The following is a 1,066,624-nucleotide window of genomic DNA, read 5'->3' on the forward strand; positions in this document are numbered from 1 at the left end:
TTGGGAACTTTGATTCTGGGAATGAGGCTGCCTAGGCCGCAGCATTGCTTTCGTTGACGGATTTGGGGAGAGTGCTGGACTCCGAAACTGTGTACATGAGAGCCTCCTGGAGCATCTGTGGCCCCAGAGGAGCCACACGCATCCGTGGAAGGGTAGAGAGGACACTGGGACCCCTCTGGCTGAGACAGCAGAACAAGAAATGGGGAGAACAGTCTCAGATTTGGTTTTTGGGTTGTTTTTTGAGATGGAGTCTTGCTCTGTTGCCCAGGCTGGAGTGCAGTGGTGCAATCTTGGCTCACTGCAACCTCCGCCTCCTAGGTTCAAGAAATTCTCTTGCCTCAGCCTCCAGAGTAGCTGGGACTACAGGCACCCGCCACCACGCCTGGCTAATTTTTGTATTTTTAGTGGAGATGGGGTTTCACCGTGTTGACCAGGCTGGTCTTGAACTCCTGACCTCAGGTGATCTGCCCACCTCGGCCTCCCAAAGTGCTGGGATAACAGGCATGGACACTGCGCCCGGCCCAAACTCAGATTTGAATTTAGTTTTATTTCTTTGGGCCTCAGCTTGCAAAAGCAGGGAGATTTAACTTGCAGACATTAATTTTCCCAAAAGTTCATTGAGCAAGAGTTCATATTAGGGTGTATGGTGTCTGCGTGTCGATGACACTGCGTCATCAGAGCATCTCAGTCTGAGTTGTCACGTCCTTGTAGTTAGAAAGGGTCCCACACACATGCCAAGTATCCTATATTTGCTCCTAAGAATGAAAATGGGTTACTTTTGTTCCTTGCTGTGTTCCTGGACACTTTACATCAACTCTGGATTCCAGAGGGCGGTTATTTGAGTTTTGTTTGTTAACATGTCTGGACGAAATCTGTGGTCTGCTTCCCGTCAGTGGGGGGCACACATGTCGGCACTCAATTTTTGCTGGGAGCGGAGTGGGGATTGTTTTAGTTCTGAGTTTTGGTGGGTTTTGCTCTTTTCCTGCATGATTGAGCTGGAGACTGGACTGAGGCTTGGTTGGAGCTGGTGCTCCCCACACAGCATGGCCTCCACTCTGCTGGGGCTCTGTGTGTGGGCTGGGAACACATACACCTCTTACTCCAGCTCTCTGAGTGTGCCCTCTGGGCATGTCCCAGCAGCACCTGGCCAGGGAGGCAGGCTTGGGCCCTCCAGTGCACCCGCCTGCGGCTTCCCCCAGCCCCTCCTCCCTGTCCCTGCCCTGCGGAGTCCTGCAGTGAGTCCCCACCTCTGGCCTCCAGGGCCCCCATGCTTCGCCAGCCCCGCTTTGGACACCGTGCAGGGAAGCACCCCCAGTGGAGAGCTGGGCTCCACCCTGTTTCCATCCCTCAGAGTCCTCGGCTGTGCTGTCTTCTCTTCAGTGCCTAGAAGCAAGAACCATGCTCCTTCCCCGGGGTGGCCCCAGCAAAGCCCCACAGACTGCGTGGCCTAAACTGCAGAAATGTGTCATCTCCTGGCCTGGAGCCCAGGGCCTAAGCTCAGGGTGTCAGCAGGGATGGCTCCCTCCGAGGCCGTGCAGGAGAATCCGCCCAGGCCTCCCCTCCAGCTCCTTGGTTTGCTGCCGTCTTTGGGGTTCCTTGGCCTGTAGACGCCTCAGCCCTCTGCACCCTGTGGGGCTGGCCCAACTCGCCCCCTTCATAAGGACACCAGTCACATTGGATTAGGGTTCCGCCATCTGACCTCACCTTAATGCAGCACATCTCCGAAACCCTCTTTCTAGACAAGGCCATGCTAAGGTACAGGGGTCAAAGCTCCTGGTACTCAGGGTGGGGGCCACAGGCTCTGGTCTGACCCCAGGCCCACCTCCAGTCTCCAGTGTACAGACCTGGCTTGCTCCTCAAGCCTTCGTGTTATTTTATTTGAGGTTGTTTTCTGATGGGAATACGGGACAGGTGTTGAAGGTCTGGACGTATCTTTGCTCTGTTTATTGTCCCAGTGAAGTTGTCAACACGGCGTGCTTGCTTCCTGCGGCTGTTTTCACACAGCAGCACCGACATGGCACCAATAGCAGAGCTCTCTTCTCTCTGGCTCTGTGGCCACAATCTGAAGTCAGGACGTGGGCAAGGCCCCCACTCCCCTGAGGGTTCTGGGGAGGGCCCTCCTGCCCCTCCCGCCCCAGGGCTGCTGGCAGTCCTCCGTGTTCCTGGGCTTGCGGGCACCTTGCTCCATCTTCACCTCTGTCGCTGCACAGCCGTCCGTCCCCTCCCCGGGCCTCTGCGCCTGCACGTGACACCTCCTGGTGTCTCTGTCTTCTCATCTTAATAGGACACCAGTCCTATTGGACAAGGCCACGCTCACAACCTCAGCTCGATTACATTGGCAAAGACCCTATTTCCAAATAAGCCCCCATCCTTAGGTCCTAGGGGTTAGGACTTCAACACCTCTTTTTTGAGGAAACACAGCTCAGCCTGTAGTGATGGAGTAACTGGACTCACACCCATCTAGGAGCCCCCCAGATCCCCTGCCCTCAGCCTGGGAGAGCGTCTCTGCCAGGAGTCAGGTCTGAGTGCTTTGCTCAAGTTGTTAGCCAAGTCCGTCACAGGGTTAATAGCTTCATAGTCAGGGGTCCTCAGAAGTAATGGGTCCCTGTGGCACTTGTCCTATTTCCAAAGAACCTCACGGCAGCTCCTACACGTTCCCATGGGAAGCCCGCACAGTCTACCCCTGCACACATCTTGCTCTTAGCTAACATTGTGTCTGTCAGTGTCATCACTGGTTATCACGAGGGAGCAGGACTCAGGACCCATACAGACAGCTGAGTCCATGCAGGCTGCTCCGTCCTGTGGCCCGCTGGATTTCACTCTTCCACGGCATGGCCTGTCCCTAGAAGCCCTTGGTGAACACCCCTCTCCCCATGAGTCTGGGGCAGTGCCTGCCGCCCCCAGCCAGTGGCTCCTGCAGCTTCCCGGTGCTGGCTCAATCCCGGCAATGACCACACTGCAGGCTCATCCATCTCCACTCCTTCCCCAGAAGCTCGTTGATGACGTGGTTCTCCAGCCGACTGCTGCCCAGGTTGGTGCCTGCTGTAGGTGACAGTTCCCAGGAGAGAGAAGCACCGTGCCTCTGCCTGGGAGCCCGCACGCAGTGCTGGTGGGAACGTGGAATGGTGCAGCCACTTTGTAAAATAGCCTGGCAGGTTCTCAGAGGGTGAAACAGAATTCCTGTATGTCATAGCCCATCTGGGCTGCTGTAACAAAAATGCCACAGCCTGGGTGGGTTATAAACAACAGACACTTTTCACTGACACTTCTGGGGGCTGGAAGTTCTAGATGGAGATGTGGGAGATTTGCTGTCCTCCAAAGGCCCTTCCTGGTTCATACTCGGTGCCTTCTCACTGGGTCCTCACACGGAAGAAGGGGCGAGGGAGCTCTCTGGGCCTCTTTCATGGGGGCACGATTCCCATTCATGAGGCTTCACCCTCACGACCTCGTCACCTTCCAAGGCCTCGCCTCCTCATCCCATCACCTTGAGGGTTGGGAGGACACAAATACTGGGTTCTTCCCACCGTGTGACCCAGCAATTCCACTCCTAGGGATATACCAAAGAGAAGTGAAAATACACGTCCACACAGAAACTTACATTGCGTGTTCCCAACAGCATTATTCATAAAAGCCAAAATGTTGGCCCAACCCAGTGCCCATCCACAGATGAACGGCTAAACGAAATGTGGCATGTCCCTGCAGTGGAATATTATTCAGCCGTGAGAAGGAATGAAGCTCTGACACGTACGACATGGCGGGTGAACCTTCTGCAACATGGAAAATTCAGACACACAAACCCACATCGCGTGTGACCTCATGGATGTAAAGTGGCGGAACGGGCAAATCTGCAGAGACAGAAGGTGGACTGGGGGCTGCCTAGGGTGAGAGCGTGCGGCTGGCCGAGGGCCAGGCTTCCTCTGGGAGGATGAAAGGTTCCAGTGTGGATCGTGAAGGCTCACATCGCGGACACACTGAACACCATGGAACTGCACGTTGGATGGGTGAGTTCGTGGTACATGACGTATATTTCAATAAAACCATCATGAACATCAAACAGAAAGGCAGCCTCGTGTCCTCTGCACGGGTGAAGCCTCGTGTTTGCTGCATGGTGGATGGTGGCAATGCTGCCCAGGGCATTCCTGGAAACCCACCATGGCCCTCAGGGTCACCTTGTCATGGGCACCACTGTGTGCTGGGCATCGGGCATGAGGGGGTGCTTGCCGGGGAGACTTTGTCCTCACCCTCCTTTAACCTGGGCAGGGCTGGTCCCAAGGGGGAGGTCACAGGGCTGGTGACGTGGGGGCCAGAGCCCTGCCTCTATCTCATTGTGCGCAGGAGGAGGGACCCGAGACCCCCCTCAGGCTGCACCCCAGAGCCTGTGATGCCTGGGCCACGGGCTCCATACCTCTGGGGCTGACCGCCTCCTGCGCCCCCGCCCCCGGCTGCAGCTGCCCTTCATTCTCAGGATCCTCTCTCCTTCCTGCACCCTTGGCCCTGCAGTCTGGCCCGTCCCCTGGGGCGCCCCTTCCTCTGGCCTGGAGGTGGGGCCCCCCCAACTCCAATTCCATCTCCACGCAGCCCAGTTCCTTGATCCCTGCTTCGGGCAACCTCAGCTGCCTGTTCCCAGGGCAGAGCCTTGACTTCCTCCTCATCCAGAATAGAGCATGCATTGCCCCCTCACCCTCAGGACCCCCACTCTGATCGTGGCTTTGTCTCCAGCTCGCTCTGTCCACCAGGGGCTTAGCGTCCCACGTCCTCTGCTCTCCCCGGGATGTCCTCATGCTCTTTCCCAACTTAGAGTCCATCAGCACCCCACTCAAATCCAGCCTCAGCCCACTTAAATCCAGCACCCCAGTCCTGCCTCGGTGGCCGCCGGGTGTGACAGGTGGCAGGTCACCCAGCAGCACCCTGGCACCTGGCCCCTTAGTCACACCTCTGCCCTTGCTCTAGTGGGTGCCAGCTCTGGCTGGACAGCCCCACTCCACTCACCCTCCTGACAGCACCGACCCCTCCTCCACTTCACTCCCTGAAGCTCCCCCGTTTTCGCGGGCTCACCTGGCCACCCCCACACGGCACCCACTGCCTCCACATAGCCCTCTAGCCTCTGCAGCACCACAGCTGCCGGGCCCCGGGCTGTCCCCTGCTCCTGTCACTGGCCCCGGGCTACTTCTCCAATTGCTGCTCCCCAGGGTGCTCCGGCACCTGCTGGTGGCTTTCACTACCAGCTGCTGGTGTCCTCGTCCACCAAGCCCTCACCCTGAGCCCCCTCCTGGGCGTGTCCCCTGGACGTCTCTGTCCACCTGACGCCCACAGCACCAGCCTCCAGTCCCCCAACAGCATCCTGGGCTCACCATTGACTGTTCCTTCTCTTGCTCTCCACATCCAAGCTGTCCGCCACTCTTATTAATTGATTGGTTGATTGACACAGTGTCTCCCTGTGTTCCCCAGGCTGGGCTGCAGTGGTGCAATCACAGCTCCCTGCAACCTTGATCTCCCAGTCTCAAGCAATCCTCCCGCCTTGCCCTACCAAGATTCTGGGATTACAGGTGCACACCACTATGCACAGCCCACTCCTTCAACTCAAACAACAAAAAGCAGCAGCCCCCTCCGGCAGCCGCCTGCCTTCCTCCTCACCAGTATCCCATCCTTCCTGCTCACTCACCTCCCGACAGCCGTTTCCAGCACGGCAGAGTGATGCTGTGAAAATGATTCCATTTCCCTGCACAAAATCTGCTAGTAACTCCCTGCTTTGCTCAGAATAAAGGCCACCATCTTCACTATGACCCACGTGGTTCCATGCCCTGCCCTCCTGCGGCATCCGGGTTCCTTGTGTCTCTCAAGTCGCCACACCAGCCTCCACCCAGGACCTCTTCGTGCTCCCTCGTCAACCCCAGACACACCTTCCTCCCTGGAGGCCGCCTGCCCACACCGTGGCAAGGGGCAACCCCTGCCCTGATGGACCTGGCCTATGGCCCGGGTCTGGTCTGAGGCAGCTACCTCACTCTGTCCCCTCCCTAGGAGGGAAGGGATTTGGTTTTGTTCTCTGCTGCACCCAGTGCTGGCTGGCAGAGAGGGGTGTCCCAGGAAGGACCAGGACACAAAGGAAGGGAGGGTCAGGACTCAAGCGCCTGTACCCACAAACTTGGTGGGCCAGGGGCGGGGGTGTCCCGCAGGGAAGGTGGGACTCAGCCCGTGGTGTCCCCAGCAGCGTCTTGCCCCTGGAACTCCCTCCCTACATCTGTTCATCCGAGAGGCCTTGGTCCTTGATGCAGCCAGTGTTCAGGTGGACACTGCATGGCTCCGAGGGCCTGTGTGACGCCCACGTGACCTCACGGGGCTGTGTGATGTCAGCGCGGGCGGGGTGGGGTGTGCCCAGCCTGGTCCCACAGCCCACAGTGAGCGGCAGTCGGTTGTTTAACCTAAAAGGTGTTTCCCACGTGGAGTGGGACTGAGAGGCCCGGGTGGCTGCGGGGACCCGCCTGGGACGCGGGGCGCAGGTGAGTCGACGAACGCCCCCTCCTGGCGCGAGCCGCCCGCGCCCCGGACGTCCCGGACCCCGCCCGCGCGGACCGCCCCGTGCGCCGGGTGTGCTCGGCCCCGTCTGACCGCCCCGTGCGCCGGGTGTGCTCGGCCCCGTCTGACCGCCCCGTGCGCCGGGTGTGCTCTGCCCGTCACCTGCCCGTGGCCGCGGCAATGAAATATGTGCCGGAAGTGAAGAAGCCGCCGCCGCACCTCCTGAAGCAATTCACAGGTGAGGAGGGAAGGCGCGCGGTGCGGGCGGCGCTGGGAGGAGCCGTTTCAGCCCCTGGCGCGCACGGGGGTCCTGGTCCCAGGCCTGGTTAGGAGGGAAAGGCAGAAAAATGCGTGTTCAGAAAATAACCTGGGGAAACGCCGTGAAGTCTTCATTTTTGAAAATTGTATTACAAAGTACACCCGAATCGGAGGTTTTCTAGCTGAAGAAGCGCATTGAACTATTTCCAGGGGGTTTACGGGCCAAAGGCATTCCGTCCATGAGGTGCTGAAGATCCACTTCAACTAACTTCGTAACTTTTATTGTAGGAGTGACTTTTTTGTTAAGGAAAAATATTTATCAGCAATGAAGAAGCTCCCCCTTCCCTTTCCCCACCCAGGCGACTGACCCAAAGGCAGACACTCACCACTGGGGCTGGAAGGAACCCCCAGTGTGGGATGTGACTTATCCCACATGTGCTGTTAGTGTGCATAGATTGGGGGGGAGGTGACAGTCACTTACAGTCAGGAAGAGGAAGATTCTGGAAGTTCGCGCCTCCCCAGGAGAGGTGGGAGATGCCACCTTCTGTGGCTCAGGTTTACCTGCTACTTGAACGTTTTTTTCTCAATTGAGCTTGTATTCATGAGATGCTTTTATTATAATAATAATTAAAAAAAAAGAAAAAAAAAGAAAATTGGTCGGGTGTGGTGGCCTGTAGTCCCAGCACTTTGGGAGGCCAAGGCGGGTGGATCACCTGAGGTCAGGAGTTCCAGACCAGCCTGGCCAACGTGGCGAAACCCTGTCTCTACTAAAAATACAAAAATTAGCCAGGCATGGTGGCAGGTTGCCTGTAATCCCAGCTACTCGGAAGGCTGAGGCAGGAGAATCACTTGAACCTGGGAGGCAGAGGTTGCAGTGAGCTGAGATTGTGCCACTGCACTCCAGCCTGGGCGACAAAGCGAGACTCCATCTCAAAAACAAACAAACAAACCGAGAAAATGGAAGAAAAAGAAAACAAAGTAGGTTATTTGTGGTTGTTACCTCTGTTGGGAAGGTAGGCTAGGGAGCGCCTCTCAGGCTGGCCAAGATGCTGGCAGCCGCTGAGCCCCTGCCCATAGCAGCACCCGGCCCTGCAGCTCTCAAAGGGAGAGGGCAGCCCAGGTGCCAGGAATGTGTGGCATCTGCCAGCCTGTGAGGCTTTCCAAGGCCACCCGGCCACCAGGCTTTGTCACACCCGGGGGGCAGCTGCCTCTTTGGACAGGAAGAGGGGTGTCCACAAGAGGGGTCTTTGCAGTTCCTGATCCAGATGCACCCAGGGCAGAGTGGGAGGCCTGCGCCTGGGGCCCCTGAGGGAGCGGATGTTCTTGTGGCCGGCTGGGGTGGCCCCTCCCATCTTCTGGCAAGATGGCCCCGTGGCCAGGGCAAGCACAGGGGGAGAAAGCGGTCCCTCTTTCAGGCCCTTGGGGGTCACCCTCCTGGTCTCTGCTTCAGGGCTGCAAGCATTGCAGCTGTTGTGGGTATAAGCGGCTGCTCCTGGGCCTGGCTACCCCGTCTCTGAGGGGCTGCCAGGGGCTGCTGGAGGCTGATGCCCCTTCTCAGGGAGCATGGGGCTGGTGGGGGTCATCTCAGGTGTGCCAGGTCACCCAAGGCACAGCCCAAGCTGACCCTGGGCTGGAGTCCTCTCACCTTGCCATGGCCATGCCCAGGCCCCAGCATCTGGCATCTGCATGTGACACTCCTGTGTGCTCCCCACACAGCCTGTCCTCGTGACTGAAGGACACATGCAGGGTTAATAAAAGGATGCATGCAGGTTAATGCAGGATAAGTGTTGTCCTTATCATCCTTTGCAGACTGTGGCGTGGCTGTTTTGTGACTGTTTCTGTTCCTTTAGGGGTGTAGGGAAGCTGTGAAATGACAAGGCCGGCGTTGTCCTGGCCTGAAGCTGGCTCAGATGTCTGCGCCACTGGTGGCCTCAGCGGGCAGGTGGGGAGCTGGAACCTTTAGCTACAGTGGCCGGCCATGGCCCTGCTGCTCAGGCCCTCTCTGCCGCCCACCCCTGGGTCTGAGCCCAAGAAGCAGCCTAGAGGAATTCCTCCTGTCCTTCTCTGCACAACTTTGCAGATGCGGAAGAGGCTCTGTGGTCGGGTGCAGTGCAGACTCTGGCCTCCAAGCCCACCCGTTCCACAGCCTCTCCCCGTGTGGCTGCAGAGCCCTTCGTGCCTCCCCTTCCCTGCAGCCCTGCTGGGCTTCCCCATGTCCACACTCGCTCATCCTGGACAGGAGGCAGCTGGGCCTCCAGACAGCCCCATAGCAGGTGAGGGCCTGAGGCTGGCTCCCAGGGCACCATGTTCACATGGCCCTGGACAGCGGGCGACCTGGGGGTGAAGGAGTGGAAATGAGGATGGGAGGATGACACGCGGCCCCTGGGGAAGAGGTGTGTGCGGGACCGCTCATCCCTGGCCAGAGGCTTTGCCTTACTGGGGTGATGCAGCCTCAGCTGCTGTCAACTGCTGCCTAAAGATTAATGTCAACTCCCTCCCTAAATAGTTTCCGCGAAAGCACTTTTAAACTGTGATACACTTTCCACACCAGTGTGTGTTCTCCTCTGAGTGACTTTTATGAAAGAGTGGGGACTCGAAGCCACTGGCTTCTCCTCAGGAGTCTGTGGACATATTTGGACTCTCTGTGTCCAAATCCCGGGGATCCGTGGCCCTGCACACCCCAGATCCCCATCCATGGTTCACACGCGCTCCAGGCAGGAACTGCTGGACACATGAGCCTCTGCACACACCACGCCCGAACCTGCTGTGATCCCTGCCCAGCTTCCTCCTCCTCCTCCTCCTCCTCACCTCTCCTTCCGTGTTCTGATGCTCAAACTCTGGGAGAACTGGCGTCTTCTGTCCTAAGATAACTTGATATGCAGCTTCAAGCTCGGTGTCAAGAAAATGGGTCTCCAGTTTCAGAGATTTTTACGTTGTTTATGACATCTGCTGTGAAGACACATGCAGCCAGACTCCCGGTGGTGTCACAGCTTGCAGACAGAAAGGGGTGTGCAGGCCAGGCCCACTGAAGGTCCTGGGTGCTGGTGGCAGTCGTGACTGCAGGCATGTCTCTGGAGCTCCCACGCCACATTTCCTGTCACCACTGTACTCAGAATCTTCTCTTTTCTTCCTGCCTGGACTGTCTTTGGAAACCTGTCTGTGGTCGGGTCTTGCTGTCCGTGGCCACGCTGCCAGGAACCCTGAGCTGGGACATTCTACTGGGTCACCGGGCAGTGTGGCTTGGAGGTGTTCCCTGGAGGCCAGCCTGATGCCTGCCTTTCTAGGGGAGCAGCTCCCAGCAGGGAGGCTGAGCCTCAGGAGTGCTGGAAGCCTCCATGGTGCCATGAGGTCACGGCTGCTGAGTCTGCCGGCTGCTTCTCCAGGAGGCAACCATGGTCTGTCCCCTGCTAACCAACTGTCTCTTTGGGAAACCAGGGGGCAGAGGGACTTTGATGGGGAGTTAGATCGAGGACCTGGGGCTGCCCTGAGAGTCTCTGGACTTGGCTCCTTCCCTAGGAAGAATTCCTGCAAGTGTACATTTCACAGAGAGAGGGGAAGGGAGGCGGATGGAGCACAGGAAGTAGAAACGCCACGGAATTGTCAGCCACATTTAAAATGGCGATGCCTGCCTCCCTGGATCATCAGCCACGTTACAAATGATGACGCCTTGCTGCCTGGGTTGGCAAGCCCTGGCCTCAGACCTGCACCTCTCTGGGCACCACACCCCTCCTGAACCTTCCTCTCCTGCTGCCGAAGTAGCAAAATGCGGAGTGAAAAGACTTTCCACGGCCTTAGAGAAACAACAGAACATTGACCGCTGTGCTGGCGTGGGCGCGTTAGAAGCCCCAGGTGGTGGCCGGTGGGAAGTGGGATGAGCGAGGGAGTGAATGGCAGCCCCACTGTCCCTGGGGAGCGGTGACTTTCCCGGGCTTGCTCTCCATGCAGATGGGGTGACGGGACAGACTCGTGGGACGAGCTTTGAAACCTCACTCCGTGGGCCCCCATCTCACCTGGCCCCCCTGAGCCAGGATGGCTTCTCCCAGGAAGCACTCTGCTCACTTTAGATTGATCGATTTAACCCCGGTCTCATTTCAGTAGATCAGGAGGAATGGGGTTGCCCTGCCAGCCTGAGGCAGTGCCTCCCGGTCCCACAGCCCGGCCCAGCCGATGGCTCCTTTCCTCCTTCCCAGCCGCGCTGTCATGACTCTGGGAGAGCACGGGGAGAGAGCCAGGCAGTGAGCCCCACGCTTAAGTTGCCCTGGCTATGGTGCGGGGGGCGTGGAGGGCCTGCTGGAGACACCACTGCTGGTGCCAGTGGCTGGGCGTCCAGTACCTGTGCAGTGGGCGAGCTGCCAGTGATGTTTCTAGAGGGAGCAGGGAGCTGCATCAGCCCTGGTGACCCCCCACCGCGTGGAGAGCTCACCTCGGCCCTTCGGCAACTGTGTCAGCCCTGCCGACCCCCCAACATGTAGAAAGCCCACCTTGGTCCCCTTGGTGGCTGCGACCTGGTCCCTGCCCCAAAAGCCTCACCTTACTCCAACCTCGAAGCCTGTTATGGGTTGTGGAGGAGGGTGGAGGGCCAGGCTAGGAACGGAAATGTGTGAGAGGCTTTTCAGGGGCTAGTGGATTTTAAAAATGCATGGTGACGTCGCGGAGGTGCATGTGGGAAAATAACGGTGGGTGTGGAGGGAAAATGGGATGTGGGGAGGAGGCAGGGAGGACTGACCGGACTTGACAGCTGGCGGTCAGATGCGATGGGGACCGAATTTTTAAAATGAGAATAATGTATGAACGTTTGTGGAGTGATATTGAGGAAAACAAATCACTTTATGAATAAAAATAATGCTTTGTTCAGTGGCATATTTCCTGCCCAGGCTGTTTGCTGAAATTAAACATCCGCCGTCACCGCAAGTCTTTAGAAACCTTTGTTCTCTTGGCTTTGTGAGCAGACGTCTCTGTACTGCTGGGGCTTCTCCTCCCACGTCTGGGGACGGTGGGGAGGGTGCTGGGCACCGTGGTGAGAGCAGGACCCTGAAGCCAGAGGTCACTGTGGATCCTGGCTCCGCTGCATCCAAGCTTGTGGGATCTTGGGTTTCATCTAGATCTTCCCAGATGGGGTGTAAGGGCCTTCGGGCATCACAAGCTGGGCACTGGCTGGTGTCTGATGGGGTGGAAGAGCCTGCAGTATCCTGAGCCTGGCGCTGGCGGGTGTTTGGTGGGGTGGAGGAGACAGTGGGCAGCGCGAGCCTGGCACTGGCGGGCATTTGGTGGGGTGGAGGAGACTGTGGGCGACGCGAGCCTGGCACTGGCAGGTGTTTGCTGTGCCATTGCTGTCATCATCCGCGTCAGAAAGCGGAGGCAGTGGTGGACTCTGAATTCTCCGGGAGCTGCCGGTGGGTGGTGTCTGTGAGGTTCTGGTACTGTGTCCATCCTGGAATTGCACCCCAGGAAAAAGGCCGTTGTACCTGGACGCCCTGGGAGCAAAGCCCTCCTAGTCACCCGCTGTAGACACATGGGCTGCTGCATAGAGCGTGGGGACCATCTGTCCAGCCACAGCCCGAGACCAGTCACCCATCGCAGGCCCCTCTGAGCCTGGCTCTGTAGGACCTCCCTGCTGCTGTGGGGCCTCTCCCGGCCTCCCCCGACTGCTCCCCACGTGGGAGGTCAGCACAAACCACACGCAGCCACCCCATGCAACTGAGGGAGGATAGGGTGGCAGCAGCCGGTGACTTTGGCCTGCCCTGTGCACTCTACCTTAGCAGGTGGGGCATCGCCTCAGCAGGGCTCCCGTGTCCAGGACGCTTCTGACAGAGGGCGAGGGCTGCAGCCGCGGCTTTTGCAAACCTGGAATGGGGGTGTCTTGGGAAGGAGAACCTGAAAGACTAAATCAACCCCAAGGACCACAAATGAGGTTCCTCAAGGGTCAGGAAGGCTGGGCAGCTCCCCTCTTGGCCCCTGTCCCGGAGGAACAATTTACAGAGGTGCCAGGGAAGGTCCCCAGTGGCTTGGGTGCAGCCTTGGCCTGGGGCACGGAGCCCGGCTTTGTGGGACTGCAGTCCACCTGGCAAAGGTCTCTGTGGGCACCCTGAGCCCTCACCTGCAGGAACCCCCTTCATCATCCAGCCCAGTCCCTCAGTGGCCCACGGCCGATGAAGGGAGCCGCATCCCTCGGGGCTGAACATGTGTGAGGCTGCTGAACTCCGCTGGAAAGGGTCGTCTGCCAGGAGTAGTCCCCGCCCTGCTTCCTTTGCCCCCCAGGGCGCGCCGCACACTCATTGTCTCCCCTTTGGGTCAAAACCGGCATTAAACTTTCTGTCCTTTTGATTCAAGTTTTAAAATTCTGAAATAATCCTCAGCCCATGCTGCTAATTCTAACTCCCATACGCTTAAGTGTGAAATAATTACACGTTGCTCCCGAACTCCCAAGTACCCATTGTGTGAGCCCGGCGCCTTCTGTGGGCTCTGTCGTGCGCCGTGCCTGGCGCTGCTGCTCGGAAACGTATTATCTCCTAATCGTTAGAGGGCCCTGTATTATTCTGTGTAATTAACTTGACATTATTTTGCTCAGAAATTTAATTCATTCTGGATCTTAGTTTCAAATAAAGATTTGCATGATGCATAATTTAGAAAATAACAAAACCACAACACAAACCCACAGCTGCTGCCCACACCGCTTCCCAGGTTCTTTAGCGGAGAGCGGGGTGGCTTTGTCTTCGGGGGTGACACATGTGTGTGTCTGTGCTTTTGCAGTGTGTGACATTCCTCTGCATGACATTTGTGACTACAACGTCTCCAGGGACCGATGCAAGGAGCTCGGGTGCTGCTTCTACAAAGGCGTCTGCTACGAGAAAGCAGTTCCCAGTGAGTAGCCATCCCGGCCACCCTGCGGCGGAAGCCGAGGGAGCTGGTGACCGTGCTGACCGCCGCCCTGCCTGTCTCCCTTCCCCGGGGTCTCTGTTTGCTGGAAACACCTTTGTATTGTTCTCTGGCCACACTCTTCTGCTCCGTCTTAGTGGGGGCAGTAGACTCTGAGTGGGGTCTGAGCTGGAGGGCCTGTGAGTGTGAAGTAAGCCACCAGAGGAGTTCCATTCCCAGATGGGCTGGGCAGGGCATGGACGGGGATGGATGGAGACCCCCTTGGTGGAGGAATTTGGCCGTTCTGGGTGGTTGCAGAGGCTGGATTTGAGGAAATAATGCTGCAGAAATATGTGGTGCTGGCAGGGCCCCGGGCCAGTGGCCAGCTGTGGGGTGAGCCCATCAGGGTGGAGTGGACCTTGTCCACCACGGGCTCTGTGAGGACAGCAGAGACGCTTGGCCCTGACTGGGGACTCTGTGGGCTGCTTCAACGTTGGACTAGAAGCCAGACCACACATGAAGATCTGCTGGTAGCCCCTCAAGCCCCTCAAGCAGCACGGGGGTGAAATGAGGACAACAGACACCCAGTGTGTGGGGCGTGGGGGCTGGAGGCGCTGCCACTCCCCATCCCCATGAAGGCTTCCGGAGGGAGGTGCGCCCTTCAGGGGACCGTGGCTAGTTGTAAAATGTGTTCGAAGGGAGGTGAGAGGAAGTTAAGAAACCAGGATGGCGTGCGCGTGAAGGGCGTTGGGCCCCACCTCCTCGGCATATTCTCACCTGTGGGCACGCTGGCCTTCTGCGCTGCTGAGGTCTTCTCATTTCCAAACTCCCATCAAGGCCCACGGGAAGCTTCCTGTGTTTCCTTGTCCTGTGGAGGCCCCTCTTGGAAATGAGGGTAAAGGGGCTCTTTGTGCTGCGTGGGGAGGGGCGGACAGCAGCATAGAGGGGATCGGCCTGCACAGCGCGCCCTTGGGAGGGAATAGTGCAGCCCTTGACGATGGAGATGCTGGATGTGGCCGATGATCTCTCGCGGCTTTAGGCTTCCTTGGAGATGAGTTCCAAACCCTCCCTGTCCTAGGCCACTCTCTTCTCCACCCCCAGCACCCCAAAGTGAGTAAAGGCCCCTGACTTTGTGCAGCTCAGGGCCATTTCTTCTTCCTTTTACTTCTTTCTCCCGCATTTCCCGCTAGACTGAGTCCTCAGAGACCAGGCACCAGGTCCTCTTCATTCCCTGTACCTAGTAGGGCTTAGAAAGTTAGGAAACGTTAGTGACTGATGGGAATGAGTGACTGATGGAGATTTCTGAGTAGTGCCCTGCTGATGGAACCAAGCATGAGCTCGGCTGCTCACCGCTTGCAAAACCCATAACAAATGAAGGGAGAGTGACTTTATTTCCAAAGCTAGCAGTGGGGAAGTGGCTGACTTGCGCTTGCAACTTTAGGCTGGGGAGAGGGGCTTAAAAAGAGGAACTCAGAATGGGAGGCACGTGGAGGGGTGCTACTCGAGGTCTGAGGGTCTCGTTCTGGTGGCTGTCTCAAGCCGTGGCCCACCTGGAGCGTGGGGTGGCGTCATCTTGATGGCTGGTTGTAGACTCACCACCTTCAGGGGATCTCTGGCATTTTGCAGCTGGGTCTCTATGCTTGGTCTATCTCAAGATGAGCCCCTAGAACGTGTAAGTAAGCCCATAATTAAATACCAGCACATAGTTAGATAAATGTGCATGGGGCTAGGGGGTGCGTGGTGAGAAAGGGAGACCGTGGTGTTGAAAGTACATTTCAAGGTTATATTTTAAGACTAAGGAGAACAAAAGTTTTCTGCAGTAAGCTTTCTGCATCATGAGACTAGGGGAACAAAAGAAAAAGGAAAAAAATTTTAAAATTCATTTTCAGGCTAGACCATTTGGTTACATGGGGACTGCCCAGTCCCACAGACATAAAGCTTTAAGCCAGCTCTTCTGAGATGAAAGGGATATTCTGGGCACAAAATCAGTCAAGAAAGAAAGTGCTGACGGGATTCTGGCTTGCTCCAGGGAGGATGTCTGTCCTGCTTCGTGGTGAAGATTTGGCACCTCATCAAAACAAGATGAATTTTGGCTCCTCAGAGGCAAACAAGAGGTCACAATGGATACCACTGATAGTTGGGAAGGTTTTCTGAGGACGACAGCTCTTGCAGACCCTGGCTTTAGAGACTCAGGACCAGACCCCTTGCTGTCCCAGCCTCCACTTCCAGGAGCCTCTGGGATTCCCGGGATCCCACACCTTCCTCTGACTCCAGATAAAATCAGTTGGAAATTGCTTCATTTATTATTTTTACTAAGATACTATACCATAAAATTCACCTTTTAAAGTATACAATTCAGTGGCTTTTAGTATACTCACAGTGGTGCGGTCATCGCCATTAACTCCAGAACACTTGCACCACGCCAGAAAGAGGCCTCATGCCCATCAGCAGTCACGTCCCATCCTTCCCTCTCTCTGGCCCCTGGCAGCTACTCATCTCTCTATGGACTTCCGTATTATGGACATTTCGTATAAATGGAACCACGTGACTTGTGGTTCTTTCACTTACATAGTTCTCAAGGTTCATTCATGTTTTAGCAGCTATCAGTACTTCATTTCTCTTTATCGTTGAGTAATTGTCCACTGTATAGAGGTGCCGCATTTTGTTGACCCATCTATCAGTTTATAGACATTTGGATTGTTTCCACTTTTTAGCTATTACAAATGATGCTTCTCTGAACATTTGTATATAGGTTTTTGTGCAGACATGGTTTTTATTCTCTTGGGTATATTCCTAGGAGTGGAATTGCTGGATCGTATACTAACTCTATGCTTAAATTTTTAAGGAACTTCCCAACTGTTTTGCAAGGTGGCTAGACCATTTTCCAGGCCAATCAGCAGCATATGAGAGTTCCAGTTTCTCCACATTCTCACCAACATTTGGTGTTGCCTTTTATTTATAGCCATTGTAATGGATGTGAAGTTGTATCTCATTGTGGTTTTGATTCGTATTATTCTAATGAATAATGATGTTCACCATCATTGCATTTTTTTGGGGGGGGGGCTATTTGGATATCTTCTCTGGAAGAAAAGTCTATTCAAGTCCTTTGTCCGGTTTTAAATTGGGTTGTCTTTTTATTATGGAGTTGTATGAGCTCTTTATGTGTTCTGGATATTAAACTCTTATTAGAAATATGACTTGCAAATACTTTCTATTATTCTCTTATGTATTTTATTTTTATTGAGTTTCTGTCCATTTTCACCATTTTTCCTTTTGTTGCTTGTGCTTTGGTGTCACATCTAAGAAACCACTGCCTAATCCAAGGCTGCAAAGATTTATACCTGTAATATCTTCTAGGAGTTTTATACTTATAAGTCTTACATTTCGGTCTTTCGATCCTTTTTGAGTTAACTTTTGTATCTGGTGCAAAGAAGGTTTCCAACTTCATTATTTTGCATATGGATATTCAGTTGTCCCAGCATCATCTGTTGAGAAGATTCTTTTTTCCCCATTAAATTGACACCGTTATTGAGAATCAGTTTCCCATAAAAGTGAGTTTACTTCCAGATTCTCAATTCTATTCTGTTCATCTATATGTCTGTCCTTAGCCAGTACCAGTTTTGATTACTGTAGCTTTGCAGTAAATTTTGAAATCAGAATTTGTGAGTGCTTCAACTTTGTTCTTCTTTTTCAAGATTATTTTGGCGATTATGGGTCCCTCGTATTTCCATACCAAATTTAGCTTGTCAGTTTCTACAGAAAAGAGGTCCTTTGGCAATTTGATTGAGGTTTTGTTGAATCTGTATATAATTTGGGAAGTATTACCATCTGAACACGATATTAAGTGTTCTGGTCCATGAACAGGAGTAGTCTATTTATTTCAGTCTTTAATTTTTTTCAATATTTTATAGTTTTCAGGGTACTGATCTTGAGCTTCTTTAATTAAATTTATTCCAAAGTATTTTATTCTTTTTAATGTTATAAATTGAATTGTTTTCTTCATTTTCAGGTTGTCTATTGCCAGCATATAGAAATGTAATTGATTTTTGTGTGCTGATTTTGTATATGGCAACCTTGTTGAACTTGCTTACTCTATTAGTTTTCTGGTTGATTCCTTAGGATTTTTTGCATACAAGATCATGGCATCTGAAAATATAGTTTTACTTCTTTTTTCCTAATCTGAATGCCTTTTAGTTCATTTTCTTGCCTAGTTTCTGACTAAAACTTCCAGTACAATGATGAATAGAATTAGGAAGGGCAGAAGCTTTGTCTTTTTCCTGATCTTAAGGAGAAACTTCCAGTGTTTCACCATTAAATACAGTGGTGACTGTGGGTTTTACTAGATGCCATGTATCTATTAATAGTAAATGGAAGAAACAACTTGGAAACACACAAGTTGAGAAAGCTCCCTCCACTTCCTGCTTTGTTGAGTATTTTTGTCATGAAAGGGTGTTGGATTTTTTTTTTCAAATTCTTTTTCTGCATCTATTGAGCACCTTAATGGTGACTTTTATTACTTCACGTGAATTTGACTTACTGTCTACTCTTCTTTCATTTCATCCTAAAGGACTCCCTTTGGTATTTCTTATAAAGAAATTTTGCCAGTGATGAATATCCTGACTTTGTTTATCTGGAATGTCTTAATTTACCCTTCATTTTTGAAGCATAGAGTTGCTGTATATAAAATTGCTGGTTGATAGGCTTCCTGACAGCCCTTTGAATGTTTTTTTCTCATTGCCTTCTGGCCTGCATGGTTTCTGATGAGAAACTGCTGTAAATCTTAAGCCTCCTTTGTATATAATGTGTCACTTCTCTCATGCTGTTTTCAAGATTCTTTGTCTTTTGCAGTTTGCCAGGGGTCTGGGTGTGGATCTCTCTGAGTTTATCCTACTCAGAGTTCACTGAGCTTCTTGGATGTGTAGATTAATGTTAACCAAACTTAAGAAGTTTTTACCATTATTTCTTCAAATATTCTTTCTGTTCTTTTATCTTTCTTCTCTCCCTCTGGACTTGTATTACGTGTATTTGGTAGACTTTATGGTATCCCACAGACCTCTAAGGCTGTATTGATTTTTCTTGGTTATATTTTCTTTCTGTTACTTAAACTGGATAATCTCATTGACCTATCTTCAAGTTTACCGATTCTTTTGCCTGCTCAAATCTGCTGTTGAGCATCTCCAGTGAATTTTCATTTCTATTATTGTACTCTCAACTCTATAATGTCTTTTGGTCTTTTCTTAATAATGTCTATATTTCTATTGATATTTTCTATTTGATGAATGCATTAGTCATTTTTACACTGCTATAAAGAACTACCTAAGACTGGGTAATTTATAAAGGAAAGAGGTTTAATTGACTCACAGTTCTGCATGGCTGGGGAGGCCTCAGGAAACTTACAATCATGCCAGAAGGCAAAGGGGAGGCCAGACATGTCTTACGTGGCAGCATGGTTGTGGGGAGGTAACTGCCAAACACTTTTCAACCATCAGATCTCGTGAGAACTCACTCACTATCATGAGACTATCATGGAGTAAACTGCCCCCATGAGCCAACCACCTCCAACCAGGTCCCTCCCTTGACATGTGAGGATTACAATTCGAGATGAGATTTGAGTGGGTCACGGAGCCAAATCATATCAATGAAATATTATTCTTATACTTTTATTTAGTTCTTTAGACATGATTTCTTCTAGTTCTTTGAATATGCTTAAAATATTTGATTTACAGTCTTTGTCAAGTAAGTCCAACGTCTGTGCTTCCTCAGTGATGATTTCTATTAATGGCATTTTAAATGTGTATGGCCATACTTTCTCATTTCTTTGTATGTTTAACATTTTTCTTTCTTGAAAATAGGACATTTTAGGTAAGATAATATAGCACCTTTGAGAATCGGGTTATTTCACCTCCCCAGGTTTTATTGTTGCTGCTGTTTGTTGTCATGGTTGTTTGATGACTTTCCTGAATTAAATCAGTAAAGTCTTCATTCTTTATGGTGTGTGACCACTAAAAACTCTTCTTGAGTAGCTACTAGTTAACTAATGACCAGACAAAAATTTTCTTAGATGCCTGGAAACACAAGCCTCTCAGACTTTGCAGAGGAGTTCTGTGTGCATGCTGAGGCGCACCTTCAACAAACTCAGAATATTTCTAGCTCTGCCTTAGCCTTCACTTCCTGCTTATGCAGATCCTTAAGTCAGCCAGAGGTGAGGTCCCGGGGCCACCATAGGTCTTTCCTTGCAAAGCCCACAGCACTGGACGTGTCCATGACCCTCTAGATTCCCAGGAATGTGTCAGAGCATTTCAAAGCTCTCTGTGCACATCTCATTTCCCAGATTTTCATGTTAAGCTTGTTGGTTAGCCTCTTGTTTTCCCCCAACTGCTACCTACCACTTTAGCCAGTAAAAATGATGTTCAATTGCTTCTGATTATTTATAACAAATGCCTGGGGAAAAAGCTGTTCTCACTGAATTAGCTCAGATCAAATAAAGATGATATTCCAAGGAAGCACCAGACAGATCAAATCATGACAACTCTCTGGCAATGGGGCTTTGAAGGAACTCCCACCCTATTCTGCCCCGGGAAGGAACTCCCACCCTGTTCTGCCCCCTGCAGTGGCTGCCAGGCTGCTGGATTTACCATGATTACAGGCTGCTGATTTTCAAGCTACCATGGAGCTGGAGGGTGGGCAGGAGAGATGGGAACAAGGCTAGATAAAATGCCCAAGCTTGCTCTTTTACTGAGATTCAGCTGTTTGCCTCAAATAAACAGATTTCCACAAGCTTTTGGTTAATTTCCAGACTTCTGAAAAACTTTTATCTGATGATTTGTACCAGTGTTCTCATTGTTTTTATGGGGGAAGAAATTGGCGGGGGGCAGGGGTCCTTGCTTTGCCATTTTTGCTGATATCACCTTGAAAGTTAACTATGGGCTTTACTGAAGCCCTAGTCCAGTTGTACGTAACCAGTTAATGAGAGTTACAACAACAGGTAGCGCTTTTTCCTGAAGGAGTCCGTTATCCTTCACCTGACTCACCTGTCTCATTGGAAAACCCATGCCCTTTAGCCAGAATCTTACTTGAGAGATCTTTTTGGGTTCCAGGCCTTCCAGTGTGGAACAGCCTCTCATACAGCTTCATTCCAGCAGCTCGTCCTCTGGGGCATGTGGCAGTGCTCCTGAAGCCAAGCTCATGGCAGTGGGTGCTGACTTGGCCGTGATTTGCTGCACTGGCACTTGTCATCGTTTTGTTTTTGTTTTGTGAAATTGGGGCTTGCTGCTCACATTGCATATGCAGAGAGCAGCAGATGCTCACAGTCGCACTCAGTTCATTTCCATCATAGAGTTGGACTTCTTACAGAACTCCAGATTCCAAGGCGCTTACACCACTTAGTTTTTCTGAGAAGTTTACCATTTAAGTCTCCTAAAAGTGGCAAACATTAGCATCCAAAAGGTATTTAAGTTTATTCTTTCAGTCTTCTCCATATAATAATTAATGATCCCAATTTCCTCACATCCCAATGAAGCAGAGATCCAACCGTGTAAAGTGGTGTAAATGCATCACTCCAGGAATATCACAGCTAGGAAGGGAACGCACGTCCAAGCTGCTACTGCTGCTGCTTTTGCCATCTCTCCCATCCTCTGAGCACCTTTTCATCAGTACCGTGCAGGTGCTGGCCTGCTTGTAAATGTTGGCATGTATGTCGCACATGGCTTAAGTTAGAACAATCGCCGCATGCCTGTCATCCATTTTTGAAGTGAGTCTTAATCCCTATAGCAGACTCATGACTGGTGTTACAAGGAACCCAGAAGAGAACACAGGCCCTCAAGAATGTTTTTGACTTGGAGAGGGCTCACTGTTTTGCAAGGGAGTATATCATTTTTGCATGGAAGCAGCCATTAAGTTCTTTCCATCATTCTAACTTTAATAGCTGTGTTGTGTGGCTGTGCTTTTTTTGACTCTTGACTTCTTTCGGGCCTGTAGGAAGAGCCTGGGCAGTGGGCCCTGCCTTGGGGCTCTCACTGTGCCCTCACATTACTTTTCATTTCTTTGACAGCTTTCTCATTCAAAATGACGAATGAACCTTTGTACTGTGCAAGTTGTAGTATTCAGTGACAGGGTATTATGAGCTCTTTGTGCACATAATTCCATGTTATGAAAACCTTTCACCAACTTCTTAAATTGGCTGGTTTGAAGTGCACATTGTGTTATGGCATAATCTGTATTATTAAGAATATGAATTGGGGAATTAGCATTAGATCTTTCAGAAAGAATTGGGAATTCAAAGAGAAAGACATGCCTTCATTCTTCAGTCTTGATTTAGGGTATGTTATTTAACATGTCATTTCTCCTAAGTATCTGACTTCAGTTTCTTCATGGGACTTGCTGAGATGATTTCAAAACTTTTGTTTAACTATATTTTGGGAACATTTACCAGGACGTTTCTTAAAGACAGTAATCCTTTCTTCAATTGCTGCTGTTTCTGAAAGATAAACCAGACTTTGTGGTTCATGATAAGCCAAAGACATGGTCTGTAATAAATAGTGTTGCTAGACAGACACTGTACAGAGCACATCATTGAGGCTGAGTTTCCATCTTTAGGAGCTTGGCATCAATGACGAAGAACGTGAGCACATATGAAGATATGGGAGATATACTGACAGTGGAATACTAAAACACTGACTACATATGTGTGTCTCTTCAACAAGACTTCACTCATATAATTTTGAATTTATTCCATGAGCTAAGACACAAAGTCATACTAAGGAATAAAACATTTCCTGGAGTTCAGGAATTTCAGGGTTACCTTCTTGCCTCATGAACGCTCTTAATTCACCCTTTCACTTTATTTGTGCATTTCGATTCAATCAGTTCTGTTTGTTGAACAGCATTTAAGTGCAGATTCTCTGGGCAATCTCTAGGCTACCTCTCAGATCCATCCTCTATTGCTGTGTGACAAATTACCCCAAAACGTTGTGGCTTAAAGCAACTTAGAGGTTTTGCTGGATGGTTGGGTTTGAGTGTCTCGTGAGATTGTGGTCAAGATGCCAAGTGAGGCTGCAGTCACCTGAAGTCTTGCTGTCTCAGATGACTCACTTTGCTAGAAGTTGGTACCAGATGTTACAGGAAGATGACTCACTTTGCTGGAAGTTGGTACCAGATGTTACAGGAAGATGACTCACTTTGCTGGAAGTTGGTACCAGATGTTGTAGGAGGCCTCTTCTCCTTGCCATGAGGGCTGCAGTCTTTCCCAGAGCAGTGGCCCAAGAGAGATCAGGGCAGAAGCGCAATGTCTTCTTCACCTGGCCTCGGGGGTTAGACTCTGGCATCTCCTTTGGCTCCAGGGATCAGCACTGTTCAGTGTGGGAACATCTATCTAGGGTATAAATACCAGGAGGTGAGAATCCGGAGGCCATCCTGGAAGCTGGTTATGGTAGCCCCGGATATTTGGAGGTGAGTCTGCCCCACCGTTTCCCCTCCTCAGGTAAGCAAGTTTCCACGGGACAGTCCTCATTTAAAGAAATAAGCCAGTTGATTGGGAGAACCTTCGACACACGGTTTCCCAGTGTGCTCCTCGGTACGTGCACATGCCTGTTATCTGACAGCTTGCAACCCCAAGCCTCACTCCTTTCCTCCAGCCTCTCCGTGAGAAATTCTCATTGAGCGCCCATTGTGTACTTCACCGTTCCTTACTGAGGTCACCTCGGTATGAGGAAAATTGAAGATCTGGGTTACCCTCACGAGCTGGCTTCAACCCCCTCTCAGTTTTCTGACTTCAGTCCCCATGGAAAGAATCCTGGGCACCTCACCCATTGCTGGTGGCCCTGCGTTGAGTCCAGAGAGTACGGATCCCATCGGAAGCTGGCTCGTGTGCCCAGGAGGCTGCTTTCTCTGCACCTGTGGCCTCGCTTCTGGGGCAGATTGAATTGGGTACACCCAATGCATATGTTGAAGTTCAGATCCCTGGTACCTGTGAATGTGACCTGATTTAGAAAAAGGGTCTTTGCAGGTGTAATTAGGTAAGATGAGATCACAATGGAGTCGAGTGAGCCCTCCATCCAAAATGACTGGTGTCCTTGTAAAGAGAAGAGACACAGAGACAGAGGAACACAGAGGAAAGACAGCCATGTGACAATAGGGGCAGAGACTGCTGTGATGCTAGAAAGAGGCCAGGGAGGACCCTTCCCAGGAGCCTTTGAAAAGAACACGGCCCAGCAGAAACTTTGTTCTTGGACTTCTGGCCTCCAGAACCGTGAGATGATCCATTTCTATTGTTTTAAGTCCCCCATTGCATGGTACTTTCTTACAGCATCCTTGGCAAACTCACACACCATCCAGGAAAATTACATCTGATGGTGGTGTTACTGCTTCACGACTCTTGGGAGCGGTTTAGCAGGAGGGGGAGGTGCAGGAATTGAGGGAAATCATGTCACCTGCACTAGGCATTTGCAAGTCAGCCAGTTTCTTTGAGAGAGTAAGAAAGCAATTAGAGAAAAGACTAATATTGATAATAATAACAACAATAAGAAGTACTGTGTATATGTGATTAGTCAAGCACTTACAAACTTTACTTGCATTCATTAAAAATTTCCTTACATCAACCCGATGGAAGGAACGTAGAAGAACAAACAGTAGATGAGGATATTATTTGACCAAGGACTCTGAGAGGAGTGATGCCCATGTACAAGTATTAGGACTTGAGGGGGCCAAGTCCTGAACCAATGAGCCAACGGAGATCCAGATATCAGCCTTCGGTGCTGGGTAGTGCTGTGCCCCGCAGGCCTCTTGCACAGACAGGGCCCTGCCTGCTAAGCAGTGGGCAGTCCCCCAGAAAGAGGCTCAGGAGGGGGCTGAGCAGTTCCTCCTCCCAGTTACCCCTGCCTTGCAGAGGCTGGGAGTACACTCACGCAGGGAAACCCAGGGTGGTGGGGCTGCCCCTCACGGCCACCTAGGGAGGCTCGACTTTTGCTGAGGGTGGGTTGGAGAAGGCACTGGAAACTTGGGGATTGCAGGAGACTCTTTTTTTTTTTTTTTTTGGGGGGGGGGATGGAGTCTCGCTCTGTCCCCCAGGCTGGAGTACAGTGCGCGATCTCGGCTCACTGCAAGCTCCGCCTCCCGGGTTCATGCCGTTCTCCTGCCTCAGCCTCCCGAGTAGCTGGGACCACAGGTGCCGCCACCACGCCTGGCTAATTTTTTGTATTTTTAGTAGAGATGGGGTTTCATGGTGTTAGCCAGGATGGTCTCGATCTCCTGACCTTGTGATCTGCCCGTCTCGGCCTCCCAAAGTGCTGGGATGACAGTGCTGGGATTACAATGAGCCACCGCGCCCGGCCAAACAGGAGCCTCTTTTAATACAAAGAAGCCCAGTCAAGACCACTGGGATTTGTCTATGATCCAATAAGTGTTTTCTTTGTATTCAGTGTAGGGGAGAAATTGACTTGGGCATTGAGGAGCCATTTCCAGGGAGCAGGAACAGAGGGGCCGGTGCCATCTGTCTCTCAATGCACCCCCAGGGGTCAGGAGCCAGCGCCATCTGTCCATGCACCCCCGGGGGTCAGGAGCCAGCGCCATCTGTCCACGCACCTCCGGGGGTCAGGAGCCAGCGCCATCTCTCAATGCACCCCCAGGGGTCAGGAGCCTGCGCCATCTCTCAATGCACCCCCAGGGGTCAGGAGCCAGTGCCATCTGTCCATGCCCCTCAGGGGGTCAGGAGCCAGCGCCATCTCTCAATGCACCCCCAGGGGTCAGGAGCCAGCACCATCTGTCCATGCCCCTCCGGGGGTCAGGAGCCAGCGCCATCTCTCAATGCACCCCCAGGGGTCAGGAGCCCGCGCCATCTCTCAATGTACCCCCAGGGGTCAGGAGCCAGCACCATCTGTCCATGCCCCTCCGGGGGTCAGGAGCCAGCACCATCTCTTCACACCCTCCCGGGGGTCAGGGCGGTCACAAGGTGTCTTCTGGGTGGCACTGACCACCACCTGGAGCTGCCTTTCACAGGGAGCCCTCATCTGCCTGCAGGGGCCTTTGGAGATGTCCACAGAGCTGTCTCCAGGAGATGCTGGGGAGGGTGGGCAAGGAGGGCTGACCATGGGCAGCAGTGCCGGGAGGGCCCGCACCCCACTCTGGGAGGGTTGCCTTTTCTTCTTCTTCTTCCTTTTCTATTTACCTGGATCGAAATGACTTCGAATCCCACCATTTTTCAGTTTACGTCCACGTGTTCTCCGCCTTGATTGTGATCGTCGCTGGGGCCTTCGTCATCACCATCATCTACAGGTTGGTCCCTTTGTTCTTCATCAGGAGGGTGGGGAGGAGGGGGCTCGCGTCTCCTGGCCACAGCCTCCCGCCCGACTGGGCTCCTTTGGGCTTGGTGCTGCTGGGGTAACTGAGAACAGCTCTCTGTGAGCCTGGGAACGGGAACTGGCCAGGCAGGGAGGGCCCCACTGATCTTCTCCAGAGTGCTTCTTGATGACAATCCTAACCCACATTTAGTGAGCACCTAAGACTCTAAGCGCTTTGCTCAGCCTATTCAGCCGTCGCAGCCCCTGACGATGTAAGTGCTCTTCCTGTCCCCAGATTGGGATGATTGACGCAGTATCGAGGGGGTCCCAAGGCTGATGGATGGGGCAGTGCGGCTCTAACTCAGACTCCCAGTTGTCTCAGAGCCCCTGAAGCCAAGGCTGCCTGCACTTCTTGGCCTGTGGCCTTCGTCCTTATTGCAGGGTGTCAGGGTTTGGAGACATCTCAGAGATGAGTCTACTCCCTCTCATTTTAATGGTGAGGAAATGCAGACCTTGGGGGCTAAGGCAGCAGGTGGCTGTCCCCAGGGCAGGGCTGGAATCCAGCATCTCACGCCCCGGCCAGTCACCTTTGCCATGAGCCCACTCTGTGATGTGCGTACAAGCCCCTGAGATTATTCCAGTCTCTTTGTCCGGGAATGAGTAAAGCCATTTTCCTACCATGAGTGGTGCTATATGCTGTCTTATGTGTGTTAATCATGAGGATGAACCGGCAGTAGCCTGCAGTGCCACACACACCTTCCCCCGCCCAGAGCTGTTTTTGGGAGTTTAGCTGCCTCATACAATCATCTGTTTGGAACCTGCACGAGAAACTAAAATGAGGCTGGATGTGGTGGCTCATGCTTGTAATCTCCCAGCACTCTGGGAGGCTGAGGTGGGAGGATCACTTGAGCCCAGGAGGTGGAGGCTGCAGTGAGTCGTGTTTGTGCCATTGCACTCCATCCTGGATGACAGAGCAAAACTGTCTCAAACAAACAAATAAATAAATAATAAAAATAAAAAAATAAAGAGAGAGAGAGAGAGAAACGAAAATGAGAGCTATTACATCAAAGCACTTACCTTACAAAATAAGTATACATGATCAGGAACCTGTGTTTTCAGAGGGATGTCCTGGCAGGCAGGAGGGGGGACCTGGAGAGTTTTCCATCTGTAACTTCCCTGACTGTGATAAAACCCTCTTCCCATTAGAGTCGTTCAGGAGAGCAGGAGACAAAGGGCCATCCCTACGGATGTCACGCTGCCACACAAGTCCAGCAAAAAGGCGAAGGTGGCCTCATCCAGCAGCAAATTAGAGCTGAAGCCTCCGAGTCCTGGGCCTCCGAGTGCTCGGCCCTCAATGAAGAGTGATGTGGACAAGGATGATGGTGAGAAGCTTCTGGAATGATCCTCAGCCTAAGGTTGAGGGTGTGGTTCTGTTCCCTCGGGAGACCTTCCCTGGAAAGGGCTCGGCATCTACACAGGCCCTTCAACCTCAGCGATCAGTGTTGCAGTTTGTTCAAAATTTGAATGTACCCAACACTGTAGGTTCAGGTTTGCAGATTTCCCTCTGTGAGTGTTGTCCTCCCCCTTCCCGTCCCCTGCTGCCTCTCTGTCATTTCACCCTCTGGCGGGGCCCTCAGTGTTAGTGCGGGAGGCTCCCAGGGAGGGGGCGAGAGTCCCAAAGAACCTGCGCATTTGATCAGGTGACTTCCTGCAGGGAGGCTGCCAGGTTGCTGTGGGTACTCTCTGTGCACCCTGGCCGCATGGTGGTCATGGTTGTGAGGGGAGGCTGCAGGGCTGCCGTGGGTACTCTCTGTGGCGCCCTGGCCGTGTGGTGGTCGGGGTTGTGAGGGGAGGCTGCAGGGCTGCCGTGGGTACTCTCTGTGGCGCCCTGGCCGTGTGGTGGTCGGGGTTGTGAGGGGAGGCTGCAGGGCTGCCGTGGGTACTCTGTGCACCCTGGCTGCGTGGTGGTCATGGTTGGAGAGGTGGATGATCACTCTATGCCTGCCTCGGTTTCCAGGAAGGAAAGTTGCTCGTGTGTTGGTTTGCCTGCTTTGAGGGCCCTGGGAGGTTGCTGGTTGCTTTTCCTAGATCAGCACCCTGCCAGGTTAGAGAAAGAAACATCTCAAATGGTAATCCTTATCTTCGGAGATGTTTGCACAGGAATACGAATGGCCTGGACTTATCCATTGTTACCAAGTAGACTTGGCTTTACAGGGACCATCAGGAAAAGCAGGAGGCAGGGTAAGAGGGCGACCCACACTTGATTTCAGGTCTGGAATGCCTGGCCCCTAACCGAGGCTGCGTCTGTGCGAATGAGGTTTTCCTGCAGGACAGGTATTTGCCTGGTTAAGGGAGCCTCGAGATGATGTGGGAGGAAGAGTGTTTTACTGTCTTTAAAAGATGCTTCTTCCCTGGAATGCACGGAGGAACACGGGGCAGCATAGGGCCATCCCCCAAACTGGCTTTTGAGTCAATCATTGCCAGTTGGACACCTTGTAGATGGGTTCAAAGACCCTGATGAAATCTTTTTGGGACTGCTGAATATTCCATTTGAAAAAACAATTCTTCTTTTCTAAAAATCTAGTAACAGTGACAATAGCAGAAACCGAAGAAACTGAGGACTGACTGAAACGCATGAAGAAGTGGAGATTGGCAGAATTATCCAAATGGAATGGTACAGCAGGTGCACTGTTAACAGTGTGGTGGAATGACCACCCAATGAGAAAAAAATAAAGGTATTTTGAAAATTGCTTCTCGTCCGATGTTGCTTATCCATTGCTATATTTTTATCTTAGGAGAGAGAAAGCCTGTGGGGTAGGAGAGTGGGAGCTTGAACTTTCAGTTTTTAATGGCACTGCTTGTCACTAATATTAACACCATGGGGGCTCACAGCACGGCTCAAGGTGGTGTCGTCGCGTGGTGGTCTTGGTTGTGCAGGGAGGCTGCAGGGCTGCCATGGGTGCTTTCCAGAAGGCAGCCTGCACTTTCACCAAGAGTGGGCTGCCACACGGATGCAGGCGGTTCAAGACTCTGGCATTTGGCTTTGCTAGGACTTGGTCATGCCGCGAGGGAGAGGCAGTGTTCGGATCTGGATCTGAGAGGCCCCAAAGCGTAGGCCGTAGCTTCCTGAGAGCCCCTCATGCAGGGCAGTGTGCTCAGTCCCAGAGTGGCCGACGGACGCTCACAGGCACCCCAGGCTGGCCCAGGGCAGCCCACGGATCTTGGAGGCTGCATTTTCTCACTTCGAAAATGTGCATTCTACACAGGAACTGTGGCCCTTATGTCCACGCATTGCAGCTTTGAAAAAGGATAATAAACAATCCAGATAGACCAGACACATCCTGCTCCAAGGAGTATATAGATGAGAAATCAGTTTGCATGAGCCTCTGGAAGCCCCTCGTCCGCTTTCTGCCTGGTCAACCTTGTCAGCTGCTGATAGGCTTGGCTCAGGGTCTGCACTGCTCTAGGGCTTCCTGCGGGGAGAAGTTATGGGCCTGCTGTTAACCCCTTTCTTCTCACAGGCACCTCACCGGCTTTAGGCCAATCGGGCTCTTGTATTGGTGTAGATCAGGTGTCTGCACACTTTTTGTAAAGGGCCAGAGAGCGGGTATTTCATAGAGTGCACCTGTGTACTCTCTGTGCACCCTGGCCGCATGGTGGTCATGATAGAGCTGTGCAGATGGGGCTCGGTGGCCCTACCTGGCAGATGTTTCCAGCATGGCCCAGACCATCCCTTGCAGAGATGAGGCAGAATGGATGCCCCCACAAAATAACACTTAAAGCCCCAGGTTTGTTGGAGGCATGCCTACTTCAGAGCTTTCGTCCTTAGGAGGAAGCGGCGCATGGAGCGGCCTCCCAGCGGCCACGCTTCCTGGCCTCCCAGCGGCCACGCTTCCTGGCCTCCCAGCAGCCACACTTCCTGGACAGTTGGGTCTTTGCTGCCTGTGGCTCCCCTGATGACTCCTCAGTCGCTGGAGAGCAAGTTACTGGGTGGAACACATCCACCTTTGTGGGCCCTTTAGCTGAAGCCCTCAACCCTGCCCCCTTCCCTGAAAACAATCATGGTCCAGCCTGAAAAAAGTGCCAGGTTACTGGTGGACTGGACGCTCATCAGAGACGTTAGGGGTCACCTGGGGTCTCTGGTTTGGGAAGCCGCTGTGACTCAGTAGGGTGTGGGTGTGAGGTTTGGGGACTGGCCCTGCTGAGGGCGGTGGGATAGGGAATGAAGGAAGGGAAGCAGTTCAGTGTGCAGATGGGAAGAGGATGGGGCCCTGGGGACTACTCCTGCCAGGGACCCCCAGGAGAAGGGCCAGAGCTCCTAAGTACAAGTGAGGCTGGTGGGCACGTGGCCCCATAAGGGACAGCCAGCTGTGGCCTGGATGTATGACAACCCTGCACAGGCCAGGGACCCTGCCCTTGCGCAGTTGGTGCCCTGCTGAGTGAGGCGAGGGCCAGACAGAGCTGCCAAGGAAGTACCTCGCAGGCAGTGGCTTCTCACAGAACTCCTGGCCGGCACCCATGGGCACAGCTAGTCATGGCCAAGCTCAGAGTCAGTTTCGGAGAGGACAACCCAAAGACACAAACTAACAGGCCTGGTTTGTTGGGGTCACCAGATAGGCTACCATAGTCGTACAATATGTCCCTTGGTTAGAGGTGACTTTGCTGGTGTTAGCAGAAGTACTGTGAGCAGGGAAGGCAAATACACACCCGGGATATTGTCTATGGCTGTGAAGATTCAGTGTTGTCCCCTTTGTGATGGAAGGGCCCGATGTACTCAACCTGCTAACAGGTGGTATCCGGCTACCCTGAAAAATGGTACCACATTAGTCTCTGTTGTTGGGAAAGGTAGGCGGCTGACTGATCAGCCCTGAGAAAGGTCGGGCCATTGAGCCTGTGCACAGCCTTTATCCCTGCTGCTGCAGCTGCTCTGTGTATGAGCCCTCCAAGCAAGCCTCAGGGTAGCCGAGGAAGGGCTAGTTGACATTCACAGGACATCAGATTGTCCACAAAGTTGTTAAACGCCTCCTTGCAGTGGACATCTTGTGGTGGACATAGGTTCTGAGTGGTTCACACACGTGTTTCTCACCTTGACCCCTGATAGAGTTTGGATACTCGTCCTCACCCACATCTCATGTTGAAGTGTGATACCCAGTGCTGGAGGTATGGGACCTGCTGGGTGGTGAGTGGGTCACGGGGGCAGATCCCTCATAAGCAGCTTGAGCCATCCTCTTGGTGACAAGTGAGCTCTCTCTCTGAGCTCATGTGAAATCTGGTCGTTTGAAAGTGTGAGACACCTCCCCCACACCCTCCCTCCTGCTTCTGCTTTCATCGTGTGATGCGCCTGCTCCCACATCTCCTTCTGCCATGATTGGAAGCTTCCTGAGGCCTCACCAGAAGCTGAGCAGATGCTGGTACCATCCCTTTGCAGCCTGCAGAACCGTGAGCAAACTGAACCTCTTTTCCTTATAAGTTACCAGTCTCAGGAATTCTTTGTGGCAGTGCAAGAACAGCCTGATACAACCCCCGTGACACTAATTTCCCAGTCTTATTCTCTTCAAGCCCATGGCCGGCTGGTCAACCCATGAGCCACTGCCCACAAGTTGATGTGAATCAGCACCCCAGGGCATGTCTTCTTCCATAGAATGTGGGTGGTGGATCGTGCCACACAGTTTGCTCACTGGGAGGGTCTCCTTTTATCAGTGGGTTTTGTGTGAGGCCACAGCACAGGATCTGCCTACTTGCGGCAGGGCTGGGGTACTGTACAGGTCCACCCATGAACCTACACTTTTAAGAACTGGTTTCTACCGGAGCCTAATAGCAAGCCAGGAGCTGCTTTTGGAAAGGAGATTTGCCAGCAGAAGAGGGGATAACCTCACTCAAATCTTCAGAGATTTGTGCAATGATTCTCCTATTAGAACTTGCCAGGTGGGTCCCTACAGTTTCTCAGTATGATTCAGACTGTTCTCGAGGTCTTAGGCCTGCAGGACAATGCAGAAGACTTGGCATTGTCCTGAATAAGGTGGTTGTATAATTTATAATCCAAACCTGGACTTTTGAAAGTGAAAGGAAGTGCTATTGATAATTCTGCCAGAACAACAGGTGTACCTGGGCCTTGGCAACGAAGCAACTCATCAAAGGCATATTGCTGTTGCTGCTACATGAAGGCAGTTTCTCATTTTTCTTTATGGATGCACTGGAATAAAATATTTTTCAAGTTGACAGCTGCAAACTGGTTGCGTACCAGCTGATTTATTCTAGTAAAGGTAAATGTACAATTGCACCTGCCATTGTCATCAACACCTCACTAAATCTGCGTAATTTACTGTTACTCTCCAAGACCCATGTGGCTGTTGTACTTGCTAAACAGGTGAGTTAAACGAAAAGTGTGACAGGAATCATCACTACGTTAGTCCATTTTCACACTGCTATAAAGAACTACCTGAGACTGGGTAATTTATGAAGAAAAGGGTTTAATTGACTCACAGTTCCATAGGCTTAATGGGATGCATGGCTGAGAGGCCTCAGGAAACTTACAATCATGGAGGAAGGTGAAGGAGAAGCAGCAAAGACCTTCTTTGTTGGCAGAAGAGAGAGAGAGCGAGAGAGAGAAGTGCCACACACTTTTAAACCATCATCAGATCTCGTGAGAACTCACTATCGCAAGAACAGCAAGGGGGAGGGGGATATCTGCCCCCATAATCCAGTCACGTCCTACCAGGGCCCTCCTCCAATATGACATGAGATTTGGGTGGGGACACAAATACAAACCATATCAATCACCCAGGCACCAGGTCTTTGGTGGAGGCACTCATATTTGAAATCTCCTTGGAATATGATGCCACTTTTTCTTCTTAACAGCTTTATTGAGGTATTATTGGCATATAACAAAATGCACATATCTAAAGTATACAATGTTGTAAGTTTGGCATATGAATACACCCATGAAATCATCACTACCATCAAATTGATGAACACATCCATCACTCAAAAGTTGAGTCAGGCTCCTTTGTGATTTCTCACACCTGCCCTTCTTCACCCTTCCTATCGTGCCCAGTAACCGTGGATCTGCTCGTTGACACCAGAGATTGGTTTTCATTGTCTATAATTGAATTGTAAAGTATGTGTTCTTTTTTATCTGGTTCCTTTCACTTAGCAGAGGCATTCTGACATTCAGCCATGTTGATGTGTTCATCAATGGTGCATTGCTTTTTATTGTCGAGTAGTATTCCTTCGTGCATATACCACATTTGGTTTTTCAGTCACTTGTTGATTGACATTTAGGTAATTTCCAGTTTTTGCTTATTACAGATAAGTCTTCCATGAATATTCACATACAAGTTTTGTGTGGACATATGCTTTCATTGGTTTTGGGTAAAGACCTAGGAGTGAAATGGCTGGGCCACATGGTAGATGTATATTTATTTTATTTTATTTCATTTCATTTTATTTTATTTTATTTTATTTTAAGACAGAGTCTTGCTGTGTTACCAGGCTGGAGTGCAGTGGTGTGATCTCAGCTCACTGCAACCTCCGCCTCCTGGGTTCAAGTGATTCTCCTGCCTTAACCTCCCGAGTAGCTGGGACTACAGATGACTGCCACCATGCCCAGCTAATTTTTGTATTTTTAGTAGAGATGGGGTTTCACCATGTTGGCCAGGATGGTCTTGATCTTCTGACCTCGTGATCCACCTGCCTCAGCCTCCCAAAGTGCTGGGATTACAGGCATGAGCCACCATGCCCAGTTGTATATTTAACTTTTTAAGAAACTGACAACCTGTTTTCCATTTTCAATTCCTAGCAGCAGCTGAGAGTTCCAGTTGCTCCACATCCTTGCTGAGATTTGGTCTGGTCAGTCTTTTTAATATTAACTATTCTAACAGGTGTACACTATCATCACATTATGATTTTAATTCGAAGTTCTCTAATTACTGATGATATTGAACTTATTATGTGGATATAGTTTGTTTGCTTTTATTAGCAAAGTGTCTATTAAAATCTTTCGCCTAATTTTTACTGAGCTGTTTTCTTATTATTGAGTTTTGAGACTTCTGTATATATTTAGGTACAAGTCTTTTTTTTTTTTCAGACAAATGACTTGCAAGTATTTTTTTTTCTCAGTATGTACCTTGTGTTTTCATTCTCTTAACAGTGTTTTTCAAAGAGATGTTCATAATTTGGATGAAATCCAATATACTCATTTTTCATTTTATAGATCATGGTTTTCTCTCTCTCTCACTCTCTTGTAGTCTAAGAGGTCTTTTCTGAATCCAAGGTCATAAAGATATTGTTCGTTTTTTAATTCTAGATATTTTATAGTTTTGCATTTTACATTTAGGTCTATGATTCATCTTGAGTTAATTTGTCCATCAGCTACAAGGTGTGAATTGAAATATAAATTTTGCATGTGGATATCCAGTTGTTCTGACACTATTGAGAAGTCCTTTCTTTCTTCACTGAATTCCCTCTGCACCTGTGTTGAAAATCAGTTGACCATATCTATCTGGGGTTATTTCTGGACTCTGTTACGTTTCACTATTTTGTCTCTATCTTGATGGTGCCATCCCACATTCTCCTTATTACTGTAGCTCCATGATAAATCTCGAAGTCAGGTAGTGTAATCTTTGTGAATGTTTTTCAGAGGGCTTTCGGCTACTCAAGATTTTTCCATTTTCATATGAAATTTAGAATCAGTTTATCTGTCTTGACAAAAAGCCTGCTGAGATTTTGATTAGGTTTGCTTTGAATTGATTGCATTGTACATTGATTTGGGGAGAAATGGCATCTCAACAATACCAAGTCTTCCAATCTATGAATACACCGTAGCCCATTTATTTAGGTTGTGTTTAACTTGCCTCAGCAATGTTTTATAGCTTTCAGTGTATGTACCTTGAACATTTATTTGTACATATATTTTCTGTTTTGATGCTATTATGAATTGTAGTTTTTAAATTTTTCTGATTTTTTATTGCTAATGTATAAAAATTGATTTTTGCACAGTGATTTTGAGCTCACAACTTTGCTAAGCTCACTTATTAGTTGTAGTAGATTTTTCTTGTAGATTTTACTGAATTTTCTACAGAGACAATCATGTCATCTGAATAAATACGGATTCATGTTATCTAAATAAAGACACCAATATGAGTGTCTCTTATTTCTTGTTCATGCCTTAATGTACTGGCTGGACCTTCCAGTAAAGTATTGAATAAAATGGTGAGAGTGGGCATTTTGCCTTATGATTTTGGTGGAAAATCATTCAGTCTTTAATCATTAAGTAAACTATTAGCTGCTCTTTATCAGGGTAAGAATGTTTCTGTTCCTAGTTTACTGAGTGTTTATGTCAGAAATAGATGTTGGCAATCTGAAAGAGCATAACAAGGAAAAAACTCAATGGTAAAAGTGAGTATGCAGGCAAATTCGGAATACTCTAATACTGTCATTGTAGTGTGTAAATCACTTATATCTTTAGTATAAAGATTAAAAGACAAAACTATGAAAGACAATCATAACTGCAATAATGGGTAGATAGGCAATATAAAAAGATATAAATGGAGACATTACAAAGTTAAAATGTGGGAGGGGAATGGTGTTAAATTGTAGAGTTTGTTTTTGTTTCTTTTCTTGGCAATCAAAATTATCAGTTTAAAATAACTTGTAACTATAAGATGGTTTTTGTAAGCCTCATAGTAACCATAAAGCAAAGACCTATAATAGATACACTAAAAATAAATAGCACAGAATCAGAAACTATTACTACAGAAAATAACCACAAAAGAAGATGGTAAGAGGAAAAAAAAAAGGAGAAAGGCTTTAAAAAGCAATCAGAAAACAAATAACAAAATGGAAGAAATAAATCCTTATCTACCAATAATAACCTAGAACGTAAACAGATTAAATTCTCTGATTAAAAGACATAGAGTGACTGAATAAAAGAAAGAAACCCAACTATATGCTGCGTACAGGAAACTCAGGTCAACTATAAAGACAGGCATAGACTGAAAGTAAAGGGACAGAAGAAATTCAAACGGAAATCAGAAAGGGTAGGAGTGGCTCTACTTATGTCAGATAAAATAGATTTTAAATCAACAACAGTAAAAAAAAGACAAGGCTATTATATAGTGATGTAGGGGTCAACACCGCAAGAGGACATATCAATTGTAAATATATATTCAACCAACACTAAAGCACCCAAATATACAAGCAACTATTAATAGACTTAAAGGGAGAGATCAGCTGCAATATAATAATAGTAGGGGACTTCAGCACCCCACTTTCCACAATGGACAGGTTATTCAGACAGAAAATCAATGAAGAAACATCCAGGTTAAACCACACTCTAGACAAATGGACATAACAGACATCTATGGAGTATTCCATTCAACAGCTACAGAATACATCCTCTTTTCAGCAGCACATAGAATATTTTCCAGGATAGACCATATGTTAGGTCACAAAACAAGTCTTAACAAATTAAAAAATCAAAATGATATCAAGTATTTTTTTCTGACCACAATGGAATAACACTAGAAATCAATACCGGAAAGAATATTGGAAACTCTACAAATACATGGGAATTAAAGGACACACTACTGAATAACAAATGGGTCAGTGAAGAAATTTAGAAGAAAATTTAAAAATTCTTTGAAACAAATGAAAATGGAAATACAGCATACCCAAACCTATGAGATACAACATTCTAAGCAGGAAGTTAATAGCCGTGAACATCGACTTCAAAAAAGTGGAAAGATCTCAAGTAAAGTTAAGATGTAACCTAATGTTACATCTTAACAAATTAGAAAGCAAGAACAAACTAAATCCAAAATTAGTAGAAGAAAAGAAATAATAAAGATCAGATCAGAAATAAAATGGAGAATTTTTAAAAATATGAAAGATCAACAAAATGATGAGTTGTTTTATTTTAAAAGATAAAATTAATAAACCTTGGCTAGACTAAGATGAAAGAGAGAAGGTTAAAATAAATCAGAGGTGAAAAATGAGATATTAAAACAGATACCACAGAAATACAAAGGATCATGAGACTGTTATGGACAACTATAAGCCAACAAATTGAAATATTTACAAGAAATAAATTCTGAACATACAGAATCTAATAAGATGGAATCATAAAGAAACAGAAAGCCTGGATATACTAATAATGAGTAATGAGATTGATACAGTAATAAAAAGTCTCCCATCAGAGAAAACCCCAGGCTTCACTGCTCATTTCTCTTTTTTTTTTTTAATAAACAGGGTCTTACTCTGTCACCCAGCCTGGAGTGCAGTGGTGCAACCACAGCTCACTGCAGCCTCAGCCTCCTGGGCTCAGCTGAACCTCAAACCTTAGCCTCCTGGGTAGCTGGGACTACAGACAAACGGCACCATGCCTGGCTAATTTTTTGTATTTTTAGTACAGATGGGGTTTCGTCATGTTGCTCAGGCTGGTCTCAAACTCCTGGCCTCAAGTGATCTGCCCACCTTGGCCTCCCAAAGTGCTGGGATTACAGGCTTGAGCCATCATGCCTAGTCTGTATTCTACTAAACATTTAAAAAAGAACTAATGTCAATTTTTTTCAAACTCTTCCAAAAAATTGAGAAGGAAGGAACACTTTAAACTCATTATACTAGGTCAGCATTTCCCTGATACCAAAGCCACACAAAAACACAACAAAAGAAGAAAACTACAGGCCAGGATCCCTGTTGAACAAAGATGCAAAAATTCACAACACAATACTAGCAAACCAAATTCAATGACACATTAAAAAGAGCATTCACCATGATCAAGTGGGCTTCATCCCAAAGATGCAGGGACAATTCAACATGTGCAGCCTGGGTGCAGTAGCTCATGCCTGTAATCCCAGCACTTTGGGAGGCCAAGTTGGGCAGATCACTTGAGCCCAGGCATTTGAGACCAACCTGGGCAACACAGTGAAACCTCATCTTTAAAAAAAAAAAGAAAAATTATCCAGTCATGGTGACATGTGCCTGTGGTCCTAGCTACTCCAGAGGCTGAGGTGGGAGGATCACCTAGACCACCTGAGCCTGGCGAGGTGAAGGTTGCAGTGAGCCGTGATTGCACCACTGCACTCTAGCCTGAGTGACAAAGTGAGACCCTGTCTCAAAAAAAAAAAAAAAAAAAGTAACTGTGTTATAATGTGGTTGAAGAAAACCATTAGCACCACATTGTATTATAAATAGGGGGAGAGTAAGGATACAAAAAGGAGGTGAGAGTTCTACACTTCCCTCACACAGGTACAGCTGCTCTGGAAAAACAGCTTGGCAATTTCTTAAAATTTTAAACATACAGTTATTATATAATTAACAATTGTACCCCCAACATGTATTGCATGGAAATGAAAACTTACGTTTGCACAAAAACATGCACATAAATGCTTGTGTCAACTTTCTTCGTGTTAGTAATAGCCAAAACTTGGAAACACAGCCCTATAATAGCGAATAGTGAAATAATGTGTGGTACATCCATGCCAAGAAACACCACTGGGCAACAAAAAGGAAAAATCAATGCATGTGATAGTTTGGACAGACCTCAAAAGTCATCAAACAGACTGAGAAAACCAATTTCAAGTCACATACATAAGGTAAGATTCTCGAAGTGACAAAATGGTAGAGGGGGAAAAGTCAGTGGTTGCAGGGTGAGGAGTACTGGGGGTGAAATGGGTGGGGCGTCTCTGAAGGGTGGCACAGTGGGTGCCCATGGTGACGGAGGGTCTGTGTCTTGATCTTGGAGAGGTCGTGGAATCTGCATGGACGATGAACAGTACAGAACTCGGGGCACATGACGAGCAGTCTCTTTTTTTTTTTTTTTTTTTTGAGATGGAGTATGGCTCTGTCTTCCAGGCTGGAGTGCAGTGGCCAGATCTCAGCTCACTGCAAGCTCCGCCTCCCGGGTTTACGCCATTCTCCTGCCTCAGCCTCCCGATTAGCTGGGACTACAGGCGCCCGCCACCTCGCCTGGCTAGTTTTTTGTATTTTTTAGTAGAGACGGGGTTTCACCATGTTAGCCAGGATGGTCTCGATCCCCTGACCGACGAGCAGTCTCTTGGCTTCAGTATGGGCTGTAGTCACGGGAGCTGTCACTGTTGGGAAGACCCTGCTGTACCACATGTGAAACTTCCTGTGAACTATGGTTGCTGCAAAATAAAAAGCTAAAAACTGTTTTAAAAAAAAAAAGTCTTTCTGATGTAAAACAGAGCCAGTGAAATGCCCATCCTACTTCAGCGGGCACAAGCCTGGTGTGCAGATATTGCAACTGCGAGCGTGATGTTCCTCTTGAGGGTAAAGGAAAGTTCTAGTTACTGTGCAGTTTGAGAGATGCTGGTTTGAGGAGAATAATTGTACTATGATAAAATATAGACCAGCACCATAATTCCAACACATTACATAAGCGCACGTGGTAGCTACTGTATGTCTCTGTGCTTTCTGGAGTGGAGCTCTGATTTTCACCCTGCCCACGCAACCCTCGAATTTCTTTTAATCAACAATGAAGATCTTTTAACAAGACACTGGGCTTTCTTCAATAGTTTAAGGTTTCTTAGTTATCCTGCATCTTTTCTTTTGTATTTTCTTTTCAGTATGATCCAATTTTGCAAAAAAGAAAAAAGAAAAGCCTTTCCACGTTTATAACTATGATTATTGTGCTATCTTTTCATATTGATGAGGCTGATAAAGATAGAAGAATTTTAAAAGACTCATATCAAAGACTGCGGACCTCCTGTGTAAAAGTTCCTTTGTCCTATAGCGTTTTCTCTTCCATATGCTCATCAACACAGATGATATCTTCATGCCCAAGGACAGAAAAATCTTGCATATTCCTTTTTTCAAGTCCTCTTTGGTTTCTTCCATATCACCTAAGTAACAATGGACGTGTATATCCTTACCTTGTCTCTGCTTTCACTAAATTCATGATGAAAATACCAACCTCTGCAGGGTGCGTTGAAGTTTGGCTGCTCTTTTTTTTTTCTTTCTTGGATTGTGAACTGTGGGTTTATGACACGAAGTTCCCCCACACTTGTTGATCCACCCTTCCCCTACGGCTTGATTCAGATTCATTCTAAGCCCAACTCAGGTGGTTTGTCTTTCCCAGCTTCCAAAATTATTTCCAAATATTTCAGAATAAGTGAACTTTTCTTATAATTTTTTTCTGAAAAATTTTGCTTTAGATATTTTGCTAATGAAGCATTAACTTTGCAAACTAAGATCTGCAAAATGATGGCAAAACCATAGTTGCTTATTCAAAAAAAGTAGTCTTTAAAACGACATTACATATGAAAAAAGTATCAATAAAGATGGAGACAAGAGATTTTGCAAAGCCATTTTATTTGGGTGGACACACTTCAATATAGAAGTTTGCAACATGGAAATTTATGTAATAAGGATAAAAGGATCACTAACAAGGAAACATGCAGACTTCCTTGTGGGCAATTGGAAAGGTGGTGGGTAGACAGGACAGCAGCCACTTCAACTTGTCATCCCTGAAGACCTGGCGGAGTGGAGACAAAGAGCTAGAATCTCACTGTGCTCAAAGAGATATCCGATGGTGGGAGAAGGAAACTATAGCCACAAAATACCATATATGACTGAATTTCTGAGTGTTTGGGGAGTGAGGAGATGAAGAGTTTTGTAAATCTTTAGAGTGAGGAGCAAAAGTTGGCTGGATAATGTTTTCTGGGCAGCAATGTGGCTCTGAAGGTTGACTTCCTAGGTGTCCAGGTCCACTGGTCATGCTGGCATTTGATTCTGGATGGTGGAACGTCAGCAGTAGCCCTGAGGGTCATGTTAGATCACCTGTAGGATTAGGAGGGACAGCAATTCCTCCCAAAGGTTGGAAATGTCTTGCAGTGTTTCATTTCCCACCTTGCTTTGATTGGTGCACACTCAAAGCCTACAGAGAGTTCAGTTATTTGAAGAATGGAGTGGCTAATAAACCACGTTATTCATTCAACAGAAGAGGGGGAAGCTTGTGCAAAAGAGTCGCCTAGTCCCCTCAGCTTTCTCTGATGCAAGCAACGAAAACAAGGTTGATTTGATCCTAGAGTGTGGTATGAGCTCTTACAGCTCACCTCCAGGACCTTGATATGCCCTTTTCATAACACAAAACCAGAAGCTCTGGAGGTGTCAAGACCGAATTGCATCGTTGGCCTTGTAAACCCCAAATCCGTAAAGCAATATCGCACATCACACCAGCTAGAAAGAATGATTACAAAATAATGTGCAGCCGGAATAAGCTCAGTAGGAAAGATGTTTCTTGATATAGGAAGACAGTAATGTCTGATTTGAAATATTTTCCATGATTTTAAAAACATTTAATTTTCTAATTAACTTTAAATTATACTACGGCTATGTAAATTTGAACAAGTTTATATTCATATTGGCAATAGGAAGTGGAATGGAGTGAATTGATAATGCACTGTAGACTGGATAAAATTAAGACAAAGTTCTTACCCTTTTTGAACTCATAACCTAGGGAAGCAGGCAAGAAAGTAAACAAGAGATTAATTATTAAAACCTGATAAATACTCTAATAAAGGTGTGGATGAGATACGGTTTGGAGAAGATAAAGCAATAATTCCAATGGTCATCTACTGGCAATATGTGAAGCTTGATCTTCTTCTCCTTCTCCTTCTCCTTCTTCTCCTTCTTCTTCTTCTTGTTTTTGGAGACAGGGCTTTGCTCTGTCATTCCAGGCACCACAGCCTTCCACTCCTGGGCTCAAGGAATCATCTTGGACTTTTATACAGAGGGAGATTCCCCATTGAAGCTTAAGCACCAGGGTTCTTTGATAGATTTGAGAGTGGCCCTAGACATTCCGTACTCATACTTTTGTATTCTGTTTCTCAGAGAGGGCTCCCATATTGTAAAGTGTTTGGTCCCACAAACCTGGTCCTCTCCCTGCCACCGAGCGACTCCCACAGTCCTCTCTAGAGGGGCCAGAGCCTGGCATTCAGCTGGCTTTCCTCAGTTTTGCTTCTTAGTGAATTGGAATATCTATTATGCTTGTGGGTGCGGGAAAGCCCCGGTGGATGGGTGTGTGTGGTGTGTGTTGCACGTGTGCTCTATGTGTTGCATTGTGTTGTGTGTTGTGTGTTGTGTCTGTGTGTTCTGTGCTTGTTGTAAGTGTTGCGTGTTCTGTGTATGTTGTATGTTGTGTGTTGCATGTGTGATATGCATATGTGATTTTTGTGTTGTGCATGTTGTGGGTACTTTATGCATGTTGTGTGTGCTTGTGGTGTGTATTGTGTGGGTGTGTTGGGTTGTGTGCGTGGTGTGTGTGGTGTGTGCTTGTGTGTCATGCATGCATGTATCCTGTGTGTGTGTGTTTGTATGTTGTGTGCTGTGTGTGTTGTTTGTGTGTGTATGGTGGGGAATATGGGGGTCTTTGTGAGGACCCACTTCCCCTATTTCCTGGCTTGACACAGGGATGGCTCCTCTGGGCACTGCTCACCAGGTGGGCAGCTGCGCAGGCCCCAGGCACTGCAGGTTGTGATGTGGGTCGTGAGGCCCCCCCAGTTCCTGTGCCATGTGTTCCCTGGCCAGAACTGACTGGGACGCTGCTTAGGACCCTGGTGCCTGAGGTGCAAAGTTCATGTGCTTGCTAGCATGGGGCTGTGTGAGAGAAATCACGGAGCCCACACGCTATCCTACGCGGTCTCATCGCCACGGAGAAAAAGCAAAGCAGACGAAACTGAGTTTAGTGACACATCCTGTTTAGCCCAGTATATCCAAAACATTATCACCTCAACATACAGTCAATGCCAAAAACTGACTCATGAGATATTTTATGTTCTCCTCTTTGACTCTCAACATGCATTCTAGAGTCACAGAACATATGGGGTCAGACTGGCCACATTTCCAGGGCTTGTCAGCAGCGTGTGGCCAGTGGCTGTGGAGCTGGGCAGTGCCAGGCATAGAGGAGGGGGCGGGAACTGCAAATCCAGGCAGGAACTGCAAACCCATCTCCACCTGCTCCCAGCCCTGGGGACGGCCAGCCCTGTGTTCTGTGTGTCATGCATGCATGTATCCTGTGTGTGTGAATGCATACTGTGTGCTGTGTTGTGTGTGTGTGTGTGTGTGTGTGGTGGAAATATGGGGTCTTTGTGAGGACCCAGCAGTGTGTGCGGCAGGTGACCGTGGACCTCACTGGACAGTCACTGGGCTGACTCAGACCCCTTTTTCAAGGAGCACATCTCTGTCCTAACTGTCCCTCCTTTTGTAGAAAAGACAACGTAAACTCTGGCTTTGTTGGGAAGGTGTATCAGCCAATCAAACCGAGCCACAGATGTCAGTTTATGAGACTGTGCAGCTCCTTAAGTGTTTATCTCCTTCTAAAACATCCTCTGTGAAAATATGAAAAATTCAGAAAAGAACAGAAAAATAAATTGTGCATGCTCCCATGATCCCAGATGACCACTGTTGTTAATATTTGGTTGGAGTTGGTATTTTCTTTCCATCCTCTCCTAACTGCACAGCATTTGAAGTCCAGCCTGTCCTGTGGGACGACAGACACTTCTGCTTTGGCCCATGTGTAAGAAGAAATTTGGTCTCAGCCCAAAGAGAGGTCTGGCCTTTGTCCCCAGTTCCTGGGAGATAACCTCTAAGGCCTTGGAACTTCCCGGGTGACAGGACTGTCTTTGTCACTCGTGGTGGGTCCTGATGGTTTCTACCGATGGGGTGACTCATGGTGGGCCCCCAGTGCTATGCTGATGACTCAGGATGGGAACAAGCCAGGCCAGAAAGACCGTTAGAGGGCTGGGGGTTTGAATCACACATCAGTCCAAACTCCTGACCTTCTGAGGAGGGCACAGGGCTGGAGCTGGAGTTCAACCACATGGGCAGTGCTCCCCCAGGCATGCGTCTGCCATGCAGCCTCACCACGAACTCTGGACACGGAGGCTCGGGGTGCTTTCCTGGTTGGCAGTACACACTGCTGTGTTGTGGGGTGACGTGCCCCGCGGGGTGACACACTCTGAGGACACAGAAGCTTCACATTTGGGACCTTCCCAGACCTCGCCCTGTGTGTCTTCATGGGCAAGTTCCAGCCTTCGTGCTTTTGTTAGAGTGAAAGTGTGACCGTAAATGTGGCACCTCTCTGAGTTCCGTAAGTCACTCTAACGACTTACAGTCTAGTCCGGGACCCTCCAAATTCGTGGCCTCTCTCTGAAGCGAGGGCAGTCTCCTAGGCACTGTTCCCACAGGCACGGTTTGCAGCCCCCTCCCCTGGAGGGGATTTTGCTGCCTGGCCCCACCTGCTAGCTGGGGTGGGAGAGAGAGTTACAGGCTCTTGTGAAGACCAGCTCTGGTGTCCACAATGGGGAGAATCGAATCCACTTTCTCCGTGGCCCTCACCATGCTGTGAGAGGATAGGCCCAGGTGTCATCACCTCTGCTTTGTAAATTCACAGAAGAAGTAAGTGGCTTGGCCAAGGTCACACCAAGGTGGGGGAGGATGAGGTTCTTGTGTCAGGGGAGCCAGGCTGCTCCGCTCCTAAAAGGAAGCCTGTGCTCCGGCCAAGAGTATCCCATCCGAAACGCACACTGGCAGCAAATGTTTTCTCTTTTACAGATTGTGTTTCTGACTTGTTTTTGTTCTTCCTTGCTGAAGCCTGTTGTGCTTTTACAATGGCAGAAACTACTCGATACCCTTCATTGCAGGGGAACAATACCCTTTCACAATGGGGCTATACAGTACCTGACAGATTATGTAATAATTTTCATTGTCCTCACTTGTCTAAGAATAAAAACATTTTCTTCTGAAAGTGAGGCGGCGTACACTATAATCTGATCTTTTGATGAAGCAAAGAAAAGCTGATTTATTTTTAGATAATGAACTTGCTGATAAGCCTTAATTTGGACCCAGCATGTTTGATTCCGCCCTGAGGCAGCGCAGCCCCTTCCCCCTTCCAAGGGTCCATAGGGACTGATGTTGCCTGTGGGCGCCGCACCCTCCTGAGCCCACCCACGAGGTTGCTTTGAGTCTCACGAGGAACAGTAAAGTCAGAACATTTACTGGGGCTCAGAACTCTCCCTTCCCTCCCATGATGATTTCAAGAGCGTTTTTTTTTTTTTTTTCTTGTTTCTAGGTTTCAAGCAAATAGAGTTTTAGAAATGATTCTTGATCTTTTGCTTTCATAGAGTGATTTGAGATATTAAATATGGGTGCTTAGAATAAAGGCCACCAGGAGCCGGGGGTCCCTCTGCTGTGGAGGGTCTGTCTTCCCCATTACACGGGGATGGTTTTCCTCCAGATAGCGGGTGGGAAGTGGACAAAGCGCCATTTATATCTTTGGGTTGACAGATACATCTAAATAGAAAGAACGACCTGGACAAGTGGACCAAATACGGGACCAGGGTGGGAGGGGAATGGTGGCTCCAAGCGCTGCTTGGCAAAGATTCTCCTGGCTATGGGACGTTGGTGGCATTGTAGAAGGGAGCGGGCAAGGCCATACGGCCACAGCTGGGAGGTGGGGGCGCAGCCTGTTATCTGGCCCGTGGAAAGCAGCCTGCTTCCTGCTGTGTGCAAGCAGCACTTAGTCCACTCTTTTGCATGAAAAAGCAAACCAGTGTCCATGCAGTGCTGGCTACGTGCCCGGGACTTGGTGAGATGTGCGTGATGCACGGGGCACACCCAGGTGTGCAGGTGAGGGCAAGATTGCCAAAATCCTGCAAGCGAGCCAAGGTCATCCACTGGGAGAGAGGATGGGAAAGAGGCTGTTGCGACAGAATAATGGCCCCCAAAAACATCTGCATCCGAATCCCCAGGGCTGGTGAACGTGTCAGTCACCTGGCAACTGTGACTGAGGGGCAGGGCCTTAATGGGAGATTATCCTGGATCCTCCAGGTGGCACCAACCTAATCACGTGGGTCCTTAAAAGTGGAGAGCCCCTTCTGGCGGCGCTCCGAGGGATGTGACTGTGGAAGAAATGCAGAGAGATGCAGCAATGGTGGCTTCGGAGACAGGGAAGGGGCCGAAAGCAGCGAATGAAGCTGTAGATGCTGAAAATGGCACAGAATGAATTATGCCCTAGAGTGCCCAGAAGGAAATATAGCCCCGCAGGCACCTTGATTTTAGCACGGTGGGCCCTGGGTTGGACTCAGGACTGCGGAACTGTAAGGTACACCTCTGTGCTGTGGTTGTGCCGTTAAGTTTGTGATTTGCTGTTACCCCAGCAGGAAGCTGAGGCAGTGGCGTGGAAGGTTTGAGGAGAGAGGAGCCCACGTGGGACCTCCCTCCAGAGTGCCAGGTGTGACCTTGGGAGCTCGTGAGAGATTCAGTGACCCGTGCCTCCCCTGATGGTCTCAGTCAATGCTGCATGCTAACAGTGTGCTCAGGTGCTTGCCCTGTCAGGTCTAGGAGAGTAGAGCCTGAGGACCACTGGCGGTCAAGGTGCCCATGAGGACATGGCTGTGAATTTAAAATGCAACTGACCTCAGCAGCTGCATGTTCCGTTTCCCAGCGCTGCTGCGTGGGTGCGGGCACGGCCGGATGAGGAGCTTGGCTGAACCTGGGCTGTAGGTTAGCCAGTCAAGTGTGGTGCTGGGAGGTGGGGTGGGGGTGACGGGTGCATGTCAGGACATTCTAATAAAAGGAACATGAAAATAACCTGGGTGCAGAGGAGAGGAGGCCACAGCGTGGGCGAGGAACCTGGAGGAGGTAGGTCCTACAGAGAGGAGCTGTGGGCGGCCAGGGCGGCAGGGCAGAGGGCATGTACAATAGAAATTATGGGGAAGTTGAGGTTATTGGTTATGACAAGGTCAAGAGCCAGAACCAGCTCCCTGTTTGAGTTTAAGGTGAAGACAGGCTCCCTTTATTGCAGAAACTTCCTGAGGGCACGATTAAGTCTGACCCCAATGCTGAGATCAAGGATGTCACCACTTAAACGTGTGGGCAACTGTGTCTGATTGTGTAGCCTCTAACTGGACCCTTGTGGTTTAATTTAATTCTATCCACGAAATAATACCTTGAAGTATGATCATACCCATTTTTACAAACAAGGAAACACAAGTTCAGAGGGGCTAAGTAACGTCACCAGAGTCACACAGCTGGGATGCGGCTGAAGTGAGGTGGCACCTGCCACCCTCATCCCCTGGGATCCATGAGTAAGACGAAAACGCTCTGGCAAAGTGGACAAGAAATAGAACAATGTAAAGAATGCCTGAAGAGAAGGGAGTTGGGGGGAGACAAGAAGAACGAGGAGAAAACTCTGTGTCAGCATTCCTAAAAACTACCCTCCAGCCACAGGACATAATCTGAGTAATTCTGGTTGTCGGCAGCCATGTGCCCAAGTTAGCTGAATTCCTCTCTCCCACGGGACAAGGTGCCTTCCCTACATCTTCTATTCAGGACTACACAGCGTGAAGGCTCTGGGCGATTCCGTGTCAAGTGGTGGACTGAGTTGTGTCACTGTCCCCAGAGGTTAAGAGTGAAGGTTCCGGGAGGGGAACTCATATTGTTCCTGAGGTCAGCACGGTGATTGGTTCCCTTGAGCCTCCGTCCCGTGTCAGGACTTCGCTGCACCTGCCCTTCGTCTCATGCCTTTCCCCCTCTGAGGAGGAGGACAGGTTTCCTTCCCAGCTTCTCTGGTCAAGCCCACAAGCAGCACTGAGGATGCAGGCAGCTGGGGCCGCACCTCCACACTGCGTAGATGGTGCTTGCCAAGTTTGGCCCACCGCCTACTTTTGTACACGACGTTTTATGGGGACACAGCCACCCCTCTCTGTGTACTTCCACGGCTTCTTTCACAGGTCGGCTGCAGAGCTAAGTAGCTGCGACAGGGACCACTTGGCCAAGAAAACCTCCAATGTTTACTTGACTGCCCTGTGCTTTGGACTCAAAAGAGCTCCTCTCTGGCCCTGTCTGGCCACAATCCTCTCCATGAGACACGGAAGCTACGATGCTTGGCAGACAGGCTTGCGAGCCCACACCCTGCCTCCAGCCCAGGCTCCAGGTACCTGCCCCAGAGTTCCCTGCACAAGTGGCCCCGAGCTTGTGCTGGTCTGTGGGAGTTTCTTCCCTGGGCTGTTCTCCCAGGCCTGTGCAGTCCTCAGGCTGATGGGCAGTCATGGGGAGGCTGGTCCTGCAGGCTGGGTATCCACTGTGGGGGTGTCTTCCCTGGGCTGTTCTCCCGGGCCTGTGCAGTCCTCAGGCTGATGGGCAGTCATGGGGAGGCTGGTCCTGCAGGCTGGGTATCCACACACCTGAACACGTGGCTCTTCCTAGTGCAGCGTGGAGTCAGGATGGGCCGGGAAGGGCGGCCCGGCTGTCTTGAAAAAAAAAAAAAAAGTTTATTTTCCTTAGAAATTATCCAGTTTTGAGCATTATTTTATAAGCAACAGAAAAACAGAAAGCAGACTAAGATTGACCCCATTCAGGTTCAAGACAGACGCCGTGTTTCCAGTTCAATCAAGGATGCCCATGTGCCCACAGGGCCTGGGTGAGAAGTGCCCTCCAAGGCGGCTCCAGGACCCTCAGAAAGGACCCGGGTGAGAAGTTCACCCTAAGGTGGCTCCAGGACCCTCAGAAAGGGCCTGGTGACAAGTGCATGCTGACAGGACTCCCAGACCACCAGGCTTCCTCACTGGGAACTTTCCTCACACCTCCCTTCATGGGAAGGTCACTCTGAGGATTGCAGGCCAGTGACTTGGTGCAATGTCCCCTGTGTGGGTTTGTCTGGTGTTTCCTCGGGATAGACTGAGGCTCCGCTCCTCTGGGATGAGGAACTGGAGAGAGGGTGGCATCTCCTGGCTGCCTGTCCGTCTGAGCAGCCCTGTGGCTGGTGACAGTCACTTTCGTGTTTGATTAAGGTGGCATCTGCCAGGCTTATCTGTGGCACAATTCCTGCTTTCTCCTCGGTTAGGGTTTTGTGTGTTGGGCTTTGAGACGATGCACATCCCCTCCGTGGCCTTCCCGTGTGTATGTTCCTGCATTCTTCACGTGGGCAGGGACCCCCGCGCTCCTGCTTGCTGCCGCGCATACACTACGTTACCATCATTCTTCATTTTGATGCTTAAAGTCTGTCACGTTTGGCCAGGTGAAGCCCTGCAGGTTGGTTCCCGAGTCTCTCGGGCACGTCGCCATCGTTCTCCAAGGACGTTCCGGCTTTGAGACACCGTGCAACATCCCGCATCCAGCCCAGCCCTGGGGTTGTCTGTCCCTGCAGGGAGCCCTGGTTCCTGTCAGTGGTGCCCCCTTTATCCCCAAATTTGAGATGCTGGCTTCGGCCAAGCAAGGGGGTCAGGGTCCAGGAGGGGATTTTCCTTGTTTTTTTGGGGAGGAGGCGGCTGCAAGGCCACCTCCATCTGGGCCACCTTTGTTTCCACACTTCTGGGGAAGCCGAGGCCCAGCATGTAAACAAGCCCTTCCCTGGGGCCCTGTCTTCCCCGCCTCCCTCCTCGGAGCGGGAGCTCTGTGCCAGTTGCCAGGGCCCTGCTCGTGCGGCTCCATGGAGTTCTCTTCTTTTCTTTTCTTCTTTTTTTTTTTTTTGGTTGATTTTTTAAAAAAACCGCTTATCTATTCTGCTTCAAATTAATCCCCAAATGTTGCTTTATCAAACCATTTGTAGTTGCAGCGGCTGTTGATTACAGATGTACATCATTTCTCCCCCAGCCTTTTTAAAGGGCCAATCACTATGGTAACCACATTACAGAAAATTGCTGCATCTCCTTAAAATACCCTTCAGAAAAAGGTCATTCGGTATTAACATGCTCCAGCTAAACCAGCAGCGTGAGCAGTGCCGGAGGAGTCACCACGCTCTGTGCTTCCGAGTGCCTGGCTTTAGTTGCGTAATTTCAGGAAACTCTCAAAACAGGACGAAAAATTGAGAGTGGAATGAGCTCTAATGCTGCACCGTGTGTGTGTGTCTGTGCACATCTAAAAGCCACACTGAGTTTAGTTCTTGTGCTTACAGGGCAAGGCTTACTGGCTCTGGCTTCCATTTTGCTGCTGCCCGGTTCTGAGTGCAGGTTGAGATTGAGAGCGCCTTCCCTGCTCAGACCCCAGGCTGACCCTCAGGGCCGGGTGGATGGGACAGCTGCCCCCGGCATTGGAAGTACTGTGCCCAGGCAGGCTCAGGCCAGGGACTTTTTTGTTGTTTCTCATGAAACCTCAAGGTTTTGATTCCATTGCTGTTGGGGTTTTATTTCTCAGAAATAAACAGCAACTCTTCCCACCTCTTTCATCTTCCAGGGGAGGAGACAGAAGCACAGAGGCCCCTGAATCTCACCACTAACTTTTGTCCAGATGGTACCAGACGTTCCACCTTCTAATCCTGCGCTGCTGCTTTCTTAAAAATTACTCACTTGAGTTCACCCCCGAGCAGAGTGTAATGAGCAAATAATCCACGTGGTTCACAATGAAAAGCAGCAGCCCTCCCCCCGCTCCTGCTCCCCAAAGTGGCCACCGCCATGTGTTTGGGTATTTTCCTCCTAACTTCTAAACAATCTCCTTAATGGCCCCTGAGAACTACTGAAAAGCTATTTCAGCACGCACTCTGCCAGGCTCTCCTGCGGGGGCTTTACATGTTTCAACTCTTCTCCCCACCCAGTGAGGTAGGTATTATTGTTCACCCCACGAGGAAGCGGAGGTCCTGAGAAGAGAAGTAGGCAGCTCCAAAACAGGGAGTGAGAGACAGAGGTGGGGTTGGAACCCAGCGCTGTGCCTGCGGCATTCTTGGTTTATCAGCTTTGTATGTTATGTAGGGAGTTACTTCCGTGGAAGATGAAGATGGACGCCCCATATCCTCCAATTCTCATAATTCCTTTCTTATCTTCCCATCTGCATCACTAACCACAGCATCGGCATGTGCCATCTCGCTCTGTTTCTCTGACTCTATGCCTCTATCTCTGTCTCTTTCTGTTCTGTTTCTGTTTTACACACACACACACTTCTTGAATCATTTTCAAGGACCCCCACCTGCGTCTCCAGGAAAAAGAGAGCCTCCTGCTTAACTATGGTTCTATTGTCTCCTCAATAAATCATACACAACCCATGATACGGTTTGGGTCTGTGTCCCCACCCAAATCTCATGTCAAACTGTGATCTCCAGTGTTAGAGGTGGGGCTCAGTGGGCGGTGATTGGATCGTGGCGGTGGGTTTCCTCTTGGCCCTGTTCTCGTGATAGTGGTGAGTGCTCGTGAGAGTTTAAAAGTGCGCGGCACCTCCCGCTTCAGACGCTTCCTCCTCCTCCAGCCACGTAGGACGCACCTGCTTCCCCTTTCACCTCCCAGGATTGAAAGTTTTCTGAGGCCTCCCGGCAATGCTTCCTGTACAGCCTGCAGAACTGTGAGTCAATTAAACCTCTTTTCTTTATAAATTACCCAGCCTCCAGTGGTGCTTTATAGCAGTGCAAGAATGGACTAGTACATCCCATGTCCCCATGGTGTCTTTATGTATTTTTAAAATCTAGGGATGTAACCCAGGGTCTTTGGGTTTTTGGGTACCTGCTTGTAACTCTTACACCTTGAATTCCTAATGTTTCCGAAAGTTCCAGGAAGAAGCTCAGGCCCCGGAGGGAGGTGAACTTGGGTGAACCCTCCTCATTACCATCCTAAAATCCCCACCCAAGGAGGAGCTCATTCACTGTTTCTTATGCATGTGGCGTAGAAGGAAGATTAGAACTTGTGCTGTGCTGCCTTGACTCCCAGCCACGTGCCATGATGCGGCACACTAGCCCAATAAAAGCCCCAATTTCACTTTTTTGAGGGGAGGAACTGCTTTTGGAACTACCCGAGTGCTCTCCTTAGTTGTTGCAAGTAGTAAAATCCCTTTGGGTTGTGGTCATCAGACCGTTGCCCACCCAGTGGTCAAACCCACCTGTTGTTGGGGAACAGGAACAGTTAAAACAGTTAAGGCTCACGGGTTACATTTGTTTCCAATGTCTCCCTAACTGCCTTTAATCCGGCGTGTGCCTACTCCCTGTACTTTCCTTTTAAGACCCTAGTCAACGGCCTGGAGTGCAGGTGCACTCTCCCGTAGCACGCCCTCAGTATGGTTTGTCTGGTTATTTCCTTGTGATTAGCTCAGCTCACACGTTTTAGCAAGACCTCTCCATTGGTGATGTGATACACTTCCTGTTTGACTGCATTAGGAGCATGTGACCCTTGTTAAATTTGATCATTTGGTTAAGGTGGCTGCCAACGTGATGTGATTGTGTCAATACCCTGTTCTCCAGTAACTTTTTACCTGGTGTTTTCGCTTATCTTAATTATCAAAGCAGAATGGTGTTCTAATTCTATCCTTCCTCCCGCATTTATTAACTGGCCTTTTTCTGTAATGAATAACTGTCCCTCTCCCCCCTCCCCTGTTTTTTTAAGCAATTCACTATAGACTCACAGATTCTTTTAATTCGGTGTATTATAATCCACGGCCCTCGTCGTTCTTTTTGATGATGGAGTTGTTTCACGTGTGGCCAGCGGGAGCCTCTGCACTCAGGCTCTGGCCTCTGATGTGCCCTGTTAGTCCTCGAGTGCTTCCCTGCTTCCCAACACAAAACCTGGTCCAGGCTCACTTTGGCCTTTCCCTGCCTAAGACCTGGAAGAGCTGATTTTCTAAGGAGTCTTGGTTACTTTCAGTGGAGAGTGGTATTTGTGAACTAAACCCTGGGTACCATTTCATTACTTCTGGGATGTCATTGCTTCTGGTCCTAGGAATGAACAGAGCAGAGGTTTTATATTCTTACTAACTTCTCCAATCCGAGCCAAACACCATTGCTCCTCCTCGTTCCACATTGATATTTCACTTCTTTTATGGTGAGAATATTGGTTTCCCCAGATGTAATATATTTACCTGTTGGCTTTCTGCCATGACATGTACAGAATTATCTCAATTACTATGCTGACCCCTCCACCAACAACAATGTTAAGAAAAATTCAAGATTTCTTTGTCATAATGTTTGTCTTTAGAGTATATCACCCAGGTGTGTACAGCCAGAGAACTAGCTTCAAAATTTACTTGCATTGATTCTCCTTTCTGTGTGGTTGTGGTATCAATTTGATATGGCATTAAGTTCATGTGTTTGTTTTCAATTTTAGGGTATGCCTTTTATCTATATATTTGACATTTTTGAATATGTTAAGTTTCTACAGGCTCAAAAGACAAAACTATATGAAAGAAAGCATAGTCAGATAATTCTTACTCCCATCCACAACACTTTCATTTCTCTCTCACAAGCCCCTAGGATAATAACACTTTTTTGTCTCTGGTGCATCTTCCTGTATGAGTGTGTATGTATATATGTATTAGGCACGCTTATACATAAGTAATGGTTTTTAGCATAATGTATATGTATATTTCTCATTTAACCTCCTTGTGTATGCAAAAGGTAGACTACTACATATAATCTTTTGTATTTTGCTTTTTAATTTAAAATATATCCTGGAAATCATTGTATATCAATATATAGATGTATTCGTTTTCATAGCTGTATAATACTCCCTGCAGCTGTACTATCATTTATTTAACTAGTTGCTTATCAAAGAGCACTTGGGCAGTTCTATGTTGCTATTACCAATAATGCTACAATGAATAACCTTGGACATATCTTTGTGAAAGTGTCTTTTTCAGGGCTAATTCCTAGAGGTGGGATTTCTGGGTCGAAGGGGAAATGCATGTTTTTCTTGGCTGTTGCCAGATTCCACAGATGTTGAATCATTTCACATTCCCACCAGTGAGTTATGAAAGTGTCCGCTTTCCCTAGAAGGTTTGCCAACAGGGTGTGTGGTCAAGCTTTTGAATTTCTGCCAGCATGATGTGTGTGATCTGGAGTCCTAGAGTAGTTTTAATCTGTATTTATGTGTGAAGTCGAGCACCTTTTCATACCATAGGGCTTTCTGTATATTGTTTTCTGTGAACCATTTGTGTGATCTGTCCATTTTTCTGTAGATTTTTGATCTTTTTTTCCTCTCTATTTTTAACAGCATTTTGTGTATTAGGGAGATTGGTCCTTTAACTGTGAGAGATATTGTATGTATTTTCTATCATTTTATCTCTTGTTATTTGAGTTTGTTTATGGTGTTTTTCAGAAGCAAAAAAAAAAAATGTATAGTCAATCCAGTTGTTGCTTTTATTGCGTATGAATTATTAGTTTAAAAGACTTTTTCAACATCTTTCATCTCCAGATTATCTAAAAAAAATCACCTGTGTTTTCTTCTAGAACTTTTTCCATTTAGAACATTGATCCATTTGGTGTTTATTCTGGTATATGGTGGGAGGTATGGATCCATTGCTACATTTTTTCAAGTGGTTATCCAGCTAACATATTTTATTAAGTCTATCTGTTTTCCAGAGTTTGAAATGTCACCTTTATCATAGACTGTATTTCTATAAATACTTGTGTCTGTTCCTGGACCCTTAACTCCATACCATTGGCCAGTCTGCTCATCTGTCAACAGCACAGTTTTAACGAGTAAGGCTTTTAGAATACTTTAAAATTTCAGAGGGTAATCCTCCTGCCATTGTTCTTCTTGTAGAGTTTTTCTAGCTTTTCTAGTATGTCTAATTTTTCATTTAAACCTTAGATTCAATTTGACTCAGTCCAGGATAAAAACTTGTTGGGAATTTTATTTCAATTTTGATAAGTTTATGTATTATCGGTAGGAGGACCCATGTTTTTATGACTGAATTATCCAAGAACAAGGGATTTTTTTTTTGTCATTTGTTCACATCTTTTTTGTGTTTCTTAGAAGTGGTTTAAAATTGTTTTCATATTGGTTTTGCATATTTCTTGTTAAATTACTTTTAAGTACTTTATCTTTTTCATTGCATTTATAATAGTTTCTCTTCCATTGTATATTTTTATTATTTGTGTGCACACATGGTTTTTTTTTGGTAAATGATATTGATTTTCATTGTATAATACATTCTGCTCATTTTGAATTCTTTTATTTTCATTATTGAACCTTTTGGGTTTCTAAGTATATTATTAATCATCTATAAATGTTTAATTATTTTCCAAATGTTTATTCTTTCAATGGTTTTTTCTTCTCTAATTGTATACATTATATTTCCAACACAGTGTTGAATAATAGTGCAGATAGTGAGTGTCCTTGTTTTATTTCTGACGTTAGTAGGAAATGCTTTGTTTCCCTATAAAGAAAGATGATGACTTAAAGGTTGATTTTATACATCTACACATACATACATATATATGTATGTACATATACACGTGGGTGTATATAAAGACATGTGGATACATACCTGTGTATAGACACACTCATATCTATAGACTTATTTATATACATACATGTTTATTCATATATCTAAATATTGATGTGTGTGTATCTTTTTAGTATAATGAAGAAAATTATGCATTTTTTCCTTATGTCTACTATTAATAGGGCAAATTATATTGATTGCCTAATATTGATCTACCCTCACATTCCTAGAATAAGTTTTACTTGGACATGATGTACTGTTTTTAAGCATGTTTTTCTATTCTTTTTGCTCTCATTTTATTTAGAATTTTTTGGCATTGGTATTGATACGAAATATGAAGCTATAATTGTCTTTTTGGGGCTATCTTTATTGGTTTAGATATTAATGTTATACTTGTTTCTAAAAATTTTGGAAGTTTTCTTCTTTCTATATTCTGGGACAAATTATGTGACATTGAGATTATCTTGTATTTTTTTTTTTTTTAGTAGATCCTCTGTGAAACCATCCAGGTCTTGTCCTTTTTTATGGGACGGTTCTTCAATAATTTTCTGTATTCTGTCTGTGGAAGTAGGACTGTTTAAGCCTTCTATATTTATTTGGATCAATTTTAGCAAATTATATTTTCTTAAGAAGTCATTTATTTTATCTAAATTTTTAATTTGCATAGATTTGTACAACATGTTCTTATGAGTTTTTAATGTTTTTTCATGGTTATTTTCCCCTGGTTATTTCTTTTTTATTTTTTTCAAGACAGAGTCTCATTTTGTTGCCCAGGCTAGAGTGCAATGATCTTGTCTAGTGAGCATGATCTTGACTCACTGCAACCTCTGCCTCCAAGGTTCAAGTGATTCTCGTGCCTCAGCCTCCCAAGTAGCTGAGATTAGAGGAGTGTGCCACCACATCTGGCTAATTGTTGTATTTTTAGTAGAGATGGGGTTTCGCCATATGGCCCAGGCTGGTCTTGAACCCCTGAACTCTGGTGATCTGCCTGCCTCGGCCTCCCAAAGTGCTGGGATTACAGGCATGAACCATCACATCCAGTCAACCCCCCTGGTTATTATTATTTTTTTCTTAATTTTCTTAATTAGGCCTATTATAGGAGAGTCATTTGTTCATTTCTTTGGAAAGAAACAGCATTTTCAATTATGTAATGGTTCTACTTTTTAAAAACATTTTCTGTCACTTGATTTTCTGTTTTCATCCTTATTTATTTTCTCCTGGTTTCTTTTGGTTTATTGTTATTTTTCTTGTTTTTTTTTTTTTTTAAGTTGAGAACTTAATTCCTTTATTTTTGTTTTAAAATATATTTGTATAATTATTTAAAGCTGTAAAATTTCCCCTGATTGGTAGTTTAGTTCTATCCCATAGATTCTGAATTGTCTTGGATTATCATTTTATTGAAATCTAGTTATAAAAGTTATTTTTCATTGTTATACTGTTTTTTGAATTCCAATTATATGCATGTTAGATCCTCTTTATCTTATTTATGTATTGTTATATTTGATTCTTTAAAAATCTTTTTTATTTTAGTTCTCTTTATTTTGTGTCCTCAATATTCCTTTTATATATTCAGTTGCATACATTTTTCTCCTGGACATTCAAGAGTTTAATTTTATTTCTTTTTATTCAGTTTTCCTTAAATTTAGCAAATTCTCATTTTATATATTTCAGTGCTTTTTAAAAAGCCATGTTTTGTTTTTAGCTGTTGAATTTTTGATGTAAAGTTTTTTTTTTAAATCTACAGTTGTTTGGTTAATAATATTTAATTAGGTTTGGAGTGTTTGTTACAATTCTCCACTGCTCCATATTTTCTTTTGGGTGGAGAATTTTCACCAGCTGAAGTGCCTTCTACTTTCTGCTCATTTTGAAATGTCTTCTATTTTTCTAGACTAGCAACAATGAGTGATGCTATGTGGGCAGTAGTGAGGGGTTTGGTTCAGTTCCAGAACACACTCTTATAGATGGTGCCTTTGCAGGGTGTGAGTCCTTTTTCTTTCCTGTAGGATTTGTTTTTTTGAGACAGAGTCTTACTCTGTTGCCCAGGCTGGAGTGCACTGGTACAATCTCAGCTCACTGCAACCTCTGCCTCCTGGGCTCAAGCGATTCTCCTGCCTCAGCCTCCTAAGTAGCTGGGATCACAGGCGCACACCGCCATGCCTGGCTAATGTTCATATTTTTAGTAGAGATGGGGTCTCATGATGTTGGCCAGGCTGGTCTCAAACTCCCGACCTCAGGTGATCCATCCACCTTGGCCTCCTGGAGTGATGTAGTTACAGGCGTGAGTCACCATGCCCGGTCTTTCATGTAGGATTTTTAATTTGCACCACTTACTTCCTCCTTTTCCTTCACTGAAAGTCTACAAGTGATGCCTCGCCCTCCTCAAATACAATGCCTGCTAAGACTGCTACCTCCAGTTCCACACATTTTCATGCCACTTTCTTTTTAGGACTTTTGATTTTAAAATTAGTTTAGATCTTTAGAAGAGGTAAAAAGACAGTACAAAGTGTTCTCATATGTACTTTCACTTAGTTTTCTCTAATGATGACACCTTAAACATGGAACATTTATCAAAACTAAGAAGTTAACTTTGCTACAAGACTGCCTACTAAACTATAGACGTTGTTAGGCTTACCCCAGTTTTTCCACTAATATCACTTTTCTGTTCTAGGATCCAGTCCAGGATACTACAAGTATTTGTTAGGTCTCTTTAGCCTCCCCAGTCTATGGCAGTTTCTTGGTTTCCCTTTGCCTTTCATGACCTTGGCACTTTTGAAGAATCATGGTCTGATATTTTGTAGAACATCCTCAATTTGGCTTTGCTTAATGTTTCTCATGATGAGGCCAAGGTTGTGGTAAGAATACTGCAGAGATGATGTATCCTTCTCATAAAATCATATTGGAGGGACATGATTATCAATATGACCTATTACTGCTAATATTTATTTTAATCACTCAGTTAAGGTGGTGTTTGCCAGATTCCTTCATTGTTAAATTAACTGTTTTTTCTTTTCCACTCTTTGTTCATTATCTTATTCATACTTCTTCATAGTGAGTAAGTAGGCCCAGCCCACACTCAGGTGGAGGGAAAGTAAGCCCCACGTCCTGGAAGTGGGTATCTGAGGATTTGTGGGACTCACATTAAAAACATGACGGTAATGATCACATTTTAGGGGAGATATTTTGAAGTCATGTAAATATTCTGCTTTAAGTTATGCACATTAATTTTCGCATTTATCAATGAATCTTTATTGTAGCAATTACTCCTCTGGTGTATTAGTGGTGATTTTCTATTTCACTTGTTCTTTTTACATGCATTAATTAGAATTTTTCTCAAAGGAAGATTTGTCTCTTCCACATTTATTTATAAACTCAGTCATTTATGTCAGTATGGACTCATGCATGTTTGTTTTATTTTAGGGGTTATATTTCAGTGCTATCATTGTTTATTCTGTTGTTCCTCGCATTGCTTCAGTTTTAGCCCTCATGACTACCCTCAGGTTCCTTCTGGCCTTCGGACACACCTTCATCTTGTTTGAGCACTTCCTTACTTTCTGGCTCTGAAAGATACCATATATGTACATCCTGTAATTTCCCTGCCTTTCCTGGAATCAGCCATTTCTCTAAGGAGCTTCCTGACTAGAGGATGGTGTTAGAAACCAACATCTGGGTGTGGGATGTGCACACCACTTCTGGGGTGTCACAGCCTCCAGTCCCTCTCAGCACTCCCCTTTCTCTGCTAGCCGAATTTCTAGGCATGCACTGGGACCTTCTGTTCAGGACAGTCTGCATCCTGGCACGGCTGTCCTCAGCTGTCTCCCACTGTCGCCTTTCCCTGAAGGCTCCTTGTGAAGCTGCCCTGGCTCAGGTTCCTTGCCTGGCTCTTTATTTTCTGCTTGTTCTCTGTCTCCAAGTTGGACAGAAATGTAGACGTGTTTTTCCCGGCTTCACAGTGGAGGAACTTGGTGTCAGTATTTTTTTTTCTTTTTTCTTTTTTTTGCATTGATCAGGGTAACCAATTTGTTAAGGCTATAAAGTCATATCCTTTGATTCTAGGAAATTTTTTGTTTTTTTGCTTTTTAAAATAATTTATTACTTTCCTTTAATCCACTTAGATATGAATTTAATAAATAACCCTTACTGGAAGATTCAAATAACTTTTCAAAAAAGGAACTTTAATACAACATACATAAGTGAATTTAGCTACCATGGAAGTGGATTGTAGATTCTTTTGATCGTATTTTATTCATCTTATTTTTTCCCCTCCAGCATCTCATGGCAAAAGAAATTAGTGGAGAGATTTTAATGGTCTTTTGGGTCATTGGTTGTTCTTCCAAACTGGAAGGTTATGTTGGACCCACTGACGTGGTGGGTGAGCAGTCCCACGGGTGTCCACTCAATGTCTGAAAGCACTGGGGTCCTTAGGAAGAAAGTCTGTGAGGGTCTTCTACTGTCTACAGACACTTCCTCCACTTTCTCCTTGTCTGTTGTGCTGTGTCTCCTTACTGGAGTATGACTATGGATGTAAAATCCCTGTAAAGTAACCAGCAGAGCAGGACTGGTGCAGATGAAGGTGTGTGTGTGGAGGCAACTGGTCCCAGGAGTCTGGCTGTGCTCTGCACCTCTGAATACAGTAGGTGTCAACTCAATGCACCTTTATTGGTTGAAGGAATAAGGGAGGGCACTGGTGAGTGAGGGGGCTCCTAGGGCCTCCTGCCCCTTTCAGATGGTGAGATAGTCATTCCAAAGTCAAGGATGTGTGTTCTGATGCAGATGCAAACTCTACAGACCTGGGCTGGGGGTGGAAGCTGGGGCAGGGCGAGCTCTGCAGAGGTGGTGGAGGGAGTGGCTGTTCCAGGGCTGTGGTGGTGGAGGTGGGGGTGGGGTTGTGAAGATGGTGGGGGCCTGTTCCAGGGCTGTGGTGACTGGGGGTGGGGTGGGGTTGTGAAGATGGTGGGGGCCTGTTCCAGGGCTGTGGTGGTGGGGGTGGGGTGGGGTTGTGAAGATGGTGGGGGCCTGTTCCAGGGCTGTGGTGGTGGGGGTGGGGTGGGGTTGTGAAGATGGTGGGGGCCTGTTCCAGGGCTGTGGTGGTGGGGGTGGGGTGGGGTTATGAAGATGGTGGGGGCCTGTTCCAGGGCTGTGGTGGTGGAGGTGGGGTGGGTTTGTGAAGATGGTGGGGGCCTGTTCCAGGGCTGTGGTGACTTGGAGCTGGGCTCTGTAGAGATGGTAGGGAGCTGTTCCATGGTGGCTGGGGGGTGGGGACTATAGAGATGACGGGGAGGGGGGCTGTTTCAGGGCTGTGGTGGGGGGGTGGGCTCTAGAGAGATGGTGGAGAGAGTGGCTGTTCCAGGGCTGTGGTGACTGGGGGTGGGGTCTGTAGAGATGGTAGGGGGTTGTTCCAGGGCTGTGCTGATGGAGTTGGGGGGTTCTGTGGAGATGGTGGGGCCTGTTCCAGGGCTGTGATAGAGAACGGTGGGATCTGTGGAGATGGTGGGGGCCTGTTTCAGGGCTGTGGTGATGCAGTTGGGGGGTGGAGTTGTGGAGATGGCGAGGGGCTGTTTCAGGGCTGTGGTGATGGAGGCAGGGTGGGGTCTGTGGAGATGGTGGGAGCCTGTTCCAGCGTTATGGTGATGGAGGTGGAGTGGGGTTTTGGAGATGGTGGGGGCTATTCCTGGGCTGTGGTGGTTGGCGGGGGTGGGGTCTGTGGAGATGGTGGGAGCCTGTTCCAGGGTGGTGATGGAGGCAGGGTGGGGTTTGTGGAGATGGTGGGATCTGTTCTAGGGCTGTGGTGATGGAGTGGGGGTTGGGGTCTGCGGAGATGGTAGGGTCTGTTCCAGGGCTGTGGTGATGGAGTGGGGGTTGGGGTTTGTGGAGATGGTGGGGGCTGTTTCAGGGCTGTGGTGATGGAGTGGGGGTTGGGGTCTGTGGAGATGGTGGGGTCTGTTCCAGGGCTGTGGTGATGGAGTGGGGGTTGGGGTCTGTGGAGATGGTGGGGTCTGTTCCAGGGCTGTGGTGATGGAGTGGGGGTTGGGGTTTGTGGAGATGGTGGGGGCTGTTTCAGGGCTGTGGTGTTGGTGGGGGTGGGGTCTGTGGAGATGGTGGGGCCTGTTCCGGGGCTGTGGTGGTTGTGGGAGTCCTGCAGAGATGATGGAGGATGTTCCAGGGCTGTGATAGGAGAAAGAGTTTGGACTCAGGGCCAGGCACCCCTGGGGATGAACCCAGCTCTTTCGTTGACAACTGGGTTATGGGGGCAGGTCCTTTTGTGTCTGGTCACAAAGAGAAATTCCCCTTCTCAGAGAAAACTCCTGTGTGTCCTCCCACTGCCTCCACAGGACAGTCTCTTGTGTGGAAGATGCTGCTCATCCACCAGGTCCCTTGGGTCAGAGACGGGGAGGCCGTAGGCAGGAGGGGACTTGGGCCACCACACTGGGACGAGGCCACCTCACCAGCTGGTTCTCAGCTCTTTTGTTTTACGTGACATTTCTATTGAAAATAGATAATAAAATTCCTAGACTAATCCTTAAATTGTTTCTGTCTTTCTACCTCTGCCTTCTTTTCTTTGTTTTGTTTTCTATTATCTGGGTGGTTTTCTCCATCTCTATTCTTCCAATTAAATTAAAAAGTATTTTTCTCAAGTTGTCTTTTTTGTTTCCTGAATGATATTTCTTTTATGGAATCCTCTCCTCATTTCATAATCAACCTCTCATCTCTTTGGTATTGTTAGTTACCGCTTTCAGAAAAGTTTTCCCGGTTACCTTGATGATACCTACTTGCTCTGAGTTCATTCTCGATTTTCAGCCTTTCCTTCTCGGTTTATGGGAGGAACTTTTACCAAATGCCTGGGATTTCTGATATTGAGTCCATACGTCTGATGCTTGGTTTCCGTGGGTGAGGTTTGCTGGCTGGTAGGTGATTGTGTGGGGACTTCACTATTTTGTCAGGAGACCCCTGATTTCTATTGTCTTTCCTTGTGGGCATCGGACGGCCCTCCTACTCACTGATGGTGGCACAGGCCAGGCAGCAGGTGCTCTGAGCACTCAGGGGGAAGGACGCTGGGCTCCCAGGGATACGGGCCTCAGTCTATGTGCAGGTGGCACCACATCTTCACCTATGGCTGTTCTGCTTTGCTTCATGCCAAGATCGTGGATGCCTCCCACTCAGAGACTTTCCTGCCTGCTTCTGCTGGAGCAGAGGGGCTCCATTTCCTGGCTATGGGGCTGGAAGAAGGGACTTGGGGCTCTAAATAGCGTCTCATTGGAATTTGACGACTCTGTGTCCTCCACACCCCTCATGTCCCTGCCTCAAGAGACACAGGTGCCCTTGGTTCTTAAGCTGCCCCATGGCCCTGGGTATCACTGCTGGCTTCTCAGGGCTCCTCTCACCTGGAGGCACCCATTTCCCTGTGCTCTGTCTGCGTCAGTGGCTGGTACCTGTCTGTCCTCATCGTCCAGGGGTGCGTCCACACCTCCCGCCAGCTGTCAGCTCCCTCTCCTTTCCATTGTCCTTGCAGTTAGTGTCTTTCCTCTCCAGTGTGATTAACGTGGGGGGAGTAGAGATGCAGGATGCTTCCCCTGCTCTAAGCAAGAGGCGGTTTCTGCTGCTGTGCAGTCACACCTCTCCTCACTTCCCAGCACACCTTCTTCCTTTCAACTGTCTGCCTGAGATGTTGACACCTAAGAGTTTCTCATTTGTTGTTACGAAAATGATTCCTGCCTGGAAAATTTGAACGTTTCTAAAAGAAAACAAAATCAATAGTATTATCTCTCAAGGTGTGAGTTTATTTGTGCACGTGTGTGTGTCTGCATGTGTGTGTATCTGTGCATATGTGAGCATGTGTGTGCATGTGTGCATATGTATCTGCATGTGTGAGCATATGTATAAGTGTGCATATGTGTGTGCCTGTGTGTATCTGCATGTGTGTGTGTGTATATGCATGTGTGCACGTGGATCTGTGTCTGCATGTGTGCATGTGGATCTGTGGCTCTGCATGTGTCTGCATGTGTGTGCATCTGTGCATGTGTGTATATCTGCATATATCCATGTGTGAGCATGTGTGTATCTGTGCATGTGTGTGCATATGTGTGTGTATCTGATGTGTGCGTGTGTGTATGTACATACCCGTGAAGCGGGGTGAGGGAAGGTGGTGTGGCAGGGTGTTGGGGGAAGGGTACCAGCAGAGGAAGACCTGATGAACAAGTTTAAAAGATGCCAGAGGCACAGCCGAGGCTGGGGTTTCTAATTCCCTCCGAGGTGTGTGTGCCACTGATAGCAAGTTATGCGTGTGACATTCTGACACTCTCAAGAAAGAGGAAGAGTGGCGTGAAAGACTTGGAGGATGTTGGTTTAATTGGAAAGCGGCTGAGGGCTGAGCAGAGCGGGCTGAAGAGCCACAGTGTCTCTGCACAATGGCGATGGTTGAAGGTTGTATATAAGGTGGCCTTATTAAAGTGACAAGGCAATTTAATTCCTTTGTGCACAATGATTCTACTTCATTGATTTACAATGGGAAGGATATAATTTTGCTAGTGTTGGCAAAAAGCTCAAATGTCAGCCTTTTCAAATCGCCATACTTGCCTTGTTCAGGATGAATAATGAATAAGTCACCTTTTGTCTACAGTTAAATATTCTTGAATAAATACAAAGAACATAAAAGACATAAATGATTGCCTGATTTATATTTAAAATAAAGATCAACATTGTGATAAATGGTTGAAAATGCTGTGTGTGCAGCAATATGACTCTCCTGATAATTACATGATCAATTAGGGAGCAGCCCAGGTGTAGACTGTGGTTGCGTGCACACACCCACTAACCCACAGCCCCTGTGGAAGCAGGTCCCAGGTGCTCCATGAAGGGGAGCTGGGGCCCTGGTCTCCTCAGACTCCTCCACATGTTGCAAACCCCAGCCAGGGAAGGCCAAGGGCTGGGACTCTTCTAGCTCCTCAACAGAGGGAGGAGGGCAACTTCAGTAGAAGCAGATTCACACCGGGCCTGGGGGCCTCCAAGGCCCCTGGACCGTTTTCTGTTTGTTACCTTTGAAAGAAAGTTTGTAAGAAATATAGGAGAATAAGAAAACATGTTCATCTGACAATTCAGCAAATCCTTGGTTAAAAGAACCCTATAACCCTAGTATATCCACACCGTGGAATTCCATGTGGCTGCTGGAAATGAAGGAGTGGGGAGAAGAATGTTTTATGATGAGCAAATTACTGTCTCCATAATCTCAAGTGAATAAAGCATGCTTCAGGAAGATTCTATTTTTATTACAAATGTGTGTGTATGTATATGTGTATATGTGTGTATACATAATATACATATGTATATATGAATATACATATGTATATGTAATGTATGTATATATACATATTTATGTATATATAATGTATGTATATATACATATTTATAGATTATGTATATATACATATGTATGTGTATATACACATACATATGTTACATATATGTGTGTGTGTATATATTAGGGTTCTCCAGAGAAACAGAACCAATAGGGAGTGTGTGTGTGTGTGTGTGTGTAGAGAGAGATAGTTATTGATTGATTTTAAGGAATTTGCTTACATGATTGTGGAGGGTGGCAGGTCTGAAGTTTGCAGGGCGGGCCGGCAGGTTGGAAACCCAGGGAGAAATGAATGCGATCATCCTGAGCCTGAAGATGGTCAGGAGGCAAATTCCTACTTCCTCGGGGAGGTCGACATCTTTCTTCTTAGGCCTTCAACTGACTGGATGAGGCCCGCCTGCCTTAGGAAGAGGCACCTGTTTCACTTGAAGCCCAGTGATCAAAGATTAATTTCACCTAAAAATACCTTCAGAGCAACATCTAGACTGATGTTTGACCAAACGTGTTGGCATCAGGGCCCAGCCAAATTGTCACATAAAATTCCACCATCGCAATGTGTGCGTGTATGTGTCTCATTAAAAGAAAACATCTCAAAGTGCTGACAATGCTTGCCTCTGGACAATTGTTCTTTTCTGTTATATTTGCATTTTCTCATTGTTTCTGCAAAAAATGTTTTATTTTTGCAACAAGAAACAATACAATAAGATATATTTTAAAAATATCTTGAGACTCTAATCTGTTGTGTGCAATCCACCTGAATCTTGGCATTTCCGGGACCGTGGTCAAGGGTGACACATTCAAGCACTTGATACCTTTCTCCTGTGATGAAGGAGCCCCTCCCTCCCAGGGTGTCCACAGCGATGTTGGCACGGCTGGTCCTGGGAGGGGAGGTAGATCTGGGTTCTGGTCTCAGAGCGGCCACTGAGCAGCTGTGTACCTCTGAGAAAGTACCTTGCTTCTTGGGGCATCTCTGTCCTCGCATGTTGATGACATGCCTGCTAGGGCCACGTGAGTAGCTCTGACAGGAAGGGGCATTTCCAGGTGTCCTGTGATTGGGAGTAGGTGGAGATACACTTAGCACGGGGTTAGAGATGCCAGACCTCTCTCTGTTCTTACACGGGGCAGTGCCAGAGCACAGAGCTGGTCAGCATCCCACTTGCCCTCCAGTATCCTGCTGGGCATCCATGCAGGTGAGAAACTGCTGGGCATTGGCTGGGCTGAGCCCTCACCCAGTTTTCCAACCACAGATGCACACCTGCATACGTGCGCATCATGAGTGCCCTACTTCAATACACACTCTTGTTTTCTAAGATGCAGCTGCAGTGGAAACTGAGGAGATGCTGCACTTTGTGCTGTTTGGAAGTTGTTGGGGCTGTGTGTCGTGGCAGAACCTCAGTGGTTGTGGCTCAGCATGGTAGCTGCATGTGCAGGCTCCAGACTCAGGTGACTCACACAGTTCCACCACGACATCAGCATGTCCTTAGAATGCCTGTGCATTTGCATATTGAGGATATTACCTTAATAGAAATGACTTTTGCTTATTATAGTTGCAATATTAAATATTGCTTGAAAGAACAGATGTAGGAAGACCATGGAATCTGTAACTATTTTCGAATGGTAGGAAGAGGTTGTTACAAAGCACTCGTCGTGAACAGTGCACTTTGGTCATTGGATGGGGCAGCACTGCGAGGTGGCACTCGGCACCCACAGCATCCTGACCCTGCGTCACAGCAGCTGAGATCCTCCTCTGTGCTCTCCCACGTGTGTATCTGACTCCCCTTGGTCCAGATTTGCAATGGGGAAGGAGGGAGATGACCCCTAGACAACTCTGAACCCACCTGTTTCTCCACCTCTGTTCTGGGCACCTGCCCCAGCGGCTCCATCACTCACCGGATTATTGAAATAACGTCCTGGCTGACTCCAGTCTCCAGAGGGTGAGTGATTGGAGGCATCTCTCTGCAATGCGGAGCCGCTCATGGAGGCATCTCTTTGCAGTGCCGAACCGCTCACGGAGGCCTTTCTCCGCAGTGTAGAACCGCTCATGGAAGCATCTCTCCGCAGTGTGGAACTGCTCACGGAAGCATCTCTCCGCAGTATGGAACCGCTCATGAAGGCCTCTCTCCACAGTGCAGAGCCGCTCGTGGAGGCATCTCTCTGCTCACCCCCTTGGCCTGCAGCCTCAACAACGTTGCATTGATCGTAGGATAAAGATCTGCTCGCTTAGTCATGGGGCACAATGTTGATGCCCAGGTTAGGTGGCTGCCTTCAGTTTTCCTTCCTAGCCAGATAAAATGCTGCGGGCACATCACTACTTGTGACCACCTGATTGGTTCTGCCATGTCCATCTGCTGGGCCTCAGTCCAGCCCTGTGTCCAGCCTTGGGCCTGCCTCGCTGTTTATGCAGAAATGGAAGCGACGCTGACTCTGAAGTACCACTCCTCACTCCTCTTTCAGCTGCGATACCACTCGCTTAGGGGCTGGCTCCTGCTTAAACAGACATCACAGGACGGCTGCCCCTCCTGGCTTCCCTTCTCTCTCTCCTCATTGTCCTGATGGCCCAGACTAAGAGGCACCATGTCCTCTCTCTCCTTGGGAAGACCAGCCTTTCCGTCATGAAACTTTTAGTTTTATTATTCAGTGTGTGAGAAAGGGGGTGTGTGTGCGAGTTGTATGTGGGTTTGTATTTGAGTGTGTAAATGTATGTGTGAGTGGGCATGTATGTGTCACTGCATGTGATAGTGTGCACGCATGTGTGCACATGAGTCCACACTGAATGTGTGTAAAAGTCCACGTGTCTGTGCCTGAGTGTGTGCACGTGTGAGTGGGCATGTGTAGCGGGAGCAGTGTGTGCAGCTGTGAAGGGCTGGCACTCACTCTGGGGGACCAGGCTCTGCCCCTTGCCTGGCCCTGGGAGCAGCAGGATGCCAGGGGAAGGACTTAGAGGGTGGCAGGCAGCCAGAGGGCAGGGAGCAGAGCATCCGTCAGGTGTCCACTGGTCCCCAGTGAGTCCTGCCCTTTCTTCTTGGCTCTGCCGTCAAGAGCAGTTTTTCTAAATGAGAGAACCAAGAAATGTGAAAGTAACCACAGGTGGGGCCTCATCCTCTGGTGGGGGTGTCTCCCACCCAGATCCCGTGCCCTGGGCTGGAGTTGTGGTCCGAGACCTGGAGTGGCACCATCCAGACCAGAAGGAGTTGGTGCAGGAGGCCCTTGTGCAGGGAGATCAGCCCCCAGTGCCTGTCTGCACAGGAGGCAGTGGGCGGGCACCAGCGAGGAGGAAATACAGGCAGCACTGAAGTCAGAGCTGCTGCTTGATTGGGCGACAGCCCCATGAGAGAGAATGGAGCTGGCTGTCCTGCTTGGCAGCAGGGAAGTGGAAGGAGAGAGGCAGGCAGCCATGTGTGAGCGCAGGTGTTTGGGGATATGATCACACATGCACACACATGTGTACACAAACACACACGTGTACACAAACACATGTACGTGCATATGAAGACAGTCCCATGCACATGTAAATGTGTGTACTCGCCCACACAATATGCACACATGCACACGATATACACATGCACGTGTGTACTCACATGCACACACACATGAACATGAACAGATGGCACACATTTCTCAATCTGGGCCCGTCAGGAAGCTGTGCCTGGCTCGCTGCAGACTGGAGACCATTTCTGGGTGGAGGCCAAGGCTGTGGCTGAGAGACTCTGGCTGGAGCTGGAAGCTGCTGGGTGCAAAGGCTCTGGGAGCCAGTGCTGAGGAAGTGCACGGAGCACAGAGGCCTGCGGGTCACACCGCAGGTAGCAGGGAGCAGATCTCCCTGCTGTAGGCGGGGAACAGGCGAATGTGTAGAAACTAAGAGAGAAAAGTTTATCTATGGGAGTGGCCGCTGGACGAGGCAGGAGGACTGCAGAGAGAAAGCTTTGGGGATACCTGCCCCACAGCCCTTCTGCTGCCCTGCCACTGCCACCCTCACCTTTCTCTGTCAGAACTGAAGAGATTGTGTTCTGTGCTTTGAGCGCTGTGGACACGAGGGTGCACACGGCCCGTGTTCCGTCACCTGCTTGTTAGTCATTCCAGTCAGGTGACGAACAGCCACAAACCCACTGTCCACCTGGGCCGAGGATGTCTTGATACCCCCTTCTGAGCCCTGCACCCCCAGAGACAATCACCTGTTGGTGCTATGTGAATCCCCACTTTGACTTTGGAGCAGTTTCTAGCTGGTCCCCACAGGACAGAGTTGCGTCTCCTCCATCTGATCTGGGCAGGACACCAGTGCGAGGGGCTGGGAGGCTTACCCCAGGAGTCTGTGCTGCAGACGGGGCTGGCATTGGGGCCATTCTCAACATCTAGCACGCCCCTCTTTTCAGGCTAGAAACAGCTCCCCGGACCCCTCAGGAGTGGGCCACGTGGAAAGTTCCGGCCACGTGGTGGGTAAGAAAGATGTGAGTGTAGTCAGTTCAAAATTCACTGTGCCAGGCAGTCAGGTGGTGAGGCCATGGCTTGGGAAAAGTGGGGCTGGGTGCGGCTCATATGTCACACGTAGTGTTGGCAGGGACCTAGCACAAGGGCAGGCTGCCTGACACAGGCTAAGTGGAGAAGAAAGGCACAGATATGACAGCAAATTGGCTCTTTGTCTGAGGAGGTGTGAGGGTTGGGTCATCTGAAACAGGGTGGGACAGGGAGGGCAGCCGCTGATCCCGGAGCTGTGTCTGCAATGCATGTGTTGCACGGGCCTGCTCTGTACTGAGAGGTGGGTGCATCTCTCGTGGTGCCCTGTCCTCCAGGACGCAGTGCTCCTGTGATGCTCAGATTGTATTCCAACATCTCGCTTGTTCACTCTGGAATGAACTTGTGTTTCAAAGCCATGTTGTGGTGAAACGTGGCAGTTTCTGGGCTGGGGCACCGGTTCCTGGGAGGTGGCCCTCAGAGGGAGTGGCTTCCTGCTTCCGTGACCAGCACCATCCAGGCTCCAGCTGCTCCATTCACCTGGGGCTGGTGTCAGCAGGATGGGTCGGTCGGCTGTGGGCAGAGAATACGAGAGAAAGAGCTTTATTTTAAGCCACCAAGATTTTTGTTTCTCACCTTGCCATCACCTAGTCTCCTTAAGTGACACATATGCACATGTGGTCGGTGTGACTGGCCAAAAGGTTATCTATTAATTCGATACAGTCATCCCCCTATCTTCAGGGGGTACATTCCAAGACCCCCAGAGGATGCCCAAAACCACAGATAGTACTGAGCCCCAAGTACACTGTTTTTCCTATCCATCCACACCTGCGATAAAGTTTAATTTATAAATTAGGCACAGTAAGAGACTGACAATAACTAGAAAATTGAACAATTATAACAATATAGTCTCAATTTTACAAAAAGAAGTTTCGTTCATACCGGAGATCTTAGCAAACTCAGCGTACTATTTCTTTCTTAAGCTGAGAACTTTCACCTTTCACTTAAAGAAGTATCTTAAGGTTTCTCTTAGGTGTATCCACATTGCCAGCTTCACTGTTCTTGTGTTTTGGGGCCATGATGAAGTCAAATGTGGGTTCCTTGAACACGAGCACCGCACCCCTATGACTTGATCTGATAACTGAGAGGGCTCCAGGTGACCAGCAGGGGGTTAAGGGGAGTCGGCAGCTGGACAAAGGGAGGGTCCACGTCTGGGGTAGGGTGGAGTGGACAGCTTGAGATTTTATCATACTGCTCAGAATGGCATAGAATTGAAAACTTATGAATTGTTTATTTCTGGAATTTTCCATTTAATATTTTCAGACTGTGGGAAACTGTGGAAAGCAAAACCATGGATAAAGGGACACTATCCTATTTCTCTTCTTCTAATAGCCGATGTACTGATATCCTTCCATGTGGCCTCAGCCCATTAATCCTTTGAGGACAAACACCGAAGCTCTATATCCCAGTCAACAAAAAGTGTTCGTCGAGGCTGGCCGCAGTGGCTCATGCCTGTAGTCCCAGCACTTTGGGAGGCCGAGGCAGGTGGATCACCTGAGGTCAGGAGTTCGAGACCAGCCTGGCCAACATGGTGAAACCCCTTCTCTACTAAAAATACAAAAATCAGTCAGGCATGGTGGCAGGCACCTATAATCCCAGCTACTCAGGAGGCTGAGGCACGAGAATTGCTTGAACCCGGGAGGCGGAGGTTTCAGTAAGCGAAGATCATGCCATTGCACTCCAGCGTGGGCAACAAGAGCAAAACTCTGTCTCGAAAAAAAAAAAAAAGGGGCTTGCTGAGAATTTATTGATTCTTCAGTCCTGCCCTGGGCACCAAGGAATTTAATGAAGTGAACAACATCTAGAAGTGGCCCTCAGATATACTATGAAACATGTAACTGGTGTACAAATGAGGCTCATTTTTAGGAAAGATTTTCCGTGTTGTTTTCACAAGTGTGAAACAGGATGATATTAGGTTGGTGCAAAAGTAATTGCGGTTTTTGTCATTAAAATTGACAGCAAAAGTTCTTGCCTGAGTTCACGCCTTCTTGGGGCCTGTCACAAATGCAGGGCCTTATCTTTCTGAAATGACCAACCTAATATATTGTGTGTAGATTTCTTGCGACATATGGAAGGTGTTTGCAACATGCAGTATTTGATGAATGTTTATCCTAGATCCCTTCCTGGTGGTCAGAGGGAGAGAGAGACGGAGGAGGGAAAGAGGGGTTCAGACATCCTGGCTCTGAGGAGAAGGGGTCAGGGTTTGGACACTTGAGGGGATGAGAGAGGGAAATAGGGTGAGTGAAGACGCGCCAGCTATGCCTGATCCCGGGACCAGGGCCTGAGATGACTGTGGCCTTCTCCTATGTGGAACTTTTCCGTTTATAACCCTACGTGTGTTTTTGGGAGAGCAAATTCGCTGTCCCATGCTGCAGATACAGACCATGTTGGGGAAACTTCAACAACACTTCAGGAAAAATGCAAGAGAATTGTGTTGGCCATTTTGAGCCGGGTCACAAGGCTTCTTCGGCTTTGTTTCTGTGGGATTAGCACTCGTCATTGTTTCTGTGGGATTAGCACTTGTCATCTCTCTGACTGCCTGTTGGTTCTTTCTTCTTCCCAGCTTTGGCATTTGTTTTTTCCCTCTCTCCTTGTGAACCACAGACTTGCCTTCTGGTGTCTGCTCTGCCCTGGGACAGCGAAGGTCCACCGGCCGTCAGCTTCCTTCACTGAGGATATCTCTGCACTGGCCATCTATGAAGGCTTCATAGCCTGCTTTGACGTGGGTGGAGTCACACAGGGTTATGGCTGCTGAAGGAGCAACATGCTCCCAGAGGCCATGGGTATCAGGGCATTACTTTCAGGGGTGGTGGACCCCCTCCTGGGAGTTCTGAGGCCATGCTTCTGCTGGGGTGAGCTGTCCTAGCTGCCAAGCGCCTTGCTGGCCTGAACTGTGGCCACTGGGCTGGGCTCTGTCCCTTGTATCTGACTCCTTCCCTCAGCATGCACCGAAGGAGGAGGGGCTCTTGGGACCGTGGGGTCAGGGCCGGGCAGGGTGCATTCAGATGCCTCTCTGCCTATTCAGCCCCGTCGTCATCTTTGGCATTGGCACCTGTGTGGGTTAAGAAGTATGTGGAAGTGCCGACCCCCAGTACTTTAGAACGTGACCTTATTTGAAAATCACATTGTTGCAGGTGTAATTAGCTAAGGTGAGGTCACAATGGGATGGGCCTTGATCCAGTCAAACTGGCGTCATAGGAAGAGACGCAGAGGAAGACCACGGGGAGGAGCCCTGGGGGGGCGGAGGTGGGGCGGGCGCTGCAGCTCAAAGCCCAGGACTGAGGTCCGGAGCAGGTGGGAACTGGAAGAGGCTGAGGGGTGCGGTTTCAGGGTCCTGACACTCTGACTGCAGGCTTCGAGTTGCTTTTGTTTTAAACTTCTGTCTTGTGGTGCTATTATGGCCACCCTAGGCGTCTCGCGCAGGACCCCGTCTTGCACGTGGGGACCACTGTCCTTCACTCAACACTGAGTTGTTTAACTGAGACTGACCCCAGCCCCACACCAGGGCTGTATGCCTGAGGTACCACCAACTGAGTGGATGAGTCCCTGGGCTGTGAGGCCTGGGAAGGATCCACCTGGCCAGTGAGAGGCACCTGGGAGTATCTGTGGGCCTGCTGGAAGAGGAGCCCCTTTCCACAGAGAGTTCTCTGTTGAAGCCACGGGTGACTGTGCTGTGCCTGAGGGAGGTGATGCCAAGATGGAGTCCATCAGAACTGGAGGTGAGAGGCCGCCTCTAGTATCAAGTGAACTCCTGGTCTGAAACCTCTATGTCCACCTTTTTTTGTTTTTTTTTTTTTTGTTTTTTTTTTTTTAATTTTTTCTTGAGATATTTGATAAGGTTTCAGTCACTTGGAAATGAAAAATATGGAGATGGCTTTATTAAGTGATCTCACGCCACAAACAAGGGCCGTGGGACCCAGAAAGACGGTGTAACTGGTGAGCGGCAGGCGGAGCCTCCGGACACAGATGGGAAGTAACTCAGCTCCACGGCACTGCTGGTGGTAGACGAGGGGTTTGCAAACTGTGCTCCTAGGAACCCTAAGGGTTCTTAGAGCCCCCAGAGACCGAGAGATGGAGGGGCCACCCTGCCTGCCCTGCCCTGGCAGAACAGTGCCCGCTGTTCACTTAATTTATCTACACTCATATTCCATGTGAAAAATAATGCCCTAGATACAAATTTTCACACTTCTAATCTTTTAGCTGGCTGGGGTCAAGAATTATGGTTTGTTCCCTTTTTCATCCCTAAGTGAAAAAGCCTAAATTTCAAATTTGCAGATAAGAAAACCAAGTCAGAGGTCACATCGGCTTCTGACTCAAAACATCCAAAATTCAGATACTTGGATACACCATGAACCCTGTTAGTAAATATATCACTATATTCCTGTGGTGAGATTTAGGGGTTAGAACAAAACATAGCCTGAGTTCTTAGTCCACTGACAGAGTTATTTCCCACCTTGACCCACACCTTGCATGTTCAGAACCAGAAGAATGAGGGGCGATGGGGCTCCATAAAGGAGCACGAAGGAGCTGCGTGCCGTGCGTCCTGCTGTGGGAGCACTCCCGATTTGCTGTTCTCACAGTCGGAACCCTTCTCACGTTTTTACCCGGGCCCTGCATTTAGGTACCCAGAAGGAAGGAACCTCAGAAGCTGTAACAGAGGGGCACATGCTTCCCATCCCCACCTCCCATTCCCCAGGCCCCTGCTTTTCCTTTCTCTCCCTCCCTTTCTCATATCGGTTATTTAATTTCCTCAAAAGGGTTCAGTGTTGCCTTTGTCAGGTGCTGTCACTGGCAGGCACTCATTTCAGCGGGGCCAGCTCTGTTCTGTAATTAGAGTCTGGGCACAGGGAGCATCCAGAGACCCCGGGCAGGATTTAGTGGGAGGGTGAGCCTCACCTCACCTCCAATGAGGGGCTGCTCAGGCCCAGACCGAGAACAACGGGCCGGGAACAAACCCTTCCATTGTTCTCTGCAAGCACCACCCCGGCTCCTTTCAAACTGATTTCTAGAATCACTGAAATCACAGAGCTCCTGCTCACTCCTGCCCCTTCAAGCCAGAGGGCCTCCCCCTCAGAAGCAGAGGTCCTGTGGTCTAGACACGCCCAGTGGATAAGAGTAGCATTGCCTGCTTTTTTTCTTTTTCTTTCTTTTTCTTTTTCTTTTTTGAGAAAGAGTCTCTGTTACCCAGGCTGGAGTGCAATGGCGTATCTCGGCTCACTGCAACCTCCACCTTCCCGGTTCAAGGATTCTTGTACCTCAGCCTCCCAAGTGGCACATACAGGCATGTGCCACCATGCCCAGCTAGTTTTTGTATTTTTAGTAGAGACAGGTTTCACCACATTGGCCAGGCTGGTCTTGAACTCCTGGCCTCAAGTGAACCACCCACCTTGGTTTCCCAAAGTGCTAGGATTACAGGCATGAGCCACTGTGCCTGGCCTCTTGCCTGCTTTTTAAATGCACATCAGATTAATTCTTCAGTGTAACGACTGTCATTCACCAAGTGGCACCATTGCATTCTCCACCAAAGTCTGAGGCGACAAGCGGGGCTTTCCCCAACGTGGGCTGGATCTGCACCTCCAAGTAACAAAAATGCGTTCTTGTAACGTGCACCAGGGTGTCCTGTTTTTCCTGATTGGGTTCAGTCTGAAAACACAAGAGGCGGATGATGTCTGGGAGAGGATTTCAGGGAGAGGAGGTTAGGGCAGCAACTGGTCAAACAGGACAGCCAATAAGAAGAAAAAGATTGGTGGTGTTTAAACGGTTCTTCATCAACCTCAGAATAGTCAGGCGGTAGATGAGTGAATGAAATTCCAACTTCAGAGAAAGTGATGCCAGACGTTTAGGATGTGGCCCAGCCTGCCTTCCCAGCCCTGGAGTCCCAAATGTCCTGCCTCTTGGATGTGCAAACGGAAACGGCAATATGATTTGCACTGAATTTGTAACAGAAGAGATTGGTGGCTTTAGAATTTCAGAATGTTCAGGGCAGCCTCTTCTGTGGGAGAGATGTTGCAACACAGGGGTCTTGTCTCTACAGTGTGTGGATGTGTGTGCAGATGACAGGGCCAGTCACTGGAAGCAAGACGGGCACTTCCAACCGTCTCAGCCTCACAGGTATCTTCTCACGGCCAAGCCAGAACTGAACTTAGACCATGGAAGGTTCTGGAGGAGAGAGGCTAGATCAGGCCAGGTACTCCTATAGGACGGGATGAGTGTGAAAAGGCTGCCGTTTCATTGTTTCTGCAGGTGACATCCATCCTGTTATATATATATATAAAAAGAGCCCAAACCCATCGTACATGCAAACAACAATTGTGTAGTTCCTTTCCTTCCCCAATGTCAGGCTGTTCTGTGAACATGCTTCATCCCAGCCCCATCTCTGGGAGGACAGGTACTTGGCAGGAATGATGTTTCTTTTTCTCACAGATGGAAAATTTAGGACATAAAGAAATGAGGATTCATTCAGCTCATCTCTCTGGCAGAATCAAAAGTGGAAGTTGGGTGTCTGGAATCTGGGTGGGCAGAACTGTCAGCTACTGTCCCCGGGAGAGATGGGACAGGGCAGGATGGTCCCTAATGAATGCAGAGACAAGACCAGAGAGACGGGGAGAGAGAAGAGGAGTGGGGGGGATAGAGGGGGAGAGAGGAGAGGAGAGGGGCAGACAGGAGGACAGAGGGGAAGAGACGGGGACAGAGGAGGAGAGAAGAAGAGGAGGGGGATAGAGGGGGAGAGAGGAGAGGAGAGGGGCAGAGAAGGGCAGACAGGGGGACAGAGGGGAAGAGACGGGGACAGAGGAGGAGAGAAGGAGAGAAGGAGAGAGGGGGATAGAGGGGGAGAGGGGGCAGAGAGGGGCAGAGATGAGGAGAGAGGGGAAGTGGCAGAGTGGGGGAGAGAAGGGCAGAGAGGGTCAGACTGGGGGAGAGAGGGGGAGAGAGGGGCAGAGTGGGGGAGAGTGGGGGAGAGACGAGCAGAGTGGGGGAGAGTGGGGAGAGAGGGGGAAGAAGCCTGGAGCTGAGCACAGCAGGGCCCTGTGTCCCCTCGAGTGCGTATGTGCTCAGGAGGAGTGGGGCAGATGGGAAGTGGAGTGAGCCCTGCCAGCAGCCAGCGCCCGTCCCCTGCTTCCTCTGTGCAGGACAGTCCCCACCACAACCCTGAGACAGGTGCAACACTCACCCCGTTTTTTAGTGAGAACCTTAAGGAACCGGACGGTTCCAAAACTTCCCATGGTTGCACAGCTCAGGATTTGTCTCAGCCTTCTCCAAAATCCAGCCCTAAGCCACCCTGCTGTATGGCTCTGAATCTTACTGGCTGGGACTGCCAGGGGTGCTTGGCTGCATCTGAAATTCCCTCCCGGGCCAGTGGAGCAACCCAGGCTCAAACCTGACCTGAGAGTGGGCTGGTGTGGAGGACAGCCCAGACAGCTGACTCTGAGCCTCCGTCTGCTGAACTGGACCGGGGGTGAGCGCAGGGCTCCTGTGGGAGAGCTGTGCCCAGCCTGGTGTTCAGCTCTAAGCTGGAAGCACCCAGGCGAATTGCACGAACAAGGCTTGGGCTTCTGGCTGCTAAAGTGGGAACAGTTTGGAAGATGAAGCGCTGTCCTCAGGGCATCGTGGCTTAGCTCCCGTGGAACAAACGAGGCTTGACTCTGAACAGGCTGGGCCTGTGGCCTGTTTTTGCCTCCGCTGGTGGATAAGGTCACAAGATGGAGTGAATCAGTAGGTGAAATCTGTCATTTTTCAGTTGCGCTGGGATCCAGTTGCGATGACCACAGTCTTGCCCAAATGATCTGGGGGCAGCGTTTACTGGGACTCTGCGGTGCCTGCCCTGCCTGGCTCAGGGTGCTCTGCAGACGGCGTCTTCCCGCCCTCATGCTCCAGACACCCATGGTGAACGTCCATCCCAGGCCATCACTCGCCACAGCCGCTTTCCCAACCTTTCCCTCTCCTTTCCCTCCTCCCTCCTGTCTCCACTAGAGTGTTCCTCCCACTGACAGCACCTCTTTCTCCACGTTGTGAAGAAGGGACTTCGTGTTTCTTCCATTTAACTCGCACGGAAAGCGCTGCCTTGCATTTAGAAACCTCCAGAGTATTTGTAAGGAATTCCTTGCTTTGATTTGGACACAGAAGCAATTCTGGTTCTTTTTTCTAAGCCGTGTGTGTGATGAAGATGGGCACAGCTTCAACACATTGTTCCAACAATTTCTACATCAGGGAACCATTCGTTTGTGGTTCTTCTTACTGCAAGCCTAGCTTACAAGGGTGATTTTGACTTTCGGGGTAATATTCTGATATTTTGGGTAACATTTTCTCTCTGAAAGATACAAGGTGTTTTCGTGGTGGCAGCTGCATCGTGTGCTTGGAATGGGCATGTACTTCTCGTGTTAAGTGATCACGGCACGTGTTCACCGCCTCGCCTCTCACCACACCTACCCTTGGCTCTCACACTATCCCTGCTCTCCCTCTCTGCCCCATGCCAGGATTTCCTTCTGTCTGGATTTTATTTTCTTTCACCTCTCTCTGTTTCCAAATCCTCATCTCTTCTGTTTCACTGTTTCTTTTCATCATCTTCAGATATCTTATTTAGATTTTTTTCTATATTAACTTTTGTTTAGTAAAAAGAAAATGCCAGAGGTTTTTCTGATATATTCACTGATTATTTCTGAATTGATGTACATTCAGATATAAGGAGATTCTGAAGCTTCAGTGTGGCCTGTGAGACCAGATGCGTGTGACTGAGGTCGTGCCAGCACACCTGCAGTCCCGGAGACCTGAGAAGCTCCACCGACAATTGCAAACCCCACACCACCTCTGACTGCCTCCCCCACGGGGCAGGACCTGGCATGAGCAGAACCTGCACCCAAAGTGCTCTAGTTGAAATAGATGAGAAAAACAGAAAGCCATTAAATAACAGATCTGGAATCTATCTCACCTTTGCTGTGTGCAAAGCCCACAGTAGGTAATTTCACTGTTGAGGGTGCCTGGCCTCAGTGATGTCCTAAAGGCTGCATTAGCCACAGAGCCTAGCACCGATGCTTCTGCTCTTCTCCAGCTCGTGCTGGGAAGCACCGGCCAGACCAGGTTGGTTAAATGGTGGAAGCAGATTCTGTCCTAACGCACAAACTAGAGGTCGCTTATCCAAGGCACTTCTGTGTTACGCACTCCATGACGCTTGTGGACTTCTTTGGAACAGCTCAACCTGACCTTAGCTCGCCTCAGACCACTCCCTGGGTTCTCCCCGATGTCACAGCCTTGTTTCCACCTCCAGCAATGGCCCCTTTCCCTCCCGGATGTGGCCAGAGCTCCTCCCCCAACCTATGTGTCCACCCCAGCAGGCCCGCTGGCCACGTAGAGCAGTGCTCTCCCACCTGGAGGTGGCCCTCCCGACATGCTCTCTAGAACACCTTCCTTCAGGTGTCATTGGCTGCCTGAGCTATGTCCAGGCTGGATAGAGGCGTAGGCTGAGGGAGGCCCCAGATCCTGGGCAGACTCTGTCAGCACACGCCAGGGAATACGCTGGTCCCGGATCCTGGGGAGATTCTGTCCACATGTGCCAGGGAAGATGCTGGTTCCTGATCCTGGGGAGACTGTCGGCACACGCCAGGGAAGATGTTGGCCCCGGATCCTGGGGAGACTCTGTCAGCACAGGCCAGGGAAGATGCTGGTCCCGGATCCTGGGGAGATTCTGTCCACACGTGCCAGGGAAGAGGCCCTGGATCCTGGGCAGACTCTGTCCCCACACGCCAGGGAAGATGCTGGTTCCTGATCCTGGGGAGATTCTGTTGGCACACACCAGGGAAGATGCTGGCCCCAGATCCTGGGGAGATTCTGTCCACACGTGCCAGGGAAGATGCTGGTCCCGGATCCTGGGGAGATTCTGTCCACACGTGCCAGGGAAGATGCTGGTCCTGGATCCTGGGGAGATTCTGTCCACATGTGCCAGGGAAGATGCTGGTCCCGGATCCTGGGGAGATTCTGTCCACACGTGCCAGGGAAGATGCTGGTCCTGGATCCTGGGGAGATTCCACACGTGCCAGGGAAGATGCCCTGGATCCTGGGCAGACTCTGTCTGCACATGCCAGGGAAGACGCTGGCCTGGATCCTGGTGGGACTTTGTTGGTGTATGCCAGGGAAGATGGTGGCAAAAGTGTGAGAGGCCAAGAGCTCCTCTCTCAGTGCCCCTCAGCTCAGAAAAATATAGGGCTTCATCTGGGGCTCAGGTCTGCATGATTAAAGTGGGCATGAACGTATGATGGGCATGAACTCCGGGTCCAGAGGGGGCCCAGGGAGTGGCTCTGTGAGGTCTCCAGTTTCCCCTGTGGCGGCATCACTGTGCCCGTGCTGGCGTCCACCTCGGCCTGCACTGCTTCCCCTCACACTACCTTCTTGCTGTGTGCCCCCAGGAGCCAGAGCACACCTGCTCCAGCCCCCTTAGCAAGCCCAGGGCCACTTTCATGTTCCCAAACCAACAATCCTGGCCTCATTTGGGATGGGCCAACCCCTGTAGCCCAGAGCTGGCGTGGAGCTCGCTACCCCCGGGTGGGGCGCTGCATGTCACAGGAGTGGGGAACGGAACCAAAGTCGCGTGTTCTTAGGGACTGGGGCGTGGTTGCTTAGGAAGCAGCAACTTCCGGCACAATGCGCTGTCCGGCACAACGCACTTCCTGTTATCTCCTCTTCCGCTCGCTCTGCGGAGTCAGGCTCAGTCCGTGCCCCGGGGATTGTGGGCTGGGTGTCTCACCTGCTCTCATCAGAGACTCCAGGGACCTAACTCAGCATCCACATGGCTAAGTCAGCCGTGAGGAGTTCTCCGAGGCCCTGCACCCCTACGTGACTTACTCTCGTGGTGTGTTAGGCAGCCTAGGGATGTTGGAAATGGATTTTCATTGGCTGGCGAGTGTGTGGATGAGGAAGGAATGTGTTTTGGTGCTGCGGCCCCTGCATGATGGGTCTAAGGGGCCGGTGAGTCCAGCAGCCCTGGCACCCTGGAGTGGGCTCTGTGTTTCCGTCACCAGAGGCCTTGGGAGATGGGCAGCTTGCCCGGAACTCGGCAGTCATCTCGTTACCTTGGAGGGAGTTCCCTGCAAAGCACCTGGAGCATCTGGGAGATGCTGCCGATTAAAGCAGGTGTGTGCCGGAGCTCCGGTGACCAGGCTGGGGGAGACGGGGTCCTCCCCTCTGCGGTCACATGGGCCACAGGAGAACCAACATCAGGGAGCCGCTTCTCAGCCAGAGTCAGAAGTCGAGTGGGTTGTGGGGTTGGTGAGTTGTGAATCTCACACCTGCCACTTTTTAGCCACATGACGTAACCTCTCTACACCTAAGTCCTTTCTGTGAAGTGGGGGTGATAATGGCACTGGCCTCATGGAGTTGTTGGATTTGCTGAGTTAAGATGCCCTGAGTGCTGAGGATGCAGGTGATAGACAGGGCCTCCGGTGCTCGCCGGTCTCACTGTTCCTGATGGCCGCCAGCACCATTCGTCCTGAGCAGCCCATGGCAAGGGTGGTGATGAGATGAGCCAGTGTTGGCCGACACGTGTTTGGAGGGGCTTGACTGGGTCTCACGTCCCCATTCCCTGTCTTCAGGAACCGAGTGTGAGCCGAGGGGAGCGGTACAGGATGGATGCAGGTGACCAGCGCTGGGGGCAGGAAGAGCTGAGGACCCATGGCACAAAACGCCCCTTGGCATGTGGACTGACTCCTCCGCTTGACCTGTTTCCTTACATCCTCAGCCTTAGGAAAGACCCCAAGCCTAGACAGGCCTTGCTGAAATGCCAAGGGGGTCACACATCGACGGCTCACCTGGGGACACCACAGGGTTCCAATGCCGCCCAGGGTGTGTGTGATAAAAACACATATCTGGTCCTTGCTCCTGGCTCCTGGCAGAGAACTCCTGAAACCCTTGGAATTCCCTGAGTGGTAGAAGGCAGTGCCTTTCCTTATTCCTTTTTTATTTTTTCCAAGATGGAGTCTTGCCCTGTTGCCCAGGCTGGAGTGCAGTGGCATCATCTCACCTCACTGCGACCTCCGCCTCCTGGATTCAAATGATTCTCCCACCTCAGTCTCCCAAGTAGCTGGAACTGCAGGCATCTGCCACCACACCCAGCTAATTTTTTTTTTTTTTTAGAGAAACGTTGTGTTTAATGGTAAAGCTTAGTACACCCCAGCACCAGGAATGGCGTGGAGTCGCAGCGGCAACAGGCAGGTGACCCCCACGGAGCCTCACATGGCGAAGAGGATGAGGAAGGCGACCATCAAACAGAAGAGCCCCATGGCCTCAGACAGGGCAAAGCCCAGAATGGCATAGGAGAAGAGCTGCTGCTTGAGAGATGGGTTCCTGGCATAGCCAATGATCAAGCTGCCAAACACCGTTCCAATGCCAGCCCCTGAACCAGCCACACCAACTGTGGCTGCCCCAGCACCAATAAACTTGGCTGCTGTGTCAATGTCCCGGGAGACAACACTGGTCTGGAACTCCCGTCTGGCCACCTGGAGTGGGAAGCTGCTGTAGGAAGGCTGTTTAGATGAATTCACTGGGCTATTCAAGAAGGAGGCAGACACAGGCCTGATTAGACCCCTGGTACAGCGGATCAGAGCTGGAGAAATGAGTAATGCCCCAGTAGTCTGCATTTTTTCAGTCTCCCAGCTTTAGCCCTTGGTCTCCCAGCTAATTTTTTAAAATATATTTTTAATAGAAACGGGATTTTACTATGTTGCCTAGGCTAGTCTTGAACTCCTGACCTCAAGTGATCTGCCCACCTTGGCCTCTCAAAGTGCTGGGATTATGGGCATGAGCCACTGTGCCTGGCCCTTCCTTACTCCTGAGGAACCCCTTTGATGTTGGGTCTGTGCTAATGAGGTGATGTGTGTCCACCTGTCCCCACCAGCCACAGGGTGAGAACTTTCAGCCTCACCCTCTGACCTCCAGTGACCTCCTCTCCCCTAAAACCAGCCACAGGGTGATAACTTTTGACCTCCAGGGAGGGAAGAAGCCCCGTCAGTCATGCCTTCGTGATGCGACTCCGCGTGGAAACCTTGGAAGGACAGGACTGGAGAGCTTCTGTCTGATGAGAGCGTCAGTGATAGGAGGGTGGTGTCTGGAGAAGCGTGGAAGCTCCGTGCCATCCTCCACTCCTGCAGCCCCAAACCTTGCTGGCCCCTGCAGCTCTTATCTGGACATGTATTTGTATTCTTCAAAATAAACCTGTCACTTTCCGTGCCCGCCTCCCAAATGCTTCACGTGCTTTGCAGGGAAATCCCTCCAAGGCACCGAGGTGACTGCCGAGTTCTGGGTAAGCTGCCTATCTTGCAAGGCCTCAGGTGACAGGAACATAGTCCACTGCAGGGCAGGGCTGCTGGACTCCCCGGCCCTTAGACCACTCATGCGGTGTTTCTCGAGTTCCATAAGTCATTCTAGCAATGACAAAACCTGAAGGGAGAGCACAGGAACCCCGGAATTGGTAGCTGACAGAAGTATCGGTGGTCTGGGAGCCAGGAGCTTGTGGCTGGCATCTGAACGGGGGCAGCCCTGCAGGATGAGCCCCTACACCTGTGAGGTCTGTGCTGACCCCCAGGTAGCCAGTGTCAGGATTGAGTTGAACCATTCACTGGACACCCAAGTGGTGTCAGAGTGGAGACCAGGACACACTGGGTGAACATCTGATGCTCCATGCTCATTTATGCTGCTCTCCTAGCCCCACAGCTGCGTGTGATCTTCATAGTAAAATATGCTTCCCAGAAGCCTCCCAGAAGCAGCAGGTCGCCTCTGACTGGAAGCAGGAAGGCTGTAGGGTGTGAGCAGAGGTTGGGGGGTGAGCACACATTTACTTCTTCAGAATTAGGGAGTGTTTTCTAGATGTGTGGAAGTATTTCTGGGGGGAAGGTTGAGTGAGGACAGGTCCCGTGCATTTGGGGGCCCGGTTCTCCCTCTGGGTGCAGGTGGGTGCCGTTGGGCTTTGCACTCTATGACAAGGCATGGGACGGCCATGCCCTTCCCCGGGGACCGCCTGTGACTTTGGAGCCTAAGATGCCTATCACAGGAGCAACGTCGCTGGACTAAGTCCAGAACATTCTTGTTAATACGGAAGGATTTAAAATAGAAATTTCTTAAATGAGGTAATTTAAACTCTGGGTTGAACCTGGCTCACTTTCTTATTGTTATATATGCGAGAACAGAGGGTAAAGTAGCTCATACCAACCCCAATTCTAATTCTGAATGTGCATTCACCGTCACAAGCTACTACAAAGATAGGGCCAGATTCTCCATCTTTTGAGAACTGGAGAAGGGGGAACAAAGAGGGGAACTGAGAAGGGGTGAGCACACAATCCAAGCACTGATTTCACGTGTCTAGGTTGTAGTTTTGCAGCATGTAGTAGAATAGGATAAAAGCTAGAGAATGAATAAAAAAAACGGAGCGGGATTTAATCCTAGTGTAATTTTTAGATTTTCTTCTTGAGAAGTGAATGACAGTTTCACCTGCTTCTTGAAATGTCTAGTGAAACTTGAATGTCTCCTATGATACCATCAGACTTACAGAAAGTATCTTCCCAAGCTAGCGTAGAGGCGCTGAGGAAACAGTGATGTTTGTTATGGCATGTTCTAATCAAGGCACTCACGCATGTCGCTGCTTGTCAGCAAGGGCGGATGCAGCCACTTGGGATGAATCACGTGGGCTTTCTGGTTATTTCATTCCCCTGGCCTGTTGGTTATAATCTGTTGCAAAGCTCTGATTTTCAGAGGTCTCAACTCTCCCTACAGGACAAAGACTGGCAGAATATTCTGAAACTCTGGAAGATCAGATGTAACTTTCTGGAACTCAAATTATATAGTTCTGCTTACAGGATAAGGAAGCTGCTTATGGGAGAAGGTATTTTCTTGTTGCACAGTGAGTTTATTTCTTTGCTTTCAAATTCTGGAAGCCAGGGAAGTCTTCGGTTGAAAGGGATTTTATGTGCTTCTAGATGAGGAGGCAGGAAGAGAACCAACTCACTGTGGTGGAAAGAAGCTCTACGTTGTTTGGAAATGGGAGCGAGGGCTCACAATTCCAAAGATCTTTTCCTTTTTTCCTTTAAGTTAACAAACTCCTATAGTATTTGAATCCATGGTTTTCCTTAATTGCCTTCCTTCTTGGCATTTGGCTGCAGTCAGCGTATGATATAACACTCAGGATTTCCTCTTTCCGAGCTCTCCAGCCAATACGTCTAGTCTAAGCCATTTCACGGAGGTATTTTATTGAGCAGCTGCTGATGTGGCAAGTGTCCTGAACAAAGGTGCTCCTGAGGGGTTCACAGTTTGACAAAAAGGCTGGGTTGTCCCTCGAGCAAATTGCAGGTCTCTCTGACATGAACACCCAGTCTCCTTTTGAAATCCTTTTTGGCTTTCTGGACAGTGCCACAGCTGGGAGGATAAGTGCCTTTCCATGGTCAGTGTGCCCTTTGTATTTATTTTGAACATAAAATCATGGACTGGGAAGTGTGCATCTATTTTGTACATGATTTTGCCCCTCAGAGTTAGGGCTCTTAAGGGTTGAGAGCACCCATACTTTGTAGGGGTCGCTGGGTGGTGAATCAGAAAAGCAGGTTCCCAGGGCCCCAAAACAGGGATGCCAGGCTGACCACGCAGGACAGGGCCAGAAGCTTCTATTTCTCATCAACCACCAGGTGACTGTGCTGGTAGGGGCACGAGACCTACATTTGGAGAAAAGGTCCCACCACCAGGTGGTCATGCAGGCTGCGGCCTCATCTCCCAGCTCCCCCAGATGAGCTCAGGCTGGGCCCGGCCCTGTGGCCCTGCCAAGGAGCTGCCCTTCTTTCCCTCTGGCTGTTGCTCCATTCTGTAGCCTCATCTGTCACTGCCTCTCAAAACACAGGCCCAGCATCTTCCAGGGCACTCCTCAGGTCTCTCTTTGAATCCCGCCCACGCTCTGGGACTCTCCAGTCAGCTCCAATCCAGCTTATGCAGATACCAGTTGGTAAACAGGAGGTGCTCAACCAGTGTTGGCTGGTCATTGAGCGTGCCTCATGGATGTTCCACTTTTAGCTTTTATCTTCCTCAGCTTGGGTTGTCACAACACAATACTGCAGACTGGGTGGCTTAAACCACTGATATTTATGTCTCACCGTGGCAGAGGCTGAAAGTCCAAGATCAGGGTGCCAGCTGTTTGGTTCCTGGTGAGGGCCTCCTCCTGGCTCACAGATGTCCTCACCGTGTCCTCACGTGGTGGAGAGAGGGAGAAAGAGTTTCCTCTCTTCTCCTTGTCTTACAGGGTCACAGACCTTTTGGATCAGGACTCCACTCTCATGACCTTATCTAACCCCGGTTACCTCCCAAGACCCCATTTCCGAATCCAGTCACGCTGGGGTTAGGGTTTCAACACATGAGTCTGGGGAAGATGCAGTTCAGTCCACAGCAGCTTTGTTACTTGCTAGAATTTGTAACCCCCCAAAGTGAATAATCTTGGGGCTTTTGCGGTCATTGCAGACATGCTCAGAATGGTAAAACGTGTGTCACTAGGCCAGGTGCGGTGGCTCACGCCTGTCATCCCAGCACTTTGGGAGGCCGAGGCGGGCGGATCACTTGGGGTCAGGAGTTTGAGACCAGCCTGGCCAACATGACAAAACCCGTCTCTACCAAAAAATACAAAAATTAGCCAGGCATGGTGGTGCATGCCTGTAGTCCCAGCTACTAGGGAGTTTGAGGCAGGAGAATCGCTCAAACCTGGGAGGTGGAAGTTTCAGTGAGTCAAGATTGCACCACTACACTCCAGCCTGGGTGACAGAGTGAGACTCTGTCTCAAAAAAAAAAAAAAAAAAGTGTCACCAGATGTGCATATCCCCAGATGATATCGAGCAAGGAGATGCTGAGACTTCCTCTCATTCTGTGCACAGTATCCTTTTTGCAGTCTCTCGAGTGCCATGTTTTTCAAATTTCTGTGCAAATTTCTGTGCTTTTGCTGGTGATTTCACTGTGTAAGATGGCCCGTCAGCGCGGGGCCGAAGTGCTGTCTAGGATTCCTAAGTGCAAGAAGGTTGTGCCATGCCTCATGGAGATAACACGTGTGTTCGAGAAGCCACTCAGGTGGGCTGCCGGCTGTGAGTTCAATGTTAATGATTCCACAATACGTATTGAATAAGGTGTTACCAAATAGAAATAAACATTAAACAAGGTCATGTATGAATTGATTGACGAAACTGTTGTGACCAGATGTATTTCTCTGGGAGCAATGGCTCAGTACTTGCAAATTCAGTATTCATAGTAACTTTAGAACGTCACCACCATCGATGTTTCACTTTACAACTGACTATATATTGTTAATGAACAGACTGGGTGTGCAGAAACCAGAAGCCCTAAGAAAGGCAAAATATGCATGGGTTACTTGTCTTTTGTTGTCAGCCCAGCACTGAAATATCTGTAAGCACATGAATACTTGATGGAAGTTTGCTTTTATAAACGATCAGCCTTGACATTGTGGAAATACAGTGCTAGTGGTTACGAGATTGTAGCCACTCTGGGGCCAGGACAAGGGGAGCCGTGGAAAAGGATTTATTACAGCTGACATCTTCCTGTTTTCTACTAAACAGTCATGTTCAGGTGCCTTTAAATCATGCAGTTTAGAGCAATGATTCTGAAAACCTTCAAGGCACCTGTGGCAACCCCAAGACCCCAGAGGATCTCCTGTGAGAAGACCCGGATTTTAGGTGGAGCCCCAACAGGGCCAGTGGTTGGGGATGAGTTCAAGGCGGCAGGGTTGAGCTGGGCCAGCCTCTCCTGGTGTGTGTGATCACCTGGGAAGGACGCGAGGCTCCTCTGTCAACCCAGCTCCTCCCCGGAAGACAGCCAGCATAATCTCCGTGCTTGAGAACCTGTCTGAGAGAGAGATGACAGATAGCTTGACTCTGACAGAGAACTGAGAAAACATGGATGATGTTTGAATTCAACAAGTCCTTTGAAAATGCAATGGCCAATGGGGGGGGGAGTTTTACCTTTTCTCTGGTGTGTTTTTAAATACGAGTATTGCTTACTAAACAAAAAGCTGAAGATCACAAATTCTTCACTTATAAATCCTGACTGTGCTGGATGAGTAAGGCAGGAGAAGAGAGGGGTCCCTAGGCCGATGACAGGTTTTAAGGCGCCTTTCAATGCTGGTTGGTCAAAATCATCGGATCTCGCCTGAGGCTTCTATGTGAACAGGCCATTGGCTGGGGGCCTTGGGAACACCAAGTTATTACACTGCAGGCTCTATTTGCATAATCGCAAGTGCAGGTTTCTTTGGCAACCCCACTAGCTTAGCCATTATTGCTGAAATTTTAATGAAAGGAGAAGTGCCATGCATGTGGAGAAAGTCGTTTAAATAAGAACTACCTGTATCATTTAAACATTTGCCCCTAAACCATTCTTGTGAGCACTCCAGTCCTCGCAAACTTCTCACTTCTTTCGGGAGTGAGAACAAGCAGGCCGAGGGGCACACGCCCGCCAGGGTCCCCCCAGCACCGCGCAGTGCTGAGCAGGCACGTCCGCCTCCGGGCCCCTGGACCATTGTTTGCTGGTACAGACTTTTTTCCCACTTTAAAATGGTGAAGATGAAAACCTATTCTGGTGTGGGGTAAAGATTCTCGGCAGAGCCCGCGTCAAGCCCGACGACGGCCACCCTGACAGCTCCTGGCGCGCGGCGTGGGGTGTGCAGCGGCAGCTCCTGGGTGAACTTTGTCCCTGGGCGTGTGGTTTTGGAGCGTGCCGGGGTGACATTCAGCCTCTACATTCATTTTTATGATAATTCCGAGTAAATTGTGGTGCAATAAACTCTTCAAGCCTGTCTTTCTTGTGAAAGCCGTGAATCAATCAGCTGTGGGCTTTTTTTGGGGGCCTTTCAATGTATAGTGATCATTTAGATTTGACGTGCATTGTGAGACCTTAGCGTGCCTCCTCTCCCTGGTCTGTCATTAATTCCAGCCTCCGCTATTCTGGAGTACAGTGAAGGATGACTGAGAAATCATTGCCCCTCTTCAGCTCTGTTATTGCACAAAATAGCAGCGCAATAATTTTTTGTCAATGTTTTACTCTAAAAGCTTTCTACGTCAGTTTTGAAAAGGAAGCAATAAAGCCCATTCAATGGTATGAATAAAAATCCTTTGAGGGTTAGGAGCAGAGCTTCTTTTCTTCAGCTGGTAATCAAATTGGAGCTAAAATGAAATTGAGTTTTCTTATGAAAATAGCCTTTGTTGCTGGGAAGGCTGGTAATTCATAAACAATAACCTGCTCTTTTGTGTGGATAATAATATATTCATGTTCTTTCAATAGGGTAAAAGCCAGACCTAGTGCATTATGGTACAGTAAAAATAGCAGAAGGAGCTGGCTGGAATGATCTTGAAGAAGAAATGAAGCACTCGGTGGCTCTGCCCTTCTGCATCCCTCGGAAACCGCAGTCGGCTTTATTTGCGCGCCGGTTTTGTTGTTGATTTGTTGCTGCTATACAATATTCGGCTAATTGTGGACGGGCTCAAGCTGTGCTCATCACTGCGACGGCTGCCGCGGCTGCACGGTGTTCACAAGAGCAGGCTCGTTGCTCCGGGACCCGCCAGCTCCACAGCCTGGCACCAGCAGGCGACGGGACGTGGTGCTGGGAGGTGAGCAGGCCGGGCACCGGGAGGAGCGGGGCGGCGTCGTGGGCTCAACTGGGACCAGGTAAAGTGTTGGGGGGCAACTTGCTGTGGATTTTCTGCTAAGTCTAGGGGGGGCAGGGTGGAGAGGGAGAGAGCAGGACACGGTGCGTGCAGGGAAGCGGCGTCTGGACTGCAGGGCTGCAACCTGGCTCACAGGTGGATCTGACGGCCGCTGTGCCTCTCCCCGCGCGGGACCTTTCCAGGGAGCCTTGTGGTCATGTCTGCTGGTCCTAGGAGCTGTCCTGGCCCTCACGGCTGTGTGTGGGGTCCTTGGAGACCCAGGGGTACCTGCTGGTGCCGGGCATAGTGTGGCCTGGAGGGGGAACGATGGCTTCTTCTGGCGAAATCTGTGTTTGCTGAACTTAGCTTGGAAGTTGGCTGCGCAGTTGCAGCAGGCTGCTGGCATCCAGGTGGGGGCTGGAACTGCCGCCTGCAGACAGCTCACTGGACGCTGCTCCTTGGGCAACAGGGACTTTTGTTCTCTATGCAAGTTGGTGAAAAGTTGTGTTCTGGTGATTGTGAAAACGTGTGCCATCCCAATCTTTATGTCGGCATATGGAAAGAGCCTGGGTCTTCCCAGATCCAGAGCCCGGGCCGGGTCCGGGCCAGTCAGATAAAAGGGGACTTTTCCATGAGGTCATTTGTTGTTACCATGCAACACAGTGCTGTAGGAATGATTCAGCTTAGCGTGTCTGCTGAGATTGTAAACATGCGATGAGGCTCCTCATGGAATATACTCTAGTCACTCTTTTGGGAATCATTTTTGGTTGCTGTTTTAAGTTCCATTTGCTTGGCTCTAAACACAGTTCAGTGGACAAAAAAAGAAAAGAAAACACACCTTTGAAAGCAGAGAAGTGTCCAGAATGAGGTGGGCAATGACAGCAGTCACCAAGGAAAGCGTCAGTCTGGCTGGACTGCGATTGTCAGGGGGATGGCAATGTTTTCCATGTCACTGGTGGCTTCTCTCCGGGTAACCTTTTCTGTGAGGCTCCTACGGGATAATGGGTATCTTTCTGGCTTAGCCTAAGGACTCTGCAAACTCTGCCCTTGGTCCAGAACTGAGGAATGGAGACATTGAAAGGAGTACCACGATGTGCAATTCTAAACGACTAAACTTTGACAGTGTCCGGAGAAGCTGAATCAGTGCATGGTGAGCCTGCCCTCACGGAAATGAGAGCAAAATGGAACCGGACAGAAGCGCAGGAGTGTTTGTGTGCACACAGCTGTGGCAGGGATGTGTGCCAGGGTTAATGCCGGCTATCAGGTATTTGTGTGTTGTTTTGGTGTTTTAACAATGAAATTACATGCTTCACAAAAGGAACTTTTTACAGGCGCAGTGGAAGCTGACAGTTGTGGTTACATATGTCATTATCCAATTAGTTCACGCAAACGCATGTTTTTATGCTTTACTGAAATGCCTCCATGTGTTTCAGCTCTAGCAAATATTACTTCATTGAAGTCTTTCAAAATAAGGATTCTAATTGTATATATTTTACTCCACTGCAGTAAGTTGTCTGTGCTTTTCAATATCATGAGCACCTTAATACGTTCTGATTTTTAAATCTATTTCACGTTTATTTGCGGGGGGGAAAAAAACCCAGGATTCTTTTGGCTCCCATTGTACACTTTGTCAAAAAGCCCCTACAAGTGACAGGTTCTTTCTGACTTTCTCCTGCTGACAGAGCTGCAGCGCATGGGGGCTTTATTCTTATGCTGAAGTTGAATCGCTGAATCGATGTGAAAGAAAAGATTGCTAATTGTCAAAGAATTACCCTTCAACTCAAGGTAAAGGAAACTGTGGAGGAACGTTCCTGGAGCATTTTTACTGTGGAAGAAATGATAAATAGATTTCGTCTGGATGTAAATCGTGGATCATATGTCACCGCAAAGTTCAGCCTGAAAATGATAATTTTCTTCCTTTTAACTCTTTGGTTGTGTTGATACAAAGTTCTCCCCTTACCAGTACGTGTTTTAATGGGAGATAACTTGGCTCTTTTTTTGCTTGAGGATGTGCAGGCTGCTGATTCCGAGCTGTGCGAACCTTGCTGCAGAAGTGTGCAGAGGAGAGGAGAGAGGGGAGGGGTTCTGTCGGCTGGGTCTGGGCATCTGGCCGTGAACCGGGAAGCCCGCTCAGTGGCCAGGTGTCGGAAAGGACGGCTTTGGCCTGTTGGACTCTGGTCTTGAGTCTGATGTTCTCTCTGGTTGTTTGAAGAGATAAAAGCCACTTATACTGACTGTCCCCTATTTTCCATGGCCAAGCACATGTTCTCCCTGCATTGCTCGGGGTAGCCCTACTCTTGGCAGAGGAATGGTTCCATGGAGAGGGCTGGTTACAGATGGCAGCTCACACACACACTGGGTACTGCACAGCCCCAGAGCTGAGCCAGGTGGCATCGGGGTGTATGGTGGGCATACGGCCAGAGCAGGCCTTCAGAGGGGAGCCAGGACCGAGTGCCGACACATCGGGGGCAGGGGTCTCAGCAAACAGACGGCCGGGACATTGTTGTGCGTGGAGCTCTTCACCCAGGCCATCTTCCCAGCTCCACTGGATGCCAAGGTCCCCTCCCATCCTCTGCTCGTGCCCCAAGCCCGCTCTGCCCTTACTCCGGCTAAAGCCTGGGGCTGGCCCTGAGGAGAGACTTCTTCTGACTCGGGGCCCTGGCAGCCCATGCGCTACCACAAGTCCCTCTTGTTGGGGAAAGAGCTGCTTCTTTCTTTTTGAAAGGCTTGATCTCCCAGGGGACCAGTGGGGGCACATGTGTGGGAACGAGGGGGCTCAGGGATAGGAGTAGGGGTAGATGAGGCAGGGATTCAGGGGTCGGGGGGAACACTGGTGATCTGGAACTTTTCCAGGTGAGTGCCCCCCAGCCCACTCATCTGCCCTTGCCTGGTGTCTGGCCGAGGCTCACTGTGCCCGGACGGCAGGTCCTCCACATCCAGTCTGAAGGCCCACAAGGGTCAAACATTTACCACCTGCCTCCAGGCTCCCATCTTGTGCCCTGGGGCCACCTGCTCTGGTGACCATGGTGGGTGGTGGCAGTTTCTTTGGTTCTGTAAGGAGATCCCATGAGGAGGTGACCCATGGGAGTGTGACCACCTGCCCACTCTGACTGTTGCTGGCTGCTCACGTCTCCTTGGACACGCTGGGACAGCGCCAGTGCTGTTCTGGCCTGGAAAAAGACCCAGTTGGGTCAATGGCTGTTCCTGATGGGTATGAGGGCCACAGACTCACCTGGCTCTGATGATTTCTTTATTAAACTGTAAGACTAGCTGTCAAGCTGGAGGAGGGAGACAGAGAGGAAATGGGGAATAAGATCCACAGTGCAGCACCGATTTGTTCTCTGACTTTTCTGCTTTGGCGCACGTTGCCTAATACGGGGAAGCTGATCTTTTAAATTAGAGGCAAATACAATGAACTTACGTTAAGGTGAATGTAAATAGTCAAAGTCTTTTCATTATTACTGATCCTCTATTCTCCCATTGACTTCATTTAAGCCTTTTAATCCTTAATCACCAAATAATTTGTATTTACCTTGGCTGGACTAGATTATCTACAAGATAAGGAAGTCTACATATATGGAATAGAGATGTTTGAATACATATATTTTATTTGTAAGGGAATAAGCATGTAGATTAAAAGTGATGAGTTTTGGTCATTAGAAAAATACTGGATATGGACATCTGGGAACAAATCAGCAGTTGCATTTTCACGTTACAGCTAATGTCCACAATTTTCAAAGGACATTATGGCGATAATTATCTGTCAAAAATTGCACCACAGCACATCCATTTCTTTTTTCTGTTTTAATCCTGCTCTACTCGACCTTCTCCTTTCTGAAACTTTGGGGGCGTGGGTTAAGTGCTTTTTTACTGCTCTATGCAAATTGCGCCTCCAAAAGTTCAAAGATCTGGTACAAAGCCTGTCACTACTTGGAAGATTTCCTTTTTTCCCTTGTGCTGTTGAGAATCAGGAGCGTGTTTACAAATGAGTGCTGCTTGTATACTGCCGACACGGAAGGTTTGCCAGTCTCATTCTCCCTGTGTTCTCCTTAGCACATGATTCAGAAACCTACGGCTGAAGCTTCCTCTGAAAAATACAGTTGACAGACAGACAAACCTGAAAATATTCAATTACATATTTTACACCAGTTTTAGTTCTGCCTTATGTATATTATTAAGGATGCCACATACCAAGGATGTGTTATCTCGAAAGTGAAAAAAACGGCTCCCCGTCTTTTCTGCAAAGTATTAAATACATTCTTAAAGTATCACTTCTTTCCTTTTTGAAAAGTCAAGATAATGTTTTAGGAAACAATTGTTACATCAAAGTTCCTGGCCCCTTGGAGAAAGTGTTCAGTAGAGAATTTCTTAATCATTCTAGAAATATCTGGTATGTATTTTCAAAATGAAGAACATATTTATTTCCTATACCGTGACCAGGCAGAATTGATGTTTAAGGACTTATGATTGTACTTGTTTCTGGAGACAATGGTTGAAATTATGAGAGTTAATTTTTATTGCATGGATATCACCCTATACTGCAGCTATCTTTAATTTTAAAGAAAGGATATAATAGAGATACATTTCATAACACAAATCACCTATCTAACTGATTTTACTGTAATGGCTATAATTGAGTTTCAGTATAGACATTTTTGCCATCATTTTTAGGTTTGCAGCAAAGATTGTGAAATCATACACTTAAAGGGAAAGGAATTAACTAAGAAAAGCTGCACAGCATCACACTTAGCAACAAGAGCATTCAGCAAAAGTCTAGTGCGGTGTGTGGTGTCTGGCAGGGGACTGAATCTTACCCTGGTCATTTTAATTCTTTAGAAGTGGCTTCTTACCTTTTCATATAAACATAGGCATTTCCCTTCTTTTGGATTTTGTTAATTATATGAAACCACCCATCGTTTCCAGTTCTGACTCTAGGCCTTACATCTTTCAGCCGAAATCAAAGATGCCGACCTCCAGGCCTATCTAAATCCTCACATTCTGTCTTTTGTGGTACTGTCACCTACAGAAGCAGGCTTCCAGCCAGCAAACCACCAAACTCCAAAACACGAAGAGTGGGCTTCTCCTCCCTGATGTTTGTGTGGTCCAGAGCATGAGGCAAGAGTAGGCTGTCATGTTTCATGTCTAAGCATTTCAGTTATAAATCAGGCTGCTCACACAGCGTCTGTCTCCTATGTGGACGAATGTGCCTTCACATTCGTGAACCTAAAGGTCTAGTTTAACTGCAGAATCCTCACCTTCCAGGATGTCTGCACAGGAGCTGGGTGGATTCAGGCCAACCAGCTTTGGTACCATGGCGAGCTGTCCCCTTCCTGCCCCTCCTCTCAGCTCCATCCACACGGCCCCCAGACAGCCTTTTACATCTTCTTTGGGAAGACATGTCTGGGAGAAGTTCCCTGCAGGCCCAGGAAGGGGCCGTGTGTGTGTGTGTGTGGGGAATTCCGAGGTCCTGGCCACCCACGGTATGCCATGGGGAGGTCCAATCTGAGTGGGTGTTTCTCCTGGGTCATTGACCCTGAGGGATGGCGAGTCTGGGGGAGGGTGAGAGAGGGAAGCTCTGAGGTGTGTGGTGTTCCGGGCAGGTGTCTCTTTGCCCTGGTCTAAAGACAGAGTCATCTGTGGCTTCCCGGACTGCGCGCTTCTCCAGAAAATGGCTGAGGTTAATGGAATGTGTGGGCTGCATCTCTGTTGGGCGAGGTGGTCTTAATATTATGGTTTATTTTCTCATCTCATGGCAAGAACTTCTCTTATGAAAGGTTATTAGTATTACAAGTGATAGGTGTTTAAGTTCACAAATAATTGGACACTGTGGAGCCTGAACTGGATACTGAAATGTAAGCCTAATGCTGCCCAGAGAGAGTGGACACCTGGTCAGTTGGTGGTGGGAGAAAATGATTGGAGAAAAATGGGGAGCGTGAGACCCTGGAATCCAGCTGTCTGGACAGGCGCCTGGCTAGACCACCGTGAGCAAGTTCCCATATCTCTCTGAGCCTTCACCTTCTCAGGGGTGAAGCTGGGGAGGTGGTCAGGTCTAACTCATAGGGCTGAGGTGAGGCTGATGTGAGCTGGTACGGCTCAGGCTTGGAAGGACAGCTTGGGATAAGCTCTCAGTAAGTGTTAGCTCTTGTCACACTGTATCTCATCAATTCTAGCATGCGCTTTTCTTTATGTCAGTACCTTTAAATCAGGATGTTTCTTTCCATTTTCATAGCTTGGATTTGGTGGAAGATGGTAATCAATCTGGGTGACTCTTCAACAATAAAAGGATTCCTTAATTCGAGACTTTCTGAGAGGGAAAGAATATCTGAATTAATTATTGTGGGAAAATCTATCTCCCAGGATTCATTTCCTTGAGATGCGTAGGTAGAAGGGAACCATGGAGGTAATGTTTAGACTTATGATGGTCAACACTTTAAAACTGAGGCGTGAAACAAACAGAATCTCGAGGCAATCAGCCCCACAATCATCACACTGAACACCTGATGCCCAGAAAGACACAAATTGCTCGATTTTGAAAAGGACAAAACATTCTCTTTTATCCTGGGCACAAACAGACTTTACAAAAAGAAGGCAATTTAGTTGAGATCTTCATTTTCCCCTTGGAAAGAGATCAACTATATTCAGGCTCTAGCAATAAATGCAAAACAAAAGTTTGTCAGAATCACTATGCTTCCCATTGGTTTGTGAAAGCCTCTCATCTCAGCTTCCACACACACTCCAGGGTTCCGGGGAAGCCCATACATGGGCCTTGTTTTCGGGCGAGTGCCCTTCAGTGCTGCCGAGTTCACTCACCCTGGTGCCAAACCCTCCCAGGATGGGGGTCCCGGGATCTGCGTTCTTTCCATCTCCCACCAGCACTCAAGCTTCATCAAGCTTGTCTGGTCTCTGCAGATGCTGCTGCCTGCTCATGAGCCTGGGAACTTCCCTCCAAGGAGCTCTGGGCTCTGTTCCTGAGAAGCCCTGAAGATGCTCTAAACAACAGCTTCTGCAGAATAAAGCAAATGGGTGCTTTGTGACCGGTACCCAAGACGAGAACATGGTGCCCCTTGTTGATTCGGGGCAAGGCTCTACATGGTGGCTCGGGGACCTGGCTGGATCCTGGGGGTTCATCTTCACGGGGGAGACTCAGGTGTCTTGAACACTGAGGAGGGCAATGGGAGGGGATGGAGAAGGCCGAGTCTCCTGTTTGAACGTATCCTGCCATCCAGGTTGTCTATGTGGACTCTTCTGTAAATTTGTATAAATATTTAAAAACCTTTAAAAGTTCCCAGAATGGGAAGGATCCCATTCAGAAGAGTCCTTCCGTTGACCCTGAGCTGTGGAGAAAACATGCTCTTGGGTGGCGGTCTCGAAACCTTGTTGGTTAAGCCCCTGCATGCAGGAGAATTTGCAGACACTCCCAATCCGTGCATGTTCATTCTTTTACACAGTTCAGGAATCACTGTTCTAGACTCTTATGTGCATTCATTAGACCGGGTCCTGGCAGGAAACCCATGGCATGTTCAGAAGGGAGGGGTGAGAGGCTAAGGGAACAGAAGCATCTGCAGAGAGGTGGGCAGGGCTTGGGAGCTGACCAGGATGGGGAGGCCTGCGTGCCCGAGGTGGCACTCCTGAAACTGTGGGCTTAGTGGGGCACACAGACACTGCCAGCCCACAGCCTTGCTTGATAAATGTGTGACTGAGCTCTCTCTTTTCTGAAATCCTGTAATTTCATACAAGCTTCTGCCATTGGCCCAAATCAACCTGGAGTGGGGCTGGTGACAGACGACAGCATCCTGGCCTGGGGAGGGACAAGCCTAGACGGCCCAGCAGGGGGTTAGTAATAGCCATTCCCTTCAAAACCGGCGATTGCAAAGATGAGCTGAGATGAATTCCAACAGAACAGACTTTGAGCATCCTAGAACTTGTCTCTAATGTCAGTACAACAAGAGACAGGAGCCCCGCTGACTCGCTTCTGCTGCTGTGTGTGGGAACGGAGGAGATGCCAAGAGAGGCCCAGAGAGGGCCCTGCGTCGCCCTGAGTCGAGAGTCTGGGCACAGGCTTTGCCTACTCACTGTCGACTCCATTTAAATTTCTAGTCCTCAGGGGGATGTGAGCAGAGCTGCTCGCCCCTCTGTCCTCTGTGTACCATGCATTCGTGTTTTCATGTCACAGAGCGTGGAGCCAGCGTGGCTGGGGTGAGTGAGCGATGCCATGTCAGGTGCTTTACTTGTACCATAGTCAATGGGCTGTGAGTTTCTTGGGTACTTGGTCCCCAGGCCCTGAAGTCCCCTAGAAAGAAGGCAGGCTGCCTTCTTCCCGGGCCTGGGCCTCCCTCCCCTGAGCATGGCTGTTCCCCTTGTGTGGCCACCGTGCTGAAGGCTAAAGAACACCACTGCCACCACCAACCGTGGCCCGAATGCTTCCGTGAACCCGTGGTCCACTCATGAGATTTGCTGGGATGTGTATAAAATGTCCAAGTTATAGTCACAGCTCAGTTTGGAAGCTGGAACTCTGCAGTGTCTGAAGGGACTGAGGAAGCCCTGCCTAGTTCTCTTTTCTCAGGAGACCAGCTGTGTAGGGAGGGGTCATGGCGAGAGGGGTGCTGGGTGAGGGGCAGCAGTGGCCACACGGGGTGCTGGGGTGGCTGGTGGCTCCCTCCCCTGGGAACGCTGATGAAAACACCCCTCGATTCCCTGCACTTGTGCTGGGTGTTCCCCTGGCCCTGGTGTGTCCCTTTTTTTTTTTTTTTTTTTTTTGGAGGCAGAGTCTCGCTCTGTCGCCCAGGCTGGAGTGCAGTGGCCAGATCTCAGCTCACTGCAAGCTCCGCCTCCCGGGTTCACACCATTCTCCTGCCTCAGCCTCCCGAGTAGCTGGGACTACAGGCGCCGCCACCTCACCCGGCTAGTTTTTTGTATTTTTTTAGTAGAGACGGGGTTTCACCATGTTAACCAGGATGGTCTCGATCTCCTGACCTCGTGATCCGCCTGTCTTGGCCTCCCAAAGTGCTGGGATTACAGGCTTGAGCCACCGTGCCCCGCCGTGTGTCCTTTTTTATTTTTTTAGTTTTTATTATTTTTTTAAGATAATGGGAACTTTCCATCAAAGACACTGAAAGGACAGCTGGCCCCCTGGGCCGGGGGCTGAGGCTGCATCTGTAGAAGGAAGGGAAGAATCTGATCGGGTGGTTGGGACCCAGTTCTGGCCATTTCCTCTTTTATTTTGGGACATTCTGCTTGGCCTTGGCCTCCTTTAACGGGTCTACAATTCAGGGATGAACTATGATGGGAACCTCTTAGGGAAAGTGCTGTGAGAAGCTACGGCAAAGGATGCAGGGGACATGACGGGGGACCGGGAACCTGTCATCCTCGTGCTCAGGCCAGGGCTGCTCTGGCAGGGAGGGGATTGAGGTGCAGGCTTGGGAAAGCAGTGTGTGGCTTCTCAGGCCCTTCCAGGGTGCCATGCATGGGAGGGGCTTAACTTGGAGTAAGTGCATGGAAGGGTCAGGGCTGCCTGGCAGGAGCAAGGGTGAGGTGGGTGTGGTCTCCATGGATGGGACCTGCTTTGGAGGGCTGTGCATTTGGGCTCCTCTCTCTTGTATGTATCAAAGACCTGTTTTCAAGTGGATTAAATTTTGTCATATATCTTCTAGGCAAAGATACTTTCCTGATATTTCAAATATCAGCAGCTTCCAGGACTGGGGGCATAGGAGTGAGCTGGTGATAGAGCCGGCTATGTGGGAATCAGCACAGAGCACAGGCCGGGCGTCATGAGTGCCCTGCAGGTAGTGAAGGTCTTCCAAGAGCTTGCTTTAGCTAAGCCAACCCAAGTAAGACATGCTGCATCTCTCCCGTGCACCAGGAATGTGCCGTGCGTGATGGCCTAGCACTCGGGGCCAGCATGGGCCTCTGCTCCTCAGACCTAGACTCAGTGTCCTGGCCCATCCCCACTCAAGACCTCTGCTCATGGGCTCTTGGCCCTGCGGATGTCTGTCCTGTGACTCTGGGGGCCTCTCTTGCTTTGTCCCAGACCTGGAGCACATGGACCTGGCAGGAGAACCTTCCAATGCTCAGTAGCGCCAAAGTGCCTTGTATCCACAGGCCACAGTCTCCTGAACAGAGTGCCTTGTATCCACAGACCACACTCTCCTGAACAGCCTTGGGTAGCAGCTGGCGTCCTCTGTTGTACTTTCCTACTTCATGTAACCTTCACGCAGGCCCTAGGAAGCCAATTTGATTTCCTTATTATACAGACAAAGAAACCAAGGCCGGGAGGTGTGCGTTCACTCACCCAGAGTCACACCCCTGCAGAATGGAAAGGGCAGGAGGAGGTCGTCATGGCCTCGGCGCTTGCGTGAACCTTTCCAACTCATCAGGTTTGCAACAATGACCCTTCATTGAATGAAACTATCAGAAGTCGCTACTAGTGACAACTTCTGAAAATGCCACCGTGAGCAACAGGCTTGAGAGGGTAGCAGGAATTCCCTTCAAATGCAGAAGCTGGCACTCGGGCAGCAGTGAGGCATGTGGGAGGGACCACGTTGCCAGCTGCCCGCATTAGACCGGCACAGTGCCCGCCTCAGGAGGCGCTTGATAAATGCTTCCTTGTTTGCATTGTTGCCTGGGGCTGTCTAAGCGGAAGTGCGGTGAAGATCCAGGACACACGAGACCAGAGATTTTCAGTAGAGGAGGTGGATGTCAGAGAGAGAGAGGGGCTATGGCCATAACTGGGTGTTCACTCTAGAAATAACCATCTCATACCGTGGCTGAGTGCCAGATCTTTGAGCCTTAATCTACCCAAGGCTCTGCCATCACGAAGCTTTTCAAGAGATGCATATCCCTCTTCAGTACTGTGATGCATACTCTTTTCGGTTCATGTCGGCAAGAGAAATGTACAATTAAGGCATTGAGAAGAAATGTACAATTGAGGCATTGAGGAAAATTCTGGATTTTCCATGGACGGAGTGACCATGAAATTCTTGAGCAACGGAAACAAACTGAAAGTAATATGAGCAAAATGTCCCCACACAGAATTTTTTCCTACAACAATAAAATGTGGCTAAATAAATGCAGTATTAAAAGTCATGTTGCAGACTGACCACGGCGATGGAAATGACCTGAAAGCCTCCATGCTGGCCGTGAAGGGAGCCAGTGTCCCTGTCGCCAGGCCCCAGAGGGCAGAGGGGAGGGCAGGTGCCTTTGCCTCACTTTTTACTTTTCATCTTACTCCTTTCACGAGGAATACATACGTACACCGGGACCCTGTGGTCGTGAGAATGAAGGAATCCTAAAGCATGGTAGAGATTTTAGCTTCTGAACTGTCTCAGGGTAGTGGGGCTCCGTGTCTCATCCCATTGCTGCGATGACCACAGGACCACACTACCGCACGGCTTCCCCTCCCACACCTGTCCCTCCCGACGGCTGACGGATGTCAGGCGTTTCCAGACTTTCCATACAACATGGCTGAGTTCAGGAGAGCCCTCCCCCCCTTTGTGTCTGATGTTTTCCAGTGATGATTTTGGTGGTCAGATCGGAGGTCCCTGTGTCCTCCTGGAGCCTTTTCATGCAGAACTCTTCACCGTGAATTATAATTTCCTGCTCACTCGCTGACAGAGAGTCATGACTCGCTGACAGAGAGTCATGGAGCGAGGGGAGGGACGAGGTCTGTGTCTCAGGTGAGACTCTCACTGCTGGGCACGGGGGCTCGGAAGTCTTGTTGAACGCACAGATGAATCATCGTGGCCAGAGCGTGTTTTGAAAGGAAGAATCTGGGTAGGGTGAAGATAACATCTGAGTTGTTTCCTCAGCTCAGCCACTTTGTATCTGGGGAAAGATATGGATTTTGGTTTTTTCATTTAAAAAATTTGAATAACAACATCTGCTTTGCATATTTCATAGTGTGCTTGGAGGATCCAAGAAAAGTGCTTTGAAATGCAGGAGCCCTTTCTGGAGCAGAGCAGGTGTGGTGGGTGGAAATAGCGTGAGTGTGGATTCCAGGAGCCCAGGGCTTAGAGTTGGCTCCTTCCAGGCGCTGCGTTTTAGGAGGGGTGGATAGTAAATGGTCGATCCTCACTGCTGGTAGAATCTGTACTTGCAAATTTGCCTGCTCACTAAAATTTATTTATAATTCCAAAGTCAGTACTTGCAGAGCTTTTGAGGACGTGCACAGAGGGGAGAAAAAAATGGAGTCGTCAGACGTGTGTGTTTTTCCGAAACATGTTCCCACTGAGATTGAACAAGGCCACGCTGCCTTCTTGCTTCAGGGCTCAGGCTGTGTACAAGTATCCTTTTCATGGTCACATGTCTTGTGTTTAAAACAGGCCAAGCGCGGTGCTGATGTGCTGTCTGATGTCCTAAACACAAGGGGCGGGGAGCCCCTCCCGTGAGAACACGCATGTGAGATGAGCTTCGCTCAGGTATGAGTGACGATACCGCCGGCCCAGAGTCAGCGCCTCTTAAATCAGGTGCCTTTCAACCGGAACACGCACACAACGAGGCTACATCTTGGTCCATTGACAAAAACGTGACTGGAGGCTCGCAGGAACCTAGCCCCGTGTCTCCTGTGCGGCAGTGGTTCAGGATTCACTAATTCATTTGTGGCAGCTTTCTCAAATGTACCTGCTATGAGCAATGAGAAACCACGGTACATGGGAATGCCCAGCCAAAGACAGCCCCTCAAAAGATTCCCTTATGCCCTATTATTTTTCTGACCCTCCAGAAATAAACGTACACATACAAATCTAATTAAGGCCAGGCACCGTGGCTCACACCTGTAATCCCAGCACTCGGGGAGGCCGAGGCAGGGGGATCAAGAGGTCAGAATATCGAGACCATCCTGGCTAACACGGTGAAACCCTGTCTCTACTAAAAATACAAAAAATTAGCCAGGCGTGGCAGCGGGCACCTGTAGTCCCAGCTACCCAGGAGGCAGAGCTTGCAGTGAGCCAAGATCACATCATCGCATTCCAGCCTGGGTGGCAGAGCGAGACTCCATCGTAAAAAAACAACCAACCAAACAAAAAAAACATATTAAATCCTGAGGGGAGAATAGTTGGAGGACGAAGGAGAAGCATCTATTTTACTGCTGTCCCTCCTGACACTGCCCAAGTCACCTCCTTCCAGCCGTTGCCCTGTCCCTCTAGCTGGGCAGCATGTCACGTCTTGTTTCTGTAATTTTATGGAAGTGCCATTTGACGGAGGCTTCTGTGGTGGTGGAAATGTTCTTCTGTGGGCTGTCCACTACTATAGCCACTGACCACATGTGGCCACTGAGCACTTACCATGTGGCTTGTGTGTCTGATGAACTACATTTTAAATTTCACTTAATTTTGATGTGTTTAAATCTAATTTGCCATGGTTGGCTGGTGGCTGCTGTTTTGGACAGTGTGGATTTCTACGATTGGTCCCTGGTGAATGGTCTGTGATTGGGGTGAGCCGTGGACTCAGCCGGGTTGTCCCAGCTCTCCCAGGAGAGTATGTCTCATCTGAGGAGGTGCTGTGGGCTCAGGCTGGACACGGGAGCCACCAGTCTGGCACAGGGGAGGGAGGCAGGGCTGTTCACCGGGGGCGCTTCCCATCCTTTGTTTCCTTGCTTCTCCTGATCCCCGAAGCTCCTTCATCTGATTCCAAGGACCCTGAGGCATGGTGCCTGCAGTGCCCGGGGGTGGGGGTGGGGGTAGGGGGGAGGGCAGGTATTTTCGGCCAGGCTCCTCCTGCAAGTTCTGCAGTCCTGGTTGGGCCCTGCTCTCTGGGAACTGGCCCCTCCCTGGCACCTTCTGCTCCAAGACGACCACTGACCCACCCAGAAGTGCCTCCCTCTCTAAAGTGAGCCTCTCCCGTCTCTCACTCTCGGCCTCTCCTGCAGGGCTTCCGGCCTCTGCTTGCTGGTAGAGCATTGGATAAAAGGACTCTTTTATCCCAAATGAAAACTCACCTGAGAGGTTTTCAGACTTTTGACCAAGGAAAGTGGAGCATTGTGGGTGCTCGGGGGTGGACAGGCCTCTGGCAGCTGTGGGATGCTCTGTCTGCGGGGCCGTGGGATGCTCTGTCTGCAGGGCCGTGGGATGCTCCGTCCACGCGGCTGTGGGATGCTCTGTCTGCGTGGCTGTGGGATGCTCTGTCTGCGGGGCCGTGGGATGCTCTGTCTGCGGGGCCGTGGGATGCTCTGTCTGCGGGGCCGTGGGATGCTCTGTCCGCGCGGCTGTGGGATGTTCTGTCTGCGGGGCTGTGGGATGCTTTGCCCATGCACCTGTGGGAGGAAACTGAAGTCAGAGATAGGTGGTCAGGCTTGCTCAGTGGAAAAAAAAAAAAAAAGTAGCTGAGGTTGATGGTGTGTTTAATGCATCCCTGACATTTTGCCACACACTGTCTCATTTAACTAGCGCAGCTGACTGGGAAGGAGGCACCACAGCCACTTCCACTTCATGAACAAGTGGCTGAGGCAAATCCCTCAACCTGCCCACCATCCCCACATCAGAAAGTGAAGGTGTTGGGTCCACGTCCAGGTCTTGGGCCCAGAGGGCTTTCTCCCTGAAGGGAGGTGAGTTCCCTGAGCAGGCCTCACACTTCCCCAGGTACAATAAGAAGACGCTCGGGCGTCTGGCACACGCGTTTCCTGTGAAGTTCAGGGACATCAGGAGAGAATTGTTTGGATCTTCCAGCCAAGGCTCTGTAGCCTCGGATTTCCATCCAGTGTTGATACCGGGTTTTGACATTGCATTGTTCCTGCTACAGATCTCCGTCCGTGTTTCCTGAAAGGTCCATCTCAGCCGCCTCACTGCCTCTGTGATGTCAGTAGCGGAGAGAAGGTGGTGGAACCACCACAGGAAATGGGAACCAGGTCGTTTCTCCATATTTAATTAACAGAATTTCTCCTCTCATTTATTGCCAGCAAAAGAACAGGGCTGGTAATGAAAAGAGTTGCACAGTTATTTTTTGGAGGGGAATAAAGCGGAAACTGGTCTAGACTAAGAACCTGCATCTTCTGGTATCTGCTCCAACTGTGGAAAACGGCCAAGCTGTGCAGCTGCGCCCCTCAGCGGGGAGGACAGAGCCCTTCTCAGCCCTTCTCCCTGTCTGGCTCCAGAGTTTCTGGATCAGAAAAGGCAGCTATTATGATGTGTAATTCTGTAAATCATTACAAAAGTGCTGTGTTTTGCAAGCACTTTTATAATGTATTGAGCTGGTATTGAAGGTACTGAGTCCTTTTATAATGTATTGAGCTGGTATTGAAGGTACTGAGTCCTTCAGACTGGTCTGATGTCCCTCTTTTCCCCAGGTAATTGCAGAACCCAGGTATAGATGGACGCAACGGTGGTAACAGCAGGTTTTATCCTCTCCTGTGTGGTTCGGGAATGATCTCGCCTCAAAGGGAAGACTTTAGAAAACACTGTCTTTTCTATCCTGGGACCCTACCGGCCTCCGTTCAGGTCCAGCTGCCTCACGTCTGTGTCTGTGTTGTGCACTAGAAACTAACAAAGTCTTTGCTTTGCTCTTTGGACTTCTATATATGGAAAAAGTTTCCTTTGTTCTTTTCCTTGGGCATACATTTGGCAGCCTACATGCTGGGTGATGTTCTAAATATTTAACAACCAGCAGGCCCGGGACCAACCAACCCGGAAGGGTGACAGCAGTGAGCACCCATGGGTATGAAGCTCGCAGCAGCCTCCCTGCCCAGGGCTCCCTGACCCCATTGAAGACAGCAGGGAAAGCTTAAGTTTTATTCGGAGTTCACAGTATTTTCTGTAGTGCAGTGATGCTTATTTTTTCCCCAGTGGTTCAGAAGTTAAGGACCCATTCCCAGGAGAAAGGTACGCATACACTCCATTTTGCTTGCAAATGAAAGGGCTCGCAGACTCGCTGAAGCTCTCAGATCAAAGAGCACTTTCTCTGAAGTGGGAGATCCACAAAACCAAGTCCTAGCACCCCCTTGCAGGCGCTAGCATCCATAGGGGTGGAGTCCCAGAGAACAATGACCTTTCACCATTCGTAAGAACTGCAGGAAAGGCGTGATACTTTATTTCAATATTTTTGGTAACTTTTAATTTTGATAAAGTTTCAATCCTAAGGAAAAGCTAATAAACAGCCAGAACAGTCTAATACATTTCCATATGTCTTTAGCTAGGTTCAACTATTATTGACCTTTTACACCATCTGCCTATCACTCTGTGTACACACACACACACACACACACACACACACACTTTTCAAGCCACCCGAGATTAAGTCAAGCCCCTTTATCGAAGTGTGCATTTGGTAAGATCAAAATATTCTTTTACGTTTATGCAACTTAACGATCAAAATTGGGAATGTTAACATTTGGCTCAGTTATGTTCTCTAATCCAGTGGTTCTCAAAGTGAGGTCCCCAGATCTGTGGCAGCATCTCTTGGAAGCTTTTTGGCCATGGAGACGCCTTGTGAATGGAAGCCTTGGTGATGGGGCCCAACAGCCTTCCCTCTACTTGCCTCCAGGTGATTCTGACACAGCTAGGGTTGTGGAATTGCTAATGTTATCAAGCGACTCAATAACATCAGTCCTAGGTATTTTTTTTTTTTCCTATCCAAGATTAAATCCAGGAATCCACATAGCATTTAGTTGTCATGGCTCTTTAATTTTCTTCAACCTGGGACAGTTCTTCCACTTTTCTGGGTCTTTCTTGATCTTGAAGTGTTTGAAGAAGATAGGCCCATCCTTCGGCAGACTGCTCCTTAATTTGGATTTGTCTGGTGTTGTGCATGATGGGATTCGAGCCATGCACCTGGGGTGGGACTGTCACTGAAGCCACACTGCATTGCTTCTGGGCTACACTTCAGGGGCCACATGACGTTGTTTGCTCCAGCATTGGTGACATCAGCTTTGATCCTGTGATTAGTGTGGTGTCTATTATGTTTCTGTGTTTGAAAATTTTATTCTAATTAGTAATTTGTGGGGACATACACTGAGACTATGGAAATATCCTATTCTTCTTTTAGCATCTACTGGTGGTTCCCTAACTTCATCATTTCTTCTATATTATTTAGATATTATAGTAAGTATTATTGATATATAAGATATAACAAAATATAACATATAGAGATAGACATAGGCATTTTTTTTAATAAGGCAGACCTTTCTCTTCTCCCTCATTTATTTATTATTTATTTACATCTATATAGTCTTTTTTTTTTTTCTTTTTGAGATGGAGTTTCACTCTGTCGCCCAGGCTAGAGTGCAGTGGCACAATCTCAAGTCACTGCAACCCCAGCTGCCCGGGTTCAAGCAATTCTCCTGCCTCAGCCTCCTGAGTACTTGGGGTTACAGGTGCCCACCACCTTGCCCAGCTAATTTTTTGTATTTTTAGTAGAGACAGGGTTTCACCATGTTGGCCAGGGTGGTCTTGAACGTCTGACCCCAAATGATCCACCCACATTGGCCTCCCCAAGTGCTAGGATTAGAGGCGTGAGCCACTGTGCCCAGCCCAGTCTGTTTCATTCTCATTTTATTCGGTGGGTTATATATAATCCAGTAGAATTATCTTTCATTTTGATGCTTACGTTGTTCCAGATTTGGCTGCTGGGGAAGTGATGGGACATTATATCATAGGACATTATCATCTGATGAGCTTGTGGCCCCAGGTCATAGGCAGCCAGCAATCAGAGCTAAGCGTGTACAGTTCTGAAAAACCTGGACCTTGACCTTAGAAAAAGAGATTCTGGCTAATAAAGCTGGGAGCGCAGAGTGTCTTCAATGCCCTCAAATCTTCTATCTGATAGTGCCTGCCCAGTTCCCACACCCGTGCCCCTCTCCAGAGCATTCCCCCACCCTTTGGTGGTTCCGCCCACTCCAGGGCTGCCCCTGCTCTTCCCAGTGGCTCCATCCGTAGAGCTGCTCCACTCCAGAGGAGTGCCTTCTCCCCTTGAATGTCCAGAAGCGGCAACTTGAATTAGGTATTACTCCCTTCCCAGCCTGATGTTCCTCTTCCATGAACTAGCTCAGCTAATGGTGTACCCAGCTGCCCAAGCTAGAACCCTGGGCTCGTTCTAGACTCTTTCCTCGTGTTCAAACTCCATGTTATGAAGCACGTGATATTCAAAGTCCTGGAAGCGTTAATTCCACTCTGGCTAGAAATGGTAATTCTAGCCAGAATTACCTTGAAGTATCATTTATTACCTGCCGCAGGCGGCCTCTGTGGAATGGAAGTCTATGCTTGCTTTGCCCCTCTGTTGAGAGCTTTTGTCTTCCCAGATAGAACAAGGCAGGAAATTCTGAAGTCTGACGGAGGTCACTGCAACAGTGGAAAGCTGTTGTGCCCTGAGTGCAAATCTTGGAATAGTCCTTGTGTCTTGTTAGATTCTGGTGAGTGGTTATGTAGCAGCTGAATTGTTAGCTTGAATTGTTTTGACAATTCAAGTTAAAACTCTATGTATTGCATATCTTATAATCATGAAGTTGAGTGTCTAAATCTGTTTATGAAGAAAAGCAAAGCCCTTTTCTGTATTTATTGAAAGTCTTGTTTTACTATTTCCAAGATTTCTTGAAGGGTAACTTTGAGCAGTAAATGCTTGTGTTAGAAATCTATTTTTCGTAAAGTGTTTGTCGTAGAAAAAAGAGTTAATTTAAATGTAAACTTGTGTTTGTCATCAGAGGCAGGTTTTACTGATCAACTGTGTGACGATTAACTCAGCATCCTTGGCCCCAGGAGGTTAGTTTCTTCCTCCTCTGCTGTCTGGTTTCCTCCATGATTAGGCAGCCTCAGGACTCCTTATGGACATGTGTGTAATAAACCTTGTGACTTCTGCTGATTTGTTTCCTTAAAAAATACATGCAAATTCAAGGTTGGCTTCATCCTATCAATCCCTCCATCTTCGTAGTACCTTTCACAGCTTTTCTCTTCCCACAGCTGCTGTCTTATTTTTTTTCCCCCTCTGGCTGTGGCCATTCCACTGGTTTCCTAATCAGTCTCTCCGCACCTGGTGTGCCATGCTCATCCCGCCCCTGACGACCTCCCTCTGCCGCAGGTGGCCTCTGTGGAATGCAAGTCTCGCTCGCTTTGCACCTCTGTTGAGAGCTCTTCGTGTCTTCCCGGATGGAACAAGACAAGTTGCCTGGGTTGACAGCGACGCCCGCGCTGGGCTTCCTAGCCTCATTTTGTGTCTCTTTCCAGCACACCCGCTGCTCTGTCCACCCTGAACTGCTCACAGCTGTCCAGCACAGCGTGCCTTTTCCTCCTCCTTCCTCTCTGGTTCTGTTCAGGTCACCCTTCTCCTCCCCTTTTCGGCCTGGTGAATGCCTGTTGTCCGACTCGACCACCTCCAGGCCAAGCCAAGCTCTCAAGCAGCTACTGATGGTGTCCCTCTCTGCCCTCTCTTTTTTGACGCCCACCTCTGTTACGTCATGCGTCCGACCAGACTTTAATTACTTGTTTACGTTAACTATTTCCTAGTAGGCTGTTAGCAACTGGAGAGATTGTCTCTGTCTTTTAATCATCTTTTCCCACCTCGATTACTACCTGGCACACAGCAGATGTTCAACAAGGCTTTGCCGGATGATAACTTAATGATTCCCTAGCGTGACGGAAAGAGGTTACATAACAGAATGGAACACAGAAGAGTGTCAGCTAATGACAACTGCTAGGAAATCAGCTACTTTAAATAGACTCTAAAACATCCATTCCCTCCCTTCACGGAGGGCCTCACCTGAATAGACTGCCTCCGCTAGAGGAGAAGTTGTTCTGTGATTTATTTGTTTTTATGATTCAGCTACTTTTAAATAGTTTATAATTACCACCACCACTAAACTTGAGCCCGTTGTTGTCGTTTTGTTGGTTTTTCATGGACAATTTGCTACAATTTGAATCTGAAATGTGTTTGTAAGCCTTTAGGCAATCTCTTTCCAGAGTCATGTTTGGAAGTATGAGACTGGCCCCCCGTGAAAAGTCTACTGTAGTTAGAAATAATGTTTTCCATGAGTTCGCAATTTTTGGCCTCGTTAATGACTAAAATAAACCATTGAAAGTGCTCAATTTGAAGTGGGTCTTGAAGAAAGACGTGAAGTTAGGAGTGAAAATAAGATTGTCAGACATGACAGTAAAATGCATAAAAAGAAGCAAACAGAACCAGCAGGAAGAACATGAGAAGATCTTAAAAGGAAGGCAAGAAGGAAGACCAAAAGCCTTAGAGGACATCATCAGCACGGGGTAGACGCCCAGGGTCTTTCTTGGGTGGGTACAAATAGAGCCATAGGAAGTTTCAGCGAAGAGATCATTCACACACTGGCAAGCACCACACAATGCACTGCAACGCGGTCGGGCCATGCACGTGGGCTGTGCTTTGGAAGCGTCCAGACGTCCGTGCAGGTGTTCTCTTTACAGTGTGCCCTGAATGGCAGTAAGCAGACAAGGACATTTTATGTGGAACAGCATCTGGTATAGAACGAACTGCTTTGATGCTTTGATCTGTCCCATGCTCTCTTCTCTTTGGATGGTGACCTGCATCACAATCAGAAGCTTCTAAAGTTAGTAAAAATAATAATAATAATAATACATTAAAAACAATGGAGAAACATTTATTAAACTCCCATCATTTCATACGTGGTATGCTCCACAAATCCGTACCTTAACACCAGAGCTGTGTTGTTGAAGGTTTTTTGTGTAGGCATTTACTCTAGCACACTATTGGTTCTTAGGAAAAACAGTTTAGATGCATAGAATCACAGAAATAAGGTTTAGGTAGTTCACTTAAAAGTGATTCAACTTCCTTAGTTTACATTCAAGGATATCCTCCGTCAGACCTTAAATTTTCTTCCTGCCTTTCTTCCTCTGTCCCTCTTTTTTTTTTTTTTTTGAGACAGCATCTCACTCTGTCACCCAGGCTGGAGTGCAGTGGTGCGATCTCAGCTCACTGCAACCTCCACCTCCCAGGTTCAAGCAATTCTCTTGCCTCAGCCTCCTGAGTAGCTGGGACTACAGGCATGTGCCACCATGCCTGGCTAATTTTTTGTATTTTTAGTAGAGATAAGTTTTCGCTGTGTTAGCCAGGATGGTCTCGATCTCCTGACCTCGTGATCTCCCCTCCTTGGCCTCCCAAAGTGCTGGGATTACAGGCATGGGCCCCTGTGTCGGCCCCTCCCTTCCTCCCTCCCTCTTAACTGACATCTGTTTATGCTGCGTGTGTTTCCCGCACAAGCTCCACCTCCCATGTGGCTTTTGGATCATGTTCTTTTCCTCTTCCTGCTTTGCAAACTCTTCGTGGAGGATTTTCATCCATTTTTCAGGTATTGTCCGCACACTGTTAACCCCCAAGACTGTTTGTCAAACCTAGACATGTTTCCTGAGGGCCAGATCCCTGAAAACCTACTAGAAATCTCCACTTAAATGTTTCACTGGCACCTCAAACTCAACATGCTCCAAGATGGACTTGTCATCTCTCTTCCACCTTACCTTCATTGATGCCTCTGATAAGCTGTTCTATGTCTTCCCACCTGATGGCATCACCATTTTCCTAGATTCCTTCAACTTTCCCTTCACCCTGTGCTTCCAAGTCCTTTGTGTGATTTTTAGGTCTGACCTTGCACCAGACTTGTCCTATGCCTTCACCATGGTAACCCATACTAGGCCAGGGGTCTCCCCACAACCCTCCTCCCTCCAGTCTACTTTCTTCATGGTCCTACATTTCTCTACTGGCTACCAGTTGTGTATACAATAAATCTCAGACCCCCTTATTCTGCCTTATTCTGATGGACAATGTCCCTTTCAAGTGGACCCCATCCTACTCTTGGTTTACCTCCCTCTGCCCCATCCCATATATCCTTCACCCCAGCCATACAAACCTTTCAAGCCCCCATATCATCTTGTCCTTCTATGGTTCTGAAATTTTCACATATGTTCATTGGGCCAGTAATACCCCTTTATTCTTTCTTATTTTGGCAGACTTTTACCCATAAGATGTACTTCTTTTTGCACTGGAATTTGTCAGTGAGCAAATGTTGTTTAATCACTTACTAAGAAGGTAAGTTTGGATGTGAGTTCCTTAACTTTTCTGAGGCTCATTTTCCTCACCCTTAAGATGGCAATGATAACAATATGCACACGGATATTCATCACATTCATGATGAGTGCCTGTGTTCCAGGGAGGAATTGTGCCAGCCCTTGCTCTTGAAGGGCTCAGGTGAGTGGGAAGAAGTGGGAAGGCACAGACATTGAAAACAGAGCATCTACAGTGTGGCAGGTCAGGAACACAGGCTGTGGATGACCATCTGGAGGGTTGGGAAAGGCTTTGTTAAAGGGGTATTGGTTTCATGGAGGGGACTCAGGATGATCGTGATAGCTGGCAGGTTTTAAACATTTATGTGCTGGGTGTTATACTACGTGTTTTACATGCATAATTTCACTTAGTGCCCAGAAAACCCCTTTGAAGTAGATACTTGTTATTATCCCCTCAGATTTGGGGTGTGGGGGTGTTTTGGGAATCCTTCTGAAGGAAGTCATAACTAAGCTAAGACCTGAAGGCTGAAAGGGCTCGGTGGTTGAGTCTGTTCCATAAGATGGTATCTCGTAAGAGGTTGTGCTGAGACTTAGATAGAGTGAGGAACTCAAAGCATGACCTGCACAAGACTCATCCTTGCATGGAGATTGGAGGGAAAAGGGTGAAAGGAGAGCAGAACATGAGATAAGGACAGTAAGTAAGCAAGGTTCAGGCCATGAAGGACCTTGTGTATTGCGTGAAAAGTAAGCCATTGCAGGAAAACATACCTACTTTCCCACTAGATGGAGCACAGTGGCTACGGTGTGGCTACTAGATGGGTGGATGGATGGATGGGTGTGTGGGTGGGCAGATGGATGAATGTGTGGATGGATGGATAAATGGTGGATGTGTGGGTGATGGAGCACAGTGGCTATGGTGTAGCTACTAGATGGGTGGATGGATGGATGGGTGTGTGGGTGGGCAGGTGGATGAATGTGTGAATGGATGGATAAATGGTGGATGTGTGGGTGAATGGATGGGTGGATGAATAGGTGGATAGATGGGTGGTATGAGGATATGTGGATGGATGGATGGATGAATGGGTGAATGTGTAGATGGATGAATGGTGGGTGGGGGTATGGATGAATGAATGGATGGGTGGGTGGATGTGTGGATGAATGGGTAAGTGGGTGGGTGAAACAGATGGATGGAGATGTGGATAAATGGATGGATGGATGGATAGGTGGGTAGATAGTTGAATGGATGGATGAGTGAGTAGATGGATGGATGGATGGATGGATGAGTGGCAGATAGATGTGTGTATAGATGGATGGATTGATGAGTGGATAGATGGATGGGTGGATGAATGGATGAGTGAGTGGGTAGGTGGGTGGATGTGTGGATGTAGGAATGCATTGGTGGGTAGGTGGATGTGTGGATAGATGGATGAATAGGTGGGTGGATGTATGGATGAATGGATGGATGGGTAAGTGGGTGGGTGGGTGGGTGGCTGGCTGGATGGATGGATGGATGTGTGAATGGGTGCATGGATGGATGAGTGGATGAGTAGGTAGATAGATGAATGAATGGGTAGATGGGTGGATGTGTGGATGTATGGATGGGTGGGTGAGTTGGGTGGTTGTGTAGATGAATGGATGGGTGGTGGGTGGGTGAGTGGATGTGTGGATGGATGGGTGGGTTGGTGGGTGGATCGATGGATGATGGATAGGTGAATGGATGGATGGGTGGGTAGATGTGAGTGGGGAGGTTGGGAACAGAGCCAGGAGGCTGAAGGCAGAAGCTAGGTGAAAAGACTGCTGTAAGAACAGGTGGATAGATCAGTGGTCTTATATGGGGAAAACAATTGGGATGGAGGGAAGTGATCAGAATTTAGAAATACTTGGAAACCAAATTAACAGGATTTGGTGATTGGTTGAGTGTGAGGAGATTGAAGGAAGAGCCAGGAGTGACTCTGCAGCCAAAGAGGGCAGAAAGATTTAAAGAGGACAATGACCTGGAGGCCATGGTGGAAGAAAGGAACTGACTGAAGAGTTAAAGGAGTGAACTTTTCACATGGAAACACTGTGGGGATTGGGGAGACCTGCACAGAGACTGTGCATGAAGCAGCACGGAGGCTCCTGGCCACAATTTTTATGAAACGTCTTGTAGTATTAATGGCATGGAGTGAACAGGTCAGAGTTCTCCCTTTTCCTTAAAACTGAAGAGTCATTGCTGCTTCAGATTCCAAACTCAGGCTCTTTCCTGAGTCCACATGAGGTAACTGGCCGTCCAGCATGGAGATGCTGGCTTAGGTGATGGTTTCTGCTCAAGGGGGTGGAGCTGTGATGCCACTTCCGTCCTGCTTTGCTCTCTGGTCATTTGGAAGTCTTCATTTTGTCTTTTCTGGGATTCGAGAGGGGATATTATAATCACTAAATACCAAAGCCTTGTCATTTAATGTAGTCCCAATATTTTGAAAGTTCTGTTTTAAAGATAACAGTTTTCCTTGCTCCCATTAATAGTCTCTTGAAAATCTGAGATTTGATTAGGGAAAAGATCACTTTTGTGTTAACGCAACATAAGGATATACATTATTAACAAAAACGAATGCAAAGCCGAGGTTATTCAGGGACTCCTTGGTCTCTGGGGCTGGTTTACAGCAAAGTTGAAATGCTTCCTGCTCACGTCCAGCTGGACCCTCTGAATTTCTTGCTTCACCTCCCCACACCTTTCCCTGTAATCTGAGCCCTCACCCACTCTGGGTGTTTGGCACGGAGACCAGGGTTTACACCTCGATTCCTGCTACCTATTGGGTGTATTCTGCTGAATGTTCTAAAATTTAGGCAGTCTACACTAAGTGTGTCCAAACGGGCATTCATTTCCTTGGTGTGTTGGTTCAGTGGAGAACGTGGCTGGAGGCCCCTCTGCACTCCTGCCCATCCCACTTGGCACCCCTGCTCCTCACTGCTTCGCTGCCCCACCTCCAACCCAGGGCATCATCACCCATGAGCTGACGTCTCGGCGTGAACTCCGAGGATGTGGGGGTGAATCTGAGCCGCTTGCTACCTGTGAGATCTTGAGCAACTTCGTGATTCCCGAGTCCAGAGCCCTGACCTGTGTGTTGGGACAGAGCAGCCTCAGCCTCCTGTGCTGGGGAGGCTGCTCCACACTGAGAGGGACAGGGGCTGGCCTCATGCTCAGCGCACTAGTGAGGAAGGAAAGCTCTTCAGTAGCATCCTCTGCCTTCTGGATCCTTCCTCTTCCTCTTTTTACTGTGGTGGTGTCAATGTGGGTGCTCGCTGTCTCTGGTCTGGTGCATGGCTGTCCTCTCTTCCAGAGGCACTACTTGAAGCGGGAAGCTGAACACCTCCCTTCCCTACATACAAACATTTCCTTTCAGAAGACTGTCATTTCAGAGCCTGACCTCAACCTACCTAGTGTCTTCTCTCTCCCTCTCCCTGCCCTCCCATGACTGACCACACACGTACACTTTATGCAGGACCTGGAGCTGCCCAGACGCATCGGAGTGCAGGCCTCTTTACCTCCTCCGAAAGGCCTTCTCCTTCTGCCCTGTGCACGGGGTAGGAGGCCCAGCCCCTGCTCTCCAGGCCTGGCTATGGGATGTTTAACTAACCTGTGATTCTCCTAAAAGCCTGGAAGCTTCTGAGGATGACAAATGTGTTTTTAAATACTGAGCACCTACCTGCCCAGTCCTGTGGAATTCCCTCTAGGTCATCTCATTTTACCCATTTCACAGATGGGGAGACTCCATTGCCTAGAGACTGAGCAGCATTCTCAAGGCCAGTTAAGTAGCAAGTGCTGACGCCAAGATACTGTTCCTCAACTGGGGCCCCTTTATGTTCAGGCTGGAACTGAGCTCGCCATTCGCAGGACAGGGGAGCCATAGCCGCTGCGGGGGTGCCCCGAACACCTCCCAGCGCAGATGGAGCTCCCAGGGCACCAGGGACCCCACCTGCTGGGACCATGCAGCTGGAGGCTCTGGTCGCTACCCCAACCCCCAGGCTGCTGGGTTCACCTCAAGTCTCTGCTTGGAACCAATGCACAGGAGGCCTCGGCCTTCCCTCAACTTCCCACACCCCCGGGGAAGAGAGGTCCACAAGTTCCCAAAGTGTGGTCCCAGACCAACCTCTCCTGCCTCCCCTGGAGCTGTGTGGACATGAGAGGACAGGTCCCACATTGACCCAGGGACTGCCACCCCCTGCTTCTGCCCTGGGGAGACCCCCACGGTCTACCAGCACCAGTCTGTGGGACTCAAAAAATCCACACCACGAGGAGGCATCACCCCTGGGATCGGGAAAAGGCCCTGCTTCCAGCATAGGCTTTGTCTTGGCTCTTTATCTTCTGGAGTCTTCACTGTGGGGACAGTGGCTGGTACCTTGTGGGTGCCCTGGGAAGAGGCTCACATAAGGAACTGGGGAGACCCCATGACAGCTGAGCTGAGGGCATGGGAGCCGTCCTGGCCCCAGCTGAGTTTGACGCCCAAGACTCTGGCCATGCTCCATAGCAGCCTCATGGAACCTGCCCCCGACCCACTTGGCGAAGCTGCTCCTGAATTCAGACCCACAGATGCTCGGGGGCCGTGCTGGTTTCAGTTTCTAGGCTTTGGGGAAACCAGTGCGCTGCCATAGAGAGCCGACACCCCCACAAGCCGGAAACCTGGGAGGATCTTCACAGGCCTCTGGGGTTCTGACACGCACCCAGTTCAGAGAACTGTTTCCTTTGCACCATTCATTTATCCCTCCACTCTGGAGATTTCGGGGCTGAGGACTGTGCCTGTTGGGCTCCCGGCCTCCTCCGACTTTTCACGGGTTCCTTCCCTTTAAGGGCTGATGCTCCCTGGGGCTCCCCGGTGTCCAGCTTTTAGCAATCTCACTGCTATCACTGCTGCTGCCATCGCCCCTCTGGGACAGCTCTCGGGGACACCCGGCAGCCCACCACCTTCCTGCCCTGATAGGGGAGGGGCTTGGGGCCAGGCAGCTTTTTGGAGAGTAACTAGGTCAACAGGTTGGGAGGCGAGGTGGCTGGAGCGCTTGGCCTCGTGGGCAGGAGGAGGCTGAGCAGCCAGGAGCATGGCCCTGAGGTCACCCACCTGGGTTCCCCACCTTGGCTGGGCACTGACCCAGTTGGTGACTTAGGCCCACCTCACTCCCTCTTCTTTCAAATGGTGAAAACTGTGGAACTTTCTAGAGGGCTGTTGTAGGGATGACATCAGCTGGGTATGCGAGCAGTTAGCGGAGTCCCTGCCCAGGGCCAGCACCGGCCCGGGCTGTGGTTGTGGCAGTCCGTGTGAATGGCTGGCTTGGCCACCGGTAACAGTGTGCCTGGGAGACCCGCACGTCTTAGTCAGTTGAACCAATGATTTTGGTAAAGCTGGTTACACAAGAGGTGGTTTCTGGAGAAGGAGCACTCACTGGCAGACTTCAGTGTCGCTTGCGTTCAGGACCTGGGCGGGGGCGGAGACCTGTGGAGGGTCCTGTTTCTACCGGCTCTTCGACTCGCAGCCCCGCTGATCCCGGACTCACTGGGGCTCTGTGAGCTGCTGCCTGGCCAAGTCATAGCGTCCTCTGTGGTCCTCTGCTCTGGGCTGAGCTGCAGACTCAGGAGGTCTGGGACGGCTGGCTGGAGTCAGGAGTGGGGGCCCATCCTCCTCTCCCCCCATACACATCCCCCCACCTGAATGCGGCTTATGTAACGTGACTGGCGCAGTCCCTCTCTGCGGGAAAGGAGCCCGCAGCCTCCAATTAACCCAATTAGAAGTCATTACAGGCGATCCTGACCTCCCCCTAACTCTTGGATTAGCATAATGAGCCTGTATGGTCGCCAATTATAAACACATTCTCTGTGGATTCATATTTCTCTAAATTGTACTTCCCTGTTGATGACAAGTTGTCTTCAGAACAGTTCTCTCTACACAGAAATTTGTTTTCCTGTTTCTTCCAATATTCAATCAACTTCCCACCTGGAGAAAGGCACGTTGCTGGACGTCTGGTTCTTTTCCTGTGCTTAGAGATTCTGCAATTCTATGTTTTTGAAGTTTTGGCACTTAGCGATAGGTCACTGGGAGGGACGCGTGACTTAGCTAGGGCTTATGTTATGAAAATGACATTTTCTTGGGCACAGTTTCTGTGTGTGGCACGGTGGTTGGTTTGTGTGAGGACTGGGCTTTCTGAGCCTCTTGTTCCTTCTCCTGCTGTCTTCCTGGGCATGAGGAGCCTCGCTCTCCCTGCACGCTGTCGAGGCTCATCAGCCCAGTGCTGTGGGCACCCTGGAAGAAAGTGCCATGTGATACGTGCAGTTGGCTGGGTGCCCCATGCTGTTTCCCGCTTTCCCTCCAGCCTCTGTAGAGATGGGTGAGTTGGGCGTTCACAGCCCTTCCTGAGGCATAATGGAGCCACTGGTGGAGGCTTTTGTTGGGGGAGGGTGTTTCCCTTCCTTCCTCTTTTCTTTGGAACCCCATAGCAGGGGTGGGACACTTCCAAGGCTGGCAAGACCCTTTTGAAAGATGAGTGTGCCTCTCGGGTGCGGAGGGCAGGGAGGTGGCAGGGATTCAGGTGGCCCAAGGGGTGAGGAGGAAGGGAATGGCCTTCACAGCCCCAACCCGCTGACGCCTGCACACTGCCAGTTGCCCTTGGAGAACATGGATCTGCTGGGAAGCATCTCAAGGCATGGAAGCAGGGAGGCAGTTTCTGCAGCTGTGGAGCCCCCGGACCAGAAGCGTGGAGAAATTCCACAGCCCGCGTAGCGTAAGTGAAAGAAACCTTGACTGCTCAGCTCCGTTTGGATGTTCATGGACATCTCGGCTCCTCTTGTCCAAAGCAGAGCTCCTTGCTTTCCTCTCCAAGCCTGCCCCCTGCAGCTCTCCCTGCCTGTACCGAAGGCCACTGCATCTATTCAGTTGCTCAGACCAAACCTCTCAGCAGACCCTGCTTTATTCCATCCAAAGGTCTTGTTGGTTCTACCTTCAGGATCTATTCAGAACCCACCCCTCCACACTTCCCCATCCCCACCACCCTGCTCTAAGCCCCTAACCACACCCTCTCTTGCCTAAATGACCAGCATGCTAGCTGGTCTCCCTGTCTTCTTCCTTATCTCTTCCTGCTATCGCCTCTTAATAACACTGAAGCGAGGGAGATCCATTTAAAATGTCACTCAGGGCTCTGCTCTGCTCAAAACTCACCAATGCCTCCACCCTATTTCATTGAGAGAAGAGACCAAAGCCCTCACCATGGCCAGCAAGACTCCACGTGTTTTCACTCTCCCTAGGCCACCTCTTTGCCCTCATCTACTACTTTCTCCAGCTCTCTCATCTCTAGCCTCTGGTCTCTCTGCAGCTCCCCAGACCTTCCAGGAATGCCCCTACTCTGGGTCCTTTGCCCTGGCTGCCCACTTTGCTGGGACCATCCTTCTGCAAACATCCACATGTGTGCCCCTCACCACCTCCCTCACCTCCTCCCAGTACATCCACACACGTGCCCCTCACCTCCTCCTGCTACATCCACACGCATGCCCCTCACCTCCTCCTGGCACATCCACACATGTGCCCCCTCACCTCCTCTTGCTACATCCACACGCGTGCCCCTCACCTCCTCCTGCTACCTCCACACGCGTACCCCTCACCTCCTCCTGGTACATCCACACGCAGCTCCCTCACGTCCTCCAAGTCTTTGCTCAATCATTGCCTTCTCAAGGAGGCACCTCAACCACTCTCCTTAGAAGTAGGGTGGGCTTGGTGGCTCATGCCTGTAATCTCAGCACTTTGGAAGGCCAAGGTGGGCCGATCACTTGAGGTCAGGAGTTTGCGACCGGCCTGGCCAACATGGTGAAACCCTGTCTCTACTGAAAATACAAAAATTACCCAGGCGTGGTGGCACGTGCCTATAATCCCAGCTACTCAGGAGGCTGAGGTAGGAGAATCACTCGAACCTGGAAGGCAGAGGTTGCAGTGAGCTGAGATTGTGCCACTGCACTCCAGCCTGGGCAACAGAGCAAGACTTTGTCTTAAAGAAAAAAAAAGTGATGCCAGTGTTCCCCCTTCACTCTTAGTCCTTACCTTGCTGAATTTTTCCTGCAGCCTTTATTGCCTTCTAGCAGACTATGTAATTTATTTACTGATAGTGTTTATTACACATCTGTCCCTGACACTAGACTCTAATCTCTACAAGAGCAGGCCTTTCATCTCCCTTGCTTTCAGATGTGTCCATCTTAAGTAACTACACAGTGCCTGGCATGTGATAGTGTGTAGTAGGCATCTGTCAACTAAAGGAAGGAATATGAAAAATTGTTCCATAGGTGGGTCTTGCTTTTCAGCTCCCATGTTCTCAAGATCTCATCTTGAATGGGTTCAGGAAAATATACTTGATATCTTAAGCCAAGTCATGTGGCTCAGAGTGTGGTAGTGGCATCCTATAAGGTTTCAGGGATTGGGGGCAGCTATGGACACCGGTGGAGTTGTGCATAGGGTGGGTACTGGTGTCCTGGGGTAGCCACAACAAAGGCCTGCAAACAAGGTGGCTTAAACAATAGAAATTTATCATCTTAGCCTGGAGCTGAAAGTTCAGGACCAAGGTGTCAGCTGGGTTGGTTCCTCCTGGAGGCTCTGAGCAAGAGTCTGTTCCAGGCCTTGCCCCTGGCATCTGGTGGTAGCTGGCTGTCCTGGGCATCTCTTGGTTTGTAGACACATCGCTCTGTCTCTGCCTCTATCTTCACCTGGCCATCTTCCTGTGTGTCTGTCTTCACATGGGGCTCCTCTCTGTGTCTTACACATTATGGTGATGATATCATCACCAAAATCAATGCATTTAGCTTTAATTCAATTCCTTTTAAGTTTGTGTCAAAATTTTGTCTGTTGTTACAGTCATGTCCTCTGTAGGTGTTCTTTTCCTAGTCCAGAATCATCCCTAGATTTGGAATAATGCTTCACTTTTTTTTTTTTTTTCCTTTCTTGATATTTTTGAGGAGGTCAGGCCAGTTATTTTGCAGATTGCAGAACACCAAAGAAGTGATGTTGTGTTCTTCTCAGTGCACCCTATCAGGAGGCACAAAATATCTATTTGTTCCAATATTAGTGATGTTAGCTTGGTAAATTGATTAAGATGGTGTCTGCCAGTTTTCTCCACTGTAAAGTGACTCTTAATTTTTAGATGACGTGGCCCTGCATGTGACACTGAGTAGGTTATGGTGATGTTGGCAGTTTGAATGCCAGTGAGCCTCTCTCCTGTTATCCTTCACTCTCTTTATTTGGAATTATTGAAAGCTCTGGGCTGGGGGACAAGATGGAGGTAGATATGATTAAGGTGAGTAAAAGGCAAGGCTATTGCTGAAGTTTCCACTGAACTCTACATCCACAAAACACCATCTTAGGATGAAATCCCTAGTGCAGGTCAGCCTGCTTTTTGATCCCACTTGTGACACAGACAACTCAAAGTAGGACGTTGCTGGCCACGTGAACTTGTCAGGCTGTGCCTGTGTGTGTGTGTTTTCCTCCAACATCCCAGCTTGGCTATGATGGTTTCACATAGTCTGAGAGGTCAGTGCTGTTGGAGGCAGTAGGAGGCAGGCCTGGACACACAGTGGCTTGCCTCATTCACCTTCACCTCATCCTCCATCTTCATGTCTTTTGCCTCTAGTGCCTTTTCTTGCATCCCTGTAGCCCAACTCACTGCAGAGTGACCTCACTAGGCCTCACTCAGGTTAAGCTCTGCCCCTCCTGGCGTCTTCATTTGCCTGCATGACTCTGGTACCTAGTGATGCTGTCTGCATGGAATTTGTGTTTGGAGGCCACCAGAATAAATTAGTGCCCCCTTTTTAAATTTTAAGTTTTAAAATTGTGGTAAAATAGATATAAAAATTTGCCATTTTAAACATTTTTAAGTGTACAGTTCCATGGCATTAAGCACACTCACATTGCTGCTCAACCATCAGCAACACCCAATTTCAGAACTCTTCTTCTCCCAAATGGAAATTCTCTCCCCCAACCCCTGCGCCTACCACTCTACTTTCTGTCTCTAGAAATTTGACTACTCAAGGGAACTAATATAAAGGGAATCACATAATATTTATTCCTTTGTGTCTCCGTTCTTTCATTCAGCATAATGTCTTCAAGGTTTGTCCATGTTGTAGCACGTGTCAATTTCATTTCTTTTTAAGGCTGAATTATATTCCATTATATGTACATAGTGCATTTTGTCTATGTAGTCATCTGTTGATGAATGCCTGGGTTGCTTCTGCGTTTTGGCTATTGCAAAAAATGCTGCTGTGAACTTGAGCATACAGATACCTGTTCAAGCTTGTGCTTTCTCTTCATTTGAATACATACCCAGAAGCAGAATTGTTGGATCCTATGGTAACTCCCTTTTTTAATGTTTAGAGAAACCACTAAACTGTTTTCCATGGCAGCTGTACCACTTTACATTTCCACCAACAGTGCACAAGGGGTCCCATTCCTCCACATCCTCACCAACACTTGTTATTATTTTTTTCTTTTTTTACAATAGTTATCCCAATGGGTATGAGGTAGTATCTCATTGTGTTTTTTTTTTTTGAGATGGAGTCTTGCTCTGTCGCCCTGGCTGGAGTGCAGTGATGAGATCTTGGCTCACTGCAAGCTCTGCCTCCTGGATTCACACCATTCTCCTGCCTCAGCCTCCCCAGTAGCTGGGACTACAGGTGCCCACCACCACGCCCGGCTAATTTTTTGTAATTTTAGTAGTGACAGGGTTTCACTGTGTTAGCCAGGATGATCTCCATCTCCTGACCTCATTTCCATGATGATTAGTGATGTTGAGCATCTTTTCATGTGTACAATCCCTTTTTAAGAATATAAATTTATCTTTTTTTTTTTGGTGGGTGGGGATGGATATTGCTTTGTTAGTGTCAGTATTTTAAAAGCAGCCATGAAAATGCTCAGCTGTCTGTGGAGGCGACCTGCTGGAGGGAATTTGGAGACTTCTCTGTTCATCTTTTCCCTACTTATTGCTTTCCTTTATTAAATGTAGAGAAAAGTGAAGGCCCTGGTTGCCAAGCCCTGCCCATTGGACTTCCTGTCCTCATGCCTTCTCCCTGTGCCAGTGAGCTCTCCCCTCCACATTAACCCCTGCCACAGCACATAGAGGACAAGACCCTAGGCCCTGGCAGCCCTTGGCTGTCATTCGCACAGTTGGTGGTGACGGTGAACATTGAGCCGAATCTCCAAGCCCCATATGAGGACAGGGTACTGATGCTAAAAGGAGCAAAGGACTGAGCATCTCTCACTCGCTAAAGTGAGTATAAAAATTAGAACAAAAATAAGAACCCGAAAACAATACAAAATGTGAAAGAAACTAAATAAAAATGTGTGAAAAATAGAATGTCAGCTGGATGAGGACAAAAATAAAATGACTGGAAAAATATTCCAAGTAAATACTGCTGATTGTCGTCAGAAAGCCATTGAATTGGAGATCACTGAGGCAGCATGTGCATTTCGATCTTTTGAAACTGTAGCCCAGGTGCTGGAAAAGTCTATTCTGGGAGGGAAGACATCACCACGAATGGGACTGAGCTTCATAGATCTGTGTGCCAGATTTACAGGTCTTCTGTGGGGTGCTGGGGCTCAGTCTTTTTGTGTCGATGACATCATTTTTTTAAGATTGTGCCTTCTCACAAACACACCCCCTGCCAACAAAATTATTACTCTAAGGGTGAGAAGGCTGGACTGAAGCCCCCAGCTCTCACTAATACCAGCAGTTAAATGTCATCTACCTAGCAGAGGCTGTACAGTTATGGTGGTGGCGAGCACAGACCTGGTATCCAGGGAAGCATGGACTGAAGATCCAGGTTTTCCATTCACTATAAGCGCAATGTCGTGTGACACATTTAGCCTTGCTAAACATTAGTACTCTAATCTACATGCTGAAGAGAATACCTTATGGAGCGTTGTTATGTTTCTATGTGATAAATGATATAAATCACCTCACTCAGGTCCTGGAACATAGTACGGACTTGATAAGTGGTAGGTGGTGGTGTTATCATAATCGTAATCTCATACAGCAGATTAGGAGATTGAAAAGAGGTAAGCAAGGGAATACGAGGACAGTGGACAATCAAAAATATGAGGCAAAGCGGCCTTGGGATACTGCATGATTAATTGTGGTATGTTTGTTTTGAATCTGGGTACTTCATTTACTTCATTGATTCCTTATTAATTAAAATAGTTTGGTTGTGCTAGTTGGCAGTTATTGTTGATTTTGTTGACTGTTTCAAGCATACAATTATGTTACTATCTGCAAATAGTGATATAATTTTCACTTTCTAGAATGGACACTTATTTCAGTTTCAAATAGTGTTGCATTGGATGGAAGTGTTGCTTCAGGTAGCATGATGGTCACCTGGGGAGTTTGCTGAGAAGAGATCCTGTTTCAAAAATGGTTCAATTTGATACTGTAAAAACTATTCTAGGAATAGAAAAAGATGGAAATCTTTTTAATTTCTGTCTTGTTTTATGGATTCTTTTATGCTTTCTATTTTCTTTTAATCTTTTGATCATTTCATTTTCATTATTTTAGCATATATATTTCTGCAGCTATTTTTACCTCCAAGTTTTTCTAAACCTCCTCCTGTAAACTACATTTTTCTGGTTAAAATAATGAAAGGTTTTTGATTTCGTCTATATCAGATGCCCTTCTTCACTGGCTTATCCATCATATTTCTTAGCCTTTGATGATATAATCTGTGGTTTGAAACTGAGATTATTGTTGTTGTAGTCCTATTAAAACATGCAAGTGGTCTAGTCTCAAAAGCTTTAGGTCAAAAGAAGATATCCCACCAAAGAAGAGTAAATTTAAAAATAACAACATTTTTTATATATCCATCTCAAACACCGCATTGGGGCTGTGGAGATTACAACAAATATTCTAAAAAACCTTATTTTCTCTCTTATCTGCTTTCTTCTATCCATCAGCTTCTCCAATTCTTTCTTTAAATTCTTAAAAAAATTATATTCCCATTCCTAATCTTTGTATCTCTTGTCCTTCTCTGTTTTCCTTTGATTTGGTGTTACACGTATCATCCCCTACCTCCCCCCAAAAACCCAGCCTAACAATGCAAGAAGATTCTTGGAAGGGAGAGGGAGAAAGATTAAAACAAATGAGCATAACCAGAATTTGTGTCGCTGATTTACTCCTTTGTTTTTCTGGAATACATTCTTGTTTTTGTTCTATTAAAACAGTACACCCTAAGTCAAGTTTCTTTGTATTTGCATGTTTGAAAGTATATCTTTAAGCCTTTACTTAAAGCCTTTACAGCAACTGAGATAAGAAACTGGCACCAGCAGGAAATTGTAGAAATTCTGTTCATTTTTCCTGGAAGTTTTTAGGACTGTTTCTTTATCTTTGATATTCTGAGATTTCTCTCTCATTCTGCTCGTACTTGTTGGCAGAATATTCTGTGGTTATGAGATGTTTTCTGGTATTATATCTTGAATTATTTTCTCCACATTTTGTCTAGTCTTTCTTTCTGGGTCTATTTGGAGGATGCAGTTTGGAGGAATCCTTCCTGTTCTCCCACCACTCTTGGACCACCCAAGTGGCACTCTGGAGAAGAGATGATCAGAGTACTTGGCTTACTCCTGTTTTTTCATGTGTTGGGGGGATGTATTCTCTTCCTTGGTCTACTTTTCTGTTTCTTTTCCATTCTCATCACCAGAGTGGCAAAACCTTAAAAATCCAAAAATCTAGGTTTTCAATTAGGGGCAATTCTAGCAACTGCCCCTTGCCCAGGGGATGCCTAGCATTATCTAGAGACAGTTTTGATTGTCACACTGTGTGTATGTGTTGTGGGTAGGGGGGGCGTGCTATTGACATATAGCCAATGATGCCGCTAAGATACACAAAACCAACCAAGAACTCTCTGGTCCTGAATGTCGATAGTGCTGAGGTTGAGCAACCTGCTGTGGAGGACTGAGATATGGTAAAATCCTGGAGGATGCAGACTAAGAAGGCTGCTGCCTGGCTTTAGTCTCTAAACCACAGAAGTGAAAGAAAATGTGTGCCTCCCATGTAGCCAGCCTGATTTACTGGGGTCAGAGACCTGAAGAGGAACCACTTCCAGGGGTAGCTCTTGCATCTCCCTTTCCAGAAAACTGCCTGAGCTGGAGAAGTTGGGTGACAATATAGGCATCCTGAGTTCCAGAACTCTCTTTCAATCTTTAGTTTGGGACAGTTGATAAGTGCAATAAATGTTTATGTCTCACCTCTGTGCTTAACTTGTGGATACAGCAATCACTGGAAAGGATGTGGTTTTTGCCTGCAGAGTGTGGAGTTGAGTGGGGAAGAGAGGTAATAATACAGATAAGAATCACTGCATTGTGTGTGACAATGGGAGGTTATAGAGGCTCATGAGGGCCTGTGGCAAGGAGACTGAAAGTCATCCAGGGGCACAGGGAGGAGGATGGCTCGCTGAAGGAGTGGTGTTTAAGGAGGATCTGGAGAACAGCTCAGCAGAAGGACAGTGTCCAGGCAGAGGGAAGAGGATGTGCAGAGGCTCAAAGACAAGGGAGGGCATCAGCATGAAGAGGAATGGAGGAATTACAGCATGGCTGGAGCATTGACATGAGAAGAAGGGGTGGTTCAACGGCTGAGGCTGGAAGGATGATGTCCTAGACGGCGGAGGGCTGGTGAGGTCGGTGGGCATGGCAGATAATTCAGTGTCCGTTGGACTTGGTCACACCATCTAGATATCTGGTCACACACCAGCCTGGGTGTGGCTGAGATGGCATTTTTAAGATGAGATTAACATTTAAATTAGTTGACTTAGAGTAAAGGGGATTGCCCTCTATAAGGTGGGCCTCATCCAGTCAGGTGAAGGTAGGTCTCCCCAGGGGAAGTCAGGCTTCAGCTGCAGGTGGCTTTTGGATGCGAGCTGCAGCTCTTCCCTGACCTCCAGCCAGCCTGCCTGCCCTGCAGATTTTGAACTTGCCAACCTCTACAATCACATGAACCAATCCTGAAAATATCCATCTCTGTCTATGTACACGTACGTACACACACACACACACACACACACACACACACACACCCACACCCAGGAGAGCTCTCATGCATGCATTCGGCGACCCCAGTGAGAAGGAGGGTTGGTTCCTGAATGGCAGGAGTTGGGGAGTGGAGGGTGATGACCTGACCCAGTAATTTGGAGTGAGGCGAGCAGTCATCCCTCACCCAGTGCAGGGGCTATGAGGGAGTGGGTAGCAGGGGAGACAGACGTCTGCCAGAAAGCCAGCACGGAGAGCCCAGCAGGAAGAAGGGGAATGATGGGTGGAGCAGGGACACACCTGCTGGAGGTGCTCAGGAGACCAGAAGTGAGGACAGCAGACACTGCCACCAGCATCCTGGGATCACACATCTCTCTTGACTGCTCAGGGTTTTGTGTGATGTGGGCAGGAAACCTGCCTTTCAGGGAATGGGTGGGATGTGGTGTCTTGATGTCCAGGGGACTGAAGTGTGGGAGGCAAAGCACTAGGGGGCCTCGCATGGTCTCATCGGCTCAAAGCAGAACTGACAACCCCATGTTCCTGATGGGGAAACTGAGGCCTAGAGGAATGATGTGGTGTGTGGGGGGCCACAGGACAGCAGCTCCCATGGAGACCAGGAGCTCTGATGTCCCAGCTCACACTCTTGGCCTTCCCATGTGGGATTCTGCCACAACCAGAGGGGAGAGAAGGAGAAGCAGCTCAGTTTACATAGAGGACATGGCTGGGGGCCAAGTGGGTTCCAGCCCCACAGCCTGACCTTGTCTCTGTGTTTGGAGATGATGGGGAAATCTCTGATCATCGTTCATATCTGATCATATTCCAATTTCTATCTCTAAAACCAAACCTTGTATTGCCTCGTGAGAAATTCTAACTGTGGCATGATTGACACCAGCCTCTGAATTAATGATGGGAACAGAGCCATGATGAGGCATTCCAGGTGGGTGTGGTCACCTGGAATGCCTGGTGCTACCAACTCCTCTTGCACTTGGGGTGGTGCTCTGCTGGCTGGGGCTGGAGTGACCTGTGGCTGTTCCAATGGCTCGAAGAGGCCTCCTTCCCACTCCCTCCCTTCCCCTGTGCAGCCTCAGAAGGCACCTTGAGGTACACCTGCCAGGCGCTACTCGCTGCTCCAGGCCTTATGCACAGGAAGAGGAGGGCAGTGGAGACTCCCCGGCCCTCACAGCCCTGTGACGTGTTCTGGGGTTGCCGGCACAAAATACATCACAAGGGCTGCATTGTCTCTGGGTTGTGGCATGATGGTTGTCGGCACTGTACTCTCCCCAGCTGAATAATAAGTTCTCTGAGAACAATGAAGTATGCCCTTTATGCATTTTTAATTAAATCCTTCTAATGCTTAGCATGGTACCTTGGGTTTAATTGACACTTAAGAAACTTTGAGCACTGGTGATTCATGAGGCTGACCCACAGGTGGCAGGGACTGGTGTGAGGGGTGTCTTTTGCCCTCCACCCAAGTGGTTACTCTTTGATGATTATTGGGTGTGCTCCTGTCCATCAGGAAGAGTCCCTTGTTCTTGGAACGTCAGGTCCCTCCCTTGCTCATCAGACATGAGGGGCTCCCGTTGCCCCGGCATGGCTTCCTGCATTCCTGCCCTGGGCAAGTGCAGGTGTGCCTCCCTCGGCATGCTGAGGCCAGTCTCAGTGCCCTCAGCCGCCTCCTTCCTCCCAGCTCAGGGTGTTCCAGGTTCCTCCTACGTGTGTCCTTGGCCCCCTCCCCGCACTGACAGGAAGGCCCTCCCCTCTCTATTCCACAGCAGCTTTCACTCTTCTCCCATCTCCCAGCTTTAAATATCCCAACTTTCACTCTGTTCCCAGCAAAGCACACACATCCCATATCACAGTATGTGTCTCTCCTATTACTGAAATGATTATGCTTTCTTAACCTCCCAGCTAGTTAATTCCATGAGCCCGGGGATGTCCTTCTCATCTTGTCTGCCCCATATTCCTGCACATAGCAGATGTTCCTGACCAGTTGGGTTTGATGGGCTGTTTTGAGAGTAGATGTGGCTTCTCGGGACTCCACCCTGGCTACAGCTAGTGCGAATGCTGAACGTTGTCACAGGCCAGGGACACTGGAAGGCATTCTTGCTCGGTGGCTCAGTTTGAGGCTTGCGTTTGGTGTCTGGCCATTTAAGAAGGAAATAGTTGGGAATCTTTGATGGATCCTGGCCTGACAAAAACCTGGTTATTTATGGAATATTTACATCATTCTGGACAGTTTATTATAGACATATATCTATTCTATCATCTGTTAAATGAGAAAATGACATTAACATGTGAATTGGAGAGGCCTCAGAAGAGATGAATTTAATAGTGAATGAACTCAACCATACAGAAACATCTCAGTTCAGGGTGGCTCAAAAGGAAAATCTGTCTTTATGCCTCAAGCCTTCACTGTCTGTACAGAATTTCTCCATTCCTGAAACCTTTTATTCTTATAACTTTTCTACGAAGAAAAAAGTGTGTCTCAAAATCTCCAATTAAGTTCTTTCTCTCTCTCTCTCTCACACACACACACCACACACAGTAACTGATAGCAAATGCTCAAAAATGGCCCCTTTGTAATTTTTATGATTACTCGGAAGTGAGACACGGAGATGGCAGGAGAGACCCTGTTGTGTGGGTGCCCTGGGTGCCATGGCCAAGTGTTTGCTCAGAATCGGCTGGAGGTGGACAGTTGAGTGTGGGAGGCTCTTTGTTTGTGAAGGTGTGACTATCCTCAGTCTTTTTATTCTGTGAATTGGATTTGAAAGAGATAGGACGGCTCTCTATGGCCCAGAAGAACTAATTTAATTTCTCTGTGTGTCTACTTAACAGGCATGGGTAATATCCCGGTCATTTGTCTAGAAAGGACAGAAGCCAGCAAGCTCCTTTTGTACATTCCGCCTGCATCCCAGACGCTAACTAACCCGTATGCAAACAGAAAGAACCCTTCCTATTGTTGCATCAGAAACAACAAAGGTCTCCGCCAGCAGCCAGCCAGCAATAGACCCAGAAGTCACTTGGATTCTGTGTTTTCTGGCACAAAACCCAACGCCACACACTCAGGCTTTGTTCTCTGTGCTTCATTTCCAGAATGTTTTGTGTCTCAGCAACAATCAGGCATTCAACAGTCCATGAGCCATGTTGCCAATCTGTTACTCCATCTTTGATTTTTAAAATGTGCAGTAGTTTTCCAAAGATCAATATCTGACATTAGTTGCCTTGTGCAGTGGCCAAAAAATGATAGGACTCTGACCTCGAAGAATTTGGGACTGGTTTTTCCTGGGGACATGTCTTAGGACAACATTTGAGAGAAGTAATCTTTCTTCTCCAACCCTCCTCCAATGTGCTGTCCTCCAAATGCCACTGCCCAGGTTTCATTGATTCAGTGAGTGAATCTTTCCCGAGCAGCCATGTGCCGGGTGCTGTGCTGGGTGTGGGAACTTAAGGCTCTGGGAGGGAGCAACAGAATGAGGTGGTATTTAAAGCAAGTGCCATCCACGCGTGGCACCACAGCTGCCTCCTCCCTCCCGTTTTGTCCACTTCTCTTTTTGGGACACGGTTACCAGTTCCGTGATCTAGTAACTGCTGCTGCTGCCCTCTGTCTCAGCATGAAGACTGTGGTCAGATTTCCCAGGTCATGTCTCACTATTCCATACGTGACTGCTGGAGATACCTCATCAGTGTCCTATAAAGAGGACAGAATCCTCTTTGATAGGAGGTTGCATAAGCTGGCTTCTAAAGTCTAACGCTGATACGGTGTGATTATTTTTTCAAGCCACGTCAGGATAGAAAAATAGATATATCAGGTGCTTAGTATCATTCTTAGAGCATTCCCCACGCTCCCTAAAGCAGTATTGTTATAATCATCGCACACAAAATATTTCAGTGATTTCTCTCTTCCCTTTCATTGTCCTAGAGCCTATTCTCTGATTTCCAACCTCCTCCTTAGAAACTCCAAAAGAAAAGGGGTCTTCTCTTAGCTAGCATCTCCCACCGTGTATTAGACAAAATTGGCAGTCAAATATTAATTGAACATAGGCCTTGTACACCACACAGAACTAGCAGATAATATTAGGGAAGTGTGTTGTGCCATACTCTGTAGGAAGCTGGGAGGCCTGAGGAAGAAAGCGCTACACCTGGGAACACATGCAAGGTTGTGTTCCTGGATCCACTGCGCTGTGCTGGGCCCCTTCTAAGGCCTTTCATTAAAGCCATTTCTGTGCCAGGACAAGCAGGTAGGAGGAGGGTACAGGTGATACTTTCAGACTTGGTCCGACAGTGAACACTGCTGCCAAGGAGAGTGTGAGTGTGAGAGGCTCTCCCAGTGCATGGCTGTTTCCCCAGGGGTAAGATGGGGTGAAGCCCTCACCACAGCTGGCAGCCACCGACACATGGCTGCATCCCAGTACAGTTCCCTCCTGACATGGTTTGGCTTTGTGTCCCCACCTGATCTCATGTTGAATTGTAATTTCCAGTGTGGATGGAGGGACCTGGTAGGTGATTGGATCAGGGGGTGGATTTCCCCCTTGCTGTCCTTGTGATGAAGTTCTCATGAGATCTGCTTGTTCGAAAGTGTGCAGCACCTCTCCCTTCTCTCTGCGTCTCTCCTGCTCCACCTTGTGAAGATGTGCTCACTTCCCCTTCGCCTTCCACCATGATCGGAATTTTCCCCAGGCTTCCCTAGTCGTGCTTCCTGTCCAGTCTGTGGAACTGTGAGTCGATTGAATTTCTTTGTATCATAAATTACACAGTCTCAGATAGTTCTTTATAGCAATTCAAGATCAGACTAATACCCCTCCCCATTCTCCATCCTTCTAAACCTTATTCCAATGTCAATATTCACTCTAACATTTTTAAAGATTCCTACAATGAAGAAATTAATGTCCTTAACTTTATGTTAAAAAGGAAAAAACCCCCCTCAGAATATAGAGTTTCTCTGCTGTTTTCTGTCCAGGCATGGAATAGAAATTCACATGCATGAGTGTTTTCTCTGCATGTAAATGACAGGCTGGTGTTTCTATTAGAAAATACCATTTCAGACCAACTATCTATCTGGGAAGAACTCTCCGTGAACATGCTGCTACATCTGGTGAACCCATTTACAGTTGTGGAAAAGCCACAGTGAGATCTGTGGAATAGTAGTTACGTGATTTATAATAAGACTAGATCTGCAACTTACGAACTTTGAAATAAATTCTTTAGGGCCAATAATATCAGAAAAGTAAGATGTTCTAACTTGTCAAAAGTATTTTTTTTAAAGACAGCTTTTTTTGAGGCTTAATTGACACAATAAACTGTTCATCTTTAAAGTGTATAATTTGATAAGTTTTGATAAATGTATAGAAATGAGAAACCATCAACACAATGAAAAGAACAAATGAATTTCTCACTCTTAAAAGTTTTCTTATTTCATTTTGTAACCTCCTGTCTCACTCTTTTGTCCCATCAAATATGCTAGATTAGTTTATATTTTCTAGAGCTTTATAAAATGGAACAAAATGGTATATACACCTTTTAGCGTGGCTTCTTTCATTCAGAGTCCAATGGGATTCTCAAAAACAGCTACTGGAACTAATCAGTGAGTTTAACAGGGTTGCAGGATATAAGGTCAATACACAAAAATATATCAAATTTCTAGGTACCAGAAACTTACATACAAACAAAAAGTACTATTTGTGGTAGTAGCAAATAATATAAAGTATTTAGAAATACATTCAACAAAAATATGTAAGACATTCACTGCAAACTATAAAATGTTACTGAAAGAAATTAAAGAAACTCTCAACAAATGTAGAGATATACCATGTTCATGGATCAGAAAATGTGATAGTCTTAAGATGTGCTCTCCCCATGTTTATCTGAAGATTCAGCATGATACCAATTAAAATTCAAGCAGGCTTTTTTTGGTATAAATTGATGAGGTGATTATGAAAATTATATGGAACTGCCAAGGACCTAAAATAGCCAAAACGATTTTGAGAAAGAGAAACAAATTTGAAAGACTTACACTTTCTATTTTATGATTTATTATAAAGTTACAGAGATTAAAACAATGTGATTTTGGTATACAGAGAGAGACAGACAATTAAGGAGGAGAATAGAGAGCACATAAATAGAATCACACATGGATAATTGATTTTTGAAAAAGGTACAAAGGCAATGCAGTAGAGAAAGAATAGTCTTTTCAATAAATCATCCCAGAAAAATTGGATATCCATTTACAAAATGGAACTTTGATTCATACCTCACACCACAAGCAAAGGCGAGCTCAAAATAGATTTCACTTATAAATGTAAAGTCCAAAACTATAACACTTCAAGAAGTAAACATAAGATAAAATCTTTATGACCTTGGATTAGGTAAGATTTCTCAGGCACATTATAAAAAACACAATTATAAGAGAAAAAAATTGACGAATTAGGCTTCATAAAAATTAAGAACATCAGTTTTTCAAAAGATGTATTTTGCAGAATGAAAAATCGGCACAGACTGGGAGAAAACCATGCATCTAATAAAGAACGTGTATTTAGAATATAGAAGAGACCCTTACAGAAGATCTGCAGATGAGAAACTGGTAGTTTCCTAAGTGGTTAAACACACACCTACCATAAGGTTGCCATTCCCCCTATGGGTATTTACTCCAAACACAACAACAACAAAAAACCCTTGTATGTCCAAACAAAGACTTGTACATGGATGCTTAGCATTTCTTTCTTTCTTTTTTTTATGATGAAGTTTCGCTCTCATCACCCAGGCTGGAGTGCAGTGGTGTGATCTCTGCTCACTGCAACCTCCGCCTCCTGGGTTCAAGCAATTCTCCTGCCTCAGCCTCCTGAGTAGCTGAGATTACAGGCACCCGCCACTGTGCCTGGCTAAGTTTTGTATTTTTAGTAGAGGTGGGGGTTTCACCATGTTGACTGGGCTGGTCTTGAACTCCTGTCCTCAGGTGATCTACCTGCCTCAGCCTCCCAAAGTGCTGGGATTACAGATGTGGGCAACCACACCCAGCCAAATGCTCAGCATTTGTAATAGCCCAGAGTGAAACAATCCAAGCCCCCCTCAACAGGCAACTGGCTAAACAAATGGTGACATATTTGTACTGAAGTAGGTTGGATATTTGTCCCCTCCAAAGCTTATGTTGAAATGTAATCTTCAATGTTGGAGGTGGGTCCTACTGGGAAATGTTTGGGTCATTGTTGTGGGTCACTTGTGAGTGGCTTGGTGCCCTTCCCATGGTAATGAATGAGTTCTCACTCTATTCGTTCACAGGAGAACTGGTTGTTAAAAGGAGTCTGTAACCTCCTTTCCCGTCTCTCATGCTCCCTCTTTTGCCATATGACACACCTGCTCCCTCTTTGCCTTCCGCCATGATTGGAAGCTTCCTAAGACCTCCTCAAGAAGCCAAGGAGATGCTGGTGCCAAGCTTGTGCAGCCTGCAGTACTGTGAACCAATTATACCTGTTTTCTTTATAAATTACCCAGCCTCAGGTATTCCTTTACAGCAACACAAAACAGACTAATACGTGTACAATAGAATATTACTTGGGAATGTAAAGGAATAAATATTGATACTTATAACAACATGGGTGAATTTCAAAATAATCATGCTGTGCAAAAGAAGCCAGGCAAAAGGCAAAAGGATGCATCCTTTATTGTTTCCTTTATATAAAATTCTAGAAAATGTAAACTAATCTACAGTGACAGAAAGTAGGGCAGGGGGGTGTATAGGAAGCAGGGAGGGAAGGATGATAAAGGAGCATTAGGAAGCTTTGGGCTGATGGACGTGTTCAGTATCTTGATTGTGGTGATGGTTTCATAGGCATATGTTTATGTCAAACCTCAAGTCACACAATTTAAATAAATGCCATTTATTGTATGCCAATTCTATTTCAATAAAAATATATTCTTCTGTTTCCCCAAAGAAACTATGGAGAAGTGCCTCAGGCAGAACCTTAGTGAGACAATGTATTGAATGCATCTGGTGCAGGGCCTGGTGTATCAGGTGCACTCAATAGAGGGTACTTTTCTTTCCCTTTCCTTCACCCCATCAAAATTTTCAGATTACTGTGCATCCCGTACAGAAACTTGTAGTTTCTCCTGTACAGATTGTGGTCAGGCAGAAAGGCACTCATGTTTTGATCCTCAAAGGTCGTGCAATACTATTTGTTTGAGGCTGAAACTTTCCAATGCTTTCACAGTATTTGGAGCAAGGCATGATTATCAGAAGCACGTGTAGTTCAGTGCTGACTTTTCATTTTTTTGAAATGCATCTGGGTTTAAAAAATGTAGTTATATGATTGAGCTTCTGCATGGAGGCCATCTTGATCCAGGAAGCATTTATTGAGGGCACTCCGAGGTGTTTCTGATGCATAGAAAAGGCAGTTAAATGAGTTACAGAAACGACCCCGCATGGCCGACACCTCCTTGTTCAGCTGTTGGCAGTTCCATTCTTTGCCGCCTCCTTCCTGGTGGGCTCTGGATGAGCCGCTGCCATGTACACTCTTTTATGTTGGTGTCTTTCCCTTTATCGCTGTCACCGTGTGTGTGTCTCAGCAGTGTCGTGCCTAAGTGTGTTGCGATGTCTCCACTTCCGTCCATTTCCGTGGGGGCTTCCTTCATTTCTGGTGCCGAGAGGCACCACGTGCCTGCAGGTGAGCTGTGCCAAGGGAGGCTCTGGAATGTCAGGCACCAGCCTTTGAACCTACACGCAAGAAATAGTGAAATAATTTGATTTCCTCTCAAGAGGGGAATACAGGATGCAAAATGGAGACCTTTGTGTATGGGAGCCTTTGATGAGACTGGTGCCTGGAGGCCTTCTTTCAATGGTGACCACAACATGGGCAAAGCCTCCCATGCAGAACCTCCGTGAGTGTGGAAGAAGCCACCCAGGGAGCTTCTGCCATATGGTGAGGGGGACCCACAGGAGGGAGCCATGCCTCTTGAGAGCAGGCTTCATCCTGGATGCTGGCCTGGGGTGTCTGGCGCACGCTGCCATTCCCCCATCCCCACCAGCCTGGCACTGGGGTGCAGCAAATGATTTTCAGATTGCTGTACATGTGTAAGTGCATGCAACTTACAAATTCATTGTGGATTCCACCAAACAATAAACAAAGGGATATTGTCCCCTGGGCTCACAAATGAAAAGTCAATAGTTTAAGCCTCAGTTGATGTCCTGCTTGTCTACGCCCAGTGACCCTGGTTTCATGGGGCAGAAAGGGCTCTTGCCTCTGTCTCTGTGTAACTGCTGACTGTACCTTGAAGCGCACCCTTTATCAGAGATAGATGCTATCAATCAAAGTCGATATCAGGACAATTCTCCACTGATGCATGGAGTTAATCTACTGTTGTATGAGCTCCCAGGAAGCTCTTAACTCCAGGGAAAGCAGAGAGATGGAGAGCTTATTCCATAAAATTTTTGTTAGACTTCCTCTCATTCTTTTCTTTGAAGCATCTACACAACTTGCAGAGACCCTGAATTAGTGTTTTCGGGATTATGTATGTGTATTGAAGACAGCAATTTAACTCTGAGTGTGCCCTCCTAATATTCATGGAAACGGATTCTAATTACACTCCTATCTCTTGGGTTAACGACTTCTAACTAGTGCCTTCAAGTCACTGCCCTTTCCCGATTGGCGCCGTGAAGCCTCTTTGCAGCACCTGCGGGGAGGTAGGATGCTGTGCTCTTCTTTCGCAGGGAACTCCCTGGCTTGCTGTAGTGACCGCGGTTCCTCATCTAAATACTCACAGCGGGAGCTTTACAATTTCCTTCCATTACGTGTTTTTGGCAGTTCTCAAGACAAGATCCATGGAGCATTGGTGACCTTCAGGGCTCCTTTGGTGTTCATGGCTCAGAACGCAGGGGAGCAGCACCAGGGCTGCCTATCTCCTGATGGAGGCTGGGTGCTGGGGGTCGGAGACACGGGCACACAGGGTGCGCGGCCCTCGCTCCGCTGCGCCCCAAGCTCTGCTGCTCCCCAAGCTCTGCTGCTCCCCAGCTGTGTGGCCTGGGGTGCCGTAACCAGGTCTTTCCCTTTTCTCTATTTCTGAGTCTTTGACTTTGCTGAGCCTGGAAGAATGGCCCCTCCTGGGGTCGGCCAATTCCTCCATAGTGAGCACCTCACCTGTGCACGTGCCTGTCACATGCAAACCCACGGTCCAGAGCCCACACCCCAGCACCTCCTCCTCTGGGCACTCACATGGCTCACACTGCAGTAGCCACTGTCCCCCTGCCATGGTCACGCCAGGACAGGTACCAGACACTTAGGGGCAGCCCCAATTCCCCAGAGCCCGCTGAAATCACTCAGTGACTGGGACTGAAAGCAGCCAGTCCTGAGCTTGTCCCATCCCGCCCAACCTTCCCACGAGGAAGGCTCCTGCCCTAGGTTCCAGGCCTGGCCCCAGCACCTGCCTTTGCCCAGGCTGCTCTGGGGGGCCGGTGGTGCTGGTCACCTGGGACGCTTTCAGGACTACAGGTTGCCGGCATCTCTTTCTAAGTGTTTCTGTTTAGCATAGGGCCTGGGGTCTGTGTAAGATACAGTCAGCAGGGATGTTCTGGCTCCTGCATTGGACTCTGGTACCTGGGATCAAGGATCCTGAATGGCCTTTAAACGTGGAGGGTCTTTTTTTTTGTGCCTATCTTCCTAGCACCTAGCATCGAGTACCTATGAAATCTCAGAACCTTGGGGTTGGGGGTGGTTAGGCACACTTTAGTCTCCCACACTAGTTCTTGACTTCCCATTGCCACAGCCAGAGCTGCCTCTAGGCCCCTTGGAGTCCTGGTGCTCAGGGAACCCCGGCTGTACCAGGTGCACAGAGAATGGGAAGCCGGCTCCACGGAGGCCGCCTGTCTGCCTTGCTGGGGTCTGCACAGCCAAGACCCTCCCTGCGTTGACTGGGCCTCAGGGGGACAGTCTGGACAGAAAGTCTGCACAGGATGTGGGTGCGCCTCCCGGGCGGGGCAAGGCACCTGTCGGCCCCATCGGTTCACAGGCGGCACCGCGCTGGGCCAGCCTCCTTGTTCCGCTGTTGGCAGCTCTGTCCTTTGCCGCCTCCTTCCTGGGAACGTGGGTGTGTTTTGCTTCTGTGGATAAAGCGGTAGTGAACAGACTCGATTTAGGCTGCAGCCCCTTTCTCAGTCTCCCTTGTAAAGCCCCAGGATGGCCAGTGAATCCCGTGAGGGTCCTGGATGGGAGGAGTAGGGTTGGGGGGAACCAGTAGGAACTAGGAAGGACACAGGTGGAAATGCCAGGGCTGTTGCCAGCCTGAGGCTGCAGACGCAGGGAACCTTTGGAGGCGTGACCTCCTGGGATTCATGTTATTTACCTGACACTGAAACTTATCAACCAACTGTAAAAGTTATTTATATTTTATAGTCCAGATTTACACATCCTGTGCACATATGTGGCACAAAAAAAAAAAAAAAAGATTTTCAAATTTCATGGGTAAAAAAGCTTAGGTTCGTATAAGAAGTGACTGACAAAAAAGTTATAGGGAACAAGAAAAAGGGAAAACCATGTTTTCTGTTCACTTTGTATTCCTTGTGAAATAACTCATGAAGGCTTTAGAGGGAAAGGAGGAGTGGAGAAGGGGTGTGTGTGGGGTGGGTAGAGAGAAAGAGAAGGGGAGAAAGAGCGGGGAGAGAGCGAAGGAGACAGGGAGAGAGAAGGAGGGGGGAAGTGGGGAGAGACAGGGAAATGGGGAGAGGGGAAGAGAGAAGGGGAGAGAGGGAAAGAGCGGCAGGGAGAGGGGGAGAAGGGAAGAGAAGGAGGGACAGAAAAGAGGGAGAGAGAAGGGGAGGCAGGGGAAGGAGAAGAAGAGAGGAAGAGTGGGAGAGACGGGGGAGAGGGGAAGACAGAAGGGGAGAGAGGGAGAAGGAGAGGAAGAGAGGGAAAGAGAGAAGAGGGGAAGAAGGACAGGTGGGGAGAGGAGGAGACAGAAAGAAGGAAAGGGGGAGGGAGAGAGGGGAGGGAAAGGGAAAGAGGAGGAGGGAGAGAAAGACAGGGAGAAAGGGGAAGAAGGGGAGAGAGGGAGAAGGAAAGGAAGAGAGGGAGAAGGAGAGGAGGAGGGGGAAGAGAGGAAGAGAGAGTGGGGAAGAAGGGGAGAAAGGGGGGAAGAGAGAGTGAAGAGAGAAGGGGACGGGGGCGAGAAGGAGGAGGGGTATGAGCGATATGATAAAGCTGACGTATGAGACAGGGTTCGGTATTAGGGAGGAGACCTGGTTGCTGACCACACTGGACTGGTGCTGCTGTAAGGCCTTGTCTCAGGGCCTGGTTGCCTCCTGAGGCCCGTGCTGCTCAGGGTGGGATGGGTCCCGGCGAGGGCTCTGGGGGCTCCTGTCTGGAGCAGATTTACTTTTCTTCACTGCGAGTGAAGGTGGTTTGCAGCTGCGCCTTTCCCTCTGCTTGGCAGACAATGCAGGAGTGTGAACCGCAGCTCAGGGGAGGGCAGGGCGAGGCCCCTCGGGTCAGCATGCCCCGAGCTCAGGCTCCAGCTTCGGCGTCTCCTATGAGGACCAGTGCAGGGATGGTTTCAGCCACAAGGCAAGGCACTGCTCAGGTTTTTTTTTCCTAAAGAAACTGCTGGAAGCAATTGCTGGCCTTAGGACAAGTGCTGGCTCAATGGATTACGAACTTGTGAGGTCGTCGCCATCTAGTGAGGAGATGCTGGAACGTCCTGGGAGCTGCTGCAGACCTGGTGGGGCTGCTCTGGGCGACTTGCTGAGCCACGAAGCTGGTGCTGTGTTTATCTCATGCCCTTCACCACGGCAGGTATGAAGAGCTAGGACGAGCTATTCTCATGCCCTTCACCACGGCAGGTATGAAGAGCTAGGACGAGCTATTGTCACCCTTCTAAGAATGTGTGCTATGAGACTCGCCAGGCAGGCCTCTCCAGGTAGCTCCTTGCTTTTTTAGAAAGGGACATGCAGACACCTTTGAGCACAAGGAAGGCAATGCCAAGAAGGCACTGGTGATTGATGGGGCACGTGGCTGTGGAATCACTTCTGAAGAACACAGCACGGAGCGGCACTGCGGAGCCTGGCACGGGCCTGGCGAGCACTGTCAGGGTGGGTGAGCACTGTGCCTGGGCAGGTGAGCACTGTGCCTGGGTGAGTACTGTGCCTGGGCAGGTGAGCACTGTGCCTGGGTGAGCAACATGTCTAGGCAGGTGAGCACTGTACCTGTGTGAATACTGTGCCTGGGTGAGCACTGTGCCTGGGTGAGTACTGTGCCTGGGCAGGTGAACACTGTGCCTGGGTGAGTACTGTGCCTGGGCAGGTGAACACTGTGCCTGGGTGAGCAACATGTCTAGGCAGGTGAGCACTGTACCTGTGTGAATACTGTGCCTGGGTGAGCACTGTGCCTGGGTGAGTACTGTGCCTGGGCAGGTGAGCACAGTGCCTGGGTGAGCAACGTGCCTAGGTGTGTACTGTGCCTGGGTGAGCAACGTGCCTAGGTGTGTACTGTGCCTGGGTGAGCACTGTGCCTGGGTGAGTACTGTGCCTGGGTAAGCACTGTGTGGGTGAGTACTGTGCCTGGGTAAGCACTGTGTGGGTGAGCACTGTGCCTGGGTGAGTACTGTGCCTGGGTAAGTACTGTGCCTGGGTGAGTACTGTGCCTGGGTGGGTGAGCACTGTGCCTGGGTGGGTGAGTACTGTGCCTGGATGAGCACTGTGCCTGGGCGAGTACTGTGTCTGGGGTAGTGAGCTCTGTGCCTGGGTGAGCCAAGTGCCTGGGTGGGTGACCGCTGTTCCTGGGTGCTCAGGACCTGGACTTGGTCCTCCTGCACACTCGCCTGGGACTGGTAAACTGTGGACCTTGAGCAACAGTGGAGGAGAGGAAGCATCAAGCGTGCATCACGTCATTGTCAGAGAAGGTAGTGGCACCCAGAGGAGGAAAGCCGGGGGAAAATGTCACATCAAAGACAGACACAGGCTGTTTTCTCTGGGCTGAGCGTGGGCTCGTTAGAGGAAACCCCGCCCTGGAAAGGGCTTCCTCTCAGATAAAGGAGCCCCTCATGGCTGCAGGTGTGTCCTGAGCGGTGAAGCAGGTGCATTCCCAAGGAGCTGCAGAGCAGAGGTTCCGCACCGGTGCCCCAGTGAGTCAGGGCACAGAGACTGGGGCCTCGCTCCCCACCAGGCCGTGCACAACAGCCGGCAGAAGAGGGTTGGGGGCAGCAGGGGGAGGGCAGACCGGCCCCACCTCTTCGGGTCAGTGCTGGCGGACTGCTGCCCAGTGAGAAGGGTTAGCACAAGGGGACTGTGACCCTACACCTGGTGAAGGTGGTCGGTTGTATCTGTGGCTTTCACCACAATTTTAAAAAGGCCTACGTTGGAATGGGATTGGAATGGGGAGGCCCGCTTGCCTTGGACACTAAAATTGCCTTTGATATCAATTGCAGTTCACATACCTAGGCTCAGTTTTCTCACTGAGAAAGTGGGTGTCAAAGTTCTGTCTGAAGCACCTTGGAGCCAGTGACATGGACTGGACATGGACGTGAGGGACACATTCTCTGGAGCAGGATGCAAACTCCAGGTGTGGACGGAGGATGGCCGCTTTCTGAGTCTTGTCTGAGGAGTTTTCTCCTGGGCTTGTTCCTCGCCTTTCCACACCCCTGTCTTCTCTGCCAGCCTGGAGATGTCAGGTCGGCACAATGCAGCATCTTCGAGAATTTGGAGTCTGTGAAATCTAGTCTAGAAAAGTTCTGGCGGAGCCTCTGTTGCGTCTACCCTTTGAATCAACCTCCAGGTAGAAAGACAGCAGCACAGCTCAAACCGAGAGAAGCCACAGCGTCATGGGAGAAATGCAGCCATCGTCGGAACAAATGGCTTGCCCAGAGTGTCGCAGGGTGTTTTCGAGTGTTGCCGTGTGCTCCTGGGAGCCACTGAGTCTGGGGCCAAATAAATAGCTATTTGTTTATAAGGGGCTTCCTCACCTGGCGGGAGGACCCCTTCCGGGGTGGGGTCTCTTCAAAAGAGTGCCTGCTTGGCCCAAGGAAGCAGCCTGCATCTTTCTTTAATGTGACATTTTCTCCTGACTTTCCTAGACTGCTGCCACCTTTGGGAACTGTCTGGATTCAGTCCTTTGTGAGCCCATTACAGCCTTGAAGCTCTGAAAGAACTAAGGCCACTTATGCGACATGGCCCAGGCTCTGCAGTTCAGTCTATTTACTTGCTGTCATTTTGAAGAATGTAGAATAAAACTATTAAATTCTGCTTTCATCTTTGGTTTTAGAATGTGCAAACTAAGCCAAGTATTATAGGCCAGCCATGGTGGCTCATGCCTGTAATCCTGGCACTTTGGGAGGCCAAGGCGGGTGGATAGGTTAAGCGTTCAAGACCAGCCTGGCCAACATGCTGAAACCCTGCCTCTACTAAAATACAAAAAAAAAAAAAAAAAAAAAAAATTAGCCAGGCATGGTGGCAGGTGCCTGTAATCCCAGCTACTCGGGAGGCTGAGGCAGGAGAATCACTTGAACCCGGGCGGTGGAGGGTGCAGTGAGCCGAGATCCCACCACTGCACTCCAGCTTGGGCAACACAGTGAGACTCCATCTCAATTAAAAACAAACAAACAAGCAAACAAAAACCCAAAAGCTAATTGTTATAGAGTCCCGAATTTTTCCTTCTTCATTGCTTCCCAGTGTGTCAGTCAAGTGATGCTTTTAGCCTTTTGTTTACCAAAACTGAATTGGAGTGGATAGATATTTAAATGAGTGTGGCAAGGCTGAACCCTTGTAGTTAGGGATGGCTGGATGGACACGGCTGTGTGTCATTTTAGATAAAATCTTTTAGGAAGGAAAAACTTGAAAGTAATTCTGGCAGATTTACTGTTGTCTGAAATGTGGCCGCATTTTTCTCTGGTTGGTAAAATAGAATAATTTTGCTGCTGGTGTGTAGGCAAAATATTCACCTGTCCAGTAGACTTGTAAAAACTGTGGTTTTAATGATTTTTAGTGAATTTATTTGTTATCTTCTCTCTGCTGCCTCTAGATTTTCCTATTATTCAAGGCCCAGTAATGGTGAATGGTGTATGGGGTGTGTGTGTGTGTATTTTAATCAAGTTTTAATGTATGAATATATATGCTCAAATGAGAGAAGTTTTATCTACATTATCTTGTCTCTGTAAAAGCATGTTTTTATTTATTTACTTTTTTTTTTTTTTTTTTTTTTTGAGATGGAGTCTCGCTCTGTCGCCCAGACTGGAGTGCAGTGGCCGGATCTCAGTTCACTGCAAGCTCTGCCTCCCGGGTTTATGCCATTCTCCTGCCTCAGCCTCCCGAGTAGCTGGGACTGCAGGCACCCACCACCTCACTCGGCTAGTTTTTTGTATTTTTTAGTAGAGATGGGGTTTCACCGTGTTAGCCAGGATGGTCTCGATCTCCTGACCTTGTGATCCTCGTGTCTCGGCCTCCCAAAGTGCTGGGATTACAGGCTTGAGCCACCGCACACAGCCTATTTACTTATTTTTAATAACTTTAACTTTTGTTTTAGATTCAGGAGGCATCTGTGCAGGTTTGTTACCTGGGTACGTTGTGTGATAGGTTTAGGAGACGATCCTGTCACCTGTCACCTACGTACTAGGCAGAGCACACAGTAACTAGTGTTCCAGACCTTCCCTCCCCCCTTTAGTGGTCCCCAGTGTCTACTGTTGCCATCTTTATGACCACGAGTGCCCATCGTTCAGCTTCCTCTTACAAGTGAGAACATGTGGCCTTTGGTTTTCTGTTCCTGTTCTCCTCTTAGGATGATGGCCCCCAGCTGCATTCATATTGCTGCAAAGGACGTGATTTCATTCTTTTTTGTGGCTGCATAGTATTCCATGGTGTGTATGTGCCACATTTTCTTTATTCAGTCTACTGTTGACGGACACGGAAGTTGATTCCATGTCTTTGCTACTGTCAATAGGGCTGCAGTGAATACACGTGTGCACATGTCTTATTGGTAGAACAGTTTATTTTCTTTTAGATATATACCCAGTAATGGAACTGCTGGGATGAATGGTCGTTCTGTTTTAAGTACTTTGAGAAATCTCCAAACTGCTTTCCACAGTGACTGAACTAATTCACGTTCCCATCAACAGTGTATAAGCATTCCCTTTCTCCACAGCCTCTCTAGCGCTTGTTTTTTTTGCTTTTTAATAATAGCCATTCTGACTGGAGTGAGATGGTATCTCATTGTGATTTTGATTTGCATTTCTGTAATGATTAGTGATGTTGAGCATTTTTTCATATGTATGTTGGCTGCATGTATGTCTTTTTTTTTTTTTTTTTTTTTTTGAGATGTCTCGCTCTGTCATCCAGGCTGGAGTGCAATGGCATGATCTTGGCTCAGATCTACCTCTACCTCCCAGGCTCAAGTGATTCTCCTGCCTCAGTTTCTCAAGTAGCTGGGATTACAGGCACCCGCCACCATGCCCGGCTAATTTTCTTTAGTATTTTAGTAGAGACAGGGTTTCACCACGTTGGCCAGGCTTACCTCGAACTCCTGACCTCAAGTCATCAACCTACCTCTTATGTTGTCTTTTAGGAAGTGTCTGTTCATATCCTTTCCCAATTTTTTTAATGCAGTTATTTGTTTTTTGCTTGTTCAGTTGTTTAAGTTCCTTATAGATTCTGGATATCAGAGCTTTGTGGGATGCATAGTTTGTGAATATTTTCTCCCATTCTGTAGGTTGTCTGTTTACTCCGTTGGTAGTTTCTTTTGCTGTGTAGAAGCTTGCAGCTTTAATTAGGTCCCCCTTATCAATTTTTGTTTTTGTTGAAGTTGCTTTTGAGGACTTAGTCATAAATTCTTTCCCAAGGTTGAGATTCAGAATGGTGTTTTCTAGATTTCCTCTAGGATTCTTATGGTTTGAGGTCTTACATTTAAATATTTAATTCATCTTGAGTCAATTTTTGTATATGGTAAAACATAGAGATTCAGTTTCATTCTTCTACATATGGCTAGCCAGCTAGCCTAGCACTATTTATTGAATGGGGTTCCCTTTTCTGATTGCCTGTTTTTATTTGCTTTGTCAAAGATGATATGGCTGTGTGTGTGCAGCTTTATTTCAGGGTTCTCTGTTCTGTTCTATTGGTCAATATATCTGTTTTTGTACCAGTACCATGCTGTTTTGTTTACTGTAGACTTATAGCGTAATTTGTGGTCATGTGATGTTTCCAGCTTTGTTCTTTTTGCTTAGAATTGCTTTGGCTGTTCAGGCTTTTTTTGGTTCCATATAAATTTTAGGATAATTTTTCCTAATTCCTTGAAAAATGAGATTTGTAGCTTGATAGGAAGCATTGAATCTGCAGATTGCACTGGGCAGTGTGGCCACATTGATGACATTAATTATTTTGGTCCATGAGCATGGGAATTTTTTTCATTTGTTTGTGTCATCTATAATTTCTTTTAGCAGTGTTTTGCGGTTCTCCTTGTAGAGATCTTTCACCTCCTTGATTAGATGTATTCCTAGGCATTGTATTTTTGTGTGTGGCTATTGTAAATGGGATTGCATTCTTGATTTGGCTCTCAGCTTGAATGTTATTGGTGTACAGAAATGCTGCTGATTTTTATACATTGATTTTGTATCCTGGAACTTCACTGAAGTTGTTCATCAGTTCCAGGAGCCTTTGGCAGCATCTTTAGGGTTTACTAGGCATAGAATCTCATAGTCAGCAAAGAGAGTTTGACTTTTCTTTTCCTATTTGGATGCCTTTTATTTTTTTCTCTTGCCTGATTTCTCTGGCAAGGACTTCCAGTTAAACATCACACTTTTAAAACACAGAATAGTTGCAAGTAATGAAACATGAGAACTAAAAGTCTTTCCCCAACCTGATTCCTCATATACAGTCCTTCCCCAGGGCTAACTAATCCGTGTGACTTGTTCAAAATCCTTCCAACATGTCTGAATGAAGATTTGAGCATAGATGCAGATCTGGATGTGGATACAGATGGGCAATACACATGCATGCACATAAACACATGTGTGCTTCCCTTTTCTCACATGCGGAGTATCATGCTTTATGTCCTTTCTAGCTCAGAGTGGACCCGATGTGGTCAGGAACAGTATCAGTGCTCTCTCAAGAGGAAAGGGCCTTGCTTGAAGTATGATCCTCCCCTCCTTCCTCCTTTCATGCAGTAAACACTTACTGAGTGATAATACTGGCTTTCTCCTCCAGGGGTGTGGCTGGAGTGTATGTTGTAAGTGGGGTGAGCAGGCGCCTGACCTGGGGTGCTGAGCAGGGGCTAGAATATGAGATGTCCCAACAGGAGAACCGCTGCAGAGCCATTCAGGGCACATCGCTGGGGGAGGGAGGGTCCAGCCAGTGCCCGACAGGAGCTCCATGGTTTGCTCTGTGAGTGCTGGTGAGGGGCGGGCATGAGGCTGGGTGCGGGATGGGGACATCCTATGCTAAGGACAGCGGCCCCCACGAGGGCTGGGGCAGGTCAGACCTTTCCCAGCAGGTGTTCTAGATGGCTGCAGGAAAGGGAGAGGGCAGTGGCCTGGTGTGAGGCTGGAGAGACACAAAGACCAGGCTGTGGACCACGTTATGGGATCTAGATTGATCCTACGACCGAAGGGACACAGTTGATGAGTGGTGTGCGTGTGCGTGTGCGTGTGTGTGTGTGTGTGTGTGTGTGAGAGAGAGAGAGAGAGAGAGAGAGAGAGATGGGACATGGTCTATGTCGTAGGCATCGCTTTGCCTGCAGTGTGGATGATGAACAAGTGAGTGGTGGGTGCCATGGGGGTCGAGAGGATGCGTAGTAGGAAGTGATGGGCGGTGGCTGGGACCAACATCTGGACCGGGGTGGCGTGGGGAGGAAGGAAGCAGGTAAGACATCGGAAGAGTTGAGGTGGGAACGGAGTCAAGGGTGTGCAGGGGGCCTGTGTGGTGGGCGTGCAGCAGCAGACATGATGGGGAGGCACGCTTGGGAGCACAGGTGGGGTCTCTGACTCCTGGGACCCTGTGGCCTTTTCTCTGTGGCCTGTATGTGGCTGAGAGAGCTGCTCTGTGCCCATGTCCTCCTCGGCTCCCCCTGCGGTGCTGTGGGGGTCCCACCACAGCCACAGGAGCAGCCTCCGCATCACCTCTTGGCCTAAGTGCTCGGAGACCCAGAGCCTGGTGCTGCCGGCCAGGACGGGGGCTCGTGTTCCCAGGACCCTCACTGGTCAGCTGTGGGCCGGTCTGAGCCCTCAGGCATGTTGAGCCCCTTTCTGTTCTTGGAAGGTCCAGTTCGGAACCCACTGCTGTGCTCTGTTACGGTGTTCCTGTCTGTGATCTGCTTCAGGCTTACCATGTCAGCAGTGTGCACAGAGCCGGCGGCGTCCCCACTCCAGAGGTGCATTCGTGTGTAAAGCACTTAATCATTTAATGAAACGCCAAGGTGCTGGCCATCCCGTGGCTGGCGTGGGCTGCGAGGTGCAGGTGAGGGCGAGTGACCACAGTGCCTGCGAGATGCACCTGTGCTTTCTCACGAGCTGGCTGGGCTTTCCGCTGTTTTATGTGTGTGTCTATTTTCCATTTTGAGAGGCTTTACTTTTTTCTCTCTTTTTAAAATTAAATAGCATGTTTGTGCACTATTAAAGATGATGTCTCCTGGGGAGGGCTTTTGAGGAGGAGGAAGAGCAGTGAAGGCCCCAGTCGTTGCTCATTCATTTAGCCTGCCATCTGCCCTTGGGCGGAAAGTCCAGTTAGGGCTGCCATCCTCCCCTGGTGTCTGGCAGTGTGCTAAAGCTCCCAGCTTTCTGAGTTGATGTCCAGTTGTTAGAAACCTCATCTTCCCTGAGGACTTTGAAGCCAGGCTGCCTGGGTGCAAATCCGTCTTCCACTCACGGTGATGTGACCCCTCCACTGTATTGTCTGAAATGAGCATAGAATGATTTACGGTTTTTTTTGCTTGTTTTTGAGACGGAGTCTTGCTCTGTCGCCAGGCTGGAGTGCAGTGGTGCGATCCTGGCTCACTGCAACCTCCATCTCCCGGATTCAAGTGATTCTCCTGCCTCAGCCTCCCAAGTAGCTGGGATTATAGGCACACGCCACTATGCCCGGCTAATTTTTGTATTTTTTTTTTTTTTTTAGTAGAGACAGGGTTTTACCATATTGGTCAGGCTGGTCTTAAACTCCTGACCTCATGATCCGCCCGCCTCGGCCTCCCAAAGTGCTGGGATTACAGACGTGAGCCACTGCACCTAGCCAGTTTGTGGTTTCTTTACAGGTAAGAGATTAGCAGGGGATCCCAGAGCTTGGTCTTTTGGGGACCCAGCTGCCTCTGGGCCAGTGCTGGTGTTGTTAAGGAGGGCACTGATGCTCAGAGCAAGGGCAGCTTCCCACAGCTGCACGGCCAGTCAGATGTCCAGCGAGGTCCAAGGCCCAGCTCTGCAGACGCTCACCTCTTAAAGAGGCCAGAAACCAGGGTACCTCCTTCCAGGCTCGTCCTGACCACTAGCCCACACCTGGTTATGGCAGGCGTCCCCACCAGGAGACTAGAACTGGCTTCTTATTCTGATCCCAGTTCTGCCATTTGAGCCTCAGTTTCTTCCTCCTTTAAGTGGGGAAGACAGTGGCAGGGCCAGTCGTGAGCAGATTGGGGCTGGAACAGGTTGGCCGCCTTCATTCTATGCCACCTGAAAGGCAGGATTCCTGCTCCAGGGGGTTGGCGAAGCCACGTTGCACACTGAGGGGTGTCGCCTGCGACTTGGGCTCTGCTTTGGTGACGTTCGGGAATCCGTGGAGATGTTGCCTCTGCCCTTGCAGCCAGTGTGCCTCCTGCCTGTCACAGCGTGTGGCCAGTGGTGTAGTGCGGCCGGTGACGTAGTGCGGCCGGTGGCGTAGCATCCGTTTATGTAACACCCACTCGTGCTGGCCCCAGCGCAAAGCACAGGCCACCTGTCTGTCTCAGTACTTGAGACAAATAACAGTGGAGCAATGGGGGATAATCTCATTTTTACAACCATGGAAGCAGCGTTCAGAGAGAGGAAGCAACTTGCCCAAGGTCAGGACAGGGCCTGGTGGACTGACCACAACCCCGTGGCGTGAGCCTTGAACCATGGCTCCTGGCCAAGAGCCTGCGTCCACCTGTTTGACTCCAGCTGGAACACCCAGATTTGACTCTCCTGCTCTTTTCTTCAGTCCCCTTTTAACAGTTTAGGAGAAGTTTAATTTCACATCTTTGGTGAGAAAATATACACATCTCTTCACACATGTGTCTAATCCCCTGCCCTTCACTCACTCCAAAGCACATTTTCTTGTTCTTTCATCGAAGATCACATATAAAATAATAAATATACTGCTCTTAAGAGTATGTGAACTCTAAGTATGTCAGCTGAAGTATTTGAAAAATGAGTTTTGTATTTTTATGGTTTGAATGAAAAAAGTGGCTGAAACAAAAGCTCTACTAAATTTTACAGAACTGGAGGTTTGGATCTGCAAATTCATTCTCTCGATACCTATGGGGTCTGGGAAAATCCCCGTTCGTGGCACTTCCTTCAGGATGAAGTAAGTGGGATTTCTTCCTGGGTCACTCCTAGGCTTCCAGATGGCACCCAAAGAGCCGTTCCCAGCAGGGGCCCTCAGCTTCCACTCCATCCACACGGGTCCAGAGTCAGCCGCTCTCCTGAGCACCTGTTGTACTTGTAATGCACCATCCCTGGGGGGATTGAAAAGTGAGTCCCTGCAGTCATCTTCTGGGTTCTGTGGCTCAGATGAGGTGTCCTCTGAGAATGATGGCAGAAGCTTGTCATCACCTCCCTCACTGTCCCCAAACCGCGTCGCTTCCGGTCTACCCAGAGAAGCCTTGTGCAGACGCCAGTCAGTGTTGGATGTCATGGTTTGTCTGGAAGTCGGTGAAGCCCCCCAGTATCTGTGCTGACTGCGGCAGAGGACGCGTGTGCCTGCTGGGGTGCACTGGCCAATCGCTTCCCTCCCCCTCACACCAAATCACAGTGAGGAGTTCAGAGGGGAGTGTGGGGTGCACACGAATCAGTACCGTGTGTACACGGACCAGGTCCTGGCCTGTCTCTGCATCTGTAGATCCACGTACGTACCAGATCCGTGTCTACGTATTTATGTATCACTGCATGTTCCAGACCCTGTCTGTACATGGGTACGATATCCCTGTGGTGCTGGAAGCCTCTGGCAGCAGAGTCTACTCCTCAAATGCCACCTGGTGTGCCCAGTGCACCGGTCATTCTTGCTCTGCTCCCTGGAGACTCCATTCCTCCAATCACAGGCATTTGGCCCGGGGGGCAGGGCTGGCACAGCATGAGGTGAGGGAGGTGCCTGGTGTGCACAGGGACTGTGCAAGCACGGCGGCAGCCCTTGTGGGCCCCGAGCACAGGCATGCCCTTGCGCTTTGCTCTCCGGGTGCCTTCGTTTCCTCATCCCAGTCTACGTGATTCTCAGGTGAGTCTAGCTTACAGCAAAGAGATCACTGTTCATTGTTAAATGTTAAACTGTGGTCACTAAATGCTACTGCACAGGTGGTATCTAAAGACTGATATCTAAAAACATCTGATTTTCAAAAGCCAGAGTTTGAGAGAGAAAAGATTTGGAAAGAATTATATGGACATAGCTTCGCCTGCGGAAGGTCAGAGCCTGAGGGTTCAGGATGGAATCGCACCCTGACTACAGCTTAGGGAATCCTTGGGTGACTCTCTGGCTCCACCAGAGATCAAAGAGGGCCCGGAAGGAGAAAAGTGGCAGGAGGGGATTGGCCGGAGCCCAAGTGTAGTGGGCCCATGGAGACCCTGGGTAAGGGCTCAGGGCTGCAGAGAAGTTTCCAGTCTTGGCCTGAGCCTAGGCATAGTGAGCCCATGGAGACCCTGGGTAAGGGCTCAGGGCTGCAGAGAAGTTTCCAGTCTTGGCCTGAGCCTAGGCATAGTGAGCCCATGGAGGCCTGGGAGAGGGCTCAGGGATGCAGAGAAGGGTCTGTTCCCCTGGGGTGGGTGCAGCCTCACTGAGAAGCCCACAGTGGCCCAGCCCTGGAGGGGCAGTGAAGGATGGTGACCAAAGAAGGTCCCAGGGCAGCTGCTGACCTGCCTTGACACACAGGATTCTGGAGCCCCAGGGGATTGTGGAAGAGCTGCATGGGCCACAGGACCAAGTATTCCGAGATAGGCTAAAGGGCATAGGCACCGACCACCCGCCTCAGGCAGGGATGGGATGAGGGCTGTCAGCAAGGGTGAGGGGCATCCTGGGGCAAAGGAAGACCCAGACTAGCTCAGGACTGGCTGTAGACAACTGGAAGGGCAACATGGAATATTCTGAAGCCTGGATAGCCTCCTGGGAGAAGGAGATAAGTTCCAGCGACCACCTTGAAGTCTGGAGAGGACCAAGGGACCTTTGATGGGTGAGATGAAGTTTTGTGCTATTTGTGCAAATGTAGGTCAGTGGGATATGTGACTTTTCAGTTATGGAGAAAGAAAATCAGTGCATCCTACAGATTTCAGATACTGCAGCTCTGATACTTGTGTTGTACCTGCTACACTTGCAAGGAGGTTGGAGAATAATTTTCCATCTGCTCCTGTGTGACTCCCTGTTGGGAATTGGAAGGGAGCCATTCCTAGGGCTGTTGGCTTTGTGGGTTCCCACTGTCCCACTCCAACATTAGGTCTTGCAGGAGCTGGGATGCAGACCCTGGTCTAAGGCTCATCCAGGAGACCTGTGACGTTGCATTTATTTTCTAGCGATCCTCCCTGCAGAGAATGAGCTCCTGAAAGGTGGCCCATGGCATCCTGGGAAGAGACTGTTGGGTAGGGAAGGTCCCGGGTTGGAGATGAGGCTTGGGGTGTGCAGGAAGGAGGTCTGGCTGGTCCAGACCAGCATCTAGTCAGGAAGCAGGGCCAGAGACAGGCAGGTGCTTTTACCAAGAGCAATTTGCATGGAGATGCCTTTTCTGCCCCGAGAGTGCAGGTGCCGATGCCTGTGTTCATGCTGTGTATATGGGGGTGCAGACTTGGCACAGCCCCGCATAGTCGCTGGTAAGGGCAGCGGCGGACATGGAAGAGGCCAAACTGCCCTTTGTCTGCAGACTGGGCAGACCCAAGGGACATGGGGAGAATCAGGCAGGACTCACTGCTGCAGGGCTTCCAGTCACTTTGGGAACCCAGAGAAGCCTCCAGTGCTGAGCCCACTGCAGGCCACATGCGGGCAGGGCAGGGACTGAGAGCAGGTGCTTTCCACCAGGCCCTCTGCCTGCTGCAGTGAGGCAGGGCCAGGCAGGCATGGAGCGGAGGCCAGGGGGCTGTGCCAACCTGGAAAAAGTACCCATGTAGAAACTACGTGAAGAACATGATTACCCACAGCACCAGCCATGCACAGCTGTTCACAATGGGCCCATTTTCTGGGGGTGTCTATGTGGGTGTGAAGGGCTGTGTTCAGACTGCATACTTTTTGTATTGTCCCATTTGTCAATGAAAGTATGTCTTCCATTTTGGACTGGAAATCCAACTTTTTTTTTTTTTTTTTTTTTTTTTTTTGAGGCAGAGTCTTGCTCTGTTGCCCCGGCTGGAGTGCAGTGGCGCAGTCTCGGCTCACTGCAACCTCCACCTCCCAGGTTCAAGTAATTCATTGTCCTACCTCGGCCTCCAGAATAGCTGGGGTTACAGGCGCTCACCAACACGCCTGGCTAATTTTTTTGTACTTTTAGTAGAGACGGGGCTTCACAATGTTGGCCAAGCTGGTCTTAAACTCGTGACCTCAAGTGACCCATCTGCCTAGGCCTCCCAAAGTGCTGGGATTACAGGCGTGAGCCACTGCGCCAGGCCTAGAAGTCCAACTTCTTACCCTTTTGTCCAGCCAAGACCTAGTCTTTTTTAGGGGGAGATTCTAATTGGTGGGTGTAGATTTGCACTTAGTACTGAGGCCTGGTCATGTTTTTAAAGTGTTTCATTGATAAACTACAGGTACATGAAAATTCCTTATAATTACACCAGTGTTTGCATCTTAATGTTACCGTGGGGGAAACAAGGCTCTATCCATTCACGCTTGGACAACAAGGTCGCCTGTGCTTGTTCCTCGCAACTTTGATGTGGGGCTGGTGGGAGACCCCCTGCTGGGGCCAATTCAAGGAGTGTCGAGGCCCCTGTCCGCCAGAGGGAAGCTGCAGCCCCAGTGAGGGGATCAGGAAACCCCGAGTGCTCAGGAGCAAGACTCCAGGGAGTCACTGTCCCAGGCTGGGGAGTTTTCTAAAGGCGTTCGTTGTTGTGGATGGAAGCGGCATTGCTGCCAGACCGGGAGGCAGATGCCAGGGGGATACAAACGGGTTCTGGCTTCACCCACTTTCTTGGCCCCCCCCACTAGGGAAGCAGGAGCCGTGAGTGCCCTGGAGCCCAGCATTTCTTCTCTTGGCTTCCTTTTTATCCTAGAGCTCATGGTTTCTGATGGAGGCTGATTAAATCCCTGCATCTGATATTTCTAAAGAGTGAAGTTTCTCGTCTTGCCACCAGATGTCAGTAAAATCCCTCTTAAAATAAATGTGCTGCTGGGCAGGTGGATCCAGAGAAGGAGTCCTGTCTAGGATAAGGCTGTGGTCCTGTGTGCTGATATGGGGCTGCTCTGGCCCCTCAACTCCTTGGGGAGGCCTGACTCTGAAAGCTCCACCGCCTTGCCTGGCTTGCAATCCCAGCCCTGCTGGCACCCTCGCTTGTGCAGGAGCCCACTGCAGTGCAGGCGTGGGATGCAGAGCTGCTGCTGAGGGACTGGGGAGGGGCCCCATGCTGGTGCCTCAGCACTCAGCTTCCTCTGCTTCCGGGAACACCTCGGGCTCCATCTGTGCAGGATTTGTTGCAGGCACAGGGGAGGGTTTACAGGGCTTTGTTCAGCGTGGTTCTGTCTGAGGGCGATGACATTTTTATTTATTTATTTTGACACAGAGTCTCGCTCTGTCACACAGGCTAGGATGCGGTGGTGCGATCTCAGCTCACTGCAACCTCCGCCTCCTGGGTTCAAGTGATTCTCCTGCCTCAGCCTGCTGAGTAGCTGGGATTACAGACACGCACCACCATGCCCAGCTAATTTTTGTATTTTTAGTAGAGTCGGGGTTTCACCATGTTGGTCAGGCTGGTCTCGAACTCCTGACCTTGTGATCTGCCCTCAGCATCTCAAAGTGCTGGGACTACAGGTGTGAGCCACTGCGCCCGGCCAACATCTCCCTGAAATAAGAAAACTAGCTGCGTAATTCGAAGGCCAGATCAAACCCTAAAATAGTCCTGGAACAAGAGGGTTATTTTAGGGATCCTATAACCACACCAAAAAATTTCAAATGCTCCTTCCTCCTGCCTCTTGCTTTACTATTTCAAGTTTTCAGACTGCTTTTTTGTTATTCTGTTATTTTTGGGGAAAGAAAATCTTTGTACCTCTGCTATTTTTTCTAAAGTTACATTAAAACCCAGATGGATGCTTTCTTTTCCGGTGGAGATAGGAACTAGCAAGGGTGGCTACAGACCCACAGGCCGGGGCGCCGTGTCCCCATGTCCCCGTGCGTGTCCCTTACCCTGCACAGGCAGCAGCATGTGAGGCTCAGGGAGATGCTGGGGGTGCCCTGGGCGGGCAGGGTGACCCACAAGTGCCAAGCTTGGAGCTTCTGAGGTCGGGTGCTCCCATCAGGAGACCAGACCCCTGTCTGTGAAACAGCAGCAAAACCTCGTCACAGGGGCTGACATCCGAGAAGCCTCCTAGGAGGCCTCCTAACCCCCTTCGAAGGCCAGGAGCACCTCCGCTTCTCTCCTTCCAAACCAACAGGCTGGTGTGGGCCAAGCGTGCACCATGAGAAAAGGAGGGGACTGACTTGGGTTTGGGAAAGAAATTACTCAGACGCATCCCTTTTAGAGGATTTGCACAAAACGATGTAATAACACGTCAGCAGGGGCGGTCCGTGCTTGTCATCAGAAGAGAAGACAATGACGGTGGTGGCCATTCCGCGTGGTGTCCGTCCTGCTGCCCTGTCCGGCGGGGCAGCATCCTCCTCCCATCCTGTGGGCGCCTTTCTGGTATTTTGTGCCACCTTCCTCTGGCTCTCCATTCCTTCCTCGGCCTTTTGCAGCGGGTTTTTGAGACTCAACCAGGAGAAAGCATTCTCTGAAAGTACCTTTGGATCAGAATGGGACTGCCAGGGACAGAAGCCCAGACGGCAGGAAGTGGATGTAGGAAAGTCTTCTGGGGGGGCTCCCCCGGGATGAGGTTCACAGGGACTGTGTGAACTGCACCCTGGGGAGAAGGGAACTGGCTTCACCCACAGACAGCCCCCGTTGCCCAGCTGCCGGGGAAGACGCGCACGTGGTGAGGGTGGGTGCTGGCTAGCTAGGTGGGGATGAGTGATAGCGTCTGTAAACACAGTCACAGGAGAGGGCTGGCTTGGCTCATTGTAAGGCAGATCTGGAGGCCCTTCCCAGCTGAGCAAACACCCACTGGGGACATTGCTGGCACTGAAACCCCAGGAGGAACCAGAGTAAACATGATGGCCAGTTATTAAAATATGAAGTCACATCATCATCTAGGATTACGCTTCAGCATCCTCAAGTGGTGTCTGGAAATAGAGATGGTGACTGTTGGTAGCAACATTCTCAGGTTGCTTCTGAAGCTTTGTCTGCACGGAGTTTCAGGTGCAGGCTTGGAAACAAGTTAGAATCTGTCCTGGTGGGCGTGAGTAGCTGTGGGTTCTATTTTATGAACACTTTCCAGTGCAGTCCTTTTATACCAGCCCAAAGCAATTACAGCTAAGAGAGAAACTTTCCAAAGGACCTCTCCCAGGATGTCAGTTTCCTCGTGTCATAATTAAATCTTTCAAAGGACCTCTCCCAGGATGTCAGTTTCCTCGTGTCATAATTAAATCTTTGCACATTTCAAACCTCGACTTTCAGTGGCCAGATCAGCTCGATTTGAATGTTTCCATGAAGAACTATTTTACATTTTTTCTTTTGTTTAGATGTGTGGAAATTTGAGTTCTGTAAAATGCTTATTATAAACCAGGACTTCTTTTCTAAAAACTTGGAACACCCTTTCCAAAATCTCATGCAGTTAGTCTCTTTTTTTGTTTTTGTTTTTTGTTTTTTTTTTTCCTTTGAGTTGGAGTCCTGCTCTTGTCACCCAGGCTGAAGTGCAATGATGCCATCTCCACTCACTGCAACCTTTCGCCTACCGGGTTCAAGCAGTTCTCCTGCCTCAGCCTCCCAAGTAGCTGGGATTACAGGTGCCCGCCACCACGCCCAGCTAATTTTTATATTTTTAGTAGAGACGGGGTTTCGCCATGTTGGCCAGGCTGGTCTTGAACTCCTGACCTCAGGCGATCCACCTGCCTCAGTCTTTCAAAGTGCTGGGATTACGGGTGTGAGCCACTGCGCCCGGCCGCATTAGTTATTCTTTTTGTGTCAATCAAATGTTATAGAAAATTTACAGGATTTTAAACAATCAGAAATCTGTAGTGCTTTGTGTTTCCTGTGGCGCTGGGGCTGGGAGCACATCACTTGTTCTTAGGTTGCAACAGTGACTCCTACCTTGGCCAGCGAGGGGTGGTGACGCCAGTGCTGGAAGCCAGCTCTCAGCTTGGATTCCCCAGAACCGTGCCCATAAGAAGCCACATCCAAATGTCACGACTTGCCACAGACTCACCTTCCTGTTACCCATGGCAGGGCGTTGCAGGAGAATTAAATGAGATGCTCCGAGAGCTGTGCCTACTAAGATCCCCTTGAAATTGGGTAATAAATCTTAACAATTAATTAGTAATGGATTGGCATTAGGAAATCATAAGATTTAGGATCTAGACTCAGACCCTTGGGTTATCACTGCCCAATAGGTAATGGGAGTGAGGAGGTCATTTCAGATGGGGTAGCACCTGAACCCTTATGTCCTTGTTAGGGAAAAGACGGTAACCATTCAATGCATATTGAGGGCCAGAAGTGGAGCGTAGACTTCCTAAACAAAGGCCAGCATAGCCTTCATCCACCACACTGCTCACCAGCACGCTGGCCTTTCCCTGTGGAGACACCATCCTGGAGCCTGGGCCAGGCTGCACAAGTTTGCACCTGTCGCAGACCTTCTCTAAGCCTGTAAGAGGGACACATGCCCCCACCATCATGAGAGTTGGGTCGGGGCAGTGTGCGGGCCTTGCGGGGAGGAGCTGGCTGAGCAGGTGTGAGCCCGCAGTTCCTGCGGCCACGCTCAGCCACTATGCACCCCGCTCGGTGCAGGGGGTGTGTGACTCAGCAGGAGTGCACTGCTTTGGGACTTTATTTTCAGAAGAAGCTTCCAGGGAGGAAGCCCAGAGTAGTGAGTGAAGGAGCTGAAGAAAGGTGGGTTTGGTGAGTACTACGGAAAGGATAAAAGGGGGCTGGAGATGCCCGTAGGTCTGTTATTCAGGGAGCATTAGGAGGTGGATTGTTTCTGCAGAAGTGCGGGGAAGATGATGAGCACCTGAGGCCCCTGGAGCTGGGGAGAGGAAGGGACCAGAGTCTCCCTTGTACCCCAGAAGGAACCAGCCCACCTGGATGTTGGCCTTCTGCATCCAGAACTGGGAGGGAACACATGTCTGTTGCTGGGAGCCACCTGGCCTGTGGCCTTTGTGACGGCAGCCTCAGGAGACTAAGAGGAGGCCCTGCTCTGCTCTGGGCACAGCTGCCGGGGTCCTCCTTCCTCTCCAAGCCCTGACAGGAGTGGCCAGGGAAAGGCTTGGGGTGTGGTCTCCGGGAGAAGCTCCCGGGTGTGCATAGGACTTGCTCAGCTCTGGGCTTTCTGCGTCTCTTCAGGAAGCTTTCTTAGGTTGTATGCAATGTGCCCAGCACATAGTAGGTCTCCACATGAAGAATGTCACAGTACTGGGCCACCTGTAGGCCATAGGTCACTGATGAAGAAACTCCTGAGTTATTTTATGTTCTCTCTTCTCCATATAAGTGTATTGCACACGTGGCCTGGCCACACGCATGTGCTCCTGGCCATGTGCATGTGCTCCTGGCCATGCGGGTCAAGTGGTCACCACATTAGACAGTGCAGCCCTACCCAGTGCAAAGCCAAACCCAACTGCTAAGGGCTCAATGACTTCACAGGTGTTCGCAATCCATGGAGTCTCGGGACAATTAAATATTCAGCGTCTGACCCCACGGGCATGCTTCTCATGTGGACCGTTAGATACATTTCCCATGAACGCTTCTGTGGAAGGCACAGAGAAGCCATAAACCCACCTCCTGCTCTAGGAGCTTAGGATCAAGTGACAAAGGTCATGCGTCTATAGATGTTTGAAGCTACAAGGGTTGAAGGAAGGAAGGGAATACTTCTGTGGAGAAATCTGGGAGTGGGAAGTAGAAGAGGCTTGGGGTGCGGTGGAGGAGGACGGGTAGTCTTGTTGAAGCTGTCGGTGTGGGGAGGGCTGGCCAGCACCTGACCGCAGTGCTCCTTGTTCAGCTGCTGAGAGTAGAAGGCCTGTGGGGTCCGTGCCCGGCATAAGAGGCCTTGCGCACGATGGTTGCCCAGATTTGGGCGAGGGAATTGTTTGGGAGATACTCTGTGTTTCATCCAGACATGAGACCAGGAGCAGTGGTGATCAAAAGCTGCCCTCCAACTCCCGGTGCTCAGGAGCTGGTGCCTGGAGTGTGGAGCTCACCCAGGAGACGTCTGCCAAGTGCATGAGCTTCACGTGACACCTGCTGTGTGGAAATGGACGCAGAGGCACCAGCCAGGCTGCAGACACGTCTTCCTTGCCTCCAGCAGCTCAGCAGAAGCTCCTGCTCTTTCTGCTCATGGCCAACTTCCCACGCAAGCAGACCTGAGGATCTGCTCACCCGGCTCCCCAGGGCGTTGCTTTGGTCGGTGATCTTTCTGCCTCCCTCACCCACCACAGCATATCTCTGCTTCTATAGTTGTTGTTACTTTGAAACTGCTCTGCCTGGCCCTGGCTGGGGTCTGTCTGCTGGCCTGAGAAGGGCTTTGTCTCAGGGGAGGCATCCAGCTGTTCCCAAGCGGGCGGTACCCGGCTGGCTGGAGAGCTATTCATGGCCGCAGGGTGCACAGGGCTGCTCGCGACGAGCAGGGCTAATGGGGTGCTTTTCCCTGAACTATTATCCCATCAGATTGCCACCTGCCTTGTTACTAGGCTGTGGGCTATTTACATGGTCAGCTGATAAGTAATAGGTAAGCATGTTAATTGAAATCTTGGGTTAAAAAGCCTGATGTTTCAAAGATCCCAGTGTTGGGGGATGGAGCATGTGTATTGCCATTAGGCATTTGTTTTCTGTGTTGGGGTCCGATGGGGACAGAGATAGTGGCATGTTCATGGGGCTTCCACTTCAGAATACAAATCCCACTGACAAAGGAGAAGGCAGGGGCTGACCTCGTCGGGGAGCGTGTGCGGGAGCGGGCACGTGTGTTATGTTTGTGGGTAACAACATCCTGGCAAAGACACCATGCAACAAGATGCCCACAAGCCCGCTGTCCCAGCTCAGTGTCACTGAATTTGTTCTTTAAATGTTTTTGAAGACCTACAATGTGCTTGTGTAAACTTACCTGCTTAGTAATTGTGTTAAAGGTCATTTCTTTTTGTAAATCAAATTATAATTTAAGTTAGCATTGGGAATTTATTATTTGTAAGAGGAACCAGTAATAATTCTTTTTGTATGATAAATACTTATCTCCTAATTTATCTGATTTCAAAGTTTGGGTTTTTAGCAGGTTGAGTATTTCAATGTCAACTTCTCCTCAAGTGCCACGGACATTCTGCCAAAAGGCAATTGTTCTTTTCAGAATCCAAACGTACGTATGTACAATGCAAGAAGTTTAAGAATGAGTGAACACTAGAGTTGGGAAGCAGAGGCTTTCATGGAAACAGAACTCATCCTCATGGCTCGTGGCATTCCAATCACAAGTTAAACTATTTGAAATGATGGCTTAATAGGCACTACTCGAAGTGTGGGGGAGATAATGAGTATAAAGTGCTCAACTTCTGCATCGCCTGACTTGTTGGTGTTGAAGTTAGTAAATGCACTGTCACAGGAAAATGGATTTTTGAATTTAATTTTCATTCTTTCCACTATTCCTATGCCCAACAGGTAGGGAAGAGACAGCATTCTTGAGAGTCATGTTTTAAAGTCATCGGGGTGGGCTCCAAATTAACGTGTCCTGCTGCCTATGGTGAGTGGCAAGGGACGGGGAGCTAAACACAGCCTGGATGGAGACGGAGCAGAGCCTGCTGGCACTTGCAGGGGGAGTCAGGTGCGGGAAGGGAGGCTTATCACAGACCATGAGGAGCGTCTCAGAAGATACGCGATGGTCATGTGATCACCCGGCTTGAGTTAGCTGGGGGTCTATGCTGGGAGCAGACAGCATGAGGGGACACCCAGCCTGAGATGCTCCCTCTGCACCCCTTCAAGGTTGGGCTGGGGCACCAAGGACACCCCAGGTTTACACTGGGCCACCTGAGTTTACAGGATGAGTCCTGTTAGCGCAGAGAGTGGCCCTTGATCTTATTTGATCTACCAAGTTTTGCTAATTATAAAAGTATATGTTTGTGTGTTCCCGGGGTGTGACTTGCCTCATCCCAGTCCCGAGTGCCTTTTTCAGGAGCTGCTGAAGAGCTCTCCTCGTAGTGCCCCTGCTTCTGTCCAGCGTTTTCTGCGAGGTCACTGAGAACAGTGTCTCTGCTGTAGCTCTGCCCAGACCTGTGCCTGGCTTGCTTCGCCGGGGCCAAGTCAAACTTTGAGGTCTCCCAGGGAGACCCAGGTCAGTCTCGGCCTCCAGAAGCTACTGGCCACAGCTGGGCTGTGAGTCGTGAGCATCCGGCCTGGCTTCCTCCTGCCCCCAGCACCATCCCTCCTCCCAGTCCAGCTCCCAGCCCGCTTCTGCTAGGAAGCCCGGTTTCTTAACACACCACTCGCAATAGCTCATGCCCTCTCTCTGCCACATCCCCATGGGGCAAGTGCCCTCAGCCCTGCCACTTAACTTCCTAAAGCTCAGTTTCCTCATCAGTAAGAGAGAGCACTGCTGGCTGTCAGGGAATTCTTGCGGGAATGAAGTGAAAGTGAAACTTATTTTTGTAAATAAAAACTTCAGTTACCAGCTGGAGTTTACAGAGCGCCTTGTGCGCCCCAGGCATGACTCTTGGTGTTGGAGATCTGCTGTGAACTAACGAAGTGAACTCAGGAAGGTTACCCTGGAAACTGCACACACGCCCTCCCCAATGGGATTCACATCCCATTGCTGCATCCACCCCACTGGGCCTAAACTGGGGGACCGGGACGCCCCACAACTGCCTGGGTGAAACTCAGAGGCACCTTGCATTTTCAGAAGGCCACTTTACTAAAAGTGACATCTCCAGGAGCTGTTCTATGTGAACCCTGCCTTTTACTGCATCTCTTTTAACTAGAGGCACATCCTGCAAGAGCCTAGGATGGCATCCTTGTGGCGATGTTTGTGGCAGTCCATGTTTTGATCCTGCATGAGCATGTGCTCAGTGAGAGCAAAGCCCAGTCATCCCTGGGTCCACTTTTGGAATATAGTGTGGTGCTTAATAAGAAGGATCGTTGTACAAGAGCATGGGGGTGTTGCAGATACACAGAATAAGGATCATTGTACAAGAGCATGGCGGTGTTGCACATACACAGAATAAGGATTGTTGTACAAGAGCATGGTGGTGTTGCACATACACAGAATAAGGATCATTGTACAAGAGCATGGCGGTGTTGCAGATACACAGAATAAGGATCGTTGTACAAGAGCATGGTGGTGTTGCACATACACAGAATAAGGATTGTTGTACAAGAGCATGGCGGTGTTGCACATACACAGAATAAGAAGGATCGTTGTATGAGAGCATGGCGGTGTTGCAGATACACAGAATAAGATTGTTGTACAAGAGCATGGTGGTGTTGCACATACACAGAATAAGGATTGTTGTACAAGAGCATGGCGGTGTTGCACATACACAGAATAAGAAGGATCGTTGTACGAGAGCATGGCGGTGTTGCAGATACACAGAATAAGGATCGTTGTACAAGAGCATGGTGGTGTTGCACATACACAGAATAAGGATTGTTGTACAAGAGCATGGCGGTGTTGCACATACACAGAATAAGAAGGATCGTTGTATGAGAGCATGGCGGTGTTGCAGATACACAGAATAAGATTGTTGTACAAGAGCATGGTGGTGTTGCACATACACAGAATAAGGATTGTTGTACAAGAGCATGGCGGTGTTGCAGATACACAGAATAAGAAGGATCGTTGTACGAGAGCATGGCGGTGTTGCAGATACACAGAATAAGAAGGATCGTTGTACGAGAGCGTGGCGGTGTTGCAGATACACAGAATAAGAAGGATCGTTGTACGAGAGCGTGGCAGTGTTGCAGGTACACAGAATAAGAAGGATTGTTGTACAAGTGCATGGTGGTGTTGCAGATACACAGAATAGGAATTACAAGTATAAATTAGGAAGTTAGAGACAACTGATTCTGACTGCAATTTGCCTGTTTAAATTTTGTGGCATGTCTGGTTTTCAGTCTTCTTGTACAATAGAGCAATTTGCAAGCAGGGCTGTGTAGGGTTTGCTCACTGCTTTTTCCTTTTCCTTTCTTCCCTCCCTCTCTTTCCTACTAAGTTCTTGCTATAGGAGGAAACAGAACTTTTTAAAAACTTCTTGGATTGTGTGTGCCTAACTCTTCAACCTTTGCATTAATATACATTTTTCTTTATATTTAATTTTGGTGACAGCCAAATTACATGCCCTTAATTGAATTAACACAAATTAGAGCTGAAAGCAGTTGAGGAATGAAAATTTGGGATGTTTCTTGAAAGCTTTCTTATTGCTGAGGCATGTGAAAAAAATCTCTGTTCCTCAGGAAAGACACCAATTAAAGACACATTAGAGTTAATACTGGCAGTGTCTTCCCGAAACGGGAGTGATTCATCACTGCTTCTGAACCTATTATTTAAAAACTCAAATGTCATGCATTGAAAACCAGGACTGGCTTCAGGGATGCGCCTGGGTCTGGAGGGACTCCTCGCTCCTGGTGGCTGCTCTCACACCCGCTCAGGAACCTGGAGGCACTGGAGCTGACCCTTACTTGAGGATGGAGGGGCTTGATGTGCCAACATGCTTTAGAAAATGGTGCAGGAACAAAAGAGCAGAGACACATTTTAGAAACTCCAGGAACCTCAGGTTGAACTGAGCCTTAAAGGCCATCAGACTCAGACTCTCCTGCTGCCAGCCGCTTCCTGAGGTGGTGGTTCTTGTTAGCACCTCTGTGATGGTCCATTCCCTCCACCTCCTGAGAGCTCCCACCGTCTTTCAACTGCAAAATCTGTTAAGTGAGTCATTCCTTAGATGAAGCAGGGCTCCATCGCCCTGTAGTCCCCTGACTGCTGGTCTTGGCCCTAGCTCAGAAACAGAAACATTGGATCCTGACTTGATAATAGCATGTCTTCAGGCATTTGAAGGCAGCTACCCAGTCCATTTCAAGCCTTCTTCAGAGTAAAACCCCTCAGCTCCTCCAGCTTTCTCTCCTGGGCTGTGCATTGTTGTCCCTTCACATCTTCTTATGTAAGGAGACAGCCTCTTCTTGAAGGCACTGGTCTGCAAGTGGGGTCCCCAGGCGGCAGCAGCAGCAGCATGTGGGCTGGGCACAGCTGTCCATGTTCTAACACGCTTCCCAGGTGTTCGAATGCAAGCTGAAGCTCAGTGGCCATTGCTCTAGCTTTCTAACTGTTCCTGTGCAAAGATGTGACAAGGATGCAGAAATACAGCTTCCTCCCCAGGGCAGGGACTCGGGAAGGCTCCCGCCTGGCCTGCAGCAGCCCCTTTCCTCACTCGGCATGTGAAGTGGTTCTCGCTCGCTCTCTGCACAACCTGTGGGGGGGAACCCTCCCTGGATATGCTGAGGTCAACTCCACGGCTGGGTTTTGGTGGACTTCCAGAGCCCATGCGTTTCTGTTGACAGCTGGTTGCTACCAGGTGTGGACCAGGGCCCTGAGCTTGTTTTCCTATAGCATAGGGGGTGCCTGTTCTGTGCTTAGTCGTCCCCCAACCCCACTGGTCCTCAGCTTCCCCAGGGGTACCTGGGCCCTTCCCCAAGCAGCTGCCCTGGAAAGAGATTCACGGTGGGCCATGGGTGACTTGGTTTAAAGGACAAAGGGACTCTGGGTGCATTTCTCCTGCCACACAGGCCATGAGGCAAGAGGAGAAGCACACATGTCTGTCCCTTTACTAAGTGTCAGGAGAAAGGAGGAGACGACTGCCCACTGCTGCACTTGCTGTTCTTTCTGGTGTTTCTGAGTTACCGGGGCAGCCAAAACATCCCTTCTGCGAAACGTGTGTGGCTGGTATCAGCTGGCAGCCAGGACAAACTTTGTGCAGCACAAGGGTGGCATTGGAGACCTCTGTTTTTGCATCTGCCCTTGGTGAGCTGTGAAAGAGCAAGGAGGCCAGTGGGGAGGAGGAGGAGGGCTCAGTGCAGCCTCCTGGCAGCAAGGAGGCCAATGGGGAGGAGGAGGAGGGCTCAGTGCAGCCTCCTGGCAGCAAGGAGGCCAGCAGGGAGGAGGAGGAGGAGGAGGAGGAGGGCTCAGTGCAGCCTCCTGGCAGCAAGCACCTGCCCAAGGGGCTACCGAGGGTGAGCACAGGCCTCACCGTCAGCCCCCAGCTCAGGGGCCTCACCACAGAAGGTCCTGGAAGTGGGCCAGGTACAGCAGTTAGGGCTGAGCAACCAGGGGTGCTCAATGCATCTGTCAAAACAGGAACAAAGTGAAATACCAGGGCTGCTCCCCGCTGGGGAAAACCTGTGTGCCTCCTGTACAGAAGGGCCATTTTTATTGTTAATCTGAGAAAGAATGTTTCACGAGGCTTGCTTCCAGCTACAAAGGGCCACCTGTAGATAGGTATTGGCGATGTCTTCTTAGGTTGGAATTACTGCTCAGCTCCATTGGGAAACTCAATTTTCCTTTTTTTTTTTGGAGGGGGCAAAGATTGAATGGAATCAATGATGTGGTCTTAGCAGAATTGTTGCATTGTGTGGGCCAGTGAGAGCAAAGCTTAGGAAATTTGTAGTGTACACTTGAAATTTGCTAAAAGGATAGCTCTTAATCCCAGCACTTTGGAAGGCCGAGGTGAGAGGAAAACTTGAGATCAGGAGATCAAGACCAGCCTGGCCAACAAGATGAAACCCCATCTCTACTAAAAGTACAAAAATTGGCTGCGCGTGGTGGTGGGGGCCTATAATCCCAGCTACTTGAGAGGCTGAGGCAGGAGAATCGCTTGAACCCAGAAGGCAGAAGTTGCAGTGAGCAGAGATTGCTCCCCCGCACTCCAGCCTGAGCGACAGAGTGAGACTTCATCTCAAAAAAAAAAAAAAAAAAATCTTAAATTCAGTCTTCTCAGCATGGACACAAATAGGATATACATAGAGGTGACAGACATGCTAATTAACTGGAATGTAGTGTTGCTTCATATGGATACGTACATCAAAATAGGTTGTACATCTTAAATATATATGGTTTTTAGATGTCAATGCTGTCTCAATAAAAGTATTTTTTAGAAAGTAAAGTCTGAGCATTTGGGAGGATGGGAATAGAGAACTCTTTCATCCAGACAAGAGCAGGCCAAACACGGACGTGCAACGTGCAGCTTGTAACTGAGGGAACCAGCCAGTTGAACCTGAGGCAGATCAGAGATTTGCAATGTCCCAGCAGGTATGGCAAGGGCTGCCCTGAAGTTCTACTGGTGGAAGTTTGACAGGAAGTCCTCATAAAATTACATATAAATAAAGAATTCTCTAAGTCTATAACAAAAGAAAATAAAATTCCCTTTTTTCTCTTGTTCTCTCAAGGACACACTTGGTATGTCTCCTCCTTCTAGGAATCGAAAAGCACCTTGGCCAGCATGTGGGTTTTCAGCTCTTACCTGACATGCAGGTGCACCACGGCCTGCTGAGCAGTTCACTCACAAGCACGGCGAGAAAACAGGACAGTCCCGCCAAGTGTCATGATGGTGGCTGTCACTCTATTAAACAGGGGCTATGAACACACCTGACAGGTGTCATCCTAAAGACATGCTAGGCTGTGGACTAAGGCGTAAGGCTGGCTCCATTCCATGGATCTGGGTTCAGGCAGTGTTTATTAGAACTAGCTTTCTCTGGTCTGTGGTGTGACTGGCTGGCTTGCCCATGGCACGGTGCTGTGAGGCGACTTTTCTCTCTGGGCCCCCTTCTTGAGTATATCTCTGGTTTCTCCGGGAAAGCCTTCCTCACTGCCCTCTCCCTTCCCTTACACCAGGCTGCATTCATTTCTCCCTTCTCTGTCCCCTGGGAAGGAGCTGGAATGGGGATCACATCCTGCTGAGATACCTGCTCCATCCAGCTTGGGGCTGGGAGTGCCTCAGAAGCTGACAGCAGAAGGCCCCAGCTCAGCCTGGCACCAGGCACACAGCAGACGCCCCAGGCTCTGGGCATGAGAACTATGAGCAGGTGCACATTCCTCTACTCCAGCAAGAGAGTCAGGCCTTGTGAGTGGCTCTTTCAGTTACTCTTTTTGCTTCTCTCATGTTTTCAACTGAAGGATGCCTTTTGCCAAAATTTCCCTCCCTCCCTTCCTCTCTCTCTCTCAGTCTCTCTCCCTCAGTCTGTCTCCTTCCTCCCCTTCCTTTCCCTCCCCTCCCCTCCCCTTCCTTTCCCTCCCCTCCCCTTCCTTTCCCTCCCCTCCCCTCCCCTTCCTTTCCTTCCCCTCCCCTCCCCTTCCCTTCCCTTCCCTTCCTTTCCTTCCCCTCCCCTCCCCTTCCCTTCCCTTCCTCTCTCTCTCTCTCTCTCTCTCTCTCTTTTTTGTTTTGTGACAGAGTTTCACCCTTGCCCAGGCTGGAATGCAATGGTGCCATCTCAGTTCACTGCAACCTCTGCCTCCCAGGTTCAAACGATTCTCCTGCCTCGGCCTCCTGAATAGCTGAGATTACAGGCACCAACCACCATGCCTGGCTACTTTTCTTTTACATTTTTAGTAGAGATGGAGTTTCACTATGTTGGCCAGGCCGGTTTCCAAGTGACCTCAAGTGATTAGCCCACCTCGGCCTTCCAAAGTGCTAGGATTACAGGTGTGAGCCACCACGCCCGGCCCCTTTTGCCAAAGTTTTTATGTCATATAAAACCTAGAGGGTGGACGTGGTCATCGCTCCTGGAATCACAGGGCCGCCATAGCTCTGGGCTTCGGGAAAATAAGCTACTCACGTCTTGCTTGCAAAAGCACGCCTTCGAGTGTCGGAGTGGACTCACCAGAGATGAGCACAAACCTCACTGTGGCAGCTGTGTGGGGATGATTTTTCATTCGCTGGCGGGACTGTCAAAACTCACGGTCCTCAGAGAGTCTTTCCCACTGTCACGGGTGAGATAAACTTCCCCAAATGCTGCCACGGCCAAGCTGCCAACTCCACGTTTGCATCAGTAGTTTAGCTACAAATTAAACACGTTGCCAACACGCTTTATTTTGGTTTGGGAAGGTAAATTGTAGTAATTATATTGGGACACAGGAATGCATACTTAAATTTGAGGAGAAACGCATTGCCAAGGCTCGAATCTGTCACTCAGGGATGACTTGGCGTGCGTGCATCGCACCAAAGAAGCTGTATTTGCAAATGGGTGCTCCCTTTCTCAAGGTGAACATGCTGAAATTAACCAATACTTTTTTGCTAGCAAGTCTTTCCGGAACATCTGAAGGATGATGGGGAGCGTTAAAACCATCATGAAATGTTGGAAACGCCAGAAGTTTCTCCAGGTCTTGCTGGGGAAGCCATTGTGCGTCTCCGAGTCAGAGGCAAAGGAAATGTGTGAATTCAGGCAGTTGTTCCGAGGCTCTGCATTTGCCCCCATAGTCGATACCAGGACAAAGGGGCCCCTGGCTGGGCTTTGTCTAGTCAGAGTTCAATAAAAGTGCTGTAGAAGGAGAGGAAAGGGCAGCTCCTAGTTTCCAGGCCTTGATATATAGGGAGATTTAAAAATCCTCATCAGAACTCTGCGACGCTGTTTCTGTCTCCTTTAAGAGACCAGCAAGGTGATTGGAAAGGCCGGGCCGGGTCCCTTGTCCCGTGCAGCATAAATCTCTAGAGGGTGACGGGCGCACAATGGCCACACTCCCGCGGCATCAGGGTGGCCGTGTCTGAACTATTTATTAACTGAAACGTGAATGGGCAAATGAAGGACCCATTTATATGTTGTGCCGGGAGATGTATTACGGCTGCCTTAAGCATTGATTTCCTTCCTTCGTTGATTCTTGGTTGGGATATATATGCAGAAACTGCAGTCAGGAAGGGTGGTCTTATCAGATCCTAGATATTTCCCCAGACTGTCTGCAGCCATTAACCTTGCATATTATCTGACTTTAGTGATTAGTACAAGGCACATAAAACCATATTGATGGCCAGTCTTGGGTTAGAATGGTGAGCTGAGTTATTAGAGGCTGGATTTTGCTGACTTTGTGATACAAATGATAGTATTATGCTGTTGCCGCGAAATTGCTAATTTGTCATTTCTTTCATGGAGTCGTCAGTGATGTGGTACTAATGAATGAAGCACATAATTGTGGGATGCAGCTTTCCTGAGGCTGTATTGAGAGGCAAAGGGTGTCAAGATGCTCTTTGTCCAACAATTCGCTCCCTTTTCAATGCCGTGCTGGGGTCGTCACAAACAGTTTCTCATGAATGCCAATGCCGTTGCGTGTTGAGTTTCCAATGCCGTTCAACCTGCTTGATTTGTTATTTCCAATGGGCAAACTGGTGGGGTTACATCATTGTCTTCCACACTCAAATTCAGAATCTCTTTCTGCCCTTGGTGGTACGCAACCTGAGAGCTGCACATGCGGTTTTTCTTGGCCACCAGCAACTCCAGGTTCGCAGAGCCCCCTGAAAATGTGCTTTCCAAGCTTGTGCCTCAAAGGGAGCCCTGGATAATGGCACATGGCCAAAAAGACAAATAGTCCCATTGTGTATCCCAGCATGGGATGGAGGCTGAAGCTGCTTCGTTATGTTCAGGGCCCAATGCCCAACCTGTGTTATGGCATCAGTGGGGTCCGGGCAAACTTAGAATCGTGGAGCTTGAACATTGGGAAGGACCGTGGTGATCTTCTCAGCCTTTCCTTTCTCCCAGTGAATCTATGGGGCCAGAAAAACCTGAAGTCAAAAGATGTTAGTGGTCCAACCAAAACTCACATGAGGTTTCTAGTCCCCTAACCCAGAGGCATCTCCATATTGGGATTCGCCCCTGGAAGTGTGAGACAGCTCATGACAGCTTAACGGCCTTTTTTTCTTTGGTTGTTTTTTGAGAGGGAATCTCACTTTGTCACCCAGGCTGGAATGCAGTGGCATTTTCTCAGCTCACTGCAACCTCTACCTCCTGGGTTCAAGTGATTCTCCTGCCTAAGCCTCTAGAATAGCTGGGACTACAGGCATGTGCCACCACGGCCAGCTAATGTTTGTATTTTTAGTAGAGATGGGGTTTCATCATGTTGGCCAGGCTGGTCTCGAACTCCTGACCTCAGGTGATCCGCCCACCTTGGCCTCCCAAAGTGGTGGGATTACAGGCGTGAGCCACCACACCCAGCAAGGGCCTTGTTCAAAAACTGGATTTGCTTGGACATTGCTGGAATTGGTCATCTCCTGCCTGTTTCTGCACATCTAAATGTGACAGGTACCACCAGTGGACGGCAGTGCATGGAGTGACGGAGAATAGAGAGCTCAACTCCAAAGGATGTCAGAGAGGGGAAGCCTTTGTTTAAAAATGCTTTCTTCTAAGAAATTTCCAATAAAAATCTGCATTAGCTGAACTTTATAAGGCATAATTAAACTCTGAAGTGTAAACTATAGCAAGGTATAAATTGAATGTAATTGCCTAGGCCCAATATAATGCTTCTGAAGAAATAAACATGAATAATAGTTAAACATTTCAAACTTCGGCTGGAGTACCTACTTTGGGTCTGCTGTCTTCTTGAAGTCAGAAGCTTTTGGTGGAGTATGTGGTACCCCTGGGTTCACTCTACGTCATCAGTACAGAGCTCCTGGGCCTGGCTTCTTTTGCCCACACATTCACAGTGCTTGCTGAGCACCTGCTCTGGGCTAGGCTCTGGAGATAAAGTGCTGCACATGCCCGGCACAGCTCCTGCTATCAGGGAGCACCACGGTCCTGTGGGGCAGAGAGATGGTGAACAGGTCACTGTGGCAAGGGGCTATGGGCACGTAACAGAGGCGCTTACCTGCAGGGTGAGGAAGCGCATGGCAGGGAGAATCCCCAGGTCTTGTTTCCTCTCATGATGCTTTGCCTTGTGGTCTTCTGGCCTCTTCTTCTCGTTCTTTTCAGGCATGCCTTGCATAGCAGCAGCACAATGCCCAGTGGATCCTGAGTCGAGAGTCTTTTGATGTAGTTCTAACGTATATCTCTGCAATCTGCTCATGTACATCGCTGGTTTTTCTCTTGGGAGGTCCATGCCTCGATGGGTGATAGTAATCATTCTTGAATGTCTAACAGAAATCCATAAATGAGCAACTCCAGGCTTTCCATCTGTTAAATACTCATCATCCACGGCACATGTGGGTGTTGGCACCAAAACTGAGTGCCCCTCAGAGCAGATTTCCCATGACAGTTCTTATTTTTAAAGCCCTCATAAGTTTTTTGAAAAAGTTTTTCTTACAGAAAAATGTAAATGTATATAAAAGAGGGCCCGAGTGTAATGAACCTGTATATACCCATCACCCACTTGCAGTCATTAGTCATTTGTGGCCAATCTTGATTTATTCATAACCCTCCCAGCTCACCTCATCTTATATTTTTAAAACAAACCCAAGATGTTGTATCATTTAATCTGTAAATATTTCAGCGTGTATCTCTAAAAGACAAAGACAATTTTAGATATAATAACAATGACATTTTCACACCTAAAAACTATCATTTTCCCCTTAATATCATCAAATATCCAATGTCCAAATTTCCAACAGCTTCAGACGATCAACAGTTTTTCTTTGAATCAAGACCCACATAAGATCTGTAGACTGTAATAAATGGCTGTCTCTTACATGTCTTTTTATCTGTAGAATTCCTTCACCATCTTGGTTTCTTCCCTTTGCAATTCATATGTTGGATTGGAGAAATCAAGTTGTCTGTTGCTTGGAGAAATCAAGTTGTAGTTTCCCACAGTTTGGATTTTATTGACTGCATCTCTGTGTTGTGTCTAACTTGTTCTTCTATCCCCTGTATTTCCTCCAGATTGCTAGTTGGATGCCAAGATTCTCAATAGGGAAGGTGACTACTGTTCAGGGGATGCTTGGCAACGTCTGGAGATATTTTCAGTTGTCACAATGGGCTAGTCTGATAGGTAGAGGGCAGGGATGCTATTCCACACCGTAAATGTGCAGGACAGCCCCCATCACAAATAATTCTTAATCCAAAATGTCAGTGGTGCCGAGGTTGAGAAATCCTGAAAGCCTGATGAGTTAGGTCTTAACTTTTGGCAGGACAATTTTTTTGTTTTCATTTTTGTTTGTTTGTTTATTTATTTATTTATTTATTTATTTGAGATGGAGTCTCGCTCTCTCTCCCAGCCTGGAGTGCAGTGGCGCTATCTCGACTCACTGCAAGCTCCGCCTTCCAGGTTCACGCCATTCTCCTGCCTCAGCCTCCAGAGCAACTAGGACTACAGGCGCTGCCACCACACCCAGCTAATGTTTTGTATTTTTAGTAGAGACGGGGTCTTGATCTCCTGACCTCGTGATCCACCTGCCTCGGTCTCTCAAAGTGCTGGGATTACAGGCGTGAGCCACTGCACCCGGCCAGCAGGCCAGTTTTATAAGTGATGAGGTATTTTTCTGGCACTGGGCTCACACTATCTGGCTGTCTCTGTATTTGCATATTACATTCATTTCTTCCCAACGCCTAGATCCTTTAGGGATTACAAAATGGTGATGTTGTGAGTCTGTCCATCCTGTTTCCTTTTTGTGGCTGGAATACTTCCATAAAGAGACGCTCCTGCTGGCAAACCTTTGGAATGTTCCCTTAACCTATATTGTACATTCACGCTACACCTCCAAGGCTGGTTCCTGTATTCAGAAGTGGTGTGAGCATCCTCTGTTGGATCATCTGTTCCTGATTCAGTGTGGGTTAGAGCCAGGGTCACCATAATTATGGGAATACATGGCATTTTATCTTTCCTTGCCCTCCAGGTGATTTCTAACAAAGATAGGGAGATGAGGTCTACAATGTCAGTTATGTAGCAGTAACATGCTTAACAATGTAAGACACAATAGGGACGCCACGTGGTGAACTGCAAGGGGATGTACCATCATGGAAGCTGGAGTTTGCTGAAGAGATGGAGCTGGATGCTGTGGGAGGCCTGACTCAGGCAGGGTGGGGAGTGGTGGTCTTGGGACCTGCGTCTGGTTTGGAGAGGGGAGTTGTCCTGGGGTTAAGAGCATGGATTGTGGAAGCGACTCTGGCTGAAATCCCGTCTCTTCTGTGTCCTGGATGCACAGCCTCAGCTAAGTCTCCCTCCTTAACCTCTGAGAGCCTTGTTTCCTCTTTGACTGATTGGGGCCTTCACTAGCGCCCTCCCCTTGGGTGTCACAGGGGTCCTGCGTGCTGTCCTGTGTGGAGCTCTCTGCACAGCATGGAGCACAGGGTGTCCGCAGCACCTCCCTAAGGGGTTGTAAGATTGGAGCCGTGAGCGAGTGCGCCTGACTTCCCTTCTCGTTCCAGCACTCCATGACTCTGAGCAGAGAAAGCTCAGTGGAAGGGGTGGGAGCCGAGCTTGATGAGAGGGCGCAGGGAGGCAGGGAGGCTGAGGAAGGCCCTTGGATGGATGAAGGCTGGTGAGGCCAACGCGGGAGTCTTTGGAGATGGAGTGAGGCGGAACTGAGGTGAAAGGGCACTCAGAGGCGCTCCCAGCAGTTTCTGCATAAAGTAGGATGATGTGAGTGCCTGGGCCGCTTGGCTGGGGTCATCAGGAGCGACTCTTCTGCACGGCCTCCACGTCTGTCTACGCTGTGTCACTTGCGGAAGCGTGGGCTATGGCTTCTGGCCATAGATGACGGAAGAGAGCATGGTAGTCTTGCCTGGCTCTCCCTGGATAATCGGCGAGTGCCCAAGACATCCTCAGAACGCGTGGGCTGGCCCTACCTCAGAGGGGACTGGTTCTCATTACCAGGTACTTTTGTAAAGGCGAACAGGCACGGAGATTCATTAGGCTGGCAGACTCAACTCTGGGGAAACTGTTCCCTGATTTCCCAGTGTTGTTAGAGAGGGAGGGAACAGAAGTTCAAGGAGGACAGCAACTTCAACCTTGCTGAGGAGCTGTTTAGCAGCAGGGCTTGTTTCTGACTTCCAGCTCTGAGGTGGGTCTATCAAAGTCATTCCAAAACCCTCCATTCTTAGAACCTATCTCCTTTGCAGCCCCTCCCTGTGGCCAGCAGAAAAACGCTGTGGCTTTGCTGGAGAAGGCTTGTCTCTTTCCCAAGCTTGCAGCGTCTGTTTGCCCTCCACCACTGCCTGGGAGGGTGTGCTTAGCAACACTGCACCTATTTCCGTCTGAGTAGGCACGGATGCAGATCAGTCATTTTTAAGCTCCGTTAGTCACTTCTCTTCCTGCGCCCACTCAGCTCCACACTCCCACGGGCACAAACTCCTTTATAGTGAGATGTTCTTTCTTTAAATTTTACTTCAATTAATCCCCAAGAGTTCAAGATGTTTAGAAGTGCAGGAGGTGTATAGTTTTTCCAGAAAATGCTAAAATTCAAAAATTATCACCATTCACTAATTTGCTTTTTAATAGTAGGTGTGCTTGCACCAAAATACTCAATGTAGCTTAGAATGCAGGTAGACCAAAGGGCTGGCACACCCTCCTGCCAGAACGTGTACTCCACGGGTTCTGGTAGGAGAAGTAAGAGAACCTTGAGGCGTGGCGTTTCTTACTTCCTCTACCAGTTGACAAATCTGCTGAGGCCCTGGCTTGGCAAAAGCACCTGGAATATGAGAAATGTGAGAATAAGATGCAGCCTCATGCCAATGCCTGCCCGAGTTGTTCTTCTGTGTTAGGAGCCCAGCAATGGTGCTGGTGCATCTGTGGATTCCACCTCCTGGAACTGCCTTGAGTTTTGGCTTTGAAAGTCCAGAGAACTTAAGTTCCTTGCTCTGAAAGACCCTAAATGGAAGGGTTGGGCCACACTACCTCCTTCATTCCCAATCTTGATTATGAATGGAAATGCCAAAAAAGATTTCCTTTATGCTAGAATTTAAAAGGATAGGCCAGGTGTGGTGGCTCATGCCTGTAATCCCAGCACTTTGGGAGGCCAAGGCAGGCAGATCACAAGGTCAGGAGTTCAAGGCCAGCCTGGCCAACATGGTGAAACCTCGTCTCTACTAAAAACACAAAAATTAGCGGACATGGTGGTGGGCGCCTGTAATGCCAGCTACTAGGGAGGCTGAGACAGGAGAACCGCTTGAACCTGGGAGATGGAGGTTGCAGTGAGTCGAGATGGCGCCACTGCACTCCATCCAGCAAGACTCTGTCTCAAAACAAAAAAAAATTAGAAAAAAAGTAATTTAAGAGGATAAACACCTCTTGGGCATTTGAAACAGTCACAAGTTATTGATAATATTAGGCATACATGTTAAGTTGCTCTAAGTGATCTCCAACAATCCCAAGGGAGAAGCACCACCAATAACTCTGCTTTTCAGATACGGAAAACAAAGCTCATAGAAGCCACGGGCTCATCCACGGTCCTGCCGATGGAAGAGCACAGGGAGGTGCTGGACCCCGAGTTGTCCAGCTCTGAATCTGGGCCGCCCCTTACTCGCATCCACAGACACCACACTATTTTCTTTGAGAAGCATTTATTCTTGAGGGTTCCTACATCTGGGAGATGTCAGAAGTGGGACTCTTTTTGTCTTTGGGGGTGGCTCTCCTGGCACCTTGCAAAGTTCACGCGGACGCCCATGAAGTCTTCTGTGTTTGTTTGGTCAGTGGTGGAGAGGCTGTCCCGTTTCTTCTTTGCCTTTGCGGAGAAGAGGGTAATTGAGAATGCGGAGGACATGCAAGTTGATGGCGTGGCCACCCCGCACAGCACGCCCCTAGGGAGCTTCTCGTCAGTGCATCTTCCTGTCTTCTTCCCCCTCCCAGTAGACCGTCGGGATTAAAACATCAGATCATTGCCTCTCGTAGGTTTTTATTTTTAATGAATGCCAACAGAAACTATTGAAGACTATGATGAACTAGAATCCATCATTGGCCTATAGGCTCTCAGATTACTTTGAAGAATATTACAGAGGTCTGGACACTGGGCTCACACCTGTAATCCCAGAACTTTGGGGGGCCAAGGCAAGCAGGTCACTTGAGGCCAGGAGTTCGAGACCAGCCTGGCCAACGAGACAAAACCCTGTCTTTACTAAAAATCCAAAAATTAGTCGGGTATGGTGGCATGCTCCTGTAATCTCAGATACTTGGCAGGCTGAGGCAGGAGAATCACTTGAACCTAGGAGGCAGAGGTTCCAGTGAGTGGCAATCGTGCCACTGCATTCCAGCCTGGGTGACAGAGCGAGACACATGCACACACACACACACACTCACTCTCTCTCTTTCTCTCTCCCTACACACACACATTACAGAGGTCAATCAAAACAAAATACACAGTCAGAAATAAACCATGCCTCTGTAGTCTCTGACTCAGGGTGTGGAGCTGTGGCCCTGGAAGGCGGCTCCCTTCTGCCTTTGCATCTGGAGAGCTGGAGGCCTCAGGGAGTCTGCTGCCTGGGGGTAGAGGTGGCCGCTGGTGCTGCCTTCCCGAGTGCATGCAGCTGTGACCTGCACTGAACCCTCGTCCTCATCTGTCTCTGGGGCACCCATGCTGTCGGGGGAGGATGCAGTGCCCGGCACAGAGGCAGCTCTTGATGAGTGTCGTATTTGTATTTGGAGTCCCGGTGACCCCATTGCCCTCCTCATGGACCCCACTGCCCAGTTCAGGAGGTCCCCATCTCTGACAGCACCTGCGAGGCTGGGCTGCTGCAGCGAGTCCTCCGCCAGGAGTCAGAGCTGCTCCGTGAAAACGTAAATGTTGCCTCCCGTTCCACCTGCCTTTGGCAAGTAACACTCATTTCAAACACAAGGAGCTCTGTGACCTTCTCAACTCGGTCCCCGCCACTCCAGATTGTCTGCGGGCTCTTGTGGTTTAACGGTGGTAAAATACACATGATGTAGAGTTTACCAATTTAACCACGTTACGTGAACCATTCAAAGGCGTTAAGTACATTAGGGACATTCACACTGTTGTGTAACCTTCTCCGCCACCCATCTCCAGAACGTTCTCATCAGCCCAAGCTGAAGCTCCGTCCCCATTAAACACCCACTTCCCATTCCCTCCCCCAGCCCCGGAACCCCATCTTACTTTCTCTTTCTATGAACCTGACTGCTCCAGGGACCTCATATAAGTGGCATCAGACAGCATTTGTCCTTCTGTGACTGGCTTGTTTTATTCGGCACAAATGTCCTGAAGTGTCATCCAGGTTGCAGCCTGTGTGAGAGCCCCCTTCCTCTTTGGGGCTGAGGAGAACTACAGGGTATGGATGGAACATGTGTTGCCCGTCCCCCTTCCTCTTTAGGGCTAAGGAGGACTCCAGGGAGTGGATGGAGCATGTGTTGCGCATCCCCCTTCCTCTTTGGGGCTGAGGAGGACTCCAGTGCATGGACGGAGCACGTGTTGTCTATCCCTTCCTCCACGGGCGGTGGCATTGTCTCCTCCTCTGGGAAGCTGTGAGCACCGCTGCTGTGAGCAAGAGTGGATGGATGTCTGAGTGCCCAGTGGGCCCCCGAGGGCGCCGTCTGCCTTTTCTCCAAGCCTTCACAGTTGCTGCCCCGCCATCAGGTGCCAGCAGCGGCCCTACGCCTGACAGCCCCCGCTTGCCCTTCCACGCCTTCAAGCAAGTGTCCCCCCAGGGACAGCCGGTGCTGTGTGTGTGCCCTTCACCCAAGTCTCCATGCAAGTGTCCCCCCAGAGACAGCCGGTGCTGTGTGTGTACCCTTCACCCAAGCCTCCATGCAAGTGTCCCCCCAGAGACAGCCTGCACTGCATGTGTGCCCTCTGTCCACGTTTCCATCACATCCTATACCTCGGTCCCAGAATCTCTCACTTTTTGCGCTGCCATAGCTGCTGTACTTGGTCAGCTTCCCTGCTCAATGGCAAGACACTTAGGGACAAAAATGAGGCCTGAACTTCTGTGACCCCAAGAAATAAATAAGTGTTGGCTGGATTCATGGCCAGAAAACCGGGCAGCATGGGTGGCTTAGGGATGACTCATCTGTAAACTCGTTTTAACCACCAGTTTCACCCCATCCCTCCAGCCTCAGTCTCCACCCTCACCCTCACTTCCCCTCTGAGCCCAATGTCCTTGACCTTTGTTTGGGATGGACTGTGGGGCTCCTCATCTCCCTGGGCACAGCCCCTTTCTGCAGATGCTGAAACCATGAACAACCCCATACTGGTGGCTGGGTGAGTGAACGGGGGTGCTGGTGGCTGGGTGAGTGAACGGGGGTGGTGGTGGCTGGGTGAGTGAACGGGGGTGGTGGTGGCTGGGTGAGTGAACGGGGGTGCTGGTGGCTGGGTGAGTGGACAGGGGTGGTGGTGGCTGGGTGAGTGAACGGGGTGGGGGCGTAGGCTCCACAGCATGGATCCCTCCTCCTGGAAGGACCACCAGCAGCCTTTGTTTGAGGAAATTCTGTGCTTTTATTTTCATACAATAATACAAGGTGACACTATTCACAATGGGAAAAATGTGGCAAAATAAATAACGGAAACCACTTTTCATTGACTTCCCCGGTCGTTTGACCTGCCCCCAGCCTCGGTGCTCAGGCGTCTGGTTAACTACTGATGGTATCAAGAGATTCACTGCACCTTCAGGGTCTGAATTCCTTATTCGTCAATTTTCCTAGTTTTATGTTCCTAGTTTGCCCCCGACCCACAACAAAAGCTTAGTCCATCAAGAGAATAACATCTATTCGTCACTAGCCAAACCAGATCCCAGGAGAGAAGCAGCCACACATCAGCATCTTTGGGGATGGCTGCTTTTCGACTGAGACTAGCAGAAACATTTATCTGACCAGCCCTGGCCAGGAGGCCCCCATCCGCCTGCAAATCCTGTGACCCGGATGCAGGGTGGGCGAGCCTCACAGCAGGACTTAGCCAGGGAGGGGCCTTTGCTTTGCCCAAGAAAGAATGCAAGGGTGAGCCGGCGGTAGAAGAAAACACCTTTTCTGCAGCCGCAGTGCCACAGCTCTGGAGGCCTTACAGTTCCGTGACTGCCCCCGCGGAGCTGGGCTACCCCATAGGCTGAGAGTTGCTGCTCGAGGCGGTTTTGTTGTCATATTTATACCTACTTTTAATGACACACAGATAAAGTGGCAGTTTATGCAGAAATTTCTAGGAAAGGGTAGTAACTCTGGGTCACGGAGTCATTGCCACGGAAAGGGGTGGTCACGCCCAGGTGTTGCCATGGCAACAGTAAACTGACCAGCACCCTGGGGGCGTGTCTGAGGGAAAGCTGCTTCCACGCCTTCCCTGTTTTAGCTAGTCTTCAGTTGGGTCCGGTGGCTGAGTCCTGCCTGCAGAGTCCAGTGCCACCTCTTACCACAATCCCATACAAAAACGGCATCTGCTGCCCCGAAGCTGGCCAGACATGGCCACAGCTGGTAAGAAACCTGCCCTTGACGGTTGATGACCATCCCTCTGGCTACTCCCTCCCAGCCACATCCCTATCTTTAAACTACTGAAAGCAAATGGAGTGAGTGGCGCCTTCCTTCAGTGTGTCTATCTGTGGTCGCTAAGGTGACGTATTACATGACCTCCTTGGGCACCGGTTTTGCAATAAGCCATTTAAAGAGTCTGTTACCGGTGGGTCTTTGTTTTTAGAGCTCCCAACATGGGAGCAAGCCTCTTGTTCTCTGACCTGGGGTCCTTGGCCTCACGGATTCCAAGGAACAGAACCTTGGCCATGTGGTGAGTGTTACAGCTCTATTAGAAGCCATGGGTCACTGAAGAGAACTGTGGAACCCAGAGACTAGCGTTCAGCTCGATTAGGACGAACCCAGGCACGTAGCTGCTCAGGAACAATGGAGAGCCTCTGGCCTGATTGGGAGCGACAGTGGACGTCTTGCTGGATCAGAAGCACAGTGGACATCCTCTCTGGTCTGGAGGGGTGGAAGTCAGCCGCGGGTCTGCGGTGGCGGCGATCAGCAGTGATGGACGGCGAGCGAAAGCTCAGCTCGAGCCAGAACAAACTCAGACCAGGAGAGTGTGCAGCTGGAAGATTTAATAGAGTAAAAACAGAGCTCCCATGTAACAGGAGGGGACCAAAAGGGGGCTGCCTGATCTAGCTCGAATGCCTGGGTTTATATCCTGATCATTGTTCCTCCCCCTGTGCTCTCAGGCGATAGATGACTTGACTATTTCTTTACCTCCTGCTTTTAGCCTAATTGGTATTTTAGTAAGCTGAGTTACAAGCCCCTCTTTAAAGATGGGTGCGGCCACCTTCCCCAGCTAGGCTTAGGAATTCTTAGTTGGCCTAGGAAATCCAGCTAGTCCTGTCTCTCAACTAGAAAGTCCCCATATTTATGCTGGGCAGTTGTTTGTTTCACGGGGGTTAAAGAACTCTGCACTTTCAGTGCATGCTATTTACAGTATTGAGCTATGCTGAAGGAAAAGTCTGCCGCATTGTCAATGATGGGAGTTTCTAGCTAACAGCACTTTAAAGAAGTGGAAAATGCTCAGTTATCACCCAATGTGAACAGGATCAATAATAGTTTAGTAGTGCCTGATAATTGGAGTAGCTGTTGTACACAAGAGCCTGTATCTCCTTGAGTGACTCTTATCAATCTATTGTCCATCATCATCTGATAATCAGACCGAAAATATGGCGGGGACTTTTCCCTTTTTAAATCGAGCTTGTGAAAAACATTTGAAATAATAATGAAAAAAGCCCCTCTCATTGTTCAGCTCAGCGGGGAGGAAAACCCAGGAGCTGGGGGACTCTGTAAGGCGGATGAAAACCAAGGGGTGTATGCCGCGTGGAAGGATGCTGGGTGGCGTCAGAGGAAAATAATTGTCATATTCAGAGAGCATTTGAAAAATTTGCTGCTTATAAGCCGAAGTAGTTGCTGCTGTCAGGCTAATAGGAAGGGAAGGAAGTCGTCTTTCTCCCCGTTTCCCTCCTTTGCTCCTGGGCTGGGGGCTCCTGGCATCTGGAGAATTGAATTGTGGCAGGGGGAGGGGGGTGGTGGGGGGGTGGAGGTGGCCCCAGGCGCTCTGCCTTTGGGTGGAATTTTTAGTGATGTATCTGCTGTGGATCTGGGAGGCCCTCAGAGGGTTTTATATCATAGTAGCCAAGAGGCATTTGAATCACACTGAGTCTAGCACTTCCTGCGTGCTTGGAAGAAGACATGGCATGGTGTTAGAGTTCATCCGTTCGCCCAATCAAGGATTTGTTGAGCCTCTACTGGGTGTGCCAGACACTACCGGGAGCAAGACCTCAGCTGTGATCTGCCACAGGTCTGAGGAACCCCTCACCTGGTGACAGCATACGTTGTGCTATGAAAAGTAAGGAAGAAGCGGGCAATGGCCTCTGAAGGTGCTGGCTTGTGTGCTCCTGTCCTAGGAAAGAGAGAGGCCCAGATCTGGGCTCCAGAGACCCCAGGGACCCGTGGGAGGGTGTCAGGCGTGTTGTCTATCATGGTGGACTGGCTTGTTCCTGCTTCCCATGCCTGCCTTCTGCCATGGAACTTGCCCTGTCTCCCAGCACTCCAGGCAGAGGCCACTGGTATCTAGATGACTGGATTTGTTTTGGGCTTGATCCTAGGACTAGCTCTGGCTGGTGGAGTGGGAGTGCCATAATGCAAGAGATGAGTTTAATGTGCTTGTTTCTTCTGGCTTGGACTGCTGCTTTCCCACACTCCTTGGGAAGAACACGCCGCAGGCAGCTGCTGGGTCCGGAGTGAGGAGGCGTGGAGCCTGCTCCACCCTGCCCTCAGCCTGGAACCCCACCTAATGCATCCCGGAGCAATGCAGGAGGCCCTAGACCCACGAGCAAGAGCCAAACCCCTGTGGTCATAGCCCCTGGTCGTGCAGTTGGTAGTTACAGGTGTTCGTGCAATGAAGCCCTAACACACACACACCTCCTGCGACTGCACGCGAGACCACATGAGTCTCTGCGGCTTTGGGAGAAAATCCTAGTTTTCATCACATCCTTACATTTATCCCTGGAATGTAAATTGACGCAGATCACCTCTGTCAATGATAACAGGTGTCCAGACTCTAACAAAATGTGTGTGGGGGGTGTGTGTGACATATACAGTGTATGTATGTGTGTGTTGTGTGTGTGTGGAATGTGTGTGTGGTGTGACCGTGTGAATGTGTGTGTGCATATGGTGTGTGAGAGTGCATGTGAATGCATGTGATATGAGTGTGTATATGTGAGTATGAGTGTGTGTGATGTGTGTATGTGAGTGTGTGTGGTATGAGTGTGTGTGAGAGTGTATGTATGTGGTATGAGTATGTGGAGTGTGTGTATGTGAGTGTGTGTCTATGTGTGTCTGTGGAATGAGGGTGTGAGTGTGAGAGGGTGTGTGCTTCTGCAGAAATCATGTCCTCACTCCCACATGGTTTGCTAGGTCCACAGGGACATGGGCTTCTCTTCTGAGCCCTGCCCCTCAGTCACATCTCACCCCAACCCCTGGATCTTCCCCACACGTATGTGCACACTCTCACATATATGTGTGCACGCTGGCCCTCACACTCACCCACACATGCCCGCCTCTGTTGTCTGCCCTGGTCACCAGCCCACCCAGCCTGTGCACTCCATCCTCGGCCACCCCCCAGCCCAGGGCATTCCAGCAGGAGCGGCCCTCTCAGCCCCTACTTGAATCTGGCTGCCCTGGGACGATGCTACTCTGGTTCTGGTCTCCCCAGCCCAGGTGGTGCTGTCCGCCTTGGTTGGGTGGAGAGCTTCTTTTCTCAAGCCCCCGCCATGTGACCATGCACCCTGTTCCTGCTGCTGTGGCCTGAGGGTTCTGGTCTCTATGCTGCTCCTCTCTCAGTTCCTTCTGTGATCTGAGCAGATGTGAGGCTCTGGACAGAAAGGGCCTGGGAACCCAGCGCCTTATCACTGAGCCTCCCTGAGCACCAGGCTGAGAGTCGGCCCCAGTGGATGGGATCCGCACATCCTCCCCTCCGGCTGTGTGACCCAGGGCCTTTTCTCACCCTCTCTGGCCCTCATTATAAAGCGAGCACGTCTCCGCCCATCCGTGGGTGGCCGTGCCATTTGCAGAGGTGGTGTGCAGCCAGTCTGTCTCGCAGGCAGGGCCTGCCTGGGTGTGCCGACAGCACCTGGTTCATCAGTTTTCTTACTCTTCTGCTGCCCCTGCAAAACCTATACAGGGCCAAGCTCTCTCACTGGCCCGGGATGGAAACCCCTGCGTTCCTGGGACTCTGACTCTCACGCAGTCAGAATATCGCCCTCAGTTTTGTAATTAGCACATGTTGGTTGAGCACGTTCAGTAAATGTTGCCCTCCCCCTGCCCAGCCGATAGCTGGGATGCCCACCAGAGGCTGCCAGCTCTCCTCCTGGCCCTCCTGGCTGCTGTCCAGGAATCCTGAGTCCCAGGAGGAGGAGGGGTGGGATTCGGGGCCAAGATGGCTCCCCCCAGCCAGGGGCTCCTCCCTCCTGCGTCCGGCAGTGGGTAGGGCTGATGCTTGCTCCCATGGGGCATGTTCATGACCCTTCAGGGGGCCCCACCAGTGCACATCCCATTCTCCAAATCCCCTGGACCTGGGAATATGCATTTCTCTCCCGGGGGTGTTGTGACTGCAGTCCACGCCTGTCGTACTTGCCTGCGCGTTGCTCGTAGGGTCCCTGTCCTGCCGTAGCCCACTGGACACGGCTGAGGTGACCCCACGCTGGCACTCCCTCCACCCGGTCTTCGACCAGCCGGTGGCACACCCGTGTCAGCAGCCCACAGACTCTGCAGAGAGGCTGCCCGCACCTGCCTCCGCTGCACGGCCCACTCCTGCAGTCTCAGGCTCCAGGGAAGCACTGTGTCCTGTGCCTCCCAAGTGTGGGGAAGGCCTTTCTGGCTCCTGGTCTTATGGGAGTCTCTCAAGCAGGACAGAGGGGAAGGAGCTGCCGTCCCCACCCGTTGCCTCTGAGGGCAGAAGAGACTGGGAGCAGCTCTCACTACAGAAACCACGCTGTACTCTCCTGGCCAGGCAGGGGTGCAGCTGCAAGCACTGCACTTTCTAGCTCTGGGATTTCTATGTTATCTTTGGGTAACTCCGATAAAATTTTGATTTTCGACATCTTGTTTTCTTGTTTTTTTTAAGAGATAGAGCCTTGCCACATTGCCCAGGCTGGTCTTGAACTCCTGGGCTCTGCGAATCTTCCTGACTCAGCCTCCCAAAGTGCTGGGATTATAGGTGGGAACCCCTGTGCCTTGTTACATGTCCCATTATAGCTATAGACAGCAGTTACTATTTTCTGATTATTCTCTATATGATAATGTAGATAATATCTATTATACATATTTATAATATTATCTATTATGTAGATAATCAGAAAATATCAATAATGAGACAGGATTATCTCCTACATCCCAAGAGGCGCCCTGGACCTTGTCATACGGGGAACTGCTCTATCCCACTTGCTGGCCTTGGCTTCCCCTTCTGGGTCCTTTGACATCTTTGTTCCGTCCTGAGCACCTGACCTTTCGGCTCATGGTGACCTGCAAGGGGGTGTTTTAAACTGGGCTGTGCACACAAGTCACCTGGCGTCTTCACAAGGCAGGTTCGGGTCAAGAGGGCTGCAGTGGGGACCAGGAGTGCACTGGGCCGCGCTCCACATCCTCCCCAGGCAGGGCGGCTGAGTCCTGCTGCTGGAGGCCCACAGGTGTGCAAGGCAGTGCCGCCGGCCTGTCCTTGCCAGCCCTGCCAGGTGCCCAGTCCTGTTCTTGTCCTGGGTTTGCTCTTCTGTGTCTCCTGCAATGGCAGCCCCAGTTCAAGTCCAAGTGCCTGCCCACCCCTTACCTCTTGCACTGGCATGAGCCCTGCTGCTGGCATGTCCTGAAAATCGAGGCCCCAGAGCTATCTCCTCTCCATTCAGAGCACCCTTTTCCTTGGGACAGTCTTCCCTCCCCTCTGGGGAAGGGGACTCTGGCTCACCCTGGAGTCCTCAGCTCTCCCACTTCACAGGGTGTCCAGGGCCAACGCCCATGCACTACCCGGGTCTCGGCTGCAGCTGGCTGCTTCCTGGGGGGAGTTTTAGCCGCAGCGATGAGCTGTGTTTGTTTTACTTGCTCCGCATGGTCAGCAGAGCCCTGGCCCTGACCTGCGCATGCCCTGATTCCCAGAACCTACGGCTGCATCACCTGCCGTGGCACAGAAACGTTGCGGGTGTGATTAAGAGCCCGGGCTGTGAGGCGGGAGATCATCCGGGATGGTGTGTGGGGGTGGTCTTAACAGTGCAGACCCTTCCCCAGCTTTGGTTAGAAAGATTGAAATGGAAGAAAAGAGTTTGCAAGGTGCAGCATCGCTGACTTTGAAGATGGAGGAGGAGACCAGAGGTCAAGAAGCAGGCGACTCCTTCCCTCCCGCTGGGACACCCCACTCTCCCAGCAGCCGTGGAGGGCATGGGGGGCCAAGAGCAGCCAGTGGTTGGGGGTTTGGCCTAAGAGGCCCCCGTGAGGAAGCTTCACTGACTCCTGCCCCTCAGGACCCCGCGTCTGCACAGATGGCGCTGGGCCCCGTGTGACACACACAGACCTACCTGCTCCCCAGAGTCAGGCACCAGCATGGGGGAGCCCGCAGGTGCTTCATGTGAACCCTGGTTCAGAAGCGACCAAGATGGGCACGAGGAGGGGTGATGAGTCCCACCTCAGGAGGAGCGGGCTCCAGAGAGGAGGGGCGGGGAGACGCTGTGGGGGATCTTCACAGTCCCAAAAATGCAGCCACCCCTCTTCGGAGCCCTCCCCTCCTCTAATTCCATGCGTGACTCTCCTCCTGAGGCAGGGCTTGTTGCCCTTCCTTGTGCCCGTCTTGGTCACCTCTGGGTCATTCCCTGAGTTTGGGGAGCACATCTGTGTGTGTCACACGGGGCCGGGTGCCATCCTGTGTAGATGCAGGTCCTGAGGTGAGGATCTGAGGGAGGAGGGTCCTGGTGTGAGGGTTTGAGGGTGGAAGGGTCCTGGCGTGAGGGTCTGAGGGAGGAGGGTCCTGGTGTGAGGGTCTGAGGGAGGAGGGTCCTGGTGTGAGGGCCTGAGGGAGGAGGGTCCTGGCGTGAGGGTCTGAGGGAGGAGGGTCCTGGTGTGAGGGTCTCAGGGTGGGGAGGGCTAGCATGAGGTAACAGGAGAAGGAGCAGTCATGTGAACCGTCCTAGCCTGAGGGACCCCTGTGCATTTGGGAAACTGGATGGTGGACCTCCCCACCACAGCTGACAGCCCTCCTCTCCCTGGGCACTGGGCCGGGCTCCCGAGGGACCCTCTGGGTGCTGCCATGCTAGACTCACCCTCTGCGCTGGGAAGACAGACCTGCTGTTGGCGCGGCTGTCCCTCAAAAGCGTCTCCCATGTGGCTGTTGTCCTACATGCAGTGGGAGCCCCGGATTCAGTCCCTGCTCTGATGCGGGGAGTGACGTTTGGTTCTGCACCCCTGCACGGCTTGGCCCATAAACCATTCCATGATCAACAACTTAGCAACAGCGTGGGCCCCAGCCCGTCCCAGCCTCCGCACCTGCTCTTTTCACGCAATGCCCACTTCTGCGTGAGTTTGGAGAGGAAGTTGTTCACGGTGAGTGGAAGCATGTAAAAATGCCTCCTAAACCTGGGACTAGAGAATGGCTTGCCTCCACTACGGGATGCTATGAAAAGCCTCCAGGACTCAAGTATGCGGTTCAATTTCTAGTGTTAACAGCCCAGGCGGAACTTTCAAAAGCAGGAAATGGCAGTTTTCAGACATTTATTACTGAAAGAAAGGATATTTTCCCATCTCTGCCATTTTCCCCTGCTTAAGAGAAGCATCTCTGTTTTCCCACACACAAGTAAACAGGTATAATATAATGCTGTTGTTTCTAGGGATAACTTTTAACAGGAAGTCAATATTTTGTTTTCTCTGTTTTTCTGCTTTTCTTGGAGGAAATGTGTAGATTATATTTTGGAAGAACAAAACAAAATCCTGCACTTTCAATGACGCTCATAGTCAGTAGGTGTTTACAACTGGCACAATCATTCTTTTGTGGCACTATTTAAGACTATGAATTACTTTTAAAAGATTGTATATGTTTTTTTCAGTTACCACCTTCTACCAGGTATGTCTCATAATAAAATTTAAAAACAAATCTCATGGATTTTAAGTCACTTTCCATTATTAAAAGTTTAGTCCAGCATAGTCCAGTTGAACACCTGGGATTTTTTCTTAAGTATTAGGGGTACATGTGCAGGTTTGGGTATATTGTGTGAGGCTGAGGTTTGGGGTACAACTGATCCCATCACCCAGGTGGTGAACATAGTCCCCAGCAGTTCATACTTCTGCCCTTGCTGCCTCCCTCCCTCCCCTGATTAGTAGTCCCCGGTTTCTGCTGGTGCCGTCTTTGTGTCCGTGAGTGTGCAGTGTTCAGCTCACACTGCAGAGACGCCATGAGGTCTGTGGTTTTCTGTTCCTGTGTGAGTTGGTGTAGGCTCACGGCCTCCAGCTGCACCCGTGTTGCTGCAAAGGACCTGGTTTTGTTCCTTCTCACGGCTATGTAGGAGCCACGTGGATACTTCAGTCTTCTCTCCCAGTTGCTGGCCCCTCTCCCGGCCTGGTGCAGCTGAGTTGGGAGAAAAAGCAGCTCCAGCTTCTTTCCTGGGGAGCAACAGGAATGAGGCAAAAAAGGCAAAGGCTTTTGTGCTTTCGCCTTGCTGGCGTCTGGCCTCAGTCTGCTGTTGGAGATGAGTTGAGCTTCCCGGTTAACCGTGGCTGGCTGTGGGGCATGGGGCAAGGCATCCTGTGGACCTTAGTCCCTCTTACCTGGAGGCATGTCCCTCTCCTCGAGGGAAAGCACCAGGCAGCTCAGGCCTCGTGTCCTCCACCTGTTTGCTGGACTCGCCAGCCACTCCTGCGACCTTGCTGTGACAAGGAGAGGGAAGCGGGTGCCTCCGCCCCGCCCTCTGGGCCTGGCTATGGCCTCTTTTTCCCGGTGAGGAAGGTGTCTTAGGGTCTCCTCATTTGGCCATGGAGGACAAGCAGTGGGTGGTGGCACTGTCACCCTCCCTGTGGAGGGGACGCCCCGGCACGCCAGGCCAACTCACAGCTCTGCCAGTTCCCACTCAGCAGCATATCGTGCTGACGCGAACCACGTGGAACAGCAGCGGAAAGGGAGGGCTGCGGCCTCCAGCACCTGGGGGTGACCCTCAGCGTCCCCTCCCTGCTGGTGTCGTGGCTTAGTGACTCACCCTCTCCCATCCCTGACTACTCCTGTGTGTGCTGAGGGTGCTAACACTACCAGAATCCTGAGGTTGTCACACGAATAACATGCAGGGCCCACACAGTTGTCGTTCACACATAAAACCCTCATGGTTCTGTGTCCAAGACTGCGTGACGAGGCCCGCCCCACAGCCCTGCTTCCCACCCACGTGGGGCTCTCCCACCTGGCTGGCTCCCTCATCCGGTCCCCCCACTTCCTCACCTGGCCCCCCAGTTCCCTCACCTGGCCCCTCAGCTCCCTCACCTGGCCCCCCGGCTCCCTCACCTGGCCCCCGGCTTCCTCACCTGGCCCCCCGGCTTCCTCACCTGGCCCCCCCGGCTTCCTCACCTGGCCCCCCGGCTTCCTCACCTGGCCCCCCCGGCTTCCTCATCTGGCCCCCCGGCTTCCTCATCTGGCCCCCCGGCTTCCTCACCTGCCCCCCCCCGGCTTCCTCACCTGGCCCCCCGGCTTCCTCACCTGGCCCCCCTGGCTTCCTCATCTGGTCCCCCCGGTTTCCTCATCTGGCCCCCCGGCTTCCTCACCTGGCCCCCCGGCTTCCTCACCTGGCCCCCCCGGCTTCCTCACCTGGTCCCCCCGGCTTCCTCACCTGGCCCCCCGGCTTCCTCATCTGGTCCCCCCGGCTTCCTCACCTGGCCCCCCCAGCTTCCTCATCTGGTCCCCCTGGCTTCCTCATCTGGCCCCCCGGCTTCCTCATCTGGTCCCCCCGGCTTCCTCATCTGGCCCCCCGGCTTCCTCATCTGGCCCCCCCGGCTTCCTCACCTGGCCCCCCCGGCTTCCTCATCTGGCCCCCCGGCTTCCTCACCTGGCCCCCCCGGCTTCCTCATCTGGTCCCCCCGGCTTCCTCACCTGGTCCCCCCGGCTTCCTCACCTGGCCCCCCGGCTTCCTCACCTGGCCCCCCCGGCTTCCTCACCTGGCCCCCCCCGGCTTCCTCACCTGGCTCCCCCGGCTCCCTCACCTGGCCCCCCGGCTTCCTCATCTGGCTCCCCCGGCTCCCTCACCTGGCCCCCCGGCTTCCTCATCTGGCTCCCCCGGCTCCCTCACCTGGCCCCCCGGCTTCCTCATCTGGCTCCCCCGGCTCCCTCACCTGGCCCCCCGGCTTCCTCACCTGGCCCCCTGGCTTCCTCACCTGGCCCCCTGGCTCCCTCATCTGGCTCCCCCGGCTCCCTCACCTGGCCCCCCGGCTTCCTCATCTGGCTCCCCCGGCTCCCTCACCTGGCCCCCCGGCTTCCTCATCTGGCTCCCCCGGCTTCCTCACCTGGCCCCCCGGCTCCCTCACCTGGTCCCCCCACTTCCTCACCTGGCCCCCCCGGCTTCCTCACCTGGCCCCCCGGCTTCCTCACCTGGCTCCCCCGGCTCCCTCACCTGGCCCAACACCCCCGGCTCCCTCACCTGGTCCCCCCCCGGCTTCCTGCTCCCTGTGGTGCTGGAAGTGGAGTGAGATACAGACTTGCTAGGGCCATCTCGACCAGGGTGGCCTCAAGTGGAGGACCCCAGTGACCTGGGAGTGTGGTGATGGATTTGGAGGCTGAGGTAACAATACACAAAAACAGGTCAACAGTCACGCGTCACTTCATGACAGGGATGCGTTCTGAGAAATGTGCCATCAGGTGGTTTTTGTGTGACCTTCGCAGAGTGCACTTCAAAGCTAGGCATGTGGTGGAGCCTGTTGCTCCTGGGCTACACACCTGTGCAGCACGTGGCTGCACTGAGCATTGCAGGCAGCTGTACCGCGTGGGCAGTGTTGGTGTATCTCAACGTAGAAAAGGTGCAGTGAAAAAATACAGCAGTACCATCAGTGAGACCCCATTGTCCCATCCATGGTGATACCATACTTTTTCACGGTACATTTTCCCTATCATTGTGCCGAGTGACTGTGTGTGCACAGGGTCCCCAGGTGACACTCACATTCAGTTGCTGTTTACAGCTGGTAGATTCCTTCTTTTGTGACACTATATAAGACTATTAATTTGAATTACTTTTAAAAGATTTTATATGTTTTATCTAGTTACACCTTCAACCATAATGTCAGGTATGTCTCATAGTTAATAGCATTTAAAAACAAATCCCATGGATTTTAAGTTTGTTTATTAAAAGTTTAGTCCAGTGTAGGGAAGTGGAACAACTGAGGTTTTTTAAGTATCGGGGGCACGTGATCTCCCTAAGAGGATCCACAGCTACTGCCTGCAAAGCTGTTTGGAGAACAGGCCCCCGAGGCCGTTACCTGCTGGAAGTCCCTGTGGTCCCTGACGGGGTCATGATCTTGTGTCCCTGCCAGGCCTTTCTGTCCCTCCGCAGCAGGGAGGTTCTGGGTCTGGGCACCATGGTCCTTAGACCCCCAGCAGCCTCTGGACTCATCTCCTGGCTTCTCCTGCGTCTGGTGCAGCAGTGGCTGATGACTCCAGGTGGGAATGGGGAGGAGGGACGGGAGGCCGAGGAGGCAGTGAGGTGGCAAGGGTGGTGCTTTCGGGGAGCTTGGTGTAGGGGCAGCGTCCTGTGTTCCCTGAGGTCTTGCAGGGCCCTGGGATTGTGGCCCTGTTCCTTCCTGTGGCAGCCCGGGACACAGGCTGCTCTGTGAGCTCCCCCTCGCTTCCAGGAGTTGGTGGTTGACGTGCTCCCGTCAGTCTACTTAGAACAGTTTCTTGCACTGAATCTACTGGGGCTCTTTGAAAAACTCCTCCCACAGCTGTTCTGTGGGCAGCTACGATGGGGTGCATGTGGCTGCACTGGCCTCTCTGCAAAATGCAGGAGCAGCCATGGCCCAGACGAGGGCCTCCTCTGGAGCTGTTCCTGGGGCAGGAACAGCCAGATAAGGAGAATAATGACTTAAAGACGGGGTGGGGGCGGGGGGTGAAGCCAGCTCCAGAGGCCTTGCATGAATACCATATGTAATCAGGGAGATCAGAGGAGATATGACACTGTAAGTGAAGATTTGGAGGAGTCTGCATACAAACTTTTACAAAGCAGTTTAACGAAGATGGACTCAGCGCGTTGCAGCCTCGGCGCGGCATCCCGCACGCCTCTGTGTGTCACCCACGTGCATCAGCCGCGTGTTCCCCCTCACCCTGCCCAGCTCGGAGCTGGCGGCGTGTCCACTGTGAGCGAATGATGACCTCTCATGTTTTGCTTCGATGAGTGCTGAACATTTCAGGATAGAGAAACATCTGCTGGCCAGTTTCCCACCCGTGTCTCCTGGCTTCTCTCCAGAGCTAGGGGCGTTTTACTCCAGGGCCAGGGTCTCCTTTGCTCTCCTTCAGTGACTGCAGGGTTTTGACGGTTCATTACATGGAATCCATTTGTAGCCCTGGCAGATGCAGAGAGAGTAGGTCTGAGGAGGCCCAGCATCGACCTTTCTAATGCCCAGGTGGCTCATGTGTGTACCCCACTTCCAGAGCTCCCCTCTGAATTCTAACAGCAAGAGGCTCTGGCCTTAGGCAGGCATCCTTGCAACTTCTAGACTCGTCAAGGTTTGCTCCTGAATTCCTAGCCTCCCATCTCCTATCACCAAAACGAAGTCAGGGTCAGTGGGAGACCAGGAGAACAAGAGACACAGCGTATGTGGGGTTTGCTCCCAAGCCACCTATGTGGGTGAGCGCCGCCCAGAGCCAAGAGGACTGACAGCCACCCCCAGCCACAGCCATGGTGAGATGTGACCATGCAGTGCGTGAGGTTCCCCACCAAAATGCACGTTCCTGTTGCTTTTTTCTTAAATTCATGCAGGAGTGGCATTCAGATGATAATGTGCAAATGAGGAAACTGAGGCTCAGATTCACCCAGAGGGTGGAGAGGTGTGTCCCACCCACACATAGGTCTTCCTCAGCTTCAGACCCTGCCCGGCTCGGCCTTCCCTGGCCAACCTCTGTGCCTGCAGGTCCACTTCCAAGCTTACTGAATGGGCTTCAGGAGCCCCGGGAGCAGCTTGCACTGTCCTCCTCCTGAACGCAGTGAAGTGGCGATTACAAGGCACTGGAGGCAGCTCTGCTTTTGGAGGGGCTTAGATCTCAGGGGGCAAGATGCTCATTAGCAGGAGCTGGCTCCTCCCTGCTTTCTTTTCTTCACCAGGCGAGTGAGCGGTTCTGGCAACAGATCAGGGCGTGTCAAAGAGGGGAGGTGTGTGGGGGTCTTGGCAGGGGTGGGCCCTTACAGTCATACCTGGGGAAGCTGGTGGAGAGTGTGCACTGATCCCATCCAGGTGTGCAGAGTGAAACCTTCCCAATGCATCGCTGTTGAGGACCACGGTGAATTAGGCCCCGTGCTGGGGCTGGGCAGAGACGGGATAGGCATCCCCGGCCACAGAGCCCCCGCAGTGGGGATTGGAGCAGGCGAGGCCCCTGCGTGCCCTGTGGGGTGGCTTGGCAGACACATCTTTGGCTGGATCTCAGCCCCTCCTTCCCCCCTTGGTGGATACTCTGGCACCTTGAACAACCTGTACAGTCATGCCCAGTGCTTCTGAGTTGAGGGGGACTGGGCCAAAGAGACACCATGCCTATTCCCAGGTAGGTAATCTCCTGGGTGTTTGTAGGGAGGGGCAGGTACGAGGCAGACGCTAAAAACCAAATCCTCCTCATGAACTTGCTCAGGGCTCTGGGGAAGACTCTTCCCGAGGAAGAGTCCCAGAAAGGTGTCCTTCGATTGGATGGTCAGGAAGGAAACTGGAGGAAGTGAAAGACCCAGGTCAGCAGAAAGCTGGGCAGGAATGTCCTGGGTGGGAAGGTAACAGCTCCCAGAGTTGGAGGAAGTGAGTGGGGGCTACTGTGAAAAACTGACACTGGAATTTCCTGAAGCGGCAACTGTGCTTAGTTCTGTCTGATGTGATACCTGGTAGAAAGAGTTATTAGTAGGAACTGGGGAGAACAAGCAGAGGCCTTCTGAAATGCGTGTGGCTTTAATGGCCTCCTGTGTGGGACAAGGGAGGGGACAGAGCTGCAGCTGGTACTGGGAACTGGGAGGAGGCTTTAGAGGTTTTCACTGAGCAAATACCAGTGAGCGCCTACCCCGTGCTTGATGCTCGACCCAGGCGGGAAGAGCATAGTTGAGCTGAGGAAGATGGTTTAGGCCAGAAATGGCCGCTCTCTGGCTCTGGGGCATCGGCACTGAGTTGTTAGTGTGTTGGACGCAACATGCCCAGGATGTGGTATTTGCGGCCCTGCAGTGTGTGTGGCCGGTGGGGTAGGATGGACAGAGCCCATTGGCTTATAGTCTAGAAGATGTGCATCTCAGAGTAATTAAGTGAACAGATCTGTGCTTTAACAATACAGTGTCATCTCTTATCCTGGCGAACTATTCCCAAGATCATGCTGCAGAACAAACCACAGCAAATCCAGTGGTGTGCACAGCATCCCCTTGCTCTTGTGGATCTGCAGGTTGGCTGGGGCTGGGCTGCTGGGTGCTGGGCCGGGCTGAGCAGCTCTGCCTCTCAGAGTGGATCTGTGGTTGCCTGGGCCACATCTCCCATCCTCCCTGACCCACTGGCCCTGGGGGACATGCTCTTCTTGAGGCTGGGTAGAGGCAAAAGATACTCCTGTTGGCAAGAGAGGCTTCCTGAGACCTGGAGCCAACACATTCTCCTTTACCTCCTTCTGTAGCTGAAGCAGGGAGCATTCCCAGCATAACATCACAGGAAGGACCCAGTGGCTTTTGCTTGCAGGCCATGGAAAGATGTAGATACAAGTGTAGAATTGGGGTCGATACTTAGTTCGTGACTCCTCCTTTATCTAGAGATCACTTAGCCAACAACCTGTACTCTCTAGAACACCATCCCAGAGCAAAATAAGCAAAAACGTTCAGATAAATTAAGTGACAAAATACTAAAATTTATTTACTTTGTATCTGGGGAGTCCTCCAAGTTTCACTTATGCTACTTTCCTCTCCCTCATGCATAACAGAGGAGGCCACTTATCTGATTTCTTAGCCCTCTTGAGGTTGGACATCTCTCATTAGAGAAGGCGGGAGAGCACTTTGAGAGGCAGGCATGTTGCTAGCAGCAAGCTGTGAGCACAGACAGGCTCAGGGCAAATGAGAAAACAGAAAAGCTGGGATAGCAAAATAAAGAAAATCAGGTACTGTTCAAAGGCGTTTTCCCTTTGATCTCCTTGGCTTTAGGAGCCTAGGGATGGAAACTGAGAAAAGCTCAGTGACTTGCCTGAGTGCACATCTAGCCAGCAGGAGGCAGAGCCTGAGCTTAAATGAAGATTTTCTTGTAAAAAGTGTGTCCTAAGAAGTGCCTTAAAAGCACTTAGAGAATGATGATAAGAAATATTACAGAAGGTAGTGTCAGCCCCGTCCATGGCATAGTTTAGGTGCTCTCCGGCTGCTGCACCATGCACAAACGACCACTGTGTGTTATGCCTGGCTCGGCCATTCTAAAGGATTTGTCTATTTAGTGTAAAATGTTATCCCCTTAGAAACATAAATGCCCCTTGGAAAAATCAACAGCTGGCAAATGTCTAGGTGAAAATGTAGTTTAATGTTACCTACATAGGGTAGATACGTTATCTATGTAAGGTATTGCCATGGGTGGTTAAGACTAGGCTGTATTTGCTCAAACAAAGGATGACAGCAGGTTTCATGCAGTGCCCTTGATGGAAGGAGAGATGCACAGGAGAAGAGATGTATCTGTATGTGGGAATCCAGTTGGGGAGATACCCCACACATGAGTAAGAACAGATATTATTTTACAGACACATTGTGCAATGATGTAGAAAGTCGGTCTTATAAGAAACTATTAGAATGCCAGCACATCCTAGAGGGTCTTTGGTGGAGCTGGCTGAAGGGAGGACAGGATATAGCATGAACACCCCATTTGTCTGGTGGGCAGGCCAGAGCCTTGAAGCCTGGACTGGACATGGCTCCCCCTCATCCTGGACCCAACACATCCTGCTGTCTTCACCTCTTGAACATCCTTCTCCCCTCCCAGGATCATTGCCTGGTCCACAGAAGCAGCATTTCTCCCCACAACTCCTAAGTTACTTTAGGGCTATTGTCGGCTTTGCTAACCATAAATCTCAGTGTGGGGCACAGGCCTGCAGATACAGGTCCTCAAGAAATCCTTGGAGCAGTGAATTCGAGAAGCCACTGTCGGCAGCACAAGAACTGCTGACCCATTTCCTACCTTCCAGATGTTATCGCCCTTCTGTCTTCTCTTCCCAGGTCCCTTCCCAGGCCTGCCAGGCCTGGCGTGTCCTGCCTCCTCCCCTAGCTTCATCTGTGGCTACTTCACCTTTACTCTCCAACTATTGTAGGACCATTTAGGGGACTGTGTCTCTAAAAAGATATGTTGAAGTCCTAAGCCCTAGAACCTATGAATATGACTTTATTTGGAAATAAGGTCTTCATAGATGTAATCAAGTTAAAATGAGATCACACTGGATTAGGGTGGGCTTATATACAGCATCCTGGGGTCCACACATCAGGAGGGAAATTTGGGCACAGAGACACACAAAGAAGATGCCATGTTGATGATGAAGTAGAGGTTGGAGCGACGCATCCAAGTGATACAGGCTGAGGAGCACCAAGCACTGCTGGCCATCACCAGACACTGGGAGAGAAACCAGGGAGAATCTTCCCCTAGAGCCCTCAGAAGGACCCAAAGCTATCAAGACCTTGATCTCAGATTCTCAGCCTCCAGAACTATGAGAGAATCCATCTCTGTGGTTTTGAGCTGCCCAGCTGGTGATACTTTGTTGCAGCAGCCAGCTACAGAAAACTAACACTGCAGCCTGCATGGGGTTCCTTTCCAATTATTGAGTGTTCCCTCTCGCTCCTTTATCCAGCCATGCCATCCTCCCAGCCCCTCTCAGCTCTGGCCTCTATCTCTCAGAACTCTTCTCAGACTTCCCTGGAAAAGGCCTGGCCAAGCCATCACTTTGTGTTTTCATTTTGCCCCATTCCTTTCCTTCAATGCACACATCACAGGTGTGATTCTGCATTTATTGATTCAAATTTGATTATTTTATGGCCCTCTCCCTGGAGAGAAAGTTTCAGGAATATAAGGATGCTGTCTCCTTTGCTCACTGTTGTGTCCCAGTATTTCCCATAGGGCCTGGAACTAGGGAGTAGCTCAGTAAATGTTTGCTGGATGAATGAATGGATGATCGGATGAATGAATGGATGATTGGATGAGTGAATGGATAATCAGATGGATAGATGATCAGATGAATGAATGAATGGATGATCAGATACATGGATAATCAGATGGATGGCTGGATGGATGGGTGACAGGATGGCTGGAGGATCAGATGGATGAATGACCAGATGCATGGATGAATGTTTAGATGAATAGATAGATGGATGGATGATCAGATAGAAAGATGGATGAATGAATGATTAGATTAATGAATGAATTGATGATCAGATGGATGGATAATCAAATAGGTGGATGGATGGGTGACCAGAAGGATGGATGATCAGATGCATGGGTGGATGATTAGATGAATGGATGGATGATCAGATAGATGGATGGATGATCAGATGGATGATAAATAGATGGATTGATGATCAGATGGATTAATGGATAGATTATCAGATCGTTGGATGAATGAATGGATAATCAGATGGATGAATGAATGGATGGATGGTCAGATAGATAGATGGATGATCAGATGAATGAATGAGTGTGGATGAACAGATGGATGGATGGATGAGTGACCAGATGGATGATCAGATGGAAGAATGATAGATGCATGAATGGATGCTTAGATGAATGGACGGATGGATGATTAAATAGATGGATGAATGGATGGATAGTCAGAGGGGTGGATGATCAGATAGAAGGATGGATGGATGATCAGTTGAATGAATGAACAAATTATGAGATGGATGGATAATCAGATGGATGGATGAATGGATGAATGGGTGACCAAATGTATGGATGATCAGATGGATGAATGATCAGATGCATGGATGGATGATTAGATGAATGAATGGATGGGTGGATGATCAGATGGATGGATGATCAGATGGATTAACTGATGGATGATCAGATGAATTGGTGGACCAAATGGATGAATAATCAGATGAAAAATCAGATGGATGGTCAGATGGATGGATGGATGATCAGATAGAAGGATGGATGAATGATAAGATTGATTAATGGATGGATAGATGGATGGATGGATGGATGGTCAGATGAATGGATGAATGATCAGATAGAGGGATGTATGGATGGTCAGATGGATGGATGGATGGTCAGATGAACGGATGAATGATCAGATAGAGGGATGTATGGGTGATCAGATGGATAGATGAGTGGATGGATATCGGATGGATGATCAGCTGCATGGGTAGATGGATGGATGGACAAATGAGTGGATGATTGGATGGATGGATGAATGGGTGGGTGGAGGAGTGGATGACTGAAAATGAATAGGAAGGAGATAGCATCCCACAGAGATATTCTCAGTATCTCACTATATAGTTCTCTTCCTGTGTGCAATTCAAATGTAACAGGTTCTCAGAGGCCTTCTTTGGGACCCTGAATGAGACTCTATCTGACTTTTGCATTTTTATGAGCACTGTCTCACACAATTCTCACAAGAAGTGTATAAAGGTTGTACTCTCTCCATTTCACAGATGAAGAAACTGAGGCTGAGTGTGTGAGTGTGACTTACCCACAGTCACTCATGGGCTTCTGACCACGCACCTTCTATTCACAACCATGTCTGATCTCACAGAGCCTGATGTGAGTGGAGGTGCCAGATGCTGACACAGCAGATGTGGCAGTGGCTGGACAGTGCCTGCAGGCGGATGCATACCTGCACTTCTTCCTAGGCAGGAACATACATGTCTGTGCTCTTGCATGATGCTGAAGGCTAGCCGGAGGCTCTGTGTATCTCCCTAGAACATTCTCCCCTGTTGCTAGAACACTTTGAATGTGGCTGTCCCTTGTTTCTTCTCTGAGGCCAATCATTGGAGAATGGATTTAGAGAGCCCCCTCTTCACACTGTTCCAGAAGCCCCTGCAGGAATTCAGTGTGAGCTGAGAAGCTGTGTGCATGACGCCTGTTCCTCTGTGGTCTAATCACAAAAAGTCGTGTTATTTCCAGCATCTTTAATGAGCCATTTATACTTTGCAAATCACTTTCAGAACTGATTTTTACCCAGACTTCTATATATATTTCTATACTATTTGGGGGGCATTTTTCCAAAAATGAGTGGGAATTTATGAGAGTGCCTATATAAAATATAACTCCCCAGATGATGGGAGCAAAATTAAGCCAGCAGTGTAGATACAGGGTGTCGACAGTGGGCCTGGACAGAAACCGGCTCTGCCCTCACGTGGAGCCGACCGACGGGCTTGTTAGCTCATGGGCAGGGCTGACATCTCTCTTCCAAAGACTGTCCTGGCAGTGTGGCTGTGAGGAAGCGTGAGGAAGGCGGGCACTTCCTGAGCCTCCCAGGGATAATAATACATCTCCTGTTTGTTTGAAATAAACTAGGCACAAGAAGTGAGATTAACGATATGTGCAGACCCAGTGTAATCACTAAAATTAGCAGAGGCAAGTTGCATAATGGAAGTGGTGAAAGTCCTTCTTTCTGGTGCTCCTGAGCTGAACTGAATGGTTTGGGTAATGAAGAATGCCAGCCCTGCTAATGAGAACAAGAACGCTTAACAGGAGGCTGCGGGCTTCCTTGCTGATTATTATCCACTACTCCCGCTTGAATGGTGTTTGGGGTTAAATGTGAGAATCTGTGCTCTCTGCCTCTCCCTTTCTCTTCCTCCTCCTTCCTCTCTCTTTGCTTCTTGATTGTGCATTTTATACATAGTGCTCAGGGTCAGGCGGATTAGGAAAAACATAACTCTCAACGGAAGGTAAGAATAGTAATGCCCCTTGGAGAAGGCATCACACAGCAAAGGCCATGCATTCAAGGGATGTGTGGCTTTGTTTTTCTCCTCAGTGTTGCCGCAGACACCTGGTGTAGGTATGGGATTGTTCTGCACACCAGCACTGGAGCCTGTGTTTGGTTCATCTGCAGGATGCGTTCCCTTCACTTGCATGTCGGATCATCAGAATCAATAATTCCTTTTTGATTTTTGCAACACCCAAATGGCTCAGCTAACAAATGACAAAGACTCATTCATGGCAGACGATTTACGATTTTGCAGGAATTTAACAACAACAACAAAAAAACCCTAACTAAGAACACAATTTTCCTGCATCATTTACTGTCTCACGCGATTCATCAGCCCTCTTAGTACTGCATGGTGCAGTCCACAGGCTGTCTTCCAAACAGGCGATCGCCCCCCAGAGCCGCGTCTGTGCCCCTGCCACCGCATGGAGGTGTGTTCCCTTGTATTCCGTGGAAAGGGTTTCAGGGTCTACCTCTCTTTTCCTCCCTCCGCGTGTTCTTTGTTGCTGAAAAATTGTAATGGAGTCTCAAACCTGGGGCATGGTCTTTGTCGTATGTGTTACTACCTGCCCTTCCCCTCCCCCAGTTCGTTCCTGTTCCCATACATGATGTGGGGGCAGAGTGGTGATGGCAGCAACCAGTGTTGACAGCCTGTAACCTACTACTGAGTCTACGTCCATCTGGTCTCTGAACAGTTCATGACCTACTGAGGCCTGCTGTCCAGTGGGCTTCTGGACAGCCTGTGACCTATTGATGTCTGTCCTTCTGGCCTCTGAGCAACTCTTGACCTACTGATGCTTGCTGTCCACCTGGCCTCTGGACAGCCCAGGACCTACTGATGGCTGCTGTCCAATTGGCCCCTGGACAGCCCATGATGTACTGATGACTGCTGTCCCCTCTGGCCTCTGTGCAGCCCATGATCTACTACTGATGCCTGCTGTCCACCTGGCCTCTGGACAGTCCAGGACCTACTGACGTCTGCTGTCCCCCTGGCCCTGGAGAGCCCATGTCCTAATGATGCCTGCTGTCCACCTGGCCTCTGGACAGCCCATTATCTACTACTGATGCCTGCTGTCCACCTGGCCTCTGGACAGCCCATTATCTACTACTGATGCCTGCTGTCCACCTGGCCTCTGGACAGCCCATTATCTACTACTGATGCCTGCTGTCCACCTGGCCTCTGGACAGCTCATGACCTACTGACACCTGCTGTCTGCCTGGCCGCTCAGGAGGGCCAGTGTGAGCATAAGTGCAAAACTTGGGATGAAACTTGAAATTTGCTTTATGGAATGGGAGATTTTTTAAAATTAAGTGTTAGTTTTTGGAATTACTTTCTAAATCCATAGAAAGTTAATTCGTAGGATGTTAGAGGGGTGTTTTAACTTTTCTCTGAATTCTCTCCAGTCTTAGTAACACACCTGACTGGGGCAGTGGCATCTCACTTCTACTTGATTTCTAAATATTTGTTAACTAATATTCTTCATTTATGCTAAGATAGTTTTCACATTTAATAATTTTAGAATCAGGTACATTTCACCATCCATCGCAACTTACAGTGATAACCGATCACATGTTTCCTTCCTACTGGTATACAAGGTAACGGTGTGTCTTATACTGGCAAAGTCTCACATGTAATTAAAAATATTATGGGTCTGCTGTCCCATGTTCCTGAGGACAGGCTTGGTTTCTGCTGCTCCATTCTGGGGAAGCACAGGGGGTCTCCCATGAGCTCTTGGGACTGCCCTCCATGGGGCGGAGCGATAGCACAGAACACCAACGCTTGGCGGTCACTGCATTGACCCTAACTCCCACCGGGCCTGACTTCCTGGCGTTCAATATTAATCCACAGGAGATGTGTGTGCGTGTATGTGCCTGTGATTTTAGGCCTTGACAGTGAGTGAGTAGGATGCTTTACCGATTCCAAATTGTTTTTTGGAAGATAAACAGGTTTACTTATCTTTTTATTTTATCATCTGTTTGCCAGTTTGACTGGATTCTGGCAATTCTGGGCTCTGTGGATTAGATGTGTACTCTCTCCTTCCGTCCCCACTCCTCTTCCCTCCCCCTCCTCCTCCCTCCCTCGCTGTTTCCTTTCTAGAACTGGGCTTCTGCTGGCCTGGCCCTGCAGCCGCCTGTGCTGTATCCACATAGCCTCCCCTCTTTGCCTCTCTCAGCCACTCAGCTCATCAGTTCCTCATCTGTAACAGGTCTCTTCCGCCCCTATTTGGTCAGCATGAAATGCATACTTTCTTGGTTTTTAATTTGGAAGCCTGGTTTCTCAGCCCACCGCTGCTTTCCTTTACAAGCCAGAGCTGCCTGCGCGCAGCCTTCTGAGATGGGCTGGGGGTGTCCTGACCTCTAGCCTCTTTCTAGTCACGCTCATGGCCATGCAAGATCCCTTGGCTTCTTGGGCACACGTCCCTACTTACAAAGGTAATTTAAATCTCAGTTCTTTTGAGGATCCTTCGGCAACATTCTTGGGCTGGCAATTCTCTTAGGGAAAGATGAGCACCTCCCAGTCTGCTGGACGGTCCTCCCGGCTCGGGCCCGGTGCTAAAGCTGCTCCCTCACCGGGGGTGGGAGTGGAGGCAGAAAGGCCCTGTTTCTGCTCAGCCAGGAGGCAGGGCTTTGCTGTATAACAGAATGGCCCCGGCTGGGCAGTGAAATGGTTTCCTGCCAAGTCCTCTGGAGTCTGTACCCTGTGCCTGGTGCTGGCAGTCTAGGTGACCTTTCCTTGGCTGAGGTGCTCCCCACGGGCCTTTGCAGTCAGATCTCAAGACCACAATTCCTGGGGGTGGGGCTTCAGGCTGCTGTCCTGCTGGCTCTACCAGCTTCGCCCATGAAGGGGACCACAGACAACCCTCAAAGGCTGCCATCAAAGCAGGCAAATGACACGAGAGGAAGATTCCTCCGTCTGTGTGTGGAGGGGTGGTCTCCAGATCCTGCCCCCGACTGGGCAGGAGGCGCTTAGGTGCTTCATTTGTTGAGGGAATTGTCCTGGAACTGCGTCTGACAGATGAGCCCGTCGGCGCGGTTTTCCTCCACGCCCTCCCTGTGGTGGATGGATACAGTCTGCCCATACACACCTGGAGAGGAGAAGGCTCTGGAGAGGTGCCATGTGCCCAGATTTCCCTTCAGCACCACCACCGGCCGTCTACAGGCTGACATACAGGTGGAGCTTGTTTTTACACTGTGAGCCGAAGGCGGTTAAGTCTGCTTCTCTACAACCCGAAGTGTTTGCGAAGCAGCTTTAGGACAGAGCATGGAGCTCACATTGCTTCACGGTTAGTGTTGGATTTGGTGGCCTGGCCTCTCCGCAGATCTGTGGGTGTGTGCAGGTTGCCACCCTTCTTCCCTCTGCTCAGGGACTGGGCCGTGCTTCGGTCTGCCAGAGGCATCTGCTGCTGCGGCCTCTTCGTGTAGGTGGAATATTGGAGCTGGGACTCTTGGGAGGAAGTCTTGTATTTTGCAACAGAAGGAAATATGTTAAATAACAATAAGGAGATTGGGAAGAATTTCATCTTTTTAAAAGGATCTCTACTTTCCATTTCCAGAAGAAAGAGGTTTCCTTTCTCTTTAGAATATTTAAAATCAGAAAGCATTAGAGAGAGTTCTAATTTTGAACACTATTTGTCTTGCTGGAATTTTCTTTCCAGAAATGGTTTAAGGGTTTCTACTATTGTTACAGACTTCATTTCTACGGTGTCATTTATTGAATGAATTTTTTCAAATCTAAAGTTAAAATGCATTCATTCTCAGGCAATATTTTACATGATGCAGTGTATTTGAATTTAGACATCATCTTAGGTTTTGCTAAAAAAAAAAAAGCATTGAAACAATTTTAAATAAAATCTGGGTGCAGGCATTGCAAAATATTTTATTGACAATTGTAACCATTCCCAGACTGCGATTTCACGTTGTGTATTTTAGTGCTATCGTTTTTCTTCCAGCCTGCCTGGCTGAGCCACGCTACGGGTCTGTCACCAGCAACTAGAGGCCCTGGCAGCTGCGATGGGTTGAGAAATTTTCCACTTTGGGCTTAGTTGCATTTCTAGCTTTTGCAAATAGATGGCACTTTTGACTTACCCTAGAATATTGCTGATCAGCCCATAGCACAAGGAAAATACTTAAAATGGTCTGTGTGTCTAAGTCAGAAATGTACTGGTTACTATTCACATGAAGGCCAGAAAAATTAAAATTAAGCCTCTCAGGAGACAAGAGTATCGCATCTCTCTCTTAAATGCTAAAACCTTAAACACACACAACCAGCCCAAGTATAAAATGTGTGCATTTTATGAAATGTTTTAAAAAATGTTTACAGCATCGCAGGCTTTGATCTGGAAGAGCAAAAGAAAAGGGTGTAAAGAAAGTTTTATTTGGAAATAGGATCGCTTGGGTCTGTGTGTGTTTTTAGTAGCTGTACTTTGCTGTGAAAAGCCCTCGTGAATATATTTTCCTCCCCCTTTTTCTCTCTTCAGCACACACGCGTACAGCCATGCACACGCACACATGCGTACAGCCATGCACACGCACACACGTGCACAGAAGAGGCACTTGGACCCTCATGCACACAGAGGGGAAAAAAAATCAGGCTGTTGTCTTGCAAGTGTTACTTATCATATTAATTAAAATCTGGTGACATGATAACACCACCAGCTGTGTGGGAAAGCGAGGGAAATTAACAAACGTTTGATTTGTTGTGTTGCTAATGTGACACTTATTATACAGGTCACAGTAAAACAATACCTCAGCCCAAATATGCTAATGCAGCAGTGAACTGTTGCCGCCGTAGAAACATTGGCGTTTATTATAATCAGGCGGAATAGCACGTTACCTTTAAGAGAAGGTAATGATCTTTGAATCTCATAACATAACTACATTTTTAACCATTCAGTCATTAGAAATTTAAAAAATGCAGGAAAAAACTTTTCCTGTGTAATTTTGAAAATGGAATATGAAAACAGAACTTATTTAAATTAATCTGGGCTCAAGGAAAATATATTTGTTGTTTAGTTTTTAAAGTGTTTTGCTATGATAAGAAACAGTGAATTATATAGAATAGTAGCAGATTGAATATGCTGTTTTGCGTTTTATCATCAAATAGTCAAATTTATAAAGATGAGAGTAGTTTAAAATCAGGTTATACTTAAGAAGAAATTGTCATATTCATTTATTCATCCTGGAGGCTATAATGCTTCTACTATGAGTCAAAGTCTAAATTATTTTCAAAGCAGTATAAACAAAATAGTCTAATATGAAAGGAACTTGTCACACATCCCCTTCCTCCTCACTCTGCTCCGTTCTCCCTGAGTCTGCAATAAGAAGCAACTGCACACTTTCTCAAAAACACTTAGCAAACTTCTCCCACTGTTCTCTGAGGCAGCTGCCAGAACTTGGGTCTACGTGTCCGGGAGGCAAAAGAGAACGCAAGATGCTCCTGTTTGCTGTAGTTCATGTCGTGAATTTCGTGGAGATCATATTCAGCACTTGGCATCTGCACGTTCACAAAAACATAGGATTTTCCCCTTCCCACAGGGTCTTTCCTTGCAGTGGCTTTTCATCATGGGGCCACATTCTCTCCAACCTAGATGAGATTTCTTTCTCCCTTCCTTGCTTCTCTTTCGGTATTTGATCAAGCTGCTGAAACAGGGTGTATGAAATCGAGCATTTGTTTGACAGTTTTTGACAGTGGGTTATGTAGATGGTGCCTGAGAGAACACGTCATTCGGAACTGAATTTGGAGCAAGCAGTCTAGATCAAAGGTCAGACGGTGCGCGTTCAATGGGACAGAGACTTCACCTTCCCAAGTGGGAGACCGTGTGCACAAAGGTGTGAGCGTTGGAATATGGGCACCTAGAGAAGGCTACAGAAAGGCGAGTCACTCCCATGGCATCAACAGCCCAGGTCCCGTGAAGTTCCTCTGAACCTTGGTTCCTTTCGTTCTGCCAAGAAAACTCGCTTGCCTCTGGGGCTCTGCCCTGCAGAAATGCGAATCCACTCCTGAAGTCAGGCCCAGGAGCACGGGAGACCCTCCACCTTCACCTGTGAGCTCACCTGTAATTGCCACAGCCGCCTTTGGGCCTCAAATGTGATGAAATGCAATTTCTAACTTGGATTGCTGCATGTTCTGTTGGCAGAGGAAAAATAGTTTTGTATCTGTGCCTCAGATAATAATTCCACTCAATAAGCAAAGGGTTGATAATTAAGTCAAAAGGGCACTTTCTGAATGACAAGGACTCTGCTAGCGTCTGGGCTTGAAGCTCTAACTTCAGAAATGCCGTCATAACGGTTTGCTTTCAAGCGATGCATTTGAGCTGTGTAGAGAGCAGCCCTTGTTATTGATTAAATCCATATAAATAAACACATCTACTGCTTGTGTGAGACCAAAACAAGATTAGGTTCAAAATATGATCCTGTGTACGCATACGCTGGGTCATTAGGAGGGAACTCTCAACTCTGTTCAAACAGATGCAGCCCAGAGAGGTTCACTCACCAGCGAAACTTCCTTCTCTCTAAGTCAGTGGTTTTAATGAAGCCTTCATGACAGAACTGGCATTTCAAAATACAAAGACATTTAACTCTGACGAAAAAAAATAGTTTATTTAGCTTGGAATGGATTTTTTTTTGCTTTGAAGAGCTTGTTTTTTTCTAAACATTAAATTATTAATGAAAGAGTGAAAGCAATAAATGGGGATAATAATAAACGTTACGGTCGTGGTGCTGAGTACACATTCAAGGTAGAGGAAAATTTCCAGCGATTCTGTAGGGATTTTCCTTCATTCCTGAGAGCCAGGCACAGATCCAGCAAGCATGGTTTTGTGTAAACTTCCCACCTGGCATTATGCTGGGATAGACCGTGATGTGTTCAGTGACATTAAGGAGAATCAATTCAGTAACAGAGATACCCAGTGTACGATTTGAATCTATTAAATAAATGTCATTCAAATACCATTATATATATTAAAAAACACACTTAACGTTGATGAGAAATCCAGGTATGGTGTTCTATCAGGGTGAAATGATTGAACTGGAAAGTATACCGCTGGAGCAGCATTATTAAGTAGTTTCCAGGTCTGCTCTGCTCACTGACTCCTTCCTGCCCTGAGTTAAAGCCAAAGCAAAGGAAACCACTTGCAGCGGCCACTGCGTAAGGAGAGTGCTCACCCAGCACCCTGAGACAGCCTGATGTTGTCCAGGTCCTGGGAGGGAGTGTGACTGCATAGAAAAGCTAACGGCTGCTTCTTATTCTCTACTTAAGAAAATAATTACCCATCACCAGGATGGAGGATGCTGAGCCCTGCCTGTTCCTTGTTCGTCCCTCTCTTCCCCTTCTACGTGCACTTTTCGCAGAGCCCCAGCCAGCCGCCTTCAGGAGCACTCGGGAGCAGGCAGTGCAGCAGGTGCACTCCAGAGAGGACGAACCTGGGCACGTTTTCACCCATCCTGGGACATATTAACGCCATTTTGACTGAATGTGCAGCGCTACCCATAATAGTTGTAGCCAGTACGTTAGCATCATTTAATTCAATTTGCACATTTTCTTCATCTCGGGAAGAAAAATAAATAGCTGCAGGCTGATGTGCATTCCCATCTGAAAGAATGTTGTCAACTGCAGGAAGCCTTGCTTTTGTTGTCATGTCTTTTTTTTTTTTTTTTTAACACCCCCCCCCCCCCACCCCGCCACCTTCTTTATCCACCCTTCCTGCAGCCTTTCAAGGTCTCCTCTTTGACTCAGCTCCATTAATTGCTGAGAAGACCACCCAGCCTTTTCAAGAGTATTGTTCTCCTCTCCACCTTGATTCTCCTGGAGGTTCTTAGAATGCGTCTTTGATATCTGGCTACTGTACCTCCTTCTAATTACATTAATCTATGTAATTGTACTCACATTCATTTTAATTATTCTTTGCATGAGACCCCAAACAGTTAATTCTCTCCACACAGCAGATTTTGTTGTGGTTTTCAGTCTACTTAAAGAACCGGGGAAACAATTATACAAAAACAGACAGTATTTCTCACGCTTTTTTGCCTGCCAGGGTAGTCAAAGAGTGCATCTCACTGGAGCACAAAGCTACTGTGCCCTGGAGGGCTTCACAGTGCTTTAATTTTCAGTTTTCAGTTTTGTTTGATCCCACTGAATATATGTGCATACGTAGCACATTAAGACAGAGGTACACAGCCTTCTTTTGCATATAAAAATATAAATCTTATGCCACTAATTGAGAAATGTTATTGTTTAGTTATTCCCTTATTTAGAAGTGAGGTAAGAAAACATTTCTGACCTTCTAAATGTTAACTTTTGCTACTTCATGTGCCATGGTAACGGCCTAACTCTGAACAAACCTCCTTTATTTAGGGGACTTAAAATAAGCTTCAGTCTGACCATTCTCTCCTGTGCCTGGCAGCATGGAATTAATATATTACTTATTTTCTCCAATTTTCCACAAATACTGGGAAGGGTGTGGTGTAGAGAAAAGAAATTCAAAACATACCATTTGGATTTTAAGGACAGTTTTTGAAAAAGAGCAATTTCCATATTTCAACACTTTTTGGTGTGATCCATGAAACATTTTGATATGATTTAGCGAAAACAGTTTTTGCATCAGGAACGCTATAGCTGCCTCATCTGCATCTGTAAAGACTGCAGAATGGAATCACATTAGGTATAAATTCAATGCAAAAAAAAAAAAGATGCCCTTCATTAATGCAACATGATGGTAGGAAATTTAAATGCACAAAAGTCATAAAATTCAGTGTTCCGGTTCTCACAGCAATTATAGCGTGGTCATATTTGCATAGTTGGCTTTATATATGCTGTTAGATTTTCTACCTTTAGAGGGAAACGGCGTCTCTTTTGCTCAGCCCAACAATCATTAGGAAGGAGGGACTGGCGACGATGAATAAAATTGTGAAATGAATTTTCTCGGTTTAATCACAGTTTGTGTTTCCAAACTGAAACTAGGGGTAGATGGATCTTTTCTTATCAGAAGAAATGTCGGTTATACACAGGATAGAATATCTACCAGAGGAAAAAGCATATCGGCCCTCCCCTTCCAGGAGGATGCTGAGAACTCTGTTTTGGGCACACATTTGTGGGGACAGGCTTGAATTCCCAGGACAAGCCAAGTGGGTGGTTTGATTCCACTGCGGGCTCTTTATGGAAGGTCGTTGCTTTGACAAGAAACAGTTTGGGGACTGGTTCCTCAGATCCACTGAGGTCACCCCACCATCTGCAGTGCAACGCGTTTGGAAGCTGTTCTAACCCCAGAATTGAAACTTAAAATGTGCTCAAGTGGGGCATAGCAATAGGTTATTAAAATAATCATATGTTTTATCTCATTTGATCTTATTCCCACTCATATTATTTCCCTTTCAAAACGCAGGAAGCAGAGCCTCGGGGGCTTCCGTGACTTGTCTGTCAAATGCTCCACGGAGGTTCCAGCGGGGCCCAGACCTGAGCTCGGGGCGCTGCCAGGTTCTCCCTCCCTTCCCTCTGCGCCGCTCGGCGCCTCCTGCCCTTGAACTCCTCCCTGCCTCAGTCATCCTCCTCCTTCTCCATCCCGAGGACGGCAGGTTTTTGAAAACATGGTGAAGGGCTTGCTCCGTCTGCACTGAGGCTGCTGTGGGCAAGGTCAGGGCCGGAGTGGCCTGCGTCTCAGGGTCCTGACTCCAAGTTCCTCCCTCTCTGACCTGCACTTTCCATCCCCTGCCAGCCATGACCTATGGCAGTAGTAACTCTGCTTTGCAGAGGCAGGGTCTGGTGGATTTTGGTGGGGGACAGGGTAGGGAATTGCAACGTGTGACCTCTTGTCGGGAGTGGGTTTCGGTCCAGGCCCCTCACAGGGACCACATCACTGCCCTGAGCATTGCATCTTTGCGCGTAGCATCTCCAGGTGCTGGAGGTGTCTTCCTCTCGCTGCCTCTGCGCCCAGCACGGGGGGATGGGAGAGACGAGGGCATGTGGGGACCATGCGGGCGACTGAAGATCTGCCCCTGAGCCCCAGAGCCTCTGAAAACACGTGGGGGATGACTGTCTCACTGGAAGGGAACCAAGTGACCCATTAATAGACAAAGTTCCACCAAGGGATCCAGGCCGATGCTAGATGTCCTCGCGCCTCCTGCTGAATTGTTCAGTCTCTGCTCAGCCAGGCCAGGGGTATGGCCTGCCTGCCTCTCTCCCTTATTCCTCACCATCTTGGCTGTGTGCTACCAGGCCCTCCATACCAAGACCTGGTTCCAGGCTGGATTCTGAAGGGCGTGGGAGATTCCCGCGGCCCTTCCCACTCTCCATGGTGCTGAGTCTCGTGCCTGGGTCTTCCTTGGCGAGTGTTCACTGCCTGGCACAGCATCTCTGACACCAGGTCATATAGACAGAGGCTCCTCTCCCAGGCAGGAGAGGAAAGTGTCTGGGGGCCAGGAAGCCCAGTCCTACTCCAAAGTCAGTAGCTGAAGAGCAACAAGATTAATGCCCTGAGGCTGGAGGTCCCAAGCCTCAGAGGCTCCCAGGGCCCACAGACCTGCACTCAAGCGAGCTGCCAAAAAAGGACTGAGCCTCAGCCTCAGGTGTGGCCTCTCCGCCTCTGTTCTCTAATTTAAAAAGATGTGGAGATTGACGGTACCCACCTCCGGGGGTGTTCGTGAGGACTACAGAGAAAACAGTACCAACAGGACGGGCAAGGTTGGAGGCGGAGAGTCGGGCGTCAGAATGGGGGTTGGCGGAAATGATTTTGATTTAGGGCTTGTGTTAATCTATGGACTTACTCGCTCTTCCACAGGTTGGTAGGAATGAAGGAGGAGTGAGGGTCCGTTTGTGTAGATTACATCTGAGAAGAGCAACTAGGACTCAAATGCAGGCTCCTGCTTACTAAGTGAGCCTTTTCTACCCTCTCTTCCCGTGCTACCCCAGCCCCTTGGGAGATTGGGAAGGCCTGGAGCCCCGCTCTGCATTCCCACCCCTGAAAGCGATTCTATAGGTGCATTTGCTTTTTTTTGTCTTGAAAATTATCATGCAGCAAAGTTAGCTATTTTTTCCTTTTGGTCTGCAGCTCTACGAATTTCAACACGTGTAGATTTGCGTAACCACTGCCGTAATCAGAATATAGAATGCCATCATCTTCAAGCTCCCTGTTGTCATACCTGTGGCCACCCACCAGCCTGGGTTTCCTGGGACTGAGGGGTTTTGTGTGGGATGTCTGAGGGAAACCAAGACAGGTGATTACCCTACCACATCAGCCCTCACCGGGAACCTGGCCTGTTTTCCGTCATCAGAGTCTTTAAGATGTCAGATGACCTGAAACCTCCGGCCACCTTTGAGAGGCTTGTCTGGCTCAGCACAATGTGTGCGAGGACCACCAGGTGGCTGTGTCTACAGACAGGCCCGTCCTTCTGATGCTGGGGAGAGTTTCTCGGTATGGACGTGTCACACCAAGGAAGTTGTTTACTCATTTACCCGTTGCAGGACATCTGGATTATTTCCAACTTTTGGTTTCACAAATCAAGCTGCTCTAAGCATTGGTATGTAGCTTTTCGATGAACATAGGTTTTCATTTCTCTAGGAGTAGGATTGCACATTTAACTTTATAAGAAAATACCTAACCATTTTCTCAAGCGGCTGCACCATTTCCACCAGTAAAGCAGGCGCAGGGCCCTGCAGCTGTGCTTGAGGGACCAGAAACCACACAAGCGTGCCTTCTTCAGGGGTACCAAACTCGGGCCACCCCCTAGGGCCTTGGACAATATCCCACCGTGACGTTTTCAGTTGTCACCAGAGGGGGTGTGCCTGGTATCAGAGGGCGGAGGCCAGGACGCTGCTTACACTCCCTTGTGCGGGATGCACTGCCCCCCAGTGATCTACCCAGGAGGCCCGTGGTACATGAGTAAGACAAGCCCCAGTTCAGTCCTGGAGTCTACCAGGCCCACTGCTCTTCCCCTTTGTGGGGAACGTTTAACTTCCTTATGTGATTCTTCAGTTCTTTTCCTTCTTTCAGTTGATCAGACTAGCAAGGTGTTGAGGAAAGATGATTCCTGTTGGCACGTGCAATGCCCGGGCATGCACCTGTAGTTTCTCTCCCAGGTGGGCGGCCATGATTCCTGCCTCTGGGACTCAGGGGTCCTGCTGGGGTTTGCTGAGCATGGATGTGTCCTTGGGGTGGCTGCTATCACTCCCGTTCCACAAACAAAGCTGGAGGTGGAGAGAGGATGAGGATTGAGTGAAGTCAGGCCTGGCAGGGGCTCCCGTCCTAGGTACCCGTGTCTCTCACCAATAGTGTCCCCCACCCAAACTGCTAGATTTGGGACCCTGGCTCCCCAGATGCTCCTCTCTGTCCCCTCCACCCTCACCATCCCAGCAACCATTTATGGGCATCGCTCCCGTCCTCAGCACCCCCAGGGCACCGCTGCCCTCACAGCTGCAGGGAAACGCTCTCCCTCGCTGCGTGTCGTCTCCCAGGGCCCATGCTCTATGGCTTTGTCCAGGGCCGGAGCTGCTGCGAGCCTCCCATTTGCTCCTCTCTCTCTGCTTCTTTTGCCCCATCCCCCCACCCCAAGGTCTGGACTCCTTTTTCCCAAGACTCTGGACAGGGCTCCTCTATGGCCACTGGTCCTGGACCTGAGCGCGGTGCCCGGAGGCTCTCCTTCCTCTCCTTCCTCTCCTCCAATGCTCGTGCCCAGGAGAGGTTCCCTCCCTCTCTGGCTCAGTCCACCTGCCCAGCTCCCTTTGCTGAAGTCCTCTGTACAGGGTGGCAGCAGGCGGTTGTGGCAACGGGGCCCAGCCATGTTCCTTCCCTGGGTATGCATTTACCTGAGTCCCTGAAGGAGTGTCTGTATCCAAGGCACACCATTCTTTGTGACAGTGGAGAGACTCACAGTTATTTATTAATTACATATGATCTTTAAAGTAAAAATGCTAACCAACACAAAAGGAGTGGGGGGGGTGCATGGGGCCAGGGATCAAATGCACCCACTACAGGACCCGTGAGCTGGGTGGGAAGTGGCGGGGATGCAGAGGGTACAGGGCTTCATCGATGGAGTCGGGGGCCAGGCAGCTCTGAGGCCACGGGGTTTGTGTGGAATCCTCTCATTTCTCAGTGTCTTCACCCGCCGACCAGCCCACACCTGGACGTGGAAGGAGGTTCAGTGCTGGTGACTTTTTTTTTTTTTTTTTTTTTTTTTTTGAGACGGAGTCTCGCTCTGTCTCCCAGGCTGGAGTGCAGTGGCCGGATCTCAGCTCACTGCAAGCTCCGCCTCCCGGGTTCACGCCATTCTCCTGCCTCAGCCTCCCGAGTAGCTGGGACTACAGGCGCCCGCCACCGCGCCCGGCTAGTTTTTTTTTGTATTTTTAGTAGAGACGGGGTTTCACCGTGTTCGGCAGGATGGTCTCGATCTCCTGACCTCGTGATCCGCCCGTCTCGGCCTCCCAAAGTGCTGGGATTACAGGCTTGAGCCACCGCGCCCGGCCATCTTAACTGTCGTAGAAAATTTAATTGCCTCACTAGCCAAAAATGAACACAATTTTCATTAGTAAAAAATTGGGTGTCCTAGTGCGTTTCACTAAAATGGAATTGTGTCCCCTGAATTTTTAGCAGGCATGAAGTGGGCAGTGGAATGAAAAGTCTATTTCTCTTTTAGAGCAAGAACAGACGTAAAATAATTTACTTAAAGATTATTAAACTGAAGGACTGCACAGACACTGCGGGGGTGTGATCAGCACTCAGTGAAGAGCTGGCTAAACTGGAAAGGAAAAGAAAAAGATATTCAGAGGAAACAAACGGGGCTACCCCATCAAAGCCCCTTCCGGTCAGGCTGCAACGGCATCCCAGAGCACCCTGCGGGATTCGGCTTCTTGCCTGAACCCAAGGCAGCTGAGTGGCGGCACAGGTTCACCCCAGCCCAGGCTTCTTCTGGCTGCGAAGCAGCTTCCTCGAATCTCTTCAGGCCAAAGCCATCCTCTGCTAGCTGCGCACTAAGTCTTTCTCTGGCCGTGATCTCTGAGTCGTGGCTCAAAGTCGAGACTCACGTTACTGACACCTGCATCCGTGGGATGAGTCTCTGGAGAAGCCAGTCTGCTTCTAAGCTTTAATGCACGTTGCAATCCCCCGTGTATCTTGACATGCAGATACTGATCTAGGGGTTGGGGTGGGGCCTGGGACCCTGCATTTCTAACAAGCTCCCATGTGACACTGATGCTGGCTGTCCTCACCAAGGATGAGCAGGACTTGTTCTAGTTCTTTCCACAGTGCCGTGGAGCCCCAGCTGTTTATAGCAGGAGTTCGCTACAACCATGAGGGGAACTTAGGGCCAAAGTCAAACCACAGGGGGCCAGGCAGTCTGCACTTCTCAAACTCCCAGGCAGTTCTAACATGAAGATAGAGCGCTTCGTCAGGATGCTGGTTGCTTCTTCCCTAACTTGTCAGCCCTTAGTCTCAGAGTTTGATTATAAACCCTGTGGAAATGGAGTTGCTCTGAAATCAAATATTTTCTCATCGTGGTTTCTCCATGCTGCAGAGTGTTGGTAAATACGTGTACTCAGTTTCCTTCAAGGTTCCTGGCAGAAGCTTCAGGATTCTCTGTCTGGCTGTTGCTTCATCTGACGAGGCCTGTGTCTGGTCTGTCCTGGTGGAAAACAGGACGTGGCACCTGCTGGCCGCTGTTTCTGGCTCATGACACTGCATCGTTCTCTTGCATTAGAAAGACCTTAACCTCAGAAAATGGTCTTTTTCTCTGCTCTGCTTCTATGAGACATTGAGGAAGGTCAGTCCTCTTTTCTAGTTCCCTGTTGACTAAGTTTTTTAAAGGAGCAAACAAGTATTATTGATAAGAAATGAGTAAGATTAAATGAAGTGTGACATAATCTGGAGAGTTAGTACTCATTGTTCAAAATAAACTCATCCTGTTGTGTTTATGAGATTTTTAGTGATACCTTGAGAGGGTAGATTTGGTTTGAGAGTGGAATCTACATGTATGCATGTGTGTATGTGTGCATTCATTTCTGTGTGCACGTGTGTGTACATGTTTATATGCGCGTGCATGTATAGGTACCTGTGTGTGTATGTGTGTGTGTGTGTGGATGAAGGAATAACAGAGAGGAATCCATGTCTGGGTTACATTGGCATGTGAATCATCGTTTGGATTCCACCGTGCGGGGAAACCCTCTGCCTGGGCGATGTCCTCTCATGTGCTGAGACAGTTTGTTGCCAAGTGCTGTCATCATCTTGGCAGGTAGAATGTCCTGGAAGGCCGAGTGGCCTGCATGGGGGCAAGGTGCAAGGCCAGCTCAGCATGGGGATGGCCAGCCCCATCTGCTCCAGGCCTGTCTGCAGAGGCCTTCTGCCTGGCCAGCGGTGTGACCTCTGCTCTGTGACATTGCCCATTTGGAAGGACAGTGTCTGCAGACTTGCTAGTCTGAAGGTAGTTAACTGCTGACTGCACACCAGTGGCCAGATGGAGCTTGTTGGGATTTGGTGCCCACGTAGGTGCCATGTGAGCTGCTCCTGCCTCTGAGCAGTGGGATGGACAAGCGGCAGGCTCAGGGCAGACGCAGGCCTTCTAGGGAGGGGTGTCGGAAATCACATGCTTGGAACATCAGGGAAGGCTCCTCAGAATAGCATGGGGCTGGGGAGAGCTTCAGTCAGGGGAGAAATGTGTGTATGAAGCAACAGAAAGTGCTAGATTCATGAAAAATAACTGCTGTTTTTTCTCTGGAATATGGATCAGAATTAAGTCTTCTTCTGGTAAATAACACATGTAGAATTTCATGATTAAATATTTTAGGGAGATATACAAAAAGGAAGACACTGTGTTACAAATACCCCTGTCCACATCACAGGGCTTAACAGGGAAACCTGTTATTTTTGTGTTTCTTGGTAGGGGGGGTGTCTCAATGTTATGTTTTAAAGACTTATTCATGATGTTTCATCGCTCATTCATTTTTCACTGTTGCATAGTATTCTAGCTTATGAATGTGCAAAACTTACATACCCCTGGTCTTCCAGATGAAAATGTAGGTATCTTACACTGAATTGCTCCATTTGACAGTGCAACAGTGAATAGCTTTGTATGTGTTTCTGTGGGCACATGCACAAATGCGTTTCTCTGGGTGTAAAAAAGTACAAGAAAAATTGCAAGGTCTTAGAATATGCTTCTTTAATTCTTCCACTGTTGTTAGTGCTCTCTGAATCGTCAAATGAACGTCAGCTCTTACTGTAGAACTTATTTTACATCCTTGCCACACCTCTCTATACTTTTTACCATCAAATGAAATAGTAGAAGTGCCGGCTGTATGCAGGAGTAGACACCAAACGCCACATTCCCAATCAGCACCGATGGACACATGGCTCATCTGTAGACACCACACATCACACTCCAATCAGCACTGACAGACACACAATTTTCAATACAATACAAGATCCTGGGCCATAGCCACTTTTTTCTCTCTTCCAAAATGGTTCGAATGGGAGGACATGGAGCACAATATGAAAATTAGGACAATAATCACTTCAAACTTACAATCATCTATAGAAACATCCTAATAAAAAATAGCTATCTTCATTATAAATATTTCTAAACGCAGTCACATTCTCTCTGGGGATGTTGACATTAATCCTGCTAAAAGGGGTTCCATACCAGCACCATCCCCTTGTTGATAAGATTTTTCTATAAATACAGAAAGTATTGAGTGGCCAAATGCTGTATAGTAAGATCAATATTCTAGCCACATAAAAATGCCTCTCTGATAATGTAGCATCAGGAGATAATCTTGAAAACAGTTTTACAAGCAGCATTGACTAAAAGACTCATAAACAGGGAGAGGATTTAAAAAGAGCCATAGAATAGGGCTTACGTTGGGGTTAGATTTTCAGGTTGCTTTTTTCAATGGCCTTCCCATCCTCAAGTCTCATCCTTCAAATTAACAAACTGCTTATGGCCGGGCGCGGTGGCTCAAGCCTGTAATCCCAGCACTTTGGGAGGCCGAGGCAGGCGGATCACGAGGTCAGGAGATCGAGGCCATCCTGGCTAGATGGCTAACATGGTGAAACCCTGTTTCTACTAAAAAATATAAAAAACTAGCCGGGCGAGGTGGCAGGCGCCTGTAGTCCCAGCTACTTGGGAGGCTGAGGCAGGAGAATGGCGTAAACCCGGGAGGCGGAGCTTGCAGTGAGTCGAGATTGCGCCACTGCACTCCAGCCTGGGCGACAGAACGAGACTCCGTCTCAAAGAAAAACAAAAACAAACAAACAAAAAACTGCGTGTTTATAAAGATTTCCATGCAGAATCCAAGTGATACCTGTGAGTGTTAACTGGGCCTCAGTTGAAGGACCCTCAGCTCCAGTTGGGAGAGGAACAAGACCCTTAGAGGATTTAAAGGAGTATTTGCTAATGTTGTCCAGAGGCCATTTGTCCCCAGAAAACAGAAAGGCAGGGGCTGGAGGGAGCTGAGTTGCCAGAGTTTTGCGGTCTGAGCTGTGTCCACCTAGTGTCGCAGGCTTCCTGGGAGGGGAAAGAACCCACTGCCATGGGGGATGGATGGGGAGGCTGAGGCAGGGCTGGGGAACTGGCTAGCCTCGAGCAGAGGGACTGTTTCGGAAGGTTGTAAATGAGAATGATTACATATAGGAGAAGGAGAGGTGATATCTTTGGCTTCCAGTCTGTCATCGACCTTTTGGATGAAGCCATTAAGTGTTTGCTGCCCGCAGAGCAGGTGGTGAGGTCCACGGCCCCTCCCTCCACCTGGGGTGGACCTTTGCAACTACCTAGGACCACTGAGCATGGTGGACCTAGAGTATCCCCCCTTATCCATGGGGATGCGTCCCAAGACCCTCAGCAGATGCCCGAAATCACATAGTACCTGACCCCTACATATGCTGTGTTTTCCCTATAGAGTGACAGGCGAGACAGTGCACAGGGTCTGGTTACACTGGATAAAGGGATGATTTGTGTCTCAGGATACAGAAACACAGCCCAGATTTCGTAACACTGCTCAGAACCAACCACAACTTAAAACTTAAAATGGGTTTGTTTCTAGAACTTTCCACTTAATATTTTTGGGCCAAGATTGACCGCAGGTAACTGAAACCAGGGAAAGTGCAATTGTGGACAAGGGGGCTACTGTAACGCTGTGGACTTCCTAGAATACGCCATACAATGGTCTGTGTTTCCATGTTGCTTTTTTGGGATGCTTGGAGGAAGCCCACAGGAAGTGTGGATGTGGGGGCCACGTGGGGAACCCCAGACGCCCATGGCCTGCAGCCTGCACCACCTTGCCAGCCATGCGATTAAGAGACTTTCAGGGGACCCCTCCAGCCTCCACCTGAGTCGTCCCAGCTAATGCCACACAGAGTCCAGATACGTCAGTTCCTCCACTCCTGCCCAAACCATAAGGTAATCAGCAAAGGACATTGTTGTTGTTTTAAGCCACCAAATTGTCGGGTGGTTTATTACATAGCAACCCTTTACATAACGTTTACAAATCCCATATTAATCATTTCACACACTTCTGCTTCCCTATCTAGAGGTGGAGAAGGTGTCTCACTCTAGGAGCTTGTCCTGTGGGTGACCAGACGGATGGGAGTTCACCCACAGGAACCGGCCGAAGGTGGGGAGTTGGCCATCCCACGATGGGCCAGACCCCCTCCCCAGGTGGTGGGGTGTGGGCCCACACGGCTCCACACAGACACCCCTCTTAGTACCCAGATTCTAGGGCTCCCGAGTTTCCGTTTTTCTAAACCCCAACCCATCTCTGACACAGTAAAATCTTACAGTATTGTTGGCAATGAGCGGCGGAGGTTTGGAGAGAGCCATGCTGGGGACTTCAGTCCTTGAGCGGCAGCAGCGACGCAAAGCTCCAAGTGCGAACAGAAGCGAACTTTTTCTCCAGGTTTCCCCCGTGATAGAGGAATGACTGCCTCCTGGGACCTGTGGTTTCCTTTGGAGCAGGAGAAGAGGAAGGGGCCCTGTCCTTGGGGAGTGGGCGGAGGTGCTGGGGATGAAGAAGGAACCCTGCGCCTTATGTTCTGAGCAAGCATCCAAGGCTCCTTAGCTCTGCAATGCATTGGAGACTGGGGCTTCCTTGCACACTGCGGGGAAGACTCCACGGAGCCTCGTTCCCAGACCGGGGTCCAGGGACCGGCTGCACAGGAATCGCCCGGGCGCTTGTGGGACTGTCAGGTCCCCCTGGTCAATTGAACCAGACAGCACATGACTGTGCGGGACCCAGGGCGACTCCTACAGACAGGAGCCGGGGGGAGTGTGGTCCGGAGTCGATTCTCAAACGTGAGTGTGCCCGAGAGACCCCGGCCCTGCTTGTGGAGCCCGGGTTGCTGGGCCCAAGGGTGAGGTGAGGTCAGGGATGGATACCCCTGAAAATGTCCTCATCTGTTGTCCCTGGAGAGATGTATTTCGAGAAGAAAATGGATGAAACCATTTGTAAAAGCCGAAATGTAATGGGGCACACAGTGGGTGTGGAAATCAAACTCGCTGCCGGCCAGTGGGCTTGCCCCGGGACCCCCCACTCCTGCTGGAGGCCCGGAGTGAGAGAGGTGGGAGAGCAGGTTCTTCATCTGTTCACAGCAAGGCAGTCTCTTGTGCTTCACAGTCTCTTTCAGGCAACACTGCGTGAACTCGGCGCGCATCGCGGGCGGGCCTCTGCTCCCTGCCGCCCTCCCGGGTTGTGGCTGAGCCCACGGGAGGCACGCATTTCCCACGCCATCGCTGGCTGCGCTTGCTCCTGTGGGTGCTGATGTCTCCAGAGTGGGCTCTCGGCCATGGAGCACCCAGCCTTGGCGTTTGCTGCAGGCGCTGGGCCCCTGTTTCTCGCTGGCTTCTGGGTTAGCTCCTGAAGCTGCAGCTGGGACTGACTTCCCCGGCAGGCAGGCAGGCTCAACTCCTAACGACCACAGTACTTTTAGAAGCCCTTGAAGATGCCTTTCTTTTAAAACCAGAAAAAAAAAAAAGAAAAAACTTTTAGATCAAAGAAACTATTTTAATATTTAACGTTGATATATTTATCTTCATACCAACATAGTCATGAAATAGGCCTTTTAACACTTACTAACTGAGGAACAGCCACATAAAGGCAGAGAGTGCCTAAAGCCCATGAAAGTCACTGTGGCCCTGGCCTGGGTCTCTGGTCCCTGGGTTCTTCACTCCCCCTCACACCAACTCCATCCTTTCCCAGCCTGGAGCTCCTCTCACACCTCTGTGCCCCATGGCAGGGCTCACAGGCCCTCTTGGCACCTTCAGAGGGACCCCTCGTGAGCCCTGGACATTCTCTGGGATGCAGGCGCCTGGGTGCTCTGCTTGGGCTCTTCCAGGACTGTCCCAGCTACGCAGGTTTCTCTTAGAAGCTGGCATTTTCCTCGTTTGCTCCCTAAATATCAAGGAGCAACCACCTATCACTTTCCAGACTTTTCTGAGAGCTTCTATACTCTGAGTAACTTCCCACTTCTTCCCTTCTTCTCATTTGCCCAGTACCTGGAAAGCTCTTGATTGCTCTGTAGAAACCCCTCCTCTGAGCCCCCCTTCCCCTCCTTGCTCTGGTGTCACAGCCAACTCCTAGTGGGGCAGCAAGGCTGGGGATCCAGGATCACCCTGTGGAGGGAGTCACTGAGAATTATGCATGGAGTTGCACACATGGCCCTGGAGAGCGTTCAATGTAGCTAAAGAGATGGCTCACCATTTCAGCAGGGAACCCGTTTACCTTAGCAGCTCACAATCTGCTGCAATTCATCCTGGAAAAGCCAGGCTTCATGAGTGTGGCTAGGCCTTCTCTTGGTTGCTTTGGTCTATTTGTTTTAAGGGGCTGCCCACTGCTCTGCTGATAGGACTCAGTGCCAGGACACTGTGAGCTGGGGTGAGTCCTGGCTTGATCATTCACTAGGTGAACACAAGCAAGTAATCTCTTTCAGGCTCAGTTCCCTCCTCTGTGAAATGTAGTCAATAATAGCACCTTTCTCATACATTTTTATAAAGATCAACTGAGATAATCCCCCCAAGTACCCAGCAGAGTGCCACCAAGTATGCCCTCAATCAATTTTAGCTGTTAGTGCTACAATTTTCAAATTGGAAAAGCCTTTTGAAACCATCATGCCCCTTAATTTTATAGAAGAAAATAAGATTAAGAAATGGGCTCACAGTTTATAAGTAATTAGTGGTGCAGCTAAGACTGCTTTGAACTTCACCCATTTATCTGTCTACTTATCTGTCCATCCACTGATCCATCCATCCATCCACCCATGCATCCGTATTTCCATCCATCCATCCATTCATATTTCCATCCATCCATCATCCATCCATCCATTTTATCCATCCATCTTTCCATCCATCCATCCATCTATCATTTCCATCCACTTGTCCATTTATCCATCTATCCATCCATCCATCCTTCTGTCCATCTGTTCATGCATCTGTCCATCCATCAGTCCATCCATCCATCCATCCATCCATCCATCCATCCATCCATCCATCCATCTGTTTTTCCATTCATTCATCCCTATTTCCATCCATCCATCCACCCATATTTTCATTCATCCATTCATCTATTTATTCATCAACCCACCCACCCACCTACTTATCCATTTATCCATCTATCTATCCTTCCAACAAACATTTATTAAACATCCACTAAGTATCAGCCATTGTCACTGATGATTCATAAATGAAAAACTCAGTTCCTGTGTTCAGAATTCTCTTGGCTTAGTGGGACGGGAGCATATAAATTGGCAATGTAATGCCATGTGGGAATTACACTGATACAGGTACACAGAATCCCAATGAAAGGTGGGGTTGGGGGCGCTACTTCTCCAGCCTGTGTGGGGTAGGAGGTAGGTTAGGAAAGGTCTTTCGTGTCTTAAAGGATAAAATGGGTGTTAATTTGGACAAGGAGAGTGTATTTTTATCCTTGCAAAGCTGTTCCTTGATCCAGCGACATCAACCTCACCTGGGAGGTTGTTAGAAATGCGGACACTCAGGCTGCACCCAGCGCCTCCTGCCTCAGAATCTGCATTTTCACAAGCTCCTTGGGGTTCGCTTGCACATTACAGCTGAAGCCTGCTTTACACTCTATAACGCAAGCTTTCTCTCACTTCCAGCTGTACCTGTTAAACACAAGTGCTTGTAGAATTCTGATATGAGAACCCTGCTTTGTCTTCAAAGTTATTGAGTGAGCATTCTCAGTACTTTCCCAGTGTTTTTCTTAACACATTATGTAATACCAGGAAACTAAGGAGCTTCTGTAGTATATTCTATTTAGCAATCTGGACTTAAACATTAAAAAGCAGCAACATTTTATAAGCAGACCTGGAGCTCAGTTCTGATGAAAAATGGTGTGAATAAGACATAAGCAAATGGCATCTCCTGCCTTAATCTCAACAAGGAAGATATCACGAAAGAAAGAGACACGCTGCTCTTTGGTGATCATGTCTCCAGGCATCTCAGGGTGAAGCCTTCTCAGCCCCCGTGCCTCTCCACGCATCTCAGGGTGAAGCCTTCTCAGCCCCCGTGCCTCCAGGCTGCGATGCTGGTTTCTAAGGGGCCCTTGCAGCATGCTGTGCAGGCTGTGCTGATCTGTGACATCATCCCTGCAAACCAGCCCTTGCTTTGGGCTGCAGTGCTCTCAGCTACCTCTGCTTGGGCCTCTGCAGGCTTCATACAGAAGCCAATTTAATTAGAGGGCAGTGGGGCTTTGCTGAGCAGTGGTGTGTGACAGGGCATGTTACTTGGCATCCTTTCTGTAGTGTGACGTTGAAACTCATCTACCGAATGTTCCCACCCTGGGTTCATTTGGCCATGCTGCCAAACGTGCACACCAGTGATGGTACCCCCCCTTTACCTTCTCAGAACCCAGGGCACACCTGTGCCAGCCGGGACAGGTTGCTTTCCAATCACCCTCTCCCCATTCCTCTCTTCATCTACTGAGCTTTGCCTGGCCTTTGGCTCACCTGTATTTCCAGAAGAGATACAGGAAATGAGGAGAGGCAATTTTTGATGTGAAGATGTGAATGCAATGACATTTTATTTTTACCAATAAGTAAATTTATTAAGTAAAAAACAAACCAAAATCACCAACTAAAAACCCAGCAAATTCAACTTCTCTTTTCACCGAATGCGCTTTATTTGATTCTTCATTCCAGACCTTATTCTTGGATTTCAGACTCACATTTCTGTTTACGTGATGTTGTACATAGTGAGTTAGCGACTTACCATGACCCCCAAATCAATTCAAGGCACGTTCATAACTTTCTACTGCAAAACTCTGCCTCCTGTATTCCCAGTAGCACTGGGTGGCATTTCTATTGCAGCCAGGCTCTAGAAGGGATCTTAAACACTGTCTCTTCCTTGCACTACCTACCAAAACATTCATTGCCAACTCTTGTCAATTATACTATCTACATATATATGAAAATTTTAAAAATTATGTTACCATGCACTAGTTTCCCCCATTATAAGTGTAGCATGTTTATTGTTGAGCAGTTACATAATGTAACATAACGAAGGAGGTGAATATCTTGTTACCACTGCTTATCGTCCGCATCCTGTTTCCTTCCAGTCTTTTTTTTTTTTCTTTCACTATGAGGAACTCTTTTCCATTCATCTATTTCTGTAAGAGAAATGTCTTTCAGCTATCTCTCTCTGCCTCCCGATTCCTTCTTTCCTGACAGGATCGTGGCTGTGTCCAGCCTCCTGGCCTACCTCCCTGTCTTCCTGCCCCTTCCAAGTCCAGCCTTGGAAGTACTGTCCCAGTGGGCTTTCAAAAATGTAATTATCACTCACCACTCCCCCTTAAAGTCATACCTCTTTCTTCCTCTTCAGGACAATGACCACATCTCTTACTGTGTTATAAAAACATTTTTGATCTAGTCTCTTTCTCTCTTTTCCACTTCATGTCTTAAAACTCTTCAGCCATGTCCGCTCTGCTCCAGGTGGGCCAAATTACTTGGGATTCCCCAGATGCACTGGTGCTTTCTCGTAGCTGGTCCATTGCACCTCTTCTGTCTAGACTGCCATTCTGGTATGGCCCTGGAACGCAACCCTGAGCTGCCCACACCTCTGCCTGCTAGGAGGATGCCCCGATCCCCGAGGCTTGCCTGGCCTGTGGGAGTGCCTCTGCCTTGCCCTGCAACACGGAGTCCCTCATCACACTGTACTGCATGGCAAACCCATCTCTATATCCTCAGCACTGGACTCTGCATCTTCGCATGACTGGACCTCAGCAACGTTTACTGGATGAATGTGGGAGGGAGGGAGTGGATGGCCTTTGAGGCTTTGCAGCCACAGTTCTCTCCATTACCAGCTCTGATACATTTTCTGTTGTTTCCAACTCCATTCCCCTTTCACCTGCTCACCTGCTCTCCAGCCCCCACTCCCCTTCCTGGAGCAGCAGTAATGATTCCTAAGCTGTGTCCTGATGAGCTGCCTGGCAGACTGGCCGGGCCTTTAACCTCCTGAAGCACTCGCCGATGGCCCCCATGCAGCCAGGCTGTGTTCCTCTGCTGTTGGCCAAGGTGCTTGTCAGTGATTTGCTGCAGCCAAGCTCTCAGCCAGCGAAATGAGGCCTTGAGTAATAAAGCGTTATTGACTTCTGTTGAGAACACCCATCAGATGTATTGATCTGAAAAGTAAGTGCTAACCAAGGTAAGACGGCAGTCAATATTTCACCTTGAAGGACAACACACTTTGATGGTTTGCAGAAATATGTATTTTTCTACACGTTTTGACTGTCTTTATTAGTGATCCCTGAGAAATTGTTTGCATGTTTCAGGGCCCACAGTGTGAGCTGTCACTTTTGTGCTTAAATACTCCGAGGAAGAGATGCCTGATCATTCTCTGACCCTCCACGATGAAATGTGTGCTCACCGGGCTGGGTGAATGCACTGCACACATTTGCAATGGAAGGAAATAGAAATGTTTTACTATAAAATGTATTTCTTTGACATATTCTCTTTTTTTTTTTTTTGGAAACAGAGCCTTGCTCTGTTGCCCAGGCTAGAGGGCAGTGGCATGATGTCAGCTCACTGTAACTTCCATCTCCCGGGTTCAAACAATTCTCCCGCTTAGCCTCCCATAGAACTGGGATTACAGACATGCACCACCAAGTCTGGCTAATTTTTTTTTTGTATTTTTAGTAGAAACAGGGTTTCACCACATTGGCCAGGCTGGTTTCGAACTCCCAACCTTCAGTGATCTGCCCGCCTCGACCTTTCAAAGTGCCAGGATTACAGGCATAAGCCACTGTGTCCAGCCTTCTTTGACATATCTGAGGCAGCTATTTAGAGAGCCAGCCCTGCAAAACTGTGTTTTGTGGGGAGATTTGCATCTGCAGAGAATCCATGTGGGTGCATCCAGGCCTCCCATGTCTGTTAGAGGGACGATGAACCGAATCTGGCACCTTTAAGGATCTGAGACATTCGCCGTCCACTGTGTCCCGGCACTGGGCCTCTGAGGCTTCTTCTAGTTAGAGAGACAGTTCTTCTAGTTAGGCCTCCTCTCCTCCCTCCTGTCTGGCCTCCGTAACCTGATTTCCTGCCATTCCTGTGTTCGGCTGTGTTCTGAGCCCCCATTCTGTTGTAACCCAAGATGGCCCCTAAGCTTCTGCATGTCACTGGGGGTTGGGGCAGTGGTGCTGCGGTCCTCCCCACGTATGTTCACACCCTTTTTCTCTCATTAATCTGCCTTCGTGAGTTGATTTTTCTGCAAACTTCCAGAGGGCAGAGGGGAAGTTTTCCCTTGGTCCCTACACTATGCAAATGACTACAGGAAGGAGCCCGACACTTTATTTTCAGAAAATAGGCCCAGGTTATAGCAGAGCTGGGATGAGCCAGCTAACTCAGCCCCTTTGGGTGGATACTCAAGTATTTGAGGAACAAATAGGCAACACGTTCATCTGAATCACATTGAAATATCACTCAAGCTGGGACTCAGCAGTGTAGATGGTACCAGTGCCTGTGATGCCAGGAGTGGGCCAGGCCTAGTGCCCAGGGAGGCTGGATGCTGGGTGGGAGGAGGAGGTGGCGGGTGGTGGCCTTGGAGTCCTCCCTGGCAGCCATACCTTGTCGGGGGCTTTGTGGGGGACGTGTGCAGGTGGCAGGCTCTTGATGACGCATTGCAGATGCAGCCAGGGCTCTAGTGGAGGTGGCCTGAGTGCCTGTCAGGGCAGAGGGACCTCACCGTCTTCAGGGGGTGCAGCGGCTGCCAGGCTGTGAGCCGCAAGGGAGCGCCTCTCCTGCCTGGGCTCAGGCCCCCTCCGATGGTTGCCTCCTGCATCTCCGCTCTCTGCATTTGAGAATCATCCCTCCGGTTTGCCTTTTTCAACTCTAGCTTTCCCACCAGGACCAAAGGGCAGTAACCCCACAGCACCCTGTCTCAGCAGAGGGCAGTGCCCCTGGGGAGCACTTTAGGCCTTTAGGGGCACTGTTGGCAGAGTTCCTGGAGGTTCTAGACATCCTACCTGGGCTGTCCCCTACAACGAGGCGGTGTATTGGGCACCTGCAGTTTCCCTGCTGCTTCCCAGAGGTGAAAATCCTGTTGCCAGGAACCTCAGCCTAGGACTAATTGCCTTTTCCATAGCGTTTTCCGGAGCATTTTTGCGTAGCTTTAATATACACTAAAATTCCCAGAAATGCACACATGCTTGAAGTGAGGGAAAGTTGTTCTTTGCTGGCACTTTACCTAGAGCTGGTCACCATTTGTTTCACAAAGCCGCCTCACTGCGCTGCCGCAGGGCACGTCCGGCCCCCACCCTCAGGACTGTCATCCTCATGGCAATTGAAACATCCATGCAGCACTGGGAGACCGTGTTTTGCCTTTGGGTGCCGCCACTTCCAGGAATTTACATGTGGATATGCATTGATATATGATTTCTACTACAATGATCTTCCTTTAAATTCTGTTAGGGCATTGTGTTGAATTTTTAAGATTATGTCTATGGGTAGATTTTTTGATTGTTTTCAAGATAGCAGAGGAGATGATAAAAATTATGCTATTAAAAGGAGCGTTTGATCTGACTGGGCTGAGATCCACTGACGTGATGTGTCCTGCAGTACGTACATACTGGGCGGTTCCCATCCCTGTCCTGACAGCACAGCCTTGCCCACCTCTGTCCAGAGCCTCCAGTCTCCAGAGTTCTGGGCTGGCAGGACATCACCCTTGGGCCTGGACTCATTTTTAGGGCTTCCTCATCGCTGTGCTCAGTGCTTCCATGACCTTTTACCTTCACTCTCTCATTCCAATATCTGCATGAACTAATTTTTTTTTTTTTTTTTTTGAGACAGAGTCTCACTCTGTCACCCACGCTGGAGTGCAGTGGCACGATCTCGGCTCACTGCAACTCCTGCCTCCTGGGTTCAAGCAGTTCCCCTGCCTCAGCCTCCCAAATAGCTGAGACTGTGGGCATGCGCCGCCACACCCAGCTAATTTTTGTATTTTTAATGGAGACGGGATTTCACCATGTTGGTCAGGCTGGTCTTGAACTCCTGATCTCTAGTGATCCACTCACCTCGGCCTTCCATAGTGCTGGGATTACAGGTGTGAGCCATAGTGCCCGGCCCAAACTAAATTTAATATTATGTTGTATATTGTTCCATCACATAACAGTTGTACCACCTTCCCCTTATGTCTGTGTGGTAGTCATGGGCCACAGAGAGCCGTTGCAGTCAATGATGGAACGTATATGCCACGGTGGTGCCATAAGATGAAAATCGAGCTGAAAAATTCCTATTGCCTAGTGATGTCAGAGTCACCATAGGACCATCATGCAATGCGTTACCTTTTCTCTGTTCAGATACACAAACACTTTCATGCCATGGTGGCCTGCAGCTTTCAGTACGGTCATACGATGCAGAGGTTCACAGCCCAGGAGTCATAGGCTGTGCCATTGGGGCTTCTGTAAGTCACTCTGTGATGCTCGCATGATGATGATATCACCTAGAGACGTATTTCTCAGATCATTTCCTTGTTGTTAAACAACACATGACTGTAGTTGCATACACTATTACATAATGTGCGTCTATCATTTTCCTCTTGGTTTTATTTATAGTTTGAAGTATCTGTTCTCATTGACCCTATCATTCAAATTTTGTCTGTTCTGAGAAATACATAAGCAAGTATTTAGTTTATGAACTAAATCAGTATTTTAAATGCCACTTCACAATAAAGTAGCAAAAATGTATGCTGTATGATTCATTATAAAATTGCTTTTGATTTTACTCTTATATGTAGCGGTGGATATTTTTAACTTAAAAATGCTTCTTTTGATTCCCTTTTTTTTTTTCAAAGCGTATAAGGTCTTTCTAATATATCTCCTGTAATTACCGAGACAGTGGGCTGTTTTGGTTCTGTGAATTCCAGTTGTCAGTAAATAGTGCTCTCTTCAGCCTCCAAAGTCTGTATTTTCATGTTTGAGTGGTGATGGAGAGAAAATGACATTGTAAATAAAACAGGAAAATGGAATGGAGACTCGCGCGTAGGAGTGTGAAGCCAGGAGCAAGGGGAGGAGGTGTGGCCCGCCAGTCTGCCGCTGGATAATTCAATTCCTATCACTTCCTTCTATCATCCCAACAGAGAAGAAACTCTGGCTCATTCCCCTCCTTTTCCTAGGACAGAGGTGATTACAGATGCGGAACAGAAGATGGAAGATCTGGGCACACTGGTTTAAGGGTGGCACCTGTCCGTGCCTGAGTGCTGGCTGGTGTCTCTCTGGGCCACTCCTCAGGAGCAGCAAACGATGCTGAGGGCGTCTGGGTCCCTGCGACCACCCACGGCACCCAGCACACAGAAGGGAATCCAGTCATTCTTCCCCACAGGATGCCAGCCCTAGGTCGCACAGTGTGGCCAGCACGTGAGAGCTTCAGGAGAGCCACTAAAAAAGTGTTCAGAAGCCCAGGAGAAAGGATCAGTCTGTGGGGAAGTCAGGAACTGCCTGTGCATGCAGGCTCCCGGGTTCTGGATTTTGAGGGCTCAGCCAGGCTCTTCAGGCAGAGCTGAGGGTGTGGGGAAAGTGAGGCTGGAGAGAGCCCAGGCCTGGGGTCCCCAGAGGCAGGTACCGTCTGAGGGAGGTGTGAGGCTTCAGTGTGGTGGGAGTGGTGGGAGCAAATCCGGAGGTGGGCTGACCCTGCTGGAGGAAGGCTGGCGCGTCAGCGTGAGTGTAGACGTCCTGGGGCAGCTGGTGGCCATGGAGGCCCCTCCAGCAGGAGGCTGTTCAGACCCGTCCTTTTCTCCTGGGAGGGTGAGTGGGGGCTGCTGTGGGAACATTGTGAGGATGCTGGAGTTTTCCGGAATGGTGGGAAAGCCGGGAGAGGGAGAGGGATTTGTCAATACATTGTGCAAGGAATCCACAGGGTAAAAACCAGAGGTTTGGGGAAGAAGGAAAGTGAGTCAGGGCAGGGAGAATGTGTGCGTAGTTTCTAGATTTCTGGCCCCGCTGGCCGAGGTGAGGTGTGAGACCACAGCGTGGTCGGAGCGGTGGGGTGAATTTGCTCCCAGACATCAGCAGATGTATGGAGCCTTTTAACCACGTCTGGGTCCTGGTTGAGTTTGTGGTTTCTAAAGCCCCACATGCCTGACTCAGTAGCAAATGGATTATTGGTCAGCCGCGACTCCTTTGCTCAGATCACAGGAGGAGCAGGCTCTCTGTGGGGTCTGCACATACTGGATCTGGAACGCTGGGAGCACAGGACGTCAGGAGCAAACAGTGTCAGCAAATGAACTCTCCGCAGGGCAAAAGCAAATCCCGTGGGCTTTAAAAAATACTAGATAGTCAAAAAGGTACCGCCAGGACCGACCGCTGCAGAGGCCAGCAGCTGTGTTTAGCGAGGGCAGCACCTGTGGGGCAATCTGATTGGCTCACTGTGTGGATGAGCAGATAGAGGCCCGAGGGACTCGGTGAAGGTCGCCCAGCCAATTAGGGACCCAGAACAAGAGCAGACACAGGTTGTCCCACCCTAAGTTTTAGGTTCTTCTCAGTCCCACGCTGCTTTTTGTTCCCTCACACACTTTATTCCGGGCTCTTAGGTTTAAAAGTGCATGTGGAGTGCTTTAATATGGAAACTTGTCTGTGGATGTGACGGATGTGTAAGAGAATATCCTTGTCCTTAGGAAGTAGGTACTACTAAGAAGTCAGAAGGGCACAAGGCATGGGTGTATGTGGCCCAGACCCCAGGGGCTCCGAAGAGGATGGAAATGTAGAGAGGGGAAAGGAGGGAGGGCATGAGCACACGTGGCCACAATGAGGAGAATTTGCAAATCTGGGTCTGAGGGGATAGGGGAATTTTTCATGTAATTCTTGATTTTTTTTTTTCTCTGTAAGTTTGAAGTTACGTCAAATTAAAGATTTAACCCAAATAATTTAGATTTTCTTAAAATTTAAATATAAGTTTAAAGATTTAAATAAATCATTTAATCTCAAAACAAAACTGCCAAGTGCATGTGAGGTACAACTGTGTAAAAGGTATATCCGACTTCCTATCTCTCAGGCGTTCGCTGTGTCCCTGGAGTTTTCTAAGCACTTTATACGTATCCAATCGTTTCATCATCATAACAATCCCATTTTACAGATGAGAAAACAGAGGCCCCATGAGACAAAGGATGGGAGAGCCAGAGTTTGAACCCAGGCAGTCTGGTCCCCAGCCTTCTTCCTCCACCTTGGGGGTCCCCGGGCAGTCAGGACCCGTGTTCCTCCACCATGGGGCTCCCTGGGTGGTCGCGCCTCACCTTCCTGTACCATGGGGGGTCCCCGGGCAGTCGGGCCCCGTGTTCCTGCACCGTGGGCGCCCCCGGGCTGTTGGCCCCCTGCGTTCCTGTACCGTGGGAGTCCTGGGGTGGTCAGGCCCCACGTTCCTGCACCACGGGTGTCCCCGGATGGTCAGCTAGGTATTCCTCCACCATGGGCATGTGGCACCATGTCCCCGGAGGTGTGCACATTCAAGGTCCTCCGCCCCATCACCACGGTGGGTTAATGTGGGCGGTTGACTTTCACTCCTAGAGTGCTAAGCAGTGTTCAGGTGGCTCTTATACACACGGCATCACCTCCTCCTCTAACCCGACTTGCACAGGGGTGTGGGGCAGATTTAGCTCTCTGTTTCCTCCGGGAGGAAATTTGAGGGCTGGCGACTTGACTTTGCTGAGGCAGACACAGCTGATCTGAGACAGCACCAAGCCCCTGGAGGAGGTCCTGGAGGCTTCTCCACTGCTCCTCACACTCTCCCAGGGGATTCCTGTCCCTCCTTCCTGCAGAGGGAAGCTGCAATGGGATATTTTTGGCAGTCTCCCTTTGAAAACATCCCCTAAACGCGAATGTCAACAGCAGTGCTTGCAGGGAGCAGCTTTAGCTGTGGGGAGCTGTGTGGCAAAAAGAGAAGTGCCACCTCTTTGTAAAGGACACAGTCCTGCCCTCAGCACCTATGTGATGGAGTCTGGCCCAAATAGTCATGAATTTCATATTCCACCCCCTCACTAGTGTATTGCGGCGTCCATGCTGTCAGGGCCCTAGAAGCCAATCTTCCTCTTTTCTCCTTTCTCCTGAAAGAGAAGTGCCTCGGATGCTATTACCAACTTTGCCGTGGTTCTGTGACCAGAGAGCGCATCTCCTCCATGTGAAATGCAAAAATTATTTGTTCAGAAGAATTAGAAAATCTGGAAGAAAGGGGCATGGGGGATGTTTTTCTGGTTGACTTTTTTTTTTTTTTTTTTGTCTTTTAGCAGTAAAATAATTTGTAGATTTAGCCTCATCTTGGGAAAATCTGGACAATAAGGCAAAAATACTTGTTTCTAGTAATTCTCATTCCTGATGAACCTAATTCAATTTCAAAGGTTTTTTGTGGTTTCTTGATATCAGCATTTTCAAGACCGCATTCTGAGGAACATACTTGTTCAGTTAATTAGAGTTCTATAGACAAGGGTTTCAAGGACACGTGCATCTGTTCAGTGGTGCACAGCCGGCCTTTCTTCTGCCCAGCCACATGATTCCAGGAAGTTCCGTGGTGAGGATCTGCTCGCTCTGTGAAGCCTAGTGACTTCCAAATTCACAGTCCACAGAACCCCCTTTCTCGTGTAATATGTATTAACATCCATATTGGCCAGCACACCTTTTTTTACTTTTAGGGTCATATTGGCAATAACTGTTGGCTTGGCCAATTCTGAACGTGAGTTCCCAGCTCCATCTTCTCCTAGGAATGTCCCTCTGAGCTTCCCACCATGAGGTGACTTGGGGAGCAGTTTGCAGATGTCCATATTTAGAAATGCAGAATGCTTTCAGACTGTTGGTTTTTAAGAAGGCTGCAGGAGGCAGGAGCACCGAGTCGGCTGAGTGTCATTCAGGCCTGCTTCCTGATGTCTTACGAGGTTGTCACCCGCACGATGCCCTATGAGGCCGTCTCCCGCACGCGGGGTGGTTTACAGATCCTGAGCTTCAGCCTGGCCTTTGTCTCCTCTGCATCATCACTGGCCGGTCGTCCACCTGCACTGAGGCTCCATCCCACATGTTGCTGTCCGCATGGTTCAGTGCCTCTGCTGTTTCTCTCTGCCCCTTCTATCTGGCTTCTGCAAACCTAGATCCTTTTCCTCAGTTTTATCTCCTTTGTGTGTGTCTTCATTTATTCCCTCATTATACTTCTATGGTCACCGCTGTGTGACCCAAAGCTGGGAGCAAAAGACCAAGCAATACTGAGGACCACAGCCCTGCATGCACGCCCCTCCCAGGCCAGCAGCACCGGGGGACGGGAAGGACTCACCCAAGCCTCACTCACCTCCCAGGCCTGCTGCAGCCCAGTCTCTCCTGTAGGGTGATCCCGTGACTGTCTAAGCACTGCTCCCCGTGCCCCTGGAGCTTCTGCTGTTGACAGAGCTCTTACTTCTTCTCTGATTGCTTTAGTGGAATTGACTTAATTTTCCTAACCATGTGATCATGTTGGGAACCAAGTTCCTACCTTGGCATTTCCCACAATGCTAGGCACGTGCTCCGTGGATGACTGTTGACTCCCCTAGCTCAGCCTTCACAGAGCAGTATGTAGGCACCCAGCACTAGCTCCCAGGGTACAAGGACGCTGGAGCTCTAAATCCTGTCTCAGGTTCCTATCAGCTGGTGGGAGACGCTGAAGACTTCCTTGTCATGGGCTAAACATACCTCAATGCCCATCGCACTAGAACACCTTGTGACCGAACCCCAGGGAGAAGTGAGGTTTTTTTTTGAGATGAAGTCTTGCTCTGTTGCCTAGACTGGAGTGTAGTGGCACCATCTTGGCTCACTGCAACCTCCACCTCCCGGGTTCAAGCGATTCTCCTGCCTCAGCCTCCCGAGTAGCTGAGATTACAGTCTCCCACACCACGCCCAGCTAATTTTTGTATTTTTAATAGAGATGGGGTTTTGCCATATAGGCCAGACTGGTCTCGAACTCCTGACCTCAGGTGATCCACCTGCCTTGGCCTCCCAAAGTGCTGGGATTACAGGCGTGAGCCACCGCACCCAGCCAGAAGTGAGGTTTAAATTGGTACTCAGCACACACATGCACACCTGCACACACACAATCACAGTTTTACAACACTTTGTGGATGTTGGCAAATGATCATAGGGTCATCCTGGAGCAGCCCAGGTCCTCGTCCCCTCTGCCCACGGTCCTCAAGAAGAAGAGGGAAGTTCAGAGGCAGACACACAAGGAAACAGCTAAGTGACAGCAGAAGCAGCGATTGCAGCGAAGTGTCTACAAGCCAAGGGCAACCAAAGATTGTGGGGGACACCAGAATCTGCAAGAGGCAGGAAGGACCCTCCCTAGAGTCTTCAGAAGGAGAGTGGCTCTGCCGAGTCCTTGACTTTGAACTTTGGACCTCCAGAACTGCGAACGAGTAGGCCCCTGTTGTTTTAAGCCAGGCAGTATATGGCATTTTTTTTTTTTTTTAACAATAGCAAATATATAATTGTGAAGTTTTATATAGGAGGACACAGACCATCCCATCTGCTGTTTGGAAAGATCCCCAGTTGCTGTGGAGAAGTTAGGAGAAGGGGGCGAGAGCAGCTGCAGGGACCGTGGCCGCAGCCCTGCGGTAGGAGGATGCAGGCACGAGTCTTCACTCAGGCTCCAGCAGCCTGGCTGTCTCGTACTGTTCACATGCTGGTGGATGGATAAGCTTGCAGACCATTCCATCACATTCCTTTCTTTCTGGGAACCTCTCTAGAGGTTCTCCGTTGACCCCAGAAAAAGCTAGAGGTGGCTCAATGCTTGCATGTCTCTGTGTGATCTGATCTTGTGCATTCTCTCCTTTTCCCCTCCCTCCTCTCACCTCCTCTCTCCCTCCCTCCTCTCACCTCCTGTTTCCTCCCTCCTCTCACCTCCTCTTCCCTCCCTCCTCTCACCTCCTCTTCCCTCCCTCCTCTCACCTCCTCTTCCCTCCCTCCTCTCACCTCCTCTTCCCTCCCTCCTCTCACCTCCTCTTTCCCTCCCTCCTCTCACCTCCTCTTTCCCTCCCTCCTCTCACCTCCTCTTTCCCTCCCTCCTCTCACCTCCTCTTCCCTCACTCCTCTCACCTCCTCTTCCCTCCCTCCTCTCACCTCCTCCTCCCTCCCTCCTCTCACCTCCTCTTTCCCTCCCTCCTCTCACCTCCTCTTCCCTCCCTCCTCTCACCTCCTCTTCCCTCCCTCCTCTCACCTCCTCTTCCCTCCCTCCTCTCACCTCCTCTTTCCCTCCCTCCTCTCACCTCCTCTTCCCTCCCTCCTCTCACCTCCTCTTCCCTCCCTCCTCTCACCTCCTCTTCCCTCCCTCCTCTCACCTCCTCTTTCCCTCCCTCCTCTCACCTCCTCTTTCCCTCCCTCCTCTCACCTCCTCTTTCCCTCCCTCCTCTCACCTCCTCTTCCCTCCCTCCTCTCACCTCCTCTTTCCCTCCCTCCTCTCACCTCCTCTTTCCCTCCCTCCCATCTTCCCTCCCTTATTTCACTAACTTCGAATTTCTTTAGCACTTAATAGATGTGGTTAAGAAAATGGGCCCTGGGACAGACTGCCTGTGTTGAATCTGGCTCTACCAATTACTCAGTCTAGTGGATCTCACTCGGGGTGCGATGTTTGACCCTCAAGAAAGATTTGCAATACCAGGAGACGTTGTTGTCAGGCTTGCAGGTGCTAGTGGCATCTGGCTGGTGGAGTCCAGGGATGCCACGGAGCACCCTGAAGTGCACCCACAGCCCCCAACAATACAGAACTATCTGATTGTAAATGACAATAGTGCTGGGATTGAGAAACCCTGACTTCACCTGTGGTCAGGGTTACCGGGGTCAGGCTTCTGGAATTGGGGATCACAGTGAGAAAGGGATGGATAGGTGAGCTGGGTGGGAGGTGGAGCTGCAGACACGATGGTGCCTGTCAGGGAGGTATCCACAGTGAAGCTCAGGCTGGCACCCAGGACTGTGCCAGCGGATGCCGGTGAATTCCCACGTTCCCTCAACTAAGTTCTAGCCTCACTTTGCAATACATGAAAACACAGAGGGATTCTCTTCTACAATTTCGCCTTAAAGTTTTGGTTGCCTTTTGGGGTCTGAAGTGTTCTCCCATGAGTTGGGGTGTTGAAAGAGATCCACTGTCCCCCTGAGTCTTCGCAGCGAGTTTCAGACGTGGCATCTACCTTGCTTTGAAGACGTGCACCCTCCATAAATAGCAAATTTGGCAGAAAGTTGGGCGAGGTCCCATGATTATATAAAAACTAGTGTTCATTTTACCTAAAATGTCAAGTTCGTCTTTAAATAGCAGTCTCAGAAGCACAAGCCATTTTATTATCCATTAAGTCATTTAGCATCCACTATACAATTTTTCAAAGTTACTTTCCCTGGAGGGTTGCTGATATACAGTATTCTTGCAGAAAGGGTGGCAGGAGGAGAGGGGAAACGTTGTTGGAAAGAGAGGATCCTACAAGCAGTCTCTCATTGTATTTGCTTTATCATTTAGGGCAATGCAGACATCAAATCTGAGACAAGAAGTCAAAAAGGAAGTCTTTAGAAGCATTGTCAGCTTGGAGCTGTGTTTGGTGCCGCTCAGTGAGAACACTTCGCTTTGCTGCCATAGTTGTTTCTATCTATGGCAAATGCAGTCACAGATTACAAGGATGTCCCATTCTGAACAGGGCAGAGTCATACTGTATTAGGCACAAATGCAGGTCAGAAAGAAGAGGCAGCCTCTTCCCTGGTGGGAGCACCTGTCTGGCCGAGTACACGATGAGCACAGGGAAAGTGGCTCAGAGCCCCCAACAGCAGGGAGGCCCCTTGCCACTGGGGCCTGGAGACCTTGTCACCAGTCATGTCAAATGCTCCAATAGCAGAGGCTCTTGGGAAGCATCATTTCCAGAAACTCTCCAAACAGCCTAAAAGCTACATGCAAAATAGTCATGTCCTTATAGACTTTTTATTTTGGTGGGGCAAGGATCTAATGTTTATAAGATTCTCAAGAAGGTTAATGGCCACCATAAATGGGGGTGGTATGGCCCCAGAGCATTCAAAGTCCCCCAACAGCATATGGTAAAGTTTACAGGAAAAGCTGTGAGTCATCCCAACTTTTTTTTTTTTTTTTTTTTTTTTTTTTTGAGATGGAGTCTTACTCTGTTACCCAGTCTGGAGTGCAGTGGTGCGACCTCAGCTCACTGCAACCTCCACCTCCTGGATTCAAGCGATTCTCATGCTTCAGCCTACCAAGTCACTCAGATTACAGGTGTGGACCACCACACCCACCTAATTTTTGTAATTTTTGGTAGAGATGAGGTTTCACCATGATGGCCAGGCTGGTCTCAAACTCCTGGCCTCAAGTAATCCACCCACCTCAGCCTCCCACAGTGCTGGGATTACAGGTGTGAGCCACCATGCCTGGCCCCAACAGACCTTTAATCAAGCAACTGGCCCACCAGGCTGGGCAGAGGGAAACACGGCTGATGGGGGCAGATGCTGGGCAGCACTTGGCTCATTGCCAGCAGAGAAGACCCCAACAGCAAACTCCCTCCCAGCCCAAGCTTGAAACTGAGTCTCAGAAGCATTCAGAATGTTCACCTGTCACCTGTTGTCGACGTATCTGTCAGTGGTCTGCCCTGGAAGGCCAAGAGTCCCACGTGGAAGAGAAGAGGCTGGTGTGTCCTACGACGCCCTGGTCAGGGTTGAATGGGGTCCTAGGACAGGGAAGGCTCCTGCCACCTGCACGTGTGCCTCTGCGGTCCCCTTACTCTACTGTGGATCATGGGGGATGTGTGTGGTTTGGAGGAGGCCTTGTAATGAGGTAGAAAGAATGCTTTGGGCCAGGCATGGTGGCTCATGCCTGTAATCCCAGCACTTTGGGAGGCCGAGGCGGGCAGATCACAAGGTCAGGAGATCAAGACCATCCTGGCTAACACGGTGAAACCCCGTTTCTACTAAAAATACAAAAAATTAGCCGGGCGTGATGGCGGCGCCTGTGGTCCCAGCTACTCGGGAGGCTGAGGCAGGAGAATGACGTGAACCCGGGAGGCGGAGCTTGCAGGGAGCCGAGATCGCGCCACTGCACTCCAGCCTGGGCGACAGAGTGAGACTCCATCTCAAAAAAAAAAAAAAAAAAAAAAAAAGAATGCTCTGAATTCCTTTCCGTGAGGATCAAACACCAAGGTGGTTTCTCAAAGTCAATTAGAATTGTTTGTCGTTTGCTTCTTCCTCCAGCTCCATGCCTGCCAATACACCCACCAGCAGAGTCCAGGGTACCTCCTTACAGCCAGGCCAGGAAAATTCCCTGGATGCTGATCATCGCAGACTCCACAGTGGATCTCTACAAGTTTAAGTGTTTTGTAGGCTGCTTCCTTGGACCCCTTGAACATAGGGCTGTGTTCAGGGGTGACATTCAAAATATTTAATAGCTGGTACAACACAAACACCAACCAGGCCACATAAACGGCAGCCATTACACAGGGCACATCCACGAGGCCTCCTGCCGGCCTGTGCTCAACTTCCCTGTAGGGCTTGTTGGAATGGGGGGTGCCCAGGGATCAAGCTATAGCTATTGACCAAAGCACAGGGGAGTATTTCAGTATTTCAGCGGCTGTACCCACGGCTTACTAACGTCAGCTCACATTGCTGGTTGTTCACGGGCCCCCCACTCTGACATTGTAGAATTCCATGACCACCTCTTTTCTGATCTGGGCCTAGAGAGCAGACAGGGCCTGGGACCCTCCTGCAACAGGCTCCAGGAAGATTGTGGCTGAAGGGTCGTCTGCCTCTGTTCAACTTCCTTTTCTCCACACACTTCCCAACTTCATATCACTTCACTTTCTGATAAATATCACACTTATTACTCAAAATTCTGAATCTGACAAGCCTCCCCACGGGTTCACAGAGACGGAGCCACTGGGTTGCCATGCAAGCCCCAGACACAGGGCCTGCAAAGTCATGGGGCCCTGGGCCCTCAGGAGTGGACATTCCCCTTGGAACCCCAAAGGCTGTCTTTGCAGGGGGAGATACCTCTGAGAACCGGCTGGCTGCTCAGCAGATGTGGTCGCCAGTCTGTGTCCGGAGCACACCGGTGTTCCCTCCACATAGAATGCTGTTCCACCATCTCCCCGTGTTCTGGTGTTACTGCTGCTTTCAGGCCGGTTTAAATGGCTCCTTTCTCACCTCTGCCCGCTTCACCTCTCATCTTCATTGAGTTCTCTCCCATGGGCTGGCCACCTCCCCACCATGGGTGGCAGCTGCGTCTCTGCACATCCTATCCCCTATGACTGTACTCTGAGCTAAACACCTTTGCACAGATCACAGTATTCTCGAGCGCCTCTGATAATGGAAAGATGTCTCATACCGTCATCAACCAGGGGCAGGGCCAGCCGGCAATCACTCCTCCATTTGTAGGTGGTGGAGGATTTCCCCACATTTGGAAAATCATTCTCTTGATCCTTATGACCATCTTGGGAGCCAAGTACAGCAGCTGATTCCCGGGTTTATATCTTGGTTAAATTGTATAAGCTGTGTAGCTTGTAGGCAGACGTCACAGCCTTGGACGGAGGGAGTGGTTGTCGATGGCTCACTGGATCCCTGATGAGTCTGAAGACTCATGTCGGCTCTGGCCTTGGCTTTACTTAGATAAATTGTGAGATGAACTCATACTTCAGCATGGTCCTAGGTAAATAGCTCCACATGGGCTGAGCTCGGTTTGTGTCTGTGTCTCTCCACAAGGAGCTCTGGTGTCCCCACAGCTGTGCCGTAGAATGGTCATCTGCTTTGATCAAATTTGGGCTCAGCTCTATTCGTATTCAACTTTTCTGGGCCCATTCCCTCAGTCTTGGTGAGAGAAAGGAACAAAATGGTGAAGAAAAGACTGAGAGAGAAAGGAGGAGAGAGAGGAAGTTAGTGGAGGAGGAGGGCAGAAAGCGGATCCCACACACTGCTCCTCCCCTCCCCGCCTCGCACAAGGCTCACCATACCTCCTGGGTCCCCACTGGATGTGTGAGTCGCACCCGCCCCTGCTCTCCCGTTCAGCTACTCTGGCTTGGGTCTTCCCTGGCTTTGCTTGAATCATTGTCACAACCAGACTCGCTTCGGCCTACCTCCAAGAACCTCGGTCACCCCCCACGGTGTCCTCGGAATATCTTTTAATGCATTGGACCTTGTCACCCCCCACGCTGCCCTCAGTATCTTTTGATTCATTGGAACTTGTCGCCAGCTTGTTTCAACTTCTCCCCTGGCTCCCAGAGGCACGTGTGAAAAATGACGCTTGCAGGTTGGCAAAAGGCCCTTTAATATCTAACCACGGTCAGCGTTTCTGGGCCCTTTCTCCACAGGGGGGTGCTTTTCAACCCTGTGGATAAATTAGAATTATCCAGGAGTCTTTTCAGCCACCACAGCCTCCTGGCCCTGGCCCCTGCCCCACCCCGACCCAGAACCACACCCCTTCTGAGACAGAGCCTGCCTGTTCCTCCTGGCACAGGTGCAGGGACAGTCTCTGAGGCTGTCCTCTCCTGTCCACCTTGAAAGTTCCAGTCCTAATGTCAGCTCCTCCAGGGTCCTCCCTAACTCTTAAAGGAGAGTTAACCCCCACCCGTGTTTTTGGAGCCCCTTCTAGCACATCTCCGTCTCAGCTGTGTCATCAGTTGCCCTCAGATGTGTTCTACATACACCCGTGAGTTGCAGGCGGGCCCAGGTTCTGCCACCTTCTCTGTCACGTGACAGGCAGATAGCACAGTGTCTGCTGTGGGGTTGGCACTCTCACGATTTCCTGCAAAACCTCCTTGGTCAGCACATTGCCTGTGCTAGTCCCACACAAAGCTGGCTCAGGTCCCCATCGACTTTTCAGCTTACTCGAGGGGACAGAGGAATGAATCTACAAATTACAAAGGATTTTGGTTATCTCTTGCTGTGTGGTGAACCTCTCAGGGTTCTGCCGGTAGACTGGGCTCAGTGGGCGGTTCTTCTACAGGTCTTGCTCAGAGAAACTCATGTGGCTGCAATCATAAGGTGCCTGGTGCTGGACTCATCTGCAGGCTGGACTTGGATGCTGGCATGAGGAGCCTCGGTGGTCGTTCTATGTGGTCCTTCCAGGAGAAGATCTGACTGTGTATGTGGTGGCTCAGAACTTCCGAAAGTAGCATCTTAAGGTGGCAGAAGGCACAGGACCTCTCAGTGGCGAGGCCTGAACTTGGCTCCGTGTCATTTTGCCAGGTTCCCCTGGTTCCCAGGACTCACGGGTCCAGCCCAGATTCAATGTGGGAGGGGTCACAGCAGAAGGCACCTTGGGGCCCTCTTTGGAAACAAGCTGCTGCCCAGTGTGATGAGCAGAATCTTTGGAGGGCACACAGGCTGTGCTGGGAAAACAGAGAGGCCCAGGCTTGGGACAGGGAAGGTTTCTGGAAGATCTTGAAACTAGAGCAGGTTTTTTAAATGTAGGCAAGTAAAGAAAATGGAATGTTTGATGAGGCAAGACGAACACCTATTACACTTGGAATAGAAGATCCATCGACATGAAAAATTATGTCATTTTTAAAGCCCAGCCAGCAACACTTTATTGTTGAAACCCTAGAAATGCCCCCTTTCTGTGGGTAACGTGTCTGGATGCCTGTTACACCACGATCCTGGGGCTTTTGTCCTGGAGGTTCGAGCTGAGGAAACAGGACAGAAAAAGGAAAGTAGCAAAACATTTGAGAAGAGAGAAGGAAACATCGTTATTTTCAGATTGAGATTGCCTACCTAGAAAACCCAAGAGAGTCAACTGAAAATCTGTTGGAATAATCACAGAGTAGAGGTGGCTAGTCACAAAATGAATGTTCCAAGATGGATCGCTTTCTTATACAGCAATGATAGTTAGAAATCATAATCAGAAAAGTCTTCCACTGAGAGCTATAGCTGCAAACGTTTACCTATGAATTAATGTGACAAGAGCTGCATAGGATCCAACTAAAGAAAAGAATGAAACTCTACTGTAAGGAGAAAGAAAAAGATGTGAATGGTTGGAGGGACGTGCCCTACCTCTGTGGGAAAAGTTCGGTACTGTAAAGATCCCGCCTCTCTCAAGTAATTTATAGGAGGTGTGAGCCAATTCCTATCAAAACTGCAATGGGGCTTTTCTTGGAACATGATAAAATTATGCTAAATTTTATATGTAATACATTGGTAATAAAAAAGAAACATATAAAAACCCATTAAATATTTACAACAGCAGATATGCAAACATATTATAAAGCTATAATAACTAAGACAGCAGACAGACATAGCAACAGGCCAAAAAAGAAAATCCCCAAGTGGACCCAAATGTATATAGTTACCATAACAAATGCTATATTTCAATCATTGAGGAAGAGAATTATTCAATATAGAACGCAGGTATAATTGGTTAAGTATAAGGTAAATGAAAGTTAATTACCTAACTCCATATATATATATGTATACACACACACACACACACACTATGATAGACTGAAAGAACAAATGTTAAAAAATTAAATCATACAGTGAGAAAAAGAAAATGCAGATGGCTATTTACATAATATTGGGGTGTGGAGGCTTTTATAAATAAAAAAGGAGTCAACATAAAGCAGGTTTGGCAGATTTGACAACAACAAAAATATTTCTGTGTCTTCTCAAGGTAGATACAAATTAACCTAAAATGACAAACTAGGTGAAAACATTTGCAACAGAGATGTCAGCTATGGCATGTATGACCCAATACACAATGCAGAAAAGCAGAAATAGAGATTGCTAGTAAATCCAGGACACTCAATCTCTCTAGTAGTTAATCACCGACTAAAATGAGATGCCATTTCTTATCCACTAAATTGTCAAAGAAAAGAACCTGATCATTGCCCGTGCTGGGGAGGCAGAGGAAATGGCTGCAATACCTCATTAGCGACAGGAGTCATGGCTGGTTTGAATATTTTGGAGCGAAATTTGGCTTTAAGTGTCTTACAAAATGTAAATATTTGTTCCCTTGGGATGTAGCAATTTCTGGTCTTATATCGTAAGAAGAAAATACATTGTAAAAAGAGAAGAATATGCACAAATTTATAAAGTGATACAGTGTTATTTACAGTGGTTAAAAAATTAAAAACAGCTGGTGGTAGGTGTGCAGTGGCTCACACCTGTAATCCCAGCACTTTGGGAGGCTGAGGCGGGTGGATCACGAGGTCAGGAGATCGAGATTGCACCACTGCACTCCAGCCTGGGCGACAGAGGGAGGCTCCATCTCAGAAAATAAATAAATAAATAAATAAATCAAATAAAAACAGCCTAACTGTTCACTTTAAAACATGTAAATTAGAACAAATCCATAAAGTACCATATATTGTTTAGCCATTAAAAATTATTGCTTAGACTATAACAAGGCATGAAAAGATGTGTACAGCAAACCGTCAAGCAAAACAAAAACAACAACTGCGAAACTGGCAGTGACTAAATGAGTCACGCTACGTTCCAAATGAACATCCACCCCAACCCTCCAATGATCTACCTGCCCAGAGGAGGAGCAGAAGGAAGGCACGGTAAAGCCTACCCAGATGATGGGATTCTCAGTACGTGTATTTTCTTCTTTGTACTTTTCGAAATATTTCAAGTTTTCCTGAGTAAAACACGCGCCACCTAAAAACATCTAAGCTGAAAAGTACTGCTTGAAAAACTAGACAATTGTAGTTATGCATTGCTGAATGCCCTGTGTGGCTTAGCCCTGGTTTTCAAACTGTCTCAGAGACTCCTGGCCTTTGCCTTCTGCCACATTCCTTCCCGAGGCCTCAAGGGGTAGAACAAACGTATTAGGGGCCAAACTAGATCTCCCCGACTTCAACCTGTGGCATATGTCAGGAAGAAGCCGGAGGGGGCTGGACACTCAAGTTGGCCTGGCAGCCACAAGTCCCCGTGTAGATGTATCCCCTGGCATTCCCGCCATTCCAAGGCAGCCCACAGCTCTGCCACTTTTGCTGCCCATCAGAATCACTGGTATGTTCTGGAAGCTCTGCCGGCAAAGCTCACAAGGGCTCAGGTGCTCTTTTCTGGGGCCCCTTTTTATCTAGAAAGCGGCTTCTCTTCAAGGCTAGTTATCAAGTTGCTTTCATTGTTGGCACAAAAGAATTACAGTGAGGAACCTCAAGCCCTTGATCTAAATGACAATTTCTTCTCTATTTAAAATGTGTGCGGTTGATATTAACTGATACCAACCCACCGTCTCTTTCTCTCTGGGTTCACCTCATGCTGTTCGTAGGGGTGATTTCTAACCCCACACCCCGCACAGAAGGTGCAGAGCCTCACATCTGCTTTGAACACTATGGACCCGGTGGCAGCTGATTCTGTCTTACCAGCCCACTGAACACAAAGGAGGAGGGTTGCAGCCCTCCATAGGTTAATTTGGAATCCTTTTTTGTTAACAACAAATCTTTTAAAAGTACAAAGAAAGAAAAAAAAAAAAAAGGAAGAAATCTTCAAGTTAAGTTGTGGCTGCAGTGGCTTCGCAGTGAAGTCACCTGACTCCTTCTCAAGAATTCAAATGAATTGAGAATCCCCTTAGAAGTGACAGCCCAAAGTGTAAGAATGATAAACGGCTTTGGCCTTGATAATTTTTATTAAGCACTAAATGTCACATTTAACCTGCATTACTGAAAGCAATTACCCGTGTATCAACAGTCAAGCGGCTCGGCGCGCAGTGCCGGCAGAAGCGCGTTTGGCTCCATCTGGGAATAAGGATTTTCAATTAGGAGGCAAATGGCTGCAGAGGGGCTCAGGTCCTCCCCAGCTCCCAGAGGAGGCCTGCGGAGTGAAGTCTTCATACACAAGTAATCGCAGCCGTGTCAACAGACTGTCCCCAGCCATCTGCTGCCAGAGCAGCCGTACTTTATCAAATCTCAATATTTACAGACGCTGATCAGCTCGTGGGGCCAGGATGGCTCCCTGCCAGGGAGTTCTGGGAAATTCATTTTAAGGTGTGTTTCAGTAGGCTAATTAATTTACAAGCACCTGTTTCATTGCTGCGAGCTGTTAGTGCCGCAGATGAGCCCCAGCCAGGGAGGGAGACTGTATCCCGGCTAAATTGATTTCAATTGATTTTAATTTGCTGATGGCACAGTTGTAGGTTTAATGTGAACATAGCCTGAAGCCCCCAATTTTTTTTCCCCTTTTGAAGTAAGCCTTGTGGGTGGCTTATTTCTTGGCCCTGTCATTGCTGGGGAAAGTGGCCTCAGCAGGAGGCTCATGTGACAGACACAGGCAGCAACCGGGTTCTGAAAAGCGGTGCTTGTGGTGTAGTCAGACATTAGCTGTGGGGCTGCCAGCAAACATACAGGAAATATAAACTGGAGCAAAAGACATTTTAGCAGTTGTGTCCCCATAGGACGTACTTAACTCTGACATTCACACAGAACTAGGCATCCCGAAAATGATCTGTCGAATCTGGCAGCCCTCCTAGGTGCTTGGAGTTGTAAAGGAGCAAACTGCCCTGATTCTGGGTGGTCTCCTGGGTTGGGTGGCCTCCTTCTGCCCTGCATGCTGGGAAGAAACTCTTGTTAAGGAAGTGTTATGGGAACACCAGGGGTTCGGTCTAGGCCCTGCTGCTCCCTGCACAGAAAGCCGATGACTGAGACGATGAAGCCTGCCAGGGAAGAAGGCTTTAATCGGGTGCCACAGCTGAGGAAATGGGAGCTCAGTCTCAAATCCATCTCCCTGACTGACTAAAATTAGATGTTTATATAGCAGGAAAGAAATGTAACCAGAGAGGAATTAGGGAGGGGTAAGGAAGAGGAGCTGGTTGACAGGAAGCAGGTGGTTCATTAGGTGATCATGATGGTGAGGGGTCTGGCATCTCATTGTCCAGATGAGATGGTCTGGTGAGTTTCAGCTCCTTGGTACTACCTGGGAGGTCTGATGGTTGGCTGCCTAAGAAAGGAACTCAGATAAGACAAATGTAACTTCCTCAGGTTTTAAGACTTGCTCTCCCCTCATAGCAACCTGAAGTTGCTTCCTTGCAGGCTCTGTTCAGGCAGTGGGAACTCTCAACCCACTGCCTGAAAATGCTGCTGCCTGACACCTACCAACACGTTGCCAAAACAAATCGCAAAGCTTGTTAAAGGATGTGTATATCCAGCCCTCAGCCCAACCAGAAATGTGGAAAATGATTTTGGAAACCCTTTTGTGTAGCTTCATTGCAGTGTTGTAAGTTTAGCAGTGCCCCCATGTTAAAAGGCACCATGAGGAACAGCTCTTGAAAGCTGTCCTCATCACCACTGTGAGGATGCCTCCTGGCACCCCAGCCACCCTCTTTTTATGAGGACCCACAGGAGAATTTTCTCTTAAGTCTTCATACCAGGAACAAGTTGAACTTCCGGTCTGCTCTTACTTTTGGATGGTGGGATTTGACTGCATGTGACAGTGAGTGCCTGTTTGTTGACCCATTTCTCTGTGATGTGCATCCCACTCCATGTCTGGGTCTTCCTTCAGTCCCCCTTAGTGTAACACAGCATTTCCTACACGTAGGGACTCAATAACTGCTTCTCCAAGAAATAATAAAAGTGTCTTTAGAAGTAAAGTAAGGAGATAACTGGTGATGAATTGGATTATATCAATATAGAATGTCACAACTAGACATGGTTTACAATCATCCTTGGGATGTGATGAAGATCTGGAATAGGTGAGTTGAGCCTGGCTCCACAGCCCGGTACACTGATAAGTTATCTGCATGTGCTCGTAGACATACACGCATCTTTATACACACACATGCATAGGCGTGATATGAGCATCGGTGTGTGATAAATACATAAATATAAATACAAACCCACTGTGCACTAGCAAAGATGCTATCTGAGATGGTGTTACCTAAACATGCACAGCAGATGGTGGGTGAGATAGAAGAATCATCTGTAAGGAAGGAGCCCAGAATATAGAGATGTGTGCAGGTCAGTCCCTGTGGACCAGAAGGACAGGACCCCCACCATAGGCAGAGTCCAAGGTCTGGGGTCTGGGGTCTGAGTTTCTAGCCATTGTGGTCCCTCATCATGACCACAGAGGCTGAAGTCGAGAAGTGCTTCAAGCAAGACCCCCAAGAAGGGGTGGAACAGGCTCCCACCCCAGGCTCAGTGCTGGCTACTGCATGGACTACTCGGCGAAAGAACCCAGAGCTGCTGGGAAGCTCTGCCAACCGTGAGAGCCCGTTCCTCAGCAACACCATGCAGTTGGTACCCTGTTACTGCTGCAATACCTCTTCTCCCCCTGTTCCCATCTTCTCTCTGGTCCCCGGATCAAAACAGGGACCTGGGATTGTGGGGCGGAGGGAGCCACCTGTAAACGTGGCCTTGGCTTGAGCTGCCTTTGAAGAACACTGGAGATGGGGCTTGAATACCAGAAACTCACTTCGCACCATTCTGGAAGCCTGAGTCCCAGCACGCCAGGTTCTGGTGACGACCCTGCTTCAGGACTGCAGATGGCCACCTTCTCACTGTGTCTTCGTACAGGGACAGGGGGAGGAGAGAGAGAGAGCTCTTTGATGCCTCTGCTTGTAGAAGCACTAATCCCATCACGAGGGCTCCAGCAGCATGACCTCATCCAACCATAATTACCTCCCAAAGGCCCCATCTTCAAATCACACTGGAGGTCAGGGCTTCGGTGTGAGCGTTAGGGAGGCACACTCAGGTCCTAATGGAGGCTGTGAGGCGTGTCTCTATTGACACTGGGTTCTGTTGCTGACCAGCTATTGATGAAGGCTTTGAAATTCTAGTGCTGATCAGCATGGCTGCAATTATTGGAGCTTAAGGGGAAAACAAAAACCCAACAGCTTTAAAAACAAGTGCTCACCTCAGCCATTAGGAGAAGAAGGAAAGTAAATTTCCTGTATGGCAGCTTCGAAAAATGCCATGTCCTGTGGAGCTTCTGAGACACATGGTGACAGAATGAGTTAACTTGCTATAGGCGATCATTAATTCTAAGCCAACTGCATCATGCAGATGAGCTATCAGTAATGTCTTACTCAATTTTTGAGAAAATCAAATCCTTGTTTGTGACAAGGTAACCAAATCATCTGCAATAGGAAATACTTGCCCTTCCAGTCTCTAGCAGACAGAATGAGGAGAACACACATGGGCTGGGCATCCGAAAGTGTACGACGTTAAAAATATTCCCGTGTTCACCCCCTAGAAATTATCATGTGATTCAGCAAAAGAATGGTGCTGCCATGTTGCCACTCGACGTGTATTCAGGAGCAGACTTTGAATGCAATCACTAGTGTTTTAAAATTGAATACATATAATTTAGCCCAGATTGAATTATTGCCACATATGCAGAAATTGTGGATAAACCAGTAAAGACTGTAAACATGTTTTGAGTTTTTGTTTCTGTTTTTGTTTTTTGAGACAGGGGCTCACACTGTCACCCAGGCAGGAGTGCAGTGGCACGATCATGGCTCACTGCAGCCTCGACCTCCCAGGCTCAAGCAGTCCTCCCACCTCGGCCTCCTGAATAGCTGAGACTACAGGTCCATGCCACCATGCCTGGCTAATTTTTTGTATTTTTTTGTAGAGATGCATCTTGCCATGTTGCCCAGGTTGGTCTCAAACTCCTGGGCTCAAGCAATCTGCCTGCCTCAGCCTCCCAAAGTGTTGTGATTACAGGTGTGAGCCACTGCATCAGGCCCACATATGTGTGTTTTATTCCAATCTGAGTTCTTAGAATGATCAGGAATATAACAGTCGTCTAGAGTTGTACCTGCGCTCTTGCACACTTTTCATGCAGAATATTATCCTGGGAGGCGCAGACTTTTAATTGTAAAAAAAAAAACGGTGAAACATAGCAAATAATATGACTAGGAGCATGAAGGCCACCATTGAGGAGGGGACTTACTTTCCTTTTAAGAAGGGCCCATGATCCCACCAGACAGGGTTCATTAATTTAAGACAGTTGAACTTGCCAGCGTCAGAGTTCACAATTCAATTATGGAGGGAGATAATCTTCCCGGGGTGGTTTATTTAGCCTGTGATTTTTAATTAATTCTGCTCCATCAGGGGATGCTTCGGGGATCAGCCTGCTCCCATGATCTCAGGGCTGTTATCTTCATTTTAGTAGATGCCTCCCTGGCACACATGCGGCATAAAAGACTTTCATGCAGTCTCGACCACGTTTGGCTGCCGACCTCTGGAGTCAGCAGAGTGGAGTGGAACAGACACTTTAAATAGAGAGGAAAATGATCTCTGGAAGCTGCTGGGCTGTGTCCTTACTCTGCGGACTCTGCTCATGGCAACTGCTCCCCATCCCCCTTCACTGGTGTGGACACTGAAACTAAACAGTAACAGGCCCGACTTCAGGGAAGACCCCGTTTAATAAGGGCATGTGTGTGGGGAGGCTCCCAGTCTCCTGCGAACTGGGCCCTCACTCCGGCTACCAACTACTCCTATTGCTTCTCTCCGAGGGCCCCTGGTTTCAGATCTCTCCCTGCCTAGGCTTTTGACAAAGGCAAGGACGTCAGGTGGCTCTCACCCATGGTGGTCAGTCCTAGGGATGGGTGAGATCACAATAGCTGGACTCTTAGGAGTACAGACTCTTGAAGAATTGCTAACGGGTGCTGCACACCATCCAGATGGTAATAATTTGCTTATCATAGCCCCATTCTGACTTTATGTTATTACAACGTATTCATATATATCCATTCATTCACTGGGCACACAGCAGGGTGCACACTGTGTCCCAGGCACTGGGGACAAAGTGCTCAGGGAAAGCTCAGCTAGGTGAGGCCACCGCAGCCCCGGTCTCAGTGGCCTGACACAGCAGAGTCATCGCTCACACACACAATGCAGACCCCGAGTTTTGGCTGGGCCCTGTCCTCCACCCACACTCCACAACACACCGACTGGAAATTGCTGGTTGTGGAATGAGAGAATGGGAGTTCTGCAAGACCTCCCTCCAACAGTTGAGTGCTGTGGGCCGGAATTGATGGGGTTTTTTTTCACTCACAATCCATTGGATTGAATTATACATGTGTCCCCCACACAAAGGGGAATCAGGAAATGTGGTTCCACCATGCGCGCGGGGGCAGAGCTAATGGCTACGCTGTGCTGGAAAGACGGGCGCAGGTGGGATCCCATACTGCGGTGCGCGCATCTTCCCTGGGCAGCCAGATCTTAAACAGAGTTGACGAATTATCTTCCTAGTAGGTGCTGTGGGTAGCATGAGGTGCCACGATGCTCTCCTTGGGTGTTGCTGTCTATTCATGAGTAGTTTCTTTTTTTTTTGGTTTGTTTTTGGTTTGGTTTTGTTTTGAGATGGAGTCTTGCTCTGTCTTCCAGGCGGGAGTACAGTGATGTGATCTCGGCTCACTGCAACTTCCGCCTCCCGGGTTCAAGCAATTCTCCTGCCTCAACCTCCTGAGTAGCTGGGATTACAGGTGTCCACTACCGTGCCCAGCTAATATTTTGTATGTTTAGTAGAGACAGTGTTTCATCCTGTTGGCCAGGCTGGTCTTGAACTCCTGACCTCAGGTGATCTGCCCACCTCGGCCTTCCAAAGTGTTGGGATTACAGGCATGAGCCACCGCACCTGGCCATGAGTAGGTTCTTTATTAGATGTTTTTCATTCTTAGCATGGAATAAATGATGAAGTCATAAATATTTGGAATGAAGGAGTCTGGACTGATAACACTTTTCCGTGGCTTTTAAACTGTATTCAGTGAATCTCCTGGGTGTGTCCAGGGGACTGATGTGACCAGAGAAGCTCTGACCTGGCCTTGTGGTCCACACAGAACTGCCGCAGCTGGCCACAGCAATAGCAGCCTAGTATTTTGGGGTTTGTGCATCAGATTTCACACACACACACACAAATCGGTTCTGCTGCTTTAACGTATATAATACAAATAGGCTTGTCTCAAACTAGCTTTTTGTTATCTGGGGCGCAAAGAAGTTCAGTGACTTCTTAAGGCTACATTTGAAACTAGTGTCTGAGCAGACTCTGCTTTGACTTTTTTTTTTTTTTTTTTTTTTTTTTAGTGGTTTTTACTGTGGTAAATATACACAAAATAAAATTAACCACTTTCACCATTTTTGAGCATACAGTTCAGTGGCACTAAGTATATTTACATTGTCCAACCATCACTTCCACCGATTTCCAGAACTTTCCACAATCTCAAACTGAGGCACTAACTATAGTTACACTGTCCAACCATCACTTCCACCGATTTCCAGAACTTTCCACAATCTCAAACTGAGGCACTAACTATAGTTACACTGTCCAACCATCACTTCCACCGATTTCCAGAACTTTCCACAATCTCAAACTGAAGCTGTGCACCCATGAAACATTCATTCCCTCCCCTGCCCCCGCCCCTGGCAGCCCCCATTCTACCTTCTGTCTCCATGAGTGGGGCAGCTCGAGGGACCTTGTAGGAGTGGGATCGTGCAGTATCTGTCCTTTTGTGACTGGCTTACTCCACACAGCATAGTACCCTCAAAGTCCACCCACACTGGAGCGTGAGTCAGAATTTCATTCCTTTTATAAGACTATTTCTTCCACAGTATGTACACGCCACGTTTTGTCCATCCGTTCATCTGTGGTGAACGTGGATTGTTTCCATCTCTTGGCTGTTGTGAATAATGCTGCTGTGAACGTGGGCAGACAAGTATCTGTTGGGGTTCCTGCTTTCTGGTTTTGGGGGTATATAACTAGACATTGCTTCGACTTGAAAGTTATTTTTTTATCAGAAAAAATTCATGTTACTTGAATTAAAAAAAAGTTAAGATCAACAATGTGCAAAGTGCTCTGCGAGCCCTTTTGAATGAAGAAGTATTCCCGTTGCAGGGACCCTGAAGGATGGAGGGGGAGTCACTGAAAGGAGCTGTGGCCTGAGCAGCCCTAGAACTGCCCTGGTGGAAGGGTGCACAGATGGCCTCAGACTACTCAGGATATTGGCTGTTTACGGAACTATGCTGTACACCCAGGCAGAAAAAAGTTACAATTTTACTCCAGCATTAAGAGTTTGAGAATTAAACCACTTTTGGATCTTACATTTGGTTTGAGATAATGAAGCTTCTGTGACCCCATGCTATTTCCTTTGGAGCTTTGCTCTCTTGTTTTGTGGGAGCACATCCTGCAGTGGCTTCCTCAGAAAGAAGGCATGGGAGGTAAATTTTCTGAATGCTCATGAGTCTTAAATATCTTTGTCTCTACTTTGATTGATCATTTATTGATAAGGTATAGAATAGAGATAAATTTTTATCATGATTTTGAAGGTACTGACCCATTACCTTCTAGCATCCAAGCCATTAGTAATAATCCTATTTTCTTGCCAGTGATTGTTTTAGGAATATTTATGTGACCAAATTCAGGCCCAGGAACACAAGCAGGATTTCTAAAAAGGGTGCAATAAGGACACTTCCCTCCTTTACCTTTCTTTTTGGAAATTGTGCCTGGAAGTAATGTCTGAAATTCCATTCTGCTCCCATTTGGAGGATGAAGCCCAGAGGTGAGGGTGGTGGAAAAGGGGAGTCTGCAGACTTACAGGGAGGGAGCAGGGCCGTGAGGGGCTTCTGCCCACGCCCTGGCTGATCTGTCCATAGAACAACTTGCATAGGATAGCTGGCCTGTCTGCACCCCCAACGTGGGGGCCACTCCACAGTCTGGGGCTGGTGTAGCTTAGGAACTACATATTAAGTTTTATTTAATGTTAATAAATTGAAACTTGACTTTCAATGGGCATATATGGTTAATGGCTCCTACTGTGGCCAGCACAGCTCCACACGCAGCACGAGCTGCCTTGCGCCCCTACTGTTTCTGTGCGTCTGTGCTGGGGCTTCCCCAACCATTTGTGTGTGTCTGGGCTGGGGCTTCCGGACTCTGCAAGCAGTCAAGCTTCACCCACTGCTCCTGCCCCTGTGGGGTCTGTGGTGGCTGTGATTGGTTTGCTTGCTTGTGTTGTCCTCATTTTGGCAAGACGTGGGGATGAGAAATACACCTGTGTATCAGCCTCTTTTCTTTAATATGCACAAGGTGCATTTGTTTTCTTTTGTAGAGTGCCTAATTCTGCCTGTAGATCCACTTGATAAGCATCGTGTTGATTAAAAACTTATATTTTTCTCTGGTACAGGGAGCATTATTGGAAATTGCAGGTCTGTCTTAGTTCATTAGTTTCCACAGATAACTGAGTAGTTTTCTTTTTTCTTCTTTTTTCTTTTTTTTTTTTTTTTGAGACAGAGTCTCGCTCTGTCACCCAGGCTACAGTGCAGTGGTACAATCTCGGCTCACTGCAACCTCTTCCTCCCAGGTTTAAGCAGTTATCCTGCCTCAGCCTCCCAAGTAGCTGGGATTACAGGTGTGCACCACCATACCCAGCTAATATTTTTTTGTGTATTTTTAGTAGAGATGGGGTTTCACCATGTTGGCTGGGCTGGTCTCAAACTCCTGACCGCAGGTGATCCACCGCTTTGGACTCCCAAAGTGTAGGGATTACAGGCGTGAGCCACCACATCTGGCCAGTTTTCCTTTCTTGTTGGATCCTTTTTTGTGAAAACTACATGGTTGTGGCATCCCTGTATCTTTCCCTGTGTGCCTCACCTTTCCTTGAACTGGTTTTTCTCTTCGCCTTTCCTCTTGTATTTGCCGTGCGTCTGCCTTGGGCTGGCGTCACCGCCAGGGACGCGGCTTTCTGCAGCCCCCGTCCTGCTCTCTGTGGTTCCTTTTGCAGCGCTACTGAGCATATCTAGCTCCCTAATTTCTTCCTTCAGCACAGGAATGTCCAATCTTCTGGCTTCTCTGAGCCACATTGGAAGAAGAATTGCTTAGGGCCACACATAAAATACACTAACACTAACAATAGCTGATGAGCAAAAAAAAAAAAAAAAAAAAAAAAAAAAAAAAAAAAAAAATCACAAAACAATCACATAATGTTTTAAGAAAGTCTACGCATCTGTATTGGGCCACATTCAAAGCCGTCCTGGGCTGCTTGTGGCCAGTGGGCCATGGGTTGGACAAGCTTGCTTTAGCATTTTAGCTTGCTTTTCTCCTCATTTTCTCTGCATATCATCTTACATTGTATCTCTTGTCTTAAAAATTCATCATTTTCCTAGTTCCCTTGAGTATAAAGCTGCTTTATGAAATTTGTTTCGTGGAGTGAATGGTATTTCATGGTACATACATCATCTCTTTTGCAGGCTATAATCTTTGTTTTTTTGTGCAGTAAAATTTTTGCATATGTTCACAATAATCTTTTTCTCCTTCTCTTACCTTTGAATTGGAGAGGTGATCATTTTATCCAAGATTGCTGTTGGCCCCAGTGTTGAGGTGGGCGATTCTCCGTGGCTCCGTTCCTGTCACGGAGGCTCCATCTCATCCTTTCTGCAGCCCCTCAGCAGGGTTCCAGTCCCTGACGCATGTCCTGTGTCCCCGGAGTGTAGAGGCGGCAGAAGCCTGGCATCTGGGATGCTTCCCTAGTTGCTCAACCATCAGTGCTGGGGTGAGTTCTCAAAGTTGGGGGCACATCCTTCAGCAAGATATCCTGATATCCACTGTCAGTCCTGCGTCACTGTGACAATGTCACTTCTCTTACTGTGCACAACTCAGAGACCTCTGATGTGGCCCAGGCCCCCCAGCTGCTGTGCTTTACCCTGGGGTGGGGACTGACATGCCTTCCTCTGTTCTTCTGCATCTGGGACCTTAGCGCCTAGGGAGTCAGGGATCAGGGGGTTGCCCGAGATTTCTTCACCACCTGCTTCAGCAAATGGCTCACCTGGAAAGATCGGCAGGTGAGCCCGATTTCTGAATTTTCACTCAGTTTCACCAGTTGCGTTGTTTGACCAACATTTCTCAACACGTGTGATGCGTTCTTGGTGCCGTCATGTTGATTATGTTTTCTTCATGGCTTTTGTTTCTTTGTAAAATGTTTACTCAGTTCTATGAAGAGGAGCAGGAGATTCTATGCCATACGCCACACCCATGTCCTTCCTGGAAGTGTTCTGGGTGTCTCAGGAGGGTGTGTTCTGACAGAGACACAGATCTTGGGATAAACAGTTTTAGGTACATGGTGAGATTTTTGTAGCTTTAAAATTTGTATGAGAGGTGAGTTATTAACCATAAATAGAACAATCATGGTAAATTTTATATGACTGGAAGAGGGGAAGCTGAGAGTCACAGAACTATTGAGGAGTTACACGGACCACTGGCCTCAAAGACTCTTCTGTTTTCCTTCGGTGTTTGGTCTCATAGAACTGAGAAAAATAGGAATTTTCTAAGAAGACACATCTGACAACTTTGAGAAATTACTTTAGTAGCAGAGCAGGAGAGAAAATAGAAAGAGGATATGATTTTTTTTTAACTTGAAGTACCAGAGTCAACCCAAGTAAATAAATAAAATAACGTTTGTATTCCACACAGTTAGAGAGGTGAGGCAGAAATGCAGGAAACAGTCTTGATGGCTACATTTTTCACACCAGTGCAGATCTGAGTGCAGGGGAAGAACGAAGCATGATTTTGTCGTCATAAACCCAAGGACAAAATCGAGGCAAGAGCAAAGGTGCGCTCCATCATACGTAAGTAATGAAAAAGCACCAGGTTGTATATAAGATTTACAATGTAAGGGCTTGCTCTGTTAGTGGGTGATAGTTTCAAGATGGAACCTATTAGTAAAGTGTGAGGTGTGCATTTAACACAGAATTCTGTTTTTTATAGAATGGGGCAGGGGTGACGTACGCACAGAGAAGCTGGTTGGGCCTGAGGCCGTGTGGCTCAGATGGAGAACATGTTCAAGGCCCTGCTGCTCTGTCCTCTCCCAGTTCAGCAGAGCACTGAAAATAAGGGCCTTCTGAGTGCTGAGCTTTTCAAACCCCACACATGAAGTGACAATAAAATCGCGACTCTGAGTAAGATCGACATTCTTTTATTTCTTGGTAATCCTGATTAGAACCACAGCCCTTTTCTGCAGTGAGTAATATAAACCGAGGGGCAACACCCCACAGCTTTCTCCAGCACGCACCCCACTCTGAGGGCCATTTGTCACCGTCCAGGGCCTGTGGGTGGGATGTTTACGGGAGACTTTAGCCCGTGATTCCATCCCGCTGCCACCACCCCAGTCCCGCGATGGAGCCAGACACAGGCGGGCTGCGCACTCCTCTCCTGGAGCCTGGGGCTGTGTTTGCCTTGGTGGGATTTGTTTTCCCTAGCACGTTGCCTGGAGCGCTGATGTGTTGTAGGAGAAAGATGTTGTTATGACAGCATTAGCCTCTCAGCAGATTGCCGAGCCTGGAGGATTGCATGCGAGACGTCACGCACACACTTTTTGGAGCTAATAATGCCGCACCATATGTAAAGTAAGAAAAATGATTTAAATAGGTAGCATTTGAAGGAATAAAACAATCAGAAGGCTTTTGGGGATAATGAAGATTACTCTGAATTGTTTAAACAAGATGTAAGCTTTTAAACAAACTGCATGCTCATGGCATCCTCCACTTCCCTCTTCAGCTACACCTTATTCATGCCATCAGAATTTATTTTCAGCATTTGTCTTTTGGTAGATTAAACTAGATCTCTAGGTAACACTGTTGGAGAAACATCCTTTCCGTTTCGTGTGGCAAACATGAAGCTTCTGATGAATCATATTAACTGGAGGAATAGCATTCTTTTGAGCACAGAAAAGGAAAAAGTGTTTAAAACAGAGGAAGGGAACTTCAGGCTGGAGCTGCTACTGGGTGGTTGCCCTTGTTCTCCTTTCCAGTGTCTCCCGTTCTGGAGCATCTCACGGCGCTGCGCCTCAGGCCCGTGGCTGGAGTGATGACAGGAAATCTTTCTTCCTCTCCATACTCGCCATGTACAGCACGTACACATCTCACACCTTTTAATAAAGGCTCTTTAAAACGGCAAAGCCCGACATACCGTTTAGAAATCCAAGCCTCACCAGGGCCATGAGGAATAGAACCCCTGAACAGCCAGTGTGCCTCCTGGGCAGCCACCACCCTTCGACAGCAACATTATCAGAAAGTGCTCTAGGCTTTGCCTGGCAAATGTCATCCTTTTATGGAGAACAGGGTATTGCTCTGCCACCCAGGCTGGAGGCCAGTGGCGTGATGATGGCTCGCTTCAGCCTCTCTCTCCTGGATGCAAGTGATCCTTCCACCTCAGACTCCAAGCAGCTGGGACCACCTCCGAGCGGCTGGAACCACCACAACTGGCTAATTTTTGTATTTTTTTGTGAAGAAAGCATCTTGTTATGCCGCCCAACCTGGTCTTGAACTCATGGGCTCCAGTGAACCTCCTGCCTCAGCCTCCCAAACAGCTGGGATTACAGGCATGAGCTGCTGCACCCACCTACACCTTATTTACACAGTCGGCTGGTGCTTGCAGGTGCTGTGCTGTTTTCTGGGAAGGGTGGCTCCCTCACGAGCCATCCACTTCCTCGCCCTGTGTCATCGTGGACGTGGTGGGGTGACTGGCGACTGTAAAGCAAGGTGAGAGGCTGACAGGTGCTGCGCCCAGGGAATTCCCCTTCCATGTCACCTCAGGGGCTCTGTGTCGGGGAGAGGGAAGAGCAGATTTGCCTGTCCTCTCTGAAACGTCAGGTTAAACATTCGAATGTAGGCCACACACGGTGGCTCACGCCTGTAATCCCAGCACTTTAGGAAGCCAAGGCAGGCGATCACCTGAGATCAGGAGTTCAAGACCAGCCTGGCCAACATGGTAAAACCACATATCTACTAAAAATACAAAAATTAGCCAGGTGTGGTGGTGCACACCTGTAATCCCAGCTACTTGGGAGGCTGAGGAAGGAGAATCACTTGAACCTGGGAGGCGGAGGTTGCAGTGAGCTGAGATTGCACCATTGCACTCCAGCCTGGGCGACAAGAGCAAGACTCTGTCTCTAAATAAATAAGTAAATAAATAAATAAAAATTGACATGTAAAGATCAGTTCCGCAAAGTCCCTTCTGGGACAAACATGCTGTGGCCGCCTCATGTCCCACTGCACCTCCTTTCCCTTTGACGTGTTGGCATGTTCACTGGCCTCAAGACTGTTTCCTAGACCTAAGACCTGCCTGCATCCCTGCCATCAGGGTTGACTTCTCCCATCCTGATCCCTCACGCTTGCCTTACATTCTTCCTCGTGCCCTGCGCTCCGCCGGAACCATTCAGTTCCCATCCTCTCCCTCTGCTCTCCCTCCGCCCTCCCTCCACCCTCCCTTCCCTCCTTGAAGTCGGAGTTCCTCTTGTGCACGTTTGCACCTTGCAGGCTCCGGCCAGGTCCCTTGCACGTGCTGATGCCCTGGGGATGCCAGTTGTAGTGACCTGGTCCCTGTGCCTCAGGGGCCGTGGGGATGGAGGCCCCTCTGTCCCTCCCTCTGCCTCTGATCTCCATATGACCCTGCCGTGCCGCTGTAGGACCTGGCACAGGAAGCTTGGGCAAATGGTGAGGAGAACCAGACTTTGCCCCCTAAACAGAAGCCCTGGCTGGACACCCAGCTTACCAAGCCTAGGTTTGCTGTTCTGACCCCAGCACCTGCATCAAATTCCTTTTAAGTTTCAAAGAAGTAAAAACTTGGTCTCTAACAAATGTCTCTAACGGGAAACGTGTTTCCAGACTTCCAGGACACAAAACAGAGCCGCGGTCCTCTTTCCCTGTATGAACAGTGTCTTTGTGAGAGAGCGTCTTTGTTTAGAAGGGGAAGAAAGAATGAATCATGCTACGGAACACTCAGGCAGGTGCCGGCCGTTCTGGAAACATGTGTATTTCCGCGTATCATGTACTGGCACGCTGCGGGGAATAGCAATGAATAGCGTGGAGCACAATCGTGTGCATTGTTGATGTTTGTTAAAATAAAGATATTCAATTTATAATAAAAGGGATTAAAAGCTTAATTCATGACTATGTTAATATTTGTCTGCAAGTACACAGATAAATGGCAACGCACCTTATCACGTTGAACACCTGCGCGCACAAGTTCGTCTGCTGAGATCGCCATGGGATTGTGTGTTTCACAGAGCTTAAACTTTCATTTCCCAAAATAATGATATCATTCATTTACAGGTATAGATAGGCTCGCCTTGCTCTCACTCTATCCTGAAATGAGTATTGTGACTTCAGCTACAAAAATACGGGATTAATTACAGCAGTGATATGCCACAATCTGCCGGCGGCAACAACAGCTGGCTGAACGCACCACTGCCGCCGGCGTCCACATGCACCCCTCCTAAAAACCCGCGGGACGGGGCGGCACCCAGCTACTTCCTCCTCCCGCAGTGGGTGCAGCTAACACAGCTTCGTGGAGAGTTGCTATTCATGGATACTTGGACATCAAATCACGTTTCCAAATGTCCTGGGGAATTTGCTCTTAAAAGAGATTTATGATAAATTCTTTGGATAAAGCATCCTGCTTAAAAAAAAAAAAAAAAAAAAACCCACAAATATTTATGAACAACTCTGACTTGACCATTCCTGGGCTAATTTCCCTGGAAGGTGCAAAGGTAGGTCAGGCTGTGATTCAGAAAAAAACCAGGTGGGAATAAAATGATCAGAGGTACAAACTTCATACTACATCCCACAGAACAGATCTGATGTAGATGGCAGACCATAGATAGCCTTAAGGCTGTTGGCTGCATTCATGTCCTACTGCTGCCATAACAAAGTACTGCATACTGGGTTGGTTAGAACAGCAGAAATGTGTCCTCTTACAGTTCTGGAAGCCTGGAAGCCAGAAGCCTGAGATCAAGGTGCTGGCAGGGTCATGGTCCCTCTGAGGGCACCATGGAGCATCTATCCCTACATCTCTAAGGCTTCTGGGGTTCCCTGACTGGGCAGCACCACTGCAGTCCTCACACAGTCACTCCCCAGGGCCTCTCTGTGTCCAGCTGTATTGGACTAGGACCCACCCTAGGTGAGAATGACCACATCGTACCTTAATTACATCACAATGACCTTATTTCCAAATAAGGGCAATCTGAGGTACTGGGGGTTAAGGCTTCAACGTGTGAATTTGCGGGACACCGTTCAGCCCAGAGCACTGGTGCTGGTTATATTTGTGTGTGTGGCTGTGCCCTGTGATCCCCTGGTTGATATCATGTTCCTGAACTTTTGGGAGTGCAAGAGAAGAGAAGGTATGTGGACTGGCCCATATGTGGACATCGCCACTCTATGGAACAGGCCACACCTCACAGCCAGGAGGAGATGCAGGTCTGTTGCGCAGACGAGGAGTTCTGGACATCTCAGCACATCTGGGAGGGAATATGCCTTTGGGTGGTTAGGTCTGTGACGTCTGCTGAATCAGAGTAGAACCTGCTGGCTGACGAAGACTTGACTTCTGCCACACTGCAGGTGGTACTCCAGCTCCAATACAAATGCTCACAGCCTACGCCTGTGCTTTCCATACACCATGTTTCATTCTGGGCCTACTGGAAGTCAGTGAGCCTGAGAGGTGACAGTTGTGACCATACAGCTCTGTAGGGAGGGAGGTGCCCTCATAGTCTTTCCTTGTACCAGGTGCCATGTTATTCGTGGAGTTTAGTCCTCTTATGGAGAATTCCTGATCTCATTGCCGGATAAGGAAACTAAGGCCTAAAGCAGTTTGAGTCGTTTACTCCAAGCATCTTAGCCAAGTGCCAGGTGTGGTCCATCTGTCTGGGGCCCTGAGAGCCGCTCTCAGCCGCAGTGCTATAAACTCTCCCCACCAAAACCACAACAGAAATTTCAGAAGGATGAGTTAACAAAGGCAGAGAGGGGACATGGTGTGTGGGGTGGGTCTGGTGAGGGTGAAGCAAAAGGTCAGTGGCAATTATACAGGCGCAAAGTGATGAGCTTCGCAGGACAGATGAAGAGGGAAGGACAGTGTTCAACAGAAGACACTAAATTAGAAACAGATTGGCTGTGAAGAACGGTCATTGGTGCATCCCAGTTTATTTACAGCTATATTCATTTATACCATTTAGTATTTTCTGTAAAGAATCCATTGAATATGCATTTAAGGTAATTGAGAGAAAGCATCGTGCAGCTTTGCATGTGGATAAATTCACAAACCTGAAAAAAAGTCATCAGATCTTGTATTCTGCTACCTGTTTTGGTTTCGTGTAGATCAGATACCCTAAGTACTGGAGAATGCAGACCAGAGAAACTTTGAGCTTTGAAGGACAGTCACACCCCCGCCACAGTGAGCGAGCATGGGAACAGACTGACCTGGGAAGACCCCGCCAGGCCTAGGAGCACAGCCTGTGGTAGACACCCAGCACCAGCAGGTGCAGAGTACCAAAGCTGACCTTCAGGATCAGGTCAGCTGAGCAGCACAGCTCCAGTGAAGTGAAGCCCAGTGCCTGAGAAATGGGAGCAGCTGGAAACCAGCAGCGAGAGGGCTGCCTGGGCCCTGAGCGAGGCCAGAAGGTCTTGTGCATTCAGCTGGACATGACAACTTTGGATAGCACTGGACACCCAGATGCTGACTCTAGCCAATACCCTGCAGAGGCTGGCAGGTACAGCTGTCCCTGAGTACAGGGCAGGCACCGTCACTGTACCTCATGTATGGAGAACATGACTGTCAGGAGGGGAGCTGGTTCTGGGGCAATTGGTGAGACTGAGCCTGAAACAGAGGAGGCAGCAAACACGGCTCAAAACTTCTCCAGAAACATCTCACAGGACACATGGTCTGACAACCCTTCAGGTCTGTGAATTTATTAATGTGCCAAGTTGAATAATATTTTTAATCACCTTTAAATGCATATGTAAAGCATTCCTTGCAGAAAATGTTCAATGTACAATTAGGATAGCTGTGAAGAGTTGAGAGCCAATGAATAAGCAGTGGAATAGATGGATAGATATGCGTCAAAATGGATGGATGGACAGATGACAGAGCAGATGAATGGTGATGCAGGGATGGAGAGGCAATGGAATGGTTGGGTAAGCAATGGAGTGAATGATGTGGAATGATTGGAGTGGATGGATGGACAGGCGATGGAGTGGATGGATGGACAGGCGATGGAGTGGATGGATGGACAGGCGATGGAGTGGATGGATGGACAGGCGATGGAGTGGATGGATGGACAGGCGATGGAGTGGATGGATGGACAGCATCAGCACCTGGCCACTCTGCCCGTGCCGCGCGGTTCAGCCTGGGAACTGCTGGGGCAGTTGGCAACACCACCGACCAGCTCCTCTTTCCTTTTCTTTCTCTTTCCCTGTTGTCTTTTACTTCTTCATTATTTTTCTATTTTTGCTTTTTTGCTGAGTTCTCAGTTCTCGATTTTTCTTTGGTTCCCACCCTTTCATCGTCTCCAACTGCACACTTGCTGATGGGTAGGGACCGCTTCACAACGGGAACAAGGAGCCACTGTTAAGCAGAAGGATAAATCAGTGTTCACAAGCGTTGGTTATATCTATCATTTAAGATTCAGTTTTAAGGACATAGACAATTGCAGCCGTGTGGTCAGGTACAGATGTTATTGCAAATCAGTATTTACTCCCATAAATCTTTTAATCTGGATTATTCCTGCAGAGCTGTGGTATCTAATATGCTAGCACCTCGTTGCATGTGACTGTTAAGTTCAAATTAATTAAAATGAAATTAATCAAAATTTTAGTTCCTCATTCTTGTTAGTCACATTGTAAGTGCTCAAAGTGCCATGTGGGGACTGGGAGCCACCGTATTGGATAGAGGGGGTATGGACACTTTCCCCATCACAGAAGCTTTTAGTAGACAGTGCCGCTCTAGAGAGTGGCGTGTGTGTGCCAGTGATCCAGAAACGCTGTTCCAGACCATGGGTTCCCGTTAATTGATTGTGCCATGAAATGAAACTAACTGACCTTCAGCTATAATTCCTCTCTTTTTTCTCTATTTTGACTCTAGAAAGAAAAACGTCAATTTTTTATCTATTTTAGATAGAAAAACTTCAAACTAGATTTTAGAAGAGTCTATTTTGACTCTTTAGATACAAAAAGGTCGAAGTGGAACTTTGAACTGTGGTGGGAAATTAAACAGGAATAAAACTACAACTGACAAACTGTAGAATGTGTGAAGACAGCAAAAATAGCTACATAGAGATAGCAAAAATAGAGTTTCAACTTGTTGGTTCTGTTACCTCATTGCAGCAAGTTATATATTGTAATTGAAACTAAGTTTTAAATATAACCAAAATCAAAAATAATCTTAATTACTTTTAGAGTAAAATATAGAGTAAAAACTTGTCATGCTACAGTGGCTACAGGCTCAGGAGCTAAAATAATGTGGGCTACCATTTTAGCCCTATGACTTTCAAGCTGTGTGAACTCAAGGAGCCGACTCAGCATCTCTGATCCTCAGTGTTTTCAATAAGGAGCTGATGAGTCGTCCATCAGGTTGGGCTCCTGTGCGGATTAGATGTTAACACGTGGGGATGGCTAAGCCCAGGATCAGTGCGCCCTAAGGTAGAAGCAAGGATTTGCTCTGAGTCGTTGGTTGCTGTGTGCTGGGAACTGGTGTCTGACACAAGGACACATTTTTAAACATCTGTGTTCAAGGTCAGATCATGGGTTCAAGGTCAGATCATGGGGACTACTCAGGCAGGCTCAGAATTGAGTGTGCCTCAAAGCAACTTTCTTTTTTTTTAATTTTTATTTTTTTATTATACTTTAAGTTCTAGGGTAGGAGTGCACAATGTGAAGATTTATTACATATGTATACATGTGCTATGTTGCTGTACTGCACCTATTAACTCGTCATTTACATTAGGTATTTCCCTCCCCCAGTCCCCCACCCCACGACATGCCCCGGTGTGTGATGTTCCCGGCTCTATGTCTAAGTGATCTCATTTTTCAACTCCCACCTGTGAGTGAGAATATGCAGCGTTTGGTTTTTTTGTCCTTGTGACAGTTTGCTCAGAATGATGGTTTCCAGCTGCATCTGTGTCCCTGCAAAGGACATGAACTCTTCCTTTTTCATGGCTGCATAGTATTCCATGATATATATGTGCCACATTTTCTTAATCCAGTCTATCGTTGATGGACATTTGGGTTGATTCCAAGTCTTTGCTATTGTGAATAGTGCCGCACTAAACATACATGTGCATGTGTCTTTATAGCAGCATGATTATAATCCTTTGGGTATATACCCAGTAATGGGATTGCTGGGTCAAATGGTATTTCTAGTTCTAGATCCTTGAGGAATCGCCACACTGTCTTCCACAATGGTTGAACTAGTTTACAGTCCCACCAACAGTGTAAAAGTGTTTCTATTCCTCCACATCCTCTCCAGCACCTGTTGTTTCCTGACTTTTTAATGATCGGCATTCTAACTGGTGTGAGATGGTATCTCATTGTGGTTTTGATTTGCATTTCTCTGATGACCAGTGAGGATGAGTATTTTTTCATGCAACTTTCTTTTAATATTAGTGCGGCATTCGAAGGCAAGCCAAAATTCACTAGCCTTTGAAACAGAGAATTGATACAAATAATTAGAGAAGTAAAAGCTCTTTAAGTTTCTGGTGAGAGTAGTTTTATTTGACTACTAACGAGTGACCTGAGCTTGCATTTGAAATCTGAGAGCCACTCCCTGGTCTCTGATTGGGTGTCCTGGACTTTCACATTGATGATGCTCAACAGAGAGAACAGAATCCACTTTTTACCTTCTATTCAGGGAAGAAGCTACAGCCGTAGGTCAATACAAAGCAGAGCCATCTCCTAGAAGGGGTTAAGATGGGTGGGGAGGAGCTAGAGATGGGAGGAGCTTGGGGACAGGCCAGGGGCTGGTGGTCCTTCCCACCATGTGGGCCCCCCCACCCACCCACCTTGGAGTACAATGCTTGGTGCCACCCTCTGAACCCTGTGTGCAGCCTGGGTGCCTCAGTATGGTACGGGAGGGGCGGCAGCACTGCCCTGCTCACTGTCTCCTTCATCCTGCCACAGCTCTCACGTGCCCTACCCTCTACATACTCTAAATGTTTGCAGGCCTCCATCAGGCTTGGCTTCCATGCACCTTGAGTTTGAATGCTGTACATTTGGGCCTGCTGTTCCTCTGGCCTAAGTCTCCCCTCCATCCCATCCACCCTCCAGACCACCCCCTCCCAAAATGCAAACTCGCTATGCCCGGTGACAGTCTCCATCTCACCTTCCAACAACATTGAGCTCACGACTCATACTTAGGTCACTGTGTTGTGGTGTCTGTCACCCTAACCCTCTCCCCCCATCTCCCCTGTGAATTCTCTGAAGATAGAGATTGTCGAGAGTCCCCCAGGCCACCCCAAGTTCCACGATTCTCCAGGAGGACTCAGAGAACCCAGGGTTCCACCACACTCACAACTGTGGCTTTTTACAGCAAAAGGATGCAGGGCAATCTCAGCAAAGAGGGAAGGTACATGGGGGAAACAGGGACAGGCTTCCAGGGCCCCCTCCCAGTGTAGTCACACGGATGTGCTTCGTTTCCCCTGCAGTGAGTGTGACGGCCCTGGAGTGAGTGCGACGGCCCTGGAGTGACTCTGACAGCCCTGAAGTGAGTGTGACTGCCCTGGAGTGAGTGTGACAGCCCTGGAGTGACTCTGACGGCCCTGGAGTGAGTGTGATGGCCCTGGAGTGAGTGTGACGGCCCTGGAGTGAGTGTGACGTGAAGTGTCTTCCACCAGGGGGGCTCCTTAGAGGCTCCATGTCCAGGGTTTTTACTGGAGGCTTGTCACACAGGCACCCTCTGCTCAGCACACCCCAAGATTCTAGACTCCCAGAAGGAAAGCAGGTATTCCACATCAACCACAGTGTTTACACAAAGAGCCCCTCTCAGCAGGGAATGGTGGAAACCCTTCCAAAACCCAGGTTCCCAGACACTCACCCAGGACCACCCTTACAGACCTTCCTGTGGGTTTCTGCTCCGGGCCTGCCACATGACCTGCTTTCTGCACAGGCATCACACAGGTTTATTTTAGTAGCACTCAGGTGGAACTCAGTGCATGTCACAGGACCGTAGCTATTGACTAAACAAGTGGGAGATGAAGTGTCATAGAAACCCAGGTCAGGACCACCCCCTGGCCTCCCTGTGGGGAGCACTGACGATGAGCCTTCAGGGAGCAGGAGCCGGGCTGTGGTGGCAGCGTGTGGAGGACGATGGCAGCGAGGGGCCATCGCCGAGGTGGAAGAAGCAGGGCGGCACAGGGATGTAGGGCAGGAGATAGCGTGGAGCTCCGTGGTGGGGAAGAATCTGTGCATGAGTGCCATGGACGCGGCTGTGGTTGGGTGGACACCAGTCGAGAAAGAGGTTCTGGGGAACACTTCAGGACCGTGCAGATCGTCTTCCATTTTCATATGAAGATGCTCCGGTGGAACGTGTCACATCCCAGAAGTCACTCAGCGAGCGTGAGAGAACGTTCTCTAGTTTTCACATTGCAGGAGAGTGTGCTGGCAGGGCCGCCCATGTCCACTTCCCCATCTCCCTGGGTCACAGAACCCCAAATTTGAGCTGAGCTGTCCCCGATAAAGGTTGCATTTCCCAGCCTCCGCAGCAGTGGCTGTCGACCACGTGCCTGCTTTCTAGCTCGTAAGATCAAACCTGAACAGCTCTGGAAAGGCATGGAATGTGCCCTTCTTCATCCCTTGGCCCTGCCTACCAGCCAGAAAGACATCAGGAGCGCCAGCATGACAGGTGCCATTACAGGTCATGAGGCATCCCTTGCGGGAGCAGCCTGGTCTCTGAAACCCCAGGACCTCCCTGGCCCTCCTGCTTTGCGCTCCTTCCTGGGAGGACAAGCAAGCTCTTGTTGGGCTGAAGTCACTCGTCCCTCAGGGTTTTGCTGCTGTTACTTCCAGCTAAACCTAGTCCCAGCTAATATTTAGAACCAGAGCTGTTCCCATCACACCAAACTGGAAGACATATGTCTGTGAAGGGAAAGCGTGACCCACACCGATGGGAGGGAGACCCCAGGCTCCCTGTGGAAGCAAGAAATGGAAAATGAATTCAATTATTAGCAGCGACAGGCCAAGCTAACCTTCAGTCCTCCCTAAAGCGAAAATGTTATATATGCTTGTGTGTGTATCTGTTCGTGTCTGCACATATATAAACAGGTCAGTTCCCGTCCAAATAAAAAGGGAAAATATAAGGATTGAGAGGGGATTATTTAAAAGAGCCCATTCTCTACAGAATGTTGTTTAGAGCACAGTTCCGACCTATCTTAGACTGGACATTTTTAAAGATAACTGTGTTTGCGGGAAGATGGGCTTCTGCCCCCCCTTTTCATTTAAAGAGAATGACTTTTTTTTTTTATTTAAACACTGGAACTGTTGTCATGCTAATCAGGTAGGGAACAATCCAATTCAATTTTACCTGGGCCTGGTCAGCTGAGTTCCCCTTTGTTGGCCGTCTCTGGGGACCTCCCTTGTCTTTTAAACTGTAATTTACTTGGAGCTGCCGTCAATTTCCTCTGCTCATTACATTTGTGGCGATGCCACAGATATGCAATCTGTGGGTGCTCCTGGAACCGAAGGGGAATGGCTGCAGGAACCCAGAATGAAGGCGGAGCAGGCTGGCCCTCAGCTGGCCCCCGGAATAAACCGCCCTGGCCACATGCTCCACTGCCTGTCCAGAATTCCTGGCCTCAGGCTTGGTTTGCACTGAATCTGGGAATAGCAGCTTTTGCTCCACAGACGTCTGTCACAGGGTGCCTGGCTCCTTATCAATTAGTGATTTCCAGGAGGTGGACTGGCCCTGGCGCTGGCCCCAGGCCCGTGTTCACTCTCACCCAGCCCGGGAGGAATGAGATTCGGCCATTGTAAGGGTTTTATGATTAATTTAGATTGCGGTCACCAGTGACTGTGGATGTTGGCTGACGGAGAGGGCGTCCTAGTGATGCCCCCGTCGTGGAAGTTGGGCCCTAAGCAGTCGTCTGGTGATATGAGGCCACTGGGAACAGTTCCTGGCACAGGAGCTAGTGTTGCCACCATCACCCCAAGCGGCCCCTGTTGAGAACTTGCAGGAAGCGTCAGCTGTGTGCCCCTGAGGCCCTGCACCCTCCACATTCAGGGCTGGCTCTCCAACAGCCCCCGAGGCCCTGCACCCTCCACATTCCGGGCTGGCTCTCCAACAGCCCCGGAGGCCCTGCGCCCTCCACATTCGGGGCTGGCTGTCCCAACAGCCCCCGAGGCCCTGCGTCCTCCACATTCCGGGCTGGCTCTCCAACAGCTCCTGAGGCCCTGCGCCGTGCACATTTGGGGCTGGCTCTCCAGATTCCTCCGGGCACTGGGCTGGCTTTCTGCTGGGAGGGTGAGGCGTTTCCTTTCGTGTCGCTGACATCCTTGAGCTCCCGCCCTCCTCTCCCTTCTGCTTTCCTCTTCGCTGTTCCTTCCACACGTGTACTCTCCATTCTTTCTCCTTTCTCTCCCGCTCTTGCTGTCTAGTCCCTCCTAGAACTGTTGTTGACAAAAGCCTGGTCCCTGTTAGTGTTTAATGGTGAGAAGGGGTCAATGCACTTACAAGCAGCAGCTCCAAACTTCATATACCCTGAAAATATCCTGACACACGGCCCTGTTCTCAGGGGCAGGCGTGTTGTCCTCAGATATTTCTGATGTGCTCCTGAAGGTGCTCCTGTTACATTCTTCCTGGAGTCAAATAACAGAGTTGTCAATTTACCCTTTCACTGCTGCCAGATGCCTGCAAATGGATGGAATCAATATCCCATGTAAACTGTGCACCTGGAGGGCTCACCCCGTCAGAGAGCCTGTGATGGGTCAGCAGCAGGCTGATCACAGCATGGATCTGGTCAACCCCGGGTCCCAGTTGACCCGCTTCCCTCAGCAGGAGGGCCCGGACACTCACATCTTGTCACAACAAGTGTGATGGGTTTTGTCCCCGCTTGAGTGCTTGTGGCATGGGACGATGAAGCGCCTGAGGTCAGGTATTTCATTCCTTCTCGTCCCTGGTGGCAAAGGACGTGCAGGCTGGGTGAGGTTGATACTGTTTTCTTGGTCTGAGGACATCCTCTTAATAAGTACACCTGTGGATTTTTGCCTAAGGTACATTTTCTAAATGCTTACCTCCCCAGCTCAGTTGACACTCAGACAGCCCAGGTGGGTGAGCTGGTGACTTTGTCATTCACGTGCTCATGGCTGCCGATGGCTGAGTTTCCCTCCCTCCAACCTGGAGCTCAGAAGCTGAAGTGTCTCTGCCTGGCAATTTCCTGCCTGGGCATTGTGTAGGAGGCACTTCCTAGAACAGGGTCAGCAGAAGGGCTTGGAAACAGGAGTGGCTTGGTCAACCGTGGACTAGAGAAAGCTGCATTGCCTGTGGTGGGGCTTGATACTGTGTAGGGGCTATGGGATGGTGGAGAGGGCATGAGTCTGTGAGCAGAAGGCGGGGGGCCTCCAAATTCGCTCTCCATGGCTGTGTGAGCCTGCAGAGGCATTACCTTCTCTGGACCTCTGTTCTTTACATGGAAAATGAATGTTATGATATCAAATGAAGTAATGAATGTGAAGGCGTAGGTACTGCTCCAAAAGCAATCCAGAGCTGGCCCTTCTTATGCTTAGAACACACAGGGCCCCAACATCACACCGCATATTTAGTGTGTAGCATGTTAACTGGACATAAGTGTTACTTATTTTGTAAGGAAAATGTGCCCATGGCTTGGTCAAAATTCAGGCTGTGAAGCCTCCATCCAAGTTAGAAGACAGCCAAACACTCAGGGCTGCATCCAAGTCCTACCTAATAACAGTGAACTAGATGGTAGGGAATTATGTTTATTTAATTGGTGTGTTGGTGGGGAGCAGTGCCACGTCATAACAGCTGCTTTTGAACCATCTTCGCCGAGGATACCACACATTTGTTGCCCGTCAGCAAGGTGTGGCCTCCGAGCATCTTTCAAAATATTCAAAACATTTCAAACCAGCTGAAAAGGTGAGCAAATGGTCTCTTTGGGAATCCATTCCGAGCACAAATGCTTTCTTTCCGTGCACACTCAGATGGACACCCCCAGAACAGATCCAGGCTCAGTCTCAGCCTCTGCTGTTCCCTTCTTGCTGCCCACATTAACAGAGCCCGTCTGCGTCCCTGGCATGGACTTGGCCACCCAGCGGGGATGGCATCTCATCACTCTGTACATCCAGTGGGGACATGGGGTAATGTGCAACCAGTGGCAGAAAGGACAAGTTTAGAGGTCAGAAGGAGCCCTGAGGTCACAGCATGATTACAGGGGAGTGAGGGAGATGGGGCAGGCGTGGCCTTGGGAGGGCTTGGGGGAGGAGGGCTGGGTCTGTTCCTGGTGGGTGTGAAATGGACTTCCTAGCAGAGAGATGACCTCCCAGGGGTCAGGAGTGAACGTGGTGTGTCCAGGAACACAAATAAGTTCCGTGGTGGGGAAGATACAGGGAGCTGTGTGAGTGATGGGCAGGGCCAGTGGGGTGGAGGGTGACTCTGTGGCAAAGTGGAGTGGGTGGGAGGAAGCCCAGCAGGGGCGGCTGGAAGAGGCAGGAGGACCTGCAGTCGACTTTCAGGCATCTGAATCCTATTTCCAGGAAAGTTGCTCCAGTCATGGTAGCGCGTGGGGAGGGGCTCAGGGGAAGTGTCCGGAGCCAGGAACACAGGCCTGGAAGCCATTGCAGTGACTGACCAAGACACAGGAGCACGGCTTCATGCAGCTGGATGCAGGAGGTAAAGACAAGGGGCCGGAGGAGAGGGAAGAAGAGGAGGGGGAGAAAGAGAGGAGGAAATAGAGAGGCAGAGAGAGAGTGAGGAAGAGAGAGGATAACAGAAGTGGCGAGGAGTCCCTTGCCTTCCTTATGTCTCCCACATCTTGCGCTTCCTCGGCCTCAGTCGGCAGGTGGGGTGCTCCTGATCCTCCTTAGGTGGGAAGCATTTGAAAGTCACCTGCAGGAAGCCGGGGTGAATGAGGAAAGGACCCTTCCCTGTGTGGGAAACATCTTAGAAAAGTGAATTGAGGATGAGGACCCTGGCGTAAGAAATCATGGATGGCGTGGCCCACGGAAACACATTCTGCTTACACCAAGTCCAGGGGGCTTGAATTACTGATGACCTGATGCGTTCATTGGTCAACAGGCAAGTGCAAAAAGAGGAAGTTCATTTGGCAGAAACCACACCTGGAACATTCTAGATTTGTGGCAATGTAATTAATAAATTTGGGGATAGCCTTAACTATTCATGGCAGGCCAGGCATGGTGGCTCACGCCTGTAATCCCAGCACTTTGGGAGGCTGAGGCAGGGGTATCACCTGAAGTCAGGAGTTTGAGACCAGCCTGGGCAACATGGTGAAACCCTGTTCCTACTAAAATTACATAAATTAGCTGGGCGAGGTGGCACGCACCTGTAATCCCAGCTACTCAAGAGGCTGAGGCAGGAGAATCACTTGAACCACGGAGGCAGAGGTTGCAGTGAGCCGAGATCACGCCACTGCACTCCAGACTGAGTGATAGAGTGAGACTCCATCTCAAAAAAATAAAAGTGAAAAAGAGTTCATGACCGGTGAAAACGGAGTCATCTTTTAATAAGGCATTTATTAACTTAATACCTTCAGCGTTAAGTTAATGATTTATAAGTTATCAGGTCATGGTATTCACGCTGATGTCTTTCTGTAAAGGGCTCCTCCTGGATTTCCATGTTTAACTCCTTGCTGATAGTTTAAAAGAAACTCTAGACTTTTCAGTGTAATACGTCTAGATGTACTAGTGCAGGTGAGTGCACATCTCATCGGAAAGTCACAATCCCTGTCTGCAGCAGGTGCTGAGATGCTAGGGAGAGACATGCTCCTGTCCTACCCACCGGACCGTGCGACAACACCTGTCTCATATGTGGAAACCTTTCTTTTTGCTCTAAAATTGCCAACAGCATTAAATCACATCATCTCAGCCACACGCGTTTTGGGAAAGAAATCTGGAAACCGTGAAAGCCAATGGACCGTCGTATTTACAGGATGTTTATCCTGGTATCACAGATAGGCTTTCCTGTTTGTCACCATAAAAATGAAATTCTCAAGCCTGTAATCCCAGCACTTTGGGAGGCTGAGACGGGCGAATCACGAAGTCAGGAGATCGAGACCATCCTGGCTAACACAGTGAAACCCCGTCTCTACTAAAAAATACAAAAAATACAAAACACTAGCCGGGTGCGGTGGCGGCGCCTGTAGTCCCAGCTACTCGGGAGGCTGAGGCAGGAGAATGGTGTAAACCTGGGAGGTGGAGCTTGCAGTGAGCTGAGATCACACCACTGCACTCCAGCCTGGGCGACAGAACGAGACTCTGTCTCAAAAAAAAAACCAAAAAAACAAAAAAACAAAAAAACAAAGAAATTCATCATGGGGAAACAAACAAAGATTCCTCATTAGTCTCAGGTTTCATCTTTGTCCCTTGGAAAAGCGCTGCCTCTCTCTTATTACAGACACACTCTGAGACGTCTGCAAAGGCTTTTTTAATTTGAACGTGGTTCAAATGTGGATCATTTCAATGAACTACGATTAGTAGACTCTTTGGAAACAATGACTGCTCTATTATTTTGAATATATTTGATAAATGAATTATTTTTAAAGTTACATCTATGTTGAGTACTTGCAGAGATCAGATAATACATAATGGTAACGAAAAATAATGCGACAGGTTGAGTAAAGCAGTGTTCACTGTTGGCCTGACTGACTTACTCTATCTTTTATATACTCACTTTGACAGTCCACTAGGGAGAATTAATTTCTGGCCTCAACATTGTCTCCAGAGCAAAATCATGTTGTGCTGGGGTCACATCAATTTAAACTAGAGTTGAATGTAATTTAAAAGTCAGTGGTCTCAATCATGAATGGTGCTCCCTGAATCCTTCCTATAACCACACATCTTCTACTCAAATTTCTTCTTTTGTGAGTCTTGCCAACCATGACGAATGTTGACTGAGACCTCTGTGGCCTCGGACACCCCATTTGCTCTGCCAGGGCTGTGACTGCTGGCTACAGAGCCAAGTCCTGCAGGTACAGAGATGGGTGTGCCCCCGTGGCTGTCACGTCTTCTTCACTGGAAGATGCTGCACCTGTCTCCCAGGAAAAAATTACAGTAAAGATGGACTCTTCTATTTTAATAATATAATTAGTAATAATCCATTTAATAACCATGGATTAAGTTTTCTTCTCATTCCAAGAAAGTTCTGAAGAAGCTAGGTCATCACTCCAGGGCATGACTTCCTTCTCTTTGCCATGATAGTTAGGCAGAAAGTTTGAAATCGGTCCTGTTTACTCCTCTCATTTTCTCATCAATGGTTCAGAAAGGAACCCAGGACCTGAGAGAGAAGGTGTGCGCTCATACGCACTTGACATCAGCTCTCCTCCTCCTCCAGATGCCTCTCCTCACCACCAGTGCTGCAACCCAGGAGAAAACGTCTGGCAGCCAAACTCCATCGGCATTCTCTTTAAATCGGGGGTCTTACGCACTGGGCGTCTCCAGAGCTGGGGAACCAGACACAGCCTTGTAATAGCTGACTTAAGCTCAGGAATCATTTTTGCTACCTCCTCCCGAGTGTGTCTACCTGCCCAGGCAGGTGAAAAACCAAGACAGTGGGCTCCATTGCCTTGACCAAGGTCACTCAGCAAGTCCCCTTGGACCTTTGGATGCCCTGACTCCCTGCCGCACACTGAAACAGCCCTTTACAGCCCGTCCCATGCACCCACAGGGGAGGTGACGGAGACAACGGAGAGCTAAAGAAGGCCAGACCCCATACTTGGCTGTTTCATTGTGATGCCTCCATCAATCTGTGATGATGCGCAATGGCGACACAGCCTCACAACGGAAATGTCACAGTGCCCCCAGGGGAGGTGGTGGAGACAACAGAGAGCTGAAGAAGGCCGGACCCGATACTCGGCTGTTGCATTGCGATGCCTCCATCAACACGTGATGACGTGCAGTGGCAACACAGCCTCATAACGGAAATGTCACAATGGAGGGGATGTTGTCGGGGGCCCGGGGCTCCCTGGGAATCCATTCAGAGAGGAGTGTGGTAATTTTGTGGACCTTTTAAAATCTTGTTTTGGAAAGCTAGCTTCATGGGGATTTATTTCCCTAGCTAAAATATTAGGTCCCTGGAGTCAACATTTCATTTGTAGGGTTGCTAATTTTACTACTTTCTTTGGATGCTGTTGAAGTATCACCTGTTGGCCCCGGCACATGGGTTTGTGTGGGAGTTCAGCTGGTAGCATTCCTTCTTTTCTACACAAGGAAAAGCAAGAATGATCTTTATCATGACTATAGGTTTCATTATTCCTCGCCTAAGCAGAGGCAGATGTGACATTCCAGATGGCTGCTAATTTGAACATCCGGAACATGGGTGTCACAGAGAAGAATTCCTGATGGCATCTGAGAAGCTCTCAAATTCCTCTGCCCTTTTCAAAAATCCCCTCAAAGGACTGTCCCAGTAGCTTGTGTGTCACCAAAACAAACTAACTCCTTTAGATTAAGGCTCATAACTCTGTGTGATTTCAGCAAAAAGGCTAATAACAGAACCTTTAAAGAGGGCAGCAGTGCCTGATGGTAAAGACCTTTGTTAGGGTGACCGGTCCGAGGCTGCAGGTGTCATTGAGGTGTCTCTGATAACTTTTAGATGAAGCTATGACCCTTGGGCCACACCATGTGGATTGTAGGTGACTTGTCACATTGATACACTGTCTTTGTATTATTTATAGTCTTTACTTCTACCTACCATTTATGCCAGGTCTTGTAACAGCTAATGATTGAGGTTTTTCCTTATACAACTTTTTGTTTTCCCTGGAGTTAAGAATTGTTTTATTCCATTTGCTTAAGTTCCTGCATACTTTTTATGAATTCCTCCTTAAATTCTTGTAATTTAAATACAAAATATTAGATCAACTCGCCCTCTCATCCCTTCTCGGTGATGCCATCACGTCCTCTTGGACTGACGCTGTCCCTTCTGGACCAGCCCTGTCACTGTGGACACCTCTTCCCAGAGCATCCCAGGATGGCTGAGCCACTCGATGCCCTCGACCTCATTTCTTTGATCTACCTTTGTTTGGACAATGGGACTGAGGCTGTAGTTGTCACTGGAAGCATGTCTGGTAACTTTTAGATAAACCAAGCGGACGCCGTCTCACCCACTCATAGTTTTGCCTGCCTTTTGGTGAATTAGAGACTTCACTAACTTTCTGTAGAAGGAGCGTATGGAAAATGGCAATTTAAATCATGATCTTACTTCCTACTTTCATGCTGAATTGTGGATTTGGCTGGGGATAGACAGCTAAATCAGGAGTAGTTTTCATCCGGTTTTGAAGGTGTGGTCCTCGTTGTTGAGACTCCAGGGTGGGGTGATGTCATGCCATTTTGACTCCTGGTCCTTTGTGATGGACTCTTCCTCTCCCCACTTTCCTTGGAAGCTTTTGAAAAGGGTTTTCTTTTACTCTTAGTACCTAGAAGCTGCAAAACTCTGGTCTTTCTTATTTCTATTATTTATATGTGGGTGAACCTTTGCAGCCTAGGCACTCACATTCTTCAGTCTGGAAAATTTTCCTGAATTATTTTATAAATTCCTCATTGACATTTTCTTTATTCATTCTCTCTGGAACTTGTACTAATCAAATAGTATCTGTCTTGTATAGATCATTTAATTTTTAAAATTTTGTCTCTGTTTTGCATCGTGTTGACTTTTGCTCTAATTTCTGTAAATAGGATAATTTTTTTTGTTAAAATTTTAATTTCACTCATATATTTTTAATTTCAGTTATTTATTTCTAAGAACTCATCTTTTTCCTTTTTTAAATAATACTTTAAATTCTAGGATGCACGTGCACAACATGCAGGTTTGTTACATATGTATACATGTGCCATGTTGGTGTGCTGCACCCATCAACTCGTCATTTACATTAGGTATATGTCCTAATGCTATTCCTCCCCCCTCCCCCCACCCAACGACAGGCCCTGGTGTGTGATGTTCCCCATCCTGTGTCCAAGTGTTCTCATTGTTCAGTTCCCACCTATGAGTGAGAACATGCGGTGTTTGATTTTCTGTCCTTGCGATAGTTTGCTGAGAATGATGGTTTCCAGCTTCATCCATGTCCCTGCAAAGGACTTGAACTTATCCTTTTTTATAGCTGCATAGTATTCCATGGTGTATATGTGCCACATTTTCTTAATCCAGTCTATCATTGGTGGACATTTGGGTTGGTTCCAAGTCTTTGCTCAGAATTGTGAATAGTGCCACAATAAACATACATGTGCATGTGTCTTTATAGCAGCATGATTTATAATCTTTTGGGTATATACCCAGCAATGGGATGGCTGGGTCAAATGGTATTTCTAGTTCTAGATCCTTGAGGAATCACCACACTGTCTTCCACAATGGTTGAATTAGTTTACAGTCCCATCGACAGTGTAAAAGTGTTCCTATTTCTCCACATCCTCTCCAGCACCTGTTGTTTCATGACTTTTTAATGATTGCCATTCTAACTGGTGTGAGATGGTATCTCATTGTGGTTTTGATTTGCATTTCTCTGATGGCCAGTGATGATGAGCATTTTTTTCATGTGTCTGTTGGCTGCATAAATGTCTTCTTTTGAGAAGTGTCTGTTCATATCCTTTGCCCACTTTTTGATGGGGTTGATTTTTTTCTTGTAAATTTGTTTGAGTTCTTTGTAGATTCTGGATATTAGCCCTTTGTCAGATGCATAGATTACAACAATTTTCTCCCATTCTGTAGGTTGCCTGTTCACTCTGATGGTAGTTTCTTTTGCTGTGCAGAAACTCTTTAGTTTAATTAGATCCTGTTTGTCAATTTTGACTTTCGTTGCCATTGCTTTTGGTGTTTTAGTCATGAAGTCCTTGCCCATTTTTTTTAAATGTGACTCTTGGGTATTCTTGTTACTAAACTTGTCTTTTCTCTCTGACATTATTAATGTTTTGTTATTTTAAAATTTACTTAATTTTTTTCTGATCTCTGCCTAGGTTTCTTTCTGCTGTTTATTCATTTTTTGTTTGTTTGTTTGTTTTGGCCTCTTTCTTACTAGCAATGTTTCCTCAAATTCCTGGTGCCTTTTGACTGCCAGGCATGTTTAAGGGTGAGAGGCACCAAATGGCAGTGCTCGGGGGAGGGATGGGGGGCTCCAAAAGCACATCAAAACTGACTGCTGTGTTTCCAGGACTTTTATGAGCCCCTTGTTGTACACAGTTATTATTAAAATTTTCTAAATGAACACTTAACTGATATGAAAAACAAAGGCAATACATTCTTAAAACTTATAGCTAGTGTTGTGTGCTAGCTTTACCCCCCTGTTCATGCTCCTGGGGTGATTAGACTGTTATGTGGCACCTCTGCTGCATGCTTAATGGCATGCTCTTGCACCCCTCCCCTTCCCTCCCCTTCCCTGCCCTTCCCTGCCCTCCCCTCCCCTTCCCTGTCCTCCCCTCCCCTTCCCTGTCCTCCCCTCCCCTTCCCTCTCCTTTCCTCTCCTTGGCATTTAAGAATGTCACAATGCTAGCCTGCAATCAGCCACTCTGAGAGTATTTGCACACTGGAAATTGTCACACACTGCCCCAAAGGGCTCTCCTGACCCTCTGTCTCCCAGTGCAGAAACATTTACTAGAATGCGGCTTCGGTAACCCTCTTCTTTCAATGTTCTCACTTATCAATAAGAATCATTTCGAGTTGTTTTCTGAAGTAACATTGAGTTCATTTCTGGCACTCACTTATCAATAAGAATCATTTTGAGTTGTTTTCTGAAGTAGAGATGAATTTGCATGGATCAGTCCCATGACCTCAGCCTCAGCCAGTGCTCCAGAACCCAAAAAGAAACACTCCCTCTTCATCAAACTTTCTCACCCAGAAGGCAGCAATTCTCTCCCTCATTGAAACTCACTTTCCTCCAGTGTTAGGTCTAAACAAAGGTCAAACTGTGGGCTAGTGGTCCTTCTGCATTTCACAAAATGATTGTATACAAATATTCACGTTACAATTTTGAAATGACTACTTACCAAAGAAGAAGGCTATTTCAACTGAGCTTTGACTTCTCAGGGGAAATGTTGGGTTTTAGTTTTCCGGTATGCACAAGAAACTATAGTTTCTGTAGGGTGTCTGTCACTTTCTCCTAGTCTTTTATTTGGAAATATTTATAATAGTAGTTAAACAGCATACCCTGTAAAAAAGCGTTTAATATTTGCTATACAAGGAACTACAGCTATACATACCCTATGCAAGATGACATTTTAAAGCATTCAGATGGAATCTATAGTTAAGACACAAGACATTTCTTATTATATTTTGACTTTCTTAAAAAGTTAAAAATTGAATCATATACATATATCAACTATAACAAAACTAATATTTTCTAAGCTCAATATTTTAGTCTGAAAATTATGACATTGTGAATAGGAAAAAATATAAACAGCCAGAATAAGACAATCATGAAGAAATGAGATAATAGTCTTCAGATGAAACAATTAAATATGAATTAGGACATAATTACAGACCCCCCGATGGGTAAAGAAGAAAGCTACTGATGATATAATAGTGTTGTCTGAAATGTCGACTGCTGTTTAGGCTAAAAATATATTTATTCCATTGCAAATTCTTCTATTTTGTTGTTTTTAAACTTTCTCAAAATGTTCCTTTAGACTGGAGATTCTGTGCTTTAATTAAGTCAAAAGTAACAATATTGAAAAAAGTTTAATCAAAGTTCCAGTGGATTTTTACACCAGAAGGCATTCCCTTCAGTGCCCTGCTTCTAGACATGGATACAAAGAATTCCTTACATGTTAGTTAACTTTACCATCATATCAAAATATCAACAGAATAAACTTCCAAATCCTCAGTAATGCATTTTTTAAGCAGTAGGTATAAAAATTATTTCAAAATTGAAAAAATTAAGTAGACTGTATCAACCTGTACAGGACTAGTACAACTATTCAGGTTTTAACTTTTTGTGTTTTTTTAAATTCCCATTCATTCAGTAGTAAATACCATTACTGTACTAGTCTGTTCTCACATTGTTGTAAAGCACTACCTGAAACTGGGTAATTTATAAAGAAAAGAAGTTTAATTGAGTCATAGTTCCACAAGTGAACAGGAAGCACAGCTGGGGAGGCCTCAGAAAACTTATCATCATGGCAGAAGGCAAAGGGGAAGCAGGTACCTATTCCACATGGCCAGAGCAGGAGGAAGAGAGTGAAGGGGGAAGTGCTACACACTGTTAAACAACCAGATCCCGTGAGAACTCACCATCACCGGAACAGGAAGGTGGAACCTGCCTCCATTATCGAATCACCTCTCACCAGGTCCCTCCTCTATCATTGGGGATTAAAATTTGAGATGAGATTTGAGTGGGGACACGAATCCAAACCATATCAATTACCCAGGCAATGAAATCACAAATTTAGATGGAAAGCTTAGTTTCTGAAATTATGTAGCTGGAAGCTGAGGGAAGAATCTGGAATGCATGCACATAAACATATACACATACATATATTAACATATATATACACGCACACAATGTATATATACAGAGATAAACATTAGCAGAGATAAACACACAGAAGTATGCGTATACACAAACATATGCATAGAAGCACACCCACATTCATGTAGAGACTGCAGAGCAGTCAACTTGGTGTGCCTCATAGCTGTGCCACCACACACATTTTATTACAGCAACTTTGGCCTCCAACACACAACACCACAATTAGTTTTGCATCCTGACAAGGCAATGCTTTGTTTAAAATCTGGTATACCACATTATTATAAGGTATTATCTGCATAGATGTTGCTGCTAAAATCCTTGTGAATGGTCCGGTTAATACATTTGCCTAACAACTGTGCTTTTTGTGAACGTCAAAAGTTGAAGGGTAAAAATGTATACAATGGCTGCTTCTGGGTCCTTTGCTTATAGACGTACAGGATCCCTTTTTAAAATAAAACTTATTTTCTTATATTAAATGTCATTCTGGTTATGATACCAGTGAAGTACGGCTTGGCAGGAGCACTCCGCGGTGATGGTGGACGCGGCTGCAGCATCCAGCTAGAGTAAGAGTTTATTTCTCTTTCTGGGATTGTGACTCTGCAGTGCCAAGATCCTCGCTTTGGTGTCCTGGTTCCTTCTTAGAGCATTATGGAATGAGCGCATTCCAGGAGACGTCTTCCCACGTCACCAGAGCTCTCGGTCAACAATGCTGCAGTGACTGGAGACCTTTCTGGATGTCATTGCAGTGGAATTCCCTTATCCCAGCTTTATGACTGGGCACTCAGTCGCTTAACGTGGTTTGTGGTATTATAATTATCATGCAGTGAACCGCTTTGAATCAAGGATTATTTTCTAAGAGTGGATCTTCAGAAGTGAAGCTGCTGTGACAGGAGATAGGAGCACGTTCAAGGCTCCTAATACTTTACCAAGTTGCTTTTCCGAACAGGAAAGTCTGAGGGGTGCCTCGGCCGGTCCTGCCTGCGTGCGCTCGTCCTGCGCCTGCGGGTCCCCAGCTGCCTCAGCCTCAGCGTTCTCGTGCAAGGGCCGGCCTCGGTTTCTCCTGGCACAGGTTTGTTCGTGGGTGAGGTGTCAGGAGGGCATTTTCTTATGTTAGGGTGATGGTACCACTTTCACCCCCCCCGGAGAGCTAGGTGCGATTTTTCTCAGCCTGCTGCGCTCTGTGCCCAGCGAAAGCTGGGGCTCCCCTGGGTGCTTACTTTCTTGTATCATGTCTGGTTTTCAACTCACGCTCCTACTACATTTGTTCAGTTTTTGGATTTTTTCCCCTATTCATATGGTTTGGCTCAGTGTCCTCATCCAAATCTCAACTGGAATTGTAATCCCCAATGTTGGAGGGGGGGCTGGGTGGGAACTGACTGGATCATGAGGGCAGATTTCCCCCTTGCTCTTCTCGTGATAGTGAGTGAGTTCTCCGGAGATCTGGTTGTGTACAAGTGTGTGGCACCTCCCCCTTTGCTCTCTTCCTCCTGCTCCGGCCACGTAAGATGTACCTGCTTCCCCTTCACCTTCTACCATGATTGTAAATTTCCTGAGGCCTCTCAGCCATGCTTCCTGTACAGGCTGTGGAACTGTGAGCCAATTAAACCTCTTTTCTTTATAAATTACCCAGTCTCAGGTAATTCTTCATAGCAATGTGAAAACGGACAGATACACCTATCATTCAGCTAAAGGCTGTGAAACTCAAGCCCTCCTTTGACTTCTTAAAAACAAACAAAACAAACCCAATCCTCCCCTCTTAGTAAGAGAAGACCAGACAGGAGGTCTCCAGTGGCTCTGGGGCTGGCTGAGCAGAACCTACCCTGAAGCCAGGCACTGCTCCTGGAAGAGCTAGGGGTGGCCCTCAGCTCCTGCAGGCTCTCATCTCAGTCCTCCTCCTCTGCAAGCCTCTCCTCCTGGGGCCCTCCGTAGACTGATTTCCTCTCACTCCTATTCCACAGGGCTTTAGCGTGTTCTGCTTTGATTTTACCATTTCATAAAATAAATAGTAAGCCTTGGGGGAGGGTTTTTAAGCAAAGTGTAAGTAGATGTGGGGCAGAGTGTGGTGTGGGGAGTGGGGTTGGGGAACTGAGGCAGCTGAAGCAATGGAGGCACTAGCTCTCCTGCTCTGGGCTTGGAAGTGAGCATAACACTTTGTCAAGGATGAGGCAACCCAGTGAAGGCAGGGGGAGGATTCGAAAAAGCATTGAGATTGAGTGCCATGGGGTCTCAGGACTGTAGTCCTGTCTACACTGGATGATGGGACTCTAGGCCTCTGGAAGGCTGTGACTTCAATCCTATCTATGCTGGACCATGGGACTCTGGGCCTCCGAAAGGCAGTGTTGGGTCCTGGTTGTGATGCGTGGGCTGAGCAGATCCCATTGCATTGTGGCGTCTCTGCGTTTTGTGTGGCATTAGCTGAGATGTTCAGTGGGGTTAGGATGCAGGGGACAGCACACTCCACAGGAGCGCCACTCATAATGGTCTGTGATGACGGAGCTGGCTCCTTTTCTGTAATTACAGTTCTCTCTTATCCATTATTTTTGACTTAGCTAGATCTATACTTCAAATAGATGTGGGAAGTAATATGTGAATATTGTATATGTATAATGCGTGCGTGTGTGTCCACCCACATTCAATACCTATGCAGATAATACCTTGTAATAATGTGGTATACCAGATTTTAATCAAAGCATCCCTTTGTCAGGGTGCAAAACTAATTGTGTTGTCGTGTGTTGGAGGTCAAAGTTGCTATAATAAAACATCCAGCTTGGAGCTTTTTAGAGGAACCTGTTTAAAAAGGTTAAAGTGGGTAATTATCACACCCTAATTTACAACTACTTGGCAATAAGAGTTGCTTTTCAATGAACCATTCATTCATGATTCGCTGCTCCACACTGCAGGGTTCTTCTTGACTAGGTTAGGAAGTGTAATTAATAAATGATAGGATTATTTATGGTTCACGGTGCCAGATTGGGAAATACAATGAGATACAGAATGAGCTAAAAATGATTCTCGAAAGCAACCTAGCGGTCTTTAATCCGTGGATTGAATCGTCATCGCCCTTAAGGTAGCAAAGTGAATTCTGGATGGAATTCACAGGACACCGTTTCTGCACCTTCCTCTTTTTAGTGCCAGTAGAAAACAGCAACGCTCCTTCTGTGCAGAGTGAACGTGCAGTTGTTCATCCTTGCCAGGGTGTGTCTGGATGGGTTTTTTAGCAGGGCCGTGGGAACAGGGGTGTTCGTATGATTGTGTAAAATAGGGATTCCTTCTGAACGATGATGTAAATTAGGGCTTATAGTAAATCATAGCAAGAAACATGATTAACTCACCCAGCGTGCCTTCATATTCTCAAGTCAAAACAAGTTCAGTCTATGCTGCTGTTTTTTCCAAAGGTGATTTTTTTTTTTTTTGGCGTAAAGACAAATATTAATAATGTCATTTGTTTTCCAAGCCTCCCCTGACATGCACATAGGAGGCACTTAGTAAACAATGGGTATCGTTGAAAATCAAGGCTTTTTTTTTGCCAACATCAGAATGTACAGTGTTGGCCTCTTTCCTCTCTGGGCTGTCTTGAAGGATGGAAAGCAAGCCGTGGGGTTTGCATATTTCTACTCAGCCAATGCTGGGGTTAGCACCTGCTCCAAGATGAGCATGGCCATGGAAGCTACAACAGTCACTGTGACTCCAATGCATCGCGTTTCTGGCAAGTGCCAGGCACATTGCTGTGGGCTTTCACTGAGTGGATCCTTGCCCTGCCCTGAGAGGTAAATAAGGCAATTCCAAAATCCCAGGGTGGGTAATTATCACACCCTGAAAAATTCAGGCTTGAAAATGAAGTAATACGTCCAGCCTGTGTGGAACAGGGTAAGCCAGGGCTCAGAATGGGAGGCAGTGATGCCGTCGAAGCTAGGATAAGATGCTTTGTAACGGGTGAGCCAGCCCAGCACTAAGCATTGCTTCATGCATTTTATAAGGTCATCTGCACAGCTACCCCATTAACTTATTTACTTCTCACAATTTCCATATTTGTAAAATCAGGAACTTCATACTGCCTACCTCCCAGGGTGCTTGTGAGTCTTAATCAATAGAGAAAAGCCGTGGACTGCAGCACCGTGTGTGGCAAGCTCTGCTCAGTTTATGTTTGCTGTGTAGCTGTCTCCATTCCCAGTTATAGGTGGGAAAACTAAAGCCAGAGAGTGGCTGTCCCACCAGCCACAGGACACACAGTGAGCAATGCGTGGCTCCGTGGCACCGCTGCCTTAGCAGACGTGGGCGCCCCTGTGCCCCTGTGCTAAGCCCTGCTTTTCCTGCATGGCTAAAACTTAACCTTCCCCAGCCCCAGATGAAGGTGCATTTTTGGGAACCAAAGCTTAACTGCATCTCCCTTTTCACATTTGTGAAACAGAGATTATCATAGCATTGACCTATGTGTGTTATTATATGAGTTATTGTGAGGGGAGGAATGGGGAGAGGTTGATCAAAGAACACAAAATCTCAGTTAAAAAGAAAGAACTACTATTATGTAGTAAATAACAACATATTGTTTTCTTGAAAATTGCTAAGAGAATAGATTTTATCTATGTCATTTTGATCACAAAAAAAGATGAATATGTGAGGGCATGCATATGCTAATTAGCTCAATTTAGCCATTCTACAATCTATATGTACTTCAAAACTGCATGTTGTACATAATAAATACATACAATTTTTATTTTTCAATTAAAAATAAATTTAAATAATAAACCTGCACTTATAATTTCAAAACAACAACAACAACAACAACATAATGCCCTAACTCGATTATAAAAGAGAAAAGGAAGGTAATTTACATAAAATCATGCGTATTTTCCGATATAAATGCTTGGCACAGCTCTGCAGAAGGTGTGGTTGGAATGAGAGGTCAGTGCAACACCAGGCTTTGAGTCAGTTCCCTGTGAGGATCCAGGGGACCCATGGAGGTGCACCTCCCTGCGGACCCAAACACCACACAGAATTGCTGCTGATTTTCCCGAGATGGTAAGCAACCCACTGTCAGTTTTCAGTCAAAGCCAAATGCAATTTCCCCTTACCTCTCCTGGTAGTTGATTTTCTGAAAAATTTGGTGCACATTGAGATGAAGAATTCTGCCTACACCTGCACTTACATGAATGTCTCATAGAGTATTTGGAAGTCACACAAGAACAGGGGCAGGTCTTGCATATGTGACTCTGCGGACACTGAGGGACATTTAATATCCTGGGTCCCTATGGCCAAGTGCCAGAACGAGCCCAGCTGTCAGGACAGTCCAAAGCAGCCCAGCTCATTTTTAAATGCCCCCTAGGGCACGTGCCAGCTTTGCAAGGACCGTTGATCAGGTGTTGTCAACGGCACCGGGATGGGATACTGTAGGACTGGAAATCACACAGTCTGCTTGGTGCAAATTACATAAGCATTGACAAATGATTTCTTTATTAGGGGTCCAACCTCAAAGCCTCTTGGTAGTTCTGCTTGTCAGGTGGGGGGTGGTGATTTCCTATTTCTAAAGGGGGTAAGCCCAGGGCACGGTGACACCCTGGAGCTGCCCTTCCCCTGCCTCTTGTAGACAGGGCATCCGCAGCTGTTATTATGGAATTTGGGATGTTGGCATATATAGGTTTAGGTTTACTGAGTTTTAAATTGACACTTGCAAAGCCCATTTTTGGTAGGGGCGATTTTCAGTACATACACTTGTCGCAGCTATGGTTTGGGTAGGAAGCAGGGACGTGTCCTTCCTGAGTCTTCAACACATAATGTACATCTCTTGGGCGATGTCCTGATCTTTACCATAAACTGGCAAGGTAAGTATGATGTCACCTTTTTCTCCCAGTTGAAACTGAAGCACAGAAGTTAAATATTTACCAGTTCAGGGTGAATAAACTCTGAGTCCAGCTCCTGCGTGGTGCTAGCCATGTTGCAGCATTTTCTGACTCCTTTCTTGTCCTTAACAAACATGAAAATATTCTGCTCTGACAAGGCTGCGAATACAAATGCCTTGTGTGGGAAAAAGTTACACTTAACTTTAAATTATTCAGGTAGAAATTATACAGTTGTGAATTGCACATCGATTTCCATTCCTTTCTGACTTGTCAGTATTTTCACCAAGTTTATTCGTTAGCAACTTTACCCAAATAGGAACAGCAGCTGGAGAAATAAAATTAGAGTAGTTAATTACATTATTTTTTTAAGTTCTGGTAAAATGGTTGATGGGTGATGAAGCATGCATTTGATGAAAATGGATGATTGGGATTTGATTTAGCCATACCCTTTCTGTTCTTCGAGAATTGATGGTTTAGATGCCCTAAGTACTATTTTATGTAATGAAATAACTTGCAGCTTTTTTGACAGACAGAGCAATATTTCTTTACCCCAAAGTCTATCATTGTGGCATTTGAGCTTCACTTAATATTTTGAATAATGAAATAGAAGAATCTTTGTTTGGCAGTTTGAGAGCAGAAAGATGAAATTGCTGGGGTGAGTCAGGCTGAATAACACTGACATTTGCAAGAGGAGATTGCCAGGGAATTAGGATAGGAAAAATCTTCTTAAAGTCGTACAGAGTCTTCTGTGAATTTAAGGGGTGAAAAAAGTTAAAAGCACAATTAAGTTCTCCAGGAAGCATTTTTCTCCATGGAATAGAATTTCTGCACCTGATTCCAAGCTCAGTTTGCTTGAAGGTCACTGACAGCCCCGCACCTCAGACACAAATATGCTGAAGGGGCAGCCTGTGCGTCCTTGATATCCATGTTTCACTGGATTCTTCTTTTAGGCGTGGAGCAGTCGCTTCTGTTTCATTTCTGATCTAACACCCTGTTGTTCCTCAGGCTTAAAACCCGTCTTCCGGGAAGGCATCTCTTTGGTGCCCCAAATCGACTTCAGCGATGACCTCGAGCCTCATTCCCCCAGCCTCGGCGGGTACTTTGGAATCTCTGTTTCGATTTGGAGACTTGTTTTCTGATAGGAGATTCAATTCTGTCAATTAAGGTAGAACACCTGCTTTTTCTCTGATTTTTCAGTAGATTTACATTTTGAAAAGCAAAGCAGGTGCTTGAATTTTGTCGCATTATAATGAAATGGAAAATTGTCAATGTCACCAAAGTGACTGAAAAATTTCCAAAATGAAGTTGAATTCATGAAATGTGATGAGGCCATGAGGCCAAAACCCAACATGGCTTTCAAGGAGACATTCCACCGGGGAGCTTGGGGAGGAATGTGGCGAGACGGCTTCCTCGTGGGGCCCTGGCACCCCGGGACTTCAGGATTCTAGGAGGAGTTTGAAAAAAAGATGGAGTGCTGGGGTACAGTTTCATGTGGTATATTTCATACAGCATTTGTGAATAGCAGATTGTCAGAAACTCTTAGGAGCGCTATTAGATCCGTGATTCTGGAGCCAGAAAGAGACACGGGAAATTGCAGCAATTACAGTCCCATCTCATTGATTAACGCCGATTGCAAAATAGTCACGAAAATATTGGCACTGCAGCTTCAGTCTGTTTTACCTAATACTGTTCATGCCAATCAAACAGGGTTTACCAAAGGAAGGCACTAAAACAACAGCCGAGAAGCATTTAATCATTTCAATGTCCATAACTTAATGCAGGGAACGCAGCCGGCGGCCGATCTCTCCCTAACCGACCTCCTTCCTATCCTGAGCTTCATCTGCAATCACTACTTCTTGGCGTAATCACAGGACACAAAGATAGTTAACTTTAAATGGTACATGTTTTGATATGTTAAAGAAACAGCCATCAAATCGTATAGTACAATTACACATCATCTGGTGAGTCACTGGGAAAGACCAAACTTGAAAACCAGCCAATTTCTTCCCTGGAAAGAATCATTAGTTCAGGAATGATGTTTCTATTTATACATCTTTTCACCAAAAGTGAGAAGTTGTACCCTGAGGAAGTTTCCGAGCATGTAAAAGTTGTTTACATTTCCAGGTTTTATGTTCTATTTTTCTAAATCTTTTGTTTCACAAGAGAATTTGTTCTTTATCTTTATGTGGGAATATTTGTGGTCAAAACAAAAACTGCAGGAATAAAATTTAAATCATTTTGCAAAGGTTTTTTGGTTTTTTTTTTCCCTGATCTCCATTTTCTGCCCCTGGCCCCTGCCTCTGTATTAATGTACATACAAATTTATGTTGAACAAAGAGTGACAGGGGTTTGAAAAGACAATGAGGCCCTTTTTTCCCTGGCCTTTGGCTGGTAATCCTAGGACTCTGTCGGCCATGTGAAGAAAGACAAACTTGCCTTTATGGAGGGGAAGACCCTCCTGAAGCCGAAGGTCTCCTAGATGTGTTTAGTTGGGATGTAGGTAGAATGAGAGGAAGTTCTTGAGAACATTGTGGTGTTAGATCTAGACAAACCTAATTATAAAACCCTCGTATTTAGTTTGTGGTTGAGTAAAAGCTAAGAAAGAACAATTGTAAACAAAAATTGAACAACCAGTGATTGTGAATTTGCAAATTGCTCGTGTCTCCGTAGAAAACTTGATGTAAATGAAGTCAGTGGTATTAATTTATTGCCTGTTGTAATAACATAAGGTGTTGTCTATAGCTGAGGTAAGAGATAGTCACTGCTTTGGGAAGAGGGAGGCTGGCAGAAATGTAGCAAGTCAATGACTCAGCTCTATCCATCCTGCAAACTACCCCCTGTTCCTTTCCATGCTGGTCACCTATTTCCTGGCAGCCAATATGGCAGCTCCCTTTCTAAGCCACCAAACTCCTACTCATCCCTCAAAACCCATTTCATATTGCCCTTCTTTGGTGAGCCCTTCCTGGATTTCTGTGAGGTTGGGTGAGTTTCCCTGCACTCTCTGCCCTTAGAGTACTGTATTCCTATTTCTGTGACAGTATGTAACATTCCAAGTTAATCCACCTGCACACTGGTCCATGGTAACTATCTTGAGGGCAGGAACTCTGTCTTACTCATCCTTTGAACCCAGCACCTGGTTGTGGGTGCTACGAATATTTGTTCAATGAATAAATACAGGAATGAGACAAGTAACTAAGTAATGATTACTAATGTCTTTTAACTAGGAGGGAGGCTTAAAGCGAATGAAGGTGAACTAGTTCCATGTACACAGAGTTGTACATTCATTCCAAACCTGCTCTGTCCATCAGCAAATTCAACCCTGGGTCCTTCTCTGAGTCCTGCACAGAGGGCAGGTGAGAGCAACCAGACTGAGCTCCAGTCCCAGCTCGTGTTTATTATTACAGTAATTAAATGAGGTGCTTCAAATGAAGCACCTTAGTACATGACCTGGAGAGGAGTAAGTGCCTAGGAAGCACAGTCGTCAATGTGGGGCTAATAGGATTTCAGGGCTTGAGACACCGCGGCAAGCAGCCCTGTGCTCCTTTGTGTCAGAACAGCATCAGCAAACACTTTCCTAGTGCTTATGAGGCATGTCAGAGTCTTTACACTGTGCACTAGAACTATAATGCCCTAACCCCCAACCCCCAACTGAACAGACCCCATATTGGCCAAGGGAACCCCAGAGAAACCTTAAAGCCTGAGTTCTCAGCCCTGATGGGAAGGGAGGTCAGATGCACCTCATTTTGCCCCGTCTGTTTTGGAGTTTAGGCATGACTGACCAGCATGAATGCTAAAACAGATACCATAAGGCTGACAGAACACACTCTTTGTGGCACTAAGATGCCAGATTATAAGCAGGACCCGAGGCCATGTGAGACGAGGGTGAAGTTGCACCCGTAGGCCATCAGTTCTACCCAAGAGATTGCTTTCACCCGGTGTGCTGTGGCTGGCTCTATGATTCACAGACCTCCTTATCTTTTTCTTTTCTAAGACAGGGCCTCACTGTGTCACCCAGGTTGAAGTGCAGTGGTAAGATCATGGGTCACTGCAGCCTTGACCTCCCAAGCTCAGGTTATCCTCCCATCTCACTTTCCTGAGTCTCTGGAACTGCAGGCATGCGCCACACTGCAGCGAATTTTTTGTATTTTTTGTAGAGATGGGGTTTAGCTGTGTTGCCCAGGCTGATCTCAAACTCCTGGGCTCAACAGGTTCGCTCACCTCAGCCTCCCAAAGTGCTGAGATTACAGGCATGAGCCACATTACCACGATAGACTTTCTTAACTTAAACATTCCTTTCTGCTAACTCCAAGTTTTTGGACAAAGTTTTATTCCTTTAACCAATTGCAAATTAGAGAATCTCAGAATCTAACTGTGACTTATAAGCCCCTGCCTCAAGATATCCTGTCTTTTTGGGCCAAGCCAATGTATACTTCCACATATTGATTTATGTCTTTGCCTGTAACTCCTGTCTTCTTGAAACATATAAAGTCAAACTAACCAGACCACCTTGGCACAACTTAGGCTTCTTGGGTTTGTGCTTTCCCTGGCTGTGGTAATTCACACTGGCTCAGAATAAACCTCTTTAAAGTATTGTACAGAGTTTGTTTTTTCCCTTAACAATGCATACTAATTCATTGGTGCTCACAGCAGCCTGATGAGGAAGATACACGTTTATGCTACAGGTGAGCACCCTGGGACTCAGAGAGGGTTAGCAACTTGCTAAGGTCACACAGCTAGTAAGTAGCAGATCTGGTATTCACACCAAGGCAGTGTGTTCCAGCATCCTTAATACACACATGAGGTATTTATCAAGCATCTACCTTGTGCAGATGTCCGTCATTGTGGAAGTAATTGTCAGCAACGTTGGATATACAAGACTCCATCAGGAATTCAGGGCTCAATGCTCTTAACAGAGGCTTAAGTCAGGCAAGTGGAGCTTTTCTGAAATATTTTGCTGGATTATAATGAAGTTCATTTGCAAAATGAATCTGGTCCAAAGAGTGAAATAACTTATGTTAGCAGTTCTCCATTGATTTCATCACAGAGTCCTTTATACTCTTAAAAATTATTGAGAACCCCAAAGAGATTTTGTTTCTGTGGGTTACATCCATTGATACTGACCAGGTTAGAAATTAAAACAAAATATTTAAATATTAAATTATTAATTCATTTACAAATTATAATAATAAGCCCATTTTGTGGTAATATAATTAACCTTTTTTTCCTAAAAGATAGCTATATTTCCTCAAACAAAAAGTGAGGAGTGTGGAGAGTGGCATTGCTTTACATTTTAGCAAATTTATTCTGTGTCTGGCTTAATAAAGACAGTCGGACTCCCATCCTTCTTCTGCCTTCACCCTGTCGCAATGTGTCATTTTGGTTGAAGTAAATGAAGAAAATTCAGTCTTGCATAAATATGTAATCAGCAAAGGAGTAGTTAATAGCCTTTGCAGAATAATTGTTAGTACTTTTCCTTGTTACAACATCAAACTCAGCAAGTGGTAGTCTGTTAAAAGTTAATGGCTGTCAGAAGAGAGTGGGGGCCAATATTCAACATTCTTAAAGAAAAGAATTTTCAACCCAGAATTTCATATCCAGCCAAACTAAGCTTCATAAGTGAAGGAGAAATAAAATCCTTTAAAGACTAGCAAATGCTGAGAGATTTTGTCACCACCAGGCCTGCCCTACAAGAGCTCCTGAAGGAAGCACTAAACACGGAAAGGAACAACCAGTACCAGCCACTGCAAAAACAGGCCAAATTTTAAAGATCATCTATGCTAGGAAGAAACTGCATCAACTAATGAGCAAAATAATCAGCTAACATCATAATGACAGGAAAAAATTCACAAATAACAATATTAACCTTAAATGTAAATGGGCTAAACGCTCCAATTAAAAGACACAGACTGGCAAATTGGATAAAGAGTCAAGACCCATCAGTGTGCTGTATTCAGTGTGCTGTATTCATATTCAAGACCCATGTCACGTGCAGAGACATACATAGGCTCAAAATAAAGGGATGGAGGAAGATCTACCAAGCAAACGGAAAACAAAAAAAGGCAGGGATTGCAATCCTAGTCTCTGATAAAACAGACTTTAAACCAACAAAGATCAAAAGAGACAAAGAAGCATTACACAATGGTAAAGGGATCAACTCAACAAGAAGAGCTAACTATCCGAAATATATATGCACCCAACACAGGAGCACCCAGATTCATAAAGCAAGTCGTTAGAGACCTACAAAGAGACTTAGACTCCAACACAATAATAATGGGAGACTTTAATACCCCACTGTCAATATTAGACAGATCAACGAGACAGAAAGTTAACAAGGATATTCAGGAATTGAACTCAACTCTGCACCAAGCGGACCTAATAGACATCTACAGAACTCTCCACCCCAAATCAACAGAATATACATTCTTCTCAGCACCACATCGCACTTATTCCAAAACTGACCACATAGTTGGAAGTAAAGCACTCCTCAGCAAATGTAAAAGAACAGAAATTATAACAAACTGTCTCTCAGACCCCAGTGCAATCAAACTAGAACTCAGGATTAAGAAACTCACTCAAAACCACTCAACTACGTGGAAACTGAACAACTGCTCCTGAATGACTACTGGGTACATAACAAAATGAAGGCAGAAATAAAGATGTTCTTTGAAACCAGTGAGAACAAAGACACAACATACCAGAATCTCTGGGACACATTTAAAGCAGTGTGTAGAGGGAAATTTGTAGCACTAAATGCCCACAAGAGAAAGCATGAAAGATCTAAAATTGACACCCTAACATCATAATTAAAAGAACTAGAGAATCAAGAGCAAACACATTCAAAAGCTAGCAGAAGGCAAGAAATAACTAAGATCAGGGCAGAACTGAAGGAGATGGAGACATAAAAAACCTTTCAAAAAATCAATGAATCCAGGAGCTGGTTTTTTGAAAAGATCAACAAAATTAATAGACCACTAACAAGACTAATGAGAAAAGAGAGAAGAATCAAATAGACAAAATAAAAACTGATGCAGGGGATATCACCACTGATCCCACAGAAATACAAACTACCATCAGAGAATATTGTAAACACCTCTACACAAATAAACTAGAAAATCTAAAAGAAATGGAAAAACTCCTGGACACATACACCCTCCCAAGTCTAAACCAGGAAGAAGTTGAATCCCTGAATAGACCAATAACAGGCTCTGAAATTGAGGCAATAATTAATAGCCTACCAACCAAAAAAGTCCAGGACCAGAGGAATTCACAGCCGAATTCTACCAGAGGTACAAGGAGGAGCTGGTACCATTCCTTCTGAAACTATTCCAATCAATAGAAAAAGAGGGAATCCTCCCTAACTCATTTTATGAGGCCAGCATCATCCTGATACCAAAACCTGGCAGAGACACAACAAAAAAAGAGCATTTTAGACCAATATCCCTAATGAACATCGATGCAAAAATCCTCAATAAAATACTGGCAAACTGAATCCAGCAGCACATCAAAAGGCTTATCCACCATGATCAAGTGGGCTTCATCCCTGGGATGTAAGGCTGGTTCAACATATGCAAATCAATAAACGCAACCCAGCATATAAACAGAACCAAAGACAAAAACCACACGATTGTCTCAGTAGATGCAGAAAAGACCTTTGACAAAATTCAGCAGCCCTTCATGCTAAAAACTCTCAATAAATTTGGCATTGATGGGACATATCTCAAAATAATAAGAGCTATTTATGACAAACCCACAGCCAATGTCATACTGAATGGGCAAAAACTGGAAGCATTCCCTTTGAAAATTGGCACAAGACAGGGATGCCCTCTCTCACCACTCCTATTCAACATAATGTTGGAAGTGCTGGCCAGGGCAATCAAGCAGGAGAAAGAAAGAAATGGTATTCAATTAGGAAAAGAGGAAGTCAAATTGTCCCTGTTTGCAGATGACATGATTGTATATTTAGAAAACCCCATTGTCTCAGCCCAAAATCTCCTTAAGCTGATATGCAACTTCAGCAGTCTCAGGATACAAAATCAATGTGCAAAAATCACAAGCATTCTTATACACCAATAACAGACAACAGAGAGCCAAATCATGAGTGAACTCTCATTCACAATTGCTTCGAAGAGAATAAAATATCTAGGAATCCAACTCACAAGGGATGTGAAAGACCTCTTCAAGGAGTATTACAAACCACTGCTCAACGAAATGAAAGAGGACACAAACAAATGGAAGAACATTCCATGCTCATGGATAGGAAGAATCAATATCGTGAACATGGCCATACTGCCCAAGGTAATTTATAGATTCAATGCCATCCCCATTAAGCTACCAAGGACTTTCTTCACAGAATTGGAAAAAAACTACTTTAAAGTTCATATGGAACCAAAAAAGAGCCCTCATTGCCAAGACAATCCTAAACCAAAAGAACAAAGCTGGAGGCATCATGCTACCTGACTTCAAACTATACTACAAGGCTACAGTAACCAAAACAGCATGGTACTGGTACCAAAACAGAGATACAGACCAATGGAACAGAACAGAGCCCTCAGAAATAATACCACACATCTACAACCATCTGATCTTTGACAAACCTGACAAAAACAAGAAATGGGGAAAGGATTCCCTGTTTAATAAATGGTGCTAGGAAAACTAGTTAGCCATATGTAGAAAGTTGAAACTGGATCCCTTCCTTACAAGTTATACAAAAATTAATTCAAGATGGATTACAGACTTAAATATTAGACCCAAAACCATAAAAACCCTAGAAGAAAACCTAGGCGATACCATTCAGGACATAGGCATGGGCAAGGACTTCATATCTAAAACACCAAAAGCAATGGCGATAAAAGCCAAAATTGATCTAAATGGGATCTAATTAAACTAAAGAGCTTCTGCACAGCAAAAGAAACTACCATCAGAGTGAACAGGCAACCTACAGAATGGGAGAAAATTTTTGTGATCTACCTATCTGACAAAGGGATAATATCCAGAATCTACAAAGAACTCAAACAAATTTACAAGAAAAAAATCAACCCCATCAAAAAGTGGGCAAAGGATATGAACAGACACTTCTCAAAAGAAGACATTTATGCAGCCAACAGACACATGAAAAAAAGTTCATCATCACTGGCCATCAGAGAAATGCAAATCAAAACCACAATGAGATACCATCTCACACCAGTTAGAATGGCAATCATTAAAAAGTCAGGAAACAACAGGTGCTGGAGAGGATGTGGAGAAATAGGAACACTTTTACACTGTCGGTGGGACTGTAAACTAGTTCGACCATTGTGGAAGACAGTGTGGCAATTCCTCAAGGATCTAGAACTAGAAATACCATTTGACCCATCCATCCCATTACTGGGTATATACCCAAAGGATTATAAATCATGCTGCTATAAAGACACATGCACACGTATGTTTATTGTGGCACTATTCACAATAGCAAAGCTGAGCATGACAGCATTGGAATGGACGAGCAACTGAGGGAGAGGAGAGAATTCATGTTAACTGAGTGTGTAGCAGGAGGGAGTCCATGTTAATCAAGCATATACTAAGGGGTAGTTCACCTTAGTTGAGCATATACTAGGAGGAAATTCATATTAATGGAGTGTATACTGGGAGGGAACTCATGTTAGTTGAATGTATACTAGGAGGGCATTCACGTTAATCGAGTGTATACTAGGAGGGCATTCACGTTAACTGAGCATATACCATGCACCAGGTACTGTGTCAGGCATTGTGTGACCGTCACGTTATCCAGTCCTAGCTCAGGGAGAAAGGCTGTCCTGTTTCCATTTTATAGATAACAAAAGTGAGGTTCAGGGGGTGTAATTTGCCGGAGGGCACCTGCTGCTAAGCGGAGGAGTGTGGTTTCTAAGACTTAAACGTCCTTCTTTCTTCCAGCTTCACAAGATTCTTCCACTTGGTGTTCCCGTGTTTACTCCCCAGAGTGATGTCTTTAATCTAACTGGTAGAGAAAGAAAATGCCCTCCTAAGTTTATCTGAAAGCTGATCAAAGTCTAAGGATACATAAAAGTCATTACTGTTTTTATCTGCAAGGCATATGCAAAATGTACACGTGGTCAGCACAGCATTACAAGCCAGTCAGCACTAGCCCTGCTCTCACAGAATCTAGAGAAGGGTCAAGGGGCTGAAAAATTTTACACGGATGAAAAGAACAACCAAGGTTCATCTCATGCCATAGAAATTGAGAAAATCCAGCAGGAGTAGCAGTTGGAGAGAGAATGTACAGCACAAAGAGTGAACCAGGAACGTCTTCCTGGAAGAGGAAAACTTTGATTTGAGATTTGGCTTTTTTTCCTCTGGTGCTTCACAAATATATAGCGTTTAAAAACAAAAACAAACAAACAAAAAAACCATGGAATTGTGAGACCTCTGACTAGAGGGGTAACCAATGTTAATTGCTAATTTGTGCGTGTAATTATTGGAAGGCCCTGATAGGCTGCATCATTCCTGAGGTAGGTAGACTATTGTGGAGTATGTGCGTATGGATACGTGGGACCCTCACAATGTCTGTTCACCATTCACTTCATCCCCACAGAACATCACCATTCACCATATGCGCAGAAACACTGAGTGTTATCATTAAAAAATGTCTTACTGAACTTATTGGGAAAATAATGTATTTCATAGATTATTAGTGAGATTGGACAGATGTTCACATTAATGACATATTAGTTTTCCTTTCTCTTTTAATTCTCTACTTATAAATTTTTCCTATTTTTCTACTGGATTATAGAGTATATATAATAATATGATCTTTATGTCTCAATAGTGAGCCATTCTCTGTTATTTTGAAGTTATTTCTGTTGTGTTGAAGTTATTTTTTCCTAGTCTTCCATTTGTCTCTTATTTTGCCTTTGACACCATTTCATAGACATCGATGACAGTCGTAGGGAAGGAAAAATTTAATTTTCCTCACCCATTGCTAGGTTCGTGGCCGAGGCCCCTGTAACAAAAGGCAGATTAACAGGAGAAGAGCAGACATATCTATTTAATGTAAGTTTAGCATGCCACAGGAACCTTTAGAAATGAAGAAACAGAGAAACCTGTATGTTTTATGCTTATGTCTGATGAACAGTTATGGGGACGTATGATTGGACAACAGGGGTGGATGGCCTAGCGGTAATAAACCAGGGAGCAGGGAGGCTTAGGAAGGCCTGTGTGTTCTGATTCTTCTCTGTGTCCTTGTCTTTAGAGATAAAGATGTTCCTTTCCTCTGGGCATAGGGAGGGCTCCTCTCCCATAAGGGTCTCAGGACCAGCTTCAGCAGAGCAGGGTGGAGAGAGGTAAGAGGAGCTTTCCTGCTTCTGCTGTTTCCTCAAAAGCCAAGGGTCTGTGCCTCGGGCTGCTTGTCTTCAACCCTCTTTGCCTTTTCATCTAGACACACAGACAACCTCTCTTATCCCCTTTCCATGATTAACCCTTTTCTCATTTGCTTGGTGAGGACGCAGAGGTGGCACTTGCGGCTGCAGTGTTGACCCCGAGATAACTTTGTCATGAAATATCTCACTTTTGTTGTTGTTTTTGCATCACTGTAGTATATCAACTTCGGAAACAAAAGACATTCTATTTATAGCATTCTGTTTTTAGGAATGATATTTTCTATTTACAAAATCGCTGAAAATGTCAAATCCTAGAAAACGTAGCATTCTCACGCTGATACGAACATCATTCTCAGTTGTTGGCCAAAGATTCATTTGATGAATCTGATTTTTCTGAAACTGACAATTCTGATGATTCAGACGATTCTGATGTTAGCTCTGTTTAGAAATAACTCCAAGAACAGTTTTTATGTATTACTTTTACATTGAAAATCAGATTTGCTTCAGCCTCAAAGAGCATGTTTATGTAAAAGTAAATGAGTGCTAGCAGTGAGCTGTACTTTTTTTCTAAATGGGCAAAGGGTTAATTTTTTAAAAAGTGTTCTGTGATATCTTTTAGTACTTTTATAGTATTTTGTGTTTGTTACATCTGAAATTTATTTTTCTGTAGAATATTTGATATTTTTGAAAGGAGTAGTTCAAAACCACTTGTTGAATTGTCGAATTTTTCCTTGATATAAAAATGTCATCTCTACCTTATACACCAAGCTGCATACATGCATTTCCTACTTCTAGGCTCTTCCTCTTGTGCCATTTATTGATTTTGTATGTTTCTGAGCCAACACCACAATGTTTTGAACACTACAGTTATTAAATATTCTTTGATATTTTACACTGCTAATTAGTTGTTGGTTTTTCCTGTACATTTTCTTTTCTAGATGAATCTTGAAATTAGCTGGTCAAAGCCTGTAAATTTTCCTTTGGGATTTGGATGTGGATTGGATTGGATTAATTTGGAGAACTAACATTCTGATGATAATGTTTATCGGTTCGATTTTCATCTTCCGCATTATCGTTTTCAACTGCATGTGTTTCGACCTTTCATTGGCTCTTTGGGAGAAAGTCTTCTGTCTCCCCCCGCAGCATTGATTCCATCTTCTACCCGGTCCACTCTGCTTTTTGCTGCCTTCAGTGCTTATTTTAACCCCACTCCTGTTGCTTTCCCTGTGACGCTCTTCCCTGTTGAGAAGTGTCAAGTGAAACTCTAAAAGTGCTTTTCACCTCCTTTAGTGGATAATTTCCAAGGGTATGGTTTTCCACTGAGTCTTAGATGATTATTCCTTTTCTCCTGTGTTGCAAAGTGTCCATGCAGAGACATATCAAATGAGAGCCCTCTGGGTGCTGGTGGTGGGCTTAGGGTGGTGCACGTTGAACCAACTGCAGGCTTCCGATCTGAAGGGAGGTTTTCCTAAGGGGGCTGCTGCAGATGGACTATTGATACTGATGGGTACTGACAAGCACCAGGCCTGGAGAAGCAGTTCTTTACACCAGGATGAACAAACAGAAAGGACATCATGATGGAAGCCACGGGCGTATTTTGAATGTAGTAGAAAGGAAATATTAGCCCCACACTTAATGGGGAAATGGTGGTTTTTCCACCGGCTGTGGGTTTCAGAGAGGCAAGAACGTGCACATTCCCTGACCACAGAAAACTGACTTATCTCAGGAGGAGGCAGACGGCCCAGCAAGGCGAGAGCTCGAACTTCCACGAAGCGGCAGAGCAATGTGGTGTGTGTCTGTGGAGGTGGAATATCGTGTGTCGTGGTGTCTAATCATGGGGTGGGGTAGAACATGCTGGGACCAACGTCTGGAATGGCCCGGTTGGCTTCTGCCTGCATCCCTGTCCTCCGTGGAGCTGAGAAGGGCCCGGGCAGCAGGGCCCTCTCCTGGGGGGCTGTGGGAATGCCTGGCTGCAGGTCAGCCCACGGAGGGGCTTTGACACTAGCCCAGTGTGGGTTCATGGGGACACCCACACCTGTGTGAATGTGTGAGAGGACATCTGTGCGTGCCAGTGGAGAACCAGTATGTGTGTGTGTCTGTAGGTGTATGGAGAGTGTGTGTTTACGTGTTTGTGGGGCATATGTGTCTCTTGTGCGTGGTGTGAGGTGTGTCCAGTGGAGGGTGTGTGTGTGGCATGTGTGTGCATCTGTCTGTGATGTGTGTATCTGATGTGTGTGTGATGTGTGTGGGTGTGTGTCTGTGGTGTGTGTGGTGTGTGTGTGGTGTGTGTGGTGTGTGCATGTGTGTGGTGTGTCTGTGGTGTATGTATGTGTGTTGTGTGTGTGTCTGTGGTGCATGTATCTGTGATGCGTTTGTGTGTCTGGCGTGTGTAGTGTGTGTGTGTGTCTGTGGTGTGCATGTGTGCATATAGTTTGTGGTGTGTATGGTGTGTGTGTGGGTGTGTGGTGTGTCTGTGGTGTGTGTGTGGTGGGTGTCTGTGGTGTATATGTGTGCATATCTGAGGTGTGTGTGGTGTGCATGTGGTGCGTGTGTCTCTGGTGTGTGGTGTGCTTGGTGTGTGTGTCTGTGTGATGTGTGTCTGTGTGGTGTGTGTGTGTCTGTGGTATATGTATGTGGGGTGTGGGGCATGTGTGTGTGGTGTGTGTCTGGTGTGTGTGGTGGGTATCTGTAGTATGTGTGCTGTGTGTGTGGTATATGTCGTGTGTGTCTGTGGTATATGTGGGGTGTGTGGGGCGTGTGTGTGCGGTGTGTGTCTGTGGTGTGTGTATCGGTGTGGTATCTGTGGTGTGTGGTGTGTGTGGTGTGTGTGTGGGTGTGTGTGGTGTGTGTGTGTGGTGTGTGTGTCTGTGGTGGTGTGTGTGGTGTGTGGTGTGTGTGGGTGTGTCTGTGGTGTGTGTGTGTGGTAAGTGTATGTATGGTGCATGTGTGTGGTGTGTGTGGTGTGTGTGTGTCTGGTGTGTGTGTCTGTGGTGTGTGTGTGGTACGTGTGTCTGTGGTGTGTGGTTGTGTCTATGGTGTGTGTGTGGTAAATGTATGTGTGGTGCATGTGTGTGGTGTGTGTGGTGCGTGTGTCTGTGGTGTGTGTGTGGTACCTGTGTCTGTGGTGTGTGTGTGTGTCTGGTGCATGTGTCGTCTGTGTGTGTGTGGTGCGTGTGTGGTGCGTGTATCTATGTGGTGTGTGTGTGGTGTGCATGTGTGATGTGTGTGTCTGTGGTGTATGTGTGTCTGTAGTGTGTGAATGTGGTGTGTGTTGGGGGTGTGTGTGTTTGTGGTGTGTGTGTATGTGGTGTGTGTGGTGTGTATATATCTGTAGTGTGTGTGTCAGTGGTATGCGTGTGTGTGTGTAGTGTGTGTGCATCTCTCAGTAGTGTGTGGAGCACACAGTCCCAGCTCTCCCTCTGGTGCCCTCTGCCCATGTCCCCATCAGCCCCACATGTCCCCTCGTCCTCAGGCCACATCTGACTGTCCCTGTTGCCCTCTGAGGTCCGGTGCCTCATCCGTCAGGAAACTGGGTCTTGGGGACGCACAGGGGACAGTACCCAGCCTGCATGTGCAGGCGGCTCTGGGGGCTCCCGAGGTGGCCTCCCTCCTGGCCAGGGCGCCTTCCATTCTTCCTCATGCGTGGCCATGGCCCTTGCTGGAAGCTCAGGCAGAAACTCCTGATGTGTCTCATACGGCTCCTGAGGTGGCTCCAGCCCCTGGGACCTGCGAGGCCTCTGCCCCAAGCCACGCGGGCCTCGATCCCCACTCACAGTGGCCCAGGCATCAGGTGCTGCCCCCCAGAAGGTCCCTGTCAATCGGCCAACATCAGGCAGAAACAGTTCCTCGGGGCCCAGCCTCTTGGGTGCTGCCTGGGCGCTGCCATCCACCCCTCACCAGCGTGGGCCTTGCACCAGTTTGGCTTAGCGAGGAGCACCCACGTCATGAGGCTGCCGTGCCTCCTGGGCTCTCCCAGTTCTGCGGCCCAACCTTCACCTGTTCTCAGGCCACAGCCCAGTTGCTAAATTCCTGGCATGTTTTGCCCACTTCCACCTGGGATTGAAATTGTAAACACTTGACCTCCAACCTCCTTAAATCCACACATCACGCAACGTGTCTTACACGAAACCCACACAGCTCCTCACCCTGCACCGCGCTGAGCTCGCAGGGCCTCGGGAGCCACACAAGCTCCTTGTTCCCTGGGAAACATTTGTCTCCACTTTTTAGGCGTAACTGGGACAACATGTTGCTGTGTGTGAACGCCGAGGCCATCTCACTTCATGGAGAAGAAAATGTCACTGGGGTCTAATTAAGCCATTGATTTAAAACAATGCTCAGAAAACGGTTGCAGAGACTCCATGTTCCCTAAGTTACGATGAGTTTGTTCCCACCCGCAGAAGCCACCTCGCCTCTGCAGTGCCGCCCCCGCCGCCCCCAGCCACCGGCACAACTGAGTCAAGGTACAACTGCCCAGCAACGCTTTCCAGCAGGGACCGTTGCCCTGAACGGCTCTGACTGTTGAGAGCACGTGAGAAGGGGCCACCCTTGCGCATTCCCCTGTGGTATTTGAAACGACTCCTGTGACATTTGTTGGAGGAATGAGTCAGCAACCCTGAGAGGCTGTGACTCTCGCACCCTTTCCTGGTGCTGCCCTGTGGCCAGCTCCGAGGGCAGCAGGGAGATATTTTATATCGGCATGACCCCAAGGCTTGCCTCTAAGCTGCAGAAGAAGGGGCACCGGCCCACCGTAGGCACAGCCAAGGTCTGTTCTGGCTCTGACATTTTACAGCCATGTGACCTGGGATAATGTTTCTCATTCTCAGTTTCCCTGTTTTTAGTAGGGGGGTGATAACGTCCACCTCCTTCACGAGCGTGTCCTAAGCAGCCCAGGAAGTACGAATGGGGGTGAGGCTGTCACAGGTTGTGTAGTACGATGGACGTGGGGGCGATCCTTGACTTGACCCATAGCAGGTGTCCACTGAGTATGTCCTGATCCAATCCGTGCCCTGCACTGCTGCCTCTCCCTGTCACCATTTCTCTTTGCGTGCAAGGACGGGAGGCCACTCCAGCTTTCCACTGCTGAGGAATTTCAGTAAACGTTCCCAGGGACACCAGTCCATGGGGTCCGGATCCAAGTGCACTATTATCCTCACACAGTGTTGCGATCCCTTTCCTGGTTGAAGTCAGGTGGACTCTGTTGTACTAAGAAGTCTCTGTGTTTGTGCTGCTTTGGAAACACCTTACTTGATCCTAGCTTGGCCTCCCTGAGAGCATCGTCTGCACCATCCTCCTCTCTGCAGACCCCTCCTGTTTCCCTGCAGAGCCCCTCCTTGGTAAGTTCCCGTCTGCTCTGCGCACGTGCTCTCCCCATCGGGTCCCTCATTGCTTTGAAGGCTTCAGACCAACCTTGATCTGCAGCCTCCTCTTCTCAGTGGTGCCCCGGTCCTGTGAGGCTTACAGCACACACGCATCCATGAGAGAAATGCCATTAGCCCAGAAGGTCACTAAGGGGGCTGTAAGTTTGAGTCCCAAGAGCTGAGAGAGAGCTTGCAAAAGTCTGGTTTTAATAGTGAAGAGTTCAGCAAAACCAACCACGATGAATAACTGTCATTGTAAAGACAGAACACTGAGATGTGAAGTGAGTAAGAAGGGGTGAGACAGACACTCTCTGAGGTGCACAGGTGCCAGCTGGGCGGCGTCTGTGGCATTTGGTTGTTCTTACCTGGTCCAGTGGCCTCCTTTCTAGTGGTGGCCTACCTGGTGGGGCTCTGGCGGGTCGAGCTGAGACAGCACATGGTCTACGCCTCCAATGGTGCCTCTAGATCTCCACAGCCCCCCAAACAGCACTCATTCCCTGTCCCTCGTCATTTCTGGGGGCGGAAACATCTCCAGATCCTAACAAAGTCCATTCCCTTCTGAACAGTTTCCGCTGAACCTGAGGCAATTGCAATACTTTTAGATGTAGGATTCTGAAATTCAACATTGAGACAACTTAGGAGGTCAGGCCATGGAAACCCTGAAATGTTATGCAATTTTATGCATATGTAAATTTTCTGGGGCAAAAATCCAAAGCTACTACCTGATTCTCCAAGGAGCTTCTCAGCTCCCTAAATGTTCAGAACATGCTTTGGTGGTCCAGGTCCTCTCTGAGATGAATACAGAGCAGGTCCACATGGAAGGTGTTCCAGGAATCCACATGGCTCCAAACCTGGGATCCTGAGGTCTAGGGCAAAGTGCTCTAGAGACGGGAGAGGCAGTGGTCAGAAAGGAGGAAATACTTGGGTTGATCTGTGTCGTTAATTCTGTGTGTCAACTTGGCCAAGCCCCAGTGCCCAGATATTGGATCAGATATCAGTCTGGGTATTGCTGTGAAGGTGATTTTTAGAGGAGATTAACCTCAAATCAGTGGACTTTGGGTAAAGCAAATGGCTTTCCGGAATGTGGGCGGGTCTCATCCAATCTGTTAAAGGCCTTACGAGCAAAAGACTGAGAACTCCCAGAGAAGGAGCTCGGCCTGCAGAGAGACGCTGAGCTGCAGCACCGACTCTTGCCTGGGTCCCCAGCCCGCCCCCTGCCCTGGAGACTATGGCCTTGCCAGCACTCATAGTCACGTGAACCAATTCCTTAACATAAACCTTGAGGTACACAGACAAAGATGTAGCTCTGTAGAGAATAGATACAGGTCTATTGGTTGTGTTTCTTGGGAGAACTCTAATACATGGTCTCATTTTTCATACTAATATTTATTTAGCAATTACTAAGCTCTAACTATGTTATATACACTATTTAATTCTCAGAATAACAGTGTGAGGTTGGTCATGGCCCAGGAGGTATCCAGCGGGAAGTGGTGGTGGGAAAAGAATTGGAAACGCCTCCTGTGCCCAGAGCCTCTGGGGGATTCTGGGGGAGGAAGAGGACGGGGTGAGTTTGAGCCTGTATCTTCTTTCCTTGTGATCGCTAGCGTGTGAGGAGCGGACCACTTGCCTGAACTGTGCAGTGCGGGTTGTCTTCGTTAGGGTAGAATCTGACCCTTTGGAAGCGTCGCTGCCTCCACAGTTCCCACGTTGTGGCAACGACACACACTAAAGCACTCCTTTCTTAGCCCTTCCCTAGCTCCAGTGCAAGCCTTCTTGTCTACGCAGCCCCTTCCAAAAGTGAAGACGAGTGAGCCTGATCCAACTCGGGGAGCCTCCAGAACCCCGTTTCCTGGGTGACTCACGTCTGCCCCTCTCTGGGAGGCTGCTCAGATTCCCTCCCACCTGGGCTCTGGCAGGAGGGAGCGCTTCCAGGAGAGCCTCGCGACCCCACCGGGCTTTGCTGGACACAATGCATGGTAGCTCCGGCTTGTGAAAGGCTCAGATTCGACTTGGCATAAGCTCAGCCAGGCAATTATTCCCACCGGGACACTGAGTTCTCTTTCCCGGCCAAAGGACTTGGCAGAGCCCAAACCCCATGGGGAGGTGAGGGCACCTCACTAGCCTCTTCTGTCAAGCAGGCAGCTCCAGCACTCCTCACCCACATTGACCACACACTTGAGTGTGGCACTCCTGTCATCATCCAATTATGCCTGGAACAGTGTGGGGAGGAATGGAGCCACTGCAAAGGCAGGAGGGGAAGAGGGGGCTCCCACCCCTGACCCCACAGATTTCTGGCGGGCGGCCACCCCTCCCGGACACGCAGGGCCAGCCTCCCTCCCCGTTATTCTCAGCCATCATCTCAGAAACCCTGGGACAGTGAGAGCAGGGTTGGCTGCTGCAGTTGGCTTCAGGACTGCCTTCAACTCTGGATTTGGCATTCCTGGGTGGCTTTGCAGGGCTGCGTACGTTATCTTGCCAGAGGAGGGACATGTGTGAGCAACACCATGAGGCTTAGACTTTCAAAGATGAGCAGCTCACACTCAAGTTGTCCCTGAATGCCAAGATCTGTAGGAGATGGCTGTGTGGCTCCTTCAGGAGAGAGGCCAGGAGCATAAAAGCAGGGGGCACGGGGCGGAGTGGAGAGATGCCACCCAGGGAACTGGCAGTTGTTGGGAATGTCGAATCTCTGTGGGCACCAGGCCCAGGGGTGGGTCTTTGCTATGACACCTTGCTCCATGCCAACAGCCACCTTCCGACGTGCTTCTCCTTGATCACCAGAGAAAGTGTCATGAAAACTGGAGAGGTGCTAACAGTGGTCCAGCTTTCATCCTTGCCTGCAGCCCACGGCAACAGCCCTATCTCTGACTTCTCCCAAAAACTTTTGCTCCAAATTGGTCAGCTTTGCCAAGTGGGGCGTGGGCGCATCCTGGTTTACAGCTTTGATTACAGTACCCCCCGCACCCCCTTGCCTCCTGCCCCAGCCCTATCCCAGGAACGTTCTCTTCATTTTTTGAAACCTACACTTTGAGATGCTTCCTCAAGCCTTCTTTGCCACTGAGCTGCAAGTGGCTTATCTTCTCCCATTCCTGAGGCAGGATGCTGTCGCTGTGCTCCTGTCCCTGGACTGTTGACAGCATCTCTCGGGTCACCCCCACTGCCTGTATGATCGCTGAGGTTTATGACTGGGTCTTATGTCTTTGCAGTGCTGGGCACTGGCACAGCTGCTCAGAGAAAGGTCCCGAAGGACACAGCAATGGTGGGCGATAGAGGGATGTGCAGGGGTGGCCAGTCCCTGTGACGGCATGCAGACCCTGGACCCCTGGACTTCTCCCCTGTGGTCAGCAGCTCCCCTGTCTCACTTTAGGAGTGGCTCCCTCTCCACGCAGCTGCATACTTTGGGAAAGAGGTTGGGTTTCCCATGAGAGATTCCTGTTTTCAAAAGGAATAGATTGGAAGCTGTGAGTGGGCACTGACCACTCCTTCCCTGGAAGTCACTCTCTCAGCAGGTAGCTTAGAACAGAGTGTGCTCTTGGGACAAGGCAAGAAGCAGTGGGGCTCCAGGTGGGTCTGCAGCAGGCAGGTAGCTTGTGATCGACCTCACTCTGTGAGTGTGGGGTACCCAGTGAGTAAGTCTCAGTCCGACCTTCCAGTCCAGAGGGATCATCCACAAACGTCTTCTGCAGGCAAACTCTACCTTGAAGAATGCTGGCGAGCTCAAGTTTAGAATCATTGTCTGACATAGTTTAGGAAGATTCTGGCTCACCCTTTTTTCCATCCCATCAAATTCCTCCTGAAACATTTCTGCCATCAGTGGTCTGTGTTGGTTATAGGGTTCTAACATCACAAATAACAGAAACCAAGTCCGGCTCATTTCAGCAGTTAGAGTTCTGATATTGCAGATAACAGAAGACGAATCCAGCTATTGAAGCAGAAGAGGATTTTTATTTGGACTGAATTCAGTGGAAGAATCAAGAAGCGGGTTCTGAAAAAGGCCGCAGCCAGGGCAGCTCTGCAGCGACTCGGGAGAAGGAACGGTGAACACTCAGTGTCCTGCTGGGGAATGGAGAGGCTCCCATCCCTTCCTCGCTGCTGATGTTTCCATCTTGCACGCTCCACTCAAAGCTCAAAGCCATGGGAAGGGGCGTCTGACTGATGTGGTTTTGATAAGTGTCCACCCTGGCTTGGGGAGAGGCATCCCTTTGGTCATTGGGCCCTGGTTTCTGGGGACTCAGTGAGTCCGGAGCCCATGGTGTGGAAGATGGAGGAGCTTGGAAAACCTGAGGTTCCAGTCTTAGGTTGCTGCGTGTAGGGAGACGAACGACGGAGAGGAAGGGAAGATAACGAACTATCCTCTGGCATGTGAGGTTTGGGATGGGGCATCAGGGTGGAGAAGCCAGTTAGCATCAGTGGAGAGCACAGAGCGGGCTCAGGGCTGGGAGTGATGCGTGGGAATTGCAGGAGATGGGAGCTGCTGATGAGAAAACGGCTAAGACCACACAGGAAAGTGGGCAGGGTGGGATAGGACGGTGTGGGGAACTCTGACTCTCAGCGATGGCTCGGATGAGGACAAACAGCCAGCAGGCAAGGCTGGAGGGTCGCCAGGAGGCAGGGGAGGTCACTGGTGCTGCTGCTGAGCCCGCAGGCCAGCCTCTGCCAGGCACCCTCACCACTGTGGCCTCTCCTTACACACGGCCTGTTCGGGGACCTTCCTGAAAGTGGCCACTGTCAGTCCTTGGGCCTTGGCTATAGCCTCTGTGGGAAATACTGATAGCAGGTTCCTTTGGCGGAAGCTCATGGAAATTTCTACCGTTTTTTAAAAAAGTGAAATCTTAATTTTAGGGAAAAGTAAAGTTCCTCCCTCCCATAATGCTTTGGAATGGCAGGTTTTGAGAAGAACCAACCCCAACTTTGACAACAAGACGTGCAAACACTCCTTCCTTGCTGGGACAACCCCCTTGCTTTGACAGAGCACATGCTTCACATTGATCCACACGCTACCCCCAGGAAGAAACTGTGCAGCCTGCTCCACGGACAGGGAGGCAGAGGAGGAAGCACGTCACTGGGGGACATGAGAGGTTGTCCTCATGCAGGCTCTGAGCTCTGGGCTGGGACGGATGAGACTTGTCTATGCCAAGGCTTCCTGCCTCTGAAGAAGGACGCGCTAACTTGGCACGTGGGCTCCACTGTCTCTGCTCCTTTCTTTTTCTGTGCTCCGTGGAAAGATGATCATCGTGGCCTCACACCTCCCAGTGCCCCTGTGCTTCCTCCTGGGACACTCAGCAGAATTCTCAGGCCCTGCCCTTGGTGTTCGGGTGGAGGTCGTGCCAGTCCCCCATGAGCCCAGAAGCTCCTGGTGCCTTCAGCCATCTTGGCATTGTCAGGGGAGATTTTTTTTTAATTAAAAGTCTGCCTTGGAGTATGTCAAGCACTCCTGTATTTTTGCCATTCTTCTTATCTCTATGGCAACGAAAATATCTCAACATTTACATGGACATCGTATTCTTTGCTAATGTACTATCTGAACCGTGTGTGTGCGGGGGATGCAAGCAGCAGCTGCCTGCTTCTGCGGGCTGGGGATGCTGAAGTTGCCACGACAACCAAGGGCCCAACGATGTCCTCACAAGCAGCACTAAATGGAAGCTCTAAATTAATTCACCCGCCTGTGTTTTTGCAGCTTATGTTGTTAATTGAAATAATAGGGATGGCCTTGTCTGTAAGTTCAGAGCACCTGTCCTATGAAACGGCCTGTGCCGCTGACTTAAGTACACTCATCCATCAGGCTAACCTAGCGTGAAATGGGGAAAGTGCAGGACACTTACGTCGTGCCGCTCTGTATCGACTCGCAGTTGTGGGGAAGCAGCTTTTCTTCTGACAGGCTGGAAACACTGGCAATATAATTTTTTATTTTGAAACTTCACTTACGTCTGCCTTCTTTGTCACGGGCTCTGAATCGGAGCACCTCCACAGCTCTGTCAAATGCTCGTGCTTGGTTAACGAGGGCAGCCTTCAGTGACCTGCCTGCATTTACCCAAACGTCATGGAGGTGGCACCGAGTGCATGAGCCTGTGGGCCGCACGGCCCCCCTTGCCCTCTGAAGCACTGAATCAGGACCCTGCTCCAGCACGTACCTCATACCTCGTAAGGGTGTCGTGTGCCATCACCCCTGCCTTGCCAGTTTCTCTGCTTCCCAGGGCTCTCCTACAGGAACAAATTATGACCTTGGAATCCTAGTTGATTTTCCCACCAAGATGAAAATCCTAGGAGTCAAGGACATGAAACTCATGTCCTTTCTCATTCATCTAAATAAGGAAAGGGAAGCCCAGGTTGTTTGTGACAGTCTGCCTCTGATGAAGGTCCTATTTGGGCCCATGGGTTAGATTACAAGGTTAAACACTTATGTTGGGGAGGTTGGAGGGCGGAATGCGAGTATATATTTGCATGGTCCCATTTATAATTATCACCAGCTGTGGAAATTGGGTTAGCCTGGCCAGTGTCACCTGGAAGTGAGTTGGCAAGCACTGAGTCAGGCACGAGCTCTGGTCTCCAGCCACCTTCCGTGACGTTCCCTTTTTCTTTAATTCTAGACATTCAGGGATGAGGTAAATGGAGCCATTTTTTGCCCATTAATGTCTTGGCAGATATTTATTTGCCAAACTGGGAAGTCAGTCGCAGGCTGTGAGGCAAGAGCCCGGGGCAGGCCCACACCCCAACAGACAGGAGGATGCAGAGACCTCAGGCATGGGCCGGTCTAGCCTGGGACGGCTGCAGAGACCTCGGGCATGGGCCGATCTAGCCTGGAACAGCTGCAGAGACCTCGGGCATGGGCCGGTCTAGCCTGGGACAGCTGCAGAGACCTCGGGCATGGGCCGGTCTAGCCTAGGACAGCATAAGCATGGGACCCCTGGAGGCCCAGTGAAGTCTCAGGCTTCAAAAGAGGAAGTAAAGGGAAAAAAGGCAGAAAGGACAAGAACTTATCAAGAGGCGAACTTCAAATGTTTCCCCTCTCTATCGTCATATGGGATCAACTTTCACAGGTGGTATAATTTGTTTTTTTTCTTTAATCCTTTTTATACAGTATGATCAAGAGTTGTGAATTTAATTCCTGTTACCCAGTGTCTATCGCTATAGAACAACAACAACAACAAAACAATAAGCAAACAAGCAAATATGCAGAATACTCTACTTCATTTGGGGTGAAATTCTAATTCTCCTGGTTTTATTGAAAACACTGCTTCTAGAATGTAAAATGTGTACCATAAGAGTCAGATCCTGGGTAAGTTTATCGATAATGAGTGTTATTGATGAAAAGAGCCAAACTCTAAAATATTGGAAGAGATTTATTCTGAGCCAAGTATGTATGACCATGGCCATGACCCACCCTTCAGGGCATCCTGGGAACATATATCCCAGGTGGTTGGGGTGCAGCTTGGTTTTATACTTTTTAGGAAGACATAAGACTTCAACCAAACACATTTAAGAAAAATCAAATATATTGATTTGGTCCGGAAAGGTGGGACAACTCCAAGCGGGGGCTTCCAGCTTATAGGTAGATTTTAACATTTTCTCGTTGACAATTGGCTGGGTTTATTTAAAGACCTGGGATCAAGAGAAAAGAATGTCTGGGCAAAGATAAAGGACTGTGGAGACTCAAGTTCTAATTTGTGGAGGAGGCCTTCAGGTAGCACACTTCAGAGGGAATCGGTTGTATATTGTTTCTTATCAGACTTAAAATAGTCTGTGTTGATGTTAACAGTGGAGAGGTAGAATGAGGCATGTCTGACCGTCACTGCCTGTCATGGCCTGAACCAGTCTCTCGGGTTAAATTTTTAAAGAGCCCTGGTTGAGGAGGAAGTCCGTTCTGATGGTTGGGGGCCTTCATATTTCATTTTTGGTTTCCAGTGTTAACGGTAATAATAACATGAGAGGCTGAAGGGGGAATAGAAAGGATACAGGCTTTGGAGGCCAAAAGGCCAGACTTCCAAGTTCTCAACTTCCAGAGCTTTCTGCAGAGCTTCCATCCCCTGGGCTTCAAGTTCCTAAGTCCAAGTCAGAGGGAAGCCACTCCCTCACGAGCGGTAGTGATGAGGAACCAGATCTGAAGGGCATTGAGGAAAGAGCACCTCCTTTCTCTACGCAGAAAACAGGATTCCCCACTCGCAGCAAGCACCTAGCGACACTGAGCAAACCTGCCCTCTTGTCTCGGCTGCTCTGGCCCCGGTGGGTGGCTCAGCCCCACCTCAGGAGCATCTGGGGCTGGTGGGGGCGAGGGAGAGCCCGGGGCTGCTCCTAGGGTGACTCCAGGCCTCTTGGACACTGGTAATCACTTTAATGGTTTTCTGACTGCTGATTTTAAAGGCATTACCAGTAAGGCTTTTACAAGGATGACTTGACTTTATAGCTGCAATACGATACGTACTGTACTGTCTTTTCGTGTCATCAGCTAAACGCATCGCTGACCTAAGTAGGAGCCCAGTGCACCCGCAGCTGCCAAGCCTCAGGAACAGAGCTTGGTTTACTTGGGGGAGGGCAATTCTAGTTTTGTGGAGGGTATGACTTTTTGTAGTTGGATCTAGCTTTCTGTTATTGCTCATAGAAAGATAGCCAAATTATACTTTGAGGAGATAAGATTTCCACCCCCAACTTAAAACATTTTTTTCCTTTTAAAAGAAAGAATAAGTCATTGCGGCCATACATGCTTGATTTCAATTAAGTGACAATTTTAGGCAGATTTGCTGCCAGAAATAATTGGGTAGTAAAAGAAAAACACTGGGTATCATGTATAACTGTCGCTCACACTCATAGCTACCACTGCCATGGAAAGGTGGCATTCCCCAATTGTCCTCCAAAAATATTTGAAAAGTTTTCCAATGTTTGAATGTCTGCACTTGGCCAGTCTTAAAGTGAGGGTGTATCACTAAGCATACATTTGAATATCCACACCGAATAATTCCCTGTTACACAGATTTGTGCAGTTTAAATAAGAAAAAAGGCTGGTGGAAATTGGGTGGTACTCTGGAATCCAGAAGATTTTTACTGTTTGGGAAAAGACAATCATCAGACTCTTGGCTGAATGATATCAAATCAGGAACTGGGTTGTGAATTGAAAATTAATTTGGGAGCATTTCTAAGTAAATAATCGGGAACTTGGAGAAATTCGAGCAGATGCATCCCTCAGAAGTACAGACCTCAGCTCTTCGCTGATGAGTGAGTCCAGCCGCAGTTACTGTGGCTTCTTCTGGCCCAGCATCCAGCACCTAATCACTGGGATCTGTGCGTTCATGGATGCGAGGGCCCTCCAGCCGAATTTCTGGTGATAAGTGATGAATCATGAGAAACAGAAAGGGAAGTTTAGGCTTCAAATCAGTCATTTCATTTTTCTTCTTGAATTTACTAAGTTCATTATTGCCTTATAGTGATTTTTCCCATACCTTTGTATATTTAATTTCCTTTTTAATAGACAAACTGTCATGGGAGGTTACACAAAGCATTATTATTCAAAGGAATGTTTATATCACTCAGATAAATATCATAGAGAATTATGGATTGGGAGTGTATTTATTTCATATACAACAGAAAAATGACTGTGTGTTATCAAGTAAATACATGCTATATTTAAATAATGCGATAACAATCACCAATTGCCGAGTTTTTCCTTGGTGTTCTGAAATTAGAATATACAGAAAGGCAAATTAATATTTAAACTCTCTGTATAGTTTTGAGAATCCATAATATGCATAACAAAGAGACATGACTTTGGGCCATGTGGGGTACAATGGTATCATAAATGGATTGACTACGGGGGGCCTGCAGAAGTCACACGTGCTCAGGGGCCTGAAGAACTGGGGTAATACCTTGAGCACTAGGATAATTCCATTATTATTGAAAGCGTTTATTGCCTGTGGTTCCTCTGTGGGTACTGTATAAAGTACTTGAAACAAAACAATTTGTGATCTTTATGTGCTTTGAGATCCAGGCTACAGATAGAACAAACAGGGTGAGGTTAACTGTGTAATTATTAAGCCCACGTAAAACGCGTGTTATTTTATGCAAGTCAAGAGTGGTCGCTGAAAAGAGAAGTAACACACAGGAGTGAAAAGTTTAGACGAGGCCGCGTCTCTCAGGGTGGGAGGTGTGCGGCACCGACTCGGGGATGGGCCAGAGCTGCTTTCAGACAAATGGCCCGTCCAGGACAAATCTCCCGCATCTCCAGCTGTTTAACTCATTTCATTTGGTTTTCTACCCTCTGTTTAATCCAGCAATTTCCTATCTATCCCTGGATGAGTTAGAAGGAAAACACTCAAGTTCAAATCTGCCCTAAAATCCTCGAAAGGATGATGAGTTTAGTCAAAGATGCCCCCACCATGAGAAATTCAGCCATGAGACATTCACCGCGACACTTTCCAGCTACCGAAAGAACCTACAGATTTGTCCTTCTCTTTTTCCGTTCCTTAACAGATTAAAAAACAAACAAACAACAAACAAAAACCAAAAAACCAATGAAGAAGCAACGGGTACCAGAAGATCTGGCACAAGAGACCCAGGCACAGGAGCCGCCCACGCTCACTTTGGAAAAGAGCCCAGCGAGAGCAGCCGCACCCAGAAGGTGGACACCACATGTGAACCCAGGATCCCAGGCAGCACGAGGCTAGAGAGCCTCCAAGCAGCCATGGCCGTGCGTGCATGCGTACGTCATCACAGCCAACGCGCTCTTCCTCCTGGTTAACCAACATCCCTTTTCAGCCATTCTGGAATTGCAGGGCTGGCCAGGACTTTAGGAACAATACATGCAATTTCTTTCATTTTGTGAGTAACTGGTGTCCTGAAGAGGTGACACCCCTTGCTCAGGATGACCGTGAGAGAGGTCATGGCCAAATGGAGATCCCTCTAATTTGAGATTTGTGTAGACAGATAAACCTTCTCCATAACAAACGATTCACATAAGTAAACTGCTCTGCCTGATCAGCACCCTAATCCCTTCAAAATGTGCTGGCATGGCGTATCTTCTTTCTCTGTTTTAATTGAGAACAATTGTGAATACATGTGATATGTAATATATATAATATCTGGTGATGTAAAGTATATGATAAGTAATGACATTACACGTATTTTTAATAGACACCTGGGAGACTCCGGAAACTGTGTCAGTTTCTCCAAGTCAGTATCTTATAAAATCCTCAGAAAAACCCTCCCAGGCAAATAATATTCATATTTTTAAAAGTAGAAGAAGTGAGATGCACAGAGGTTAAATTTTTTACCCCACTGAGTTAACGAGCAGTGGCAGGCATGGGGCCCACACTCTTGTCTGCCAGAGTCTGTTTGGGCAGCAGTGTGTCACAGCATGTCCATCTTCCCCAACCTGCTTCATTCTCTAAGCATCGATTTAAACTCAGACACTCCATGGAAAGTCCGGCACAGCCAGGTCCCCGAGGAGCGGCTTCTTTCTGAGTCCTGCACAGCCAGGTCCCCGAGGAGCGGCTTCTTTCTGAGTCCGGCACAGCCAGGTCCCCGAGGAGCGGCTTCTTTCTGAGTCCAGCATGTCACTTGTCCTGCAATTCCTGCGGTGGAGGCCATGTCATCGATGCAACTCTACTCCCAGTCCTGAGTCTTGCAGAAGCCTTATTTAATACCTTGGTGCTGAGTGGATGGCGACACCAGCTGCATGACAACCAAGGACCAGGCATCCAGAATCCACACGCGTGCTGTAATCAAAGAAAACTTAATCCACCATTTATTAGCAACATGCACAACAGTCATTCTGCACGTGGTCATTAGCTACCAACAGTAAGCAGCTCTGGTAAACGGCAGTAACCAGTATGCTGCTACAAAGCCAAATGCCTTGTCCCCACTTTCTGTCTTTATTTTATTGATCCCGATGAATGGCATCGGCGTCAACAGTTCCCTTAACTTTTTTCACAATAGAGTCCTCGTCTCAATGCCCCTTCTCTCATCCGCCCCATCCCTGCTTCTTTCTCTCTTCATCTCTTCGCATTGTGCACACACACGTGCACGCTCACACACGTGCACACATCCATACATGTACACATACTCACAGACAGGTAAAGACTCCTGTGATGGCCCGTCTGCTCAGTGTTGCCCCACACAGCATCTGCCAACACTGTGCTTAAGTGGACGGCAGTATTTAAGGCGCCTTATACAGTATTGTCAGATGCAGGACTGACCTGGTTCTGGAGGACACCCGAGGCAACCTCTGCTGTCTGCCCTGGCTGCCACAGCCATGCCATGGCATCAACACCCTAGGAAGGAAAGCTCCTGCCGCCTGTAATCCAGAGGATGCTTGGGATTCCTGGTGGTAAATAGGTCGGGCCTTCCAGCTCATCCTCCCACTAACAGCCAACAGTCTGGGCTTTCCTTCTCTTTGTTCTGTCTCCCAGGTCAATGACCTCGCCTTTGAGAATGCAAAGTGACCATAAATAGTAGGGCTCCTGAAAGATTAAAGGAGGCAAACTTCTGAATATTTTGTAATTACAGATAGATAGATAGATAGATAGATAGATAGATGGATGGATGGATGGATGGATGGATGGATAGATAGATGGATAGATGGATGGATGGATGGATGGATGGTGGATGGATGGATGGATAGATGGATGGATAGATAGATGGATGGATGGATGGATGGACGGACGGACGGACGGACGGATGGACGGATGGATAGATGGATAGATGGATGGATGGATGGATGGATAGATGGATGGATAGATAGATGGATAGATGGATGGATGGATGGATGGATGGATGGATGGATGGATGGATAGATAGATAGATGGATGGATGGATGGATGGACGGACAGACGGAAAGACAGATGGATGGATAGATGGATGGATAGATGGATGGATGGATGGATGGATGGATGGATGGATGGATGGACGGACAGACGGATGAATGGATGGACGGACGGATGGACGGATGGACGGATGGACGGATGGACGGATGGATGGATGGATGGATGGATGGATGGATAGATAGATGGATAGATGGATAGATGGATAGATGGATGGATGGACAGATGGATAGATGGATGACAGATAGAGAGGCAGAGAGATGCATGTATGTGATATGCCTCCTACCTTAACCATCTCATAAAAACACCCGTGGTAGTGCTGTGATGCCCAGTGATGTTCTGCCGTGTATTTCTGTGTCAGGCTGTGCTCTGCAAGGGAAGGCCTTCTTGAATCTGACCCGCGTCTGCATCAGAGCTTCCTGGTCTGTTCACAGGAGGCGGTCACAGGAGTTTACCATGTGTCTTGGGCGGCAGGGATGGGTGCACACTTACACATTCTAACACGTTTCCACCTTTGAAAACATGGAAGGAATAAAGGATACTGTTGTGCTTTGAGAACTCAGATATCTCAGAGGAAGGAGGCTAATGCGTGAGAGTTCCATTCAGTGAATGAACCGAGTCATGAGAAGTCACTCTTCGGGGGTGAGCTGAGAAACCTCTTCTCGCTGTAAATGCTTCCTAGTTCCAGGGAACCTTGAAATCGTCCGCTACTTGGGTAAGGATGGCTACACCTGGATGGGAAGTCATTGATACTGACATGCAACTTCTCAGGAGGGTGGGGTTTGGGCGGGGAAGGGGCTATGTGGTGATTAGCCACCATGGGGAAAGCAAGCCTGTGGTGTACCCCCAAAGGTGAGTTTTGGATACCTGTCAGAAGGACATTGATTTAAAGGGCTAATAGCAAAGCCATTGGCATTTCTGTTAGGTTCCCATTGACTTGCACTTCATATACTCCACTACCAGTGGGAGCTGAAGGGCCAATTTGCTTTGGTGCTTTTTGTGCATTAGTGTCCATTATAGGGTAATGGGTGTCTATCAGCGTCAGAATGTCAGCCACCAATTAATTCGACTCACCACTTCTTCCCAGCAATTGCTAATCACTGGACCATCCCAAGCCACATGGTACTAAATACCTTTTTGACCACTGCAAACAGCATTTGTGGCCAACAGGAGGGAAAGTGACATTTAGTGTCTTATAATTAAACTGACAAGCAATATTGATTATGAGAAGCTTTTTTCAGGAGAGGACTTTTTATAGAAGGATTTATATTTCATCTTATATATATGTTCTGATTTATCTTAAGTATTATATATTAAGTATTAATAGATGGGTTATATATTAGAATTATACATTAAGTGTTAGATGTAGACTATATTCAATAAGCTATTTCATAAATATAAATAATATTTATTTCATTTATGTATTTGAGACAGAGTCTCACTCTGTCACCCGGGCTGGGGTGCAGTGGCGTGATCTCGGCTCACTGCAACCTCTGCCTCCCGGGTTCAAGCGATTCTCCTGCCTCAGCCTCCTCAGTAGCTGGGACCACTGGCAAGCGCCACCACGCCTGGCTAATTTTTGTATTTTCAGTAGAGACATGGTTTCACTATGTTGACCAGGCTGGTCTCAAACTCCTGACCTCAGGTAACCCACCCATCTCAGCCTCCCAAAGTGCTGGGATTATAGGCATGAACCAGCATGCCTGGCCTCCAATTTTTAGTTTTTTGAAGAGTTTTGTATCTGGTTAGAAGAGATAATACATGTGGAGTGATCGATTATGTTTGGAAGAAAACCGGATAGCGATGCAGTCAGGATCAAGAAGCTGTAGACACCCAGGAGAGCCCTGAGCTCAAAACAGTGGAATTCCAAAGCCTGGACCGTTCAACAAAGACTGAGCCACGGGGGTAGCATGAATTACAGGGCCCTTCCGGCCCACGGTGCAAGAGGAAGAAACCCCTCCTGCCTGTGGTAGTTTGGGTGGAGGGGCCACCTAGCTGCTGGCCTTGAGGGAGGGCTTGGGAAACAGGGACGTGGAAAGAGTGCAACGTGCAGAGGGGACGTTTAGTGACTGAGGCGGCAGTCACAGGTGACATCCCGGCCCTCAGAGACCCAGGCCCGTGGCGTCCCGCTGACCTGCACCTCCCGCACGCCTGGATTGTAGCTGCCATTGCTCAGCTCAGCAGGTGATCAGTGCAGAAGCCTTAGGCCAAGGACTTGAGAGGGGCATGGGTTCTTTATCAATCCATGAAGATGTGTGAAATCTTTCCAGAATTGAAGATGAGAAAACTACAAAACTGTAATTCATACTTTTTTTTTAATTTAAAATTTATTTTTTTCTGAGACAGGGTCTCACTCTGTTGCCCAGGCTGGAGTGCGGTGGTGCAATCACACTCACAGCCTTGGACCGCTAAGCTTAAGTGATCCTCCTGCCTCAGCCCCCCGAGTAGCTGGGACCACCAGCACGTGCCCACCACACCGGCTAATTTATTTTTTATTTTTCTGCAGAGATGGAGCCTTGTTATGTTGCCCAGGGTGGTCTCGAACTCCTGGGCTCAAGTGATCCTCCTGCCTCAGTCCCCCAAAGTGCTGGGATTACAGGTGTGAACTACTGTGCCTGGCCACTAAACTTTCTAATTAAATGTTTTAAAAACAGTATCAGGTCAAGTTTGCAAATGGTTACGCTGAGTTTCCGTCGCAATTGCACTGCCTTTGGAAATGGCTTATAAGTCAGCTTCCCTTACTCATCAAGCATCCCTGAGTGTGCAGAGAGAGTGCCAAGGCAGCCTCGCCAGCTGCAAGTCACGTGAGTTCGCGGCTGCCAAATGGCAGTGCAGAGGAGCACGCAGGCAGCGGCTGGGAGGCGCTCGGCTCCCTCCAAGTCCCTATTACGTTAATTTACTTCCTGGTCATAATCACCCATGGGATGAGTGCTTTTGCTATTTCCATCCTATAGACGAGGCAGAGAGATTTTAAGTAACTTTTTTCCAGATCCTACAGCTTGGAAAGGCAGAGCTGGGCTTTCCACACAGCACTTCAGCCGCATCCCATGCTATCTCTCAAAAGAACAATTATAAAGTCCTTCCAAAGCTTTAAAGCAAAAATCAGGTTAAATGTGAGGTATGTGGGCACTTGTATGTTTCAAATGATGTGTAGCAGTGCCTTTCAGTGCCGTCAAGGGTGCTTGGAGCTCTCCAGCACCTCCAGAGACCTTGACGGTGATCAGGAATGGAAACCGCATGGATCAATCAAATTGGCTCCCAGGGTAACACTAGAGGCGTTGCTGCAGAGCCCATCCTGGAAAATGACGGCTGCATTCCCCGTGGCCTTGGGCCCACCATGTTCACCGGCCATGATGGCCCTTTGCCTTTTATCTGTCCACCCCCACCAGACCCAGCTGGTCGAGAGGGACGGACGAGGGTGCTGCCTGGTCAGTGCTGCCTTCTTTAGCCCTTCTCAGAATGAGAGTCAGTCTTGTCTGAATGTGCAATCTTTGAATGAAATCAGATTGTTCCTATTTGTCATTTTATTAGCAACTCATTACAGCCATTTCTTTGGGATTAAAAAGAGAAGAAAGAAGGAGCATAAGTAAAAAGAGTGAGCTAATGGCTCACCCAGAATGCTGTGGCAATTTATGGTATCTTGAATGAAATGACAGAATTGCCATAATGTTAAATTTAACATGTTTTATTTTAGCAATACGATCATCTGATCATATCTCCAAGCTCAGCCAGCATTACAAAAGTAATTTTTATAATTGTAAATTCATTCACTCTAAGATGGTTCAGAATTACTTTAGAGACCACATTACCAAATTTTCAGCTTAAACGTGACTTCACCCTGTCATGTGTATCACTTCAGTGATGGGAACAGAATGGGAACATCTTCTGCACATAGAGAGAAATGGAGTGAACGCCTCGTGGACTTCAGGCTTTCAGAGCACGAATTGTTGCGGGTGCTTTCTCCTCTTAACAGTGTTTGCCAATATTTGTTTCTCCCCTCCTGTCTTGGGTACCGAGGCTCTCCTCAATGTCTCTGTCCTTCTCCCTTTTGACATTGCCACCGGGACTTAAACAGGTCATGGAGGTTGCTCGTGATGTGCCTGCCCAGAGCAAGGGTGTCCCGGCTGTGAGGGCCACCACGTTGCATGGACGGGGCCTGCTGGAGGTGCTGCTGGCTGCTTTGTGGGCCTGATTCTGGCTTTGGGGAAGGGCAGAGCCCTGTTCTCATGAGCAGAGGGGTCACACAGAATCCTTAGCGTGTATCCTGCTAGTTGCTGTAGTCCCTCCTAGTAACTCTTAATAAATACGACTGGTCATGCACAGAATGCAAAACCCTTTTCTGTCTGTTGGCAGTTCCTCAGGCTGAGAAAAAAACCATCAGTGTGGGGGAAGATTTGGGACCTGTGTCTCCATCCTGCTGCCTGGACTCTCACTAAACAGATGATGCAATGAAGCAATCAGAAAGCTTGGCCAGCTGCTCACTTCCAGGGCAGCTTCTTGGGAAGATAGTACACAATTCTGGGGGTTAAGAACTGTTTTTCAAAGCAAACACTAAGGAGGCTGGGGCAGGAGGATCGCTTGAGGCCCAGGAGTTGGAAGCTGCAGCTAGCTATGATTGTACTATTGTACTCCAGCCTGGGAGACAGAGCAAGACCTTGTCTCTAGAAAATAAATAAATAAACCTTTAAAAACCAAGCATAAGGTTAGCCTTCCACTGAACCCCACCTCTCTCCAGCATCCCGTGTCTTGGTGCCCAGTGTGAGGCAGAGTTGGATGTGGTTCACAGCAGTCCCTCCAGGGCTGGTTTTCATCCTGACTCCATTGCTGTTGCTGGCTGACCAGGGAGCCTGGCTCCCTCCCTCTGGGTCACATGGCATTGTGACCTGCTCCATGGGGCCATGGCAGCCGAGGGGAGAAGTGGATGCTTTGCTTTGGATTGTACTCTGTAAATTCGGCAGCTAGGGAATGCTTTGGATCCTTGCCCAGGTTTCTCCCGTCTTCTCTGGGCCAGCCCTTTCCTCAGGTGGAGCTGGGATAAGAGGCCAAGGACGCAGCTCTGGGGGACAACCTTCCAGGGAGGGCAGCCTTGGAACACCATGTCCCCAGCATCACTGCTGGCAGGACCACCACACACGCGTGGGAAATCGCTCACAACCTGCTCCCATCCAAGAACGACCATTAATGTCTATTTTGGCTACTTCTCAAGTAATTGTCAAAGCCCAGCTGGAAGGTGCCCGCACACAGAGCCCTGGGCCCAGGCCACAGGAGTACGCCGTTCCTACCTTCCTTTGAATCAATTGTTTCTTTTCAACTCAAAGCAAAATATTTAAACAGACCAAGTAATATTTCTTTTTCTAATCCAGGTGTGCACATGTGCCTGAAGCCTGTGTTTCCCCTTTCTGCCTCCACTTCTACAGGTCCACGAAGTGGGACATTCAGCATGGTGGTGGTGAGACAGGTGGGGTCTGGGGGCCAGGCTCCTGCATCCTTACTCTGCTGACTGCATAGACCTGGGCAGCCCAGGAAGAAGAGGCGCCAGGTGGCAGAACAGGCCAGATTGTGTCCAGGAAGTGAAAATGCATGTGTAGTTTTCTCATCCCTTATTTTTAGAGGAAAAATATTGATTGTTACTTCTTTCTTAAAGCTACACTTTTAGGTAGCTTCTTATGACTTGCACAACTGGAAATGTTTCCATATGTTCACAAATCTAAGTTAATGATACCTTTACACCCAGCCCTGCCGCGCCCAAGTGACCTCCGGAAGAAGATGAATAACATAAATGAAATAAAATCATCAACTGAAGAAAATGTCTAATGTAGGTGTTTCTAAAAATCCTGGTGGTTGACTCTTTTGTTTTTGGATGGGGAAAGAGTTGTCTTGTTTGTTACAAGTTTGCCTTTAGGTTTGAGAGAAGAAAACACCTGGTTTTATCCCTTGTCTAATATGAGCATTATAGACACAGTACTACTCATAGGAACATTTTTTACCAGAGAGTAGCCATCTCTTTACACCTCGGCTATAGAATAAGAACTTCTAGCACTTGCAATAGGTTCCTAAGCTGTTGGATGAGCCCCGTTTGATAGGGAGAGGAAGGGAGGTGCTGAGGTGTAAGAGTTGGTTCCAGGCCCCATGGCTCTCAGGAGGATGAGCTGGGGGACTTGAGACCCCTTGGGCTCTGAAGCTTGTGGGGTACCCCCTGGCAAGTTCCTCAACTTCCAACACCCTGGTCTTCTCCATTCTGGAATGCCAAGTGTCCAGTGGGTGATTTCCAAGGAGCTCACCCTTTCTGAGTACTAAGTCCTAGGCAGGCAGAGACAGTCCGTATAAAAATACCCCAGAGCTGGAAAGACATCTGCAATAAAATGACTGAGGGAAATTCACATTTTAAACTCAACAGGGAGAAATAATAAAATGATCACTTTTTATCTGTTAATATCGTTTTATTATTTCTAAATGCTTGATTTTAACTATATCCAAAAGGAAATGTCGATGCCATATTAAAGAATATTAAAATACATGAGAATAAAAACTATGGTGCCAAATAAACCTTGTTTAATTCTCCTGAGTAGAACTCAGGCCACGGAACCCCGGAAAGGGGAGGAGGCAGGTGTCTTCAGTTTGCTTCTTTTTAATGAAATATAACTAAAAAATATTAGCTTCTTTCAAATTTATGAAAGAAACTCAACTCAATTTCAATTGAATTGCCTGATAGAGCAGTCGTTATTCCTTAGCAATATCTCGTGTCAACAGACTACAAGAAAAAAAGGACCCTTCTTGTTAAGCAGGCATTTCCCCATGCATATGGCATGCATGTGACATTTTTGCGTGCACTGCAGAGTTGAGGTTGAGGACTCATTTACGTTGCTCTCTCTGGGTGTCCAACCGTGACTGATATAAATATTTTATAAGGCAAACCTGCAGGTTTCTGAAGATTATATGTCTTATCAAGTTGACCCTTATAATTATGTTGTCTTCTGCAACCATAGGATCGCTTTTAATTTTGCAGTTCTTTGGTAAATATTGAACCGTAAGAAAGGTATACAATTGTAAGCCCAGACGACTGAGGATAAAAACCATGTAAACAGAATTCCTTGACGTGGGAGGAAAGATGCATTTCCGTTCCGTCACTCCAGATAATTGACCACACGGAGGTGAATCAGGGGAGAGGATGAACGGGGCTCACACTTTCTGACCCTCACTTTGTAGCCATCCTGCTGCCAGGGCCTTGGACCACCCTCTCCCTTTGTATGTTGCAATGAAACTTCAGTAGTGAAATCCTAGGCTGCCTGAGGAAGGGCTGGACTATGCGGGGTGGGTGCTCATCCATTTGCACCCCCCGCCTGTTTCTTCTCATCATCATTGTGCGTTTCAGACCCCCCATGGCTGGGGCTGGCCTTCAAAGCGCTGTGTGCACTGCTCTTCTGTGCGGGTGCCTCCCTCTCCTGCCTGGGGCAGCGCCGGGTAGAAAGGAGCCCCTTAACCCCCAAATGTGCACCGGGAGGGGCAGCCCCAGGCTGGCTGGCATCCTTGATGTGCCAGGTTCCCTCTTTGTACCTGTTTCTCATCTCCGTCCACGCCCCAGGGAATTGGGCCCAGCACAGGGTGCCTTTGACACTCATGGAGGCAGCACCTTGAGTGCTCCTGGCAGGGGCCGGCTGTCGTCCCCCACTGGGGCCAGCGCTGTGTCACTCACTCCTCTCTCGCTGCCCTGCCCATCCTCCTCACTTCAAGGATAATCACCTCTCTCATGCCCCACTCAGGTGTGCCTTATACAGATCTCTGGAGAAACGTTTAGGAGCTGAACGTGGTGGCAGGTTGGTTCCTGGGCCCTGAGGGGCATGAGTGTGTGGGAAGCCGTGCTCTTTCCTTTCTGCCAGCAGCATCTCCCTTGTGTGTGTGACAGGGCTGGCTGTGGGCTCAGGCCAGGTGGGGAGCCAGCCGCTCCGGTGTGGGGTTGGGCCCTGCAGCATGGAGGCTGCCCTGGCTCTCAGCTGGGCTGAGCCTGGTGGCCTCAGGCACACACTGCCCTCACCAGACACTCACCCTGGGAGGAAGGCACAGAGCCAGGGCTGCCAGGGCTCCAGGACCAGGCTGGGCACGGCAGGGCAGGGACACTTAGGTAGGCTTGTGGCTCTCATTCACAGTGGCTCCAGACCAGCCCCAGGCATCTGAAATCAAGGTCTCTGGAAAGCAGGTAGTGCGATCCATGTGCATAGGCGATTTTACTCCAAGCTGGGACATGACAGATATGGCCTACATTCTAGAAAGATCGAAGGACTAGTGGGATTGGGGGGCTCCCCTCCCATTTGTGGTGACTCTCGGATGTGGGATGAGTCCTGCGGGCTGAGCAGGGGGCTGGTGGGTGACCATGCACGTCCCAGTCAATGGAGGAGCAGTGGGAGAGGTGGGAACAGCTGCCTTTGGTGGTGTCTTCATGCATCACAGTCTTGCCTGTGGCATGGACACCCCCTGGGATCCCTACCCAGTCCCTTTGTGGGTCACAGGCCCCTCCGGTTGGCATGACTGTTCACAGCCATAGGTGAGGCTGCAATCGGTGAAGTGGAAAGGGCTGAAGAGGACACAAATGGTGGGCGCTGCCGGGCAGCTGGGAGGAAAAAGCCTGAACACCCCCGCAGAGGCTGGCCCTGTGACTGGGACCCGCGGGACGCTGGGCCACGGAGAGGCCTGTGGAGCCTCTGTTGTGGTCCAGCGAGAAACGACTGGTTGGGGTGTGCTGGTGGGACCCCACCAATGCCCGGCCGTTGTAACCTCCTTGGCTCCAGGTCAGCTGGCGGTTCACATCCTCACTCCGCCAGGCTGAGCTGACCCACGACATCACTGCTCAGGATCCGGTTTCTGCCCAGTGGGGTCGGGATCAGAATCTCCCTCGAAGAACAAACCCGAGACTGAAGCGAGATGAGGCCCACGGGACTGATGGTAGCCTTCCTTCCACTGTGCTAGCGTCTCTGTTGGGGGCCTGCTCTGTCGCAGTCACTGTGTCATTTCTCCCAGCCATGGCAGAGCTGGGACGTGAACCCAGGGTCCTCTACTTTCTGATCTCTTGTTCCCTTGCATCAGCACACATCCCTAACTCTAATGACAAGGCTTAAATGCTGCTCTGTGAAACCCATGCAGTTAACACGTATCAGCACGTGGAGTCTTTACCATCCACACCTCCCAGACGAGGAAACTGAGGCAGGAGAACTGTGTGACGGAGAGGGATAGAGTCTGCCTCCTGGGTGGTCAATTGTTAGGACTCAGGACAGGTGCAGCATGGCAGCCACGGCCTTCCAGAGGACCTGCCTCGGGCGATGGCCTCCTGGTGCATCTCCTTCCCTTCTTCCCTGATGCTGCCGTGTTCCTCACCCTGTTCTAAGCTGGTAGCCTTTGGGGAAGTAGTACAGTAAAATGGAATGGATTCCTCTCTCCTATAGACGACACGTGTGAGAAACCAATTCGGACTTCAGCATTCACTCACCAGTGACAAGTTGTCAGTATCTCCTTGGAAAAAATGGTTTCGGTTGGCTCTGTTCTTTGGGTCTTTCTCAGTTTTACACTTCTGAGTTGTGCACCCAAGCACACTCCTCCTCTCCTTCATCCTCTCCTGCCTCTGCTGCCTCCCTCCCCCACCCCTTCCCACCTCTTTCCACCTCCCCCTCCTCTTCCCTTTCTCCTCCTCCTCTTCCTCTTTTTTCTTTTCTTTCTTTTTGTTCTATACTGTAATTAAGTTGCCTTAAAATAACCTTTCATTCTATTCTGAAATAAGGATAAATTCACAGGAAGTTGCAAAGACATGTACAGGGAGGCAGTAGGCATCCAAACCCTGCCTTCCTCAATGGAGGCTTTTGCATGCCCGTAGGACAATACTGAAACCAGGACACTGACAAGGGCGCCTTTCAAGGGCTCATTTTAATTTCACCAGTTGTGCATGACACATTACTGGTGTGGACACGATTCTATGCAACTGCATCACGTGAGCCTCAGTCAAGCTATTTTATGGCACCATCCCGGGCAGTTGAATCACCCCATATCACACAGTATGTGCTTTTTGAGGTTGGACCGTGTCACACAATCTTCTTGAGGTTCACCCAGTTTTTGCATGTATGAATGATTTGTTCCTTTGCATTGCTAAGTAGTAATCTATGCTGTGGATACATGTTGGTAACCGTTCACCCGTTGGAAGGTGCTTGGATTGTATAAAGCTGCTATGGCCATTCATGTCTAGGTTTTGTATGTACCTAAGCTTTTTTGGAATACACGCCTAGAAGCACAGTTGCTGGGTTATATGGGAAGTTGATTTAAGTTTTTAAAGAAACTATCCAACTATTTCCCAGAGTAGCTGTTCCATTTCACATTCCTGCCATTAATGTATAAGTGATCCAGTTTCTCCTCATCCTCAGTAACATTTGATATTATTATTTTTGTTTTCACTACTGTGATAAATATACAGTGATATCTCATTGTAGTTTTAATTTGCATTTTCCTAATAGCTGATAATGTTGAACTTCCATTTGTGTACTTATTTGAATGTCCTCTTTGGTGAAATATCTATTCATGTCTTTTGCTCATTCTCTCATTAGATTGAATTTTGAGATTTCTTTCTATATTTTAGATGTAAGTTGTTTGCCAGGTATGTCATTTGCCAATATTTTATCTTGGTCTTCTTTCGTCTTCTTGACATTTAAAAAAATTTTGATGAGTTCTAATTTTTCAATTTTTTTCCTTGCTTTTGGTATCAAGTCTAAGCATGCTTTGACTAGCCCTAAGTCCTGATGATTTTCTCTCGTAATTATTTTTTCCTAAAAGTTTTAGAGTTTTATATTTTACCTTAAGCCTGTGATCTATTTTGAGTTAATTTGTGTATAAGATATGAAGTTTGGATCAAGGTCCATTTTTTTGTGCCTGTGAATGTCCAATAGTTCCAGCACCATTTGTTTAAAAGGCTGTCCCACCTTCATTAAGTTGCTCCCCACTTTTATCAAAAATCTGTTGGGTGTATTTCTGTGTGTCTATATCTGGATTCTCTGCCCTGTTTCACTGATCTATGTGTCTGCCCCTCTGCCAACACCACACTTGATTACTGTGGATATGTTATGTCTCCAAATCTGATAGACTCATTCCTTCTACTTTATTCTTCTTTTTCAAAATTATTTTGGCTATTCTAGGACATTCCTATTTTCATATATATTTTAGAATAGGCTCATCTATGTTTACAAAAAAAATTTTCTAGGATTTAAATAGCAATTATATTAAATCTATACATCCACTTGGAAATGTTTGACATTTTCACTATGTTAAGTCTTCTAATCCATGAACATAGTATGTCTGTCCAATTACTTAGATCTTTTAAAATTCATTTCTTCATACAGATTCTGTACATCTTTCTTCCTTTGGACCAATTATAAATGGTGTTAAATTTCTGCTTTTGGTTTCCACTTGTTTATTGTTAGTTTATAAAAATGCAACTGATTTTTTTTATTATATCCTAAAACCATGTTGAACTCATTTATTAGTTCTAAGAGTTTTTGTAGATTCCTTGGAATTTTCTATGTGGAAAATCATCTGCAAATATAGACCATTTTCTTTTTTCCTTTCAATCTATATGCCTTTCATTTTCCTTTCTTGCCTTATTGTCCTGACTAAAACTTCTACTACTAGGCTGAATAAGAGTGGTGAAAGCAGACATTTTTGCCTTTTGCTAAACTCAATGAGAAAACATTCAGTCTTTTACCATTAAGTAAGATATTAGCTGTAGATTTTTTTGCAGGTACTGTCTATACAGTTTATGAAGTTCCTCTGCATCCATAGTTTGCTCAGAATTTTTATCATGAGTAGGTATTAGATTTTATCAAGTCCTTTTTCTGCATCAATTAGTATAAACATGTGATTTTTCTGTAGCCTCTTGATGTGGTGGATGACACTGATTTATTTTTGGATATTGATATCCAAAAATATTTTGCATGCTTAAATCCCACTTGGCCATGGTATATTACTATTTTTGTGCAATTCTGGATTTGGTTGGCATATATAGATATAATATATATAATATACGTATATAATATAGATATAATATATGTATATATTATATAGCTATAATATACGTATATATTACATACATATATACACATATATAGATTGTGTGTGTGTGTATATATAGTATATCCAAGTTCATTAGAAACATTGGTCTGTAGTTTTCTTTTATGTTTGGCTGATTTGGGTATCAAGGTGCTACTGGCCTCATAAAATGAGTTGGGAAACTTCTATTTCCTGTTCTATTTTCTGGAGAAGATTGTGTAAAATTGGTTTTAATTCGCCTTTAAATCTTTGTAAAATCCTTCAGTGAAACCATCTAGGCATAGATATTTCTTTTTCTAGAGTTTGAAAATTACAAATTCAGTTCTTTAAAAGCTATAATACTGCACATGTTTTCATCTTTGAAATGCCAGAGGTAGACTCTATGAGAGTGTCTTCAGCAAGAAGCACAGGTTTGTGGTGGGGTGAAGGAATGAGAGCTGCAGATGATGTGGACCAGTGCTGCCATGATCCTGACATTCCTCCCTTACAAAATGGTCATAGTGAATGCAGCATTGACGTAGAAGTTCACCTTTCTCCTTTTATATTCTTAAGGCATTTTTGATATTATTTTGTTAAACTCCATCATTTCTTATTTCTCTTACTCTTTTAAAAATCTCGAACCCTTACAGGATAGAAATACTTGTGGTTTTAACCTAGTTTCCACTCTCTCTCTTTTTCCTCCCTCTATTGTATTTAGAAGTGTTTCCAAAGTTGACTTCTTTGCTTGAGTTTGTTACACAAAGCAAGCATCTGCCCCAGTAACTAATGGAAGCTGAAAATCGATTCCTGGCAACATCCCTATTCGTGTGAAGTAAAGTTTTAAACCATCCATGTTACAGCAGGAAATGAATCACAAGATCCCCCCATGACCTATAGCAATGTCAGTCAAGGGAGCCCGAGTTAGAAAGTGTAATGCTCCTGGAGCATAACGTGTCCTTTCCAAAGCTGCTTAAAAACATCTGTGGGAAACAGAAGGTTACATGGATACTCTCTGTACCTGGTACGCTGGCTACTGGTATGTGGCACTTGACAAATTCCTTTCTCTCTGGGATCTAGAAACGTGCTTGCCACCAGGTAATGTTTATAAAGGGCTTTCATGTGCATTACTTCAAAAATATGTTTCTTTACTTAGCTCAGAGAGAGGTACAAATTATGTCATCAAGACCCAAATATACCTTGCAAATGTTCCAAATGTATTTTATGTTTTTGATGAGAAGCAGATACTCCACAGAACCCTCGTTTGACTGGCCGTGATGGTGAAGTCGGGTGGTTATTGTGGAGGTGTGGGATGCACACACAGGAGAGCGTAGAGTCAGGGGCCACTGTGGCTTGGCTTGCTGTTTGTAGGAGCAAGAGACTATCCTGATCCTTATGGGGTGCCTCACCCACCCCGCAGAGCCAAAGGCAAAAGCGGGCACTGCTGGCTTCACCATATGGAATCGTCTTACAAGAAAGCCTCCCATTATTTAGAAATTCGTTATTGTCAGTAAACAAAATGCCCTCATCTCGGTGTTTTTAATGTTAAGGGAGAAGGGTATGACGTTAATCACTCACATCCCAAAGCAGATCACGTGTCCCTGAAAGCAGCCTCTGTGTAAAGAGCAAATTCAGATTTTATCGATGATTTCTCTTTGGGCTGCTATTTATTTTACCTTCAGAATCTGTGAAATGCTGCTGATCTTTTTATTTCTTAGGGGATGAGCAATTGCAGCCTTAAGAGACATTTAAATAATGCTTAATTTTTAAAGCAAAAGAATTAGACAAATGGATGTGTTCAGCCCAGACTTCAGATCAGGTTTCTGTTTTATAAGCTTAATATGTGATATTAGCCTATTAAATGGCATTTCTTTATTTGATATATTCTCTATCCCCATTAGATGTCATTTCCATTGATGTTTGTATTGTTTGCGTGTTAGCGCTTCCTATGTTAAACTATGGGGCTGAAGGGAGGAAATAATTAGATTTATGGCTTTGTACTTGTAGTTTTCAATTTAAAGGTCTATTCACAAATAACTCATGCTTTGGTACACACACGGCTATTTTCTATTTAAATTAGCTTATCAAAGTGAAATATCTGCTTTTGCAATTTTTCTGGAGATGAAGAAAGCAGGTGCCCAGTTCCTCCCCTCAGTGGAAACATGACTTGAGATTTTCCATAGCAATAAGCACCCTTAAACATAATAGGCAGCATTAGCATAATTAATGATGATGTTTTTATGTAATTTCTTAATACTCAAGCTCTTCTAGGGCAGCTGCAAGGAGATGACTTCCCGAGTGGCCGATCTTGAGGCCCCTTGCGGGACGCTGCCCTGATAGCCCCTCACCTCAAGAATGTGCCGGAGCCGGGAGATCAGAGCAGCCTGTGGTCATGTTACACCTGGGGCAGAAATACAGCTCCAACCCTGAAGACTATGGGAAAAGGGCCCACCACCATCCTTGGCGGTGTCACGGCTCTAAGCATCTGTTCTAGCTGCTCGCTGACTCTAGACTCTCTTTTCATGGGGTTAACATTAATAGTTTTAATGGCTGGGTGCAGTGGCTTACACCTGTAATCTCAGTACTTTGGGAGGCCAAGGCAGGTGCATTGCTTGAGATCAGGAGTTTGAGACCAGCCTGGCCACATGGTGAAATCCTGTCTCTATTAAAAAAATAATAATAATAACAAAAATTAGCCAGGTGTGGTGGTGGCACACACCTGTAATCCCAGCTACTGGGGAGGCTGAAGCAGGAGAATCACTTGAACCCAGAAGCAGAGGTTGCAGTGAGCTGGGATTGCGCCACTGCACTCTAGCCTGGGTGACAGAGCAAGACTCCATCCCCAAAAACACAAAAGCAAAAGAAAAGAAAGAAAGAAACAAAAAACATTGATAGTTTAAGATGATGGCCTTCTCAGCCACGTGGTCTTGGGGTTCAGGCCCAATTCTACTGCTTCTAGCTGTCGTAATCTGGGGGATCTATTTTAGCTCCTTGAGTCTGTTACCTAGCTTTTAAAATGTGGACAACAGTCAGCTTCACATGGACTGGAGAGGATGCAGACAACCCCAGCACACAGGACGTGCTCATTAAGGGCCAGTGACCATTTGTTTGCAGGTGTTTTCATGGCGCAAACAACATAAAAGATTCCACTTCCCACAGAACATATTGAGTATTGGCAGTGGCTTTCTGAACATGTCTGGAGCCAGGTAGATTCAGGTTAGAACCCTGAATCCAACACTTACCCACTGTTTGGCTTGGACTGCTCCCTCGGTGTCTTTGTGCTTGACATTCTTTATTTGCAAAAATGGATGTAAAAAATACCTACCTCGAGGGCTGTAATTCTAGCTGTTATTCAAGCATTTTACGTATTTCATGTCATGAGCTGGCCAGCTCTCAGGAGCTGTGGCCACATGCCTGGCAGGTGAACGAAATTCCTGGGCAATGGCACCTTTATGGTATCCCATGACGATTTTATTTTCCCATCTTACGAGTGAAGCTATTGAGGGACAGATGTTGATATGGCCTGGGTAGAACTGGGTCTTCTGGGTGGAGAACGCTCAAAGGGCATCTGCGGCAGGCATTGCTGTTCCCTGGGTATCCAGGAAGATGGAGGTAGTCATCGCAGCCGTGTGCACAGCACTCACAGAGTCTGTGGTCTTCCCAGCTCTGCCTGGGTTTCCCTCCCTCTTCTCTCCCAGGGTCCCAGATGTCAGGGATGAGATTCAACCAGGACTCTGTATCTATGTTCCAGATAGCAATGTTGGCCCCAATCCCTCCTGATTAACTTCGTCTCCTTTACAAGCGTGCAATGATGATAATGAAGGAAATGATGGGAATTCTGGTAAAACACAGGAATTTCAAAATAATTCAGGGGCTCAATGCCTCTTGCAAGCTAAAAGTAACTAAAGACATACAAGTATCAGGGGATCTATTATTTTAACATACAAATAGCTCAGTTAGAAAGTTCATCTGGCAAAATGGCTTCAGTTTTAGGAATCATTGTTCAACATATGGCAGGAGGTGAAATGAGTTTTACTAAAGACGTTGATATCTTCAGAAGCCACATGTTCAACGGCAAACAGTATTAAATAAGTCGTGTGGGAGCCCTCTGACTTCACCGCTTCCTGGCTGTGTAACCTGAGACAGTGTAACCTATGATTTAATCTCTTAAAGCTTTAGGCTCCGTACCTGTGAAATGGGATAATGCCACCTCACCTGGATTTTGAGGATTAAATGAAATCATGTATATAAACACATATAAAGTGTGCACTTCAGACCTCAGCACAGCGTGGGTGTTTAAGAACTACACCCTTCTCTGTTCTTGTGACTATGGGGAAAAAGCAGAAGCATTTCGTAGTTTATTAAACATCCTGTCCATTAACATACGTCTGACTCTGGGTTTTGAAATCCTGTACACATCCCTTCCAAGGCATCTTTCATCTTCCAGATCCCCCAAGCGCTTACAAATCTAGCAAATGAAGATAACCCACCATTGATGCGTGGGGGCCACTAATCCACTCCTAGAACATGGCCACCTCTGGGTAAAGAGATCAACAAACATTTATCAGCTACATAACACCCCCGTTAAATTCAGTGGAACCCTTTCATAGTGTTTCTTACAGGAAGGAGATAAGACAGCAGTGCACGGTGGTTCGGTTTCACCTGTGTGTGTTTACTCAGGTCTTTAGAAGATAAATACTGCAATCAGGGAGTCAAATATTAGGCAATTATAAGACTTCAGAGACTCGATGATGAATTCAGTCCCTTTCTTTCCAGTCGGGGGATGGATTTAAATCAGAAACAATAATCTTGCCCCAAAAGGGAGTTGCACTCCCTTCTGGACTAAAACAGCGCAGGATGAGGAGGCTGTGTCTTCTCTTTGCTTGTGTGTGCGTCCTCTCAGGTAAACTGGGGGCCCATCAAAGATGGGTACAGCTTAGCAGCACCCTCCCTGCCCTTGGGTAATTGCGTTAAAATTCTTGTGTGGACTTGCAGCAGCTGGCCTGGGCCCTTGGAGCACCGAGTTCATTCCATCTCTCTCCCCTCTAGTCTACTGTTGTACGTCAAGCCCTGTATTAATGCTGAGATATCTACATTCTCCCACACACAGACCTGTCGTAGGGTTGCCAGAATTTCCAAAAAAGACGGAGTGCCTACAAATCCACTTGACTGTATGTTTGTGATCATGCTTTCACTTTGCTTCCTTGAGTCACTTAACTCAGGAGGGCTTTCATTTCTCAATATGTGGAGTGGGGTCGATAGCCAATGACCCCATGCCTGCAGGCTGCCCATGTGATGTCGGCGGTCGCACCTGAGTGTGGCAGCCACATGCCGAGCTGATGCAATGGGGCCCAGCTTCTGAGGAGACTGGTGCGGGTTTTGCAGGCCGCTGCCCTCAGCCATGAGCAAGAAGAGGACCTCCCAAGGGGCAGGACAGAGCCCCAGGTTTCGGTTTGGGTACCTCTAGATTTACCATTTTCCGAGGATGGTGGCTGTTACTGGGAAGCATGAGAAGCAGGAACAGCCCCCCGCAGGAAAATAGGGCACTGGATCCCCAGTGTGTAGATGCTGGTGGGAATAACGGGGGGCTTCAGAGACATGAATGAGCCACGTGGTTAAGGCAAAGGGGGAGAGGGGTAACAGAAAGGAGGAAAAAAGGAGAACAAAAACCTCCGAGGACCAGGACGTGAAAAGCAGCAAGGTATAGGAAAGTTGGGTTGGAGAGGAGAGATGGGAGTAAAGACAGAGGAAGGGCGTGAGAGCCTGGACAGGCAGCGGGGCTGAAATCGCAGCTGCTTTGTCCTAGCTTCCTTTATTGAGAACATATTGGACACCAGGCACCGTGCTGAGTACCTCACATACGGAGTCTCACGGCCTCCCCCACAAGTCCGTGAGGTTGGTATTATGGTCCAGGCTTTACAGTGAGGGAACTGTGTCTCAAACAATGGAGTTTCCAGGGTCACACAGCTGCTAGGGGATGGGGCAGAATTCACAGCCGGGTCTGCCCCGCCTGCCCATTGGCCTTGGCATTGCACAGAATATGGTCTGCATCAGAGGTGGCAAACTTTTTCTGTAGAGTTAGGTAGTCACATCTTTTAGCTTTGCTAGTCTCATAATCTCTCTGAACAGCTACTTAACCCTATTTACGTAGCCCCAAAGCAGCGCAGGCAATATGTAAATGAATGGCCATAACTGTGCACCAATAAAACTTTATTTACAAAACAGGCAGTGGGCCAGAGTTGGCCTGAGAGCCTAATTTGCTGCAGCCTGGTTTACATAAAAGTGAGCAGCTCCACTGCGGGAAGGGGGTTCAACATACCCCGAGGGAAACAGAAACAGGAGAGTGTAGGAGACCAAGCAGCAAGTTTATTAGAGACAAGACAAGGTGATGCTCTGGCTACCAGCAGGTTATGATGACAGTGATTCTTACCACAGTTTAAAACTTTCATAATCATTTGTGCTTCTAAACATTTTCCCCATACTTAAAAAATATAAATTAAGTAACTCAGTGTCCTTGATTTGAATATTTTCTTTCCTAAGCCCCAGTCCCCAGTATCTTCTCCTGTTCCCGGTGTTCTCCTCAGAAGCTGTTCGGTCCTGCACCTTCCTGAGATGCTCTCGGGAGGCTCCCAGGAGGGAGCTCAGCCCCAATTGAGGGGCAATGGAGAGCTGAGCTTGTGCAGGCTTTATTCCCAGCTCAGAGCTTTTGTGATCACTCTCTCTTTTGTACGGTTGGGAGTCAAGAGAATCGTTCCAAGTCTTCTATGTTTTCTTTAAAAATATCAGAAGTGAGCAGGAATGATTTTTCAGCCAGTGAAAGTGACCTGATGGAAGATTTGGGATTGGTGTATGCACTTTCTGTTTGTCTGAAGCCCTCTGCTACAGGTACTTTTATAATTCCTTCTGGCTGACAGTAAAACACCTTGAAAATGAGACAGGGAGGTAGTATATCAGCACAAACTTGAACTTTCAGTTGCAAAGCACTGACCTGCATCAACAGTTTGAAGAAAAATACAGAAAACCATACCCCTCATCCAACAAGGAAGCAACTGAAGGGTGCAGCAGCCACCATGGCCACCCAGGAGTAGAACCTGCAGCCTCATTCTGTGCCCAGGAAGGGTGCTCCAGAAACGTCACCATCACTGCTTTGCTTCTTCCTCTCGCCTCTGTCCCTCAGCAGTACCAGGAAAGATTTCTTTGTGTTTTAAATTGTCTCCTCTGAGCCTCCTGCTTCCTCATAGTTTCACCTCTGCCCAGCAGTTGCGGCTCAGCCTTGCTATGCCCATGAGAACGCACCTGTGAAGTCCGAGGGCATCGTCAGAGATGAGGGTGGTCCCTCCAAAATGCCTGGAGAGTCTCCTGGCTCCTGGAATGCAAACATGCAGCAGAAAGCTGTGATTGCGAAAAGACGCCGGGAGTTTATGCTAGCAACCAGATCTTCACAAAAGACTAGCAACCTGTTCACTCTCATTTCTGCTTTTACTGTCTGCCCTAGTGGCATGAACTTGTTAGTAGCCTCTTGGAGGACTAGAACACATCGTCTACTGATTTCCAGCAGGAAGCCAGACATCCTGGAAGATGTGTGCTCCAATTTCCATCAACCATGAAAAGATCAGGCGAGGTGAGTTCTGGGGAGTAGAAAACCCACATCTGGCTTTTTTCTAAGCACAGATACCACTTTCAGGTCATCAGCATAGCATCCTTACCTTAGAACCACGAAGCTCCAGTTTGTCAAAGCCCTGCTAACGACTAGAGCAGGGGCCGGCTCACAGTAGCCCACACCTGGCCCACACCTGGCTTTGTACAGCTGGTGATCTCAGAATGCCCTCTCCATTTTTAAGTGGTTGGAAAACAAATTAAAAGAAGCGTGGTATCTCATGACACATGAAATTTATATAAAATTCAAATTTCAATGTTCCTAAATAAAGTTTGATTGGAACAACCCCACCCCCAAGCATTTGCATATCTGGTGCTGCTTTTGAGCTACACTGGCAGAACTGAGTAGTCACAATGGAGACCGTGTGGCCTGAGAAGCCAAAACTATGTATTATTTCTTTTTTCAGAGAAGAAGTTTGCTGACGCCTGCACTAGAGGTGACGCCTGGCACTTCACTTGCTTTCCCTCATCTGCATGATCTGCTAAGTTCTGTTAGGGACCTGGCACTGCCCTTCTGAAATATTTCCAATTTGCTCTCAACCCACAGTGTGGGGAACTTCAAAATGCAACAAAGCAAAACTCTGATGAATAAATAAAACTGCACAATAGTTGACTGTTTGACATTAAAGACCCAGGCACAGCAGGCCAACCAAACCAGTCCCCATTTCAAATCGTTCTCCCCAAACATAATGCATTTCAGCAAAGATTGAGGAACCCTGCTTGCTCCAGGCACGGCGGCCACAGGGCCCAGGCAGCAGGCCTGGGAAGGCTGAATGCATTCCGCCTCTCTCTTCTGATACCTCTTTGTTAAGGTCTCCCGGGAATCCAGCTTCCTTTGTGCAGGCAGCTGCGTTTCCAGTGCGTGGTGCGGGAGGCAGGCAGGGGAAGTGTGGGCAGGCCGGTGCTGATTTGCAATCGGATGACCATTGTTTTCCCCTGCTCTGCACTAAGTCTCTGGAATCTATCAGTTATATAGATTATGTAACAAGAGCCAATAGCTGGGTGAAAACAAGCTTCAGAAAAACAGAAAGCTGAACAGCAACAACAAGAAGAAAGGCCGATCCAAGGGAGGTTATGAAATGGAGATTGACCTGTCTCCCTCTCTCTCTCCCTCCAAACCACGGCTTTACAGTTGGCTAACTTTGCTGTAATTGAGTCTGAAGGTTGAGTCCTTGTTCTTTAAGAATTGCCAGTGGAGCCCTCTAATCCTCTGTGGTCTCCTCAGTGAATCAGGACTTCGGTTTATTGACATGTAATTAGATCAGTATGTCACTACATCAATGCCAGTGTAAACATCCCAGAGTAAGTAGCTGATCCTTACAAGATCAGTGACCTAATCTCCACTGGGATGCCAACCGGCTTTGTCAACACTCCAGTTGAGGACTGTATCTCTTTTCCTGATGTCTGACTCCAGCAAGGAGGGGGCTGGAACCGAAGCGGGAATCTGCCACCTCAAGACCTTCTTATTGACATTTGGGCTCTTCCATGACCCTCATTACTGAGGGGCGCTGGTGACCTAAAATAAATACTACTGGGGCGTGCGAATTCCATCTTGTTCTCATGTCTTCCCTCTGCGTTTCTCACTATTAGGAAGAAGTACATTCAGCAGAAAAGCCAGCATAGAGAGCACCTGAGATGTCCATTGCCCGTGAGAGTTTCACTGCTCACCCATACTTTCAATTGATGTGACTTAATTTCAAGGGAAAGAAGCTTGGGTCCTTATTCTGATGTTTATTGATAACACTACCAGTGACTGCAGAAACATGCTAGGTATGTAACATTCAAAGGCAGCAGAGACTGGCTCATGGATGGTAGACGGGGCTGCTGTTCGCTGGGCATTTGCTGAGGGCTGGAGTCTGTGCCGAGCAGGTGTTTGCGTCTGCCTCCTCACTCATTCCCTGATGCTCTGAGGAAGTGTCCTGAGCATCTCTGCTGAACCGATGAATGAGCTGAGCCTCAGAGAGGGCCACTGTCTTGCTAAACATCACACAGGTTGGAAAGCAGGTGGAAATCAGGCCTGTCTGATGGTGCCATCTGTACGTGTAACTATCACACTAAATGGCAACGGGGGTTTCCAGCTGCTGCAAGGATTGGCCTTGGTAACTCCAGTGATTGGCGGCCAATGGAGAGGAGGGATAGAAGGAAGACTAGTGGGCTCAACAGGAGTCCAGACTCAAAGAAAGAAACTTGGCTGGCAGACAGTCTACCTAAGAGGAGATGTGGCTGACTTTAGGATAAAGGGCAGAGCTGTTGACCTGTCCGAGGCAGGTGCCATGTTGGTGGAGAAGCTAGTTTTCCTCTTCTCCCTGGCATACCATCTCTCATTTCCTCTGTGCAGGTGGAGGGGTGTGCTCCACAGAAAGGGGTTGGTCTTCATGCCAGCAAAGGGCTCTTCTGCCGTCCCACCCAGTCCCTGTCAAACGTACGACCCTGTTGGTTTTTCTGTGTTAAGGATCTGATCGCCGAGCTGTCTAGAATCCTCCTGATGAGGTCACGGCAGGACAGGGGCGTGCAGCCAATGGAAGTGAGATCCACGCAGGGAAGTTTGGATTTCTAATAGAGTAGAAAATGGCATTTCATTTCTTTAAAAAAAAAAATCTGCAAAGAGCCCTTACTAAGGTTAGTCTGATTTTTTCTGCCTGTACAAGTAGCTGGCCCTGATAAGACAGTCCATATAATGTAGGGCAACATTTTGCCCTAAAAAGCAATTACAAGAATTTATGAAGCAATTTGTGGTGAAAATGAGGGAGCAATGATGTGGGGTTTTTTTTAAAGGGAAACAGCAGAGCGCTCTGTCTCTGTTCAATGCCCCTGACTAGTGATACCCACAAATATCCTGCCATAATCAGAGTCAGCCAGAGGTAGCTGGCCCATGGTGTGCGGCCAGGGCAGGCTGGGACTCCCTGTCAACTTCGGTGGAGCCTCAGAACCACCCCAAGCTTCCATTTCTTTGGCTGCCAATGGTGAGGACTCTTGCGTCGTGAATCCTCTACCGTGAGATAACGTCTTATTGATGCATCTTATTTGAGCAGAGAGGCCTTTGAAGAAGACAGGCATGCTTTAAAATGTCACATCAATCAATAAGGCGTGTGGCATTTGGTGGAAAGAACAAATAATATATCTTATCTTCCTCGTGGTGGATGTACATTCTATTTTATTTTATTTTTGGTAATTAAAGTTGGAAAAGAGAAGTATTTGCTTGTAGTTAAAAAAATTAAACCAGTACAAAAACAGCATAGCATGAAGAGTAGGTCTGTCCCCTAAAGTGACTATGACTACCGTCTCCCCCTGTTTTTCCAGTGATGACCTGCACATCTCCAAGCATGTGTATCTGCCAATCTAGACTTGTGTGTACCTATGTTCTATATGTAATGTTGGACACATATGATGCATATATTCAGTTTTCTATGTCTGTGTCTACGTGGGAATTTTAAAGATAAATCTCACACGCTGTTCTGCACCTTGTGGAACAAGATCTCTTGGAGATAGCTTCTCACTGGCACGCAAGCACATGACCTTGCTTTACGTGCAGCTGAGGTGAGTCCGGGGCACCCGGCTCTCCCACACCTGCTTGGTGCTGGCCTGTGCTTTCTGTGCTTTCCTACGATGTCTGAGTAGCCACTGCCCCCAGACCCCTGAGCAGCCCTGACACCTGCTCCTGTTGCCTTGGCCTCGGAGGACAGGGTGCATCCCTGTGCATCTCAGCATTTGCACCCAGTGCACTGTGTTCCTGCAGCCTGACTCCTTTTGCCTCTGCCCCTGGCCAGGGCAGACATAGAAAGGTCAGTGCTGGCTTGAGGCAGCATATGGAGGAGGCCAGCCCACCCTGAGTTCCCCACATCTCTAATGGGGGCTGTCTGCCGAGGGTGGCATCTGTGGAATCCTCTCACCACCACGTGCGGAGGTGGCTCCCCTTGGTGCTACCTCATGTTTGTCATGTCTCTACTGCATCTGTCACACGGTGATGCCGTGAGTAGGTTCCACTGTGTTCCTTGTCTATAGCACTGCCGCCTCCATGGGAGGCTGCCATGACCATCTTTGTGCCGGTGTGCATGGAAGATGGAGTTTCTAAGAGTGGGTCAGAGTCTTCGTGCCTGTGTACATGGAAGATGGAATTGCTAAGAGTGGGTCAGAGGTTTGTGCACTTTAGACTCAGAGAAAATTATGGCACTAACCCTCTCCAAAGCCAATTTGCTGCAATTAGCAGTGTCTGAAGAGCAAATCTATGTGGCCTAGAGCTGGTGGCAGGGTGTCCCCATTTCAGGGCACTCGTAGGCCACATGGCTCTGGGCTCCGTGAGGCCACCCTTGGAGTTTCCCCAAGTGGTTTCAGGTGCTGGCACCCAGCTCCCACAACATAGGGGCCTGGATGGTGTGGATGCCCACCCCACACCTCCCACTCACGCCCACTGCCCATCTCTTGCCTCCTGCAGGTGCATCTTGGAGATAAGCCCCCTTAGCAGAGGAGGAAGAATCCTCCTGGAGTTGAGAGTTGAGAGAGGGGAGCTGGTGCTCCAGTGGGAAGTGACAGGTGCCTGATGTCCTCCCCTGCCCCACCCGGGTTCCGTTTCCATATCTGCTATGAGTAATCCTCCGGGTCAGGGAGATTCTTAAAGAGCAAACTTCAACAGGACATCAGCACTTTGATCTAAACCTTCATAGGAAGCAATGAGATGTAGGCAAGGAAGCTACCTTTCCATCGGGAGAGTCACCTGAAATGAAGAGGAATGGCCCCAGCAGATAAAAGGGCATCTTACTCCATGGTTATGTTTAATAGTGATCTGTGACATACGAAACACACTTATGTTTCTCAGAGAGCTAAACATAGACTTACATGACCCAGCAATGGCACTCCTAGGGTTATACACAAAATAACCAAAACTGAGGACTTAAGCACATATGCAGAATACACACGAACTTGTGTTCACAGCAGCATTACTTACAAGAGCCAGAAGGGGAAATGGCCCACGTGCCCTTCCGGTATGTGGTATAGACAAGGTATGCCACGCCCCTGCAATAGAATATTACTCAGCCATGAAAAATGAATGACATTCTGATCGATGCCACAACATGGATGGGTCTTGAAGATATTGTGCTACGCAGAGGAAGCCAGACCACAAGGGACCAATGCTGTACAATTCCCCTCGTAGGATACTCCAGAATAGGCAAGCCAGGAAACAGAAGGCAGATGAGTGGGTGCTGGGGGCAGGGCTGGGAGTGGGGATGGGGAGTGATTGCGTGATGGATGTGGGGTTTTCTTTTAGGGTGATGAAAATGTTTTGGAATTTGGTAGAAGTGGCAGTTATGCAACACTGAAAATATTCTAAATGCCAAAACTGTTTTTTATAATAGCAATTTTTTACTTTTTTGCGTAAAAATTGCTTTTTAGGAAGCTACATAACAATTACTTACACATCTCCTCATTTGTGGGTGTTTAGGGGTTTCACCTTTTGCTAGTATAATTGGGCTTTGATGAATACCCTGGTCCTAACCATTTTTCACGTTCTCAGTTATCTCTGTTGGATAAACTCTCAGAGTCATTGCAGCAGTGAGATTATGTACTTTCAGGTTTTTTCCAGCATAATACTAAGTTGGCCTCCCCAAATGCACTGTCTTAGCCCCTTCAGTAGGATCTCATCATGTCTATTTTCCCAAGTGCTTGCCAAGAATATTTTGCCAATGTGATGGGAGAAAATTCACCACCTGTGTACTCATGTGATGTGCTGCTGGGATCCGGCGCTACCCACTGTTCAGCCTTCTTCCTCACCTTCTTCCTCTTCCCCTCCTCCTTCCTCCTCATCTTCTTCCTCTTCCCCTTCTCTTTCTTCCTGCCTTCCTCCTCCTCCTCCTCCTCCTTCTCCTCTTCTCCTTGGAATTGTCTGTTCACACTCTTGGTCCCAGTCTCCTAGTGTTTTTAGTATATGAGTAAAGAATATGTCTTTGTCTTCAATGCTGAACACATGTTTGCTAGTGGGTGTCACTGGGGCTGACCAGAGGAAAGGGAACGGCACAGAGGCAGAAGAGAAGGACTCCTGGGTGCTCAGAGGCAGAGCACACGGACCTCTGTGTGAGGTCCAGAGAAAAGTGGGTGGAGCAGGAGTCGAGGCTGAAACATGGAGCGCCCCCCTCCAGGCTCAGGGCTCGATTTCGAAGTACCCCTGAGCCAGAGGTAAAGGCGCGTGTCTCTGTGTGTGTGCCTGCGTGTATAACTGGCCAGTGGTCTATAAGCTAATGTTCTTAATATAATTTTAATCCCTTTCATCTACGGGAGTGGAAGGCGTTTTTTAGCTTAATAATTTTCAAAAACACCAATCGGCTTTGAGACTGAATTTCTTGCTTTTCTTCTCTCAGTAGCGGGAGCATTTGTTACTAAAGACCTAACCCTAACTGCTGGGAATTTTCCGGGGGTTAGGGCATCGCTTGGTCTTGTTGTCCAGATTTCACTACACACTGCAGGAGAATCTTAAACTCTGGGGCCGTCTATAATCTTCTGGGGAGGGAGCGTGGGTGTTAAATAAAGCACACGTGCACACAGACAGTTTCAATCCTCCAGATGTGTGATGTCCTGTAAGATGTGATGGTTCCAGAAAAAGAAGAGCTATGTTTGGTTGAAAGCAGAAAGGCCTTGGCAGCTCTCACAGACTCGGCCTCCTCCTGTTTGCACTGCGGCCCGTGGTGGGGCTGCCTGTCCTGCCGCTGAGCACTACTCTCCATCTGAACCCAGTTCAGTCCTACCCCAGTGCAGGTGACAGAGCCCACAGTGTGGAGGAGATGGAGGCTGCAGACATTTATGTTTTCTGGACCATCTCCAAGACAACGTTTAGCATTTAGAGATGTTGAGGGTTTTGGACAGGGTCTAACCTTGCAGGTGAGCCCAGCCCATGTCAGAGGTGGACCCCAGTGCTGGCGGCTCTAGGGCCTGGCGAATGTGACTGGCCTCTCTGGACTTTAATCACCTTCTCTGCTAATTCTACTTCTGTGGGTTGAAAATGCACCTTCAACTCATACAGTGAAGTCCTACCCCCAGTGTTTCAGGGTGTGACCTTAAGTGGAAATATGTGCCTAGTTGAGATAAGGTATTCCTGGGGTACAGTGGCCCCTAACCCAATATGACAGGTGTCCTTCTAAAAAGAGGGAGTTTGGACAGAGAGAAGAGATTGTGAACCTGCAGAGTGTCAGGACTGGAGTCATGCTGCTTCATGCCTAAGAGCCACCCTGCCAGGAGAGAGGCCTGGGGCAGACCCTTCCCTAGAGCCCTGGGGACAGCATGGCCCAGCTGGCACCTTGAGTTCGGACTCCAGGCTCCAAAACGAAGAGAATAACTTTCTGTTGCTTACCTCCCAGTGAGTGGTGCTTTGCCACAGCAGCCAGGAACTTAACACACACTGGGGTGCCCGTGTGTAGGGCACCTGGCTCGAGGGTGCACTTAGCCTGGAGCACCTCCTTTTCCTGCCCAGGTGGTGCTGGGCTGGGGTAGAAGCATTGTCCTCAGCTGTGAAAACACACAGAGTCGTGCACAATAAAAAGAGGCCATTACAGGATTTCCCCCTCTTTGCAAAGTTTCACAGCACACACGTTACTGTTTATTTTCAACCCTTCTTTCTGGTCTTGCATGATGTAAATTCCCAGAACCCAAAAAGACTTCTTGAGAAAACACTCCATGATTCGTGGCAGAAAAGGTCAGATTGTTTGAAAATGACTAATGATTAGTTTATGGTTCTTATAATACAGGTTCCGTAACAATGGAATTAATCTTTAGAGGAAAAAATTAAAAGGTAGTTTGCTCCTGAGGGAGCTGCGCTGGGGTTTGCACATTAGTTATGATGAGCACTCGTCAGGACGGAAGCAGAACCCCAGGACGCCTCATTGTTTAATCAGGACGGGTAATATCAAGTTGATTAATCCGTACGCTTCCCTCTGCCATCCTAGAAGGGCTGCCGTCCTGCGTAACGCTGAGCTTGGTGCTGCCAGGGCTGGGCCCCTCCGAGGTCTGGGGAAGGGCTGGGCCCCTCCGAGGTCTGGGGAAGGGGCTGGGCCCCTCTGCGGACCTGGGGAAAGGGGCAGGGGCGTGCCGAGTGTCAGCCTCTCTGCCTTGGGCCACCCTTCTGTTGTTACTTTGCTGGATGCAAGTGCTCACCGGAAAGGTAGCAAACCTGACAGGAGCTGAAAAGTGAAACAGGCCTTTTCCTTCTTCCCACACACACGTGGAATCACCGGTTTCTGTGTCTGATGCCCCAGCCTAAAGGTGAGCTGGCAGGTGCGGACAGCAGCCGGGCCTGAGAGTTCACGCAGATCTACCTAGGACCTCCACCCCCACATCTGACACCATAGTCGACCTTTAATTCCGAGTCTAAGCAGTTCCTGGGGGACATGCACGTCTTTACAGGTACAGGGCGGCTGCTGCACACCCAGTTGGTGGCCCCGCTTTGTCCTTTGTAGAGGAAGGGGTCCCAGATACTCGTAGAGCTGGGTCCTGCACAGCAGGCTAAAGCCTGAACTTGGTACTTAAGGTGGTTTAAACAGAACAGCGATGCGGCTGCACTTGCTGCTGCCCACGGTGTTCTGGGTCCCAGCAAAACCCTCCTTTTTCCATTAAAAGGAAATTATGTAAAAGTATCATCTCTATTTTGGTTCATAGAATTTGTTCTAGGAGGGCAAAAATCCTCATTGATCCACTTTATAGGCATCAAAAAGTCATTCCTGGAATAAGAGTGGTGGCTGGGAGGGGGCCAGTTAGCGAGCGTTGCCACCTGACGATGTGCTCTGGCCTGCAAAGTGTCCCAGGGGCAGCTGCAGAGCCACTGCCCGAGGTCGCCCCGCCCAGAGGCCCCTCACTCCTGGTAAATGCGAGCATACATTCTGTATGGACTCGATGCTTCAGCAGGAGAGGAGAGGCATATGCCTGCGTGTGTGTGCATGTGTGTGTGTACGTGTGTGTGTGCATGTGTGTGCATGTGTGTGGATGTGCATGTGTGCGTGCATGTGTGTGTGTGGATATGCCTGTGTGTGTGTGCGTATATGTGCATGTGTGTGCATGTGTGTATGTGAATGTGTGCATGCATGTCCGTGTGTGCATGTGTGTACATGCGTACATATGTGCATGTATGTGCATGTGTGTGCACGTGTATGTGCATGTGCATGTGTGTACATGTGCATTTGTGTATGCGCATGTGTGTATGTGCATATGTGTACATGTGCGTCTGTGTGCATGTACGTGTGTGTCCATGTGTGTTGTAAATGAGCTGCAGGACAAAACTGACCTGGCAGGGAAAAATGGTTGCGAATAAAAATATTTTTATTATTAATCAAGATGTCCTTGGAGATTATAACGAAGAGTCAGAAAAACCACGGAAGAACCATTTCAGGAAACCTCACTACCTTTTCACATTCTGGGATTTGGAATTGTACAGGACATTTCTTGGTCCTCATCTTAATTTGCACAGTCTAACATTTCGCTGTCTCCTAATTTTAGAATGCCAGAATGAACATAAAGTGATAGTTTGGGCAACTTCAAATTTTTATTACAGGGTGACAAAATTAGTGTGTGTACATCAGCACGTTTCTTCCTTAGTCTTGCAGAGAAATAGAGCTTGCTATCTAAAAACTGCTCACTGGCAACCAAGGATCGTTTACCTGTATTAGTGAAGAAAAGAGACATTTTCTGTTACTCTACCTTATAAAATAATTAAATAAGGAATCTTGGTGAGTACACTATTATAGCTATTTAACACAATTTATATTCAGAATTTTACTATTTATAAAATATATTGTCTCAGCTGGGTGTTCACAGGGTAGCAAAATATATGTGTGTGTATATATATGTATATATGCATATATGTATTTTAATGTTGCTTGTTTCATTTTATGGAAAACATGGAAAATCTCCTACAACAATAGACATTCACAATATAACAATGTATGAAAACTGCATGTACCACTAAGCCAGTAGGAAGGGCTGCCTCTGAATCTCTGAATATTAGCATATTATAGATAGAAAAAGCTATCCTCTCCCTCATGGGAAAATCTGTTAGCATTTTACCAGCAAATTCTGAAAAGATATACATTTAAAATAAACATTCACCTTACTTTTGATAGAAAAGTATAAATATAATATCTGCTAAGATTCGCCGCCCTCGCAAGGAGCGTCCACCGCGCGTTGGGATGTCGTGACCTCACCACTCGCCTGTGAGTCTTGCTGGAAGTTGGGGCCTTAGTTCCACCTCAGATTAAAATAATTTCTCTTTTATATTTTCCACATCTTTTATATTTTCTTTCATAGGATCTTACTTTCATTTCTACATCTCGATTCGCTGTCATTAAGAAATAAAAGGGTCTGAATGTGAGTTGGCGGCCGGTGCATGTGCTGCCTCTGAGGCCGTGCAGAGCGCGCTGGTGTCTCCCTCCGCGGCATTTTGGATGTGTTGGTTGATAACCAGATGCTTCCTTATTAGCCAAGAGTGTCACAAGTTTTCCCGAATCTAACTGTTGAAAAATCTTGACAGTACTGCCTCTTCCTTTTCTGGTATTTGACTGACACCCATCATATTACATCCTGTGCGTTCCTCGTTGCAAAAAAAAAAATATGAAGTTGATATAATCTTATGACGAAGTTCACCGAAAACACACGCGTCTTGGGACCGCGGTGGTGGTTCCACGTTGGCTGAGGTCCACTCCCTGCTGCAATCACTCGTGGAATCTACAGGGAACTCCGAGGCTCCCTCTGAGAGGCTGAGTTTTGCGGGAGAGAACAGGGGCTGGGAAGTCCCTTGGGGTCCAAAAGTCTGAATTGCAGACAACCCCTGTTGTTAACCTGGAACTGAAAATCAGTCTGGGTGCTGGGGACTGGGCCACCTGGGCTGAGGGCAAAGGTCAGCCTGCACCGTGAGCGCAGGACAAAGGCCGGGGCGCAGTGGTGGCCCCGGTGACGGGCGTCTCTGCCCGGTTCTCCGTGGAAGGCCACTCCACCTCGCTGACGAGATTGGCCCAGACCCTTGACCAAGCATCCGCTGAGCGCCTACGGACGCTATTTCCCATCAAATTTTGCATTTCCCTGCGAGGAGGGTGCCTCAGCTCTCACGGTGCAGGTGCAGAGACCCCCACAGACCCCACGGCTCTCCCGGCCTCACAGCCCACACCCGCGGGCTGCAGCCCAGGCCCGTCCCTGCACGCCGAATGCGGCGACCTTGTGGCTATTTGGGAGAATTTGAGGGGACTGACAGCCTCTTTCATGCAAAGGGGTCATTGGCTCAGGGAGGTTGTGAACGGGACTCCCAGCTCCAACCATAGAGGGTCGGGGGAGGCGTCTAATACGAGCCAGCAGGAGTCCCCGCAGTGAAGGCGCTCATACCCCGAGAACTGGGAAGGGACCCTGGGGTTTCCTCTACAAATACGATGCAGCTGCTTCCCATCCTTATCTGGAAAGGTCTGTGTGCGGCCCTGCCTCGAAGCTGCACAGGGTCCCACGTAACCATTCCGGAGCTGGTTCCCACCCTGTGGGTAACGAGAGATCACTTCTGTTGGCTTCCACCTGTGGATACCAATGTGAGCATATTTTAAGTGCATGCATTTGGTTACATAAAACCAAATTACAGAAAATTACCTCATTTTCCTAGGCCCAATCAGCATCTTTTTTAACTCCCAGGCAGGATAGAAATTGAATGGGGATCTGAGACGTGCGGGATGAGTGGCACTGAGCCTCCTCTGGTGCATCCAGCTCCAGGAAAATGCTGGAGGTGGAGCCGATTACCAACGGTGTCACAGTTGCGCCCGCAATGTCTTCAGAAGAAATAGTCCTGTTCCTCCCTGAGCATTTCGGAGCTGCTCTGAGGCCTGGTGAGGCTCCAGCAGGCCCAGTGACCTTCCCAAGTTCTGATGTGGGCTCAAACTGCCTGGGGCGGTTTCCAGGCTCTCACAAGGGTGGCCGTTTCCTCTGGCCCACTACTCCCTCGGGACTTTCCTCTATGCTGAAGGGTGATGGCGCAGACACCAAGATGTTTATAATAATTTAAGTTTAAAGCTCGGAAAATACTTTCTAAGGAGCAAGGAAATGTTTTCCGGTTTGTTTCTCACATCTTAGAATTTTACTCATCCAGTTAGGGTTACGGTTAGAGGTAGAGTTAGGGTTAGTTGTTCTTCAAAAACATTAGTCTTTTTTTTTTTTTTTTTCTTTTTTTTGAGACAGAGTTCTCGTTCTGTCACCCAGCCTGGAGTGCAATGGCGCAATCTCAGCTCACTGCAAGGTCCGCCTCCCGGGTTCCCGCCATTCTCCTGCCTCAGCCTCCCGAGTAGCTGGGACTACAGGCGGCTGCCACCAGGCCTGGCTCATTTTTTTGTATTTTTAGTAGAGAGGGGGTTTCACCGTGTTAGCCAGGATGGTCTCAATCTCCTGACCTCGTGATCCACCCGCCTCGGCCTCCCAAAGTTCTGGGATTACAGGCGTGAGCCACCATGCCTGGCCATTAGTCTTTTTAAGTAAAATGTGAGTCTTTAGAAATGCTTTCAATGACACCATGGGATTCAGGGGGGCGAGTGTCTGCACCTCCGTCTTCGAGTCTCACACCGCCGGCTTGAGACGCACCCCCGCCCCCGCCCCCGCCGTGGCTATCCTCAGCAGAGGCGGGTGGAATTGTGGGTGCACCTGGGCATCTTCAGATGTTCTTTTAGTGCGAAGCACTTCAGGGTGGCATGGGCAGTGACTTTCCACAGGCCTGGGAGGTGCTGTCTGAAAGCACCTGCTGTGTGGCCCCAGCAATGTCCCCAATGGACAGAGACACAGATGAGCACACAGCAGGGACCCCTGGGTGACAGCAGACAGCCCAAGGTTCCTTGCCAGCTCCAGAGGCCACAGCCCTCTAGCGATCACCATCAGACCTTGCTGTGTGAGGAGTGCCTGGCTCACCTGGTTTCTTAACCTCACTTTCAACCAAGCAATGAATAACTGAGGACCATTGGGAGCCAGCTGGGTGCTGGCCTCTGGCTTGAGGCAGCTTGTGTCCGTCCACATCCACCCTTGTCTATCTGGTGCGATGCCCAGGAAGGGAGGGAGGAGGGGAGGGATGCGGTCTGGACTCTCCCTGCTCATGGGCAGGTCGTGGTGTGGCAAGGCCATAGGAAGAGCGGCCTGCTTCCCACAGCTGCACCGCCCAGGCCTTCCTCTCCTTGGTGTCTGCCCGCAAGAACTTATCAACATTGCGGACCCATCAGAAAGACTGTGTTTGAGGTGAAGGAAGGTTTAACACCTTTAAAAAATCCATTTTACAAGATGAGATGGATCTGGACGTGGACCATGGCTCACCACACGATGACTCCCGCCAGCATTCCCTGCGGACTCTCAAAGGGTGTCCATGCAGTGGCATGTGCGACACTCTACACGGCAAGGCTCTGCCGCTGGGGTCGGTGTGGAGGGGGCGGCGGCAAAGCTGGGGACAGGCCTGGGGGCCCGCAGATGCTCTACACAGTACCAGCCTCCTACAGCTTGGACTGGATTCGGCAGGGGTCCTGCCTATGCTGGCAAGGCCAAACCAAGGGGTACAATTCTGTAAAAGGGGTAAGATGTTGGTTTGAGGGGTGAGCTGGAAATACCGTGTCTGCCCATCTCATCTCCCTTCCTCCCTTTTCCCCTCCCTTCCTCCTTCCTTTCGTTCTTTCCTTCCTCCTCCCTCTCTCCTCCATTTCACATGCATGGCTGCAGATGTGACAGGGAGTGCGGGAGCCATCCCCACACGGCAGGGGAGACAGGAAGCTGATAGGTGAGGACAGAGTTGTGAAAGGATGGCAGGACAGGGCATGAGGCAGCCCAGAGCCCAGGCCAAGGGCTGGCAGGAGGCAGGATTGCCTGTGGGATGGGGCAGCAGAGGCAGGGAATCGGCGGTCTGCAGTGGGAAGGACCGTGGCCGGGAGAGGCAAGGCTGGCAGGGATGTCCAGAGGCTTCATCCCAAATGGTTCCGGAATCCCATGGAAAAGCACGGTTGCAGGGTGGGGTGGGGCTGGGGGGTGGGGGGCATTAGCAGGATGGCATCCAAATCAAATGTGTGTTCCTTTACGTTTAGGGGGAAGTGGGTCTGGAAGAAGGCCTGGGGCCAGGGCAGGGCACAGTGGCTCTTCCAATGGCCAGGCCAAGGGTTCAGGTGGTGTAGACCTGGAGCAGAGAGACCCCCAGGAGTGGGGAGGAGGACTTTGGGGGTGCAGGTAATGGCAGGCACCAGGAGGTTAGGGAGTCATCGCCCAGCCTCGGTGCTGTGGATGGAAGCGTCCCCAGAGGCAGAGGAGCAGATGGGGTTGGCAGGAGAAGGGGGGTTTGTCTTAAGACGTGGAGATGTCCAGTGATGGGTCTGCATGTGGAAGCTCCAGAGAGAGGCAGGGGCTGAGAGCACAGAGCTGGACCGGCGGCACTCAGCTAGTACTGAAGCCATGGAGGCCTCGCTGAGGCTGGCCTGGGCCGGCTGCCCCCACACCTCACAGGCTTCCTGCAACCTTACCAGGTGCAGGCCAGGATCTGCCAGGATCTTCCATCTCGTGGTGCTGCCATTTCTTATAGCCTCCTCCTTAGGTGCCTTCCAGCCAAAGAGCATCAAAGTCTTGAGAACTGTTCAGGAACATTTGGGTCAAAACGCAGTCACAGGTCCCAGCCCAGCTGCAAGCGGGGGGAGGGGGGGGGTTGGGGTGCAGTAGTATCCTGTGTCTGGAAGAGGCATGGATGTGGTGGACATCCCGCCTGTCCTTGCCACACCCAAGAGTGGGTCCTATTACCCAAGGGCAGTTGGTGGATAGGAGGCGTGGGGCTGTCCTGGGTGAAGTGAAGTCACAGAAGGTGGGCAACGAGAGGGCTTCAAAAAGGGTGGGGCAGGCAGCTCAGAGGTCAGGAAAAGGGCAGATACACATCCAGGGGTTTTCATGGAAAAATCAATCTTCTGCGATTTCAAGCTGGACAGCACCCACCCAAAGCTACCCATTCACACACCACATGTGTTTACTCTCCCGGCCTGGTGTGGACTAAACAGAGTCAGTTAGAAAAGTGTTCGGATGCATTCAGAGCTTTCAAGGCCTCAGCTTGCGTAATTACAAGGGGCAGGAGCTGAAATTTCATCTGTGCGACATCAGCTCAAAAGGAGCCGGGATTGGAAGAAACCGGGAGCTATGATTTGCACTTTGATAACTTAAGTGAAATAAATTGATGGTTCCAAATGGAAAAAAATGACCAGGTCTATTTCTATAGACTTTAAAGATTATCCAGGTTAGACATTTCAGCAAATGGGACAAAGATACAAATCAGTTGCTCGCTAGTACCTATTTTCACACTTCTGAGACAGTGTAAAAATTGGCTTTATCATATATATCTTGCTATAAATGTTGACACTAATATTGTTCGTTTTGAGCACAGACCTGGGCTTGCCAGCTAAAACCCAGAGCTCTAGAACAGTTTCCATAAGGACGGGTAAATTAAGGAGTGCCTGTCCATGCTAGCCCAAGGGCCAGGTTCACCTGCGCGCTCGGCACATTGCAGGATAGCTGTCAGTTTATTTGTCCTTCTCCCTGTCTGCAAGCCAAGTGCTTCATGCAGGTGTGATACACAGAAGGTGTACAATAAATGTTGAATAACTGAGAAACTATATTTGCATTATTTTATTTGATTTTCTCATCACGCTGCAAAAGTGAGAAAGGACAAATGGTATCTTCATTTTCCTTTTCTATTTTTTAAAATATAGAACAGCGAGCCTGCGTGTACCCCAATTTTATACCTGAGGATGCTAAGGATGAAAAGTGATTTGCCCAAGTGGGTGGGCATCAAAGCTGTCACTTGACCTGGGGATTCTCTGACTCTGAGGCCTGTCCTTCCCACCCCACTCAGATGCACCCACCCAATGGCTTCTACCATAACTAAGATGTTCAGATTATTCCAACATATTGCATATTTAAGGCTTATTCCAACATATTGCAATATATAATTATTAAAAGCCATAAGCATAATTTGCAACATATGTACTCATATCTCACTTGTATTTTGACCATATATATTATATGAATAGAGTGTGGATTTTATAGAAGCACAGGTTTAATGATGCTCATCTGAGTCTCCCGCATGGAAGGGCATACTGGTAAGTTGGTGGATTCAAAATAATCCAAGTTACTTTATTAGATTTCCCACTGGGGGATTTTAAAACCTTGCTTATACTGGGGTCTCGGTGTGACCGGTACCCTGCCTGCCTCAGAGTCCTGGGTGCAGCCTCATTTTCCTCTCTGCTGCCCCAGATCCAGCCTCCAGAGGGAAACGTCCTGGTCCTAAATATTCATGAGTCTCCACACAAAGTGCCTGTGGTAGGATGTGCTCTTCTCCCTGGGAGCTGATAATCTGGGACCATCATTACCACCGAGACGACTATGTGAGTCAGTTTGCCTGAGAGAGCCCTGCTTTTTCACCTGTTGTTGTGATGTAATTGATATGCATGCCATTGTTCATTTCCAAAAGTGAGAGTCAGCTTTTATGTGATCGCCCTACTTAGAGCTAGCATCCACTGAGTCCCGAAGAGCACGCACCGTTTTGAGTGAGGTGCACATGTTACCTAACGTAATCTTCCCCACACCACGAAGAGGGAACGATAGCTTTGCAGTTAATGGCACAGATTCTGGGGCGACCTGCTTGGGGGTGGGGCCCTCACTAGCTGTGGACCTTGAATAAGCTCCTAAACATCTTTATGCTCCAGGTCCTTCATCTGCATATGAAGATGCTAATGATAATAATGGCCCCATGTCCTTATTTGCAAGGAAAAAATAAGCACTGCAGCCCCTGAGGCCGGGCCAGGCAGGAAAGCACACGGAGGGTGTCCTACGGGCTCTAAAGTGCTGCGTAAACAACGCAGTCACCGTAACCACCTGACTTTCATCTTCTGTTATTTTGCTTTTTATCTTATTTAATATTTTAAGCTTATTTCATGTTGACAATAATGTATGAGGGCTAGAGATATGAGGAATTATTACATGCGATCTCTATTGTTACTTATTATTCATATTTATTTGAGGAGACAGAAAATAAATATGAGAACATTAACGAAAAGAAGACCCATCGTATACCCTGGGTTAGGGTGCTGCTGATGGAAAGAGTGACAAAGACTTGGGGGCCAGGAGCTCAGTGGGGACAGTCAGGAGCTGTCCCACAGGGCAGCCAAGAACAGCCTTGGTTGCACATCAGTTCTAGAAAGCAGATTTTTCTTGCCCACATAGGACAAATCTGTGGTTTTAATTTACATGCGAAAAGAAACCTGCATTTGATGTACGACCGATTTGGAATTGGAAAACGACTTTGGACAGTGATGGCACAAAATTAAATATAGTTTTTGTAAAGAGAAAAAAGATAGCATTTATTCCTATAAATTTTATTATACATTAGTCCCCAGGCATTAACTATATACTATATACTAGACATGGTTTTTTACATGGGCTGACTTACTCTGCCTGATAGAAATTTATGACTTAGAGGCTGCTTTTGTCTTTGGTTCCCAGATGAAAAACGTGAGTTTCAGAGAGGTTAAGTAACTTCTCCAAGGCGACACAGCCACCACCTGGCAGGGCTGAGATTTGGACTGAGACTGACTGGATCCAGAGTCCTTGTAGTTATGGACACACTCTGCTGCCCTTTGTGAGGACTGAGCAGAATGCAGGCTGTGTGGCTTCTGAGTCCTCGAACGTTCTCTATACCCCTGGGAACCTCAACTAACTGGTTTTTCATTGAAATGTCCTGTTTCTTCCCTTATTCTACGAACCTGGGGAGTCACTGTCTAACGGGCACCCGTGTTGGTTATATAGGGTTACTGTAACAAAGTGCCACACACAGGGTGGCTCCAAACCACAGAGAATAACCCTCTCACGGTCCTGGAAGCTGGAAGTCTGGAATCAGGGCATCCAAAGGGCCGTGCTCCCTGGGAAGCCCCTGGAGAGAGATCCTTTCCCATCTCTTCCACTGTCTGGTGGCCCCATAGCCCCAGTGCCCCCATGGCTTGTAGATGCTTCAGTCCAATCTCTGCCTCCATCCTCACGCCTTCTTCCTGTGCATCTCCTCTCTGTGTCCAACCCTCTCTCCTTGTAAGGACACCAGCCCTGTTGGATTAGGGTCTACCCAACTCCTGGATGACCTCCTCTTATCTAATTACATCTGCAATGACCTTATTTCCAAAAAAGTCACGTTGTGAAGTTCTAGGGGAGAGAGCCTCAGCATATCTTCTGGAGGGACACAGCTCAACCTGTAACAGCACCCACGAAGAAAATGCACGGCCCCAGAGAGGGTAGGCTGAGACGTCTGTAAAAACTCCGCAGTATAGGCTCTAAGAAGAACAGAGGTGCTGGCCCTGCGATGGCTGTGTGCTAGGCTGTTCTTGCATTGCTGTAAGTAAATACTGGAGACTGGGTTATTTATAAAGAAAAGAGGTTCAATTGGTTCGCACTCCTGCAGGCTGTGTAAGCATGGCATTGGCATCTGCTCAGCTTCTGAGAAGGCCTTGGGAACTTCCAGTCATCTTGGGCTATGGTTCGAACTCTGAACTGTAGCATTTGAGTCAAGGAATGTAGGTCTGGGTGATTATTCGCATGTTCCACAGGATGTCTCCAGCACGGCTGGGAGGTGAAGTTGCTGAATTGTTCAAGTGCCATCTCTTATTTCATCTGGACCCTCTTGTATTTTGGGAGAAAGGCCAAGCCCTGAGCACCGAATTAAACCTCCTGTGACTTGGCCTCCCTCAACCTTCTCGGCTGTGCTTGAGGTGGGCTGAGGATTACTCTGTCTTTAGTAAAGAAGTTTTCTTTTCCCTTGATGACTTGAACTTAAAAACACAAATCAAAGAGTTGCGCGATTTCCATAGGGACGCATTAGGCAGGAGGAAATTATTCCCATCAGAATCCAGTGAATTTCATGTATATCTAGAATTGCTCTTATAATAAAAAATAAATGTTCTATAAGTGACGGTACCTGGGGAAATCACTCGTCCTACATCAATCGGTTTTGTGCTCAGAAGTCAGGTTTCGCAGCCCCCTGTACCTTTCATCTTCCTGCATCACTGTCACTAATTACGTTACTTTATTTCACAGCATCTTGTATTTTGTGTGTGTGTGTGTGTTTTTTTCTTTTTCAAACAGCACTTCTTTGTGCCTTCAATGGGAGTGACTTAGGTTCCTGTCGAGCTCAGGCTGTGGCTCGGTAGGAACCTAAGTCTGCACCAGCTCACTGCAGAACTTGTGCTTCCCTGAGAACCCCGGCACACATACACGACAGAAAGAGGCTGTGGCCACAGCAGTTTTGGGAGTGCAAGGGCCGGTTACCCCTCATTTCGGCCGCGGTGGTTTGCTACCATCAGCCTGAGAGAATCTCTTTCTGTTGCAAGGTGAGTGACAGTTTAGAGCCGATGTTGGAAAAAATACCCCTGCATGAAGAAAGTAAGAGACAGAGCCTGCATCATCCTTGGTAGGAAGACGATGAAGGTTCAGAAGAGGGTTGCTAAGGGGCTGCTGGATCACGAAGATGGGGACGCAGCCGGCTCTGGAGGGGGTGACATGGCTCAGGAAGGCTGACATCAGCACGCAAGGGATTGCCCTGTTGTCAACTTGCTGCTGGAATTTAGAGGAAAATAAAGCCGCGGTGTATCTTTTGCTGGTAGTTAACACTGTAAACTAAAACAAGAACCCCAACCCACAGTGTGAAAATCTGAAAGTCAGAATCTCTCAGTTGTCTACCTACGGGGCCACTGAAATAAAAAACATGTCCCTCTCTCCCTCTCTCAACACATGCACACACACACTCAAAGAAAACAAAAGACTTCGTTAGCAGGTCTTTGCAAAGTTCACAGAATGCCGGCTGGAGATTCTTTCCACACACGGGTATTCCGAGTCTTTTGTTTCCTTAGGTGCATTTTGTACAGGGAGGCAGGGGTGCAGGCAGAAAGTCCCAGGGAGAAGGGCTCTGCAGTGGCGGATGGAGTTGTCCTAAGCTCTCGGAAGTGAGACACGTTGTCGATTTAAAAACAAATATTTGGTTTCCTTTTTTTTTTTTTTTTTTTCTGAACGGGATAAAGCAATTTCTTTTAGATTGTTTAAACTCTCCCCGCTAGACTGAATGGGGTGGGAGTGGTATTATTTCTAGATTTAGACGCCGTACGGGTGATAATGCATCGACTCCCGTCTGTGGCTGCGAGCCGTGGCTGCGCGAGACCCCGAATTCTAAAGGCTCTGGCCTCCCCATGGACGGAGACTTCCGTTGTTTTCTTCCCTTTCTCTCCTCAGCGGAGAGGGCTGGAGCGGATTTTGGTTCACATGAAAGTGTGCAGTGTTAACTAGGTGGCATATGGGTGGGGGGACATTCCTGCTTGTCCACTGCAGCCGGGGGGCGCGTTTCCATGGAGATAAGAAGCGAAAGTGCTCCGTGCAGCCTAATTGGTATGCATCCCTGGTTCAGGTTCATTGTGCTCCTGCTAATGACAGGGTTGTCTCAGTAATAAGGATGGTGCACTGGAGAAATTTGCTGCCTTGGTATATTTTTCCCTGGCAGAAAACTACTTAGAGACTGTAGTCAGTAAGAAGAGTGACTGGCAGGCTCAAGGGCTGCCCGCAGCATATGGGGGAAGGCTGCCGCTCCGTGCCACATGCATATGCTGCCATTAGACTCCAGCTTTGCGCTTTGTGTGTTCCTGGGCCCATGCCAGGAAGCCCACCTGCTGCAAGAATACTTGTAAAGCCCAACTCAAAAGTGATTGAAAAGCTACTAGAATAAACTGTAATAACACAGTAACACAGTGCTTCACAGATGGGACATAATTGCACGCTGAAGTGCACAGCCTCTGCAGTAATGAAAACACGAGCCATTAAATTAAAATCACAAGGGAAAAAACGATAAAAGTCTGTTGATTTTTTTTTAGTTTTATTGCAAAAACTTCAATTTTCCTGCCCTCATTAATCAAATACCATAAAACTATAGTGTTACTTTGTTCTGGTGGAGATTCAGGCAATTAAAATGATGAATGTTGATTAAAATGATGTAACTTTGGTTATTTACTTGCTAGGATAACTTAAACCCTCTGTAACCAGAGCCGCAAGCTACTGACACTCATCTATCTGTCTACAGATCGCAAAAGGCTTTGGGCACCTGCTCTGGAAGTTGGTGGAGGAGTCTGTCCAAGTTCGCCCAAGGCCGAGGGTGCTATCAAAGAAGAACTCTGGGTTTTGTGCTCAGTATTGATACATGTGAGGAGTAAATCCTTTTTCTCTGATCAGCCCACCCTTTTTCTGAAATATTAGTTTTTTTTGGACAATTAAGGGAGACTTGTCCAACTATGTAAACACAGAAAGCACTTGAGCAACAATGCCCTTGTAATTAGCAGCGGGCCGGCCGCGTCTGGGCTGGCCTGTCAGGCGCCGCGTCAGCTGAAAGGGCCCAGCAGGGCTCTGCGAGGTTGGGCTCTGGAGGCCCGGCCGGCAAAGCCCAGCGCGGCATTGTCCGGCTCCTTTCTGTGGGTGGCCCTATGAGGAGAAAGAGACATTTGTGTCACCCAAGTAAACAGCCTTGAAAAGACTTTCTTTTTTCATTTTTAATTATTCATTTCTCCAGCATTCCTCATGGCAAAGTGGAATGATTCCCACCCATTCAAAAAAAAGAAAGAAAGAAAGAAAAGAAAAGAAGAAAAAGAAAAGAGAAAATCAGCAGCAATAGGACCAATATATTTTCAATTTACAAACCGAGACAGGTGTGGGGTTTCGTGTCCCCTCCAGCAGGACTGCGGGGAAAAGGAACCCGCATTTGTCCCTGCAACTTGTTTCCTTTCTTCCCCTTCCCTGCAAAGGACGTGAGGATGATTTCTCTCCTGTGAGTCTCCTTTGCTCCGAGAAGGCCTTGCCAGTCACTAGAGGTGCTAATGAGTCATTCACAAAAACAACACCCTCCCTTTCTCAGCCGCCTCAGCTGAACATTGTCTCTGAAGGAGGGACATTTGCCGCTGCGTGAAAACTCAGAATGATTCAGTGGCAGGTTCAAAACAGTAATCGTAAGCAGAAGCAGCATCACTGCCCTGTCCACGGCTTGCAGTGCAGGGGACAATAGCAGGGCAGGAAGCCGCCGTCCAGCCTTTGACTCAGTGCAGATTTGCTATTTTCCCAGGGCATGAGCCTGTCTGTTGGACAGAGTCCTTTTTGTGGGGGACAGTGGCAGGGCTCACCGGGCAGCCACACTCGGGTGCAGACGAGTAAACTGAGGCCAGGCGCTCATGGTGCTGCCAGACTACACCACAGGCAGCAGCTTCCTGTGCCTCAGTTTACCAGGGGATGTACTGCCCTTCTGAAGGGCCATGTCATGACCCCTTTCCTGCACACACCCCAACACTCACATTGTATTCCTGTGTAGTCAGTCGGGTGTTAAAACTCTGCCACACCCCAACGGTGCCACATCCTGTACCGCGGGGCCCTAGACGTCTGCCCGGGAGTGGGATTTATGTTTTGTGCTGGGAATGAGGCACATACGTGAGGCCAGCGAAGGGCTTGCCAAACTGCTCATGGCATCCTCCTACTCAGACCCGTCCTCCTTGGTGACTCAACAGCCTGTTCCATGTGGCAGGCAGGATCCTGGCTGGGCCCGATGCTCCCTCAGGCGAGTGGTCTGGCCAGTCCCTGCCCAGTGGCCCTGGGGGGCATTTGGGCCACAGGAGGGGCAGAGTATTGAAGTCAGGACAACTGGGGTGGTGTGTTCATGTCACGTGACCATGCTTGTGTGAGCAGGGATGCCCTGCACCTCCTCAACCTGCTGAGAAGTGGCCAGGGCTGGGACGCGGGCCGCGTCTTCACCGTGCTACTGCGGCCCATTGCTACATGCCTCGCGTGCTCTGCTGTGGAGCCGAAATGTGGCAAAGTACGACTCTTTGAACGCTTAAGGCAACATGCAGCAATTTTAAGTGTGAAGCGAGAAGGTTATTCGTATGTATGGGATTTTCCCTCCTTCAGCCAAACAACTGATTGACAAAAAGGCATGGGAAGTGTCTGCTTCTGATGGGATGTCCATGCAGAGCACATCGGCTCCCCACGGGAATGTGGGAGTGGCAGCCAGCAGGCTGCTTCTGAAGCAACACAGGTGGGAGCTCGGTTGCTGTGTGGAAGAAGGCGGCCGGCTGCCCAGGGCAGAGGAGGGTTTCTGGAAGCCCTGGGACTGTGGGAACCCAGGTTTATGTTTTCTCACCCTCATCCCTGACGCTGCCCTGCAGCCTGGCCTGCTGTCCTGTCCATGGGTGCCCTTTTGGAAACTTTACCAAACAAGCCACGTTGAAAGGCACACAAGGAAATGCTCACAGGGCCTGAGACAGCCTGCCGGGGTCAGGGTGCTCAAGAGGCATGAACGCGCCCACTTCGCACCGCTTTACTCTGCACGGGGTTAGAGTGCTCCCTTGAGAATGGTGTCCTGAGTGCGTTTCTCGTGCTTAAAAACTTGTGACGAGGCTGGGCGCACACCGACAGCAGGCAGCCCTGCCTAACCGTGCGGGGACATCAGGGTGCACTCAGGTCCCTTGTGCCCTAACAGGAACCAAGGGCTGTCCCCTGTAGAAATGTTTCTTGCCTGGTGGCCAACGTCTGGTTCTAGATGTTTGCTTTCTCTGCTCTGCGTTCCTTCTCATTTCCAAGTCCACACTTAGAGGGGATGCTGAGGATGCTGACCAAGCGTAAATGTGGTTGAATTAAGGCAGTCTGTGGGACAACAGAAGTTTGTAGTTTACGATAATTAAACAATGTTCTCTCTTCACATCATAAGACTCTATCTTTGGCAATAGAATTGGTTGACTTTCAAATTTGGTTGTTTTTCTCCTCTCTGCCTTAATAAGATGTTCTAAAGGAAAAATGACTGTTTGTTTTGTGGTAGGATCCTTAAGGGAAGGATTCAAGGCCATGCAATCCCAAAAGACGCTGTTTCAAGAAAGGAGTAAGCGGTCCTTTCACGGGTCTCCTGGGTCTCCATGAAGGATTAATCAGAGTTATAGATCTGGGTTTTACTATGATATTTTACTAGTTTTGGTCAACTGGTCATCTTCTGGCAACACGGGAGTTGAGAGGAGAGTTACTTCAACGTCTTAAAAGGCTCGGACTGACGGGGTGTTGTCCATTTCTTAGGTCTGGAAATGTGTCAAACTTGAGACCTTAGGTGTCCAGAAAAAATATGGCCATAGAAGTGTTCAGTCATCTGGTCATTCCTTGTCTCTGGGGGTCCAGAAGATCATTTGTAGGCTGGGAATGGTGGCTCACGCCTGTAATCCCAGCACTTTGTTAGGCCGAGGCAGGTGGATCACCTGAGGTCAGGAGTTCTAGACCAGTTTGACCAATATAGTGAAACCCTGTCTCTATAAAAATACAAAAATTAGTCCGGCATGATGGTGAGCACCTGTAATCCCAGCTACTTGGGAGGCTGAAGGGGAAGAATCACTTGAACCTGGGAGGCAGAGGTTGCAGTGAGCCAAGATTGCACCATTGCCTCCAGCCTGGGTAACAGAGCAAGACTCCGTCTCACCAACAAAAAAAGAAAATAATTTGTAGAACAAAATTATCTCCTTCTTGGATTTGTTGGGGCCAAACACCTTCAGCTGGGCTGTGCTTCAGACTTTGTTCTTTCCACAGGACCAGGTTCTGCTCAGCCATGAAAATCAGTGGCATTCTCTGCTCCAGGGCTTCGCAGCTGCTGTGTAATGACTTTACTCAGGCTTTGCGGCTTTTTCCTCTTCTGGCTTCCCCCTTAACAGTTTTCCACATCCTCATCTGGGCAGAATCCTCCTAATATCACACTTATTAACGGATTCTAGAAATTTCTGACACTTGGAAGAGAAAGCTTTCCACGCGGCTTCTTGGCCACGGGTTTCCCATGAGTATGTGTCTCTTCCCAGCGGGCTGGGCGACAGGCTGTGTGCATCCACTGGAAGGTTCTGCTTGGAATCAGCTGAGTTACAAAGTAAATCCAGAAATGCATTCTGAGGTCTTGCTTTTATCCCTTGGAGGTGAACACACATGTGGAAAAACAGCCTGGGAAGCCACAGGCCCCCCGGGAGCCATCCACAGTGAGGCTGTGGCCCCTGGTCACCGTCGTGCTGTTCTCTGATGACTGAAGTTTGTTGGCGACTCCTTCTGCCTGTGGGCTAACTGCAGTCTTGCTCTCAGCTCTGGGTAGTGACCTGTGTAAGAGAGAATGTTTGGCTGCTGTAGATCTCATTAAATCATTAAAAATGTTCCCACCCGCTGTGGCTCAACAACCAATCTGCTTGAATGCAGTGGCACAGGCAGCGTGGCAGCCATGCCTGGTGGGGCCCAGCCAGTACGGCCAATGGCCATCCTGCAGGGAGGCCACCCTCGCACGTGCTTGGAAGGAGCACCCAGTCATCGAGAATCAAACCCTCCCATCTTCAGATGTGCTGACAATTCCACTAGAAAGTGGCAAGGGAAACAATAGGCTAGGTGGCACCAGTCACCCAGCTTTGCTACAAGTTGAGCAGTTTGGTAGAGCGGAGAAGGAGTTTGAAGACTCTGGCAGCATCAAGAATTTTATCTAAAAAGCCAGCACCTGCCTGGGCATCATCCCTTGACTGACCAACCCGTGACCATGACAGTGATGGCACCGGCTGGTCTGTGTGTGCACATGTGCTTGTGAATGTGGCCTGTGTATGTGCCTGTGTCAGTCAAAGCAAGGATGAAAGCTCTTCTGGTACGTCTTGATCACAGACACAGCAAAGTCACAGTAATGTAACTCCTTATAAAGTGAAGAAAGCCCCCCTTTGTCCTGCCCCCCCCCAGTTACTGTGTTCTGTTTCGGGTTCTGAGATGGAGGTTCACTGCCGTGCAGCTGTGATGAGTGGTCGGGGAAGTTCTGGTGGTGGGAAGGCCCCTGAGAGATGTCTCAGAATAAGGCCAGGGAAGTGCCACCAGGGAGAGAGGTAATCTTCAGAGGATGTACTCATGTCCGGGGGCTGCTGTCACAAAATACTGCAAACCGGGTGGCCTAAAACAGCAGAAATTTATTCTTTCATGGTTCTGGGGGCCTGGAATCTGAGATCAAAGTGTGGGCAGGGACAGGAGCTCTCTGACGTCCCTGGGGGGTCCCCTCCTTGTCCCGCCTGGCATCTCTGGTGTTCCTTGTCTGGGAGCTGCTCACTGCAGGCTCTGCCTCTTTCCCCACAGTCCTCCCTCTGCGTCCATGCCTTCACATAGCCTCCTCCTACCCCACTCCTGTGTGACCTTCTCCTAACTGAGCTGGTCACATCTGCAAAGACCCTGTGTCCGAGGTCGCATTCTGAGGCTGCAGGTGGACATGGATGTTGGGAGGTCACCACTCAACCTGGAATGAAGGTAGCCCCCGCACTGGCCCTCCCTGAGCAGGGCCTGAGGGTGTTGGTCCTGGGGGAGGGACCTGGGCATCATGCCCGGTGTCCAGGCACCACCTTCACAGCAGATACGCTTCTTGTTCTGGTGCCGATGGTCATTCATCTGGAGCTGAAGAGTTCTCACATGGGCTCCATGGAAGGGGCAGAGTCAGAAAGGGCGGATGCACCCGAGATGCTTTGCACATGGCGATGGTGACATTGGACTGTTGCTTTGCCCACTGTCGCCCTGTCCATGCGTGACCTGCCCTGCTCACCATCTCTGATGAGTTCTGGCCAAGCCAGAACTCAAGGCATATAAGGCTGTGGTAGAGATATGCACATTCCCGAAATGACTAGCCACAAGGTCATCCCTAAATCAGTGACTCCAGAAACATGCAGTCCTGAAGGAAATAGCAGAGTGTCTTGGGGTCTGAGTGGGATCTGCAGCCACTTCTGGAATGGAAGAGTCGCAGCTGTGGATGTTGAGTGGCTTCATGGTTGGAAAGTCATGGCAGGACCTGACAGCAGCTACAGTGTTGCTGGGCAGTGACCCCTCACCCACCAACCTGTCAAGAGGGCCGCATGGTGGCCACCCCTGCCACTGAGCTCAAGGCCAGGGGGAAGTGGCTGCAATGCCACCTAGGTGCTGGAGAGTCCTGTAGGTAGGAATGGTGCTGTTCTCTGCTCTTGTCTCCTCAGACACCCTTCCTGACAAGAGGCAGGCACCAAGAGCCGTGAAGGTCCAAGGATGCAGACACCTCTGGGCCTGTCGTATACAGAGCTTGCTGCTTCATTGGCAAGATGCTGTGGAGGGTTGGAGATGATTTTTGATCATCTGAGATTATTTTGAACTCAAGAGGCAACATCCTGAGTTTGTCCTACAGTCTCTGATTGGGATGTCACTAAAATATAGGAACCCCCTTGTCCCTCTAAATTTCTCCTGATTACTGTGGACCTTTGCATGATGCTAGAGTGAAGACAGAAAAGTAAGACACATAGAGGTATGATCCATGAAGACCCATGATCCATGAAGAGCTATCATCCATGAAGAGCTGCGATATCTAAAGAGCTACGATCCATGAAGAGCTATGATCCATGAAGAGCTATGTTCTATGAAGAGCTATGATCTATGAAGAGCTATGTTCTATGAAGAGCTATGATCTATGAAGAGCTATGTTCTATGAAGAGCTATGATCCATGAAGAGCTATGTTCTATGAAGAGTTATGATCTGTGAAGAGCTATGGTCTATGAAGAGCTATGATCCATGAAGAACTATGGTCTATGAAGAGCTATGATCTATGTAGAGCTATGTTCCATGGAGAGCTATGTTCTATGAAGAGCTATGATCTATGAAGAGCAATGATCTCTGAAGAACCATGATCTATGTAAAGCTATGACCTCTGAAGAGCCATGATCCATGAAGAGCCATGATCTCTGAAGCACTGTGATCTCAAGAACTGTGATCTCTGAAGAGCTATGATCTATGTAGAGTCATGACCCATGAAGAACTGTGATCCATGAAGAGCTATGGTCTATGTAGAGCTATGATCTCTGAAGAGCTGTGATCTAACTGAAGATGTGACAGTGACTTCTAAGAAACTCAGCAACAATGTAGGGGTTATTGGTTGGCAGTGGGCCTCACAAGGCTTACTCCTGAGCCTTACAGGAGTGAGACTTGCAAGAGTTAGCACAATTCAGAAAGACAGGGCCCACAGAAAGTGAATTTATCTGAGAAGCCTCTGTACAGGGCTGGATCTTGGTGTCCTTATAAGGAGGCAAGAGAGATGCATGGAAGGAAGACAGCACATGATGATGGAGGCAGAATGGGGATTTTTCAGCTGCGAACCAGAAAATATCATGGACTATGGAGGTATGAGGCACTGGAGAGAGTCTGGCTCTGCCAACACCTTGAGTTCAGACTCTGGCTTCCAGGACTATGGGATTCTAAATGTTTGTTACTTTAAGCCACCCAGTTTGCAGTAGTTCCTCACAGCAGCCTCAGCACACGAATCCAGAGTGCTCAACCTGGTCTCACGTGCCTAGAATGAAGGAGTCTTATCAAAAGGGAGAAGCAGTTTCCTAAGAAATGGTGTGGGGTCGGGTTTGGAGGGCCTTGGTGGGTGGGCAAAGGGGCCTGGATGCCAGGATGTTTGCAGAGGGAGTTTGAGCAAGAATTGCTGGGTGGGGGCGTGTGGGATGAATTGGAAAGACTCAGCGAGGGAGGCTGGCGGAGGGGCTTTGTGAGTCTCTGGAACGGGGCGCTGGGTTCCCCTTAGAATCCACTCCTTTCTTCCAGAAGACACTGGGGAGGCCGTTGCACTCCTGAAGCAATGAAGTTCGGGCACCACCCCCTCCCCCACACTGAACACTGCTTCTCCAATAATCCATGACCCCTAGGGGAGAATAGCAATTTATTTTTCTTTCTTGGCTACAATTAGGCTTCCAACCATGGTGCACCATTCCCGCCGTTGCCTCCATCACAACTTAAGACAATGAGAACGCATTCGGATGAAAGTCACCGATGGCAGCGCTGTTGGGCAGGGCTTTATGCGGGCGCTCAGCCCTGGGGCGGGAGGCCCCTCTTTCTCCAGCAAGACACAAATCTGAATGTGAAATGTCATTAGAGCCTCCTTCCTCTAGTACTGCTTCTTTTTAGAATAACAAAAACACATCAGTGGTAAGTTTCAGTGTTATTTTTAATAAAAGAAAACCCTTTAATTTACATATATTTAAGGCTAAGTAAATGAAAATGCATTATGTTACCACTGTTCTATTGAATAATGAGCCCAGAGGGTTCAGAAGAACAGTTTGCTTTTCAAACCTTGTACACCCCCAGCTCAAGCCTGCCACTGGGGATAAGGGAGGGGACCAGATGGTATTGAATGTCCGGGGCCACACTGGGATGTTTTATGTGCTGGACTGGCAGTGCCCTGCTTGGAGACTTTGGGGAACAAGTGGGTCCTACATAAAGATACCGCCCAAGGCCTGGTCATCTACAGCAGCACCTGCAGAGGCTCAGAACCCATCCGCTGCAAGCTAGCCCAGAGGCGGCCCTGGGGCAGGCACACCTGCCTCTCCCAAAAGCAGGCTTCTAGCCTTGCCTCTCCAACACTGAGGCAGCAGAAGGCCAGGGAAACAAAAGAAATAAAACACACACTTACAGGCATATGCACATACACAAACACACATGCACACATGCACACACACGCACACACATACACTTACACACACAAATACAGTCCTACATGCATAGACATACAAACACACATGCATACACACAGATACTAGTGCACACATGCACACGCACACAGAAACACATGCAACACATATGCTCACACACAAATGCACACACACAAACACTGTGCACACATGCACACGGACCCAGAAACACATACACACACAAATACAGTCCTACAGGCATAGACATACAAACACACATGCACACACAGACACTACTGCATACATACACACACAGAAACACACACACAAATATAGTCCTACATGCATACACATACAAACACACATGCACACACACAGAAACACACATGCTCACACACACCCAAATGCACACATACATGCTCACACACACATGCCAACACATAGTCCTACATGCCTAGACACACATGCACACACACAGAAACACATATGCTCACACACATACAAATGCACACACAAACACATGCTCACACACACACATGCATACACACGAGAGAAACATACGCTCACATGCACACTGTTAAATGCATACACATACAAACATACATGCACATACACATACATACAGACACACATGTGCTTACATACACATACACACTTCTACATGCAAACACACATGCACACACATGAACAAACAATATCCTCCCCTATATTTTATGAGAAAAAAATATCCTTAGGATGTAAAATTCACATTTTTCCCAGACTTCCATCTTGGAGTCTGGCATTTCCTTTCCCCCTCGGGTCCACGAGGAGGCCGTGCTGAAGCCTGGAGTGGTGTCCAGGTGAAGTGTCAGGCACGCAGAGGCCCAGAAGGAAATCAGTCATCATCACCATTATCATCAACTGTTTCATTAACAAGCATCTACTCTGCTCTGCACTTTGACTCTCGTGGTGGTCCAGGGTTCCTTTTTTAAGAAAAATACCCTAGAGGCCCTGGTCCTGGCTCTAGTGAGATGCCCTCATTTCCGCCGTGGGGTGCAGGCTGGACATAGGCAGAAGAAACACCCATCCCAGGGTCTCCTGGCTGCCTTCCGTTGCCTTACTGGGATTTTCCTTGGGCAACTTCCGGGTGTGATCCTGAGCTCACAGCGCCATGTGAACAGTGAGCTGAGACCCAGCCCTTCCCCTGGGGCAGCTTGGCCAGGGCTTCCCAGCAGAGGTGGCTTCTGTCCCAGGCCTGGAAGGGTCCCTGGGCAGTGGCCAGGCAGAGACTGTGCTGATCAGGGAGCCAGCCACCTGCAGGCTGAGGAGGGCCCAAGTGGCCCAGGGGAGACCTGAGGCTGTCAGCAAAGGCAGGACAGTCCCCTGGCCTTTCGGTGACATTACCGCCTCTGTGCAAGGACACACTCTTTTCTCTCTGTTTCTATTTTCTCCAGTTAATCAGGTGACTTAAAAAGAAGCTAGATAACGGTATTGTTTGCATTGACAACATCCTGATGATACTGTCAGGAGAGATGGGGGAAATGTCGCCTTCTGAACCAATAGAGTCATTAGGGAGCCCTCTGTCACCTCAGCACCCCGGTTAATTACCACAGAAAACCTGGGAATAGTAGCTATAATTTTTCTTCAGAAAGTACCGTATTTTTACTCTTGAGACAATAAAAGGCCCATGAAAGTGCTTTGAAGGACCTCATTTTACAGTGTAATGGGGTGATAATTTTAGCAGAATGCTCCTGTTCGCAGGGCACTGTCCTTGTGCATTTGATTAAATTTGAGCTGCAAGTTATGAGCTGGACAAATGACATCCTCTCCCGTCTCCAGCGGCCCGTCACCATCTAGAGCATCTGTGAATGGGCACGTTGGCCTACGACAGCGTCTCTCTGGGAAATGGAGACGCAAGCGGCTGAGGGGGCGGCATCTGCCTGTGTACGCGGCTGCCTGGGCACAAGCTGATTCTGTTTGGACAGCCATATGCAGACATTTCTCAAACAGCATAAGGCAACAAGCTGCTGGCTTTTGGCTCACATCAAAATTATGGCACGTAAAGCTGTTTAGAAAATTTGGATGGTTGGTATGATCTTAGACCATGACAAACCTGTGTGACTCTCATGATACTTAAAACCACAGCTTGCAGAAGACAGTCTGCACTGAGAGGCAGAAATGTGTGCAGTAGCATGTTGAACTTTCTCCTGAAGGGACAGACTTCTGTAATAGTGGTCACATCTCTTTATGTCTTCTGTTTCTACATGAGATGAAACTTGAAATGACTCATTGTAGAGCCTGATTGCTGGAGATGCTGCCCTGAGCTGCCAGGCTGCCCACTAGAGACAGAGGTAGCATAAGCCTGCAGCCTGATGTTGGAACACTCTTCATCCTTTCCTCTTACAATAAAGCCTGTCCTTTAGTTTTGGCTGTAGATTTTGCACGCTGCTCAGAATTGTATAAAATGCAAGGGGCCTGGGAGAAGCGATGTATGAATCTTTCGTTCTTCCGCCTCCTGCCCTATTGTTCACCCTTTTTGATTTAGATACTGGCTGGGTGTGCCCGGCCTGGACAAACCCTTACAGGGGCCATGGGGGTGTGGGAGGTCTTGGACCCAGAGGGCAATGCCTGGGGTCAGGACACGCCTTCCAGTTTCAGCACTCAGTTCGCTATGTACGGTGGGCCCAGAGCTGGTGAAAAAGGAACAGAAGGGCTGTAGGTAAACAAAGTGCAGAATGCTGGAGGGGCAGCCTCAAGGGGAACTCTGGCTGACCCCCCCGCAGGGTGTGGGGACAAAAGAGGAGACCTCTGGATTCAGCTCCACCCTTGCCTGTCTCTGATTCTCTGGAACTTTACTGAGTATAATTGTGCTGGGATGCCATACGTGGTCTGGCTCTCCTATAAATAGCAAGCTTGGTGAGAACAAGGACCATCCTGCGTATCATGGTGTCCCCAGGATAATGCAATGCCTGGGCACAAACATCTGCCCCAAGGAGAATGGCAGGTGCTGCCGTGTGGCTCAGCAGAGTCGCCTTTCAGCAGCATTCCCTGGGACCCCTGGGCCGATGCTAGAATGTTCTCTGAGGGAACCCAACCCTGAATGTTTTACATTGTGAAGCAGATGACTTATGAGGATGTTTTTGTTTTATCTTAAAAAATTGTCTTATTAGAGATGTATGGAGTTATTTTCCAAACCAAAGGCCCAACGTCCTTCCAACCTCATTCTTTAGGTTGCATGAAGGGATGAGCTTGCGTGGATTAGCGAGGGAATTCCCCCCTCACCTTCCCTTAGTGGGGACATCGTCACTGTCGGAAGCATGATAGAACTGTCAAAAGTATGTGAAATCAGCTATGCAAATGGTGAAACAGAAGTCACAGTTCCCTTTGTTCTGTGACAGGGTAAAAATTTCACATTTTTCATCAAAGAGGAAATAACATTCCAACACTTACACATCTAAATAATTGGGTGAGGTTCCTTCCGCACTTCACGTAACCCCCGTCTGGCTGTGCAGGGCCAGTCGCTCCCTGACCAGCATGACCACTGGCCAGGTTTACCTGCCAGCTGCAAGCACCATGTTCTCCTGGAGCATGCCAAGCTGTGGGGATGTTTGGCTGTGTCCTTGCAGAGCACGGGCACTCAGAGAGGTCTTTTCACAGCCTCTGTAGTTCTAGTTCCCTGCCTATGTCAGAAACCTGCCGCAGCTTCACAGGAGAGGGGCTGGGGGAGAAGCCTCAGGCTGGAGCCCCGGCCAGAGATGCTATCTGCCCTCTGCCTCTCTCCAGATTCCCTGGGTGGTCCCCGTGGAAGAATGGCCGCTCCATCAGGAGTCAACCTGGGGCCTGGGGGAGGCCTGGGGAGGAGACCAGCTGGACCACCGTGTCCTCTGCTGCTCCCTGGAGGATGCAGCTTTCCCAGGAGCCCTGGAGTCCTCAGCTCCTCTCCCAGCCACTGTCACTGGGACCCCTGGCAATGCCTGACTGCCAGCCTGCCTGGGGGTCCCCCCTGCACCAAACCAGTCCTGGACACCTGAGTGTCTGCCATGGTCCCACAGAAACTCCACTTCTAGGGGCACTAATGCCTGTGGAAGCACCTTGAGCAGTTTCTAAATATTGAGAGAATGTCAGTGAGCACGCTGACCCTTGAACAAGGGTCAAATATCCACACATAACTTTTGGCTCCCCCAAAACTTGACTAATAGCCTACTGTTGACTGGAAGGCTTACCAGTAATGTAGACAGTTGGTCACCATATATTTTTTATGTCATATGTATTACATATCATATTCTTACAACAAAGTAAGCCAGAGGGGAAAAGTGTTATTTAAAAAATCTTAAGGAAGAGAAAGTACATGTACTATTCGTTAAGTGGAAGCAGGTTATCCTGCAGACCTCCATCCTGCCATCTCCACATGGAGCAGACTGAGGAGGAGGAGGCACAGTGGGGTCCCTGCACTGTCTTGGGGCAGCAAAGCGGGGAGAAAATCCAGTATGATTGGGCCTTGCAAACCCTTCAAACCTGTGCTGTCCAAGACTCAACTGGAACTGCTCAAAGAACTCCACAAAATCCTAGATCACACCTTTACCTTTATAGGGGCTGCCTTCAAGAACCAAAATAACACAGGAGTAACAGGAGAACATTAAAGAATGTTAATAGGCAGCTGTCTCCCCAGAACACCTCAGTCACAGAGTGGTGGCCGCCCTCCCTCTTCTCTCTCTGCTCTCCCCAGAACACCTCAGTCACAGAGTGGTGGCCGCCCTCCCTCTCCTCTCTCTGCTGTCTCCTCAGAACACCTCAGTCACAGAGTGGTGGCTGCCCTCCCTCTTCTCTCTCTGCTCTCCCCAGAACACCTCAGTCACAGAGTGGTGGCCGCCCTCCCTCTCCTCTCTCTCCCCAGAACACCTCAGTCACAGAGTGGTGGCCGCCCTCCCTCTCCTCACTCCTCTCTCTCCTCAGAACACCTCAGTCACAGAGTGGTGGCCGCCCTCCCTCTCCTCTCTCCGCTCTCTGTCACCTGTACCCACCCCTCATACCGTGGAGAGGAGAAAGTAGAACAGAGTAATATGGTTGGGATATTTGCCCCCTTCAAATCCCATGTTGTGATGTCGCCCCAGTTCTGGGGTGGGCCCAGTGGGAGGTGTTGGGGTCACGGAGCAAGTCCCTGTGTGGGCTTAGTGTCTTCCTGTGGTAATGAGTGAGTTCTTGCTCTGATAGTTCACATAAGTGCTGAGGGTTTAAAAGAGCCTGGCACCTGCCCCATAGCTCTTGGCTCTTTTTCCTCATCTGCCATGAGCGAAACCTTCCTGAGTCCTCCCTAGAAGCAGATGCTGGTGCCATGTTTCTTATACGGCATGCAGAACCATAAGCCAAATAAACCTCTTTTAATTATCAATTACCCAGCCTTGGGTATTCCTTTATAGCAACACAAAATGGACTAACACACAGCAGAAGGCAGAAATCAGCCCCAGTGGATGGAAGAACATTCTAGAAGAACAGAGGTTAGGGCAGAGTCCGAGGGAGTTTTGGTTTTCCCTTTCTTTCCCAATAACGAAGGCAGGAAGCCAGGAGGAGAGGGGAGCCCCATTATCCAGGCAGCAAACCTGCCTCTGGACGTCATAGACTCTTCTCCACCACAGGGGCTCCCAAAGGAGAAGAGGGCCTCCCGCCATCCTGCCCCACTGCCGGTGCCTACACAGCTGCCAGTGGTCCTGGGAGAACACAGAGCAATGCCCGCCCAGCCCCAGGCCCTCTCCCTCCTTTGTGGCTACAGGCCCAGAACACAAAACAGAAGCTGCTGCTTCTGTTGGGAGGAAACAGGGTCCCCTCATCTCACACCTCCTGCCAGGCAATGTGTTGCAGAGAACAGAACAAAACAGGGTAGCCAGCCGTGCCTGCAGGGCGATGCCTCCAGCCTGGGCATCCGAGGGCAGGCAGCATTGGGAGCAAAGACAGAGATTTTCAGGGGCCACTGGTGTTGGGAGGTCAGAGTCCTGGGCTCTTAGGGGCTGTTGGAGCTGTGTTCTCTCTCCGCTGCTGACCGTGGTCCTTGTCAAAGCCCCAGATGCACCCATGGGGCCTCAGTCTTCCCATCTGTGCAGTGAAGTGTCATTACAAGACAATCAGCAGAAAGGAGTATGAACAATTGTGAATATTTGTAGCTGCATAAATAATGAATGGCTACAGGAGCAAACCTTCGTACACAAATGTCACCCTTCATGTGTTTTTTTACAGGTCAGGGACAATAGCTGGAGCTTTGTTTTTTGGGGAGAGTAAACTAGGTTTACTTCCTCAAGTATTTCATCCATTTGTGCTTCACCCATTCCTTCCTGTGCCTGTGCGTGCACCAGAGAGCTGCGGCATAACAGACCTGGCTTATGTCCCTGCTTTACCGGAATCTCCACCAAGCTCATTTTCTTGCCCATGGGTCACCTACGTCAGGGTCCCCTGGAAACATCTCATAACGTAGACGCCTGACCCCTGCCTCAGACTGGCTAAGTCAGAGTCTTGGAGGTGGTGCCGAGGAACCTGCATTTCCACAAACTCCCCGGTGATGCTGCTGCACACTGACGTTTGGGACCCGCTAGTCCAGGCAGGCTGTTTCTGGCCAGCGGTGTCTACAGGCCCATGTTGTAGAGTGGGTATGTCAAGGCTCTCTCCACAGCCCCGTCTCGGCTGGGGCGTTTGCATCCAAATCAGCTGTGGAACTTGCTCCAAATAGCAGTGCCCAGCTACCTGCCTGGAGATTTTTATTCCTGAGGTCTGGCAAGAACCTGGGCACCTCGTTTTTATCAAGTCCCTCAGGCAGCTCAGATTCAAACAAGGAAAACGGCTGCAGACTAAAAGCCCTGTGAAACTGCGCTAGACTAAAAGCCCCATGAAAGTACCCTCAGGTGAGTCTCAGGGGAACTCATGGTCTCCACTGATGAAGAGATCAAGTCTAGCTGAGAGGCACAGATTTGTCCCAGGCCATGTAGTTACTGAGGGGCCTGGCTGGAAGGCAGGTGTCCGGAGCCAAATCCACCACCTCCCAGCACTGCAGAAGGCCTCTCTGCCTGCCTTCCTCTCCCTCCCTCCAGGGCCTGGCCAGCCGGCCTCCCAGCTCCAAGGTCTCCCTCCTGGCTGGCACTGAGATGCGGAGGCTGATGTGTATAAACCACAGGACTGACTTTGTTTCTGGCTGAGAAATTAGTTGTAAACACGTATCTCTTCAATCAACAGGGCCTTCCGTGTGCCCAGACTCTTCAAGGTGATGGAGATGCAGAGCTGAGATGTACCAGCTCCCTGCTAGGCCAGAGCACAGGGGTAAGACAAAGAGAGATGGCATGGAACTCAGGGCCTACCCGAAGATGATGCGTTACACCCCCAAAGTCCATCTTAGGTGGGTGTGAGATTTGCAGAGGAGTTGCCAAGATGCTACAATCAGTTCCTGTATACCCCACACCATTTCCAGGCTGTTAAGCTCTTACATTAGGATGATACATTTGACTTAACTAAGGGACCATTGTTGATACTTTGTTATTAACTAAGATTCATACTTTTCTACTTTCCTTCTTTTTGATGTAAATGTCCTTTTTCTAGTTCAGGATGCCGTCCACTTTTTCTTAAAACTTTGCAGTTGCTGAGTTGCCAGGCACTCTGCTAAATGCTTCACATGCATGTTTAAAAACGTTATGCCTTCAAGGCCCTGATTTGGGGACATTAGTGACTTGCTCAGAGATGAACCCTGATATGCCTCCGAGCTGAATGCGAAGCTCACTTTTGTCTTGGTCCAGGGCCCACATTCTTAGTACTGTGCTGCTGCTTCTTGGGAGGGTGCAGAGGTGGCCAGGGAGGCTGTGGTGTTGATGGTGCTCCCGATGCAGAACCCCCATTGCAGGACCCCCAATGCAGGATCCCCAGTGCAGGGCCCCAAATGTGGAACCCCCAGTGCAGAACGCCCAATGCAAGACCCAAGTGCAGAACCAAATGCAGGACCCAAAATGTGGGACCCAAATGCAGAACCCCAAATGTGGGGACCCCAAAGTAGAACCCCTAGTGCAGGACCCCAAATGTGGGGCCCCAATGCAGAACCCCAAATGAAGGACCCCAAACATGGGACCCTAATGCAGAAACCCCAATGCAGAATCCCCAGTGCAGGACCCCAGTGCATATCACCCAGTGCAGGGCCCTAAATGCAGGACCCCCAGTGTTTACAGACGGCTGTCTTCTCTGTGTCCACATATGGTCTCCCACTGTGTGTCTGTGTCCTAATCTCCTCCCATTAGGACGCCTGTCAGACTGGATCAAGGTCCACCCCAATGTCCTCATTTTACCTTCATCGCCTCGGTAACGACCCTATCTCCAAATACAGTTGCATTCATTTTTTTTCTTTTTTAAGTTTATTTATTTATTTTTTATTATACTTTAAGTTCTAGGGTACATGTGCACAATATGCAGGTTTGTTATGTATATATACATGTGCCATGTTGGTGTGCTGCACCCATTAACTCATCATTTACATTAGGTATATCTCCTAAGGCTATCCCTCCCTCCTCCCCTCACCCCATGACAGGCCCCGGTGTGTGATGTTCCCCATCCTGTGTCCAAGTGATCTCATTGTTCAATTCCCATCTGTGAATGAGAACATGTGGTGTTTGGTTTTCTGTCCTTGTGATAGTTTGCTGAGAATGATGGTTTCCAGCTGCATCCATGTCCCTACAAAGGACATGAACTCATCCTTTTTTATGGCTGCATAGTATTTGATGGTGTATATGTGCCACATTTTCTTAATCCAGTCTGTCACTGATGGACATTTGGGTTGATTCCAAGTCTTTGCTATTGTGAATAGTGCCACAATAAACATACGTGTGCATGTGTCTTTATAGCAGCATGATTTATAATCCTTTGGGTATATACCCAGTAATGGGATGGATGGGTCAAATGGTATTTCTAGTTCTAGATCCTTGAGGAATCGCCAGACTGTCTTCCACAATGGTTGAACTACTTTACAGTCCCACCAACAGTGTAAAAGTGTTCCTATTTCTCCACATTCTCTCCAGCACCTATTGTTTTCTGACTTTTTAATGATTGCCATTCTAACTGGTGTGAGATGGTATCTCATTGTGATTTTGATTTGCATTTCTCTGATGGCCAGTGATGATGAGCATTTTTTCATGTGTCTGTTGGCTGCATAAATGCCTTCTTTTGAGAAGTATCTGTTCATATCCTTCACCCACTTTTTGATGGGGTTGTTTGTTTTTTTCTTGTAAATTTGTTTGAGTTCTTTGTAGGTTCTAGATATTAGCCCTTTGTCAGATGAGTAGATTGCAAAAATTTTCTCCCATTCTGTAGGTTGCCTGTTCACTCTGATGGTAGTTTCTTTTGCTGTGCAGAAGCTCTTTAGTTTAATTAGATCCCGTTTGTCAATTTTGGCTTTTGTTGCCGTTGCTTTTGGTGTTTTAGACATGAAGTCCTTGCCCATGCCTATGTCCTGAATGGTATTGCCTAGGTTTTCTTCTAGGGTTTTATGGTTTTAGGTCTAACATTTAAGTCTGTAATCCATCTTGAATTAATTTTTGTATAAGGTGTAAGAAAGGGATCCAGTTTCAGCTTTCTACATATGGCTAGCCAGTTTTCCCAGCACCATTTATTAAATAGGGAATCCTTTCCCCATTTCTTGTTTTTGTCAGGTTTGTCAAAGATCAGATGATTGTAGATGTGTGGTATTATTTCTGAGGGCTCTGTTCTGTTCCATTGGTCTGTATCTCTGTTTTGGTACCAGTACTATGCTGTTTTGGTTACTGTAGCCTTTTGGTATAGTTTGAAGTCAGGTAGCATGATGCCTCCAGTTTTGTTCTTTTGGCTTAGGATTGTCTTGGCAATGTGGGCTCATTTTTGGTTCCATATGAACTTTAACGTAGTTTTTTTCCAATTCTGTGAAGAAAGTCCTTGGTAGCTTAATGGGGATGGCAATGAATCTATAAATTACCTTGGGCAGTATGGCCATGTTCACAATATTGATTCTTCCTGTCCATGAGCATGGAATGTTCTTCCATTTGTGTCCTCTTTTATTTCCTTGAGCAGTGGTTTGTAGTTCTCCTTGAAGAGGTCCTTCACATCCCTTGTGAGTTGGATTCCTAGATATTTTATTCTCTTTGAAGCAATTGTGAATGGGAGTTCACTCATGATTTGGCTCTCTGTTTGTCTGTTATTGGTGTATAGGAATGCTTGTGATTTTTGCACATTGATTTTGTATCCTGAGATTTTGCAGAAGCCACCCATCAGCTTAAGGAGATTTGGGGCTGAGACAATGGGGTTTTCTAAATATACAATCATGTCATCTGCAAACAGGGACAATTTGACTTCCTCTTTTCCTAATTGAATACCCTTTATTTCTTTCTCCTGCCTGATTGCCCTGGCCAGCACTTCCAACATTATGTTGAATAGGAGTGGTGAGAGAGGGAATCCCTGTCTTGTGCCAGTTTTTAAAGGGAATGCTTCCAGTTTTTGCCCATTCAGTACGATATTGGCTATGGGTTTGTCATAAATAGCTCTTATTATTTTGAGATACATCCCATCAATACCTAGTTTATTGAGAGTTTTTAGCATGAAGTGCTGTTGAATTTTGTCAAAGGCCTTTTCTGCATCTCTTGAGATAATCATGTGGTTTTTGTCTTTGGTTCTGTTTATATGCTGGATTACATTTATTGATTTGTGTATGTTGAACCAGCCTTGCATCCCAGGGATGAAGCCCACTTGATCATGGTGGATAAGCCTTTTGATGTGCTGCTGGATTCAGTTTGCCAGTATTTTATTGAGGATTTTTGCATCAATGTTCATCAGGGATATTGGTCTAAAATTCTCTTTTTTTTGTTGTGTCTCTGCCAGGTTTTGGTATCAGGATGATGCTGGCCTCATAAAATGAGTTAGGGAGGATTCCCTCTTTTTCTATTGATTGGAATAGTTTCAGAAGGAATGGTACCAGCTCCTCCTTGTGCCTCTGGTAGAATTCGGCTGTGAATTCCTCTGGTCCTGGACTTTTTTTGGTTGGTAGGCTATTAATTATTGCCTCAATTTCAGAGCCTGTTATTGGTCTATTCAGGGATTCAACTTCTTCCTGGTTTAGTCTTGGGAGAGTGTATGTGTCCAGGAATTTATCCATTTTTTTCTTGGTTTTCTAGTTTATTTGCATAGAGGCATTTATAGTATTCTTTGATGGTAGTTTTTATTTCTGTGGAGTCGGTGGTGATATCTCCTTTATCATTTTTTATTGCATCTATTTGATTTTTCTCTCTTTTTTTCTTTATTAGTCTTGCTAGCGGTCTATCAATTTTGTTGATCTTTTCAAAAAACCGGCTCCTGGATTCACTGATTTTTTTGAAGGGTTTTTTGTGTCTCTATCTCCTTCAGTTCTGCTCTGATCTTAGTTATTTCTTGTCTTCTGCTAGCTTTTGAATGTGTTTGCTCTTGCTTCTCTAGTTCTTTTAATTGTGAAGTTAGGGTGTCAATTTTAGATCTTTCATGCTTTCTCTTGTGGGCATTTAATGCTATAAATTTCCCTCTACACACTGCTTTAAATGTGTCCCAGAGATTCTGGTATGTTGTGTCTTTGTTCTCATTGGTTTCAAAGAACATCTTTATTTCTGCCTTCATTTTGTTATGTACCCAGTGGTCATTCAGGAGCAGGTTGTTCAGTTTCCATGTAGTTGAGTGGTTTTGAGTGAGTTTCTTAATCCTGAGTTCTAGTTTGATTGCACTGTGGTCTGAGAGACAGTTTGTTATCATTTCTGTTCTTTTACATTTGCTGAGGAGTGCTTTACTTCCAACTGTGTGGTCAGTTTTGGAATAAGTGTGATGTGGTGCAGCGAAGAATGTATATTCTGTTGATTTGGGGTGGAGAGTTCTGTAGATGTCTATTAGGTCCGCTTGGTGCAGAACTGAATTCAATTCCTGGATATCCTTGTTAACTTTCTGTCTCATTGAGCTGTCTAATGTTGACAGTGGGGTGTTAAAGTCTCCCATTATTATTGTGTGGGAGTCTAAGTCTCTTTGTAAGTCTCTAACGACTTGCTTTATGAATCTGGGTTCTCCTATATTGGGTGCATATATATTTCGGATAGTTAGCTCTTCCTGTTGAATTGATCCCTTTACCATTATGTAATGGCCTTCTTTGTCTCTTTTGATCTTTGATGGTTTAAAGTCTGTTTTATCAGAGACTAGGATTGCACCCCCTGCCTTTTTTTGTTTTCCATTTGCTTGGTAGATCTTCCTCCATCCCTTTATTTTGAGCCTATGTGTGTCTCTGCATGTGAGATGGGTCTCCTGAATCAGCACACTGACGGGTCTTGACTGTTTATCCAATTTGCCAGTCTGTGTCTTTTAATTGGAACATTTATCCCATTTACATTTAAGGTTAATATTGTTATGTGTGAATTTTATCTTGTCATTGTGATGTTAACTGGTTATTTTACTCGTTAGTTGGTGCAGTTTCTTCCTAGCATCGATGGTCTTTACATTTTGGCATGTTTTTGCAGTGACTGGTACCAGTTGTTCCTTTCCGTGTTTAGTGCTTCCTTCAGGAGCTCTTGTAGGGCAGGCCTGGTGGTGACAAAATTTCTCAGCATTTGCTTGTCTGTAAAGGATTTTTTTTCTCCTTCACTTATGAAACTTAGTTTGGCTAGATGTGAAATTCTGGGCTGAAAATTCTTTTCTTTAAGAATGTTGAATATTGGCCCCCACTCTCTTCTGGCTTGTAGAGTTTCTGCTGAGAGATCCACTTTTAGTCTCATGGGCTTCCCTTTGTGGGTAACCCGACCTTTCTCTCTGGCTGCCCTTAACATTTTTTCCTTCACTTCACCTTTGGTGAATTTGACAATTACGTTTCTTGGACTTCAACACAAGAATTTCAAGGGAATACAGTCTAGCCCACAACAGCAGCCTTCCCTCTCCTGGCCCCTGACACATGATAGTAGGAAAGAGGGTGTTTTGGAACCCAAGAGCGGGCTGGATTTTGCACTGAGGCTGCAAGTCAATACCATCAGTAATTGTGGCTTCATCCTCATGACTTTGGTCATCTTTATCAACCACATCTTATGAATAAGAACATCACTTTCTGTTTTCAAATGTCTAAAAATAGGCTCCATGTTATTTTCTTTTAAGGCTTTCTATACATTTTTCATAACTTAACATTATCATAAGAAGCTTAAATCATTAAATGTTTTCAAAATCAGAAAATTTTGAAAACATTTGAGGAATTTGGAGGAATCGTGAGGAATTTGGAGCCTCAGTCATTTCACATCACTCTACATATGCCTTTCCCGGGGCTGTGCTTAGAAGGCAGGCTGTCCTGGCTGGCTTCTTCCAGTTCCTGTGCCTCCTTCCGACCCCTTCCTCTCATCCACCTTCGACGGATCTCGGCAGGGAAACCCTTCTCACAATTAAGGTGCGCCGAGAGGATCAATCTGCTTCGTGTGGTCTTGTCAGAGATGTGGCACTGTAATCCAGCTGTTGATTGAAATCTAATTCCCGTTCACTTTTCCCAGCCTGGGCGAGGCCAGTTGCCTGTTTTCCACCTTCCTTCCGTGTTCTGTACCTGCCGCCTGATCAGAGATGACGGTATAATTGATTTTCAAGCCTTTGCCGGGGCCTTGAAATTGCCTTTGTTGGTAGTTGGTTGAGGTTGTCACATGTTGGGGATGAAAGAAAAGCCAAGTCAGGATTCTGTCTGCCCAGACCTGTCCAACAGGTGGGTTTCCAGCCGCAGAAGGCAGCTCCCCATGGGCAGCTGGGGATGACGGTCACGGCCATGGAATCGTCACGCGCGAAACATGGTTGCCAGTATTTTCATGTGAAATAATCCCCCTTCTATCTTGGAGCATCTTCTGGAAAATGCCTTGTTCTGATGCACATGATGAAGAAGAGGGTCCTGCGGATTCTCCCTGTAATGACTCAGGCTTCTAAAGATAATCTATGGAGCGGAATTTCTGTTGACTTTGAATCTTTTTGGTGGTAAGTACTAAGATGGAGGCTGAGCTGGCTTCGATGTCTCGCAGCTGGTGCGCAGAGCTAAATGACAACTGAAAGAACTCAGATATGCATCTCTCCTCTGGCCTCCCTCCCACTTTTAGGACCCGATCACATGACTACCTTGAAAGGGAGGGGCTGGTTTGTATGAACGTCTTCTTCCGCCTGGGCTTCCACGTGTGCCGTCTCCTTTCCACTTTACCACCTGCTGTACTTCGCAGAGGATTTTCTAGGTGCAGAGCTTTAGTAAATGCCCAGGGCTGGACAGGCTGTGCGTGGTGCATGTGGGATTTACTACCCGCTTTCCTTCCATCACAACCTCCTCCTGAACTGAGCACAGATCCAGCTGGACAGTCCTCGGCTTACATGGCTTTACAAATAGCTGTTTCAGAAAGAAGCCTGGACCGGCCGAAAGTTCCTTTGTGTACCAGGCAGACTAACTCACTCTGGATGTATGGACTCTTTTTGTTTTCTCCTAAGGATGATATTTTGGGACTTTTCTTTAAATGACTTGCCAGGGCTGGGTTCCAGGAATACAGATTCTGAGACACAGATTTGGATGTAGGAAGTTTGTTGGGGATTCTCCTCTGCATGGGAGAGAGGAGGGCAGAACTAGGTATAGGGGATGTTGAACGGCAGGCCGGGAGGATTGAGGTCCTTGCCAGTCCCACAAGGAACCCTGGGGCAGGGGCACCCTACAGTGGGGTCACCCTTGGTCCTATACCAGCAGCTGGTCCTGAGGGACCCTCCCCCTAGGGTGGGCTGAGGGAGAGGCATTAGTGCCACTGTGGGGCTGTCTTGGGGTTAGGACCACCTGCCCAGCCGTTCACACGATCCCGTCCCATGTCCACCCATAAACGTCCTGCTAGAGTGTCTGGACCCTGTGCCTCTGTCTGTCCCCATTTCATGCAGTTCTGATGACGCTGTCACTTGATGTCCGCTGACAAGTGCTCAGTCTCCACCGAGGCCCTGTAGCATACCCCAGGACTTTTGCAAGAGGCGCGTGGTTCTTTAAAGCAGCAGCCAGCATGGCCTTGCTGTAGGACCCTCAGGGCCTAGCTGGAGTCTCTCCCTGGCTGGCTGAAAACTCAACATGACATTTTCCCACCAGGTGTTCCTTTAGGTCTATAGTGTCTCCCAGGCCAGAGGGTAAGGAGAGAGCCACTTACACCACCCCAGGGCCCCCTGCATGCCCTTGTCCTTCTCTGGGTCCCACCCACAGCTGCAAGCTTCCCCTGTCACTGGGTGTATATTGAAACCACACTCCCGAGGCTGAAGCATGAGGCCTCTATGGCCCAAAGAGGACCCCTGTGGTTCCCCTGGAGGAGATGGAGGTGGAGGATGATGACTTCTTCTTTATTTTGGAGGCCATCCCCGGGTAGCTGCACTAATGTGGTGGCCCCTGACCTTCCTGGGGCTGACCTCCCACCCTTGGAGAGCTTGCATCTAGCACGGCCTCTCACATCTGGCCCTTGAAGTCTGATGACCTTGACCCACCAGCACAGGGGGCCAAGGGGATGCTCTGTGGAGAGCTGGGACATCAGGGTCCCTGAGGATGGAAGGCAGGGGGTTCACACACCCCTGCAGCAAGACCACAAAGGCATCCCACATACCCCGTCGGTGTCACTGTTTCTGGTCCTACTTCCTCTGAGAGATGGGAACCCACATGCTTTTCAGGTCAACGCTGGTCCCACAACCCTGACGCCATGGGACCCTTCCAGCACAGATGCCAGGGCAGGTGCGGGCTGCACCCAGGCACGCACCGTTGGGTTGGTCATTGCTCCAGGCTTCCTAGGGAGCTACTTGGAGATGTGGCAGGATGGCCCATGCACCCTTTAGGCCCTTCTGGAATTCATCTGTGGCTTGCTCATTCATCTGGCAAGGGGGCAACTCTGAGGCTTCCATCAGACTCTCTTCACACTGAGGGCTCTCACCCCACAGTCCATTCCGATCTCACGGAACATTTCCATTCCAGGTGTACAGCTAGGAACTGGGAAGATAGCCATCGTCCAGGTCTGTGGGGCCAGATGGGGTGGGACTCCACTTATTACCCACCTCCCAGCGGGCCCACCCGGACATCGATGTCTGCAGACATTGATGTTAAACTACACCCCATCCGTCTAAATGTCTGCAGGCTCCCTCTCCCTGAGGCATGGTGACCCCAGCAGTGGCTGAAGTTTTACTTTGACAGGGTGGGGAATGAATCACCATATACCTTGCGTGAATCACCATTGTTCAAGCCACAGAGGAGTGGAGTTGACACGTCACAGCTGCTGGTCTAGCTGGCATTGGCTCAGGACATCATAACGGCTTAATGGGGCTGCTTGGCCACCTCATGACCGAGCCCCGAGGGAGTCAGGAAATGTCAAGTTGACCAGTTTTGAAGGTTTTCTTGAATTAAACTCTTTAAGCTCATTGGTGTATGCTACCCACACCTGTCCACCAGGGGACACTGGGAACTCAAGGTACACTAAGGGGTCCATGCCCCATCTTAAGGAAGCTGCTAGGAGGTCCTAGCACTCCCTCCCTCTCTCACTGCACCTCGTGTGTCCCCATCCCAGCCATCATTGGCTCCACCTGCACGGCCTCCACAACAGCACGAGGAGGATGTGGGAGGGATGAAGGTGGCACCTCCAGGGCTGGTCCCGTTCTAACTCCAGTGATAACAGAGCATCTCCTGGTCAGCCCCTTCTTCCTCGTTACCCAAGCCTGGCTCTTCCCTGGCACCACTTCCTGCCCCACGGTTCCAGCTGCAGCTCCTCCAGGCCTCCTTGGAGATCCATTGCTGAGGAGCCTTCCTCCCTGGAGATGAGGGTGCTGCTTGCCTGGTTGGAGGTTCTGGCAATCATTTTGAAAAAGATCTTTCCAATTGTTCTGTTCTTTTAAACTTTTAATTTTCAGCTGCCACTGACCCTGAAGTCAGGACCCTGAGGTCCTGAAAAGCGACAGACCTAGAGGCGTGGGTTTCCACTGCAAAAAGTGTAGTGAAAATGTTTGGAACTGCCGAAGACAATTAAGTGTCAGGCAAGATTGTATGAACCAGGCCATTGGGTCTTGATTTAAAACTGGGAATGGTGTTTCTGTTTGACAGATCTTGTGTATAAACATATTAACCTAGTTAAATTTGTTAGCTTGTACCTTGAATTTTGGCTTCCAAATGTAGCTATTTGACCAACTGGGGAAGTTTCTTAGAGCATGTGGGATTCAAACTGGCCTTTTGGGAGAGACTGGGTGAGTGTGGGGTGGTGGGAAGTTCTGAATGGGGACACCGCGGAGCACAGCCCAGGTGGGAGAGCAGGGAGAGGGTTTGGGAAGGAGACTCACTGGCCGTCATTCGCCTCTTGGCCTTGGCTTTCCAAGCAGACAGGCAAGGTGGGACTGCCAGGATGTCCGTTTCTTGTTTAAAATAAGGTTTTCTCTGTGGTGTTTGGCTGTTTCCTTATTGTTTATCGTTAGTCCGGTGCAAGAATTGAGGGTGGGAGATGCCCTGTAATCACAGAAGCTCTGGCTCTCGTCAGTTACACACGCGCATCTGTATAAGGAAGGTTGCACAAAGCTGTATAAGGAAGTTGCACATCGGTGCGGGGGAGAGAGCCATGGCTGAGTCGCCCAGCACTAGTGCACTGGCCTGGGTGTGCTCAGCACGCAAATAAATGCAAACATTTTGAATGAACATGTTACACGCCTGCATACATGTGCACACATAACACAACATGTGCACATACCTCTAGATGTTTGTATAGCTATGATCTGCAGTTAGTAGAGAGTCTCTGATGATAAGTTGTCCATATTTAGCTGTAATCTGGAGTCAATATTCCGTAGGTCACTGCCGCTCGAGCCTGAGCATGTGTGCAAGTCCCCAGGCACCTGGCTAGAATGCAGATTCTGATGCAAGGGGCTCGGAGGGGCGTGACATTCTGTGTTTCCAGCAAGCTCCCAGGAGAGGTTGAGCTGCTGGTCCGTGGGTCACACTTCGAATAGCAAGGCTCTGTGCCTATTAGCTAGCGAGCGAGCTCTGGGGGCGGTCACTGATGTCCTCTGCCTGCTGCGGAGGGGGAGCCTGGTTATCAGAGCTGCTGCCTGGGTGTGACCCATCCTCCCTGAAGATGCTGCCCTGTCCCTGGCAGGTCTGAGGCTTGCCCACTGGTGTGCAGCTGGAGCATCTCAGCGGCTCGAGTCCAACGTTGACCTTTGGCCAACTGGGCAATCCCTCTATTCTTGACCCCTGCAGGGCCTCTGGCTCTCTGGTGGGTGCTTTGTGCTGGGGAGTCACCAGAAGCCCCTAAGGGATACATCCCGTCTGGTGCCAGGATCCCGCAGCGCTGAGGCTGAAGGCTCTGGTCGCCGCTTTAGTGATTCTGCAGCCCTTATCTTCATTTAGGGTTCCCTGGAAGCCAACCCGAGACAGGACTTGGGTGCGGGCTCCTCTGGGAGGGCGGGTTAAAGGCATGAGCGTTGAGCCTGCTGCCCTTCTGTGCTCCTGACCGGGAGAATCGCCAGCTGCCCAGACATCCAAGTCTGAAAACACTTTCCTTCACTAAACACGTCCAATCAACCTCAGTTCTACTCCTAAGCAGCCCTTGGCGGCTACTTCTCGGAGCCCTGCCTACAGCTGCTCTGGGCACTGCTACCCTCACCGGGCCCCTGTGCGTTTCCTAACTGGCCGCCGCCCATCTGTCCTCCCCCCACCACCAGGGTGACCGCCCGAAAACGTGAACTTAATGCTCTTCTGTGCAGAAGGACCCAGTGTCTTCTCCCTGCCCTTGGGATAAAGTGGCTCATACGCTATGGAACCTGGTCCTGCCTCCTCAAACCTGGGCCACGCACTCACCCTCTCTCCAGCCAAAATAGTAACGGAATGACAGCGATTTATGATTGATTTTATTATACTGTAGTCATTATATAAGTTGTATCATGTATTAAAAAGAAATTTAATGGAAATGTATTATGGGAGGCATTTGAATAGGAATGAATTATAGAAATGAATCCCATTTATAAATTTCTTACTAAGTATCAGGCACTGAGCTGGACTCTTCTCAGATATTTCACTGAACCTTCACACAGCTGAGTAATGCAGCCATGATTATCTTCATCATACAGGTGAGGACACTTGGACGTGGAAAAGGGTTTCAATTGTACAAGTCCACACGGCTAATAAATAGAATGGTTTTTTCCATCCACAAGTCTCAAAATCGTCCAGTGAAATGGTTCTCCAAATTCTACATGTGTGTGTCTGTGTGTGTCTGTGTGTGTCTCTGTGTGTATGTGTGTGTCTGTGTTTCTGTGTGTGTATCTCTGTGTGTCTGTGTCTATGTGTACATCTCTCTGTGTATCTGTGTGTGTCAGTCTGTGTGTCTGTTTCTGTGTGTGAGCCCCTGTGTGTCTGTGTGTGTCTCTGTGTGTTTCTGGGTGTGAGTCTCTATGTGTCTGTGTTTCTGTGTGTGTGTCCATGTCTGTCTGTGTGTGTCTGTCTGTGTATGTTTCTGTGTCTGTGTCTATTTCTATGTGTGTGTCTGTGTGTGTGTGTCCATGTCTATGTGTGTGTCTGTGTCTTTTTCTGTGTGTGTGTGTCCGTGTGTGTGTGTGTCTATCTGTGTCTGTGTTTGTGTGTGTGTCCATGTCTGTCTGTGTGTTTCTGTGTGTGTGTCCCTGTGTGTCTGTGTATGTCTCCATGTGTGTCTGTGTGTCTGTTTCTGTGTGTGTCCATGTGTGTCTGTGTATGTGTCCGTGTGTGTTTCTGTGTGTCCATGTCTGTCTGTGTGTCTGTCTGTTTGTATGTCTGTATTTATGTCTGTTTCTGTGTGTGTGTCCATGTGTGTCTGTGTCTGTGTCTGTTTGTGTGTGTCTATGTCAGGGACAGGCACATCTGGTGTGTTGTTCTGGGAAGATGGGAACACCTTGGGATGCAAGACAGGTTTGTGCAGCCCCACCCTGCAAGGCCATGTCTCCATCCTGGATGGAGGTTTCTCCCATCAGCCTCCATGCAGAGCCAGGCGTCTCCCCAGGTTGCCTTATTTGACCCACGGTGATTTAAATATCTGTGGTCTACATTCCACGGGGAATTAGTTTTCATAACTAGGTGGAGTTTAAGCTACTTAGGATTTAAGTGATGCTTCCTTGCTCTAGGCGGTCTGGTTGACGGTGTCAGTCTTAGAGTGAGAATCAGGCTGGGCATGGTGGCTCAAGCCAGCAGTCCCAGCCACGCGGGAGGCTGAGGTGGGAGGATCACTTGGGCCCTGGGGTCCAAGGCTGCAGTGAGCTCTCATTGCACCACTGCACTCCAGCCTGGGTAACAGAGCAAGACCTTGTCTCAAAATACATACACACGTAAATATAATTAGAAAGACACTCTTGGCCGGGCGCGGTGGCTCAAGCCTGTAATCCCAGCACTTTGGGAGGCCGAGACGGGTGGATCACGAGGTCAGGAGATCGAGACCATCCTGGCTAACATGGTGAAACCCCGTCTCTACTAAAAGATACAAAAAAAAAAACTAGCCGGGCGAGGTGGCGGGCGCCTGTAGTCCCAGCTACTTAGGAGGCTGAGGCAGGAGAATGGCGTAAACCCGGGAGGCAGAGCTTGCAGTGAGCTGAGATCTGGCCACTGCAGTCCAGCCTGGGAGACAGAGCGAGACTCCGTCTCAAAAAAAAAAAAAAAAAAAAAAAAAAAGAAAGACACTCTTATTTGCTTTAAAAATGGTGAAATTGAAATATCTGATTTGACATTCATAACTCACAAGTTTGAAGGAGAAAAATCCCCTCTTAGCTTTTGCTCTCTCAACAGGAAAAGTAGATTATGCAGCCTGTCAGATCTTTCTAGATCACCCATTCTTCCTGAATCAGCAAGCTGATGTCATAAGCCATGGCAGAGTGTCCCTACTGCTGGCCTGTCACCTGACGCACTCATGCTGCTCAGTGGCACAATGAGTATTTTGTCCGAATCAATATTTTTCAGAGATACTAACTAAACGATGCAATATTTTTACGGGTCTTCTTACATCAGTGCAGGTGTTTCTGCATATTTGGTAAGCAACAGGAAGATTACAGCTCTTAAACTGTGGATTTTATTTGAGGTAACAGGCAATGGAACTTTTCTGCTTGTCTTAGTAAATCTTAGGAGTTGTCTACAATCAAATTCACAGGTCTCCCTCACAGGGGCTTTGTAGGTAAAAGTGAAAAGTGATTCAAACATATGTGAGTTCAAAGTGAATTGTATAAATCATGTCAAGGTAGGAGAAAGGGGTGTTACATAGTAGGAGAAAAAAAGTCTTTGAAAATACGTGGGAAACTTTTTCTTTCCTTCACTCCCAGCCTCAACTTGTAAACAAACTCTTCTCATTTCTATTCTACCTTCAGAAAGAGCAAATTTCCAGGTGTAAGGAGTGGAGAAGTACAAAACTGATTTGTAAAACAAAGGAATTAGTATAGAAAAAAACTTGCTTAAAAAAACAGAATTAACTGATGCTATTTTGTACTTGGAAAAGCCTATAATAAAGATGCATCAATTAGACACCTCCGTTATGAATGATGGGAGGACGTGCATATTATTTCTATTTATGATTCTCACAAACTGCTTCTCACTGCCTTCCATCTCCCGCAAACAAAAGGTACCTCTTCCTACGCCCGCTGTCTCTCTTCTTAAATGTGAGAGGTGTGCGATGGGACTTGCTGGCTTTTTAGTTCCTTCCTGAAAGAAGGCAAATATAGGCCATGGGGTGGTGATACATTTTCTCCTCTGTCTTTCTTTCTTTCTCTTATTTTCATTGCAGTAAACTTCGGTGCACACAGTTTCCTCAGTTTCAAGGTGCTTCTCCCTACAACCACCCCCAATCCCATTTCTTCTAAGCAGCCCCTGGTTGGGAAGTCCTTTGAGATTCAGCCTTTCTTGTACCCACAGCGGACTCCCCGCCTTGCAGACAGCAGGTGCTTGGAGCTTGCTGGCAAGTCAGAGGGAGAAGCGGAGGTGAAAAGGGAACCTGGCCAGGGCAGGTCCTGCCCGAGCTCCCTGCCTCTGCTGCCAGGGGCTGCACAGCTCTTCGGGGTGATGTGCATGGGCAAAGCTCCCAGCAGCAGCCTCTGTCCTCATCTGCTCTAGCGCTTCAAGTCTGCCTTCTTCTTTTCAAAAATATTTTTGTCAATTTTACCTGTCTTTTTAAACTTTTTTTGTTGGTTTAAGATTGGTTTTCTGTTCTTAAATCCTAATCTCACTTGTTCTTATTCTTTTTCACTTTACAACTAGTGGGTTTTAGACTTCTATTTTAATCTTCCCTCTCCTTCATCTTTCAAGCTTTTTATCTCAGTGGTTTTCAGATTTAACTTTTATTTAAATCTCATCAACTGTATCTCCTTTTCAACACTTACTTCTTTTTAAAGGAGTTTACCCCACATAGGCTGATGGCAAGGGTTTGGAATCAGATAGTTCAAACTCGAAGCTGGGGAAGCTGTTTCTTCACCGGGGTCTGGCTGCATGTATCTGTAAGATGGACACATGAACAGCACTTGTATCATGGAGATGCTATCATGAGGAACACCATGCATCTGCCCATGGTGAGTGCTTAAAAATCGTTACATGTTATTAAGGTTGTAATTTTTCTGATCGTCATTTGGGGATTTTGATACCTTTGCTTTTTAATTTCTACTTTTTAAATTGCTAAACTTAATCTTATTAAAATATCATTACAAAATAGATCATAAATAAAAATCCTATAAAGCAAATACACAAATTAAAATATAAAACTAGAAATTATTGATTCACCACTCAGCTTGAAATCGCAGACTGTCAGTGTCTACGCAGCTCCCCCAGGGCTCCTGCATTGTGTAGCTCCTCCCGTCCTGCAGAGGGAGCCACTGCTGTCCTGTGTGTGCAGCCATCCTTTTGCTTGTCTTTAGAGTTTCAACAGTTATTATTATTATTATTATACTTTAAGTTCTAGGGTACATGTGCACAACGTGCAGGTTTGTTACATAGGTATACATGAGTTATGTTGGTGTGCTGCACCCATTAACTCATCATTTACATTAGGTATATCTCCTAATACTATCCCTCCCCCTCCCCCCCTCCCCACAATAGGACCCAGTGTCTGATGTTCCCCTTCCTTAACAACACACTAAATAGCACTGATTATTTGCTGACCCCAGTATGACTGACTTCAATGATATATATTATTATTCTCTATGATTCTGTTCCCCGTTTTGTTCAGTCAACATTGTATTTTTGAGTCATTCCTTTTTTCACTGCTATTTAACACCTTTCATTCATCCTTTCAGAGGCCATAGATATATGGGTTTCATGCAGTGCTGTTGGTTTTGGTTTCCTGATCATAAACAGGGCTTTCAGGACTTTCTTGTGCTTGTATTATTGCACATGCATTAGTGGTACCTTCAGAGTGGTGTGGCCAGTTCCTCAGCATGAGCCTGTGCAACACTGGTAGGAGATGACCAATGGTGTGTCAAATTTCCTCCCCCTCCGATGGTGTAAAAGAGATGCAGCTGCTCTGCCTCTGTGAATATTGAGTATCATCAGACTTTATATTTTAATTCATCCAGTAAGTGTGAATGAGATTTCACTGTAGCTTAGCTTTGCATTTACCAGGTTAGTATAGGAGACAGTGTGTCCTATATTCACTGATACCTCATATTTTTGTTCCTGTTCAGTGTCGGCTCTTATCTTTTATTCATTTTTCTATGAAGTTGATGGTCTTCTTCTGACTGATTGCTTCAGAGTTCTTCCTAGAGTCTGGATATTATTTCTTTGATGGTTATGTGTGGCAGTACCTTTATGTGAACAGAAGTTCTAAGTATTAATACAGTTGAATTATCCAGCTTTTCTGCTGTTTTGTAGATTTTGTGTCTTTATTTAAAAAACAAACTTTCTTTACCTAAATTATACAAAGTTGATATCCTATATTTTCTTCCAAATTAAAAAAAAAAAAATCATTTCACATGTTAATTACTAGTGCATTGTTTTGTATATGGTGTAATGGTGTGAGGTAGGGAGGCCCAATTCTTGGCTTCATTGGGCTGCTAGTTGTCCCTTTCTTCCTTCAGTCACTCACAATGCCAGCTCTGTTAGAAATTGAGTTTCTATATATGTGTGGGTCTGTTTCTAAATTCTATATTCTGTTCCATTTGTTTGTCAGTCCAGTGCCAATACTATGCCATCTGGATTACCAGAATGGTATCAAAAGTCTCAACATCTGGCATATGGTTTTTTCTATTTGGGGCTGTTAATATAATAATGTAATTTTTAATGCAAAGGAAACCTTAAAGTCCTATAATAAACTTAATTTGGACCTAGATTCTATTTGCTTACAATGTCGTATTTTTGCATTTGTGTTTATGAGTGCTTCTGTTCATGTATGAGACTGGCTTGTCATCTTTTTCTTAAATTATTCTTGATTTTGATAACCAATACAATACATGAATTTGAGAAATATTTATCTTCTCTGGAACAGTGTTGTGGTGAAATTGTTCAATGCTTGGTAAAACTCAACTGTAAAATCATCTGTATTTTCTCTGAAGGTAGATTTTAAATATTGATTCAAAGTATGTAATGATTATAGGACTATTTGGTTCTTTTTGCATTAGTTTGGATAACTGTGCTATGTCAGAATTTGTCATTTTCACATTTTTTCACATTGGTTGGCTTAAATTTTTTCTGATAACCCTAGGATATTTTAAAATGTTTGTTGTATGTTCATTATTGCCAGTGTTTTAATTTGTGCAATGTATATTTGACTTTTATCCTTTTTAACCTCGATTATATGCCAGAGATTTATTAATTTTATTAGTCTTTGTCAAAGAACCAAATTTTGGCTTTGTTGATTCTTTCTCCCATTTCTTTATTTTCAAGTACATAATATTTTGTTCTAATTCTCTTTCTTTTACTTTGTTGGGTCTATTCTCTTAATCTTGTAATTCATTAACGTCTAGATTTTTTCTTTTCTTATATAATAATTTAAGACTACAGATTTGCCTCTTATTATGACTTTGGCTGCATCCTGTAATTCTTGGTACCTAGTAATTTTATTGCTCAGTCCTAAGTATTTACCAGTTTTCACTATAAATGCTATTCTGACTTATGAGGTTTTTGGAAATGTATTTTGTACTTCACAAATATACAGATTTGTTTTAAAATTATTTTGTTAATTTTGAGCTTAGTATATTATATTGAGTTTAGAGTGCTATTGATTCTAAAAAGTATTTTGATTTCAGAAATCCTAAAGTGTGGATAAAAAAGGGCAAGAGCAAGTATAAGAAGTCACTGATTTTAAGACATATCACAACTTCAAAGACACTAAAAATAGAAAAAGAAAATTGGGTCTTAGAATCTAAAAAATTTGGGTGCAGTTAGAAAATATGTGTCTGTTATAGTAATGTGCTAAAACATGTTGCAATTGGCCTTATATTCTAGTATATGGTCAGTATTTGTAAATATTTCTTGAGTGGAAAAAAAATCACACTTTATTCTCTACTTCTATATATTTCTACTACATCAACCTCTTTAATAGCAGTATTCAAATATTTTATATCCTGACTTATTTTTGTCTGCTTGGTCTTTCAAATATTTATGGAGTTGTTTTTAAAATCTACCATGTGATACTAGATTTACCAATATTTTTATAATTTTATCTATTTTTGTTTTATATATGTTGAAGCTATGTTAATAAGAATAAAAATGTTTAGAATTATTATACTTTCCTATACTTCTGTCAATATATAGTAATTTCTTTTTTTAAAAAAAAATCTCTAGTAAGGCCTTTTGTCTTTTCTGTTTTTTTTTTTTTTTTTTTTTTTTTTGCTTCCAACTGATATTAATATATCTATCATCTGTACCAGCTTTTTAAGTTATTTGTTTGAAATATATTTTCCATCTTTTTGCATTTTACCTGTCTATGCATTTCTGTTTTAGATAGAGCTCTTCTAAATGGCATACAGTTGGAACTTTTAAAATTCAGAGTAATAACCATAATATTTAAATTAGGAAGTTTATTCGTTTATATTTGATTGTGAGTACTGGTGTATTTGGATTCCTTACTACTATTTTATTTCATGCATTCTATTTGTCCTGCCTTTTCCAGGTTTTTTTCCCCTTCTGTTCTTACCTTCTTTTAAATTGATTGAGACTTTTTTCCTCCCTGTCTTATTTTGCAATTCAATTTGGAAGTAATACATTCTATTTCTATGATGTTATTGATTATCCTAGAAATATTAAGAAGCTATGGCCACTTAACAAAGTCTACTGCTAATATTTACCCTCTTCACAAATAATGTAGGAAATGCAGAGTTCTTTCAGTATAAATTATATGTTGTATATATAACTTAGTTCTATCTTGTTATTTTTAACCATACAAATTATATGTTATTATTTCCATGGTTAATGCTTGTTTAGATGTACTCACACATTTACTATTTTGTGTGCTAAACATTTCTTCTTGCATCTCAGACCTTTTTTCTGGAATCCTTTCTCTCTTCATAGAGTTTGCCCTATAAAAGTTCCTTTAATAAATATCAATCATAGTTTTTAAAAATGTCTTTAGTTCATTATCATTTTCAAAAGTACAATTAGCTGGTAGGCAATTTCAAGTCAACATCTTTTTTTCTGTTTTTTTGAAGATATTATTCCACTGCCTTCCAGCTTCTCCTATAACTATTGAGAAGCCAGCTACCTTTCTAATTATTGTTTAATTTTAGGAAATCTACCTTTTCCTTGATAATCACTTTTAAATGTCTTTTTTTTATCATTTATATTTGGCAGTATTACTAGGTTGTAGCTAAATTCAGCAGATTTAAAATTTCCCTTCTTGGGATTTATTGGTCTCCCTAAATATGAAAATGTATATTTTTAAAAAGTAATAAAACCTTCCATCATTATCTTTTCAAATATTGTCTCTCAATCTATTTTTCCTCCTAGAATTCTGATAGAAAATATATTTAATATTATATTAATTTATATATTTAACTTTTATTTTTCTTACATTTTTCTGATATTTTCTCATATTATTCTATATGTCTCTTAAATTGTGTTTCATATTTTCTCCTTTTTTTCTATTTTATCCATTCTGCATAAGTTATTGAGAATTGAAGTGTATTTTCTAATCATATAATTCTCTCTTCAGCTGTATCTAGTTGGCTGCTTAGCCTTTCTTTTAAAGTTTCTATTTTTGGTTAGTAATACTTTTCATTGTTTTAAAAATCTCTTTGGTTCTAGGTCACTGCTCTACATATGGTCAAGCAATATTCATTATTGCCTGTGAAAAAATATGTTAGGAAAAGTATAAAGTGGCTGTTTAATATTTTATTTACCTGTCCTTGATCCTTGACTTTCTGGGCAGAAGTTGATCAAGGCACGTGTTACACTAGCTCGATGTAAATTCGTAGATATTTATGCTTAAACCGACCCTGTGCACTAACACTACTTTGAATTGTGGCCAGTTTGTCAATTTAGGTAAGAATTCCAGTGGTCAAAAACAAAACTGTGTTATAGATCCCTTCTCAAATTATTAGTTAATAACTAGACACTGGTTTTATATGAGTTAGGTGTTTACCTCCGTGAGAGAGAGAATAGAAATACAAATATTCTCTCATTGTCTTTCATCTGGTAGCATTTTCTAACAAACCCTGACCTCAACTGATGTGAAGCTATTTATAATCCCTATTCCATTTGATATTCATACACCTTACTGTGGAAATATTAATGTTCAGTGACAGTCTCCTGCCTGAGATCCCTTGGCATATGATATAATATATGGTATTTTACAAAACTGCAGTAGACTGTTCTAAAATCTGGAAGTTATAAATTCTGAAAAACAAGTTCTAAAATCTGGAAGTTATGAATTCGAAAAACAACTGGGTCTGGGGATTTCAGATAAGAAGTTGTGGTCCTGATGCTTATGTCATTGTCTTCTGGAAAGGCTTAAATAAAATATGGCACAGTTCTTAATATACTGTGTTTGGCACATAGTAAACTCTCAATACATCGTAATTACAGTTGTTGTTGTTGAGTCTATCCAGATGTTTCCCTGATTATTGTACTTCATAAAGTGGTTTTGGGGACAAACAGAAAATATGGATTTGACACTTTAATATGTATATGATGTTTTATCTTCCACATATTCATGGTGAAAGCTAGAAGGACATTTTGAAAGCTTGTTAGGCAGCAATGTAGGTTAGAACCAGCAGGACTGAGAACTTGGATCTGAATGGCTTGGTGGGGAGTGAAGGCAATAGGAACGTAAAACAATTCCTCAGGCAATCACCCTCCATCCAGGGAGGTGAGAACTGTGTTGAAGATTACTGGGGCAAAGAGTGGGTTCATAGCTTTCTAGCAGGAGGACTGAATCTAAGGAACTTGGCAGGAGGTAATAGGGCAGGGATTCTTTTTCTTAATCAAATGAGCAAATATCTTCAAAGATTATACTAAAAACTGTCAGGTTTGTGGAATTGAAAAATAGCCCTTTATTATTCCTAAGCAATTTGGCAATATTTATCAACACTCTGAAGAATGTCAGCACCCTTTCTTTCTCCACTTCTATAATTTAGTTCCAAAGAAATAATGCAAAATGAAAAAATATATATATTATGCAGGAAGATGTTCATTACCACCCTGTAAGACGTAATAGAGACTAGCTGGTAAATACTTGTTAATCATGGAATGGTTAAGTCATAGTATATCTGATTTATGGACTATTACAAAGCCATTCAAAAATAATGCTTGTGAAACATTTCTTTTTAACTACATGGAGCATGCTGGTGATAAAATGTTAAGTGAAAAGCAGGATACAACATTTTATGTAATGCTTGTTCTCAGAACTATGTAAAACACACATTCATAGAAAAATAACGGAAGAAAGAGCTAAATAATGTTTATGGTGTGTGTGTGTGTAATAATCGGACTACAATTTTTTTTTTAATCCTCTCTCTGGTTTTGTATTTTACATTGTGATAATGAATTAACTTCTTAATTAAAAAAGCAGCAATAAGAAAAAAATAAGATGTGGACAAAGTAGGGTCCACAGTGAAAGTGTTGTAGCAAAAGTAGGCCATAGCCAGACTGGGGCGGGGGGGACGGTGGTGGGGGGCCCTGCCACTGCGCAGGGCTGTAGGGCACAGTTGTGACAAGCAACAACCAAACACACCCTGGTTTGGTAAGTCCAAGGGAGTTCCGGTGGAGGGAGTGTGTAGGCCTTGGCATCCAGGAAAGGTACCTGCAGGAGGTGACCACTGAAATGCACCCCGCCTGGATGCAGAGTCTGCACTGTCTCCACAGAGACACTGCCTCAGCCTTCTTTAGGGAATTAGGGAAACTAGGCTGCATTTGGACAGATGGTGGCATTCAGGACACAGTATTAGAACATTCTGGTTATTTGTGAATTAAATACGTGTGTGTCCTCCTCCTCCCTTACTGTCTCACGTAGGTGGAATGATTTTCTACTGTGAAGACACATGGGGTCAAGGGCACAGGTTTCTGGTGTCGGGCAGATCTGAGTTCTAATTCTACTGCTTGCTGGTGCCAAACGGCTTCCTAACCTCTCCAAACCTCAGTTTCCTCATTTGGAATGGACCACGTGTATTGACTGGCTGTTGTGGGATGGAGTGAAACAATGCGAGGATCTCAACCAAATGTCTGAGACCACACAGGTGTTCACAGGAACAGAGCTGTTATCTCTGGTACAAGCCTGAGTGAGCCATTCACACCTATTACCCAGCAGGCATGGCTGCCATTCACACCTATCACCCAGCAGGCATGGTGAGCCAGTCACACCTATCACCCAGCAGGCATGGCTGCCATTCACACCTATCACCCAGCAGGCATGGTGAGCCAGTCACACCTATCACCCAGCAGGCATGGTGAGCCATTCACACCTATTACCCAGCAGGCATGGCTGCCATTCACACCTATCACCCAGCAGGCATGGTGAGCCAGTCACACCTATCACCCAGCAGGCATGGCTGCCATTCACATCTATCACCCAGCAGGCATGGTGAGCCATTCACACCTATTACCCAGCAGGCATGGCTGCCATTCACACCTATCACCCAGCAGGCATGGTGAGCCAGTCACACCTATCACCCAGCAGGCATGGTGAGCCATTCACACCTATCACCCAGCAGGCATGGCTGCCATTCACACCTATCACCCAGCAGGTATGGCTGCCATTCACACCTATCACCCAGCAGGCATGGCTGCCATTCACACCTATCACCCAGCAGGCATGGCTGCCGTTCACACCTATCACCCAGCAGGCATGGCTGCCGTTCACACCTATCACCCAGCAGGCATGGCTGCCGTTCACACCTATCACCCAGCAGGGATGGCTGCCGTTCACACCTATCACCCAGCAGGTATGGCTGCCTTCATTTAGAAACACGAGAAGCAACAGAGTTCTCAGTGTATGGAAACACCTTCTCATGGGACTCTCTACGGTTAGATGCTCTGCCTCCAGGGTTCCCATTCCTGAGTGTGGCTCCTTCTGGGGGCTGACGGTGCGTGCCACGTCTGCTTCCCTGCCCTGTGTCTGCACTGCTTGGCTTCCCCAGACTAGGCAAGTTACTGAAACAAAGCACAGAATTGAGGCCTTGAGCCCTGCCTCATGAGCTCTTTCTCTATTTTCTTCAGAATAAAATGAAGAAATGAGAGAGAAGGGGGGGGGGGGAGAGAGAGAGAGAGAGGGAGAGAGAGAGAGAATACAATACAAACAGTTTTGCACCTTAGCTTGTGAAACCTGTAAAGCTACGACCAGAGCTCCTTGCTTCCCGTTGGTGCCTTCATCCATTTTCAGACTGGTTTGCCTTTGGCCACTTGGTGTTAGGGATGAAAATAATTCTGTGCTGCTCATTGATGTATGCTTTCATTCCGCAATCGCAGGATGAGGGATAAAGGATACGTTTTAGGGATATCGAGGCATCAGTTAAGTCAAGGAGCACGTCCAGCCCCTCGTCTCCTGCATAGGAAGAAGGATGGTAAGCGCAGGATGTCATGGTCTTGTCTGGCACCAGGACCATGCTACTTCTCTGTAACTTATGAGATATGTGGTTAATAGATGGCATGGTATAGAAATTTTAAAATGTGTTTAAATGGCAGTCATTTTCTCTTTAACTTTTCCTGGTATTGAACTGCACCATGGCCCACTCAGGTGTGTTGGAGGACAGCACTGTGTACTGGACTCATGGTTGGGTGAGGAAATTTATGAAGGGCAGGTCTCAAGTTCTTGCCTAAACCCCAACTTGTGTTTATTCCATTATTCCTTGAATCTCACAACTAGAGGTGAATCAAGGTTTCTGGGGAGGGCTAAAGCTTATACAATCTAGTCCCCATTAAGGAAAAACATAATGAAATATTAATATAAAATAGCCAGGACTCTTTCTGGTTGCTTAGAAGGGGGCATATGTGCGAGAGGTCTGAGGTTTCAACTTGAGGGTCTTCATGAAGACCAGGGATGACTAGGTGTTACCCTGCCCAAGTGCGCTCAGAGCTGCTTTGGGCAAACAGCTGCATGGGCCTGTCCTTCTGGGGCTTCTCTTTCCATGAAGGCTACGAGAGATCCTGCAGTGCTCTGATGTCTACACTGTATCCTGCTCCTGGTCCGCAGTGGGGACCTCAGCTGAATTCACCAGGGCAGGTTTAGCACAGTCTGTGAGAAATAGACATTTTTTTTTCTTCCCAGGGAAAATACAATAGGTTTTAGCATTCCGGGGAGAAGATTGCAGTTGGGAGAGGTGTTGCTTTCTGAATATAGCTGTAAGCCCACCTGTTGATAATTAGGAAACAGATGGTCTTGAGCGGGGAGAGAGAGGTCACACTTCTGCAGGGAAGAAGAAACACAGGTGGCGACGCTCCCCAAAGTCACTTCTATATTTATTCTGACTTTCCTCTGTTTTCTCTTCTCCCTTTCTGCATATTTGTTGCACTGTCCTGCCATTATTTTAAAATGAGTGAAAAGGGCTGGAAGGGAAATAGGAGAAAGGAAGCGATGGAGCAGGCTTCACACACACAGCCCCTATCAATGGAAGTGACGGAGCAGGCTTCACACACACAGTCCCCATCAATGGCAGTGACAGAGCAGGCTTCACACACACACACTGTCCCCATCAATGGCAGTGATGGAGCAGGCTTCACACACAGTCCCCATCAATGGCAGCAACAGAGCAGGGTTCACACACACACAGTCCCCATCAGTGTGGGGAGTGTGGCCAGTCACAAATGCCAGATTCTTCTAAAAAGTATAACATGGGGGTATTTGTTCCACCAGTTTTCTAAACATGATAGAAGTTTGGCTGTACTATTTTTACCAGATTTAAACATGAAAATGGGGCTTTTTCCCAGTGTTGGGTGGAGCCCACGCTGGCCTGAGCCCCCCTGAAGCACCTGAGGAGTGAAGTGGGGGCCAAACCTGGAGGAGGGTCCGTGCATGGAGGTTCCACTCAGGAAAGTGGCACAGGGGGCTCTGGGTCCAAATCCCCGGTACAGGCCCAGGACAAGGCATAGGGAGCCACTGGCCCCCACAGTGGAAGGGGACTGCTGGGGGGCAGGGAAGCTCACTCTGTTCTGTGTTGAAGCCCAGTGCCTGGCCCCAGCCTGGTGCAGAGTGGACCTGACTCATTATTTGTTGAGTGATAGATTCTGGAATGACCAGGGCAGGATGGGAGTGGGATTTCAGTATGCAGGGTTGAGCCCAGAGGGAGAGAATTAGAAACAAAAGAGGTGAGTGAAGGGTCTAGTCCTCCCTCTCCCAGGAGAAAATGAGTTCTTCCATGAACACCACGCCCAGGGGTGACTGCCCATGTTGACCAACTGTCTTTCTCAGCTGAAGGAAGGGGGTAGAGCAGCCTAGAAAGGTGGACATTTGGATAAAAAGCCGCCAAGATAGTGTGACAATGGGCTGGCGCCAAGGACAAGAATGGAGATCCCAGGAGCAGAACTGATGCTGGGCAAGGTGTGGATAAAGAATAGGACATCAGCATTGAAGCGATGATTGAGATTGAAGGGATGATGAGGATTGAAGGGATGATGGGGACTGAAGCGATGATTGGGACTGAAGGGATGATCAGGATTGAAGGGATGATCAGGATTGAAGGGATGATCGAGATTGAAGAAATGATGAGGATTGAAGGGATGATCGGGATTGAAGGGGTGATCGAGATTGAAGAAATGATGAGGATTGAAGGGATGATCAGGATTGAAGGGATGATCGGGATTGAAGGGATGATGGGGATTGAAGGGATGATGAGGATTGAAGGGATGATCGAGATTGAAGGGGTGATCGAGATTGAAGGGGTGATCGAGATTGAAGAAATGATGAGGATTGAAGGGATGATCGGGATTGAAGGGGTGATTGAGATTGAAGGGATGATCGAGATTGAAGAGATGATGAGGATTGAAGGGATGATGGGGATTGAAGGGATGATGGGGATTGAAGGGATGATGGGGATTGAAGGGATGATGAGGATTGAAGGGATGATGGGGATTGAAGGGATGATGGGGATTGAAGGGATGATGAGGATTGAAGGGATGATGGGGATTGAAGGGATGATGGGTACTGAAGTGATGATCGGGACTGAAGGGATGATCAGGATTGAAGGGATGATGAGGATTGAAGGGATGATGGGGATTGAAGGGATGATGGCGATAGCAGCCTCCACGGCTACCACCACTGTTCCACTGTGGCAGAGCACAACACAAAATAATTTTAAAAAGCAGTGCTGAAAACAGTTTATATTCTTTTTAAACAAGAGGAAGTTCTGTTATAAAATAAGCATACTGAATGATAGGAGCATAAACTACAATCTATTATTCAACAACAAAAACAAAAATATTAAAAACATCTCCATGGGTGGAAAGAACATGGCCTCTAAGAATTCAGATCTAAGGACAGGCACCCAGTGTCCACGGAGCAAATGGTGAAGGAGCTGAAGCAGCGTTGACACGGAGGAGGCAGAAGCAGAATGTTTTAAAAAGTGATGTAAAACTATGAGAGAGGAATTGTTTTCAGATTATTAAACTAGTACACATGAGAAAATAAATGTACCGCCCAGGATGAGAGGCTGCATCAAGCGTAACCACCAGCACAGCTGCTGGAGCAGGGCAAATAAATACAACACGTCCTGAGAAGACAGCAGTGGAAACGTCTTGGAACGTGACTCTGGAAACGAGGTATAAGAAAGTCTCCAGATCAACTGAACGAAGGCTCTTGGCACAGTACCGTGGGCGATTCTTGACTCAGAGAAGTTTGAGAAAGCTGCAGGCAGCGTCCAGCAGGTGTTCCCGAGTGAAACGGGAGTGTCCGTCTGCCCCTCTGGGTCTCTGGGGTCCTGTGTTGGTTTCACTGCCGCTTCGCAAATGTTTCACCTTCAATTATTTGCCTGCTCCTCTGTGCCCAAAGCTTCTCATCCTAACTCAACTGTAATGCATGGCATGTCAGGGCAGGGCATCCACTGCCCCCCTACCATGGGCCACTTTGCTGGGCACCATTGCATGCACCACTGCAACGAGAGGGAACTCTGAGTGTACTCATCCGTTCTCACACTGCTCTAAAGGAATACCTGAAACTGGGTGGTTTATAAAGAAAAGAGGTTTTAGGGGGGAGGGATTGCATTGGGAGTTATACCTGATGTAAATGACGAGTTGATGGGTGCAGCACACCAACATGGCACAAGTATACATATGTAACAAACCTGCACGTTATGCACATGTACCCTACAACTTAAAGTATAATAATAAAAAATAAAAATAAAAAAAAAAAAGAAAAGAGGTTTAATTGACTCACAGTTCTGCAGTCTGTACAGGAGGCATGACTAGGGAGGTATCAGGAAAATTTAATCATGGCAGAAGGTGAAGAGGGAGCAGGTACGTCTTCACATAGCCGGAGCAGGAGGAAGAGAGAGAAGGGGGAGGTGCCACACGCTTTTAAACAACCAAATGTCATGAGAACTCACTCAGCATCATGAGAACTGCAAGGGGAAACTCTGCCCCCCGATCCCATCACCTCCCACCAGGCCCCTCCTTCAACATTGGGGATTACAATTAGACATGAGATTTGGGTGGGGACACAGATCCAGACCGTATCACTGAGTAACTGAGACATTTCATGGAGATAGAGGTAACCCATCAGCTCAGCTAGAGCTCGAGGGACCACCACCACCACCACACCCTGGAATTGAGAGGGAAAGGGCTTCTAATTCAACCCTCTATGTTCAGATTCACAGTCTAAGTCATGTCTCAATATGCTGCGTCCTAACCCAAAATGCAATTGGAAAGTCTTCCTCATAGTTTTTTTTTTTTTTTTAAATATGTTAAATATGATCATTCTAATTGGAAAAAAATGCATGCAGATTATAGCAAAGTGCATGTTTTAAGGAAAAACAAAAATCATAATGTATGTAAAATCTTATATTCTGCATTTTTCACTTAGCATTACATTGTGAGAATTTTTCCATATCATTTAGCACTTCTCTAAAATGATTTTGAATGTTATCCAATGGTCCTTGAAAAATATGCATGGTTATTAATTTTTAGTTGATTTATTTTAAACTATTCTCTTGATGAATGTTGAATGTTTTCTGCCAGGTTAATTTTTTTTAATTACTTTTTTTTTTTTTTTTTTTTTGAGACAGTCTCGCTCTGTCACCCGGGCTGGAGCACAGTGGCCGGATCTCAGCTCACTGCAAGCTCCACCTCCCGGGTTTACGCCATTCTCCTGCCTCAGCCTCCCAAGTAGCTGGGACTACAGGCGCCCACCACCTCGCCCGGCTAGCTTTTTGTATTTTTAGTAGAGACGGAGTTTCACCGTGTTAGCCAGGATGGTCTCGATCTCCTGACCTCGTGATCCGCCCGTCTCGGCCTCCCAAAGTGCTGGGATTACAGGCTTGAGCCACCGCGCCCGGCCTACAATTTTTATCCTTAGTAAAATCCTTCATATCTATTTCTGATTATTTCCATAGAGGGAAGAGTGATAAAGCAGAATTGTGGATCCAAAGGAGGTAACCATTTCTGAGGCATCTGAGACACGTTGGAAATCTGCACTCTGGAAGTTTTACACAAATGGACACACTCATGGACAAGGTATGTGTGATTCTTGATACTTATCTCCACTTGACAATTGGAGTATTGTGAATTTCTGAAGTCTTTCTGGTTTTGGCCATTAAAACAATGGTAGCTGGTATCAGTGTGTGTGTTTGGCTGTGAGTGAGGTTGCACTGCTTTCTTGTGGGAACTGGCTGTGTATTGGTCTGCCTTTCTGAACTATTTGCATCCATAGAGATTCTTCCATAGAGATCTTTTTTCTTATTGATTTATAAGTGCTCTTTACATATTGAGATACTTAATAGACTTTGAGTACTGTATATATTTTAAATGTTTTCCCCAATTTGTCATTTGCCTCTATTTTTTAATATTAAAAAGTATAGAAATTTTAGGTTGTCAAGTCCATCAAATTTTTCCTTAGTGTTTTATCTTTGATGTCATGTTTACAAAATCTGTCTCCACACCGGATCTCTACACATATGACATTTTCTTTCTATAGTTGTTTAAGATTTTCTTCTTCGTCTGGAGTATATTTAGATGCATGGTTTGAGTACAAGTGCCAAAATGTATTTATTTATTGTTTATAATTAAATAATTATTTCAGCAGAATTTATTGAATAATTCAGTCTTTCTCCACTGATTTAAAATACATTCTTACATTAAAGAATAATGCATAGTTCAGTTCTATTTCTGCTTCTCTGTCTCTGCCATTGAACTCCTATCTCATCACCTGTCAGTGCCGCAAGTCTGAGTTGGTATGGCCTGATACAGCTTGTTTTCAAATGAAGCCAAAGGACATCCCTTCATTATTTTTCTTACTCATTTGTACTTCCATATCCAGTTTAATATAACTTAGTTAAGTTTGCAAAATTATGTTGACTTCTTATTGGAATTTCATTCAATTTATTAAATAATTTTGGGTGAATTGACATCTTTGCAATATACATAATGACTTTACTATGTAGGATTATGATATGCTTGTTTACTTTATATCTGTTTCCTTTGTAAATATTGGCTTGATAAAGATATATTTTTTATAACATTTATTTCAGTATATCCTCATATGATATGGTTATTGTGAACAACTTTTTCATTGATGATATATAAGAATTATATCAATTTTTGTATATGTATTCTGCTAATTGTCATCTAAATTGACACAATAGTTAACCTTACTTTGCAAGTTATTGATTTATTAAGAGAGAGGTATAGGAGAAAATCTTACTGTTAAAAATAATGATAATTTCGCCTTACAAAGTTTTAGCTTTTACTTATCTCTTTGAAATGCTTGGGATCAAGTCATCATAATTAATGCAAAAGGAAAAGTAATTTTAAAGGACATATCATGGACTCCACCATGCACAGGACATCCTTTAAAGCCTGCTGCTTCCTTGGGGTGAATTTTTGTTATCTGTATTTCCCGTTCACTCAGATGTTTGTTCTGATATTCTTGTGTGGAAGGTGACCTAACCTTGAAGGGGGAATGAGAGAGAGGGATAAAGGAGGGAGAGGGGGAGAGAGGAGCTGGATACATTTGTTTAATGTTACTGTTTTTTTAAGGGAAAAGGGGAGTGAAAGAGATGGGTCCTTATTGTCCTGTTCGTGGAGAATTCTGTGCAGTAAGTCCCTCTCTGCAAGGCTGAAGATGTCGCCTGCTGTGCAAGGGTTCCCACAGCCTTCAACCTTGAGAATAAGGATGGTCCAGGCTGGGGTGCTACAGCGTCCCAGCACCAGTGCCTTTGCACAGCACCTGGTTGCTGCAAGTCCAGTCCCATTTAGACTGCAGAGTGAGATGTGCAGTAAGTCAGATGGGTCCTTATTGTCTTGTTCGTGGAGAACTCTGCAGTAAGTCAAATGGGTCCTTATTGTCCTGTTCGTGGAGAACTCTGCAGTAAGTCAGATGGGTCCTTATTGTCCTGTTCATGGAGAACACTGCAGTAAGTCAGACTGCAGTGCACACAGCACAGCCTTTCCAAAAGCAAAGGTGAAGACTGTTGAGTTTTCTTTAGTCTCCAAGGCATCGATATGCTCAGAGCATGTGTTTATCTTTTGGTTTTGAGCTGAAAGTTGTTCGTGTTAATTGAAAACCTCCTAACAATGTTAAAGCAGAGTTTTAAGGCAGGTGGATTTGAGCACTGACCTTGAGCCTGGGCACTGACCTTGAGCCTGGGCACTAAAGTCCATTGTTTTTCCTAAATTGGCAACTCTGTGTGAAGCACCATGCCCGGTGCCTGGTACATTGCAGGTGGCCCAAAGCTCCTGGCTGTGGGGTGGCCTCTCTCCAGGCCTTGCTGCCTTCCAGGCACATGGTGGGACTGCAATGCCTGGGCCACTTTAGGCAAGATGGGCCAGGTGGCAGATGTTGCTGCCACATGGAAGACTTGCTTTGTGGCCCAAGGCGCTCCAGGACTCTGCTCTCCTCTGGGAGAAGCTGGCCATGCTTAGAACGCCGCAGCTTCACATGACTGGGGTAAGCGGCCCCCCACCCCACCCCACCCCAATGAGTTCCTGTGGACACATGCCGTGGGCAAAGCCAAGGCTTCCTGTGGTGCTCTCTGGGATGCTGACCATCCATCATGGTGGCAGCCAGCTGCCTATCTGACTGATGCATGAGGTTGTATCAGAGATTTTAGCCAAATTCATGAAATCCCCAATCCAGGGAAACCTAATTCACCTTCTGGAAGGAAGAGCTCCCATGACTTTGTCAACGAGGTAGACAGAAGGGTCCCCCAAGGATGTCTTTGCCCTGATTCCTGGAACCTGTGAAAATGTCGTGTTACCTGGCAAATGTGGCTTTGCAGATGGGGTTAAGGTTAGGAGAACAAGATAGGGACATTCCCCTGGATGCTGCAATGGACCCAGTAGAAGCACGGGAGCCCTGACAATCACCTGGAGAGCAGAGGCAGAACGGGAGTTCAGAGACAGGAGGGTCGGGACTGAACCCATTGTTCCTGGCTTGGAGGCTGCAGGAGGCTGTGGGCCGGGGTTGTGGGCAGCTGCAGGTGCTGAGCATGGCCCCTGAGGGCGGCCAGCAAGGAAACGGGGTGGCTGGTTACACTCTGCCAGCCACCCCAGTGAGCCTGGAAGCGAATTCCCCCCTTGAGGTTCTCAGTCACGGCCTGCCTGCCGGGCCTCTGTCTCTACCTGGGGAGACCCAGAGCAGGGAGACCATCTGAGCCATAAGACTTTCCACCTCTAGAAGCGTGTGGTGAGCAATCTGCCTTGCTCTAAGGCATCATTTGTGGGAATCTGCAACAGCACCCACAGAAAGCAAAAGCCGACTCCCATTAGCACGCTGATCTCCGTGACGTACGTCATTGTCTTTTGAAGTCCAGTACTTTAAAGCCGAGAGGCAGGGAGGCCACCATTAGGTTTTCTTCCTTCAGGAGACAATTTTCGGAGCTGTGCGGCAGATGGAGGGGGCGTTGCAGACGGAAAGACTGACTGGGAGGGGACTGTGGAGCCCAGGGTAGCGCCAGGGCTCAGAGTCTAGTGGTGGCAGCAGAGAAGGAGCAGGACGAGCAAAACCGCCACCTGTCCTGGCAGGAGAGGTGGCAGCGGGTGGCAGCCAGCGGGATGCAGGGAATCATTACTCCCTCCCCCCAAGCATTCACTTTCATGCTAAACACTCTCGTCCAGACACATCAACCCAGGAGGTCATTTTCTTGGGTCCACCTTGCCTGGATCACTGAGGTTAGAAGGACTTAGAGCCCAGATGAGGATCAGGCACCCATTTAGGCTGTGTCTTTAGGGAAACCGCCAGAGGGCTGGACTTTAGAGAAAATATTGCAATCAACAAAAGGAGAAGAAAGTGTTCTGGCCATGGGCAGCATGCGCAAGTGAGGCGTGGCAAGAGAAGCTCCACACACTTCTGTTGGGAACGTTCTTCTCTCCCATGAGGGGTCCCTGATCCACCCAATGGCAAATGCTCCCTCCTCTCTGTGCTCTGGTGTCGCTGGACTGCTCCGATGTACCCACCCTGTTTAGGTGAAATCATAGTTGAGCCTGCAGTCCTTAAGTCCTTTCCTACAGGACAGATGCATGGGCGGTGCTGACGGAGTTGCCTCACTCTCTGTGCCAAGCCTCACAGTGGGGTATGCGCTCACTGCTGGCAGATCGGTGGCCCCCACTGCCCTCCTGCCGTGGCTTTTGTGGACCCCTCTACCTGGAATGCTGTTCCCTCCCTAGGGCAAGCCTATCACAACATGAGCTCTGATTCTGTACCATTCCTCCCAGGAAACCTTCCCTGGCATCCCAGCCACATGAGAAGTCCAGCCAGGCATGCAGCTGGACACAGACACCCAAGTGGCCTAGGGAAGGCCAGCCAAGGGGCCACCCAGTCAGCCCACATCTTTGTAAAAATTAACAAATCCTTCTCAGCTGCTCTGTTTTGGGGACGGGTTGTTATGGAGCAAATCCTAACCTACACCATGGTCTCGACTCTGGAGAGAAAACGACGCGGATGAGCTGATGACTGGGGCGGTCTGAGCTGCTGGAATCGTGGCAAGATGACGTCATTGACTTTCTGGAGGGTTTTCTCCCACCAGTTGATGCCCGAGGCTCCATCAGAAGCACAAATGAATCAGAAACACTTGGCTTGGCAGCCAGGTGTCTCAGGGTGCATGCAGGGCTGCAGGTGAGACATTAAACAGGGTGGTAATGACGATGGTGCTGACCTTGCTGGTGGAGCACCAGGTGTGCTCGGTGACTCCCTCCTGAGCATCTCACTCTGCAGTTTATATGGGACTGGACCGCAAAGCTTTGCAGCAGCCAGGTGCTGTGCAGAGGCGCTGGCACTGGGACGCTGTAGCAGCCTAGCCTGGACCATCCTTCTTCTCAAGATTGAAGGCTGTGGGAACCCTGGCACAGCAGGCGACATCTTCAGCCTTGAAGAGCGGGAAGGGGAAGGTGTGTGCTGTATCCAGCTCTTTCTACCCCTCCTAGAGAAGGCACTGCCTGAGCTGGGTTCAGGCAGGTCCTGGGAGAGCAGTGGGTTCTCTACTCTCAGAAGCAATTCACACTTTTAAAGCCAATTAATAACTGATTAGATGAACAGTGCCTGCAAAGGCCGTGAAGGTCCATTTCCATTCCACAAACCTTACGTCAGGAATAGTGTTCAGCTTGGCAGCCCAGAGGATGAATGAGGCCCCTGGGGAGTTCAAGCCCTAATGGGGAGGGTTAATTTGTTATGCTCAGTTAGTCTCTTTGCATTAGAAAGGTAGATAAGTACGTGCATGTTTAAAAGCTACCTAAGCATATTACATTGGAGAAGGAAGGCCTCACTAGGTTGGCCTTTTCCAGAAGAGTTTTAAATTTTGACCCAAGGCTGCACCCAGCTCTGGAACCTAAAGTTCAAATCTGTGCTAAGCTTGTTCAGTGTGATGAGTTATGTAAGCAGGTCACAGGCCACATGACATTACAATGACCTGAGGGCAGGGAAAGTCTGAACTCAGAACGGCAGCAGTTGAGGCCAGTGTGGGGTACGACTGGGTTGCTGATTTATCTTCTTAGCATAGGAACAAAGATGTTTTGTGTTTCCATGTGCTGCTGGATCTGAACCCCGTGCTCTGAAGAGCTGAGGTGCTCCAGGGTAAACCCTGCACTGGCCATCCGGGGCAGATCCATCCAGATCCCACCCTGTGGCTGCAGAACTAAAGGGCAGCCAATGCCTTGGCCCTTGTCCTCGCAGCCCCATGAGGAAGTTATTTATGTTGGAAAAGACCATTAAATTTGGAAAACTTGGTCAGGGTGGGGGCCTGAGCGCTTTCCCTCCAGCTGCATCATGAGGCGCCTGGCCAGTCAGCACACTCAGGTGCAGGTCCTGCTTGCATCTGCCCCGGCCACTGCCTAGTCACCCCTTCTAGCAGGCGAGTCAGTGTGGCAGGTGGCTGGTCTCCTCCTGGTGGCACTCCCATGGTGTCACAGGTGTCACTGCACTGGGACTCCCGCCCACCCTGTTCCTGCTTCCTCTGGTGGCTGTGGCTACAAGTGTGTTTTCGTCTTTTTACAATTCCTGGTTGTGTCTGTTTCCTGGGGCTGCTGTCACAAACCACCACAGACTGGGCAGTGCTCCGTAGTCTCGGTAGTTCTGGAGGCCAGAAGTCCCAGACTAGGGGCTTGGCGGGCTGTGTTCCCATGGGGACCTGCAGAAGAGGATCCTTCTTGAGCCTTCCAGTCTCCATGCTGCTGGCAGGCCTTGGAATTCCCTGCCTTGCAGAAGCATTGCCCCGGCGTCCGCCTCCATCTTCACGGGCATTCTTCATGTGTGGCTCTAACCTTTCTTTCTTTTTTTTTTTTTTGGTGAGACAGAGTCTTGCTCTGTCGCCCAGGCTGGAGTGCAATGGTGCATTTTCAGTTTACTGCAACCTCCGCCCCCAGGGTCCTAGTGATTCTCCTACCTCAGCCTCCTGAGTAGTTGGGATTACAGGTGCCGGCCACCATGCCCGGCTAATTTTTTTGTATTTTTAGTAGAGATGGGGTTTCACCATGTTGGCCAGGCTGGTCTCGAACCCCTGACCTCAGATGATCCACCCGCCTCAGTCGCCCAAAGTGCTGGGATTACAGGCATGAGCCACTGCACTCAACCTCCTTCTCTTCTTATAAGGAGAGGCCATGCTGGATGCAAGGCCCCCACTCCAGTGTGACCTCACCTCAACTAATTATATCTGCAAATACCCCATTTCCAGATAATGTCACTGTCTTAGGGCCTTTGTGCTACTGTCACAGAATGCCATGGACTGGGTAATTGATAAAGAACAGACACTTCTTTCACACAGTTCTGGAGGTTGGAAGTCCTAGATCCAGTTGTGGGCACCCGGTGTCTGGTAGGGGCCTTCTTGCTGCGTCCTCATGTGTCAATGAGGAATAGAGACGAGCTCCTGGTCAAGCCCTTTTATAAACACACTTGATGCCCCCAGGAGGAAAAAGTCCTCTGGGCCAAGTCACCTCTAAAAAGCCCTACCTCTCAATCCCATCACATTGCCAACACCTGTATTGGAGGAGGCGGAGACACACTCAAACCATAGCAGTCGCATTCACAGGAACCAGGAAGGACATGGGGGTGGGAGGACATGACTCCACCCAGGGCACATGTTAATCCGTCTCTTCAGGCTGTGGCTTTAGGTCAGCTGTGTACTTAGTCTTCCTTTGTGTGACTGGAGTGCAGGGGATGGGTGATTCTTTGGGGAGCAGAGGGGGGGATGAGTCCACACTGTTTGGCTCTGCCTCCTTCCAAATTACTTCCCTCACTACCTGCACTGCTTTGCTCTGCCTTTCCATGGTGTCCCCGATTGTTTCAGCCCTGTACCTGCACATTCCTTCCAGCCTTCTATTGCTACCCTGGCCTTATTGTCTGGATCAAATGAAGTCATTTCTGACTGATCAGCATTTTCTGTGAGATGAATTAGTCAATGAGTTAGAGCAAGGAGTATGCAGCGAGAGAGAAATTAACTCCCCAAATCTACATCTTATGTAGGTAATATCTATCCCCCAAACTTGCAGCAACAGTAGTTAAGGCAACTAATTCCTATAAACCCCCAAATAAGTTGTGGCTGTCATGACTTATTCCCAGCCCCATGACAGATGGCTGGAGGTGTTCCAGGTGGGATGGTTCTTCTCCAGGTGGTGACTCAGGGATCCAAACCTCTTCTGTCCTGTGATCTATCATCCTCTATAGGTTGTTGCTAAGGGCACCAAGATGTTGCCTCTATTCCACTCAAATGGAAAGGGGGAAAGATCGTGGAGGAGGATATTTGGAAGGTGAAAGTCACCTACTTTTATGTTCCATTGTACCTGCTATGGAAGGACCTATACCAGGTACTGGAGAGGTGGTGTTGAACAAGGTAGATCTTACCCTGTCCTCATGGAGCCTATAGTCTTGCTGGATTCATGTCACAATTAGTTCAATTGCTCAAGTCAAAATTCCATGAATGCCAGTTTTTTCAAATTTTTTCTCAATCTAGTTCGTAGCTGGAATTTCAAATATCCAGCCAAAATCTTCATCACAATAGCATTAAGTTTAACATATTCTTTTTCTCAATGTCTCTTCAATCCATTTTCTTGTTGCCACCAGAATGACTACAGTAGCCTCCAAGCTAACCTTGCCTCTTTTATTGACTGTCTTCAACTCTGCCCCATTTCAACAGCGGAGCCACACTAGTAAACTGCAAAGCAGATCGTGCTCTGGTTTCCTATACAATGATTTTCCTGGTTCTTACCAGAAAGGTCCAAATGACTTAAAATAGAATACAAGATCCTCTGCAGGCGGGCCTCTGTCAATGTCTACATCCTTGCCCTCAATACCCCCTCTAACCTCTCTTCTTCCAGCCCTGTACACACCACTCCCATTCCCACAAAACACTCTTGGATGCATAACCTTGCTCGTTATCTCTGTGCCCTCAAATGGAATATGGTACCTCTGTCTTACCTTCTTGGTGAACTCCAATTAAGCCTTTAGTTTTATTTTAGTTTTTATTTTATTTTCATTATTTTATTTTATTTATTTATTTTTTATTTTTCAAGAAGGAGTCTCACTCTATCACCTAGGCTAGAGTGCAGTGGCATAATCGTGGCTCACTGCAACCTCTGCCTCCCGGGTTCAAGCAATTCTCCTGCCTCAGCCTCCTGAGTAGCTGGGACTACAGGTGCACACTGCCACGCTTGGCTAATTTTTTGTGTTTCAGTAGAGACAGGGTTTCACTGTGTTGCCCGGGCTGGTCTTGAACTCCTGAGCTCAGGCAATCCACCCACCTTGGCCTCCCAAAGTGCTAGGATTACAGGTGTGAGCCACCACACCCGGCCTAGTTTTTATTTTTATCAAATGGTAAGCATGCATATAGTTAAAGAGTTACATCATTCTCTAGCATTTGTACAAATCATAAAAATCCCTTGCCTACCCTACTCCCATTTATCCCTCCTCAGACACAAACACTTTGAACTCTTCTTTCTGATTCTTTTGGTATTACCTCCACATTTCTAAATAAAAGTGTTTAGATTGCTATTCCTTGGAGTTTCTGTTTTAGGCATTTATTTGTTGAGTTCATACTGTGGAAAAGTGAATAAGCTTTCTTTCACCATCCACCACCATCCTCCCAGTGTTACAGTGCTACCTTATTTTAGAAATGTTTACATGTCTGTATCTATGTAATGTAATTAACAGTTAGTGCATGCAGTGTGCCATGATCACGTTTCCTTCCTGCACAAATTTCCTGGAATTGATCATTGTTTTTTTAATCCCTTTGTTTTCTATGTACTTATAACTAATTACAATCCAGACTCTTCTCTAATTATCTAATTATTCAATACTTTCATGTAGACCCAGTATTTTATCATTTTCATCTTCTTGAAGAATCCCTCCTTGAGTCTCTAAGCTTTTCTCATCTAGAGTTGTTTCCAATTTCTCCTTTGACACATATGGCTTCCTGGGGATCTCACACCACATTATGTGGTGATTCCCTTTGCCTTTCTCTTGTATTGTATCACTTGTTTCCTGGAATGTGTATTTCTCCCATTTCTGATTCACTCCCTCTTTTTGTTGGAGCATGTCCTTCAGCAGCTTTCTGATAAGATGTGCATAAGAGATAAATTTTTTGAGAACTTTTATATCTGAAGGTAATCTCTATCTTCTTTTAAATTTGAGATTTGGGATAGATGTAGAAGTCCCAGCAGAAAACAGTTTTCATCCAGGGTTGTGAAGGCATTTCTCTACTGTCCTCCAGCTTCCTTAACTGCTGTTGAAAAGGATGATGTTGTTCTGATCCTCTGTATGTGATCTTATTTCTTTTTTCCTATGTTTAGGAACTCCACTGAGCAACACTCTGATGCAGATGTGTATTCATCCATTGTTCTGGGCAAGTAATGGGCTTCTTTAATTTGGAAAATCATGTCCTAGAAATTTTCTGGAATTCTTCTATTGATTATTTCCTCCTCTTTGTTTTCACTCTTACCTTGCTAGAGGTCATTTGGTCATTGGACTTCCCATACTAATGCTGTGATGTTATCATCTTCCCTTCCTGTTTTCTATTTCTGTACTCCTATTTCTATTTTCTATTTCTTTGTTTATTTGCTCTACATTTTGAGAGGTTCATTTCACTTTATTTCCCACTCTCATTTTTGAGATTTTCATTTCTGCCATCATATATTTAATTTCAGTCCAAATGGTCCTTTTTATAGCTTTCTGTTCTTGTTTCTTTGATGTAATATTGTCTCTTATCTCTCTAAAGAATTAATGGTAGTTCCTATAAAGTTTGCTTCTTCCTATGTGGTCTCTGATTTATTTTTTTATTTATTATTTATTTTTTTTTGAGACAGAGTCTTGCTCTGTTGCCCAGGCTGGAGTGCGATGGCACGATCTCAGCTCACTGCAACCTCCACTTCCAGGTTCAAGTGATTCTCCTGCCTCAGCCTCCTGAGTAGCTGGGATTATAGGTGCATGCCACCACGGCCAGCTAATTTTTTGTTTTGTTTTGTTTTGTTTTGTTTTGTTTTGTATTTTTGGTAGAGACAGGGTTTCACTATGTTGGTCATGCTGGTCTCGAACTCCTGACCTCAAGTGATCCGCCCACCTCGGCCTCCCAAAGTGCTGGGATTACAGGTGTGAGTCACTGCGCCTGGCCCGGTTTCTGATTTATCTAAGCAAATGTGTTTCTGTTTATTGGTTTCGATCTCTGCAGTTCGTATTTGAGCTTTTGTTCCTGTGTCTGATGCCATTTGGTTCTTTGCTCATATTAAAGAAAGAAGCACTAAAAGGTCAACTGGACGCTCCAGGCCAGGTTTTGATGATTGTGAGATTTACTGTGGGGAAGTCAACTACTCCTTTAAGTTGAGGGACTTCAATGTCGGTAATTTTAGGTCATTTTTCTTTATCAATTCAGATGCTACAAACTTTCCTCTGGATTGCATGGCCTGTGATAGCTTTGTTATGAGGACCAAGAAAGGGAAAGAGCTGAAGACATCAACGCTCACTGACTCCCATTTCCGTGGTGGTGCCCCCATGTGCACCTGCACTGCAGTCCCCTGTTTTACCCTGCAGAGGTCACATCTCTGGCCTCCTGCTGGGGGGTGAGGAGGGCATCCTCCCACCTGCATGCATTGGGAATGGAGATCTAGGAATCTGACCACTTCTAAAGAGATTTTTGATCCATCTGCCTGCTTTTATTTCAATTGATTTACAGCTCTCAAAGGTCCCTGGCACTGGCAGCACTGGCCTTTGGGAGCCTGTCCTGTGGTGTCAGCTACAACAACTCTCCCCACTGCTGGCCCAGCTGCAGCCTTCTCTGGTCTTCCAAACTCATTGTCAATCATCTGTCTACTCTCCAGCTTCCAAAATTGTGTTACTGCTCTTTCATTCCCTTTTCTCTTTATCCTGGTGGGTTCGTACCTTTAAAAGAAGCCCTGTGCTATCTTGGTGGGGGTTCAGAGCCCCGTTCAATCTGCTAACCCTACAGGAACAAAGCACAGCCTCACCCCTCCTTAGATATCTCCCAGTCACCTGGCAAAATCAACCACTACATCCTTCTATTGTCACCTCTGACTTTAATCACGCTGTCTAGGCTCTATCCCCAACTAGACAAAATGCTCCTTGAAGGCAGAGACTGAGTCGATTTATCTATCCCCAGCACCAGTACAGTGCCTGGCATTCGGTCCATCACTCACTCATCAAACGTTATGTAATGCGTGTTATGTATGTGAATATATTGGGAATTCAGAGAGAAATGAGACATGGCTCCTGATATTGAGAGGTTTGCTTCAGCATTGCAAGGTTGTGGGTGAAAACATATGTGAAACATATCATTCAAATAACATATGTGTATGTGAATATACATGTGTCTATTTATACACACACATACATGTTGAAACATGTAACAATCAACACAATTTGTCTAACAACTGATACAGTCATTCGAATACTGACCCCACTTCCAGAAGCATAAGCGGCTAATGAGTGCGACCTTTGCTCCCCTGTCATAGTTACCATCCAGTTACGCAATGTAACAATGTCATATGTGAAATACATATGTGTTTGCTCATTAGTCCATTGTCTGTACCTTTTGAGAAGACAGAAACAAAGGTGAAGTAAATTTGTGTAGCCAAATTTATTTCTTTGTTGATTAAATTCCATGCTGCATGTAGGAATCAGGTCTGATTCACCCTTTTCACTCTCCACACCAAGCACATAATTTTCTCCTCGTGGACAGTACATGCCAAACATGGAATAAATATTGAATACATGGATATATGGATGGATGGATGGGTGAATAGATGCTAGATGGGTGGGTGGGTGGGTGAGCGATGGATGATGGACAGATAGACTTTGAATTTGAACTAAAGATCTTGAAGTAAACAACATGATGTCCTAGGATCCAGTTGGTAAGCCCTAAAATTATGTGCATAAATTATTCCTGTGAGCTTTATATTCTTTATACAGCACCTCTTCTTGAAAACATTCTGAGGCTCCTATGAAGTCTTCGTTCCAGTGGATTTTGATTCTGGTGGGTCTGACCTGCCAACATGGACAAAATGGGCTGGTGATCCCTGTCCAGCATCTGCCCTCTTCTGTTTTGTCTGGACCTCAAGGACATGCAGTGGGAAAACGGGCCAACACTCCACTCACCCTTCATCCCACAGCGCCGAAATTTCCTCAGAAGGAGAGGATGCAGAAAAATCAGTTTTATTTCTTAATCATTTCTATGTTATTCTTTATCTTATGTCTGATATTTTCAGCTAACATTAACTCCAAAATTCATCTTGTCTAAAAGAAAGGAAATCCTTGGGAACGCTAGGCAATTTTGAGTGTTTAAATGATGGCTGGATTAACCACAACTGAGTCCCTGGCCGAAGGAGGGGAGTGGAGAGCTGTGCTATCTTCTGCATCCTTGACCTCTAGACCAGTGGTTCTCTGTGATTCTCAACTGGAGTGGGGCTGGTTCACCCCAGGAGAATTTGGCGATATGTGAATAAATGTTTGATTGTCACTGCTGGGACGTGGGGGTGTTTGGTGTCTGGTGTGCCAAAGGCAGGAATGTTCCGAAGCATTTTACATGCATGAGATTCTGCCCTCCCTCCACCCCAAATACACACACACAGAATTGTCTGGTCCAAACTATCACTAGAGCAGGTGCAGATAAACCCTGGTCCAGAGGCAGTAGAAACAGCCAAGGGCCTGAGAGGATCGCGAGTCACAGAAAAGGAAGGAAAAATTTAGTGAGAAAGTGACACGTAGCACACCGAACTTTTAAGGATCTCCAACGAGTAATCCGCCCCCTCTCCTTGCGTAACCCCAGATGAGTGGAACAACGTGTCTGTGACTGCCGCTCCTTCATTTCTCTTAGGAACTGACTTATCTGCTAAATCCTGCAATCAAATAAGACTAAACAGAAATGCCCTCTTGCTGGAGCAAAATATCAAGTTCACAGAAGGCTATTTGGGGAAAGAAAAAATCAAGAGCCGCATTGCTGGTGGCCTCCTCGAAGAGGAGAAAGCCGAGTCATTCTGCTGCAGCCGTCGCACACTTTGTGTGTCTGGAGTTGTCTGATTAAATTTGCCTTTCTAGTTAGAGAAATCTGCCTTACTGTCCGTTGATAACTTCCTTTGAGAATTGTTACTGTAATTAACTCACTGTCCAAGGACTGGAGTAAAATGCTTGGATTTTAAACAGGGGAGAAAATGACCATATTTTACCAAAAATCTAAAGTAGTCAATAAAATGGTAAGTGGTGCAAGAAGGGCTTCCAAGGGACTCTCAGACAGGTACAAGAAACCTGGCTTTAATTGGCTCTTTAATGATTCCCTATTTCCGTCTTCTGCCTTTTTTATTTTTTATTTTTTATTTTTTTCCTGAGGGGGGGAAAAACCCCTTAAAACAGAAAGGTTAATCTAACTATACATTTTAAGCTTTTAAAGGCTCCATTACAAGACTGATTATGCAAAAGAAACATACCTGGCACACTGCAGCTTCTAGATGCCTGTAATGATTCACTTAAAACACCGTGGTCAGGATTCTCTCACATTATTTCTATGTAAATTGGATGCCTCACAATTACTATAATATGTGTGAAATTTCACTTATTATTTCTTTTAACATAGAAACTTTTATCACTTAGCTCACTGGACAGAATATTTGAGCCATTTGCAATCATTAGAGCATTTTTGTTTGGTCAAACCCTTATGGGATTATACTTCGGAAAAGACAGAGTGAATTATATTCATTGCAAGAAAACAGCAATTTTAAATATATAAGGGGCACCAGGAAACTTTTCATTTTAGTGCAAATTCAATATTATATCTTACTTCTTTTTACAGCGGGGTAAGCCTTTTATCTTTAGGCAATTTATAAAACCCAGCAGGTAATGGGAGTGCGTCATGCAGGGAGAGATGAGTCTGATAGATAAATACACACTTTGGAGACAGACGGGAGATGTGATATCCTTGGATTTAAGGTAATAGCTTTGTACTTTGGAAGTTTTTCCTTGTGATCTCGGTGGAGGTCACAGATTGTTTACTCACGTCTCCCAAGATCGGCGTGGAGCGTTTATCCAAACTCTCCACCCCCAGCCCCCCAGCGCCCTCCTCCCACAGTTGGGCAGAGGCCTGGCCTGGCCTGCGAGCAAGTTAGAGTGATGTGCCCTCCCTGGGAAAATGAACGCTCAGCCCACCTCTGCTGGGCCAGCTGGCTGCTCACGGGCCCTCACTTTGAAGAGCATAGAATTGTTTCACATAGATTTGAGGAAGAAAAACAAAATCAGGAAAGAGAAGAGGTATCCCTATCTATTAAGCTGATTTCTTTTTGCGTCGAGGGGCCCTGTTTGTGAATCTAACACATGAGAAAAACACGACTCGGCATCTTTGGAAGAACATTTTCTGCCTTAGTCATTTGGGATGCTTTTCTTATGGCAGAAAAAAACAAAACAAAACAAAACAGCCAGCAACTAAATGGAACTCTGCACAGATACACCCTGCATGTTAAGACAAAGTATAGGTATGTTTGTTTTTAGTAAGTGATTGAGGAAATTAAATTTAGACTTTGTTTAATGTCTAGCTATATAAACACTTCAAAATTATTGAGGCAGGTTTATTTTATTTTTCATATTTTTTGTGTTATTTTAAAATGAGATGATTTCTGAGTGACATAAGATATTTATTTCCCAAATTTTATTCTCCAAATTTTTAACTTCTAAAGACAAGTTGAAAACTTTCAATTCTTTTGAGAGCACTTCCATATGGAATAGGAATTATTATTTTTACTTGGATTTTGATTATCTTTTTTTAGCTGTATTCCTCAAAAAGAAGATATTTACATTCCCCCAGAAATCAAATACAAAAGTTAAAATTTCTCTATTTATGTAGTGTTACTTCACATTTTGTTAGTAATCTTTTTAGACATATATAGGCAATTGAAATATGCCACATAATATATGTAAACCCAGAGCTGCATATTTGTCTATATTTGCGTATGTGAGAGAGAGAGACAGAGAGGGGGGAGGAGAGAGAGAGATTCAGAAAAGAACAGTTAGTAATATTGTGCTTTTTTAAATCTGGAAGTTAACTTGCATAGACACGATTGGAATGATATTAATGCTATAATATGAATAGTCAAACATATAATGGGTCCAACTTTGTCCTAAAGGTAGATGTCTATTTGTAAATAAAAGATGGAGCCTGAAATTCAAGGTTATGCCATGCTCGAGGGAAGAACAGTAGAGGAAAGCAGGCAGGCAGTCCAGGGGGTCCGCACCCTACCTCAGCACAGGGGAGGGAAGAGTGCGTTGGCAAAGCCCGCAGTTCCCCTAGCCGGATGGCAGCCACAAGCTGCAGGTACCATGCACACGGGCAATTTAGGTCATAGGACTGCAGGTCTTGTAGCCTCAGGAATAAAGGACACGCACACACACGCATACACAGATAGCATAATTCCTACAGATGCCTGGGAGAAAGACAGCTACCAAGTACCGGATAAAGTACACTCAATACATAGTAGGCGAAATAAAATGTATAAACATTGCATATTCGTTCTTCCTTTGCTCTTCTGTAGAAATGAATGCATTGGAGACACAGACTGTCTGCAGACTTCCAAATAGGAGTAGACACCCTAAGAGAATTCAAGAAAGAAACCTGAGGGACGGACGCTGCCTACCCCCTTTGGGCTGAATTATTAGAGCAGACTATTTTATACATTTTAAACTGATAATGTATTCATAGCTAAAGCAGAGGAAAACCCGGTGCATTTTTTTATTCCTTTTTTTTTTTTTTTTTTTTTTTTAGCCTGCATATTTTCAAAGACCTCCTATAGTTAACATTATAATATAGTTAGTTGCTACAAATAATCGGGGGTGATTATAGGAAAACTGTCAGTGTCTGCTCACGGTCTGAAAAGGCTGCAGCAAATAGCTTTTCTCTTTGCCATGGAGACTGGGGCCTGTTTTTACGGTTACTCTGGAAACCGGAGGCTTTCTGTTGTTCGTCCTTTTCAGTTACTTCAGCTATTAAACCCTCCGGTTGAGACAAAAGGAAGGAGGTATGCAGACACTTCCTCGGAGAGAAAATCTCCGGCCCTAAGAAGAGCAGAACTCAGGATGAGAGAGAAAAGCGCTGTCTGTGGGTCTGGTGTTTTTCTCGGGGAGGTGGCTGTCCTGCACTCCAGGGGAAACTGCCTTTGAACCTCAGAATCTGGAACCAGGTTAGGGCGGTGCTGCCCCCTCCCTCCTCCTCGGTCCTTCCCTCCCCAAAAGATGAAACGTGCGCCCCGCTGTTGCTGACATGCCCAGAAGTGGAGCCTCACGCGGCGCCCAAGACCTCACCACTCCCAGCATCCAGAGTTCCTTCTGGCTGCACAGATACAAGCGCAGCACCTTTCAACACAAATGCAGGGCTTAGCTGACTCAAGAGCACAGGTTTCGGATCCCTGAAAACAATGCGATGTTTTTACAATGCACATTTGCACGTGGAGAGACTGTGTGCACTTTATTTTGCTTTGTTTTAAGAAATTGGAGCCAAAAATCATTAATATCCCCATTATATTAATGGATCCAATAATAACCTAAAAAAGATGAAAGACATTTAGTTGTCAGATATTTTACAGAAAAGTGGAAAAAGTAATTTGGAATATGAAGTTATAAACAGAATCCTGGGTTATGGGCAAGCTAAATGGGTTCCTCTCTCTCCTTTTTTTTTTTTTTTTTTTTTTTTTTTGGTTTCTTTTTCTTCCAAATAAGAACGCTTTTTCACCTTAGGTAATTGTTTATTGTTGCCATCGATTATGTTTGTCTTGCCTTTTGGTTGAAGTGTTCTCTCAAGGGAAAGGAATTCTCCCTGGAAGAAACAGCTCCCGAACTAGTCTCCAAATAATACCTTTCCCAAAAGAGTGGTCCATCCTAGCCTTGCCGTGGTCACACTGAGTAATGCGAAACACCGCACAGGCCCCATGGCAATAAACTAAACTAGTCTCAGTCAGCAAAGTATTCAGTTATCTTCCATTTGAACAGTTAAATGCGTCACACAAAAATCCCCACAACTGTTTTCCCTCCATCTGCCCAGTACCAAGGGTCCGTCCTGTCAACAGAGTTACAACTAACACACTTGGTCTTAAAAGGAGCAAGCAAATTAATAACACTTGATATTTGTTAACGAGAAGCAGCATTAAGAAAAAGATGGGGAGAAAGAACTCTTTTTCGTCTACTCACTGCTGTGCAGAGGTTTTAGTTATTTTGGATTGAAATGCAGAGCAGTAAAATGGCCAGCAGGCCGCACCCCTCCCTCCCCGTCCGCCTTGGGCACAACGGAGAGTACCCGTGCCAGGCGGCTCCCACAGAACAGCTGGAGTTTGGCCGGGCAGGAGGGCACCTCATGCACCAGGAGCCGCTCTGCCCTCTCAGGTCTGGCACATGGAAAACTGCAATAACAGAAACTTTGCAGCAAAGTAAAAATCGCAAAGCCTGTCCCCCTGGGAGGCTGTCCCCGGCCCCGTCGGGGATGCTCTGGGGTGGCAGTGTCTTCCGAGTGGCCCTATCCTCGCAGGTTTCAGATTCTCAGAGGTGGAAAACGAAGGATTCAAGATGGCAGCAGCGCTGCACAGAAAGTCAGTGCAATTTCCAGTAGTCCTGGTCCATCCTCAGACTAAATCCTGTTGATTTCTCTCCAAATGAAAATTCTAGAAGTGCATGAAAGGCTACTGGCCCTCATTAAACGTATATTTAAAGAGATTTCTGATCCCAAATGGGTGCCATTAAGAATTTCTAACACTCGTAAAAGTAGCTTTGGTTCTGGAAGAATTATAAGGAGACTAACAAAATGGTCCATTGGCCCCCACCCCAATTTATGTTGTTTGTCTTTTGGATAATGCCGTTCATTCATTAATTCATTCAGTTATTCTCACGATACTGATTTAGTGCCTGCTATGTGTTGGACCCTTTTCCTGGTGCTGGAAAGAGCGTCATGAGCAAACCGAACGTGTCTGGGGAGGGCTCTTTTCAGACGCTGCGCAGGGGCTGCACGGCCATCTCCATGCGTCTCGAGGGAGCAGAGGCAGGGAGAAGTTCCCCTTGATTAACTAACCTCTCATCACGATGGAGTGAAAATTAGATTGACCCAGGAAGACGGTACTTGTTGTCTATTCCTTTTCTCTTCCAGTCGTCTCTGATCCGTCAGGATGAGAAAATCCCACCCTGTGTAGAGGCTGCATTTTCTCAGTCCCACATGAAGTTGCAATGTCTCTGTAGCTGTTTTTGCCCTGATGACGATGCTATGTTTTGGGTGAACTTTGGCTTGAGGCTTGTGGCTCACTGTACATGTTTTCACCTTGATATCATACCAGACATCAGCCTTCTAAATATTCCTTTTGTTTTGGCCTCATTATTAACATTGTAATTGAATTTTAGTCGACTATAAGTAAATTAGTATTTTCTGTAACTTTGTCAAAGTACACTGTTTCCCTGAGTGAATTTGGTGCCTGCTTCAGAGATGCATGTAAATTCTTAATTTGAATTTTTTACTATTGTTTGAAAACGGTTATGCAATATGTATGTCCTTTGTGTATTGTCAGACATAACTCTAGGGGTTTATATATTAAAGGCTGCCATCTTTTATAAATTGCTATTTAAAAGTGAATTGTTGATCCTTTGAAACTATAGTTTTCCAAATGCTAGCTTGTCAGCTATCAGCCTGAATGCCAGATTCATGCTGTAATTTTGTATCAAATTCAACCTTCCATTAAGAGGAATTCCATGGATTTGTGTGTGTTCAGGAATGCCTCAGACTGAGTAGTCATCCTCCTATGCTGCAAATGCCAAGTTCCAATAAAATCCCCCTTACTCTGTTATGTTGTTCCTGGTTACCCCAGCTAAAAGTGAACTTTTTCTACCTGATTCTTAGCAGTTACTTCCTGTAAAGCTAATTTGACAGCTAAGGCTATTGTGTCTATAGTAGACACTAAAGTAGTCTTTAGGCCGGTGTGGTGGCTCGCACCTGTAATCCCAGCACTTTGGGAGGCCGAGGCAGGAGGATCGCTTGAGGTCAGAAGTTCGAGACCAGCCTGCCCTGGTCTCTACGCAAAACCCCATCTCTACTAAAAATACAAAAGATTAGCCAGGCGTGGTGGCAGGCACCTGTCATCCCAGCTACTCGAGAGGCTGAGGCAGGAGAATCGCTTGAACCTGGGAAGCAGAGGTTGCCGTGAGCCGAGATTGCGCCACTGCACTCCAGCCTGCACGACAGAGTAAGACTCAGTCTCAAAATAGATACATAAATAAATAAGTAATCTTTAGATTTTGTTGTAATTTCAGTTCTCATTATTTTATGTCTCATCTTCCTAACTAGACGTTAACTCCTTGAGGGAAAGGCTCCTATTCTGAGCATGTCTGTGCCTCTTCCAACCCTATCCCCATCTCCATCCCCAGTACATGCGTTCTGCCCTGCTCAAAATATTTTTTGTTATTGTTGAAGTTGAATCATCAATACTAGCTGACATGCATGCCTGAATTGAAATCACTTCTGATTTTAGAGGACAACAGGTTGGTGCTGTAGCCCAGCCTTCCCCACAGAGGCGTTAAAGTAATCACACGGATGCTGCTTCTGGTCTACCGTGACTGTGGGTGATAGATGACTAACTGGCACTTGGGAAGACTTGTAGGAGAATGTGCCTAGGACAGACCCAGAAATACTGTGGCCCAAAGTCTTGCGGTGCAGGGAGCCAGGAATGGCCAGGTTGGCCGGGGCTCTGTCCTGGAGTGTGAGACCCATCTACTGTGTGAACGTTTCCTTTGGGGTTGCTGCCTGCTCCCCTTCCCTTTCTCCACTCCCATTTTCCTGCTATGCTGACACTCATGCTAAGAGGAACTTTCAACTTCATCCGTCTAACCTGGTCCTTTATGGGGCAGACCCCCAACACGTCAGAAACCCAGCACCTCGCATTAAAGGGTTGATTAGTAATAGGGGAAGAAGTGGCAGATTCTGCAGGTCTTTGATTTCGGTTGCATATTAAATAATATGATGCTCTCTGGGACAATAGGGCTTTTCAGAAAATACAGATACAGTTTATGAAGATTTTTAAAATTATATTTTAAATAGAATTCTGGATTTTCTCCTGGCTTTATAACTTGTGCAAAATATATCAAAAAATATACAAAGTGAATGAACAACCCTGAAAGCCACAGATGTGCAGAATTAATCTGTAGATTTTTATGCAAAGGCCATTTTATGCCAGGACAGACAATAAACACATCCTTTTCCCTCCTCTCCAGTCTATTATTTGAATAGCTTCAGTACCCAGAAATTGTATGCATTAATAGGTTGGTTGATCTAGTGGTTTATTCATTTGTCTGTTTGAGCCATAGACAATTGTTGGGGGGAGGCTCTGTAGGGAGATTGCCTTTGATGATTTTGTAAATACTTTGTTTATGTAAGTTTTATTTATTTGTGGGAAAGTACACAGTTTTCCAAAAGCCTCTTTTAGGTCAGAAATACTAGAAAAGAAGTGTCAGATACGAGAAGAGAAGGTCAAGTTAAGGCTCAGAAGTCAATTCCCAAATGAAATGTTATCCCAGGCACATGCACATGTGTGGAATGATAGAATGGAATTTGCCCAAAATCTTACCTGGTCTGAATACTTTCTAGAGAATTGCTGTTAGCACACAAAAGTCTAGACCTTTGCCCCCAAACACTTTCCGGGTCTCTCTGACTTGTCACTTCACCAAATGCTTTTGGGGTCCTTTTCTCTGTTTTCTGACAGTGTCCTTCATCAGTCACCACATGCAAACACACACACACACACAGAGTCATGCACCCACTTGCAAAAAACAAAAACAAAAAAAGCAAAAGGGATGCTCAGGCAGCTTGTTCCGAGCAGGAGCTGGCCAGTGCATTCAAGGTGAACGTTCTGAGACTGCATTTATGTCCCGGAGTTTTGAAGGCAGGGGCTGTATCTGCACCACCACAGAGGAGCTGGGCTCTGTGTCCCCCACTGACCCACTGGAGAGCAGAGGCGGGGGCAGGTGCAGGAGGACACACCCGCTCTTTGAGTCCACGTAACTAGCACTTGAAGAGATGCACAGGTCTGCAGCTCCTTCCCACAATTAAACAAGAAAGCCAGATGAAGAGGCTAGGTCGATTCTAAACAAAGCCTAGGTAAGGGGGAGTTTCGGTGATGGCTGTTTTACGTAGCTGGCAGCCACAGCGCTGCACGCAACGCTTTGAAAAGGACAAAGAGTTTCCTTCATGTTTACACTTTTTATTACTATATAAGATTAGGTCTGTTGCACACACAGAAGAGAAAGTCATTTTATTTTACACAAATCAGCTACTTAAAGTAAATTGAGATATATAGAGTTTACCAATGAAATGAGTGATTTGATGTGAATAAAAGAGGTGGTGTGTTGTAAATCAACACTGACAGCCAAATGGGGAAAATTGACAGAGCACTGTAATCACTCCCAACATCCACTAAAGTTATTGATCCAGAACCTCTATAATCCCCTTCACATAACACAAGCAATTTCATATAATACCTGTAATAACGGCACATTCAACTCAAGTAGCCATCTGAAGCATTGCATGTAATGGTGAAGCAGGCCTCCGCTGAGTGAGTGTAACAACTAGAGCACAAAGCACCAGTGCCTCTTGCCTTTCACAGGTAACAGCCTCCGATAAGAGCTAGTTTAGAAGATAAACAGTTCCTAATGCCAAGGAAAATGAGCTATTAATTGCTGGCTTGCTAAATATGTTGTAAAAGACGGTGAGCAGCGGATGCAACACGGGGAGAATTTAACTGGATTTGGGGGTTGATAAACTTCTTAGGTTATCCACACGCCTGCTATCTGATGTGAATTACAACAGAGGGAAGACAGCTGACGGGCGTTTAGCTACTGGGTCATTACACCCTTCCCAGGTGTCTTTCCCATGCAATGTTCCTCCAGTTTTACAAGCTCCTTCTCGCACTGATGGATTATTCCGCCGCCTTATCAAAGCTTTGCCAGCTCCTCATTAATATATAGAGCAAGCTGCACTGTTCTATATATCATTGTCTTCCTCTTGGGGAGGGCTAATCAGTCAGCCATTATCAACCAGTCAGCAGAAGGCAGGCAATCAGACCTGACAGCAAAGAATCATGGGAGATCAGGGAAGGTTAAATGAGGCTGACAGTTGTGATAATGATGATTATACTATAAATTAAGATATGATGATAAAGGAGAATAAAAGACACAATCTGAAGCAATATTTGGTTTAACATGTCTCTCTTTTTCGTTACTGTTAAATGGCCATAACATTTATCACACCGAACAAGAATGGACGTTTAACTACCATGATAAAATGGGACAGCATCAGATTGAAACCCAACAAGTTGTGATTACAATGTCAGGCACTTTTCCACTGGTTGAGAAAAAAACGGGAGATAGAGCATATGTTATAATCATTCATGCATTATTCTGTAGAATGAAAAGAAAATAGATCTATTTTAGAAATGTCTTTCAGCCTTCTAGATGGAAAACCAAAGGAAACAGTTAACATATTCTTCTGCTTCCAAGATCATTTTTATCAATGAAACAATAGGAAGTTAAGTGATAGTTCCTCCCATCATGCCTTCTCTCCGAAAATGTATGTTTATTAGTAGCTGATTCAAAGACTGCAAAGGGAGCTCTGTGAATGTCTCCTTTCCTGTTGAATTTTGAAATAAAGGCAGCTAAAATCAACCAAATAGTTCCTGTGTGTGACTTTTCATAGGCTTACAATAAAACAAAAGTGAGTCACCATTTACTCTGCTTTCAAAAATGAAGGCGTAAAATACCAATGCAGCTAAACGGATTATTAAATTGCCTTTACTAATACATTTCTTTAGGTATAGAGGCTGTAAGCTTTGAAACCTAAAAGAGATTTTGACAGCTCCATGTGGAAAAAAATGGAAAAATGGGGTCGTATGTTCCTGTACAAACTCACATGTTGAATCTCGTCGTTTCTAACCTTCAAGTTTACTACACGTATGAAGCCTGACACTGTTACCTACAAAGAGCGTAGGATTTTCACAAGACTTAGACAATACCTGTGCATTATGTACCCGTTCATATGGGCAGGCCAACAGATGATATATTATGAATTCCACAGTTCAATTTGCATCCACTGAAAGGACAACTTGGGTTCTTGATCTTGTTTTCAATTTTCTAGTAAAATCGGAGGTGGAGGAAAAAGAAGTCCCTTAATTCTCATTCATTTCCTTTGAAAATTTGTCTTTTAGTTGGAAATGGAAAAAAACAATTAGAGTTGAAAATATTCCACTTTGCCCTTTTCTTGTTTTTAAATTTCAGAAGCTGGGACGTTGGGAGAATAAAGTTTAGTGGTTCGTTCAGCTGCATCTGGTATTCACGGGTGCCCAGGCGAGATCTCAGGTTGGATTTTTTTTTTTTTCCCAGCTAGTTTTTGCCATTTCATCAGGGTTTCTCAACCTTGGCACTGCTGACAAGTAATTCTTAGTCAAGGCAGGGAGCTGTCCATCCTGAGCATAGTCAGGCGTTTGGCAGCATCCCTGGGTTCTGTGTTCACCAGATGCGGGTAGCACTCCCCACCCCCACAGCGTGACAACTCAAAGGGCTGGGGGCATCTCCAGTTGCGAACATTGATTTAAGCCAATGCAGTTAGCATGCAGCTAAGCGGACATGATTATCTGTTGCTCTGGGACATCTTCCCTTCCGTAGCGTGGCACAGGGACAAGGTGTTCCAGCACATGGCTGTCAAGGAACCTATGGCCAGTGCATTTTAAAGCAGCATAGTTACTACTTGATTTCTACTATTTAGCAGAAGAATGAAAAGTCTCCATGTTTATCTAGATGTGAAAGGAAGTTGCCAGGCATGCTTTGTAAACCTGTCTGTCGGTCAACAAGACTTAAGTGAATACCACAGTCTGGCGCGGAAGTTTCCCCTTAGGTAGCACCAAGAAGGTAGTTCCGAGGGCTCAAAGAAGGGCCAAGGACACATTCCAGCATTTGGGGAACAGGCATTTCCTGTGTATCTGTTAATTGCGATACAGGACCTTCTACTCATGTACCGTGTGTATCACATTTTCATCATGAAGTTACACATTTTACACATAAGCATTCATGGTCAAAGATCACTTTGCTGCTTTCCCTGGAAGGCTTATTGCTTCAGAATCGCATCCACGGTCTTTATGAAGATGGGGGTTGTGCTCGGCCATTTATCCTCCCTGTGATCAGGCCTCCACAAGGCTTTTATTAAACAGGTGGAGCTGTCTGGCTTCGTGCTCCACGGCCTTCCCTGGGGCTCCTGGCAGATCAAGTGTACACCAAGGCTCGGTCTGGGGAGGACAGGGCAGTGATTGTCTGGACTTAAGATATTTTGAGATGGCATCTTTCTCCCAAGACACGGGGTGTGTCTGGTGGGGGCTGGGGACAGAGAATCTGGAATGTGAGCTCCGCTGTGTCTCGGGGCATTTTGGTGGAGCAGAGTTCTCTGTCTGGGTGGCAGCCCTCCCTGTCATGGGCATTTCGAGGTCATCCTTACCACCATCTGCATGCATGCAAATGGTAGAACATAATTTACGAAGGACTTAAAATTTAGGGTCCTGCACAGTGAAAACCAAAACAGCCTCCTTATTCCTGGTAAAAGGAATCGTAGATGAGTTTCAGGTGCCTTTGAAACAGCCAGGATGCGTCTGCATGCCCGGCGGCTGCCTTCTGGCTCGCAGAGGCTCAGAGAGCTCTCTCAATCCGTTTATAGTCTGGCACTCGGATGTGCCGTTATCATTTGGCGGTCGGTTCTAATTTTGGCACCTAAACCACAGGCAGGAAAATATCTTGCTCCTTAGTCCATTTTATTAACCGTGTTTTGTTCGCTTGAGCCTAGCACAGTATTAGCCTCTGAATAATCACAGCTGTACAGGTAGCTGCAGAGAGTGAATGAGAGGTTTTCCAAGGGCCCTGCTCCCTGCAGAAATGATTTATACCTCTGGCTGATTGTCACTAACAGAAAATGAGAACGAGGGACATTCAATGCAAAGTAATGTGTTCTGTACAATTACTGGATTAATAATTTTATTCCATTACTGTGTGGGGACAGAGGACATCAGCCTGAAGATCTGCAATTCTAGGATATTTCTAAGCGTCCTGTTAAAAGAGTGAGCAAGGGTCAGGAAACTTAATTATGCTATAACTAGATAGAAATTGCCAAGTGATAAAAAGAAACATCCAGACAGATTCAGCAGGAAATTACAGCTTTAATAATATAGCATAATGCCTACTTCTATACAATTATTGGAGAGACCCTGAATGGTTCAGAATAACAGGCTTAGGTTTCCAGTAACTACCAAAAAACCCCCCACTAAAAATGACATTTTGCATCTTGCTGTAAATATTTTTTCCAAAAAAAAAAAAGCATTATTTGATCATCAAAAATCTTATACTCACTTGCAACCGGATACTATGGTCACAGTGACTTTTGGGAGTGATGAGAGGGTTGGATTATAAGGGGTAATTTATATTTGCAAATTAGATTTCCGGCATCATAATTTTAAGTTAAAAAAAAAAAAGTCTACTGCATTTAGTCTTTCGGAAAAGAAAAAAACTAAACTGAAACACAAACCAATGCATCATGGAGGTGCACTGAGACGCATGCCAGCTTCAGGGACTGTTGGCAGGTGTGTGACTGGCCACGCCCCCACATCCTGTCCCCTCTGAGCTCACGTGGAGGTTGATGGGGGGAACAGTTTACTTCAATATATGCCTAGGGAGGGGGAGATTAAAGAGGAGGAGTGTTGATATGAATAAGTGGAGACGCCTGATAGCTATTCCATGACTTCAGAAATGAGGCAGGGAGAACTTTCTGAGGGTCAGGATAAGCCAGACCTAAAGCGAAGAAGCTATGTTTTGCAAACATGACATGACAAGCTATTTTAAATATCAGAGCCTCACCATTCACAGACACGGGCACGTGGTGCTGCGACCCTCCTCCTCGCTGCGTTTGGCCCTTTTCTCCTCTCTTATGGGGAGGAAAAGCCGTTTCTTGTGCTTGCCCAGGAGAGCCCAGTGTTTCATTTTGTATTCTAAGGATGCAGATTAATCAGCCGGCTCCCTTACCCAGAGATGGCCATTCTGCCCAGAAATCTGCATATCTGCATATGGCTGTTCTCCGAATTTAATTTCCTACAGGAACTGATATTAATCACCCTGTTTAAACAGAGGGGATTTGGGGTCTGTACAAATGTGACATTTTTTTCCTTGCAGAACTTGCAGACTATTTTCCCTTTTTTTCCCAATTTAAAGGGACAATAGCTTCACTAGCTTAATCCTAAAGAGTTGCTGCTATTGCATTTTATTTTTATTTGACTGCTGATTATTTGGAAGGTAACAGTGAACACAGATTTCACTTCTTAGACTTGGGAAAAGTGTTCAGTTGATTTGGAAGTGGAGAGTCTCCGGCGTTTCAGCAACGATGACTTGGTTTTTCTGTGAGAAGTCCCGTTATCTCTCAGGCTAAAGCAAGGAGAAATTCACAGCGAGAACAACAGACCTTCTAAATAACCTTGCCGCATCCCTGCTGATTACGTGTAGGAAAGTTAAATTCATTGGTGGCCAGTGTCCCTGCCAGGGTTATCTGGCGTATTTTATTCAGGCTGCCTGCGGTGTGGGGGTGGCCGGGGCAGAAACGTGAGACAGACGAACAGGCGCTGAGAAAAATGAGCAGTGTGCTTGGGGCTCCTGCCAGCTGGAAGCAGGGGCACAGCGATGACCGCGAGAGGCACCGCTCTTGTGAAAACGGAGGCTGTCGTCTGGGGTTTCGTTGAGACTCATGCCTTGGCCTCTCTTGGCCACAGAGATTAATTTGGGTTGGTGTTTCTTTCGCTGGGCCACATGCAGTGGCCTTGGAGACCATGTGGGCAGGGAGCAGGGACAGGTTTGACAGGCATGTTCCATGGCAGAGAAGCTGTGCGGGCCCTGGCGGCCTCCTGCCCCAGCAGGAGAGCCTCCGCTTGGACTAAAGCGAGGCTGGGGGCTGGATGGCTTGTTCCCACAGAGGTCAGAACCTGGGTTTTGGATGTTTAGTGCTTGCTGCCATGATTAGCAATGAGAAGTGGTGACCACTTAGGTTGAGAGGCATTCCCAGGGGCAGCATCCTCCTTTACCTCCCACAAGGTCAGAAGGAACCCTCAGAAGGGATCAGAACTTCCACAGCTCCAAGTTCATGCCACCAGCGGGTGTGTCCCTTACAAACCAAAGCAGAGACAAACAGGAAACCGTACTGTCTTCTTGCTCAACTAAAAATACGATGTTTCTTACATTAAATATTTCCTCCTCAAATTCGTGTATGTCACAAAATGGCAACTTGGAGCTGGTTTTGGAGTCACCCTAATGAAATGTTTGTGGCACGAGTGAGCTGTGTGTCAGGCGTGGGATGCAGAGGCCTGCCATGGAGGCGCGGCGATTGTGGGATTCCTGCTATTCTCCCCGAACACCTAGGCTGCTGGATTTTCCTTGCCCATTGTAAATCACAAGGGTATCACTCCAGGCGCATAGCGGCTTAGATTGTTTATCTACTTGTGCTAATAGCATTTTATTTGAAGTCTTAAAAGTCCCAAGTGGCTTAAAAGGGCACTATTACACGGCTTCACGTTTTATTGCAAAATGACGAGGTCCCACTTCATTTCCTTGGCTTTGAAGTCTTAATGCTGCTTGGCTGTCAGGGCCGTGTCTTTTCCAGTTTAAACTTTAAGCAAGATCCCCTTGAAACAAGACTCTTCTTTCTGCAGGGAGTGAGGACCAGTTAACAACTTGTGAAAATATTGTTTCCAAGACAGTAATGTGGCCGTCACCAGTGTGGTGCATCTCACTAGTTGGTTTATTGCCAACCAGTCAGAGAAAGGCAATAACCAGTTTGATGATGCGTTTCTAATTCAGAGACTATATCTGACAATATTGATGCATACTCATTTTCTGCTAATTATTTAAAAGAAAAACATTTCCCATTGCCTACCCCCTGCCCTGACATATATACGTGCACAGGAAAGGTGCTGGAAAGTTGCACCATCCTTAGAGTAACCAATACATTTGTTCATTAAAGAACAAAAACTGCATCCAAATGTTGGCACAGCTTCAAGCAGAGTTCCAGCCTGGGGAGCATGTGCAGGCCTCGGGGCAGACACAACCGGGAGGGAGGGAAGGAGGGGTAGTGGCGGAACAGTCCACCTACTGTTGGTGCCTTTAACCGTAGGACCAGAACCCAGAACCAGACACAGGTGTTGAGGAAGCAGAGCTGACAGTGAGGGTTAGCCTGGCCTGGCCTCTGCAGAGTCACCCTGTCATCCTGTGCTTGTGTAGACAGAAAATGCCAGTGATCGTAGAGCAGAGGTAGTGAGGATAACGTAAAGGAAGCTCTTTCAGATTGGGTTACAAACCAAAAGTTGAACTGGTTGGTCTGAGAAAGTCAAGGAGAGTGTGTGTGTGTGTGCACACGTATGGGTGTGCATGTGTGTATTTGTGTATGTATATGTGTGTATTGTGTGTATACGTGTGTGTGTCTGTGCATGTTGTATCAATGTGTGTATATGAATGTTGTGTACATGTGGTGTCTATGCACTTATATGGATGTGTGTAATTGTGTGTGTGCATGTGCTGACCGTGTGCACATATAGATGTGATTGTGTGTACATGTGGTGTCCATATATACTTGTCCATGTGCATGTAATGACCATATGTATATATGTTTGTGTGTGTATGTGGTATCCATGTGCATGTGTAAATGTGTGTGGTTGTGTGTGCATGTGTTGTCTGTGTGTGTATATGACTGTGTGTAATTGTGCGTGTGCACGTGGCATCCGTGTGCATATATAGATGTGATAGTGTGCATGCGTGTGGTATCCATATGTGTATATGGATGTGTGTGATTGTGTGTGTGCACATGTTGTCCATGTACATATATGGATGTGTGCGATAGTGTGTGTGCATGTGGTGTCCAGCTGTGTATATGGATGTGTGCGATAGTGTGTGTGCATGTGGTGTCCAGCTGTGTATATGGATGTGTGCGATAGTGTGTGTGCATGTGGTGTCCAGCTGTGTATATGGATGTGTGCGATAGTGTGTGTGCATGTGGTGTCCAGCTGTGTATATGGATGTGTGCGATAGTGTGTGTGCACGTAATGTCCAGCTGTGTATATGGGTGTCTGTGATTGTGAGCATGTGGTGTCCAGCTGTGTATATGGATGTGTGTGTCCATGTGCATGTAGCACGTAGTATCCACGTGCGTGTAAGGATGTGTGTGATTGTGTGTGCATGTGGCACGTGTATGTGCACATGTTTGTGCTTATGTGTGTGTGATGCGTGCATGTGTGTACTTCAGGATTAAATTAATGTACCTTATCTCCCATGTCACATTTTCTAGAGAAGCTCCCTGGGTGTTCAGCTGTAGGAACAGCCACCAAGGAGCTTTTCTCTAATACCCGGGACTTTCCTGAGGTACATCCACCCTCACCATGTGGCTGGCACTCCCTGGAGCTGTGTGGCTCAGGAGTCCGGTTTAAAAAACCAAATATCAAGGGAAATGAACTCCATCTCCACAGTGAACACTCTTTCTTGATATTTGCGGTGGCGCCTGTGGGTAAAATTCAACTCTAAGTGGAGCTGCCATGTTCGAAGCCACACTGGGCTCCTGGGGCAGCAGAGGATCCGGGGTCTCTCTGGAGCCTTGATATCCTGGTGGTAGTCTCCGAGTCCACCCCACAGACCCTGCTCTGGGTGACGACAGCCCTCTGGGGTCCGTTCCATTCATCCAACCCGTACTGAACGGTCTTCATTTGCCTGGGTCAGTGGGATCCAGACGCAAGGGTGACCCCGGCCCAGGAATGGCTCGAGGAGCCGGGCATCTCCTCAGCTCTGCGGCTGGGCTCTGAGGTGCTGGACGCACCTTCCAGCTGGATGGTTCCACTGTCGTGGGCCGCAGAACCGGCTGCTACATCTCAGGAGAGCTGCGTTCCTCGTGCCCTTCCTCTGTGCCGGGTGTGATGCTGAAGCTGGCTGTGGGTTGCCTTGCTCTGTTCCCACAGCAAGCCTATTTCACAGAAAAAGAAATGGAAGTTCTAGCAGTTTAAGTGATTTCCTTAATTTGCTAGAAAGTGGCAGAACATGGATTCGAACTGAGGTCAGTGACATGAGAGCTTGGCATCACTCTTGACTGCGTTCCCTCTCCATTTGTTGTTGAAAATTTAGTGCAGATGTGTGGAAAAGTAAGATTCTTGAGGGAATCTCATCGTTGACCCAGACAAAACTTCACTGATGCTCTTTGCCAGCCCATACATCACTGACTGGCCTGCCCTGTCGTGGCTGTGCATTTAAACCTGCATCCCAGCCCTCTGTGTGCAGGGATGGGGAGACAAAGATTATTCCCGCCCCCACATAAGAGCAGCATCTTTGAACATCAGTCCTCTGGTATGTGTGAAACAGGCATCGGTATAGAGATTCCACAGTACCCAGGGCATTGTCCCTTCTTGGGAAACCAGGGGTAGCACAATCAAGAGCTGCAGACACGCAGAGCTGTGCTTTGCTTTTATTTCCTTTTTTGCCATGCAATTCTATTTATTTCATCCAGAACTCACTAGATAGCCCACTCTACAGATACTGGTGCAGAGGAGATGTTTGTCAGAAGAAAGGTAATTGACGGTAAATGTCAAATATTAAATCCTATCTGGTTATTACCCAGCGTATTAGCTATGTAAGTAGCTTAACAATTACAGCTGTGATTGACTAGGTGGGAACCAAAATCCTAAACATCAACTGCCAGAAGGGTAATTATAACACATTAGCACCTGCTTAGACAAGATTGACAACTCCAGTCTAACATCTGCTTAATATCACTTTCATACTTTTCATGCATTTTCTTCCCTTTTGAATGGAGCAACATAAGATTTCCTGGAGGATAACAAAAACGCCACATCCATGTGATTCATCCACGGTCCTACAGCAGCTCCTTGTCTCTGGTCATGGTTTCCTGCTGACACATTTACAACTGAATGAAGTGCAGAGAAACGGGCTTTGGGGAACGAGGCAGGCACAGTTGTGGTGCATTTCTAGCAAAACATTCCTGTCAAACCAACGCATTGAAAGAAATCCCAAAATGTAATATTTAGTTAGTTGGTTGACAACAAACAGTAGGAATACGTGTGTGTATGTATGTGTGTGTGTGTGTATATATATATATGTGTGTGTGTGTGTATTTTAAATATGCCTTTCTTAAATATATCAAGACATATCTAAGACAAGCATATTTATATACTATAGGACTTTATATGCCTATATATCTCTCAGATTGAAATGTACAAGAATGGTCTTCCACTCACACAATTACAGCTGGGGAGCAGCATTAGCAGTCCTCGGAGACAGCACATTCCTGCCTAGGGGCTCATGCAGACCCAGGTGGCAGAGACAAAGGGCCACAGCACAACCTTGTCTCCCCTTCTGCACAAAAACGCCTGAGCAGCACATTGAAAAAAGGAGCCGGGTCATTTTCTGGCTGGGCTATATTTCTCTGGAGCTAAAAGGCATAGAGTTCTTGCCCATACATTAGAATGAGGGTTAGAAACTCATTTTAGTGACTTCCTACCACCTAAGTAACTGTTCTTCATTGTCTGATAAAAATTGTTTTGTTATTTAATATTCTCACTTTTGTTTCCTAGGGTAGGGGCCCAAGGAAGATTATTTCTGCCTGACAATATTACAATCACACGGTTAACCTTTCTGACTTCGCTGGGTGAATTCACATGAATTCCCAGTGAGGGGGCATCAGAAAGTTAGTCAGACGACCACAGGATCAAACATGCAGGAAGTAGATTATTCTCAGAGGTGCATATTTATTCAGTAATTTAAAAATATACATCCAGCTGGGCATGGTGGCCTATACCTCTAATCCCAGCACTGTGGGAGGCCAAGGCAGGAGGATCACTTGAGGCCAAGAGTTCAAGTGAGACTCCATCTCAAAATAAAATAAAATAAAAAATAATAAAAAAATTAAATATAGCTGGGTATAGCGGCCCATGCCTTGTAGTCCCAGCTACTTGGGAGAGAGGCTGAGGCTAGAGGATCACTCAAGCCCAGGAGTTAAAGGTTATAATAGCTATGATAGCACCACAGCACTCCAGCCTAGGTGATAGACCATGACGCTATCTCAAAAAATTAATCATTAAAATAAAATAATGCATTCGTTTATCTATTCACCCCTATCACTCATATATTCTTTTATTTAACAAACTAATTATTGAGTGTCTGTTATGCATCGGACCCTCAGCCATAGCTGCACAGGCATTCATACAAGTGAGCATAAAAGCTGATTTCTGATAGTGTGAATTCTGAAAAGGAAGACAACATGTCAACAAATAACCACAGCTCGATGGAGGGATGCTACATGGAGTTATGAGAACTCCTTTGGACCGTGGAGGGCTTCACAGGAGAAAAATGTCACAGGAGAAAAAAATCACAGGAGCTGGATCTTAGAGAAGGAAGATGACTTTCTTCAAGTGTTTAGAAGTTGGTGGGATTGGGGATCAGTATTCCAGGGGGAAGGAACAACCTCTAAAAAGACACTGACGTTCCATTAAGTCAACTGCATGCTCAGAAAATACCAAGAAGCCTGGCCTGGCCTGTGTTTCAGGTGTGCCCTGCAGTTGAGGAGGAAGCTGCGGGGACGTCGGGGGCTCTGGGGTCTCTTCCTGTCCAGGAGAAGCCATGAGAGCACGTTAAGCCAGATGAGAACTGGCCCAAGCTGTGTTTTCTAAGCTTTACGCTGGGTGCCACGTGCAGCTCTGCTTCAGGAGAGAGCTGAGGTCGGAGGAGCAGACCCTGTGGAAATCCAGAGGGGAAGGTGTAGGCGGCTGTGTGCAGAGGGGCAGGGGATGGGAGCAGGGCACTGATGTAGGGGACTTGGGGACAGATAGAAGCTGGGAAGTACACAGTGTACAAGAGAGAAGATTCTGGAATTGCCCCCAGTGTTGGCCGCTGGATGAAGAGCAGTGTGTCAACAGGTCAGAGTTCAAGCAGTGGAAAAGGTTTGGGATGGAAGAGAGAGTTTGGTTTTGGACATATCGAGCCCATTGGTTTGTTTGCTTTTTTGCTTAATATATAATGATTAATTCTTGTTCTTGATGGAAACATTAAGTTTGAAAACCTAAAAACACATGGTCTCGTGCCAACGCTGTAAACAGGTCATTTGTTTCTTAGAAATTGAGGCCACAAGACCACCTGGCAGGTCATTCTCCTTCTGGGTGTGAGAACACAGGACACGGGAACTGACCTGAGAGGTGGCGCCTGGAAAGCCAGGACAGATCCGATGGTGTCCTGTGCCCGAGGGCCGTGGTCAGGGCCTTCCGTGTGGGACACGCGTGGGAGCAGTTCTTGGCTTCAGCTCATCTGTCCTGTTGTTTCTGCGGGAGGCTCAGGAGCCCGCCTCTCTTGGAGGGCATCGCTGCTCCCCTCAGTCACAGGGCACAGGGCCCTGGAACATAAGGCACCACTCACCTGATTCCCTCTCATCCAATCCTTGCTCAACAGACACTTATTGAGCACCTGCTGTATGCCAGGCATGCTTCCAGGCACTGGGAACTCAACAGTGGAGGAAACAGACGAAACGGTGCCTTCCTGGGCTTCTGTCTGACACGAGGGCAGAGCAATTGATAGGCAATTGGCAGATGTGAGAGCCACGCTCCAGGGGGTCACAAGTGTCATGAGCACAAGACAGCATGGGGGGTGGGATGCCTGGGGAGGGGTTGCCACCTCATGCTGGGATGTCCAGGTGGCTTTGGAGAGGACCTGAAGGAGGACAGCAAGGAAACCATGTGGTTCCCACCCCCAGAAGGTGCCCTCCTTAAGGTTCTTTGTGTTAGTCGGATGCAGGGGGGCAATCAGGGGCCACAGGTTCTCTGGACAGCAGCCTCCGACTGACTCAGCTTGGTCTAGACCCTGGGTGGGGGTCTTCGTGTCCAGCTGTGATCTGGTCCCTGTCCCTAAGGAGTTTACCACTTATGAGGAGAAACAGTCATAGAACAGAAATACAAATGAGGCAGGTGTTTCCTGGGGAGGAGAGGCTGGGGGCCCCTGCAGCTGAGACCCCCAGTGTCATCTGGGCAGTCAGAAACCACAGCCTTGGAAAGTGCTATCCTGACTGACTCCTGAGAGATGAGTAGGACTTAGTAAGGCAAACAAGTCATTTCCCTCACACATTTAGCTTCTGAAACCTTGATTTTAAAAAAATCATCACAATCAAATAAATCATCTTTACAGTGGTGGTCAAACTGATAGTATAATAGCAGCCCTTGTGAATGTGAGTCGGCGTCTATAGGATAGGGACTGGATTTGCAAGCACAAAAATGAGTTCGTGCAAAAACAAAGCCTTGTCTTGTGCTAGCTCTCCTCTCAAAATTATGCCGTTCTATTGGAGAAGAACATACCTAGTGAATAATTAAAGGAAAAGATTTGGTATGCAGATGCTATTAATAATCTTTATGTTAAGAAGGCATTCGTTCAAGAAGTCCCTGACATTCTGAGGGCACAGTTTTGCCGGAATAAGGATTACCTAAGACCGGGTATGGATTCCTAGATCAGTCCGGATAAAAGACACAAAGGAGCGACACTGCCTTAATGGAGAGTCACAACGTTCAGGTTAATTCTCCAGGAATTCGCCTCCGGACCTGGGAACACGGGACGCGGGAACTCACCTGGGCAGTGGTGTCTGGGAAGCAGGGGTGGATCCAGTGGTGTCCTGGGCCAAGAACTGTGGACAGGGCCCTCTGTGAGGGACACACTTGGGAGTGGCTCTCAGCTTCAGCGCATGGTGGGCTGCCTTTGTCTACATGCACGGGGCCCTCCAGGGTTGCTTTGGGCGGTGCTCCCTTCTGGAAATCGTGGAGCCTCCTCCCAGGGTGGATGATGATGGGGGAGGCAGCAGGTGTGAGATCCCGGAAATGCGGCTTCTTGGGAAGGAGGCTGAGTTGTGGAGCCAGCACTTCCCAACCTCTGATTCTTCCTGTGCCCAAAGGGTGCCTTGGCCTGGTGGTAGATATGCCCTCAGCTCAGCCAAGTCCATAGTGCTGAAAGAGAAAATGTAGACTTAAACACACCTGCACTCCATCCAGACCCACAGAGTGAGCATGCATCTTAGAACATGGAGCGTGTTGTCTATGTTTAAAAAATACATGTGAGGCCAGGCATGGTGGCTCACACCTGTAATCCCAGCACTTTAGGAGGCCGAGGTGGGATGATCACCTGAGATCAGGAGTTCAAGGCCAGCCTGGCCAACATGGTGACACCCCATCTCTACTAAAAGTACAAAAATTATCCAGGCATGGTGATAAGCACCTGTAATCCCAGCTACTCTGGGGGCTGAGGCAGGAGAGTCGTTTGAACCCGAGAGGCAGAGGTTGCAGGGAGCCGAGATCGTGGCACTGCACTCCAGTCTGGGTGACAGAGTGAGACTCCGTCTCAAAACAAAACAAAACAAAACAAAAAACAACTGTGATTACCTCTCGCCTCTTTTTCTCTTTAGTAGCTCTATCCTTCATGTTTCGTTTCTGCTTTCAGTTGTGTTCTCAATAAGTGGTCCTGCTTCAAATTGCGTGCACTTGGTTTTTGGCTATTCATACTGGGCACCGTAGAAATCCAAGAGGTTGCTAAAAGGAAAAGAAACAATGGCTCATGAAAGCAAAACAGAATCCTCTCTTAGATTTGAGAGAGTAAGAAATTAGATTTGGGGGACATGAACTGTACAGACCCCCGGTTGTGCAAGGAACCATGACTCCCTAGTAAAGACCCCATGGAGCTCAGCGTCAGGCGAGCCTGTGTCATGCATATCTGTGCCACCGCGTAGATGTGATGAATGGCGTCCACGCTCGTCTTCATCTTCACACTGAAAGTACTCTCTGGATGTTGCTTTATTGTGTTGGATGTGATGAATGGCGTCCACGCTCGTCCTCATCTTCACACTGAAAGTACTCTCTGGATGTTGCTTTATTGTGTTGGGTGTGTAGTTTGCAGGTATGCAGCAAATGAGATGCAGAAATTAGCAAAATGTTGACTATGATAACAAAGATGACAGTCAGGATTGTTATTACTAAAACTGTACACAGCAAGTAAAGAATCTGGCCAAGGCGGACATTGTCAGGACAGTGATGGAGGTGCAGTGGGACCCTCTCTTCTCTAGATGCCTACTTCTGTACACATGGAAATGTTGCTGTTTTAGGAACGACAACTCTCACATTGGGAGGGGACAATGCCAAGAAATCAATACCAGCTCTAATTGAGGCTACGGCTGCCCATGGCTGCCCCTGTCTTATGGCAGTTATCTCTGAGAAGAGATCCCACTCATGATCCTGTCTCTGAGGGAGAAGACTGGGAGCCCTCTGGGTGGATCCCTGCAACTTCCTGTCTGCCCCCTCAGTGGCCAAGATGGTCTGTGAAGCTGTGTGGCATGGAGTGTGCTGCCTGGCTAGAGGCTGAGCCTCAGAGGATCTGCAGAGGGAGTGGTGGACATGGGGGTGGTGAGATCCTGCATTTGTCCAGGAGAAGAATGGAGATGATATAGAACAGGAGCATGAGAAAGAAATACATGAGTAGGTTCTTCCAAAAACAACAACTACCTTTAAATGAAAGGGAAGACCATGTTCGCTCGGGGTGGCCACATAAATTCCCTTTCTCTGGACTCCCCTGAAGCTTGGGGTTTCCTACTCCTTACTCCTCCCGCCCCTGGCTCCAGCCCCCTGCCTCCTATCTCCCCAAGAGCATGTGGAGAGAAGGCAGGAGGGAGGAGCTCTGAGTGACAGCATCCATGTCCCACCTGAGGTCTCCTCCTGTCGCTGCCACAGAACGTGCACTTGTCTACAATCCTATCCTCTCCCTGACTTGACTCACTGCCGTGTTCTGACTCATAAATCACCCTCATTTCTTCTTCTGCCCAGTAACTGTGGTGAACTGTACAGCCTCTCCCTGAGCAGGATGTCCTCAGCCTGCAATGCCCTGCATCTGTGTATGACCCTATATCCCATACGAGGAACACTGGAACATTTGAGGGACCTAGAGGTGCCGCCTGTGCTGTGCTGTAGAAATGGTCACACACAAAGGGCTAACTAGGAGACAGCCACACAGTGGGATTCAGGAGAACCTGCCCACAGGTTCCCTCCTCACTCCACTGTCTTCTGCTAACCACGGACCTGTTCACAACCCCACAGTTTTCCCTTTTCCAAAACGTCCTGTAAATAGAATCTTACAGCATTGCAACCTTTTGAGATTAGGTTCTTTCACTTAACAAAATGAGTTCAAGATTTATGCATTTGTAGCATGAGTCAACTTTGTGCCTTTTTATAACTACTATCAACGTTCTTGAAAAACTACTATCAAGTTCGGTCTTTCTGTGAAAATAAAAGTTTTGAGATTCACCTGGGCAAATACCTAGAACTGGGGTTGCTGGTTGTATTGCTCTTGTGTGTTGAACGGCATAGGAAACTTCAAACTGTTTTAGAAAGTGGCTGTTAACATTCTCATGAGCAATGAATGAGAATTTCCATTTCTCTGCATCCTTGCCAGCAATTACTGTTGTTAGTTTTTAAATTTTTATTCATTTCTTTTTATTTTAATTATTCCAATTGATGTGTAGTTAGCAGGATCTCATTGTGGTTTGGATTTGCATTTCCTTAATGTCAGCTGATATTGGGCATCCTTTTATAAATGTATTCGCCATTGATATATCTTCTTCAGTAAAGTATCCGATCAGATCTTTTGTCTATTTTTTATTGGGTTGTTTTCTTATTGTTGAGTTTCAAGTATTCTTTATATATTCTGGATATAATTTATTCAACAGATACGTGATTTATACATATTTTCTATCAGGCCTGTAGCTTGTATTTTTACTCTCTTAAAGTGTTTTTCACAGAGGATAAATTTTTAATTTTGATGAAATACAATTTACCCATTTCTTTTTTATGGATCATGCTTTTGGTGTCACATCTTGAAACATCTCATAAACTGTGGGTCAAACAGGTTTTCTTCTAGAAGTTTTATCATTTTACATTTTACATTTAGGGATATGATCTGCTTTGAGATACATTTTTGGATAAAGTATAAAGTGTATGTGAAGGTGTATTTATTTGCATAGGAATGTTCAATATTTCAAACATGTAAAAATGATGTTTTCTCCACTGTTGCTGCCACTTTGCATAAAATCAGTTGGCTATATTTTTGTGGGTCTATTTCTGGACCCTATCCTGGTCCATTGATCTATGTGTCTATTCTTTTGTTAATATCACACCATCATGATTACTATACCATGATGGGAAGCGTTGAAATTGGGTGAGGTCTTCTTTGTCAGAATCATCTTGGCTATTCTAGCTGCTTTGCCTTTGTACATAAATTTTGTAATCAACTTGTCAATGTCTACAAAAAAACTTGCAGAGGTTGTGTTTAATCTATAGATCAAATTGGAGAGAACTAACATCTTAACAGTCAGTTTTCTGCTCCATGAACATAGTATATCTTTTCATTTCTGTACGAAGGAAATGACCTTGATTTCTTTCATGAGTGTTTTAAGTTATTTATGACATACAGATCCTGAATGTATTTTATTAGATGTATACTTACGTACCTCATTTTGGGGTATTATTTTTAAATAGGCTTTTTAAAATTTCAAATTATAATGGCTTGTTGGTGGTATTGAGTTCAGCTGAGCTGGAGGGACCTCAGCCACCAGACACAGAGTAGCCTCCTAAGACAGGACGCCACATTATGAAGGCAGGACAGAGTCAGGCCTCTAACCACACACTGCCATAGGTGAGCACGAGGCTAAATGTGAGAAGTGCTGGCTCCTGGGGTTCCAGCTTTGCCTGTAGAATGGCATAAGGAGAGGGTCAGATAGTGCAGACGTGGAGGTCACCTCCCAGCCACAGGACCCTAAACCACATGTTCCTGTTGTTTATGGACCTGAGGACTCGGAGACAAGGGGAAAGGGGAAGGAAGGGCTCCAAGAGGAAAAGACTGAATGCTGGGAGTGGGGAAAAGCGCCTTCCAGGTTCCCCCCTCCTCCCTCCAGATACGGCGACCGGGGCTTGAAATGCAAATCTTCATGAGAGTGACTGGCTGGGGGCTGAGACATTGAAGGCAACCTCCCCGAGACCCTGCAGCGCTGGCTGGCTGTGCACCGAGCCCACTGTGGGGAGGGCAGTGTCTCCCTGGGCCTGCCAGGTGGAACCTTTGCCACTGCTCAGGGCTGCCTCTGAGGGATCACACGGAGGAGTCTGGCTGGGAACTGGACACCTCCGCTAGTAGGAAGACGGTTGGCTTTGCATGCCGCATTGAGTCCTGTGACTTTGCTCCACTCATCTCTTAGTTCTTAGTAGTTTTTGCTCTTAGTAGTTTTTCCAGATTAAAAAAATTCTACATAGACAATTCATGTCATCTGCAAATAGAAACAATGTTATTTCTTCTTTTCCAATCTGTAGGCCTCGTATTTCTTTTTCTTGCCCCATTACACTGTGTAAAACAATATGATATTGAATAGGAATGGTGAGGGTAAAGAGCTTAACCTCGTCCCCATCTTAAGGGAAAGAATTGAGGGTTGCATCATCTCTATGATGGCAGGTGTAGGTTACAGAAGGTGCCCTTTGTCAAGATGACAGAAGCTCCCTTCTACTGCATCTTTACTGTGAGTCTAGGCCATGAGTATCCCGTTTTATTGACTGCTTTTTCTGCATGGATTAAGATGTTTATATTCTTTTTCTTTTATGGTCTGTTCATCTGGTAAATTATATGGACTGATTTTCCAATGTTGGACTAGCCTTGAATTCCTGGGATGGACCCCAGTGAGTTGTGTTCTACTGTCCTTCTTATATATTGCTAGTTTTCAGTGCCTGTTTTCTATTTTTATATTTGAATTTATTTTTTGTTTCCTTTGTTCCGTATTCTCTTGTGTTAATTTGGCATATTTTTATGAGTTCATTTAACCTCCTTGATTGACTAGTTACTTATACCTCTTTTAAAAATTTTTTAGCAGTTGTCCTAGGGCTTAAAATACCTATCAATCTACTTTTACAAAATTGTATACCCATTTTTGTAGCATACCAGGGCCTTTTGACAATATATTACCAATTCCTCCCTTCCCTCCTATGTGCTATTTTGCTATAACACTGGCTTTTATAGATGCTATAAACACATGACATATTGCTACTATTTTTTTCTTTAGACCAGGGATCAGCAGCATTTTTATTAAAGGATCAGACAATAAATATTTTAGGCTTTCCAGGCCATATGGCATCTCTTGCAACTACTCAATTTTGTTGTTGTGAATGGAAACAACCATGGGTCATATGGACGTGAGTGGGTGTGAGTGGGTGTGAACGGGTGTGTGGGGGTGAGTGGGTGTGAGGGTGTGAGTGGGTGTGTGGGTGTGAGTGGGTGTGAGTGCATAAGAGTGGGTGTGAGTGGATGACAGTGGGTGTGAGACTGGGTGTGAGTGGGTGTGAGAGTGGATGTGAGCAGGTGTGAAAAGCGTGTGAGTGGATGTGAGGGGGTGTGAGTGGCTATGAGCAGGTGTGTGTGGGTGTGAGTGGGTGAGAGTGGGTGTGAGTGGGTGTGACTGCTTTCTAGTAAAGTTTCATTTCCAGAGACAGGTGGGTCAGACTCGACCCGCAAGCCCCTGCTTTAGACTTTATCTTTTAGATAAGGTAAAACATAAATTTAAATTTACCTTCAATTCATCTGTTTCTAGCATTCTTCATTTCTGTTTGCAGATCCAAGTTTTGGTCTGATCTAGTCGTTCTGACTCAAACATTTTTAACTTTTTTTTTTGTAGAGTACGTCTGCCGATACTGAATTTCCTCCAGTTTCTGTTGTTGTTATTGTTGGTTGTTTGTTTTGAGTGGGTGTGTGTTTGAGAACGTGTCTCTCCTTCATTTTTGAAACGTGAAGTATTTCTCTGAGTATAGAATTCTGGATAGAGCATTTTCTTTCTCTCGCAGTTTCCCAGCGTCACCCACTGTCTTTGTCCTTCTGGCCTCTGGGTTCTCCTTGTCTGAGGTATCTTCTTTCTCCAGCTGCCTTGAAGATTTACTCTGTCTTTTATCTTCAGCAGTTTACTATGACATCTGCACTGGGATTTTGTGTTTTTCGCTCTTTTGTGTGTATGTCTATTATCTTACTTGATGTTCTCTGCATTTATTGGATCTGTGTTTGGTGTTTGTCCCTAATTTCTAAGAAATGTTGGCCATTGTCACGTTCAGCATTTCTTCTGCTCTGTTCTCGCTTCTCATTCCACACGTGGAATGCTTGATGTGGCCCCCAGCTCTTGGATGTTCTGTTCTGGTTGGGGTTTTTTTTTGTTTGTTTGTTTTGCTTTTTCTTATTCTTTTTACTTTTGTATTTTAACTTAGGTAATTTTTCTGGCCTGTCTTCGAGGTTGCTGACTCTTCTATGTCTGTGTCATATCCACAGATGCATCTTTCAAGCACGCTCTTCATCTCCGTTACAGTGTTTATTTCTAGCATTTCCACTTGATTTTTTCTCATACTTTCCATCTCTTCACTGAAATTCCCATTTGATATTGCATGTGACCCATTTTTTCTGTTAAAGCCTTTAACATACTAATTATAGTTATTTTAAATTCCCTGACAGATAGTTCCAACAACCGCTTCACATCGGAGTCGAGTTCTGATGATTGCTCCCTCGGGAATGTGCTGGCTTTCCTTGTCTTTTTATGCATTTCATAGTTTTTTTTTTTTTTTCCAAGTCTCGTGCCTGGAGGTCAGCAGAGGATGAGAAGGCTTCAGGCCTGGACATGGGCCTGCCTTCCTCCTGCCAGGTCTGCAGGGTGAGGCCTGCATCAGCCTGCTGAGGACCTGGGGGTTGTAATTTACTGTTGCTGCAGCTACTCTTGGCACACCTGGGATCCATGTTCCCACGAGGTCACTTGGGGAGGCGCTGGTGGGGAAGGATGGTGGGCAGAGCATGTCTGCCTGGGTTCAGGTTCAAGCAGTCCCTCCCCTTGGCTCTGCCCCAGGGCTGGTGCCTGGCAGCCACAGCCCCTTTCTGCCCGCTCCAAGCAGGGTTCTCAGTATTGTGCTGTTGTTTGTAACGGGAAGCTGTGAGTGGTAGGGTGGATGTGGTTTCTGCTGTGATTATACTCATTTCTGGTGACCCTTCTCCCTGGGTTTAGCCTCTTCAGGGCTCCTGACACTCCCCCCAGGAGCAGTTGTGGATGGAGAGCTTAGCCCTGCCCCTCCCCAGGAGTAGCTTCTCTAGTTCTGCTCCTTTGTGCATGTCTGACCAGGAACAAGGACAGTTTGTGTTCTCCAGATTGTCTTCATGGTCTCGCACCCCCGAAGGAATATATGAAACCTCACATTGTGTTCTAGAACAGAGCTTCTGGAACTCTGATGTGTGTCCTGTTCACTCTGGAGTCTGTTGAACTGCAGACTGATTGAGGAGGTCCGGATCCTGCACTCCATACAGGCTCCTGGGTGATTGAGGAGGTATGGATCCTGCACTTCATACAAGTTCCTGGGTGATTGAGGGGGCCTGGATCCTGCACTCCATACAAGTTCCTGGGTGATTGAGGGGGCCTGGATCCTGCACTCCATACAAGCTCCTGGGTGATTGAGGGGGCCTGGATCCTGCACTCCAAACAAGCTCCTGGGTGATTGAGGGGGCCTGGATCCTGCATTCCATACAAGTTCCTGGGTGATTGAGGGGGCCTGGATCCTGCACTCCATACAAGTTCCTGGGTGATTGAGGGGGCCTGGATCCTGCACTCCAAACAAGCTCCTGGGTGATTGAGGGGGCCTGGATCCTGCACTCCATACAAGCTCCTGGGTGATTGAGGGGGCCTGGATCCTGCACTCCAAACAAGCTCCTGAGTGATTGAGGGGGCCTGGATCCTGCACTCCATACAAGTTCCTGGGTGATTGAGGGGGCCTGGATCCTGCACTCCATACAGGCTCCTGGGTGATTGATGGGGTCTGGATCCTGCACTCCATACAGGCTCCTGGGTGATTGAGGAGGTATGGATCCTGCACTCCATACAACCTCCTGGGTGACTGAGGGGGCCTGGATCCTGCACTCCATACAAACTCCTGGGTGATTGAGGGGGCCTGGATCCTGCACTCCATACAAGCTCCTGGGTGACTGAGGGGCCCTGAATCCTGCACTCCATACAGGCTCCTGGGTGATTGATGGGGTCTGGATCCTGCACTCCATACAAGCTCCTGGGTGATTGAGGGGGTCTGGATCCTGCACTCCATACAAGCTCCTGGGTGATTGAGGGGGTCTGGATCCTGCACTCCATACAAGCTCCTGGATGCTGCTGCTGCTGCTTCTCCCTGGCCACACTTTAAATATAAGGCTCTAGAGGAGCTGAATGCACAAAAACCACATTTTGTTATTTTCTAGAATTGCTTATCTCTTCATTTTTTTTTAACAAAAGGCACTGGCTCAGTTTATATGTTTCAAGTTAGTGTCATCCAATATGCTCTCCTGACCTTAGCCCAAGGATCTCCCTGCAGTGCCATGAGAGCAGGAGCCCAGCCCACCAGCCTGGACAGGGCCTGGAACAGAAGCTCAATATTTTCAGTTAATGAGTCTGTGAACAACTGGGATGGAAAGAGAGAGATGAGCTGAGAAGGTGGTCAGGACCTCAACCTGTGCAATGAAATCCCACTTCTTTCCTGGTTACTTTGTAAGCAGGGAACCATCACTGCGAGTTGGCGACCTCCACGCAGCACACTGGGCAATCCTGAGCACTGCAGATGCTCTGTGTGGAACACAGGAAGACAGCAGCACTATCGTTTCCTCCTTCTTCCTTTCTTCCACTTTCTCTCCTGACCCAGCCCCCACTGTATCCACCCAAACGACAGAGGACAGATTTGCCCACAGGGGCTGGCACGATGTCTGACACATCTTGCTAGGATGGCCTGACATTTCTCAGAGGCTAAATACTCCCTGCCTGAAGACCGCTCCAAGTGTGGGAGCCCGCGGCATAGAGTCAGCTACACCAGGGAGCTTCTGCACGGCTCTTCCTGTGGGCATCTCGTGGTCCTTGTATGGATTCAGCTCTCTTATTTCCCAGCCAAACCCCGAGGACAGTCCCAGTGAATCTTTCTGGGAGGCCCAGGATGGGCTTGGGAGTGCCCTTGGCCTTTCCAGATCTGGGCCTGCCACACCCTCCCAGAGATGCCCAGCAGGACCTCACCTTCTGCATCTCATGTGGCTGTGCTCACGATTCGTAGCACCAGGAAAACCACATTTGTATACTTTCCTTAACTCTCTTCTCCTATTACTACGATATTTTTGGATATTCACTAAAATGGGAAAATAAGTCGATTATACTGTTCTGATCTCCTGCTTGATAGAACAGTCTAGGGAAAACTGACCTCCATTCACTGACCCTTGATATTTCCCTTAATGTTGTTTTCAAAGGAACTTGGTAATCTACTTGATTTCAGAACTGTGAGCATAAGGTCACCCTCTGAGAATATTGTGACCCTCCAATAAAAAGAGCATAACGTGTACTAACCCACTTCAGCTGCTCACTTACCCATTCAGCCAACCTCACCAAGCACACATGGACACGCAAGGCACTGTGCTAAGACGAGGCTATTCAATGACGACTCCAGTGTGGTCTCTTCTGCTAATGACTTGCGATCTGTTGGGATCCACGAACACTGGTCATCTGTGACCCAAGATCTAAATGAAGTAGTTCAGGAGTGAGAGAAGGGAGCGAGCAGATGGGCCAAGAGCATTTGGAAGGTGCAAATGAGCCATGACTGGCAAGGGATCCCATCCCTTCTGGGAGAAGGCTGCCTTTAGTCGAATGGGGATTAAGTTCTAGTCATACGGGGGAGGGCAAAGATGTCATGTTCTGAGATGATCATAGCTCTGCTCTTCTGGTCTACTTGCGTGCTGTGTGGCACTCGTACATCTTCATCTTGACTCATTTATATACCATGACAACACTATGTGGCCTTTGCTACACTGGAATTTAATTCAATGGTGGTTCATTTACAGTTGTCAGGTCTATGTCCATAATCCAGTTTGGCCTATAGTGTTCTTTTGTTGTTATATTTTCACTAGATTTTAATGCCCGGAAGTTGATGAGTTAATGGTATAATTGGGTAGCTTTCCATCTAAGCATGCAGGACCTAGAAATTTCCTTCTCTCATTGCCACAACATGCACAAACCCCTCAAATCAAATCAACTACACGGCTTTGCTTGCACCAGTGCTGATGTGCTGTTTACTTCTTTGCATTTTCACATGTGCTTCATCCACTTCCCTGTGCACGTGTATAGAGGGCTTATTTGGCTTTGATAGGATGATTCCAGTGGACAAGAAATCTGCTGTTATTTTGTATTTCTCTTATTATTGTTGTTGTAACATTTTTTTTTTGAGATGGAGTCTCACACTGTTGCCGGGGCTAGAGTACAATGGTGTGATATTGGCTCACTGCAACCTCTGCCTCCCAGGTTCGCGTGATTCTCCTGCCTCAGCCTCCTGAGTAGCTGGGATTACAGGTGCCTGCCACCACATCCAGCTAATTTTTTGTACTTTTAGTAGAGACAGGGTTTCACTATGTTGGCTAGACTGGTCTTGAACTGCTGACCTCGTGATCTGTCCACTTCGGCCTCCCAAAGTGCTGGGATTACAGGCATGAGCCACTGCGCCCAGCTTGCCGTTACCTTTTATAGTACCTGAGCCAAGTACTGAATATACATTGCTTTAACTAATGTGGCATTTTTCCAGAACCAGTTAAGTTCCAAGAAAGAGTCCCATAGTGACAAAATAAATGCCATGAGGACTTTTCCTACACCGTTCAGATGTCCCCACTGTTGGAGCTGTGGTGGGAGAGGACATGGCCCCTGGAGGTGACAGGTTTGGGAACAGTCCCTGGTCACCTTATTTAACGTTTTCCCTAAAAACAGTGCTTACAGCTTAGTTTGCCAAATGCACTCACAGAAATAACTTATTTGGATTTTAAGACACCCTTGAGTTAGGCAGTCCCTAACCTCTGCATTGCATAGGCTGGAAATCTAGCTCAGAGAGGGGGAATGGCTCCTGACGTCTACCTTATGAAGCTCCTATGGGGGCAGCTGTTGCAGAAGGTGGTGTGAGCTCCTCAAGGTCATACGGTTGTTAGGAACAGTCAGTCACTGGCAGAGCAGATGCTCGGCAGCAGCAGGAGAACGGCTGCTGCCTGCCTAGACATTGGTCTTTGTGCCCTGCCCCCACCCCCTCCTGGGCCATCCTGTGAGCAGGGCACTCAGGGGCTCGGCTAGCTCTGACAGGAAGTGGGGTCTGGTGCTGCTGCCAGCACAGTTCAGAGTGTTCAGGACGAAGGAAGATGTCCAGGGTGTCTCAGGGCCCACAGCAGTCACAGGAGGGCCCGCTCAGTGCACCTTCTAGTAGAGAATCAACCACATGTTGCTCTATTTTTTTATTTATTTTATTTTTTTTTTGAGACAGGCTGTCACTCTGTCACCCAAGCTGGAGTGCAGTGGTGTGATCATGGCTCACAGCAGCCCTGACCTCCCAGGATCAAGTGATCCTCTTGCCTCAGCCTCCCAAGTAGCTGGGACCACAGACAGTTGCCACCACACCTGGCTAATTTTTGAAAAAATGTTTGTAGCGATGGCGTCTTGCCATGTTGCCCAAGCTGGTCTCAAACTGCTGTCCTCAAGTCATCCTTCCACCTCAGCCTCCCAAAGTGTTGGGATTACAGGCATGAGCCACTGCACCCAGACTCCTGCTCTTAAAATGCCATTATTCACAGGCAACAGCAGCAGAATAGATAAATGGGACTTCATCAAAATCAAAACCTGCTATGCATCAAGGACACAACAAACACAGTACAACAGAGTGAAGAGAGGCAACCCAGGGAGGAGAGGAAATATGTGCAAATCATATACCTGATTGGGGTTAATATCCAGAATATGTAAAGAACTCCTACAACTCAACAATAAAAAACAACTCAACTACAGAAGGGGCGCAGAACATGAACAGACATTGAACAGACATTTCTCTGAAGAAGATACATAGATGGCCAGTAAGCACAGGATAAGGTACCCTACAGCACTCCACCCTGGGGAAGTGCAGACCAGAGCCCCGTGAGATGCCGCCTCACACCTGCAGGGATGGCTATTATAAAATGAAACAAAACAAAGTGTTACCAGCGGAGGGTGTCCAGGTTCTTGGTGTTTTGAACAAAGAATTGGACAAAACACACAAACAAAGCAACGAAAGAACAGCACAGATTTGTTGAAATGAAAGTACACTCCACAGAGCGGGAATGGGCTCTAGCAAGCAGCTCAAGAGCACCAATTACAGAATTTTCTGGGGTTTAAATACCCTCTAGGAGTTTCCCGTTGGTTACTTGGCTTACACCCTATGTAAATGAGGTAGTGACCCACAACCTGTCTGATTGGCTGCGTTAGGTGACCAATCAGAGGCTGAAGAAGAGTTACAAAGTTACACATGAAGACTTGGCCTGTGACCAGTCTGATTGGTTTCAGGAGGGGACCAATCAGAGGTACTTTCGCTTTTCATCTGCAATGCAGAAAAGGAGTGGGGGGTGTTGTAAAGGGAGTAACCTCGGATCCTTTGGCCACTTTGGGTTTGGAGAGGTGGGGTTTTTCTTTTGATTGAGTTCTAGGAAGTCAGTGTGAATCAACCTTAGGTTCCCTGCCTCCAGACCCTATTCTGCCTCAAAAGAAAATAAAAAGTATTGGGAGCACAGGGAGAAACAGGACCCCTGTGCACTGTCCGTGGGGATGTAAAATAGTGCCATTGTTATGGAAGACAGTATGGTGGCTCCTTAGAAAATCGAGTATAGGCCGGGCACGGTGGCTCACGCCTGTAATCCCAACACTTTGGGAGGCCGAGGCAGGCAGATCACGAGGTCAGGAGATGGAGACTATCCTGGCTAACAGGGTGAAACCCTGTCTTTACTCAAAATACAAAATATTAGCGGGGCGTGGCGGCACACGCCTGTAGCTCCAGCGACTGGGAGGCTGAGCCAGGGGAATTGCTTGAACCCGGGAGGTGTAGGTTGCAGTGAGCCAAGATCGCGCCACTGGACTCCGGCATGGGCCACAGAGTGAGGGGAAAAAAAAAAAAAAAAAAAGCATAGAATTAGCACACGAGCCAGAAATTCCCATACTGAGTACATGTCCAAAAAACATAAAAGCAGGAGCTCAGGCTAATATTTGTTCCTAGCAGCACTATTCACAATCGCCAAAACATAGAAACAACCCAAATGAGTGGATACACTAAGGGTGAAATATCCATACGATGGCAGGAGATTCTGACACACACAACAACATGGAGGAACCTGGAGGATGTCATGTAACATGAAATAAGCCGGTGATGAAAGGACAGAAACTGCATGATTTCACTCACATGACAGACCTAGAGTCGGCAAATTCATAGAGACGAAGAGTAGACGGGTGGCTAGCTGGGGCTCGGGGAAGGAATGGGGAGTGAGTGTTGAATGGGGATAGGGACAGGGTTTCGGGATGGAAGATAAGAAAGTTCTGGAGATGGTGGTGGTGATGGCCACACAACAATGTGAGTGTACTTAATGCCTCTGCCTGTGCACTTAAACATGGGTCAGATGGTGAGTGTTATGTTATGTGTATTTTAACTGCAATTTAAAAAAATATCTTGATGCTGCTGGCTATTGGGCAGGCCTTCTCAAAATAAGACACCATATCTTGCCACCACAGGGCTTTTTCTTGGGTGATTGCAATTCATCTCTTATTAAAAAAAGAAGGAAAACATAGGATAGAGAAGATTCTCAGGTTATTTTGCTCAGATTTTTTTCTAAGATATCCTAACACTTGCCTCAGACATGGATTATTGCTTTTGGTATGGAAAATATATAAAAATGTGATAGAATCTTGGGTTGGAAGGAACCCTAGGAGGTCATGCTACATCTTCTTCAGTCTGCAGATACCATATCACTTCAATTACCCCAGGTGGAAGAGAATTTATTCTTCTTTGGAAAAAGATCCCTTCTTACCCGTTTCAATTGTAAGCTTTTCACTGACATGAGAATGTTCTTTATAGCTCCTCCAACAGTCGCTCTGTTCAAAAGAGCATCTGCAGAGGACCTGCCTCGACCACACTCTCTCCTGGGCAGGTGGAGGCCCAGGGGCAAACGAAGCAACGTCTTCCTCTTCACTCACAGGCCCAGGAGGGGCAGGCACAGCTCTATTACTTCCATCTTCTCCTCCAACCCCATGGCCAGGGAGAGCTCCGGGCAGATGTACCTACAAGATGAGAGACCAAAGCTCACCTCACTGCCTTCCCCTCCCCTCTTTCCTTCCTGCTTCCTTCCAGGCATCTTTTCTCATAGTGCAGTGTTCTCTGGAGCTCTCGTGTGTGAACCTGGGTTCCTTTGGAGCCCCCCATGTGACCTTTTGGTACCCTCCCACGTCCACATCTTCCCCGTTGGCTGTGTACCTTGCAACAGAACCCCGTCTTCTAGAAAGGCTTTGTCAGTTTTAAAAAGAATGGAGTCGCTGCATATGTGATGCCGTTATTACAATAAAATTGGACTGGTATTCCGCTGCACTAGAACACTTCTAGAATTTACCAAATGCACCCCTTTTATCTTCAATTCCAGAGGTCTCCTAACCTTCAGAGGCAGTCAGACACTAGAATCACGGCACAGTCGGCCTTTCGATTGGGATCCACCTTCCGCTGGGTGGTGCAGCCAACAGACATCTGGCTTACAGACTGGGGAGAATGCAGGTCGCTGACAACCTGCAGATTGTTCTTTCCAGGGTTCATATCCGTCTGTGTTATTTCATTATCTAATCACTGATCAAAAAATGTTTAGCTGGAACCAGAACTGATTCTTTGGGTGGCACAGCCGGTGATCCTCCTGGCTTGTCACTTTATGTATTACTCCATCGATAACTTCTCTCCGATCCATGTATTAATCTACCTGCAGGGTTCCCACAGGCACACCTCTGGGCTGGATCAGGCACCATTCTGTAGACAAAGAAACTGAGGCTTAAAGAGATTATTTTCCCAAATAAGGCCACCCAGGTCTTTGGACTCCAGCTACTTGATACCATTATAGAGTCAATACAGGCATGAGAACTGCGAGGCTAGAATAAGGTCAGGGATACAGTCGGGCCTCCTGTGAGGGTCATGGGGCCAGAACCAACAAGAAGGGCAAGATCAGTTCCCTTCCTGGTCCTCCTGAATGTGTGGCACCCGTGTCTCCCCATTACTTGCTCTGGCTGAGCTGCTGGTCCTAACTATTGGAAGGAAATCCAGAAAAGTGGATATTGATGTAAAGATTAAGTGAAATGCCATTATAATATGCAGCCTATAGTTGAACGGTTTAATCTATCATTGCTATCTGTCACATTGCTCGATGACTGAAAGCAACTGCATTACCAATCTATAAAGCTGGAGTCGCTCCCTGGGTGATAATTGACCAGATTTGTATTTCTATTCATGGGGTTTTAAAAAGGAGGTAAAAGTGGGTTGTGTCCAAGTACAGCATTTGATTGTGTTAATAAATGTGATAATCGGGTTTGGATGTACAACAAAATGCCTCCCGCAAGTAGCATGGAAGCCCATGCCGCTGGGGGCCTGTAACCTCATAAAACCCTAGGCCATTGTCCCTAAATTACTGCATTTATTGTACAAGGATTATTTCAACTGTACCCACTGGAATTATTTGTTCTAAAAGAAAGTTTTAAGTGAAGAGTCATTTAAGAAAAACACATTCTGCTTCCTCTACCCCCACCCTCCCTGTCAATCAGTGCCCTGGGCAACTGGAGCAGAACTGGGCTGAACTCCCCAGAATCACAGTTGGGTCTTTCTGGACTCGGGGTCAGGGTCTGCGGTGCAGGCTTGTCTGGGTCTCAGCAGTGCAGCCACTGAGCCCCGCCTGGGTGGGGGCTAGGCCCTGGCAGGTGGAGACCCTGGTCCGGCCCTGGCTCCAGAGACACTGCTCAGCTCATGACATCTTGACCGTTTTACCTGGGACTCAAGCCAACTGCTCACCCAGCAGAGGACCTGAAATGGGACTGGCCCATGGTGAAAGGCGCCAGGTGTCAGAGCAGCCGGACCCTGGCTTAGAGCTCTTCTTGGTCACTCCTACACACTCACTCTCGGGAGGCTCTCCAGGCTCTGGACGTCAGTATGGTATCTAAGTTCTCCTCATGTCTCCATCTGCAGAGAGAAGCTCAGGCTACCCACCACGCATGCTTCCCGCGAGGGTTCCAGATGCTTCCGACAAAGCAGTCAGCTCTCAAAACAACCAATGCCAATACCAGGAATAGTTATTAATATTTATAATATTGACTGCTGTTTTCTTCCTTAGGTTTTGAAGTTTGGAAGTCCAACTAGGGCACAGCAGAAGTGGGCAATTAAAGTGGGTTCTGTGGGAGGAGCTGAGTCTGGTTTTTTGACGTTGACCCTCGTGTGGTCTTGGAATCACCCTTGTGGGTTCCGGTGCCACTGTCTGCCTGAGGGCAGGGGAAGCAGCCCTGAGGAGGAAGCTGCTAGCGCGTTGACAGTCTGAGGTCTTGGAGCCTGGCCTGTTGGGATGGTGATCACTGCAGGCCTTTGTCACAGAGCACGAGCAAGTTTGGAGATGCCACCTACACCCCCAAAGCATCTACAATTACTTCCTTTATGTAAACACTTGCCCTCCTGAGATCCTGTCCACCCTTCCACCCTAAGGCTCCTCACCACCCTGCAGCCCACACTGGCTCCCAGGGAAAGACCCTCGAGGCCTTTCTGGAGGTTAAGGAAAATGAATTCATCAGCCACAATGGCTGTCCTCAACCTTTGCGCTGCCCTCTTGGGAGGCCTGAGAGCTGCAGGAAAGCTTGTCTGGCCTGTGGGCGGGCTTAGGCTCTGCTCCGAGCTCACTTTGCTCTGTTCAGACTCATCTGAGAGCAAATGGCAAATAACCGGAGAGCACTTTGCAGCCTCCTGCGGGGGCCCCTCCCGCCATGCGGGGAGCGCAGAACGCAGGGCCTTTTTGGCAACTGATCTCCTGTCTCTATTTCTATGGCTCCTATCACCATGGTATCCAAGATCCCGGCAGGCACGAGGCTAAAAACAGAACCCGGGGGTGGGGGAGTGTGCCCTTTGTGACTTCACAGTTATATTCTTCAGGGAACAAACTGAAAGCAGAAAACCGGCTCCCTCCTCCCCACTGGGCACCCCAGAAGGCTGCCTTTCAGGGCCTAGGGTGCAGGGGTGGTGGGTGTGCCCTTTGAAGAGGGAGAACAACCCAGTCCTTGCAACGCCAGCCTGGGTGTCACTTAGGACCTGCTCAGAACCTGGGTACCTGAATTCCCACACTGTCCACATACATCTAGGGATGGCCAAGAGGCCAGATGCTGTGCTGGGTCTGGGGGGAGCAGAATGAAGAAGGCAGCGTCCCCGTCCTCAAGCAGAGGGCAGGTCATCTGAACCGAGCTCACAGGAAGCCATGGCTGAGTCAGGATGAAATATGCTGAGTAACTGGCAGGGTGGCTATAAATGCATCAGAGGACCAGGGAGGGACTCCAGATGGCTTCATAGAGGGAGTGCACCCGGCTGGACTGGTTGGGCCTGAGAAACCGAACAAGACTTTGGCAAGGAGAAATTGCTATGGAGTGAGTGGGTAGCCTCCTGGGACCAGGGAATCGGGGCACCACAGATGCAACCTCCATGCCCTGCCTAGGGGTGCGCCTTTCAGCAGACACGTAAAGAACCCTCCCTGCCAGGTGCTGAAGATGCAAATAAAGGTGGAACTAGGTTGGGGGGCATGGGAGGCCCCCGGTGTGGGCTTGGTTCTAGGCAATGTGGAGCCGAGGAAGATTCTATTCAGGGACATCACTGACCCAAGCTTTCTTAGTGTTTTATGTGTGGGAATTCAATCCTCAAATATTCTTCTTGTGATGTGAACGTGTTTCCAGCAACAGGTTAGCATTTAACATAACATACAGCAGTGCCTTCCTGCATGCAGTACAGTATGCACTCATGGAAATTCACAGTTTGGTTCTCTCGGGTGAGAAGGCCGGTCTCTAGGCAAATTCTACTTCATAGTTCTTTACCGTTTACCAAGCGTTTCAGACCCGTGGTTTTGGTGGATTCTGGGTGGTGGGGCTGGTGGGCGGGTATCCCCAGCTACTGTGTGGTGGTACATGCTCCCGTTCATCCGATGCCCTCCTTCGTGAGCCGAGGGCATGTGAGAGCAGCCCACACAGCAGCACTGGCGGGATCTAGGGGCTCACACTGTGCTGGGAAGGAAGAGAACCTCATTTTGAGTTGGCCAAGCTGGGACTCGTCAGGTTGCGCTGTGCCCTGCAATCCAGGGCTCTGCCTTGACAGCACACCCTGCAGATGACCTTGGACTCCGCAGCCTTCCATGTTCCCTCGTGGGAAGCTAGTCGTGTGCTTCACTAGCTTTTGGAGGAAGGTTTTACGGACTGGCGGAGCCTCCTTCTGAATTGGCCAAGCTGGGGCCTTCAGGCTGTGTCCACACCCTGTGATCCAGCCTCTGCCTTAAAGTCATGCCCTGCAGATGACCTTGGACTCTCCGACCCTCCATGTTCCCTTGTAGGAAGCTCATCACGGTCTTCACTAGCTTTTGGAGGAAGGTTTTGTGGACTTGTTGCCTTGATGCTGCATGATTGTCTGTACTTTGCACTTTCACGTTTTAACCTTGGAGTGTTTGCCAACTGAAATAACCTACTCTCTGGAGATAGCATTTCCTCCTCATTTCAGGGTAAAGTGGCAAAGTCCTTTCTTTTGTTTCCTAAATGCTATCACGTGGCAGTCAATTGCTCTTCCTCCTCATAAGATAATTTCAAGTTAGAAATATATGAAAAACCATTTCTGTCTGGTCAGAATTCCCTACAAAGGGGTTTTGTTGAACCTTTTATAACAGCCATCTTAATGGACTTCTGGGTTGAACCTTGGTCAGTGCAGCCAACCACGTGAAGTCAATTCACTGGTACTGGTTGAATTGTTTCCCTCTAAAAACAAAAGCCAAAGTTCTAACTCCCAGTGCCTGTGACTGTGGCCTTGTTTGGAAAGAAGGTATTTACAGATAATCAGGTTAAGTTGAGGCCACCGGGGTGGCCCTGATCCACTAGGACTGCTGTTCTCATGCAGAGGGGAATTAGGGTACAGACATCCATGAAGAAAAGCTGTGGAGATGAGGGAGAGAACAGCCACCTACAAGTGGAGAGACATCTGAGGCCATCAGGAGCCGGGGAAGAGGCACAAACAGATGCTTTCCCAAAGCCCTCCTAGGATCCAACCCTGCCAACACCTTCATCTTGGACTTCTGGCCTCCAGAACCTTGAGACAATACATTTGTGTTGTTTTGAGCTACCCGGATTGTGGCACTTTGTGATGGTGGCCCCAGGAAAGAATGCGCTCACTTAAGTATAGTGATTTACAAGCCAGGTTGGCTCAAAGCCAATTGACTCCTTTGGTCACTTAGAAGAACATTTCATCAATGCTTCATGAATGTATCTCTGTAATGTTTCTATTTAAGAAACCTGAAGGAAAGAAGCACCCTATGTTCAGAATGCATTGTTGCAACCTCTTAGAGAAAATGACCACATACAATTGTGATCCCCTCGTCAGCCAATCAGCATCCAGCAGGGACAGCACAGGGTGGAAGCTGGAGCTTTCCATGAGCGGTGACAGGGCCACCTTCCCCAGGACCTTCCCATGGGCAGTGACAGGGCCAGCTTCTCCAGGAGCTTTCCATGAGCGGTGACAGGGCCACCTTCCCCAGGACCTTCCCATGGGCAGTGACAGGGCCGTCTTCTCCATGTCTTTAAATATCTGATCTCTTATCAGTTTAAATATCTCCTAAGTGATAGCTTTTCATCATATCTGGCTATTTTTCTGCCTTTATTCTGGCTTTGTTAAAGTGCTCAGCTATGATCACTTTCAGTGACATGTCTTGGAAAGCCCTGATAATTAGATTTAAATCATAAAATATGCTAATGCATGCAGATAGTAGCAGGATAAGGATTTCAAAGGCAACTTAATGTATTATTCCCTTGGCAGAAACAGTTGAGTGCTATGCAGCTGATAGGCTTACGGGCTACTGTGAGGCACAGGAAGGTGAACGAAGAAGAGCCTAAGAATCTACCAGGGCTGTGCCTGAGAAGCCAAGGGCTGGGATCACTGTTAGATCTAAATCAATTATCTTTTAGTTCTTAAAGTCTTTCTGAATTTGTTCCTTGCCATGTGCACATGCCCATTTGGTGCTGCATATTCACTGACTGTCTACTGTCTGGAGTGCACACTATCGGTGTGGGGGGTGTTTCAGAGCTTCAGCATGACTGAGCTCTCAGGGAAGAGGCACAACAGACGTACAAGTGATGCCTACTGTGTGTCTGGAATGCCCACACTCCGGGCCACGTGGAGAGAAAGAAGAAGCAACTCACAAGGCAGACCATCTACACCCAGGGGAGTGGACATGAGCCCCGCTGGGGGCCACACGGTGAGGCATGACCTCCTAGGCACGTCTCTTCTCCATCTCCCAAGCAAGGAGACACCACAGCCCCAGGGGCTTTGGGGAGGTGACATAACCAGGTGAGCAGGTTTCCTGGGGGAAGAAGTGGAGGGACTGTAGGATTAGGAAGATGGCCTGGCACACTGTTCGCCACCTTTAACTGAGAAGGACTAGAACCCATGAGGAGATCTGGAAGAATGTTCTATCATCTGGTTATGAAATTTCATGAGAAAAGGCTCATGAGGGTGGGAGACAAGGACAATCACAACCCACACAAAGAAGGAGCCAGGAGAGTGACCAGGTAGGGGTTTCCAAGTCCCCTCGACTTGGTGCCAGCACAGGACGGCTGCACACGGTGGGCTCATGGGGTGTGCTGGAGGAAGTGGACTCCATCTGTAATTTTGCTGACCTCCTGGATGATGTATGGGGGTCAAGTCATTGTTCTCAAAGAAAACAGGGGACAGGTGCTCCACTGGCTTCCTAGCCTGGGAGGATGTTCTGGGTCACTCCACTCACAGAGGCGAACCTGGGGTTAGTGCCATTCATTCGTCCCACAAACACTTATGGAGCCAAACAAAGAAGGATCTTCATAGCATCCCACACAAGAACTCAGTTCACCCATGCAAGGCCTCCCCCGGCCACTCCATGTGAAGTCTTGGCCATCCCTGCTGTTCTGTGTCCCTGAGGTCCCTCCACCTGTGGTGAGCTATAGGAGACCCTGCTCACTGTATGCCTGGTCACTGCTGGTCACCACCCCACCAGTCAGAGTACAGGGTTCAGGAGGGATGGATCTTTTGTCTTGCACACTGATGGGGCCCCGTTGCTTAAAACAGGTCCTGCCACATAGTAGGGGCTCCACCCATGCTTGTGGAATGAACGAATGACAAACGGGGAGAGAGTTTGGATTCTGCTGCTGACTGAATTTGCACAGTTAGGGGCAGGCTGAGGGAGGGATGCTGAAGCCTGCTATGGGCCTGTACACCAGCAGGGTCTCTGGTCTTGTCAAATTGAACTTCCAATTCAAAGGAACAAATACTGGTTGTCATGCCTCATATTTATTAGGTAAACATTTCCCAATGCATAGCTCTGTTTTGGGAGCAGCTGGATGCATTAGTGGAAGCCATCAACTGCCTCCTGGAATCATGTAACACATCAACATTTTACATCAGCAAACGGTGCCTTAGAGCAGCAAGTTGGACCCTCTAGGATTTCTTTCAAAGCCCTTTTTGTTGGCGTCTGTTCAGACTGTCTGACTTCCTGTTGAGCTAGAAAGGAAAACTTTAGAAAGTCACTGGCACTGATATGCAGACGGGGGACTTCCGTCTTTTTTTCTTCATGCTTTCAACAAAGAATTGACAATATTGTTTTGATGTGTTAATATCCTGGTTTCTTCTAAATACATTTTCTTCTATTCCTTTCACGAAAATGATCAGATTTGATCATGTTGTGTCCTTAGAAGGTATGCAGGAAGCATGGGGTGACTGGGTGCTCCCTGGGGGCAAGCGTGGTCACCCACGCGTTCCTCAGGATGCCTGGTGTCCCGTGGTTGTCTGGGTGAGTGAGGGAGTGAAGCCAGGTGTAAGGAAATGGACAGGTTGTAGGATGTAAGTTACTGAATTCTGGGATTTAAAACAAGTACCTGTGCAGCCTGTAGGACTCAAACCTTCACTTTAATTTGCTATACATCTTTCCATGTTGCCTTCTGACCAAGTGTTAGTCTATAAAATTACTTTTAACCACACTATGAAACCAAAAAAGGTTTTATCTTTCAGGCATGGCTGTGATTGTTTTGAAATGCCATTCTGTCTCTCTGTTAAAGTTTAATTATCTGTTATGAATAGCATCTGTGGAATTCATGTTGCCCAACTTGTTTTGGAAGAGAAACCATCAAATATTTGGTAGCAAGAAAGCCAAGTGATGATGGTTACATCAAACACACAACTCTGCACTCTCCCTCTCATCCAAAGACACATTGCACAGCCCATCAGGGAGGAAAACATCCCAGAGATAGGGACTGATGACTGCCGTGCATGGCCTCACTCACTTATATGTTTTTTCAGCAATGTTGCCTCATGGTGCACATGCATGACCACGCAGGCACACACACATTCTGGCCTCGAGAATGCCTTCCAGCTCCTGCAGGCACCTGAACTCCGACTGAAGTGCCACCTTCCGCCGGAGCTGAGGTCTCTGGAGATTTGTTCCTGCAGAGTCAGGGGTCTCCAAACCCAAGGGCGCTTGTCTCCATGTGGAGGAAGCATTTGAATTTCTCCCCAGCTGCCTGGCCCCTCTCCTTTGAATGATGCTGTTGAACGTTGAGGCTCTACTCACTCGAAAGTTCCATAGTTCATGGAAAGTTTGCTGCCTTCCTCTGCGGTGATGTGGGTTGGAACACTGCTTAGCGTTCCACCTCCCCTGTCTCTGACACGGCTCTGTAAATGCTGTCTCATTACAAGTAATGTTTTTTTCCATCATGGGTATTCTGCTAGAGTTGTTCCATCTCCAAATATGTTTTTGTCCCATATCCACATGTCAATCAGCAACTTGTCTCAAGCTCAGAAATGATAGTTGGGAGAACTAAAATCGCCAGCAGTTTTAACACCAAAATTTAACTATTCCAGGCTCAGAATGACTGCAGAATAAATAGTTGCATTCAAAATTGGGCCACATTGCAAAGGCAAGTGCCCGGGTTATTCTAGAGTAATCTTGGGAGTTGCAAGTCAAGTCAGTCTGGTTTTCTTGAATGAGTGAAAACCCAAGTTTTTCCACCCAAGGTCTCACTGGCCCAGGAAGCTGAAGCCTTGGGCTCACTTGCTTAAGCTCATGTGAGCAACTGGATTGGACACACATTTTCACCGGACTTGTGCCCCTACAATGTTTCCAAAGAAGAGAAAATCCCAGGTGTGCATGAATGTGGGGATGGTTTGCATGTGTGGAAACAAGAGGAAGGGACGGCCCAGTGGGCTGGGAGGAGGAAGAGTCTCCCGGGCGAGAGGATTCTGTAGGCGTGAGGCTGGGTTCCTTTTAATTTTGGGTGGCTCTAGGCCCAGGGACTGTGCCTGCTTAGCTTATTCCATAGAAGGTTCTCACAAGGCAAGGGTTAGGTGCTTGGCTTTGCATCTTGCACAGGCTTAGAGGGTGGGCAGTACTTCAGGGAGAGACCCAGCCACACGTGCAGGTGGCAGGTGGCACCCACATTCCAAAGAGTGACAGGTGGGGGTCCAAGCAGGGTCTATGAGGCAGATGTCAGGGTGCAGGGCTTTCCCACAGGTGAGCCCGGGACACTGGAGGTTCTGAGACGGTGGAAAGTCTAGCGATAGGGACGGGGCCACAGTGCTGATCTATGGGGTGCAGGGCTTGGTTTAGAGGAAGTGGGGAGGTGCTTTACCCTCACCTGCAGGACTGGCAGGAGCCAAGACTCAGACGGTATTAGCCCTAGGATGAAATGTAGAAAAGGCCTTCAGAAACAAAGCGCTAATTTCAGGCCTGGAGTCAGGGTCCGTTCCTGACATCCACCTGCTCCCCAGTCCCAGGACAATCTGTTGCAAGCCTGGGTTAGGACCTATATTTCGTGGCTTGCAGGCCACAGGTGTGCCATGGAGGATGAATGAGTTTGATCCTTGGCCTTCAATCTCAGACCCCCAGCCCAGGACCCTGGCCACCTCCCCTGTCTCAGGCCATCCCTTCTGCGACCACACCCTACTGACCAGGGACTCAGCCCTTGGGACTGGGAGGGTCTCCCCATGGCTGGACCCCTTGGATATCATGCCAGCTTAGGTGGAACCTGGTTGGCCAAGTAGCCTCGGATGCCTCAACATGTAAGACTAGGAATATCCAGAAGTTGCTGGCGTCATCAACAGAACAGCTCTTTAAATTTACCATGGCCAGTTCCAAGTTTTTTCCCAGGGCCAGAGCAGAGGAGGGCTGTATGGGAAGGGAAGGGTACCATGGCCTCAACGCGGAAGCATCGTGGGAAGTGTGGGGCTGGATCTTTGGGTGAGATGTCATTTTGCTGGATGGCTCTTTACAGAAAGCCCATGCGTGTGTTTCACAATGGGTTGATGTGAATCTGGTGGACTTCTGTGTGTTTCCTGGTGGGTTGATGACACTGGAAGTGTGAATCTGGTGGACTTTCCCTTCTGGTCTACACGGTCTGGAAAGCACAAAGTAAGGAGGGAAAGGGAAGGAGAAAAGTGAGCTATGAAAAACTCAGTGACGACCTAATAATGACAAAGCTGACGGAAGCACAATGACAATCACGGCAAACACAGGTATGGTTTAGTGTGAAGATTCCGAGAGGATGGGCGCCGATGGGTCTGGCTGCGAACACACCACGGATCCTCATCTTAGAGAAAATCCTTATCTTACAGAGAAGCGGCCGCCCGGCAGCCCTGTTGGTGACGGTGCGTCAGGACGAAAGTTTCCCACGGGACTGGTAAGCACAGAAAGGTGTGTTTGTGCTGCCTGACTTTGCACTGCCCCAAAGCATCAAGGAAGCCAGGGGGCCAGGCCTGGCTCTGGTCTAAAAGAGCCCATCAGAGACCAGGGGGCCGGATATGCCAGGAGGGAGGAGCCTCAACCAGCCGGGACTCAACAGGTCGTGGACGGCCATGCACAGCTGACCCCACCGTGCCCCACATGGAGGTGCCTCCCTCCTGCGTTCCGTCCATATCCACCTGGGCAGTGGTGGCCCAGGACCTCACACCAGCCCCCGCTGAGGGAGCCTGGAGCCCCTCCCTCTGTGGGAGAAAGTCCCCTGGGATGCCGGCCTCCGCAGACAGAACCAGGACAAAGCACACGGGCCACGCGTCCAAAGACAAATCGGACAAAATTGGCATTTCGGTCTCTCTGACACCCTCAGCAAGACCCAGCTCTGTTCAGTATCAATATCGTGAAATGGGCACCATTTGTGTACAAATGAAATACAAATCTGAGATTCATCACTCTCCTGATGAGGCTGTCTGTCTTCCCTCTTCCTCTGAGCACAGGCTCCCGGCCTGACCCTGACCTTCTGCAATAATTAAGTTCTTGCACACCCTCTGTCTCCCCTCCCTTCGTTTCCTTGGCAGGCCTTTGGGAACAGACCCATCTGAGCTAAGCACACGGTTTTGGACGGGATCTCCTCCACACCACCCGCTCCTCGTGAGAGAGCGCTGGAATGATCTCAGGCGCATTTTCCGTTACTGGTCCCCGTGCAACTGGACTCTGTTTCTTTAAACACGGACAATGGTTCTGGTGTGAGCCTTGATCATTATCTCCCACCTCTGAGTCTCATTCAAGGGGACCACTCGCCTGTCATTATTTGGCCACATGTCCTTTCCCATTTCTTATCCCTAATCTCATTATCTTCCCTTTTTCTCTGCTTAATTGCATTCAGCACTTACCCCACTTGCGGTTCATCCCTCTGAGTGACACTGTCTCACCTCTGCCTTTGTTGGCCGGCCCTGACGAGCGACTGTCATTATCGGAGGTCCTTGCCGTCCTGGGTGTCTTTTCTCTTAGGACTAAATGGTCTTTTTCTATCCTTACCCCCTTGCAGCCTCCAGCAGCACTCAGCACTCGTTTCCAGGCTCCGTTTCTCTCTCCGGGTCCGCAGCGCCTCCTCGCTCCCCTGTCCACACCTGGGCACCTGGCACTATTTCCAGTTGAGCATTTTATAAAGCGGTGGAATGGGGCATCCCAAGGGTAGTTACTTCTATTTTCTTCTTTCATGTCTTCAAAACAAACCCAAGGGAGAGATGGGCACCGACGGGTCTGGTGGTAAACACACTGCAGATCCTCATCTCAGAGAGAATTCCTTATTAAGCTGTAGCCTCTGTCATAAAGCACTGCGAAGCCTTTCATGCTCTGAGCTGATCTCAATTGCCCATTGTTTTTATTAACCTGGGCGGCTTGTTTCCCTGAGATGCTATTAACTACAGCGAGATTTCCCTGAGCAGAGGCTGCAGGAGCTTGGCCCCACACGTCACTCCGTGTGTGTCTGCTGTGCCTGGGGGTAATATGCTCGTGTGTGTGTGTGTGTGTGTGTGTGTGTGTGTGTGTCTTTCTCTGGGTACACTATCTTCATGCAATAGAATGTGGACGTTCATTTCTATCCGCCAGGAAATACGCCTCATTCAGTTGAAATAAATGAGCCCATGATCCTTATCTTTTCTCTAAGCCCTACATATGGAAGGCATTTGCTGATGACTCCTGAAGGCCACACATTTCAGCTTCCCTGGTGTTTCCTGCAGGGTCTGGGATGGGTATTGCCTCCTTCCACCGGTTCATTGGCGCCAAATGTGCTGATTTCCCAGCCGCCCATATTGACGCAGTCCTGGCTTCCTTCCCCACCCTTGCTCTTCCGCTCTTCCTCTGGGAAATACACGCATTGCCTTCGTCTGCTCCAGCCTGCTTTGTGAAGGATCAGAGAAAATATTAATTGATTTTTTAAAAGAAATTAATTATCATTGCCATGTTTCAGAATCCTCATTGTCTCCCAGGGTGACCTCTGGCTTTATAAAGTTGCATTAAATTGTGTAACTTAACTTCACGGGGCCTTCTTTTCGTTTCCAAGCATGACTTTCTTACCTCTTTAAAACAAAAATAACCTGTTTAAACTTCAGGCTGAGTTGATTTTCTCATTCCGCTCTGTCCTGGCACTTTATACTTATAGGTGCCCCTTCCTTAGGGTTCATCATTTCTCCGCCGGCTGCTTGTCGATGATGATAATGCTTAGCATTTATATGTGCTGTTCATCTTCAAATGCTCCACAAACTTGGGGAGGTTTAATTGTCTCGCCCTTTCAGGCACTGCTGGATCAGCCACCCGAGGCCGAGACGCAGCCCCAGAGGCTCAGGGAGGACAGTCCCCACATGTCGCTGACCTCCCGGCTAATTCTACATGCAGGTGCCTTCTCCAGGAGGGAATGAGGACAGCCGTGTCCTCCAGAGGCTGACGGCAGCGCACACTTATGCATTTCACCCCATTAAAACTGTAATCGATTCCTAAACCCCACACATGGGAGCCGTTAGTGGGAAGCGTGGCACACTTCACACAGAGGAAGGCAGAAAGCAGGGAGGCTGTGTTGAGCATCCAGCTTGCTTCCTGTGATCAATTAGGCCCATGGGGGAAACGGACTTCCTAGAAATCCTGGGCAATAAGGAGAGGGGGCAAGATGCGTTTTTATGCAGCGACCAATTTAACCGTTAAAAATGATCTTTTATGTGGTAGCACTGGGGTGCAATGTCTATGACAACCTTGTGAATCTCGTTAAGAGTCACTGTAGAGGAAGCTGCTGAGAGTCATGGAATAACTTTTCTTATGAAAATTCAGGGCAACATCACAGTTAGAGATGGACAGTTAAGAACAGATTGTTGTTTTAGACTGCTTCAACTCAAGCTTTCCCTAGGGTCGTTTTAGTTCTAATAAATTTCATGTCCTCTTTCTGGAATCTTCGGATACCTTTCACCCTAGGACGGCCTTTCCCAGCCTCTAAGGACCATGTTCCTTATATTTCATCCTCACCTCTATTTCTTTTTTTTCTTTTTCTGAGATGGAGTCTTGATCTGTCACCCAGGCTGGAGTGCAGTGGTGCAATCTCGGCTCACTGCAACTTCCGCCTCCCGGGTTCAAGCGATTCTCCTGCCTCAGCTTCCCGAGTAGCTGGGACTAGAGGTGTGTGCCACCACGCCTGGCTAATTTTTTGTATTTTTAGTAGAGACAGGGTTTCACCGTGTTAGGCAGGATGGTCTCAATCTCCTGACCTCGTGATCCGCCCACCTCGGCCTCCCAAAGTGCGGGGACTACAGGTGTGAGCCACCGCACCAGACCCTTCATCTCTATTTCTAAATTTAATTTTTAGGCCTGGAAAATAAGCAAAAACATGCAACCCAGCTTCCCAGAAAACCATTTCTAGTGGCTACTTCTGTGACACCTCTTGAGCTACAATAGAAACAAGGTTTGGCTGTGCGCGGTGACTCACACCTGTAATCCCAGCACTTTGGGTAGCTGAGGATCGCTTAAACCCAGGAGTTCAAGACCAGCCTGGGCAATATGGTGAAACCCCATCTCTACTAAAAATACAAAAAATTAGCCAGGTATGGTACACCCACCTGTAGTCCTAGCTACTTGGGAGGCTGAGTTGGGAGGATTAGTTGTGCCTGGGAGGTGGAGGCTGCAGTGAGCCGAGATCATGCCACTGCCCTCCAGCCTGGGCAACAGAGTGAGATTCTATCTCAATAATAATAATAAAAAGGTTTATTTAAGAATCCATCAGCTGAAACCTCAATCCACCAGGGACCATTCATTCCTTTGTAGAGTACGATGATATTGACAAATGTATTGATAACTCCGAGGCATGGCAAGTTCTGAAGAGACATCAGAATCGTTAAAGAAACAGTAAATTATATTTAGACAGATTTTATTGCTAACTGTATCTTTATTCCAACCACTTGGAAATTAACAATTCAGTTACAATATAGCTATGACAAGTTTATTAACCAAAATTACTTGTATGCCTACCCTACTATGTGAGCTCAGTGTGTACACTTGAACAAATAAATGACATCATGCTCTTCTTACTTGAATATGTATTTATACAAAGTATGTGGCTATTCCAGGGAAACCGTGATAAAATGGGAATACATAGGGCTCAGGAGTTACTGCTGATACCAAGATAATCAGATCTGGATGTCCTAATGGTTTTGTGGCCCTAGACGGTCACCTAGTTTGCAGGACACAAAAATCAGATGAATCATTGCATATGACCTGTGATTAAATTGCTTGCAAAGACCATAAGTGCATTGCAAAGTTTATTGATTTCTCAGAAAATTATAATTATCTTGACCTTGTGACTCTCAAATGGGATTAAATAATTCTTCCCAGCAGAGGCAATGAGAAAAGCGAACAGGCTTTCTCTCCCAAAACGAATTTGCCAAACTTTTCCTTAAGGTATTGACTGATCCTATTAACTTGTTGGCTGCACAAGTAATGATGTTGAGATGTTCTTTCCCAGTGAATCTTGATTGGAATAGGATTATCTTTTCGTACAGATTTATCTCCAGAACTACAAATGTTTGTGATGAAATGTCCTCAAATTTTAGTCTCATTCAAACTCTCAGATAATATTGTCCAATCCTCATGTCCTGTTGGTGGTGCTACTCTAAGTGTGTGTGCGTGCATACAGTTGTGTGTTGCACACACGTGTGTGTTGTTGGTATGAGGGGGAAGTCAGGAAGGCGGTTCACAAGCTTGTGTATGATTTCTCCTAAACAGAAAGAAGGGAGAGAAAATAGCTATCTTTGGAGGGATGGAAAAGCAGAAATACGTAGCCCCACCCTAATGGAGTTAGTGGGAAACACTGAATAATTCTACAGTGAGTATGCAGGAAGCTGCTGACATGAGGCCCCTGAGTGAAAGGAACAGTCTTGTGAACTGCATGACAAAGGACCTCTGGGGTCAGGACGGGCTTTCCAGAGGATGCGCACCTTGACCTGGGATCACAAAGAATAAACAGGAGGTGACAGGGTAACAGAGGAGACCTGCGAAGTGTGTGTCCAAGTGTGTGAGTATGCATGCATGTTTGTCTTTGTGTATCTGTGGGGGGAGCGTATGCCCATGTGTGGACTCATTCTTGCTCATGTGCATGTGTGTGTTTGCCCAGTGTGTGTGTGTGTGTGTGTGTGTTTGGCAGGTGTGGGTGTTTGTGTGTGTGTGTGTGTGCGCATTTGGAAGGTGTGTGTGTTTGGCATTTGTGTTTGTATGTCTTTGGCAGGTGTGTGTGTTTCTGTTTGTCTTTGGCATGTGTGTGTGTTTTGCAGATATGTATGTGTGGGTGTGTTTGGCATGTGTGTGTTTGGCAGATGTGTGTGTTTGTGTTCATTTGTCAGGTGTGTGTTTGGCATGTGTTTGGCAGGTGTTTGTGCGTGTTTGACGTGTGTGTGTGTGTTTCGCAGGTGTGGGTGTTTGTGTGTGTGTGTTTTTGGAAGGCGAGTGTGTTTGTGTGCGTCTGGCAGGTGTGTGTGTTTGGCATTTGTGTTTGTATGTGTTTGGCAGGTGTGTGTCTTTTGCAGGTGTGTGTGTGGGTGTTTGGCACTTGTGTGTGTTTGTGTGTGTGTTTGACAGGTGTGCGTGTGTTTTGTAGCTATGTGTGTGAGTTTGTGTGTTTGGCAGATGTGTGCGTTTGTGTTCATTTGGCAGGTGTGTGTGGCGTGTGTTTGGCAGGTGTCTGTGTGTGTGTTGGACGTGTGTGTTGGTCATGTGTGTTTGTGTATGTGTTTGGCAGGTGTGGGTGTTTCTGTGTGTGTGTGCATTTGGCATTTGGCAGGGGTGTGTGTTTGGCATGTGTGTTTGCGTTTGGCAGGTGTGTGTTTGGCAGGTGTGTGTGGGTGTGTGGCGTGTGTGTTTGTGTGTCTGGCAGGTATGTGTGTGTTTGGCCGGTGTATTTGGGTGTGTGTTTGGCATGTGTTTGTGTTTTTTTGTGTGTGTTTTTGTGTGTGTGTTTGGCAGGTATGTGTGTTTCTGTGTGTTTGGCAGGGGTATGTGGGTGTGAGTTTGTCATGTGTGTATGTTTGTGTGTGTGTTTGGCAGGTGTGTGTGTTTTGCAGGTGTGTGTGTGGGTCTGTGTTTGGCATGTGTGTGAGTTTGTATGTGTGTGTGTTTGGCAGGTGAGGTGCGTGCGTTTGTCTGTCTTCGTGTACCATGGTGTGCTTGCACACACTTGTGTGCATGTGTGTGTGTGCGTGCACTGTGTGAGTCAGGTGTGTGCATGCGTGTGGGTGTGTGCATGCGTTGAGTCAGGTGTGTGCTTGTGTGTGTGTGCTTGCATTGTGTGACTTGGGTGTGCACATGCATTGTGTGAGTTGTGTGTGTGCGTGTGCATTTTGTGAGTCGGGTGTGTGCATGTGTATGTGTGCATGCATTAGCATGCATTATTTGAGTCAGGTGTGTGCTTTGTGTGTGTGTGTGTGCGTTGTTTGAGTCAGAGGTGTGTGTGTGTATGCATTGTGTGAGTCAGGTGTGTGCATGCGTGTGGGTGTGTGCATGCGTTGAGTCAGGTGTGTGCTTGTGTGTGTGTGCTTGCATTGTGTGAGTTGGGTGTGCGCATGCATTATGTGAGTTGTGTGTGCGCGCGTGCATTTTGTGAGTCGGGTGTGTGCATGTGTATGTGTGCATGCATTAGCATGCATTATTTGAGTCAGGTGTGTGCTTTGTGTGTGTGTGCGTTGTTTGAGTCAGAGGTGTGTGTGTGTATGCATTGTGTGAGTCAGGTGTGTGCATGCGTGTGGGTGTGCAGCAGGTGGGGTACGATCAGGCTGAAGGCTGAGCAGGCACAAGGCTCTGGGGGAGAGCCCTGGTTCCAGCCCTGGGGTCAGAGCAGCAGGAGCCAGAAGGAGGCCAGGGGTGAGCACTACGCCCACTGGGCAGGGCAGGGTCACAGTGGGCAGAGCATGGAGGCCACGTGAAGGGCTTGGCAGAGTGGATGGATGTCTCCGGAAGCATCTACGTGACCCAGTCAGTGGGATCAGACTCGCGTGTGTCAGGGTCACCATGGGTCAGTGAGGAGGGCAGATGGGAACGGTGACAGCAGCTGCTTATACACACATGTTTAGGAGGACAGGAGTCGTCAGGGGAACCTTTAAAAGCAGAGTGAAAGGCTGCCCATTCGGCATGCCTCGTCCCACTGATAAATCAGTTAAAGGGGGACAAGCGGCACGCAGAAGCCCCCGGTGTCTCGTGTCTGTGTCTGAGGGACAGAGCCGTTTTGGCCCTGTTGCCTAAGTCTGCTATTCACATAACCTCATCTCCACCCGGTCATCACCCGTGCCTGGGCTTGTTGTGGGACCAGCTTCTCACCACCCTCCTCAGATTCCCCGCTTCTATCAGGAGCTGCACCCTCGGAGACCACAAAACCTGGTGACCAGAACCGTCCGTGGAGGCAAAGGAATGAGGTGCGGCCAGGAGGGGCCATCGCGGCTTGGTGACGTGCACTTCCCCATCCTTACTTTGACTCCCTAGAGGACTTTTTGGCCGGTGTCTATGGGCGACTGTCACAAATACCGTACACTGGGCAGCTTTAACAACAGAAAACACACAAACAACAGAAACGGCTTAAACAACAGAAACGAACTCTCCGTGGTTCTGAGGCTGGAAGTCCCACGGAGCTGGGTCTTTCTGAGGCTCCGAGCAAGGCTGCTGGTGTGGCTGGAGCGCTGTGGTCTTTCCCCGCTCGTGGAGGAAGCATCACCCTGATGTTTGTCAGCCGTCCCATGACCGTCTTCCTGCTCTGTGTGCCTCTCTCCTCTTCTTCTAAGGATACAGTCGTACTGGATTAAGAACACAACTGCTGTGGTATGACCCAGCCTGACCCAGCCTGAACAACTGCATCTGCAAAGACCCTGTTTCCAAGTGAGCTACTGCGGAGCGGGACTTCAACGGGTATTTTGGGGAGACGCAGTTCCACCCGCGACAGCTGGTTTTCTGCTGCTGGAATTCGGGGACCAGATCCTGGAACGCGGACCCTTTATCGGATGATCTTGACTGAGTCGCTCTAGGCGAACGTGAGGAGAGGAAATAGGCCCTTGTCCTTGAAGAGTTCACAACTAAGGTCTAGACTTAATTTTCTTCCTCAGCAATGGCTGCAAGGCTCTGCTGTGACAACTGAGGACCTGCCGTCCGCGTGTGGATTTGTCGCCCATCCCTGAGGTGACTCATTACCGTGACTTGACCACAGATGCCTTCCCGTGTGACCTCACAAATGCGCACAGGAGCTTCCCTGCAGAGCAAGCTTCGCTACTGTGAACTCATGAGAACCAAAGGCCGTGGGCAATCGTGTGTCAGTGGCCGATGGCCGTGCATCTACTGCTATGAGAATTTTTAAAATAAGTATCGGACGTCCTTCCCTGAACCTATCGTGGTCCTGGCTACACAACCTGTAATAACGGCTCCAGGTGGCTTAAATTCTGTTTTCGGTGGTGGGTTGGTAACTGTTCCCTGCCCAGAGATGTACCTGGTGCCGTAGAGCCTGTGACCTGCCCTGGCAAAGGCAGACACGTCCATGATGAGACTTCCTGTGTCCTCCTTCCACAGAACCTGCAGATGCATCCGCACACCTCGCATTAGATCGGAGTGTCTCCAGAAGGCATCTGTCTCCAGAAGGCATCTGTAGTTAGCTCATTCACCCAGGCAGTGATGGGAACAGTAACCAGGAGGACTGGTGAATAACAGGGTTCATCGGCTGCAGTAATTAGGCTCAAATCACCAGCTAAGTGGGGAACTGGAGCTCCCAAACCCAGCATCTTCCCGTCAGGTGCTTCCACCTATTTCTTGTCCATCCTGAACCTCCTAGATCTCATTATTTAATCAAAATCCACAGCAATTAGTGCACAAGCTTCTCGCCATCTGCCCGGTGAAGAGGTGCCACCCGTCTGCATGTGAGTTTTACAAGCCAGGCAATGAGGGGACTGGAAAGGCACAGAGCTTTTGAGCTGGGGCCACAGTGGCTGAGACAGGTACAGGTGTGCTGAAGGTGTGTCCTTCCCTTCCCTTCCCCGACATGCTGGACAGGGCCTCAAGCAGCCACTGTCCCCAGTAGTTAGCCAGAAGCTTCTACAGCTCACTCCAGTGTGCAGGGAAAATAGGGTCATTTTTCTGTGTCTGTGACCCGCAAAAAAGCGCCTTGGAAGAGAGATCAGCATGCCTTTGAGATGAATGCTTTTTATTTAATCCCAAGCTCAAGTCGTGGAGACCTGATTGAAAGATTCCCAAGGCTGTTTACTCCCTATTCGATCCCCCCGTAAGTTAAACAGCCATCAGGGATCTACCGTGCGCCTGATGCGGGTGCTGCTGGGATTCCCAAAACAGAGGAGTTCTTCTCTAGAGAGACCAGCTAGTAAACAAAAGATGATCAGAGCTCCAGATGCATGCGGTGGAGCTCAGAGGGGCAGTGCAGCCCCCAGCAGCTCAGGGGGAGCAGAGCACAGCTCTGGGCGGAGTGAGCCGGGTGGGCACCCTGAGCACTAGCGTGTGGCCTGAGACTGGAGCCATGAGGAACGCTGGGCGCAGACAGCAGCTGAGGTGACAGCACGGGGTAGAAGCCCCGGCGAGTCAAACGTCCCGTGGCAGCAGCCAGCTCCATGTTGGAAGATCGGTAACAAGGCCACTGTCTGCTCCGCTTTTAAAAGCTGCTTGATACTCACCTGATTGTGGAAACACTTGAGTGAATCTATTGAACATTTTTTCCCCTGCCTGAGAGCAACAACTGCGCCAGCAAAGTGCCTGACACCCACTAAATACACACCTGACACATCCTGGGGGATCAGGTAACTGCCACGGCCACCCGAGTGCATAATCCCTCAGCGTGTTCTGGTCAGGCACTCACTGGCAGCGTTCCGCCCCAGAGGAAAGCCATTGCATGACTGAGTAAATAATGTGCTTGGAAATGGGATTTTGAAATATGGAATTGAGATTGACGATAATAATGTGTATTTGTGACTACTTTTCCTCCTTCACCTCAGAATTTGCTCACTGTCGGATGAAAGCGTGAGCACGCTTTACATACCCTCACCACAAGCCCGCCGGGGAGAGTGGCTAATAATGGTAATAGGAGGAATGACGGCACTCGGCGTTTGCTGAGAGTGCGACCACGGTCAGGCCACGTGCAAGCCCGAGGCAAGGGATATTTTCTATTCGTTAATAAATTGTAGGTATAGGAGCTATAATAAATATATCAAGCAAATTCATATATTATCATTCAACACACTGTCCAGCACCTGCTAAGTGCAAGGCCTCAGGACGCAGGGAGGGAGCAGCAAACCAAACCGGCAAAATCTCTGTGGTCACAGAGCTTCCCTCCCTTCAAACCTCACAACACCCCGGCAAAGAGTTACTGTTCCTGTCCCAGAGAGATTTTTCATCTGTCAAATTATAGTAATAGTAATAGAGTTATAAAAATAAATAGCAATTATTTAATAGTATTATCAAAAATAATAGTAGAGATACTATTACTATTATTTTACAGACAAAAACACGGATCTGGAGACATTAAGGAACGCGCTCAAAGTCACACATTTACTAACTGGTCACTTTACCAGCCAGTCATGTACCAGGGGTCCCTCCCAGCGCCGGGGCGATGAGGCTCTGAGTGGAAATTACTTTCAGTGCCTCAGGGTTGCTGCATCCACACGCAGAGAGGACCTGGGGACTCCTGGCCACCCTCCAGCCCGGCCTCACTCCCACAGGAGATGGGGACTACCCCAAGGGACACGAGAGTGAAAATGCACTAACCCATGGCTCAACCCCCTGGCCTCAACCCCACAGCCTTACCCCACAGCCTCACCCCACAGCCTCAACCCCACAGCCTCACCCCACAGCCTCACCCCACGGCCTCACACCCACGGCCTCACACCACGTCCTCACACCATGACTTCACCCCCACGGCCTCACCTCGGGGAGGCAGGAAGTGAGTGTGAACTGCACACTTGTTTTATTGCAAAGATGCAGGAAGTGGGCGTGTGCCTCAGTCCAGGGCCCTTGACTTGGACATGGTGCAGACGGCCCCAGGAGTCCAGGAGAAGCGCTGTGAGATTTCACCTGATTCTCTTGCCTCTAGTGCAAAAGCGGCATATTGCACACCCATCGGCAGTGTGAAAAGAACAAAATCTTTCAAGGGAAACAGCCACATCAGACTAACACGCCGAGGAGCCGAGGGAAAGAAGGAGGGCTGCGTGTCGCTCCCAGGGAGAGCTGCCTGCCTTCCCCTGTGACAGGTGGCCTCTGCCCACGGACGATCTTGTCCAGAATGAACACGATCCTTTCCAGGACATGAGCACTGACACCACACGCAGGTCCTCCAGGAGGACAAGACACACCACATCATAGATGCCCACTCAACCCCAGAGCAAGAGGACCAACGGTACCAGCGGTGGGGGAGGAAGAAGGGGAAACGGCACCGAACCCCTCAAGCCCGTGTGGGCCATCTCATCCCAGGATCACGGTTTTAGAATCACTGTGTCCTGTTGGTGCAGGTGCGTTTTCCCGGGTCACATGTGAGGTATAAAGCCATGAGAAGGTGGTTTATGTAAACCACGTCGTGCTTTTCCTGTGGCAATGTGTGTGTCTGTGTGCACATGGGTGTGCAGATTTGGGCGGTGCTGAGGCGTGTGTTCGGTTGGGACGTAGCAATAAAGAGTGATCCCAAAGAGGGTCCGCAGGGGCCTCGCGGGGGTGGGAGCATCCACAGTGCATGGTGGTTTCTCTGCCTCTTTTCCTGGTGGCTGCAAACACACATACACTCAGAATCGTGCCGTCTGATGGAACGTCCTGTGACTCTGGGAATGTTCCTGTTCCGTGTCTGTCCTGGTTAATACCACACCCACGGGCCCCGGTGGGTCTTTAGTACTTAAAATGTGGCTACTCAGAATGAAGAATGCATGTTTAATGGAGTGAAATTTTAATTCAGATTTCAATGTAAATGGTCACCTTGGGCTGCTGAATGCCGCACTGTCTGCCTGAATCTAGAAAGGATCCTGTGAGGATGGGACTGTTTCCTTCCCTCTCTTCATCCAGCCCGGGGTTTTCAAGACATCCTTACAATAAACGAAGAAATCAGGCCAGGCGCGGTGGCTCAAGCCTGTAATCCCAGCACTTTGGGAGGCCGAGACGGGCGGATCATGAGGTCAGGAGATCGAGACCATCCTGGCTAACACGGTGAAACCCCGTCTGTACTAAAAAAACACAAAGAACTAGCCAGGCGAGGTGGCGGGCGCCTGTAGTCCCAGCTACTCGGGAGGCTGAGGCAGGAGAATGGCGGGAACCCAGGAGGTGGAGCTTGCAGTGAGCCGAGATCCGGCCACTGCACTCCAGCCTGGGCGAGACTCCGTCTCAAAAAAAAAAAATAATAATAATAATAATAATAATAAATGAAGAAATCAAAGGACAAAGGCAAGAGCAATGTTAAGAAGTCCCGAAGCTGTCCCCTCACAACCGCCCGTAAACACCCTGGAGGGAAACTTTCCCGTATTGAGAACTTATTTCTAGAGAAAGAGCCTGACTCAATGGCGAGGAATATTGTTGTTGTTGCTTGTGGTAGCAGATGATGACTCTGTCCCTCACACGTGTCCCGAAGCCTTTCAGATCCATGCATATTTCCTATCTGTGCAGATGCTGGGGGCCAAGAGGTCCTCCGGATGTTCACCAGCAGGAGAGGTGGCATCCTGCACACGGTGTCTGCCCTGTGCTCAGACTCCTGGTGTCCAGGATCTGCCGGCCACGTCTGCGGCCTCCCTGTTCTTGCTGGTTGGCCGCTTTCCACACACCTGCCTCCTCCCCTCTCACCTCTCCAGGACGAGGCCGCATCTTTCGCTCAGGGAAGGACCCCAAGCATCTCTGCCACCCTCGCCCTTTCAGCCACTCCATGCTTTTCTGATTTTATGATGTCTGCTTAGGACGTGGCAGCCCAGTTGACATCTGTCATTGCGGGTAGAACTTACACTGTCATTGTCACTGCTGTCATAAGAAAAAATATGGTGTTGGTTATCCTTTGTGATGAGACCTCACCTGTGTGTGGGGTTGTTTTTGGCCACTGTGCCCCAAGGGAGCTCAGGCAGTGGATACGCCCCGAGCGGCTCTGCCCTCCCTGCCTAGCGGGAGTGGCGGGAGATGACATGTGCCTCGCGGGGACGGAGTCACAGGTTGGGCGTCCAGTGCTTGACACGGAGAACGTCCGGAGCATCGTCATCACTGGAAGGGCTGGGCAGGCAGAGGCCCACGGTCCTGCGGGTCATAGTTAAGCGACGATGGACAACACTATGTCCCTGTGAAAACTGCCAGGCAGGCTGGGCAGACCCCATGTCTGAGATGCCTGGGTGAGAAGGTGGGCTTAGCACATCCTCACATCAACCAGCCTGGCCCACGTGCCCACCGGCCACCCCAACAGGAACACCCGGCACACGGAGCGGGATAAGCAGGCTGCACTGACTCCACCGGCCACCCCAACAGGAACACCCGGCACACGGAGCGGGACAAATAGGCTGCACTGACTCCACCAGCCACCCCAACAGGAACACCCGGCACACGGAGCGGGACAAATAGGCTGCACTGACTCCACCGGCCACCCCAACAGGAACACCCGGCACACGGAGCGGGATAAGCAGGCTGCACTGACTCTCCCAGCCACGCTGTCTGTGATGGGCCACCTGCTTGCATCCCCAGAAAGCTGCTCTCCTCGGTGGGGTCTGGGGGGAGGAGAAGGGAGGGGGCACCTTTGCAGGGTATTTCCGGGGCCTGCTGCCTGCCCTGGGCTTGTCCCTGCTGCTGGCGTGGCCCAGGGCTTCCGGGCCCCACCTCCCCTCTTCCTGTGCTAGGTCCGGCCTCCTCCCCCCTCACCACAGCCCCCCAAGCCTGCCGAGCTCTGCGAGTGACGGGGGCTCCGTCGGGGTGCCGTGAGGGCCCTTGTGCTCACAATGGCCTGGGCCTGGTGACTGGCAGCTACTTACCCGCAGCTCCCCACGGAGCTATTGGCTAGTGTGCTTGCGCTCTGCGATTTTAAGCTGTTCCTGGCCTGAATATTAATAGGTAAGGTCCAGTGTGTGGAAAAAATAATGGCACTTAAACCCCTTAACATCGAATCTGCATACAGTGAAATGATTCTGAAGTCTCCACAGCAAGCTCTTAATTTAGGGTTAGCTGAGGCGTGAGGGTGCGAGTAGCGTTGTTCCCTGCGTCTCCAGGGTGAGGGTGAGGATGAGGGTGAGGGTGAGGGTGAGGGTGGGGGTGAGGGTGAGGGTGAGGGTGAGGGTAAGGATAAGGATGAGGGTGAGGGTGAGGGTGAGGGTGAGAGTGAGGATAAGGATGAGGATGAGGGTGAGGGTGAGGGTGAGGGTGAGAGTGAGGATAAGGATGAGGATGAGGGTGAGGGTGAGGATAAGGATAAGGATGAGGGTGAGGGTGAGGGTGAGGGTGAGGGTGAGGATAAGGATGAGGGTGAGGGTGAGGGTGAGGGTGAGGATAAGGATGAGGATGAGGGTGAGGGTGAGGATAAGGATGAGGATGAGGGTGAGGGTGAGGGTGAGAGTGAGGATAAGGATGAGGATGAGGGTGAGGGTGAGGATAAGGATAAGGATGAGGGTGAGGGTGAGGGTGAGGATAAGGATGAGGGTGAGGGTGAGGGTGAGGGTGAGGGTGAGGGTGAGGGTGAGGATGAGGGTGGCATTGTTTCCTGCATCTCTGGAGTGAGGTATGAGGGTGACGTTGTTCCCCACATCTCTGGGGTGAGGGTGAGAGTGGTGTTCCCCACATCTCCAGGGCACATTCCTGTTTTCTTAATGTGATGTATATTGGGTTTCACGTCCATGCAGAAGCTGGGAAAGGCCCCATTCTCATTCAGAGACAACCTGATCACTGTTCCGCCTTTTCTCTTTATGCTGGATCCGGATACATTCAGGCTATTATGAGACTTTTTTCTTAAAGCTTGTCATGAGAGAGGGACAATTTGGAACCAATTATTCGTAGCAGATCATTTCACACATACATATACAATTATACACAACAGATCAGTTCACACACCTCCACCTGAGATATAAAACAACTCTTGCTTTTAATATTACCTCACTGTGTAATTTTTTAAGATAAATTATCCAGAATGTAAGAAAACATATTTTTTTTTCTGGTTTAAATAGATTAGGTCTTATCTTGCTGCCTGCATCGTTGATAGGATTAAAATTCAAATCATAGACGTGTGCCGTCAAGACGAAGATACTGAACAGGACAGAACCCAAGGCTGGCCCCCAGTCCCCACAGTTGTACCTGATGGCTTCTCCTAAATTCTACCTTTATTTAATCCTTAAGAAAGTGAATCCTTGGGCCAGTGCAGTGGATCACCCCTGAAATCCCAACACTTTGGGAGGCTGAGACAGGTGGATGACTTGTGGCCAGGAGTTTGAGACCATTCTGGCCAACAAGGTGAAACTCCGTCTCTACTAAAAATACAAAAATTAGCTGGGTGTGGTTGTGGGTGCCTGTGATCCCAGCTACTCAGGAGGCTGAGGCAGGGGAATTGCTCGAACCCAGGAGGCAGAGGTTGCAGTGAACCGAGATTACACCACTGCACTCCAGCTTGTGTGACAGAGCAAGACTCTGTCTCAAAAAAAAACAAAACAAAACAAAGTGAATCCTTGGATTCCTTGGTCGCACCAGGGATGCACATATCAGCGGGACTCATCCCTGTGGATGCCGGCATCCATCCCCTGGCCAAAGGGGTTGTCAGGCCCCGCTTCTCCCTGCTTCCATCCTCCACCATCCTCCACTCTTCGGAAGAAAGCCGCTGTGCACAGCCCACACTCCAGGTGGAGGATTCTGCTCCTCTCCTTGAAAGTGAAGTAGCTACATAAACTGTTTGGAATTCTGCACAAGAGATTTGACTCTTCTCCAGTTTGTTAATTTATTAAATCACTTATTTATACCCAGTCAGACTTATGGACCTAGGGACATTTGCTTGTGATTTCATATCTTAAAACAATTATCCATAAATACTCCCTGCGAGGTGTGTAACATACACTTTAAAATCATCTGTCATTCACTGAAACATGGCACGAGTGTAAGAAATGTTTCCTAAATATTTCCTAAAATATTTCCTAAAAATTAGTATACATTGATTTTATTAAGTTCTTTAGAATGAAATAATATGTAGTTAATACCACGTAGCCCCTTCCGTCATTTCCTTTCTTTTTATATTTTTAATTTAGTTGTTGCTTTTGTGACGTGGGATCTTGCTGTGCTGTCCAGGCTGGTCTCAAACTCCTGGGCTCAAATGATCCTCCTGCCTCAGTTTCCCATAGTGCTGGGATTACAAGCGTGAGCCACCGTGCCCAGTCCCTTCCCATAATTTCATTTTACTCTGCCCACTAATTTATTCACTCACACCATTAAAACTAATCTTGGGGATATTTTCTTGATATTTATCATTTTCTGACCTATAGTTCGGTTGCTCATGTTGGCTCTTGATGCTTTTATATAAATTAGAAATAAACTGGCAAGACTTGACTTTGTCAGTCCCTGACTCCCACCCATGGTAACGCGTTCTCGATGATGGAATTAAGGAAGCAGCAACCCAGGTGACTCGTGTCTACCTGGGAAGCCACACTCCAGGCCAGGCGGACCGGCCATCCCAGAACTCACAAGCAAAGAAGTAAATATGGTCATTTTCAGCAGGAATAATTGCCAGAGAGAAAGCGAGACAGTAATGAGGTGGCATTGTGGGAAGGACGATTTTGATGGGGGCAAGGAAAGGTCTTTCTGAGGAGATATTTGTGCTGCTGTATTAATTTCAAAGCCATCAGACTGTTGAGTCCCAGGTGCAGGTATTAATATATAATTTCTTTATAGTGGCAATTGTAGAAATGCACATAATTTGTTGGTATAGCATAAGTGCTATAGGTATTTTCCAGTTCTATAATAATTAGCAGCTTTGTAGAGTTTATAGAACTATAGAACTATTCACAGATGTTATAACACGTTATCATGCTTCCTCCTTCACTGACCCTGGGGAAGCGTTCACCCGACTGTTGTCCAGTCTGGGAGCCTAGCACTAACCTGAGAACCTTTGTTCCCTGAGTCACACCATCAACAGCACTAGTCAGTCCTTCAACACAAATCAGCCCACTGATTTCAAGCTCTGGAGATGCAGAGGTGGACTGGAAGGGCCCCTCCCCTCACAGAGCTTCTCATCCAGTCCGGAAGGCAGAAATCAAGTAAATTAGCCCCCTGTGGACCCATTCATTTGCCCATCCACCTGTCTGTTCGTCTGCCTGTTCACTCGTCCATTCATCCAACCATCTACCCATCCACTCGTCTACCTGTCCACCAGTCCACCCACCCATTTGTCCACCTGTTCACCCACCCACCTGTCCACCTGTCCAGCCATCCACCCATCCATTTTCCCACCTGTCCAACCACCCAACCATCCACCTCTCCACGCACTCACCCATCTACCCGTCCACCTGTCCACTGGTCCACCCACCCATTTGTCTACCTGTCCACCCATCCACTTGCCACCCATCCATTTGTCCACCTGTCCGCCCACCCACCTGTCCACCCATCCACCCATCCATTTGTCCACCTGTCTACCTGTCCACCCATCCATTTGTCCACTTGTTCACCCATCCACCTATCTATTTATCTACCCGTCCACCCATCTACCTGTCCCCCATCCACCCATCCCCCCATCCAACCGTCCACCTGTCCACCCATCCATTTGTCCACCCATCCACCCGTTCATCAGTTCACTCGTCTAATTGTCCATCCATCTATTTAGCATATGGATAGACAGCTGAGAAGGAGGCATCCTGACTGAGGCTGTGTAAGCAAGAGGACCACCCTAAGCGGGAGATAGGAAAGGCCCAGGAAAAAGGGATGCTGGGTGTGAGCCAGACAGGAGAGCAAGAAAACTCCAGGAAGTGGGAACCCCTTTGGGAAGGTTTTTCACCTTTAAGAAACTAAAGGGCCAAGATGGTGAAACGTAAAAAGGAGAGGAAAATGGCAGGACCTGGAGCTGGAGGCCATGCCCCTCATCCCAAGTGCAGGCTGAGTGGCTGGCTCCTTGCTTCCCCTCCGACCACATCTCCTCTCACTGCCCTGACCCAGCTCAACATCCTCCAGGAGCCACGTGGGTGCCACCTTGGTTTTCACCTGCCATCTCCCCAGACACACACGGGCCCATTCCCTCACTCTCTGTCCTTGTCCAAATGCCACCTCTCAGGGGGATCTCCACTCTGCAGTGCCCATCCCCTAGGCCTCCAGGTTCCCGTGTCCAGGTCCACCCTCCCACTATATGAGTCTTCCAACATGCCCTGCAGTTTTCTTATGCCTTGTTTGGTGCCTGACTTCCCTGAAAATGTTGTCTCTACAAGGCGGGGATGCTTCTCTGCTTTGTCCACCAATGTATCCCTGTTGGCTAGAACAGTCATGGTCTCCAATAAATATTTGTTGACCTAATGCAGTGGAGAACCATTGTAGGATTTTAGGCAGGAGAGGAACGTGGCAAAATTTGCATCATGACAAAGTTCACCATGTGCAATGAGGTGGAGGCTTTGGGTCTGCAATGGGGTGGGCTTAGATGACCATCTGCAATAAGGTGGGCTTAGATGACCAGGCAGGCCTGGAGGCTGCGGAGATAGAGGTGGCCATAGTGAAATTATGGCTGTAAAAGGATTTCTCAGGCTTCCAGGCAAAAATAACTTGTGATAAATTAGGTGAACTCTGGGGAAGAAGGCCCAGAATCACAGCAGAAGGTCCTGGCCCCATTGGCTGGTGTGGACCAACTTCCGAAAGTGCAGCTTTTCACAAGGAGAGGCCACACATTCAACACAGAGTCCCTCCTGGTGCCGCCAAATGAAGCAAGCTCTGGAAAACAGAAGCTGAGGACCACGAATGTTACCAGAGCCCACACTCACTCAGTCTCCGGCTTCTGAGACCGGAGTCAGCAGAGGGGCCCACGTGTCACCAGGAAAAACTGCTGGATGAGGAATGTGCCCAGATCCTCTTCCTGGGAGGAGGCATGAGGTGTCCCCAAGGCTCTGCCACCTGCTCCCTGCATAAAGGGAAGGATAGGAAGCCTTGCAGAGGCTTGAGGCGCTGGAAGAAGAGTCAGCTTCTAGTTCTGGAAACTTTCTTAGGACGTGCTTTCTCTAAGAAGGCGTCTTCTCCAGAAGCCGGGGAGGTTTTCTGGGACAGTTTCACATTAAAATCCCCTCCGGGAGGCATGGATGGGGTAATTAGCCTGAATGCCATCATCATTTTGCCATGTATACGTGTTTCAAAGCATCACGTCATGCACAGTAAATATATACAACTTTAACTTCTTAAAAACATAAAAACAAAAGAGAACTTAAAATTTTTAAAAATTAAAATTCCCACCAGCACAGCAGCTGCTGTCGCCCCCGTCTCTGGACGCTGCAGGGCCGGTGTTGGGAGCCACCCTGAGGATGAGGATGCTCACACAGACCCCGGCTTCTGAGACCTGGGATGCATCACAAAAGATCTAAACGTGGGCACCTGTGTGATCGAGTCACTGGCACAAGCCGGGTCTTGGGGGAAATTGTCCTGTGCTGTAGGGAAAATAAGAAGGGACTTCTGAAAAGAGGGGCCAGTGATGTCTCACTGCTGCTAGAAACTTCTTAGACTTCCTACATGACTGAAGTCAGACAAATGCTCCCACAGACAATTATTGAGTTATTTTGACTCAGCAGTTCTCCAAGACGGCCCACAAATCCCCCAGGGTCTTTGGGACTTTTAAGGTGTCTGCAAGACCAAAACTGTTGGCAAATAAGTCAGGCCAGGTTCGTGAGCCTGTGACCCAGACAGACAGACAGACATCCAGGATCCTGGGTGTAGAAGAAGGTGCTATGTTTGTTTTAGTGCTCGGCTACTAGTCTTCAAATTCTTAATAATTTTTGAAGAGGAGCCCCCACATTTTCACTTTGCACTGAGCCCTGGAAATTATGTAGCCAGTCCCAATGGTAGTATTAAGACTTAAATCTTGTGTTGGGCAGGGTTCTAGGAGAGCCCTGCGATTCCTCCACCCTCACCCTGCTGTAGGCTCCCTGTAGAGTCCCTTCCCTCTGAGTCAGGGTTGGAACGATGAGCTCTCACTCCCATGATTGTGTTAAGTGGCAAAACATTGCAAATGTAATCAAGGCCCCAGATCAGTTGACTTTAAATTAATCAAGACAGATTATTTGGTATGGGCCTATCCTCCTTGGGTGAGCCCTTTGAAAGCAGAGCTTTTCTTTGGATTCTCTTGGAAGCAGAAGATAAATAGCCATGATGTGAGCCATCTACAGGGAGGGGCATCTCAGAGCTGAGAGTGGTCCCCAGCCCACAGCTCTCAAGAGAACAGGGTCCTCAGTCATCACCCCAATGAGCTGAGATCTGCCGACTGTCCACGTGATCTTGGAAGTGCACCTGAGACCTGATGAGAACTGCAGCCTCAAATGAAGCTCTGCAGGTAGACCTGCAGAGGGTGTGGCTAGACCTCAGCCCCACCCACACAGAAGCTGTGAGATGGCACCTGTGTGTTGTTTGTAGCCGCTGCATTTGTGGTAATTTGCTGTGCAGCAATGTTACTTCAACATGCGCCCTTTCATTGAATCGACATTCATACTGATGGCACCTCAGCATCCGCCAACTTGGTGGCGCCCAACCACGCCAGGAGCCGCTGCGTGGGTCCCTACCACGTGCTAGCAGGGAAAAAGCCACTTTCACATAGGCGTTCTGGGTGAAGCACTGAAAGGTTTTAAAGTGTTAGACTGTGGCCCTTGTGTATTTGTCTCTCCCACATCCCACGTGAAGATGGGGAGTGCAAGCTGTTGCAAACCAAGGGATGGAGGCACACGTGTGATTGTTCCAGCTGGATCCTGCACTGTCCACTCTCCGTGAAACACCATCTTTGTCTGAAAGAATGCTTAACAAACACACACTACTTATTTTCTCCAAAACATCACTTCAAAGGAAATAACTGACAGTGTTTGTTGCCAATAATAAATTTCAGCATTCAAGTGAAAATTAGAGTTTTGGAAAACATACCTGCCACGATGAGCTTGAAATGTTCTCGAACTAAAGACTTTCCTGATGAGATGTGTGGTATTAACAAATGTAATTTTCAAAATATTGTCTAGGCTGGATGCAGTGGCTTACACCCATAATCCCAGTATTTTGGGAGCCAGAGGCAGTAGGATCACTTGAGCCTGGGACTTCAAGGCTGCTGTGAGCTATGATCACACAATTATACCAGTGCACCCTAGCCTTGGCGACAGAGAAAAACCCCATCTCTCTCATCTCTCTCTATATATATACATATGTGTGTGTGTGTCTATAAAATTTAGTGAATTAATTTTTTTTAATGATAGTGTCCAAGTGCATGCAAACAGACTGATGGCTTGTGATGTAACAGAGTGAAAAAGGGAACTGGTGTGGCTCTAGATTCCACAACTGATCTTATAGCACTGCCATTTTTCAAGTTTTGTTGTAGGCACACGGAATATCCATAATGATTGGAAAAGGCTATAAAAATACCCATTCCCTTTTCATGTACATCTGCCAGAGGCTGGTTTTCTTCCTACACTTCCCCCAAAACAACGTTTTGCAAGAGATTGAAAGAAGCCGTTATCATAATTCAGCAAACTTCTATTAAGCCAGATATTAAAGAGATTTCTAAAAATGTGATACCATGCTGCTTTTCTCACTCATTTTCAAGCAATACAGTTACTTCCACACAGACGTTCACCAACTTAACAATAGGTCAACTTAAGATTTTTCAACTTTGGGATGGTTTCAAGAGACACGCACTCAGTAGAGACCACAGCATGAGCACCCATAGGACCATTCTGCTTTTTTACTTGCAACTCGGTATTCAACAAGTTATTTGAGCAATTCAACACTTTATTATAAAATAGGCTTTGTGTGAGATGATTTTTTGCAACGGTAGGCTAACGTGCGTGTTCTGAGCACCTTTAAGGTAGACTGAGCTAAGCTGTGATGTTCAGTAGTCTAGGTGTATTAAATGCGTTTCCAGCTTATAATTTTAATTCACAATAGTTTTATTGGACATAACCCCATGAAAAGTCAAGGGGCATCTGTAATGGGTTCGTTATAATTTTTAAATTAATTTAAAATGAATATTTAAAATTTTTCCTATTTTTAACTTCTACCCTGGTAAATGTTCATCGATATATCCCACAGGGGAAAATCAAGCTTTTTGTTTCTCAGTGTTTGTTAATAGTGTAAAATATTCTTCAGACTAAAAAGTTTGAGAACCACTGACTTTACCTGACCTCATAGTGCAGTGTTTGGCATAGCTGGGGAGAGGAATACATTAAGGTTGATCAGGCAGCCAGTTGTTACTTGTTGAACTGCATCCCCTCCCAAAAAGTTATGTTGAAGTTCTAACCCGCAGAACCTGTGCCTGGGACCTTATTTGAAAATAGAGACTTTACAGAGATAATCAAGTTAAAAGGTGGTCACTAAGGCAAGTGCTAATTCCATGTGACTGGTGACTTAGAAAGAGGGAAATTTGGACACAGGAACACAAAGAAGACAATGCAAAGACACAGGGAGAAGACACGGTCTACCAGCCGAGGAACACCAAGGCTCGCCGGCCAACACAGGAAGCTGGAAGAGGCAAGACAAAATTATCCTCCGGGGGTTCAGAGAGGGCATGGCCCTGCTGACACCTTAATTTTGGACTTCCAGCCTCCAGAACTGTAAGACAATAAACGTCTGTGCTAAACCACCCGGTTTGTGCTTTGATAGGACAGCCCGGGGAATGAAATCCCCACTGCACGTGCGATGGGCACCTATGCCCATGAGGCACTGAGCACTCCACTCCAGTTACCACTTTCCACCCTCCAGGATGGACAGGAAAGGTGGTGTCCTATCCAGCCTGCATGTCAGGAACCTGAGGATGAGAAGGAATCTCTATGCCAGTCTCCATGATTTCTCTATTTCCCTATTTCTCTATTTCCCAGCTCCTCGGCGTCACAGGACTAAGACTGACTTTGGCTAAAAACACTCCATTTCCTGATGCAGAGTTTATCCTTTAATTGTGGTGCACATACAGATGAGGAAATTATTATTTAATCGTATTGGCCAAGTACCTACTCATAAAGTTAGTAATTCTTCATTTACTGCTGATCGTTGAGTATTGTTGCTGTCCGTCAATTTCATCATTGAATACGATAACGCAATTCAACAGGCATCTAGAGTTCCCACTGCACAGGGGCAGAGGGGAGGGGCGGCCAGACAGAGAAGGTGACTGCCAAGATAGAAACACAGACAGGAGGCCCAGGGGATTCAGCCAATGGGTCTGGTTGGAGCAAGCAGGAGACCTGAATGGGAGAGGGGGCTTGCGCTGTGCTCAAAGCCGCAGGTGCAGGATGCCAGGAACTGAGAGGAGAACTCTCAGCATCTGCCCCACTCCGAGCGGCATCAGGAGACCTCAGGGGGATCTGCTGACAGTGGGTGGGGGTGTGGCCTGCAGGTGTGTAGGACTGGCCCATCGTCAAGCCCTTCGCCATTCTCACCATGGATACATACCAAGAAGCATCCCAGTTAAGGTGTGTTTCCCTGGAGGTGCACTGGCATCTCTTTTTCTCCTCTTTTTCTCCTCATCCTTTTGGGGATGCCTTGCCCCCTCCTCCCAACCCCCAACCTTGGGAACCCAGAATTTTCTATTTTTTTCCTTTTCTTCTTCTGAGAAAATCTGCCTTTCCACAAGATTCTGAAAATCTTTTAGATTAATCTGTTAATGATTCTCCTTGGGGGAAGATAAAATCTCATTTAAAGTAAGTCAAAGGCGTGGCTCTCTGAGGACAGACTGCAGCAACCTGGAAGGGGAGGGGCTCCCGTTTCATGGGAAGGGGCTTTTTTCCATCCACAAAACCATGCAGCCCACCCACACTGGACACAGGCTGGGAGAACAAATGCTTCCCCAAGATACGCACAGCTCCTGGGAAATTCTACCTTCTCCACCTTATTCTCACAATTTAACCTAAGTAGGTAACTCCTGGAATGAAGGTCTTTGGCGCAGAATGACAGAAACAGCCTGGAAAGCGGAACCCAGAGGAGAACAGGAGCACCACCCAGTGTGAGTCCAAGGCCGGCCACGTGCACTGAGCAGGGCCGCGCCCACCCCGTACGCTCACCATGTGACCCTCCATCGCTATTTCAAAACACGTGGATTGATTAGGAATCCGGAAGTTTACTCTTCTCCACTTGGCTAACCATACTCACATGGCCTGACCACGAGGCGCCCCCCGAGCTTCTTGCGGAGGTCGCCGGCCCTCATGCTGCCACCTGTCAGGGCCAGGTTCTGGGGAGACACACGCCCCAGGTCCCGTGCCAGGTGGTCTGCAGAGGGTCCAGGCTAGCCGTGTTTGCTGCCAGGCCACACAGAGCCAGGCGTTCCGTGATTCTGTCATGGGTGGAATGCATGGAAGTAACGTGGCACGGGGGAAACAAGAAGCAATTGATAAATTTGGAGAAGCTGGTGGATGAGATGATTCTCCCTAGTGATTCATGTTAAGTGCAGGAAATCAAGCTGTCCTTTTGTGCAGTACGGGAGCTACTCTCACAGTGGGCAAAACCTTTCCACACCTGACAATGAACTCACAGAAGATTAGTCACCTCTCAGTTATCCGAGGGCAGGTGACGCCACTGGAGGATTACCCGGGGTTCCCGTTCCTCCTCATGCTGGCGCCTGCCTTCACGCCACCTTCAATACGAGAGCTAATCCCTCCCACCCGTGTGCTCCAAGAGCCCCCCATTAACACACTGAGAACTCTCCATCCAACAACCCTTCCCGTCTCCCTGCCAGGGTGGCCGTGTGGATAACAGAGGCTGGGAGAAAGTAGGGAAACTGCTGAGGTTTACACAGGCCACAGTTTGTCCCCTGAGAACTGACCCCAAATTCTCATCTTTGAGGTTAACACAGACATTTCTCTTGTCTGCTTCCTCTGCACTAAAGACAAGAAAATAAAATTCAAGCCCTGTAATCCGGATACTTAGGAAGCCTTTGCTTTGGAACATACCGATACTCCCTGTGCTCTAAAGTTTGCCTTTTTAGATTATCTGTCCATTTCGGCCACCCATCCTCGTTTTGCTGGAGACAGAGTCCAGCACTGGCCGTTGGCGTAGCTGCCACATTTTCATCTTGGTTGAAAGAAAATGTTTCCGATGCGCGTGAAGAGCCACAGAGGATCCGTATGTTGTCTGTCTGTCTGGGGATGAGCTGAAGTTTTGTTCACTGTGAATGGATCCTTCACAGATGACAAAGTCACTGCAGGCTTGATTCAGCTTGATGGCTCAAAGGGCTTCACCAACCTTCGACAGCCTCTAACCAGACCGGGGATGACACTGAGTGCAGGCATACAGGGTATGGGCCCCTCCGGCCTCGGAAGGCCTCTTATGGAGCCCAGAGTTCAACTGCTGAAGCCGAAAGCAACAGAAATGTCAAACCTGCCCGGCACCCCGTACGTCCAAGCGTGGCACTGCTGCTGTCTGTTATCCAGGCTGGGTGCTCCTGCCTGGCACCCTCTGCCCGGCACCCTGTACATCCGAGCATGGCGCTGCTGCCGTCTGTGATCCAGGCTAGGTGCTCCTGCCTGGCACCCTCTGCCCGGCACCCTATACGTCCGAGCGTGGCGCTGCTGCCGTCTGTGATCCAGGCTGGGCGCTCCTGCCTGGCACCCTCTGCCCAGCACCCCGTACGTCCGAGCGTGGCACTGCTGCTGTCTGTGATCCAGGCTGGGCGCTCCTGCCTGGCACCCTCTGCCCAGCACCCCGTACGTCCGAGCGTGGCACTGCTGCTGTCTGTTATCCAGGCTGGGCGCTCCTGCCCGGCACCCTCTGCCCGGCACCCTGTACGTCCGAGCGTGGCGCTGCTGCCGTCTGTGATCCAGGCTGGGCGCTCCTGCCTGGCACCCTCTGCCCAGCACCCCGTACGTCCGAGCATGGCGCTGCTCCTGTCTGTGATCCGGGCTGAGCACTGAGCTCAGTGGCTATCGCCAGCTCACGCGCATGACTGCCTTGTCCTCAGTCTGTGGATCTTGGTTAACAAAAGCATTAAGCTCTTGAGGCTTGGGTTCAGGTGGTTTGCTGTGAGTTGAAGTCTGCATTCCTCTCATTTGGCTTGGCCGTGGGGACCCTGGTTAGACAGACCCTGATGCTGCGCACACCTCACTGCAGAGGATGAGATGAGCCCTCCCGTGTGCTCTCCATGTCATCCGAAAAGTCAGTAAATTCTACCCTCAGTGAGAAATCTGATTTTAGTTAGTAGAAAAGAAAATTAAATAGCCAGGACGTGGGAAGGTAGCGTGGCTTCTGAGTTCAACAACAGGACTCTGCCCAGGTGTATTTCCTGAGCGATAAGCTTCCTTACCCATCTCAGCCCTGGTGTCTTCCCATCCAGTGTCTCAAAATCAGTGCAGATCATCTTACCCCCACCCGGCCTCTCATTGACAAGCAGGAACTTCACGGCGGGATGGGGTGGCTCTCCATGGACTTTCTGTGTGGGAGTTTCGTGGATGAGGACTTTCATTGCCACTGGTGATGCTGGGGAGCCTTCACGGAGAATAAGATTACATGTAAATGTTGAAGCAGGGCAGAGAATTCTGTTCTTGATGAAACTTTCTAATGCTATTTCAAGCTATTGCTGGCAAATGGCAAAAGCCTGTAGCCAGGAATGAGAGAAAGAAAAATGTCATCAAAGATCGATCTTGGGCCTCACAGGAGCCTCAGAAGAGCAGCTGAGGGCAGCAGGAAGAGAGGCACCGGGAAGCCGAGCGTGAACTGGCATGTGGGGCCCGCCACGTGGTGACGTGGGACCCCAGTCAGACCTTCCCAGGATGGAAGGGCACAACTGGAGGGCGGCACCCGGAATACCAGGGGAAGGACTTTCACGGGGGCCACGGCCCAAACACAGCATGGGCGGCTCAGCCCCCTGATGTGGGGATGACAAGGGCCAATGGTAACCGTAAGGCAGGAAAAGAGGTGCCGGAGGAATGTGACATGTGGGGCCTGTGGGGCCTGTGGGGCCAAGGAAGGGGAAGCTCCAGGAAACACCAGGAGATTCGCATTTACAGTAAAGCCTGAGAAGTTAGGGAGGAAAGTGGTGGCCACACATTTGCTGTGAATGATGACAGGAGATGTTTCCATTTGCTTGTCCTAATACCAATGAGCAAATGGAAATCCTGCCAGATGAGATACTTCGTCTTTTTCACAGCCCATGAGTCTCTGGGGGAATCCGTACACACAAGTCCTCCGCATCCAGAGACTGGGATGTGAGCGTGTTCCTGAGTGCGGTCCATTTACCGTCTCCCAATAAGACTCCAGCTACTCTTTCAGCCCAGCATGAGCCGGACTTCACTCCGCACCTGAGGTTCTTTCTTCCCTCTAGTGTGGGGGTGGTGGGCACTGGCTGGGGTGGAAGAGGAGCTGAGGCTGGCAGGGGCGGGGCACAGCTCCAGGAACACAAGCCCCCGATAACCAGTCCTCGGATGAATGAACAGTGCATGACCTAGGAGATGTAGTAAATATCAAACTCCGGTTCCTGCACTGCGAGCCGAGACCTGGGAGCTGACGCACAGGATGGACCTTGGCGCTGCTCAGACTCATTGCTGAGCCTCGTCTCCTGCATTTCTCAGCTAAGCCAGGCTGGGCCGGTGACTGTGGGATGCAGACCCATGTGCCTCCTGCATGGACATGTTGAGGACCTGGTGGGTTGGAGTGCCCACACCGCCTTGCTTACCGTCTTGATGATCAGGGAACCATTGGCTGACACGGGACGGCCATGAGACCAAGGCTGCCAGAGGCTGAGCCAGCGTGGGGAGCACAGCTCCAAAGGTCATCTCGGCCCTGAGGTTCTGACCTCAGTGTCACCACAACATAACCAAAACTACCCTGTAAACTACCCTGACCCAAACAAAACACCTGTTGTCATTCTCCCTTTGGGGAAGACACATTTGCTGTGAGTTTCTACCAGGCCCATCTGGGGACCAGCCTGAGATTGGAGGCCTCCCAGAGTACAGTGTTCACAAAAATCTGCAAAGAATGTGTCTGTGGCCTCCTGTGGAAGCGGCATTAAGGTCACGACCGCCTGCACCCGTTTCATGGAGAAAGCTGCATACTTACTCCTGGCCTCCACCTTGAGTCATACGTGCACTCAAGGTCTTGCATAGGGCAGAAGGCAGGGGAATTTCACAATGAGGCAGCGCATGGCATCCACCATGGCTCTGGGACCAGAGGGCCCACAGCGCAGGCCGCCTCGTGCATTCTCTCAGACGGCACTAGCCACATGGGCAGAATGAGCCTGGGCAGGAGCGCTTCCCAGCCCACAGGCCCTGGCACTCTCTGGGCCCGACATAGGGATGACGGGAGGGAGGGTATGGGCACACGCTGCTCAGACCCTGAATACGTCAAAGTGCATTCTCACCGGGGGAAAACGGGGCTCACGTGAAAGAAAGAAAGCTGAGGTGCCAGCCAGCTCTCTGTCAAGCTTCCAAATATTGGAGCATGAAGCCAAGTCCACACAGCCAGCCTGACTGCCAGCGGTTTCCCAAGCCTGGACTCAGAGGCACTCAGTCAGGCTGAGTGAGGGGCGAGGACAGGGTTGTCTGGCCCCACCAGTGTGCCTTTCTCTCCAGCCTCTGACGCCGGACCCAGTGCAGCTCAGTTCTGCAGGCGCTAAGTGTCCTTGCTTTTCTTTGGGCGAGGCTATGGTGTTTCAGGGCTGTAACTCACTAGAGGACACCTGGGCTTGACTCTGCCTCCTCTCCCTCTGCTCCTGGACATGGAGATGGGACGCCCGGAGCCCCAGGTACCCGTGGGGTGATGCACACGCATGTCTTCAGTGAGCCGTCAAGAACGCCCTGCCTCTGTGCTTGTGGCATTCTTGAGAGCTCCGGACAGGCTGGAAGCTGCTTCAGACCCAAACAGCTTCTGTCTCCATGAGGCTCCACGTGCCCACAATGGCTTCAGCCACCCCTGCAGAGCAGGACGCCCCAGCGCCCTACAGACAGTCCGATGCTGCCTGCTTGAAAGCAGGGCGTGTGCTGGGCTGTGGCACCAGGCAAGCTTGCCGGGGGGTCCCCAGCGGCTCTTCTCACACCCTGCAGTCTGGTGACACCCACGCTTGGCCAGGCCCTCCTCTGGGGTCCCTGTCATCTGTCCCGAAGAGCAACCTCTACGGGAGCCCTGAGACAACAACGGGGGGGCCATGACAGGACCAGGGGCAAGGCTGTGATCAGCCCTTTTCTTCCCAAGTGAGCTCAGGGCTTGAAACGGGTCACTGCCCAGGAGCTCATGCTCCGGAGGGGCCCAGGCAGCCGTGGGCACCTGCCCTGTTCCGGACCCACGGCCCTCACCCTGCGCTCGGCTCCATGGGCTCTGGCAGGGTGGGGGCAGCGGCGGGCGGGGTCAGCGCAGCTCCCACCCCGTGCTCTTTTGTTTCAGTGTCACAAACACCGTGCAACCAACGCTGACTCCTGAAAGCTTTTTTTTTTTTTTTTTTTTTTAATTTCTCTCGTTTCTGTTGAAATGTGACACTCAAATTCGAGATGGGAGCAGAGATCAACAAACTCTGTCAGCGTTGTCAACCCAGGTGTGACAGAGCCGTCTTCCTAAATTGCTGCTAATCTACCAAAGGCCTCTCTCTCTGCAACCTCCATTGCGCTGTTTGCTCACATACTGTTAACACTTTAGACTTCGCCCTTCGAGGTGTCACTGTGTGCCACTTAGTGAGTAAGGAGAGCCGTGTGAGCAGCCTCCAGCACGCGGATTTGGGGAGCTGGAGAAAGCTGATTAGCTATTCAGGGAGAATAATCTTATTGAGAGTAGTAAGAGCTGCATGAAGAACGCGCTTCCCTTCCCAGGAACAATCTCCTCATTATGTTGTCAAGCTTGCCGTTGAGTTCCCCCCTGTGCCATTAAGAAACCGTTTTCCATGTTAAGAAAGAGATTTCCAGATTGTGATGCTGTTTGTTGATTTTTTTTTTATTGTTTAAAGAATCTGTATTATCAAACCAAACATTAAAAAATGACTCGTGTGCATCTTAATTACGTGCAGTGAGGCACGGCCGGACCGGGTGGGCGGGGAGGAAGGGGTGCGAGGGGCGCCCGTGGCCGGGCGGGGAAGATTAGAATTCCACATCAGCGCGCAACACTTTCACCTCAGCGCGAAACGCAGTTGCAGATCGATGAGGCTTGACGGGCGAGGAGCGGGCGGAGAGGCGGTGCCGCTGCAGGCTTCTGAGTGTGGCAAACATTTCCGCTCCGTCGAGGTTCTCCGTGGAGCAGGAGACACAAGAAGCCTGAGCTGTGCACACGTCTGCCCTCCTGGACCCCTCTCCTGGCTGGAAAGGGAGGAATCCGCGTAACAGGAAACGGGTCCTCCACCGCGAGGGGCCCCCAGGGGTGTGAGCGGCCCCCCAGGCCCGCCCTGCCTCTCGTGGGAAGGCATGAGGGCGGCTGGCTGGCATTGTTCTTCAGTGGTGGGCACGGTGTCTTCCAGCCGTGGCGGACCGGCCAATTTAAATAATGAACAGGAAGGAGCTTTTTCTTAATCTCTGCATGAACCAGGGCGCAAGGCGTGGGTGTCACAAGATTTCATGATAACGATTCCCATCAAAACGAGCAACGCTGACGCCACAGCCTGTGCCCCACGCGGCGCGCACAGCAGTCGGGAGCGGACGCGCCTGCCAGGGCCGCACGTGCTCCTCCTGGTGACTCGGTCTGCGTTTCCTTCACCACCGTGGGGCCTTCAGGCTGATTCTGGCAGATCCTGTAGTTAAGCAATTTGGAATGAATGCGTTTAGGAGCTTTGTCGTGAAACCTCAGTTGTGTTTTGCAGAAGTGGGGATGACTGAAGGGGCTTCTTTCTTAGGTAGCAACCTGCATAAGGTGACTCCATCTTATCCAAGAACGGAAGTCAGTTTCAAGGCTTAGACTGCATTTGCTGGTAGCTTCTGGTTTTTGGAATGTTCCACCAAATACCCAACAGCTCCGAAATAGGCTGTCCGTGATCTGCCCCTCGCGGCCCTTCCTGGGCAGGTGGTTGGCCACAGCAGAGCTTCACCAGCCTTGGTGTGACTGGCAGGTGAGGCCCTCAAGCTCCAACAATGGAAACTCTCATGCTCCCTCAGCTGACTCCGACATCACTTCACTGTAGACACAGTGCTGGGTGCCCGGCACACAGCAGTGACAGGGCGTGTGCGCACCTTTCCTGGTGAAGAGCTTATCTACCGGTGGCAACAGCACCATGAGGGAGCGAGTGTGCCTGCCTGCCTCTGCAAGGGTGTCAGGGCGTCCTGGGGAAGGGAGGCTGCCTGAGAGACAGGGATGGAATGTTCTAGCTGTGGAGACCAAGTGAGCTGCTTTATAGGACTCTGGAGAAGATTTATGTGGCCCAGTGCCTCATCTGCACTTCCCCTAAGAGCTGTAGGAAGCCCCAGAATTGAGCCGTGGATAGTTTTCATTGGCTTAGGGTGTTGGTGCTGGAGAGGGAAGCCTGGCAGAGGGGCCTGGCGACCCCCACCCCGGCCCAGGCCACAGAGATGGAGCTCCTGGTACTGCCCAGGGAAGGAAGGGGGTGGACTTTGGAATAGGATGGCCCCGATGTGGTGCCAGGCTGGGTGTCCAGAGTCTGGGCCCAGGCAGCCTCTCCAGTCTCTGCCCAGAGCAATGTGCAGAGTCTTTGGCTGGGGCGCAGCGGGGGACAACAGCCTCGATGTGATGGGATGTGAGACTCACCAACGGTGACCTCCTCGGTGTGACCCTGCAAGAACTTACTGCACGATTATTAGGGCCAGACCCTGCAGCAGGCATTAAGGAAACAAATACTAATAAAGTGTGTGTGTTCAGGAGGTTGGAAGTAAAGCTTCCTAGCCAGGTGTCAGTGGAGGCAGAACTGAGCCACCTCGAGCGTGGGATCTGCCGCTCTGAACCTGGGCTCCTGATGACAAAGAACAGTAAGCATTTATTGCAGGGTTGTTGGGAGGCTTAGAAGAAAGTGCCTAGCGCATAGTAGGTGATGAATAATTGTGCATTTTCTTTAATGATTGTGCATTCTTCTTTCAGTGTGCTCATAGTCTGAAAGCACTGTCTAAATGCTAATTTCCATTTTGTTTCTTCCCTCCCTCTCTCTCTCTCTTTTTTTTTTTTTTAAGACAGGGTCTTGCTTTGTCACCCAAGCTGGAATGCAGTGGCACAATCATAGCTCACTGATACCTCAAACTCCTGGGCAATCCTCCCACCTCGACCTCCCAAACTGCTGGGATTTTAGGCATCAACCACTGCCCCCAGCCAGTTTTGTTTGTTTTGAATGACAGTATATGCACAAAACTCAAAAGGTGCAGGAGGGAACCTCCTGAAAGTGTGTCTTCTGATTTGTCAATTTGTGAAGCTGAGCCCCTTTCTCTTTTTTAATTGGGGGTTGGGACAGAAAGCCAGGCAAGGGGCTTACTGCACATTGAAACCCGAACCTGGATAGGGGAGGACACTCCCCCGGCAACGTCCCATTGTCTGATGGTATGAATCAGCCGTAGGCTACTTGTCAGTCTCCTGCTGATAGATTTCTTTCAATATTGCACATTTACCCAATGCTGCAATGGGTATCTTTGAACATGTACATCTTGCACATGAGTCAGTATATGCAAAAGATAAATTTCCTGAAGTGCAGTTTTGGATGAAAAGGAATGTTGCATTGATAGGTAATTGACAAATGGCCCTCTGTAGGTTCTGTTCTAATACATGCTCTGTCAGGCACTGTAAGAAAGTCCATCTCCTACCCCCCACCTCCTTACCAACCCAGTAGCCACCCAGTTTCTTTATCTCTGCCCACTTGAGGGGCAAGTCAATGGAATCTTGCTGTAGTTTTAATTTGAGTTTCTCTTTTTATGAGTAAAGTTGAGTTTTCTGTGGAGGAGACATTTGTATTTCCTTTTCTGAGAACTTTCTGCTTGTATTCCTTGGCAATGCACTCTGTTAGATGGCTGGCCTTTTGCTTATTGATTTGAGAAAGTTCTTTATCTTCTAGACAAATTAGCACTTTATACTATGAATTCAAATACTTTGATCTAGTTAGTCATTTATCTTTTCTCTGTCTCTATTCCTTTTCATAACTCAAAATTTCAAATTTTTATGTTAAGTTAGGCAAAGATTTCTTAGACATGACACCAAAAGAAAAAAAATGATAAACTGAATGTCATCAAAATTAAGAACTTCTGGCCTTCAAAAGATACTGTTCAGACAATATAAAGACAAGCTACAGCCTGGGAGAAAATATTTGCAAATCGTATATCTGATAAAAAAGACTTGCATCTAGAATATGTGAAAAACTCTTAAACTCAATGATAAAAAGACAAATGAGTCAACAAAAAGTGGGCAAGAGATTTCAGTAGACAGTTCACAGATGCGTAAAGAAGATGTAATAACGGCAACGTGGCTTTCAAAGGATGCTCAGCATCGTTAGTCACTAGGAAGATGCAGATAAAAACCACAGCAAGATACCACTGCACCCACCAGCATGGCTACAATAATAATAATAAACATAAAACAGGCAATAACAGTGTTGGTGAGGACGTGAAGAAATTAGAACCCTCACAAGCTGATAGTGGAGATGGAAAATGTGGCAGCCACTTGCGAAACTCCTCAGCAATTTCTCTAACACGTTGAATAGAACTTATCACATGGCCCAGCAATTCCAAAGGCCCCCTAGATATGGAGCTCAGACAGACCAAGAAGAATGAAGACACATGTCCACGCAGTGACATATGCATAATGTTCACAGCAGCCCAAATTGCAAAGTACCCAAATGTCCATCGACAGATAACTGGATAAACAAATGGAGGTATATCTGTGTAGTAGAATGCTACTCAGGAATGAAAAGGAACATACTAATGATACTCGCAACAACATGGATACGTCTCCAAATAGTTCTACTGGGTGAAAGAAATAAGACAAGATAGAGTATACACTGTGTGATTCTGTTCACAGAACACTCTAGAGAAAGCAAACTAGTTAGTAATGACAGAAAGCAGACCAGAGTGGGCCTGGGGTGGGGGCGCAGGGTGGGGCGGGGTTGGAGACACAGGTTACAAAGGGCAGAAGCCATGGGAAGTGGCAGATGTGTTTGTTATCTTGATTGCAATGGTGGTTTTACAAGTGTAGACATATGTAAAAACTATCAAATCATTTACTTTATGTATGTAAGGGCTACTGGACAGCAAATACACCTCAATAAAACTGTTCAAAAAATGAGAAATATGTATGTGAAGTAGGAATCTTTTGTTTTATGGATGCTAGCTTTTATGATTTTTTCCTCACTCCAATTATGAAAAAAATTCTACCCTTTTTTCTTCTAGTGTTTTCTGTAAGGCTAGGCAAAGATTTCTTAAGTATGACATCTAAGATTATTTCATTGTTCACATGTATAATTGTTTCCTCGAAAATTTGTTTGGCTATACGGTGCAAACTAGAAATCCAGTTCATTTTCTTCCAGTTGGGCTGATATCACTGCTTGAAAACATTGATCTTTTCTTCACTTGTTTAAAATGTCATCTTTATCAGATAGTAAATTCTTGTGTATATTTGCTGCTGTTTTTGACTTTCTTTTTTTTTATACTTTTGTCTATTTTTGTTCCAATACCACATTGTTGTAACTATTGTAGCTTTTACAATATGCTCTGGCTGGGCGCAGTGGCTTATGCCTGTAATCCTAGCACTTTGGGAGGCTGATGAGGGTGGATTGCCTGAGGTCAGGAGTTCGAGACCAGCCTGGCCAACATGGTGAAACCCCATCTCTACTAAAAGTACAATAATTAGCCAGCCATGGTGGTGGGTACCTGTAACCCCAGCTACTTGGGAGGCTGAGACAAGAGAATTGCTTGAACCCAGGAGGCAGAGTTTGCAGTGAGCCGAGATCGTGCCATTGCACTCCAGCCTGGGCAACAGAGTAAGATTCTGTCTCAAAAAATAATAATAATAATAATTATATATATGTGTGTGTGTGTGTGTGTGTGTGTGTGCACGCTCCAATGTTTAGTATGCTAACGGAAAATCATTTTTACTAATTTTAATTTTCAGAATCTCGCTATTTTTGCTGACTTACTTTTCTATGTGAAATTCAGAAGCAGCATATTTTAGTTAGAAGCTCCTCCTTGGCTTTCTTGAAAGGTCGTATTGCATTGAGCGCATTAAATGGTAAAGACGATCTCACAGACAACGGGTAGCTTCACAATCTTGTTTGTGGTGAGTGGATTCAAAGTCCTCTCTTCTGGCTGTTTTGAAGTGTGTATTGCATCATTGTTAAGCGTCACCCTGACATGCCACAGATCCTCAGGACTCACCGGCCCCACATAACTGCGACTTGGTCCCCATCCAGCAGCCTCTGTCACATCTCCCTCCACCTCTCCGCTCTATGTTGCCTGGAACCTCAGATCCCAAGGGCAACTCTTGCTTTCCTGGGGCCTCGTGGTGTGAGGAGTGGTAGAAAGTGACTGTAGAGGAGGCCCTGGATGCTCACAATGTTGGAGCTGAAAGAGACCTGCCTCATCCAGAATTGAGAAGAAGGCGAACCAGGAGAAAAGACATCCTGACCTCAAGTGGTTCCATCCAAGATAGGGCCGGGCGGAGGGCCTGGGTTGTAGGGGACAGTGGTGGGCAGGCATCCGTCGACCCTTCCAGTGTCCAGGCTCTGGAGAAGCTCCAGAGCAAACTGGCCTCATCCTTGGCCAAGTCATCCCCCACTCCCTCCATGACGCCCCCCTCCCTCCACCGCGCCCCCCTCCCTCCACCGCGCCTCCCTCCCTCCATCACTTGTGTGTTGTTTTTCTGTTGTTGCCTCCCTGGGGCATTGTCTACACCCACTGATGGAAAGCCTCACAGTAAGGGCAATTGGAGGTGACTTCCACTGGGCCAGAAAGACAGATCCCAGGGCCGCCTTCTGTGCTTACAATAACGGACAGCATTTATCCACACCTGAGTGCATGTGAGTCATTCTGTTTAGCTCATTCGATATCTCCTCAAGTCTGTGAGGCGGGCACGACCGCTGTCCTCATTTTACAGATGGGGAAACTGAGACACGGAGAGGTGAAATGACCAGTAGTTGAGTTGAATTTGAACTCAAGCATTTTAGGCCCGGGATCCACTCCTCAGAAAGTTTTTGATCCATTATCACCCATTTAAAGTAACAGAAGGAAAGGTTCTGAGGCTGACCAGGGGCAGGTGAGCATGGCAGCGAGTGTGCGTGGTGCTTAGAGTCTCGGAGGCGGCCTTTCTGGGGAGGTGGCAGAAGCAGCAGCGGGTGGCCTGCCCCTCACAACTAGAGTGGTCCAGTGAGTGGTCCGGAGCTATGGCTCTGCAGAGCTCACGGCAGCCTCTGTGTCCCCGTATCCTTCTTCCGTTTATGGACTTATTTTTTTCAGTGCTCCAGGAATTGACCTGGGAGTGGATCTGCTCAGCAACGTAATGAACAACGAAATGAGCCAGCTATTTTCTGAAAATGGGGATTCTATGGGGTAGAGGTAAAGAGTGCAGAAGCCAGGCAGGAGTAGATGGGGACCAGCTTGATTTCCCTGCGTGCTGTACCCTGTGGACCCAGCCTGGGATGGGCAAGCAGGATGGGGTGGGGAGACCATAGCCAGGGAGACAAGGAGATCCCTTTCACCTTTGCCAGGGCTTTGCCTATTCTAAGAAGTGGTCTTCCTGAATACAGAAAACTAAAAAGAAGGAAAGGAAAAGAAAATAATTGGATCAGAACAAAACCAGACCCTTCTAATTCTCAGAATTGCTGAAACGTCTCAGAAGGTCTCACCAGGCACAGTTCTAATTAATAAGGCATTACGCATCATTTCTAGTAGCGCTAATCTTGCCCCATGCTATGAAAACCGTGGTTATATAAAGCTCTCAGAGTAAGAAGAGGAGGAGAGGTGAAAAGCTCCGTTTTCATACCCTGTCCTCATCGCCCGTAGAACGCAGATGCTCCCCGCAGCCACACTCAGCATCACGGAGGCACAGTGTGGCTTCTCCAGGGGCTGGCACCCTCATGCCTTGCTCTGGGAATGTTTGCTTTGAAAGCTGCAGAATCTGATGAAGTGGAGCTTCCTAGATGGTCGAGCCCTCGTTCCCTCACTCCCTGACACTCTCTGAAGCACAGCCACTCCATCATGTCTCTATCCCTTACACAGAGGAATGAAGGGAGTGAATTAAGTGGATGCAGTGTCTGTCTTTTGTGAGCTGCCAGGTCGTGGATCCCAGGTTCTCCTCCATGGGTGAGAACCACAGGAGGGTAGAGGTTGGAGGCTCACAGAGACCTTGGGAAGTCCTTAGACGCTGCCTCTTGTTGCCTGGAGCAGAGGGAACCTGCAGAATCTCCAGGCAGTGCTGCACCAGGCACCGTCCACTCCTCCCACCAGCTCCTGGGTGCTGTTGCTATTCCTTCCAGCCCATCAAGGCTTGTTCATCATGAGTGCTCCACAAAGACGTCACTGGCTGGGAGGACAGAGGCCTTGGCCATGACCACTGCCTGTGTGGCTTCACCTCTTTGAGCTGATTCTTCTGTGAAAAGGCTTCATCCCATCCACCCTGCATTTCTCTCCAAGTCGTGGGAGCTTCCACAAGACTGGGGTGGGTGAAAACACTCCATAAACCAGAAGGTTCCAAACGAGGCCAAGGCAAGCTCCCCATCTTTTGCCTGAGGCGTGTACTGAAGTTTCCTGGGAGAGCTTCTGCATCTCCCCAGATCTCATAAGAATTCACTCGCTGTTTCACAGACAGAACCAAGGGATGGCACTAAACTGTTCATGAGAAATCCAGGCTACAATCCAGTCACCTCCCACCAGGCCCCACCTCCAACACTGGGGATTACTTTTCAACCCAGGCTTTAGAGGGGGCAATGTCCAAGCTATATCATCAGTGGTCCTGGTGGCTTTTGTGGGTGAAATATCAGCCCGAAAGCGTCTGTGCTCACACGTCTGCTCCAGCGACCGCTCCTCAGCCAGCTCCCCCAACCCCCACGACCCAGGTGTCCTCGCCCCTCTCCGCTTTCCTTCCCCGCGGAGCACCCATCCCCACAGGCAAACATGCCTGTGACTTCTCTACAGGGAAGGATGCATTTCCTGGACAGAACATAAGCTCCAAGAGGGCAGGGGGTTCCACTGGTGTCCCTGGAAGTGACAGGATCACTGGTATCTGCAGGGGCCTGATAAAGATTGTTAAAGAAAAAGATGGAGGCAGGAATGGGAGGCAGAAAAGAGAAGGAAGGAGAGGAGGGAGGGAGAATAAAGAGGAGGGAGGGAGGAAGGAGGGGAGGATGGAGGAGAGGAGGGAGGGAGAATAAAGAAGAGGGAGGAAGGAGGGAGGGACGAAGAGGTGGGAGGAGAGGAGAGAGAAGAGAAGAGGGAGGGAGGAAGGAGGGGAGGAGGGAGGAGAGGAGGGAAGAAGAAAAAAGAGAGGGAGGGAGGAAGAAGGGACGGAGGGAAGAGGGAGGAAAGGAGGAGGAGGAGAAGGAGGAAGAAGAGAGGGAGGGAGGAGAGGAGAGAGGAGGGAGGAGGGGAGAGGAGGGAGGAAGGGGAGGAGGGAGGGAGGGAGGAGGGAGGGAGCAGAGGGCAGCATCTCAGGGGCCAGGCTGGTCGTACCACACACAGGGGCCTCATGGGAGCAGCTACGCATCAGTGCCCTGCGTGTCAGCCCATTTCAGGGTTCAAGTTCATCGACTCCATCAGGGGACTCCAGTGTGCAATTACAGTCAGAAGTGCTTTTCACTAAGGTACATAATGATTCATGCTGAGAATGTAATTAAAATGTTGTGGTAGTTTAAAAATAATACTCTATTAGGATAATACACCAAAATGGCTAATTCAGAATGAGTGCTTCCTGCTTTGATTGCGCGGCGGTGAGTTCTGTGCATCAAATACTTTCATCTGAAACACGATGTATATAAATACATCCCTCAGCTGTGCACTGGACTCTGGGCGGGTGACATTTGAGAATTTCTTTGCGCCACAGAAGTGTCTGAGAGCAGTATCTCGTGCTGACTCTGGTTTTTGAAGTTCTGGCCTTGGATGCTGCGAAGATCCTCTAAATATCATCTCTGGATGGTCCCTGCAAAGATCGGGGCTGGACACCTGCCTGGCAACCTTTGCCTCTGTCCTCTGCAAATTGCATGGGTCAGAATTCTGAGTTCTGAGAGTGCACAAAGCCCGCCTGCAAGGGTGAGGAGGGGTCTCTAAGCCCCTCTGGAGCAGCCCCGGCAAGCAGATGGGCAGTTAGTGCCCAGACCCCTGCCTCCCTCAGGCTCAAGCAGGACAGGTGGGATCTGTCCTAGGACATAAAAACCTGACGTTTGCTTCTCTTACTCCTTACAAAGTCTTGAAACAATGATTATCTGACCAGCACTGTCTGTAGTGACGAACACGCGCTGAGACCTTACTCCAGTCCAGGCTGTGACCTGGCTGCGTGAGCCCTGTCCCGTGGCCGGGCACAGACACAATTGCTGTGCTCTCCTGAGAGTTTCTGACTGGGGAGGTCTGGAGAGGCCAGGGGTAGGGTCTGCAGTTCCAGGACCACCCGATGGAGGTCCAGGCTACTGGTCGGGAGCCCCCGGAGAACCTGCTGCTCACACAGCAGCTGTGAGACTCCCTCTAAACTGATGTTGTACCCAGGCCTTGTAGGGCCCTGCGGAAGTTAGTATTGTTATTCCCTTATGCTAATAAAAAAAATAAAATAAAAAGGACAAAGAGTAGGTTGGGAACATGCTCAGGCTCCCACACTGCACCTGACTCCCGGGCCTGAGGCCTCACTTGGCACCCTGCACATGGGCTGAGCATTTCACACGAGCCGAGGCTGTGTCCCGGGCCAGAGCTGCACGGCTGCTGCAGGGGCTTCCCAGGGTGGTGGCCCCAAGGCTCCACAGGCCAGGAGGCTGAGGCAGCAGAAACAGACTCCCTGCAGTTCTAGAGGCAAGAAATCCAAACTCCAGGGGTGGACAGGCCTGGTTCCTTCTGAGGTCCTGCCAGGAACCTGCTCCAGCCTCTGGTGGTGCTGACATTCCCAGTGGTCCTCGGCTCGTAGGAGGGTCACCCCCTCTCCGCCTCTCTCATCCCCTGTGTGCCTCTCCCTGGGTGCCCATCTCTGTGTCTCCACCTCCTCCTCCCATGACACTAGTCCTGTGGGGTTGGGGCTCTCCTACTGCAGGATGAGCTCGTCTTCACTTTACTAATGGTATCAGCAGCCACCACATCACCAAATATGGGCGCATTCTGAGGTGGTGGAGAGTACAGTTCACCCCAACACACCACTGGCCCCTAAGCCCTCCTCGCCTGCCCCAGCTGCACCTCCACTGGCCCCTAAGCCTTCCTCGCCTCCCCCACCTGCACTTCCACTGGCCCCTAAGCCTTCCTCGCCTTCCCTGCCCGTGCCCCACCCACAGCACGGCACAGAGAGGAGGGGTTGGTGCGAGGTCCACACCAGCTGGTCTGGGCCTGCCCTTCCTCCCTGCCCTCCCTTCTCTACCATGAGATTTGGAGCCTGGGTTCCGCGGCGGGCTTGGCAGCCATGCCCTGGCCTTCCCGTGTTTAAGCCCCTGCTGAACTATCTCCTGGGATCCAGGAGGAAGTCAAGGAGAAATCCATGACCTTGAAATCCTCCTGGTACCCGTCCTTTCCTTGGTCAGGGCAAGTGGGCAGCCCAGGATGAGGCCCGGAATCAAGCCGAGGGTGGCAGCCGGCTGTGGTCTGGTGTAAGTCCTGGTCCCATCCGGGCTCCGGAGGGTTCGTCGTCCTCAGAAGCCAGCTCCCTGGGGTGCAGGACTGAGGTTGCTGCTTCTCCTCGCTGATTGCCAGCCAGGGTCGCCCTCAGCAGCTGGAGGCCAGGCACGTGGCTCCCACAGCTGGCAGCCTCCCCACCACCCAGGAGTCTCTCCTCATGTTACATGGCGGCCGCCCAGCTCGGTACATCCTCAGGCCTGATCTCGAGAGTGACGTCTGCCTGCAGTTCTCGCAGTTCTGCATGGGGGGCTCCTTGTGGGCCCCCTGGAGTCCTGCCTCCTGGGGCTTGAGCTGTGCTGGGAAGGAAGGCATGAGAGTGTCCTAGGATGGACTGGGAGAGGGGCCAGGAAAGCAGAGGAAAGATGGTGACTCTTCTCTTTCTTTGTGTGGTAAGAAGCCTCCAGCCGCACTCTAAGCAAGCTGCTTTCCTCTTAAATCTTGGTCTCCTTGTCTGTTAAACGGGGTGTGACTCCCTCGGGGTTGCTGGGAGCATGAGATCATGTCCCTGAATCACGGGTCTCACGGTGGGACTCGCTGCTTAAACCTCGGTCTCCTTGTCCGTGAAATGGGGCGTGACTCCCTCGGGGGTGCTAGGAATGTGAGATCATGTCCTGTGAATCACGGGGTTCACGATGGGACTCACTGAACACTCACGGCTGTCGTTTCCATGAACACCCCTTGGTGCTGCCCTGGACCTCAGCATGAACGAGGGAGCAGAGGCCCCCACGTGAATGTGAACGTAGTGCCCAGTGTGGCCCGTGTGTGGCCAAGGCCACAAGGAGCACAGGAGCTGGGGGTCACCTTCCCGATTTCCCTCTGGAAGTCCTGACTGGAGACACGCGATGCTGACATCTTGGTTGTGTGTTGGCTGCATTACTGTGGGGGTCTTGAGACCTCGTGCCTGAGGCTCTGCACACGGGGTGGCCCCTCTGCACCTGCTGTCAGACCGAGCTCCCTGCATAAGCTCTCTGGCCCCACTGGTCACCTGCTCCCATGCAGCCTTCACAGCAGAGAAGAGGTGGCCAGCGTCCAACCTCAGTCTCTGATGACCACGTCCGCCACCAGCATTTTCCATCACCCCGGGGCGCTACGCTTCACCGTGCCCATTGGTGACTGGCAGGTCCATGTCCACAGCCCCCTTGCTTCTCCCCCACCCTTTTAATTTTGATTTAATTTCCACACCTCCCCACCCGCCACCTCCACCACACACCCATGTGTGATTGGATTATGGGCCCATTCCACTGAGGTTTCTGTTTTCCTTGCCGGACGCCCAACACAATATCTTCTTTCCTGTTCTTCTTTCTCTTTCTCTTCAAGTTAAAATGTACACATATCGAAATAAATCTTAGCTTTAAAGGTTTTGCGGAGACACTCCTGAAATGTGTGTCCCGTTGTGACACAGAACAGTTCCACTGCCTGGGAGACACTTTCTACTTCTCCCCCACAGGTCCCTGCCACCCCCAGGAAGCCGCTGTTGTGATTTTGTTCCCTCAGAAGAGTTCGGCTCCCCTAGACTGTCGTGGGAATGGGACCTGCCCTGCATGTACCTGCGGCCGGGTCCTGCCGCTCCGCACGTGTGGAATTCACCCTGGTGGTTAGCAGAGCACTGGCTTGAGCTGTTTTACTGCTGAGCGCCATCCTGTCGCTCCCACACACCACCTTCTGTTTGCCATTCACCTGTTTTGTTTTGTTTTGTTGAGACAGAGTCTCACTCTGTCGCCCAGCCTGGAGTGCCGTGGCACGATCTCAGCTCACTGTAACTTCTGCCTCCCGGGTTCAAGCGATTCTCCTGCCTCAGCCTTCTGTTAATGGACAGTTTGGTTGTTTGGGGACTTGAGTTATTGTTCAGAAAGCAGCTATGCCTCTTCGTGCACAAGCATTTTATAGACCGACGTATGGACCAGTATTTTCCTTCCCTCGGATGACACCCAAGAACAGAATTGCCCAAGGCCAGGTGCGTGTTGACTTTGTGCAAAACCACCCACGGGGTTGCCCACTGGTGCCTAAACTGGAGGGTTTGGGCCCCTCCACATCTCTGCTGATACTTGGTGCTTTCCATCTATGTAATTTTAGACATTCTAGAGGGTGTGTGGCAGTATCTCGCTCTGGCTTTACTTTTCATTTTCTTGATGACATATGATAACAGCAGTTTCTGAAGACCTTCAAAAGCATCTGACAAAAGCTACGGCTTAAAATCTCCAAGAGGTTTGGAGCGTGTGTGGGTGAAGAATCGAGCCCCTGAGCTGCAGCCCCTCTCTGTGCCCACTCTGGGCGCCCAGGTGTGGACAGGATTCTCCGCTGCTGCGGGTGCTGATGGCTCTGCCAGCTCCCCTGTGCCAATATTGACCAGAGAACTCTGTGTGGCAGGCGCTGGGCCAGCCCCACACTCCTGGCCCACAGCACTGGGCCCATAATCCAATGCTGGTGTGTCAGCACCATTATCTCAGCCTCTTTATTTCAGAGCTTCTTGTTCTCATACTGCTGAATTCTCTCAGAGAAAAGAAAGAAAAAGTCCTTGCCAGGTGGACGGAGCCTCCCTGGAACCAGCACCCTCACCGGCACCCTCGCTGGCAGGCACTAATGAGCTCCCAGGGTTTCAGGCTCAGCAGAACAGGGGCGACTAATGAAGGGGTCTGCCAGGTCACGGTCACCCTTCGCCAGCAAGCACACCAGGAGAAGAAACCGTGAGGCTGGTGCCAGAGCGAAGCCCACCTTGAGGTACCCTGGCACCCCCTTTCTCATCTCCCTGGCACCCAGTCAGCCTGGCTGTGGCGGGGGTGGTGAGCTGGGCCTCGCCTTGGGCATCCGGTGTGACCTTGTCTCCAGCAGCAGCTGGAACTCCTGGAAGAGAGAGAAAGTGCTGTGTTGCCGGTCTCTGCACTCACCTCCTGGGAGAGAGAGGCAGTGGCGAGATCTCGGCTCACTGCAAGCTCGGCCTCCCGGATTCAAGCGATTCTCCTGCCTCAGCCTCCCGAGTAGCTGGGATTACAGGCACCCGCCACCATGCCCAGGTGATTTTTGTATTTTTAGTAGAGACGGAGTTTCACCATGTTGGCCAGGCTGGTCTTAAACTCCTGACCTCAGGTGATCCGCCCGCCTCAGCCTCCCACAGTGCTGGGATTGCAGGCCTGAGCCACCGCGCCTGGCCTGACTGGTTACTTGGAAATCATTCATTCACACACCCGAGGTAGGTCGAGAAGACTGATGTTCTAGGAGGCGTGAGTAGAAATCATGGAGTCGGTGGGCTGTGACCTCTGGTCATCTCCCTTGCTGCAGGCCTGTCATGGTGGTGGCACTGACTGTGTGTGAGAGGAGCATATGCTCGGGACGCTTCCATCCCAGACAGAGAGAAACAGAACCACGAGAACGTCCAAGCCAGGGCCACCGCGGTCAGTGCACATGCCCTGGGGGCTGAAGGGCAAGACATGTGGGGTAGGTCCGGGAAGGGTATGGTGCAGGGACTCGGAATTACGGAGGGGCTGCCCTGCTCTGCCAGATAGCTGGGGGAAGGGAGGCAGATTCTAGGTAAAAAGTGATGTTTATAATAGCTTCACAGCCCAGGCACTTCTGTCCAATGGATGGAGAACAGTTTGCAAAAAATAGCCTTCAGGCCAGTGGTCACCTCTGAGCTGTCAGCAAGATTCCGTTTCCCACTATCCCCCGCCCCCATCCTGCCCACACCTGCTGTGCTTTCTCCAGACTGGCCCAGCAGGTTCCGTTCCTCTGTGTTTCTTCTCCGTGTGTGTCTGGTCTTATCCCCTTGGCCTCCCTGGAAAATGCCACCAGCCCAGCCTGACACTCAGATGTCTCTAGGCGCATGGTGGAGGGACCGGGGAATTGTTGCCAGGCTCGTTATTTCTGAAAAGAGCTTTCACTCCTGGGGCGGCCGGGCTGACCACAGAAGCCTGCGCATGGCACGGTAGGGCAGACCAAGACAGAGGGCCGTGGCCACTCCGCTATCCCGGCCGGTGCTCTGTGGATACGGGGGGCATTCGTGTGTTTTATTTCTGTCTGCTTTGTCTTGAATGGAGAATTTCTGGGTTCAGTTTTGATTTGTTTTGAAGACGAATGTAGAAAGAAGGAAAAATCAGAGGTCAGAAAAGATGGAGGCGAGTCCGCCTGCCCAGCAGGCAAACTGCTGTGAAACTTATAAATATTGCACCTCGTTCTCTGTGAAGCACGCTCTTCTGGGAGGGGGCCGTGAGTTCACGTGCACTTTCTGTGCAGTGGGGGACTGGCTGGTGCCTTCGGAGAAATCCGTGGTTAAAAGGGGGTTCTCAGGAACTGTGCAGAAATGGACTTCTTCTACCTCTTCGTGCTGATGTAACTTTAAAGAGAGTTTGGGGGATAATGGAAGAGTCTTGATCTCTCATCATTTACCCTGAAGGAAATAGAGATTTCTGTGCAGGAGCCAACTTTTTTCAACTAGCAAGTTGGCCTCTTTCCTCCGTGGAAGGGAAAGGCCATTTGACCCCAGGACACAGCCTGGAGCAGCTGTGCTGTTTTGTGGGCAGAGGGGGTGGCAAGGGTCACGGGGGCACCTTCAGGGTCAGGGTGGTGTTCAGAAATGCCATGATGTGCCTACTGCTGAGGGCAGGTGGAGCCAGAGCCACACACCAGGTTGTCCTCACCTCTGAGCCTGCCCCGCCACCGTCCCCAGCCTGTCAGCCCTGTTCTCTCACAAAAGAAAAGACCTTGCCCAGTGCCAAGGGTGGGAGCACAGCCACTTGCTCTTCATTAAGACGAGTATGACCATCGCCATTGTCCTCACCATCATCATCATCTGCTGAGAGGTGCCTGTGCTAAGCACAGCTGATCCTCACCCCAGCCAGGAAGCAGGTAGTGCCATTCTTATTTTACCACGGAGAATTGAAACTCAGAACCTTGAAGTAACTCTCCTGGGACCACACAGATTTCTAGAGCCAACTGCAGACTCGGGTCAGCCTGCGTCAGGAAAGGTTGCATTCAGTCTTCCTCTAGGAAAGCCCCACCTGCCCCCCGCACCCCTCCACCTCTCGCCTCTCTGTCCCTCCTACCCCCAATTCTCCACTTGTTGTGGGTCTTCCTAGGCTCTTTGTTGATGACAACCCCACAGAAGAGAAAAACATCCTTTAATATTTATTAATCGATGCCATCCGTAATTAAAAAAGCAGGTGAATCAGAAGGCTTGCGTTTCTCTTAGAAAAACTCATGTTTGAAATAGAATTCTTTGTTCTTTCTCTGTGGACCATGGAGCCCAGCTAGGAAGCAGGTTGGCTGAGCTTCCGCAAACACACAGGGCCTTCTGATCTGAGGGTGTGAGTCAACGAGATAATTCCACCCACTAATTGTTCATCTTTAAAGGCTGGACTACAGCTGGGAAAACATTGGCACACACAGGCCCATGGCCACAAGGCGACTGCAGCCTTTATTCCAGCTCACCTGCTGGGGTGCTGCTGAGAGCCACATTCACTGTCACCTGCCACATGCTAGCTCTTCCCAGTTGTTCACTCGGAAATTCTTCCACCTGCCTGAGGAGGGGCTACTATTATGCTTCCCATTTTACAGATTAAGAAGCAGAGTAACCTGCCCGGGTTCCCACTGCTGGCGAACATGCGCTCTCAGGCACCCAGCTGCAAGACCTGGTGCTGCCAAGGGGGTGTATGGCAGGAAATGAGACAGAGGGAGACCCCGTAGCTTTGCCACATCTTATCCCAGAGATACCGGTGAAAAGGTGAAAATTGAATCAACCAACCAATCGGCAACTGTGCCACATACACAGAGAAGCCCCTCGTGTGGGGAACTTTTTCCACTGGCTTAAGTGAGATGGCTGCTGGTGTGGTGCCCTGCACACACAAGCAAGGTCATTACTGACCCCTCAGGAAACTCCCTAGCCATGAGTCAAGGTAAACCCCTTTTCCATCCCAGGGAATATCAATGATACCCTTCAATCTGCTTGAATCTTGGTAGAAAAGTACCTGAAGCATTAACCGTCTTCGTCTACAATAATTTACTTATTCATACTGGTCAGCAAATCCTCCTGCTGCCTCATCTCCTCCTGCTGTGAGACCAGAAAGCGGCTCAGTCCTGGCTGCCCACCTGCCCTTTCCTCCAGGCTGCACCCCTGGGCATGAGCAGAGGTGCCAGGCTTTAATTTTAATGCTGTCTTTGTAAACAGTGCCTTTTAGAGTATATTTGTCAGCCTGTCTTACTTAGCGCTCACCACCTTGTCTCCCAAGTAGCTGAGAACATAGGTGTGAGCCACCACGCCTGCCAAAATCTTTAATTTTTTGTAGAGATGGGGTCTTGCTACATTGCCCAGGCTGGTTACAAATTCCTGGCCTCAACCAGTCCTCCCACCTCTGCCTCCCAAATTGTTGGGGTTACAGATGTGAGCTACCGTGCCCGGCCTCTTTCTGTTCTTTTTTGCCTTTTGGGCTTTCGTTTACCCGGTATCACTTTACTCATTCCTTTATTTTCGGGCTTTCTTTGTTCTATTATTTTATGTATGTTTCTTGTCCACAGTACAGAGCCCAGGGATTGCCTGTCCATCTAGGCAGTTTCTTCTTTGAACGAAACAAGTCGGCCTGCTGGATTTCATGACATGGCTAATGACTTTATTGCTTTCATTTTCAAGTTGATTATTGAGTTTTCTTTTCTCTGTATTTTCTGGGTTGTCTAGGCACTGCTGTTTCCTTCTGCTCTTCCTGGTGGATTTCCGTTTCTTTGCAGGGCTGGTAACGGTGCCTGCCCTTCCCAATTGCCAGTGTCCATCGTAAGGTTCTTTACCGTTTGATGGAAACTCGGGACTGGGGACGTCCCCCATCCTGGCCAGCCTCCGTCCCATGAGAAGTGGGCTTTACATCACGCCCGTCCTCTCCTTCCCACCCACTCCCAGCCTCTTCCAGTAACATGTGTGACTTAGACTCACCCCTGCCCCAGCCCTGTCATACTAACTCTTAGATTTTGCAGAATGAATACTTTCATTCGGGGCTATTATTTTAGACTTTGCTTGCGATTCATTTCAGAAATATATCCATTTCCGGATTATTTACGTCACACCTGTATTCTCCCTCCCAGGTAAGTCTTCACCGTTGCGTGTGTTCGCCTGGACGTGCAGGGTTTGTGGATTTCGTGGCTCGCCGCTGCCTCCTCCAACACTTTACCAAGAAAGGGTCCCGCAATGCTTTCCCCTCCCTTCGTCCACCGTGGCACCCCGAGGGTGGGGCTCATGGGCTGCGCGTGTCCTTGCCCAGTCCCCAGGTGCCATGCTCACTGGTTCTCTGTGCCACAGAGGAGAAATCTGACATCAGCCCCGCCTCTCTCCTTTTGCCATTTATTTGTTCTTTACTGCTGCAGCTTTTAGAATTGTTCTCTTCTGGCTAACATGGTAAAACCCTGTCTCTACTAAAAATACAAAAAAAAAAAAAAAAAAAGCCGGGCGCGGTGGCGGGCACCTGTAGTCCCAGCTACTCAGGAGGCTAAGGCAGGAGAATAGCAGGAACCCGGGAGGCGGAGCTTGCAGTGAGCAGAGATCACGCCACTGTACTCCAGCCTGGGCGACAGAGTAAGACTCCATCTCAAAAAAAAATAAAAATAAAAATAAAAAAATAGAATTGTTCTCCTCCTCTTCCCACTGGGAGATTTCCCTGAACACCCTGCTAGGAGGCTTTTCTCCTCAGTTCCTCCAGATCTGTGGGCTCCGGCCTCTGCCTTGGGCTCCTGAGATGTGCTCAGTAGGCAGCCCCTCCCTCTAGAGCTGCTGTCCTGAGGACAGGCGCTGTACTCTCCTCTCCCACTGCTTCCCATCACATGCTCTGAGCATCTTTTATCTCCCATCCACTACAGTGCTCATTTAGGTCTCAACAGAGCCCATGCTCTACTTGTGTTTATCTAAGGAGTTTTTTCCAGTAGGAATTCAGGCATTGGCTACAAAGCAAGGCACGTGTGGGACTCGAATCTCTATTCTCCCTGTCCTTGTTCAAGCCACTTCCTCAGCCTCTGCCTCCAACTGCTGTGTCTTTGGACACCCATTCCCAAAGCCTGCCTGCCGCTGCAGCTGTGGATATGCTGCATGGACAGCCTCGGGGGGCTCTGGCCTCGGCAGCCCCTGCCTGGACCCAATCCTTGCCCCAAGGCTCAGTAGTAGAGAGCACAGCTACCACCACCTTCCTCAGCTCCTGGGCCCAGGAGACCCAGGCCCCCAGGCACTATGGCCTCCATCCAGGGGTCTCTGTCCAGCCTCTCTAGGCTGCAACTGTTCTGAGAGTCCCCCAGTGCCCACCCCAGGCTCCTGTCAGGTCCAGAGTGGGAGGCAAGAAAGGCCTTCATTCACTTCTAGGACTCCAGCAGGGCTGAGGCTACCCTCCTCCAGGCCCACCCCACCCTCCAGCCCACTCCCTCCAGCCCACTCCCTCCCAGGGCCACCCCACCCTCCAGCCCACTCCCTCCTCCAGGCCCCCCCCCACCCTCCAGCCCACTCCCTCCTCCAGGCCCACCCCACCCTCCAGCCCACTCCCTCCCAGCCCACCCCACCCTCCAGCCCAGAGAAGCTGCTGGGCTCAGAGAAGTACCGGCTGGAGCTAGAAGGAGAGGAGACACGACCAGCCCTCCTGGCTTCCGGAAGCCTGTTGCACGGCTCATTCCCGAGGCGCCTGCTCCACTGGTGTTAACAAGGACAGTCACATTAAGGGTGTTCCTGCCAAGGTCTTTCGGAAGTAGTCAGTTCCAGCTCTGAATGTTCATTTATTTTCATAATCCCTCGTTGAATTCGGATGCACAGAGTGGGAGATACACGCTTGATGAGTAACGGTCACTGGTCCCGACGTCGGTACCATTTTCACGCACTTGCCCTGTCTGGGCTCTGTGCTAAGTAACCACACGTTTTAACTATATTCTCGCCCTTAATCCTCATAACACTGGTAAACTTGGCATTGTTGTTTTTCTTTTTCAGATGGGAAAATAAATGCCTCAAGAAGCTGCACAGATTTCTCCAAGACTCTCAGGAGGTGAGTGGGAGGTGAGTGGCCATAGTGGCGTGGGAGCCCAGGTCTGGCGGTTCCAAAGCCTGCTGGGTCCTCGTGGCATATGCGTGCTTTGCGGCTCTCTACCTGGTAGCTGCCTGTCCCCTGGACTGTGAGGCCCAGGACAGACGTCCTGTGTGTTTTCTTCACCACACGGCCCTGACACGGCCGTCCCAGGGCCCTCTGCAAACACTAGTGAATGAGCGAACCAGCCAACCCACAGAGGAGCTTCTCGTCCATCCTCTAATGACCAGGGCGTGCTTCATGATCTCTGGCCACTTGCTGGCTTTGCCCATGAACATGGGATGAGCAGAGGGAGGCGTGGAGACGTGGGGGATTAGCGGGTGCTCTGAGGATGATGCTGGCTTGGGTATCATGGACCCTGGGTTTCATGGGGCAGAGGAAACGGGGTGGGCTCAGCTCAGGGCAGGAGCTCACCTGGCCGGCCCTCCCATGAGTGGCTTCAGCAGAAGCCCCAGCTCAGCCCCGGGGACACTGAATTGGAATGCAGATACCTCCTGGGGCATTTGAAAGCAGGATCCACGGACCCCAGAGCGCTGAAAGAGTTGCTGTGCTGATAGGACCCAGCAGGTGTGATGGCAGGAGGAACACGGGCCCAGGGCAGCTGGGTGGAGCAAAGGGGGCCCAGCCCATGCCCACCCTGCAGGCTGAGCCCATGGAGCCTGTGTGAGGAGGTCAGGGCGGGCTGAGCAAAGGTAATCATAAGGCAGCAAGGCCTTGCGCAGCTCTTCGCACACCCTCCCCACCCCCGGGGCATCCATCCCTGTCCTTGGGGGCTTCCAGCAGACCCACCCTGGCCAGGGGCCGCCCAGGAGGGACTGCGCTCTGCAACTCTCATCCCCCACCTGGCACGCACTGCCAGTGAAGTGAGTTCATAGGTGAAGGGAGGCGTGTGCATTGAAAGACAGGGATGAAAAAGTTCCATTTTCCAATTGTACTTTTCCTCCCTGAGGGAGAGCGTTTGGAAAGAGTAATGATTGTGATGACAAATGGATCTTAAGATGAGGGCTGGCACGTCTTTCCTCATCAATTTCTATTCTTTGGGTCATTAAACCCTGAAGTGTTAAGTGGAAAGATGCTCACTGAATTGAGGCGGCCCTTTGGGGCCACGTAGGGGAAACGATCCCCAGGCCTTCTTAGCGCCCATCAGATAGCGGTGTTTTGTGAAATCTTTGCAAATCCGCTTACAAAGTGGTTTTTAAAGTGGCCTGCAGCTTTGACAGGACACACTGTCAACCCATGTCCCAGCTACCCTCCAGCCATGCCTGTTTCCCACAGCTCTGGTGTGTGTGCCTCGCACACATCATGTATCCAGAGCCCTCTCTGCCCGCCAGACACAGCCACGGGCAGCAAACATGCCCCTAGCAGCCGCTGTAACGTGTCTGGATGCAAAGGACATCTGATGGCCACAGAGCTTGGGCCTCCTTTTCTAGTAAAATCCCATGTCCATGTTCCTACAAGCATCGGTGGTCACCTGGCCAGCACCTCTGCAGAGCCAGTGAGAAGCAGCAGCTCCCCTCAGTTGAAGCCCCACTTACAAAGTGACAGCCTCACCCCTGCAAGAGGTGCAGGACCTCCTCTGACGGCTAAGACGGGATCCGGGCCCAGCTGTCAGCTTCCTCCCATGCTTGGGGCCCCCTGCCCTCCCCCTCGCCCCCAGGCCTGGCGGAAAGCACTTCTGGAGAAGGTTCCGTCGGTCTCAAGTCTCCGACGTCCTCTCTCTTACTTGAGTTTGAGTTGAATTCCGGGAATGGCTCAGGGCCTATATCCCTGCAGCAGCCTGTTCTGTGTGTGGTGCCGCGTCCTGCAGGCTGGGCGCTCCTGGGGGTCTAGACCTCAGGCTGGCCGCTGACTCCCAACGGCATCCACCACGCTGTGTGGGGGCAGTGCTTAGCCAGGCAGGAAGCACCCCCAGAGGACGCTGGAAGGAATGTCCTCACAGCTCACACAGGTGACCCTTTGGTTTCCTCAGCCATACCCCAGAGAAGCCTCAGGCATCATCTTTGGGAGTGGCAGGTGACATCCTAGGGTTCTCCTTGTGTAACCTCAGGCACCTGGAGTCATGGCTGCTGCTCCATGCCACCCTGAGGCACATGCCTATCACTAGTGGGCATTACTGGCCCCTGTGTTTCCCTCGTTCGTCATGTCAGGGCAGGTGGCAGAACGGCCACATCAAGGTCATATCCAAACCCAGGAAGTCCTCAGCGCAGCAGAGGCTGACTTCCTGATTCACCTGCTACTGTCTCCCCAGGCCTCAATCAAATAATAGTAAGGAGGTTTGTTTTAAAGGACACAAACCCAGGACAGACAACTGCAGGAAAGAGGCAATAGGAACACACTTTGGAAGCTGCACAGCAGATGCATGAGGAGGGACTGACTTAGCCAAGGCGAGCTGCAGAGAGCTGAGCTGCAGAGGCCATCACGACCCAGAGGATGTGGATTTATCCTGGGCTGTCAAGGAGGGTAAGGGACAGGGCTCCCAGGGTGCCAGGTGGACAGCGGGACTGGGAGTGGCAAGACTATTTCAGAAGCAGGTACATGGCCAGGTGTTCCTCTACCCCTAGGTAGCCTGCCACACCCACCTCAGGTGGCATCTGGAGGATGGGGAAGAGACTCCAGACCGAGGACTCTGGGCAGAGCCAAGGGCAAGAGGATTCAGTGTTTCTTTGTTGTCACAGGACTGGGGGGCGGGGGGCTGTCCCTTTTTTTTGGGTGGTTTCCCAGGTCACTGGCTGAAAGCCCATCAGACCCCTGGCAGGATGTTGGAGGATTCCTTTTTAGGGAGACTTACGGACTCAAAACAAATGATTCTAAACACTTCCAGACATTTAAAAACAAATAAGGGACTAGAATCAAGGTTAATTAGTCTTCTCAACAGCAACATTTGAAGCCAGGAGGTAATGGAAAATTGTCTTCAACATTTTATGGGAAAAATAGTTTTCTACTAGAATTTTAACCCAAATGAACAAACTATCAATCAAAACAATTCAGACACACAATTGTTCAATAAACACATCTCTCACTCACTCTTTCAGTGAGGTGCTGCGGGATGTACCCCACAAAATGAGAGACAACGACTTGGGATTCAAGAAACCAAGAATCCAAAAGGAAAGAGGCAATGGGAATCCCCAGAGTGAAAGGAAAGGGAAGCTAAGGAATCCGGTGCTGAAGAGGAAGGGAGGCTGCAGGAGGGGCATCTCCCAGGGAAGATGAAAACACAGAGGGCCCTTTGCATTTTGAGAGGAGATTTACAATTCTCACAGTTTAGGGCTGAGTTAGTGATATGTATATGAAAAACGAATCCAGTGAAAAAGCAATTAAGTAAAGTCCAGGAAAAACAAACTAAAAAAAAATTGTTTAAGGAAGCAACTGTAATTATAGTACACTACGTGTCTCAGCTGTGAGTCATATTTATACAATGTCATGACATTTAATTGATCTACTAGAATACTGATCTGTTCAGACGTTACAAACAGCAGTGGGTGTGTCGGGGAAGAAAGACGTTGATAATGAGTAGGGATGTGGTACAGAAATGCCAAATTCTCATTTTTCATTATATGAAGTCAGTAGCCAAAATTGAACTAAAGAAAATCAGCAAATAGAAATATAAGCATGCTATTTAGAAATGTGGGGGTAAACAGGTACAGTTTTAGCTTTTAAGTGGATTGCCTCTTAGGAGTGGAATGGACACTGCCCTGCAGATCTGTTGGTGGGTATTCGTGTTGTGTGTGTGTGTGTGTGTGTGTAAGATGGAGTCTTGCTCTGTCACCCAGGGTTGAATGCAGTGGCACAATCTCAGCTCACTGCAGCCTCTGCCTCTGGGTCCAAGAGATTCTCTTGCCTCAGCCTTCCGAATAGCTGGGATTACAGACATGTGCCACCATACCAGCTACTTTTTGCATTTTTAGTAGAGACGGGTTTCACCATGTTGGCCAGGCTGGTCTCAAACTCCTGACCTCAAGTGATCCACCCACCTTGGCCTCCCAAAGTGTTGGGATTACAGGCGTGAGCCACCATGCCCAGCCTGTGTTTACTTTTAAGACTAGTCAAGTGCAATAGTGAGAAGGGCAGAAAGAGTAGAACCTAGATGAGGTTTATTTTCCTGCCTTTTAAAATACAGGGTCTCACTCTGTTGCCTAGGCTGGTGTGCAGTGGCAAGTTCATGGATCACAACAGCCTCAGACTTCTAGCTTCAAGCAATCCTCCCACCTCAGCCTCCAAGTAGCTGGAGCAACAGGCATGTACCACTGCACCCAGCCTGGGCTTTTAACCTATGTACATTAAATGTATAGCTGATTTTTAAAAATCTTTGGCAATTTAAAGAAAGAATGAAAGGATATGCTGAGTTTCTGGTACTTTCTGGCATTTTCCAGCATTCATACAATTGATGGGTATGAATAATTCAAGACCAGAAATGGGTATTTTTTTGCAATTAGATAAAAAAAAAAATTAACTGATTTTCACCTCATTATCTAATTATTCCCTGTTCCTTAATTATCTGTGTGGACCTTGCAATAATAGGAAATGGTAAAAGATGAGGTAGAAAAAAAGTCAAGATATTTGTGTAATGGGCTGTAGTGCTATTTCTGGTCTTAAATGGGCAACAAGGAAAACTGTGTCTTTCCCTGAGCAGGGCGTTGGCTCCTCTAAGCTGTATTCTGTATGTAGGTGTCTGAGTGAAAATTCCACTCGGATAGTTTCAGTGCATTCATGCTCCATTTAATGCTGTTTGGAATATATATTTAACCAGAAAGGTGATTTCGCCTCTTCCTTTATCTCTGCTTCTCACCTGAAAAGAGAGTTATAGTGTTGAGTCCTGCCCCCCTTGAGTTGCTGCCTTGGTCCAATGAGGACAATGCAGGAGCTCTGCAGGAATCACCGGGGTCTGGGTCTCAGATGCAGCCGGGTGCTCTGTCTTTCCCAGGTCCCCTCACCCACAGTCACCACTGCGCACAGTTCCCAGGGAGCAGGGCCTCGGGCCGGGCACAGCAGGGGCCTGTGTTCATGTGACCCTTGGCACGTCCCCCTCATCCCCAGTGTGCTCAGGGGCCAATTCCAGTCTGCGGTGAGGACCAGCATTGACCCGGGAACACTGGGAGCGCCAGGCAGGGGAAGAGTGTGAGGGACGCCGGCCTTCCTGCCTTTCACTGTCCTTGGTGTCACTGTTCAGCTATCGGCTTCTCACAGTGGCTTTGCTTTTTGATTAAGAGACACGTTTGGATTCTGTGTGGCTGGGAATGGCCAAGTCTGCAGGGCAGTCCCCCAGGAGCTCAGCCGCTGTAGGGGGGATCCTAGCAGAGGAGGCTGATGGCCCAGAGAGGCACTTGGTTGTTCCTGGGCCTCTTCCTGCACCCAAATCTGCAAAGAGGAGACCTAAGGAATGGGCTGAGGGCAGACTGTGCCTCTGTACCTTCCTGAGATGGAGAAGCCAGAGCCGGCTCCACAAGTGCAGAGTCCAGTAGAGCTGCGGGAACTGCCCGGGGCCGGCTCGTGGGCACAGGGGGGTCGGCCACACCATGTAGCCTGACAGGACTTGAGTGGGTTGCACTTGCCAGACAAGGACCACCTTCTCTTTCTGTGCTGGTTCCATTGCCTCAGCCCTGAAGGGACAGGACAGGTGGCCCTGACTGTGTGAGTGGCGCAGGGTACGGGAGCCCCATGCCGGGAGATTCGCCCATCCCAGACTCTGCCAGGTACCCCGGACGCCGGCAGGTCCTGAATGGGAGGGGAGGCTGGGGCTGCTGTCCAGGTCCCGTCCCTCCCGCCCACTCAGGGCGGCCTCACTGCTGCCAGGTGACCCCAGCTACACTCTGGGGGTGACAGAGTGGGGAGTCCTGCCTAGGCCTCATGGATGTGAGGGGGGAAGGCACCCTAGAACTCAGTCAGCCCCTGTGTGGGGTAGCGTCTTTGTTTACTGATGGGTAAACTGAGGAAACAGCTGTGCTCAAGTCCTGAGTAGGGCAGGATCTGCCTCCCCCATGCTGGACGGGGCCTGGGACCCCAGAGCACCAGAAAGTGAGTCCAGGCCTCCCCCACACTGGACAGACCCTGGGGATCCTGGAGGAAAAAATGAGTCCACACCTCTCCCATGCTGGATGGGCCCTGGGATCCCAGAGACCACCAGAAAGTGAGTCCAGGCCTCTCCCATGGTGGACGGGCCCTGGGATCCCAGAGACCACCAGAAAGCGAGTCCAGGCCTGAGTGTGAGGACAAGGACATGAGCCCAGAGGGACAGGACCCTCCCAGGCGCACAGCGAGGTTTGCAGGCAGTTAGAACAGGTGCTAGGGAGGGTCCCGCAGCCCCCAGAGCAGGCCAGGCTGCCAGGTGGCTGCCACCTTCCTTCCCCCTTGCACACCAGTTTCCAGCAGGGCTTCTGTGAGCATTTTGGTTCCCCAAGCAGCCCACAGTGGATTCTGTTTCCAGGCCCCAGAGAGAGTCCATGGCTCTGGTCAACAGGAAAATATGCTCAAAATGAGGCTGTGCTTCCTCTTCTGTGGCTTCAGAGACCTGCACACTGTCTGCCCTGCGACCCCATGTCTGCTGGTGTAGACAGACTCTGCTCTGATTAAAACATCACTCCCATTCCCTCCAGAGAGCATGTCTTCCCCACCCCCGCAACTGCCTCCGCCCACAGACCAGGGCTTCTCAAACTGCAGCGCCTGCTGGAACCCACAGCAGGATTTGCTGAGACACGGGGGTTGGGTCCCATCCCTGAATCTCCATCCAGAGGACACAGGTGCAACGGAAGAACTGGCTGAGCTTATGCATTCCCAGGTGATGCTGATGCTGCAGGTCTGGAAGGCCTCTTCTGAGAACCACTGGCCGGGCTCTTACAGAGATCAAACAGTAGGAGACGGCACAAGGGGTCGCAGTGGTCCGTAAATAGCCTCAAATTCTGCCAGCATTCAGCTTTGATCTTCCCCCTCCTGGTAAACAGGTTTGGAACCCAGACGCCTTCCCCCTCCACCTCAGAAAGGCGAGTCTGAGCCCCGCTCGGCCCCCAGGTGCTGTCCTCTGCCCATGTGCGGCCTCAATGCCGTCTCATCTGGACCTTTGTAAAGAAAGAGGTTTTCAATTAGAGCCTGTGCTGTCTGCGCGTCCAGGGCACTCACCCAGGCGGCCGCACGAGAGGCCCATCTCTCAAGGGCCTCGGTGAAGCACCCTTGTCCAGATGTCAGCGCGGTCCGGCGGCGGCAGCGCCCGCATCTTGGAGGTAGTACATGAGTTGCAGTGAGAACAGCGTTATGCTTCCCTGCTGGCCAGGTCCTCACTGAAAGACTCAGGGAGCCAATTACCCCTCACTCCCCAGACCACCGTTCTGAGGGCAGGAGGGAGTGCAGGTCCAGTGCTGATGAGAAAAACCCGGAAAAGCAGGCATTTCAGCAGATCACACCTCTTCAGGCAGGCCTTCCTTTTGGCGCGTGCTGTTGGATGTGCAAAGGCCGTAGACGTGTCTGGGTCCTCTGGAGGGTGGGAGCCTCCACTGTCCTGCAAGCCTGGTCACCAGGCACCCAGCACAGGCACAGGGCTGCTGCAATGGGACGGGCTGCAAAACTGATTGTAAAAAGGGCAGAAAAATGAATAGAAGAATAGAAGGCTTTTCTAGGGTTTGTATCTAGAAATATGTGACCACATAAAATGTAAATCTATGGCATCTCTGTAGAATTGACTTTCGGAGTCACCCAAGAATAAGAAATGTGAGGCACGGCTGGGTGCAGAGGCTCACGCCTGTAATCCCAGCACTTTGTGAGGCCAAGCCGGATGGATCATCTGAGGTCAGGGGTTCGAGACCAGCCTGGCCAACATGGTGAAACCCGGTCTGTACTAAAAATACAAAAATGGGTCAGGCGTGGTGGTTCACACCTGTAATCCCAGCTACTCAAGAGGCTGAGGCAGGAGAATCGCTTGAACCCGGGAGGCAGAGGTTGCAGTGAGCTGAGATCACGCCAGTACGCTTCAGCCTGGATGACAGAGTGAGACTCCGTCTCAAAAAATGGAGGGAGGGAAGGAGGGAAGAAGGGAAGTAAGGAAGGAGGGAGGGAGGGAGGGAGTGAAGGAAAGAAAAGTGGAGAGGAGAGGAGAGAGGAGGGGAGGGGAGGGGAGAGGAGGGAAGGGAAGGGAAGGGAAGAGGCAGAGAGAGAGAGAGAGAGACAGTGTTCCTGGCAGGGTAGAGCGGGGATCTGAATCCCCAGGCACCCCTCGTCCTGCTGCCCTGAGGTCCCAGCCTTCCCCCGGGTCGGGGAGTAGAGGGGTGGGTGTCAGAGGCAGGTGTGTTTATAGTCTTAGGAGCACTTTTTTTAAAAAATAGCTTTATTGAATCCTGAAAGCATAGACTTTTGTTTTGCTTACTAAAACTCAGATTTCAGTGGCTGCAACATAGAATTTGTGTGAGGGGAACCCCTGGCTTCATCCTCCAAGTCCACTTGTACCGTTTACTTGTGAGACAAACCTAAAGGGAGAGGCAGGAGCATGGCCTGAGGCAGGCGTCTCAGACCCAGGGGCGCACGAGGAAGCGCAAGGGAGCTGTCAGGGTCAGAGGTGTGACCCTGGAGACCCCACAGAGGGAGTGAGGAAGGCAGGAGGGGCACCCCCTGGGCCCTCCCTTTCCCCTTAGTGCCAGCCTCTGTCCCTCCTTATACCCCAGGCTCCCTCCAGTCCCGTGTGCCTGGAAGGTCCCCTCTGGCCCATCATCCTCCGGGGGACCCGGGACGTAGCCTGTGGGATATTTGCCCTTCAGCAGAGCACACGGCCCACGGCCCAGCCCCTGACCGACCAGGCAGAAAGAGCATCCGGGGCATGTGGGCCGGTACAGACACGAGCTGGGGAGCAGACAGTCAGCTCTCTCCCCACACAGACTCCTCTCCATGCTGGGCCCGGGGCACTGGCACCCACGCCCAGAACTTCCCCATCACTCCTGAACCTGAGGTGGAAGAAGGCAGGAAGCCAGGCCCGAGTCGTCCAGCCGGACAGAAGGACCGCAGCAGGCTCAGCCCTTCCCCACTCAGGGCCAGTCCCTGGGGCCGCCGGGGAAGGAAGGCCCAGCCCCAGGGGTGGTGCCCTCAGACCCGGACGTGCCCCTGGGTTCCCAGTTCAGCAATACCCGCCAAGCACTGACCCATCGGCAGTCACACAGCATCCTGAGCCTTGTGTGGGTCCTTGCCCCGTTTTAGGGCCCCCGAGGCACGTCTGCCCTGTGCTGCCTGCCCTGTGCCGCCCGGTCACTGCTCTGCCACCACTGCCCAGTGGGCTCTGCTGTCCCATCCTTCCCACCCCGAACCAGACTCTTGTCTGTTAAGTGGGCTGCGGTGTGAGTGGGGCAGACGCTGAGGGCATGGCGGCCACCACTCCCCTGGTGGAATCTGGGGTCACGGCCATCGGAAAGGGAGAGCGGTAGTTCAGTGGGCTCCTCCCACACCCCTCAAGGGGCCCCATGGCCAGGAGCGGACACAGAGGAGGGGCCAGGTTTTCCCAGATTAGGGGGCAGGATGCGGAGGGGGCTGCACCCAGGGCAGGGAGGCCCAGGCAGGAGTTGCATGGACTCGTGTGGTGGCCGCCCGGGAGAGACGCCAGCATCGCTCACTGCCTCAGATTTGCCACAGAAACCGGCTGTGGCTGCCAGTTATGCTTGGGGGTGGACCCCACATTTTTCTGAATCCAACACCCCTGCCATCCAGGTCCCACCCACCAGTGGGAGTAAGGGAAGTTTCCAGATCACTCAGAGGAGAGCAGGCACTTGGCCACCACCTGGCCCTGCAGGCGGCCTCTGCCCACATGGTTTTGCCTGCTGTGTCCGCACTGCTCATAGGACGGGTTCACTCAGGCCTGGAACACTCTAGGTAGTCCCTGCTCGCTGGGCCCCCTCTCTTAGAAAGTGCCAGATACCAGCTTGTGTGCGACTGCTAAGCCTCCACCGCCCCCATGCCTGCCGGGTGTGTGCCACGAGCCTCGGCTCCCCGTTCCACCCGCACCTGCCCACCTGGGCCCTGGCCTGTCCTTGGGTCGTGGGCAGTGCATTTGTCCACCTCTCCCTGAGTTGCCTGAAGGCAGAGGCTATGCTGTGTCTGCAAAACAAAGACAGAGCCCTGCTCCCGCCTGACTGAGCCCCACTCCCACTGCTCTCCTGCGCCTTCCCCTCCTCCCAGTGCCTGGCCTTGCTCTCTGCCCACCTTGACTGGCCCATGTGTTCTGTGGGGTCCGTGGTCTGGACTTTGCAGAGCCGCCGGCCCCTCGCAGGGGCTCGAGTCATCCCTCTCCCTGCACACGTTGCACTTCCCTTGATTCAAAATCCTGCAGCGACATCACATTCCACTCAGATTAAAAGCAAAATCCGCAGCACTGGCGTGTGACCCACGTGGTCTGCACGGTTGGCTTCCCTCCTGGCTTATCTCCTGCTGTCTCCTCTTTGCCAAGTGGCTCTGGCCCACCCATCCGTGCCCCAGTCAAGGCCAACCCACCTCAGACTCACTCCCTCCTGCCCATGAGCCTGGGCTCCAGGGTCCTCTCATGAAGGTGTCCCCCCTGGTCTCTCCGTGAATCCAACGCCCCCGGTCAGCACCCCCTGCCCTCTGGCTCACCGTGGACATTCTGCACGCAGACCTGGCATGGCTCTCCCTGCTGTCCATCCTCTCACCAGCATAAACTTGGTGCCACACAGGGATCTCAATAACCAGGCCTTTCTGAATGAATTTACCATCACCCTCTGCTATGTTGCTTCGACGCTCAGGCCGAATGTGCCAGTGATGTGTTATGATCATCAGCATGGATGATTTCTGTGTGTGCCACACAGGATGCATGTCCTATGCGTGTTGCATGCATGTTCTATGACATTTACACCAGTCCGCTGTGAGCCAGCGCTGACACAGGTCTGCATCTGGCCTAAACTGTCTTCACATCCAAGTACTGCTTTCTGTGGGCCTTTCCCACTCAGTTCCAGTCTGTCTCTGAGCCCAGCGTCCCAGTCCCCAGAGGAAGAAACTGAGATTGAGGGAGACCAGAAGCTTGCCCGAGGTAGCACAACTGACCTCCGCAAAGCTAAGGGAAGACAGACCCAGACCGTTTATCGCTGTGCTCCCATGGAAGTACCTGAGGTGAGAGGTTTCGAGTCAATATCATTTTACGCTTAGAATCTGAGATTGTGGAGCTAATGTACTTCCGTGAAGCTGCACTTTATATGGAGTGTCTCAAAGAGTACACTTGCAAAAATTATTAGAGTGTTTGGCTCATAGGATATCTTTCAATGTTACCCAGCTGTGGTGGTGATCGTTTATTAGTAGTGAAAACATTCTCCTAATTGTTCAAAATCATCTCTGGACTGATAAGTATACCATATAAATATTTTATAGGTGTAATCCAATTAATCTCCACAGGAAAATTTCTGTTGGATGCATGTAAGCATACTGTTTAAATTGTGCATCTTCATTCCTTCCACTCCAGTGACTGAGACTGTGGAGAACAGACTCTCAAAACTGCAGCAAAGCGCTTATTCCTTTTTTATCACCTGTCAAATTATTGCTGTGACGCCCATACTTGGTGGTGAAACATTGTGATCCACAGCTAGCTAGCAACGAGACGCCAAGTGTGAGTTGTGCATTGAGTTTAGGTAATGTACCAGAAAACATGGCATGAAAACACTAATTTTCTCAATATATATTAGTAGACACGGTGTTTACCAAAGAGAAGTGAAGATGTTTTTAAACAGAGTTTGTTAACTTGAAGTCTCGGCCAGGCTGCATGCCCCTATTCTCTAGCTTGTGTTAGAATTGAGGGCGGGGGTCTCCCCAAGGCTGGTAAGGTCTTGGCCACACCACTCAAACCCATGTGTCCCAGGGAGTGTCCTAGGCCTCAGTGTCCTATGGACTCAGTCTAGAACGTAGCCATGACGCACTGCCCAGGCAGCTCCAGAATTCCTAGCATCGGTTCGGACACGAATAGCCCCTCCCCTTTTCTCCAGCCCGTGTCTACGCAGCCTTCTGCCAGCCATGCACACCCAACTTTGGAACAGGGACCTCCATACCCGGGCATCCTTGAGCCAGGCATGCTACTGAAGGACAGCAGTGAGCTATTATTAAGAACGCGTGTCAAACTGTTGAGCAAGGAGCTAGTTTAATTTATCTGGCCTATAAAAATAAAATAAAGAGAAATACGTGCTATGTTATTAGCAGCCTTAGATGACACCAGCATTCAAACATTTTATTATCTTATTATTGAACAGTGACTCCAGCAAGGGCCTCTTTGTCTCTTTTGCCATTCTTAGGAAACCTATTCTTCAGTTTTAAGGAATAATTGTTGTCTAAGAGCCTGAAGAAAAGATGGTATCGTGTGGATTCTAAAAGTGGTTGATCTGAATGTGGTCCACGAAGAGCTCACTCCAGCTTTGCCCCCTTTGCCTCTCTGCTGGGCTTCTCTCCAGTTTTCTGTGCCATGGTTAGTCCCTGATATTTAGTGGGCTCCATCCTCGTGCCTTTTTAAATAACCCTCCTAAGCAACAGGGATAGGGAAGAGGGGTCAAACCTGGAGCCTGTCCTCTGGCTGCCAAGGGCGGCCAACCCATTGCAGGAGCACACGCGTGCTGACTGTCCTCGGGATTTTCTCTGCTGGTGCCACGTTTCATATTCAAATTAAAGGGGTGGGGAAGAGCTGGGCCTTTGATCTCACACTGACACATACCTACCAGCGTTCTAGTGAGTGCAGAGTGACCAGCACTGCATCAGCGGCAGCTCTCTGCACTCTGGTACCTGGTACAAGCATGCATTAATTCAACAACCACATTTAAAAGCAGTCGTTCAAAGGCCCCCGTATGGTAGAACGAGGCATTCAGCCCGGAAGAGCACTTCAGCCAGAGCAGGGTCACGGCGGAGTGGCCCTGTCAGTGCGGAACCCAGGGAACTGCGCCGGTTCAGATGGAGGGGTGTCCGTTTTGGCTTTCCTTATTGACGTTTATAGCTAATTATTGCCACTTTGTAATGATGCCCTGAGGACCCAAAGAACTGGGTCAGGCTGGAAGATATCTAAAGGGTTTGATCAGGAGGGTGAAGAGAATTCTATCTCAATGGAATTTAATAAAATAAGTACATTTTATACACCTATGATGTATTATTAAAATAAAGCTTTATGAAGGCTTTTTTGATAAGTGTGTAGAACATTTTGAATTTATGAAAAATCCTAAAGAGGAACATAACACCACTCCTAGCCTCAATCCCAGAGATAAATCTTTGTTGATGGTGTGGCCCTTCCTTGAGGCATTTCTACCATAAATATCATATAGCTCCTGAAAGTCCTCAGTCCTGCAAAATTTCAATAGCAAAATAGGGTTGGGACAGACTCTCAAAATCTATGGAACTTTGTAACTAGAGCCCTAACCAAAACCACAGAATGCAAATGTCTCTCCAGGGGACGTTTGGCAATGTCTGGATACATTTTTGGTTGTCACAGCTGGGGAAGTGCGCCTGGTTTCTGGTGGGTGGAGAGCAGGGATGCTGCTAAATGCCCCACAGTGCACAGGGTAGCCCTCAAACAGTGCCCATCTGACACACGTCCACCACGCAGAGGTAGAGAAACCCAGCCTGCCTTCCCTCCTGAAGGACCCAACAAAACCTCACCTTCTCTGTAATGCCTCCCTCAACATCTGCCCCATTATTGATTCATTTGTTCCTGTTTTCATTTGGTCATTTGCAGACATATCTTGAGAAGCCATTTGATGCCTCCGAAATGCTACAGATGTGAGCATGTTGTGGTCCCATAGAGGATCCCATAGTCTAGAGAAGAAGCCAGCATCAACCATACCAACAACATCAACCATACCAACAGCATAAACCATACCAACAGCATCAACCATACCAACAGCATCAATCATACCAACACCAACAGCATCAACCATACCAACATCATCATCAGCCATACCAACAGTATCAACCATACCAACACCATCAACCATACCAACAACATCAGCCATACCAACAGCATCAACCATACCAACAACATCAACCATACCAACACCAACAGCATCAACCATACCAACAACATCAGTCATACCAACAGCATCAACCATACCAACAGCATCAACCATACCAACAGCATCAACCATGCCAACACCAACAGCATCAACCATACCAACAGCATCAACCATGCCAACACCAACAGCATCAACCATACCAACACCAGCCATACCAACAGTATCAACCATACCAACACCAACAGCATCAACCATACCAACAGCATCAACCATACCAACACCAACAGCATCAACCATACCAACATCATCATCAACCATACCAATAACATCAGCCATACCAACAGCATCAACTATACTAACAGCATCAACCATACCAACACCAACAGCATCAACCATACCAACAGCATCAACCATACCAATACCAACAGCATCAACCATACCAACAACATCAACCATACCAACAACATCAGCCATACTAACAGCATCAATTATACCAACAGCATTAGTGTACTTCGTATCCATTAACTGATGTAATTTTACCACCATTGCATCAGAAAGTCCAAATATAATTGTATTTTATAGATGCAGAATTTGGCACATAGACAATTACAATAGATGAGAGTACCAATACTGGCACGTCAATAACGCTGTAGGATTACAGCAAGTATTCACTGAATTCCTTCCATGCCCAGAGCTGTGAGTAACACTGGGAGCACAAACACTGACTTTTTAATGACATAATTCACGACAGCAAAAGGTTGTTTTAACATCACATGCCAAAATCCAAATAAAATTTATTTTGTAATGTTCATATTTTAAAAACCATTTTTCAAAAACCTGACATTTTATTTTTAAAGGATAAAAATATTGCTAATTGCCTTTATATTGATCTGTGGCTTCTGAAAAACAAAATGGCATGTGTAATTGTCCCATAAGAGCATTTTAAAAGAAATGACAACATGTAAATTAAAAACTATCCCCTGAGGACATGAGCAGAAGCAATAAATTGATAATGATGAATTTTGCTTCTCTCATCTTAAGTTTCTAGGGATATTTTTCATACTGTATCAATGATAATGATAAAAAAGAAAATTAACATTTCAGGTTATAAAAATTATTTTCCTGAGAGTCACTGCCACAATGTGAGTGTTTATTTTTACATAACTGTTTAGGCATGTGGTGGGAGGTGGGATTAGGTAGCAATAAACGTACAGAAAAGAATCTTATTAGCACTTTCCAATGTGGTAGCCACTAGCCACATGTGTCTTTTTAAATTTAAATTTGAATTTAATTTATTCAAAATCAAATACAATTAAAAACTCAATTCTCCTTCCTCACTGGCCACGTGTCAGGTGCTCAACAGCCCTGCGTGGTTGGTGGCCACTGTCGTGCATGGGGTAGATGTGCGGCGTTTCTGTTGTCACATAAAGGCCTCTCAACAGAGCCGTCCTGGGTACGACACTGTCCCGATACAGAGCCATCCCGGACACAGAGGTGTCCCGGGTACAGCGCCATCCCGAATACAGAGTTATCCCGGACACAGTGCCTTCCTGGAACAGAACTGTCCTGGATACAGCGCTGTTTCAGATACAGAACTGTCCCGGGTATAGAGCCGACCTGGATACAGAGCCGTCCCAGACACAGAGCCGTCCTGGGTACAACACCATCCCGGGTACAGCATCGTCCCGGATACGGAGCCGTCCTGGGTACAGAACTGTACTGGATACAGTGCTGTTCCGGGTACAGAGCCATCCCAGGTACAGAGCCGTCCTGGACACAGAGCCATCCTGGGTACAACACCGTCCCAGGTACAGAACTGTCCTGGGTACAGCGCCGTTCTGGGTACAGAACTGTCCTGGATACAGCACCGTTCAGGATGCAGAGCCGTCCTGGATGGGTCTCCATGCTTTCAGTTGTCATCCAGCAGCAGCATCAGGTCTGGAACTTATCTCTGGCCCTTCATCTAGCCAGCCATTGTGTGTCAGAAGTATCCTCTTGTGTCAAATGTCATTTTTGAGATGATAAACATTGTGTCAGTTTTGATGCCTTCAGAGAAAATTACTCAGACTTTATATAAATATGTGTTCAATTTTGGTTTTGAAAAGTTCTCTGACTCAGACCCCACGAACTGTTAGGAGGTCCCTAAGACCCCGCAGCCATGTTCCAGGGTACAAGGTGTTCCCACGCAGTGTCTGTGGGGCGGGGCTGGACAGATCCCATCTCCACGTGTCTCCATCTTCAGCTCTAGTGTGACAGCTGACTTAGGAACCAAAAACCACTGCCATACAGATCAGCATCAACCGTACAAAACCCACGGGCTCCACAAAGATTCCACAGGTTCTAGGTGGACATGGCATGGCCTTGCTAAAACACGACGTGGAACCAAAAGCAGGAGTCCTTTCCTTGAAGAAATGCCAGGGTCAGAACAAACAAGTTGACCTGGAATCGCTGCCCAGTAAGAAAGGAAGATCTGTTTCAGCCAAATAGCTGCCCACCTCCCTTCTGGACCTCAAAGTCCTCTGTTGAAGCTGGCAGGCCTCAGGGTCAGGGCACGTCTGCATCTCGGGGGGCATTTACCTGCACTGCCGAGGGAATGATTCGTGAGCACTAACAGGAGGTGCCTGCTCTCACCGCGGGGACCAGATCGTTTCTGATGGATGGGGCGGAGGTTGCCTGCACTTCCTGTGCTGTTTGCAGTTGGGCTTCCAGCTGCAGCAAGCCCCTGTGGGACCCACAGCCTTGAATTATGAAAATCACAGGCACAGGAGGCAGCCTCTGTGCTGTAGAATGGGCACATGCTTTGTGCGGTGGTGCCTTTCACACCAGACTGCGTGTGTGCCCTGTGTGGGTGTTCTTGGGGTGTGCCATGGGCCGTGTACCCCACGTGGGTGTGCACAGGGTGTGCCACGGGCTGCATGCCCTGCGTGGGTGTGCACGGGGTGTGCTGCCTGCACGCAGCTGCTGGCTGCTACCATTCTGCTCTTGTTTTGTTCCTTACAACCTCTTTGCACTGAAACCCAGATGCAAGTGAAATGGTCACAAAAGAAGTATCTGGGTTAAATGCGTGCTAAACAGGTTTAAAATTACAGCTCATTGTTTCGAAGCAGATGCAAGCCTCAAACAAATGCAAAACATCAATGCAGATGCAAACGGGAGGGCAATTTGAAAATTCAATCCTAAGTGCCTGATACTGTCAGGGGCGAAATGGGCTGGCTTCCCTGGGGGCCGACGGGCCAGAAGGGCCGGCCCCAGGAAGGACAGCCAGGGGGCCGTCTGCTCAGTGAGGGAGAGGTTGATAAAAGCAAAGCCCACCCCTCCCTTTGACTTCCTTACAGTTCTCTGATTTCTCAAAAAGCAGTATTGATATTGCTGATATCTTGGGAATGCCAAGAATAAAATGAGCTTCAAGCATATTCCTGTGATGTCCTTTGTAACTTTACAAGGGTGCCCGGAAGGGTTTTCTCCATCCACCCAGAAGCTTCCATGCTTTCAGCAAGGAATGACCCATATTTAATCTTGGGTTGGCTTCAAGCACATTCCCTCTTTGTTTCCTCCCTGGATACATTTTGCACACACCAGTGTTGCTCGCATGTTTCACAAGTCACTAATAACAGGCTCATATTTTTGCAGCCGGCCCTCCAGCCTGGCTTCGTACACAAATGCATGGAACATAATACCTGTGTTTTATGATGACGACGCCAATTATAGAACCTGGATCTGCTGTCCTGGAGTATTCCTGGCAAGTTCTCCGTTTTATAACCGCCCTATGGAGGCAGGGATCTAATGTTGATTATTACGCACTCGGCATTTTAATAAGCGCTTGACTCTTGTCTCTAGGGGGTACATATTGTTCCTTGTACTGACCAGTTAGGGCAGTGCAACTTGAGACAGGAAGCAACTTGCCCAGAGGACCCTGAGTGGGAAGCAGAGCCCCTCCCCTCCACCCAACCCAAACTCAGTCCTGAGGTGATCGCATCACACTGACTGCTCTGCCCACCTGGAAGGAAAGGGGTCACACCACACCATCGGCAACTCAGTCTTTTTTGGTTTCAGTGTTTTAGTGTCAAGTCGCTATCTGAAAAAAAATAAAAGAGGTCATGTTTTACTTTTGCTATGTGACTTTTGATTAATTGAATGCTTTCTTTTTTGTGTTTTTTAATTTTTTTAAGTGACAAAAATTGCATCTATTGTATGCAACATGTTGTTTTGAAATATGCATATATTGTGAAATGTTTAAATAGGCTAATTATCATATGCATGGTCTCACCATTTTTTGTAGGAGAACACTTAAAATCTACTCTGAGTAATTTTCAAGAATATAATACATTGTTACTAACAATGTAGTCACCACCCTTGTACAATAGATCTCTTGAACTTGTTCTTCCTGTCTAGCTGAAAGTTTGTACCCTTTGACTAACATCTCCAGCACCTCACTCCCCACCCCACCCCACAATCCCTCCACCCCCCGTCCCTGGTAACCACCATTCTATCCTCTGCTTCTGTGACTTCACTCTTTTAGCTCTTTTAGCTTCAACAAATGAGATTGTGCAGTACTGGTCTTTGTGCAGTTGGCTTATTTCACTTAATAATAATGTCCTTCTGGTTCATCCATGCTGTCTCAAGTGAGAGGCTTTCCTTCTTTAAGGCTGTATAATACTCCATTGTGTATGTGCAACATTTTCTTTATCCATTCATCCCTTGAAGGACACATAGGTTGATTCTATATTGGCTATATCGGCACTATTCAAGTGCTGCAGGGAACGTGGGGGTGTAGACAGCTCTTAGACTTACTGACCCCGGTTCCTATGGGTATATGCCTGCCTTTGGGACTGCTGAATCATATGGTGGTTGTATTTTTAGTTTTTGAAGAATCTCCATACTGTTCTCCATCATGGCTGTAGTAATTTACATTCCCACCTACAAGGTACAAGAGTCCTCTTTTCTCTGCATCCTCACCAATACTTGTTATCGTTCGTCTTTGACAATGGCATTCTAACAGGTGGGAGGTGATGTGGCATTGTAGTTTTAATGTGCATTTCTCTGATGAGAAGAGATTTTGAGCATTTTTCATATACCTATTGGACATTTGTCTGTCTTCTTTTGAGAAATGTCTATTCAGATCTTTTGATCACTTTGTAATTGGGCTATTTATTTTCTTACTATTGAGTTGTTTGATGTCCTTACATATCTTGGCTATCAGCCACTTATCAGATGTGTGGTTTGCAGGTACATTTCCCATCTGTAGGCTGTCTCTTCACTCTGCTGATTGTTTCCTTTTCTGTGAAGAAGCTTTTATTAATATTTTGATGAAATCTCATTTGTCTTTGTTGCATTTGTTTCCTGTGCTTTTGGGGTCATATCCAAAAAATCATTGCCCAGATTAATATCATGGAGGTTTTTCCTTTATGTTCTCTTTTAGTAGTTTCATAGCTTCAGATCTTATGTTGAAATGCTTAATCCACTCAAGTTAATATTTATATATGGTGTGAGGTAAGGATGCAATTTGATTCTGCATGTAGATATTCAGTTATTCCAACACCATGACATATATTCTTATTTCATGTAAGCTCCATAACTGTTTTGCCAAAAATACTGAAACTTAGCTCTTAGACCAATGGACTGCTTTAAATTATCTTCCCCTTTGCTACTTACTACAGTTTAATATAGAGAAATCTTAAAATACCTAAGTGCTGTTTAAAAACATAAACTTCCCTACCATTTGTAGATTATTCATACATCCCCTCTTCCTGGGGAGACAGAGGGAAGAGGTGGGCTCCAGAAGGCATTCTTCCTGAGCTATCTTCTGCTAATAACAGGCTCCTGATTATCAAGCTGGAAGTGGAAGGGGCTGTGATGCTATCAAAACTTATACATGATTAGCTTCTTAATGATAATACATACTATCTGCTACTATTATACACAATAACATATACTAGTGAGTTTCCTAAATATATTGACTATTTCATTTAACACCACAACACCAATATTTTACTTATTCAATACCTATTTAAGATTCTACTCCATGCCAGGCATGCTTCTAGATGCAGAACATACAGCAGTGAACTGTGTCCTGTTGTATTAAAAGGGGAAGATAGATACTAGTGAATCAATAAGCATGAGGACAGCAGATGCACACACAGGTTTAGGCACCACTGGAAAATTCAAAATAACATACGGCTCACATTTTCTGTGTGTGTGTGTGTATATGTGTGTGTGTATATATACACACACATATGTACATTTACAGTGTGTGTATATGTATATACACCAGTATATATTATTGTGTATAATAGTAGCAGACATTATAGAGAGAGCGATGAGAGAGAGGTGGGGTTTTGCTGTGTTGCCCAGGCTGGTCTCGAATTCCCGGCCTCAAGCAATCCTCTTGCCTCAGTCTCCTAAGTAGCTGGGACTATAGGTGTGATGCATCACACTGGCTTCACATTATGTTTTTAACAGTATGGCCTTGATCTCAAGAGGCAACAGTGCTTTTCCATTTCTATTTAACTACAAAGCATCTCAAAGTACCGTTCTTTGTACTGACAAGTTAGGGCAGTGCAGCTTGAGACAGGAAGCAACTTACCCCAGGGGACCCTGAGTGGGAAGCCTGGCCTCGCCCTCCTGGCTCTGACCTGGTGTTTGCCCATCACTGTATCCATGAAACAAGTCAGCCTTCCCAACATTGGCTGGCTTTAAAAAAGCATCTGATAAAAATATGATTACCTTTTTTACCGAGAAAAATGTTAAAATAGGCTGGGCATGGTGGCTCATGCCTGTTATGCTAGTACTTTGGGAGGCTGAGGCAGGCAGATCGCTTGAGCTTAGGAGTTCAAGACCAGCCTGGACAACACGGAAAAATCCCATCTCGACAAAAAATTAGCCAGGACTTAGGGGCCTATAGTCCCAGCTACATGAGGGGCTGAGACAGGAGAATCGCTTGAGCCTGGGAGGTCAAGGCTGCAGTGAGCCAAAATCATGCCAGTGCACCCTAGCCTGGGTGACAAAGGAGACCCTGTTTCAAAAAAAGAAAAAAAAGAGAGAAAAATGTTAAAATACATATGGACATAAAACTGTATATTACTATAAAAAGCACATTTTCTGCTGTAGCCTGAGTGAGTATGTTACCCCTATGCTGAGTGCTGTCATAACTTGCTTCCAAATGTTGAGTTTTTATTGCTTCAGTATTCTTCACAAAATTATCTCAGCTTTCTATGTGCTTAGTAACTGCTTTCTGGGCAAATATTGCTTTGGGGTGCATTACCATGTGCTAGGAGCAAAGAGAAAGTGTATCCTTTCCCACCCTCCTGCCCTGTGGTGCCCTGTCCGGTGAGCCTGGGTAGGCCCCTAGGAGCCTGGGTAGTCCCCTAGGAGGGGAGTATGGGTGCCCGGGAGGCTGGCCTCCAGCGACACTGTTCCCTCCCCGGGACTGTCTCCAAGGGCTGTTCCAAGGGTGCATGAAAACATTCCAATCACTCTTGGAAGGAAAACAAACATATTCTACAAAACACGTAAAAAAAAAAAAAATCTTTAAGGGATGCAGCAAGTCACTGCAGGATTAGCACTGCTTCTTCTCTGCTGCAACCGTGAAATGTGTTTTCCTTCCGAGGAAAGAAACCAAGGCGATGGGAAGTCGGCTTCACCCCATTCTTCTTGCCTTAATTTCAAGGCACCTTGAAGAAAAAAGAGACACCCTCCCCTCTGTGAAAGGAAAATCTTGGGGCCCCAAAATCACTAAGCCAAAGGGAAGAAGTCCAGCTGGGAACTGTTCAGGGCAAACCTGCCTTCCATTCTATTCAAAGTCATCCCTCTGCTCACGGAGATAGATGCATATCTGATTGTCTCCTTTGGAAAGGCTAATCAGCAACTCAAAAGAATGCAACTGTTTGTCTCTCACCTTCCTGTGCCCTGGAAGCCCCCTCCCTGCTTCGAGCTGTCCCGCCCTTTCTGGATGGAACCAATGTACTTCTTACATGTATTGATTGACGTCTCATGTCTCCCTAAAATGTATAAAATCAAGCTGTGCCCCAACCAGGAGGTCGTCAGGACCTCCTGAGGCTGCGTCATGGGTTCACGTCCTCAACCTTGGCAAAATCAACTTTCCAAATTAACTGAGGCCTGTCTCAGATTATCGGACTTTACACCCCAAAATATCATTTATTTGTACACAAAAGATCTCTAACTGGAAGAAAAGCATCTCTCTGTGTAGTAGACACAGAAACAGCATTTGTGGGGTCATCTTACCATAAGACCAATCCCATTCCATTTTCGATTTCCCCAACATTTACAAAGTGACTGCTAACTACCCTAGCACTGGTTGGCTAGTACATCTTCCCTTAGAAATAAAAGTATAACAGGATAAAACATGGTTAAAAATTGGTTGAATTAATTGCTAAACATCTTTAACAATGTTGGAAGCACAGCCAATATTGAAGAGAGGATTTGGTTTCATGGTCTGAAAAGCAATGTTGATTACACTTGCCTGCACTTACCGACGAGATCTTTTCATGGAGAACCATTTCCATATGTGAAAACTTTCGGAAGCTAAAGTTCATTAAATTCCCCTGAGCCGTGGTAGAGAAGGAGCGCCTTCAGGCACCAGCACCAAGGGGTCTCCCTAACTTTGCTGCCAGCACCAGTACCTCCCTGTTCGCTCTTCATCAAGACCATGGCGTTGAGTCCCAGCACTTTGGGAAGCTGAGGCAGGAGGGTCGCTTAAGATCAGGAGTTTGAAAACAGCCTGGGCAACAAAATGAGACCCCATCTCTACAAAAACAAACTATTAGCCAGGCAGAGTGGTGTGCACCTGTGATTCTAGCTCTATGGAGGCTGAGGCAGGAGGATCAACCTTGGGAGGTAAAGGCTACAGTGAGCTGTGATCACACCACTGCACTCCAGTGTGGGTGACAGAGTAAGACCCTGTTTCAAAAAAAAGGCAGGAGGTACCTGTTTCAGGTACCCTCCCTGCCACCAAGTTCCCTCTGCAGGGAGGTTACTGCCCAGTGTGTTCTCGGTTGCCAAACAGGGCTGGCTCATGGTTCCTTTGGAAATGCTACAGCCCACAGGACTCATATGACCTCGAATGTATTGCCCATGAAGCCACCCAGGAGGGGAACGCGCTGCTGCTCCGGCTCAGGTCTTGGTGCAGATGACACTGTCCTTGAAGGGAAGGGCTGCTGGCTTCTAGGTGACAGTGCCAAGTCCGGGAGATGCTGACCTCACGGACTAGGGGACCAAGGAAGGCTTACCCCGGGGGGCGGCTACGTGTGTTCTCTCCCCTTGAAGCACAACACAGGGAGGAACAGAAATTCCTGCTGTGACAAACAAGAAGTACCTCAATAGGAAATGGGCTCCAAATCCAGTGAATTTGAAAGATATGCGAGTATTCTCTTCATGGGACCCTAAAAACTAGTTTCTCCACACCTTGGATGTTTAAGATGCAAAGTTACCTGAAAAAAAGCAACTTGGAGGATAAAGCTGTGCTTTTAATTCAGAAGTGTGAGGTTCGGGACAATTTAGAGCAGGCGTCTCCAATCCCTGTGAGCTGTTAGGAACTGGGCCGTGCATCAGGAGGTGAGCAGTGGGCGAATGAGTGAAGCTTCGTCTGTATTTACAGCTGCTCCCATCACTCTCATGACCACCTGAGCTCCGCCTCCTGTCAGAGCAGCAGCGGCATTAGATTCTCACAGGAGTGCAAACCCTACTGTGAACTGCACATGGAGGGATCTAGGTTGTGGGCTGCTTATGAGAATCTAATGCCTCATCATCTGAGGTGGAGCAGTTTCATCCCAACACCATCCCCCCACTACCCCACTCACCATCTGTGGAGAAACTGTCTTCCACAAAACTGGTCCCTGGTGCCAAAAAGGTTGGGGGCTGCTGGTTTAGAATGTGGATGTGGTGGCATCAACCCACTGGCCTTCATCTGACAGCAGGGTGGGGCACTGATATAATCCACGTCTGCAGAGAAGATGGGGCAAGTATGGGTGTGAACTGCCCCCTCCCAGCAGGGGCACATCCTGGAACATGGGCTGGGGCTGGGGCCTGATTTGTGGGCCTGCTGTGCCTCGTTTTCCTCACGGTGTGGAGGGGTGCTGCTGTTTCTGTTCCTGGGGCTGGGCAGCCCTTTGCAACCCTCCAAAGCGACTCTTCCTGGTCGTGACGGTCTAAACACTGGAAGAAAACCATTGGAAACATATTTCCTCTATCAATGAAATTACAATTTTTCACAAAAGAGAGTTGGGCCCTCAGGGCCGTGAAGACCGTGGGACACTGTGCTGTTCTGCGTCCTATTAAATCCAAAAGGGGTCTTTTGTGAACCTTTCTCCTGTCGTCACCAGAGGAAACTGGAGCACAGTTAAATTCGTGAGTCTGTTCGCTGTGTACACAATGCTAAGCAGAAAATTGAAACCCAGGATTACTGGAGAAGAGACATTGTAGCCAGCAGTACAGCTGCATTATTTCTTCTTTATTAAGTCCAGACACGATAAAGAGCCCTGCTCCCCCCTGGGGTATGGACAAGTGGATGTCTAGAACCCTTGCAGGCAACAATTATCTTGATAAATAGCCCGGTGGACGCACAGCCTCCCGTGTCCCCGCCGCAGAGCACAGGAGTGCAGGTCCCATCCCACAAACAACACTTGAGCCGTCACGGACGAGGCCACACAATACATCCAGGTATTAGTCACACAACTCGGGTCTACGGGAGAAAGGCTGAGACGCCACGAGAGGTTAATCAATAGCAACCCCACCTGAAAAACGTGTTTTCAAAAACATCTTCACTTCCCACACTCCATTTTCCATTAGCAGCGAGCAGATGGAGCCCAGACGCCGGCCGTGTTGAACTTAGCCCAGGAAGATGGTGGAGAGGGAGGATTTCTGGGAATTAGCAAGGTACAAGGCCTTCTATTTACATGTGGGCTCAGGCCGCAGGGAGCGCCCAGAGAGTCCAACTTGCTCTAGGACGAAGGCCGTCTCTCCAGTCTCCTGCTTCAGTGAGAAGCTCTTTCTATTCCTGTAATTATCTTGTGCTTGAAATGGCCTCACTCTTCCTCCCAGGTGAGGCCGTGGACAGCAGGGAAGGGGGTGGGGGTGGGGGTTAGTATCAGAGATGGGGCATCGGCCTCCCCAGGGCTGGGATAAGTCAGGTGGACACAGTGACCCCACACAAATAGGTCAAAGCCCTTGAAGAAAAGCACCAGCTCGGCACAACTCGCTGCTCAACAGCAAACCATCCCAAAGCCTCGGGCTCCTTATCCGACCACAGCAATAAAAACAGTGGCCTGGTGGGGATGCCAAACGCTTCTGTGGCTTTGTGGGGCTGTGTGGGCTGCGGCTGCTCATGGCTCCGCTGCACCCCACGTCAGACATCAGCACGGTGGGACGTGGGGATGGAGCAGCTTTGACGGGGAGGGGCCACAGAAACCATCTCGGCCAGAGGTTTCCTGTGTGGGTGACTCTGCCTCCCGCGGGCATGTGGGACTGGGGGTGGAGGGCATGTAGGGCGTGGCTCCTGGCACATGGTAGATGGAATCAGGATGCTGAAGGGCCTGTGATCTGGGACCAACCCTGTCCAAAATGCCAGCTGAGCAAACCAGGAGCAAACCTCTGCATTGTACATGGGAGAAACTGAGGCTCGGGGAAGTACAGTGAAGGTCCTCAAATTGCTTCCAGAGAGAGAGCAGCTGTGGAGAACGGACTGAGGGCATGAGGGCACCCAGATGGAGAGGGGCTGGGGCTCACAATTCCCAGTGTCCTGCACACGCAGGGTCCTGAGCCCACATACCTGATTCATTGTTGTTGTTATTTGGGGCTTTTTTGAGACAGTCTTGCTCTGTCACCCAGGCTGGAGTGCAGTGGTGTGATCACAGCTCACCACAGCCTTGACCTCCTGAGCTCCAGGGACTCTCCCACCTCAGCCTCCCAGGTCGCTGGGACCATGGACACGTGACATCATGCCTGGCTAAGATTTTGTTTTTGTTGTAGAGACAGGGTCTCCCTATGTTGCCCAGGCTGGTCTCAAACTCCTGGGATCAAGCGGTCCCCCTGCCTCACCTCCCAAAGTGCTGGGATTACAGGTGCGAGCCACCGCGCCCAGCCACCACGTGTCTTGTGAGGGGGTCTTACCACCCCATATTAGTCATAGGACTGAGGCTGGAGATGGAACTAATTTCACCGCGTCACACAGCTGGGAAGGGCAGAGTGTGGATCTAAAGTCCCTGCTCCTTTCACCAAGGGCAGACACACTTCAGAGAAGCTCTTCTCACCTCGGTGTTTGCTCAAACCCCAGGCTTGTTTTTAAATTAAGGCAGCAATTTCCTAAACCACCAGAAGCACTGGGGCAGGGGAGTGGTGGTGGTAAATTATGTGATCAAACGTGATCAGGAAATACAACCTAGTATATCCCCCTTGGAGATTTAAAAAAAAAAAATCCATAAAGGTGCTGAGACATGTCCAGTGAAGGCTTCATGTAATGCAGTGTTTTCACTCATGCTGTTAATAGTGAAAAGTGCTTGAGAAACCTGAGTACCCGCTGTGCCAATCAGCACTGACTCAGCCACAAGGAACAGCAAAGCTGAACGTGGGTGCACACACAGGAGTGTCTTTCTCACAGCACCAGAGGTCCTGAGGCTGCAGTGCTGGCATCTCAACAGCCTGGGGGCCCTGATGCTGCCAATCTCTGAGCCTCCTCATGGCCACAAGAGGGCTGCGGCATTGCCACCACCTCCATGCCATCCACTTGCAAGGCAGGAGCGAGAGGCATGGCCAAGGGAGACGGAAAGTGGGGTGGGCGAGGTGCTGGCCACTTCCTGCATCGGATGGGACACGGGGCTGGGCGGTGCTCCTGGTGGAGAGCAGGTGCTGTGGAGCATCACAGCCTCCCAGTAGGAGCCGTGGAGCAGGGGACAGTGATGGCCCCCCCAGTCCCTCTTCCTATGGAATGTATAGGGAATATGAGGCATTGTTAGTTAGTAATCTAGTTAGATAGTAATCTAGATTTCTTTAACTTACTCTATGTATATATTTATGTCTACATGACATGTACATGATGTATGTTATTTATGTTTGTAGGCGAGACATTGAACGTACTACAAAGCATGGGTGATGCGGTCACAGCCTGCAGACTCCCTTTATCTCTGTCTTGGTGGTGGGGAGGGTGCTCAGTGTGTCTTCCGAAGCAGGAGCGCCACCCCCGCCTCCCCCGCCCCAGGGTACTCCCATGAGTTTTGGTAGAGAGTCTAGAAATGGGGTTCCTGGGGTGCTTCTTCTCTGGGATGCTCTAAAGGCTGTGCACGTGGAACCATGCTGTGTCAGCGATGAGCTGTGGCTGGAGGAAAGGAGTGGACACAGTCCTGCTGTGGCCCTGGAGGCCCAGGTATGGGGGCCGCAGGGCTGATCCAAGTGGAGGCTCTCAGCTGCCCGAGGCCCTGAGCACCTGGCAGGAGCTGAGGGCGTCCTGCTGTTTGCAGCCAGATGAGATCCCCTATCTTTCCGGGGATCTGTGGTGCCCAGACAAAGTGCGACCACACCTGAGGTTAATGTGCATGCCTAGTGCTGCCTGGGGAGTCAGTGGATGGCCAGGGTCACAGCCAGGCTGGCCCCAGTGGCAATTCATCCTGGCCGAGCCCCGCATCATCTCCTCCTGTGGTCTCTCTCCTCTTCCTTCCCCAGCTGCCCACTGAAGGCATCGCCTGCCCATCCCAGGAAATCCACGCCAGACAGGGAGGAGGGGCAGGAAGATAAGTGGCTCTAAGCGTTGGGAACAACACGAGGATGATGAGGCTTCAGTTTTACTTTGTTATACGACTTGACTGTTCATGTGTGTCACATACATGCATTTCTAGTGATGCATAGGACATGGAGTGGAGAAGCACGTTTCCTGAGGGAGTCGGGAGTCCTCTGGAACCTGGAGCTCTGCTCTGGCTGTGCTGTGGTAAAGGTGCCAATGGGCATCTCAGGGGGCATTTCCAGCTGTCGTTAGGGGAGTTTCCAGTGGTGGTTAGGGACGGGGAATGGGGAACATCTCTGGCGGTCGTTAGGGGACAGGGGATGTCTCTGGCAATCCTTAGGGGATGGGAGGATGAATCCAGTGGTCGTTAGGGGACAGGGGGACATCTCCGGTGGTCATTAGGGGATGGGAGGATGTCTCCGGTGGTCGTTAGGGGACAGGGGGACATCTCCGGTGGTCATTAGGGGACGGGAGGATGTCTCCGGTGGTCGTTAGGGGAGTTTCCAGTGGTGGTTAGGGACGGGGAACGGGGAACATCTCTGGCGGTCATTAGGGAACAGGGGATGTCTCTGGCAGTCCTTAGGGGATGGGAGGATGAATCCAGTGGTCGTTAGGGGACAGGGGGACATCTCCGGTGGGTGTTAGGGGTTGGGGGACATCTTTGGCAGTCATTAGGGGATGGGGGTACTTTACAGTGGTCTTAGGAGTGAGGGAGGGGGAACGTATCCAGCAGTCCTTAGGGAAGGGGGGATGTGCACAGTGGTCATTAGAAAGACAGCACAGCAGTTGTAGCTTCAGATGTTGATCTGGGAGTCATCAGTTCCAGAAAGCCTCTAGGACTGCCGTAGCACACAGAGTGGGGTCTTAAACCACAGAATTGCATTGTCTCCTGATTCTGGAGGCTGGGAGTCTGAGGTCCAAGCGTGGGCAGGACCAATTTCTCCTGAGGCCTTTCTCCCCAGCGTGTCGACGCTGTCTTTTTCCAGGGGCCTCCACCCACTGTCTCTCTGTGCGTATCTGTGTCCTAATCTCCTCTTGTAAGGAAACGAGTCCGGTTGGATTAGGGCCCACCTCCATGCCTCATTTTTCATTAATTACCTATTTAAGGCCCTACCTCCAAACCGTCGCATTCTGAAGTGTGGGGCCTGGGGCTTCAGTGTGTTAACTGTGGGAGACGGGATTCGTGATTCGGCTGTGACAGTGTGTAGAGCCAGGGAGCGGGTGGACACGGGGCTTGGAAAAGCAGCCTTTGCCTCTCCAAAGGCAGGCAGCCGAGCAGCAGGTCTCGGAGAGGAGGCTGCGGTTCACGCCCTGGGCCTGCCTGTGGCTGTGTGGTCTTGCTAAGGTTATTAACCTCTCAGCACTCCACTGTCCCCATCTGTTAGATGGGGTGATTTACACAACTCCAGGACACAATGTCAAAGTGAGGTTTGAGTGGCATCATGCCTACAAAGCGTGCCCAGTGCCTGAAGCAGCCTCACTTCCGCCAATGAAAATTGCTGTTATTGCTGCTGTTTTGCTATTGTCACCCCCTGCAGAACCTCAGGCCCACCTAAGGGAGAGGGCTCACTGACTGCAGTGTCTGGGACGATTCCAGGCCTAGGCAGGCGCTTAGTGAAGACAGAGTATCTGATGTTTCTGAAGCCTGAATTCAAGGACAAAACAAATTGCTCCTCTTCTTATTTAATCTGTACATCTTCAGGCTGCACATTTTCCTATTTGAGATCTGAACTAAATATAGAGAGCCTGTTTCTAAATTTAGTACGACGAATCTCTGTTCAATTCTGGAGCTTTTCACTGTCACCAACCAGCACTCCCCATGGAGATTTAATGATGCAGACCTTTCATGTGAGCTGAAAGAAAGTGCCCTCTATCAGGGCTGGAGTCTGGGAACAGGAGGGGAGGGAAAAGGCCCTGAGACCCTCTGCGGAGAGAACAGGGAGAGACTAAGTCACAAGGGAGGAGCTCTCCTACCTGGCATTTTACTCTCCCTGGCTTCTCCCAGAGGAAAGGTCATGTGAACCACGGTGGGAAAAAGGGCAATAACCAAAGAATCAAAAATAATGATGCACATTTGGTGAGAAGGTGACATGGGCCAGACCAACTCTGATTTGTCCTGGAGACACATGGAAACTGGCATGAATTTAGTAACAGGCCGAGGCAAACAATTAGCCGTTGGGAAGGGAACTAATCACGCACTCATTGGGAAAAGTACTTACCAGTTATAATTAGGATTACCACCTAAAAAAAAATGAAAAGAAAGAATGAAACTAGAGCTGGTGTGATAGACATATGGTCTACACAAATCCAAAACCTTCCCTGATTTCTGCTTTATTGTTCCTTGGGGGGCAGGGTGGCCCTTACTCTCATGGTCCAGAATGGCTGCTGATGCTCCAACCATCAAGTCATGTTCCCAGCAGCAGGATGGAGGGGACGAGAAAAATGGCGTACTCCTTCCCTTTTCAAGAGACTACTCCGAGATCTCATGGAACACACAACTTCTGCTTACACCTCATTGGAAAAAACTTGGTCTCATGGTCACATCTAGTTGCAGGGGAGACCAGGAAATAATGTAGCAATGTGTTCAGTGAAAAATCTTTAATTTTGGAACAAAGGGAAAAGGATATTTGGAAGGTAAATGGATGTTTAGAAAAAAGGGACATGGATATTTGGAAGGTAAATGGATGTTTAGAAAGAAGGGACATGGATATTTGGAATGGTACATCAGATATTCCCCAGAACGAATATGTAACTAGGTGAGTGTTCACAACCCTCTGAGAAGGAATATGACAACTGCCTTAGAATCATCTGCAGTTGAGTCTTTGTGGGAGTTACAGGAGAAAAACTAGGAATGTGGCTGTCAGAGAACATCTGCAGTGACACCCTTTAGGTAAATCAGTGACCACAACGGCACCACGCAGTGGGGCGGGGATTGGCCTTCCTAGCAGGACACCAAATTATCATATCGGTTAAAAGAAGGACCAGGGAGGGGTTGACCTGTTATGGAATTGGTCCCGGGAAAATAGCTCCCCAGGAGTACTTAGTGTGCTGCCCAGAGAGGCTGCTTCCAAAAGAGAGGCCATCCTTGCACTTGTTCAGTGGACCTGAGGCCCAAAGGACAGCCTGGCTTATACAGGTGCGCGCCACACACGTAGAGGTGGGTTGCGCTGCCTCAGCGTCCAGGCGCAATCCACCGTGTGCTTCCATCACCGTTAAAAATGACCTGAGAGAGAAGACATGGAGATTGCCAGAAAAAGCACAATCAAGATTTCCTACAGTGTTCAAGCTCAGTGGGGAGAATGATGGAAGTGGAGGGAAAGAAGGATACAGGGGTGGGACACGCAGACGCAGGAAGAGGGCGTCAGCAAGATGCAGGAGCGAAGCCCTCCAAAGGCAGGAACGCACAGCCCTCTGGTGCACCAAGCTCTCAGGCTTTTCTTCCCCTGCTTCTTTCCTCTGGCCTCACTGCCCTCCTAGTTGGGCTTAGACTAGTGCTGTGCTGGGAAACATTTAAAATCCAGCCCAGCGAGTGGGGTTGGTGATTTGCAGCGTTGGTCAATTTCTGTGGCATAAATTCTCCCCAGCGGCAGATTTCCTGCAGCCAGTGTGACGTCACTGAACTCAGCGCTGAAAAGAGTCACACAGTGGCCGCCATGCCGCAGCAGTTCAGTCTTCCAGACAGCATGATTCAAAATAACCTCAATACCAGCACGGGCAACCTGGTGAAACCCTGTCTCTACAGAGAACACAAAAATTAGCCAGGCGTGGTGGCACACGCCTGTAGTCCCAGCTCCTTGGGAGGATCACTGGAGCCTGGGAGGCAGACGTGGCACTGAGCTGAGATTTTGCCACCGCCCTCCAGTCTGGGAAACAGAGTGAGACCCTGTCTAAAAAAAAAAATAAATAAATAACCTCAAGACCACAGATAGCAGTAAAGTGTTCTAATACAATCAGGAGGTGATACTTTCTGAATGTTTACCTTTTTAAAAAAACACTCTTTATTTCATGTAAGGTTGTATGGCTTGATTTTTATTTTTAATAATGGCAAAGTTCTGACGAGAGGCTTGGCTGCTCTGACAGCTTCAGAAATATGTGTTCATTGGTGCCTGACAAATGTATGTTCATGTGTGTATCATTTTATGCCTGAAGAAATGACGTTCTTCCTCCATGGGTGAGCCCTCTTCTCCACGGGATTGAGGTGTCATTCGTAACTCAGCCTCTTGTTAACCAAGAGATACGTGAACTTGCTACCAAAATGACTTTCTGACCCTCACTGCCTTTGGTCTTCTCTCTGCAGGCCCTGCCATCACCACAGCTCAGCCCAATTGCGGCCGATGTGTGCCTGAGCTGGCTGTGACCACTGCCCTCTGGCCGCAGGTCCGGTGCTGCACAGTCTTCAGGGGTGTGTGGGGCTGGACAGCATCCACCAGGTCCAGGCCCCGGAAACTGAAGGTATTTCCTCCACGTCTGCCTCTGCACCTCCTGAGCACACACCTGCTGGAGGTGCTGGGAGTCAGCACCTGAGACACCTGAGGATGCCTCCTCCTTGAAGGCCAGAGTCAACTGACTGCATCTTGTACTGATTTTGTGGGGATTTCTGGTCTTTTTAATCCAATGCACACTGGTCCTCGCTGCTGCTGGAGTGAGGCTGGTTGTCTCTGAGTGGGTTCCGCACCCTCACAGCAGGGATCCTGACTCCTTTCTTTTCCACTCCAAGCTCACCATGCTGGATCCCACACCACAGACAGCCCTGAGGCCGCGCTCGCAAGACCAGATGGCCAGCTCGCCATTTCTGCCTTTCGGTGTCCAGGAGTTTTTCTTTCGTCTTTACTTGTTTATTGAGGAATGAAGAGGCAGCGAAGACTGATCAAGACACTGCCTTGAAAGGGTTTCATGGGCAAAGAACAAAAGCAAATCAAAGGGTTCATCCGGGCAAGGGGCTGACACTCTTCTCCTTTGGGGGAGGAGGAGCAGATGAGGACGAGGAGGACACAGCCCAGGACTCGCGGGGCCCTGCCGTCCACATTTCCTGAGAACTGCGAAGCAACGTGCAGCCACAAGTTTCCCCAGATGCCAGCACCCATCCCCCTCCCCAGGCCTGTGGGTCAGTGATTCCAGCTCATCTGATGGGCTGTCCGTGGGGAAGGGATGGGCCCGCAGGTGCCTGTTTGGTTGATTGAAGAGGGAACTCTTTCACAACGAATGCCGGATTGAAACTCATCACGGCAAATGCCTAAATTCTGAGAACAATATAATGTATTTACAGTGAGCTTATTAGTATCAGATGCACCTTTCCTACACAAGTTGTTCTCTCACCAGTCTGATTTCTAACCTCCTGAAGAGCAAAACCTGCCACCGACCCAGGAGCAACAGGTAGAAGAGAAATTCTAAAATGTCCTGAAGAGTGAGAGGCTCTGTGGAAAAGACCAGGGCTTGTGCAGGCGGGGGAGCTCACCACCCTGGGGCAGCAGCCCCTCACCTGGGGACAGCAGGCGCCGCCCTGAGCCAGGGCCCACCGGAGGCTTCTGGGCACAGACACACCCTGCAGACAGGTCCTGCTGGGCCACTTTGACATTTCTAGGATCTGGACTGTCCATGGGGAGTGATCAGGAGGGCGTGAGAAATACGCTGATTTGGGGCCGGGTGCAGTGGCTCACACCTGTCATCTTAGCACTTTGGGAGGCCGAGGCGGGCGGATCACATGAGGCCAGGAGTTTGAGACCAGCCTGGCCAGCACGATGAAACCCCATATCTACTAAAATTACAAAAATTAGCTGGGCTTGATGGTGCATGCCTGTAGTCCCAGCTACTTGGGAGGCCGAGGCAGGAGAATCACTTGAACTTGGAAGGCTGAGGCAGGAGAATCTCTTGAACCCACGAGGCAGAGGAGGTTGCAGTGAGCCACTGCTCTCCAACCTGGGCTACAGAGTAAGACTCTATCTCAAAAAAAAAAAAAAAGAAAGAAAAAGAAAAACACAGTGAATTGGAACTCACTCACTATATCACAAGCATTGAGGCCTACTTGCACAAAACACTTGTTCCAAGCAACAAACGTCACCCAATGCGCGCACTGGCGCCCAGTGTGACGTTTCTAAGGTGAATGCGCAACACGAGGACGTGGAGGCCTGGAGGATTGTGGGAAAGGGGCGTGCGGCCTGTGCTGGGTGCCTCCCGTCAGCCAGACGCACCTGCGCTCCCAGCCCAGCCATGCCTTTTCCTTTCTTCTGCCAACTCTTCACATAGCCCGTGATTTAGGGGGGAAGAATTATTTACCAAATTTTTAAATCCATTTTTTTCTTCCTCAATCTAGACTAATTTTTCAGGTCCGAGGCCTGGAAAGCTTTATTCCGCAGGCCACTGAACTGCACTCCTGGAGAGCGGGCCAGTGCTATGATGGCCTCTGAGGCTGTTTGAACCTGGAGCTGCTTTTTCTCTCCTACTAAAATCCAGAAGAACCAGAGATAAATAAACGAAGCTCTACAGACAGCATGAGGACAATGAGCCTGTTCCCCGAAGTCCCAGCGGCCACACAGCTGAACCTGGCCACTTCTTACCAAACTGTCAGCCCAAGAACAATTAGCCAGGATCAACACACCAGCAAAGGTCATTTGGGTTTGGATTACAAATTGCCATGGTCTCAGAGAAGAGGAGAGGGAATCTGATTAGAACGTTTCTCGGCAGCTAAGGATTAGCAGGCATCCGCAAGCCCGCCCCACAGGGATCTTCGAAAGGTAAGGCGTGTGCCTGCTTCCTGGGTTGGCTCTGGAGAGGGCTTCTCCCCAATGCAGCCAGGTGGACAGGTTCTGTGGGCACTCGCTTCTGTGAGGACAATTATCTTGTGTTCCTGCGGGATTGGGGTTTCATCTCCAGGACTCACAGACTGTCGCTGCCATTTTCTGTTCCTTCCACTCTCTTAATTGCTGAGGTGGGGAGCCCTGGATGCATTATGAATTCGCTTGGGTTCATGAGTCTCATTGATAGAGGAGAATCTCATCTGTTTGTTTCATGATTTAAAAAGCGGGGGGCTCTGAGAAACAAACCAACAGAATTAGGACACATTGGGTCATAAGAAAAATGTTATAAATGGTATCCAATTCGTTTTAGAAAGCATTTCAGTTTAGAGTACACAGCTTAAATAAACTGGCTTTTCCTGGATCAGGGAAAGAATGAGGCCCAGGAGGTGCAGGATCCTCGTGAACAGCCACGGCCTCCTCGGGAAAACAGAGCATCTGAAGTGATGGGGGGAAGGGGTGTGGAGTTAGCAAACCTTACAAGTTTCACCTGAAACAGGATTGCTGCGCGAGGGGAGTTTCCCATAGTGTTCCCCTTGGCTCCGGTGTGCCGGCTGGTCTCCTGCTCGGCTTCCTCCAGCAGGGAGTGAGGGTGAGGGTGAGAAGCCCCCAGTACCGCCCTCAGACTTCAGGAGAGGGCCAGCGGGGCTGAGAGTGGGTTCTGCTAAGTTTTCACAATGGCAAACTTTTCCAAAGTCAAAGGTGAGAAGCAGAACCTCCTGCGTTTCCAGAACTGGCTATTTATTATTTTTCTAGTTCTGTGCATTCTTGTTCAGTTGATGAAATCACATTCAAAAGTATAAAGCAATAATTTTCGGGTAAAAGCGGCCATACTCTGTACACTCAGTACTTCCGCACGGTACTGAGGGTGTGGACACTCCAGAGTGGAATCTTGCTGTGTTTTTGGTGTCACCAAAATGATAACCTTTGACTCTCTAATTCCAGTTCTCCTGAGGAAACAAAGGTCAATAATGTACATGAAAAGATACATAATAATATAATAGATAATAATTGGTAAGGAAAAGGTGACGAGAGAGGTGTTTGTAAACAATGGTGTTAACTGTTGGAATTTTGTTTTGAAATCATTTAATCATACGGAAATTGTGAATGACAATGAAAAATGACCAAGGCAGATATGGACGTGTATGGTTCACATGGATTACGTAGACGAGAAAAATTCACACAAAAAGGAAAGCTGGAAAGAAACGAGTGGTCTCTTTTTAATCTGGTAATTAGGTGTATTAGTTATTGTATAGTAATTTTGGACATATTTGAATTTGTATTTAGCCTCTTTTATACTTTCCACTTATTCCACCTGTGTTGGGCAGAATTCCAAGTGTCCTCCGGTTCCCTCTCCATCATGGAGCCCCCTCCCCTGGCGTGTGGGCGGGACTGTGAACAGGTGGGTCAGCGCCACTTTGATTAGGCCACGTCACCCAGGACCCATCTTATGGCCTATGGCCTCCATGCTGCCTTGTCTGAGAGGCCGGGACCTGGGGAGCTTCCAGAGCTGACAGCAACCCCCAGCTGACAGCTAGAAGAAAAGTAGACTTCAGTACTGAAACCTCAGGGAACTCAGTTCTCCCCGCAACCAATGAGCTTGGGAAAGGTCCTGAGCCTTAGATGCCATCACAGCCCCGGCTGCTGTGCTTCCAGCCTGACCGGAGGACCCAGCCCACCCACCTCCAGACCTGCGGTCCACTGAGACAGTGAGAGGATGTGTGTGTGCTGTTTAAAGGCACTGAGTTTGTAGTGATTTGTCACGCAGTATCACAGCACACAACACCATACACACCTGGTTCACGGTTCTTTGTTTTCTTGAATTGTTTCAGATTTGTTGGTTTTTTCTCTGATTTTATCTTTCTCCCTCTATTAGTATAGTACTTATCAACTGTATTTCTGTTCCTTTAGTAGTTGTGGTTATTAATACAAAAAATTAACATATCAGAGTCTGAAGGTAGTCAGTAGATTTAGCATCTGTAGGTGACTTTAGAAATATAACAATTCCATTCATCTCCTCCATCCTGAGTTTTATACTATTACTGCCACTTATTGGAATCCAGCCTTGATTATTTGCCTTTTAATTCACTAGACATGATTATTTTTGCTTTATACAGCCAGTGTTTACGTGGGTTCTCCATAGGTTTATCATCCTTCGCATCTCCACGCCATCTTTCACTTCAGACCACACAGGTGGGATCACACCCGTCTGTTTAACATCACACTCCCCGTTTCTGGTTTTCTACAGGTGCCTTTCATCATCCTCTGCATCTGAAGGACAATTTAGCTGGGTTTAGGAATTGAAGCAGTCATTTTCTGTCCATTTGTTGAGGACATAACTCTACCTTTTCTGGCTTCCATTGCTGATGAGTCAGCTGTTGGTTTCTCCTTGTTAAAAGTAGTTTATCCTTTCTCATTGGGTGCTTTGAAGACATATTCTTCCTCTCATTGCTCATGTTCTTTTACTGTGCTGTATCTAGGTATGCATTTTTCTTTATTACAATGTTTACGAATCACGGGCATTCTTCAATCTGTGCAGTCTTATCTTCCATGAATTACAGAAAATCTCAGCTACTATTTCTTCAAATACTGTCTCTGATCCAGTCTTACTCTTTCATTTTTCTTTTGAGATTTGGGATAGATATATGTCACAACTAAATAATACCCTCTCTGATTTTTAAGTCTTCGTCCATATTTTCTGTCTTTTTATTTCTCTGTGCTGCCTTTTCTATAATGTCTTCACATCTATCTCTTCCAGTTCACTAACTTTTCCTTCAGCTGAGCTAATCTGCTTTTGACCCTGTCAATTGAGTTTTTAAATTATTATATTCTCTTAAAAATTGTTTTTGGTTTCCAGTTTTCATGACACCTGTCCCTTTACCCCTATTTTAGATCTTTATTTAAACATATTAAACAGACTTTATGTGTCTCATATTTAACATATTCAGCTGTTGCCATCTTTTTTATTCTTTTAAAGTTTTCATCTCTTTGCTGAATTTTCCCATCTGTTCATGAATAGTGTTCATTTCCACTAGTGCAATAAAGTATTAATCATAGTTATTTAAAGTCTCTGTGTACAGTGCTTCTGACTCTCGGGTCGTATCTGAATCTGGTTCTATAGATTGCTTTATTTTTTAACAGTGAGCCTCCCTCCCCTGACCCTCTGCTTTCCTCCTTCCCCCACCCACCCCCCTTTCTCTCTCTCCTTTTCTTTATTTCTCTTACATGTTTTGGTTGAAAATGACACAATGTGTGGGGGCAATACTGAGTAAATTTTCATGCCTGGGAAGCTACAGGTCCTTTCTGCTTGGCCGTTGAAGGTTGAGTCAGTCTAGCTGGGAGTTGAGCTGAGTTTGGGATTTCTTGTTGCTTTCCAGGCACCACCAGCTTCAACTCTTCAAGCTTCACCAGAGGGAAGGGACGACTTTGCCAGAGAACTTTTCTTGAGGTTTGCTTCATTCTCAGTTCTGAGCTTTTCATTCTTACCGTGCTCCACGTGCTTGCCTGTCCCATGGGAGACTGCTGTGTTTCCCACATGGCTTCTGCTGGCCTTGGTGGATGCCAAAGGGCCTTCTCTGATGTCTTGGTGCAGACTCAGTCTCAGGCAGGCAGGCGTGGCCTCCCTGGTCTTGGAAGGGGAGACTTTTGTCAGTCATTCTTTCTGTCTTTGGGTAATAGGAAATCTGTCATGATTCAGACCCACGATAGTTTCCTGCCCCTCACCCAGGGGTAGAAGGTTTTCTTTGGCCGTCCTCCAGCCACATTGGGTTTTCATCTGTGATTTCAGGGGGAGTGACAGGGTTTGTTGGAGAAGGGTCCAAGTGAGGCTTTTTGCAAACCACCTCACGCCTGTGACTCCTGCAGGTTTCATGATCTCATGTTAACCCACACTCTCAGCTAAATTCCTCTGGCCTGTCTCTAACCAATGGGCAGCCCCATCCTCTTCCCGTGCCCCAAGCCAGGTGAGACAACACTCTCGCCCCATCTCTTCTTGCAGGCACCTGCTCTCTCTAGATTTCAGTCTATTTGGATGACCTGCACCCTCAGCTCTCTGAGGTCCAAGGGAAGGCATGAGGATAGATCATCAGCTTTGTCTCGTTGCCAGGCATAAGCGACTGTCCTTCCCAGCTGCTGGGATCTGCTGTTCAACTTCCAGCAGCTGCTCACTGTGATACCTTGAACCAGTTCCCTCTGAGCGCACTCCATTTATTCCCCAATCCTTTGCTATTTCAAACACCTCTGTAAAAAATAACATTATTTCTCACAGCTGTGAATATCCCTGACTAAATGCCTAGAAGTGGAGGCGCTGAGTTGAAGGGAATGCTGCATCTGTAGTATTGACATGAATTGCCACGTTGCTCTCTGCAAAGGTTGTAGGGGCTCCCGACACACAGCTCCCATTAGTATACCCTTACCATGTTTTTTTTTTTTTTTAATTTTTACCTAAGAAATGAAAAAGAAATTTTCCATGTAGTTTTAATTCACTTTTCTCTTATTAAAATGTAGTTCAGCTTCCTTTCATGTTAAAGCTATTTGCATTGAACTGTACACTTAAAAATAGTGAAGTTTTGTGATTTTTTTTTACTACAATAAAAAGCTACTTACATTCTTGTCTATGAACTAAATATTCATATTTTTAACCACTTACAATTCGTGTGTTAGTCTTTGTTCTGTTTCAGTTGTTTCTTCTAGGTTTCTGTGTAGATATTTTCCTCAGATAAGGCTAAAATTGTATTCTCCTTTAAATAATATTGGGAAGTGTGGGCATTCCTGTTTTCCCCTTGACTTTACCAGAAATCCTTTACTACCCTCAATTAACTGTGGAGTTGGCTATTGGTTTGATATGGTCAGTCTTTATCAGAAGAAAATTCCTATTCCTAGTTTCTTAAAAACATCTTTTAGCCATGAAGACTTTTGTTCTCCCCCTGAAAAAATGTAATCAAAATTAAGATTAGCATTGCATTTAATTTGTGAATTTGTTTCAGGAAAACTAAGTTGCTGGTATTTAATCCTATGCATAAATGGATTAAATATTTACCACCAATCCTATATACCATGGCACTCCCGTTCTTGAGTCTCTACTTAGATTCTTCTTTTAATTAGTTAATCTATATATTTGCGTATCTTTTCCAGGAACAATATGTGGAGGTATGTTTTCTGAATTCTTAAGTAAGAATATCTTTCTGTTGCCTTCACCCATGAACAATAATGTGGCTAGACAATTCCTGGCCCCAATTTTTTACCCTCAGAATCCCGTAGTCCTTGCTCTATTGTAGCCTCACATCAAAACCAGCCTGATGTTTTTTTCCGTTTAATATTTTATAAGCATCTACTCGGTTGCATGTCGACATTTTTATGCTTGGAAATGAAAGATTTAACTGGGCTATGTCTGCTTATAAGTCTTCCTTTTGTTGTTTATTTTACTTGGAGTGTGGCATGTCATTTCAAACTAAAGATTCAGGTATTCAGCTTAGAAATGTGTTCTTAAATTATAACTTTGACTCTTGTGTCTCTTTCACTTATTCCAGCCTCTTCTTTGGAAATGCCAGTTCCTTATGTGTTTAATCTTTTCCATGTGTGCCCTGAACCTCCTGCCCCCTCCTCACAGCATTTCCTTCTTTGTTCATTTTCTTTACTTTCATCGTCTATATCATTGAGCCAATGTTCTGCAACTTCATCTGGGATTTTTCTTTTCTGACACTGTTAGAAATTTCACTATGATGGTCTTTCTTTTATTACATTCTTTCCATAATTGTTCCAGCTACTGGATAAAACTAGCTGGTTATCACATCCTTTAGCTCAAGTTCATAGACTTCACATTGTCCTTATATTTTATGGAGAGTGCAAAGCAGGTATATAAAACTTCCTTCTTTTTCCTGGAGTTAATCTTTTTCAAAGCTATGCTAGTCTTCTCCCTCAACTATTAGGTTTATCTCTTTTGTGTAGAAAACTATTTCCACAGATGTCGTATGAAGATTTTGTTCTGCTTTCTGTAAACTTGCCTTTGGATCAGGGGAGGTTTACGTCAGCCTGGTATTTCCCTTGAGTGTTGTCTCTTAGTTTGTTCAGTGTTCACCTGCATGCTCTTAAAATCCTGTTATTCGCTTTTAAGCTAATAAATCACTTGATGATAATGTATATCATTTGTTTGGTAATCCAACAGCATGGTCAGGCAGAGGTACTGGGGAGGTGGGGAAACCTGCATATTAGTAGCCTTGTTTTTTCAGTATGGATGTGAGGTTGTAGAGCTTCCATTCTTTCTACAGAATGTGGCTGGGTCTGAGTTCGTTACTGATGTCACCATGCCTGACATCCAGCAGGGTTGCCATATTTCCTAGAAGGATGTCTGTGCATCAGAAAGAATAGAGAGCAGGAAAAGCTCTCACCACCCATGCTTGTTCTTGGGTCTTCTGACAGTTGTTTCAGATGCTCGGCCGCATAGCCGTGAACTGTTCCAAACAGGAGTTCAGTGTATCTCCATCTTACAAGGAGAATTTTGTATAGTTGAAGCCAAAATTGTTTCTGCTTGCATTTCACGACACTGCATATTTTCTCAAGAAAATCAACTTGGTGTTCCACTGGGTACCAGATGCACTGTGATTGCTAAAAGGGTTTCGGGACTTCCATTTCTTACTGCAACACCTTAGCATGCAGCAGAGCAGCCTTCCCATCAACAGCCTACAGAAGAGCATCACAGAACTCCTTTGAAACATTTGTGAGGTCCTTGGAGAGCCACTAGGCCAACTAGAGGCGCAGGACCAAGGCTGGGGGATGGGAACTTGCCGAGGGGAGCCCCTTGCTCTGTACAGCTCTTGCTTCCAGGCCTTGGCTGATATATAAACACCGCAGGCCAAGAAGTGGAAACTCTCTACAGAGCTCAGACCTCTGAGGAGATAAGGGCACTAAGGGAGAGCCAAGAGGAGCCAGGGAGAACTTCTAGAAGTTTCATAGAGCTGGTGAGACTAAAAATGGAGTACGGGTTACAAAGGTAGTTGTGACTGGAGGAACTCAGAGCCCAGACGAAAGGGGCAGACACTTAAGTGTGGGTGGTCTTTCAGCTGGAGGCGTTGCTGAATCCTCGCCATTCAAGGCAAGAGATCCAGCCATGACAAAGAGCCTGGTGGTCTTGGAGTGCTTGGGAGACAAAGGTTAGAGTCCAGGGCCCACTGAGGAGGAATTGGGAGAACACTCCATACTACTCCAGATCAATGTTTTACTCAGGAGACCGGGAGCGGGGGTGCGGGGGCTGAACAAAATCCCCCAACCTTGTACACAGGCGTTCCCGTCTAGTAAGCCAGCTGCACAAAGCTTGGACAGCCAAGAGGACAAGTGTCCCCAAGGGCCACTCCCATGGCCAAAGTAGAGTCACCTTCTAAGCTGACACCTGTGTTCTGCAAAGCTCCTCTAAGGGCTGACGATTTTTGGATGCCAATAATCTTGCAATGGGGATTAGAAGCACACAGGCATGGTGGGAAATTTCACAAACGCTCTGATTCTGCTGGTGGGGATGCCCCTGTGTGGAGAGGCCGTGGCTGGGGTTTGATCCCAGCTCTGCCGCCAGGCAGCTTTGTTCCCTCAGTGCCTCAGCTTTCTTGTCTGAAGGGAGTGGGACTGGGAACAGCTCTCTCCCGAGCTCCGTGTGGCTTTGAACTGGGGTGCTGGGGATGTTGGTAGAATGACGCTTCATTGCTATGCATATAGAGTGACGCCGTCATTAAACTTGACATGAGGCTGGACAGTTAAGGCGTTGGGCTAGTATAAAAGATATCCAGATGTGACGGATTTGCATATTCATGCCTCACTGCTATTCCCAGGGAATCTGAAATGTCGGAATTGTATTCATGCCAGTTATGGTGGGCCTGCAGTGTCATGGTCCAGGGTCTGCTTGCCATGCAGAGGAAGGCATTGCACAGCCTGGCCACGCAGAGGAGGGCGCCGCACAGCCAAAATCATGAGGTTGAGATGGCTGCTGTTTCCTTGAACCTCCAAATCCCCAAAAAGCTTCATCAGCCATTAAATACTTGGGAAAGGTCTGTATATTTAGTGAAATTGGTGAAGTAATCACATTAACTTTAAGTGCAGAATGAAGGTAGGCTCAGCCATGGTGCAATTTAAGAGGTGAAAACATTGCTTACATCCAAGAAGGCTACTGAAACAGGAACATGCATGAATTCACTCTGAACGTTGCCGATGTCAAGTTAGGTCCAGGGTGTAAGGGGTGGAGCTGCTGCTGGACTCCAGGCCCAGCTGTCTCTAGTGGTCAGCTCCACCATCTCCTAAAGACTAACCTACTCCGATCCATGGTTTTGTAGAAATAGAGGAAGCCCACCCAGATGAGAAAACAGAGCCCCCGACTTGCTGTAGCATGGAGCCCAGCCATCATCACTGTGTTTGGAAGAGACTCACACACAGGCAGAGGACCAGGAAAGCTTCAGAATGGAAGAGGGGAGGGCTTGGGTGTGCCTGCATGGGAGGCTGTTGGCCTGAGGATGGTGGCAGCAGCAGACTAGAGACAGGGATCTTGTGTGGTTGGCAAGGGGTGGATACTTGGCTTTCTCTATTAATTCTGAGTTAGAAATAGGGACAGAAGTTACAAAGGCCAACTATTAATCAAGTGCTGGCCACTAGGGGCTGAGTGTTACGAGGGTGGTTGTTTGATTTCCTGCATGGTTACTAGAGACTGACAGCAGGCTGACTTCCTGGGTCAGTTGCTGAAGATCATGGGTTGGTTTTCTGCGACCCGGGTCAGTTGCTGTAGATCATGTGTTGGTTTCCTGGGACCTGGGTCAGTTGATCACGAGTTGGTTTCCTGGGACCCGGGTCAGTTGATCACGGGTTGGTTTCCTGGGACCCGGGTCAGTTGATCACGGGTTGGTTTCCTGGGACCCGGGTCAGTTGATCACGGGTTGGTTTCCTGGGACTCGGGTCAGTTGATCACGGGTTGGTTTCCTGGGACCCGGGTCAGTTGCTGTAGATCATTGGTTGGTTTCCTGGGACCCGGGTCAGTTGATCACGGGTTGGTTTCCTGGGACCCGGGTCAGTTGCTGTAGATCACGGGTTGGTTTCCTGGGACCCGGGTCAGTTGATCACGGGTTGGTTTCCTGGGACCCGGGTCAGTTGCTGTAGATCATTGGTTGGTTTCCTGGGACCCGGGTCAGTTGCTGTAGATCATGTGTTGGTTTCCTGGGACCCGGGTCAGTTGATCACGGGTTGGTTTCCTGGGACCCGGGTCAGTTGATCACGGGTTGGTTTCCTGGGACCCAGGTCAGTTGCTGTAGATCATTGGTTGGTTTCCTGGGACCCGGGTCAGTTGATCACGGGTTGGTTTCCTGGGACCCGGGTCAGTTGATCACGGGTTGGTTTCCTGGGACCTGAGTCAGTTGATCACGGGTTGGTTTCCTGGGACCCGGGTCAGTTGATCACGGGTTGGTTTCCTGGGACTTGGGTCAGTTGCTGAAGATCACGGGTTGGTTTCCTGGGACTTGGGTCAGTTGCTGAAGATCACGGGTTGGTTTCCTGGACCTGGCCATTGTCCGTTGGTATATTTAGTCTCTCAGTTTTTAAATATAGACAATGAGACCAAGGTGGTCTTTCCCAAAACTTTAGGGAAATCAAGATCGTGCCCAATTCAGTCGACTCATTAAAGTATCCTAAAAATCCTTTTAGGATGAAAGAAACACTCGAATCCAAACAGGGAGAGTGGGGTGGTATTCTGCTCTCGTGTAAAGGACGCACACTCTAGTGGGTTATATGTGATCCCATAACAAAGAGGCGGAGGTCTGGGGGGGCCCAGACCCTGGGGGACGAAAGTCCAGGCTTGAGGCTTTTGGGTGACGGAGCTAGAGCGCGGGGGAAGATGAAAGAGCACCCGAGGCTGCCCAGCACCCACCACACAGACCCTGTCATGTCCGAGCACACTCTGAGTAATGACATGGCTTGATTTTCAGGTGACTGAATTCTGGTGAGCATGTGCCCTGGAGAGTGTGGACAGGAACATCTCTGTTACCGAAAGTGCACACATGGGCTGCCGGTCCTCTGTGAGGTTGGGTTGCCTGAGGGCAGATAGATAAAATCCAGTTTATGGGCATCCAGACTGGACAGGTCCTACCGCAAGGAGGTCTTGATCGCCCTCAGGCTGTCATCCTCAGCCTCTCTCTGGTGCCTTTTGAGCAGCACCACAGCCCTCTTGGGGTAGCCATAGAGGTTCTCAGTCAGTGCTGTGCTGAGCCACATGGGAGATCGAAGGAAAAGGAAAAGTCAGAAATTCTGATGCTGTCTTTATTCCCAATTTGGATATTTTGTTTTTCACAGAGTTTTACATTGACGTGTGTAAACACTGCATTAAAATATTCTTTCTCTCAATGCCATTTTGCACTCAAGTGACTGTCCAACCTGAGCCTGGTCCTGCCTGCAGTGTCCTGAAGACCCCAACAGAACGCTGGGTCTCTTCCTCCCCCAGACACTCCTCTACTTTATGCATTCCAAAGCCAGCTGCTCAGCTGAGCCCTGATGCGAGGGAAAATGTGTAGTTGAAAATCCGTTGTATGTGAGGACATAATGCTATACGAATCGAGCAATGCAACGTTGCTCCAAATGTTAGAAGTAACAGCAACAGAGAGACCCACTTGCCATTGTGTTATTAGGGACAGATGCCTTCCTGCTTTTGAGCTTGGGAAACCCAGGGGCTGGTAGGCAGAGTTTCAGACACGGAGACCCTGTTACCAAACCAGAACAGAGTGAGATGGGTGGATGCTGGCCACGTGTGCCAGGAAGTGACATCCACGTGCACAGGAGGCTGCCCCATCTGCCCGGCAACCTCACTGCCCAGTGCAGGGAAGCTGTTCATCAGACCACATTGGATCCTTCTCCTTCTCGTGTGGCATTCCTGCTTGGACAGCAATGGCATCAACAGAGGCCTCCTTGATGCCGGGCATGTGAAAAATCAATGATGCTGAGGAGGGCGGTGATATTTCAATGCCCTGAAAGGAGAATAACTGTAAAAAGAGCCTGGCAGGGTGGTCACTGGTCTGTGCAGGGCATGGACCTCTAGGAAGAGCAGCACTGCCCCCCTGAAAGTGGTTCCAGTGAGTGCCACTGCATGGGAGGGAGGCTCCCCTGGCAGCCTCCAGAGGACACTGCGGTACACACAGAGGGCAGTGGGGTTAGTCCATAGGCTGCGGCATGATGTAAAGGATGCCCAATGTAATTTGAATTTTGGATAAGCAATGAAGGCTTTTCTAGTATAAGTGTGACCCACATTGTGCACAGGCATTCTTATTTTTACTTGCTACCTCTGGCAACCCCCGAGTGTCAAGGTTCTGAAAGCAGAGGGCATGGAAGGCTCTATTTGCTTCTCCCATATGAGACTGCTGGCAGCTACTGAGAGCCCAGGCGAGGGTACCTGGTGAACCACATCTCCCTCTGTCCCAGCAGGGCTGTTGGGAGCCCAGGAACCTGGGTGGGTTTTAGCTCTGGGTCTTTGTAATTTCTTAAGAAAACCCTCCAAGTTAGAAAGAGGCAGGAGAAGGGGAGGAGTTGCAGAGAAAAGGGAAGGGAATGATTAAGGGGCTATAGGACTGCTTGATTTATGGCTTAGGGGTAGAAATAGAAAGAACTAGATAGGATTTACCTTAATCGTACAGTGACTAATTGCTCAAAGATTGGTGACAGAGATGAATGCTGGTAAATATCTTTCTGAGCAAAAGCATCAAAGGTGATTAAACTCTGCTGGAATTAAGGACAATGCCACAGGGTTAAGAAAAGAGGGAAAAACAATAAGATGAAGAATTTTTCTCTGAAACCTTACCGCATCCTTATTCATCATGGGCCCTGCATGCTACTTTGATATCTGATGTTTCACCCACTAACTTGTTCTTTGGATGTTTTCCTCATTCCTGAAAACTTTTGTTCCAGTCCTCTGGAAGTCACTATGGAATGGGGGTTTGGTGAAGGAAAGAGGACTCCGGGGATGTTTCTGTTTCTGAGATATGAAGTAAGCACAGTGTGTTAGGAGAAGTGCAAAATTCTAGGGGAGGATGAAAATACCTTCTGAAGGAGGGGCAGGTAGGCAAGAGGCAGCCGCACCCAGCGTAGTGATGATTTGCTTATAGACATAAGTCTTTGGGACTTACTTCACACCAGGGTCTCCAGGGAAGGAACCAGACAAACTTGCCCGGGCGAAGCTTCTATTTAGAAGGTCCCTTTTTTTTTTTTTTTTTTGGAGACGGAGTCTTGCTCTGTTGCCCAGGCTGGAGTGCAATGGCACAATCTCGGCTCACTGCAACTTCTGCCTCCCGGGTTCAAGCGATTCTCCTGCCTCAGCCTCCCAAGTATCTGGGATTATAGGTGCCCACCACTACACCCAGCTAATTTTTTTTTGTATTTTTAGTAGAGATGGAGTTTCCCCATGTTAGTCAGGCAGGTCTCGAACTCCTGACCTCAGGTGATCCACCCGCCTCGGCCTCCCAAAGTGCTGGCATGAGTCGCCACACCCGGCGGAAGGTCCTTCTTAGAGGCAAGCACGTGGTTCTGAATACTGGGAAGCTACTGCAGGATCCAACTTTGCTTTTCAGTAGGGTGTGGCGGTGAACTTCCTGTACCGCATGACTGGCAGGTGAGAGCAGAGATGAGGCCTCAGTGCATAAACCACCCCCGCAGACACCCCCACCCCGTCTGCAGCAGCTCCGTTGGCCCAGGTGAACTGATGGATGCTGTGCCCCTTCACGAGGGGGGTCCTCAAAGCGTGCCACCTGCTTGTGTGGGTGACAGAAGTGGTCTCGGAAAGTAACTCTCTGCCAGGCAATAGCTTCATGAACAACTTTGATCCCATGTTTATACATTTAAAGTTTGAATGAGCTATTTCAATTTTTGAAATGTATACTTTACTGCATGTGACTGGGAATACAGTGTTGTTTGAGAATTTGGGGAGGGACACTCTTAGGATACGCCCATTACAGGTGTTGGGAGGTACCATCATGCTTTCTACTGAGAGTGAAAAAGGGAAGAAAAAGAACCTCCCAACTTGAGCTGCTACAACTTAGCTAGCAAGCGGATGCACTGTAGCCTCCCGTCAGGAGACTGTTGCTCCTGCCTGCCTGTCTGTTGGACGATTAGAGGCTGAGTGGCCCTTCCAACGTGGAGAAGCACGTTTGATGTACATTTTTTTCATGTCCATCGGCTCCCAGGTATGAACTTGCTCAAGGCTGCCCCAGGAACAGGACTGATTCAGAATCAGAATCTTGGTTTTATAAAAAAGACAGTTAATAATCTTCCGCAAAGAAATTGGTTTGTAGGAATATTGTAATATATATTATGTGTGCACCCCTCATTCTTCTCAGAACAACTATGAATGTATTAGTCTTTTATTTACTGGGTTGTTTCTATTATTTGTCAACTATTTAGTTCAGCAATTAGAAATAAGCTTCAAGGCAAGAACGTATATTAATAATTATAATTAGGTTTTGGAAAAATTAAAACCAAGTGAAAATAAATGGCTCCATCTCTAGAAGAAAATTGCTGCTTTGTTGTCAAGTTAGCACGGAGGCATTAAGAATTGTAGATGGTTTACAACCCACTCTTATTTATGTAGTAGGGAATGCAGGAGCAAAGGAGGCGTGCAGCTCCTCTGCACATCTGTTCCTACGAGGTGACTTGAATGTTTGTTTTGTGTTTGGTGCCTGAAGTCCAAGCATATTTAGAAGTGATATGTTAAAGCCAATTGGTAAGAACCTAAAGTTGGTACATTGAAATTTGTGACTTTCTTTGGTATTATCCTGCTGACGGATGGTGCTGGTCTTGCAGATTCTCTGGGGTGCAGTCAGGAGCAGGCAAACTGGCAATTTTAACACATCATAAGATGGTCTGGAAGCCCCAGAGAAAGCAATCCTCTGAGATGCTGGCAATTTTCTGCCTCTTGGAAAGAATTAAAGCCAACCTGAAGCAGGCCTCTCTGGCTCAGCAAGCCTGGAACCCAGCAGCTTCCTGGAAGCCCTGTAGAGCTGCGTGGCGACCGTAATGGTGCTTGCAGGGCATGAGGGATTCTTTTTGCCCCTTCTGTGCTGAGGAAACCATTTTGATTTCTTGCCTGAATGAAAACGTTGCTGTTGTTTAATATAAGTAGCAGGAGGAGAACCCGGCACAGCAGGTACATGGCATCCGAAGACTCTCTGGAGAGACCTGGCGTTCTGTTCGGCATGTTTTCTCTTTCTGGGGTGTCTCAGAGGTACCTCTGTGCTCACCTGATGACCTGTGGTCTGTCTGCCAAGGGGCGAGCTCACGTCCACTCTGCATGAGCAAATCGCCCCTCCAGAGGGCCACCTGGAAACAGTGCTTGCTGCGGGGACCCTGCGGGGGGACTCAGGAGACACGGGGTCTAATTCTGCATAACCTTGACGACTGCATAACCCTGGGCGAGTTCCTTGACTTCTCCAGGCCTTGCTTCCTTTATTTTCAAAACAAGTTTGGACTTGATCTTTTCTAGCTCTTAAGTTTTGCAATTCTATGTTTCCTTGATATAAAAATGTATTCTAAGCTCAGTATTTTTCTGACAGAAGTTCGGGCTCATGTTGCTCAATCACTCTCTAGAACCAAGGTCCAAAAATTAGAGCAGCCTGTGTGTGCGTGTCCTCTTCCCACCAGAGCCCCTGAGCTCCATGCTCCTGCTCCCAGGGTTGCTCCCACAGGGAGTTGGAGCAGGGCCGCTAAGCTCCGTGCACCTGCCACCCAGGACTGCTCCTGCGGGCAGATGGAGGAGGGCACATCCCACATCCCACGTACTTTGGGATGTGCTCTTGTACATATGGTCGCTTAGAAAACAAGACACTCATCACGATTCAGTTGATCTCATTACCGAGCAATAAATTGGAAATTGCAATGAAATGAGGTTGATTTCTGACTGACAAATTTTGGTTTCAGGGTGGAAAGGAAATAATCATATTTAAAGCTGCAACAGCTGTTGCATCGTATTATATTTTAAACCCTTTTAGAGGAATTAGTTAATTAATTTTAACATTGTTAAACTCTCCTTAATAGTGTTCCAAAATACCTAGCAGTGATTAATCATGATCAGAATTTTTATCAGTCATGATCTAATATGTTTTCCCAAAAAGATTTTATTGCACATTAAAATTACTTAGTTCATATTCTTTAATTGTAGATCTTAATCTTGTTTGAAAATATAATCTTTATCCATTCAGTGTCGTGCAAAGTTAGTGCCTCTCCTCAAAAAAACATTTTCAAACTTTGCTTGGATTCTTTTCTTCCTTTTTGCTAAGCCATATCATTTAATTTCATGTGGCTTTAATGAGTAATTGTTTTCAACAGTTTCTAAGAGTTTCAGTCAGCAATATTTCATTCCAGAATAAAAGGTAATGATCCGTAAATTCCTAATGCCATAATTTTATAGCCAGTAAATTAGTCTTTAATGGGTTCAATAAGTTCTGTGATGTATGTCATTAATTGTTAATGGTGTTTTAACTGGATAATTGTTAGGAAGGGCTGTTTATCATCACCACCAGTGAATGACTGATCTGTAGTTTTGGTTCCACTTCATATCGTGGAGTTTATTTTATCTGGCTTTGTGGGCAGAGAGTTGATCAGGTGCCCAAAATCCACAGGCCAAGCATCCCCTTCCCACGTTAGCATATCCTGTGCTGAGACACGTAACCCTACAGCCTTCCATACCAATTTACTTTCTCTTCTGTATCAGTTAGCTGTTGGTCCTGTCATCCTGGGTAACAAACTACACCAGAATGCAGTGGCTAAAATAACCACTGTTCACGCTCACTGTGCTGGTTGGTTTCCTGTCTCACGTTGGTGAGACTGTGGGATCCAGTTATTTAGTCAAATAAGAATCTCGTGTGACCGTGAAGATATTTTGTAGATGTTAACATCATGATTCAAATATGAGTCATGTTTGAAATCTCCTTTCTTGTAGGAGATTGTAGATCTCTCTACAATCAGCAGACTCTAAGCCAAGCAGATGACTCTCCCTAATGTGGGTGGGCCTCATCCAATCAGCTGACATTCTTAAGAGCAGAGACCGAGGTTTCCCAGAGAAGGAGGACTGCAGTGTTAGCTCCTGCCTATGTTTCCAGCCTGCAGCCTACCCCTCGATCCTGGACTTGCCAGCCTCCTTGCACATCTACAGACTCCGTGAAGATGGGCTGGTCTCCTGTGGGCTCGGCTGGGGCAAGCTCTCCACTGCAGGTTGGGTCCACCTCTGTGCTCGCACCTCTCCTCCTCCTTGTGCGAGAAGCTTCCCAAGGCATGCTCTTCCCTGAGCAGTGGCAAAGAAGCAAGAGGGCTAGCCTCGTCATTTTTCTTTCTTTTCTTTTCTTTTTTTTTTTTTTTTTTGAGATGGAGTCTTGCTCTTGTCACCCAGGCTGGAGTGCAATGGCATGATCTCCACTCACTGCAGCTTCCTCCTCCTCCTGGGTTTAAGTTATTTTCCTGCCTCAGCCTCCCAAGTAGCTGGGATTATAGGTGTGCGCCAATGCACCAGGCTAATTTTTGTATTTTTGGTAGAGATGGGGCTTCACCATGTTGGCCAGGCTGGTCTTGAACTCCTAACCTCAACGATCTGCCCGCCTCGGTCTCCTAAAGTGCTGGGATGACAGGCATGAGCCACTGTGCCCAGCCTGTGGCCTCATCCTTTGAGCATGTTCCTCGCTGGTTTCAAGTTGGCCAACATCTCATTGGCCAATGCAGATCCCACGATGGAGCCCACACTATGGGGCAGAGAAGTTCACTCCACTCGTGGTGGGAAGAACTACAAAGTCACTCGGCAAAGAGAGGAGATGAAGGAAGGGTGGAGGAGCATGGCAACAATTCACTCCACCTCAGCTCCTCAGCCGAGTGAGGCCGGAGACACAGGGACCCCAACAGACACATCTCCCAGTTGCATCTTACATATCCTGGACCAGAGAGAATAAGTTGCAAGTCAAAGACACACACAAACGGTTTTCTCTAAAAACCCCACCAAGGTGCCACTGCAGAGGAGCACAGAATTCACGTTTGACGGCCTCGACGTCCATCATGTTCACTGCCTGCTTTCGTGTGTCATGTTGGCGAGGCTGTAGTATCCAGTTACTTAGTCAAACAAGAATCTCATGTGACCATGGAGATATTTTATACATGTTTTTCCATTCAGGCAACCCTACGTGTGTCGGCAAACCGAGGGTTTACTTTTGGAGTTTTTGCCATTGTAAAAACGTGACCATGAGCACATTCCCTCTCCTCTCTGCATTTATGACTATTTCAGGTAGATAGTGTTGGATGCTGCTGCCACATGAGAACTCAACAATCATGTGTGCATGGGGACGTCGGGTAGAGAAAGGGGGCACAGAGAAGACGTGGCAGGGCCCTTTGGAGGGAAGAGCATGGCTTTGCCAGTGAAGATGGATGAGCTTTGAAACAGGAATTCCTGGCCAAGGGAAAAACATGAGCAAATTCAGAGACAATGATAATTGGTGATAAATGATAATGACTTCAGCTTAACCAAGCCTAACTCAGCTGATGCACATTCCAAATATTAACACTTGGGCATGGATGTCTTTGGTGATCTGTGTAATCTATAAAAAATTACCCTCAAAAAATGTGCACAGGCACACACGAGACATACTTCCAAAGCCTTCAATAGCGTAGCTTAACACACGACTACAGAACTTGTAATCCATAACACACAATCACAGAACCCATAATTGTAAGGAATTTGTGGGCTGCAATACTATAATAGAAAGGTATTTATGAAGCAGAATCCATAGGATCGTTGATCAATTGAGCACATGAGATTAGGAAAAGGGAAAAATCAAGAATTGCCGAGTTTTCCAAATTGATGGATTAAGTGGAGACAAGGGGGCTGGCTGTCCTGGGGCACATGGAAGGGTGGGGTCTCCAGAAGGCGAAGGTTTCGGGTGGAACCTGTGCGGGTTATCCATGCCCAGGAGGCAGCTGTGCCTCCCCATCTGAGGCCCATGAGAGAACTGGGCTCTGAAAACAGAAAGCAGGCATCGCTAACACAGGAAGGGTTTGGGACATGCCTGTGTGGCCTCAACACTGCTGGGAAGCCAGTAGGGACTGTGCCAGGCCGTGGGAGGCAGGCAGGAGAAGTGGAAGTACCTTCAGAGGGCAGCATCCCAGACTCAGGATGGAAGGGCATGCTCGGAGCAGAGAGCGATGGGAGATTCAGCCGCCAGGGCGAGAAGAGCACTGAGCAGAGGCTGTGGATTTAGCACAAAGATCATCCATTTTTAAATTAGACCACCCAACCCCTTTGGAGATGCCTGGACTACTTGCCTACCCCATCTGCTCTCATGGGAGACAGTGGAAGTGAGCTGAGGAGCTGCTGCAGGCTCTGGCAGTGGGTCCCAGGGTCCCTGGGAACAGGTGGAATCTGGAGTTAGTGAAGGACCCTGGAGGGTCTGAAAGGCATCCACACTCACCTCCCATTAAGAAGCACTGGTCTTGAGGATGGTGTCGTGCCCACAGTTAAAATTCTGGATGCACTAACTGTTCCATGAAGTACTCCTTCCTCGAAATTCATGAGAATGGGACCTGGATTCCAATTCATCAAAAATATTCATTCTATACCCACCCATGCAGACAGTGGTATAGAAATACACTCAGGCCCCAGTGGTGGCAGGTGCAGCCCCCACACAGAGTTCTTCCTGCTATCTGAGCCTGTCATCCAGAGAGGCTGGAGATCTTCATGGGGTAAAATGCTACTGCTCCTGAGGAATGGTAAATGAGTTGTGTGCAGAGTGACGTGGCATCAGTGGAGATAGAAAACCAACAATGCTTCGCCGTTCATACTAATATCTAAAATATCCCTGAGCTCAGCTCACGTATTCATAGATTTTTGAAATGCAGCATATTGCACTGCCAATATGAAAGCACTGATATTATGCGATGTCTAAGTAGTGCTAACAAAACAAAAGTAACATAGCTTACAGAAACCCCAGAATTCAGGCAATAATCAAAAGGACTACTGTTCAAATCAGAACAAATTTAATAAAGATAGTATCAGATCTTGAAAAATAACCTCCTCATATTACGTGTAATAATAACAACAACATGAATCAGTGAAAAGCAAGGTTGACTAAGCAGTAGAAAAAATATGAAACCACGTCAACATTATCCTCGCTAGTTTCAAAATGCGTACGAACTTTCTCACACATAGAAGTTCATAGAGATCAAACATAATCACTGCAGCCACCAAGAAACAATGCAGGTTGAAAATAAGAAGAAAGAATAGTAAGATTCATTCACCACACTTGAGTAGCTACTATGGGCCAGGCAACACGTGAGGTTCAAGCACACAGAGATTAGTAACAGTTCATTACTGCCATTGAAGAGCTAGCAACTTGATAAGTGAAATCACCTAAGGGAAGTATTTCAATGTGTATAGCAATCCACTGATCAACACATCACTGTTCATCTCTGAATACTTTTCCTTCCTTCGTTTTTTAAAATTTTAATTTACGTATAGTAAGATTCACCCTTTTTGGTGTACAGTTATGTGAGTTTTGGCTCATATATATGGTCATGTGCCCACCACCACACCAAGATGCAGAACGCTTTCACCACACCTCGAAACCACCCCCCACTGCAGCTTCATGGCGCACCTCCCTTTACCCTGGACTCCCTGACAACCACAGAACACTTCTTTTCCAGAATGTCATATGAATGGAAGAGTACAATATGTAACATTTGGAGACCTTTTTTTTTTTTTTTTTTTTGAGATAGGGTCTTGCTCTGTCACCCAGGCTGGAGTGCAGTGACTTGATCTCAGCTCACTGCAGTCTTGACCTCCCAGACTCAAGCCATCCTCCCCCCTCAGCCTCCCGAGTAGCTGGGACCACAGGCACGTGCCGCCATGATGGGCTATTTTCTGTATTTTCTATACAGACAGGATCTCACCATATTGCCGAGGCTGGTCTCAAATGCCTGAGCTCAAGCCATCCACTGACTTTAGCCTCCCAAAGTGCTGGGATGACAAATGTGAGCCACCGCACCCAGCCTACCTTCTCTCATCATAAAACACTTGAGAGTCACCATGCTGATGCTTGCATGCTGCTCAGCATTCTGTGGTGCGGTGAAATACACGTTCCCCAACTGAGGAGCGTTTGGCTGGTGACTAACTTTTGGTAATTATGGCAGGAGCTACTGTGCATATTCATATAGAGGTCTTTGTGCAGACAAGTTTTCATTTCACTAGGATAAATATCAGGAGTGGAATTGCTGTCTTGTAAGTGCACACCCATTAGAAGAAAAGGTAGGAGAAAATATTCATGATCTTAGTTAGGCAAAGAAATAAGTCTTGGCAATAGCACCCGAAACAAGATGTTTTAAACAAAGAATATAAATTAGACTTTATCCAGACTAAAAGATTTTGCCGTATGGAAGATTCTGTTAAGAGAAATGCAACCCAAAGGTTAGGAGAAAATATTTGCAATTTATTTACCAGACAAAGGACTTACATTCACAATACATAAAGAACAGTCAAAACTCAACAATAAGTAGTAAACAATCCAATAAAAAAAAGGGCAAAAAGCAAACATATTTTGCTATGGCAAATAAGCACATAAAATGCTCAACATTGGACCAGGGGCACAGTGGCTCACACCTGCAATCCCAGCACTTTGGGAGGCCGAGGCAGGTGGATCAGCTGAGGTCCGGAGTTTGGGACCAGCCTGCCCAACATGGTCTGGGCTACTAAATAGACAAAAAAATTAGCCAGGTGTGGTGGTGGGCATCTATAATTACAGCTACTCGGGAGGCTGAGGTAGGAGAATTGCTTGAACGCAGGAGGTGGAGGTTGCAGTGAGCCAAGATTGCACCATTGCACTCCAGCCTGGACAATGAAAGAGAGACTCCATCTCAGAAAAAAAGCTCAACATCATTACTCATCACAGAAATGTAAAATAAAACCACAACAACAAACCACTAGCCACCCTTCAGAACGTCTAGAAAAGAAGCAAACTGAGCACAGCATATGTTGGTGGGGATGAGAGAACAGGAACACGCTGCTGGTGGGAATGCGAAATGGTGAATTCACAATGGTAGATTGTTTATTCACTCATCAACTAATAGAGCTTTGGATTGTTTTTACTTTTTGGTTATGAATAATGCTGCTGCAAATACATGTGTACAAATGTTTGTGTATGTTTCTGATCCTCTTGAGTATATAAGTAACATTTCTGGGTCGTATGGTGACTCCATGTTTAAATGGTGAGGAATTTTCACACTGCCTTCCAAAGCTGCTGCTACATTCTGCGTTTCTACCAGCCAAGAACTGGAGTTCCAACTTTCCACACCCTCGTCAACACTTATTATAAATACTTTTTGATCATAGTAAGTTGGCAGGTATGAAGCAATATCTCATTGTGGATTTGATGTGCATTTCCCCAATGACTTATGACGTTGGACATGTCTGCATATGTTTATTGGCCATTTGCATATGTTCTTTGAGAAAATTCTCTTCAAATCCTTTGACCATTTTATAAATTAGGGGACTGGTCTTTTTATTTTTGAGTTGTAAGAGTACTTTACATATTCTGGTTACTAGACCTATGTCAGGTATATATTTGGAAATCTCCCATCCTGTAGATTGTCTTTTCACGTTCTCGGTGTTGTCCCTGTGAAGGACAAAAGATTATAATTTCAATAATATCCAGTTTAATTTTTTATTTTGTTGCTTGTGTTTTTGGTGCCGTATCTAAGAAACCATTGCCTACTTCAAGGTCATGAAGCTTTGTGTCTAAGTTTTCTTCCAAGAGTTTTGCAGTTTTAGCACTTATGTGTAAGTCTTCAATCCATTTTCAGTTAAACTTTGTATAGGGTAACAGGTAAAGGTACAACTTTATTTGTTTGCATTTGGATATCCAATCGTCCCAGCACCACCCCTTGTTGAAAAGACAACTCTTTGCCCGTTGAATTGTCTTGGCACCTTGACTGAAGATTGATTGGCTCTAAATGTGATGGTTGATTTTTGGACTCTCGTTTCTTCTCTTCCATTGAGCTATGAGTCTATTCTCATGCTCAGACGACACTGTCTTGTTTATTTTAGCTTTGTCATAAGTTTTGAAGTCAAGAAACGTATCGTCCAACTTCTTTTACAAGTTTGTCTCAGCAGTTTTGGGTCTCTTGCATTTCCATATACATTTTAGGCTTACCTTAAAATGTCTATAAAGAAGCCAGCTGGGATTTTGATAGCATCAAGTCTGGGGCATATTCCCATTTTGATACTATTAAGTCTCTTGTTCTGTAAACAGTGGATGTCTTTTTAATTTTTTAGGCCTTCTTTAATTGTTTACAGTAACATAGTTTTTAGTGTATAAGTTTTCATTTAATTTGTTAAATGTTTATGCTATTGTAGATGTAATTGGTTTTGAATTTTATTTTTAGATAGCTCAGTAGTATATGGAAATACAATTGATATTTGCTTATATCTGAAATATGGCAGAACTTGTTTATACTAATATTTTTGTGTGTGGATATTTGGAATATCATATATGCACAGTGAGGTCATTTGTGAATAGAGATGGTTTTACTTCTTTCTTTACAATCTGAATGCTTGTCTCCCCTTACCTAATTGCTCTGGCTAGAATATCCAGTACAATGTTGAATAAATTTTTTTTTTTTTTTTTTTTGGAGACGGAGTCTCGCTCTGTCGCCCAGGCTGGAGTGCAATGGCGTGATCTTGGCTCACTGCAAACTCTGCCTCCCGGGTTCACGCCATTTTCCTGCTTCAGCCTCCCGAGTAGCTGGGACTACAGGCACCCGCCACCATGGCTGGCTAATATTTGTATTTTTAGTAGAGACAGGGTTTCACCGTGTTAGCCAGGATGGTCTCGATCTCCTGACCTCGTGATCCGCCTGCCTCACCCTCCCAAAGTGTTGGGATTACAGGCGTAAGCCACCGTGCCTGGCCAAAATTCTTAAAAGAACTTCTTTTTTTTTTGTCTTGTTCCTGATTTTAGTAGAAAATATTTCAGTATTTCATTATTATACATGATATTAACTGTGGATTTTTATATATGTCTTCTCTAAGGTTGAAAAAGTTCCTTTCTATTCATAATTTGTTGATTGTTTTTTATCAGCAAAGGATGTTGGGATTTGTCAAATGATTTATCTTGTGAGTTAACCATGTGGCATTTATTCTTTATTTTATTAGTATGATCAATTTTCATATGTATTCACTTTTCTTTTCTTTGGATCAGAGTAATACTAGCCTCACAATGAGTAAAGAACTATTCCCTTCTCTTCTGTTTTTTGAAGAATTTATCAAGAAAAAGTATTCATTATTCTTTAAACATGTGGTAAAATTTACCATTGAAATCATTTGGTCTTTGTGGGAAATTATTTGATTATCAGTTAAATCTCTTGTTATAGGTCTATTCAGATTTTTAATTTTTTCTTGAGACAGTTTTGGTAGCTTGTTTCTTTCTAGGCATTTGCACATTTTATCTAAGTTATCTAATTCATTGGCATGTAACTGTTCATAGCATTCATTTGTAATCCTTTTTGTTTCTGTTAGGGGTATTATTCCTTTTTTCATTCCTGATTTTAGTGATTTGAGTCTTTTTCTTCATAGTCTAAAGTGTATCAATATTATTGATCTTTGAAAAGGGAAAAGCTTTTGCTTTTGTTGATTTTCTCTACTGGTTTTAATTCCTGATTTTACTTGTTTCTACTCTCATCTTTACTATTTTCTTCCTTTTGCTTGCTTTAGATTTATTTTGCTCTTCATTTTTCAATGTCTTAAGAGTGTTAGGTTACTAATTTGAAATTTTTCTTTTTTTAAAAAAAGTACATATTTTCAGCTATAAGTACTCTGAAAAGCACTGGCTTAGTTGCATCCCGTAAGTTTTGTTATGCTGTGTCCTTGTTTCCAATCATGTCAACGTACTTCCTAATTTCCTTTGTGATTTCTTCTTTGACTCATGGGTTATTCAGGAGGGTGTAAATTGATTTCCACCTTTTAATTTTCCCAAATTGCCTTCCATTATTCCTAGTTTCATTCCATTGTGATCAGAAATCATACTCTTTATTATCTTAATCATTTTAAATTTATTGAATTTTAAATTTAAATTTAAATCCTTTAAAAAATTATATCAATAAATTTAGAATTACTGAATACACTATGGCTTAACATTTAGTCTGTTCTGGAGAATGTTCTATGTTTACTTGAGAACAGTGTGTATTCTACTGTTGGATAAAATGTTCTGTACGTATTGGTTAGGTTTAGTTGATTTATAGTGTTTTTTAGACTTTATCAATTGGTCTTATATCTAATTGTCCTATTCATTATTAAAAGTCAGATATTGAAGTATTTGAGTATTTTTATTAACTGTTTCTACCTTCAATTCTGTCATTTGTTGCTTCATGTATTTTAGCCTCTGTTTTTAAATGCATATTGCTTATAGTTGTTATATCTTCTTGATAGATTGATCTTTTATCATTAAAATTGTCCTACTTTGTCTTTAGTAGCAGCTTTGCCTTAAAGTTTATTTTTAGTATAGCTATGCCAGCTCTTTTTTGGTTATTGTTTGCACAGTATATCTTTATCCATCCCTTCACTGTCAACCTACTTATGTCTTTGGAAATAAAGTACATCACTGCGGACAAAATATAGTTGAATCATGCCATTTTTATTCATCCTGCCAATATCTATCTTTTGATTAGAGCATTTAATTCATTCATATTTTATGAGTTGTTTATAAGATCTGGTTTACATCTGCCATTTTGTTAATTGTTTTCTATATGCCTTATGTCTTTTTGGTTCCCTTAGCTTACCATTACTGTTTCCCTTTGTCCTAAATATATATTTTCTAGTGTACAATTTTAAGTCCCTTGTTTCTTTTAGTATATTATGAGTTATTGAGTTATTTTCTTAGTAGTTGACTGAGGATTACCATTAGTATCTTAAAATCATCTAGTTTGGATTAATACCAATTTAATTCTAATTGTACACAAAATTTTACTCCTATGCTGTTATTGTCCTATAACTGGCATCTTTACAGAGTACATGGCTGTCATCACAGATCTATAATTGTTGCTTTGTGCTATTTCCTTTTAAATCAGATAGGAGAAAAACAGGTACAAACAAAAAACACTTTTATGCTGTGTTTTATATTTAGCTGTTACCTTTACTGATGGTACTTTAGAAAAAAATTCTTTATTTTGATGTGAGTTACAGTCTAATATTGTTTCATTTCAGCCCAAAAGATTCTAGTATTTCTTGTAGGGAAGATCTCATAGTGATAAACTCTGTCAGGATTTTGTTTATTTGGGAATGTCTTAATATTTCCTTCATTTTTGAAGAACAGTTTTAGATACAGAATTCTTACTTGACTTTCTTTTCTTTCAGCATTTTGTAAATGTTATTCCACTGCCTTCTTGCCTTTATAATTTCTAATGTAAAACCAGCTGTTGATCTTGTTGAGAATCTCTCATATGTCATGAATCACTTCCTTGTTGCTGCTTTCAAGAGTTTCTTTGAAATTTTGTCTTTGTTGAAAAATATCCTACTTGGAATTCGGAGAGCTCCTTGGTTATATAGATTAATGTTTTTTATTCAATTTGGGAAGTTTTTTGCCATTATTTCTTCAAATAGTCTTTCTTCCCCATTTTGTCTTTCCTTTCATGCCGAGACTCCCATTACACATATGTCTGTTTGATCATTTTCCATAGGTCTCTGAGGCTCTGTTTATTTCTCTTCATTTTCTTTCTTCTATTTCTCAGAATGAATAATCTCAGCTGATGTATCTCTAAGTCTGCCAATTCTTTAACCTACTAAAATCCGCTATTGGTTCCTTCTGGTGAATTTTTAATTTCAGTTACTGTAGTTTTTAGCTCCAGACTTTCTATTTGGTTATTTTCTTATAATTTCTGCCTTTCTATTGATATTTTTGATTTGGTGAGACATTGTTCTCATACTTTCCATTGGTTCTTTGAGCATATTAACAATAGAAGATTAAAAGGCTTTGTCTAAAAAGTTCAGTGTCTGGGCTTCCCCGGGGATAATTTGTATAAAATACCTTTTTCTTTGTGGGTGGATCAGTTTCTTGTCTCTTTCCTTGTCCCATAGCTTTTTGTTGAGAGCCGGACATTTTATGTAATATGATGTGCCAATTCTGGAAAACAGATTCTTCCCCTTCTTCCAGGCTTTTGGTTATTCTTTGTTTAGTAAATTTCCTAAACGAATTTTATAAAGTCTATACTTTTTAAAATCTTATGTAGCCAATGAAATCTCTGCTCAGTTATCTTAGCGGTCAACTAATGATAAGACAAAAATGTCCTAAATGTCTGGAACCAAGAAGTCTCCTATCTTTGCTGAGGGTCCAGGTTGTGTTTTCTCACTGTTCTTATAGATCCTGCCTTTAACCTACATTTGGTTGATTGCAATTCTGAACTGTTTCTGATTTTAGGGTTAATTTTTCCAACCCTAGGTTTTCTATTTGTTCCTTCAATAAAGAAGCATTTTAGAATACCTGACTTTTTTATTTGGCTAGACAATTGTATTTAGCTTAGATATAACAGAAAATAGACACAATGGGATCGTCTTAAGAATTATTATTTTTTAATAAGGACATTTTTTTTTAAAGTCAGGTAGAGCAAGATAGATATGGAAGATCTTCCTGGGTCTAGAACAAGACCCCTTCCTCTGTCACCCTGTGAGCCCTTGGCTATACGTTGGTTACCTACCGCAGTTAGCACAGGCGTCCTGACATTCAACATACAGGTGTGTGCACTTGTGTTTCACTGGCTAGGGAACCATGGACCACAGAGGCCTTTGACATCTCTTATCACCCAAAGTATGTGGCACAGCACTGTGCTTATAGGACACACTCAAAATTTTTTTTGACAGTGATGGCAAGAGATTGGATTTCCATACCCAGGTCTTTTCCTGGTTTGTTCAAAGCCTGGAGTATTTATTTACCCTAACTCCTCAAAACAGACGAACTCGTTCTTGTAAATGTAAGGTTTGCGGGACTTACTCTGGCAATTAGTCAAGGCTACCATGCATTCTGCAGAAATCGCTTTGTAAATCAGCTTGATTATTTGGCTTAGTTTATATTTGAAAATTTTAATACGGAGGAATTCATTGCCCAACCGAAGACATACGCCCTATTCAAATGCACGGACAAATGCAGACCTCAGGAAACAAAACAAGCGCACTCCCCGTACTGTTCCTTTGGATCACGGGTCTCCAATTCCAAGCTTTAGTGGAAATAATGAAATGTCAGCCCTCGCATGCCACAAAATTCAAATCCCAATGAAAAAGAGGGAAAGGCTCTTTGCCATTTGCTTCAATATATACAGAACACAAAACAGTGATTTGGACACCAGCAATTCATGACGAGGCAAGGAAACAAACAAGCAAACAAACACAGATCCACAGGTGGGTTTGTTTTTAAGGTCCCTTCACAACAGCAGCCAACAGCCTTGAGCAGCAGGAAACCTCCAGACCCACTTCTCATCCTGCGTGAGTCCTGGAGGCGGGAACGTGGCTGGTTGAGGTTCAAAGACCTGCGCTCTAATTACCAGCATAATTAGAATAAGAACATGTTGCTCCCTCCAGAGGGGCCAGCCCCGCGCCTCTGCTGCTCTGGGAGAGCGCGTGGTGGAGAATTCCCATGGAGCTGCATGGGAGGAAAAGCGACCCCACGCTGAGCTGCCAACGTGGTTGTTAGCGCCCCCCGTGTAATTTCATGCCACCGTTTTGAATGTGCTAACGAGGCACGTTATTCTTAGCCCCATCGGGGAGGGGATCAGATTCCTGCACAGTTGTGCTGCTGGCGGAAGTGACTCGTTTTCTAACGACCCCCGTGACAGCCAGAGAATGTCCGTTTCTGGGAGCGCAGCACAGGCTGTGCCATGGAGGAGCCTCGGGCCAGGGGCCTGGTGGGCGCCTGGAGGCCGCTGGGCGGTTGTGGGAGGGACGGTGACTCCCCACTCCGGGTGACGAAGGGCACGCAAAGCAGAAGCCGTTTGGGACTGAGATGAATAAGCCACAGCGAGTGGTTAGAAGTAGGTTAGGAAGAAGGGGGGATAAGAAGGCCGAGTAGGGTTCTGGGCTGGAGCCATTCACTGAGACAGGAACCTTGGGAGAGGTGCGGTGTCTCCCTGGTGTCTCGGTGCAAATGTCCAGAGAGCGGCTGGAACCCCTCGAGGCTAGAGCACTGGGACGCTGACCTGGGGTGCAGGTCTGGGAGCAGTGGGCCCTCAGGTAGTTCACTGGCACCATGAGTCTGGGGGGCACCCGGGCTGTTGTGGGGGGTGCTGTGGAGGGAGAAGGGTCTGGTTCTGCCCCAGGGACTGGGAACAGTGACGGGGTGGGAAGGGAAGGGACCACAGAGCAGGCCAGGGAGGGAACTGGGGGACTGGGGATCCCCCAGCCCTGGAGCCATGGGTGCAGGAGAACCATCTGCCGGGGGCCTGAGGGACTGAGCAGCACCCACTGGGAATCATCACCCTGGGTTCTGGGCAAGGGCTGGCTCATGGGCGGGGAGAGGAAGCCAGACCTGGGTGACTGGAAAAGCAGGAAGAGTGAGAAGTCGGGGAAATGGGGTGGTAGCAGAAGGGTCTTAGGAGCAGGAAAAGACTTTACAGAACTCCCCAGGGGAGACTTAGGAAGAGGAAACCCAGATGCCTGGGGCTCGGTGGGGGTCCTGAAGGGCATGCACCTTTTCCAGCTTCCCGGACACCATGACAAAAGACATCATTTTTCCCTGCACAAAAGCAGCCAGAGGCGGCCTCTCCCACGCTCCGGAAGCAAAGGGAATGATCTGGCTAGAGAGTAGCACTCCACGGTGACTCGGTCCTGCTGTCTAGCCAGCCTCCGGTGCTCGCCTGTGGGCCACTCCAGGCAGATCACCTGACTCTCTGAACCACTCTGAACATCAGCCTCTTCATCTCTAAATGAGGGTGCTGGCCGTGTGCATCCACAGGTGTATCCTGAGGTTTGACACATACAAAAAGCTTAGGATGGTAAATACTAACAGGCTGGTGCAAAATAGTGTTTTTGTCACTGGAAAAAAAGTGGCAAAACCTGCAATTACTTTTCCACCAATGTAATATTTATTGTGAGTGACAGGGTCAGTTTGCTGCAGCTTTCTCACCCCTGCCCAACCTGCGACGAGCTTCTAGGAGGACAGGAGCGGCCTGTGACTATGGGTCTTAAAGGCAAGAGAACAACAGAGAGGTGTTTCTGGCCCCTCTTACGTGAAATGAAGACTTTTTAATGTGAATTTAGAAGTAAGTCCTGAGAGTGAAAACAAAATCAGACCCTGGAGAACGGCAGAAAGTCCAAAGGAGATGAAGGCCGGGGAACCCCAGGCGAAGTTAAATCAGTCCCACAGGTGAAGGCCGGGGAACCCCAGGCGAAGTTAAATCAGCCCTACAGGAGCACAGACGCATGATGGGGCACCAGGTGGGAGTGACGGGAGGGCACAAGCTGCCTTCTGGCGTGATGGAACGCTCTGTAGCTTGCTCAGGGTGTGATGTACTCGCAGACGAGCATTGGTCAGAACTAATTGAATGGTAGCACTTGAGATCTGACCAGTTTCATACATGCTCACTAGGCCTCAATCTAAAAAAGGAAAAGGAGGGAAAAAAAGTTAGAAACTAAGGGCTAGAGGAAATAAGTGACAGACAAGGAAAGGCTTCTGTAACCAGAATGTATCTTTTTCACGGGAAAATATGAACCATATGTCTATATATGTGTGCACATATGAACATGAATCTGTGAATGTGCACACACATGCACACACATGTACATTCACACATATGCACAAATGCATGTGTATACACCCACGTGGGAGCGTATACAGATGTACATGCACATGCATGCACAAATGCATGTGTGTATACTGTGGGAGCGTTTACACATGTACATGCACACATATGCACAAATGCATGTGTGTACACCTGCGTGGAAGCGTATACAGATGTACATGCACACGTGCATGTGTGTATACCCACATGGGAGCATATATGCATGTACATGCACACGTACACACAAATGCATGTGTGTACACCCGCATGGGAGCATATACATATGTACATGCACAAATGCATGTGTGTACACCCGCGTGGGAGCATATACAGATGTACATGCACATGTATGCACAAATGCATGTGCATACACCCACATGGGAGTGTATAAACCCTAATATGTACATGCACACGTATGCACAAATACATGTGTGTACACCTGCTTGGGAGCATATACATATGTACATGCACAAATGCATGTGTGTACACCCGCGTGGGAGCATATACAGATGTACATGCACATGTATGCACAAATGCATGTGCATACACCCACATGGGAGTGTATAAACCCTAATATGTACATGCACACGTATGCACAAATACATGTGTGTACACCTGCTTGGGAGCATATACAGATATACATGCACACGTAGGCACAAATGCATGTGTGTACATCCATGTGGGAGCATATACAGAGGTACATGCACAAATACATGTGTGTACACCTACGTGGGCGCATATACAGATATACACGCACACGTATGCATGTGTGCACACCCGCATGGGAGTGCATAAACCCTAATATGTACATGCACACGTATGCACAAATACACGTGTGTACACCTGCTTGGGAGTGTATATAGATGTATGTGCACACGTATGCACAATGCATGTGTGTACTGTGTGTATACCCACATGGGAGCGTATACCTATGTATACAGATGAACATGAATGCGCACATGTGCATTTATCCACACATACATGTACACACACGTGCATGCATATGTATAAACCCAACACACACAGATGAAAGAGTGAAAGGGGAGACAGAAAAGTGAATCTGGGCTTTCGCCAACTCACACTTCTGTCTGAACAAGTCAACTGTGGTCCCTGCCCTGTGCACATCAAAAAGGTCTGCTCATCCCTCATGGTCCACCCTCTGCATGGACACTTCGCGTTTCCCAACAGAGCCGGGGCCCATTGGAAACGCAGGTTGGGTTCAGAGGTCGGTTTTCATGGTGTCCTGCCACTCTCCAGCTGCGGGTCTTGCACGCAGCCATCTAACTTCCCCACACATCAGCCATCCTCCTACAGCTACAGATGAGCAGAGAAAGGAGAGAACACATGTGTAAGGCACTTATCCTGCACCCAAAACAGACACGTGCTCAGTACAGGATGGTTCACATCATCTCCATCGTCATTATCGCCGTCATTGTCACCTCATCATCATCGCCATCACCATGAAGGGGAACAGCCCTGCCAGCTCTTAGCCGTGATCTATCTTTGGACCCTAGTGGAACAGAGGAAGACAGTGTTACAAAGTCAGGCTCCAGGCCCCACAGAGTGGGCAGGCCCCGGAATTCAGAACCTCCCCCGTTCCCAGTGGGCCCTCAGCTCAGAGAGCAGGAGGCTGGGAAGGCTTGCGCTGGGTACAGGGCCAGGTGGGTCCTGCCTGTGTGAATGGGCACAGAGGTGAGAAAGGCATCTAGGGTGGGAGGAGTCACACACACAAAGGCTCTGAGCTAGGAAAGGGCAGACAGCTAGCAGAGTTGGCATGGTTGCCTCTGGATGTTGTGGCGGTGCCAGCTCGGGCACCCTGTGTCAGTCCTGAACAGAGGAGACACATTCTTTGTCTGCATTAGTCCATTCTCACACTGCTGGAAAGAACTGTCCGAGACTGGGTAATTTATAAACAAAGGAGGTTTAATCGACACAGTTCTGCATGGCGGGGGAGGCCTCAGGAAACTTACAATTATGGTGCAAGGGGAAGCAGGCACGTCTCACACTGTGGCAGGTGAGAGAGCATGTGAAGGAGGAACTGTCAAACATGTATAAAACCTTCGGATCTGGGGAGAACTCATTATCACAAGAACAGCCTGGCGGAAACTGCCCCCAGGATCCAATCACCTCCCACCAGGGTCACTCCCTCAACATGCGGGGATTATCAGGATTACAATTCGAGATGAGATTTGGGTGGGGACACAGCGAAACCATATCATCATTCTCCCATGGCGTGCATTGCCATGGGCGAAGTTCACTATACACAAATACAAGCACACACAAACAGCGCATATGCCTGCAGTGCCAGGAAGAGGAACCTGGGCAAGGAAGTGCCAGGAGGTCAGAAGAAGCATTTCTGGCCTCTCTGAGGAGGTCATACCCAGAATCTGAGCACCTTTATAAGGATGGAGGCCAAGGATCCATCTCTACTCAGTTTCTGTGCTGAAACCTAGCCTCTAATGCCATAGTATTGAGAGGTGGAGCTTTAGGAGGGGATTAGGTCAGAAGGACAGAGCCTGCATGAATGGGATTAATGACTTATAAAAGAGGCGCCATTCAAAAACAGAAAAAGCCCTTACCAGACAAGGAATCTGCCAGCACCTTGAGCTTGGACTTCTCAGCTTCCAGAACGGTGAGCAACACGTTTCTGGTGTTTAACAATCACTCAGTCTGAGATGTTTTGTTATCGCGGCTTCAGCAAAGTAAGATGGTCGCTAGCAAGCCCAGGCTGCAGGACACCCTCCGTACGAGACAGGTGCCTGTTCCCTGAGCCCCAGAGTGTAGCCGTGGCAGCTGTGCCCACATGGCCTCAGCCCCCGTGGTGTGATGGAGTTGGGGAGGTCGTGCTTCCTGGGTTCCTCATTCCCAAGAGAAAGAAGGAGGGCCAAGATAGACATGCCCAGCATTCCTCGCAGGTGTACCAGGTCAGGCCTCCAACTCCCCGGGGTAGAGGGAGGCCTGAGTTACACTGGGAGCCTCCTTCAGGGGAGGGCCATCCCCTCAGGAAAGCGAAACCTAAGATGTGGTTAGTGGTGATTAGAAGGTGGGCGGAGGACGTGTGTCCGAAAGCCCTCAGGGCCAGAGAGCAAGTCCCGCACTGGAAAGAGTGAGAGGGGTCCCGCGGTTGGGCCCAGAAAACAGGGTATGGGACAGGAGGGAGCACAACTGCCAGGGGAGGGCCATGCAGGGGACTCCGCTCTGGCCAGGCCTCTGGGCACGTTTCAGAAGGAAACTCATCACATTTTTAAACGACTTCTGTGGAAGACGTGGAGGAGAGCTGTGGGCAGGCTATCTCATAGACAGATTGGGGAATTTTGTAAGGGTCAGTGGGACAGGATGGCACCCTGGCTGCTCCAGGATCTAGTGGCGGCTTGAGAAGGAGGTCGAGCAAACAGCTAGTTGCTGAGCCACAGAGAAGGGGAGTGACTCAGGGAGGAGCAGGGACAGATGCTGGGCAGCAGGAAGCTTTGGAGTGATTTGGGACGGCAGCTCTGAGATGTCTGGGAGCTACAGCAGGAACCCAGTGGGAACGGCCATGCTTTGAAACAGCAACTCTGTGCTTCCTTCCGCTGCGCCAGAAACTGATTCTAAAATGTTGAGATTTGCCCTCCTGAAGTCCAATTTTTATTATTCTTATTTTATTTTTATTTTTTTGAGACGGAGTCTCGCTCTGTCACCCAGGCTGGAGTGCAATGGTGCTATCTCAGCTCACTGCGACCTCTGCCTCCTGGTTCAAGCGATTCTTCTGCCTCAGCCTCCTGAGTAGCTGGGAATTACAGGCGTGCGCACCACCACACCTGGCTAACTTTTGTATTTTTAATAGAGAAGGGGTTTCACCACGTTGGCAACGCTGGTCTTGAACTCCTGACCCCAGGTGATCCACCTGCCTTGGCCTCCCAAAAGTGCTAAGATTACAGGCATGAGCCACCCCACTTGGCCAAAAACAACCCTGAAGCCCAATTTTTAAATGACATTAAAAGTGTATCACAAAAGTGAAATAGGCGTATCAAAAAGATGCTCTGCATAATAAGGTTGCTGAATCTAAAAACCAAAAATGGAACAGTTTAAGACAGGAGGGAACTGGCTTCCATGAGGGTGTCGGGTTAGACAAATTCCCTCTGAGCATGTCCTGTCACCATGATCCTACGGTTGTGGGACTCACAGGGGACTGCTCCTTGCTCTGGGACGTGGCCGAGAGTTCAGGTTCACCACTGTAAGTAGGAACACTGAAAAACTCCAGCTGAACCTAAGAACCCACCTTTAAGCCAGGTTTCAGCCAATTTATCTCATTCTGCAACTTCACGCTGAGTCACACTGCACATTCCACGGATAAATCTCAGCGTGTAAACATCTGCTTTGACGTCCTCAGACAGAACGCAGATGCAGGCACACCAAAGCTCAGGTCTCATCCTATGCCGGAAAAGATGGGGAAAGAATAGAAAGTGGCATGTGTGATATTTAGTTTGGGGTCAAGGACAGTTGCTAGGTCAGCCAACATCACACACACAACATAACCCACCCGCATCCCAGTGGCAACCTGGGCCCCCCACTGCTGCCGTCCCTGCCAGGGCTAATCACAAAATGGGTTGGCGTATCCCAGTGGCAACCCACCCCACTCCCCCAACCCCCCCACTGCTGTCCCTGCCCAGGCTAATCACGAAAGGGGTTGGTGTATCCCAGTGGCAACCCACCTCACCCCCCCAACCCCCCCACTGCTGTCCCTGCCTGAGCTAATCACAGCAAAGGGTCGGCGTTACTGGAATGCACTCTCATGTTCACGCTGACTTATCTATCCAAGTGATCGTCCATTGATATCACAGGGTTCCTTTCTTCATTGGTTAAATCTAGAGTGGTCAGTGGGGTTTAGTTTTTAATTGCCCCTCACTGATGTACTTTGGAGCACACCTTCTCTGACCTCCATGTAAGCCTGGCCATCAGAAATGCTTTTTGTCCCTGAACAGCGACAGGTACACTGTGTATGGGAGACAAATGACTGGAATGTGGCACGTTCCTCCAAAGCCAACCCGGGCTGGCGGCGTGGAGCTGCACGGTGCGACGTCACTCTCGCTCAACTGCCTTTTGTACCTTTCAGGTGGGCACGGACTCCATGGAAGCCTGAGCCTCCAGGGGCTTTCCTGGGGCAACACTGCTTCATGTAGGCTCACGAGAAACTCCCAGGGTTCCTGGGTAAGGAAGACACAGCAAGAGCTGGCCTCAGTCACATCCACCTTTGTCACCAGAAGCCCATCTTTAGGGCACCTCTCTCTCAGCTGTTTGAGTTTTAGGGTCTTGCCATAAAACTTCATTGAGGTGTCCTGGGCGAGGCTCAAAGCACCCAGCCCCATGTAGGAACAGGTTCAGAGCATACAGAGAAAAGAGCAAGGTTGCACCCCAAAAGAATGACAGGCGGGGAGACAAATGCTGGCTCTGTCAGCCTGACCCCATTCCCTGGGTGGCCGAGAGGGACATGCGATGGGTCTTGTGAGGGTGGACGGCGCCTGAGGGACGCTGCACCCATTCTTCTGCTGGCAGTTCACCCGAAGGAATTGACGTTTTTAAACGAACGTGAAGTCTCTGCTCTTCGGAGTGTGACAGGCTGCCCCTGTCTGCGGAAGCTGTCCCTGAATAGGCTTTCTCTGAGCTTGTTCCCGTGGTGGGCTGGGCCTGGTTTCTAATCGCCCCCTTCACCGGGCTGCCTGCTGCTGGCTGCGGAAAGTGTGGGTTTGGCTACATGATGGCCTCGTAATGGCTCTGGTGACGCCCTCTGCATCTTCTCCCGGCGCCAGCCTTTCAATGGAGCAGCACATTATGCCTGGATAAGACTCAAAGAGCAGCTTAATATCAGGTTCTCTGGGGCTGTAATCATGGGTTCAGGATGGAGCAGACTCAGCCTCAGCGAGGCCTCTGTGCAGCCCCCGGCTTAAAACATGTCAACGCATCCGTGGGCACTTTCTGGAGTTAAAGCTCAACTTACACATCTGCCTGTATCCATAGGAAATGAATGAAAATAAACAGATTCCTTGTATTCAGCGTAGCGTAAGGAAAACCACATCCTGCTCCCCAGTAGCTGAGGAAAGCCGGCTCACGAGAGCATACAGGGAGAAGAGGCCGGCATTGTGTGGCTGCCAGCGAAACTCACTTGTATGTCAAATGCAGCACTTTTGTTAGTCCATTATGATGTTGTTATTTTTTTTCCTTCAACACTCCTGTGTCTACTGGGATCTCCTGTTTTTATTGTTTTGGGATGAGATACAAAACAAAACAAAACAAAAAAAACCCAAAAAACAAAAACGCACCATTTCATGTGTCCTGTGTGTGCTCTTGTACATTAAACCAAAAAGAAACCCTGGATCACCGCACAGGAGACTCTCCTCCCCGTTCTCTAGGGATGCGCCCGCATGGGGAAACCCTCTTTTCTCTTTGTTTTTGACTGTGTGCTCTAACAGGACGATCTGGAGGAAACGCCATGTTCACAGGACACATTTCTGCAGGTTGGCTCGGAGGCCCACCGCCAGGGTTTGGCTCACTCATGTCGCAAACTAGAGGGGAGGAGGGTGCTGGCTGTTTCCCATCTGCAGTCTCGGTTTCCCCACCAGAGGATTCGAGGAAATACTTGGGTTGGCTGTGATGCAGTCCCGGCATGAAACCGCCAGCACTGACATTGGAGTCCGGAGGTTTGGACATAGTTGCCAACATCGTACTGACTTCCACGCCAGCACCAAGACTGCGGCTCCCAGGCCACTCGAGCTTCTGAACACAAGGTCAAGGCTCCCACAGCCTCTCTGGGGTCCATAGTTCACTAGAACGACTCGCAGAACTCAGAAAAGCTCTGTCCTTATAACTGCAGCTCTACTACCAAGGGCACGCTGAGGACCTACCAGTGGAGATGTGTCCAGGGCTGGTCGAGATCAGGAGGCTCCCAACATGGGGCTCCCGGGCCCTCTCCCTGTGGAAGGCGGCAGGGGGCACTTCCCCTCCTGTACGTCTGCGAGTTCTCACTGGAGCCTCCTTCTGTAGGGATCGCTGCCCGGGTGATGAGCTCCATCTCAAGCCTTCTCCCTTTTGGGAGGTCAAAGGTCAGCTATACCGTGTGACCCCACCCTGTAACCACATAGTTGGCCTTTCTGGTGTGGCCAGCCCCATGCAGACCCTAAGATGCCTAGGGACCTCCTTGAGTAACAAATTCCTATCACTCAGGAAATTCCACAGGCTTTGATATTACCTCCTAGGAACCCGGGACAAAGACCAGGCACATTTCTTACTATGCAACAATAATGGTAAGCTACGGCAGGAGTGTCGTGATAATGAAATGGGAAGATGCAGGTCAAGCATGAGTGGCGGGGCCTGTGATCTGTGCTTTACATACTGATGAGTGCTTAATAAATGTTAGCTGGTGTTGTCTGCACCATTGCTGCGTCATCCCACTCCCGAGTCAAGGCCAGTCCAAGTCCCACAACACGTTCAGTTCAGGTGCCAGCAAACTTACACGACAGGGTCCATTTGATACATTCTCTATAAACCTATCTATAAACTATCATTTCTGCATGAGCTGAGACATAGGCAAACAATTTTTTTCAACGTTTAAAATTTTCACTGCTTCTCAGAAAAATTGTAGGTTAGAATCTTAAACTGTATTTTACTTACATTATCACACACAAATCATGTCATATTCTGGTGTATTTCATGGAAGATTGATTAGTTAGCACTAAAAACTCACAGGCAAAAGAATGAACACAAATCATTTTCACACTGATCTGTAATTTTATGCTTCCGGTGATACTTTGAAATGAGTATTCTTGTCGAAAGTTTCTAAGTAATGATTCTGATGAGCCTGAGGGAGGTGATGTGACCGTCCGAGTTCATAAAGCTGGTCATCGATGCAACATTTCAGCAAAACCACAACATTACTGAATAGGAAGAAGTACATGTGGTGGCCTTTGGTTCGAGGTATCCAGCGCTGTCCTTGGGTGGGGGAGAAGCAGTGTCACCTCTCATCTAGCACGAGGCTTGCCCTGCTCCAGAGTGGGGTGACGGGGTGCGTGTTCTGTTGCTCTAGCCCTTACAGGGTAAGGCGAGGTACCAGGACTCATTTCAGGTACCAAAGCAGATCAGAGGACAGACTGAAATTCTGTAAAAATTTCACATTAGGTGGTCAAGAACTCATGAAATGATTCACTTGCATTAAGGATATACACATTTTCACTCAGTGGTGTGCTTGATAAATATCTTGCAACTGGGTCTCCAGAAAGCAGGAAGAGAGCTTCCTTACAGCGTGCCAGTGTCCATGGTGAAAACGCCCTCATGATGGCAGATTCCAGAAAGCAGAAAGAGCTGACTCACAGTGTGCCAATGTCCATGGTGTAAATGCCCTCAGAGTGGTAGGTTCCAGAAAGCAGGAAGAGAGCTGCCTTACAGCATGCCAGTGTCCATGGTGCAGTCCCCTCACCGTGGCAGATTCCAGCCCCACAGTGCAACATTGCTGAATGCAGACTTGGGAAAAGCCGTGCACATCAGTCCTTGCAAGACGCTCAGCACACCACTGGTTTCATTCTGGGGCTCCTACCCCTCATGACGATTTTCAATCTTGATTTTGTTATCAATCATGTTTATGTTAGTTACCTGCCCAAGTCACCTTCAGTGTTGTCAGGGTGCTCTATGGATAGGATGGTGAGTGGGCAGACTGTAGAGCCCTCCTGGGCACATGTCACCTTATCTACTTTGAGCAAAATTCTTTGCTCAACATAAGTCTCCCTACCTATATTCTTACCTAAATCATATTTCTCTACTCAATGTTAAATAAAAAATAAATAATTACACTTAGGGCATTTTCCAGTCGGCAAACCTCCATTTCATTCTGACACTGGTCTCATCAGTCTCTTTCATAGCTTGGGTCTTCTGCAGATGTGTAAGAATGCCCTGTAGGACTTGGTGTGGCCAAATGTTGGATTCCCAAGTTCAGGAAGGGCGGGGCTAGCTTTATAGCAATGCATGGAGAATAAAAGTTTGTGTTGATCGAGTTACCAAAACCAGGTTAAACTGTATTTTACTTACGTTATCACACACAAATCATGTCATATTCTGGTGTATTTTATGGAAGATTGATTAGATAGCACTAAAAACTCACAGGTAAAAGAATGAATGCAAATCTTTGAAATGAGTATTCTTGTCTACAGTTTCTAAGTAGTGATTCTGATGAGCCTCAGGGAGGTGATGTGACCGTCCGAGTTCATAAAGCTGGTCATCGATGCAACATTTCAGCAAAACCACAGCATTATTGAATAGGAAGAAGTACATGTGGTGGCCTTTGGTTCGAGGTATCCAGCGCTGTCCTTGGGTGGGGGAGAAGCAGTGTCACCTCCCGTCCAGCACGAGAACTTTGGTGGAGGATATTGAGGTGTGTGAATAAGAACTTTGGTGGAAGATATTGAGGTGTGTGAATAAGAACTTTGGTGGAGGATATTGAGGTGTGTGAATAAGAACTTTGGTGGAAGATATTGAGGTGTGTGAATAAAGGCATGAGAGGGTCTGAAAGATGTTGCTGAGGGAAAATAGCAAGATGTGACTGTGCTTTAGAGGGAGGGCATGGAGTGGGAGTGGAGTGTTGGAAAGGACCCCAGACCTAGAGCCTGCGAGTGGGGAACCTGGTGAGGCCAGGCTGGAGGTCATGATCTACAGTAAGCAACAAGAAAGCAGCACTCAACAAGGCAACTGTGGAGAGCCAAGGGCTGCCGGCAGCCTCTTCATCACCCTCGGGGTGAAGGCAGAGGAAGAAGCAGCCCGTGGGTAGCATGTGGTAAAAACCTAGCAGAGGCTCCAACTAACCCAAAGTGCATCGTAAAATATCATAACAGGATGCCGTGGGAGAAATCTACAAAAGACTGTTGTTTCAAAAACAAGAGTCTTTTTTTTTTTTTTTTTTTTTTTTTTTGAGACAGAGTCTCGCTCTGTGGCCCAGGCTGGAGTGCAGTGGTGCGATCTTGGCTCACCGCAAGCTCCGCCCCTGGGTTCCCGCCATTCTCCTGACTCAGCCTCCCAAGTAGCTGGGACTACAGATGCCCGCCACCGCGCCCGGCTAGTTTTTTGTATTTTTAGTAGAGACCGGGTTTCACCGTGTTAGCCAGGCTGGTCTCGATCTCCTGGCCTCGTGTTCCACCTGCCTCAGCCTCCCAAAGTGCTGGGATTACAGGTGTGAGCCACTGTGCCCGGCAAAAACAAGAATCTTTTATGCAACAACCAGGAGACCACAGGCTTTCCCAGCCTTGTGTTTGAAGGTTTCTGCAGGAATTTCACCTTGTTTTCACCCAGCTGTGCTTTCTGTGCATTTGGAAATGATGCCACCCGCATGTATCTGTGTGGCAGCAAAATCCAGGCTACGGCCTTCTGTCATTTTCTTGCCAGAAACCGGCAGAGCCAGCACCAGCCCAGCACCTCCCAGCAGGCCCTGGAGGCCACTCATGGTACCCCCTGGCTACTTGGCTGCCACTGGTGCTGCCGGAAGTCAGGAACAATGTGGCCACTGCCGCCCTCCACTTCCTCCGTCAGTATTTTTAGCGTCTTTTCTCTGCCAACCCAACTCACAGACATGCCACATGAGTTCACCTACAGGAGCAGTTTGGATATTCTGCTGTTTAACAGCCTTCGCGCTTACGCAGACCCAGGAGCAGGACTGCGTGGTTGAATATACCGTGACAAAGCCCAGGGACACGGCGCGTTGCAGGTCAGCCGCTCGCAGCTGCCAGCTACGGGTGGTGTCCACTCTTACCGGCGTTGGTTCCACTGGAAACCTGATCCTATCTCAATAATGCGGTGACCCTGAGCTCTAAGAAGCTTCCTGCCTTTTAAAGCATTTTTCTTGTGCAGCCCATGGTGACATGACAAACAAGCCGTCCACGTACCTTCGTGTGTGCACAGAGGGTCCCCGGCAGTGGGTGTGGCTTCTGTGGCTCAGGTTAGAACCCAGCCTCTGTCCCCGTCCATCTGTGTTCTAGCTCACCGTGGTTTCCCAGGCTTAAACAGGTGGACCAGCAAGTCGCGCGGAGCACGTGTTTGGACTGTGGCCCCGCGGCCCCGCCCCCTTCTGCGGCCCCGTCCCCCCACCCCCACCCCCAGCGACTGTCACTTTCTCTCTCTCGCTGCCCTCTCACTCCTGTGTGCTAGTGAAGGCAGGGTCACAGCTCCACTCACAGCTCCGCTCACAGCTCCGACACTCCAGTGGCTTCACGTGACGAAAGTTTTATTTGTCCTCACTTCGCAGTGCCGTATGTTGGTTTTTGGGGTGGAAGAGAGACCCTACTCCATTCCGTGCTTCAGAGACTGTTGGCTGGAACTCAGCCTCACAGCTGCACTGATGGCGGCTTAGGTACATGAAGTCACCGGTGAGCCAGGAAGATAGTGAATGGGTGTCATGAGCATCAAGCCAGCCTCTGACTCTCCTGAGACTTACGAAGAACAATGCAATGGCTTCACAGTCCACCTTCTAAAAGCCTTTTATTTTATTTTTATTTTATTATTTTTGTTTGTTTGTTTTTTGAGACAGAGTCTCACTCTTGTCTCCCAGGCTAGAGTGCAATGGTGTGATCTCGGCTCAGTGCAACCTCTGCCTCCCGGGTTCAAGTGGTTCTTCTGCCTCAGCCTCCAGAGTAGCTGGGATTACAGGTGTGCTCCACCACACCCGGCTAATTTCTGTATTTTTCGTAGAGATGGGGTTTTGCCATGTTGGCCAGGCGGGTCTCAAACTCCTGACCTCAGGCGAACCACCTGCCTTGGCCTCCCACAGTGTTGGGATTACAGACATGAGCCACCACACCCAGGCCATAGTCCCCATTCTTATTTGGTATGGGAAGCAGTGATTCAAATTTTAAAGATTCCAAATCTACCACCTCATCATCATTTGGGAGCAGGCATTGCCTGGCCGCCACGCACCTAGCACGCTTCCAGACACTGACCCTGCTGCACACTTTATGACCTCTCTGTGGCCATGTTGAGCTGATTGAAATGGAAGAATTTCCCTGAAATCAGAATTGTCATCTGCAATGAGATTTCCAGTTTTGATCCTGGTCCCAGGGTAACATCGTACTTAACTTTGAGACTTAGCTCTCATGTTACTTCCCTCTGAAGCCTCCCAGCTCTTTTCTTCCTCTCTTCAAACTCAGTTCCTGGGTTCCTACATTTTCCTAATGACCTGCAAATCCCCATGGATCCCAGATCTGGGTTATGCTGTCCCTGGTGTTTCGTCTCCCACGATGCAAGCTCTTGGGATGGTGGCTGCTCTCTCTGCACTTGGAGCAAGCACCGTGCACACCGTTGATGCTCAATTGATGCCTATGAAACTGACCTAGGTCACGGCCTCAAATACAGCTACACAGAATGGGACTGGAGGCCTGAAATGCTGCCTGTGCCTCGTGGCTTCTATCAGAGGGGTCATTACCAAGGAAATGGAGAGGGGCTCAGTTCTTGACCCTAGTTCTCATATTTCTCAAACTTTGAGAAAACAGTTCTTCAAATTCTGCCTGTGTCTCTTTTCCTTTTTTCTTTTTCATGTTTAATGTTTGTGGGTACATGAGATATTTTGATACAGGCAGGTAAGGTGTAATAATCATGTCTCTTTTCTAATGGACAAATGAGCTTCTGTTCTGTTGGGGCCGTTGTTAGGGAACAGAATTCTTCCCTGAAAGGAGAGGGCTAATGTCAGCCACTGAGGAACGGGCAGATGGCTCCAGGGACAGAAAGCATGCAGTGCGGCAGAAGCCTCAGCCCAGGGGAAGAGAGCCCCTTCCTCTGCCTGGCTGTGCTCTTGGAGGCTTAACCCCAAGGCTACAGGGACCCTGGTGGTGCAGAAGGAGAGGCTTCTGCTCCAGACAGGCCTACCCAATGGAAGGGAGCTGGCACCAGGCGCCTCCAGGAAGGTCACATCTGAGGAGTCGGGGCTGGAAATCTCTCCTCTGCAGTTCTCTCGCCCCGAGCCTGCAGGGAAGTCATGTGAACACAACAGCCTGGCCTCCTGGGAGCTCTGGGAAGTCCAGGTGTCTGAACCTTGCTTGATCTGGAGATATAAGAGGGAGAGGCTCCTGGGGCCCCCGGGTGTTGATAGCCTGATGGGTGAGAAGCGCAAGTGGGAGTTTGAGAAGTGAATATGCTCCCTGCGTGGTAGGATGGTGGGCAAAGCTCTGCGTATTCAACCTGGCCGCTGTCTTCGTGGGGCAAATGGACTGATTCCTTTTTAAGCATAAGTAGACGTCAAAGATGGCATCTAGCAACAGATTCTTCCTTCTGTGTGCACTAAGAGTGGAGATTTCTTGATCTCAAAAAGAGGAATTAGAAAGTAGTAAACGTTCATACCTTCTCTTGGCAAGATATAAAATTTTGCAGACTTAAGCCATAAGATGTAAAATACATTCTGTAAAATATAAAATGTGGGCATTGCATATTTTTGTACGTGGGCATCACACATATACACGTGGGCATCACACGTATACACACACATTCCCTCCAAGGAGTGAATCAGTAGCATCTTCTGATTCCTCAGGAACAGCATAGAATGTGGTTTGGAAAATGCCGTCTTGACCCAGTTTGGAAGCCCTGGCTAGAGGTGGTGAGGTCCCTTCTTCAGCCCACACCCCGACCACCTGCTTACTGGGTCACCCTCCGGGCCACTATCTGAGCTGATCACACCAGGGCAGGTGCCGGACAGCTAGAGACAGCCCCGGTGCTGCCGGGCCTGCCAGAATTATTCAAACCAGCCAGTCCTAAGTCTGCCTTCCCTGCCCCAGAAATGGCCATAAAGGCTGGTGGATAGAGGCTCCCACCACAGCCCCTCTCCCTCCCGGCCCTGTGTGCCCTGCAGGGTGCTGCTTGCCTCCTTCTCCTGGAAGCAGTGACTGTAACAAACTTTTCTCAATGGCCGTTGTCTCCCAATCTGCTGGCCTCACACCACTTAAATAATAATAAAATCTGGCTGGGCGCAGTGACTCACACCTGTAATCATGGCATGGGAGGCTGAGGTGGGTGGATCACCTGAGGTCGGGAGTCCAAGACCCGCCTGACCAACATGCTGAAACCCCATCTCTACTAAAAATACAAAAATTAGCCGAGCGTGATAGCAGGCACCTGTAATCCCAGCTACTGGGAAGGCTGAGGCAGGAGAATCACTTGAACCTGGGAGGCAGAGGTTGGAGTGAGCAGAAGTCACACCACTGTACTCTAGCCTGGGCAGCAGAGCGAAACTCTTTCTCAAAATAATAATAATTTAAAAACCTATTAAAATACAGTGGTAAATCAGCCTGTCTTTTTCCAGATGAAGGATCAAGAAGTCCATTGGCTTCTAGGCCAAGGCTGTGCTGGCATCCCTGACACTGTCCACCCCTGCTCCTCTCCATCCACTGGAGGCGAGGCGAGTGGGTGCATCTGGACCCACGGTGGCTGGGGCAGTTGCCGTTATCTCGATCCTAATGGGAGAAGGCTCTGGGTGAACCCCTGGTGCAGCAGCAGCCAGGCAGTGACTGTAATGGCCAGGAGAGGGGCTAGGGGATCTAATTCGTATTCTATGTTTGCCTGTAGTTGACCTCATTTGATTTCTAACTGCAGCCTCTCGGTTTTGCATCCACATTTTATCTTCTACCTACATAGGGTTCTGTTTCCATCTGATTCAGAATAAGATGCTCTCTGACCTGAGGTCGGGCCTCAGTCCACTAGGTTTGAGGATGAGACCCTGGTACACCTTTTCCTTCAGCCAGTAAGGCGGTGCCTCCCCTGAGGGTCTCTCTAGCATTGTGTGTCCTGGGCGCAGAGGGGCCCCAGGCGCGAGTAGGGGCCGCACATCCTAGGATGACAGTGGACAGGGTGGGGCTGGTGAAGGGAAGTCGTATCCCGCCGGGAGTGATGTTGGCAGTGCTAGGAGGCGCTGGGTGGGTGCCGTGCTGGCCTGGGGGAATGTCACTCAGGCCACATGGTTCTTGAGGTTCCAGATCCTGGATGGACGGACTCCCTGTCCCTGTGGCGCTCATGGCTGTGACTCGATGGGCAAGGAGCCTTCTCTTCCTTGTGCCCTGGCCTCCAGATACTTACCCCACGTCTTGCCTTTCATTCTTTCTCTAGTCCTTTTGGCAAATGGTAAAGTGGGGGAATTCCTGCTTTTCTCACAAACCTCCTGCTCCTGGCCTCTGGGTGGATGTGTGCTGAGGCACCGCCCCACTCCGAGGGAGCCCTGTTTATGCCCCCTTACTGCTCCCCAGTATCTGGGCTTCAATACTGCTCCTCACCAAAAGGGTGATGGGACCCCCCTTGAAATTACCATCAAAATGGGGTGGGAATCTCAGCCAGTGGATCCCCAGAGACTGGCTCCATCCACCCCAAACCCGAGGCTCCTTCCTCAGGTCCAAGTACCCGGAGTGCAGGCACCTGTCTACCTGAAGACGGGGCCCATGGTACCTTTGGGAGGCTGCGAGCTGGCCCAGGTGCTCCTTTACCTCAGCAGAGGCCATGAGCCCCGCAGCCTCCATTGTCTCCCAAGGGCACGAGTGTAGCCACAGCCATTGCTCCTGCCTTGGAGAAGAGCCGTCTGTGAGCCAGCCAGATGCCTGCAGGCCAGCGTCTCACGGAGAGCAGGACACCGAGATAAATGGTGTGCCTGCTAAGTGAAGCTGATGAATGTTGGTGGCTGAAACCATCAGGAGGAGGAATAGCTGAACCTAGGACTGCACACCAGAGAGGGCGGCATGAGAAAGAGCTCCGGACCCCATCAGCGAGGAGCCAGCCCTGCCAGGGGGACCTCTCGCCGGTTCCGACATGCACGGTCAACCTCCAGGAGCCCTTGACACTGATGAGGGGCCACCCAAGGAGGGAGAGCTGGTGGGGGGACCCACAGCCCCAGTCCCCACCTTCTCCAATGCTGTGGCTGCTCCTGCTCCTAGGGCAGCCCAGGCAGCCTCACACTCCTCATTTTATGGAGGAAGAATGGAGACTCCAACAACACAAGCCTGGCTGTTTTTCCTGCAGGCTTCGTGTGCTCCACCCGTGTGTCTAGGGGCTGATCCTCTGAGAGTCACAATAACTCCATCCCTAACACCTACAAGACTGACACGTGGTGTTTATTTCATTCTTGTTGAACTGATACGGTGGCTGCAGCCACTCATCTCCTCATCTGCAATGCTCCAGGTTTAAATTTCTTAAGATATCATATTGCTCCTGACTCTGAGTCATGAAAGTCCTCCAAAAGAATGAATATTTTGTTTTGTCCAAAAGCCTCAGGGTTCTCTGAGCAGAGCTGACACTGCAGGGCCTCTGGAGAGAAAGAGTTGGTGTCTTTGAGTCTCTCCTGCAGGGAGCCCAGACTGATTCTTACTCTGTAGGACCAGACTCCTCAAACTCTGAAATGCCTTGACAGATCAAGGAGGGGCTGTAGAAGGACTCTTTCCAGATATGGGGGTTTCATTCTCATCCTGCAGAAACTGGCCAGGGGCCCAGCAACCTGGAACCATCACACCCCAAGGAGCAGAGGGGACCAGCATCGCTCAGCAGGAATCAGGTCTGCTAGCAAGAAATTGCAGCAAATCACCTGCAGACACTGGTCCTGCAGCTTTCTCTGGAGGGAGGGTGACTGCCTGGGAAGGCTTGCATCGAATGGGGCAGAACTCTTGCTTTCCCTCTTGTCTTGAAGGTGATATCTTTTATGTACCAGTGAAGTATGCCGCCAGGCATTGTGCGTACTCTCTGAGCGTCAATGAGCTGCTATTAGGATACTTTCTGCAAGGTCGTTCTGGGTACAAGGTTGTCATGACCTGCAGTACCAACTGCTTTGAAACCATCACGGCCCCCGAACAGCAAGTTTCCTGGAACAGGAGCCTTCATTTCTGATGGTCTTGCATCCATGTATGTTAGGGTCCCATTGAAGAGGTTCCTAGATTAATTCTGCCACTGAGAGAGGAGTTGGGAGCTCAGCATTGCTACTGGAAAGAATTAAAGAATTCACAACAGTGCATTCATGCTAAATCTGCTGCATCCATTATGTGGGTCCTTAGTTCAGTGTGCATATCATGCCCTGCCTGAATTTGCATGACCTTCTTCTAGCAAGTCAGCCTGTCCAGGGTCTCCCATGGGCCCAGTGCATGCCTGCTCAGGCATCACAGTTCACTTACTACAGGCCAGCCTGACTCTGTGGGTTCCTAGCTTGAACCTCTTCAATGACATCCCGTTGCCAAGATATCATCCACACTGCCTACAAAGCCCAACAGCATCTGGCCCCTGCAGACTGTCCCTAGACTCTTCTCCCTCCCAGAGTCCTCCCATTCCACTCCTTTTATACCTCCAGGCCCCTGCACACCATTTCCCTAAACATTCTTCGTCCCCACACTGTTCCACATCCTTCACCCAACTAACCCTGCCTTTCCCTGATGAACTTGGCAGGTACCTTCTTACAGATGGATCCCCCGCCCAGTATCCCAGTCTGGGTTAGGTAGCCCCTCTGTGTGTTCATAGCCCTTGCTCCTCTTCACCAAAGCACCTTTTAAAGACAGGGTCTTACTCTGTGGCCCGGGCTGGAGTGCAGTGGTGTGATCGTGGCTCGCTCAGCCTCCAACTCCTAGGTTCAAGCCATCCTCCCACCTCGACCTCTCAAAGTATTGGGATCTGAGGCGTACACCACTGCGTCCAGTCCCAAAGCACTTTGTCATTGCCCATTTTTCCTCCCTTAACCATGAACACCCATGTATGCAGCGCAATCCGTGCCTGAATCTTCTCGGTGTTCACCTGTGTGGCTGATCACTGCCAATGCCTGTGACTGCCTGGGGCATGCCTCGAGGTTGCAGGGGTGAACAGCTGGTGTGGGGGGCAGGCTGGAAGCAGCCTTGCAAGCAGCTCTGGCCAGAATTGATGGGGACCTGGGGATGAGCGCCAGCCTCCTTGCCCCTTTACGAGGGCAATTCTGAGGTGGGTTCCATACTGCTTCCTGGGGTCCCACCATGGGGCGAGGGCAATTCTGGGGTGGGGTTCATACTGCCTCCTGGGGTCCCGTCAGGGGGTTAGGCTGCAGTGGACTGCAGCTGTCACTTGCCTGGTGGGCACCGTTTCTCACCCCACCCCACACCCCTCCATGGGAGCAAGTGGCCGTGTCTCTCCTGGGATCACTTTCCACTTAAGCCTCTTGCCCTCAAGTCCTTGTCTAGGGTCCCCTCCCAGAGGAGCACACACTGAGACCACCTAGGAAGCAGGTATGGGTGGACGTCAAGAAATACTCCTTAAGTAAAATACAATACACTTCAAGTAGGTCTGTTGTGTCAATGTCTCTAAGGAAGGGTCTGGTATGAGGGAAGCGGTGGAGAAAAATCATGACCAAAATGAGATCACTGACAAATGGCAAGGCTTGGAATCCTCGCGAAGAACGGGGACACTTCACTCCAACTCCAATAGGCGGAGCCTCTGTGTGCAGTGACAGGACTTTCGGATCCTACAGCCAAGCCCAAAGGCAGTGAGATTTCCTATTTCTTCTCTGCACACCGCAAGCCCCTTTCTCCCGCTCCCCAGCCCTGCCACAGTGGCATTGTGGAGCTCCCCATGCTGAAACTGAACTTAGATCTCAGACTCAGGTTCTACCAAAGCAGCACGTGCTGAGGGCGGAGCTTGAGGAGAGAGAGGCGTTCAGGAGGTGGGGGGCCCTGGGAAGAGTGCACGGGGCCAGGGGTCCGGGCTTCTCCTTCTCTTTCACCTTAGAGGAGAGATGCAAGGGTCCAGTTCCTCAGGTTCCCACATCTAAAGGCTTCCAGGGACCACACTGACCAGCCGTCTGGCTCATTATGTGAGGTTTGCACGCCTTGCTCCCTTTCCACCTCCCATGCTGCCTTTCTTCCGCCACCCTGCCCTGCTCAGCCTCCTTGCCTTGTAGTTCCACTAAGTGCAGAGCTTGGAGTGAGCCTCTGGCCCCAGGCTCAGCCAGCACTGCAGTTTCTCAGTGTGAGGCTCCAGGGGTCAGGCTGTGGCACACGTTTAACCTGCCTGGCTCAGTGCAGCAGTGAGTGACCCACCAAGACGTGGTGGGAAAGCGGCCTGGGAAACTGAACCGTAATGTGTATACACCCTTCTTGCTGCCAACAAGAGCAATTTGAGAGTAAAATGCTCCTTTTCTCAATGAAAGCTTTAGGCCATCTTTCTCCCTTTCGCATGTGCTTTCCTGGAAGCTGTGTGTCAGGACAACTGCTGCCTCAGCAGCAATGATATTACCTGATGGTCGGGACTTCTCACAACTAAACAGACTCTTACACAAAGCATCCAGGGCCGCTCAGCCACCTGGGAGGGACCTAGCGAGTCACTCTCTCAGCTTTGGAGAGGAAGACGCTGGCGCTTCCGGAGGCGGCTTCACGGAGTGACCACGGAAACTGCCGATGGGCTCTGACATGAACTTGTTAGTTGATTAAGGCTTGAAGTGAACACCTGCCTAGCACTATTTGCCGGTGCTTCAGTTACTGGAGTCACACATGGTGGAATAGGCGATCTGTAAGATTGGAATTAGAGTGAATCCATTTAGAAAAAGCTGGAAAACAAATTATCTCTATCTGCTCTATCTGATCAAATAGAAGATGGGGTGGGAAAGTGTTCCTGACACTTTCCTCTAGAACAGGCTGGAATGTTGTATGTCCCAGCCTCTCCCTGCTATGACTAAGTGTGAGCGAATGGCCGTGGGTCACAGTGACACTGTCCTCATAACACATCCTGACAAAGGGTGGGAGGTGGGGCCTCCCTCTAGGATCTGGGGAAAGGACTGGGCTGGTGCATTTCTTTCTGCCCCTGGCGCTCGTCCCCTGAGGGGTGTACCAGAGCACATCCTCTCAGTGTCAGAGCACTCTCTGTATCAGAGCACAGCCACCAAGGAGTCGCTGGACCACCCCCAGGTGTGTGGACGCTCACCCCACATTCTGTCCTCTCATTCCTCGTGTAGCTTTTTCTCTCTCCCTTCTCATCTTCAAACAAATGGCTTTCTTTTCTTCTAAAAAGGCTTCTTTATAATATTGTGTCCACTGGACTCACTGCCTAACTGTGGGAGTTTCCAGGGAGGCCCACCCTCTGCAGCAGGTCTGTGGCACTGGTGTGTACCTCCTCTGGCCTTCTGAGGCCGGCCCCCTCTGCTGACATGAAGGGGAAGGTGGCTGGATCATGGTTTGCCCCACACAGGGCTTTAAGGCAAACAGAAACAGCTCTGAGCCCACTGGACATCCTCTTGATTTCGGGGAACTCATTTGGGGCCACCCAAGCCCGCTCCAGCCGCAGGCCAAGGTCTCCTGTCTGGAAGGAGCACGCGGGAGCTGGTGCTGCCTTCTCCCATCTGCTGACCTTCCCCAACCAGAAAAACAATTTTCTTCTGGAAGGGAGATTTTAATGAGCTGCAAGGTTCAGGTGGTGACTCGAGACTGTGGTTTAGCCCCCACCTGCCAGGCCCCTCCCAGCCCTCCAGCCCAGCTGCCCCTTCCCCGGGCCTTCTTCCCCTGCCCCCTCCACCTGCCCCCTCCACCTGCCTGCAGATCTCAGCATCTGCTGGCCACCCGGACCCGGGAAGTCAGCCTGTCGGAGTGACTTGCCTGCAGTCAGACCCCAGAGCGGGAGAGATGGGACCTGGGGAGGCCTCTGGGGCTGTTACACCAGCCTCAGTTTGGGGCTGGATGCACAGGAGGCAGGGAAAGGCCAGCCTAGACCTAGAGGCGGAGACAGAGCGCTCCCCACAGTCCCTGATGCCGGGGCAGAATCTGACCGCGAATGTCGCTCTAGAGCTGAGGTCCACGAATGATAAATCATAAAGTTTCCTGTGGACATTTGTAAAATAGGAAAGTTTTTTTCACTATGTTACTCCCTATTTGATTTATATTCTATGACTTTGTATGGGTTGTGAGTTTCATGTGGCCCCAGGAGAGGAAGACACCTGCTGCCAGTGTCCGTGTGCTGGTCCATTGTCAAGAGGGAAATCGGCCTAAACAACCGGCCTCCAGATCTTATAACTGCCCCAAACTGCCACTGGTCATGCTCTAGGACCATGTCCATATTTTTGGCCACCACTCCCACCCAAGCCTGTCCTTGGCCTCTCTTTTGAAATCCATGTGACTTAGAGGAACAGGCACCCCACCCCTTCCTCCTGGGCCTCCCTATAAGCATTTGTGGCCAAGATGAATGTTGAGTTACACCCACTTTGAGATTTTCCTGGGCCAAATCCATCTTGAGGAATTGGGGGGCTCCTCAGCCGAGTTCTGGAGCAGACCCCAAACTGTGTGGAAGAGACTTGGTCCAGGCGGGTCCTCCTCGGCCACTCCCAGCAGAAAGGAAGTACAACTCCCACTGCTCTCATCAGCTCTTCCCTGGGGTCGGCCTGCCAGGCTGACAGTCACTGTGGCTGGACCCTTCCCCAGTCCCAGGAGACAACTGTGTTCTGACACTGCAGATCCCTCTTGATGGGCCATCACCGGAGGCAGGATCAAGGGCAGTCCTGTTTACCGAGGACGGCCCTTCCACGGGGTCTCGGATCCACTTCTTACCTGGGTTGTGTTATTTCAGCTCCTGCAAAGCGTTGCTTTCTTGACTTTTTCTTTGCTGTTTTCCACTGTCTTACTCTGGGGGCAGAAATGTGACATGGCCCACGAGTGTGTTCCTCTATTTACCGTAGAGCTGTTGGTGGAGACACTGCTCCTTACCATACGTGCGTCTCCCGCATAGGCACCTTCGGGGGACGTATTTCTGGATTTAGTACTAGAATTTTAGGGCTTTCTCCTAGACAAATGGTTTGTTTTTATGTTACTGATGTTTAATCACCTATCTGATCACACTGGGCTTTTGGCAGTAGTTGCCAGAAAGTTTGGAACTAAATGCGTGGCCAGCTTCTTGCAGGGGTACCAGTCCTCACCATATGACTCTGTACTTGTCCTGGACTTCTCAGGGGTATCACTTCTTCCCACACTCCCTTTGGACTGCTTTCCTCATTCTTCTTTGTTTGCCGTATTTATGTAAGCCATCATCAATTCCTATCGTAAATGCTTTTTATTGGAATAAGGTGGAGGGTGTGAAAGGGTGAACGTACACTCCATTGAGCAGGAAACAATTCAGCCTGGCGTCTGGAGTCCCAGCGCTATCACAGGTGGAGTGAGCCTTGGAAGGCCTCTTCACGTGCTGGGGGGACCAGGGGGCTGCACTACTCCCACGCGGTGGTAGGGCCAGAAGGCAGCCGTGAGAGATGGGTGGGTGCAGATGGGAGGACCTCACGTGCCCATGGGCAGTCTGGGCCTCGGCGTTCCTGTGTGTCAGGCTTGGGGAGCCTCTCTCTGTCCCCAACCCACCCCGGGTGGTTCTGGGACCTGCTGGGCCGGAGGGTTCCCTTCGCTGATGGATCTGATTCTATGTCATGCTCCTCCTCCACCCGATGTCGGGAAACTGGCCAGCCCCCGTAGCTCAGGACTTCAAGATTGTCCGTCACCCTTATGGTAGCGACTTGTCCTGAATCACAGATCATGTTCAGACGAGACATCTATGAATTTGTGACTTATATACCACTGGGGACATCAATTGTATCTAACTCTGAGGCCATCACCTTTTTGGTAACAGGGTGCTCCTTAAAAATAAGTCAGAACAGAGAAATAAAATCAAATACTCATGACAGACCAAAATAAAACAAAAAACCACAGGGAACTTAATAGAAAACCAGGAAAGGCGTCTAGACTCAGAAGAAATCAGATGGCACAAATACTTCAACCCAGTGCACACTGACTCTACACTTCGTTTATTTGATGTTCGCGTGGACCCGTGCCTGGCGCCAATCCTAGTACACTCGTTGCAGAGAGGTTTATTAGCCCTTCGTGTCGTCATATTGGAAAAAATACACAATACATGGAGATAGGATTTCTGAGTGTTTTGTGGACCAGTTAGAATTTCTGTGGCATCCGGAGGTTTTTGAAAGCTACTTGCCAGGTTAGACCCCCAAACTCTTACTCACCGGCCTGGCCATGGCACAGAGGACTTTGTTCAGGAGCAGGGGAAGAGGCTTTTCCTAGAAGGAATGATAAGTGGTACCCACTACCCAGACATCAAGCTTCTTCCCAAAGCCTGTGCACAGAAAGCACGCCGAGCCTCGTAACGACCACACGACTGAAAACCTGCCCGTACCGGGGACTGCGTGAGAGTCCTCACAGCGGCCCGGCAGGGTCGGGGCTACCGTCCCTGTTGTAAGAAGGAGGCGATGTGGCAGACCTAAGCCTGTCTGATTGCAAAGCCCCAGCTCTTCCTTGCGTGCGTCAGGAGTGCTGCTCTACGCTGCCAAGGGCATCTCCCATGGGGTTCTCTTGGACACATCTGTTTCTAGAGCAAAAATGTCCTCACACGCAGCACCCAGGTGAAGCAAAGCTCCCAGCCGCCAGGCATCCTCCCATCATGCAGAGCCTGGAGTCACTCACACCCGGGATGCCCACTGGGTCAGAAAAGTGCATTTGAATTTGAGGGATTTTAAAACACTAAATGTTTCTGGTCCTATTAATTAAAACTGTAAGAACTCAAGAGTTACAACTTCCTGGTCTTTCTCCATCCCTGAGTGAGACAGCCCGAGGTGTTTAACACATCCTGTTCTCTCCAGCTCTCCCCTTTCGACCCAAAGGGCATCTCTCCTTTGCTCTTAGGATGTCAGCAAAATGCTGAGACTTAGTGCAGCTGCGAGTGTGCTCGGCACAGCTCCAGTCCACATTCTCAGGGGCCACTTGGCATCCCCACGACCTGGTCTTTGCCCCAGCCCTGTCTCCTCTGCTGCTAGAGCTGGGTAAGGTGAGCCCTGGACACTTGGTTCCACCTGAAGTCGGCGTCCGTGCCCCGGATCCCTCAGCAGGGCCAGCCGGGAGCCTGTGCTGAGGCGCCTCTGAGCCGCGGAGCTGGGCCCAGCTGGGGACGGGGTTCCCACGGAGCCTCTGGTGTTAGGTGTCCAGTTCCCAGGGCCTCGGCTCTGTCGGGTCCCACATGGGCAGTACAATCATTCAGATGAGCTGAAATCCATCATATAATGAGTCCCATATGATACTCATCTTTGAGGAGAAATGAATAAATCATTGTGCCCAACAGGAGACTTATTTATGTGCAGCCTGCCCTGGGAAGAGGCGTGGGGGTGCTGTGATGAGCAGTGCCGGGAGACAGCAGCAATTCAGGAATGAATGCACCTTTCTGTCCGGGCCCCCCGAGGCCCTGGCACCTGCTGAAACTAGACCTGGGCACAGGGCACAGTCCCGCAGCTAAAGAAAGGCAGTGGGAACAAAGCCGTCTGCCCTGGCCCCACTCACCCGAGCTGGGGACGTGCCACGGCTGCACAGATGCCTCCAGAAGGCCCCGAGCCTGCGCGGCCCCTCCTCCTGGGACTCGGCTCCCCTGTGTGGGGCCCCGTCTGTTGAGGCAGTGGGGTCAGGCAGTCCCTCACTCTGCCCAGTTTGCCTTTCCTCAATAGGATTCTCATTTTTATACGAGATTTCCCACCGTGTTCATGGACAGACAGTGTGGCATCGTGCCGAGATGGGAGCTTGGGGCACAGATGCCAGTCTACCTCCCCTCTATCCAGGCATGATGTTAGGAATGGACACCACTTTGCAGAGTCCCCAGGTGCTGAGGATAAAACCCTTGGCAGGGCCCCACTCGGTAACAGCAGCCGCCCTAGGTGCAGGATAGTAAAGTGACCATGTCAGAAACACTGTGGGGACCTCCGTGCCTCTGGCCCTCTATGGGCCTGGATATGACACAAACAGCTGATGTGCAAGCCTCAGTGTGTCAGAGCCCCCGAGGCCCTGCCTACTCCTGGACACAGGAAAGGGGACGTGAAGAGAGAGAGGAAGAGGAGAGAGAGGAAAACGAGAGCTTCTTGGTGTTGGCGTCTTGACCTGTGTGTGTGGTGGTGACAATCCAGTATGAAATGCAGTCAGACAAACAAGCCTCAGCTCTCGCAGAAGCAGATGCCCACCGGAGCTGGTGGACACATGTCCCGAACACAGAAAGGTTCGCAGAGAAGGACACCATACATCACTCACAGGTTTTAGCAAATGACTGCTTCCTTCACTGAGAAAATATTTCATCAAAAGGGTCAGCTTTTCTTTCCCTTTCTCTGTTTCTTTTTATAGAAATAAAATATAGAAACAGAAACGTTCATCACAAAGGAATCACGACCTAGGGGACGGGGGCCGGTTCCTGAGGACACAGAAGGGGTGTGTCTAGGCAGCGAGAGCCGTAGTTTTGGTGCCAGACACTGAGGCAGGAGCTGCAGCAGCCACCCTTGGGGACCCTGAACCTGCCAGGGGAGAGCCGGGTGGGGTGTTCTCTGAGGAGGGTAGATGGAGTTCCCACCCTCAGCCCTCCTGTCCCTGCTTCTCTTAGGGTCACCGCACTTTCCCTGCAGAGAACACGCTGGGAAGGCTCTGTTGGGACAACAGCTTCTGCAGCCACCGGCGCCTTCCTGGCCAGGTTGCCCGACGCTCCCCCACGTCTTTTCCCTCTGTGTGCTGGGTGCACACGCTGTTCCCTTGGCGTCTGTATCCGTTCCCTGAAGCTTCCATAGCGAAGCACTGCACTGAGTGGCTTAGACAAGCTGTATTCCAAATAGGACCACATTCAGAGGCACGGGGGTGAGGAACCCAACACATGAATTCTGAAGCACAGTTTGACCACAGCAGCCTTTAGTTGGGCTCCTGGTCCTGGCTTCCCTAGACCTGGCATCTCCAGGCTTTAACCGTCTTTGTTTATGAGCCCCTAATACTTTTGTAAAACTGTATACCAGCTCACCTATCCTTAGGATGACATTTAAAGTTTTACAGCATGCTTTTCTACAGTGGCACTGGCATGTTTTCTAACATATGTTGAAGCAACAGCATTTGGCTTATTTGTTGTGTAGAAAATGTTCACCTTATACATTAATTAGAAAATTCAAATCAACATGCCAATCCGATGTAATTTCCTCGTTAGTCAGGGCATGCTGAGTTATACTATATAATAACCCCAAACCTCCACCGTATCACACGAGGCCTCCAGGTTCAAGGCAGCTCAGTAAGGGTGCCCAGGTTGGCAGAGGTTGGCCCAGCTCCCCCAGGGACACAGAAAGCTCGGCCGAGGGAGGCTTCTCAATATGTGGCTATGATCTCCATGTTCACGGGAAGGAGGGGAACGCTCATGCTGGAAGTAACACGCTACGTTCACGGGAAGGAGGGGAACGCTCGTGCTGAAAGTAACACATGTCACTTCTGCTCATGGCTTTGTAGTGTCCAAGACTGGTCATAGGACCAGCCCTGAATTCAGAGAGGAAAGAAAGTAAAATGTCATCAAATGCCCAGAAGAAAGACCGAATTATTTGAAAACAGCCATAACAATTACAGTCTGACTTCATTTTTATTTAATGTGTATTAATACATAATCCTACACAGTCTTCTTTGAATTCTAATTCTGAGATATAGACAGACAGATGGGTGGATGGATAGGTAGTTGGGCAGGTAGGTAAGTAGATGATAGATAGACAGACAGACAGAAAAATAGATGATGGACGGACAGACAGACAGAAGAGTCATAGCCTTCCCACCTCCAGTATTTTTGCTTTACTCCATGGTCTTTCCCTCAGGACCAGTGCATTCTCCAATCACCCTCCCAGAGGTGTTTGCTCCCACAGTGATGCACCGTGGTGAACTAAAGGCAGGTGAGAGGTTTGTCTTTCTTTTCAGTGTGAGAGAAGGTGAGAGAAGGGAGAACTGGCAGACAGCAGGCACCTTTCCAAGCACCTTGGTCTTAGAAAAGAAGCACGAGGAAATGGAAGATCCAGAACTTTGTTTTATGAAAGTCACTGGCCTTGGCTTGCACCAGGGAGCTTGGAGATCACGGCTCTGGTCCCCACCTGCAATACCTACTTGTTCCTGACTGTACTGATTAACCTTTCTGGGTTTGACCCGTGGCCTCCCTAACCTTCAGGACATGCTTAGTTGCATTCTTTCCAGGGCAGCCCTCGTTCCTACCCTCCTTGGCCCAATCTGAGCCCCAAACCCTGGTGTAATCCGATGACGATTCCTTCAAATAACAGCAATGTTTGAACATTTTCAGAATCCATACCCTTTATTCTAATGAAATCATACAGGAAGCCCAGTACGAGACTGAGAAGGGTGAAGCTGGTCTGGCTGAGGAAGGGCAGGGGTGCTACGGGCCCAGGCCCCATCCATAGGCTGTGCGAGGCACCCAGGGCAGCCCCTGAGGCAATTCTGCTGACCTAGGAGTCCTGGGAGGCACCTTCCGAGAACCCCCACATGACATCAGGGTGATCACAGGGGTCCACTGAGAAGAGCAGGGCTCCCTTCAGCCAGTCGCTTCGCACAGAAGCAACTGGATTGCAGCCGTGTAGACAGGCCCTCCTCCAAGAGAACCGTCTGCAGCATTTCTGCCCAAGTAGACACGACGAATACTGTCATTTGGTCACATTCAGGAATCTGGCGGTACTTAAGTCCCTCATTTGCAATAAAGGATCATGTCAGCATTTCTGTTCTAAATTCCTATTTTCAATGATTTATAATGAAGCATCTTTTTAAAATGGTTTCAGCTGTTTGAGCTATATGCAGCCAAGAGAATAGATCCTAGGGCTTTTTTAGCACTCCACTAACTATGAAATTGTTTGATTTTTACAAAACATATTTAGCAAATTGTTAAAAGTATTGGCTAAACACAGCATTTCATAAATGAAATGTTGAAGTGATCAAGATGTTGAACTTTAAAATCATCTGCTTTCGCTGAACAGTGTCTTTTTTTACAAAGTTCAATAAGAATTTCTAACATAATTTTATACAACATCATAAGTGCATTGCTACATGTTGTAAATATCACGCCATTACACAGTCTAATTACCTGATTACATTCATTTACATTAAATTTGTAATTAAATGTAATTTCATGCTTATTGAGTGAAAATCCTTTTGAAACATTGCGATCGTCCTCGCCATCGCAGTGTGTGAAGCCAAGAGCAGCCCTGACCTGGGATGTCTGCAAAAGCCATTAGTGATTCTCAGCCATTAAATCGCGGCCACTTAAAGACGCTGCAGACAGCAAGATCATGCATCACAGTTAACTTAGTGTGAAGGTGATGTTGGAACAAAGATTCTTGTTTCTGCAGCTTTGGTCTTTTGGGGTCTTGGGCTAATGTAGTAAGATGCTGCTGTGGCTTACAAATTAGAAAATTTTGATCTGTGTTATGACAGTTATGTTCTGGGAAGCAGGCAATGGAAGTCACCTGACTATATTCTAACCAAGGATTTTTAAGTCATGAGAATCCTTTCTTCATTTGCAACATCTTACAGTCTTTTTCCAAATTCTGTCTCCCACCATCACCATAGCAACTACGTCTTTTGGCAAGCCTGGGGACATGATCAGATCAACTCGGAGGAGACTTAGCCCCGAATTTGGCCTTGAATGACCAATTTTATCTTCTCCTTATGAACATTTGGCATCATGTGACAGGTCAGCAGCCAGGCTCACGCAGCGAAAGGTTTCTCAGTGGATCTCGGCTGCCCTTGACACCTTGGTACTGAAGATGGTGTCTGAGTCCTCCCCTGTGTCTCGTGTGGAAAGATGAGGAAAAACCAAAACCACTGATGTCTTGAATGCTAACGACGGAAGAGTGGAGGGAGAGGCAGCATGCCTGGAGATGAGAGAGGGCATACCTTCCCATCCAGCAGCCTGAAAGCAGGCTTCGTCCTGGGGCCGGCTGCTCACGGGAGGTATGGAATGACCTCCTTCATTCTGATTGGGGTCCCTCTCCAAACAAACAAACAAAACACAAAGGAGGGGATGGGGGTAGACTCGTGGTGCCCAGCCTTGGGGATGATCAGAATTACCCAGCAGGCTTTGTGAAAACCCAGACTGCTGGGCCATTTCTCCAGAGCTGCTGATTCAGGAGGTCTAAGGGGTCCTGAGAATTTGCATGTCTCACGAGCTCCGGGGGAAGCTGCTGCTGCTGGCCCAGGAAGCACACTGTGGGAACCTCTCACCTGGGTGAAGCCTCCTCTCAATCACAGTATCTACACATCTTAAGCGATTCCCAATACAGAGTCCCATTGATCTCAGGAACAGCCCTGGATCTGAACTGCAGATTGTCCACTCAGACCACACGGCCCTGGCTCCTCTCTGGACCACTGTGTGGCACTGGAGTGTGCAGGCAGAGCTCAGCGCCTGGGCCGTGCCTGCCGGCACCCCTGTACGTTACAAAGAGGGTTCTGGGGGATGGTGGGTGGGAGACAGTGCCCATTCTATCTGTGCCCCCCACACCAGGATAGGTAGCTCTGGTTTGGAAAGAGCCTTGTAGCCAAGCATTCACCTGGAAAGAGAAAGGAAATGTCCTCCCAGAAGCCGATTTCTGGAACAGAGGCAGAGATCACCAGACTGTGGGCTCCTGTTCGATGGAGCCAGTCGCGTGAACACTTATTGTGGGCGTGTTACACTGTGCCCAGGAGGAGGCCTGGGTCAAATGAGGCCACCAGGTCTCCAGTGGATGTCCGTGGGCATAGAGCTGGGCAGAGTCCCAGTGGGAGTGGACGGGGTACACTAACGACTGTTGGAGTCCTCAAGGAACCCATGCATTCAAGATTTCTAGGACCAATTCCAGGTCCAAAGAATGTTCTTGCATAGTAAGGACGTCCACTTTGGGAATCGTATTTTAAAGTGTACATTTCTCACCTAATTCCATCACAAGTATAGCAGGAAAATGAGCAATTACATCTTCCTCACATTTGGTTTGAATAATGGAAGTCAATGGTTTGTTTCTTAACTCAGTATGCAAGATTCTCTTGAAATTAGACATTCTGTCAGTATGAAAAATAAGTAGGCTGAGCGCGGTGGCTCACGCCTGTAATCCCAGCACTTTGGGAGGCCGAAGCAGGCGGATCATGAGGTCAGGAGTTTAAGACCTGTCTGGCCAATATGGTGAAACCCCATATCTACTAAAAATACAGAAATAAGCTGGCTGCAGTGGCACGTGCCTGTAATCTCAGCTACTCAGGAGGCTGAGGCAGGAGAATTGCTTGAATCCGGGAGGAGAGGTTTCAGTGAGCCAAGATCGCACCACTGCACTCCAGCCTGGGTGGCAGAGCGAGACTCTGTCTCAAAAATAAATAAATAAATAAGCAAAAAGACGTCGCCATCAAAATAAGCGCTAAGGAAGCAGAAGGGGGTGGCAGGTGTTGGGTAGAACTCCCATATAGAATCCTAAGTGCCATTTTACCTTTTCAGCATTGTTGGAAATAGGTGCAGAGTAACGTATGCAAGGATATTATTTCAAAACTGAGTGATTTCTGACAATGCCGGTAGGCTCACAAATAACCGCTAGTGTGCGAACACGGCAACATCGGTGTTCACTTTTGCACAGCTGCTCCGAGTCTGCAGAGAACCTCCCTGCGCTGTGGCAACTGCACGTCTGCACCTGACCTCAGTGCTGAAGGCTCACAAACTGCAGTTTGCTCTCCCTGACTGTTCCCTGCCACAGAGGGAAGGGGAGACCCCCATGAGTGCCCCTTCCCATCAGATACCTGTGGCTGAGACCTCCTGGGGTCACTAAATTTCACAAACAGGTCCCACGTGTATCTAATAATTGATTTTACAGTATTTTCAGGCAAGCTCAGCGCGTGTATCGTACCCAACAGGAAAAGGAAGAAGGGGCGAGACTCTAGGGGTGACACGAGGCTTCCACCCTCAAGGGAAGTAATGTCATGCACATAATATAAATATATAAACAGCGGCAACACAGAGCCTGCAGAGCCGCCACCTCCTGAGTGGAGAAAGGGAAAGGACGGGCAGCCGGGAGGAGGCTGGAGATGCATGAGGCCACCTGAGCTTCGGGTGCACACCCCTGGGCATAGAGCGGGGCAGAGTCCCAGTGGGGGTGGAAGGGGTACAGTTGACTGACATCTCTGAGGTTCCCAGAAAAATAATTTGAGCAAAATCTTGCAAATTCCTTGAGAAAACAACCCTGAACTTCTAGAATAGGTTTGCAATCTAAAGAAGAAATCAGGCATAAACAGCAACTGTGAAATGGCGAGGTCGGGGAAAGTGTTGGAAGCCTGTACCTCTGCAGGCAGGCAGGCAGGTGGTACCAGAGCTCCCTCCGGACCGGCACAGCCCCGCTGCCCCTCTGCTCCCAGGCCTTTCAGCAAGGCTCAGTAGAAGGAGCCGGCCCCTCCTTGGGGTACACTCCTGCACCCTGCCAGCCCCCCATCTCCAGCCCCTACCTTAGTCTCCCAGTTTGTGCCCTTTTGTCTCCCCCTCCCCACCTACTGCATATTCCAAACTGCAAGAGCATGACTGTCATTCTGCGTTTCACCCATAGGGCTTCTGTTCTTACCAATGGTTTTAAAAGTCAGCAATTTGATCCTTTTCTATTTCCATTTAGGAAAAAGAAAACGTAAAATTCTAGTAGGTTTGTTATGTGTTATTATAGCCTGTGAGTAAATCAGGGCCCTTTAGAGAAAGTTTCCCTGTTTCCCTTTAGGTAAGTGGGAATGATCTTTGTGTTGGGGGCCTTGGCCTTGAGCAGAACATGCATGCCAGCATTATTTTCTCCAAAATATCAAATCCTTAAGGAAAGATGGCTGCCACCACAATTGTGGTCAGAGCTACAGCAGCAGCAGCTACTGTTGGTTCTGGGCACTGTTTGTGAGTACTTCATCGTGAACCCTCACCGCAACCCCATGTGGGAGGGACTGAAAATGACCCCATTTTACAGACAGGGAAATTTTGGGTCATCAAACTGCAGCAACTTTCCCAAGATCACACGGACTGAAGATCCGAGTGGTATTTTCACTGTGTGGCTTGAGTATGTGTGAAAACTGCATTCCCTCTTCTGTGTTACTGACTTTAAGTGTTACCTCATTCCGGGGAACACTTTGCATCGATAGAAGGAATTCTCATCCCACTTGGGATCCAGGTCCTCTTCTCAATCTGGATCCGTTACTATTCTTAAAGCTCCCCTAATCTTCCAGTCTCAAAGCACATTCTTAATGCCTTGGCTCTCTGAGCTGGGATGATGGTGGAGAATGGGGCTATTTCCTTGGCGCAGGCACCGAGGCCCCAGGTTGTTGGATCTGCTGTGCTTTCTGCCCGAGGCCCATCTGCACGGCCCCGGCCTTCCCTTCTCCCGCACCTTACTTTCTCCTGGTGCACCACGTTGTCAGTTGATTGCAGCTCCAGCATTAGACCAAACTGTCTGAGACGTGCGTCTGACATTTCTGAAGCTAAGCAGGTGCAGTAGGAAAAAAAAGGCTCAGCCGCTTTTTAGGGAGTCAGGTGGCATTGTGCAGCAAACAGAAGGCACACGGCGGATTCCGGAGCCCAAATCAGATCCTTTTATGTGTGTAGAATATATCAATTTGGAATGCACAGTTTGAAATTGCTGGTTATAGAATGTGATCCGTCTTATTGTAGTGTAATTTCCCAGGGCCTGCAATATCCAAATCCCAGCCTAGGGGTGACATGCTCCTGCTCAGGTTTCTTTCTCCGGGAATCATCACCCAGTGCTCTGAGAACCGGGGTCTGTAGGACACACCATTCCTGCTCCCTGTTTTCATGTGGAAAACACTCTGGGGGCCTCAGGTCTTCTGAACCACCTGCCTGGTTGCTTCATGCTGCTGCTTAGGGCCTTTCAGATGGATTTGTATTTATGCTCTCACTCCCTTCTTACTGATTTCTGCTTAACTAAACTTCCACGCCAACGAAACAGTGGGAAGATCCCTAGATTGTAGCATCTGTCCCCTCTCTCTTGAGCTCAGAGGCCACAGTTCTTTGGACTTTTCCTGCCTGGCTTGAAACTGTGCCCAGCTCAGAGGGGAGGATTTGGTTCAGCATCACAGCCCTCCACGGAAGTGCCCCTGGCAGATGCGATGGCTGTGGACACCGAGTCCGCTCACAGATAAAAAGACAGACCTTCATTCATGTGGTCAAGAAAGTTGCAGCCAAGATATCATCATCAGGGGAGGCAAGGGGGGGTGCCTCTGGGGGAATGGCAGAGACAGAAGGGCGGGAGGGTCTCGAGCTCTGGGCCATTCCTGGCCTCTCCAGCCCAGTGTGAAGTGGGAGCTTCAGTCTCATCCCAATGGCTGCAGGTTGGAAGTCAGCCCTCCTAGGCCAGGAAGACACTTTGCTATCCGTCTCTCTGGCATCACAGCATCTACCTGTGGACCACTGTGAGGTGAGGTCCAGAGGTGTGGGCTCAGCCCCTGCTACCTCCGCAGCTTCCTGTGTATCATCTCAGGTGCAGCCCTCCACACGGCCACTGCCACTGGGGAGTGTGACCCTGGATGCAATCCCAGGAGTGGACTCCAGGGCCAATTTCTTTTCCATATCCTCCTTCACTGCCGTTTTTGAACCAACAGGAGAAAAACATGCATACATGCATAAAAGGCTATATCTTAGAAAGAAACAAACAAATAAATGGGGAAGGGGGAAGAAGGAAGGAAAGACAGGAAAGTTGGAAGGAAGAAAAAAAGAGGCATGGAGGAAGGAAGGGAAGAAGACAAAAGAGAGAAAGGAAGAGTTAATTTTCATTGAGTATTTTAGTCATTAAAGAAGAATAAAGAAAGTCACATTAAATAAGACACACAAATTAAAATACTTAATAACTGTACTTCTAATTTTGCCATTATTTGTGACTTTTGTTATAAATTTCTACCCTAAGTGGTTAAGGTAGCTCTAAACACCCAGCCTTTCCTTTGTTTCTTCTCTGATTTTTTCTTTTAGATCCACATGTTCCTTATAGACATTGATTTATCTCCCTGAGGTGAACACCATCCAATTTTTTACAAGTAGAGTAAACATGGGTCATAAGATCCCTCAGATGAGTCACAGAATTAAAATTCAGGAAGCGTTCTGTGGCCCCACCTCTGGATGCCCACCATGGACATTTATCCTGTGGATGCCCGCCGTGGACTTTTATCCTGTGGACGCCCACTGTGGACTTTTATCCTAGGGTCCTTGTGGGAAGCAACCTCATGTGCTTCCTCCCTTCAAGTCTTTTACCTATTTGTTTGCTACCCTACCTTACCACTTTATTTATTTAGTTATTTATTTATTTATTCCTGCAGTCGTTCTGGGGCCAAAGTTCATAACGCTAGTCAACACATGTTGCTCCGTCCATCTGAGTGGGAGCTGCAATCTAGTCATGCCTCCTGTCCACCATGATCCCTCCAAAGTCCCTGTAATTTATTTTTTTAACCACTCTGTAAGGGACGGTCATTAGAGTTACTTCCATTTTTTTTTTTTTTTTTTCTGATGATCATTCCCTATGTTTCCAAACAATGCCATGGTGAGCATTATCTCCCAGGTGTTACACTTAGGGAGTGTTTCTGTAGCATGAATGCCTAGGAGTGGAAATGTGAACCACTGTGAACAATGAAATGTTAACACTGCCACCAATGGTGCTGCCTGCTTGGTCTTTCCCACTTTCGTCTTGGTGCCCAACAGATAGGGTCCGTTCCCGTGTCTGTTATCTTGCATGGCCAGGGAGCCCTCACAAACACCAAACCTTTTCATTTCCCAACTTAAAAACAATCCCCCAGTGTTAATATAATCCATAAGGTTGAAAAAAAAAAAAACGAGTGTTTTTCCCCAGTGCAAATTCCTCCAGGCCCAGGCTGCCTTGCAGATGTTGCAATGGGAGCTCTGATTTCTCAGCTCCGAGGCTCATCTTTACTTCTGTGTGTGTGTGTGTGTGCATGCGTGCGTGTGTTTGTTTTGTTTGTTTTGTTTTCTTGGTGAAAGGCTGATGACTAACTTCGAAGCTTTCCTGAATTCCGTCGGTTGACTCTAGCTTTCCCCTAGCTGTGCACTTAGAGGGTTTAGCTGCGTGTTCCAAGCCAGCTGGTGCCCAGGGCTCCCCTGTTTCCATCTGCTGAGTAAGGGCACCTGCCAGGCGGCCATCAGCTCCTGAGGGCCTGGAGGTGGGAAGGGCTTTGTACCCACTGAGTGGCCCCTTCAGGGCTGCAGGCTCCCTGGCTTCAGGTCTCTGTGCAATGATCAGGCAGAGGAAATCTGGGAGCAAGCTCAGACATGCTGTGATCTCCTCGGGCCTGTGTGTTTCTAGATGGCCTGACTCACAGGGTAAGTTTGAGGAGTGAATGAATCCTACGGACTGATGTTTGTAAACTGTGTGAAAAGCACCTTGCAAGGTAAGCACTAGAGAAGTGTTTTCAGAATGAAGAAATAAAAGAGGAGGGAAGCCTTCTTGCATTATTATTATGATTATAACTTAAACACTAGATCTTTATCCATTTTTTAAAGTGGGTTGAATTCATTTTTTCCCCCTAGTCAATTCAATACGTGTTGAACAAATCCTTCATTTATCAGGTTAAACGTACAATAAAATTCAGATTTACCAGAGGATTCATACCTGAATAAACTGTGATTTCACATGCAAGAGACAAATTTACTTTTTTATTAGGGAAATTGACCATTGGCAGTAATAGGTAAATAAAAACCAAACATGGCAATACTAGGGGTTTATTTTTAACTCCTATCCTTTATACAATTGAAAGAGGGAACAATACAAGAAAACCTATGCAACCTTTCATCCGGCAATTATCAATATTTTACCGTCATGTTTTAGCAGTCTCCCCTCCCATTTTGACTTCGTTTTTTGTAGATCATGTTAGAGGAGTGCCTTCCAAACTTTCATGTGCCTCTGCAACACCCGGGCATGGTGCCAAAGGGCAGGCTCTGCGTTAGCAGGTCTGGGAGAAACCTGAGACTCTGTGTTTCTAACGGGCTCCTGAGTCCACCTCCCAGGTGGCGCAGACCCCACTGGCCAGACTTTAAGGCAAAACCTGGCCATCAGATCAATTGCAGACACCAGGTACTTTTTTAAGTATAAAAGAATATAAAGAAATAAATTCAAACTAGTGTCCTCTACCTCCCGCACACACATCTCAGCATTTTATAATGAGAATGGACATTGACCACAGGACTGTGAGATTCAAAACCAGCCAAACAGAGCAAATGTGTTTTCTTTTCCATACTCACAAAGGCAGAAAATACATATCCTCACATATGTTACAAAGATTTCTAACAGCATCTCTCAAAATCGAGAATCGTATCTGGGTTAATTGTGCTAAGCAGGAAAAAAACCATAAGACCTGCACAAATGCCTCATTTCCTGAGCATTCCCATTCATCAGATTTTCCTGCTGGGTGGAGTCTCTGAGCCTGGAGCTCTGGCAGGCACCGCCCTGGGCTGGGGCTCCAGCATCCTGCAGTGTCCCGCCTGGGGAAACCGCTCCGCCACTCACCTGCCTGCACTTCTCCTACAGGTGTGTTTCCACGGCGTCTGCATTTGCTTCTTCCTGTGGCAGGGATTTTAGCTGGCACCCAAAGGAACATTTTTTATTTTAATGGTTATAAATTCATTCTAATCTGTACGAGGAAAAAAACCCCTAAAACTAGCACTTTAAAGCGATGATTTCCCAAGTATTATTGCTAAGTACAAAAAAAAAAAAAAAGCCAATTTGAAAACCTAAAAAAAATTAAGTAAATAGCAGTAAAGGTGGCTGGGGCTGGGTGAGAGTTGTGGGCTGGTCATTGATGGCAGGACCCCAAGAGGCCACCGTGCCCCGTCGTCTGCACGTGAGGGAGGCCACTGCACTCCAGCCTGCCCGAGTAAGGACAGCTCTGCTCTCTCAGCACTTAGCGTCCTGGACATGCATATGTGCTCTCTCACATACACACACACACACACAGACATACACATTCACACAGAGACACACACACACACATACACACTCACACAGAGACACACACACAGAGACACACACACACAGACACACACAGACACACTCACACAGAGACACACATTCACACACACACACAGAGACACACACACACAGACATACACAGAGACACACACAGAGACACACACACAGACATACACACTCACACAGACACACACACAGACACAGAGACACACACACAGACACACACACAGACACACACAGACACACTCAGAGACACACATTCACACACAGACAGACATACACAGAGACACACACATACACACAGACACACACTCACACAGACACACACACAGACACACTCACACAGAGACACACATTCACACACACAGAGACACACACATACAGACATACACAGAGACACACACATACACAGAGACACACTCACACAGAGACACACACAGACACACTCACACAGAGACACACACACAGACACACACAGACACACTCACACAGAGACACACATTCACACACAGACACACACAGAGACACACACATACACACAGACGTACACAGAGACACACACATACACACAGACACACACAGACACACACACAGACACACACACACAGATACACACAGAGACACACATTCACACACAGACACACACAGAGACACACACATACACACAGACATACACAGAGACACATACACAGAGACACACTCACACAGAGACACACACACAGACATACACACTCACACAGAGACACACACAGACACACAGACACACTCACACAGAGACACACACACAGAGACACACACACAGACATACACACTCACACAGAGACACACACAGACACACTCACACAGAGACACACATTCACACACAGACACACACAGAGACACACACATACAGACATACACAGAGACACACACATACACACAGACACACAGAGACACACACAGACACACTCACACAGAGACACACACACACAGACATACACAGAGACACACACATCCTCAGAGACACACACACACAGACATAGAGACACACACGCTCACACACACAGACACACACAGAGACACACACACAGACATACTCAGAGACACACACACACATCCTCAGAGACACACGCACACACACAGACATAGAGACACACACACAGACATACTCGCACAGAGACACACACACATAGACATACACAGCATAGATACACACAAACAGAGACATACACAGAGACACACACACACAGAGACACACATCCTCACACAGAGACACACACACAGACATACACAGAGACACACAATCACACACACACACAGACATACACAGAGACACACACCCACACACACAGAGACACACACCCTCACATACACAGACATACTCACACAGACACACACACAGACATACACACTCACAAAGAGACACACACACAGAGACATCTTTTCTATTTCTCATTGAATGACACATAGAATCATCTGCTTATTTAAATTTTCTGGTTAACTGAGAGTTAACCCTGATCTCTTTTTTATTTCAGTAATTCAGTTTGAAAATTTTGAAAAAAATATTCATCATCTACATGTTTATTTATAAGATATTTTTACTATAGAACTGACTCATGCTTGTTGTTTTAAAAAAAGTGCAACCAGAAAGAACGTATATGATTTAAAAAAGAAACAAAGCAAGCCAAAAAACATAGCAACTGCATCCTAAGAAATGAAACTTAATTCCAGTCTCTCTCATTGCACACACACACATGCACACATTTGTGGACTGTGTAATTGTGTGCCTGTGTAGCACCCTCCTTGCACAATTATTCTGTGTAGAAATTTCAGTTAGCTCAGTTAAATAATACCAGTTTCCCAACAACAGGCTTCAAATTTCAGTTACCTTGGTATATGAGCTACAAATAATTGCATGAAATACAAACTTCAGTGCTAGCTCCTCAGTCATAAGTCACAGCTGTGTCTGTCACTGAGTTCCTGCACAGACAGCAAAGCATGCAGTTGTGCTGCCTCCTCGTCTCCTAGGGATACCCCCATGGTATTGTACAAAGACACATTCTCAACAGAGGGGATTGGCTGGCAAAGATGGAGTGTGCCAAAAAACTGGAAACTGGTAACAATGAGAGGGAAATTCAAACTGAACAGAAATGAGGTTTAAGAATAAAGCGCTGCCAGGCTTGGTGGCTCACGCCTGTAATCCCAGCATTTTGGGAGGCTGAGACGGGCGGATCACAAGGTCAGGAGACCGAGACCATCCTGGCTAACACGGTGAAGCCCCGTCTGTACTAAAAATACAAAAAATTAGCCGGGTGAGGTGGCGGCGCCTGTAGTCCCAGCTGCTCGGGAGGCTGAGGCAGGAGAATGGCATGAACCCGGGAGGCGGAGCTTGCAGTGAGCCGAGATCGGGCCACTGCACTCCAGCCTGGGCGACAGAGCGAGACTGTGTCTCAAAAAAAAAAAAAAAAAAAAAAAAGAATAAAGTGCAACTGTGATACAAGGGACACTGCCCTTGGGCAGCTCAGAGGAACCAGTGAAGGTGACCTGTCAGTGTGATGAGGGCAGTGGCCATCGCAGGATGGAGACATCCAGGGAAATGAGGTTAGCAAGACACTTCACGCTAAAGGAACGCTCGTGTTTCCTGGCACTAAGAGTGCAAAGAGCAGAGTACTGAGAAAGGAATCAGAATTCTCCAAGGCATAGAAAACATGCTCTCACTCTAGACTGTAAGTTACACAGAGAGGCAAAAAGCAAGCCTTACTCTTGGTAATTTTTAACAAAGAAACAAAACATTATTTCCCAGTATTTCCATTGTTTTAAACGATAGTGCACCAAATAAATATTAAATATTACAAATTTATAGTTATTTTTCACTGTCTATACAGGATAGCTGACAGTAAAAGAGTTTTTAACGGTTTAACAGCAACCTTCAGTGGTCCCTGAACACCTGAAATGTCCCCATTGACGGCAAAGATCACTCTGCCCGGCTTAGCTGGCTTGGCCGGTGTTAGGCTCTGGCCGTGTTAGGCTCTGGCCCCGCTGTGTAGAGTGAGGACTGCCTGTGTATTCAAAATGGAACTATTCTGCATTTAGTTCTTCTCGCAACACATTGTACCTTTCTTTCTGTGCCAGTGCCCACACACATACCTTGTTCTTTTCAGGTGTGTAGGAACTGACTGGATCCCATGGGGTTGCCGTTCTTTGCTGAACAAACCTTTCTTGATGGATTTTAGGAAGTCCTATTTTTAATTTGCTTTTTGCTATCACAGACTACCACAGAAGAGGACACGTGCCTGTAAGCATGCATGCGCACACACACACACAGTCACACAATCACACAACCACACACTCACATACAGAATCACAAAATCACACACAGAATCACAAAATCACACAGAATCACACTCGCACACAATCACACAGAGTCACACACACAATCACACACAGACACAATCACATACAATCACAAAATCACACACAGTCACACACTCACAATCACACACACACACAATCACACAATCACACAACCACACACTCACAGAATCACAAAATCACACACAGAATCACAAAATCACACAGAATCACACTCGCACACAATCACACACAGTCACACACACAATCACACACAGACACAATCACATACAATCACAAAATCACACACAGTCACACACTCACAATCACACACACACACAATCACAAAATCATACAATCACACACACAGTCACACAATCACACACACAACCACACACAATCACAAAATCACACACAGAATCACAAAATCACACAGAATCACACTCGCACACAATCACACACAGACACACACAACCACACACACAGACATAATCACATACAATCACAAAATCACACACAGTCACTCACAATCACACACACAATCACAAAATCATACACATACACAGTCACACTGAATCACACAGAATCACACACTCACAATCACACACATACAATCACACACACTCATACACATGCAGCCAGCACCAGCTCCTGCTGCTGCCCAGGCTGCAGGGCCCCCCTCCAGGCAGGAGATCAGCCTGACCCCTCCTACAGCCAGCTCCTTGTTCTTCCTCACCCTCTTCCTCGCCTTCCTCTAACACTCACTGCTAAGGTGGTAGTGAGTCTCTTCTGAGGCCGCTGTTGTGATCTCTTGTCCTGAGCATGGTGATCCTGGATGATGGGCTTAACCTTTCTGGGCTCCAGTTTTCATCTATACGATGGGGGTGATGGTACAGAATACATGGCTCTCAGAGTTGTTTTCGGATTAAAGGAGGTGTTGTATCCAGAGTATGTAGGATACTGACTGGCAGTTAGTAAATGCTCAATAAACAGTAGAAACAACGAAAGTAGAGAGAGGTCCTCCTTTGTGTGGGCGGGTGGCCAGTGTCCTGTGATGCTTCTAGGCCAGTTTCCCAGCCTCCGCACAATTGCCATCGTGGGCTGGATAAGTCTTTGCTTTGTGAGGCCTGCCCTGTACTTTGTGGCATGTTTGGCAGCACCTCACAGCCTCTACCTTTAAATGCCAGGAGCTCCCTTGCATCATGACAATGTAAAATGTCTCCAGACATTGCCAAGTATCCCCAGAGACAAAATCATCCCCAATTGAAATGGTATAAGGTATAACTACTGGTATAAGGTTATGTGCCTTTGCTTTGAATATTATTTTATTTTCTACATCAAATTCTTAGCACACATTAGAGTAGGGTCACCTGGTGTCACAGACTCAAATAGCCACAGGGGCACAAAAAGCCATTCCAGAAAAACAGAGCAAATGAACAGGAAAAACAGTATTTCTAGGATAATTGGAGGAACATGAATGAGAGTATTAGACGAATTATTGTTCATATCGAGAAGTATGATGATGGTATCTGAAATTCTATGGTGGCTTTGATTTATTTCAGAATGATTTATCAAAAAACAGAAAAAGAAACCCACAGATGACAGGAGTCCCTTGGGGGGAAAAGGAACAGGGCCCGGAGGGCGCTCAGTCTGCAGGGGAGAAGGAGAAATGGAGTTTTGGTCACGGCGATTGGACACATGTGGTTGAGTCCAAGAGGGAACTGGGCATTGGGAGGGAAGTCAGGGAGGGGTCTAGGACAGGATTCTCCCCACACAGGCTGTGCCTGCGCAGAACATCCAGGAAGACAAAATTCCAAAAAGAGCTCAGATCTTGGCGTCTCACCCACCTAGGTTCAAATCCTAGTGTGACGGGCTTGTTTGAGTCACTCCCGGGCTGACGGCATGGAGGCGGCTTCTCTGGGACCAGCAGATCCTGTGCCCGTCCCTGGGGAGGGGGTGGCTGGCCGGCCCCTCATCCACAGTTGCAGGGTGGAGGGAGGAGCTTGCAAGTGAGCCCCTGGAGGCCTTCCCAGTCTCACCAGATGTCAAGGCAGCACGTAAGACCGGGCCTTATTTTTAGGCACTTACAACACAAAACAATTTATATTCCAAACAAGACACAGGTCGTTGGCCCTACCTGCCATCTGGTGTGCCCTAGCCAGTTCAGCCGCCTGGGCCCAACAGTGACATCAGGTTAGCCTAGAAAGGATGCATCCAGTACACATGCCGGAGAAAACGCTCCCGTGCCACCCTCTCCCTAGTTTGCTCTACCTGGACCCACATCAGCTGCCCAACAAGTTAATTATGCAAGTTACTACACAGGCGGTTCTGAGCCCGTCCTGCCTCCTCCGAGGCCACCTACACAGAATGTGGCCTCCACTGTTGTTTTACATTTTGTTGACTTATTTTTAGGCAGGTAGCATTTGCACCTGGCACACGTTTTTAGGCACAGGGTACACAATGGTAAACCCCTTCCGGCCTGCCCTCGGCGGGTGCCTGTCCCAGGACAGCCAGTGTTTGTGCTATGCCATTCGCAAAAATACATGAAAGGTGATTTGCTGCAGTCAGGTGAGCGCCACGATGTCCTAACGTCATAATTTCTTTTCAACGCCGCCTACTAACCCACGAGTCACTGAAGGGCACACAGAGTTTACTGAAACACAGCCCACATGTGGCTGGGCTCACAGGCAAATGCGGCCCATGAAGGCACGGCTAGTCCTCACCTGAGCAGCCCCCCGTCCACTCACTGATCTAGAATCTATTTATCCTGCCTGCTACTTTCGAGGGTGACCTGTTACCCAGCCCCGAGCGAGTGGCCGTTTGCTGATCTGATAGAAGCTCATTTGCAGGGTCCTCTCACGTTTCCACTCATTCTCACTGGCTGTGCCCAGTGCACTGTGGCTTCTCACGGAATAATAACGACAGCAAGCCCCCCGCAAGTCCTCATACAGGTGAACAATGTACATGGCATCACGTGCATTTTTCTTCACTTTTTAAGAAAATAATTAAGGCTGTTCATTGCTTAGAGAATCATGGCTGCAAGCTGGGGATAATGTGGGAAGAGAACCTCTCTGGCCTGAGCCCAGAGAAAACAACTAATGTTGGGCAGCAGTTGTGACTTCTCAGAAGCCCAGCAGCATTCTCAGATGTCAGGGGTCCAGTGATGCCCAGAGAATCGAGAATTAAAGACCCCACAATCATCCGAGCGTTTTAAAAAGCATTTCCCTGTTCTCTTCTGCTGTTTAGATTTAAACGTTCTTCCTCCTGATGGTGCCACCTGCTTCCCTCACGAGGGCTCCATCTCCAGTGATGTCTGCCACCTCTGTTTCTAATGCCACTCACTCCAAATGAGGAGTTTTTAAAATGGACTGATGTGAGGGAAAATGTAATAAAGTTGCTGGGATTTCAAAGAGCAGAGCAGAGAGGACGTGAATGAATCAGATCCCAAGACTCCCTCATTCGAGCTCCCATTCAGCAATTGCCAAACTCGACATTGCTTCCCTGCCCCCCAACCACTATGATCTGTTTTTCATGTTGGGTTCGAAGTGCTTTTTCTCTTGCAATTCCTTTTCTACCTATCTCTTCTTTTCTACAGATAATGAAAATTAGACCAAAGCCTTGTGTGGACTGATGCGGGCTCTGGGTCTACTGCTGGGGTGGGCGGTGCAGGAATGACGGCTTCCTAACTGGGTAGTTTAATAACAGGTATTTATTATCTCAGCTTTGGAGGCTGGAAGCCTGAGATTCAGGTGTCTGTGGAGTTGGTTCCTTCTGAGGCTGTGGGAGGATCTGTTCCTGGTCTCCTTCCAGCTTCCACTAGCCACCGACAATTGCCAGCATGCCTCAGCTTCTAGACCCATCACCCCAATCTCTGCCTGCACCCTCCAAGGGCCGGCTCCTTGTATGTGTATCTGTGTCCAAATTTTCTCTGTCTACAAGGCTAACATCACAATGGATGAAGGCCGACCCCAAGAACCTCTTCTTAGCTTGATCATCTGCTTTGACCCTGTTTCTGCCGATGGTCACATTTGCAGGCACTGGGGGTTAGGGTTTCAGCATCTTTCTGGGGACACAGTTCCACCTGCAGCAGAGGCTCCTGTTGCTGCATCCATTTCCCAGAAGGCTGCCATGACCTGCTTCCAAGAGGCTGCAGTTCTTCATATTATTCCAAAATACCTTACAGTAATTGTACATTTATTTACTTACTTATTTATGGAGACAGAGTCTCACTCTGTCACCCAGGCTGGAGTGCGGTGGTGTGACATTGGCTCACTACAACCTGCGCCTCCCAGGTTCAAGTGATTCTCCTGCCTCAGCGTTCCCGAGTAGCTGGAATTACAGGCGTGCACCACCACGCTCAGTTAATTTTTGTATTTTTAATAGAGACAGGGTTTCACCATGTTGGCCAGGCTGGTCTTGAACTCCTGACCTCAGTGATTTGCCCACCTTGGCTTCCCAAAGTGCTGGGATTACAGGTGTGAGCCACTGTGCCTGGCCTGCACTTTTATTTTTGATATTAAATTTTTCCAGATTCTGTACTCTCAAAACGCCGAGATCCCAGAGCTTGCAGGTTCCTGGGGATGGAGAGGCAGTGGGAGGTGGCATGGGGAGGCTGTGTGTGGCTGTGGTTGTCGCCCCTGCAGTGCTGGCCCACAGAACCCCTCTAGGGAGGCCCCAGTGGAAGCTTAGAATGATAGGTGGGAAATAGCTCCAAAATCCAGCCGCAAGCTGACCCCAGCGCGTGTTGGCTGGAGGGAAACAGAAGCTCAATGTGCTCACTTTGCAGGAGCAACCACGAGCTCCCGGTGCATGGGAATGGCCCTCTGAGACCTTGCGGGAGAGAATTAATTACACATTGGCTTTGACAAGTTCAACAGTGGGAAGACAGCTTTCATTCTCTCCCTTCTTTCATCCTCTCTCAGAAAAGCTGAGCATCATAGACTGTCCCAACCACCTCCTTTCTGGCACTGGCCAACCCAGTAATGATAGCACGGAGGGTCGATGCTGAGTTGTTGTTTCGTGTTTGATCATCTGCCAGCGTGTGTATATGTGTAAGAGGGATGATATTATCAGCATCTTTTTGGTTAACATTAGTCAGTTTACAATCCCCACAAGGCCTGGCAGGTGTGAACATGTCTGTAGCCACATTGGTCTGTGTGTGCCATTTACAAACGTCCAGTCCCAAGTGAGGGAGATGAGCTGTGAGAGTGGGGAGCCCCCACTGACCCACAACCAGCAGGACACCAGCGGCCTCAGCAAGGGCCGCGGACTGAAAGCGCGTTCTCCCGGACACGTTTTACAGCTGTTTTCCGGGTCTTCAGTCTGTTTCCACTTCAGCCCCTCCTCGAGCATTCTTAATGGAAAAAGGTGAATGGGGGAATGTTAACAGAACCATCGTGGAACTTCCACCACACAACCATTGCTTCTTAGCTTGTGACGTGTGCCACAATCCTATGGCATCCACTGACCTGATCGGAAACACCTAAATAGGTTCAACACCACATCTAAAATCAAATGCTAGCAATTATCACGTTGCCTATGATTTCCGAGGCACTGCGTGGCCACGTGCTTCTGACATACTGGTGGGTGGGGTACGGGGAGGCGCCGTGCCTGGATGTACATCGTCAACCCCTGAGATGAAAGATCCTTTCTGATGCTACGAAGGGGCACAGGCCCCCAAGGCAGGATCACTCCCATTTTGCTGTGTGATAGTCATAATCATTGCATTTCACTGGAGACCATCACAACCATATGCCACCTGACCATCCCATGTCTCAAGTGATGGGCAGACGCGTCTGCTTTAAACTAACTTGGCATTCGGAAATCCACATTTGCAAAATGGTTAAATGGAGGAGTCAAGTTACTGTTTTTCATATATAAATGTTTCTCACCACTTTTCCTTAAAAAGTAAGCTCCCCCTGTGAATTGAAAATAGGACTTTTAAAAACCTGATAGAAACACATCTATATACATTTCCATGTGAATTGTCATCTGCCCATATGTGCCTGCAATCAACTCTTCCCTGCGAGCTAAGGAAACCGTCCCATTGTGCAAAACTGTCGTTCATGTCCCGAGGGCCCAGTGTGATGCACAGACTGTGATCCCTCGAGCAGTGGCCGTGCCGTGCCGCTGGGACCACCGGGGACAGTCATGATGAACGGCACAATGTGTGCCACAGTAGGGGTTTGGAACATGTGCTGTGAGATCACAGAGGAGGGGTGGGAATCCTCCTGAAATTGACACCAAGTTTTGAGAAGGTACCATCCAAGCCTCACCTTGCTGTGGTCAGTGGCTCACCAGGTGGGGAAGGGGAGAGGGGAAGCAAAGGCTGCCAATCATCAAAGAGTGTGAGGAGGACAGAGAATGAGGCTGGTCCTATGGGGCAGGAGGCTGATGGCATTTTGGGAAGGGTCTCCAGTGCCGTGGTGAAGGGTGTGGTGCTCTAATGCCTGCCCGGTTCCCCCAGCTTTCCTTACTGACCAAAGGCTTCCTACTGCAAGGTCCTAAAACCTGGCCTGAGGGCTTCTCTGTCAGTAAGGGAGTATCCGCTGCATGGAGCACCCATTCACACCAGAGCGGTCCCCATGCCGTCCTCTACTCGTGCTGCGCTGGAGTGGACGATGGACCTCACAACCAACGCAGCCCTCAAGGGGACACCCGAGCATGGTCTGCCATCTCCCCGAGGTCCGTAGCAGACTGGAACCCCAGTGGTCACAGCAGCAACCACTTGTGAAGACACCCTGAATCTACTTCTTACCATTCTCTGAATTTGCTTCCCTGCGCTTCCTGAGATCACTTCCCAAAGAGGCCACCTGCACTCAAAACTGACTTTGATTGGCTCCTGGAAGAGTCCAACCCAAAACAGCATGGACTTGACTTTGGAGACGAGGGGGTCAAAGATGATAAGGCAAGCCAGTGACAGACCAGGAACAAGGCTTTAGAAAGATGATGCTTGCTGGTCATGGGGAGGAAGGATGAGCCAGGAGGTGGGAGGCCCAACAGCAACTGTGACCCAGCGAAATCATGAGCAACTGGAAAGAAAAGACTGGGGACGGTACCTGGGGAATACTGGAGTTTTTGGAAGAAAGAAATGGAGAGAGCGCACGCAGGGAGGTAAAGGCAACCAGAAGGCTCTCCTACCAGTGTCTCCAAACCCAGCGGAATGTATACATGCCCAGTAGTCCCATTGTGTTTGAAACAAGGCAGCCCTGGCCGTGAGGCCACTGTGGACCAGTGAGCAGTCAGCGAAGGCTCTGACAGGTGAGAGAGGATGATGGGGTGAGAACTCGCAGCTGCCCTACCCCACTGCGTCAGAACTCCAGTCGCTGTGCACAGGGGAGCTGGTGGAGAGGGCAGCACAGTCCTGGAAAGCAACATGGAGAGCTGCCTGCAGAGCTTCTCGGCTTTTTAGGAATTCTGACGGGCAGGTCCGACACTTTGGTGGAGGCCCTAGGCGGGGTGGTGTTTAGACAGAACACAACTCTTTGCATATAGTGTGCTTTAATCCATTTATATGAAATTTAATTAAATATCTGGTTCAGCTGAAGTTGGTGATCTCTAGTTATCTGTCTTCAACTCTGAGACAAAGCTTTGAACCAGCGTGCTTCTGAAAATACAAATTCAAATGTATAAAGTAGTCTTATCAAGATTGTGTTCTGTTAGCTAATGCCAACATTTAACGTATTTTCCAGAATAAAATTAGCCAGATTCTACATTTTCTGTTCTTTGTAACTATGGAAAGATGGTTACAACAAATAATCTCATGTTCATTCAACAACCATTTATTTTATACTTGAAATAAAATAGAGAAAATTGTCTTTCCCAAAATTCTGCTTGGGGAGAACAGGGCATCCGTTGGAAGACATGATTTTCTAAATCGCTCAGGGTAGAGGATGAGGCACCAAGGGAAAGCCCGAGGATTGACATCATGTTGCTAAACTGCTCTGCTTAATAAAGGGGTGAGATGCTTCAAGTTCCTCAGCATAGCCGAGAAGATACAACACACGGCAAAGTGCAAGGAGGGGTGGTGGAGCAGGAACAGTGGATGGTCAATTGGAGAAGGTTGGGAAAATGCACACTGTGTGCCTGCATACCTCCCCAGGACCCCAGAGATCATCAGCAGAAACAGGAAACATCATGAAAGGCTTCATGTGATTGATTTGTTGTAGCTGTGTTCAAATGTGTATGTGAGGCCGGGTGTGGTGCTTGACTGGGCATGGTCACCTGGGCCAAGTGACAGTGAATGGAACCTCCCATTACAAGGCACAGAATGTTCCTTTGTTCCACCCCACATGGCTCCCGTTTCATTAGAACCTGTGAACCTCAGGACTGAACTAAGATAGCCAATCAGCACCTGGAGAGCCAAAGGCATGGGGCAGAGTTGAAGACCCCAAAACCAACTCACCATGTTTCTGATCAGCATGACCCTGGGCCATGAGGCCCTCGGGTGTGGTCTCTGAGCCATTCTGGGCGAGCATCTACAGTGCTGTTTGCTGATGCCTGGGATCCCCGGTGTCTCCTGCTGAGCCAGCAGCTAGGGCAAATGAGGCCACAGAAATGCCTGGCCGTCCTTGGAGTCAGAAGTTCCCTTCCAGTTGTGCCAGTCCCAGTGCTGCCTCCAGAGCAGCCCTGTGTCCTCTCCTCATGGAGAAGCAGCAACAGGATTCAGCCAAGAGAGGCATCTGGCTCTCTTCCCACCTCTGAAGAGGAACCGCTCCCTGAGACCATCTGAGATCCCAGAGCTTCCAGAAACAAGATAAATGAGGCACTGCGTCTCTGCCGGGGGTGGGGGCTTCCCTTGCTTTTGAGTGTGCGGGGGGCCTTGGATTAGAAAGCAGGAAACCGGGTGGGATCTGAAAGCTCTTTCTTTTGTAGGTGCGTGTCCGTAAAGTCCACCTATGGAAGGCTAGGTTAGGAAACAAGAAGAAGGTCCTTTTTTTCTTATTTGGTCCAAGCCCACTCTTACACATGTTTTGGTGAAAATGTTCTGTGATTTTCTCCTTTTCACTCCTCAAGGGGCAGGCATTGCTGCTATGTTTTGTTTTTTGTTTCTTTGTTTGTTTTTTGAAATGCACAGAACCTTCTTGGTAGAGCGCTTCCACATTTGTAACCACTCCGTTGCTCTTGTGGGCTCACGCGCATCCTCGTTCAATGCTGCATGGATAGGTGAATATTTCCTTAGGAACAGGTAGGACAGGTCCACCCAGGAACCCTCGGGAGCCGAGGGACCCAGGAGCAATCCACACACACCATGAAGGATGAGGGTCAGGTGTGCGGCCAGCTGGGCTGCAGCAGGATGGCGGAGAGGACCAGCAGGAAGGAAGCCGAGGAAGTCAGAGGCGCCGAGTTGGAGGAGACTCGTGTGAGCAGCTGGTCAGTGTGATGCAGGCACCTGCTCCTTGGGTGGGGATCCATGGGTGCGCAAATTAATTGGTTAGCAGATGCGATTGCCGTCAGAAGCCTGAGCCGGCAACTCGGTTTTAGTCCCAGCCATTGAAACATCAGCCCTGAAAGCTCCTGCCCCTCTTTCCTGCATTAATTGTCAAAGATGGCTGAGCATCCCTGGTGGCTTAGGAGCCAGATCCTTTCCTTCAAAGCCTTGCCTCAGCTTTCACCTGCTGGGACAGGGCTGGGTGAATGTGTGTCACCTACAGTGGACAGCAAGACCCGGGAGAGGTGGGGCCTCACCTGCTCCCCCCACTCAATGACTGTGTCCCTGCCCCTCGCATGCTGCACCCCATAAATATGTGCTGAGCCAATTAACCAATTGAATTGTTTCCAAGGTTCAGGCACATTCCTCTGAACATTGGAAAATACAACAGACAAGAAAGGAATAGGTTGGCTGGATTAATACTGCACTCAGGACATACTTAGGAGGGTCTTAGTTTTGATTTATTTTCCCAAGTTCCTGACATTACTGTGGGGAGTTATTCATCCCTCATTCAGTTAATAGATATTGGTTGACAGTGCCCAGGAGCTGGAGAAAAAAAACAGAAAACAAACCAGACACTTCACCGTCCACTGGGGAAAAGCCAGAGGCCAAGCACAGGCAGAAAGGGTGGGACAGGAATAAGACCCGTGAAAAAACACAACGGGGTAAGAGGACAGGGAGTGAGGGGTGTGAGGGTTGCGAGAGGCACGAGGGGCAGCGGGGGGTGCGAGGGGCAGCAGGGGGCATGGGGGGCATGAGGGGCGCTAGGGGTGTGAGGAACAGCGTGGGCAGTGGGGGCTTTGCCAGGAAGGTGAGTTGAGCAGACTCAGGAGGGAGGAGAGATGGGCCTGGCCAACCTGGGAGCAGCCAGCAAGAGGGAGAGCAAGGACCACAAGAAGCTGCTGCATGTTTTTAGTGCTTTATTTTGTTTCTCAGTGTTTTGACTTTTTCTCCAAAAGTCAAGAGGAGGAGAAAATGTCTGCTTAATCACAGTCTCCAGGCATCGCACTCCCGTGTAGAAAAGCCAACCGCCTGTGTCTGACTTTCTGACTGGGGTGAGGTGGCTGGGGTCCTGGGCAGCCTGAAAGCAGCACTGCAGCTGCAAGTGAGGCTCTGCAGCCTCGGGGACACCCTGCGCTGCCAGTCACAGGGCATGGAGAAGGAGGACACTTAGTGGGCACCCAGGCTCTGAACACACACGCAGCTCACCAGTCTCTGCTTCCAGGTCTCTCCAAATAAAAACAATAAGAATGGATCACAGAAACCATTAGAAAGCACACGTTCCTGGAAACACACAGGACTACAGTTCAGACAAGCCGGATATGGTCCATCCGTGCCTTGAGCATTGAGGCCTGTGCCGTGTCTGGCCTTGGCCGAGCAGGTTCCCTGACTTGCTGTTCCTCTTTCTCACTAAGGCACGGGTGACAGATGAAACACTCTGCACCCTCACGTGGTTCTGCATAAGGATTGAAGCCTTACCCCGAGGAGACGCTCTGGGGACAGGGTCCTCATGGCTGTCAGCGGGAGGGGGATTGGAGGGCAGGCCTAGGGCTTACGCACCACCCAGCGGTGGCGCAGTGTCTGTGGCTCATGAACAAGGGTATGGGGCCTCCTGTGTCGCCATGGGATGAGCAGAGGCACTGGGGTCGACCTGATTCTGTCGCTTGTCACCTGTGAGCAGAGGCCTCACCCCAGGGTCTTTGCGGCTGCAGGAACTCCTCCCCCTGGTTTTGCAATGTGTTCCTTCTCACCACCCGACATATTACACTCCTTATCTGTTCATGGTCATGTGCCCCTTCAGCAGGATGGACGTCTGGGGGGCGCTGGGCCTTGTCTGTGGTTCAAGAGTACATCCCAGGGCCATATTAAAGATCCTTAGCGCTGGTACAGCAGGAGCAGAAGCTGCCAGGAATGCCAGTGTGCTCCAGCCTGGTCAGCCTGCCATGAACGCTCTGCGAACACAGGCCTCAGCGCACTTGGGTGCAGAATGAAGGGCAACCCCTTCTCCAAGGCCTGCTGCCAGCTGCAGGTGAGCAGAGGTGTGCGTGGCATCTTCAGGCTGCTCCTGGGCCAATGGCCCATGCACGGTTCCCAAGACGTCAAAACAAGCCACCTATCCCATAATTACCTAGAACAAAGAACATTGCAAATTCTGAAAGGCAGGATTTCAGATCCAAGCCGTTTGACAACTCTGGGGCCACAGGGCTTGGCCCGGGTCTGTGGAACACTGAAGGTTTTTGTGAGGGAAAGTTCCAGAGAGCGACCCTCCACTCACAAATACAAACACATCCTGCCAAAAAGAACCAGCTCCCCTTTTTTTTTCAATTGTGCAAAATACACATAATGTAAAATGTACCATCTTTACCATTTTTAAGTGAACAGTTGAGTGGTGTTAAGTGGATTCACATCATCCATAGCTGTCCCCAGCGGCCCGCAGTCACCACCACGGATTTCCTCCAAGACTTCTCAGTTTGCAAAATGGAAACTGTCCCCGTTCAACAACTACTCCCCATTGCCCCTCCCTCAGGCCTCGCAGCTGTCTCACGTTCACTGTCTGCCTCTAGGAATGTGGCCACCCTGGATCCCTCACATGAGTGTCAGACAGTATCTGTCATTTTGTGGCTGATTTATTTCACTTGGCACAGTAGTCCTCAAGGTTCCTCCCTGCTGGGGCATGTGTGTGACTCCCTTCTTTTTGGGGCTGATAACGTTCCGTGGGATGGGTGGCCACGTTTGGCTTCTCCACTCATCCACGGCTGCACGCTTGGGTGGCCTCTGTCTTTCGGTTACTGCGAACGAAGTGGGTGTGAATGTGGTGTGCACAAATGAACCAATTTCCTTGTAAGACTTGTGGACTTCTGCAGCCAGGTGTGAATGAGTCAACCTCACATTGTTTTGCAAGCGAGGGATGCTGACCTCTGCATCTGCTACTTCCCCAGTCCCTGAATGTTCCTCCTGGTGTTATAGCCTCAAGTCCCGTTATCTTTACCAGAGATGTTGGTGTAGGGGCGTTGCGGGTGGTGGTAGGAAGGAGAATAAACTCCCTGACCATGGCGGAGATGCTGCCTCCAAGAACCAGTAAGGTTCCTGGGGCTGCCAGTGGCTTGGGCAATGCCCCTTTGTGTCTTCATGAGCAGCTGTCAGGCCAAAGCCCCCACTAGGCACCAGCTGTGTTTGGGAGGAGAAGGTGAGAAGCCCCCTGCAGTGCCTGCTGGAGGGGAGGGAGCCCATGGTCGCTGGGCAGGCGCAGCTGGGGCGGGAGGGCCGGCTGGCTGTCCTGGGGCATCTTCCTCTTCACTGCTCTTTGCCTGAAGTCATCAGGGCCGGGCTGTCCCCTCTGCTCAGGAGGCCTGGTGTGTCTCTGAGGAAACCAGCCCTGTGCACCACCCCAGATCACGCGGGTGGACATTGCTTCATCTTTATCTTCATCGCCGGGCTGTTTCTTAGACTCGCAGCCTTGAGGTTGGGCTTCCGAAGGATGCTATCCATTACACTGTCAGCAAAGCAGGGGGCTGCGCGTAGGCCAAGTGTCAACAGAAGGTGAGGAAGAAAATCAGCCGCAATCTCAAGCTAATTACCCTGCCTAGAAGTTAATTAAATACTTGTTGGAAGCAGCAGGGTAGATCCTAATTAAACTTGTCTAATAACAGTGCCCTGACACTGCCTGACGCTGGGAATTCCTGCCGGGCTTAAATAATTCCACAAAGGGCAATCGTACCTGTGAGGCGCGGTGTGCAGGCGGGCTCGAGAGATGCACAGGCCTCCGTATTTTCTGTACTCATTTGCCACATATCGGGCACTTCATGTGTGTTTCATTTACACACATTTTAATTGGGGAGACCCTGGATGGCTCCTAATGATTCTGTCGATTTTCCCCTTTTCCAAGAGGAAAAGAAAAGGAACAAAAAATAACCGCCGCGGAAGCGGTCAGCAGCATCATTTTGCATGATTTGGGGTAATGATCATGATTAATGCTTGTTTATTGTGGTATCTCTTGTGTTATGTAAATAAAGCTGTGGCCTTCTCCTTCCCGTTCCTGGGCCGTGGGGCCGCTTCCATTTGGAAGTGAGCGCAGGGCTGGGAGGGCCCTGCCAGCCGGCCGTGTGCACTCCGGGACGCGGGTGCCTCTGAGCCCCCCTCGGCCGTGCCCAGCCCAGAGTCACAGGCCAGTGGGCGGGCACCGTGTGGGAGCCAGGGAGCCCCCTCGGCTTCTCTCTTCTCCTTCCTCCCTCTGCTCTCCGCTGTGCCTAGGAGTTCAGAAAAATAGGAGTCACCCCCCAAAATGCAGCATTCCTGCTCAGCGCTGGCGGGAAGCTGTGAAAGGCATGGAGGCCGCAGGCCCGACCGCTTGTGAAAGCGGTGTCTGTACTGTTTCAGCCTGTGGGGGAAGAAGCGGAGGCCGTGGAGGGTGCGGGGTCTGTGTGTGAGTTTGGGGCGGTTTGGCGAACGAGAACAGTAGGAACTCATCATGCCTGCATTTGGGGCTGGAAATGGTTGTCTTCAGAGACAGAATTATGCTCCTGTACCACAGCAGCACCAGATAGACTCACGGTCCTCCCCATGCCACAAAAGGTTGGGGCTTCTTCCTGTCTAGGAAACGTAATAATGCCTGCATACTCTTAATGCTTGTTCCAAAAAACCCTGACTCCTGACCAAGCTCTCCCGGTCAACCCATGAGCCGTGGCGCAGGTCTGTGTGAGCGGGGACACCCCCTGTCCTGATCGTGCCCGTCACGGTTATGGATTGCCCGTCTCGTCCTCAGCACCCAGGCGGCCCTGGTCAGCCTTTGTCCAACGTGAATTGTCTGCTGCCGCAGAGGTGCTGAACATCATCAGGCTTAGCAAGGCTCGAAATGAAGTCAGTTGTTTTCACCACAGCATGAACGCCTACCTGAGTCCTCCCGTAACTCAGCTTGGGCCTGTGAAGACGTGTGCTAATTCATTTTGCCTCTACCCATGAAGCTGTGGTTTGATCGGGGAGGGCAAGCCCCAGACCTGTTTCTCCATCTTCCCTGGAGGCTGGGCAATGAAAGGGTTAAATCAAACAACCCCTTTGTATTTTTCACCTTCTCACCAAACAGCATGAATTAATGAAAAGATGTGAGCACTCAGATCTTTTCTGGCAAGAATGCTTGTTGAAATAATCAATTAACCTTGGAAGATCAAATTGACAGGGCTTAAGTGCAAAGTTATTTAAGATGCCAGATTAGCCAGATGATTGCATTTGTGGCAATGCAGGAAAGCAGCAAGAATGCTTTTGAGAAATTTCAAGGCTTCAGAAAGATTTAGTGTTATTTCCTCTCAGAACTAATCTGCCCATTAGAACATACTTTAACCTCGTACGAGTAATATCCTGGGATAACTTTAATTCACCTCTTTCCTTTAGTCATACAGTGAAATGACCCAAAGACAGCAAATATATAAGTGAATTTCGAGCCTTGGCTTGCATTTATTTTAAACGGGTTTTTAAAAAATTAAATCAACTCTTCATTGGCATCACTTTTTTTATTTGAATGCAGGTATTCTAAATGCACCAGAGTGCCACTTGGATCTCTTTATTTTGCAGTAGATGCTTCTGGTTGTTGTATAATCAAGATGAGAACGTTTTACTCAGGCAATGCCTCTAGGATCAAAGCCATCGTTTTAATAAGTCCCTGGCCACTCTGATCATTTTTGAAGAAAATAATTGCACACTTCCCAGGAAAAAAAAAATCCCTGAGAAATCGTGTCACTGGGTACCACCTTGGTCAAGTCGTGTGAGGCTGACTCAGGAAACGCCGGGGCCAGGGGTGTTTGCGCTCAGCCAGACACAAGGGCAACAGTGTCTCCTTCTAGATTCACACTTGTAAAATCACGTTAGAAGCAGTCGGTCTTTACGTGGTGTTTAACTTACTCTGCCTTAAGATGTCATTCACAAGATGTGAGTATTGCTATAATTTGGAAGAGTGACTCTGGAGAAGAGAATATAATTCATACTGCACGTACTCCGACCCTGGCTAGCTCCATGACGGTTTATGTTTCTTGTGAAAGCAGCCTGCTTATTGGTAATTCCTTTAAATAAAGGAATTATTTTCCTAAGCAATTTGTTTTGATTGTGTTACTTTCTAGCTCGTCCCCCTCTGCTGTGATGGAAGAAAAGCTAATCTGCTGCTTTACTATCTCGCCGCACATAAAAGACAAGTGGAAAATGAAATTTTCGAAAAGCTAAACTCCTAATTTCTGTGACAAAATGTGAATGAAAATGATGAACTTATTCATAAGAGATGAGAATTTTGAAGTGAATGATGTATGGGTATAAGCATTAAAATATATTAATTTAGCATGAAGGCAGCAGATTTAAATGTAACTTGGTTGCTGAACAGAAAGCATGCACAATTGCATGGAGGTGTAAACAATGCCCTCACCTAGTGGTGCTGGCTGAGTGAGGGTCACGCTAAGAGTTTGAGGGACTCCATGCGCCAGTGGGTGGTGGGCACCCACGGAACCCAGCCCACGTTTACACGCACACCTAGGTGAGTCCAAGTTTGCAAATCCAGCTCATAAACTATATTTTGAGCCCTCCAACTGGAATTGATTGATCCGTAGCTGGGCGTTCTGTGAGAACACATCTCTAGCTATAACTCAGGGCTTCTCAGCCTCAGTACTGTTGACACTTTGGACTGGGAAGGTCTTTGTTCTTGAGGCCTGTCCGGAGCATTATCAGATGTTTAGCAGCATCCCTGGCCTCTACCCATTAGATGCCAGTAACATTCCCTCTGTCCCATGGTCGGGACAGTCAACATTGTCTTCAGACATTTCCAAATGTCCCCTGGGGGAAGAACACCCTCCGACTGAGAGCTGCTGCCGTAACCTACAACAGCCCACGAACACGGGAACACTGTTCTAAGACCTTGGCAGAGGATGAGAGAATGGCTGTGAAGCCAACAAAACATCTGGGCCTGGGCCACTTCCAAGGCTCTGTACTTAATTTTGTATTTATATTTCATATTTGCAACTTTTATGTCTTTATTAAAGAAGGCACCCAAAAGTCTAGAAGTTCAGGCCCCATAAAATCCGGACATGCACCTGGGTCTCAACACGATTTTATTCATTAACTTACTTTTCTGAACCAAACTCTATCCAAAATGGCCTCCTACCCCTCCTCATTTTGCTTAGTTTGCTTAAACCTTCAGTTAATCTGCACTAACTGGCTGCTCTTACACTGGGCAAAACATGCCTGCCTTCGTGGAACTCAAGAAGTTTTGAGCAAAAGAGTCAAGGCCACCTCCTGACATCAACCCCTGTGTTCAGAGGACTTCAGGGTGGGATCACACTTTTGCAGCAAAGGGAGTGACACGGTCCTGTCTTCATGCTCGTGAGAATTTCACAAAAATACAGGTTGCCAACAAAAAAATTCTACTTATGTTTATTTATGAAGCTACTTTCAGATTAAAAATTCTCTGAGAAATAATCCCCGTGCCTGCCAACATCTTCTTATTTCTTAATATATATATATATCCTGCTGGGTGGATAGATGGATGAATGGATGATGGGTGGAGGGGAAGATAAATGGATAGATGGGTGGATGATGGATGAATGGATGGGTAAGTAGAGAGACAGATGGATAGATGAATAGCTACAGAAATTGATAGATGGATGAATGGATGGATAGAGGTGGATGGATGGATGGAGAGATGGGTGGAGAGATGGGTGGAGAGATGGGTGGATGGGTGAATCAATAGATAAATGGATGGATGGATAGATGAATAGATAAAGAGATGGATGGATGAGTGGATGAATAGATAAAGGGATGGATGGATGGATGGATGGATGGATGGATGGAGAGATGGATGGAGAGATGGATGGATGGGTGGATAAATAGATGGATGAATGGATTGATGGAAAGATGAATGGATGGATGGATGGAGAGATGGATGGATGGGTGGATAAATAGATGCATGAATGAATGGATGGATAGATGAATAAAGAGAAGGATGGATGGATAGATGGATGGATAAATAGATGCATGAATGGAAGGATGGATGGATAGATGAATAGATAAAGAGATGGATGGATGGATGGATGGATGGATGGATGGATGGATGGATGGATAAAACAGTATAAAGATTCTATTTTTTTTTCTGTTGTTTTCTTCTAAAGAACACAGGAAACTGTCATCAGTGGTTAGCTATTAGCAAAGGAGCTGAGAATTTGTGGAGTATTAGCATGGCTTTAAAAGATTTTCACTTTTCATTCTTTACTTTCCTGTAATGTGTGTATTTCCTTGCTATGTGTATAAATTTATTTTCATATAATTGGGGTTATCTTGTTGGCGAGATAATGGGCTGCTTGTTTTCCTCTTTGTACTTCCTGTATTTTTTAATGACTACACTCTAAGATACGGGTCCCTCTGGGAGCTCCCTGCTGTGTACTATGATTTGTCCTCTTGCCTCATTTTGGATGAACTCAGTGGACACATGTCCTCCTCATCTGAGGCCTATCCCTGCCTCCCATCCCGCGCCCCACTGGTCTCTCTGAAACAGTGTTTTTCTCCTGCACCTCTGGCCGTACTCTGTCATTGCTCTTTGTGCTCCTCACCCTGTGTCTGCTCCTGGCCTTGCCTACCTTCTCTCTGCCAGTGGCCAGTGTGCCTCTCCCAGCCCTGATCCTCCCCCTGAGCTGGGCGTCCATGAATGCAGAGCATAGGGAGCTTTCCTGAGATATGCAAAGGGAGCCACTGTCCGGCTGCCCTCCCACGTCCGTGTCAGTCTTCGCATTCACCTCAATCTTTCCGGGCCCTGAATGGAAACTGTGCACATTACCCTGCATATTGCTGATCCCTCACACCAGGACAGACTCCACCCCAGTCTAATCATGCAAGCCAGAAAATACTGACACTCACAGGGAGATAGCAAAATCACACACCTTAGGCCCCACTGTCCTCTAGGGGTGTCCAGCAAGTACGTCGGGGAGCAGCACGTTTCTGTGCAGAGGAGTGAATTGTTTGACTTGTGTGTTGATAACAGAAGGTGTTTCTGTGCCTTAAGAACAGGCTGTCGGCAGCGCCTGCCTGCTGGCGGGTGACTGGCTGCCAGCTACCACGCACTAAATCTTCCTTTCGAAATCTCAGTGTGTCATTGGCAACACACCACATACTCTGCTTTTGGTAACTATATCAAAGACAACATGTCTGTGCCTTACATTGGTCCTGAGCATGATGCCACCAAAGCGGGTGGACAGAGAAGCCCAGGAAATCAGGGCTGTGGAGTCAGACACGAAACAAGGAGTCCTGATTCTGAACTCAGGAAAATAACTTAAAGCCTCACGAATCTCAGCCATGCTGCTCAACACTGTCTGCAGGGCAAATCACCATTTCTCAGCTCCTCGTCGCTTTGGCTGTGACTGTATGGCCTTAAAATACGGCCTGAAATGGAAACACTCAGTATTCACAGGCTTTGGCGTGTAATGCCAGACAAGCCTTCTCAACTTAGGAGGTGTACTTTGTTGCTGTTGTTTTGCAGCCATCATTCTCATCCCTGCAAGGGAGCTAAAGGAAATGTCTTCCACACCCTGTTAGGTGATCATGGGAAATAGGAGACACATGGAAAATGATAGGAGAAAAACAGTCCCAAAGATTGCCCCGTGCAGAGTGGGCTCCACACAAGGCACGGGCCTTGCTTGCTGCTCTGTGAAAACCCCACTCAGTGGCTCTACTCATGTGGACTCCTGGGTCTTAGCCACAGTGCACCCTCAGCCCTGAGCCGATTGGACCTCAGGAAGTCAGCACCAGTGGTGCGTTTCCCTAGCACCTGCTGCGAGCCCAGCACCACCCCTGCATCTTCACAGGCATTGGCTCCCACCGGCCTAAGAGCAGCCCTATGTGGGAGGGTGCACCTCCCATTACAGAGGAGGAAACTGAGGCCAGAGGCGGTAAGTGACTTGATTTAGGTCCCACAGCTGTGAAGGAGCAGAGTGATGACTTGAAGGAGGAGGAGTCTGGCTCCACAGTTCACACTGGTGACCATGACAGGCAATGTCTAAACCCAGCGGAGTGCTTACCCAACAGTTCACTCCTTGTATACACACAGAGAATGCACAGACGGGCACACATTAGGAAGCTGGTGAGGCCTGGGCCAGCCTGGACGAAGACCACAAAGTGCTTCTTCCATCCAGGACTTCCCGGACTCTCCCTTTGCCGGCTACAGCAAGTCCCTCTCTTCTGAGCCGCTTTGACTCTGATTAGGTGTCTGTCACACAGCGTGGTCTACTGGAAATGGCACGGCTGAAACATGAACTGAAATCCTGCTGTCATTGGACAAGATTCGGAATTTGGAGCATGGCAGCATCCCCAGCCGTCATGCTATAGGGATCTAGGTCTTTGTCCCGTGCACTCCTGTGGTGAGCTCTCCATGGGTTCCTGGACCAGCATCTCTCCGGGGTAACACAGTGAGAGCTCAGGATGATCCTGCCTGCCTGCGAGAAGGAGGCTTCCCCAGGAGGCTGCACCACAGGAGATGTTCAGGGGGTCGCAGGGGCTGCAGCCGGCTCTGCTAACCAGCCTGTGAGGACGGCAGGGTTCTTTGTCTACACCGAGCTAACACATCAAGGGGGACGGTGCTGTGGGTCCTGTGCTACTATAAACACGTCCCATCACAGAGGAGTAGCGCAGGACAGCAGCCAGAGTGAGCGGGGAAGGAAACACTTGGGCCTGACGTGTCCAGGCCTGCGCGTATTTTGGTAGCAATCCTCATCGACAAGCTCACCTGGGCAGGGTTTAGCAACCTCTGATCTCATCTAATTAGTCTTTAAGACCCCAACCTCACTTCCTATTGAGGACAACTGGAACCAAAGTCTTATTGTGATTCTCCTCAGTCTGCTGAATTGGGCCATTCTAGAATCATCTGTAAAGCTTTTTTCTCTTTTGGGGCAGGGGCAGGGCTTGTGGGGGTAGGAGGCTGTAGGTCTGTCTGCCTGGCTTGGGTGCTAGGATTCTGTCACTAGTCTCTTTCTTTGTTGTTTTTTGTTTTTTTTGAGACAGAGTCTCACTTTGTCGTCCAGGCTGCAGTGGCACAATCTCAGCTCAATGCAACCTCCACCTCCTGGGTTCAAACAATTCTCCTGCCTCAGCCTCCCAAGCAGCTGGGACTATAGGCACATACCACCATGCCCAACTAATTTTTTTGTATTTTTAGTAGAGATGGGGTTTGCCATGTTGGCCAGGCTGGTCTCGAACTCCCAACCTCAGGTGATCCACCTGCCTCGGCCTCCCAAAGTGCTGGAAGTGCAGGCGTGAGCCACCACGATTGGCTGTCACCAATGCCTTTCTAAGGGGTCGCCTGGGGTTGCCAGCCCAGTGCTGTCAGGAAGAAACATAATGCAAGCCACACATGTGAGTTTAAATTTTCTAGCAGCTGTTTTTAAAAGATGATAATAAGAAGTAAAAGTCAGTTTAATAATATATTTTGTTTAACACAATATATTAAAAATATATTTGTTCCAGTCCAGCAAAGTTAGTTTTTTGTTTTGTTTCGTTTTGTTTGTTTGGTTTTGAGATGGAGTCTCGCCCAGTCACCTAGGCTGGAGTGCAGTGGCGTGATCTTGGCTCACTGCAACCTCCGCCTCCTGGGTTGAAGTGATTCTCCTGCCTCAGCCTCCCAGTAGCTGGGATTACAGGCGCCGGCCAGCACACCCGGCTAATTTTTTTGAATTTTTATTAGAGACGGGGTTTCACCATGTTGGCCAGACTGGTCTTGAACTCCTGACCTCGAATGATTCGCCCGCCTCGGCCTCCCAAAGTGCAAAGTGAGTTTTATTCGGAAGTCTTACTGTGGACCATAGCCCAGGGCCTGCAGCCTGAGAGCAGCACCGCAGAGAGGCTCTGCCTGACCGCCCTGGCACAGCGTTTCCGTCCACAGCTCCTATACGAGCGGCAGGGCTTCCGTACGGGCAGAACCCCATCTGGCTGGCTCAGAAGCTGCAGTGATCAGAACCACGTCAGGGTTTGGGTGGAAGAGTGCGTCTGGTTCCAGATCACAGAGACCGAGTCAGACACATGAGATCCCGTCAGGCGTCACCTCATGCAGGAAAAGGAGAGGACCCCAGTCCTGTATCTCCATTTTTTTATTTTTATTTTTTATTTGACTTTAAGTTCTGGGATACATGTGCAGAATGTGCAGTTTTGTTACCTAGGTATACAAGTGCCATGGTGGTTTGCTGAACCTATATATATATATATATATTTTTTTTTTTTTTTGAGACAGGGTTTCGCTCTTATCACCCAGACTAGAGTACACTGGTGCGATCTCGGCTCACTGCAACCTCCGCCTCCCGGGTTCAAGCAATTCTCCTGCCTCAGTCTCCCACGTGACTGGGATTACAGGCACCCGCCACCACGCCCAGCTAATTTTTTGTATTTTTAGTAGAGATGGGGTTTTGCTACGTTGGGCAGGCTGGTGTCGAACTCCTGACCTCAGGTGATCCACCCACCTTGGTCTCCCAAAGTGCTGGGATTACAGGCGTGAGCCACTGCGCCTGGTCTCTCCACCTATCAGCCCGTCATCTAGGTTTTGAGCCCTGCATGCATGAGGTGTTTGTCCTAATGTTCTCCCTCCCCTCAGCCCCCACCTCTCGACAGGCCCCTGTGTGTGATGTTCCCCTCCCTGTGTCCGTGTGTTCTCGTTGTTCAGCTCCCACTTATGAATGAGAACACGCTGTGTTTGGTTTTCTGTTCCTGTGTTAGTTTCCTGAGAATGATGGCCGTATCTCTTAAGGAGACAGTGACTCGAGCAGGAGCCCCAGGGGCGGCGTGCACCCTCTTGCTTTGTCCTCTGAGCGTCTTCGGAGGGCGGCCCATCAGCACAGAGCTGGGCTGGTGAAGTCACACCACAAGCAGAAATGCACAGACGTGGCTTCTTACCCTGCCTTGATGTCTCACGGCACCTTCCCCATAATTTTGCTGTGAGCCTTAAACTACTATAAAAATATAAAGTCTATTAATTAAAGTTTAAAAAAACACATTCTTTTTTCCATAAAAAAGCTTCAAAATCTGGCATGGACTTTACAGTCTCTGCACACCTCCATTTGAGGGAGCCGGATGTCAAGGGGTGAGGAGCCTCTGGGGCCGGGGCTCTGTCCCATGGGGTTCCAGCTCTGCACCCAGCCCAGGCCTGCTCTGCACCCAGCCCAGCCCTGCTCTGTGGCTCACATGGCGATTACCTGCCAGAAAGGGGACCGAGGGAAAGAAAGAACGTAAAAGCCTGAAGTAGCGTGTCTCCATCCTCAGTGCCTCCTCCTATGCAGCAGCAAACTCACCCAGTCATTTTGATATTTAAGCCACACAAGGTGGCTCAGGCTTGTAATCCTAACACTTTGGGAGGCTGAAGTGCGAGGCTCTGTTGAGCCCAGAAGTTTGAGATTAGCCTGGGCAACATAGTGAGACCCCATCTCTACAAAAAATACAGAGAAATACAGAAAAATGGTGGTATGCACCTGTGGTCCCAGCTACTCAAGAGGCTGAGGTGGGAGGACTGACTGAGCCCACGAGGTCGAGGCTGCAGTGAGCTGTGGTCACACCACTGCACTCCACCCTGGGCGACACAGTGAGACCCTGTCTCAAAATAAGTAAATAAAAATGTGTTCATAATGTCTGTGAAATAACAGCATTCAATGGATGAGCTATAAAACACCACAACTCCCTGTTAAGACAGAAATAAGTCAATAAAGCAAGTGTCTTTCCCTGATTTCACTTTTTCTTTCTTAAACACACCAGCAGGCAAACCATTTATATTTGGGTGTTCAAATCTTACGGTCTGTGATACTTAGAGTATGTTCCTCTGCTTTATTTCATGATAGAGTCTATGCTGAAGCGGTGGTGGCTTGCATATGTTTTATGCATATTCACTGAACTGAGTGGATAACTATTATTTTTTTTTAAAAAGGCCTGTGTTTTAGGCAATTACATAAATAGGTATCAGAAATTTTCTTACTTTACTATATAATAAGGTGGGAAGTCAGGTTTAAAATAGAGTTTTAGAAAAAATACAAATCATAAAACATCGATTATTTTATGTGAGAACAGACTGCTTTACATCTGAAAGCCTTTTATGAAGCATTTTAACCATTTTAACCATCAACTGCTCTGCTGAAAATTAAGCTTGTTTCTAATGAATAAATCTGACATAGCTCCAATGTAGCCACTCTGTGTTGAGCAATATTTACGCTAACCCCAAAGCTCACACTCCACAAGCCTCTGATGGTGTAAATCCCTTCCTCACCCCGCAGCTCCCCAGCCCTCAGGACAACCCTGTGTGACAAGTGTGGGGGTGGCGGGGGTTTGCATGTCACAGGCCATCTGGTCGACCCTGAGTGGTGGGCCGGGTAGCACTGGGGTCCAGGGATGAAGGTCCCAGGGGAGCTCTCTCCACCATCATGGGAAGGCCGTGGTAAAACTGCAGACTTGGATCAGCAAGGCGGGAGCCACGCTGGGGGGCAGCGCGGGGCAGTGGTCACTGAAACCTCTCTCTGGCTGCCTTGGGAGTAGACTCCCAGTTCAATAGGTTACTAGTGAGGCTAAAGTCAGTTTTTCCTCCTACATAGCGTGGAGCTAGTGACAACATTTCTGCGTCGTGTTCTGGAGGCTTCTGAGAGAAATTCTCAGAGATGCACACACAGCAGCACAGTCTGTCCTCAGGACACATTCTCGCTGCGGCTTTGGTGCTGGGAGCTCATCCTGGCTGTGGGCACCAGCATGGAGCTGGTGCCAGCAACAGGGTGAGGAAGAGAAAGAATGGGTTTATTTTTAGGGGGTTGAGGGAAAATAATGAAAATGAAAAGGAGAAATTTTTTTAATGAAGAAAGAACCTGAGAAGGCCCAAGGATGAGGAGGAGTAGATGGCAAAGGAGAAAAGAAGCCCAGCTTCGTGGAAGCAAGGGGAATGCCGGCAGGCGCGGGAGAGGGCAAGACGCCAAGTTCTGTAATAAAGAAGTGATTAATTGAGGCAGCCGGAGAGGATCAGAACAGAGAGCTTTTGATATGGTGCAGTTAGGAAGGAAGGCTGCAAAGAATGTTAAAGCTTATGAAAAAAAAAAAAAAAAGGAGAAAGAAGAGTTGAAAAAATTAAAGACTGGAGATCCGATTATTTCAAACAGGTTTGCTGTTTGATTCAGCGAAGCAGGCAGTGCTCTGCTAATCATGTGAATTTGTGAATTTCTCCTCCTGTGGAAACAAATCCTGGTCTGAAAATCAAAACATATCAGGACCCAATCATGTGAAATAAAATTCAAGAAATACAGCATGAAACAATCACGCTCCTTAAGCTCTTGAAGGACTTTCAAAGTCAGAGCGACGACAGCTCAATTCCACTTCCTGTGCGTTTGTTGTGAAAATTCAGATTCTTGGACGTATGTGGAAAAAACCCGGGGTGAGATAGACTCCTGACGTGCAATGCCTACTTGGGACTCTAGTGTAAACTTGTTGAATCAGAGACTCTAAATGTTGAAGATCACGTGGGGTAGCTGGATGGGCGGTCACGCATAATGACAGCATTTCAACCCTGGGTGACTCCCGTTTCAACGTAGACTAGGATTACCTAGAATTATGCAGAACCTTTCTTCCTGAGAACCTACGAGGAATGCGAATTTCTCACTTGTCTTTAAGGTGTCTGTGGATTAAACAGATTTCAGGGACATTCCCATCTCCAGGAAATATGTGGGCGTGTTGAGGTTGTATTAACTCGAGGTCCCTGAACCGCCGTGGCCATTTCAAAGCTACCAAATCGGGAGATCGAGAGGTAACATAACTCCCCTCAGGGGCCCAGGACCTGGAGTGAAATCTAGACTCACTTCCTAGCCCCCAGCCAATGTTCACTCTGCAGAATTTTGGACTGACCCACTTACGATTTACTGAGTAATGAAAAAGTAGAAACTGTGCATTCTGTGGGCCACTCCAGTGGCTTAGGGAGTACACCTCTATTGAAGGGTGAGAAGGTTATGCAACGGCCGACCTCATCTTCCTCGCCTGCCCGTTAACCCAGGTGCTTCCTCCGCCATCAGCAGCCTGAGGAAAGCTAGCTGGGAGGACTTGGTGGGAGGAAGCTGAGACGCCCTGGGCATGTGACCAGCAGCGTACACCACTTAGCAAATGGTACGTGCTACTTCATTGTGAAACAGAACACGGAAATGGAAGTTTCATCACACCGGGGAGCCTCTGGGTCCTCGATAACTGGACAACAGTCAGCCACGTCATTCACTGTCTGAGAGTCTGTGCACCAGGGGAAAACTAATGTCTGTAATCACAGATGTTGACTGGAAAGTCTTTATACCAAAAGTCATTATATTAATATCTTTTACAATTGCTCTTCACAGACCGCTGTGTTTAACATTTTCCAAAATTAATTAGATCCGTATCTTTTACTACCCCTTTTCACAGACCACTGTGTTTAAAAATATTTAAAGTACCTGGGTGGCCTAGGAGATCTGAGACCTAGTCCTCCGATTACCTGCTAGCTAATCTTGAGCACTCAGATTTCTTTGGGTCTCAGCTTCTCCCTCTGTGAGATGGGCATGTTAGACCAATGGACTTCTGATACTCCCGCTGGGTTCCGCTGTCGCCTGTGCCCCCGCAGCCCACACTCTCCTGAGGCTCAGTCTCTGCGTCTGTGGAGTGACTCGGTTGAGCCGGATGGCCCCTGAGGCCCCAGGGCTCCCGGGGAAAACCAACAGTGTGGATTTAATCTACTCCTCATTCTAGTCATAGGCATGCCATTGCAGCAATTCTTACAAACACTGGAAACATCCAAGCTTCAGTCAAGTACTAGAAATATGTGCTCTCTTCACGTGGCAGACGACGCCTCATCAGCCTTTGCACAGCCAGTGACCAGAGGGGTAGCCCCAGCACAGGAGGCCTGGATGAAGGCTGAGGAAGAGAGGAGGTGAGCCACCACTGCACCTGCTCCCTCCACGCCAGCCTGGCGGGGCTCACGCTCTTCTTTCCAAGTGCAGAGTCCTGAGGTTGCTCACACAGGTACAACGTGGTACACCCCGATCCAGCTCTACCACACGGCCCTCCTTCTTTCGAGTGGCAACACTCTGTCCCCATTTCTAAAGAGGAAGCTGAGGCTCAGGCTGGCTGCAGGTTCCCAGCACAGCCAGGACTGGAGTGCAGGGCTCAGCATGCCTGACCTGTGGTTGTATTATATTGTTTACTTTCACTGTGTCAACACATTGTATCACTTGTTCATTTTTTCCCCCGAGTAGATGTTTAGGGTATTTCACTGCAGTGTCAGTCTTGTAACCTTTACACACACAGAACTCTCCAGAAGGTGTCAAAATGTTGCCTTGAGGGCTGTTCGAAGAATCCCAACTTTAGAATCTATACACTGGTATTGATTTCTATTTCCGTCATGGGAAACAAATAGTTTTAAAAGGGATTTTTACAAATGTCCCATGACAAAATCTAAGTTCACAAAAATTCAGCAGCAAGGTGACTGCGTCCGCGTTTTATGGAACTGGCGCGGTTTCCTGAGCTGCACAGGAAGGTCCTCTGGGACGTGCACGTGACGGGAGGCGCGTCCCGAGCTGAGGAAACTCCGGTGGCCTCATTCTCCACTCAGCTGTGCTGAGACTCACTGGCAGCAGGCAGGGGGCACACTAGCCGGTGAAGGGTACACAGACCCCTAAAACATTAGAGCCACGTGTGCTGCCATGGCAGAAACACCACTAGAGGTATGGGCTGTTGGGTTTTCCAGCCCAAGGTAAGAAATAGTAATTTGCTAAGTTGGAATGGGAAATTAAAACGTGGTGCCAGGTGTCTATATAAAGTAAACACAGGCTGTCACAGTGCTAGGGCCACGTGCTCCACAATCTCTGCTAAGCCAGGCGGTGTGGCCTCGGGAAGGCTCTGCTCATCGGTCAAACCTGGGCTTCTATGGTATCTTCTGCGCCACAGGGCCTGGGCGAGCCTCCACTTGGGACACAGCGAGGCCTTGGTGCATCCTTGCAAGTCACCAGGAGCACTGGTGTCATATCCTGGTCCACAGACACAGCTGTGTGCTGGCCGCTTCCCTCCTGTAACCAAAACACTCTGTGCAGTCAAACAGAAACTTGCATCGCAAAAATCCCCACATCTTTCTTCAGTGTATTTCCTAAGCAGGCAAACAGTTCCATTTTAGGTGTGGTCCATCCCAGCCGTGGGAATGCTGTTATGGGGTGGGGACGGTTTGAGGTCTCCCCCAGGAATGTGAGCAGATGCATGTGGGTGAGAGACAGCAGTCTCTGTGTGTCCCCACAACAGGACAAGAATCAGAGTTTAAGAACTAAATTGTTTCTCCCCATTGGCAAGAGTGTCTAAAAATATTTTATCAGAAGAAAACCAACATTTGAAATGTGCTTTTATATCAAATAGACAAGGGAAGTTGAAGTTTACAGTTTATAAACAGCACGGCCCTTTTTTCACAAATGCAGTGAAGTTGTTTCACGAAAGAAATACTTAGCCGGGTGTGGTGGCACATGCCTGTAATCCCAGCTACTGGGGAGACTGAGGCAGGAGAATGGCTTGAACTCAGGAGGCAGAGGTTGCGGTGAGCCGAGATTGTGCCATTGCACCCCAGCCTGGGCAACAAGAGCGAAACTCCATCTCAAAAAAAAAAAAAAAAAAAATGCTTAGCCTCTGAACCCGAAAGATTAAACCAGAAAGCACTACCCACCTGCAGGGGAATGCAGAGTCCAGCTGCCACAGGCGGATCCACTGCAGGACCCTCAGAATGACAGTCTAGGGCCGGGGAGAGTCTCATGCCGGCCTCAGTAACAACAGAACTTCCTCCAGCTGTCAGGGGCTGGCCTGAGAGACTGCAGGAACCCACCCCCAGCTCCTGTGCACAGTGCACAGAGGCCATCCTGAAGTTTGCTGAAACTCGTGGAAGCTACTGTTATCGGGGGAGACTAGTGTCCTCTCACTGGAAGATTCTAGAAATCAGGTTTAGGATGCACTGTCCACCTGGAGCGTAAGTGGCAGAGGTATTCCAGGCAGTGCTTCCCAGGAGAACCTTCTAGAAGCCTTTCCAGTCCCTGACTAGGGTTGATGGACAAAGAGGAGAAAGTGGGGGATGAGCTTTCATCAGACTGACTCTGCTGGGGCTTCCGCTGACTTCGGTTTTCCCTCTCCAGAACCGGGGATGGCTGGCTCCAGCGAGGCCTCACTGCCTATAAGCCATTCAGCCCTTGTCTGCCTTTTTGTTTACACTGAGAACACAATAGGAGCTATAGTCCTTCCAATACATCATTTATAAGTGTGTTCTACCTCTGAATGCGCAGGCAGAACTGGCTGTGGGTGAATAAGCTCTGTGAATCTTGCCAAGACACTGCTTTGTTCAGCATTATTCTTCACAATAGATACCACACTTTGGAAGTAATTTTAAAAAGGGAATCAAAATAGTGGTACTTTTAGCCTTTGTTTCTTTTATACCACACTGCATTCTCTGTCTCTCATTCAGCCGCTCCCATTATTCTGACAAATTAAATAAACCACTCCATTGCAGAAAAGCGTGGGCAGGCAGGACTTCACTCCACTGCAGCCCCGGGAAGTCGAAATAAACATTGAGGTGGGTTCTGCTAGCCATTTCATCTAACTTTAGTCAAGGAGGGGAAAAAATGGGGGAAGACTTCAGAACTTGAGTGGGTCAGTAGCCCCCGAGAGTCGGCCTGTACAGTAGGTCGCAGCCACGGTGCGGAGGGCAGCGGTTTCCAGGAGCACTAGAAAGTTCTTCCTGCTGTGTGGCTCCGGGATCCCAGAGGGTAAGTCAGAGGAGCCTGAGGCACCGCAAAGGTGAGCAGCAGACTGCGCTGACGCCTGGGGCTCCGTTCCTGCAAGCAGCTTGGCTCTTCTTTCCTTTTAAAAAGGCTGTCTTACATTTGTTGAACTGCTTCCTAAAGAGGGAGTGACTCCAGGAGGAGGAGGACTTCTCTCTCTGTCTCTCTTTCTCTCTCTCTCTCTCTGTCTCTGTCTCTGACTCTCTTTCTCTCTTTTAAGCTCTACTTTGACTTTGAGAAGTTTTTGACTTGTGCAATCACAATCTATGAAATTCAGGCAAGGAGAGACTAAAGAGGAGGAGGAGGAAGAAGAGACGGACAGGATTTTAGAGGGTGGCATTGCCTTTGGTTTCCTTAAAGTCCAGGGATGTGCTACAAAGCTGACGGGTGACACTCTCTTCTAACTTTTGGCCTGAAAGCGTTTTTATTTGTACAGGAGAAAACACAGAAGGTGCGTGTTTGCAAAGGAATCTCTGTTAAATTCGTGGCTGATTTGAACTCGAATTACATGGAAGTCATTTTAGTGACAGCTGCTTCTGTCCTCATTAGTCGGGTGTGAAATGTGGGGTGGCCGTTTCTCTGAGAGTAGCTCCGTCTGGATTCGGAGAAATCCTCCTGACTATTGTAAAAATCGTCTCCCACCGCCTGTGCCGGGACCTCACCCTCTCAGCAGAACCGGTGGAGCCGGTGGAAAGGACAGTGTCGAGAGCGCGTGTGGTCAGGGGTCTCGGAGGCAGCCTGATTTCCTTATGAAAACAGAGCTCTGGTAAATGCCAGTTACGGAGATGGCTTTGAAGGCTGCAGCCACCAGCTAAGATGGCCTCATCTAAAATGCAGGCGTCTGCGGCATGGAGGGGCTCTGTGTTCCAACAGAGGCATCCCCTGGCTTCGGAGTCAGAGGGCACTACAGGCACAGGGAAATATTGAGCCGCAGTAGTTTGAACAGAACCATCAGGGTTCATCTTTTATTACCAAAGAAAGACTTGAAAAAGCCCAGGTGAAATTTTCTTCCATTGTCTAGGAAAATTCTCTGTAATTTGCCCCCTGGGAAATCCAAGTGCCTTGTGGCCGGGAGCCCCCACCCCACTCCCCTCTGTCCATCTCTCTCCTCCTCTCCCTGCGTAAATGTCTCCGGGGTCCCTGGAGAACCGAGGGGGCCGAGCAGGGGACACTGAAGGTCAGGGTTGCCCACTGTGGCCTGACTTTTAAGCTAAAGAGGTTTTTCTTTCTCTTGTTGCCCTGTCAGGTCTAATTTGGCCGCATTATGCTGAGAGGGAGGGCCTGCTCCTGACAGGAGGGGGTTAAATGAGATTACAAGCTTTGGAGGCTGTCAGCAGCCACTGCTGCCCGGGGATGTTAAATTGCGATTTAATGGTCAGCTTTATCTGGATGGTATCAGTGCAAATCTGCTGTTTTCAGCAACTTAATTGGCACAGTGTTTGCAGGAGTTTTTCGGGAAGGTAGGAGAGCTGACCAGATTTTAATGCTGAATTATTTAGAGATCAAACTGGCAGAATGTCAGTGGGAATCTGTCGCGTGTTTGGTTTTTCTGAAGCACAGAAAGCTTATGAATGGGCAAGATGCTGAATTCCGCTGTGATGCCCGAAACTTTCTAAAAATATTCACAGGGTCTGATGCAGCTCCGAGTTTATTTATAGAGGGAATAAACAAAGAGTAACAGTTGCTATCACAACATATGTGCAGTGTCTGATTTGTGAGGGGGTAGCGAGAACGCAGAGGCAGCCACTCTCAACAGAGCCAGTGTGGGCTGTCTTTTCAAAATTTTAACAGATGGACGCCGCCTGTGGAGCTGCGTATTCCCAGGGTGACTCACAGGTGACACCACACTACCGCAGGACCGACGGTGCATGCTTGTGTGCGTGAGGCATACACGTGTGCACGCCTGTTTGTGCGCTGGGTGTGTGCACAAGTGTTCATGGATGTATGCGCACGTGTACACGTGTGTGGGTATGCATGAATGTGTGTACACAAATGTGTCTTGTACATGTGTGGAAGTATGCATGAAAGTGTGTGTAGACAGATGTGGGTGTCATGTACGTGTGTAAAGTATGTGTGCACATGTGTACACGTGTGTGGGTATGTATGTGTGTACACAGATGTGGGTGTCATGTACATGTGTGAGTATGCGTGAAAGTGTGTATACAGATGTGGGTGTCATGTACTCATGTGTAAAGTATGAGTGTGTGCACATGTGTACATGTGTGCAGGTGTGTGTGAGTACGTACACAGAAGTAGGTGTCTTGTACATGTGTGCGGGTATGTGCAGGTATGTGTGCAAGAGTACACAGATGTGAATGTCATGTACACGTGTGTAGTGTGTGTACACGTGTACAAGTGTGCAGATATGCGTGTGTGCATACATAGATGTGGGTGTTGTGTACATGTGTGCAGTTCTGCATGCGAGTGTGTACACAGATGTGGGTGTCATGTACATGTGTGCAGGTATGTGCATGTGTGTACATGTATGTAGAGTATGACTGTGTATGAACGTGTACACGTGTGGGGGTATGTGTACCTGTGTGTACACAGATGTGGGTGTCATGTACGTGTGTGGGGGTGTACACAGATTGTGGGGTATGTGTGTGCACATGGGTACGTGTGTGGGTATGCATGTGAGCGTACACAGATGTGGGTGTTGTGTACACGTGTGTAGTGTGTGTGCACATGTATACATGTGTGTGAGTATGCATGCAAGTGTGTGCACAGATGTGGGTGTCGTGTACGTGTGTGCTGGTATAATGTACATAGACGGTGTCATATACGTGTGTGGGTATGCGTGAGTGTACGCAGATGTGTCATGTACGTGTGTGGGTATGCATGCCAGTGTGTACACAAGATGTAGGTGTCATGTACACATGTGTAGCGCGTGTGTGTGCACATGTGTACATGTGTGGGTATGCATGCACGTGTGTGTACAGATGTGGGTGTCGTACATGTATGTGGGTGTGCATGCACGTGTGTGTACACAGAGGTGGGTGTCATGTACATGTATGTGGGTAGGCATGTTAGTGTGTGTACACAGATGTGGGTGTTGTGTACACGTGTGTAGAGTGTGTGTGCACCTGTGTGCATGCGGAGGGAGTGTGCCTGTGTGGGGTGCATGTGCGCCTGCATGCAGGAGGGGGTGTGATCTGTGACACGTGTGCTGGCGTGTCTCCGTAACAGCTTGTTTGCATGGAGGTCGGCCCCCTGGAACTGCCGCATTTCAGCCCGTTTGCCCCCCAAGCCCGTCAGTGACCGCAGCTCATCCGGGCCGCGCCTGGCCGGGTCTCTGGGTCCTCGGAGGGGGTCTGTGGCCGCCGCTCTGTGGGCGCCTGCAGGGAGGAGGGGTGTGGGCAGTGCCCATGCTCCAGGGGGGCTGGAGGCCCGGGCGGGGGAGGCTTGTTCCCAGAGGGACCCCAGGCAGGAGGGACCCGGGGGGGTCGGTGAAGGAAGAAAGGAAACGGAGAAAGTGCTTCCCCAGCAGACAGCAGCATTGTCTGTTCCCGTGAGGGTCAGTCCGGAAAGTTCAGGATTAGTAAATTTAATATCCTGTCAAAATTCCCGTGATAATGAGCCCTGGCTGGCCGGGCCGGCCCCGCGGCTTCAGCTCTGCAGCCGGCGAGATAGCGCGGCTGATTGATGAGCAGGGATCGCGCTGCGCTGGCACCGACGCGGGTGAGCGGGCGGGGGCGGGGCAGTGCCAGGAGCTCGCTGGGGGCTCGCTGGGGGTTCGCAGCCACCTCCGGAGCGGCCCGGCCCCAGCCCAGCGGCCCCCTGCGTGGCTGGATCTCGCGGGCCCTGGGTTTAGTTTTTTTAGAAAAATCAGGAAAAAGCCTTGTGGAAGATAATCCTGCAGGGATCTTTTCCTGGCCTGCTGGGCTGCCTCAGTACCCAGCTTTTTCAAAATGGACAGGAGCGTTTCGGAGCCGGAGAAGCGGAGGTGGGGGAAGGACGGAGCTCGCAGGGGAGGAGCTCACCTCGGAGCGGACAGCGGCCCCCCCGGGCGCGGCCTGGGTGGGTTTTAGGCTGCAAGGGCGATGCAAAATATGATGTTCCTCACCGAGGAGCCCAGAAACCAGAAAGTTCCTGGGCAATTTGTCCAAGGCTCTGCACCTCTCTAAGCAGCTGTCAGATCTGTACATTATGGTACATTGAATCTGAATGAGGCTCTCAACATCGAAGCCCTGCATCCATTATGATATCATCTCCCGCTCTAGGCTGTAATGCTTATTAATTCTGCACCCATACTCTCCCGGCTTCAGCAAATGTATTCCATCAGCCTAGCATTTAATTTAATTAGTACAGCTGGGCTCTCATTCTGCTTTCTGTGTCAGAGGTATTGTCAGCACGTTCTGCTGTAACACAATTACTGATTGCTTTTAGATAGGCAGAAATATGATTAGGGTATTGGGTGACTGTATCATAAGCCTTATTAGATTCATTTGAAATCTAGAGATAAATAGGAAACTTTTATTTGCAGTGTAATGAGATTATGCTTATTAGGCCAAGGCCTCGCAACCTTTTGCAAAGAACACAGTGTATCCGCCGGATTATGTTCTGGAAACACACTTTCTGCTCCCAGCCTCCGAACCATGGCTCGGCGCCTCCAGACTGAACCGTTGTTGCCCTGTGTGCGTTTAGGATTATGGTCGCCGTGGTGTCTTCCGCATGATAAGGACCTGGGAATCCCTTTCCTTCTCCAAGTCTGATGGAATACATACGTCTTGAAATGATATTTCTTTCTTTTTTTTTTAAGAAATGTTTTGGAAAAATCAGTGTGCAGGCTGAAAGAAATTATCCTTTTAAAAGTATTTATTTGCTTTTAAAGATGTTTGCATTTATTAGACGTCGCTTACTGAGACTAGCATATAATGAATGTCTTAAAAGTTCCTAGTGTTCAATCTCCAAAACGTGTATCACTGCTGTTACTGTTTTGATAACTGCTAGCACAAATCCAGAAACATGTATTTTTTTATTGGCATTTATTTGATATGCTCAAATTTCTAATATTTGTCAAGGACAAGAACTTTCTCCAACCCAAAATACATCAGTTCTGAACAGTGAGGAGCCAGCACAAAGGGCAGGTATGATCTGAGGAAGCCTCTTGACATAGAATTTAGGGTGATAATGTATTTCACTGAGCTAAAATTGGCCAAATGTATTTATTGGTTACAAAACAGTGTTTTTATTCATAAGGAAAATGATCATGATTTTTCCTGGATACAAAAGTTTTGGAATGATATATAAATCTTGCTTTAGGAAAAAATCCAAGGTGTAAAATGTAAATTTGCAGAACACATGCAATTTCTCAAACTATGAACTATTTTCTCTGTTACCCTCACTCCATTTTTACCAGATCATTTATAACCTTATTGGATTTCAAAGAATCGAAGTAGATTACTTTCATGAACTCATCTATTGTGTAATGCAAGTCCCACATGTGAAGTGATTGTGTTTTGGTGTTCACTTACACAAAAGCAAGAGTATTTATTTCTTAGTTAAATATGTGATGAAATCGAGATATGTAAAAAGGCGTACCTATGCTGGCTCACCAAAACTCAAAGCTAAGAAGGAGATGGTGGGGTCTGGGGGCTACTTGTTTAGTGGCCACAGAGTTTTCCTCTGGGGTAACGGAAAAGTTTTGGCAACAGATAGTGGTGATGTTTGTACCAAATTGTGAGTGTGATTAATGCTGCTGAACTGTACACTGAAAATGGCTAAAATGGAAAATTTTGTGTTCTACATATTTTATCCCAGTAAAATAGAAAGGAAAAAGGCAGTCTGGGCCTGTGTGAGAGCTGTCAGCATGAGCTCCAGATTACGGGATGCATGGCGGTCAGTGGCTGCCACCTGTGGGTTTACGGACCATGGGGACAGCTTCTTAGACTTCATTTCAGTCTCGATTTGGGGACCTGTTCATTCATTCCTGCCAGTTCGATTACAGCAGTTCCCACCTATTCAAATATATGGAACTCTGGTGAAGACACGGGTTCTTTCCCAAAAAAAATGGTACATAGCAAAGAGCTTGCTTGGTCTTGGAGAGAATTCTTGGCAGCATAATTTGCAGCCGGAATTAAAATCAGCTGACTCTGGCCAAGCGTTAATATTCATTGAGGGACTGGATGAATAAGAGATGAATGAAGCCAAGAAACACCCAAACTGTTCCAGTGACGTTTTACTTTTTCGATGGCCCTGAGGAGAAGGTAGCCAACAGTCCTGCCAGCTGCCACCTTAGAACGGGAGGCATGGCAGGGGAGTCCAGACCCCAAGGCACAGTGTAGACACCAAGGAAAGGAGAGACACAGTGGCCAAGGATAGCAGCAGCCAGGGCAGGCCTTCCACAGCCACCCCATCTCCACCAACCTGCCAGAAAAGGCCTCTGAACCCCATCAGCAAGGCTCACAAACACACTTGTCTCCTACCAGATGGATTTGCTATTTGCCCCAATGCTTTTTTTTAATACTATTTGCAATCACTGTTGTAATTTTGTAATTTAAATATTACATAAGCCACTGAAATATGAATGCAACAGCAACAAAAAGAATGAATTGTTTTTTTCTGTGAAAATTAAATTGGGTATTTTGGAACGACCAGATAAAATCAAATTGCTTTTTAAAATATGGAATTACCTATGGGTGAGACGAGTGTAAATTATTGAGGAAAATCATTGAAGCCTTAGATAACATTCAGATTGTTTCACACACGGTTTTAGTACATTGTTTCACTTTGAGGAGCCTTAGAAGATGCATCTTAGATAGGTGGTGTTTATGCAAGAAAGAAGACCCCATAAGCCAGTCAGCAGCCCAAAACTCAAATAAAAGACTTTGGCCTTGAGAGGCTGAAGCAAGAGGATCATTTCAGGCCATTTCTATACCAGTCTGGTCAACAAAATGAGGCCTCATCTCTACAAATCTTTTTTTTTTTTTTTTTTTTTGGAGACAGATTCTCGCTCTTTCGCCCAGGCCAGACTGCGTGGCATGATCTCAGCTCACTGCAAGCTCCGCCACCCGGGTTCATGCCATTCTCCTGACTCAGCCTCCTAAGTAGTTGGGACTACAGGCACCCGCCACCATGCCCAACTAATTTTTTGTATTTTTAGTAGAGACGGGGTTTCACCATGTTAGCAAGGATGGTCTCGATCTCCTGACCTAGTGATCTGCCTGCCTCAGCCTCCCAAAGTGCTGGGATTACAATACAAATCAATTTTTAATTAGCCAGACACAGTGGTATGTTTGTAGTCCCAGCTACTAGGGAGGCTGACGTGGGAAAATCACTTGAGTCCAGGAGTTCGAAGCTGCAGTGAGCTATAACCACACTACTGTACTCCAGCATGGGAGACAGAAAGAACCTGTCAAAAGACATTGGACTTACAGCAAAATATATATATATGTTTTACATTAAAATGCTTCCTGTGTAGATGTGTAATTTGATACTCTACTCCGGACCAGGATCCCAATCCCAGGATCACAACCTAGAGACCGTCTATGACAGCAGGGGGTAGGAGGGGAGGGGAAGGGAAAGAAGGAGGGCAGAGATATCCAGGGCCCTCCCGACCCTCGGTTTTGACTCTAAAGAACTTGCTGACTCCAAGGTGTTCCATGGAGGTTAATGTAGGTTGCTGTTAAGATGGAATACTCAGGGGCGTGTGGACAAATACTCCATAGAAGCATTAGAGGACAAGGGGCCAGATCCAGCTGCTGTGATGCTGAGAACAGGGACGGAGAGGGGACCAGGATGGACAGGAGTATAACGGGAGAGAAGCATGAACGGGCGGCTTTCTGAGCAAGGCTTAGCCATTCATCTACAGAATCCTCACTTAGCTATCTCCTGGATGGGTGTGTGTTCTCTGTTTTCCACCCAGCCTCAAAAGTGAGGCTTCTCCAGGTGCACAGAGGCACCCAGGGCAGCAGAGATGTCCCCAGTCACTCCACAAGAGCCTGGTGGGGAAGGTGGCCTGAGTCCAGCCCGGAGCCAGCTGTCAGGTCAGGTCCCTGAGCTCCGGTCCTTACTGCCCAGGGGATGGGGCTGATGTTGAGCCCCAGAGCCCTCGCTGCCTCCCCAGGCTCATGACAAGAGAAGAAATAACTGAGCCTCTTCCTTACTCAGATTTCTTCTACCACAGAATTCTGCTTGTGGTACCTGGGCCAAGGCACCGGTGTCTCTGCTGTTTTGCTCACTGGTAAAATGAGGTCACAGTAGCAGCTTGTTCCTGGGCATGGCTAGGGTTTCACGGTGGTGCTGGGGGACAGACTTGCATGTGCCGAGTTGCACAGTCACAGATGTAGAGTCCATGAGGCACACACGTGCACACATGGACACACGTGCCCAGCATGTCTAAGTGCCCCTCCTCCACATGCCATCCCACCCTGCTGGGCTTTCTTCCGCTGTTTCTACTGTGGTCCGCTCACTGCTCCTGCATGGACTCAGAATCAACAACTCCCTCTTCAGACTCATTTTTTCTCTTCGTATTCATAACAAAAAATATCTCATAGACCATGTTACTTTTAACCTAATCCAGTCAGGCTCATCCGTGTGTGGATCTATAGCATCCGTCTCTCTACTCTTTTCTTTCGGCCAAAGAGGAAAGATTTGGACCAAAAAAAGAGAGAAGGACAGACTGTGGGTAGGAGCCAGTATTTGTGTCCTGGGACTGCGGTACCAAAGTGCCACAGCCCAGGAGGCTTGAACAGCAGAAATGGGTCCCCTCTCAGCTCCAGAGGCTGCAGCCTGAGGTCCAGGTATGGACAGAGCCAGCTCCTCTTGAGGCTGTGGGGGACTTGGTCCCAGTCTCTCTCCCGCTTCTGTGGTTTCCTATAACTGTAAGCCTTCTCCTTGCCTGGCCCATGCATTATTGCAGCTTCAGCCTTGGTCTTCTCCTGGCATTCTCCCTGCGTGATGTGTGGGTCCAGATTTTTACCCTCCATAAGGACATGGTCTTATGGGATCAGGGCCACCTACTCCACTGTGACCTCATCTTAACTAATTACATCTGTGAAGACTGATTTCCGCTAAGGAATGTGGTCACACTCACTCATGTTGGGAGGACACACAATTCAGCCTGTAAAAACGCAGAAAACATTTCATACATAAATGATGAATTTCACAAGCAGAGGTACCGGGAAGAACCGCCACATTGTAGGTTCTCCAGCACCTCTGAGTAGCCCCAAGCAAAGTGGGTGGAGCCCAGGGCTTACCCTGGACGCTGGCTGGCAGCGAGTGCGGATCCGGCCTTCTGCTTTATCATAAAATATCTGGTGGTTTTTTGCCACATTTCCTCGGAAGTGAACTGGTACGCTCGCTCTATTTCTGACCAAGGGAATCGGCTTTGTGTGTGGTCTCAGTAGAAAAGGACAATTGGATAGAAGTAGGAATGAGGCAACCGCAGCCACACAGACCCCAAGTCAACCAGAGAACAGGGCAGAGCTTGAAAACTTGGTCAGTGACTTCGAAGTCTCTGCATCCAGTGTAGATGCTCGAGCTGGGATTCCCTACCCCAGGGAATCCTCAAGGCAGCTTTCCAGCAGTCTCAGATGCAGGGCTGGCCTCACCCAGGAAGCCAGAGCCCTTCCCAGGGGCTTCTAAGCCACATCCAAGCTGAGAATCACTGCTGTGGGGGTAGAGGGCAGGTGCCCATACAGGCCTGGCTCCAAGTGGTAGAACTCAGGAAGTGAGTGAGGCTTGCCCACAGCACATCCCACCTCTCAGGGAAGGGTCTGCCTGCCCTCTGGCAGCAACTCGCGATCAGGACCCACCTGACACTTCCAGGGCCACCACATCCCCATCTTGTTTTACCTTCCTTCCTTCACTGGCAGCCCCATTATCTGAAATCTCCTAGCACCTTTCCTTCATCAAAACTTAACCTAGCCACACCATCACAAAACTCATGGGATGCAGCAAAAGCATTTCTAAGAGGAAAGTTTATAGCAATAAATGTTCACATAAAAAAGGAACACCCCAAATAAACAACCTAAGGAACCAGAAAAAGAAGAATAAACGAAGCCCAAATTCAGCAGAAGGAAGAAAATAATAAAGATTAGACCAGAAGTAAATGACATAGAGATAGAAAGGCAATAGAAAAATCAACTAAGAGTTTCATGTAGAAATTATTTTATAATGTATATGTATATCAAAACTTCACCTTGTGCATTTTAAATATATACAATTTTTATTTCTTAAAAATGCAATGAGATATCATGTCACACCTGTTAGAACAGCTAATATTAAAAAGACAAAAGGTAACCATGTGCAGTGGCTCACACCTGTAATCCCAGCACTTTGGAAGGCCAAGGTGGGCAGGTCACCTGAGGTCAGGAGTTGAAGACCAGCCTGGTCAATATGGTGAAACCTTATCTCTATAAAAATACAAAAATTAGCCAGACCGGATGGTAGATGCCTATAATCCCAGTTACTCAGGAGGCTGAGTCAGGATAATCACTTGACCCCAGGAGGAGGAGGTTGCAGTGAGCTGAGATCGCACCACTATACTCCAGCCTGGGCAACACGGCAAGACTCTATCTCAAAAAGAGAAAAAAAAGTCAAAAGGTAGCAGGTGTTGGTGAGGATGTGGGGGAAAGGGAGCCTTGTGCACTGCTGGTAGGATGTAAATTAGTACAGACATTATAGAAAACAGTATGGAGGCTCTTCAAACATTTAAAAATAGAAATACCATATGATCCAGCAATCCCACTTCTGGGTATAAATTCAAAGGAATTGAAATAAGCGCCTCAAAGAGGTATCTGCACCCCCATGCTCATAGCAGCTTTATTCACAATGGCAAAGCCATGGAAACAACCTAAATGCCCATCAAAGGATAAATTAATGAGAAAGATGTAGTATACACAAGGGAATACTGGTTAGCCTTAAAAAGAAGGAAATCCTGTCATTTGCAACATGATACCACTTCTATGATAAATCTGAAAGAATCAAATTCATCAAAGCAGAGAGTGGCACGGTGGTGGCCAGGGGCTTGGTATGAGAGAAGTGGGGAAGAATTTGTTAAAGGGTACAAAATTTTAGTTATACCAGTAATAAAAATTCTAAAGACGTACAGTATAGTTCCTATAATTAAAAATACTGTATTGTATACTTAAACATTTGCTAAGAGAATAGATCTTACGTTAAGTGTTTTTATCAAAATAATAAGGATGATGGTAAAAATAAGGGTCAGGGAAAACGTTGGGAGGTAGTGGATGGTTTATGGCATGGATTGTGGTCATAGTTTCCCAGGTTTATACCTATCTCTAATCTCATCAATTTTTATACATCAGTTACATACAGCTCTTTGTATGTCAAAAAAAAAATTAAATGAAAAAGGATGTTGAAGCATTTTCCTTCGCCTGTATTTTCTCTTGCAGTTTTATAGTTTCAGATCTTACATTTAAGTCTTTAATCCATTTTGAGCTCATTTTTATATATAGTGAAAGTTAGGGATCTAAGGGAAAAAATAATGTTGAAAAAAAAATTTAGCCTAACTTGAGTTTATTCCCTCAGGGATATATTCCCTACAAGTAGACGAAGAGATGAATGGCTGGGTTATGTAGCTCCCACTGGGACTAGTGGGCCACGTGTATGTCATTTGAGGAGACTCCTAACTCTATCTATTGAGAATTTACTGAGGGGAACACTTGACTTCTCTCTTATGTCCTAGAATTGTTCTGTATTGCTTGCTAAACATACAGGTTCTCACCCTTTCTGCACTAAGACTCTCTGAGTTGAAATCTTTATGGAAGAGCTGTAAAATATTTTTTTTCAAAAGCATCTTTGTTATTTGCAGCAATTTAGCAAGTTTGGGAAGTGCCATATTCTGTCTTTTAATTCCCACCACAACACTCTGAAGGAGGTATTGCTATTACTCTTGGCTACTGATGAAGAAACTTGGCTTGGAAGAGTAGCTTGTCATACAGCTAGTAAGCTATGGGGGCCATTTTAGACACCATGGCAGCCATTTTAGACATAGTGGCAGAGCAAATGGAAGAGATGGTTGTGGGGCAGGGGAGGATCAGCGTCTCTAATCTTTTGGTTTGTATTCATACATACATATGTCCCTCATTTTGCAGCCCTAGTTAAGAGCAAGCTTATTTTTCCAAAAAAAAATCTGAAAGTGTGCCAGATCACAAGGCAGCTGTCATGACTTCATGCGTGAGACAAAAGGAGTGCTGAATTATGGGAAATTTCTCATCACTGTTACCTGTGGGATTCATGGGTTATATTATAAACTTCAAGGCAGACAGCATTGCTGTGGCTTCCAGAATAGTCAGTGCACTAAAATTCTGTGTAGAAGAAAATTGCATTATTAGGTGCTAAATACATGTTTATCACTAAATATGAAAACTTTTATCTCTAGCCTTGTTTGACAAATGAAAGCATATAAAAAGGAAATCATAAGAGTTAGTTTTTCTAGAACCAGTGGATTAAATGCAAGTGTGATACTTGCTATATGTTTGTTTGATATAGACTCAAAGGTAGAATCACAACAGAAGCTATTAGAGTAATTATTAAGCCTGCATTTAGTCCAAAACCCATAGGGAACATTACATGTTCATTCATCTGAGCCTGATATGCTTCCCATTAAAAAACATGCTGCCTCTGGAATCTTCTACTACTCTGTTCTTTGGTGGTCGCCAGTTTAGGATAATATCTGTGCCTCAGGATTGTGTCTCACTGTGATGCTCTCTATAAAGCTACTTAAGGACACAATTCCGGGAGGCTAAAAACAATACTAGAAAGTATTAATGCTTCTAGGATTATCTTGCTTGGCATTCATGATAACTGTGTATTCCCTTGAATTTTGTCCCAAGGTTAGAATGCTGGAGGCAAAGCATTCTCAGTGAATAACTCAACTCTTGACTGGTTCTCCTCTCAGATCTCACAGAGCCAAATGCCTTCAGGATAGAGTAATTAAGTTGAGCCCACTGCAATAGACATATATTATTATCTTCTAGAGCCCAAGCTCACTTCTGAGTTATCCTGTTTTAAAAATCAGTGTAGATGAAAATACCCAATGCCACAGTGGACTTTGATTTATTCTTAGCTTGTTGAGTTTTAATCATTCTATAGATACCTACTGGCTTCCGTAATAATGGTAATTGTTTCTTCCATCTTGAATTGAGAAGGATGATGAATGATGTTCACTCTCAATGGTCTGCAGATACTAAGTATGCTAAGGCGAAGTCACACACTCTCACATTCTTACTCATGTTCACACTACTACTCTGTGATGAAACCGAAACTAGTTTTATAATCTTTAATTATCTTTTTCTTTACATAGGAAAGAAACGGATTCAATAGCAGGTCAAATAGGGTCATTTGGGGATTCAACCAATTTATTCATTAATTAAATCACCAATCTATATAATATGTATGTGAAAACTACATGTATAGGATTTATGATCAAATTAAAGAGAAAAATAAGTAAGTATAGCAGCACCTTTGCAAAACAGTTTGTGCCACAGAAGAGTCAATGTTATCTTCCATGATGCAGCCTGGAATTCCAGTTCTTGCGTTTCCTGGTCTTGTGGCCTTAGGCAAGTTACTTAACCACCCTACATCTTGTTTTTCTCGTGATAAGAGGGGATACAACTGTACCTGTGTCACAGAGCTGTTGAGAGGAACCAATGAGATGCACCTGATGAACTTAGCACAGGGCCTTCACATAGCAAACACTCAAGATATGGGAGCGATGGGCACTTTTGAAGCAGCTTATGTCAATGGCCAACTAGTACCCAAGCTAAGTAAAAGTTAAGCATAAGAATTGTCAGAAGAGAAACACCTTCTTTTTCTATTAAAAGAGCCTCCACAGGTTGAATTAAGAAAAAGTTTAAAGGAATCCAATTATTTTTCCCAGCTGTGGACTGCATAGTGTCACTGCTATGCAAGGCAGCAATTCAGCCCCAGTGTCCTGAACCAGTCTGTGTAACAGTTATTTGCAGACCAGCTGGCCAAATGTACCTGGAGAGAAACACAGGTGCCCTGGCACATACCCTGGGGCTTCCCTGTGCTGGTCTCACTATGACCAGGAGACATGACTAGAAAGAGTAAAAAGAGGTTGATGACAGCCTGACCAAGATGGTGAAACCCTATTTCTCCTAAAAGTACAAAAAAATTCACCAGATGTGATGGTGCATGCCTGTAATCTCAGCTACTCAGGAGGCTGAGTCTGGAGGATCACTGGAACCCGGGAGATGGAGGTTGCAGTGAGCCCAGGTTGTGCCACTGCCCTCCAGCCTGGGTGACAGAGTGAGACACCATCACACACACACACACACACACACACACAAAGAGGTTGATGGATGGTCACTGAGACTTATTATCAAACAGTTTTTTAAAAGAATAAGACAGGTTTCCCTGCTGTTCTCCATACAAATATTCAAGAATGGCGACAGCATATATACTTATTCTAGGTATTCTCAACGTAAATTTTTCATGGAAAAGGGAGGCTCAAACCGTGTAACCTAATAAGCACTGCACTTGTCTCCCAGGCAAACAAGCTTGACAATTCAGGTTCACATGGCAGCTACCAGTACAGCCAATGTATGCTTTTCTTCATATCCCAACTACAAGAAAATTAAATGCCTCTCTTTATCCAGTGCTCTGAATTGAGTGAACCTACAAAAGCATTTGAAATCATTGACATAGATTCTAGCAGGTACTAGAAGCTAAGTTGACTGCCCCACATAAATAAACTCCAGGATTGAACAGTTGGTTGTTTCTGACTTGCTGAGTCCCTAGATGGCTCATTCCTGCATTAGGTGCCAAGCAGAAGGTTCACAAGACAGTCATCTCAGAAGCAGAGATGTGCCCACGGCTGTCAACGCACTTTTTACCTTCACCTCTAAAAACCTCTGGACACTACTAAATGACAAAGGAAAAAAATCACCACCCAAAAGATCCTGGAAAGTCACAGCAGCTTCGAGGTCACATCCATCACCTTCACCAACACGCGCAGGGAGCAACGGAGATGGAAGTGCAGTGGGTGATTATAATTGTGCTCTGTCATATGTTTAATGTGGCAAAACTGCAGAGTCCTGAGAAACTGAAGTAGGGTGTTGCAGCCTGGAGTGCAGTGATTGGGGAAATGGAGATAGGAGTCTTTGGAGGAGAAATGTTGGGTCAGTTGTGAGTCTGAATGGCAGACTGACTGTCCAGATGTGGCTTCTGACCTATCCATCTGAAGGCTTGTGTGGTGTAGTTAAAGGATCTCTGTCATGTCCATAGGACTTGCTTCCACTTTGTCTTTCAATACAGATGGACGAGCCAAGCAGCAAGGATTGATAGAGCACCTTTGACTTGGAGAGATCGAGAAAATGAAAAAGCATGATAACAATGCTGCCCTAAAGACAATAAGCAAGTGGGGAGTTTGGGCTTATGCATAGTAAGCATAACACAGAAATCCAGTTGCAGTGGCATGTGCCTGTAGTCCCAGCTACTTGAGAGGCTGAGACAGGAGGATCGCTTGATCGCAGGAGTTATAGACCAACGGGACAATATAGCAAGACCTCCATCTCAAAAACATTTTTTTAAGTATGAAACAAAGGCACGTGACCTGGTGGCTATAAGCCAGCACCCCAAAGGATGTCACAGACAGCCTGGTCACTCAGGTAGAGACTCATGGCAGGGGACTAGTCACCACAGAGTCCCCACTAGGACAATGCCTCATGGAACTGTTAAAGTAGAGCAACTCCCAAAACCCTAGAACTGTAGAGCTACCAGTACACAACTCCAGCCTGGGAGAGCTGCAGGCACCAGACTCTAACTCGTGAAAGCTGCTTGAGGCCTTGGGAGCCCAATCTCTGCCCCAGTGTGCTTTGGATATGGGACACAAAGTCCAGGAGATTATTCCAGAATATTAAGACTTAATGTTGCCTTATTGGGTTTTGGACTTACTTGGGACCAGTTACTCCTTTCTTGCATTTTCCTCCATTTTTGGAATGGAAATACCTATCCCATGCCTGTCCCACTATTGTATTTTGGGGCTTGGGGGGTATTTTTTGGTTTGTGTTTGTTAGTCAGGGTCTAACAGGGTCTCACTCTGTCATCTAAGCTGGAGTGCATTGGCACAATCATGGCTCACTGCAGCCTCAAACTCTCAGGCTCAAGCAATCCTCCCACCTCAGCCTCCCAAGTAGCTGGAACTACAGATGAATGCCATCACACTCAACTATTTTTTTTTTCATAGAGACAGGATCTCACTATGTTGTCCAGGCTGGTTTCAAACTCCTGGGCTCAAGCAATCCTCCCACTTCAGCCTTCCAAAGTGTTAGGATTACAAGTGCAAGCAATGGTGCCCAGCCTCCACCATTGTATTTTAGAGACGCATAATTTGTTAACTTGACAGGCTCACATCCAGAGAGAAATTTGCCTCAGGATGAATTGTGCCTTGAGTCTCACCCATATCTGCTTTAGGTGAGACTCTTACTTCAGACTTTTGAGTTGATACGGAAATGAGTTAAGACTTTTTTGGGAGTACTGGGATGGAATAAATGTCTTTAGCATTGTGAGAAAGACATGAATGTTGGGGGCCAGGGGAAGAATGCTATAGTTTGAATGTGTCTCCCAAAATGCATGCGTCAGAAACTTCATCCCCAATGCAACAGTGTTGAGAGGTAGAGCCTGATAAGTCATTAGGTCATAAAGCCTCTGCCCTCATGAATGGGTTAATGCTGTTTTCTCAGGAGTGGGTGAGTTATCATAAGAGTGGGTTTGTCATAAAGTAGGTTCAGTCCTCTCTTGTTCTCCTGCTTTTGTGTGCCTTCTGCCTTCTCTTGCCCTTCTGCCTTCTGCCTGAGATCATGCAGCAAGAAGGTCCTCACAGGATTCCAGCACCATGCTCCTGGACTTCCCAGCCTCCAGAACTGTCAGAAATAACTTCCTTTTTTATGAAAATTACTCAATCTCAGATATTCTATTATAGTAAACCAAAATGGACTGAGACATTGGGTTTGAAACATGGACAAACTTCTGAAAGTGCAACAAAAACTCTTTAAGATCCTATAGTCTTTCATTATTAGAAATTCAGAATTTGGTGGTGATATGGTTTGGCTCTGTGTCCCCACCCAAATCTCATCTTGAATTGTAATCCCCATGTGGGAAGGTGGTGATTGGATCATGGGGGAAGTTCCCCCCATGCTGTGATAGTGAGTGAGTTCTCACAAGATCTGATGGTTTTATAAGTGTCTAGAAGTTCCTACATTGTCCTTCTCTCTCCTGCCACCTTGTGAAGAAGTGCTTGCTTCCCCTTCACCTTCTGCCATGATTGTAAGTTTCCTGAGGCCTCCCCAGCCATGTAAAACTGTAAGTCAATCAAACCTCTTTCCTTTATAAATTACCCAGTCTCAGTTATTTCTTTATAGCAGTGTGAAAATGGAATACTACACTATACTGGTACCAGTAGGGTGGTATGGGTATAAAGATACCCAAAATTGTGGAAGTGACTTTGGAACTAGTTGGAACAGTTTGGAGGGCTCAGAAGAAGACAGGAGGTTGTGGGAAAGTTTGGAACGTCTTAGAAATTTGTTGAATGTTTTTGACCAAATTGCTGTTAGTAATATGGATAATGAAGTCCAGGCTAAGGCGGTCTCAGATGGAGATGAGAAACTTATTGGGAACTTATTCCCCACTGGATTTTGGATTTGCATGGGGCCTGTAGCCCCTTTGTTTTAGCCAACTTCTCTCATTTACAATAGGAGCATTTATCCAATTCCTGTACTCCCACTGTATCTTGGAAGTAAATAACTTGCTTTGGATTGTACAGGCTCATAGGTGGAAGGGACTTAACTTGTCTCAGATAAGACTTTGGACTTGGACTTTTGAGTTAATGCCAGAATGAGATAATATTTGGGGGGGACTGTTGGGAAGGCATTATTGGTTTTGAAATGTATAAAGGACATGAGATTTAGGAGAGGCCAGGGACAGAATGATATGGTTTGGATCTTTGTCCCCACCCAAATCTCATCTCCAATTATAATCCCCACATGTAGAAGGAGGGAGGTGATTGGATCATGGGGGAAGATTCCCCCATGCTGTTCTCATGATAGTGAGTGAGTTCTCAGGAGAGCTGATGGTTTTAAAGTGTGGCACTTCCTCATTCACGTACTCACTCTCTCCTGCTGCCATGTGAGAAGGTCCAAGCTTGCGTCTCCTTCGCCTTCCACCAAGATTATAAATTTCCTGAGGCCTCCCCAGCCATGCAGAACTGTGAGTCAATTAAACTTCTATTATAAATTACTCCATCTCAAGTAGTATCTTTATAGCAGTGTGAGAACAGACTAATACAGATAAGATTTTGTTTTTGACCATGGAAAATATATTTCTAATTTTTTATCTGTCAATAAAAACAACACATACTCTCTAGAAAGTCACTTTACATTTGAAAATGCCATTCCATACTACAGAGTTCTCTTTTCTTTCCTTATAATAAATGTTTCCATCCTTCCATGTGTTTTATTATTTACTTACACACTGAAGCACCCCCATGTTAAGTGGGGTAGAAGAAACACACCCCACATAAGGGCAAGGCTCTTGACTGATTCCGCTGTGTGTGTCATGATATTCTTATTCAAAGGATCCGGGTTCACTGGTCTCTGTCAAGCAGTCCTGTTCTCCATCCAGGCTGTCAACTGCACCGTCTCAGCTTCATCTGTTCCCGTCTAGCCTGCCCCCAGTGATGTCTGCTGTGGTCCATCCTCCACACCCCTGGCACATTAATCTTCCTAAATCACTACTTTTGTTGTGTTAGGTCCTTCACACAACTTTCAGGGTTCCACATGGCTTACAGAATAAAGTTCAAATTTTTCTTACACCCAGGCACAACCTGGGCCACTTTTTCAAAAAGTATCTCCTTGGCCTCTCTACACTGAGGCTGCCAATGTCCTCCCCCTCTCTTCTTTCTCTTGGGTGGGTTTTTGTGAGGCCATGAGAGCCCTCCTATTGTAAATGGCTGCTCTCTGTTACTAACCCTCCTTTCACCTCCCCCTTTAAATGTGAAGAGGAAGGGCTCCTAAACACTTGGTATTGGGCCCACTTCCCACCCATAGGAGTTGGCTAGACTTGCTGTAATGGAATACTGCAGACCTGACAGCTTAGATGGCAGAAAGTTACTGTATTACAAGTTTATAAGCTAAAAGTCCAGGACCAGGATGTCTGCAGGGTTGGTTCCTCCTGAAGGCTGTGAGGAAAGAAACTGTTCCAGGCATCTGCACTTGGCTTGTGCTTGGCTGTCATTTCCCTGTCTCTCTTCACATTGTCTTTTCTCTATGTTGTCTGCTTTTGCATCCCAATCTTCTCTTTTGAGAAAGACATCAGTCATGGTGGATCAGGGGCCCACCCTACTCCAGTATGATCTCATCTTAACTAATTACATCTGCACTGGCCCTATTTCCAAATAAAGCCACATTCTGAAGTGCTGAAGTTTAGGACTTCAACGTGGGAATTTGGGGGGAAGGCACAAAATTGAACCCATAACACTCCCTACAACCCAAACTCAGGAACTGTATTCCCAATAATTTTCAGAGCATGTCCCAGAAATGTTCTTCCATCGCCATAGATTTAGTATGTCTCAACAAAAGGCGCTCTGTCCTGAAATCATCTCAGCCGTTCCAACTGCTGTTAGTGGTACTTTGTTCTCTCTTTTGAGCTTTTCTCTGCTCAAGATCAATTGCTAATCTACTAAATATTCTTGCTTTTCACTTTTCCTTGTATTTCAAACTCATCCTTTTCCTATCCCCTGAAATTAGGTCTTTCCATTCTCTGGCTTTTGAAATCAATTTCTCCTTCCTCCAGGAAGCCTTCAGGGCCTGTCCCACAGAAGACCTTCTCCCTCCATGGAATGCTGAAACATTCTGTGCCTGCATCACATCGCTAGCTCTTGTTCTATTGCTTTGATATCGTTACCTTTTCCTGGAGCTGTGTCTTCCTCCCAGCTCTGTTGTAAGCTCTTGAGCGGAAGGACATGTCTAACATGGCTTTATGTGTCCCACAGCACTCAGCACCGTGACCTGTACTCAGGAGGTACATTGTCATTATTTGCTAACGGGGATGATGGAGACAATGATGACATAGGTGTCGGTGGAAGGAGAGACATTTGACCCACTGAATTCCACCAGAGGCAGGGGGTGGCTCTTCTGGGCTCTCTCTTCTCCTTCACTAACTTTCCTTATATTTCAACTCTTTAAATGCAGGTCTGTTAAGATGCCCACCTTTCTAATGATCAGCTGGTCATTTCCATGTTAATATTTCACCATCTCTAAATATAGCATGTCTAAAGCCAACTTGCCATCTTGGGTTTAATTCTGGGAGCTCATCCAAGTCTTTCTTCCCTTCTTCCTGTTGCAGGGCAGACGCTCTCCAGCCCTGCTCCCTAGGACTCAGAAAGGGAATAAGGAGCTCACTGCTACAGCAGCGTAATGGTTGTCTTCTCCAAATTTGCCAGGGGACGTATGGCTTTTTTTTTCTGTCTATTTCCTTAAGCCTTTCATATCTGTGAGCAATAGCAGAAAGTCAAGGGAATGAACAAAATAACGCATACAGACTCAGTGGAAAGCCCAGGTTTCTGCTGAATAAGCTGAGTGCACCTGTTTATCCTCTTTCTTTTTTTTTGTTTGTTTTGTTTTGTTTGTTTGTTTGTTTTTTGTTTCACGGGCCTCTGTTCTCTAAGCTTTCATCTTACATTGGCTACAAATACTCAGATCGTATTTGCTGAAGACTCTATAACCTTGAAGCTGGAGCCACGGGTTCTAGTCCTGACTCTGCCACTTGCCAGATGGGGAATCTGAGAAAAGTCTGTGAATGCTTCTGATTCTAAATGTCCGTGTTCTGTAGTGAGGGTTTACGCTCTGCCTCCCGGAGTTATCGTGAGGATCCAAGAAGATGTTCACACAGGCAGGATGAAGCCCTGCTCAGAAACAACAGGCGGGTGGCCAGCAGAAGAGTGAGTGCAGTGGGTGTTCCTGTAATGCTGGTTTTGAACCCAGGAACTTGTTCCAGGGCAATAGATAGATTAAGCAGAAGGTAAATGTGGTGTTTGCCACTGTGTGATTTCCTCTGCAGGAAACATTAGATGGATGTGAAAAACCACATCCAGCTAAAAGAGCCACAAAGGAGCATACAGAGCACACATGCACCCCCCCAAGGAAAACCACATCCAGCTGAAAGAGCCACATAGCAGCACTCAGAGCACACACGCACCCCCCAGGCCCACCAGCCCCTCCCTCACCATGTGTTGCTGTGAGCTCACCCACTCCCCCCGCCCCAGCGTGATGTCACAGCTTTCTGATCGATTTCAATCCCTTCCACAAGTCAGGATGATGTGGGAGCTGCAATGTTCCACTGCCCACTTTCATAGACAAGCACCGGGGCTCTCTTAAAGTGAAAAAGTCCCGTGTTCATTGTAGCATTTATGTATTTCTTAACCATGTAACGTGGGAAGAACTGTGTTGACGTTTCATTAAGCTTCCATCTTTTTTAATGTGCCAGTGTTGAAGTTTTTTTTGAGTGTCATACTCTGAACCTCCATCTCCGTAAAGCACTGTGGGTTTCACTGCATGGCTTTATGAAGCACTGTGGTTTTCACTGCATGGCTTTAGAAAGCACTGTGGGTTTCACTGCATGGCTTTAGAAAGCACTGTGGGTTTCACTGCATGGCTTTAGAAAGCACTGTGGTTTTCATGGCATGGTTTTATAAAGCACTGTGGGTTTCACTGCATGGCTTTAGAAAGCACTGTGGGTTTCACTGCATGGCTTTAGAAAGCACTGTGGTTTTCATGGCATGGTTTTATAAAGCACTGTGGTTTTCACTGCATGGCTTTAGAAAGCACTGTGGTTTTCACTGCAAGGCTTTATGAAGCACTGTGGTTTTCATGGCATGGTTTTATAAAGCACTGTGGTTTTCACTGCATGGCTTTAGAAAGCACTGTGGGTTTCACTGCATGGCTTTATGAAGCACTGTGGGTTTCACTGCATGGCTTTAGAAAGCACTGTGGGTTTCACTGCATGGCTTTAGAAAGCACTGTGGGTTTCACTGCATGGCTTTAGAAAGCACTGTGGGTTTCACTGCATGGCTTTAGAAAGCACTGTGGGTTTCACTGCATGGCTTTATGAAGCACTGTGGGTTTCACTGCATGGCTTTATGAAGCACTGTGGGTTTCACTGCATGGCTTTAGAAAGCACTGTGGGTTTCACTGCATGGCTTTAGAAAGCACTGTGGGTTTCACTGCATGGCTTTAGAAAGCACTGTGGATTTCACTGCATGGCTTTAGAAAGCACTGTGGGTTTCACTGCATGGCTTTATGAAGCACTGTGGGTTTCACTGCATGGCTTTATGAAGCACTGTGGGTTTCACTGCATGGCTTTATGAAGCACTGTGGGTTTCACTGCATGGCTTTATGAAGCACTGTGGGTTTCACTGCATGGCTTTAGAAAGCACTGTGGGTTTCACTGCATGGCTTTAGAAAGCACTGTGGTTTTCACGGCATGGTTTTATAAAGCACTGTGGTTTTCACTGCATGGCTTTAGAAAGCACTGTGGTTTTCACGGCATGGTTTTATAAAGCACTGTGGGTTTCACTGCATGGCTTTATGAAGCACTGTGGGTTTCACTGCATGGCTTTAGAAAGCACTGTGGTTTTCACTGCATGGCTTTAGAAAGCACTGGTTTTCATTGCATGGCTTTGCACAGCACCGTGGGTTTTAGACACACATGTGCCACATTACAGCATTCAGGGTAGACTAGATCTGGTTCAACCATCACTTTGCATGGCTGGAATGTGGGAATGGTATGGCTGTCTTGTAGGATATTGTGAGATGAAATCCTAAGGCACAGCACTCTCTAACCCAGGATCTGACATACGGTACTGCAGGCATTTGTTGGTCTTCCGCGCTCGGATAGACTCTGTCCTTTGCTGGAAGGAGCAGACTGCCTACCCAGGGCACTGTGTCTTGAACAATGTTTGCAGAAATCTGGGCTGTAGGCTGTCTTAAGTTGGGAAGATGTAGGAAGACTAAGCTATAATCATTATGAGGGTGACTGTTGCAAAAGCAAACTTGTTTTTTCTGTTGTATGTATTTTTAGAGTTTGACTATATGCCTTTGAGGTCAGCTCAAAAGTCTGGTTATACAACAAATGAGTTGTTCTATAATGAATTAACTTAATTTCTACTAGTCAAATTTTAAATATCAGGAAATACCCTAATAAGGTATGTGAATAAATCCAAAATCCATTGCTTCAGAGGAAAAATTGGTGTTACATTTACATCCAGCTTATCACAGATTTTCCTTTCTGTTAAATTATCCAACTATTCATTCATGTGTGAATTCAACATATACTTATGTTGTATCTATTTCTGTGAAAAGTACAAGCTCAACACTATGGAAACACAGATGACTAATTTATGCAACTTATTTTCAAGGAACTTAAAATCAGAAGAGAACATATCAAAATAAAAATGACAGTAATAGGAGATGACAAAGTTAAAGCGACCAGGAAGTGGCTCTGGGGAAGGAGAGGCCATGTTGGTTCCTGGGGTTAAGAGGGGTCGGCAGGCACATACTCCTTGTTGAGCTGTGACTCCAAATGCTGTCCGGGAGCAAGTGGCCAATTTCATCATAGGACTGAGATTAAACCACACTTGGGTTTAATCAGGATTATAACTACAAGTATTATCCCTAAAATGTTTCTTCTGCACATTTTTTCTGTTATATACAAAGAGATTTATTTAAGTTTACTAGGCTGATCACCCCAGAAATTCCCCATGTTCCCACAGGACTCTCCCCCATTCCCCAGACTCCTACGTGACTCCCATCATTCACCATGTTCCCACATGCCTCCCCACTCTGTATACTCCACAGGACTCTCTCCATTCCCCACACTCCCACATTCCCACATGACCTTCCTCGATTTCCCAGTTCCCACATGGCTCTGCCCCACTCCCCAGACCTCCACGTGACTCCCATCATTTGCCATGTTCCCACATGACTCCCCACACTCCATACTCCCACAGGACTCTCCATTCCCCACACTCCCAGATGACCCTCCTCATTCCCCACTTTCCCACATGACTCTCCCTGTTTTCCATACTCCCACATGAGTCTCGCCCACTCCCTATACTCCCACCTGGCTTTGCCCCACGTTCCCCCATAGCTTTTTTTCTTCCACTCCTCATTCTTCTTCATGACTCTGTTTCCCCATTCTGCAGACTCCCGTATAACTCCTCCTGACTCTGTTTCCCCATTCTGCAGACTCCCGTATAACTCCTCCTGACTCTGTTTCCCCATTCTGCAGACTCCCGTATAACTCCTCCTGACTCTGTTTCCCCATTCTGCAGACTCCCGTATAACTCCTCCTGACTCTGTTTCCCCATTCTGCAGACTCCCGTATAACTCCTCCTGACTCTGTTTCCCCGTTCTGCAGACTCCCGTATAACTCCTCCTGACTCTGTTTCCACGTTCTGCAGACTCCCATATAACTCCTCCTGACTCTGTTTCCCCATTCTGCAGACTCCCGTGTAACTCCTCCTGACTCTATTTCCCCATTCTGCAGTCTCCCGTATAACTCCTCCTGACTCTATTTCCCCATTCTGCAGACTCCTGTATAACTCCTCCTGACTCTATTTCCGTGTTCTGCAGTCTCCCATATAACTCCTCCTGACTCTATTTCCCCTTTCTGTAGTCTCCCGTATAACTCCTCCTGACTCTGTTTCCCCATTCTGCAGACTCCCGTATAACTCCTCCTGACTCTGTTTCCCCATTCTGCAGACTCCCGTATAACTCCTCCTGACTCTGTTTCCCCATTCTGCAGACTCCCGTATAACTCCTCCTGACTCTGTTTCCCCATTCTGCAGACTCCCATGTAACTCCTCCTGACTCTATTTCCCCATTCTGCAGACTCCTGTATAACTCCTCCTGACTCTATTTCCGTGTTCTGCAGACTCCCATATAACTCCTCCTGACTCTATTTCCCTGTTCTGCAGTCTCCCATATAACTCCTCCTGACTCTGTTTCCCCATTCTGCAGTCTCCCATATAACTCCTCCTGACTCTATTTCCCCTTTCTGTAGTCTCCCGTATAACTCCTCCTGACTCTGTTTCCGCGTTCTGCAGTCTCCTGTATAACTCTCCACAGAGCAGCAATTTTTCTCCTCTCCTCCTATTTCCTTCCAAATCTCTCACCTCATCAATTAGTAGCAGATCCTAGCTGTACATGCAGGAAATTCTGGTGCCTTTCCATTTAAATTCCAGTTGATTTGACATCCGGGTTTGTACTGTATTTTGTAGTACAAGCAACAGGAACAGTTTGATCTCAGAAAATTTCATCCACAGGTGCCCCATATGCATTTCCTGCTCAGTTCCCAGTGAATTGTGTACACACTCCCTCTTGAGTGAACACAGCAGCCGCCAAGGCAGCCCCGGAGGCATCGATGAGGATGCCCCAGCCACCACATAGCAACTGCTAGGTTTCCAAGGTAAAATAGCTCCTTTCGACCCTAAGCAACTCGATGAGAACATCAAAACATGCCTCGTCCAAGACCTCTAATACCCATTAGTGTTAGGGCCTGTTACCTCAATCGTGAGTGACGGAGCCCTAATTATTAAGGTAATTAGAAGTTATAACACTGGCAATATTAAAGAGAGAACTTCTAGAGCCCATTAACAATGTTACTTTAAGTGATCTGGCTGTGAACTGTTCAAATCTCTAATTACATTATACGTCTGTCTTAAAGGGTGATGTAATTAACTGATGGGCGAGAGGATGAATGTATAGTAACTACTGTGTAACCGATGTAAGTGCTGTTTTCACAGGAATGACTCCAGTATTGTCATTTAGCTTTCTTCCACTTTACTGTATATAGTATGTAGCTGAAAAGAAAATCCTGACCTTGACATAGTTACATGCATTTTATGCACAAACACTTTTGTTCTTTCTTTTCCCAATTTGTTTCTTCATATTTCTAGTATATTTGCCCAAATCTGGTTAAAGTGAAACCGAGAGAACTTCCGTTTGTACATCTATTTAGATTCTTCTTCCATTGGTACATATAACGTTTAAACATTGTACCTTTCTATCTTTTGTAGGACCAATTTATTCTGATCATATAAATTATAAAGAAGTCCTCAGATAATTAACATATCATTAATTTTTTGTGACCCAAGTAATAAATTTTATATTATACATATCATTCATTATATCTTGGTTTTCTAGAATAATTAACCATGAAATTCAAATCGTTTTTTATTCAAGGTCTGGTAAAATGTACTTATTTATTATAAGCCATATTTGATTAGGATGTTTAAATGAGGTAGTTTTTAAAGAATTAATCTTCCCGAAAGGACAATATTTCAAGTAGCCTTTATTGACAGCTTTGCTTTTTCTTTTATGAGTCATCTTTCATTTGAAAATCATCTACTTTTTCATTATACTACATATAACTTGTGAATATTGAAAATGACATTTCTTTCCTCTAAAATCAGCTCTCTCCCTATGCCATTGCTGCTGTGTTAAGGTCATTGTTACGATTTCTCTTTCTTCTTAAAATCAGCAATGCCCTTCATCTTCCTCGCCCGTCTCACACTAGCTTTCCGTTGATCCCCACTTACACCAGATACTTAGAACTAAAGGGAATCTCTCAAGAGGAGGCCTCCCCTCCTTTCTCTCCCCTCACCACAGCCTGGGTCGCTCCCCAGTCCTCTTTCAAGGTGCTCTTTCACTCTGCGTCCGCAGTCACAGACTCTCCAACCATGCAGGGGCGCTGGGCTGGATCCTGAAGTCAATCCTTCAAAGTGTTCGGGTTGGCCACATCAGCCCTGGGGGGATCCTTAAAGAGGCGGGAAGAGCGTGAAACCCACCTTCAGCCTCGTGTTTTAATTCATGCCGAAGGAATGACGATGCAGAATGCTGTGCCTGCGAAGTCCTTTCCTTTACTAATAACTGATGCCGTGGTACCCGTGGAAGCCCGGAGAAATAATTAGAAAGGACACCAGAGACCTGTCACAGAGATTGGGAGGCACTGGTGTTCCAGGGTCTAAAGATTCACATAAGACGACCACGTCTGTAGCCCACATTCCCAACATGGGAGCCTTCTGGATCCCCCTCAGAAATTGGAAAAAGTACGAATGCTGGTAGATGTTGTTCTCTCTCCGTATAGCAGACACAGCAAGTTCCTGACCAAGTGGCAAATCTCTTTCCCCTTCTAATGAAATGCAGTCTTCCTAAGGTGTTCATGCTCCTCCCTGTGACCTTAAGCTTCAAGGTTAGCAGCCCATCCCAACTCCAAAGAAATCCAAATTGCGACGGACTCCGTTCCTGACAGGCTCAGTTGTAGATGTCAGCGTGAGAGGTAACTCCAGCAGACAGGAACTGAGGAGAAGTTTTTGATTGTGATTTCTTTGCTGGTAAGGTGGGACCCAGAGAAAGATCTTTCCACTTTTTCCATGGATTTTGTCAAGGGAGAGCCTGGTTGTGCTTGAATGAGGTGCCTGGGGTGGGTGCAGGCCAGAGAAGCACCAGCCTGAGGCCCAGGCAGTGCCCGGGGAATGCAGGAAGGAAAGAGGAAGAGAGCCGGGCTCTGTGCACACGGACTTCAAAGCAATTTCACATATTGTCGAAGACAGTTAGATGGGCATTTTCTGTGACTGGCAGCCCAGCACAGGACACTGCAGGTGCTTACTTGACTGATCTAACACAGGTTTGTGGAGAGAGGAGAACAGAGGCCATACCGGGCCATCTGTTCAGGGATGTAGAGCAGCGAAGAAGTGACAAACCTGAAGAGAAGTCACATGCCTACGTTTATCAACTCCAGGCACCTAATATTCAACATGAGAAAGCATTAAATATCAAACACCACAAACAAAGAAAACACAAACACCACACATCAGATTCAGTGAACAATCAGAGGGTTTTCTGACAATGAACGAAGGCTAAAGAACTTGCCCCAACAAATAAAACTAGATAAGGCCCACCCTACCTCTAACCTTACCCTACCCTAAATCTAACCCTGCTCTAGCCCTACCCCAACCCTAACCCTACCCTAACCTTAATCCTAATCCTACCTCTAACCCTAACCCTAACCTAATGCTAACCCTAACCTTCATCCTAAGCCTACCCTAACCCTAACCCTAACTATGTGAGATGCAGAAATCAACTCCTTGCTTTGCCTGCAGAACACGGCGACATTTCACACCCTTGTGAGCCTTCGGGATGATTTTACACATGAGGGAGGGAACTGTAGCTGTTAGTAATTCTTTATTATCAAAGACACAACTTTACATGTACATTCACATAGGCCTAGCAGGGCCCCCTGACCTGTCTGTGGCACAGGACGGGGCATGTGCTGACTCCACACTGAATCTCGACATCTCCTGCATGGCATGGCCTAGCATGCCTGTATTTGAAAACTCAGATTCATTTCCTCAATGTTTTTCACTTCCTCAAGGGCATAGCTCCTTAGACCCAAAAGCTGTGCCTTTACCTGGCCTGGTGTTAGAAGCCTATGCACTTCGTGATATGTTTTCTCCTCTGTTTGCTTCTAACGTCTCCGGATGAAATCATTGAGTCATTTTTAATCACTGTAAAACATCCGAGAATTAACTTGGAACACGTGGGAAGACCTTGGTGAAAAAGGAAATCCTATGAAGTATAAAGAATTTTTGAGCTAAAATGAGTGAGATTATTAACATTTGAAAATTATGAACTCAGCAGAAGCACTAAAACATTTTCATTTTTAAGAGCATTATCAGAAACACGCTCTGAAAACACGCGCAGAACTCAGGACCTTACTGCAAGTAAAACTGAAATTGAACGAAGGCATTTATGCCCTCAGGAGGGGTTTTTTCACCTTTTTAAATTTTTTTTTTCTTTCTTCCTACTAAGTCGTGAGTTCAAGATTTACTACAACAAAACTAACTCATGCAGAACTGTACACCCCATCATAATTTCAAACTGCCCGTGAGATATCAGGTGTGTCCGTGGTACACACGAGCATGCTTGTATGCACAACCAAATTATAATTTAGTTCAAGAAGACGTGACTTCAATCCCCAACAAAGAGTTTTCAGCTGCTGTCGGTTGTCTGTCTTGCTCTGCTTGGGTTTTTAAGGTTGGAGAGCCTCCAGCATCATTGTTTCAATGAGACTGTGCTCATAGACTCAACTTTCAGCTTTTTCTGTAAAGGGAGTCGAGATGAGGCTGTGGGCACCGAATGTCAAGAATCAGGAGACAGTTGGTGACCGCGGGCCGGTTTTAGAAGCCCAATGCCAGTTCAAAGAGGAAAGAGCAGGAAAGAGACGACCTTTTCCATGCAGTCATTTCTTTCTCACTTCCCGGCAGCTCACATGAATGACGCCGGAAGCCCACGGAGATTCCACTCTCCCAACAGTAGACTTCTGAATCTGATTTTTAAAATGTCAACAGCTTCCACTCTCCCAGCTGATTTAACGAAATATTCTTATAATCAATGTGCTTGAATCCTGCATACACTCCTATCCAGTGAGGAGACACTCAGTGGTGCTGCTGGGGCCAATCCAAGACCACAGCAAAGCTGCCATCGTCCTGAGAATGTTTTATGACTTAACAATATGGTGTCTTTTACATACTTTTTTCTGTTCTGGAAATAAGGGAAATTGAAATCGGTTTCTAATTAACTTAAATTCTTCACCAACCTCAATATCAAAAAAAAAAAAAAAAAAAAAAAAGAAAAGAAATGTTTTTGTCTTTCGGCCACAATATACTTTTAAATATATTGAAGACCCTACCTATGAGCTTTTGTCTGTATGGGTTTTACCTATAAATATTTACCATATTAAAGTTAAAGCTGATGCAATGTTAGAATATGTGTTAATCCATTTAAGAATAACAATGATAAATTATTACTTTTTAAACTCTCCACGAGAAATCACTATATTTAAAAAAAAGTTTTCATTGAGAAGAGACGTGTTCCTTTGGACCTGGCTTGTGGGGAGACAGCTGGGTCCTCACATTCCTGCAGTGTAAAATCTCATGCTGTCTGCTGTTTTGGTTGAAATATATGAAGAAAGCCAGGACTTGCATAGCCAGGTGGTTGGAAAAACGAGAAGCATATCAATTGCCTTTTCGGATGGTTGTGAATATCCCCCTTTGATACTCCACCAAAACATGACAAGTGATCGCATCTTGAAGGTTACTTATACACAATGCGAAGTCCAAAACCATGTCAACGAACATTGTGTGGTCCCTTGGTTTCTCTTGAACTTGGCATAAGCCTTTCACCCATTAGTGATGATTTTGTGATGTCATGCATGGGTCATCTGGAAAATACTGGTTCTGAGTCCTACAGTGGACACATACTGTTACACCATATTCCATCATTGCACGCATCAGTATCACCACCAGTTCTGTCTGAAAGGCCTTTAAGAACTGGAAAGCTCTTAAGCTCATTGTGGGCAGATATAAATTTCAAAAATTCACATTTTTACTGGAAAAATCAAACGTCATTGGCAACAAATCTTCCAGTTTTTCCTTGAAGCAGGAAGCCACGTCTTTCATTTTCTTTGTTGTTTGTTTTTGAGATAGAGTCTCACTCTGTCGCCCAGGCTGGAGTGCAGTGGCACAATTTCAGTTCACTGCAACCTCCACCTCCCAGGCTGAAGTGATTCTCCTGCCTCTGCCTCCCAAGTAGCTGGGATTACAGGTGCCGCCACCACATCCAGCTAATTTTTGTATTTTTTAGTAGTGGATGGGGTTTCGCCATGTTGGCCAGGCTGGTCTTGAACTCCTGACCTTAGGCGATTCACCTGCCTCAGCCTCCAAAGTGCTGGGATTACAGGCGTGAGCCACCGCGCCTGGCCGTCTTTCACTTTCAAGGAAACCTTTGCCATGTACCCTCATCTCGACAGCCATGGTTTGCCAGGTGTCCTTTCCAGGGAAGATGGCATTCCATGGAAAAGGAACTGGCTAGTTTGGTTTCTAACTCAGAAGACCTTACAGGTCTTCTCGTGGAGACACCCTGCCCTCTGTGTAGATGCCCCGTGCCAACACAAAGAATCTTAGAAGGTGTGTGCTCAAGGGGGAGAGGTCATAAAATTAACCATTTTTACTGCATCACCGAGTCCATTCTCAGATGAAACTGCCTTTTGGATTCTTTTCACTGTGGACAAGCTGTGATTACCGGCCCAGGCGAGTGCTGCTGCCTTGACTGGGGCTGAGACGCATTGCACCCACCACTGACTTTGCACCACTGGTGCAGACATCAGCACTGTTAGAGGGCAGTGGGCATCCTGGCATTATTATGAAACGGTTTTGATCTTGGGACCCTTTGTAAAGGTGCTGGGGCCTCCCAGTTTAAGAACTGCTGATCATGGGTGAGGGGGAAAATAAGCAGCTGTGTTTCCTAAAACTCTTTCAGAACTTCAAGAAAAATAAAAACAACTCAGGCACAAGCCCAGTGACCTTGGGGAGATCTTTCAGCTACTGAAGTGGCTAAAAGGTGTGATGCACTTTGCGAGCTTGGCCTAGACATAACTGGTATATTAACTTATCAAGGGTTGAGTAGCATCTGCAGTTTGAGGGAGTATATCTACCAAATTGCAAGTCAAAACAGAATAAGAGCTTGGTGTCTAAACTGACACTGGTGTGCTTCTGGTGGGAGTGAAGCAACGTGTTTGCTTGACTCAAAGGGCTGAACCTGTACCTTCTACATTCAATGTCTTTGGTCCCACTGGTAGTGAGTGGGAAAGACTGCGTGCATCTTAGTATATTTGGAATTGTAGGTAATTTTAATAAAAACCACTATTCAATTCAAAACACAAGGAATATAGCTTGCATCCTACAGAAAGCAAAATAGTTTAATTAAAATTTTAGAGAGTAAGATGAATGTCCTGCAGGTAAAAATGAGTAAAATTTCTAAAACGTTAGTATGCAGGCAATATACATTTCAGACCATAAATCCGTTTTTTTAAGCAAACAAAGACGATAAAAGGTAACAATGGATAGAGCTGCAGTTAATCTTTAGAATTCAATTTATGCCTTGGCAGTTTGCGCTGTTTTTGGTGAACGCAGGTTTTTGAAAGCTTTTTGGCTTCAATTCAGGCAAAAGCAAAACAAGGCTGGAAATGTACAGTGTTATGAGACCCTCAGATTCGTGCCAGCTACAGCGACTCTCAGCTCATTTTGTTTTAAAGGTTGTGCATCTGATTATGAGTATCTTTAATAAGCTTTTTTTGGAACAGAATGGAGTAGGTTTGAAAACAGAAAGTAAATGCAACGCTAATGTGTATTGATATTTTAAGAATATTGATATTTCATAACTAGTTTATTCAGAAATGCCTTACAAATTATTTGCAAGGTATTTTCAAGTCCTGTTTAGACTGGTTGTTGATCGCTTTATTTCTGTTTAATAAGCCATTAAGGGGACTACAGAACTGCGATATAATTATTTATTAAACCTTTCACAATGAAATGAGCACTTAGAAAGAGAGAACTGTCTTGGCTTTATCTTAACCAATAATTATAATGTATTTACCATGTGTTTTTTTATGTCATTGATGCATGGCAAATTGTACGTATGGTGGTTTCACATTTTATCCATAAGGGTGGTTATTTTATAAATGTGCTAAATCTAATTAGAATGTATTCTATGTGTACATAGCCAAGAAAACCAACCACCAGCACAAAGCCCCACCCACCGGCCATTTGTTGCCCAATTTTATTCCAGAGGAGACAGGATCAATGTCACGGCAGAAGATTGGGTGCCAGATTCAGGACCAAAACCACACTATTTTCCCTGGGAAGCTGCTGGTGAGAAGAATCCATGCACCCCTGCCCCGGGCATGACCCCGTGAGTTGGTGACCTCCCACACTCTGTGCTCTCTTGCGCCAGCCGTGCACATGCGTGGGCCGCCAGGCTCACCATGATGACTTTTGCAAAGCTCAGGGGCCCGGTGGGCTTTCTGAAGAGACCCTTCCTGGTGTCGTACATCTGGGAAGGCTGCTTTCACCATTCATGTCTGCATCTCGCGTGGGTGTGGTGTGAATCAGCACAGAAGAAAATGAATATTAGAGGTGGAAAAATGCGGAGAACCACAAAACCTATACTGTCGTTATAGCTAAAGGTGTAAGGGTCTCTTCAAAACGAGATAAATGCAAGATAATGATTCGTCACGTACATCCGTGGGCAACCCGCGCGTGCCTCTCAGCTCTGCCACGTAGGAGCTGTGTGATCCTGGGGGACTTACCTAACTTCTCTGAGCCCTGGCTTCCTCGTCTGTAAAATGAGGACAATGATACTTACAGGGCTTTTATGAGGATGAATGGAATGGTGTGCCTGGGAAGAGAGCTTAGCTTTATTTATTTATTTATTTATTTATTTATTTATTTATTTATTTTTGAGATGGAGTCTCGCTCTCGCCCAGGCTGGAGTGCAGTGGCCGGATCTCAGCTCACTGCAAGCTCCATCTCCCAGGTTTACCCCATTCTCCTGCCTCAGCCTCCCGAGTAGCTGGGACTACAGGTGCCGCCACCTCACCGAGCTAGTTTTTTGTATTTTTTAGTAGAGACGGGGTTTCACCGTGTTAGCCAGGGTGGTCTCGATCTCCTGACCTCGTGATCCGCCCGCCTCGGCCTCCCAAAGTGCAGAGCTTAGCTTTATTGATCACCAATTGACTGTGCCTGGTCAATAATCGGTGATCAATAAATGGCAGCAATAGGTCTCCTTGCTGCCTTTGGAGACCGTAACATGTGAATCCTAACTTTCCCCTTGTCCTCATATGCGGTGAAATACTACTGAGGCAAGCAGGGCCAGCTGACATCCCGGCTCTCAGGGCAGGGCAGGGAGCCCTGCTGCCTCTCAGACCCCGCTGGCCCAGCAGGCCATGGCTGCCCGACTCCCTCCACTCACCGCACAGTCTGGAGACAAACACCTTCCAACAGGGAGTTTCCAAAATTTCTGCATCACAGTGGCAGGACCAGCGCAGAGGAAAAAGAGTCTGATCAGCACAGCACTTCCCGGAGATCACCACACTGTACTCTCTCCTTTAGGTCTCTGAACACAATATTTTATCAGAAAACCATCAATACAGGCTGCTGAGGAAGGGGCCACTGGCCCCTGTGCTCTGTAGCAGGTTCTGGTGGGCTGGCAGCAGGTACCCAAGTAGAGAGCCTGAGCTCCGTGACGGTGGGCACCAGTGTGAGGAGCGTGTTCACCTGTGAGCAGAAACCTGTCTCAGCCCTGGAAGGAAGAATGTAGGCTTCCAGTTTTTCTTTTAAATTTCTTTACTGTGAAAAATTTCAAACATATGCTAAAGAAGAAAGACTCACATAAAGACCTCCCCTGAGCCCATCAGCCAATGCGGCTGTTAACATCTGGCCAGTCTCACTTCAACATGGCCCCTTTCATGTTCTACCCCTGCTGGGTTGTGAAGCTGATCCCTGGCTTCATCGTTCATCAGCAGTAACATTTCGGTGTGTCTCCCTAAAAGATCAGGGCTTTCAGAAAATATAAGCAGTGTCACTATTGCACCTAAAAATTAACAGAATTCATTAGTGATGTCTTGGATATGATACCAAAAACATAGACAACAAAAGAAAAAATTGACAAACAGGACTAAACCAAATTTAGGAACTTTTATGCATCAAAGGATATTATCAGCAGAGTGAAAGGACAACATATGGAATAGGAGAAAGTATTTATAACTCATATAACTAATAAGGGATTAGTAACCAGAATATATAAAGAACCCCTACAGCTCAACAACAAAAACAACAAAAAACCACAACTGATTAAAACATGGGCAAAGGATGTGAATAGGCATTTCTCCAAAGAAGATATACAAATTTCCAATAAGCACATGAATAGATGCTTAACACCATTAATCATTAGGGAAGTGCAAATCAACACCACAATGAGATACAACCTCACATCCACTAGGATGACTATTATCAAGAAAAAAAAGAAGACAAGAAGTGTTGATAAGGAGGTAGAGAAACTGGAGGACTCGTACACTGTTGATGGGGATGTAAAATGGTGCCACTGCTACAGAACATAGTTCAGCACTCCTCAAAAACTTGAAAATAGAATTACCATATGATCCAGCAATTTTACTTTTAAGTGCATACTCAAAAGAACTGTTAGTAGGATCTTGAAGCAACAGCTGTACCCATATTCACCACATCGTTATTCCCAGTAGCCAAAAGACAGACATTACCCAGTGGCCCTCAGTAGGTGAATGACATAGTGTATCCATGCAATATTATTCAGCCCCAAAAGGAAGAAAATTCTGACACGTGCCATAACACTGATGACCCTTGAGGACATTGTGCTAAGTGAAACAGCCCAGCCACAAATGACAAACACTTAATGAGTGTTTGAGTCCACTCACATGGGTTCCCTCAAATAGTCACATTCCGAGAGACAGAAAGTAGAACGGGGCTGAGCGCGGTGGCTCATGCCTGTAATCCAAGCATTTGGGAGTCCGAGGTGGGTGGATCACCTGAGGTCAGGAGTTTGAGACCAGCCTGGCCAACATGGTGAAACCCCATCTCTACTAAAAATATAAAAAACTAGCCGAGCATGGTGGCAAGTGCCTGTAATCCCAGCTACTCAGGAGGCGAAGGCAGGAGAATTGCTCGAACCCAGGAGGCAGAGGTTGCAGTGAGTGGAGATTGTACCATTTTACTCCAACCTGAGCAACAAGAGGGAAACTCTGTCAGAGAGAGAGAGGGAGCCGCCAGGGGCTGGCGGGGAGTGGGATGGGGAGTCAGTGCCTGGTGGGGACAGAGTTCCAGTTTGATGAGCTGCAAAGTTCTGGAGATGGGTGGTGACAAACCACAATGTGACTGCACTTAATGCCACTGAACCGTACACTGAAAATGGTTAAATGCTAAATTTATGTTACATATTGCCACAATTTTTAAAATAAAAAAATTTATAAAATGCGCTAATAGTATCAAATACCCAGCCAATGTTTACTATTTCCCAATTGTCTTATAAATGCCTTTCTTTCCCCACTGGTTTGTTCAAATCGAGATGCAGCAAGGCACACACATCTCATACGGCTGGTGTGTCCTTGACGATTCTCCTCGCCTCTGTTGCTCGTTTGTAGAAGAAATGAAGTCATTTGCCTGCACGTGTTTCCATGCTCTGCATTTTGTTGATCACATCCCCATCCACCATCCTGGGGTGTTTCTACACACCCATCCCTATTTCTCAAGCAAGGCTGCCCTGTAGGCTTTCCGCAGGGGTGGGAACATCCCGCGTCTCTGTCCATGCAGTAGCCAACAGCCACATTTGGCCATTGAGCCCTTGAAATGTGGCTGGTGCAGCTGAGGGACTGAGTTTTAATGTAATCTAATTTTAAGGGGTTTGATTTTAAAGACCTTTGGAAAGCCGGTTCCAGGGCAGCGCAGGCCTAGAGGCATGATGGGACTCTAGCTCTGCCTTTCTCCCTCCAAGAAGCATTGTGATGGGTCCTTTCCTTGGGTGACGTCAGATCTGCCCCCTGATGACGCTGGGCTACAAGCTGATGCTGGAGTCCCTCCTGGGTGGGAGGCACGGTCGCTGACCATTTGTGTGTCCTGTTCATGCTCACAGCCGATCTCTGGGCATCTGGTTATAAAGTCTCCATTGCACGGTTGAAAAGCAGAGGTACACGACATTAAAATGTACACACCAACCAGTGCTGGCAACAGCATCAACCCAGGCTGTCTCACTCCAGCCCCGTGCTCTCAGCCCCTGCTTTCCTGCCTGGTTTAATCTGGTTTCCTCCCAAAGTGCTTATCTTCAGTGGCCTGCCAGCAAAACCAGGGTCTTCTTGCCTTGTCATCATTTATATCCGTCTCATAATTTCCTGAAGTCTGCGTGTAAACAAAAGTCTTAAAATGCCTCTTCTCTCTTTCTTTCTGCATCTACCCATTTCCCCAGCCTACTGTTGGACTAAAATTCTGATATATGTTAATATTGACTTTATTGTTACCAGCCATCTGTTCTGTTAAAAAGAAAATCAACTCCTCAAGGTTTTCTTATAGGAATAAGTGGATTGATTGATTTTCTTTTCTCGTCATTTTGCTTTGTTTTAAATGAGGAAATTGACAATCATGAAAAAAATTAGCTAGCGTTCATGCAATTGAGGTAAGCTGCTAGACCGTTGCCACCAGTCCACTGCTCTCGGGCAATGTACTGCTTTGCAAACCCCAGCTGAGCGTGTGCACAGCATCAGCAAACAGACAGGGGTTGAGTGTGAGGGCTTACAGCTGTCTCCTTGGAGACTTGACATTTGGTGCAAAAAGCAAAATGGTTTCACATGAGCTTTAGCTCTCACTTGTACATGTTCAGAAAGCAGAAAGCAGGCCCTTCTTTTCATGAGCAGTGGCCACGTGGCACCATGTCCCTCAGAAGTACATTCAATGTCTGGCACCGTGCTGTCCTAACACTGACCTCGGGCAAGCCATGTCTGCTTCAGAACCTCAGCTTTCTCACCTGTCAAGTGGGGATCATGTGCCACACTGCAGTGTTTATAATGCTGCGTTCCTGGAAGGACAGAGGCTGTCTGTAGGTGAAGGAGATGACAGGCTTGATTCTGCAGAAGAAGAATGTTACTGAAGCAAACAGAAAGGCCTGTCCAGCAATAACCAGCTCAATTGGCTTCATCAAAGCAAAATGTTCCCCTTTTGTGTGGAGGGTCAGGTAGGGCTGATGGCACAGCAAGGATGCAACTCAGGGTGGTCCCCACCTCCACGTCAGGAGCAGGGGGGTGTCAGCACGGAGGAATCTGGGCTGCCATGCAGCAGGTATCCTTGCAGTGGGAGAACCGCATGGTGTCACAGGCTGACTCTGCCCCTAAAATTCCTATGTAGAATTTTTAACCTGCAATACCTCAGAGTGTGGCCTTGTTTGGAGATAGGATCTCTACAGAGGTAGTCCAGGTAAAATGAGATCACTTCAAAACATTCCTCAAAAGAAGACATACACATGGCCGAAAGCATGGACAACGTGCTCAACATGAGTGATCGGAAAAGTGCGAATCAAAACCGCAATGAGATCCCACCTCACACCTGTTATGATGACCATTATTAAAAAGACAAGACATAGCAGGTGCTGGTGAGAATGTGGGGAAGGGGAAGCTTGTACACTGTGGCTGGCAAGGTGAATCAGGACACGTAGCATTTATGGAAACAGTGTGGAGGTTCCTGAAAACGTCGAAAATAGAACTGATATGCTCCAGCCATCCCACTACCAGGTGGCAGCCAAAGAAAATGAAATCAGTAACTCAGGGAGATATCTGCACCCTTGAGTTTGTTGTGGCACGGCTCACAATGGCCAAGGCGTGTGCTGTGGTCTGAATGCTTATGTCCCTCCAAAAGCCACATACTGGAACCTAATACCAGTGTGACCGTGTGAAGAGGTGAGGCCTTCTGGGAGTGATTAAGTCATGGGGCTCTGAGCTCAGGAATGGGATCTGTGCCTCATTAGAGGCAGAAGGCAGCTGCCTTGCCCTCCGGCTACGCGAGGACCCAGCCAAGGGGCTCCAGTCACGGAGCAGAGAGCAGCCTTCAGCAGACTCCACATCTGCAGGTGCCTTGGTCTTGACCTTCCCAGCGTCCAGAACTATGTGAAATACATTTCTACTGTTCATATTAGTAAATGACCCCATTTCAGGTATTTTGTCATAGCAGCCTAAATAGACCCAGACAACCTGGAAGCAAACTAAGTGTCCGTGAACAGCTACGTGGATAAAGAAAACGTGGCATCACGTGCAACAGGACATTATTCAGCCTTAAATATCAATAGAAGGCCATGTTGTCACTCGCAACAATGTGGGTGAAGCCAGAAAGCATCAGGCTAGTGAATAAGCCAGGCACGCAGGGACGGGTCCTTCATGACACCGCCTCTGTGATACGTTTAAAACAGTCCAACCCACAGAAGCAGACAGCAGCACAGTGGCCACCGGGTCCAGGATGAGGGAGATGGGGAGAAGCTGGGCAAGTGAGCTCTGGAGAACTCGTGTGCAGCACCTAAAGAGTTCACGGTGCCGGTGTCGCACACTGGAAATTCGCCCGAGAGAACTTCTTCAGTGTTCTCACCACCGAAAAAAGAAAGAAAATGGTAACTGTGTAAGGAAATGGAAGCGTTAATTAGCTTGATTGTGGTGATTATTTCACAATGTATATTAAGATCTCTTGGGAGGCCAAGGCGGGCAGATCACGAGGTCAGGATATCGAGACCATCCTGGCTAACACGGTAAAACCCCGTCTCTACTAAAAATACAAAAAATTAGCCGGGCGTGGTGGTGGCGCCTGTAGTCCCAGCTACTCGGGAGGCTGAGGCAGGAGAATGGCATGAACCCCGGGGGGCGGAGCTTGCAGTGAGCGGAGATCGCGCCACTGCACTCCAGCCTGGGCAACAGAGCAAGACGTTGTCTCCAAAAAAAAAAAAAAAAAAAAGAATATTAGAGACTCCCAGACAACAAGACTGTGTCTTATTTTCCTTCAGCGTCCTATAAAGCAGGGGCCTCAGAAACACTTACACTGATGTTTACCTTGCTGGTCAGATGTTTACCTTGCAAAGCACCGGCACTCCAGGCAGAGCTGGCCATGCCTAGTGGCCACCAAGGTGTGGCTGGAACACAGCTGGTCCTGGCGTGTTGCCTCCCTGCAGAGGTCCCGTGTGGAATACGTCCCCCTGCGAAGCAGCCAGGCCCCAGATTCCCCCATCCGTCACCCTCCTCCTCAGCCCAAGGTTTGCCGCTGCCTCCCTGCGCTCCCTGCAGTGCTCACAGATCAGAGCTCGTGGCTCTCGGCCAGATCTGGAGTCTGAGGTTGAGGGAGCTCAGTGCTGGTGCCGACTGGAGTGAGACTGTAATGGGAGCCCCTCAGGCAGGGAAGCATCTCCCATTTGTGCGGAAGCATGACTTTCTTCAGCCTGTGGCATGTGATCTTGACGTCCGTGCCACTCTGGGGGCAGAGAAGGGTCTATGCCATGTCTTCATGCAGCCGTGGAAAATGCCCCGTCTGAGTCCCTAACGACGTGTGCCTATGGACAGTTGTTCCTTGACCCCTCAAGTGGGACACGCCCAGAGCCAAGACACAGGTGAAGACTGAAACGCGAGCTTCCATGGGGGCAGAATTTCAGCACCTTTAGTTCTCCTGAGCAGAGCTAATTAGCCTGGATCAGCGTTGGTTTTAGAGGTTTTTGTGGGGGGTGCATTCGTGATTCCGGAAGCACAGCCGTGCCTCCCATGTTTGGTTTCCTTGGGTTTGGGCCCAGATAACTCCCGTGCTGAGTGTGGGGCCTGACCCAGAGGCGAGGCCTGCCCTCCTCCTGCAGTGAGGACCCACAGGCCTCACCTAATTTGCGAGAGGGCATCTCGCTCCCCAGGGTGCAGGGCTGCGCGGCACTCAGAAGGTGGCTCACCAGAGTCTTCCTCCTCCTGCCCTCCTCCAGTTCCAACGATGAATCTCAGGGGGATTGCCCTGCCTGTCAGAGGGTGTGTGATCCTACAGAAACGCTGTGCCTCAAAAGGTTCACTACAGTACATTAGAATGTCCTCTAGAAGGTTGTAGAAGGTTCCACTTGTGCAGACAGGCAAAAGCTAGGAGAACATCCAAGATACTTCCTCAGAGCGGCAGTTACCTAATGAAGAGCTTCTTAAAAGAAAGGGGTCCTAATGCCTTATGTAGGATCTATGTTATTGAACAAAGGTGTTTTCCAGAACAAATCGACCCAGCCTCCCATGAAGTGAGTGTGAAACTGTCTTTCTTCTGAAGATTCCCAAGAAAAGAATGTGACTTTCCTGGGAGAAGGTGTAGGGACAGGACAGGAGTAAGGGAAGGCACAGTCACCACAGCAAGTGCGGCCGTCCCCCTTATCCTGGGGGTGACGTTCCAAGACCCCCAGGGGACACCTGAAATGGTGGATAGCACCGAGCCTTATGTACATGATGCTTTCCCTATGAACACACACCCCTGATAGAGTTTAATTTATAAATTAGGCACGGTAAGAGATTAGCAATAACTAATAATAAAATAGAACAATGATGACAGTATGCTGTTCCCAATTTCATAGATAGAACATTCCATCTGACTGGAGATCTTGGCAACCTGAGCGTACCATTTTTTTGTTTGTTTGTTTCTTAAGTCGAGAACTTTCACTTTTCACTTAAAGGAGCACCTTCCGGCTTCTCTTATGTGTACCCGCCTCGCCAGGCTCACTGCTCTTGTGCTTTGGGGCCATGATGAAGTCAAATGAGGGTTCCTTGAACACAAGCACCGTGACCCCTGGACCGTGGATCTGACCACCGAGAGGCCATAAGGGAGCGGGGAGCGTCCACAGCCTGGAGATGCTGGACAAAGGGAGGGTTTAGTCCAGGCGGGACCGAGCGGGCAGCGTCCGATTTCACCACGCTCCGCAGAAGGGTGCACAAGTTAAAACTTGGGAATTGTTTATTTCTGGAATTTTTTTATTTAATAGTTTCTGACTGAGGTTGTGACCTCAGGTAATTGAGACCCCGAAAAGCAAAACTAAGGCGAAGCGGAAATGACTGTTCTTCCTTTCCCCAGAAGTGGGGTTGTTGCCAGTTCCTAAACCACCACCTGATTCCTCTGCTTCCACTTCATCTCACGCACTGGCCAGGAGCCCCGGCTTCAATCCAGTGCCCCACGTGATCATTCCACTGAGAAAACCTCAGATCCAAAGCCTTTTGAGTCTTGTGCTTGCTTTAAAGAAAAAAGTAAAAGGCGTTTCACAGATTTTTAAGGAAGAATGAAGTTTTAAAATTACATCAAATGCATCAGCTTACGTGCAAACCAAATGCCTGCGTTTATGCATTCCAATCAGAAGTCGACTATCGTGGTCATTGACTTACCCTGGGAGAGGCGGTTATTTTGCACCTATTTAAGGCCACACGCACTTCCTGAGCATCAAACGCTTTGCCGATTTCTTTGTTGCAATAGAATATGACTTTATTGACTGTAGTCCTCATGCAGACACAAGGTCTCTAGACTTCCTCTTCCTGTCAATCTACCACTTTGAATTTGTTGACTCACTTCTCCCCGTGCACCCGGCACTGGAAACCACTGTTCTATTCTTTATCTCTGAATATTTGAACTTTTTTTTTTTTAAGGGTTCCACATGTGAGTGAGATCTTCATTACTTTTCTGACTCTGGCTTATTTCACTTAGCATCAAGTTCTCCAGGTCTATTCAGATTGTGGCAAATGGCATGACCTCCTTTTCTAAAGCCAAATACCGTTCCACTGTGTATATAGACCATGGTTTCCTTATCCCTGGCACCCTCAGTGTTGACGGACACTTATGCTATTTCTGTATCCTGCCTACTGTGAGCAGTGCTGCAGCGGTTGCAGAAGCGCCTACTGTGAGTAATGTTGCAAGGGTCACAGAAGTGCAGGCTGTAAGAGGTGGTGATTTCATCTCCTTTGGGTCTATCGCTCACTTGCAGAAAGGCATTTGTTTCTTCAGCCTGTGGCACATGATCCTGACTTCCAGGCCAATTTAGGGGCACAGGAGGGTGAGCAGAGCACACAGAACATGGACTGCTGGGTCATATGAGAGTGTGATTTTGTAATTTATTTAGGAACCTCCATACTGCTTCCCATAAGGGCTGTACCAATCCACATTCCCACCCAGAGTGTACCAGGGTTCTCTTTACACTCTCGCCTGCATTTGTTACCTCTTGTCTTTTTCAAAATAACCATCCTGATGGGTGCCAGGTGGTATCACATAGTGATTTTAATTTGCTTGCTTCTGATGATTAGTGAGGTTGAGCGCCTTTTCATATACCTGTTGGTCATTTTTCTGTCTTTTTTAGAGAAATGTCTGTTCAGGTTCTTTGCCCATTTTTTAAATTGGGTACTTGTTTTTCAACTGTTGAATTGTATGAGTATTTACAAGTTTTGTATAAGTTAACCCTTGTTTAGGTATGTGATTACCAAATTTTTTTCCCTAGTCAGTATGCTGTCTTTTCATTTTGTTGATTGATCCCTTTGCTGTGCAGAGGATTTTTAGTTTTATGTAGTCCTATTTATTTATTTTTGCTTTTGTAGCCTGAGCTTTTGGTGCAATGCCCAAAAAAAATCATGGCAATGCCAATATCCAGGAGGTTTTTCTCTATGCTCTCTTTTAGGAATTTTATGGTTTCTTGTCTTACATCCATTTTAAGTCTTTCATCCATTTTAAGTTTATTTTTGTTAACTATGTAAGATAAGGATCCATTTTCTTTCTTTTGTGTTTGTGTGTGTGTGGGAAAAAAACCCACTGGAAAGTCAGTGTTCCCAGCATCATTGATTGACAAGACTCTCCTTTCCCCTTTGCATCCTACTGGTACTCCTTTCGAAAATTCACTAACCGTATGTTTGGATTTATTTGGGCCCTTCATTGTGCTCCACTGGTCTATGTTTCTGTTTTTCTTCCAGTATGATTACTCTAGCTTTGTAATATAATTTAAAATTAGAAAAATTAGCCAGGCATGGTGGCGGGCACCTGTAGTCCCAGCTACTCAGGAGGCTGAGTCAGGAGAATGGCGTGAACCTGGGAGGCAGAGCTTGCAGTGAGCCGAGATCATGCCACTGCACCCCAGCCGGGGCAACAGAGCGAGATTCCGTCTCAAAAAAAACTAATAAAAATAAAAGTAAAAAAATAAAATAAAATCAGAAAGTATGACACCTCCAAATTTGTTTTTATTTCTCAGTATTGCTTTGGTTGTTCAGGGATTTTTTGTGGTTCCATAGAAACTGTAGGATTGTTTTTTGTTTCTGTGATGAATGCCATCGGAATTTTGATAGAGATTGTGCTAAATCTATACATTGCTTAGGTAGCATGGACATCTTAACAATATTAATTCTTCTGATCCACAAACAGGAGATATCTTTCCATTTATTTGTGTCTTCTTCAATTTCTTTCATCAGTGTTTTATAGTTTTCAGTGTAAATCTTTGACCTCCTTGACTAAGTTTATTCCTAAGTATTTTATTTTTTGATGCTGTCATAAATTTAATTGTTTTCTTGATTTCTTTTTGAGCTAGGTTGTTATTTGTGTACATAAGTACAACTGATTTTTGTATGCTGATTTTATATCAGGTGCTGACTGCAGGAGCAATCAGACAAGAAAAAGAAATGAAAGGCATCCACATTGGAAATAAAGAAGTCAAATTATCTTTATTTGCAGATGACATGACCCTATATGTAGGAAACTCTAAAACTTTTTTTTTTTCTTTCTTTCTTTTTTCTTGTCTGATTACTCCTGCAGTCAGCGTGTCTGATTGCTCTTCCAGTGCCATGTTGAATAGAAGTGGCAAGACTGGGCATCTCTGCCTTGTACCAGATCTTAGTGGAAATGCTTTCAGTTGTTCCCTGTTGATTATGATGTTAACTACAAGTTTTTCATAAATGGCCCTTATTATAATAAGGACCTTTCCTTCTGTGCTTAAACTGTTGAGAGTTTTTATCAAGAAAACAGGCTTAACTTTGTCAAATGCTTTTTCTGTGTCACTTGAAATGATCATGTGGTTTTTCTTAATCTTTCATTCTGTTAATGTGATGTATCACAATGATTGATTTGTGTGTGTTAAACCAGCCTTGCATGCCAGGGATAAATCCCACTTGGTCATGATATGTAACCTTTGTGGTATCACGTCAGATTTGGTTTACTTATATTATATTGAGGATTTTTGCATCAATGTCCATCAGAGATACTGACCTGCAGCTCCCTTTTCTTATACTGTCCTTGACTTAGGTATATTAAGGTGATGCTGGCCTCATAAAATATATTGGGAATTATTACCTTCAAATCTGTGTTTTGGAAGACTTTGAGGTGTGTTGGTAATAATCCTTCCTTGAATGTTTGAGAGAAGTCAGCCATGAAGCCATGTGGTCCTGAGCTTTTGTATGTTGGATGGTTTGTAATTACTTTTTCAATCTCTTTGTTATTGGCCAAGGTTTCTATTTCTTCATGATTCAATTTTGGTAGGTATTTTTTTTTTCTAGAAATTCACCCATTTTCTCTAGGTTACCTAATTTGTTGGCAATTGTTCATAATAGTCCCTTATGTTTTATTTTGTTTTGTTTTTTTAAGTTTTGCAGTGTCTCTTATAATGACTCCATTTTATTTTCTGATGTTATTTGAGTTTTCTCTCTCTCTCTCTCTCTCTCTCTCTCATCTAGCTTACAGTTTGCTAATTTTGTTTATTGTTTCACAGAACCAGCTCTTGATTACATTAACTTTTTCTATGGGTTTTCTGTTTTCTATGTGATTTATTTTTGTTCTGATCTTTATATGTCCTTTCTTCCACTAATTTTGGGTTTAGTTTTTTTATTTTTCTAGTTTTTTGAGGCATAGTATTAGCCTATTTATTTGGGATCTTTCTTCTTTTTAATGTAGCATTGTTGCTATAAACTTCCCTCTTGCTTTTGCTGCGAGCCAGAGGATTTGATATGTTAAGTTTCTGCTGTCACTTGTCTCAAGGTATTTTTTAATTTCACTTGCGATTTCTTCTTGGACCCACTGGTTGTTCAGGAGCATGTTGTTTAATCTTTACATATTTATGAATTTTCTGAGATTCCTCCTGTTATTGATTTCTAGTTTTACACCATTGTGGTCAGAAACAACACAAGATACAACTCCAATATTCTTAAATTGGTTCTGTCAGGCTTTAGAATCACCTAGATCAATGCATGAAGATATTCTCTCTCTAGCTCACACAACTCGCCATCCTACATAAACAGCCCCACTCTAGCCACAGGAGGAGAATGCCATGAATGCCAGCTCCTTGTTAATCCCATGAACTTCCCAAGTTCCCATGAATTGACACTCTGTACAAATTAGGAATAAACAATAGTTCATAGTGCTTATACCCAATAAATAGACTCAGATATGCATACAGGCTCAAACACAATAGAAAGGGACTTCCATTTACATAAGATTGAAATGACAAAATCACAGAAATGGAGAACAGATTCGCAGTTTCCAGGGGTTAGAGAAGGGAGGAGGAAACTGTGTGGGATGAGGGAGAAGCCCAAGAAACCAAATTGTCTATCTGGATGTGGTTGTGGTGACACAAAGCTACACACAAAATAAAATTGCATAGAACTGTGTAGACATGCACATGTGTGCAAACACACACATACACCCATGGCGAAAACTGAAAAAGCCCTGTGGATTTATCATATTCAACCTCCCGGTATTGATACTATACTGTAGTTACGCAGTGGACCTCCCTTTGCATTTCTTTGCAACTTTCTGTGAATCAGTAATGATTCCAAAATAAAGTATCAAAAAAGAGCGATGAAGACAGAGAAAGGGCTCTTCCAGGACATAAAGTATGAGAGGGTTTCATCTCAGGAAAACTATCATATTCTTTTATTTTTTCATTAAGGCCAAACATACTGTACATCCTGTAGGGTCTCAAAGGGCATGAATTGTAGATGATTGCTGGAAATGTCTGCACAAGATGAGACCCCAGTAGCCACCGGCACTTTACAAAGCTTCCCTCCTGCCCCTCCCCCTCACTGTCTCGCCCCTAAAAAAAAAACCCCACTGTGCTCACTCCATGGTTAATGATTCGTTTTCCCTGATCTTGAACTTCAGCATCAGAGTGTGCAGAATCAGGCTCACCCATGCCTGGCTTCTTCAATTCAGCCTGTTGGAGATTCATCTGTTGGTTGCATGTAATAATCATTTGTTCTTTTTTATTCCTCACTTGCGTTCCATTCTGAGAACATACCACAATTTACTTAGCCATTCTCTTCTCAACACGTATTTGTGTTATTTTCAGTTGTTTGTGCTCATTTCTCTTACATAAACCCCGGGGTTAGGATGGGCTTATCTTAGCTTTTTAGTAAATACAGGGATATCTCATTTTATTGCACTTTGCAGATATTACATTTTTAAAAAATTGAAGGTTTGTGGCAGCCCTGCATCGAATAGGTCTTTTAGCTCCATTTTTCCAACAGTGTGTACTCACTTTGTGTCTCAATGTCACATTTTGATATTTCTTGCAATATTTCAAGCTTTATTATTATTATTATATCTGTTATGATGATCTGTGATCAATGATCTTTGATGTTACCACTGTTAACTATTTTGGCACCATAAACCATGCCCATATAGGAGCAAACTTAATAAATGTATGTATTCTGACTCCTCTACAACAGGCTGTTCCCAGTCTCTCTCCCTCTACTCAGGCTTCCATATTCCCTAGCTCAAAACAATGTTTAAAAGTGAAGTCAATTAATAGCTCAACAATGGCCTCTAAGTGTTCAAGTGAAAGGAAGGGTTGCACATCTTTCACTTTAAACTAAAAGCTAAAAATCATTGAGTTAGTGAGGTCTGACATAAGCTTAAATAATTCAACTAATGTCAAAAGCTGAGATAGGCCAAAAACTAGGTCTGTGGCAACAAACTGCTAACCAAGTTGTAAATGCAAAGGAAAGGTTCTCGAAGGAAATGAAAAGTGCTACTCAGCGAACACAGGAATGATAAGAAAACAAAACACCTTTACTGCTGATATGGAGAAAGTCTGAGTGGTCTAGAGAGAAGATCCACAGCCACAACATTCCCTTAAGCCAAAACCTAATCCAGAGCAAGGCCCCAACTCTCTTCAGTTCTGTGAAGGCTGAGAGAGGTGAGGAAGCTGCAGAAGAGTTGGAAGCTAGCAGGGGTTTAGTTCATGAGGCTGAAAGAAGCCATCTCCATAACATACAAGTGCAAGGTGAATCAGCACGTGCTGATGGAGAAGCTGCAGCAAGCCATCAGAAGATGCAGCTAAGATCATTGATGAAGGTGGTTAGACTAACAACAGATTTTCAATGTAGATGAAGCAAACTTACATTGGGAGAAGATACCATCTAGGACTTTCATAGCTAGAGAAGAGAAATCAATGCCTGTCTTCAATGCTTCAAAGGCCAGGCTGACTCTCTTCTCTGAGGCTAATGCAGCTGGTGACTTTGAGGCCAATTCTGATTTACCGTTCCAAAAATCCTAGGGCCCTTATGAGTTATGCTAAGTCTACTCTGTGGTGTATACGTGGAACAACAAAGAATAGATGATAGCATGTCTGTTTATAGCATGGTTTACTGAATATTTTAACTCCATTGTTAATTCCTACTGCTCAGAAAAAAAGATTTTTTTCAAAATATTAAGGCTCATTGACAATGCACCTAAGTTACTCAAGAGCTCTGATGGAGATGTACAAGGAGATTGATGTTGTATTCATGCCTGCTAACATAGCATCCATTCTGAAGCCCATGAATCAAAGAGTCATTTTAATTTTCAGGTCTTAGTATTTAAGAAATACATTGTATAAGACTATAGCTGCCATAGGTAATGATTCTTCAGGTGGATCTGAGCAAAGTAAATTGAAAACCTTCTAGAAAGGATTCATCATTCCAGATGCCATTAAGAACATTTGTGATTCATGGAAGGAGGTCAAAATGTCAGCATTAACAGGAGTTTGAAAGAAGGTGATTCCAACCCTTATGGATGATTTTGAGGGTTCAGGTCTTCAGTAGACAAAGGAATGCAGATGGTGTGGAAATAGCAAGAGAAGTAGAGTTAGAAGAGGAGCCTGGAGATGTGACTAAACTGCGCACTGTCATGATAAATGTGAATGGATGAAGAGTTGCTCCTTATGGATGAGTAAAGAAAGTGGCCTCCTCAGATGGAATCTACTCCTGACGAAGATGCTATGAACATTGCTGAAATTACAACAAAGGATTTAGAATATTCCACAAATTTAGTTGATAAAGCAGCAGCAGGGTTGGAGAAGACTGACTCCAATTGTGAAAGAAGTTCTATGTTGGTAAAATGCTGTCAAACAACATCACACGCTACAGAGAAATCTTTCATAAAAAGAAGAGTCGGTTGATGCAGCAAACTTCATTTTCTTATATTAGGAAATTGCCACAGCCACCTCAACCTTCAGCAATTACCACCCTGATCAGTCAGCAGCCATCAGCATTCAGGCAAGACCAGAAAAGAAGATTACAATTTGCTACAAGCTAAGATGATCATTGCCATTTTTTAGCAATAAGAGTATTTTTAACTGAGGTATGTACATTGTTTTTAAGACACAATGCAATTACACATTTAATAAGCTACAGTACAGTGTAAGCATAGCTTTAATATGCACTGGGAAACCAAAACATTCAAGTGACTCCTTTTACTGTGATATTTGCTTTATCATGGTGGTCTGGAACTAAACCTGGAATCTCTCTAGAGTCTTCCTGAACTGCCAAACAGGCTGTCAAGGCAATTGTCCCAGCTTACACTGTGCCCTGTACAGTGAGTGCGTGTGTTTCAGAATAGGTGATGTTTTCACATGGTTCAATATCAAAACAATGTCAGTCGGTATAGGTGAAAACCGTTGTAATTTTCCCCATGCTCACATCCACCCCTGCCCCTGCCCTCAGGTTACCACTTCAGTTTCTTATGTATCCTTCCTGAATTTCTTGGTGTAAACAGGAGGAAATATAAATATTTAGTCTTATTTTCCCCACTTCCTTCCACACCTTTCTGTACTATCCTATTCCACTAAACATTACATTCTGAAGATTCAACCTTATTTCCAGCAGAGAGATTTCTCATTCATTTTTACAGCTCCATATTTTGTTTATAATAAAATATACTACTCAATCATCTTTTATTAATGATACTAGGTATATTAGTCAGTTTTCACACTGCTGATAAAGACATACCCAAGACTGGATAATCTATAAAGAAAAGAGGTTTATGGCGTTTTTCTTTTCTTTTTTTAGTTTTTGCTTTTTTTTTTTTTTTTTTTTTTTTTGAGACGGAGTCTCGCTCTGTCGCCCAGGCTGGAGTGCAGTGGCGCGATCTCGGTTCACTGCAAGCTCTGCCTCCCGGGTTCACGCCATTCTCCTGCCTCAGCCTCCCGAGTAGCTGTGACTACAGGTGCCCACCAACATGCCCGGCTAATTTTGTATTTTTAGTAGAGACAGGGTTTCACCGTGTTAGCCAGGGTAGTCTTGATCTCCTGACCTTGTGATCTGCCGCCTCGGCCTCCCAAGTAGCTGGGATTACAGGAGCCCGCCACCACACCCGGATAATTTTAGAAAAGAGGTTTAATGGACTCACAGCTCCATGTGGCTGGGGAAGCCTCACAATCATGGCAGAAGGTGAAAGGCACATCTGACATGGCAGTAGGCAAAGGAGAATCAAGTGAAGGAGGTTTCCCCTTAAAAACCATCAGATCTCATGAGATGTATTCACTACGAGAACAGTATGGGGGAAACTGCCCCCTTGACTCAATTACCTCCCACTGGGTCCCTCCCACAACACGTGGGAATTATGGGAGCTACAATTCAAAATGAGATTTGGGTGGGGACAGAGCCAAACCATATCACTAGGGCTGTTTCTAATGATTTGCTAATTCAGGCAATGCCGCAATGGATACCTTCACACCCATGAAGGTGTATCGTTAGGCTACATCGTAGAGGTAGGCTTGCATCTGTAGTCAAATAGATATCACTGAATCACCCTTCGGTGTGCACTCTCACCCACAATGTACATATTGTCTTCCCAGACCTCAGGGCATATTGTCCAAATTTTTCATTTCTGTTGAGCTTCTAAGTGAAAGAAACGGTATCTCAGTCCGCTGAGTGCCTTCTCTCATATTTAAGAACCATTTGCCTTTGCCCTTCTCTGGGCCCGTTTGTTCATTTCCACTGCCTATTTTCTTTCGGCTTATTCTTTTCTTTTTGATTTGTAAGGCCCTTTACATGTGAGAGGTATTCGTCTTTTGTGATATGAGCCGCATTTCTTTTAACTCCAGTTGAATTTTTGAGTCTTAGTTTCTCCAATCCAGGTTATAAGGTATTTTCCTGTGCGTTATCTAGTATCATCATGGTTTCTCTCACTTGCATTTCTTGTTTGACCCATTTGCAGTGCACCCCAGTGTGCTGTGCTATGTGGATCCAAAGGTGGATTTTTCCCCCCAGTGGTAAAAAATCCAGGTATTTAACGTTGTATTGAAAATCACACCTTTTCCTCCCACTCCGGCTGCCACCTTTATTCACCTGTTCATTCCCACAACGCTAGTTCCTGTGCCTGGACTCTCCTCTGTCCCACCTGCCTCAGTGTGTGCGAGCTTTCATTGCTGGTTTCATTACTGCTTTCATTGCTGGGTCTTCGTGTTTTGTATCCAGCAGGGCGAGGGCCCTGCACTGCTCTTCCTTTTCGGTTTCTTTACTATTACTTATTTTTCCTTATGAACTTTGAAATTTACTTGCTTTGTTCAAAAAAAAAAATCACTGTTGGTAATTTTATTGAGATCATGTTATGTTTTTAAGAGAACCTAAAGAGAATTTATAGCTTTATGGTTTTGAGACTTCTTCACCAAGAAGTGTGCCTTTCCATGTGTTTAGGTCTTTCGTGCACCTCCGTGGTGTCTGAAACTTTCCTCATAGATCTTGCCAGTTCCTCATAGATCTTGCCAATTCCTCATTGAATTTGCTTCTGGTTCTTGCTGTTATGTTGCTGCTGCTGCTCTTTTTGCTGTGATAAAAGGGGGTCTTTTCTTCCTTAAATGTTCTAATTTGTTGTTTGTATCTATGAGGGCTATTGGTTTTAAGACACATGTAGAAGACAGCTGACCTGAACGCTTCAAAACCAACAATGTCATAAAAGCCAAAACAAAAACACAAAAATGCAAAAGCAAAATAGATGGGGCAGGGAGCGGGGGTGCTCTCGATTAAAAGAGCTTCAGCCAGCAGGGGCGTGTGTGCTTCTCCCGTGGCTCTGTCTTCTTAAAAACCTACCGAGGACGTTTTGGGGATGGCTGGGGACATTTGGAGAGAGACTCTAACTAGAGGTGCGGCACTGAGTCAACAGTGCTGACAGCTGATTCGGCATCAACACTGAATCAACGCTGAGCTGCTTGATTGGCGTGGCATTGTGGTTATTTCAGAAAAGGTCCATGTTCTTGATGACACAGGCAAAAGTGCTGGGGCGAGGGGCCTGATTTCACGGTTTACTCTCAGATGAGTTAGCAAGCAGTGGATCCCAAACAAAACTTCACGCATGTACATACATGCACATATGGAGAGCGAGAGAATACAGATGAGGAAACACATTAGCAACTGGTGACTTTAGACTGCTCATTGCGTTATTATGTCAGCTTTCTGTAAGTTTGAAATTTTTCAAAATAAGACACTGGGGTAAAAAGAAGCTACATAGAATGCTGGGCATGTAGCACATCCATGGTGGTCACTGTTTTATGGGTTCACACGCCCAGGGAGGCCGAGAATCCTGGGCAGAAGGCTGAGGGTTGTAACTGTAAGTGTCTGCGTGCACCTGCTGCCCGTGCTCCCGGCAGCCCTGAGTAGGTGCGGCTCACCCTTCCTCCCGGCAGCCCTGAGTAGGTGCGGCTCACCCTTCCTCCCGGAAGGAAACCTGCAGCCTCGGAGTTCCTCTCAACCCTAAGGGATAACGCAAAGCCCTCAGGTCACTCCCAGCCACAAGAATCACTTCTGCACTTAAAATGTCCTGGCCCACTACCTTCTAAAATGCATCCACCATTGAAGCGTCCATCCTGAACATATGAGAAAGGGGCTGGAGGCATCTGCCCTTTGCCCAGGAGCAGAGGGGGCTACCTGAAGAAGGAGGGTGAGGGGAACTGTTCAGTTCTCACCTGAACAGGTGAGAAATGCATGGCACAAAGGCATCAAAGCTCCTCGCAGACCACCCAAATCACAGCTGAATGCTAAGTGGGAAGTTAGGGACCCATGCAGAAGGACATGGGGTGCAAGTGACTCTAACATGCACAGGGCAGCCCCATGGCACAGGGGTGTCTCCTGAAGGCACAGGGGCATGGACCCAGCCAGGAGGGATGATGAACCAGCCAGGAGGGAGGACGACCCAGAGAGAGGGAGAACAGCCCAGCCAGGAGGGAGGACAACCCAGCCAGGAGGGAGGACAGCTTAGCCAAAAGGGAGGATGGCATAGTGGGTGGGAGGACAGCCGAGCCAGGAGGGAGGATGGCCCAGTGAGTGGGAGGACAGCCCAGCCAGGAGGGAAGATGGCCCAACCAGGAAGGGGGACAGCCCAAATGGAGGGAGGATGGTCCAACCAGGATAGGGGACAGCCCAGAGGGAGGGAGGATGGCCCAGCTAGGAGGGAGGACAGCCCGGCCAGGAAGGGGGACGGCCCAAAGGGAGAGAGGATGGTCCAACCAGGATGGGGGACGGCCCAGAGGGAGGGAGGACAGCCCAGCCAGGAGGGACAACAGCACAGAGGGAGGGAGAATGGCACAGCAGGAAGGAGGACAGCCTAGCCAGGAAGGAGGATAGGCCAGTGAGTGGGAGGACAGCCCAACGAGGAGGGAGGATGGCCCAGAGGGAGGGAGGACAACCTAACCAAGAGGGAGGATGGCCCAGAGGGAGGGAGGACAACTCAGGGAGGGAGGACAGCCCAGGCACCATGGGCCAGTGCAAGTGAAGCAGCCAGTATTGTCCACTGGCGGAGGCAGGAGCACTGCTGTGCCTTCAGGTCTGGTGCTCTCCGGAGAACCGGGGGGAGAAATTCTTGAGAACTGAGCTACGCTCAGAAAGGAATGCTGCACGTGTCTATGAGGCCCTAAGGAAGGAGTCTCTCCATGGGACTCTGGGCGTTGAATCCCCACCATGGCCACCATCAGGGACCTGCAGGTTCAGCGGAGCCTTCATAGGCACGGGAACCCTTGCCTCTGTGTGCAGAAGCATTTCTACCCAGCTGCCTGGTGGGAGCTCGGCAGAAGATTTGGAAGGATGGGTACGTTCTCAAAAAGGAGGAGCAGGATCTCGGGAGGGAAACGACAAACCGACCTTGCAAGTCATTCTGCAAGATTTAAGATCCCCTGAAATGTTTCGCATTGTTCATAGGATAAAATTAGCGGGTTTTGTTTGTGGATTAATCCTTTTCTGTCTCAAGGGCCGTGTCTGCATTATTTTCACTCATGGATGAATGGCCAGTTGTTTGGGTCTCATCTACAGGGCTCCGCTGTGCTCACACTGGCCCGAGTGTCCTTTTCTTCAGAGATTCCACCCAGAGGTTTCTGGGCTGCCCAGTGAGCGGGACCTGGGCTGGAGTGGGGGCGGAGGTGGTGTCCGGGAGAGGGCCTTGTTGAAGTCGGGGCCAACCTGATGAAGAGAGACATCAGGGAAACCAGCAGAGTTGGGAAGGAAAGCAGGGGATGGCGTGGTCAGAGCGTCGGAAGCCATGAGGGTCAGCTGTGTGGGGCCAGCTTAGAAGGCGACAAAGTCCTGTGCACCAGAGACCAGCAGGCACCAGCAGACACTTCCCAGTTGCAGCAGAGCTGGCCAAATATCCCAAGAAAATTTAACCCCAAAGTCATACGCTGCCCCCAGTAAATCAACCATGAAGACCATGTTTCATGACCAGCAAAGGCCATTCGCAGGGTCTTACCTGTCCCTTGACCCAGGCTGCCGACTGGGGGATGCCTCACAGAGCAGGTAGTTCAGCTCCCTCAAAAACATACAAAGAAACTGATATTTTTAAGAAGTGATGTTATCAGATGAAAAAGAAGAGTCTCCTTTCTTTTTTGAAGGCTAGAACTGTCTAGGGGGAAATATGTGGATACAAATATGAGACATCAAATTACATATGAACCTCCCAATAAAAACAGCTTCTGCACCCAAACTGAGTTATTGGCATGGATCAGAGTGGTGGGGAGCAGTGGGTGGGCCAAGAACCAATGTCCCTTACACTTGAAACCTTTGTTCTACATCTGACCCAGCAAACCCATTGCCTCTGTATTCAGCCTGTTCTGCAGGACGTAACTCAGCCCGGCAACAGTGTTCAGTTTCTCTCTGCCACACCAGGTCCCTAGAAAACGGCCAATAATTTGGAACAGGGACCGAAGACATCTGTCCTGATATGACACAGAGAGAAGCCCAGAAACCCTGGTGCTGGGCATCAAGGTTGCCCAAAACATCTGGTAAATGGCAAGGGCTTCCATTGAGACTTGGTGTGAGTTGAACATTGTTTAAAAGAGCAGGTGAATTTCAAGAAGCCGACTCTCATGATTCGTGCCTGAGAGGGCACCTGAGATAGGCCCAGATGGTAGCAATGCTGGCTCTGCCCGGGGGTGTGACTGGAGCATGGGGAGTGGAACAGGCTGGGGAGAACGGTCCAGGTGGACGGCTACCTTCTGGAAACAGTCACTGCCGCGCATAGAATTGTCGACTCATCCCCCCAAAACTGGAACTGCCAGCAAGAAGGCGACGGAGATGAGTTCTCAGCAGCTTCTCAGAGTTTACTGTTGTTCAAACTTTCCCAGAGTTTCTAAAGATCCACACGTCACCCTTTCCATCCAGGAGAAACTGTCTTATTTTATCACACAGGTTAGGGTTCTATGCCTGTTAGCAAAGGCCTCATTCTCAAGAAAACAATCTGATTGACATATTTTCTCACCCGTGGAGTGTCAAATGAAGTCGAAGTCCAAGCAAAATGCCACCACTGCCAAACCCCACGAGCTAAAATCAATGAGGAGTTTCAGCACAGTTGCGCGTGCGGTGGACTCACAGGGCTGTGCGTGTGTGTGCGCTCTGTTTTTACTGCTCCCTGGGAGAGTAAGGGGTATGCGTCCCAAAGCCATGCTGGGCTGGGCGCTGGGCCCTGAGAAGACTGTTGTCTGCATCTTGTGAACTGCGGCTCCTCCTCTGCTCACAGGCCTGGCTGGAGAGTGCAGGAGGTCAATACGAAAGGAGCGGACCCCTTTGCATGTGGCGCAAAAAAAAAAAAAAAAAAAAAAAACCGTCAATACATATGACAAGCTTGTGCACAGGCCCATGAGATTGCTGGAGATGCGCAGGCATGGACTCCAGCATCCTTGAGACATGGGGCCGTTTTCCACCTCCCCTTCCCGCAGGTCCGTGTTAAATCAAGGTTTACAGAGCTCAGAAAGCAGGAAACACTCAATTCAGTAAATTCCCTCAGGGGTTCCACAGGGAATGATGAACCCATAAAGAGAGAACCACGTGTGGGTAAATTTTGTTCTTGTTTTGTGATTTCTGCTGATCATTAAATTTAATGAGTTATAATAAACAGCATCATCACTTACCAGAAAGATGTAAGATGCCAATAATAAAATCCATAGTGCGAGAGTCCTTTACGGCAGCGCCGGCTCGGGGATAGTCACCTACGGTGGAGACAGGTCCTGCGGGAGCGGCTGTCACCCCACCAGAGGGCTTCTCTGGGCCCTGGGGAGCTGTGTGCTGAGTGTGGGATGTTAACCATACACATTTGTTGAGCACCCACTGTTTGCCCGGCACTGTGCTACTGCTCCATACATACTGTCTCCTACGCACAAAACAGTGCCACAAAGTACGTATTTTACTCCTGATTTGCAGCTAGGGAAACTGAGGCTCGGGGTGTTCGGTTTTGCCAAAAGTTTCAACACCGCAAGCGGCAGCGCGATGATCTAGACAGGTGTGAGACACACCAGCCCGTGAGTCTTCTGCTCTTACCCATGGCTCCTCTCAGAACCTGCAGCAGGCATCCGGGAGCCACTGTGGCTGTCAGGGCATTAGCATTGCTGGGCGCCCGCCATGCACCCTGTGCTTTTCGAGGCATGGGGAGCCATCCTCCTGCAACTTGCATTGGTTTCCTGTGTCCTGTGCCTCCTCACTTTGCACCTGCTCTTCCCTCTCCCTTCCCCACAGCCCACCTGGGAACTCTTCCTGCCTCGGGACTCGGACAGAGCTCTTGGTCAAATTCTCACTCCTCTGTTTCCTACCTGCACACCTGAGTGACTTCCTGAGCTGCATGTGCCTCTGTTTGCTCATCCATGAGATGCAGGGACACCTGCAGTGGGTGTCAGAGGACATGGTGCCCCTGGAGCCTCTTTGACACCAGTGACCTACCACTGCTGTTGGTGTCAGAAGCTCTTGGTCTCTCATCACACTGAGGAAAGAGCTCCATGCCAGCTCTCGTCACGTGGATTCAGTTGCTCACCCTTCTGCTATCTGCACCAGACGACCACCTTGCTGGGTAATTACCTGGATTCCCCAAGTCCATGCGAACAGAAAAGAGAGCCTCCCTCTTACTCAATGTAACATCCGTGCTGGTGCATGGCAGGGCCACAGCGAATGCCTGTGAATTGAGTGGCTTATGCTGAGTAATCAGGCATGTGGTCATCCCACACAGTGCGGACGTGCCAGGCAGGATGAAATTGTGACAGACAGGGGTTCTCTGCAGGGCTGACCATCAAGGGCCGAGTGAGAACACACAGAGCAATGACGCAGCAGTGGCCCCAGAGCCAGGTGTCCTGCCAGGGCTTGCCATGAGGAATTCAGAAAGAAATTTCCAGATATGACCTGGTCCACAAGAGCCCATGGGGGCTTTGTGAAAGTGGAAGGAGGATTTGAACTTGGTGGAGAGAAGAGAGGTGGAGGAACAACCGCAGAGCACGGCTGAAAAGGACCTCAGAGGCACCGCTGCAGCCCCTCCTGTGGCCTGGAATCTGATCCCAGGCTGCAGCCCAGGAGGCCTGCAGAGATGGAAGACCATGGCTGCAGGGAAGACCAGAGCCTGGCATAAGAATCAGCTGCTTCTGGTGGCTTCACCCTTGAACCCCATGATGAGGAAGAGTTAGAAAGGTCTCTTGAGCACAGTGAGTCATGGCCATGGCTGTCGTTTCCTTCTTCTCCACCAACCTGCAGCTCTTCTTCCCTCCAGTTCTCTGCTCAAGCATGACCTTCATGAAGCCTTTGAAAGTCAGCCTCGCCCTTCCAGGATTCCACTCTGCTCCCTGACAGAGCCTCTCACTTACCCTTGTGCTTCTGTGTAAATGTCCTGATATTTTCCCCTGGGATGGTTCCCAGAAACCTTTCCTGGCAGCCACCTTCTGCGCCCAGCAGAACCATGTTCCACTATTGCCCGGGATATGTTCAATGGAGGGGCTGTCTGCTGGGGTCCCCCACTAGGATGTCGTCTCATCAAATATCAAGTCTTATTTAATTCTATGTCCCCAGAGCTTGGGAAAGCACCTACAAGTCATAGGTGTTCAGCGTTAGTAATAAAAGTTGTTACTATTAAACAGTTCTTTTATTTAACTATAATATAGTTATTTAACTCTTCAACTATATTATAGTTAAATAAAAACTAACATACTATAGTTATTTATAGTTATAAATAAAAGAACTAATGAATCAATGAACAAATGAATAAATAGATGAACAAAGATATTCCACCTCCTCAGGGAGCAGTGAGTTGTACCATTGACGGCTCAGCAAAAGAAACAGAACCCACCACAGGGGCTCCAGGGTGAGCTGAGGGCCCCCTGGAGCAGGGCTGGCAGACAGGGCTTTGGTAGGACCTCTGGGATTGGCTCTTCAAACCCCAAAGACCTGACACACTGACAGCCTTTGCCACAAGTCGAAAATGGGGAAGCAGGTGCACCAAAACCACCGGATTCAGGTCAAAAACATACAACCAGGATCAGGGAGCTGCAAATGCCACTCAGCCATTCAGCTGGGCATTCCACCTTTCCACACAAACCTGCTCCTCAACACAGGACTGCTGGGGCAGGGGCAGTGCTGTGGGAGTGTCCAACGGTGCAGCCTCTCCAGGAAGCAGGAGATGGCCACCTGCAGCAAGGAGATGGTGCCCACTTTGCCCCTGCTTTGACATCTCCATAGGTAAGAGAAGCTAGTGGGGAAACGGAAGTGGTGTGCAGAATCCCAGCTGCAGAGGGGTCAGGAACTGTGACTCCTGCAAGCTCTCCAGCTTCTGCGGTCGAGGAAGACACACGGGATGAGGAAAGAAGGCATGCTTTGTGAAGAGGGCCATTTCCAACCCAATGTGTGTCCACATGGACAAAGCCCACGACCTAATAAGTACAGCCTTCCATATCCCTAAATCCGGAATGTCCCAAATACTAAAGAGGCCTGGTTCTTCTCCCTCTATCTGAATTCATGGTCATTAGTAAGGCGTTAATTCCCGCAGGCTCAGTAGATACCGACCCCAGTTTGGGCAGCAACGGGAGTTGCTATTGTGTATCTGGAAGCAGCAGTCCCACACTCCTGTCTGCACTCACCGCTCAGGGTCCGCCGTCCCTCACAGCGCATTGGCACAATGGCCAGAATCCCCTGTGACCGTTACCTCTCCCCTGCTTCAGGCTCTCCTGCTGTAGCCTCTTCTATGGAATTCTCCTCGTGACCCATTAAAATCAAAAAGCAACACCAGGAATCATTTCTGATGTTCTGATTCCAAATGGAGACAGGCCAGCTTTTGCACATTCAGTACTGCTGTGCAGAGGAAATAACTCGGCTGGCAGGGTGAATCTCAGCCCATGCCTGATGCCTGCGCTCTCCAAATCCCACAGGAATCCCAGGCTCTTACCTAGGGGCAGCTTTGTGGTGCTGCTCCGCCTGGAAGCAGCCTCTGGCACACAAGCTGGTTTCGAGTTCCACGACTCCTAGATGACCCACACCCAAACTCATTAATGACCCTCTCCAGGAGACTCCTGGGAATTCCCCTGGACAATGTCCCTATGGAATCTGAGACTGTAAAATTAAATATTAATTTTTTGCCTTTTTCTTTTTTTGGTCACTACTCATCGCCTAAAGAATTTTGTTGGCCTTAGATAGAAATCTAACAGTTAGATAAATCTATTTTAATCTAGGCCTTCGTGTTATGTTTGGAATCTAAGCAGTGACTGACTTCTCATTGCGTAAAGTTTCAGGGATGAGTGAGTTATTTGTACCTTGGCCGCTGGTGTGTGAAGGTCTAGGCTCATGTGGAAATCAAGACCACAGGAGGTGTCTCTCTAGGACAAGCCCGGGGTCTCCACTGCCCTGGCGGCCCCATCCCTGCTAGTGGAATGTCCTTCTGCCTGTGGAAGGAGGCCTGGTTCCTGGAACCTGCAGACAGTCAGAATGACCCATGCACCCTCAGGGCAGCTGCCAGGAGAAGAGGGAAGCAGTGACCCTTAAGGCCTGCCTGGTGAGGGCTCTGCATTTCCTTCCTTGCAGGGTCTCAGGGGAGCAGAAGCACATTGGAGCGTGGCCCTGTTCACCCATGTGTGTGTGAGTCTAGGTCCCAAGAACAGGGAAACATACTTGCTTTCTAGCACCATTACAAGAACCGAGAGAAAAGTTCTCCCCAACCTACAGGATGAGCCACTGCCCTCCTGTCCCCAACCCAGAGGGTGACCCAGAACCCTCCTGTCCCCAGCCTAGAGGATGAGCCACTGCCCTCCTGTCCCCAACCTAGAGGATGAGACCCATTTCAGGGGTCTCTTGTTCCTTGGGCTTCTTATCTGGGACTTATCTTTTCTGCTCCATCTCCCATCTCCTTCATACCCAGGCAGTTCTCCCTCATGTATTAGAGACCTAAAGGGACCTGCCCAGTGTCCTCTGGCCAAGTGGTCCTATTGTCCTTCCCTGTAATGCAGGCCATATCAGAACTGGAGCCTACAGATTATCTTGTCCTGTCCAAATATTTTATTCTGCTGATAAAACCATCTGAGAACCAGAAAGAGATTTTCCCAAGGTCAAAAATCTAACAGATTAATGATACCAGGTTTATGTCTTCAAACAACGCGCCAGTCACTGCATTTATTATTGGAAGATGGACTTATTCCTGTTGAACCAACAGCAAAATAGAGGCTATCTCTTGATGCTTAGCATGGTTCAGAGACTGTGCTGATTCTCACCATAAGATTATCCATTTATTCAGATGAGAAGCTGAAGCTGAGAAGTTAAGTAGCTTGCCTTGGGTCACCCAGTTACCGAGTGGCAGGGACGTTCGGCCCACGTGTTGAGGATCAGAGGCCCTTGCCGAGAGCCAATTGGGCAGGCAGTTCTGCCTTTCCCGAGGTGGCTGTGTGAAGGTCACAGTGTCTCTCCTGCCTTAGAAACGGCCTCAGTGATGCAGACGGCTCTGGGTGCACGAGATCTCTCTGAAATTTGTCAAATGAGAGTTGAAGCTCTGCAACCACACACACATAGCCTGTGGCCCTGCATCTTCCTCAGGAGCAGGGCCAGGCCCGCCTTGGTGGCTCCACTCTGACGCACCCTCCTCAGGGCAAGATGGACACAGAGTGCTCTCCGGGGCCACCCCAGAGATGCCCAGACTCAGAGGCCTACCTCCAGCCCTCCCTGCCTGGACAGCAGGCCTTAGAACCGGACATGCTTCCGTGTGGCCGTCACATCCCCAGAGTTGCACCCGCCCAGACCGTGTGTGCACGTGTTCTTGAATCCTAGGGTGTACATCATTTCCCCAACCGCACCCCACTCAGGGCCAAGGGAGGGGAAGGGGAGTCCAGCTCCCCTCGCAGAGCCGGGCTGGGCACTCTGCACTCAGCCTGCAGCCCCCTTTCCACCCTCTCCTATCCTCTACCCTCTTCTGAGTCCCGGAAGCTGATTTCTAGGGGACTCTGGCCTGTGTGTGGGTTTGATCACTGGGAAGGATGGCAGGGGCCTGGAGGGCAGGAAGAGTGGGGAGTTGGGGCTTGTATCCCCTGGTCTCTCCTGGGGTTGCAGATCGGCAGCTCGGCATCTCCAACAGCGGCCATGGTGCACAGCCCTTTCTCAGACCTAGCTCTCTCCGTGTCTCCACCAGTGACCGTGGTGCACAACCCTATCTTAGACGCAGCTCCACGTGTCCACCAGTGGCCGTGGTGCACAGCCCTTTCTTAAACCCAGCTCTCTCCGCGTCTCCACCAGTGGCCATGGTGCACAGCCCTTTCTTAGACCCAGCTCTCTCCGCGTCTCCACCAGTGACTGTGGTGCACAACCCTATCTTAGACGCAGCTCCACATCTCCACCAGTGACTGTGGTGAGACTCAGCTCTCTCTGTGTCTCCACCAGTGACCTGATACAGAGCCCTTTCTTAGACCCAGCTCTCTCCGCGTCTCCACCAGTGGCCATGGTGCACAACCCTATCTTAGAGGCAGCTCCACATGTCCACCAGTGGCCATGGTGTACAGCCCTTTCTTAGACTCAGCTCTCTCCGTGTCTCCACCAGTGGCCATGGTGCACAGCCCTTTCTCAGACCCAGCTCTCTCCGTGTCTCCACCAGTGGCCATGGTGCACAGCCCTTTCTCGGACCCAGCTCTCTCTGTGTCTCCACCGGTGACCTGGTGCAGAGCCCTTTCTTAGACCCAGCTCTCTCCGCGTCTCCACCAGTGGCCATGGTGCACAACCCTATCTTAGAGGCAGCTCCACATGTCCACCAGTGGCCATGGTGTACAGCCCTTTCTTAGACTCAGCTCTCTCCATGTCTCCACCAGTGGCCATGGTGCACAGCCCTTTCTCAGACCCAGCTCTCTCCGTGTCTCCACCAGTGGCCATGGTGCACAGCCCTTTCTCGGACCCAGCTCTCTCTGTGTCTCCACCAGTGACCTGGTGCACAGCCCTTTCTTAGACCCAGCTCTCTCCGCGTCTCCACCAGTGGCCATGGTGCACAACCCTATCTTAGAGGCAGCTCCACGTGTCCACCAGTGGCCATGGTGCACAGCCCTTTCTTAGATGCAGCTCTCTCCACATCTCCACCAGTGGTCATGGTGCAGAGCCCTTTCTCAGACCTAGCTCTCTCCGTGTCTCCACCAGTGACTGTGGTACAGAGCCCTTTCTTAGACCCAGCTCTCTTCGTGTCTCCAGGTCAGCTCCCCTTCCCTGCTGCTGAGGGGAGACAATGGTGCCCACCCACTGACACCAGCCCTAGGAGGCTTCCTAGTTGCTCTTGGTTCTCCCTCGTTCTGCCCACATATTTGTAAATATTCCCTTTATTTAAACCCTTCTCCCTTCCCACTGCGAGTGTGCCTCTGCTCCTGTCTGACCAGGTGAGTCCATATCAAATCTAAGGAGGGTGTTCCCAAACCTACTGATAACGGTTTCAACCATGGCATTAAAAACTATTTCTCTCCATCTTTTGCCTCTGCTGGGATCCAAAAGACTCTTTGAGAACCAAAAGCTAAAATATACCTACAATGAAAATGCGTAAGTTTATACCTCGGTGTTGTTTCCCTGTCATCGTTTCTGTCTGGGAGTCACTTGGCACACGTGCCGGGCTCTTTCATGAGTTGAGGGTGTCTCAGAAACATCCGTCTCCCAGATCCATGGCTGTTCTGCAGAGAAGGGCTGGACCGTGTTCTCTCCGGCTGTGGGCAAGCCATCCTGTTGTTTCTTCCACCTTATCTTGTTTGGTCAAACAAGCAAACACGGGATGAGAACCATTGCTTGACTACATCTACCAGGACACCCGCAGCGAAGTAACTGCTGCTACCCGTGAGCCGTGGAGCTCTATGACTTGAGCCATTTGGAAAGATCCAGCAATAGCTGGTCAAAGATGAAGGGGGACATTCTGTTTACAGCAGTCGAAGGCAGGGATGAGCACAGCTCCTGCCTTGATGTGGAGGCTTCATTGCCCCGCTCTGTCTCAGACCTCCAGAACACCTTTCTGGATGGGGTGGATGATCTTGGGTGGTGAGGACTACAGAAACAGCGCCTGGCATTTTTGAAGCCATTTTGAATGGCTCGAATACAACGGCTTCGAATTTGAAAATTCTGAAAAATAAAATGACTTCAAATTTGAAAAATGACTGCAATAAACCCTCTTGCCGTCTGGCTGGATTCCACAGGAAGGTGTCCATAGGAGAGAAACTGATAAAACTGAGAAAGATGGATCTTAGGCATCAAAGTGTAGTGCTTGCCTGTTTTCTAAGGCAAATTTCAGGCAGAGAAGGTTTTCTTTCTCAGTATCACAGACAGAAGGAACTTCTCTACTGGCACAAAAATGTCCATCTTGAAATGTCTTGAAGTCTTCCAGAAAGGTTAAATTGAACCTCATATTTCAAAATTTTCCGAAAGAGGATTCTGGAATTTCTTTTTTTAGTAAGCAAAGTTCTTTCTGGATCTAAATGTAACTTTGGGAGAAAAACATGGGAACGTCTCTCCAGCCCCCCTCATGCTCTACGTCACTCCAATTTGGGCTTACTGACGCTATTTTCCCATCCTGAGTTTTTTTGTTATGTTCAAACAGATTTATTTGAAAATATGCATATTGACCAGTGATTAGCATATATTTTAAATCAGGCAAAAATCGTAGGAATCCTAATCCAATCATTTATTTAGGACGAATCTACATACATACGCTGAGTCAACTACATTCTTATCACATGTGAGTAAATCACACCGTCATCATGGATATCCCAGTTGCAAATGGCATCGTGCATGCTGGCCATCTGCTTTTATAAATAATGGAGTTCCCTCCTCCCTATCTGAGCAAAGCCCTCCAGGCTGGCCTATGCCCAGTCTCCACCTCACCTCCTCCTGCTCTCTGCTGATCACACCCACACTCACTTGAGCAGCACTTGCCAAGGTCCACAGAACTGACTCCACACAGTTGGGTCCAGGGCCAATTCTTTCTCTGTCTGACTTTTCTATCAGGAATGGGCAGTTATCCTTCTTTCTTCACCAACTTCCAGGATCCCGCCCTCTCTTGCTTCTCTGCCTTCTCAGTCTCCTTTGCAGGTTCTTTCCCCATTTCCTGACCTCCAAATCCTGGGTACACCCATGCAGTGTCCCTCACTGCTCCTCCTCCAGCGGCCCTCACTCTCCCGGTGGTCTCTCTCAGCCGCAGGACAGCTTCACCTCCTACTTGTCTCCCTTTCCTTAGAGCTCTCATACAGCGGCTCTTCAACATTTCTGCTTGGCTGCCAAGCAGGGGTCTCGGGCTTTACTTGGCCAAAATGTACCCCCACACACCAGTACCAAGTAAGGCCGCTTCGTGCCAATGTCCAATGGTGATCTGTGCTTTGTAGAAAATCATGGCAGGTGAAGGGAGTGAGAGCGGGGGTTAGGCAGGCACACCTCTGAGATGAGGAGCATCCCAGCAGAGAGGCAGGGAGCAAAGGGAAGAGCCACACACACCTCGTGTGTCAGAAGGAAGAGCTTCCTAGACAGGGTGGGTGTCAGGAGTTGGGAGCCAGTTGGAGGGAGTGTGGAGCGAGCTCTGTGTGCATGAGGCTATTCTTTCTCCCAGCTCCATCTCCAGAGCCTGGATCTCCTACTTCAAGCAAGGGTCTCAGTAAAAGCTACCTGGGGAATTAACAAGAAACTGAGTCACTTTTACATCTATAATCATCGACCAAAAAATAAATAAATAAATAAATAAATGAATCCTCCTACATCCTAAGCCACTCTCCATAACTCCTGGTTTCCTGTGTTTCTGCTATAAAATAGGATGAATTTCCTTCATGAGAATGACAAGTATTACAAGCGTTTCAAAAACATTGATTTGAAGGAAATCTAAAATATATCTTTCCCTGCTAAGGAGCTCTATTAGGAAGATGAACAACCACACCAGCCTCAATGTGTCTACACCCGGGACGTTCAAGGCAGCAGCTCCATAAATTGAATAAAATTAAAAACGCACTCCTTCGTTGCCTTCGCCATACCTCAAGTGCTTCACATCCATGTGTGGCCAGTGACCACAGCCAGGGATAGACCAGACACGGAACATTTCCTTCATCAAGAAAGCTCAGAGCTAAACCCTCGATCACCTTAAATTACTCTCTCCGATTACTTGGGGGATAAGCTGGGGTTGTTGAATGCAAAGAAAAATAATTTATCTTCTTTAAATATAGTTTCACAGTGATAAAAATGAGCAGATTCATAAAAAGTTTTCAATAAACCCTCTTGCCATCTGGGTGGATTCCACATGAAATGTGTGCATGGAAGAGAAACAGGGATAAAACCAAACAAGATGGATCTTAAGCATCAGCGTTTGGTGGTTGCGTTAAATCATTCCCACAGCGCTTGGTGCCAGAAGTCCCTGCTTTCCAGCTGTGGGCAGTGGTGAAACTGTATCATCAGCATCAGCATGAGAACGGGGAGCTACAAACTGCGTCGGCACCCATGGCAATCGCAAAATGGTGGTGCAGTACGAAGCTGCCAGCAGTAGGTTTGGGTGCATGTGTTTCTTCCCTTCCAAAATGCATGGGAAGCTGCAGTTCCCTGATTCTCACACCTCAGTGATTTCCAAGACTGAATGACTTGCCGGTGGCCCCACCCTCATATTTTATGGTGGCCCTTGGGCTCAAGCCTCTGGCTGGCACCAGTCACCCACAGCCCTGTGCTCCTTCAACGGGGAAGCAGGGGTGGGAGGTGGGCAGGAAGAGATAGAAGTCTCAGCCCAGTGCACAGTAGTGACATTTACCCAGAGGAGGAAAATGGAAAGTGGAACTGATTTATTCTTTCATCTTTATACACCTAAAATCTCATAGGGCAAAAGCAGGCAATATCGCATTCCTTGCAGAGACTGAGTATGGTAAAGGTTAGCAACTGTAACTTTAGTTAGCATTTTCCTTCCTAGAGAATTCAAACCCATGCTGCACTACACTGTTTTCGGGTGGGACAGGAGTGAGGGGAGGCCCCTCACCACGCTGTGCTGTCTGATGGCACACATGCAGCAGAAACGGCATTTTGCATAAATGGTTTTTATTCCGGCAATTATTGAAAAATAACCTCCCTATCACAACACCTTCCTAGTGGGTAATTGACAAGTGCTCACTTTTTCCTGCAAAAAAAGGTAAATCTCAAACTATAGCATATGCATGGAAACATACAGCATGCTTTGTCTCACTAAGATGCTCAACTATTCATTGAAACGAAGCTTGACCTTTGGCTATGTTAATACATTTAAACCCTTTTTTTTAAAGACCAAATTATTTTAAGACCAGTGAAGCCACTGATTTTCCTAGTTGCATTCTCAGAAAGATCTATGGTATTTACTTGAGAACATGTTAAGACTCCACCTCAGACTCGGAGTCCCCAGAATCCTTAGATCTCTTAAGACAGCATAAGAAGTGAATCTAAGCTGATGCCAGGCGGCTGGGAGGAAGAATACTTTCTGTTGGAAAAACAAAGAATTGAATTAACATGTGAGATTGGGACTGTTTTCTATGAAATTAGCACACTTTTTTATTTACTGGGAAGATAAACCACTGGAATCCAGCTTAACAGTGAAAAAGAATCTCCAGCCCAACACGGTCTTATACTGAAGTGAGCAGAGAGAGTCCCCAGTGGTCCTACTTGGAGTCTGCAAGGATTAGAGAAGGCTGAGGGCCGTCAACTGCTGCCTTCTCTGCTTTGCTGTCTGCTATGGGTCACATGGGGTTCCCCAAAAGCCATTTGGAAGTCTAACCCCCAGCACCTCAGAATGAGAGTTCACTGGGAATAGGGCCTTTGCAGATGGAGTTAGTTAAGATGAGGTCATGCTGGAGTAAGAAGGGCCCTGCATCCAATATGCCCGAGTCCTTGTAAGAAGAGAAGAAAGACCCAAAAGGAGATGAAGACAGAGGCACACAAGGGGATGCGACGTGCAGACAGAGGCCAAGGCTGGAGTGCAGCCGTGAAACACAGAGGCTGGACTGCTGCTGCCAGAGGCTGGGAGGGGCTAGGGAGGACCCTGCCCGGAGTCCCAGAGGGTCACAGCCCTGTGGACACTTTATTTCAGACATCCGGCCTCCAGACTGTGAGACAACAAATTTCTATTGTTTGAAGTCAGCAGTTTTGGGACTTTGTGATAGCAGCCCTGGGAAACTGACACCCCATGCTGTCATAGTCCCTCCCAGGAGCAGGGAAAGGAGCTGTCCCACCTCCCAGCTGGACAGGAACACATGGATGGAGCTTTCTAGGTCCAATTGTACAACTATGGAAAAGCACATCCATATAAAGATCAGAAGGGTCATATAAAAATGATTATTTAAGGTGGTAGAGTTGGGTGTTTTTTTCTTTTCTCTGCTCTTTCACAAATTTTTGTTAAGGTCCGTTAAAAAACATGCAAAATTCCTAGGCCAAAAGGGTTTTCATATTTGATTAACCATATTATTGCTTCAAAACTCCTGAAACAGCTACTTCCCCTGATGCTGGGAGTAAAGGCGACATCTGCAGTCTCTTCCAGCACAGTCAAGAGCTACTCCTCATCCTGATGACTCAGTGTTGCGGTATCTCCCTAAATTGTGCACCAGAGGCAGGCTTCTCATCTCCTTGCCCTCGCCCCTGCCCTGCCTGAAAGCATCACTCCACGATTTTCTTATGTCTACTTTTGTTTGAAAGCCAGCTGGGGAAGGCACTGTTCCTAAAGGTAGTCTGCCTGCCGTCACTGGCCGCTTATAAGTCTCATCTGCCTTTGGTTTTCTGCAGTTTCACTCTAATATACCCAGCTATGAATTTCCTTTCATTTATCCCACTTGGGACCATACCAGGTTTCTTGAATCTGTATTTCAATGTTCTGTATTAGTTCTGGAAAATTATCAGCCATTATCTTTTCACCTATGTTTCTTTCTCCATTCTTGTTCTCTTCTCTTTCTAAGACTCAAGCGTGTGTTAAACTTTCACACTGTATATTCTATGTCTCTTACTTCTGAGGTTTTCATTTTTCATTTCTCCATGATGATTTTTAGGTGTACCCTTAAACAATCTCCCAGTTCACAAATTCTCTCTTTAGCTGTATCTAATCTGATCTTAAATGTATCCAGTGACTTCTTTTGAGTTATTTTTTTCTTCAGAGTTTTTAAAAATTTCTGTTTTACTTCTGGGATTTCCAATTCCCTGCTCATTTTTTAAAAGCTTTGCTTAATCTCTTGTTACATACTAAATATAATGCATACCTCACCTATTGGCTTCAGTGTCTGGAGTCACTGTAGTTCTGTTTTTGGAGTATCTTATTTCTGTTTCATCTCATTTAATGGTGTTTGGTCTCCTTGTATCTGATCATCTTCCACTATCTACTGGCATAGTAATTTTTTAAATTTTTGAAGATATAATTTGAAGCCTGGGATGTCATCATCTTCCTTTAGGGAAGATTTTTATTTGTTTTTGTAGCTCTCTGGGAGGAGTAGCAGTATGAAACCTCAAAACCTGCCCTCTCTATCTCTGTATTAGAGACAGGATTGAAGACTGGTATTTTAATCTATGCTTTGTGAAAGCAGAAAAGTGTTCTTCAGGGGATGAGTGGCAACCATGAACTGCCAGGAAATCAATGCATAAAACGTGCTTTCACTGCATAGTTTATACAAATTACTTCAACCATAAAATTTGACAGCTTGTAAATAATGGCCTAAGAAATCCAGAGAAGAGAGAGGTAACATTAATTTAGAGGCTGTTTCTTGTCTTCAGCTGTATCCCCAAGTCCCTGCTTCCCAGCCCGTACCAGAATTTCATGGATATTTACTTTACTTCAATTCTTCACTTTCCTCAATGTTAAAATGGAAGAGTTACAACTCAAATGTCCAATTATTTAAGGAAGTACATAGGATTGAGAGCAAGTTTACATTTTATAAAATCAGTAAAACTAGCTTATATTTTAGCAAGGACAAAGCAGCATGGGATGGTAATCAGTAGCCAGACATTAAATAAGTACTTACATGCTAAACTAGCATTTAAAGTAGTCTGACCCTAAAATAACTCATGAATTGTCTTAGATAGTGGACTTGGAGAAGCACCATAAGGCATTTTTATCGTTATTGTAAAATATAAAACAATCAATCTTTTTGTGTAAAACACTGCATATAAACACACATTCCAGAAAAGTATCAAAAACAATAATTACAAATTCTTATTCACTTCTCTGGGGATTCATTGCATAAGCCTGCCACAAAGAAGTACAAATATTGTTTTTCTCTAAAGCTATCTGAGTAAACATCAACCTAGTAGAAAAATCTGTCGACCTATGCTGTGGGGTGCTCCTCCCAGGATTCCTTTAGAATGTGGACTTGTGGGCATGGGGTGGGGCCCAAGATTCAGTGTTTCTCAGGAGCTCCCAGGTGGGGATCACACTACAGGCCATGGAGTATTTCATCTTCAAGATACAAAGCTCTGATGGACAGCCCTTGAATAACATCAAGGAGACATGAGAAAAATCCAGTAATGGTGCAAATAAAAAAGAACGCTCAACCATATGCCAATCATCTCTTTAAATGTAAGCAAACATAAGTCTACATAAGTTAGATAAGATGTACGTTTTGTTCAGCATTGCCCTTTTAACAATATTTCGAATCCCTGCAAATTACTGTCCAGCTGGCACATAAAACACGTTTTTTCAGATGCTTTTATTGATGCGAAGAATTTCAGTTTTTGAGAGAGCATTTTATGGAGGGCAGGAGGAAAGGTAGAGAACACAGCTTCGAGTAAAAGACCTTGGTAAGTGTCGATCTCATCAAAAGACGATGAAAGAGTTCTGGGTGTGTATGTGTATGCATGTGTGTGTGTGTAAATGTGTGCGTGTGTACGTATGTGTGCATGTGTGTACATGTATGTTTAGGTGTGTGCACATGTGAACATATGTGTGCACGTGTGTACCTGTGTGTATGTTTGTGTATGTATTCATGTGTATGCATGTGTGTATGTGTGTGTGTATGCATGTGCTGTACCTCCAAGGCTATGAGGATGGTAAAACAAAAATATGCTCCAATGTTAAGTAGGAAAAATGTATGTGTGTGTGTATATATATATAAATTTATATTTCTATTTTTATATATATATACACATAAAATGAGAAACTAGATGTCTTCACAGGCAATAATATGTTTATTCCAATGATGTAAGTACTTCTTTTTTTCAAGTATTAAATTTCAAGATGAAATATGCTTTCTTTCATTCCAGATTGTAATTCAATTAAAATGGAGGACTCATATAACTACAAACAGTAAATTATCTCTAGGAGAGAAGGGAAAACAGGGGAAGGGAGGAAGAAAAACCACATAAGTCTTAGAGTGAATGTTTGGCTACTGTTTTTTCTAATTCTCAAAGGTAATGCATCTTTATTTTATCGTTATACAGAGAGGCCCAGAGTCAAGTAACTCTTCAGCTCCAAAGACTTTCCCCTGAACCTCTTTTAAGGAGAAATTATTTCAAATGCCCTTGGGCAGCAATATGAAAGATAATACTCAGGTTATATTGCAAACAAATCTCCATTTTAAAAATGAGCCAGATTCCTCCCTCTACATTTCTGTCCCTTGTCTTTAATGCATTCAAGGACTCTTGGGAAGATTGAGAAATAGGCATAGAAACAACCTAATAATACAGAGAAGTCAGCATGTTTATTGTATTTTTGAAGAACACAATAATTCCTCCACATAACCTAGTTTCTGACTGGAAGATAATAGGCATTTCATCTTCAAGAAATTTGAGAAGATTGGGTTAACAACTCATGGTTGGCAAGGTATCCTGAAAGTTCGCTGACTCCCAGAGCTTCCCTTTGCTTTGTGATAAAACATTGTCATTCTCAACCTTGTGTTGTTTCACACCCTGTCTTTCATTTTTGCTTCACCTATAAATAAACATTCAGTTTGCTGGAATTAGTGAAGCCAAGGACATGGTGGCATTTGACGTCCTCTGGCATCTGATAAGCCGACACTAATTCCAAAGGGGCAGCCTTACTTTTTAAACACTCAATTTTCTTTTAAGTAAATTACAGGAAGAACAACAACCTTCCTCCACGTCTGCTGCTCTTCATTTCTTCCCCGGCACCCATAATCCTGAAGGGATTTTGGTAACGGCATTTTGGTAACGCAGACCTGTGCTAGGAATACCGTCAGCCTTCACTGATGTTAAAAGGTCTTTTTTCAGCTTTTCTTTGAAGGAGGTTTTTGTTTCATGCAGAATTGCTGTGGCTTGACAGGTTTGTGGGGTTTTTCTTTCATCACTGTAAAAATGCCCTTCTGTGGTTTCTGGCTTCCATTGTATTTTATACAGGGGTCCACTTAGACCCCTGTACATGTGGAGTTTTCCCTTATCTTTTTTTTTTTTTTATCAGTTTAACTACAATATGCCTAGGTATGGTGGTCTTTTTCTTCTGTATACTCCTGCTTGGAGTTTGATTAGATTCTTGGATATGAAAGTTATGTTTTTCATCAACTTAGGCAAGTATCTGGTATTATTTGGCATATCCAGCCAAAAAACCAAAAAGGTGATGTCCAATATCAGTTGCTTCTCCTCTGGGTCTCCAATTCCATGCGTGTTAGGCCATTTAATATTATCCATAAGTCCCTGAGGCTCCACCCCTTTTCCTTGTAGCTTTCTCTCTGTTCTTCTTACTGGATGACATCTGCTGATGTCTTTTAATCAACAACTCTTCCTCCTGATATTTCTTACCTGTCGTCAAGCCTATCTAGTGAATTTTTCATTGCATTTATTATACTTTTAAGATTCTTAAATTCCATTTGGTTCTTTATCATTTCCATTTTGTTGCTAAGATTCTCAATCTGTTCACTTCTTAAGACAATATTTTACTTCAATTATTTGACCATGTTGTAAAAGCTGCTTTAAGATCTCTGCCAAGCGCAACATCTGAGCCATCCCAGGACTAGTTTCTTTTGACTGCTTTTTCTCTTGACTATGAATCTCATTTTCCTGTTTCTCAGTTGTCTGGTGATTTTTTTTTTCCCACTGATACTGACTTTGTGGATAAAATGATGTAGAGACTCTGGATTTTGGTACCTTCCTTTTTCCATGATTGACTCTTATGACAGCAGGTAGTTCAATCACTGAATGATCTCTGTGAATGTGAGCATATCTCTGGAAGTCCAAAGTGCTTCCCAAGCCCCTCCAACTTGGCCAGACTTACCTTTCAACCTCTATATCCCTTGTGTGTCTTTGCAGAGCTTGGTATTAGGTTTTGTTAGGGCAGGACTAGAGTAGTTTTACCCTGGCATTTGATCCCACCACCTACGGCAGTCTGTCTGGCATCTCATCTGGATGCCACAGGTGTTAAAGTGGCATTAAGGTCTCTCCACCCTGGCAGGACTGGAACTCTGGCAGCACTCCGCTGCTCAACCTCCAGTTTTTCTGCTTAACTCTCAATCCCCTGCCAGCTTCTATCGATAGGCCTTGGTTATTTCTGCCTTGTTCATGGGGAGCCCAGCCCTCAGCCACAGACCATCTTGTTACTTGGCTCTCTGCTCTCTACTCTTAGACCTGTGGATTCCAGCTGCTTCAGGCACTTCAAACTTTGGGTTTTTTTAGGTTTTTTTTTTTTTTTTTTTTTTTGAGATGGAGTCTGGCTCTGTCGCCCGGGCTGGAGTGCAGTGGCCAGATCTCAGCTCACTGCAAGCTCCGCCTCCCGGGTTTACGCCATTCTCCTGCCTCAGCCTCCCGAGTAGCTGGGATTACAAGCGCCACCACCTCGCCCGGATAGTTTTTTGTATTTTTTAGTAGAGACGGGGTTTCACCATGTTCACCAGGATGGTCTCGATCTCCTGACCTCGTGATCCGCCCGTCTCGTTCCCAACTCAGAGGGACCACCATGCTCTCCCTGGGTTCCAGCCTCCTGGCCATGCCAGGAAATCGTTCACAGGCAGAGACCAGGGCAGGGGTTCATTTCCAGAATTCACAGGTCCTTAGGGAACACCTGTTGTCCACCACTGGAAAACAGTTGCCTCATACATTTTGTCAGGTTTTACAGTTGCTTATTGCTGGGCACTACTTCAATACCAGTTTCTCCACCATAGACAGCCACCCATCATTGCTGATCTGCCTGCATCAACAAGTATTTATTGAGCATATTCAATGTGCCGGGCACTAGGCACAGTGTGGGCCAAATGCAATGAGCCCTGCCCTCATGGAGTAGGCAGACCGTGGGAAAAAAACAGACATGAAATGAATAACCACAAATCTAAATCTGCAGTTAAATTATAATAGATATTGTGTGCTGAAAGTAGAGAGTGCAATGAGAAAATAAAACTGAGCACCCTAATGTAGATGGAGGAGGAAGCCTCTTTAAACATGTGGTTTGGGAGATGAGTGGGCCGGATGAAAGGCTGGGGGGAGACTTTGGCGAGGTGAACACGCATAGGGGACCCGCACAAAGAGCAGATGGTGAGGAGGCCCCACAGCAGGAGGGAACGGAGTGTCCTTGGGCTGGAAACAGAAGCTGAAGATGAGGCTGGAAAGCCAGCAGACCTTTGAGGATCTGAGGTTATACCTGTGGCGAAATGGAATTCCACGGAGACATTTCCAGCAACAGGATCAAGTTCAGAAATGTATTCTCACGAGTAGGAGCCAAAATTCCAGCAGGTGCTGATACAGCTTTCATGGGTGAGCCTTCAGGAGAAAAGGAGTAAGATGCCTTTGAGAGAACACAGAGCCAGCTGATGATCTTTGCCTGAGAAGAATCAATGTATCCTAGGTCACTATTTGTTGAGTCAATAGAGTTTCAATAGTTAATCTTTCTCTTTCAAATCTTCAGATGATAAAATCTTACCTAAAAAGTTATTTTAAACCTACGAGTTAGTTCTTTGCCCTCTAATATGTTTCATTTTATGTAGCTATGACCAACTCAGTGAAGAAGCCAGAATTAGGTGGACTGGGCTAGTATGCTAAAGGGTACTATGACAAACATGAAGTTGACATTAGCAGACAAGGATGGCCTACAGGAAAGGAGTTCTAGGTGCCAGGTGCCACACTCATGCAATTCTTGAAACTATTTCTAGAATTGTTTTTGGATCCCTGATGTAAACCTGCCAATTAACAAGTGTCTATTTCTATCAGGGTCTCCTTATGTTAACCTCTTCAATTTAAGCTTAAACATTTTAAAGTCGTTAAACAGAAAGTTCCAATCACAGCACTTACAAACTCATATTTTAGGTCAGCCCTTCACATGGTCACCATATTGTTTATTTCTGGCTACTCGACTGAGGCAATTTTTGCCCAATATAGACAAGTATTGATCAATCTGGTCAAATTTGCTCTCAGTCATCCAGTAATTAAATTTTTTTTGGCAAAAGGGAATTAATATTCATATACATGTCATACTTGTCCAAAATATTGCAAAAGGAGCTATACTAATTAAAGTTTTAAAGAGATTCTGATACAGTAAAAGCATGCATCTTTTCTGTGTAAGATACCAAAAAAGATGCATAGCTCTCACTGTGTGTGTCTCTGTGTGTGTGTATGTGTGTGGGTGCATGCGTGTGTGCTCACTGGAAAGCAGCAACATGCCCATAGTCACGTGCATATATAACCTAGATTCTCAATGTCACCTCACATATATTTTGCTCTGCTAAATTACTGAAAATAAAATGTATAGCATGATATATTACAAGCATATATTGTGTACAGTTTGTATATAAAAAAGAAAGAATGATTAAAAGTCGATGAGAGACTGTTTATAAATCTTGATTGCTTCATAATTTTAACTTTGAGCAACATTTTTATCATAATTATAGGCTTTCTTAAAGCATTTATGCAGATTGTTGTTACTCAAAAGGGGGTTTATTCCATTTTGGTATAAACTACACTTTTTTTTTTCTTTATGAAATCACTCTTTGAGTTCCTAATACCCAGTACTCTGCCAGAGCTGCAAAATGTAAATAGCAGGAAGCACTTGTCTTAACAGGGCTATCATTGGGCTCCCTCTCATCTTGTCCCTTATTGCCCCATTGACATGGAAAAGAATAAAACTTATCTATAATAATAAACATTTGACATGTTTAGAAGCTTCTGGATTCCTCTCAGAACACTAATGTTCCTGGGAGGCTAACACAATTTTGTACCCACTTCACAGATCAAGAAATTAGATCCTGGAGGTCTAAACCGTGACAAAATATTCCATTATTTAATTTTAGAACCATGAAGCATTAGATTCGAAAGGTGGATTCAGAACCCATTGAGTTTGGCTGCCCTATTTTTGTGCTTGGAAAATTGAGGTCCTGGAAGAGCGAAGCACCTGTCCAGGGTCATGCCCAGACATTTGCCTACGTCGAGCTCAACAGGCACCAGTGTAGTGAAATGTAGACTGAATTATTCAGAGGCTTTAGCATCATGCAGAATCAAAGCCAGAAAAAAAAAGCTCCACCAATTTTTTCTACCAAGGAATCTTTATTGTAGCTCCATGAGCACAGACCCAACAGGAAAAGAGGGGAAAATCTCCTCACTAGACATAAAAATAAAAACAAAAAGCAAAAAAAAAAAAAAAAAAAAGCTTTAAGAAGTGTGTGACAGATGGAAGGAAAGAGCATCAGAGAAAGGCAGAGAGGGGCCAGCCCAGAAAAAGAACCAGCCAAATACCACCAGCGAGACTTTGCCCCACGTTCTGTGAGGACGAAGACGGAACCTGCTTTTCATCACCTTTACATCCCCAGTCCCAGGACAGTGCCTGACACATAGGAGGAGACTGGGAAATGTTTCTAAAATGAATGAATGAATGAAGGAAGGAAGGAAGGAAGAAATGAATGAAGATCCAAAATTTTAAAAACTCCCCAAGCAAGTAAGAGGTAAGACCTCCAAATCCTGTAGTTTATGAAACAGGATATGTGTATTCCAATTGCACTTTAATTCTGGTCCATAAATAAGCCTTTATGAGCAAAAGCAATAAGACTTTTAGATATGCCCACTGTTCCCACAAAAGGCCAGTTGTGTTGGGTTACATGTGACAGAACATGACACAGTGTCGAATTTTAGTGACTGTAGATGTTTAAGGAGTTCTGAGAAAGGAGCACTCGGAAGAAAACATTGAAATGTCAACATAGGTCAGGGTCTAAGGTGCTGCAGACAAAGACCTCTGGCTAGGAGGCGATGCTGGACGCACAGCACATACCACACTGGACACACCTTTGGGGTTTTCCCTAAGGAAGTAAGGTGTTTCTTGGCCTGACCTCACTCACTCCACCACCCCTTGAGTCAGGGAATCCATGTGAGTGGGTCTGCCAAGAAGATCAAGTGAAAAAAATTAAGAGTCCTCCAGTGATGTTTTGAGTGCCAGGTCTAGGTGCTTTTACATTCATGACATCGTTCAGTTGTCACAATAATCCTACCATGTAGGATTTAATATCTCCACTTTATGGATTAGAAAATTGAGGATTAGAGAAGTTAAGTTACTTGGCCAAGGACACACAGCATAAAACAGCTGAACAAATCCAGGCTCTGGTTCAGAACTCTCTTGTGCTAGTGCCCATGTTGCAATCTCTTCGTTTATAAACAGACAGTTGAACACCTGCTGGGCACCAACCAGTGCCCCAGGCAACTGCAGGTCATGAAGCTGTGACCTTGCCTCCAAAGACTGCTGACTAAAGGCTGGAAAGTCTGGCTAAACCTATTCATGTGCTTATCACCTATAAATTAGCATAGTCAATAAATACTAGAAATGTTACAGTTGTTTTAACTTTTCAAATGAAATTTGTTTTTATTGTGAATTAATGACTGAGAAGGCCCTTTTTCCTATATAACATGGATTATTTTTATTTTGTATAGCATATAATATTATTATGATATTATACACACACGTATCTGCAGACTCTCCCTCTTTTGAATGACAATTACTCAAACTCACCCCATTGACAATATCTAACTCTTCGGTGAAGCCTTCCAATAATTGCAGTTGTGCTTCTATATTCAAGGACTGGAATAAAGTGAAATATTGACCCTGGTCAGCTCTGACTCAGAGAAGATTTTGATATACCATTGTATTTCTATTCAACAATTTGTACATTCCATTCTAATTGCATCTGGCTTACTACAGAGGTTGAGTGTTGAGAAAAAAGAACGGGGCAAGGGAATATGAGAGGGAAGCTTGTGTTCAGTTAAACATAAGTACAGAAGCTCAACAAACCAGTGAAATTCATTATTTTGTGGCTCATCAGTTGGTTCAGCTTAAGTCCTTGGATAAACTGCATAGAAAAATATTACCATGATAGTGAAATTACTGCCTCTAATAAAGAATGAGTAAGTAGAATCTCAAGTTATATAATTTTTTTGATGAAGTAAATCCCAACAATGTAAAAGCCCCCTGCCCTGGGTGATGACAAGCAAATGGTGCCTGAATGTGAAGGTCATATTCAGCTTCAGCTGATTTCAAACAAACAAAAACCAAAACCAAAAACCCTCCACTACAAATGATGATTTCAGAAAGTTATTTCACCCCTGGAATCACCTGTAATGAGAGCATCATCCTTCTACCTGCATCCTCTTCATCCTTCAAGCTCCCCCACCAGGCGGCCTGACCCTCCTGGGATTGCACAGCTGCACCCCACAATTCAACACTGAAATCCCGGGGTTCCTCTGCCACATCCGCAGGGCACGTCTGCCCTGAGCAAGTGTTGCCTGCCCCTGCCTCAAAAGACCTAGGCCCAGTTCCACCTCACAGCTGAAATTAGACATCCAGTGCACTGCACACGCCCTGGCGGGGACACTTGCTGGAGCTGACACCTGTCTGAGTCAACCCCCACCTTCCTGAAGGGCACATGCACCTCGGTAGGAGACGAAGCGAAATTCGGTGGGAAAATAGTGAACTTTAGCTGGAAGGTGAAAATACATTTCTTTTCTGTACATTTAGAATTAATGAATCCTGTAGACCTGTGGAAACTGCTTTTAAACATCTGATTTTCCATTCGAATATGATTAAAATAAATGGCACAGGGAAGCTTTAGTTATTTTTACAACAGAACCCCCTCCCCCGCAGTAGAATATTTGTTCCGTATATTTTTAAGAGGGTTTGGGGGGCATTAAATTATGCTTTGATTGTATTCCATCAATGAAAATATAAGACACAAATAAACATCTTATTTCTTATTATAAGAAACAAATAAGTACTTATTAACTGTGTGTGCATTCATGGGACACACAAATGGTCTCAGGCTGAGCTTACATAGTAAAGCAAATTAAAATGAGTGTTTTGACTTCTATTCATTGTAAAGTAGATACTAGCCTAAAGATTCCTAATCAGTTGCAAAATACCTATCATGAAGGGATATGCAATGCAGAATGAAATCGCTGTTCTCAAGAGAAAGTTCTGAGAATTATTTTAATCTACATAAGGGCAAATTTGCCTTCCATCACATTTTGTAGTAAAATCCAAAGTTTCATTTTGGCCTTCCAGCCCCAAGTTTAAGTTCCCAAAATGAAGAGTTGGCATAATGGTTATTCAAAGAAAATTAGAAAAGAAAAGGAGAAGTGTGAGTTAAGCACGAAGTCAAATGCAATCAATGTTGTAAAAATCGAAAAACCAGTGATCTGCTGTGATGTGGGATCAGAGTCATGGGATGCCTCCTGTTCCTATGTGCGGTTGGTGTAGGAGTTAGACATCACCATCAAGAGGTGAAAATTTGGGAAGACATTTCAAGGATGACGGAAGCTCTGAGTGAGTGAACAGATATTCTTTGCGCAGAATAATCTCCCGTGGCACTGGTTTGCCAGCAGAGCAGAATGTTTGGGACCTCACCCAGCAGCCACGCGCGGGCATAAATCGTTCTCAGCACGAGAAACACAAAGGCCGCAGGATCCCGCAGGAGCCGCAGCGGGTGGGGGTCATTTTTGGACGCTGCCACCCTCAAGAGTTCCAGTCCTTCAGGCGAAAGGGGCAGATCAGGCCTTCGGGGAGGACCCTTGCCTGGGAGAGGGAGGGCAGTGCCCCAGGGGCCGCCTCCAGCGCCTAAACAAAGACGACGGTCTTCTGAGCGTCCGCCCTCCACGCCTCGCCGCGCAAGGACCCAGCGCTCTGGGCCACTTCCTCTTGCAAACCACGAGGAAAAGCCAGTTTCCACCCAGACGGCCGGCTGCGGGCGAAGGGAATAAAGCGCTGCTGCCGCCGCGCTCTGCACTTGGCTCTGGGCCTGGCTGGGGTCTGGCGCGGCCGCGGATACCTGGGTGACCTCGGCCGTGGTTGCCGGCTCTGCTCCGACAACGAGTCGTTTTATTTGTCGCCTCCCCCTTCTCACCACCGAGGCCGCAGGAGAGGCTCGCTGCCGGGGGCCGAGTTCGGTGGACAAGGGGGCAGCGCCCACAGCGAGCCGGCAGGAGGGAGGCGCGGGGCCGCGCTTGGGGCCTGCCGCTGCGCACCAGCCTGGGCAAGAGCCGCCACCTTCTGCGGGCGAAGCGGGTCAGGACGCAGGACGGCAGTGGGGCTGGAGGCGGCTACATGGGTCCACACCCCCATGCCCTGCAAGGCTCCTGGGCCCTGCTTCTCCTCTGCCTCGCCGGGAGAGGAGCAGCCTCGGTTTTACAGAATGTCAAGGCAGCGTCTCCAGCGCCCCGGGCGAGGCCACGACATTTAGGAGCGCTCGCCTTCGCTGCGCTGTGTACCGTGTACACACTGGCTCCGTGCGCGAGACCCCAATGTGGGTTAAAACTCCACTTCACAACCCCCATTGATACGGGTTTGACATCTGTTTGCCAGAGTGTTTTGCACTTAGCCTAACACCCGCTATTAAGTGACAAAATTGTGGCAGCCCTGTCAAAGCCAGCTGACTGGCAGCTGCTCCGCTTACAAAAACCATTCAAATATTTGCAGGTTTTGAAGGTTTATGCAGTGTTGTACCCAATCTTTCAGCGACTTAACATGTAAAATGTAAGTCAAAGTTTTAAATCTGGATTCCAAAATGTTTCCATTTTCCATACAAAAGGAAAAAGCTTTCAGGGAACCTGCTGGAATGGGTCCAATTCCAACGTGTCTCCGCGTTTCCCGCCACGAAATTCCTGCACAAACCCGGTTTTTTAAAGATGTCAAGGACCAACTTCCTCTTATTACCCACATCTTGGAGGACTGAACTAAATTGACTTAAACTCCAAGGGAATACAGTTTCTCAAAAGTAAATTTTTAAAAAATCCCCAAGTAAAGAAACGTACCTGTTTAATTTTGCTTTTGACACTTAGACCAACGTCCCTTAGGGGAAAAGCGAGGTTGTTAGGAAGAGTATTCCTAGTCAACATCTGAGCTCTGGCGGCTTCCAAAACACTCACTCCTCCACTCGCACTTCTAAATAGCTTAGTCCGATTAAGAAATAATTTGCAAATGACATAGTGTTTCTCTAGATTAAGATCCATCGAGTGAAGTCATGTGGGGTTTTTGTCTCCGAGATTAGAGCCAGACAGACAAGGATCTCCTGCAAACTGCAGCTGCCGACAATGGAAAAAAAAATTACCCTGTGTTTGTCCGGGGGAGATGTGTGCGTGGGTCCGCGCGCCCCGCACCGACACTGAGGGCTGACACACCCTTACGGTCTTCAACTGTGCTGGACTTGTGTGTCTTTTTTTTCTTCTTCTTTTTTTATGTTGGTAAACATATTTCCTTGGGTGGGAGGGGGTCATAAATTCTCTGGGCAAACGTGGGGTCGTCATTTTAAAAAAAGCAATGAGTTTGCTTATGATACATTTGCAAGGAGTCGCGAGGGTGGTGGTCTTGAGTCCAAAGTGCTGACAGCTTCACTCAACTGTGGGGAGGAGGCAGAGAGGAAGGGTGGAGACAAGAGACCCAGACCCCGAGAAACAAGTGGGGTTCCAGCCCAGGCGCCTCACAGAACACATTTCCTCCTCCGCCTTCGACTCCGCGTGGGCTAGCCCCGCGCTAGGAAGGGCAGGCAACTCGGTCCTCCGAGGCGAGGCTGGGGCTCTGCCTGCAGAGGGAGTGACAGTGGCCCGCGAGGGACAGAGGCCGCACCATGCCAGAGCCCCGCACAGCCCTGCGGGCCTCCCCTCCCACAGTGCGCGCCTGGAACGCGGGGCTGCCTGGCTGAGGGCCGTTTACCTGGAGAGCTTTGTGTCCAAACACTAATCCTTAGACACTGCTTCGTTCAGCAGCTGCCGTTAGTCGTGAGGGCACTAGTGTGGGGATGGGGCAGAATTCAGGAGCCCGTCGCAGAGTAATATTTTAAAAAGGGGTGGGGAGGAAAGAAAGCCCAAGCTGCTCCCCAGGGGAGGCCTGGCGCGGCGGCCACTGACACGGCGTCCCCGCTGCGAGCCAACAAAGCTGAGGCGCTCCGCCGGAGGACAGAGCCCAGCGCGGGGACCGGCGCGGGTGGGAGTGGGGGCGCGGCGCGGAAAACCTCATGGAAGGTCCGGGCGGACACGGGACGGGAGGGGGGTGACATACTCACACCCAGGGGTTAGAAAAGGCCCGGGTAGTAGTTCCAGGCGAAAATAGGCAGCCCTCTGTGATGACAGAATTGACAACTATTTTTGGGGGGAGGCGGGGGTTGGACTCCGAGTCCCTCGGGACGGAGGCGCAGGGGAGCAGGAGGGGCGCCCAGTCCCTGCAGTTGCCTGGGCCGGAATCCCGCAGGCCAGGCCGGAACGCGGGGGCGGGGGCGCTGGCGCGGGCGGGGGAGGGGGCCCGCGGCAGGAGGCGAGAGCGAGCGAATGGGGAGAGGAGCGAGGAGCAGGAGGGGACGCAGGGGAGAGGGGTCTGGGGAGCGGCGAGAGGAGGACGGGAGACGCGGCTCCACCTCCCAGCTCAAAACGGCGTCCCAGCTGCTCGCAAACCAACTGCTCGATTCTATTCACTGTCGAGTAGGAACAAAAAAGTGGCTATTTATTAGAATACTTGTTTGGTATTGTTCCGCGCCACACAAAAGGCGTTTCATTATGTGGAGGGATCTCCTTTTTCCAGAGAGAAACAATAACTTGAAATTGTCTTTAAAGTCTTTTCTATCAATAATAAATTTCATTTTCTTGTCTCTCTCGCCTGCAGTGTGTGTGCGCGCGCGCGAGGCGAGGAGAGAGGCGCGTGTGCGAGTGAGTGTGCTAGCGGGGGTGCGCGTGTGAGTGTGCGCGTGTGTGTGCGTGCGCGTGGCACCGGCGCCCGCGGCTACGGGTCTGGCGCTGCCGGAGCCGGAGCCGGGCCGGACCAGGGTCCGAGATCTACGGCGATCTGGGCACGCTGGCCACCCGGTCCGGAATGAGTCGGGGCTCCGGGAGGTGCCCGTGGGCAGAGCGTTAGGGGCGCGGCCGTGCCGGACCCGCCCTGGGGACCCGCTGGAGCTGGAGGAGGAACTAACTGTAAGTGTGTCTCGAACTTGCGCGGGGGCTTCAGCCCGCCCGGGGCTGGGGAGCCGGGCGGTAAAGGCTCTCGGGAGAGGGGTGCGGTGTCTCCACGGTGACTTTCCATGAAGGAGGATGGGGTGTCTCCGCAGCTTTGGGGCCCCGGGAAAGAACAGGTGGGTAGATGTTGTGGCCACGGCTAGCGGACTCGCCGCAGGGCACATTTGTCATTTTCTTATCTGTGCGTTCACTCCTCCCCCGATCCTCGGCTTTTTGGATTGGCCGCCGCCCAATGGACCCAGACTGTTTCTCTCTAGGTCGCCATTTTTGGGGAGGGGGGAGGGAGGTCGAGCCTGTGGATTTGGGGAAGAGGTTCGCGTCCGCCACAGCTCTGCGCCCCCTCCCTGCCCCTCGCGGCTCCCCCACCCTCGCGTTCGGCAGCGCCAGGCTGCGCTCTCTGCGGTGCAAACCCGGCCGCGCCGAGAACTAAATCCGCGGGCTGAAATTACGTTTTAAAAATTAACATGTTGAAGCGTGTGCCATTTAGTGAGAGGTGTTTTGGGCAAGGAATCAATTTAACTGTGACTGACCGACGGGCTTGACTGTATTAATTCTGCTACTGAAAAGAAAAAAAAATCAATGAGCCTCAAGCCTTGGACTCGCAGAACTGCCGGTGCCTTTCCGGGAGCCCCACCAGCGCGGCCCACGCCTCAGTCCCGTCGCCCTAAGGTGGGATCCTAGCGCCAAGGGAGGGCGCCCCAAGGCGTTCCTAGGAGGATTGAACCCCGCGCGGGCGCACAGTTCCGAGCGCGCGTCCTCCCTCCTCCAGCGAAATCGTACCCGCTTTGCCTCCTCTTGCAGCACCGCGCGTGCCTAGGCTTTCGGTGCGCGCAGCCGGGAGTCTCCCCAACCAGTGCCACGGAGCCACCCGCTTCCGACCCCTCGTTCGCGGGTTTGAGCCTCCTGTGGAGAGGAAAGGTCAAGAAATTTCAAAGGTGAAATGGATTTTCGGCGGGGGCTGGTGCTGGAGTCGATGGGCAGGGCGAGGCAGGCCTGGCAGTCATCGACCGGAGCAGGGACCCGGCTGGCGGCCTCTCCTTGCAGGAAACAGGTGTTTGAACGCGATAGCGGCCGACAGTCAACTAACGCATTAAACGTTCGCTTTATAACATCGATTTCCTGGAGTGTGGTGGGGCCTGCATTCTGGAAGCTCCTTTGTGAAAGGCGGGGTTTGGGGCAATTGCCCTGATGGTACCCCAGCTGGCGCAGAAGGTCCCCAAAAGCCCCTGTCACCGCAGCGTCGGACAACGCGGCTGCCCAGGCGGCTGGGAGGGCAGCTTTTCCCTCCCGCTGGGGTGGAAAGAGGAGTCCTGCTCTGTTCCCCACCCAGGACAATGGTCTTGTTACCCCAGCCTCCTCCCCTGCACTTAGGGCCTGGCATGCAGAGAACGCCGGAAGCACAGGGGGAGGCCTCCAACACCTGGCAGGTGTCCTCCGAGGAGCTCCGTGTGGTTTGGAAGGGTGGTTAAACCGGATCCAGGAGGAAAGCAATTCCATCCCTACCCACATCCCCTGGGCCCTACCAGGCTTCCTCCCTGGCTAGCGCCCTCCAGGCCAGGTGGCAGGGCTGGAGCAGGCAGGCACACAGGAGATGTCATGTGTACCTGTGAGGATGAACAGAGAGCTTTCAGATGGCCTAGTGCTAGGATCTTGTTATCATTGTCATGGGAGCAGATGGAGCCGTGTGGGGAGGCTGCCATGAAGGCAGAGGGAAAGGGGTTGGGATGGAAGGGAGGAGGCTGGCACCTGGGCGCCTGGACTTGCTGGTCCTAGTCTCCCTCCGCGCAAGGAACAGGAGGCCCCGGGAACCTTGCCCTGGCTGTGCTGGGTCTGAGGGAAGAGGGTCCAAGTGGCAGACCTTCCTGTGCCTACCTGCCTGATGGCAGAGGATACACCACCTGAGAAGGCTGGCTGTAACCAGCCTCTACTCCAGAAGCAAATCCGCCTGTGTGTTCTGAGCGTTGAGCATAATTGTAAATAGCTGAAAATAATGAAAATGCATAGAACCCCTACTCTGAAACCCACGAACTCCTCCACTCCTGCCTGATGGGGTCCTTCATCTGGTGGGGCTCCTCCACTCCCCAGAGCCATGGGAGATGATACAGGAGGAGTCAGTTCATAAAGGGACAGGTGGCCCCTGGGGAGCCAGAGTGGCGTGTTCTGCTGGCAAGAAGAGGTGCAAATATCCCTTTAGCTGGTTTAGCAGAAAACTCACCTATGTTTGCCCACTTTTTCTCACTGCCCCTAAGTTGAGATTTAGGGTCAAGCACCATCCAAAACAGGGTTCTTTCTCTGCCTGATCTGCCAAACCTCCCTCTCTCATTTAGGTGGCACTCTCTCCCCAAAGCTAGTGTCCCGTCCTGTGGGGTATCCGACCCTTTCAGGGTCAGCACAGGCCATTCCCGTTCCCCCTGTCCGAAGGATGTGTGGCCCTATATCATACAAATGTGCTTTCCAAAGAGGCCCTGTACCCAGGTAATCACAGGCCTTCACCCAACCTGAGGGAAATCTGATTTCTGCTCACAGGACAGCTGGTTTCTGTCTCCTCGAGGTAAGATAAATGGCATTCAAATGGGGCCAAGAGGCCCTCTATTAGCTCAGCGTGCAGGGCACTGGTGCTGCATTAAAGCCCCATCCCACAGCCTGAAGATTTAAACAGAACCACTTTCCCCATTTGCTGTTTTCTGAAGTAAGCAACCCGTGCGACTGAAAGGGCTTGAAATTGTGTCAAAGTGATGTTTTAATCTCATTGAAAAGTGTATTAAAGGACAAGATGTAATTTATGTGAGATGCTTCGATGAAAGCAGAGATTGGAGTGGATGGTCCTTTCACTCGTGTGAACCTCATGTCATGTTTATATTGAAGCCTGTGTAGCTAATCTAATTTGCAATAACAGGGATGGCCTGTAAGAAAAAGCATCTCTGATTTCACTTTATTTCTTTTCATATAGAAATTCCCTATGACTTGTCTCCTCTTGTGAGTGATGCCTTTTCCATTTGAGGGCTAATGAGAGAGGATGGAGGAAGGGCCTGTTGACTCGTAGCTGCTGCACTGGCTTGCAAGCGGCTCCTGGTCACTGGCTCACTGAGACTAAGCTGGTCATGGCACTGGCCTGAAACGCTGTTTTTGATCCTGCGGAGTGAACACTACAGCAGCCCTAGAATGTCAGATCCCACCTGCTCCTCCACACTCTGGGCAGCAGGGGTGAGGGTGTCTGTTACAGGCCAGACCGGTTTGTTTCTCCGCAGAATTTCGGCTTTCCTGGTTTAATCAGATGTCCTGCACTCTTGGACATTTATAACTGGCAGTTTTTAATGGGAATGGTTATGAAGCTGTCCCAGATTCAGAAAAGTCTGATCTTGTATCGGCTCTTTACACTATTACAGAAACAAAACACACCTAGTGCTCAGAGAAGGCGCTTCGTGTGTTCAGGATGGCATCGAACACAAGCATTCTCCGTCAATAAAAAACAACATGCGTTAGAAAATTACAACTTTTGTACAACGTAAAAAGGTGTATTCAAACTGTTAATTACGGGGGTTTGTGTAAATGAAACTTTAGCAGTGACCCATTTAATTTTCCCGTAATTACTGACAAAATAAGACAAGGCTGAATCACAATACGGTATGTTTATCTTGAAGGAGAATATTGCGCTGACGTGGTTAAACCAAAGAGTAAGAGCAAAAATTTAAAAGGGAGGTGCGTAAGTATAAAAAGTGCACAAAAATCACACCCTGAAACCATCTGGGTTTAAACCGCGGAAGACGCGGCTTAGGCGGCTTCTCTAAAGAACCCGACCAAATTTGAAAGGCGCAGGCATTTTTTCCTCAAAATCCGAGACTCGAGAACCATCTCCTCTGGCAGGGTCCAGTCTCAGCTCCGCCTCTTGCCTCTTCACCCACTTGGGCATAACTTTTGCGGGTCCTAGAAATCTGGGCAGCAGAAGAGGGAGGAGAACGCTCCCAGCCGGCGGCCGCACTGGGCGTGCACCTGCCACGCGAAGCCAGAGGTTGGACGACACCGCCGGCCAGGCGCGGCTCCCGGGGGACCCTGAAACCGCCTGTGGCTCAGGCCCTACTTGGCAGGACGAGATGGGGGCGTGAGAGGAGGGGTCACTGTTGCTCCCTCGCACAATAGACTTCCCGCAGGCGAGTGCGAACGGCCTTTTGCTTCCTCCTTCTTTTCTAGGACCCTTAGCGGCAGGAGGGGAAGGGAAGCGGCCCAAAGGTTTAAATTGCCTATTTCCTGATGCAGCCACAGGCCCAGCAGCGGCTCAGCCTAGGCGACCGGGTCCAGGCCTCTGGGCAATAGGCCCGGCGCCCCCTCGAAGCACCCTTTCCCGCCGACCCCGCAATCTTCACTGTGAGAGTGAGGGCAGCCTGTGGTGCCCAGAGGCGCCGGGCGCTCGGCGTACCCGCCGCGCCCACAGCGCTGGGGACCGACTAGGGCTGCCGTCAGCCAGGGGCGCTGTGCCCGTTTGGGTGGCACTCTGACCTGGCGAGGGGTGGAAGCCCAGGTACAGCTCGTGTCTTTAAGAGCCACCCGACAGAACTGCGCGCTACATCTGCGCCAGCTGGGCTGGGTGGGAACAGCCCGTCCCAGGGCGTACAGGGCAGGTAGGTAAATACTCTGCGCCCTTTGGGTTGGGTGGGAAATACTCCCGTGCCGGGGCGTACAGGGCAGGTAGGCCCAGCCGAGAGTCTTCTCGGAAAGTTTCCCACAAAAGAAGGGCCGGGCAGGCCGAGCGGCAGGAAAAGCCGGTGCTCGGCGGCGAGGCCTGAGAGGCCTGGCACCCGGCGGCCTCCCAGCTTTGCTGGGGTCTCCCACCGCCTCTCTCCAGAGCCGCCCGTAGCTCCGTGGGGCGGAGGGCGCAATGCCCCGCTCTGGTTCCAGCCTTTTTCCTCCCCTTGTCTCCTCTTTCATTCATAAACCTGGTGGCTACAGACGCAGCTTGAATATTGACGTCTCTCCCCCAACTGCTCTGCCGTTAACCCAATTACAGAATTCATCAAGAACTGTGTTGAATTATCTCTTTCCATACAGTATCAGCATTAGCCTAATTAAAAGCTATAATGTCTGATATAATGATTAAATCGTTAGCTCTGCTGTAGGGAAGCAATATTTTGTTTTCCCTTCAATTAGAAGCTGATTGAGGTTTTCAGAGCAGGTCAGCTGTGAAATTTGAATTATATGTGTGAGTACTGCTCACAGGGTGAGCCCCTACTCCAAAGCTCCCAGAGCTTCTCCAAATGCTTTCACCCAGAGAGCTCGGAGGCACACAGTACGCGCCCGTGCGCACGCGCGCGCTCGCACACACACACACACACATACACACACACGCAGTTGTTTGCTCTTCGATTGTAAATGTGCGACTCTCCACACGAATCGCCCGAAAGAAAGCCTGGGTCGCTTTTGAGGACAAGGAGTTTCTTGACCCTTCCCCGCAAAAGCTACAGGAACAGCCTCCAAACCAGGACGCCTAGTCAGGCAAAGGAGAGAGCGGTGCGCCGGCACGCTGAGAGCGCATGGAGAGGTCTGCTCTGCTGCTCTCCCTGATGGCTAGGGCTCTCTTTCCGTTCTCCTTCCACACACCCCTTTTCCCTGGGCTGTTATTATTATTTTTTTCCTTCCTTCAAAACCAAACCAAACCACCACCAACAAAAACTTCTGTGCTACTTTGGCTTCTCCGGCTTTGTTTGGGAAGTGGAACCAAGTTAGCCCAGGCCAGGGCGCAGATGATGGACTCAGGGCGCCCAGGGACCCGAAAGAGAGGAGCACTCCTCAAGAGCCCCCTGGCCATCACCCGCGCGCCCTGGAGCGTCCTCACCCAAAAGCGCGCTCCAGGCCTTCAAACAAGGCCTCTGACTGCCAGAGCGGGTGAGGGGCGCAGAGGCAGCAGAGAGCGGAGGGACCCGGTGTCTCGGTGAGGGCGGCGGCGGCCAGCAGACGGCGATCGAGGCGCGCGCCACGGCACGGCCAGAGCAGAGCGCTGCGGGGTCTCAGGCCGGAGCCGCGCGGCGGGGCCCAATGCCTCTTCGCCCCCCGTGGCTCCGCGCGGGAGGAAACCCGGCCTTCTCCGCCCGCCCTCTGGCTGCGGTGTCCCCAGCGCCCCCGCCCCGCCCCCGCGCAGTCCCCACCGTCGCGCTCCCCTCCCTCCTCGCCCTCACTCCGCGCCTCCTGTTGGCAGAGATGGCCTCGAAGGCCTCTTCCAACTTGAATGGCTCTTTCTTCTCTCTCCCGCGCTTTCTTTGCCGCGTTCTCCTCCTCTCCTTCTGACTACTCTTTTCTCTTTCAAAAGCTCCGCCTGGAAACTGGCGGCTTCCTCTTCATCTGCCTCCTTTAACTGTGGCCTCGGCCCTCTGGGGCGACACCAGAGCGCGGAAGCCTGAGCCCCTCAGAGATCAGGGGAGGCACCTACACGTGGCCTCAATCGTGACCTCAATCCTCCACCCGGCCCCAGAAGCCGCAGGAGCTGAACCCAGGAGGGCAACCGGTTGTCGAGCGGCCACGTGTCCCTGGAGGGTGTCAGCAGGACAGGTCGACTTCACCAGGACCACGAAAGACAGGGCAGAGTTTCTGTCTTCTTTCACTGTCCTGCAGAACTCCTAGCTTGTCCATCGTGCTCCTTGCTTGGGACTCGGGACTGACACTGGGCACAGAAAATCCACGTCTAGATGCCTCAAAGCTCCCTTTCATGCTGGGGGGTGGGGTCAGGGAGGGGGGGACAAAAGCTAAAAGTGCTAATTACTCCATAGAGACAGTTTAAGCTAATGGTGTTAAAGTCCAGCACTCAGCACTCAATTTATTTGAAAGTTGAGGGTTCTTGCATAATGGCTTAATCTATCGAATACATACAGGCATATATGTATGCGTGTAATTTCTAATGATGGCTTGGTTCCGGATTGTCTTTGAAGATGATGACCACAGGTTACATACAATAGAAAGTGTCTTTATTTATCCACATTTCTAAGTTGATCTTCGCTTTGGCATTTTGAGCACAGAGGCACAATGAAGTTTCTGAGTTGCCAAAAAGCAAGTTTGGTCAATCAATAGTGAGAGTACCCTATGACATTACTTGGGAATAGGGAAGTCAGTGTTCAAATCTCCAGGAGTCCAGCCTTTGGGAAAGTATTGGGCTTGAAGGAGGGCCCTGCCAACCTGGCTGGAGGTGGAAAGGAGAAGGAGGTGCTTTTCAAACTGATTTTGGACTGTCTTCTCTCTTTTTAAAGAGTCACTGAGGAAAGAGGTTAGAAGGAGCAAGAAATTGAGGCTTCCAGAAGCCATCGATCACCAGCAGGAGTTAATATGATGCTCGTCAATCCTCATGCCAGGAACGAAGGCACAGAGGTCTAGCATGCAGTGCCCTGTGCTGCCTAATTGGCACTGTCTGCTGCTGCCAATCATTTATTGCTTGGCAACAAGTTACACCTGCAGCTTTGGTTTAATACTTATGCAGGTGGCCACACATAGTGTGTGCAGCCGCTTTGGGTCTAGGGAACATCTCGTCACTGAAGAGGGCTTATGGAGAGCAGCCTGAACGTTGAGCACTAGTGTGATCTCATACGATGCTAAACCATTTTCCTCCTATTTAGATGCTCTGAAAAACAAGGGTAACGTCGTATTTGGAAACAATTTTCCGGACTATGGCAGAAAAAAACTAGACCATTTCAAAGTCAGCTATCCAAGTTCCCCAAAGCATAAAGCATTCCTGCAAAGCACACTGGAGTGCAGGGTGTTTATAAAATAAATTGCTCCATTGATATGGAAAATAATGTGCCAAGCCTGATTCATACAAAGCATTTTCAGGGAGTCTTAAGCTATTTAGTTTAAACTCTAAATTGAAAAGCAGAGGAAAGAAATCTTTCAACTGCTAAGTGGATAATATAGTTCATAATTTGTAAACCATTTCCTTTATTTCAGTCTTGCTGACTTTCCATAACACACTGGATCTCACTGCACACCCATTGCCTCCTAAATTATCAAAGAAAAAAATGGGGCTATAGCATTCCCAAACAATATTCTTGCTCCTTTTTTGTTCATTCACAATGTAACTGATATTTGTAGGTAGTGCATGAAACAAATCAAAAGATTTAACAAACTCGACTGGTGAAATAAGAAGGTAGTTGGAAACCCAGTTTATAACCTAGATATTTAGTGAAAAAATAAAAATGAAATGATGTTCCCTTTCTAATATAATTATATATTATTTGATGAATTTACTATTAAATGCTGAATGGCCTGGAATGAAAGCAGTTTAATCTGCAGAGGGATCAATTTGCTGTTGCACTTCACACTGTAGCAACCCTGCAATAATAAAACAAACCCTACAGTAATAATCATAGCAATTGAGAGGAAATAAAGCATTATTCTTTTACCTTGGACAAGCAACAGGGTCAAGAAATTCACAACCTCAGAATTTTTTTTAAGAGGAAAAAAGGTGTCACGTGTTCGCTGCCCTACAGACTCAAACATCCTATTACTCCTATTACCATTATCATCATCCTTACTGAATATTCCTACTACAAGACAGGCAGACACGTGACATGCGGTGAAAGTTCTACTTTACCCGCCACCGATCTCCATAAGCACTCTCATCTCAGGGTGCCTCGGTGAGGACAGAGGAGGAATACTTGGGCTCAAAAGAAGTCTTTGGACCACTTTCAGATCAGTCTGGTGGAAACGGTAGTGTGAGCGCTATGATACTTGAAACTGAGTTTGAAAATCTCTTTCACTTTCCCAAATCAAAGCCACTTTGAGGTTTAAGAATGATAACCACAGGTGAATGCCTTACTCTTTCCACGAGCCAGGCCTTTCCTTTGCATGATGCAGACCGGCGACTGTGACCTGGTCCTGAGGCCCCGCCTTTCATTCGGTTTAGGTGTACCCGCGCAGTTCACGCAGTTTTCTCCGTTCTTAGGCAACCAGCTCGTGGGAGATTCACTCCAGAAAAGCCTGGGCCAGATCATTATTTTGCCATTCAACAAACTTTTTCAACTGTTGTTCAGGAACTAGATTCCAGATAGATCTTGTTGTGTTCGGCCTTCCTAGAAATTCCTTTTCCAGAGGAAGAAGATCCGGGTTGGGAAGACTGCGTGACTATGGCCCCGGCCTCATTAAAAGACTCCTCCCCTCAAAAGTTTAGGGCTGATACTAAACGAAGCAATGGAGCCATGCCCACACAAATACGCCCCCTTCACCCGAATTGTGGGGCCTGGACTGCGAAGGCCTTTGCTGCGAGAGCGGGCACTGGCGAACTTCAGTGCACACCGCGGACAAGAGCCGATGCGGGGCGGGGGTGGCTGAGCCGCCTGATCCTTGCAGAAGAACCTGCAGGGGCCCTCGGAGGGTCTCCCTTGCGTCCAAGGGAGCGCCCCTCCTTTTCAGCACTCGGGTGAACTGAGGGCGACGTGCCAGCCCCGCACTCAACTTTCCCCTTCCCTGCAGGCACAGAGTTGGCCGGCGGGGGCAGAGGAGGCGCTGGGTCTCCACTGCGCCTGTTTAAACCTGGCCCGGGGCTGCGTTTCCTCCCCCTATCCCCGACGATCCTTTCTTAGTCTTTGCTTTTCAACCCAATCGTTAATCACTCGGAGCGCGCGGGCGGGGAGCGGCGAGGAGGGCGAGCTTGGGGTTCGCCGCAGCCGCCGCCGCTGCCGCGCGCGCGCTCAGGAAGCGGTGTGGCTGTCACCCCCTCCCGGGCTTCCTCCCCCCTCCTTCCTGCTTTGCTCCCCCTCCTTCCTCCCCTCCTCCCCGCTCCGCCGCCCGCGCCCAGTGTATCTACTCCCTCCCCACGTCACTCGCCAGCGCGCCATGCAAATCACCGCCGCCGCCGGCTCCCATTGGCCACGGCGCGCTCATTTAATGGCAGCCCGGGCCCGGCGTATGGCTGCTGGGCCCCGCGCGCCGCCGGCCCCGCGTGCGCCTCCGCTCCGAGCGCACGGCCCCGGGCAGGCAGCCGGCAGCCCATCCCGGGCTCGGCGGCCCCGGCTCTCCGGCCCTCTCCGCGAGCCCGCGCTCCTCCTGCTGTCCCCAGGCCCCTCCCTGGCTGCACCGTAATCGCCCCCTCCGGGCCCCCCTGGGCCTCCTCCCCCCTCCACCGGAGCCTGGCTCCCCCCGGGCACCTGGGACCAGCACATGCCCAGCGCACGCGGCGCGCCGCCCTGCTAGAAGTTGCAGCCCCCGAGTTGGAGGCCGCTGAGGACCGAGCGCAGGAGGAAGGAGACAGCGCACGGCGGCGGCCCGCGAGGAGGAGACAGCACACCCCGGGCCGGGCCCAGCGCACTGCTCCCGGCCCCAAAAGCGGAGCCGCAACTTGGCCACGACTGCACCTGTTTGCACCACTCCGCCAAGGGCGCCCGGGCTGCGGTGGCGGCGAAGACGGCGACCCGGACCGTCAGCCTCTTTGGCAAGTGATTTGTGCATCAGGAGAAACTTTCCACCTGGGAGCCGAACCGGCGCCGAGTGCGTGTGTTTCTGCCTCTTTTTGTTGTCGTTGCCTCCACCCCTCCCCATTCTTCTCTCCGCTAGGACACCCCCGCCCCCGTCTCGCTCCGTCTGAACTCCTCTCCGTCTCCCCCCAACCCCGACGGTCTATGCGCCAGGCCCTCTCCTCGCGGTGCCGGTGAACCCACCAGCCGCCCCGATGTACAGCATGATGATGGAGACCGACCTGCACTCGCCCGGCGGCGCCCAGGCCCCCACGAACCTCTCGGGCCCCGCCGGGGCGGGCGGCGGCGGCGGCGGGGGCGGAGGCGGGGGCGGCGGCGGCGGGGGCGCCAAGGCCAACCAGGATCGGGTCAAGCGGCCCATGAATGCCTTCATGGTGTGGTCCCGCGGGCAGCGGCGCAAGATGGCCCAGGAGAACCCCAAGATGCACAACTCGGAGATCAGCAAACGCCTGGGGGCCGAGTGGAAGGTCATGTCCGAGGCCGAGAAGCGGCCGTTCATCGACGAGGCCAAGCGGCTGCGCGCGCTGCACATGAAGGAGCACCCGGATTACAAGTACCGGCCGCGCCGCAAGACCAAGACGCTGCTCAAGAAGGACAAGTACTCGTTGGCCGGCGGGCTCCTGGCGGCCGGCGCGGGCGGCGGCGGCGCGGCCGTTGCCATGGGCGTGGGCGTGGGCGCGGCGACCGTGGGCCAGCGCCTGGAGAGCCCGGGCGGCGCGGCGGGCGGCGGCTACGCGCACGTCAACGGCTGGGCCAACGGCGCCTACCCCGGCTCGGTGGCGGCGGCGGCGGCGGCCGCGGCCATGATGCAGGAGGCGCAGCTGGCCTACGGGCAGCACCCGGGCGCGGGCGGCGCGCACCCGCACGCGCACCCCGCGCACCCGCATCCGCACCACCCGCACGCGCACCCGCACAACCCGCAGCCCATGCACCGCTACGACATGGGCGCGCTGCAGTACAGCCCCATTTCCAACTCGCAGGGCTACATGAGCGCGTCGCCCTCGGGCTACGGCGGCCTCCCCTACGGCGCCGCGGCCGCCGCCGCCGCCGCTGCGGGCGGGGCGCACCAGAACTCGGCCGTGGCGGCGGCGGCGGCGGCGGCGGCCGCGTCGTCGGGCGCCCTGGGCGCGCTGGGCTCTCTGGTCAAATCGGAGCCTAGCGGCAGCCCGCCCGCCCCGGCGCACTCGCGGGCGCCGTGCCCCGGGGACCTGCGCGAGATGATCAGCATGTACTTGCCCACCGGCGAGGGGGGCGACCCGGCGGCGGCAGCCGCGGCCGCAGCGCAGAGCCGGCTGCACTCGCTGCCGCAGCACTACCAGGGTGCGGGCGCGGGCGTGAATGGTACGGTGCCCCTGACGCACATCTAGCGCCTTCGGGACGCCGGGGACTCTGCGGCGGCGACCCACGAGCTTGCGGCCTGCGCCCGGCTCCCGCCCCGCCGCGGCGCGGCCTGGCTTTTGTACAGACGTTTCCATGTTCTTGTCAAAAGGAAAACACTGGAGACGAACGCCGGGTGACGCGTGTCCCCCACTCACATTCCCAGGAGCCCCTGGCGACCGCCGGGCGCTGACACCAGACTTGCGTTTTAGACTGAACTTCAGTGTTTTCTTGAGACTTTTTGTACAGTATTTATCACCTACGGAGGAGGCGGAAAGCGTTTTCTTTGCTCGAGGGGACAAAAAAAAGTCAAAACGAGGCGAGAGGCGAAGCCCACTTTTGTATACCGGCCGCGCTCACTTTCCCCTGCGTTGCTTCCGGACGGCGCCGACCGCCCGAGCCCAAGTGACGCGGAGCTCGTCGCGTTTGTTATAAATGTAGTAAGGCAGGTCCAAGCACTTACAAGTTTTTTGTAGTTGTTACCGCTCTTTTGGGTTGGTTTGTTAATTTATACAAAGAGATTACCACCACCACCCCCTCCTTCAGACGGCGGAGTTATATTCTGGGTTTTGTAAAACTTTCTGTATCTGAGCATTTCCTTTTTTTTTTTTTTTTTTTTTTTTTTTTTTGATTTTGTATTATTTCTTGTAAATGCATTGTGAAAATTTTATTTTCGGCGTTGTAATGCGGGGAGGAGAATTCAGATTATGTACATAGTTTCCTAAAAAGCCTTTCTTCTTAAAATGAAAAAAGACCCCCCACTCAAAATGTTTTGAGTAAACAAATTTAAGAGACAGAGCCCATTTTCCCCATAAATTTGAAACATGCTATTTTTATGTGCATGTTTTATGAGTTCAAAATGCAATGAGGAAATCTGAAAGGGAAATTATCTGTATGAACTAAAAGTAAGGGAACCCCGGGGAATGGGAGGACAGGATTTTCAAGGAACCTTTTTCAATGGAAGAGAAGGAAGTTAAAACCTATAGGTTATTTTGTAGAGCTGAAGTGTTAATACGGGCCGAGAAATAAAAGTATCTTTTGCTCCGGCTGTTTCACTGCGGGCGGCTGGGGCTGCTGAGCTACCTTGCTGCAAGCGGGACGCCTTCCACCTGGCTGGGCGTCTGCGCCACTTTGGTCCAGAGGAGGGAGGAGGAAGAGAAGACCCCAGTGGCGGGACCCGGGACCAGGCCATGGATGAGGGACAAAGACCAGGGCAGGTCACGGGTTTCCCAATTCCCCAGCAATTAAGATTTCGAGCAGAATTTATCTAAATGTGTTTCAAGGAAACACAATCGCTGAACCAAAACGTGCTGCAGCCGAGCCCCCTCCGTCCATCCTCTGCTCCTCCCTCTGGTTTCTTTCTCTTGGGAAAACGGGCAAAATAATTATGCGGGATTCTCACACACAGAGAGAAATATCGACCATCACCCTCCCCCGCGTGAACTGGGATGCAAATTGCTAACCGATGTGAACGCAAAATGCCTTGTTCATTATTCCTGACGAGATCTTGAGGTTGTTTGATGCTTTAAATTTTTTAATTATATTATTTTCTAGGTGTTTATTGGTACATTGCAGTTTTTTTCTGAAATTTAAAGTTTTCTGTAAAACTTTGTCTTCAAGTAATCTGACAGCATTAAATATTGCATTTAAAAATTATACTGTAGCAAATACATTTAAAAATTAATCACAACATTAAGATGAAATTATATTTTTAGAAAAAAAAAAAAAAACACTTTAAGTCCAGGTGGAAATACTTTGATTTCAGCAGCCTTAGGCTTCCCCCTCATTTTCTCAACACCTTTTCTTGTCCTGGAGTGAGTATGGACTCTCCGTCCGAAAGTGAGCCTATACTATAAGTTTAATGAGAACCGAATTCAGCCTGCATTCGAGAATAGCTTTAAGTATAATGCTAATATGACTATTGACATGTGTAATTTTGGGGAGTCATTTTGATAATTTTGCTTAAACCACTCATTCGTTAAAGTGATTACAAAAAAGTTCAAGAATGACGTCCACTGCTTTCTAACAAGATAATAAAACCCCCCTCTTTCCTTTTTCTTTATTTTTATTTCTTTTAACTATCTGATCCTTTATGAAGCAGTTGTTTCTGGAAGTGTCTGTGTGCCCATGGATGGCTGAGCACCACTACGACTTAGTCTGGGATAAGGGCCTCCCCAAGCCCCTCTGGGAGATGATTTGGGAAATTCTATAATGCTTGTTCTGTTAACTCACTGGGACCTTGAGGGCCCAATGGGACTTTGAGGGTTTTCTCTGAAATATACAGACTTAAAGGACTCTCTCTGAGGTTCTTTGACTGACGTCCACTCTCAGTCTGGCCCCTGTGCACCCCTGTGTGTACCCTGGAGTTTCTGTGTCCAATTATTGGCATGTAGGTCTTGGCTCAAGATTAGGATGTGGGCCCCACTCTTCAGGCACAGACTATGAAAAGTTGAGTTAGTGCGCCCAGGACGCCAGGAAAGCGGCCTGTTGTGTCCCTGGAGGATGCTCTTACCGTTTGGCATTTTATTGCAGGTGCTTCGTACACAGTCAGATGAAATAGCCAATGCCAGGTGCTCCAACCATCTTATTTCCTTGTTTTGTTGATTAGAACAACACGAAAAAAAGCAAATATAAATTTTTTAATAACTCCATTTAAAAATATCACAGGGTGGGGGGCAAAGAAATTAGCTGAGATTCATTTCAGGATTGAGATTCTATCCCCCCTTCCCCGCCCCCAGCAGTATCTCTCCAATTCAAATTAGTGGAGAAAAGATTACAATAGGCCCTGAGCCGACTGTGAATTCGGTGCTTGGCCGAGGTAACACTCATCGTATTAACGGAGTGAAATACTATATGATGATAGTTATTATATTATACGACGACTTCATTCACTTCCCAAATCACAGGGTGGTGCTTCTGTCGCTTAGTCCAATTATGTTTGCAACCCGTGTAGGGAACGCGGACAGGAGTCTTTGAGGCCTGGTGCAAAGTTTGCATCAGTTTGTGCGGGGGCGACGGTGTGACTTCGTAAATCTGCCATTGCGCTCGGGTCCTGCCCTTCAAACTGAGGGTAGGAGAGTTTACTTGAGGGTTTTTTTGTTTTGTTTTGTTTGGGCCTTGTTTTTCAAGTCACCCGCCCCTTTGTTGTTGAGATTTTGACGTCCCCTTCCCCGGAGAAACCCATCCGTACTAGATGGATTAGTTTTAAAGAAGACTCGGGCACAGCGTGATCTGCAGATGCACGTCGGGAGCGTGACTGATAGGTCTATTAAAATCACGCGTGTGGGAGAACGGCACTCATGCTCCCGCGTTTCATTCCCTCGGCAAAGACTGGGCACTGCAGATTTCTGTCTCCGGAAAATTCCAGTTAATTCAAGAAATCCATCCCGGGACGTGTGCCCCCGAAGGTGCACTCCAGGCCGGCCCGGGCTCCAGCGCCCCCTCGACCCCGTCGGCCTCCGGCCGACTCCCGCCCCCGCCCCATCCACACTCGGCCTGAGCCCGGGGGCAGCGGCTCCGGAGGCTTGGCGGCAGAATTTAACCCCAGGGCTGAGTCCTTCCTTGGAAACGTCAAGTGAAAAGTAGACTTGGCCTTGGCGCGGCTCTTTCCAGCGTGACTATCTGGCGAGATTGAAAGGCCAGGCCAGATGGGGAGGAGTGAGCGGGGTGCGGGCCCCGTGGCAGGGACTGGGGGACCGGGTGCCCCCCGAATCCTGCGGGGTGGGGCAGCGTCAGGACCGAGCGATGGCCGGCGGGGGGGGCCCAGGCCGGGAGGTGGGGACGCAGGGATCCCCTCACCCAGTCCTCTGCTCCCGCCCCAGCCGGGCTTTGGGACCACCTCCCCTGGCCTGAGGGCGAGCTCTCCTCTCGCTTCCTCCCCGCCTCCCCAGTTCTTCCCTCCCTCTCTCTCTCCTCCCTCCCCGGCCTTTCCTCTCCAGCTGCGCGCCCGCCAGGACCATGCTCCTCCCGCCCCCGGGAGCCGAACGGCGTCTGCTGCTGGTCCCGACGTGTCCCCTCCGGGCGGGGGTGGCCGGGCCTCCTCGGGACCTCGGGCCTCCCGGGCGTACCCCCCTGCCTGCGCCTCTCCAAGTCGCCCTTTCTCCGGCTCTGCCCGCGGCTGAGCCCCGCACACCGCGCAGCTGTCCTTCGGGTCCGGGCACACTGCGTTCCCTCCCCGCCCCCGCCATCCACTCCCACCGCCTCTCCAGTCCCTGCGCCGTCTCCACCGCCCTTTGACTCCCGCACCGAGCTGCGACTCCGCCGCCGGCCTCTCTCAGCGCGGCCCGGCCTCCTCTTTGTCTTTGAAGCTCCCCCGCCGAGGCCCGCGCGGAGCTCCCCTCTCCGTCCCTCTCCGGCCCCTGGGCGCCCAGTCGGAGGCTCGGGGCGGGATGGGGCAGGAGTCCGGGGGCGGCCTGCGCTCCCCCTACTAGTCCCCTCATTGCCTCGGCCGCGTCCCCGCAGGCTCCGGGCGGGAGGGCGCAGGGGTCCCCGGGCGCCCTGGGAGCCCATCTCCCTCGGACCCGCGCCAGTGTCAGCCGCCGGCGGGGGGCGGGTGGAGATTAAGATGAGTGATGCGAGGGATGGGGCCGAGGGTTTTGTGTAGAAGGAGAGCAGGATTAGTGGAGAGAAAGTGCTGACCCGGGGTCGGCCGCAAGTCAAACCCTTTTACACTCAGCCGGCGGAACGAACACGTCTCGGGCCGGACGGCAACAAGTGGGCGCGGGGGGAGGGGGAGGAGAGGCCGGGTACCGGCCGAGTCCGGGGTGAGAGCGGGGAGGGGGAGGGGACGCGGCCACAGCGCCCCAGGCCCGCAGCGTCCTCGGGGACGGACGCCCCGGGGGGCGCGCACCAGCTAGCTGGGCGCGGACTGGGGCCTGCAGGGCGTAACTGGCTGCCCCCAGGACTCCATCTCCTTCAGAAACACCTGCCTTTTCCATTTCCCGGGGTCGCTTCGGCTGCTCCTCTGGAGGGAAGACTGGGGAGAAAGCTGCCTGCGCTCTCTGCCCCAGAGGCTCTGTTTTAGAAACTGTTTCTTAATTTCCATAAGAAACAAAAAATCACAGGAAGGCCTGGCTCCTCTCCCGGACCTGCGTCCCCAGGCTCTCCAGGAATCTTCGCCTTATCCGAGCTTCTTCGCAGCCCTGGATCTATTTCTGGGGGGCGTGTGTGACGCAGAATCGGGGTATAAAATATCGATGCTGTTTGTCACTACACCGCCTTCTCCACCCGGGCGGTGCGGTGCGCGTGGTGTTTTTCATCGCAGAGGGAAAGCCGCGGCTCCCCGGGAAAGGAGTGAAAACCGAGAGTGGGTGAAGAGGAGAGGGAGGTCAGGGGGCAAGGGAAGAAAGCAGATGAATGAATCTTCCTTAGCAGCCAAGCTGGAAATTTGTGCTGAAAGTACAACAGCAAGAGTTTTCACATGAAAAACGCATGAAGAACCCAAGCAAGTGATAGATCCAAAGACAGAAAATGATCCTCTATTTTGATAGTAAAAATAAAAAGAACAGAATTGACATATTTTCGTCTAAATTACTTTTTATCCGCCGATATGAAACACCAACACTCAAACAAAAACAAAGAACAACGCAGTTTTTAAAAACAACACAAAACAAGCAGCTCTGAGTGAATGACCTGTCCACAGCTTACCCTGGGTGACATGGGGGCACTGTGGTGGAAAATGGGTTCTGAGTTCAAAATCAAGCCACAGAATGCCGCCTGGCAAGTTGCTAAGCGTGACTTGTGGGGAAATCGTGTCTGCGGCAGAAACGCTGGACCTTGTGAGTAATTCCCAGTGCCCCCTAGGCAGCTGGCGAGGCTGTAATTGCCCTCGGCCACTTCAGAGCAACCATGTGGGTGCATGAAAGACGTTGTTTGTGGAGAGCAGCAGGTCATCACATGCAAAGCCTTGAAATAGTCAGCCAGTCAAATCAGTGGAAAACATCCGCTTTTGTTAGATTCTGCAGTTTCAGGAATTAGGCATTCACTGCAGAGCTGCAGTTTTGAGAAATTGCAATGTCAGGCATGTTCCCAATGGGGAAATATTGTGAGTGTGGAGGAACGTGAGATGGGGTTTGACAATGGGGAAACTGACAAGAGTCATCACCCAGACATTGTTTTCTCTCTGAGCACCCCGGAAATGCTAACGAGAGATGATATTTAGTGGCAGCAGTAGCACTCTGTGCTAGTCCTATGCACTCCTGAGACACAGAAACGAGAGTCTTAGGCGGCTAAGGAACTGACCTGGGATTTCACAGGATGGGTCCCTGGAATTTGCAGGGCAGAGGTGCCTTCTAGCTACCTAAAACCTATAAACGGTAGACTCGTGGTGTCAAGATCAACCTGAAAAAATTCAAAGCAGAGGCCAAGTTACCATTTTCGTTCTAAGTAGCAGAATAGAAGGAAAGCCAGGTGAGCGATATTTTAACCTCAGAAAGGATTTAGCAACCTCATGCTTTAGGTAATTCAAACTCTAGTGGGACATTTCAGTAAGTGGAAAAGCCTGAACTTCAGTGGTGAGAGTGTCCAGGTAGAGGGAGAAGTAGAAGCCACCTGTTTATGTTAGAAACTGAACTGAAGAATGAAGTTTATCCTTGTAAAAACTGGCTGTTTTCACTGTGTCATTATGCAGGTCACAGATTAGCTCTGTGACCTTGGGCAAATGTCCTTACCTCTGAGTCCATGTCCTCAGATGTAAAACAGAAATTACAAAACCAGCCTCACAAGGACACATCATCTAAGGTGTAGGCAGTGCCCAGCAAAAAGGAAGCACTCAATCCAGAATCACCTGGAGTGCAAGCCCGTGTGAACTCAGGGCACATCCAATGGACAATTGGGACATTAAGTGCCAGATCTGGTCTCGGCAGGAAACAATGGAAATGATACAAACCACAGTCTTCCCACGTATTCATATTAATAGTGATTTCTCCTTAAAGTTGCTTGACAGTTATGACATTCGTTCTTTCATCTGTTCAACAAGCGTTTATTACAAATTTGTTATGTGTTCAAGTTGAGTATGAACACATGCTATGTGTCCAGCCTGTGTCTGGGTGCTGAGGATGCAAAGATCACCCCGACAGGGCTTGTCATCTGGTGGGTGAGAACGATGATCGCACAGGCAAGTGTGATGTCGAGGGTTATGGGTGTATGACACAGGCCTACACCATATGCTCAGGTAGGGTGCTCTTGCCCAGTGTGTGAGAACCAGGGAAGGTTATGCAGAGGAGGCAAACCCACAGTGGAGCCTGTGACTTCCTGGTGCTCCAATAAATACTCCCTCAGGTGGCCTTCCCATGAGACGTGCATGTTGGATGTACTTTATCGATAGATGCCGATTGCAATATAAATTTGAACAGCGTATATGTGATAGCGGCTTTGTGTTTTAATGAATGATTGCTTCGGATTGGTCTTGGTGGTCAAAGATTGAAACTTAGAGGTTTACAAGGGCAATGGTCTTTCAACAACAAGGTGCATGGGATCACTGGGAGAGCTGGCTCCAAATTCAGATTCTCAGACCCAGTGCCGCTGGTAGGCTGCTTCTGGGGCTCCAGTGGGCCTTAAGGATCTGCCCTTTCTTAGGCACACCTGGGGGAGATTTTGAGGCCAGTCCTGGATGACACTTGGGAAACCTGTGTTAGGAGATGGGCCTTTTTTTTTTTTTTTTTATGGCAAGTAGCTACTAAAGCTGGATCATTTAAATTTGAGTAGCTATTTGTTATTTATAAAGTGCTCTTACTTAATTGTTCAATTGAGATGATTTTTGAAAAAATTAAATTAGTGGAAGAAGAAAAAAAATTTTGAGCTGAATTATTAGAATCTTCCTAATATAAAAGACTGATGTACTGATTTTATTTCCATTTTCCTATGCGTTCTGTTAGCTGCCTGTAAATATATCCTGACTCTCCTGAAGTGCAGTCAGTGTGGAACACAGGAAGCATACACCACACATGATCTTTGATTTAAAGAAAGGTTGATTAAAAGGAATAAACGAAGTCATATACTGTGTCTTATCAATTTCTAATTGTAACAAACTAATTTGTATGTAAGTAGGCTGGCTCCTTGCAATCCTTATGAATACAATATGGTCCAAAACACTCATGTTATTGAGCGTTATTTTAAGGACCTTTGAAACATCAGAGAAGGGCCATGTAATAGTGCCACAACAGGGTTGAATTGCTTCTGTCCAGCAGATCATAACTACAATAATAGTGATGATATGGTATGTGGCTACTGAATGTAGCTACTGAATTTCTCAATAGTATCATCTGTAAAATGGGAAGATCTTGTTAGAAAGGCTTGATAGAATAAGTACTTTAAACTTCTTTGAGAGGAAGGGGTTATGCAAATAGAAGGGGCAAAACAGAATAAATTATAGTGTGTCAACAGTACTTTATCTACAAAGCATTACCATACTGCTGCTCATAATGAAGAGAACATTCATTATATTTATAGATACAGATACAGATTAGGGGATGGTTGTGGAAGAACGCATTCTCTGTTTGAATAGCATGTAAAAAAATAAATTTTAAATAAGAGAATTTTTGAAAATTTTTTAAATTTAAAATGTTTATTTAGAAAAGTTATATATTTTGCTTTTCAAACTGAGAATAATGCTTTAAATATGTTCTTAATATTAAAATACTATGAAATCTGGATAACAAACTAAGTTATTTACTTACTTGGGAATTATATAATCAATATTATTGAAATATTTTAACCAACACTTTATTATTTGAAAATGAATATATCACCTGTAGCATTTGCAGAAAAATAAAATTATATTTAAAATCACAGCTCAAATTAAATCATGCAATTGCATTAAGATATAATAAAAGCAAAATAGATCATTTTAAATTGATCTATAAACTGAAAGCTCAATACCAATTTGAATAACATGTTTTTACTTAATTTGAGCCAATTCTGATGATATTAAATTAGGTTTGAGAAAAATAGAACATGTGCAATAACATTTTAAGGTAATTTCATCACTTGTGAATTTTTTTCAAAACTTAACCAAAGAAGGGCCAAGGTCCCAAGTTTGCCCCTGCAGCCCCCACGAAAGGGAGTCCTCAGCTGGATGAGTGAAGCCTGCCCTCCCTGGAATGTGTCCTGAGGAAGCGGGGATCCTGGGAAGAGGGCCCGTGGAGGCAGGTCCACCCGTCATCATCTGGCCTCCCCAAGCACAGCAATTGTGTCTGGCTAGACTTTTAAAGTTTTTATTTCCAGAATCGGCACAGTCCTGGGCACATAGCAGAGGGGCAATAAATATTTACTGAGTTGAATTCAGTACAGCAGGGCAGACGCAAGGATCAGCACAGGGAAAGGCCGGCCCGTGTGGGCCCAGGGAGTCCCTCTGTCCCTGTGGACATGGGGCCACCCGTCCTCATGGTGGGGCCGTGCACCCCAAAGGCTGTGTCACAGAACACCAGGAACGTCCGTCATTGCCCAGCTGAGCTGCTGCTGTGGTTATTAAGAAGACAGAAAGCACAGTCCAGCGCCCAGAGATGAGGTGCTGGAAAAGGCGGGGAGATGAGCAGCCTGCTTCTGCTGCATGGCGGGGCGTGGGCCCCTCCGCAGGTGCGGGAGAGCTGGGGAGGGTGCAGGAGCTTCTGCGGGAGGAAGCCACGCGGGTGTCTGTGTGAGGTCAACACTGGACCTGGGACCGTGGGCCAGGGAACCCGCTTTCCAGCCCTGAATTCCTCGGGACCTGCTGCGTAATTCCGCACGTAGTTTGGTGCAAGGAATGCTTGTAGGTTGTGCTGTTGTGTTGTACTGTGCTGTGCTGTTTTGTTATATTGTATTGTTACTCTATGTTGCGTTGTACTGTGCTGTGTTGTATTGTGTTATGCTGTTTGGTTCAGTTGCATTGTTTTGTGTTGCGCTGTATTGTGCCGTGTGCTGTGGTGTGTTGTACTGTGTGTTGTGTTATATTGTGCTGTGTGTTGCGTTGTGCTGTGTGTTATATTGTGCTGTACTGTGTGTTGTGTTATATTGTGCTGTGCTGTGTTGTGATGTGTGCTATGTGTTGTACTATGTGTTGTGTATTGTGCTGTGCTGTGAGTTGTGCTGTGTGCTGTGTTGTGCTGTGCTGTGTTGTGTTGTGCTGTGTGTTATATTGTGCTGTGCTGTGTGTTGTGTTATATTGTGCTGTGCTGTGTTGTGTTGTACTATGTGTTGTGTTGTGCTGTATTGTGCTATGCTGGTGGTGTGCTGTGTGTTGTACGGTGTGTTTTGTTGTACTATGTGTTGTGTGTGCTGTGTACTATGTGTTGTGTTGTGCTGTGTGTTATATTATGCTGTGCTGTGTGTTGTGTTATATTGTGCTGTGCTGTATTGTGCCGTGTGCTGTGTGTTGTGTTGTACTGTGTGTTGTGGTGTTGTGTTGTGCTGCGTGTTGTGCTGTGCTGCGTGTTGTGTTATATTGTGCTGTGCTGTATTGTGCTGTGTGCTGTGTGTTGTGTTGTACTGTGTGTTGTGGTGTGTCGTGCTGTGTGTTGGGCTGTACTGTGTGTTGTGTTATGCTGTGTTGTGTGTTGTGTTATATTGTGCTGTGCTGTATTGTGCTGTGTGCTGTGTGTTGTGTTGTACTGTGTGTTGTGGTGGTGTTTTGTGTCATGCTGTGCTGTGCTGTGTTGGGTCCTATTATATTAAGATAAGGTGCACCGGGCTGGTTCAGGCACATGGAAAGAGCAGGCCAGGCAGGGAAGCCCCACGCCCTGCCCCAGACTGAAACCAGAACTGTGAGGGGCCTGCTGCGTCACACTTCGGCTTTGTCACGGAGCCATCAGGAGGCCTCTGTGGGGCACACTGTGAGACAGGATCTTGATGTGGAGATGGGCCCACAGCCGGCCCCGCCCACTGTGCCTCCGGGGCTGGGTTACGGTTCCACTTTGTGCCAGCCCTTGCTGCAGCGTGGATTTGACTGTTACTTGCTTGGCTCTTTGAAACACACAAAACTAGGAATTTATTTTTGATCATCAGAATGATTGATGTCAGCACGGTGCAAAAGAAGCAAAAATAGAAAATTTTATATCAATTTTGTCACCCTTCCCCAGTGACAGGGTGGTGCCTCGGGACCCACCCCAACCTGGTCCCCGATGCCTATGGTTTCTCAAACTGTGAGCCAAGGCACCCCGGAGCTCCACAGGCTCAGGACAGCTTTAAATTCTGAGGGAAACGGCAATGCTGGCCACTTCCCAGGCCCGGTGAGCTAGCCGGAGGCAGCTTTAGACTCCCAGGGTGAACTTGCAGCTACACCCGTCTGGATGACATCACATCTTTGTGAAAGTGGGTCCTTGGCAGTTGCTGTGTCAAAAGCAATTCCTGTGGGAAAAGTGGCACAGACCAGGAAATGCAGGGTTGGGCGGAACCAGAGGCAAAGCTGGAGAGGCTGTGCAGCTCAAGACAGGCACCTGCAGACCACCGGTACGCAAGGCTGGTGTGCAAGAAGTGAGGTGAAAATATTATTTTTTATTTCAATCTATATGTGTCACTTTAAAAAATGGCTGCTACATTATTAGAACAGAAATATATATATGAAGTTGTTTGAACTTAATTATTTAACAAACAGAATAGTTAGGTATTTCAGCTTGGGGCACTGCAAAAAATCCCTGGGGGTGCTAAGGGTGTTAAGAAAACTTATACTATTCAAATTGATATCGAACTTGTAGCCTACAGATTGATATAAAATTATCTATTTTTGCCTACATTGTGTGTTTATGCAGTTATACCATTTAATTGAAGCTGTGGTTTTAAATACAATTTTAGCTTTTGGCAAGTAGTTGCTACAGGTGATGCATTCATTGTTGAATAATAAAGCATTGGCTTAATTATTTTAAGAATTTTATATAATTTTCCTTAGTGTGGATAATTTGCTTTGTTATCAGTATTTCATAGTCAGTATTTTAGAACTGAGACTACATTTCTAGTAGTAGTCTCAGTTTAAAGGCTGAAATAATTTTTTTTTTTTAATGAGCAAGAAGGCTTTTACGTTAACATCTTACTCAGATTAACATAACCAAATTTAAATCTATGCAAGTCAGACAGAATTAGAGATGGCAGAATGCTAGCATGTGTGCGCTCACGTGCTGAGCAACTTCTAAAGCGTGTCCATCAGCTTGTCGCCTATTTCGGTCACAGATGTTCCCCGTGCAGGGATTTCTACGAACTTTCTAAAGAAGATGCTTAGTCTAATAGTTTTGACCATCAGCAAAACTGTTCCAAGAGTTATCCTAGATTCTACCTTTCTATTTCATTTCATTAACTCTCCTAGAAACAATTCTGTTCCAGTTCATTCTTTCTTTCTTTTTGGGTTCAGAGTTTTCTTGTCTCTAAGTAAACCATCAGGTTACACAGTGTTTGTGGTTCCAAATGTCACGGGCGGTTATGAGGGGCAATTTAAGCGTGCCACCAGCAGCAAGACTGTGAATTATACATGATAGTGACAGAAGTGACCAGTCAACTCCATGTGCAAATGTAGAAGCTTACAAAGGAGAGGGGTCAGTCCTAAGTGATCACTGGCACCCTGAAACCAAAACTTTTCATTCACCTTTTTATTTTTTTGAATAATTATTTTATCTTACGTGTTCATCAAATATATACCTATCTGGGGAAAATGCTCCCTTTGAAAATGATAACTTTTGATTATGCGTGTTAAACTACTTGTTTCAAAATTCTTTAATTAATTTGTTTGTTGTTTGTTTGTTTTGAGACAGGGTGTTGCTCTGTTGCTCAGGCTGGAGTACAGTGACACTACTCACTGTGGCCTCCAGGGACCAAGTGGTCTTCCCACCTCAGCCTCCTGAGTAGCTGGGACCATAGGCACACACCAGCATGCCTGGCTAACTTAAAAAAAAGTTTTTTGTTGTTGTTGTTGTTGGGTTGTTTGTTTGTTTTGTTTTGTTTTTTGTTTTTTGTGTTTTTGTAGAGACAAGGTCTCTCTGTGTTGCCCAGGCTGGTCTTAAACTCCTGGGCTCAAGTGATCCCCCTGCCTCAGCCTCGCAGTGTGCTGAGATCACAGGCATGAGCCACCACACATGGCCAAAGGCATTCTATTATTCTACAATTTACTTTCTTATTTTTGTTGTTGAGTAAAATTGAGAAAGACTGAGGAAAATATGGGGCAGCAATGAGAGAAGGAAGTGAACAAAAGCAAGAAGGTTGTTTACATTTTGGCCAATATTTCACTGGACCCCAATTTGAGCAAAAAATGAAAGACATCAGACTTCCTTACCTGTTGTCACCCATGCTCAGTGAAAAGGCATAAAAATAACCTTCAACAACCTTATGCCTATTGAAGTAAGAACCCTGTAGTGTAGTCATTTAATTGCATTTGTATTAGATGTGATTATTTTGGTTGTATGTATTCATCACAATGACTGGACCTTAGAAATAAATAACTCAGGCCAAGGAATACAGGGAACATTAAGGAAGTTATTAGGAGCAAGGAATTACCTACAAGCTAGAAGTGAATCCAAAGCAGCGTCAGAGGTGGGTCACATTGGAAAGACCAAATGTTAGAAAGACAAGGAGATTTTGGTGATGAGGCCACCCTATCCAGAGAGATGCTGTTGCAGGGTTGATCAAACTGCTGTTGCAGCAGTTGATTTGCTGCTGCAAAGCATGGATCAAAGATGAAGAACAAGTATTAACAGCCTCTACTTATGCTTTTGAAGGATTATTTTAGGAGGATGAAGTTAGGAGAATTTTTAACCTTCCCGTGTGTACTAAATGGGACCTCACGGTGTTAGTTTCTGGGGGCTGCCATAACAGTACCACAAACTGCGTGGCTTAAAGAAAAGAAATTTATTCTTTCACAGCTCTGTAGAGAAGTCCAAAATCAAGGTGTTGGCAGGGCTGGTTCTTTCTGAAGTTGTGAGGGGGTCAGTGCCAGGCTCCCTCCAGCTTACAGTGTTGCTGTCATCCTCGGCGTTCCCTGGTTTGGGGACGCCTCACCCTGATTGCTGCCTTCACCCTCACAGGGCGTGCTCCCCAAGTGCATGGATGCCTGGTTCACGTGCCCCTTCTTTCAAAGGACAGCAGGCGATGGATTAGGGCCCACTCTAATGACCTTGTCTTGACCTGTTTATCTGCAAATACCCTATTTCCAAATAAAGGCACATTCAAAGCGGGTAGGGGTTAGGACTTTCGCATTATTTGGGGAAACACCATTCAAGCCATAACGGGTGGTGACTGGTAATGACACTAAGTTTTCTTGCCTAGTAAATAGTCTGCATTCTAAAGGCCTTGGTACTGTTTTAAAAAGAAGTAGTTTAGTGTTTCATGAGCTTTCGAATACCCTTGCTATCCCCTAGACCTGTTGGCAAACAGGAGCTTTTAATACATATTCCTGCCAACGGGTTACCCTCTCAATGACCTTGAATCTATCCTGAATTAATCACCTACATCATGGCACTGTAGAAGCCACAGCAGCCCAGAGGGGACTTCTCGTTGCCATGTTAAGACAGCACATAGTGGCCACACTAATGTCAATTCTACCCCAAACAACACGGTCCGTCCGTTACAGCAGAAAGGAAACTGAATAACTCCCAGATGCCACCTGGGAATTATTTTTATTTTTACTAAACCACCTTCATCCCTTCGGAAGAATGCAGCGCAATCACGTGCAGTTCACATACGTGATCTCATACTATCCCCACTACATCTCTGAGATGTATAGTTACTCCCCTTTTTGTAGAGTGAGGAGACTAACAGGGGTCAAGTAATCTACCAAAGGGCATATTATCAATGAACAGAAGATTCAGGATTAAAGCCTAGAGCTGACAGACTCTAATGCTAATAATATAATCTATATGAACATTTCTTTAGAAGGCAAACAGTATCATAGGCTTCCAAGGAAAACAGCAGACACATGCTTTGTTCAAGTCCATCCCTTGGACCCGTTCCCCAGCAGCAACTTCAAAGACTTCTTTTGGCATTTTTCTCACATATTTATCTCCATATTTCTGGATTATATGTTTGTATTGCTTATTCTTGATTTCTTAATTGTAGACGTCATTTATTCAGACCTTAGTGGAGACTATAAAGCTATGATGTTATTTCATGTTCTTTCCTACTCCCGTCTTTCCCAAAGTAGGTACATCACTGGCTTTTGTTAAGTGAATACCCAGTGTTTACCTTATTTTTAACGTAGAAGTATTGTTCATGGCTGAGCCCAGTGGTAAACGATGACATTTCCATTCTTGGGAAACTATTTGTTTTACCTAAAGTTTTTAATGGTCTTGTTTTGTGAGAGTTGATGTTGTTCATTCCTTCGGTTTTTTACAGTCCTATCACAAATTCTTTCCAAATTCTGCATCCGTATTAGTAAACACCTTTAAATAGTATGTCCTGCAAGGTTGAATACATCAGAGACTTTATCAGCTCAATTTCTTCTTGCAGTCAGGCCTGAGGGGGGCCTCTGTCCCCTTACTGCATGGTGGTCATCATCACATTTCATGTCACCTCTTTGCCACAGATCTCCTATTGCCCACATCCTATGTCTTTTCTTGCTGGATTTCCTTTCTTGTTTTGGTAAGTTATGCCTTCTAATAGGCTGTACAACCCTAGAGTGACAGTTTAGCTAAGTATTGAAATCTAGTAAAAACTAATTTTCCCTTGTGATTTTATCTCCAACACATGATGTTGCTTTTGAGCAATCCATACTATTTGTGTTTTACACCTTACTGAGGGATACTTGATATGCAAGAAACTGTACACATATACCATATACAATTTGATACAGTTTGACAAATATATATATCCATGAAATTATCATCACAATCAAGATAACAAACATATCCATCACCCTCAAAAGTTCCCTTCCTTTCTTTGCAAACCCTCTGTCTTACCTCTCTCCACCTACAAACAACCACTAATCTGCTTTTTGTCACTATGGATTGGTTTGCATTTACTAGAATTTTGTATACATGGGATTTTATAGTGTGTGCTTTTTCTTGTCTGGCTCTTTTCACTTAGCATAATGATTGTAAGAGTAATCCATATATAGCATGCATCAATAGGCCATTCCTTTTATTGGTGAGTATTCCGCTGTAGGGAGAGACAGTTGTTCATCCATAAGTAATGTCGTCCTTCAATCAACCAGCTACATCTCTAGTGCTGAGTCATCCCAGGGGGCTAGTGGCGATCATCTTGATCAGTATGACAAATAGTAGTGCCATCATCGCAAAATGTTCTAATGAGCATTACTCTAACGTTCTATAGTTTTAGCTCTCACATTTAGGCATTTTGAATTAATTTTGGTATGTGACATGAGGTAAGTGTTAGTATTTTTTTGCGTATTGTTACTCATTGTTCTAGTATCATTTTTTGAAAAGATTATTCTTTACCCATTAAATTGCCATGGCACCTTGTCAAAAATCGATTGACCGTATATATGTGGTTTTACTTCTGGACTCTTTATTCTTTTACATTGATCTATTGATCTAACTTTATGTGAATACCACACAATCTTAGTTACTGTATAAGTCCTAAAAACAGGTAGTGTAAATACTCCAACTTTGTCAGTGTTTTTCAAAGTTGTTTTGGCTCTTTTATGTACTTTGCATTTCCATATAAATTTTTGAATAAGTTTGTCAATGTCTACAAAAAAGTAAATTTTTGAATAAGTTTGTCAATGTCTACAAAAAAAATAAAAGTCTTCTGCAGTTTTAATTGAGGCCTTATGGAATCTTTAGATGAATTTTGGGAGAACCGATATTGACAGCATTGAGTCATCAATCCATCAACATGTTCTATAATTTCCACTTATTTAAATCTTCTTTAGTTTCCCTTAGTCATGTTTTTCAGTTTTCAGTGCAAAGATCTCATACATCTTTTGTCATATTTATCCCAAACTATTTTAGTTTTGGATTCTTGCCATAGACATCCTGTCATGTGCAGATAAAGACATTTTTGTTTCTTCCTTTCTAATCTGATGCCTTTTTATTCTTATCTTATTGCACTGGCTAGAACAGCAGTCCCCAACCTTTTTGGCACCAGGGACCAGTTTCATGGGAGACAAACTTTCCACGGACAGGGGTGGGGGAAGATGCTTTCAGGATGATTCAAGTGCATTACATTTATTGTGTGCTTTATTTCTATTATTATTACACTGTAATATATAAATGAAATAATTATACAACTCACTAGAATGTAGAATCAGTGGGAGCCCTGAGCTCATTTTCCTGCAACTGAATGGTCCTATCTGGGGGTGATGGGAGACAGTGACAGATCATCAGGCATTAGATTCTCATAAGGAGCCACAACCAAGATCCCTCGTGTGTGCAATTCACAATAGGCTCCACGCACCTATGAGAATCTAATGCCATCGCTGATCTGACAGGAGGCAGAGCTCAGGCGGTGATGTCGACATTGGGGAGCAGCTGTAAATACAGATGAAGCTTTGCTGGCTCCCACCTCCTGCTGGGTGGCCTCGTTCCTAACAGGCCACGGACAGGGACAGGTACCAGTCAATGGCTGGGCAGGGAGCTGCGATTCCCGGGCTAGAAGCTCCAGTGCAGTGTTGGAATGAAATGGTGAGACCTGGCATTCTTGTCTAATTCTTGATCTTAGGGAAAGCTTTCAGTCTTTCATGTCAAGAATGGCATTAGCTATAGTCTATGCTTTTTTGATTCCTAACTTTTTATATGTAACCTATCTTTTGTTTAGTTTGCTTTTTTAAAAATCTGATCTGTAGTTTTTCTATGCAAACTATTTTGTTGTCTGTTTTTATTTTCTCTTTTTATTACTGGTTTTTGAAGTTGCATGATGATGTGTATTGATGTATTTTTTGATTTCCTGTGCTGGGAATTTGGTGTACTCTTTCCATCTTGAAAGTCATATCCTTCAATTCTTAGAAATTTCATGAACTGTTTCTTTAAAATTTTCTCCATTTTTCTCTGGTCTTCTTTATGGAATTCCTATTAGAGATCACATCTTTTGCATCATCTTTTGATTTTTATATTGTTTCTCTCCTTTCTCTCTCTCTTGCTCTTTTGGTTCTGTTTTCTTGGATAGTTTCTCACATTTATCTTTCACTTATTTCACTGATTTGTTTTTTTTCAACAATCATATTTTTACCTTCCAAAACATATTTTGTTCTCTGAGGTTTTTTTTTTTAATATCTTTTTGGTTTAAATACTGTGCTGGTTTCATTCATGAATTGTAATATCCTCTGAGATTTTATGTAAATGCCTCTACTTGTCCCGAATGGCTTTGGCTCCTGAATCCCTTTGCATGTTAATTTTGGACTTGGCCTTTCATGTAGGGGCTTTCCTCTAATGTCTGTTTATTCTTTTTATCTGTTAGTGCTTTTAAATGAGGCACAAAAACGCTGATTGGAAGCATTGGGAGGGGCTGTATGTTACCTGGCAGGTTTACTGCAGCCTGAAACTTGAATGTTTCATTGCAGGAATATCCAGATGTCAGATATGTGTAGTTTTGGGGATTTCTCCTCTTCTTGAATCCTTTCGTTTCTCTAGAGAAAAATTTTGCCATCACCTACGGGCGTTCTTGCGACTGCACAGAAGGGGACGGAGGGACCCCCAGTTCAGGACATAAGCTCTCATGTAACAGGTCTCTTTTCAGGGCAGCCCTTCTCCCCTCCCATCCGCTACGCTTGCTGTCTCCTCCTCTACTGCCTCTCTCGTTCCATTTTCTGTAAATGAATCTGCTGCGTTGGAGGAGGGGTCGCTGCCGGTGTGCTGGGGAGGGGAAGGGACTTCCAAGTCCGGCATCTCTCCCGTGGACTTCAGACTCCTTTTAGTTCTATCATTTCAGACACTGTACTTTGAGTTTCCAGGTCCTTTCTGGTTCTGTAGTAAGATTGGCATATCATATCACTCACTTTAGGCATTGCATTAGCTTCTCTTTATTTCTGATGTCCAAAAAATTTACTGCTGTTCATAAGCCAGTAGAGCCTCCTCTCCTTTTTGATATTATCTAATTTTCATGTTAGTGGGGTTACAAGAAAGAAAAAAAAAACAATAAAACACGTGCTGAAATCTCCAAGTTTAACCAGGAGTCCCCCACACTGCAGTCATCACCTGAATGGCTTTCCTTGGTGATGCTGCCCCCATATCAGAAATCTAGAGAAGGTCTCACTAGGTTTTGCTTCCCTGGCTTGTAGGCTATCTTAAGGTTTTGCATAGCTAATCATATCAGAATTTTCTCTTTTATTAGGTCTTGGACATTCACTGTTTCATCTCACAAAATCCTCTCCTTTTTTTCCTTTGTCTCCCTGTGTCTTTGAGCCTTATGGAAAACCAGAGCCAGCTTCAGTTCCTCAACCTTTCTTCTCTAAACACCAAGTTCCACCATTGACAGAACACTGAGGTTCGTGCACAGTCACATGGGCACAAGTAAGGCGAGCTCAGAGGCTGGAGTGGAGTTCCATACGAAGCACAGGAGATTATCCTGGCTCCCCAGGAGACACGTGAAGACGATGCGATGAGAGGTCCTTTAGGCATGGAAAGTGTTTGCATCTGCTGAATCCCCATCCATCTCGCATCTCCATCTCTAAATATGCAGTTTCGGATATCTGTAAATACCCTCTATGAAGTGCCTGGTTGGCAGGGGGCTGGGGTGTGCAGCTCTGTGTCCAAATATGAAATGCCCCAATGCCAGTTGCAATTGTTTTGATTTTGATGTTAGGGTCTAATGTTAGCTGTGACCCCCTCCTTTCCCTTTTCAACTTGAAGAGACTGTCTTCATTTGAAATAGGGAAAGGAAAGGGAGTGTAACTCTCATAGGAGTGACAGGAGCCACCCCACACTGAAGCTGCTGCAGAACCTTGAAATGGAAACATTTCTGCAAAGGGTATTCTTAGAAATAGGAACCACGGTGATAAATACCACCACCACCAGCAGCAGCCCCAGCACTGAGGCCAATCACCAGGCACACTCCGACAGACAGGGAGAACACAGCCACAGACGGATGCCAGTCCCTACAGAGGACGAGATGATCTCAGTGCTATTACGTAAGCGGTAACTTAGGGTAATTATCCCACCTAGTCTGCGAACATGGAATTTTATCTAATGGCCAGAGATATCCAAAGAATTGCCACAGAAAGCCTTTCACAGAATTATTAAGTGATTCATGGGCCTTATTCAGAAATGTCCAGAAATAGAAAAAGCACGTGGTATTTATAAAAGGGTTAATTCATTAATCTCTTCTCTATCACAGAAAAAGTAAGCTATTGCTGGGACCAAAGGTCCCCAAAATAAAGTCAATGAAACTATTTTGGTCCAAAATTTAGAGACGTTCTTTGAACATAAAAGCGAAATGGACTCAGGGATCTACAAATGAAACAAATACTAAAAAAAAAAAAAAAAAGGCATTCGATGGCAGACCATTGTATAAGCGTCAGAATTTGGATAAATAAATAAGGAAAATTTTTTTTCATCTCAAAATACACATACATAGCTATACTTAAATATAACTGTGCCCCTCTTCTCACTGGTACATAACATATACAAAAAAGACAAAATGGAATTATGGCTGGTATTGGGACTATTTAGATGACTCCTGTATAATCTGGAAAATGTGTATGATGTAGCATTTATAGGGCACAAATACACCATTGTGTGATGTGTCTTCCACTATTACACCAAAAGCACAAAACACTACAACACAAAACAATTTGGTTCAGCTTTTAAAATAAAAGGAGGAATTTAATTAAGCAAACAGACAAAAAATCCTTTTAAATATAAGTTGGAAAAATCTTTCTAAAATTATTTTCATAGACACAATATCCTGCAGAGTTTTTTAGTTTGAAGTAGAGGAAACCCAGTGGTTCAATGAGAAATGGATTTGATGAAACATTGGCTCTGGCAGGCTTAGGAGCTAGCTTGCCAACTCGGTGTTGAAAAAGTTGATGACAAAAGGTTCCTGAAATCAGATTTTCCTCTTTGGACTCCTTCTAGAATGCCTCCAAAGCTGATTTTCATAAAATGAATTCAGGAAGCCAAATCTGTCTTTATCCTATGTTATTATGTGAGAGAATTTTCCATGACCTCAAAGGGAGAACACACGTTTTGGTGAGTTTGTGAGTGAAAATCTTATTATAATTTATTTCCAAGAAAAAAAGATGAATGATCCAGAACGTGCTCACACTCACATGTTTACCCGTGGAATGCGTCCTGCCAACACAGAAGCGGGACGCTCAGCTGGACCAGGGGGTCTCAGGCCACACTGAGTTCACCCGTGTGTGTGGAGCAAGTGTGTTCAGAGACATCATCCCTAAGGCACCTCTCACCTCACTCAACAAGTAAATAGGACCTATGGATCCAAAGTTCTAGTATACAGAAACATGACATTTTGAATCATCTGAGAAATTCAGTTTCCTTTTAATAAAATAAGGAAAAAATGAAAAACTTTTTTTTATACATTTAAAAAGAGCATAGGCTGGACACGGTGGCTCATGCCTGTAATGGTGGCACTTTGGGAGACTGAGGCAGGCAGATTGCCTGAACTCAGGAGTTAGAGACCAGCCTGGGAAACATGGTGAAACCCAGTCTCTACTAAAATACAAAAATTAGCCGGTCATGGTGGTGGGCGCCTGTAATCCCAGCTACTCAGGATGCTGAGGCACGAGAATTGCTTGAACCCAGGAGGAGGAGGTTGCAGTGAGCCAAGATTGTGCCACCGTACTCTAATCTGGGTGACAAAGAGAAACTCTGTCTCAAAATAAATACAAAAGAAGAAAGAGAGAGAAAAGAAAAAGGAAGAAAGGAAGAAAGAAAGAAAAAGAAGGAAGGAAGGAAGGAAGGAAGGAAGGAAGGAAGGAAGGAAGGAAGGAAGGAAGGAAGGAAAGAAAAGAGAAGAGAAGAGAAGAGAAGAGAAGAGAAGAGAAGAGAAAAGAAAGAAAGAAAGAAAGAAAGAAAGAAAGAAAGAAAGAAAGAAAAGAAAGAAAGAAAGAAAGAAAGAAAGAAAGAGAAAAGAAAAGAAAGAAAGAAAGAAGAGAGAGAGAGAGAGGAAGGAAGGAAGGAAGGAAGGCAGGCAGGCAGGCAGGCAGGCAGGCAGGCAGGCAGGCTGCCCAACACCAGCAAAAGTTACAAGAGGAACAATTAAATAATGTAAACTCACACTGAATGGCAACATTTGGTTTGAATATTTGAATATTTTTTCAGCTTTTCTTAAGGCGTACTCATGTATCAGAATTACCTAGGATGTTTCCAAAACATGTGGATTTCTGAGTCTCACCCAATAGTAGATAACCATATTAAACACCCCGTCATCTGGGGGTGGGTGTATCTCAGAAATCTTCATTATAACAAACCATCCAACTAACTGCTTTGCATATGAAACTTTAGAACCACTGTGTTCAGATAAGGCCTTCACTTCTTTCCTAACATATTAACTAATGAAATGAAAAAAAAAAAAATCATACCTGAATTTCCCTAGTGTATAAATTTCTTCCTATGCAGACACTGAGTCATTCCAACCTCTGGAAGTTGAGTTAATTATTTCAACATACAAAAAAAAAAAAAAAAAAAAAAATTAGGCCAGGCAAGGTGGCTCCCATCTGTTATCCCAGCACTTTGGGAGGCCAAGGTGGGCGGATTGGCTGAGGCCAGGAGTTCGAGTCCAGCCTGGCCAACATGGCAAAAACCCATCTGTACTAAAAATACAAAAAAAAAAAAAAAAAAAATTAGCTGGGCATGGTGGCAGGCACCTGTAATCCTAGCTACTCAGGAGGCTGACACAAGAGAATCGCTTGAACCCAAGAGGTGGAGGTTGCAGTGAGTCAAGATTGCACCACTGTACTCCAGCCTGGGCAAGAGTGAGAATCCATCTCAGGAAAAAAAAAAAAGGTTTTTACAAAATTGACTTTGAGACCTCAGAGCTGTGTTATGACCACTTGAAATTTGGCTGCTACTGAGGAACTGAGTGTTTAATTAAAATAAATGTAAATAACCACATGGGGCTAGTGGCAGCCATATGGGGTAGTGCAGACATGGATAATTTCCATTATCACAGAAAGTCCCATCGACAGCCTAGTCTTAGACAATAAACTGCAGTGCCCAGTGCTGCCCCGCTGATTTTGAGAGTGCTTGGATATGTGTGTGAAGTCCCTCAGCTTCTTTGCAGCTTCTTTACTCCTGCTTAAGTAAAGCGAGGGATTACTCACTTACATTGTATTTTATTTACACATGAGACAAGCTATTTTGTATACTGCATTGTGTTTACTGACGAGACAGACATTGTAATCAGAAGGTTTATAGATAAAACGGAAATATTCATATTCAATTGTATTTTTCAGTTCTAGAGTTCTCATGTGTTTTCTTTCCAATTGTTTTTGCTTCTCTATTGATATTTCCTGTTGGTCCCCCAATACTTTTACGTTTTCACTTAAATCTTTCAACCTATGTATAATGGTTGTGTTAAAGTCTTCGTCATTTCCAGTCAGTTTCTTTTGACTGATTTTTCTCCTTACATTTTTCTCACGTTTCCTTGCTTCTTTATATATCTGGCAAGTTTTTATTACATGCTGGACACAGTGGATGGCACCCTGTTGAACGTCTGGGTTTCGTTGTCCTCATCTGAAGAGTATTGAAGTTAATGGTGGCAGGCAGTTGATTCACACGCAGATCGACTTGATCCTCTTAAGGCTTGATTTTAAGCTTAGTTAGTGAACGCCTGGAGTAGTCTTCACTCTGGAGCTAGAGTCACCTTATTCCTAAATCACGTCCGCTCCAGGATATTAACTGAGTGCTTGGTGTGTTCAACGAGGTCTCTCCATACTGGTTTGTTGGTCCTCATTGTCTTCTAGCCCCGTGTCAGTTCTGGAATTTCTACTCAGCTCATCTCCTTGGTAGTTGATCTTTGCCTGCTGTTTTGGAGTCTTGCCTTAGCAGGTAGAGCTTAGTATTCAAAGATGCCAGCGGGCCTCCCTGTGGATTTCCGAAGCTTCTCCTCTGAGCCTTCGGCCTGTGCTCTGCTCCAGCTCTACCGTGTCTCCTATACTTCTCGACCTAGCGGGACAGCCTTGTCCTGCCTGGGCTCCTCTGGGCTCTGCTTTGGGACGGCTCGTGGCAGGACGCTGGGCAATCTTGGGGCTCACCTCTGTTATGACCCTTCTTTCAGGGAGCACAGGCCTGCACTCTTATTGTCAAGTGTCTGAAAACACTCTTTTCGTACACTTTGTCCAACTTTATAGATTTTTAACAGCAGAATGTCTAGTTAGATACCAGTTTCATCATGACCGGAAGTGGAAATGCACATGGAAATTAACTGTCACAGCTAAAAGAACAGTGAGAATTTTTAAACAGTTTAAACGGTAGATCTCCTACTAAAAGAAATTTGCCTAAGAGGACACCGTCCAAATAAGTCAAATATACTTAAGTCGAGACAGTTTTCAGAATTTAACAGACCAGTAACTTGTTACATAATTTCATCAAGTTCTGGACACATGTCCACTATCCATTTAAACACAAAATCAGAAGGACCTCGTCCTCGCACGAATATGGTCCATGGGACTAGAAAGCAAGAACCATTGGTTCTTCTGGATCCAGGGCACCTGCTTGTATAACTTAGGCTAACACTTTGCTCCCTGACTGTGTGCCAAGGTACCCTGGGACCTCACAGCAAGCTCACAGGGGTGCCAACATTGATATTTTCAGCATTCAAGGAAAACAGTGATAACTGTCATCTGTGGACACTGCACAAACTAGTAGCCCAATGTAGTCCACGGTTCCACATGACATAGGGCCACAATGCTCATGGCAGCAGCCTTGTCTCTGTGAATCTGGGTTTTTGACAGTTGCTGTGGTATAAAAGCATGTACCCCACAAAAATCAAAGTAGAACGTGAAATGAAGGTGGCAGCAGCAAAATCTGCTTCCAATGGCAGGCACACACAGGCCATTAGTAAGAAATTATGATTATTGAAGCTTGTAATTACAATCTCACTCTTCTGTCTCTCTTTTTGGAATTCTTTGGGGGGTGGGGGGGGGAAAGAGCGTTATTTACCGTGCAGTTTCCCACAGTCTGGGTTGCCGATTACATCCGTGGTGTCCTCTATCATTCCCTCTTCCGTGAGTTTTCTGGGAACTGACAATTGGCCTCAGAGTCCTGATACCGTTCAGGTTTGATTGGAGGGTGAAAGGGAAGCAGTGTGACTTCCGGGAGTTGGCGCCATTGAGGGTTCATGTGTGAATCCATTCGTTAATTAGGAGATGCGAAATGCTTTTTCAAATTCTATCATTACTATAATGTATTAGCTATAATACTTCTACAGAGGAAAAAATATGCCTTCTTTACTGTCAGCCAGAATGCACATGCTACAATCTTTCCCTTTATTTACCAGTTTTCAAAATAGCGAGTCGGTTCCTTATATGCACTTTGTTTTGTGCATTTAGAAACATTATCCTGAGAAGGGGTTCAAAGGCTTCACCAGAGTGTCAAAGGGGCTAATAGTATCAATGGAACTCCCATTTCAGACTATTCCAGGAGTCACAGAGGTCAATTTGACATCTTGGGCTTACAACAAGGATGTTAATTTTAAGCCATGACCTGATTTAAGATTAAGTAAATCAAATTTGCCCTTGGGTTTTTACCAATGTCAACACTCCCAGAGTCCACTGCTGTTCAACCTCTTCTCTTCTAAAACCCAGTGGATCTCCAAAGTGATTCCAACCAATCACCACTTCCTTTGTCTCCACAGCACTCAATCTTTGCATCTTGGTGGTTGGTGAAATTCTACCTTAGTTGCGCTGTGATCTACACCGTATGTAGACCCTACAGTGGTAGCTGTGGTGTAGGGGGCACCAATTTGAAGTCAGATCTAATTCAAATGTTGACTATGCTATTTACTAGCTTTGTAAACATAAAGCACATTGCTTCATGTCTTTGAGCTGGTTTCTTCATATAGAAAATGGTAAAAATGACATATAACTTGAAGAACTGTTTTGAGAACTAAAGAAGGAAATATTCTTGAAAGACTGAGACATTAGAGGTTCTCAGCAAATATTTGTTAAATCTGATTCTCAGTTCCCAAATGCAGGGGATTGTTCATTAGATCTTTGGTATTGGCCATAGTAGTAAAAGAAAAAAAAAATTATTGCACTGTGAGATAGTTCCAATTTAGGGTTATAAGCAATAACACATTCCCATCCCTTTCAGCAAACTCTCTCTCTCCCTTTCTCTCTCTCCCTTCCTCTCTCTCCTTCCTCTCTCTCCTTCCTTCCTTTTTCTTCTCTTCTCTTCTCTTGTTCTTATTCTCTCTGTCTGACTCTTCATCTGTGTCTCTGTCTCTGTCTCCCTCCTCCCCATACGTGTCTCTCTCCTAGAGGCGCACCGCTGAGCTCTGATAGTCAGAGCTGTGTGATTCTGAAATGCTCCTGAGAGCAAGCCACACTCCACTCACAGCATGGCTGATCTTCCCTGGGCTCGACAAAGCCACCCCAGTGAAGACATTCAATGCAGTTGGCTTCTCACTGCCCTGGCTTGAAATGGCCACATCGGGCTCTAACCTCGAATCCAGTAGCTTCTGTACTGTGTCTCAGCCACCCCTACGCTATCACGGTCCATCCCATTTGGTTAGTCTGAAAAACCAGCGATGTCCTCAGCACTCCCCAGGATTCTTTTTTGTGCTCCTCCCTGGTCAGAACCCATGTCCATTTCTGAGAACTGCAACCTCCTGCAGCCATTCGCCCACCAGGCCCTTCTCTTCTCTTCCAGATGGCTTGGCGTCTTCTTCCGAGCAAGTGCGGCTCTCGGGCCGGGCCTGAGCCTGCAGCCTGTGTGCCCTCCGTCATCAGGGCCCCCTCTCAGGAAAGGCTGCATCAAGGGTGGAACGGCGAACTTCCGGGGACACTTCCAAGTCGTGCCCATGCAGGTTTGGATGTTACTATTCCTACTGATTCCCTGTGTCTCCCTGAACCTGTTTCCTTATTTGTCACAAGGGCATGAGAAACACCACCTCAGCCTTGTTATAAGGATAAATAACAGTTTTTTTGTTTTTGTTTTTGTTTTTGAGATAGAATCTCACCCTGTTGCCCAGGCTGGAGTACAATGGCATGATCTCGGCTCACTGCAACCTCTGCTTCCCGGGTTCCAGCAATTCCCCTGCCTCAGCCTCCCGAGTAGCTGGGATTACAGGCATCCACCACCATGCCCGGCTAATTTTTTGTATCTTTAGTAGAGATGGGGTTTCACCACGTTGGCCAGGCTGGTCTCAAACTCCTGACCTCGTGATCTGCCTGCTTTGGCCTCCCAGTGTGCTGGGATTACAGGTGTGAGCCACCACGCCCGGACAATAGCAGATTTAAAGTGTCTCATGCCTGGCATGTGCCAGCAAACCTTAGACACTTAACAGGCAGCAGCCCCTTTCCTCCTGCCTCCTCTTCCTCTGTCCAGGGAAAGGCTCTCCCTCTGTTTTGGTCTGCAGGGCCCTCCTCCTAGCCCACAGTTACCCTCAGTAGTGCCGCACAGCTCCGTGGTGAGACCCAGCTGTGGAGTCACACTGCTTAGGTCAAACCCAAGGCTGACACTTGCTATGTGGTTTACAATTAGGAAAAGGAGACAGGGCTCCTATGAAGATTAGATGAGGTGGTGACGGTGCAGAGAGCTGGGCTCCTGGTACACACCGTGTTCTTAGCAAACACTGTGGTCACGACAGTTGTCCCCTCTCTGGGATCCTCAGTGCCTCCTGCCATCGGCCTCCTCTCTGCACCCCTGCAGCCCCTGCGGCACCGTAGCTGCGGTCACTCCCCGCTCTGAACTGAGCTCCTTGCAGGGCTACATCCTCCAAGCCCCTCCTCCCTCCTGGTCCTGCCCCTCCACTCCACCCAGAGTCATCCTGTGAGGGCTCACAGAGGCCTTTTACTTCTCCCCACACAAGGAACATGCTGGGAACTTCCACCAACTGGACTTCCTATGCCCTTTTAGATAAGTGATAGTTCTTCCTCCTTGAAGTCTCTCCTCCCTTGGTATGTAACTCCAAGCAAGCTATATTCAATGTACACAAAACCATTTAGCAACTGTCATGGTTTCTCACTGTCTGTAGGATGACGTCTAAACTCTTTAGCGTGGCATTCACGTGGCTCACGATATGATTCCTGGAAAATAAGGTTCTGGTCTTATTTTCTCTGTTCCTTCAAAGGCACCCCCACTCCCCAGCAATATCAAAAAATCTTGCAATTTCCCAACCCCAACATCTTCTCCTACAACTCCATGCATTTGCTCATAGCACATTCCCTGCCTTCTCTGCCCTCAAGCAGAAAATTCCTACTCATCCTATAAGACTTAATCCACTGCCAACCTTCTCAGAGAAGCAAGGCCTCCTGGAGCCATGCAGCAAGGGACTGGGGGGGCAGGGTTCTGTTAGGTCCTCGGAGCTGCACCTGAACTGCTTGGAGCCAGCTCTGCCCACTGCCCTGGAGTGTGTCATTGTGCACGGGTCCTACAAATCCTGGCACACACGACAGTAAGGACAATAGCAAGCCTGGGTGCTGTGCTCACTCTCAGACTGAGGCCAGAATGTTTCCGGATCATTCTCTGTCCCTGAGAGCATTTCCCTGACCCTATTCTAGTCCCCACACAGACAGTTCCAAGGCCTGAGAAATGAGCTGTGTTCTGAGCCCAACTGCGATCCCGTTCGTGGTAAGTGAAAGTGAAATGTGATCATTCTGTAGAATTAGAGACTGGAAAGAGCTTCTGATTTTGGAAGAACAATTTTTTAAAATGGATTTGTATGCATAACATCCATTGCAGTTGGTGACGGTGGAGTCAGTGACTAATAAAAATGTCATTTCCTGTGATTTTTATAAATTACAGTAAATATGCCAGTAATCACCCACATTAGCTGCTGAAATGCAGGCAGCCAGCTGGAATAGAGGCCAGGGGACCCCACTGAGGCCTCAAGAGGGAGACCCCACAGGTGCAAATTGACACCTAGGCAAACAGTAGTTAATACATGCTAGAATTTGGAGAAGGGGAAAAGTGTTAAAATAAATGTATGTCAAGCAGACAAATTTGGACTTCTCCATGAGGATCTGTCACGTCAAACAGGAAATCGCTATAAATTACTTGTAATAGTAAAAATCTTGTCATTTATAACCTTTAAGGCAACAGGCTCATTTAACACATCAACTCACAGATCATAATCTAAGAGAGTCGGCCTGGGTATTTATTTCACTTTTAATGTGTAGAAGCTGGGGCAAGCCATGCATGAGCTGCACAAGCCCCCACAGTGCTCTGTCGGCTCTTCAAGCTGTGGGACAGACCAGAGAGATAACGGCCTGAGGCTTGTGGGATGAACACGCCAAGATAGGAAAGCCGTTCCTGCTCCTGTAAAAATTAAGATGTGCCTGAAAATGTCATGCCTTGGTTAGTCTCGTAATGAATAAATCCAAATAAATCCCACCATTATTCTGTTTATTTGTTTTACTTATAAGCTATTTGAAGTCATTGGAGCTGAAAGTGTGTTTCAACACGCCACACACATTTATAGTATCTTGTAATCATCTTGCTAACCAGTGCACAGATGAATGATGAGTGGAATTCTGTGTTTATTTCAGATACCTCAGTATACACGGCCCACAGTTAAGAAACCACAACCTGAGACATTGTTTTAAAGAGGTGAAAATGCCTCCCCTCAAGTGGCCCAGGAGTGTGATCCACAAAGACGAACACACAGAACCATCTTCTGCATTATTGGAAAATTCAATGGAAACTAGGTATTTATGAACCAGACGCTTACTGCAGTTTGCATGTACTGAATAGACATTTGTGGATTAATTCATCTAGGGTTGGGGGAGAGGTTCCAAGAGGAGGGTAAAAGCAAAAAACAGCCACAGGCCCAGCTGACCATTCCCTTCAGTGAGAAAAAGACCCGCAGGCAGCATTGAACATGCAGCTCACATTCGCACATGCTTGGCATCAGGAGCCGTGAGGAGGAGCAAAGTTGGTTTCCAGAAAGATGTTAACTCACAGTTGCACTTCTCTCCACTTCCCTTGCTCCTCTCCCTGGCCTCTATACATCTCCCTGCTGTCTCCTGCACCAGGGCTTGGTCAGTGCTTAATGCTGGCAGGAACCACGAGTGCTGTCTGCTGCAAGTTGCTATGATTCAGATGCCACTCACGAGGCATGGGCAAGTGTAAGCACACAGGAACACACACGCACACCTGCACAGGCACACGCAGCCTCTGTGGGGCATGTTTAGAATTCCTGGGTCTGCTGGCGGGTACCTTTCCCCCTCGTGCTTTCCACGTGCGGCCAAGGCCTACTTCGATTGCAGGAAAAATTAGTCTCCACGTCTGCCTTTCCGAACACAAGCTAACTTACAAGGAAACACGAAATTTAATTCTAAAATGAAGTTAAAATTTTTAAAAAATTAGACAATTTAAAAATTTTAACTTCATTTTAAAATTTAATTAGATTAGGTTTAACTGGTTCCTTGAAAATTGCTGCTCTCTCTCTGAACTTAATCCTGTTTTCAAAATTATGGTTGGTTTTCTTAGATTGATAGGGTCCCCAGTGTGGGGAGGGAGAGGTATTTGAAGGTGAATATGAGAGCATCTGCAGGTAAAGAGTTTAGGCACAGTTTAGATCATGTAGAGAAAAACTTGTCATTTAGGGAGAGAAGCTGATTCTGGGAACCAAATTATTCAAATTAACCATATCCAATCTGCAGTGCCAAAATCAAAACCAAACGAACCAGCCTAAATTGTTCACTTTACTTTGGCAAGCACCAAATATGCATATGTGTATCAAATAGAGTGAACAATTGGAGTTCTTTCTCTAACTTCAATAATTTCTGGGAAAAAAGAAAACCCCAGCAATCTACATCTTTTGCCTCAATTGCTAGATTATTACTGATTAGAGAATATTTATGTTTTTAACTTTTCTTTCTCCTTTGGGTGAGGTGGGCTGGAATGGATAAATGTTTCAATTCTACATTTCTAAACTCTGCCTATCTATAGAGTCGGGGTTGCATGAGTTACATACGATTATTGACACATTTATTAATTTACAACGAAGTTAATTTCTATAGAACAATGGGTAATTTTGAAAATATTTTGGACAAAATGTTACAAACTCATTATTCATTGAACTCAACAATGCATATTGTATTTCTCTGGTTCTAAGACACCCATTTTAAATATTTTTATCATCTCTGGAATCTAAATGCACCATTACCATCAGTGACAACTGAGAATTACAACTGGCAGAGTTTTTTCTTTCATAGCAGCATGTAAAATAAAGAGGCATCTTATCATAAATGGCATCTTAGGCTTGTTGAAACAGAAGAAGTGTGTGTATGTGGAGGTAGCCTACAGATAATTTCTTGTCCAGGTGGTCTCAGGTGTAAAAAATTGTTTGTGTCAAAGATCAGTTATTTTTTCCTGATACTTCTTTATGTAGGGATTATAAATTATAGCCCCAAACTTTTGCATAACTCTTTTTATTCTAAAAACCGCTTGTCCTTATAATGAGTGGTTCATGCTGGTTTGCAGTGTGTATTCAACAGAGAATTTCTGTTGTTTTGTCCCCCGCTCCCATCAACTAAAAAAATCTACAAACGAAAACTCTAGGAGACCAGTTTCTCATTTGGTACCAAAGCTAAAAATGAGTTCCCTCAACTCCTCAAAAAAAAAAAAAAAAAAAAAAAAAAAAAAAAAAAAAAAAAGAAATCAAAGTTAGTACCATCGAATGGGGTTAAGTTAATCTTATAAATTTTTAAATAAGCATGCTCACTTGCAGCAAACTCCTGTGCTACATTTGTGCTTGTTCTCTGGAAAGTTTAGAAGGCAATTTCCATAATGCAGAAAAGTCTCTACCACTGACCTTGCAGCCATGCCACAAGATACTTCCGGTCTGAATTCTTTCTGTGTCTTTTGTCAGAGCCAGAAGTCTTGGAGAGCGCCGAGAGCCAACTGTAAATATTAAGTCAGTTGGAGGTGATGTGGGAATAGTGGAGGGAAGAGAAACTATGTTTAGATTTTTTTTTAATTTTAAATGATCGGGATTCCAGACAGGAAAATCAGCTATATTGGTGCTACACTAGAACACCTATTCTTACCACAAGCATGCTGGCTTGGAGCTCACAGAGACGTGAACACATACATGCAGTGAATATCTACATTTTTTTTCGTGATAGCTATGCCATTTAAGGGTTGAAGTTGCTATTGCTTCAGTTTCAGCCCTCTGCTCTCTACCTCATCTCATTCTTTCTGGGACCATCCTATATGCACGATTTAAAGGGAATTACCTATTACTTCAATTATTTGTTTCTTATCAACTGATGTTAAACTACAAGGATTTGCATTGAAAAGACACAAAGAAAGAGCAAGCCATGGCACATCGCCAAATGAAAGAGTAATGTTCTGGTGAATTTAGCCTAAATAATTTACTGCTATATAAAAGTGGAAAAGTGGAAGGTGAACCCTTTGACCAATAAATCTCTCCTGCCCATGAAACCCTTATCTGGTCTCCTCCAATGTATTCCACACGCGGAAGCCATCATCATGGGCTCGGGCTTGTGATTTGTAAACCTTGATCTTCTGCACTCCGTGTCCTAAATATGGATAATTAGCATCAGTTTATCACGCCTCTGCATATTTTCTCTTCTCTCCAAACATGCATGCTTCTGTTGGCTGCCATTCTGCTACAGAAGATTATGGAGACAGATTGCAGAGAATGAATGTGCTAAACGAGATTAGGAAGGAATAGAAATAGCAACTTGGCCAATAAATTCCTCGTGAGAGCCTTATCATGCAATTACACGTTGACTTGCTTCACACTCTCCCAGCCTCTTAATCCAACACCCCCACCAGGAATGAAATTTCACTAATTTCTGAATTACTGCATATCCTCCTGACTTGTTACTGAGAATGGTTGGAAGGAGAAACATTGCTGAAAACAACATGTAAAACTTGATCATCAAAAGTAAACTTTAACTGTCAAAATGGGTGGTATGAATTTGGAATGTTTAAAGCATTTTAGGGTCGACGAATGGATGCACAAAGTCTTGGCATAGAGAGGGATTCAACTTTTCTTTGCGATTCACCAATTCTGCCATTGTGCCACCTTTGGTGATTCAGAACTGGCTGGGGGCGGGGGTGTTCCTTGCTCTTAAACAGGACTATCTGATGTGTTTAAAAACAGGACAAAGCATCCACTGATTTTTCTGACTTCTTATTATTACTGATAACAGTCACGATGCCCCTGGGTAATTCTGGGCAAATCACTTGACCTCTTTAAGTGCCACCTCCTCCTGGCTTAGATGCACCGCTTCACCGCCACAGCCCCTCCTGGCGCCAGCGTGCTGCGGCTTCTCATGCACATTAATGTATATAAATAGGAAAAGTCCTGCCTGTTCCGGATCTCCAAGAATGCTGTAATAGGGCATCTACAGGGGGAGCTCTCTTCTTCCTCTTCTTTGCCTGTTAATGTGATTCTCCCGGGGCTTTATACTAAGTTAGGTATTTAAAGAGGCCCATTAAACCTTTCGATCCACCAGGGTACTATTTATAGCACAGAGCAGCAGTCAGACATTGTGGTACCTCTACAAAAGCAAGGTTCTGCAGCAGGAGAAAAAAAATCTGGCAGGCCTGAGCATGTGTTTACTAGAAGGAATGGAAGTCTAGCTCAGATATTAAAACTTGTGCTTACTATTTGTGCTTGCAGAAAAGGAAAGGAGTCCAATGCATGGTGGCAAGAATTAATTAGCAAAAGAAATGCACAGCCATTGTAAAAAGAGTTTTACACGTAGATCATAATGTTGTCTTCACTTTCTTTCCCACGAGTAATGCCTATGCGGGTTCCCTGGTGAGAGGGTCCTATGAGCCATCCAGAGAAAAGCTTCCATATTTCCCTTCCAGAAGACCTGCTTGCAGGCCTGGAATTTTGAGAGGTAAAACTGGACGGCATTCATTCCATGAATAGGTATTGGGCATCTCCTCTGCACACACTGCCAGCCACTGTTCCAGGACCATAGGGTGAAACGGCAGGAGGAAGGAGCCCTGCCCTGGAGGAGCTGGCTGTGGGGAGGAAGCCGGGCCTCGATGTTGATGCCCACGTGCTTGCCTTCTGCAAGCTGGTTGCTTTTCTACAGGCTGCCAAGAATCTCCTTTTTTGGAAGGAAAGCCAGCCTGGAACCCTCATTTACCTTGATTGGGAGGGAGGGACCCAGGGGCCTGGGAGGCAGCCCTGAGAGGCACTGGTCTGAAGAGCTCTTCACTGGTCTGAAGGGTTAGACCCTTGGTAAGAACCTCTGGAAAACGCCTGTCTTCTGGAACCAGACAGGGAGGCGCGCAAGGGGGTGGGGCGGGGGGTCCTCCCAGGTGCAGGCACCTCTACTCTTAACTGTCTGCAAGAAGACACACACACCCCACACACACACCCTGGGTGTCAGAGAAGTCCGTCCTTCCCTGTGCCTCCTCTTTCCCAAGCCTCTGAAATCCAGAGGTGCCCGTTTCCAGGCACCAGCCCGGCTGAGTGGATGTGGGGATGGAGGTCACTGGAGGCCCAGGGCTGGTTTGCTGTTTTGTTTCCTGTTAGGAGTACTGTGGAGGCTTTGCAGTGCTAGTTTTGAGAAATCTTAGGTTTGGCTTTATCTACTCCTCTACTGGAGCAAGGCGCACAGCCAAGCCTGCTTAGACCTTCCCAGGCCACCGGCCCGCGGCAGACCTGGGGCTTGCAGCCCAGCTCAGCACCTGCAGGCGCGGGGGACCGCGCGCTTGGCGCGAGGACCCCCGCCCTGGGCAGGGGACAGAAAATGTGAAATCAGATGGGGAGTTATTAATAACTGTCCTCCCCTCCCCTCTGCCGTGTTTCCTGAATCCTTGCGCTATGCTAGAGGGGGACGGGGGCGGGGGCGGGGGCGCGGGGAGGAGGAGGGGGCCGTTTGCCATTAATCTGGGAACAAGCGGCTAACCTCGGTGACTGGTATTTTTGCTTTTCTTTTCTTACTTTTCTCAGTGTGGGGAAAGCAGTCAAGCCCGCGCGGAGCGATTGTGAGGGGCTCTGCTGGAATTTGGCAGCGCGGAGTCTTGGAGAGAAGCCCCATGCTGGCTCCCATTCAGCCGGCCCGTTTTCCTCGAGCTTTGGAAGTTTCACTCAGCCGTGCACTCAATGGCTTCACAAAGCTGATTACAAGCTTCAGCGCATTCCTGAAGGAGCCAAAAGCGACGCAGGTGCAAACGAGCCGAGGGAGCCCCTTATCCCGGTGACAGAATGGGACAAGCTGGGAAAGGCTTGGACCACACAAATCCAAGGCTCACCAGGCAGCAGAAAGCCTGCCTTGGGAACCGGGGGTCATTATCCGCCCTATTCAGCGGGGCCCGGGGACCCTGGGGGCCCAGCAAGGCTAGCCCGGGCGGGAGCACCGCCGCCAGCGCGCGCGGGCGACAGGGGGGAACCCCGCTGGGCACCGCGGCCAGGCCCGGGCTCAGGGCACTGGGCTGTGCGTTTGCGCAAATCTGTGTTCCGGCGGGCCGGTGGCAACCCTAGTGGGGACACGGGAGAACGAGCACGCCAGGAGGCCACGCGGCGCGTGGACAGTGTGAAACTTCTGCTCGGCGTCCAGGCCGCACGGCCGAATCTCAGCCGGTGTTCCCAGGCCACGAACACCCAGCTCCGGGGTCGCTCTGTGCCCTTTCCCCCCAGCCCACCTTTCCCATTGGTCCCTTCCCCTGCCCGCGTGGCAGCGCGGCCCCGGCCCCGCAGAGAGCGACCCCGGGAGGGGCAGTGACCGCACGCGTGGAGTGGGGACGGCAGGGCACGGGGCCGTTGTCTAAGAGCGTTCGCTTGGCCGAGAAGGCTTTTGCTGCGAGTTTGCGCGGCGGGTAGAGGGGCAGTTCCCTCCCCAAGTCATTAACTACGTCTCCTCGCGCTCAGGGACCGGAAACTTGCGGCTGCGGGCGCCAGAAAGAAAAGGGCAGCGCCTCGCCGAGCGCTCGGGGGAAGAGTGACTGCTGCAGCGGGACGCGGGGGCGGGGGGGGCGCAGCCCGGAGCGCGAGCGCAGCAGAGGGGAGCGCTGGGGGGCGGGGAGAGCTCGACCAGGAGCTGCAGCTCCGGGCCCGGGAAGGCCACCCTGTCCGGGTCCGGAGCCCCGCGCTGCGTCTAGGAGGGCCCAACACGCAGTACCCGCGGGGCCGGAGCTTGGAGCCCCCTCGTGCATGCCCCTCTCCTCGCGCCCTGCCAAGGCCTCGGCCCTGCCTGCCGTGCCCTGGGCCTGGTTGTGCCCGGGGGTCCCCGCGGGCAGGGCGCGGGCGGGCAGGGCGCGCGCGCCGAAGCTCTTTTGTCTGATAACTAATTTGAGTTAATGCGATCTTTATGTAAAGCTAACAGCGGATAATTGTCTATTTTCTCGCCAACAGTCTCCATCACAATCACTTATCTGGAAACCTGCGGTTGGATTAATCGTTATATTCCCGAGATGAGCGTCGCTGCAATCTGCAGCGAACGCGGGTGGGGACCTGGAGACGCCTCCCGGGCTCTGGCGGGGCCCGTGCGGGCCAGCTCCGCTACCGCCCGAGACGCGGTGTGCCCAGTTGTTGCTGCCCGCGAGCGAGGGCTGTGGGGCGCCTTCCCCAGGACTTGCTTGACTTGCTTTTTGCTCGAGTGGGTGGTGCGGGGATGCGGGAGACGGAGGGAGGAGGAGGGGTGAGGGGAGGAGGGCCTGTGGGGCTGCCGACCCGGAGCAGCCTGGGTGGAGCGAGGCCTCGGGAGGCCCTGGGGGCATCGCGGAGGGGCCTGGGGGTCCAGGCGCAGGAGGAGCCGTCGGTGCCAGAACGCAGCGTGTTTCATTTGGGAGAAACGTTGCCCTCAGGCCCTCGCCTCCCTCCCGTCATCTAGGTTTTTCTAGCTTCGCCCTTTGTCCCACCCACCTGTTCCCACCTCAGGTCCCTCCCCCAGGACTCCCTCCTTAAGGATCCAGGTCTCTGAAAATTATTGGCAACAGTTACACGCCCCAAGATTGAAATTCGCAAGAGAAGAGTCCCAGTTCTGCAGGCTGCTCCAGGGCTAGGGGTAGAGATGGTGGCAGGTGGTGCGTCAACTCTCTAGGGAAGAGGAACTTGCATTACAAAGACTTGTCTTTCTGAGCTGAAGTCAAAACAGGGGCGCCAAGCGCGCTCCGTTTGGAGGCGGTGGAGGGGCCGCGCGCCCGCGCTGTCCCAGCCGGAGCTGCCCTGGCTGGTGATTGGAGGTTTAACGTCCGGGCTTCAGGCGCTCTGCAGTTCGGATTTGCCGGCCAAGGGGCCTCAGTCGCAACTTTTCAAAATGGTGTTTCTGGAAAACAACAAATTCAGACTCAAGTGGTGACAGCTTTTGGCTATAGAGAATGAAACTGCTTCCCTTTGGCAGTGGAACTCTTAAACTTGGAAGAGTGAAAGAATACAATGAAATAAAATGCCGTAAGATCACTGGATTTTTCAGATAAAGGACGACCCCAAATTACTCCCAAAATGAGGCTTTGTAAATTCTTGTTAAAAATCTTTAAATCTCGAATTTCCCCTACAACATCTGATGAGGGTTTTAAGAGCAAATATGTAAAATCCCACCTCGAGAATCAACAAACCCACACTCTAGCCAAGGCTCTCCCCGCGTTTTCTTCTCGTGACCTGGGGAAGGTCCCGCCCCATCGCTCACCTGGCTCTTGTCACCTCGGTCATCTTGAAGTGATCCGTGGACAATGCTGCTCCCTGCCGCAGATCCGCTGGTCACTCAGGCAGAACGGGGTATGCAAATGGCCTGGAGAGGCCGAGGCCCGAACACTGCGCCCATTGTCCCGGGCGCTCAAAGCGCCGAGCAGCTGCGCAGACTTTCTGGGCTCGGACCCTCGGCCGCCACGCTAATGTCATCATTGCAAAACATCAGATTTTGAGAACTATGCAGTCTGAATTCATTAGCAGCCTTCCCGGCGAAGATTCTTTTCCCCGTGACAAGTTTCAAAGTCCAGACCCCCTCCCACGTTGATAGGGGTAGGAAGAGGAGGAGGGACCCGGGAAGGGGGGTCTTTCGCAAGTGGGGCCTCGGGGGATCCCTGCTCTCCTCCTTCTGTTGCGTTCTGCAACTTTAAAAGCCTTCCTTGGGGTTCTGAGCAAAGATGTCTGACTCGAATGACCTGAGATTTGGACATTTTCCCGTTTTCTCTCAAGTGTAGCTTTAATGTTGTGAGTTTAAATTCACCGAAAGAGGCCCAGATATCAAGTCGAGCGAATTTCACAGCATCATCTTCTGTTTTAATCGTTTCTGAAGTCATATCCTTTAGGGTGAACTCACAACAATGCAGGTCAGAGAGACTGCGCGCCCTACAGCAAACCAGTTAAAACATCAGGCCAGATCTTCAAGCTGCAGGATTGCAAGCAGCTCATAAACTTCCAGTCCCCACCCTGAGACAAGGTGCGTGACTTAAGGACCTGCTTGCACTCCCACTCTCCACACCCTGTACCCTGCCGGCACCTGCCCAAATGGCCTCGTTCCTCTAGAACCTAGACGGTGGGGAAGGGTGCTCCTGATGCCCCGGGGTGGGTGCAGGGCGGGGGACCAGCGAAGGAGACCCAAGGGCACTAGAACCCGGGATCGCAAACCACCGTTAGAGCCTGAGGGACCCTCAGATTCGTGGGAGACCGCAGGCGCCGGCAAAGGCAGTTTTCCTCCCCTGAACAATGCTAGTTCTTCTCCGGCCCAGGATCTCCACTAATGTGTCTTTCCGCTTCCTCACAGGACTCCAAGCTGCCCTCCCCTCTCTGCCGCATCTGAGGCTGGAAAAACTTCCTATAAGAAGGCAAGAGAAAGCCATCAGGTCAGAACCGAGGGCTAAACTTTAAGGTGGAAGACGGCAGAGAGGCAGGTTCTCCCCTGCACACCCCAAGGCCTCTCCTGCCCCCGCGAGGCCTTCCTCGAGCGCCCAGGCCCCCAAAGTGCCTGCCCTCCTTCTAACAAAAGGAGGGCACAGGATGTGAAGGAATAGTGCAACCATAATGTTTTTGTAAACGCAACAACAGGGAAATACACGGAGGAAATCTATTTATTGGGTGTGTCATATTTGGTTGAGGGCCGGGGTTGAAAGTGGACTCATCTAGACCCAGGAAAAAGCTACCGGATGGGCAGGGTAAGTGGGGGGTTCTATGTGTATGTGGATACCTTTGAACTGAAACACCATTTTGTTTTCTCCCTGGAGAATAGTACGATGTGGCTTGAAGACTCTGGAAAGTCACAGATCAAGATCAGACCCTACAGAAGGTTCCTCATGTGTGCCTGGGCAACCTTGCCTCCATCCTCTGGCCCCAGTTCCTGCCACTCCACGTGCAGGTAAGGCTGCCGAAGGCTAGGGACAGGGCTCCAAGTCAGAGGCCGGCTTTTTGGAGATGTGGCTGTGGGAGGGGAATCCCAGGAAGTTGCATAGAGAGGGAGGTTTTGCCAGCCTGGGTCACTGATAGCTAGTCCAGGTCACTGATGTCTCCCCAGGGGCGGGGGGACAGTGCCTGGCTAATTGTGGGTGTTCAAAATCTGTCTGCTGAGGGGATGTAGAGGGCATCATTGGGGGGCGGAGCTGATGATCCATGGAAGCTCTGGGCACAGATTGGGCCTCTCTTCCCTGCACAAAGAACTCTCCAGGGTACCCAGTGGTTCTGGCCAGTGCCAGAGCCAGTGACCCTTGGCTTGCTCTGGCCTTTCCCCGCTTCTCACACATGCATTCACTTGCACACGTGTCACACACATTCCTACACACTCACACAAATTCCCAGAATCAATCTCACACACACATGCAAATCACACTTACACGCGATTCACAGATTCACACGATTCACAGATGTGATAGACTCACAGGTACTCACTCTTACACGTGACACAGTTGCCCATTTGCAGCAGCACACACACGCACTGCAAGCCCCTTGCATCTCCACAGTGTCCAGGGCTGGCTGAACACCAAGGCGGCTCTTGCTGGCTGGGTAGGACTTCTCATGGGAGGGAAAGTCACATAGCTGGAAGGTTACTAGCTTAGGGACATAATTTCCTTATAAAAATTCAACAACTATAGCAGAAAATGGAGAATGAGGACATTTTATTTCTCAATTTCAACAGTTCCTCTTCTCTTGCGTTTTCTGAGTAGGCTCCTGCCTGAGGCTGCTGAGGTGCTCTGGGTTCTCACTGTTTTCAGTGCTTCCAGGTTCAGGCTTTGCTCAGTGCATTTTCCTCGGCTACTCTTGGACTTGTGTTGTCCTGGGTGGCGGTCACTGGCCCCCAGTGGCTACTGAGCACGGAGAGCAGGGCCCGTCTGCAGTAAGGTGTGCTGCTCGGTGTAAAACACACATGAGATTTTCCAGATGCAGTACTCAAAAGCATATGAAACACCTCAGTAATCACTTAAAATATTGATCACAGGTTGAAATGATTATAATTTAGATAGCTTAGGTTAAATAAAATATATATTGAAATTTTGCCTTCTTTTTGCTTTCTAAAAATGTAGCTCTTAGGAACTTTGCAATTACCTACATGGCTATTTGCGCATTATCTTCCTGCTGGGCAGTGTGAGACCTTCTCACAGATCCTTCAGAAAAGGCAAAGGAAAAGCAAAAATGGTGGAGAAGGCTGAGCACATGGCGGCGGGGGAGGCCTGCTCAGAGCCATTCTGAAGTTGGTTTTGTAACACAATCTGTTGTCAAAGCTCCTTTTCTTTCAATGGGGCGGTGGGGGTGGGGGTGGGGATTACACCTTGTATTTTACTTCTCGATTCATTTTCTTTCCATTTTAACTTTAATTCCATCTAATTACCGTATTGTGATCTCAGTCAGCAATCTTACTTACATGAACTCTGCGGTAATGTCTGAAGAATCTGGCTCCAAGTGTTTGATAATGACGAGATATGCATGACCAAGGCAACTGTGTGATGTCTGCACAGTTCGAAAGCCCGCATTCCTGTTACTTTCCAATCTCAGGTCAGCATTTTGGAACTTTTATGCTTTAATTTTTCCACACACACCTCTCGCTGCCACCACCTACCAAAACAAAGCAAACAAACAAAGTTTGAGCAAGAATTTACATCTGGGAAAATGCTTCTACTCATCAAGAGTGGAATTCCTTTTTACTCCTATAATTGATTCACAGCTTCAAAAAGCTGTGAAGTCATACTTTGGTCATGGAAGTTGCAGGAGACCATATTTGCCAACATTTTATTTTAAAGAAGGTATTTAAAACTATTTTACATATTAACCAGGATTTCTAGAAGTGAAGTTGTTATAAAAATCAGAAGTTATATTTTACCTTTTGATGATAAGTGAAAAGAGATTGCTCCAAGAATGTTGTTTTCAATAAATTCAGTATAACTGCAACACAAAAATTCTGCATACAGGCTTCATATACACACATTATAATTTTATGTATTTATCTTGAGAGTTGTATAATTAATTTTAAAAATGCAACAAAAAATGTGAGGTTAAGTCTACTTTGCCAATAATGGAAGTGTCTCATAGATAATTTTGAATACAATTAAAATTTTGTTTTTATCCTAAAAGGAACTGTCCTGTTGCTCATTATTAGTATGTTGTCCGTTTATTGTTCTATTTTTGGCTAAATTAAATTTAACTAAGGGAAAAAGAAAACGTTGTGAAATACCAAGGATGAGCCAAGTTTTGTGGGTAAACTAATTGAGATGGTTGATTTTGGTATTAACTCTTTGGGGAATATCACTCTTGTTAAAATTTAAGTAAGGAACTAGTAGAAATATTTTATTCTTTAATCAAACTACATGTTTTAAAAAAAAATGCCAAAGAAGAAACTAAAAAAGTAGCACGTATCCTGTTAAAGAGTGATCAGCATCCCATTGGAAGCTCCAGCACTCTGACTTTGGATTTGTAGGATGGTCTGTTCGTTTAGTATATGTATTACACAGCCGCATTTGCATCATCACCTTATAAAGCCAGAGAGATTCTCATTTGCTTTCTGTTTTTCTTCTTTCCCCTAAGGACTACAATGGTTATATACTTTCAAATATTCACAGACGAGATATTCTGGATAAATAATCTAAGATTAACTAAATTAGGTCAATGTTCATACAGGACCAGTATGATATATCCCTTGTGCTGAAATTATCTGGTGTCAGCTACATTGATTGAAAAAGCACTACAGACCCAAAAGGAAAAATAAAAGCACACACACACACACACAACTCTTATTACAAGATGTCTCAAAAGCAGATAAGAAAGCAACGAAGTCTTCTGGTAAATGAGGGACCTTATCTAGATTTTAATATGGCAGTAGGCAAATTACAAATGTTTCTGCAAGTTAGACAACTTGCACGGGAAAACAGACGTTCCTAAAGTTCCCATAATTCTAAGCCAGTTATAGAGTTTGCACATCATCTGTGCTGGTGGGTTCTTTGTGCTTTTCCTCAAGATACATTCCATATAAGGGCAGAAAAAACCATCAAGATTCAGGTCACACTGGCTGGGCTGTTTGACTCACTCTAGGATGGAGATAGCTCAAAAGAAGGACGCCTGAATGTCATTGTCGGAGGGCTACTTTCTGCTTATCTACATATTGTTTATATCTACTTCACACATTGTTTCTCTCCTTCTGAAAACAGCTATTAATATAACAAAGTCCTTATAACAAAACTAAAATGTCAAGGGTTGGAAAAGAAGGTTCTTGAGGCTTTCGTAACGAGACCACATTTGCTGCAGTCAGTAGCAGAAACTCCGCTTGTTTTCACTGGGTAGCCTCTTCAGTAATTTGGTAGGTGATAAAATGATTTCTTTGTCTGATCATTGTGATTATCATCCATTTATCAGTCAAAGTTCACTGAATTGTTGCTCCTGTCACCATTATGATATATTATCACAAAAGGTATTTAACAAGTTGATAATCTGATAGAATGAACAGAATGGCTGTCAGTACATATATTTCAGAAACAGACACAGACTCATGTAGCAGGCTGCTGCCCACCGAGGATGCCATTCCGTTCAAAAATTACTATCTTTAGAGCATATTTCTGAGAAGCAATAATGACAGTAACCTTTATCTTCAGGACTAAACTAAATTTCTAATGCATGCCTAGGCATGCAAAAAACTAACAAAATTAAGAAGGAAGCCTAACAGCCTAAAACTGGAATTTCTGATTGCATTCTAATAGAAAAGTGAGTTCTTTGAGGGAGAGTATCATAGTTGTTCGAATACTGCAGTGAGCCACAGCAGAAGGTGGGTGTGAACTCTGAGAAGCAGCTGCTGAAACAAGAATTAGATAAAGCAAAATAAGTCAGAGGCCGAGGTCTAGAATGAGGAATTTTTAAACAAAAAAAAAAAAAGAAAACATTAAGCTTCATGAAAAAAGGGAGTTGGCACTCTGCTCACCCATCTCCTGTTGACGTCAGGAGTGAACTGATGCCCATGGGGTCAGTGTTCTCCTTCATGTCTTTAACTCACCCAGCATTTCCATCCTGCAGCCAGTGCAGCCTTGCTATAGTGTTTATCTGGGGCAGGTGAGATGGGGTCACTTGCATCCATGCGAAGAGGGGTCAGCGTAAATTGAAAGTGGCCCATGACCTTTTGCCCTCCTTACTTGACTCTTAGAAGCTTCTAAATGCACCACCATAATTTGACCTCAGGGTGCTGAGCATGAACCCCCAAGTGGAGGTGCAGAGAAGCCTTCAGAACACCCACCTTCTGCGCTCACACCACAGGTGTCCTTTCAGTTAGCAGGCTCACTGCTCACTGCACTCCATTGGTTTGGCCTTCCACACACCGTTTCACTGCTCTTACCAGCCCACCACCCTAGCCCACCACCCTAGCCTACCACCTTAACCCACCACATTGGCCCACCACCCTGGCCCACCACATAAGCACACCACCCTAACCCACCACCCTAGCCCAGCACCCTAGCCCACCTCATGCACCAAATCCAGGACCATCCCAGATGCAGACACAGCACACTGAGCCTTCCTCCAAGCCTTTCAGTACTTCTACTGAACCCCTTTTCTCCCCAGAAGAAAACTAAGTACATTCCTTCTTTCCTGCTGTGCATTTTGTGAGGACAGACTGGATGGAGGCCACAGAGCATGAGTCAGACGCCCGTCACACCTGGTTCCTCTCTGATCTGAGCAAACCTAAGGTTTGTGGCTTTTTAAATGTCTATTTCACATGTTTCTCTCTTAAGGAAGAAAGGTGGAGGCAAGGGTGGGAAGCGCTCTCAAAGCTCCTACCATGAGGGGATCTTTCTGAAGATCTGTGGTATGGTCTTCTATTTCTAGTCCAAAAAAATTAACTGATACCTTCACTGGAGATTATTCACAAGCTTACACGGTAACTTATATTCCTCTGGTAAGACAGGAAAAGATGGTAGGGTAAGAGTTCTGTTCAGTAGATGTTTGCCAGGTATCTACTCTATGTATGTACTTTGCAAAGTGCAGGATACAGAAGTAAAGAAGATGTGGGTCATGAATCACGCTCTCATGAAGTTTACAACCTTATAGTGATGAGACAGGAAACACTTGTTCAACATGACAACTGCAGTTGCAGGCAATTCAGTGGGGCACTTAGAAAGGAGTCTCCTCCTGGGAGATGAGAGAAAGTTTCCCAGGATCTCAGTCTTGAGGAAAGAGAAGAGGAAGGGAAAGGCATTCTTACAGCGGGAACAGCATTTACAGAGGCACGGGGCAGGACATAGCAAAACGCCTTCGGGACAGTGGGCCCCATTCGAAGGGGCAGAGCTACAGGAATAGACGCTTTGATGATTCTGCAGAGGAAAGGATTGTTCAGGGCTGGACAGTCAGAGAAAGTTCCCCAGAGGAAGATGGAATCTGCTCAGGGCCTCCAAGCAAAGCCCATGCCTGCCGCAATGTCCTTGGATGCTGGGAGTGAATGGCCTGGGGAACCCTGCATGTTTGGGCAGCAGCCTCTGGCCTCCCAGAAGTGGAGGGTCATGATTTTTGAGTGAAACAAGGAGGCAAGGGCATGATTTCCTCAAGCCACGCAGCAGGAAGCAGAGGGCTGATGAGTGCCGTGAGTCAGGGGTGAGTTTTGCCAGGTGAGTCCTGGGGCAGCCGGCACTGTGGGATCCTGCGAGGTGAGTGGAAGGGCTGGCCATGGGTGAGAGACGGAAAAGGCAGGTGTACAGCAGCCCTAATGCAACACCGTTCACTGAGGCACTTTCTGAAGCACAGATGGGGCCCACACGCACAGGAGAAGGTTTGCTACATTGGGTAAGAATCATTTTCCGAGCTTTTTTGAAGAAAAAATTGAATTGCCAAAATTAATATCTTGATCAAATATAAAATCCTTTTCCCATTACGATGGGTAATAAAAATATACATCTATACTTCATGTTTAAGTGTTTATAGATGACATTTTTGGTTGATTTTTCAAAGAACGAAAGAAATTAAAACTTAATAAAATGAGAGTATTTCAAAAGACGTCTCAGTACCTTTTGTATTCTGGTCTGGAGAAATGTTTTCACTGTGAACTTTGTGAACACAAGCTTTGAAATACTGATGACTTGGCAGTTAGCTCACACACCTTGAGAAAATTATATTACATCTAATTTGTACAAACAGAAACCACGTATCTTCCAGAGGATGTTTTCTCCTCTTTGGATTTAATTGGTGGGAGAACAGAAGGTAGAGCAGGGCTGGCTCACGTGCCCGCCTGGAGAGAGGTGGAGACATTCCACGCAGCCTCTGTGTGTGGCATCTCAGACTCCAGCCCCGCAGGCAGCACACAGCCCAGCTATGGACACCCGGCATGGCGGCCTGGGCCAGCGCTCAGAGCCCATCCTCAGTCCCGGCTCTGCACCAGGATGCATGCTGCATCTCCCACAGGGTCACCTCACCCCTTCAACACAACCTCCCAGGAACTTTGCACCCTTGTGACCACTTTAATAATGAGGACACTGCAGGAATCCTGGCTGCAGTAGGGCCCAAGTTCACGCTCAGCCGTGCTGCTGGGCTGCGTCCCAGACACTTGGAGGACAAACACAAGACGGAAAGAGATATGCTTGCCATCCATCAATGCTGATTATTAACAAAACAACACAATAGTGACACCTTCCTATTTTTTTAAAACAATATGGACGTCTTTTCCTCAAATGAGTAGAGAGGATCTGAAAAAAAAAGCATGATGCTGGTGAGCTGTCCATGTTCACACATTTTAAAAACCCAAAGTTATTGTCCTTGTTTCCTCTCCAGCTCAGTCCTGGAGGGAAGGGCCCCAGGAGGGCGATGCGGGCAGTGGGCTGGCGGGGATAAGGCATGGTCTCTGTGTGCCCAGCACCCGGCACATGCCCGTCAGCGCAGCCCAAGCACTAGCACCTCCTTTCGTACAGAAAGGTATCATGCCTGGCTCAGATGACCAAATACACAGACAGCCCAGTGGAGGGGAAGAAGATGAAGGAACGTGGGTCAGCAATCCTGAACATCCTGTGCTCACAGCAAGGACACAGGGGAAACCGAGGCCTGCTATGCAGGGAGAGCCATAGAGGAAGAGAGGGTGGGCTTGGGGAAACCTGAATGGAGCCCTGCAGTGGGTGGAATTGTGGCCCCCAGGAGACGGGTTGAAGTGTTAACCTCCAGTACCTCGGAATGTACCCAGCACAGCACCCTATGGTCACCTTCCATTCTCCTGTCCCTGTCCCTTCTGTAAGGAAGGAAGGCTATCTCCACTGGACTTGGACCATCAGCTCTTAGGACGGTGCCTCGCACCTGCTGGACTTGGTGGTCCAGGAAGGAAAGAAGGGAGGGAGGAACATGGGGGAAGGGAGCAAAGGATGAAGAGGGAGAGGAAGAGAGGGGGACTACACATTAGAAACAGAGTCATTACAGAAGTCGTCATTGGGTAAGACGCATGCCCATCTCATAGACTTTGCAGGTGTCCACGGCGTACTTCAGCTGGAGTAGAGCCAGCTCTGGTCTGCTACAACTTTGTCCTTAGAGGCGGGGAGAGACACGGTGGGAATAAAGTGACACGGGCGTGAAGATGGAGGCAGAGCAGGGTGTGATGCAGCCGGAAGGCCGGGAACACCAGGAATTGCTGGCAAGCTCCCGTGGCTGGAAAGGGACAGGAAGGACCCTCTCTAGAGATTTCAGAAACAGCACGGCCCTGCGGATAGCTTGATTTCTGACTTCCAGCTTCCAGGACTGTGATGAAACTAATTTCTGACGTTTAAGCTCCCCTGTGTGGGACACTTCATCACCGCAGCCCTGGGGGACTGACAGACAAGCCTTGCCGAGGAAACACGGCCCCCGGCACACCTGGATACCTGTGCAGAACACAGTGTGGGCGTGTGGTTTTCACGCCCTGCACAGATTCACATGGACACACCCCAGCTTCCAGTTCTTGGGCCCGCACCAAAAAGAGATGTCCCTGGGGCGCTGGACCCGCCCAGGGGCTCACCAGGACCAGGTGGCCCATTTAAAACAAGATACCTAAGGGGACTTGGAGAAGGCACGGCCCTCCACAGCGGGGCAGTGTGCTGGGAAGCCAGAATGTCCAGGGCGGTGGGGCAGTACCCTGGGGTCTTCTAGCCCCAGGTCCACAGAGATGGAGGAGGCTGCAGCCCAGCCTGGGAGAAGGGAGCTGTGTCTCAGGGCCACAGCTGGAGGGGAGCAGCAACCTTCAACTGAGGAAGCTGCCTGCCCAGGGCTCAGGGAGGAGGGGGAGTGAACACCCACGCCGCCACCTCCATCTCTCTCCTGCCTCCAGTCCTGCAGGGGGTCCTGGCCCCAAACCCGGATGGAGCTCCAGGGCAGAGGGCGGGAAGAGCCCAGGGGAGAACACTGCCTAGGGATGGAAATCTGCAGGCTCCAGGGTCTCCCCTTCCTTACCCGGAAGCAAGAGGTTGAGCCTGCAACCGAGGTCCCTGCAGCAATCACCTTGGACCTCCAAGCCAAGTACCCCTGTGGAAGCCCCGGGGGATGGGGGGACATAAACAGAAGTAGTACGGCCAGCTCTACCTTCGAGGAGGAGGGGGTGTCACATAAGCAGGCTTGTGAGCCTCGTGCCAGGGGCGTTGGGGCAAGGTGCTGAGGCCTGGGATTCCGTGCAGTGCTTACCCTGGGTCCCGCTGCGCAGGAACAGGACGATGGCTGAGCCACATCCTGCTGTGTGTGTGGTATAGGAGAGAGGACAGGGAAACTCTTCGTCTATAAATACCCAATATGTCCCACTCTACTTAATTTAAATTTTCGGGTTGACGTCTCTGTTAGCATTTTCTTCCCACGTGCACGCTGAGCCGGCAGTCAGTCCCCGGTCCCACCCCTCCCGCTCTGTCATCTCTGCTGTGCTGGGCCCAGAGCCTTCACGGCGACTCGGGCTGGGTGTGGAACCCGCTCTCACGGCTCCTTCCTGAGCATCGTGGATGCTACCTCAGGGGTGCACAAGGGAGGCCTGAGCACGTAACAGTCGGCCGCAGTGATTTCCCATCTGATTGCATCTGTGCGTGGCGGTGCAATTGCCAATCAGCCCTGGAGGAGATTAGACTCAGAGCGGCCTTGTCGTGGCTGGGTCCAGCCTTGGGATGATTCTCAAAGGAGGCAGCTCTGACGACGACCACTTAGGTCTCAGAGACCTACCACTCAGGAAGCCTGCGAGCTCCTCGGGCTGCAGAGGGGCTGGTGTGTTTTCGAGCCCCCGGATCCCTGCTGGGCCTGCCAAGCTCCAATCAAGGGGCTGTCGCGGAGGCTGTCCCTTCAAGAGATTGCTGGGGGGTGGGGAGGGGATGGACCATCTCAGGACCCCTAATGGGCTCGGCAGCCTGGGGCTTTCACCACAGACCCCAGACACGGGAGCATGGCAGGCGACCCCTGAGTGAGCTGTGGCCTCCATCACAGGCAGGCTGGGAGGCTGTCACCAACAGTGACAGCCACAGCCGCCCAACCCTGCGGCAGCTCGGACGTGCGGCCACCAGTCGGATCAGGGAACCTGCAGAAGGCGAGAGGCTTGTCTCGGTTCCACTTACAGTCCTCCGAGAACTCTCAGAGAGAAATCACACATTCCGAATTTGAATATGAAGAATAATAAATGAGAAATGAAATCAAAACTCCTCATATATGGAATGCCCCACTGTGCAGCAGACAGGACTTCAAATAGATTCATGTAGACACATTTCAAAACGGGCAATTTGGATATTAAAACTCAAATGGCATCAGTGACTTTGGGGAGCTTGTGCCAGTGACATGCACACAGCTGAGACAGTGACACACACACAGCTGGGCACACAGTGACACACACGGCTGAGACACACAGTGACACACACACAGCTGGGCACACAGTGACACACACGGCTGAGACACACAGTGACACACACACGGCTGAGACACACAGTGACACACAGCTGGGACACACAGTGACACACACGGCTGAGACACACAGTGACATACAGTGACACACACGGCTGGACACGGTGACACACACACAGCTGGGCACACAGTGACACACACGGCTGAGACACACAGTGACACACATGGCTGAGACACAGTGACACACGGCTGGGACACACAGTGACACACACACGGCTGGGCACACAGTGACACACACACGGCTGGGACACACAGTGACACACACGGCTGAGACACACAGTGACACACACACGGCTGGGCACACAGTGACACACACGGCTGAGACACAGTGACACACACACGGCTGGGACACACAGTGACGCACACATGACAGACACACAGTGAGACACACGGCTGAGACACAGTGACACACAAGGCTGGGACACAACGACACGCACATGACTGGGACACACAGTGACACGTGCGCGGCTGACATATGCAGTGACATGCTGAGACACACACAGGCTGAGACACAGCCCTGCTCACGGCACCTGCCCGATGGGGCTGCTGCTAGTCACCAAGACCACTCCTGGGTTCACAAGGCCCCTCTGCCAAAAACTCCTCTGTTCCCCTCAACCTGTGTCACTGACAGGCTCCCCCACCTTGGCACACTGCGCTGTGATCACCTTCCATTCTCCTGTCCCTGTCATTCCTATAAGGAAAGAAGGCTGCCTCCATTGGACTTGGATCCTCAGCAAGTAGGACAGTGCCTGGCACCTGCTAGACTTGGTTGTCCAGGGAGGGAAGAAGGGAGGGAGCAAAAGATGAAGAGAGAGAGGAAGCAAGGAAGACAGGGAGGAAGAAAGAAAAGGAAGAAAGAGGGAAGGAAGGGAGGGAGAGAGGAAGGGAGGGCGAAAAGAAGGAAGGGAGGAATAAGGGAAGGGTGGGAGGCAGGGAGGGAGGAGGGAAAGAAAAGAAGAGGGAAAGGAGGAAGAAATGGAAGGAGGGAGGAAGTGGGGGTAGAAGGAGGTGGGCAAAAGGTGGCAGGGGGAGGAACGAAGGGAGCGAGGAAGGAAGGAAAGGAGTGTAGCCAAGCAAAGGGAGCAGGAAAGGGTTAAAGCCAAAACCCTCCAGAGAGTGTGGACTGATCCCCTTCCTTCTGTGGTGTCTAAAGGAGAAATGGGTGTTTCTGGGACAGCACAGGAGAGCCAGGAGTCCGAGCAGGGATGAGCTGAGGTCCTGCTGCCTCAAATGCCACGGCGCCCTCAGTGGACCCCAGACGAGCTCTCTCTGTAACAGTGGGAGTCTATTCCAGCGATCGGCTGGTACAACTTGCCACAAGTCCTATTCTATTTATGATATTTATTTTCGCCATCCTCTACGTGCATTATCTAGGGAAAAAAGGCATTCTTTTGTGACAGGTTAAGGAGGGGTATAGAAAATGAAGGGACATGATAAAAAGGGGTTCTCCTGACAATGCAGGGTGGCCTCGCCTGCTCCAGAACAGGCCTAGCTCTGTTCTAAACATCACAATTGTGCTGACGTTCAGACAGACACAGGCGGCATGACACCAGCGTGAGAAGTGCTTCTGGTCAATCTTGGAAAGTCGCAACCTGTCTCAGGACCTGCCGATGCTTTTAAAAGGATGAAGACATTTCCTCTGACCTTAATAAGGAGCACACGAATCTCTGCCTTTTGACGGGTGTGAACCATCAGAGCTCATCCGCAGCTGAGTGGTCTGGAGCACAGAGCTATAAAATCTCAGTTTAAAGCCTTGAGTTAGGAGGCTCCAGATTTGGGTGCAGATGGATTTTCCCATCACGGATAATGAGATATTTTACCTTTGACAAAAGACGATAGATGTAACGTACACAGATATGTAAGCTCTAACCTCGCGGACTCTTTCTGTGGGGGTGGCATGGGGTGTTCACAAGGTAAATGTGAGGGGATACCTCTCATCCCACAGCCACTTTTCTAGGAGTTGAGCTGCATCAGCTTCCATCTGCAGACACTTTTGCACTGAGACACGGAGCCGTCCTTCTGTTCTAAGAGAAGCAGCGAGGAAACGACTGCGTAGGCATGTTCCAGAAATCCCCAAATGCAAAGAGTAATTATAGCTTTTTTTTTTTTTTTTTTTTGAGACAGAGTTTCACTCGTTGCCCAGGCTGGAGTACATGACGCGATCTTGGCTCACCTCAACCTCCGCCTTCCTGGGTTCAAACAATTCTCCTGCATCAACCTCCCAAGTAGCTGGGATTACAGGCATGTGCCACCACACCCGGCTAACTTTGTATTTTTTGTAGAAACGGGGTTTCTCCATTTTGGTCAGGCTGGTCTCGAACTCCTGACCTCAGTTGATCCACCCGCCTCAGCCTCCCAAAGTGCTGGGATTACAGGCGTGAGCCCCCGCACCTGGTCGATTATAGTCATTTTAAATGCTCAGTGCATGTGGAGGTCAGGATAATGACCACTGATTTGGGTTATTTAAATGGCTTATTTGTTCATTTCATTTGGATAAATACAAATACATATTTATGAGTTCTTATAAGATTCTGTTTGATTTTACTAGCTGGGCACAGCGGCTCATGCCTACAATCCCAGCACTTTGGGAGGCCAAGGCAGGTGGATCGCCTGAGGTCAGGCAGCTGGGCCTCCTGTGGTCAGGACTTTGAAAACAGCCTGGCCAACATGGTGAAACCTCATCTCTACTAAAAATACAAGGAAAAAAAAAAAAAAAAAAGCCATGCATGGTGGTGCATGCCTGTAATCCCAGCTACTCGGGAGGTTGAGGCAGGAGAAATGCTTGAACGCAGGAGGCGGAGGTTGCAGTGAGCTGAGACAACGCCACTGCACTCCAGCCTGGGTGACAGAGTGAGACTCCGTCTCAAAAAAAAAAAAAAAAAAAAAAAAAATGCTAAATATATGAAGTATAGTACCATCTTATTATGGTTTTAATTTCCATTCATTCCCCAGTGAATAATGATATTGAGCTTTTAAAAAATGTGTTTATTTGCCACTCATGTATTTTCTTTCATAAAGTATGTGTTCAAATGTTTTGCCAGTTTCATTCCTGGGTTGCTTAGTTTCTTACTGTTGAGTTTTGAGAGTTCTATATATGGCTTGTGTGCAACTCCTTTGCCAGGGATGTGATTTTAAAATATTTTTTTCTAATCTGCATCTTGTATTTTTACTCTTTTAGCACTGACCTGGACAGAGCAAAAGTTTTTAATTTTGATGAAGTTCAGTTTATTAATTTTTCCTTTATGGCTTTTCCTTTCAATGTTGTATCTAAGAATTTTTTGCTAAACCAAGGTCACAAGGGTTTCCTTCTATATTTTCTTCTAAATTTTTTAGAGTTTCATGCTTTACATTTAGGTCCGTGATCAATTTTTAGTTAATGGAGACCTTTTTACTTTCACATGTAGATGTCTAACGGTTTCAGTGACATTTGTTAAACAGACTGTCTCTTCTCCATTGAATTGTCTTTGTACTTTTGTTGAAAATCAATTGTGCTAGTCTCTCTGGACTCTATTCTCTTCTATTGATCTATGTCTATCTTTTTGCCTGTATAACATTGTCTTGATTACGGTATCTTTAGAGTAAGGATTGAAATGAAGTAGTTTCAATTTTCTTCTTTTTCAAAATTGTTTTGGTGTTTCTAGTAACTTGCCTTTTTGGGTAGATTTTAGAATCAGGGTTTGGCTATTCTGAACGAGTCCTGGGAAGGTTTGCTTAGGGTGGTCTTGGACCTATAGATCCAGCTGGGAAGAACGTACATGGCAACCATAGTAAGTCTTCCAATTCATGCTCACAAATATCTTTTCATTTATATAGGTTTTCTTTGATTTCTTTCATCAGCAATTTATGGTTTTCAGCATACATATCCTGCAATTTTTTTATATGAATACCTAAATATTTTATTTTTATGCTGCATTGGAAATGGTACTTAAAAAATTTATATCCAGTTGTTTATGTCTAATATATAGATACACAACTGATTTCTTTTTAGCATATTGACTGTATCCTGTGACTCTGCTAGACTTCACCGTCAGTTCTAGGACTTTCTATGTAGATTCCATAGGATTTGTTATGTAGATGATTATGTCATCTATAAATAGAGACGGTTTTATTTCTTCCTTTACAACCTGTATGCTTTGTTTTGTTCCTTGCTTAATTTCATTGGCAAGGATTTCCAGTATTATGTTGAATAAAAAATAGAAGCAGTGACATGGAACAAATTTACCTTGTTTCTACTTTTATGGGATAAGCAGTCAGTCTTTACCATTTAAGTGTGATGTTAGCTATAGGTTTTTTGTAGATTACTTTTAACAAGTTAAGGACATACCCTTTCATTCTTAGTTTGCTGAGAATTTCCATCAAGAATGAATGTTACATTTTTGTTAAATTCTTTGTCTGTGTCTAATTAGGTGATCACATGAGTTTTCTTCTTTTCTTAATACAATGACATATTAGTTTTCAAATGTTGAGTCCACTTTGCATTCCTGAAATAAACCCCCATTGGTCATGATATATTATCCTTATTATAAAGGGGCAAATTCTTCTTGCTATTTTTTTGCTGTGGGTTTCTGTATCTCTGCCCATGAGCAATATGGCTCTGTAGTCATCCTGTAATGTCTGTCTGTGTTTTGCATCAGGATAACATCACTCTTATAAATGACTGGAATGTGTTCCCTCCCTTTCTATTTTCTGGAAGAGTGTGTGCACAGCTGTCATCTCTTGCTCTGATGTGTGATAGCATTTTGCAGTGAAGCTATCTGGCCTTGGAGTTTCTTTTTTTTTTTTTTAAGTTCTTAAGTGTGACTTCAATTTCCTCAATAGTATGGAGTAATTCCAGTTATCTCTCTCTTTTTGAGTGAGTTTTGGTTGTTTGTGTCTTTCAGAAAATTGGTCATTTAATCTGTTACCGAATATGGTTAGAGTGTGGTTTATAGCATTCCCTGATTACCTTTTCCATGTTTCTAGACCTGTAGTGATATCCTCTCTCTCACTCCATAAGCTGGTAAACTGTATCTGGTCCCTTTCCTTCCTCATTCTGGATAGAGGCTCATTGAGTTTATTGACATTTTCAAAGAGCCAGCCCTTGGCTCCATTAGTTTTCTCCGTGGCTCTGTCTGCAGTTCCAGTGTTGCTGCTTTCCTATTGTTTTCCTTCTGTTTGCTGATTTAGTTTGCTTTTATTTTGCTTCTTAAGGTGAAAGGCTAAATTCTTGATTTCAGACATTACTTCTTTTCAAACGTAACAATGTGAATCTATAATTTTGGGTGTAAGCACGGCTCTAGCTGCATCCTTCTAGTTTTGATATGCTGTGTTTTAACATTTATTCAAGTAAAAATATTTTCTAAGTTCCCTTGTTTATTTCTCTTGACTTAAGGGTTATTTAAAAATATGTTATCTAATTTCCAAATGGTTGCAGACGTTCTGGGTATCTTTTTGTTATTGACTTCCTTCTTAATTCAAATATGTTTAATCGATACAGTTTATACAATTTTGGTTCTTGTGCATGTTCAAAGGCGTGCCCAGTGGCGTGCAACATGGTCCACCCTAGGGCATGTTTCTGGTGCCCTCACTGTACGGCGTCTTCACACCAATTAGGCCAACAGGGCCATCGTGGTGCCCGGCTCTTCTCTGTCATGGGTAATTGTCTGTCCTCTTTGTCCACTGATGACTGGACTAAGGGTTGGCATCTTCTGATTCTGTTTCATGCTGAAACTTGGCCAGGGATTGTTCATTGTGCCCAGTGATTCTAGATAAGTCTGGGTCTTGTGAAAACCTTCTGGAGGATGTTGATGCTTGTGACTGGCTTGTGTTAACAGGCGGTCACCCAGCTAGGCTCAGGGTGCAGGTTTCCAGGGTCATGGAAACTTCCATGGGTGCCAGTTCCAGCCCCAACTGCTCTCACGGCCTTTGCCTTGCCGTCTGGGGCCGGCCCTCACGTGCACCCCAGAGCTTCGTCTGGGAATGAGGTCTCTGTGGCCTTCACTGCACTTCTGCAGTTCATCGCATGCATCTGTAGCTTTATAAGCAGAACTGGGGAATCCCTTTCCCCAATATTCTTTCCTGGATTTCCCCACAGTCCAGCATTTAGGGTTTCATGTTCCCAGTGCCTGTGGCCAGATGGTTGGGATTATCTCAGAAGTTCTTCCCTCAACGCTTTTGTGCAGCTTCACGGCCAAGAGCCGTAGGAAAAACAGAAGAAACAAGCCGAATATGGTGACTCATGCCTGTAATCCCAGCACTTCAGGAGGCTGAGGCAGGTGGATCACCTGAGGTCAGGAGTTTGAGACCAGGCTGGCCAACATGGTGAAACCCTGTCTCTACCAAAAAAAAAAAAAAAAAAAAATTAGCCTGGTATGGTGGTGGATGCCTGTAATCCCAGCTACTTGGGAGGCTGAGGCAGGAGAATCGCTTGAACTGGGGAGGAGGAGGTTGCGTTGAGCTGAGATCGCATCATTGCACTCCATCCTGAGTGACAAGAGCGAAACTCCGTCTCAACAAAAAGAAAGAAAGAAAAAGAGAGAAAACAATAACTGGGACCCCCCGCCCTGGCTTCGTTCTTCACACACAGGGGCCCTTTCCCAGTTCTTCTGACCAGAGAAGTGGGCCTTCTCTCGGGGTCTCAGGTGATGGCACCATTCCTGCATCAATGCAAGTGGGGCTGGCCTCAGGAAGGAAGGGAAGAAAAATAGGGATCATCTCCATGTTCTCTGGCTCACAGGAGTACCTTTCCAACCTCTGGCAAAAAAGGTGGGTTTCCCTTAGAGTTCTGCTGCCCACGCCTGAGGAGGAGGTCCCCGGTCAGCTCACTGTTATGGACGCTATTTTTATGGCCCCCAAACTCATATGTTGAAATCCTAACTCCAAACATGATAGCATGAGGAGTGGGGCCTTTGAGGGTGACCAGGTCATGAACGTGAAGCCTCAGGGTGGGATTAGCATTCTTATAAAGGAGCTCCCCCAGCCGTCCCACCCTGTGAGGACCCAGCCAGAAGGTGACTCCTCGTCTTGTTGGTTTGCCAGCGATTTGTCCCTGCAGAAGCACAGGGAGCATTACCCACATGCCCATCCTTCGCTGTGCCTCTTGTGAGTGCTTCTGCGTGGGGGCTCCTGCCTTGCCATCCTCCTGGGAAGAGTCCTCCAGTATTGGGTGTGTGATCCCTGAGATGCACTTAGGAATGCTGTGATGCTGAGAGTGTCTCGGGTATGTGTTGACAGAGGACTGAGGCGATGAGGGCACCCCTGGACTACTGGCCAGCGGGCTCCTTCCCGAGTGTAGTCCTCGAAGGAGGGGCCTCCGACACTCCAGCCTTGCCCCAGGCAACAGGACGTGGAGCTGGGACTCTTCACACAGCAGGGAGCCTCTCCATCCGTGTATTCCTTCCCTGTTTTTCTCCAGGAGCCTCAATGGTAAATCCTCTTACTGCCCATGGGGATGTGGCCCTCTAATTAATCACTGTGCTAAGCCAGACCTCGAGGTCTTCAGCTGAGATTGAGATGAAGAGGGGCTCTGCCCAGAAGCTCTTGTTTGCCTCCACACGTGGTCAAGCCGCCCTCGGAGCTGGGCCCCCAGCCTCCCCTTCATCTTTTCCTTCTGTGTTGCTGCCTTTCAGTCTTTTCTTCTTTGCTCTTTCCTTCTTCCCTCCTTTCTTCCTTTTCCCCACCTCTTTTTTCTCTTCTCCAAAGCTATTGCTTTTTCCCATTGCTCTGTCACAAAGCTGCCTAATACAGATTATTTTAGTGTAGTTACTCTGACTTTTTCTTTTAAATAAAACATCTTTTACAAGTCCTAAAAGCACACTTTAAGAAAACCAAACAGGATACAGAGAGTGATGTTAGCAACATGGCAGAATCGGAGATGCGGAGAAAAGGGAGTGTGAATTGGCACACCCATTATGGAAAACAGTACGGAGGCCCCTCAAAATATCGAAAACTGAAGTCCCATAGGATCCAGCAACCCCACTTCTGAGTCTACATCCAAAGGTATTGAAATCACATACTGAATTCAATACCATGTTAACCACCGCACTGTTCACAATAGCCAACATACAGAATCAACCTAAATGTTCATCAGTAGATGAACGGATAAAGCAGGTAGGCTGGGCACGGTGGCTCATCTGGAATTCACATCTGGAATCCCAGCACAGTGGGAGGCCAAGGTGGGCAGATCATGAGGTCAGGAGATTGAGACCATCCTGGCTAACACAGTGAAACTGCATCTCTAGTAAAAATATGAAAAATCAGCCAGGCGTGGTGGCAGCGCCTGTAGTCCCAGCTCCTCGGGAGGTTGAGGCAGGAGAATTGCTTGAACCTGGAAGGCGGAGCTTGCAGTGAGCTGAGATTCCATCACTGCACTCCAGCCTGGGAGATAGAGCAAGACTCCATCTCAACAAAAAAAGAAAAAAAAAAAAAAGGAAAAGGAAAAGAAAAAAGAAAAGGAAAGGAAAAGAAAAGAAAAGAAAAAAGAAAAAAGAAAAGAAAAAAAGAAAGCATGGTACATCTATACAATGGAATTGTGTTCAGTCATAGAAAAGAAGTAGAGCCTATCATTTGTGACAACGTGGGTAAACATGGAGGACATTATACCAAGTAACAAGCCAGGCAGAGAAAGGCAAACACCGCATGATTTTGCTCCTCTGTGGAGTCTAAAATTTCATACTTACAGACGCAGAGAACGGAATAGTGGTCCCAGGGGCTGAGTGGGTGAGGGAAGCAGAAACATTGCTCAGAAGATGCAAAGCTTCAGCTAGACAAGAGGAAGGAGCTCTGCTGGTCTCCTGCACAGTGAGGTCACTATAGTTAATAACGATGCATTGTTTATTTCAAAATTGCTAAACAAGTGGACTTTAAATGTTCTCACAAAGGACGATGAGTATATGAGGTGGTGGATATGCTAATTAGCCTGGTCTGCTCATTTCACGATAGATCCAAGCACTGAAGCAGCACATTGCACTCCAGAAATACATGCAATTATTATTTGCCGATTAAAAAAGAAAAAACTAAACAAATAGTGCCCTGAATACATATAAAAGTCACAGTGCACTTATTTTATCTGGGAAGGGAGTGAATGAGGTGTTAAGCTACAGGTAAGGGCTTTTGGGAATAAGGTGTTAATGACGGCTATTCGTCAACAGAAAACTACAACAAGGAGATGCTGACGTGGCAGCAACACAATGATGAACACCAAACAAAATCATTATCGTATATTTCGGCATAGCTAGAAAAGAGACGTGAAATGTTCCCAACACAAAGAAATGATGAATGAGGATGGATACCCTGAACACTCTGATGTGGTCATTGTACGTCGCCTGCATGTATCCGAACATCACAGGTACCCCGTAAATGTGAACGATCATTATTATCCATAAAAAAGAGATGGAAACAAGGTAAGTAACATTTAGAAACCAAGTAAAAAGTACCAACACGTTCCTGTTCCTGTCTTACAAAAACTCACCCGAAATTCCTGGACGGGGCTAACTAAAATAGTTAGTTTCAGTTAAATTGTTCCGTTAATTAGAAAGCTGATTACAATTTGGGCTGAGATAAAAGCTCCTTTAACAGCCATTCCTTTCCCTTGGCTCATCCTCCTATCAGAGGAACTAAATTAATTAGGCTCCTGGAACTTGGGCTTCCAGAAATTCACAAAGAAGTATTGATGGGTGAGCACGGAAACTTTGCAAAAAGAGTGGTCGGAAGAGGGGACATGAATCTTCTCTGCTGAGTTCCAGTGACCCCAGATCTGACCACCGTTTCTTCAACATGCATTTTCAAAGTCTGCATTGGCCAGTTAGGTCAATATTGGTGTAAAAACCAGTTTCTGCGGTGCATCACCAATGATGTGAACTGAGATGCTTGTGTCTCCCGTAGCAGCTTAATGCGCGATGTTCATAATAATGAACCAGGAGCACTCAGAATCACGGGGAATCTTTCCAACAACCCAGGTTAAATAGTACTCAGTGGAGCTGTATTGTCAAGCACAGGGCCCGGGTTTTCAGGGAGCTGGCCATCTTCCTGCTGCATTTCCCCGCTGAACCAACAGTGTCATCTTCACCCGTCACCAAGGCCAGATGCCTGGGAGTTGGTTCGAGCCCTCCTTTTCTCTCACCCCTGCTCCAAACATCCCCCACATTTGTCTGATTTTCTCTCCCACTGCTGCTGCTCTGGTTTTGAGGCTGCCGTCCCATGGTGTCGCCTCCCCAGAGGGTCCCATGCATTCCCCCTGCCACGGGGTCCATCAGGGACCGTGGCCTCCTCACCTCCACTCTTGTCTGTTTACCGTCTGTTCTCCTGCAGAGCCTCAGAGATCACGTTTTCAAAACCATCATTCCCATCACAAGACTCCCTCGTTGGAAACTCCTCTGCGGCTCCCTTCACAGAAGGAAATCCAATCCTGGCCATGGCCTCCAGGGCCTGCCTGGGACAGACTCCAGCCTGTGGCGATGCTGGACAGGCCCTGGGGCTGTGCACGGTCTGCAGGCCCCGAGCAGAGCTTCTGACTTGCCTGTTCTTCTGCCTGGGATGCTTTTCCTGACTCTTCCCAGGACTAGAACTCAGCTTCCAGGTCACCTCTCCCTGAGGTCTGTGGCCACATAGTGCGGAGCCCTCGGTGTTCTGAGCCATAGCACCTGCTTTGCTCTTGCAGGCTGAGCCTCTCCTTTGCAGCCCCCAAAGCCTGAGCCCTGGGTGTGGGGCTGCCTCGGGCACTCACCATGGGAATCTAGCGCCTGGCACCGCGCCTGGCACTCCCCGGGAGCTGGGAATGGTTGACGGTTGAAAAGTGAAATGCATTGTCTTAGGAAGCAGACAAACCCTCTCCAGCTGTGAGACCACAGAGGAGGTCCGACTGTGGTTGGGGTCTGTGCTGATTATTTGGCCACAGAGGGTTATCCTGTGCTCAGGGAGACAGGAAGACCCACAGGTGCCCCGCAGCTCTCACGCGGGGAGGTGAGGAGGGAGATTCCCCAACACTTACCCTCAAGCGAAGTGCAGGGCTTGAGATGATGGCGAACCCAAGCAGTGAGGAGCGGGCAGGGATAGAGCCTGGTGCGGAGGAAGCGTAGGATGGGCAGGAGCAGCCCACGGAGCGCCTGGCAAACGGAGGCATGTGCCCAGCGTGGATGACTCCAAGAGCAACAGCGCTCCCTTGGGAGTCAATCTGCAGTGCGGAACAGCTTTTCCCTCCTCCTTCCTTCTTTTGTAAAAAATGTTTTGCCATGCTACTTGGCGAATCATGAAGTGGAGGGGCAGGAAGCCTGTCCACCATGCAGCAAAGGCGGCTGCCGAGGAAAGTGGAGTCTGAGCCGGGTGCGTCCCTGCCCGGCCACAGACATACACGGTGGTTCTGAACGGTAGGACTGCACTGTCTTCCAGGCTGAATGACACCAAATAACTTCTGCCCAGACAGCTTGCCAAGCAGGTTGATGTTGTATTTGGATATCTACTATGTTTAATACTGCCACTTAAAAGTTGCCTTTACACATATAGTTCGTGATATATATCTGGAATAAGTTAGAAGCTAAAAGCAACACACCTAACAGTTAGGTTCTCACCAAACTTAACTCTCTTGGACTCTCAGGAACATTACCACCGAAGAAAGGCTTCTACTGGGTGAGTCAAAAACCTCCAAGTAGCAGCTCCAGAAGGGAGCATGACACTCGAGTCCCTCCAGCGCTGAGCCACCACTCCACGCAGGCACCCAAAGCTCAGGTGACCGACCAAGCACTTTCAGCACCCATCGCCCCGCCGCACAGAGCTGGAAGTCTTTCGTCCAGAGCTGAAAGACTTCGTCCAGGAAGTCTTTCTCTTGAGAGCCACAGCAGAGGGTCAGACGTTCATCTTCCACCACTAAACCATCAGCTACACCAAACCCTGTGCTCACGCCGCGTAGAGAACTGCAGTCCCCTGTGTGTCTGCTCTGCATCCTCAATGGATACACCAAGTGGTGTCTATTCTAACCCACACGCAGGCTGGTTCCATGAGCAAGTGAATCGTCCTGACCATTTAAATGGTTCAAAGAGCACCTGAGGAAGTGTCCTTTGTGGGTGGATGTCAGGAAGCAGTGCCATCTTCCTGCCACCGCAGCTGCAGTGATGACCACAATGAACCAACACCCCGACAACCTGAAGCTCACAGTGTCTCCTTGAAGACCGGCCATTTTCATTTAAGCTTTTTTTTTTTTTTTACCCTCTCTGTGTATGCACTCACGCAAGTGGCTTGACTCCAATTCGCATGCTGGGTGGTAGGATTCACTGTCTATACCCGTCTCCTTCCACGGATTATGATCCCAGCATGTGCGCAGCCCAAGTCCAGCCAAGAAGTTCATACCGAATAAATGTGCAATATCTTTTAATTACAGGGCAAATACAGGTCTGTGACCTACATCATGTGGCACATACACCTGGTGGTGACTGATAAGTGTTTCTCAAGTGATAAATAAAGCTTGAATTTCTCCAGGTACAGACGGATGAGTAGAGGAAGCCCCTGGATGGCATTCCCATTTTCATTTTGTAAATCAGAGAATTGCAGTGAACTCTAATGCCTTAGTGCTGTGACGTTACACAGAATATGTTCCTTTGTCCACCATGCGTAATATTGCTTCTGTATCACAAAATATCCTCCCAACTACCTCCTCAAATGCACAGAAGCCACTTGCGTGAGTACATACCCAGAGAGGGTAAAACACAGTCGCTCACGGACTAACGGGGCCACACAGAAGATACTGCAGCAGCCTTGCCTTTGTCTTAGAACCAAGAGTGTGGGGCAGTCATGACCTGCAGGGAGGACATTTTTTGGCAGTTAGCAAGTGACCAAGGAAGTTTAAGACCCTGGAGCGAAATCAAAGGCCCTTAAGAAAAAAAAAAACTTAAATGAAAATGGCCAGTTGTTCATTAATCACCAGGAGTTGTCTGACCCAGGCTGGGGGCAGTCTTATTGCTATTATAAACCACACAAATGTAAAGAAGAAAGTAATTGCCTCCTTTATAGACTGAAAAGTTAAATGTGGGGCGGCTGGTTGCCATGGACACACTGGACTGTTTACAGCTCCGGTGTAAACAGTGGCCAGAGGGAAAGCAGCATTTCCTTCCTAATGACATTCATTAGGGTCACTTTTTTTTTAGTGGGTCCTTTCTCTGAAAATGAATTCCCACTGATTATGCACATGCCTTCACAAATAAAATCACGTCGAAGAGAGGGGTGCAAGTGTGTGCCGGGAACCGGCCACGTGTCTGTCTGATTCTGCCATGGAGCTTTCTCTGCTGGAGGTGGCAGCGAGAACTAACCCACCCTGTCCCTCGTCCGCCGAGAGAGAGAGAGACGTGGATGCGCAGAGCTGCAAGCGGTCGGAGCTCTGTCCCATGAGGAAGCCCAGATGACCTCTGCATTCTGGAAACTGCTTCTGCTTTAGTCATTTCATCAGCTCATCTGATCCAGGGCTTCTGCCTGGATGCAGGGGAGACACGGCAGGGGCCTGGGGATGAGCCCAGGAGGGAAATGGGGCCTGACCGGAGGGTGGTGGAGCATCATGGTACCTCTTACGTCAGACCCTTAGGAAACACAGGGAAGTTTGCTGCTGTGTATGGACACCATTACGACCCTGACTTACTCTCAAGGACTCACGCCTAGGCTGGAGCTGACCTGGCATTCCACAGCCACGGGCCCAGGTTCGTGAGGCTTCACCAGCCATCGCTAGTGTTTCTCTCCCGCTTCTTCAGTTTCAGAAACAATCGTCTTCCCCCTTTATCCTGAAAGCCCAGTCACTGTTTTCACAGAAATAACACGTTCCCCTAAAGAAAAAGACCACCAGAGAATTGGGTTCAAGATCTAAAATGACCTCAGCAACCACACTGCTTTGGATTTCCGGGAATGCCACATCAGCAACGGCGGTGGAGGTTGAACACTCAACGCCCCTTAAGCCCCGAGCACAGCCGCGCTGTCGGCCAGCCGTCCTGGAAAACAGAGACATACCCCGTCACCGCACTCCAGTGTGGCCCACGGCCGGCTCACCGCTCACACTGAACGCCGCAGGTGAGGAAGTAGGGGCAGAAGTGAGGGGTGAGAATTTAAAACGCCTGCAGCAATTTGACACTGCAGTGCTATGTGTATTCAATCTCACACCTCAGAAGTCTGACTTTTCTTTGATGGATTACTTTTTTTTTTTTGGAGATGGAGTCTTGCTCTGTCACCCAGGCTGGAGTGCACTGGTGCAATCTCGGCTCATTGCAACCTCCACCTCCTGGGTTCAAGCGAGTCTCCCACCTCAGCCTCCCAAGTAGCTGGGACTACAGGCACCTGCCCCCATACCCAGCTAATTTCTGTATTTTTAGTAGAGACAGGGTTTCAACACGTTGGCCAGGCTGGTCTTGAACTTCTGACCTCAGGTGATCCACCCCCCTCGACCTCCCAAAGTTCTGGGATTATAGGCGTGAGCCACCACGCCTGGCACTTTTAATGGATTACTTCTATTTCACTTTTTAAAAAAGTAATTCCTTTTTATTGTATTTTACAGAAGAATCATGCCACGACAGGCTGGGAATTAGAAATAAAATGCTAGTCCTTGACCACAGGCTGGTGACCTCGTCACAGAGACAGTGCCCACAAATTCTCTGTTAAGATTAAACCACAGCAATAATTAGCCAAGACCTGCCTTCCTAGAGGGTTCAATTTAACGGCTTATTTTAAAAAAGCTTTTTTGGAAATATCTCTAGGTGTTAGGTTTTCTATTATTTTATTTTTCATCTCCTGAGAGAGAACCAGGGAAGCTGACTCAGGTCCCTTCACAAATGGCCTAAAACTCTGTCCTAGGGCCCCTGCTGGGGACTGTCCCAGGGACCCACAGCCCCCGGAGGAGTTGGTCCTCCCTCCAGAAGCATCCGAGACCCAGCTCTCGCTAAGAGCCACCAGGAAGCTGGGCCTCCCCCTGGGCACTGCCAAGCTGTGGTATACGCACAGATAGGTCACCTCCAAGTTCAATTATAGGATCTTAGAATATTCCCCACAGAAACAATGTTAAAAAGTGAAATTAGGTTCCCAGATAAGCCTACCCAGGCCCATTCTACCTGTAACGCAGCCAGCATTGTACAGAAATCGCTTAGGGAACGCTCTAAGCCTCTTCTGCTGGACAGTCTCTCTGCATCCCCAGGGCACAGCCTCCTACCCCGGCCCCTGCCTCTGGGTTCACCCACGCATTCGCTCTCCACGCTCTCGGCCACAGTCTGTGGCTCCCTGCCCCAAAACCTCCAGAGCACCTGGTCCCCAGACTCCAGCCCGTCCTCCTCTCTGGCCCTGCCTTGGTTGGCAACTTCATCAACACACCAGGAGGGAGTGTTCTGGAATGGCAGCCTCCCCACCTTTCCCCCTGCTCCTGGATCGTTAGGGCTTCTCCTCCCAGGTGGGACCACCTACCCTTCCTCCAGGTCTTGGCTCGAGGGAGATCTCCTAAGGTGGGTCATGTTGACCCCTGGGACCCTCCTCCTGGTGACATCTTTCTCTACCCAGAATGCTCCTGGCTGTGGAGCCCTTCCTGTGGCTCTAAGGTCGCCAGGGGCTAGGTCTACTGTGCCCACTTGCTGTTTCTTTCTTTTCTTCCTTTCTTCCTTTCTCTTTCTTTCATCTCCCTCCTTCCCTTTTTCCTTTCTTCCTCTCTGTCCTCCCCCACCCCCTCTCTTTCCTTCTTCCTTCTCTCCCTCCCTCTCTCCCTTCCTTCTTTCCTCCTTCCTTCCCTCTTTCCTTCCCTCCTTTCTTCCCTCCCTCCCTCCCTTCCTTCCTCCCTTCCTCCCTCTGTCCCTTCCTTCCTCCCTTCCTCCCTCTGTCCCTTCCTCCCTCCCTCCTCCCATCCCTCAGTCCTCCGGAGGTGCCTGCACATGGGGGATGCCCAGTTTCATGCAACAGAATGGAAAGGAACTGTGACAGGCAGAGTCTCTGCAGGAGCCGCGTGGTGACTATGGGTGAGGACAGTGCACATGGTATGAAGGATGGGAGCTGCAACTGGGTGAGGAGAGAGACGGCTTAGAGAATTGTAGTAACCATCCTCAGAGGCTTTAGGTCTCTGACATAGAAACAAGATGAGTTTGTACAGCTCCAGCAGGCCGAGCTAGGATCACTAGGTACAGATTTGGATGCAGTTCTGGCCTGGTTTCAGAGAGAACTTTCTAGCCCAGTTGTCTAGCAGTGGTGGGTCAGCAGGTCTCCCCAGGCAGACGCCGGAGAGCAGAGGTTTCCTTGCAGCTCTGTTGTGTGTTGTGCAGGGAGGTGCTGCCTGGGTGGGAGGTTACATTCCGGGGCGTGGAATCCCATCTCTGAAATTCTGACCTCCTGTGAAGCGGGGGAGGCCTTTTCTCACACCCTGAGGTGCTTCCTGCCTTGAAGGCGGCCCCGGAATCCCTCTGGTGGTTCAGCTAGAGCCTCTCCCCCAAAGACCAGGGGCCCCTGCAGCCGCGGCCACAGTTCAAGGCCTGGAGCCCAGAGCACGTGCCTCCTGGACAGGTGGCTCTTTCCGGAGCCCCTTTGTGTGGAATAATGAAGAAAGAGGTAGGACCCTGAGATGACCACATCACTTTATACTCCCAAATTTTCTTTATGTTTTCAGCCTTGAGCTGAAAGTAAAAATAAGCCTTTTACTTTTTTTGTGGCGATTTCTACTCACATGCAATGGCAAAAATTATTATTTCTTCCAATTCAAAAAGATATTTGTAGCATTAACTCGCTACATAAAATGCTTTAAACCAGGCACAGTGGTTCAGGCCAGTAATGCCAGCACTTTGGGAGGCCGAGGCAGGTGGATCACCTGAGGTAAGGAGTTCAAGACCAGCCTGGCCAACATGGTGAAACCCTGTCTCTACTAAAAATACAAAAAATTAGCCAGGTGTGGTGGTGGGCGCCTGTAATCCCAGGTACTTGGGAAGCTGAAACAGGATAATCACTTGAACTCGGGAGGCAGAGGTAGAAATGAGCCGAGATTATGCCACTGCACCTCAGCCTGGGTAACTGAACAAGACTCTGTCTCAATCAATCAATCAATCAATAAATACATACATACATATATACATACATAAAATTTAAGAAATGCTTGGGATATTTTTACATCTTTATTCCTATGAACACAGTGATCTTCAAAGATACTCACAAACAGGAATCAATCTAAGTGGACTTTCTGTTAATCTGTTTTTTCAGTCATCAGTATCAATTCCAAGTGAGGGGTGAAAGGAACCATTGCTCCCTTCTCTGCAGGTTTTGAAGGAGAAAACACAGCTTCTGTCCCGAGGCCGCCATGTACAGGGGAGGCTCAGGCCTGTGAACAGAGTCAGGCTGAGTGGGCTGGGGGGAAATATGCTGCCTAAACAAAGACATTTGAGTTTGTGGAATTGCTTTTATATTGGAATCAAGAACAAAGTACCAATAATGACTGTGTAGTTAATTTTGCTTCAAATTCTTTTTTCTTAATAGAGCCCATTACACAAAGAGAAGTCTCAAATGCTTTCTGTTCTGTTTTGCTTTGTTGCAGCAGTATTTGCCAAAGATTCAGGCTACACATTGTTTTATTTCAGTGAAATAATCCGGAATTAAATGGTTGTGGAGGCTTCTTCTCTGGGCACAGTTTTTCAGAGATGGAAACCCAGGCCCAGAGAACTGAAGGAATTTTCCCTCCACCCAGGCAGGAGTTTGGCAAATTGTCAGACTTCCAGAGGAAACAGTTTCTTCTAAAGGTGGATGCGAGTAAGTACAGGTAAATGACGACGGAGGAACGAATGTAAAAATGAATACATTTTAAAAGCAACTCATGGTGGTTAATAACAAGAACATTTCATTTTAAGATAACGAGTGATCTGACATGCAAGGATGACCACTGCTGTCCTCCCACAGCCTGAACAGTGTGGGCAGCTGCACCACGGGTTTGCACGGCTGCATGTGTGCCTGGTGACGATGTACAACCTACAGACGTAGATGCACATAGAGTCCTGTTTGCCAAACTCATCGTAATTTATGTAATTATACACATAATGTATTTTACCCAATACACAAAGAAGATTTTCATAATGCCACTTAGGGTCTAGATTTAACTTAAACCACTACTTAGTCTATCTCTCTTAATAGGATACTAAAAGGAAATTTTATGACAACATTATCAGTAGCATTTTGCTGATAATTAGAATAACAATAATAATACTGAGATATTTTTTCAGTAATAATGGTGTTATTAATGAGATTTTTATGAAAGACAGACTTCTTCGGTATAATTATGAAAATTGATCTTTTGCATTTTACTTATTCACTGAAATCAGATAAGTGGCTTAACTACATGTATTATTTCTAATAAATATTCAAAAGAATGCATTTAAACAAGGCTCCTTATTCTATTCTTGCTCATATTCCTTGCATTTAAATAAAAGTGTAATTGCTCTGCTTTTTAAACTGTTAGTTTGGATTAGCTGTCTAACCTGTACAGTGTAGCTGTTTGCTGTTTGCATTTTTAATAGCTTTATTACCATTTGGTGAAGCCTTAATTTCTGACTCCCTTGAAGAGTCCTGCCTTTAAGTCAGCACTACAATTTAACCAGCAATAATCTGTCAAGATGAGATAAAGACCCACACCAGATGAAATGCAGTATTTTTGTGTAGCATTCTGTCATTGTTAAAGGCAAGATCCTAGTGTGTCAAAATGTAACCTCTGAAAGTTTTCTAAACTTTGCAGCATAATTTTACAGTTCATGTTTTTAATCAATGGCTCCAGCACGCATTATCTTGTTCACTGGGGAAAGCAATTAAAATATACACCTAGTTATCTGTGAAAATATGTATTTAAGGGCATTAGCAGGAATATGCACTTATGCGTGCATTAATGAGTGTGTGCATGGGTAAATACTGCAAATAGGAGCAGAGGATCCCTCGTGTTTCAGCAAAAGTGATGATTTTATGCTCTAAGAATCTGAGACTATACATACATATATACATCTTATTTTTTAAAATGTAAAATATGAAAATGGGGAGAATAGTACAATGAATCCCTGCATACCCTGTGCAATTCACAGAGGCCCTGTTCAATCCAAACCTCCCACTACCCTCCCCCAACAAATCCCAAATGTTGCATACTTTCATGTGTAAATATTTAGGCACAGATCTTTAAAAAATATGGGATCTTTTTTTAAAAAGTTGTGATTACATACGCCGTCATATCTTAAAAATTAACAATAATTCCTTAATATCATAAAATATCTAGTCAGTTTTTAAATTTCCCAACTATCTCATTTAATATCATATATCTGTGTCATACATAAATGTATTTTGTTTGCTTTTTAATTTGTTTGAGCTAAGATGAAAATGAAAGTCCTACAATGGTGACTGGTTGAAATGTTTTGTGAGCCTTTTCAATCCATAGACCTCACTGCTATTTCTTCTTTCTTTCCTTTTTTCTTATAATTTCTATATTGAAGGAAACAGTCATTGATGTAATGGGTTTCCATGTGCGGGATTTTCCCGGTTGCATTCCAGTGGTTTAATCTAACACGCTCCTCCAAATTTCCCATAAACTGAAATAAGATCTGGGGATTTGATGAGATTGGGTTTCACGGTGGGGACTGATGAGCTCCTTCCTGGGTGGCTGTGTCTGCCGGGAGGCACGCGGGGTCTGCTTCTGCCTCTCACTTTGCACTGCCAACGGCCATCACAGCTCCGTGTCCAGGTACATTGATACACTCAGGGCAGCACCACAGGCATGTTCTAATTCTATCACTTCTCCACTTACTAGTTGGAACACTTTCATTCACAGAAAATTTGCTTCATATTATATCTGGTCACCCAGTTGTGTAGTTTATATGGGAAAGATGAGATAAATATTTAATACCTTCCCTTTGTTTATGAGTTTTCAAAATAATGAATTATTCATTAGCATTCTCCAATGGTACCAATGAATTTTTTTTTTTAGTTTCCTGAGGAACTTATGGATTTGAGCATATGTGTTGGGTCTCAATCCACTGCAGTTGTTACGCTTTGATGATCAAGCATCCCATCTTTGGGCATCGGAAGCCTCCTTCCACTGGCTCTATCACCGTGTGCTGGCACAGAACACCCCAGCCTTGTATTACTCCAGCCTGGGATCAGCTGTTTCCCCAGAGAGCTTTGGTTCCTTTCAGTGAGAAATGAGACCACCATCTTGGCTCTGAGATTTACATACATACATGCATATATGCACATCCATATATGTATATATACACACACAAGCATATATGCACATCCATCCATATATATACACACATATATGCACATCCATATATATATCTACACACACACGCATATATGCACATCCATCCATATATATACACACACATGCATATATGCACATCCATATATACACACACATGCATATATGCACATCCATATATATATATACACACACAAGCATATATGCACATCCATCCATATACACACACATGCATATATGCACATCCATATATGCATATATACACACACAAGCATATATGCACATCCATCCATATATATACACACACATGCATATATGCTCATCCATATATATACACACACACATGCATATATGCACATCCATATATGTATATATACGCACACAAGCATATATGCACATCCATCCATATATATACACACACATGCATATATGCACATCCATATATATCTACACACGCATATATGCACATCCATCCATATATATACACACACGCATATATGCACATCCATATATACACACACATGCATATATGCACATCCATATATGTATATATACACACACAAGCATATATGCACATCCATCCATATATATACACACACGCATATATGCACATCCATATATATACACACACATGCATATATGCACCTCCATATATGTATATATACACACATGCATATATGCACATCCATATATATACACACACGTATATATGCACATCCATATATGTATATATACACACACACGCATATATGCACATCCATATATATACACACACATGCATATATGCACATCCATATATACACACACATGCATATACGCACATCCATATATGTATATATACACACATGCATATATGCACATCCATCCATATATATACACACACGAATATATGTACATCCATATATACACACACACATGCATATATGCACATCCATATATACACACACACGCATATATGCACATCCATCCATATATACACACACGCATATATGCACATCCATATACATATATATTATACATCTATATACACACACACATGCATATATGCACATCCATCCATATATATACACACACACATGCATATATGCACATCCATATATATATACACATATATACACACACACACTCACAGGTATGTAGTTACCTTGCTATGTTTGGCCTTTCTTCCATATCTATCATGTTAATATTAAAAGCTACCACAGAGCAGCATCCATAAATTGTCCCTTAATGTTTATTCCAGCATCTGAGTGATTTCTTCCTAATCTATGAAACAGACACTATGGTGAGCGGGACTGGGTTGTTAGGAGATGAAACTGTTTGAATCTGATGCTATCACAGGCAGGTCTATTATGAAGCTGTGGTCACAGGATCATAGTCATCAAAACGAAGTACGAGGCTTCGGTGACATGAGGCCTCCCAGTGCCCTTTCAAAGGGTTAATGGTACCCGACTTCAGGGCTGCACTTGCCTTTCTTCTCTAAGTGTGTGGGATTCTATTATACTTCAACCATTTGGTCTAGGGGACAAAGATTTTCATGCCAGGTGAACAGAGTCCCCCGAAAGTAAAGTACAACAGGGTGGCCAAGCCCTGACCAGGAAGGGAAGGTTTCAGGCTTTCATCTGCCACTTCTGGGACAAGGACCAGTGGATGGAAAGAAGAGAAAGCAAGCTGTGGAACCACCCATGCCACGCCTGCTGTCCTGTGCGTCCCAGCCCTGTACCCCAGCACACTCCAGTCTCATAGCTCAGGCACAGAAAGTCCTCTGGTAACCCTGGTGCTGTTTGAGGCAAAGCATCTTCTTCATGCATTCAATGCTCCAAGCCACGGTCCCTGCCCAGCCTCCCAGTCTCCCAGCCACAGTTCACACACAGCCTCACAGCCACAATCCCCACCCAACCTCCCAGCTTCCCAGCCACAGTCCACACACAGCCTCACAGCCTCCCAGCCTCCCAGTCACAGTCCCCACCCAACCTCCCAGCCTCCTAGCCACAGTCCACACACAGCCTCACAGCCACAATCCCCACCCAACCTCCCAGCCTCCAAGCCACAGTCCACACCCAGCCTCCCAGCCTCCAAACCACAGTCCCCATTCATCCTCCCAGAATCCCAGCCACAGTTCCCACCCAACCTCCCAACTGCCCAGCCACTGTCCCCACCCAGCCAACCAGCCTCCAAGCCATAGTCCCCATCCAGCCTTGCAGCCTCGAAGCCACTGTCCCCACCCAGACTCACAGCCTGCCTCTCACAGATGTTCTTTGTCTACTTCATTCTCCATGCAAGGGATCCCCAAGCCCCTGCCGGACAGCCCAGCTATTCATGCTCCTGCCTCTGTGCAGAACACACTTCCCAGGTGTCCTGATCTGCACCCACCCATGTCCTTTCCAAGCCCTTCCCTGAAGATCAGAAGTGGACAATGCCTTCTGTCCAGTCCTCATGGCCCAGGCCGATGACGACAGACCCCTTTCCACTGTGGGAATCGGCTGGTGCCTGCTTTCTGCTGCTGGCTCATGAACGCTTCCCTTTGGGGGTCACTGTTTCACCCTCCACTGTCATGGCCCTGTGAAGGCCATCGAAACGCACAGTTGAAGGAATGGGTTGAGATTCTGGAAAATGGAGTCCCGGGGCTTCTCCTTAGCCCTGGGGAGGACAGAGCTGTGCCCAGTGCTGACAGAGGCCCTCGTGGGGCTTTTCTCAGGCCTTTGTGGGATGACAAAGAGACTTGCATTTTAACTCAATATAATCAGCACCATCAGCCTGGGCAGGAGCAGTAGCCATTCCGAGTGTCTGGACATATCCGTATGTACCAGTAAAAACCCAGCCAACGAACGCAGACTTGCCATTCAAATCAAGCCAGGTAAGGAACGGGGATGCTTAGCAAGCTGTGGCATTACCACTGGGCAGCTGGGGCGACTGTGTTATGATGACACATTTAGGGTGCGTCCTGCACCCCTCATGGGGGGATCTGGAGGAACCACTTCACTCCTCCTAGACAGGAGAGGTTGTTCAGGTGCAGGGTTGGGGCAGGACACAGAGCAGGGGCTCCTGCTATCATGGTGGCCATCATTCATCCCAACAGGGTCATTATGGGCACCAGCATGTGGGGAAGTGGGCCTGTTGGCCTCAGGGCTGGTACATGGGGACCCCTCCTCACTCATCTGCACCCACAGGTGAGGAGGGGAGCACTAGCTGGGTTACTAGCTGATCCCGCAGAACCAGGTGTTCCCAGGGGGCCGAGAGGTGACCCAGACTGCTGGGAGAGAGGGAGGGAGGGCAGCCGGCAGAGGAGAACCCCGCCCTCCAGGTCCAGGGCGCCTGGCTGTCTCCACTAGCCCCTGAGAGAGGCACGCACCTTGTGGGGTCAGCTGATTGGGAACTGGAAGTGGATGAAGAAAATACAAACGTGGAGATGAGGACGATTGGGTCAAAGCCACAGAGACGCCGGCATGGCCTGCCCTAAGAGCCCTGGCTGGTGGCCTCACTTAGGGAGGAACGGAGGTGGGCTGTGCCCCTCAAGGGCAAAAGGCCCGCACTGCACCCCTGAGCCTGAGCAGGTCAGGCCCCACGCAGGCTCACTGCCGTGTCCCTGCCTACAGTCTGTTCAAGGAACCGGCTGGGAAACAGGGAGTGACGGGTTTCCCTGTGCGCAGAGAGTCCTTCAACGTCCCGGTGGCGGGCAGGGGAGCGGGTCCCACAGTCAGCCCTAGCCAGCAGGGACAGCGGCAGGAGTCCTGAGCGTCCCCCACGCCCAAGCATCACCAGGACCTGTGAGCACACGGGGCCTCACATTTTTCAGGCCCTGGAGCTCCCTAAGGCACTCTCACCAAAATTGTCTCATTCAAAGCTCAGCACACTGCAGGGAGGTGGCTGTGGCCCTGGGGATGGGAGGTGAGGAGGTGAGGATGGTGGTTCCACTTTGCTGAGGGGAAAACGAGACACAGAGCATCAGAAACATTGGCCACAGTGCAAATCCACAGCCTCCACTCACACAGTGCAAGTCCCCAGCCACCCCTGTCCCCATGCAGGCCCATGGCTGAGGGAAAAGTCTAGGAAAGTGGCTGCCGCAACCCCAGGCTGTCCCAGCCCTCCTCGTCAGGCTGCCTTGGGCTCTGGGCTTCCTCAGCCATCAGCTTAACATTATTGGGTGAGACCAATAGTCACCCGGATGTGGGTTCCACAGAACTCAGCAGCCAGTGAGTCTCGGACATGCACGTGATCTCTACGTTCTAAACTCATCCAATAGCATAAGGTGTCCTGGCCACATGTACGAAAGACACTGACTCCCCGTTCTGAGATCCTCGGAATTAGAGGGAGGGCATATCTCAGTGACCCTCGGCTGCCAGGCTCCGGATGTGATGCATGTCTCAGGAAGACATGGAGGAGCCACACAGAGCTCCTCTGCCCACGGGCATGCTTGTCTCACTTTTTTCCTCTGCAGGGCTTACTCGTAGCCTTGGGGTAAAGTAAAAGTGATCATGAAACAAGTCTGGGGGATTTCGGCTGAATTTTGGTATATTCAGTAGGCTTTGCTCTCCTTCACGTCTGCTTCAGCCGGCTGGCACGAATCTGGGTTTTAATTAATCAATAGCCTCTGAAATGATAAAGTATGGCCTTCATAGAAGTAACCTGCAGAAACAGATCACAGCATCACCTGGAGTCTGTTCTTACAAAGCAAAGGTGTTGGCAAGATGAGCCATTTGTGAATCATTCCTGTTTGCTCTTTCTCAACCCTACGCTTCTTAAGAGAACACATGGCATTTACACATCAGTCTCTCAAGAATCAGTCTTCAAGGCCCGGCACCCACACTCCTGAGGAGGCCAAATACCCCCAGAGCCAGGAACATGGACTCCCGGGTCAAATTCTGCTGCTTCTGCTGGTTACAGGAATGGGCAAATTGCTTGACCCCCTGTCTGGATCCAGAGCAGGTGCCAACACTCACACCTGCAAAAGGACTGAGATGCTACACATGTTAAACAGCAGGAACCGAGCCTGACATACGGCAAGCGCTCCCTAAATGTCAGCTCGCATCTCAAGGTGTGGCTACAGCATTTCAACAAGTGTGTCCTGAGCATCAAAACAGGTAACCCAGCAAGAGACCAGATGACTTTCCAACAAGACGAGTGGTTTCCCTCAGGAGTGAAGGAGGCTTCTGTCTCTTCCCACAAAGGCAGAGTCAACGTGGTAGTTCTGGAACATGGACGCACGTGGATACGTGAGCCTGGGGTGATTCATGCCAGGGGGTTGTGGGTCCACAGTGTGTCTGTTTAGGACCCAGAAAACCTGCCACAGATATGGAGAAGGAAAGACTTCTGCACTATTGAATTACTAGTTGTTGAATCACATGGTGGAAAAACAGAAAAAAAACAAAAACATTAGCAAGTTTTTCCAGCAATAACAATGGTGCAATTGCCCGGGTCTGAGCAAGCCTGGATATTACAGGGATTTCTCGGGGACCTCCCTCCCGGCATCATGATTGCAGGTTCAGAGGAACCAGATCTGCACTGTTGTAAAACCCGACACAATGAACTTGACAGACAGCCAGATTTCTGTTTTCAGCCAGTTTAGGGTTACTATAATCTCATTATAATGCTTGAAAGACGACAAGTAATAGAATCTCAGGTAGCCGCTCTGGCGCTACTCGGCCGCATCCTCCTTGGTGCTGACTTCCTTGATTACCTGGCCACCGAGGCTCAGTTTTCAGCCCCTTCTCCTGCAGAAGTAATCATCTGATCAGCTGACAAGGTTGTCCCTGGAGTCCACAGTTTTAATGGGTCAAGCATCATATTAATCCTTTCGCCCCGTCCCCCGAGCATATCACACTTATTAAAAAGAAACTGACTTTTCAGTTGTTGTTAGCCTGGTGATGCAGCGAGAGCTGCTGGGCAGGCCTCCCCGGCTCTCTTCCTCAGCGTCTAGGCTTTTAGAATTGTTCTGCGTCCTTTTAGCCAACACAAAGGCAGGCGTTCAAAGCCAGGCCTCTTAAAAGGGTTCTTTCGGTTGCTTTCATGACCTGGAAGACGATGGCACCAAATACTTGTGGGTGTTTTATATTCTGTTCAAAGACAATAAAGTTTGACAAAAGCTAGATGAATTAAGAATTGCATGTTACGGAAAAACCCGTCTATTAGAAACGTGACTCATTTCTAATGAAACGAGTGACTTTCCCAGGGAAAAAGATTTCCCGGGAAGCGTGGCTTTCACGGCTTTCCTTGCAGCTCCGTCACAGTCTGTGCTGCCTGCAAGGTCCGACGTTGACACTGAAGCCAGGTCTGTGGACAACCAGACCCCCGGGATGCTTCCCACAGGAGCGCCACCTCGATGTGAATGGGAGGTGAGCTGAGCACTGGAGCTGTTGTCTGTGCTCACCACCGTTCACTTGTCTCTGAGAACACAGAGGGCTCTGGCTGAGCTCAGGGATGCTGCATACGAGCTTGGACTTGATTCGCAATCACTTTTACTTAACCCCAAGGCTATGAGTAAGCTCTGCAGAGGAAAACAGTGAGACAGGCATGCCCGTGGGCAGAGAAGCTCTGTGTGGCTCCTCCATGTCTTCCTGAGACACGCATCACATCCGGAGCCTGGTAGCCGAGGGTCACTGAGATGCCCTCCAATTCCGAGGATCTCAGAACGGGGAGTCAGTGTCTTTCGTACACGTGGCCAGGACACCTTATGCTAATGGATGAGTTTAGAACACTGTCACTCAGTGAGTCATGCCACCTGGACTTAAAAAAATTTCAAGGCTTCCAAATTCCTGCTGTGCCCACAGCAAGTAGGGCCCCTTTCCCTGCACCTGCACCAAGGGTCCAGGAGTTCTTGGCTTGCACCCATGCTGGGATGTCCTGGGGCATCCTCAGATGATGGTGTCTGAGCATAAAGACCCAATCATCTCGAGGCCACTACTTCAGCTTCAAAGACCCACAGCACAACAGGGCGAGCTAAACGCAATTATGAGCACATTGGTACAGAAAAATCCTGTTTGAGAATGGTCTAACACTGTAGATCCCAAAGATCAACTGTGGAAGCCCTGACCCAGTGCAATGGTACATGTGGAACTCCTGACCTCGGTGTGATGGGCTCTGTGGAACCCCTGTCCCTGGTGTGATGGTACCCGTAGAAGCCCTGACCCCTGTGTGATGGTACCAGTGGAAGCCCTGATCCTGGTGTGATGGGACCTGTGGGAGCCCTGACCCCGGTGTGATGGAATCTGTGGGAGCCCTGACCCCCCAGTGTGATGGTATCTGTGGAAGTCCTGACCCCCCAGTGTGATGGGATCTGTGGAAGCCCTGACCCCAGTGTGATGGGATCTGTGGAAGCCCTGACCCCAGTGTGATGGGATCTGTGGAAGCCCTAACCCCACTGTGATGGGATCTGTGGAAGCCCTGACCCCCCAGTGTGATGGGATCTGTGGAAGTCCTGACCCCCCAGTGTGATGGGATCTGTGGAAGCCCTGATCCCAGTGTGATGGGATCTGTGGAAGCCCTGACCCCCCAGTGTGATGGGATCTGTGGAAGCCCTGACCCCCCAGTGTGATGGGATCCGTGGAAGTCCTGACCCCCCAGTGTGATGGGATCTGTGGAAGCCCTGACCCCAGTGTGATGGGATCTGTGGAAGCCCTGACCCCCCAGTGTGATGGTATCTGTGGAAGCCCTGACCCCACTGTGATGGGATCTGTGGAAGCCCTGACCCCCCAGTGTGATGGGATCTGTGGAAGTCCTGACCCCCCAGTGTGATGGGATCTGTGGAAGCCCTGACCCCAGTGTGATGGGATCTGTGGATGCCCTGACCCCCCAGTGTGATGGGATCTGTGGAAGCCCTGACCCCCCAGTGTGATGGGATCTGTGGAAGCCCTGACCCCCAGTGTGATGGTATCTGTGGAAGCCCTGACTCCCCAGTGTGATGGGATCTGTGGAAGCCCTGACTCCCCAGTGTGATGGGATCTGTGGAAGCCCTGACCCCAGTGTGATGGGATCTGTGGAAGCCCTGAACCCCCAGTGTGATGGGATCTGTGGAAGCCCTGACCCCCCAGTGTGACGGGATCTGTGGAAGCCCTGACCCTAGTGTGATGGGATCTGTGGAAGCCCTGACCCCCCAGTGTGATGGGATCTGTGGAAGCCCTGACCCCCCAGTGTGATGGGATCTGTGGAAACCCTGACCCCCCAGTGTGATGGGATCTGTGGAAGCCCTGACCCCCCAGTGTGATGGTATCTGTGGATGCCCTGACCCCCAATGTGATGGTATGTGTGGAAGTCCTGACCCCTGTGTGATGGTGTCTCTGGAAGCCCTGACCCCCAATGTGATGGTATGTGTGGAAGTCCTGACCCCTGTGTGATGGTGTCTCTGGAAGCCCTGACCCCAGTGGGTTGGTATCTGCGGAAGCCCTGACCCCAGCGAGTTGGTATCTGTGGATGCCCTGACTCCCCAGTGTGATGATATCTGTGGAAGCCCTGACCCCAGTGTCATGGTACCTGTGGAAGCCCTGACCCCAGTGGGTTGGTATCTGTGGATGCCCTGATCCCCCGGTGTGATGGTGTCTGGAGATGGGGCCCTGGGGAGATAATTAGATTTAGAAGAGGTCATAAGATGGTGCCCTCCTCATGGGGCTAGTACCCTCTTACGAAGACACAACAGCTCTCTCTCTCCCTCACCCTGCTCTGTTCGCCCTGTGAGGACACAATCGAAGGCAGCTGTCTACAAGCAGGAAGAAAGTCCTCACCAGGAAGTGGCCATGCTGGTGCCTGATCCCAGAACTGTGAGAAACCAGTTCCTGTGGATTGAGCCACACAGTCTGCGGTCCTTTGTCATGGCAGCCCCAAGATGACCCACCACAGGTGGCAACAGACAGCTGGACCGCGAGGATCCAACAGATGCCATGGGTAGACGTTGACGTGGAAAGAGAAAAAAAAGTGTTCTGTTTAGGACAACTATTTAGTGCATAGGTCAGCTTCCAAAACAGAAGACAGAGAAATCAGGTTGTTATTGTGGCATATTTTCTGCAGTAGAATATTAATATAAAGCCTGAGAAGCTGGTGAGTGCATGCCAAAATGAGGTTATTAATAAGAACAATACTCCACAGCTGCGTGTACTTTTCCTTGGAGAAGAGGTTTACAAAAGCAACCTGCAGGAAACAAATATTCATGACTACCACCTGCACTTTCAAGATGAAGAAGAAATCAGCTACAGAGATACTTTTTTTAAGGGAAGTTTTGCAAGGTCATGCGTCAAGGTAATAGAGGAACTAGAAATAGAACAGTGTCAGGCCCCCTCCCCCAGCACTGCTGCGTCCATCCCGCCTCTGAAAGGCTGCTCAATGGCACTTAGAGAACAAAATGTGAAGTCCTTCAGCTCCCACATCCGGCTCTGAGTGCTTCTGGGTCTAAAATTCCTTGGAACCATTTCCAAACGTTTTCTACTTCGGGCAATGGTCATATTCACATTCCTTGAGAAGACAGGGATGGAGTCCACCCCAACACACACACGCGCACACACGCACAAACACGCACACACACAGATGCACACACATGCACACACACATGCACACATGCACTCACACGCACAGCAATCACACACACACGCACACATGCACACACACACGGCAAGCACACTGCCACCTGGGTTTGTCTGGACAGCATCTCTAGGCAGGAGATGGTGTTAGTGCCCCGGTTTTCAGAGAAGAGCCAGCCAGGCCTGGAGCAGGTGAAATAATTTGCCCAGTATTTCATGCTCGGGATGACCCTTCTGGTCAAGGTAACAAGAAAACAAAACTTTCAAAGCAAACACAGATGCATTTCACCAAAGACTTGAGTGCTGAATCCAGCTATGCTACTAACAGCAACATCTTGAATTTCTGGGTTCAACTGTGTCTCTCGAAAAGATATGCTAAAGTCCTGAGCCACAGCACTAGCATGCTCTTGCCAGAGAGATGGGAGGCCTGAGGTGCAGAAATAGCCGTCCTGCAGATTCATTCAGTATGCAAGTATTAGATATGTGTCTTAAAGAGAAGCATGAAAAAAAAGAGAGTGGCCTTTGCACCAGCCTCAGATTTCTGTCATGTGGCTGATGGGAGAGTGACCTCAAAAGCCTTGCTGGCCTGGAGATCTGGAAGCCGCACCCCCGCAGAAGCCGTCCCCTTCTGGCCTGGAGATCCAGAAACCACACCCCCGCAGAAGCCATCCCCTTCTGGCCTGGAGATCTGGAAGCCGCACCCCCGCAGAAGCCATCCCCTTCTGAGCAGTGCACTCAAGGGGGCCTGCCTCAGGCCCACAGCAAGTTGAAGCGGATGCCGTGGATCTGGCAGGACCCTCTGCGCCCCACCCCACTTAGCTGCACCCTTACCTCACACTCCCGACCACCAACCTCTTCTAGACACATGCCTGTTGAGACCAGAAGAAACCAGGACCCGAAACTTGATGAATAACAGCAGGATACACCCACCCTGCTGGGGTGTGGGAGCACATGGCGATCCTAACACTTGCCCCAACTCTTCCCAAATTGTTTAGACTTCCTTTTAGATATTTTATGATTATTCCTTGATTCTGAAAGCTGTACACACTTACAAAAACATTCAAGCATTTCACAAATTGCATAACGCATAACTGGACAGTCCCCTAATACCTCCCTCTGAAGATAACTATAATTACAAGCTGGGTATAATGCTCTGGGTCAACACTAACATATTTTCAGTTGTACGCTAAATAAGATAAGGAAGAGGAAAAAATGGAATGCAAAGCATGGCGGGATTTTAGGAAATTGTGAAGTTAAGGTTTCTTGACTTCACTTGCTCTGCTCTTTCCCCCACACCGTGTTTAGCCACCGAGTGATGGAGTCCTGGGAATGTCCCAGCCAAACGTCCGCTGCAGGGGCTACCTGTTCGTCCCAAATGCACGCTCCGGGGCCGAGTACTCACCGCAAATGCGTGCTCTGCTGCAAAGGCCACTCTGTTTTCTCCCGCCTCTCTTTAAGACACTCACGTAATACTTGTATTCCGAGTGAATCTGCAGGAAGGCTGTCTCGGCGCCTCAGGCCTCTCGTCTCTCTGATAAGAGCACACTAGCGCTGTGGCTCAGGACTGTAGCATGTCTTTTTGAGAGACACAGTTGAACTCATAACACCCATAGTTTCTGGGTGAATTCCTTTTTGTTTTTGAGAGAGGGTCTCGCTTTATCACCCAGGCTGGAGTGCAGTGGCATGATCAGAGCTCACTGCAGCCTCTGCCTCCTGGGCTCAAGTGATCCTCCCAGCTCAGCTTCCCAAGGTGCTGGGATGGCAGGTGTGAGCACTCAGCCAGTTTCTGTCTCTTAAGGAGCTGGGTTGGAATCATGAAGGAAAACACCGACCACCTGTCCTTTTCCCGGGGGCTTCATTTGCCTCCAGGCACACTCCCTGCTTTCTTCCCTAGATGTCCATCCTGGCTTATTGAGCTCATGGCCCACCAAGACTTCCACGTGTAAGGCTGAAAAAGTTCCTTCCAAAGCCAATTTTCAGGAAGAATACCCCAAATCTGGAAACTGCTTCATGGTACACACTCTGTCTGCCCCAGGTGGGACTAGGAATCCTCCTTCCAGTCTCTCTCTAGGGAGACAATAGATGTTTGGTGATGAACCGGTTGGTCTGCTAAGTTAAGCTCAGAGGTAGATGGATGGATTACACTAAGGTTTGTTAAAGACAGACTACCTGCAGGTGTGTGGGGCACAGGATAAGGGGAATAGACAGAGTTTCTGCCTTCAAACCCTAAAAGTAAAAGCGAGGAAGAGTGATGGAGCCTCAGCATGGAGGCTGAAGCCTGCTGAGCATCACCCAGGGCAGGCTGCTCTGAGGGACTGACCCTTACACTGAGTCCCAAGCAGTGGCAGGCCCTGTCCAGGGGGAGGGTGTGGGTGTGTGCAGTGGGTAGGTGGAGGAGCCGCCAGCTATGGGGCCACCAGCAGCACAGAGACGTGGGGAAGAGAGAGCCGAAGAAGCCCACTGTGGCAGGAGAATGAGGAGAAGAGTGCTGTTTGCACTTGACATTTCTACGAGGTTTTAGAGTCAAACGAGCATGGGTTCAAGTCCTGGCTCTGCCATCTTTGGGTGGTGATCTTGAGCAGGTGCGTTATCTTTCCTGAGCCTCTGTGTGTTCGTGGATAAATGGGGGCAACAGCACCTGCTCTAGAAGGGGGAGTGTGAAGCGTGGAGGCCTTTCCCGAGCTGGCCCCGGTGTGCCTGCCTCACTGCCCTTTTTCCTCCTGCACACCTCATCCACCCTGACCTGCTCATGGTTATCCAGGCACAGCAGCCCCGCCAGCTGTGCACTGGCCCTGCTTCCCGGAGGCTGGGCCCTTTCTCCACCTGGGAAGCTTCTGCCCTCCTTCCAAGCAGCTCAAGCATGGCCTCAGGCTTCCAACCCTGCCACCCAGCCCTGCCCCACAGAGTCAACGCCCCTCCTCTGTGTCCTGTGTGCTTCTGCCTGGTGACCTTTCTGTGTGTCCCCGGAGGGTTGTTCCCCGAGCGAGTCCTGGGCACACTCCTGACACAGGTGCCCCGCCCACTGCATTGGGAGCAAGTAAATAAACGGGGCAGGGGAAACGCACTCTGAAAATGTGTGTAACAAAGAACGAGGCTGTCAATGTAAATTTGGACCAAATCAAGGAAGGTCTTGGCTGCTCTGCTGGGGGCCAGGGCTGTGTTCTGTAAACAGTGGGGGTCAGTGAGGGTTTCAAATGCAACTGTGACACAGCCAGCGGGTCCCAAGCACGGCTATCCTTAAGATCATCTGGGAGCTTCTAGAAAGCACTGATAGCCTAGACCCCACCACGCACCAATTCACCCAGAACCTCTGGATGTGGTTTTTTTTCTGATATAAAAGAATGTTTGCCAGGGTCTTTTCATCTGCCACCAGATGGGGAACCTCTAAAGGTGGCAGGCGAAGGTGAGTGACTCCAGGAAGGGCTGCTGCCAGCTCCCGGCCAGGAGGACAGCAGCGTCTGCCCCTGGACAGCAGCAGGGAGGTGCTCCCACTGGCAGGGCAGGCCAGGCCACCAGGACAGGAACTGCCACGGGGGTGGGTGTGCAGGCACCCACCACCCAGGTCTGAGTGCACTGACTTGAATTACAAGGGTCTCTCCATGAGGGGCCACAGCAGACAGCACCGTGCTGTGCGGGTGTGGGTTCTTTCCAGTGCTTTCGGTGCGCATGATTTAGTGCTGAGGAAAATTCTCAAAGCTGACTTTTTTGAAATCTCAACTGTGCCGTTAGAAAACTCTTCTTTAGCAGAGAAAGCACCCAACACAGATTTGTAACCTCTGGGGATCGCAGAGCTCTGGGAAAGACTGTGAAAGAAAATCGAAAACCAGCTCTGAGGCGCTGCTCAGAGCAACTGGTGTTGATTGAAGGGATGTCAGCAGTTATTTCTGGAAGATAAGTAGATGGTTCTTCACGAGAAAATTCAGTCCACAAAAATGCATATTTTCTTACATTAAATTCCATAGTACAAAAAAGGAGCATGTAGTTTTTCTGTGACGGATATTTTTTAAAATAGGAAGTCATGTTAGCAATCACAGGTTACACCGGCTTTATGCAGGGAGATCATAGTTTCCTGTAGCCATATTTCAAAAATTTGTTTTGCCAACATTTCCCAAGCAGTTTTTGGATACGCTTTTTAAAATGCAAGATAAATGGTCATTTCTAACCCCTACCAGCAACTACAATTCAGACTTTCAATATCTGATGGGATGCTTGAGGTTGTAAGAGAGAAAACCCGTTGTAAGTTGGGCTAAATGAGAAACAGATACATTGGGTCACCTAAGCTGAAAAGTTCAGTGGTAGGACTAGCTTCTGGCCTGAGAAGTACAGACATCAAACAGTGTCATCAGGAACTGGGTGATTTTTGCTCTGATTTCTGCTAAGTTGGCTTAGGTCTTAATGTTTGAGTGCTAAGGAGACGGAGTCAATGATTCCATCTTTAACCTTCTCTTGGGATTCAGCTCCAAGGTAAACAAGATCCTCTTTTCCAGAAGTCACCACATGTCATTGAATCTTTTTGGCTCTGGCTGAGTCAAGTACCCATCATGAAATGAACCACTGGAACTGCAGAGAATGCACTGGGGTCCTTGGCTAGGCCTGGGTTGTGTCATGTGTCCCTGGAGTTGGGAATTGCACCCCGTGCTGGGACCACACAGACTGGGAAAGGGCGATTCCACAGAGCTTCCACCTCCAATAGGGTAGCTCCAGAGGAGGGCTACAGATGCCACACAACAAAAGAGCTGTCCACTACACTTTCCGAACAGACAAATTGTGGGGTTACTATTATATTACAGGGGAGGCTTCACTTAACAAAAGGATACTTCAGAGGAGGATTCACTGAAGGCTTCCTTTAAGCAGTTGTCTCTAAATGCAGTTAATCACTTGTTTAGTGATCATTAATGCTTCAGTGGAAAGACTGAGGGAAGAAAATCTTAAAGCTAAAATGTAAGAGTCACTGTCAATGGAGAATCAATCAAGAAAGAAACAAAACAAATTTGAAATGGTAAGTTAGTCAACTGGAAAATAGAATTTGATTTACATAAAACTTCTCACAAACATGACTATGCATGAAGCAAAGTAGTGTCTATTGAGAAAGAAAACTGCACTTATTTACGAATATGTTTAGTGATGGTCCTAGTTCTCGTAAGCAAGCGAAATCATTCTGTGAGTTTTAGTTACCCCTAAGCAAGTGATTATAGGGCTTCCAACACAGCACTTCCCCGGGCCTTAACTTTGACCAAGTAAGCCACTAACCTACCACTTCGACAAACGGCCGCTGCATTGTTTGGGGCGCCTATTAATACTGGAGACTTTCTGGGATACTCGAGAAGCCCAACATAGTTCTTGAGATCAGTTCTTGTACTGACGCTCACAATCTAAACTAGACTGCAGGTGGGATTTTATTTCAGAAGGTTCTTATTACTTATTGGCCATTGAATGCATGTGAAGGTTCTCATTTAACATTTACAAATCATATAGGTCAATGTTCATTTGTTTGGGATGTTTTAGTTTCATTATAATAGAAATTGTTGTCATGTTAACTTATTTATTTTTGTTTTTTATATTTAGTTATTAAGTTGACTGGCACATTTGGGTTAACAGCTCACTTTTATTATTACAAGATACCTGCTTTTGTCCCATTTAGAGCCATTAGGCCTAAATTCTTCATTATCTTCATTATTTTTCATTAATATCACTATTTTTTCTTTTCTTTTTCATATCCTATTATCTATTTGCCTATTCCTTTATTTTCAACTTTTCTTACCACTTTGTTAGAAAGATTATTTTTTACACAACATGTAGTGGATTTTTAAAAACACAGTCTGAGAATCTCTGCTTTAATAGGGAAGTTTATGTCATTCACATTTAGTGTAGTAAGTGATGTGCTTGATTTTATTCCTCTAGCTTTATGTTTACTAAAATATGTATATACTTTGCTCTGTCTTTTTTCTTTTCCTCATTTTGGACAGTTTGATCCATTTATTTCCATTTTTCCTCTGTTAATTTGGCATTTCTATACTTTTGTATTCAGCTACTAACTATTCTCCCATTCCTCATTCTTATAATTCATATACTTTTTTTTTCATTGCTGGATAAAAACCAGAAACCAAAGTGCTCTATTCCATTACTCTTTACTTCAGGCAAAGTAAATAATATGAGACAGTTGGATTATTTTACTCTGTTCTCTCTTTATAACTTCTAGTTATAGCTAAGATAGTTTAGCACTTTTAGTTCCAGAAAATTATTAGAATTTCCCCTGAAACATCCCTTTTTTCCTCTTAAAACACTAAAATCAGCCTTTCATTACTAATTTTCAATCTTTATTATTATTAATTTGGAATTAACTCTAAAGGCCGCAAAGTTCATGGCTACCCAGTATTTTCTCTCTTATTTACCATATTTTTTTAAGTTGATAACAGATAGATTGACACTCACGTTTGTTCAACCCTATCATTCTCTAACTATAGATATGAGTATAATTTCATTATTAATGAAGACAAAATAAAACAACACTGTTACCTCTAACCAACTACAAAAAATTATAATGATCACTAATTACCTTTTAATAGTCTATGTTCTAACTTACTCTCTGTATTACTAATCAGATTATACTCTGAGCATTTATAAAACTCCTTCCCACTGGTCTAAATGTGCACGCATATATTTACACACATGTGTGTGTGTGAGATGGACTTTATATAAATGATCATTGGAGGCTGTTTAGCTCACTGTATTACAGTTTTGTTCTCAATTTCTCAGTGTTTTTCTTGCCATACTTTCACATCCTGCTTGCATTTTAGTAAGACACTATCACAGGTATTTTAATTCCTACCCCAGAGGTTCACTCCTTGATGGTCACTTGACTTAGCCAGAGCCAAAAAGATGCAATGAGATGTGGTGACTTTTGGAAAAGAGACTCTCATTTACCATTGGAGCTGAATCCCAAGAAGAGGTTAAAGATCGAATCATTGACTCCATCTCCTTAGCACTCAAATGAGATAGGCCTCTTAAGGGGAAAACTCTGCCCCTCCAGTACCAGGCCTATACAAAAGCTGCTGAATATACATTTACTGTAGCTGAAATGTCAGCTTTGGGCATGGAAAGGATGTGTCCTAAGGTTGTCAAGCCTTCCTTGGGGGGTTCTGACCTCGATCTCCTATTTCCAGGGAAAGCCTCTTGAGGAGACTATCTCATCTTGGTGGGCCATTGCTTGGAGAGGGATGGTAAATGCAGAATGGGGTGTGACTGTTCAAACAACTGGGAGGTGGGTGTTCTCTGCACATGGGACTTAGAAGCTAAGCCAAGGAGGTCCTGGTAAACCAGGACAGAACATGTTGGTCAGTAGGGTAGGAGAAGTTCTCCATGCAGCTCAGACCCCACACCCACCAGCCCTAGGCATTGGAACTCTGTCGTGGGGACAGCTCCCTGTCTTCTCTGCCCTGGATGGTGAACAATCCATTCTGCCTTTTACTTGAGTCTTTCCAAAGCACTCACATGCATTGTCGATGCATCCTTCTCACGGCGACCCTGTGGATTCAGGAAGGGAGATGGGACCAGTCCCATGTCACCGATGAGAAAGCTGAAGCACAACCGTATCTTGGTGCATTTGCCCCAGCCCACACTCCAGATGCTGTTTCCCAAGGGGACAAGTGGGATTTCTAGTTTGCCAAAAGTAGTCTCTGAGGGTGTTACTATTTTAAGAATAAATGTCACTGAAAGAGGCCATTGTCCTGATAAAAATAATGGGATAATTGAAATGCAGACATTGATTTTAGGGGAACTTATATAAAACAGGCAGATGAAACAGACAGAACACAAATTTTCCGCAAACTCATGTATTTCCTTTCATCACCGTTTCTTATTGTTCCTTTGGAACTGAGAGCTGTTTTGCCTGGACTTTCCATCTTTATGCTAGTGACTGCTGGAGAGGCGGTAGGGCTGGGGTGGGACCGAGTGCAGTCGTGAGGCCTGGGGTGGACAGGTCAGGCTGGAACGGTGGAGGGGTATCTTGGAATTCCTTTCCCTCTGTTTTTCACATACCCCAGGAATGGGGCAATATACTGCGATTTCATTCATGTTGTCATTCATGTGCTCATTCAATAGATGTTTCTGAACAGGGCTGGGAGTTGGAATGCAGGGATGAATGAGCCTACCCTAGCCACAGAGAAGCTCAGAACTTGCTCTAGTCCTCCTGAGATGCGGACCGGGTCCTCCCTTCTCCCAGAGCCATATCTGGGAGCTGAGGCCTGGACCTGAGATGCGGACCGGGTCCTCCCTTCTCCCAAAGCCATATCTGGGAGCTGAGGCCTGGACTCAGCCACGTTCCTCACTCCATGTTCATTTGTTTGGGATGTTTTAGTTAGTATCTGCCTAAAAGCACATGCCTGCCGGGCAGCAGGCTGCCAGGCCATCTCTCCCGAGGCCTGCTCTCGCACCAGCCTTAAAGACAGGCTCTGAACAAAGTATCCACATTTCATTCAAAGACTGACAGAGGAAAAGCACATTAGCCTTCGTCCATACTGTCATCGCCCCGAGGTGGAGAGGACGGCGGGCCCGTGTGGTTCACAGTGCCCCGCATCCTGCACTTTGGGGGTCTGGGGACAGCTGCTCCCTGGCTCACATGCTTCTGCTAACAGGACTGTCAGCTCCTGGCGTGCTCCAACCCCTGTCCTGTGTCTTTGATCACCCAGTTAGCCTGCCCTCTGTTTCTGGGGTTTTGTTCTTACACATACAGAGAGCAAAAAGTTAAAATACTAAATTTCCTGTTGTTCCTATCTTTTCCCTTTGCAGCTGCCGTTTTCTGATATTTGAGGGTTTGCATGTTAAGACTCCTTCTCTTGGGTTGACACCATCTCATGGTCACGGGCCCAACTCCTAGGACGACAGAGCAAATGTGTCCCGGCGGATAGCTGCTGTCGATCCATCTGTCAGACTTGCCATAATGAGCATATGGCTGAAGCTTCCGGAAGCACCATCAGAGGCGACTCATTGAGTGGCTGTTTGTTGAGCAGTTACTGCGTTCTCATTGCCACTCACGCTAGGCACTGTGTCAACACTCAGTGACCCGGAGAAGTGGCTTTCTCCTCCTTTCCAGGAACAGTGCCTGGAACTTACATTGTCCTCAGATCCATCAACAGAATAAACACTAGATCTCATTTATGCAGTGTCCTTAAAAGAAAAACCCATTCACAGTACATTTCCCTCAGCTCTCTGAATCTCTATGTGGTCACAGGCTGGTTTCCACTCGCCAGGACTGTTTGCTATTAGTTTCTACAAATAATTCCACTCGTTGGGTGTCCAGAGATTCAGGTCATCAGACTGAACATTTTAAAACTCCGCCATGGGAGCTTCCTAGGAAATGAGAAAGTTGATGCTTTTGGTTGCTCTGAAAAATGAAGGTCCTAATAGCTTCATTTTAGTCTCTGCACAACATAGTCTCATTTTTTAAACATCTGATTTGAAGGCAATTTGTGTAAAAAAAAAAAAAAAATATGTAAGCCTAGTCCCCTTGTGACTTTAAGGGTAGAAATTAGTTCTCTGTGGGGACATCACCAGAAAATGGCCTCACCTACATTCAAGACGCCTCCTTCCTCCCAACCTGCTAGAATATTAATTCCTGCAGTGGCAGTGGTGAAAGGTCAGTGACTTTTCACCTTTCAAAAATGAGTTTCCATGGTAACAAAACCACGATGGACAATTCACAGTGCAAAACAAAACAAAACAAGCCTAAGGTCCGGGCATTGCTCAAACTTCAGCGGTGAAGACACTCGGCAGCCTAACCACCGTTCGTTCGTACACACTTAGCGATCTGCCTGGTAAACAAAAGCGGAATTCAGAAGCTCCGTAGGACCCGTGCGCCTGGGATCCTGCCTTGCTGAAAACACTTGAGATTAAAATTTTAGTTTCATGCCTTAGTCCTTCCACATATGGCAGGTGACTTTCAAACAAAGTAAACGGGAAAGAGTAATTGGCTGATGGGAGATGGGAGAAACGATCCTGTCCCCAAGCCTGCAGGCCCCAGCGCGCCCCGTGTTTCCCGCAGCCCAGGTTTGTCGGGAAAATGCACAGTATCTGTAGCTCTGGTGGTTTTGGGGGTGGCTTTTGTTTGTGATATTTAATTATACTGGTAGGTCCAAACGAAGTACACCATTTATAGACCCCCGTTTCTCATGGAGGAGGCAGAAAGTGATCTATTTGCAGGAGTTATGTATTTTTTTCAGGCACTTTACGGAGACACCCCAACCCCCCTTGGCGCTGACTGTAAAATAAGAAAACTATTACCAGCTGGGGCAACAATAGACTCCCACAGCGCCTTTCTGCTCAGCTCACAGCTGCAGGAAACTGGAGGCTCAGCAGCAGGCAGCATTCTTCCCGCAGCCCCTTCTGTGGGCAGAGCCTCCCACTGATCCAATGTATTTCTATGCAAAACGCAGAAGAAGTGACATTTTAAAAGTTTTGACCTTTGTTTTTTTTTTTTTTTTTTTTTTTTTTTTTTCTGCATGAACCGAAGCATACATTTTTTAAACCTTCTGACAGGGTGTCTGTTAGAAACGGCAATAGCCATTACTGTAATAATAAAATGTTTCAAAATTTGAAAATTCTATATTGAATATAATGCACAGATAACCTTTGTGTAGAAAATGATAGTGATGGGGGCTTGGAACCACTTTCTTATTGTTCCAGGAAAACAGATTATGACAGCTTTCAGGCATATTTAGAAAACAACATCACTGGACGCAATGTTTACATTTGCTAATTTCAGACTTTCATGATTGTTTTTTTTCCCCAAAAATGATTTGGAAGAGTTTTGCCTTTATATCATAAAGTGTTTCCATTTAATATTAACAGTAATGTTATTTGTTCAGAAAGCCATTCTTTGCATTAAAAAAGGATTATTTATAGAATTTAGTTTTTATACCAAAATATTTAGGTATGAGTTCTTTTTGTTTTTGTTTTTTAAAAAGTTTACTTGAATCCAAACTTCTCCTTAAATAAATAAATAAATAAATAAATAAAATAACCAAGGGACAAAATGACAAAGAGACCCAGAGACCTTTCTGTTAAAGACCTTCCAGTTAGTGAGGGACATGAATGGGAGAAGGGCTCAAGTAAAAAGATATAACAAAAGAAAATTAGAGCAAATGTGACGTTGAATTATTTACAACGAAAGATGGGCGAATGGGAAGGAGATGAGATATCAAATTCTCAAGTTAGGCTATTATGTGGCGTTTGAGTCTCAGGATGGGGTGTGACTTGAAACAGCTGTGAGGACTGGAGGACTCGGCCTTAGGCCTCAGGCTGCTTCTAACTTGCCCAGCTGATCATTACCATCAGATTTTAACTTTTATTTTCAAGACGAGAAGACGTGCAGGGCGAAGTGAGGATTTATCCTTTCTAAGGTGCTCAAAAATAAAAGTTCCAGCCCCTTTTTGGCTGTTCTGAAGCCAATTTAATAAAAATGATCATCTACTCCAACAAGCTGTAATCACCCGCTGGGTTCATCGTGTCCATTGCACAGAGAAAACCAACTCACCGAGGCCGGGGCATTGCAATAAAGAAAGAGTTTAATTGACAGAGGAGACTGAGTTACCACCCAAACCCGTCTCCCAAAGACTCCGAGGTTAGCGGTTTTCGCTGATAGTTTCGTGGTCAATTGGTGCTGCCAATTGGTTGCCGATGAAATTGTAGGGGCGTAAAAACACGAGTCCACCTCTGAGGGTAGAGAGGTTCCCCCCGCGCCGAGTCCACCTCTGAGGGTGGAGAGGTTCCCCCTGCTCTGAGTCCACTTCTGAACGTGGAGAGGTTCCCCCCGCGCCAAGTCCACCTCTGAGCTTGGAGAGGTACCTCCTGCTGTGAGTCCACCTCTGGAATCCACAGAACTGCCTCATCATGGCTCACCTGTCCAGGTGGAGTTAGCTGATCAGAAGCGTGAAGTCTGAAAAGACATCTCAAAAGGTGAACCTGAGGCTCTGCCATGGTGATGTCATCTGCGTCACACTTGGGGAAGTTACAAATCCTGTGGCCTCTGGAACAATGGCTGGTGGCCATTTAACGATATCTTAGCAGAACCCCACCGCTCTCATGATCCTGATGTTGTGGCCTTTCATTTAGTTTTAAAAGGTGGTTTTATGAAGGGTTACCATCAACCTTACTTTAAGGTTAGACTATAAACTAAATTCCTCCTGAAGTCAGGTTAGCCTACACCCAGAAGTGACCAAGAATGGCTTAGAAGTTAGGAACAAGATGGAGCCCACGATGTCAGATTTCTCTTAATGTCATAATTTTGCAGATGTGATTTCAAAGCCAAGTGTTTTGTCTGAACACGGTCCTGGGCACCGGGAGCCTGGGTCTGAGATTTAAATTCTATTTCTCCCATTACTTCTTGCTTTGGGCTGATCGCTTAACTTTTTCTTCTCTCTTTCTCGAATATGGAGGCAACACCAATCATTATTGCCGTAGACGGCGGCCAGTGGATTAACTAGTCAGTGTAAATTGCTAAATTGACAGGACTGCTTTCGCTAAATCACGTAATTGTTAAAAAATACTGCAGACATCAAGAGCCTGATTTAATTTAGAAAATTCAGATTGTGTCTATAGCACCCAAACCGTTTGCCAACTCAAACTCATTCAAGTAAAAAGATAAATCAGTCAAGCTGGCACAATGCGTTTAGGAAAAATTTGTACATGAGAAAACCCTTTTTACGATCTTATAAAGGGAAACACTTTGGAACTACAATGACATTTTAAAACTCATTCATGTTCTTGAGAAGTTCAAATCATGGAATTTTAGGGTGTAAACTACTCAGACTCGCCTAGGGTCCTGGAGACAGAGCAGAGGTGGAACTGGGAGCTCATCCTGTGTCGTTTTCCTGAGCTTCCCCTGGAGCTCCTCTCACCTGCCCCTCCCCTCCGCCCCCTCCCCCTCCTCCCCCTTTCTCCTCTCCCCCTCCCCCTCCTCCCCCTCTTTCTCCTCTCCCCCTCCCCCTTCTCCTCCTCCTCCTTGTTTTGCCGAAACTTCAATCACAGCAGCTGACATGAAGCCCAGGGGGACTGGCCGTCTCCTTCCTCACCCCGCACTTTCTGTGTCCCTGCCCCGTGCTCACGGCAGCAGCCATTTGCACACCTCTTGCCTTCAGAGCATGCGTTGACAAAGGAACACCGGCTGGAAGGACCTCGCTGCAGATCAGAGCAAAAGATGCTGCCCAGGTGGTGGTGAGGGGCCCCGAGGATTCATCTGTGGCCCAGCAGCATGACTTGGGTCACCACCCAGGGCACAGGCAGGCCCCACAGTCAATGAAATCTTAGGGGCCTCCTCCTGGAAGCCTGCTCCTCACTATTTCTGACTGTCACTCTATTAAGGCAAATTTCAAACATATGATTTCCTGAATTGCAGGGCCTCTCCTGTCCACATGAGGATGAAGGAGGGCATACGTGATGTTTAGCCTCGCCAGTCTCTCTGTCACGTCACAAAGTCCTCCTGCTATGCCAAGCTCCGTGCCTGGGACTGTCACCACCCTGAGGGGCTGCCCCTTGGGTTTGGGGTGCTGAGGGTCTGACTTTAGCCCCATCATGGAGGCGGTAAGAGGGTGCAGGTTATCCACAGGCAACTACAGAAAGCAGCACTGAGAAGATATGAATACATACAATGCAGGCAGAACTGCATTTGAAATCCAAACCAAGATGCAAACTCCCTGCATGCAGGACGCTACCTGGAACGATTTCTCTGCACAACCTCATATGGGTTGACCGGTTAACAGGTCAAGGTCATTTCAGCCGACAGCCTCTTAAGGCATCGGCAGGGCTCTACACGAAAGCCCTCCACTGGGGGAAAGCCGTTGATGGCCGCACTCTATGATCCACGTATAATGAAACTTACACTGTGCCAAGACGCGGCCTGCCATTTTGAGATTTAAGAGTAGACAAAAGTGAGTGGCTGTAACTCACTAAGGAAAATGAGCTGCTGAGTATCCGTGGCAGTGTGGGCAGCATTTTCCAATCACAGAAAAGCATCTTTAGACAGCTGGGCAGGAGATTTGGGGGGCACCAAAAGTCCTTAGTCCCCGACACACCGAAAGGAGCATTTTCTGGTCACTGAGTATGGGGCTTCACCACCCTAGGACTTCCAATGCTCTGAACTTTGAGCCAGGTCTTCCAACATCACAACACAGCAAGCTAAACCCAAGACAGGAGGGCTGTGAACCCTTTCTCCTGTCACTGCTGGAAAAACCTCCTCCAAATTTCAGAGGAATTATACAGGGGGGTGCAATGGGAGAGAAGAAATGGTGATAACTGTATTCTAACAAGAAACCCAGATTGTGTTAAAATACCAAAGGTGTTTTTTTTCCCCTGTGTGTTTTTTACTAAGCTTCATTTTTATCATCTGTAAAATGGGGATAATAACAGTGTTTTCCTCGTAGATGGAAAATATCTCAGGTAATGCCTATATAGCACTTAGCACTTCACACAGTATAATGAGTGACAGTTTTTATTATGAAATATGTCCACACAAGAAAAAGAGAGATTAAAATAGCTCAAGAGAATAAAAAGGCTTCCTATGGAGAAAATGAAAACAAACATATATTTTTGCCATGGAGTGGCTTTTGAGAGGCAGAGGGGGAATGTTCGCTTGCCTACTTTCTCCATCCAGCCAAAGCATTCTATTTATAGGACATGCTTAGGTGTGACCATTTTCTGAAACCTTTCCTAGGAAAAAGCTGCACAGCAAATTTCAGGACAAATGCACAGAGTGGATTTGCACAACAAATCCAAAGTTGAGGGTCCTTTATGCACAAAATAAAACGTGCTCATAACGGCTTGTCTTTGTCCCTGCTCTCCCCAGAGCTTCTTCCCGGGAGCTGGGTAGCCCATCTGCAGGACAGCGAGAGCCAGGGATGCACATTGACAGAAGAGGACGGCAGCCACACCACACACCCCAAAGCGGGAAGCTGGAATACAAGCCTCAGTCAACAACCCAGCGTGTGCATTGACCATTATTCAAACATAATGTGAAAAGCTGCAAATGTATCAATTGCCCTTTAATTTGATTTCATGTGACACTAATTTATTTAGCTGAAAGAGGTCTTAGAGAATGATGAGTACAGACACAAAGCGGGGCTACAGAATCTGCCAAAAGAGCAGACATCAGTGCGGAGTTGAGGTGTTTCAGGATCATCTCTGTCCTTAGTCTCTCAGCTTCAGTCTCTGTTTCTTTCTCTTTTAGGCTTTCTCAAAATTAACCTGTTTCTCCAAGCATAACTCAGATTTTATTCGTAAGATGGATTTTCTTTCTAAAATCTCTGCTTCAGTGTAAGTAGTATCAGAAAAACCAGTGGCTGCAGCCAGTGTGTACCTCTCGTGGGTCTGGAGTGGATAGAGGCCACATGAAGCACATGATAGAGGCCACAGGCAGAACATGATAGAGGCCACACACAGCACGTGATAGAGGCCACACACAGAACGTGATAGAGGCCACACACAGCACGTGATAGAGGCCACATACAGCACATGATAGAGGCCACACACAGAATGTGATAGAGGCCACACACAGCACGTGATAGAGGCCACACACAGAATGTGATAGAGGCCACACACAGCACGTGATAGAGGCCACACACAGCACGTGATAGAGGCCACACACAGCACGTGATAGAGGCCACACACAGCACGTGATATAGAGGCCACACACAGCACGTGATAGAGGCCACACGCAGAACGTGATAGAGGCCACACACAGCACGTGATAGACGCCACACGCAGAACGTGATAGAGGCCACAGGCAGAACATGATAGAGGCCACACACAGAACGTGATAGAGACCACACACAGAACGTGATAGAGGCCACAGGCAGAACATGATAGAGGCCACACACAGCACGTGATAGAGGCCACACGCAGAATGTGATAGAGGCCACACACAGCACGTGATAGAGGCCACACACAGCACGTGATAGAGGCCACACACAGAACGTGATAGAGGCCACAGGCAGAACATGATAGAGGCCACACACAGCACGTGATAGAGGCCACACGCAGAATGTGATAGAGGCCACACACAGCACGTGATAGAGGCCACATGCAGCATGTGATAGAGGCCACACACAGAACGTGATAGAGGCCACAGGCAGAACATGATAGAGGCCACACACAGCACGTGATAGAGGCCACACACAGAACGTGATAGAGGCCACAGGCAGAACATGATAGAGGCCACACACAGCACGTGATAGAGGCCACAGGCAGAACATGATAGAGGCCACACACAGAACGTGATAGAGGCCACAGGCAGAACATGATAGAGGCCACACACAGCACGTGATAGAGGCCACACACAGCACGTGATAGAGGCCACACACAGCACGTGATAGAGGCCACACACAGAACGTGATAGAGGCCACACAGAGAATGTGATAGAGGCCACACACAGCACGTGATAGAGGCCACACACAGCATGTGATAGAGGCCACACACAGAACGTGATAGAGGCCACAGGCAGGACATGATAGAGGCCACACACAGAACGTGATAGAGGCCACAGGCAGAACATGATAGAGGCCACACACAGCACGTGATAGAGGCCACAGGCAGAACATGATAGAGGCCACACACAGAACGTGATAGAGGCCACAGGCAGAACATGATAGAGGCCACACACAGAACATGATAGAGGCCACACACAGCACGTGATAGAGGCCACACACAGAACGTGATAGAGGCCACACAGAGAATGTGATAGAGGCCACACACAGCACGTGATAGAGGCCACACACAGAACGTGATAGAGGCCACACAGAGAATGTGATAGAGGCCACACAGAGAATGTGATAGAGGCCACACACAGAACGTGATAGAGGCCACACACAGCACGTGATAGAGGCCACACACAGAACGTGATAGAGGCCACACAGAGAACGTGATAGAGGCCACACAGAGAATGTGATAGAGGCCACACACAGAACGTGATAGAGGCCACACACAGCACGTGATAGAGGCCACACACAGCACATGATAGAGGCGACATGCGGCACATGATAGAGGGGGACCTCGCGCCATCAGGCTTGAGAGGGTAGCGCTGCTGGTATCCCCATGTTATAACCGAGGAAGCGGAGGCTTGGAGAGATTTGACACCTTGAGTAAGGCCGTCTCATAGGCAAATGGAGGTTCTGGGAGGAGGACTCAGGTCCTCACTGAGGAGCCATAGCTGTCAGGTGTCTCGTAATAGTTCCTTCCAGTCACTTTGGGGTCCTGGCCATTTACCATCCAAACCAGCCTAGGTCTGCCCAGATGTGCAACTGTATTCATTTCAGCAAAACATTAGAACCATCCACGAAATAAGGTATTTTTTAAAAAATCTACCTAAGGATACAGATCCTCTCAGAAACCCCATGGACCTAGAAAACACACAAGTGCATCTTACTCAATAACTAACATGTGTAAAGTTCATTTACAGTTCCCTGAGAGAGGAGAACAAATCTCTCTTAGTTGCCATGTGAAGCGGGAGCTGTTTGTATAATTATTTGAAATGAGTCCTCTAAGAGGATGCACGGACTGCTGAAGAGGCGTTCCCCACGAGCCTGTGTCACGCGGCTTTCTCTGTGACTAACAGACACCATTCTCTTCCTTTCCGCTCTCCCATGTCAACAGGTGTTAAAATGCCCACACCAAAACCTATGAAAAAACCTATCAGTAGTGCTGTACATGGCCTCTCTCACGTTCTGCATGTGGCCTCTATCATGTTCTGTGTGTGGCCTCTATCATGTTCTGTGTGTGGCCTCTATCATGTTCTGTGTGTGGCCTCTATCATGTTCTGTGTGTGGCCTCCATCAATTGTGAACAGCAAAAGGCCAGAGTGCATTGCTCATTGACGCTGTTTCTTATTCCCTCCCTAAGATGTGTTATGCTAATCATTAACTAATTAATTAACTCACCAGTATCTGCTGAGTGCCTGGCACTTAAGGGACTTTGCTAGAATCTCTGAGTGCAGCAGTGACTGGAATGAAGTCCCTCCTGGTTTCCGTTTATTGCCTCTACACATTTATCCATAAACCTGGACAGTTGGGTTGAAAGCCCTCTCATGTCTCCCTCCTTCTCAGGGCTGCCTCCGCTCAGCACTTCACGCTCTCAGGGAAAGTCGCACCAGCAGTGTGGGTTGAGGCAACTACCCCAAATGCACAGGGCAGCCATTAGAAGCTGAGGTGCTGTCGGGTGTGGTGGCTCATGCCTGTAATCCCAGCCCTTCGGGAGGCCGAGGCGGGCGGATCACGAGGTCAGGAGATCGAGACCATCCTGGCTAACACGGTGAAACCCCGTCTCTACTAAAAATACAAAAAATTAGCTGGGCGTGGTGGCGGGCACCTGTAGTCCCAGTTACTTGGGAGGCTGAGGCAGGAGAATGGTGTGAACCTGGGAGGCGGAGCTTGCAGTGAGCCGAGTTTGTGCCACTGCACTCCAGCCTGGATGACAGAGCAAGACTCTGTCTCAAAAAATAAAAAAAAATTTAAAAACTGCTGAGGTGCTAATTTGGATAATATTTGTTGGTTTACTTATTTAGTTGACTCAATTTAAATTTCCTTGGCTGACCAGCGTCACAAGGGACCTGGCAGGCCCAGGGCCAGGCAACACCTCACCTGCGCCCTCTGGGCAGGTGGCCCCGACAGTCCCTGCCAGGACACAGAGATTCGAGGACTCCTCGCCTGACCTGAGCCGGGTTAGAAAGAGTCTTGCTCATCACATCCCTTAGCTCAGGATTTTCCCCAGGAGATGCCCAGACAAGGGGGACAGGCAGAGAAAGGTCACAAAAAGGTGGTCACTGGTGACTCATCAGCTGGGAGTGAAAAACAGGCTCTGATGAAGGAGACACAGAGAGGCCGAGAAGATGGAGGTGGGGACGCCTTGGAGGGACCCGTAGGCCCGGACCACTGAGAAGCCTGTGCCCTTGGGATTCCACAGGAAGCCCGACTCTGGGCCAGGGGCATCTAAGGCCCTCGCAGGTGGGTACCCCTCACCGTCACAGACAGGGAAGCCAGGCTCCAAGGGCCACCAGGCTTGCCCACGGGTGAGTGCAGAGCTGGAGCCAAGGTCAGGTCCCTTTCAGAGCCTCGGCATCCAACCCCCAGCCACGCCCGGGACCCCTACATTGGGCCTCAGCTATGCTCCGGGACCCCACAGACCCCTCTTCCAGCCATGCCTTGAGACCCCCACACCCCTCTCTTCCCCAGTCGTGCCTTGAGAAGCCCACATCTCTCCTCCCCGCCGTCCTGAGCTCGGGGTCCCAGCAGCAACCCCATCCCCCAACCCAGGACAGAGACGCCTTGGGTAAGAAGGGGAAGCCTGGGTGAGAGGAGGCCTCAAAGTGAGGAGGCCTTTCTTTCCTTGTCTGCTGTTCCTATGTTGATGGCTGCCTTGTCCAGCTCCTTTGCCTTTTCCCAGGCACATCTGTGCCTGATTACATGGGTGGGTGGCCCAGTGTGTCACTGGCAGGTGGGCAGCCCAGCGTGTTCCTGGCGGCCCCTTGCCCAGGCCCCCTCCTCATCCATGCGCACTGGCCAAGAGCCCACCACACTTCTCCTTGGCAGGTGCACAAGAAGGAAGGGAGTGGCCTGCATGAAATGGACCCTGGTAACTTTTAGAAATAGAAGAGAGACCCTCAGAAGCTTGGCTGAGCCCACAGTGAGGATGATGCCAGGGCCCAGAGCTCCTTCTGCAGTAGGGCAGGGGTCTTTCTGGCCCAGTGGGTAGGTGCAGGAGGCCACCCGCCTCCCAAGCCAGGTGCTGTGTGTTAAGTGAGGAGGAATCAGGGTAGGCCAGGCCAGGGCAGGTGGGGAAAGGCCAGAGCCAGGGTGGGGGAAAAGGAGGGGAAAATGCAACTCCTTACTGCTCAGAGCTTCCCCCTACAGCAGCAGCCACCGGCTTTGTACTCACCCATGGTCAGTAGCAGCTCAGCCAGTCAGCAGTCACTCCGAGCCTCTGGAGCCTGTCATGTACTGGCCTCTACCTGTGGCGAGGCTCCTCCTATGGGTTCCCTTCCTTCCAGACAGTCCCAATCCAGAGCTCAGCTGAATCCTGACTTTGCAGGGAAGTCAAAGCTGTCTTTCTGAATAGGTTGCATCTGAGCTGAGCTGGAAGGGTGCTGGGAGTTGGACGGGCAGAGAAATCAGGAAGAGCATTTCTGCCAGGTGGGACGACCAGCCTGAGCCTGTGCAAGGCTGTGCACCCTGGGATGGGGCGAGCTGGCTGGGGAAGCCACAGGGGATGGTGGATGCAGACTGGAGGGTGAGGCCTGAGGGCCCAGAGGCTGCAGCTTTACCTGGGAAAGGGTTCTCTCCCGCAAGGCAGGACAAGGGGCTACCAGGCCCAGGCTCTGGGCAGCAGTGCTGACCGGGTGCAAGGAGCCATGGCAGAGGCAAGGGGTGGGGGCGTGGGACCCTCGGAGGCTGCTGTGTGGGAGAAGGGCAGAAATGGCAGTGAGACGGGTGGGGGTGGGCCCAGCTTGCAGGAGCGAGGGAGGACTGCCAGGGCACAGAGGGCTCAGGGAAGTGCCCAGGGTCTGGACAGCAGCGTGGCTTTGTAGGAAATGAGTGAATCGCGTGGAATGGAAACGTGGTGGGTTGTGTGCTGGGCAGATGCTATTTGTATTGGTCTCCAGATGCTGCGCTTACAAATGACCACAGATGGGCAGCTTAGAGGGCAGAGCGCATTCTCTCCCAGCTCTGGAGCCAGGTGGGCAGGACTGCTTCCTTCTGAGGCTGCAAAGGAGCCTCTGTCCCAGGCCTCTCCCCAGCTTGCGGTGGCGGCCGGCCATCCTCAGTGCTCCTCGGTGTGTGGAAGCACCGCCAGACCTCTGCCTGCATCTTCACGTGCTCCTCTCCCCGTGTGCGTCTGTGTCCAGATCACCCCTTTTTCGAGGGACATGGCCATAAGCATTCAGGCCCACCTCACTCCAGGGTGACCACCTCCAAGCTGAACTAATGACATCCAGTGACCTTATTTCCAAATAAGGACACACATTCTGAGGTATTGGATGTTACATCTTTACCATGTGTTTTTGGGGAGCACAGTTGAGCCTGTAACACTGCTTTTTAGGATTTAAAGCTTTACATTATTTAATAGCAAGACGAAGTTTCTATTCTTCTTCCATCGGGACTTCAGAGTGAACGTGGTTTCCAAATCCTCTCCGGACGTCCATAGGAGAGTGCCACCATGTCTGCGTCCCCTTGCGGGGCCCAGGTAGGGCTCTGTGAAAAGCACACCCTTCCTCAGCCAGCTAAGCCGGCCAGTGCGCTGGACTTTGCTGGGCATCCTGGGCTCAAGTTGCAGGCAGGGTTCCAGGCTGATGGACAATGCAGGGACCACACAGACAGACGGCCCTCAACCCCATCACCCCAAACTGCCAGAGAAGCTGCTCACCCAGCAACGTAGCTGAAGGGTGAAAGGAATGGGGCAGAAGATGGCATGGAGCCCGAAGAGTGCCCTGCAGATCTGTAATTTGGGCTAATGAGAAGCTCCAGAGCGAGCTGACTCGGTTACATAAGAATCCGGAGCTGCCTCCTGCGTTCTTGCCTGGCTTTATTCTCGTTGCCTCTCCGTGGGGTTCATTTAAGGTCTGTGGTGGCTGAAGTATTCTAGCCTGAGTGATAGTGGCAAACAGTGTGTCCTTGTGTGGATGTACAAGGGCTGACCCAGGGGAGGGTGTTAAGGAAAGCAAGCCACCAAGAGCCCCACCACCCACAACGCAGAGGCAGAGCTGTGGTCAGTGGGATGCGCGGCCCCGGCCTTCCTCCCGTCCTAAGGACCGTCTTTGGCATCAGGATGAAGTGAAGGGCAGCTACCGCACGTCCTTTTGGGAGCACACCACCCCCTGAAATCATGGTGAAGCGAGATGCAACGCAAGCAATTAACCAGGAAAAAATACCCAAGGAGCTACCGGGAAAATCGTTAAAACACAGAAAAACAAGCAGGATAATTACACAAAATGCCTCCACCAACTCGGAGGAAAAGAGGGGCTTAGAATTGATGGTAACAGCTGGATTTCACCCTCCTATCACAGCAATCGGATGTTTCAAGGAATACATTTTCTTTAAAATGGAAATATATTTTAGTCTTTTGGGGGAGGTACTTCTAATATTGTTGCATTTTATAAGAGTGTTGAAAGTTTTCTTACTGAAGACAAGGCGCACTGAGCCTTGTGCTGCAGATTTAGGACAAAATGGGAACGCTTCTAATCAACTGCTCCATGACTTCTGAAATTGGGAGGATTTTTCCCAACATGGTTCTTACAAATATGGGTGCCAGAGCAAGGGCACAAAATTTGCTGAAGAACCATTTTCCTCTGTCCCACCCTCCCACCCACCCCAAATAAGTCCACAACCCTGAGTCTGCATAGAATCTACAGAGGGTGACTGTTGGCAATATGGACTCTGAAAATACAGGAATCACCCTCACCCCAGGGATATTTAGACTAGCCAGGATGACAACACGTGTCCCCTTAAACACATTTAAAAACTGAAGACAAGAGGAAATGACGATATTGAGGGTGAAGAAATGATGGGAAGGAATGAGAATACCACGGCAAGGAGGCTAGGAAAATACAGATGGCTCTCTACTCTCACCAAATCCCGCTCTGTTATTTGCTACATTCAAAGGCATAAATGATCTCAGCAAAGTGGATACAAATGCACATGTACATCTTAGTATTGTCCAACAGTTTCAAAACCTGTTTGTGTCTTGGGAAAAGTATGACCAAAAATATTAACTAGATCTCTAGGACAGAAGAACTGAGATGAAAATTTTCAGGAAATCTTCACAGTGTGGATGTCTAAATGCACCAGGTTAGCTATACGGCCTGACTCTGAACTAGTATGGCCCAGGATTTTCAGAGCTAGCATTCCATGAATTACTATGAATCATCCTCATTTGACAGCACTAGTAAGGCATCCCTGTGCCTCTGTGAACAAGTCACTGAGGAGGATCCAAGATTCTAAGAACGGACTGTTCTCAAGGAACACAGTGTGCAAGGCAAGGCAGCTACACTAGTAGATGCAAAATAACGCTGAATAAAATGTGCCTATATAATCCAAGTTATATATATGAGGGTGGTGGAATGAAAAATGAGGAACTGAGGCAGATTAGCCAAGCCATATGGAGATTGATTTTTAACTTTCAGACAAATGATCCAACAAGGGAAGTGTGTTGCGGTTTTTGTGGTTGTTAACCTTCTCTCAGAGCTAAATGCTCTGTGGGAGGCATAGCTCTGATGCTGAAGTATTGGAATCCCTGGGACATTTCTGTGGTTTCTGCCTGTGCGTCACCTCCATGGCAGAGAAGTTGGAGCTCAAGTGCCCATGTGTCAATGAATTGGAACCGATCAGAGCAGAACCTCTGACCAGTCCTAAATCTCACAGAACGATGTTCCTCCTGTCCCTGCTTCACTGACCTTCTCATTGTCACGGATGGAGGATGTTCCTCAAGCCCTCAGCTGCCCAGGCCCCACCAAGGACTGGGTGTGCGCGACGATGTCATGGAGGAACCGCTGTTCTGAGATGAAGCCACACGTTAGAGGCCTCAGTGTAGGGACCACATTATTTTGAGTCATCACAGACTTGGTTTTCTCAATTTCACCTTTGCATTTTTCACTGGCCTGTGATATGGGTTAAATTGTATCCCCCAAAAAAATACATGTTGAAGTCGTAACCCCCAGTACCTGTGAATGTGACCTCTTTGGAAATGGAGCCATTGACGATGTAATTTGACTAAGATGAGGTCACCCTGAAGTCGGCTGGGCCCTAATCCAACATGCCGGGCATCCTCACAAGCAGACACAGAGGAAGGAGGTCACGTGAAGACAGAGGCCGATTAGAGTGATGCGGCCAGAATCTGGAGGAGGAGGAAGGATCCCCCTGAATCTCCAGAGAAAAAGCAGCAGCCCCGCCAGCACGGGGCTTTTGGATTCTGGCCTCCAGGTTGTGAGAGAATAAATATCTGATGTTTGAAGTCACCCAGTTTGTGACACTTTGTAACAACCGTAGGAAACGGACACAGTCTGTGTTGAGGATTATGATGGGAAACAGGCCATAGGGAAGTCATGCTTGCATTCTACAGACTTGGCTGAGAACCTATTCCTCTCTATCCCTCAGTGCCCACAGAATATTGGTAAACGCTGGTTCCACGAAAAGTGCTCATCTCTCCTGCCAGCCCATGTGTCACCAGGAGTGGGTCACAGGTGTTCTGAGCTCTGGATTCCCTGTATCTTTGGGGTTGGACGGCCCAGGACAGTGGCAGCACCTTGGGGGATGGGACCCTTGGAGAACCATGAGTGGCCTCCTGCCCGGGACAGCGGCAGCACCTCAGGGAGACAGCACCCTTGGAGGACCGTGAGTGGCCTCCTGCACAAACCTCAGCATGGACTGCAGCTTTCACGGTTCCTGTGTCCCATGGTGCTGAGAAGGTGGGAAGCGTTGTCCAGATGGACAGCTCCGTGTCTGTCCATGAGGAACCCTTGCCCTGCCACCTGGAGGCTTCCATTTGCAGCTCGTGTGAGTTGCCACTTGGATCCATTTTCTGAGTCTTGTTTTATGTGTTTTACAGGGCATTTAAAGTCCTTTAGGATAGAAAATACAGCAAGAGTGAACAAATGGATGCAGGGAAAGGGAAAACCGAGGGCAGCGTAGTTTACATAAGAGCCGCCCCGTAAACTCTAGGGTCATCGCACCTGTCTAGAAACTCTGATCACCAGTTGGGTTTTTCTTCTGTAGGAGCCTCAGTGCTTGGTGCATTCCACGCATATGGAAGCACAGACACGTCACCTGCGGCAGAGACAGCCGTGCCTGTCTAGTTTCTTTTTACTTTTTATCATTATCGTTTGTTAAATGTTTTCTGGCTCCTTACAAATGTCCTGGACGCTGTGCTGGGCACCCAGTGCTGAATAAAAAGTAAGGCTCTCATCTTGGGTGTTTACTTGCTAAATTCTCTGTAGAGGCAAAGACTCTATATTCAGAAATTTTAGAATGAACAGGAATTAACATTAGCAATGAATTGAATGCAAGAGCCAATCCACTCTGTAAGTAAATCCTTCCCACAAGTCCTTTTAATTTTTATTGGATTATAAATAACTTCCTGGGCCAACAGCCAAGGGAAGGCTGCCTTGAGAGAGCCCAGAACAATCCGCACAATGAAGCTGCTGTGGCTGGAACTTTCTACTCTCGGGCATGAGCCTTCCTTACAACTGATCATTGTAATTTCCGCACATAGATTTCAAATTGAGTCACAAGAATTAAAAGCACAGGCTCTGGAGAATGTGGAAGGCGATCAATAGGGAAGGAGGTGGGGACGTGTGGAGATGATTGTTCATATGTTAACACTGGAGATCTTCCTGCATCCTCATCACTTTTCCTGCCTACAAGCAACTCACACTATTTCTTCCTTGGCCACAAAATGGAGATTTTTTTTTTTTTTTTTAAGAGAAGAAAGAGGGAAAAAGAGGAGCAGAGTCACCATGAGGTTCACCAGGCATGGAGTATAGATGAAAGGCCTCAAGAGTGGGGCTGCAGAGCGTGGGTCTGGTGACACAGGGGCAGACAAGCCGCACAGGAGGCTCTCCCAGGGAAAGTGCAGGCAGGGACAGGTGGGAAGCGGGCATGGTGCTGACAGCTCTTGGATCCCCTGTACCATCTTGTGGCTGAATATCAGGAAAAGTGTCTCAACGTATTGGCCAGCTTGTCCATCTCTTCCTAGCAGGGTCAGCCCTAGGTGGCCGGTGTCCTTGGCTCACGTGGTTTATTTGGGTGACCATCTTTGGAAGACGCTATTCAAAGCACTTTACATACATACACTCATTTAATTCTCTTGACAATCCCATCCTACAAGATGTTTTTAAGTTCCCGTTTTACAAAGGAGGAAACTGAGGCACAGTGAAGCTAAGGTGCTTGCCAAAGGTCACACAGCATGAGTGGCAGAGCCCCCACGTGCACGTGCTCACTGTGTTCCCTCTGGAGAGAAGGTACTTCTCCATTCTCCTGATTTCACATTCTCACATTGTCTTGTGGATGGAGGCTGTGGGCCCCCACTGAGGAGGGGCTGTGGCCATTCAGAGTGAGGTAGACCTTCACATTCACACCTGCCCCGAGCAGGGCCAGGCCCACATTGCCTACGGCCAGGTGGTGATGGGATCATTGCCCTCCTCGTGGGCAGCAGTAACCAGCCCCTCCCTAGGAGGGCAGGTGGGACCACGATCAGGGTGGTGGGTGGGACTCTCCTCCCCAGGTATCAGCCAAGGGACCTCCCTCCCTGAGGCTGCTGGGCAGTGGGCTCCCGCATCTTAGATTGTGCGTGGATTTGTGTAGTTGAACTGGCGTCTGTCTTCCCAGCTGCACTGTGGGCATCACGAGGCCAGGTTTCGTGTGTGCTTTTGCTCACACCGGGCGCCCGGCCCTATCTGAGCCAGTGCCTGGTATACAGCAGATGCTCAATAGCTGTTCATTACATAATTGATCGCCCCCATTGGAAAGCTCCCGAAAGGAGTGCTCGTGGGCCTGGGTGAGTCCATCGCCCTGGGGCAGGCTGATCAGGGGCATGTGTTTATTTTTCAAATGTTTCATTTTTGTGACAGTTATAAGTGAGCATGGTTAAAAAGCAAGATGGACTCACAAGCTTTTCGGGAAAAACACCAGCGCTCTGCCCCACAGAGTGGGCACAGGGGCTCGCGGTTCTTTTAGGGGATTTCCACTGTCTTCCGAATAACATGGCAATGCTGCTCTTTCCCACCTGGTTCCAGCCCCGCCGCATGGCATCCAGAGCTCTGGTCTACTTCACGGGCACGCAACGGCCACTTGTGCTGTCGCCACAGGGCAGTGTCGCTGGTGCCTCTGCGTCCTGAGCAGCTTCGTTGGCTGTGGTGCAGCTGCACGTGGTGGTGTGAGGACAAGAGCTGATACTGCAGAAGGAAGGGGGCAACCGGGGGCCTCCGAGGTCCCCTCTGGGTACCTCGACCTCCTCCTCTAGCCCTGGCCCTGGAGATGCCCCATCCACCTCCTCCTGCACTCATCGCTGGCCGCTTTGCATCCTTGTGGCCTCCTCAGATGGGGTGGAACCTCAGTGTGAATAGGTAACTGGAATTGATAGGCTGGAATGGCATTTTCTTATTAATTTACATATGTATTTAAAAGATGCTGACACTCATAGTTTGATAATTTGTAGAAAAGTCCTTGCCTCTCTACTTCATCGCCTTTATTCCCTTCTCAGTCTGAATTAGTGCATGGACTGCCTTGCAGAAGGATCCCATCAGGATAGCATCCACGTCTCCAGAGACACACACTGATTCCTCTGAGCAGGAGCTCCTGGTGCCACATGGAGGCACTGGTGAAAGCCAGCACCGGCGAAGAACACGTCCCCTAGAACCGTGGGCAGAACTGAGAGGACAGTGAGGATGACGTGGGAGAATAACAGCGGCTGCTTGTTCACGGGTCTATAACATCCAGCCCAGTGGCTGGAGGCTCGGCAGGTGTGGGGGTGGATGTGGGTGCACGTGTGTTTGCGTTATGTGTGTGAGTTGTAAACATCCCAAGTGCCCCTTCTGCCACCTGATTCAGTGTTTGAAGAGCGAGCCGTGAGTCAGCGACAGGACAGAATCCTGACAGCAATCTGGTGGGTCGTGACCAGCGTTCCTTTTCAACAGAACAGGATGTAATGAAGTGTGTCACAGTAAAGGTGAGCTTCAGCTCACTTACCTGTGTGCATACGCATGAGTCTACTGAGGCAGGCCACAAAACGCGTTTCCTACTACCGACGGGGATCCCAAACAATTGAAAAACACTGAATCAGATGTTACCTACCTATGGGACATCCTTTTAATTTGCTTACACTTATTAGCACACTTTCCTTATAAACTTATAATTTGTATTTGTTATTTATTGTGATTCTTCATATGGTAGAGATTTTAAAACGATAGTTAGATTTTCAAAGAAAACCTTAAGCACACACACCAGTTATGATTCGGCCATGGTTATCCATGCACCTCTGTGTTTTCAGTGAGGTTTGGTCGGGGGGAACATGTTCCTTGTTGAATACAAAGCTTGGTTAAGTGTTGTTAACAGGAGACCCCTGATGGGGATGCAGTCTCTGTGGAACGTGGTCCAGCCCAGCCTTCGTGCCAGGAGGAGGATGCACCTGGCAAGCCCTCTGCAGCTTGAAGACACCCAGGGATTGGCACCAGAGCAGCCAGGACCCCCGGGCTCAGGAGAAGCCAAGTCTTCGTCGGGAACCCAGGCTCATGCATTTGGATGGAAAATTGTCGTGGGCTACACAGGCTGGGGCAACACCATTGTCCAGGAAAAATGAAGGAGAACTTGGGTGAGATCATTGATTCGGGGAGAGCTGAGTCATGCTACGTCTCTCTCCTGGAGAGGTGCACCTGCCTGCCTTGCACCTCCGGGAAGCCTCACTGCAGCCAGTTTCCTCGCCTTTCCTTCAGCCAGATGTCCATTTCCCGAAGGGGCTGGTGCTCTGGGGGTGACCATTTCCTCTCTGCTGTGTTTCTCGTTCTGCTGTGTAGTGGCAAAGGCAGAAAGGAAAGGTATGTAAAAGAGCACCAGAGTCTCTCCTAGGTGATGCTAAATCCAAGAGGGAGAGATTCAACTGGGGAGGGAATGAAGAAAAGGAAATTCAGGGAGAAAAGGGGCAAACTCCGGGAGAGCAGGCAGTTCTCCACCTTGCTCACATCAAGCCGGGGCACGGGGTGTGGTGGGTCTCGAACTCCCTCCAGACTCGAACTGTTCCCTCTGGTGAGGACAGCACTGCCCATCTGTGTGCAGCGGCTGAGCTCACTCGGAGGAGAAGGTAAGGAGCGGAGCCCAGTGTCTGAATGAGTCTCCTGTCCACGGGAAATGAACAAGTACCTGTCCACAGAGGGGCAGGCCAGGGAAGTGGCTCCACAGTCCCACCTGGAGACACTGCAGTGTCAGGCCAGGAGCGGCCATTTCCAAGTGGCCCCATGGGTCAACGTGTGGGTGTGGACAGGGTCAGCAACTGTCTTCCGCCGAGACCAGCCTTAGCCAATTATGTAAGTGCCCGGAACGGACATCCATTTAGTATCTTGCTCCGTGGAGGAAAACGCTCTCCACTAAGAACAACACCGACTCCACAGCCTCTCAGGCAGTTACAGTAATTTTCACATTATTCCAGACCCATTCATGGTCTGACAGTTTGGTACTTAAGTTATTTTCCTACTTCTGCTTAAACTCTCCCCAAGGGAATAAGCTAACTAGTTTAACTCTTTTTGCACCTGGCTGGCGTGTGTGTTTATGGCTTTGCTTGCAACATGCAATGACCACTTGCAGTCTCATTCACCCTTCATAGGCAGAGGGCCCGAGCCTGTGCAGGTGACGTACTAGAAACAGGCAGGAGAGTCCACAAGTCCCGGCTAAGCCCTGAGCCTAAAGAAAATCCAGCTGAAAACCAACTTCAGGAGGTGAGGCGCAAAGCTGAGAAGACAGGGACTCTGGGCTGAGCAAGCAGGTGTGCTCACAGCTCGGTGTATGAGTCAAGGGCCAGAGAGCCAGGAGCGGCCTGGAGACCAGAGGCTTGCCGCAGGGAGGGAGGGGGCAGGTGGCGGCAACTGCCGTGGAGGAAACGCAGTCCCATGAGAAGAAGCACAGTCCGTCCTGTCCACACTGCCCAGGGCTGCGAGGGCCCACAGTTCCGGGAGATGTCCAGGCCAGAAAGGGCAGCCTCTTAGTGAGAATGAGGCAGAGGGAACCTGGAACCAGGCAAGAAGCCTGTGCCCTGCACTCCATGCTCCCAGCTGCGTGACTCGCCCTCACTGACGAACTTGGTGTGATGGAGAAGGGAAGATGCCGAAGAGAACCTGGAGGGACATCCCTCCTCCAGCGTCACCCTCCCAGGACGGTGAGCTGTGGGGGTGAATTCACACACCTGCCTTAGTGGTAGGGACATCCCCTCTCCGGCGTCACCCTCCCAGGATGGTGAGCTGTGGGGGTGAATTCACACACCTGCCTTGGTGGTAGGGACGTCCCTCCTCCAGCGTCACCTTCCCAGGATGGTGAGTTGTGCCAGTGAATTCACACACCTGCCTTGGTGGTAGAGATGTCCCTCTTCCAGCATCACCCTCCCAGGACGGTGAGCTGTGCGGGTGAATTCACACACCTGCCTTGGTGGTAGGGACATCTCTCCTCCAGCGTTACCCTCCCAGGATGGTGAGCTGTGCCAGTGAATTCACACACCTGCCTTGGTGGTAGGGATGTCCCTCCTCCAGCATCACCCTCCCAGGATGGTGAGCTGTGCGGGTGAATTCATACACCTGCCTTGGTGGTAGGGACATCCCCTCTCCGGCGTCACCCTCCCAGGATGGTGAGTTGTGCCAGTGAATTCACACACCTGCCTTGGTGGTAGAGATGTCCCTCTTCCAGCATCACCCTCCCAGGGTGGTGAGTTGTGCCAGTGAATTCACACACCTGCCTTGGTGGTAGAGATGTCCCTCTTCCAGCATCACCCTCCCAGGACGGTGAGCTGTGGGGGTGAATTCACACACCTGCCTTGGTGGTAGGGACATCCCTCCTCCAGCGTCACCCTCCCAGGATGGTGAGTTGTGCCAGTGAATTCACACACCTGCCTTGGTGGTAGAGATGTCCCTCTTCCAGCATCACCCTCCCAGGATGGTGAGCTGTGTGGGTGAATTCATACACCTGCCTTGGTGGTAGGGACATCTCTCCTCCAGCGTTACCCTCCCAGGACGGTGAGCTGTGCGGGTGAATTTACACACCTGCCTTGGTGGTAGGGACATCTCTCCTCCAGCGTTACCCTCCCAGGATGGTGAGCTGTGCGGGTGAATTCACACACCTGCCTTGGTGGTAGGGACATCTCTCCTCCAGCGTCACCTTCCCAGGATGGTGAGCTGTGCGGGTGAATTCATACACCTGCCTTGGTGGTAGAGATGTCCCTCTTCCAGCATCACCCTCCTAGGATGGTGAGTTGTGCCAGTGAATTCACACACCTGCCTTGGTGGTAGGGACATCTCTCCTCCAGCGTTACCCTCCCAGGATGGTGAGCTGTGCGGGTGAATTCACACACCTGCCTTGGTGGTAGGGACATCTCTCCTCCAGCGTCACCTTCCCAGGATGGTGAGCTGTGCGGGTGAATTCATACACCGCCTTGGTGGTAGAGATGTCCCTCTTCCAGCATCACCCTCCCAGGATGGTGAGTTGTGCCAGTGAATTCACACACCTGCCTTGGTGGTAGGGACATCTCTCCTCCAGCGTTACCCTCCCAGGATGGTGAGCTGTGCGGGTGAATTCACACACCTGCCTTGGTGGTAGGGACTTCCCTCCTCCAGGGTTACCCTCCCAGGATGGTGAGCTGTGCGGGTGAATTCATACACCTGCCTTGGTGGTAGGGACGTCCTAGACAGAATCGGAGGGCATTGGGAGCATTCAGCACAGAGGCTTTCAAACGAGGGGCACTTTATTTGGACGGAAGCAAAGAGGAAATCCCCCCAAAGCACCCCCGCGTGGCTGCTGTGCAGGCTCAGGGTCGGTTCCTCCTTCTCTGTTCACTCAAGGATGGAGCACCCGGGCTCCATCGTCAGCCTCCTTCTCCACCTGCATTGATTCCTTAGCCAAAGCCGTCCAGTCTGGGCCCGCGGCTGGGAGACAGGGAAGGAGAGGACGTGTGGGGCCCGTGGCTCTTGACCTGGGTGACATGAGGGTCACCTCCAACATGGCCAGTGCGCAGCCTCCCGGGACCCTGAGGTCGGTGTCTCCAGGTCAGTCCTCAGTGACATCTCCAGGCCCGGGTGGCCTTGCAGTGTGGCCACAGGTGGGCACCACTGGGACAAGCAGCCGTTCCCATGCTGGCAGCCAGTTCCCACACCCGAAAAGGGAGATAGTGCCCAGGGCTGACCCCTCGGGACGGCCTAGGTGCGAGTGCCAGTGACACAGCCAATTCCAAGAGAAACTGCAAAAGACAAGGGTGCACTTTGAGTGGTTGTGTAACAGGCTGTGAAGGGCCTCTGCTTGAAATGCTTGTATTTTTCAGAAAGACTTTGTTACAACCTGCCATAACAAAATTCTGCAGGCTGGGTGGCTTAAACCACAGAAACTTACTTCCTTGCAGTTCTGGAGGCCGGAAGTCTAAGACCAAGGTGTGGGCAGGGCTGGTTCCTCCCGAGGCTCCTCTCCTGGGCTTCTGGACGCTGTCCTCTGCCTGTGTCCCCTCCCAGCCATCCCTGTGTATGTCTGTGTCCTGACCTCCTCTTCCTATAAGGACACGGGTCCTATTGGATGAGGGCCACCCCTTTGGCTCCATTTTACCCAACCATCTCTTCAAGACCCTACTGCCAAATGCAGTCCCATTGGGAGGTGCCGGGGGCGAGGGCTGCAGCGTATGAAAGTGCGGGAGTCGCAGTGCAGCTGGTGACGCAGCCCCGGAGAGCTGAGCGCGTTGCCTGGCATGCACTCGTGCCGACTCAGTGTGCGGCTGGGTTGATGGTCCCTTGAAGGCGTCTGTTAAATTTATTTATTTTTAGCAACGCAGAGTCACCAAGAGAGAGAGGCTGGAGCTGGTTTGTCGTCACCGAGTGCAGCTTTCTCAGACTGGATCAAAGACTCACCACCCTTAAAAAAAAAAAAAAAAAAAAAAAGGAGAAGGAGAAGGAGAAGGAGAAGAAGGAAAAGCAAAAGTCAAGCAAAAATTTCAGATACGTTGACTCCTGGGGGCTGGAGCAGCTCCACGGGACGCCCTCTGCAGCTGGTGGCCTCGGCTTCTCCAGACAAATGCTTCATTCACTCTGGCAGCTGTGGCCCCCCGGGGCTGCCGCGTGTCTGAAGCTGAGGCATGGACAGCCCGTCTCTGCAGCAGAACCAGCAGCAGCGGGCGCAGGGGAGCCAGTGATACTCAGGCCTGGGACCACGCCAGCCTCGCCAGGCAGAGACGGAGCAGAGAGCCCAGGTGACCTGAACACTCAGGTCACGGAAACAACTCAAGCCCAGGCCCCCCGGCTCAGGCCAGAGACCCCAGCGCTGGCGTTGCTGTTGCAGGAGTGGGCTTCTCTTCTCCCTGCTGTGAAACACCAGACTCACTGCCCACCAGGGGCTTTTGCCGGAGACAGAAAACACTAAGGTAAACGAGGCCTGCTTGGGCTGTTGCAGTCCCCGAAAGTCGGTGGCTATAAACTCATTCAGCAGTTACAACGCAGAGCTTGTGGAACGTGAGGGAAGCCCCTGGGAGTTGACCGAAACATGCATAAGGAGAAAGTGTCGTTATTAATAATAATAAAATCATAATAATGCCATTTGCCACGCACCAGGCGCTGTCCTAAGGACTCTGCATATGTTAACTCATTTCATTCTCACAATAAACTCATGAACTCTTCCCCAGTTTTAGTGATGAACCAGAGCCACAAGGGTTCAAAAAATATGCCCCGTGTCATCCAACCAGAGGTTCAGCCAGGATCTCCACCCAGGTGGGCTCCAAGGTCCTGCTTCAGACCTGCACACTAGGAGCCTGTGCAGCTGGTGACAGCTCCCACCTGGCTTTCACACACCTTTAACTCAACAATAGAGGCAGCCCCTGATGATGAGGAGGGAGATGGGGTGATGGGGTGCAGGCCATAGTGTCGAAGGGTAGAGGAGGGAAACACCCAAAGGAGACCGACAGCCACTCTCGGAGGGCGTGATGCCTGGTGGACGTGGAATAGCCTGACAACTGGTCCTCTTGGTGCCAGAAATCCCATCTCGTCTTGACCCTGGCAAGTCACTTAACATCAAACGCTTGATTTTCCTAATTTAGGAATGTGACAGGGTGCATTTCTGTAGACTAAGAGAGAGGAAGGAGACAATTACTACAATTTAAACTTGGAATGGATTGGATGTGAGCATTGCTGTAGACTAAGAGAGAGGAAGGAGACCTGCACTACAATTTAAACTGGGAATGGATTGGGTAAGAGCATTGCTGTAGACTAGGAGAGAGGAAGGAGACTTTTTACTACAATTCCCAGAAGCAGAAGCCTGTACAGCTCACAGAACCATGAGCCAATTAAATGTCTTTTCTTTATAAATTACCCAGTCTCAGATGGTTCTTTATAGCAGAGCCAATACACAGTGGAACACAGGGAAAAAAAAAAAAAGAAGAAAGAAAGAACGAACGAAAGAAAGAAAGAAAGAAAGAAAGAAAGAAAGAAAGAAAGAAAGAAAGAAAGAAAGGAAGGAAGGAAGGAAGGAAGGAAGGAAGGAAGGAAGGAAGGAAGGAAGGAAGGAAGGAAGGAGAGAGAAAGAGAGAGAGAAAGAGAGAGAAAAAAAGAAAGAGACAGAAGGCAAGAGAGAAAGAAGGAAAGAAAGAAAGAAAAAAAGAAGGAAAGAAAGAAAGAGAAAGAAAGAAAGAAAAAGAAAGAAAGAAAGAAAGAAAGAAAGAGAAAGAAAGAAAGAAAGGAAGGAAGGAAGGAAGGAAGGAAGGAAGGAAGGAAGGAAGGAAGGAAGGAAGGAAGGAAGGAAGGAAGGAAAGAAAAGAAAAGAAAGAAAAGAATTTTTCAAAATAGGACTTTACCTAAAAGTAGAATCACTGTATTACTGGGAATGCAAAAATCTTCAACATGAGAAGAGGTGTAGTTTCCTGGGAGCAGCCGTAACAAATCCTCACAAAGTAGGTAGCTCCCAAGAACAGAAATTTGTTTCTCAGTTCTGGATGCAGAGTCAGAAATTAAGCTGTCAGCAGCTGTGCTCCCTCTGAAGCCTGCAGAGGAGAATCCTTCCTTCCTTTTTCCAACTTTTGGTGGCTCCAGGCATCCCTTGGCTTGTGGCTGCATCACTGCAACCTCTGCCTCCATCTTTACATGGCTTCTCCCTTGTGTCACTGTGTCCTGTCCTCCTAAGGGCACTGGTCATTGGATTCAGGACTCCAAATCCAGGATGATTTCATCTCAAGATCTTTAACTTGATTCATCTGCAAAGATCCTTTTGTGAATCTTTTGTGAATAAGGTCACATTCATAGTTACTAGGGGTTAAGACAGACGTATTTTTTGGAGGGACATTGTTCAACCCAGTAGAGTGGATAATACCAAGTGGCTTTCAAAAGGGACTTTTACTACTGAATTCTCATGACATGAGGTTGTGAGAATTCCACTTACCCTATCCTCACAATGTTTATTGTCAGGTTGTTTAATTTTGCTAATCGGGTGCGTATGAATTATTACCTCCCTTTTCCCGTTTGCCCCAAGAATACTCGCTGGTGGTACTTGTGGTTGCAGCATTTACCCCAAGACACCTTTGTCACCATTCTGCTTTTAGTAGTGGTATTTCCATTTACAAAATATAATTCTTGATTGCTGAAAACGTCAAATCCTAGAAAACGTAGCATTCCTACATGTGATATTAACACTGTTCTTAAATGGTTGTTGGCCGAAGATTCGTTTGATGAATCCAAGTCTTCCGAAATAGATGATTCTCATGATTCAGATTATTCTGATGTTAGTTCTGTTTAGAAATAATTCCAAAAATAGTTTTTCTATTTGATTTTCACATTGAAAATCAGTCAGATTTTCTGCAGCCTCAAAGAGCATGTTTATGGAAAGCAAATGAGCACTGGCAGTGAGCCGCACTTTTTTCTTTGTAAACAGGAGAAAGGTTAATTCATATTTTTCTGATTACTAAAGAGATTATCTTCTTTCTTTCTTTTCCTCTCCTTTTGCTATTCACGTTTCTATTCGTGCCTTCTATGAAACACTTGTCTGTGTCTTTTGTCCATTTCTATCGTGTTTGTTTCTTTTTGATTTGCAGGTCATGTGGCTAACTTTGTCAGGAGGGACCAGTCTTCAGGGCATCTGTAGCATTTTTTCATTTCCACCCGTAATGCACCAGTGCTCCAAATGCTCCCCGTCTTTGCCAACACTGAGTGTTTGGAACCTGTATTATTGCGGGCCTGCTCATAGGTGTGCAGTCATATCTCGCAGTGGCTTTAAGTTGCATCTCCAAAAAGGTTAATGACGCTGAATATCTTTTCATGTGCTAAGATGCTTTCCATATATTCTCTTTGGTGACACGTCTGTTGCCTACTTTTATACTGCTTGCTTGTTTCCTACTGTTGAGTTTTCAGAGTTCTTTATAGACTCTGGATAACAGTCTTTTATTGGATATGTGACTTGCAAATATTTTCTCTCAGTCTGTAGGTTACCTTTTAAGTCTGCTCAGCAGTGTCTCTTGCAAAGGAGAAAATTTTACTTTTGATTAAGTCCAATAATTATTTCATTTGATTGATGAAGTATGCTTTTGGAGTCACATCTACCAGCTCTTTGCCTAATCCCAGGTCACAAATTTATTCTACACTTCTTTCTAAAAATTTTATAGTTTTACACTTTACATTTAGTTCTAAGATCTGTTTCCGTTTTGTATAAAATGTGACGGTCAAGTCAAGGATCTTTTTTTTTAACTTTTTGCATATTGTTGTCCAATTGTTCCAATACAATTTGTTGAAAAGACATCTTTTCTCCCTTGAATTGCCTTTGCAACAGTGTAAAAATCCAAATCGTCATGTTTGTGTGAGCTTATTTCTAGACTCTCCGGTGGGCATCCTTTCTGTGACAGCCTCCTTTCTGTGTTAGCCTCCTTTCTGTGACAGCCTCCTTTCTGTGATAGCGTACTTCCTTCATCGCTACATTTTTACAACGTCTTAAAATTCAGTAGTGTGATTCCTCCAACTTTACTCATCTTTTTTCAAATGTGATTTAGCCATTCTATTTTCTTTGACTTTTCCGATAAATTTTAAAATTTGGTTCCCTATATCTGCAAAAAATCCATAATTTGGGGGACTTCCCAGCTCTTAGGATGGATATAGTTTGTCTATTCTGGAAAATTCCCAATCTGTCTCCACTTGTTCCCATAACTATTCTGTAATTCTCATCATAAATGTATCAATCATCCTCACTTGATCCTTAAAGGCTCTTAATATTTATTTCCTATGTTTCTCTTTTTGCTTCCAGAACTGCATTCTGAATAATTCCTTCAACTTCATCTTCCAGCTCCTTGATTCTCTCTGCAGTTGTATCAAATGTTCTGCTTACCCTTTCTGCTGAGTCTGATTTCAAATATAGATTTAAAAATTCAAGGGCTTTTGAGTGGTTTTGGAATCTTCTTGGTCAGTTTTGGCAACCTTGTGCTGCTTTCTCCGACTTTCAATATCCTCGTTTATTTCCTTCAATGTGTTAAACATTCTTTTTTTCTGTTCTGTATCTAATACTTTCTGTATCTTCAGTTATTCACAGTCGACTTTTTGTCTCACATCTTATTTCCTGTGTGTCTCTTTGTTTTGATTATGAGCCCATGTGTCTTGGCATTTTATCTACTGTAATTCTTTGAGGACTTAAAGTGAGTTTCTTCAAGGAGGATTTTATTTTGTTTCTCCCAAGAACTCAGGAGTATTATCAATTCTGGGACACCTCAAGTTAAATTTTTTGTCTTTCTTAAAAATCGTATTTTAGTGTACATTTAGACCTCAAAGCCCGTGAGCACAGGCTTATGGCTGGGAATTCTGAGGGAAGACTTTACTTGCGCTGCTCTCAGAGCCAAGGCTGGGGCCACCATCAGTGGGCAGAAGTTTCTGTTCCACTGATTCGAGTACTGTGCCCTGGCCGCCCCACACAGGCCTCAGGCTCTGTCTCCTTCGAGGCTGAGGTTCACTGAAAGTCAGATGACTGGGACCGTGGGTGCCAGCAGACACCTCGGGGAAGAGTGCCAGTTTAAATGCACGCCTTTCTTTTCTCAACGTGTTTCTGAGTCTGATAAATTCTGTTATTTTTCCTCAAACTCAGCCATTCAGTAAAATAATGCTTTTTTCTTTTCAGTTATCTGGCATGTTAAGTGTGGTGTACCAAAGTGGTATACCAAAGCTAGTTATTTTTGACAGGTAAATCCATCATATTACTGAAAATAAAGTTCAGGCATCTTGAACTTTAAAAGTGTAGACACACCCATCATTGCTCCATAACTCCTAGCAGATAATGTGACCTAACCTTCCTCATTTTGTAGATACACTAACTGAGACTTAGACCTACAAACGTTAAGCAGGAAAGAACACACAGATGGGATGGAAACCACAGCCCAGAGCCCTGGGCACCTGGCAGGACACTCCTCCCGTCCTCCTGTGTGCCCTGAGCAGCCAGTTTCCAGTTCAGGGCTTTGTAGCTGAACTCACAGCCCCAGCCTTGCTGACATAGCACCTTCGACCCAGGCTTTGCAGGTGGCCGGTGACAGGGAACAGTGGCAAAGTCCCCCGGGGTGTCTGGGGAGCAAGGGCAGGGGGAGATTTGTGACAGGAACGATGCCCAGACTGAAACAGAAGGGGCGATAAGCAGTGCTTGCCAGCCCACGAGCCATGAGGAGTCACACGGAGATGTCATGTGGCACACATGGAGTCCCACCCACACGTCGCACGGAGTCTGGGCTCTACACATGTGCAGGTGGCCTGCACATCAGGAAAACCAGTGAAGCCCTCGCGGAAGGCAGACTTTCCTAGCTGCGCGTGCCGGATGGATACAGTCCAAATTAGTGTTATTTTCCAACGTGAAGTTCTGTTTTGGCTGAAATAAGAAAGCGACCCCCACTCGGAGGGAAGCACCTGAGACTCGTGTCCTTCGTTGACTCCTTCATGCTCAGTGGCGCCAGACCACTGTCGGAGAGACCACCTCTTAGTGGACACAGCGCATTTGTGTGGCCAGCACAGACACAGAGAACCCCAGAGTAAGCCTCCTCCTGCCTCCCTGCACCCACACGCATGCCAGCGTCTCTGCGCTCACAGTCTCTCCACCCTGCCCACTAGGGGAAGAGTGCCTGGGCACTGCAAGAATTTAGTACCAATTTCCCTTCCTTCCTTCCTTCTTTCCTTCCTTCCTTCCTTCCTTCCTTCCTTTCTTCCTTCTTTCCTTCTTTCCTTCCTTCCTTCCTCTATTCCTCCCTCTTTCCTTTCCTTTTTTCTTTCTTTCTTCCTTCTTTCCTTCTTTCCTTTCTCCCTTCCTCCCTCTCTCCCCTCCTTCCCTGCCTTCCTCTCTCTCTTCATTCCTTCCTCCTCCCTCCTCCCTCCCTCCATTCCTTTCTTCCTTCCTTCCTCTCTCCCTCCCTCTTTCCCTTCTTTTTTTCTTCCTTTCTTCCTTCCTTCTTTCCTTTCTCCCTCCCTCCCTCTCCCCTCATTCCCTGTCTTCCTCTCTCTTTATTCCTTCCTTCTCCCTCCCCTTCCTTCCTTTCCTCCTTCCTCCCGTCCTCCCTCCCTCCATCCCTTCCTTCTTTCCCTCCTTCCTCCCTCCTTCCCTCTTTCCCTACCTTCCTTCCTTCTGTCTTTAATTTCTTCCCTCTTTTCTTTCTTCCTTATCTCCCTCCCTCCCTCTCTCCCTTTCTTCCCTGCCTTCCTCTCTCTCTTCATTCCTTCCTCCTCCCTCACGCCCTCTCTCCCTCACACCCTCTCTCCTTCTCTCCCTCCCTCCTCCCTTCTCCTGCTTCCTCAGAACCTTGGTTTCCCTGGTTCCCTGGTTCTCTGGCTTCCTGGTTCCCTGGTTGGTTCCCTGGGTCCCTGGTTTCCTGGTTCCCCCGGTTCTCTGCTTTCCTGGTTCCCTGGTTGGTTCCCTGGTGCCCTGGTTTCCTGGTTCCCCTGGTTCTCTGGTTCCCTGGTTTCCGGTTTCACTATTTCCTGGTTCCCTGGTTTCCTGGTTCCCTGGTTCCCTAGTTTCCTGCTTCCCTGGTTCCCTGGTTCCCAGGTTTCCTGGTTCCCTGGTTCCTTGGTTCCCTGGTGTCACGGTACCCTGGTTCCTGTTCCCATGGCTGCCGTATCTATTATGCATGCACCCCTCCTGTTCCATGAAGGTAATGGGTGCTCCTCCTCCCTTGATCTTTCTTTGCTCTTCTCTTCCAAAAAAAGTAGGGGGTGCATTTTAAACAAACACTCATCACAGTCTTCATTATTTTGGCAAGGAAAACAAATGGGAATCAAATCGTCTTTTTCCTGTCAGGGTGCTGATGAAGGAAACGTCAATAAACAGAACAATGTACTGTGTGACTGCCTGGCTTGAGATCTTTGAGTACAATAAAATAAAATAAAATCCTAACAGGGAGAAGAGTTTCATCACGTTCTGTTTCAAACTCCAGGCTACACTTTCTCGATGCTAACCGGTCCTCACCGGTCCTCACCTGGCTAACACAGACTGAATAAGAACCGGCGTTGGCAGGTTCAGGATCTAGAGGCAAGATCCCAGCAGCCCGATGCCCTCAGACCCAAGCCCGGCCCCAGCTCCCTCATGTCACGCAGCCACACACAGCCCCACTACCTTCGCTACAGGCATGGTCGAGGCACGAATGGTTTATCTCAAATATCTGCAGGCATTGTTACTCACCAAGAGGGCTTGGACACTCATGTGCAAAGGCAGAGACAGGGAAACAGAGAGAAAGACAAAGGGGTCGGGGGAGAGGCTTTTGAAAGAGCATTCAAGGGTGTTCTGAGGAAGACATCCAAGCATGCAAATGGCCTGTTAGCTCTGATGTGACCTAGTACACTGGCTTCAGCAGGAAGCCACACAGGTCCAAGCACCAAGTGGCCTGTTAGCCCCTACTGTGACCGAGTACACTTGTTTCAGCAGAAGTCGCACAGGATCCTGAAAGCGTCCTCATTCTTGCTCCATACAGGTTCTGGATGGAGGTCTCATTGAGGGATTCAGACAGAGGCTGATGAAAACATAAAACGGGCCAGTCTCCAGATTCAAGGGAGAGCTGGAGACAGTGTTCGTAGGCTGACCAGGCAGCTTTGACCAGGTGTGACAAAGGTAGCCCAGGTGTCCCAGTCTAGTCATGTTTCTATCACAAAATGCCTTGGAATTGGTAATTTATAAACAATAGAAATTCATTTCTTATCATTCTGGAGGCGGGAAAGTCTACGATCAAGACACCAGCTGGTTCCTGGTCGGTGAGGACCCAGCCTGTGCTTCCAAAATGGCGCCTCTGGGCCGCATCCTCAGGTGGGGAGCGGGTGGGAGAGGAAAAGGGGCTGGGTGTGCCCTTTGGCCTCCATTATAAGGCGAGGATCCTGTTCACGAGGGAGGAGCCCCCATCACCCAGCCTCCTCTCGGAAGGCCCCCCCTGTTAACAACATCGCATGGTGCTTAGGTTTCGCTCTACACATTTGAGAGGCACCTACATTCAGACTGTAGCACCTGGCGGCCCCCCACTGCTTCCCATACTGCCAGAGGCTAGGGCAGCCCCCCCACCCACCATGTTCCACCAGCAAGATGGCTCCTGTCAGCCAGATGTATGGGATCCAGGCACACTGGCAAGAAGCAGGGAGGGCAGCCCAGACCCGGCCGCCCCGTGGCTGCTCTGGGAGACCGTGTCCCTGTTGGAGACTGTGATAGATCCACTCTCTGTCCCAGCCATTGCTTCACCTGTCCTGTCCATCAACCCCTCTGCCAGTATCATACGGTAAATTGTACCATGAATACTACAGTTCCAGGCACCCAAGTGGCATCAGAGCACTGACAAATTAGAGTTTAACGACATCCTCAGTTTGTAGCTGGGGCTGCTTCGGAGCTGACGACTGGGGGGCATTGCTGTCTGGAGCTGACGACTGGGTGACATTGTTGTCTGGAGCTGACGACTGGGGGGCATTGCTGTCTGGAGCTGACGACTGGAGGGCGTTGCTCTCTGGAGCTGACGACTAGGGGGCATTGCTGTCTGGAGCTGGCGACTGGGGGGCATTGCTGTCTGGAGCTGGCGACTGGGGGGCATTGCTGTCTGGAGCTGACGACTGGGGGTATTGCTGTCTGGAGCTGATGACTGGGGGGCATTGCTGTTTGGTTGTTGTCAAGCCTCCCTGAGGTCCAAGGTCACCAGAAGGAATGTCCCGGAAGGAGAGGCCATAACTGTAGTTCTAGGAGTCTGAGGCCCAGTTTAACCTTTTCTCTCCATCATTCAGCAGCTTAGAAATCCATGTCATTCCCTCTCTAGGCCTCAATTTTAGGCCTCAATTTTTCTCTACCTGTAAAATGGGGTGTTTGAGCCGAGTTCCCTTTACCTGTGAAATTCTAGGACCCCGTCGTGTCACTTGCATGCAGCAGAGGCAGCGGCCACTGGAGAGGGACACGAAGCACCTGGTGCTTGTTTAAACGCAAGGAGCTGGGTTTCGAAGACTCCACGAGGGACTTTAGGACCCTACATTACTTATCGACATCAAAAGAGGAGAAGATAAAGCCTCCCAATTCTTCCTCCCACTTCCTCAGGTGGCCAGTGCTGCTTTTATTGTGGAATGGGTTTGCCACAAAGCCTCAGGCTGAGAGGTAAGACTCGGGTCTCTGAAAAATGACAGCTCGACATCAGACCAACAAAATCAATTTCCAAATTGATTAAAAACGTCCTCAAATAAAACTCCACTGGCTTTCTCGAATCCCATTGTAAAAGGTCATCTGGGAAGTAAGTACCATATTTGTTTCAAGTTGGCAGGAGCCCACAGCACACTTGAGGCCCTACAGTTTCGGGGTCAGGCTGGGCTGACTGGGCCCACCCGTGCCTCCGCCCTCATCACAGCCCCCAGCTCCAGGGTGCCCACCAGAGCCAGGGTGGGAAGCCATCTCCAGGCTGGCCCTTCGTCTTGGCTCTTTGAAAAGCTTTGGGTGAATGAAATATGCCTCTCGGATCAAATAAACAATCAACAATTGGCTGCTGTCATTAAGGGAGAGGGAGACAAATCCTGGGGGCATTTTGTGTGATTATGGGTGACTTAGGATTCACAGAGATCAGGTGATAAACATACTGAAATGCCAAGAAAGAAAATTGGAGAGAAAAATTGCTACAAATTTTATTCTTATTTTTTAAGGAGATTATTTTATTTGCAAGATTTGCAATTGATGCAAAACCTGTAAATGCAGGTGCCCAACTGTCAAATCCTTCCCTTCCAGACCCTTCATAAAGGTGATATTTGAAAAAATGAAATCTACACATTAAGTTACATTAAGAGTGACTGTTGACGTGTCAAAAGGATTTGCCACTTTACAAAAGATTTATCCCTGTGTTTCTTAAAGAACTATACAACGGCGATGTATTTTAAATGCCTTTCAATTAAAAGAATTGACTCATGCTCAACTTGGCTTCAACATTATTTCAACTTTATTTCACCTTAAATATCATACAATAAAAACTTACTGTACTGATTTTTATCCTGGGGCAATGTGTCTTTCCCTAGGTTTGATGGAGGAATCTGGCTCTGAAGGTGGCACGGCAGAAAACCAGCTCTCATTCTATTCTGCCATTAACTGGTATCAGTGAGCATGGTCCCTTGGGACTCAGTTTCCCCATCTGTAAAACGGGGACAAGCTACCTGCCCACTAAGCCTATGTTTCAAAATGGTCATGGGTTTAAAAACACAGAAAACAAAGGCGCCCAGTGCTTACTAACATGAGGTGTTAATATTCTGTCCCCTGGCCACGTCTTAAATGGCCCACCTACCCAGGATGGCTGCTGGACCAGTCCCGGGCAGCGTTAGTAGGGCCTCCGGCTACATTCAGGCTGTTTCCCTCCACGTCCATTTCTGACTTCAAGGCCTTCACGCTGGGCCCCGTCTCATCCTCCCTCTGAAGCCAGATTAACAAGAAAGGATCCAATGCTTGATCACTCACCTCATGCCACCCAATGTCCATTGATGCCAGGACACCAGGTACTGAGCTCTTCCCACAGCCTGCCCAGGCCCCCACTGGCAATCGAGTCCCACTGTGCAGATGAACAAACAAACCCCCCATCTCAGGGACTGCCCACAGTCACACAGCCGGGAACACACACTATGTGTCCAGTGTGTTCAGTGTCTCCTCTGCTGACACCTGTGCTCTGCCCACAAGTGAAGGGACTTCTCCGCCGTCAGCACACCAAGCGGGGAGCAGAGGCCACCGTCACCACACTGAGGTGGGAGCAGAGGCCATCCCAGGGCAGTTGGCCACCCGACAGCCTGCGTGCACATTGGAAGCTGGCCTGTCATTTTTCTGGGCCCAGGGAAGGAACACAGGGCATGGGAGATGATCTCCCCACTGGAGACCTGTGGCATCATCCAGGCCCTTCTCGCCCTCTCAGCCAGGGCAGGGTGGCACCAAGTTCTTTACCTCTGAGGCCTGAAGTGGCACAGACACCTCTGCAAGCCAGAGCCCTTCCTCTCAGGTCTGCGTGGCCAGCACCCCTCTCATCTGGTGGTTGGATCACAAATGTTCTTCCTGGGAGTCTCTGCCACCAATGAAGTGTCCCAGACAGCTGCCGTGAAAGAGACCTAGGGCAGGCTTCTGAGGAGGGGCTGCCCCAAAGGACCACCAGTCCCTGAGGGTCTTGGTGGATGAGCTCAGCTGCAGATGCCAGGCCAGGGGAGCGTGAGCCAGTTCTCAGGAGCTCTGGATGCTTCTAAGGAGGGTCATCTGTGCAGAGGTGCATTTCTTTGTGTCGACATGAAGAGGAAGGGGCAAGTGGAGACCACCACGGTGTGCCGTGCTCCAGTGTCCAGAGGACCATCACATTGCTCAAATTCGCAGCCAGGTGGCACCTCCGTGAGCTGGGCGTGTGACGCAGTGGTGTCTTAGTGACAGTCGGCTCCGCTCCTGGAGGGGACACTGAGTGGTGAAGCGGGGGCTTGTCCGGATTGCTGTGCCTCACCCACCCAGCACGTCCATCTCCGTTCCCCCATCCCACCTGGCACAGGGAACGCTGAGCTGCTGGGGGCACGCTGTCCTGAAATCTCCTGGGCCTCAGCAGCGTTAGCCTGGGTCTCGGGCAGCCCTCCAGACCCTGAACTGCGAAGGGACGCAGAGGCAGGGCTTCCACTCACAGGCTGGCTGCCGCCGGCCGCCACTTACACGGGATGCACGCACCACAGGGGTTCCTTTGATCTTCATTCTGCAGCTCCCACATCTGAGCCCTGGGCACTCACCCCTAAAAATCCTCCTCCTAAGCAACCAGCAAGGATTCCATGGATGACAAAGGGGTGGGGCGGTGTGGGGAAGGTGCCACCTCCCACAGCCTCCACCGCAGGCGGGAGCTTTGCTGCAGCACAAATGACCCGAGGGGCCTGCCCTGCTGGAGCCGGGTCCACCTGGCCCCAAGGACCCCGTGGGAGAGCCGGATGTGGGGGCCGCCATTCATCCTAGAGCTTCCATCCCAAATATCTCAGCTCAATTTTTTCCTTAGCTTCCCCGCTGACCAAGCATCCTTAACACAAGCCTGTGTATCCACACCGAAAAGCCCACTGTGTGCCTAGTGTCGCTTCACGAAGGCTGTGGGGCCTTCCAGAAGAAATGGAAGTAGCTGTGCAGGCTGAGCCAGAGTGGGCTCCCGTGGAAGGCATCGCAGAGGGGTCTCTGGGAACGGAATGGGTGAAGGTCGCGTGCACTTGGGAGAAATCACTGCCAGCAGGAAAAGCAAGTGGGTCCCTCCTGCTGGCCTCCTTGTCCAGTCCTTTCTGCCAAGAAGAGAGGGAGCACAATGCTGTCCTCTGCCGTTTTATCAGCAGCGCCCCCAACGTGAAGACGTAGCAGGCGGAAAACAGAGGCTTTGCGCGGTGGAGTCCTGAGGCTCTGGGGAGCCACGATGTACTGGGGGAGTGCCTGCCAGGGCTGTGCAGCTGCTCTGAAAACTCACCAAATTCGGAGTCGATGATGGACAAACGCCCCCATGAGCAACAAAGCTGCCAGGCCCTGAGCACACTTTCCTTAGGGGACCACATCCCCAGGCAGCACCCACGGAGTTGCTGAACACACCGCACCAAAGATTGGGACTCCGCACAGCCCCGCGGGGCATGCCAAGGGCAAGTCCAAATCTTCCTGTGAGTGAGGGACCGTCACCCTGCCCTGGGTTAAACTAACAGCTAAAACACACACAAACACAGACAGACACATGCACATGAGCACACTCACACGTATGCACATATGCACATGCATATATGCACACAATCACATGTACACACGCATACACACACGTACGCCACACATGCAACATGCAAGTGTGTGCACAACACACAAGCACACATGCACACATACACACGTGCACACACATATATGCACAAGCACAAACACACACTTATGCATGCACACAAGCATACGCGCCCCCATAAGGCAACATACATGTGCATGCACAACACACAAACACGCACATGTAAGTGCACACCTGCGTATGCACAGCACACGCATGGGCATGCACTAGTGCACACATACATATGCACGCGCAAATGAGCACACATGTGTGCACACACAAACACACATGCACACGCTATGCCCTGTGGCTTCCTTTCTTTTACACATGTTGCTGCACTGGGGGACAACCTCCTTCAACTTCCTTTCAAACACCACCCAGAAATACTGAGAAAATCCCCCTCACAGAAGGTTATGGCCTTATTGATTAAAGGAAAATTAGATGGAATTATTTTGGAGACACAATGCCCATCATCAGCTAAAACGCATGTTAAATTAATTCATTTGCTGGTCTCAGAGCAGACATTAGGAGTCGCTGGGGAAGCCCTGTTACAAATGAAATCTCTCAAAAGCCACGTGTGGCTTCTTCCCTGTGTGCTGTTCTTCCTCCTGTCGACACGGCACATGCACACACACAACTAATACACGCACACACGTGCACACTGTCGGATGTTGCAGTGCACACTCCATTTCTACCTTCGGGACTTTGTCAGGAATTCCTTTCTGCTCGGGTGTGGCGAGGCTCAGATGCACAGCTGGCCTCCAAGCCGTGGATGAGCTGCCCAAAGCCCCATGCCCTCCAGGAGCTGGAGCTGCCGTTTTGCATCATTTTTTTCTGTTTCCGCCGGTTCTTCCTCTCTCCTTCTCTAACCACACAATGTGAAAATGCCCCCGGACCGTGCATTGCCTGTTTATTATGCTGCCTCTGAAACACAGATCCCATTATGTGGGGAGAAATGAAAGGAGAACCTGCGTGGATCTGGTTTAGCAGGTGGTTGGATACTATAAATTTTAGGGTGTTTGGCCTCCCTCCCGCTCCTTAGCCCCTTCAATCTTGTCAGCTGTAAAATGGGTCTCTGTTTAACCGCTCTTGGATCCTCATGGAGATGAAAGGTGAACTCATGAATTACTGGTGCTGACAGCCCAGCAAGGCCTCGCCGCAGGGGATCCCCTTTGTTCCGTCCACTCTGACCTCCCGCGCCCTGTCTGTCTGTGGGAACCGGACCAGAAGAATGTGGGGAGGAGTCAGGAGCACAGAAGCAGCAGGCCCGCTCCTGGCCGGGGAGTCAGAGCACAGAAGCGTCAGGCCTGCTCCTGGCCCAGGAGAGCTGCCATTCTTCTGCTGCAAATATTCTGACCTCATCTGGGGCACACCTCCACCCTGATCCGATCCATCGGTGACCTCCTTTGTGCTTTGCAAAGCGAGCCAATAGGTTCTGCTCCAGAATCATCCACACAAGGGCAGGAAGGGTGCTTCTCCTGAGAGCAGAAGTGCGTTTCATTTTCTTGTGTGTGGGGGAAGAAAGTGGCTATGCGCTGAGCCCGGCTCTGAGGAGGGGAAATCCGAGCGCGAAGTCTGGCGGGAAGCAAGTCTTCACAGTGCACAAAGATCATTTCAGGTTAAAGCCGTAGTTGAGAAGTGACCTGTTGTTCCAAAGGAATGAGGCGCCATGCCTTCCAGCTGGAGTCGAGATTCGTTCAGCGGTCTCATTTGATTTGCAATAAAAAAATTTCAAGAAAGTATTAAAAGCCATGAAAGAACCATCTGTCCAGCCCGAGAAAGGGCACCCCCGGAGGGAAGGGGGTCTCTCTCATCCTCTAAGCACCTTGAGGCCACCCTCACCATCCCACCGAGGAATTGCCGGAACACACAAGCTCATCAAGTTTCTTAGAATAATGAAAAGCGTTTTCGAAAATAACTGGAGGAAATCAACATTTGGTAACACTGAAGTTTGGAAAAGGGAAACTGCAACACAGTGTGAATGTATTTTGTGAAGTTTCTACCTCATAAGAACACGTTTTAGGTTCAAATAACGAATTCGTGGGCTTGTGTTCATTTATTTGGAATACTAATTTTAAAAAATCCTTGTTAAGGCAGAACAGTACCAATGAAAATCGCCAAATTAATAAATAAATAGGAGCTTCAGATGATTTAATACAGATCTTTAAGACAACGAAAGGCCACTCTCTGTTCTGAGAGCAAACTGTCCTTCCCTCCCCTTAAAACAAAAAGGTGTTTTAAAAAATTAACTATAAGTCACTTTACTTTAAAAATAAGAATGCCGTCATGGCCCTGGGTTCCTCAGCAGGATAATCACATCCCCTGTGTCTATGGGACAGATAACCGGTGATCGACGCATCCTGCACCAGGAGTGGTTAGAAGAGCCGCTGAACTTCCTTACGGAAAGTCACTGCCCTTCAAGGACGGGCACGTTCTGTTTCCACCAAGCACTCTTTGCGTTGCCAATAAACAGTATAATTCTGGTCTGCTTTCAGGTACAATTTAGAGAGAAATTGAATGACGAAAGGCGAGGCGATTTCCTCCAGATGCCTGCTGGCATAGCAGGACACGCCCGACAGATTCCCGGTTCACACTTTTATTTTGTACGAGAAAAAAAGCAGGTTTTAATAAAATTTCTGTGTGTAAATAGTTTTAAAACTAGAAACACTATTCCCATCCATAGTCTATGCTCCTGTTCCAAATGCGTTTCTTCTACAATGGCAGTATTTAAGGCTTTGTTCTATTACTTATAATTTGTCACAAAAAGAACAAGGTAGTGAACTTAGTTTTGTGTAGGAGAAAGGCAATTAGCTCACATATTTTCCGGAAAACTTCTAAAATCATCTTTAAAAGTTTATGCCTTGTTTTATGAAACTTAAAATACAGAGTACAGGAGTGTATTATTCTCTAACAAAACTCATTTTTGGAAGGTTTTGCAAATATATCATCATGAACAGTATTTCCTTTTAAAAAAGAGATTCAGAAATTGTATTCATTCACGTTAAATTTTCTTGTACTTCTTCAAACTCAGGAGAAGTTGCAAACATAATTTTTTTATCAATGCTACTTCTATTGCAGGAGGTAATTTCTTAGGCTTACTATTAAAGAGACTAGAAATACTGAATGAAACCCAAAAATGCACCCTTAACATTTACTGCTGCAGCTTCTTGTGGATTTTTTTACTGCTTGTCTTTCCCAACAGAATCTCAGAATTTCAGTGTTCAGAGCTGTGACCTATATATGGGAAAACAAGTTTTAAAATGTAGGGATAGAGAAAAATAGAAAAATAAATATAAGCAATAGAATTAGACAAACTAGATATTTCTTTTATTGATGATGCGTGTTTTTTCTTCCTTTTTATTTTTTATTTTTTATTATACTTTAAGTTCTAGGGTATGAGGCCAGCGAGAAGGAGGAGCCGCCCTGGGGAAGGTGCGGAATGTCGCGTGGAGCCCGGCTCTCTGCCTTTGAAATACACACAGGATTTTCATGCACTCACCAGCATGGCTGGCTTTTCAGACTAGCCAGATTTAACTCAGGACAGTTGTATAGAGGACTGGGGTTGAGCCTGCCTTCCAAAGAAAGCAGAAGTCTCCAGAAACAAAGCCTCCCAGATCCAGCTTATAGGCTGATGGTTGTGAAGGAAGAATTGGAAGGCAATTAAGTGCGCTGTGAAACAGCACGAAAGGCATTAATTCCTCAGTCTCTTGCTTGTGAATCTACTTTTGTGTTGACTCTTCACTAGTACAGTTGGGGATGCCCTTGTCCACAGCGGCGTTTCTAGAGGGCTTCTAGATTTTCTGAGCATCATATTTAGGTAGATGATATCATTTCAGAGCCTTTGATATCTTTGGGGATTTCTTTATCCAAATGAACTGAAGTGTTAGTTTAAGGGCTTTTTCCATGCTGAAAGTGCCTGTTTTTGGCTACCTACCCAACTTCCCCAGAAAGTCATGCAAATAAAGTGAGATCCCATGGAAAGCAGGGAGGAAACGAGAGGGGGTGTGGGGTAGCAGTCAGAGAAGAGGAGGCTGTGCACACCACAGACAGGGAAGGCGGCAGCCACATGGACCTGGGCCCGCGGCTGGGCCCTGAAGCCTGCAGACCATCATCTCTTCCCCTTTCTCTTTCTGGGTTTCATTTCACATCCAGCAGATGGTGTGAAATTCCGGGTCATCTTAAATGGACAAAGAATATTTTTAAATACTCCAAGGAAAGCCATGGTTATGTTTTTGTTGTTGTTGTTGTTTTCAGTGTTATTGGGTCACCCTTTCTGGGAAGAATTCTCACTATAAACGTGTGTGTCTCACCGACACCAAAAGCCCTGCGTGCCAATTCAGAGGCTCTTGTCTGGCACCCTCATCCCAAGAAATGTTACACTCTGCAGCTTAATTCCCATTCCAGCTTTGCCGAACACCTCCCGGTGGTGTCTCCATCTGTAGCCTCCTTTCCCAGGCTGGACTGCGTCCCTCTAAAATTCACAGTTGAAGTCTGAGCCCAGGCAACTCAGAATGAGGCTCCACAGTTCTCCCCTGGCACTCGAGGAGACTGGTTCCAGGAACCCCTCAGGCATCAAACCCATGGATGCCCAAGTCCCTTATATAGAATGGCATGGCATTTGCATATAACCTGTGCACCTCCTCCCGTGTGCTTTAAATCAGTTCTAGATTACTTACGGTACCTAACACAGTGTACATGATGTGCAAATAGTTGCTACGTTGGGTTAATTTTGTATCTGTACTATTTTTATTGTTGTTAATATGTTCGATCTGCAGCTGGTTGAATCCATAGATGTGGAACCTGGGGATAAGGCGGGAAGTGTATTTGGGCAAAGGATTGCTGCAGAGGTGATTCGTGGAGATGCGGTCATAGTGGAGTAAGGTGGTCCCTAATTCAATATAACTGGTGTCCGCATACAAAGAGGAAATTGGACACAGAGGAGAAAACCATGTGATGTGGGAGGCAGAGGTTGGAGGGGTGCAGCTATGAGCCAGGGACCACCAGGGACAGCAGGCAGCTCCACGAGCTGGGAGAGGCTGGGGCAGACCCTCAGAGGCCCCGGAGGACCCGGTCCTGCCCACACCCTGGTCTTGCACTTGGGGCCTCCCGAGCTGGGAGAGAATCAAACGCTACTGTGGAAGTCACTCGGTCTGTTACAGCCCTCCTATGTCTCTTTAACTTGTTTAAATGGAGGTTCCGCTTCTTCTCCTCTAAACTGTGGTGGTTACTCACTATGGTTCCTCCTAATATATAACGATGTGTAGGAGATTCCGTTTTGATATCATAAGCATTTACCTTTGGGTAAATTTCAGGGTCCAGAGTGCATGTGGGTCCTGGGGATGCACGGCAGGCGGACCCTAAAGTGAGGCTTTTAATGACATGCAAATTAGGGGCAGATTATGCAGAAATGTCTAGAAGAAGAATGGTAACTTGGGAGTGGTCCTGGTGCTGCCGTGGCGATGGTAAACTGACATGGCATGGGTGGGTATGTCCTGTGGAGAGGAGCTCTTGCCTCTTTCCTATTTCAGGCAGACCTCAGTCCAGTCCAGAGATGGGTCCCCACCTCTGGAGTCCTGCCTCTGCCTCTCCAAGGCCTGGCATTGCCACCTTCCACAGGCTCCTGGGGGCATCCGCTGCCTCATCTGTGCATGAGAATGGATGGCCCTGAGTGAGGGAGCCCATGGCAGCTTCTCCTTTCTGGTTTTAACTAAGCCAGTTAAACAATGAATAATGTACCTGGGAGGCCCTGGTCTGAGAACACAGGGATGCACTAAGCTGGCTCCAAAGAATAACACGGGGAGAAGCAGCATTGGTGGGAAGACCCCAGAGCCAGGGCCCCTGTAGCGTCTGGAAGATGACTAAGAGGGAACACTGAGGATGAAGGAGACCTAGTGGGATTCCTGTGGAAGGCAGGCGGGGTGCAGGCAGGGTGCAGGCGGGGTACAGGCAGGGTGCAGGCGAGGGCAGGCGGGGTGCAGGCGAGGGCAGGCGGGGTACAGGCGGGGTGCAGGCAGGGGACAGGCAGAGTGCAGGAGGGGTGCATGCAGGGGGCAGGCGGGGCGCAGGCGGGGGCAGTTGGGGTGCAGGCAGGGGGCAGGCGGGGCGCAGGCAGGGTGTAGGTGGGGACAGTTGGGGTGCAGGCGGGGGGCAGCTGGGGTGCAGGCAGGGTGCAGGTGGGGTGCAGGTGGGGTGCAGGTGAGGGGCAGGCGGGGTGCAGGCGGGGGGCAGTTGGGGTGCAGGGGGCAGGCGGGGTGCAGGCGGGGTCAGTTAGGGTGCAGGTGAGGGGCAGGCGGGATGCAGGCAGGGTGCAGGAGGGGGACAGGCAGGGGGCAGGCGGGGTGCAGGCAGGGTGCAGGTGGGGGGCAGCTGGGGTGCAGATGAGGGGCAGGCGGAGGGCAGTTGGGGTGCAGGGGGCAGGCGGGGTGCAGGCAGGGTGCAGGTGGGGTGCAGGTGAGGGGCAGGCGGGATGCAGGCAGGGTGCAGGAGGGGGACAGGCAGGGGGCAGGCAGGGTGCTGATGTCACCGGGAACAGTGGAGGCAGAGGAGGCCCAGGAGACATCTCAGACATCAAGGATGGGGTCCCTGCTAAACTGACTTTGCAGGAATTTTTGGTAAAACTGGATTTTACAAGGAAGCGCACGGATGGCCTAGGAGAAGGTCCAGGAGTCTAGCCACAGCTTCCTCATACAGAGACAGTCAGAGGCATGCCTCGACGAGCTGTCTCCAGCTGGGCTTGACGTTGTGCTAAATCCTAGCAGTGCCCCACTTGTGTATGATTAGTTACTTGATAAGGAAAAAAGTGATACTATAAGCTCGGTCCTGTTGCTTACAGTGGGTGATCTGGGCAGGTTCTTGGGCGCCTGCGGTGGGCAGTGGCGGGCATGAGCCTGTGGGGTTGGGTGCAGGGACCGCGGTTTACACAGAGGCGCTGCACAGACAGTACAGTAGGGCACGGGTGTGAGGCAGAGACACTTATGCCATGTGAGATTCTAGAGGCAGAAACGCTGGTTGAAATAAAAGCCTTGCATCCCTGGCTAACACTCAAGCAGGGTGATCCCTCAACAAATATCTTTCATTTTTATTACAGAAAAAATCAGGCATGACCAAAAGTAGAGAGAAAAGTACAAAAAAATTCCCGCACACTCATCACCCAGCGTCAACAATTACCACCTTACAGCCGCCTCCTTCAACTGTACTCCTACCTAACTCTGCTCCAAAGCCTCCTGGGTTATTTTAAAGAAAACCTCACACACAGTATTGTTTCATCCATCAAGGTTACGGTACGCATCTCTAAAAGTAAAACACTTATTCACACACACACAGAACCTCAGAGGTGTAGTACCAGCACTACCACCAACAATACGATCACTTAAAGACACTGTGTAAGATTCTGTTGCAATTCTTTTTGTCCTTAGAGTATATCCCAGTAGGGATGCCACAGTTAAATTACTGAATGTGAAAGTCGTTGGAAAAGGCCTCTCTGTGGTGGTGGCTAACTCAAGACATATGCATGTTCATCTGTTTCATTTTGTTTTTGATTTTTAGGACTGTTAAAACTTAATCATGTTTGATAACTATGCACAATCTTTACACAGTTCCAAGGTCATATGATGGATTTGGCATGTGAGTTAAGGAGGCAAGGCTGGGCTGGCAGGCTGTGTCCCTGCTGGCCTGAGAACGAGTACAGCCTCTGGAAACCTCGCCCCTTCCCAGCCCTGTCTACACAGCAGGTAGCAGGGTGTTCTGAGAGAAGTCCAGCTTCTGCTTTTGAGCTCTCTACCCTATTTTAACCACCCCCATAAGTAACCACTTTGAAATTCTACTTTATGGTCTAATTCTTCCACTTGGTTTTCAGTATAAAACAAATATATCTTCATCGGTCTGCATAGCTGCCTCTCCTCTCTCGTGTAAATGGCAGCAGATCAGACATCCTCTGCTGTGTCCAATGTGTGAATAAATACGGCGTCTTCACACGTCCCTTCCTGACGGATATGAAGGTGGTTTACAGGTGTGGGTTCTTTGTTTTGGCTTTTTGTTCTGCTTTTAGTGTTTTGCTATCACAAATAGTGTGACAAATAAGCCATGCCTATGGCACTTTTATTTTTGCCAGTCTGTCTTTGGAACAGATTCTTAGAAACAGGATATGGGATTTTCCAAGAACCTGCCTCATTCACTCCACAGTGGTTGTGCCATTTTGCCACAAGCAAAGTGTGAGCAAACAGAATATATTTCGTGTGTTTGTAAATTTTTATCTGATAGATGAAAAATGAGATCTTGGCAAACCAGATCCAGCAGCACATCAAAAAGCTTATCCACCATGATCAAGTTGGCTTCATCCCTGGGATGCAAGGCTGGTTCAGCATACGCAAATCAATAAACGTAATCCAGCATATAAACAGAACCAAAGACAGAAACTACATGATTATCTCAATAGATGCAGAAAAGGCCTTTGACAAAATTCAACAGCCCTTCATGCTAAAAACTCTCAATAAATTCAGTATTGATGGAACGTATCTCAAAATCATAAGAGCTATTTTATGACAAACCTACAGCCAATATCATACTGAATGGGCAAAAACTGGAAAAATTCCCTTTGAAAACTGGCACAAGACAGGGATGCCCTCTCTCACCACTCCTATTCAACATAGTGTTGGAAGTTCTGGCTAGGGCAATCAGGCAAGAGAAAGACATCAAGGGTATTCAGTTAGGAAAAGAAGTAGTCAAATTGTCCCTGTTTGCAGATGACATGATTGTATATTTAGAAAACCCCATTGTCTCAGCCCAAAATCTCCTTAAGCTGATAAGAAACTTCAGCAAAGTCTCAGGATACAAAATTAATGTGCAAAAATCACAAGCATTCTTATACACCAGTAACAGACAAACAGAGAGCCAAATCAGGAATGAACTTCCATTCACAATTGCTTCAAAGAGAATAAAATACCTAGGAATCCAACTTACAAGGGATGTAAAGGACCTCTTCAAGGAGAACTACAAACTACTGCTCAGTGAAATAAAAGAGGACATAAACAAATGGAAGAACATACCATGCTCATGGAGAGGAAGAATCAATATTGTGAAAATGGCCATACTGCCCAAGGTAATTTATAGATTCAATGCCATCCCCATCAAGCTACCAATGACTTTCTTCACAGAATTGGAAAAAACTGCTTTAAAGTTCATATGGAACCAAAAAAGAGCCCGCATCTCCAAGACAATCCTAAGTCAAAAGAACAAAGCTGGAGGCATCATGCTACCTGACTTCAAACTATATTACAAGGCTACAGTAACCAAAACAGCATGGTACTGGTACCAAAACAGAGATATAGACCAATGGAACAGAACAGAGTCCTCAGAAATAATACCACACATCTACAGCCATCTGATATTTGATAAACCTGAGAGAAACAAGAAATGGGGAAAGGATTCCGTATTTAATAAATGGTGCTGGGAAAATTGGCTAGCCATAAGTAGAAAGCTGAAACTGGATCCTTTCCACACTCCTTATACGAAAATTAATTCAAGATGGATTAGAGATTTAAATGTTAGACCTAATACCATAAAAACCCTAAAAGAAAACCTAGGTAATACCATTCAGGACATAGGCATGGGCAAGGACTTCATGTCTAAAACACCAAAAGCAACGGCAACAAAAGCCAAAATAGACAAATGGGATCTAATTAAACTAAAGAGCTTCTGCACAGCAAAAGAAACTACCATCAGAGTGAACAGGCAACCTACAGAATGGGAGAAAATTTTTGCAATCTACTCATCAGACAAAGGGCTAATATCCAGAACCTACAAAGAACTCAAACAAATTTACAAGAAAAAAACAAACAACCCCATCAAAAAGTGGGCAAAGGATATGAACAGACATTTCTCAAAAGAGGAAAGAGGACATTCATACAGCCAACAGACACATGAAAAAATGCTCATCATCACTGGCCATCAGAGAAATGCAAATCAAAACCACAATGAGATACCATCTCACACCAGTTAGAATGGCAATCATTAAAAAGTCAGGAAACAACAGGTGCTGGAGAGGATGTGGAGAAATAGGAACACTTTTACACTGTTGGTGGGATTGTAAACTAGTTCAACCATTATGGAAAACAGTATGGCGATTCCTCAAGGATCTAGAACTAGAAGTACCATATGACCCAGCCATCCCATTACTGGGTATATACCCAAAGGATTATAAATCATGCTGCTATAAAGACACATGCACACGTATGTTTATTGCAGCACTATTCACAATAGCAAAGACTTGGAATCAACCCAAATGTCCATCAGTGACAGACTGGATTAAGAAAATGTGGCACATATACTCTATGGAATACTATGCAGCCATAAAAAAGGATGAGTTTGTGTCCTTTGTAGGGACATGGATGCAGCTGGAAACCATCATTCTCAGCAAACTATCACAAGAACAGAAAACCAAACACCGCATGTTCTCACTCATAGGTGGGAACTGAACAATGAGATCACTTGGACTCGGGAAGGGGAACATCACACACCGGGGCCTATCACGGGGAGGGGGGAGGGAGGAGGGATTGCATTGGGAGTTATACCTAATGTAAATGACGAGTTGATAGGTGCTGACGAGGTGATGGGTGCAGCACACCAACATGGCACAAGTATACATATGTAACAAACCTGCACGTTATGCACATGTACCCTAGAACTTAAAGTATAATAAAAAAAAAATAAATAAAAAATAATTTAAAAAAAAGAAAAATGAGATCTTGGTACGGTTTCATCAAATATTTGTTAAATATTTGTTAAATAAATGTTAAATAAATAACAATATTTAATGTTCAATAAATAAACAATAAATAAATAAATTGTTAAAAATTATTTGTTAAATAAATGTTCATTAAACATTTCCAAAGAATGGAACAGGGTCTCCAGGCTGCTGAGCAGTGGTCTCGTCTGGAGGCCAGAAGTCGAATTGAACTTGCACAAAAAAGGGAAGTTTAATATACACAATGGTTATTTGAATCAATGAATGAGTGAATGCTTGAGTGACTGAATGGGTGTTGCAATGAAAATCAGTAAGGGCCACGGTGTATCGGCTGCAGATCCACTGAGCCGGCGTTTACTGTCAGAGTCTGGGAGGGCCCAGGGAATGCCATCCGCACTGTGGCCTAGGCAGACCACCTGTGCATGCCACTGAGCTCCAGCCCTCTTCTTCTTTAAATTCTACTTTATTTTTAATTGACACATAATCATTGTACTTATTTATGGGGTACAGTGTGATGTGTCAATCCATGCAGACATTGTGTAATGATCAATCAGGATAGCTTATGCATCATCTCAAACATTTATTATATCTTCATGGCGTAAATATCCCAAATCCTCTCTTCTAGTTATTTTGAAATGTACAACACAGTATTGTTAACTATAGTCACCCTACCATGCAACAGATGAACGAATAAAAAGCATGTGGGCTGTATACCCAGGGGAATACTATTCAGCCATAAAAAAGAATGAAATCCTATTATTTTTTGCAACATAGATATAACTGGGGGACATTGAGTTTAGTGGCACAATCCCCCTTTTTAATCACGATTTTCAGTTGCATTTCTATAATGATTAGTGGACACCTAATTCGTGCCAGTCACTGGGGATACACCTGCTCTGACTTTTGAATTAATAGGAAGCTTTCTGAACATCATTCTTTTTATATTGAGCTGTTTAGAGGAGTCTTGGTTTAAAACACTCAAGGGAATGGCGTAAGGCTTTGATTGTATTTGCCCCCCATTTGCTTTAGGGAAAGGAACACAGATTAGGTGGGTCCTTGGGAAATTTTCATACCTGAGATTCCGATTTGACACGTGCCGGTGATGAGGCAGTGGTTTCCTTGTTAGAAGCAACTTTGAAGGACGGACACCGGATCCTGAACTGTTTTCCCCTGTGGCTGCGTGACTCACCTCCCACAGCAACTGCAGTCACGTCCACTGGGCACCTGCCCCATTCCAGAGTGGGAGCAGGGCAGCAGGAGGTCCAGTCTGAGAATCAATTCACCCAGCAATGCATCTTTAACCAGGGGACAAATGCACAGAAAACAGGCGGCCAGGTCCGTGACCATTCGCGGGTGAATGTCTGTAGCTTCGAGTGTGCCCTGGCACGGAGGCACCTCTAACACCGGCTGGCGACCTCTTTCACAGCGCCACGCTCACGTGGATTCAGGGGAAACTGAAGGTGCTATTATTCTGCTGCTTGAGAAAGGCTGACGTTTTCCTTCCAGTCATTAGTCCTCCCTGGACGGCACAAGGGAAAGGTGCCCACACACCCCTCAGCAGCAGTGCGCGGTGCGTGTAAACATAATAGCATTGACTGGAATTTGATCTCAAACGAATGACACCATGAAGGTTGACATAAGGCTCTCCTGCCTCGTGTCAGTCACTGCCCCCTGCAGCTGTGGGGCGTCTCCCACCAATGACCTCAGTCCTGCCGGGCCCTGTGGGCTGCCATGACCCACTGTGTCTGGTTGGAATGTCCTAGATGGAGCCTCCCTCATGGCATATCATCCGTTGCCTCGCCCCACATGTGCCACAGACTGCAGTCGGCCCCACAGGCGACAGAGCAGAACACAAGGCCGCCGCTCCTACCTTCCTTGCCTGGCCACAGTGGGGGCCTTCGGGGCCACTGTGATGGCGTGGCTGGTCTCCACCGGGCTCTCCTCGCAGGCCCTGCCATCACTTTCTCCATGCCTCCTTTCCCCGTGCAGACGAGGGAGAGGTGGGGTCCAGGCTCATGCCCCACATGCGCCCACGCTGCCGCGTCCTGGATGAAACCTCCGCACTTCCATGGGGGGATTTCTGAGCTCCCGTAAAAAGATGAGCACAGGTGTGTCTTCCTTAGCTCCACAGGGAGATGGACCCGTGGGCTCACGGACTCAGCGGCAGAGCTGGGACTTTGCCCTAGCGGGCTGACTCAGGCACCTGTGGTCTGAGCTCCTTCCCCAAATACACACCTGATCCAAACATGTAGACACATAACCCCAGTCCTCACCTTCACCAGCACTCCGTTTAAACCTCTCTGCACAGAAGATTGTCCAGTGTCCACAGAGTTTAACTTAATTGCATTGTTTCTGAATCAGCTGCACAAATAAAGTAAAAGATTTTATCAAGTTCTGCAGAGCTGAGGTCTGTAGGAGGCCATCAGAGAGCCCAGAAACAGGACAAGCGCACTACGCACAGAGCTCAGAGGAACTCTTCCACTCAATTACCAGTGGGGATCTCAGACACCTGAGATCCACACTTACCTCTCCATCACATACAGCTGTCTTTTGGCCTGCCCCGTGTTCCAGCAGATCCTGAAAGGGAGGAAGGAGGGGAAAGGCTAAGGCTGGAGGGGAGGAGGAGATGGGGAGGGCTGGAGGAGGGAGATGGTGAGAGCTGGGGCGAGGGGGGAGACGGTGACGGATGGAGGAGAGGAGGGAGATGGGGAGGGCTGGAGGGGAGGAGGGAGATGGGAAGAGCTGAAGGGAGGAGGGAGATGGGGAGGCCTGGAGGAGGGAGATGGTGAGAGCTGGAGGGGAGGCAGGTTATGGTGAGGGCTGGAAGGGAGGAGGAAGATATTGAGAGCTGGGGGCAGGGAGGGAGACGGTGAGGGATGGAGGGGAGGCAGGTTATGGTGACGGCTGGAGGGGAGGAGGGAGATGGGGAGGGCTGGAAAAGAGGTGGGTTATGGCGAGGACTGGAGGGGAGGAGGGAGATGATCAGGGCTGGAGGGAGGAGATAGGGAGATGGGGAGGGCTTGAAGGGAGGAGGTAGGGAAATGGTCAGGGTTGGAGAGGAGGGAGATGGAGAGGACTGAATGAGGGAAGGAGGGAGATGGTCAGGGCTGGAGAGGAGGGAGGTGGGGAGGACTGGAGTGGGGAGGGAGGGAGATGGGGAGGGCTGGAGTGCAGAAGGAGATGGGGAGGGCTGGAAGGGAGGCGGGCGAGATGGGGAGGGCTGGAGTGCAGAGGGAGATGGGGAGGGTTGGAAGGGAGGAGGAAGGGAGGTGAGGAGGGCTGGAGAGGAGGGAGAGGGAGAGGGCTGAAGGAGAAGAGTGAGGGAGATGGTGAGCGCCAGAGGGGAGGAGGGAGATGGTGTGGGATTGACGGGAGGAGGGAGATGGGGAGGGCTGAGCAGGAAGCACTGAGCTGTGCTCCTCTCCTGCCTTCTCTGTACCTTGCTGGGTGGCTGACTCCAGAGTCCCAGGGCACCCTAGCTCTTCTCTGGTTGGGCTGATTTTTCAGTCCCCGTTTTGTGAAGAGGGAAACACCAGTGACCAGTGTCAGGGGTGCCTTTTTCCTTTCACGAGCGGGGCAAGAGGTACTCCTTACCCGTGTGTCATTTCTCCTATTGCAAAATGTTCTAAGAGAAAAAAGCATGTTTTCATCTCCACTGCCACAAGAACCCATTAACAGGTCCGTTCTGGTTAATTTTGGAGTCTGGCTTCCAATGCCATTATTTTCCACTCTTATTTCAATGCACATTTTTTGAGAGGCAGGGCCTGATGAAGGCAACATTCAAATCTGTCCAAATATCCCAGTTTCCAGGTTATCTGCAGAGAAAAACCGAGTGGCACACTGGCAGGATCCTTGGAACAGCAGCGGATCCCCCGCACAGGCACACCCACTGCTTATTGTCAGGAGCCGAGGTCCGGGATGCTCCAGGGCCTGCAGGCCCTTTGGAGCAGGAATCCAACTACCTCCTGGGGTCTCATGGACACCTTGGCCAGGCAATGGGCCTCCCCACACATTGTGTCCGGGAGGTTCTGTTCAGAGTGTGTGCTTGGAAGCTCACATTGAGGCTAAAGTGATGAATTCGCTTATTTCTAGGGCCCCGCTGTGGGAGAACGAGGTCCCTTTCCAGTTGTCAGGGAATGCAAGCCTTCACAGCTGACACTGCGGTGCCTTCAAGATGGAATCAGGGTCCCAGTGGGGGTGCCCAGGGGACTGTGGGCCAGGGGATGAGGGGGTGGAGGACCGCAGGACCTGGAGGAACCTCAGCTGTGTCCTGAAGGCTCTGCAGAGCTGGTCAGGTGGAGGACGGGATTCCAGGTGGGAGAGGATGGTACAAGCCGAGGCAACGGGCTGAGAAAACATACAGCGTGAAAGAAGCAGGAGACCTTTCTGGAGAGAGAAAATGCAAGCCGGGAAGCTCCTGCTGAACCCACGGCCTTGCTGGCCGCACTGACAGCGCCTGGTCCACAGTGACAGGAGAGACAAATGAATGTAGGAGAAAAATCCGGGGTATGTTTTTTATTGTTATGATTTTTTTAATGTTAAAATTACAAGGAGAGAAAAGTAATGGATAGCCTTTAAAATATTGGGAAAAATACAGAAAGGTACATAAAGTTACTCACGCTGGTGTTACTTTCGAGCTCCCTCAAGTCCCCAGGCACTAGAGGGTGAGGAGGAGGGGTGAGGCCACAGAGCAAGGAGAGCATTGAAAATACCCACAGTGAGGGTGCTCGACCAGCCATTGACCAGTGGGCCCTTTGTCAGAGCTTCGCCTCCTGAAGCTAATTGTTCATCCAAGTGATTCTGTCAAAATTATATGCTGTTAGTGGATAAAAATGATTCATAAACATGTATGAGCACTCCAAACCTCGCACTTTCTACTAAGAAACAAGTCCGGCCAATTGTCTCTCTACTTCTGACATGGTGGGAGGTGTCAGAAAGTGATGGGGTGAGTTTGACATTAGAAGTGGAGGGCAAACAGGAGAAGAACTGACAAACTGGAGGTGCCCCTTCTTTCTCTGGTCATTGGCCTGTGCATGGAGCTTAGCCCTAAGAAAAGACTGATCCCCAACGATTTTCCTTTCATGTCTTCATTAACAACACGGAGACTATTCATGAGGTTAGAATGCTGTCAGAGCAAACCGGCATGTTCAGTATCTGGGAATTCTCAGAAAATAGATACTGAGTGCAATGCATCATTTTCATTTCTCTGGAAAATAAAGATATTAGCAAAGAATGACGTGGTGCATGCAGCTGCAGTTTCCCCACTCCAGCAAGTGTGAGTGAGTGTGCTGCTCCCGACCTGCTCCAAGAGGAAAAGCTGAGCTGGAGACCCCGGCAGCTCACAGAGGGTTTCCTACCAGGGTGTCTTGCACATGTGTGTTTGCAGTGTGCACGCATGTGTATACACGTGCTGGTATGCGTGCATGTGCGTGTTTGCATGTGTGCACATGTGGGTGCATGTGTGGTTGCTATGCTTGCACATGTGTGTTTGCATGTGTTTTATGTGTGTACATGTGGGTGCATGTGTGTGTTGCTATGTGTGCACGTGCATGTTTGTGTGTTTTTATGTGTGTATGTGGGGGCGCATGTGTGTTGCTATGTGTGCACATGCATGTTTGTGTGTGTGTTTATGTGTGTACGTGTAGGTGCATGTGTGTGTTGCTATGTGTGCACATGTGTTTGCGTGTGTTTTTGTGTACATGTGGGTGCATGTGTGTTTGCTATGCATGCACATGCATGTTTGCGTGTTTTTATGTGTGTATGTGTGGGTGCATGTGTGTGTTGCTATGCATGCACATGCATGGTTGCATGTGTTCTTATGTGTGTACATGTGAGTGCATGTGTGTTTGCTATGCATGCACATGCATGTTTGCATGTGTTTTTATGTGTGTACGTGTGGGTGCATGTGTGTGTTGCTATGCATGCACATGCATGTTTGCGTGTGTTTTTATGTGTGTACGTATGGGTGTATGTGTGTGTTGCTATGTGTGCACATGTGTGTTTGCGTGTTTTTATGTGTGTACGTGTGGGTATGTGTGTGTTGCTATGTGTGCACATGTGTGTTTGCGTGTGTTTTTGTGTGTGTACGTGTGGGTGTATTGTGTGTTGCTATGCGTGCACATGTGTGCATGTGTTTTATGTGTGTACATGTGGGTGCATGTGTGTGTTGCTATGCATGCACATGCATGTTTCTGTGTGTTTTTATGTGTGTACGTGTGGGTGCATGTGTTGCTATGCATACACGTGTGTGTGTGTTTGCATGTATGTGTGGGTATCTGGGGCTCCCTGACAATATGAGGAAAATTGATGAATTTTTCTGGAAAACACTAATTACCATGGTAACCACCGTGGTCCACACACTGGAAAGCTGAGATGCCAGGACTTTTTTGTGACTGTCATTAATCTTGTCAGTCAGCGCTTCATCTGATTATGGTGACACTCACACAGCTTCCACGATGTGGTTAAAAATCGCTAGTTCCAGTCACTTAGTTGACTATTTCTCAGTAGTCAACTCCACATCTCCACATTTGACCAAAACATGTAGAATTTGAGCTTTGAGAATAAAAAATGAAATCATATGCAAAATATATATTTCAGGGGTGGGATAGAGCCATTTTAGGAGTTGAAAACTGCCTGAATCTATAGAACAGCATATAAAACAACTTACTAAATATAACATAAATAACAAAAAACAATTACCTATCATTTTGTAAAATTGCAGATCTTATTCATCAGTTTCCTTCTCTTAGCAGCAAAACAACACAAAATTCAGAGGCCCTCTTCCGACAGTTGTGTGGGTAAACCCCTCAACCCAGTCAGGGCAACCCCATAGCAGCATTGCCTTCTCCCACCAAAAGTGGATTCCTTTTCACCCTGCGGGGTCCCCATTTCTCTGTGTAAATTTACAGAACCCCTTTTGTTAATTGAACTAGTTGCCAAAGAGAAGCAAAGTGGTCGTTCTGGAGCAAAGGCCCCATGGGACGTGGATGCTGCCAGCCGGGCCTTGGCACCTCCATCACCTTCACAGACAGTGGAGCAGGAGAAAGTCCTTTCCCAAGAGGCACCGAGTTCACTTCGTGTTCCCAAGGACAACTGCTCAGAGAGTGGCCACGTGGAGCCAGAATCAGAAAATCTGGACAGTCTTTTGCATGACTTGAAAGAGAAACCATCACCCAAACTGGGAAAGTAAAGTTAAAAATAAGAAGGATAAAGGATGATAGAAAGAAAAAAGAGAAAGGAGAGAAGGGAAGGAAGGAAGGAAAAAAGGAGGGAGGGAGGGAGGGAGGGAAGGAAGGAAGGAAGGAAGGAAGGAAGGAAGGAAGGAAGGAAGGAAGGAAGGAAGGGAGGGAGGGAGGGAGGGAGGGAAGGGAGGGAGGGAGGGAAGGAAGGAGGGAGGGGAGGAAGGAGGGAGGGGAGGAAGGAGGGAGGGGAGGAGGGAGAAAGAAAGAAAAGAAAAGAAAGAAAGAAGGAAAGAAAGAAAGAAAGAAAGAGAGAGAAAGAGAGGAGAAACAAAGAAAGAGAAAGAGAGAGGGAGAGAAAGGAAGGAAGGAAGAAGGAAGGAAGGGAGGAAAGAAGGAAGGAAGGAAAGAAAGAGAGAGAGAGAGAAAGAAAAGAAAGAAAGAAAGAGAAAGAAAGGAAGGAAGAGAAAGAGAAAGAAAGAGAAGGAGAAACAAAGAGAAAGAGAGAGAGGGAGAGAAAGGAAGGAAGGAAGAAGGAAGGAAGGAAGGAAGGAAGGAAGGAAGGAAGGAAGGAAGGAAGGAAAGAAAGAAAGAAAGAAAGAAAGAAAGAAAGAAAGAAAGAAAGAAAGAAAGAAAGAAAGAAAGAAAGAAAGAAAAGAAAAGAAAGAAAGAAAGAGAAAGAAAGAAAGAGAGAGAAAGAAAGAAAGGAAAGAGAAAGAAAGGAAGAAGGAAAGAAGGAAGGAAGGAAAGAAAGAAAGCAAGCGAGCGGGCACAAGCTGCAACTTCTCTGCATCCTACTAAAGCATGATTCAAGTTGGATCCAGACCCAACAGCCAATTACATCTTTCATCTCTGAATATCTCCAAAACGATAAAAGGCACCGTGTTTGAGTAGCTAGTCAAATCCAGTCCTGAGGTCAACCCTGTTCTAATTAAAGTGACCTCACCTGAGACAGGAACAGTGTCAGTCTTAAACAAAGCACAGCTGAAAGCAATACCCAGGACAACTAAAAACATCATGAATTTGGTCTCTCAGCAGGGAAAAGAAAACTTGCTTAGAAGCACGTCTTTCCCATCTCCTTTCCCCTCTCTTGTTCTCGAGTGAGATTTTTGTTGAAAGTCACAAGAAATCCTATTGTCTTCCTCTTTCCTCTCCCTTCCCGCTACAGTTCCAGGAGTCAAGTTTTACCTGACTCAGAATCCATCCCTTTTGTAATGGCATTAAAAGATGACTTAAAGGTACCTTTCCTCGATGGATGGTGTTTTTTGTTTTTGTTATGATGAAATATTGCTAAGTTTCCCCTAAATTTGACTGGGATTTGCAACTGGGAAACATATAACTATCAGCCATCGTTATTAGCATTCGTAATTATCACCAGTAATCATTACCACGGTTTTCTAACAATTACCACTTTGAGCAATAGAATCCGAGGACAGTGCCATTCATTTAGCAAAGCAGTGTGGAGTTTCCATTTAACGAGACTGTCCAAGCATGAGCAGAAACGAAAAACAGAGATGCTAAACCTACATTTAAATGCAGACAAAAATCCTATGACAAAGTCGTTCTCTCCCAGCTCAAATCAAAATTTTAAACAGTTTACCTCCTTTATGTCTTCCCAAGAGTTTTATGCAACAAACTTTCAGTGTCACGACTAATAGCGGCTCTTGCCAAGGCTGACTCTTAAAGCCTCTCCTCCGCCTTGTGATCTGCGGCGCACGTCTTATTATGGGGCACATTATGCAGACGCCAGCCCTGTGATGGGACAGGCAACCCCGCTGTGAGAATGCCTATCAGAGCTTCTCTTAAGGCCCTTTCTCAATTGTCAGCAAAGTATTTTTTAAGGTTAAAAGGTGTAAAATTATTCTGAAATGCTTTTCTGACCTGTCGCCTATCACTGCAAAGAGCTATAGTTCATTTTTTTTTCTAAAATTGTATTTTTTGAAATGCAGTAATATTATAAGAATAAGCTCCATATGAGGAAAATAGTCTCCTGAAATGTTCGTGGTATTTTTTTTTTTTTTTGCAAGCCTTCTTCTCCAACGACTGCAATACTAATCGTTGTTTTATGCTTAGAATTACAATTTTGGATGCAATTTTTCTTATACCAAGCCTCCATTATTGTGGTGAAATTAATATAAATGACCATTGCTTCTTGCATCTCTTTCTTTTTAAAAAACGATTCCCGTTACAGCGGTTGCTTCATATTCTGTAATGTCAAAGTCAAATCCACCACTGTCATGAGATGTAATCTCATTATTCGGAGGCGCACAGGCCGACGAGCTGTCATTCTCAACGCCGCACCCGCAGGTTGATTGAAACCACCCTGGAAGTCAGCGGGAAAACCAGCAGACAGTTGGGCCTCCCTGCCCTCATCTGTTTCTCAACTCCCGAGACTAGCTTGGCCGGAGAAGCTGCAAGCGTGGCAGATACGTAGGATCAGCAATCCCATCATTGTAGATGCCTGACCTGTGAGGCCCTCAGCTCCTGTTTTCTATAGGGTGGAATTCTGTTGTCTTGCACTGTTTATGCTCCACTAACATGTCTGGTAGATTTTGGAATCTATTTTTGGATCCCCAGTGTAAGGAAAATAGTGGAGAAGCTCGCCCCAGGGAGGACAGCAGGCCTGCCTCACTCAGCTTGCAGCAGGCGTGAAGACTCACCAGGGCCAAGGTGAGCTGAGCCCACGCTGAAGAGAACTTGCTGAATTTCCGTCTGCTCCCTTCATGCACATCAAACAACCTGCATCAGAATTGGGCTTCCTTTTGTTGCTTTTTGCTTTTGCACAGCTCCTGCAAAACGAGTCTTCCTTCCTTGTGCAGCGTTCAGGGACTTGGTAGAAGATGCTACCTGAACTTGTGACGTGTGCCTCGCCGGAGCACGCCGTCTGAGGACGCTCCGCGGATGTTCCCAGCTTTCTCATTGATGGAGCGGTTGCCTCCAGCTGCACTTGCAGCCATGAGGGATCGTGACCTTATGCCTGTTCACTTGTTAACAGTGGAAAACCCGCCTGGCATTTTACAGGAAAGCAACAGGTAAATTTACCTTTAGAACCAATGCTCTTCGAATCCAAGGCATCTTCTGAGCCCTAAATTCTCCGATAAGAGACAGAGGGACAGGGCACAGCACACTTTACCCCACGACCTGTGTTCCTTCCTCTCTCCTTTGTCCTCCGTCTTCTAAAATGAGCACGGGAGAGGAAAACAGCCCTTTCCCTACATTCCGTTCTTCAACTTCTGTGTCATTCTTCTTGCCAGTATGGGACTGCAGGTGTGAACCAAATAAAACGCTCCACATCAAATAAGTCGTGGGAAACAATGCCAGTATTAGGGCTGAGACAAGAGGAGGCTCCGGGGAGTGGGGCACAGTCGCCACGCAGCCCAGAGGACGTGGTGGGCTTGGTGTCGCCAAAGCTGGGGCAGATTTGCAGGAAGCTAAGGAAGCTTGAGCCCACATGTCCGTCAGGCCGAGGCCATGTGCACACAACCCCATGGGATTCCACAAGGCACAAAAGTGCGGCAGCCACAATGGATAGGGTCTGTTTCTTCCCACCCAGTCCCCCGCCCCCATGTCACGTCCCCGTGCCAGGTGAGGACCACAGGGTTGCTGGCACATCTGGGGCCCAGCCACGGTAACATGGCATTGGGATCCACACCACTTAGATTGGTAGGATACTCTGTGAGGGCCACGATGAATTCCCAGATGCATTGATGGCAGACGGGTGATGAGAGTCGGCAACTGAAGGAATAATTTGGATTCTTCACGGAATGGGAACATTTTAAATTTCCTGAAACCTTACAGCTCTTACAGGAAAGAAACTCGATAGAGGTTCTTCCCAAATGTGCTAACAATCTTTAAAAAATGTAGGAGATGTTCCAAGAGCTAGCTGTAAAACTAGAAGAAAGGTTTTCAAAGGATCAATCATTAAACACAAATTCTGATCCACCAGAAAGAGTAGGCTGATTTGTATTACTTTCTCCCTGTAGAAAATCTCTGGGTCTGCAGCCAAACATTGGGAAAGGGTGTTAGAGTGGGCCAGGCCCTTCATACCTTCCTCCTGGATTTCATGGTGTCGGAGGTATTTATTGATGTATTAGATCCTGCCAGGCACTTCATGGCATCCCCCTGATTTCATGGTATCTGAGGTATTTATCGATGTTTCCAAATTTATAAATTGCTGTCTTTTCTCACTCCAACAAATGCCCACTTTTGTACCCACTTAGGTTGCACTTTCCTTTCTCTTTCCTAAAGAGGACTCTTGAGTCATGGAAACTTCAGCTCTCAGTCTGGCTCTGCCCACCTCATGCTAATCAGTTTTACACCCAAAGAGCACTTTTTTTTTTTTTTTTTTTTAGATGGAGTCTCGCTCTGTCACCCACACTGGAGTACAGTGGTGTGATCTCTGCTCACTGCAACCTCTGCCTTCCAGGTTCAAGCAATTTCTCATGCCTCAGCCTCCAGAGTAGCTGAAATTACAGGCCCCCACCACCACGCCCAGCTAATTTTTGTACTTTTAGTAGAGACTGGGTTTCACCATGCTGGCCAGGCTGGTCTCGAATTCCTGACCTCAGGTAATCCACCCACCTTGGCCTCCCAAAGTGCTGGGATTACAGGCGTGAGCCACCATGCCGGGCCTCCAAAGAGCACTTCTAATATGACTTAAAACCCTCGCTCTTCCTTCTGTGGGTAAAAATAAAGGCGATTTTGTTCTTGTCTGTGTTAACTTGGAATCTCACTCTGTTTAATGGGTGTTGGACACCACCAACACTCTGGCCATGGTTCTGAAGGAAAATAAGTAAAACGCCCCTATGACTTGTTAGAAACAAAGATCAAAAGTTGCCAATGTAAAAAACGTTACTCAGTGTTTTCGTGAACACTTAGTGTGCTATGTAATTCTGTTTTTTCCACTTCTCTAATTCAAATACTTTGTGTCTGTTGACAGGTCACTGCTCATTAGCACCCAATTTGCCATTTTCATGGAACATTGCCGGAGGGGGTGTATTTGTGTATATGTGTGTATGTGTGTGTATGTTTATGCATGTACATATATGTGTGCATATGCATATGTGTGTAGGTGCGTGTGTGTGCTTCTGGGAGACCGAGTCTGTGTGCCAAGGCTAGCAGCTTCTTAAGATTCCATTGTTCTGTGTCATACGGGTGTGTTTTTCTGTGTATGTGTGTATGTATGTTTATATGTGTTTATATGTGTGTGTACATACATGTATGTGTTGTGTGTGTTCTGTATGCGTCTGTATGTGTGTGTGTTGTGTATATGTGTTGTGTGTGTGTGTGTGTATGGTTTTGTCTTGTACTCATAATGCACATTTATTTATTTTTACTTTTTTGTTTTGTATTACACAGGCTCTCACTCTGTCACCCAGGCTAGAGTGCAGTGGCAAGATCACCGCTCACTATAGCCTCAACTTACCAGGCTCAAGTGATTCTCCCATCTCAGCCTTTCAAGTGGTTAGGAGAAAGGCACTTGCCCCCACACCTGGCTTTTTTTTTTTTTTTTTTTTGCGTTTGTCTAGTAGTACTGGGGTTTTGCCATGTTGCCCAGGCTGGTATTGAACTCCTGGGCTCAAGCAATGTGCCTGCCTCTGCCTCCCAAAGCGCTGGGATTACAGGCACACACCATCATGCTCTGCTCACACACATTCGTTTATAAACCCTGGCTGTGACATGCTTTCTTGACACTAGGTTGCGGCTTCCAATTCTGATGTATAACAAAGGAATCATAAAAAGATGCTCTCTGATGTATAACAAAGGAATCATAAAAAGATGCTCGACTCGGCACACAAGGACAAGGCCTCCCAGTCACCACACCCCACGACCTGGAAGACTTCACTTCCCTGCAGGGTCCTCATTTATAGTGTGGTGACCGCATCGCCCATCTCCCAGGATAGTTCTTCACCAGTAATAAATGGGACGTCGCTAGAATGCCAACTGCTCCCCACCTGCAGGGGGCGCTCCCGTCACCAAGGCGTGAGTTCCGGAGCATTTGTAGGTTTCCTGTGTGGCTGCATGCGGCAGAAGAATGCGAGAGTTAGCACACGATTTTCCAAGCCAGACCCAAATACGTTTGTGTGCGGTGTGACACAGTCACGTCTTTTCAGCTCTCAATTTCCTTCTTTGAGAAATGATGGAAATAACAGAGTCCACCCCTCCCGGTTGTTGTGAGGATTTAACATGATCTTGGACACAAAGTGCTCAGCACAGCACCTGCCACACAGCAACTGCTCAAAGGTGCTGACTGGTGTCCTCTGGTTATAAGTCACACGGGCATTTGGAAATACTGTGTTCCATCCATTGATCTACCACCCTGGAGAAAGATTTAAAAATCAATCAACAAACTGTTCCCGAAAACTTACCATGGGCTTGGCCCTGTGCTGGAAGCCAGTGAGATGCAAGAGACGAGTCCCTTGGGCAGTGGCTCAGGCTGTGCAGCACCCAGGTGAACTCCAGCCAGCGTCGCCCCCAGGGACTCATGCAATTAGATTGCAAATGACAGATCCAAAATCATTTTGTATGTTTTTGAAGGAAACGTTTGTCCCTGAGATCATCACTAAAGTAGAATTTCATCAATGGCAATGGCTGGGTGCGTCCTTGATAAACGAGCAATACTCATGCGTGGGCAGCCATTGTCCTGTGTCCACAGTGTGTGCAGGACTCTTCCTTGCTCCCTCCTACTCAGTCTTCAGGGAAGAAAAGCACCCTTAGAGAAGACCAGGTTTGCAGCCAGACGCGTGTGAGGCATGGCTGGGGTCCCAGGCGTGGCCATGTTGGGATGGCCTGGAGGGAAGTGCCCGGGAGAATGACAACAGTTACTTCATCACTGTTACAGCCAGGAAGTCTCCCTGACCCCATGGCATGCAGCGTCCACCACCATGGTGATACATCTCTGCTGGTTACATACTTACCTCCCCCACAGTCTTTGATCCTGGATGCACAGCCCTCCCCCAATCACTAGCCAAGGGACTCTGCCTGCCTGGTGCTTGAACAACATAAGCAATTTTCCAGACACACCACCCTGTGAAATAACTGAATGTCACATGAAAAGACCAGGATGTGTTGATGAGAGCCCAAGTCAGGCCAACAGGATAACACACGGTTATCTTGGTGGCATCCACCCTGACGTGTCAGTCACCTGCACCCCTAAGCCAGCATGTGGGCAGCTGAAATGCAGACCATGGATGATCCTGTCTGGGTGTTCCTACCACAAACAAGGGACACACGCCGTAGTATCATCAGAGTCCTTTGCTAAAGCCATAATTGCCTTAAATAGGAACTGGCAGAGGTGAGGACACATGAAATATGATTTTAGAAGGTACCTGGGTTGGGGCCTTACTGGGGGGAGAAGAAGTTGAGTTCTAGATGCTTTAGAGACTTCTGAGTCCGTGTCAGTGCACTGTCCTTCTCCACTCATGGAAACTCACAGGCCCTAAACTCAGCTCAGGTGCTGCTGTTCATCCAAACCTTCCTCGCTCCTCGCCTCCTCCTGCCCCTTCGGTCTGACCCAGATGCGCTCACAGCATCTGGCCCCGCCCTATCCCTGTGGATCCTAGCACTGTGAGTGAAACACCAGTGGCAACTGAAAGCATTTAACGTAGAAGCTATAGCTGCACAGCCAGCCTCGATTCACATATCGCCGGCTGCTCCGTGGGGTCACACGGGCCCTCGTGACACGAATACAACCAACTGCGGCATGGTCACCGCGCTGTATCAGGAGGGAATGATTCAACGGCGACTTCTGAGGGTTTGTGGAGGGAGCTTAAAACATTTCCCAGGAAGAGGGTCGATCGTGACCCCAACGACACAATCCCAACCTCCATAATCCTGAATGTTGACATCCCAGAAGATCAAAATCCCAACAATGCAGTTCTGGAAAAACGATTTGAAATTATTGAAAACAACACTTATTTACATTTCTATAGGGGATTTATAAAGCACGACAGAACACTCGATGTGATGGAACAGGCCATAAGAACACGCGTATTTTTGCAAGCACGAATGCTCAGGTATCTAAGGACAGCTGCCTGGGCACAACAGCTGTGAGCAGATGAAGCAGATTCATGAAAAAATCGGTGAAAAACGGAAACGTGTAAACAACGTCACTGTCACGGGTCACTCTGTGCGCCCAGCTGTATCCTCCAGTCACCTGAAATACTGCGGCCAACAGCCTCAGCCTTTGACGAGACGCATCAGAAATGAGATGGGTCATCTCCACACATGTGGCCACCCAAGGAGCTGAGATCTCCAGAAACTTTATCCTTCACAAACGCAGATGCACAAAAAGGACATCTCTTCATTTATGGAGGGAGTTTCAACATTTCTATGTACACACACACACAATGTACACACACACAATGTACAGACAGACACACAGACACACACAGACAAAATGCTTATACACACACACGCAGACACACGTACATACGGACACACAGACACACACATACAAAATGCTTACACACACGCACACACAGACACACATACACAAGGACACACAGACACACACAAAATGCTTACACACACACAGACACACACACACAGACACACACACAAAATGCTTACACACACACACAGACACACACGCAGACACACACAGACACACATACACACGGACACAGACACACATACAAAATGCTTACACACACAGACACACACACACACAGACACACACAAAATGCTTACACACACAGACACACACACAAAATGCTTACACACACACAGGCACACATACACACAGACACACACACAGAATGCTTACACACACAGACACACACACAGACACACACACACAATGCTTACACAAAAATTCAAGATTATGATCACGTACTTTCCTGGAGTCAAATTTGCAAAAGATGCATAAAACAAAACTTTCCAAAAGCCTCCACACAATTGACCCCTCCGGTACCGAAATGATGGGAAGGTGAAATACACAGCATGGCACATCGTAAGAAGTAATGCTGACAATTTAAAATGGTGGGAGAAACTAAAGAGCAAATTCAACACGTGGAAAATCGTATCGCAGGGATGGACTCACGGCGATCGCACGCGGGTCGGAGTCCGTAAGAGCTGGCCGGCTTTCACCGTCATTAACTGTGTTTTGAATTCTACGTGGTGATGAATTGCTGCTTTTTTCCTTTCAGGGCATGGTTCTCCTCGGAGGATACGTTCACATTCATTTCTACGTGGCTCTACTCTTCTGGAATCCTTCTGCAATTCAATACACGCCAGCACGAGCCCTTTTCAACCTTCCCATCTTCTGTGCCATGCGTCCACACTGTTTCAGGTATGAGGAAATCCATTCGGATGCTTTCACACACAGACCACGGACCTGGTGGAAACCGCACTGGCCACGGACGTCTTCTTTTTTTTTTTTTTTTTTTTTTTTTTTTTGAGACCGAGTCTTGCTCTGTCACCCAGGCTGGAGTGCAGTGGCGTGAACTTAGCTCACTGCAAGCTCCGCCTCCCGGGTTCACGCCATTCTCCTGCCTCAGCCTCCTGAGTAGCTGGGACTACAGGCGCTGCCACCACGCCCGGCTAATTTTTTGGTTTTTTAGTAGAGACGGGGTTTCACTGTATTAGCCACAATGGTCTCAAACTCCTGACCTCGTGATCCGCCCGCCTCGGCCTCCCAAAGTGCTGAGATTACACATGTGAGCCACTGCACCCAGCCTGTGTAGGTGTCTTCTTATCCTACGGTGCATATAATTATTTTTTAACCAGTCAGTAACTTCACTGGCTTCTTCAGGCAAGCGTGGCTTTAATTTACTAAAATCTCCTGGCACGTCATCAGCTGGAAGGAATGTCACTGCAGGCATGTGACGAATTTTTAAACCGAGGACTCTGTCAGTGCTGTATGGTGGGGCCCACGGCTCATCCGAATTTCCCACCAAATGCATCTCCTTAAACCACGCTTAATTTCCAGCGAAGACCATAACAAGGTCATCGTCCCACCTGACGTGATGCAACTGTCCTGCGACTGTGGTTTCGGGATTTTAAATGTCAGGATGTTAGACTTTGGGGATTTAGACTTCAAGGATTTTGATTTTTCGGGATTATAGCATTTGGGATTATTCTTTGAGGACGATGATCCAGGCCCCACAGGAGGTGCCACCAGGCCTGGGCTTCTGCCTCAGAGGGAGCTGGTTTTATGCTCACTCTAAGGAGAAAGTGGCTTCTCCCTCAAAATGAGGTAAAAAAAAAAAAAAAAAAAAAAAAAAAATTTGCCATTGACACGGACCTTAGAGGAATGCTGCCCCCAAAGAGGCCGCCTGTACCAGCAGCCCTGCAGACTTGGCACCCCCGAGACAGGGGCAAAGAACGCAGCATCCTGCAGCCACCTCAAGGCAGTGAAGTCCTGAAACCTTGAGTGTCAACCTCTGCACTGTGCAAAGGCAACCAGGAAGGACTCCAGAGAGGGCCAGGCTCGGCTGGACACCAGGGCGACGGTCACTACCGGTGTCTTATGGGGAGAGCCAGTGCTGCTGTCCACCGCCTCAGGCTGCCCTTGCACCTCCCTGCTCGGACCCGTCCTGTGTGAGCTTCCTCACAGAGGCGGCCCCATTGCTGAGGAAGAACCACGAGCATCTCTGCCCTGGAACAGTCGCGGAATTCTCCTCAAATCAAGGCCACAACTTCAAAGCCAAAACGCCTTACTTGAAATTTTTAGCTTCATAAAAGGAAACGTAATTGTACAGTAAGTGGTTTGTTTTATTGCATTTTAACAAAACATGTAATAAACGTAACTATGTTTTCATTGTTAGACCAAAAGTATCAATCACATATACACATCTTTCTGTGTGAATTTTTCTCTGAGAAGATTAGACAGCAGCTGCCTGGAATGCCCTTGACATGCGCCTTTGGCCTCCTGCTAGAAAGCAGCGTTGCTCCTGGAGAAGTTCAAGGGCTTCGTGAGTTTTTTGAGGGCTCCTCCTACTCCTTCTGTAAGGACTTCATGAGGTTTCCCGAGGGCTCCTCCTACCCCTGAGTTCAGATCATTTCCTTTCGCAACTCCCACTGGGTCGACCTGCGTGACCATTTTTTTCTCATCAGTTCGCCTCTGACCAGATCACCCCTGGCCAATAACTCTATGAGCCTCACCAACCCCCAAATTCTCTGCCTGCTTCACAATTTCCACCTTCCTTCTCCTAATGTGCTTTGTATTTGCTTGTGTCTAAGTAACCCTGACCAAAGGCTGTGTGGTGGTGACAGTGGCAGCCAAGAGCTACTACTGTCCAGGGGGAAGGGCATTGGAGTGGACTACACTTTTGTAAGTGGTCAGTCCATGAGTAATCATTTTATGTGTGACAGTATTTACTTCCCTTCACAATCTTCAGGTTACAAGGCCTAGAGTAATGGACGTTGCACAATGAGAAAAGCATGCAACCTAGATTGAGAGGATCTGTTCCTTTAGAATCTAGATTCAGTTGCTTGAAGAGGGAACAACCAGCCATGAGACACTCCTTCTAGAATTACACAATACAAAAGGCAGGTCTAGCTGCAGAAGAACATGCCCCAAAGGGCAGAGGGCACGAGTTCTGTTTTCCACATGTCATCAGATGAGACTGGGAATACTGGCTCACACAGATTACAGAGGACAGTTTTCTTGGTGTGGGTTTTTGTTATCGTTGTTTAAATGCAGAGATTCTCGGAGACCTTTTACACATTAATGTAGAGTGTTTCAGACAGAAGCAGTCTGAACGTTCCCCATTAATTTGACCACAAAATCTTTTCTTAGGGGTATCTCATGATGTTCCTCAGAAACTCAGAAATGCTGAACTAGATACAAACACACAAACCACTTGGAGAGCACGTTCACATTTGATTGCCGTGTCTGAGGCCAGAAGATAGCATCTGCAGCTTCATTTTAGAAGGACAGAGGGTGGATGAAGACGACCAGTCATTTAAATGCTGGGTGCCAGGACAGCGTGGGGATTACTGAACCACGTGAATACCTCCCTGAGTGTGAAACATTGGCCAAATAAAATGATGGCTTAAAGCTGGGACAGGAGCTACTCTGAAGAGCAGAATTGTGTCCCCAGAGTTCCTGCTGCCTGGAGGAACGAAAGTTTTAAAGTTTTAAAGATAACACGTATTAGATGTGAATATGAGATCTAGGATGCAAAACCCAATCACGTACATCCTGACTGGGGAGTCTTAGCACCAACACTTGTAAAGATGCCTTTAGGTTTCAATCGTCAATCTACTTAAGATAAGCCAACAGGATGACTTATCCATTAGTCATAGAATCGTAGGCTGTGTTGTCCGAAACGCCCCGCTGGGAGGAGGTGAAGGACCCACGCCACCCTCAAGGAGTCAGACCTCACCAGCAATGTCACCTTCCATCATGGGTGGGCACCTGGAGAGACATGTAGACAACCCCAAGCAAGTTCAGAGAAAGATGATCAAGACACTGAAAAGACATGGCCATGGCATTGCCTCGGGTGAAGGACAGCGGAAGAGACTGAGTTCCGTAAGAAGAGAATGTCACTGTCCCCAGATGCTGGGACACCTCTTGTGGGAAGATGAGCCAGTGCTGTTCCTCCAAGCCCCAGGGAGGAGAGGTGCCGTGCCAGCGGGTAAGCGTTGCAGAGGCAGCATTCCCGCTCAGCCAGAGGAAGCAGAAGCAGGAGGAAGAGGGAAACCTCAGGACAGTCCTTATTAGTCCATAAATCTTTCCTTTCTTCTCTTGACTGAATACACCAGGTAGGACTTTAAGCAGCACATTGCATGGAGTTGGTGACAGCTGGCATCCTTATTTTATCTCTGATTTTAAAGGTAACATTTCATAATTGTTTCCTAAGAATGAAAATTATTGAAGGCTCACAGTACAGACCCTCAATTCAGGTAAGGAAAATTCTATTTTTAATTTAGTGAAAGGGTTAGCATTATAGGATGTCAACAATTATCAAAGACTTTTCCTTCTGTATATTTTTTTAAGTTTGTAAGCATTCTGAATTATGCTTATATATTATCTAAAGCAATAGCTTGCTTAGATTCCTGAGTTAAACACGGCTTGGTCGAGATGGATGATCACTTTACACACTGCTGGCTTAGGTTAGCTAATGCGTCAGGCCCAGGGAGGCAATTTGCTGAGGCACAGGATACACTTTCTTGAATAAAACTGATGCAGCCTCATGCTCATGGCTCCTATGGGCTATGACATTGTTAATTACAAGACGCTGCATCCATTTCATAACCGATTTTCGGGAAGAAACCCTTGCTGCATTACATATACATAACGCTTAATAAGACACATTCTAAGCATGGATGATGTAACCACTGAGGAAAAGCAGACACACACAGATTATTCGATTAACGTAGTTTGGGAAGTCACTTCCTAATGTATCGAGCTTTAGTGTCTTCATTTGTCAAAGGAGGGGATGGATACTCTCTAAGGCACCCTCTGGATTTAAATTCTGACTCTATGATACCTTCTCCTCAATAATCCTAGACCAGAGGAGCAGCCCCACAGCCTCCTGCACCAGAGCCTTGAACTGTTCAATTTAAAACAATAGCTGAATAAGCTCCCACGGCAAGAGAAATGACAAAGTCAACAAGAGACCGTTCACAAATGTATGAGTCCGTTCTCGCATTGCTGTGAGGAAATACCCAAGACCGGGTAATTTCTAAGCAAAGAGGTTTAATAGGCTTCCGGTTCTGCGGGCCGTACAGGAAGCGTGGCAGCGTCCGCTTCCGGTGAGGCCTCAGGAAACTTCCAATGATGGTGGAAGGTGAAGCTGGAGTGGGTGACTCTTGTGGCCAGAGCAGGAGCAAGAGTGAGAGCAGGGAGGTGCCACATAGTTTAAACAACCAGATCTCACCAGAGCTCACTACCTTGATGACACCACCAAGGGGAATGGTGTTAAACCAGGGAAACCGCCCCCATGACCTCATCCCCTCCCACCAGGCCCCACCTCTAGCACTGAGAATTGTAACTGAACATGAGGTTCAGGTGAGGACACAGACCCAAACCGTGTCAGCAAGTTGCTGGAGAGCCAGGGAGAATGGGTTCCGAGGTCTGTCTCCTAAGGAACAGGACCTTTCATCCTGAAGACTCAGCACCCGATGGTCAGCAGCAGCAGACGGAGGGGCTTGTGTGGGAACTGGCTCTGGGTGGGCGCCCCACGGGGTGGCTATGATGGGTGAAGCCCCCCAGCCTGCTTGTCTTCAGAAGGGCAGGAGACCCAGCACTTTTCTTCCCCCTCTGTGCTAGTTCATAAAACTACTTGTACATGTTTACATTCTTTTCTTTAATGGTGAAGTTACATCTCAGTGTTTTCATTATATTATTTCTGCATAAATAACTAATGCTGACCTTTATTGACAATCATTCCATTTTGGACTAGGGGATTAATATTTTTCTGATGTTTAGCATATGAAAAATTGTATATGATAGTTTTAATTAATCACCTCTGACTTCTAAAATATTGTGCTTAGGATTGAAATTTGAGCACCTTAATTTGACTCCTCTGTGTAAACAATTCCAAAACAGAGGCACTGTGGCACAAACATTTTTTTTTTTTTTTTTTTTTTTTTTGCCATTTGAAAAACACACATATACAGGATCTCAAATCTAAGAAAATAAAAAAGAAACAGTTTACTTTATCTCGAGTATAAAAATGCGTCGTGCCAGGTTTAGAATCTAATTGTTTTAATCTGTTTTTAAATGAACCTGATCTTTGACATTTATTTCTTCCTATTAACAGCAAGATTCAATGCCCTGATTTTTAGAGGCTTATGAAATGGGGATAAAGAGCTTTCTAAATATCAAGGAGTACTTATCAAAACCAGAATGTAAATGAAGTCGATGTACTGAAGAGCTGCCTTTAATTTTATCTGACGTGTACTTGGGTTCTCTTTTTAAAAATGGATCAAATATTTGGGATATGATTTGGGCTGCGCTTGGAACTGAAAGGCTTAGAAACGGCGAGGGCGTGCTCAGACGTGCACACACCATCAACACACAAGCCGCTGCTGCAGCCCCGAGTGCTGTCCTTCATCCTGGATAGCCTTTCCTAAGCGAAGACTTTCAAATTCAAAATTGCAACACTCTGTTAAAGAGAAGACGGAGCCGGTTCTTAAGCATTACAAAGATTACTCAACCTACTTTTAACATCAAAAGCAGTGAACCAGCCCAGAAACGAAGTAGGCAGTCGAGAAGCAGGCACACACGAGGACATGCTGTCCTCCCCAGAAACGTCCCCGCCTCTGCAGGTGCAGTTGGGACCGAGGGAACAGCACCTCCCTCCAGAGCGGCCCCAGGCTCCCAGGCCTCACCCACAAGGAGGTTTCCTGTGTGCTCCTTGATTACCACTCCCAACCCCAGCACACTCTTAACTTTGTGGCAATCCAGGCGCATCTGATCTCACAGAAGAACCACTCGACAGCGCGACGCTTGCGGTATTTACTCAGCATCGCTCTGCCCCACCACACATCACCAGTCAACACCAGACAAGATCAGAGATGGGTCACAGAAAACCCTGGAGGATAAATTACACTTTCTGTGTAATTCCTTTTGGCAAAAGAGAGCTCTAAATGCTGTGAGCATTTCTAACATATAACAGTATCTCCAACTGTGATGTTCCAATTAGCAAAAGTAGTGAGAAGAATTGTTCTACAGCACCCAGACAGAATTTCTGTTTTTTCTTTTTTCTTTCTTTTTTGACACACTTCAAATCTCATTTAAAAGAGCCCACTCCCCATGTTCCAAACAAAAATCACTTACTCAATAGTTATTATAGTGATCTCTTATTCAAGTGACTTTTAAAGATGGGTCCAAAGGGTAAACCCTTAGCATCAAAAAGTGATAATACAGAATGTCAGTGTTCTCAAGGACACGACTGAGTTTCTGCCCACAACGTTTCTATGACTAGGAGAGAAAGGAAGGAAATGAGGGAGGAAGGAAGGAAAGGAAGGAAAGGAAGGAAGGAAGGGAAGGATGCAAGGAAGGAAGGGAAGGAAGCAAGGAAGGAGACAAGGAAAAAGGAAGGGAAAGAGGGAAGGAAGGAAGTATAGAAGGAAAGAAAAAGGGAGGGAGAAGGAGGAAAGGAAGGAAAAACGGAGAGGGATGGAGGGAAGGAGGAAGGAGGGAGGGAGAAGGAAACTTTTCTAATTAGACGTTACAAAGCAGATTAGCACCAACTTAAATTATCTTGTCCAATCAAACTGATGTTTTACCTTATGGAACAAAAATATTTTTATTGTGTTTGCAAAAGACAGTTATGAGTACATAAATATCCCATAACTTTGTAAAAACTAATTAGCAGTTTCTTGTTAACTGGGCATTTAAAGTGTTTAAAATTGCTGAGTTTAGTTGTGGTAATTAAATAATAATATTATATAGTTTTTAATTTCAGATTTGAGGTAAGCATCTGTTGTTACATTAGATTTTTTGGTTTTGGATTGTTTTTTGTTTATTTTTGTTTTTACTGAACCGCCTAGAACAATGCTTCTCCAGTGATCTCTGGGGAGGTACCAGTTTGTTTTCTAATTTCAATCCATTGACAACCCTACGTTGTAAGATGAAATAAAAATAAATTACTAGAAAAATGAAAAGCAAAGAGAATATACAAGCTCTAATCAAAAGAACTGTAGGCTTTCTAAGCTTTCTCTCAATTTCTGCACTTGCTGTGGAGTGACCAACAATTCGGGTCCCAACCCATCTGAAAGCCACACGTTGGGAGGTGTAGCCTAGAGTTGAAGGTCCTGGAGTGTGTGGGGGGTACCAGGGCGTTCCCAGGCTCAGGAGAAGCGCAGATGGGCCCTGCCTCTGCTCTGCTGCAGGCTGAGCATCAGCTTGAGGTACTCACAGTTGTCAACATCAGATTGCACTCCCTTCCTCCCAACGCTGGCAGTTTTGCAAAGCTGGCCTTTCAGCAATTGCTATGATAAAAAAGTACTGTACAAAAGTCAGAGTTGTACAGGAAGGGAATGTGGCAGTGCCAGGTTTGATCCTGGGTCCCAAGAGGCCAGTCAGTGCCCAGGAGACACACACCTCCCATTGGTAAGTGATGGCAGTCATTTGAAAGTGAAATCAAAGCATGGCTTATTCTTTCAGTTTCATGTGTACTTATTGTTTGGACCTAACTGCTTAATAAACAGACTGTTCAGTACTTCTTTTGCCTGGAGCACTATGAAAAAAATTACTGCGATGCTAACAACACCCCAAAAGATTGGAAACCAGTCATCTTTGTCTTTGAATCCCGAGGGCCTGGCTTATATTACGTGTTCGTTGTGAAATCAACCAGTGAATTAATGAAGGAGGGGTCGAGCCATCCATCAATTCCCCCTCCACCTTTTAAATTCAGAGATGTTGAAGTAACATGGAACCTTCTTGCAATCCACCAGTTGACATTTGTGTTGAAATTGTGAAGATGTCATAAACGGTTCTCAGATAATATTCCTTCATCTTCTACCTAATATTTGTTTCTGAGTCTTAAACTTCCAGATGAGACCTTCTTCTCTTCTGGGACACCTCCCAACGTCTTCAAGCACCATTTTCCTCAGAAAGGCAACCAGGGTCTGGGTGGAGGGGCTGGAGTGAAACGTGTGATGCTCTGTTGCTGGAATCCTACTTCTGTGGAGAAGGAGCAGGGCAGGCACCCACTGGGTACAGCAGATGTGCACTCAGAGCAGGGTGAGAGCCGTGAATGTTTTAAAATAACGGAAATAAAACAGAAATGTTTAAATCTCATTTGGATTTCTTCTTTCTCTAAATCATTTATTGCTCCTGGATGTTTTAACTAATGTTTTCCTCATGTGACATTTGGACCCACTAGACTTTTAAAGTCACAAATTGTCCCTAATAACAGCACAAATTATGTAGGCTGTTAACTATCACGGCGTTTTTTAGCACTTCATCTTTTGCATGCTACAGTGCAATCATTTTCATCAACCATTCCTCATATCCAAACAAGGTGGCAGCTTAGCATAATAATAAAGCAATTTCCTGCTCTGTGATGTTGACATGGAAGGCCGAGGAAGTGACACTCTGTGGCTGAAGTCACAGAGCAGGAGAGTGCACAGTCAGAGAAGAACTCGACCCCGTGGGTGCCGGTGACCGCCCAGCGCACGCAGCTCTCCCACCGAGGTCTCCCCCTGGCCACCGGGCGTGGGCTGGGCTTGCGGGACCGGCGTCCGCCACCTTTCCTCATTCCGCCAGAGAAGCACAACTAGATGGGGCCGAAGATTTATTTATCTTCCAGCCACCGAGATGCATTTCTATTGGCCTTTTTAAAGACTATTAATTGCTTCTCTGGAAATTAACCTAAGACCACTCAAGAGCAAAACTGAGTAAGAGAAGTTTTTTATTTTCAAAAAAGAAGGAAAAGAACAAATGGAATAAGGTGGTAATTCAAAAGAGAAGAAGAAATCAATTAAAAGCCAGTCGTTACAGCCATCCGCTGAGCCTGGTGCCGTTCCCCACAGTCACGTGGACGGCGCAGGTGACTCCTCCACAAGCCCAGGAGTGGGGCACATCCTCCCAGCAGCACCGCTGCCAGATGGGGGCCGAGCTGGGATACACACCTCAACCCCCCACAACGGGAGCGGTGCCGACCCGGAAGCCAGACCTGGCCTCCAGTCCCCCCAGGTCCTTAGACATCGCCCTCAAAACGCTGTCTTCCACCAGCTTTACTAAGTCACTGCAACCTGTGGAATCCCAGAGTCACCGCAGACAGAGGCAGGAGCCGGGCGGTGACTGCCAAGGCCACTGGTCAGAAACATTCCTGCCTCCTTCCCTCCGTGCTTCAGTGAGCACAAGATGCTCCCTGTGGCTGCAGAGTGGACATCTAAGCCCTAAGGAGGCGCTGGACCTGGGGTCAGCCACGTGTTCTCCCTTTTAGTGGCGTGTAAAGGAGGTGGCACCCTTGATAGGCTCAGCCCCCGCCCCCGCACTAAAATCTCTTTTCAAACCATCCGAGGGAGTCAGCCTTCTGCCAGGGCGCTCCCTGATCCATGAGCGTGATGATGACTTACATCAGCCACGACGACCACCGTGACCCAGAGCCTTCGGGCAAGGGTCACCGCAGAGCAGACAGACCTCAAACCCTGCGCAGGGCTGGAGACCGCTGCACACACCCACGCAGGCACTGGGCGCTGGCATTTCCCAGGAAGGCCGTTCTGCCTGGAGAAGCAGAAGGTGGGGACAGAGCCTGCATCGCCCATTTGGGGGAACAAAGGCCTATGTTTGCACCAGCTCCGAGCAGCCTCCCTGTGCCCACAGCCCTCGTGTGCCCTGGACCTGTGAGTTCTGAATCACACAGGCGGGCCTCGTGCTGGACATGGGATGAGGATTATGAGCCCTTTGTTCACAGTTTGGAAGGGAGGCAAGACTCAATTTTTACGTTTCTTCCTCCTCCTCCTGCCACCGCTTATTTCTTCAGTTTCATGGAACAGGAATTCTACAAGACAGTGGAAAGAGGAAGGGAAAGGAGGTGAAACCCATCAGGTAAGTCCACACCGTATTCATAGCAGGTCCAAACGGAAATTAGACGGGAATCATGCTCGGAATGAACGTTTGGGGATTCCATTTATCCATAGTCCCTTGTTTCTGATGACCACAGGTGGCATGTTGGCTGTGCCTGCTGGAGAACAGGGCTGTGGACCTCAGCTTGTGGACACAGACAGCCCCGGCCTGCATCCAACTGGACCTGAGGACACAACGCCCCGGCCGGCCAGCCTGCAGCCCCCACCCCCACCCCCCGCTGGGCTCAGGCAGGCGCCTTTCACTTCTCTGCTCCTCAGTGCCTCCTCTCAGGTCCCCTCAGTGCACCCCCAGGCCACATTCAGCTTCCTCCCACACCCTCGCCCCACGCTGGAATCCCCAACGTCCTCTCCTCTGGGCCCACCTGCTTTTCCAGGGCCAGTTCAGATCCAGCATTGCCTGGCAACCCTCATCCCATTCCAGTCAGCCTCCTGGAGGTGCTCTCGTCTCTTCTTTGCGGCTTCCTTCATGGGAGTGATTATGATTTCCCTTTGATGATTTTAAGTTTATGCAGAACAAGGCTTAGAGCTCCTACTTCTCTTTATCCCCTGTGGGGCCAGCTCAGCATTGGGCCCACAATCACATTGAAAGACATCAAACATCTAAACATCAGCCTGTGGCCAACCTTTAAAATAATATCTTATTTTTATTTTCTTTTGTTTTATATTTCGTACTTGTTGAACACTTGATTTTTTAAAAAAAATATGTCTTTGAATTTCCTTTTTTTTACATTTTGCAATTCATTGCATGAGCATTAACATTGAGGCTGACGAGTGGTCTTTTCCAATGCGTTTTTATATGAATGCCCACAGGTGCTTAGAGGTCATTATTCAATTACAGATATTTAAATTATAAAGCACTACTTACAATCTATGTCATTCACAAGCATTTCTCGAGCTCCATGGGCCCATTTGCAGGTCTTAGTGGTTCTGTGGACTCCAGGCGTGGCCGCTGCTGTCGTGGGGGTCTCACATGGCTGCCTTGTATGTTGTTGAGCATGACGATGTCACCATGATGCTGACGGTGGGAGGCCACAGGACCAGATGCACCTGGAGTGTGTGTGTCCAGGCCCATGTGGGCTCCCTCTTTGCTCCTGTCATTGGGACCCCACACATTTTCTGCCCCAGCCTTCCTTTGACCGCAGACCCCAAGGTCTTTGTGTCTATGGAGCGTCGTCTAAAGCTGAACAATCCCCTGAGGGGAACATTATCACCACTCCACAGACAGGAAAATGAGAGATTCCATCCTGTGTTAGCCAGGTTCTCCAGAGAAGCAGACAAGCAGGCTAGAAGGAGATTTGTTGTTTGGTTTGTTCAAAGAGATTGGCTCCCGCGATCGTGTTGGGCTGGCAGGTTCCATGCAGCAGGAGGCTGGAAACTCAGGCAAGAGCTGGTGCTCCCATCCTGGGGCAGAATTCCTTCCTCACTGGGGACCCCACTTTGCTCTTAAAGCCTTCAGCTGACAGACAAGGCCCATCCCGACCAGGGAGGGTCCTCTGCTTACCTAAAGTGAGATGACTGCGGGCGTTGGCCACGTCTACATGGCGTCTGTGCAGCTGCAGCCCGCGTCTGGTGAGATCACTGGGCCCTGCAGCCAGGCCACACTGCCCACTGGGAAAGCTCTACTTGGGCACACCTGGCACCAAGGGCACAGAGCCAGGTGGACAGGCCTGCCTCACCCCCGGGGCACACACTCCTGCCCGGAGTGGGGAGGGGGTCCATGGAGGCAAACTGGCCAGTCCCGCCCCTTGGACGGGGAGGAAGCTGCTCCACACACAGAGGGTACTGGCCCCACATATCAGCAGCCCCTCATGTGAGGACCCTAACCCAGCAGCAATGCCGGGTAGAGAGGACGTGGGGCAAACACACAGCAGCCTGAGCAGGAACACGGAGGCCTCAGGAGCACGGAAGCCCCAGGAACACGGAGGCCTCAGGAACACGGAAACCCCAGGAACATGGAAGCCCCAGGAGCACCGAGGCCTCAGGAGCACGGAGGCCCCAGGAACACGGAGCAGGTGGCAGTCTCAGAGTCCCACTGCCCCGGTTCAGTGAAGTCCTGCTGGGAAGGATGTTGTCCTGAAGACCGAGGACCCTGAACGGGGTGTATTTAATGCCCTCCCTCAGCGCACGAAACACGGGCTGGGGAGAGAAAGGAGCGGGGAGGCAGAGCCCACGGATAACTGGAGCATGATGGTGAAAGAAGGCAAAGTTTTCCGTAAGCTTTAAAAAACGGAGCTGTGAGAGTTAAGAAGGCATAACACAAAGGGGCCCGGGGCAGGGTCTGTTGTTCACTAGGTACCATGCGCCTTTACTAGAACCTGGGAATACTTTCCAACGCGTTTCTAGATCCCAAATACAGCACCAGGTAACATGGTATTCAGGAAATGCTTCTTACATGAGTCAGTGGATGCTATTTATTTATTTATTTGTTTGTTTTATTTTTTGAGATGGAGTCTCACTCTGTTACCCAGGCTGGAGTGCAGTAGCGTGATCTCAGTTCACTGCAACCTCTGCCTCCCAGGTTCAAGTGATTCTCCCACCTCAGCCTCTAGAGTAGCTGGGATTACAGGCACCTGCCACCACACCTGGCTAATTTTTGTATGTTTAGTAGAGACGGAGTTTCACTATGTTGGCCAGGCTGGTCTGAAACTCCTGACCTCAGGTGATCCACCTGCCTCGGCCTCCCAAAGTGCTGGGATTACAGGTGTGATCCTCGGCACCAGGCCTGTGGACGCTATTGAAAAGCACCTGTCTGGGGGGATTGGGAACTGCAGATGAAAGGGTGAGATGGGCAGTGCTGACAGCAGCTGCAGACTCCCCTCGTTCGGGGCTTGACGGTTCCAGGTGCCATTGGTGGGAAACTGGAGAATCATCCAGACTGAAGTGGGTGGGGCCAGAACCCGAGGCTGGGACCTTCTCCCGAACCTCAGAAAGAGCAGGTTCTTGCCTGGGCCCCCATGCAATCTGCCCTGTGGGCACTGTCGGCTGTGCTGGGGTGACCATGGCTCCCCAGGGTACCTGCCTGGGAACGCCTCCTACAGCTTGGAGACCACAGTCACCTGTCCTCCCTCCCAAACCTCACATCTGCAACAGCCAGTGTGGGCGGCAGGAGACCCCCACATCTCCTCTCCAACCCCACTGACACCCAGGCCGGGGACGCCCAAGGTCCCTGTGGAATCCTGCCCTCCCATGCCATGGCTTTGAGCCACACAGTCTGGGCCCTGCGCAGCCATAAGAATGAAAGTCTATGAGCCGTCAACAAATCCAATATATTTTAAATGTTTGCAGAACGCAAATCCCAAAAGAAGGCTGCAAAGCTACGAGCAGGCTCCACGGGAGAGGCACGGGAGGAGGGTAGCCCTGCTCCCGGAGATAAGACCAGAAAACCCGAAGACAGTACATTCCTGCCTTGGCAGGCTCACCCTTCCTGGCGAGATCCTTCTGCTGCATCCCCGCAGCTCTGGTCCCGGCGGTGACCACACGGGATCCTCTTTTTCCCTTTCACGGGGCTTCCCCTGGAGGAGCCTGGCTCAGCAGAGAAAGCCAGCAGGAACGGTCTGGGACAGGGCAGGAGAGGGCAGGGAGGACGGAGCCTTCCCAGGCTGAGGACGCATTTCCCGCCCCGCTGCATCCTCCTGGTGCCAGCGCAGGCTCAAAGCACCGGCTTTCTGTCCCTGAGGGTTGTGGGTTTTTCCCTCCTGGCTCTGAGCCGGCTCCTGAGCCTGGGCCAGCAGGGACTGTGGCCCAAGTGGGATCGGCCCCCTCTGCATGGCTCACTCGCCGCAGGCCTTGGCGTGTGGAGGAGGTGGACGCTGAGGCACGACGCTCCTTGGCATCACTTGCAAATTGTACTCACCTGTAGTTCCCAAACTGCCTCTCCAGGTGCTGTTGGTATTTCCCTCTTTTGTTCTCCTTCGTATTTAGAAAGTGAATTAGGAAGTGAGTTCCTTCTGACCCAGGCGAGGGTTGGGGGAGAGGGGCGTGGCCGTGGTACTGGGGGTGGCGGCGGCCCCGATGGTGAAGACGTGTGTAGAGCCGAGCGGGAGCGGGAGGAACACTCGGGCTGCAGGTGACAGCAGCCCTACCCGATGGCTGAGGCACGTCCCCATCCAGGGGCACGTTGGCATTGCTGAGCGGGTCCAGTGGCCAAGCCACAAGGGGATGCCCCTCAGTCTCCTCTGATTCATGGAGCCTCCCCTCATGGTGTCCAGATGAGTCTGCAGCACAAGCTTGTGTGTCTGGCTGCCCAGGACACCAAGAGAAGAGAGAGTTTCCCCCGGATGCTACAAAGACCTCTGGTGGCCCCTGAGGTCCCATGACCGTGGCCAGGCCAGTCAGAGCTGCCCAGGAAGGCCCTTCTTGGCCCTGTCCCTCCCACCTGGCTGCGTCGGCCTCTCCAGAACTCATCGAGGAAGATTGGAGCAAAGAGGCCCCCAGGGACAGTCAGGACTGCCAGATCAGCACGTGGCCCCATGAGCCACCAGAATGGAGCCTGGACACAGAGCCAGCAGGCTGGGCAGCCACCCAGTCCCCAGGGCACTGAGCCGGGCCTGCATCTGGACACCTGGAGGGTGTGAGCTGGGCCTTAATAAGGGAGGCTGCCCCGTCTGCCTTCATAGAGGGCTGGTTGTTCCAGGTTTCTTAATTACTTGGCTACAAATCTCCCCTCTAGAGAAAAAGACTAGAATGGGCACTAGGGCTTCAGTGCAACCACAAATATTGATTTTTCGAGGGCCCATGCAAATACAAGGCAAGAGCAGGCCCTTCACCGGGAGAGCCACCGGCCTGCCCTCTCTGGCCAGGGACAGGGGCTCTGCCGGGAGCAGCACGACGTGCCACGCGGAGCACTCTCGAGCGCACCCATCACGCTTCTGTCTTTCCACAAACCCGGGGGTTGCCGGCTTGTTGGAGGAGACGAATGCTTTTTCATTTCTTTCTCGCTTCCCCTCCTTTTTTTTTTTTTTTTTTTTTTTTTTTTGTGAAAAATGGAATTTTAAAACAGCCAGCAACTAAGGCAAACTCCCAGGATAACAGTCTTAACAATTTACATAATGCGAGCGTTGAAGAGGAGGACGTGAAGCAGGCCTTTTAAATCGTGTGACACAGTTTAAAACAGTGAACCCTGGCTGGCGTTAAACCGCAGTCCGCTGAAGCACAATTAGAAAGCACTTAAGGCTGCTCAGCCAATCGGGGGCCTTGATTGGCTGGGCGTCCCTAACCCTGTAATCTTCCATCCCGGGGCCCAGCGCGCCGCCCTTAACTGCCGGTTGGACTGTTCCACTGGGCTGATTGTCAGGGGCAGCTAATGCTCGTTTTAGGAAATATTACTTTTTGTTGCTTTGGTCCATGTTCCCAAAATGTCAGTCCTCCATAATGGGACCCTTTGTTCCTGCCTAATCGCGCTGATTACCGCGGAGGCTGCTGGTGGAGAAGGATGCTGGCAGAACCGGGGGTCTGAACACCAGGCCCAGCCGCAGCAGCTCCCAGCCTCATGGCAGTTTTGTGGGGACACATCTGCCAGCCCCTGTGAGGATCATACTTTTGCAGTGTTTGTTTCTTTATTGCACAATGGGGCTGGTGGCACACATCTGTCAGGCCAGCCAGGGTAAAGGAATAATGACTTCTATTTGGAAATCTGTTAACAACGCACACCCAAGCCAAATGTCTGTTGATGTATTCATTCACCCATTCAGTTGGCACTTACTGAGCACCTATTTAGTGACGGCTCCACGTCAATGCTTGGCTTTTAGGTCTGGCTTCAGCACCTCCAGAGCTCATTGTTCTGTGTGGGAGACACACGTGTACACCCCACACATGTACACCGCACACGTGTACACCACACACGTGTACACCACACACGTGTACACCACACACGTGTACACTGCACACGTGTACACCACACATGTGTACCGGGTAACATCACAGTATGCTGTGATGCGGGCTCTAGGGAAGTGATGTGAAAATGTGCTGGGGAGCCCAGGCATGGCTCCTGATCAAGAGGTCCAGAGAGTGTCACTGGCCTCGCTGGTACTGCATCCTACCTTGTGTGACCTCAGGGCACTGCACTCACCCCGCTGAAACTCAGTTACTTGACCTGTAAGCTGGTGGTACAGGAATGCCTGCCTCAGAGAGTTGTGGGGGTTAACTGAGCTCATGCATGCAAAGTGCCTGGCCCAGCCGCGGCGGCTGCCCTTACATCAGCCTCGTGCCCTTTATTGGCGATGTCGTATCAGCAATACCCGGGGGACGTGTGCGTCGCCCACCTCCATCCCAGGGTCTGCTGCTCCCAAACATGAACCAGCACAAAATAGCTGTGTCAGAGGCACCGGTCACACCCTTAGCGTGTCCGCACCAGAGCGCGTGCTCACACAAGCATGGCCACTGATCAGTGAATGTGTCTGTGCGTAGGAAGGTTTGCTTGAATGATGCTTGTGAGTGAAGGGAGCGACAGATGAAGAAAGGTCGTGTCCCATCACGGTCCTGCAGGAAAAAGCAGAACCACGTCAACTCCTTAACTCAGAGGGCATCTTGGGTAGGTGCAGGAGGCTGGGGAGTCGGCAGGCAGCTCGGTCAGGACTGGGTTTGGGGCAGCGGGACCAGTGTGGGATCTGGACAACAGAGGAGATGCAGCCCAGCTCAAAACGCTCCCCAGCGTGCAGAGGGACCTGACTTCTTCCCTCCCCAGACTCCCTCCAGGCAGAAGGCAGAAGGTCAGGCATCTGGAAACCAGCCCCTAAGGGTCAGCTCCTCTGCAGGCCCGTGCAACGCAGAGCAGAGCAAGGCATGGACCCAGGGGCATGGGGCTCTGGATGGGCAAGGCTCACAGAACTTTTTAAGCTGGAAATTTACCTCGGAGACGACTTATTTCAATTTCCTCACATTAAACCTGAGGACATTGAGCCTGAGATTCTTACATGAGGTCCCTGTAGTCAGACTTTTTAATAATTATGAACAGTTACGCGTGCATGCAGCCCACATGCACAAACACAGGCACACACGTAGGTGGACACTCACCCACACAGGCACACACGTAGGTGGACACTCACCCACACAGGCACACACGTAGGTGGACACTCACCCACACAGGCGCACGCGTAGGTGGACACTCACCCACACAGGCGCACGCGTAGGTGGACTCTCATACACACAGGCGCACGCGTAGGTGGACACTCATACACACAGGCACACGCTTGTCAGTGCAGTGCATACACAAGAGCACACCTACACCTGTACACATATGCACACACAGATGCAGGGCCTGCACATATATGCATGCACACACACATGTGCAGTTGTGTGCATGGCCCTCAGTTGCATTCTGGTCCTAACAGAAGGGGCTCCTGAGGCTTCCCCAGTCCCTCAGGAGTCCCACTTTCTGCTTTCATGTCCTGGCCAAGCCACTTCCCACCAGCGTTGGGCAGGCTTAGCCAGGTGCTTGACCTGCTTCCCCCGTCTACACGATGTGGATGATCAGTGCTCACATGGGAGGCCCCCAGCCATGTGCCTGGCACACACTGGGCCACAAAGGAAGCAGATTTTATTATTATTTTAAATAGAACATATCATTACTCCCAACCCTCACCCTGACTCCACCAGCCCACACACAGCCCACCAAGGCCACGCTGGGGGACAGGGATGCAGCCTCCGTTTCCCAGCCCCCTCTACCAGCCGCCTAGTGCAGCCCTCTCCACCCGGCAGCATTCGGGGGCCTGTGGTGCTGCCTCCTGTGCCAATGCGATGACTCCAGAGCTTCACCCCACAGCTCTCAGTGTTTGTGACACACGCCAGCTGGTTCAGGGAGTGAAATGTACGTCCCATGTCACGTGTTTAGGTAATCATACATCGAGGACTGATGAAAATTGCTTTCTTCAAAAGTTAGACTAGAGACAGACTGGGCTGTGTGGGCTGTACCTTTTCCCTGTGGAACGGGGATCTCGCATCCCGCTTTCATAGGAAAGGTGCCGCGTGGCCCCATCTGCACCAGCTCCAGGATCCTCCGTGGCACACCCTGGGGTCTGGGATTCTGATTTCAGTGCTAAGCTGTGAGCACTAAATGCGCTGTCCCCTGACAGCTTCATCATGTGAATGCTGCCTGCCTGTGCGTCTTACTAGAGGCTCACACTGCCTGCCTGAGGTCAGGAGCGTCTTCTCCCTGTGCCCTGACACATGGTCTCAGGAGCCAAGTTTCTGCATGCTCATGTCTCTATATTGCAAAAGTACAGTATAAACCCAAATTATAGACCTCCGCACACAAAACTGCAGCAAGCACAGCTTTGCGTCAGTTCTAATAGGCACCCAGTGAACACTTTCCAGAAAAGTTTCCGTTCTTCGTTACTGCTCCCAAAGGAGCTACCACAACGTTGGAGAAAAAAAGCAATCAGTGCATCAGGATCTGCAAACCTGCAGAACACTGAGAGCATTTGGAATTTCATATCCTGGCATCGTCGGTGCACTCAGCAAGCTGGAGGCCGGGCGTGTGTGAGCAGCGGAGAACGTGAGGGTGGGAGTCTCACCGTGGCTGCTGACACCATGGAACATCAAATGAGCATCTGCTTTCTTTCTGCAACCCAACGCGGAGAAGTGAGTTAGCTACTCTCACCCACAGAGTGGACAGAGACTAGACAGGGCATTAAGGAGCCCAGGATTTCAGGTCTGACTTTGCTGTTAACTCAAGTGGAGCCTGGCAAGCTGGGCATCTGCCCGGGCTCTCATTCCAGTGACAGGCACCACAACTCACCGAGGTTCTCCACACTTTGCAGAGCAGACCCAGCCAGTGAGTTGCAAGAAGAATTTAAGGAAAAACTCATTTTAAAAAGATTGAAAATAATTTAAAAATGAAATTGAAAGGATTAGAATAAAGTTGAAACTATCGATGTGCATCACATGTGACATATTAATTTCGAAAACTTTCATTTCGGTTGTGGGTGCCGGGTCCTGAGTTCTGTTGAAAAATGCTTTTCTTATTGTGAGTTAGTTTAAAAGGTGAAAATACTATAAGACGAGGTGTGAAGTGCCCGTTTATGTTTCTCACAGAAAACAGCATTTAGAAAGTCGATTTCCCCATCGGTTCAGTCGCTTTACCCTGCAGCCAGATCTGCAGGCCAGCCGTGTTCGGGACCGACCAACGGAACTTTTGTGGACAACACGTCCCCGGTCCCTACTGGCCCCCTCGTTGCCCGATTTGAGGCCGACCTCCCATCTTGCGTCCCGCAGCCCCCTGTTTCTGACCCCGGGTTGTGACTGCCTAGCATGGTGCTCCCACGCAGACATTGAGGACAGCGAGGTCTGTGCCTGATGCCCTGGTTCCTGGCAGGCAGGGTCCCTCCCAGGGTGCTCCTGGCGTGAAGATCCTGATATGTCTCTTGCTCCTCAGACACTGGAGGTCCCTAGCCCCTCTTAGAGTCATCTATTAGCATGTACGGCAGTGGAGGCAGGACTTCTCATGGTGGGCGTGCTCCAGCCGTTGCCTCCCTTGGCAGAAGCACAGCTGGGGGGCAGAACCCTGATGCCCCTTTCCTGCAGAGACTGACAGACATCTGCAGCCTGGTACGTGCTCCACTTCTTTCCCGAGTGCAAGTTGCCCCGGTAAACCATGTTGTAGCTGCGCCTCAGATGTTCCTGGTGTGTGAACGGAATCCTCGCGCCTCTGGTTGCAGCATCAGCAGAGCCAACCCCAGTCCCTGATCTCAGTGAGACACAGAGTCAAAAGGAAACGAAACAGGTGGCTGGTGGGATTTTCTTACAGAAAGAGCTTTCTTACAGCTCTGGAACCAACAGCGTCTCAAGATCTTTCTTCAGGTCCAGTGCCCTTTCCTGAACAGGGCAGGACAGGTCCTTCAGGCACACACAGCCCGCGTCGGGGTTTTGAATGTGATTGGGTCCCTTGGAGTTCTTCTCTAACTGGATAGTCTCTTTCTAAACATGCCAAGGTAAAGAAAGTATTAGGAAGACTCAAGCTAAACTCACTCTGTAGCTACCAAAACTGACCACAGGCCCCATGAGATGCCCTGGACTCAGATCATATATAACTGGCCCCATGAGGGAGAGTGAAGGCGTCATGAGAACTGGCCTGGCTGAAGTTGGCAGGACGGCCGGGCACACAGTCTGATTCTGCAACCCTGGCACCGTGGGGCCCTGGTCGTGTCAGGCTGCGTGCCTGCACTGACGCCAGTGAAAACGCAGACCCGGTACACACTCAGCTCCAGCCAGGCGACCTCCCACCGCAGCCAAGCACAGCAAAAGGATGCCAGAGAGTGACGCCCATCCCGGTAATTTTTGTTTATTTGCTTTTTTGTTTTTGAAAATAGGTGAGGGGAAAGAAATACATACAATGAATGAAATTTTGTGAGAGGTCCCGGAGGGCATTTCCACAGCACCCCAGTCCTGTGGGTAAGAAGCTGCTGCAGTTCCGAGCGTCTTGGAGGCCTCTCCAGCCTAAGAGATGCATGCACATCCATCCCATCTCCACTCCACAGAGGGAGGTCAGCCCAGTGCAGGGCACTGGCTCAGGCACTGGGGCGCGGAGAATTCATGAGGCCAGCTCCTCGTGGGGTCTCCGGTGGCTATTCTCAGAGTGTAGGGTCTGGTGATAAAGACTGAAACAGAAAAAAATGGTTAAAACTTGGCAGAGTTGTAAGCGGGGAAGAATAAAGTGCTGGCTTGACTACTTAAGATCAGGTGCCCTGAGAACACCACATTCAAGCTGAGAGCCTTGCAGCCAGGGCCAGCCCCGGAGGGGAGGTGCTGAATGCTAAAGGAACCCACGGCTGGTGGTGTGGCTGCAGCTCGCAGGCTGAAGGGTGGGTCGGAGCGCTGCAGGAGCTCGCACGAAGAGTGGGGTCTCAGCCCAAGAGGGATAGGAAGCACAGAACGGTTTGAAGTTGGGGAGTGAGATGGTAAGATTCACATATTTAAGAGATGGTTCTGGCAAGGTGCAGTGGCTCACGCCTGTAATCCCAACACTCTGAGAAGCCAAGGCAGGCGAATCGCCTGAAGTCAGGAATTCGAGGCCAGCCTGGCTAACAAGGTGAAACCCCATCTCTACTAAAAATACAAAAAAAAAAAAAAAAAATTAGCCAGATGTGGTGGTGGGCGCATGTAATCCCAGCTACTTGGGAGGCTGAGGCAGGAGAATCGCTTGAAGCCGGGAGGCAGAGATTGCAGTGAGCCGAGATCACGCCACTGAACTCCAGCCTGGGCAACAAGAGTGAAATTCCATCTCAAAAAGAGAGAGAGAGAGAGTTCTGATGTGGCAGACAAGTGGCACATGCACAAGAGCTTTATAAAGCACATTGTGCTTTGTAATGTCCTTAATAGAGTTTTCTGAGAGAATGCGTGGGCCTCTGTACTTTAAGACCTTCTGAAAGACCTGGTGGAAACTTTCTCCCATAGATGAGCCATTTTCTATCTCATAAATGTGTCAACACAGGGGGAGATGCTTTTGCTTAGTCCAAATAACAAATACAGTAATTTCCTTGATCATCTCATGCTACACATATTCTATATATTTATAGATATAATACAGAACCCCAGGCCAACTCTGAGTGAGGGTCAAAGGCTCAGACTGTGGGGCGGGTAGGGAGATGGGGAGAGTCGGGCTTGCTTGGGGTGCAGCTTGCATCTAGAGTTGATTGAATGTGTTGGTGGGTGAAACATGGCGGAGAAAGGAAAAAAGCTGCCACAGGTGACTTCTAGATTCAGGATGTGAACAGTTAGAATGACGATGGAACCTTTTGCAGAGGTGAGGACAGCCGTGGCAGAGGATTGTTTCAGGGACAGATGGACAGATGGGAAGTAAAGGGTCCTGTTTTGGACAAGTTAAGTGAGATGCGTACCCGCCATCAAACAGAGAGAACACGGGCGACAGTTGTATGAGCCCAGAGTTCTGGAAGAGGCCCAGTTCGGGGAGCTGTGGTGGTGACCGCAGGGCATGTGCCTTGAACCAATGGTCTGTGACATTTAGGAATAGGCACCTCTCATCCAGCATGGTGTAGACGGTGGTCAGAGGTGTAGACCAAAGCCTCCTCTAATTCTGGCTCCAGGCTCAGGACCAATCCACATATGTGCTTCCACATGTTAGTAGATCAAAGAACAGAGTGCCACACAAAGGCACGGGTATCCGATCAGAAAGGAAAATGGCGACTGCCCCCAATGGGTCAGCCCTGCTCGGATCACCCTTGAGCCCCAGTCACCCCACCCTGGAAGAGTCACCCCAGCACGAGCCCCGTGCCCGTAGAGGTCTCAGGTGCCCACAGGTGAGGCCAAAACGCCCAGGGTCCGTGGAATTAGTGGGCTGGACTATGACCGCTAATGATCTGTTCCCACCCACGGATCCACACACTCACCCATCCCCACCCACCACCGAGGCCTGGTGCCAGCCCACCTGCTCCGGGAAGGAAGGGCCCCTGGAACACCAACTTTCGTCTCCAGGTTCCCTGCGAGGGAAATTGGGCGCTCCCTGGAGCAGAACGTCTGTGATGCGCCATCCCAGCGCTTCCTCCACTTCCCGGAAATGCCGTGTTTCCGGAGCTCAAGAGGGATTCCAGCTCCTCCAGCCTCCCACCCTCTGCTCAGAAGCAAAGGAGAAATCGTGCCTCTGCCGTAAGACTGAAATTGTTCTGGGAAAGTCTGCAGCGCGTGCCTGGAAACAAACCAATGGATGGTCATCTCAACAGCACAGGGAGCCCTCTGCAGAAAAATTATGGTGTTCAGGCTGTTTAGCCAGTAGCAAAATTGTTTTGAAAATCAAAAATTGTTTTATAATGTACTTAATAGAGTTTTCTGAGAGAATGCATGGGCCTCTGTACTTTAAGACCTTCCAAAAGACCTGATGGAAACTTGTCCCGTAAATGAGCCATTTTCTTTCTCATAAATGTGTCAATACAGCGGGAGATGCTTTTGCTTAGTCCAAAGAACAAGTACAATGATTTCCCTGATCATCTCATGCTAAATATATTATTTTACCCTAATCATAAGGAATAAAATAGAAGGAGTTAGCTGACTGATTAAGGGAATTCAAATTACTTTTGAAATCTGGGAGTGTTCAGGAGGAAGAGGTGGGGCTCATACAAGTGAGAGACTAGAGAAATTCTGAAAGAATTATCTCTCTATTTCTATACCAAAAAATGAAGTTTATTTTCAAAAAAATTCAACACAGAGGTTGGTGTTACTTGGTGTGCAGTGGTTTAATCAAAGGGTGTATGTTCAGGGTGCTGGTAACTGGAGACTTTTGGGATCCCTGCCTTGCCAGCCCAAGTTGGGGGGACCCTCAGGAATTAGGGTGCCCCACAGCCATGTGCCTGCAATCTGAGCTACCTGTTGGGAAGCAAGAGGTGCTTAATAGAGGAGGGTGTGCCCCGCACCCACACCAGGCCCTGGGGACAGCCGCCCTAGTTGCAACAGATGACCTGCAAATTCCTAAAGGGCTGATTTTGTAGCCTCACATAAGCTCTGGGTAGACCCCGCTGATTTTCCCAAGCCTCTCGGCCAGTCGGCTGCCTCATCAAGTGCACGACGCAGACTTGGATGAATTTCCTGACATTTTCCCTGCAAGTTACATGGACAATACAGGCATTCCCCATTCATGATCTGTGTAAATGGCCCATTCTCATCTCCCAGATGTCACTGTGGCGGCCAAAACAAAACTGGTTCTTTCTCACCAGGTCCCACCATGTGTGTGTCACCTGGTGGATTTTTGGGGAGAGGACTCAGGAAGGAGAGACCTAGAGAGACACATTGACACAGCTCCCGGGCCTGGGGCGGGTGAGAAACCAAACCCCACCACACCCAGCACCCAAAGCCCAAATCCACCCACACTCTGAGGCAGGTGTAGGAAGAAGGCCTGCCTGCAGCCCCTCTTGCCCCCAGCCTTGTCACAGGGACCCCAAGCTGGGCTCTGGAAAGAAATTTGGTTTTCAGACAAAGTGGCTCCCAGAGAGTCAGGTGGGATGGCAATGATAAGAACCACGTCCTGACATTTCCTGATTAAGTTGCTAGTTTCCCAGGATAAAGGAGAAAAAAAAAATGCATAAAACAAATAAAAAGAAGAAAATTTTATAAATTTAGTAATCATCTATAAAAGAAAGATATTTGAACTGGTATTTGTTTTTCAACTGCAACACTAAATGAAACATAGTAATAAAGCCAACTTTACAGAGTTTTAAGGTCAAATGATTATGAATTATATGAATATTTAATTATTGTTCAACTGTAAGGGCAAATAAAAGGAGTATTTGGAAGTAAAAGGACTCAGAAAAAATAAACTTTTCTGAAAGAATTACTCAAGAAGGCACTCCATACAACTGAAAGATGAATTACGATAAAGAACTTAACATAAAATATAGAAAAAAGTGATATTAAATAAACACCAAAATGTATAATCAAGTCTAAATAGCTATGATACAGTTGTAAAGCTTAATGCAATGGTTAAGCCCATTGTTTTGAAAACTGTTCTTTTATTTTTTTTCTTTTGAGCCTGAGTCTCACTCTATTGCCCAGGCTGAAGTGCAGTGGCACAATCTCAGCTCACTGCAACCTCTGCCTCCTGGATTCAAGTGATTCTCCTGCCTCAGCCTCCCAAGTAGCTGGGATTATAAGCGTGCACCACCATGCCCAGCTAATTTTTGTATTTTTAGTAGAGAGGGGTTTAACCATACTGGCCAGGCTGGTCTTGAACTCCTGATCTCAGGTGATCTGCCCACCTTGGTCTCCCAAAGTGCTGGGATTACAGGCGTGAGTCACCACACCCGGCCCTGAAAATTGTTCTTTAATATAATTTGTGTGGTTTTTTTTAGTTGGTTCAGGCTAAATTCAGTCCCTGCTACTCCATCTTAACCAGAAGTGGAATTCAACTATGTCTTCTTATAAATTAAATTCTCTAAATGTTGCTGGTAGGCAGAAATGCAATTTTTAAAAAATCCTGGTACATATTACTCAACATTTAAGCATGTCTTATGTATTCTAAATTTTTTTAAGTATTTGTGGTTGCACTCTTCATATAATCTAGTCATCTAAATAATGACAGCTTTATATGTTTTCTTTTTAATACTCATACCTTTCACATTTACTTGTTTTTTGTGCTAATATAATGTTGAACAGATGTAGTGGTGGTCTGTATTCTGGACTTGGATACGACTTACTATCGACAGTGAGATTTGTTGTGATTTTTTTGGTAACTTTGATTTTTGTGGTTTTCTGCTATTGTTACTTAAAGATTTGTCGACTTTAAAATTTTCCTTCCATTCTTATTTTCAGAAGATTTTTATCAAGGGTACATACTGAATTTTATCAAATGCATTTCTTTCTTTTGAGCAGATCATGCAGCTCTTCGCCTCTAATCTGTAAAGATGGCAAATGACATGAGGAGATTGTCTAATGTTGCACCAGCTTCAAATCAGCCCACCTGGGATGGGCTCTCCAACATATTTGTTGGACTGCTAGGTTCCGTTTGCTGAGCTTTGCTCAGGATCCGTGCACTCACGCACATGAGTGAAGCTAGCCTGTGCTTTTCATAAGGGGTTACACACTCTCACAGGCACCAAAGTGTTTGTTGAATCTACGAACATTTTTGAATTAAAATCACAACCAAATTCATGGTTTTCCTTTTCCTCAACACATGATGATCCTGGCATCTTTTGCTTTCTAGCCACAGCAAGGACATTTTTCACTTAGAAGTGGGACAGATGAAGAAAGAATGAAGAGAGAGCAGTTATGATGGAGGCAGGTGATAAGGAAGAGGCAGGTGCTCCTGGAGGGAAGAGAAGGTGCTCTACAGAACTCATCCCTCTGCAGGGCAAGAGGCGGGTGAAAAGGAAGGGCACCCAGGACACACAGGTGGAGTAAGCAGAAGGCAGAATTTGGTTTGGCCTGCCTCCTCTGGGCATGAAACCTCATTTGCAATAAGTCAAGTGAGGTTCAAATCCCTTTCTAGAGTTTTCCATAAGGAACCCAAACTCCATGTAATAAAAATCATGCATATTTTCCATTCCAGTTGACTCAAGCATAATAATACACCGACAACTATAAATGCCACCCTGTGAGGCTCTGATTTCAGCCGCCAGCCTCATCCTCACCTTCTCTCTGGGTGTCTGGGGAATCGCCTCTTTTCTGGTCTGTCCAGATTCCTTATCTTACCCCGTGCAGATCCTCTTGATCCTCCTGTGCTCCACACTAATCTTGTCTTAAGCTGGTCTGTGCAGGGATATTGCTTCCCTGTGTCAGGGACCTTGTTGCTATCTGCATAAAATTCTTGGCCTCTCCATCTGCAATTACTCAAAGTTCACATTAAGTACCATGTCTCTATCAATTACTAAAGAGGCTTTGCTCTCCTCTAATAAATTCTGCAGCACAGAACGTGCTTCTTACTGCATTTATGTGGTTCCATAGCTTTCTCTTTCTTTTTGAGTCCTCTCTGATTTCTGGTCAAAGGTCTACATATGATGACAATAATAATCACAATAATCATGATAACACGAAAAAGAAGTTAGCATTCATCTCATCTCATTATGTGCTGGACACTGCACTAGGAGCCTTATATACATCATCTCTAATTTTCACAACCTAATGAGACCTAATTTTACAAATAAGGAAACTAAGCTCCCAGCACTGGCTGGTGGCAGGAGGGATATGGGCGAAAGACTTACCCCCAGGGTTCTCCCACACACTCCTACCCGTCCTCTCTGCCTGCGGCAGTGCAGGGACCTCGGTTCTGGGCCATTTCACACCTGCTGTCTCTCTGAGGTGGAGGAAAGGAGGTGGGAGAGAATTGCTGCGGGAAAAAGCGGCCCCCACCCGCCACAGTGACTCGTGGCACTGCAGAGAAGCAAGGGCTCCAGAGCGCAGCCCCCAGCACTGAGCCCTCACTGCTGGTGCACAGGGTGGTCTGGGCTCCCCCAGGAGCCACGGGAAGTGCGAGCTGGTGGAATCCGCATCATCTGAGGGCCGGAGCAGCTCTTACTTCATCTTCTTCATGTCTGCACTTCTAAGCCCACTTGAAAATAGTGTTGGCAGGTGGGATGGTGGAGCCAGACACGGGTTCTTGAAAGCAGATCCAAGACAGACGTGCGTGCAGGTGGTGCAGTGGGGCGTGCTGTCAGGAGTAACACCTGGAATGAATCAGGGAAGCAGGGTTGAAAGAGAAGAAGATAAGCCAGGGTGCAAAGGCAAGAGGCCTCGGCAATCCCATGTGGAATTCCATGCCAGGACGGCCCTGTAGGCACATCCCAAATTGAGGGGTGAGCAGCCTCCGAGCTGCTCCTGGGAGGGGCCACTTGGGTGAAGCAGCTGCTGTCAACCAAAGACACCTCCAGGGGAGGTCTTGGCTGGGAGCTCTCAGGAAGCAGCACCCCAGTCTCCCTCATGAGGCCAAAGGTTGCAACCACTGAATCAGAGGGCAGAACTGTGGTTCACCGTACAACACACGTACTTGTAAGTTTGGTGTTTATAGCTTCGAATCTTTAAAAAATATATTTTTTAATAGTAAGTGATGAAAAATGCACATTACATTTAAAACAGCAAAATATAAAATACAGTTTTTTTTTTTTTTTGGCAAGAAGGTCCAGGGAGTCATCAGTGCAGATCCCTCCACTGTGGCTCCACACCCAGCCTCCCACAGAGCAGGCCAGCACCTGCCAATGAGTGGTGTGCCTGCCCCTCATGAGCTAAGGACCAGGGTGACGATCACGCCCAGCTGAGATCAAGGATTAGCAAATTAGCATGGCCCCAGACCGCAGACACTACTGAAGCACTGCAGGCACAAGTTCAGTGCCCGTGCTGTTTTCCTAGGTGAGTAGAGAGTGCAGGCTCTCACTGCCATTCACCCTTGCTCATCCGTCAACATGGGCAGTTAAGATGAGAGCCCATTTGCCATGCCGCCCCTATCAAACACCAGCAAATCAACACTCGCATACCACCTCTCTTAGGATCCTCATGGCTGCCTCGTCTTCTCTTAGAATACACTGTATTTCCTTACTGCTCTCCCAGAAGACTGGATTTTTTTTCAAGTCAATCCAAACCCTGCCCTAAATGGGCACCTACTTGAAAACAGCCCTGAGGAGGCGCTGGCTTGACCCCACCGTCGTCCCTGTAGCTGGTTCTGCAGCAGCTGCCCTGGTTCCCAGCGCTCTGCATTAGAAATGCATTGTCGATGCTTTAACCAGCACTCATTCTTCTGGATATTTTCACTGCTATAGAATTTTTGGTTGGCCATCATCTTTCAGCATTTTAAGGATATTGTTCCACTGTCTTCCAGCTTCCATGGTTTCTGATAAGAAATTTAAGTCGTTCAAATTATTATTTCCTGCACGTAATGCAGTGCTTTTCTTTGCTTGCTTTCATGATGTTTGTTTATCTTTTATTTTTAGTACTTCAACTATAGTGTGCCTGGGTGTGATTTCCTTCGAGTTTATTCCGCATGGGGCTCTCTGATCTTCAATCTGTACACCTGACTTTCAGTTTGGCATGTCTGGCCATACTTCCTTCAAATTCCACACCAATCTCTTTCTTCTGTCTTTTTAGGACTCTACTGTCATAAATGTTAAGCTTTTGATATTTCCCCATGGGTCTATTTATTTTCTATTCAATCCTTTTATCTCTGTTTTTTAGATTGAATAATTTCTATGACTTAATCTTCAAGTTCACAGACTGTAAGTTCCATGACCTCCATTGTGCTATTGAGCCCCTCCAGTGATTTTTTTTTTAATATCAGAGATTGTATTTTTCAGTTCTAACATTTCCATTTGGTTGTATTTTATAGTTTCTATTTCCCTGATGAGGCTTTTCTGTCATATCAAGAATGTTTGCCTTTGCCTCAGGATACGTGATTAAAGTAGGTTCTTTCAGTTCTTTCCCTGATAATCTCAACATCTTCCTCATTCTGGTTTGAAAACTATCAACATTACATTTCCTTCAGAGTTACTTACATGTTCCTGGTTCTTTCCATGTTGAGTAATTTTTCATTGTATCATGAATGTTATGGATATTATGCTCTGAGAATCTGGGTCCTGGTAAAATTTTCTGGAGAATGCCTTTGTGGTTTGGTTTGGTTTGGTTTTTTGTTTTAGCAGACAGCCAACCAAACTGCATTCAGACCCCAAGTTTTTGTCCCTTCTATAGATTCTGGTTCCAATAGCCATTCAGTTTTCAAAGTCTTTGCTAGTTTGGTTTATTTCATGCATGCACCTCTGAGAGATTGGTCTAGGACTCAGGCACTGGTTTATATCAAGTTCAGCTCTCCAGTTCTTTGCTTCGCTGCTTTGAGACTGTTCCATGTACCACAGTTCAGTTGTGAGTCCAGGAATTGTGTTGTTTCATACAAAAGCTTAGGGAAATCCCTTTCTTCAACTCTTTTCTTTCAAGATTTCCCCTCATTCTTTGGCTGCCAGGTGCCCTCTTTCTCAACCATTTAGCTTAAGAAATAGGGTTTCTCTCAGAATTTTGTTTAACCCTGCCACTTCATAATTCCATTCAACTGGGGCAGCCTCAGGGAGAAATGGTGAGGGAAATACCAGGGATTCCTTCATACTCTTTGGATCTTAGTGTCCCCTTTTCTTAACTCCTCTGTTGAGGAAAACAGGGTTTGTGTGCCTGTGGCCTGGCGACTCTCCACACACTTCAACTCCACGCCCAGGGTGTCCCCAGGGTGGGGCCTCAAGGACACAGAGAGGGAGTTTTACAGAGTGAATTCCCCTTGTACTCCAGCTTCCAAGGGCCCCTTCTCACAGGCATCCAGCCAGAAATACAGGTTTTGCTCCCAAAGTTTTTGCTGCTTGTACCAATATGCTGCTTCACACCCTGGCCACCCTCATGTGTGACAGTAAAGGAGGACAATAAAAGAGGGAAAAAATGGAGAAACGCTCTGCTATTTCAGGGTATGCGTCATGTTGAGCTCTGTTTCCCAATGTGTCTGCCATGGTTAATTTTCAGTCTTCAAGCAGTTGATTTCAGTGTTTTGTCTAGAGTTTTTAGTTGTTATCAGTGAGAGAAAGAAATTGTAGCAGCTTACTCCATTTTGGCTGGTACCAGAGGTCCTATGGGGAGATAACTTACTACAAATCCAAATTTATAATTGACACAGAGATAGGTAAGTATTCAATTTACCAATTTCACTTTTGGTCATTTGTGTCTTCGAAAAATGTTTTCATTTCATCTAGATTACAAAATTTATTGGCCTAGAGTTGCTCATAATATTCGCTTATTGCCTTTTAACTGTCTGATCTATAGAGACCTTTTCCTTTTGTTCCTGTTATTGGTAATTTGAGTTTCTTCTGTTTTTACCCACTCCATTGACTAGTCTAACTGAAGGTTCATAAATTCTTAAATAACCAGTTTTTGTGTCATTGATATTTATTTATTTTAGTTTTGATTTTAATAATTTCTACCCCTCTTTTTATTTTTTTTCTTCTTTCTTTTGGCTTAATTTTCTTTTCTTTTACTAATAAGTTGGTAACTCAGATTACTGGATGTAGACTTTTCTTCTAAAATATGAATTTAAATCTACAAATTTCCCTCAAGTTACTATTTTCGCTGCATCCCATAAATACTGAAATGTATTTTTATTATTTAGCTAAAAATATTTTCTGATTTCCTGTTTTATTTTACTCATGGATTATTTACAAATGTGTTGTTTAATTTCCATGTATCTGGGGACATTCCAGTTATAGTTATGATGAAGCTCTTTAACTTTGTTACAGTCGAGAGCATACTCCATGTGACATCAATCTTCTTAAATCTGATGAGACTTGTTTTAGGCTCCAGAATCTGGCACCTGCTGGAGTAGCACTCACAGGTGAAAAGAATTTGTATTCTGCTGCCATGGGTTGTAGTGCTCTACAAATATCAGTAAACTCAAGGTCAATAGCGGGGGGTTTTTGGTTGTTTTGTTTTGTTTCGAGACAGAGTTTCTTTCTTGTTGCCAAGGCTGGAATGCAATGGCATGATCTCGGCTCACTGCAACCTCCGCCTCTCAGGTTCAAATGATTCTCCTGCCTCAGCCACCCAAGTAGCTGGGATTACAGGCATGCACCACCACGCCCGGCTAATTTTTGCATTTTTCGTAGGGGCGAGGTTTCACCATGTTGGCCAGGCTGGTCTCAAACTTCTTACCTCAGGTAATCCAGGTGCCTCAGCCTCCCAAAGTGCTGGGATTACAGGTGTGAGCCACCACACCTGGCCAATAGTGTTTTTTAGTTATTCTTTTTTTCTGATCTTTTGTCTAGTTCTTCTATAAATTGCTGATACGGGGTTTAAAGTATCCAACTCTGTGGAATTTTCCATTTCTCCTATATTTCTATCCATTTTTCTTCATGTATTTAGAAGCTCTATTATTAGATACCACACATTTATAATTATTGTGTTTGCTGACTAAATGAACCTTTTGTTATAAAGTGTTCTTTATCTCTGGTAATGTTTTTGTCTTAATATCTATTTTTCCGATATAAATATACCCGTTTGAGCCTGTTATGCTTTACACTTGTGTGGTATATCTTTTCTTGAATCTATTTACGTCAACCTATCTGTGACTTTATATTTAAAGTAGATTTCTTGTAAGAAGCATAGAGTTGGGTATTGCATTTGTATTCATTGGAGAATCTCTTCTCTTCATTGCAATGTTTAACATGATGTGAGTTGATGTAAATCGATATAACATTTGGTGGAATATGGTTACATTTGACTCTACCATTTGAGAACAGTAGTTCCCTCTTATTGGAAGTATTGATTTCTGTGGTTTCAGTTCCCTGCAGTCAACCACGATCTGAAAATAGGTGCGTACAGTACAATAAGATATTTTGAGAGAGAGAAATCACACACACATCACTTTTATGATAGTATATCGTTATTTGTTCTATTTTATTATTAGTTATTGTTGCTAATTTCTTACTGTGCCCAATTTACAAATTAAGCTTCATTGTAGGTATGTGTGTATAGAAAGAAATATCATATATCTAGGGCTTGGTACTATCCACTGGGTGTCTTGGAACGTCTTCGCCACGGGTAAGGGGAACCACCGCATTTGTTTCCTATCCATTCTTTCTGTGTTTTGTTGTTGTTATTCCTCTCTTACGTGCTTTCTTTGGGTTGTTTAAACACCTCTCATGGGAACTTCAGCGAGGTTTTAAGTCATCTGGACAGCCCAGAAAATAAGATAATCTCAGATTGCTAACTCTATTAGGTGCCTGGAAAAAGGAAGAGAAAATTATCTCTGGAGGAAGATAACATTATATAAGGCCTCAAAGTATTTCTACAAATACATATATGGCATACACATACACACAGATGTATATATACATATATATGAAAAATATATGCTAATCAATATCAGATAACAACAGTGAAAATAATGCTCACGACATGAGCAGAATAGGCACCTCATCCCCCACCTTCCTTCTCGCTTAATTGGATTTCAAAGTCAGAGCCTCCTCAGGACCCCAGGTTAGGGTCACCTAAACCACCTCAGGGACATTACCTGCAAGAAGACTTAGAGGACGGAGTTTAGGTTTCACATCCCTGAGCTTCTGGACGGTTCCTGAAAAGGAGTTGGTGTGGACACCGCACAGCCTCCTGTTTCCCCCAACACATCCCTCATCTCCTAGCAGATGAGGCCTCCAGATAACCCCTACTCTGCTCCCTGGAATGATGGAATGGTCCCGGGTGCAACCTTTAAAACACGCCTGGAGCAGATCAACACATCCTCATGGCAGGAAAATAAGGACGCAGATGCAATCCTGCGACCAGAAAGAGTGCACTCTATCTGGGAAAGACACTACATTTAGAAAAGCTCCGATTTACACAAAAGATCTGATCGTTGTAAGCATGATGATGAAAAGTGGCTCACCCTAATGGGAAGTGGCTCCGTTTGAATTAATTCATACAGCCGGGTCCCATTTCCCGACGGAGTGTTAGCTGCAGATGGAAGCTAGAAGTCAACATTTTCCATGCACGGAAGTCTCTTGGGCACCAAAGGTCTAGAAACCGCTCCCCGCGGCTTCTAGTACGCACAGGGCTCCCTCCGTCATTGTGAAATCAGGAATTTGATTGTGAGTGTGCCTGCAGGTCCTTTCTTGTCCGGTGCAGGGATCCTTTTCCTCGTGATGACAGAGAGCAGGTGCCCGCGGCTGCGTGTCCACCGCATGCCTGGCCGGTCTCAGAGGCGTGGGCTGCAGGCACTTCACGGGTATTGCTTGTGTCATGGCAGCAACTTCAGATCAGGCCTTTGAACCGGAGTCTGTCATTCTGGTGGGCCTTGGAGCGAGTCAGTAGCTGTTACTCATTAAACAAAAAGAATCTTCTGTGAGCTGACGGCTTCTTCCGTGTCTGATGGAGGGGCTGCTGTGGAGACCAGGAGCATCCTGACAGGCTGGTTCTGGTAGGCACGAAAGTTTCAGAAGAAAGCATTTCAAAAGATAAAAATGCCCCCAGCAGAAACAGTGAATAGCAAGCACACGCGTGCCACCCCACACGCAGAAGTCACACAAAGCTGGTTGGGTTTCATATGTGGATAGCAGGCACACGCGTGCCACCCCACATGCAGAAGTCACACAAAGCTGGTCGGGTTTCATATGCTCCTCGTGTTCCACAGAACACCTCGTCTGGAGTGGGCAGGAGGCTCCCTCAGGTCTCTCTCCATCTGATGATAAACCCCCCAGAGCGGGGGTACAGCTCTTTTCCACTTCTTTGCAAGTCTATGTGGCATTTATGAGTCAACCCAGTCATAAAGTAAGTCAGTCTCCAACTGTGGGGCAGCCTCCAGTGTCTAGTCACAGTTAACCGTTATAGCCTCTCTAGGCCGTGGCCATAGCCATGGGCTCACTGATGGTAGTTAATATTAGCAACCCATATTTCCATAGAGATTCACAGTTGGTAAAGTCTCATCCTCATCTCCAAGGTAGATTATTATTGTCAACACAGGGAAACAGGCCCTGAGAGATTCAGTCAACTGCCCGAGTCAGTGGGCAGAATGAGTGGTAGCCAGTTTCTGTCTCTTTCAGTTCAGAGCTCTCAGCGGTGCCCGACCCAGCCCCCGCCGTCCTGAGCAGAGGTCACACATCCCACGTCAGTGGCCGTGTCATTCTTGGGGTGGAAATTTTGGAACTTGTAACACTCCATGGTCACTTGGCTATATTACTGAAACTGACTGTTGTTAAGTGTACTTCAATCCAGATCATAACTCAGATATATCGGAGGAATCATTCAGATATTATCCAAATTATAATATAATAATTATACCAAATTATAATTTTCATAAAATGGTAAAAAACTTTACTAATAAAACACAAAGTCCAGTGCAGGAGACATTGCTGTGTCATGGTCCCTGAATATCAGAAATTTGGATTTTTTTTAAGTCCTATTTTTATACAAAAATTACCCGGACATGGTGGCAGGCACCTGTAAGCCCAGCTACTAGGGAGGCTGAGGCAGGAGAATTGCTTGAAGCCTGGAGGCGGAGGTTGCAGTGAGCCGAGATCACGACATTGCACTCCAGCCTGGGCAACAAGAGCAAAACCTCAAAAAAAATCCTGTTTTTACTTAAGAGTGCATGTGTTTTATATGTGTGTATGTATTCATCTTGTTCTCGATGAGAAAACATATTGGAATACATATTGGAAAACATATCAGTTCATGTTTTCCCTGCTGATTTATAGTTGAAGTTAGTTTATTCTCTACTGAAAAGGAAAATAATACTTAACATAAAAGCACGGATCAATTTAAATATCAGTGCATCACGACCAAGACCACACTGAAAGAAAATATCTGAATACACATTTTTTATCGTTAAGATATTTTATGTTCATTTAATACATTTTCAAATGATTGAAGTATATGAAGTAGAAAACTCATATGCTTTAATGACTTAGTCAAGTTCTCCACATATATCCTTCGCTGGCTGCCTGAGGTCAAACCCTTCCTCTACAAATTGCGATCTTTGTGACCTCTGGCAAGTGACGGAGCTGTCTGTGCCCCTCCTGTAGAATGGGGAGAATAATGGAATCTGGCTGTTGCTAGGAGATGAGGGTGGAAGCATCTCTTGTGCCCCATGCACATCTCCTCATCCCACCTCGAATTTCACCTGCAGAGCTGAGACGATGGCCATGAATGCTGCAACAATCCCACCTCACGTGTGCACCTCGTAGTCACTACTTTTCCTCAGGACGTTTTCTAAAGCCACAAGAATGAACACAGCCCACACCTGAAGCAGTCTGGGAGGCTGGGCCTGCAGAGGAGATACTGGCCCTATGGAATGCAGTTGGTGGGCAAAAGCCCGGCTTCCAGACTTTGAGGGGACGCCTGTGGGGCACCATGAGGCCCAGCCCTGCTGGGTGAGTATGACCTAGCTGTGTGTCTTCACAGCTCCTATCACCACTTCAAATTATCTTCCACATTTGTCTCCAGGTGACTAATTACCGAGGTGAGGCCTACAGTAGTCAAGCGAATTTCTTCCTAATTTTGTTACGAACGTGTGTGCTTATTATATAGCAAATATCTTTGTTTTCTTCCCTCTCTTATCCTGTTATGTAACATAAGATGTATTTAGGTTATAACATTGTATTCAAGAATTGTGAATTTTACATCATAGAATCTAAGTTACAAAATATCAGAAGAGTAAACCTCACTCAAAGCCTCTATTTCCTTTTCTGGGGAAGAGATTGTGTGTTTTCAGTTGTATGCAGGATTAGTTGTATCACGTTAGGTGGAATGATGACCTTGGTATCTTATTTGAGGATAAAGTGTGGTTTTAAGGAGATGTGTCAGTGCCAAGGTGACAAGGGGCAGACACGTGATGGTGAATTGTACGTGTCAACTTGACGAGGACACAGGGTGCCCAGATATTTGTTCAGACATTCTGGGTGTGTCTGTGGGGTGTTTCTGGATGAGATTAACATTTTAATTGTCAGACTAAGTAAAACAGATTGCCCTCCCTACTGGGGGTGGGCCTCATCCACCCATGAGAAGCCTGGAATAGAATGAAAGGGCCGTCCCTCCTCCGAGAAAGGGAGGACTCTGCTGGCTGATGGCTCCCACCTGGAATGCTGGCTCTTCCTGCCCAGTTGCCTTCAAGCTGGGACATTAGCTTTCTCCTGCCTTCAGACTCTAACCAGAACATCTCTTCTTGGGTCTCCAGCCTGTTGGTCTTTGGACTGGAGCTACACTGTCACCTCTCAGAGGTCTTCACTCGCCAACTCACCCTGCGGATCACAGAACTTGTCAGCCTCCATAACTGCAGGAGGAGCCAATGCCTTATAATAAAATCTCTCTTGTCTTTTTTTTTTCTCGCTCTCTCTCTCTCTTAGATAGATAGATAGATAGATAGGAAAGAAAGAAGAAAAGAAAGAAAACAAAGAACCGGTATCCTATTGTTTCTGTTTCTCTGAAGAACCCAATGAACACGGATTGTGATCCCTCATTAGAATCTAAGTACCAGGAGAACAGAAACCTCGTCTTTCATGATCATAATCCTATAAACAACAACAAAAAATTAACACCTGGGTCGTTAGCTCAGAGGAATCCAAGATGGAAATGGCCAGAGGATGGAACAGGTTGTTTTCCCGGATGAAGCCTCCAGGTACGCATGGACCATTCCTTCAGGATAGAGGCTGGTAAGTAGGAACCATTCCTCCACAGTGTAGCCAGGTAAGCAGCAAGCATTCCTTCAGGATGCAGCCAGGTAAGTATGAAACATTCCTTCAGGAGGCAGCTAGGTAAACATGGATCATTTCTTCAGGATGGAGCCAGATAAATGTGAACCATGTCTTCAGCATACAGCCAGGGAAGTGTGGCCCATTCCTTCAGTGTAAAGCCAGGGAAGCGAGGACCATTGCTTCAGGATGGAGCCAGGTAAGCACAGACCATTCCCTCAGGATGGAGAGGATGGAGCCAAGTAAGCACAGACCATTCCTTCAGGATGCAGCCAAGTAACTGTGGATCATTTCTTCAGGATGGAGCCAGGTAAGCATGAACATTTATTCTGAATGGAGCAAGGTAAGCATGAACCATTTCTTCTGGAGGGAGCCAGCTAAGCATGGACCATTCCCTTAGGATAAAACCAGGTAAGCTTGGACCATTTTCTCAGAATGCAGCCAGGTAACCAAGGACCATTCTTCTAGGATGCAGCCAGGTAAGTGTGGACCATTCCTTCAGGATGCAGCCAGGTAAGCATGGAACATTCCTTCAGGATGCAGCCAAGTAACTGTGGAGCATTTCTTCAGGATGGAGCCAGGTAAGCATGAACATTTATTCTGAATGGAGCAAGGTAAGCATGAACCATTTCTTCTGGATGGAGCCAGCTAAGCATGGACCATTCCCTTAGGATAAAGCCAGGTAAGCTTTGACCATTTTCTCAGAATGCAGCCAGGTAACCAAGGACCATTCTTCCAGGATACAGCCAGTTAAGTGTGGACCATTCCTTCAGGATGCAGCCAGGTAAGCATGGATCAATCCTTCAGGATGCAGCCAGGTAAGCATGGAACATTCCTTCAGATGGAGCAAGGTAAGCATGGACGATTTCTTCAAGATAAAGCCAGGTAAGCATGGATCATTCCTTCCAAATGGAGCCAGGTAAGCACAGGCCGTTCATTCAGGGTGGAGCGAAGTAAGTGTGGGCCATTCCTTTAGAATACATACAGGTAAATATGAGCCATTATTTCAGGAGGGAGCCAGGTAAACGTAGAACATTCCTTCAGGATGCAACAAGGTAAGCATGAACCATTTGTTCAGGATGCAGCCAGGTAAGCATGAACCATTGCTTCAGGATGGAGCCAGGTAAGCATGGACTATTCTTCAGGATGGAGCCAGGTAAACACAGGACATTCCTTCAGAATAGAGCCAGGTAAGCATGGACCATTCCTTCTGGATGCAGCCAGGTAAACATAAACCAGTTTTTCAGGATGGAGCCAGGTAACCCTGGACCATTTCTTCAGGATTCAGACAGATAAGCATGAACCATTCCTTCAGGACGCAGCTATAAAAGTATGGACCATTCCCTCAGAATGGAGCCAGGTAAGTGTAAACCATTTGTTCAGGATGCAGCCAGGTAGGCAGGGACCATTCCTTCAGGATGCAGTCAGGTAAGTATGAACCATTTCTTTAGGATGCCGCCAGAGTAGCGTGGATCATTCTTTCAGGATGCAGCCATGTACGCGTGGATCATTCCTTCAAAATGGAGCCAGGTAAGCGTTGACCACTCCTTCAAGATTCAGTGAGTTAAGTGTGGATCATTCCCTCAGGATGCAGCCAGCTAATCAGGGACCATTCCTTCAGAATACAGCCAGGTAAGCATGGGCTGTTTCTTCAGGATGGACCCAGGGAAGCATGGACCATTCCTTCAGGATGGACCCAGGTAAGCATGGACCATTCCTTCAGGATGAAACCAGGTCAGAATGAATCATTATTTCAGGATAAAGCCAGGTAAGCATGGACTATTTCTTCATGAGGCAGCCAGGTAAGCACAGACTTTTCCTTCAGGATACAGCCAGGTAAGTGTGAACAAGTCCTTTAAGTTGGAGCTAGATAAGCATTAACAATATTTTCAGAATGCTGCCAGGTAAGCATGAATCATTCCTTCTGGATGAAGCCAGCTTAAGTGTGGACCATTTTTTGAGGATACAACCAGGTAAGTATGGTACATATCTTCAGGATACAGCCAGGTAAGCATAGGCCATTCCCTCAGGATGCAGCCAGGTAAGCATAGACCATTCCCTCAGGACGAATCCAGCTAAGCACAGACCATTCCTTCAGGATGTAGCTAGGTAAGCATGAGCCATTCTTTCAGGATGGTGCTGTGTAATTGTGGACCATTCCTTCAGAATGGAGTCAGTTAAGCATGGACTATTTTTTCAGGATGCAGTAAGATAAGCATGGCCATTCCTTCAGGATGCAGCCACGTAAGCGGGGACCATTTTTTCAGGATGCAGCCATTTGAGCATGGAAAATTTCTTCAGGATGGACTCAGGTAAGCATGGACCATTCTATCAGGATGCAGGAAGGTAAGCGTGGACAATTCCTCCAGTATGGAGCCAGGTAAGCACGGACCATTCTTTCAAGATGCAGCCCGGAAAGCATGGACCATTTTCAAGGATACAGCCAGGTAAGTATGATACATACCTTCAGGACACAGCCAAGTAAGCATGAATCATTCCTTCAGGATGCAGCCACGTAGGCAGAGACCATTCCTTCAGGTTGGAGCCAGGTAAGCATGAACCGTTCCTTCAGGATGAAGGCAGGTAAGCATGGAGACTTACTTCAGGATGCAGCCTGGTAAGTATGGACCATTCCATCAGGATGGAACCAGGTCAGTATAGACCATTTCTTCAGGATGCAGACAGGTCAATATGAACCATTCTTTCAGGATGCAGCCAAGTAAGCATGGACCATTTCCTGAGAATGGAGCCTGGAAAGCATGGACCATTCCTTCCAAATGGAGCATGGTAAGCGTGGATCATTCATTCAGGATGCAGCCAGGTAAACACGAAACATTTTTTCTGGATGGAGCCAGGTAAGCATTGACCATGCCGTCCGTATGTAGCCACACAGACCACTCCTTCAAGATGGAGCCAGGTAAGAGTGGACCATTCCTTCAGGATGCAGTCAGGTAAGCAGGGACCATTTTTTCAGGATGCAGGCAGGAAAGTATGAACCATTCCTTCAGGATGCAGCCAGGTAAGTGTGCACAATTCCTTCAGAATGGAGCCAGGTTAGCATGAACCATGTTTTTCAGACTGTAGCCAGGTAAGTATGGACCATTCTTTCAAGATGCAGCCTGGTAAGCATGGACCATCACTTCAGGATGCAGCCAGGTAAGCATGAACCATGCTTTCAGATGGAGTCAGGTAAGCAAGTACCATTCCTTTAGAATGCAGCCAGGTAAGTGCATACTATTCCCTCAGGATGGAGCCAAGTAAGTGTTAACCATTCCTTCAGGTTGCAACTAGGTAAGTGTGGACCATTAATTCAGGATGGAGCCTGCCACGTGTGGACCATTCCTTCAGGATGAAGCCAGTTAAGCATGGACTATTCTGTCAGGATGTAGCCTGGTAAGCATGAATCATTTCTTAAGGATGGAGTCAGGTAAGCACATCCCATTCCTTCAGAATGCAGCCAGGTAAGCATGGACCTTTCCTTCAAGATGGAGCCAGGTAAGTGTGGACCAGTCCTTCAGAATGCAGCCAGGTATGCAGAGACCATTTTTTCAGGATGCAGGCAAGCAAGTATGAACCATTCCTTCAGGATGCAGCCAGGTAAGTGTGCACAGTTTCTTCAGGATGGAGCCAGGTAAGCATGAACCATATTTTTCAAATGTGGCCAGGTAAGCATGAACATTTCCTTCAGGATGCAGCCAGGTAAGTATGAACCATTTCTTCAGTATGGAGCCAGGTAAGCATAGCCTATTCTTTCAGGATGCAGCCAGGTAAGTATGAACCATTTCTTCAGTATGGAGCCAGGTAAGCATAGCCTATTCTTTCAGGATGCAGCCAGGTAAGTATGAACCATTTCTTCAGTATGGAGCCAGGTAAGCACAGACTATTCTTTCAGGATGCAGCCAGGAAAGCATGGAGCAGTTTTTAAGGATACAGCCAGGTAATTATGTTACACACCTTCAGGATGCAGCCAGGTAAGTATGACCCGTTTTTTCAGGATGTAGCCAGGTGTGCATAGACCACTCCTTCAGGATGTGGCCAGGTAGGTGTGGACCATTCTTTCAGGACAAAGCCAGGTAAGCAGAAATCATTCTTTAAGGATGCAGCAAGGCAAGTATGGACCATTCCTTCAGAAAGCAGACAGGTAGGAGTAGCTCATTTATTGAGGATGCAGCCAGGTAATCAGGAACCATTTCTTCAGGATCCAACCAGGTAAGCATGGACCATTCTTTCTAGATGGAGCCACGTATGTGTGGATCATTCATTCAGGATGCAGTCAGGTAAGCATGACCCACTCCTTCAAGATAGAGCCAGGTAAGTGTGAACCATTCCTTCAGGTTGCAACTAGGTAAGCATGGACCATTCCTTCAGGGTGGAGCCTGCCAAGTATGGATCATTCCTTCAGGATGCAGCCAGGTAAGCATCAGCCATTCCTTCATAATGCAGCCAGGTAAGCATGTACTATTCCTTCAGGATGCTGCCAGGTAAGCGTGAACCATTCCTTCAGAATGCATCCAGGTAAGCACGGACCAGTTTTTAAGGATACAGTCAGGTAAGTATGATACACACCTTCAGGATACAGCCAGGTAAGCATGAACCATTCCTTCAAGATGCCACCAGGTAAGCATGAACCATTCCTTCAGGATGCCACCAGGTAAGCATGAACCATTCCTTCAAGATGCCACCAGGTAAGCATGAACCATTCCTTCAGGATGCCACCAGGTAAGCATGAACCATTCCTTCAGAATGGAGCCAGGTAAGCATGAACCATTTCATCAGGATGCAGCAAGGTAAACGTGGACCAATCTGTCAGGATGCAGTCAGGTAAGCATGAACCATTTCTTAATAATGGAGTCAGGTAAGCACGTAGCATTCCTTCAGAATGCAGCCAGTTAAGCATGGATCATTCCTTCAGGATGCAGCCAGGTAAGCATGAACCATTTCATCAGGATGCAGCAAGGTAAACATGGACCAATCTGTCAGGATGCAGCCAGGTAAGCATGAACCATTCCTTTAGCATGGAACCAGGTAAGCATGGACCATTCTTTCAAGATGCAGCCAGATAAGCACAGACCATTCTTTCAGGATGGAGCCAGGTAAGCATGGACCCTTTCCTCAGGATGGAGCAAGGCAAGCATGAACAATTCCTTCAGAATGCAGCCATGTAGGCAAAGACCAACCCTTCAGGTTGCAGCCAGGTAAGCATGAACCATTCCTCCATGATAAGCCAGTTAAGCATAGGCAATTCCTTCAGGATGTAGCCAGGTAGGCATGGGCCATTCTTTCAGGATGCAATCAGGTAAGCATGACCCATTCCTTCAGGATCCTGCCAGGTAAGCATGGACCATTCTTTCATGATGGAGCCGGGTAAGCATGAACCATTACTTCACCACAGAGTGAGGTAAACATGAACCATTCCTTCAGGATGAATCCTGATAAGTATGGACCTTTCTTTTAGTGTGTAGCCTCATAAGTGTGGAACACTCCTTCAGGATGGAGCCAGGTAAGCATTAACCATTGCTTCTGGATACAGCCACGTAACTACATACCATTTCTTCAGGATGCAGCCAGGTAAGCATGGACTATTTCTTCAGGATGGACCCAGGTAAGTGTCGACCATTTCTTCCTAATGCAGCATGGTAAGCATGGATTATTCATTCAGGATGCAGCCAGGTGAGCACAAAACATTCCTTCTGGATGGACCCAGGTAAGCATGGACCATTCTGTCAGGATGCAGCCAGGTAAGCAGGGACCATTCCATCAGAATACAGCCAGGTAAGCATGAACCATTTCTTCAGGATGGAGTCAGATAAGCATGTGCCATTTTTTCAGAATGCAGCCAGGTAACTGTGGATGATTCTCTTAGGATGGGGCCAGGTAAGTATGGACCATTCCTAAAGAATGCAGCCAGGTAAGCATGACCCATTCTGTCAGGATGCAGCCAGGTAAGCATGGACCATTCTTTCAGGTGGAGTCGCATAAGCATGAACCATTCCATCAGGATGAAGTCAGGTAAACATGGACCATTCCATCAGGATGCAGCCAGGTAAGCATGAACCGTTCTGTCAGGATGCAGCCAGGTAAGCACAGGCCATTCCATCAGGATGCAGCCCTGTAAGCATGAACCATTTTTTAAGAATGGAGCCAAGTAAGCAGGGACCATTTTTTCAGGATGCAGCCAGGAAACTATGAACCATCCCTTCAGGATGCAGCCAGGTAAGCCTGGACCATTTATTCAGGATGCAGCCAGATAAGTAGGAACCATTCTTTCAGCACGGAAGCAAGTAAGCATGGACCGTTCCTTCAGGATGCAGCCAGGTAAACATGGACCATTCCTTTAGGATAGTGCCAGGTAGGTGTGGATCTTTCCTTCAGGATGGGGCCAGGTAAGTATGAACCATTCCATCAGGATGCAACTTGGTAAGTATGAGACATTTCTTAAGGATGGAGTCAGACAAGCATGTACCATTCCTTCTGAATGCACCCAGGTAAGCGTGGGCCATTCCTTCAGGATGCAGCCAGGTAAGCATGGACCATTTCTTCAGGATGCAGGCAAATAAGCATGAACCACTCCTTCTGGATGGAGGTAGGTATGTATGCACTTTTTTTCAGGATGGAGTCAGGTAAGCATGGACTATTTCCTTAGGATGGAGTCAGATAAGCATGGCCCTCTCCTTCAGGATACAGCCAGGTAAGCGTGGACCGTTTCTTCAAGATGGAGCCATCAAACATGCAGATAACACCACAGCACCCTTGGTCCAGTTGACTGGGTTTGGTAACATGGTGGCAAAACCAAAAACTTGTAAACTGGTAGAAAAATGTTTTTTAGCTCATGCGTCCTCTTCGGACCAAGCTCAGAAGCCGGTGCCATCGGCCAACCTCCCTGCGTGGTTGGAGATCTTCTCCCGCGTCAGCTTCTGCCGGGGCGTGTGCCTGTGCGGCCCGAGTCCAGAGTTCCTGTGAGCTGAATTTGGCAGGGAAGGCTGCCCTGAGGCAGACACCACAGCAACATTGGTGCCTGGGGAACTTCAGATCCGAGGGCACCTGAAGACCAGGTTCCCACCCGGCTCCCTTCTCCTGTAACCCGCCACGATGTGGGCAGCCTTGAAGAAGGCCCATGAGCAACTTACCGAGTACTCCAGGGAAGCAAGAGCGCACAGCCGGGTGTGGGCTCCAGGCGGAGGTGAGCGAGCCAGGGCTGGAAAACTAAAGGTGATGTGAGCATGAGATAATAACAGTGCAGTTTCCAGAACATCATGGAAGACACCGCCTCAAGACAAATATTTTTTGAATTTCTAATGGAAAAATGACATTTCTTTTATTTATTTTTATGTATTTTTGAGTGTTAACAAATAGTTCTAGTGATAATTAGCATCTTTGTATATTTATTGAAAACCAGCACTAAATCTGTATATTTACAGAAAAATGCCTTAGACATAGATAATAGCACAATTCCATGTTTGTGAATTGACAGCTTCCTCTAAACATAGAGTAGAAATTCAGCAATTATCACTACAGCTGTTTGTTAAAATTTGACAATAGATAAATAATGACTAGAAATCAATCTTTTCATTGAAATTCAAGAAACAAAAAGTATCTAAAGGAATTTCATTATTCCTTTGAAAAGTCCAGACTAGTCTTGAGGAGGCTCCTCTACATATGTTGTGGTGTTTCCATGTTCATGGGCCCAAAATGGTCTTTTTTCCCACAAATGTGTAGCAAAATAAAAGTAAAGATCTGAGGTCATATTGGAGAGGGTGGAGGTGATGTGGGCCCTCCAGCCTCAACTCACCTTCCCGCCTGCTTTCATTCAATCGAAGGCTCAGGCAGCACACACACATGCACACACACATGTGCACACATGTACACACATGCAATGCACAAATGCACACACTCATGCACACAATTCCCATACACACGGACACACACACACACTCATGCACACGCATTCACATGCATATGCACACGCACACATTTGCACACACGCATACACATATGCACATTCACACACATACATGTGCATGTGCTCACATGCACACACTTGCACACTGTCACACACCCGTGCACACTCACACAATCAGTGCTTGTGTCAAAATCCTCACATTCTTTCTACCCACTGGACCAGCAAATGTGTTCTTGTCCCAAGTAACCTGAGTCCCTCCAAAAAAAACAAAGAAACACCACTGATTTATGTTTTAGATCTTAACTCATCGAAAACACTGAGCTTGGCCAGGCATGGTGGTGGGCTTCTGTAGTCCCAGCTACTCAGGAGGCTGAGCCACAAGAATCACTTGAATCCGGGAGGTAGAGGTTGCAGTGAGTCGAAATCTCGCCACTAAACTCCAGCCTGGGCGACAGAGCAACACACGGAAGGAAAGGAGAGGAAAAGACAGGAAAGGGGAAAGAAAAGGAAAGGGAAGGATAGGAGAGGGGATGAGAGGAGAGGGGAGGGGAGGGGAGTGAGATATGATCTGTGCCTGAGAATTAATTTGGTTTTCTTACAAACCAAAAGGCAGGATTCACAATCAAGACAAGGCGATGACGGACAGGTGTGCACACATGGAACACGCGGTGTGTTTGGCTGCAGAAGAATCCAGTTTTCAGCAGGTGAATGCAGAGAGGCCCTGCTGCTCAAGTCGAACAATGTTTCCGGGATGAACCATGTTTGCAGCCCTCCATTGCCCAGGATGAACGGTGTCCCCAGGTGCCTGACCCTTTTATCACCCAGACCAATGGTGCACCCAGAGGGAGCCGGGTTCAGCCCTCAAGCAAAAGGCCAGCAATGGCCAGGAAGGAGCTTATTCAATGGGATTCTCTGCAGAGTTTTACTGACTTTCAGCTTGCAGGGGTGTGGGCATAGAAAACAAGAGGCTGACTTCTCAATCGATCGTCACTTAAGGATGCAGAGACAGCAGAAGGCCTTTCATTCACTACTTTTAGCATTTTTTCTTCTTTTTCAGAAAATCCACGCCATCTCCATATATGCATGCAGGCATGAGTGTCTGTCCGCCCCTTAACTGTGGAGTTAAGAATAATGCGATTACTCATGCTGGAAAAACAAGACAATTACCATCATAAAAGCCCACATAGTTTACAGATCTTGGAACTTGAACTTTCCTTAAAAGATAAATATAGTAGTTTACATTTTGGAGCTGGAGACATTATCTTCCTTTCTCTTTTCCCCTTCCACCCTTCTCCAGTATATTTGCCTTTATTTTGAATGAGAAACAGGCAATGGGGGGGTGCCACCTCACACAAAGAAAAAGGCAATTATGTAGAAAGTATGCAGTCAAAAAGTCAGAAGTGTCTAAAAGCACAATGAGTTCCCCTGTCCATGGCATGTATGCTCCGTCCACTGATGGCACAGCCACACTGCCGGTGCCTGGGGACCACCTGCCTCCTTGAGTGATGGTCACTGAAGCAAACACCACTATCCGTAGATGCTGTCAGCATCCCCCGCCGAGGTCTGTGCTGTGAGAAGGCCGGTCAGTAAGCGGCAGCGCCGGGCTGCAGTGATGAGGAGGACCCTGAGTGGGTGTAGGGCGTCCCCTGGACATCAGCTGTGGGTCAGGTAGACACAGAGAAGATGCCGGTAGGCTGGGCACATTGTATCCACCCAGAAAATGGATCTGGTTTTGATTGAAAGTCTTCGTAGAGAGAACGCTTGGATTTATCTTGGGGAAGACTTCCCTGTTAGGATGTAGACGGGGATGGATGTACTGTGACTGTTAGTCCAGGACACAGACGCTGAGTGAGTGAGGTTTGGATTTCTCGCGTGCCCTGGGCTGGAGGCTGGGATTACCCACACAGGGACTCACTGGCAGTAGCAGTTTATAGAGAGGGATTTCTATTGAAGTCATTCACTTCCTCATTTACCTCTGTCCCTATATTTGCAATCTTGTCTGGGTCCCTGATGACTGCATCCTAGAGTCTCAATCTCCTGAGTTAGAGGACTTCATTTGTAAGCAAAAGTAACCCAGTTCAAGCTGGCGTAGGAAAGAAGCAGAAGGCATTCAACGCAGCTGCAGGCATGGATGGCTCCAAGCGTGTAGCGGTGGCGATGCCTTCAGCGGTCCCTTGGCTCTGCATTGGCTGGGCTAGCTTCCTCAGGCGGGAGCACTGCACACTGTGAAGGTGACCACTGCATGCCCTGTGCTGGGGGTGGGCAGCAGGCAGCATCCACCACAGACACTGAACCTGTAGGGCACCCAAACCAACAGCCAGCCCCATGGTGGCACTCCACACCTGGGGGGCCAGGAAACCTTTAAAATCTCATTCCAAAGCATTGCACATTGACAATAGCAAAGACATGGAATCAGCCTAAGTGCCCATCAATGGTAGGCTGGATAAAGAAAATATAGTACATATACACCACAGAACTCTATGCAGCCATAACAAGGAACAAGACCGTGTCCTTTTCAGGAACATGGATGGAGCTGGAAGCCATTACCCTCAGCACACTAACATAGGAACAGAAAACCAAACGCCGCATGTTCTCACTTATAAGTGAGAGCTGAATGATGAGAACACATGGACACACTGGGGGGAACACCACACTGAGGCCTGTCGGAGGGTGGGGCATGGGGGGACAGAGACCATCAGGAAGAATAGCTAAGGGATGCTGGCTTCACACCTAGGTGACGGGATGGTCTGTGCAGCAAACCACCATGGCACACGTTTACCTGTGCAAAAAACCTGCACACCCTGCATATGTACCCTGGAACTTAAAAGTTGAAGGAAAAAAGAAAAGTGAAAGCAGGCACAAATCTTTCTCTCCCTATGCCACACACATGTGTGCACGCACACAGACACACACATACACACACACACACACACACAGATTTATAAAAACAAGCAGTTTGGACACGCGTGGACTCTGCACTGCAGCTATGAGGTGGGATTCTCTCTGCAGAAGACCCTGGCTGTGGTCTGGCCTTAGAGTCGGTGTGTGCCATCGTCCCCACCCCTCCGCTTCCTGCCCCTGCAGATTCCTGCGGGCACTGGGGAGTGATTTCTCTGAGAAGTCTTGAGATCATGAAACCTGTGACCTTGCCCAACACAGTTCCCAAGCTCACTCGTGCCCAAGGCTTTATTTTGAAAGATGCCTGTTTGATCCCCCAGAGCTCCAGCTCTGCGGAAAACCCCTTGGGAAGGTTGATCTGACCTGATCTCCCCACTCTACAGATGAGGACGTTGAGGCCCAGGGGCATGGAGAGGCCTCTCCACGGTTGCGGAGTGAGTGACTGGAGCTTGGGCTGGGTGTGTGTTCATTGCTCAGCTCATCTTCCTGAGATCCACGGCTGCTGTCATGGGGTGAATTGTGTCCCCCAAAAAGATGTGCTGGAGTCTTAACCCATATGGCACCTGGGACATTATGTGGAAACCAGGTCTTTGCAGATATAACTGGTTAAGGTGAGGTCACACTGAGTAGGGAGGGCCCTAATTCAATGGCCAACATCTTTATTAAACGGGAAAACATGGACACAGACACGCACAGAGGAAGACAGCCGTGTAGCAGCAGGGGTGGAGACCGAAGTGATGGGTTTACGAGCCAGGAGCAGCAAGGAGCTGGAAGAGGCAGGGAAGGGCTCCTCCCTGCGGGGCTCAGAGGGGCAGGGTCTCAGGCTCCTCCAGAGCTGGGTAAGAAACTCGTGCTGTCATATGCCACCTGGCGTGTGGCACTTTGTTACGACAGCCACAGGTGGAGGGCGGGGACCTCCTGCTGAAGAAGCTTCGTTTACACCAGGAGGGATGTGTGGAAACTGAACAGCCCCTCATCATCCCCCAACCGCCCCCACCCCCTTTCTAGCCCCAGTCAGTCTAGGGAATAAGAAAAACCTGTGATTCTAAAACACCTTCCAAACCAGTAACGGGCCTCATAGAGAGAGATAGGGACAGTTAGGAAAACTTAGTCATATTAGTCATAATGCTAAAGAAAATTATCTTCCTATTTGTTTTCAAAAATACCAATTTTCTTCAAATATCAATATATGCCTGATCAATTGGTTCATTATATTGAAATGTTCAGTTACATACAATAATTATAATTAAGCACTGAAATCCAACTCAAACCAATCTATTTAAATGAACCTGAATCTACGAGAAAACATCACACTCGTATAAAAGAAAAAATGTGGGGTTAGAATATTCTGCAATCCTTCAACGACATTATTTATAATCATGCTTGGTAAATCAGAGAAACCCCTTAGAGCCCAAAGAGAATGTCTAGGATAAAGCACTGTAGAAAAAAAACCCTTTATACATTTTTTATAAAGCCTAAAAACAATCATGACCCAGGCAGCAGTTTCTACATATTTATATTTAATGGAATGCTATCAATTTTGTGCCTTTTAGATGCTTGGGCGATTGAAGCATTTTAACACTGCTCTAGAATAAGTGCTTTTTGTGAGTTCATCCTCCAGTTCAAACAGAACTGCATTTCCTGGTAAAATTTTACCTTGTAATTATTACACTTTTTTTAATCATCTTCATGCCACAAGATGTGAAGTCCAAAATATTTATGTTCCCGATTGTCAGTCTTTCCTTCTTAGAGATGTCGAAGTGAAAACAAAATAGACAACTCATTTTGTTGAATCAATCCAGGCGCATTATCACAGCAAGATTATAATTCGGGTGCACAAAACCTGCATTTTCAGAGCACAGCAAGGAAGTCGGGAGGTGCCGAGAGGCACAGCAGGTAACTAATATCAATAAAGTGGCCCAGATCTGTGTTCAAACAACAGAGTAGGGGTCTAACTTCAACCCACAAAAGTGACGAAAATCAGGGGAAAGCCCAGAGTCCGTCCCTGAACCCGCCCTGCCACGTGGCAGCCAGGGAGGGTGACCTGCTGTTGTCCGGGGTGGGGGGTGCCACTGCTTGGTGACCTTGCCACACAGAAGGACCATGATTCCTGCAGGGCAGAAGCAAACCGAAGAACAGTAACAACTCTTCATGGGAGCACAGACAGGTAACTGGGGCACAGGGGTCCTGAACACCGAGAGGCAGCCCCCTCCTGCAAGCTCCTCTCCCCTCCTGCCGTGGCTCCCCCACTTCCTTCCTCTGTCGCAGCCACGGCCTCCGCATCTTGATGATCTCTTTTCCAGAAACAACGTTATAACGAAATAGAAGAAACCTCAATCATCCACAGGGAAAGCAGTGCTTTACAGTATTTAAGCGCATTTCTGAATGCACTGAGATACACGGCATTTGAATGTAAATTTTATGTATATTTTGGCTTCCAGAGATCACTCTCTCTACAGCTTAAACTACACAGAGAATCTCCTACAATGAGTGAAGAGCAGACCCCAAAACACAGAGCATTTTCCCGGCTGCCCATCCACCACGTCTTCAGCATGCACGGCTGACTCTCAGGTCGAGAAACAGCACAGGCGTGCAGACCCCAGCCTCGTTCCCTGCACCACCCCCCGGCACCTCCCCGCGAGCCAGGCCGAACAGGGACCCTGCGACCCATCGCAGCCTCTGATGGTGCTCAGGAGAGGACCACAGCCAAACATCCCAGTCACCCGTGGAATTCGGAGGAGGTGAGAAAATGTTTCTGTTGTATGATTTCAGGACATCAAGATGCTATTTTTAGGCGTGTGAGTCATCACAGTGTTCCCTGACATGAGCCAGCCCCAGCGTGTGCACCACACCCACAGCGACGGGCTCGTGGAAAACAAGCTCAGCCCAGCTCACGGTGCCTGGGGGTCCACCTGGTACCCATCAGTGACCACAGTGCAGGGCGTCAGGTCTTGGCCAGAGCAAGGTGGGTGACAAAGTAGCCCCAGGCAGTGGGCAGGGAGAAGACGTGTCCTCTGCCCTCAGAGCAGCAGCTCCGCCCTGTGAGAGCTGTGTGGGGCCAGTGCCTCCTGCTCAGCCCAGGGCACCCACAGCCGGGCACACAGGAGGCAGGTGCTCATGCTCCATCTCCAGGAGGCCCAGAGTCAGCAGTACCTGGGGAGGCAGGGCAGTTAGATAAGGCGGCCGCCCCGAAGGAACGGCCTCCCTAGAGCATCTCACCCACGCCACCAGCACACACGAGCACACGCATGAGTGTGAAGGAGAGCACGCAAGAGCACAGAAGGGCACATGGGAGCACACAAGAGCACAGAAGTGCACACAGAGCACACACAAGCACACGCAAGAGCACCCCCATCATATTCCACAGCAGCCGGACACCCCGATACCCTCCCTGATGAAGCTTCGTGCCCGCAGCCTGGGCCCTGGCTCTGAGGTGGCTTTGAGGACTGATTGGAAGCTCGCATGCAGCACTGAGCCTCACCTGGCACTGCAGGTCCCTGAATAGCATCACTGCATTCAGCGTCCTTTCCTTAGAACACTGAAGAAAAGAAAGCTGGATTCAGGCCCGGCACTGACTGTGCTCAGGGGCGTGTCCCCCACATCTGCACGGTTCTCACCAGTTCACTGTACAGATAGCAACCACAGCCATCGACAGCACCGGGCCCTCCCACTGCTGTGTGTTCCCCGGGGAGCCAGCCACACAGCCAGCCCCTCCCCTCTGCCCCCCACCCCCCCACCACCTCCGTGTCCCTGAGAGGGTTACTCACCCTCTCTCTTCCTGCGGCTTGCGGAGGTTAGAAAATCTGATAGAAGGTTAGAAAACCTTCACACACAGGTGCGACAGCTCCCGTCTGTAATCCCAGAGGCCGAGGCAGGCAGATCACAAGTTCAGGAGTTCGAGACCAGCCTGGCCAATATGGCGAAACCCCATCTCTAAATACAAAATTAGCTGGGCACGGTGGCATCAGTAATCCCAGCTACTGGGGAGGCTGAGGCAGGAGAATCAGTTGAACCCAGGAGGTGGAGGTTGCAGTGAGCCAAGATCAGAATGAGACTCTGTCTCAAAAAAAAAGAAAAACAAAAAAAGAAAATTTAGAAAAGCACTCTTCCATGGCACATGGCTTTACTAAGGCTCTTTTACCAAAGGAATACCCAGTGGCCAGGGCTGGAAATTTTAAACTGAGAATAGTAGTAATAATAATAAATTCTATTCCATAGAATAGAATAAATATCCATGAGCTTAAGCTGCAACAAATAGGTAATCAAATAAATACACAGGGCGGGGAGAGATAACCCTTTCTCACAGGAGACTCCCAGTGTGGAAGGAAAGAAGAAACAGGAAAAGCAGGAACGCCACCATTTGGCAAGCAGCATGGGAAAAAGTGTAGAAGGCAGCATTCTGGAGGGAGCTGAGATTAGAAGGCAAAAATATGAGAAACTGGCTATTTTCGTAGTCCTCAGATACCTTTTCATAAGACACTGAATCATGGCAAAGGGGAAAATCCCAAGCTGACAGGGGAGACGCCCAGCAGATGCCACCTACCCATGTAGTCAAAGGTGCACCACTAGGAGTGAGGCTGGAGGATGCCACGTGCCCACCGGGAGGCCCCAGAAGGACTTGGCATTCTGGCCAAAAAATGCATAATTTTAATTTATTCATGAAGAAACGTCAGACAAACCCAGACTGAGGGGCGTCCTATAAAATCAGCTCTCCAGAGCTGCCACGGTCTGCAGGGGAATTGAAGAGGAATCTACAGGGAGGAAATCCCCTAGCTGGGCAGAGACCAATGACACAGCGGCTAGAAGCAGCCTGGGCCCCACACTGGGTCTGGGACCAGAAAAGAGGCGATCACAGGGAAATTGGTAGCGTTCACACAAGGCCTGTAGACCGGTGGGTAACAGTGTCATCTGCTATGTGACTGTAAGTTTAACACAATGAATTACGTAACCACAGCCTTTGGGGAAGCCAGGTGGAAGGTAGGGCAGACACTTTATACTAGTTTTGCTATTTTTGCAACTCTTTTATAAGCATGAGATTATTTCCAAGGTGTATTAGTCCGTTTTCACACTGTTATGAAGAAATACCTGAGACTGGTACTTTATAAAGGAAAGAGGTTTAATTGACTCACAGTTCCACATGGCTGGGGAGGCCTCAGGAAACTTACAATCATGGCAGAAGGTAAAGGGGAAGCAGGCACCTTCTTCACAAGGCGGCAGGAGAGAGAAGTGTGAAGGAGGAACTTCCAGACATTTATAAAACCATCAGATCTCGTGAGAACTCACTATCATGAGAACAGCATGGGGGAACTGTCCGTACGATCCAATCGCCTCCCTCCCTGGTCACATGGGGATTATAGGTCAAGATGAGATTTGGGTGGGGTCACAGAGCCAAACCATATCACAAGGGGAAAGCTAAGAGATAAAGGAAGGCCATTGACCAATGGGCATTCTTCACCATCCTTGCTCTGGATTTGTCTAAGCAAGGGCGTTGCCAAGCCAAATCTCCACGTTGAGAAGCCAGAGTTTCTGTTGTTTCATCTGTAAATGGAGTCCTTTCTCAGCCCCTGGCCTCCCCTCCATTCAACGGGGACCTCAGAGGGACCTGGCTGGGACTGCTGCTGGGACTTACTCTACTTCAGGACCCCATTAACTAAGGGCATCAGCGACCAGCCCTACACCAGCCCCTGGCTCCTTCTGTCTGCCCTGCTCCACACAGGAGCACGACCTTCCCGGAAAACTAGGATGGTGACCACCCTGCACATCTGATTCGCTGCCTCCTCCAAGTGGATACCATCCGCTGCCTGCAGCCTCCACCAAACAGCCTGGCGGGAGCTCCCGAGTCCTGAGTTCTCAGCCAGGTGTTTTGATGTTTTCACAGACTGGTTTTAAAGATTATGGAGTGAAAGTATAACAAGAAGGAAGGAATATTCTCTTTGGACTTGCCTGTAGTCACTCAACAAAGTGATGAACCCCAGGAGCTGCCCTCAGCTACCCTGGGTGCAGAGGGTCCTGCTCCCGCTCTCAGGCACAGAGTCTTAAGGCCAAAGGCTGAAGGCAGAGCTCACTTTGTCCTGCCGGGGCTCAGAGTCTCCTGGTCGCACTGCCCCAGCTACACGCTCCCACTCAGGAGACCATCAGGGGATGAGGGGCCGGGGCAGGGCCCCATACACAGCCACCCAGGGCACGGTGGCCAGTGCTCCCCAGAGGTATGGGAGGCACCAGAAACAGCTACAAGTGGATCAGGTGTGGGGAGAAGGTACTATTATAAACATGTATACAATAAATTTTTTATTTTTGTTGGTTTTTTTTTTTTTTCAAGACAGTCTCACTCTGTTCCCAGGCTGGAGTGCAGTGGCACTATCTCAGCCCACTGTAGCCTCTGCTTCCCGGGTTCAAGTGATTCTCCTGCCTCAGCCTCTTGAGTAGCTGGGATTACAAGTATCGCTACCACGCCCAGCTAATTTTTGTATTTTTAGTAGAGATGGGGTTTCGTCATGTTGGCCAGGCTGGTCTCGAACTCCTGGCCACAGGTGATCTGCCCACCTCCGCCTCCCAAAGTGCTGAGATTATAGGCATGAGCCACTGCACCTGAGTTCTGGTGCAGAACAGGCCAAAACATGTTTTTTAAATCACAAAGGAAAGTGGTCAGGGATGCATGTAAGATGCCCCATCTTTGCATACTTACCTGAGCAGCCTCCCGACAGCACATCCTCCAGCCCTCCTCAGTCTCACGCATGGCGGAGGACCTCACTCTCTGCCTGCTGCCCCCCAGGATGTAGCCTCCCACTGCTGGCTCACCCTCAGTCACACTCGGCTCCATGTGAGTGACACCCCTTGGCAGGAAGCTTCCTTGGGTCACTGCCCACATGCCACGGGGCCCCAACCCCCCACCCCACAGGGCCACCCTCCTCGAAGCTCCTTCAAACACACACCAGAGCTCCCGTCTGCTCTTTCTGGAAACGCACAGAACCCTCTGCAGGAACTCGGAATGGAGCACTCGGTTGCCCCTTCATGAACAAATTATTCCTATTGGCGCTTAAAGCAAGTGTCCGTATTGTGGGCAAAGAGCGTTAGAAATGTGCCGCGGAAAGAAAAGACTTTTAATTAAAGCTTCTAACAACAGGGCCAAGAAACCAAAGGTCATGGGCAAGGCTCTCACACCCCCGCCTTCTGCATCTCCAGACAGAACCTGCCGAGCCAGGCACAGCCCTGGGACCTCGGGGACCGAGGATGAGGCTCTGTCATCGCCTGTCATCGCCACTGCTCTTACTCTGAACTCACTGCCCGTGGGTACCTCCTCTTCTCCCCATGCCCCTCCTCTGAGTCTGACACGAGGCATGTGTTCCTGGCTGCTTGCATCCCACCTCCTGAGTGTGTTAGCTAAGCTATTCCCTGTCGTCACACTCAATGTGGCAGCGTGACCGCGTCAGTTCTCGCCTGCCTTAAGTCGGCCCAGGCTGCATGCAGCCTCCCACATGTCTAGAGAGGTGTGGGCTGTAGGCACCATCCTGGGCCCTGGGACTCCAGGAAACTCCGGCCACGCCCTCTTCTTGCACTTCCTCCGAGACTGTGAAGTGTATTCACAGGCTTCCTGGCCTCTGTGAAAGGAACTGGAGGAACATTGATCAATTTCAAACACATGCCTGTATCCCTGAGGAGTTGGAGAGGCAGAGTTGGAGCATCGCCCAGAAGCTGCGCTCTGTGGCCACGAGTGGGTGTCCAGCCCCTTCCAAGGCTGCACCAAGGAGACACTGGTTTTCTGCTCATTGTGACAGAACGAAGCCCCTAAGAGTCAGTGCACAGAACAGAAGAGCTGGACCTCCAACAGGCTGAGTCCCAACATGAGGCACCCAGCAGAGAAAAAACCTTCACGGTCCCAGCCTTCCGCAGCCACAGAAGGGCACGCGCAGGAGCACGTGGTATTCACAAAAGCTTCATGGCTGCGTTCGAAGTTTGGTTTTTGTGGGGTTTTTTTCTTTTTTTTTTTTTCCAGTGAGAGAAGTTTTACTGAAAACTTTTTCTATCAGGCTCATCAGATCTCAGGCCGTCTCTGGTGGCTTTAGCTGCTTTAATTTAATTAACTTTAAAAGACCTAGAGAGTATTAGTAAAATGTCCTCCCTGGTCACAACTCCATGGATGTTAACAACCTGCCCCATTACAGGGAAGGGGGCCCTGACCCCTCGCACCTGCTAATTAAAATTGCTAATCACCAGCAATTATCTGGCTGAGCTTTAGAAACGGTTTGACCCTTCGCCCACCAAGGGAGCGATGTTTGCGTCCCCTCCCCGAAGCCGAGCCAAGCTGTCCCCAGCGCCTGCCTATTAAGTGCCACTAATAGGAAATCAACAAAAGCGCCGTGACATCTGTGTGGACGTCCCGGGCCCCAGGTCTGAGTGCACAGGTGCTGGCCATGAGGCTGCCAAAGAAAGTGCCAAGAGCAGGAAATTCACCAACAATGAGGCGGACTGTGCTCGCTGCGGAGTCGGCATCCCCATCACCGCAGCCGTGCCTTGGCCTCCAGATAATGAGGTCCCAAAACCAGGCAGCCTTTGTCCTGAGCGGCTGGCTGGCCAAAAGCATTGGACAGGGATTTTAAAAATCTCTTCTTTTTAATGACTCTTCTCCCTGCTCAAGCATAAATGAAAGATGTTATTTTTTGAAAAAGTCCACTGAGAGGATCTCAAATGCGTGGTCTTTATGTTGCAGGGAGGGCGGGGTTTCCTACTCTTGCTGCTGGAGTGCAGAAGTGTCCGTTCATTGCTGGGTGGGAGCAGCTCACAGAATAGACCGTAATTGTGATCTGCTGCTAGGAAAACGTTCTGGGATAGTTCGGGCTCCCAAAAGGCGGCTTCCTGGGATGCTCGTAGGTTTTAGCGCCCCAGTCCACAGGTTTCTGCAGTGCCTGCTTCTTCCGCAAACTATGATCTTTTAAAAACAGCCCTCGGCCCATTCAGCAGATTCACAGACACATCACACTTTCTTTCTTGCCATTTGAGGATGAGATGGTCTAAGTTTAGAAATTCATCCTAGGAGTGGTTTCAACAGCTCTGGATATAAAAACAGCGCGAGAAGGAAATGCAAATGTAGCTGAGTAGGACGCGTGTGATTTCAGACCCAATTACCGGCAGACTGCAAAGGAGACAGATGCAGATGGTTCCAGATGCGGGGAAGTGCGCTCCGGTCGAGGGCTGTGATCGGGGATAATCATCGCCCACAGCGGCCTTTGGTCCTTTAGGAAAAAATGAAGTGAATAAAATAAATTATTTTACCCTATGGGTTTCAATTCCCTGCTCACCCTCTCTTAGCCTCCCCCTCCATCTCCCTGCAGCCTGGGTGTGGCCTCCAGTCAGCAGGTGGGCATCGAGTCCTCGGCACAGTCTCGCCTTATATCTACAAGGGGAGAAGGAGCTTGGCATGGTCAGAGTTTTGCCAAAGCCATGGCCATTGCCAAGGTCCACTCTCTATGTGCGTCTTAGCTGGAGTGGCTGGTTTCTGGAATTCAACATGTAAATGCACCAGTGATCCCTCTGGGAAGCCAGGAAAAGGCAAGTTGGAGCCTACGGCCGCGTTCCACCTGGCCTCCGTGCCCACGTCGCAGCTGGGCACCTCCACCCTACCCCCGCACAGAAAGGGGACTGCCGGACACAGGCTCCAGAGAACAGGGCTGCCAAGACCCAAGGAGGCCTCCCCATTGCTGTACTGGGGAACCGGGATGAAGGCCACCCCTGCGTTTGTCCAGAATGAGTGGAGACTGGACTTTGGGGCTGGACCCGCCTGCAGGGCTGAGCAGGGTTCAGCAGGCATTTGTTGAAGGTGCTTCCTGCCCCTCCCAGCCCCTGCCTGGCTTCCGCATTAGCCCCGGCACCTAAGATCCTGCATTTTCTTCTTAATCCTTTATCCAAGGCCAAACTTGATAGTTCTGTCTGTTCTTTTTCCCCCAGTTTTCCTCCCCTCTACCTAACAGGTTTCTGGGCTTCTTACCCATACCCCCAACCTCACCACAACCTTTGTTTCCAGTGTAGTAAATACATAAACCAGGACCATAATCATTGATGATCATTCTCACGTACTATGTACCGTACACAGCTGTCTGTGCTAGACTCTTACACGCTGACCGCACAGGTTTGTTCACACCAGCATTATCACACCCACATGAGGGATGCATTGTGTGACCCCAGGGTGGCTGTGATGGGACAAAGCCTAGCACACACAATTAGGTATAGCAGTCATATTTGATAACGGTAACAAATGATCATGACACAGGTTGGTGTATTTATTATGCCATACTTCTCATCTTTATTTTGGAGTGTGGTCCTTCTATATACGTGCAAGTTAACTGCAGAACAGCCTCAGACAGGTCCTTCGGGAGGTGTCCAGAAGAAGGCATTGTCATAGATGACGGCTCTGTGTGTGTCACTGCCCCTGAAGAACTTCCAGTGGGACAAGATGTGGGGGTGGAAGACAGTGATGGTGATGATCCCAGGACAGGCCAAGGCTAATGTGTGTGTTTGTGTTTTTGTTTTTAGCAAAAAAAAAAAAAAAAAAACAGTTTAAGTAAAATATAAAAAAAATTAAAAATAGAAGAAAAGCATATAAAGATATAAAGAAAATATTTTTGTACAGCTGTACAATGTATGTTTTAAGCTGAGTGTTATTATAAAAGAGTCAAAAAATTAAAAATATTCAAAGTTTATAAAAGTAAAAAAAGTTATAACAAGCTAAGGTGAATGTATTATTGGAAGAAGAAAACTATTTTTAATCAGTGTAGTGCACCGAAGTGTACAGCGTCTGCGAGTCTCCAGTACAGCACGGTCACGTCCGAGGCCTTCACAGCCACTCCCCACCCGCTCCCTGACTCACCCAGAGCAACTTCCAGTCTACAAGCTCCGTTCGTGGGAAGCGCCCTGGGTAGGTGTGCCAGTTTTTATCTTTTATACTGTATTTTCTCTATGTTTAGATATATTTAGATACATAAATGCTTACCATTGTGTTGGAGTTGCCTACAGTGTTCAGGACGGTCATACGCTGTGCAGGTTTGTAGCCTAGATGTCAGAGGCTGCACCGCAGAGCCGAGGTGTGCCGCAGGCGCTACCCTCTAGGCTTGTGTCAGTTCACTCTACATCAGGCGTGTTCAATCTCTTGGCTTCCTTGGGCCACATTGGAAGAATTGTCTTGGGCCACACACAAAACACACCAACACTAATGATAGCTGATGAGCTAAAAAAAAAATCATACTGTTTTAAGAAAGTTTACGAATTTGTGTTGGGCCACATTCAAAGCTGTCCTGGGCCACATGCGGCCTACATCGGTTGGAAAGCTTGCTCCAGATGTCCACACAGCGATAAAATTGCCTAACAACACACTTCTCAGAAAGTGCCCTGCGGTGAAGCGATGCACGGCTACAGTTTTGGATGCCCATGTTGTAACTAACCTTAAAGAAACTACCTAATTGGTGTATCATCGAAGAAGATCCACATGTAACTGAAAAGACCATTAAAAGACTTCTCTTACCAACTGTGTATCTGAGCGAATCAAATTATCTTCATCCACTTCCACCAGAAAGAGATCCGAGAATCCACTGACTCCTGCCAAGCCAGGCATGAAAGAGATTGGCAAAGGCATACACACCAAGACCACTCTTCTCATTAAATGGTTTTTTATTTGGAAAATATCATTTTTAATAAAAATATGTTAGATTTGCACAGCATGTATTTAACATTTTAAATTTCTCAGTTTTTGTATTTATTATTGTAAGTATATTAAGAGCACAAAGTTGCCCAGAGACCAGGCCACTTGAGAACAGCGGCTCCACCCTGCCACGTCCATGCTGCGAAGCCACCCCACGCCAGAGGCACGCCAGGATTCAGGCAGCTCCTGCTGCACACGTTGGAGAATTACTTCCCCTCCAGAAAAGCTGCCACCATCAAGATCACTGCCTCCTCTGTGTGCCTGTTTCAACCCAGCGCCAAAACACCAGCATCTTGTCAGCCCAGAAGCTTTGGCCTGGCTCTCAGAAGGATGCTCGAGCAGCGCCTTGGTGAGAGCCATGGCAGAGAATGGCACCGGGGCCTCCGAGGTGGTGCAGGTGAACTGTGCACAGCTAAAGGAGATAAATGATTTTTTGTACGTCAGCCACAAAACCAGATTAAGGAACTTCCGGTTCCAGACAACATGAAGTAGATCCATTTCTCTCTATTCCCCTCACTAAGAACAGCTAGAACTGTATATTATACATCAAACACTCAAGAAAAAGCTGTGAAAATGAGAGAAGGCAGACGGGCTAGAGACAGCAGGACCTGAGGAAACATGTAGCATTTTCTTTATCCTCACTGAGGCCTGGAAAGTCCAGCCACCCAGAAACACTAACAGACACAGAGCCAACAAAAGTCCAAAGACAAGCCAGTTCTCTCTCTAGGTCAAAGGAATGGAGCAACTTAGCAAGAAGGAAAACTTTTCGACAACAGTGGCCTCCTCCAGCCGAGCACCAGAGGAAAGGTTGTGGCCCCACCCACACTCCTGATGGGTGGATCAGTGGAGACCTGATGGAGAGTCTGACCTCCACCCCCTGCACTCAGAAGGCACCTCCCAACACCCCAGGTGTCAGGGCACCTGGTGAGGAACCCAGACTTCTACCCCTAATTGACAGTAATTAGGCAACGCCCTCCTCCCCTGATGGTGTGCTGTCAGAGGAGACCTGCTAAAGCAGAAGGTGAAAAGAAGAACGTGGTGTAATACTGAAGGTGTTGAGATACAACTAAAAATCACTCATCTAGTGATTCCTCAAAGACCCAGAACCAGAAATACCATTTGAGCTAGCAATCTCATTACTGGGTATATACCCAAAGGAATATAAATGATTCTATTATAAAGATGTATGCATGTGTATGTTCATTGCAGCACTATTCACAGTAGCAAAGACATAGAATCAATCCAAGTGCCCATCAATGATAAAGAAAATGTGGTACATACACACCATGGAATACTATGCAGCCATGAAAAGGATGAGTTCATGTCCTTTGCAGGAACATGGATGAAGCTGGAAGCCATTATCTTCCGCAAACTAACACAGGAACAGAAAACCAAACACCACATGTTCTCACTTAATAAGTGGGAGCTGAACAATGAGAGCACATGGACACAGAGAAGGGAACAACACACACTGGGGCCTGTGGTGGGGGCAGAGGGAGGGAGAGCATCAAGAAAAATAGCTAACACATATTGGGCTTAATACCTAGATAATGGGTTGATAGGGGCAACAAACCACCATGGCACACATTTACCCATGTAACAAACCTGCACACACTGCACATCGTACCCCAGAACCGAAACTAAAATAAAATAAAAACCACTCATCATACCAAGAATCTGGAAAACCTCAATTAAATGAGAAAAGACAAGCAACAGACACCAACTCTGACGTGGCACAGATGTCAGAACTATCAAACAAGCAATTGTCACAATTACAAACCTGCTGGAAACACATGTGAAAATAAAAAGCACCAGCAAAGAAACAGAAGATGCAGCAAAGAACCAAATGGAAACGTTAGAACTGAAAAATATGATCATGCAAATAAAAAAACCTGCTGGATGGGCTCAACAGAAACATGTAGAAGACAGAGGAAATAGCCAATGAACTTGAGGATGGAACAGTGGAAATTACCCAGTCTGACCAGCAGAAAGAAGACAGGTTAAAAAAAAAAAAAGAACAAAATGCCTCCAGTATCTTGGAAGTAAAACAACGTAATCTTCATGTTGTTGGAATCCCAGAAGAGGAGAATGAGGACAAGGCTCAAAAAGCATCTAAAAAAATAATGGATGAAAATTTCCCAAATTTGGCAAAAATCATACACTTCAGAATCAAGAACCTGAGCAAAGTACAGACAGGACAAAGTCAAAGCAGAACCCGTATCCCAGCCAAACTTCAGAAGCTGCAGGCAATGAAGAACTCCCAAAAGCAGCCAGAGAGAAAGGAGGCATCACTCATATGGAAAAAAAAAAAAAATAGAAAAGACAGCAAATTTCTCATCAGAAACCCGACACCAGTCCCAATAGGGCACAAATTCTTCAAGGGCTGAAAGAAAAGAACCATCAGCCCAGAATACTATATGCATCAAAGATTTCCTTAAGACTTAAGGGAAAATCATGAAATTCTCAGATGAAGAAAAATGGAGAAAATTTATCACACTCAGACCTGCCTTAAAACAATGGAGAGGAAGTTCTCTAAACACAAGGGAAATGATGGAAAAAGGAATCTTTAAAGACCAGGAAGGAAAGAACACAACAGAAACAAGGGAAATGCTGGTGGAGACAACAGACCTTCCTCCTCCTCCTGAGGTTTTGGGGGTGTTTTTTGTTTGTTTTTCGTTTTGTTGTTGTTGATGTTGTTGTTGTTTTTTGAGATGGAGTTTTGTTCTTGTTGCCCAGGCTGGAGTGCAATGGTATGATCTTGGCTCACTGCAACCTCTGCCTCCCAGGTTCAAGTGATTTTCCTGCCTCCTGAGTAGCTGGGATTACAGGTGCCCATCACCATGCCCGGCTAATTTTTGTATTTGTAATGGAGATGGGGTTTCGCCATGGTGGCCTGGCTGGTCTCAAACTCCTGACCTCAAGTGGTCCGCCAACCTCGGCCTCCCAAAGTGCTGGGATTACAGGCATGAGCCACTGCCCCCAGCCTCCTCCTGAGTTTTCTAAATTTTGTTTGGTAATTGGAGCAAAAATAATCATGTTGTGATTCCCAACGTATGTGTAGGAAATTTCAAAATGATTTTTAAAAGGCAGGGGGTGACAATGAACTTACAGAAATGTAAGATTTCTGCAGTTCACTCAAACTGGTAAAATGTCATCACTAAAATAAAATAAAAATAGTTTAAAATTTAAAAAATAAAATAATTCAAAGACTAGACAATTTTAGAAGAGAAAACCCACTGAGGATGAACGCAGTCCCTGGAGTGAAGAATGTGTGCTGGGCATCACCAGTGGGGGATGGGGGCGTGTGCCAGGGCAGTGCTGGCGGCATCTCTCTGCCACCCCGGAGACTCATCAAGGAAAATGGTGCTGTCTCCAATTTACAGGTCAAGACAGATCCAGTGACTTGCAAAGTCCAGCATCCAAAAGCCAGGAAGTGACTGAGTGAGAATTCAAACCCAACACCCACCCTATCTTCTCCCAGTGCTGCATGGCTCCACGGCGCCGCTCTGTGTCCAGCATCCCCCTTTATTCATGGGGACTTACTGCAAGACCCCAGTGGATGCCTGAAGCTGAAGCTCCTTCAGAACCCTCTGCAGGCACACCTACTGTATTGTACTTTGCACATACTGTGGGGTTTTGTTTATTTGTTTTTTACAGATTGAAGACTTGTGACAACCTTGCAGTGAACAAGACTGACAGCTCGATTTTTCCAACAACGGGTGCTCACTTCATGACCCTGTGGCACATTTCCATATTCTCACAATATTTAAAACATTTTCATCATTATTCCGTCTGTGATGGTGATCTGTGATCAGTGATCTTTGATGTTACTACTGTAATTGTTTTAAGGTGCCACAAACCGTGCGCATATAAGACAGTGAACTTCATGGAGAAATGACTGTTCCACCAATCAGTCGTTTCCCCACCTCCCTCCTCTTCAGTCCTCTCTATTCCCTGAGACACAAAAATATTGAAATTAGGCCAGTTAAGAACCTTACAACGGCCTCTAAGTGTTCTAGTAAAGATAAGAGTTGCACATATCTCACTTTAATCAAAAGCTAGAAATGATTAGGCTTAGGGAGAAAGGCATGTCAAATGCTAAGACTGACCAAAAATTAGGCATCTTGCACCAAATAGCCAAGTTATAAATGCAAAGAAAAAATTCTTGAACAGAATTAAAAGTGCTACTCCAGTGAGCACACAAATGGTAAGAAAATGAAACAGCCTTATTGCTGACATGAAGAAAGTATGAGTGATCTGGACAGAAGATCAAACCAGCACAACATTCCCTTAAGCCACAGCCTAATCCAGAGCAAGCCCCCAACTCTCTTCAGTTCTGTGAAGGCTGAGAGAAGTGAGGAAGCTGCAGAAGAAAAGTTGGACGCTAGCAGGGGTTTAGTTCATGAGGCTGAAAGAAAGAAGCTGTCTCCATAACAAAAAAAGTACAAAGTGAAGCAGCAAGTGCTGATGGAGAAGCTGCAGCAAGTTCTCCAGAAGACCCAGCTGAGGTCCTTGATGAAGGTGGCCACACTAACAACAGATTTTCAGCGTAGAAGAAATAGCCTTCTGTTGCAAGAAGATGCCATCTAGGACTTCATAGCTAGAAAGGAGGTGTCAGTGCCTTCCTTCAAAGCTACAAAACACAAGCTGACTCTCTTTTGAGGAGCTAACACAACTGGTGACTTTAAGTTGAAACTAATGCTCATTGACCACTCCAAAAATCCTAAGGCCCTTAAAAATTATGCTAAATCTACTCTACCTATGCTCTATCAATGGAATAACAAAGCCTGGATAACAGCACATCTGTTTACAGCATGGTTTACTAATACTTTAAGCCCACTGTAGAGACCCACTGCTCAGACAAAAAATGATTTATTTTAAAATATTTCTGCTCATTAATAGTGCACCTGGTCACCCAAGAGCGCCAATGGAGGTGTACAAGGAGATGAATGTTATGTTCACGCCTGCTAACACAACATTCATTCTGCAGCCCATGGATCAAGGAGTCATTTTGACTTTCAAGTCTTATTTTTTTGGAAATACATTTTGCAAGGCTATAGCTGCCAGAGAGAATGATTCCTCTGATGGATCTGCACAAAGTAAACAGAAAACCTTCTGGAAAGGATGCACCATTCTAGATGCTACTAAGAACACTGGTGAAGTGACATTTGAAACCAAAATGTCAGCATCAACAGGAGTTTGGAAGAAGTTGATCCTAACCTTTATTGGTGACTTTGAGGGGTTAAAGACATCATTGAAAGAAGGAACTGCAGATGAGGTGGGAAGAGCGAGAGAACGAGAATTGGAAGTGGTGCCTGGAGATGTAGCTGAACTGCTGCACTATCATGAGAAAATGTAAATGGATGAGGAGTTGCTCCTTATGGATAAGTAAAGAAAGTGGGCTCTTGAGATGGAATCTACTGGTGAAGATGCTATGAACATTGTTGAAATGACAACAAAGCATTTAGAATATTACATAAACTTAGTTGATAAAGCATTGGCAAGGTTTGAGAGGACTGACCCCAATTTGAAAGTTCTACTGTGTGTAAAATGCTATCAAATAACATTAACATCAATATGGCAACCTTCACCGGCTTATTTTAAGAAATTGCCACAGCTGCCTCATCTTTCAGCAATCACCATCCTGGCCAGTCAGCAGCCATCCATATGGAGGCAAGGCCCTCCAACAGCAAAGGTGACAGCTTACCAGAGGTCTGGATGACTGTTAGCATTTTTTAGCAGTAAAGTATTTTTCAGTTAAGGATTGCGCATTGTTTTTAGACAGAATGCTACTGCACACTTAATAGGCTACAGTATAATGTAAACTTTTCTATGCACCAGGAAACCAAAAAGTTCGCATGAGTCACTTTATTGCAATATTTTCTTTATTGCAGTGTCTAGAACCGAACCTGCAATATCTCTGAGGTATGCCTGTATGTACTGTTTTTTCCTACACCTGTATACTCGGGATAAAGTTTAATGCATACATTAGGCACGCTAAGAGATTAACAACAATGACTAATAACAAACTAGAACAATTATAGCAATCTACTGGAATAAAAGTTATGTGAATGTACATTTCTCTCTCCCCCCAAATATCTTATTGCACTATAGTCACCGGTTTTCAGACCACACTTGGCCTTGGGTAAAGGAAACGCAGAAAGCAAAACTGTGGATGAGAAGGACTATGGCTTAAGTGTAAGAAACTCTCAAAACCCATGTATGTTTTCTTGTACCAAAATCTGAGGACGGTTTCACGATTTTTAAAGAACCATAGTGATTAGAAGGAAAATAACTGGGAAATCAACTGATTTCTGTCTACTTTGTAATTTCCAGGACAATAGTGCTCAGGGTGCCGCACATTCAGGAGCCACCAAAACCCCTGCTGCTCAGAGCCCAGGCCAGAGGCTGGACCCGGCCCTCAGGACCCTGGTCAGCCTGTGTGAAATCTAATGGCATGGTTGAGTCCAGTGTGCAGCCAGGCGCCGCCGGGGTTGAGAACTGCTGCTCCAAGCTGATGCCAGACCTTCACCTCAATTCAAAACCCATTTGAAATGTTACTGTGAAAACTAAAGGAAAAGCAAGGGACAGAGCCCCACCGCAAGGTGCTGGCCCCTGCCACAGACCCAGCCCTGTCCTCATCAATTCTGGCTACCATGAGAGTGTCCTGACCTCTTGAAGTCTCACTTTCCTCATGGCAAAATGGGAACAGTCCCACCCTTTCCTGGTGTGGTGAGGATTAAACTAGTGGAGGGGGTTGGACAGTGGTCCTAACCCCTAGAACCTATGAAGGAGGCCGTATCTGGGGAAGGCTTCTCTGCAGATGTAGCTAAGGACCCGGAAAGGAGATTGCCCTAGATTAGGGTGGGCCCTGCATCCAACATCAGGTGTCCTTCTAAGAGACATAGGAAGTGAAAGCACAGCAGTGTGGGACCGCGAGAAGACCGAGGCAGAGACCAGCACCACGCAGAGCAAGTTAGGGAGCTCCTGGGCCACAGGAGGCTGGAAGGGGCAGGAAGGACCCTCCCTGGCTCCCTGGAGGGAGTGGGGCCCTGAGACGCCTGGGTTTCTGACTTCTGCCCCCAGAACTTTGAGAGAAGGAATTTCTGTTTTAAGCCAATCACCGGGGCAATCTCCAACAGCAGCCCCGGGCGGCTCCCGGCACTGGCGCATGTCTAGGGGGGTCTCTGCATAAGCGGCTGTGGATGACCAGTAGCCACGCTTCCAGAGACTTCTTCCGAAGCTCCTCCTCCACCTGCCCTCGGTGTGAGAAGCAGCCTTCGAGCCTAGGCTGGGACTAATGAAAATGCAGATTAAACAGCTTCCTCCCTCCAGGCGGGCCTGAAGAACCCCTTCCCTTCCCTGCGCAGCCTGCCCCTGAGAGCCCAAGGTCCCGGGACCGGTGCAGGAGGAGCCGCCTGTGCAGGGAGACGCGGGGATCGTCGGCCACACCCCAGACGGTCGGTGGGTCTTGCTCGGGGGAGGGCAGCCCCAACCTCCCGGGAATCCAGGGACCTCGCGGCGTGGCCCAGGTTTGCCTCCAAGACGCTGTGTCCTCGGCCCTGCCCGGGGCAGATGGGGTCGGCGTGATGGGGGCGAGTCCACGGGGCAGGCCGGGTCCAGGCCGGGGAGGGACAGGGAGGGGGCCCGAGCCCACCGCGCGCCCTCCGGGGACTCCCCACGCGTGGGGCAGACTCCAGTCAGGCGCCCACGGGAGGCGCCCCTTCTGCCGCCAGAAAGTGGGAATAAAACAAGACAAGAGAAACAGACCAAACGCTTCACGTGCAGCTCTGGGAGTGGAAAGGAATCGTTCATTTTCCCTCTTCTTAACAGAGGGTGTTTGCAAGTAAGGATGCATCACTCCAAAAGCTTGTATTACTTTCGTAATTAAACAATACATTTGTTAAAAGAATGAGTACTTTTCTATCTAACCGGTCCGGGGAGCGGGATGAAGTCGACCTTATATCCCGGTGGTCTCTGAGGACCCGTGGAGACCACGTGGGGAGCCAGCCCCCGGCAGGTGCCCCCGCAGCCTCACCGATCCTCATCTCAGGATCCTTCTGCAGGACGGTTGTGAACATCACAAAGGACCGAACACAGGGCCTCGTCTCCAAATGTGCTCAGTGCATGGTGGCTGCCACATGCTGGCCGGGCACCAAACAGCCCCAGCGCCACGTGTCCTTGTCCTCACCCACCTCTCTGTGCAGGGGTCTGGGGAGCTTATTAATAAATGCATAGCTGTCCTCTAGGGGTGCACAGGACGAGGGCTGTGGCCTTTTAGCGCCTCCGCCAGTTTCTTAGATGGTGCAGCCCCGCCCATGCTTCTCTCTCTGTGGAGACCACGGCCCTGTCCTGAAAGCACAGGGAACTCGCACATGCGCTGGCCAAGGAATCGCCTCCTCACCCCATGCCAAACCATCCTTTCCTCCGGCATTTTTTATGCACGCTTTTCTAAGGATTTCTCTCGTTGACAATTCAGAGAGAATGTGACCTCCATGGCTATGGAGGCCCCTGCGAAGCATGCCTTTCCTTTTTGTATCTCTTAGGTGCTCAGGCTTCCAAAATAGGGGCTAGAACAAGTGCGCACACTCATCTCTCTGCTTCTAGTGACGAGATCCCTGCATCAGGCCTCACTGAGGCTGAGTTCTTCTCTGCCGTTTCCCTGTGCTATCCCCAAAACGCTAATGTGCAGACGAGTGAGCATTTCTCAGCCTCACATTAGAGAAAGCACAAGATGACGCCCCCTGCCTGTACCTAGGATTCTGACATAAGCAAAAATCTCACTGAATTAACTCTCCAGGGATGCGGTGGTAATCCCGTAATCTGAAGAACAATCAGACTCTGCCACTACTGGCTGCGAACCAAGAGAAAACGTTGTAGGGGCAAGCTGCTCTGGAGGGTCCTCCTTACATTACGGAATCCCAAAAGATGGTAAACAGATTTGGGAAAGTACCAGCGATGTGTCTCATTACTGGCTCTGAAAGGGACTCGACCCTGGGTAATCAGCCAGGAAGTAAACCAGAAGGGAAATAGCTGTTACCACGGTGAGGTCTCAGCTCCTGCCTCTTCCTTGTCTGTCGCTCTGAAGAGCCGGGCAAAACTGGCGTAGTAGCCCCTGCCTTCTGAACCAATGGTGCAAGAAAAAAAAAAAAAGTTTAAATTCCTCCAACTTCTGAGCAAAAAGACTTATGTAAAAAGTCTTTTCTGTTGTTCACGACGCGTGCTTCTCACCTCCCCTGACAGGCTGTCAACATGAGCTTTGCTTTCCTGGGGGGAGATTTGAATCCCTAGCCCTGAGTCTGCAGGTTCCAGTTGTTTCCAGGAGATGGTTGCGATGACATCATAAACAGTATCCTGTGAGTTGGTCATCTAGACTTCTGGGTTTTTTTATATTATGGTAAAAAACACATACATTAAAATTTACCATTTTAACCATTTTTCAGGGTCCAGTGCCATGGAGTTACATACATGCACATTGTTGTGTAGGATCTCGAGAACTCTTTCATTTCCCAAAATTGAAACTGCACCCAGTAAAGGACATCTCACTGCCCCAACTCCAGCCCCCCTACTCCCCACCCCCCCCCACCCACTCCCCACTCTCCACCCCCACACTGCCCCACCCCCCCACCCTCCACAGCCTCTGGCTTCAGTTGTCATTGTTAGCTATCAGTAAGGATCTAATTAAAGAATACAGAAAGACAGGAAATTCTGACCCAGGGAATTGGGGGCTGTGAAAATGAACAGAGGTCCCTCATCTGGAGGGAATGTACGTAGCCACATCAGGCCTGCCTAGGGTCTCTGTGGTGAAATTAGTAGCAAATTCTACAAAGACACTGAAATCACGGCCCCTGTGCTGGAAGCAGGTGCGTCTCCCTTTGACTCGAAAGCCTCTTTTCCCAGTGAGTTTGTCTTTCATGACAGCTGCTGCTGGCCTCCCGTACAAAAGTTCATGTTTTCGTTCAATCAAGTTGCTGCCTCCCAAGTAAGTTTAGGACTTGCTAGCATTATTTGCTTCTGTGTGTGGGATCCATCCCTTGCCACTCATAGGCTCGACTTTTAAGTTTTGCATTTGGATAATGCAGCTGCACAAACCTCTGTTCCCTGCCTGGGACCCGCACGGCTGCAGTTGAGGGGCAGGAGGTCAGAGCGTGGTTCAGAGTCAGTGCCTGTCAGGGACACTGAGGGTCCCGCACACTCCGTAGCTAACACTGTGAGGTTTCTAGAATATCAACTTTGGAAGTACACAATACAGTTTTGTATTCTTTTCACATGCCGAAAACTAAACAACCATATTCATTACGTGGTTCTCCTATCAAGCAGTGGCTACTTTTCATCAAGAAATTCACAAAGTGATCAAACATAGGGGCAAGGTCACTCCTCAAGGGAGGAGAGGGGCCCAGCAGAGCTGTGCCCTGGGTGAGCACCCGGCACTAAGCTGAGATGGAAGGTGTTCACAGAGGGCTGGGCATGCAGCTCTGAGGTGGGCCGGGCAAAGCGCCACACACTGAAGCTTAGAAACTCGGCTGCGCCAGGCCCTTCTCCTGTCCCTGTGCTGTGACGTGTCTGATGAGGGTAATGAGAGCAGTATCCGCCTGAGCCGGTGAACACCTCCTCCACCAGACATGGGTGTGGTGGTGTCAGGTCCAGGCGGGGCTACGAGTTGTCTCCACCGGATGCCCCCGAGGCTCCCCAAATCACACCTGCCAGCTCCCCAGAAAGAGGACGCCGGCAAGACAGGTTCAGAGCAGTTGCCGAGCCTTGAACAGCCTTTGCTGGACGGATGCCGCTCCGGGGAGGCTTCACGCAATGCCTTCCGCTGGCCCAGCCACCCTCTCATCAGTCATCAGGAGCCGTGGGGAAATCACTCTGAGCCCTGAGGCGGGAGCTGCCGGCAATTGCCTGTGATTGATAGCACTAAATATGAAACCGCATGTACCTCATCCATGCAGCATGGAATCAGAGGCATATTGTTAGTGGGGGAGATGAATAGAACTTGAGATAACCTCGGCAAATTAGGCATATGTTAGCGTTAAGCTTTGTCAGTAAGCAGGCTATAAATTACAGACAGATTGTAACTCCATAAACTCTCCTAATGAATTGGATGACAGTGGTAATTCAACGCGAACACAGCAGCTTAACCCTTTTAAGCAGTCAGCCCCAGGCCTCCAGGATGCGCCCAGCCAAAAGGCCCTGTCAAAGTCTGTCTTTAATATCTCCCAAGAGAGCATTTGCAGCAAGATAAAATAACTCCTTAATATTTTCTGCATATCAAAAACAAAAGTTCGAGATCCTATAGGCAATTACATTATTTCCTAGTTCATTCCTTTTTGAGTTTTTCTCCCCAGCACATAATTTTTATTACAGTTCTTTTTTCCTTAAAACGATCACACTAAATGCAAGGAAGGCAGAAGCCCCAGCGTGCCCTGCAGCTCTGGGCGATTACCGAGCACATCGGGGGGTATCCTGCACTCTCAGACTAAAGGCTCAGAGACTTTCACCAGAAGGAGAGGCGGTCTTTCCATACAAATGCGCTACCTGCGGCGTCTTGTTGCAATAATGAAGTGGAATTTATAAATAAAAATAAGGTGCCGAGACAGACCCTGTGCGATTTCCGGCCATTACTGACAGAGGAACGACGTCAGTGACAGCTAAACTGAGGCTGTGAAGCTGTTTCATAATTTGCTGTATATTTTAGTAAAAGTTGCATGTAGAAATAACTGACAAATCAATGTTGATCAAAAGAAAACCTTAAATTCAAATGGGAAAATTAAAGGTAATCTGTCATTATTTAAAATGTGTTGACATAGTAAAAAGCATTCTTTAGTTCCTATTCAAAAGGAAGTAACACAGAATAGCACCAATGGGTATAATTATTGTATATCAGGTACAGCTACTGGTACTCATGTTACAAAACTAAGAATTTTAAAAATAAATTACCCTTATCTAGGTGTATTTTCTACAGAACACAATTCTCTTTTACTATAGATGTTAAAGGAAACATGTTCTTTACTTCTTTTATCGTGGTGTTAACCGTAGCCATCTCTTTCTTCATAGACCCACAGCACGTAATTCCAACCAGACATTCAACCCCTGCAGATCTGATGTGAGCAGATCCACGGTGTCATTTTCTATGGCTCTAGTAGAAGGTGTTTGTTCCCAGAGCATTTCTACAGAGCCCAACTGTCTCGTATTTACAGTAGCGGGTGGGGGGGCGGGGAATGAATAACAACTGTAACTATTTTACATATTCTGTGAGATAATTTGCTGTATATTTAGTAAAAGTTGCATGTAGAAATAACTTAGAAATATATAGCAAATTAGGAAACAATGTAACTATTTTACGTATTCTAGTTACGCCTTTAGTCTGATTATCTTCCAGGACTACGGAAGACAATGTTGGAATATTATTGTCTGTTTCGGCGGCTCATGCACTGCAATCACTAAGGAATCTGAATAATTCACCTTAAAAAATCTAATCTGAAAAACAATGTAGGTACTTGTCCTTTGCCACTCAAACAGGAAACGGTGAACTCTCAACTATCAAACGTCCACCACTTTTGCGAGGCCGAATGCATCCTTTTGTTAAGGTCAAGTGCACAGCCGTCATCTCACCTTTCTGGGATTCACTAGGAATCACTTTGCCTTATTGGAGGCATCAGGCACAGCTCCGCTGGCCCTGTGTGAATGGAAGCCACAGGGGCGGGAGGTTTTCAAACATAGGAAAAAGTGACCCTGCTTCTGGGACCCCTTTCTCTGTCCCCACGCCAGGCACACTCCTGGTCTCAGCCTCCCCCACGTCAGCCTCCTTGGCTATTTGTCTCCTGAGGTTCCCTGCATGCACTGGGTCTCAGGCAGACATTCTGTGGTTCTGGTGACAGACACAAACACAGCTACTGACGCTCAAAACTTTGCAAATATTCTCAGCCCATAAGGGTGGCCCCGGGACCTGAGCAGGCCCGTTGGCCTGTTTTATTTGACTTGTCTACTACTCAGAAAAGACAAGATTTCACATAAAAATCCAGCTTCCCATCCATTCTCAAAAAGTCTGAAGAGCAACCGTGCAGAGCCTGCTCACCAGGGAACAACGCCTGTAGCCCCATCTCTGATTCCTTCTGTGGGCCGCAGGTCTGGCAGCCAGTGCAGCCCTCGCCTAGCCTGGCCTGAGCCTTCCCCTCTGTCCCTCTCACCCCTGGGTCATCCACAAGGACATCAGTGTGTGAGCCCCGGATGAGAACACCTGGGGCAGATGCCACCAGCTGACCTTGGGTGTGACTGTCCCCTGCTGGGAATTCTTTTTCTGTGTGTCTCTTTTCAAGTCCTGGTTTCCCAGTGAGCTTCAAGGAGGAAGAGACATGACTTTCATCGTTCTGACCTTAAGGTGAAGTCCTTGACCAGCAGCCTCACACCCACCTGGGAGCTTGTTAGGGATACAGAGTCTCAGGCCTGCCCGGGGCCTGCTGAGTGTGACGCTGTGATTTCACAGGATGCCCAGGTGGTGCTGCACTCATTAACCTGTCCTCGAAGGCACCTCCAGCAGGACTTGGAGCAGGTGCACAGTCAGCACTGGCCAACGGCTAGCAAGAGGGTGGCGCTGGAGAGTGAAAACCCGGACCCAATCCTGAAACACACCAAGAAACCAACAGAAACCGCACATGGGCCAATCAATCAGCAGGGGGAAGCCACTGCTCCAGAATTCTAAGACCTCCAGGGAGTAACGTGAAGAAAATTGTGGCCAAATTATACAACCCCATTTTTCAGGCAGCCTCTGTGCCAGAGAGTTGAATGATGCCTGTGAGTTTTATGGATAAGATTTCAAGAGGACTCTGAGAACTTGGCTTCCTTCTCAGGTGAGCGGGCTCCGCATTATTACTCTCCAGATTTTTTGAGAATGAATGGGAAGTTGGAGTTTTACCTAAAATCTTGTCTTTTTTGAGTAGCAGGTAAGCCAAACAAAACAAGCCAATGGGCCTGCTCAGATCCCAGGGCCACCTTTACGAGCCAGAGCTCAGCAGTGTTTAATGATGATCTGATGATCTTCCACCAGCCCACAGCTCTGTTGGGAGGTGTGCTCCAGTGCAAAGAGGAATAGAAGGTGACTCCATCTCCCACATTTCCTACATTCCTCTCCAGTGCAAAGAGGAATAGAAGGCGACTCCATCTCCCACATTTCCTACATCCCGCTCCAGTGCAAAGAGGAATAGAAGGTGACTTTTGTCCTCAAGGAGCTTAGAGTCTAGTGAGGGTGTTTGCAAATTTCTGTTTGTGGTAGGAAAATAACAAAGAAAAGGCCGTGAACCTATCCCTGAGGTCCTTACAAGCCTGCCAGATTTCTAGTGATGTGGGTTCCCAGGCTGTAGCCCCAAAGACTCGAGCCCAGTAGCACAGTGGTGAGACAGGCATCCCCCTTGGTACAAGCACCTGTGGACTCCCACAGATGTGGTCAGCACCCTTCTCTGAGGCCCCCCGCAGGTGTTTGTCTCCTCACACATATGCAAGGATGTGTGCGTTTTTTAAAAGAACGGAGAATACGGTACTCACTTCTGGCTCCAGAACAAGGGAGGCTTCACCAAAGAGGTGGCCCTGGAGCCACCCTGCCTGATGGTGGCAAGTCCTGGCCTTGCCTTCTCACAGACACTTGCTCTGGTTGTCTTTCTAACTTCACCAAATTCAAGACTACATGGGAAAAGCTGCTTCTGCTCAGGCCCCACGTGAGAACAAACCAGAGGCAGAGCCGGGTGCGGTGGCTCACACCTGTAATCCCAGCACTTTGGGAGGCCGAGGCGGGCGGATCACAAGGTCAGGAGATGGAGACCATCCTGGCTAACACGGTGAAACCCCGTCTCTACTAAAAATACAAAAAATTAGCCGGGCGCGGTTGTGGGCACCTGTAGTCCCAGCTACTCGGGAGGCTGAGCCAGGAGAATAGTGTGAACCCAGGAGGCGGAGCTTGCAGTGAGCCGAAATCGCGCCACTGCACTCAGCCTGGGCGACAGAGCGAGACTCTGTCTCAAAAAAAAAAAAAAAAAAAAAAAAAGAACAGAGGCAGATTTGGGTTCATTCAGATAAGCGAAGTCTTTGTGCTTTCCCTTTGTCCCGAACTCCTGGCTGCAGCCTCAGGAATCCACAGCCTCTCCCATGAACGGACTCAACTCTCCTCCCTTCCTCTGCATACCTCAAGGAGCCATGCGCGCTGGGGTGGGAGGAGGAGGAAGCCTGTGGCTGCCAAGGCCGCTCTGTCTCGAGTGCCTCTTGGGTGTCTCTCATGCCTGTCACCATCCACTCAGTATATCTTTGCAGAACTCCTGAGAGCAGGGCCTGACCTCCCGCCACCTCCCAGGCAGGCTCCCCAGCGCCCTGGGCCCTGGCTCCGGCCCACCAGATATGCCGAAGCAGCCAGCACAGCAGTGAGCCACTGCTCTGGTTACCCCACGATGGTCCCCTGTGCAGATGAGGGAGCAGCAGTTCCACTGAGCAAGCCAGCGCCAGCTCCTGTCCCACCACAAACACACAGATTTGCAGGAACAACCTAGTTTTCTCATCTGTAAATGAGGAGTTGAGGAAAAAAAAAAACCTCTTCCAGCACTTAAATTCTATGATCAGAAACTGTCACTACCTTAAACCATCTCCCAAGTACCGTTCATCATGAGTAGCACCTTTGTGTTCCATTTGCTGGTAGCTCTCTTTGCAGATCTTGTCAGATGTTGTGCACAGCTGTGCATGGCTGTAGGTGGTCGTGCATGTCTGCATGGTTGTGAATGTCTGCATTTGGCTGTGCATGGCTGTAGGTGGTCGTGCATGTCTGCATGGTTGTGAATGTCTGCATTTGGCTGTGCATGGCTTCTGGCGATTGTGACTGTGCACGGCTGTGCATGTCTGTGAATGGCTGTACACAGCTGTGCGTGGCTGGGAGTGGTTGCACATGATTGTGCATGGTTGTGTATTCCTGTGAATGACTGTGAATATGCATGGTTGTGCATGCCTGTGCATGCCTGGGAATGATTGTACATAGTTGTGCATGGTTGTGCAGGGTTCCACATGGCTGTGCATACCTGTGCATAACTGAGAATGTTGTAAATGTGCATAGTTGCACAGGACTGTGCCTGGTGGTGCATGGCTTTGCATGGTTTTGCATGACTGTGAATGGTTGTGAATATGCATGGTTGTGCATGGCTGTGCACGGCAGTGCACAGCTGGCAGTGGTTGTACATGATTGTATGTGGTTGTGCATGACCATGAGTGGTTGTGAATGTGGATGGTTGTGTATGTCTGCACATGGCTGTACATGGCTGGGGGTGGTTGTACATGACTGTGCATGGTTGTGCATGACTGTAAATGGTTGTGAATGTGCATGGCTGTGCATGGCTGTGCATGGCTAGGGGTGGCTGTACATAATTGTGCGTGACTGTGCATGACCGTAAATGGCAGAGAATACGCATGGTTGCACATGGCTGTGCATGGCTGTGCATGGCTGAATAACTGTGAGTGCACAGTTGCACAAGTCTGCACATGGATGGGAATGGTTATATCTGTGAATGGTTGTGCATGGTTGGTTACGTGCAGCTTTGAATGACTGTGTATGGCTGAGTGACTGTACATGGTTGTGCATGGTTGTGTGTGGCTGTGAATTGTCTTAACGGTTCTCCTCATGTGAGCAGGGTTTATGAGCTTCTACGAACACTGTATTTCCTCACATCCTCCAAAATATATGCTACATCTTCATCACAAACCTTATACTCTCTGTCTCTCTCTCTTCCTTTTCTCACTCACTTTTCCTCTGTCTCTCATTCTCTCTCCCTCTTCTTTCTGCCTCTCCATAAAAGACAGAAAGCATGTGTACCTTGGTCTGTAATTTAACAAAAGCTCAGTCTCAGAGGCTGTAGGTGTCTGCCAGCTTGCAGAGATGTTGTGGGATCCAGTTCAATTGAAACAAAACAAGAACTTTTGCTAAAAGCTCTGCTAGAGATGCTTTCTATATTAGATACACGTTGCCAACAACTCAGAAGAAATAAACACCTTTGGTTATAACTAACACGCACTGAGCACTCCGGGGAGCAGATGCCATGCTAAGCCCTTGACTCAGGTTCTCTCATCTCATCCCAAGAACGCGGTCAGGTGGGTACTGTTGTGATTCTATAGATGGGTTTGCACAGCCAGTGAGAAGTCCAGCAGGAATCTGAGAAAAAGGTCGCCGGCAGCAGAGCTGCGGATGAAACACTGTGTCATGGCCGTCTTAGATTACACCCTCACGTCCACGAAGCATTTGACTTTCTCAAGGTTCAAAGTATTTTTCAAATATGTTTTAATAGTGCAAAAACAAATCCAGTGAATGTTGAGAAATATTTTGGGAACGGGAGCAGTGTTTGTGAAGCTCCTGCCAAGCTGGCTGCAACGTGGGGCCTCTGAGTCTTGCTCAAAAAGGGAGTCTGAGGACACTCCCAGTGCAAGGGTCAGGCCTTTCCAGCACCTGGGGGTGAGGATCAGGGGCGTCAGGACCCCAGGCTACAGGGAAGACCTCACCACGGCAAACTTCCATTCAGAACAATCCAGTAGGTGAAAAGCCTGTTTCTATCTACCAAGGCCAAGTCTGTTTTCTTCTGTAAACACAACAGTATTTGTTGTGTGGTTTTAGTACACACTGAACTCTCCAGTAACGCAACTACTTTGAAAATCAAGAGAAGTCAGCACTTTATGTTGTCAGAATGTTATCCAGTGTTGTTTATCATTGAGGAAAATCATGCCACAGACAGGAAAATCCTGTCATTACTGGCGCATCTGATGCAAAGATAGATAGAATTGTTGGTGTATTGGTCTGCATTTGTAACCACTGCATTCACGAAAATCCTGTTAGGATGTGTAAATCCAACTATCTTTAGATAACTTTTATTTCAAAATACTGAACGTAAAGTCTTCACAACAGGCAGCCGAACGTTGCTTCACTTCTCTGAAACCTGACAGGCTCATGTGAAGGAGGGGCACGTGTTTGTCTACTTCATTACGTTTGTTCACACTGTCATGCCCAGGTGTTTACATATCGAAATATAGGCTGCTGTAAATTAACGTCCTCTGATTACAGTTTATTTTAATTAATTTCCTATCTATACTATCATTTCTCAGGGGTGTGGATTACTCATACTAGCTGTGACTTTCATTCCAAGTAAAGGGAAGTGACAACGTGTTTGTCATGAAAGCAGGTGGCATTGGTTTTCGATGGGGTTAGAAACCACAGCTCTGGGGGACACTGTCCTGCTTTTCCCCACATTCGGATGACAGCGAACAGCTATGTGTTCAACAAGGCAGCTCTCTGTGCGCGCAGTGGAAAACACACGTGTGTTCTGGGATAAATAAATAAATAATCCCTTTGATAAAGCAGGAAGGCTCTCCACAGCTTTCTCACTCCGCCACTGAAAAGCTGCTAGCTTCATAAAGCCATCAAAGTTTTCGCATTCTGACCCCACAAAGGCAGTGAATAACTAGAACTCTGACTTTTAATCTAAGCTGCAGCATTTGAAGAACAAGGAGCTCTTGAAGACCTCGAAGCCCAGCACCCCCGGCCGCACTCGTCCTTGGGGCTGTGCGCCTGCCAGACGTTCATGATCACAGCACAAGGACGACTTGCTTTTTGAAAAGAGGCCTCAATCTTGTCGCTTAACCCCCAAAACATTCATTATTTTCAGCCAAAGGATAACAAAAGTTATTTCAGAAATTTTTTTCAGCCTCATCTCTGGAGCACACTTCACCTCCTAACTTCCACTGACTTCGTCTCTCCCAGACACTCAGGAGGAGCCAGAGGACCTGGCCCAGCGATCGGAGCCTCACGGGAAAACAAGGCAGACTGTCTGCTGAGTCTCAGAAGAAAAACATCTTGAAATGCTTTCAGATGTCAAATCGGTGGGCAGCGAGATTAAGAATGAGGGGGACAGGAAAGAATAGCAAGGGTGGCGAGGAAACAAGCCCTTCAGTGACACATGGATGGGGCGGTGAGTAGAAAGCATCAGCAGCTGCTAGAAATCTCCCTGGAGGTGATGATTTCCAGGCCCACTGGAAGGCTGCACCAGGGTGCATTGTGAGCTGGGAGCGACCAAGGATCCGGGACCCTGGGACCTCCCTGGACGTGCACCCAGAAACACCCAGTCCAGACACCCAGGGAAAGCCGGATTCAGCAAAGGAGCCCCTCAGCCCCGTCCAGGTGGGGTCCTGGAAAGTTGGGCCCCAAGGCCTGGAAGTCAGGGAATTGCATGGGGGAAGATGGTGAGGAATGGAGACTGGACCCCAGAGTCTGCCAGGCCTGCAGCCTCAGAGGAGCCTTGGGGAAGCAGCTCTCGCTCACTGAGCTGTCAAAAAGGCATCCGGTGATGTGACCATGACCACTGAGCCGCTGGACCCACCACTGGCCCTCTGTGGCCACCCCAGGCTCCACCTGCCAACAGGGCCCCCACCCGTGGCTACCTAGGGACGATCCTTTTGCCTCCCCTTTAGGGACTCTCCAAGCTCAGCGGCCTCCTTCCCTTGGGCCAGCACAAAATTGTGGAGGGGCAGGGGATGCTGAGCGCCCGCACCCCTGTCTCACTCCTGTCTCCCTGAGGGGGTTGCAGGCTCCTCACTAGCTGGGAGGGTTCAGATCCATCAGACGACCTGGCACGGGGTGAAGCTGTGAGGGCAGAAGCCAGAGTCCAGGGATACAGGGTGACCCAACGCCCAGCACTGGACGCGGAGCCCTACTCACCCGGTCCTCCCGGCTTCGGGGCGACCGCGCTTTACAGATGAGGAAACGGAGGCTCTGGAGCTTAGGTGGCCTCCCAGGGCACAGGGACGTCGGGACCACCCCCTGCGCCCCAAGGCAGGGCGCTCTCCTGCCTCTCATGCGCAGGCAGACGCTGTGGTGTGATCGCCCCAGCCCCGCCCTGCAGGAGCTCAACCTCTAGCCCAGGGCAAGGCCGCAGGGGAGGGAAGGGGAGGGGAGGGAGACGGAAGGGGGAGGGGTCACCTGTCCGGCCAGGGCGGTCACACGTGGTGGTGCCTTCAGAAGCCGCAGGTGTTTTCATTCAAATCAAATCAATGTTATATTTAACTTAACTTTAACCAGGTGTGTCATTCAAGGCTAAGCCGGCGTGGGGGAAGGGGGGCGTCTGTGGAAAGGTCCAGGTGGAAGTGAGAAAGGGAAGCGGGCACCAGGCCCGGCCCCGATCTGAACACCAGCTGTGAGCGTGGCCCACTGGGGGCTCTGCCTGCTGGAGACGGCCACTCACCCCTTTGGCCTGCATCTCAGTCCATTTAGGCTGCTGTCACAAAATACTATAAACTGGGTGGCTTGGAACAAAAATGTGTTTCTCACAGTTTTGGAGGCTGCAAGTCCGGCACGAAGGCGCCGGCAGATCTGGCCTCCGGTTTGTGGAGGGGGCCTTCTCACTGGTTCCTCACATGCTGGAGGGGTGAGGGAGCTCTCTGGGTCTCTTTGGTCAGGGCACAAATCACATTTGTGGGCACCTACCTTCATGACCATCTGAACTGATCGCCTCCCAAAGGACCCACCTCCGAACACCATCAACGTGGGGCTGAGCATTTCGATTTATGAGTTTCCTGGGGGGCATGAACTAAGAGCATGGCAGCCCCCACCACGCCCGCTGCAGGCCCCTGGGGGTCTCCTCCTGTCGGCGGCTTGCTCTGTGCCCCTTGCCCTCCGGAGCCCCTCCTGCCTCCTCTCCCTTTCTCTACTCTGCACACGCAGGCAGAGAGAAGAGCTGGCAGTGTGGAGGTGAGGCGGGCACCCACGCAGGGGCACAGGAGCCCACCCCAAGCTGGGCACAGCGACGCTGTGGTCCTGCAGAGCAGGCAGCCCTGGGAGCGCTTATGAGGGCCTGGCGCACAGGGCACCTGAGAGCCTCCCCTAATGTGAAGTCATTCCGTGAAGCTCACAGAGCAGGGAAATACATCTGAAAACAAAACCAAACTTGGATGAGACGTCACCTCCAAGGTAAAACGAAATTGGAAAACTTTCCAATGAAAGTAACTTGAAGAGACTTTAGGTTTGTATTAATTTAGATATTGCATGATTATGCGGGTATCTCACCCCCTGCGCAGTGGGGCCCCCTCCTGCTCCAGCGACGGCCTTTCTCCATCACCGTCTCATCTCCGCGCCAGGCAACCGATGACCAGGGGCAGAGCGTCCCTGCTGCGGGGGCCAGATCAGGGTTCACCTCCACTCCTAAACTGAGGAAAGGACACCTTTTTTAAGGTCAAAATTAATTTTTAAATTGCATCAAATTATCTCAAATGAAAACGTGTAGGGACATGCACATGGCCCCCTGGCTATTTCTCAGCACGTGTTAGAGAAGGAGAGCATCTTTAGCCCAGCCACTGTGGTGCCTGTTTCCCACAGTCTCCAGAACAGTGCTTCCGTGTGCTGCGTGGACAGAGACCCAGAGCGTGTTACCTGCTCACATCCCAAACGCCAGGCTCCTTATACTGAAACGATGACTCTGGCTTGTGTCCTGCTAAGCGCTTGGCACGACTTCGCTCTCGGAATAAAATTAGTCTTTGATTCTTCATCCCAATGGAAATTGCATGGCTCCAGCCTCTCCACTTTCTTAATGGTTTCTTCACTACAAAGGCTCAATTGAATGACCCTGTCAGCCATCTCCAAGGTTTGGAATTAAATGTACGTAAGTGTAAATCAATAGAAAGGGAATCAAAAACTAAAAGGTTGGATTATTTTTGCAGATCTCTTTGTGCAAAACAAGTTTGCATTGAACCCGGGACCACCTGCGACCCCAGAGCAGCTCCGCCTTCTGGCTTCAGGGGGAGCTTTGATGAGCAAAGATTAATCACAAGATCTATTAAAATGGAATTATGGTTTTGACCCACTCACCTCCAAGAGCTGCTGGATAGCAAAATTAGAAAATTCAGAACTATAAGTGTTCCATTTTAAACTGCAAGAGATGCTGCACTGGCAAGCATCTCCTCGGCTCCGCCTCACTCCAGATTCAGGTGACTCCAGTCCTTCATGCAGACATGGATTGTGAATGCATTGCATTCTCAAACAGTGGGATATGCAACAAAGATCCACAGGCATATTTAGAACCCAGTGGAAAGCAGCTCTCAAGGCCACCAGCACTTCCTCCCTCCCTCTAAGTACAGTAGCTCCAAAAACTCTGGAGGTTCCTCTGGCCTGACACCTCTGGCAGGGACCAACCCACCACTTTTGCCAGTCTGCGCTGGTGCTAAACCTCAGACCTGCCAGCCCACTACCTGGTCTACAAAACCAGTTTTTAATTTCCTCTTAGACACCAATGCCTGGTAAATTATTAGCACACATTTCTTCCAAGAGTGTTTCATGTTTCAGTAGTAGCCCCCATAACACAACATGTTAAGCAAAGGAAGAACCTTCTGACAGTAAAAATGCAGCCACCTGAGCCAATCAGAAGGCTTCGTTGTGCCTCAGGTTGTAAGGAGCTGCACCTGGATGGACATCTCTGGTTGGTTCTATGGACCACTGCCAAATTTCCAGTGGTCAGCAGGAGCCCATACAAGATGGCAGAACTAATACTCTATTCCAAACATTCACAAACCAAAGTGCCAAAGCTGTAGGCTTGTATTCATTCTGCATTGCTGTAGGAAATGCGAGTTTTGCCTTCAGCTTCAGTAAAGCTGAAGCCTGGGTGAATAGGCGCTGGATGCTTCATTTCAGAGTTGAAGGAAACAGTAGCTCAGAAATTGTTTCAAGGCTACAGGTGGGCTGTTCAGAGAGTCAGCAAGTGAGAAAAAGCTTTCACTCATTCATCACAAAATTTAACGGTAGTCAGAGTGAACCTTTTTTGCTAAGTTGACCTTATCTGTAAAACATGTGAATGATAGATATCTTTGAATGTTAAAAAAACAACAACAACAAAAACAAACAAACAAACTGACATGTTCTACCTTTTATCTGGAAACTCGGAGTTCTGGAATGCACCCATCTAAATGAAGGCTAGAAAAGAGCTTGGGAGATGTGGGGGAGTGAAAGAAAGTAAATGGAGAATTTGGGGTCAAAAAGAAAAAAGTATATGTGTGTGTGTGTTGTAGGTGCATTGTGGTTGTGTGTATGTAAGTGTGTGTATATGTATGTGTATGTGGTGTGTGTGTATGTGGGATGTGTATGCATGTTGTATGTGTGTGGTGAGTGTGTATGCATGTGTATGTGTATGTGTGATGTGTGTGTGTGTGTAGGATGGGCATGTGTGTGTGTTGTGTATAGTGAGTGTACATGCATATGTGTATGTGTGATTATATGTGTGTATATGTGTGTATTGTGTGTGTGGTGAGTGTGTGTATATGTGTTTATGTGTGTGGAATGTGCATGTTGTGGGGGAGCGTACATGTATGCGTATGTGTTGTGTGTGTGTAGAATGTTCATGTGTGTTGGGAGTGTACATGCATACATATGTGTGATGTGTGTATGTGTGTACATGTGTGTAGAATGTGCATGTGGGTGTTGTGTGTGAGTATACATACATGTGTGTTTGTGTGTGTGTACAATGTGCATGTGTGTTGGGGAGTGTACATACATGTGTATGTGTGATGTGTGACATGTGTGTGTAGTGTGTATGTGGGGGATGTTTATGTGTTATATGTGGTGTGTACATGCATGTGTATGTGTGATCTGTGTATGTGTGTAGGATGTGCATGTGTGTTGGGGGAGTGTATATGCATGTGTATGTGTGATGTGTGACGTGTGTGTGTGTAGTGTGTATGTGGGGGAATGTTTATGTGTTATGTGTGGTGGGTACATGCATGTGTATGTGTGATCTGTGTATGTGTGTTGGGGGAGTGTATATCCATGTGTATGTGTTATGTGTGACGTGTGTGTAGTGTGTATGTAAGAGAGGATGTTTATGTGTTGTGTGTGGTGTGTATATGCATGTGTATATGTGATCTGTGTATGTGTGTTGGGGGAGTGTATATGCATGTGTATGTGTGATGTGTGATTGTGTGTGTGTAGTGTATATGTAGGGGAGGATGTTTATGTGTTGTGTGTGGTGTGTATATGCATTTGTATGTGTATGCATGATGTGTATATGCATGTGTGTTGTGGTGTGTATGTGTGTATGGTCTGTATATGTCTATAACAAATAACGAAATGACTGGATCTCTATGTTTTGAAACAGAACCCCTTATGTTTGGAAAATGATACTCTTCCTGTGGACATCGGGATTTCTGTGCCCTACAGTACAGTGATGGGTCTGCCACAACCTGATATTTCTCCAAGAATAACTTCAGGTTAAAAAACACATTCATAGTAAGGTGAAGGTCTCAGCAAATGTGAAATAACATCCCAGGCAAAAATTCCTTTAAGTTAATTATACATTATCTGAACTAGTGTGTACATGTTCAGTCTCTTCATATCTGTACACATCTTCTAGCACTTTTGTTCTGATTTCTAAAGAACCTTGACTAATTCACTTTAGCAAGAAGCTAATCTCGCACTGTAGGGCTAAGTATAAAACAAGTGACATTCTCAAATGGGTGACAGAAACGTGCAGGCGGGGATCATTAAGTACTCATTAGCCACGTGCCGTCACGTTAACCACGGGGTGTCGCACCAATTTTCTCTTCTTTGTCATGAGCCAGCACTATCCCCCTTTCATAGAGTACCACCACGGGGAATGGTGCCCACACCTCCCGCCTTCCGCTCTGCTTGTCACACAGTGGCCCCTGAGCTGCATTTCCATGGCCACAGTCTTAGGAGTCCACTCAGAAAAGACTGTTACCTGGGCCTGTTGGTAACAGTGGTGTGTAATTGAAATGGTCAGGTACCAGAAAAAATATATTTTTTCAGACTATTCAATGTATACAAGTGTTAGAGCCATGTATGAAAATAGTCATTTTATTTCAACTCATGATTTTAGAATCTTAAAGATGGCCATGTAACCCAGACATTTAGGATTCCCAGGTTTGTTTTTATTTTTCATTTTTTAATAATTTCCATTTTATTTTAGATTTGGGGGCACACGTGCAAGATTGTCACATGGGTATACTGTGTGATGCTCACAGACTGAGGATAGTATCCAACAGTTACTTTTTCAGCCCTTGCCCCACTTTCTCCCTCCCACTTCTAGTCCTCCTCAGTGTCTGTTGTTGCCATCCTTATGTCTATGAGTACCCAAAGTTTAGCTCCCACTCATAAGTGAGAACATACGGTATTTGGTTTTCTGTTCCTGCATTAATTTGCTTAGGGTGATGACTCATGGCTGCATCCATGCTGCTGCAAAGATGTGATTTTGGTTTTTTTTATGGCTGCATAGTATTCCTTTATGTAAATGTACCACATTTTCTTTATCCAATCCACCACTGATGGGCACCTAGGTTGATTCCATGTCTTTACTATGGTGAATAATGCTGCGATGAACACACGCATACATGTGTCTCTTTTGTAGAATGATTGTTTTCCTTTGGATATATACCCAGTAATGGGATTGCTGGGTCAAATGGTAGTTCCGTTCTAAGTTAAGAAATCTCCAAACTGCCTTCCACAGTGAACAATTTACATTTCCACCAACAGTGCACGAGCATTCCCTTTTCTCTGCATCCTCACCAACATGTGTTGTTTTTTGTTTGTTTGTCTTTGTTGTTGTTGATTTTTACTTGAATAATGGCCATTCTCAGGTCCACCTACATTAAAAATGGCCCTAAAATAAATCGGTTGAAGAAATTACATCCCAAAGATTCTTGATTTTTTCCCTAGGTGAATTTTGAAGTCTTCTTCAGTATATCCATATTAGATGGAGATGACAGAAGCCAAAATAAAAGAATTATGGACTGACAGGACAACTGGATTAAAATAAGCATCAGTTTCATTAAACAGGACTAACTTGAAAATAAATCTTTTGAAGACAAATTTTTATCCAGCTTTCTAAATAAAGTGACCTTGATGGACAGTGGAAGAAATCACACCATGGAACTCCTTGAATAAAAACTTATTGACTTTAATAATAATAATAATAATGGCCATTCTGACTGGTATGCAGTGGCATCTCATTGTGGTTTTGAATTGCATTTCTCTGATGATCAGTGATGTTGAGCATTTTTTCACATTTGTGGGCCACTTGCATGTCTTCTTTTGAGAAATGTCTATTCATGTCTTTGGCTACTTTTTTCGTGGAGTTATTTGATTTTTGCTTGTTTAATTCATTAAGTTTCTTATAGATTCTGGATATTAGACCTCTGTTGGATGTATAGTTTGCAAATATTTTCTCCTATTCTGTAGGCTGTCTGTTTACTCTGTTGATAATTTCTTTTGCTGTGAAGAAGCTCTTCAGTTTAATTAGGTCTCACTTCTCGTTTTTTGTTTTTGTTGCAATTGCTTTTGAGGACTTAGTCATAAATTATTTCCCAAGGACAATGTCCAGAATGGCGTTTCCTAGGTTTTCTTCTAAGATTCTTATGGTTTATGGTCTTATATTTAAGTCTTTAATCTATCTTACATTGACTTTTGTATACAGTGAACGGTAGGGGTCCATTGCACTCTTCTGCATATAGATAGCCAGCTATCCTAGGAGCATTTATTGAATGGGGTGTCCTTTCCCTGTTGCTTATTTTTGTCAACTTTGTTGAAGATCAGGCGGCTGTAGGTGTGCAGCTTTATTTCTGGATTATCTGTTCATTCTTTTGGTCTATATGTCTGTTTTTGTACCAGTACCATGCTGTTTTGGTTACCATAGCTTTGTAGCATAGTTTGAAGTCAGGTAATGTGATGTTTCCAGGTTTTTTTTGTTTGTTTGTTTTTGGCTTAGGATTGCTTTGATGTTTGGGCTCTTTTTTTGGTTCATGTGAATTCTAGAATAGTTTTTTTTTTTTAACCTAATTCTGTGAAAAATGACATTGCTAGTTTGAAAGGAATAGCATTGAATCTGCACATTGCTTTGGACATCATGGCCCTTGTAACCATATTGATTCTTCCAAGCCATGAGCATATTTTTCCATTTGTTTGTGTTATCTATAATTTCCTTCAGCAGCATTTTGTAGTTATCTTTGTAGAGATCCTTCACCTCCCTGGTCAGATGTATTCCTCGGTATTTTATTTTATTTTTTGTGGCTATTGTGAATGGGATTATGTTCTTGATTTGCTCTCAGTTCAAATGTTATTGGAAATGCTTCTGAATTTTGTATGTTGATTTTGTATTCTGAAATTTTTTACTGAGGTCATGTATGAGTTCCAGAGCCTTTTGACAGAGTCTTTGGGGTTTTCCAGGTATCAAATCGCATTAGTGAGGACAGATAATTTGACTTCCCCTTTCCCTGTTTGGATGCCTTTTATTTCTTTCTCTTGCCTGATTTCTCTGGTCAGGACTTCCAGGATTCCCAGTTTTAATTCTTAGTCACTCTTAGTTTCAACAGTTGTAGCATGGACAACTGTGAATTTATGACTGTACTCCACAAAGAATGTCTAGGCATTTAACCATGCTGTCTGCATTCAGTAGCTATCAGGAATAAGAGCTGTTAGACTTGAGCAAACATATTGGTGGGAACGTGGCTGGGAAACGTCTTTAAAGTTTCTTTAACCCTGCTTCCCTGTTTGTCCTGCCAGTTAATGATATTCTTTGACAGAAAAACTGAATTTAAACTCTGCTAACAGAGGCCTAACTCCATAAGCAATGTGTTTTACAAATAGTAGGTCTTGATAAACATTTGTAGCAGAGTTTTACATCTAACTCATGATCAACAATTTTCTCCTAGTTTTCCAATTAATAATTCTATGTAAGCAAATATTTTTTTCTTTCACTGTGATGTGATTCCATCCTCATACAATGTATTTTGTATTTGATTTTGCCAAAATTATTTCTGAAAGCAACATTGGATTTCATATTTGAATTCAATAAACTAATACAAAATGGAGCCTGAATATATGGAATTGGTCTCAGTGAACACATTTGCCCAGATTTTCCAGGCCAGTCTTGGCCATCTTGGGAAATTCTGCCATTTTGTGCTACCGGTTTCACAGCCAGTAGTGGCCAATATACTGGATTTTATCACATGCAGAAATCTACAATTAATCTGATTTCATGTAACCTGATCCTCTCAGCAAACATACTCCATAAGAAAACAAGGAAAAGGAAGGAAGGAGGGAAGGAAGGAAGGAAGGAAGGAAGGAAGGAAGGAAGGAAGGAAGGAAGGAAGGAAGGAAGGAAGGAAGGAAGGAAGGAAGGGAAGGAGAGATGGATGGTAGGTATAGAACGCTTTTAGGTTTTCCTACTCAAGCAAATCTTTTGCTTTCCCAGAAGAGACAGCATTCCCCCTTGGCATTTCACTTTTGTCACCAGCACTTAGAATTTCTAGTAGAGGGACCTCTGGAATGCAGAGCTATTATGGACCATTGAGGTCAAGTTTGATGCATCCAAGAAGGTACCCTGCATTTTCTTGCTGGTCTTCACAGACTCCTCCTGTGGACCCTCCCTGGGCAGGAAGTGTCATTGGCCACGATCCTGCTGTGACCCTCCATTCAGCATCCAGGTTCTTTCTGCCTTTTAAAGCATCAGCCTAATGTCTCTACAATTAATCTGTAAAGCAGCAGAACTTTGTGATTCTGACACAGTTAATAGCTCCCAGTATCTCTATTTAAAGCTTTCTAAAGACAAAAGTAAAGAAGACAATTATACAGATTGCAGAGACCAGAGTAAGATGAGCTTGGAGAGAAAGAGAAACTCAGAGAGCCAACAACAATATAACATAAACAGTTCAGCAAATAACAGTGCAATTTCCCAGCTAATAGAATGGTTTAACACCTGAATACATTCACATGCCTGATTAAGCACTAACAACATACACCCATAAAGGAAGATTATAAGTTGTAATATGCCTTTGCAAGAAGCAGCATATTAACCACTATTCGTATACTTCACCAATTACATTCCTTTAATTCTTTCGTTTAGAAAACAGTTTACATTATAATAGCCAGCATCACTTCTGTTTTTAAAACAATTGGTTATATGTATATTGCCAAATTATGGGTCTACAGGACATTTTCATAAGAGAAAACAATTGCCAACGTGCCTGGAGAAGGATCTTTAACTGGAGAGTCTGGAGACATACGGATGCATGGCCATTCCTTCTTGCTATGCCAGTGCTTCCCAGTGGATTGAACAGCCCATTTTTTCTTCTTAAGTTTTCTGCGAGCAGAGATTTGTCTTGCAGACATGAAACCCAGACAGCGTGGGCCTGTCCAGCTCCCTCCTTGCTCCCTGTGTGCACTGTCCAGGAGCCCAGCTCTCCCAGGCTACTGCACCCACCGGGGTCTACATGCTGGTTTGTCGCCAGCTATTCCATGGCAAAGGCCTCAACACACCTTCCCTACCCAAATCCCAGCACACTGCTGGTCCCACACAGCTCAGCATCTGGCCTGCACAGGGTCTCCCCTGGGACCCAAACGTGTCAGAAACCAAGATGCAATCAGCAACAGCAACAGAGCCTTGGAGACAAAAGCCAAACCAACGCCACCATTCGGACCAGAGCAAGCCAGGCACTCCCTCCTTGTGATGAGCAACAGGAAACTCCAGGTGGAGGCAGGAGGAGCCTGGGCGGTGTTGGGGCTCGGAAGGCCATACCCCAAAGCCTGGCTGGGACCTGCTGAGAGGCCCAAGGAGCTGTCTCCAAATCAGGGCCCCCAGGTGCTGGGAGGGGCTCTCTCTGGAATTCCTTGTGTGCCTACCAAGGCAGCTTCAATGCAATTGTCTTACATCTCCCTCCTTGGGAATCTCATCAATGGCCAGGGAAGCTCAACCACCTGGGAAGGGAAGGAACAGGGGTTCCCCACACCCGGACTTCTCATCTGTTCTTCCAAGGGCAACTTCAAGGGAGGTTTTGGGGGACTTGATCTGCATAGTGAGGCGACCTTTATTCCTGTGCAGCTCCATCCCCCACCTTCCTGCCTCCACCTCCCGGGGCTGTTCGCTTTTCCCTGATGATTTATTGCCCCTCAGAAGAACTTCCCACCCTCACCAACCCCCCGCTCCCCTGTGGAAAAGGACACATCAGCCTCTGCACCGTGCAACACATCTGGGAAATCCCTGCGATTTCCCCCAGGCACAGTCATGAACTACATGTGCCTTTTCTCTGATTGATCCGCCCTTTATCCGCTGATTTTGGACCAAACCTTCAGAGGGCGGGTGAAGGGGAAGTGAGCCTGCAGAGAGGTAGGCACAGCCAGGGAGCCACCCCAGGCAGGTGCAGCCTAAGCTTTGGTTCTAAGTGGAGAAGCTGAGCCTGAGAAGTGAGGTCTGGCAGGGCAAGTTGAGTTGGCATGGACCTAGGGAGGGTCCTGCCCCATGGCCACACACCAGCAATGCTGCTACCAGGGAAGCCACAGAGGAGGGACTGGGCCCAAAGAGGGTTGAAGGGTTGTGCTTTGAAAGCCAAGTTCGAGGTCAGGGACCGTTGGCACTGAGGGATCCCAGGGCTTCACAGACCTGCTCAAAGGAATACAATTTCTCCCAATGTCCTAGGAAAGTACGACAGCAGAGGGAGGGGCTTAGCCCCAGTCTAACAGCTTAGAAAGGATGCCAAGACAATAAACAAGCAAGCCGCCATTCCATGCATTAACTTACTGCTATCAACTGGATTCTGTGCCCCGAAATGCATGTGTTGGCATGCTAACCTCCAATGAGATGGTATTTGGAGCTGGTACTTTAGGAGCTAATTAGGTTTAGATGAGGTCATGAGGGTGGGGTCCCCATGATGGGATTCCTGTCTCCATAAGAAGAACAGCCCAGGGTCCTCTCTCTGCCACGTGAGGACACAGCAAGGGGGCTGCTGTCTGCACATCACGGAGAGAGCCCTCACCAGGAACTGAATCTCCCAGCACCTTGATCTTGGACTTCCAGCCTCCAGAACTATAGGAAATCAATGTCTATTGATTAAGACACACAGTCTGTGGTATTTTGTCCCACAGCCTGTGATGACTGAGACACTCACTTAACACCATAAAGGGGTGTGGTAAGAACATAACACGAAGGGCCCAGCTCCACCCTCCCTGCACCCACATCTGTGTCCTCCCACTTGGGGCTTGTGCCCAGCTCCAGCCCTTAGCCCTGGTTAAGCCCTGTGCATCGTGGTTTGTAAACAAACACCACACCATCAGAAGCTGGGAAGTACTCACGCCCAAGTCCTGATGGCCCCTGCTCCTTTTCCACCATGGTCATGAGAACGTGCTCAAGCCAGCCTGCGGGGAGAGGCACACAGTCTGCATCTCCACAACCCCAGCCGAGAGCCAACTGCCATAAGTGAATGAGAATAACTGAGGGAGCCCAGCCCAGACCTGAAGAACTGCCCAGCTCAGCCCAACCAACATTGCTGGCCACAGGCTTAGGCCACTGAGTTTTGGAGTGGTTTGCCATGCAGCATTATGGTGAAAACAAATGGCTTAGACTTGTGGGAGCTATCAGCTTAGAGGCTCAGAGGGGTATTTGACTTGTCTGAGGTCATCAGCTAGTAAGCCACTGACCAGGAATTAAATTGAGCTGGTGTGACCATGCTGAGCGCTTAGCCTGGTGCACACTGCCTCCCAGAGCCTAACCCACCACGGACACGTGTCCTGCAAGCATGCGCTCATAGAGATGCATGGATCGGACTAGAGGAAAATAGGAGCTGCCTCTGCTTCCCTGCTATTCCCACTAAGGACAACAGAAAGCCCCGGACACTGCCTACAAGACAAATAGAAGTCTTAGAGAGCTGGAAGGAAGAAGGTAAACCCACTGGGGACCGTGGATCAAGGAATTGCCCAGCAGGGAGTTCCCTGGGTTTTCCTTTTGCCTCATGTCTCCCAAGTGGGTGCTGGAGAAGCTGGCAGTGCAGAGATGGCCATGGATTCAGACCAAAAAAGACTCCAAAAAGCCCACCCTCTGCAGCCACAAGACCAAGGAAGCAGCAGCCCTGCAGGACACAGTAACTTCTCTCCTCCAGCCAAATACCACGGAGCTGTGGCCCTGTCCCCACCCCTCCAGCAGAAGTCAAGTGGGGAGCCTGGACTTCTGCCCTCAGCACACTGTCATGAGATGCCCCAAACCCCTCTTTGGGTGGCATGGGAACAGGCTCATGAGGGGGGCTTGGACTTCCACCCCCACCTGGTGGTAACAAGGCCCATTCCCCTCCCCACCAGGATGGTGACAAGAGAGGCAGCACAAAGTGGGAACTCTCATCACCCCCCAGCTGTCATGAGGCCACCACCCCTGTACTTTCACCTGGGGCCATGTGGGACCAGTAACGAGGCACTCCTGCTCCACCTGCTGCCAGCGGTGCAGAGGTGCCCCGCTGTGCCAGTATCAATGAGGGCAGAAAGGGAAGCTGAACTTCCACTCCCAGCAAGACAGTGACACGATGGCACCCGTCCTCACCCAGGGTCAGAGAAACCTGCTAAATGGCAAGATGCAGGCAAGATGCAGAGTCTCGCAATATGATGCACAAACTGCCCAGGTTTCCATCAAAAATCACTTGTCGTATCAAGAACTAGGAAAATCTCAAATGGAACAAGAAAAGACAACTAACAGAGGCCAACACCAAAATAACACAGACACGAGAATTATCTGGCAAGGCTGTTAAAACAGTGATCATAAAAATGCTTCAACAAACATTTACAAACACTCTTGAAACAAATGAAGAAATAGAAAGTCTCAACAAATTCAAGGTTTCAGCAAATAGTAAAAAATTAAAAAAAGAACCAAATGGATATTTTAAATCTAAAAATACAATATCTGAAATTCTAAAAATCACTAGATGCGATCAATAGCAGCATAAAAAGACAGAAAAGAATCAGTGATGCAAAGATAAGATAATATAAATTTCTCAATGTAATCCACTATATTAGCACACTAAAGAAAAAAGAATTATATGATCATACATATTCATGCAGAAAAAAATGACAATTCTTTCCAAAATGATACACAGATTTAACACAATTTTCATCAAATTCCAGCTCTTCTTTTGCAGGTATAGACAAGATTATCCTAATATGTAACATAGAAAGTCAAAGGAAGAGGAGTCGATAAAATAGTTTTGAAAAATAATACTAAAGTGGAAGCAGTTGCCCTTCCCATTTCCCAGACTTTCGTGTCGCTTCAGCAGTCAGGACAATACGGCACTGGAGAGGCATAAACACGTAGATTAACCAAATAGCAGAGAGAGCCCAGAAATAGCCCCACACACGCATGGCCAGCTGGTTTTTAACAAAAAGCCGAAAGCAAGTCAATGGAAGAAGAACAGAGCACCAGTTTAAATGTAAGTCTTATCACGGAAACATCCAGCATAATTTTTTTTTTTTTTTTTTGAGACAGAGTTTTGCTCTTGTCACCCAGGCTGGAGTGCAATGGCATATCGTGGCTCACTGCAACCTCCACCTTGCAGGTTCAAGTGATTCTCGTGCCTCAGCCTCCAGAGTAGCTGGGATTACAGGTGCGTGCCACCATGCCCAGTAAATTTTTGTACTTTTAGTAGAAACAAGGTTTCACCATGTTGGCCAGGCTGGTCTCGAACTCCTGACCTCCGGTGATCCACCCGTCTCAGCCTCCCAAGGTGCTGGAATTACAGGTGTGAGCCACTGCACCGAGTCCAGAATAATTTTTGACCAAATGTCTGGGTACTATGGCCCAGCCAAGCTGACATAAATTTAATCATCGCAGGACCCAGTGGAATCACAAGGTCTTTATAAATCAAGAGAAAGGCAGAAGACAGAACTGGAGATGGGGAGACTTTGCTACTGGAGAAATGTGAGCAGCCTCCGGATGGTAGAGGAGATGAGGAGCCAGATTCCCCAGAGGCCCCAGAGGAAATGCAGCTGACAGCACCCTGGCTTTAGTCTTAAGGCCCAATTTGGACTTCTGGCTTTCAGAACTGGTAAGGAGAATGAATTACTGTTGTTCTAAGGCACTAAATCTGCAGGAATTTGTTAGAGAAGCAATAGGAAACTAGTTCAGGTGTGAACAGACATGTTCCTGAGAGGGTGCACAGGTGGCAAGCATGCAAGATGTGAGCGTCGCCAGCCGTTGGGGAAATGCAAATTAAGGTTACAAGAGATTGCCACTACACTCCTATTAAACAGCTGAAATGCAAATACAGCCAATAGCACATAGGGACAAGGACAGTGAGAAGCCGGATTTCACATATGTTGCTGGTGGCCGTGTGAAATGAAAGAGGGACTCAGGAAATAGTTGGGCACTTTCCTGAAAAACTGAACCTACACTTGCCACATGACCCAGCAATTGCACTGCTAGGCATGCACGCCGGGAGAGTGAAAACTTATGTCCACACAAAACCCATACACAACTGTCTATATTAGCTTTATTTGAAACAGTCTCAAACTAGAAAGCACCAAAGAATTCTTCAACATAAGAACAGATAAGCAAAGCGTGGTACAGTTATGCCACGGAATGCCTGCCGCTCAGCCACGAAAAGGAACGGTCGATGCAGCCAGCAACTTGGATCAATGTCGAGGGCGTTATGCAGAATGAAGGAAAAGCCCATCTCGGAGAAACCACCCTTCTGTATGATATTCTCACACGACAAAATTACATACAAGGAAAACAGATGAGTATGTTGGGAGCAAGCCCCCCAAAATCTGGCCATAAAGTGGCCCCAAAACTGGCCGTAAACAAAATCTCTGCAGCACTGTGACACGTTCATAATGGTCCTAACGCCCAGGCTGGAAGGCTGTGGATTTGCAGGAATGACGGCAAGGAACACCAGGCCCGCCCGGGGTGGAAAACCGCTTAAAGGCATGCTTAAGCCACAGACGTTTACGATTAAGCATGAGCGATCCGTGCCTTAAGGACATGCTCCTGCTGCAGTTAACTAGCCCAACCTATTCCTTTAATTCGGCCCATCCCTTCATTTCCCATAAGAGATACTTTTAGTCAATTTAATATCTATAGAAACAATGCTAATGACTGGCTTGCTGTCAATAAATACGTGGGTAAACCTCTGTTTGGGGCTTTCAGCTCAGAAGGCTGTGAGACCCCTGATTTCCCACTTTACACCTCTGTATTTCTGTGTGTCTTTAATTCCTCTAGCGCTGCTGGGTTAGGGTCTCCCCGACCGAGCTGGTCTCAGCATGAGTGCTGGCAGGGGGAGGACGTATAGGGCAGTGTGATGGAGATCTCATGGATGTGGAACGGTCCTGTGTCTCAAATACAGCTGTAGTTACACAAATCTACGCACGATAAAATGACAGAACCACACACGTGCATTTCCCCAATAGAAAAAGTCCCTGATGCATGAAGGTTCATCTCACAACTGTCTGACTTTATGACGAAACAAAAGCCATCCACATTCAGCAGAAACCGCACTGTGAGTTTTGACCCTTTCCTGGGCTACTGATACTCCCTTGCCCTGTGGGGCAGCCAGGAGCAGCCCCAGTCAGCCAGGGAATCACGAAAGTCAACAGCCCGCTCTGTGTATTGCTAGAGATTTTTGGATACTCTGTTTTGTGTTTTCACATCCCATCATGTCTACAAAATGCCCACCTGTGTACAGTATTCAACACTTTAGTATAAAATAGGCTTGATGTGAGATGTTTCACCCAACCGTGGGCTAACATAAATGTTCTGAGTAAGTCAGGCTAGGAATCTCTGGTTAATCTGGTAGGTTAATCACCTAAACTACCAGCTATGATTAGGTGTATTGAATGCATTTTTGACTTGTGATATTTTCAACTTATGATGGGTTTTTCAGGAGGTAACCTCATCATAAGTTGAGGGATGTCTGTAATGTTATTTTGGTCTGTCTTTTGCTTGATAGTTCTTTATATGTATATATCAAGGAATTTCAAGAAATGTGTATATATATTTAAATATATGTAATTATTTAAACATAGGTACTTATTACTTATTTTATATATACTTATTAAATATATCATATATTTAAATATATACTTATAAATAATATATAAATATATATATTTTTAGTGTGCAACAAAAAACAGAAGGAACTGCGACATATTAATCTATTTTGCCCATTTGCACTTACCTGGTTTTGCTACTGTACTAAGTTATATAGAATGTAAACATGGGGTAAACTGAGCAAAGGGCATGTAGGACCTTCTTGTACATTTCTTTGCAACTTCCTGTGACTCTGTCATCATTTCATAATTAAAAGGCTTTTAAAGAGCATGAATAATTAGCCAGTGCGGTGGTGTGTGCCTGTGGTTCCAGCTACTCAGGAGGCCGAGGCAGGAGGATCTTTTTAATCCATCAAGGCTGCACTGAGCTGTAATTGCACCACCACACTCTAGCCTGGGTGACAGAGTGAGACCCTGTCTCAGAAAAAAACAAAAAGAGCATGAATAAAGTTACCCAAATCTTCTAAAACTGTAACTTGAAACTTGGGTCCTTTCTGAAAAAATAAAGGTTTAAAAAACTAGATAACATGAGCATTGGAATCTGGAACCACTTTGGGCCATCAAGGGCTGATGCTAGTGAAGTTTGGCTCCAGGGTTGCACAGATTGAGGTACTGCCCCACCCCACCCCCCAGCAAACAAGGAAATGGAGCGTAGCCTCAGTCCGTGGCATGGACCTTGGTTCACTACATTTAACAAAATCCCAGCAGAGGGAAGACAGGCCCCACTATTCCTGCAGGGATTGTCCCGCTCCACACACATACTTGTTCCTCCTTCGCACCACTCACCCCAGCACCACCAAACTCAGCCCTCAAACGCTTGCTTAGAGCAGGGTGTACAGGAGAGTAGGGAGGAAACAAACTGAGCCTTAAAAAGTTGGAGGAGGGACAAGTAGTTGCTCACCACTTTTCCCAGCAACCAGAACATCTGGGAGAACTTTCCAAACACAAGCGAGATGAGAAGAAAAACATGGCAATTCTGCAAACACACTAAAACAGATCTCTATAAAATAAAGGAACACCAAGCAAAAGACACACCAAAATAACAACACAAAAGAAAACCAACTCTAAAGGCAGAAAGCTATGGAATAACCGGCAAGCTATAGAAAAGCTCAAAGGTGAGATTTTACCCACACAAAATAGAATTGGATGAAAATGAAGTTATTGAAATACATTGAGGACCTAAAATGTTATAAACAGCGATGATATAATGACAGAAGCAGCAAGAAACAAAATAAATACCTCTAGAAATTATTACCACAGATAAGAACACAGTGAATACAGATTTTTTTTTTTTTTTTTTTTTTGAAGACAAGCAGGTTATAGCAATTAAGGAAAAGCTAATGGTTAAGGAAGACAGCTAATGGTTAAGGGCCATCTGGAGAAGGTCCAGTGTAATAAAACAGGTACCACAGGGTAGAGAACCAGAGAGATGGATTGATGACATATTCAAAGACATGAGATTTAAAAGTACCTGAAGTGAATAAAGATTGGGTCTGCAGATCAAAAGGACATACCTTCTTCCTGGGAAGTTTAACAGAGAACAGAAATGCCAAGGTAAATCCTAATTCAGCTGCTTAAAACATCGGTCTTCACACAACCAAAGCAGATCATCTGCAAGAGGGGGTCCATCTCAGGTGCCCCACAGAGCACTCCACATAGCACTCAGGATCTGCAACGGTTAACAACTCTTAGGGGAGGAGGATTGACCCGTGAATATTGTTTCCCTCCCAGTCACTGTTAGATTCTAAAGTCAACAACCTAAGTTCTCAGGTCTGAAGACATCCTGGGGAAGAACATCCCTGAGCTCTTCTTAGGGGAAATAAGAAGTTCATGGCCAATTAGCACTGAATCAAAAGAAAACACGCACACAGTGAGTAGAAGGGAAGTGAGAGGAAGGGAGAGCGAAGCCGTCCTCGTATTTCAGATCAGGAAGTTCGCTGTTGCTGTGTAAAAGTGAAGCATGTACATGTTTTAAAAAAATGCATTGACTCCAAATACCTATGTTTTTCCCCAGAGTCTCCCCTCCTCTCCTTAGAAAGAGCTCTGAGCAACGAACGACTCATAGTGAGGAAATACTGGACGTTCATCGGTTCCTTCAGTTGTGCTTCAGGTTTTTTTCCCTCCATTAAATCTGAGTAAATTTGATGAATTATCTTTGTTGCAGGAGGGAGGTGGTCTGTTCCCACCTTATGACCTTATGTCCATCCACCCCGCAGGTGTTTGCACCCACAGAAGAGCTCCTCACACCATGTCTATCTTCCCACCCACTCAGCAGCCTGTGCACGTAAACATAAATGGAGAGGCGTCTGCCACAATGTTAACCTGATGTTCATGGTGGTCATGGCTGCGGGGCAACTGGGGTCATTTTTAAATTTTCACCTTTTTATAGTTTCATCGCTTAAGTTCTCTACAGTGAGTAAGCATGATTACAGTATTTATAAAAACAAAAACATGATTTTTCAAAAGCTAAAAACATCAAAGGCAAATATTCTAAGATACTAACAGTGTTAATTGTGGACAATGGAACTAAGTATGTTTGCATTTTTCTTGTTTTGTTTTGGTTTTTCTGTGTGTGTATGTGTGTGAAATGGGGTCTCACTCTGTTGCCCAGGCTAGAGTGCAGTGATATAATCACAGCTCACTACAGCCTCTGCCTCCCCAAGGTCAGGTGGTCAGCCTTCTGAGTAGCTGAGACTGCAGACATTTACCACCATGCCTGGCTACTTTTTGTATTCGTTGTAGAGATGACGTTTTGTTCTGTTGCCCAGGCTGGTCTTAAACTCTCAGGCTCAAGAGATCCACCCACCTCGGCCTCCCAAAGTGCTGGGATAACAGGTGTGAGCCACTGGACCTGGCCTTGCGTTTTTCTTTTAATTTTTAAAATGTTTATATTTCCAAAAATTAAAATGATAATAATAATAAGTGATAATAAATGATAAAAATAAGGAAAGCCTGTTTATTTAAAAGGAGCCATAAAGAGTTCTTTCCTCTTTCCCCGGAAGATGCAGGAAACAAATCTCTATTGGCATATGATAGAGACAGTCTCTCAACTGAAATGCAACCATGGAGAAAAAAACTTCTAGGAGTCATATGCTGCTGCTATGACAGTTATGCAAATGAATTAAAGTCCCCATTCAAAGAAACTGGTATAAATAGATTAATTTATTAAATTCCCTTCTGGTTTTAATGTTGCATGCAAATACAAATGCAAAGGGAATTATGTGTAAAATTGTTGCTAAAAGACAGCAAAGAATAAGAAAAATAAATTTGCCATCAACCTCCCAAGGGTTGGTGAGAGATTCTCCAAACCCGAATCTCATAAAGCAACTGATTAAAAACACATACCAGACACTCTAGCCTCTTCTTTCCAATTAGCAAACCTACGAAACAAGGCAGGCAGAGCTCTGTGAACTAAGCCGGTCTGACTACTATACATACATATGTATATATAATTGTGTGTTGGTTTCTTTTTTTGAGATGGATTCTTGCTCTGTCGCCCAGGCTGGAGTGCAGTGGCACAATTTCAGCTCACTGTAAGCTCCGCCCCCCAAGGTTGCGCCACTATCCTGCCTCAGGCTCCCGAGTAGCTGGGACTACAGACGCCCACCACCACGCCCGGCTAACTTTTTTGTATTTTTAGTAGAGACGGGGTTTCACCGTGTTAGCCAGGATGGTCTTGATCTCCTGACCTCGTGATTCGCCCACCTCGGCCTCCCGAAGTGCTGGGATTATAGGCGTGAGCCACCACGCCCGGCCTCTGACAACCATATTTTAGTGCTCAAATCTGTTCCTCCACTCCTGCATCTGGGATTAGTTTGACTCATTTAGCCGATGAGACATTAGCAAATGTGGTGCAAGAAAAGGCTTGTTTGCATCGAGGCTTTCTCTCCTTTCTGCTGTGACCAAGCCCAGGCTGCCTGCTAGAGGCTGAGAGACCACATGGAGGGAAGCCTCAGCCATCCCAAGCCCCATCATCCTACCTGAGGCCCCAGACATGTCCATGAGGCCACACTAGGCCAGCAGCCACCAGAGCCAACCCACGAAGTTGTGAGCAATCACACAAGGGCTGTATTAAGTCACTGAGCTTCAGGCAGCCTCGACAATGACTCCTTCCTCGACCAAACCAGCCAGGCTCCTCTGACTCCTCTTCTCAACGAGGTCTTGTCCCCAGCCCTGCTCAAATTCCTCATCCTCCGCCCTGAGGTGGAAGTCCCTGGCCTGCCTTAGCCAGACATCCCTCCTTGGTGCAGTGGGTGTCATTTGACAGGCAGTGGTGCAGGGTTGTGCTCTCATGGGAGCTCTGGCTGCCGTCCGTTTGTACATTCAGCCTCTTAGGCCCATGCTACCAGCCCCAAAATGACACTTCGAGTAGCAAGAGCCTGGGTTATAGAAGCGAGCATCTCACTTGGACCATTCATTAACTCAGAGTGGGACTTGGAACCCACTGGGTTTCTGCAAATGTCAACCATCCTTAGTGTGCCTTTATGGACACGCTGAAAATCTGAAATATCCTCCCCACACCTTGAGGTAGATTGGCTACCACTGCATCTATCAAGAGGAAAACCTGAGCAAAAATGTGCTGTGGATTCCCATACCAGCAATAAAAATTAAAGAGCCAGAGATCCATGGTGGCTCAGCCATCCTTGGGGTCCTGCCAGGCCTTGGGGACATTGTCAGTCTTGTGCGTCCAGGACCCCAGCTGATATGGTTTGGCTCTGTGTCCTCACCCAAGCATCATCTTGAATTATAATCCTCACAGTCCCACTTGTCGAGGGAAGGACTCGGTGGGAGGCGATGTGATCATGGGAGTGGATTCCCGCATGCTGTTCTTGTGATAAGAAGTGAGTTCTCACTAGAGCTGATGGTTTTATACGTGTTTGACAGCTTCTTCTTCATGTACTCTCTCTCTCCTGCTGTCTTGTGAAGAAGGCGGCTGCTTCCCCTTCCATCATGACTGTAAGTTTCCTGAGGCCTCCCCAGCCATGCAGAACTGTGAGTCAATTTAATCTCTTTTCTTTATAAATTACCCAGTCTCAGGGAAGTTCTTTATAGCAGTGTGGGAACAGACAAACACCAGCCTTCTCCACCATGGAGCTGGAATCTGAGGGCTGTTCACCCAGGACCCCACCACCGGCAGAGTCTAGGCCAGCTGCCCCACTCCGAGCCCTGGATGTAGGAGTCAGTCCAGGGGTGAGGTGGGATCCAGGGGAGCCAACCAGAGTGACTCCTTTGGGGTTTTGTCACTGCACTGATGGAGAAAGCTCTAGAAAGTCTAGGAGATTGAGCTGGGAGGATGATAACATGGAAATGCAACCATGTTCTCCTCTCATGATTAAAGTCTCACTGCCAGGGAGAGATTGGGGCTGATGCTGAGAAAGAAGATGTGGGGGAAAGGAGGCTGTAACCTGGGTCATCTGTCTCCTGTTCTTCACAATCCTGGAATTTTGAGGGCAGAGGAGGATGGGAGGGCACATGGGGCCATGAGCCTCTGTTCTTCAAGGCTCTGTTCTTCAAGGGGCCTTTAAGAGGTGATTAGATTCTCTGGATCTGTTGGTTCTGGCACTTGCCCTGTAACTCAATGACCTCTCCAGCATCCTTCAAATTTGCCTCTTTCCATGGGAGCAGATTTTGTTGGTTTTTGGCCACTGGCACTTAGAGTTCTAATTAGTATCTACCCCTTCAGTCCTCAGGGTGCTCAGGACAGAGGAAGTCACCAGAACAGGCAATAAGAAAGAGTGGAGAGGATCTCTGTTACCTTAAAACCAGTCACAGACTCTGGATAGAAACCCTGCCCACCCCAGGCAAGATGCCAACTCCCTTCCTGGTCGTGATGTCACAGGTCCCTGGACATGACCTCCCCACCAGGGCAGGACCCTAGCTCCCTTCCTAGTCATGATGTCACAGGTCCTGACATTCCACAGTGTCCTGGAGACCAAGGGTGGGAAACTGCCAACCTTCAGGACGTCCTTCGCCTTCAGCTGGAGGGAGCATGGCAGTGAACCAGGGAGAAGGGACCCTCTGCTTTGTCCTCCTGCTGTGCTGCTGGCAAGAAACCGAGCTCCGGCCGAGAATTGCGACTCCAGGTAGGGCCGTGCAGGGATGGCTCAGCAGAAAGAGAACTGAACCAGGTGGGCGGCAGCCTCTTCTCCCATGGGTTCCACTTATTCCCAACCTACATGAATTTACCATTTATTCCTTGGGGAATGAATGTAGCTGAAAAGTCTTTCTATCTTTGAAGACCTTTTAAAATCTAGATGCCCATAGGAAAGTTGCATATGTTACTTATTTTAACTTTTTATTACGGAAAATTTCTAACTGGGAAGAATATCATGAACCTTCATGTAATCACCCTCAGGTTCAATTATTGTGCATATTTTGTTTTTTTCTACACACACACACACACACACACACCCCACTCCACATGCACACACTTTTCTTGTTTGGGGAGTATTTTAGCAATGTCCCAGATGTCTTACCACCTCATGTAAAACATTTTCTTGTTAAGAGATGAAAGCATTATCCACCATGTCATAATCACACTAGCACAATTACCAAAAGCCTTTCTTGCAGCTCACACCAGTTAAAAAATATTTGTGATGCTTGTTAAAGATGGGCAGGCAGACTTTATTCAAAGGGGGCTACTACCGTGGTGTGAGCAGGGAGTGGGCTCAACTCCAAATACAGGGAAAGTGGAGAATTGTAGCCAAGGGTCAGGGTGGGTCAGTGGATGAACATTGCTAAGAGGTAGGAGAATTCTTTGCTAAACTGATTTAGCAAAGGCCAGGAGGACTTTCATAAACAAAAATGAAGCATTTATAATTTTTGTCCCACCTGATTACTCTAGAATTTGGATATGATGATTTTCAGGACCATCTAATTATTTGCATAAGTTAAATAAAAATTAATTCTCCTTACAACAGGACACAAAGGTCTGCTATCTTTGAAGACCTTTTAAAATCTAGACGTCCATGAGAGAGTTGCATATGTTACTTATATTAACATTTTATCATGGAAAATTTCTAACTTGGAAGAATATCATGAACCTCCATGTAGTCACCTTCAGGTTCAATTATTGTGCATATTTTGTTTGGCCAAACAGGAGGCCAGGCCTGAAAGGAAGCCAAGATGATAAAATAATCAAAGATGGAGGGTGAGGAATTTGATCAGATATCAAGGGTGAGCAGGCCCAGACTAGGGGATTTCCACTAAAGGACTTCACAGGATTCCTACTAAACATGGGGAAAAGCAGACAAAGACAGAAGCTAGGGTCAAAGCCAAGTCGAAGAGAAGACTCAGCGGAGTCTGGCATGAGGCAAGTCAAGGAGCAAGGCTTTCTCATTCCCTCCTCTTGTTCCAGAAAGGAGAGACATTCCTTTTCCCTTTGAACAAGATAAGTCCATTTTTCATCTAGTGGAGGATAATTGCTGGATGGTACAAGTAGTCAGGAATTTAATGAGGGGAATGTCTATGAAAAAGAGAAGAAAAACAAAGATTGATAGTTGGAAACGCAGTTCCCAAATCCAAAGGGCAGTCTGTTGAGAAGATTTCTGGATGTTGAGCTCAAGGTATCTTCAACCGATGGGGCAAGGATGGATTTCCTAGTTTGCAGGGGGCGTGTCCTTGGTGGCATCATGACCATCAGAGCCACAGTCATGGTTATGCTGGGGGCAGAGCGTGGATGTGTCCAGCTTCAGCCTTTCCAGATGGTTCCACGGAAGGCCTGCATTGTCAGACTTTAGTTCTCAGTAACACCCAGTCAGGAGGGCAGAAGAAAGACTGGAAATGTTAGCCTGGGGACATTGAAGGATTCTAGAAGAATCCAGTCCAGTTTACAGGTAGATAACAAAGTAGAAAGTAAGCTGGAGTTCATCAAAAGGTTAAAAAAAGTAGAATACACGGGCTTATAACTCACAAGAGTGTGCTACCATTTTTCATTAAAACATAAACTATGGCTCTATAGTCACCCCCTTTTTTTGATCCAGGTAACCAAAGTAATGCTATTCTTATCTCAAAACTATATCACATCTTACAAGAGTTGGTCTGGTTATTTACGTGAGTGCAGCAAGAATGGTAATGGACCACACAAATTGAGTTTTCTTCGCTGGAGCTTTGTGCAAGGAATCTCAGATTAGATTTTTTAAACGCTTTTTGAGGCTAGGAAGCCCGGCCAAAAACTCACCATCAGACTTCACGTGTGGTACCTAAAGACTTGGGTGAATTTCTCTCTTCCAAAGGTCTCGAGGCTCCCAAAATTATTGGATCTGCCAGAAAAAGATCTTCTTCACTCACCTGTGGGATGGGGACCCTGTGAGCCAGGTAGCGGGTCAGTTTCTCCAACTCCATCAAATCAACCTCAGTTTTTAAAAACTGTCCGGTCACATTTGATCCTATGTATCAATCTCAAATATGACATTCCAGTCAAAGCCTTGGTAATATGGCCGATGTTTCCAATCATGTCCTGCTTAAAGGAGAATCAATTTATATTAAACTTATGCAAACAATTATATGGTCCTGAAAATCATAATATCCAAATTCTAGAGTGGGACAAAAAATATAAATGCTTCGTTTTTGTTTATGAAAGTGCAATGACCAAATTGTTGTCAGTTATACATAGCCTAAGAGAAACCACAAGCAGAGAGTTCTTTAAATCTGGAAAACAAAACATTAAAACACCAGAAACATTTCAAAGGAAATTCATAAAAATATAACTGTCCCCACATTAAGTCCCACATAATTAATTCTTGTTCTACTTGATCTTGGGTTAGCAGGTTTCCAAATCCGTCCATTTCTCCCTCAGTTCTGGAAAAGTCCGGTCTAATGGCGCAATCTTAGAGGCATCAGAAACCTTACTTCAGAGCACTTGGCAGAGTCTTACCTAAAAATCGCCTTGAAAACAAAGAATTTTTGGATTGTAGCTGATTGCAAAAGCTTTCAAAAAAGCATCAGCGTAAAACAATAATTGTCTTGAAGGACAAAAGACATAAAATGCATAAAATGGCCATGGTTAAAAATCTGATGAGAGTTCATTATGCTGCAATTGACAAGGAAATTTGGTTGTTTCTGTGACATACAACATTACAAGACAATAATGGAAATTATGGCTCATAACTCTATACCAGGACATATCATGGACAGTAAGGACAGTGAAAATTTCTAGGAATTTTATACAATTTCTGAAACACTTATAACATATACACATATAAATGTAATATAAAGAAGGTTAAACAACCCTTCTTATTTGACAATGCTTTTTATGAATTTATGTATCAAATAAAGCAAATTAGTTTAACGTCTCTCTTTTCGCCAGTGAAAGAACAAATCCTGTGAGATTTTCTAGTGGCCCTCTGGGAAACCTCAAAATTAGTTTGAGGCCAAAATTCTTCATGTAGAATTTGACCTGGATGAAGTTGTCAAAAATTACAAAAGATTTGAATATTTGGTTAAATAGGATCATAAGTTACTATGAAATTGTACTTATCCATTTAAGTTAAATGACAATAAAGAATTTTTAAAGAAAATATAGGAAGTGGCATGGTTTTTAAAACAATTTAACTCTTTTAATATTGAGGAGACTCAGTTTTCTTAAGTAATCAAAAACATGATAAAGATAACATGAAACCCAGGAAATATTTGATAAGACACAGAATCTTTGTTTCCTTTTAAGACTACTCAGCAGGTAAGAAAAAAGTGCCTCTTAAAATCTCTTACTAAGAACAGAACAGGTGCCGTGGCTCACGCCTGTAACCCCAGCACTTTGGGAGGCCAACATTGGCGGATAATCTGAGGTCAGTATTTCAAGACCAGTCTGACCAACATGGTGAAACCTCATCTCTACAGAATTAGCCACACGTGGTGGTGCATGCCTCTAATCCCAGCGACTTGGGAGGCTGAGGCAGGAGAATCACTCGGACCCAGGAAGTGGAGGTTGCAGTGAGCCAAAGATTGCATCACTGCACTCCAGCCGAGCCAACAAGAGCAAACTCTCAAAAAAAAAAAAAGACCAATAATTCAAGAAAACTTTGGCCTTTTAGCAGAGAAAGAAAATCAAACTCCAGTACTGCATCCCTCCGCTGTCGATGCTAAAGCTCATCTATAACATCTTATCATAAAATTCATTTACTCTTAGTGTAACTTGACCACATAAGATGTTTCTCGCTCTCTTTTTTCTCAGAGACTCGTCACATCTTTCCATACTCATTTACGCACTTTGTCCTTTTTTTTCTCTTCCTGAAAAAACTACCTTTAAACCACTTTAGGACAAAATTACTCACCTTTTTCTTCAACAAAAACACATTCTTCATATCACATACGCTTTCTTATCAAAAACAGATTCTACTTTCCTTTGTACTTTGCACAGGAAGTTGTTCTTCACCCTCATTATTTCTAGTAGTTTTAATTACACATGTTGATTATGTTGATTTCAATGTTCAACAGAGAAAACTAGGAGTAGACAGTGGGGAATTGTCTGTCACATATAGCATTCTGTAACAAAGTAGCAAATTGTACAACTATACCATCTTACAATTTTTAGAGATATATTTATCTACAGCATAATTTTTCAAGGCAGCAAAAACAACTTTTGTTAACACACTCAAATACATTTAGTCTCTCTGTACCATATAAAATAAAAAGTCAAAAGTATATAAACTTGTGCTTAGTAGTGAGTGTTTCAATAGGTTATCTTTTTAAAAAATTATTCATGAAACTCTTGTTTTACTTAACTGATCATAATGCCAGGGTTATGAGTCACCAAAAAGATGTTTAGAAACTGTTTTTCTAAGGCAAACACAGGCTGGGTGCAGTGGCTCACACCTCTAATCCCAGCACTTTGAGAGGTTAAGGCTGGTGGATCACTTGAGTCCAGGAATTTAAAACCAGCCTGGGAAACATGGTGAAACCCCATCTCTACCAAAAAAAAAAAATGCAGAAATTAGCAGGGCATGGTGGCACGTGCCTTTAGTTCTGGCTACTTGGGAGGCTCAGATGGGAGGATCACCTGAGCCCAGGAGGTCGAGGCTGCAGTGAGCGATGATCACGCCCCTGCACTCCAGCCTGGTTGACAGAATGAGACCCTGTCCCCTCTCCAAAAAAGGCAGACACACTATTGTGTAACTTCCCAAGGGGTTTACCTGCCCCCTGCCCAGGCAGAGCCAATTCATCAAGACAGGGGAATTGCAATAGAGAAAGAGTAATCCACGCAGAGCCGGCTGTGCGGGAGACCAGAGTTTCATTATCACTCAAATCAGTCTCCCCGAGCATTCGGGAAACAGAGTTTTTAAGAACAACTTGGTGGGTGGGGGGAAGCCAGTGAGCCAGGAGTGCTGACTGGTCAGGGATGAAATCATAAGGAGTCAAAGCTGTCTTCTTGTACTGAGTCAGTTCCTGGGCGGGTGCCACAAGATCAGATGAGCCACTTTATCCATCTGTGTGGAGCCATCAAGTGCAGGGTCTGCAAAATCTCTCAAGCACTGATCTTAGGAGCAGTTTAGGGAGGGTCAGAATCTTGTAGCCTCCAGCTGCATGACTCCTAAACTGTAATTTCTAATCTTATGGCTAATGTTAGTCTTACAAAGGCAATCTAGTCCCCAAGCAAGAAGGAGGTTTGCTTTGGGAAAGGGCTGTTACCGTCTTTATTTATACTATAAACTATAAACCTTCTCCCATAGTTAGTTCAGCCTATGCCCAGGAATAAACAAGGACAGCTTGGAGGTTAAAAGCAAGATGGTGCCTGTTAAATCTCTTTCACTGTCTCAGTCATAATTTTACAAAGGTGGTTTCACTACGACACCAAATAAAGCTACCATCATCTCCAGTTATTTCCCTGTTAACTATTTTTAAGTTTATTTGGCTAGTAACCCAAGCAGAATAAAATTATGTCCTCATTATAGCTATAGCTGAAAATTCCAAAGACATACTGTCTTTATTTAACAAACAATCTCAAACTAGCTTAATATCTCAACCATCCTAGTAAAGTAAACTTGAAAAACATTTGGGTTAGTTCTTCTGTTTCTGGGAGTCCTAGGAATATTTAATCAAGCACATCTTTTTTCTCTAAACCATTTTGAATAGAACTCCTTCAAGGAATTTTATAATTACTTTGGCAGTACCATCCAGAGGTAGAAAAATATCACATATATGTAACATAGGTACGTACACATACAGACAGACACAGGAAAACAGTGATTGCACGGCTTCGTTCTTAAATTTTAGCCATGAGTCCGGAAACACAGTAACACAAAACTCACTGGTTTATTTCCACTCTATATTTTTATTTGAATTATGTTTCTGACAAAAACGGGATATGTTGAGGTTACCCACTCAATAAGGGCTAAAGATTTTTCTTTCTTAACCACCCTTTGTGAAGGGGAGTCTCAAGCCTTTCTTTTCCGCTGATATTATTTAATCTTACAGAGGCTGTGACTGGGGCAGCCATCTGGAGTTGTCAAAGCCTTCACTGAGTAGGTAAAATGTCACATCTGCTTCCAGTTGGTCTTTTTCCTTCTCAGCCTCAGATCAGGTAGTTGATCTGGAGATGTCTGGGTCCATAAAGCTCCAGGGACTGTTGGGAGTCAAGGGGCTGAGTGGGAAGAGAAAGGTGTAATGGGGGTGGGGGCAGGAGTGGAGGCCCAGGGGGACACATGCAAGGTGCAAGGGGGCTAAGGGAGATGGGATGGTGTGAGGAGAACTCGGGGGCAGAGACTACGGAGAGGGGAGAACTCTGGGAGCCAGTCTGGGGAGATCTGGGCCATGGCCACTCTGTATGGTCCTTGCAAAGTCATGGCAAAAAGGAGAGGAGCAGAGCCAGCACCACAGTGGGGAGGGTCAGGAGGGTTTTAGAAGGTGTTTCAATAAACGGAAGAGCCATGCCCATGTGCAATTGAGCTCCATGCCTTTTCATGGGTTACATGTTCAAAAAATGGCAGTGGTCGCATGGTAGTGTTAGCATGACCCGAGAGCAGCGTTTTTGGCCCTCTCTGTTAGTCAGTTCTTGCACTGCTATAAAGACATACCTGAGACTGGGTAATTTATGAAGAAAAGAAGTTTAATTAGTTCACTGTTCTGTGAACTGTACAGGCTTCTGCTTCTGGGGAGGCCTCTGGAAACTTACAACCATGGCAGAAGGCAAAGGGGAAGCAGGTGCATCTTCATGGCCAGCAGGAAGAAGAGATAGAGTGGGGAGATGCTACACACTTGTAAACAACCAGATCTCAGGAGAACTCAGTCACTATCATGAGAACAGCAAGGGGGACGTCAGCCCCCGTGATTCAGTCAGCTCCCACCAGGCTCCTCCTCCAACACTGGGAATTACAGTTCAACCTCAGATTTGAGTGGGGACATAAATCCAAACCATATCAGCCTCTGACATCCAAAGGTGAAGCAGAGGACCGGAAACCTTCACTGCGTGTCCTACATGGACTGGCCAGAGCCACTCCATGGTCGGTGGTCTCTCATCAGGAAGGAGTGCTGGGGGCACTGCACTGTTTAAACCACAAAAGGGAGAAGAGTCCAGTCACAGACTTGGATGATTGGCTCAAGAAGACAAAGGAATGGGTCCTTTGTTTCTTGTTTTCCAGAGCTGGCTTCTTCTTACTCCTTAGGAAAGCATTCTGGTCACAATTGTGTAAGGAATGGGTAAGAGGGGAAAAAGGTCAGAGTTTAGTCCTCACATCCTAAGATCTGATTTCCTCATCCAGACAGTTGAAACAGGTGACCAAGGTCTTCCCCAGCTTGAAGACCAAATAAGGGATCATTTCTAAATCACTGTCTCATGGGGAACACTGGGCTTCCTTGGTCTCCGTGGGCCTTAATGACTCAGTGGGCACTTTAGGCGTTTGCCTCAGAAATTGAGTTGACCATGTTATGTGGCTTTCTTGAGACATTGGACCTTGAGGGAGAGAGGAGAGCGGTCAGTGTGGTCCTAGTGATGGAGAAGGGTGCGGTGCTGTTTTCCCCAAATTAACCAGAGTGAAATCTCAGAACTCCACAGGGAACCCTTCCACGGAGGCCAGCGTGTGCGTGATGTAAATATCAAGAACGAGCAGGAGGTTCTCACGACTACATGGCGTGCAGCACCTTAAAACCGTGAGACTGAAGTCAGAGGTGACACAGGAAGACTATGGCAAAGCCACTCCACTTGACAATGCACTTTAAAAACCGCACGGATGTTATAAAACACAAATATTTTACTGCACATGCTTACTGGCTGACTTGCACAATACTTCCATTATAATTATGGGACAGACACAAAATGAAAAGAATATTTTTAACAAAGCACTTGCACGATGCAGCTGTACCCATTCTTAATGATCATTAATGTCTCATCCAAAGAGAACTGTACTTTGTTTGTTTCGTTTACCGAAGGTCAGCATACTGGGAAGCAATTGTCATCACATCTCAGACCTTTTTGCATATTTTCCCGCATTGTTCTGAGCCTGCATGTGCGCAGACGAGTCGATTGGTATGCAGATTGTCTGTCATTAAAGCCATTTGGAAATCAGCTTTGTCATTGGTTTAGTGTTGGAACTTCACATCCTAGAAGACACCACTGGAAAGCTCTGTGCACTCAGAAGGGGAAGGTGTGTGACCCTGCTGAGCCCAACCTCAGGGCTGCAGGAAGAGGCTGACCTTGACCTTGAGCCAAAGCAACATTGCAGGATGCTGAGACGCCACACCTCCAATAAAGAAAAACCGTGAATGGCAGAAGCTGGGAACTATTGGGTGGGAGCTGCCAAGGAGAAAGCAGTGCTCAGAACCACCACCCACTGTCAAGGTCACTCAGCTCCCGTCAGTCAGGCAGCCGAGGCCACAGGTCAGGAGGCCATGGGGCTGTGGACAACCCACATTCCAGACCTCAGAATTTCACCCACATGACTCCACCTCTTACCTGCAAATGGGACCACCCTGAAATTACTTTGTTTTTGAAGGAGGAGAAAGAGGAGTGGCCCGTCTCTCTGAGTCCTGCCCCCCTAAAACAGAGCCACGAAGCCAGGGCTTCATGACAGAACCACAGCATTACACACTGTTTTCCCATTTCCCCAGAACATGTGTCCAAGCTTCCAGGTGCACGCATTGCAGGAGCCTTTCACGAAGGAGGTCAAAGTGGTGCTTTCACAAAAGGAGATGTGCTGTCTTACTCTGCTCACCTCAAAGCCGCTGGGTGAGCCCAGTCATCCTTGGGACCCAGATGTTGTCTTGACCTCTCAAGGGCTTATTCCAGGGACCAGGAGGGCAGGCTCAGCTCAGAGCTCCTGGGCAATTGTCCTCCATCCTCACAGCCACCCCGGAGGTGGCTGTTTCTCCACATTTTCCAGACATGAAACCCAAGTCCCAGAGAACTTTCCTGGGGCCATCTCTCATCGCCCACAGAAGAGCCTGGAACTTGGGCAGGACTCCTTCCTCTAGCGGGGGCTGGTGGGCACCCACAAAACCATATCCATTTAAAGAGAAAAAAATGCAAATTCAATGAACATTGTTAAACTATAGGGCTTTTATTTCCTCCTAGGTTCAACTACTGAAATACCATTCAGTTCAAAACATGAGGATGTGCCTGAATTATTAGGTAAGGAAGTCCCTCCTATCAGCCTCTGGCCTGTATGTGAAGGGGGCTGGATGGTTGTCTGTGGCTGTTTCCCAGATAACCTGGTACAAGTTGCAGACAGTGGAGGGAACTGATTGGTTTGAGGCTAGAATCCCATTCCCGTGGCCCATAGATTTAGTGCTGACATCTAAGAGTCAAACTCTCAAGAAAGTAAGGCAGACAGAATTTTAGACCATTACACCTAAAAAGTGCCTGGGAGCCTTGCTTCTCAAAGTGAGGTCCGAGGACCCGCAGCCTCTGCATCACCTGGGAGCTTGTTAGAAACGCCCAGCGGCAAGCCGGGCCCAGCCCTCCGGCACCAGCGCCACATTCAACCTGATGCCGCTGATTCCTTGCACCTGAGAGGCCCCGTGGCTGAGCCGTGCCCTCCTCCACCGCCTCAGCCCTGCCAGCCCCCTGGGAAGATGGTGGAAACCACGGACCTCCTGGCCTCACCGCGGGGATGCAGACCGTGCTGGTTTGGCTGGGCCTGGTGCCTCTGTGCTTCTCTAGAGCTCTCCAGGTTATGCTAAAATACAGCTGGCTGACAACCGCTGGCCTGGGCCAGGGCCATCCAATAGAAACACAGCACAAGCCGTAGTTATTGTTTTCATTGTCTAGTGGCCACATTAAAAAGACATAGATGAGCCCAAAGCAGGCAGATCACGAGGTTAAGAGATGGAGACCCTCCTGGTCAACATGGGGTAACTGAAGCCAAGGTCAGCCCAGAAGTTCAGACAGTGCCCCAGGAAGGCCCACTACTTGGGCTGGTCAGCTGAGTCCCATCCTCTGCCTACCCCCATTTGCCCTGAGAACCCATCTGCCCTGGGGGTCCATCTGCCCTTGGTGGATGCTGCTGACCTGCTGTGCCTGGTCACGGCTGTAGAATGCTGCCTCCTGGACATGGCTGGCTGGGCAGTGTCTGGTTCAGATGAGTGCCCAGTAAATGCTTGCCATTCAAATGCGTATCCACTCTTCTCCAAGACCCCTATCTCACTGGACACCATGACTATTTAGGAACTGGAGTTCCTAAGATCGGTGCTTCTGTCCAATCACTGGCCCCAGCGGACAGAGCCTGAGTGGTAGCACCCAGTCACTTGGCTGGGATCTTGGGGCACCCAAAGCTAAGAGGGAGGTGGCACCGCCTCTGGTCTGGCAGTTCCACAACATGAGGGCATGTCCCTGAGGTTGTCCTGGCCTCTCCTCTAGCTCATGCCTCATGATCAAGGATGGTGTCCACAGTGCCAGACACCTCATCCACTCCCAGGGCAGGAGGTGGGGGTGCAGGCCTGGACATTGGTTCCCCTTTTATCAGGAGGAGCAAAGTCCTCACAGAGCTGGTAGACTCTTGCCGACCTTACAGGGCTATAGCCCACCCCGCTGCAGGGGCCTCACTGGGGGCACACATTGCCAAAACCCAGCGCTGTGAGCGAGGCAGAGGGAGAGTGCGGCTGCTGGGCGAGACACCGAGAGCCCAGGACGAAGCATTTTTCTCGGGTGTGTTGGTAGCATCTTCATTTCCAGTGGCATTTTCAGCCTCTTGCCCTTTACCCTCGAATTCCGCATGAGCTGGTCCTGGGGTGACCAGATGCCCACTTTGCCTAGGACTGAGGAGCTCCTCGTTAAGGAACTTTCTGTGCTAAACCTGGAGGGCCCGGCAAACCAGGACCCACTGCCCAGCCCAGCACTGCAGCCTGGCCTGGCGACTGTGCTGCAGAGACAGCGGTGACTGTCAGTTGCTGCAACACCTGACCATGGCCCAGGCTTCATGCTGAGCGCCTTCTGCATACACTGCTTTACTGGACCCTCAGAAAAGCCCACAGGCAAATACAAACCCCTGTTTTACAGACAGAAAACCGAAGGTCAGAGCCGTGAGGACGCTTGTCCGAGATCACATTCTGGTGGGAGCAGAGCCCGTGTGTTCTTTCTGGGTCTGTCACACACAAAGCTCAGGGCTCTCATGGTAAAAGCTCCCCAGGAGGACTCATAGGGACGTAAAAGAAGAAAATGAGGCCGCGTTGACTCAGAGATCAGGAGCGACGTTCGCTCACACGCGGAGGGCAGCTTCGGGAGAGCCTCAGGGATGGGACAGAGGGACCCAGGGCAGGAAGGAGACTTAGGACCACATGTGGGCCAAGCGTCCAGCCTTGTACCTTTGGGGGGCAATGTTCAGGGTCCAAAACGTCCCCGTGGTCTCAGTTTTTCTGAAGTTATTGAGGAGGCAGCGGCCTGCCCAGCCAGAGAAGGTTCTTTCCAAAGTCAAGTCCCACATCCCCTGGGGTCCCGGAGTTCCTGTTTCCCATTCACTGTGTGCACAGATGGCCTTAGGGGACAGGAGCACAAGGGCCAGCCCTGCAGGGCCAGCTCTAACGTGCTCTCGTGTGCTTCTCCCAAGATGAAATTCTAGTCCAGGAGATTTTGGATCTGAATAAAACATCATGGACTGAAATGCCAAGCACAGCAACAACATTGTCAACAATACGTAAGGAAAACCGCGAGCACACCCCTTTCTAACCCACTAATCGCACTGATTCCTGGAGCTCTGTGCTATTGAGTACATGACCTACTATTTGAACATTAAGACCAGCTATTTCCGGGGCAAGGGCACATGGAGATGTGAACAATATGGTGTCTAAAACCATTTCTACAGCTTCCCGAGACAGAGGAAGTCAACCCTAGACTGACAGGGATGATTCCCTTTACTCTGGGATCTCTGGAGTGCAGGTTCAGGCACGTTCTCGCCCTTGGGAGCCACTGCAGGAACGCAGGGCACAGGAACATGAGAACCGTGCACTAACCAGCAGTTTCCAGTTCCTCCCACACACGCCCACGCTCTCACTTCACGCTCACCTAAGGCTTCTGAGAGAGCAGGGCAGTTGTCATTACCCCATTTGACAGAAGGTAAAACCAAGGTCTAGCAAATGACTTGCCCAAGGCCACACAGTGAGTCATGAACAAACACAAAGAATGTGCCTTCCCCAAGTGCAGCTTCACATGGCAAAGACATATGCAAGTAAATAAAACAGCACATTTAGAACCAAGACAGAGTACTAAATCCACAGTTGCCAAGGAGAGAACTGGGAATCAGAAATCCCCACGCAGTGCATGAAATGTATTCAGCAGCAGGAAAGTTCAGCACTCTCTTGAAATCTTGCATCCAGATGTAAATTCCAGTTCCTAGGATTGGTTCACCTGCCATCTGCCAAGGTCCACACTGCTGGTTCAAGGGAGTCAGAGGACATCTGACTCTGTTTACACATTCACTTGCCAACGCGCATGTCCAAATAGAGCTTGCAAATCATATTAGCCTCCCATCCCTACATTTTAAAATAAAGCATGGGCCAAAAATGTTTATACCTGTGTAATCAATCAAATTTTTCCCCATTTTTTTCCATGTTCTTCATTGAAGATGCTGGTATTGATGAGAATTATCAAGCTGGTGGTTCTGAGAATTATCATGAATTATTAGAGAATTTACAATTCTCTTCTGGCACTGAGGACAAAGTTTCCAGTGATGGTAAATGCAACCCAGCAATTACCCCTTCCCAAGTCCAGCTGTAACGGGAGAGGTAGAAGGCAGGCAGACACAGGCGGAAACATCTCCTTCATGGAGGATAAACCCTTGGTGGAAGAATGTGCCTGCTTCCCCCGGTTGGGCAGATCTCCCAGTCCCTGTCGGGACTGAGGGACCCCCAGTTTCCCCACCCGCTGCTGTGGGGCCGACCCTGGAAAAACCACAGCCCAGGGAAGCACAGCAGAGAAGTGTCTCATGGGCGGGCAGATGCCAAGACAGGGAGGTAGGTGCTGCCACAATACCTGGCCCCCTCTCCCAAAGCTTCAGCTAAGTTACTTCTCCTTCCCAGGGCAGGTGCAGGAAGAGCCAGAGTGCCCCCAGAGGGTTCCCCCAGAAGTAGGGAAAAGCCTCCCTCCAACAGATGAGTCTGCTGGGAAAAAATCAGTGTGCAAAAGCTAAGAGGATAAGGCCCTTGGACGCCACAGAGGGGCAAAATACCTCCTCTTTACCCTGGAGATTCAAAACCAGAAAAGGCACATGTATATACCCAGGTGTATGAGTCCATTCTCACACTGCTATAACGAACTACCCGAGGCTGAGTAATTTATAAAGAAAAGAGGTTTAATTGGTTCATGGTTCTGCAGGCTGTGCATGAGGCATGGCTGGGAGCCCTCAGGAAACTTACAATCATGGCAGAAGAGCATAGGGGAAGCAAGCACATCTTCACATGGAGACAGGAGAGAGTGAAGGGGGAGGTGCTACACACCTAGAAACAACCAGACCTCGTGAGGACTCACTATCATGAGAACAGCAAGGAGGAACTCTGCCCCCATGATCCAATCATCTCCCACCAGGTCCCTCTCCCGACACTGGGGATTACATTTAGACATGAGATTTGGCTGGGGACACAGGGCCAAACCATATCACCAGGACACACACGTAGGACATCTGTGCTGTTCCCCACATACAGGACCAGGTCACAGCTCCAGTATCTGATGGTGTGCCAGGAGCCAAAGCATTTCTGTAGGAGCCCAGGAATCTGCATCCCAATCCATTACCCCAAACGGTCCTCCCAATAAGACAGACTCTGGAGTTGGGAAGGATTGAACTAGATTTTTTCAGGTCTTAAACAAGATTTTATTTAAAATTAACATGAATCCTTCCAAATTTGTCTGCCTGATGGTCAGTCTGGCAAGTTACTCTTTATGCCATTGTTTCTCCATTTATTAATTGGGATTCTACCTTAAGAAAGAGCTGCCCCTCCTCCCCTGTTTGTTTATGTATTCAGTTGCTTATTACTGTCTACATGGGCTCCTAGGGATTTACTATAGTCTGTGGGTTATAAAACACTAACATCGTTACTGATCGTGAGCCAAGAACTGTGTGCTTGTTAAGTTCAATGGCACAGCGTTGCTTCCGGGCCCTCTCCACAGACAGAGCTAGGAAACACATTCGTGCGAATCATGGATCCGTGCAAATCCTCCTTTCCTGCCCACCCTCCTTTCTTCCTACCCCAGTTCTGCAGCCATTATCTTTTGTATGGTCTTTTCCATTGTTTGCAATATTTTGCCACGTCAAACACAGCAGCAAGCCTGCAGCACAGGTATTTTCATATTCTCGGGAATTATCTCCAGGGTCAGTTCTTAGCATTGACCCTGCTAAGATGTTGGGTCAAAGGACGTGTGGAGGAGTGAATATGCAGTTTTAATAGTCAGATGAGGCCTGGCTCTGTATTCACATATTGAGTTTCCAAAACATATTTTCAAATAAAACTTGAAAATGATATTAGCATTTCAACTTAGCATTTTTAAATAAATGACCAAAATACTTGTAAGTGTGTAATCAAGAACATTTTTCCCGTTTTTTCCATATTTGTCATTAAAGAAGCCAGTGCTAATGCGAATCTCCACGGCGATCCTTCTGAGAATGACAGTGGCCCACAGGTGTCTCCTGGCAGTGAGAAGAGAGTTTCCAGTAAAGGTAAACGTGCCTTGCCCACACTGAGAGCTCTATGGGAGAGATGGAGGCACGAGTGTGTGAGGTGACTCTCTCCCTCCTGCCTCACCACGATGCCTATTATACCATTAGGTTTCCACCAGCATCATGGTGAGAAGGGGTATTTCAGTATTGCTTTTGTTTGCAATTGTCGCATTATGAGTGAGTTTAAACATCTCATATGTTTAAGGGCCATTTCTATATCACTTTTGTAAATGTTGCTTTCATTACAATTTCCCATTTTCCTTTAGGTTTTTGGCTTTTAGCCCCATTTTCTCAAAGCTGTTTATATTTTAAAAACAAACTTTGATATATAGATAGGTAGATGATAGATGATAGATAGATAGATGATAGATGATAGATAGATAGATAGATAGATAGATAGATAGATAGATAGATAGATAGATGATATATAGATAGAAAATTGTTGGGGTTTGTTAATTGACTTTTGACTGTGTTTATAATTTTTCATATAAAAAAATGTCAATTTTTGTGTAGCCAAAATTACCAATCTCTGGCCGCCTTTAGCTTTGACTTTCTGAGTTCGAAAGTCTTTGTCCACACTGAGTCTAAAGAGGAGTTTGCTTTCCTCTGGTATTTATAGGACTTCATCTGCTTCGTTAGCTCTTGGATCCATTTGGAGTTTACCTCTGAGCGTGGTGTGAGGTGTTCTTAATTTTATCTTTTTACGAATGGCTACCCAGTTATTCCTGAACCATTTTTTAAAAGTCCATCTTTGTCTCGTGATTTGCAAAGCCACACATATTATACACGGAGTTTTTCTGTGTGTGACTGTCCTGTCTGGGCCATGCAGCACAGTCCTCTACTAAAGGGCCAGCACCAAAGTGTGTTATTCAGAGTGTATTTTAACCTCCGGGACACATGTCCCTCTTTTAGTTCTTTTAAGCTTTTCTTTTTCCATGTTTCCCTGATTATATTTTTGGTAATATGTCTAATTTCCTTTCCCTGCGTTTGTTTATATTTTTATTGGGATTGCATTACATTTGTAAAGGAATTTAGAAAATAACTGAAACTTCTACAATGTTGAGTGGATCTATCTAAGAATAAGTAATGTCTTTCCATTTGTTCAATGTCATTTCCTATCTTTCAAGAATATTTTTAAGTCTTCCTTGCATAGGTGTTATACTCTCATGATAAGCTTATTCCTAAGTATTCAGTTTACCATCTTGCTATTAGAAGCAAGATTTTGTCTATCATTGTGTACTTTAACTGGTCTTTTATATGAATGCTTTGATTTCTATAGGTTAATTTTGTCCTGCTATCTTACTGAATTATTTTCTTGTTTGAGTTAGCTTTATCACTGATTATTTAGGGTTTTCCAGATATGCCATATTATCATCTGATAAATAGAAATGGTTTTCTTCTTCTCTACCAATTTTTATGCATCTCATTGATGTCTCTTGGCTAATTGCATTGACTGATATATCCAGGATAATGTTTAATAGTAGTGGAGTGAGTGGGCATTCTTACCTTGTTCACGGCCTTGATAGAAATGCCTATAGTGTTTATCCAGTAAGTTTCATACCTTCGGATAATTTCTTGTTGCACATTAGCACCCTTTTCTTTCAGATTGAAGACTTCTTTTCAGTCTTTCTTGTAAGACAGTTCTGGTGGGTATGAATTTTCTCTGCTTTTGTTTGTCTGGGAAAATATTTTTTTTTTAGGTTTGAAGGATAGCTTTGCTGAGTAGAGCATTCTTGGTTGGAAGAGTTTTTTGTTTTTTGTTTTTTGTTTCCTTTAGCACTTTAAATATGTCATCCAACTCCCTCCCGGCCTATAAAGTTTCCACTGAGAAGTCTGCTGCCAGATGTATCAGAGCCTTTTTATATGTTATTTGATTATTTTATCTTGCTTCTTTTATAATCCTTTCTTTGTCCTTTACATTTGAGAGCTTGATTATTTGATAAATTGGGGTAGTTTTACTTGGGTTGGATATTCCTGGTGATCTTTGATCTTCTTGTACCTTAGTATTCTTATCTTTCTCTAGGTTTGAAAAGGTTTCTGTAATTACTTCTTCAAATAAACCTTCTACTCCTATCTTTTTCTCTACTCCTTCTTTAAGGCCACGACTCCTTAGATTTGCCCTTTCTTGATTTCATAAGTGTTCTGCGTTCTTTTTTATTTTCCCCTCTGACTGTATATTTTTAAATGGCCTAAGTATTAGTCCCTTTTGTGTTGCCATAAAGGGACACCTGAGGCTGGTATCCTGAGGCAGTTCTCCTGCCTCAGCCTCCCAAGTATATGGGATTACAGGCACATGCCACCATGCCCGGATAATTTTTGTATTTTTAGTGGAAATGGGGTTTCAACATGTTGGCCAGGCTGGTCTCAAACTCCTGACATCAAGTGATCTGCCCATCTTGGCTTCCCAAATTTATAAATAAAAGAGGTTTATTTGGCTCACAGTTATGCAGGCTGTACAGGAAGCATGGTGCCAGCATCTGCCTCTGGTGGACTTTTCCTCATGGCAGAAGGCAAGGGGAGCCAGTGTGTTGTGTGATCAGAGATGGAGCAAGAAGGAGTGATGGGAGGAGTTCCATGCTCTTGAACAACCAGCTCTGGTGTGAACTAAAAGAGCAAGAACTCATTACTGAGGGGAAGGCACCAAGCTGTTTATGAGGGATCCACCTTCATGACCCAAACACCTCCCAGTAGGCCCCACGTCCAACACTGGGGATCACATTTCAACATGAGATTGGGAGGGGACAAACATTCAAACTACATCAGCCTGTCTTCAAGCCCAATTCTTCTGCCAGATCAATTCTGCTATTGAGACACTCTGACAAATTTTTCAGTTTTTAATTATGTTTTTCAGCCCCAGGATTTCTGTGTGTTTATTATTATGTTGTTATTGTTATTATTTCAATCTTTTGTTAAATTAATCTGATAAATTTCTGAATGGCTTTTCTGCATCTTTTTTTTTTTTTTTTTTTTTTTTTTTTTTGAGATGTGGTCTCATTCTGTCACTCAGGCTGTAGTGCAATGGCATGATCTTGGCTCACTGCAACCTCTGCCTCCTAGATTCAAGCAGTTCTCCTGCCTCAGCCTCCCAAGTATATGGGATTACAGGCAAATGCCACCATGCCCAGATAATTTTTGTATTTTTAGTGGAAATGGGGTTTCATCATGTTGGCCAGGCTGGTCTTGAACTCCTGACGTCAAGTGATCTGCCCATCTTGGCTTCCCAAAGTGCTGGGATTACAGGTGTGAGCCACCACGCCCAACCTTTTCTGTGTCTTATTGAAGTTTTCCTCAAAATAGCTATATTTTTGTAGAATTCTCGGTCTTAAAGTCACACATCTTCATATCTCTGGGGTTGGCTAATGGTGCCTTGTTTCATCCATTTGACAGAGTCGTATTTTTCTGAATGTTCTTAATGCTTCTGAATGTTCACTGGTGCCTGGGCATTGAAAAGTTAGATATTTATTCCAGTCATCACATGGGCTTTGTTTGTACCCATCCTTCAGAGGACCTTTCATTGATTCAAAGGATACTGACTGACTGTTGAGTTCCTTAAGCCTGTGGTCACTGCAGCCATTTTTGCACTACAGAGCATCCTAAGTCCAGTTACACTGCAAGTCTCTTGCAACCTTCTAGATACCCAGCTCTGATGCAGTTGGGGAAAATCAGGGAGAATTCTCTGGGCTCTCAAAGTCCCTCACTCACTTCCCTCCATTTCCCCATAGAGACGGAGTCTCTCTCCACACTGAGCTGGCTGGAGTTGAAAGAGGAGTGATACAGGCACTCTCATGGCCGCCACAGCTGGCATTATACTGGGTCTCACCCAAAGTCCCACAGCTGCCCAGACAAGCACAGTACCAGAGCTCATCCAAGGCCTGCAGCTGCTACTGCCTTACTGCCATTGATGTTTATTCGAGGCTCCAGGTCACTTTAGTCAGCCAGTGGTGAAGCCAGTCAGGACTCAGGACCATCATACCAGAGTGGCATTATGGTCTGCCAGCCTTGGGTCGGCCTAGAAATATTGTCTGGCAGAATAGCCTGGAATCAGGATCTTTGGGGTTCTTCCCAGTGTGGTTTTGCTGTGGCAGGGTTTGTGCTAGGTTCCAGTGCAAAGGCGCCTGTACTCTTTTCTCTCCTTCTCCCGAGAAGGAGTCTCTCTCTAAGGTACGGTGCCTGGAGTTGAGAGAGTTGTGATGTGGGCACTCCTATGGCCCCTGCATCTGGTGTTAAATTGGGTTGCATCCCAAGCCTTCTGCCTCCCAGACCAGTGCAGCACCACAGGGTTCACCCAAGGACTGTGGTCACTATAGCCCTGCTGGCACTGAAATTTATTTGGGACCTATGGCCACTTTAGCTAGCCAGTGGCGAAGCAGGGCAGGACTCAGGTTCATCCTGCAGGGCAGTGATTCTCCTCTGGCCTGGGGTGGGTCTAAATGGTCCCTCTGTGGGCACTGGCCTGGAATCAAGGACCACAGAATTCTGCCAGGTGCTGTGTTCCACTGGGGTGAGGCCAGCATTGAGCTACAATGCAAGGTCCCACACTCACTCCCTCCCTCCCTGAAGCACACAGATTCTCTCTCTGCACTGTGCTGCTTGGTATTGGGGCAGGGTGGTGTAGGCAATACTGCCCTGTCCTTCTTACCTTCTCCAATGTGTCTTTTCTTGTTATTATGCTAAAACTAGGTACTCGGATCGCTCATCTGATTTTTCAGTTCTTATGAAGGTGCTTTCTTGCATGCATAGTTGTTCAATTTTATGTTCCTACAGGGGTCAGTCGCTGGAGGGTAATATTTAGCTATCTTGCTCCACTTTCTAGATTGTCAGTTGTTGTTGTTGTTGTTGTTACAGACTGTCACTGTCACCTGGGCTGCAGTGCAGTGGCATGATCTCGGCTCACTGCAACCTATACCTCCTGGGTTCAGGAGATTCCCCTGCCTCAGCCTCCCAAGTAGCTGGGATTATAGGCACCTGCCACCATGCCTGGCTAATTTTTGTGTTTTTAGTAGAGACTGGGTTTCACCATGTTGGCCGGGCTGGTCTTGAACTCTTGACATCAAGGGATCCACCTGCCTTGGCCTCTCAGAGTGCTGGGATTACAGGCGTGAGCCACCATGCCCAGCCCCTGGTTTATCAGTTTTTAATGGTGTACTTGAACTATTAATCATTGCCTAATTGATTCAATTAGGCATCAACATCAATGAGTTTCTATTTTCCTCTTCATCTCCCTTATCACCTCCCATAGTTTAGTTTTATCACTTCTATTTTGTCAATACATATAGCATTTGCATATTAGTTTTCCAGTCTCACCTATGTTTCAATCATTTACATATATGATTATAAGTTGTGTGTGTGTTTGTGTGTGTGTGTATCCACCTTCACCATCACTGTTCTCATTGAGGTTGTTCAGGTAACTTTTGGTTTGATGAAGTTCATCCTGTAGCAGATTACTGAAGAATGTGCTATGGACAAATCTTTAGACTCTTGTATGTTTAAATTGATGTTTGACAGACACTTAGATGGATATAAAATCCTTGGTTTACACTTTGTTTTTTCATTGAGTTGATAGAGAATGCTGCTGCATTGTTGCCTTGCTTTTTTGGTTGTTTTATCTTCGAAATCTAATGTTTTTACTAGGATACATCTTGGTATTAATTTTCCCAGATACAAAATGGATCCTTTCAAAATTAGACTCACCTATTATTTTTCTATAAAGTTATCTTAATTATAACTTTAAATATTAGTTCTATACCATAGTTAATGCTGCTGTTTTCTTCAATTACACCAATTATACAGATGCTATTTCTTCTTTGCCTCTATTATACTTTTGCTATTATTTCCTCATTCATGTTTTACTTATCTCTTTATTTCATTACATTTTCTTGTTTTTCTGCCTTACTTTTCTACCTTTTATTCAGTTTTCATTTAAGTTATATCAGTATAGAAAAATACTGATTCTTAGTGAATATTTTGATTGCTTTGGTACAAGAAAAATAAGTGTATCCTCTGATTTTTTTGGTTTTTTATAATCTTACTGGACCATACATGTTCCCCTTTTGCTACTTTTGTCTTTTGTCCTTCAATTTCTAAAGGGAGCCTACTCCTTTTTTTTCCTTTTCTTTTTCTTTTTTTTTGGGGGGGGGGGGGGTCTTTTTCTCTTTCTCAGGTGTTATGCATTTTGAAGACTGATACATAAAATTCACATGTGCTTTTTATGTTCCTTCTCTGTAGACCTTTCTCTGATCTACCAGGACCCATATTTAGTATTTTCAGTCTTACAGTGGACTTGCTTATTCTGACAGAGTTTTCAGATCAATGTTAGGCTTTTTCTAACTCACTTTTCTCACTGTTTTATCTCAACCTGCCATTGCTCATCAACAAACATTGCATGGAGTGGATGTAGGGCAGGAGCAAAGATTCTTCACTATAACTTTGAAAGTTTTATTTTTTATTTTTTACTTACTGTTATTTTGATACTTGAGTATCTTATAGTTAGGTTATGCCTGAATGTCTAGTTTTGTGTAATCTTATTTTTCTTTCCTGTTTTTCTGTGTCATTTTTTGAGGAAATATTGGGAGACACAGGCCTAGGCAGCTGCCATAGTCTTCAGTCACATGGAAATCAAATCAAAGGACTTAGAAGATTCAATTTACTTATTTGTGTTTGCCAATGTTGAAAACTATATAAGTTGAAAATCTTTACAAATTCTAGATAAAACATAATAAACATTTTTAAATGTCTATTATGATCTGACAGCAAAGTAAAGGAAATCTTCAGGGCTAGAAAACCAAGAGAGAATTAAAATCCAGAGCAGTAAGTTACAGATCTAATTGCAGAACAATCCTCAACTGTGATTTTCCTTTATGAAATATAGAAATTTGGCTGTTAGAGTTTATTTGCAGAAGATGAGGCCTAGGGAAGAAAAGTGTTGCAAATTAAATCCCTGAATAATGCTATGACTGCTAACAAGACTACACCCTCAGTAAAAGGATAGTGTAGATAAAAAACCATCTACCAGCACAGGGAGATGGAAATCCGTCTGTGTCAGCCTGCACCACATGGGGACTTCAAGTTCTGTGTATTCTGGAATAGCTCATCTGTGAAACCAGCATGACAGGAAGTCTCATGTGGTTACACCCCGGGTCAGAGGGCACTTGGTGGAAGCAAATACACACTTGATGTAAAGAACGATTCCCTTAACTTGGGCTTCACAGGATTTTCACAGACAACAGCTCTGCCAAAGGTGAGCTTATAATTCAAAACACTAACTGATGGGAAGCAATACGCCATGGATAATAAGCAGCAGGCAAAATAACAGCATTACTAGACTTCAAGAACTTCCGATAATTGAACACTCTGATACAGCATTCGACATAAGTATGTTTCAGGTTCTCTACCTCCACTTAGAATGCTGTAAAAAAAAAAAAAAAAAAAAAAAAAAAAAACTGTTACTGTCTAGCCAGAGGCAGTGGTGGGTGCCTGTAATTCCAGCTGCTTGGGAGGCTGAGGCAGGAGAATTACTTGAACCCAGGAGGCGGAGGTTGCAGTAAGCTGAGATCATGCCACTGCACTCCAGCCTGGGTGACAAGAGCAAGACTCTGTTTCAAAAAAAAAAAACAAAAATGCTACTCTCACCCTAATAATAAAAAGTGGGATCATCAACCAAGGCTTTCCTTGAGCCCATAAGAACATTCTAGTAGCAGGGTAGTTAACTAGGCAGAATTCAAAAGAGAGGCAAGGCTACCCAAACAGAGCTGGAACACATGAGCTTTCTCATTTTTGGTCAAGCAGGAGAAAAACAGGTCACCACCATACAAGTGGGTAAGAAGTAACCACTGAATTTTTTCATAGCCAAGTGTGGGATATCACATGCATTTGAAAAATCCAAAGGCCCCAGGCACAAGGGAGCTTGTACTCACAAGCTCTTCTCCATAGGTCTCTGTAAGATGTTCTTTCTCTGTGTGTGTGTGTTTGTGTGTGTGTATCTCTCACTCTGTCCTTTGAACTCTAGCTACTTTGACCTCTCCAAACCCCTCAGCATATTGAGATCACTGGGCTCTGCCTAAGTTCTCACTCCTAATGCTGCCCTGGAAACTCCCCAGACAATGCCTGAAGCAATCCTAGGGCTGCACTCAGCTGCTTTCCATCTCTCAATAGATCACTGGCCTTTGCTGCTTATTCTCTGATACATGGGAAATCACTGTTTCATATATTTTTTCTTGTTTTTTAATTAAATTGGGAGTATAAGTCTCATCCTTGTTACTCCATCCTTTCCAGGCTCCATTGAGAATCCTGGAACTCTGAAAAGCTCTGTGTTTCAACTCTGGAAGGAAAAGCGAGGACTGGGGTGATGGCCTCTGGGTTCTCCCAGCTCGGCCGCATACAACCTCAGTGATCTTAGGAAGGTGCTTTGCCTCACTGGGGCCTCATCTACACATGAAGACTAAGTATTACCCACGGGCTTCACCAGGTGCCCTACGGTCGAATGAAACCACACATACATAGGGCACGGGGAAATGTTAGCATCATATACGCTTCCCTGGGACTCCCAAGGGCTAGAGAGTACACTCTACAAATAAGCAAATTTAAGATAAACTGTTTTGTATTAAATGATGAATTACATACGTTTCCACAAATAGCTAACCTGAATTATCTGCCAAAATTTTCTAAGGACTCTTCTCTTAAAAAGCACTGTGCGAATTCATTTTGAGTGTGAAATTGGCAGCAATCTCTCCTGTGTAGGTTACCCCTGGAAAGATACACAGGAAAGTGGGTCACAGTTGTAGCCTCCAGGAGGAAACTGGTAGTGAGGGCCAACCACCGGAAACAGCCTGATGTTTCACTGAACGTCTTTTCTAAACCTTAAAAATTGTTCCATGGGCTTGTATCCTTATTAAATATATAAACTGAGCACCTAATATTAATTTAGATAAATGTTTTTAAAGCTGGAAGCAGCCTTTAGGGATGCCTGCAGCCTTTAATGAATGTTTGCAGATCCACGTTCCTCTTAATGTAAAATGGATTAAGAGGAAAATAGATCTGTAACTACCCTCCCTTCTTTGTTGCCAGAAAACCCAACTTCCCCATGTAATCCGTGACTTCTGGGAGTAGGAAAAGCTTTGTGGTTCATAATATCATTCCTGACATACTGACTGTGCCTAAACTTCAGTTTAAGACTTTAGGACCTGGTAAATCTAAGTATCCCATGGGACATATATAAATTCAGGTAATAATCATTCATTTCCTGTAACATTAATGTCAACAAGAGACATTTACTCTGCAATCCCTGCTGAGCCTGCTAGGTGCTCAGCAGGGATACATAAGGGGTTCTTGTTTCCAAGAAAGGAGACTGAGGGGCCAGGCCCGTCAACAGTAGTCATTATTCATGCGTTCACAAAATGCAGATGACCAAACAGTATTTTTAAGGGTTCCAGGTTGCACCTGCACAGAGTTTTGGGAGAACTAAAGAGAGATGGGTCCTCCTGGTGTACTTTGAGAGTAAGAAGAGTAAATAAAGGAAGGGGATTAGGGTTCTCTGCAGGGTGCCCCCTACTAGGAAAGGGCACCTCCCAGGCTGGGGGCTGCTTCAAAGGGAGCCCCCACCCACCAGCTGCAGCGACCAGGGCCGGTTTGGGGGGGCTTGGAGCTGCTCCTGGACCGATGCCACCCCACGCTGCCTGCATCTCTCCCTGAGCAGCGGGCACCACACAGCACAGTTACTGGTAGAAAGGGCTGGACAGGAGCTCCCTGAGCAGCGGGGGCCACACAGCACAGTTACTGGTAGAAAGGGCTGGACAGGAGCTCCCTGAGCAGCGGGCACCACACAGCACAGTTACTGGTAGAAAGGGCTGGACAGGAGCTCCCTGAGCAGCGGGCACCACACAGCACAGTTACTGGTAGAAAGGGCTGGACAGGAAGAGACGCGGGGAAAATTCAGTGTCTGTAAAACCTGTGTCCGGGTCCAAGGACTGTGGCTCAAGTGACCACGAGTGTCAGATCCACAGAAGGGAGCCCTGCTCACCACCGGCGGTGGGGAGTCCTTAGGACACAGTGGACAGGATACTTCTATGCTAGCGTCTCCTAAGAGTGTAAAGAGAAAACACAGAGAAAGCACAAAGATGTAGGACTCCACTCATTGCTTGGGCACCAAGCCACACTTTCTGGGGCTTGTTGGAGGAAAGGTTTTGATGGCCTCGCCTGAGGCTGTGTCCCGAGAAGCCGCAGCACCTCACCTCGCTTGCTCTGTGCGTGGGTGCTTTGCTCAGTGCGTACGGCTCCCTGAAGTTAAAAGAAAACGTGGAATCACGCCTTAATTATTTACAAAGCATGATCATTGTACTTACTGTTTTCCCCACAGAAAAGACGAATTCAAAGAACACTGAGTATGAAAATCTATCCTTTCTGGACAAAATCCTTCAAAATATTGGAAGATCTTCAGGTAGATTGGAAATAATAGATAAATGTCTTCTTATTTGGGGATTTTTTTTCCTGCTCAAGGGACAGGTGTGTCACCGGGCAGCTCCAGGGAGAGCAGGTGAGCCCAGCCCCCAGGTGGACCCACCTGAGCTCCACAGGAGCCCCTGTCCAGCCGTTGATGGGTGGACACCTGACCGGACAAGTCCAATTCAAGGAGTCAAGGCCCTTGTCAGTGAGGGAGTGCTCTCCCTTTTCAGCTGAACGGAGCAAGGGACCAGTCCCCCTTTTCCCAAGAATAATCAGGACTCACAAGACTGCCGCCACCCACCCACACAAGGGTCCCAACCACGTGGTGGCAGGAGCCTGCTCCTTTGTGACAGGCCCAGGAAGGGCCCCCACACCCCGGTCAGGAAGCCCCCTACCCTCTCATGGGGTGAGGACCCCCAGTCCAGCCCTGCTCCACTCCCTGTTCATACAGCTCCACCACTGCCCTCCTGCTAAGGGTTGGCCATGCAGATCCTGTGGCTTCTGCCCCTGGCCCCAGGCTTCTCCTTGGAGCTTTCTAGAACACCTGGGAGCCAGCCCTGGGTGAGGCTGACAGCCCTCCTGTCCTCCTGGCATCCCTGATTCACATGGCGGCCCAGCGTGCCCAGACCCTCCCCCCATACCCTGCAGTATATGCCCATCCACGCAGCCTGCGACCTTCCATCTGGAGCGCCTTCCAACTTTGCCAGGCCAGTGTCAGTCCCAGTCAGACCACAAAACCCCAGGCCACAAGGTCGGCACATGCCCCCAGCAGCAGGGACCAGGCCAGTACACACGGTGTGGAAAGGGCAGTGAGCGGTTGTTCAAGCTACGGCCAATTTCCCAGACCGTGCCACTGTCCAGGACAACCTCTGCTGCTTCCGATACAATTTCATGATTGACCTTGTCAAGGCTCCAGTTCCCTGGGACCTGACTGTTCTGCAGGGAAAACCACAAATTCTCCTATAACTCAGACAGCAAAAGATGGGGCCTCTCCACTGATGAAGCTCCTGTCCGTCACCAGCACCTCTAGGTGCGGCTGTCGGCAACAGAAGCCCCAGAGGTGACAGTGGGGACTTCTAGAGCCCTGGCAGTGTTGGACAGTGAAGAACCAGGAGTCCCCAACCTCCTGGTACTGACATCCCAGGAATGAGATCCACAGCCGGCCACTGTGAGGGGAGGAGGAGGAGGACTGGCCCAGCCCTGCCAAGCTTGGAGTTGTCGATGGGTTTTGAGGGAGAATGCAGGGGAAATTACTCTGGACAGGGTGGCCCTGCGGGGAGAGCCAAAGGCAGCCTGACGCAGCCAGCACCCCCTCCGTCCTCCTGCCTTGGATACATCTGCGGGGCTCTCCCCTCCCTCCATAACTGAGGGCTTGGTTCCTCCTGTCCCCTGGTGTCCCTTGATCCTGCCAGTGTCCACATCTCCCTCACACCACACACTGCCAGGCTCAAAATCTCCTCTTTCTACACAGGAAACATTTTCCATAACGAGCAGCAGAGGACCAGCGCTCAGAGGAGGAGCCGAGACAGTCAGTGAGGCCACAGCCCCAGAGCCCCTGCACAGGAGACGAGCCTGCTAGAACCCCCACGCACCAGCCTCTGGAACAGGGCACTTGTGTGCACATGCCCACATTCTCTGAACCATTCCACATAAAGGAAAATTGTTTATTCACACAATCCCAATTGGAGTTGGTTTATTTCAGTGTTAAACCACAGGGTGCGTGGGATTTGGGTTTAAAAAAAAAAAAGAAAAAGAAAACAAGAAACAAAAAACATATTGAGCCTGGAAATAACAGCATCAGAATATTCTGTCTACAAATAACATAATCTCAGAGCACATAAAGAATTCGTCCACGAGGAACAGAGACTACGAAGGCCTGAGAATCTCTTCCCTGCTGCCATGCCTTGCAAAACACACACGCACACATATAACACATGCATACACAACACACATGCACATATAACACGTACACACATACAACATGCACACACGGACATACATGTGTATGCATACAACAAACACACATGCAACATGCACACACATGCAATGTACATGCATACAATATGCACACATGTGCAACATGCACACATGCAACACACACAACACATGCGCACACACGAAGCCTCATTGCTTCAGAACGTTTGCCAAGCTTGGGAATGCTGGCTGGGACTGTGTGTTGTGGAAGGTGAAGGTTTGCTCCAGGTGGTGTGTGTGACCTACAGCATTACCTGGGGGTAGGGGCTGGGGGTGACCAGGACACATCTTGGGCAACTTTTCTTATCCAAACTGATTCTGACGGTGGACGGGCTGCAACCTCTGTTGGACTCATTGAGGTGACCATCTGGAAAGATTCCCACTTCTCTAGAAAGGCAGCCGGCTTGGAGAAGCTCGTGGATCGCGTCTGAGAACGATCCTGGATGGAGGACTTCCGTGCCTTTTGCGCAGTTTAGCAGTGGATTGGTGTCCTTTCTATTAATAACACCATTTTCAAAGGCAGCTGGAAACAGAATCAGATGCTGCCATTGTACTTGTGGCTGCTGGCTGTGCTCTCTTCCTAAGAGATGCAAACATCCTATGCCCTCTTTCTATGGTGTCTTCGAGGCAACTGCAGAGGACTGAGGGGTTGGAATCAGAGAACGCTTGTGTTGGAATGGCCCTTTGAGGCCTTTCATGCAATCCCTCAATTCCACATGAGGAAACCGAGGCAGTGAGGACACATGACTTGCTAGTGAGTAAGTCGGTGGCAGGGCAGGATGCAGTTATTTCTGATGCCCAATGCTATCCTGTGTCTACTAAACCATGTTGCAGCCTCTCTAATAATACAGGGACAGCTCTGCGTAGTTCTTTCTTTGTGTGCTTGCAGTTTTTATTTTTCTGCTTTTGCATGGATCTCACAAAGCATTTTTAGTAAACTCTGTGGTTTATAAGTTGTTTCCATGCACAGCGGTCCACCAAGTTCTCACAGCAAGGCCGGGAGGCAGGCATCGCCTCCACTCCACATGAGTGGGCCTGGGGCTCAGCGGTATTCAGTGGCTCACCCACTGCCCACTGCCAGACCGTCACGTGGCCTGCTGCGGACCTGACACCGTGCCCCAGGCCAGGTCCTTGCTGCTGGATGTTTTAATTGTCAATGGCATCATCGTTTTCCAAGCAGGGCCTTGCAGGGTTTGTCCCCCTTGGCAGAGCAGTGCTGACCCAGAGAAGACAAAACATAAAAAGTGTCATTGATTTGATCACTCTCTGTTCTCTGTCCCGACCACATGAGATCCCTGATTACACAGTCTTCAAAAGCTGGACGTTGATTTAATAGTTTGATCACATCAAAATATTCCCTCTCTCAGGGATGGCACTGAAAACAGCCAAAGGAACACATTGGGTCTCCAGATTGACGACTGCTGTGCAGGGTTCAAGCACGCCCCTCTTGCTGTACAGGACACACCGTCATTGTTAGGGAACATGTTGGGTCTCCAGGTCAATGATTGCTGTGCAGGGCTCAAGCACGCCCCTCTTGCTGTTTGGGACCCACCGTCACTGTTCCCAGGAGGCTTAAGACAGAGTCGGGAACTAAGCTGACGAGGAAAAACATCAATGTTAATAATGGCTACCCCACGGCAAGTGATGAACTGGCTTACAGGGGTGTTAAAGATGTGCCTGTGAGGGGGAAGTGGCCACCCACACGTACTAGGATGGGCATTCCAGGAAGAAAGTGTCCCAAAGGTGCCAGGGCAGGGGTGGGTGAGCGTCAGGGGGCCTCCGCCACCCAGGTGGGAACTGTGGCCAGAGTGGTCCCCTATTATATGTTATGGGTGGGAGGCAATGGTGAAACATATTAATGTACGCTGTATGATTTCAGGTTTTTGAAAATTTTTGAGAGTTGATTTATGGCCAAACATACAGCCAATTTTGGTAAAAATTCCATTTGGAACTTGGGAGGACGGTGTATTCTGCAGTTTTGGGGGGTGGGATCCCATAGAGTCAGTCAGGTCAAGTTTGTTAATTGTGTGGTTAAAATATCTCCTTACTCATTGCTCTTCAGTCATCAAATGTCAAAAGAGGTGAGGAAAAGACTCCACTCTGAATGCAAGTGATTTGTTTCTTTAGTTCTCTCTATTTTCCTTTGTATGTTTCAAAGCTATGTTGCTAGGGTCCTACAGACTAAATTGTCTTTCTGGTGGATTTCAGCCTCTCTTGTTATGAAATATTCCTCTTTATCTGTAGTATTTCTTCTTGCTGTATATTCATTTTGTCTGGTATTAACAGAGCCACACTAACTTTCTCTTGGTAAAGGTTGCATGGTATATCATTTTCCATCCTATTACTTTAAACTTCACTGTAATGTTATATTTAATATATATATGTATATATGTGTGTGTATATATATATTAGGTAATATACAGGAGCACATTTTTAGAAATCCAGTCCTTTTGTCTTTTAATCGGCATATTTCATCCTTTTCTGTTAAATATAAGTAGTCCTATAGCTGGGTTTGTATGTATGATGTCACTATTTATTTTCCATTTGTCTCACGTGCCTCATTTTTTTCTTCTTTCACTTTATTTGGATTAAGCAAGTATTTTTTCATTCCATTTTCCCCTCTATTAGATCATTATGTATTTTAATATTGTTTTAAAGGTTATATTAGAGACTACAATATATATGCTTGACTTACCATCACCTAAAATTAATACTTTTACCACTTCCTAACTTTTCTTTTCTTTCACTTTATTTGGATTGAGCAAGTTTTTTTTTCATTCAATTTCCCCCTCTATTAGATCATGGATTATGTATTTTTAATATTATTTTAAAGGTTATATTAGAGACTACTACAGTATGCATCTTGGACTTCCTATAACCTAAAATTAGTACTTTTGCCATTTCCTGAATAACGCAAGGAGAATACTTATCTCCACTTACCATTTTTTGCATTATTTTTGTCACAAACTTTAATTCTACGTATATTTTAAATGCTTCAAAATATACTTAGATCAATGCACTTAATATTTGTTTTGGATTTATCCACATATTTGCTCTTTTATTTGTTCTTCATTCCATTGTGCATTTTTAATGCTTCTGGCTATCAGTACATTCCTGCCAACTAACTCCTTTTAGTATTTTAGTGTAGGCCTACTGGGAAAATTCTTAGGTTTTTATTTATCTGAAAATATCTTTACCTTCATGTTTTGAAGAATGTTTTCACTAGACGTACACTCTAGATTAGCGGTGACTTTCTCTTCCATTGTCTTTTGACCTCCATCATTTCTCCTGGGGAATCTGCTGTCGCTCTTTGTGTTATTACTGCTCCTTGGACAGTAACGTGTCTTTCTACCTCTGGCTAATGTTAATCATTTCTCTTTGCCTTTTCATTTAAGCATTTTCACAATGATGTTCCTAGCTGTGTTTTCATTGCATTTATCCCATCTGGGGTTTATGGTGATATTTGAACCCATGGCTTATTTATTAAGTTCTGAAAAATTCTGTCTTTTCAAATATTCTGTGCCTTTTTTCTCTCTCTCTTCTTCTCTCCTCCAATTACACATGTTCGATGTTTGTGCTGTGTCCCACGTTTTTCTTATACTCTTTTTATTTTTTATTCTTTGTTCTCTTTTATTTTAATCTGAATATTTTCTCCTGACCTACATCCAGATCACTAAATCTCTCTTCAGCTTTGGCTAATCATTTAATCATCATAATTAAGTTTTAATTACTATATATTTTAATCCTAGAATTTCCATTTGGTTCTATTTCATGGATTCCACTTATCTGTGACGTTCACCACTGTGTCATCTGTTTTATGTATATATTAATCACAGTTATGTCTAATCTGTATTTGATAACTCCAATATCTGTATTACCCAGAAGTCTGTTTCTATTGCCTGGATTATTGATATGAATGGTACTTTTTGATGGAATGCTGGACATCGTGTGATGAAAAACTAGACACTCTGAAAGACATCTAGTTCTTGTAGCCAGTTAGAGTGAGGATAGATCATCTTAATTAAGTTGTTTTAATACTAGATTTGTCTTTGTAACTCCTGGTCTATTTCTACTTTTCCTTGTTCCTATGGGAGTTCCAATTTAGAGCTTTGAGAATTTACCAGGGCCCTTCAAATGCAACTTTTATTTTTCACACTGGGAGACTGCTCAAAAGCTCTTTAGCTCCACAGCCTCTCTGCTACCACTTTCTACTGACCTTCTCCCCAGCGGCACAGCTGAGGACTTAGGGAATGCTTTAGGGGGACAAGCAGATTGGCTAGTTGGACTCACTACACTGAACATGCCTTCTTTCTGGGATCTCAGCACCAGAAGCCCTGGCTGTGTAAGAAGCCCTCAACTCACATTTGTTCTTCCCAGCCCTGGGAGATTGCTGAAAGCCTCCTAGCAACTGCTTTCTTCTGTGCTGCTCAACCTGTCTGTGATGCATAAGAATTAGCAAATGCCTCAAGGGGGTGATGAGCTCAGAATATAAAACTCACATCCACAAATGTCCTCCTCTCTTAATCTTGACCACTCAAGTTCTGCCCATCTTGGAAGTTTTTCAATATCCACATCTGCATTTTATCCAGGTTTTCCCATTGTTTTCAGTGAGGATGTGGCTGCTACTTATCCCAGAACCACATTTTGAGAATCTTTAATCCAGAAACAGAGTTAACCAGCTACATCCTGACATTTACAAGGAAGACAGGATTTTGTCACAAATAGGAAAATACAGAGCTTCTGTACTTGGGGTCAGGGAGGGAGCAGACTAGAACCACCTCAGGGGAAGGGGTGTGTGTGAGCGGTGGGGAGCACTGCAACATTAGGGAGCTCAGAGGTGGCTCCAGAAACTAGAAGTGGCAGCTGTGCCACCTCCTGTGGGTCTGGGCAGGACCAACCAAGAGCCGAACACCCAGGGCAGCAGCCAGCCACTTCCCAAACTCTGTACAGTTTTAGGATTGAATGTTAATTTGTCACAGACAGACTGAGAGGGCTCTGAGCATTGCATTCTATCACCAGTATCATCAATGACTAAGAGCACATGCACCAGAAACAGAACAAGACCAGGGTAATGGAAGGACACAGGTAGCAGGGTCAGGACCAGGGCAAGGCTGGTCCCCAAACCACCTTAACAAAGTGCTTTGCAGAAGGACACTGCTTGATACATCCACAGTGAGTGTGTGTGCGCGCGTGTGTGTGTGTGTGAGAGAGAGAGAGAGAGAGAGACAGAGAATTGCTGGCTAAGGGCTCTATCAATGAGTAGGAATTGGAACTTCGCACTAGAATCAAGTTACACCTGTATGCTATCTGGAACGTCTCTTCCATGTTCATAGAGTAAGTCACCTATTAGTGAACTATGTATAGTTCCTCATGCAATTTGAGTTTCTCAACCAGCTGGTCTGTTGTTAAATGCACAAACCCTCTCCCCCCATCTTGCAGCAGGCCCTGGTCACCTCTGGTGCTCTGGGGGAAACCGGTGCCTAAACAAGATCGACAGCCACACCCCAGACTCTTAGATTTCCAAAACACAAACCATGACGAAGTGCTGATGCACAGTGTCACAGCTGGCCTTCTGCCCAAGATCCTCCCAGTTCCTCACTCTGATTCCAGAGGAGGTTCCCTCTGCCTCTATGAGCCAACAACTGTGTCCAGATGAACAGGTTCCAACCCTGGGTTCTCTGAGAACCACAGTTCAGAGGCCAAGGGACCCAAAGCATCCTCCAGCCCTGCAGTGACCACAGATAAGCAGCAGGAGAACCTGGAAAAGTGCATAGTGTCTAGACTATGGAAAAGTGTCTAGAAAGTGCAGTTCACCAAACAGCATAAACTCCAGAAAAGGGAAGCTCACACTTGGAATAAAGGTAAGGAGGGTGCTGAGCATCAATAGCACTTGGAAAAGTGCTTTATTTACAAACCTTAGTGGGAGCTTTCTCAATGGGAGGAGAAGCCCGCCCTGCAGTCCCTCCCTGCACGGGGACCACGGTGGGCTCCTGAGCGCTTCCAGTGGGTGCGACTGGAGAACTGAACTCGGAGAATTGAACTCTTCATTTTATCTGGACAAGTTTAAATGTAATGATCTGTGTGACTGGTGGCTCCCATGCTGCCCTGCGCGGCTCTGGGAGTGCAAACCTCAGGATGGGTCCCTGCAGGCCCCACCTCTCCCACGAGCCCCACCTCCACGCGTGCCTGGGGCGGGTCTCCCAGCAGCACCACCTCTTCCACCCACGATGCTTCTTCTTAGACCAAAGGCTTGCCCCTTACAAAAGACTAAACAACTGCATCATTTCCTAGGTAAGAGGCTGCATATGAAGCTTTAGAAGGCTAAACGTGGCAGGCCCGGGAAACACTGTGTTAAAACGAGGAGACTTTTTTTAAGAGGCCACACAGACTTAAAAATTGTAATAAAATGTTTTCCAGCGAAAGACCCCACATGATGTTTTTCAACCCAGAAAGCACTTTTACTCCTTGATCCTTTATCACTGATAGAAGAGGTTTATAAAAGGTGATTCTGGCAGCCCCACCAGGCAGATGGCCAGCAGACAGCCCCGAAACACCAGAAATCCATCCCCGGGACTGGGCGGGGCAGGCAGGGCTGGCCAGGAGCAAGCAGCCAGGTGCTCCCAATTCCACCCTGGCCACCCCTGTCCCAGGCAACACAGGCTCCGGGAAGGGAGTTCCAGGGTTCGCGTCTCAAAGTCAGGGGCAAGAGCTGTCAGCTCGTGAGGTGGTGGTGAGGACTGATTTAGACCTCGAGAACAGTAGGTCTGAGGAAGTGAAGCAGATGATTAATAATAAGAACTGCGGACAGCGGACCCCACCCCACCTCCGCCCCTGCTGGGGGCTGACTCGCAGCCACATGTCTCATCCACCGGAAGGCGATGGCACCGGGCAGTGAGAACACGACCGCCACCCTGTGGTCATCACGCGGCCTCCAGCCCCGAGGGCAGCCCCATGCCTGGAGTGGTGAGGGGCTCCCAGAGCAGAAGCTGTAGGACCACCCACCCACACACACACACACACATCACAGTGGGGGAGGTTTTCGGGAACTGGTCGGGAACCTGAGAGAGTCCATGCTGCCGTTCAAGTGCAGAGCTCTCTGCAGGCAGGATTCCCTCTTCCGTGGGGACCGCAGTCTTTTTCTTAAGACGTTCTGCAGAGTGGATGAGCCCCACCCACACCACAGCCAGACGACTTTACTCAAAGTCCACTGAGTTAACATTAATTTCATAGAAAAAGGAGTTCACAGCCACGTCCCACGGGTGTCTGTCCAGATATCTGGGTGCCATGGCCCAGCCAGGCTGACATGAGGATTGACCGTCACCTCACCCTCCCATCCTCACCCCACTGAACACAGGGGGGCTTGGCAGAGAAGCCAGGATCTGTCAGTGGACAGAGCGGAGGCTGAGCCCAGAAGCTGCAGCACCTGGGCTGGGACCTCAAGCCCTGTCCTGCACTGCCTCTCTATGGCGGGTCTGGGAATGACAGCCTCCTGCAGCCGGGAAGTTCAGGCCTAGCTGTGCACACCCGACGGGAGGTTGCAGGGTAGCCGAGAGCCCATCCCGGACCTGTGTCCCCACAGCAAAGCCCTTCATGCTGCCTCGCCCCACACGGGCCCCCGTGACTTTTCCTCCCCGGCAGATGGGGCCACAGAGGAGACTCCGAAAAGATAGTCCCCCCAACTGTCCCCCATTACCAAGGCCCTGTGGCTGCACCCGAGGCCATGAGAGTGGGGGCGGTGGGCAGAGCGGACTATGAAAGGGCTTGGGAGACGAGGGGCTTGGGGGTTTTAGGTGGCGGTAAAGACAGGTTTGGGGTTGAGCAGGGGTCTGGGACTGCACCTCACCACGGGATCTGTGTACACAGTGATGCATTCAGCGTACGCAGGCCCCTCCCTCTGAGCCCTCGGCCCCTCATCTGCAGGATAAGTGAGCCCCAGAGAAGCGGGCAGAAGCAGAGGAGGCAGCGAATGCAGAGCACATGGCCTGTAACTGAGCCTAGAAAGCCCGCTCAGCAACAGAGGCCACGATCTAGAAAGCCCATTCGGGGACAGTGGCTACAACTCAGAAAGCCTGCTCAGCAACAATGTCTATGATCCAGAAAGCCCAGTCAGCAACAGCAGTTGTAATCTAGAAAGCCCGCTCAGTGACAGTGGCTACAATCTAGAAAGCCTCCTCGGCGACAGTGTCTATGATCTAGAAAGCCTCCTCGGCGACCCTCGGCGACAGTGTCTATGATCTAGAAAGCCCGCTCAGTGACAGTGGCTACAATCTAGAAAGCCTCCTCGGCGACAGTGTCTATGATCTAGAAAGCCTCCTCGGCGACCCTCGGCGACAGTGTCTATGATCTAGAAAGCCCGCTCAGCGACAGTGTCTATGATCTAGAAAGCCCGCTCAGCGACAGTGTCTATGATCTAGAAAGCCTCCTCGGCGACAGTGTCTATGATCTAGAAAGCCTCCTCGGCGACAGTGTCTACGATCTAGAAAGCCCGCTCAGTGACAGTGGCTACAATCTAGAAAGCCTCCTCGGTGACAGTGTCTACGATCTAGAAAGCCTCCTCGGCGACAGTGTCTATGATCTAGAAAGCCTCCTCGGTGACAGTGTCTATGATCTAGAAAGCCCGCTCAGCGACAGTGGCTACAATCTAGAAAGCCTCCTCGGTGACAGTGTCTATGATCTAGAAAGCCTCCTCGGCGACAGTGTCTACGATCTAGAAAGCCCGCTCAGTGACAGTGGCTACAATCTAGAAAGCCTCCTCGGCGACAGTGTCTAAGATCTAGAAAGCTCGCTCAGTCACAACGGCTTCGACCCAGAAAGCCCTCTCAGTGACAGTGGCTATGATCGCTCACGACTCCAGTCCCTGGCTCTGTTGGTCAAGCCTTCCACAGCCCGGAAGCCTCTGCAGCCTCCCCGTTGCTGCTGAAAAGGACGCCGGTTGGAGAGGGACCCAAGGAAGCACCGACAGATGGAGACCGGTCCGGGGACGACTGGCCGAGAGCCTGAGAGGCTGGCGCCCAGGCTGCCCCTTGACCCTGCTGCACCGGCGGCCGCCTCTGTGTCTGGTCCTGTCTCAGAGACCGAGGTGAACAACAGAGCAGGGTGGGGGTGAGGAGACTGAGGTGAATGGGTGAGAAGGCGGAGGTGAACAGGTGAGGAGAAGCGGGGTGAATGAGTGAGGAGGACTGCGGTGAACAGGTGAGGGGGACTGAGGTGAACGGGTGAGGACTAAGGTGAACGGGTGAGGACTGAGGTAAATGGATGAGGAGGACTGAGGTGAACAGGTGAGGAGGAGTGAGGTGAATGGGTGAGATGGCCGAGGTGAACAGGTGAGGGAGAACCGGGGTGAATGAGTGAGGAGGACTGAGGTGAACGGATGAGGAAGACTGAGGTGAACAGGTGAGAAGTGAGGTGAATGGGTGAGGGGGACTGAGGTGAACAGGTGAGGACTGAGGTGAATGGGTGAGGACTGAGGTGAACAGGTGAGGAGGAGTGAGGTGAACAGGTGAGGAGGAGGACTGAGGTGAACGGGTGAGGACTGAGGTGAATGGATGAGGAGGACTGAGGTGAACAGGTGAGGAGGACTGAGGTGAACGGGTGAGGACTGAGGTGAATGGATGAGGAGGACTGAGGTGAACAGGTGAGGAGGACTGAGGTGAACAGGTGAGGAGGAGGACTGAGGGAACGGGTGAGGACTGAGGTGAATGGATGAGGAGGACTGAGGTGAACAGGTGAGGAGGAGTGAGGTGAACAGGTGAGGAGGAGTGAGGTGAACGGGTGAGGACTGAGGTGAATGGATGAGGAGGACTGAGGTGAACAGGTGAGGAGGAGTGAGGTGAACGGGTGAGGGGGACTGAGGTGAATGGGTGAAGACTGAGGTGAATGGGTGAAGACTGAGGTGAATGGATTAGGAGGACTGAGGTGAACAGGTGAGCAGGAGTGAGGTGAACAGGTGAGGAGAACCGGGGTGAATGAGTGAGGAGGACTGAGGTGAACGGATGAGGAAGACTGAGGTGAACAGGTGAGAAGTGAGGTGAACGGGTGAGGGGGACTGAGGTGAACAGGTGAGGACTGAGGTAAATGGGTGAGGACTGAGGTGAACAGGTGAGGAGGAGTGAGGTGAACGGGTGAGGACTGAGGTGAACAGGTGAGGAGGAGTGAGGTGAACGGGTGAGGACTGAGGTGAATGGATGAGGAGGACTGAGGTGAACAGGTGAGCAGGAGTGAGGTGAACGGGTGAGGAGACCAAGGTGAACAGAGCAAGGTGGGGGTGAGGAGACTGAGGTGAACGGGAGGACTGAGGTGAATGGGTGAGGACTGAGGCGAATGGATGAGGAGAAGTGAGGTGAACAGGTGAGGAGGACTGAGGTGAACAGGTGAGGACTGAGGTGAATGGGTGAGGACTGAGGCGAATGGATGAGGAGGACTGAGGTGAATGGATGAGGAGGACTGAGGTGAACAGGTGAGGAGGAGTGAGGTGAACGGGTGAGGAGACCAAGGTGAACAGAGCAGGATGGGGGTGAGGAGACTGAGGTGAACAGGAAGACTGAGGTGAACGGGTGAGGAGGACGGGCCTACCCACTCTTGTTGGCCATTTCCATTTCCCCACGAGGCAACATTACTTTTCAATACTGGGTAAGGGCTGTGTGGCCACAGAACCACAGACATCAGACCCTCCCACTCTGACCAGAAAGCCTCCATCGAGGAGCCGGAGGCTGCCCTGCCTGGGTCTGCTTCACTCACGTCACACTCACAGCTTCCACCCCTTGCACCCCCCACAGAGGGGGACGGTAGGCGGCCGCTCAAGGTCTGCTCCCCATGCCCTGCCCGCCACGCCCACCCTCACTGGGCTCTCACCACCCCCAGTCCTGCACAAGCTGAACCCCTCTGCCTTCACCCTCAGGGAAGCGGGCTCCCTGTTAGGGACTTGGAGCAAGGTCAGCCCCTATTTTCCCACTGCCCCTCAAGATTCCACAGCGAGAAGCTGGGCTGGGGACCCGCAGGTGTTCACAGAGGCTCACTGTCACTGTCTCAGACCTGGGGTCTGTTTTGTTTGGACTCACCTCGATCCTGTACCTGGACACAGTAGGGTTCACAGTAGAGCTGGATTCCAGTCCTCCAAGGAGCATGCGATGGGAGGGGCTGGTCTCTCTCTTGGTGAGGAGTAGGGAGGAGCTGATGGGCACAGAATAGACACACCCCACTCAGGTCCAGTGGTCAGAGGTGGGGCAGGGGGCCCAGTGGTCAGAGTGATGAAGGTGCCGTGTCCTGGAGAGGCTTAGCCCCTGCCAGCATCCCACCCCCTCCAGGCAGCAGCTTCCTGGCCTTCCTGGATCCCCTCTTGCCTTTAACTCCTAGCCACACGATCCAGTTCTCCCACACTCCTGTGTGTTCCTACTGAACGCCGACGGAGACAACTGCAGAATGCCCAGGAGCCTTCAGGTTGGGTTTGCCTGCTCTTTTCTGACACCCAAGGGCTACAGTAACATTTGTTTCTGAGGGAAGCTGCTGTTTTTAATCAGCTGAACAGTGACGCAGAACAACAGGCTGAGTACTGCAAAGAAAAGTTTAAAGTAATAAATCTGGGGTCAGGCACAGAGTCCGAGAAGAGTGGCCACCGTGCGGAAGGCAGGTGTGTCTGGGGAAGATGCGGGAGGCTCCGTGGCGAGCCCAGGAAGCCCAGTCCTCAGCAGTGGATGGAGCTCCCATGGCAAATCCAACCTGCATGGCTGGATTACAGAGAAGGGTGTCTAGAAGCTGCGCTGCCTCTCCCAGCACCTCTGAGCTGCTCCCAGGAGGGGTTGCTGTGAGTTAAGGAGAACAGCAGTCAGCCAGGACACCGAGGTGAGGGACTGAGAGTTACAACCAACGAGAAACGGGGGAGTCCAGGGTGTTTCTCCTGTACTGAGACAGCAAAGGAACCACAGGGTGTGTGTACACAAGCGACCACAGCTGCCACGACAACCAGGCTTGTTCTGCTGGTCCAAGGAGTCCAGTGACCACAGGAAGACATTTCAGCCCCATGCAGTGCCCAGCACAGGGAGCACCGCCTCTGCAGGGGCTGGGCTCAAGGCCACACCCGAGGCCCATGACCAGCACTCCCCAACACCCCTGCCTTCCCTCCCTGCAGACACACCCGAGGCCCATGACCAGCACTCCCCGGCCACCCTGACTTCCCTCCCTGCAGACACACAGCCCCGGGGCCCCCACTCCAGCCAGTAGCTCCACCACAGCCACCAGGGGCAGGTCAGTCCCATCTGCCACGTCCAGCCATCCAAACCGCCCTGGTGACCACGCAGCCGTCTCCATGCTGCGAACCTAGACACAGGCTGTGTTGTTTCCCAAAGTCCAGGGTGGTCGGCAGCCCTAAATGAGCCCAGCCATCCCTCCCCCTGGGACCTACTCCCCCTCAGTAATCCCCTCCTCTTGAGCACGGACTGAACTCAGGAATATGGAAACATGATGGAATATTGCTTCCAACCTCAGGCCACAAAACAACTGTGGCTTCCATTTCAGGGCTTCTCATGCTCTTTCTCTCTTATGTACTCCAAGGCAGGCAGCTGCCAGGCTGTGGCTTCCCTCCAGAAAGCCCACGAGACAAGGAACGGAGAGATGCCCTGGCCACAGTCAGTGGGAGCCCAGTGTGAAAGCGGATCCTTCTCCTGCTGAGCCTTCTGATGAGACCTCGACCTGGCCACAGCGTGCTGTCCTCAGAAGCCTTGGGTGGGAAGTGCCTGGCTACAGACCCTGGACTCCCGACCCCACAAAACCCAGGATTCCCGACCCTGCAAACTGTGCCATAATGTTTGCTTTAAGCCATTGCCCAGACCCCAGCCTGACCACACACTAGGAGCAGAGTGCTCAGCCCCACCCTCGCTGCACTGCAGTCAGGAGTTTGCAGGTGATTTGTAACCAGTAGTAAGGTATGAACTGCGAACGTGAACCAGTCAGGCTTTGAGGCAGAGAAGGAAAGCCACTCCAGGTGTCTTCCACAGGAAGGAGGTCATGCCAGTGTCGCTGAAAGCAACTGGAAATTGAAGCAGGTTCTCACTTGGCTGTAGCTCCCAGAAACTACTTGCAGGACAATGTGGAGCCCACCCAACAGGGGGGCTGCCATTCCTGGGGCTGCCATTGACTCATGGGTTCACCTGAGCCGGCTGGGGACCAGGAGCAGGAGCCAGGAATCCGCAGGGTCACGGCTGCCATCCTCCTGCATCTGGGGTTTAAAGAATGGACATCACGCAGAAATACATCTCAACAACAGTGCTTTCCAGTAAACACAGCACAACGGCGAAAAGATGCGCTCCTCTTCCATCTGCCTTTCGGAATGCCTTGGGGTGCCTCTTGTTGGTGGACTCTGCCTGGCTTCCGGAATCCAGCTGCCAAGCATCTCAGAAATGAGGTGTTTTATTCTCCGTCTTCTCCAACCACAGGGAGAATGGAAGGAAGGCTGAATAAGCCAACCCCATGCATGACCCGCAGAATGTAGAATTTAAACCGCTGGATGGCTTCACGGCAGTTCTGCCCACAGCCTGGATGTGCTTCTTCATGATGAAGACGAGCTTGGAGCTCCAGCCCAGAGACTCCAGGCACGTGGTGGCAACATATGGGCACCATGCTTCCAGGGGCGAGGCCTCTCCCAACACCGGCTTGGCCACAGCACAGCTCAGCTGGGCCTGCCAGCTGCCACCAACTCGCCACCGGGAGGCAATTCTCTGCAGGCGGCACATTTTCCATACACCCCATGAAGTGAGACACTGGCCTCCCCTTTGTTCAGGGCTACCTGTTCAAGGATACCCGAAAGCAAATACAGCCTTGGAAGGCAAAGGCAGTGCCTTCCTCTGTGGCGGAAGACTCGGGGGTGCTCTCCTATAACCCTGACTCATGGTGTGTGCAGGTGGCACTGGTCAATTCACGTGGCCAAGTAGACATGGGGCCCTGCGGGTTCCCAGCCACTGTCACTGCCGTAACAAGCTGTCCTCCCTCCCTGACCTCAGAGCCCCATATCTCTTCCCAGCACCCACGCAGCTGGGCAGGTTGTGTGAGGTTACAGGTAGGGTGACATTCCAGAGCTGCCTCAGTCCTCGACACCGCGAAAGGGTCATCTCAAACGAGAGGTCGCAGACCGGGATGGAGGCCAGGAGAAGGGCTCTACGTCTGGACCCAAGTCAGGGGCATCCGGCCACCCACAGAGAGGGAGACTGGGCTCCCTCCAGGCTCCAGGAGCCCATCCTGCTCCTGAAGCTCATGGTTAAACATGGCACATGTATACATATGTAACAAACCTGCACGTTGTGCACATGTACCCTAGAACTTAAAGTATATAAAAAAAAAAAAAAAAAAAAAAAAAAACCTTGTTTCCTGCTTTGTAAACACTTAGGAGTCGTTGATTTAAAAGTGTTCAGACCCCAAAATGCCACACGTCTTTTGGTTAACTCATAAAAAAATACTGACTATAAATGAGTCCAGATTCACGTCTTGATGTTCAAAGCCTCCCGCGTTCTGTCCCAACCCACCATTGCCACCACCAGGGTCTCCTCCAGAATTGGGGGCACGTCTCGTCCTCCCACCTCCACACGTGACTGTTCCTGAGACTGCCCTTCTTGCTCCTTCCCCCGAGCCAGCCTCCGACCCAGGAAGCCCTGCTTGGAGCCTCCCTCACGCTTTGCAGTGCCGCCACTGTGCACGTTTCATCATAGCAACCACGAACACTTCCCAGCTCTCCCAGCGGCCTCGGGTCCGCACACTTCCCAGCTCTCCCAGCGCCGTGCACACTTCACAACCACAAACACTTCCCAGCTCTCCCAGCGCCGTGCACACTTCACAACCACGAACACTTCCCAGCTCTCCCAGCGCCGTGCACACTTCACAACCACGAACACTTCCCAGCTCTCCCAGCGCCGTGCACACTTGTAACCAGCTCTCCCAACGCCGTGCACACTTGTAACCAGCTCTCCCAGCACTGTGCACACTTAACCACAAACACTTCCCAGCTCTCCCAGCGCCGTGCACACTTGTAACCAGCTCTCCCAGCGCTGTGCACATTTCATCACAACTGTGCACACTTCCCAGCTTTCCCAGCGCTGCACACACTTCACAACCGTGCACACTTCACAACCGCACACACTTCATCACAACTGCACACACTTCCCAGTTCTCCCAGCACCATGCACACTTCATCACAATCATACACACTTCCCAGCTCTCCCAGCGCCGTGCACACTTCACAACCACTAACGCTTCCCAGCTCTCCCAGCAGCCTCGAGTCCCTCACAGCGGGGCTGGGGCTTCTTCATCCTGCACTCCTTCAAGTTCAGGACAGGGCCTGGATTTGAAGCATGGATAGTCCTGTGACCTTTGGATAAGTTACTAAATGTTTACAAACCTCAGGGTGTTCAAATATGTACAAGTAAAATTATGAAAATGAAAATTCACAAATTAAACTCGATATTTGTTGATTTGTTGATTAGGAGGGTTGGCTTCCACAAATGCAACCCCAGGCAGTTTTTCGGGAAAGGTGGCATCTGGAAGGTACATTCTCCTTTCCGCTGTCTCCAGGCTCTGCCTCTAGCCGGGCATCTGGCCTGCCTAGCCTTCCCCAGCCTTCACTGACCACATCGTCTCCAAAAGTGCAAATCCAAGGAGCTTGAGCTAATCACAATGCTTCAGGGAAGGGACCCGTTTTCTTCCAGCTCCTCAATTGACTTCGATTCTGCTAACAGGAGCCTTGTTTTTGCAAGACAGGTCCAGTCTCGAGCCTTTCCGCTCCACAGGGCTCAGTCCCGAACGCCGCCCAGGGCCTCCCCACATGGGGATTTCTCTTTCCTTTCACCAACACCAGAAAGATCAAAGATAGCAGACTTTTTCATCTGAAAGGATTTTTTTTAAGTAACTATTTTAAAATGGTGCTTCCTTTGCCCATCTGTATTCTAAACGTCGGCTCCTCCTGCCAGAGGCCTCTGTGAAAACCGAACTGTAGAAGCAGAGGGGCAGGGAGGAGGTCGAACGCAGTTTCCAGCGCCCAGGGCCGCCTAACTCTGCCTGGCTGCATTAACACTTGACGAGCATATTGACATACTAGGCTTTGCGATCCTCTTTCTATTTTTAAACCCTTGATTTATGCCTTTCAGTTGGATCTTATTCAACTAAAAATGTACTGTGTGTTCAGCTGAAAAAGAGTAAACATTTTCCATGGCTATGGCAATATGTTTGCATAGACCTCAATTACAAAATTAACAGGGCAGATTTGGTTGTCTTTGTTGAGCCGAAGAGATTACAATGAAAACCTCTAATGAAAGGAGACATGAGAAATAAGACCTAAAGACAATACTAAACAAGAACGGCTCGTTTATTCACTAAATTTGATTTACGAGACAGCTGTGTTGCTTCCGTTTTAGAATTCAACAAGTAAGAACGTCATTTCTAAATGGCAGCAAACCCCGAAATCCCGGGTCAGAGCCACGGGCGTGTGGGTCAGAGGGTGGACGGGGATGGGTGGAGGGTGCGGGGAGAGATGGTGACCGGGTGGAGACTCCCCGGGCCGATTGGCACGACCTGCGCTCCAGAGTCACCTGCGCACCAGCCGATGACACAGTAAGAATCTCGTCCAAGCCATGACTCCATGTCCGGGCCTGGCGGAGGTGGAAGGTGGGAGGTGGGGACTGGCTGCGCCTGGCCTGGAGGGAAGAGGTGCTCGGGCCTGGGCTGGTGGGGCTGCCTCAGGGGCTGAGTGACCCAGCAGAGCCCTCAGACCGCTCTGGGATGGGGACAGGTGTCCTGAGGCCAGGCACAGAAGGGCAGATGTCCCTTTCTTCTCCTGGCCTGAAAGGCCCCTGCCCACCTAGACAGCATCAGGAGGGTGGCAGGGGACTGGTGCCACAGGAGGGCCCTGGCTGACGATGGAGGTAGTCACATCGGCCTACAGAGGCTTTCCTTGGCCCACACTTGGTTGGCTCCTGAGCCTTTTTTTTTTTTTTTTTTTTTTTTTTTTTCTGAGATGGAGTCTTGCTCTGTTGCCCAGGCTGGAGTTCAGTGGCACAATCTCGGCTAACTGCAAGCTCCGCCTCCCAGGTTCATGCCCTTCTCCTGCCTCAGTTTCCCAAGTAACTGGGACTACAGGCGCCCACCACTACACCTGGCTAGTTTTTTGTATTTTTAGTAGAGACGGGGTTTCACCGTGTTAGCCAGGATGGTCTTGATCTCCTGACCTCGTGATTCATCCGCCTCGGCCTCCCAAAGTGCTGGGAGTACAGGCGTGAGCCACCGCGCCTGGCCCTGAGCCCTTTCTAACAAGGCCTGGCCTGGGGCTTCCCGCTCTGTCCTTGTGAGGGGAACCACTCCACTGGGTGAAAACCCTGGCACGTCTGTGTCACGGGAGCCCTGCCCGCCATCAGCCATGGTCCTATCAAATCTGTAGGAGTCCCTCACCCTGATGCTTCCTCTTCACAGTGTTCCATCCCCGGCCCTTCCTGGTCCACAGTTACACGTCCTGTCCCCTCCCTCCCCGTCCTCACGGTGGGAGGAGCTGAGTCCACTCTCCCACTCGCAAGGCCCTGCTGCTGCCGTCCTGAAACCTGTCGCCAGGGCCCCCGGAGTGGAGCCAGCCTGGCCGCCTCCAACGCGTGTTTGGTGAGTTTGTTTGTTCTTGAGCGTGATGTACAGAGCAGAGGGTGGGAGGACGTGGCCACGGGGTGGGAAGTGCAGGGCGACACCTGAGGCCTGACAGCCGCCCCTGAGCCCACAGCCCCACACCTGGCCATCCCAGACCACCCCCAGACCGCCATGCTGGCCACTGAGAAGCCATGCCTGGCAGGCCAGCAGCCCCCCAGAAACACTACACAGCTACACACCTGGCCAGTGAGGGGCCACACACAGAGCCGGGAGAGCAAGCGGGCAGGCGCACACTGTGTGCTGGGAAACCAGTGCCTCTCACTGCTCTCCAGTGCTGGGCACGCACACTCCTGGCAGCAGACGGAAGGGTGACTTCCGGGCCCTCAGACCCAGGACGGGCATCACACTGGAGCTCAGCCATCCTGGTGGTGGCATCACAGAGAGCGGCCCTGCTCTCCCACAGAGGCCTTGCCCATGTGAGGGCTGCTGAGACAGGGCCGGGGAAGCCGCTGCCGGCTCACTTGCAGCTTCCTTCTGGAGGCCCAGATGCGGTTCTGCAGGAAGCGGGTGGAGAGAGGGCTCTGGGGACTCCGGAGCCACACCAGCTGCTCCGCTTCAGGTCTCTGGAACACCAAAGGAAGGTGGAGACCGGCCACCGTCAGTACTAGGAAGCAGGGGGCTTCCAGAGCCTCCACCGGGCTTGAGGCCAGGCAGGCTTCACCACACCCCACCGCAGCCCACCACACATCCCTGACCCCCAGCAGCGTCCTGACCCCAGGCTGTCAGTCCACATGCGGGTGTTGAGTGCACATCAGTGAGGGAAGGAAGGAAGACGAGGCCAATGCCAATCACAAAACTGCCCTGAGAAAACAGAAAAAAGCCCCTCCATTCAGGTAGTTCCACGCCCAGGATGTGGCACCGGAGAAGGACCGCCCACACGCTGGGACCCCTGAACGTCTCCCCAGCACTGACAGCTGCAAGCCTGGGCCGCTACGCACGCAGCATGGAGCCCTGCCCAACGCCACGGTCGCTTGACTTTTCAGTCACAGGAGCGTGATGCCCACAGCCTGATGCTGCCTTGTAGGCCGGCCACTGACTTCTTAAAAAGGATCTTCAGGGGACATTGCCAGGTGATGGCGGGAATCCTCAGTGAGAGGGTGAGGCCGCCAGGGCTGCTATGTCCGCAGACGTGGTACCGCCTCCAAGGGTGCACGTGAGCCACAGTCACCACCACAGTGTGCCGACGACCACCACAGAAACAGCCACGGGGGCCACCCTGCACCACAACCAGAACACGGCGATAAAGATGTTGCATCCATCTACCGCTTAATTCCGTGCCAGCTTTTCTTCACCACCTGAATCATGGTTCACACTTTCAAAGGCTGGGGGAGAAGACACAGCTTGTCCCGGAAGTGGTGCTCGGGTGTCCAGAGGCCTGAGTGCCGCTCTGATCCTAAGCGACCAGAATACTGTGCCGGGAGGGATAACAGCAGGAAGCAGCAGATGCAAGTGGGGCCGCCAGAGGGACAGGGACGGTCTGTAAAGGTGGGGACAAAGGAGTCGGTGGGGACAAAGGAGTTGGGTCACGAATGCAGGAACTGGGGGCTCTGGGCAGGGCAAGGAGGGGACTAGGCCTGGCTGCTGGGGCCCCTGTGCCGTGGGCGGGAGGGACCACGTGGAGCCAGACATCCCTGGGGCGCCTGATTCCCGACCCACTGTGGCTCCCAAGGGCAACCACACAGCTAAGCTGGGCACATCTACCTGGAGCTCGGGCCGCTGGGGTGAGGGTTCGGGCCACCACCCCCAGCAGAGGCCATGATGAGGGACAACAGAAGCCCCACTAGGGCCGGACCCCCTTCCACCACCCGCCCCCACGAACTTCCTTCAGGAAGACAGTCTGGAGCCCTGGGGGCTTCCTCCTCTCCCACAGCACGAGCTGGGTCCTCAGCCAATGTGGAGGGTGTGACTCAGACCCTCCCTGGAGGACACCTGTCACTGCCAGAACCCTGCGGGCTACAGCCTCCAGCGGCCAAGGGGAGGGCCTAGCCACACTGTCCCTGTTGGACGCACCTGGAGGGGAGGGCCTAGTCACACTGTCCCTGCTGGACGCACCTGGAGGGGAGGGCCTAGCCACACTGTCCCTGCTGGACGCACCTGGAGAGCAGTCCTTGCTGTCTGACCACCTCTGGCCATGACCTACTAAGGAAGGGCTCACTCTCCATCCACAACGAACCCACATTTCCGAGCCCCTGACATCCTGACACCAAAGTGAAGCCTTGCGTGAGGATGCGGGCGATAAGGTATCAGTGCGGCCAGGCGCAGCCCCAGCCTCTCGGAAGCGAGACGAGCTTCCATCCCCCCTCCAGAGGAAATTAATAAAGCTACCTGCAGATTATTATGGAAAACAGATGATCTCCTGCAGTGATGATTTAAAATAAATCCTGTGTGAGGACCCCACCGACACAGGACAGATGGAGCTGGCCCTGACATCGGTGGGTTGTGGGGGGCCTGGCGTCCACAGGTCCAGCCCAGACCAGATCCTAGGGGGACTAAAGGAGACACGTCTGGAACGGCACAGCTCAGAGGCAAGGAAGAGGAATTTAACTTTGGGGACTAACCTCATCTCATCTTGATTCCTAATATCCCTGTTTTTAAACTAAACAAAAGCAAACAAAAGACGCTCTCCCAGAGATCCCTGTTAGAACTCACCGTTGTGCTAAGGGGACAGCCAGGCCCACCGAGCGGGGAACGCAGGGCCGCCTGAGGGCCCCAGGAAGCCTCCTCGCCAGGCCCACTGAGCGGGCGACGCAGGGCCGCCTGCAGCCCAGACACCCCTCCGGAGCTCAGCAGCTGAACCCCCACTGGCTCAACAGCACTCCCCACCACCCAGCTTCTCTCCCTGTCTAAACCACTCCCCCACCCAGCTTCTCTCCCTGTCTAAACCACTCCCCGTCTAAACCACTCACAGATGCTTCCCAGAGGTCAGCCTGATCTGCCCAGGTGGGTTTCATGCCCCAAAGCTGAGGCGATGCTCGGACCTCCCAACCTCTGCCATGTGGCCCCCACCTGGAACTTCCCAACGCACCCACCAAGGTCCTGGCTGGGCTTCACGGGACTCACCAGGCACATCACTGACCCAGCTCCTTCCTCAGCCCTGAATCCAGGAACAAAATTATACAAAAAGCAGACAGAGGCACACACAGGACCTCTGAATCTCCTCGTGTCTGTGAGGAGAAATCAATACCACCAGTGGCTCACCTACTGTCCTCATCCCAACCCCCACCTCCTGTCCCCATCCCAACCCCACCTCCTGTCCCCATCCCAACCCCACCTCCTGTCCCCATCCCAACCCCCACCTCCTGTCCCCATCCCAACCCCACCTCCTGTCCCCATCCCAACCCCACCACCTCCTGTCCCCATCCCAACCCCACCTCCTGTCCCCATCCCAACCCCACCTCCTGTCCCCATCCCAACCCCCACCTCCTGTCCCCATCCCAACCCCACCTCCTGTCCCCATCCCAACCCCACCACCTCCTGTCCCCATCCCAACCCCACCTCCTGTCCCCATCCCAACCCCCACCTCCTGTCCCCATCCCAACCCCACCTCCTGTCCCCATCACAACCCCACCTCCTGTTTCCATCCCAATCCCACCTCCTGTCCCCATCCCAATCCCACCTCCTGTCCCCATCCCAACTCCACCTCCTGTCCCCATCCCAACCCCACCTCCTGTCCCCATCCCAACCCCACCACCTCCTGTCCCCATCCCAACCCCACCACTTCCTGTCCCCATCCCAACCCCACCACCTCCTGTCCCCATCCCAACCCCACCACTTCCTGTCCCCATCACAACCCCACCACCTCCTGTCCCCATCCCAACCCCACCTCCTGTCCCCATCCCAACCCCACCACCTCCTGTCCCCATCCCAACCCCACCACCTTCTGTCCTCATCACAACCCTACCACTGATCAAAAGGGTCCCGCTGGAGTCCATGGATGCCATGTGACGCTGGTCTGTGTCACGCATTAGGAAAAGGAGGCCACGGTGAGGTGAGGCAGAGAGGAGCCGACCTAGGGGAGCAGGGCGAGCTCCTAGAGATGGGCACTCGGCTCCTAGAGATGGGCACTCGGCTCCCAGCACCCCAGGCAGGCAGCCTAGATAGCGAAGTCACCTCAGCAAGCTCAGCCCGAAGTGTGGCTTACAGTGCAACTAAAACGCCCAGTGGGTTCAGCCCATCTCCACTCCGAATGCTTGAGCCAGAAGGATTAACTATCTGAAGTCAGGCTGTCACAGATGAGCAGGGAGCAGGGGTTTTGGGGGGTACACTCAGGGCTACGCCCTTACCCAAGGCAGGCCTTCCCGGCTTCTGTGTGAAGAGGGGGTCTTCCTATAAAGCCCACCGTGGGGAGAACTAGCAGAGTGGCCCCTCCAGGGAATGCCACAGCTTTAAAACTGACCAGTTAGATTCCGCGTGAAGGAGAAAGTCTCCAGTGTCTGATTCTGTAAACGCCTTCCGGCTGTCCCCTCAAAGGAGATCCTCAAGTCTGAATGATCATAGCGGGAACCCTGAAGCCTGTAGGTACGTGGGATTGGGCTCAGAAAACATCTGCTGAGCAGCCATTTTATGCCAGCCTGGTTTAGAAACAGGAAACACAGAAGTAACCCCAAGTTCTCGTCCTCAAGGAGCCGACAGTCCCATGTAAGGACAGGTGTGTAAGCAGACAAATGACAGGATGGGACAGTGCGGGCATCTCAGAGATGTGGGTGGAGCCCCGGCTGCCACTGCTGCAGGCAAGTCACTGCACGGGGTGACTGTGGACACCTTCCCTGCAAGAGCCCAGACCAAGAGGGGCAAAAAAGTCAAGGCTGAGTTGGCCACATAGAAGAGGGCTACCCAAGAAAGCAGTCCATTTCTCAATTGTGTGAAAGAAACCAGGGGGCAGGCAGGCCACGCGCGGGTAAGGGATCCTCCCATTACAGTGCCTCCCCGCTCTGGGAGTGGCCTCCTGTGGTCAAGAAGGCTGCCTAAGCTCCAGCCTCACGACCACATTCCCAGCCACTGGAAGGATGAAGATGGAGAGAAGAGCATGAGACTAGAGACCCACTAGAGAAATTCCTTCACACAGTGTCTAGCGACCGCTCATTGTGAGTCATGCGGCGATACCTAGATGTGAAACAGATTAGAAAAGCAGGCTTTCATCAGGGCTCGTTGCCGCCCCAGATCAACACAGGGTTCTGCTACAAAAAGAGGAAGGAGGACAGCGAATGGGGTGGGAGACAGCCCCCTTGACTGCAGATCCACCGGGGCCAGGGGTCCCAGGCTTCTCCCTGACACCCTGAACTTCATCAACAAGGAAGGCAAGGGAAAGACAAAGAGGGGAGGGGCCTGGGTGAGCACGGGGACAGGATGGGGAGCAGGAGAGGAGGGGACGTTCCCCGAAGTCCACGCGTCTTGTCTGCTTCAGAGGGAATGAGTGCTGTGCAAGGAACTGTGCGAGCCACAGACATAAGCCACGTAGAACTGCAAATGCTCTGGTAGCTGCATTTTTAGAAAGCGAAATAAACAGGAGAAATGTGTTTTACTATGTAACCCAATATATCTAAAACATTGCCATTTCAGTAAGTAATCAGTAGAAAACACGGATTAATAAGATATTTACTTTTATACCCACAGCACATCTCTACCTGGAGCCGCCATGGCCATGCGGCAAGCACCGGCTTCGCTGGGCCATGCAGCTTGAAGCCACTGGAAAACCCCGTCTGGGGCACCCAGGAGCAGGCACCGAGAGTCAGGAGGGCGTTTTTAAGACAGAATACCCCAAACCACACCCATAAATACACAACTGTGTGCCACCTACACATTGACACCTCTCTGGTTATGGGGACTTTGTATGCAGAAAATAAATTTGGGAAGGAAAACACATTCCTGCCCAGGTGGCCTTGGTCGGAAGGCCGGCCAGCAGCTGGTCCTCAGCAGCCTGTGCCTGCCCCAGGTAAGGGCCACAGCAGCGCCCCGAGGCTGTGCAAACAGTGCTCCCTTTCCAGTCACACACCTGACACTGAAGGCCTGGCCTGTCCCTTATGGTCAACACGGGCTCAACACCCGGCCGACAGGTGTGGGTTTGAACAGTCCATGCGACCAGCAGGTGCGGGGTTGAACGGTCCATGCGACCAGCAGGTGCGGGTTTGAACGGTCCATGCGATGGCAGGTGCAGGTTTGAACGGTCCATATGACAGCAGGTGCGGGTTTGAACCGTCCATGCAATGGGCAGGTGCGGGTTTGAACCGTCCATGCGACGGCAGGTGCGGGTTTGAACCGTCCATGCGACGGGCAGGTGCGGGTTTGAACCGTCCATGCGACGGGCAGGTGCGGGTTTGAACCGTCCATGCGACGGGCAGGTGCGGGTTTGAACCGTCCATGCGACGGGCAGGTGCGGGTTTGAACCGTCCATGCGACGGCAGGTGCGGGTTTGAACGGTCCATGCGACGGCAGGTGCGGGTTTGAACCATCCATGCGACCTTGCTGAAGTCCAGCTGCCCGGCTTCAAAGCTCCAGAGGGATGGCGGCGCTACATCCCTTTCAGAGACACCTTTCGGAAGTGCAGACTCTCCAACTCCACCCAGACCTGCTGGGCCGGAAGCTCTGGGTGGGGCCACAAGCCCCCCAGGTCCTGGGGCTGACTCAGGCTTGAAAGGATGGTCGTCTTCGGCTTTGGTGCTTACTTTTTGTTTTTCCAGCAGTGACACCTGATGGATGCTGCTCTTCTCGACTTCCTGCTGTCTCCCTGCCGACCCTTGACTCTCTCCATTCGAGAAGCTGCCAGGATGGATGCGAAGGAAAGAGAGGCTCCCCGGGGACACCTCCAAGCCAGCTCTAATGTATATTAGAAAATGCATTATTAGAAATGCTGCCTTTGAGACTCATTAATAAATTATCTGCAGCCTCCCCCAAAAGCATCTCCACAACAGTGCTTTTGACAGCACACCCAAGAATGGATCTTCCAAAAGAGTAACCTCTGAACTTCCTAAAACGAGAACTACGTTTGAAATTCTGAACGTGAATCCCAATGGGCACACACATTTAAGTTGTGTACAAGAACTGTTACTAGGTTACACACATCACATAACAAAAAGACATTTTTGAAGGATGAGATAAGAATTATATAAAAGAAAATTTTCTGTCAATTTTGGAATCAATCATTTCCTGCTCTTACTAAAATATGGTATAAATAGTAATGATTTTAGAGAGTGCCATGCTTTGATTTGCTTAATTATTTCAGAAACATTTGATTTGCTTTTTTGTACTATTTTAAGTATTAAAAGTTAATATTCAGGGGTACATGTGCAGATTAATGCACAAGGGTACATGTCAGGGTTGATATATAGGTAAATTCGTGACTCAGGGGTTTGGCATAGAGATTATTTTGTCACCCACATACTAAGCAAACAACCCAATAGCTGTTTTTTGTTTGTTTTCATTCTGCTCCTCTCCTTCCTCCCACCCTCCACTGTCAAGTAGGCCCCAGAGCATTTTGTTTCCCTCTGTCTGTTCGTGTGTTCTCATCATTTAGCTCCCACTTATAAGTGAGAACATGCAGTATTTGGTTTTCTGTTCCTGTGTTAGTGCGCTAAGGATAATGCCCTCCAGTTCCATCCATGTTCCTGCAAAGGACATGATCTCATTCCTTTTTATGGCTGCACAGTATTTCGTGGTTTCTATGTCCCACATTTTCTTTATCCAGTCTCTCACTGATGGGTATTTAAGTTGATTGCATGTCTTTGCTATTGTGAGTAGTGCTGCAATGAACATACATGTGCGTGTGTCTTTATGTTAGAGTGATTTACATTCCTTTGGGTATACACCCAGTAGTGGGACTGCTCGGCCGAATGGTAGTTCTTTTTTTAGTCCTTTGAGGAATTGTCACACTGCATTCCACAATGGCCAAACTAATTTACACTCTCACCAACAATGTATAAGTGTCCCCTTTTCTCCACACCCATGCCAGCATGCTATTTTTTTGCCTTTTAAAAAATAGCCATTCTGACTGGTGTGAGATGACATCTCATTGTGGTTTTGATTTGCATTTCTCTGATGATCAGTGATATTGAGAATTTTTTCATATGCTTGTTGACCAAGTATATGTCTTCTTTTGAAAAGTGTCCATGTCCTTTGCCCACTTTTTAACAGAGTTGTTTGGGTTTTGCTTGTACTTTAGTTTAAGTCCCTTGTAGGTTCTAGATATTAGATGTTTATCAGATGTATAGTTTGCAAATATGTTCTCCCATTCCATAGGCTTTCTGTTTACTCTGTTGGTAGCTTCTCTTCACTATGCAGAAGCTCTTTAGTTTAATTTGGTCCCATTTGTTTATTTTGCTTTTGTGCAGTTGCTTTTGGCTTTTTTGTTATGAAATCCTTGCCAGTTTCTATGTCCAAAATGGTATACTCTAGGTTATCTTCAGGGTTTTTTATAGTTTTAGGTTTTACATTTAGGTCTTTAATCCATTTTGAGTTGATTTTTGTATACGGTGTAAAGAAGGGGTCTAACTTCGATCTGCATATGGTTAGCCAGTTCTCCCAACACCATATATTGAAGAGGAATTCCCTTCCTCCTTGTTTTTCTTGACTTTTTCAAAGATCAGATGGTTGTAGTTGTGTGGTTTTCTCTCTGGGCTCTCTATTCTGTTCCACTGGTCTATGTGTCTGTTTTTGTGCCAGTTCCATGCTGTTTTGGTTACTGTAACCTTGTAGTATAGTTCGAAGTCAGATAACGTGATTCCTCCAGCTTGGTTCTTTTTGCTTAGGATTGCCTTGGCTGTTTTGGCTCTTTTTTGGTTCCAATAAGAATTTTAGGATAGATTTTCTAGTTCTGTGAAGAATGTCATTGGTAGTTTGATGGGAATAGCATTGAATCTGTACTTTGCTTTGAGCAGTATAGCCACTTCAGTGATACTGATTCTTCCTATCCAAGAGCATGGGATGTTTTTTCATTTGTTTGTGTCCTCTCTGATTTCTTGGAGCAGTGTTTTGTAGTTCTTCTTGTAGGGATCTTTCACCTCCCTGGTTAGCTAGAGTCTTCTGAGGTATTTTATTCTTTTTGTGGCAGTTGTGAATGGGATTATGCCCCTGATTTGTTTCCTGGCTTGGATGCTGTTAGGAAACACTTGCTTTAACACTTTGCAGTGCAACTATCTGAAGTGACATTTAAGTTTAGTTAATTTTGATACTCGGTTTTAATGACTATGACATCTGAAAAATGATTCCTCAAAATGATTCCTCACAAGGATACATTCATCACAATGGAGAAGCACATCATTGCTGTACTTCTAAACAGTGTTGTGTATTATTCAATTCCAGTGACCAACCCCGCTCAGGTTTTTGTTAAAATTTGGGTAGTATGTTTCTATACTCCATGATGACAATCAGCTGTTCCTCCAGGCTAATTAGGATGTATTGAATTTCGATAATTTAACAAATAGGACCAATCAACTGAATCCTTTTCTTGGTATATTTTTAAACAAGTTTGAAAACTATTTTTTCAAATTTCTTAAGGATTTAAATCAAACTTTAAAAAAAAAGTGAAACATCACTCTTAGCCACAAAACCACATAATAAAACATTTTTGAACATTCATTTCCAAAATGTTTTCTCCACAGATGCATTTCTTTTGAAAGGTATAGCTGCTTCGTTCATTGTGAAAACATTACTAGCGAGGTTCTAACTTGAAGGGGTTGAGCATTTTACTATTTTTGAAAATATTTGATCAGTATCATACTATGGATAGCCATTTATCATCACAGGGAATACTGGCAAATTTGGAGCATTTATTCCTTTGTAAAATGAAATGTGTAACTGTTGAATGGCTCAGCATCTCTACAGTGCCTGGCCATGAGCCGGCCTTCAAAACTCTGCACTTCACAGAAGAGGGTCAGGACGCCATCCCATCCCCTCCCGAGATCCTCTGAGGATCCTGCTAGCTGAAAGAAGACGCTAATACTCCGTTCCCACTCAGGGTGCAGATGGCACAGGAAATGTGGCTCCCTCCTCAAAGTGAGAAAAACTTAGATAATCTAAAAATTGTCATCTTTTAAAAGCCCATTAGAGAGCTGGAACTGGACAGAAGCCCAGTGAGCTGAATCCACGAATCGGCAGCCTCCCCAGGATAGAAGTGCCCACAGCTGCCGTCAGCCACGGACTAGCCGTGGGGGAGGCAGAAGCTTCCAGGGACACAAATAAGAAGAAAAAAGATAAGCTTCTGACAAATGTGTAAAGGCCGAATGTGGGGTGGCATGAGCATTCGAGTGCTCCCACCCCCACCTCCAGGGATTTTTCATGGTCCTTCTCCAGGTGCCGTTAAGAAGGACAGGGTACATGGCGGAAGGCTGAGAGACGCCCCCCAAGACATGGGGACGAAGGGCCTGCTGAGGAGCAAGGGTGCAGCAGAACGAGGAGAAGCCCTTGAGGAGCCCCGTGCCTTCTTCTGAGGCCTGCAGAGTCAGGGAAGCAGAGGGCCCCACCCCTCGGGCGCAAGCCCATGAAGCCTGCTGCAGTCTAAGGGCAGGGACCAAGGCTGAGTGAAGCCCCAGAGGCACCCCAGGGCTTGCACTGAGTACAAAGCAGAGGGTGTTTACCACAGGGAGGGGCAGGGGGTGGAGGATTCCCCCAGGTGCAGATGCCAGGAGCCAGAAGACATCCAAGGAAAGGCAGGGGAGATAAGATGGAATCCACAGGCACCTGAGCCCAAGAAAAGGAGAGTTACGATTTGGCATTCAAATCACATGAAGTCTGTGGTGAACAGAATCTTAACTAAATTAACAGTAAAGCCAAAACCCAGCTCAGCTACAGAATGGGCTGACCAAATCCATTGCAGTACAGACTGGCAAGAAGAGGCCACAGCCTGGGTGCAGGCGGCATATGCATGCCAACAAACAGGCTTCCAGTAGTCCACAAAACATGACAGGACACATCAGAAAGCAGGAAAATGCCGCCCACCATCAAGAGAGGAAACAGCCAACAGAACCAAACCTAGAAATCACTCAGATACTGGAATTTCAAAAACTTTGAGACAACTATGATAAATATGTTACAAAATCAAGGGGGAAAAAGGCGACACCAGACACATGGAAATGCTAGAAGTGAAAACATTGTATCAGGTCAGAGCTCTCTTTATGGGCACCTCTGCAGACTGTGGATAGCACAGGGAAAGAGTCAGTGACCTTGAAGACATGAATAGAAATTACCCAAGGTGATCAAAAGGGACAAATAGAGTGAGGGAGAAAAAAAAAAAACCATCTGAGGCCTGTAGGTCAGCCAGTAAAACCATCTGAGGCCTGAGTAACAGCCAGTGTGCACGGTACTGGAGTTCCAGAAGGAGAGGAGAAAGAGAATGGAGCATAGAACTATCTGAAAAGATAATGGGCAAGGACATTGCAAAAATAAGAGAACCACAAGTCCAAGAAGCTTGGCAAACTCCAAGCAGGAAACTACAAAGAAACCACTCCAGGGCACGTCGTGGTCAGATTGCCGAAGGCCACCCAGAAAGTGCAGGTCTTGAAAACAGCCAGAGGCAAAAAGACGTGGCACGCACAGCCAGACAAGATGAGACCACCATCAGCTTCCCGTCGGAAACAAAGGAGGCCAGAAGATGAGAAAACATCATCTTTAATGTGATGAAAGCATCAACCTAGATTTCCATATCTAGCAAAAACATTCTTTAGAACAAAGACATCCTCAGATAGGTAAAGGCTGAATGACTTTATCTCCAGAACAGCATTATCCAAAATGCTAAGAGAAGCCCTTTAGTCTGGTGAGAAATTATACCTGATAGACGTGATAAACACTAACAAAAGTATCATGTTAAATTCAAAACACCTTAAAAATATTTATATGTGTATATATATGTGTGTGTGTGTTCTCTATTTCTCTATATTTATATATTCTCCCAAACATATATATGTGTTGAATAGGCTATTGATTGTTTAAAGTAAAAATAATTAAAAAGTAATTTGCTGTTTACAACATCTGTAGAAGTAAAACAAAGACAAAATGTACAAAGGGGAAAGGGTGCTGGTTGGAATGATGCTATTGAAAAATTTCTTACACTGTTTATGAAGTAGCAGATTTTTTTTAAGATGCACATTTTAATATCTGGAGCAACCACCAAAAAAAAGGACAATACAAAAACACCAAATCAATGGAGGAAATAAGATTCAATACCAACCAAAATTAGAGAATTCACCTCGGCAGGGGAAAAGACACAGATAAAGAAAGGGCAGAAGAGATGATTTATATGTAGAAAATACAGGGAAACATGGTAGAATCAAACCCAAATATATTGACATTGTATGTAAATAGACTTAATATACAAGTTTAAAGGTAGATATTATAAAACTAATAAAAATAAAAGACCAACTATGTATTATTTATAGAAAACACAGTTTAATCCTAAGGACACAAAGAAGTTAAAAGTAAAATGTTGGAAAAAGATATACCCTGTACACACTAACGGAAAGAAAGCTGCCGTAGCTTTACTAATACCAAAGCAGACCTTAAATCCAACAGCTTAAGAGAAAGGGAGGGACAGCTGATAATGATAAACGGGTAAATTCATCAAGAAGACATCATAATCTTAAATGTGTGCATCTAATAATAAAGCTAACACTTGAAGCAAAAACTGTCCGAAGATGGACTTAGAGCGGGACCCAGGTCTTGGGTGCCATTCTCCACTACCAGGACCCAGGGCTCTCTGGAGAAATGGTGGATCCCAGGGGCAAGGAAAGCACCAGAGAAACCTGGAATATTGTGTTTCGTCAGAAGTAAGGCAGGACTCAAGCAGCAACAGCATCATGGGGAGAGGGCATGGAAGCCGGCTGGAGGGGCTCCTGCGGGCCATATATGGGAGAATTTTAGCATGAAAAAAAACAAGTGAAGGTAACAGATTATATCTCATTGAATAAAATGGAAAACCATGAATCTACACTGATAAAAATAAATACATAGGCCGGGCACAGTGGCTCATGCCTATAATCCCAACATTTTGAGAGGTCAAGGTGGGTGGATCACTTGAGCCCAGAAGTTTGAGACCAGCCTGGCCAACAAGGTGAAACCTCATCTCTACTAAAAATACAAGAATTAGCTGGGCATGATGGTGTGCGCCTGTAATCCCAGCTACTTGGGAGGCTGAGGCAGGAGAATTGCTTGAACCCAGGAGGCGGAGGTTGCTGTGAGCTGAGATCACGCCACTGCACTCCAGCCTGGGCAACAGAGCAAGACTCTGTCTCCATAAATAAATAAATAAATAATCTGAAGGGTTGATGAGGAATGGAATATTTACTTATTCTCATAATCCACCCCCCAAAGGTTGTTCCAAAGAGGGAACGACTGAGCCCACAGTGGACAAGTCTGGCAGGCACCTCACTGGGTACTCGTAGCTGAGCTCAGGCACCACCCAACAGCAGGGCACAGGAAGGAGACCACGTGACTTCGGCAATTTTGCTGCCACAGGTGCATAATTTGAATGTCATGGTGAGGAGACACTGGACAAATCCAAACTGAGGGAAAAGTTACAGCATAACTGTCTATCTTCTTCAAAAGTTTCAGGGCCAGAAAAGCCAAGGCAAGACTGCTAACACCTCCAGGCTGAACAAAAACTAGGCGCCTGCCGACTCGTGGGGGTGTGATCTGGACTGAGCCACTCGCCATCTAAACGAGACCTTGCTGGGGACCGTGGGTGGAAGCGGAGTGAGGTCTGGCTGCCAGGGAAGCAGTCGATCCATGTTCAGCTCTGGGTTCTGCTGGCTGTGTCGTGGTTACATAGGAGAACATGGTTGGTCGTAGAAAAAACAAACTCAAAAACATGGGGGTGACGGAGTGACAGGTCTGCAACTTATCATTAAATCCTTCAAGAGGAAGTTATTTTACTGTACTTGCCACTTTTCTGTAAGTCTGAGATTGTTTCAAAGTGAGGAAGCTTTTTAAAAATTAACTTGGCAAGCCATAAATAGGGAGGAAGTATTCGCAATTCATACCTGACAGAAGGCTTACAGCCAGAATCTATGACCATCACCTACGATCCAACGAAAAGGAAAAACGGCCCAATAACAGTGGACGACATGCTTGAGAGGCACTTCGCAAAGGAGATGAGCAAATGGCCAGCAAGCCCACGAAAGGTGTTCAGGGCCGCAGCCACCGGGTGGGCGTGCGGAGCGCAAGACACCGCCTCACATCCCTGACACGGCCAGAATGAAAAAGGCTGATAACTCCAAATGCTGGTAAGGACGTGCAGCCGCCAGAACCCACAAGCTGCTGGTGAGAATGCAGAAACATGTGAGTTCTTTCCACGCGCCACTTGCCAGATGCTTATAAAGTTAAACATACACTGAGCGCATAATCCAGAAATTCCACTTCAAGCATTTATCCAAGAGCTGTTCAAACGTGTGCTACACACAACTTGCACACGAATGTTCATGGCACCTTTATTAATAACATATTAAAAAATAGCCAGAGGCTGGAAACAGCCTGGGTGTCCAGCGAGAGGAGCCGATCAGCTGTGGTACCTGCACAGGTGGGATGCCCCTTACCCGCCGGTAAGAACCCGTGAGCCGGAGACAGGCGGCACCAGGAGGACTCTGAAGAGCAGAGCGCCAGGCGCAGAGGGCACGTGTGGCAGGTGGGAAGTTCAGGGACAGGCAGAGCTCACCGGTGCCGCTAGACACCAGCTCCACGGTGGCTCGGGCCGGGGGACAAAAGGAGATTTGTGGGGCGAGGGGAAGTGGGTGGCATGGGAGCCAGCATCTGTCAGAGCAGCCAAACCGCGCATTTCTCATACCTCAGTTTTCACAAGCGTAAATGTCAAAGCAGGCTGGCACACAGGCATGCACACAGGCACAGACAGTGCCCCATCCATGTACACACACATGTGAACATGCACACGCACACCCAAGGAAGCCTGGTGAGTCAGGCACAGAGAAAGGGCCACACTGAAGTGTGCACAAAGCAGGGTAGAGCGAGGCCCTGCTAACTCGGAGGCCATGGGACCCCACCCTCCCTCAGGAGCCCTCCCAGCATGTGTGCCTCCTGTCCCTCTGACACACGGGCTGCACCAGAGATCACCGGGCTGAAGACAGGCAGCCCTGAGTCTCCCCGTCTGGAAGCTCCGGACTGTACCTTGCGGGTGCTGAGGCGCCCAGAAGCCTCCTGGCCCCGCTAAAGCACGTGGCTTTGACATTAGGGACTGCCTCTTAGGGGCCACATCGGGACCCAAGGTGAAAGGGCTCCCAGGACAACACTCTACCACTGTTCAGAGCTGCTTCCTTCCACCCGGGTGTCCAACTCAACTCAGCCCCTAGACACCCAGGCGTGGGGTGCAGACTTCACCCCAGAAACACTGGACACCTCTGCTTGGTCCCAGAAGCGGCGCCTCCTCCCAGCTTCTCCATGCACAGCCCCACGTGGAGGTGGCGGACCCTCTCCCCAGGACCCCAGCCGCAGGGTGCATGGGAAGCGCTTTTCCTCTCCGGCCTGCGGAGGCGGCGGCCCATGCCAGAAGGGCGCAGAAGCTGAAACGGGCGCCCGCTTGGCCAGGAGGCCCCCAGGGCGCCCGGGCCTCCTCCCCCAGGACACCAGCCCAGCGCCACCCACACGCCGCGGGTGGATGGGACGTGGATGAGACGCCGGACACGCGGTCTCCACCCCATCCCGGGCTCCACGGGGTCTCTCGGTGAGAGGGAAGCCGGCCCCGCGGTGCCAGAGGAAGGCGGCCTGAGGCTCTGTCGGAAACAATGATCTCAGCTCCAGGCAAGCTGCTGTGCTCATCCCCCTCGCTGCATTCTTATTAAAACCTTAAGCCCAGCCTAAAGGCAGGGAAATAAAAATTTATTTCTCTTCTTTATGAGACACCTGGCAACACGTCCACAGAACAATATCCATCATCACTTAGCCAAATTTCCATCCCATTTTACTCAGTTTTCCAGATAGCAGAGGTATATTTTTGGAGAGCAGAGATCTTTGGGCAATTTTCACTTCCCTTCCTCTTCCCCTTCCCGGCACATCCTCCCCCAGGAGCCCCAGGCGGGGACTGGGTTCCTGCCAACCTCACTTCCGCAGCAGGGTTCATGCTTAGGCAACCCGACCCCCCCTCCGGCGCTGGCTGGGGAGAGGCCGAGGCCCCCAGCGGAGGAGGAAGGGGCGCTGGCAGTTGCCAGGCCCTACGTGGACCACCTCGGTGGGGTCCGGACAGCTCCCTGCGGGATACCACGTCGGCAAGAGGAGCTGGACGGCAGCGCCCCAAGCAGGTTACAGCCCCACCTGGGGGGCCTCTCTGGCTGGACTGGGAGAGGAGCTTTGGTGCCTGGTGCCTTACATTGCATCTGAAGGAGGGTGACTCAGGTCCACTTCACTCCCTGAACCTTGGTCTCCCCAGATGAAAAAAGAACGATACCTTAAAAATGCTCTAGGGTGGCTGTCAGAGCGAGAGGTAAGCGTAGGAAGTGCCTGGTGCATATTAGGTGTTGACAACGATTTTGGAAATTGTCCCCTACTGCAGAGAGGCCACAATAACCAAAAGCACCTCAGAGGTAATGACACCTCTGTATTCTTGGGAAACCCCTACAGGCACGAGATCTCCATTCCAGGTGAGGCTGCTGACCCTTTGGGACCCCCAGACAGGTGACACCTTGGGTGCCTTCAGGACCCCCAGACAGGTGACACCGTGGGTGCCTTCGGGACCCCCAGACAGGTGACACCGTGGGTGCCTTCGGGACCCCCAGACAGGTGACACCGTGGGTGCCTTCGGGACCCCCAGACAGGTGACACTGTGGGTGCCTTCGGGACCCCCAGACTGGTGACACTGTGGGTGCCTTCAGGATGTGCAGGTTTTGGCCGTTGATCCAAGAGATGCTCGGATCCCACACCAGCGTCTGTGCTGGACTCCACAGAGAGCAGGGGACGTGGCTAGGGGTGAGGGTAGATGCTTGGATCCCACACCAGCCTCTGTGCCGGACTCCACAGAGAGCAGGGACATGGCTAGGGGCGAGGGTCTAAGTCAGGATACCGGGCTCCTCGCCAATCTCCAATTCCACGCACCTGGTGACTTGTGAACAGGCTCTCCAAGGTTTCAAACGTGTCCTTAAAGATTCCGAAACTGACTGTGCTACACAGGGGACATTTAGGGAAGAGCTTGTGGTGTTTTTCAACACTGGGGAGGTGAAAGGCTGAAAACGCCGTGATGAGAACAGGTGGCTGGTTCTTCAGCGCAGCTCGGGCGGCACCACGTGGCCCGAGGCACACCCACCACTCTCAGGCGCAGTGGCTCAGGGGTCCCGCCAGAGGGGGTCCCGCCAGTGACGCTCCCCCAACACCCGCACTAAAGCCCTCTAAAGAGGCTGCTTTCACTCCTAGCTTTTCGGAACCTATACATTAGTTCTCTAATTTTTGTTTGGCTTACAAAAGCAATTCGTCATAAACAATAACATTTTTAAAGCACAAAGAAAACAAAAATCCTGATTAATTCTATAATCAGAGAGAACTCTTGCTATTTTGGGGCATATTTTCTAGTCTTTCTATCTTGACTGGTGAATTCAAAGGTAAATATACTTACATATAATAAAATTCATATATTTTTATGTAACTTTACATATATAAAGTATATATACTTTTAAGAGTCCCCCTTTACTGAAAGAGATATGTAGCACACTACCTGTATGAAGTCTGCTTATTTAGCCATTTTATATTGCCGTTTTATATATGGCATTTTATATTATATTTTATATTACACTGCATATCACTATAGAGAAGGTCCCTGAGGTCGGATTTTTGACCTCACCACAATGCAAAGGGGGGGATGAGCAGGCAGTAGGAGCTGTCCTCTCACAATGTCGGGCAGCCCCCAGGCAGCCATGCATTTTTCTGTAGTGATGAGGTCTCACTGTGTTGCCCAGGCTGGTCTCAAACTCCTGGACTCAAGCCATCCTCCCACTTCAGCCTCCCAAAGTGCTGAGATCACAGACGTGAGCCACCGAGCCCGATTGGGCCACATGATTTCAATTTGGGCATGTTTACTGGATGAAGCCCCATGGTAAGTCGAGGAGCAACTGCATTCTTCCACAGCTTTGGTTTCACTAGTCCCCTTAGATTTCTATACGGTGGTACAGGTGTTTACTAAGCAAACCTCAGCCGCTGGACATAGGACATTTCTGGCGTGACCCCTGAGGATCATGAACATTCAGTCCATGTGATCCAGGCGTTAGATGGACACACAAGCTGCACGGCGGGGAGGCAAGTGACCCGTGAGGACGCAGGGGCCGGTCCCTGCAGGCTGGGTCCCACATGCACCACCCAGAACATGGGTCAGGTGACTCAAGGTACAGCTGAAGCACCTCCCCAGCGCCTCCTGCAAGGACAGTGCCACTCCTCAGGTCTCTGTGCACCAGCTAAGAAAGGCTTCTCCGTAGCACTGTGTCCCCCAACTCAAACCTTCCCCACCAGGGCGAGGTTCCCTTTGAACCACGGGTTACAGCTGCTGCCAGGGAACCCTACGTCTTGTGCCCAGGAGCCGCCACCCTGGCAGGAGCACAGGAAGAGGCAGGGTGGCAGACATGCTGGGACAGGAAGCAGCACACGTGGGACCCAGACAATCCCAGCTGGTGCCCCCTGGAACTTCCTTGTCTCATTTTCGTGCAGCAAGCCTGGCCTGAAAGGGGTGAATTACCAAAGATTCAGACCCTCGCACCCTAAGAGTTTCACTTCAGGTTAAATCACAAGGTAAGCCACCAACACCTGTCAAAAGATCCCCGAGGGTGAGGAGAATTTAACATGAACAGAACGGGAGGGGAACACCGATTCCAGCCGCATACACAGTGGCCAGGGCTGCCACTCATCCCATACACCCTCTTAGAGGTTCCCCTCGGGAAGAGAGGCCCACAGGAACATAAAAGAGTTGCTCTCCAGATGTCTGGAGAAATAGGTCTATGTGGCCATGAAAATGGCTGAGACCTTCATCTGTGGGAATGTGATCTGAGGCCACAGCTGTTATGCCCAGGAACATGCAGAGGCCTCCCAGCCTCCATGCAGAAAGAGGTCATGCTGTCCACGGGCTGCCCCCAGCCATGCCCATCCTGGAAGACATGAGACTCCTCTGACAGACAACTTTAGCTCAAGGATCCCCACTGGCTTTGCCAAACACCTCAGAACTGCACTGCAGTCTCAGATCCTTGTGCCAATCTTCCTCCTCCTCTCCTTCTTCATGAGGATATGCGCTCAGTCTTGGTCTGCTGGGTTTCCCAACCCCCACCGAATCCCTCCCCACTTCTCCTGCAGGTGTGTTCCCTAATAAATCTAATTCCATCTTGCTACCTCCTTCTTGGGAGAGCCAGACTAGGTACACAGAAAATCCAATGAACAAAATAGATAAGCTCCTAGAATTAATAGATAATGGCAAAGATAATTTAGCAAGACTTTTAGATATAAAATAATATATAAAAAATTAATTGGCGAGGCATGGTGGATTATACCTGTAATCCAAGCACTTTGGGAGGCTGATATGGGCAGATCGCTTGAGCTCAGGAGTTTGAGACCAGCCTGGGTAACATGGTGAAACCCCATCTCTACAAAAAATACAAAAAATTAGCTGGGCACGGTGACATGCCTGTGGTCCCAGCTACTGGGAGGCTGAGGTGGGAGGATCGCCTGAGCCTGGGAGGCAGAGGTTGCAGTGAGCCAAGATCATACCACAGCACTGTAGCTTGGGTGACAGAGTGAGACACCATCTCAAAAAAATACAAGATAAAATATAATTGTATTTCTGTGCATCAGCAACAAGTAGAAAATCACACCTTAAAGATACCATTTACAATAGTATTAAGAAAATAAAGTCCCTAAGAATAAATTTAACGAAAGTTGTGCAAACCCATCATGTAGAAATTTATAGAATCTTGAAAGACCTAGGCAAACATGGAGAGATATAGTATGTTCATAGATCAGCAAAATAAGTATTATAATGTCATCTTTCTCCAATTCAATTTATATTAGTCTTTTCTTGCACTGCTATATAAAGAAATACCCGAGACTGGGTAATTTATAAAGAAAAGAGGTTTAATTGGCTCATGGTTCCCTAGGCTGTACAGGAAGCATGGCAGCATCTGCTTCTGGGGAGGCCTCAGGGAGCTTTCACTCATTGTGGAAGGCAAAGCAGGAGCAGGCGTCTTACATGGCAGGAGCAGGAGCAAGAGAGGGGGGAGGTGCCACACACTTTTAAACAACCGGCTCTTGTGAGAACTCACTCACTACCAGGAGAACAGTAGGAGAATAGTACCAAGGGGATGGTGCTAATCCATTCAGGAAGGATCCATCCCCATGATCCAATCACCTCCCACCAGGCCTCACCTCCAACACCGAGCATTACAGCTGAACACAAGATTAGGGTGAGGACACAGATCCAAACCATATCAGATGCCTCACAATCCTAACCAAAATACCAATGTTATTGGCGGTGGGGCAGGAAGAACTAGATTCTAAAATGTACACGAAAGAGAAAAGGTCAGATACAGCCATTCTTGAAGAATAAGAACCACAGAAAATAAGACAGTCTTGGAGTGGTGTGGGGCAAGACAACTGGATCAATGGAACAAAACACACATATACAGATTCATGCTTTATGACAGAAACAGTACTTTAGATCCAGCTTTTCAATTACTGGTGCTTGGCAACTGAACACACTTATGAAAAATGAATGCAAATGGGTTCCTGCCTCATACCACATGTTAAAATTAATCCCATGTACATTAAAAACAAAATTTAAAGATAAAACTATAGGTTGAGCATCTCAAATTGGAAAATCCAAAATCTGAAACTTTTTGAGCACCAACATGATGCTCAAATGAACTGTACATTGAAGCATTTCAGATTTCAGATTTTTGAATTAGGGATGCTGAACAGGTAAACATAATGCTAATATTCCAAAATCTGAAAAGAAAAAAAAATTCAAAATCTGAAACACTTCTGGTCCCAAGCATATTGGATAAGGATACTCAACCTGCACTAACTTTTTAGAATAAAATATAGAAGGCTATCTTCCATGATTTCAGTGATGGGAAGTATATATGTAAGGCATCAAACTACCTGACTTGAAGCTGTACTACAAGGTTACAGTAACCAAAACAGCAGGGTACTGGGTTGAAAACTAAAACAAAAACATAGACCAACAGAACAGGATAGAGAACCCAGAAAGAAGGCTGCACATCTACAACCATCGGATCTTTGACAAGGTCGACCATAACACGCAATGGACTCCCTATTCAATGAATGGTGCTGGGATATCTGGATAGCCATATGCAGAAAATTGAAGCTGGACCCCTTCCTTTCACCATATACAAAAATCAAATCAGGGTTAATTGAAGACTTACATCTAAGACCTAAAATTATAAAAACTCTAGAAGAAAATCTAGGAAATAACATTGTGGACATGGGCCATGGCAAAGAATTTATAACTAAGCTCCCAAAGGCAATTGCGACAAACATAAAAGTTGACAAATGGGACCTAATTAAACTAAGTTTCTGCACAGCAAAAGAAACTATCAACAGAGTAAACAGAAAATCTACAAAATGGGTTAAAATATCAGCAAACTATGTATCTGACAAAGTTCTAACATCCAGAATCTATACGGAACTTAAACAACTCAACAAGTTAAAAACAAACAACCACATTAAAAAATGGGCAAAGGATATGAAAAGACACTTCTCAAAAGAAGACATACATGCAGCCAATAAACATATATGTTCACCATTAATCATCAGAGAAATGCAAATCAAAACCACAATGAGATAATATCTCACACCAGTCATTACGGTTATTATTAAAAAGTCAAACAACAGATGTTGGTGAGGTTTCAGAGAAAAAGGAACGCTTACACACTGTTGGTGGGAATGTAAATTAGTTCAGCCACCATGGAAAACAGTTTGGAGATTTCTCAAAGAACTTAAAACACAACTACCATTCAACCCAGTGATCCCACTACTGGGTATATGCCCAAAGGAAAATAAATCGTTCCACCAAAAAAGCAAAACAAACAAAAACACATGCATTCATGTGTTTACTGCAGCCCCATCATAACAGCAAAGACTCGGAATCAACCTGGATGCCCATCGACAGTGGACTGGATACAGAAAATATGGTACGTGTACACAGTGGAACATTACGCAGTCAAAAAAACAATAAAATCATGTCCTTTACAGCAACATGGATGTAGCTGAAGACCATTATCCTAAGCAAATTAACACAGAAACTGAAAACCAAATACTGTATGTTCTCACTTATAAGCGGGAGCTAAACATTGAACATACAGGAACACAGAGATGGAAATAACAGACACGGGGGGCTACGTGAGGTGGGAGGGCAGGAAGTGGGGGTGGACTGATAAACTACCTATCAGCTACTATGCTCACTTACCACGTGGGTGATGGAATCATTTGTATCCAAAACTTCTGCAACACACAATCTACCCATGTAACAAATCTGAACATGCACCCCCTGAACTAAAAAAAAGTCACAAACAAACTAAAAAGCAAAAATACACATTTGCTAACCATAACATTTTTTTAAAACATAAATATAGATAGGTCTATATTGAAAGTTAAAATGTCTGTTTCAAGTAGGACAACACAAAGAAAGTTAAAATCTTGCTAGAAATTGAAAGAAATATGGAATATATGTAACCAACAAAAGATCAGTATACAAATGCATAAGTAACTCCTACAAATCAGTAACAACCCTCCAAAGAGTGGAAAACACTTGCACCAGAAATTCAAAAATGAAAAAATTAAAGGGGCCAGTGAATATAAAAAACATGTCCAACCTCATTAGTATTTAATAAGTAAAAATTAAAGCCACAATGAGATACCATCACGCAGTAGCCAGATAAACAAAACTTTCAAAGCCTGGCAATGCTGAATGTTCCAGAATGCTGTGCAATGGTAACTTTCACGCACTGGTGGTAGGAACGTAACTGGCATTTTGTAAAATAGCTTGGCAGTGTGCAGTAAAGTTGATGATATCCTATGACCTAGCAAATCCACCCGTGGGTATTTACCCTAGAAAAACTCTTGCGTATATGCCCAAGAGATGCTCACACCACAACATCTGTAACAGGCAAACACTGCCAATAATCCAAATACCCATTTACAGTAGAATGGCTGAAGAAGTTATGGTATGACTTAAAAAAAAAAAAAAAACAGAATAGTACGTATCAATGAGTGAATGTCGGTTATAGCTGACATGATATCAACGTGATACGTTCAAATTACAGGTATCAGTATGACCTCACTTATAAAATATGAAAGATGGCACTAACATAAAATTCAAGTGTAGACAAAATGAATCCATTATTGTGAGGAGTGTATGCACAGTTGGTAAAATTATAAGGAAAAACAAGAGAGTGATTGCCACAAAAGATAAGATGATTTACCTGCACAGAGAGCAGGAAATATAATCAGAAAGAGCCAAGAGGCTTTCAGGTTACTAGAAATGTCCTGTATTTTAAACTAGGAGGTAGTAGTGGCTGCTGGCTTTATGATTAAACTTTAAACTATACATGTGTGGAGAAATTATATAAAGTCCATATAATCAAAAGCTGCTTCTTTTAAAAAACCAACAAATCCGAAAAACCAGCACTACAATAAAATACCTCTTGTCAAAATTATCTTGCCAAACACAATGACCAATTTTCTATCATCATCTCATTCTGTCTTTCCGCAGTATTCGAAAGAGCTGACGGTGTGTTTCTTGCAACTCTGTTCTCTTGGATCCTGAGACTCTCCAACTCTCCTGCTCAACCTCTAAAAATTCAGGGTTGGTCCTGAACTTTCTTATCTGTACTTTCTTTCAAGGAAATCCCATACCATCAAGTACTATTTCTATGCTGACAATTCCCACACATGGAGTTCTAGCCCTGACCTCTCCTCTGCTTAGTTAGTGTCTCTTAGGACATTCTGTGCTATAAACTCCAGCCACCTCAGCTTCCCAGGACAACCAGCTCCGTCTCACCTCAGAGAAACTGCCGCTCTCTGCGTAGGCCCTGCTCCCTGTGCTGCAGACTGTCAGCTTCATCCAGGCGGTAAGTCAGGGCAACTGCAGCACTCACCTTGGTTTCTCCAGTCTCTTAGGTCTCTGTCTTCCGCTGTCAGGTGTACATGAGACCCACTGTTATATTTTGTCTGGTTTCTTTGGGACTTTTGTTTGTACCAGGCAGGAGGGCAAATCTGGTCACTACTATTCCATGTGAACCAGAAGTTGAAGTCTTCCTTCTCTAATAATTTTAAAAGTGCAAATTAACAATGGTACATCACAGATACTTAATATTTGTTGAATTAACTACCTAATTTTAAAATGAGTACTAAGAAGGGTTTTGTCTCAGCAATAAAGAAAAACAAATACAAGATGGTAGATTTAAACCCAACCAAGTGAATAATCACATTAAATGTAAAGTCTAGAAATTCCAACTAAAAGGTAGAAATTGCCAGATAAAACACACACACACACCCCAACTGTATGCTGTCTACAAGATGATCATTTTAAATATAAAATCACAAATAAGACTAAAAGTAAAAAAATGAAAAAACTATATATCAAATTAATACAAATCAAAAGAAAGCTGGAGTGGCTATGAAACAAAGTATATTTTAAAGCAAAGCATATTACCAGGAATAGAAAGTCTCTTTATAATGACAAACAGGACAATTCATCAAGGGAACGTAACAATTCTAAATACCTAAGAGCCTAATAATAACAGAGATTCAAAATGCATGAAGTAAAAATGAGAGAAGTGCAAAGACAAATAGGCAAATTCCTAATTATAGTCGGAGATTTCAACAACACTCTCTCAATAACTGAAAAGTAAAAGTAGACACAAGTCAGTAAGGGTGCAGAAGACCTCAACGGGTAATATGATTAATACCAACCAACTTACACTGATTGACTTCACAAGACACTCCACCACCAAACAGCAGAATAAGATTCTTTTATTCTGCGCTCACAGAACATTTACCAAGACAAACCTTCCTCAGGGTCATCAAACAAATCTCAGTAAATGTGAAAGAATGTACACACAATATGTTCTCTGACCACCATAAGATTACATCGTAAGTCAGTAACAGAAAGATATCTGGAAAATCCATAAATATTTGAAAGCCAAATAACAAACTTCTAAATAACCCACGGATCAAAGAAGAGAAGAGAAATTAGCAAGTATTCTGAAACGAATACAAATGAAAGCACAGCATTTGGGAGTCAAGCACCGTGTCTCATACCTGTAATCCTAACACTTTGGGAGGTAAGGTGGGTGGATCACCTGAGGTCAGGAGTTTGAGACCAGCCTGGCCAACATGGCAAAACCCCATCTCTACTAAAAAATACAAAAATTAGCTGGGCATGGTGGTGGGTGCCTGTAATCCCACCTATTCAGGAGGCTAAGGCAGGAGAATTGCTTGAACCCAGTAAGTGGAGGCTGCAGTGAGCTGAGATCACGCCACATCACTCCAGCCTGGGCAAAGAGTGAGACTCCGTCTCAAAAAAAAAAAAAGAAAAAACTAATTGTGGAATGCAGCAGAAGGATTTCAGTCACCTTACCCTCCATCTCAAGAAAAAGAGAAAAACTCAGAGCTGGCACAAGAAAGGAAATAATAAAGATGAGAGCAGAAATCCATAAGATATAAAGCAGAAAACAATACAGGAAAATCGATGACAAGAGCCGCTGCTTTGAGATGAGGAAAAGTGATTAATCTCTCTCCAGGTCAATCAAGGAGAAAAGTCACAATTTACTAATATCAGAAATGATATTACAGTAACGCCATTACAGTTTCTACAGATATTAAATGAATAAGAAAATACCACAAACAACACTCTGTCCATTGATTTGACAATTTAGATGAAATGGACCAATTCCCTGAAAGATACAAGCTACCATAAGTCAAGAACAATTCAGAACCATTTGAACAACAAAATAAAGGATTGGACTATAATGCAAAATAGACAATAAATCTTCATATGTCCATGCTAAGAGGACAAATGCTTGAATAAATACGTGGGGGAAAGACACCGTCTCCCATGCAGAACTTCAAATAATGTATGCAGATATTCTAATGTATGCAGATATTCTAATGTATGCAGATATTCTAATGTATGCAGATATTCTACTCTCGAGAAGCTCCCAGCCCTTCGAGTTCGGGCTGCACAGTGGCCCCTCCTAAAGAGAGAAATAGGAAAAGGAAGAGAAAAGCAGCAAGTTTGCAGTGGAGAAAACACGACCTCAGCCAGGCAGGGGTTAAGGTCAACACCAACAGTGAGAAGTCATGCTTGACAACATGTGATGAGAATGGCACTTTGCCCTGGTCTTCCAAAACCTATACTCTCCGGTCTAATCATGAGAAAAATATCAGACAAAACCCGACTGAGGGATATTCTATAGAATACCGACCACTAATCCTCAAAATTGCTGGCGTCATCAAAACCGAAAATCCGAGAAATGTCAAAGCTTAAAGGGGCCTAAGGAGATAAAACAACCAAATGTAACGTGATGTCCTGGATGGAAACTGGGAAGGGAGAAAGGTCATGTTGAAAAAGCACCATCTGGCCAGGTGCAGTGGCTCACGCCTGTAGTCCCAACGCTTTAGGTGGCCGAGCGGGCAGATCACCTGAGGTCAAGGGTTTGAGACCAGCCTGGTCAACATGGTGAAACCTTGTCTACTAAAAATACAAAAATTAGCCAGGCATGGTGGTGCACGCCAGTAATCCCAGCTACTCGGGAGGATGAGGCAGAAGAATTGCTTGAACCTGGGAGGTGGAGGTTGCAGTGAGCTGAGATGGCACCACTGCATTCCAGCCTGGGCGACAAAGCAAAGCGAAAGAAAGGAAGAGAGGAAAGGAGGAAGGGAGGAAGGGAGGGAGAAGGAAGAAAGGAAGGAAGAATGGGAGGGAAGGAGGGAGCGGAAAGCACAATCTGACAGAAATATAACATGAGCAATATAAGTAGTATAAATTTGCTAGCAGTTACATTAAAAAAAGTAAAAATAGGTAAAACTAATCTTAATAATGTATTTTATTTTACCAAATATATACAAAATAGTATCACTTCAACATGTAATCGGTATGAAAAAATATTGAAATACTTTACATTTTGTCCATATTAAATATCTGAAATTTAGGATGCATTTTACACTTACCCCGTGTCCCAGTTGAGACTAGCCATATTTCAAGTGCCTGGCAACCACCTGTGACGAACAGGGCAGAGCTAAATAAATAGCCTTGATCTAAAGCCAGCAATTGAAATTACGATCATCACAGTGAGGACTCTACATTAACTGTAGGCTAATACATAGACATTGCTTCCTCTGAAGAGTTCCATTTCATGGTTAAAATGACAGCAAAGGCTGGGTGCAGTGGCTTACGCCTATAATCCTAGCAATTTGGGAGGCCAAGGCGGGTGGATCACCTGAGGTCAGGAGTTCAAGACCAGCCTGGCCAACATAGTGAAACCTTGCCTCTACTAAAAATACAAAAATTAGCCAGGCGTGGTGATGGGAGCCTGTAGTCCCAGCTACTCAGGAGGCTGAGACATGAGAATCTCTTGAACCCAGGAGGTGGAGGTTGCAATGAGACTCCATCTAAAAAAAAAAAAAATGACAGCAAAAAAGCAGCAGCAGCAGCTGCCCTGTGCATGTCAACATTTGTCCGTATTTTAATCCTATAAACTTTACCCCTGGGAGACTCTGTCCACACCATGGACTTAGATGAAAACCCCTATACTGATGAGGATATAACCTAGTAAACGCTCAATCTGAAAAAAGAATGAGCCATAGACTGGAAGGAAACATCTGCAAGTCACCTATCTAATAAAGCACTTTATCCAGACATATTTTGAAAACTCTCAAAACTCCATAACAATAAAAGTGGAAAAATATTTTGACAGATAAGGTTTCACAGCAAATAAGCACATGAAATGATGCTCAATAACATCACATTAGGAATACTGATGCCACTTACAAACCAGATCAATTAAAGCCACAATGAAATGCCACTACACACCTATAAGATGCCTAAAATGAAGAGTGCTGACTACGCGAAGAATAGACAAGGATTGGAGCCCCTGGAATCTCACACACTTATGCTGAGAATGTCAAATGGTTGGACCATTTTGGCAGTCTCTTAAAAAATTAAATGTAAACCTTTCACATGATCTAGCCATTCCTCTCCTAAGAATTTACTCAAGAAAAATGAAAGCATTTATCTATATAACTTGTGCACCAATGCTCACAGCAGCTTTGTTTATAATGTACTTTGGGAACAACCCAAAGAGGCCCACACAGGAGAACAGATGAGCCCAGGGTGATGCAGCCATAGCAGGGGCTACTCAGAAAAAAAGCAGAGCTAACTTCTGATGCAGGGACCACATGAAATGCACCTGGACATAATTAGGGTTACTGAAAACACCCAACACAGACAAACCAAATGTAACAGAATTCTATAAAACGAGAGCCATCTATGACAGAAAGCAGGGCAGTAGCTGCCTGGGGATGGGACCATGATGAGAGGGGCGGGGAAGGCGCTACGCAAGAACGCTTCCTCCAGGGCTGTAGTGTTGGACTCCCGCTGCCCACGCCCGTCAACACGCATCAGATTACAGACTTGAATTGTGTTAATATTAACACAACAATATATTCTGTGTCACGACAACCTAACCAGGGAGGCTACGACTGAGCATATTTCTTTGTGTTTTATATGTTTTCTTGTGTTTTGTATTTCTTTCCTAAATTCCTCACTGATAGGCTTGGAATTATTAGTAGACATTAAATTCATTTACAAGGGCCTGCTATAATTAAGAATATAGATTTTGTGGTCAATGTTGTAATTAGATTTTCTAAGTCTGTTATTTGTCTTGACTATTGTAATGTTGACTTTCACTGGGAAACAGTTTTCCATTTTATGTAGTTAAATCTTTCATTACCTTCCTTCATAGTTTTCATCCTTGGTGTCATGTTAAAAGTCAGAAACCCTGGGATTATAAAAATATTGCATTTTTTTCTAGTAATTATGCTTTTAATCATTCATATTTATCCTACCTGAATTTAATCTATCTGAATTTTTCTTCTGAGCTAAAGTCTTTAATTTAAATTTTCTCCAAATGGTTTGTGCCTGAAACAATTTACCCCAAAGCATTTGTTGAATAATCAGACACTTGACATATTTCTGTAGTGAACCTACTAAAGACCTGTGAACACTGGCAATTTTAGTCACTTTATTCCACTCCATGGATGTTTCTTTCTGTTCCTATACCACACTGTATATACACTATAGCTTTGTAATATATTTTGATACATGTTTGGCAAATTTTCCTTTTTCTTTTTCCAAAAGAAAAAAATTGAAGGAAAAAAAACCAAACTTCCCGGAAATTTTGAAATGTTAACTATATCCAGAATTAAGAAAATTAACAGAAATTACATACTAGTTAGGTATTAATAACATTGAAAATAAACTATATATGTAAAAACCTGTGATAGTAACTACAGTTACATGCAGAGGATAACTTACAGTTGGAAATTCTTATTAAACAATGACACAACAAATTCTATACATATTCAATTCATGAAACATTAAACCAAAAGAAGATATTAAATATAAAATAGTAATTTATGGCCAGGCACAGTGGCTCACACCTGTAACCTGGGGAGGCCAAGGCGAGCGGATCACCTGAGGTCAGGAGTTCGAGACTAGTCTGGCCAGTATGGTGAAACCCCATCTCTACCAAAAATGCAAAACTTAGCCAGGCGTGGTGACACGTACCTGTAGTCCCAGCTACTTGGGAGTCTGAGGCAGAAGAAACACTTAAACTGGGAAGGTAGAGGTTGCAGTGAGCCGAGATCACGCTACTGCACTCCAGCCTGGGCAACAAGAGCCAAACACCGTCTCAGGGGAAAAAAAAAAAAGTAATTTATGAATAAAGCAAAAGAAAAAAAATGTATCTATAGTAAAATAAGTAATACCCACCCCCAAAAAAAGATAATTCTTGAAAGACATAAAGTATAAACAAAATTTGGTAAATGTGACCAGCAAGGGAAAAGAGAGCCATGAGTAGAAAATATTAAGGAATATAACTCAAAAATGAATATTTGAAAAATTATCAAGGAACCTATGTAAAAATGAATGCCAACAAATTTGAAAACCTAAATGAAAATGCATACATTACCTCAGAATCAGGATATCTGAATGGTGTGGTAACCATAGTAGAAAGTGGAAACATTCTTTATAACCTGCCCACCAAAGATGCCGACCAATTCATATGCTGCTAAAATTACAAGTCATTAGTACAAACACTTGTCCAAGACAGTGATTTTTCTGACAATTGGCAAAATTTTAAGAATCACATCATGAGCTCATCTGACCCGCCATTCTTCCTTTCTTTCCACCAAGTCACATTCCAACAGATGCTTGCACAGTCCAGTCCAGGTTCACCAAATACAGAAAGAACCTGGCCCCACCTACCATTTACACACTGAATTGCATTCTTTTGATCATTATTTCCGTACCAAAGAATATGGCAGACCTCAGAGGTATCATGGGTCTGGCTGCAGACCACAAGAAAGAAAGTATCACAATAAAATGAGTCACACGAATTTTTGGGTTTCCAAGTGCATCCTAAAGTTATATTTACACTATAGTCTATTAAGTGTGCAACAGACAATGCCTAAAAAACCAACGTGCATAAACAATACTTTATTGCTAAAGTATGCTACTGAGCATCTGAGCCTTCAGCAAGTTGTCATCTTTTTGCTGGTGGAAGGTCTTGCCTAGATGCAGATACCTCCTGGCTGATCAGGGTGGTGGTTGCTGAAGGTTAGAGTGGCAGTGGCAGTCTTTAAAAAAAGACAATGAAGTTTGCCACATCAATCCACTCTTCTTTTTACAAAAGATTTCTCTGTAGCATGTGATACTGTTGGATAGCATTTTACCCACACTGAACTTCTTTCAACATTGGAGACAATCCTCTCAAACCCTGCCACTGCTTTACCAACTGCGTTTATGGAATATTCTAAATCCTTTGTTGCCATTCAGCAACGTTCACAGCATCTTCACTGTGAGTGGATTCCATCTCAAGAAACCACTTTCTTTGCTCATCCATAAGCAAAGATGATGGACAGATGAACGTTGCAACTAGATGGCTACATGAATGAGCAACTCCTCATCCATTTAAGTTGCATCGTAAGATTGCAGTAGTTCAGTCACATCTTCAGGCTCCGCTTCTAATTCTCCTTCTCTTACTAGTCCCACGACATCTGCAGTTCCTTCCTCCACTGATGTCTCGACCCTTGAAGTCATCCATGAGGATTGGAATCATCTTCTTCCAAACTCCTATTTATGCTGACATTTTTACCTCCTCCTATGAATCGTGTTCATAATGGCATCTAGAATGGTGAATCCTTTCCAGAAGGTTTTCAGTTTACTTTTCCAAGATCCTTCAGAGGAAGCACTATTTATGGCAGCTATAGCCTTACAAACTGTATTTCCTAAATCATAAGACTTGAAAGTTGAAATTACTCCTTGATCCTGTGGAACGGATGTTGTGTTAGCAGGCAGAAAAACAACATGCACCTCCTTGTACATCTCCAGCAGAGCTCATGGGCAACCAGGTACACCATCAATGAGCAGTAACATTTTGAAAATAACCTTTTTTTCTGAGCAATCGATCTCAGGGGGTGGGGATGTGGGGGTGTGGTTAAAATATTCAGTAAACCAGGCTGTAAATAGATGTGTTGTCATCCAGGCTTTGTTGTTCCATTTAGAGAGCGCAGGCAGAGATTCAGCATCCCTCTTCAGCGCCCTAGGATTTCCAGAAGGGCCAGTGAGCATTGGCCTTAACTGAGCATCACCAGCTGCATTAATTGGCCCCTAGCAAGACAATCAGCCTCTCCACTGAAGGTAGACACTGACTTCTCTCTAGCTATGAAAGTCCTAGATGGCATCTTCTTCCCACAGAAGACCCTTTCATCTATAATGAAAACGTGTCAGTCTGGCCACGTTCATCAATTAGCTCAGCTAGGTCTTCTGGATGACTTGCTGCAGCTTCTCCATCAGCTCTTGCTGCTTCACCTTGCAGTTGTGTTATGGAGACAGCTTCTTTCCTTCTGCTAGCCTCCAGCTTTTCTTCTGTGGCTTCCTCACCTCTCTCAGCCTTCACAGAATTGAAGTTAGGGCCTTGCTCTGGATTAGGCTTTCGCTTAAGTGAATGTTGTGCTGGTTTGATCTCCTAGCCAGACCACTACAACTTTCTCCGTATCAGTAATAAGGCTGTTTTGCTTTCCTGTCTTTCTATGTTCACTGGAATATCACTTTTCATTTCCTTCAAGAACTTCTCCTTCGCATTCACATGACCAACTGGCGGAAGAGGCCTTTCAACCCACCTTCCTTGCTGAGCTTAGTCATTTCTAGCTTTTGACTTAGAGTGGGATACGTGTGACTCTACCTTTTACTTGAACACTTAGAGGCCACCGTAGGGTTAACTGGCCTAATTTCAATATTGCTGTGTCTAGGAATAGAGAGGGCTGAAAAGAGGCAGAGAGGCTGGGGAATGGTCACGCAGTGGGGCGCTCAGAACACACGCATCGTTTATGGATGAAGGTTGCCCCTTACATATGCCTCAGCTGCACCACACATCTCTTCCACACAGGCCACGTTAACACGATTCGAGTATGCCTATGGCTATTTGGTAAAAGTACTCTCTTCCTTCAACAAAGCTGTGTCCTTCTGTCCTACATTTTAATGTCTGGAGGCACATTTTTCCAGAGGCACTTGAGAATCATGATGCCATGAACACTGCAGTTGACAACCAGGCAAGAAAGGCAAGAATATTCCCCCTCTCCAGTCGAGCCTACCCATGCAGCAGGATGTGAGGGTGGCCAGCCCTTCTAACTGAGGATATCTGTGTCCTTGGCCACAGTCACTGAACTTCCTGGTGGGCGAGAGGCGTCCTTGCGGACGGAGCCAGGTGGCCTGCTTGAGCTGCCCAGGACCCTAAGGATACAGCATCACTAATCTTTACAATCAGCATGACACGTAAGAACAGTTAGCATTTTCTGGATAAAGACGCGACCCTCCCAGAGCTTGGTGCAGTCGCCCACACTGTGGGTTCTCCTTTCCGCACAAGCCCAGTGTGGAGCCCCCAAGTCATCCACGCTTGCCTGATGCTGGGTTTTGGGACCCCGGCTCCCTAACTAGCCCAGCTGTGCATCCACAATGACGGGGAGTGGGTCCCAGGCGGCTCCTCAGAGGCCTCACCCCTTCCCAGCTCCCACTCTCAGACCCGCAGGCACCCCCCACCCAGGGCCACACCCCGCCGGAAGCCCTCCATAGTCCACAAATCTGACCTAAATCCTGGTGACTCCTACACTCCAATGGAGTCGTAATCCCTAAAATCGAGGGGGGCTTTGCTAGGTTGGTTTCCACCGAGGATTAATCCCTGGAACAACTCTCTGAAATAAAATTAAAAAATTAAATTAAATTAAATTAAAATAAAATAAAATAAAATCTGGCTGCATGGTCAATAACCTGGGCAAACCTCTCTCGAAGATACACAATATGTCATAATTTCTAGAAAACCTTGCAGTAGAAAAACCTGTTTCAAATTTCTGATTTTATGAAGTTTAAAACTAAAATAACATTGAATTTCTGGCCTTCGCCATGGATTCGTTTCTGCACGGCCACGATTCCTGACAGCCCCTTCAGTTTTAAAAGGAATTCACACTTTACTAAAGGAGT

At 48.0% G+C, this 1,066,624-nt stretch overlaps 5 protein-coding genes, 3 long non-coding RNA genes and 1 other non-coding gene across 13 annotated transcripts; 8 read left to right on the forward strand and 1 right to left on the reverse strand.

The window, feature by feature from the left end:
- Positions 1–6,152: 6,152 nt before the first annotated feature.
- On the forward strand, positions 6,153–28,647 carry TEX29 (testis expressed 29). Its single transcript, XM_007960925.3, has 5 exons — positions 6,153–6,751; positions 13,522–13,632; positions 25,824–25,893; positions 27,105–27,280; positions 28,483–28,647. Exons 1-5 carry the CDS (start codon positions 6,694–6,696, stop codon positions 28,521–28,523), a joined length of 456 nt encoding a protein of 151 aa, XP_007959116.1. The 5' UTR covers positions 6,153–6,693; the 3' UTR covers positions 28,524–28,647.
- A 52,369-nt stretch (positions 28,648–81,016) lies between these two features.
- On the reverse strand, positions 81,017–81,556 carry LOC103214808 (ATP synthase F(0) complex subunit C1, mitochondrial). Its single transcript, XM_007960926.3, has one exon. It carries the CDS (start codon positions 81,534–81,536, stop codon positions 81,129–81,131), a length of 408 nt encoding a protein of 135 aa, XP_007959117.1. The 5' UTR covers positions 81,537–81,556; the 3' UTR covers positions 81,017–81,128.
- A 6,724-nt stretch (positions 81,557–88,280) lies between these two features.
- Positions 88,281–770,417, forward strand: LOC103214812 (uncharacterized). 4 transcript variants are annotated; one of them, XM_073014508.1, is made up of 7 exons: positions 88,281–88,529; positions 396,046–396,166; positions 506,334–506,399; positions 538,400–540,833; positions 761,174–761,330; positions 764,014–764,172; positions 769,419–770,417. In XM_073014508.1, the coding sequence occupies exons 6-7, from the start codon at positions 764,081–764,083 to the stop codon at positions 770,188–770,190; spliced, it is 864 nt and encodes a 287-aa protein (XP_072870609.1). In that variant the 5' UTR covers positions 88,281–88,529; positions 396,046–396,166; positions 506,334–506,399; positions 538,400–540,833; positions 761,174–761,330; positions 764,014–764,080; the 3' UTR covers positions 770,191–770,417. The 4 variants fall into 4 exon arrangements, with proteins under 4 accessions (XP_072870609.1, XP_072870608.1, XP_072870610.1 ...); XM_073014507.1 differs by lacking the exon at positions 88,281–88,529 and adding an exon at positions 89,267–89,829; XM_073014509.1 differs by lacking the exon at positions 88,281–88,529 and adding an exon at positions 89,267–89,829 and having other exon boundaries at positions 506,334–506,388.
- On the forward strand, positions 568,717–576,930 carry LOC140711479 (uncharacterized). The gene is made up of 3 exons (XR_012092693.1): positions 568,717–568,787; positions 575,764–575,858; positions 576,666–576,930. It is a non-coding gene; the product is annotated as an uncharacterized lncRNA (long non-coding RNA).
- Positions 717,657–717,717, forward strand: LOC119627599 (small nucleolar RNA SNORD44). The gene has a single exon (XR_005243798.1). It is a non-coding gene; the product is annotated as a small nucleolar RNA SNORD44 (small nucleolar RNA).
- SOX1 (SRY-box transcription factor 1) lies at positions 732,587–737,407 on the forward strand. Of its 2 annotated transcripts, XM_073014565.1 has the most exons (2): positions 733,451–734,113; positions 734,192–737,287. In XM_073014565.1, the coding sequence occupies exons 1-2, from the start codon at positions 733,481–733,483 to the stop codon at positions 734,486–734,488; spliced, it is 930 nt and encodes a 309-aa protein (XP_072870666.1). In that variant the 5' UTR covers positions 733,451–733,480; the 3' UTR covers positions 734,489–737,287. The 2 variants fall into 2 exon arrangements, with proteins under 2 accessions (XP_007959118.2, XP_072870666.1); XM_007960927.3 differs by having other exon boundaries at positions 732,587–737,407.
- Positions 770,418–770,499: 82 nt separating the features above from the next.
- LOC140711434 (uncharacterized) lies at positions 770,500–775,148 on the forward strand. The gene is made up of 4 exons (XR_012092632.1): positions 770,500–772,845; positions 773,170–773,248; positions 773,632–773,757; positions 774,917–775,148. It is a non-coding gene; the product is annotated as an uncharacterized lncRNA (long non-coding RNA).
- Positions 775,149–853,111: 77,963 nt separating this feature from the next.
- On the forward strand, positions 853,112–856,517 carry LOC119627536 (uncharacterized). The gene is made up of 3 exons (XR_005243711.2): positions 853,112–853,256; positions 854,073–854,198; positions 855,468–856,517. It is a non-coding gene; the product is annotated as an uncharacterized lncRNA (long non-coding RNA).
- A 131,189-nt stretch (positions 856,518–987,706) lies between these two features.
- Positions 987,707–1,014,930, forward strand: SPACA7 (sperm acrosome associated 7). The gene is made up of 7 exons (XM_007960934.3): positions 987,707–987,831; positions 997,251–997,307; positions 999,721–999,807; positions 1,000,735–1,000,842; positions 1,002,724–1,002,819; positions 1,013,171–1,013,251; positions 1,014,728–1,014,930. The coding sequence occupies exons 1-7, from the start codon at positions 987,738–987,740 to the stop codon at positions 1,014,790–1,014,792; spliced, it is 588 nt and encodes a 195-aa protein (XP_007959125.2). The 5' UTR covers positions 987,707–987,737; the 3' UTR covers positions 1,014,793–1,014,930.
- The last annotated feature ends 51,694 nt before the right edge of the window (positions 1,014,931–1,066,624 follow it).

This window comes from Chlorocebus sabaeus, chromosome 3 (genome assembly GCF_047675955.1).
Source record: "Chlorocebus sabaeus isolate Y175 chromosome 3, mChlSab1.0.hap1, whole genome shotgun sequence".
Classification (NCBI taxonomy): Eukaryota; Metazoa; Chordata; class Mammalia; order Primates; family Cercopithecidae; genus Chlorocebus; species Chlorocebus sabaeus.

Bases quoted from the DNA above. Each gene is read 5' to 3' on its own strand.
- SOX1 (XM_007960927.3), top strand. From the start codon at position 733,316: ATGTACAGCATGATGATGGAGACCGACCTGCACTCGCCCGGCGGCGCC.
- LOC103214812 (XM_073014508.1), top strand. From the start codon at position 764,081: ATGCCTCCCCTCAAGTGGCCCAGGAGTGTGATCCACAAAGACGAACAC. The intron at 764,173-769,418 runs GTATTTATGAAC...TACTTTTCTCAG, and splicing joins GAAAATTCAATGGAAACTAG to TGTGGGGAAAGCAGTCAAGC.
- SPACA7 (XM_007960934.3), top strand. From the start codon at position 987,738: ATGGCAGTGAACCAGGGAGAAGGGACCCTCTGCTTTGTCCTCCTGCTG. The intron at 997,308-999,720 runs GTAAGGAAGTCC...GCTTCTCCCAAG, and splicing joins GGATGTGCCTGAATTATTAG to ATGAAATTCTAGTCCAGGAG. The intron at 1,002,820-1,013,170 runs GTAAACGTGCCT...TTTTCCCCACAG, and splicing joins GAAGAGAGTTTCCAGTAAAG to AAAAGACGAATTCAAAGAAC.
- LOC103214808 (XM_007960926.3), bottom strand. From the start codon at position 81,536: ATGCAGACTACTGGGGCATTACTCATTTCTCCAGCTCTGATCCGCTGT.
- TEX29 (XM_007960925.3), top strand. From the start codon at position 6,694: ATGAAATATGTGCCGGAAGTGAAGAAGCCGCCGCCGCACCTCCTGAAG. The intron at 13,633-25,823 runs GTGAGTAGCCAT...ACCATTTTTCAG, and splicing joins CTACGAGAAAGCAGTTCCCA to TTTACGTCCACGTGTTCTCC. The intron at 27,281-28,482 runs GTGAGAAGCTTC...CTAAAAATCTAG, and splicing joins TGATGTGGACAAGGATGATG to TAACAGTGACAATAGCAGAA.